The following is a 1,040,379-nucleotide window of genomic DNA, read 5'->3' as shown; positions in this document are numbered from 1 at the left end:
CAAACATCATATGTGTCATTCGTGGCACAATTCAAACGGGATCAAAAGATAACCTTTCTCTCTCCATTGACTTCAATGTATAATTTTACGCTTCCGGGGTCCCATGGAGGCTCCCGGAAAGGGAGGGACTTCGCCTCTCTATTAGGCCTCATTATTTCACAGTGGCACAGGATCATCTGCCAATACAAGCACTTTTGTTCAATCCATAATATTTAAATTACAGTTGGATATTTTTGTCTTGTTATTTGTCACGGTCTGTGATGTGTTTTGTCTGTCTCTGGTTTCCTGTTTTTATTTTGAAAAGTGTACACCCCCTGGCAGTTTCTCAATCGCGAGGATGCTTGGTAGCACATGTCTTCCGAGTCACTTCCTTCAGAAGCTAGGCAAGAATCCGACATGGAGCACAGGGGAAAACAAGACTAATTCGGAAAACGAAGAGTGGAACAGGCTAGCAAGTGTGCAGGTGTGCGTCATGTGAGAGGCCCCGCCTTACATTTTCCTCCACAGATTTGGGGAAATTGGTCCGTGCGCAAAGCATTGTGGGGATTTGAAGGACGCGAAGTCTACCCATATGCAGCCTCGAAATTACTCCCAAACCAAGGACGCGGCCTCGGTGGAATTCCAAGTATGCTGGAGATTGGAACAGTCCTTCGGTGGCACTCGATGACGTAGTATCCTTGAAATATTGGCTTGGAAGTCAGTTTCCTCGCGATTGTGAAAACGGCCCTATCTTGTCTGTTGATTCCTGTGTCTGATTGTGTTCACCTGTTGCCCTGTGCTTCTGCCTCCCTGCCCAGCTTTGTCTTGTCCTGTGATTACCCTTCTTTGTATTTAGTCTTGTCTTCCCTGTGCTCCATGTCGGTTCATTGTTTGTCTTTCCTCTCTCCCCTCCATGTTGGTCACGGTCAGTTTTGTTGTTAATGCTACCTTGTGCTACTATGTTTTTCTTGCCATGTTTATGTTCATCAGCTTTTAAATAAAGCTCACTTTTGTTTCTAGACCTTTTACCTTTTTGTAGTCGTTCATTTGGGTTCCTACCTTTTCCACAATTTCCCGAATCCTGACAGTTATTATTAGCAGAGAAAAATGTAATGTTACAACTATAACAATGAATTCTACCAATCTCGTGAGAACTGGATTAGGGGGGCTCGAAAATATTCCAATTACACAAGGGGGGCCTGACTGAAAAAGGTTGGGAACCACTGCAGTAACAAAATGTACCTGCTTCAGTCCCTTGCTCTTTAACCACAGTTCTAATAGTTTTTTTGAAGAAACACACTTAAAGACCCCTCTGTAACTTTGGAATAGGATGGTCATAATCCCAACCAAAATCACACTGGTGTGAGTTATCCCCCTCTAGTTTTAATTAAACAAAAGCAAATTTACTCTGAGCGTTCCTGGAGTGCTTCTAAATCTGGCAGAGCTGCAATATTGCTGCCGGATTTGGCACTCCTCTGTAACTTTGGCCAGGATGGTCATAATTCACCAAAATCACACTATTGTGAGTTATCCCCCTCTAGGATATGCAAACAAAAGCAATGTACCCTGAGCCTAGCAGGTGAAATAGTAACACATGGACCACATATATATCATGTAATTCATCATTGCCTTTGTTATGGAAATCTAGGACCCAACACTGTGGAGAGTACAAGTCAAAGTGATCAAAACAAATAAATGGTGAATCAGTCAGAGCTGTCTTTCTAGTTATTTATTTGAAGCTTCAAATAACATAAGATACAATGAAAAAATAGACACAGGTCTCACAGAGCATAGAATAGTCTGCGCCATACAATGTGGTAGCAAAGCTTATATAGCAAAGGAGTGGGAAAGTTAGAAATCTGTCTTCACACGGTCACATTGTTATTAGACATCTTCTGTCCTTGAGCTGTAGATAGCATAACGGTTCTCAGAGTAGGGAAGTTCTTGTGTGACTGTGTGTGAGTCTCAACCCAGTAGCCAAAGCAGCTCTGTGGCCTTGAAGCGCCTGGGAATAAACCCAAAGTAGAGTAGATGGAAGAAAACAGTACATCTCAGGAAATGAGAAGCATTTGGTTTAAGCATATAAGGATATAATAAAAATGTCCACTACACCTTCTACCCTCTTTATTCTTCCTAACCAATCTTTTCCTCATATGTCTTCCTCAGCTGCTTCTTTCAACATGCTGTCCTTGCTCCCCAGACAACCAGCTTGGATAATGTACTATTTGCTAGGGGGTTGACCTCACACAGATAAAATACATATATTTTCACATTCCAGAAAACAAAAACCCATCCTCTTCTTCTGCATTGGTCATGCATGTAACAGTAGGTTGAATGTATTATGAGTCATTATTATTACGTCATCTTCATTAGTTTACCTTCAATTTTTGGTAGTTCAGCTTCTGGAATAATATATTTGTGAAAATCATACGCATCAGAACGTTTTGTGGATGATCTAAATTTGGGCCATAAGTGAACCGAGGGTGAAACTGATTTTCAGGTACTAATGTTGTGGTTGTTTAATCTAATTCAAACTGAACACACTCTCAAATCTAACTGCAGAAAGGGAATAGTGCTCTCATTTCAGTGTCCAACAATTTGTGTGTCTGCAGGGGTTTTCACTTTTCAAGCTCTCTTTTCTTAACGTCACTATTTGAGTGCAACACTTTGAAGTCTTGAAATGTGTGCCATTATCCGATAATAAGGTATCATCACATGGGCGTCGCCTATAAACACTTTTATCTTCCGACGGGAAAATGTTTTACAATCTCTAACACAGTTCAGCAATCAATCCTACATGAGTGTCAGGCAATCATTTTGTCAAACTAATGTCCTAGAAATGACGAGCAAAACTATGAAATTAAGATCGAAGCTGTAATAAACCAGAATTATTACTTAAAGGTGGGGTAGGTAATTTTGGAGAATACACAGCCGGAAAAAATCTGCCACTTCCTTACAGAAGTGTTCCTTCCTCCTCCAACACACACACACACACACACACACACACACACACACACACACACACACACACACACACACACACACACACACACACCACACACACACACACACACACACACACACACACACACACACACACACACACACACACACACACACACACACACACACACACACACACACACACACACACACACACACACCACACACCACACACACACACACACACACACACGCACATGACCAATGAGGGCACAGATGGAAGGCTGACAGGCAGGTAGGCCATCCAGCCCGGCTCAGATGATTGGTTGTGCTTTTTACAGCGCCACGGCTTCCACAGATGACATTTTTTATGGATTTTTTGTCAAAGCACTTCAGATATTCATTGCTATCAGGATGTTAAGAGCATTCCATGGAATATAACAAAAAGTGTATCTCTAGCCGGTTTCTCAAACTTACCTACCCCACCTTTAATTAAGCACTATATGTGTTGCAATTGGGTATCAGTTATGTTTTGTATGACTGAAATCTCATCTGACTTTTCATTTGTGTATGCGTAGGAGGAAGATGCCCAGCGACCACGAGCTGAAGCTCCTTCATCGGCCTTTCTCTCCTGATTAGGATCACAGCAGTAGGAGGTGGGAGGAAATGGGAGAACAGGAATGAGAGGGAGGTGGAGGAGGGAGGAGAGGGAGGAGAGGGCATCTGGGGAGCTCTCTAGGAACACACACCAGTTGACTCTGCTGCACCCTTCACAGTGGGAGCTGTCAATCCAATTATGCCCACAGTGTGGTTCATGAAGACACACACACACACACCACACACACACAACACACACACACACACACACACACACACACACACACACACACACACACACACACACACACACACACACACACACACACACACACACACACACACACACACACACACACACACACACACACACACACACACACACACACACACACACACGCGGACAGTACTCTCCACCACTGTTCCCACATACTCTCAACATTGCAGACCTTTATAGGCACACACATGCCCACACACACACAAGCACCTATGAAGACAGCTCCAGCTGAGCCCCCGACGATCATCCCCTGCTTGGTGACAGTATCACAGCAACAACATGTGCAGCGGGGGGTGTAGAACTCTCTCCAGCTAATCAAGGCATGTAAGCACTCCACGCAAAGACACTTCAAAGCCCCGCTTTTGTGTGATGCGTGCCTGCCTGTTGTAAATTCCCCTTCAAAATGCTACAACAAACCCTTTGAACATCCTTCCTGCCCCCTTCTCCCCTCCTTCTCGACGTCTCTTTCCCTCCGTCTTGGCAATCCACCTCTTTTATTACAGCTTGTTTACTGTGACGTTAACCCTTTGTGTTCCCGATGGGATCGCAGGCTTTGCTTTGTGTGCGTGTTGCATCTTATTGCACAGCCTGTCTGTTGTAATCGTGTCCCGGAGAAAAAGCATCGCAATATCTATTTTTCTACCGTCCTACACAACATGGCAAGTTGTTATGTTGTGTGCCATTAACAAGAGGAGTAAACACAATTCTCAAACAACCTTTTCAATCTAAATTGGCGGATGGCATTGAAGATGAATGCAGATTTCAGAACAAGTAGACACCTCCAGGTCTGAAAGGAAGGTGCCTGCAACTCCATAGGTGGAAATAAAAAGAGTACTTCTTCTTCAGCATGATGGTCGCTTTGTAAATGCAAATTTCAAGTAAAATGGAACGATAAAGCACTGTGTTCTTGGAAGGTTCGAGGGTACGAATTGTAAAACATTAAATATTGAGTATGGATTTAACAGCCAGGAAAATGTAAATAACCTTTTTGGTAAAGTATAGCATTCTCTGTTAAATCAGGTCATGCAGTTAGATTTTGGTAAACTGCATTCCATGTTAAACTGATCAGACTTTGATTCTGATTTAGGCCAGACATTATAAAATAAGATGGCAGTCATAAGCCGCGTTCACACTGCGGTACTTTTCCCACAAAGGTTCATGCGAACTTAGTTCATGCGAACTCTTTAGTTCGCATGAACTAAGTACAGATCGCGTTCACACCGGAATAAGTCCCTGGGGGTGGATTAGGCAAATGAAGCCGCTGACGTCACTTCTTCTTCTTCTTCTTCTTCTTCTTCTTCTTCTTCTTCTTCTTCTTCTTCTTCTTCTTCTTCTTCTTCTTCTTCTTCTTCTTCTTCTTCTTCTTCTTCTTCTTCTTCTTCTTCTTCTTCTTCTTCTTCTTCTGCTTTGGGTTTACTGGCAGGCCGCAAACCACTTCACGGCGTATACTGCCGCCCAAAGTCCCCGGCCGGAAGTCCCCGGAGTTGGGGACTGGCTTCAGTAGAAGCTGCTGGGACTCCCAGCAGCTTCTACTGAAGCCTTCCGAGTAAATCGCCAGAACGCCGACACCTCCTCATCTCCACCGCTCCCATGTTTTATTTTGTGTGGCCATAAGTTAGTCTCTCTGCGTTTCTGCGCTGGGCTAATGCTAATAATGCTAATGCGAGGATAATAAAATGGCGGCTTCACAAAACTTTTTGGGAGTTTTACGGGGCGTGGTTTGCAATCCGCCCAGCCAATCAGAAATATAGCTCTTTTCTCAAAAACGAGCCGCTCGAAAGTCCCTGCTCTCTAGCAGTCCCTTAAGTCCCTGCTCTCTAGCAGGGACTTTCGAGGGGGTAAAAAGGTTCGCATGAACTACTTTTAGTACCGGCTCTTTTTGGTGTGAACGCGATCATGAACTAAGTTCGCATGAACCTTTGTGGGAAAAGTACCGCAGTGTGAACGCGGCTATTGGCGGCGCGTGAGGCTCAGGTTTGGGAAGGCTAAATACCTTTTTTTATCTGACGCTGTCCGCCTCCGGCATCTATAGAAAAGTGATCAACTCAGTGAAAGCACCGCCTGCTGACCAATCAGAGCTCTGTGTGCGGAGTTTAAATCTTTCAAGTCATATTACAGGATAAAGGAAATACAGTTTAAACTGCCGTAGCCTATGCAGAGAAGACGCCGACGTGTCGCACTTATCTTTCATATCACATCATCAATCAGATCATCGATCATATAATATCACAATATGTCCTTATCTGAGTCAGCTTCTCCAGCCGTATCTGGCCGTGCAACACTTACATTATCACACATACTGTATGCAGAAGTATTATTTGAAGCAACACTTTAAGTTGACGAAACACTCAAATGTAATTAAAGTCGGATCCACTCGTGTCTTAGATGGGGCAGTGATATCATAAAACGGTTGTACGCATTTAAACACTCGGTAGTTTATTTATTTTTTAACCAGTTGTTCTATGTTCACCTTGCAGGTGCAACTCTGTGGCTTGTATCCTGGATTATATGTTTAAGTCATGGATGTTTAAAGTTCATATTTGTCTAATATTAGTTTACTTTTCATTAATGAAGTATGACGCTGAGCTGTCGGTACACTTGTCCCCGTTTGTGATTGGTCAAATGTAGCTAACCCCGCCCCTTTCATGTGAACGCGCTCTCAGCTGGAGAGAGAAACCCTGGCTTGATTTACCGAGTTGATAACCAGCGTCGTAGGACCGCTTAGCGAGATCTCGTTTGTTAGGGTTAGTTAAGATAACTCAAACATATCCAGGGTCTGTTGAACTGGCTTCGTAGTGCACAGGGCACAGGTGGCTGCATAGCAGCGCTAATGTCAAAGACACAGACATTATACATTATATTTTTATTTTACCAGGATGCAGTGACACAAATATTTGGGAAGGCTGCCTTCCCTAGCCTACAGTACCCGCCGCCCCTGATGGCAGTTACAAAAAGATGAACCACTATAAGGATTTTGACCAAACCATATAGCCGATAAGCAAAACATGGACAAATTAAAGTAGGACACGGGATGAACGTGCATCTTGGGTGAATCGAGGATACAAGTGATACAATTATAAGGGGTAAAAAGCATGAGGCTGAAGAAGGTGTTATAAACTTAAGTGTGGTGAGTTAGAGGGAATAAGATGCCGAGTGAAAGGAGCTATGGTGGAAGTTTATGGCACAAAAGATAAATATGAGAGTCTTCTCAGAGGGTGGCTAATGGACTTCTCCTGTCTCAGCCCTTATCCTGTTTGAAACACATTCCTGTCCACCGCGGCTTAAGCTGAAAGCTGCGGACACTTGTCACGACTCGCTGCCTGAAAGTAATAGGGGTTCGCCTCTAATATGAAATGTTAATATCTAATGCTTTTGTTGTTGGGACTTCCCATTCTCTGCGATATTTCAATTGGCTCTGAAAGGGTGTGTGACTCACAAGAAAACATTTGGCATTTCTAACACTGTATTACGGATCATGGTGTGATATTTTATTTTTCACCAAATCGAAACTGCACTCACTCTCCATGCCTGACGTGACGTATGATAATGAGTTTTATGTGCACCGTTTCCATGCGTGACATATATCTCATATAATGATAAATGCCGGACCTCTCGTAGCCAGATTGATTTTTGTATGCAGTGATTTCTCAGCTGAAAAAATAGCTGTCAATGTCTCTTGTTCTGCGGTCGCATTGCTAGAAGGTGCATGCCCTTGTAAGCAATTAAACCGCTCCAGAATAAACACCGTATACGAAGCGCCACTTGTCCACCAACAATGATTGAAGCAGTTCATTTTCAACCATTAACATTTCAATGGCTGCTACGATTGATTGACCAAGTTTGAATGGCAATTTTAACACACAAGTGAATCCTCTCATCCACTATCGGCACTGATGTTGTCACAACATCACATCATGCTGCTTTGGCAATTACGCTTTCATTGTGCACAAGATTCACTGTCACACACTCAAGCAGCTGCATTTGTAATTGACTGAAATACAGTGTAACACAACTGCACACGCAGTAATGGCTGCCTTCAAAAGTAGCCATTACTGCATTAATAATGTAAAACAAAGTGAGTCATGGCCTCGCACTATCATTAGAGGAGATATTTTACCTCTTAATTCAATCCAAACAGATAGCACAACAGCCAACAGTTTGTCACGTGGGTATACAAAGTAGTCAATGCATTATGTGTTTAAATCTAAGCTTATTATGCCGAAGATCATTCAGAAATGGGATTGTGTAAACGCGCCACATGTAATACGATTGTCTATACAGTAGAACCTCTTAGCCTATTTGGTTTCATTGAGGATAAGAGTGTTTAGCGAACGCTGTGATTTAGAATCAATCCCCCTACACATTTATCATCCATTCAGTTTGAAATGTTTATCTGATTTGAGCAATATCTTCTTAGTCTGCTCGATGGATAGAATCTCAAATATTGCTGCAAAATGTCATGCGTCTAATACACTCACATTAAAAAGGGATCCTAGTTTCAATAACCAACTGTTAAAGAACCAGTTTCCTGATTCATCCATAGATGAAGTAGTCACTGCTTCACTGAGCAAAGCATTTGAGCACCAGCTGCTCAAATGAGCCTGCTCTGTGTTTTAAAATAGAGGACTGAGACTTCTTTTTTTTTGCATGTGTTGTGTAGAGCATGACAAAGTGTCAGTGTGGTGTAGTTATAAAAAAGCAAAGTGTTAGAATTCAACATTTTAGTACATGATCATAACAGTATACAGAAGCACTCTCTTGATCATTGTTAAGCATGATTTAAAGAAATGCAGACCCTGCACTGATATAAAAGCAATGGCAGCAATTCACTTCTGCAATAAAAGGGAAAAACTCAACATAAAAGAGCTGATTTCATGTTATGCCTTTTGTACATCACTAGGCTGTGTTGGACTCCACCGAGGGTGTGAAGCAATGAAGCCCCGGGATTGGATCAAATAGAATGTAAGTTGTATTATGGTTAAGTTGAGGTGAATGTGAGTAGAAGACATTGGTGCCTTTTTTTTCTCTCTCCTACAAAAGCGGCCGTCATGGTGTCGAACATTCACAGCCTTCGTCCAATGAAGAAACCGAGGTTCATCAAATGAATCTCTCCTTGGTGTCTGCTATGCCTGACGGGTTGATCAGTGACAAATGGCCTCCAACCAACTCAGGTAAGGGAAGAGTATATGGATGCTCAGCACTCTGATGGCTCTTGTTGCGAGAGACACAGAGACTGAGCTCATGAAAACCCTGTGATCTCTATGGTGACGCGTTGGTTGGCTGTTAGATTGCTGGCCGTGCTTTGGTGGCATGTCAACACACTCTCACTCCATAATCGTCCAGGAGCGACGTTTGGTCAGTGTCCGTGGCGTGCAGTTGCGACGCTCCGAGGCTCCTTCAGCGTCATAAAGGGACGCAAATAGCTGTCAACTGATTGCAATGTATTCCCATCTGCGGCGGGATTTGACGCTCATGGAAGCACGGCATTCGTTTGTGTCGGCTGCCCTTAAAGGCAATGTGAGCGTCCATTCTCATTGGATAACGGAGAATTGTACACCCGGAAGTAAGTATTCCCCTTACTGTCGATTGATTTTATAGTGATATCTGCACTACTCATCGACTAAAAAACACCAGATTATCCTTGTTAATCACACAACATTGATTGGTTTAAATTGTGTGCAATGCTTTTGTATTTTTCCCCTTCGATTCGGAGAAACTAATATTTTTTCGGAGTAAAGGATGGCAGAAGACACTACACTACCCATAATCCCCAGCTATCGTATGGACTACACCATGTGCTCTGTTTGACAAACCCTGTGATAGTCCTCAAGCTCTGTGATTGGAGAGTGTGCTCTGAGGGTTACGCTGAGCCTCGAACAGCACTTGAAATGGGATGGAACCACGGCAGACTGTTCAAAACTGGATTTGAACAGGTCCACCCCGTCTCCCCTCCCGTCCCCAGAACTACACATGCCGGCTATTCTGTTTCGCAACATGTTCTCTATCTATGGCACGTCTCTACTGGGAGTTGTAGTTTTAAAAGACGTTTTCGTATTTCCCATAATAAGAAGTTGCCCGTATTAAACTGTCTACATCCCTGGAGGTTTAGGGGATAGGAAACACTCAAATTTAAAACATATAATTAATAAATGGGTGAAAATGGCTTGTGCCCATAATGGGCAGCATTAATATATACACACATGCCAGCTAAGGTCAGAAGAGCTTTATTTAACAGCTGGTCTTATGTTTGTGACCCCTGCCGTTAAGTGATAAGCCTGAAACATGCACTTGTCAAGGTTCAGAGGCAAATTTTGCAAATATGGCAGTAGCCATCGATCAGCTTAAGATAAGATATACTTTATTGATCCCAAGTTGGAACATTTGCGTTACATCAGCATGTGTAACAGTTGTAAATATGCAGTGGTGTTTATTTGTAAATCATTTAGTATAATCACACAAATTCTGTGTTTTATATTTAACAATTCTGTGTTCTTTATTTATTGATTGATTGATCTTATAAGAGTATAATACATTATGTATAATATCAGTTAAAATAAGTGCTTCAACATAGTTAACATTGCTGGAGGTATGCACACATATTGATAGATGTCTTGTAATGCACTATTGAGGAACCTGCGACCCAAGTTTTTCATTCAGTGCAGAACTACACCATAGTTGTGTAGGCCTATATGATATGTCAATACATCTTAGAAAATCTTGAAAGGGATGTGCAAAATAGTCATTATATACAGTCTTTAATAAACTATTAGTAGAGAATAACGAGTAATGAACATACTTTATAGGGATCCTATTAATATATAATAATAAAAATAATGAAATTCAATAACATGCTTTAACCACTAGGTGTCCCTTTATATCAGCTGTGCACCTTTATGGTGTAAATACAGCCTATCTACCAATTGGATCAAATATAAAAGTCAGTCGAAATAGTGTTGATACTGCAAGGAGACGTATTGTGTGAAAAGAAATGTAAGATGTTGTTTAATGGCTGATATATTTATGATCCACGTCACGTTTTCTGTTCCTCATGTTTGTCTAGAAGACTTCTCATCAGGGCTCTATAAATACAGAACTACGGCAGATATGTAATATGTAATGCAGCCGAACCGTGTATTACAATGCCGTTATGTGATGACTTTAAAAGAGAAAAGCAAGCACACTCGGAATAAAGTATTATTATTGTTTTTTTTAAATGTTTTCGGTCTGTTTCCGGTATTTGTTAATGACGATGTGCTGTGAGATGTGAGACTGGAATTGCACAGGGGAAAATAACGTATCTTTAGATGCGGATTGTGTTAAACTAATATGTTTGCGCTGTGGACCAACACTATACATTGACGGGGAAGGGGGTAGCAATAAAGATAACACCATTAAACAGTTACACAACATAACAGAAATAATATCGATAGCAGCGTCCCTAGCAACCACCTTGGTAACAATGAAAACGTTATGGACGCAATTTCCTGAAGTAATCTTCGTAATAACTAGCAAACTAAAGATCATGTACATCCACTGCACACATAATCTGAAATAACAACTCATATTTCTCGCATCAAATGACATCAAAACGCATTTTAATGGCCAAACTAACTTTAAAATAGGCATTTTCCACCGAGAATAAAACGAAGTTCGGCCATGTTTTTTTTTCTGCAGCCATTGGAATGAATGGTGAAAAAAAACGGGGTTTGTCAAACAGAGCACATGGTGTAGTCCAAACGATAGCTGTAGGTAGTGTTGTGTCTTCTGCCATCCTTTACTCCGAAAACATATTTGTTTCTCCGAATCGAAGGGGAAAAATACAAAAGCATTGCACACAATTTAAACCAATCAATGTTGTGTAATTAACAAGGATAATCTGGTGTTTTGTAGTAGATGAGTAGTGCAGATATCACTGTAAAATCAATCAACAGTAAGGGGAATACTTACTTCCGGGTGTACAATTCTCCGTTATCCAATGGGAATGGATGCTCACATTGCCTTTAAGGGCAGCCGACACAAACGAATGCCGTGCTTCCATGAGCGTCAAATCCCGCCGCAGATGGGAATACATTGCAATCAGTTGAAAGCTATTTGCGTCCCTTTATGAAGCTGAAGGAGCCTAGGAGCGTCACAACTGGACGCCACGGACACTGACCAAACGTCGCTCTTGGACGCTTAGGGAGTGAGAGTGTGTTGGGCATGTGGCCACTCTGACATGAAGTTGCATTCAAATGATTCATGTATAGTGTTGAGCATATATAGGTTTGGTGTTATGGGAAATAGGCTATTGGCTGTGCTGTATGTTTCATATGTGTTGGTGACAATTTGTGCGTGCAAACAAAATGAGATTGTATTCAAACTGCCTTCCTGTCAAACCCATGAGTCTACGTATAGAGTGCATTGTTCCGCTCAGTGTTTTCATACACGCCTGCAGAAATACATGGAATCCATCCGTCACTCATCTGCTCCTGTTGGTTTGCATCTCTTCCTTTATTGACATTTCTACAGGGTTTGACTCCATTCTCAATTCAATATTTTATTTTAGTACCAGTAAATAAAAAGGACCTAAATAGGAGGTAAAGAATGGCCTTACCACCTTACATTTATAGTGTAAATAAACTTGATTTGCCCTTACAATATTAATAGCTATATTAGCTAATAAAACTAATAGCTACCCTGGGACCAAAATGCTAATATGTTGATGTTCAGCATGTTAACGACATTAATGTCACTGCAGCCACATCATATACTCTATGCATTACATTAATGCAAACAATGTACAACAATATCTGTTTTCTGCCGATTTTTATTCCATATTTTATTCCATTTCTATATAAATACTGTTATATTTTACTATATTTTGTACTATTTTTAATATTTTTCTAGTTGTCTATCTGTGTGTTTAATTTTTTTTGCATCATGACATCAAGTCAAATTCCTCGTACCTGTCAACCTACCTGGCAATAAACTTGATTCTGATTCATTCTTTCAGTTTAATATTTAGCACTGAGGCTCAGTGTGCTGATCTTTGAATCAGGGGCACTGGTTACAATCCTGCTGCATTCAGCATGCCGCTGTGTCCTTGGGCAAGTGGCTTTGGGTAAAGCGTCTAACAAGTGACATGTCATGTAACGCATGCCAGCAGTAGCTCATTATCCCAGAATGCACAGTGACTGTGAGGTTGACGGGAATGCAGTTCGTTTTGCAGGTTAAAATGTAATCCCAGACCCGATCAGTCAGGACATTTAAAAAAACTATTTTCCAATTCATCAACACATTGTTAATGAAAGTCTTTTTAATGACTTAAACATAAAGTTCCATATGTCTAGCTCGCCTGGTTGCCTCTTCTGAAACGGTCCTATCAGACAAGTGATGACTCCGACCATCTGCTTTACACACCAAAACATGCATACTGTCACTTATCCAAAGAGAGAATCACATACCCTGATTGCGTTTTCACTGTTTGAAACTGGAGAAAGAAGTAGCATATCATAAAGAAAATGATAATAGGCAATTATATAGACGTGATCAGCATCATGGGAAACAATGGGGACATATTCTTGTCATGGCACTAAGAAGGTGTTTTTTATGTTCTTCTCATTTAAAAATGTGTTATCAATGCTTTTGTTTTTTCACAAGCTAGCACAGATTGATTGTGATCATAACCAGCTTTAGTGACTTACACCAGATGCTGAGCACAAAGGCAGGATTACTGTAATAGCATATATGAGGATTCCCTCTATATTCTGTCTATAATTAGCATTCCTGCACAGTAAAATGCATGCTTTGCACACTCACAAGGCCAATGAGGAATGAATGTGAGTCCTTTCCCATTGATGTCTGCTTCATTATGCTGAACCGGACCTTCGGAGGGTATTTCACAAAGCGTCCTTTATCACCTGCGTTCTTTTATGAAATGGAAATGATAACCGCGAGAGAAAAACCTTCCACCCGTCATTTTCGGAACTAGTCCATCTGAGTCAGCTGCAATGCATTGACTGACACCCAGGGGCTGGAGACGTACATATTGATGGTCAGCTACTAATAGTTCATTCTTCTGTAAACTGTTACCACACAGTAGTGCTTGTCAGCCGGCCTACAGACTGATTAGTTATTGAGAGAAGTCATCTAAATGTTGTCTGTGTGGTTACATCACACCTCACACCTGCTCGCCCTTTAAATGGCTCCTCGGCGGGAGGAATTGTGGAAGTGATAGCTGATTGGGTGGTGTTTTAAAAATGAAAAAACCGTGAAAGCAAGAGAAAAGGTGTGAAAAGGATCACCTCCGTGTGCATTGATACCAACATCTCGTTACCTTCCCTCACTACATCTCCTTCACTTAACGCTTTCTTGTGTGGATTTGAAATGCAACTCCCTCTCTCCTCCTCTCACCCCACACTTACACCCCCCCCGTGTCCTGACGCTACCTTGTCTTCCACATCATGATGCCAGTTGCTCCAGAGGAAAGTATTTTGTCCAAAAGAGAAGTCTACGCCTTGCCTTCCATATGTCCTCTCTGCGCTTCGCTGTGCCACGACGTTTTTTTGTAATTGGATCATCTCCCGAGCAGCAGACCCAACTTCTGTTATTTTGAGAGATTTTACCACTTTGCACTTTTTCTTTTCAATACATTGCTGTCTAGGGACATTATCATGCTGATTGTGGAAGCTATTCAGTATTTTTCACATTTATTTAATGTATTTATTTATTTTTTGTAAAATTAATTGATTTACAGCCATATTATTTAAGTTAAGTTGTGTTCCAGCTAAAATGCTTTTATTTTGAAGGTGATGGGTCAATTTGGGCACACAGCTGGGTTTATTTAAGGCAATCAGGGCAGAGCAGCAGTCAGTGGGCACCGGGAAGGTATGTGGTTTTTTACCAATGTCAGGGCTGAGTTTCAGCAAACATTTAAACATCTTTTGCTGTATTGTTCCCGCAAGGGGAAACTAATAAATACCACGAAAACATTGATGCCTTGTCTGGACAATGGATTAATTACCGGCTCCTGATCTGCGTAAGATCTGCTAACTGTTGCCTCAGTGGCCTTTTGAAACTTTGGTGTTGTTGACAAATAGCCACGACATAAAGTAAAAAACCTTCCTTATTTGAAGAGGACACTTTTATTTTTTTTGCACTGCATGGACGTTTGGACTGCACACCACCGCGCTCAGGCTGAGATGATCGTGCTGATCAGGGGACAAAGGAGCATGGACGCCGGCGCATCAGCGTTTGATCTGGAGATCTGAGACATTTCATGACTTTGTCAAACTTTGAATTGCCTGTTATGGACACGATCGGAGAACAGAGGACCACCCACGGCTTAAATGGACGCCGCACAAACCTACTCCACAACAACATAACATTGGTATGTGAAGGATAATCTGTCAGCTTTATTGGAAAAAAGCAAACTTATTTGGAGTGACTGAATTACTGTTTCGCTACATGTTGATGAATATTGGGAGTTGTTGGACTTGAAAAGACATTTATTCATAAATCTCCGACGTGAAGTGTCAATATAATTGCCTGTGTGAACTCAATCAGACAATATGGAGCAGCTGGTTGAGACAAACGAGACAATGCCTGTGGTTGATTCAAACGTTTCAAGTGTGGAGAATGTTGCTCCGCCCGAGCCCTCTGTAAAACCTCAAGTTTACCCCAAAAGGCGTTTTACATAGAAATGTGCCAAGAAAAGAGATCGGCAAAAATCAAGCAGGCCAAGAAATACATTGAACCAATGAACATTGTGTCTGGATGAAATCTACTGACAATGTGAAGTCTGTGCTAGCTCATTTGTGCAGAGGCTGATAAAGCAGCAATTGTGGAGCGCATGAAGGCTTTAAAAAGGAAACATCAGTTGGAAGCAAAGGAGGAGGAACTAAGAAAAGGAAAGGAGGAACTAAGAAAAGAAGAGGAGGAACTAAGAAAAGAAAAGGAACAGTTTGCTCTGGAGACCGAGCTAGCTGCAACTAATGCCAAAATCAATGTTCTGGAACCTAGCTCAACATGCAGCTTCAAAAGGGATGGAATGAACTCTTATCTGGAAAGGAACAAGGCTCAGAGGACAAGGCAACTCAATCCTCAGGCTAATCAATTGGTCCCACAGAGAAATGACAAAAATAACATGCAAACTGAATTTCACCCTAATGCCCGGGCTGTCACTGTAAGACCAAAGGAAACCTCACAGACCATCAGGTTTAAAGACACATCACAAACTGTCAGGCCTAAACAAATAGCAGTGTTACAGACGGACATCAGGCCACTATACACTCAAGCACCAACACAGGTGGTTCAGGATGCTCAACAGACAGGACGAGCATCCTCCTTGAATACGACATGCAATAATGACACCCAAAAGGACATTGTGAATATCATGCAACGCCAAACTGACATCACTACAACGTTAGTACAGCAAAATGTAGCATCCTCCCTACCAGTGAGAAATATACCCACATGTGATGGTGATCCTCTTCGGTATCATTCTTTCATCAAATTGTGTTGAGGTTAAAACTGATAATGCAAGTGATTGTTTAAATTTCTTGGAGCAGTTCACCATGGGCAACCAAGAGACCTGGAGAAAAGTTGTCAGCACCTACCCTCTGTTCAAGGATACCAAAGAGCCAAATCCCTGCTTGCTGAACATTTTGGAAATGAATACAAAATGGCTTCTGCTTATATGGACAACATTGATAGCTGGCCTCTGGTTAAAGCAGAAGATGTCAAATCACTGAAATCCTTTTCTCTGTTCTCACGGGAATGCTCAAATGTAACACAGCGAATCATGCACATGAATGAGTTGGACATCAAACCTCAGAAACATCACGATGAAGCTTCCTTACAAGGTGAGGGAGAAGTGGAGGAGCCATGCATGTGATTTGCAGGAGAGACGTGGTTGCAGAGCACTATTCATTGACCTTGTGAACTTTGTTGAAAAACAAGTTAGAATTGCCTCTGACCCAGTGGTTGGAAATATTCAGGACTCAAAATGTACCAGCTGCAACAAACCCCCCACTGTCAGTAAACCAAGGCATCGGAAACAGGGCACCTTTGCCACCGGTGTCACTGCAATGAAAGAAAGAAACAAAGGCTACATGGATAATAAGATCAAGTCCTTTTCTGCAAACCAGCCACTCACGTGAAACATGCTCACAGTTTAAGTTAAAGACACAAAAGGACAAGATACATTTCATAAAGGAGCATGGAATTTGTTTTGGTTGCTTGAAACGGGGACACATACTGTAAGCAAAGACAGCAGGAGTCGATTGGATTGCAGTGTGTGTCAGCAAAAGCATCCTTCTGTCCTTCACATTGAGCAGAAGGGTATAAGTACACCCTTTAATGAAGCACAAGAACCTGTGAGCACTCTGAGTGTAACATCTGGTCAGTCTCAAACATGTGGCCATATAGGGAGGGGCCGGAGATGAGTGCAATGCTGTGTTTTCGATTGTTGCAGTTCAAGTGAAAAGCCAAATGAGTGACAGAGTTGTACAGACCTATGCATTTTTGGATCCGGCGAGTTCCGGTACCTTCTGCACTTATAGCCTTGGAAAGAGATTGGGGCTAAGTGGAAAGCCAGCCAGTATTCTATTGCGAACAATGGGGCAAAAGAAAATTGTGAGTACCAATGGCATGGATACGGATGATTTTATTGAATTGCCCAATGTCTTAACCCAAAGAGTTATGCCAGTGTCATGTGTGAACATTCCATGACAGGATGATGTGGAAAAATGGCCTTACTTGAGTAACATAAAGCTGCACGACTTGAATGCAGATGTGGATTTGCTCATCGGAACTGATGCAGCAAAAGGGATGGAACCATGGGAGCTGATCAACAGCCAAGATGAAAGCCAACGCAGTCAGAACAAGAGTCGGCTGGGTCATTAATGGACCACTTAGGAGTGGAAGTAACGGCAGAGTTACAGTAAGACTGGCTGCTCTGTTGTCACAACAAACCGCATATCTGTGGAACATCTGGAAGAGATGCTCATTAAGCACCATGATTTTAATGAAAAAACATCAGAGGGGCAATTGGAAATGTCAAGAGAGGACATTCAATTCATGAATATAATGAGAAGTACTACAGAACTGAAAAATTGACATTATTACATTGACTTACCTTTCAGAGAAGAGGAACCGGTGTTGCCAAATAACCGCTGTGTTGCAGAGCAGCGACTTCAAGACCTGAAGAGGACATTTGAAAAGAACATCAAGTTTAAAGAGGAGTACACCTCATTCATCAATGATATGCTGGTTCAAGGTTATGCTGAAGTTGTACCCATTGAACAGCTGGAACAAGATGAGGGAAAAGTGTGGTACATTCCCCACCATGGAGTACATCACCCCACCAAAGGAAAGCTGAGGGTTGTATATGACTGTGGAGCCTCATACAAAGGAACATCTCTGAACTGTCAGCTCTTGCAGGGCCCCGATCTCACCAACACTCTTATGGGGGTCCTCATTCGCTTCAGAAAGGAGCCTGTCGCCGTCATGGCTGACATCCAGGCCATTTTTCATCAGGTGCGGGTGCCTGATAAACATGTGAACTTTCTTCGCTTTCTTTGGTGGCCTCAGGGCAACACTGACCAGGAACCAGCAGAATATCGAATGAGGGTACACTTGTTTGGAGATGTTTCGTCCCCCAGCTGCGCCCATTACGCCTTGAGGCGAACTGCAGAGGACAAAGCAGCTCACTTCCCTCCTGAAGTGATCAAAACAGTCAATCACAACTTTTATGTAGACGACTGCCTGAAGTCTACAGCCTCGGAGGGAGATGCAATTAAGCTTGTAAAGGATTTGACTCTGCTCTGTAGTCAGGGAGGATTCAACCTCCAAAAATGGGTGACAACCAGCCGTTGTGTCTTGACGTCAATCCCAGGGGACATCAGAGCAACAGAGATGAGAGAGCTGGATTTGGACACAGATCACCTGCCTATGGAAAGAGCACATGGACTGCAATGGTGCGTGGAGTCCGACCAGTTCAGCTTTAGGACTTCATTACAGCCACGCCCACAGACCACGAGAGGTATCTTGTCGGTGGTCAGCTCTCTGTATGACCCTATAGGATTTGTGGCTCCTTTTACAATGCCAGCCAAGTTACTGTTGCAGGAGCTTTGCCGGCAAAACCTGAAGCGGGATGAACACATTTCCCCCTCCTTCTCCAAACAGTGGTCTGATTGGCTGAGCGACCTCCAAAGGATGAGTGTATTCAAGGTGGAACGCTGTATCAAAACCCTGAACTTTAAAACATCTGTGAAAGCACAAATTCATAATTGTTCTGATGCCAGTGAAGCTGGTTATGGTACAGTGTCGTACCTGAGACTGGAAGGTGGCAATAAGGTGCATGTTTCATTTCTTGTTGGAAAGGCCAGAGTTGCACCTCTGAAGCACATCCTCGTTTGGAGCTCACAGCGGCAGTCCTCGCTGTCAGAATGGATGGAATGCTTCAAAGGGAACTTGGCAACTGGAGAAGTCAGTGTTTTGGACCGATGGCACGACTGTCATCAAATACATCTCCAATGAAACCTGACGTTTTCATACGTTTGTTGCCAACCGAGTCACTGTGATCAGAGAAGCTACACGTTGACCAGTGGAAGTATGTGGGATTCAGAAAATCCAACAGACCATCTCATCAACTACTTCTCATCTTGGAAGAAGCTTAAAACGTCTGTTGCCTGGTTCCTTGAACTTAAAAGACTTCTGTTGCTTCTGAGTCAAAAGAAAAAGGAACCAAGTCTGACTCCAAAGGATTGGTCTGCTCTGTGTGCATCCAAACCAAAACCAGCGTCTTGGAGAGACCTGTGACGAAGATCTGCCTGCTGGTGGAGGCCACAGAATAAGATCATGGACAATTCTATCTATTTTCTCTTCCTATCCTGTCTTCTTACCATCTGTTTATCTTTCAGTGGCTACAGAGAAGGTGACACAGAAGACACTATGGCTCATGGATAGAGAGAATAGCTACCTTATATGTTTTACATAAGGGTAAGTGATTCTCACAATTAGGGGCCGGAATGTGGAAGCTATTCAGTATTCTTCACATTTATTTAATGTATTTATTTGTTATTTTTTGTTTTGTAAAATTAATTGATTTACAGCCATATTATTTAAGTTAAGTTGTGTTCCAGCTAAAATGCTTTTATTTTGAAGGTGATCGGTCAATTTGGGCACACAGCTGCGTTTATTTAAGGCAATCAGGGCAGAGCAGCAGTCAGTGGGCACCGGGAAGGTATGTGGTTTTTTACCAGTGTCAGGGCTGAGTTTCAGCAAACATTTAAACATCTTTTGCTGTATTGTTCTCGCAAGGGGAAACTAATAAATACCACGAAAACGTCGATGCCTTGTCTGGACAATGGATTAATTACCGGCTCCTGATCTGCGTAAGATCTGCTAACTGGTGCCTCAGTGGCCTTTTGAAACATTGGTGTTGTTGACAAATAGCCACTACACTGATCTTCAGCAGATTTTTTTCATCAAGCCATTATACAGAATTTGTATATTAAATAATGTTTTTAGCCTTTTCAATGTAATGTTACCATTTCCATAGAGAACATTTGTACATGTTATAGTAATACAATATATCAGTGAAACATAACTTAAACTAGATTGTCATATACATATTCAATAGTTTGCCTTTTGCCTGTAGTCCTAAGTATTTTTGATTACATTTAATATCATTTAATACATTTTAATAAAATGTTTATTTATAGGATATGTCAAGCGGCATAGCCAACATATTTAATTCTTAGAACAATACTTTGAAATGAAAGAGATATGAGTTATTATTTTAAGTTGATCAGTTTGCAAAGAAGTTCGCTGTCAGTGACTAAAGAACATAGTGAAATTGTTTGAAATGTATCAATTTTCATTAACACTCTTGTATATTTGCAGGGCTAAAATATCCATACAGCTCATTTCCATGTGTCCTGAATTCAGCTTTTGCCTGACTCCACCCCCTCTTAAATCACTCCCCATACCCTCTTGGTTTCTAAGTGGCACACATGATGAACACATGTGATTAGCGCGTGTAATGACCTCTGCAGTGTGCTTACAAGTCACAGAACCACTGAGCAGAGACACAATCTATGTAGATCTGCTAGTTTACCTGCTGAGGGATGGGAGTTAATAAGCGCTGTGTAAATACATAAATAAGTCAGGGCAGTTGCAGAGTGAAAGAAATACTAAAACACCCGCGTATCACTGCAATATATAATAACACCTCTGGAGAAGTGTCTTACGATGTCATTATATACGCAAAGCCAATACCGGCATGAGTAAATACAATTGTCTCGTGAACAAACACTTTTCTGCATATGATTAAGAGATAATTACATACATGATGTAAATGAAGTGTGTGGGTGAATGGGATGTGTGATTTACATCCATGTTTGTCTTAATGTGTGTGGATATGAAAACATGCTTGTATGTCACTTGCATGTTTTTGCGGCTCCTTGTGAGCATGAGTCATGTATGAATATGTGTGTGGTATAAAAAAGCGTGAAATATTCTAGTGGTGCTCTTTCCCCACTGGCTGTTTATGTTCTCTCTTTCTCGCCTACACACACACACACACACACACACACACACACACACACACACACACACACACACACACACACACACACACACACACACACACACACACACACACACACACACACACACACACACACACACACACACACACACACACACACACACACACTTCTGCATCCTCCCTGTCCGCCCTTCCCTCTCCATCATACTTCTCTCCATGGAACGCAGCAACAAAAAAGATGGCTGTCTTTTAAATGGCCCACTCAGCATGGTAAGATAACTCGCTTATCATCAAGGTCTGCTCTCTGCGTATCACACTTGCTCACAAAGAAACAGCAGCACACAGCTGAGGAGTTTTACAAGGCCGTGCATTTGCATACCCCGCATACATACACATTCACACTATGCATTTATACACTCAGGTGCATGTACACAACCACCTCCTTGCTGTGATGCTCATTCCTCATCCTCTCTCTTCGACCCTGTGTGCCCCATAGGGGAGATTTCACACAGAGTGAAATACAGCGGTGCCAACATATGTCCCTAGCAATCCATTTATGCCACAGGGCTATCTCTCTTGGCTACCCCTGCTTTATATAGAACCACAGAGAGCTGCATGCAGACCGGCTTGGTTCTCATCTGGTTGACAGGCAGAATTCATCCAAAAAGAAGAAAGTGCCTTGCATTGTGTGACTTTGTGCGATTTTTTACGAGTGTATTGACAAATGACTAGAAGCAGCCAGCTTCAACGCTTGTTATTTACAAGGTGAGCAGACTTACTGAAGCAGACGCTTGTGTTTGATGTGCTGCCTTAAATGTATGACTTCAGTAAAAAGGGAAATGGTAAGTCAGGCATGTTAAAGTAAAGAGTTGCTTTTTGATATGTGAGAAGGCGTTGGTGTAAATCAAAAAGGGCGATCTGAAGTGTTTTGTTTTCAAGGTAAAATGATTCATTGGGATTGTAATGATGATCAGTGTCCTCTGCAGTGTGTGCTCCCTGTAAACACTGTCGCCCTGCAGCTGGTTATTTCAGTGTTTCAGAAGCACTGGAGGGGATAGTTCCCTGTGAGTTCTCCCGCTCTGTGATTTCTTTCTGCTGCAAAATAAATGCCCACTTTCAGAGTGAGGGCAGTAATGCATTAAGAACACAGGGGGAGGCTTGAAAGGAAGCCGAAAAGTGAGTGGAAAAGTGTGGAGATAATCACACACAGGTGGCTTTTGTGTTATTTTTAGGAGGAAATATGTTTTGCCTCTCATCTGAGCTGTGGTGTGGGTCTGCTTCTCCCTGCTCCTTCTGAAGCCTGACGTTACAGCCGATTGCCTGCATGTGGTCGTCCAGACAAGAAGTGAAGGGAGGTGATGCACACATTTATAGACACGCATGCATTTATACAAAGAAAAGCTGCAGTGGGCTGGAGAGCGACACACACGCAGCTTCACACCTACACAGACACAAAGAAATGGATGCATGCATTCACAGGCCCACCGGCCCAATCGCAGCTACTGTGTTACAACCTCAAATGAATAGGGGGATAGACTGATGGACTGTCTTCATTATGTTCCAGTCCGCCTCTAAAAAAATCACTGGGAGGAAGCGCAGGGGCAGGAGAGGTTTTAAATCACCATAATCCCTTCCCAGTGCATTTTCACTCAATGTCAAATTACCGTGTGAGGAAAATAGCTGCCTTTCACTGTGAAATAACGCCAGGCTTTCTCTTCAAATAAATAAAAAAAACCTGCTGCAGTCCTTGAGGGCTTCAAGGATCCCAATCAGAATATTCCACCTCACCCAGGCTTCATTTTTAAGTGCCATGGACCCCTGCTGGTACTCTCCCTCGTGAAGATTGTGGTATTATTCTCAGCTCTAAATGCTCCCATTAATTAGCGGTGGTCGGAGGATTGCTTAGGGCAGCAGAACTACACCTCAGTGATTCAACCTGTCATCTTTTATAGATGTTGGTGAGTCTAAGGCACATCTGCCCTGAGAGGAACCAGTGTGCCGAGTGGTCAGCCGTGGAATCCATTCCCCAGAAGTGATCCAATAAAGTAGGGGAATAATGAGCAATGGAGTGTGACAACGATAGGCTTGGCTGAATAACAAGGTTGCTATTATTGCTTGTGCTTGGTTTATATTGCTGATGGGACCGGGAGATCTCCATAGAGAAGGGGACCTTTTCGAACAATTACACAAAGTAATGTTGTTTGAACATCAAACCAGTGCAGCATTTAATGAGCCTTAGCACTATCAAACCTGGATTTAAAATCCCTGCTATTTAAAAAAAGTCCACATGCCTTTTCAGAGGTGCAACACTTTTCTGTAAATTCTTCATTATGTTCATTGATCACAGATGAGAGTATCAGAAAGAAAATAATACAAAAAAATACAAGATCAGCCAAAGAAACAAAGCAAAGCTCTTGATAATCATTGATTTCCCAAATGGGAACAGAAAATAGTTTAGCAATTATTCACAACAGCTATTGAAACAAAAAGTGCAGGGACAAAAGGGACACATGACATTTCGGGTGCTTGATCTGGAGACACAGGAAGATAATGATTAGTGGTAACAGGTCATGATTCTAAACTGAAGGGTTTATCAACAGGCCTTTATATGTATCTGGCCAACCCACTGACCATTGTTCTCCACACGCAGCTTGACATCGCCATAGAAACCATTGCTATGAAAGTCATTTCACAGAAACGAAATGAAAAGGGTGTCATTGCAGAAAGTTCAGGGTGAAGACCTCCGCTTCATTCGCCTCGGCTGCATTCTGTGAAAGACTTACACTATTCAATCAGTACAATGCATTGTGGGTTCAGCGGCTCCCAGTCGGAACACATGAATGAGGAGACCTGGAGCCGGGCCAATCGGGTCATTTGTCAAAAAAAGTTTCACCAAAGTTTGATGGCAGCAAGTGTGGATGAGACCTTTTGTCATGTCTGAAGCTAATATACAAATCTTACGATCTTGCTGTCACTCAGGTCTACAGGTTTCATGTATCTTGTACTTAAACATCAAGTATTTTTGTATTTCATGTTACACTATTCAGTCACAAGTTGTCCCAGTATCACCAAATATTGTTCATAATGATTTCAATGAAAATGTTTTGGTACAACTTTTCCTTAGACATATTATGTAATATCCCATGTACTGCTTAAAATAAATGTATAGTACTGTACTATTGCAGTAATTACAATATTTTGGCCATTGTCAGCGATTTTCCACACACAGTTGTGGGACGTTAAGGAGAAAGCTTTCTCAAATCTCATACTGGATGATGAAAAGTAATAATTGTGTGAATGTGTGTTTGGGGGTGTGGAATTCTGACTGCTGCTTTCAATTAGGGTGACAATGAGCTGACATTCAGGTCCAGCATAGACGGTGTTGCAAAACAAATATGAACATTTAATGAAAAGAAACTTCAACGAGTTGCCAATGAAAATTATTTGACAGTAAAAATATTTAGTTTGGCATTTGCATACACATTTAAAATGCCCAAACTGTTTTCCTAAGCATTATGATGTGTTCATATGAACTAATGTGTAACATGGGCAACTTTTGAAAGACCAATTGAATAGATCCTCTGTAAAGAAATACATGATGTGGCTGTGCACCAGAGTCTAGCATGTAGAAAGTCAAAGTCCTAAAATCAGGTCTGAACAGGCCTGTTCTTCTAGCCTCTGTTAAGTAGCACATTAATTGTTTGGGAAATGGTGTTTGTGAAGAAAGACAACATTAAAAAATTGCACGAGACTAGCAATATTTGGTTTTGAAAACTGTTGTTTTTCTTCTTCTCTGTTCTGGCTGCTAGCTCAGTGAGTTTGTGTCCTACAGTGATGATACTTATAACAAAAATAATCTGTGGAGTATCAGCTTTCAGTTGATATGTAGTTTCTGCAGAAAATATTAAGTTTTAAAGATCGTTTTTGCTAGTTAGCACCGGAAGTAGCATCTGCCCGTTTTAGCTAAGGGCTAATGCTAACGCTTCTTGTGAGACTTGTGTTTTGTTTCTGTAAAAATGGTTCGTATTGTCAGTTAGCTGAGATTCTTCTCGTTAATCTGGTATAACACATTAATAGGTTTTTAAATATTAAGATGCCCTGAGACACAGTGTTGTGAAAAAAAAACAGGGTCCCCGTCGGCGGGGACCTTCGGGCTTAACAGGTTAAGAATAAATCATCTTTTTGAATACTGTTTGGGAAGGTCACGTTCCAAAAAGATACTACATTTTGACTGACCCAACATATTGCAATTGTGCTTACTTCATAGCATACTTTCACCCTTAGCTAGATGCCTGACATGAAATATCGGTGCCCTTTTCAAAACCGTACCACAAAGCATCTCCTCTCCATAGCAACTCATACTGTATCATACACTATACAGTACATACTATATCTACCGTAACTGTTCTGTCATGCATTATTTCACCATGTGGGTAAAGAGAAGCCTGCGAGGGAGCAGTTGGCAGTCAGGTGCTGAGCCACCCCAGCACTCTGACAAGATTACCTCTCCACCCAATTCAATTAGAATCCCACTTTAGTCACCACTCACCCCTTCAGGATCTCCATAATGATAACAGATGGCTCTCTGTGAGACACCCACCACCGTTCACCTCCAAGAAGCCTGGAGATGTCCAGAGCTGGAGCACTCATCACGGCACAGCAGTGGATCATGCCGAGTCTTTTTCACTGTATGTCAGAGTAATACTAGCTGATCACGTGTTCTGCACAGGAATACTACTTTAATGAGTGAAAGCCTGGCTGATATTACTGTACCAGAATAACCACAATGGAAGGAATCGCAACAAAATGACCATTGGAGAACATCTAGCTTTTTGAGAACAAGGGCTATAGCTACAGTCTGTAACTTTCTGCACTGACTTGACTGATTGGGACTTTATATTCTCTTGTAACTCTTTTGTTATAGGGCTGTTGAAACATTCACTCCTTCAGCATTTGTGAAAGAGCAGGAGATGAGTTTCAATCATTTAAGTCCACTGAGTCTTGTACTATCAGGCTTTTGCGTAGGCAGTCTGAGGAGGAGCGACACAAGTCAAAGCTTCTTTTGTGTACTTCCGTACATCTCATTCTAAGCAGCGGTGCTTTGATCAATGCTGGTTGAAAATGATAGGCTTGTAATGGCATATGCTCTTTCATTGCAACATGGTATATTCGCATTATTATTTTTTTAACTATCCAAATACCTTAAAATGACCAAATACCTGCAAAACAATGTATATATATATTTAATTTTTCTCATACTGATATTCTGAACAATCTGTGCCTTTGTATTTGCTGTAAAGTGTCTCTACTGTAGGCTATTTTTATTATATGTACAGCACTTTGGCTCGACCAAAAATCGTTTATAAATGTGCTATATATTATATATTTTACTGTCAATGCCGTTTACAGTGTATATATTCATCTGTTTATAGCCTATTTATAATTATTCTATTAATAAAAAATGCCATGTATAATTATTCTCATTATGTAGACTCCTGCGATTTTGCACTTCTGGTCAGATGCCTAAACTTACATTTCGTCACTAGTACATGTAGCCTACTATGTAATGACAATAAAGTTGAATCTGAATCTGATATAAATAAAACTTGATTTGATTTATATTTCATTAGCAGATATTAGCGTGCTAAACTAAGATGTTGAACACGGTTAGCAATGTACCTGCTAAACATCAACATGTTACCATTGTCATTGAAAGCATGCTAATGTTAGCATTTTGATCAAAGTACCACTGCACAGCCGAGCTGCTTGTGGATTCAGACCCTCTTATTTCCCACTTACATTTCCTTGTTCAGCTTTTCTTTTGTTGACAGTAACAATAGAGAAATAGCTGTTATTGTTGCCCCAGGCCAGGGATAGATGTTCCCCCAATTCTTCCCACTGATTTATTTATGTTATCAGCATTTAATAATTGTTCGCTTCCCGTTGTATGCCTGAAAAACCGGATACAAGTAAGTCCCTTTTGTTATGCCTAAAGCTTGTTGTCTGTATGTCTGTTATCCTCAGATTTTTTATATATCCAGTAAGCAGAGGTAGAAGAAGTACTGAGATGTTGTACTTAAGTAAAAGCAGAAGTACCAGAGGAATATATGTTACAAGTAAAAGTCCTGCATTCAGAATGTTAAATAGAAGTACAAAAGTATTGGCATTCAAATATAATCAAGTACTAAAAGTAAAAGCACTCATTATGCGCATTTCAGAATAATATATATGATATGTTTTATAATGATTGATCATGAAAGTGTTCTCAAAGCTGGTGAACGTGCAGCTAGTTTGAACGACTTTGTATACTGCAGGGTAGCTTGTGGATTTACTCCAGGTGGAACTAAAGTCTGATTTAACACTTGATTATATTTCACATCATTCATCCAGATCTGTGAAGTAACTAAAGGTATTAAATACATGTAGTGGAGTAAAAGTAGTCCATTTACCTCTGACTTAATTACATATACAATTGAAATGCTCAAGTAAAGTACCTCAACATTGTATTTAAGTACAGCCCTTGAGTCCTTACTTAACACCGCTGCCAGTAAGTAAACCCAGACACCTGAGAGTGTGTCTTTCGGTGATGGCGATGTTTCTCGGGAACACAGCAAAGCGTGCTGCTCGGACATCAAACTCCACTTGAGATACCTCCAGAACAGGCCCCTTCTCACTCTACTTTTCATGTAAACCATAAAATCCTTCCCTGTGTGTGGCTCATGCAGAATAAATGAAGTCCCAGTTGTGTCATACCATGATACATTTTTAAAAATACCCAACACATAAGTCCCTTTGTGGCGCCTCGGGCTAAGGCACATACCATGTCCAAATGTCATTACAAGTTTGGGTCCAGCTCCAGACCCCCGCTTACGTCACCCTCAATTCCTTTCTCACTTCCTCTCCTCCTTTCGCTCTACACAACATGACTTGAAAAGCAACAGAACAGCATTGGATTTGATCAGAAATGAGTGTTTTGCGTCGCTGATTGGCTGTGTACTGTATGAAAACAAAATGTTTTGCATGCGATGGGAATCGAGTTCCTCCCGCTGAGAGGGACGTCGGCACCAAAGAGAATCTCGGTGTACACAAAACAGCGGATCAAAGACATGACTGTGTCTTTTTGTTTAAAAAGATGTTGAGGATGTTGAAAGAACAGAAAGCTCAAGACCCTTTTGTTGTCGAGTACTGCTTTTCTTCCTTTTTCCTTGAACATGGATGATTGGCTTTTGTGCTCACTCTATACTGCTAAATGACATTCTAGAGAAAGGGACAACTGCCTCTGTTTATGTGCTTCTGTAAAGCAATTTGTTCGATGCTAAGAATGAACTGCACAAGTGGAGAGAGCTAGCACACATTCCTCCTTCTTACCGCAGTTTGTTTGTGTGTGTGATCAAAGTGCCTCTCGACGACCATGTGCTGATCCAGCCCAAGCCAGATAGAGCTACTTAGTCCCCATGATGTCCTGGGGTCCCCTATCATCGCTGCCTTTGAATCCTGTCACAGATAACAGTGTAGATGATATGCCTCTCCTGAGTCACTTTCAAGTTGACTGTATTCCAACATCGCAAATCTCTCAATTTGACTCTGTGCACATCTGCAGTGGATAACGTCACTATCCGCGATGCCATATGAGTTGTTTTGTTTCTATCTGTGAACAACTGAAAAGTGTTTTTGTACACAATGTGAGGAGGCATGCATGCTGCACTAGGGTGGGAATGATATTGCCAGGTTAAGGTAAATAATAATCGTTCATGGTCACCAATCCATTCCATATTATTACAATCATCTATGTGTATATTGGGCCATTTTCAATCATGTGAAAGTCAAACATGTTAGAGCAGGGGTGTCAAACTCAAGGCCCGGGGGCCACATTCGGCCCGCGACTTCATTTTATGTGGCCCCACAAGAGCTTGCAAAGAATATAATATGTTTATTATACGGTTACATGCTACAGAAGCACGTTGCCCATAAACTACATGTCCCACAATGCATCTCAAATATGACTTTTTTCTCAGAATTCCTTTTTCTCAGAATTAGATTTTTATTTCAAAATGTCACTTCTATTTCTTTTTTCTCCAGAATTTGGCTTTTCTTTTTAAATCATTTTGGGACATACGCACTGAAAAGACTTGCAATCTTTTGCCCTAGACTTCTGCTTTCAGACGTAGTTAATTATGAAGTTATTAACCTATCCGATGATAATCCAATGCAGAGGCAATGATGTAATATAATACATTATTTTATATATATGAAATATTTATATATGTATTTTTATATAGTCTTAAAGTTACAACCGGCCCTTTGAGTGCAGCCATAATGCTGATGTGGCCCGCGATGAAATTGAGTTTGACACCCCTGTGTTAGAGAGTACTGCAACAAAATAATCACCATTGGGGCAAAGTGCTGGCAACCCCAACAAAACGTAATCTCATAGTTCAGAGCTGATTGGCTGTAAGTACGTGTGCTGCGAAAAGTGTAGGACACGACAGAGAGCAGCGTATAGCGATTAAAATCAGTAAAACAGAAAGAAAATGAATGAAGTTGACCATACTTCAGTAAGTTGTTGACAGAGTGTCTGTGTTTTCCTTATATCTCCCCCCCCCCCCCCTCTCTCTCTCTCTATCGGGACCGGATAGCCTACAGCTACTTGTTTACGTGTTTAAAAAAGCACCAGAAGCTTATATATACACATCTAAGTTGTTCGTGACCCACCACTTTTGTACATATAAAAACTGGGTGGACGTAAAGCAATAATTTATCTTGAAAAACAATGTCATAATTAGTCTGTGCTTGCGTTCGAAGTGTACTGTAAATAAAAGGGAAAGTTAAGAGACTCTTTGTTAATGATTTGATTGCAGTGGTCCAGGTTTTCCAATTCATATCCAGCTTGTATTGACCCTAAACATTTGTGTAATCATTTTCATGAGGAGGGGCAAAGTGGTAACACATTAAAACATGTTATAATTTGCAGCTGGTAGTAAATCTAAATCTAAAAAATCTAAAAACTGCAATTTAGCTGAATGCAATCTCACTGTGAAAGTGTGAAAGAAAGTCCACCAGCTACATAGTTCCTGATCACGAGCTGAATATTTTTTCAAATTTGAATCTGGCAATGGGTGAAATGTAATAACCCACACATGGTACAATAACTTGTATTGCTCCATGTTACACAGAACATGTACAATTTCCAGCTACCAAATGTCTGACTCGTATTGCTTCCTTTGACATATTGTATGCACCAATGGTTTCATTCATTGTTCTTGCTCGTGTCCCTAGAATTAGAATACTACAACTTCTTTTCTATTTTAAGAATTTGAAACATTTCCCAGAGATCAAGCAGTATGACTGTGTGTTTTCTTACTCAAATGATGGGATTTGAATATGATTAAAGGTTCAACCACAGTGCAGCAGGTTCAACCGTAGTTGAATCCGACTGTATATGGAAGAAGTGTGCACTTACCGCACTACATAACAATCATGACTATTGCAGCTTTAAGAATGCATTTATCCTGCAGAACTCCCAGGGTGCCTTGATCTAGAGCCATTTCTGACGCAAGACGCTGTCACTTGAGTAAAATACACCATACTATGCTACACATAACAACACCACTGCCAAACTATAACTATTACTTTCCCAGCAGGAAGAAGTCTAAACTCTGTCAAATTAAATATTCCAGCAATGTTTAACACTAAAAAGAAAGCCTGTGCTTCCATCGTCCCACCCTGTTGCCTTTCTCTTATCCGGGGAGGGGGTAATGCTCTCTCATGCGAGCGCGCTGTCGCAGAGCACTTAGCTTAACCCAGGGTTGAAGTGAGGACTGAGAGGCGAGGAAGATGAGGAAGAGGTACGGGGGGGGGGGGGTTACACACAGGGCCTTGTTACACACAGGGCCTTGTTAATGGGTACACAATGTGCCAAGAGACAAGCAGCAGCACACTCCAGCAGACAGCACTGTCATCACAGAGGGAGAGGCAAAGTGGGAGGGTGAGGAGAAAGTGGGGGTTCTTTTTCTCCCAATTTGTTTATCAGTTTATCATTGGTGAGCACACAAGGAGTTAGTGTTAAGCATTCACACAAGGCGGCGTTTTGACTCACACACAGAGCAAAGACACACGAAGAAATAAACTCACACAAACTCACACACACACGCAGCATGGTTAAGTGGATCTCCTAAATCACAGGCCAGTATTCAATTCATAAGGGAGCTCTTAGCAGCTGTTCTTGTCTAACCACATCAAGGCGCAGATTTAACACATGAATCTAACACTGAACACTTAGATAAGTCTGCTTTTCTAAGAGATGGGGGAACACTCTCAATAACAGTCTGCCCAGAAATTGGTTTTGAACCCTAAATCACGAGTACTCTTTGGCTTTTGAAATCGAAATCAATGTATTCTAATAGGCAATATGGTGGGTGTTCGACACCAACAAACTAAACATGCCCCGCTTTAGACCTTATTTGCAGAGATTGGCTAATTCACCGCTTCTAATCTAATTCTGTTGCCTGCAGTAATGCGATGTGATTAGTTGCTTTTATTACTTGCCGGTGCTTGTTTCTGGTTTATGTGATGTTTATTTTGCCTTCACATGGGCTAGATGGACCGGTTATGATGCCAGGATTATTTAATTCATTAGTTTATTAGAGTTTAAATCACAATGTCTTTGCTGTGGTCCTTGTGGGGGAAACTTCTGAAGCAATTGGAAACAGGACTCAGAGAGACACGAGGAGAGCTGGAGCTTTGACGGCAAACACTGGTGGTTTATTTGGAGTTACGGCCGGAGAATTGACAAGACAGGTGGTGTGTCACGAGTTGACACAGCGGTTGCGGTTGCACCTCACACACACACTACTGAAAATATCTGGCCTCACACACACACTAATGAAATACTCTCACATTCACTACTGAACACACACACTACTAGCTATTTTAAATTAACAATAACAATGCATACAGTTACCTAACTAGCAAACTAACTAATGTACAAGCATGATCTTATTTTACCAACCTCACGAGAAGCCTTTTGTTCTACAGTATAATCCTTCTTACGGCCCATCCACACTACAGCTTCAAAAAAAGCTTGGAGCTGGGCGTGTCTGAAGCTCGACCAATCACATGAATCTCCCGCCCCTGACACACAAGCAGCGGTTTGATTGGCTAGAGCTTGTACTGGCATATGATTTGATTGGCTGACGCTTCCACCGAAAGCTTCAGAAGCTTCAAAAGTTGAAGATTGCTCAACTTTTGCAGCCTGAAATGCCAGGAAAGCTCTGCTCTGCTTCCCACAATGCAGTTCGGCGAAAAGTGACATCACCCCATTCAAAGTGAATGGGCAGACGCGTTGAAAACCGTTTTTGAAGCTGTCGAAGCTGTAGTGTGGACGGGCCGTTACAGCTTCCAACGCTTCTGCCCATTCACTTTGAATAGGGTGAAAACTGCATTTTGGCGCCTCGGCAGAAGCGTCAGCCAATGAAATCCCGTTTATGCAAATCTGCCAGTACAAGCGCTAGCGGCCAATCAAACCGCGCGTATGCTGGGAGAGACTACGCAGGTCATTTCCTCATATTCCAAAAAATGGAGGGAAAATTCATTATAGCGGTAGTGAATCACCCGGTGCTGTATGATCAGTCTCTGTTCATCTGCCGGGATACAAACCGGAGGAGCGAGGCATGGAGGGAGGTGGCAGAGACAGTGGGTGAAACTGGTAGGTTTTCACCTGTTTGGGGATTTTATATTCAGTTTACTTCATTTTAACATTGCTATTGCTTTGTATGTCGGGGGCGGGAGATGTGATTGGTTGTTGGTCGCGTTGCTCGCAAAAAATCCCCAAGCTTCAGACACGCCCATCGCCAACGCACGCTGCTGTGTGGACGCTCCGTTAATGTTTTACACTTCTCTATTATGTTCGAACTTGTATGCTACGGATAGCATCGTTAGCACAGATGTAGCTTCGTCTTGCTCGTTAGCTGAATAAAAAGACAAGTAAGAAATAAAGTGCTTGAATTTCACTTACCGAATAAACTGCATCCATGGACGGTCTGTTTGAACCGCTGAGCCATAAGATAAGTGCGATATTTCAATGAAGAATACTCCACCAGGCATCAACACAATAAACAGTAGCGTGGTGTGGGAAAAAAATTAGGGGAAGCCAATAATACGTCCTTTCTTTTGGGTCGGGGGTGTGGTGGTTAATGTAATAACGTAAACAGATGAGTGATTACCCAGTGTGCGAAAAAGTACACGTCCCACCGTCCGGGACGTGTTATTTACAATATCGGACAAGTAGATCGGACAAGTAGATCTTTCAATTAACCGTAAGAAATTAAACAGTATGAAATGATTTGTAAATAGGAATACAGATTTGACTTAATGTTTTCATAAATATATTTTTCTCCCAGTTTGTCCTGGGACTTATTTTTACCCTCTCAAAGAACCGGAATCGAAAAGTAGAACCGGAATCGTTAAAATCCAAACGATACCCAACCCTATGTGTGATGCAGTAAAATCTTACCGCTCACTTACGTTAGCGGTGTTGTAAAAACCGTGGGAAAATGTAAAAAATACGATGACGAAGAAGAAGATTCCAGTGGCCCCAATTTTTGTCAATTCTGGACAAGTGAAAGAGTAGAGAGTACTTGTCCATGGACAAGTACTCTCTAAAAACTTGTTCTCACACGGCACCCGGTATAATTGTACACACATTTGTATCATACAGATGCAGGACTTACACACGCCTGTTATCTAACCGACAGGTCCGCACGCACTCTCCAGCCGAAACTCTAATAAGCATTCATTCACAAACTAAATCGGGAGACCTTTAACGTTTTACGTCCGATTCACTCCTTTTTTCCTCGCTGTACACAGCTCCAGTTTGGGCATTAGCCTGTCATCAGATTGTATTTGTTGTTGCTGCTGTAGCGGAAGTTTAGTACAATTATTTTTGATTAAATACTCCAAATCTCCACCCTCCATAATTGCACTTGCTTCAGTTGCTTGCTACTTTCTAACGGCGGTGAGAGTGGTGCAGTGGCGCTATCTATTCTATCGATTAGTTTATGATTCGAAAATTATAAAAGTAGGGTAGACATGTGGATATTATCCGACTGAACACAACGTGCATTTATCTAACAGGTTCGTTTTCCACTGACCTTATTTCGAGCTATTTTCCAAAGTCTTATGGAGAAATCCCATTGCTTTTTGTCGAGGGAAACCGAGCGCGGCTTACTTCCGGGTTTTAGGACGCGTAACTGCAACACTAAATTGATGCGATTTGATTGGATTGTGAGGCAAGGGAAGCCAGCCGCCTCTGGCTTCCCTTGGCATGGCCCTGACCAATCACAGGTTGTCAGGAGCATGACGTGAGCCTCATCTGATTGGTCAATCCATCAATTTTTTTTCACCAAGGGAAGACCATTTTGGCTAGCCTCCTCTTGCAACAGAGAGTGCAATCTACACACTGCTCCTCGCTCTTTCTTACAGTGCAGACGCTTTTCTGCTTGCTCCTGCCTCTGCTTACTTTTTATGCTGATTTTCCTATTCTTATTCTCTGAAAACTTCGAGCAGCGGCTCCTGGACATTAACCTATCACTGGGACAGTTCATCTTCGTAAATAGACGGAGGTTTTCAGCCATATTTCAACATTTTTACGGCGACCCCAGTCTTACAGTAGCGTGGCCTAGCAACAGCTAAAGCCTGGTAGGCTACTGCATGCTATTTAGCTTAAGCTAGTTGGTAGAAAAATGCCTCCGTTCTCTACAGATGACTTCCACAAACTTCTACAGAAGATGGCCGTGCTGGAAATGAAAATGCAACGGCTGGAAGTTAACGTGGAAGTGAATGGACTATGTTGTGGGAATGACACCACTTTACCAGTGTTGCAAAATAATGGAAAAGGGTATGCTAACTCACAGCTAGTTAGCAGCTACAAGGATTCCAAGGAAAAGGAGGGCTGTGTACCGGGTCATAAATCTACAAGTGGTGGTCCTCCCTGGAACTCTCTGGGTGCAAAGCCTAAGAGTAAATCATTTTCATGGGATTTGGGAGGAAGGATAACGGGCAGAGCCCAACACTCTGAAATATGTGATGCGACCGGCTGGCCTGCATTGTTATCACCCAAGAGGAGCACCTCTTCAACCCCTAAACAGCAGTGGACAGCTGCTAAAGGGAGAATTACAAAAAATCCTCCTAAACCACCAAGTGTGCCAATCCAGAACAGATACGCTCCGCTGACCGAGAGCCGGAGATCTCTTTCTGATGACCTGGATAACCCGTCCTCTTCACACAGCAGGGTAAGGACCAATAGCTACTCCAAAAGTAAAAGGCTAGAGGGAAAGCTAACGACTGGGCCTGAAACTCTGATTGTGGGTGACTCTGCTGTAAGAGATGTAAAAGGTCTGTGTAGTAAGAACAACACCAAAGTACTCTGTTTTCCCAAGGATACAGTCTCTGACTTGGCTGAGAAGATCCTGCATATTGGGGCTGAACATCCGACTGTGAAGAATGTGGTACTACATATTGGAACAAATGATGTTGTGAAACAAGAGTCAGAAGTGCTGAAAAAAGACTTTAAATGTCTGTTGGAAACTGCCAGCTCTCTAAATGCAGAGGTGTTCATCAGTGGCCCTCTACCGCCAGTCAGAAGAGGAGTGGAGAGATTCAGCAGATTGAACACCTGGCTTTCAACTGCCTGTACTGACCATTCTGTGCATTTTATTGACAATTTTAACTTTTTCTGGGACCGCAGACATCTTTTCAAGGCAAATGGAGTTTGCCTGAACAAGTCAGGAGTGAAATTGTTTATCTCTAACATATTCAACTGCCTGCGTCATCAATCTGTTCCCTCTGCCAAGGACAAGCGGCAAGAGGAATCAAAACAGGAGATAGACACAACACATCGCGCAGAAAACCCTGAAGAAGTATCACTGCACCCGCCTGAGGAATGTTCTGATTATGGGAGACCTATGAAACACACGGAGGAGTCCCCACCGCCCGTCACCCCCCCCCCCCTGTCAACGCCTTTGAGGATACTCCGTTCACCCTTTCGCCCTCGCCCACCCTCCTGGAGATCGTGGAACACAAGAAGGAGATACAGAGGGCTGGCACCGATTCCTTCCTGGATTTCAAAGACCAGACTAAGGCGATACGCAGAGCTGGCAGCATGTCCTTTACCCCCGCTCCTCAACGACGCCCACCAAAATCACCAAAGCAGAGACGCGCACCATCTCCCCCGGCTTCATCACCATGCCTACCACAATCATCCAAACCAAAACAATCTGCAAACTGATATCTGCTGGGTCCAGGCTCAAGGGCGTATGGCACTCTCAACTCTTTCCAGGACATGCCCGGGCCCTGCCTGCCAGTAGCTTTGCCGATATCTGTGTTGATAGGTAATAGATTAAGAGCGGTGAATGATCTTAGATACAGGAAGCACTCAAACGTTTGTGTGAGTTTATCTAATTTAGCAGTGATTCCATGTCAGCCACAGCTTGTTACAAAAAACATGACTGATAGTGTGTTTAACGAACTTAAACTAGCTTTATTAAATGTCAGGTCTTTGGCAGGAAAAACATTTTTAATCAATGATTTTATCACTGAGCACAATCTTGATTTTATGTTTTTAACAGAAACTTGGATTGAACAAAATAACAGTGCAGCTGTTCTTATCGAATCAACCCCTCCCAACTTTAGTTTTATGAGTCAGGAAAGAATGCATAAGAAAGGGGGTGGAGTTGCTATTCTGTTCAATGATTCCATTCAATGCAGGAAGACATCGTATGGAAACTTTGATTCTTTTGAATATGTGGCTCTTCAGCTGAAATGCTCCTCTCGAGCTCTGTTCCTAAATATCTATAGGCCACCCAAATACTGTGCAAGCTTTTTTGATGACCTTACTGAACTGCTGTCTATAGTGTGTATTGACTTTGACCGTCTAGTCATTGTTGGTGATTTTAACATCCATGTTGACAACCCCCAGGACAGAGGGGCTAAAGAACTGTTTTGTGTTCTTGATAGCTATGGACTGACTCAGCATGTGACGGAGCCCACGCACAATAAGGGGCACACTCTGGACTTAATTATCTCAAAGGGTCTGAATATCTCTAAGGTTGTGGTGACTGATGTTGCACTGTCTGACCATTCCTGTGTTTTCTTTGAGAGCTCTATTTCTGTTCACACAAGTGTTCAAAAAGAGGTAACCACAAAGCGATGTTTAACTGAAAATACTAGGGAAATGTTTACTCAGAATTTTTCTTCCACACTTGCCCCTGCTAACACCTCAGTAAATGAGCTAGTAGATCATTTTAATTCAAAAATTAAAAATGTTATAGATGCCATTGCTCCAATTAAGGTAAAGGAAGTGACTGGGAAGAAAATATCTCCATGGAGAAAGGCCATGACCGTTAAAACAGAAAAAAGAGAATGTCGAAAAGCTGAACGCAGGTGGCGAAAAACAAATCTCCAGGTTCACTTTGAAATTTATAAAGAGAGACTTGGCCTTTATAATTTGGAATTGAAAAACGCACGACAATCATTCTTCTCTGACATCATTACCAAAAACAAAAACAACGCACGTGCCTTGTTTGCTACCGTCGACAGACTAACTAACCCCCCAGTGTCAGTAGCCTCTGAATTTCTATCCACCAGGGCGTGCAATGATTTTGCTTCCTTTTTCACTGACAAAATTCAGAAAATCAGACAAGCAGTCAGTGCCTCTGCATCAGGAACAGCAAATGTGTTGTCTCTGTGTCCACTTAACATCAATTCAGACATCATGACACAATTCCATCAGATTAATGATAAAAACCTGGAGGACATTATACAACTTCTGAAATCCTCCTCCTGCTGCCTTGATATTATTCCAACAGGATTTTTCAAAGATGTTTTGCCTTGCATGGCCTCAGAACTACTTCATATAGTAAACAAATCTCTTCACTCAGGTATTTTTCCACAGGCCCTGAAAACTGCAGTCATTAAACCGCTCTTAAAAAAGAATAATCTAGATGCTTCAGTAATGAACAATTACAGGCCCATATCAAACCTGCCATTTCTAGGTAAGATCATTGAAAAAGTTGTTTTTCAACAGTTGAGTAATTTCTTGCATTTAAATGGTTGTTTCGATGTGTTCCAGTCAGGCTTTCGTCCAAACCACAGCACTGAGACTGCTCTTGTAAAGGTCTTTAACGACATCCACTTAAACACAGACAGTGGCAGAACTTCAGTGTTAGTATTATTAGATCTCAGTGCTGCGTTTGACACTGTTGACCACAGCATATTACTGGACCGACTGGAAAACTGGGTGGGACTTTCGGAAACAGTTCTAAATTGGTTTAAATCCTACTTAAAGGACAGAAACAACTTTGTTTCTATCGGTAAATACACATCTGAGTTGACAAATATGACATGTGGGGTTCCTCAAGGCTCCATCTTGGGGCCTCTTCTCTTTAACATCTACATGCTACCACTGGCTCAGATAATGAAGAACAACAAAATAAGTTACCATAGCTATGCAGATGACACACAAATTTACGTAACAATTTCACCAGGAGACTATGCTCCAATTCAAACACTGAGTAAGTGCATTGAACAAATCAATGACTGGATGTGTCAGAACTTTCTCCAATTAAACAAAGATAAAACTGAGGTAATGGTTTTTGGAGCCAAGGCAGAACGTTTAAAAGTTAGCGCTGAGCTTCAGTGTGCAATGTTCAAACCAACAGATAAAGCCAGAAATCTAGGTGTAGTCATGGACTCTGACCTGAGTTTCAACAGTCACATTAAAACAGTTACTAAATCAGCCTACTATCACCTAAAGAACATATCTAGGATTAAAAGACTAATGTCACAGCAGGATTTGGAAAAACTTGTCCATGCCTTTATCTTCAGTAGACTCGACTACTGCAATGGTGTCTTCACAGGTCTCACTAAAAAATCTATTAGAAAGCTGCAGCTGATTCAGAACGCCGCTGCTCGAGTCCTCACTAACACTAAGAAAGTGGATCACATCACTCCTGTTCTGAAGTCTTTACACTGGCTTCCTGTGTGTCAAAGAATAGATTTCAAAATACTGCTGCTGGTTTATAAAGCACTGAATGGTTTAGGCCCAAAATACATGTCTGACCTCCTGCTAAACTATGAACCATCCAGATCTCTCAGGTCTTCAGGGACTGGTCAGCTTTCTGTCCCCAGAGTCAGAACTAAACATGGTAAAGCAGCGTTCAGTTATTATGCTCCAAATATCTGGAACAAACTCCCAGAAACCTGCAGGTCCGCTGCAACTCTGACTACTTTTAAATCCAGGCTGAAGACTTTTCTTTTTGTCGCTGCTTTTATTTGAACTATTCATATCTTAAACTGCACTGTAACTTTTATCCATGTACTTTTTCTTGTAATGTTTAATTGAACTATTTATATTTTAGACTGCACTGTAACTTTTATCCATGTATTTTTTTTCTTAATGTTTATTTGATTAGCTTTTCTTAATGCTTAATGTCTTTCATTTTTTTTTTTTTTTTTTTTGTAAAGCACTTTGAATTGCCTTGCGTTGAAAAGTGCTCTATAAATAAACTTGCCTTGCCTTGCCTTGCCTTACTGTTTCACCATAACATCGACAGGGGCGCTGTTTCACTCTTTGTAAAATACTCAATGAGAATGGGGGAGAGACGGGCCGGGCCGGCAGCAACACACAACAAAGAATTTCCGAAACTAAAACTAAACGAAGTGTTTTTATTTATTTATTAAAATTATAACTACAATCCAAAAAAACAGGGGAAGCCTGGCTTCCCTTGGCCTCCAGGAGAAAACGCCATTGACAATAAACACGTCCGAGTAGCAGCCTGGAGCTAATGAAGCTCACGGGGCTAGCAAAGAGACCACTAGCAGTTTGGTACTTCCGTTTCATTACAATTACTTCCGTTACATGACAATGACTTCCGTTAGCAAGAATTCCCTCACACACACATAGGTGAAACACATGCACATTCCCTACTGAGAACCTTTCAGTAAAATGTTTTTCAGGAGTGTGTGTGTGTGTGTGTGTGTGTGTGTGTGTGAGGTTTTCAGTAGTGAATGTGAGAGTATTTCAGTAGTATGTGCGTGAGGTTAATTTATAGTTGCATGTGTGAGGTTTAATTTTCAGTTGTGTATGTGAGGTGTTCACTAGTGAATGTGAAAGTATTTCAATAGCGTGTGTGGGAGGTTCATTTTCAGTTGTGTGTGTGTGTGAGGTTAATTTTCAGTTGTGTGTGTGAGGTTAATTTTCAGTTGTGTGTGTGAGGTTAATTTTCAGTTGTGTGTGTGTGAGGTTAATTTTCAGTAGTGTGTGTGTGAGGTGTTCAGTAGTGAAAGTGAGAGTATTTCAGTAGTGTGTGTGCAAGGCAAGGCAAGGCAAGGCAAGGCAAGGCAAGGCAAGACAAGGCAAGGTAAATTTATTTATATAGCACTTTTCAACACAAGGCAATTCAAACTGCTTTACAAAAAATGAAAGACATTAAGAAAATGGCATTTAAAATCAGTCATTAAAAAGAAAAGCTAATAAAATAAACATTAAAAGAAAAAATACATGGATAAAAGTTACAGTGCAGTCTAAGATATGAATAGTTCAATTAAAAGCAGCAACAAAAAGAAAAGTCTTCAGCCTGGATTTAAAAGTAGTCAGAGTTGCAGCGGATCTGCAGGTTTCTGGGAGTTTGTTCCAGATATTTGGAGCATAATAACTGAACGCTGCTTCTCCATGTTTAGTTCTGACTCTGGGGACAGAAAGCTGACCAGTCCCTGAAGACCTGAGAGATCTGGATGGTTCATAATTTAGCAGGAGGTCAGAAATGTATTTTGGGCCTAAACCATTCAGTGCTTTATAAACCAGCAGCAGTATTTTGAAATCTATTCTTTGACACACAGGAAGCCAGTGTAAAGACTTCAGAACAGGAGTGATGTGATCCACTTTCTTAGTGTTAGTGAGGACTCGAGCAGCGGCGTTCTGAATCAGCTGCAGCCTTCTAATAGATTTTTTAGTGAGACCTGTGAAGACACCATCGAGTCTACTGAAGATAAAAGCATGGACAAGTTTTTCCAAATCCTGCTGTGACATTAGTCTTTTAATCCTAGATATATTCTTTAGGTCAGGGGTGCCCAACCTTTTTTGAACCGAGAGCTACTTTTAAAGTTGCCAGTCTGCCGAGATCTACCAGTCCAAATAGAGAGGCGTAGCCATTACTGACAGCCTACTGCCAAGTAACTACACACTTCTACTTGTATAAAACTGACCTTTGTACGATTAATACTTCATAAAATACTGCAGATCCTTTATCTCACCTCTTTCTTATCTACACACATACAAGTTTAACTGAAGTTACACAACAGTGTTGTTGATACAGAGTTGGAGTTTATTCACACCTCACATACTACAGTGGGTAATGTTTTCAAGACACATTGAACAGTGCTGCCACATATGATAAAATAGTGTTGCTACAAAAAGTATAAATTAGGCTTACTAATAAGACAACTCAGATCTGAAGCTACACAGGAATCTGCTGCCAAAGTCCAATAAAAGAGACAAAATTAATAGAATAAAACCCTTTTTTGTAGCATTTTAGTTGATTATAAAAAGAAATGCCTTTAAAATAGGATGCAAGCAACACTAGTTTCTTAACCTGAATTGATAATAGACTATAATCAATTTAAGTTTGCATTCTTATACCATTTTGTACAATAATTATAATGAATAATTCAAACAAACTAAAACTTACAGCTGATTAATAACGGTATCTAACATGAGTTTTTATTATATCAAAAACCTGTTGAAATGCTACTGTTATTTTTACTGTCCCCCAAAAGCACGCCGGCAGCCTCCAGGAATGCTTCTTTCACAACTTCGCCGTCTTTGAAAGACTTCATGTGTATCGCAAGAACGTGACTGACACGATAAGATGCTATGGTAGCAGCCTTGCTCTTGTTGTTGGGCCTGGTGAAAATGGACTGCTGTGCATTTAGCTGTTCTTTCAGGCCCCTCCCCTTTTGGGAGCGTAGGGCAGAATTAGGAGGGAATTCCGTCTCGTAGCATTTGTGCACTGTTTTGAAATGCCGCTCCTAAATTACCCTTCTTCGATAAAGCCACGCTCGCATTGCAGATGAGACAGATGGACTTTGAATTGGAATAGATACAAAAATAATCATCCTCCCACTCGGAGTGAAATTATATATTTTGGGCTTTTTTGCTTCTGCCATAATTGCGGTCTTGTGTGTGTGCGGACTGTCACTCCTCATTGATTTGTTCAATGCACTTACTCAGTGTTTGAATTGGAGCATAGTCTCCTGGTGAAATTGTTACGTACATTTGTGTGTCATCCGCATTGCTATGGTAACTTATTTTGTTGTTCTTCATTATCTGAGCCAGTGGTAGCATGTAGACGTTAAAGAGAAGAGGCCCCAAGATGGAGCGTTGAGGTACCCCACATGTCATATTTGTTAACTCAGATGTGTATTTACCTATAGAAACAAAGTTGTTTCTGTCCTTTAAGTAGGATTCAAACCAATTTAGAACTGTTTCCGAAAGTCCCACCCAGTTTTCCAGTCGGTCTAGTAATATGCTGTGGTCAACAGTGTCAAACGCAGCACTGAGATCTAATAATACTAACACTGAAGTTCTGCCACTGTCTGTGTTTAAGTGGATGTCATTAAAGACCTTTACAAGAGCAGTCTCAGTGCTGTGGTTTGGACGAAAGCCTGACTGGAACACATCGAAACAGTTATTTAAATGCAAGAAATTACTCAACTGTTGAAAAACAACTTTTTCAATGATTTTACCTAGAAATGGGAGGTTTGATATGGGCCTGTAATTGTTCATTACTGAAGCATCTAGATTATTCTTTTTGAAGAGCGGTTTAATGACTGCAGTTTTCAGGGCCTGTGGAAAAATACCTGAGTGAAGAGATTTGTTTACTATATGAAGTAGATCTGAGGCCATGCAACGAAAAATATCTTTGCTATCAAGGCAGCAGGAGTTGAATAATGTCCTCTAGGTTTTTATCATTAATCTGATGGAATTGTGTCATGGTGTTTGAATTGATATTAGGTGGACATAGGGACAACACATTTGCTGTTCCTGATGCAGAGGCACTGACTGCTTGTCTGATTTTCTGAATTTTGTCAGTGAAGAAGGAGGCAAAATCATTGCACGCCCTGGTGGATAGAAATTCAGACGCTACTGACACTGGGGGGTTAGTTAGTCTGTCGACGGTAGCAAACAAGGCACGTGCGTTGTTTTTGTTTTTGGTAATGATGTCAGAGAAGAACGATTGTTGTGCGTTTTTCAATTCCAAATTATAAAGTCTCTCTTTATAGATTTCAAAGTGAACCTGGAGATTTGTTTTTCGCCACCTACGTTCAGCTTTTCGACACTCTCTTTTTTCTGTTCTCACGGTCATTGCCTTTCTCCATGGAGATATTTTCTTCCCAGTCACTTCCTTTACCTTAGTTGGAGCAATGGCATCTATAACATTTTACATTTTTGAATTAAAATGATCTACTAGCTCATTTACTGAGATGTTAGCAGGGGCAAGTGTGGAAGACAAATTCTGAGTAAACATTTCCCTAGTATTTTCAGTTAAATATCGCTTTGTGGTTACCTCTTTTTGAACATTTTTGTGAACAGAAATAAAGCTCTCAAAGAACACACAGGAATGATCAGAGAGTGCAACATCAGTCACCACAACCTTAGAGATATTCAGACCCCTTTGAGATAAGGCCAGATGTTTTCAGTAGTGTGTGTGCGAGGTGAGTTTGAATGTTGGCCTACAGGGCCCTTCATACAATATGGACCCTGAATCTAACTAGAGCTCTCGTCCATAGAAAATAATGTGCGCCAGGGAACCTACGTCCCTGAACAGTAAACTACCTCATGGCGGCTTGTGCTCTGTCATAGACTGGCAACAACAATGCACCCAAGCTGCTCCTCCTTAAGAGAGATAATAGCAATACCCAAGGCCGTAGACGTAGACCTATGCCATGAGAAAAGAGACAGTGAGAGGAGAAAATGATGAACTGTGTCGAAGTTTGAATACCTAAGCAAATTATTCCCTAACAGTCATCATTTTTAAGTGTCATGATAACAGCTTTGTCACCAATCATGAACACATCACTGAAAAAAGGTCAGTGGGATTCATTTGCCATCACAGTATTTTAGTTAGATGATGTTGTTATTACTGTTAGGAAATAGGCAGCTTTACATCAGGTTAGGACAGTCAACAAAACAAACACACAAAGTAAGGCAAATAATAAAGTAAAATAGATAGGAGTGGCCTGTCCAGGGCTTTGCTGGGAGCCCCTGACAGGACGGTGGTAGAAAGATACCACAAACTATTTAAATAAGACCCTATAGTTGTAATACACTAGGATAATTGAAAGTAGTTTAAGAAATAAATCCTCGATTAATGCACCAACACATTTAGTTGTACCACCAAAATGTTATTTCACATACATATCCAAGCGCTTTGTAGAAATACATACTGAAATTGCCATTTTCTGTGAATGCCACATACTCCTATACCTAAATGACTTTCAGTAAAAAAACTAAACTAAAGGCTTTCATATGTATTGGCCAGTGTTATAATGGTTGTTCAACATGCATTTATCAGTTAATTTACTTAAAGACTGCCTACATTAGGTTAACCTAATCAAGTCACGACCAGGCACCAGATATTATCTTGTTATCTGGCGTGCATCATGGCATATTAAAATGACACCCAAATATGGCAATTGAAAAACCGTCCTGGAATATTTAGAATAATTACATGAGCTTAATTATTTGCTGGCTGTTTATTAATGTTGTCTAAGTGATGGATTGCTTTTAAACGTGAAGGATGGATTAGAAAAAAAAACATCTAATGAAAAGGGCTGCTCAATTTGGGAGACCATTAAATCAGCGGCACATATTCACCTCCTCATCCATCCTTTTCATCTAATGCTAGAAAAGACTTCTTGGTTCAGGGAACAAATATATCATCTTCCTTTCTGTTTTGCTTTGTTTTTTTTACTGTAAAACATATATAAAAGTGCTGACAAATGATTTTCCCTGCCTGACAAAATGCTACCTCATTTTAAAGCACTTTCATTCCGAAGTAGCTCATCCCAAGAGAGAAGTTCACATCGTCAGACACCGGCTCAGAAACAGTTTCAGACGTTTATATTATAAGGGAAGGTGTACCTTCAGCACGAGCATGGTTTTGGATTTCTCCATTGGGATTTACCGAACCCATCAGCTCCTCAACGCAACCTTAAACAGTTCCACAGAGGAAGAAAAATGTCTCCAGACCGAAACACCTACAGCTCTTTGGCAATCAAAAGTTTGATTTGTGAGAAAAACACTGCCAAGCAGAAGCTGCTCAATATAATAGGAGCCTTGACTTTCTGCCATTGTCATCATTCAGGACGAGCAGAGACCATGGCAGTGAGAGGGTGGAGCTAAGTACAACCACACGCTTAATAAGTTGTTTTAAACAGCAACCAAAATGCTACGATTAACCTCCATAAAACTGAAAAGACCTATTTCTTGTGATAAGAACAAATGACAAGGAATTGGCTAAAAGATAATAACTTAATCAACTCACAATGGAAGAACCTAGTAAATTAAATGTATAGAATGGTGAAAACAACTATGAGAATTAGAAACCAAAATGCACATCTTTGAGGAAAGATGGGAAAAATGGATAAAGTATAGAATACTATAATGAAGATTTATAAGGAGCTTGAGGTAAGAATTGACAATTAATGTACCTGAGTATTACAATTGTATCCATCCTTTTATTTACATTATTAACATTAGTAACAACACCCAGACCCAACAACACCTCGTAAAAGTCAATCACATTTTAGCCAAGCCTTACAAAAATACCCTTCTTTATCGAGACCACCTTTAAATGAGCCCAGGATTGACAAGATTAACATTTAGCTGTGTTAAAAATGTCTTAAACCTAGCTATAGAGACAATCGACTTATGTTTTAACTGTTTTCTAAAGTATTTAATTAAGTGAGAACGATGCATTTCCATATTAACTAACCTTTTTTCAGAACCAGAGTTAGCTGCTTAGAAAGAACACTGATTGGTGGTCTACAAAGGTGAGTAAGATTCAGAGAACTCAGTTTAAGTATAAATACTTTAACTGCAGTTTGGAGCTAGCAGTTTGCCCTTGAACTCATTTAAGCTAAGACTCCGTACTCACAGCTACCCACCGTAAAGACATGGTGGGCAGCTCAGGCCGGCCATGGGTGGATGCAGAGGTCAGATAGAGAAAGAGAGACAATAAGGAATACAAGATGGTAGAAATATGTGGGACGTCTGAGTTTGTGTGTGTGTGTGTGTGTGTGTGTGTGTGTGTGTGTGTGTGTGTGTGTGTGTGTGTGTGTGTGTGTGTGTGTGTGTGTGTGTGTAGCGAACCAGTGAGTAAGCAAATGAGAGTGAGAGAGACAGGCTGAGAGACATGCCTCCACCAGCGCTGAGGGCAGCAGCTTTTTGGCAGAAGCAGCGTTTTTATGGGTGCAGGGGAGGAGAAGAGAACGAGAGAAGAAGGAGGGATGGAGAAGAAGGAAGTGGAGGAGGAGGAGGATTTGGCCGCAGTACCGCTGCCCTGCCATGTGGCGATGGCGGGGTCGTGTCAGCCCTGATTGGGCTCCGGTCTTTGATGGAGGCTGACCTTGAGAGCTTTGCTGCTTTTAACTGAGTCTGACTGCTGGGTGAACACCAGCCGGGCCCATGCTCTGTCCCCGGGGCAGAGGCAGCAGGAGGCAGCCACACAGCCATGAGATGTGCTCTTCACATACTAACACCCACTTTGCTGCACTGAAGCTGGCAGATCAGCAGGCAGTAAGATTTGTTAAAGGGTCAGTTCGACCATTTTACAAAAATACAGAATTTCTCACTTTGCTCTGTACTGCATCAACCTAGATGATGAGAACAGTACTACATTATTCTCCCACACACACACACACACACACACAACATAAATATAAACTTACTTATGATTAAGATGATTAAATGAAGGCACTGAAAGTCCAAACAAATGTGAGATTTAAAGATCTTGTGATGCGATTGGAAGCTCCAATAGCCATCTCATGGACTTTTGGTGAGATTGTCTTCTTCAATAGTGCTTTTAGTTTGATGTATGTCAACATTTAGATATCATTGCATCAATAAGAAATAACCTTAAATTAGACCCGGATCAAAAAGTGTTTTCCTTATTGTGTTATCCCTGTGAGAACTGATTGAAGGGATAACATTGCATTAGCACACAGACATGTGTCATTCTATCCTGTTGTGAATGTATCTGAAAGGCTAGTCGGGACCCAAGGCACCTGTGGTGGTGAAGGTCACACATCTGAGTGGCTGGTGAAGGACACAGGAAAGTGATCCTGCCTTTAAAACCCCTAGTGACATCACATTAGCTAGTGTCCAGGGAGCAGCAGTCAAGACACACACAGAAACACACACACCACCGTCGCCACACACTCTTTCAGGAAATGCTCTGGAATTATACATATGATCCGTGTCCCAACCTTTGGGCAATATACTGCATATTAGAATCAACAGTTGAAGCAGGTAAAGGAGGACAAGCTCAAAGCCATTAATTAACATAGATGATAGCTAGGATTTTGTAATTTTAGAGACAATTAAAAGCAAAACATGTGGTTTGTTTTGACACTTAGACATCAAAATTATGGATTGGTATTTTCTGTCCAAACAATCATATTCTACTTCTCCGATCCATATTTAACGATCCTGTCTTCTTGAAAAACACAACTCAATGTGGTCTATTAGAAATATTGAAATGCATGATGCTGTGAAACAACATTTCCTATGCTTTTTCTTATTCAGCCTTTCACAAGCAGGTCTGCTTAATGGCTGCTTTTGTTGGTAAAACCGACTGGTTGTTTGTTAAGTATACTTTGTGGTAAGTGTCCAGCAGGTCGAGTTGGTCCCTGCTTTCAGAGATGAAAACAAACTGTTAAATCCAAGAGATTTTAAGCTTTAGCTAAGGGAAACTAACAATGGTGGATGATTTGACCAGACATCTAAACTGCAACTAGTGTCCCATATCTTAACTTTGAAAAGGGTACTATTCATGCAAGGTTATCTATTGGCGTGAAAATAGGAAACTTACCTCAGAGATGGTCTGGTTTGTGGTGTTTTCAAGCAGTTGTTGAAAGGCAGGGTCAGAGACATGGCAGGGAGTTGGACCAACGCACAGACAATCTAAGTCTGGTGTAATAAACTAAAGGCGAGCTTTAAGAAAAGTATAGTTGATACAAAAAGATAGCTACACACAAAACTAAAGGAGCATGCGAGGTAATGCAAAAAGCAGCAAAAGAACAAACCGAGGCACAGACCGGCATACAGGAAGCAAATCCACAGGGAACATGAGGAATAATCCAGGGATGAACAGAGACAAGAACACGGGGACAGAAAGAGATAATCACCTCAACGCATGACTACATTAGCCGCGTTCACACTGCGGTACTTTTCCCACAAAGGTTCATGCGAACTTAGTTCATGCGAACTCTTTAGTTCGCATGAACTAAGTACAAATCGCGTTCACACCAGAAAAAGTCCCTGGGGGTGGATTAGGCAAATGAAGCCGCTGACGTCACTTCTTCTTCTTCTGCTTTGGGTTTACTGGCAGGCCGCAAACCACTTCACGGCGTATACTGCCGCCCAAAGTCCCCGGCCGGAAGTCCCCGGAGTTGGGGACTGGCTTCAGTAGAAGCTGCTGGGAGTCCCAGCGGCTTCTACTGAAGCCTTCCGAGTAAATCGCCAGAACGCCGACACCTCCTCATCTTCACCGCTCCCATGTTTTATTTTGTGTTGCCATAAGTTAGTCTCTCTGCGTTTCTGCGCTGGGCTAATGCTAATGCTAATAATGCTAATGCGAGGATAATAAAATGGCGGCTTCACAAAACTTTTAGTACCGGCTCTTTTTGGTGTGAACGCGATCATGAACTAAGTTCGCATGAACCTTTGTGGGAAAAGTACCGCAGTGTGAACGCGGCTATTGAGGGAGCTGCAGGGTGATACAACACAGGTGGTGGAATCAGGGCGGGGCCAATAATTTAAAAAAGGAGGGAAAAGGCAATGTCAGGAAGTGAAACAAGACGATAAGGAATTCGAAAATCTCAATAAAAAAATAAATAGTCCTTCTATTTTACTTTTAGTTGGTTTCCTGTTTTACTTTTAGATTATATTTAATTTTACTTCATACCTTTGTCTTTTTGCCATCACACCTCTGTTTCATTAGTTTGTTGTCCCTTGAGTATTTGTTGTCTTGCTTCCAGCTTGGCTTCTAGTTTTCTTCTGCGTTCTGCATCTCTTTGTTGGACTGTTTCCTATTAACTGCAGACAGGGAAAGTCCAATCCTGCTGGTGGGTGATTGGAAAAGAAGGATCAAGAGACCATTACATTTCAGTGTTTGGCACTCGTACTAGAGCCATTTACATGTAAAGTTGCATGAGAAGTGCATGCCAGTTGTTAAAGTTGAGAAGCTACTGATGAAAAGTGGCATTGATTTTTGCAGCAATGTTTTTTATGGTGCACTGAACATGTTAAATAAATCAATAACCTAGTGCAGCGATGTCAGTTCAAATAAACGTTTTTTCAAAGTCGAAAACTACTGTCAATAAAGCTATAACATGTAACATTTACATTACATTTTTTTACTAGACCTATAATTTCTCGAGTTGTGTACTCACAGTACATTGACCAACATCTTTAGAATGATTTTCAAACCAAGAGAAAGACATAATTTTCTATCAAGCTAATAGATGTTGTTCATTATGGTTTCATCCAACAAGGATCCAAACGGCGATCCATTGCACCAATCTCAATTTGTTGTCATTTTTGATTAAGAGTGTTGACAGTAACATGCATTCTGTACATTGGTTATCCCAACCAAAGCATTGCTTCACCCACATGTGGAGGTGTGCAGAGCTTTCAGTGTCTCCTCACAGGCAATTTGTGTCACCTGGAAAAACTCCAGCCAGAATGTATTACACCATGAACAATAAAATAAAACCCCATTCTTTATTTGAAGTTACATTTCAATATGCTTTATAACTGTAAAGGTCTCCTGCTGACATCACCTTCACAATTGAGGGAGACAGAATTGTGTTTGATTAAAAGACAGTGACATTTCACTATGAACTGCAGTGTTTCCCGGAAGAATAGAACAATGCTCATGTACTATTCATGCTATATATATTTCGCCCAGACAATCTCTGTTGGATCAGTCAGCTACGTTTGATTTTCGCTCCAGCAGCAGTACATTCACATGGTAAATGGTTTGCAATTTGCAGGAAAAGACCATTGATGTTAAAGGACCCCCATGGTAACAAAAGAGAAATGTGAGAAAAATAGAAATAAAAGGGACATCAAATGTGCTCTTGATGGGTATATCCAACCAGGCTGAAAGTCCCATGTTTTTTAAAGTGTGCCTCTAGCAAAAGATTTTTCCTGCTGCAAACCTTTTTCTGTGTCTAAATGTAGAGATAGAGAAACAGGCGAGAGAGAGGGAGAGGGAGGAAGAGAAATACACTGGCATGTTGTCAGATCATCTTTTTTTCTGCTGATTTTTCCAATTATGGCTGAGTGACATGTAGTCGAGCAAATGGCAAAAGTGTTGGCAGATATTCCACTGCTGAAAGCAATTTATGAGCGTTTCATCATCTATTTATTTGAGAGGTCAGATGAAAGGGAAGATATCTGAGAAAATGTTGTCAAATTGTGAGGAAATTGTTTCTTCTTTTTTCCGCCTGATCAGCTTTGATCACAATAGCTTTCTCTCTCTTTGTCGTGTAAACACATTAAATGTGTATGAACTTTAAAATTGTCTTTGTAAAATATGATGGTGAACTAGTTACACGTGTGTATAGACTGATTTACCTTCCTCTTTTCGAAAAAATATAGAAGGTACTTGAAGTTACATAATGTCTTAATCCTCTAAAAATACTGTATCATTAGGATCTAAACAAATGTACTGGAAACATATCATGCACACCAGGCCTCAACCTCCATTTTTGAGATACAGTCTTGTATCAGATTTTTGATTAATTTACAATTTATTGATTTATCTATGGCAAGCAATGTTCACAAACCCTCAAACAGAAAGCGGCATGATGTCCTGCTGAGGACCAGCATCAATCACAGCATTAGTGGACGCCACAGAGCTTGGAGATGAATCATCCTTCAGGGGGACAATCTAGGGTGTCCTGTCCTCTACCCTCCCCATCCTCACCCCCTGGGGACGTGTACAAAGTGCTGTAGGGGTTGAAGAACGAGGGATGCGACACGCACACCAGGCCTCGATGATTAAGAGTCCACATCCAGTGACCATGAGTGTCACATTCCACAGCACACACACCTTTCAACTGCTCTGGTCTGGTAGAGTGTGAACCCTCCCCACCTACCTCAGTTGTAAGGGGGGGGGGGGCATATAGCCCGTCATCCCCCACTGATGGATGGAGGACATTACAGCTCGTGGGGACAGGTGCCACTGACGATTAAAGGCCCCAGCCAGTGGCTTGGAAAGAATGGAAGTGAAAGAGGACAGAAGAAGGAAAAGAAACTGTTGCCGCAGAACGAGTAAACACAAACGCTGCGGGGAAAGCAGACGTGAAACGAGTGGCTCGGTGGAGGGTGGGAGGGTGCGTTGCAGGTAGAGGGGAGACAGATGGCGAGAGCACTTTTTTCCTCTGCGTTTGGATTGGAAGCGAATGTGACTGCCTGTGTACCAAAGCAGTGATCACACACGCTAACATGCCTGCTAACAGATGCAGAGACACTTTGTCTCTGTCAGCCCTATTTTTTGATGCAGCTTCACCAGAACCGACACTCTCCTGTTTTTGTCTGACTGCCAGGCTCCTGCAGCTGCCTGGCTGCTCTGTGCTGTGTTGATGACCTTTGTTTCCTCACCCTGTCAGAGAGCTTCAGGGACACATATTACCTCCCCTGCCTCTGGGGCAATTCAACTGTCTGTCAATGGCACTCGCCTTCCTCCCTGTCCTGTCATGGCTATCACGTAATTGGTCCCCTACACCGTTTGGTAACCCAATCATTTCAAGCGTCCATATCCTCATCCGCGCTGCCAAAAAGCTCCCAGTGAAATACACCGTGAGTGTTGTTTGTTTCATTTCCATCTCCCGTCTCAGAGCAAACACAAGAATCAGGAGATGTGGCGCGGTAGTAGCGAATACGTTGTCCTGTTGCGGCACACATAGGACCTTCCATTCCTCGATAATGATCACACCACTAAAATTAACCCCCTATGGATTTAAAAAGTGAGAAAGGAATAATCAGTGTGCTGCAGCTTCCATTATCGTTTCTATCACGGAGAGGGGGAAAGAGAGGTTGTTGAGAGGAAGATATGTGAGTAAAAGACAGGAGATAGGAAGGAGAAAGCAGAAATCCGCCGGGATCGGCCCACTCTTTGTTGATGCCAAGTTCAACAGACTGATTGCGGAATTGAATCTCTACGGGGCAAGGCAAGTAATAATAGTCCCTGGCGCAGAGAATGGAGCTATACTTTAGGTTTCAACTGCAGAGTGAAATGTACTTCCATCGAACAGGAGTAGGGACCGATGTCTATCCCCGCAACACCAGTGATTATCGAGAAATTGCCTTGACATCCAGCTATAATTTGCTTTGTAATGACTGGAAATAGCTGGGGATGAGTCCTCCCAGATTGCTGTGTTAACAAAAATTGCACTCGTAAAAACCAGTGTTTCTCATTTGCAAACAGCGGGGGAACCTCTTCCTGGAACCGACAGCCTTTTCCAATTTCAGTTGTTGCTGCTCTTCTGATTCATCCGCTTTTATATATTTTCTCCAGCAACACCCAATCCATCAGTGTTTACTCTAGTAATGTTTCATGTTTGCTCATCTACTTACCCATAATCCCTCAGCACACATTCCCTCTCCTCCTTGGTCGTCACTGATGGATTAGCTCCTCTGAACTTCTCGGAGATGATACAGATCTAAAACATACTACTGAACGGTGTCTGACTGTCATACCCGGCACACCGTCTCTTTGGAGCTGTGTGTTTCTGTTTGTCTCGCCGTGTGTTTCTTGATTGCTCTCAAGAGAATTCAACATAACGAGCCCCTTTGAATGAAGATGCTTTGATAATGGCTTTAAAACGCATTTTCCAGTAACAACAGCTGTTTGCTGTAAAGTTAAATACATTTCCACTGACGTCTTGACCTTTTCAATCCACAAACCAATGAGTAACACTGTGGAGAAAAACATATGCTCTTCTCCGAGTGCTGGGACAATCTAAATGAAGCAGACGTTTCCACCAACTGCTTTGAAAGTACTTCCAAACAGACCAGAGCGTAAACAAAAACTTTTTATAGTCGCTCTCTTAAAACCCATGTATCCCACCTAATTATAATGAAAGGAGTGTTCCTATCCAGTTAGTGTATGTATGATAGGTTGTCATGTGGGTTTCTGCCTCCTCTTGAAAGTGTCCCTTTATCAGTGAATCCGCAAAGATACTGCTCTGAGCTTCTTGCCAGCTTATCTCCGTTAGACCGTTAATTAGCAGCAAGTGCAGCAATTACACTCAAATATCCTGAGCAACAAAGACACAAAAGATGGCCCCCCCTACCTACCCCCACTCTTCCTTACCCTGGCCTTAAAACTCGCTCCCACAACTGACGGGAAGGAGAAAGGGCGTGAGGAGAAGGGAATGAGGAAGGCAGCACAAAGACAGAACTCGGATAAGGCTCTGCTGTCGGTTTTAATTGGTTTGTCTCTCCTGAGAGGAGCCCCAAATCGGGAAGGTTTCAGATTGCGAGCCTCCTCCTGTATGAGCGTGTCATTTCGCAAGTATATGCATATCCATGAGTGCACTTGTGAATACAGTAATTGAAGGACAACCTGAAAGTGGCTGTTTCTCTCTTTTGCTGACATTTTATGTACCGGCAGGGTCATTTGGGACATTTGTAAAAGGTAGAAATGATCACAGTTCAAATGCGTTTTATTCAAATGTCCCATAGTTAGATCGTTTTAACATTAGCTCAGAATATAGTGTTTAAAAATGTTCCATTTGAGGTAGCTCAAGGCAGCTCTGAGTGCTGGGAGGCGTGTGGCGCAGTGGATAGAGCCTTGGTGTTTGGATCAGGGGGTCACAGGGTTCAAACCCCACTGCAGTCAGCAGCTCGGATTGCCCACAGTATCGAGTAAGTCGCTTTGGATGAAAGCGTCTAATAAGTAACATCTAATGTAATGTGCTCTGCTCAAGAGAAATACTGCAAGGACCATTTTAAGATCTACTCCCTTAGATGTTTACACACGTCACATTTGACGATCCCTCTGCATAAAGTTCAAACAGTTCTCTGAGTGCTGTGGGGAACTGTTTATACAGCGCAAGAGCAGAAGACCAACGTGAAATTATCTGATAGAAGGTATCTATTAGTTGTCAATCACAGTAAGTGTGTGTAATGCAAGTACATATATTTACCTCATGTGACATTTAGAAATGAGCATTAAAATAACAACGTGAGGATATTCTGAGAGCAACCACTGTCACTGGTGATTATTGGGGATTTAACAGGAAACAGTGCGTGTTTTGGACGTACAGTAATATGGCCTTTGTTTACATTAGCAAGCATCGCTAACACTCAGAGCTAACCTGTACTGGAGAGAGTATGTGTACAAAAGCAGGATATAAAAGGTACTGCCCTTGTGGTAAACCCGCAAGAGAGAAAGCATTTGAGGTCCATACTGTTTCAGAAATAATCCGTCATGTGGTTTTGAACATGATATGGCATTCAATCATGGCAGCATTCAGTTGAGTATCTGGGTAGGACTCTGAGCAGGCCCCCTGCGAGATGGAGTTCATGACTTTATGAGCTGTTCATGAGCACTCATGAAACATTCATGAACAACTCATTATATGTTCACTTGTCATGTTCATGAACCAAAATTCTTAAAATGCTCATGAACCATTTTAAAGAGCAGTTCATGAAATGTTTATGAACATTGTTCATTCATATAAAGTTCCTGTTTTGCTCATGACAGACTTTTATGAGCAATTTATGAACTTTTCATGATCCAGCCAATCACAACATTATAATTAAAACCCCAAAAAGTGTGCATGAGTATTTCATGAACTTTTCATGACTATGAGCATTTCATGAATTTTGGATGATTGTGGCAAGTTCAGAATATTTTGGAATATTCATGAGCATTTTATGAACTTTTGATGATCAGTGTGATGTTTTTAAAGACCTCTTGAATATTCATCTACTATTTGAACATTTCTTTCTTTTTTAAAACTTTTAATCTTAAAACAAAACAATAGTGAATTTGAAACTGAACATTATCTGTATTTATTTTGGTGACATTCATATCATTTTATGGTTTATCTCATCTGTACTGTTTGAGAAGCAGTACGAGTAAGTAGCGCCAAGGTGGAACCTTTGGCAGGTGAGCGGTGACATCTGGGTTACCTTAGGGGGGACACTTCCGCCCCCTCCTCAGAAGCAATCCAGACGATCAACCGGATCCTGTGTATAATTATTGCTGCTCCACTTTTCTGTTTTCTACAGGTCAGTACATAATGAAAATGATCGATGTTAACTTGTGTGAATTAGATATGATGTTGGAGATGTTTAGGAGAGTGTGTCAGAAGGTTTTGAGCATGTTTGACATAGTAACGGTATTTTAAAAATACTAAACTGTCTGCAACAATAGATGCCATTTTCGCGGGCTTCAGCCGCACCTGGGTAAATGTGACCTGAGCGAAGGCTCGCAGGCAGGTTAGCTGCTGCGCACGGGTAATATGTTTTGTTTACCTGAGTGCAGTCTTGCAGGCACATTGCCTTGTTTTTTGTTTATTAACATTGACAGTGTATTTTTGTGATCTCCATAATATGTTATATTTGGTAAAGATAGATATATTGATAGAAAGTATTATTTGATAGCGTTATGTGTTTATAGATAACAACCTGTCCTTCACTGCAAACATAGCTGCTACAACCCGCTGCTGCAGATACACGCTTTACAACATCAGGAGGATGCGTCCCCAGCTGACCCAGAAAGCGACGCAGGTTCTGGTCCAGGCTCTCATCATCTCACGCCTAAACTACTGCAACTCCCTCCTGGCTGGTCTACCTGCATGTGCCATCCGACCTCTGCAGCTCATCCAGAATGCAGCGGCTCGTCTGGTCTTCAACCTTCCTAAATTCTCCCACACCACGCCGCTCCTCCGCTCCCTCCACTGGCTTCCGGTAACTGCTAGAATCCACTTCAAGACAATGGTACTTGCGTACCATGCTGCGAATGGATCTGGCCCTTCCTACATCCAGGACATGGTTAATCTGTACACCCCAGCACGTGCACTCCGCTCTGCATCAACCAAACGGCTCGCTGCACCCTCGCTGCGAAGGGGACCCAAGTTCCCATCAGCAAAAACACGTGGGTTTGCTATCCTGGCTCCAAAATGGTGGAATGAGCTCCCCATTGACATCAGGACAGCAGATAGCTTACACACCTTCCGGCGCAGACTGAAAACTCATCTCTTTCGACTCCACTTCGAGCAATAGAACTATTAACAAAGCACTTATGGACTGGCTTACCTAAAGCCAGTTGAGTAGCACTTGAAATGTTTTTGCTCTATGAAACCTGATGTACTTATATGATTCTGTTTTCTTCAAGTTTGTATTTTGTTGGTCGAACGCACTTATTGTAAGTCGCTTTGGATAAAAGCGTCAGCTAAATGCAATGTAATATAATAATTTATATTGACTATGTTGAATTTCTCCTTGAGATACAGTAATTGACTGTGACAGACGGATAACTTAAATGGAGAAATGTGATGTTTGTAAAGTACAGCTATTTGAATGTAACTGTGTACTTTGAATTTTGAATAAGAAGCAATCCAGACGATCAACCGGATCCTGTGTATAATTATTGCTGCTGCACTTTTCTGTTTTCTACAGAAATCATTTATTGTTGCTGTGGTACCCAAGCTTTTGGGACCCGTAACACATTTTTTTGTGCAGCTGAGTATCAAGAACTGTGCTTCAAATAGTGATAGGATTAATTGTAGTGCTCAACCTGTATACATGTATGTTTGTATGTTAAGTTGAGTAAAGTTCCATTGTGATTGACATACTTGTTGTTTTCTATGGTTGCCAATTGACCCACAGTCAATGGTTCATGAACAGTTCATGTACATGAACAGTTCATGAACAGTTCATAGCCAGCCATTGAATTATATTCAGTGACTGGGTATGAACTGTTCATGAAGTTGTTATGAACAGTTCTTGATATGTTCTTGGTTAAAAACTGAATATCCCTACACACTCACTGAAAACTCCATTTCATGAATTGTTCATGAACCATTCCAGCACAGGAGTTTCATGAGTAGTTCATGAACTGCCCTAGTGCCATTTAATGTTCATGACCATTTCATGAACAGTTCATCAACTTTGTTATGAGCTGTTTATGAGTTGTTTATGAGCTGTTCATGAATATGGTTCACTGATATTCCATGAACTTTTCATGATAAGTTCATGAACAGTTCACTATCATCTCACTGCTAATGGCGATGTCAGACTGATCAGGTCCGAGCTCTTTTACTTTCAGCTTTCCCTCCAGTGTCCTCCTCTCAAGGGTGTTTCTTTAAGTGATTAAATATCATTTTCCTTCTCCATATTCGCTATCTAGTTTTGTTACACTCTGTCTCCGTCCAATTCTCTCTCACTCAAAGTCAACGTCAATCACTCTCTTGCGCTCCTGTTGGCGGCGTCAACAACTGCTCCAATCTGTTGCATTGAAGAGGTGCGGACTGCGCATGCATGCACCACTTATAACGAGAGTCAATGGGAAAAGATTTCTGCGCCCCAAGCAGGAAAGACGTGACTTATGAGTAACTTTAGACATCGTAAAACAATTGTAATCAATATTTTATTGTAGATTCTAAATTTTACTGACACCAACTATATAATATGTAAAAAAAAGTATAAAATTTATCAAATTATAGTATTTTTTAATAACAATCAAGAATGTGGGAAGAGGTGGGGCGGCGCCCCTATGGGCCGGCCGCCACTGGGCTGTAGTAAACTTCTAATGCAAGGTCAGTTCATGGTCACTGCAGTCTGACAATGAGACGTAGTAATTGTGAAGATAATCGTATAGGTGCGGCTGAAGGGAAGAAAATGGGACAGATCAGGAAACAAAATGTGTGCGTAGCTGACTCTTGTTCTTCTGTGGTGCATTCATGAACTGCAGGAACATCAACTTAACAACTGAGGAGCACTTCCTACACATGCAGCTTATCCCCAAACATTTTCAGGGACATTTCCTGCGTGGTTAGGTTTACATCCGACAAGAGATGCTTTTGTCCCACATCTTGGCTGATAACTTATTTGAATCCCAAACTTTTTTTCAAACATTCACACCATTGCTCATTGTTACTCTTGCAACCCAACCGACTATTACATATATTAAAATAAAATTGTCTCAGGACAAAAACAGCTGCCATGTTCCTGAAAATAATCAACGTCTTACGCTTCATTGATTTAGAATCGCAAAGCCTTACCATTTGTGTAAACATCACACTCGTTGATGCACAAGATACTATTTTATTAAAACATAATCTAATTTAGCCACAGGACTAACAGCATCCGTCTGACCTGTTCATTTCCCCTCTGGGATATTTCATCATCATGTCTGCTTTGTTTTAATAAAGACTGTAATCATGACCTTTGGCGGACCCTTCAGCTCCACCTATTCTCTTAAAGTGCTCTCCAGCCTCTTGTCTGAGCATTCGTTTGCTATTCAGAGAATCAGACCTTATTATACCTTAAGGTCACTGCATTATCCCCAGAATCACAATATTCTGTGAAAACTGTGAAAGCACAGCTGGAAACATATGTGACAATAGCATATGTGCCACTGATGAATCACAAATGCGGAGTTAAACGCTTACATCTCCAAAATGCTGTCAGTTGAAGATTAAAAATAGATATTCTGTGAGAGGTATCTGCTGGATTTCAGGGTATTGCAGTTAGAGGGTTACAAGAGCAAATAGAGAGGGCTGTGAGAAAAGAAACAAGTGTCACGTCTATTTGTAACCCCCGCTGCGATGTCAGGTGGCGGGGGCTCACCAACTGTGCCCGCTGACATTGATGGATTCAGGTGAGCGCCCTGACTCTCTCCCCAAATACTCTTCTGTGAAGTTCTCACTCCTTTAGCTGAAAGGAGACAAAGAAAGATGAGACATTGGCCGGCTGGATAGATGAGGGTGACAGAGATAAGAACAAAGGTGAGGAATAAAGTAGCGTGAGTGTGAGAATGAGAAAAGTCTGCAGGGAAGTGGTGAAAGGAGAGGAGATGATCATTCCAACGAAAGCCAGACAGATAAAGAGTACAGGATAAAGTTTGCGTTTCTTACTTCCTGAACTTTTTCCCTCAATGCTGTTTAAATATTAAAGAGTTGTAATTAAAAGGTGACGGAGGAGGATGCCATAGGGTGCTCTGGCTTTATTGACCCAGAAGTGACAGAGTATCACTCGCTGAGACTTGTAGCCGGCACTTGAAGGGGGTCTGGGATGGAGATGTTTTCGTCTGTTTACAACCCAGAAAAAGTCCCTCCAGCCTCCCGGGGAGATATGTGTTTCTGAGCGTTTATGTATTGTATTTGTTTCTCTTCTCCACATGGGATTAAACTATTGCTGAGAGTTGACAAAGAAGGAGGATGAAAAGTCAGTTTATAGTAGCGGCAATTCCCCATTGGAAACACAGAGGGAAATTATTCACTGTGTGTTTGGCTGTCTGTGTGTAGTCTGAATGCTCAAGTTTCTCATTGTCTCTGAAGTGTTTCAGCATTGAAAAAGGCTGTACCGTCTTTGTCATCGCCAAACGCACTGCACTCTTTCCCCAACAGGCAGATGGTGGTGTGTCAGGGGTCGGCAGACTAACCACCCACAAACAAGAAGCTCAATTATCAATAGTAATCGCATTCTGGTATTGAATGATGCAGCAACACCTCTGCATGACGAACAAAGGCAGCTACTGAGAGACATGTCTGCTGTCTTCTCCATCAGATCAAAGCTGTGGGTTGGGAAGTTGGGAAACAGGCAGGGATATTGTATTTGGTCCTTACCTTCATTAATCATACATGCCTTTGAGTACATTCACAGCTCTACAGATGTAATGAAAGCCCATGCAGTGTATGTGCCTCACACATACCAGTGTAAGGGAGATCATTATGGAAATTCTCAGATGGAGGTGAACTTTAATAACTGCTCAAAATAAATCAAGAGACAATATGAACATTGACAGGCGTTTTCCCCCCCTCAGGTTTCAGGCAAGGCAAGGCAAGACAAGTTTACTTATATAGCACTTTTCAACACAAGGCAATTCAAAGTGCTTTACAAAAAATGAAAGACATTAAGAAAATGGCATTTAAAATCAGTCATTAAAAAGAAAAGCTAATAAAATAAACATTAACGGAAAAAGAAAAAATACATGGATAAAAGTTACAGTGCAGTCTAAGATGGGAACAGTTCAATTAAAAGCAGCGACAAAAAGAAAAGTCCTCAGCCTGGATTTAAAAGTAGTAAGAGTTGCAGCGGACCTGCAGGTTTCTGGGAGTTTGTTCCAGATATTTGGAGCATAATAACTGAACGCTGCTTTACCATGTTTAGTTCTGACTCTGGGGACAGAAAGCTGACGAGTCCCTGAAGACCTGAGAGATCTGGATGGTTCATAGTTTAGCAGGAGGTCAGAATGTATTTTGGGCCTAAACCATTCAGTGCTTTATAAACCGACACACAGGAAGCCAGTGTAAATACTTCAGAACTGGAGTGATGTGATCCACTTTCTTAGTGTTAGTGAGGACTCGAGCAGCGGCGTTCTGAATCAGCTGCAGCTTCCTAATAGATTTTTTAGTGAGACCTGTGAAGACACCATTGCAGTAGTCGAGTCTACTGAAGATAGAGGGTAGGTTTGAAACAACACCATCAGAACATCTCAAGGAATATTGCTTCTCAAGGTTCTGATTATGCAGGTTAGAATATTATGTGCTGCTGCTTTGGGGCTATTGCGATAAATCTCACTTTATCATAATGACTCAGGGGGAAGTCATTGACAACATTGCATCTGGTTCATGATGTGCAACTTTCATGCATATTCAGCGCGGACACCTCGGTTTGGTACGCTCTTTGCTCGTCAGAGAATTCTGGAGAGACATATGAGAGAAGATGTAAATCTGGGGCAGAAGACAGAACACTGATGACCTTTCTGAGCAAGTCACATGACCTTACAGTGGGAATTCAAATGGGAGCAATGACTGATATACAGCTTCAAAGGGCGGGTGTAGTCACAGATGGAGAGGATAGTAGCCTGCAGGATTTCCCACATGTTCTTGTGCAGTACATGCATCAAGTGCCTGTGATCCTTAATCCCAGTATATTACAAAGGGAATGACTCTCCTGAATAAAAAATCCAATACTATTTGAATACACCACGTGAGATTTCTCAATTAATGATTACCAACATGTACTCAGTTGTTTAACTTGTTGGACTAGTTCACACATTGTTCCAAAAACCTGATTTTATTTTTTGGAACCAGTGACTCAATATACATGTAAATCACTTTTAACAAGTGTACTTATCCAATAATATAATAGTGTTTCATATATATCGAGACTGGTAAATGAATAAGCAAACACTGCACACTGATGAAATTATGTATGACCATTGGTTAATGGGACAGAAATGTGAATGTAAGGTCACTTTTTTTCTTTGTTTAAATGGCACCAAATCATACAGTAACATTGTCCTTTTATAGCCTGTACTGTTATAGTGATACACTATCAATTAAGTGTTATGCTTGACACATGCTTGTTTAGTTTGTTTTATTGTCCCAAAGGATAACGCCTGTTTTAAGACGTTTACCCCATATTCTGAGTGTGTGTGTGTGTGTGTGTGTGTGTGTGTGTCTGTCTGTGTGTGTGTGTGTGTGTGTGTGTGTGTGTGTGTGTGTGTGTGTGTGTGTGTGTGTGTGTGTGTGTGTGTGTGTGTGTGTGTGTGTGTGTGTGTGTCTGTGTGTGTGTGTGTGAGAGAGAGAGAGATGTTTTTCTGTGTTGCTGTTCTGCCTGGGATGTTGAGGGGGATCAGCTGCTCAATCAGTGAAAGTGAAAACAGGTGCGAGTCATTATGTTCTCCCAGTGGTTCCCAAACGGTGTGCCGTGAGGCAAGTCCGGGTGTGCCGTGGGATTTTGTGACAACCATACATTATTATTGCAATATACAACTACACAAAAATAATTATTTTTTAATTTACTATATCAGTACTTTGTAGGTTTATGTACGTAATCTGCGCGACTTGCGCGTCCACATCTCCACCTGCAGTGCTGCATACACATGGCTGAGTCAGCGATAACTCTCAAGGGGTGGAGGTATGCCCATTATTTTGAGTTCATCCGAAGAATAGACAGGAATGTGACGGTGAGGTGCAAACTGTGTTCAGGCCAGAAACTGTTATCCACTGCTGTAAACACCACGTCAAACCTCAACACACACCTGCAAAGAGCACATGCTAAGGTGGAGCTACCGCACACGCTATTTGTTGTTTGTTTATATCAGTCTGTTCTTCTTCTCTGTCTTCCGGTTGTTGCCTGTTTTGAATGACGAATACACACTACCGCCGCCTGCTGGTAAGGAGAGTTATTGCCACTCACGCATGCGCAGTTCGTACGTGCTCGGCTGAAGTCTTTGCGGTGTCTGGTTCCAGTGCAACACATGGCCAACACGCAGGAGAACACGCCGACGCAACAGAGCAGAGATGTTCACAAGTCTTTTTTTGCAAGTCCAAGTCAAGTCTCAAGTCTTTGGTCACGAGTCCAAGTCAAGTCTCAAGTCTTTGTGGGGTGAGACTTGATCAAGTCTCAAGTCTTTGGTCACGAGTCCAAGTCAACTCTCAAGTCTCTAAAAAAATAAAAGTCTCATGTCTCTTCTGGTTGTAATCAGCCTTCTATTGTCTGCTGCTATCCAGTCTGTTAAGAATACTGCACAGCTATATCTAAGAAATTCAAAGCATGTACTGTGTTATTATCACTCCTATATCTATTGGCATACAGTATCAGTACTGATTAGTTGTTTGTTATATGATCACTTTAAACAGGCTATTGCAATGCAATATGAGGAAAACATCACACTTTAGCTAAATGCAAACAACTTATAAGCAAAACACTTCAGAATCAGAAATCAGTATCACAAATACAAAGCTAGTAGCAAGCTAAGTTAACATTACATAGCTGATGCTGAGCTAAACATGTTTGCTAACCGTCCATGCGTTAATGTGACTGACCTCTCCGGGTGAGTTTTCATGTGCCTGATGAAATTCGACGTTGTTGCGCCAGCATCCTTGATTTTGATATTGCAGACTTTGCAGTGTGCGCTCCTTTTGTTGGTGCCGCCGGCGTTTTGTTCGAAGTTTTTGTAGTTGAACCTAATTACAAGCGGTACAGCCGCAGGTGTGCCGCCGGTCGCCATTGTGTTACTACGAGGTAGTAACAGAGGCGCGCACGTCTGCGTAATGAGCCCGGCTAAAATAACTGGATGGCTTACCTGCCTGTCAGCCTTCCATCTGGGCACAAACTTATCTCGTGCCCTCATTGGTCATGTGCGCGTTCGTGTGTGTTGGAGGAGGTGGGCCCCAGAAGGAAGTAGCAGCCTCTAGCAGATTATCTCCGGTTGTGTATTTTCAAATTCTAGCGATCTCGAGCCGGTTTCTCTCAAATGTACCTACCCCACCTTTAATACGCCAAAAATAGAAAACACAATGATTGTTCACGAGTCCCAACACACGAGTCCAAGTCGAGTCTGAAGTCTTTTGGTCACGAGTCCAAGTCAAGTCTCAAGTCTCTGTGTGTGCGACTTAAGTGCGACTCGAGTCCGAGTCGCAGACTCGAGTCCCCATCTCTGCAACAGAGTGAGCAGAGATAGACTGCGCAAAATATACAGATAGCAGGAGACAGAGAACAGCCATGGTCAGATAGGAAAACATTCAGGATCTGGATCAGTCTTATGCGACAATGGAAACTGAACTAAAGAGAACATTTGAAACTTTAGCAGTCTGCGTGATTTGCCTGCAGGGAGGGGCGGGCCGGCCCTGCGAGTAAAGTAACGAGTAAAGTTACTTTATGTAGAGAGTAACGAAGTAGTGTAATATATAACTTTTTTTTAAAGTAATATGTAATATGTAATATATTACTTTTTTTTAGTAACGACCCCATCTCTGCTGAAATGTTACATTTATAATTTGTAGTTCAGGACCATGGACAATGCAGCTTCCTTGCATTGACAGTTCTCTGTGCTGAATTTTCTTTGTCTCATTTTTAATGTTGTGACCTGTCTGGTTTAAATGAGTGTGTTGCTGCTTTGATGAAGCCTAATTTGATAACGTTTCAAATTGATTTCTGAAATATTTCGTTAATAAATATTTCATGAGTAATATAGTTGTCTTTGTCACATTTTATTTGGCATTAGTAAATAATTATGCACATTTACAGATATTTTACATGATATGAATGATAACACGTGTTATACGGGCTATTTTGCACAATAGGTGTGCCTTGAGATTTTTACTTGTCCTTTGGTGTGCTTTGGGCACAACACGTTTGGGAACCACTGCTCTAAGCAATGTAGGGCTGGGTCATGTGGACTCGTGGAGATGAATGGGGGTGGGTAAGATAGTTTTGCAGGATTTCATTATATTACTATTGGAAAAATGGCATGTTGAATTGTGGATTTGTTTTGATTTCGTACTAAATGTCACTATATTTTATTAGCTAAAGAGTTGTATTTATTTTAAAGCATTTAAGTCAGGGGTCTCAAATTCAAGGCCCGGGGGCCAAATCCGGCCCTCGACTTCATTTTATGTGGCCCCGCAATAGCTTGCAAAGAATATAATACGTTTATTATACGGTTACATGCCACTTTACAGAAGCAGGTTGCCCATAAACTACATGTCCCACAATCAGGGACATGCACAGACATTTGGAGGGGCTATTGCTCTGGAAAAAGGGCCTCCCCCCGAAAAAAAAATTGAACAGTAATTCACATCTCATAACAAAATAAGCTAAGGCGACTACTTGCATTCGGTGACTTGATTTAAAAAATGAAAACCAGGGACATTTTTTGTTTTGTGTTAAAATATAAAATGTTAGTAACTATTAAAGACAAAATGGGGACAATTCTGTTCTAATGTAGTTTGACCATTGTAACTGCTGTGCAGTCCAGACATACTGATAAAATAGGGCCTCTAACTAATTACCTTAAATAAACTCACTAATTAAGGAAACCAGTTCAATACGCATTATTCTTATTCTTATCATTCTTTATGAGTGCAGTAACGGTAAGGTATCTAATTACTTATTTATTTAGTATTCCATAACTTAATAACCGAGATGGTCAAAACTAAAGTGGTAGAGACATGGCAGAAATCCTACAATGAAGCGGGACATTGAACTGTTCACCCGTGAGAGGGCGATCAAGAAAAGAGAGCGAGCGGCCCCGTTGAGGGAGTTTACAGATGAAAAGGCACAGAAAGACAGAAGCATAAAAACAACAAGTAGGCTATATTTAGGTGTTTTTTGTAAACAACCAATGGTATCAAGGAAGTAAAGTCCCCTGGTTTGTACCTGACTGCCATGAGACAACTCAAAATCAAGTTTCCAAAATCAGACACTGAGATGGTCTTAACGCACCGGCAGATGACAGCGTTGACAAAGTGTGTTTCCCGCAGCGAGACGCTACAATACTAATTGTGGGCTTATCATGTTGATTCGGCCACAACAGAAAAAAAGAAAAACAAACTCTCACACTCTCCAGAGGGGCAGGTCAGCCAAAAAGGCCAAACGGGCCATTGCCCGGGCAACATTAGCCCGTACCTGCGCACGTCCCTGCCCACAATGCATCTCGTTTTGTGACATGCACACTGAAGAGACTTGCAATTATTTACCCTGGACTGGACTTCTGCTTTCAGACGTAGTTAATTACTAAGTTATTATCCTATCCAATAATAATCCAATTCAGAGGCAATCATGTAATATGATACATTATTTTATATATATATATTTATATAGTTACAACCGGCCCTTTGAGTGCAACCTTTATGCGAATGTGATCCTTGGTTGGTGATTGGCTAATGGTTACACAAGCTAAACAATCGTTATGACATCATAAAGTGGTCAAAATCTGATCAGCGCACAGGTTTTTATATAAATGGATCAGGACAAAAAGTGAGCGAATCTCTTCTCCTGAAACTTTCAGAATCTCTTTACACAGGCACATGTTTATGTATAAAAGACATGGAAAAAGTGGATTTTGCACAATAGGTGACCTTTAAATTCTGAGTCTTTAACAGGGGTTCTGTCCCAAAAACCCTTGAATCCTAAGCAAGCTCATTTGCCAAGTCACATATTGCGGCTGGCGTTAGAAATGCACAATAATGGTATTTACATGGCATTTCAGACTGCCCACTTGTTATTTTGTGTCTATTTTAGTATGCAAATAAATGTTATACATATGTAATAGGTGGCCCCTGTTTCATCTCTCTTCAGCTAAGCGATCCTTAGCCTGAAAACCTTCAGAACCCCTGCTGTAAATCCTAAAGATACAGTCTTTGATAATGCTATGGGATGCTCTGATACATTCCTTTAAACAACCTGTCTGCTACTGTGAATAATTTATATTGCTGCAATGAATACAGAGAGGAACTGGCGATTGTGTTTGGAGAGGGTTGTTTTTTTAAGACCTTGATGTTTTCGGAATATATTTTCTGCAACAGATAGACTTTAAAAACACCCACCTCTTCTGCCATTTTGCAAGGCTTTTTGACAATTTTCCAAAGGAATGTTCGGCATTTATTTACACCGGCAACTGCAACCACCACCTGCAGAGGCAGAAGAAATACTGGTGGAACAGAGGAGGGATGGCAACATCAGTGAGATTAGTAAATCAAACTACTTTCCGCAGCCGCACATAAACAAACCACTCAACTGAAGGCTGACGTTTTTTTTCTTCCGCCTGCTGTATTTCATCTTCAATCATGGAAAAAACGCAGAGTGGGTGAAAAGGCTGCTGCAGTTGTGTGTGTGTTTCTGTTTTCCTCACCTCTCATCTGGCTTCATTACTAATTAGCAAAAGGGGAAAATATGATAAAAGACCCACTGAAGACTCAAAACAGCTTGAATAATGTTAGCGTCATCTTTACTTTCATCATAAACTTGTTACAAACTATTGATTTCCCTTTTGGCGCATACAGGGTCATTTGAGTGTCACTCATAAAACGAGTTGTTATTCCTTCTCTTCAACAAGAAAGTACAGCTAATGAAAAGGCGGCCTGACCTGTAATGCTCCCTTATCATCGCAGACTTACTGCAAAAAAAAAATTGAAATACAGTTTGAGCTTGTCACTGCCGAGCCCTCCGGGAATTTGATGGAAGATCTGACAATCTGTGACTAACTTCTAGGACTGTCCCTGAAGGTGCCATGGTGTGCATTAAGCAGGCAGAGCCATGGACCCTATTTTAGTCTCTGGGAGCTGATAAGGCGCATATTCTGAATCACACATTTACAGTCACGGTTATTGAAAAGCAGGGTCACTCATACGAGCTCTTCATATGAAGCTTGAAGAAAATAAATGAGTTAAGAATGGCCTGTTTTTTTCTCTGCTGTGAATTTCAAGGACTTTTTCCATTGATGGTATTCAGGAAACAGCCTGTCCTCCTACAAAAAACGACCATATAGGCCGATTTTTCATGCCCTTATTACTACCCAGAGACACATTTTAAAGTGTATGTTGTTTCTTACACGACCAGGAGAGAGTGGTCGTGTAAGAAACAACATGCTCCCGGCCCGTTCATTGCAAAAGGAGGGACGTTTATTCACAAATAACCCTCTCTGGAAAATCCTAAATTGTGGAATAGTTGAGCCATTAATGCTTTTTGATTCGATTTCTGGCGAGAAGTGTATATTGTACTTTTAGAAGCCACGTCCAGTGGATGTGTAGGATCTATAGTTTGATAGATATACGAAGATGATTTGAGGTCTCGCCAGGATAACGTGTATGCAGCTTCCACAACACACTCTCACTCCCTAAGCGTCCAATAGCGACATTTGGTCAGTGTCCGTGGCGTCCAATTGTGACGCTCCTAGGCTCCTTCAGCGTCATAAAGGGACGCAAATAGCTTTCAACTGATTGCAATGTATTCCCATCTGCGTCGGGATTTGACGCTCATGGAAGCACGGCATTCGTTTATGCCGGCTGCCCTTAAAGGCAATGTGAGCATCCATTCCCATTGGATAACGGAGAATTTTACACCCGGAAGTAAGTACTCCTCTTACTGTCGATTGATTTTACAGTGATATCTGCACTACTCATCGACTAAAAAACACCAGATTATCCTTGTTAATTACACAACATTGATTGGTTTAAATTGTGTGCAATGCTTTTGTATTTTTCCCCTTCGATTCGGAGAAACAAATATGTTTTCTGAGTAAAGGATGGCAGAAGACACTACACTACCCAGAATCCCCATCTATCGTTTGGCCTACACCATGTGCTCTGTTTGACAAACCCCGTTTTTTTCACCATTCATTCCGATGGCTGGCGTCTATGTCACGTGATCTTCAAATTTCTCCCTGCAGAAAAAGAAAACATGGCCGAAATTCGTTTTATTCTCGGTAGAAAATGCCTATTTTAAAGTTAGTTTGGCCATTAAAATGCGTTTTGATGTCATTTGATGCGAGAAATATGACTTGTTATTTCAGATTATGTGTGCAGAGTGTACATGATCTTTAGTTTGCTAGTTATTATGAAGATTACTTCAGGAAATCGCAACGTTTTCATTGTTACCAAGGTGGTTGCTAGGGACGCTGCTATCGATATTATTTCTGTTATGTTGTGTAACTGTTTAATGGTGTTATCTTTATTGCTACCCCCTTCGCCGTCAATGTATAGTGTTGGTCCACAGCCTAAACATATTAGTTTAACAAAATCCGCATCTAAAGATAGCCTACGTTATTTTCCCCCTGTGCAATTCCAGTCTCACATCTCACAGCACATCGTCATTAACAAATACCGGAAACAGACCAAAATAATAATAATACCTTATTCCGAGTGTGCTTGCTTTTCTCTTTGAAAGTCATCACATAACGGCATTGTAATACACGGTTCGGCTGCATTACATATTACATATCTGCCGTAGTTCTGTATTTATAGAGCCCTGATGAGAAGACAAACATGAGGAACTGAAAACGTGACGTGGATCATAAATATATCAGCCATTAAACAACATCTTACATTTCTTTTCACACAATACGTCTCCTTGCAGTATCAACACTAATTCGGCTCACTTTTATATTTGATCCAATTGGTAGATAGGCTGTATTTACACCATAAAGGTGCACAGCTGATATAAAGGGACACCTGGTGGTTAAAGCATGTTATTGAATTTCAATATTTTTATTATTAGATATTAATACGATCCCTATAAAGTATATTCATTACTCGTTATTCTCTACTAATTGTTAATTAAAGACTGTATGTAATGACTATTTTGCACATCCCTTTCAAGATTTCAAGATTTTCTAAGGTTTATTGACATATCATATAGGCCTACACAACTGTGGTGTAGTTCTGCACTGAATGAAAAACTTGGGTTGCAGGTTCCTCAATAGTGCATTACAAGACATCTATCAATATTTGTGCATACCTCCAGCAATGTTAACTATGTTGAAGCACTTATTTTAACTGATATTATACATAATGTATTATACTCTTATAAGATGTATGTAGATATTTCATCTCCGGCCTTGTCAGGTATTGAACAATCAATAAATAAAGAACACAGAATTGTTGAATATAAAACACAGAATTTATGTGATTATACTAAATGATTTTCAAATAAACACAACTGCATATTTAACTGCTACACATGCTGATGTAACGCAAATGTTCCAACTTGGGATAAAAGAAGACCTTAACATAAAGTAATCTTTAATGTTTAAATACAGCCTTATTAGTTTGTCTGTTTTGCACATCCTCCTGTTAATATCTTTGGACGTCCTGCACTAGCATATTTAAATGTTTTCATCAAATAAAACGTATTCAACAACAACATTCAATAACGTGCTTTAACCACTAGGCGGCACGGTGGTATAGTTAATAAAACATAATAATATCAAACATTATGACTATTAACTTTATTGTGAAATCAAAACAGAACGGTAAAGGAAAATACAGTTTCAGTCTCTTGATTTGAAGCTTATGCATTGTACCATGAACCTGTATTGACCTGTAACAGTCAACTGCATGAGGAGTTGGAAAGGTAGTAAATAATATCTTTAAAAACTACAAAAACGAAAATGATAACGTGAAGTGTCACCGCAGATTCTATGGGACGCAACAAAGCTGTTCTTAGGGGGGAAATTATAGGCTATTGTTCTCGTTTAAAAAAGCAAAGAAAAGAAAAATTGGATAGGTTACAAACAGAATTGGAGAAATTAGAGAACGAACATAAAAAGACACAGAATCAAGGAACAAAAATGGAGATAGCAAGGCAAAATAATGAGTTGAATGAAATCTATTCAAACGACATTAAAAAAAAAGATGATTTTTCTAAAACAAAGATATTATGAAGCTGGGGAAGATCTGCTAAATTACTTGCTTACAAATTGAAGAAACAACAAGCAGAAAACACAGTTTATAAAATAAAGGACCCTACTACCAACTCTACCCATTGCAAAATAAAGGATATACAACAATCAGTTGGACCAGACAGGTTTCATTCAGCAAAGGCAGACCCAAGATAACATCCGGCGAACCTTACATGTGATTGAACATATAACTAAAAATAAAATTGAGGCAGTATTATTGAGTCTTGATGCGGAAAAGGCTTTCGATCGAGTCAATTGGGAATTCTTGTATAGAACATTACAGCAATTTGGATTTCATCCATCGTTTATTAGAACCATTCAAGCACTTTATAATGACCCAAGGGCAAACATAAAAATAAATGGGGACATATCAGCATCATTCGGCCTGGAAAGAGGGACCAGACAAGGCTGTCCAATAAGTCCATTATTATTTGCAATATTTATTGAGGCTTTAAGCCAGGGGGTTAGTCATAAAAATACAAGGCCAAGAACATAAAATGTCATTATTTGCGGATGACGTTTTAATTCACTTGTCAAACCCAGAGAGCTCAATTTTGAAATTATTAGCATTCCTAGATGACTTTAGCTCCGTCTCAGGTTATAAATTGAGTATTCAAAAGACCCAAATATTACATTTTAATTATAGGCCTAGCCAGATTCTAAAGTCAAATATCCAATTAAACTGGGATCTGGATCACATCAAATACCTAGGAGTTAACATCCCAAAAGACTTTACACAATTGTATGACTTGAATTTTAATCTGTTGATTAAAAAAATTAAGGAAGACACAAAGAGATGGAATTTAATTCCAATATTAAGTTTTGAATCATGAATTGAATCAGTTCAAATGAATATCTTGCCTAGGATATTATATTTGTTTCAAACTCTTCCAATAGAAATAACAGATAGACAATTCAACGAATGGGACAAATTAATTTCGCGCTTCATTTGGCAGGGAAAAAAACCGAGAATACGATTTCAAACTCTTCAATTGGCTAAGAACAAGGGAGGTGTTGCACTGCCCTGTTTAAGAGACTATTATATATCGGCCCAATTGAGAATTTTGTTCTGTTGGTGTAAATCAGATTACCAAGCAAGATGGAAAGAAATTGAAGAGAGGGTGTCCGGGGCAGTTCCAATACAGGCACGATTGGGGGATAAAAGACAAATTAAAAACCTAATGGAAACGGGTAATAAGTGGATCAATCTGACTCTGAAAACATGGTTAAAGGTTATAACAAAGAGTGGCTTGCTTGAAGAGATAAAGATCCTGAAATGGTGCTCCGATCTCAACTTTACCCCGAGTGAGCTCGACGCAAGTTATAAGGGATGGGCTTATCGGGGCCTCTCTTCCTACTGTACTTTTTTTAATCGGGGGACACTGAACAATTTTAAACGTTGAAAATACAACATGGGCGAAATAACAGTGACTTTTTCAGATTCCTTCAGGTACGCCACCACATAAACAGTTCTCTGCTAGAGAACCAGAGGGCGTTCGAAAACAACTTACTGAAAGTATTTATTGGTGCATATGGGACAGATTCAGGGCTCAAAGAGATATCAAGAATATATAAAGCACTCCAGGAGATTAAAAAAACAAGTACCATATACATAAAACTAAAATGGGAAAGGGAAACTAACAGTTGTATTCCAGAGGAAATCTGGACAAACTATTGTGAATTCCAATGGAGAATAACAAGCTCCTCCTCATGGAGAGCGTTCGCCTGGAAGAGTCTCACTAGATTCTTTATCACGCCCGCTCAGCAGTCTCACCATGCTGGTTCTTCCAGCTGCTGGAGAAATTGTGGCTCCCAGGAAGCAAACCATTACCACGTGTTCTGGGATTTCCCAGTATTAATTACTTTTTAGCATAAGGTTTATAAACAAATTGTCATCATATTTGGAAAAAACATTTATTTTAATTGGGATGAACTCCTCTTTGGTTTCCTGCACTCAACATCCACAAATATTAAAACAAAATACTTGTTTGGGATGTTGAGTGTAGCCGCCAGGAAAGCAATCACAAAGAATTGGCTCAAACCAAACAGCCCATCTATAGATGATTGGTACGATATCATTTCCGAAATCTTTGTAATGGAAAGAATAACCTTCTCGTTGAGGCTCCAGGAACATAGATTTGAGGACATTTGGGAGAAATGGAAAGTGTATATTACCCTGATACACCCTTCTTTTGTCTAACTGTTTGAATATTTTATTTAAGGATCTATACTGTCAATGTTTTATATTGTAAAGAAAACACCCCATGTTATTGTGTGCTTATTGTTGTTGTCTTGTCAAGAAAAAGAAAGAAAGACGGAACACTCTGTACAACTATTTAACTACATATGTATGTGTACACTGAAGTTGAAATGTGATCCAAATCAAAAATTAAAAAAATAAACTACAAAAACATCCCTTTCTATCAGCTGTGCACCGTTATTGTGTAAATATAACCTATATACCAATTGGATCAAATATAAAAGTCAGCCGAATTAGTGTTGATACTGTAAGGAGACGTATTGTGTGAAAAGAAATGTAAGATGTTGTTTAATTGCTAATATATTTATGATCCACGTCACGTATTCAGTTTTGGCGGCATTTCTTACAGTTTGTCAAAAGGTCTTCAGATCAGGGCTCTATAAATAAATATCTAAGGCAGATATGTAATATTTAATGCAGCCGAACCGTGTATTACAATGCCGTTATGTGATGACTTCCAAAGAGAAAAGCAAGAACACTCGGAATAAAGTATTATTTTCTTGTTTTTCCGATTTCATATCGGATAATGTGCAATGCCGAACCCGCCCCTCTACCCGCACATATTGCCAATTAGTTCTGCAACCCGACCCGACCCGTCGGCACAAGATCCGCAACCCGAATCAAACCCGCATATCCTATATGAGCAGTGAAAACGTGCAATTATTAACACACGCAGTGCATATTTGTCTCAAAAAGCATGGGATGTTGGTTATTTTCTCCATCTAGGATGACACCAAAAGCCTCCCAGACGTTGAATTTCGCTCTTCGGGAAGTGTTATTGACAATGCTGTATTCTCCGAGCTCCGCCTTCACCTCAGCCATTTCAAATGTGGCGCACTCAGCAGCAGATTGATGCGCTGCAGAGGCTATGATTATGCGCGGTCCCGCGGGGGAGAGGTCTGAGGATTTAAACATTAAACTCAATTATTATTATTATTTTAATATATTTATTACGCATCATCTTTGTTTTGCCCAGAACCCGGAAAAAAGCGTTTTAAAAAATACAACCCGCGAATCGCTTTTTTTGCGGGTCACCCGTCGGGTACCCGACCTGATGCAGGACTCTGGACTGGACGTGGATTCTAAAAGTACAATATACACTTCTCGCTAGAAATCTAATCAAAAAGCGTTTTAATGGCAAAACTATACTACAATTTAGGATTTTACAGAGAGGGTTATTTGTGAATAAACGACCATCTGTAACGTTTGCATTCAACGGGAGCACTAGAGGGCGAAAACTTTAAAACGTAATTATAGGACGTATTAAGCACTTGATCAAACGACATATTTGGTCGTAATAAGGGCCTGAACAATCGGCCTATTTGGTCGTATGAGTTGGAGGACTTGTCAGGAAATGGACTCTCTCACATCATTGTGCTCTTATGAACTTACAATAACGTGTGTCTTAGGTATTTAACATTCTTAAGTCTTGATTTAGTGTGGCAATGAAACTCCTTTATTTTTCTCTAACCATTGCCTCCCACTATGCAAAATGTGGTTACTATAATAATCATATCAACGTATCAGAAGATAGGGATTTTGTATTCAGGATGGGCAGGAATCAATCATAATACACATCAAATGGAAAAATGAAAATAACTGGGTTGTGTTCTCACATCATTTGGAGGAATAACATATTCTAATCCCACAACCCACAAGTCTATTTGTTTCTGTTTACTGTAACTGTTGACATTTTGAATAACAATTGTGCCTGTTTAGCAAGAAATATCTCAGAATTACTCATTCTAATGCATGTGTTTTCTGTGTGAGGTTTTGGCAGCCACAATTATTCACATGCAGAAAATCCCGCCTGTATTTGCTATAGCTTTGTAGGCTTTGTTTTGATAAAGGTTCCTAATAAGCTGGGGAACAGAAATGGAAAAAGTCATTATTTTAGTCAGCATGTCATTAGATATGACATGCTATGATATGACATATCTCCCTTTTATTCTGAGACGAGTTATTCCATCTGGGATTCAACGCGTCAGTCTGGTAAATCAAAGAAAAGTTTGAAAGTGTTTCAGAATTAATAGTGATTTGATATTTTTAGAGGATTCTACACTCGTGATGCATTTTTTACACCCAATGCCCTGCAAATCAGTCATGGACAAGGACAGCAGACTGGCTCATCATTGTATTTTAGGCATCTACATAGTTTCTAGTAAACAGAAACACAATCATAATTTTCCTGTGAGGATGTGGATAGTAACGTCTGCTTTGATCATTGTTGAATGACTAAAAGTTCAAACCGGAGAGACGTGATGTAATAATTACATATTTATTGTTTACACGTCATATGAATGAAATGATTGCCATGATAATACAACAGGAGAATGTAATGGTGTTTGGCGATTAGGCCCCGGTTTGCAGGATAATCATTCAGGAGGGAAAGCACCGCTCCGATGAAATCCCCGGGGTCTAGACACTGGTGGTGGTGCTGAGTAGGTGAGACCGGTCTGAAGAAGGAAGGTTTAGCTTTGTCCTGGAGGAGACTGGAGGCGAGAGGGGTGGAGGCGGATTGCGGTCATCTGCAAATGACAACTGACAGGGAGGAAGAGCAGGCATTTAAGGAATTTAGCATGTGCAGCTATTGGCTGCTGAGGGGTGACGCCCTCATATTTAATGAGGGGGGAAGGGAGCCATCGAGTAACGTGTAAGTGACTCGTGTTAGGTCTTCCTTATTGAACTTGCGCTAAGCTTCATGACAATAGGGCTTTTGCAAAACATCATAATTTGTTCCTAATTTATCTTATTCCTTAAGTTATTTATTCAAATTGAGACAATACAGGGGGGACATTTGCTTGTTACTATACTGGTTAAAGGAATGCTCCACTCATTAGATAATTAATCAAAACTTCAGTATTTAGTGAAACATTATGTTTAAACCATACCCTGAAGAAATCAGCGATATTCCCCGGTAAATAATAATTTTATAGCTCTTTTTTATTCAAACCTGTATATTCCGTCAGGCAGCTGCCATTTTGGCCATTTTCAATAGTCACGTGATGGTCGTGACGTCATCCATGCGTTCACTTTGTAAACACACGAAAACATGGCGGAGTATTTGAGTTCGGACTCGTCTAAATGATGGCAATACTGACATTCCTGTCTGCTAATGTATTGTCAGGGCCCCAGCAAACATTTTAGAACATTTACTGATTTAAGCTAGAGAATTAAAGCAGTCTGGACAGTCTGAGAAACGTCGCCGGACAATTACAAAGACTAGATAATTCCAAAAGATCCCCATCTACAAAACTTCAAATTCAAATATTTTATTAATTAAAAGGCCAACTACAGGCAAACAATACAATTGTGTATATCATGTACTGCCCAAATAATATAAAATACAGTTTTCTAAAAAGGCAAAAAATACAACCCCAATGTAGGCCTACTTAGTAGATACAATGATTTTGATTACTAGATATGTATGCATGTATGGCGCCGCGCACAGGGTTGATGTTATTTCGGTAATTAATCAGTTTAAAATCACTGATAACGTCATCGGATTAAAAAAAAAAAAAAAGACTGGCAGAGACTGGTCTGTTTTATCGGATGATAATTATTTAAAAATGCGTGTCATGAGCATTCCCTCCCTTTAATTTAGGAAATTAATATTCCATCATGTCTTCTCTTACTTAAGCCAAAAATACTAATCTAGGTGTTTATTTGACTATACTTTGACTAATTGCTGCAGTACCTTTCACCAAAAGTTAACATTAGATCATTTCTCTTTGCATATTTGAACAAAACCTTTCAAAAAACTTGAAATGAAAATATGTCACAGAGTCTTTGCACAGTTCTTTTGGAAACAAATGCAGCAGGTCTTTCTCTTTGGTTTCTCTGTAGAAGACAAAAGGTGATTCTATTGTCTTTACAACAGCAGCAAAGACAATGACACCAACTTGAAAAAGCTGTCTGTTTCCACTTTAATAGAATAGGGAGCTTATTTAAATGCACAAAACTACTTGACCAAACTGAGACATAATAGAGGCTCATCACTTGGAGGCGACATGTCACGAGTTCTAAACAATCAAAGGTGTTACTGGTTTTGCAAATCAATGACTTTCCTGTCATTTCTGATTCTGCCTTCCTCCCGGGGTTAGCAATCAGCTCATTCCCTCACCTGGTACCCCAGGAGATCCCTTCACCCGCAACTCATTCTCTCATAACCCCCACAGTATATTATATATCCCCTCGCTCTTCCCTGCCACATTGTCTTGTGTGTACTGCAAAGCTCTCCAGTGTTCTGCTCATATTTGCCCGTTTATCTGCTCTGCCCTTTTTTCTGACCCTGAGATTTCTGCCTGCCCCCTCTTTGGATTTGTTTGACCTGACCAAAGGATCCACTAGTGTTGATCCTGCTTGTTCCTGACTTAAGGAAACTGAACATCTTGTATATTCTGTCGAGTTTCCAGTGAACATAACATAACATAACATAAACCTTAAGGCTATGCAGAACTGCAATCTTTCTTTGTGGAGTTTTTCTCCATTTCAGCTACAATATAATTCAGAATGTACAGAGACTACAATAGCGTATTACCATTAAAATTACATTTTGAAAAAGGACTGACGGTCCAACCCAGTCTCACGGCATTTCGTGTTATAGTCACAACATTTAATCTATTGATTCGTGTTCACCACCACGATTTTCACCTTTTTTTCGTGTCACACAGAACGATTTTAAAAGCAATGTATTTCTATTGGTAGTATGTTTCGTGCCTGCACCACATCTTTTTGTTCAGTCGGGTCTTGGAAGACCGGAAGCTGTGTGGTTCATAAAAACATGTTCTTACTCAATATCAAGACACGATTATTGTTTTTATTTTAAATTGTATAATGTCTGACTTTTGTTGCCGTCCGTGAGGAAAAGAAATGGGGTTCAGAGCCTCAGAATACTGATATCTGTATTTTTAAATCTTTTTTTCTTTCTAATATGTTATTCTTTTCTAAATAACACTGTTATTTACTCAACAATAGCACACAATTATCCTTGTTTTTATTCATTTGTTTAATTCTATAATCTCGAGCCTTTTTAGCGTCCGTCAGGAACTGAATTTCAAAATTTCATTTCATTTCATTTCAAACCTTTATTTAATCAGATTGGTCCCTTGAGATCATAGATCTCTTTTTCAAGGGAGACCTGCAGCATATAGGTTCCACATGAAACATAAAACAATAAAGGACATCATACATTATATTTACAGGATACATTTACATAGTTATAGACATTTACAAGTGCCCATAGTATCAACGAGAATTTTATTTAGCCTAGCTTTAAAAACATGCAGATGAATGAGATTGCTCCGTTTCAATTCTTGCTGAAGATTGTTCCAAGCAAGTGGAGCTGCACACATAAAAGCTGTCTTACCTAAGATAACCGGAAACATATACAAACCCACTGAACTGATTACCCAAGATCCTCAGCTATGGTTTAAGCTCGGTGATTGGATTGTTTAGCCGCAATGCACGTTGGGATATGGTGTTTATGCGATATGAAATCCGAAAAACATTTAAAATAAAAACTTTATTCCGAGTGTGCTTGCTTTTCTCTTTGGAAGTCATCACATAACGGCATTGTAATACACGGTTCGGCTGCATTAAATATTACACATCTGCTGTAGTTCTCTATTTATAGAGCCCCTTTGGAGAAACTGGAAGAACTGCCACCGAAACTGAATATGTGACGTGGATCATGAATATATCAGCAATTAAACAACATCTTCAATTTATCTTCACGCAATACGTCTCCTTGCCGTATCAACACTAATTCAGCTGACTTTTATATTTGATCCAATTGGTAGATAGGTTATATTTACACCATAACGGTGCACAGCTGATAGAAAAGGACTTGTAGTGTTTAAAGATATTACTGATTTTCTTTAAATATAAGAATGTAAATACTGAGTTGAGAAAATAGTCAGGGGTTTTTTGGGTGATGGGAGACACATCTATAGCTTACCATTAAATTACGGATATACCTTTCTGTCTGTGATGTTTTACAAATCAGATATTAATTTGTAGAAGTAAAACATGTGAAATAATATAGCAATATCCTGTAAAATGATGTGAACACATGAATAAAACTATACATATTCAGATGTTATACATACGTGTCCTACACTAATAATAAAAAGTTATTATGGCGATGTGTACCTTGTGGTTAAAGCACGTTATTGAATTATTTTTGTTATATTTGATGAAAAAAATATTAAGAGTACATACTTTCATAGGGGGAAAGTAGAAGGTCAATGATATAAATATAGAATATAAAAAATCAAGAAGATACTATAAGTGATCTCTACAATAAAACAGTTTAGTGCCGGATGTACAAAGATATTAATAGGAGCATGTGCAAAACAGAAAAACAAATTAACCTTTATTTAAACATTAAAGAATACTTTAGGTTAAGGTCTTCTTTTAAATAAAAAAAAAGCTTTGAGGGTATCTATCTACAGATAAATATTAAGCCTGACAAAGTACTTAACGTCTAATATATTACTTTCCTGCAATGTTAACTATGTTGAAGCACTTATTTTAACTGATATTATACACATTAATTATACTCTTATGTATGTAGATAGAATAAGAAATGTGCAGAATACGACAGTTTAATGGTGGAAGTATACACATTGTTGGCACTTGACAATCACCTTCCCTGAATTTTACTCAGGTGTAACTAAAGTCTGCTTTAAGGGTTGTTTATATTTCACATCATTAATCAGAATCTGCAAAGTAACTAAAATAAATGTAGTGGAGTAAAAATACCAGGTTAACCTCTGAATTGTCGTGGAGTAGAATTACAAAGTAACAATGAGCTGTCATGTGGGTATATTAATGCTGCCCATTATGGACACAAGCAATTTTCACCCATTTATTAATTATATGTTTTAAATTTGATAACACCAATGTGTTTAATAATGGCAACTTCTAATTGTGGGAAAAACGAAAACGTTCCCAGTAGAGACGTCCCATAGACCATTTTGCGAAACACAATAGCCAGCATGTGTAGTGCTTTTAGCACTGGATATATCCAGTGCTCTGAGGCACGAGGCCACCTAGAAGGCCGGCGGCACGAAAGGATGAGTGGGCCGCTGGGACCTATGCAGACCACCACTGTAAGCTGGTGGCTGAGAGCGGCTGCTAGAGGGACCCCTGGGCCTGCTGGGAGTGGGCACAGGCCTATGAAGACCCGAGAGCTGCTGCCTGGTCTGCCTATCTTGGGCAGCACGCTCTAGTGCCTACAGGGCATGCAGCTGCCCCAAACAGCTCCCCTGGCTCGACTGGCACACTACGGAGGACATGTCTCCGACAGTGATGACTGAGCAGGCCAAACCTGGCGACGAGTCTGCACCAATAAGGACATAACTTGTCCCCATTCCCTAGACATTAGGGCAAAGGCTTACAGTGATGCATCACTGAGGCCCAGCAAAGAAGGCTCAGCCGGAGCCTGCCGCAGAGAGGTAGAGAAAGCCAGTATCAGATGGGAGATGGAGTTCCCGTGCCGCTGTGTCGTAGGCCCTACAGAGCAGCTTGTTTGTGACCCTGCACTGAGGCCGAGGGCACCTGGCATCAGGAGCCCGAATCGGGGAGGCGATGGCAGGCTCAATGGATGGCAAGCGACCCAGCCCCACCCTCGCCGGATCCTGCCTGGCAGCAGAGTGGGAGAGGGCCCTGGTGTCTCTCCAGCACGCATTGGAGCTCCCTCAGGTACTCCTCTGAAGGAGGAACAGTGGGAGTGAAAAGGGGCAGGGTTATGCCTGAAAAAGGCCCGAGTCGGCCTGCGGAACCTGAAGCTGCAAGCGTACCAGGGCCGCACGAATAATGGCCTCCATGAAGGCGTCCTCCGTGCCCTGCAGAAGAGGTTTATCCGGAGCCGCTAGCGACATGGCCTCCTCAAGCAGAGGTGTGGCAACCAAAGGAGGGCCAGGCGGCAAGCTAGTAGCCCCCACCCACACCGGCCCCTGGCTGAAGGGCCAACAGGAGCGACTTCGTCTGCTCCATGACGGCAGCTAACCGACCCACCTTAGAGGACAGCCTGTTTCTAACCCTCTACCTGGGGGGTGAACCCATAGCCATCACTCCATCAGTAGATGACCATTACATGTATGTATGATCTGTATGTGTAATGTGTATTTGTAAAGCGCTTTGAGAGTCATTGATAAAGCGCTATAATAAATATAAGGATTATTATTATTATTATTATTATTATCAAGTCACCGGGAACGGTCAGACTGAGCAGGAGGAAGTTGTGATGAGGAGAGGTGCCACCTCTGCGACTCTAGCCACTCTGAGCGCCCGAGGTATGAATCTACAGCTCATGCAGGCGCTTTGCGTGAGACCCTCCCTCAAATGCTCGAGGCCAAGGCAGAGGGGGGCAGCGGTCATGGCCACCCTCGGGCTCAAGAGAAGCCATACAGGTGCTACATGAATGAGCCAGTCTATAGGTAGCCAGATGCAGCGTAGCCGGGAGTGGGCGCGAGAACACAGCCTTCCCCAGCTACCTGCTGAACGGAAAGAGTAGAGCAATGCTCCTACTCGCCGAAAACAAAGAGGGATGTAACTACACCCACGTTACCGGCAGAGGGAGCGGGAGCGAGAGCACTGCCTTCACCTAGCTGGATTAAATAAAGACGTTTAACAGGACAGCTTAGCCGGGCTGCTGCTGCTAGAATCAAGCAACACGTCTACCAGGAGGTGGGGCGAGAACACTGCCTTCACTGGTTGAGTTCATAACGAATGCCAGGTGCAGCGTACACGGGGGCGGGTGCGAGAACACAGCCTTCACCGGCTACCTGCTGAACGGAAAGAGCAGAGCAATGCTCCTACTCGCCGAACACAGAGAGGATGTAACTACACCCACGTTACCGGCAGAGGGAGCGGGAGGGAGAGCACTGCCTTCACCTAGCTGGATTAAATAAAGAAGCTTAACGGGGAAGCTTAGCCAGGTGGCTGCTGCCAAGAATCAAGCAGCACGTCTACCAGGAGCGGGGGCGAAAAACACTGCCTTCACTTGATGAGTTAAACAACGAAGCTCAACAGAACACGCCAGATGTTAGCCAAGCGGCCGCTGCTAACAATCAGAGCAATACGTTACAGGGAGCGGGAGCACTGCCTTCACCAGCTGAGTTTAAATAAAGAAGCTTTAACAAAACATGCAAGATGTTAGCCAAGCGGCTGCTGCTAACAATCGAAACAATATGTTTACCGGGAGCGGGAGCAAGAGCACTGCCTTCACCAGCTGAGTTTAAATAAAGAAGCTTTAACAAAACATGCAAGATGTTAGCCAAGTGGCTGCTGCTAACAATCAAGACAATACGTTTACCGGGAGCGGGAGCGCAAGCACTGCCTTCACCAGCTGAGTTTAAATAAAGAAGCTTTAATAAAACATGCAAGATGTTAGCCAAGCGGCTGCTGCTAACAATCAAAACAATACGTTACCGGGAGCGGGAGTGAGAGCACTGCCTTCACCAGCTGAGTTAATAATGAAGCTTAACAGTATACATGCAAGACGTTGCTAACAATCAAGTGAGATCAAGTCAAACACAAATGTTTAAGACCAGATAACTAGCTTCTAAAGAAGATAACAGCACAGGGCCATAGTTACAGCAGTAACCATGGCCAGTGCTTACACGGCATATAACCGTAGTTACAGTAGTAACTATGGCCAGTATTTACACGGCTTAGAACTAGGGCTGCACGATATCTAAAAAAACTGACATTGCGGTTTTTTGTTCCCCTGCGATATATATTGCATTTTTCTTTAACCTGTTAAGCTCCAACATCGCGGCGGGTACTTTACTCTTTTTTTTCACGACACTGTGTCTCAGGGGATCTTAATATTTAAGAACCCATTAATGTGTTATACCAGATTAACGGGAATAATCTCAGCTAACTGACGATACAAACCATTTTTACCAAAACAAAGCAAAAGTCTCATAAGTAGCATCTACAGTAAATGACCCCTGAGCGAAAAATGCTAACGGACTTTGGCACAGAACTCAAGATAAAAGATAAAAGATACCCTTATTACTTATCGTAGCTGCACATACAATATATCCAATTAAAGCTGAGGTTCCACAGATTATTTAGGTATATATATCATCACGGAGTCATCCGAACTCGCGACAGGGGAAGCAAACACATACATCACAACACGTACCTTTACGGAGCTTCTATGGGAGATCGTCTCACCGTAGCTGTCAATCTGATCAAAATACATGTTCAATGGCATTAAAATGAGAAAACACGCGGCTGAATCGGTTAATCCATAGGTTGATTATGTATCTGTGGCTTTGAAGCAATTGTTTATAATCCATAATTCCATTTTTATGTAAAAATCGGAGCACAAAAGTTAGCTGCTAATGGTAGCCACCAGAGTGGCTGCTGCTTCCGGTCTTGGCTATGCGGCAGTCTAATACACACATTACCAAATAAGGAGTGAGAGTGACGCGTAGCCAAAACCGGAAGCAGCAGCTACTCTGGTGAGACAATCTCCCGTAAAAGCTCCGTAAAAGGTACGTGTTGTGATGTCTGTGTTTGCTTCCGGTGTCACGAGATTGGATCGCTTAGATACTATACTTAAATAATCTGTGGAGTCTCAGCTGTAATCGGATATATTGTATGTGCAGTTTCGATAAGTAATAAGGGTATCTTTATTTTGAATTCTGTGCTAAAGTGCATTAGCATTTGTTTTAAAAATGAATAAAACCGCACGTCCCTGCGGTGTGAATATCACCAGGGTTGCCAACTCTCACGCATCTGGCGTGTGACACACGCTTTCACTCTCAATCTCACGCTCTCACTCTGCCCAAACTATTCTCACGCCAAAACAAGCAATCACAGACAGCAGTTAGTAAGATTGATTTCAGTAGTCACTTGTTTGGAAATACCGAAGACTAGAAACGGTTTTGAAAACTTTTGTCAGGTAGTGATCGTCTTCTCAATAGAACATCTTTGATAATGTCTTCTGGCCAATCAGAATCAAGATAACGGCGTGGTGTTGTTGCAGGAAGTCCCGACGGAGAATACTTTTGCTGTAGTACATCTCTATATACATCGATACAACATTACGTGTGGATAGAAATCAACACGTAATGAAATAAGACCCCACGGTGTGATGATTGATAGGTGTGTGGGCTGTCTTTCATGTTGACACACAGAACAATGGGGGCTATCCACATCCACCCTTATCCACAATGTAAAGTAATTCACAGCCTCTTCCCTCTTCTCTCTGTGAGGAGCAGCAGGTTCAGCTTTCAGAACAAAGTAACACAAAACTAAAATGGCATTCATTTTTTTTTAAATGTGTAGTAATAGATTTATTTATTTTTCAAAAAACTCTTTCACTTGTGGGGAGATTGCAGGATTGGCTCCAGGTCGAACTTTTCATTTACTTCAAGACAAATGTGCCTTTTTATTTCATACAGTTCAATTTGGATTGAGACGGAAATAATCTAAACCTCACGCGTGGCGTTTCACTGTCAAGGGGGGCGATATAGCGTGTATGTAATTACATTGAAAATACTGACTTGAGCCCCACCACTGTATGGGATCTTAGCCCTACCGTAGATTACCCAACACAAATACTCTGGAGCCGCAACTGCCGACCCGTATTGCGCATGCGCAGATCTAAAATCCAGTAGAAATTATAAAAAAGTAAAAGTCTGCTGTTTATTGTTCTACTAGGCCAAAATAGAGTCAAAGAGTATATGAGAGTGAATGTGTTAATTAATATATTTGGCAATTTGGAGTAAGTCTGTATATTTGTTTGTGTCTGTGTGTTTCATGTAGGCCTCTCACGATAATTAATTTTGTTGGATACATTTTCCCGGAAATTATTGCGATAAACGATAATATTGTCGGCACCGTTGTATGAGCATATTAGACCACTGACATAATGATAATATATAATAATAATTCAAGTACATCCTTTCAAACTGCTCGTCACATCCTCATGTAAATGGCAATTTATCGAGTTCATTTTTATTTATCAAACCATAAGTCAATTAATTGCTTATCGCCACAGGCACACAATAAAACAGTGGAAACAAACATGTGTTTGACTTTCATTAGTCAATGAAACGTTATGCCCTTTATAGTCTGTGTCCAATATTGTGTATTTGTATAATATTGTATATATATATCCTATATATATGCTAAGGTCCCGCTGCTGACACGATAGCAGTCATTTCGTGTGCATATGTAATTAAACCCATGATATCAAAATCTCACTCCAGCCAGGTACCCAAAGTTGGCAACCCTGATATCACGCATGCGCATATCGCGGTTATCGCCATGACACGGTATATCCTTCAGCCCTACTTAGAACCGTAGTTACAGTAGTAACTATGGCCAGTACTTATACGGCTAAGAACCGTAGTTACAGTATTAACTCTGGCCAGTACTTACACAGCATAGAACCATAGTTATAGTAGGAACTATGGTCAGTACTTACATGGCTTGGAACCGTAGTTACAGTAGTAACTATGACCAGTACTTACACGGCTTGGAACCGTAGTTACAGTAGTAACTGTGGCCAGTGCATAAAAGTGTCAGCCAACGGCTGCACCCTAGATAATAAAATATTGGGAGGATGAAATCCTCTTTAATGGACACACATGCAGAGCACACAGCACACACAGTGAAGATTGTTCTCTGCATATCACCCTAGTGCTAGAGTCTAGTACTAGGAGCAGTAAATACAACGATATAGTGCTACTGCAATAAAAACCATATGTTACCGGGAGCGGGAGCGAGAGCACTGCCCTCACCGGCTGAGTTAAATAGTGAAGCTTAACAGTACATGCAAGGTGTTAGCCATGCGGCGAAACACAATGTTAAGACCAGATAATTAGCTTCTATGGAATAGAACAGCCCGCATAAAGCCGTAGGCAATGGTCACAGTAGTAACCATGGCCAGTGCTTACATGGCCTAGGACTGTATTTACAGTAGTAACTATGGCCAGTACTTACATTACTCTCTGCATCTAAACAAAAAACGGGCAAAATATGCCACACTGGGCTTTCCATACTAAATTGAATGAGAGACGCAGCTAAAGCTGGGACTCAAATGCTAATGATAGCTCGGCAGTGGCGGTTCTAGACCAATTTCACTGGGGGGCCAGTTATTTTCTGAGGGGGGCACAATAAATGCAGGACGAAAAAGAGAACTAGACAGTATGAAGTAATTGCGCATAAGAAAACAATGCAATACAGTTATTGGTATTTGTTTCAGTACACTTATTTATTTCAGTTAGCTTCAGCTTAAGTTATAGTGCAATGTTTGCACTCACACCATATTTATATAAAAATAAAGGCAATGAACAGTTACATCTCTACTTTACATAAGGGTGTCTGCACAATCTCACATTACAGCAACAAAATCCTGCGGTTTTTGGCAAACCGAGTACCAGAAAATATACATTTAAAAAAAAAAAAAAAAAAACTTTTCATTGTTAGGGGGGCCACAGGGGGGTCAGAGGTCAGTGTTAGGGGCACTTTGAGTGGTTGACAGTCAATCCAGCCTCCTTTAGACGTCCAATGACGGCTTTCAGATGGTCCAAATGATCCTCCCATGTAGCACTGTGAATGACAATATCATCAAGATATGCTGCAGCAAAATCTGACAATCCCAACAATACCTGGTCCATTAATCTTTGGAACGTAGCTGGTGCGCCATGCAGTCCAAATGGCATTACGGAGAACTGGTACAGACCCCATGGTGTACGGAAGGCTGTTAACTCACGGGACTGTGGAGTCAGCGGCACCTGCCAGTAGCCTTTGCATAGATCAATCGTGGTTAGAAACTTTGCTTTGCCCAACCAATCAATGAGTTCATCAATGCGAGGTACTGGATAGGAATCAAACTCAGAAATTGTATTCAGATAACGGAAGTCTATGCAAAACCGTAGGATGCCATCCTTCTTTGGTACCAATACAATGGGGTTGCACCACTCACTTCTTGATACCTCAATGATTCCCAGGGATATCATCAGATCCACTTCCTTTTTAAGGGACACCAGGAGGCGCTCAGGGATTCTGTAGCTCAATCTTCGCACAGAAGCATTCCTCTTTAGCACAATGTTGTGGTCAATAACGTTTGTACAACCAGGATTTTCTTTAAAAACTTCTGGGACACAGAGGGCACTGACCTGGGTTTGTTCATCAGCTGTGAGGTGGTTGAGATCAGGCAAAGCAGCGACAGGTAGAGGAAGGTACTGCGCATCTTCGTCATCCTCTTCTTCCACATGTCTAATCAACAACACTTCCTTTTTGTCGGACCTGGGAAACCATTATTTTTTATAGGTTAACATGCAACATTCTCTGGGAGCGTGCTTCGCCAGGGGTTGCAATCACATACGTGGTTGCACCTATTTTTTTCTTTACCTCATAAGGCCCTTGCCATTTTGCAAGGAGTTTGTTGTCTTGTGTGGGAAGAAGCATAACCAAAACCTTTTGTCCAGCAGAAAAACTCCTCTCCCTGGCAGATCTGTCATACCAGGTTATTTGGTTCTTTTGGGCCTCCCACACATTCTGCTGGCCAGTGCAGTCATTCTGCTCAGTTTCTCCCTCATGTGGACAACATAGGCAATGACACTCTGTGGCTCAGCTGGTTTGGGATCCTTTTCCCAGTGAGTTTTGAGCAAAGAAAGTGGGCCTCTTACCTCATGTCCATATAAGAGTTTGAACGGGGAGAACCCAGTTGATGCTTGAGGGACTTCTCTGAAAGCAAAAAGCACATAGGGTAACCACTGGTCCCAATCAGATCCTGTTTCACAGATGAACTTCCTGAGCATTTATTTCAGTGTTTGGTTAAACCTCTCTGTCAAACCATCAGTCTGAGGATGGTAGTCCTGATTCTTTTAATCCCCAGTAGTTTATACACATCCTGTATTAGACATAAAGTTAGTCCCTTGATCAGTAAGAATTTCTTTGGGAAACCCTACTCTCGCAAAGAACTGCACCAAACAAAAAGTAATTGACTTTGCTTTGACAGTTTTAAGCGGAAAAACTTCAGGATATCTTGTAGCGTAGTCAGTTATTACTAGCATGAAGCGATGTCCAGACTTGCTTCTTTCTACCGGGCCCACAATGTCCATACCTAATCATTCAAATGGAGTAGCTATGACTGGCAATGGTTGAAGAGGGACTTTTGAAGGGTATTCGGCTGAGGTTTGTTGACATTGAGGACAACTTTTGCAATACTGCACCACATCAGCGCGTAGACCAGGCCAGTGGAAATGTCTCTGGATTCGGTCAACAGTTTTGCGTTTCCCTAGGTGACCTGCCCAGGGAATAGAGTGACCCAGCTCAAGGACAAGGTCTCTAACAGACTTTGGTACCATCAGCTGCTTTGTTGACCCCTGTTGGCGGTACAGTATTCCATTTCCTTGAAAATACCCATCTTCCTTTGAATGTCCAAAGTTCTCCTCTTCTTCCAAGGGTTTGGCCTGCTTTAGATAAGGAATTAGAGTAGCATCCTCTTGCTGCATTTTCTGAATGTCAATAGGCATTTTAAATCCCAAAGGTTGTGGTGGACATTTACTGTAGTATTTTGGAACTTTTCCTCTCTTCTCTGTCTACGTGTCTTATGGTTTTTCCCAGGCTTAGCTTCAATATCCTCATTATAGAAAGGCAGCTCACTGAGAGGTTGAATAGACAATTCGGTCTCCTTGACTTTTGACCTTGTGAGTGCGACATTACAGACCTTTACAGACCTTACTTAAAAGGTCAAGAAGAACAGGAAGGTTGTCACCAAGCACCACCGGATAGGGAAGACGATCAGCCACTCCAACATTCAGAAGGTAACTCTGGCCCCTCACTTTAAGATAAACATCTGCTGTGGGATAAGGTTTTTCATCGCCATGTACACAGCAAATAGGCACAGTGTCAATCGTATTTACATCATGTGGAGAAATGAACTGTCTGTGAACAAGTGTCTGGCTGCTGCCACTGTCAATTAGGGCCTTTAACTCACAGCCATTTACTTCCACCATGGTCTCTCTCCGTGGCTGTTGTGGCTCATCCTTTGGCTCCCGGTGACCTCTGGGCATATAGCACATCTGGGTTAATTTTACAGGATTTTTGGGACAAACAGGTTTAGTGTGTGTCTCTTCACCACACAAGTAACAAATGAGTCTCCTGAAGGGTTTAACATTTGAGTTCACCTCTGTTGGTTTCTCCCTTATATGAGCCTTACCCCATGTTGAGTCCAACCTCTGTGTTGGCCGAGACATACCTTGCCCTTTGGGGTCCCTAGATGTCTTCCAAGCAGTGAAGCTCCATGGCTGCTTCTTCCGCCTGGCAGCGAAAAACACATCAGCCAGGTCAGCGGCATCTGCGGCCGTTTTAGGGTTGTGCTCCCTAATCCAAACCTGTAGCTCTGGGGAAAGCATTCTCAGATACTGTTCAAGGACAATAATTTCTCCAATTTCCCGAACAGTTTTCCCTTTTGGCTGAACCCACTTCCCATAAAGTTCTTTTAAACGGACATAAAGTTATTTCGGGCTCTCCTGTGGTTCAACCTCATTACTGCGAAACCTTTGTCTGTAGGTTTCTGGATTTCTGTCATATTTTCTAAGAATAGCTCTTTTTACTTCCTCATAGTCTCGAGCAGTGGTTCCCAAACGGTGTGCCGTGAGGCAAGTCCGGGTGTGCCGTGGGATTTTGTGACAACCATACGTTATTATTGCAATATACAACTACACAAAAATTATTATTTTTTAATTTACTATATCAGTACTTTGTAGGTTTATATGTACGTAATCTGCGCGACTTGCGCGTCCACATCTCCACGTGCAGTGCTGCATAAACATGGCTGAGTCAGCGATAACTCTCGAGGGGTGGAGGTATGCCCATTATTTTGAGTTCATCCGAAGAATAGACAGGAATGTGACGGTGAGGTGCAAACTGTGTCCAGGCCAGAAGCTGTTATCCACTGCTGTAAACACCACGTCAAACCTCAACACACACCTGCAAAGAACACATGTGGAACACAGGTGGAGCTACCGCACACGCTATTTGTTGTTTGTTTATGTCACAGTCTGTTCTTCTTCTCTGTCTTCCGGTTGTTGCCTGTTTTGAATGACGAATACACACTACCGCCACCTGCTGGTAAGGAGAGTTATTGCCACTCACGCATGCGCAGTTCGTACGTGCTCGGCTGAAGTCTTTGCGGTGTCTGGTTCCAGTGCAACACATGGCCAACACGCAGGAGAACACGCCGACACAACAGAGCGAGCAGAGATAGACTGCGCAAAATATACAGATAGCAGGAGACAGAGAACAGCCATGGTCAGATAGCAGGAGACAGAGAACAGCCATGGTCAGATAGGAAAACATTCAGGATCTGGATCAGTCTTATGCGACAATGGAAACTGAACTAAAGAGAACATTTGCAACTTTAGCAGTCTGCGTGATCTGCCTGCAGGGAGGGGCGGGCCGGCCCTGCGAGTAAAGTAACGAGTTACTTTATGTAGAGAGTAACGAAGTAGTGTAATATATTACTTTTTTTTTAAAAGTAATATATTACTTTTTTTTAGTAACGCCCCATCTCTGCTGAAATGTTACGTTCATAATTTGTAGTGCAGGACCATGGACAATGCAGCTTCCTTGCATTGACAGTTCTCAGACAGTTAATGTTGTGACCTGTCTGGTTTAAATGAGTGTGTTGCTGCTTTGATGAAGCCTAATTTGATAACGTTTCAAATTAATTTCTGAAATATTTCGTTAATAAATATTTCATGAGTAATATAGTTATAAAAATAATTATGCACATTTACAGATATTTTACATGATATGAGTGATAACACGTGTTATAAGGGCTATTTTGCACAATAGGTGTGCCTTGGGCACAAAACGTTTGGGAACCACTGGTCTAGAGCATTATCCACATCCATATGAACATATGCACTTCTGGCTTTACCCATTAATAATGGAATAAGTCTGAAAGCCCAATCTTCAGTCGGCCATCTGCATGCTGCTACAATTCTCTCAAAAGTAACGAGAAAATGTTCAATATCATCATAATCGGTTAACTGTTGAAGCCTTGGCTCTTGAGTTCTTAAAGGTACTGCTGAAAAGCTGTCACATCGAGCAACTCCAAATAATGTCTGTTGAGTACGGTTAATTTCCTCCAAGCCCATCACATTAGCCCCAAGTATATCTGCTTTACCAGAAAGTTGCTCCAAGGTTGCGACTGCACCTCTGATTGAAGCATATTAAATTGCTGACACAGTGCACTAAACTGCTGCTCTTGCTGTGCTGTCTCCACAGCTATTCATGCGTCTCGTGCCTGCTGCTGATCCATATGGGTTCGTAGAATACTGGCCAGGTCAGTGATGGTGGGCTCCATAGGCTCAACCATTTCTGCGGACCCAGCCCCGGCTTCAGCCACTTCCTCTTCTGAATCAGACTGTTCCTCCAGCTGCGGCTGCTGCCCTCGTGTTCCTCTAATTTTCCCCGGCATGTTTGGGAACAACTGTGAGAATCAAGTACAAAAAAAAACCAAAAATATCTCTTCTGCCACTCCTACTGCTGATCCCACCACTGCCACCATATGTGAAGGACCAGGGTACAGAAAAAACAGGAGTGCAGGTTGAGGTGCAAAAATACGGATTTTATTGACCCAATATATGTACAGTTTTAAGATGGGTAATAAAATCAATTAGGTTAAAAAAAAAAAGGTGTAGATATCAACAGACACAATCTAGCATGTAAACGCATAAGCAGAACGTCACAAAAATGGGTGACATCCTGTGTGCTCTTCTGTCCAAGAGCAACTCACATACCTGTACCCCCCCTCATCTCCACACTGCATGCATTATTGCATGCAGGGGAAAGAGGCTCTCAAAAGGGGTGGCTTAAATGGAGTGGCCTCTTCAAACACCCCTCAGGGTTTAAGAGGAATGGTGTAGTCCAATTAGCTGACACATCTATAAAAGCAGGTGTTTTCCATCAGCTCAGCCTTTTGCCAGGAGCAAGGTGAGCTGTAAGACACTGACAATAGGATTACACACAACACAAATCACAATAGATATTTTAATCAATGTGTCTGTGTAATGTAAACAAAATCATAACCTTTACGATGTGTGTTAGTTTGTGAGGCTTGTAGCTAGTGATGGCGAGATGAAGCCATATGAAGCTTTGAAGCTTTCCAGCCAATTGGTTCGCAAAAGGGTTCATCTCATGAGGCTTCATCATGGGCTTCATTTGAACACAAACCCCCTGCTGGTCAAAGTGTGTAAAACAGGCAGATTGGACATCTCAACAGTGTGCTCTATCTCATACCGAGTTCACAATGAGTAAAGCCTTAGAATAACTCCAAACAACGAACATAAAATCATATTTTCCTGTTAACAATATTTTATTTATTCCAGTTTAATGATTGTGATTGAAAAGCCTAAGGAGGCTGGTAAACATTGCAAAGAGGGATTTGAATTCCTTAATAATATTCATAAACTTAACCATGTTGTAGCCTGAGAAAGGCTAAACCATATCAACGAATACATTTATTAACTACATTATCTCACTTAGCTGTAGCTTTTATAAACAACAAAAAATACGTATTGTTCAGTCGTTGAACCAGGGACCCTGCAGTCATGAGTCAACTGCTTTCCAGCTGAGCCACAGCACAGACACTACAGCTCCCTGAAAACACTGCAACATATTTATTCCTGTATTTATTGATGTTTTTGTTCCTACTTTTATTCATTGATACTTATGACATGTTCCGACCTCTATATAAGTGAGGGTCTGAGCTCTCTTAATTCCATCGTGTCACCGGGCCCGGGTACAGGAGGGGTTATATTGTTATTATACATCCATGGGTATTATGAGCGTTCTGGTTCAACGGTTCAACCGATCTGAATCGCTTCCTGAAGCAGTCACGTGGTATCGACAGGCAGCGAGGCTTCGTTTGTCATCGATGACGTCACTGACCCGAAACGATACAAGCCTCGAAACATGCTTCACAAAAAGCTTCGGGGATTACTCGCAGTGATGTACCTGAACGCGTTCATGAACGCGTTCATATTTTGGGCGAACGTGAACTGAACGTACTGTATTTCCGCTAGATTAACGTAATTGAGAACGCGTTCACTCTCAGCGCTGTATAACGGCGTTCAAAAGTGCGTTCATTCTCAGCACTGTATTATAACGGCGTTCAAAAGTGTGCCAGATTTCATATGCCTTTCAACCGAAAACCCAGTTAAAACACACCGTAAACAGGCTTCAAAATAATGCGGAAAACCACCCAATCTGGCAACAGCAAGCTGCCTGTGACGCGTACGCGCCTGTCACCCCTGGCTGTCGCACTAAAATATAAATATACTAAATATATCAGACTCCTCACAACAAACAATGTGGAACCGCGGAACCGGCGAGCATTGAATGAATGAATGAATTAGTATGGACGAAGCCGAGAGCAGAGCTCTGCAGCAGCACTCGCTCAGAGTGAGACTCTACGGCAGTGGTGGGGAACCTCCGGCCCGCGAGACAATTTGGTACGGCCCTCGAGGTAATTTATAAACACACGCAAAAAATAAAAAAATGAAAGAAATCTAGACCGCAAAAAAATTAAACAAGCTAGTACTTGTTTTTCCTGGCCAAGGTCAGGGTCCTTGAACACAACACGAGCCTAACGTGTCATCACGTGGTATATGTCTCGACTGACAGGGGTGCAGTTCTGACGGAGAGCACCAGAACGCCACTCCAGCACTTCAGAAATTGCAGTACCGATAAGTCCATACACATGCCGCAGTTTCTGCATGTCTGTGTCTTTAGTTGAAAGCCCAGTGGCGATCTGCTCATCTGTCATACAGTCAATAACTTTGTTGTTATCATTAGCATCTGGTTAGCTAGCTATGCTAACGAATATAAGAAGCTTTGTCTACAACCAGTGAGGTACAGGCACATCTTTATATGATCATTATAGTTATAAAAAAAACAAGAGAATAAAGTAAACAGGTATAAAATACTATATGACAGTTATTAATAAAGAAGAATACAGTTTCAAAGGGGAGTGATTTGTCAAATATCCATAAATTAAAAGAAAATCTGCTTACAGTTGTGTTAGGGTGTTGAGAGATGTGTCCATAGATCTCCTAATGTTGCTCTCATAGTGCAACAAATCTTGCCAGGGGAGCATGCCCCCCGGACCCCCCTAGAGGAGGTTAGGTCCCCCCCACTTAAATCATGTTCACATGGATAGGAAACTAAATACATTTGCACACATCTTGTGTCCATATATTTCTGTTTTGGTGGTCACGCCACACCCTGCACGTGCATGCATACGCGAGTCATGGTGAGATATCTGGATTAAGAGGTTGCTTTTTCTTTGCACAGAATGAAATGAATGGGCTGTGATTTTAGTTTTTTTAAGCAGAGGTACAGAGCAGAGGTAACTTGTACGGCCCTCTGAGGATATTGTAAACATTGAAATGGCCCATTAACATCGTACAGGAGACAAATAATAGCTCGCAGCAACGTATTGAAAAAATAACTATGAACTATAAATTAGTTCATTTTTGAAACCATGAACTTTAGTTCAAAATGTTGAATTATGAACTATGAACTGAACTAGTTCATTTTAAAATGTGTGAACTGTGAACTGAACTAGTTGTAGAAAGTGTAGAAAGTGAACTTTCCCAACACTGATTACTCGACACACGCTCCGAAGCCTCGACGCAATACGTAACATCACTACTTGTAGCCCTCACAATATTGCATTAACACCATATCCCAACGTGCATTGCGGCTAAAACATAACCTTAAACCATAGCTGAGGATCTTGGGTAATGCTCAAAATGTCCCATATAGGCTTACGTCTGTTTCCAGTTATTTTAGAATGAAATTCAGTTCCTGACGGATGGCAAAAAAGCCCGAGATTATAGAATTAAACAAATAAATAAAAACAAGGATAATTGTGTGTTATTGTTGAGTAAATAACAGTGTGTTATTTAGAAAATAATAATAAATTAGAAGGAAAAAAAGATTTAAAAAATACAGATTTCAGTATTCTGAGGCTCTGAGCCCCATTTCTTTTCCTCACAGACGGCAAAAAAAGTCCGACATTATACGATTTAAAATAAAAACAATAAGCGTGGCTTGATATTGAGAAAGAACATGTTGTTATGAACCACACAGCTTCCGGTCTTCCAAGACCCGACCGGACAAAAAGACGTGGTGCAGGCACGAAGCATAATACCAATAGAAATACATTGCTTTTAAAATCGTTCTGTGTGACACGAAAAAAAAAAAGGGGGAAATCGTGTTGGTGAGACTGGGTTGGACGGACACATGCAGCAGTCCTTTCTCATTGTTTCCTTCTAAATATTATATAAAAAGATCCCGTGTGTTAAATCTCCTCCTATATTTCAGAGAACATGACCTTGCCGCTGCTTTTCCTTCTTCTTTACATCAGAAATCAATATAGGTGGCGGCGCTGACTACCATGCCATGCTACTCTATATATGTATTTGTGCACACAGATACCAGAGGCACCCAAGGTCAAAGAAAGTGTCGTCTTCCCGATTCAAGAAATCCCACTACTGATAACGGCAAATGCCAAATCCGGAGATGCCACAGACCCCGACCACAACTACACAGAGGGAGAAACCTCAGTGAACTTTTCCCCACACTGAACCAGCCTGTGATTGATTTTCTACACAGATCTCTAAACGGGTGTTACTCTCCTATCTGTAACAGTAATGAATTTCATTATAAGGCCCTGGATCACACAGAGAGAGATGGAGATGCTGGCCGATGGCAAGAGAGAAGGGGAGATAAAAGAACCAAAGAGGGAGGTGAAGGCAGGGCTGTCATTCAGAGTCTGTCTGTCAATAGTGACAACGCATCTCCCCCCGGCAGGGGACTGAAATAACAGCCAACCGCACAGCAATTATACACGCTGCCTCCTGCTTATAGGCAACCCACACATTCCTCAGCATGCCTCAGTGTCTTACCGCTGTGGACGTAGCTATTGTAACATACATGTAAATATAGACGTATGAGTTTCCACTCGAGGCCTACTTCCTTCCCTAGCATGCCGTAACCCATGTGCCCAGTAACCACGGTGACCAAATACGTCCCGAGGCTGAGCGTGTTTCCAGGCCGCAGTGAGTCAGGACGCACAATTGGATGACTCATTGCCATCTTGGGGCTAAGAAAGCCCTTCCATCATTATCTCTCACTCTCTCTGACTCTCTCTTCTTCCCCACCCCCCTCCTCATCCTCCTCCTCCTCCTCCTCCTCCTCCTCCTCCTCCTCCTCATTTTGCACTTATCTTCACCTCGCTGTTTTCCAGGTAAATAAAAGCCATTTGGTTTCCTTCCAGACCCCGGGGAGAAGTGCTGTCGTCTGACACCACAGGGAGGTGTCGGCCCATTCTGTTGACTTGCCAGTCGCCTATTTTTCGTATCTACTCTACCCTTCTGTTTGGTTGTTAAGGAAGTGAATTGCAGCTATCATTTTGTGGTCATTAGTATTCATGGAGGCCGGGTTAGGTACCCAAGGAATGATTGGCGCTCATGAATAAGCCAAATGTCACTTGAGAACTTGCTAAAAGAAATGGTTACTTGGAGTTTTATTTAGGATTTCAAGTGGACAGTCGCCACAGTGGATAGTTTGTAATACACATAAGTTATTTAAAAGATTACTCTGGTATTTATTATTTATGATTATGGAAATCAATTGCCTAGTTTTTGCTCCACCTAGAGCACTGCCATTATTTATGCGCTACCTGAGCAAAATTGATTTGACACCTTTCTCATTGTGTTGGCCGCAGAAATTATTTCCCTGATGGGGCATAATGTGAAAATATAAGGTTAACATTTAACATGTACTCTGGAGGACTTTTATTTTTGAAATATCTGCTCGATAAATTGGTTCCCTGTTCCAAGAGTAAATGAAATATTGTCAGGCTGAATGATTGCTGTGCAAAAGGACAAAAGCAGTCTTCATGGCGCTGTCAACAAGTAGTTTTTCATCTGTTGAAGGTAAAATAATGTAACATTAAAATGGGTTCTTGTTAACAGAACTCACTACAAAAGTCAAGACGACAACATTAACAAAATGGAATGGTACACTTCTGTGGCAAAAAGCTCAGATTCAGACATTAATTACCTCCTCATTGTCAAAGATGGTGGCATGGCGGTTATTACTATCCATCATTATGGCTGTAATGCGTTTGCCCACAGCAATATATATATATTTTCTTACTTTTTACATAGTGACTCACCACTCTACCATTGCTGTCTCTTGGATGAATCCAGAAGTCTTGACTTTTAGTCAGTTGTTAATATATCTCCTGGTCACGTCTAATCCCTTCACTCTGCCCCCGCTTTTAGCTTTTCAAGAGTACATTCCATCTCACTTTTTATTCAGCGCTTGGTCTTTAACTGTTCTGAAGTTTGCTTCTCTATTTTTCTTCTCTTTCATTCTCTCTTAGTATCTCTGCTTGTATCCTTTCTCTCTTCCACTGCTGTTTCCCTACAATCAGGCACTTGTCCTCCGTTTATCCACTACCTCTCTCTGACCTGTCTGCTCCCTCAGGTAAAGCATCTGCATATTCTGTACATAATTTATGTAACTACAAGTAGAGTTTTTCATCTGTGTCCCTCAGCCGAAACAGGTTTAATTCCTAGCTTAATTTCATTGTAATCCAATTTATATGAAAAAAGCACAGACACGACACACTAGCTGCCTTGCACTCAAGTATAGCAATACAAACACAGACATGCGCCGTGCGATTCTCCCTCTTTCCCCCTCTCTGTCTCTCACACCCCTGGCCTGCACATATTGACGGCTTGTCGCCACGGTGACGTGACTGCACAGAGGTGACACTGCGTCTGTCACTCTGACAGCTGGCATTTCACAGCGATCCACTAACTGCGGCACTCACACAGCAGACAGGATATAGATAGAAAGAGATGGAAAGGGGCAGGGAGTGGTTGTGTAAAGCAAAGATCAGCAAAACAATACAATAAAAAAACTGCGACAGATGGACAGTTTGCTTTCATATTACTGCCCTCTGTCTTACCCTTGTCTATAAAGATAAAGGTAAACCGTTCAGTCTACAAATATGCACTGTTTGAAGGACACAATGTGGTACTTTAGGGGTGAGTTTAAAAACAAACATTTAATTGGCCAGCTTTGTTATTAAAACCATATTGTCCCATCTGTGATTTTTTTTTCACAGTATAAGTGTAGTTTGATAGGATTGTCGGTCGTACCAATTAGTGATGACAAAGATGAGATAATCACAAGATAAAAAACAGACTGAAATTACCCTTGATTTTTGAGCAAAATAAATGCATCAAGGGTAGAGTAATGATTAGGCTTCTGAATTGTGAGGCAAACACACTAAGACCACTGTGTTAGGGCTCCAGTTGCTGTTGACAACATACAGTCAGTACTTGACAGGAAGACAGGTCAGATCTGATAGGTGCCCTACTGACACAAGAGGGGACATTTGGACTTCTATCACTGAGGGGCCACCTGTGTGTAAGCAGTGCTGATTATAGAGTCTGTGGGGGCCTAGGCAAACATTCACTGGGGGCCCCTCGAACCAGCTTTTCATCACCACGCACAGTCGACAGCACCCCCGGAGCGGAGCAAGGCAACAAAACTTAAGATAAGAAGCAGCATTTTACGGCGCGCTATGCATGGGTTTGGTAATGCATCATAATAATGCATTATTTATTAATGAATTGGCTACTTCTGTAACTATCATCTTAAAGGAGACCTATCATGCAAAATGCACTTTTTGATGTCTTTTACATAAATATGTGTCCCCGGTGTGTCAGGGAACTCACGCAGCGTCAGAAAATAAAACCCTCTCTCTCTTTTCCTCCGTACCCAAATCTCTAAAAACGGGGCTACAACGGAGCTGATCCAGATTTGCGTCCTATATGATGTAATATCGGAAATGTAGGCTGCTTTACACCCACGGGCCTATCAGAAATGTTGCTATCAGAAACAATGCCCTACTGTTTTAGATGTAATATGGTTGGTGTTTACATTAGCATCGCAAACACTCAGAGCTAACCTGTACTGGAGAGCATGTGTGTGAAGAAGCAGGAAGTAAAAAGGAACTCACCTTGTGGTATAACCGGCAAGAGAGAAAGCCTTTGAGCTCCAGACTGTTTCAGACATAATCCTTGATAATCCATGATATGGCGTTTCATCACCGCAGTATTTAGTTTAGACAGTAGCTGCCGGGTCCCGCATGAGCTCAGCCCCCTCCTTTTTATTTTTTTTATCAATTTGTTATTAAAGCTTTATACTCAAAATCAGCACTTTTGAAACAGGAAGTGAAATAGAGGGATATGAGGCATGGCTAGAAAGGGTGATCTGTTTGGTATTTTGAGCAAAACGCTTCATAGACATGTTTTTTATATTTTTGATGTATCGGAGACCTATGCTATTGCCTAAAAATAGCATGATAGGTCCACTTTAAACTAAAATCTAAACTATGATAGCAGCATGCTAGCATTTACATGGTGAGCTTGTTAGCATGCAGATGTTAGCAAGTAGCCCAACTGTGTTGTTGTAATATAGCCTCAAAAGCCACTGGCATATTTTAGACTCTTAACAATATTTCCTTGAATGTGCAGCATATTAAACACATTTTATTTAATGTGAATGTTTTGAAAGGCAGTTTCAATTAAAAGTAGAGATGATTAACCATAAATACAAATTTAACAACCTCTTGACAGAAAATATAAATATTCAGGCTTCAAGGCATAGTTGAGAATAAACAAGATACAATTGGTAATTCCCTCTACTGCTTAGGTATGAGAACAAAAAGGCATTTCATAACTAAGGAAGTTTGAGTCATAACGGAAATAAAGATCCCAAGTGCAGCGGAGAATGAAACTCAAAAAGTAAAGGACAAACGCATCAGAAGATGAGAACAAAAACTACCATAAAACTCGAGCCATTTCCTAGGTTTGAAGATTGTTACAAATAAATGAAAAATAAAGGTGCCATAGGGACAGAGCTCTGCAAGGATCCCTTTGAAATTGACAAAAATCGCTTTTCGCTGGGAAGAATAGGTAGTTTGAAAAACAGAACATACAAATCATCTCATGGAACATTCTGGGAAAGTCACTGAACGTTTGTGTGTAGATTATCCAGGAAAACCCAATGATTTTTAGCCAGGCAACGTGGGAAAATATGCAGTACAACATTAAAGAGATTGCCCTCTCCAGGATCCATAATAATGGAGGGAGGGAGGGAGAGAAGTTAAGTGCTCCAGGGGTCGAGAGATCTATACAGTATGAGGCTTATTAAATAATTTACAGTTATTAGGGAGACTAAGAGAAACTGTAATTCTAAAGGAAAAGTTGCTAGTTTTTTAACAGTACTCTTTAACGTGAAGACACTGGTTATTAAATGACATAAAAAACAAATTATACACCAAGTTCTTGACACATCTGAATAAAACAAAGAACACGCTCTGCTTCTCAGGGTGTTCATATTATGCAGCTAAAATCATGCTGTGTAATAGACCTGGAGGATGCACTTGGCTCATCAACATGCTGCATTCCGTGGGCAGATTCCTCTTTCTTCTGTGTTCCAAATGCCACCCAAAACTGTGTTAAAGCCCATTTTCAAGACATAATGTGCGAAATGTAATATGCTTCACAACATTGGATTGGTACTTACCAAAGCATGACAGAGCCTGAAAATTGGTATCATGGCGGGGTGTACAATCTCCCCTGTAGCATTCAGAATTACAATGGAGGTGATCATTGGGTCATCAAAGAGGCTTATGGTAGCAAAGAGGACCATTTCTACAAAACCACGCGTCAAATATTCTCAACTGTGATCCAACATATATGAGAAACCAATCATGAGCTGAGGGAGATGGAATTTATACTGGTAATTCTACTAAATGAAAAAGTTAGAGACTTCCAGAGGGCAACAGCAAGGGGTTCAATGGCAGAAGCAAAAGCAGAAAGACATCCTTGTTCATTCCTTAGATGTGATGCACAACAATCAAATATGCTAACCCCCACACCCTTACTACATCATCACTAACAAGGGCACACTATGTCCTGCATTTGTATTTCATATTGAAAGTAAATGGAGTGCAATAGCTCAAAATGAGTGGAAGTGGGATTAAATAGTCCAACATAAATGCAATTCCTATAATGTGTGTTTAGGAATAGGGACATACGGTTACTATGAATGAGATGTATAGTCTTAAAGAGGAGTTCATCATATTTTCGTTTAATCCATTGAGGTTTCTGCTCCGTATGATGACTAATTTCATTTCAAAGTAACAGCTGCTGTTAATGGAGACATTTTGGAGGGATTGAGAAGTCATTTGGTTTTTAAAATGATTTATTGTATCAAAGAAGTGTGCCAAATGATAGAGTATGTGCTAGGTTGGGTAACCTTTTTGAGTCATATACCAAATGTTTCTTCCCAGGAAAAAACAGATACAGAGTTGAATGTTTAATTAATCTGCAATTCAAATCTGAAAGCCCGTCCAACAAGATACAATGCAACAATACGAGGTGAGGTGAGAGAAATGGACTACCCTAACGGTACGTCCACCCAGCAGCTTCAGAAGAATCTTCCAACGCTTCCAACGCTTCTCTGCCCATTGACTTTGAATGGGGATGACTTCACGTTGCCTCGCTTTTCGCCGAACTGATTTGTGGGGGAGCGAAGCAAAGATTTCCAGGATGTCCAGGATTTTCAGGATTCAAAAGTTGAGCAATGTTCAACTTTTGAAGCTGAGCTGGAAGCGCCAGCCAATCAAACACATTTATGCAAATCTGACAGTAGAAGCTCTAGCCAATCAAACCGCGTGTAAGCAGGGAGAACCAGACCGCAGTTCATTTCCTCATATTCCAAACGAGAAATTACGGTAGCAAATCACCCGGTTCTTTACGACCAGAACTATTAACGGGATACAAACCGGAGGAACCAGGCATGGAGGGAGGTGGCAGAGACAGGGGGTGAAACTGGTAGGTTTTCGCCTGTTTAGGGAGTTTATATATATATATATATATATATATATATATTGCTCGCATAAAATCCCCGGGTTTTTTTGCTTTGTATGTCGGGGGCGGGAGATTCATGTGATTGGTTGTTGGTCGCAAAAAATCCCCAAGCTGTCAGACACGCCCAGCTCCAAGATTTTCAAGATTTTTGAAAAGCTGCTGTGTGGACGTACCGTAGCTGATGTGTAGAGGAACATGAGTGGATACTGTTATCTGCGCTGATGCTCATATGCAGTGAATGCCAAAATGCTACAGGCCTGTCTGGAGAGGGACCGTCTTATCAGAACTTCAACAGACGACTGGCCTTTTTTTCTTACTTCATTTTCACCAGATTTCCACACCAAGACTGGCATTTCCATCAGGTCCTTCTGGTTGTACTGTATGCCTGTGAGATTGACTCTGCTTGCATGTAAATGTTCATTTTATGGTAATCCACGTGAATGTGAAGGGGTCCATTTTGGTGTTGTAATATGGGTTATTTTTGAAATACCCTTTGACTCCTCATTATTAATGTTACAGAGCGTGCTGGCATTTGCTTTGCAGAGAACATCTGTCTGGGACTCAACTCCGGAGCTGCTATTGTTCAGTGTGTGGTGTGTGTGTGTGTCTGTGTGTTTGGCTCTCTTCTAAAATACCTAAATTTCGCTTCAATGCTTCCACTTTTTTAATTTCCCCTACCTCTCCCCTGCTTCTTCCTCCCTTCCATCTCTAATTACCTTTTTCTTTACCATCATTTCCCTATTTAGCATATGAATTGGCCCCTGAACGTCTCTGTGTAGTTGTCTTATGTGTGCAGTGCACGTGTATGGATGAAAGAGTCTTGCTCTCATAATGAAATGCACTGGGAAATGCATTATATTCAATTACAGTTGTGACTGCGGCATGAGTTCAAAGTTAGTAAATAGGTCTTTTGTCTGTACAATGTAATGTATGTGACCTCGAATCCTAATGAGATAACACAGAGGGATGCTTGCTGAAAGCTAATGTAATTGCCACGCTCTTGTTTCAGCGAGCGTCTCTATTTCCCACTATATGCTCTCCAGCTTTTCTGTCTTTGCTTGTTTTACATATTTGACAGTATTCAAACAAATACACATTGTTATAAAACTGTGTGTATCCTTTGTGTATAAGAAGGTTGAAATAAGGGGCAGGGTTTCGTTTTCTGTTCTTCGAAGAAAAACAAAGGCCTGGAGTGGGTTTATGTAAGCTGATCTTTCCAGACTCAAATGACTGATGGTATCACAGCATTACTGATACAGTAGCACATAAGCATTGTTTATCTGTGCATTTCATAATGTAATACACACTCCAATTGTTCCGTGTTGCTCCTGTATGTCTTGAATATCATCCTCTCTGCAGCTAGCCTACAGGGGGTTCAACACTTTATTAAAAAGGATAAGAGGGAACAGACACAAGTGCACAATACTGCACTGGGTTCCTTGCCAGTGAGCATTTGCTAATCCCCCAATCAACAGCGATAAGACAGACATAAAGCCTGGTCTCCTAAAAAGAAATGGCATTCCCTTACTACCAAACTGCATTGTGAAAAATGCCTCGGAGGTAAACTCGATTTTTGAAATCTCAATTACGTTTCAAATCAAAGATGGTTTAAGTCCTTTTTGTCTGTTTTTTATATTATATTGGTCACCAACTGTATTTAAAGCAATGGCATGGGGACCTCAGGGATTTCTGTCTTTCATGTTTCTAATTCATGACAAAAAACTGTAAAATGAATACAAATAAAGACGAAACAAATGTGTTTAGTTGTGTCAGAGAAGAAACTGCAGAAAGAATACTGCCCATGCTTGCAGTAAATCTAAGGGATTTATTTGTGATAAGGATGACAGGATCAGACAGGGGGGGGGGGGGATTGAGTGAGGGGTTTGGAAGCCGACATATCACACCGTATACTCTCTGAGATTACTCCCTTCTCACATAGCATTTCTCACTCGCTTCCTAATGAGCTTAATGGACTGAGAGCAGAGTCTCACCTCTTTAAACCTGATGAGGTCGGGAAGGAAATTGATCTGCCTCGAGGGCTGATATGTGTCCTTATGCGAAATAAGATAGCTGCTATGTAAAAAAAAAAAAAAAAAGGTCTTCTTGCTTTAAGAATAGAGATGAGCATGTTGTTTTCTTTACTGAAAATCCAGCATTACATAACATGAAACATCTGACCCATGGTTAGCCTCACTTCTATGATTACATTCTTACAGTATGTAGATAAATACAAAAAGTGGACCTTCAATGATGTTCAATGATGCAGCTCTGTCACTGTCTCTATCGTCATCGTTCCACTCTTGGTCGGTGTTGAGTTTCATTTTCTGTGAAATCTTTGTTTTTCCAAAAGGTCAACTCTTCAAAGTGCGAGAAGAAAGCAATTCCTTTTCCAATTAACACTTTTTTTTTGTATTTGTGTTGCGTCACAAAAAAGACATTTAACCTGTCAATTTACAGTAGGACAGCTTTGAAAACAGGAATGTTGTCATAGAAGGGACGGTTGCTGTCAATCAATAAGATAACCAGTGAGTAACAGCATCTACTAACAGCATGCAGTAAAGTGGCCTGTCAGAAAGAGCAAACACTTGTGGTCAGCCTCCACTTGTAGGATGACGTTTTTCTTTATAAATAACAAGGTATCTTAGAACATCATGTGTACAAACACATCTTCTTACTGCAGAGTTGTGGCAACTAGACAAATAAAGAATGTGGGGGATCAGAGCAGTGGAGTGTGTGAGTCTGCAGGCTGGGGTCCAGGATGATCACAGCCTCTGCTGGGTCTCAGGTTCAGACTCAAGGGGAGATATCAGATCACAGAGAAGGGTTCCTCCGAGTTGTAGACTCAACTCACAAAGAGATAGACAGCATACAGCCCCTGCCACTTACTTTTGATATGTCTTTTGACATCAATCACCTTGGTCGATTCCTAACAAGCCTAAACGACACGTGGGCCACAACGAAATGAGTTGGACGGAGAAAGTAGAAAAATACGTGCCTCGTTAAACACAGAGAAGTGGGATTGGGGAGAAGTCTGCACCCTCTTTGATTCTATGACACCTCTCAAGCTGAGAAAACATGTACTTTGTGTGTGTACCATCGTCCCGTCACTTTTTCCCGCTCTTCAAATGGCAGCCATCTTGTTGGTATCGGTGAGCCTCAGCCCTGGGAACCTGAGGCCTGAAGCCTGCACTGAGGACAGAAATGAGCGTGCTTGTTTGTTTGTTTTCTACGATAAGGCTCTTGTCTCTGCCTTCTTAGCAAACCCGCCCCTTTCTGGCATACCACAGGAGCGCTGATTAAAGCCATTGCCACCGCGAGGAACGATCCATCAGGGTTGTACACGAGCTATCATAAACTCAAAGACGATTGCACGCTCGCTGCTTTGTCTTCCAATGCGGCACATCAAACAGCTGACAAAACCTGGGTAAAAAGGGAATATTTTATTCATAGCTGTCAACGGAAGGGAGGGGTGAGATATTCGGGACATCTGGAATTCAGATCCTGAACCCTGAACTTGATGTGTCTTCACTTCAGGCCCTGTGTGGGTGTTTAATGAGAGAATGTGATCAGAGGAGCAGGTGGCATCTGCATTGTGTCAGGAGTCAGGACACAATAGGTGGTGATATTTACGATATCACTTCTAGCTTTTTCTTTTTCGCATGAAATCCACCCTCTAGATCTATTTATTCTGCTGTTGTTGCTGGGGCAGAGTTCTTACATGTTAATGTTATGTCTCGTAAAATCTGTTAAGTTAATGTTTTAAGTTCAGTCTTGTATCCTGTTTTATTTTGTAGTAACCTTTCCTTCTTGTTGCAGATTACCTCACTTCCTCCCCTTGTGTGTTTTCCCTCCACTGTGATTGTCGACTCCGCCCTAATTGTCTGCACCTGTTCCCCCTTAGCCTGCCTATATATCGTTTCTGTCTCCCTTGTCTTGTTGCCAGTTCGTTTCGTTCCATGTGCCTGACTGCCAGCGTGAAGTCCATGTTATCTGCTAAGTGCTAAGAACCAAGTTTTTGGAATTTACTTTATCTTTTGACTTTTGATACTATGTTAACCTTTTCCTCGTAAGAGTGTTTTTTTGTTATCGAAACCTGTTACCTCTACGGAGAGCTCACAGTGTCACTATTTTTCAGTAAAGACTTTCTTTTGTACTTTGTTTGTCGAGTCGTGCTTTTGGGTTCATACTGGTTTGCCTAGCCATGACAGTGAACGCCTTAACATACTCTTAAATTACTTTTCTTCTGACGTGCAATCCAAAAAGCATCATGTTAGATATGACGGCAAGTGAGAAAACATCCTGCTTTTTCTCAATTTTCTCCACACCATGGCATAAATACAATTCCATTCATCTTTGTCTTTGTCTTTTTTAGGATCCCCATTAGCACTAGCATGAGCATTGGCTATTCTTCCTGGGGTCCTCACACACTCAAAACATACATAAACATACATACAACAAAATTACAACAAAACAGCTCATAATTGCATGCAATTTACAGTGCTGTATGAAATGAAAACTAAAATGGTCATCCAATTATCCGCCATCTAAGGTTCCCATTTGTGGTTTCAGAAGTGTCACATAGCTCGGGACCTCGGCAGATAAAACCCAAATTAGCCCATCTTCTTCACAACATCCCCCTCAATGCCGCATGTACAGTGAGGAATAGGAAAAGATTTTGAGCAGAAAGCGGCCGGGAGATAAAAATGACTTTTATCAGCCTCTAACTGAAGAGCGGACATAGCTTGTATTAAAAAAATCAGTATTCACATCTAAGCCATCATATCATATCAAAAGTAGAGTGCAATGTTGGCGTACGAACGGCTGACTTTCTGATGTAATCTTCACATTTAAAAAGGCAGGTTCAAACTTGGGAGTTGTCCTTGACTGTTTACAGTGTGTCCATTTTTAGCTCTGTCTGAGGTGTCGAGCGCCCACTGTCTGTCTCTGGCAGATTTGTTCGCTTCACTTTTTCAGGAGCTGTGATTAACAGTGTGGTGGGGCAACGTGTGTGTGTATGTGTTGGAGAGAAAGAGGTTGTGGGAGAGCTAGAGGTGATTTAAGCGTGTGTGTGTGTGTGTGTGTGTGTGTGTGTGTGTTTGCGCACGTGTATAAGGGAGATGTGTGAGTCAGGGACAAATGCGAGCGTGCCACACTGACAGTCTCCATCATCGAGGCCTGATGTGAAGGGACAGATCATGTCAGAACACAAGAGCAGCAGTTTCATCATCCAAAGGCCAGATGGGAGAGAGAAAGTTCACAAAGACACACACACACTTATCTGACAATGTTCGTTCCAATGCAGTGATTGGCACGTGAATGCATGAGAGAACACAGGTAATGCTATGCTTTATCAGACACGGAATTAGAAAAGAAATCAGATTTACATCAGTCCATCAAAGCAAGATAGCAAAGTCACCAAAAAATGGCGGTCGCATAGCAATGTCATTCCTGTCATCACAACAAGAGCGTTGCTTTTATCTTCTCCACAGGCAAACACAAGATAAGCTTGGCTGAGCAGAGAAGTTTTGTTTCCCATCCCGGGCATATAAGTATGTTGAATGAAAAACGGTAAATAACATGGGTCTTTTCTCAAGGGTATCTGTGACGCATTTATCCTTGCTCCTTGCCCAGATTTCACAAGCTGCCCAAGAACATTTTGACCTGTTTTCTTCACATTTGGCTGCGTGCCGCATTGGGCTAAGGCAGGGGTTCCCAACCTGTTTTCCCAAGAGCCCCCCCAAATGACTCCTGTTGGAGGTTGCGCCCCCCCAACCCCACACACACACACACAAGCGGAATTAAGGAGCACTATTGGAGTGACTTTGATGGTTATTGGACTCAGGATTAATTCATTTGGATTCCCGCTGTATGGAGAAATGAAAGGACGGCGCAAGTGGAAACAATGCACAAAGGGATTAAACTGTTTAAAACACATGCTCAAAGTAAACCGGATTTTGACGATGTGTTTATGTGGATTCAAAAGTCGTAAATAATCTACAAAATGGAGGAGACCGATCTGATCGGAGCAACTGTGACAAATAATCCAACTGAAACCGGCATGGACAATGTTTTAAAAATGTGCTTATCCAGAAAATCCTGGTTTGGACACTTTACGGGCAGAAGAAACATTTCTACTAAAGAAAGAATTATAAATGTCTGTCTTTTTATGCCTTTAATAGATACTAACTTGAATTTTTATTAAAATTAATTAATCAATTATTTGTTGCTTTTAGTGTCAATCATGTATTGCCTTACAATATGTACATACATTTAATATGTAAAAAATGTAAAAAAACAAAAAAGAAAGTCTAAATATTATATTGGCCTCAAATCATCTGAGGCCTGGCGCCCCCCTGCGATCTATGGCGCCCCCCAGGTTGGGAACCACTGGGCTAAGGGATATCGAGTGTGTGAACGTCTTGATTCCAATTTGATTCAAGGGAAAAAAGGTAGAGCTACAATTTGCCTGGGGGTAAGGTTGTACTATTCCTCAAACACGCCTTCCATTTGTCAGAAGATACACATTCTAAATTAACAAATAAAGCTGGCTCTTCAACAACATTTACAGAATAGATCATTCTTGTGGGAAAAGGAGACAATAATCGACTTTAAAAAAGTGTATTTTTCAGGATAAAAGTACATGTGTCTCCCAATGTCTTAGGAAGCATTAGGTTATTAATATCTGCTTGTAGATTTCTTGCTTTCCTGTTGCCAGCTTGATATCTTCAGCTTATTATTTACAGTGCCAACAAACAGGCACACAGCAAATAAGCCTGCCTCGTTTTCTATTTCTGGTAATTAGCAACCCTTGAGATTTGAAACATATGTTTGTTTCATGACACGTCATTGTGAACGATGAAGGGCTGAACAATTCAATCACGGAAGTTGTCTAGCCATGATACATAATCACATTTTAATCAAAGGGCATGTAGTTCAGACATAAATAAAGACAGGTTCTTTCAATTCAAGGTGGCGGCAGCTTTCGAATCATTCATTTAGAACCATGAACTCGTGAGGATATGTACAGCGCTGAGCTGAGCATGCTTCTTCAGACAGTGCGGAGCTTTTCCACGGTGTTCTTCTCAAACAGGAAACCCCAGGTGTCATGGCTGAAACATAAAACAAGGGGGCTTTGGAGACCATCCACCCACCATGCTGCTTCTAATGCAATTAGCACATTTACTGTAAGCAGAAGAGTGCTTTGGTCTACTCTCAGTACAGCTGATATATGCTGTTCCCTGGAAAATGCATGTGCACATGACAAGTGTATTCATGCACAGACCGAGAGGCCCCACACCCATTAAGACTGGGTGGTGTGTGTGTGTGTGTGTGTGTGTGTGTGTGTGTGTGTGTGTGTGTGTGTGTGTGTGTGTGTGTGTGTGTGTGTGTGTGTGTGTGTGTGTGTGTGTGTGTGTGTGTGTGTGTGTGTGTGTGTGTGTGTGTGTGTGTGTGTGTGTGTGTGTGTGTATTGTTAGGAGATATAAATGTTAATTAGGCCGCATTTCCAAATCTCCTCGCGTCCCTACACAAGCCATTATCTTACAGGAAGGGAATCCAGATCATACAAGTAACCGTTTAACAATAATCCACTTTAATGGTAATATACAATGCAATACAATCAAGTACAATCAATACAGTACAAATTACATACAGTTCTGTGGGATCCCACATTTACCTGATACTCACGTGAGCCAGCCAGCCAGCCAGAGGAGAAAGAGGCCGAACACAGCGGGGTTTCTGTCTATATCCCTCGCTGACCCAAGGAGGAGTTATCTGCGCCTCCCTTCCAGACCAGTGATTGGCTGCCCAAATTATCATCAACACCCCACATCAGGGATGACTGTATGTTAACTCCTGACCTTCCCCCTCTTCCTGTGTCCTCTAAAAACCACATGTTAGCTGGCCCAAAACCAGCCCAGTTTTCTACACAAATCATTTTCAAGCTTCTTCACAGTTTGCATGAATACATACAAATATATCCTTACAATTCCCTCTTTTGCACTCTTAAAAAAGAGAGTGCAATTTATACAAGGCACTTGCAAAAAACTGCATCCTTGTCTGCTGAGTCTCCATACTTTTTATTCTCAGTGTCCACAGTGAAGGGCACTCCGTCCAGCCTCTCGTTGCAGATGACGCAGCGGAAGCAACCGGGGCGGTAAGACTTCCCCAGGGCCTGCATGTCCATGATTAGATGTCCACCTGCGTTGCACTTGTCTGCAGACTGCTGGAACCCAGAGTACAGAAAGTCCTCTTCACAGAAAACCCTGCCTGCGTCATAGTAGAACGCCTTCCCTCTCAGCCTTCGACTACAGGCGCTGCAGGTGAAGCAGCTGTCATGGTAGAGGCTGCCCATAGCTTGGCAGGCCTGGCTGGCTCCATACACCGTCTTGTTGCACTTAACCCACACTCCTGTTTCAGCGGAGAGTGGAGTCCCCTGTGCCATCCTGGCTTGCCGTGTCTTTGTCCCCTCTGATCCGCTGACGGCGGCTTCCGAGTCGATGCTGAATAGATGTCCTCCCGATCTTCCTTCTCCGGTCCGATGATGATGCCTCCCGGGACGACTGCTGGATGGATGAAGGATGTCCTCGAGGTCCTTCTCCTCCAATCCGCTGATGACAGCATCCGAGTCGACCTCCATGACGAGAGCCAGATCTGTCCTGATGTCGTCTAGGGTCCTCGCAGGTGTTTTCCCCGCCGCACACTGGCTCCCGTGGTACCAGTTGTCCCCCTTTCCTTGTAGGCGGACGGCACGGGATGTCCTCGGGGTCACTCGGTCGGGGCCGGAGAGCCTGGGGTTGACAGTCAGCCTCCTGCGTCTCGGGTCCCTCTTTCGGCATCCACAACCTGTGTGGAGAAATCTGATACAAATCCCTCAAGCCTACGCTCCGGGCTCTGGGGCCCTCGGCTGTTTAACCCACCAGTGCGTGGCAACTTGGAGCCTGTTGGTGGGGTGTCTTAAAACAACAGACGTGTGTGCACAGGTTTTCTAAATTAATTGTGCTGCTTCAGAATCTTGGACTGTGCCCACTAAATAAGAACCCCAACATCTTTAGGTAAACTAAATAACATATTTCAATAGCTCTGAATTTCTGACAAGCATCTGTATTTATTTTTTAAATGAAATCCCTGAGATCCCATTAAAAATCTAAAAATATGATTTGAACTGCTAATGTTTCTGGTAAAGAAACACACTAATCTTATGGATTCAAAAACAACCACAATCACAATACTAACAAAGTGAATGGCTTCCTGGTGATACTGCTTCTACCCGTCAGTTCTTAGATATTATCCTACTAAAAAATGAATACAAAATTCCAACAAACTGTCATCAAATGTCTTTCTATTACAAATGTAGATGAAATGTATATCCCCATAATGACCTAAACAATAAAGTCTATGGCTCTTACTTCTTTACCAGGCTAGTTACATGATGTTGTCTGTTGAAACATTACTCACCGGTCAGTCTCTCCAGTATTCCATTCTGGACTTACATCTCTCTGGCAGCCCCTTGGCCACGGATTCTCTATCTGTGTTACCTGCTATAACTCAATCAATATTAGAGACATGTCAACATTCATCAAACAGTCTCTTATCCCCAAATATGGAGCAGGTCAATTCTAAAACTGTCAATCAATGGTCAGATTGAACAATGGAGTTGGGCAGCAGGTTCCTTTCAGTCCCTAAATGAAAAATGTACATTGTAAAGTTTACACTCCCCCTTTTTTACACATTCTCATGTGTAAACAAAAACCTGTATGGGAAGAAAACCTTCAGGTCATAATGGATTATAAGACAATACCAAACATTTTTCCCAGTAAACACTTGAGAGTGTTTCTCTCCATCATTCAGTCCTAAAAGAAACAGAATTCCAAATTTCAGTTTGAGTTTCACATTCTTCAAACCGCCACCTCCTGTGGGAGTGAAACATCATGAAGCAGATTAGATACGGTTTCCCCTTTTGTGCAATGTTAGGAAACCTCTCATTTCACACATTATTATCACACAAAAATAATGTGTTAGTCCAAAACATGCTTGATTAGTCATCGTTTTAAATCATGCAGTTGCACTGATCAGGTGCAGACATACACACACTCACACTCACACTGTCAGGTTGTAAAGTCAGGTTTGGTCAGGTTCACCGCAGAGTCAGTCATTGACAGTGCCTTCCCAAGTTACCCTGTCGGTCAGTTGGTCTCAGGTCAGTTGGTCTTTTTGGCCATGTGTCGTGCTCTGCAGAGATGTTCCAGCACAGGCCAGCATCCTCCGTCTATACAAATCTGTATATATGGAGCGCCATCATTTATTAATTCACAATTACAACTATAATGTTCAAGATATCTCCAACCCCTCCTTGCTGTTTCCCACATTCCCTGAAAAGTGTCTAGCCAAAAAAATGTCACTTCCTTATTGTACTATTACTATTACTGCAATTCACTTACACCTAATTAGTATTAAAATGACTAATAGATCTATTTCAGAAACATGTGTACTTCACTATCTTGTGTCAAAACATTACTAGGATCTGTAAAGATCTGCTATTTATTCCATAACTCATTCTATCAATTTATCTTCAATTCTGGTGCACTTAAAGAACAATGTTACCCTCTTTAACCGTGCGTGGAACTCTGGGTGTCTGAACATGAAACCAGTACCTCAAATTGAAATACTATATTTTGTTTAGAACCAGCTTTCCCTTCAACATGACCTATATAAATAAATATGTATCTGATCTTATAGAGCTGTTACTAAAACTCTCCCTTTGAACTGATCAATACTGCAACAAATTAAAACACTACCAAATTCACACACGAATAAAAAGTCCAGTGCATACTTCCTTCATGCCCCCCCCCCTTTTTTTTTTTTTATCAGTGTGTATTAGACTGATTTTCCACTTCCCTTTAATAGTTCCCCTCTTTTCCGCTATTTTTATTTACCACTTGACTAATTTATGGTCCATACATCTTCTTATCTTCACTTATTTATCAAGTCAATTCAAGTTCTCTACAATACATTTGTAGATACCTTGTGGAGTCTTCACAATAACTAATCCCCTCTAGGATATGAAATCCATTAATCTTCAAGCAGATACTATGTCCTTATCTATGTTTTGTTCACGATAACAATGGTATAACAACCACATGTCATCCATTCTGGTCCACCCAAAAACCAATGTTAAACTCTTTAGCAGTGTGTGGAACCCTGGATGTCCGAACATGCAACCATTCCTCCCTCCTTTATCAAGGATTTAAAAACAGAAGTCATTTCATATTTCCTATGGTAATAACTATGCTACAATGGTGAAATCAATTATTTAGATTGGAATACTATATCTGGCTTGGCACCAGCTCTCCCTTTAACATTATCCATACAGATAAAGATTTGTCTTATAGAGTGGTTCCTAAAACTATCCCACTACTTTATTCACACGTGAATAAAAATGTCAAAGAATATTTTGTTAACCTGATGAAAAGATTGAAGAATATGGTTGTATTCTGAACCCTCAGTTTGTTCTCATTTTACTCTAATAGTTTACTGCTATTTTTAATTTAATAAATCTTTCTGTCTTTACGTATTTATGCTTTAAATGTGCGTTTTGTGAATAAGTGTGTTTATGTGCAAACTCACTCATTCCCGTTTTCCTTTTCTCCTCCTCTGGTTTTCTCAAGCCGTGACCCCGGCCTCCTCACTTCTAATCGACCATGCCAACTCCTCTGATTCTGTGTTCTCTTCAGTCCCTCAGCTGTAACTTCATCCGCTGTCAGCCATTGGCCCAGTTACATCTGCATGCGCCCTCATGCCAATGTTCTTGCACTGCTTTACATTTCATCTCCTCCTTTACAGTCTCCCTGCTGTTTTTATGGAGGGCGGATTCTGCTCATGTCCCACACTTTGAGCTTGTGCTCAGCTTGGAACTTCATGGTCCCCTCTGAGGGACTGATGAGCGTAGATCTCTGCCCGTCAGCATGCTGTTTGGTTCTGGATGCCACAGGTGGAGATAGTTCTGGCTGCAGTCTTGTTGTTGTTGTTTCAGCTCTGGTTCTCTGTCTGTTCGATGGAGAAGGAGGAGTCTCCCGTTGGGTTAGGTCTTTTGTCTGCTTGGAGGGTCGGGATCGTAGCCTTTTCTAACTCAGAGGGGGAGTCCAGGTCTCGGGACGCATTACCTATAAAAAAATCTAGCACACTGAGGTTAAATAAATCCAACCCTTTCCACTCTGACTCTTTGTAATCATACTATCTGTCTTAATTGTTAAATGCCATCTAAACAACCTAATTGATGTCTACAAATGATATTACAAAAACTCACTCTAAAAATTGTTTCATCCATTGCTACATATTTACCCAACATAACTCTTTCAGGAAACCATTTTCTCCTATACATTGAAAAACGTACATGTTTCCAGCATCACATATTCCACACACTACGAAAGAACATCTACATATTTTCTCCAATATTTTAAGCTAGTTTCTATAGCAAGATTATCATGTGTGACATAATAATCAGATGTCTTGTTTGCTAACCAAGAATATTAAACTTTAAAATGTCTTTTGGCCAGTTGAAGTCCTGCTTACTTCATCCTTAAACTCTTCTTTAATTTGAAACCAAAAAAGGTCTTCCTTCTCCACCATGATCCTATCTCTATATCAAAGTCCAGACAAACTGATGATTTATCTTCAGAAACCATGAGGAATGACTCATAAAACACTATTCTCCCTTACTTCAGTTCTAAATCAAATGAGCCAGACAGGAAACCCCCTTTAACCACTTGCTTATCCTATTATTTTTGATCAAAGTTGTGTTACAAGCAGGTTAGATCTGTAATGAATTAAAATCAATATTTAAAGACGCAATATAAGTTAAATATATTGTTAAGCTAATTACTGTTTTATTGTGAAGGCATCTCTGGCGAACAGCGGCCTTTGGCTTTTATTTTGAAAGGCCGTTCCGGAACAGCCGTGTTTCCTAGAAACACGGCAAGTTGACAATCGTTCTAATGCATTAACTATAGTCGTGAAAGAGACAAGGAGGGGGAAGGCGTGTGGAAGCAAGCAATGAACTGAAAATGCCACCAATCCTGTTTTAACGTGATGGCGAACATTGAAAACCGAAGCGGGCATAAGCACCTCTGCCATAACTGACAAGCGTTCAAAAACCTTTCTGCTTATCCCTTATGCTACAATTTTTTGTTTTATTCATAACCTAAAAATACAATTGTGATGAATAGCTTGCTTTTGTATCATTACATTTACCAACATAAAACAAGGTCTGTACTAATCAACAATGACAACCTACAGACAGCTCATTTAGTTAAATATACGCAATATATTGACTTCGCTTTTATTTATCTGACTTAATTAACGTGCTTCCCCCCCTTTCAGCCACTAGATGGCAGCAGCAGAGCACAAATGAGCTTCACTCTTCTGAGCGAATGTGTGATTATCACAGACAATCGGTCACACAGATTATTCAGGTAAAAATCACACAGATTTATTCCCCGTACAGTTTGTCCGGCTAGATAACGTGCCACATATGTCGTCACGCAGGACTCTCTGCCTACCTTGCGATCAACGTTATGTTTACGTCAGCCTTTCAAATGAATTTTTACAGACAAGGGAAACGGGAGCCGGTCTCGTCACAATGTAGGTGACGTTAGCGCTCTCTCCCAAGGATTTAACAGATAACAGTCCACTGACACTTTCGCTTATTCGGTCTCAGACTGCTATTTTACCCCCAGTTATAAACGGCGGATCGATCTGAAATATCGATCATCCAGGTTTCGCCGTGTGAGACTCACACTCACATCCCACGAACTGCACTGCTCCTACGCCACTTCAGGACTAAAATACCTGAGATCCACGCAAACTGCTCTAATTTTCGTCACGCAGGACTCTCTATACCTGGCGATCAACGTTCACGTGTTATATATAACTTTCCTAACATGGTAAAAAATATGCATTGTATACTCCATTCAAACTTCAAAAACACTCTGAAACGCCTACAGACAATCCCACAGGGCCCTGCTATTGTCCGAGGCGTCTAAAAGTGCTTGTTCCCGACCCAGTGTGGTCCTCTGAATCCTTCCACAGCGCATGTTTATTCAGCGTCGAGTCACCATTTGTTAGGAGATATAAATGTTAATTAGGCCGCATTTCCAAATCTCCTCGCGTCCCTACACAAGCCATTATCTTACAGGAAGGGAATCCAGATCATACAAGTAACCGTTTAACAATAATCCACTTTAATGGTAATATACAATGCAATACAATCAAGTACAATCAATACAGTACAAATTACATACAGTTCTGTGGGATCCCACATTTACCTGATACTCACGTGAGCCAGCCAGCCAGCCAGCCAGCCAGAGGAGAAAGAGGCCGAACACAGCGGGGTTTCTGTCTATATCCCTCGCTGACCCAAGGAGGAGTTATCTGCGCCTCCCTTCCAGACCAGTGATTGGCTGCCCAAATTATCATCAACACCCCACATCAGGGATGACTGTATGTTAACTCCTGACCTTCCCCCTCTTCCTGTGTCCTCTAAAAACCACATGTTAGCAGGCCCAAAACCAGCCCAGTTTTCTACACAAATCATTTTCAAGCTTCTTCACAGTTTGCATGAATACATACAAATATATCCTTACAGTATGTGTGTGTGTGTGTGTGTGTGTGTGTGTGTGTGTGTGTGTGTGTGTGTGTGTGTGTGTGTGTGTGTGTGTGTGTGTGTGTGTGTGTGTGTGTGTGTGTGTGTGTGTGTGTGTGTGTGTGTGTGGTCTAGCATTACTATACTTGTGGGGACCTAAATCTGTTTACATAGTCACGTGTGGGGACTGGCTTCCCTTATGGGGACATATTGGAGGGCATCATTAATTTTAGGGTGAAGACTTGGTTAGGTTTAGGATTAGGGTTAGGGTAAGGGTAAGGTTAAGGGTAAGGGTTAGGGTTAGGCATGTGTTGGTTATGGTTAAGGTTAGGATAAGTCTCCAGGAAATGCATGTAAGTCAATGTAATGTCCCCTGAAGTGATGTATACGTGTGTGTGTGTGTGTGTGTGTGTGTGTGTGTGTGTGTGTGTGTGTGTGTGTGTGTGTGTGTGTGTGTGTGTGTGTGTGTGTGTGTGTGTGTGTGTGTGTGTGTGTGTGTGTGTGTGTGTGTGTGTGTGTGTGTGTGTGTGTGTGTGTGTGTGTAGGAACAAACTTGCCCCTTTTAAAAATAATATTCAAACAGCTACCATGAGTCTTACATCATCTCACTGGGCCTCATGCACTACTGAATAAACTTGCTATACTATCATTCAAGCTGAAGGATGTTAAACCATCTTAACTGTCAGTCCATAAAACTATAAATGTAATCCATGGGGTCATTGCCAAAGAACCTTTGGATTGTTAAAGTGAAACTCTCAGGAAATCAAATAAAGCATCAGATTCCCGTTTTGTGTCTGCCCTTACTGAATGGTTTTTGTTCTGTAATTAAATAACTGTCAGTGCTGAATGCTGAGCCATGGGCTTTTGAACTATGCTGTAAGTGGAATTCTGTGTGAAAACAAGTGCAGTGTCTACTTTCTGTCTTTCTGCATCAGTGAGATGAGAACCTTCCTTCTCCTCTGCCACCATCATTCTTCATTTCCATCATCTCTTTCCCCAAACTGTAAACATCCCTTCACCCCCTGTCTGCGGTTTTGATCTCTAACCCCAGTGGCTCATGGGAGCTGCAGTCCTACTGATGTGTCCGTGCCCCAGTCACCTCCCGGATGCTTTCTGGCTGAATGGAGGCAGTCTCGGAGAGTTTCCTCGGGTGAGCGAACCCGACCAGACCCAGGTCACCCGCTGGGGGATACATCGCTCACCAACACTCTGCTGGGGAAACTCTGCTGACTGTTGGCCATTTATTGTCAGCTGTTTGCTGAGGACAACGTGTCAGCTGCGATGCAAAGCAAAGTAAACACACTTTACGTTAAGCAGTAGGGAGCTATCTGGCAAATTAGGTCAACTTTAAAAAAGCCAATCTCTTGTATAATATATATAGTCAATTCAGTTTCAATAATGAATTATGATTACAAAAATTGCTAAATAAAATACTTAGAAGCCATTTCTTGCCAATAACTTTAAAGCTGATCTTAGCCTTGGATGACATCCTCATTATGAGTTTCTATGGCAAAATTATAATCAGAATCTGTGCATTAGATGTAGTTATGTTCAATTTCCAGAATAAGAATCAGAATCAGAATACGTTTTTCGTCCCACAGAGGAGAAATTTGCATTCATCCGTTCATGTTCAGACTTGATGTTTGCTGTGAACTCCTGCACGAGTTTGGGGAATGTCTGCCATTTGCTGTAATGCCATCCTTAGTTGCAAAACTTCCCACTAACTTATTTTTGCTTGAGTTCTTGCATTAGGCATCCTTTCGCTTTAACTCAGTGCCTCTTAGTTCTTATTACATAACATCCATTTAACTAACACCTTTTGTTACGGTGTGTGAAGCAGGCAGGACCCAAATGCAGAATAAAGTGAAAATTCCTTTATTTCAAGGCTAGGTGATAAACAAAGACAAAACAGAACACTCACCGACGAACTAGTCATGACACAAGACAGACAGAAAAACCAGAACTTAAATACACACAAGACTAATCATACAAACATCATACAAGACACAGGTGAGGAGGGAGGAGAAAACACGGGGACACCAGCTGAACACAATCGGGTAAATTAGACACACCAGGGAAACTAACGACAGGGAACCACAGACAGATTTAAACAAGACAAAACGCAGACAGAAAACCAAAAATAGATCTAGACAAGACACCATAAAGACAGATCGTGACACCTTTATTGGTTACAAAATAAAAAATTGCAAAAATGAAACATCAACTTCAGCCAATATGCTGAACTGCTTCAACTGCCACATTAAATAACGATAAGAGATAGTGATAGGCCAAGGTGCAGTCTCAACAGATGAGTTTTCCTTCTTCAGAAGATGCGTACAGTATAATGGATGGATATATGTTGGGCCTGATATGACATCATAGGTGTCCAGTGTCTGCCACCCATCAGATCAGATATTAGTGGATAGCTAATAACCAATCCTTGATCAGATAAAGGACAGATCTTATTGTTTACAAGAACATCCTTAGGGGGTTGAGCTCCAATTTGAAAATCATAGAAAGTACTGTCTTTTGTTTTTATTCATTGCTGTCATTTATGTACTATTTACTTTTATTCCCAAAAGAAGTCAAAATGCCTGATGTTTGATTCATACCTTCCACTGTTGACCTGTAATCAGATTAATATCAAATAAACCTAAAATAAAGAGGCTCAAGCTTTTTCATTCTGACACACTCCTTTCAGTTTAAAAAAGCTAAGTGCTTGTTCGAGTGTGTTTTTGTATTAGAAGAAAAAGGTTTCCTTTTAACATTATTTCAAAATGTTAGACATCCTGCAGGTTAGCTTACCTCGATGCTCTTCTTTAGCTTTATCCCATCTCCATTACTGCATAGGCACAATTACACCTCAGCCACTGGCCAAGGTCAGACGGAGTTCAGTGCTCTCAGGCACAGCCCCAGGTCCCTAAAGGACATTGATTCCTCTGACCTATGTGTAGGGTTGGGTATCGTTTGAATTTCCACGATTCCGATTCCGATTCTACTTTTCGATTCCGGTTCTTAACGGTTCTCGATTCCGATTCTTTGAGGGGCAGGGTAAACAAATGATACATGCTTCTTCCACCAACAAAATTACATTTATTCGAGAAACTTTTACACAGGTTAGTTTAAAGTAATATTCACATGAATCAGTCTGTTTATATTCACTGCTATGTAACTTTAACCTGAGAACCACTGCTACAACAGTGCAACAGTCCAACTTTTAAAAACAGTTCTTGTTGAGAAAAACAAGCATATCTGCCTTCTCAGGCATACCGGGAAGAAATGTTTGAACATTTTGAAGTAAAATGCTTCAATCTGGTGCACACGCAGAATTACTAGAGACTAGATCTAGGGGGTACAACTCTAAACACCCATATGAAAAAGATCGGTTTACATTTTAATAATTAAATAACAAATAGCCTACATGTAACGCATTTTATTTTTGTTGTTCATTCATATCTTATTTTACTATTTTATTTATGCATATGTTTTTATCTCTCCAGTTTAAAACGATGTGTCTGGTTTACTGTCCTATAGTATACATTGGAATGATTTCAAACCTGTTTTATCCCAATCATTATAAAAGAATGCCTTGGAAATATGTGTTTACATAAATTGTGATCAAAACCTTTGAGACCCACTGAGATAACTTAGACTAAAGTGAACTATTTAAACCCTCAGAGTCCTTTACCTCACTGAGCTGTAGTTATCAGCCTCTCAGTATGACTGGAGAGGACTCTCCCTCCACATCATTGTAGAAACATCTTCTTCTTATATCCGTCAGAGCAGCTAGCACCAGATGCTAATAACAACAGCGCCCTCCCTTTCTCCCTAGCTCACTCGCATTTTGGCTGTGAGCTGCGGTTGCCAGATAAGCCAACATCCCCCATTTTAATCACTTGCAGCGCCCATCGTACAGGGCAAATGAAACGTGTAGCCGGGGTGAAAAGGGTGTTACATTTACTTAATTATGAATGTTGTTACATCAAGGCCGAAAATTAGGATGAGCACCAACGGTCAAAACATTTTTTTTTTTCTCCCAGAGCTGCCAGCGCAGCGCCTCCACAGATCTGGCGCCCTAGGCGAACATCTATAACGCCAGTGCAACGGGCCGGCCCTGGTCTCAGGTTACACTGTAGGAAATGTCCCGCCCCGCCGCAGTCATGCAGTAGGCTACGGAGAGCGGCGAGAAACATTTCCTCAGGAATCGAAAAGCGGAACCGAAATTCACATTTCTAAATGATGCCGTTGGAATCGAAATGTTGGAACCGGTTCTCGGTACCCAACCCTACCTATGTGTGACTGCTCTTCCTCCAGCCGGGGTTCACCATGCTTCTTGCAGCATGCTTCAGTGTGCAGCTAATTTCCCTGGGCTCAGTACAGCAGGCCATTAGCACTGAGGCTAAACACTAGCTGCCACAATCCACTGCCTCTGTGAAATCTATAACCAGACTGGTGGGAGACCCTGAGAGCTCTGACACACTGAAGCTTCCACTGGCTGCTCATGCATGAAGTCGTCTCCTCCTAAACTTATGTTTCAAGCTGAGGCCATTTCACCTGGTAGACTGTGTTTATAAGCCAGCTGTATCTGCAAACATGTAGCTGCGGCCCTACACAATGTAATACGCAGGTATCAGAACGCTTGTGTTTACCCTGAAAGTGTATGCAAGTCCTACACGAGCAGACACAATCTGCCCAATGTTTAAGTTAAGGAAAGTCACACCTGGGTAACACACGTTATATAAGGTCATAATAAAGCTAAGTAATGTGTTCATTTGCATATTTTAAAGTGTCTGTCTTCACCAAGACAGTAAAAGCCTTGTGCTTTAAAGAAGCAAAAATACAGAGCTGATTATTACCACCAACATTAGTGATTCATCGTCGTCAGTTAGGAGGGTTGATATAGTTTATGGATTGTAAAGCATTAAGAGGTGATAGCAGTTGTAAGAGATGTACATGAATTGTGTGGATAACGTGGTTGGTGTGCCCACTGTTGGTTGGTGTTGCTGGCGGGGTGGGGGTGTCAGCACTATGTTCTAAATCCACACAAAGGGGCTTTAGCAGTGTGGTTACTCGCCAAGAGATACTCAAGTGGCTTAATTCACATCGACCTCTACTTCGTACCAGTGACTACAATGTGTAACACAGCTATTTAACTAATTAAAATGACCAAAATAAACGAGTATATATTTCAAATGATTATTGGAGTGTTATCTATGGTAATGCTCTGCTACTGCTGATCCCTCAGAGGTGTGACTGAGTGGGGACTTCAAACAAATAAACTATATATTCAATCCCTACGGAAACATTGACCCTGACCAACAACACACAACTGCACGATAAGCAGCTTTTCAAACCTCAACTCGACTGGACTTTGGGTCCCTCCCAGCCCATCCAGTTATGACGGAAATTGCCAGAGGCCAGTGTGAATCTCATATACAGCAGCCACTATCAGCCCGTCCGTAGGGGCGGCTGGTACTCAGTTATGGCAGAGATAGCCCACGACTGAGAGCTCATTTCGTCCGCCTCCCCCTGCTACATAATGCGACAGAATAATCACACCAATAACAGTCTCTGGTTCTATTTCAGCACCGGAGCTCTGAGGAAGGAAATTAAAGGCACAGAGAGGAAAGAGACTCTGCTCTGGATCTCGCATCCATTTTTTTCAGCCCCTCCGCACTGCCAAGAGAAGACGACCAAGGCAATAAGGCTCACAGCCTGCGGAGGGAATTGTTTTGCCAAAATGATGTGTTGTTTTCAATAATGTGGCTGTTTGTATTGCACAGAGGAAGGGAGAAGAGAGGGGAGGGGAGATTGTGGTTCACATACTGTGTCTCGTCGTGTCCTCAATTCACCATCGGAGGAGCCTTGTTCTCTGATCCAGGGAATATAATGAGCAAAGAGTATGATTAGCATGCCTGTGTGTGAGCCTTAATTCTGCTGTGTGTGTAGCATAGAGTGTGCAGTCCTGTTTTTATGGCTACTATCACTGCCCGTATTAAACCTTGCCGTGTTGGCTTTAAGACCCACTTGAAGGCAGCGGATCCCCTGAGTCTCAATTTCTTCCACAGGCTCTCCTCGCTCTGGTTGCGACAGGCCAACTCTCCCTCGGCTAATCCCCCCTGGCCCAGGGGACAACGGCCCAAAGAGAGGTCCCTGTCTCTGGAGCTTTGAACGGCTGCCCTGAGGGTCTTTGCTGGCCTCAGAGACACAACCTCCAATCCGCAGTGATCCTCAGGGTGAGCCAGGAAAACGCTGCTCAGGCGAGCCAACGGCAGCCAGTCGTGCAGGCAAACACCGAGCATCAGCAGTTTCACAAAAAAATAAAGGGGAAGGTGTGAGCCAGGAGATTGGACATCCAGCAATGGTGAGAATAAATTGGGAACATACACACAGAGAAACACACATCCCTCTCTTCCAGTACACACACTTTAATTTACTTTTGCTAACATTTGGCATGGGGATATTGCAACGGCTGTTGCTCTTGAGTGTTTCCTCAAAGAGTGAAGTGTGTATGTGTGTTTGTTTGTGAGCGAGGAAGTGAAGGATCCTTTCATCTCGCTTCTGCTACCAATCTAGTACCCCCCCCAGCAACCCACTCTCCACCCTCTCTTCCTCGTACAGTGGCTGCATTGAAAGCCCCATCACTCTTCAGGTGATTGTTATTTCTAATGCGACGACCAAGCAAGCGGTGTTACCATGCTTCTATATTTGTAGGAGCCAAAGTGAGGGTGTGTGAAAGTTAATCAAAGGGGAGAGAGAGACTCTGGAGTGGGGTGATACATCCAAGGCATAGGGAAAAGTGGACATGTAATAAAAAGCAATGATATAAATAATTATACATTTAAAATGTCTGGGGTTTATTAGGTTTTTGTTTTGGTTGAATGTGTCTGCAGCAGAGTTGATATAGAAAAGGAGTTGGTGGTTAGAATAATACGTATTAGCCATGTGTAAATAGATACATAAATCAATGACGGGCATAGGGCATCAATTATGTATTACATGTTTTAATAATCTGCTGTTTGTTTTTGCTTTGTTTCTAAGATGAAAACGAGCATCATCCAGCCCAAGATAAAATCCTCTAATTGTTCATTTTGTGCGAGTCAAAAACTAAAAGTTAGTCTTGGCTATTTGTAGTTTCTAAAGCACACATCACCACAGCGAAGTCCCCATCATCATTATCTCGATAAATCAGGATCAAGGACTCATTCATAGTTTTGGTTAGAACAGATAAAGGATGCAGCAGTGTATCCTCGCTCATCTCCTTCAGCATGCCTCCTCATGCCTTGAGATGTGTTTGGGACATCCTTCAATATGGGGCGCTGAGTCACATGCCAGAGCATTTAAGGGGACAGGTGCCAACATCGAGAAATTCGAAAGTCCCGTGGAGTGATATAAATGACTGATGTAAAACTGCTGATCTTCGTTGAATCATCTGTAATATGACCTAACGTGGCAGTGTCGAGTGTGATGTAGTTTAAATGTATGAACATATATGACATGAAGATTATAAGTAGCTCAGATGTCCCTATCAAATATGGATGTGCAAAACCAGGAGACAAGAGGACGGCAATGACACAAAGACAGCTACGAACATGAACACCCTTCATTATCACCTTGCTCCAATTTCTGTTTTCCTACAGCGCTTGTGACTTTGTTTAAATAGAGTCTGCACATTCCCTCCTACCCACAACATAGCCTCAATTCATCATACATCAAGACAGTAAATGTTTCAAAAACTCTTCTTTGGATTTAGACAGATGCAAATAGTGACATTTTCTATTAAAGTGACAAACACGTGTAACATGGGGGAGGTTTTAAATAACACACACAGCACAACATGAGGGAGGAAAGTGTGAACACTTCTCTGCATTCATTATCACATTTAACCAGCACAACCACGACGCTTGAGTGCAGTAGTTATGAAACCTGTTATCATGAACCTGTAAAGAAAAGGTTATCTCTTCAGCTACGGAGGAGGAGTTACAGATCAGTGAACACACACACACTTTCTCACACTGCAATTAGCCTTATTTACAGTGATTTGCTCAGTCAATACAAACTCTCATCGCCTTCTTAACTCAACTTGTATTTATATACTTCTCAACAGAGCTTGTTGGGTTGGAGTGTCTCTTGTACTAAGTACATAATTGTATGAGTTTATTTTCAATAACTGGCCTTAACACAATACAAGTTTATAGCAGTAGCAACACATTGTATCAAGGAAAACTGTTTAGTACAACAACATGACACTAATCTTTATATAATTGTTGTCAGGGGTTGGGCTGTTCGAAAAAGCACCATCTAAGATTGGGAAGGTAAAAAGTACTTTGGCAGCAGTCCAGCTTGTTCAATTGCTTTCGGTACGTGCAAAACTTTAACATTTTGCTCTAAATTGGCAGCCTTTCTGTTTGGGGATTTCCCATCTTTGGCCTGATACACGTATCCGCAATGAAATTACATCTCTGAAAATAGGATTTCAATATCTGAGATGGTGAGCAGGATATTCTCCATTGCAGGTTTAATACACTTTCTGCTGATGTTTTAACATTATAAACATGTGCCAATATATCATGTCAAGATATTATTCATAACTAAAAGCAGCACAACATACTTGTGTGAGCAGCATAGTGAAGCTGTGTGTGTATTTGTGTACAGTATAGCAATACAAGCAAAAACCCACATGCTCTGAAAACCTACTTTCACGTCTCCCAGCTGAATATGGGTTTTCTTCCCTTATAGTGGAATAACAGGGTCAAAGTTACAACCAGGCTGGGAGAACACATTGCAAACATAAACTGCACTAACCGGTGTATTCCCACTAAAGCCACAGAGCATGAAAGGCTCCCGCTCCCTCACAGCACCACGAGAGCAAAACCACAGTCTTTGTGGGGCTTATTAGAAAGCCTCCACACTGGAGCATGGAGGAGACAATAAGAAGGAGCAGACGGAAAGCAATGCCGTAAGTTTCAGGAAAATATTCTGATATGTGTTGCAACAACAAAGAAAGGAAATCAGCTGTTCATACATCGGCTTGGCACAAATAGAAAATAGGCTATATCAAGAGAAATGTTATTCTCTGTTTCCTGCCCAGGGACTACATATGTAAATGAGCTTATAGCTAACTGGTACAGCGTAGAAGCTGTGCATTGTGCCTGTCAAATAAACCAAGACATACATAAATAAAATATAACATACTGCTCAGGACTGGGCAGGTTAATGTTTTTTTTCCTGTGCCTTTGTCATTTCCCACTCTTGTCCCGCTTCGATTATACTAATACTCAACCATGAAAGGCATTCATGCATGCTGCTACTGCAAGAGGCTATTATCTTCCTCACTGGAAAAGCCTTGTGCTTTAAAGAAGCAAAAATACAGAGCTGATTATTACTACTTACTTTGTGGAGCTTCACATTCAACATTAGTGATTCATCGTTGTGTTTCAGATACTGCACAATCTGTCTGTCCAAAGAACGAGCACCTATCAATACTTTTTTTTTTGCTGTGGCCAGCAGCTCCTGAACATATGTAAATGCGGTGGTTGCACATGCACAGTCATGTAAGGGCCAGCTCAGGATACACAGTATATGCTTTTGAAAGTAATTTCTAATCACTTATTTGTTTAAAAGGTACAAATTAACCTCCAATTGGTGAGTTAATTTATGCTAATTTAGTACAGTTTATAATACCTTCTAACCCAGGGGTGTCAAACTCAATTTCATCGCGGGCCACATTAGCATATGGTTGCACTCAAAGGGCCAGTTGTAACTTTAAGACTATATAAATATATAATATATATAAAATAATGTATTATATTTAGGGCTGTCAAACGATTAAAAATTGTAATCAGATTAATCACAGTTTAAAAATGAATTAATCATGATTAATCACCATTCGAACTATGTCCAAAATATGCCATTTATTTATGTATATTGTTGTGGGAATGGAAAGATAAATGAAAGATGGCGGATATATCCATTTAACATACAGTATCTATGTTTATTATAAACAATTTCTGCGTGTCAAAATGAAAGACAGCCCAGCCCACACACCTATCAATCATCAAACCGTGGGGTCTTAATTCATTACGTGTTGATTTCTATCAACGGGGGAGTACTTCAGGAAAGTCGACAGAGGGGTGGGGGCGGCGGCGGCGGCAAGTGGAGTACTTCGTGACCACAGAGTAAGCTTTTTTGAGACACATTAGGCTTGTTTGAGACACATTGCGGCTCGCCTCGAAAGTAGACGAGAGTAGCCGATCACAGCCGGGGGAGGTGTCAAAATGCTCGTCTTAAATCGGACAGCTCGGACTCGGAGTCGGCTTGACTGGCTGGGTTTACAATGGCGGAAATTGCGTTGGCGTTTTTCGTTGCAGATGAAGTGGATGCAATAGAAATCCCACATGTATTGTATGGACAATGACATGATCTAAAGGGACTGTGATTGAGAGAAAATTAAATATTTGTTTACAATAAACATGAATATGTCATTTGTTTGATTTGCATTAAAAGACAATACCATTTTTGATTTAAATGATAGATTACCTTGTGCATTTATTGCAGCCCTTGCTTGCTGCATAAGTGCAGCTGCTAAACTGTTATCTGAAAAATAATTTACATCATTTAAAATCATATCCAGATTGTTGGAATGCAATTTAGTTGTTTACTCACCATTTTGTAGTCTTTGGGAAATGTCTTGTGAGACTCTTACAGTGATGTCTCCCTGTCCATCACGCAGTGTAAGCACCACAAATTCCATTTTACCCACTGTAGACAAAGGTGATCTCCATTGCTTTATATAGGTTTGTTAATTCAGTCATGATGAGGAACCACACCAGTGACTGGGTTCCATCATTAGAAATGCTCCTCCCTATTAATGTTTGCAAAACTGATAGGTGGACAGGCTACAAATGATCAGTCCCTTCAGATCCGCACACATGAAGCTTCATGAGCATGAATTGAACAGACCTGCTGCTGTGTTAATTCTTTAGCTGCCACTTTAAGCTTTATGATGTGTACAACATGGATGTAATTTGATTTAATCTTGCCATTTTAAATGATGTATTCAATAAATAAGGTTAAACCAAATCATTACATTACAACAGATTTTATTTTAATGATTTGGTTTAACTTAAAGAGACACTTTATTGTTATTGCACATATTACAGGTACTGAGACAACGAAATGCAGTTTAGCTTCTAACCAGGTGCAACAAGCAGCGAAGTGGAAAGTAATGTACACAATCTACAGAATAACATATAGAATGAATTGAATGATGAATAAACAGTGGGTATGAATACACTAGATATCAGCCTGTGAGCAGTATGAACAGTGTGTATTAATACACTAGATATCAGCCTGAGAGCAGTATGAACAGTGTGTATGAATATGCTACGATATATAAAGTATGAAAACGGTAAGCAGTATAGTATAAAATATATAGATATTAATTTCATGATGATAAACATTGTGGAACAATGATGAAAAATGGGAATGGATGTGGCGACGTAAAACTGACACAAAACAACAACAAACTTTTGCCAGCCAATTGGAGAGCTTCATCAGCAGCACGTGGTAAAAACCACCAATGAGCGCTCAGCTCGAGATACCAGCGAGCCGTTTCCCATCAAGCATTTCGCTTCCGCAGCTCGTGGAGAGCAACTGTGCCAACTCGCCTCGCCTCGCTCTCAAGGCTGCGGGCGTCTTTGTCCCGCGAGATTTCAAAGTCTCATGTGGGCGAGCCTCCAGAGCAAGTCGGACAAAATGACTAACCATCATGCATCATATATACAGTCTATGCCTATACCACGTGATGACACGTTAGGCTCGTGTTGTGTTCAAGGACCCTGACCTTGGCCAGGAAAAACAGGCACTAGCTTATTTAATGTTTTTGCAGTCTAGATTTCTTTCATTTTTTTATTCTTTGCGTGTGTTTATAAATTACCTCGAGGGCCGTACCAAATTGTCTCGCGGGCCGTATACGGCCCGGAGGCCGGAGGTTCCCCACCCCTGCCGTAGAGTCTCACTCTGAGCGCAACACACTCTCACTCCCTAAGCGTCCAATAGCGACGTTTGGTCAGTGTCCGTGGCGTCCAATTGTGACGCTCCTAGGCTCCTTCAGCGTCATAAAGGGACGCAAATAGCTTTCAACTGATTGCAATGTATTCCCATCTGCGTCGGGATTTGACGCTCATGGAAGCACGGCATTCGTTTATGTCGGCTGCCCTTAAAGGTAATGTGAGCGTCCATTCCCAGGAGTAAAGGATGGCAGAAGACACTACACTACCCAGAATCCCCAGCTATCGTTTGGACTACACCATGTGCTCTTGACAAACCCCGTGATAGTCCTCAAGCTCTGTGATTGGAGAGTGTGCTCCGAGGGTTAAGCCGATTCTCGAACAGCACTTGAAATGGGATGGAACCACGGCAGACTGTCCAAAACTGGATTTGAACGGGTCCACCGCGTCCCCCCTCCCCCACCCCGTCCCCAGAACTACACATGCTGGCTATTCTGTTTCGCAACATGTTCTCTATGGCACGTCTCTACTGGGAGTTGTAGTTTTAAAAGACGTTTTCGTATTTCCCATAATAAGAAGTTGCCAGTATTAAACTGTGTACATCCCTGGAGGTTTAGGGGACAGGAAACACTCACATTTAAAACATATAATTAATAAATGGGTGAAAATTGCTTGTGCCCAATATGGGCAGTATTAATATATATACCCACATGCCAGCTAAGGTCAGAAGAGCTTTATTTAACAGCTGGTCTTATGTGTGTGACCCCTGTGATAACATTACATTACATTAATTGATAAGCCTGAAACATGCACTTGTCAAGGTTCAGAGGCACATTTTGCAAATATGGCAGTAGCCATCGATCAGCTTAAGATAAGATATACTTTATTGATCCCAAGTTGGAACATTTGCGTTACATCAGCATGTGTAACAGTTAAATATGCAGTTGTGTTTATTTGAAAATCATTTAGTATAATCACATAAATTCTGTGTTTTATATTCAACAATTCTGTGTTCTTTATTTATTGATTGTTCAATACCTGACAAGGCCGGAGATGAAATATCTACATACATCTTATAAGAGTAATACATTATGTATAATATCAGTTAAAATAAGTGCTTCAACATAGTTAACATTGCTGGAGGTATGCACAAATATTGATAGACGTCTTGTAATGCACTATTGAGGAACCTGCAACCCAAGTTTTTCATTGAGTGCAGAACTACACCACAGTTGTTTAGGCCTATATGATATGTCAATAAACCTTAGAAAATCTTGAAATCTTGAACGGGATGTGCAAAATAGTCATTACATACAGTCTTTAATTAACAATTAGTAGAGAATAACGAGTAATGAATATACTTTATAGGGATCGTATTAATATCTAATAATAAAAATATTGAAATTCAATAACATGCTTTAACCACCAGGTGTCCCTTGATATCAGCTGTGCACCTTTATGGTGTAAATACAGCCTATCTACCAATTGGATCAAATATAAAAGTGAGCCGAATTAGTGTTGATACTGCAAGGAGACGTATTGTGTGAAAAGAAATGTAAGATGTTGTTTAATGGCTGATATATTTATGATCCACGTCACGTTTTCAGTTCCTCATGTTTGTCTTCTCATCAGGGCTCTATAAATACAGAACTACGGCAGATATGTAATATGTAATGCAGCCGAACCGTGTATTACAATGTCGTTATGTGATGACTTTCAAAGAGAAAAGCAAGCACACTCCGAATAAGGTATTATTATTATTTTGGTCTGTTTCCGGTATTTGTTAATGACGATGTGCTCTGAGATGTGAGACTGGAATTGCACAGGGGGGAAATAACGTAGGCTATCTTTAGATGCGGATTTTGTTAAACTAATATGTTTAGGCTGTGGACCAACACTATACATTGACGGGGAAGGGGGTAGCAATAAAGATAACACCATTAAACAGTTACACAACATAACAGAAATAATATCGATAGCAGCGTCCCTAGCAACCACCTTGGTAACAATGAAAACGTCGCGATTTCCTGAAGTAATCTTCGTAATAACTAGCAAACTAAAGATCATGTACATCCACTGCACACATAATCTGAAGTAACAACTCATATTTCTCGCATCAAATGACATCAAAACGCATTTTAATGGCCAAACTAACTTTAAAATAGCCATTTTCCACCTAGAATAAAACGAATTTCGGCCATGTTTTCTTTTTCTGCAGGGAGAAATTTGAAGATCACGTGACATAGACGCCAGCCATCGGAATGAATGGTGAAAAAAACGGGGTTTGTCAAACAGAGCACTATAGAGGCTTCTCAATACTCAAATTTCCCCTCCTCGACTCCCCTCCTCGACTCCCCTCCTCGATACTTAGACCCGCCCACAGGAGATGCGAGCGGAGGACCGAGGAGGGGAACCGAGGAGAGAGGAGGGGAAGCAGCAGACGTTTAAAGAAATGAGAACTCCTCTCCTCGTATTAAAGCGATGTCCGTTCATTATTACGTGGCAACAGCTGCATCATCTGTCGAGTGTTTTGTCATATTTTATAATCTCTGCTGGATCAGCTGAACATTGTTCCCCCACATATTTACTTTGAATTCATTGAGAGTGCGGGATAATGAGACAATACCAGGCTACAGATGCGGACACACAGACACAAATATATTTATATAAATATATGCAATTTAAAGTATGAGAGCACTCTCATAATAACGTAACACAATCAGAGACTGGATATATCCCCCCCCCCCCCCCCTCTCTTTAGTCGCTGAAATGGGGAATTGAAATTACGGGCCAAAAGTTGTATTTGCAAGTATTAAAAGTAAGGACATCAAACCAACTGAGACCCGTCTGTCCGCCGCATCTACGCACTGTACAACACACACCTACACACTGTACCACACACACACACCTACAGCTCCTAAAGCATAATCAGGCTACAGCCGTTGTGTATTTTATTATGTGAAGCACTAAATGGTTTTAGAAAAATATCGACTCTTTGTTTGTAGATATCTACTAAACTAAAGCAAATAAAGAGAGTAGGCATGTTATACTGAGTGATATATATTATACACACTGCTCTGCTTTCTGCAGGACCTCACAGCTGTTATCACTGTAAACATCGCGTTGCGATGAGAGCAGGTTCTAAAATAATATCCAGGGGTTGCATGCAGAGCTGTCATTGGCTGAGATAAGTCCGGCCGTGCGTCACGCCTCCACCGTTCCCGGAAATGCATCCGCTGAGGAGCCGTGGAGGAACCATCAGTGTATCCTCGGTTATAGCTCCTCCAGAGAGCCTCCTCGACGCTCGATCCTCGGTCCTCGGTGTGCATTTAGAGAAATGAGACGTCCTTCAAAATGGCGCGCTGAAATTCATTTCCGGGTCACTACTGGAGGACCGAGGAGTCGAGGAGTCGAGGAGGGGAAATTTGAGTATTGAGAAGCCTCTATGGTGTAGGCCAAACGATAGCTGGGGATTCTGGGTAGTGTAGTGTCTTCTGCCATCCTTTACTCAGAAAACATATTTGTTTCTCCGAATCGAAGGGGAAAAATACAAAAGCATTGCACACAATTTAAACCAATCAATGTTGTGTAATTAACAAGGATAATCTGGTGTTTTTTAGTCGATGAGTAGTGCAGATATCACTGTAAAATCAATCGACAGTAAGAGGAGTACTTACTTCCGGGTGTAAAATTCTCCGTTATCCAATGGGAATGGATGCTCACATTGCCTTTAAGGGCAGCCGGCATAAACGAATGCCGTGCTTCCATGAGCGTCAAATCCCGACGCAGATGGGAATACATTGCAATCAGTTGAAAGCTATTTGCGTCCCTTTATGACGCTGAAGGAGACTAGGAGCGTCAAAATTGGACGCCACGGACACTGACCAAACGTCGCTATTGGACGCTTAGGGAGTGAGAGTGTGTTGCTGAGCGAGCTGCTCTCGGCTTCGTCCATACTAATTCATTCATTCATTCATTCAATGCTCGCCGGTTCCGCGGTTCCACATTGTTTGTTGTGAGGAGTCTGATATATTTAGTATATTTATATTTTAGTGCGACAGCCAGGGGTGACAGGCACGTACGCGTCACAGGCAGCTAGCTGTTGCCAGATTGGGTGGTTTTCCGCATTATTTTGAAGCCTGTTTACGGTGTGTTTTAACTGGGTTTTCGGCTGAAAGGCATATGAAATCTGGCACACTTTTGAACGCCATTATAATACAGTGCTGAGAATGAACGCACTTTTGAACGCCGTTATACAGCGCTGAGAATGAACGCGTTCTCAATTACGTTCATCTAGCGGAAATACAGTACGTTCAGTTCACGTTCGCCCAAAATATGAACGCGTTCATGAACGATCGTTCATTGAACGCGTTCAGGTACATCACTGGTAAGCAGTATAGTATAAAATATATAGATATTAATTTCATGATGATAAACATTGTGGAACAATGATGACAAATGGGAATGGATGTGGCGACGTAAAACTGACACAAAACAACAACAAACTTTTGCCAGCCAATTGGAGAGTTTCATCAGCAGCACGTGGTAAAAACCACCAATGAGCGCTCAGCGAGCCGTTTCCCATCAAGCATTTCGCTTCCGCAGCTCGTGGAGAGCAACTGCGCCAACTGCGCCAACTCGCCTCGCTCTCAAGGCTGCGGGCGTCTTTGTCCCGCGAGATTTCAAAGTCTCATGTGGGCGAGCCTCCAGAGCAAGTCGGACAAAATGACTAACCATCATGCAACGCACTAGCAAGACGTTGATCGCAGCCGGTTGGCGTAGTTTTGGCACAATTCCGTTGAACAGACCGACGTTAACAACAGCCCTGTCTGTGCACACGGAGACCGACTCTGTCGTCCGGTGATCTAACCGCCTTCTGGAAAAGCTTCACAAGTACGTCGGTACGCAAATGCGCTTTGTGACACAAGTGACGGTACGCATTTCAGATTACGCACATAACCTGCGTACCAGTTATGTGAACCCCTGTACCAGAGCCATATTATTACTATTATATGGCTCTGCCCTGTACTACAGCAAAAGTATTCTCCATTGGGACTTCCTGCAACAACACCACGCCGTTATCAAAGATGTTCTATTGAGAAGACGATCACTTCGTGACAAAAGTTTTCAAAACCGTGGCTACTGAAATCAATCTTACTAACTGCTGTCTGTGCAATTTACTCTGCGCGAGTTGGCAGACTTTATTTTGCTTACTTTAACATCATTTTTCATGGTGGGGCTAAGCCATTTCTTGGTATGGGTGTAGCCTACCCCAGCCATACCCTGGCGCTGCCACTGCTGGCACGTATGGGGCGGGCCATTCTGCACATGCGTTAAATGCGTTAAATATTTTAACGCAATTAATAAAAATAATTAATTACCGCCGTTAACACGATAATTTTGACAACACTAATTATATTACATTATTGCCTCTGCATTGGATTATTATCGGATAGGGTAATAACTTCATAATTAACTACGTCTGAAGGCGAAAGTCTAGGGCAAATAATTGCAAGTCTCTTCAGTTCGCATGTCACAAAATGAGATGCATTGTGGGACATAGTTTATTGGCAACGCACTTCTGTAAAGCGGCATGTAACCGTATGATAAACTTATTGTATTCTTTGCAAGCTCTTGCAGGGCCACATAAAATGAAGTCGCGGGCCGGATTTGGCCCCCGGGCCTTGAGATTTTGACACCCCAGTTCTAACCAGTCATCATCTCATCTGACAAAATCCCTGTTTTAGGCTTAAAATGTGAGTCCAAATGTTTAGGATTGTTAGTTTTACAAAAATATTAAATCACATTGCAGCATTATTTCCTCTAGTCACTGTTACTGATAGTCAGTTAGCATTTGTTCTGTGCCCCCAATCAAGCAGTTTAAATCTGTCGAAGGTTTGGACGTTTTAGTCAGACTCATGCCCAATGTGAGTCTAATTGTCACAATCTGTCTGTGTTTTGTCAACTCCGTGCCCTGACCTGTTGGGGGTCCCGCCGACACCTGTCCCGCCGGAGGTCTCGCCAACACCTGTTTCGTTGGGAGTTCAGCCGACACCTGCTCCGCCGGATTTCCTGCCAACACCATATCCTGTCCTGTTGGGGGTCCCGCCGAGACCTGCTCCGCCGGGTTTCCTGCCAACACCATATCCTGTCCTGTTGGGGGTCCTGCCGACACCAGCCCTTGCTCCGTCGTGGGTCCCGTCTACGCCTGACCCGCCAGGGGTTCCACCAGCTCCTGCCCGCCCTCGGGCCCGGCCCCCTGACTCTTCCAGAGTTCGCCCGCTGTGGCCTTGGCCCCTTTATGAACTCTGCCTTGCCCCCGGGCCGTCCGCCTGAGACCCCCACCCACATTCTACTTGAATGTCGCACTGCACCCACTTTGCGATTATGTAGATTATCTCATTTTGAACAGCTGGACTCAAGTATTTCACAGAACCTTGTGGTCGCTCAACATGTTCTTTCAGAACCGGATCGTAACATGCTAAAAGTTCTATCATACTGAGAAAGTTTCCACTGTTGGGCTGTCCAAGAATCTCCCTATGTCTATGGGCTCAGAACAGTCTCATAATACACACATGCACACAGAAGGATTCACTAGCACTGGCTTCGTAGTGCACTGATCGATTAGGCTAAGCTAACCTGTAGCTGCTCCCTCCACACTCACAACAACTTCATACAGACATAAATAAAGCAGCTGTATTCGCCACACAGGAAACACACATTTAAAACGGTTTGCCTGCCGTTTTTGTGTACACAAGCATTCATCAATGGTTCGGAAAGTGGCGTGTTGCCTTAATAATATAAAGGCTTGTATTTGCGTGCATTTCCTGTTCGGAAAGTGGCGCTGTACTGAGAGTGGAGGTGTCCTGACATTAGCGCCTGCAGGCAGGCTCCATGGAGCTGTCAGCTCCGGACTGCGCAAAATACGTACATGAAGCACTATGTCATGATCGCAAGAAATCTACCCTCGTGGAGGCGCGCTCATGTGATTGACTTATAATTGAGGAGACATCTGATTGGCTATAGATAGAAAAAATTACAAGTACGAATCGGCTGACCGTCAGGGGAGTCTCAAAAAACCCACACAAGAATGCACAGCGATCCGTGCACAGAAAGCGGTTTGTGTTTGCAGGTGCAGAGGTTTTAAACGGAAAACAAATATGTGAGGATCAAAAATACACATGTAAAACTTTTTTCTGTATTTGGATTTTATTGTGCATTGAAAAACACAAGTGTGAATCCTTTTGCGGATCATGAAATACACAACCCAGTCTCACGGCATTTCGTGTTCACCAACACGATTTTTAATCTATTGATTCGTGTTCACCAACACGATTTGCCCCTTTTTTTCGTGTTGCACAGCACGATTTTAAAAGCAATGTATTTCTACTGCCTGCAGCACGTCTTTTTCTCCGGTCGGGTCGTGGAAGACCGGAAGCTGTGTGGTTCATAAAAACATGTTCTTACTCAATATCAAGCCACAATTATTGCTTTTATTTTAAATCGTATAATTTCGGACTTCTGTTGCCGTCTGTGAGGAAAATAAATGGGGCTCAGAGCCTCAGGATACTGAAATCTGTATTTTTAAATATTTTTTCCTTCTAATTTGTTATTCTTTTCAAAATAACACACTGTTATTTACTTACCAATAACACACAATTATCCTTGCTTTTATTTATTGGTTTAATTCCATAATCTCTGGCTTTTTTGGCGTCCGTCAGGAACTGAATTTCAAAATAAAAATAACCGGAAACAGACGTAGGCCTATAAGGGACATTTCGAGCATCATTGCGATTGTCAACATTTCTGAGTTTAGGATGGCCGTAGACACTACACTACCCATAATCCCCAGCTATCGTTTAGGACTACAGTTCCCGTAAGGTTATGCAGAGCGTCAAACAGCTGTGTGAAATGGAACGAAACCACGCCAGTCTATCAAAAACTGGAATCGAACACCCCCCCAGAACTACACATGCTGGCTATTGTGTTTCGCAAAATGTTCTATGGGATGTCTCTACTGAACGTTTTCGTTTTTCCCACAATTAGAAGTTGCCAGTATTGAACACATTGGTGTTATCAAATGTAAAACATATAATTAATAAATGGGTGAAAATCGCTTGTGTCCATAATGCGCAGCATTAATATATAGCATTAATATATACCCACATGACAGCTCATTGTTACTTTGTAATTCTACTCCACTACAATTCAGAGGTTAACCTGGTATTTTTACTCCACTGGATTTATTTGAGTTACTTTGCAGATTCTGATTAATGATGTGAAATATAAACAACCCTTAAATCAGACTTTAGTTACACCTGAGTAAAATTCAGGTAAGGTGATTGTCAAGTGCCAACAATCAGGAGATATATTTGATAGTTGGTGCTTGAGAAGACTAAACTAAATGTATCTGCAATTGACATGAATGGAAACGAGTAATAAAGTATATTCATTACTCGTTATTCTCTACTAATAGTTAATTAAAGACTGTATATTATGGCTATTTTGCACATCCCTTTCAAGATTTTCAAAGGTTTATTGACATATCATACACAACTACGGTGTAGTTATGCAATGAATGAAAAACTTGGGTCACAGCCGGTTCCTCAACAGTGCATTACAAGACATCTATCAATATGTGTGTACCTCCACCATTAAACTGTCATATTCTGCACATTTCTTATTCTATCTACATACATAAGAGTATAATTCATATGTATAATATCAGTTCAAATAAGTGCTTCAACATAGTTAACATTGCAGGAAAGCAATATATTAGACGTTAAGTACTTTGTTTGTTTGTACCTTAATCTGTTATTTAATGTTTAAATAAAGGTTAATTCGTTTTTCTGTTTTGCATCTCCTCCTATTAATATCTTTGTACATCCAGCACTAAACTGTTTTATTGTAGAGATCACTTATAGTATCTTCTTGATTTTTTATATTTCTATATTTATACTTTCCCCCTATGAAAGTATGTACTCTTAATATTTTTGTAATCAAATATAACACATAAAAACAATAATTCAATAACGTGCTTTAACCACTAGGAGGTGTACACAAGGTACACACAGCCATAATAACTTTGTATTATTAGTGTGTATGTACAACATCTGAAGATGTATAGTTTCATGCATGCTTTCACATAATTTTACAGCATATTGCTATACTATTTCAGACTCAGTATTTACATTCTTACATTCAAAGAAAATCAGTAATATCTTTAAAAACGACAGTCCTTTTATATCAGCTGTGCACCGTTATGGTGTAAATATAACCTATCTATGAATTAGATCAAATGTAAAAGTCAGCCGAATTAGTGTTGATACTGCAAGGAGACGTATTGTGTGAAGAGAAATTGAAGATGTTGTTTAATTGTTGATATATTTATGATCCACGTCAAGTATTCAGTTTCGGCGCCATTTCTTCCAGTTTTTCCAAAGGTCTTCTCATCAGGGCTCTCTAAATAAAGAACTACGGCAGATCTGTAAAATGTAATGCAGCCGAACCGTGTATTACAATGCCGTTATGTGATGACTTTCAAAGAGAAAAGCAAGAGCACTCGGAATTAAGTATTATTTTATTCTTTTAAAATGTTTTCCGGATTTCATATAATATAAATACCAAATTCCAGCATGCATTGCGGATAACACATCCAATCAGCGAGCTTAAAACCATAGCTGAGGATCTTGGGTAATCGCTCGAAATGCCCACGTCTGTTTCCGGTTATATTTATTTTGAAATTCAGTTCCTGACGGACACCAACAAAGCCAGAGATTATGGAATTAAACCAATAAATAAAAGCAAGGATAATTGTGTGTTATTGGTGAGTAAATAACAGTGTGTTATTTTGAAAAGAATAACAAATTAGAAGGAAAAACCGATTTAAAAAATACAGATTTCAGTATCCTGAGGCTCTGAGCGCCCCATTTATTTTCCTCACAGACGGCAACAAAAGTCAGAAATTATAGGATTTAAAATAAAAGCAATAACTGTGGCTTGATATTGAGTAAGAACATGTTTTTATGAACCATACAGCTTCCGGTCTTCCACGACCCGACCGGAGAAAAAAGGCTTGTTTGAGACACATTGCGGCTCGCCTCGAAAGTAGACGAGAGTAGCCGATCGCAGCCGGGGGAGGTGTCAAAAAGCTCGTCTTAAGTCGGACAGCTCGGACTCGGAGTCGGCTTGACTGGCTGGGTTTGCAATGGCGGAAATTCCATTTTACCCACTGTAGACAAAGGTGATCTCCATTGCTTTATATAGGTTTGTTAATTCAGTCATGATGATGAACCACACCAGTGACTGGGTTCCATAATTAGAAATGCTCCTCCCTCTTAATGTTTGCAAAACTGATAGGTGGACAGGCTACAAATGATCAGTCCCTTCAGATCCGCACACATGAAGCTTAATGAGCATGAATTGAACAGACCTGCTGCTGTGTTAATTCTTTAGCTGCCACTTTAAGCTTTATGATGTGTACAACATGGATGTAATTTGATTTAATCTGGCCATTTTAAATGATGTATTCAATAAATAAGGTTAAACCAAATCATTACATTAGATTTTATTTTTAATGATTTGGTTTAACTTAAAGAGAAACTTTATTGTTATTGCACATATTACAGGTACTGAGACAACGAAATGCAGTTTAGCTTCTAACCAGGTGCAACAAGCAGCGAAGTGGAAAGTAATGTACACAATCTACAGAATAACATATAGAATGAATTGAATGATACATAAACAGTGGGGTATGAATACACTAGATATCAGCCTGTGAGCAGTATGAACAGTGTGTATGAATATGCTAAGATATATAAAGTATGAAAACGGTAAGCAGTATAGTATAAAATATATAGATATTAATTTCATGATGATAAACATTGTGGAACAATGATGAAAAATGGGAATGGATGTGGCGACGTAAAACTGACACAAAACAACAACAAACTTTTGCCAGCCAATTGGAGAGTTTCATCAGCAGCACGTGGTAAAAACCACCAATGAGCGCTCAGCTCGAGATACCAGCGAGCCGTTTCCCATCAAGCATTTCGCTTCCGCAGCTCGTGGAGAGCAACTGCGCCAACTCGCCTCGCCTCGCTCTCAAGGCTGCGGGCGTCTTTGTCCCGCGAGATTTCAAAGTCTCATGTGGGCGAGCCTCCAGAGCAAGTCGGACAAAATGACTAACCATCATGCAACGCACTAGCAAGACGTTGATCGCAACTGCGCAGGTCTGCGCAGGTCTGCGCAGGTCTTGCTTGTCTCAAACAAGCCTAAAGACGTTCTACAGCCTGCAGGCACGAAACACATTACCAGTAGAAATACATTGCTTTTAAAATCGTGATGTGCAACACGAAAAAAAGGGGCAAATCGTGTTGGTGAACACAAATCAATAGATTAAAAATCGTGTTGGTGAACACGAAATGCCGTGAGACTGGGTTGAAATACAAGTGTGAATCCTTCTGTGTGCATGTGTGCATTATGAGACTGTTCTGAGCCCATATATGTCCTCTAAAAGCCAAGTTACAAGTGGCCAGAGTGATTGTAATGTTGACAATACGCCTGTACTGGAGTACCTGTCTCCAGTAATTAGCAGCATTCCTTGCATTCCTCTCCATGTTTGCATCGATTCTCCCATTTTTTTTCCACTGTTCATATATGACACACGCTCCGACATGGACCTGAGATTGTGCATGTGAGTCAATCCTCGCAGACAACGCATGTCCACGCATCACTGTAGAACGGTGCACTTCGGTCTGCGAACAGCCAGTACGGCTCACAATAGGCACAGTCCAGGGTGGGGGAGTAACACAGCCATGTCCGTGGCAATTTGATACCTGCTCTGGTAGTGGTGGTGTAATACATCTCGGAGAAATACCTGTTTCCTTGATGTGTGTCTCTGGGGAATGGGCCGATAGGCTATGATGGACCGGTTGCTATAATATAGCCTTTGATCTTGGCGTCGGGGGTCTCAATAGCGCCATAGAGTCCCCTATCGGTTGGGGACGGGGCCCTTGCGGGAACTGTAGGACCACCGCCGGGTACATCCAAATCCATCCTCTCCTCCTGGCTCATGGCTGGAGAAGAAGGTCGCACAGCCACGGATATAGCTTCACTTGTGGAGCTAGATGATGGTGAGGCAGGTGAGCTAGATGATGGTGAGGCAGGTGAGCTATCGTTAGCCTCCGGCTCCGGCTGCCGCTGCACGTCAACATTACCAACGTTAGCGTTCGATTTCGAGGACGATGTATGACAAAAAAAAACGGTCTAATTTTGTCTGTTTAGCCTTTACATCTCCTTGTTCTCTCTTGTCCTTTCTCTTTTGAGCACCGCTCTTGTGTTTTGGTTTGCTGTACATTATAAATGCAAGCTATTCAATTTGTTATAATTCTGCCGATCTATGCTGCTATAGCTGTGTAGTACATATCACTTTTGATGTTGATTAAACGGTTCGCTCGTCACACAAGGTATCACATGACATGAAAGGGAGCAAGGTCATTGGACAGACAAATTAAAAATTCATTTAGGTTGCTAGGTTACTTTGAAGACTGCGTGAACCAGTCAATGCCATTGGGGCCCCAAAATAAAATATATAAAAAAACGAAAACAAATAAAAATAATTATAGGCCTATATATGGGCTGTGGGCCCCGGTGCAATGCACCGGCTGCACCGGCGATAGTTACGCCACTGCCCCCACCACAAACTCTACCTTTCCCCCGGGCCGTCCTCCCGAGTCCCCCTTCTCGGCTTCTGCTTTGCCCCGGGATGTCCGTCTGAGAAGCAACCCCAACCACAAAGACAGAGAAGATCTTTGAACATTGACGTACACATGCTCTACATGTATTTTTAAATCCGCTCCCCTTGAAAGGAGAGGTCCATTACACTCAATAGGGATCTTTCTTCCCCCTACTGTTACCCACAGCTATTTTCTTCCCTTTTCTCACAGTTTGCAGAAACAAATAACTGAAAGGAAAATAACTCAGTTTTGTTTTCGGAGCATCCAGCTTTCCTTTCCTTGCGCGAAATGAAATAGCATACAGTAATTCCAAAAGCAAATAGATGTTTTTCGGTGGGAGCCGTGCTGTTTAGGCATCTCAGGCCTGTCCAAGAAATATCTTGAAAGTATGGAAATGAGTACACAGGCTCCTGTACAAACACACACCCATGGCTCTAACACTGCTGCTGTGGATGATTTATTATTTATGTCCTGTACATAGAAACTAGACTGGGGGATAAGAGATGAAACTGAATTAAACATCATTTTATGGGGAGACTAACGGTTTGTGCCTGGGAAAGTGGAAGCTAAAGTTTCCAAGTATTTCTGTGTGAACATTTTTTAACTCTGTGTGAGTGTCAGATTTACTGTACCTGTGAGCACATTGGCTGCTCTCTTACTTTATCTAAATTCCATTTCATGACACAATGACAGATACAAATCTCACGGCATCGCCCACCCGTATCCCCCTCCTCTGGCTCCTTCTCTCCATGTCTTGCTGTGCCTCAAACCAGCAATACAACTCAGAAAACCACTTGGCTTGGTTCCCTTACCTCCCATCTATGCCTTTGAGAAACACTCTAGTACTTAACAGGCAATTACCGCACATTATACAAGAGCATCGGAAAAGAAACTGCCAGAACCTGTCTCATAAAATGAGTGAGGCTGCAATTTGATGAACAAAATAACACATGTACACACCCCTTAAATCTGCACCATCTATACATGAAAGCTTGACGGTGCCATTTGACATGGGGCATTTTAAAGCTATAAGGGACAACTCCAGGGCAAAGGTCAAACCCCCTGATGAGCAGTGATTGGCTATAAAGACACCGCTATGGGATGGCTCGGTATAGGTGAAAACCCACAGGATACATTAATAAGCATCCTAAGTGATTTGATATGGTAGTCATACATAAACATCTTATTAACTATTGGATACAGCATGGATGGGGAATGTCATTTCAATCATAATGGGAAAATGAAAATAGAAATAAGCATTTATAAGGCACCATACATGAATTGCATGCAGCCGGTTTAAATCACCAGATAATTCATAATAGATTACGTGTACAAGCAGATGTTGTTTATAGTTTCCTGTAAACAATACAAATCAATAAGAATAAAGAAGAAAATGAGGAAATGAGAGAGCTGAATAAATGTGGGTTGATGTGATTGTCAAGACAAAAACATTTCAACAGTTTTTTTATACAGCTCAATTAGTTTGATTCACAGAAGAAAAGCAAATATGTTTCACGGACACTCAACATATTACTGTGTCAATTGTGCACAGATTGCCATTTGAAAATACCATGTAATGGTGAGGAATATGTAAATGTACTGATAATGTAACAAAAGAACTTAAACGGATGGTGACAGACTTTCCATAGACAGTACATTTGACACAATTGTTGACATCAATATTTGCTTTACACAAAATCAAGGATTTTGTGAGAGGTTTGAATAGTGTTTGTTTTTTAAAAACATTTAAAAGAAAATATACCCGTCAAAACTATGAAGCCAGGAAGAGTGAAAGATGACAAAGGTATTATACATTAAACATTTTCCAAGTTATCAACCAAGTTAATACATATCTCATCCCATTAATTATGGGACTGAACTGAAAATGCTTTTTCTTAGAAAACTTGAATTGTGACTTTGAAACAGCGCCGTTTTACTTTTGATTGCAAAGGTACTTGTAGAAAATATGATTATTCATATAAATATGCACCTGTGTCAAGTAGACTGCCTTGTGCAAGTCCTTTTGTGATAAAGAAATTAAGGTATTGAAGGTTATTTATAGTATACAATGGTAATATCTCACATTGATGGGTTAAATCATCATGCTACACTTTGATGCAGCCGAGTCCTACTGCAGACAGTGCAGCTATTTGGAGAATTTCCCTCCTAGAAAGACACACGGCGCATTGAGCGTTCCCTTATTTAATGGTTCAATAGCGATACCTACTCCCTCCTGTTTGAGAGCATTGTTTCCCTATGGTTATTGCGCCATCCGTTACCCCAGCGGATGCCTGGCTGACATAAATGCATACTTCCCATGCCAGCAGAGCAAATTAAACTGAATTGAAGGTGGAGAGAGAGAATGGGAGATTAAGTGAGAGATGGCCTGGAGAGAGAAAGAAAGAAATAGAGGAACAGAAAGATTAAGGAACAGATTGGAGGAATGACTTGCAATCAGGAATAGAGGAGGCAGTCTGACTCTCTTTGCAACCACACCCACACATACAGGTTGGTTTTCCTACTACTCTTGTAAGGCCCATTCTTCCTGTTCCAAATTGTATGCATATAGATCACTTTAATCTAGGCCTATTATGATTCTAAACACATGTTGTGTGAACCTAGTGTATATCTGACATCAGTTTGTACAAACACCAATTTTATATTCCTTTTTTGGGCTGTAAAAAAGAATCAAACGCCACTCAGGCATTCCAATGCCAAACCCCAGTCACAACTCAAAAAGGATGCTGAGACACTTGGGGGAATTTGCTTATTTGATGTCTAACTGAGAATTAGATGAAGGATCATCAATATTAAATTCATCTGTGCATTCAATACTGCATGAGGTATTTAGCCGAGGGAAACAAGCACCCGTCGGCAAAATCATTTTACTGAAAACTTTACCGTCTCTCTGATTCTTGGCAAATAAGCATGACTTCAATTATCGAGGAATTACATTTCCTTAATTCTTATCTTCATTTCAATCAAAACCTATTCTTAAAATAACCCTTTAAAATAAATGTGTTAGTGAAGTAGAGTGAAAGATTTAAAGATTTAACATGTTAAACCCCAAGTTTTTCTTTTTCACGACACTGTGTCTCAGGGGATCTTAATATTTAAGAATCTATTAATGTGTTATACCAGATTAACGGAAATAATCTCAGCTAACTGGCGATACAAACCATTTTTACCAAAACAAAACACAAGTCTCATAAGAAGCATCTAAATGACCCCTTAGCGAAAAATGCTAACAAACATTGGCACAGAACTGAAGATAAAAGTGCCCTTATTACTTATCGTAGCTGCACATACAAGATATCCGATTAAAGCTGAGGTTCCACAGATTATTTAAGTATATAGTATCACTGCATCACTGAGTGATCCGAACTTGCGACAGGGGAAGCAAACACAGACATCACAACACGTACCTTTACGGAGCTTCTTGGGAGATCGTCTCACCGTAGCTGTCAATCTGATCAAAAGATGTGTTCAATGGCATTAAAACGAGAAAAAACGCGGCTGAATCGGTTAATCCATAGGTTTTTAACGTCTCTGTATACACAAATATTTCATTTATAATCCATAATTCCATTTTTATGTAAAAATCGCAGAGCAAAAGTTAGCTGCTAATGGTAGCCACCAGAGTGGCTGCTGCTTCCGGTCTTGGCTATGCGGCAGTCTAACACACACACATTACCAAATAAGGACTATGTGGGAGTTCCCCTCGATTTCATTGGCTCTGACGGTTAGAAAGATATGTCACATGTCAAAATCCAGCAAGGGGGGCCAGAGATATGGAAAATCCACCCAAATGGCACCAGATGAGTTTTCTTTTTGCTAAATCTGTCTAAAAAGGTAAAATATCACTTGTTTTGCATCAATCTTGATACAGGGTACTTATTATATGTTGTACTTTGGATTCTGTGAGCCTCTCCGCTCACACAGGGTTCAAATATGGACGGAAAGAGCAAGTTTGTGTAACACAGGCGTTTATTAGCTCCAAACAAAAGTATCCACGGGTCTCCAACGTTGCCCGTGTGGCAACCTTCACAGGTCCTTTTGCCACCTTCCAGGATCCCGCCTACTGCAAAACAGCCCAGAACCAGGTTACGACATGCTTTTATTCCGGCACTGATTACCTGATTCCGATCAGCTACTCCCTTCACTCTAGCAGCCGGCGCCCTAACCACACCGCTAACCACATACCCCCACCGCCCGACTCAGGCCGGGATCCCGCCGGCCGCAAGCTGACTCCCCCCCCCCTCCGCTGAGCGAGAGAGGAAATCAGCCACGACCATCCGGTTAGCCGGCCTGTGGATCACCTTGAAGTTGAAAGGCTGTAACGCCAGATACCACCGAGTGATCCGAGCGTTGGCATCCTTCATGCGGTGGAGCCACTGGAGCGGGGCATGGTCCGACCAGAGGGTGAAAGGGCGCCCCAGGAGGTAGTACCGCAGGGCGCCGACCGCCCACCGTATGGCGATGCACTCCTTTTCCACCGTACTGTAGTTCACCTCCCTCTGGGCGAGCTTACGGCTAATGTACAGTACGGGGCGGTCGACCCCCTCTACTTGCTGGGACAAAACGGCCCCCACCCCACTGTTCGAGGCGTCGGTCTGCAACACAAAAGGGAGAGAGAAGTCAGGAGAATACAGAAGCGGCTTACCACAGAGGGCTTTTTTAACCCTCTTAAACGCCAGCTGACACCGCTCCGTCCACTGGACCGGATCTGAAGCATCCTTTCGGGTCAGGTCGGTCAGGGGACTGGTCAGCTCTGAAAAGGACGGGATGAACCGCCTGTAGTAGCCGGCCAGCCCCATGAACCTCCTGACCTATTTTTTCGTCTTGGGCGCCAGACAGGCTGAAATGGCGTTTGTTTTCTCTACCTGTGGCCGCACCTGCCCGCCGCCCAAGTGGTACCCCAGATACCGTACCTCCCTCCGTCCAACCGCACACTTCTTCGGGTTGGCCGTGAGCCCCGCCTGCCTCAGGGACTCGAGCACTGCGCCCGCCTGCTGCATATGCTGCTCCCATGTCTCACTGTGAATGATGACATCATCCAAGTAAGCAGCAGCATATGCAGAGTGGGGACGCAGCACCCGGTCCATGAGCCGCTGGAAGGTGGCTGGAGCTCCGAACAACCCGAAAGGAAGTGTGATGAAAACCATACGGAGTGGAGAAGGACGTTTTTTCCTTAGACTCTGGAGAAAGGGGAATCTGCCAATAGCCCTTGGTTAAATCCAGCGTTGTGTAAAAGCGAGCAGTGCCTAGCCGATCCAGGAGTTCGTCAACCCGGGGCATTGGATAAGCATCGCATTTGGACACCTCGTTCACCCTGCGGTAGTCCACACAGAACCGGATTGACCCGTCGGACTTACGCACCAGCATGACGGGGCAACACCAGTCACTGGTGGACTCTTCTATCACTCCCATTTCTAGCAGAGCCTGAAGCTCCGCCTGAACAATTTTCCTCTTATGTTCAGGCAGCCGATAGGGCCGTGAACGAATGGCCACGCCCGGGGGCGTTTCTATGCGGTGGTGTATAGTGCTGCGTACCGGTACGCCGAACCGGTACTGGACTTTAAAAAGTTTCGGTTCAAGTCCGGTTAAAACCGGAACGTCTGGAACCGGTACTTGGACGCGCAAAAAAAACTAGCACTTACGTATATTCTGGTGTCTGTGGTTATTTAAACATTCCCTGATAAACGTCATTCAGCGTCAATAAATGAGTGCTAATCCCAGTGTGCTCAGTGTACAACATCACATGTCATTTCACCTTCGATTCACAGTTTGAAAACGTAGCATTTCGCCGCATGCTAATGCTAACCGGAAGTGAAGAATTTTCAGAATAAAAGTATTAAGTAAATAGTGTGAACTTCCGTTTTTTTCAGAATAAAACTGATTTAAATTAAATAGTGTATTTCATTCAAAATTACGCCATATCAACATTGATTTTAATTTCTGTATGTACATCACTATGTATGTACTATGTACTGTATAATGTACACATGTAGAGTTGTAGAAAAGACATGGTGTACAGTACACGGACTGTACAGTCACTACAGTGTAGCCTATACTGTATAGTAGGTGTGTAACAGTGTAATGCGTATAATCTACTGTACACTCTACCTTTCAGCAACGTTTTAGGGATTTAGGCTCAGTCAGCTCAGGGACTATTTGGTTACTTTAGTTTGGTAAATGAAATACATGTTTGAACTTTGTAGTAGTTCACTGTAGTTGCTGTCATAAAGTCATTAGTAGTCATTTTTTTTTACATTTGTACTTTGTAGAGAAATGTAGACACAAGTTGGAAGGGAGCACAATAAACCTGACGAGTTTGAATTTGAGTTGATTATGAGTTCATTTTCAATTGATAATTAGCTCACAATCAGTTCACTTTAGTTACTCACACAACTTGACACAAGCCATGGGTTCAGGTCCGGACTTATAAGTCCGGACCTGAACCTGAACCTCTGGACTTGAGTCCGGACCTGAACCTGAATGTGAGTCCAGGTACGCAGCACTAGTGGTGTATGAGAGAGGTGCGCCTTGGCAGCGGAGAGAACACGTCGGCAAACTGCCTTTGCAACGAAGCAACGTCTGCTCTCTGGCCCGGTGAGAGATTGTCGCCAAGACAGACCGGGGCTAATTTGTTGCTTTTAATGACCTCTGGTCCCAACTCATCTCTCTCAATCACCGTGGTGGCCAGAGAAACAGACGCCACCTCCTTCCATGCTTTCAGGAGGTTAAGGTGGTAAATCTGTGTTGCTCCCCCCCTGTCTGAACGCACCACCTCATAATCTACGTCCCCCACTCGTCGTGTGACCACGAAGGGTCCTTGCCACTTGGCGAGTAGTTTAGAGGTGGAGGATGGGAGTAATACAAGTACTTTATCTCCCGGTAAAAATTGTCTCAGTTTCGACCCTCTGTTGTACAGGCGCTGCTGACGTTCCTGAGCCTGGAGCAAATTCTCCCGTGATATCTGCCCCAGTGAGTGGAGTTTTGCTCGCAGGTCCATAACGTACTGTATTTCGTTTTTACTGGTGCTTGGACCCTCCTCCCAGTTTTCCTTAACTAGGTCCAAAACACCCCGGGGCTTCCTACCAAATAACAGCTCAAAGGGAGAAAATCCCGTGGAGGACTGGGGCACCTCCCGCACTGCAAACAACAGAGGATCTAGCCATTTATCCCAATTACGACTATCTTCGTGAACGAACTTACGAACCATGTTCTTTAGTGTTTTGTTAAACCGTTCCACCAGGCCGTCGGTCTGCGGATGGTAAACACTAGTCCGTATTGAATGGACGCCCGGTAGTTCATACAGCTCGCGTAGTGTGCGTGACATAAACTGTGTGCCCTGGTCAGTCAGGATCTCTTTTGGGATCCCGACTCGGGAGATAATGTGAAACAGTGCCTGCACGACGCTCTTTGCAGAGATATTACGCAGCGGCACTGCTTCGGGATATCGCGTTGCATAATCCACTAGGACTAGTACAAAGCGATATCCCCGTGCACTCTGGTCTAATGGCCCGATGAGGTCCATACCAACTCTCTCAAAAGGCACCTCAATCAATGGTAACGGGCGCAAAGGTGCTCTGGGGATGGCCGACGGGTTAACCAGCTGACATTCACGGCAAGATGCACACCACCGCTTCACATCTGCGCGAATGCCCGGCCAATAAAATCGGGCCATTATCCGGTGTAGTGATTTGTCGTACTCTAGGTGACCTGACATGGGGTTATAATGAGCCGCCTGGAAAACCATTTCCCGACGGCTTTTTGGCACCAACAACTGGGTATTTATCTCTCCTGTCTGTGTGTCACGGCTTACACGATACAGCCTGTCCCTAACCACCGTAAAGTGTGGGTGAGTGAGTGCTGCGTTTGGGTGTAGCTGGGAGCCATCAATACTCACCACCTGGCCGAAGGCGTGCTGAAGGGTCTCGTCACTCGACTGTTCGAGGGGGAAATCCTCCACGGGAAACACCGGCCCGTCGGAAGTGGCCGGGCTGCCCGCACCGCCAGCAATCCTGCCCTGACGTCTGAGGAGCCCCCCGTGGTGCCGGACGACCAGAAGCATAGGTCGGACCCTGGGGAGAGATAAAAACAGGAGGGTAAGGTAGGGCTTGTGGGGAAAGTGTCGGGGCTGCGGGGCTGCGGGGCTGCGGGGCTGCGGGGCTGCGGGGTTGGGGCTGTGTGGTGGTGGGGAGGGAAGGGCAGATGCTCCCGGAAACCTCCTCCTCGGGGCTGGGACGGGTCAGCCCGCTGAAACGGCTGGTGGTCGGGGCTCCTCTTTCATGCTCCGCCGGGGAAGCGACAGGTGGTCCTCCGCGAGGACGACGGCTGCTTCCAGTTTGGCGGGGCGATGGCACTGGACCCAATTCGCCGTTGAAGATGGCAGGCCGGCGATTAACTGCTCCAGCGCCACCTGCCCGACGACTTCCTCAGCGGAGCGCACCCCCGGCTGGAGCCAGCGGCTCGCTGCATCCAGGTGCCGCTGCGCGTAGGAGAAGGGCCGGTCAGCGTCCTCGAAGGGGAGGGCCCGGAACCGGCGGCGATGTCCCTCTGGCGTGCTGCCAAGCCGGTCCAGTATGGCCTTCCTCAGATGCCGGTACACATGCCGAGAGGCTGCTGGAAGGCTGTGGGCGGCTAGCTGCACCAGATAGCAGAGGCAATAGCCGCGCTGCCCACTCCTCCTCCGGCCACCTGCACGCCGCCGCTGTGCCCTCAAAGATGTCCAGGTATGCCTCCGGATCATCCTCTCCCGTCAATTTCTGGAGGGCAATTGAAGACGGTCGGGCCGGGTTGGTAGCGGGATCGGCCTCCCGAGCGGTCGGACACTGCAGCAGTTCCCGTAGGAGAGCCCGGTCCTCGCGCTGGCTCGCGGCGATCCCGAGCAGAGTCTCGCTCTGCTGTCGCTGCATGCTGGATCATGCTGCATCATGGCTCCTTCCGCCATGATGTCCCTGTTCAGGCGCCACTGTGAGCCTCTCCGCTCACACAGGGTTCAAATATGGACGGAAAGAGCAGGTTCGTGTAACACAGGCGTTTATTAGCTCCAAACAAAAGCATCCACGGGTCTCCAACTTTGCCCGTGTGGCAACCTTTACAGGTCCTTTTGCCACCTTCCAGGATCCCGCCTAAAACAGCCCAGAACCAGGTTACGACATGCATTTATTCCGGCACTGATTACCTGATTCCAATCAGCTGTCTGGCCTCCGGCCGAGCCACTCCCTTCCAGAGGTCGCATTAACCGAATATTTTCCGCCTATGACGGAATTTTTTTAACAATGACGGAAAAATCTGAAAGCCGTCCGTCATTTTTGACAGATTAGTACAAACTCAGAACAGCGCCAAAGTATCCCCGCAGCGGGGCTCCATTATTATGCTGTGTTATGCATGCCCGCCCGAAAGGAAATTATATTGTTTCCAAACCTAACTTTGCCGAACAGATCAACAAAAGTATTTGCTTTACGCTGTGCGCGCTCTCGCGAGGTGCTGTGGGCATGCATACACTGTAACACGGCGTTGACAGTTCACGAGCGTGCTCTCTCCGCCCCCCGGCAAAGTTGTGTACAGGCCGACAGGTGATAATGGATTTTGAGTCAAAATCCATCCGATCTTTCCGTCATTGTTAAAAAAAATTGACCTATGATTTTGACAGAAATGTTGCGATTCTGTCTGTCAAAATGACGGGCAGTGAAAAAGTCTAGCGCAACCTCTGCTCCCTTCACTCCAGCAGCCGGCGCCCTAACCACAACCCGCTGCCACAGATTCCTAAAGCTTTTAGTCTACTAAGCATCATCCAAGGTTAGTTTTCACTATATAAGTACAACATATTTTTTGGACGGACACTATAATTTACAGTTTTTTACCATGTTCAATCTGAATTTTCTTTAAAATAAAAAACATCTATATTTATTCGGACTTTTCTATATCCAACTCACAGGTTTATCATTACTTTGAGAAAAAAGATTATTAATGTAACCCTTTTAGAAGGGAAGATAAGGTCATTTGTTCTGGGAATGTCATGTTCGAGCCTGAAACCTGAAAAACAGGCTCGGGTTTAAGATAAGAAAATAGGGATTGAAATGTTATTTCCACATGTAAAATGTTATAGAATATAGTCATGGCAAAGTGGTTTTACAGATAACTTAAGTGAACATTTTAACAGTATGACATTCTGACACGTTGAAATGTCATTTCCACTAATGTCATCTGAATTGCTACAAATCAGCCTTCTTATTAAATGTTAAAAAGGCTTGCCATATTTCCTCAGCCTTGACAAGGCAGCATTGTTCACCATCGGCAGGCACCCTCCATCTCAGGGGGGGGGAGATAATTGCTTACCCTCACACCGTGTGTAAAGTGTCTCTTCTATCATCAGAGACTGTGGCCCCCCACCTCTTCAAACACAAAGAGAACCCACCGCTGTCCTGGTTCACCACTGCAACAGCGATCAACAGAGAGCCCCCCCGGGGAGAACAGCCCCCCCCTGATCCGGGCACATGCTGTGGAATGGAGCTCACTCAGGCACACTCATTACTATTATTAAGACACTGCACGCACAGAGCAGGCTTTATTTCTTGTGATCTGATCTGTGTGGAAATCCATCCCATGTGGTATTTCTTCCCTACTGTAGGCAAACATACAATTCCTACAAACAGATCAACATCTTCAGAGGTGCCTCCTGCTGTGTACCTTTGTTCCTCTCCCTTCTTTGTGTGCCGCTATCTGCAAATATGCTGATGTTGTCACTGTTGCATTACAAACACACACACACACACACACACACACACACACACACACACACACACACACACACACACACACACACACACACACACACACACACACACACACACACACACACACACACACACACACACACACACACACACACACACACACACACACACACACACACACACACACACACAGCATGTCCAAAGGGCTCCGTGGGGTAAATATGTTTGGAGCCATCATGCCTCATCATTTAATCATAAAGGCCTTTAGGGTGCAGAGCATGCCTGCTTCTCCCCTTCACCATACAAGCTGATAACACAATTCTCCCACAATGCCCTTCAAAACGACAGATTCATATCTCAGAGGCCGTTCAGAGGATTACAAGGAATGACTGAATAAAGTGCTGCTTTGCCAATTTTCTTTTTTGAAGGAGATAATTGATGTGTTTTGAGTTTTTCCAACACAGCTATTCTTTTTTCAGACAAATCCAGCTGATTGTTCAGCATATGCCATTGTGGTTACCGGTGTGATTCTCATCGCCTACTGATGTTCTAGACTCTTGTGCTCTCTGAACCACCATCAAAAACTGAATTACATATACTACTACTGACAGAAAGGCTTGTTGATTTACTACCACCCTCTTCCTGTGCCCAATCACGAATGTTGATTTGAGTAGAAGACTTCCGTCAACTGTTTCCCACAAAATACACTTAAAGTGCACAGTGGGAGGAGCTAAACTACTGTAGGACCAATGTTGATTGCTGTTAAAATGTATGTAAAACAAAAGCAGTGTATTAGTTTGCCAAAAATCCTCCTCGAATACAAATTCGATGGAAGACATTGTTCTCAAAGCCCCACATTTTGTTTTCGTCCCAGTTAGGAAGAGCAATAATTCCTACAGCCGCAAGAAGGCTCGAACACAACATATAGGGGCATTTGCTAACAACTGACGATATCATTTTTCTTAGTTGACAGTCTCCAAATTTGCCTCAGAGGCTAACAACACAGATTTGTAACTGAAATATTTAACGGTAATTTCTCTTCACGCTGTCAGCACACAAACCTCTTCATTGCCTGCTGACCATTAGTCAACATCCATCCAACACGCGATAGAAAGAGATACATTTCTCTGACAGGTGTTGTGTCTGAGTAGCAAATCCCTGTGCCTCGCCCTGCTGGTTAAAGATCTGGATTGAGGCTTTTAGGTGTCTCGTCAGAGCAGTACATGTTTCGCTTTGCAGTATGAACACATTGATCTGTAAATACTTCGGCACTTTTGAATATCATGTGGGCCTATAATCTTATTTAGTTATTTCTAACCTGATGTACATGTGTTGTAATGCATCATTTTACAACACGATGCATGGAAGTATTTGTCTTTTCGTTTGGACAGAATCATGTATTTGATAGGGAAAAAGCTATAGGACCATTGGTGTTAATATTTTCAAAATAGATGGCCTTTTTTGGACAGGATAGTAATAATAACCAACATTGATATCAAGTTAATATTCCTGCACATTATCCAATAAAGCACAAATGAAAAGCAGTTCGAAAATCAAAGTCGAGGCACACTTCATAATACAGTTTTACGTAAACAATCAGCTAGTAGGCCTACTGTATATGCACAACACACAAATTATGTATTTATATCATTATTCTGCATTTGGCTGCACTGGTGTTAAAGAGATATTTATGTAGTTTGAGGAAGCACATCTCTTACTGGAATAAACATTTTCCAAATGTGTAAGTGTAGTGCTTTCTAGCCTAGAGAAAATTCACCCAAGGAGACTTTTTGTGGCTAAAACAAAAACCATAAAGGCAAATAAATGTATGTGTTCAAACAACTCTCCCTTTGTTAGTCGTTATTAGGGAATTGGATGGATTTGTGATAATGACAACAACAAACAGGGTAGGCAGCTTATTTTGCTTGTCGACTGTTTTTCTTGTCTGATTACACGGCACACTTGATTTGTCTAATTTCAAGGATGAACAGGACTGAGATGGTAGCACTGTGATTCAGGGGCTTGGTACCATCAATTCAATTCAATTAGTTTGAATTAGCTCAATGGAGAGAAAGAGGAAGAAGCAACAACCTCACAGGGTTCTCCAACAATTAAATGAATTACTCATGAGTGAAAGCTTATCAAATCAGCCAGCTTTATATGTAGGGGATATTAAATCAAGGCGCTGGAAGACATACGACTGAAATGAGTTATATTGATATTTAAAAAGCATGACATCTCTGGTGGTTATTTGATGATATTTGCTGTGTCATACACTCAGTCTGACATCTGTCTGCTATGAGATGTTTTCATTTATTTTTTAGATGTTCCCTTTGAATGGAAAAATCTCTTTGCACCAAACAGCGTTGACTCACATTTGATTGAAGCGTATATCTAACAATGGCCGCAGAGACTGGCAGTTTTGTGAAAGGGGGGGCTCTGACAAATGCCAGGAGAATCTCTGTATATCAGAAGACATTTTGTGGGAAGGGCATCTTAGTAAACAAACCAATTATTCATACTGACATCAAACAATATATTACAACAGTAGTTTCTTACCCTTTATGGATGGTAACTTGGCTGATCTACTGTCACAATTTGATTTGTCCCATGAGTTGCAAGCAGTTTTACCAACAGAGTGACTTCTCATTCTTTCTTTACATTGTTTGTTGGAGTTTGGATCCCCAAGATGCTAAAACTATCCCAACACATTTGTTTTGTTTATGTTTCTTAAGAGAATATTGGATGTTATTTTTATTCTTGTCCCACACATATTTCATACAATGCTGATATGTTTTTACCTATGTACGGTGGCCCTGAAGTGCAAGACACCACAGCATTTCACAAAACGCTGCAGCATTTCAGAACACACCACAGCATTTCAGAACACACCACAGCATTTCAGAAAACACTACAGCATTTCAGAACACACCACAGCATTTAAGAAAACACTACAGCATTTCAGAAAACACCACAGCATTTCAGAAAACACCACAGCATTTAAGAAAACACTACAGCATTTCAGAAAACACTACAGCATTTCAGAAAACACTACAGCATTTCAGAAAACATCACAGCATTTAAGAAAACACTACAGCATTTCAGAAAACACCACAGCATTTCAGAAAACACCACAGCATTTCAGAAAACACCACAGCATTTCACATTGGACGGAAAGGGTATTCCTTTAGGGAGAACACTTCTTGTTTGTGATTGGACAGAGCCAGCCAGAGAAGCACTGCTGTGATTGGTTGTTTTTGCTGCCAGTCAAGAAATGACGCTGTTTTAGCACACCACGTGACGCATCTGAACGAATCACGTTGTCAGAAATTGACACCAGCCAATGAGATTTTGTTTCTTGGTTTAAGACCCCTTTGTGCTTTCACGATTGGTTGCTGATACAAAGGAAATGACCATATTTGGATCTGATGAGATTGTGCAGGAGATACGGAGCTTTCCAACGATATCTCTGTTGACATGGTGCACACAGCGGTCGCGGTACTTTATGTTACGTTAGAATGCTAACTTTTGGTGAATTTAGGAGAAATCTACAGACGCAAATAGACAAACTATAGTAAAATAAACACTGAAATGTGTATTTTGTACGTTTTCCTTCCAAAAGCCTGAAAGAAAACATGTTATAGAATCAAAATAGCACAAAATCTCAAAATTGACCAGTACTTGAAAAACGATGTTTTTGCCTGCCGTGTCTCGCCTTAAACCAAGAAACAAAATCTCATTGGCTGGTGTCAATTTCTGACAACGTGATTCGTTCAGATGCATCACGTGGTGTGCTAAAACACTTCCTGGCTAGCTTTCCGCTAGAAATTGAAATCTCAAAATGGCAAAAGAACGGCGAAAAAAACGTTCACAGAGAAGACGACAACAATTGTCACTTGCACGAAGCAAGGTTATACAAAAAACAAATGACCCCGAACATGAAATACCTTCACGGATTGTGTCGATGCGCAAGCTATCATCCAAAGAACAGGAGGGTTTAGCTAGCGCCTCACTGCAATCTTTAAAGGTCGTTTTCTCAAAATGAGTTTTTTCTCCTACTCTGAGTTTGAAATTTCAACTTCAGTAGCACGTACATACACCAACACTTCCAGTTATATTCCTATCAATATTATGAAGGCTTTTACAGAAGGGTTTGTTCATCATTCATAGCCTGAATGATACAACATTGTATACCTAAAAACATGGCGAAAATTGATATTTTAGGGCTGTTGACAGTATTTTCTGATTTATTGAGTGATAAAAAGAGATATCAAATATCCCTTCTGTAAAAGCCTTAGATACTAATATGACTACAAAATGAAACAAGAATTTTGAACCTGGCTTTATCCAAAGTTCAGATTTCGATTCCTGAAATGTGTTAAAATATGTGCATATACTGCGTTACAAATGTTTTAACAATTTCCTTTTAAACAGGCTGCTGGATTTTCCCTCTGGTGTTAATTTTGGAATTATATGTTTGCTTGTTATTTTATGAAAGGATAATATATAATATATCTGTCAAGTATAGAGTGCCACAGTGACGCGTAATAAAACGCGGAAGTAAGCTGCGCATGGGTTCCTTCGATAAACTAATGCAATTTCTCCATAGGATTTTGGAAAATAGCTGGAAATAAGGTCTGTGGTTGACACACATTTAATTTAAGAGACAGATCACGTTTTGTTCAGCCGGATAATATCACATGTCTACCCTACTTTTATAATTTTCTAATCATAAATCTAATCGATAGATTTATGATCGATAGATTTATAGATCCTATGAAGAAATTGCATTGGTTTTTGTCAAAGGAACCGGAAGGAGTTTACTTCCGGGTTTTAGGACGCGGCACTGTGGCATTCTAAAGCAACATGTTTATACAGATTCGGTTAAAGGCACAACTTTTCATTGTTTATCCATGTAAATATTACAATACAATATATGTTTGCTGAACTGTAGCATGTTTTTAAGTTTGGCTTGTTTGCGGTTGGAGATTACAAGCAAATAAAGAGTTTAACATTTAAATCAAATGTGTGTTGTTAATTGTTGACATGTTTTACTGCAACTGAAATGAAGCAAAACTACTGGAGGTGAGGGTGCAGTGTATTTGTCTTACCCTGTGTGGCTGGCCATCACACATTACTATAATACTGTATATAATTATGTATTGTGCTGATACAAATCTGCAATTAAATAAAACAAGATAAAACTATATCATTTATTTAGTTATTTGCTTTAAAAAATGTGTCCAAATGGTCAAATATACATTTGGGCAAAGTTTCCCATAGAAAAGTACATTTAATACTCAACTTAAACACATTAATGACTGACATACCTTAAAAAACAATATACAACACTACCATTGCCACCTACCTTGGCCCATTATATTTTCTTAATTTGATATTCTGCCCTGAAAATGTAATTCTGAGAGGTGTCAATACTCTTTGACAGCACGCAGCTCAATAGGGCTGTGATTGATGCCCTCCTCCAGATCCATTGATGTGATTTCTCTGTCGACGCACTGCTCTGATGTGGACATACCTGGCTTTAAGGCAGAACAGGCTGATGGCTGGATGAATGGTGTGTACTGTAAAACACTAGTGATGTTATGTATTGCGCCGAGGCTTCGGAGCGTGTGTCGAGTAATCCCCGAAGCTTTTTGTGAAGCATGTACCGAGGCTTGTATCGGTTTGGGCCAGTGACGTCACCGATGACAAACGAAGCCTCGCTGCCTGTCAATACCACGTGACTGCTTCAGGAAGCGATTCAGATCGGTTGAACCGTTGAACCACAACGCTCATAATACCCATGGATGGATGTATACTAAGAACCATATTACCCCTCCTGTACCCGGGCCCGGTGACACGATGGAATCAAGAGAGCTCAGACCCTCACTCATATAGAGGTCGGAACATGTCATAAGTAGGCTATAAATAGATACAAGCATAAATAAATGTAGGAATAAAAACATCAATAAATACAGGAATACATATGTTGCAGTGTTTTCAGGGAGCTGTAGTGTGTGTGCTGTGGCTCAGCTGGAAAGCAGTTGACTCATGACCACAGGGTCCCTGGTTCAACGACTGAACAATACGTATTTGTTGTTGTTTATAAAAGCTACAGCTAAATGAGATAATGTAGTTAATAAATGTATTCTTTGATATGTATGGTTTAGCCTTTCTCAGGCTACAACATGGTTAAGTTTACGAATATTATTAAGGAATACAAATCCCTCTTTGCAATGTTTACCAGCCTCCTTAGGATTTTCGTTCACAATCATTAAACTGTAATAAATACAATATTGTTAACATGAACATATGATTTTATGTTCGTTGTTTGGAGTTATTCTAAGGCTTTACTCATTGGGAATTCGGTATGAGATAGATGTCCAATCTGCCTGTTTTACACACTTTGACCAACAGGGGGGTTTGTGTTCAAATGAAGCCCATGATGAAGCCTCATGAGATGAACCCTTTTGCGAACCAATTGGCTGGAAAGCTTCAAAGCTTCATAAGGCTTCATCTCGCCATCACTATAAAACACTCAAAGACACACCATTGATCCATGTGTCAATAGTGTTTGTGTGGTCAATGTTCCAAATGGTTAGTGATTGACGAGAACTGAGGCGTAAATTAGCCATTAACTATGGGCTCAGAACAGTCTCATAATACACACATGCACACAGAAGGATTCACACTTGTATTTCATGATCCGCAAAAGGATTCACACTTGTGTTTTTCAATGGACACACAAATGTGTTCAGTTTCATATGCATGTAAATAAAATCCAAATACAGAAAAAAGTTTTACATATATATTTTTGATCCTCACATATTTGTTTTCCGTTTAAATCCCCTGAACCTGCAAACACAAATCGCTTTCTGTGCACGGATCGCTGTGCATTCGTTTGTGGGTTTTTGAGACTCCCCTGACGGTCAGCAGATTCGTATTTGTAATGTTTTCTATCTATAGTCAATCAGATGTCTCCTCCATTCTAAGCCAATCACATGAGCGCGCCCCCACGAGGGTAGATTTCTTGCGTTCATGACGTAGCGCTTCATGTACGCATTTTGCGCAGTCCGGAGCTGACAGGTCCATGGAGCCTGCCTGCAGGTGCTAATCTCAGGACACCTCCACTCTCAGTACAGCGCCACTTTCCGAACAGGAAATGCACGCAAATACAAGCCTTTATAGAGAGGCGAAGTCCCTCCCTTTCCGGGAGCCTCCATGGGACCCCAGATGCGTAAAATTATACATTGAAGTCAATGGAGAGAGAAAGGTTATCTTTTGATCCCGTTTGAATTGTGCCACGAATGACACATATGATGTTTAAAAGAATATTTTGCAAGTCAAAAAAATTAAAATGTGTCGTAAAACTGTGAAGTTACACATTTGTTTGTGTGAAACCGCTGAGTGAACTACAGGTCTCTGGTCTCGCACAATACGCGTCACCATCACAAAGACGGCCATCACGTTAGCAAATTTCACCTGTTTCTTTCAGAATGAGGCGAAAAGTATAAAACGAGGTGAACATCACTACAAGTCTGGACACGTTGAGAGCTGTACATACATGAAAGGGGAGTTAGTCGGTTCTGTAAGAGCAGCGGGACCGGCTTTACAAGATGTTGGTGAGTAATATGAGTGCAATGTGTAACGTTAATGTCAGCTAGCTAACATTAGCTAACAAGGTACACTAACGTGTTTTGTTTTAGTTGCTCTTCAGATTGAAGTGGCCAGTTTTATATCGACTATACTGTATATGTGATCTCCTTTTACATCTCGTTGTGTCATTTGAGTTTATTTGCTGTGTGTAGATTCAAGGGTTTTGGTTATCTTGTCAATTTGTTTGGTTATCCAGGCACAGCTGTGTGTGACTCCCTCGGGTACACTGGTATGTGTTTTCCTAATGTAGAGAGCGTTGATTAAGTAATAAACTACACACTGAGTCTAGATCCTGAACAAATCTTTTTTATTGTTGATCAAATGTTTTTCAAAAATGTATTCATACACATTCAGAAAAATACAATGTACAATCACAACCAGTACAACACAAATTACAAAAAATACAGAAAAAACAAACAATAACAACTATCAGACAAGAGGACAAAACTATGGAAAAATAATCCCTCCCACCCCCAGATCCGGACCATCCTTGTATTATTGCTCATTCAATCTATTATAGCATGCTAACACACATGGTACTTACTTTATTTTTACAGATCTGCATGGGAGACGATGGCGCGATGCAGAGTGCTGTCTGTGATTGTGCACAGGGGGATGTACAAATGCAGCCATGCTGCAGCATTGACAATATGTGCCATGTGGCAGATCAGCTCCACAGATGTTGAGTGCCAGTGGAGGAAGCCTGGCACTTCCAAAGTAGTCCAGCCGGTGTCTCAACTTTACCAACAGTGAGAGGAGACATACAACCCACTGGCCAGAGACATCGCCACTGAGGATGTAGACTGGTTCAGGTCTGCACTGAGGGGCGCACAGTGTGGCATGGCATGGCTTTTGTCACCTGAGCCAGAGCCGCGGCCTCAACATTAGGCCATTGTCACCGTGCCGGAGCTGGTGAAGGGGCATGGGGGTCGTGAGCTTGAGGCAATTCTTGCCTCAATGCGACTGAGCAGAGACCAGCAAGCTGCCATCCAGACAGCCACCGGAGGACAGCGGACAAATCCTCAGTGGCAGTTACACAGGCGGGGCAGGTTGACAGCCAGCAAGTTTGGTGCTGTGCTGCGGTCGGGACTTTCATCCACTCCATGCGCGTCCCTCATGAAGAGGGTGCTCGGGGGGTACAACTTGGACGGAGTCATGGCTGTCAACTGGGGGGTTGTAAATGAGGCCGAAGGGGTGAAGGCTTTTGTGCAGGCCTATCAGGTGACAGTGTTCGAGCCTGGTCTCTTTGTGAGTGAGTCGGTGTTTTGGGAGAATCCCCCGAAGGACTTGTGCAGCCATCTGCCCTGCTGGAGGTGAAGTGTCCACCATCATTATACATGATGGTGTATATAGGATAACTATATATATATATTTGTATACATATATGTAAATTGTATAATTTTATTTGATTTAAAAGTATTTTTGATCTCTCTGTCTATAAACACAAACTGAGTAAGATTGACAATAAAGTTGACTTTGAAAAATATATATATTCTTTATGAAAATAGTTGACTGTTGGAGAAATGAATCCAAATGAAACGTTGGACTGAACTACAACTACGCCTTTAAATCTTTACGGACTGTTTTTCAGTGGGATGGCAAGTTCCAATCTTTAAACATTTATTAGTTTTTTCACAGAACAGATTTGATTTTCTGAAGTTAATTTAACTTTGGTGACCATGTAAGGTCATTATTAAAAAGGTACACTCAATTTGTTTAGGGTTGACTAAAATAATGATAAACATTTCATTTGGATAATTTACTGACAGAATAAGAAACTCAATAATGCTCTACTCACCTGTTCCTTTTTATAAAGTGAAACAGTTGAAATGATAGATTTTAGTAAACTTAAAAACAACCTTCTCCAAAAGCTATCAAGGAATATACCGAATACTTGTTTTAGAACTTTATTACATATTATTTGTATATAGTTTGAATGATCCATAATTGACAGAAGCTTGTGTTTACACTGACTTGTTACTCATATATTAATGTCTTTGTAACTTCAGTAAACCACTACCTCACTAATTTCTTTCATTCATCACAGTTCAGTAAACTAAGTGATACATGAACCAGTTTAATAATTATAATAACGTAGGATTGCAACTCTTTGAAACTGTAGGTGGCTCTTAAAAGAGCCGTTGTGTTTGGGTGTGCTGGTCTCAGGTCAGTCTAAGCCCTCTCTCTGCGGATGCGGCTGGATGTCCTTGGGCATGATGGTGACCCTCTTTGCTTGGTTCATCTTACTGTGGGGCAGCTACATGGATGTCGGTGCAGTCCACAATCATTGTGCAGTTGAAGGCAGAATGAATTTATGATTGACTCCGAATGAAGCACAACTTCATGTCATACAATACATTGACTTTATTTGTAATTGTGTAACAAAATAAAGCGTTGATTAGCAAGCAGGACCTGCAGGAACAGAGCACGGTGATGGATGGAGCTGGGAAGAGAGAAGAATAAAGAAAACAGATCAACTTTATTATCGGATATTAAAAATTCAATTTCAAAACAAATTGCCGCTCCTACAGTTTTCTAGTGTGCAAAGATGATTTCACATGACCTATGCAAAATATCACACTCAATACATGTGTGTCTCTGGGGGGTGCATTGTGCCTTTGATGTATATAAATAATATACCATAACCAAATACTATTACGTACAGTGGAAATCAGGTTGCCAGAGCAGGTCAGTGTGCATGTTCCTCAGGGTCTCAGCAGTTACAGGTGAGGTAAAGGAAATAAAAGAGAAAAAGATCAGTAACAACACTTTAAAGTAACAACACTTTGAATAATTATCTCTTCTAATAATTTTCTCTCAGTAATCACTCAACTACTGTCTTTCCAACAAACAGATTGACTCACCCTTACTGTCATCACAATGAAACACGTCCAGAAGAATGTCATGCAAAGCTCCCTGCCTGCCTTTCGACTCTCCCTGACTGCTTCCTTAGCACCCGGTGGATGGCGCAGTAGGCTACTCTTCAAATGTTTCACGAAATACTTACCATCATGACTACTCTTACTGTTTAAAATGTTGGTTTACTTCACGTAATAAAATAATAACTTCATTGTAAGGCTACTAAAAATGACAAGGCTAAGTAATGTAATGCTAACTAACATGCTCGCTACTCGTCGCTACTAGCTAGGTAGCTAACTTGACTATGTTCCATGCAAAACATGTGTATTACCTTATATGTTTGGTCCAACGACTCCTGGTCCTTTCATCAGACGGGAAGCGATAGAACGAGCAAGTGGTATGATCACTTTTGTGATTACAACCTGGTACAAAGCACACAGGCATCTTGTAAAAGTGAATTTATTTTTAGCAATCTCTTATTTATTGGAGGGAATAAATCAGTTATGAGATCTTCTTCTTCTTCACTTTACATTACATTACATTGCATTTAGCTGACGCTTTTATCCAAAGCGACTTACAATAAGTACATTCGACCAGGAAGACACAACCTTGAAGAAAACAGAATCATATAATTTAATTACGAGTCGCATCCACTTGGAGCATTATCGCCTGTGACATCACTTACGCGACCCAGAATAGGATTTGGGATTTGTAGTCTTTGTAGTCGCGTATTTTTCATAGTCTTATATTACAGTTTTACGACAAAATGTGACTTTTTTGACATGGAACTTATTGTTTAAGATTGAAAAACATCATATGTGTAGGTCGTGGCACAATTCAAACGGGATCAAAAGATACGTTTTCTCTCTCCATTGAATTCAATGTAAATGTTTCGCTTCCGGGGTCCCATGGGCCGGAAGTAGATGGGCGTGACATCGCCTCTCTATATTATTAAGGTACAGCGCCACTTTCCGAACCATTGATGAATGCTTGTGTACACAAAAACGGCAGGCAAAACCGTTTTAAATGTGTGTTTCTTGTGTGGCGAATACAGCTGCTTTATTTATGTCTGTATGAAGTTGAAGGGGGATAATGACCGCCGGTCATTATCGGCCGATATTCACTCTTAATAGTTTGATCGGTGCTCTCTATAAAGGCCGATCAGGAGAGCTGTATCTGATCGATATGGACATAAACGCGAGTGAAGTATAATCAGCTGCTGAGTCTGACGGAGACACGCAGCTCTGCATGATCTTCTGAAGCTCCGCCCTCTGTTCAACGAGCTGACCGGACAGCGCAAAATGCGTATATGATGTGTCATGAACGCAATAAGTCATACCCTCGTGGGGGCGTGCTCATGTGATTGGCTTAGAATGGAGGAGACATCTGATTGGCTATAGATAGAACAAATTACAAGTACGAATCGGCTGAGCGTCAGTGGAGTCTCAAAACCCCACACACGAATGCACAGCGATCCGCACAGAAAGCGGTTTGTGTTTGCAGGTGCAGAGGTTTTAAACGGAAAACAAATATGTGAGGATCAAAAATATATATGTAAAACTTTTTTCTGTATTTGGATTTTATTTACATGTATATGAAACGGAACACATTTGTGTGTGCATTGAAAAACACAAGTGTGGATCCGGAAATACAAGTGTGAATCCTTTTGTGTGCATGTGTGTATTATGAGACTGTTCTGAGCCCATAATTAACTCATTTTGATTTTGTAGGTACTCTTAAAGGTCACCTATTATGCAAAATCCTCTTGTTCATGTCTCTTCTACATCAGCATGTGTCCCCTCTGTGGAAAGAGACTCTGAAAGTTTCAGGAAAGAAGATTCACTCTCTTTTTGTCCTGATCCATTTATATAAAAACCTGTCTGAAAATGAGCTGATAAGATTTTGGCCACTTTATGATGTCATGACGATTTGTTGGCTTGTGTAACCATTAGCCAATCAGCAACCAAGGAAACCCCCCCCATCTTATCACCTGAAATTTCTCCTAGTATAATAGGGGACCTTTAACGTGTACATTTTTTAAATATTTGCTGTATTTTTCGACTTATAACTGAAATATTTGATTATATGAAAGACCACACTACTCTTAGAAATATCTTGTGATTGAGGCTGAAATTAAGACTTTCACCATGACAATGTGTTGACATGATGGAGGACATGATGAGCGGACCCAGTTGTTCTCCCACTAAGGAAAGATGGAGCAACAGAGCACAGTGAGGCCAGGCTGGGCCTCTTGTCAGCTTTGTCAGCCCAGTGTCTGAAATGATGAGGAGAGGGAATGAAGAGAAAGTGAGAGAGGGAGAGAAATGTAGCTTCAGCTTCAAATGACCTGGCCCTGACTTAAATGACCCTCTTCTCTGCCCAGATCAAATAGTCCCATTTGTGCAGGTGACATCTAGGGTAACATGTGAGGGTGCAGCACTAAGGGAATGGCTTGGCTAGTCTTAACTGATCCCACTTATTATCTGTTGAAAAACACACAACATGTTTTCCATTATTGATTAGGGTCTTATTTACTCAGGGTGGAAATGTAATGCATTTAACTAACTGGCAGTGCTTTCTGGACTGGTAACAACTTTGAATTCAGTTGGCACAAGAAGAGATGCTATAAAGCTGTGGATATTCAGATTATCTAGACAATCATTCTACTTGAACAGGTCCAACATTACCATACCTTTGAATGCATTTTATATGGTTGAAATACTATGAATGTTTTGTGTAAAATATATGTGAATAGAATATAAGAGTGATACTTCAGTCCTATTATTACTTAGTATATTATTTGTTTACTTTTACTTGTATCTTGACACTTAAATTGCTGTTAATATTATTATTGGTTATCATTCAGATACTTTTAAACTGTTAAATAAACCTTAAATCCACATTTCTTATTCTTTATAATAGTGTTTATTAATCATTCATCGTTATGAGGGATATGTTTGTGTGTATCCAACTAAATGCACTGATGAGGAGCATGCCTTATTTGTGCTGTTTTTCTCCCTTTATGGTGATGAGCTCTTGGACCCACTGTTTTGTCTACATAATTGCCCGTGGAAACGTTGGAGGGTGTGGGCAGTCATTAGCAAATAATAGCTGCAGTGCACCTGATGGTTATATCTGAAAGTGTGTGACTCATTAGTAATTGTTCAATTTTGCCATACAGTGTAGTGTATATAATTAGGTTCACAGCTAGCTGAGGATAGGCTCTGCTTTCATCTGTGATATCATTATTTGAGGCAGCTGTGACCGTACTTCAGGCCATTATTTGTGTAATTGTATCCTTTATCTATAGTTGTCGATATGGGACTGTATATCATTTATTTCTTTAATTGCAATTGATTATACATGTTTTTCTTGAAATCCCTCGCTGGTTTATCAGGTTTACACACATTTTCTTCCACCAAACTATTTTTCACATCTCCGAAATATTGACACAGGAAAGTGGAGTATACTTTTCACAGCATTTCCAGGACCTCCCTCTCGCTTCCTCGCCCAGGGTGAAATAGCCTTCTCCAGCCGGAGTGGGGCGTGTCTCTGTGGGCGGCTTCCTCAGTGCGGTGCCGCTGCTGATGCTGCTGTGTCTCTTCCAGTGGATGCAGGTAGAGATGCGTCAAATCCCCCAGAAGCACACAGAAGCATCCGCTAAACAGAACCTCCACAATAAAAGCAACCGAATTACATACAAATGTAGCAGTTTTATTCTGAAAACGAATCTGAAGTCGCATGTTCTGCCGTGTGGTTGGTATTTCCAGCGGGGATGCAGGTGGAGCGAGTCGGCCAGGACTCACATCTGTCTTGAAGGAGAGAGGGGGTAAAGAAAACCTTCGATCTGGTCTCCTCTACGCTCTGGATAAAAAAAAAGAAACAAAGAAGCGTGAACTGCTACAGATTTATCCAGGGATCTTTACAAACCTCCCCAAGACTGGAGGATATTATCCTTGCAGGAATTGCTGCAAAACACAAGTAAGGACTTTTCTCTTCTTTTCTGTGACTACATATTTCTGTGGGGGGATTTCTCACTCTATACTAAAGCCGTACACATGATGACAGGTGAAGTCAATGGAAAATGTCTTAGAATTAGACTTATCATAATATACCAATTATTAACAATTGTTTGTTCCACTGAGAGGGAGCCAGCAGCAAACGATGCGTAATGGGTCAATATTTGGAGGAGATTTGGGAAGCGAGTGGATTCGTGTTCTGCTGTTTGTTTTCTGCGGTTCTGGGAGCAGACACGTTGCATTCGGTGTGATGGACGTCTATGTTTGAAGCCACGCGTGACAGAGTGTGGGAATTCAGGAACAAAATATCACAGAGTGATCTCTGAAAGTCAGTTTTGCTGTAAAATGTGGATTTATTTACGGAGACGACTTGACTTAGTTGTGAAAGGGTTATTATTCCAGCTTCCGACACTCGGGTATCGTTTTATTTCAACAGCTCCCGTTTAGATGTGTTTCTCTAAATTGTAGACACACAGTGTAGTCTGTTGATAATACAGTACATGGTCTAATTTTCACACACACAGCATGATTACTTGCACACGTACTTCTCCTTGACTCCAAATCCCTGAATTAAAAATGTTGCTGGATTGTAGAGTCGATCATGATTTTGCCAACATCGCCCTAGTTTATCATTAATTATATACAACTAATGTATATTTTGCTATAATAGAAGCTTTTTGATGCGGGGAATTAGGCCACCGGAGGGTATACTTTCTTTACTGGACAGCTGCATTATAATTGGGTGCTGGAGGGCAGCCTGTCTGGTCTGACCCTCTGTGGTGTTAATGCTCTCCGATAAGTGTTTATCTCTAAGTTAAGGTGAACAGCACGACGTGGTAAAATGCGTACAGGACAGTACGTATATATTTGGGGGCTTTATGTTGCGCCGAGTCCTGCTGCAACTGTATGCAGCGACTCCTGCGCCACCGTGTCGCCAAACGCCCACTGGGGCGCGTAACGGTGTCTCTACACAAAATCCCCGAACGAGAGGAAATGTAACAAGGACTACAAGCCGGTAGTTCACTGATTATGTGATACCAGTCGGGTAGTGGGTTTAGTTGTGCTAACACTAATGAAACAGATTGATGTAGGTAAGGTTAGTTCAGCGGCGCAGGGATGGGAGGAGAGGAGGAAAGCGGACACCACATACGCGTCTGTGGAAACGCTGAGCTACTCTCCCTTTTTATACAGAAGATGTGTTCAGTTTTTCAGAATAAATACGAGACTGCTCGCTTAATTTTTCATAAATATTTGCATTTTGATCACTAAAATCACTTATCATACTTTCTTGATAGACAGTGTAAATGTCAGGAATTCACTTTTTTTTTAAATTCTTCTTAGATTTTTTTATAGTTAAGTGTGCATTTTGATGAAAAGTCTCCCAGCTGCGAATGACTGCCATGAACTAATTGGTTGAAGAGGAACATATAAAACAGTATGGATTATTTGCTGAAGCACACACTGGAAAAGGTAGTGCTTATTGAGTTTTCTGTCCTCTTAATGCAAATCAAGCCCTGTACAAGCGAGGTGATTTGACTCATTTCCTTTGACATGCCAGACATGTGTGCTCTCATAAAGCCAGGACTCTGTTGGAAGACTCCACTGACACTTGATCAATGGATCAAAACTACATGTTGTTGCCCAGTGGGTACATGCATAGACATTTATCTGAAGAATTACATCACCAATATTACTTTTCCTGAGCACATCCGTTATTAGCCAAAAAATACCAACTATCAGTCTGGTTTAGACAATGGCTCTGGAAATACCAAGTAGCTTCTCCTCTTTATAATAATACAATAGGAGACAGAAAGTGGGCCCATACATGATGCCAGTTTTGTTCTCCAAGCTTTCAGTGTACTTCATGAAGGGTGCTTAACATTGCTTTTTTGGGTTGAGATGACTTATAATAATTGCAAATTCCCCTGCAATTTGAATAATTTCTCCAGACCTTTTCACTGTTCGCTAGCGGTGAGTGCAAGAAGTGGATTTGAGGTCCCGTGCTTCTCTTTGTGTTCGCTCATCCCTGTGACATTAGGCTCCTAACAACTCTTCCTGCATACTAAATCTCCAGCGTTTCAACTCAAATGCCATCATGTTGGGTCATCAGCATGCCATTTGAACACTGCGGAATAACAACGCCTTTTCAAATGCATACTTTGAGCTGTTGTAAATGTGTGTTGTGCATTTCTGTATATTGAATCTGAAGAGGCACTGGATCTAATGATGGAGCTCGATTTATAAGATATTCAGTCTCATGCCGGGTATATTTAGGCCAAGCACAGCCTGTGAAGCAGCTGTCAGATTGCAAGCATCAGTCAGAAACTCTATCCTTTCGCAGGTCAGTGTTTTGAGCAGCTGTCATCTTCCCCTGACAGAGAGCCGAGACACTCTTGTCTTCTATCTCACCTCTATCAAAACATTGGCCCTCACACCCTCCCCACGCCCCTCCCCACGCCCCTCCCCTCCCCGCCCCGTGGCACCCCTCCAGTTCACCGCCCCAGAGACCGAGGGATTGAACATTGTAAGAGAAGAGAATCAGAATGGGCAATCTTCCTGTAATCCCTCGCAAGGAGGCAAAGAGAGCAATCGGCCTCATTAACTCACTCTTCTGCCGCTTGCCGTCTGGCCCTCATCCATCTTCCCGTCCAGCATCCACCCGCAGAGTGGGAGAGAAGAGAGGTTAAAGGAGCTTAGGGGAGCTATAAGGAAGACAGACACTTTCCCTTGCATAAAAAAGAGGAAGGAATGTGATAGAAAGATTTCTCCCTACTCCTCCTAACTCCTTCCATTTTAGCTGTGGGTGCCATTATGAACAAGACGTGCCCCGGTAGCGCTTTTGTCTTGCCCTTCAATCTCCCTTTTTTTCTTTTGATTAAGCAGTTGCTGCGTCGAGGTAGAACAGCCTATGATGGACAGCTGGATTGAAAGACCGCTTTTTGTGTCTGAGTGATTGCATGGAATGATGTGTGAGAGAAAGGAAAGGGGTGGTGGAAAGATAGAGGGAAGGGATACAGTATGGCCCATCGATCTGATCGAGTTACGCCCTTTCCTCCTGTGTGGCCTCACCGGTAGGATATCGTGTCTAGATTTGTACTAATATGAGTCATTCTAGCAGGATACTTATTATTGAGGATGTCAGTACATCTCCTGTCATTCTGTCGGCGCCAGAGAAAAAGGGCTCAACATTGATGCGTGATAGCAGCAGTTGGGTTTAAAGCTCTCTGCGCAGCTTTAAACAACTTGCCTTTGGCTTTCTAATTGAGAAGTAGTTGAGAGACGTGAGTGTTTTTGCCACATACTCTACTGTATTCCGCAAAGATTGGGTCATGAATTCATGGGCGCTCGCACGCACTTTTGAATCTTGGATGAGGGCTTTTTTTCTCTCTCAAACAGTTGAAAGTAATGGAATCCCAGCCTCCTTTTTAAAAATCAGAGTAACCCACAAAAAGCAGGCCAATGAATTAATGAAGATGTTCGCCGTAGCCTCCAGTGGTTAGATTTGAAATATTTGCATTTCCATATTTTCAGCTCAGCTTGATATTCCTAAAGAGAATAAGGGAGTATCAATAATAGAGGGATAAAACAGGCATTTTGTAATGTGAGTATCTTGTCTCTTTTTGGCCTCACCTCAAATATCATCTCCCTCGGGTGTCACCCAACTTCGACTTGGGAGGATTTTGGGCTGGAAAGTTGATCAGGACCGGTTTATGTTTCAAGTGTGAGACATATCTCCTTAGCACCCGCCAGTGAGCTGTTTAACCCACGTAACTCCAGTGCAACGGCAGCTGCTGTTTCTCAGGTTTCAAAATATCACCCCAGACTCCCTACCTCCCCCCTTGAGAGGGCACGTTCTGGACAAAGCAAGCTGACATTAACATTCTGTTGAGGATGATGTATCGTGTTCACCTGCAAGACCTGAAGTCCTTCTTCTCTAAGTTTGTTGGAAACAGTAGTGTTTTTTAGAGACTCATGTGGCTTTGTGTCATCATCCACACGAAGACATCTTTGTCTGTCCAAAACACGGAGACAACAACAAAGTCGTAAATCGAGATGGCGCTAATATCATCCGCAGGTGTCGGAAAGGTGTCGGGGACGTCTTCTGGAAAGAGTCACGTACTTCCTTCACGCCACTGTTGCTCTTTGCCCCATGAGGTATTCAGGAGACAACAAGTATGTGTCCTCTCATAAATATCGACAACCTGAAATGCCCTGTGTCCTCCTATCATTGGAAGAGGCAGCTGCAAGGTCGTCCACAGTGCAGAGTCACACATAGTATCAGTGCATTAAAACAACCCATAAAAAGGAGACAACTTGTATTTTCTCCAACAGTATCCATTGTGGCATATGCTAACATGTGGTTAGCTGTGAAATGATTCTATTTCAAACTGGAGCAGGTTGCATAACATGGAATATGGGACACAAAAAGCCAACATAAGAGTGTTATGCTCATAATTGAAGAGTGGGTGTTAGTTACTAATCCTTATACTGTGGGATATCACTCATCCAGCACTATTTCTAGTTGTGCATAATCATACAATGTGTTTGCATAATACTTCCATATCTAGCTAAACAATAGCAGTTGCTAAGCGCTGGACTTGACCAGTGTCACTTACTTGTTTGGACAGAGCCATTTGCAATCAAATAAAAGCTAATCCCATGATAAGCCTTTTTGTCTCTAGAGGAATGTTTAATGGATTCTTTCTCTGGTCAACAAAGCATGTCATGAGATTATCCACCTGAAAAATAGACAGCATTTTTAAAACTGTAGTAAATATAGAAAGTATAGAAAGCTCAGTCATTACTTTTTAATTGTGTTCCCTATACTAACACAGCATATAAACTGTAGTTAACACCATGGACATACGGCGTCGTCAGCCCCACATGCAATGAATGTTTTGCCACTGTTTTTGTTTCTTTCTTTTAAACTCCTCTTCCAAACTCCTTAGCTGACTGAGCAAAGCTGTAAAATATTGCTCACTGTGTGGAACTCTTAAGAGAATTGCTGTGCTCCACCGCACTTTATTCCTCTCCCAGAAATCCATGAGGCTTTTGTCTCTCCTGTCATACAGGAATGTATTTCCAAAGAACCACCCCTGCAGCAAAATCAATACCAGTTGTCCAAAGTTGAGACGTACATGGTAAAAACTGTCAACCGCACAACTCCAATATCGGCTATTTCCAATATCAGAATGCACCTGTTCCTATGGCTCTATTCACCGGCTGGAATTAAGTCTGGATGGCCCCCACCTGTTGGGAGAATAGAGCCACAGGGGGCACTCTGGGGCTGATGGAGGTCAAGATACTGAGAGACTGTCTACTGTTACGACCGCGGCCACACTCAGCCTCATCACGGCGTCACTTTACCTGCCAGGCAATGGAGAGGGTTGCCTATTCTGCGGGCCACAATGGCCACTTCACCGCTAAGAGGGAAAGGCTTTGGCGGGGCACAATGGGTCCTTTTTAGAGAGTTGGGGCATGCCTGCATTGGGTTTGTGCAGCCAGCGTACCTTCGTCAGCCTTCTCTAGTAACGGATACCATGGCTCTTTGTTTGCAGACAGCCACAGGGCAGAGAGTGGGAATAGCCACCATTTATCCCATAGAACTCTCTCGTGGAGCGCTCTCAGCAGTCAAGGACATAGGTTGAGCAGGAAGGGTCAACCAATTGTACAGCACCATTCTCTCAGCTGTAATGAGCCAGGAATAGACAAGCACAATTGAGCGATGACTGCTGTCACCATTTTGGGATTCAACAGAGAACATAAGAATGAAATGGGTACTGGAATTCAATCACATTCAGCTTTATTGTATTTTTTATAGTTGTTATGTATCTTGTTTTGATGCACTAACTGTAGTTCTTCCACATTTACTTGGCTTTTTGGCGGAGGTACAAATTGAAGGTTTGATAGCTAAGGTGTTAATTTTTGTTTGTACCATATGTCCCGTTACAAACATTAGTTTTAATGGCTTCTCTTGTGTCGATGCAGCTTTTCTTTGCCATCTTCCTCTTTGTCAGGGCCATATGAGGCCTGTGTCACATTTGCCACTTTGGTTGCCACTTTCACAGTTTGAAGGGGAAAAGCAGAGACGTGAAGGCTGAGTGTTTCTAATTGATGGTAAGAGGAAAAGAGGGGGAGGACGGGGGCGGAGAGAGAGGGAGAGCAGAGTCGCAGACAATCCGTCCGTCCCTCCATCTCAGTCCAGCCATTTCAATCCAACCATCAATCCAGAGCTTTAGTGAGACTTGCTGAGTGACTGCTCTGATGCAGTGCAGACTTTTCCTTCGTCTTTTGGACCACGTCCCTTGCCGTACCCGGATATTCATAGCTGTTTAGTGCACTGTTGTTGCATACGTTTTTCTGCTACACTTTCATATTTCTTATTCACAACCATGCGCAATACGCGTATTTACTACGTGTTCGATTTTAACATCATAATGAAAACATATGTTTTAAAGCAGTGCTTCTCAAAGTGTGGTCCGCGGACCACTGGTGGTCCGTGAGCGCCCCCTAGTGGTCCGTGCGTATATTGGTAACATTTCACATTCAAGTTTTCCGCACTCTCGCGGGAATATCTCCGCAATGGAGCAAGCTTAAGTTTCACCTTCGATTGCATGATATAGCCCAGTGCAACACCTTCGTCACACATGTTGCCACCTGTTTGTACCAATTTCTGGCGATTTGTAATCTATTCTAGAAAAACCATGTGTTTTTTTTATATTTGTGGAGTTGTGTTTTTTTATTGGTTAAGTGGTCCTTGGTATGAAAAAGTTTAAGAAACACTGTTTTAAAGCAATGTACCTTGTTTGATCAACTCTAAAACAAATATAGCCCAATAGTGACACAGTACATATTTTATTTATTTATACATTTCCCAGAGAAAAAAAGGAACAACACATGACTGGAAAGATTGGATATTGGACGGGTTAAGTGCAGTGCTAAAAAAATAGCACTTACGTCACTGATACTAAGCTCTATTGGTGTTATATAACATATAACATTGTCATAGTCAATATCTTATTAACGAATCAGTATATTATTGTTTAATTTCAAATGTCGGAAGATGTCCAAAGCTGTAGCCTCTTGCCCAGATATGAAATAAGCTCCGATCTGATTGTTTTGGGATCGGAGCCTCTTGCCATTAATGCTGCTGATTGCGGGGGTTTAGCACTCACAGGGGTTCCAAGTCTCCCTTTCTCTCCTTTCTCTCCGTCTCTCTTCCATTTTTCCAAAGGAGCAGTCCAGGGTTTATCAGTGTCACACCATTTGGCATGGTATTTCGGGACTGGCGTGCATGTATTGTGCCTCCCTCCAATTCCGCAGCAAGTCCCTAGAATAACTAAGATTTGACATTGCCCCTGGTGTATAGCAAGCTGTAAAAGGTGGGACACGGTGCCACATATTGTATCAGCAGCAGGGATGCAGAGTGGGGTTATGACTTGTTGCTTATTTACCTTTTTTTATGACATTCAGATGCACAATACAGGATTTCTTAACATGTATAGGTTAGGTTAGGTTTCATATATCAAATCTCTGTGGCAGTTCCTCCTAAACACAGGTGTATACAATTTGACCTTCTCAGAACAAATTAGACAAGAAAAACAGTTGGGTAATAGTGTCCACTATTCAGTAAGAGGAAAGATCAATATCATCCAAGTGAATAGCTTCCAGGCTGACAGGGAATCAACAGAGAAAACAAGATGGTAGGAAACCAGCAGAGCTCTTAGGTCATCCAGAGCACAGATGCTGTGTTGAAAGTCGGCCCCACCAAAAACCTATCAAACTTCTTCAGAGTATTATCGATCGAGAGCTCTCTCTCTTGCCAAGCCATTTTCTCCAAGGATCTGCAAGGCGGGCACTTTGCTCCGGTTACCCACTATTCACTCACTAACCGTGCTCTGCCATCAGCCGTGAATCTATAAGACTTAGTCACACCTGTGTAGCCCGGGGCAAGCCAATGAGGACAGAGCGAGCGTGTTGTTCTCTCCTCTTACATTAATGTCTCCATCTCCTTCTTTGTTGCCAGGGAGGGAAAGACACATGACGTCCCTGCCTTTCTCAAAGTGCAGAGGTTTTGATAATTACCAGGTTTTTTTCGACATTTGCAAAATGATCAAACTCATCAATATTTAATGGCAGAAGACATCAGTATTGTTTTGTTTGTTGACTGAATATATTGAATGTGAGAATGGAGATTCCTGTTGAGAAATTCAATTAATTTATCATGATGGCTGCATAATTAATTATACATCTGGATTTTTATTATATATGGATTGCCACAGGAAAGCAATGTTCACTCCAACCCAATGTGATCATAAACATCATACTATTCGTGTATATAAAGTATATAGCCTTGCAAATCAATGCTACACCTCACAAGCTCAGTCTCTGCCATGGCATTTAAATCAGAGCAGCAAACACTTCAAACTGTTTGAGCACAATAGATGTGTGCTGGAATAATCAGTAAAATATGGGCCGTGTAAAGAAGCTGATGTGACTCGTAACATCTTGTGAACAACAATTTAAACTACAGCAGGTGTAATAAATCACAGATATAAAAGAAAATAAATGCTTTTGGCTAACACTTATTTCTTTAGCTTACATTTATTCCAAAAATGAATTCTGTAAAAAGTATAACTTTGTATTACAGCTGCCATGTTTTGTACAGATTGAAATTCAGAAGATACGTCAAATATCAGCCAGTAAGTTTAATCATCCGTCAGTTGCAGAAAGCATTTACATTGATATCTGGGTGAAGGGGAACAACTCTGAATCAGCAGACTCTCAAAGAAAAGGCCTAGCTCAAGGCTTGAACCTTTTCAGACCACAATGGGTTGTATAGAAACACGAAGACAATGTTCAGCAAAGCCCTATCAAATTGTTGTGTGCGTCAAAGACAAGCCTGACCCAAACATCGCATATCATTTCCTTAATATTGTTGCTTTATTCATCTTTGCTCATTTCCCCTCACTCCACTACTTACAGTTTAACGCTTAGTGTCTGCTCTGAGCATTCCAGTAACCTTGTCATTAAGTGCTTGTGGCATATCCCACAGTGCATTGCCACCTCCAGCCTATCCGGTTCAGAGTGGGACAGCTGAACCGGAAACAATGGGTGCAAGATGCACTGTGGGATAGACCGTGAGGACTCAATGACCATCAAGGAAGGACAGGCCTTATGCACACGGCCCATTGGCACACTTCAGCACCACATACTTCACAGGCAGCTCCCAGCACTGCCACTGTGTTGTGAGCGGCTGTGGATTCAGCATGACGGACAGTTCTCTGTTCGCATGCATTGTTTCTGCTCACGCACACTGTGCCCTGTTTTTTCTTTATTCGGATGGTAATGACTTGAGTTGGATGTTATGGGTGTTCAAAGATGTAGTTAGCAACAAGTCATTAAGCCCAAGCATGCTTATTACCAGTTAGTTGGATCATGGTAAAGACACTAATTTGTCTGGATGCAACCTCTTTTTAAGATTTATAAAAATGTAAAAAAAGCATTGACAATGAATATTATTTTAGGTGAGGGCATGCAAATCATTAAGATACCTTTTCATGTAATTATTTTTCAAAATAAGAGTGCACTCTAAAATAACCAAACGAGCACGATGAGACTAAATAGGATTCATTTGGTCAGAAAACCGCATTAATTACACTTTTTTCTCCACAAAACCCACACGGGTAAATCAGCTAACCTTGACTTTTACAATGACTTTTGTATTACAATACAATACAACTTTATTTCTAAAGCACTTTAAACCTCCAGACCAAAGTGCTGTACAGGCAAATAGTTGTAATTGTATTGCACAAAACCTTTCAGTTTCTACTAGTAGCTCACCACAAGAGATGCTGCCTCACCCTGGTCACCCATGCTGCACACATGCTCTATACATGGTGTAGTTCATGATTTAAACTCCATTTCTGTAGAAAAGTCAATACTTTTAACATTTTTAAAATCAATTTTCTCTCTGAAGCTTTCAAAGGTAGCTTCTAACAAATAGCAGGTAGATGTAGGAGAGCACATATATCAATAATGAATTACATGTAGACTATTAATCGTGTTACAAAACTCCTAACATCGATTGGCTCAGTGCAAACTGTTGCACTCATATTTCATCCTTGCCATTCTGCAGAACCTGAAACCAACCTTTGAAACAGGAATCTTTTCACCGAGTCAATACAGCAATAAGGGACCGGAAAATATCTCCACTATGTTACAATCAAGCTGCATTAACACTCTCTGTACTTCACTTCCTGTCGCACACTTCGGTTTGTTTGGCAGTGTTTTCTTCCACAGTTATAATGTCAGGAATTGTATTCATGGGATCGACAAGCACTGTTTATGTTAATCACCTTTTGCATACATCTTTTTCACATCCTAGGTTAGATTGAGAATATTAGAAGACCAGCTAGTATTTGGAGTGTGTTCCTTTAATTTACTTCCTCCTAGCAGTGCATTTCTTTTATCAATATTGTATACAAATAAAAATAAAAAGTATGTAAATGAAAACTGTAGGCTTCCGGTGGTCCATTCTGTCGGTAAACAGGGTTATTCAGTCAGCAGCCTTATTCATAGCAGCAGGGAAACTCAATTGCATATCAAAGGTATAAGTAAACAGTCTGACAGTGGCGTACTCCGTGCACGTAAACAGAGCGTGTGCCGAAAGCAGAGCCACGCTGCTGAGTCATGGCTGTGGACACTTATTGTCCTCAGCCAATTCTTCCTCCACTCCCCAATCTCTTCTCCAGACAATCGTTTTTCGAGGGAGTGGGAGTGGGAACCTTGGGTAGCTCCAGACCCTGGACTTCTGCTCTCTCCTGCTGCCTCTTCCCACGTGTTGTGAGTGAGAGTGTGTATCGTAGAGGCGGTGTGTCCTCTGAGTTAGTGTGCAGAGCTCCCTGTGGAATGACTGGTGCCCTAGCTTGTGTATGAAGAGTTAGAGGTGTGCATGTGTGTGTGTCTTAGTATTTGTTTGTGTGCTCATGGTATTTGAATGGCGCATTTTAAAAACTGTTTTCAATATTTGTCTGTCTTCTGCCTCTACCTTTCCCCCCCATCCTTTTGTATTCTGATTCTGGCTTGGTGCAGACATTGTTTACCTTCTTGACAGTACTTACAATATTTTCTATCAACTGCTGTTGCAGAAATGAATGGCAGTTCTCAGGAAGTAAACAACCATGAAGCGACTCAGGCAGCCTTTTTCTAAAGACAAAGGTTGTTTATTTGTGTGTATGTGTGGACTGGGGATGGCTTAAGCTGCCATTTTTATTAATTATTGGCTTGTGTGAAGCCAGTGGGAAGGGCTTGTGGCTCTTGTGGGAAAGCACTGCTATGATTACGTCTGATTTACAGCCCTCGGCTTTCCTAATAATGACTGTAGGACTTCCTCCTCCCCCCCACCTCCTCTTACCCCCTTGTCCTTTCATCCTTACCCGACTCTTCTCTTACTTGCAGCATTTCTTTTCTTCGTCGTGTTTTTGTACTTTTTTTCAAACCAAGCCAGACTTGAAACCAGCATAACAGAGGCTTAAGGAGAGAACTGCTGACTGGAGCCCTTTGATGTTTGGTGCTGCGGCGTCTTGCGTCAGGTAATGTTGTAAATGTAGTGATGAGGTCATGTTAAGCCCAAGCCCCTCAGTGCACTCAAGGTAGCTGCGGAAAATCTATGTAAGCTCTTTTGAAGTGCATACATTTTGTCTGACCACATGTGCAATTTTGGAAGATTTTCAGTCAAATAAACACTGTAAGGGATTTATGTAGTACATTGTGAAAGCAGTTGTGCTCAGTATGCATTTGTGTGTGTGTGTGTGTGTGTGTGTGTGTGTGTGTGTGTGTGTGTGTGTGTGTGTGTGTGTGTGTGTGTGTGTGATTGTGTGTGTGTAAATGTGATCAAATGTATCTTAGTTGACATCAAAATACAAAGGGATGTCTTAAGTATCCATCATGCAGGATTTAAATACATTTTAAAACTGTGTGTCGGCAAGAATGATCACATCCTTTAGATCAGTGTTTCTCAAACTTTTTCATACCAAGGACCACTTAACCAAAAAAAAAACACTCGCGGACCACCTAACTCCACAAATATCCAAAAACACATCATTTTTACAAATCGCCTGAAAATGGTACAAACAAGTGGCAACATGTGTGATGAAGGTGTTTATGTGGGCTATATCATGCAATCGAAAGTGAAACTTAAGCTCGTTCCATTGCGGAGATATTCCCGCGAGAGTGCGAAAAACTGAAATACATTTATTTATTTCAAATGTGAAATTTTACCAATATACTCACGGACCACTAGGGGCGCTGACGGACCACCAGTGGTCCGCGGACCACACTTTGAGAAGCACTGCTTTAGATGACCTACGTGACTTTCGAGAGAAAGTTGTATATGCATGCATTATGCATGTTGTGCAAGTGTGTGACCTGTTGATGTCCCCAGGCGCCACCTGTGACCTAAGGAAGGGTAAAATGAGTATGCTGATGGGGCAGCTAATGCCTTTCCCACCCCTACAGATGGTCCTGATAGGCCATGACATGGCGTTGGACAGCTGCTGGGTGTCACAGCAGACACACAGACACACAGAGAGAGAGGTGAGAGGGTACAAGGAGGTGAAGGCATAGGGAGCATCTATGTACACCCACAGTATGTTGTGTTTGCTCTCACAATTGTAGTGAAAGAGTTGGGGATTTCTTCTCAATCAATGCCATATCTGAGTAAGTTTCTGTGTGTGCATCTGTTAACATATAGGGCAATATGTATGCCACCAATGTGCAGCTACAAACAGTAAGAAGGGCAAAGTGTCATATAAGAGGAATGGGCAGCTTTTAATGTACGTTGTGGCTTGTTTGTGGCTACCAGGGGCAGAACAAGCACAAAGTGGATGACTATATAAAACAAAAAAACAGACAATTTGGTAAGATAGAGGAAGGAATGTATGGGAAGAAGGGGGTAAACAAAATGGCCTTTTCACTTTACACAGTAGGAGTCTCCCAGAAAAAGAAACAGCCTGAAAGACAATGAGGTTTAGTGAGGGTGCAGGGAGCAACCTGTGGTTTGACTTTGCCTCACCTTGGCTGTCAGTCAGCTGGAAGAAGGGGTCACCTGTCTCCCCCTGGTCCACTCCCTGCTGCTTTAATGAATTTACTGAGGCCTTGGGAATGGCTAATGCATTTGTTTATAGGGTAGGGAAACAGGTGGCTTAAATGTTCACCTCTAGCAGTCATTTCCTGTGGGGAAGTGAATAGCCCCTCAGGCTGGGGCTCACGTGAGATCTGGTTAAATCGTATGGGTTTGAATCCAAATCATGCCCTTAGATAGGTGTCTCTGAGGCTCTCACTCATCTCTCTTGGCCCATACTCCATCTGGAATGTTATCCTTACTGTAAGAACTCTCAGCTTCACAGGTTAGTGAAATGTCCTCCGGTATAATGCTGTAGTGAATCCTACATGTGGGTTGATGCTTTCCTCTCCACTCTGTCTGTCTTCCTCCTCCATTGTTACCAAAGCATCTCATCCCTCATTCATATGCTCCACTGATTATGCTGCGTCGAATAGGCAGCCGGTGAACTCAAGGGGAACTCAACCATAGAGTTTGGATAGTGAGCTGCAGGCTGCGAGGGCAGTTGTGGGAAGGGATGTGGAGGAGTAAGGAGATTGCAGCTATTACCCATTTCCTTTAGCGTGCGTAGAGGGCACGGAATATGCCTCAAGATGCAACGTGAGCAGGAACGTATCACACATAGTCATGTTCACGACCAGGGTGAGAGGTGAAGCAAACACAGACAGAGAAACAGAGGGACTGAAGCTTGAGATAGAGACCTGTAGCTCATGGCATGGCTTTCACAACCCTTCAGGCCTTTTCCTTGCCTCTTATTCCTGAGAGTGGAGGGCAAGGGACCGGGTATGTCAGAGCTAGCTGTAGGCTGTAGCCTGAAATTGCAAATAGATATATTTCATATTTCCCTGACTGGCTCAGTGAGATTAAAAAAAAAGGCATGTAACCATTTTCTGATTTTATTCTTTTTATTTCAAATGTTTTCCCTCACGCACAGTGGAGCTCTTAAAATATGCATTGGTTCAAGTTGAGTAATACAATTGACGAGATTGACTTTGACAAGATGGACTGAGAGCACCCTGCGGATGTATGAGAATATAACAGAGTTGCAGAATTATGGACAGATTTTTCTGTATGACAAGTATGTCAACATTTAATGGCAAATATACATTTAAATGTATCATTTGATCAGCAACAGGCACTTAAGGGAATTGTTACAAAAAAGAAGGTTTGATCCATTGCAGTCATGAACTTGTACCGACAATCTATCGACGTATGCACAATAGCCTTTGATATATATATATAAGAGGAACATTTGTTGTTAGTTACATTAGACCAAACGTCAACTTGGCAATATCATTGTGATGCTATAGCTAGCTGGCTAGTAGCTGTGATGGTAAATGTCAACATGTGTGACCCCGTCCCCTACCACCCTCCCAGTCCCAACTATGGTACAGCCCTAATTTTACCTGACGTCTCGAGACAGTGGTTAATCTGTCTTGATTTTGCACGTGCACTGTTGTTTGGGAGAAGTGCTACAGAATTAAAATAAGATACACTGCGGAGGATTGCGAAAGTCAATCAGTAACGGATATATTATGTACAGTAGGCGACAAGTGCGAAAGGTTCGGTGTTAAAGGTCGAAGTTAATGAAACATGGCGTTTGTGAAAACGGAGCCGGAGGATGTCAAAAGTGCAGCATGTCGTCAAACTGGTGAGTGTTAAATGATCAAGTCCTCTGCTTGTATCCAGTACAACTTTAAACAAACTTGTGTTTTTGTTATAATTCGCAACTTGGGTTGTGGGGTAATAGAGAAAACATTTTTTTTTTCCATGGAGGTTTCAAGGTTGGTAGTTGTTAGTTTAAAAGCACCATTTAATATTTAGATTATTTCTCTTTCTCAATCAAAATGGAACTGTATGAAATAAAACGGCACATTTGTCTTGTAGTAAATAAAAAGGGATCACTGTGAACGTGACTTATGATAGATCCAATGGGGATACTGAATGGCGGTTCCGATTGATCTCAATCAGTAAGGCATTACGCAGACCCAACGTTTCGTTGCTCTGATTGGCTGTGGGTCTGACTCTATTCAAATTGCATTCGGAGGCATTTTGATCTGACCGCGGCCGCGCTGATATTATAACGCCAGAGAATTTCCACGTATAAAACTCCCCCACTCCTTAGACCAGGGATGGGCAACTTGGATGGTGGTGGTGGGGGCCACATCATTTATGTACTGGCCACCAGGGGGCCGGAGATTCACTTGGAACACACACACACACATTCCATGTATTGTATGTAATTATTAACAAATATACTAAGTCTGACATCTTCATTGACATTTTACAATCTTTCAGGGAACATCCTCTTATAAGCTCACTAAACGAATATCAGTTCACAGAAATGTTATTTAATTTTTACAAGTGGCATGTTTGTATTGGACAGGTTATTTAACAGAGGAATACAACTATTTTAAACTATTGGAAAGCATTGAAAATGTGTGTGCATTGAGATGAACCATTACGATGAGTTAACAATTGGATTGGATGTCTCACTGTGAAAGGAAACACTGTTACTGCTGTACTTTTGGAGGCAGCACATTTCTTGTGTCTGGTCAGGGGAGAGCTATGGTTTTTGTGGCAGTGAGTAATCTTAAACAATCATTTCTGCATGACATAATTTGTTTTCCCTTTGTCAATGAAAATGAATGGCACAAATTGAAAAGTACTACTTTTGGTAATTTTCTTGTAGTTGGCAGTTTAAAGAATATAGTGGTCACGATGAATGATTTCAATGTATCTTTTACACCACAAATTAAGCCAGTTGAAGAGAAAGAGAGACTAAATATATCTGCACCATTGTTGCAGTTACAATAATGCAGATTTAACTTGTGATTAACTGCTAGCTAGCTACCTTTTTGCAACACAGTGTTGGAGGTCTGTAATAATTGTTCGGAACATGTAAGTGTCTCGAAAAAAAACACAGCAGGATTTTGAGAGCATTTCAGTGCCTCAAACCTTATGGCTCAGCTGCGGTGGCTCATCGGTGATGTCATGACTGGACAAGCAACATCTTGAACATAAAACATGCCCAACAGTGCCGAATTAAAAGGTCATATTTTGTGTGTATGCTTCATTGTTTTTTTCTCTGAACTCCGGGTCATCTTACTGGTGTGTGTTATGCTGCTCTATCTCTGAGCACTGACTCTCAGCTCGCTTAGGGTACTTAGTGTTACGGCCCCTACACACGGCGGCGTGAGTTGCCGCTTCAACGCTTCTGCCCATTCACTTTGAATGGGGTGACATCACTTTTAGCCGAACTGCATTTTGGGAAGCGACGTGGAGCGTTGCTGGCAGATTTGCATAAACGGGATTTCATTGGCTGACGTACAAGCGCTAGCCAATCAAACCGCGTGTATGCTGGGAGAGACTACGCAGGTCTTTTCCTCATATTCCAAAAAATGGAGGAGAAATTAATTATAGCGGTAGTGAATCACCCGGTGCTATATGATCAGTCTCTGTTCATCTACCGGGATACAAACCGGAGGAGCCAGGCATGGAGGGAGGTGGCAGAGACAGTGGGTGGAACTGGTAGGTTTTCGCCAGTTTGGGGAGTTTATATTATATATGATATTCTGAACAAACTGTGCTGTTGTATTAGCTGTAACGTGTCTCTACTGTAGGCTAGTTTTATTATATGTACAGCACTTTGGCTCGACCAAAAATCGTTTATAAATGTTTATAAATGTGCTATATAAATAAAACTTGATTTTATATATCCAGTGTACTTAATTTTAACATTGAATGGACAGCTTGCAGGCATAGACAGTATATTTAGCCAGCATGGAATGTAGCATAAAATAGCACAATAGACATTAATGTCATAAATGTTCATCATATAAAGTGTGAATGTAAAACCTTTTATGCAAATGACAGTGATAAAGGGATTTGCTTTTCATTAATGTAGGAATAATTTAGTCAATTCTTCAAGTAGTTCAACAAATGAACTTTATTATTTCATTTCATTAGAGGCATTGTGCAGGACAAGGTGGAAGTCTTTGAGGGACAGGTTCCGGAAGGAGAAAGCTAGGGAGAAGGAGGCAAAAAGAAGCGGGGCAGGGTCGTCAGGGGGATATAAGCCCTGGCGTTTCACGGGAGTGATGGGTTTTTTAACCCCATTTCTCATTGACCGTGAGACGTCCAGCAATATGCCCCGGCAAACCCTACCTCCACCCCCCTGTACTACTCCTGACCCCAGCCAGGTGCCAGAGGATGAGAGCCAAAGCCAGCTAGATGAAAGCCTTGGTGAGACTCAGCCAGCCAGCAGCCAGCAAGCTGAGGCAGGGCAGACAGGAGAGGAGGCAGGGCAGACAGGAGAGGAGGAGGATAATGCTGAGGGCCGGGGAAAAAGGAGAAGGGGAAGGGAGATGTCCGCCTTTGAGAAAGGGTTGCTGTCAGCCATCGCTCCTGTTATCTCCATGCCACTACCTCAACCTCGTCCAGTGGTGGAGGAGGACGAGGACGAGTTGTTTCTCTGGGGCCTCTTGCCTTCATTGCGAAGGATGTCCATGGGAAAGAAGATAAGGCTGAAATTCTCTCCAAATGCAGAATTCCGCAGGCTCCCACCGTCGCTGCTCCTTCCAAAGCCTCCGACATCCACTACCCTGAAGAGGTACTGGGCATCCACGACAGCCAGCAGTACCAAGGAGTGGGTGGACTTGTAGTTGAAGTACAGGGACCCAGAATTTGCCGGAGCCTGGATCACCACGTGCTTCCCATCTATGGCACCAACACAATTCGGAAAGTTCCAGCCCTCCTGGAACCCAGCAGCGATGGCTCTCCAGTCCTCGGTCTGTGGTACCGGCATGGTCTCCTCAACCAGGGCGGTCCAGATGGCACCCGCAACCTCCCTGACAATGACAGCCATGGTTGCATGCCCGACCCGATAGCTGAATGCTATGGTCCTGTATGAGTCACCGGTTGCCAGGTACCTGAGAAAAAAATAATATACATGATTAAAAAAAAGTATATGTCCCCACACACACACACACACACACACACACACACACACGCGCACACGCACACACACACACACACACACAGACCACACACACACACACAGACCCCACACACAGACCACAGACACACAGACCACAGAGACACACACGCCACACACACAGAACCCCCCAGACCACCCCCCCCAACACACACACACACACACACACACACACACACACACACACACACACACACACACACACACACACACACACACACACACACACACACACACACACACACACACACACACACACACACACACACACACACACACACTAGGGGTTTCACCAACTAATCGACTAGTCGACTACCTTTACCACTAGTCGGCGCTGTAGGCCCTAGTCAACTAGTCGTGAAAAAAATGGAGGTAAACGAGGTGCTGCAAAATGCTCCAAAACTTGTCCGACATTCTTATGTATGGCAGTACTTCAACAAAGATGTAATCAACTCCACAGTGAAGTGTCAGTTGTGTACAGCTGTACTGAAGAACCACACAAATACATCTGCTATGCGCAACCATCTGGAGATGAGACACCCGCTGCCGACAGCTAGCACTAGCAGTAATGCTAGCACCAGTGAGCAACGGACCGTCGCAGCACAGGACAGAGGCAGACGAGCAGCAAAATAAAACGGGTCTACAGTGATGCGGATGATGAGCTACGGGATTACTGCCAGCGGACACTGCATATCCCCACAATGAATAACCCACTGGAGTGGTGGGCAGAAAACGCGCACCGCGTCCCCCGTTTAGCCAAGCTTTCGAGGAGCTACCTGGCTATTCCAGCCACAGGCACCCAGTGAGAGTGTTTTTTCCCTGGCAGGCAACACTGTCACCCGAAAGCGGTCAAGCCTCCTTCCCTCACATGTGGATGCGTTGGTGTTCCTCAACGCAAACCAAAAATCTGGAAAGGTGGACGTTATCGTGGAGGACAGCGAGTAAAGTGTTGCGCACTGGATTTACGTGGTATTTCATTAAACAGTTTTTTGCTGTCGATTTTGGTGAGTCCAGTTACTGTTTGTTATTTACTCAGCCATGTAACACAAATTAAAATGCAGTGTTTAATGTAACTGTATGAGTTCCAATATAAAATACAGTTGTACACCTCTCTTTGTGTGTCTTTATTATGACGTAACGACTAGTCGACTGCTATTTTGAAAAGTTGTGAAACCCCTAACACACACACACACACACACACACACACACACACACACACACACACACACACACACACACACACACACACACACACACACACACACACACACACACACACACACACACACACACACACACACACACACACACACACACACACACACACACACCCCACATACACACGCCATGTACATAGGGGAGCAATACTGTATTTACCTAGCTATCTTAATTAATGTCATCCATCTGAACTAAATCACAGACTTCATTCATCATTCATCCATGGCATGCCTTCTCTCTCTTTATATACAGAGTCAGGTTACAGAAGTAGAAATACACAAAACGTACCGTAGGCAGATGGCGAGTCGCTCGGCGGGTCCGATTGACAAACGCATATGGGTGTCTGCCTTTGAAATCAGTGGACCCACTTTTCCGAGCAACTCGTCGAACACGTCTTTGCTCATCCTGAAGTACTGCTGAAACAGTACATCATCCAGGCGGAGCTCTTGGACCAGAATGTGGTATTCCTCCCGTTGCAGACGTTTTCTGAGTATCGGATGTACCCAACAGCGACGCACACTACATGGCCTCCTGCGAGACGTTGCATACACTAAAGCCACCCTTGCTACTACACTTGCCCGTGCTACCCTTGCTACAAAACCGGCATCCATTTTGCCAATAGTGGAGAAGAACCGGGCTTTTCCTTTTTTGCTATGTGTGCGGGAGATTCATGTGATTGGTTGTTGGTCAAGTTGACTCCCCAAGCTTCAGACACGCCCACCGCCAAGCCTCAACGCACGCCGCTGTGTGGACGGTCCGTTAGTGTGAGTGTGCCAGATTGAAGAATGTTGTCTGTTTTGTGACTAAAGGTGTAGGCTATGCGTTTGCGTGTGAGTATGAGTAAGAGTATGAGCGGATGGGAGTATTCATGGATCCTAACCTGTGGGCATCTTCTCTTGTGTACAGGGAGGGGATGTCTCAGAGTGTAGGCTGACTTTCACAGAGCTGCTGCCCATTCATATGTGAAGGCTTTATAATTGAATTAGCCGAGGCCTTATGGCCTAATGTTGGAGGCACGCTGAATTCCAACGCAACGCTGCTTTCTCATTACTTGTGAAAGGAGGTCGGGAAGAATTGCATGTGGACGTGTGTGTACTTGTTAACGATGTGGCAGACATTTGATGACGTGTGGAGTTTTGTTGAAAAAATGTGGCTGTTTGCTTTGAAATCAAGATTCATCCACTCTCTTACATTCATATGTGGTATATGTGATGGGGCTGGCTAGCTGCTAGATTTAACTCAGTGCTGGATGGAGCGATGATTGCTTCATCATCAGGCCCTTTGAAAATCTTGGAATGTTAACTGCTATCGGACATGTCCATCAATCACAGCTCTTAGGGCACTTAGGGAGCCTGAAGACTACTGTGGTTTATCCAGCCAAAGAGTAGCTGTGTGTTCAACAAGTAAATGTATTGTTGTTAAAGGCCCTGTCACACTGTCCCGAAATTGACACCCGATGGACACACGAATATGGAATTGTGAATTTCGCACGAAGATGGCCCCGAACCACACACGAAGGCAACATTTACATTACATTTAAGACATACAACTGCAATGAAAGTACCAAAAACAATTATATTACAGTACTATGATACTGTACTGATATTTTCAGACTTTGTTCTTTACTTTCTCCGTCTTTATATGTAGAAAATATTACGTTTTCTCCGTAATGTTGTTTCCATAGCAACAACAACTTTCTGTCAACTCTCCTTCAAAATAATATATTATATCCTTTTTAGTTTCACAGTAACACAAATTGGGTTATTTACATAATATGTTTACATGATTTTGTTGTGCAATAAAACAACCAGATGGACACACGATAAAGGAAATGTTCAAATTCGGCTGTGATCGTAGCAACATCGGGCCGTTCGTGAGGGCATCTTAAGCCTTCGTATGACCGCCGGCGGAGTTTCTCAGGCTCCGGCAGCAACTTCGTGAGCGGAGGCAAAATCTTTGGCATGCCAAAAAATTGCCGAAGGACCTTGCGAAGGTTCATTTTCGTGTTGAATTCGTGTGTCAATTTTGCCCTTCGTAAGGCCATCGTGAGGGCATCTTGTTATCCTCGGTGCCATCGGGCATCCGCCCCGATCAGAGTGAATGTGAATGCACCGATGATAACACGAAGATGACACGATTTGACAAGATGCCCTCACGAGTGCCTTACGAAGTTGCCGCTCACAAAGTTGCTGCCGGAGCCTGAGAAACTCCACCGGCGGTCATACGATGGCTTAGATGCCCTCACGAATGGCCCGATGTTGCTACGATCACAGCCGAATTTGAACATTTCCTTTATCGTGTGTCCATCGGGTGTCAATTTCGGGACAGTGTGACAGGGCCTTAAAGGACCGTGTGTACATTTATACATTTACTGTGCATTTCCAATTCTTTTTGCAACTTTGTCACACTCACATATAACCGAGTTTGCTCACAGCTGCTGGCTCCAGCTAAAAATGTTGGGGCACAGTCATTTATTTCAATTGGCCTTCTGTCAGTTTAGCATAGTTTAGCATAGCCACCTGAGGATTGAGAAACATTTTTATCCAGATTTACCATGACTCATAGCTATTCAGGCATGCGTGTGCTGTATTACTCTTGGATAAAATACCGCAGCATATCCATCTAATTCCCTTACAGTTCCAGTCAGCTGCATTTTCTGTTCTTTTGGGCATCACCACTCTGCTGCTGGATGTAAAAAGAAAATTATGTGCATTTGCATGTCATTGCTTTTGCATTTATTTATTGACTGATTTTACCAGCTTTCCTCTTTGCATTGGAACCTACCAGCGGGGATCACACAAAATACGCTTAAGACACATTTGTGCTTCATACAGTGCGGCAGCGTTCACCTTTAATGGCCTACAATCGGATTTGTATAGAGAGACAGTGGTACTGGGAAGTATGTCGATGTGTATGATGAGGATTAAATCACAGATGGGTCGGGAGCATATACGAGTACAATGTCAAGAGGTATTGCTGTGGTTTGGATTTAATGCGCGCACACTTGCACACTGATGGATACCTTACATGTAAGGCCTCATAGCAGAGCAATGCATGGGTAAGATTTTATTGTACCTCATTTTTCACAAATGGGACATCTTGTGAGTTATATGTTGCAATTAAAATTAAGTACACAAGTTCACTGGAATTGGATAGATTCTAGGGGTGTAACGGTATAGGTACCCGTACCGAAATTATTCGGTACGGGCCCTTCGGTTCGGTACACATGTGTACCGAAGTGTACCGAACGAATATAACGTTAAACGTAAACAATTGAGAAAGTGAACAACTTTTTGGAAGTAATCTCAAGTGCTGCGTCACAGCGTTCAGTGTAATTTGCTCACATTGGGTTCAACGCGTCATAGAGCGACCAAGTCATTTAATTGGACGAGAGGCATACTCTGAGAGCTGGTCACAGGGATGCGTTCAAATGTAGTCAGTAATTTGAGGAAATGGCGAACGCAGATAAAGTTGAGCTCGAAAATCCTCCAGCATCATTGAAGTCTCCGGTTTGGGAACATTTTGGTTTCGCAGTTACGTACAAGGATGACGGACAAAGACAGGTGGACCGAACCAAAGCTGTTTGTTGGCATTGTTCAACTAAAATTGGTTACGCGGCTGGCAATACATCAAACTTGCACACTCATTTGAAAAGGCATCACCCGAACGTGAATATAACCGGTACCAAAAGAAAAAAGACTGAAGTGCAAACCCAACTCCCACTAGCATGTAAGCCTCCACCACTCGCAAAAAGTTCAGACCGAGCCAAAGCTATTACAAACGCCAAATATCCTTATGTTGCCATGTTAGCAAAGCGCTACCTGGCTGTATCTGCTACCTCTGTCTCTGGCCTAGCGAGAGGGTGTTCTCCACAGCAGGAGACATTGTTAGTGCCAGCAGATCTTGCCCTTTCGGCAAGCAATGTGGACAAGTTCATTTTTCTTTAAAAAAACATGAAAATACAAAAATGTCAAACTGGCTGCTTAGATACTAGTACAGGGATCACCAACTACATTTGTCCAAGGGCCGAAATGTAACCAATAGACACTATCGCGGGCCAGCGATTTTTATATAGCCCAGAATTTTATAAATAGTATTCAGATTACTTTTGGAATACTTTCTTTTTCCATAACAGATGGGTATGTTTTGGTGAACAGGAGACACTTATTTTACTGTTTTCATGGCTTATCAAGAACTCAAACACAACATCTTGGTGTCATTCTGGACAGCTCTCTCATCTGCACCCCACATAAAACACATCACCCTGACTGCATTCTTTGTACTGTCTTAAAACCTTTCCTTGGAATATATTATGCATTGTAAGGTGTCCTTGGGTGCTTTGAAAGGCGCCCCTAAATAGAATGAATTATCATTATTATCTGAAACGATGTAATAACTTTTAAAACTGTTTCCAGTTACTTGCCCCATGATGCATTCAGCAGCAGCAGGCCATTCACTTTGATTTCATCCCGTTATGAATTTCGACAATAAAGAAATGCTACATAAACGTTATCTTGCACATTTTATCGAACCATCTCCGTTTCTAACTTTCAATATATTTTAAAAGAGATCTCTCTCATCTGCGTGCGGGGGCGGGGCCTCACAGACACGCTGCATCCCTCTCTCGCTCACAGACATGCTGCAGCGCTGTGCAGAGTGCAGCAGTGTGCACACAGTTCTGCCGGTAATGAATATTACATTTTGTGAGGAAACTTTTCCACCAATAATTCCAATAAGTATTTCAAAATGTATTCACTTCAGGTTTACGAAAGTAACTGTAATCAGATTACTCGTTTTTCAAATGTAACGCCAGCTGAATACAGTTAGCCTACTTGATTTTTGTATTCTGATTACGTAACGCCGTTATGTATTCCGTTACAACCCAACCCTGCTTCTAGGCTACTGTCCCGCAGCTCCAGCCTCTCTGTTGGACTCTGTAGCAGCGGGGCTACTGCTGTGGTGCGGAGCGCATTAACCAGACTCTTCACAACGAATTGGTCACTTCTTCTTCAGGGGAGGGAAGGTTTCGCAGTATGCAGTCTACTGTCCCGCAGCTGCTGCCTCTCTGTTGGACTCCGGTACTGCTGTTGGACTCCGGTACCTTACTCACGAGACGTTGTAAACAAAGAAATGGGTGGGGGGCGAACGCAGTAACCTCTCCGCCAACGCCACAGTCACCCCCGTCATGCGGGCCGGATGAGAATGTCTGGCGGGCCGGATGTGGCCCGCGGGCCGCCAGTTGGTGGTCACTGTACTAGTACATTACAGTTCAAATACAGATTATTTCAGTTCATCGAAATGCTGCACCTTAGGTGTATTTTATTATATTTTGTATGTATTTGAGTGAATACATTATTCACAGTTTAATAATAATTAAAAAAAAAAACATTTTATGTTTTGTGATAATGTTTTCTGCTGTACCGAAAACGTACCGAACCGTGACCTAAAAACCGAGGTACGTACTGAACCGAAATGTTTGTGAACCGTTTCACCCCTAATAGATTCGCATGTAGGCTAATCTAAGGCCTTGTCTAAAACTGTGTATGATGTGCAAAAGTATGAATGCATAGACAAAGACGCGTTTTTAACTTTGTCATCACATATATATATGGTTCATGTAACAACTAACAATATAAACATGCGCAACACACAATATAAAAAAAGAAGCCCTATATAATTGTTTAGTTTTTAAATGTTAAGTCTGTTAAACGTTGTATTTGGTGAATGAATGCACACTTAGCATGACTTTTAAAGAACGCTTCTCAATTGGAAACCTTGTGGATCATATTTGAGGGTTAACATGATAGGAAAGGTTAGCTCACAGGGGAGGTGTAGAAATTAAACTTTATTTAAATTTTATCAAACGTATCTAGCAACAGAATCCTACTTGCGAGTTTATTTTTGGCTAGGCATAAGGGAAGAGGAAGTGGACAAGGATGAAAGGGCTTGGACAGAGAGGCCATTTAAGGTGGAACCTAAATTCACTTTGGTAATTGTAACTTCCAAAAGCAATCTATGATGGTGAGTCCTGCAGGACAGATGGACACAGACAATTGCTATCACTTGATAATACAAATAATATTCATATAAAAGGCTTGTGCTTTACAGTCTCTTTGGCTCTCTCTCAAAAACAGGCCAGGGCTTCTCTCTCCTCTACTTCTTCTGGTTTCTCTGACTGTCTGTTGTGTCCTTCCCCCACTCACTGTGTTTTAACACTCTTGTTTCAAGGCAAATGGAGCTTGGGGGTATTTTTACTCTCTTATGCAGTGGGTTTGTTTAATTTCTGGGGCATCCAGGAGAGGGGACAAGAGTCTATCTACTCTGTCTCAACCTCTTTGTCCCTATCTCTGTTGCCAGTGTTCGATTTTTGTTTATCTCTCAGATTCCAGTTCTCCTTAATTCAATGTACTCTTTGTTATTGCCTTCAATTTTAAATGAATATTGCTAGAAAATCTAAATACAACTGAATAAAATACAGATAAATTGTTCATAACGTTAACATGTTATATTTGTATGACTTTGTGTGAATGTGTTTGGGATTGTTAAATGAAAAAAGCTTTAATGCTTAGTTTTCATATTACAGTGACTACTCAGTGTATAGTGTGAATGTGGATAGGGTATTTTTTTGATAACAAAAAAATAAAAAGCATTTTATTAATGTTTAAATAATAAATCAATATAAACTAGACAAGCAACTCACACAGCCTGTCTTTCCCCTCTCTGGGATGCATCACCCACAGTTTGGCACGGTTTGGTTTGGCAAATAACTGATCTGTTTATATAATCTGCAGCAAGTCATTATGGCCGCCTGCCGCTTGGGCGATATTTCCCTCCCTGTGTGGCGTTCCCGGGGACATTCATCAAATGCCTAATGGCCAAAAAACAGGGGCAAGGCCACACTCCTCGAGACTTGTTGATTTGGCAAATATGTTAACGTTTACAGATGGGAGGAAGATGAAGGCCAATAGAATCCAATAAGTCACTATTTCTGTCCTTGGCATCCCCCTTATACCGACACATTTGCATATCATTGATGAGATGAGGAGAGCTTCCACAACATTTTCCCAAAAATGTTTGTTTTGAAATACATACTTTCCTTTCTATCTTTGACTCTTCTATGAAGTCAATTGACATAATGCCAACATTTGTTGAGAAATTTAAAGCCCATGTCACACTGTCCCGAAATTGACACCAGATGGACACACGAATATGGAATTGTGAATTTCGCACGAAGATTGCCCGAACTTGGTCAACAGCCAAGCAACAACCGAAGCAAGTACGATGCCTACAGAAGGCCACACGATGGCACTCGAACCACACACGGAAATATGGCCGTAGACGTTACTGATGATTTAGAATGTATCCAGACTCATCGTAAGAGCTTGTGCCTCTTCGGGGGGTGCTAACATTTAAACATACACTTTATTCTTTACTTTCTCCGTCTTTATATGTAGATTAGAAGATATTACTTATCTCCGTCATGTTGTTTCCATAGCAATAACAACTTCTTGTCAACAGTATAAACTTGCCTTCAAAATAAAAGCATCTAAATAAAACAGGAAGTTAACCTAAATTACATTAAAGACATACAACTGCAACGAAAGTAACACAAACAATGTAATATCCTTTTCAGTTTCAATAGAACACAAATTGGGTTATTTACATAATATGTGTACATGATTTTGTTGTGAAATAAATGCAATCGCGATGTCATCGTACTATAATACGACGGCTACACGACGGCATTGCGAGGGCTTTACGTAGTCGTGTTGCCTTCCTAAGACAATCAGGCAGCTTCTTGTTTCCTTCGTATTGTCTTCATGAGGCGAAAAATGCCCGATGGCACGATGATCATACGAAGTAAAGACGAAGATGACACGATTTGACAAGATGTCCTCACGAGTGCCTTACTAAGGGCAACATGGACACACAAATTCAACACGAAAATGAACCTTCGCAAGGTCCTTCGGCAATTTGTTGGCATGCCAAAGAGTTTGCCACCGCTCACGAAGTTGCTGCCGGAGCCTGAGAAACTCCACCAGCGGTCATACGAAGGCTTAAGCTGACCTCACGAATGGCCCGATGTTGTTATGATCAGAGCCGCATTTGAACATTTCCTTTATCGTGTGTCCATCTGGTGTCAATTTTCGGGACAGTGTGACAGGGGCTTAAAGGAATTCATCATATCTCTTAGCTCAACTTCCTTGCAGTTTTCTATGAATTCCTCGTGATATATTTTACAAGGATGGAAAAGGGAGTTACAAAATAGCTGATATCACCACATCTGCTTAATGCTTGACACCAAGACTGAATATGAGTGGCAGTTCAACTTTAATCAGCAGTAATCATCTTGGTAAACAGTGCACAGGGATGGGATAATTAATCATCAGTCCCTTGTTCTCAATTAGACAACTATTCGAGAGGCCGATGGGAACTTTCCAATTGCCGAGTTGCTATTAAGGCAGCATGTTGATGACACGTCATAGTTAAACACTTCCACCATCCCAAGATCTAATAGGCACCATCTTGTTAGCAGTCCCTCAGTGGATAGCTACGATGGGGAAAAGTAGCTGAAATGCAAGCTTCTTCTACATACAGTATGTGAGTGGTTGTGCATTCAAGTTGCTTTTCCATTAGTGGCAACAAATAATAAATCAATATGACATGCCATGAGGTAGTGAATGCGCTGCATCAGTATTTTCAGATTGAAAACAGTCGCACCACTCCCTTAGATCAATCAGTCAATGAGTTGATCAATGAGTGGTGGTACACTCAAGCCATTTAGCTTGGGTAACCTTTCAATCAGTTTAATGAGCTGTGTTCGTCGCTGCAGTGATTGACATAATGCAAAGCTACTCAGAATGCTTGGTGATGTCATGCCTACTAAGACCCTTCTGAGTAATCTAATCGTTAATTATCTTGCTCCAGCATGATTGCCATGGACCATACACTCTTATACACAGAGGCAGTTGAGCTCTACAGATGTTACTCGATACGCTTTCAGGCTTGTTTTTCCCTGTAGACTTGTTTCTTTCAGGAAACAAAGACTAAAACCTCACCCAGCAAGGCATACATTATTGATAATTGTATTTATGTTGCCCTCTAGTCAACTGGCATTAAAGGTGTCCTATCATGCAAAATGCACTTGTTGATGTCTTTTATACATAAATATGAGTCCCCGGTGTGTCAGGGAACTCACAAAGTGTCAGCAAATCAAACCCTCTCTCTTTTCCTCCGTACCCACATCTCTGAAAACAGGGGGTACAACGGAGCTGATCCAGATTTGCGGGATGTCTAAATGCATGATCTGTTTGGTATTTTGAGCAAAACACATCATAGATATGTTTTTTATATATTTTGATATATCTGATAATAATATATGCCTTTAACTTAGCATGATGTGAGATCTTTAACCCTTGAATTCATTTGGTTTACCAAAAGCCACAGATGGTGGAAGAAACAACATTGATCCTAAGTCAGGCAGGGAGGAGACATTTTGTGAGAAGGGAAAGGAAGCAGTAACAGAGGGAAAACTGGAATGCTGTAAAAAATGTAAATGTGAATTTAAAGAGGAAGAGAGAGCATTAAAAGTAATAGGCATTCCCAGGCAGGCTGGCATACAGCAGCTGTCAGATTAGTGCAGGGGGAGCGACGGTAAACTCAGATAAGATTGCTGAACTTTTTTCTGCCAATCCCCTAGCTCCCTTCGATGGCTGCGTGCGCGGTCACTTTTTCAAAAGGCATTAGCTGTCACTCCGCGTGAACTTGGGCATCTCCACTTTCCCACTGTCTTTTCGCAGTGCCAGTCCCCTGTGATGCTGGCTAACAGTTATTTGGCAGGACAAAAACAAAGGATGACGACAGGGGCTACACCAGCTTACCTCAAATGGCTTCCTGCTTCATGTCTGATCTTCCTATTGGAGTCCAGGTTACTCAGTGGCAGTACGTTTGCAGTGTAGCAGCTTGGGAGGGAGCATTCTTCTCTCAAAGCACGATAAGACCATCATATCCATATTTTACAGTGTCCTTAGCCAGCTTTTGATATAATACAATGTTGTTCTCTCATCACTCTTTCATCTAAAAAAAAATACTGTAGAGGAGAGTAATGTATTATTTACATCCCTGCCAGCGCCCTGACAATGTAAGGCAAAATACACTTTGAAGAAAATATGCTTGTTTAATAAATTAGTAAACCCTAGTAAAGTTAAATGTTTTGTTGTAGCTTGTTTGTCAAAACAATTTTAACTGGCATAGCGCCTTACTTTGGTGAGGCATGGTAGCACCACAACAGATTGTTATTTTGAAGGTATACAAGACAACATACAGTTTGTAACACACACAGTAACACAAGTGAAGATGGGTCAAAGATGTTATTTATATTGAAACGTTTTGTATGTAACAAAAACATTTCTCCTTCAAAGAAACACAACAACAGAAGTAAGTAGATTTAGAGATTTTTCAGACGTTTGCACTCTACCGCAAACAAAGATAGACCTTTACAGATATATTATTGTAGTCGCCATAATGAAACCTTCAAAACACTGCAATGTATGTACCGTCTGCCCTTTTCACCTCCCAGCTAACACTTATAACATGTAATCAAATCATTCTTTTATTTTCCTCTTCCTTTTCGCCTTCCTAGCTTTGAGGCTGACAGCCTGAGCTGTTGTCGGAGTCTTTGCTCTCAAATACCACTCTAAGGTTTCATTCAATCAGTCATTCTCCCTGTGTCTCTCTGCACGCGTGTATCGATGTTGGTTTGGAGCCCCTCTCCCACGGTGAGCCACTGAAGTTGATGTAGCCTTAGGGTAGAATAAGCAGCCATCCAGCTGTGGATTGATGTTAGAGAAAGACACGTTCACACACAAGCGATCTGTTATTGATCCGATCATCTTATAGCTGACTCCAATGTAGTGCACTCATGTCAAAGGGGCTGTGAAACGCCACTTTGCTACACAGGGTACATTCAATCAAACTGGCCAAAGCTGGCTTAAGAAAGTGAAACATCACTTGCAATACTGTAAGTGATACTCTTAGTTTCCTTTGTTGGCACGTCAGTTTCTCACCACCTTGGTGCAAACATATGATTGCGTTATTCTGATGAATGTAGGAAGGAATGACTTTCTGTCTTTTTCCCTTTGTGCATAATTATTGGAGGTTACATTATCTTTAACGGTCTTCTACTGTGGGAAGTCATAAAAACAGTTGTATATTACGACACTAATGGAGTAAATCCTATAACCTAGTTAGAAAAGCGCTTTGTCTTTTATAAGCCCTGCTGTCTTCCCTACACACATGGACATCAGTACAGTATGAGCTCTCAATAGTCAATGCTTAGCCGCATGCCACATTATGCCTCCTTCCCTAGTTTTCATTTGGACTTGGGTGTCCGTAGACAATGGTTAGACTCGCATAGAGATGCTTTGCAGCTCAAAAACCAAGTGATATAATATGTTGACTTCATTAGACAATACACACACACACACACACACACACACACACACACACACACACACACACACACACACACACACACACACACACACACACACACACACACACACACACACACACACACACACACACACACACACACACACACACACACACACACACACACACGCGCGCACACACACACACACACACAAACAAACACATGTGTGTGCATAGGCAGCATCAATGAGTGAGAGTGTAATGGATCGACCTCAGGTTTCCCCCAGTGCACACATCTACATGAGCAGCGACAGGGCTGAGGAGAGGGGGGAACAGACAAAAAAGGAGAGTGAAAGCTGCTCACAAAACAAACAGATAACAACTTGTAAGTACTCTTCTTTCTATTATCCAGCTAAGGTGGCCATTGTAATCACTTTTGCGTGTGTGCTCTATTGGGACAACAGTGCTACAGTATGTTACAGTTTTCAGCAGCACAGTCTGCGTGATTGTCTGGCAAGGCCAGAACTATTTAGAGTATCACTTAATGATGTGGCAACCATAACAGGCGGGTGATGAAAATAGCATTGTGCTTCCCCAGAGGCAAAAGATGTTGTATTAAGTTTAAGTCTGTGTCTGGATGTTTATTATTTTAGAAGGACATTTTCCTTAGAATCAGCATGGTTTAATTTTGCCTTCCGCCTAGTGTACAGCAGTACCAATTTAAAAAGGGAATACGTATGAAAAGCTTTCCTTTTTAGTTCCCTCATCTCCTATGTAATCCTCTCCTCTCAGACTGATGGGCTGATGCTGGCTCTTGCTTTCATCCAGGGACTGCTATTAGGGATCATCTCATGACATTACCTATGCATGCAGAGTAATAGGACCCTTGCATTGATCCATCCTTTCCTCCACTAGGGGGGTTTTGGCCAAAGGCTCAGTTTACAAAGCTGACTTCATCTCCAGTACCCCCATCTCCCACCGTTAAACTTCACCCTGCCAAATAATCCTTCTCCTCTAGGGAAAAAGATTTGCATGGATGGATGAGCAACTTTATTACAATTGTGAAGGTTGAAGTTTGTTCCTTTGAACACAATGCTGCTGCAGATTATGCCGTGTCCAGCCTATCTTTAATTAGTCACTGATCAGACAGCATCTAACAAATAGAACCAAATATCATAAAACACTATAGAAAGATATATTCTCAAGAAGGTTTCCATAAAATTATTGGGGATAAAGTCTAAATTCCTCAATGCTTACTTCAACGTCAATGATCTGTGTTTAATCAGATTATAACATATGCAAATCTCAACCAGCATAGCAGAGGGGCCACGAGCAAATCCCATAGCAGACACTTTGTGATCCTAATGAGAGACTCAGTCATATGACATCACTGTCCAATGTTGACGACAACAACAAATATGTGTCTCTATTTTCGTGTTAATGCTTTCTTCACAGTTAGGAAGAGAGATTTAAGGAATATATTTGTTTTACATTGTCTGCAGTGGCCTTGGAAAAAGGTAGTTCGTATCTGCCTGCATTTAAGAAGGCAGAATGCCACGACATGTACAGCTTTTGTTAGTATCTGTGTGTATGGGTTTGTGTTTTTTGTGACAGTTGTGTATATTTGTTGTGATGGTGCTGATGGAACCTTGTCTCCATAGTAACATTGTGTTTTTGATTTAAGTACTTGACTGCCGAGACATTGGCCTCTTATGAGTCTTCACATCTCATACTTCTTTCCACTTGAGTCAGAGATGCATGGTCTGAGGCTTGGAAACATCATCATTGAGCTGAAGTTAAAATAAAATAAAACTCAATACTATTTTGTTGGCTCTGACTTGTTGTTCTCATGCTGAGAGTTAGGAGCAAAGGAAAAAGCATTAGTCACACTTACAAAAACAAGACTATGTTGAGAGTATTTATCATTTTACCATTACCATGTAAACCTTAATGAAGTGGCTGACACCTGAATACAGTAAAGTCCAGTCCAACATCACTTGTATCCCGGATTGACGGAATTTGATTATAATTAAGTAGCTACTGAGTGTTTAAAAAGCCAACACACCAAAGACACTCTTGTAAAATAGATTAGAAAATGCCCAAAAGGGTGCAGAATAATTTCAAAACCAACGCTATCCGAGAAGTGTGTTTTTAAGCCATCCCTTCCACCTACTGCCATAGTGAGAGGTTAGGCCATGCCATACATTGGTTATGGCATTGCTGGCTCTTAACAGCTGCAGATAGACACGGCAGTCATGGTGGTTGTTAATACATCGGACAGTGATGTCAGTGCCATTATTCTTTAAAATACTGACAACATGCTCAATTGATAGTTCCTGAAGAGACACACAAACACTCAACATGGTTTTCGTTTGCTTCTGCTCAAAGCACCATAGTGGCTTATTTTGATAGCTGCCTGTTAAAAGACCCTGGTGGGAATCCAGCTCTTTCAAAGCTTGGAGATGCAGGATATCATTTTACAAATGGCCTGTGATTTCCTTGTGAAATACCCGGCATATTAGTTGCAGATGCTGTTAGCATTTTGAGAGTGAAGTGATTATGTACCCGACTGCTTGGACATGAGATGGTTAAGGTCCCTCAATTATTGATTTCCATCAGCCGATATAAAAGTATTCCACTAGAAATATTCAGTATGAATTGTCAGACACCTGTGTCCATTTTTAAAATGTGCCTCTCTCCCAACTGTTACTTTAATGATTTGCCCCAAAGTTGTTACAGTCCTGTCGTTCATCGAATACAAATTATTCACATGTTCTAAGAATGGATGGGTTATCTTTACTCGTTTTTCATGCGGGCAATCCGGGACAAATGACTCACATTGCCATGGAGTTGCTAGCAAAGAAGCTGACATTCTTTCTCAGTTTCTTCCTCTTATTCTGACTGATGAAATATACATAGTGCTGCCAGAGATCCCTGAGTGCCTTTTCCTGTCTAGGACTTGAATGCCCTTCTTTTTTTTGTTGTGGGCCAGATTTGATTCTCTTTCCTCTCCCGCAGCTTATTAATACATGCATGGAAGCGACACTCAACTGGCCACACCTTATTGTTTTTAGACTGAGGTCTGTCTGTGTGAAGAGTTATTTAAGTTGTGTGTATTGCATATCTTGTTAATGTTTTTTTTATCTTTGACTGCTTATGTCATCAGCTTGGATAATTATAGTAGCCATAGTGTCTCACTTTATGTTTGGGATTTGCCCTACAGTTTCAGTACCTTGCATATTGCAGCCACCTTACACCGTTGCGTTTCGGTCTGATCCGTGCTGGAGTCGAGGGGAGATCTCCTCGATTAACTCAAAAAGGGCTTGTCTGCCGAAACCTCTATCAGTTCACTGTCTGAATAGATGTCCAGTGGGTTTGTTCGATCACGGACGACTCTTTCTCTTCTTAATGCCCTTTCATTGTTAAACAAGACGCCCTGCCATCGTTAATATCCTTCTTGCCTGTTTTATGTTACTATGGATACTAGTCTGTCTTTCGGATTTACGCCTGCTCCATACTAGGCGTAAAGGTTACACCCAGGCGCAACGCATACAGGGCTTAAGTCTAAGTGGTGCACTAGTCATAACTTTAGTTTGGTCTTAACCTTCGGTTCTACGTGGGACGTAGAGTTACGCCCAGCTTATGCCCAGCTGGTGCACTCCACTCCAGTGTCTGAGTTTCTTCACCTCTCTGTCCAGACGAACACACAAAGTGCCTGTGCACACTTGAGTACAAAGGCAGAATTGTTTGTTTTTCCTGTTATAATATGCTTTCACTGCCAAGCTAAGGTACTGCTATAGATTAAACATGGTATGGTGGGCAACCATTTCTTTTTTCATACTCAAAATCAGGAAAAAAACATGTTAAAATACATTATGCTGAATCGTAATGGCCTCTTCCTTATCGGCCGACATCTCTATGTATGTGTAATTGGTTCATGATAGCAGCCTCTTTGCCAGGCTGGGCAGCCTTCTGTCATCTCTCAACACAATCTACTACAACACATAAATGCATTTTAATCCCAGATACATCTCTTGTGCTTTATGGTCATACTAAAAATCTATAGCGTGTATATACAAGATCCCATCGTCATGTTTTCAGATAATGGGAAATAGATATCTGACAATGTCTACTTTTCATTCTAGAGTCTATGTGAGTACAACGCCAGTGGAGTATAACAGTTTGTCATTTCTGTCTCAGCATGGTTTATGGCTCGTTTCCCTTCCCATCACTGTGGCCCTTATTTCTATAACTCTATCTGCTGCTGCTCAAAGGAGAACATGGAAAAGTGGGAATTCACTTTTACAGAACACTGCAATAATTAAAACAGAAGTTATTTTGGGTTTCACATAGAACACACTTTGTAACAGCATATGGGTGTCAGTTTCAGGAAAGGAGTGTTGAGGGCGACCGACTGTGAGCAAAGTCCTTGTCTTACAAGTTGCAGGGCCTTCAGCTGCTAATACTTAAGCCTTCACACCTCAGGCCAACCTGATTATACCACCTCTGCCTTGTTTTCATCCACTTCCTTTTTATTAGCTAATTGGCTTAGCTCTCTCAGGGGGTCCACAGACACATTGGATCAGCACACCAACCAGTGCTCTGTATATCTCTGCCTCATGTTCAACCTCCAGTCTTTTCTCTCTTTCTTTCTTTCTCTGCCAAATTCAAATATTTGCTTTACTTACTGCAAATAGCAGAGATTCATGAAGGACTCCAAAAGGATGACATGTTGTAGATGCTTCCATGCATTAACACACATGCACACATGCACGTTGGATTCACTGAACGTAAAGCGAATTCATTATTCATGTTGTTTCTTTTCTGTCCCTTCCTCTTCTGTCTCTGTTCATTTCCCATTGGAGAAGAAAAATAAACATGCGCAATCAGAACAAAGGGCAAGTTTTATTACGGCTTTTCTGGGTGTGGAGTCATAAAAACAGACAACATCACCCCTGACTTATCACTGGCAATATAAACATAATAACTCCACTGGGATGCTGCGTTACACTGTAATAACCCTTCCTCATCTGCACATTGAGCCCATCACTTCCCGCTTATGTGTGTGTGGCGAGTCTTTAGTCTGAATGGAAAATGAACATATGTGGACTAGCTTGATGCTATCAGTGCATCCACCATTTAGGTTCATTGTGTCGCTAACAATGTATTTCCTTTGTGATTTAATGTTGACTTTGTTCTCTTCGATCTACAGTATGTCATAACTTATTATTTATACATGACATGTTATCTTGATCGTGATATATCATTTGACGTGTGTCTTCATGTCATCACTATTTGGATGGATGACGCTCCAAGATGTTGTTGGCTTTAAAAACAATTGGTGTGCTATAGAGTGTTTACAATGCACGACATTCAGTAAAATACAGCAGAGGGGTTTGAGGAAGGAATATGCATTTAGTGTAACGTGAGCTTTCGTGTACATATGTGTTTGTGTGCACCAGATCAATGTTCTAAAATAGCAGCATATGCCTGAACAAGCACCCTTCTTTGTGTCCTTGTTTGGCATGGCTTACATTTCAGCAGCTTAATCAGAGCCCCATGTCCTTTCGTGTTGGCTGCTATTGGACCATGCAGCTGGGGCTCGGGGTTGTGACCGAGCCCCCCTCAGCTATTAGGGCAAAGACGGAAGTGAGGAGAAAAATAAACAAAGGGTTGTGAGCTTATCGTAGGATATTGTCACCCAGATACTATCAGGGAGAAATGTGAACGTTTTAAAAAGTACATTCATCCTCAGTCAACATGCAACATTTCAACTCTTATTACGCAACGAGTTGTCTACGGTGTTCTCCACATACTCACTCTGCATGTGGGCCAACCTCTGTATGAACAGGGTATTAGTAATATATGTGAATATGCGAGGTATATCTAATGGCAAAAGGTCAGTTTCATTAACGCGCAATCTAATACTAGTTATTATGAGGTGGGGGACAGAAGACAGGAGGAAACAAGGATGGATGGGGTTCAGAGTTCAGACAGAAAGTGAGAGATTGACAGACAGGAAGAGACGGAGTGTGCAAGAGAGCTCACTGGGAGCAAGTGTCAAGACAGCTCCGGTCTTCCCTCCCTCCCTCAGAGAGACGCTGATCATAGACTGCGTGGCTGTTGTGGGATCAAAGGCTTTGTCAGTCAAAGCCCCTTGACTCTGTCTCCACAGAGCCGACTCCAGGTACTCGAGAGGCATGGACGTGGAATAATTCACGACCAGGCTAACCCTCAAATGCTCTCTCTGCCCAGAATAAGACCTCACATCTGGGGTCACAGGTCTCAGACTCCCCTTATCAGACCCCGGGCCTAGTGTTGTGAACATCTGCTCGGTGTGGCTTGTGTTCCTTTCCTGTATTGTTTTCTTTCCAACACACATAGGGCATAGTAGTGTGTTCGGCACACACAGTCGCACTGTGAAGTGTTAGTGTGTGGCGGAAATTGGTTGGCATGCAATGTGTTGTTTTCTATGTGTGTACGTGTATGTGATATTTGTAGCTGTTCTTCTAATGATTTCGTGAACCACTTGAATCGCATTCCACTCACAGATCCCAATTTTAAACAACATATGGTTTTATCTTGCTAGAAGTGAATATCAATACTATTAAGTCATCTTCCGGCAATTGTGTTACACACGGCTGATTTGAAACACTCAGCAATCAGCCAGGATCTACGTGAAGTGAATATACATGTATTGGCATCAGAAGTGGATTTGATGTATGTTATCGTACTTAGTTTTTTACTATTGTGGTGAATACAAATCATTTAAAAAAAATGTTTTAGTCTTCATTTAAGGAAAACTTCAACAGCTTCAACTTTAAATTAATGATAATCGTCGAATCAAAGAGCGACTTCTTCCTAATACAGAGACCCCTTTTTTGCTTTTCAGTTTCGCATAAACATTGTATTTTGATAAACTAAATATTTTACAGGCTGTCAATAACCCAGCATCTGGATACACCAATTGTTTAAAAGCTACATTTCCAGGTGTATGTCTTTGAAATGTTATCAGAGTGTCCGCGGGGTCTTAAAAAGTATTAAAAGTTGATAAATCAATTTAGTGAAAATTAAGGCTATAAAAACCACTTTCTTTTCCCAAGGCATTAAATGTTGTAGCTTGTTTTCAATAAGTATATGAATGGTCCAAAGAGGTTGTGTTCTACAGTCTGCCTGAATGTAATCATTGCGTAGGTGTGTAGTGTGATTCTGTGTCGTTTATTGATGGCATCCCGTTGGATTTATCGTCCTCTGAACAGGACGTCGCGCACTCACTGCTTGATAGCGCGCGAAGCTCCGTTTACGCCGGTTGTTAAACAACATCGTTATGGGGAAATGTAACCGGTTAAAACTCAAAGTGACGATGAGGTCTTAAAATATATGGAAAGGGTCTTAAAAAAGGTCTTAAAAGGTATTACATTTGACTTCAGGATTCCTGCAATAACTGCACCAGTAAGTCTGCTGTTAAGGTTGTGACTAGTTGTCTCTCTGCACGAGGTTGCACCACTTTGGAGGTTAGCGTCTTAGTGGATGACTACTCTCTCGTTGGGGTCTTCGTCTTCTGTAGAATACATCTAACCTTCCAAAGTTAATGATGGTGCACTTCTACTCCGCAATTGAGTCCATCCTCACCATCTGATCCACTACTGCCACTGCCAAGGCGAAGGACTGACTTCAGCAATCTGCCATCCCACCCTTATGCTTTAGGACCCTAAAAGGAGCTACACGATTATGGCCAACCCCATATGTTATAATTTAAATATTTTCAAAACATATCATATATATCAGAAAGATATTATTAAACCAGACAAAGTGAAGGTTGACTTTTATTTTAAAGAACATCTTTGTAAGTAAAACTTTAAATCTTACCATTGCCGATGTTTGTTTCTTTTCATTGATGACTGTGCCATTTGTGATAGTGCTTTGCTTCCTGCCTCATGGAAGTTTATTCTCATTCTCATAAAAAGCGTCACATGCACAATGGTTGTTGAGTTGTTGGCAACTGTTTAAATCTTCCCAGCCTTTTAATTTGAAATATAAAATAAACAACGGCCATAATAACAAAGCTTAAACGTCTATTAAATCCATTGCTTGGGAAAATGTTAAGCCCTACAGTAATTATGTGTGGTTTCTATTTGATTGATGCCTTTGTGTAAGTGTTTGCTCGGCATTAATGTTAACACATCCGTGGAATTTTACATTCCAAAATCAGCTTGCTTCTCTTTCTTGTCCTGTGTTAACATTGAGCTTAAGTAGAAAGATCATCGTGTGTGCACCCACTTGTGCAAGCCAATGACTAGGTGATCAAATTCTGTTTCCTTGTTGCAATGTTGTGCTGCATTTAGATCCATCACAACCAAATCCAAGGGACCACGGTCTTTGCCTGATCGCTATGGTAGGCATCGGTGTTGGCCTGACAAGAACTACAACAAACATGATTGTTCACTGTAATATGTACTTGCCTTATTACGAGCTGACAAGGGAACGAGAAGGATGGGGAGATTGTGTGAAGTGAAGCTGGAATAGTGGTGAAATAGTGGTGACATTTTTCCACTTGCTGCTTAATGAACATGATAAACTGCATTGTGATTTGATGCTGTGGGAGTCACAGGGGGAAACAAATACACAAACTTTCAACATATTGTAATACAAATAGTACCCCAGAAACTGGCTGCGAATAAAGGCAAAACAATAATGCCCCAGAGTCTGAAAACACAGCCATAATCCAGCTTCTTTCTCCCCTCTCTATCCTAAGCACCTCCAACACGATGTGCAAGGGCATATGCAGTAACTTAAAACAGTAACTTGTAAATAATAGTTATTCATTACAATCATAAATAGTTTTATTTTTATGAACATTGTCATCCTGTTTCCTTGCAATTGTATGGCAACAACAAAACAGCCTACAACAGGTTTAACTTTACACTGTTATTTTAATCAGTAAATATGACATTACACTGTATTGTCAGAGTGAGGATGACATGCATATAGGAAACTTGGTTTTATTTAAAAAAGAAAGAACATAATAATGACCATGTGAACTAGGCCCCTGTAGCCTAATCCTCTTTTGATAAGGGATTACAGGATTATGCAGTGATTTGTATTGCAGCACAGGGACACCTGTCAACTATGCGTACTTAAATTGTAGTCTTGACAGAACAAAGTACCTTGTCGAACCATTCAAATATTTTTTTTTCTCCCTGTTTTTATTTAAGCCTCCTGTTGTCTTCGGGTCAAATCTGACCAATTCACTACTTTCATCAATCATAACTTGTTTGTTTTACATTTCATTTTCATTTCATTTTCATTTCATTTTCATTTTTATTGTATGGTACGCATAACCAAATGTACAATAATTGCCAACAAAACATGTCTCTATAAATACACCATTGAGCGAAAAGGAGCAGGGAGAAGAATCAAATCTTACAGTATGTGACCTGCCCCTTTCTAAAAGGAACAAAATAAATACAAATAGATGGTCTGCCCTTCATAATAAAAAAAATGTTCACAGCCAAACATAACAGTACACCCTCATCTGAGTCCTACTGGAGAAGAAGGTGGAAAGCGGCGCCTACAGTAATAATAATAATAACAATAACAATGGCACCTGCAAATAAAGAACAGACATCACATCAAATACATCAAAAATATTTAGCAATGAAGGACCAGAGTACATAGACGTATTCACATTCTGCTTCATATAGTCCCATCTTTCTTAATTTATACAATTTCTTTAACTTAAAAATACATATACAATTCTTTAGATCCTTTTGTTGAGAATTCCACAATTGTACACCAACCACCGAAATACACATTTGCTTAAGAGTAGTCCTTGCACAAGGATGCTTACAATTACATTTCCTTCTGTGGTCTTCCTTGTCTGATCCAAAAACAAACAACTGTTGGAAATATACTGGTAACATTCTGCTTTTTGCCCTGTGCATTACTGATAATGTCTGCAGCTCAGCTATGTCTTTGAGCTTCAAGAGTCCTGACTTAAAAAACAGTCTGGTGTGTTCTCTTGAATCAGCTTTATGAATTATTCTTACTGCCCTTTTCTGTAATATTGACAATGGCTTTATGTTGCTCATATACGTGTTGCCCCACACTTCTATACAATACATGAACAATTGCAAAATAAATGAACAGTACAACATCCTCAATGCCTTGTAATCTAGCAAATACTTTGCCTTGTTTAGAACAGAAATATTCCTAGACACTTTCGTTTTAACATGTGCTATGTGGGATTTCCATGTCAGGTTATCATCCAGCGTCACACCTAAGAATCGAAATTCAGAAATCCTTTCAATAAAAACTCCATCAATGGACAGTGAAATGTTTTCATCTATTTTTCTATTAGCAAAAACCATAAACTTTGTTTTATTCAAATGTAGGGTTAACTTATTTTCATCAAACCATCTTTTAAGTTTGACCATTTCATGTCCAATACACTTTGCTAAAATGTTTAAATCATCTCCTGAACAAAATTAATTTGTGTCGTCTTCAAACAACACATATATATATATATATATATATAATAATGTTGACGTTTCACATATGTCATTGATGTACAAAATAAAAAGTTTAGGCCCTAAAACTGAGCCCTGCGGGACACCACATTCTATGTTCATACACTCCGATGTACTACCAGCAAATTCTACATATTGTTGTCTGTTATCTAAATAACTTTTTAACCGATCTAGAACTACACCTCTCACATTCGATTGCATTAAGGCTTTATGATATCCTTCACATGCGGCTTTCACACCAGCGGTTTTCCCTTTCTAGCTCCGAGCGGGAGCTTTTCTGATTCAGCTCCGGTTTCCCTTTTCAGCTCCCGCTCTGTTCACACCGCCCACTGGCGCCCCAGAGCTGCCCCTGCTGCGTCATGACGTCACCGTTTACATCGCTGATTTGCTCCCCAACGGCAGCCATTACGGCGCTCACAACAACAACGGGGAACTGCGTCGGGGCGATGATCGTGTTGCTTTTAATCACACGAAGCCAGAATAAATTGAATAACGACTTCTCCAACCTTATACTTTTCTCCAGAGTGCCGTGGTTCATTGTTTATTAATGTGTTTCTGCAGCATTTACCGCTGCAGTGCTGGCTGCTCTTCCACGGGAGTTTATTCTCCCGTTAGCTCCCGGTTAGCTCACACTGCAGCGGCCGCTCTAAAGTATTCACTGTCCGACTCACACAAGCAGCTGATGCATATCCCCAGTTCCCCTTAGCCTAAGTGAATGTGTGTCAGTCTGAATTGACGCTGTTTGGTATCACAACGCTGTTATGAAAGTTTCTCTGGTATAAAACGGGTGATGTTAGCATAGCAACCGAAGCTAAACTGACTACTTGCATCCGATAGCTGCAATAATACAAAACAACACGTCTGCCTCTCTCCACAATGATCGATAACAGTGAACGGATGGTCAAAGTACAAATAAACATAATCACACGAAGCCTGGTTAGTGTTGCCTGACTTTATAAAGTGTGTTTATAAGCACTACTGCTTGTAGGCAGGCATAACAGTCGACCCATGTTCAGGGGAGGTGGGTTTAGTTTCCTGCACGCCTCGACGTAAGAGAGACGTAAGCGACGCCACCTCTTAGCTCCGAAGCTCTTGCCTCTAGAGCGACAATATTTTGGAGCTGGAAGTGAACCAGATTCCGGAGCTAAGAGCCGGCACCGCTGCGGTGTGAACAGGAAAAAACGGAGTGAAAGGGGCAACAGTAGACATTTGAACATAAACTGGCTGATCACCACTTTCATTTAATTTTGGATGATTTAGTCAACTTTGTAACACCCATGGTGTTCCCGGTAAAAAATGACCGCCATAAAGATAAATAATTAAGTAAGTAGTAGATACAACACACACACACACACACACACACACACACACACACACACACACACACACACACACACACACACACACACACACACACACACACACACACACACACACACACACACACACACACACACACACACACACACACACACACACACACACACACACACACACACACACACACACACACACACACACACACACACACACACACACACACAAACACATCATACTCTAGATGTGTTCCCCCCCTTATGTGCCCAATCCCCCAATGTGAATCACACCTGGCACACACACATACAAACACACACACAGAACAATTTGACACATTTCCCACTCGTATATGCCCATCCCCCCACATGGATCACACCTGGCACAGGCAATACATGTTCAGTGTCTATTCTTTGTATATGTACTGCAGTGTTTCATGTATACCAGTAGTCTGATACAATATTTACAGTTTGAGAAGGTGTTAAAAGAAATGTGGTGATTATTAATGGTTTTTGTGGTAATGTAATAGCAGTTAAAACAGGATCGGTCAAATTTGACCGCGAACACCAAAGTAAGGGGGGGGGGGGGGGGGAAGACAATAGAAGGGTTAATGAAATAAATGAGGGCATGGGGAAACTGAAGAATGTGCTTTGTAGAGGTTGGGGAGTGAAAGACGGAGCAAGGTGGAAGAATGGGGAAAGAGAGAGGGCACTAAACTCCCAGGCAATAATTAAGTGGAATATGGAGCACGCCCTCGAGGGTACATCCAAATCAGCACTTTGCATTTTGATGGAATTTGAGACAGCGTGGAAGCCACTTTCTTAATGAGTTTATTTATGTGCGGGTAGATGGCATTTGCCCTGACTCTGCGACACGCTTGGCCGGACTCTCCCTCATACTTGCAAATTGCTGGCAGGGGGCGAACAAAGGTGACTTGAGGTTGCATCTACTCAGTGTAATACAAGCTGTGGAGACCAACCATGTAATGATCAACTTATTTACATAATGTGATGTAATCATATGGATTTGTATGTGTTCACTAAAGTTACACCAATATATTTTTTTAAGCCAATATAGACATCTTTGGAGAGCTGCTTGACTGGTAGCTTGGAATGTACTATATATCAGCGTAAATAATATTTCAGAGGCTTGACAAGTTTGTGAGCAAATGATGATAAAAATAAGAAATGTTGGACATGTTTGGTTCATTTGGATGCGTTTAATTAATGGTTACCGAAGAAAAAAATTCAAATATACATCTAAAATTATTATTGTGGATTTTTTTTTCAATGTTTCTGCACAGGAATGATCTTGGTTATCAACAATTTCCTTTTTGTCATAACATGATGTTCTCCTGTAAAAGATAGTAGAATCACAATTGGTACTTTCCTTTTGCACCTCCTCATTCTACCTTTTTCATGGGTTTGGACTAGGGATGCATGATATTGGTTTTTTGAAACCGATACCGATAACGATAACTTCCTGCTTCTCAAGACCGATACCGATACCGATAACCGATAATAATATAATATATATATATTAAATGTACCTGTAGTTTTTGCACACCTGGTGGTAAAAAAAAGACTAGTAGTGAGCAAATGACATGAGCATTACTACTATGAACAAAATAAAGCCAAGAACAGTTTTGACTCTTCAAAGTGACCATATTTATTTTCTCAAACAAATCTGGCAAACTTCTTGCCTTTTTCAAAAGCCTCGTCGATAGGTAAAAGCCCCGGTGCCTTTGTAGCTGGCTTTGGATTCGCCGCTAGTTTAGCAGCGCAGGCGTCTTCGTACGCTGTTAACACACCATCGTAGCGATGGCGATGTTTCAGGTGACTAATCAGGTTGGAAGTATTATAGCTCGTTGCCTTCTTCCCTCCTCGTGGAACTTCTGCATTGCATTTGTTAATACAAATAGCAAGCGACCTATCTAACTCTGAAACTTTGAAATAGTCCCATACTACCGACGACATGTTTGTTTACTGTCCTGGCTTCACGGCCGCACACCATTTACGTCACAGCCAGGCATGAGAAGGGAGCGCTGGATTTGTGAAAAACTCCCCTCTTCCTAAACCAGCCGAGTGAAAAACAAGCGCCCCTCATCCCAATCCACCCACACCGCAGTATTTTTTTCTTTTTTTTTACCCAAAAAATATATTGTATTAATACTGTTATCGGGTTTATCGGGATGACGTCATAATTCCTAATATCGGACCGATAATTATCGGGCCGATAATTATCGTGCACCACTAGTTTGGACATCTCTTCATAAAGACTGTGTCCGCCAGCAAACCTCCCTAGAGAACTGTATTTGTGGTGAAGTTTAAGAGGGCACCTGTCGTAAAGATTTAAGACAGAGCTTTTAAGGCTGTTTGCAACATAAGCACATGTGTTGAGTTGGAGTGGTGGTGAGTGCTGTGTCAGTATGGATCGTGCATGATGGCCTTCCCCTCTTTCTTTTTTCTCATCTTGTCAAGCATACATAGATAATATCTTTTTTTCATTTACACACCATTGCGGTCATAAATTAAACATGGTGGTTGTGAGCAGGCTTGGAATTTCGTCATTTTAGGGGCAAGGCCATTTGGCCTTCCCGTTCACATTTTTTTTAAGGGCACAAAGGCCACATGACAGGGCACAAAGGCCACATGACAGGGCACAAAGGCTGTTTGGTTAAATTACGCTGGTCAATCAACATGACTGAAAAGTGTAGCACTAACGTCAACACCAGTCGTTTTACAAACGGCTGAATAGCAATAGTGTTTCTTAAACGTATATGTTAAGTTCAGCCATAAACCACATAAGTCAGTCAGGGGTAGACAGTAAGGGTAACATTGTATTGTCACTGGCCCCACCATTGTAACCACTGGCCCGGAGCATTCGTCCACCAAAAAAAAATCGACTAATAATGAAGAAAGTTAACACATTTGTTGCAATAATTTATGCACTAACTACATTACTACTTGTACTACAACATTTTAATCATCAGTTCTTCCTCATTTTCCTCAATTGTTCATATTTGGTTTATTAAAATAATGATTGTGGTCATTGTGGTCATTGTTAAAAAATGTCTGCTATTATTATGAGTATTATTATTTGTATAATGCACTTTCTGCCTTCCTGTCATTAGGAGTTAGACATGTAATGGCTATGTAGTAGATTAGATTAGAGCCTTCATTATCCTAAACTGCTGGGACATTTCGCCAATACCTTTATATTGTCTACTCTTCACTTACTTGTCAGCATAGGTCGGCATTGATGTACAGAGCCGACAGCATACCTTGTTTATATTGCCATCATATTGAGAGGTGCAGCCAGTGACGCGTCCTGAAACCAGGAAGTAAGCTGCTGGTTCCCTCCACAAAAAGCAATGGAATTTCTCCACAGGGTTTTGGAAAATAGCTGGAAATAAGGTCTGTGGAAAACAAACCTGTTTGATAAATGCACGTTTTGTTCAGCCGGATAATCTCCACATGTCTACCCTACTTTTATAATGTTCGAATCATAAATCGAATCGATAGATTCAGTGGCGGCTGGTGGAAAATATTGTTGGTGGGGCTATTGATAGAGTGAGTAAACATTTTTTTTTTGGGACAAATGACCCCTTAAATTAGGACTTCTGGTGATGTAATGGCACGTTTCCAGTGCAGCGTGGAGCTCGCTTTAATGCTGCGTTCAGACCGGACGCGATGCGAATATTCGCTCTAAACGCTCCTATCGCGTCGCTCGAGTTTCACCGCAGCTGTCAGCTGTGTTTACTCGCATCATTCAAACAAGACGCGCTGGCTCGGGAGCTACAACAACATGAACATATTTTACCGTGATTAAATTGTAATACACGTTTCTAAATGATGCCGACGTAACAACATACTGATACCGGTTAGCAGTGGCGTTTCTATATGTACAAAAGTGGTGGGGCACAAAAAACTCAGATGTCTAGAAATAAGCTTCTGCAGAGAGGTTCATGGCTGGTGAGGCACTGGCACTGACTCTTCAGGTTTACAAATATATTAAATCAAAATATAATATTATTTTCAAAAGCTTTTTTTGTCTGATGCTTCAATTACTTTTAAACAGACAGTTCAACAGAAGTATACCCAAAAAAATGTAATTTTATCATTTAAATATTGAATTGTTCTCTCTTAGTAAGATCCCATTTTCAATAAAATTGCAGTCTTACCTTGACTTGAAGATTAAGTCCATTTGCCTATCCCTCTGGACAAAAATCTCTATTACTTTTTTGTAAAAGTCCTCCTTATCTTCTTGTAGTTTCAAAAGTCTATCATAAATCTAATCTAATCAATATATTTTTGATTCGAAAATGATAAAAGTAGGGTAGACATGTGGATATTATCCGGCTGAACAAAACGTACATTTATCTAACAGCTACGTTTCCCACAGATCTTATTTTGAGCTATTTTCTAAAATCCTATTGAGAAATCTCGTTGCTTTTTTGTGGAGGGAAGCCATGCGCAGCTTACTTCCTGGTTTTAGGACGCCTCACTGCAGCTCTCTCTCCTCCTCTTCACACACCACACTTTTCGCGGCACACGTACTTACAGCCAATCAGCTCTGAATTATGTGAGATGACGTATGGTGGGGATGGCAGCACTTTGCCCCTATGGTCATTATTTTTTGCCACACACATTAAATAGGAAAATACTCTGAGCATGCGCAGTGTAGTTTTTGCAGTCACCGTTCACTTAGACAGTCAGAGGGAGGGGCAGGATCAGGTTTTGTCCCACATGGCTCTAAACAGCTCAATAGGCCAATAGGCACACACTGTAGACACTAATTAGAAGAACACATACTAAAACAGCAATGTACAGACGAATCAGATGATTAGACATGATCTTAAAATATATTTTATATATTTTTTAATTTATTTTTTGCATTTTTTTGTAATCATTATTTTAATACTTTCTGCTGACACTAGGTGGGGCTGTGCCCCACCTACCCCTAATGACCAGTCGCCACTGCCGGTTAGTAAAAACCATGAATTAATGCTTTGACAAGTCTGCAGACAGACGGCAGGCGAAGAACCTTTTAGAATGCTTGTTCCCTGAATGGAGCTTGGCTAAGCTAACGCTATATATGCTCCGACCGTACACACTCACAACAACGGCCTACAGACATAAATAAACCAGCGACTGTATTCTCCATGACACAGACAGTCTGTGGTTTGTACTTGTTTAACTTTTGTCTAGTTTCTGAACAGATCGTATCTGTCCCCGGCTGTTTGAAGAGCAAGCATGTGAAACAAAAGATAGCATTTACCTGTTTGCATCCAGCTAGCCATGTGAGAAGCCTTGTTGATACGTGTTGTCTTTTTCACGAGCCTGCTGTGATATATACAAATCGGGTTGGTCCGGTCCAAGGTCTTTAAGTATCAATTTATCTCCCAAACTTCTCCTTTCAAAAGGATTGGAGAGTAGCTCTTGGGCGGACCGAAGCTCCGGCGACTTCACCTGCACACCATTCTCATCCAAATACTGCGTCACCTTGGTTACTCACGAGTCTAAAAAACAAATCACGTCCACGCACGTAAGCAACATGGGCGCCAATGTGAGCGCCCACGTGACCAAAATATTTGACGGCGCTGATTGGCTGAAATTATGTTTCGGCGGCACAGTTTACTATTGAGACTTTTGCAACCTGCTGGTTGCTGCTGTTTCGCTCGGGGGCTCTGCCCCGTAATGATAAACTAATGCCATGGGCAAGGCCAGGCAGGAAACAGGTGACTTATCAGTAACTTTAGACATCGTAACACAATTTTAAACGAGATTGTATTGTAGATTATACATTTTTGTGATACTAATTGTATGATATTTACCTTGTTCATTAAAAATTAAAATATAAAATATATATTTTTTTAAATATATTTTTTTTAAATATATATTTTTTTATTTAATATTTATTTTTATTTTGTATCTGGCAAGAGGTGGGGCGGCGCCCCTAGCGCCCCTATGGGCCGGCCGCCACTGGATAGATTATAAAAGGGTTTTAGGACGCGGCACTGCAGCCAACTCCCTGTCACTCATTTAACTCCTCTGGTGACTTTCTTTTATTAGAAGATTGTTTTTTGCCCGGCGCTTGGCCGGTTACCGCTGGTATTAAAAACATTTTGGAGAAAGGTTAGATGGCGCGATAGTCTGTAGTGAAGAAGGAGCGCCCTCCCGCTGTGCTCCGCAGCAAACAGCTGTGTGCTGCGGAGCACATCCTGAGCAGCAAACAGCTGTTTGCTTTCCCCCCAACAACGACAACCGACTCAAGAAACGCTATGTTGTAGCGTTGATAAACGAAACAATTTAACTAAATTGCTAGTCAAAATACCAATACCACAGGACATTTTTTTTTACTTTTGACAGGGGCACAAAGGCCACTTTGGCCGTGAATTGCATTTTTTTTAACAGGGCATCACGGCCAAAGTGCGGGGCAACGACGGCCATGGCCGTCGTGGCCGTCGTGAAATTCCCACCCTGGTTGTGAGTCACTGGAGCTTGTGAGGGATTAGCTGGGGTTGGCCTGAGTGGTTACATATGCCCAAAAATATATGATTATGTGTGAAATGGTTTACCACACTCATGCAAAAAATGATTTGAGGACTGATTAGCCATGGGTCTTATCTTGATTGACAACAAATGCAACGCAACAAATAAATAGAAAAAAAGATGACAAAAAGTCCAGAGAATGTGTTCCCATCTTGTGTTCATTTTTTTTGGCGGATTCATCATCAAACAGCTAATCCGTCTGGTCTTGCAGACGGGGGTAGGGTTGCAGGCGTAAGTCTTACATTGGTATCAGTTCTCCTCTTGGTATGTTGTTACTTGTAAGTTATTCACCTACATTAATTAGGCTTATTACATTTACCTACTGATTTAAGCAAAATTACTATTCGTCTATATTGAATACCATATTTACCTGAAAACAAACCTTGAAGAAGAACGTAGTCATTTTTACATACTACCACTATAGATGACCGCAGTGACGCGGCCTAAAACCCGGAAGTAAACTCCTTCCGGTTCCTTCGTCAAAAACCAATGCAATTTATCCATAGGATTTTGGAAAATAGCTCTAAATAAGGTCTGTGGCTGACACACATTTAAGAGACGGATCACGTTTTGTTCTGCCAGATAATATCCACATGTCTATCCTACTTTTATCCTTTTCTAAGCATAAATCTAGACGCCAGAAGCAAAATGCTAACGTTATGCTATAAAGGAACAACAGCAGGGTCGCTGCTTCAACGTCACGCAACTTAAGATCCATATTCAAACATACAGATTGTAAATGGTACAAGTTGAAGCGTTTGTTTGAACACTTTGCAGGAGGCAGGAACTTGCTTTCAAGCAGAACAAGGCAAACACACTTAGCGGGAGTGTTTACGTGTTCGGTGTAATGACGTACAACGGCCTCGACAACTTCTGTAGTCCTATTCAGCCACTTGTTAACAACCATCGTTTTTCAGACACGTAAACTCTTCAAAAATCACCAGTGGGGTCACTGCTGATGTATTTAATGTCGTAGAACAAAACGTGATCTGTCTCTTCAATTTGTGTCAACCACAGACCTTATTTGGAGCTATTTTCCAAAATCCCATGGAGAAATTGCATTGCTTTTTATCGAAGGAACCGGACGTGGTAAAAATGCTAACTTACTTCCGGGACTTAGGACTTAGGACTTAGGACTGCGGTTCTCTATTGGCTTCGGTGAAAAGACCTCACAGAGAAGATCCCAAGATCTCCGTGACTCTGAGTCCCTCACAGTCTTTCAGTCCCGCCTCAAAACACATCTTTTCAACTCTGTCTACCGATAAGCCCCCCCCCCTCTCAATCAACTTCCTCTTGACCACGCACACGCACAATAAGGGGCACACTCTGGACTTAATCATCTCAAAGGGTCTGAATATCTCTAAGGTTGTGGTGACTGATGTTGCACTCTCTGATCATTTCTGTGTGTTCTTTGAGAGATCTTTTTCTGTTCACAACATTTTTCAAAAAGAGGTAACCACAAAGCAATATTTAACTGAAAATACTAGGGAAATGTTTACTCAGAATTTTTCTTACACACTTGCCCCTGCTAACATCTCAGTAAATGAGCTAGTAGATCATTTTAATTCAAAAATAAAAAATGTTATAGATGCCATTGCTCCAACTAAGGCAGGGGTATTCAACTAAAATTCATCGAGGTCCAGTTAGAGAAAATGTCTCCATGCAAAGGTCCGGAACATCAACATGTCTAAGTTGCTTTATGCATTAGTGTGATATATATTGAAGTGACCTGTAGCTTTATCAATGTCTGCATGTAATCAACAACTGACTGCCAATCAAATAAAGAAAGTACAATTCAAAAACAACAATATTTATTGTCTATTAACATTGAACTATACAGATATACAGTAAAATACTGTGGCTATGTTCCTCTTGGGCTGCATTTAAAAATAAAATAGAGAAAATAAATAAAATAGCTTTTGAAAAGATGTGCATTGGTTACAGTGATGCAAACACAGGTATGGTGAAAAAAGAGAGAACTATTCGAAGCAGGAAAAAAACAGCGTAATATACCATCTGACAAAGGCCTGTGCTATAATGCTTCAATTAACTGGCTATTCTTTATAATATACTCAGATCAATAGGAGACATAGATGTTAAGTATAAATAGTATAAATCAAGGGTTTTTATTATTATTTACAGCAGGGGTGGGGAACCTTTTTCCTTACAATTTTTACAACATCCTCCGAGGGTCGTACTAATGATTGAACTCAACCTCTGCTTAAAAAAACTAAAATCACAGCCCATTCATTTGGCCTTTCTTTCATGCTGTGCAAAGAAAAAGCAACCTCTTACTCCAGATATCTCACCATGACTCACGCATGCATGCATGTGCACGGTGTGGCATCCTACTTAAAGGGCAGAAAAAACTTTGTTTCTGTAGGTAAATACAAATCTGAGTTGACAAATATGACATGTGGGGTACCTCAAGGCTCCATCTTGGGGCCTCTTCTCTTTAACGTCTACATGCTACCACTGGCTCAGATAATGAAAAACAACCAAATAAGTTACCATAGCTATGCGGATGACACACAAATGTACGTAACAATTTCACCAGGAGACTCTGCTCCAATTCAAACACTGAGTAAGTGCATTGAACAAATCAATGACTGGATGTGTCAGAACTTTCTCCAATTAAACAAAGATAAAACTGAGGTAATGGTTTTTGGAGCCAAGGCAGAACGTATAAAAGTTAGCGCTGAGCTTCAGTCTGCAATGTTCAAAACAACAGATAAAGCCAGAAATCTAGGTGTAGTCATGGACTCTGACCTGAGTTTCAACAGTCACATTAAAACAGTTACTAAATCAGCCTACTATCACCTAAAGAATATATCTAGGATTAAAAGACTAATGTCAAAGCAGGACTTGTCCATGCTTTTATCTTCAGTAGACTGGACTACTGTAATGGTGTCTTCACAGGTCTCACTAAAAAATCTATTAGAAAGCTGCAGCTGATTCAGAACGCTGCTGCTCGAGTCCTCACTAACACTAAAAAAAGTGGATCACATCACTCCTGTTCTGAAGTCTTTACACTGGCTTCCTGTGTGTCAAAGAATATATTTCAAAATACTGCTGCTGGTTTATAAAGCTTTGAATGGTTTAGGCCCAAAATAAATTTCTGACCTACTGCTAAATTATGAACCATCCAGATCTCTCAGGTATTCAGGGACTGGTCAGCTTTCTGTCCCCAGAGTCAGAACTAAACATGGAAAAGCAGCGTTCAGTTATTATGCTCCAAATATCTGGAACAAACTCCCAGACACCTGCAGGTCCGCTGCAAATCTGACTACTTTTAAATCCAGACTAAAGACTTTTCTTTTTGCCGCTGCTTTCAATTGAACTATTCACATCTTAAACTGCACTGTAACTTTTATCTTTTAATGACTGATTTTAAATGCCATTTTCTTAATGTCTTTCGTTTTTTGTAAAGCAATTTGAATTGCCTTGTGTTGAAAGGTGCTATATAAATAAACTTGCCTTGCCTTGACCGCCTTTTTATTTTACTATACTTGTTTGCCTGTCCTTGTTTGTCTACCCTCCCTTATACTGTAAAGCGTCTTTGAGTTGTGAAAAGCGCTATATAAATAAAATGCATTATTATTATTATTATTAGAGAAGGAGATGTTAACATACTGCTCTCCTGAGAGGGCATCAGTGAGATCTGTCGGTGTATTAAGTGTCTTGATTTTCTCAAGGATGTCCATATCGTGCAATATACGACTGAAGTGTCTAGTCTTCTGATCAGAGGAGAGAACAATAATTAGCAGCACAATGACTTGATCTAGGGTTTTGATCCACAACTTGTTTGAGCACTTAATTGTAAGCTTGCATACAGTTGTCTTGAGCTCCTTTGAGGTCTTAGGGAGATCCCACTGATTTCTCTCTCTAACAGCCCACGCTACTTTACACAAAACCACAGTACGTTCAATTCCTATTATGTTGTTACCAAACACTTCAGCCTTGCACAAAACCCCTTATTGTTTGTTTTTGACAGTGTGTCTAAAAGGTTTCAATTGTAGCAAAGAGGTTTTGTTTGTTAAATCAACACCCTTTACAATACGATACAAAGGAGCTTTATTGGCACCACCACATCAAAAAACATAGCATTGCCAAAGCATGCCGCACAAGGCGTTACAACAACAAAACAAAAACAAATGGAATACTTAACATACATGTCAATGATTACACTGAGTATTGTTAGCTTCACAAATATATAAGATATATAGCTAGGCAATACACTATCAAAAATCAACAGTGACTTATCAAGTATAGCATTAAAATGTACGACACATAATTCGGAATGTATTACTTATACAAAATATCTAGTGCTGTCAAAATTATCGCGTTAACGGCGGTAATTAATTTTTTGAATTAATTGCGTTAAAATATTTAACGCATTTAACGCATGTGCAGAATGGCCCGCCCCATACGTGCCACCAGTGGCAGCGCCAGGGTATGGCTGGGGTAGGCTACACCCATACCAAGAAATGGCTTAGCCCCACCATGAAAAATGATGTTAAAGTAAGCAAAATAAAGTCTGCCAACTCGCGCAGAGTAAATTGCACAGACAGCAGTTAGTAAGATTGATTTCAGTAGCCACGGTTTTGAAAACTTTTGTCACGTAGTGATCGTCTTCTCAATAGAACATCTTTGATAACGGCGTGGTGTTGTTGCAGGAATTCCCGACGGAGAATACTCTTGCTGTAGTACAGGGCAGAGCCATATAATAGTAATAATATGGCTCTGGTACAGGGGTGCACATAACTGGTACGCAGGTTATGTGCGTAATCTGAAATGCGTACCGTCACTTGTGTCACAAAGCGCATTTGCGTACCGACGTACTTGTGAAGCTTTTCCAGAAGGCGGTTAGATCACCGGACGACAGAGTCGGTCTCCGTGTGCACAGACAGGGCTGCTGTGAACGTCGGTCTGTACAACGGAACTGTGCCAAAACTACGCCAACCGGCTGCGGAGGGAGACTCCCCCCATCACTGGAGAACTGCGCTAAAACAGCTGATCACAACGTTCACACTCTGTGGTCACGAAGTACTCCACTAGCGCGCCCCCCCCCCCCCCCCCCCCCTCTGTCGACTTTCCTGAAGTACTCCCCCGTTGATAGAAATCAACACGTAATGAATTAAGACCCCACGGTTTGATGATTGATAGGTGTGTGGGTCGTCTTTCATTTTGACATGCAGAAAAATGTTATAATAAACATACATACTGTATGTTAAATGGATATATTCTCCTTCTTTCATTTATCTTTCCATTCCCACAACAATATACATAAATAAATGGCATATTTTGGACATAGTTCGAATGGTGATTAATCATGATTAATTAATTTGTAAACTGTGATTAATCTGATTAAAATGTTTAATCGTTTGACAGCCCTAAAAATATCACATCTTATTTACTTATTAAATATCACATCTACACAAATATTATTACAATCACTGATTAAAAAGACAAACTGGCTGAATGAATCGCAGTGAATTGCTCACAGGCATCTATTGCTCAACAATGTATTGCGCACCTTTGAGGTGCAGTGCTGGCATATTGTCATTTAAAGTGGACCTATCATGCTATATTTGACAAATATATTGTAGGGCCATACCTATATAAAACATGTCTGTGAAGTTTTTTTTTCAAAATACCAAACAGATCATGCATTTTAGTCATGCCTCATCTCGCTCTATTTGCTCTTTTCCACCCCTGTTTTTGCAAGGGCTGATTCTGTGACGTAGCTTTAATACAAATGAGCTGCAGCTGACCACGCCCCCCTGCATGAGAGGGGAGTGTGCTCTGATCAGCTGCTGCGCTCTCAGAAGAGGGGGAGGAAAAGAGAGGCTTCGTCCTCCGTGTATTATTCTTATATTATTATATCGAGTCATTATTCATTTATTTTAAAACTCAATAAATAACAAAGATGACCTTTGACCGGCACTTTTCAAATTTTGTCCTGTAAAGACGCACCGGGGACACATAAAAGACATCACAAAGTGCACTTTGCATGATAGGTCCCCTTTAAGAGAATGCCTAGTTATTTTGGAAAACATGTTTTTCTTTTAGCCTATTTACCTCGTTAACGTAAATATTACTCATTACATTGTCACATGCATTATTCGTAATTAAAATAATGGTTATTGGTAATGTATTATCGACCCCCACAGATGTATGATTTCACTGCGTCTGTGGGAGCTCAGACCCCTCCTTGTGGGAGCTCAGCTCCCATTGGCTCCCACATAACTCGAACCCTGGTCATATACATGCACACATGCTTGCCAGACCAGCCACATGCTAGTCACTTTTGGCTTTAGGGGGTGATTTGTTTTTCCTCTTGCTTGGCCAGAAGGAAGATAACCTTTACATGTATTGGCCAGCGGCCTTGCTGCCTCTGGCGTCCTCCAAGGCTTTAATTAAAGCTCTAATTGTGCAGACAGACTATTCTCTCATTATATCTAATCTTTTCTGTCAACCTGGTCCCTGTCCCCTGTTCAATTATCTGCACTCTCTATTTTGAAGGCCACTTGTCAGTAAAGCATGGAGTGGGAAGGAAGTAAATTCATTTGAATGATGTGCTCTTAGATTTTCACTCTGACCACATTTTCATCAGTCATCAAATGTAGCAAGTTAGCAACTGAACTTGCCAAAACAAATTGCCAATTGTTACACAGATATTATCTTTATTATTATTCTGATCAATTGTTCAACTATAATATCAGTATATCTTCCATACCCTCTTTGTTTCATAATATGAAACATTTCAGTTTTTATATCCTTGACTGCCATTTATTTAAAGTATGTTGCCATATTTTCAAGGTAAAAAGTGATGCATTTATCGGTGTAGCTCCTTCTCCCCACTACACCTTACACAGGTGAATATAACATGAATCACCGACAATACGATCTACAATGTTAAAGCAAACTTCTTCAAGATGCAACATGTACACATTCTGTTGAAGACCCACATACTGACATGGTGTCCCTACAGTATACTTTGGATCAGCATTGCCCTTGCCTAATGTCCCTGCTGTATAACTTGCACTCAAATTTCAAAGTTTAATGAAACATTTGCAGTTACAAGCACTGACCCTGACATTCAAAGGCAGCACTCTGTGCCCTCAAAAATGCATATTGTTAATTTTAGTATGCATTATTCTTCAGGGCAGACAAGCTATACATAGCTATTTGGCCTAGCTTCGTGGCCTCCATTTAAGGCACTTTACCTTGTTTAAAGAGCCTTTTAAATAATGAATCGAGTCCATCAGCTTCAAAGGGAGTGATCAATCGATTGAGCAAATCCCTCAGTCCCATTCTTGAGGAAGCTTCCATGATTTGTTCCCCTTCTTCACAACTTATTTATTCTTAGTGCTTCTAACGAAACATGTTAATAGGATTAAGTGAAACGGAAATTATGCTAAAAAGTGATGTGTGGCCTCATATCATCCTTGATCCTAAGTTACAGTGGGTGTACTGTGTTTTTTAATGAATACTGGTTAGCACAGATATATATCAAGGACAGATGAAAGAAAGTTAGGTGGGACTTCTTGAAAGGTCATCTGCTGTGAGGGAGAGAAAATGATAGTGATGACGGCTGAGAAAGATGGCCCCTAAGGACTGTTGCTTTGCTGTCAGTTCTTACTCATACCTAGGGGTCAAAATCAGCAGTGTATATCTCTGTCTCTGGGTCTCCTAAGCAATACAACCTGGACAACGTCTGTATTCTTTCACCCAGTTGGAGCTGGCATCGTTAATCATCCACATCTCCCTTTCCGGCCCCAGCTCCTCTTTGTGCCCCAGGCTTCTCTCCTCCCTTTTATTCCCCTTTAGTATCTTGTCCTTGTGCCTACCTTCGATGTCTATGTATTCTAAGTATAGACATACTTTTATTTCACATCTAAAAGTTCATCGTGAACATTGTGGTCAGTATGTAATATGCAGGTTACATTGAGCATTCACTTACATTTCAAATGTGTCCAATTTGCATTAAATGTCATGTTCAATACACTTTAGCTGTGCAAATTGATTCCCAATTGCATATAGTTTTAATATGTGCTGCACTAAAGAGTAACATTAATATTATATGCATAGCATTTCAGTTAATAATCAGTGTGGTCATGCTTTCTGTAAACCGTTTTAATAACATTCTTTAGACATAATGGAATTCAGATTGCATGCTGATACTTGTATAATATACCAAAGATTTCTTCTCTCCTGATTATATCCTTGATTTGCATAATGAGCCAACATGAATTAGGAAGCAAGAATATAATGAAAGGATTTCAAACTGAATGTCTGAAAGCACCGTTCACCAAAGAAGACATTGGCTTTCATTCTTAAAGTTGGATTAGGGAACACCTCTTAATGTTTGTTTCTGTCATTATCCGTGCTTTCACTCTCTCCAAGGTTACACTTTCTCAGTGAATGAGGCAGGCGTTGACAACTTTACATCCACACAGAGTACGAGGAGTGATGAGAAAGGAGCTAGGATGAAAAGAAAGCATGGTTTGAGTAGGAGGGAGTACATGCACAAACTTCTGGAAGGCCTTTAATACACCGGAGAGGGAAGGCAGCCATGCTAGCTCAGATGAACACTGGCCTTCCCCACAGCTGTAACCTGCTTTTGGCTTTATTTTCCCGTTTGTTAGGTCGTCTAATCTACAGGGCATCACTAGCCTACATCTGGCATGTTGTTGGCCGGATCTCTTTCTTTGTGTCTTCCAATGGGCCAAAGCAAAATCAGTTAATATTTCAGGACTACAGAAAACACATGCTTTGGGCCTTTTACCACCAGGAGTGTTCTTTATGAATTTGGAACCACAACTCTTAATCCAAATTAAAAGAAACGAGTACCATTTAAAAATTATAATAATGCTTAAACAAGTATTTTGATTCTGCTTGTCAGGTTCCCAAACGACTACTCGTTGGCACTGTTTATCATCTGGATGAGGCTGTGCAGATTGAGGCTTTCCAAGAACTTTGAATGTAAGTGTCCATCTCAGTTTTCAATTCTCATTTATTTGTGATTTTTAACCCTTTGTTGGCATGAAACCCACGGAAATAAATACTAGAGGTGAGAAGGACTGCACTCTTGCTATTTATAATAAAACCTTCCAATCTATCCACACTAATTTATGTATGTCAGAAGATAATTTGCTCAAAAATCCCCATACATCAGTCTATAGCAGTGTTTCTCAAACTTTTTCATACCAAGGACCACTTAACCAATAAAAAAACACTCGCGGACCACCTAACTCCACAAATATCCCAAAACACATCGTTTTTCTAGAACAGATTATAAATCGCCTGAAAAAGGTACAAACAAGTGGCAACATGTGTGACGAATGTGTTGTCCTGGGCTTTATCATGCAATAGAAAATGAAACTTAAGCTTGTTCCATTGCGGAGATATTCCCACGAGAGTGCGGAGAACTTAAATGTATTTATTTATTTCAAATGTGAAATGTTACCAATATACTCACGGACCACTAGGGGGCACTCACGGACCACCAGTGGTCCGCGGACCACACTTTGAGAAGCACTGGTCTATAGCAACATACGCTAGTTAGCTCGGCTGATATACTTCCACGATAATGAATCCCATAGCCCCAAAAAAAACAACCAGCAGATAACACTTTGATCTAATTTATTATTTATGCGTGTTTTTCAATGATATATTCTTTCGAGATACAAGGTTTCCAACTAACTCCGATCTCTATCCAAATGACAGACAAAGCTTCGAGTGGGTCATTTCCAGCTGTATGACCATGACATTTGTCATTTCCCAGCTAAAGGAACAGACATTGATCCGTGTTGAGCTAGCTGTCCACTCCTTTTAATTTAACTGCCACTGGCTCATTGTAATGCCTCAGTGTCCTACAGGTGTCATTGGATCCATCACTGGAGATGGGCTTGATTGGCTATGCAAGATAGCTATAGAATGGAACCGATGAGATTCCCATTGTCACGGCTTCCCTCATTCGCATATTGACTATAGAATTAACTGATATGCCATTGTTTGACTGGCAGGATGAAGCACGTTTCAAGATGTTCATTTCATTGTCATATTGCCCTTCCAAACATTTATTTTTTAATAATATAGTTTATGTTTTACATAGCAGTTTAGAAAAAAATATCAAGAGCATTATAAATGTTTATCTTTTTAATAAATCCTGGACTATTTTTACCTGTTCACTGTTACTGGTTACTGGTGTCTTTCACACGGCAGTTTCGATTTTAGACTGACATTTAAGAATATCCAATGTGTTATTAAATTGGCATTGAGTTTGTGAGTCAGGCTGCCTTTAAAAGCTAATGGAAAGTGAAATGCTCAGTTTACCAGACAGTTTTGAGTTCCGTACAACACTTTATCGGCTTAATGGGTTTAACCGTTCAATACTTCTGACCGTCTTTATTCTTGTGGTTTACAAAGATCTAGCAAGCTTAATCTACACTGGTTAAATAATAGGCTTTTATCTACTGAGCACACACACTCACACAGGCTTACATGCATATGCAACATTCCAACTTATAACTTTATACGTTAAATCCCAGAGAAAAGAATGATGCATGGTGCAGCTTTCCTACTCATAAAACTGGGAATCTTCTTCCAAAAAGGAACGTTAATAATAATACATGAGACTTGTACTGTATAGCACTTTTCTAGAAACCCAAAGACGCTTGGACAGAGAATAAAAACAGAAGATGGGGGGGGGGGGGTCAGTGGTTGAATGCAGTGTTGAACAGGTGGGTTTTTAGTGATATTTTGATTGCTGTGAGGGAGGAAGAACCTCTGATGGATTGAGGTAGTGAGTTCCAGAGGGTGGGTGCCCCAGGATTGAGGTTGGTCCGGGTGGGGAGGGACAGGAGGTTGGCAGCAGCAGAGCGGAGGGAGCGAGTGGGAGTGTGTCTGTGGAGGAGGTCAGTCAGGTAGGATGGGGCCAGGTCATGGAGGGCTTTGTACTGAGTTCTCTGTGGGAGTTGTTAAGAACAACTTAAACAAACGGTTATCATAGTAATACTTTTTTAGTAAATTTGTTATGAACTAATCTTTGAAGGTCAGCTCACACATAAGAGATTATATTCAAATTGTTCATGGAACAGTGCAAATGCAAAGAGATTGGGTTTTGTAAAGTGTCTTTACAGGAAGTGAGTTATTGCAAAACATAGCAAGACATGTTTATTTTGCTGGTTTTAACAATGCATGTCGAGTGGCAGGCATTTTATAGACAGCTTTGCTTTTTCCTATTTTTCCCAAAAAAGTCCTAACATTATATTAAATGCTTGATGAACTATTAATGGTTGGATCTTCAAAAAGATTAAACTGGTTGTGCAGTTCTCTTTTTATGAAGCTTCACAAATTGATTGATACAAGTTATATGCTTTTAAATATTAACTTACTTGCAAAATATAAAAGTCTGCAATTAGATAGGGGTTCAAATCATCTTGTGTGCGTCATAATGACCTCAACATGATCAGGTATTCTCTGCACCCCAGACACATTACAAACTGCCATACCCATACGTGTGTCATGTACTTGCCTTTCTTTGGCGAGTGTTTCAGCAGTACAGGTTATTTACAGCTGTGGCCTCGCCTCTCCTCCACACGCAATTAAAAAGCTGTTTGAATGCACTCATGTGTAAATCATGGGCCACCTATCCTTCCCTATTTCTCTCCCCCGTTCCTTTTATTTTTCCTCCGTTTTGCTCACTGGAGGGGAGCTTTCTCATCACGCCACAGATGACATCCCTCTTTATGTCAAGGTCGCTGAGGAGGGGCTCCCAGATGATTGTTGTCACCTGTCACCCCTTTTTCTCCTCAGCATCGGTTTTCCCAGTGATGTGCCGGCACCATACGAGCTATTGCCAAAGGCAGCTTTTGCTCTGCTGCCATGAGCATGTTCTCCCAGAGTGCAAAGGGTTTAGTCAAGTCTTTGACAAAGTGCAAGTGATAATATGCAGAGGCCGCAAATCTTAATGATGCCTTTAATGGGCGGAATGTCATGTTCTGATGGCTTGGATTGAACTGAGCCATTAAGGTTTCGGCCATACACTGTACTCTCTGTACATGTGAGCTAAAAGTGTGTGTGTGTGTGTGTGTGTGTGTGTGTGTGTGTGTGTGTGTGTGTGTGTGTGTGTGTGTGTGTGTGTGTGTGTGTGTGTGTGTGTGTGTGTGTGTGTGTGTGTGTGTGTGTGTGTGTGTGTGTGTGTGTGTGTGTGTGTGGTCTAGCATTACTATACTTGTGGGGACCTAAATCTGTTTACATAGTCACGTGTGGGGACTCGCTTCCCTTATGGGGACAAAATGGAGGTCCCCGTGAGGGCAATCATTCATTTTAGGGCTCCGGAGGATGGAATCTGTAAAAGACCTTAAATGATAAGCGGATCTAAAATGGTCAATTTAAAAGTGATTCCAGTTCTATTAATAAAAGCCATGCATAAAAAACATTTAAAAGTGTAAGTGCAGTTAAAAGTTAAAACACAAGTGCAATGATAGAAATAATTAAAACAATCTCCCCAGTAATGGGTTAGGGTAAGGGTTAGGGTAAGGGTTAGGGTTAGGGGTTATGGTTAAGGTTAGGATAAGTCTCCAGGAAATGCATGTAAGTCAATGTAATGTCCCCTGAAGTGATGTATACATGGTATGTGTGTGTGTGTGTGTGTGTGTGTGTGTGTGTGTGTGTGTGTGTGTGTGTGTGTGTGTGTGTGTGTGTGTGTGTGTGTGTGTGTGTGTGTGTGTGTGTGTGTGTGTGTGTGTGTGTGTGTGTGTGTTAAGGATCAGGTGAGCTATAAAGGTCATTGTTTCTCAACCATCAAGGCTGCACTTTAATGCTCAAAGTCTCCTCTTAATTCCTCGCTACCCTTTTTATTTCCTCTGTTCAGCTGCACTTCTCCTCTACTTCTCTCCCCCTTATTGCTCACTAATGTGATCTGCTGGTACGACCTCTCTTGGCTTCACTCCTCTTCTCCTACACCTTGTCCCATGAGTTCCCAGAGGTGACTGGCAACGAATGAGGACACTCATTGTTACGCCAGCTAAAGCAAAGCCATGCATATTTTATCTGCTCTGACACTCTCTCTTTTCTCTCTCACTCACATTTCTTCTTTCTCTGTTGTGTCTCCCTCGGCATCCACACCCAGCTGAGAGGCGTTTCACCTGGGACTGCAAACCATGTGCCCCGCAGTGTGTGTATATGTGTGTGGACATTTGTGTGCATAGCAGACACCTCAGTGTAGTTGTGCTTCGGGGCCTCACAGCATGTGTCAGGCAGCAGTACAATGGGAAAATGGGGGGGGGTCTGCATCCACTGACCTTCAACCATAGCAAAAAGCGGCTCTACAGTAGTTTGCCCTCACACAGACACACATTTGACCCACTGTGGGTACGTGTATATTCATGAAACTAATAGCACTATTACGGAAGTCCTTTGGTTGCAGGCTGATAACAGTCTCGTGTGTGAGGAGGTCAATGGATTCATCAATAAGACATTTGGATGTTTAGCATTGTTGATCGAGAAAATGAGAATCCTATACAGAAACTAAATCCATTAGCTCTTACTATCGTACACGTGCAGAGACATGGACAAAGTTACACACATGTGTTGAAGGATTAACACAAATGTGTTAGTTAACACATATCTTTAAACTAATGAAACCAACATAACAACCTCTGACACAGACTTTTCTATCCTGATCTTTATAATGTTCAGCTGTTTTAACTAAATGTTTTAACATCTATGAAGGGAAAATTAGCTTCGGTATTTCCGGTATTTTGACTGCATATGTTTTTAGTTTGTTGTATGCCACACAACTGTCAGAGAAGAAAAACATACTCTTAAAAAAAGCACCTAAAATAAGCCTCAAAAGTGACCTTTGGATGTTAACAAACAAGGAGCTTCATGTGAAATGTAATATTTGTTGTTACCAGTAATTGGATGTAACCAGTGACCTTCTCAGTTGCATTGTCCGACCCTGTGTGTCCTCAAGTGTTCTCACGGGTAGATATATACTCTTATTTAGGCGAGTGACATCGCTCAATTTCATTCTGGCTTTATCAACTAACAAGCTTATTTGCAGCCATGCACTGGGCTGCTGATAGCTTCATGTTTAACCAGATTTATTATAGCAATAACAGGCTTCTGTTTCCATCATGTTTATTTACATGGTTCTCACACGTGTTGACACCCTAATGGAAGTCATTACTCTCGTGCTCTGTGCACCATTCTAATAGGGCATTAGTATGCTCTTAGTGGCACTGTTGGTATTGAACTCTCCCTTCCCTACAGCGGCCAAATGCTGCTGGGTCTTTCTTCCCTTCTCCTCCTCTTTTCCTTCCTGATGTCACCTCCTTTCCTCCCCGATCTCCTTGTGCTTCCCTCTGTCCTCACCCTGCCTTCCCTCCCTGCTGTTCTCTCTCCTTGTGCTTCAAGATGGTGAATTAGCTCCAGCCTTCAACAGGGATCTGCCTGTAATGAAGCCTTTGTGTTTGTACTCTGAGCCGGCACCGCTTCGAAATTGAATTGGATGTTCTCTCCGCGCTCGGTTCCTCTTACCTTCCAGCTCCCAACACGGCTCTGGCTTTCTCCATTATCTCCCACATTCCTCGCCGCAATGCTCCACATTGTGTGCCTCAATACGCGACCATGTTTCTTGAACGCATGCAAATGCTCCCAGGCACCCCTCCAAGTCCCCGCACCTGGTTGCATAATGTGATGCACTCACACACACACACACACACACACACACACATACGTATACGCAGTGCTTACCAGTTACCACTTTGTGTAGTATGAATGCCTGGAGATGTACACTTGGTCAGACATACACATCCCCCCTTCCATCCAGTAGACTTCCCAGTTTGCCATCATCATGGCCCAATTTGCAGTAAGCTATATTCTGGCACCAAGAGCTCCCCAAACGCTTGTACTTGCATCGTCTCCATAGTCCTTCTCTCTCTTCTTCCCTGCACAGCCACTGTCATCAGTGCTTATCTTTCCAGCTGGGCTTTGTCTCTGTTGTTGCTGTTCTCAATGTGTGACCGCCTGTTTTAAGTCTTTCCCGACCTTGCCCCATTCTTCACGTGGCCACCCTGCATGTCTCGGAAGCCATCAAGATAGATCTGTTCTCATCACATCCTGCCTTACCAAGCGCTTACAACTCACTTGTCGCTTCTCCGTCTGATCCCACCTCTCTCCCCTCCCATATTTCCTACTCTCCTGGTAATGATCGAGGATGAAAGGGAGAGCTTGTTTCTGTTCACTGCCCCACTAGGCTCTTTGTCTTTCTTCTGCTATTGTTGTTGGGGCTTACCCGTGGTCTTTGGATGCTTAAGAAGCTAAATACAGCAGGAGGCCTGGTGGGAACATGCCATAATACAGATAATGAAAAATAAATACATGCATTGGCAGGATGAGTGTTATGAATGATATATGATGGAATACTTTTTTATTTTAAGAAGGATACGCGTAGACTGAAGGTCCTGTACTGCAGGTTGCCACTGCAGACCCAACATGTGACAGCCGCAGTCCAATTCTCAATGTATTTTTGTGATTGTACGTTTTCTAAGACATACAGCAACTTGGACTCTCCTCTAGGTCACATGCGGAACTTATCCACTTGATCCCTCCCTATACTCTTTTGACGGCTACACTTTGTGAGGATTGGGACTAGGGATGCACGATATTGGTTTTTTGAAACCGATACCGATAACTTCCTGCTTCTCAAGACGGATACCTATACCGATAACCGATAATAATATAATATATATATATATGAAATGTACCTGTAGTTTTTGCACACCTGGTGGTAAAAAAATGACTAGTAGTGAGCAAATGACATGAGCATTACTACTATGAACAAAACAAAGCCAAGAACAGTTTTGACTCTTCAAAGTGACCATATTTATTTTCACAAATAAAGTTCTTGCCTTTTTCAAAAGCCTCGTCGATAGGTAAAAGCCCCGGTGCCTTTGCAGCTGGCTTTGGATTCGCCGCTAGTTTAGCAGCGCAGGCGTCTTCGTACGCTTTACCATCGTAGCCATGGCGATGTTTCAGGTGACTGATCAGGTTGGAAGTATTATAGCTCGTTGCCTTTTCCCTCCTCGTGGAACTTCTGCATTGCATTTGTTAATACAAATAGCAAGCGAACTATCTAACTCTGAAACTTTGAAATAGTCCCATACTACCGACGACATGTTTGTTAACTGTCCTGGCTTCACGGCCGCACACCATTTACGTCACAGCCAGGCATGAGTTAGGGAGCGCTGGATTTGTGAAAAACTCCCCTCTTCCTAAACCACTAATACCACAGTACTGGCAAAACGGGAGGAGCCGAGTGAAAAACAAGCGCCCCTCATCCCAATCCACCCACACCGCAGTACTTTTTTCTTTTTTTTACCCAAAAAATATATTGTATATTATCGGGGCTATTAATACTTTTATCGGGTTTATCGGGATGACGTCATAATTCCTATTATCGGACCGATAATTATCGGGCCGATAATTATCGTGCACCACTAATTGGGATATAAAAGATGCAAACTTGAAATTTGTACACACTGTTTGACCAATGACAATAATAGATGCGCTAAAAAAGTAGTTGCACAGACAGGAGACAGTCTGTGAGATGACATCTGGAAATTCCGGAATTCCAGTTGAATCAGCTTAAGATGATTGGATACATACTTCAAATATAAATAGCTTACCTTTGTATGCTTTGCCAAATAACAATCGGTATCCACCAGTCCATTTAACAATAGCAAGACACAGACTGATCAAATAAAGTTTATTTTTCGCTCTGCTCATAGGAAGCCTAACTATTACTACTATAGGTTCTCTTTGGGAGAGCTGGGCAGCCAGTAGATCAGGAGTGTCAAACTCAAATACACAGTGGGCCAAAATAAAAAAATGGGTGCTAGTTGAGGGCCCGACTGGTTCAACGTTTATTTCAAAACGTATTGAAATGAACTTATTGCATATATTAAACCTGGAACTAACAAAGCTTAATTAATTGCCAATAAAAACAACATTAAACATTAAATAATCAGTTGCATTACTTTTTTATGGCTCTATCTGTCATTTCTTATGAATACATTTTCCACAGGCCAACAACAGCTTCAAAAAAACTATTTCCCTCAAAGAAAAAAAACAACCTGCCCTGTTGTCGCAAGTGCAGAAGGAAACATCCATGTAAACTCAGGTTGCTGCTCTGTGATGCTAGTTCAAGCAGATACTTGGCATCTCATCTTGGGTGCAAGTTCAACAATGTTTGGGCTCAGGCTCTGAGCTGAGGAAATCCTCAGGATTCAGTGAAGGTGTGCGTGCAATATACCCAACCCAGTCTCATGGCATTTCGTGTTCACCAACACGATTTTTAATCTATTGATTCGTGTTCACCAACACGATTTCCCCCTTTTTTTCGTGTTGCACAGCACGATTTTAAAAGCAATGTATTTCTACTGGTAACGTGTTTCGTGCCTGCAGGCTGCAGCACGTCTTTTTCTCCGGTCGGGTCGTGGAAGACCGGAAGCTGTGTGGTTCATAAAAACATGTTCTTACTCAATATCAAGCCACAATTATTGCTTTTATTTTAAATCGTATAATTTCTGATTTTTGTTGCCGTCTGTGAGGAAAAGAAATGGGGCTCAGAGCCTCAGGATACTGAAATCTGTATTTTTAAATCTTTTTTCCTTCTAATTTGTTATTCTTTTCAAAATAACACACTGTTATTTACTCACCAATAACACACAGTTATCCTTGCTTTTATTTATTGGTTTAATTCCATAATCTCAGGCTTTTTTGGCGTCCGTCAGGAATTTCAAAATAAAAATAACCGGAAACAGACGTAGGCCTATAAGGGACATTTCGAGCATTATTGCGATTGTCAACATTTCTGAGTTCAGGATGGCCGAAGACACTACACTACCCATAATCCCCAGCTATCGTTTAGGACTACAGTCCCCGTGATTAATCTTCAAGCTCTGGGATTGGATGTTGGAGTGGCAGTGCGCCAAGGTTACGCCGAGCATCAAACAGCCGTTTGAAATGGAACGAAACCACGCCAGACTATCCTAAACTGGAATCGAACACCCCTCCAGAACTACACATGCTGGCTATTGTGTTTCGCAAAATGTTTTATGGGACGTTTCTACTGAACGTTTTCGTTTTTCCCACAATTAGAAGTTGCCAGTATTAAACACATTGGTGTTATCAAATGTAAAACATATAATTAATAAATGGGTGAAAATTGCTTGTGTCCATAATGCGCAGCATTAATATATACCCACATGACAGCTCATTGTTACTTTGTAATTCTACTCCACTACAATTCAGAGGTTAACCTGGTATTTTTACTCCACTGCATTTATTTGAGTTACTTTGCAGATTCTGATTAATTATGTGAAATATAAACAACCCTTAAATCAGACTTTAGTTACACCTGAGTAAAATTCAGGTAAGGTGATTGTCAAGTGCCAACAATCAGGAGAGATATTTGATAGTTGGTGCTTGAGAAGACTAAACATGTATCTGCAATTGACATTAATGGAAACAAGTAATAAAGTATATTCATTACTCGTTATTCTCTACTAATAGTTCATTAAAGACTGTATATTATGGCTATTTTGCACATCCCTTTTAAGATTTCAAGATTTTCAAAGATTTATTGAGATATCATATACACAACTACGGTGTAGTTATGCAATGAATGAAACACTTAGGTCACAAGTTCCTCAACAGTGCATTACAAGACATCTATCAATATGTGTGTACCTCCACCATTAAACTGTCATATTCTGCACATTTCTTATTCTATCTACATACATAAGAGTATAATTAATGTGTATAATATCAGTGCTTCAACATAGTTAACATTGCAGGAAAGCAATATGTTAGACGTAAGTACTTTGTCAGGCTTAATATTTATCTCTAGATAGATACCCCCAATGTTTTTTTCTTAATTAAAAGACCTTAATCTGTTATTTAATGTTTAAATAAAGGTTAATTCGTTTTTCTGTTTTGCACCTCCTCCTATTAATATCTTTGTACATCCTGCACTAAACTGTTTTATTGTAGAGATCACTTACAGTATCTTCTTGATATTCTATATTTCGATCACAGACCTTCTACTTTCCCCCTATGAAAGTATGTACTCTTAATATTTTTGTTATCAAATATAACACATAAAAACAATAATTCAATAACGTGCTTTAACCACTAGGCGGTGCACACAAGGTACACACAGCCATAATAACTTTGTATTATTAGTGTAGGACACTTATGTATGTACAACATCTGAAGATGTGTAGTTTTATTCATGCTTTCACATAATTGTACAGCATATTGCTATACTATTTCAGACTCAGTATTTACATTCAAAGAAAATCAGTAATATCTTTAAAAACTACAAGTCCTTTTATATCAGCTGTGCACCGTTATGGTGTAAATATAACCCATCTGTTACGGCCTATAGAATCTTGGACCCCAAAGCAAAAGACTGGAGGGAGATAGTAAAAACAAAAAGCTTTATTCAAGCAGAAAACAGAAAAAAGACGGCAGTGGAGTCAGGAAGTTGGCTGGTACTGAGTCATCAGGGACAGGAGGCAAAAATCCAAACAAAGAATCCAAAAGACGAGGAGAGCAGCGAGACACACCGGAGGGTCGAAACACAGAGGAATTATCTGGCAGGGAAGTGGCATGAGGACCGGGATTTTATATCTACAGGTGAAGAGGTGAGTGGAAACAGGTGTGCCTCGTCTGCTCCTGGGAGGAGCCAGCCAACTCCCTTTCACACACCAGCCCTGCAGAGGAACACAGAGAAGGGAGGGGTGAGACAGGAAAAAGCACACAACAAAAACAAAACTAAACAGAATCATAACACTATCTACGAATTAGATCAAATGTAAAGGTCGGCCGAATTAGTGTTGATACTGCAAGGAGACGTATTGTGTGAAGAGAAATTGAAGATGTTGTTTAATTGTTGATATATTTATGATCCACGTCAAATATTCAGTTTCGGCGGCATTTCTTCCAGTTTTTCCAAAGGTCTTCTCATCAGGGCTCACTAAATAAAGAACTACGGCAGATCTGTAATATGTAATGCAGCCGAACCGTGTATTACAATGCCGTTATGTGATGACTTTCAAAGAGAAAAGCAAGAGCACTCGGAATTAAGTATTATTTTATTCTTTTAAAATGTTTTCCGGATTTCATATAATATAAACACCAAATCTCAGCATGCATTGCGGCTAAAACATCCAATCAGCGAGCTTAAACCATAGCTGAGGATCTTGGGTAATCGCTCGAAATGCCTACGTCTGTTTCAGGTTATTTTTATTTTGAAATTCAGTTCCTGACGGACGCCAACAAATCCAGAGATTATGGAACAAGGATAATTGTGTGTTATTGGTGAGTAAACAACAGTGTGTTATTTTGAAAAGAATAACAAATTAGAAGGAAAAAAAGATTTAAAAAATACAGATTTCAGATTTTCAGATTTCTGAGCCCCATTTATTTTCCTCACAGACGGCAACAAAAGTCAGAAATTATACGATTTAAAATAAAAGCAATAATTGTGGCTTGATATTGAGTAAGAACATGTTTTTATGAACCACACACGTCTTCCACGACCCGACCGGAGAAAAAGACGTGCTGCAGGCACGAAACACATTACCAGGAGAAATACATTGCTTTTAAAATCGTGCTGTGCAACACGAAAAAAGGGGAAATCGTGTTGGTAAACACTAAATGCCATGAGACTGGGTTGATATACCGGCGGGCTAGATCTAATATTAATTTAAAATTATCCTGCAGGCCGAAATTAAATCCACCACGGGCCTGATTTGGCCCCCAGGCCTTGAGTTTGACACATGTGCAGTAGATGCTCAGATTGTACAGCAGCTTTATGAAATAAGTCATTACTGCTGCATTAAAGCTATTTTAGATTTGGTGGATGTGCAGAGTACTGGCTGTTGTTCACACAGCCATACTGTATGGCAGAGGTCATTCCCCAGTGGTGTCTTGCTTTTACTTTCACAGGGGTTAACATACATATGTTGCATGAAATTGTTGGTTGCGTATCTTCTTTATATGGTTATTTTATGTTCTAACTTTTCTTTGCTGTATTTCTTAATACATATTCAACCTCATTGACGCAATGACCTACCCTGTTGCAATCAGTAAACAATATATAAGTATGTTAATGTATGGACAAAATACATATTCAACAAAATGCATCAATGCGTTACCGAGAAAAAGAGCAGAACATTTGCATAATCTGCATGTTTTTTAACGATTCACATGACGTTCTTTCTGAAGATTGTGAACAATTGTGATGCCTGGCTGCGTTGGTGAAATGACTATACATGTAGCTACATATACTGTACAGTGAAAAGGTGTTAAGAGGGCACAGCATGAATGAATCTATAACCACACGGGAGGCATTAACCTCATTTTGTCTGTGACAGAGGCGTGAACTGTGTCTGTAGGTGTTTGCTGCATGGCCTCAGGGGTTAAAGGTTCCTCTCAGCATCAGTAAGTAGTCTGTCTATGTATGTCGACTGAGTATGGTGAGCACGTGGAGGAAAAGCTGTAGTCAATGTTAAGCACGCATGCACAGGAAAGCACTGTCACTCACAACTGCCAATTGCCAGTGCACTGCATACAAGAAGCCTCTCTCGCGATGCCGATGGGATCGATAGGAGAGCATATCGACTTCATCTCATGAAGTGATTATCAGTTCTTTAACACTTCTAAACAAACACACCTCAGACAATGTCTCTCCTGATGGATTTCACAAGGTCACAGTTGGTGCATTTCATATTGATCAGCTGAACCACCAACTTTTAGCTTTTATTCTTTGTTTCCGCAGTAAATCAGAGTGCTTTCAATTGCCCTCAGAGGCAGCTGGTGTAATATTCTTTTATTCCAGGAGTCATCATTTATCCTAATATCCCCACTGAGGCTATTCGGAGGAGGATGCAGTTGTTCTTGCGAGTTCAGGTTGACTTTTTCCTGGTTGGTTTTCAGAATGAGCGTTAGCGTTAGCAGTAGGCTACATAATCTGATCCTTTATTCTCAAATGCTGTTCCCCCAATCCAGCCTGTGTCTCCTCTCCTCTCTCCTCTGCCTAACAGACTCCTGCCCAGGGGCTTGCAAATATATGCATGTTCTGTCCCATTTTGTATAGTCTCTGTGACTATATGTGTATGTGCACACATAAAGCGGCGTGTCACCACACATCTGTTCACACCAAATGATTGCCACTTCTTTGTCTGTGTCACAGCATGGCCTGTGCATGTTCCAGCTCCCTCTGATTTAGAGCTGAACTAAAGGAGACCGGAATCAATGTTTTCAGTGCAGCGTCACTTCCATTTCTCGTCATCAGTTATTCTTAGTTACTTCCTTTTTTTCTTCCTCAAAAGACGAAAAAAGAGACCGAGTTGATATTACATGCAAGAGTAGCTGGGGGAGCGGTGTTCTGTAAGACATTGCTTTCAACCATAAGGCCTAGATCAATATGCCACCATAGGAAGTGCGCTGAGTGAATTGAGAGGCCAATAATGAGCTGAGCTAGTCTACAAGGTCTGTGGAATTAAACACATTTCTCACCTGCTGCAGACATTGTTGGGCTTTGACTCTTAATATTCATGGGCACCTTAACTTCAATGGAAATCACTAAGCTGGAACGTTGAATAAAATATCCAAACCGCAGTTTATAGCTTCTCTCAGTCTCCAGTGTGCTTATTTTTCTTTTGATTTCCTTGAATTGCTTGCAACAAAAAGACCCTCCATCAGCCTTAGGTGAGATATGGAAATGTCAATACAACTTGTAAATCTGCTGTTGCTGTGATAACCTCAAAATGTAAGAGTTTACTTGTCTTCCACCTGCTCAGTTGTACAAGCTATGAGGTCTAAAAGCCATTTAACATTAAAGAGGTCGGTCATAATTACAGGTTTCAGTCTATTAACATTGGTCGTTTTTTTTTAATGAAAGCTGCAGGCAGCCAATCAAATGTTAACCAACACAATTTTAACTCCATTATTGCCTTCTTGACACCTCCTAGTTTGAATTCAAATATTGTGTATCATAACACTGCTGAGTTCAAATGTGTCAGCATTCTCTGTATAAAAGGGAGTTTCCAATTATTGTAAACCAAACTTCCATTAGTGATAGTGTTACTTTTCAAATATACAATACTCATTGTATTTCAATTGTGGTTAAATGATAGGCCCTTTCCACAGACTTCCATTGTCAGACTTCTATCTCCAGATACATTCTCAAGTCCTTCATCAGACAGGTTCATTATGGAGCTTATGGGTAAATGGAGGTCCAGGGTGGTCTGGAGGTGGCTTCTTAAAAACATTGGGCATGGTCCCTAATAAGGTGCAAATATCAGGCCCCTAGCATTAGCGAAACAAATTGCTTTTTGACAGTATATTTAAGATGGTAATGGACTGTCATTTACCACAGCCAATTCCCTCTAAATTGCTATGCGTGCGTCAGTCGCCCTTCCTCTCTTTCTCTTTCTCCATCTCACTTCTTTCCCTTTCTATCTGCTGTCCCTCTCGTTTTTCCTTTTGAATCTTCCATAATACATGGGGGGTGAGAAGGCAACGCAACCCCACAGCCTCACAACAAACATAGACAGACACATACACGCAAGTCAACGGCAAGGGAATACATTCACCATTCTATGCAGGATCCAGCACTCGCACTAAGATGAAAAGAATGCTATGTTGTACAGTATATCGGTAGCTTGTGAATCTCTTATTTCAGACATGAACCAGCAGCAAAGTGGGAAGGTACATTGCGTTCTTACTCCCAACTTGTGAAATGCAGCATCCGTAATAGAGGAAGCCCGTTTGTAATGTATGGCGAGACAAAGTGTGCATATGAAGATGGCAAATAGATGGGTCAAACACACAGGCTTGGATAAATAAAATACCTGGTAACATGAATGTGAAGCTGCTTGTCTTCTCTCTTCTCTTCTTCAATCTAGGACTCACTTTCTTCATTGCCTCGGTTTCAAACCCTCTGTCTTTCCAATAGCTTGTGTCACTCCATCCCTTCCTCCTGCCCTCTCTCTCTGTCTCTGTCTCTCTCTGAGATAAGGCCAGTAGAGCTGCAGGCTGCTGGGCTGGTTAATTGGAACGGGAGAGTCTCGAGGCCTGAGCAGTGAGCGTTATGCTTCCTACCAAAACATCTTCAGGCGCAAACGCAGCTACACGCATGCTGCTGGGTGCACACACCATACACACCATACACACACACTTAATCACCCACATTTCCACAAGCCCCCAGCAAACATTTTACATTTCACGCGTGCAAAGCAACTTATAACGGTTGAACAGGTATCTCACTCAACGAAAGAGGAGGAAAGCGGTGCATGCCGATATCTTAACTTTTTTACTGTAAACAAACTCGATGCCCAGAGCTGCCTTCGATTGCATTCACATCACTTTTTGCACTCATTGGTCCCCGTGTATGTTCATATGAACAAAACACAGACACAATCATTGAACCCAGCAGGTTTTCAAAGTACAACCAGCTCCACATGGAACCATTATCACCACCATACAACATTGCTAACATGATCTTAACCTGGGGCGCAAACACAACCCCAATTCTCCCTGCTTCGTACGCACTTAGGTCTTATTTATTTTGACTTACTCTTGTGAGCTGCACCTGGAAGTAGGTGGAACCAATGTGGGATGGTGATGGATGGCTGGATAATCTGAAAGAGGGAGATAAAGAGAGGGGGAGTGTCAGGAGGGAGAGGCATGATGGGAAATGAGAGACATTATGAGGGGGATAGTGTCAAACGGGGAGGAAAAAGGAGGAAGGAAGGACAAGCAAGAACATATTTAGAGCTTGGATGAGCAGGAAACCATACTCTGAGGTTACAGTGTGCAAAAACTCACTGTCAGTCTTTTTCCCCCTGTCTCACAACATGAGGAACATTACACTGCATGATGAAGCTGGTGATGGCTTTAAAGGCGCCGTTGTGTGGACGACGATGTGCGTGTGGGTGCATGTGTCGCTGCGTGACTGCTTCTCAAGTAGCAATCGCAGGCTAAGTGTCACTGACATCCTCTTTCTGGTTTTTTTCTTCCGTGATGTCCCTCATGCTCAGACTCTCACCATGCTGCCCCCATTCCTCGCTCCCTTTGTCGGCCATTTTGATGGCTTGATCATGGATATAATATCTTTGAGTGACGTGACTTGGTGTCACTGGCCTACATAGTGCTGCTGTGAGCTTTATGTGTACATTTTGAGTCTTGGACTTTGTGTGAGGCTCTCTGTCAGCAGTGCCACCCACAGAGGCAAATCCACTGTGGGGTGGGTGTGTAATTGTGTAAAGTTGAAAGCGACTTCTCCCATTCAGTATCACCGTAAAAAAATATTTCAGTATTTCCAGTCAGTTGCTATTAATAACCATGTTAACAAAGACATTTGGGTCAACTATTTGCTACTGAAACAAGTAGTGTTTAAAGTAAGTAGACACTATTCCAACCCAGTCTCACGGCATTTCGTGTTCACCAATACGATTTTTAATCTATTGATTCGTGTTCACCATCACGATTTGCCCCTTTTTTTCGTGTTGCACAGCACGATTTTAAAAGCAATGTATTTCTACTGGTAACGTGTTTCGTGCCTGCAGGCTGCAGCACGTCTTTTTCTCCGGTCGGGTCGTGGAAGACCGGAAGCTGTGTGGTTCATAAAAACATGTTCTTACTCAATATCAAGCCACAGTTATTGCTTTTATTTTAAATCGTATAATTTCTGACTTTTGTTGCCGTCTGTGAGGAAAATAAATGGGGTTCAGAGCCTCAGAATACTGAAATCTGTATTTTTAAATATTTCTTTCCTTCTAATTTGTTATTCTTTTCAAAATAACACACTGTTATTTACTCACCAATAACACACAATTATCCTTGCTTTTATTTATTGGTGTAATTCCATAATCTCGGGCTTTTTTGGTGTCCGTCAGGAACTGAATTTCAAAATAAAAATAACCGGAAACAGGCATAGGCCTATAAGGGACATTTCGAGCATCATTGCGATTGTCAATATTTCTGAGTTTAGGATGGCCGAAGACACTACACTACCCATAATCCCCAGCTATCGTTTAGGACTACAGTTCCCGTAAGGTTACGCCGAGCGTCAAACAGCTGTGTGAAATGGAACGAAACCACGCCAGACTATCCTAAACTGGAATCGAACACCCCCCCAGAACTACACATGCTGGCTATTGTGTTTCGCAAAATGTTCTATGGGACGTCTCTACTGAACGTTTTCGTTTTTCCCACAATTAGAAGTTGCCATTATTAAACACATTGGTGTTATCAAATGTAAAACATATAATTAATAAATGGGTGAAAATCACTTGTGTCCATAATGCGCAGCATTATATTAATGCCGTATACCCACATGACAGAGATATTTGATAGTTGGTGCTTGAGAAGACTAAACATGTATCTGCAATTGACATGAATGGAAACAAGTAATAAAGTATATTCATTACTCGTTATTCTCTACTAATAGTTAATTAAAGACTATATATTATGGCTATCCCTTTCAAGATTTTCAAAGGTTTATTGACATATCATACACAACTACGGTGTAGTTATGCAATGAATGAAAAACTTGGGTCACAGGTTCCTCAACAGTGCATTACAAGACATCTATCAATATGTGTGTACCTCCACCATTAAACTGTCATATTCTGCACATTTCTTATTCTATCTACATACATAAGACTATAATTAATGTGTATAATAGCAGTTAAAATAAGTGCTTCAACATAGTTAACATTGCAGGAAAGCAATATATTAGACGTTAATTACTTTGTCAGGCTTAATATTTAATATTTAATGTTTAAATAAAGGTTAATCCGTTTTTCTGTTTTGCACCTCCTCCTATTAATATCTGTGTACATCCTGCACTAAACGCCCGAGATTATGGAATTAAACCAATAAATAAAAGCAAGGATAATTGTGTGTTATTGGTGAGTAAATAACAGTGTGTTATCTTGAAAAGAATAACAAATTAGAAGGAAAAAAAGATTTAAAAAATACAGATTTCAGTATCCTGAGGCTCTGAGCCCCATTTATTTTCCTCACAGACGGCAACAAAAGTCCGAAATTATACGATTTAAAATAAAAGCAATAATTGTGGCTTGATATTGAGTAAGAACATGTTTTTATGAACCACACAGCTTCCGGTCTTCCACGACCCGACCGGAGAAAAAGACGTGCTGCAGCCTGCAGGCACGAAACACGTTACCAGTAGAAATACATTGCTTTTAAAATCGTGCTGTGCAACACGAAAAAAAGGGGCAAATCGTGAAGGTGAACACGAATCAATAGATTAAAAATCGTGTTGGTGAACACGAAATGCCGTGAGACTGGGTTGACTATTCAGTATGGTTTCACTAACTTGTGCATTCAAACTGCACTCTTTTCACCCTCACAACATTTCCGCTTGCAGAACAAGTTCCCGAATTGACTCCCTATGATTTACCCTTTCAAGGTGTCACGGTAAAAGGAGCAACAAGAAGTCATTATTATTCTCACAGGGTGAAGGCCCTGATCTGTTTCATTACCATCTCCTCATCAGAGCTAAATGCAGTTAGCACTAACAACCAGAGCTAGTCACTGGCGGTTTACCGCTGACAAGGCTGATCAAAGAACACCGTTCACCTCTGTGATAGCACACGCGCTCCAGGACTGCTCCGTGGAGGTTGGCTTTAATAATACTGTATTACTACAGTATGTACGGAGGTTTTTTTTTTTTAACTCGGCTTTGATATGCTGAGTCGTCTTAATTTCTCCTTTTGTAAAGAAGAACACACCTACATTCCTTTTTGTTGTAAATCCTCCTTTAGCTGAATCCCTGATAAATACATTTACTTTTCATCCGAGAGCCACAGTCCAGATATGTCACTTGCTTGTAAGAAAAGTGAACAACCTTTAAGAAGATAACTCCTCCACAGTATTTCATCTCGCATCACATCAACATGGTGGCACAGTATGTCAATGTCAATATTCCTGATTCATGACCTACTTACCTGGCAGAAATAAGCCTGTGCATTACAATCATTTCAAATAGTAAAAATGCTCTTAGTTCATCCCATTTACTCTTCTTTAAAGATCCCCGTGCCACACAGTAAATGTATTTGTTCAAACACTCACAGAGAACTGTCACCATGGTCTCTTATCGTTTTATATCTTCTCATGTTTCTTGTTTAAACCTTGTTCTATATCTTGACCAGAAATATAAAAAACGGTTTCAGCATGCCTCTCTTGTTAATTAGAGCAAAGCAGCGGCAGCCTCATGCTGACGGATGGTACACTGCTGAGCTTCTCACAGGCCAGGATTAATGGCTCCTGTCTGACTAGGATATGGTGTGTGTGTGTGTGTGTGTGTGTCAACTGTTTGCATATGGAAACTGTGTGTATAATGCATGTGTGTACTGTAGGTGTATTTATGAATAGAAAAACTATTTTCATGTTTACATTTTTTTTTTGCGCCTCAAGTGTTTCAGCGTCATATTTACAATTCTAAGGTCTTGTCCCTGAGGACGAAAAAAAAAAAGGGAAGATGTGAACTCTGTGTCTCACTGGAGGGCAGTGAAGTGTTCAAACCAGACTTCACCTGAATGAGTTGTTGGCTGACTGCTTGCAGAGGAAGGAAGATGAAAGCCTGGCACAGCTTCACACCACAGATAGAGTCTGGTCTGTAGGGAATCTAAAGTCCTTGGGCGAAGGTGGAGATCTGTAAGAGATGGATTAAACCAAAACACGCACATTTGTTTCCATACTTTGGTGACTGCATGTGCCTTCTGAGGTATGATTCAATTGGACATCTCCTCAAATGTCAATGAAACTGCTGATATTTCAGTTTCTTACCATTGATCTCTTGTTGTCTCTAATGCCACCTACGCTTCTGTTAGCATGTTGATCATAATAACGGGCTGACATGATTGATGATAATGATGTAACCGTACCTTACTGTTATGGCAGTACTTCCGATTTAAACATCTTTGTCACCAGTGATACAAACACTGAATGGGACAGTTTATACGTGTGTAGATGTAGTCAAAGACTCTTGAAGAGTTTAAGCAGAGTTTCTGTCAAAACTGTGCCAACGTTCCCCTGGGGATGATATGAGAGGAAATGGGTCGGTGGTGGCTCGCATGACCATGCAGTTATCCTAAGGGTTGCAGAGCTTCACTTGGACAAGCAGTCGGGTCAGGGCGTTTGAGGCTGGGTACAGATTCCTCTTTCAGTCAAGTTGCACGGCTCGGCTGCAGCTCAGCCAAGCACTAAGCAAAAGAGCTGCCTTCTTTCTTGAGAGAATTGAGGCAGATGGACGAAAAAATGGCAAACACGTTGTTTTTTAGATTAAAACTTGAACAAAGCTTTAAGTATTGTACATTTTGGCTGTAATACAATGCTGCGAAGAAGACATTGTGGACTACAACTGTGAAACACATAATCCCAAAAGCAGGCCGTGTACACAGTCCAGGTGAACTACACTGTCACACAGGGGCAGTTGCACACATGACTATAATCACAACACACACACACACACACACACACACACACACACACACACACACACACACACACACACACACACACACACACACACACACACACACACACACACACACACACACACACACACACACACACACACACACACACACACACACACACCCACACACATACATCACTTCAGGGGACATTACATTGACTTACACGCATTTCCTGGAGACTTATCCTAACCATAACCATAACCAACACATGCCTAACCCTAACCCTTAACCTTACCCTAACCCTAATCCTAACCAAGTCTTCACCCTAAAATTAATGGTCCCCCTTATGGGGACCTCAAATTTGTCCCCATAAGGGAGGCGAGTCCCCACACGTGACTATGTAAACAGATGTTGGTCCCCACAAGTATAGTAATGCTAGTCCACACACATACACACACACACACACACACACACACACACACACACACACACACACACACACACACACACACACACACACACACACACACACACACACACACCACACACACACACACACACACACACACACACACACACACACACACACACACACACACACACACACACACACCCCTCTAGTTATCTCTTGAGGCTTGTTATGTTTCCTCAGTGTCCTTGGGATGTAATGGTACCATCAGGCGAGCTGGCCATAGTAACCCTTCATAGACACAGTCCTATACAAAGAGCACGACATGCTGCATCTCTCTGTCACAGTAGAGTCCCCGAACAGACAGAAATAACTCAATGAATATTCAATTTGGCCAGGGAATATCCCAAATCTATTTACCCATAAGGGACGCAGATGTGCTTAAAAGAATGGTTGATTAAGCAAGCGTAAGCTCTCAAATTGTTCACAAAATAAAATGATTTTGTCCCAATGTGTTGACGGGTTTTATCATGTTTTTGGGGATGCTCATAATTGCTATTGAAACTGTTTCATGATCTGTTTGTGAATGACAGAGTTGTGGGATCTGTTTTGCATGTGTATTGCTCATGATGTAGTACATGTCTACATATGTGTGAGACGTTTTGTTTGCAATACTATAATAAGTTGTACATGTACTATGTAAATAGACAGTACAATAAACCTGCCCACATGCGTCTCTAATTACTGTCTTGTCTGAACAGGACATGTTTCTCCTCACAACTGCTAATGAATCCTGTGCTTTCTAATTAACAGTTGCATACATGTATATGTAGCGTGTGTACAAACAAGAGATGAACTAACATGCAGATCAGGCTGTGTCACTCAGAGACCAAAATAAACTAGGCCCACTTTATCAATGCTCGAGGCATGTTGCTGCATATTCAAAGACGAGATTTATTTTCGGACGGCTTCTTATATTTAATAACAGTCCTACATACACTAAGTCAGGGGTGTCAAACTCAAGGCCCGGGGGCCAAATCCGGCCCGCGACTTCATTTAATGTGGCCCCGCAAGAGCTTTCAAAGAATATAATACGTTTATTATACGGTTACATGCCACTTTACAGAAGCAGGTTGCCCATAAACTACATGTCCCACAATGCATCTCGTTTTGTGACATGCGCACTGCAGAGACTTGCAATTATTTGCCCTGGACTTCTGCTTTCAGACGTAGTTAATTATTACCCTATCCGATAATAATCCAATTCAGAGGCAATAATGTAATATAATACATTATTTTATATATATATTATATATTTATATAGTTACAACCGGCCCTTTGAGTGCAACCATAATGCTAATGTGGCCCGCGATGAAATTGAGTTTGACACTCCTGCACTAAGTCATGTGTGCTTAGTTATAGATGAGAACACATAAGATTATGTAAAAGAAAAAAAAACAATCAAGTAACACCGGACTACATACTGATTTTAGCTGTCTGAAAGTTAAACAAATAAGTAATGGAGCAATATACAAATATACAGACAGATGACTCATCAGAACCAGTGGATGCTAGTATCTGGTTTGTGTTCTGTGGTCATTTTGCTATCAGTTGCAGTGTGCGAAAAAGTACACCTCCCACCGTCCGGGACGTGTTATTTACAATATCGGACAAGTAGATCTTTCAATTGACTTGTCCGGCGGACAAGTGACGTTTTTCGCCCCGATTTATTGACAAATTATTGATACATTCAGTTTACAAAAGGCAGAACTCATTCGCAAAGTGTCCGTGTCCGCCATTGTTCGTTTAGAAATGTTAGTTTCGGTTCTGCTTGTCGATTCCTAAGGAAATGCATCTCGCCGCTTTCTGTACAGTTAGACGGGGGCTGGGCGGGGCGGGGCGGGGCGGGGCGGGAAGTGTAGCACAGTGGCAGGCTTGGGAAGCAAAACTCGGTTCCGAATAGGAACAAATAACAATTGTCCGGTCCCGGGATTAATAAGAGTTGTGAGGACGGGAGGCCGAGCCCCGCGGACTGCAGCTCTCTCTCTCTCTATGCTCCGTATCAGCTGATCGCTGCGCGGTGCAGCTCAGCGTCTCCCTCTCTTTCTACACACAGCGGATCCGCTGCCCGTTCAACAGCCTCATCTTTGTCAAACTTTCTTATGTTCTTTCTCGAACACGTAATGAAGGTTATTAAGCGTTTTAGCTCCTATGTTGTTAATATTGACGCCATTTCCTTTATGAAGTGAAGCAGCCTCCCTGTCTGTGTCCTCGCGCTGTCCTCACATCCCCGGACCCCCAGACTCGGAGGAGCACAGGGATGTCAGTATTGTTTATGAAGCAGGGTATAGAAAGTACATTATTGAAATGCTATTTATACTATTTATTAACTTTTACAAACAGTGAGCAGCTGGGCAGCTGCAGCAGGTGTATTGCAGGACATGTGTAAGCGTGCAAGCATCTTTGAGTTGTAGAAAAGCGCTAGGCCTATAGGCTATAAATATAATAATAATAATAACTTTATTTGTATAGCACCTTTCATACAGGGGATTGCAGTTCAAAGTGCTTTACATCAGTACAAAATAAGACATAAAATCAGTGTAAAACAAGCAGCAAGAGCAAAGCATAAAGTGGGATAAAATAATTAAAAATAAAAACATGGGGAATAAAACATAGAGAAATAGTGAAATGTCAATCACAGAGAATAGTGCAGTATAATAGTGTAAAATCAGTAAAATGCTTTGGTAAAGAGATTAAGCCTTCCCTAATATTGTTGGGTAACGTGTTCCACAGTTTGGGGCGTAGTTTACAAAGGCTGCATCACCGATCTTCTTATGACTCTTTCTGGTGACCTCTAGTAGACCTGCATCTGATGATCGCAGTGTTCTGGTGGGTGTGTAGTTCATTAGAGAGTCAGCAATGTAGCTGGGTCCTTGTCCATTCAGAGCTTTGTATGTGAGGAGAAGCACCTTCAAATCAATTCTGAAGGTTACAGGAAGCCAGTGTAGAGTAGCCCTCCTTCCTTTTGGTATTTGTTAGTAGTCTAGCTGCAGAGTTTTGAATGAGCTGGAGTCTTTGTACATTCTCAAACTGCACCACTTAGAACTAACTAAACAATGCAGAGATTATTTTTATATAATTGTATTCAATAACCGTAAGAAATTAAACAGTATGAAGTGATTTGTAAATAGGAATACAGATTTGACTTAATGTTTTCAGAAATATATTTTTCTCCCAGTTTGTCATGGGACTTATTTTTACCCTCTCAAAGAACCGGAACCGAAAATAACCGGAATCGAAAAGCAGAACCGGAATCGAAAAGCAGAACCGGAATCGTTAAAATCCAAACGATACCCAACCCTTTGTGTGATGCAGTAAAATGTTACCGCTCACTTACGTTAGCGGTGTCGTAAAAACCGTGGGAAAATGTAAAAAAATACGATGAAGAAGAAGAAGATTCCAGTGGCCACAATTTTTTGTCAATTCTGGACAAGTGAAAAATGTATTCGGACAAGTACATTGCCAAACTCACTTGTCCATGGACAAGTACTCTCTAAAAACTTTTTCTCACACTGAGTTGCCTAAGCACTGTGCTTCCAACGTTGAAAATACAACCGCATTGGTTCTGTCTTAAGCCCTCTTTGCCATTCTTAACATCACCCGGCGAAATACTGCCCCATATTATTTCTGTTCTCTCCCGTCTGCGTCCCACAGCTCTGTCAGTCCTCTCTGTTCTCCCTCGTCTTTCTCCATCAATGTTAAGCTCACACGTCTGAGATCATGATTGTGCAGCATTTCTCTCTCTCTCTCTCTCTCTGTCTGTATTCCTCCCACTTCCCTCCCTCCCCTGCCCGCGTCATCCGTTGTCACTTTGACGCCAGCCTTGATAGAACAAGGGAGCATGAGCAGGGGTGAGCCTAGCTTTAATTGTAGACTGTTTGTGATGGAAATGAGATCTCACTCAAGAAATAATGGCTAGGGATTAAGCCGAGCCCCAGGGTCAAGACGGGCTGCTCAGACTGATAATGACTCTGCAGCATTCCACTCGGAATCACACTTGATTTAATGATGTGTCTTTTTGCACACATACAGTATGCATGTTCATAGTGTGTGTGTGTGTGCACGCCAGAGTTGAAGGGTGTGATTTATTAAATATATTCTATCGCTAAAGTCGGACTGGTGTCTTCCCTGCATATGAAACCACTATGTTAAGGTTCAGTGACTTGCTTGACACATATATTGACATGACTAAGAAGCGGCAGAGGAAATACGACATTCATATTGCTCAGTCCTCTGTGGGAAGTATAGAGCTATGCAAAAATCAGAAAGCTTATTTATCACTTGGCTCGGCACAAACCTTTTTTTTCGGCTTTCAACTGAATAGACCAAAGGGATTTGTACACAAAGCACATGGTATCTGAAACGGCAGGCAAAGGCAAACTCTAGGCAAATTAGATGGATGATAAAAAGAGATGAATAATTGCTGATTGACTTGACGTGGAAATGATCACATTGTAAGCTGTATACCAGGGGTGTCAAACTCAAGGCCCGGGGGCCAAATCCGGCCCGCGACTTCATTTTATGTGGCCCCACAAGAGCTTGCAAAGAATATAATATGTTTATTATACGGTTACATGCATTACAGAAGCACGTTGCCCGTAAACGACATGTCCCACAATGCATCTCAAATTTGACTTTTTCTCAGAATTTGACTTTTTTTCTTCAACATAGCCTATGCATTTTTTCTCCGAATTTTACTTTTTTTGTCTTAGAAGTAGCCTTTTTCTCAAACATTATTTTGAATTTTTTTTATTTCACTTTCACTTTCAAAATGTCACTTCGGTTTTTTGTTTTTCCAGGACGTGGCTTTTCTTTTAAAATGATATTGTGACATTCTCACTGAAGAGACTTGCAATTATTGCCCTAGACTTCTGCTTTCAGACGTACCCTATTCGATAATAATCCAATGCAGAGGCAATAATGTAATATGATACATTATTTTATATATATTCAATATTTATATTAGGGCTGTCAAACGATTACAATTTTTAATCAGATTAATCACAGCTTAAAAATGAATTAATCATGATTAATCACCATTCGAACTATGTCCAAAATATGCCATTTCTTTATGTATATTGTTGTGGGAATGGAAAGATCAATGAAAGAAGGCGGATATATCCATTTAACATACAGTATCTATGTTTATTATAACATTTTTCTGCATGTCAAAATGAAAGACAACCCACACACCGATCAATCATCAAACCGTGGGGTCTTAATTCATTACGTGTTGATTTCTATCAACGGGGAGTACTTCAGGAAAGCCGACAGAGGGGGGGGCTAGTGGAGTACTTCGTGACCACAGAGTGTGAACGTTGTGATCAGCTGTTTTAGCGCAGTTCTCCAGTGAAGGGGGGGATCTCCCTCCGCAGCCGGTTGGCGTAGATTTGGCACAGTTCCGTTGTACAGACCGACGTTAACAGCAGCCCTGTCTGTGCACACGGAGACCGACTCTGTCGTCCGGTGATCTAACCGCCTTCTGGAAAAGCTTCACAAGTACGTCGGTACGCAAATGCGCTTTGTGACACAAGTGACGGTACGCATTTCAGATTACGCACATAACCTGCGTACCAGTTATGTGCACCCCTGTACTACAGCAAAAGTATTCTGCGTCGGGACTTCCTGCAACAACAACACCACGCCGTTATCAAAGATGTTCTATTGAGAAGACGATCATTACGTGACAAAAGTTTTCAAAACCGTGGCTACTGAAATCAATCTTACTAACTGCTGTCTGTGCAATTTACTCTGCGCGAGTTGGCAGACTTTATTTTGCTTACTTTAACATCATTTTTCATGGTGGGGCTAAGCCATTTCTTGGTATGGGTGTAGCCTACCCCATCCATACCCTGGCGCTGCCACTGGTGGCACGTATGGGGCGGGCCATTCTGCACATGCGTTAAATATTTTAACGCAATTAATTCAAAAAATTAATTACCGCCGTTAACGCGATAATTTTGACAGCACTAATTTATATATGTATATTTATATAATCTTAAAGTTACAACCGGCCCTTTCAGTGCAACCATAATGCTGATGTGGCCCGTGATGAAATTGAGTTTGACACCCCTGCTGTATACTGTTGGGGTAAAATGCACTTGAACACATTGTATGTAACATTAACATCTTTTTGTTTGTGTGTGCTTCTTCCAGATCCCCATCTGCAACAATCATGATGGGACCCATTTCCGCGTAAAGCTTCGTGGTCCTACCATTTCAAGAGAAGAATGGGTTTGCGCTGAAACCATGAACGCATCGGTTGCTTTAGCAGACACGAGCAGACTAGTGTCCTCCACGGTTCCCTCACTCTTTTGCTTGTTTTCTTCTACTTGCATTCCCCTAAAAGAAAGATCATAATCAGATAACTCTTCCCCCAAGCGTTTGGCGCCAGCTCAAATTTGGATTCTAGAGACTAAGATTCTATTTTCATCCCAGGATAGACCAAGAGGCTTTTGAAGAAACGGCTGTGTTGAAATTATCATATTCCCCCCTCTTTTACTTTCCCGCTATTCCTCATTCCTTTCCTCCAATTCCCAGAGGCACCAACTGATGGAGAGACGAAGGAGAGAGTCAGGATAAGGACACGAATTATAGCCCCACTGAGAAAAGGAACAAACTGCTGATTCTTCAAGAAAATTGGAGTAGGGCCACTGCAAGGATTACTATACTCGGTGAGCTTGATATCCCACTTCAGTGATAAATAATACCTTTTTGATTACATTTGAAAGCTATTAGCCACAACAAAGCTAGACGTTACCTCTGGGGTGCATTAGACCTGTAAGGCATCAAGTAGAAAAGGGGACATTTGGGAACTTTGAGCATGAAAAGGGGGTTACGATTCCTGGGTTGGCCCCTGTGGCCTATAGCCCTCATCAGCCTACTCACTACAGTGGAGATGCTCGAATTTGGTGGGGCGCCTGGCCAGTGGGCCCGCTATGGACGCTGGGAAGCTGGATCGGTGGGCGAGCTGAGTTTCAGTCTCAAGACCAACATCAGCAAAGCCTTACTACTCTACCTGGATGACGGCGGCAACTGCGACTTCTTGGAGCTTTTGATAGCAGACGGGCACCTCCAGCTGCGCTTCGCCATCCACTGTGCCGAGCCGGCCACGGTGCTCATGGAGACACGGCTGAACAATGACCGCTGGCACATGGTCTTGCTGACCCGCAACTTCCGTGAGACCCTCCTGATGGTTGACGGGGAGACAAAAGTAGCCGAGGTCAAGTCCAAGAGGAAGGAGATGGCAGTGGTCAGCGACCTGTTTGTGGGCGGCATTCCACCTGATGTGCGCCTCTCTGCCCTTACGTCCAGCACCGTGAAGTACGAGCCACCGTTCCTGGGATTGATCTCCAATCTGAAGTTGGGGGATAGGCCTCCTACTTTGTTAAACAGCCAGGGCATGCAGAGCGACCTGGAGTACCACTGCACCAAGCAGAACCCGTGCTTCAATGGAGGGTTTTGCTCAATTGAGTTTGGAGAAGTTCGCTGCGACTGCATCCACACCGGCTTCAAGGGGAAGTACTGCAACGAAGGTAAGGAACCTTCAAGCTCTACCTGCTGTACAGTACCTTGGTTGTGTTGATGTTTAAGCTATTAATCAGCTGTCGTTAAAGATATCCTCTGTGTGCCTCGTTACTCCAAATAGGTCGTTTCATTCTTGTGTGGTTTTCTGGTCATCCGACACTCAGTCTCCTAAAGGGACAGTGGTGGGAGAGGTATTATACATATGCAGTTCTGATGTGTATACATGATACTAAAATAGTCTCTTCTTGACCTTTTCCAAGTGTCTTGCAGTGAAGTCACAAGTGGCTTGTTTCGCTGGTATGAGGAAGTAGGATCTCTGTGTTCTTCTTATACTTGAGGGGCTAGCACAGCGAGGACTAAGAGAAAAGAGGGTACAAAGGATTCATTGCTTTAAAGATTAAATTGTTGAATGAAAAAACCTGTTTCTAGGGATGATGTCACTCATACAAGAGATTAAGACATGGCCCACGTGCTGCTTTCAATGTTGATTGGATTGTTTTAATTAAACAACACTTAGATACTGAATATCTAAACAAAAGTATTTCGAATGCACACTCTCACATTGTAGGTCTTCTCGACACACTTTATTTCCTGTTGTTTTTCTTGTTTCTTTATCCGTCTCCGTCATGTCTTCCTTTCCAAGCCTATTGTCTCAGGCATGCACCCTGTTCTTCTTCTTTGCTCTTGGGATGTGCTCCGTTGCTGTCAGCTCATGTCAAACTGTGTTCTGCTTTACACCTCTGGCTCCCTCCTTTACCGACACATCCCATTTCCATTTCTATGGTCTCTCCCTCCGCCTTACGTTCATCCATCTCTCCGTTACTCTTCATCCTTCTCCCGCCTCCTAATTTCTCTCCTCAAGACTATCTGGCCGCTCCATCTCTCATCACCTCCCTCCCCCGCTCCATCCCTCCCAAGTTCACTCCCTTCCTCCACTTATCTCTCTTTCACCTTTACCCGCTGTCAGCATACTCCCTCCTCTCCTCCCCCTGCACTTATCTCCCTCCTCTCTTTCTCTCGAATTGTCTGCAGCTCAACACATTATTTGTGCATTCTTTTATTCACTGTGCAGTCATTCATTCCAGACTACCTACCGTTTGCCCTTATATGTGCTATTAATAATGCATTGTGCAATCATTAATAATCAATAGACTCAGTAGCGCCTACCTTGTCCTGTGTGATGAAATGACTGGATCTTCAAAAGGTAGATAACTTCTTTGCCAGCAGCAATGTGACAATTGTTTTGTAGTCTTGTACTTTGGTGGCACGCAGAGATAAGCTCCGACAAAGCTGAAAATACATCAAGGCAAACACAATGTTTTGTTCCATTTGTTTTTCTTTGACTACTGCTTTTCATAGATCTGAAGTAAAAATAATAAAATCAGCATGAAGCCAAGATTATGATTAAGGCATTTAAATTGTTTTAAGTAGAAAGTCTATACCGGCTCGATAAGCTGTCTAGTTTTGTCTTTTTCTCTCTAAAGAAATTAAACCAAATCAGATTCCTTCGTTTCTTGTGGCTGAGTTAGAGAGCCTTTAGCACAGCAAAAGATGTGCTGCACAGCTATAGGTCCGTCTGTGTCTCTCTCCTCTTTTTGCTGTCTTTCTCTGCTCCTTCAACTCTTCAAGCCTTTTCTCCCTCGCTCCGTGAGCTCTGTGTCAGATTGCGGTGTGGTTGCGGGAAGCAGATACTGCCGCCTGGCTCTTGGCTAAATTGAGAGCAGAATACCAATGCAGTGCTACAGTGACTGCTGGAAACATTTGTCCTTTTGAAATGGAGAGAGAGTAAGATAGAGGGGGAGAATGGAGAGAGAGAGAAGGAGATGATCAACAGTGAGAAATGGAGAGGAGAGCAAGAATGAGAAAGAAAGCATGAAGATATTAATTTGCTCTGTGATCATTTATTTTCAGAGATGGTCTCTGGATTGAGGGCCGTTAATTGGGTCATTATGTGCAGTGATGTATTTATTGCTTTTCTCTAACACGGGTGGCAATGTAAAGGTCTCTCTCTCTCTTTTGGTTGCCTTTAAGAGCCTTTTAGATACTAACAAATGCATGTCTGGCTGTGTTAGCTCTGTGGTGAAGGAGACATTTCAATGAATGTGAAAAGACTCCAAAGCAGATTTTTACATGTGGGGTGAATAAACAGGAAACAAAGAAAATGGGCTTTTTTGGAAAAACACAACAAAAAACAAAAAAATATTTGTTTAATGAACAATGGATAGTTGTACAAAATTACAAAATAAAAAGGGCTCATAGGACAGAAAAGAGTTTTAATATTTACGTGACATTTCTTTTGAGGATATTTGGTGTAATATCCTGTTTAAGATGTTATTTTTGGTGAAGAGCTAATAGTATTTCTCCTGATATTCAATGTCATTTTGATGACAAAACAATCCATCACCAATCTGAACAACATTAAAAGTTGATAGCTTGAATTAAAGTGTAGTGTTATTGGTGGTCACGTATAGACACAGACTCTGAAGGGGCAGGCTTTGATGATCACATACTACGAGAGAATGGAGTTTGACACAAAGAAGTTGCTTTCATGTTTGACTTCAGCACACATGACAAGCGCCAAACTTTTACTATTTGATCTAAACCCCTTTATGTTCCATAAATCTTGTCAAAATATGCATATTGGAAAATACTTTTGCAGCCCTTAAGTGCAGTTTCGGACAAATCATTGATATTAAATGCATTAGCCACAAAGGTGTTATTTATTCATTTGTATTTCTGACTTTTGAAATCTTATTTAATATTGGTTGTCAGCCCAAAGACGACACGGTCAAATCTGAACATTGAATATGACAACTGATGTTTTGTAATTTAAGGAGGTTGTGCCATCTCATCTCCCTCAGTCTTGTATCCCACCCTTCTCTTTGTGGAGTAACTCTGGTTGTGTTCACTTGATACCAGTGATCTCTCTCAGCTTTTAGCACCTTTTATCCAAATCTGGCAGCTTTTCAACATTTATTATGCTGGCTCCTCTGCATACACATTATTAAGTTGAATTGGGAGGATAAAAGTTAGAGGTTATGATTCAGCCGGATATATGTTTTTAAACTAACCACTGACAACACAAACAAAGTTCAGGTTTCACTTAACTGATATTACATTGGCTGCTCACAGAGAAGCAGACATGGACTACCTACAGTAGTACTGCTAGAATGTGCACGCTCTATGGATGTGTGTATGAGCCCCTTCCTGCCATAATCATAGCTTATATTCCCAATGGTTTGCATTGTGAAGAAGTCGTTAAACGGGCAGGTCTTTTCCATTAGGGTTTGTAATTAAAGCCACTATGTGCCTCTGTCGGCCATTGTTTTTATAAGTGATGCTGACCCTTGCTTTGTTCTCTATTGAACCCCACACGGCAATGTGAAGCAATGCAGTTATGAGCTCTCAAGTCGGGGTAATTAGAGGTTAAATGAATTTGTGAAACAGTAAATTAATATATTAATACCGCAGCAAACTATGAATAGACTTTCGGGTTGCCAAGAAGATGTCTTTGCACTTGACTTTAAAGTTATTTTTCAAGTTTATTTTATTTTACAATATTCAGCTGATATCCCGGCCAAAGAAACAATGATACCATGACACAATGATGTTCTTTTAAAAGACAAAACTGCACTTAAGAACAAAACCATGCCTTAGCATTATCGACTTCATGGATCTCTCAGGATCCCTTCACTGTAGCAATTTGCAAAACCATTCAGTGAATTTAATTACTTTCCTATTGATTTTTAGAAAGGTCAGACGCTGACATCTGCAAGTGTAATTGGATTTATTAAGTTAAAAGGTAACTTAAAGCCACGCTCAAAAGTCAGTGCCTTGCTGCCCTCCGGTTAAAACTTACAAGCTTGTCTGTCTTCTGACGGCATAGCTTCGGTTTGACCTGTAACCACACCCAACAGTTCAGTCAGACACTCACGTGTTTCTTTAACATGTTTAGAAATGTATATTAGAAGCAGCATATAGTTGAGTTTGGCGTCTAGGCTCGGGCCTCATCACTCCACAGATATACATAGCACGATGAGTGATGATTAAATAACTAACCCCCCGAGCCTAGAGATGGAAGCTGGGGGTGGAAGCTGGGGTGGTGGTGGGGCAGCAAGCAGCAGCGACGTGGAAGTAGCTGCAGCAATAGCAGCAGCAAACAATGCATGGAGAGAGATCTAGGTTAAATAGAGCGGCATATTAAGGAGACGCCGTTTGGTTGGTTGTAGAGTGGCAAGGGGCGTTATGTATGAATGCAGCATAAGTGCTCGAGTTGACTGCCTTAACTAGCTCGCAGCCTTCACCCCATTTATGTCACTGGGCCATGAAGAACATCTGTTCATCACTGCAGCACGGTTAGAAGTCAGAGCAGTGGAGGACATCAAATACTTTGTGTTATTCTATAAAATCCCATTTTGTCATCAGGGTGAAAGCATGTCTTCAGAGGAGACATGTCAGCCATGTTTTTCACTCATCTTTCGAATGATTAATTAGCTCTCTACCCATGCTTCACTCACTGCTTGCATTACACTTGCGCCCTACACACATGCATCCTGAAGTGTATTTGAGTAAACGTAGTACAAAGTATTGTTCCTGAACACATCCTTGATACCTAAACAGAACCGAAGCTACGACTGCTGCTCTGCTAATGCTGCGTTCACTGTGCCGCCTCTGTAGACAGTATGTCACAACCAGGAGATTAGGAAATGTATAAATATAATGTATAATTCTCTATACATTTGGAACTTTGATGTGTTTACTGAAACCTATAAGAATAAGGTTAAAACATACATATGTGTGGTAACGCTGCATTAAATTGATCACACTTTGAGGGATAATCGACGTGAAAAATGAAATTCCCAAACCTAATCGCGTGGGTGTGAGTTTAGTTCCCTATTTTTGTTGCGTGTGAGAGGAAATCATATCTGGCAGTGTCACAGAAAATTGGATGTTATCGGTCCACATGTGCTGTCTGTTCTCTGCCAGTGGAATAAACACTACATCACTGTTTTTGATGAGGAAAAGGTTGATGCAGCAGCCCTCTCCCACTTGGCAGCAGCATATAGAGAGGTGTTTAAAACCAGCTGCTTGGCTCATTATTGCTAACTACCCTCCAATTCAATTCCATCATCACTTTTTATTATATACAGTATCAGAATAAATCAGAAACCTGGTTCCTTAAGGATTCCTGTAGCTAGAAATTCGGCCCAAAGTTCGACCCGGAAAGCCTCATTTAAGAAATATAGTGGGAGGTCTACAATTTAAACAATTTTGATGCTATTCCTTATACATGTTCCTGTGTATGTGGTCAAACATGGGGGTGTTAGTCATATTTGTGTAGGGCAGGGGTGTCAAACTCCATTTCATCGCGGTCCACATTAGCATTATGGTTGCACTCAAAGGGCCGGTTGTAACTATATAAATATATAATATATATATAAAATAATGTATTATATTACATTATTGCCTCTGAATTGGATTATTATCGGATAGGATAATAACTTAGTAATTAACTACGTCTGAAAGCAGAAGTCTCGGGAAAATCATTGCAAGTCTCTTCAGTGGCATGTCACAAAACGAGATGCATTGTGGGACATGTAGTTTATGGGCAACCGGCTTCTGTAAAGTGGCATATAACCGTATAATAATCGTATTATATTCTTTGCAAGCTCTTGCGGGGCCACATAAAATGAAGTCGCGGGCCGGATTTGGCCCCCGGACCTTGAGTTTGACACCTCTGGTGTAGGGTATTGACACTGTTATTTGTTTTAAAGGGGTGTAGGGTCACTAGGGAGTTTGTGGTCGATAGAAAGAGTGACAGTGGAAGCTCACTTAGTTTACGAACATTCTTTGCAGCTCCTTAAGACCCAAGTTATGTATTTTGCCTTTCACCTGCTCAATAAAGAATTTATTATGGGAAAAAATGTATTCGTCCTGACTTTCAAGCATATATTTGGCGAAAATGTTTTGATAGCCAGCCCGTAGGAGACTCTGAAAACGGCGTGATTTGCTTGTCTCAAGCTGTGATGCAAGAAAAACCTTTTTCCAAAACACTAAATGAATATAATAAGCTTAAATCAAATATGTTTATTTTGACAAAATTACGTTTCACTGAAGCAGTGAGCGGTTATTTAAATTGGTATGTGTAAGGGCCACATGAAGCCAATTTAAACTGAACACTTTTCAACTGTGAATATGTCAGTTCCTGTGAAAAAGCCAAGCTATTATTGGCACGATTTTCAAACCCCTATTTCAGTTTATGAAATTAGTTTTTAACCGTTTCATTCAAACCCTGTTATGTCATGTTGTGAAATAAGCAACAGTTTCTCTCACCTATAGAGAAGATCATGACATATTAGTAGTTACATTCCTATCACCCCCTTTTCCATATACTGCCTGATCATTGAATTCCCACTTAACATGTCCTATACCTAAATAAACAAAGTGCTAATGAGGGGGCTGCAGCTCATTAGGCTATGAGAAACGGTCCCAGAGATAACCTTATCAGCCATAGGTCTGACTGTAACGTTAGAGCCTGACAGAATCAAAGCGTTGTGTTGCTTTCACCAGCCCACAGATAACGTCTAATGAATCCTCCATGATAGAAGCCTCCATTGGATGTGATTGCTAAAATGTGCTGTTTTGTTTATCAAAGATAATGTTACAGCTCTGCTGCTGTTGTGTGCTGTTGGGACATGGTGTTCGTTATCTTCCTATCATTATAGATCTCGTCTCCGCCCTTCCTGTAGTAACCTAATAAGCAATTCACTCAGTTTTGGTTTGTGTTAGTTGGTAATGAGCAGACAGGAAGAGTATGGAAATATGTTGTCAGTGGTATCATTTTCAAGTCACATCAGTAATAAAAGTAATTACAGACTTTATTGTAATGTACTTGTTTCTTATGGGGGTCAGTCTGTGTGTAGTTAATGAATAAGAATACATAAAAGTAGCATTCCATAATATATAAAACAAGTCATAAATCCTGAGAAATAATAAAAACACCAAGTCAAAAAAACATAATAGAATGTTGAATACTTGGTTATTAAATTGCACATTTTAATATATATGCAAATGTAACATATTGCAAAATCTGCCACTTCCTTATAGAGCCCCGCCTCCAACACACACGAATGCGCACATGACCAATGAGGGCACAAGATAAGTTTGTACCCCGATGGAAGGCTGACAGGCAGGTAGGCCATCCAATCCATTTAGCCGGCCACTTTTTACAGTATTACGGCTTCTACAGATGACATTTTTTTATGGATTTTTTGTCAAAGCACTTAAGATATTCATTGCTATCGGGATGTTGAGAGCATTCCATGGAATATAACAAAAAGTGTATCTCGAGCCGGTTTCTGAAACATACCTACCCCACCTTTAATCTCTCTTAAAGGACACATGCAACTGGGCTTCCATTCTCCTGTTGATGGAATCCCATCTTCCTCGAGCAGACGGCAAATCTGAAATTCTCTATTTAGGCATGGGTGCCAAATATGCTTCATACTTTGAAGGAATGTCGTGCTACAGGGTTATCTCATTTTCTCTGGACATGCTATCAACTGTGCTTTTTCTTTTTGAGAACGAAGGCAAACCCCATTAGTCTGCACTAATAGGTAGATCCCCATCCATGCTTTTTTATAACCCGGCCTTCGTTGCATCTTGAAAAAAAGCTATCTGGTAACAACTGCTCTAGATGACAGACTTCCTTAAATCCCTAATCCCCTAATTCCTTGCACCATATCTGAATATGAATAGTTTGACGCAGAATGCATCTCCCTGCAGAAGCAAAAAGCAAGCATTAGTGGATTAGAGTTTGGGGTAAAGTTGCCCGACTGAAAGGAGCCGAAGAGCGTTAAGCACCATCAAAACATATTTGTTTTGACTTGTATTACGCAATGGGGTGTTAGCGTAGGATGCAGGTGGGCTGTGTGCAGTCAAGCAAGTCGCTTCAAGGAAATGTGTCAATCTGATGTTTCCAGCCCACCACCTTCATCACCTTTTGCTCAGGTGCGTATTTACAGACTTAAAGGTCTCTGCCAGCCGTCAACTGCAATTAAAGCTTGCTCTCTACCCCTGCTGTCACTCTACAGTTGAACAAAGTAAGAGAAAGATCTGACCTCAAATCCCTGTCAAACGTCACATGCTGTCTTCCCTATTTTAGTTCAGCTGTAGGAGAAAAAGTGAGCCTAAAGCAAACAAAAAAATGTCATTAGTAGTATTTATTTGTATTATTGCTATAAATAAGTGTGTCACTGCAGCTTGTATTGTGACTATGAGGTGTTTTAAATAATAAATGAGAACATCGACATGTATCTTCCTGCTATGTATTAGACAGATGTTCTAATGCAACAACAAAGCAAATCAATACGGAATTCTCTGGTGACTTGTTTTTACTGTCTTGGTATTGCAGTATCAGTATCGAAACATACTCACGTAAATTGTTTCAAACTTCATATATATAGATTTTTGACTGTCTGGTGGGTGCTTTATGCAATTACGTTTGATTTTTTAAATTTTATTTCCCTCCCAAGGTCTCCTGACTATTAGTGTTCAGTGTTAATTAACAGACGGGCGGCTCCTGAAAGGCTTCAGCCACCAGAAAACCATTCTTTATATTTGAGAACCTACTCAGCAATCGACCTGATTCTGAGTCCGATATTGTCAATGGCACAATGTTCTATATCAATATGACTAAGACCTTTACTCTTTGGAGAGATGGTTGCAACAAGTCATTATGGGTTTCAAGATACATTATGTACTTAAATACTCTGTTTTAATCTGAAGTGATGCAGTTGTCATTTGTTAAGATTTCTATTGTTAAATGATGGCCTCATCAAAAAAGACGTACAAGCCATGGGAATCCAAAGCCACAATATTACACACGCTAGCTGGCAAAAAGAACAACACATATTCAAGGTTTCGGGAATACAACTTTGTAAGCAATATATTTGATGCATGATTACTTAGTTAACTATGACAATGTTCTATATTACTCACACTTTGTATTACAACAGTTTGAAATCATGAAAGGCAAATACTTGTTAGCAGTACCTTTCTTTCCCATACCCAATATCACAATGACTGTCAATCATTTTGCTCTGTATCCCCAATCTGCTGGTAAAAATGATGACTCACTGTATTGTGACTGATAAGAGATCCCTATGCATCAGAAGACCCCCTGTGGTCCTCTCCTGGAACAACTTGTTTGTGCATTGACTCAAAAACAGAAAACATGGGGAGTCTGGGAAGAAATGTGGAAAACAAACAGGGTTTGAAAAACAGATGTGAAAGCATGGGAAAGTATTTAAACCACAGCAATGCTTAGATGCTGTTGACACAGTCAGTGGGAAAACCCTAACCTTCAAAAGAGGTCTGTAATTCCCCTCGCTTTGCCAGCCAAAAGGCTCTCTTACTGTTATATAACAATATTGATGAGTAGAGATGGTTCTGATACCTCCCCTTGTGCCCCATAGCCCTGACTATGGTGTACAAATTAGGCCACAGTTAAAGTGGGTACAAAATACCCTGTACTACACTCAAGTATGTCAAGGAGAGGCCCGGATTACATGAGGGACTCCAATTGGCCATCAGACAGTACCTAAAGAAGCTAAGGTGCTAGGGCTGCTCGATTATGGCAAATATCATAATCTCGATTATTTGGGTCAATAATTGATATCACAATTATTAAAAACGATTATCCATTTACTTTGAAAACATTCATTTATTGCAAAAAAAAATGTGAACAGTATGTTTTTAACAGTTCATTACCCTGAACGTTAAGTATAATTCAACTGAAGGGGAAAAAAAAAAAAAATCGTTTTATTTTGATTACGTTGTTTTCTTAATCGTTGCACGCCTAAATCGTATTTGCCATTAAAATACGATTAATTGAGCAGCCCTATAAGGTGCCATCACGGCTGATGTCTGCACTAACTATTTGGCATTTATTTATTACTTCATGGATCTCCTCGTTGGTTTCATGACATTTATTTATTTATTTATGCAGACCTCCAAACAGACGGGACCACCTACTGAGTTAATACAGCCCTGATGACACCAAATTACTAGGAAATGAGGCCTGATTGCTGATGTGCCGGCTGCTGTAATGCCGTCACTCAAGTTGCAAGCTGTTTGTGCTTGTGGCTCATCAGAGCTCCCCCGCCTTGTTGCTAGTGAGACTTGACAACATCCAGTATAAAACTTCAGTTTTATTTATTTCCACTCTACCATGGATTTTCTTGAGTGACTATAACAAATACAAATAAATCACTTGGCTTATCAATGAGCTCTGGTTGTAACACAGAGTGTGTGGTTCTGTTGGTAAAGAAAGTGAGATATTTTAGGCAAAATTGTGACACAGGCCTAAACTACGAATCCAGTTCAACATACATTACATTACATTGCATTTAGCTGACGCTTTTATCCAAAGCGACTTACAATAAGTACCCTGGATATCTGGCTTAACTAACCCTAACAAACGCGATCTCGCTAAGCGGTCCTACGACTCTGGTTATCAACTCGGTAAATCAACCCAGCCCGGCTGAGTGTGTGTTCACGTGAAAAGGACGGGGTTAGCAACATTCGACCAATCACAAACATGGACAAGCGTACTGACAGCGTCATACTTCCTGAATGAAAATTAAACTATAATATTAGACAAATATGAAGACGTTAAACTTTAAACATCCATGACTTAAACACTTTATCCAGGATCAAAGCCACATAGCTGCACCTGCAAGGTGAATACAGCTGGTAAAAGAAAAAGTGTTTGAATGCGTACATTAACAGGTTTATGATATCACTGCCTAAGACAAGAGTGGTTCCGACTTGAATTACATTTGACTTGAGTGTTTCATCAACTTAAAGGTGGGGTAGGTACGTTTTAGAAACCGGCTCGAGATACACTTTTTGTTATATTCCATGGAATGCTCTTAACATCCCGATAGCAATGAATATCTGAAGTGCTTTGACAAAAAATCCATAAAAAATGTTCATCTGTGGAAGCCGTAATACTGTAAAAAGTACAATGGCCTACCTGCCTGTCAGCCTTCCATCGGGGCACAAACTTATCGCGTGCCCTCATTGGTCATGTGCGCGTTCGTGTGTGTTGGAGGAGGGGCTCTATAAGGAAGTGGCAGATTTTCTCCGGTTGTGTATTTTCAAATTCTAGCGATCTCGAGCCGGTTTCTCAAACTTACCTACCCCACCTTTAATGTGTTGCTTAAAATAATACTTTTGCATACGTGACACTGTAAGTGTTGCACGGCCAGATAATTGGCTCAAGAAGCTGACTCAGATAATCAATGATACATTATGATGTGATATGAATGATAATGGCACACATCGACGTCTGCACTCATAGTGCCGCGGACTGTACGTAATGTTACTATGATCCGGTTACTTGTGTTGTGGCAGATATTTAAGTAAGCTTTCTTAACGCTAATGTTATAATAGTCAGATTGCTCTGAAGATGGGAGGTGATATTCTATTCATTTTCACGTTCACACAGTCGGTGATTTTTTAGAAAGAGGACTTTCAGATGTTAGAAATATCAGTCAGAGGGATCACATTAAAGAGGCGAAGAGATATATGTTGCTAATTGGTGAACAGTAGGACCCTGCACAATAAAGAGAACAGACACAAACATTTGGCAGCAGTAGCTACAAAATCTTCCAGTGCCTTAAGAATAGGCTTATGTCTTTGACGGATTGCCCAGGGTGATATTTGTCAGGGAAAATGGAACAGCTTGAGGGGCACGCTGTGAGTGCTGCAGGGCAGCACATAGTGGCGCCACCCTGTACCTTGTGTGTCTGCAGGAATGTGTAGAATTGTAATCAGGGGAACCTATGTGTGGTTTTCAGTTTGTGCGAGGCCTCCCAGGTGAGGCTTTCAGCAGCTTCTCTGTGTCTCACAGGCAGGTTGACAGATGGAATGGAAATGTCCACAACAAAGAAAGGTAAAATAGAGTTCTCTCCAAATGTGAATGTAGTTGTTTCACCTTCTCTCCTCTGTACTTCCAGTCCCCCTACTGCCATAACTAATGTGTTACCACGCAGGCATCCATCATGGTGACAGTGTTCAGTCTCCTCAGCAACAAATATGATGATACGATAATCTAATGCGAGGAAACAGATTTTAATTTCGCATTCCGAAATGATTAATATAATTATTCAGTCTGTCCGTCTGCTTTTGCAGCAGTCATCACAACATCGCGCTGCATTTATTCACGTCCATACTTCTCAGTAAAAGGACTTAATCACATATTTCCATAAACACACAAACACATTGACACACATCCTCTGGCGTCACTGCTCACAAGTCGTGCAGAGATGGTAAATATTGACTCGGGCTTCACATTAAAGGGCTTTTTGACTATCAGAGCCTGAAAAGGACAGAGAGTACAGTAATTGCAAATAGTAAAATGCCAAGAGCAGTGCTGGTGATAATCTTTTCCTCTCTCCTTTGTCGGCCTATTGCCTAAGAATAACTTAGACGAGAAGGTTAGAGGTCATCCTGAATGTTAGAAATTACACAATTTCACTGTAAATGCAGAAAACACAGTTCATGTGAAAATAGGGCTAATCTTATTATGCCAAGAGTTAATGCCAAGTTTATACAATGAGCACAGCCTCTAGTCCCATTTTCTCTGCCAACTCTCGTCTCTGTGTTCCACTAAGCCATGCATTTTTTTGAATCATCTTTACAGCTCAGAGTTACAATAAACAAAATGCCTTTCCCTAATGCTTGTTGTTCAGCCCGGGTTTTAATTTAGGTCCACCATTGCAGCAAAGTCATACAAAGTCAACATCGTCTACTGTGAATTGCGAAATATTGTAAAAATGAGACTGCCTAGTTAAAGACTAAGCTCATGAATACAGAGGCAGGAACAAGAGCAAGAGAGAAGGGATAAAATAAATCACAATCCCAAAGACAATTGTTCTGCTGTTCACATGTCTGATCAAGCTATAAAATGCTATTACGATACGATACGATACGATATACTTTATTGTCCCCGTAAGGAAATTTGTTCTGGGCTCCGTCCAGCAGTTCCGCATACATGTACATAATATACAAACATAGTGGACATTCATACACATATCATCAATCATTTTATTACTCTATTGTCACTGGAGCTGTTCTCCCTGACTTAACTCTAGAAGATGCACTGACCTTTTCAACACTTAACCACATCAGGTCTATTACGCGCCAACAGTTCACCTCTCCCTTTTACTTGCGAGGAGATAATACCAGCTCCCCTCTTTATTGTGATGAAAAGGCAGAGCTGGCTTGAGTGAGATTTAATTTCCTCGGCTCTTGGAGCTTCTATAAGCAGAAGTCCTGACAGTCCCTTTACCTGAAAGCAATCACCAGGAACGACCGTTGCTTTAGCGTGCGATTGAATACCAATACATCTGGCCCTCTTTATTTCCCCTGGAACACAGAATAGTGGAGGTTTGCCAGCTTTTAAAGACAAGAGAGTGGATTATCTTCCCTGGTGGAGGTTTAGCATGATCCTGCGTCACGACACAACGCTTGCATCAAGTAGTGGAAGGGATTGATTGACGCTGATGCTGTAAGGCAAGCCATGCAATGGTTAGAACATTTATATGACTTCATTCAGTATATCTCTCGGCCGATGCACTGTATGCAGTGGCGGCTCCAGAGTATTTTTGTTGGGTAATCTATGGTAGGGCTAACCCATACAGTGGTGGGGCTCAAGTCAGTATTTGCAATGTAATTACATAGTGAAACATACAGTGAAACGCCACGCGTGAGGTTAAGATTATTTCCCTGTCTCAATCCAAATTGAACTGTATGAAATAAAAAGGCACATTTGTCTCGTAGTAAATAAAAAGGGCGACCTGGAATCCTGCAACTTCCCCACAGGTGAAAGAGTTGACGTGCTGAAACCCCAACCCCTGCAGGAGGTCTGGGGGGATTCTCCCCCAGGAGATCTTTTGAAATACTAACATAAAATACACATTCTGGTACTCTCTTGAGAAGACAAATAAATACATCTATTACTACACGACATATTTAAAAAAATGAATGCCATTTTAGTTTTTAGTTACTTTGTTCTGAAAGCTGAACCTGCTACTGCACAGAGAGAAGAGGGAAGAGGCTGTGACTTTACATTGTGGATAGCGCCCATTGTTCTGTGTGTCAAAATGAAAGACAGCCCACACACCTATCAATCATCAAACCGTGGGGTCTTATTTCATTACGTGTTGATTTCTATCAAGGTGTAATGTTGTATCGATGTATCGGGACTTCCTGCAACAACACCACGCCGTTATCGTGATTCTGATTGGCCAGAAGACATTATCAAAGATGTTCTATTGAGAATACGATCACTACGTGACAAAAGTTTTCAAAACCGTTTCTGGTCTTCGGTATTTCCAGACAAGTGACTACTGAAATCAATCTTACTGCTGTCTGTGCAATTTAGTCCGCGCGAGTTGGCGGACTTTGTTTTGCTTACTTTAACATAATTGTTCATGGTGGGGCTAAGCCATTTCTTGGTATGGGTGTAGCCTACCCCAGCCATACCCTGGCGCCTCCTGGAGGAGGTTAGAGCACTGAGAAAATAGTAACTCGCCTCCCGTTAGAGCTACTGTCAAACCCTCTTTTTATTTCAGCCAATTTGATGTTTCTTCAATTTCATCTAGGATTGATCTTGAATGAATTGAAAACATATCAAAATGGCCTCCTTGGGTTAAAGTTGTCTTTTGCGATTTGTTTATTGCGTAAGTTGACATTATATTGACTGAAACACGATCTATTTGGCTGCCCTTAATGGGGGTTAGTATATTGACCTCATGTGTAACTTGGGCTGCTTACTGTATAACAAAAAGCTGTTTAGACCTTTGAAGGGGAAGCGATCTTTAAGTAAACTGCTAGCTAGCTTTATGCATCAGTAAATATATCCCATTGACTTGCACAGAAATGGAACTCAATAGTTCCACCCACATAATCAGTGATCAAGATGGTTTTATCCTCTCCCACTAGGGTGTTAATGTAGAGCTATGACTGGGCTCAATCTTTACCAATGTCATATTTTGTGTGAATGTGTTATATAGGCTACTATCTAAATGGGGTGCTGCACTTTAATCACACACAAACCAGGATTAAGGGAGAGATGCACAAACCTACGCTTAATGCTAACTCAGAGATTTGACACGAGCAGAGATGGATTTGTCTTTAGCCAGGTGAGGTGACTACTGTGATATGACCTGTTTTTTTTTTAGTATGTTTGGGGATGTATTTGTGAGCAGTAGCTCTGCACAGGTGGCTGACAGCAGTGACGAGAGCAGGTGTTAACTGGTAGAATACCACTGAGGTGGAAATAACACAGTCTGGACTCGGAGAGGCCTGAAATGCTCCATGTATTGTTGACCGCACACTGTTGCTCTTCCTGAGCTTGAAAAATTGGGTTTAGGTGCTTCTGTGTAGCTTTGTCTCTTTGGGCAGAAATTGCAGGAAAAGGGCACAAACAAGCAAAACAATACACCAAGATACATACAACAACTATGACTTCAACAAAGTAAGGATTTCCCTCTGAAAAGATAACACGACAAATATGTCATAAAAGCGATGGAAGAATATGACAGGACATGGAACTTTTAATCCTTTTTAAATTAATTCAGAGTCAAAGTTCTTTTTTTGACAGTGCAAGGCTGTGTAGAATGTGAAAATAAGTCATAATAAAAACAAAAGTAGAGTACAATACCATATTGTGTTCATACAGTTCAATATCTGAGATACAACAGACCAATGAAACTTAACCTGTACCATTGGAATATGGAATGGGACAAAACCTATGGAAACCAGCGGTGCGCTGATGGGATGGATATCCCTACAAAAAGTATGGATAGTAAAAATAGTATCGCTACGGGATGCAATATGATACTACATAGTTTTCTCGTAACATTTTCTCAACATTTTTTTTGTAGAAAAATACTTAATTTTGACAGAACAGAAATTGGGTTGCCTTTCAATATTTGCTCCCGATGTCCAGGTTGCTCCATTGTACTGCTTGTAAATTAAATGTCTAGGGCCATTGTTCTCATGCTTTCACCTGTTGCCACTGACTAAAGCCAGCACACAGAGCCATACTTCTGTTTCTCCTGCATTTGAAATAGACAGCTGCCGTTGCCAAAGGCAATCACAGTAATCCAAAAAGGTCCAGATGTGTAGCAGCCAAACACTGGTAGCAGACAGATGAAGAAAGTCAGTATAGGTAAAAAAATAAAACACTTACCAGCTGTTAGAAATGGTAAATTGTTCAACACTGTCCTTGAGGGCTGCTGCTATTGAAACATGTACTATTCGCTTAACTCCGTTTGACCTGCATACATGAGTGATCAAGGTTTTTGGAGTGTACAAGTGGCTACGAGGCGGAGGAGGAAAATAAAGGAGACCAGTCAACTCACTTCTGTAACGTCTCCTCCAAAGCCCATCTTTTGTTCTTAGCTTTTTTGGCAGCTAGCCTCGAGTCCAGTCAACTTTCACTGCAGTGTTTTCTCTGTGACACATCAGTCGCTTGCAGAGCCACTGAACGCTCTCATCTTAGAGGGTTTAGGGGGGAGAAGTGGGGAGTGAGCCTGAGTGCCAGCACTAGGTATCCTGTACACCCGTCTTGGGTTCAACCTGTCATATCACATGTAATTCTTATCAGTAAAAAGTCATTTTTTCCCAGAGTTAAAAGACAGATAAACAGACTGGCATGCAGGCGACAACTCATGCTAGTCATCATCCCACTAACTGTTATTTGTATCAGTTCTAACTCTTGGAGATTCAGCACCAGGTTAATGTTAGGAAACAATATATTGCAGCAACGTGCAGTCAGGGGAGGCAGGGGAGGCAGAGCCTCACCTGTCATACTACAATGTAACGGAAAAACAACTAAAGAAAAACTAAATAGTAATAATAATAAAATGTCTCCACTGATCTGTGTTGTAAATGTGATTTATGTATGATTCCAATCGCTTTTTATAGTCAAAATCAGCAAATTTGCCGAACTCCGATACAACTACGGGTAGCGATGAGAAGTGAGGCAGGGACGAGCTCTGCCTCTCGTAAGCCCACAGTAACTGGCTGGAGCGCGGGCACTAATTTAACGCGGGCACTTATTTTGTGAGCGCGCTCAAGCCAGTTACTGTGGGGTGAGGTGAGGCACAGATGAGATCTGCCTCACCTCAGAATGCGTCACCCCACAGAAACTGTCTGGAAAGCGGGCCCTAAGCGCATGCCTGCACCATCTCACTGTATGTCACCAATGTAATGTTTGTAGATCCCTTTATTACATTTATCCTCGACACATATAGTCTCTAAATAACTTATTTCACGTATATATGATATTTAGGCTCGCTGGTCTCATCGTACAACTGCAATGAAAAAAGCACCAGGGGAGGCAGCCATAACCTCTGCCGCACTGAAGGGGGCGCACGTGAGCCCACAGGTTCTTGTTGCTACTGTTATTCTATGCAGAGACGGTAGACACGAACAGCAAACTAGACTTTTGAAACTAGAGGAAGATAAGGAGAACTTTTACAAAAAAGTAATAGAGATTGTTGTCCAAAAGGATAGCATGGCTTCATCTTCAAGTCAAGGTAAGACCACAATTGTAATGAAAATGGGATCTTACTAAGAAAGAAAAATCCAATATTTAGATGTTGGGTATCCTTTTGTTGAACGGTCTGTTTAAAATGAATCGAAGCATCAGACCAAAAAAGCTTTTGAAAATAACCGAATATTTCGATTAAGGTAAAATATAATATTTGTAAATCTGACTCTGAAAGAGTCAGTGCCTCACCAGCCATGAACCTCACCACACATCACTGATATATTGCATGTTGACATCAAAATATGTTGAGGAAGAGATGCAGAATATGGTGAAACTAAGCAAGGATGAATAAGCATGATATTGAATCATGCGGAGATTCTCTGAAATATGATGATGATGATGGTGATGGTGATGATGATGATGATGATGATGATGATGATGATGATGATGATGATGATGATGATGATGATGATGATGTAGTCATTACACTACTTTGTTCTACATTCTGTATAACAGAATTGCATCTTCCTACTGTGCATCCAATGGAGCCTTCCTCTTTAGGGACTCACTGACCTCCTTGCTTATGTTCAGATCTGCACAGTGTCCCTTTACATAATGCCGACGGCCAATTCTTTTTGCAGTCTGTTGAACAAGACTGAACAATGGCTTGGTACACCCCCAACCAAAACTGCATTCCTTCATATTCCCTCCCCATGGTTCAATGAGCACTGTCTCTTTGAGACCTAGGAGAAACCGATGCTCCCGTTACCACATTCACATACAGTAAGGGAATGATGAATGTTTCAGTCAGATGCGGAGCACTGATGGGCTGGAGACGGGGTCAGGGGTTGGTTGGAGACAATAATGCATACATCCCGGAAATAAATAAATATCCCGTATCCCTATCAGAAGCTGGAGCGCCCTTTTGAGTACAGTGATGCCACAGTCCAAAACTCATTCCCTCAAACACATTCAACCGATTATGCAATGCTATGGCTAGAGTGCATTTCACCCCAGTCTGTGTCTGGGAAATCCCATTTAACTCACAATTATTTGATGATTGCCAAATAAACTTTGTGTACTGTGCAAGCAACAGGTACTACCTTAAACATTTCACAAAATACACCACGAGTGTTTGCTCTGTTTTCTATGATTTTCTTGTACTGCAGTGTTTGCCCTTAAAAGAGAAAGCGGTACGTTTTTACCAGCTGACACACTTAGTGTACACACTAAGCTTTTTCAGGGGAATGTGTTTAAACTCATGCATTTATTCCGTGAGTTAGTGGTTAGGCCTACTTTTAGGGTTGCCAACCGTCCCGTATTAGCCGGGACGTCCCGTATTAGCCGGGACGTCCCGTATTTGAGCCAAAAGGGGCGTGTCCCGTACGGGACTTTGTTTGTCCCGGACTCCCGTGTAAAGGGAAACAAATTTAAAATAATTCTGTTTGCGCGCAATGCAGTGTGTCTGGCTGCGTGCCTGTGTGTTTGTGTGCTGTATGCGAAGGGCACTAGGACCGCTCAGTTGACAGGGCAGGCACAATAGGCGCATTCACACTGCGGTACTTTTCCCACAAAGGTTCATGCAAATTTAGTTCATGCGAACTAAAGAGTTCGCATGAACTAAATTTGCATGAACTAAGTACAGATCGCGTTCACACCGGAAAAAGTCCCTGGGGGTGGATTAGGTCCCCGGCCGGAAGTCCCCAGAATTGGGGACTGGCTTCAGTAGAAGCTGCTGGGACTCCTAGCAGCTTCTACTGAAGCCTTCCGAGTAAATCGTCAGAACGCCGACACCTTAGGGACGGGTGGCGCAGTGGTCTGTGCGTTTGATCATCAGATCAAGGGGGCGTTGGGGAACTCCAGTTCGAAACCCGCTCCCGCCCCACTGCGTCAGGCCGTTGTGTCCTTGGGCAAGACACTTCACCCGAATTTGCTCCTGTGGGTATTGTCCACAGTAGATTACCATTACATGTATGGTCTGTAATGTGTATTTGTAAAGTGCTTTGAGAGTATTTGATAAAGCGCTATAATAAATATAAGGATTATTATTATTATTACCTCCTCATCTCCACCGCTCCCATGTTTTATTTTGTGTTGCCATAAATTAAGCTCTCTGCGTTTCTGCGCTGGGCTAATGCTAATAATGCTAATGCGAGGGTAATAAAATGTCGGCTTCACAAAACTTTTTGGGAGTTTTACGTGGCGTGGTTTGCAATCCGCCCAGCCACTCAGAAATATAGCTCTTTTCTCACAAAAGAGCCGCTCGAAAGGTAAAAAGGTTCGCATTAACTCATTTTAGTACCGGCTCTTTTTGGTGTGAACGCGATACAAGAGTTCTCATTAACTAAGTTCGCATGAACCTTTGTGGGAAAAGTACCGCAGTGTGAATGCGCCTAATGCTCGCACGTGTGTTGTTTGTGTGGCATGTCAGCCTGTTCAGTCGTGTGGGAAAATGAGCACTGCCGGTGGAGGAGGTGATAATGAAAGAGGAGAAGAGAAAATACTTGTGTCTTACAACAAACAGTGGGAAGAAAAACACAGTTGGGTAAAGCCTGTGAGTGGAGATCTGTCTCGGGTCTGCTGTGTGTGTGTGTGTGTGTGTGTGTGTGTGTGTGTGTGTGTGTGTGTGTGTGTGTGTGTGTGTGTGTGTGTGTGTGTGTGTGTGTGTGTGTGTGTGTGTGTGTGTGTGTGTGTGCACGTGTGTGTCAGCTGATTGATGGAATGAAAATTGAAAATGCTGGGAAAATGGTTGGTTGAAGGATAACATTAAGTCTAATAATGATGTACCGTGCATGTTCACATCATGTATACTTTGCATTACTTAATACCATTTTTCAAATATTTATTTTTTAACATTTTGGACAAAATAGCCAATTGTACATCGAGGTGCCCGTATGTCCTATAGTGCCCACCTATCCAATTTGAACATGCTGATGTACAATGTGATGTAGTAGCCTAATGCAGGTGTAAGATCATTGTGTTTGTATTGTGTTATAGCTATGCATAGTTTTCTATTTAAAGAATTAAATAACATAACCCTAACACCGAAATAAAGTAACAAAAAAAAAAACTAAATCCGCCAGAAACCAGAAAATCTTCGCGTGGGCGCGGGGGACACATGCATGTGTCCCGTTTCTCCATTTCTGGAAGTTGGCAACCCTACCTACTTTAGTTTTTTTTTTTTCACGACACTGTCTCAGGGGATCTTAATATTTAAGAACCTATTAATGTGTTATACCAGATTAATGGGAATAATCTCAGCTAACTGACGATACAAACCATTTTTACCAAAACACAAGTCTCATAAGAAGCATCTAAATGACCCGAGCGAAAAATGCTAACCTATTACTGCGATAATCACTCCTAGCTCCCTTATTACTTATCCTAGGTGCACATCCAACACATTGTTTATGATCGCAAGGAGACACAGAATCTAACGGTGCCCACCTCAACACTGAAAGATACAAACTCGCGACGTTATCAACAAAAACGTACATCAAAACAAGTGGCGCTAGGTAGCCCACAACGCTAACATGGCTTACCTTCGTCTTTGTTCTGATAATCCATAAGCAATAAAACAGCTTTTCCGTTGCTTGATCAGAGCAGCGATATTTCTCCCCTCTAAGGCAAGCCAGCATGCACAGGGAGGCTATCTTTCTTTTAACATGAGTGTGTGCGGCGGGACGATTTCCCTTGGATTCTATTGGCTCTAACGATCAGAGAGAGATGTCACATGTCAAAATCGAACAAGGGGGGCCAGAGATAAGGACAATCCACCCAAATGGCCCCAGAAGAGTTTTTTTTGTTGCTAAATCTGTCTAAAAAGGTCAAATATCACTTGTTTTGCATCAATCTTAATACAGGGTACTTATTATATGTTGTACTTTGGATTCCTAAAGCATTTAGTCTACTAACCCATCATCCAAGGTTAGTTTTCACTATAAGTAAAACATATTTTGTGGACGGACACGATAATTTACAGTTTTTTACCATGTTCAATCTGAATTTTCTTTAAAATAAAAAACATCTATATTGATTCTGACTTTTCGACATCCAACTCACAGGTTTATTATTACTTTGAGAAAAAAGATTATTAATTTAACCCTTTTATAAGGGAAGATATGGTCATTTGTTCTGGGAATGTCATTTTTGAGCCTGAGACCTGGAAAAACAGGCTCGGGGCCTAACAGGTTAACAGAAGAAAAGGAAGAGTGGTTCAATAGGTTTGAGAATGTAAAGTACAACGATTGTACAAATCCAAAGGAGATGACATGTCAAAGCAAATCCATTTTAGAAAGCAAATCAAATTGAAATAAGGGCAAACCACAGTCTAGACCAGTGTTTCTCAAACTTTTTCATACCAAGGACCACTTAACCAATACAAAAAACACTCGCGGACCACCTAACTCCACAAATATCCCAAGGCAAGGCAAGGCAAGTTTATTTATATATCACTTTTCAACACAAGGCAATTCAAAATGCAAAACACATCGTTTTTCTAGAACAGATTATAAATCGCCTGAAAATGGTACAAACAAGTGACAACATGTGTGACGAAGGTGTTGCCATGGGCTTTATCATGCAATAGAAAGTGAAACTTAAGCTCGTTCCATTGCGGATATATTCCCGCGAGAGTGCGGAAAACTGAAATGTATTTATTTATTTCAAATGTGAAATGTTACCAATATACTCACGGACCACTAGGGGGTGCTCACGGACCACCAGTAGTCCGCGGACCACACCTTGAGAACAGGGCCGGATTAACCATATGGGCAACCTGGGCAAGTGCCCAGGGGCCCTTGAGCAAAGAGGGCCCTCAGTGACAAGATTAAAAAAATATATATATATATATATATTTTTATTTTATTTTTTTCGGGCACAACCTCACTCATCATACATTGTTTTTAAATGACACTCACTCTTCGCTATAAATAACACAGCTTTTCTATAGGGTCAAATTAATATATTTTCTAAACCGTCTCTGTACTGTAGGTCTCACTATGTATGCGCTCAAATGTATTACTACGCGGCGGCAGTGTATAGCCGAATCACAGCCCCACCCTCACTCATGTCACATTTTGTCACGTGAGCAGAAAAAATGGATGGTGCCGGTAGCCAAACACCCAGCGGGGCTGCGAAAAGAAAGAAAAAGAAAGAAAAAGAAGAGAGAGTGGCGGCTGCATTAAAAAATGTGCCAACAATAAATAGCTTTTTCAAAAAAGCAAAAAGTGACGAAATAGGCCAGCAACAACTACAAGGAGCAGTGGCGGCGGTCACGGAGGATGTTGTTGAGCTAGCGAGCAATGTTAGCCTTGAACCTAGCATGCTAACGCAGCAGCGAGTAGAAGAGGAAGATAAAGATGAAGACGAGCCTGACGAGGACGTCACAGAGCAGGGTGAAGGTTCGAGTTCATCGGAAGTTCCCTGTGTCTCTCAGGACCCCGCACAATGGGGATTAATTGCAGGAAATGTCCGGGAGGAGACTTTGATGAAAGAGGTTTCATACTTTCATAATCGGGCAACGAAGTATCCAGCATCTCGGAGGGAGACCGATGCTAGCGGCCGGACACGCTCACTGACCAATGCTATGCTGACCAGACAGCTTCACAATGGAGAAATCGTTCAACGCGATTGGATTATTTATTCTCCATCTACCGGAGCAATTTATTGTTTTGCCTGCAAACTTGTATCCACTCACAGCCACAGTAATGCATTTGTTCTCTGCCTTAGTGATTGGAAGCATCCCGAGAGGATAACGGATACTGATCACTTAGTTGAGCAACCACACCATTTCACTACATATTATACTTTTGTAACTCTCAATGTTTGTAACTAATAAAACTCCTCGTGTACGTGTACAGCCAGCCAGTCATATTTTGGCATTAAGTCGGGTGCTACTCTGAGGTTTTGAGTGATATTACCTAGGTATTCCTGAGCCATACACTGTCTTGGAATCTTATCCATTGTATTTTGTCTTGTGATGTTTAACTAAAAGGGCAAAAGGCTAGACCTACTTTGGTTGAACTATGTGGCTGCGTCCCTGCTTTTGACAAATAGGTGTGCGATTTGACATGCCAGATTGACTGAAAATTCTAAATATTGGTCATGTTGGTAGGATTGGGTAGGCGTGGTGTTACTTGTTGGGTTGGGGGGGGGCCCATGAGCGCTCAGTGCCCAGGGGCCCCTGCAGGTACTAATCCGGCCCTGCTTGAGAAGCACTGGTCTAGACTGATTCTCATATCCTCCTTATGTTCTGTGTGCTACTCAGTAAAATAAAGACCACAGAGAAGTCCATCATGTTTACCCAAAGCACAAAGCCGTACTCAGAACATTTCCTATTCTCAACATTTTCTCAAACCTCTTTCTTCTTGAGCACATTATCAGCGATTTCACCGGCCTGGTTATGTATGCTTCTGCTTCTGTTATTTGTTCTAGTTATGTAAGAGTACATTTAGTTTAATATAAGGGCTGTACACATTAAGTCATTGTTACTTGATTCCCTTTGTAACAAACATAAATGACGGAATGCAACATGGCACTTGTAGCAGCTTGAAGTCATTTACATCAGCATTGAAAAACAGTAGACTTTGTAATATCTTTCGAGTTGAGAACTAACTTTCTACCTGAGCATCTATTGGCCCTTATCAGCAGCAGCCATCTGCCACCTTATGCCCTTATTTTTCTGACATTAAAGGCATAATTATAATGGAGCTCTTGCTTGCAAAGATCAGGCTAATAAACCTCAGGACCATCCAGTAGGTCGAATAATGATTTTTATAGCAATAATTCAGTGTATGACTAATTTAGAGAGAGGGATAAGGGGTTGGATAGTGGGTTTTTAAGTACCTTATTTCTGTTTGATTAAATCTGTCATCAAAAATAGTTGGATTGGTGTACAAAAAATACAGTTTCAGTAAGTTGGTGCTTGTCTTAATACTTATATACATGTATTGAACATGTAGGTCCTAAAGTATTCAATATTAAAAATGAATGTACCACATCAGAGCAAGAAACCTATAAGAGTTGATCTCATTCTCACTCAGATATTATTTGAAATCATTTCTGTAATTATACTTCTGTGCTATCTAAGTTGGAGGCCAAAGTGGTCTGCAGCTACAGAGTTGAATAATGTTTTTCCAAGACACACTTCGTAAGGTTGTTAGGCCAAACAAGTATATAACATTTACATTTACCCTTCTTAGACACCTTAACCTGAAATCCACCGCGTTCATCTGGCAGACTGTACTCACCCATTCACTCTGACATTCATCACTTCCTGACTGTAGGGAGCTGAGCCGCTGTGGGCTCACTAGCATCAACGGGTGTGGTGGAATGTTTGGTGATCTATGAGGTATTTACGAGCAGCTTGAAAAGGGCATTTTGCAGATTTATAGACGTCAGGCCTAAATGATCAATGGAAAATGGAGAGGGAGAAAAAGAGTCGCTGATGTTGATTAGAAAGAATGTTTTTGGCACTGTGCGTGTTTTTGTGTGTATTCAGAAGGGGTGTTTCCATCCTTCCCAATCCCACAGTATCAGGGACCTTCCACAGTGCAATTTGACAGGGACATGAGGAGGTGGAGGGGGATATAAATGAATAAATAAAAAGGTCACGTCAAGCCATTTTCATAAAAGCTCATTAACTTTTATTTGCTGCAAAAGACGTCTGTGTAATTAGAATAACAGAGATTGGGCTAATGAAATTTCAATAAACAGTGGTGGAGCAGAACCAAAAAATAATAATGCAACGCTCACGCATGTCTGAGACCTAACTGCATGTCATTGGCAGGTGACCTTTCAAGGCGATTGAGGTAGATCCCAGGTGTGTCTTCCAAAAAGTGGCGTGTGTGTGTGTGTGTGTGTGTGTGTGTGTGTGTGTGTGTGTGTGTGTGTGTGTGTGTGTGTGTGTGTGTGTGTGTGTGTGTGTGTGTGTGTGTGTGTGTGTGTGTGTGTCTGAAGGTTTGAGCACACACTTTCTTTTGTGTGTGTGACAGGGTGATACAGTAACAGAGTTGCTTTTATTGCTGCTCCAACCTTTATCTATCAGCCCCATTATTGTCTACTGGGGAAGCTGTAGAACAATATATAGCCAGTATTACGGACTTTCTCCGCACATAGTTCAATTATAATAGCAATCAGAAGTTCACATTTGTCATTTATTAGCAGGTTTAATAGTGAGGATGGCTCACAGAATACAGTGTAGATACTGCTCTGAGAAGAATGTACCGCTACAGCCAAAACATAACTTGAGTAATTGGCACAATTTCAACCTGAGAAGGAGAAACTAATTAGTAAAATGTGCTTGTTGGAGTTTTCAGCAGAAGCTGCCTGCTCCTGGCTTTACATGAGCCAACTGCACACATATATTATTGACGGCGGGCAAGTATAGGTTTCACTTTTTTTCATTAGCAAAAGCAAGCCATAAATGATGAATGATACCTGATGGTACATTTGTTAGATGTAAATGAGTAAAGCTTTTCTGTAAAACTACTCAATGCTCAGTGAACTGAAGCAGCCCATTGGTCTGATTAGATCTTCGATCTTCAGAAAGGGAAGTCATTAAGTCGGGCCAGTGAAGACGAGACATAGAAATTAAAAGTATATGTGTTACCAATGAATTATTGAGAGAAAGAATACATGGATAAGACTCTAGAAAATGAGGGCTCCAAAGTTGCATCAACACCATCCATATGTTGTTCCAACACCTCACCTTTCTACCCTGCGTGATACCTGGCTCCCTTCCACTGATATGAGGGAGATTTGTCAGCCGCCCTGTTTGTTCAGTGTGTGCGCTGTTTGTTTGTTTACTCCTTGTCTAGGTCAAAGCAGATGCCCTAGCTCTTTTCTCTGCCTTTCCACTCTATTATGCCCCTTTCACACCAACGCGGTTGCCATTCTAGCTCCGTGCTTGCGCTCTTCTGGTTCGGAACCGGTTCTTCTTTTCAGCCCCCGTTTTGTTCACACCGCCCAGAACCCGACTGGTGCGGCTGCGTCATGACGTCACCATTTAAGTCGCTGATTTTCTCCCCAACGGCGTTCACAATAACAACAATGGGGGACTGCGTCGGGTCGATGATCGTGTTGCGTTTAATCATACGAAGCCAGATTACATTAAATAACTACTTCTCAACCCTTATACTTTTCTCCAGAGTGCCGTGGTTCATTGTTTATTAATGTGTTTCAGCGGCATTTACCGACCGCTGCAGTGCTGCCCGCGGTTTGGCATCACAACGCTGTTATGAAAGTTTCTCTGGTACAAAATGGGTGATGTTAGCATACTGTAGCAACCGAAGCTAAACTGAGTATCTAGACAACTTGCTGCTATCCTATTGTGGCATAAACCGTTTTCTACAGGCACATTTTACAGGCGTATTTTTCATTATGATTCTACTTGTGATTGTTGGACATGACAACCTGTTCAGCCCATGTATTGATTCCATCCGATAGCTGATATAATACAAAACAAAACGTCTGCCTCCTCTCCACAATGATCAATGACAGCGAACGGATGGTTTTATAAGTGTGTGCACACACTTATAAAAAAAAGTGCTTGCTCAGCGCTACTGCTTGTTACAACTTTTATTTGCCATACTCGTTGCTCAGGTTGATCCCGCCCCTCCGACGTAAGCGTGACGTATCGTATGTGGTTCTTGCTTCTAGACCAGAGGTTGCGCTAGACTTTTTCGCTGCCCATCATTTTGACGGACAGGATCGTAAAACTTCCGTCAAAATCCAGAATTACCCGTCGGCCTTTACATAACTCTGGGGGGGGGGGGGGAGCATGTTCGTGAACTGTCAACGGGGGGGGCAGTTCACATGCGCCGTGTTATGCATGGTTGATGCACCTCGCGGGAGCGTGCACAGCGTAAAGCCAAAACTCACAGACATTTCAATGATTTGTACGGCACAGTTAGGTTTGGAAACGGTATAATTTCCTTTTTGGAGGGCATGCATAACACAGCACCGGAGCCTCGCTGCAGGGAAACTTTGGCGCTGTTCCGAGTTTGTTCTAATCAGTCAAAATGACGGACTGCTTTCAGATTTGTCCCCCTTGTTTTGAAAGAGAAGTTGTGGCTCATCGGACATTTATGAGAGAAAAACTCTAATGTCCGAGTGCAAGTGAATGCAGCACAAGACGCGAGCCTTGTAACCCCTCCCCTGGCCCTGGCGCGAGCATGGAAAAATATAATTTACGGTGATTTCATTTGAACGGGACGGCGCAAAACGAGAAGCATTCGGACTCAAGTAGACGAAAGGAATGAGGTATTTACGGTGTACAATGACAGAGAAGAGACTGTCAAGTTTGGCTGTACTCAGCATTTAATCAAAACGCACTAAAGCTTTGGATCTTAATCAGTTTGTGAGGCGTTTTGCTGAACAACATGGTAATCGCCGCATTCAGCTGTTATAGGCATGCCAACTTGATGCTCTGCTCACGGAATGGATGATCATAAAAAACTGTTAAAATGATGACCAGTATGTGTGTATATATTTTTTTTTATTTGTGGGGGTCTGCCCCCAAAAAACAGTTTTAAGTCCTGAGAAAGTCAAATAAGACGGTGTGTAAAACTACACTGCCCAGCCAAAATGTAAGATAAGATGGACCTTTATTAATCCCTGTGGGGAAATGCAGTAGTTCAAACAGCAACAGGGTAAGAATGAAAAACAGGACAGCACAGATTCACACAGATTAATAAAGTCAAAGATCAAAATAAAAATGATGAAAAACTATGAAATAAGAAATGAATAAAAAATGAGCATAGCAACACATTGGGTCATATAAACTATGAAGTAAGAAATGAATGAAAATGCACATATATACATATTGGGTCATACATATTACATATATTTGCATGGATGTATGGAAACTGTGTATTTATGTCCAGTAACATTGTTGACCCCTTGTTGTGCAGCCTGATGGCTACAGCCACAAAGGATTTAACTAGGCCAGTAGGTAAGGACTTTCCACTGGATAATAACTGAAGCGATATATATGTTTTAGCTGAATACACGTTTTAACCCTAATTGATGCAGTTAGTCACTTCTTTAATGTTTGTTCTTTCTGATGTAAAGTCAAGGTTGTAACTGATTGCAATAAAGTCGTGGGGCACTTAACTGTTTCTTTGAATCTTTTGAATTTTAATATATGATATTCATTCAAAGTTGAAGGAGGGTGAGCAAGCATCTTGAGGAACATTCATCATTAACTAAAAAATATAGTTTATTGAATAATAAATGAATATGTGAATCATAACAGCTGATATAATAATAATAATATATGATTGTTAATATTATCATATTCATTCAGACAAACATCGATGACACTTTAATTAATGTACGTATTGCAGCAGTTTGCATAGATTTGGTACCCATGCTGGTCTTTTATTTGTTATTGTTCAGTTAAAATTCATTAAATTATGTCTGCCACCTTATATATTTATATTTAAGGATTCACTGTGTCTGTTGTGCCACAATAATGTCACCTACTGTATGTTATTGGGTTACAATATTCATATTGTGGCTTTCCAAGTAAACACTGATTGAGTTGACTGCGATTACATCAGCATATACTTCTGCCAGGGGATGCCACCCCTAAAATCTCTTGCCACCTGTGACGGCCCCAGAGCCTGTGTGCAGGTGTGTTACAGGTCTTACGGTGGGGTGGAGCTGAAGAGGCCAATCAGCGCGATCACGGACACCTGGCCGGAGCCGAGGTGCTATTAAACCCAGCTGCCTGGAGTCACATGGTGGCCCTGACTCTCTCCAAGCCGGCTGCAGGAGGAGTAACACGGCGATCCTCTCCCCTCGTCCATCCATCTTGTGCATTATACTGAACAACCGCAATAAATGTGCCGTGGCTTTTGGAAACTCGTGTACGTCTTGTTATCTTTCCGTTGTTATCTGTTGTTATCTTTGTCATAACACCACCCCATGGATATTTGTCTAGATCCGCCCCTGGTGAACAGGTCACATAGGTGTGATAAAGCAACAGAATGTGGAAACTGTCTGTTACACTGTGCTCCATACAGTTAAATTGCACAGCCTCAGCATGTTCCTAAGCTATCGTATGGATAAAGAAACATATAGGCAGTCTTTGATCATACTTTGCCACATGTCCTTAACATGTTTCGATGTTACCATGAGGATTTAAATCTTGCAGATAGATAAAAACCTTACACAGTAATTTGTAATCTGTCTTCCGATTTTTTTTCAGTTGACCCAAAACATTTGAAGTTTAAATTGAATGCATTAAACACAAAGTACACAACATTGAATGCTTGTCAATCAAAGCATCTACTTGACTTCACTTATCAGAAATATTTGAACTGAGATTAAGTGTTTTTCTGTGTCATGGATTCACATGTGGTGATGCAAAAATCATCACCAACGTTGGAAATTAAGCTGACTAGCAGCAACGTTTGTTTCAGTAAGAGTAGAATGTAGTATAAGCTTCTGTACATTATTTTCATTAGCACTGCACCAAATACATGTTTTTGCACCCGTGGCCCAACAGTCCAGTATTGAATGCATGACCTGGATATCTTCACAAGACAACAGCCTTAATGAGGGATTTTCTTCAGATCTTTTAAATGTATTGAATGTAGGGTCTAAGAACACGCCCCTGCTATGACACACTAATGAGAAAAACATATCTAAACCTCACACAAGCCACACATTGAGATTATGTAAACTGATTATACAGTACATGCAGACACTCTTTTTTATTTTTTGTATTAGTATGCCAACCTTTATAAAACAGCAGCCTTTTTGGAACAGCAGTGAGTCAGACGCACATCGGCATGACGCTTGACTAGGTGTTGAAACTGTGAAACAATCGTTTTGACAACGCATGTCTATTTCGCATTTATTTATTTATATTTGTGTGTGGGTTCAAACTCAGTGAGCTGGTACTTTTTCCTGCACTCTCCACACTTCTAAGATTGTTTTCTCTGTCTCTTACTGACACAAACACTCAAAGATGATGTTACTTGAAAGCTCAGCATTTCATTTTCACCCTTTTGCCAACATCTTGCTGGTTTCATCCTTTCCTTGGAGGTGAACAGGAGAACAAATACTGGACTTGCAGAGCTGTAGTCTTGACCACTTACGTCTGCTGTATTTGATCCTTTCAACAGGAGCTCATCTATTTAGACTTTGTTGACTATCGCTGGAAAGTGGATTGTATTCAGTCTGAGGCCAGTTCATAAACACAGGATCAGAAACTGGGTTTGAAAAGAATGTAGTTGGTTTTATTGGTTTCAATTAGAGACCTTTTCAGCAGGTAGATAACCCTATGTTTGACAGAGATGTTTGCCTGAAATAACCACAAAACTAGAAATATATGATAATTATATAACAACACACATTTTGAAAAAAAAGAAAAGAAAACATATAGTTACTAGCAGTGTTGTGCTAGTTACTGAAAACCAGTAACTAGTTACCATTACTAGTTACTTCATTGAGTTACTTTACTGATTACTTACACCAAAAAGTAATGCGTTACTGTGAAAAGTAACTTTTTAGTTACTTAAAAAAAGGGCTCCCATTATATTAATGCCCTGAGAGCCTTCATTTCAGTACTGTTATTGCATTGGAGAATAATACAATCTGTTGATCAACTTGACATGCATTATATGCAATCTGGATAGCATCGATATTAGCTGGCTTTACATTTTTGTATATTCTTTCTCCAGGTAGTTGGACAAAGTTTTCCCATATGCCGTGTGCCGCCCGGACATGCTATCATGCTAACTAGCTCCCTGAAAGCGGGTGACTCCACTGTAGCAATAGCCTGCATGTGTTCTACAACATACCGTGCAATGGCTTTATCCACTTTTCCCTGGCTAGCAGTCCCTTGGTTAAAATCCAGCCGCGGTTGCTTAGGTGGAGGTGGAGTGGCGTCGGCTGAGTCTCTGTGGTCTTAGCTACTAGCTTCGTCCCAATATGTTGTTTTTGCAGATGTTTTAAGAGATTTGAATGACTGGTTTGGGCAGTAGATAGGCTCTTTGACCCGCCAGGACACAACTTACATTTAACTAAAACGTTATTTTCTTTGTGCTGGACAAAAGTGAAATAGTGAGAATATCTCCAGGTGGAGAAACTAGACTTGAGCTCCGCCGCCGCCATGATAGTCTTGTTAGTAAACACGCCCACAGCCCGTCTCCGCATGTGACACAGGAAGTATTTAAGTACATTTACTCAAGTACTGTACTTAAGTACAGTTCTCATCTCTGTTCACCTGGCTGTTGACTATATAAAAAAACTGTAAAAAAAAAAAAATACTTTGTAACGCGTTAGTCCCAACACTGGTTACTAGTACAACAAACTCGATTTGTTTTACCCTTTACAAATGCAAATGCGAACCACCTATATGCATCAATTTACCATTAATGTGCAGGCAGACATCTAAGTTTGTCTGCTAAAGTTCAGCATCCCCCTGCCTTCAGTGTGACTTCAGGTTGCAGGGTTTTTTCATCATGCATTAATTTAGCTTACCTGCTATTTTTAAAAGAAAGAAAGGAATACAATAGATTTCTACTTTCGCAGAAATCAATGAACAAAAACAGAACCTGACTTTATACTCTGTCTCTCTCTTTACTTTTATAAATATGCATGAATGCAGCCTTCAGTGAGCCTCCTTGATACCATGCTGTGACCACATGGTCAACACCCACACACCTGCAAAGCTGAGAAGTAGAAATGTGAGCATTATCCAAATATAATCATCATGACATATAAAATAGAAATAACCTTAAAATGTGCTTTCTACCTTGTTCTTTATAATGTATCGAAGACTTTCAGGCGACCGCAAAGAACTGTGTATAAATACATTTAACTTTGGGTTGCTTATTTTATTTCTTATTATTGCTGGCTGTGGTACAAAAAATCCCCCCCGAGCCAGGACAAAAGATACGTGTTCTCTAAAGCACATTGTTTTGCACCTCATCTTTCAAAGCTGTAGAGAAACAAATCAATATACCTGTTAATACAGAAAGCAAGAAATAAAACTAGAATTACTGCTCACCATAAGACTTCGCTCTTTCTTTATCTTGTGCAAGCAAATATTTTGTTTTTCCTCCCTTGTATTTAATTATTTCACTGTGTTATTTTCTTATGTTAGAATCCCTTTGTGCATGTGATCCGGGACTTCAGGGCCACAGCGGCCGGTTCCAGACAAAGTCACATTAGCTTCTCTTGACCTTGCAGCTGTAATCCGCTCAGTTTTTTTGCAAGAGTTGCTTAACGTTGGAGCGTGAGGCCAAGAGTGAAGAGTAGGGATGCGAGCTTTACAACAGCTTACCTCCAGATTATACAATCAGCGTTTCAGTATTTCATGTTTTTCATCTGTAGTACCTCAGTTATAAAAAAAAGGCAATGATTGAGCTGTGGCTTTCCATCTATACACACACTCGTGATAGTTTGAACTGATGTCTCTTAAATTGGATAGTTTTATGTTATATTAATTGGAACGTTGAAATCAAATTAATTGTAATGAATAATTTTCTGTTTTGTTATTTCTGCCGTTTCTTTGTTTGAGTCTGCGGCCATAATTCTGCTCACCACCATGCATGGATCAGAGCAGGCCATGTATTTAGTAACAGTGAACATAGAATGAGGCTTTCCCTCCATACTGTACATTGTCTCGAAGTCTATTTCGGAGATGAAGGCGTAGGAATGGGAATCGTCAGCATTCTTTAGCCTATAGAAATCCCAGACAATACGAGCCATGCTGTAGGAACGGGGAGGCTGGCTCGCTCAATCCTAACTTAATCGAGGATCATCAACAATTGTCACTAAATCAGCCCCTTTAGTCTTTAGCTTCTCTCTCAATTCATTACAATTGAATGGGATTTTATTGGCGTGACCGTTTTAACAGGGACTCGGGAGTGTGTGGAAGCTTGTAAGGCTGAATTGACACAGGCCATTTACGAGGGGATCGACAGGCGACTTGAGGCCAAAACTAGCACACAACAAACATAACCATAGAGGGAGAGATTTGTCAGTAACCCTAACCCCCCAACAACCAACCCCTAACCCTTCCATCCCCCTTTAATCTTGGATGATGTTGGTCTTCTTGTGCGTACGATTAAAGAAAATACTGTTGTTTTGGGGTGCATGTAAATAAAGTAAATAAGGAGAAGTACAATTGCAACCTAATTAAAAGGAAAGAACAGAACATGTTACATGTAGCCAGGGTTCCTAGTTCGAGAGAATAACCCCCTGTCATCAAATACCTGATACATAATCAGAGAAATGGCAGATTGGCATGGAAGGACTCGGGTCACAACCTGAGGGAAGACAGAAACACAACACCTATGTCTTCTTACAGTAACATCTTCTCAATCACCTGGTTGTTTTTCAATTCTGTTGCATTCTTCGTCTCATAATCTTTCAAGTTTCTGCAAGGTGTTGGTGTTTATATCTGCAGGTGGCATTGAAAGCACCCTCCCTAACCCGGTTGCATAAGAAATGTCACAGCAGAAAGGATAAATACGTCTCCATTCTTTACAGTCATATTTTTCAGATGGTGTCAAAATCTCTGCCAGTGATTCACAACACATGCCAAGTATGACAAGTTATTTCTTCTTTTCAAGTGATCCTTGACTTCTTAAAAATAGTTTTTAGAGAAATACCGCCTCAGTCCAGAATGACGTCGGATATCGAGGGCTGGGAAATTATTTAAATGCATTTTAGTGGTATTGTTTAATGATTTGAAAAAAAAACAAATCCTCCTGATTAGAATAATGATTCGTCTGAGGTAAAACATCACAGTTGTTATTGTGTCTATTTATCATTTTAAAACTGTTTTAAGTACAGTTTCACTTAAAACAAAGGCAAGGTCATCTTTGTGATGAAACAGATATAATATATGTATATAATTACAGTGTTTCCCCTAGGATGGAGTCATACAGTAGCAGCGGTGCTAAGGCACGTGGGCCCAGCATAATGTTTTTTTTTGTGTGCGCCAGTTTGTTTCTATGTGTCTGCCAGCACAAGAAAGGCTCTTGAGGCCTAGTACCAGTGCCGGTTCTAGCCAATTTGCTGCCCTAGGCGAGATTTTATATATAAAGAATAAATGAAAAATCTCTACAAAAGACAAATGCACTACAAAAACAGAAATGTATTAGCATAGGTAATATATGTCAAAATGGCTTCAAATGTATTCAGTATTGTATGAACATGTTGTAATTGAGGGGTGGACGTCACATCCTCTAGGGGGGTCCGGGGGTATGCCCCCCCGGGAAGATTTGTTTGAACATTTTAAAGTAAAATGCTTCAATCTGGTGCACACAATTACTAGAGACTGATCTACTGTAGGGGGTACAACTCTAAACACCCATATGAAAAAGATCAGTTTACATTTTAATAATCAAATAACAAATAAATGTAACTTATTTTATTTTGTTGTTCATTTATATCTTATTTTACCAGTTAACATTTATTTATTTATGCATATTTTTGTACCTCTCCAACTTTAAACGATATTTTTGGTTTACTGTCCTATAGTATACATTGGAATGATTTCAAACCTGTTATTATTTATCCTAATAATTATAAAGGAGTGCCTTGGAAATATGTGTTTACATAATTTGCAAACACATATTTGTTTGAGACCCACTGAGATAACTTAAACTAAAATTAACTATCTAAACACTCAGAGAGTCCTTTACCTCACTGAGCCTCGCAGTCTGACAAGAGAGCTCTCCTCCACTCTGGTTGTAGAAACACCTACTTCTTATATCCGTTTGCCCCGCAGATCTGGCGCCCTAGGCCTATGTCAAAAATCGGCCCTGCCAGTACATACAGTGGCAATGTCTCAAGATTTAGCAACAATACACCTTTATTGAACATACGGTAACACAAATACTACAAATCCACATACCAAACTAAAAAAAGGGAAAATAAAAAAAAAATCATTTAATTTTTTTGGGGTACCTGGCTGGCGCCCCCAGCGGCGCGCATATTTCAGCCGCGGCGCTGCGCCTCTGCTATATGTATATGGGAAACACTGAATTAACATCAGTGCTTTTAATGATCACAGTCAAAAAAATCCATAACTTTCTGCGGTGACTTTTCGTGGGAAGGAAATCAGCTGTTTACATTTATGTCTACACAAAGTAGGCCGATTACACACCCTAACGATTATACCATCAAACAAATAAATTACCAAGGAAAGTAGGTTAAATTGCAACAGAAAATCTATGCATTTTCCAAAAAGTTACAAATTGTTTGCTGCACTGTTGTTTTATCCAATTTTGTACATTTCTATTCAGTGCCCTCTCTTCAGCCTCACCCTGCTTCTTATTTCACACAAGAGATAAGCTCTATGCCAAGGTTTCTACATCTCATATCTCCTTTGCCCCCCATCTGTACTCCTCCCTCTTTCCCCCATTATCTCGCCGCTCACTCCCACCACCCCTGTCTTCTTAGTTTTGCAAAGATAAGATTTGCTTTCCCACTGAGTTTCTTGGTGTCGATACTAATGTGCTGCTATCTTCGATGAACTGTCAGACCGCCCTCCTCCCATCCCGCACCATTCCTCTCTTGACCTTTCTGCAACAATACTTCAAGCGCCTCATAAAGACTTAATTTTGTTGTCAAAAATCTGCAAAGCTGAATGAGACATGAAGAAACACATGAGATCACAAACCAGCACATGATGAATCAATCAATCAATCAATGTTTATTTATATAGCCCAATATCACAAATGTTACATTTGTCTCAGTAGACTTCACAGTTTGTGCAGAATATCAGTATGACAATACGACACCCTCTGTCCTTAGACCCTCGGTCCTTAGACCCTCACATCGTACAAGGAAACACTTCTAGAGAAAACCCACAGTTTAAAGGGAAACATGGGAGAAACCTCAGGGAGAGCAACAGAGGAGGGATCCCTCTCCCAGGACGGACAGACGTGTAATAGATGCCGTGTGTAAATCGAAAAGATAATACATTTACAACATAGGTAGACCAAATGTTTGGAAATGCATGTCTATAATAAGAAGATGAATCCACGAGGATGTCAGCAATCCTGTGGGAGCCATCAGGGAAGTAGTATGGTGAGAGTCAGGCAGGACCGCAGAGACTGGTTCAGCCACGACTCGAAGTCCAGGACTCAGATCCAGTACTCAGGATAGAGGATCCAGGACACACGACCACAGCAACAGGATTAGCCTCGACTCAGGATCCCGGCGTATATATATACACACAAAAGAGATTTGGGGGAGGCTGGGTTAATCGGAACATGAGAGTACACAGGTACAAACAGACAGAAAGATGAAGTAAGGTCCCCCCCCGGCTATAGCAGCTAAACTAACATGTGTACGTATATGCACTCCCTTAGGATAGGTTGAGGGAAAAGGGTAGCAAGTAAGAAGTAAGAAACAGAGGTGGAGAGGCACACGCAGGGAGAAAGGTCCCAACTGGAACCTTAATTGGAATTGGTGAGAGGTAAGGAGTAGGTATGTGACTACGTTCCACACTCCCCGGCCGGAATAGGCCTCTCTGCAACCTGTTACCCTCTAATACAGGGGTGCCCAACCAGTCGATTTCAAAGACGGCGAAGTTGTGAAAGAAGCATTCCTGGAGGCTGCCGACGCGCTTTTGGGGGAGAGTAAAAATAACAGAAGCATTTCAACAGGTTTTATAATATAATAAAAACTCAAGTTAGATACCGTTATTAATCAGCTATAAGTTTTAGTTTGTTTGAACTTATTCATTATAATTATTGTACAAAATGGTATAAGAATGCAAACTTAAATTGATTATAGTCTATTATCAATTCATGTTAAGAAACTAGTGTTGCTTGCATCCTATTTTAAAGGCATTTCTTTTTATAATCAACTAAAATGCAACAAAAAAATTGTTTGATTCTATTAATTTTGTCTTTTTATTGCACTTTGGCAGCAGATTCCTGTGTAGCTTCAGATCTGAGTTGTCTTATTAGTAAGCCTAATTTATACTTTTGTAGCAACACTATTTTGATATAATGGCAAAGAAAGGGTTCAGAGTCTTTTCTTTTTTCCCTGTGTCATATGTGGCAGCACTGTTCAATGTTTCTTAAACATTACCCACTGTAGTGTGACGTGTGAATAAACTCCAACTCTGTATCAACAACACTGTTGTGTAACTTCAGTTAAATACTTGTATGTGTGTAGATTAGAAAGAGGTGAGATAAAGGATCTGCAGTATTTTATGAGGTATTAATCGTACAAAGGTCAGTTTTATACAAGTAGAAGTGTGTATTTACCTGGTAGTAGGCTGTCAGTAATGGCTACGCCTCTCTATTTGGACTGGTAGATCTCGGCAGACTGGCAACTTCAAAAGTAGCTCTCGGTTCAAAAAAGGTTGGGCACCCCATGGTCTATTAGAACCTTGAGAGGTCAGAGAGGGGAAAGGTTTTGGATAACGTTTTAAATATAAGATCTAAGTTTTTAGGATTTAAGTGAAAGAGTAATAATTAACATGTATAGGTGAGAGGCACAACGTGTCGACGTCAATGCACTCTTATTAGATTATTTTATCACAATAAGCTTTATCAAAAAGAAAGGTCTTAAGCGCACTCTTAAAAACGGATAGGGTGTCTGCCGCCCGAACACAAACTGGAAGCTGATTCCACAAATGTGGAGCTTGATAAGAAAAGGCTCTGGCTCCCATTGTACTTTTAGATATTCTAGGAACAACCAACAACCCTGCATTCTTGGAACGCAATGCCCTAGTAGGACAGCAGGGTATAATGAGTTCTTTAAGGTAAGATGGTGCCTGCCCATTAAGGGCTTTGTAGGCGAGAAGAAGAATTTTAAATTCTATCCTGTGTTCTTTAGGGAGCCAATAAGGCAGCCAGAACAGGAGTAATGTGATCCCTTTTCTTAACTCTAGTAAGTACACGAGCTGCATCATTTTGAATCAGCTGAAGCGACTTGACTGACTTTTTGGGTCTAAGATACACGTGATGGGAGCAGCACACTCTGTAGAGAAATTGAGCATCAAACATGTCACGTAATGTGTGTTGATGTGCTCAAACTAGTTTGGCCTAGGCAGGGCACTGAATGGCTGCCATCCTCCAGTTAGTGACATCAATGAGCTGGATATACTTGCTGATTGAAGCACATGTGGCACAATGGTGTACCCTGTTACCCAAATCACCTCACAGAATCACAAGTATGTTTATTTTTAGCACTGGAAACCCCGGTGGGAGCCACATCTGGAACTCCGGCAACATTAGTGATGCGCTGTCTTCAGAGCTACATGGAGAAATGACTTAGGAGTGTCTTTGCCATCGGGATAGATACTTGAGATGCTGAGCCCAGAGGGTGACATGTCACTGAAATGCTTTGACAGCAAATGAGTCGTTTGACTTTTTCTTTACACCAGTCATACAGACTGAGAGCATCAATTGCATTTTTAGTAAGTCAAATCTCTAAAGTGTGGCAGCCACACTTAAAGTTCATGTCTATTCATTGCTGATGGCTCAAAAAGGGGCATCACATATGCAGCGACTTCACAGAGTTCATGCTGGCTGGCTGAACCGCCCATGACCTCATATCGTGTCTCACTCTCTCCTTTTTAGGGATGCATAACGGTATCCGGTATTACCGAAATACCGGTTACTGGTGGCCAGAGTTGGGTGTAACGCGTTACTTTGTAACGTGCAGTTCGTACGTGTTCGGCTGAAGTCTGGCTCCAGTGCAACACATGGCCAACACGCAGGAGAACACGCTGACGCAACAGCGTGAGCAGAGATAGACTGCGCAAAATATACAGATAGCAGGAGACAGAGGACAGCCACGGTCAGATAGCAGGAGACAGAGGACAGCCACGGTCAGATAGCAGGAGACAGAGGACAGCCACGGTCAGATAGCAGGAGACAGAGGACAGCCATGGTCAGATAGGAAAACATTCAGGAGCTATCTGGATCAGTCTTATGCGACAATGGAAACTGAACTAAAGAGAACATTTGAAACTTTAGCAGTCTGCGTGATCTGCCTGGAGGGAGGGGCGAGCCGGCCCTACGAGTAAAGTAACGAGTAAAGTAACGAATTACTTTATGTAGATAGTAACGAAGTAGTGTAATATATTATTACATATTAATATAATATATAAGTAATATGTAATATGTAATATATTACTTTTTTTTAGTAACGACCCCATCTCTGCTGGTGGCTACGGTATACCGTACCGAATCTTTTTTTATTTTATTTTTACTTAATTTTAAAAGTGAGTCCGTGGCCCGTGATGGCCACGGACTCACTTTTAAAATTTGTTTGTTCAATACTTGAAAGGTAAAAGGTAAAAGTCCCACAAATGAACTGTGATGGGATTTGTTTTCTCTCACCAGTGAAGGTAAATGTTGATTTTAAAGATGAGATTTGTTTGTTTGTGCAATGCTGAGATCTCATGACCATTATTCTATTATGTATTTGTTCTCTAGTCGAATCTCAGGTTTAACATTAATTATAACGGTGCTATAACGGTCTGTTTGCATTGACAAGATGTGCTGTTCACGCGGCACACCTCATGGCGGGTGTTATAAAAGATATTCCATAATCGGTTTTCTTCATATTTTTAATGTATTTTTCAGTGTTTGTTCAGTACTGAAAGGTCCAAGAAGTCCCACAATTAAATGTAATATTCATTTGACATGTTAACTATATCGTAAAGCGCTTCATGTAGCAAATTGGGTCAGCATATAACATCTTGTGAATGTACATCAATTTAACTTGTGTTTGATCATTTATCGAAAACAACCCACTGATGAGACTAAATAATACAATGTCCTGTAATAAATCTAATGCAGATTAAAAACACAAAAAGGCTCTCCACTAATCTGAACGCAACCTTGCATGATTGTGTATTTGTATAATAATGTAATGTTTTTTAGTTTATAGTCATTGGAAGAAGTAATCTGACAGAGGATTTGCTAGTGCGGGACAAAGATACACGATCTCTTCATGTCATTTGATGAGAGTCAGAGATTTCCGGAGCAAGGGAAACAAATCTCTTTCGGTCACCTTAAACAGGGATTAGCTATAGTACAAGAACTTGTTTTAAATTGGAATCAAAGGTCAGATGTCTACATGTAGCTAGAACTATATCCAGGGAGGTAAATGCAAACTATGATTTGCTTTATTAATACAAGTATTTTCTATATAAATTATATGATGCTATGTTGAGGTTCTTCCTTTAGTACAATTAAATTACAAAAAAAACACCACTGGAAAAAACGTTGGATTTTTGCTTTCAGCCGCTTATAAGAAGAAAAGCAAGGGCTTGCTGGAACTTACATGAGCAGCCATTTTACATCAGTGTTTCATACTGGGAGGAGGTCATTGTACTATAGTAAAGGCAGAAGTACCCCACTGACAGCAGCCTTTATAGACCAGAAGGCCATGGAACCATACGACATGCTTTGTTTGAATAGTGCGCTACAAAGACATTTATCAAAAACTCGTTCACACTGCAGACTTCAGTGAACGCAGTTTTGCATCTCTGCTATGGAAAAGCTTGAATACAAAGACTAAAACGCCTCTCTATTGCTCTTTAATTAAAAAGTTAGTCAACTCCACACCAGTCATTAGTAGAATTGTTATTCCGGTGACTGAAAGTAATACAAACTCGAATGGAGTTTAAAATCAAGGTTGAATGTAGTGAAAAACGAGCCGGCTTGAAAATCAAATGTCATTAAGTCCGCTAGGCTGGAGGCCCTAATAGACAGGAAGTTAGTCAAGCCATGCAGACGTGTGATTGGCAAAGGATGCTCTTATCCGCTGGCCACGCACACATATGAAGCACATGTCTATAAGTACGTGCCATATGTTCTGATTTAAAACATAGCATTCATATTGTATAGGGTTTTTAGCCTTTTAATAATCTTTAAGCTATATACGCCAATGCATTTCATCTGTGTAGCGTAATCGCTGTATTTTTTCTCAAGTCTGTTTGCTTCCTCTTGCCGTCTGCACACATTCAGCAGAGCTACAGATATCAGAACTAATTTCCCCCTTTCATAAGAAGCCATTTACCGCCATCCATCCTTGTATATTGTGAAAAACTAGTTCCACAGTCTTGAAAAGAGACAGCGGCAGATAATCCATCACAGAAAACATGAGGCATCCATTTGATTCAGTCAAAGTTCGTTTTTTCTATATTCCTTTGTGCCAGTTGAGTGTTTTCTTCTTAGGGCTGTATTATTTCATACTCTCACTCTTCACTGTACACCCACAGGGGGAAGCGTTCCAAACTTTACCGTTACAACCATCTTAAAATAAAGCTAGCTTTGACCTTGCAAAACCGTTTTATTGCTGCTCTTCAGAGAGAACATCTCATGTGCCTGATAAACTCCCCCACCTCTGTCTTTTTGAGCATTACCAAATGATCTTCCTAACCGTCTTGTCTCCTCTCCTCTCCCCAGTCGGCACCTATTAGACACGCCATCATCTCTTTTTAATTAGCTTGAGTCTCATTTGAACTATTTACAATCAGTCCTGTTTTGCTCGCCTGCTGCAACACATATTTGGTGTTTTGTTAAAAACTGGGTGTGGTGAAAAGGCTTTATTCAATAGATACATTGAATAAATGAAATACTCATGATAAAGGACTCTTTTCAATACATCTGGGCACTTTATGATATGTTTCCCACTGCAAAGGAAGTCATCTTTTATATCTTTGTCTTTATTTCATCTCATTTGTTCCTGCCTCTTGTTATCATTGTTTATTTCAGTCTGACCGTGTCCTTGTTGAACGTTGTCTGAGGGCTCTGATGTATGTCAACCACTGCCTTTACCCAGTCCTCTCACGACAACTCTAGCGCTGTGATGACATTGGCACAGGAGGTGCACCCCAATTCATTTCTCACGTTATTATCCCTCCCTGACCTCCCTTTGATACCTGCTTCTTCTTTATGAGTCAGCACATTGTGAGGTTGTACTAGTCCGTCTTAGTTAAGCTTACGGATGTGCACGATTGTTGAAAATGAATCTAAAACGAATTGATCTATCCCAAAAACGTATAATATTATGAACGATGGGGTATAGAATGTATTTGCAGAAATAGTTTTAATACAGGCATTTTAAGTACACCTGAGGTGGGATACATCATGTTATGTTCAGTGAAGGAAAAACCCTATACACCTGTCTTAAGGTTGCTTCTCTCTAATCCCACCCATGTGACCCCAGTACTCCCCCTGCCTGCCATTCTGCGGTGTTGTTGCTCGATAAATCAGTCAATATTTCTATTTTCATCTTTATCAGGATTAGAAAGCCTCAACTATATTTGAACATTTGTTGGATAGAAGTGTTGTGTTCTTGCTGTCTAGATTTGTGTGAAATCTGCACATTGTTGTGGATTAACTTTCCAGTCAGAGAGAAAGTTTGCAGTATAGTTTGGGGAAAAGCTTCCCACTGATTCAAATATAATGAGGAAGTACAAGCCTGAAGGGAGTGTGTCTGCACAGGTCTCTATCCATCTGCCTGCCCCCTGTCTACTTACTCGTCTCTGTTATTTAGAATTTATTTTCCTCTTTGCTTCTCTGAGATTGTGTCAAATAGCCTAGAATGGAAAGGGCTTTTCCTCTTCCCTCGTGCCCTATGAAATCTTAGTTTAAAGTGACACTTTAACTGGCAAAAATGTCCTACTTTCAAAGTATTTCCAGTCCAACATGAGTAAGTTAGGGTGACCATATTTTGATTTCCAAAAAAGAGGACATGCTGCCCCCAGCCTCGAGATACTTGATGATACTCAACGTTTATTCAAAGATGCCTTATTGTTTTAAAGTATGCCTCCTCTGTATGGATATAAAATTATTATTTATATTATTTTACTGTATATAACACAATAATATCTCTCTATAACCAAAGACACACCAAACCAAGGTTACTCAACAATCAACATGCTTTATTATGCCTAGAACTATCTCTGACAAATCTCAAATGCACAAGAATAACTTAAACATCAACCTGTAACAAAATAATAGCTCTCTTTTCAAGTCTTACTGGACAAAAATAAATAACAAAATATATGAAATAGTAAATCCAGCTTTAACAAATAATCTCTTTGTATCTTGTCAATGTAAACAATAAAACAGTAACCTCACAAAGATACAAATCTAATTATTTTAAAAGTGCACTATGCAGTTTTGGATTTCACATTTGCATAATTTCCATTAGTGAACATAACATAACATTTGATTACCTAAATCAAACCAAACACATTTTGAGGCACCATGAACCAAATATAAGCCTACTTTAAATGTTTGTAAACACAATTCCAGGCCCCTTCATTGTAAACAACCACAGTGAAACGACAACTTTTCACATATTTCTAGCTTCTAGCTAACAGTTTTCTAGGGTCCCAATTTAAAATTAAAAGTTTAAAGTTTCTCTCCCAGCTACAGAGCTTTCTCTCTCTGCATAGCTGCATACTTCAATCTTCTTCATCCTGCTTTTCTTCTTCATCCCCCTTGTCTGCCCATCGATATTTAGCTGTGGAGCTGATCTTTCCCAGCTGTTTTCGGTTGCTCAACAAATAAGCATGAAAGTCTTTGCAAGACATGTCTTTCAAATGGTATTGCACAAATAGAATCCCCTTCAGTGACTCAACAGACAGCTGGTTCCTCTCCTTGGTCCACTGGCTCTGCATCAGGGAGAAAACCCTCTCAACATTTGCATTGTGAGAGGAAAGTGCAAAGACAAACTGTGCAATCTTCAGTAGTTCTGAGTAACATGCAATGCTTTTGGCCTTCTCAAAATATTTGGTCCACTTCTGGTGCACCTGCAGGCCACTGAACTCCTCATCACGGTTGCACCTTTCTGTGAATCTCTTCAGATTGGTGACCTGGTCAAAACACTTGACATCATCCATTACCCCCCCCCCCCCTTCTCTCCTAGGAACTTGATGCAGGCCTCCACATCATTCCACTCTGGTGGCTCACTCAGATCCATCCACGTGAATGTGGAGAACTCTTCCATGGGAGTCATCCACTTCTCCAGATACTCCAGACATGTACTGTACAGGCCTTGCACATCAGCACAGAACTGGTCATAGTCCTTACCAAGTCCATCACTACGCTTTTGTGCCAGTAGTCCCTTAACTTTAAGGGACATGAAGTTGTTGCTCTTGCGTTCAAGAAGAATGGTGCGGATGCTGTTCATTATTCTCTTTACCTCCATAATGGAGTTCTTCTCCTTTTCCATGTCTTGAATGTGGGCGTGGAACGCAGACATGAGTGAGTGCATGTGCCAGAGGTAGATCTCACTGAATTCGTTTTCAAAAAACGTCTTGATCACTGTGGGTGGTTTTTGCTGAGACAGAAATAATGCCTTTAAGGCTGGAAACATCTGTATCATCCTCTCAATGCCTGGGAACAATGACAGCCACCTTGTCTTGCTGTGAGAAAGCATCCTTCTGTATTCAATGTCAACAACATCACATACTCCTTCAGGCTCTCAGTGCGCACAGTGTAAATGTGGAAGTACTGGTAGATTTTGAACATGATATTCTCAAGGTCAATATCTATTGTGTCTGCTGTGATGAACACAATGATTCAATATGTGTGCTGGGCAACCCACACCGATCAGAGTGTTCTTCTGCAGCAACCTCTTCAAATTTGCAAACACATTCTTTCCCCCTTCATCACGTCGGATTCCTCCAAAGTTTGTGTTGCAATTGTCGCCCGTAAATGCAATGCATTTTTCAGACAAATTGTTTTTTGCCAATGTTTCAATGAGATATTGTGCAATGGTTTCTGCTGTCTCATTTGGTGTGTCTTTAACCTCGATTAATTGTGTTTGCATGCCACCCCTCTTCCAGTCAAAGTACTGGATTATGATTGGGAATATTTTCCCTGCTCCGTGGTTACTCCCGTCTGTAGAAACACCGCCGTACTGCATTTCTTTGAGTGCTTCATGTGCGACATCAATCGAGTGGGGCGCTATAACACCATTGACAATGGCTTCGGTTTTAGTGCGCGCACTACTGCATTTTTTGGCAGTGTCAGAGTCTGGAAATGCTTTTTTTAGCAAGGCACTTGTGCAATCCATAGATCTGTAGCTGTTGTGATGTTTCACAGTGTGAAATGCAAACGCACCCTCCGCTGCATTTACAGCATCCTCTGTTTTGCCTGGTCTAACAAAGAAGTCTGTCAACTTTGCCGACAAACTCTCACCTTGCACAGCTTTCCTATGTTTGTCTGTGTCCATGTGCGCTTTAAGATCGCCTGCACCTTTATTGGACACACACACGTATGTGCAAGCTTTGCACACGGTGCACTCCGCCTCCCATTTGTTCCGACCGGGTCGGTACATTTGGAATTTCTTCTGCAATTCATCTGTAAAAGTACATTTGCGCTTTGGCATTGTGAATGTGAGCTGCGGTCCGCTCTGTCCCCTTCCTCTGTAGAGGCTTCTCAATACTCAAATTTCCCCTCCTCGACTCCCCTCCTCGACTCCCCTCCTCGAGACTTAGTCCCGCCCACAGGAGATGCGAGCGGAGGACCGAGGAGGGGAACCGAGGAGAGAGGAGGGGAAGCAGCAGACGTTTAAAGAAATGAGAACTCCTCTCCTCTGAGCGGTCATATTAAAGCGACGTCCGTTCATTATTACGTGGCAACAGCTGCATCAGCTGTCGAGTGTTTTGTCATATTTTATAATCTCTGTTAGATCAGCTGAACATTGTTCCCCCACATATTTACCTTGAATTAATTGAGAGTGCGGTATAATGAGACAATAACAGGCTACAGATGCGGACACACACACACAAATATATTTATATAAATATATGCAATTTAAAGTATGAGAGCACTCTCATAATAACGTAACACAATCAGAGACTGGATATATCCCCCCCCTCTCTCTGGTCGCTGAAATGGGGAATTGAAATTACGGGCCAAAAGTTGTATTTGCAAGTATTAAAAGTAAGCAGAGGACACCAAACCAACTAAGACCTGTCTGTCCGCCGCATCTGCGCACACACTGTACCACACACACACACCTACACACTGTACAGGACACACCTACACACACACACACACACACACACACACACACACACACACACACACACACACACACACACACACACACACACACACACACACACACACACACACACACACACACACACACACACACACACACACACACACACACACACACACACACACACACACTGTACCACACACACCTACAGCTCCTAAAGCATAATCAGGCTACAGCCGTTGTGTATTTTATTATGTGAAGCACTAAATGGTTTTAGAAAAATATCGACTCTTTGTTTGTATATATCTACTAAACTAAAGCAAATAAAGAGAGTAGGTCTGTTATACTGAGTGATATTTATTTTACACACTGCTCTGCTTTCTGCAGGGCCTCACAGCTGTTCTCACTGTAAACATCGCGTTGCGATGAGAGCAGTTTCTAAAATAATATCCAGGGGATGCATGCAGAGCTGTCATTGGCTGAGATAAGTCCGGCCGTGCGTCACGCCTCCACCGTTCCCGGAAATGCATCCGCGGAGGAGCCGTGGAGGAACCATCAGTGTATCCTCGGTTATAGCTCCTCCAGAGAGCCTCCTCGACGCTCGATCCTCGGTCCTCGGTGTGCATTTAGAGAAATGAGACGTCCTTCAAAATGGCGCGCTGAAATTCATTTCCGGGTCACTACCGGAGGACCGAGGAGTCGAGGAGTCGAGGAGGGGAAATTTGAGTATTGAGAAGCCTCTTGTGTGTGTGTCAGCGTAGTTGTAGAGCCGCCCACAAAGCTTCAGACTCAGGGATTACGTCGCACACGCAACAGAGTACCGTAGTATTCTGTGCAATGCGCCAGTCAATTTAAGTACATGCAAACGGTCCGCGAAACCCGGACATTTTCATGAATTTATAAACCCCCCCCGGACGACCCGGACAGGGCGTGAAAAGAGGACATGTCCGGGCAAAAGAGGACGTTTGGTCACCCTAAGTAAGTAGAAGCATGCAAATGTAAAATAATGGTTTGCATTTGAAGTTTGGAGCAAAATGTTGTCTATAAAGCAATATACTGTTATCCAAACGCTGTTCGACACTGAGTTTTTGTTTAATTCAATACACAGTATACCTAAATAAAAGCAGTACAGCCAGTGTTGTCTCTGTCTCTGTTGCCCACTGTGGGGCCTCTTAAGGTACTGTGGGGCCTCTTAAGGTCCTTACACACCAAGCACATTTTCGGCGTCGATAGATGTCTAGCTGTCGATGAGCGTCCTGTCGCCCTACTCAGGTTGGTGTGTTCCTCCCCGTCGTGTCTTTTCGGCCGTGCCGACACCTTCCGCCGCCGTCGGTAAAAGACCGTCGGCTAAAGAAATCACTCTGATTGGCTGTTCAGCTTAGCGAATCAGCGCATGAGAAGCGAAACGGACGTGAGGGACCCAAACAAACGATTAAGAAGGCAAATCTGAGATTTCATTTAACTCCAGCTCTCGACACAGGTTCGGGAAAGCCCCATGAGCTTCTCGCTGTAGAGTGAAAATGGAACGCACACGCTATTTGTTGTTTGTTTATATCACGCATTCTGTTCTTCTTCTCTCGGTGTATCACGTAGTCTGTCTAACGGTTGTTGCCTCTTTTTGTTTAATTAATTAATTTATTGTTTGCCTCTTTTGAATGACGAATGCACACTACCGCCGCCTGCTGGTAAGGAGAGTTATTGCCACTCACGCATGCGCAGTTCGTACGTGCTACTTGGCCGTCGGCTGAAGTCTTTGCGGTGTGTTCCAGTGCGACTGTTTGGCCAAGAGACAGGAGACACAACAGTCTTGTTCCGTCGGGACGTGTTCTTTAGCCTCGCTGCGGGGACACGGTGGACCTCTGTCGCCTGTCAGCGCAGCTTCAATTATGCTGTTAAAAACACATTAAGGGCGGTTCCGGGGCCGTGAGCGAACCGAGCCGGTCGTCAACGGTCGGTCGTTCTGTGATTCTCCAGATTCAAGGGGGAATAATTCAAGCACCCCCAGCACCCCTACTTCCCGCGGCTATGTAGGGGCCTTAAGGCCACATCTCTTAAATAACTACATATTTTGTTACGGCTTCAATATGAAATCCTTGGTAGTTTTTGTGCAATCGTATCTCATATTATATAACTTATTTAAGAATATAATTTCTAAGTACTTTTTAATTGTATGTAACCTGCACTTAAATTATAATATCTAAAAGTATTATCCTGTTTAAGTATTTTTAGAACTAATGTTATACCTTGCAATGTTTGCAATATCATGCTCTTTTTGTATCCAACTAACAGTAATTGTGTAGCTTCCTTCAAGTGCAAAGAGATGGCATGATAGTGATGGAGAGGAGGTTGTTTTGTGATGCAGGCATGCGTTTCTCCCTTTGGTAAATCCTTTAGTTAGCTTGGTTAGGATTAGGTCTGAAAAGTCTCATTTGCATCCAAAGCCCTAGGAGATTCATTGGTGAAGAAATCTAGCTTCTCCATTCCTTCCAACTGAATTTGACTTTAGTGTTTATTTTATCTATTTTTATTGCAGCCCACGTCTGATTTCTGCTCTCTTTCTGATACTGTCTCCTTGATTAATTGTACTTCTATTACTGGAGGTATTGCACGCTAATTTGAAGATATGAAAGAAATGTGACATTTGACTGGCTGTCAATTGTAATATAGAGTGTGTCTGTATTTCAGCTTTATAGATCTTTTTTAGTCTTGCATTTGGTGGAAAAGGTTAGAATAAAGAATATGTATTTCTATTTTATCCCGCGGCCCATTTTTGCGCAGAGACATCACAAATACATAAGAAAGCTTTTGAGTGTTTTCCACTGAAGAAAACTGAATCCAAATTCCCAGATGAGTTATATTGAAAAGACTGGTATCCCAGTTAGGCTTCAAGCCTGAGGCTATGGGATCACCTAATGGAACACAGCTATGGGATGAAGGTAATGGGTGGTAAAGACTTCAGGAATCTATCAATGGGATAAAAGAGACATGCTTAGAGAGATGGGGGATATCCCAAGTGTCTGACTGAAATCGCAATTCTTTCCTAAGGCTAGATTTCACAGCATTCAATCGAGTGTTTCAGAATTAAAAAAAGTTACATTTTTTGTTCTAGTATTGTTCCATGTCTGAAATAAAGCAGTATCCGTCTTTGTTACTTATGTTTAAAAGCAGAGTTTTGACAGATACGGCGTACTACAAAGAAAGGATTAGGGCCTGTTGAGAAATGAGGGGAGTCAAAAGGTAAAGTCATGGACGGTGATAATATAAACAACCTCTCCCGTACATCAAACACCCTTTGGGAGGGAGAGAGGGAGATATGAGGGAGCACAATGAAAGAAAGGATGATGGACTATGATCATAGAGGAATCATAAGAGCAAAGTCATGGCCAGTGAATATATAAATAACCACCACAAACACATCAGTCGAACACAGGTCCCATGCTCCAGCTTGGGTGCTGGAAGTGCTTTCAATCTATGTGCCGGTAGCCTTTCTGTTTTATAAACGCACTCCAAACTTTCTACACTTTCCAGGGGGTTTCATGTTCTTAGTTTGAATTTGATGTTCAGTAACAAACACAAACAACCTGTACCATTGAACTCAGATCAGACTCACAGTGAGACCATTCTCCAACTGTAGAAGTCCTGATGTGTTTCCTAAATTACATTCAGGGTTAGTATTGTATACTTGATCTCCTAACTTGATGTGAAGCAGCACCAAAATGACCAAAATAGTATATTGTATGTCATGGAGTTATTATTTAATTAACCTGTGTTTTTATTTTTCTGAAATATCGTTGTTTAAACCCAAGACCCTAGGGAGATTGTCAAGTTAAATCATAGCAATTAATTCAGAAGCAGAGAAATGATTCGGTCCATGCATGGTGCATGCAAGAGGGTACTTTATAAAAGTTCCATTCATGCCACTTTGCCAGTGCGTTATGGGAAATCTGGTTGACTTGCTTACTTTTCAGCAACGTTGGGCCCCCAATGGTGCGTTTCAGATTTATAAATGGTTGCTGTTATCAAATCTTAATGCTAAAAGCAACCGCAACTATAAACACTTTGGACATAGACATATGTGGACCATATATAAAAAATTGATTTGCCCTTTTAGCTTTAACACGTAGAATATTTATCACTTTACTTGACCTCGTGGTTTTCCATAAATGCACGCTGCTGCGACCTAAAATGCCTGGAGCTGTTGGAGTTCTGACTGAAATGATGAATTGCACTAACACATTGAACCAGTGCACTGCAGAAACGTATTGACCATACTACAACTTAATACTATAGCGTTCCATGAAGACCTACACTCAGCAGCCACAGTGCCAGATCAAAATGCCAAGCTCTCCACAGGGATGCCATTCCAAGCTAAAGCTGATTTACATACTCTGCTTGGGCCATATCTTCCAACATGAGCTCTCTTAAGGGACATGCGGTTATAGTTTTATTTTCTATCATTACGGTTTGTGTGGGCTACATTTTGTAAGCCAAGTGTCCTGCTGTAGCCTAAACTCTATGACTCCATCTTGCTTCATCATTAAGCCAAAGAGGAGTGTGTGAGAGTCAGGGTCTCTCAGTTGGGAATTGTGTTTGACTTATGCCTACTGTTCCCTATGGGATGTGATTTCAGTACACTGGTTGAGGGTTCTCCACACCCCAACGGGAACAAGGCATTATAATAGATTTACAGGGTAGAAGACTTCATTTTGGGTTAGCAGGCTTGACAGTAACGGTTGCCATTGGCAACCATTCAGAAAAGATGTCAACCACTTCTTGTCCTTTGATTGGTTGCCATCAGTGACCCGTTTACTCACGTGCGCGGTGCGCTGTGTGTTTGTTTTACAAAAAATGGCGAAGCAAATTAAGTTGTTTGACTGTGGGCATGGTCGTATCTACCATTGAGGTCACCGAGGTCCGGACCTCGGTAATATTTTCCGAGCTGTGTATAACAAAACTTGTGAAATAATTGCACTAAACGGGGTTCTTTGTAGTACTTCCATTTACTGACCATGGGGGCGCTGCATAACTACATAGCCTCGACTAAAGCAAACAGAAGAAGACGACATGTATCAACAAACCTCCGCAGCCCTGTATCGTAGCAGCGAAGGAGTGATGAAGTATCTAGAGATCTGAGTCCAGCGGGCTGCTTGTGTTTCTGTTCATCAGGACATCATAGGACCAGCAGATCCTGTGTGAACGCTGTACATTAGTCAGTGGACGTCCGACAATATGCACACTAACTTATATTGCAGCTATAGGCTATACTTTGGTTTAAATTGTGTGAATAAACTAGCTAGAGAGCTAAAGTTAATTTCGTTCATCCAATGTCAGAAGGATTACTTTTTAACAAACGTTGTAATGCTTTTCTTTCATTTCAATTTGAGTAAAACATTGAAGATATAACATTGTATTGTTTTCTTTTTACACTGACTCAGATATAATGAAAAGACTACGTCAGTCTATGCTCAGCTTTGGTAAGGAAGAGACAGGACAGGCAGAGAGAAAGAGAGAGAGAAAGTGATGGAAGTCAGGGAGGAACTGGAGTCACACAAAAGAATGTAGGCTTAATAAGCCCATCTATTTATCTATCTATTTATCTATCTATGTATCTATAACAATAGTCTAAATTTACAATAGGCATACTTTTAAAACATACATCTATTGCAGTTATGATGTCATAATAACATACAATTGTATAAAACACAATTTGCTTACATCTTTGTTCTCTTTTGAGAATCAAACAAAACAGATTTAAATAAAAAAAGAATGCAAACAAACAAGTGAAATGAACTAAATAGCTGAATTGCTTTTAATTCACTGGCAGGAGAGACAAGTGAGGAGGAGCAAAAAGTGAACAACGAGGGAGAGATTGAGAAAGTGAAAGAGTAGAGGACAGAGAGAGTAAAGGACAGGAAGAAGACAGAGAGACTAAAGAAGATGGAAGAGAGGCTGCAGGTTATGGAAAGGAGAGAGACATGGAAAATGAATGTTGACAATGTTTTGTGATCATTTTAGCCTCTTCTGCATGTCCAGATCATTAATAGTAACAATCAACTGAGTATTATGTATTACACTTTAAAAATAATTGATGCTGACATTGTCAGCCCACTGACATGGTTTGAAATCAATATATTATCCAATTTGTGACCCCCCACAGGACTTAAAAAGCACCTAACTAGATCATGAAAATCCCAAAAATCTCGGGGGGTGTCCCCCGAACCCCCCTAGCATGTTTGGACCTCGGTATTTAGGAAATCCTGGATACGGCCCTGACTATGGGGTAAAAGGTTCGGCCAACCCGTCAACATCTCAAACCAATGTAATGTTCAAAGTGATTCAACTGATAAAGCGCAAGGTGAAACCGAACGAAAGCAAAGAGGACATTTGTAAGGTCTTGGGAGGCTAAATAAATGTACATTCTGAACCGTTGTCCATTCACTTCCGGTAAAAGTTCCTTCAAAATAAGAGTCCCGATCTTGTTACTACCAAAATGAAAGTGCAGAAAAACTTTACCGTAGGAAAATATTGGCATACAAATATAATCACTTCTATAAAGGTAACACATTTTAAATATAGTTAGATATATTACAGGTAATTTATAACATTAATAATTAATATCTAATTCTTAACTGTGAATGGTTTTCATTTATTTAACATTAGAAATGTATTAGTCTGGCCAATCCAATACTTCAATGCTGAAGGGCCAGTGGATCTATGGTGATCTATGGCACAAAGGTCAAGAAAACCCACATTTGAAAGGGAGACAACGGATGACCAAGAAACTAGTGACGAAGGCAGGGGTTGCTCAATTCATTTGTGGATCTGTGAAGAACATGACAACAGCTGCACTACTGGTGTTTTGTATACCAGCAATTGAGGGTGGACAAGTTTACTACCACTTTAGTTTCAAATAATTGTGTTAATTACTTATTGTAAAGCATTTGAACATTCTTTTGTGTCACATTAACACATTTTCATTATTAAGTTGATGTAGTATAGTATCTTAATTATTTAAAATATAAGGTGACTAAAAATGGCAACCGTATTTTCAGTTTTGGCAACCAAAAGCTGATGCCTGGTTGCCAGCCTGGCAACCACTTTTAAAAGTTATCGTTGAGCCCTGGAAGTATCCAAGATCTCCTGCCTCATTGACAGTCTTTATTTACATTTCATCTCATTTAGTTTGAAGTCAAAATAGAAATACATTTATTTGAACATCTAATGAGTTTTCTCTTTGTGTCTTTTTTCCTCTCTGTTTTATGCATTCCCTCTGGATCCTCTCTGAAGCTGAAGAGTATGCTGTTGAAGGTAAGGCTGATGCTTTGCTTTTCGGGCCCTCTGATGGCTTCCCTTAATGCTGTCATGGATGCTGATGCTGGCTGCTTGTTAATACTGTATGCCCTCCCTCTGGGGAGGGGCATTGTCAGTTTGGACTGCGGTTTGAAAGTGACTTCCAGGGGGCTTAAATTACAGTTTTTCAATAAGAGCAAATAGTGAACTACAAACAAAATGATCTCTGTTTTATCTCTTGTTTTCTTTATCTCGTCTTTTTACATTTTATTTTTGTTTGACTGCCTTATTTTTTTTAAGGATGGCTTGTATGTAGATCAGTAATATGTTCATGCTCCGAGCATTTTTTTAATGTCAATTCAGCTTGGCAATCTTAAGTTGGTTTACCAGTCATCATACTTTTGCTAAAGTTAAATGACATGACATGGTGAATATTCCCTCTCTATCTCCAGCAAAGGGGAATGAAGGCCTCCTGTCAGGGCACCTGAGGGGCCTCATTAGCTCAGGGCCAAGCTCTTAACCAGTTCTGGATGTAGCAGACTTTAGGGATGGATCAGCATTGACTTGTCTGCCTGCAGGCTGATGCCTGTCTCCACTTTACACTGTTTGATAAGAGGTACACCTGCTGGTTGACCGAGTGTGTTTGTCAGTTATATCAGATAGACCGAATCTATATGTTGAGTAGTGAACTGGTGTCTGGTGTTTGTTTGTTTTGGAGTTGCATTTCCTCCTTGTTGAGTTTGAGGTGATGGATTACCCATCACACAATGTGAACCAGCTGGGGAAATTAGTATGAAAGACACCCAATTGCTCCAGGTTTTCTTTAAAGCTGAAATAAAACATGCTGCATTCATTTCTCAATGGTTATACCAAGCATGAGTGTGTTATCCTGTGGAATATTGGAATTATACAATTATATGTCATAGTGTCATTCCATTGTTATCATCTAACCCAGTTAACTCTACTTGAATTATGGTCTATGCATCATGTGCATATGCATGTCCAGTTACAGGCTGTTTGAAGCTGACATTTTCTCAGTTTGTTCCTACATGAGAGATGCAAGTCTCCTGTAATGATGGTATGTGTGTGTACAATTCTATTTGTGCGCGAGTGCCCTTGCAGTTCGTCCAATGTCAGTGCTGCTAAAGCCCTTGATCGGAAAATGTCGAGGGAAAGGTAGGGAACATAAATAGATTGTGGCAATCCCACAATTCTGACTGACGGAGTAGCCGTTCCAGACTGATGGAGAGTGAGGTGAGGTGAGGGGCAAGCAAGCTTTCTGTGGGGAACGAGCAGGGGAGTGTGATGAAGATGCATAATTGACTCTCTGACAGACATAAGGGAGGGTAGGCTTCTCCTGATGGACCATTGTCCTTTGTTAACTTTTACCAGGCTACACAAGTGAAACCAGGCTCTCCAAAATGTAGAAATGTACCGTTCAGAGTTATCAAAGTACTGTAGCAAAGTATTCAATATTGTGGATATATGTTTTTTTTATATGTCAAGGGAAATGTTAACCAGACTTAACCCTTAAACTCAGCATTTACAGTTATCTTACTGATTTGAAGTATATACGTGTAGATCATTTGCATTGGGCAAAGGCATATGTTGTAAGTTAAGCTTCCTATTAATTAGGTGGGCTCCTTGCAACTCGGGAGGGTCACACTTCTCCCTATGCGGAGGTCAAGGTGATTTTTTTGTATTATATTACAATGATTTAGACATACTTTAGGGCAGGGGTGTCAAACTCAACGCCCAGGGGCCACATTCGGCCCGCGACTTCATTTTATGTGGCCCCATAACTTGGCCACAAGAGCTTGCAAAGAATATAATATGTTTATTATACGGTTACAGAAGCACGTTGCCCATAAACTACATGTCCCACAATGCATCTCAAATATGACTTTTTTCTCAGAATCTGCCTTTTTTTCTTCAAAATATGCATTTTTTCATAGAATTCCTTTTTCTCAGAATTAGATTTGTATTTCAAAATGTCATTTCTATTTATTTTTTCTCCAGAATGTGGCTTTTCTTTTTAAATCATTTTGGGACATACGCACTGAAAAGACTTGCAATTATTTGCCCTAGACTTCTGCTTTCAGACGTAGTTAATTATGAAGTTATTACCCTATCCGATGATAATCCAATGCAGATGCAATGATGTAATATAATACATTATTTTATATATGTATTTTTATATAGTCTTAAAGTTACAACCGGCCCTTTGAGTGCAACCATAATGCCGATGTGGCCCGCGATGAAATTGAGTTTGACACCCCTGCTTTAGGGGAATACTATTTAGATTGAGAAGTCCTAAAATGTAAATACTAACACCTCAATTAATTTCTGCTCTTCAAAAAGTTATGTCCTTTAATTCCAAACAAAGAGCTGTGTTCCCAGTTCCCAGTGTGTTGTATCAACAAGACAGCAGATGTATTAAATGGCTCATTTGTCTTCAGTACCAATCCCTCAGAATGCTTCTCCTTTCTCTTCTATTACAAGGGTTTCACTGTAAACATATTTGGTCTACTTAGTTGTAGGTGACCATGTGCTAAAAGGTATGTTGAGATTAATGATACACGGAGGCGTTGAGAGCTCCAGGGAGGCCGGTGCCCCTGGAAGCCGGCCGGTGGCCCTCGCTCTACACTGTGGGCCGATTGATGATCTGCCTGCGACACTGACCTGGTTTTACTGGCAAGCCAGCCGCACATTGCCATCTGTGTACTGATCACCAAGCATGCGCTCTCCCTGGAGCACTGCATAGGTGATGTATAGTTTCATAATGTAAGCACAGGTGGACCTCATTGCTTTGTGCAGTGCAGTAGCCATTGTAACCAAATGGAACATCTTACAGCACCAGGGTTATGTTGGTGGCTGTTATTAGTGGCTGACAAAGACAGACCACAGTGGTATGGATTATATTTTTTTATTGAACATACACTCGTAATTCCTACAAAAAACATTCTATGTGGTCCCGGAAATGGCTACTAACAACAAAAGTAAAGAAACAATATTGACCAGGCAATAAATATGTATGGTGTTTATTGAAATGCTGAAGGATAGCCATCTTTCATTTCCCACCCACGGATGGGCTGACAGGTCATGACCATGAACAGTATTGAGGGAAAAAGGGCTCTATACAAGCGGACAGTACCAGATGAAATGTAACCCTGATCAGTAGGGCTGGCCTCTGAGCCTGGCTGATAGATTTAGTGACCTGGTGCTTCGCTTGGATGAGGGATTTTCCAAGCTGCCCACGCTGATCTTAATCAATCTGATCAAGGCTAATGATCTTTTCTCTCTGAGCCACGCAGACCTCCAACTTAATCTCACCCTCGAGGAGGGCAATACCAGTTTATTATTTTCCCCGGCGCAAAGAAATGGAGTTTGACGTTGGCTACAGATATAGGATTATAGATTTGTGTGGGGCCTGTAGTAATAAGAGATTACTTTGGATCATCCAAACCAGATTAAGGATTTTGTTCTTATTATTCTCAGGAGAAATAAAACAAAATCATCGACAAAAACTTGGACGTTTTTCTAAATGCATGTGCGTCAACAAGGTTAGTTGAAAACACAGTGTACGGCAAATATTAAATGCACTGATGTCATTATGGTATTAACCTTTCTGGAACAAATGATGCTTGTACACCAACTGCTGTTGTTGTTCTGAAAAGCTTTGGCTTAAAGGTGGACCACTTGGTTTGGACCTTACCACAAAGGATACATTGGGAAAACAATTGAGAACGATGGTTTTTATATAAATACCGGCGTAGCATAACAACACAATTTGTCCATTCTTTACAATCAATAAAGCTTAACTGTGCATTTTTCATTGAACACACAAGAGATTTGCAGTGTTCAAACAAAGCCATCGATCGTGTAAGATTGCTGGGTAGCTTTTTACAAACAGGCACTTGAAAAGAAAAGGCTGCAAATAAGAAAAAGAAACACACATGCACACAGTGTGCTTATTGGAAGGGGAAAACAGACCAAGGAGTTGAAGGGGGAATAGAGTCTTTCTTCAGCTCTGAAATTGCTCAAGATCCTTTGGACAGTAGGACGCCTTGATGCTGCCTCTGCCCGCCCAGCCTCTGCCAGATGTTGCAGTGAGATAAAGCATATTCAGGTCCTGGAGGAGCCAGAGTCCAGCCATGCCTGTTCTCACAAGACGTTCATTTCACCCCACACAGCTCACACTCTTTTCTCTCTTTCTATTTGTCTGCTTCGTGATAACAAAGTCGAAAGGAATGGAGTGGGCGTCCACTTGTGAGCAACTCCAGATGCTTCAGTGTCAACATGCGTAGCCACAGGCAATACTGTTTGCTGTGATGGAGAGAGAAATTGATTGGACAATGCATGTCCTGGAGCTGTGGGGTGTATAGTGTTTGTTTGTTTGTTTGTTTGTTTGTATGTGTGTGTACTTGTGTGTGTGAAGAAGAAGAGTATTGGATATGCCAGATTGTACGGCTCTCTTAATTCTTTCAGTTCAGCCCTGTAAAACTTTTAAATTGGCAGATTCATTCAGACTGGCTTCTATCTGATAGTTATATACTAACTATATGTATTTTGTTGAATTTGTAACCATATCTTTCCATAGTACACCTTTGTTCAATCGCTCCAAAAGGTCATCTTCTCGATTCAAGCCCTTTCGAGGATAGCTGAAGGGTTGCAGGAGCCTTGCTTTAAAATACCACCGTCAATGTTTTAGCAACATTTACATTCTTCATAACTGTTTTTAATTCAACCCCCTTCAGTTCTCTATGTTCCCTCACAAGTCGTAACTTTAGCACTTCGACTACATTACAATGCTATTGTATTACAATGAGCTTTGGGAAGGATTTCATGGCTCTCTTCAAAGTACTCCTTTCTCCTGTGGACTAAAAGGAAAATGTGTTGTGCACCTCCGCGCCTTTGCTGCTTTTGAAATAGGGAAAACAAAGAACATGAAGTCTTTTCAGCATTCCCCAATGGATGTTGGGGTTATGGGGTATTTGGAGTTTATATTGCCTCATCTCTCGGTTGGTTGCTAATTTATGCCCGGTCAAGGATACAGTTTTAGTAATCCTCCTCTCTTTTCAATCCCTCTTCATCCATCACTCTATGGTTTCCCTCTTCCTCATACACCTTAGCTTTATCCATGTCTCGTCAATTTGCTGTTTGTTTTTATGTTCACAACCTATCTTTACTCTCGACATCTCTTCCTTTCTTTCCTTCTGCCAATCCTCCCAATCCATATGTTCTGTTTCCTCCTCTTCATTTGGTCACCTTCATTCCTCTCCTAATAATAATAATAATATAATATTTTTATAGCGCCTTTCAGGAAACCCAAGGTCGCTTTACAAGTCGGGTAGGGGGGGGGGAGTAGGGGAAAAAAGGCAGACAGGTTAAGGGGGTGGGGGGGGGGGGGAAGTAGCGGAAAAATAAACCTATTAAACTAACTATACAGTGGGGAAAGATCTCCTGGTAGATAAACATATAGGTTGTAGCTAAGAGGCTTCTTTGGAGGTCTCTATAGGAAGCCGTGAAATGCAGCTTCACTGGGGTTATGAAAGGCTAGTGACCTGGAGAGAGGGAACACCACGTAATCCGAGGTGGGCCCATGGTCTATTTACTGGTTCTTACTTTGTGTTTTAACCACGATGATATTGCTAATTTAAGAATATATTCAAAGACTCCTGTGTTATCAGCTAATCTAAAATTCCTCAATAAAGCTTTGACCTTGTACTTTAGGAGGCTCATCGTGTTTGACAATATCATAAGAGATCATAGTAACTAATGTAAAAAATTAACCTTCCACGGCTCAGTGGCAGTGGTGTCAAAGTGCAGCTTAACCCCGGTTGGAAGCAGATTAAAATAACAAGGGAAGGTGGGTAATATAATTATAACTATAGAACAGGGGTCGGCAACCCCTGGCACCGTAACCAGTGGCACACTAGGAATAAGTGGAATAAGTGTGCAACATATTTAAATTGTATTTTCGGATCATGAACGAGACCGCCGCTAGAGCGCGTCTCCCCGTTACCTGCAGAAGGAAGCCTTGCACGCAACGCAGCCCCGCTGTCTTTAACTCCAGGCGACTTTATGCCGCTTTCCTCCGTGGTGCAGTGCAGATCGTTTCACCACAGAAGAAAGCACTTCACAAATTGCAGTACCATAAGGAGCTGTACAAATGCCGCAGTTTTTGCGTGGCTGTGTCTTTAGTTGAAAGCCCGGTGGCGATCTGCTCATCGAAATAATATGCTACAAAGGGGCGGACTGGCCATCTGTGTGTTGAACTTTCCTGTCGGCTCCCAGACCGTAGTCGAGGAGGGCAGAGGCTGCGGCCCCACGAGGACGAAAACGGCTAAACGCATAGGATTAACGCAAACGCAATCGCAAACGGCTTCCGTCCACATGCAATAATTATCCGGATAGTGTCTGCCCACACGAGACCGCTCCGTTTAGCTCCAACCGCAGGAGAAGCTGCAGTACATATGCCGAGCCTGTACGTGGCGCTGTAACTTCCTCCACAAAAGCAGCGAAGAAGCATGGTTGTCATGGTTGCCCTTCTGTTTATTCTCCGCGGTGGGGGCCGAGGGAACCGGGCAGAGTTTTTCGCCAGTCAGCGTGTATTAAAGTTTAAATCTTCCGGACAAAATGATAAAAGTGCCGGTCAAAGGTCTTCTTTGTTATTTATTGAGCTTTAAAACAAATGAATAACGACTCTATATAATATAATGATAAAATACACGGAGCCTCTCTTTTTCCTCCCTCTCTTCAGACAGCGTCAGTGTCTGTCTCATGCAGCAGCTCATCCAGTAATCAGTGACCCGGCCGACTGTAAAAATAAACATATTTATAACTAGTTTAGGGAGTTTGAGAGGTAATTAAAATAGCTAAGGGTGATGATCTGACTTGAAGTGTGTGTTTTGCTGCAGCGGGAGGAGCTGCAGGTGGGCAGAGCTGCGTGTCTCCGTCCTGTCAGATTAGACTTCACTCGCGAGAGAAAGATAAATAATCTGAATTCAGGGTGCAGTTTACTTTGACGTGGGGGTGAGCAGCAGAGGTGGGGAGAGGCGGGGCTATTGCCTCATCATTATTGCTGTAGATGTTGCACAAACAACTGTAGCATGGTCAATAGCGTCCGGAGCACGATAGCAACTCTGCGATCCGCCATTGTTGTTGTTGTTGGTGGCGAAACACTTCAGCACTGGCGCGGGGTAAGCAGAGGTGAGCAGAAGAGGTGGGGAGAGGCGGGGCTATTGCGCAATCACTATCAGTGATCTGAAAATGTCCGTATAGGGCGCACACACGGAGCTGTTTGACCCCCCAGAGAGTGGCGTATGCATTTCTATCCACCTTGGGACCCGTTGTCGTTTCCTCAGTCGTTTAGTGCCATATTCGGTCGTCCTCGTGTGGCCGAACGGTCTATATGACACTAAACAGTAACGCAAACGACCGAATTCGTCCTCGTGGGGCCGCAGCCAGAAGCAACAAGCTTCAGGTTCAATAACCCACTTTAGCTTCAATGACTGGAGAGAGGCGAGCTCTTCTTGGGAGGCCGTTGCATTTATTTAGCTGTTCTTCTCTCTCTCTCTCTCTCTCTCTCTCTCTCTCTCTCTCTCTCTCTCTCTCTCTCTCTCTCTCTCTCTCTCTCTCTCTCTCTCTCTCTCTCTCTCTCTCTCTCTCTCTCTCTCTCTCTCTCTCTCTCTCTCTCTCTCTCTCTCTCTCTCTCTCTCTCTCTCTCTCTCTCTCTCTCTCTCTCAGGGACAGCAATCTCATCTCACTCTGCATGACCCTAATATCATAACATGCGTGCTCTGGAGAATCACAGAACGGACGATGGTCCTTATTATTATGCCGTTTAAACCAATTATTTAAATGTGTTTGTTAAATTCGGCATCATGTAAGTTGCGCTGACAGGTCCACACACTGCTTCCCCGCAGCGAGGCTCCCCCGCCCTCCTGCTGATAGTTGACGAGTGTCAAGCTCCTCCTCAATTTTCTGTGATTTCTTTCATAACCTCGCCATCGGCTTGTCTTTGCTCTTGCAGACGTGCAGATAATGCTGTCATGATTAAAGATGGAGGTCTATTAACTTTTTGCATTTTCCCAACAAAAGAAACCATTTGAAATAGAGCCATTTCTGCTTTCATTGAACACCCTCCAAGAGGAAACATTGCAATGCTGCATGAGATAAGGCTCTGTCTGGATAGGTTCTGTAATGTATACATGATGGTGTTTGTGTAAAGAGTGGGGATATTCAGGGTGTTTCTCAAAGTCCAGTACGCTTGCTTGGTAGCACATGTCTTCCGAGTCACTTGCTTCAGAAGCGAGGCAAGAATACTTCCTGGCATTCGGAAAAGAAAGAGTGGAACAGGCTAGCAAGTGTGCGTCATGAGCCCCGCCTTACATTTTCCGCTGCGCAAAGCATTGGTCCGTGCGCAAAGCATTGTGGGGATTTTAAGACCGCGGAGTCTTCACATGTGCAGCCTCGGAAATTTCTCGCGACGAAGTACGCGGGGCTCGGTAGAATTCCAAGTATGCTGGACATTGGAACAGTCCTTCGGCGGCACTCGATGACGTAGTATGCTTGAAATAGTGGCTCTGCCAATAGAGTCTGTCTGCAGACCGCAGCAAGGAGGCGTTTCCTATAGGGGCGTTTCCTATAGTGAACGACGGGAGCCGGCTCTCGCCCGCGAACGAGACGTTTTTTGTTTTGTTTTTGCGGAGGGATCTAGATCGGCATGAAGGCACATTATGCAATGTGCAATGTGGACATTATCCCGCTTATTACACATGGCCACATTCTCAACAAAGTAACGACATGACTCCCAATAATAATTGAAATGCTTTTATGGATTTAGAAAAATATTGTATTGATTTAAATTGACATGCATCCGCTAAGAAAAGTAGTCCGTTGTTACTGTTTGAACTAACGTAACAACGGCAGGAACTGCTTCTATAGTGTTTTTGAGGAGCTTTTTGATTACAGATTTGAAAACATCGTTGTTTGTTTTAAAAGTAGCACAATTCATTATGTCAAACCTTGAAAGATATCCCTGCCCTAATGCCAAAAGTAACTGGCAACTATGTCGCCGTAGCTATGATGTCTATGTCTGGACCGCTGCGTAAAAAGGAGGGTTTCTGACCCATTACTTCTCTTCCTACTTTTTGTCCCCCTCTTCTCCCCGCTGCAGCCTAGCAGTTGATCTCAAAGCACGCTCCCCTCTCCTGCAGGGAGAAAAACTATATTTATATACTTTATATAGGTTGATACAGTAGCCCCTTTTTTTAAATAGTTTTTATAGGTGTTGCCATCTGTTTTGTGTAGCGTGGTTCTACAAGCAAGTCAATGCATTAATTGGGTGGTATCAGAGAGTTACACGGGTCTGTAAATGCAATGAAAACAATTGGCCACAGCAAATAATTTATATTAAACATGTAATTTTTACTTTTGAATACTTTAGTACAAAGGATGTCTTGAATAATTTAAGTGATATATGTGTACACATATAAATAATTAGTCAAAACAGCGCTACATTTGATTTAATTAAAAGGTATAATATGTGGTAAACTGAAGAGCCCTTTGGGAGCCGAAAGAGCCGGCTCTTCTTGGTGAGCCAAATGATCCGGCTCAGCAAGAAGAGCCGGAATTCCCATCACTAGAACAATGACTTCTTCTGCGAGGATTTATAAAAGCAGCTGGATAAAAAAAGTTAGGAAACGCCCCTATAGGAAACGCCTCCTTGCTGCGGTCTGCAGACAGACCCATCTCGGCTCTGGAGCAGCTTTAAGGCCCTGACACACCAACCCGATTTTGGGAGTCAGAGGCCGTCAGAGGCCGTCAGAGGCTGTCGGGCATTCGCGGCGCCGTAGTCAGGTTGGTGTGTCCCGCACCGTCGACCGCGACACGCCTTATTTGGACTGCCAGACCCGATGCATGGCCGATTCAACATGTTGAATCGGCCATGCATCGGGTCTGGCAGTCGGACCAAATAATCACTCTGATTGGCTGTTCAGCTAGCAAATCAGTGCATGAGAAGCGAAGCGGAAGTGAGGGATGTAAACAAACGATTTAAGAAGGCACACACAGACTGCTATTCATTTTCATCTCATCATGGCGATCTGGAATGATGCAAACGAAGACCTGCTCATCACCTTGATCCAGGAGAGGCCAGCTCTGTAATGATATTACGGAGAAAAGATACTCTTCTTCTTCTTCTCTGTCTTCCGGTTGTTGCCTCTTTTTAATGACGAATACACACTACCGCCGCCTGCTGGTAAGGAGAGTTATTGCCACTCACGCACTGAAGTCGGTGCGGTGTGTTCCCGTGCGACACATGGCCAAAACAACCTGATCTCACCAGAATGCGTTGCACAGCATTGCACACAATTCAAACCAATCAATGTTGTGTAATTAACAAGGACAATTTGGTGTTTTTTAGTCGATGAGTAGTGCAGATATCACTGTAAAATCAATCGACAGTAAGGAGAATAGGCTACTTACTTCCGGGTGTAAAATTCTCCGTTATCCAATGGGAATGGACGCTCGTAATACAATACAGGGGACATGATCATTATCTTTTAAATAACGTTAACTGAAGGGAACAATCTATTTGACACAGCTGAAGCTCTGGCCTTCCTTAAAAACTAACTAATTTAATAAAAATAACAGTTGCATTACACACAATGCACGTTGTAGAAATGCGTGTGTGCACCACGACAAAGGAGCCTCATTCACTTTACATTGGGGTTGTTTGCGTGGTGCCGACACGCAAATGTAACAAAGTTCGTGACTCCACCACGCATTGTGGTGTTAAGGAGTCGTGGTGGAGTCACGCATTCTGGTGAGATCAGGTTGGGCCAAAACGCAGGAGAACACGGCCAGGCAACAGCCGACTTCAGCGTCGGCTAGTCCTCTGGTGACTGCTTGGTGTGTCAGGGCCTTTACTCGACAGTGAGAAACACCCACTGTGTGTATGAGCTAACACTTTCCACCCGCTGTCACTTCAAACCCAGAGTACTTTTTTCACATAACTTTCCATTATTTCCAGCAGTATAACATTATTGTTGTTTACCTGCAGCCTTCTCTGAATTAAATGATGCAATGGAAAGCCACTGACTGCAAAGTGCTGGCTCGGTGACACCGTGAGAGATTGTATTTAGGCAGAGGCTGATGAAAAGTCCATCTCCTGCCCACCCCCAAGCCCACTACAAGTTCTTACAAGTAAACGCACTCACCCTCACTTCCATCCTGCTGCTAAGCCAAAAGGTGGATACTGTGACATTTTCTTTCTCAGTTGTGTCTTGGTGTGCATTTTCTTTTTGTGTGTAAATGTGTTTCTCACAAGGAAGACTTTCCAGTATGTTCGTCTGTATGTACATGAGCGACGTGTGCTGGTGTGTGTTTTGCAGAGCATACATTGGTGTGTCACGGAAACATTCATTAGTATTAGTTTCTCTCAGGCTGGTACTGTGTGTGTGTGTGTGTGTGTGTGTGTGTGTGTGTGTGTGTGTGTGTGTGTGTGTGTGTGTGTGTGTGTGTGTGTGTGTGTGTGGTGTGTGTGTGTGTGTGTGTGTGTGTGTGTGTGTGTGTGTGTGTGTGTGTGTGTGTGTGTGTGTGTGTGTGTGTGTGTGTGTGTGTAAGTGTGTGTGTGTGTGTGTGTGTGTGTGTGTGTGTGTGTGTGTGTGTGTGGTGTGTAAGTGCACTGTCCAGGAGGCTGAAATTCTGGGGAAAATATTGCCTGATTCATCAAAGTCAGGTCTTTTGTTTTAAATGTTGGCATAAACTAAAGTCTATTATTTATTTGATTATAGACCCATTTATGAGCACATTTTGGGGGCTATTGTTAAGGGATTATATATATAATAAACATCAAGATGATAATGAAACAAGTTTAAATTCAATCAGTTGTGTTTAGTGTTGCACAGTGTACCGATACTTGAAACGTACCGCGATACCCTGCCGTTAAAAACGGTACGATTCCTCCGTTTCATTAGTATCGGTACTTTAAGAATGACGGGGAAAAGTACTCCCGTGAAAAAGCGCCGTTTTAATAAGAGCCGTGTGTGTTCAGCGCTCTGCTTCCACTCCCTGCACTGCAGCCGTGCCTGCAGTCCCGCTCCTCTCAAGCACGTTCTAAGTCCCTCCCCTTTCTCGTGCACGCGGCCACGCGCTAGCTGCCAGAGCATGTGAGAAAACGAGAAGCATGGCTGCAAGTGGGAGTGCAACTCCCGCTGCGCCTCGGCTTGTTGACAAAAAAGACGCCAGAAGTCTGTGAACGGGCCGTTCAGGTGTTCAGAGCAGAGCTCCCTGTCGGAGCGGCAGAGCGTGATGTGCACTGAAAAGCACTGAAAAGTCGCAATATTATCGTTGAGCAAACTTAACTAGCAAACTAGCATAACTAACGGCTAACGTTAGCTTTAGCCTTCGTTTTCTATTCGTTTTTTTCATAGGCTATAAACGGAGGTGGTATAAGTATATATCTTGTACTTGAGTAAAAGTAGAAGTACTCAGGTCTTGTACTAGAAGCACCAGAGTGTAGGAATACTCTGTTACAGTAAAAGTACTGCATTCAAAATGTTCCTCAAGTAAAAGTATTAAAGTAGCGACAGTAAAAGTAGTCATTGTGCAGATTGGTCCATTTCAGAATAATATATATGATATAATGATTGATCATGAAAGTGTTCTCAGAGCTGGTGAAGGTGCAGCTAGTTTGAATGACTTTGTAGACTGCAGGGTAGCTGGTGGATTCACTCCAGGTGGAACTACAGTCTGGTACACTTGGTTATATTTCACATCATTCCTCCACATCCGTGAAGTAACTAAAGGGATTAATACATGTAGTGGAGTAAAAGTACACCATGTACCTCTGAACTGTAGTGGATTAGAAGTACAAAGGAGCAAAAGAAACATTGAAATACTTAAATAAAGTACAAGTATCTCAAAATTAGTAGTACTTGAGTTTATGAACTTAGTTACACCAGTGGCTATAAAGATAGAAAGACTAAGCCTTGCACAGAGGCATGAAAATACATTTTCAAAATGCTCAACAGTGCTGCCAAAATGTTAAACTCACTGCTACACAATTAAAATAAATGCTTTTATATATATTTATATTAGATGTGACTCTTTGGCGTTTCTGTTCTTAGTAACACTGCTGCTTTAGTTGTTCTGACTGTTAAAATCATCTGTTATTCCTAATTTTAAAGCCGATATTCCGTGGGGTCGGGGGCTTGCATCCTTGTCACCTTTTTCATACCTGATGAGTTTGCATCCCTGATTATATTTAAGACTGTTTCCCTTTTTTTAAGAAAAGTATCGAAAAAGAATCGGAATCGCAATTCTTGACTTGGTATCGGTATCGAAACCAAAGTCTTGGTATCGTGACAACACTAGTTGTGTTGCTAGTTTATGTAATAAAAAATGGTTTATAATAATTGATAAAAATGTGAACCCTAATAAAATGTTTTATAATAATGTAAGGTTGTCTAAGTCCCAACACTGTTCAAAGTCAGTCTTACAGTTCCTTTTTGAGTCCACAGATTCTTAAGTGGGATTCACATTCGTATCTGTCTTTGGCCTGGCCTTTATGTGTGCTCCAACCTTCATGTAGCAGGCCTACAATGATGTTCCAGGCGGTTGGTGGCATTGAGGCAGTGTCAGGAGAAATGGTCTGGTCAAATTGAGATCAATAGGGGAGCAGAATGAATGAGAGTGACCAATAAAATAAGGGAAATGGGGAATAGGGCTATTCTCTTCTCATCCTCCTCTCAGTTTCATAATGGGAAAATAGTAACACTTGAGTGAGCTTGTTTTGCCGCTGAGGACTTCCCCTTGCTTGAAAGTCAAATTAATTCTTTTGGGATTCGAGTAGAGAATTTTTCTTCATTCTCTTTGTTGTATTCCCTGTTGAATCTTGTCTCCCTTTGTCTTCTTTAAAGTCTTGCTCTTTTATCATGTTATACTTAGTTCACACATGGCTGTAGGTTTTTTGTCACATGTTCAAAACATGCTACAGAAAAGGATCCTTAATGTGGAAATTGAATATACTTTTCTTTTTTTATAAATACGGTTTTGTTCAATATTGGGATAAATGCCAAGACACAAACGGAACACTGATTCGAGTGCTATCTTGTCATTTTATAAAATCAAACTTTTATTATTTTGGTAGAAAAAAAACATTTAATTTGAGTTTTAATTTGAGTTGAACAATACTTTTATAGTGCAGCATGCTTATCGGTGAGGTGTTCTGGTATTCATTATTAAACAGAATTATCGCTTCCCAAGTCTTTGTGCTTAAAAATGTCATAGATTCAAACTAATGTATCTGTTTATAATTGAAACAATCCTGCAAACATAACATCTTTTTCATTGTCAACTGGTGTAAAGTATTTTTTTTTAAGTTCGTATCAAACCTAATTTAGCATTATTTAAAAAATCTGCTTTGTCTTGACACATTCCCCAGGCCTCGGCTCTTATACATACCCCATGCTGTGTATGGCACCCTGCGTGCAGCTGAAGACTTATGGTAAACAGAACACATGTCTCTGGAAAATATAAATAGTTGAAATGTCCCTTTTACAACATCCCTGCCGACAGTCAGTCCCCTTGGTTCTGTCTCTCCTCTCAGTAAGGCCTAACCGCTATGATGAGTTGTTATCAGCAACACCATAAATGTGTGCAGCAGCTGCCATAAAGCCTCACGCCCTACATGTCTTATTTATTTATCCGTCGCCTCTATAATTCTCTTAGGGCCAGAGAGGGGGAGCTTTTAGGCCACAGACGTTGCGTGCTCACTTTCTGGCTTGGATTAGGCCTGGCCTTGCTTTCTCAGCATGTGACCATTTGGAGAGGGAGAAGTAGAATTAGAGGGAGAAGAGAGAGGACAGGGTCTAGATGGAGAAGAGGGTCAAGGAGCACAAGGGAAGGATGGCAACAAGAGAAATAAACAGCTACACGGGGATAAGAAATAAGAGACAAGGGGTGGAGTGAGGAAGAGGAGGAGTTTAAGGGCAATCTCAAGAGCTGTGGCGTCCAATCAGCAGGCTGGTTCAGTGGCCTAGATACTTCACTGTTAATGACTGTACAGCTAGGCCGGGGTTGCATTCTGTCAACCCAGCCAGTGCCTATAACGTGTTATGCAAACCGTGTGTGTGTGTGTGTGTGTCTGGCAGATTTTCAGTATTGTTTGAGTCATCAGTCCTGCACAATGAACAAGTAGGAAAGTGGTCTACCAATCGTAGTCCCACAGGTGGCCACTAAGCTTGCACTCCAGATTGGGACTTAAACTCGATCCGAGCAATTTGATTTCCGCAGGTTTCACGAGGAAACTGAACGAAAGACAACCATTCGTTTTCAGGGCTTGACAGTTTGCAATGAATGAAACCGATTCAATCCCCCAGAAGCTCTTCCTTCCTCCCTTTGCGCTGTCTTGTTTTGCTGACTTGAACCAGACGGATAAACATGTTAACACCTTTAGAGAGTACATCCAAGCCACTCTGTAATAGATTGTGTGTTTGTGTGCGTGAGTGAACGACGGTGTCCGTGCATGAGCAGGGCCCAGATGAAGCTGTCACGCAGTTTGTGAGTGGTCCCAGACAGGCTGATCAATGCGGGGCCAGCTTGCAGATAATGAAGTGGTTAGGTCTCCCCTGATGCCTTTAATTGAACAAGTGTTGCTGGCTCGCATCCTGGGAAGTGGGTGTTTTCATGTGGACAGTGGTCTGAAAGGCTGCTATGAAAGAGTCACTTTAAAGTCAAGTGTAGCTCAAGAGACGGTTAGCATGTTGGAGGAAAAACGCTCCAGTTCTAAAATGATAATTTCTCAGTGAGGCTTTCCTCGCAACTCGCTCACTTTCTGTCTGCGTCGGATAATACATGTGAAAGAGAGAGAGGGGTTCTCTTTTTTTGTATTTGATCTAATTGAATAATTGTTAAACTGGGGACGTTTAGGCCAGATGTCCTGTCAGTATCTTGTAGCGCTCAGGTGTGTAGGTGGAAAGTACTAGAAAATGGAGTTCAGCCATCACCTCTTCAGTCAGAAGCTCCAGTACAAGTCTCTGAATGTGCTGCCTTTTTTAGTTCCCCTTAAAATATGAAAATGCCTTACTTTAAACATCCTCTTGGTTTCGCATGCAGGGAGAGTTTAAGAATGATTTTGTTCTGTTTTGCATTGTGTTTTAATGTTACACTTTTAACAAAGGTCCTACGGTGAAATGTGCAGGCCCTAGAGAGTGCAAGCTGAACAATGCAACACCTTAAAGAGCCTGTGACACGGTTTTCCCCCATCATCCAAACCCATCAATTTGAGTACATATTGTCCCCTTGAAAACCGTTACTGAACTGATTTTGGATATTTGTACTTTGATAACCATTAATCTGCCTTCAATGTTGACAATTTTCTGGATCTTCTCGCGGATTCTTCAAGTCCCGCCAAATGATGGGTGACGTCATTGCGGGCACAGCGCTCCAGCTGCACCGTCCAGGATCCCAGCATCTGCATGTAAACCTTTATATATAAACAGTCAGATGTAAACGCACGACGGCGCACACAGCAGCAAGCTCAGACAGCGATGACAGGTTAATGTTGAACGTGTCTGAGAGCTCATATGAGGCTGAAGGATCGGTTTATGTTGTATCTGTTAGAAGTTTAGGAATGAGGTGCGTCAATATGGGCGATCATATGGTCATGTAGCCAGTGGTGGACTGGGACTAAAAATCATGCCGGGACTCTCGACCGGCCCACTTCGGTACCGCTAGTAAATTGTCAACGGGGGGAGCGGGGGATGTAAAATACAAATATAATGTATAATGTCTGTGTCTTTGACATTAGCGCTGCTAGCCACCTGTGCCCTGTACTACGAAGCCAGTTCAACAGACCCTGGATATGTTTGAGTAACAAACAAACTAACAAACGAGATCTCGCTAAGCGGTCCTACGACACTGGTTATCAACCCGGTAAATCAAGCCAGGGTTTCTCTCTCCAGGTGAGAGCGCGTTCACGTCTAAGACACGAGTGGATCTGACTTTAATTACATTTGTCTCGAGTGTTTCGTCAACATAATGTGTTAAATAATACTTCTGCATACAGTCTGTGACACTGTGAGTGTTGCACGGCCAGATGAGGCTGGAGAAGCTGACTCAGATAAGGAAATATATGATATATTATGATATTATATGATCGATGATCTGATTGATGATGTAATATGAATGATAAGTGCGACACGTCGGCGTCTTCTCTGCATACGGCAGTTTAAACTGTATTTCCTTTATCCTGTAATATGACTTGAGAGATTTAAACTCCGCACACTGAGTTCATCTATTTTCTATAGACGCCGGAGGCGGGCAGCGTCAGGTAAAATAAGTTATTTAGCCTTCCCAAACCTGAGCCTCACGCGCCGCCTATGGGGGATGTGCTAGTTACTTATCCGACCGGCCCACTTCGGTACCGGCCCATCGGGATTCGTCCCGATGGCCAGTCCGCCACTGCACCCAGCCCACGTAAACTGTCAACGGGGGGAGCCTCGCTGCGGGGAAACGGTGGACCTAGTGTCCCGATCGGAGTGGGAATAATAATAATAATCCGTGCATTTTATCCATTAATTTCCCCAACATTGTGGTAAAAAACCACACGTTTAATCCACGTTGGTGTACGACAACTACAAAAAGCATCGGTTTGTTTTCTCATCAGTAAATGCAGACCGGCTCAAACAAACGATTTTTAATCATCATCCTCACTCATCATTTAATGTATCATATGTTCGCCGAATTGACATGAAAGCACTAATAAATGTAGTTTCATCCACTTGAGTTTATAACCACAAAAATAATCGATTTGTTTTTATATCACATCCGACGGGAGGAAATTCAGCAGCTCTCACTCCCGATTTTTAATCCTCATGTAATCATCATCTTCACCACGATCATTTATGTTTATGTCGCCGAATTGACATGAAAGCACTGACAAATATGAATATACTGTAGTCAACTTCATTAAAACGTTATCAACGTGCCTAAACTCAGTAATTCACCATTTCTACGCATGACACAACACACTTTGTCCGTGTTTGGCTCTCGAAGCGTTCCCGCATTGACGTCACTTCCGGCTTCCCCCAAAACTTCAAAATGAGTGAAGGAATTTCCCCGCGATGTTCGAAATTATTGATATTTAACGAAACGGTATCGCTTTTTCTTTTTTAAACTGACGGTTCGAGATTACTAGTAGCCCAATATTTCATTGCACAACAGTTGTTGGGATGGTGTCACAGGCTCTTTAAGCATGTGGCCCTGTTGAATAAGATAAGGTCAGAACTCCACTCCTGATTTAGACGATACAGAGCAGCTCCCATCTGGACCCTGACAAAGGCAGCCTCCCTCCTCTCTATACGCCCAGTCAATGAAGAGACCTTCTGCCTGCCTTGTTCTCTGTGTCTCCTCTTCGTCGACAGAGCCCCTATACACTATTCATAAACTCGGGCAGAGGGTTGTCTGACCTTTTTGCTGAAATGTTAGGGCAAATTAGTTGTCAGAGTAGTGGACGTGGAAGCCATGCTAAGCTCTAGTGTCTGTGCCATGCAGCTCCAACTTCCTTTGTTCACCTTTGCACAGGGTACCTGCCCTTTCTACTGCAGAACTCTTAGTCCCAACAATACGGACGTACATCTGTATCTCGGTTTCTGTCTTCTGATTGCGGAATAAAGAGAACAGATATAGCGCTCTTTATTTTAAAGCGTGACATTCATGCAGATTCAGAAAGCTCACTTCAAAGAGGCTTGTACATGTGATTTACACACATGTACAAGCCCAGCCTTCAAAAGCATGACATGCAATGCAAAGAAAACATGAAGCCATGAGGCTATCCCTTCTGAAAGCTTTACCTCCCAGTCAATCTGAATTTGCTCAGAAGTCTGCTTTGCATCCTCCTAAGTCATTGCCCTAATTCAGTCTATACATTTAATATCATTGAATTACTATCAACCATTTCTACCCTGAATACAGAGTAGCTTATAATGAGCCCACATGCAAGCAGCACCCTTTTTAAAGCAGGGTAAACACTAAGCTAGCCTCGAGAGTCTACGCATATTCATTACCTTACGTAATGGCTTTTTAAAATAAACACCATTGCTCTCAGCGAGCATTGGTAATATGCATATCATTTCGCTTCTCGTGGCCACTCGTCGTGTTACTGCTGAGGCGCCTTTTCATGTTAGCAACAACCACTCACACACGTATGAACTTTGAACACATTTGTACAATATCACATTGTGTTTTTTATTTCTTTTTATGACGCTGAAATGGATTGCCTTGATTGATAGTTTACAGGAGAGTAGAGGGTATTCATGTTTCAATGTGGGAGCTGTATGACGCTTGGGTTTGTATCGTACAATGCGAGGGACTCATTCATATTGGATCCTTCAGCCACACAGGAATGTTTTCTTTCCATGTTTACTTGTGATTGAAACAGATACCTAATTTCCTCTGTTCCCTTCCACTTCCAATGTGTCCTCCGTGTGAACTTGATCTTATCGTGTGGTTCAGGGCTTAAACTCATCCCCTCTCCCGATAGACCCTGCCTTTACTTTCTGACCTCAGCCTGACACTGATCCTGCCTTTTTGAAGACAAGCGGAGATCAAGTGTGGATCAAGGAGTTAGTTGCTCTGGTGGACTTTTCTTTTTTCTTCCTTCCCTGTCTGTGTGTTGTGTTTGTTTGTGCTCTGTGGGTCGATGAGTCCTGCATGCTAACGCTGTGCAGTGATTGGGTACGTGTGTGTGTGTGTGTGTGTGTGTGTGTGTGTGTGTGTGTGTGTGTGTGTGTGTGTGTGTGTGTGTGTGTGTGTGTGTGTGTGTGTGTGTGTGTGTGTGTGTGTGTGTGTGTGTGTGTGTGTGTGTGTGTGTGTGTGTGTGTGTGTGTGTGTGTGTGTGTGTGTGTGTGTGTGTGTACGGCCAGCTCAAGCTCATCATTCAGCTTGAGAGGAAATCTATGGCAGGGTGATAAACATATTGCTAAGTAAGGGGATTGTAGGCCTCTGAGTGTCAGCACCAAGCACTGTGTACATAGGATGACAGCTCTGCATGAACACTGTCAACTGAGGTCAGCTGTTCCACCAATGTGGCTGCCTGCACTCGATGCACGGCTTGAGACCAGCGTATATATTTTAATCGTAAAAGGTGTTACGTTTCTAGAACCACACCGTCCTGTTTAAAGAGAGTGCATACCCAGCTTTGAGGTGCTGAGCGTACACACCGTCACCACGTCTCACCATCTCCACACACCCAACAGGCAACGCAGACATTGTTTACCAATCAGTTACAGTCGCACATCACATCCCGCCTGCCCTTACCGCTTACTGAAGGCCATGATTAAGTGCCATGATGGAAAGCATCAACATCCATTTCATCCATATTTGATGAGTCTCCCTCCTATTACACACAACAGGAGGAAGCTCTAATCAACATTCACACACACTGTGAATAATCATTTACTCAGATAATGGCTGTGTTTATGCAAGCGCTGAAAAAAAGTTCTTCTTTTCCCCTGTATGGTTTTTACTTCTATGATTAAGAGAACTCTGATTAGGTAATAGCATGACTGATTTCCTTTTGTAATTATCATATGACTTCTCAGGCCCCTTTACAGAACAAAAACATCGTCATGTCCATGACAGCAGCACCAATTTAAACTTAGCAACGATATGGCCTCGTGTTTTGTCTCCACTCAGCTCACATATGGTCTTAACAGAGCGGTAGATCATGGCGGCGCTGAGCTGTGTTATGCCCACTTTCAGAGTCACCTTGTAAACCTTCGAATTTTATGAGACCCATTTCTGCAGGGCAGCACCACATTAAAGAGGATGTGGATCCAGAGCGGGCTGATACATTAAGGGCATTGTAATCATAGTGTTTGAGTCCTACCTATTGCAATGGCAAGTAAAGATTAGCATATATAAATGGATACTGATTATTGGAAATAGTGTATCAGGACCGGGTCACATTGCCACTGTAACATACACTCAGTTTCCAAAGTGTTATGTACACCTAGCAGAAAGGACTGCAGTCTAATACAACAATACATCCTCCCTTCATCAATATTATGGTATGTATTCCATTATGCAGAAGGGTGGTTCTGTTATTTACACCTTATTTATAAAAATTAGTAACGCAATACATTTCCCCAGCAGGGCTGTTGTGTAAGAGTGCATTAGGTTTTACTTCAGTGTACGTTATAGTCTGTAAACTGAGTGTTTCGATGTTCGAGGTCTTTTGGATCAACACAACTAGAAACTAGTGCCTCAGCTAGTCTCCTTGATGCCATCGCTACATGTTGCTGATGTAGGCTTTATTTACATTTCCGCGAACGCGTCATAAATCGTGTCGCCAGTTTGGTTTGAAATCATTGGCAGCAAAACTGCATGGAAATGGTCCCAACTCTAATTGTTACATGCCAACGCAGAGGCGGATCTGATAATTACTCAAAGCAAGGTTTACATGTTCCCAATTCATTCAGCTCTATTGGTCTCCCTGTACCTCATCTTCAAACCCAAGCACTCGTTTTTATGACACTATTCGCCCTAAAAGAAACCATTGCCCAATAAGTGCTCAGCAATTTGCTCACAATGTAAAACATCATAAAGGCAAGTCACCTCAAATCCTGCTAATAAAAAGTGAAAGGTAGTTCAAAGACCTGTTCCTTTTCTCTTGACAAGATCACACCACCGAAGCATTCCTCTTTTCCCCTTCTCTCTCACAATATGGTCATGGCCTGCCACAGTTTAGTGGGCGCCATGACATCACTGACTGAGGAATGTCCAGTTACGTCAGGCAGACACATGCCGACCCTGGGCCTCTCGCCTTAGGGCCCTCATGTTGGCAGGCTGTTTTTATTACCAGCAGATAGGTAGGTGGATAAACAGACAGACAAGTCAAGTTCAGAGTAAGTAACAATTTAATGCAAGCAATTATGGGATGTACATCACAAGTTCCACCCAAATCAATAATATACTATTATTACTGGACTGTTGAACAGGAATGTGATTTATTCAATTTCATATTATTTTATAATAATTTCATGAACCATTTTTTGACACATAATTTACAAGAGAGATAACATTGCATTGCATTTCACAGCTTTACCATGACGCCTTAAGGAGATGCAAAGAGTGAAGTCACTGTTACTTAATACTATACCTTATATATTGGTTTGCCTTGTGAAACAACACAAAAAAAACACAGATTTGAAAAACAAACAATTATAGCGATGAAAAAAGCTCTGCTATACTGTTTTATGTTGAGCAGCAAAAGGTAGTGACACTTTTATGTGTATAGCAATCTGTCTTGCTTCAGCTGGAAGGAAGAACACAAAGTGACAGGTGGAGTTTAAATGCTGCGTCTGTGAACTGTTTTCCGTCCATCTGTTGTTTGATTTTTCAGTCGTGCCTCGACTGGTAGCGGTTACATGGTGTCGGGAGCTGTTGCTCTAATTAATTAGCTACAAGGAAGTGGCTACAATTCTTGTTTTCTTAGAACCATTCAGCTGTTATTTCTCCACATTCATATTGACCCTTGTTCCTTGTAGTATCGATCGCAGATTTCAGTAACAGGAAGGACTCTTTGTACTTAACTTAAGGGTGTTGTTGCCATTGAACACTGCTGTCCTTCCATTTCACCTAACACAAGGTAATCTGTGTAATGTGCAATGAGAAGACTGCAGAGACTGTGTTGCAATGCTCCCGTTTCTCTTTACATGTATCCTAGTAGTTTTCTCTTAGCTCTTTGTATATTATAGTCATGGCAAGGTCTAGCAGGCACTATTGACTGCTAACAGAGTAGCCTTAGCATTGACATAAATGAATTGGAATTTGTACACACATGTATCTGAAGGTAGCAGACGGCCACACTAGGTATTAGTCCTGTAAGCAATCCAAAAGACCCCGAAGAGACCAATGTACCTGCTATTTACTACCACAACAATCTAAATGGGAGACAGAGGACTTTCAGAATTGCATATCTCGTTATTAATATTTTCCTGTCTAATTCTTTTCAGCATTCAGGGTCCCCAATAGGGCTTACCTCTTTGGTCCTGTCTGTTTAAGACAAGGACCCTGAACATAACCGTGTAACTGACGCTCGCTGTCCTTCCATGTTAGCTACCTCTAGCAGAAATAAATTAGATGGTAGCTTTTTAAAAACAAATACAAAATGTAATGGACGTCTACAAAAAAGTCACTTCTGGCCTGAAGGATAGAAAAATGAATAGTATTGACAAGTATAAGTTATATATTAATACTAATCACAAAGTTGGATACTTAACTTACCGGTCGGCCTATGCATGCGTTGGAAAGATGCTGACATTACATTTGAAAGAAACGGATGACTTAGGATAGTGATTGTGCAAGCTCCCAATGAATTAAAGCAACGTCCATGGGGTATATGTGTGTAAATCTGGCTCTGATACTAGACGATGCCAACCCTTCCAATGACCACACTGCACATCACTGCCAATCGGGTACCAGTGCCTATTTAGTACCGGTTTGCGTACCCATCCCTAGTTGAAGCAATTGCTGTTCTAAATAGTGAACTGTACACTTAATTCAAATCTGCCAAAGTGCTATGAAGACTATTTCCCCTGCAGCATACATTAGCACAGAGGTGCCCAGTACGTGTGGGGGCAATGCTGGTAGATCGCGAGTCATTCATAAAAAAAAAATCCAGCTCCGTTAAAATAGACAAAACAGGTTTTGATCCCTCCTCCCTTGGCCTCCCTGCCACTTAATTCAGGAGTTTACTTGATTGACAGAAAAAGCGACCTATCGCTTTCCAATCTGTTAACCCAGAATGCAAAGCGATACAAAATCAGTCATGTGCCGGGAAAACAAGAGACAAACAACAAAATGAGTGCGGGAACGAGCAAGAAGCTAAAGACATACCACTTCCACACAGAATGGGAGGAAGAATATTTTGTAGTGATGTCACATTCAAAGGTTATTTGCCTTATTTGTAAAGCAAGCGTCGCTCTGCCAAAGAAAGGTAACGTGGAGAGGCATTATCGGAGTGTTCACGAGGCATATGACAGCGACTTCCCTCCGAGTAGCGAGTTGAGAAAGAGAAAGGTCATGTATTATTGCTACACAAAATTGGCTTCGACAGCTTCAAAAACGGTTTCCAACTCGTCTGCCCTTTCACTTTGAATGGGGTGACGTCACGTTGCCTCGCTTTTCGCCGAACTGAATTGTGGGTAGCAGAGCGGTCCGTCTCCGGCATCAGAAGATGAACAATGTTCAATTCTGACGCCTGAGACGCCGGAGTAGCCAGCGCCAGTCAATCAAATCCCGTTTCTGAAAATCTGACTGCTCAAGCCATAGCCAATCAAACCGCGTCTAAGCTGGGAGAGATATCCCGCGGTTCATTTCTATATTTCGTAACGGCCCGTCTACACTACAGCGTCGAAAGCTCCAAGCTGCTCCAAGCTGCCCATTCACTTTCAATGGGGTGACGTCACGTAGCCGCGCTTTTTCGCCGAACTGAATTGTGGGTAGCAGAGCGAGGCGTCTCAGGCGTCCCAGGCGACCAGAAGTTGAACATTGTTCAACTTCTGGTCGCCTGGACGCCGGAGTAGCCAGCGCCAGCCAATCAAATCCCGTTTCCCAAAATCTGACAGCTCAAGCCCTAGCCAATCAAACCGCGTCTAAGCTGGGAGAGATATCCCGCCGTTCATTTCTATATTTCAAAAAAAGTCGGAGGAGAAACTAACTATCGCCGTAGCGAATCACCCGGTTTTGTATGACCAGACCCTCTTCACCTCCCGGGATACAAACCGGAGGAACCAGGCATGGAGGGAGGTGGCAGAGACAGTGGGGGAAACTGGTAGGTTTTCGCCTGTTTGGGGAGTTTATATATATATTGCTCGCATAAAATCCCCGGGGGTTTTTGCTTTGTATGTCGGGGGCGGGAGATTCATGTGATTGGTTGTTGGCCGTGTTGCTTGAATAAAATCCCCAAGCTCCAGACACGCCCAGCTCCAAGCTATTTTTGGAGCTGTAGTGTGGACGCTCCGTAATAGTCAGAATAGTCGATTAGTTTCATTAATCGATAGATTCATCGGTTATCAAATTAGTCGTTTGTTGCAGCCCTATTATCCCATATATAAATAAAACGTGTTATTCAGCAACCTCGGTGAGCTGGACATTTCAAAAGTAGCTCACCAGCCAAAGAAGTGTGGGCACCCCTGCACTAGCACATCTAAAGTAGGGTTGCCAGAAACTGACCATGATCAAAATCGATTATTCGGCAGCCCTGGCGAATAATAATCGATTATTCGACCCCCCCCCCCCCCCCCCCCCCCCCCCCGCGGGAGAAAAAAAAAAAAGGACGGAAAAAAAAAAAAATCAGACAAAAGGAATTCCGTTGTTGTCTTTACTGTAACATGTTTAACAGCACAAACAACAAACAAGCATGTCATCACAACGACGTGGCCTTGAAGTGAAGTTGGTAATGGCCAGCTGTGCTGTGTCTTTCTCTGTAACCTCTTTGGCGTGCTTCGCACTCAAATGCGAACGCATTGTTGAGGTTGAGCTGTGATAGACCAACGTCTTTTCGCAGAGCTTGCATTTAACTTCCTTTGGACTTGTAAGTTCGAAGTAGTTCCACGAGGAGGAACTCTTTTTACCTGCCGCTTTGTTCATCTTTAGTCGCACGAGAGAGGGAGAGGGGGGGCGGGGGTGGGGTCGGTGTGTAGCTGCTGCAGCAGCAGTCTGCTCTGCGCAGGCTTCCTCCAAGTTTACAGTAAAACAAACTGGTGGTGTGACCAATGGCCATTTACAATTATTAATACTATTACTATTATTAGCATATATATATTTATATATATATTTTGGTTGAAACTAAGCCAGAAAAAAAAAAAAAAAACATAAATAATAATAAAAAAAATTAAATAATAAAAAAAATATATATAAATAAAATCGATTTTTAAAAATAATATTCGATTATGGAGACTGTAACGAATATTCGAATAATCGAATAATCGCTGGCATCCCTAATCTAAAGAGCTGAAACTCCAAAGTAACAGGTAGCACTCTTTATCCCACTCATAAAGCAAGACTAATAAATGTCTCTAATCTCTCATAGAAAAGAACTGAATGTAAGAAGCTCAGTCCTGTGGCAGCGATGCTCTATATTACCGACAACCTATTAATGAGACATTTTATGTGAGCAAGTGTTACATCGCAGCAGTTGTTGTGCAATGTTGGTGCTGCCGCTTGTGAGTGATGCGCCTTGTTTGTACTCATGTCTCTCATTGTGGGCTGTTGTGGGTGAAAGGATCACATAAATAACAAGCATAAATTGCAGTTGGCTTTGTCTTATTGTAGTGTTTCTCTGAATCCTGGTCTATTTGAGAACAGCATGTGTACAACTACTTTTGGCAGAATGCATAAACTATGCTGGGGCCGGAGCTTCTAGGGTCATTAGCCTCTCTGTCAGTGAGTAGATTTGTTCCTGCATTGGAGCTGTTTCACACTGTGCTCCGACTTCCAGGCATCCATAGAGCTCTGTGCTGCCCCCATTAAATCGGCAGCTGCTTATTATATGAACGGGGCTGCCAAACCCTCAAAAAGAGTCCCTCTTTTGAGTTATGAATCATAACAATAACAATTATACTTAACTACGGCTAATGGATAAGTTATTAACACCATTTATATGCGTTTATTGGAAGTTTTATTTCCATTAGAGTGAAAGAAAACATGGAAGCAAAATAGACCAAAATAACAAGTACATGAAAAAACGATCTTTTTGCCTGTAATGCCCTTAAACAGTAACTTCATCATTTTGATTGTTGGCTGCTCATTTAATAACTATTAATTGTACTAGTTTGTTGTCTGCTCTTGTGCATTGTGAATACTAAAGAAGACCATTGTCTCTGTGTTAGCTGATTATTATGTTGAGTATTAAACAATTGCGTGAGTGTGAGGGTATTAAAAGGGTATGTGCCACTATATTTAACTTTTTGTTTTAAAACTTTTTTTTATAAATGATTATGGGAAGTTTTTTTTGTTTCTCACTTGAGCACCTGCCCCCCCAAATGTCTGTGCACGTCCCTGAGCCAGGTGTGTGTGTGGGAGGGAATGGTATCATTATGAACTATGTCTTTATTTGACAAGACTTCCTGGTAGATCGTGCTTTTTCTTGATCTATTTGGCTGAGTAACTCAACATAATGTGACTTTTAAAGCACTCAGAGTTCTGGCTGCAAACAAAGCTATTATACAGTCTAGATACTTGCAGTAGCATGTTCTTTGCTAACATAATTTGAGCAGTTCATAGATAGAATGGAAAATACTTAAGAGTAATGCTTACAGCTGCCTTTCACCTACCACCCCATGCTGCAATCCCCACATATATTTTACCTGACTCTCTATCCCACCTGTCCCACCGTCTTTTACACACACACACACACACACACACACACACACACACACACACACACACACACACACACACACACACACACACACACACACACACACACACACACACACACACACACACACACACACACACACACACACACACACACACACACCACTTTTTGGAAGACACACCTGGGATCTACCTCAATCGCCTTGAAATCACTTCAGGGGACATTACATTGACTTACATGCATTTCCTGGAGACTTATCCTAACCTTAACCAACACATGCCTAATCATAACCCTTACCCTTAAACTTACCCTAACCCTAACCCTAAGTCTTCACCCTAAAATTAATGATTCCCCTTATGGGGACCTTCAATTTGTCCCAGTCCCCACACATGACTATGTAAACAGATGTAGGTCCCCACAAGTATAGTAATGCTAGACCCCACACACACACACACACACACACACACACACACACACACACACACACACACACACACACACACACACACACACACACACACACACACACACACACATTCTTGCCCTTTTTCTTTATATGTTCCTGATGTATAGAACCATTGAAGCATATCCTTATATGTTGCCACTTTGTAGAATGACTCAGATAAAAACACTCCGGACTGCATATACAGCTATTGTGTTTGCATGAATCAGATGACACAAAGAGTATATATCTAAAGGTTTGCCGGCTGACCATAGGCTCAACCCAGGTGAAAAGCAATACTTGCATTTTTGTGAAATATATTCCGTAGTCCAAAATGTATTGTAGCCTTCTATTATTCAGCACACCACATATCAAACATACCAGTGCACTTCTGTGTTTTAACTACTCCCATTATGAATAATGACTAAAGCTACAGCTATAAAGTAATTACAAAATAAACTGGGCTTAGTGCCGGACACGCCTGTCAGCTTATCAGAATTGACAATCTGTTTTGGTCAATGTTTGAATACAGATGCAAAGTTTCTCATGGGAAACACGACAGCCACTTGCGGAAGTAGCCGATATGGGTTCTGAAACAGGATTGTCATCTTCATTGCCTCATATATAATGGTGAAGTTGTTAACTCAACCTGACAGCCCCAACCCCCGAGTGAGGTAAGCAGTGGAGGAGGTTTACGTCAGAGATTGGGGGAAGCCGTAAGAAGATGAGAGGCATGTGAGGTTGAATAGCGAAATGGCAGGCTACGAGAAATCACACCTCAGCTCCCCTGCTTATTCATCCACAGCTCTGTGGGAACCCCATTGGTGTTTTTAATAAAAGAGGCATCACTCAAGCTAGGCGCTGACACATTCTACCTCCTATCTACAGGTTCTGTTTTTTTTATTTCTTCCCGATTTGAACATGTTCTCTTTCCTCCTGCATCTCTACTTTTCCTCTCCCGCTTCATGAGATGTCATCAGACACATACTGAATGTTTCATGACACTTTTGTTTACCCCTCTGCAAATAATGGATGCTATACAAATCATAAATACGTGTGTGTGTGTGTGTGTGTGTGTGTGTGTGTGTGTGTGTGTGTGTGTGTGTGTGTGTGTGTGTGTGTGTGTGTGTGTGTGTGTGTGTGTGTGTGTGTGTGTGTGTGTGTGTGTGTGTTCAGGCTGCAGAGATACATGTATATATGGTATATTCATGCCAAGAAGTTGGTGCTTATTCTTCTGCCTTCATGACATTGTGCGGAAAGACATTAAGCAGCACAGTTCATTGGCTTCAAATCAGGACGAGACTTGAGTTCATTTATTCTGGGTTCTTCGGATCTGTTCCTTGTTACTTGCCACATATCTCAAACTGTGGGTGGCCCCAAGCTCACTCCATGTACAGTCAAAGCAACTGGTTAATATGTGCAATGACATACATGAATCTCTTACACTGGTATACATCATTTAAGGGACATTTGGGGAGATCCTGAATGCCTAATAAGAAATAAAACGTACAGTAAAATACACTCTAAATGTTGCTGCACTCTTGTTTAGTCACAGCTTACATCATTTTATCCTACAGTTAATTTGAATTGTGTGTGTTGATGATGAACTTTAAGAGTTCTTAGTCAACATGCACGATTTACAAAGCTCCACAAACCAAAATCAAGCTTTAAATAGAATATGTCATTGAACAGGCTACGACAACTGCACAAGCATTCGGCTGCATGCACTTCATTTTCAATATGTTCCATTTCGGTGGCCCCAGGGAATGTTGTCTTCCTTGTATTTTTGCACTAAATCATAGAAACATAGCCATGGCTTGAAAATAAATGTCAATTTACTTGCCTGCCTTTTGTCTGGAGGGGAAAGGAATCATCTTGATTCATTTATTTTATGTTTAGGTATTTGGTGCAGCCGTTCTGCTCATCAACTATCCAGGAAATTGGGCTCGGATGTGAGTCATCAGAGAATGAAGCATCCAGGGGTTTTAGTTCCCAAATTAGCTTGGCTTTATTCAAGGGTGATGCTGGCCAGCTTGAAGTGTTCCTTTTGCTTCGTTTCCCTTCATCTCATCGAAGGCAGAGCAGAGATGCAGACAATTATTATAGAGATCCTTATTTAAAAATGCTTTTATCTTCTGTCCATTGTTCTTCCGTGTGACTGTCGCTCACTTTGAGTGTGCTATTCTGTTGTTTCATTGTCTCTGTACATTGCAGTGAACTTTGATTTGCTCTGAAGAAAGAAGTGGTGTCTTTAGATTTCCACAGCTGCAGTGACATGTTTGGTGTGTTAGCAAGTCAGAACTCTGAGGCTTTTATAGGCCATTCAGTGGCATTTAAAATGTTCTGGCTTTGTTCTATAGCATTGGATTGATGACTGCCTTGATTCTCAGACAACTTTTATAAGGACTGAAGTCTGGCTTTTGATAGTATTGACTAATCTGACACAGGAACACAAAAGACACATAGCACTCCTCAGCTACAACCACCCCAGTGAGAACATATGCACAGGACAGTGGCAATATAACTATGACCAAAACAGCAAGATGAAAACATGTTGCAAACAGATTTTTACACTTTTAAGTGTCAATAGCAAAACCCCAATCAATATACATGTGGAAATTATTCTATAACGACCTGCCAAAAGTCGCAATATTCAATTTAACTGAACATAAATGAATGTCTTATTAAAGGTGGGGTAGGTAAGTTTCAGAAACCGGCTCGAGATACACTTTTTGTTATATTCCATGGAATGCTCTTAACATCCCGATAGCAATGAATATCTGAAGTGCTTTGACAAAAAATCCATACAAAAACGTCATCTGTAGAAGCCGTAATACTGTAAAAAGTACAACCAATCGATTGGATGGCCTACCTGCCTGTCAGCCTTCCATCGGGGCACAAACTTATCTCGCGCCCTCATTGGTCATGTGCGCGTTCGTGTGTGTTGGAGGAGGGGCTCTATAAGGAAGTGGCAGATTTTCTCCGGTTGTGTATTTTCAAATTCTAGCGATCTCGAGCCGGTTTCTCAAACTTACCTACCCCACCTTTAAGTACATTTAGATACGCTTGTATGTTTGTGAACAACATTAGCAAGTTGACCTCCCACCATAATTCTACAACACTGAATGAGCTGACAGCTAAAATAATGCTCTCTCTTAAAAAAAAAAGATAACGCATGTTTTGGTTTTTCTATGAACATCGTATTAGTGACTTGGCAATGCACAGTACACCAGGTACCTTTGCTGTAAAGTCATTTAGGATGATGTGAAATAATGTTTATTTTAGTGTGCTCATATATCCTTTGAGACAAACTTTCACAAGAAATGGGTACTTTATTCTATTACAGCGTTTATTCCAAGTGTTTCCTTATTTCCCCTCCAACAGTGGCCAATCAATTGCTAATGGGCACTAATACAAAGGACAGAGCAAAGCTCACACAACATGAGTGCCCAATCAGCCAGTGCTTTTCAAATCAAATCTACTTCAGTCCTTGCTGATGGAGGTCTGTGGCCTGATTAAGTCAATGATTGCCCTGTGTTACCTTACCTAATATATGGTATATACACTGTGTTCCAATGATCTCAATGGGATACACCTGGATAAATAAAGGTTTGAAATTAAATCAGTATTTCATAAAGAAGAAATCCACCTTATTTAATTTGATTTAAGAGATAAGATAATCTCTCTGCCCAGCTGAAATCAGCCCACACTCAGGGTGTTTCTCAATGTCGAGTACGTTTGCTTGGTAGCGCATGTCTTCCGAAGCGAGGCAAGAATCCTTCCTGGCATTCGGAAAACAAAGAGTGGAACAGGCTAGCAAGTGCAGGTGTGCGTCATATGAGAGGCCCGCCTTACATTTTCCGCCACAGATTTGGGGAAATTGGTCCGTGCGCAAAGCATTGTGGGGATTTTAAGACCGCGGAGTCTACACATGTGCAGCCTCGAAATGTCTCCAAACGAAGTACGCCGGGCTCGGTAGAATTCCAAGTATCCTGGACATTGGAACAGTCCTTCGGCGGCACTTGATGACGTAGTATGCTTGAAATAGTGGCTCTGGAGCAGCTTTCCTCGACATTGAGAAACACCCATAGTCTTTGAATAGAGAAATCACCTCCTTAGCAAGTTCATTTAGGTGTTGGCTCTTTAAAGCATGCATGGTCAACAAGGCTACCTCTAATGTTACTCAGTCTAAAAGAACAACACCCACTGTGTCTGCACCACTTCTGATTGACTCCTATTTTCTAAGCCGACACACACTTTGCCTTGATTGCTGGAAAGTCATGCATATTCACATGGTTATTCAATAGCTTTCCCAAAGTGAATACACTTTCTCTTTTATTTCATTTTCATTAAAGACACGCTGTATAAAATGAGGCCGTACCTGAATGCACCCACACACTGCAGCCTTGACATTCAACTTAGATTTTTTTGATTATCTAGTGGAAAGTCGTCCATAAAGCATTGAGAGAAAGGAAGAATAGAACATAGCAGGCAGAACACTGGAGAGGTTTCCTCCACAGAGAAACAGGTGAGAACTCTCCTTAACCACTCACTATGAAGGTCATGGAGAGGAGGATGAGCCTTGATGGTATTTGTTTTTGCAGGGTGAGCTGCTATTCACAGCAGGGTAAAAACACATCTACGCTTTGACAAAGATAGGGCCAATTTGGCAATCTGACACACACACAGAGCCACTTACCATGCAGTGGCGGCGCCAGAGTATTTTTGTTGGGTAATCTATGGTAGGGCTAACCCAGGCGTCAAAAGTTGAACATTGCTCAACTTTTGCAGCGAGCCACGCCAGCAACGCTCCACGTCGCTTCCCACGATGCAGTTCGGCTACAAGTGACGTCACCCCATTCAAAGTGAATGGGCATAAGTGTTGGAAGCTTCAACGCACGCCGCTGTGTGGACGGGCTGTGATGCATGGCGCAGCAGACCCAACGTTTCGTTGCTCTGATTGGCTTTAGGTCTATTCAAATTGCATAGGTAGTGGTGGCGAAGTCCATAGGGACTTGGCTTGGCAACTGGAAGGTCACCAGTTCAAGTCCCGGAAAGACCAAGTGCTACCGAGGTGTCCCTGAGCAAGGCACCGCTCCCTACACGGCTCCCCGGGCGCCGTACATACAGTAATGGCAGCCCACTGCTCCTAACACTAGGATGGGTCAAATGCAGAGAAACCATTTTGTTACATAGAACCTGTACTACGTAATGACAATATGTTGAATCTTCTTCTTCATTCGGAGGCATATTGATCAGACCACGGCTGCGCTGATATTATAACGCGAGAGAATTTCTACACCTTGTGTATATAACTCCCCCACTACTTAGACTATTCCTTGCACCCGTCCCCTCTAGCATAAGCCCGAATGGTCTCAACCATATTGCGTCAGTAACGTGCACTTGTTGTTACAGCAGGATCCGTTTAAATGTTGTGGACACGACCGGTAGATTTTCGCAATCCGTGTTCTCAACATGCTTACTTTAACATACTTTTTCATGGTCGGGCTAAGGTAGGGCTAAGCCATTTCTTGGTATGGCTCTGCCCCAGCCATACCCTGGCGCCGCCACTGTTACCATGGTACATATCCTTCCTCTGCTGTATAAACAGCTCCTCCATCAGCTGAGACCTGCCCTGGCGGCATGTAGCTTGAGAGGAGCCATCATTAGGGATACATATGCTATGTTTACACAGCAGCCAAGTGTCCCACAACTGATGTTCCTTTAGATCCCCCATGTGTCTCTCACACAGTATGTTTGGGAATGAATGTGAAGAGCAAAAGTCTGGACCACAAGGCTGCACTTTGTGCTGTCTGTTAGAAACAAAAAGCACTCATTTTGATTAACAAGCTGTAATAATGTTGCTGCTCATTTCAGTTTGGTGACCCAGTAGAGATTTGTCCATTTAATTAAAACCCAAAGCCAAACATCATATTGAAAACATGCAAAAACATATTTTTGTATATTGTTGGTGGTTGATAATTTACGTAAGAATAGATACAAAAGCATCAACATTATTGCAGCAATGAAAATTATTTAAGGATAAAAACCACTGCATTTTGAACATACCTTCTGAGCTGAAGTGCCCGTGAGAGAAAGTGAAGTGGTTTGCTGCTCCACTGTATCCTGAGAGTGGAGAGAGTTGTTGGGGTGAGTGCATGTAAATGCTCACCGGCTGGTCCGTATTTACAGCGGGGAGAGATAAGGACAATCAGCTCGAGTGTGTTGTTCCTTTAAAAATATTCCACAGTGAAATTACAAGATTATCATCATCACTACCACTTGGTTTGATCTGCCACGGTGTGCTTAAGCATCCAAACATGAAGGAACATTATGCAGGGAACTGATACAGCAAAACTGGATATTCAGCATCAGAGGGACAACTCCCTGTTAGAAACTGTTGGTGTGAACAGATGGTAGGTACATGTACATCTGCATACACAAGACACTGAGAAACACTGTAATAGAACTGTCCATCAAATCAAACCAGTGACAAACGTGGAATTGTTCAATCTGAGAGAGAGAGAGAGAGAGAGAGAGAGAGATATATATATATATATATATATATATGTGTTCAAAACACAGAATTACCACAAATGGATATTTCAGGACATACAGTGGGGCAACAAAGTATTTAGTCAGCCACCAATTGTGCAAGTTCTCCCACTTAAAAAGATGAGAGAGGCCTGTAATTTTCATCCTAGGTATACCTCAACTATGAGAGACCAAATGAGAAGAAAAAAAAAAATCCAGAAAATCACATTGTCTGATTTTTAAAGAATTTATTTGCAAATTATGGTGGAAAATCATATCAGGTCATCTCAATACTTTGTTATATACCCTTTGTTGGCAATGACAGAGGTCAAACGTTTTCTGTAAGTCTTCACAAGGTTTTCACACACTGTTGCTGGTATTTTGGCCCATTCCTCCATGCAGATCTCCTCTAGAGCAGTGATGTTTTGGGGCTGACGCTGGGCAACACGGACTTTCAACTCCCTCCAAAGATTTTCTATGGGGTTGAGATCTAGAGACTGGCTAGGCCACTCCAGGACCTTGAAATGCTTCTTACGAAGCCACTCCTTTGTTGCCCGGGCGGTGTGTTTGGAATCATTGTCATGCTGAAAGACCCAGCCACGTTTCATCTTCAATGCCCTTGCTGATGGAAGGAGGTTGTCACTCAAAATCTCACGATACATGGCCCCATTCATTCTTTCCTTTACACAGATCAGTCGTCCTGGTCCCTTTGCAGCAAAACAGCCACAAAGCATGATGTTTCCACCCCCATGTTTCACAGTAGGTAATAGGTATGGTGTTCTTTGGATGCAACTCAGCATTCTTTCTCCTCCAAACACGTCTAGTTGAGTTTTTACCAAAAGGTTCTATTTTGGTTTCATCTGACCATATGACATTCTCCCAATCCTCTTCTGGATCATCTAAATGCTCTCTAGCAAACTTCAGACGGGCCTGGACATGTACTGGCTTAAGCAGGGGGACACGTCTGGCACTGCAGGATTTGAGTCCCTGGTGGCGTAGTGTGTTACTGATGGTAGCCTTTGTTACTTTGGTCTCAGCTCTCTGCAGGTCATTGACTCAGTCCCCCGTGTGGTTCTGGGATTTTTGCTCACCGGTCTTGTGATCATTTTGACCCCAGGGTGAGATCTTGCGTGGAGCCCCAGATCGAGGGAGATTATCAGTGTTCTTGTATGTCTTCCATTTTCTAATAATTGCTCTCACAGTTGATTTGTTCACACCAAGCTGCTTACCTATTGCAGATTCAGTCTTCCCAGCCTGGTGAAGGTCTACAATTTAGTTTCTGGTGTCCTTTGACAGCTATTTGGTCTTGGCCATAGTGGAGTTTTGAGTGTGACTGATTGAGGTTGTGGACAGGTGTCTTTTATATTGATAACGAGTTCAAACAGGTGCCATTAATACAGTTAACGAGTGGAGGACAGAGGAGGCTCTTAAAGAAGAAGTTACAGGTCTGTGAGAGCCAGACATCTTGTTTGTTTGTAGGTGACCAAATACTTATTTTACAGAGGAATTTACCAATTAATTCATTAGAAATCCTACAATGTGATTTCCTGGATTATTTCCCCCCATTCTGTCTCTCATAGTTGAAGTGTACCTAGGATGAAAATTACAGGCCTCTCTCATCTTTTTAAGTGGGCTGAATAAATACTTTTTTGCCCCACTGTACAGGAATATTTTAGTATTTTCAGCGCTTTCAAAATGTATGCTAGTCAATTTATAATTATAATAAAAACAATAAGCCAGGCTGATAAGCGTTGTTTTGAAGCTGGCCAGCACTGTTTCCATCTTGAACTGATACTTTTAATTTGTGCTGCAACTATTTCCTGATGGAATGAAATGACTCACAGTTAGATGACAAGTAAGATGTAGCATTTAAAGATTCTGCAGTATCACAGGATGTCTGAAAAGTGTTTTTTCCCTCTGTATGCTTTCAATGTTTGCGTATTATTTGTGCGGGCATGTTCCCTGTATATCGGTCTTTGCTTATGCACCTGCATGCGGAAGGTAAAAGGGTTATAAATCACTGTCTCTGTGTGTGAGCTTATGTTTGTGTTTTTCTTGCATTCTCTGGCCGTTATGTGACGCTGCTCGTCCTGACAGTTGGAATAGATGGCAGTCATTATTTATAATGCCGTCCAGTTGTCGGCGTGTGTTGTCACCACGCTGGCTGTCAGCTGCCACAAGATGGTAATCGCACAAATGCCATTCGGCTAGAACCTGGTAGAAAAGTATTTGTGGGACATAACTGTGGTCTGCTCTGGTCCATGTGTGGTTGTGTTTTTGCGTGTGTGTATGTATTACAGATAAAAAGACAAATATACAAAGTTACATGGATGGAGTAGTCTTCTCCACTCTAATCACATGCATCTACGAGATAAGATTTCAGAGTAATCTGAGTTGTTCAGCTTTACGTGACGCTCAACTGAGATTGGATGTCTCCCATAAAGCATTACATCATCCTCATAAAAAACTATCGAGGGGACGTTTTGTTGTCTCTGTAGCACTCTTTGCAGAAAACAGTTAGTATGGCAGAAAGTCTGTCATAACAGCGCATTTAGACACTTTTTAAGTTGGAGGTGCTTTGGAACCACCAGATACTGCCTAGAGCACTGTGTGTGTATACGCGTGGTGCTGCAGAAAGGACGAGGTAAAACAGAAGAGATAACGGAACCCCACTGAGATAGCGGGCGGGGGGGTTTGTTGGGCTTCAAACCCTCACCCCTTGCCACTCTCCTGGGTATTTCTCTCTCTTGGTCTCTTTCCTACCCCTCATTCTGACATTTTTCGGGGCTGTATGACGCCATGAATGACAACTAGGGGCTCTTTGGAGTGTGTGTCGGCAGAGTGGCCTGGCTGAAGGAGATAAGGAGAGGAGGCCGCACACATGCACAAACACGCCCACACACACACACATGCATATTGTCCATGCTTAAAATTAAGGACACCATTCACAGAATCCAAAGAAAGTCCTGGTATCGTTCTAGACATGTTTTTGTAGTTTGTGTTATACATTTATGGCAGCAACACGCATTGTGAATATTCCTTTAAGCTTTTTGCAACCCATTGTTGTCAGTCGATATACTTCCTGTTACGACTGGAGCACACAAGAACTGATAGGACCCAAATGCACGACTCTAGATAAAAGATGATTAAAAAAAGGTTTTACTGTGATGATAAAACAAGGTAATCCATTCACAAGGTTCAAAACGATCTGGCACTTGGCACAGGGAACACACAGAATATATACAAAAGCAAGGGACTCCACAGGTGCAAACAATAAGGGCGGGGCAGGTAATCAGGTCAGTGGACAAACAGGCAAGGTAGGAATCGAACTACCTGAAATGAGAAGGGAAATGACAAAGTAAAACAGGAAATGGCAGACACGGACTTGACAATATAGACTCACAGAGAAATAATACTAACAGATCTGACGAGACACAACAGTACCCCCCCCCCCCCTCTACGGCCGACTCCGGACGGCCCAGAGTCCTGTGGATTAAGTCTGAAAAAGTCCTTTATCAGTTTCTGATCCACAACAAAACTTGCTGGTACCCACGACCGATGTTCTGGACCGTATCCTTTCCAGTCTACAAGGAACTGTCGGCCACGTCCTCTCTTCCTGACTGCTAGCAGTTTCTTGACGTCATATATCAGACTGACGTCTAACATCCGGGGGGGAGGAGGAGGCTTGGATGGAGGAACCAAACGACTCTCCCGAACCGGTTTGACTTTGGCAACATGAAAGGTCGGATGGACTCTCAAGGACCTCGGCAGGCGAACAGTTAACAACTTTCATTATGGGAAACGGACCTACAAACCTCGGAGCCAGCTTCCTGGAGGCCACACACAGGGGCAGATCTCTTGTAGATAGCCAAACCTTCTGCCCAGGTTTGTAGGCAGGTGCCGGACGACGATGTCGATTTGCTGTCTTTTTCATGCGAGCAGCACTCTTCAGGAGAACCTGGCGAGCTCCTGCGACACCGCCTCACCAGGGCATGTGCTGACGGTACAGTCACTTCCTTCTCTACTTCTGGAAACAGAGGAGGTTGGTAACCATAGGCGCAGTGAAAAGGGGAGAGACCCGTGGCAGATGTAGGTTGGGTGTTGTGGGCATACTCCACCCATATCAGCTGCTTGCTCCAAGTTGTGGGACTCTGGAACACCAGACACCGTAAACACGTCTCCAGTTCCTGGTTGATCCTCTCTGATTGACCATTAGCCTGTGGGTGGTAACCAAATGTGAGGCTGGGAGTGGCTCCTATCAGGCTGCAGAATTCCTTCCAAAACTGGGAAACGAACTGCGGCCCACGGTCTGACACCACATCTCGAGGAAATCCATGCAGCCTGAAAACATGAGATAAGAGCGCTTCTGCTGTCTCTTTAGCAGAGGGAGATTTGGGCATGGGGATAAGTCATTTTGGTGAATCTGTCAACAACAGTGCAGATGGTGGTGTTACCTGCAGAGGGCGGCAGTCCAGTGTCAAAATCCAGCGAGATGTAGGACCATGGACCATGGTCCGGCTTGGAATGGACAAAGGTTGCAGTAGACCCATAGTAGAGGTAGAGGTCTTATTCCGAGCACAGGTAGTGCAGGCTGCCACATACTCAGTAACCTCCTTCTCCATTTTAGGCCACCAAAACCTTTGCTTTATCATGTACATAGTTTGTCTGATACCTGGATGACATGTTAATACAGATGTGTGAGCCCAGTGAATCACGTCAGAGCGGACAGATGGGGGAACAAAGAGGCGGTTAGGGGGGCCACCACTGGGTACGGTTTTTCCCTCTAAAGCTTGATTTACCTCAGCCTCAATTGGCCATGTCACCCCTCCTATCACCTGAGTGGGCGGTAAAATGGACTCGGTCTCCTTGGAAAGAGCCTCTGGGTCAAAAAGTTAAACCTATTGAAGAATAAGGTCCATCGTGCCTGTCTGGAGTTTAACCTCTTAGCCTTGCGTATGTACTCCAAATGTTTGTGGTCTGTCCACACAATAAATGGCTGTTTTTCCCCTTCTAGCCAGTGCCTCCACTCATCCAGTGCTACCTTCACGGATAATAACTCTCTATTGCCTACATCATAGTTCCGTTCAGCCGCAGTCAACTTACGGGAAAGGTAGGCACATGGATGGAGCTTACTGTCTTTCTCTGCCCTCTGTGAGAGGACCGCCCCGATGCCCTCGTTGGAGGCATCCACCTCCACCGTGAACTGCCGTTGGGAATCCGGGATGGTATTGGAGCTGTAGTGAAAACTTTTTTTAACTTCTGGAAGGCCTGGGGCCTCATTTATAACGCCGTGCGTAGGATTCACGTGGGAAGGTTGCTTACGTAGTAGAAATCCAAAAAATAGGTACAGACATTTTCCGATTCACCAAACATTGCATACCGGCGAGGAAAGTGCGTACAGCACTTCCTACGCCGGTTTCCCTTTATAAATCACAATCGACTCGAAATGCGGTGCAGCTTTTGCAGGCTTCAGGTAACGCCCATATTTGCCTATAAATAGTCAAAGAAACGCCCATTCATTCATTCATTCATTTTGACTGACTTTATGAAGAAGATCGCAGGAAATGGCGACATAACAGCTAAAAAAGACGTCTCACACCGTGTCAGATTTTGGTTATTTCGGGGAGGTCGAGATAAATCATATTATTTGGTGGATGCCGTTTGAACCAGAGTAGCAACATGGAGGTCGGATCGTCACCAAAATAAATAAATAAGTGGTCCGAAAAAAGTTAATGACAAAAAAAATACACATGGCCTTCATCAGGCAGTGTGTTTATACCGGGGACAGGAGACCCCCCCTTGATGAGAAATTGTAAGAAGTGATCGGGGAATCCCTCCGGAGTGGAGTCATGACGACTGGATCTGAATTATGTTTTCGTATTTGGTGGTTTGTGTCCCAGCTGTCGATCAGCTGTGCGCAGCGTCTCCACTGCAGCCTGTGCATCTCAACCCCCCCCCCCCCCGACCCTATATCCACCAGTTAGAGGAAATACAACTAATGTGTTGTGTTATATTAGCTGTACAATTTACCACATATGGTGTTCTTAGTTTCCATACCTCCTGTGTTTTACGAGCGACTTATCAAGTCTTAGCAAACGGCATAAAACATGATTAAACATGGTAGTATATAAAACCATGCTCGTACAACCTATAGAAATGCAAAACCGCATCATTTATGAGAAAACATTTCATAACATTAGCACAACATATTCGAGGTGGTTTTAAATAACATATCCGTATTTATTTATTTCTCCAAGTTATGTTTTTGTGTGCACTGAGGAGTCTCAAACAGGCGTTAAATCATTTTAAGATTGGCTTTAATCAATGTTTGAAAATGAATTCTTCATATATGATAAATGAGAGGTAACATTTTATTTATGGTATTATTTCCACATATTTCTCTCCACTCTTCCTTCTGCCAACGGTGTCGCAGTTTCTCGTCTCTCCCGTTGTTGTGCTTAGTGCGTACGCATGGGTTAGAGTTTGCGTGGAGGACTGCATGTTTTACCGTCAAGTTAGTATTTTATAAATCGCAAACATTGCGTAGAAACTGGCGTACGCCATTTTTTGAGCGTATATCCCTTTATAAATGAGGCCCCTGGTCTGCCTGTGGGGTCCACACAAACTGAACAGAAGGAGAGGTGAGTACATGCATAGGAGCGGCAATAGAACTAAAATTCACACATTAGAAGTTTGCAAATCCAAGGAATTGTTGGACTTTTTTCCTGGAAGAGGGTGTGGGCCATTCAGCCACAGCGCTCACTTTAGCAGGATCCATCATTATCTGGTCAGGACCCAGGATGAAACCCAGAAATGAAGTGGAACTGACGTGGAACTCACATTTTTCAGCCTTGACATAAAGTTGATTGTCCAACAACTTTCTTAATACCTGACGAACATGCGAACCTTCATCACGGGAAAAAAATCAGGATATCATCAAGAAAGACAAAAACAAAATGATTCAAAAATTCCCTCAACACATCATTTATGAGAGCCTGAAAAACGGCAAGTGCATTTGTTAGACCAAAAGGCATTACCAGATACTCATAATGTCCGCTTGGAGTGTTGAAACCAGTCTTCCACTCGTCCAACTCCCGTATCCTCACCAAGTGGTAAGCGTTACACAGGTCAAGTTTTGAAAAAACTCTAGCTCCTTTCAACAGTTCAAACGCTGAGGTCATAAGCGGGAGGGGGTACCTGTTGTTGATGGGTATGTCGTTTAGGGGGCTGTAGTCGATGCAAGGTCTCAGGGATCCATCTTTCTTCTCAACGAAGAAAAAACCAGCTCCGACGGGAGATGACGAGGGACGGATAAGACCCGTTTTGAGAGAGCCGTCTATGTACTCCCTCATAGACTCTCTCCCTGGAGCTGAGAGAGAGTACAGTCTTCCCTTGGGCAAAGGGGACCCAGGCAGGAGATCGATGGCGCAGTCATAGGTGCGATGAGGAGGAAGGGATGTCGCTTTAGTTTTATTGAACACCTCCTTGAGATCTCGGTAGCAGCTGGGTACGTTCGAAAGGTCAGGGAAGTCTGAGTCTTGATTATTTTCATGTTCCCTGTCATTGTCTATAATGGGCTCTCTGACCATTTCAGCAGTCTTGCCCCTGAAACACGAATGAGAGCATTCACTTCCCCACCCCAAAACCTTACCAGTCTGCCAATCAATGTGAGGGTTATGTTTGCACAACCAGGGATAGCCCAGAACCACTGCATGCTGTGCAGAATTAAACAGATGAAAAGTCATATACTCTGAGTGTTCATGTTCAATAGTTATTTTAAGAGGCATGGTTCTATGAGTTACTTTGCACATGAGAGTACCGTCCAGAGCGCTAGCTTCAAGTGTCTGAGTCAATGGCACGGAGGCAATTTTCAAACGTTTAGCTAACCCCCAGTCCATAAGATTAGCGTCAGCCCCTGAATCTACAAGTACTTTCAAAGCTATGCTGTGCTCATTATTACTAACCTCAACCTGGGTCATGGATCGTGAAGGGAAATCTGCGGTTGTCAATCGGCTCACCAGCACCCTCCGTCTTACTGGTAAGCCCCGTCTTTTAACGGGCAGGTTCCCAGGAAATGTCCCTGCTTCCCACAGTAGAAACATAAACGCTCCCGGAGACGCTGCTGCTTTTCCTCTGGAGACAGCTTGGCCCTTCCGAGCTGCATGGGTTCCTCTTCTGTGTTCCCCGAAGCAGGTTTCACGGTAGAGAAGGAATTGTGGGTCCGAAATCCGGGTCGTAGTGGAGATCGTGCAGGAAGTGGCGCTTACCTGGCTTTCTCCCTCCGTCGCTCTTGCAGCCGAGTGTCTGTGCGTATAGCCAAGGCGATCATACTGTCCAAAACCGGCGGAAGATCAAGAGGAACAAGAAGATCCCGCACAGAGTCACTGAGTCCGCTGAAAAACATATCGTATAGTGCGTCTTCATTCCAACCACTGTCCGTGGCCAAAGTACGAAAATCAATGGCGTAGTCAGACACACTCTGATTCTGCTGGGAGATCTGTGTCAGGGCTATGGCAGCTTCTCTCCCCGGTGTGGTTTGGTCAAAGATCTTTTTTATAGTCTTAGTGAATAGTTGGAGAGATTTACACACCGGAGACTCCCGTGCCCACTCCACCGTAGCCCAGGCTTCCGCTCTTCCCGTGAGGTGGGACACAACGAACGCCACCTTGGCTAGATCACTGCGGAAAGCAGCAGGCTGGCAGGTAAAATGTAAGTCACACTGCGTTAGGAATGGACTGCAGTTACCGGACTCGCCCGAAAACTTCGCTGGAGGAGCAAGACGAATCATGGAAGCTGGCATGGAAAAAACAGCTGTAGGCTCTGGGGCTGGGGCTGGGGCAGCCACGTTGGAAGGAGCGGCAGGCACACGATCCAACTGTGCGAGTACATTATGGAGCTGTTCAGCCAGGTGATTAATTTGTGTTGTAACTACGCCACGAAACTCACTCTGGTTGCTAGTCAGGGTCATTACTCCCTGGTTTATGTCCTTGTAGGGAACGGTGCCTTGCTCAGGGACACCTCGGTAGCACTTGGTCTTGCCGGGACTTGAACTGGTGACCTTCCAGTTGCCAAGCCAAGTCCCTATCGACTTCGCCACCACTGCCCCTTTTTTACTGTGATGATAAAACAAGGTAATCCATTCACAAGGTTCAAAACGATCTGGCACTTGGCACAGGGAACACACAGAATATATACAAAAGCAAGGGACTCCACAGGTGCAAACAATAAGAGCGGGGCAGGTAATCAGGTCAGTGGACAAACAGGCAAGGTAGGAATCAAACTACCTGAAATGAGAAGGGAAATGACAAAGTAAAACAGGAAATGGCAGACACGGACTTCACAATAGAGGCTTCTCAATACTCAAATTTCCCCTCCTCGACTCCCCTCCTCGACTCCCCTCCTCGAGACTTAGTCCCGCCCACAGGAGATGCGAGCGGAGGACCGAGGAGGGGAACCGAGGAGAGAGGAGGGGAAGCAGCAGACGTTTAAAGAAATGAGAACTCCTCTCCTCTGAGCGGTCATATTAAAGCGACGTCCGTTCATTATTACGTGGCAACAGCTGCATCAGCTGTCGAGTGTTTTGTCATATTTTATAATCTCTGTTAGATCAGCTGAACATTGTTCCCCCACATATTTACCTTGAATTAATTGAGAGTGCGGTATAATGAGACAATAACAGGCTACAGATGCGGACACACACACACAAATATATTTATATAAATATATGCAATTTAAAGTATGAGAGCACTCTCATAATAACGTAACACAATCAGAGACTGGATATATCCCCCCCCTCTCTCTGGTCGCTGAAATGGGGAATTGAAATTACGGGCCAAAAGTTGTATTTGCAAGTATTAAAAGTAAGCAGAGGACACCAAACCAACTGAGACCTGTCTGTCCGCCGCATCTGCGCACACACTGTACCACACACACACCTACACACTGTACAGGACACACCCACACCCACACACACACACACACACACACACACACACACACACACACACACACACACACACACACACACACACACACACACACACACACACACACACACACACACACACACACACACACACACACAGCTCCTAAAGCATAATCAGGCTACAGCCGTTGTGTATTTTATTATGTGAAGCACTAAATGGTTTTAGAAAAATATCGACTCTTTGTTTGTATATATCTACTAAACTAAAGCAAATAAAGAGAGTAGGTCTGTTATACTGAGTGATATTTATTTTACACACTGCTCTGCTTTCTGCAGGGCCTCACAGCTGTTCTCACTGTAAACATCGCGTTGCGATGAGAGCAGTTTCTAAAATAATATCCAGGGGATGCATGCAGAGCTGTCATTGGCTGAGATAAGTCCGGCCGTGCGTCACGCCTCCACCGTTCCCGGAAATGCATCCGCGGAGGAGCCGTGGAGGAACCATCAGTGTATCCTCGGTTATAGCTCCTCCAGAGAGCCTCCTCGACGCTCGATCCTCGGTCCTCGGTGTGCATTTAGAGAAATGAGACGTCCTTCAAAATGGCGCGCTGAAATTCATTTCCGGGTCACTACCGGAGGACCGAGGAGTCGAGGAGTCGAGGAGGGGAAATTTGAGTATTGAGAAGCCTCTAATATAGACTCACAGAGAAATAATACTAACAGATCTGACGAGACACAACACTTCCAGCTGACCATGACAACGATTATCAAACTGAAGGTGACATCAAGTGATTACAAAGTGGACTTTTTGTGAAAAACGAAATGTGTATCATGAGTGCCTACTAACCCACACATAATAAAACAACCCAGTCAGTTTTTTGTGGACAAGCCATTCAGATGTGGCTCCCTGCAGTTTCATTAGAATATTTCGCCCCCCAACTAAGGTTCTCCACCAAGCCAATCATAGCATTTTGTTGATGGACATGCGTTTGAACAGAGCATTTAAGGCAGACGGTGACATTTAAAAAAAACCTTTAAAACACTCAAATGAACCTGAACATTTGCATAATATGTACCCTTTAATTGCATGCAATTTTCCCGCAAATTGCAGGGCCACAGCACTAAGCAGCTGTGGAGAGATGAATTTAGAAGTTACATTAAAAGTTCGAGTTTTAGTTTTAACACACGTTGACTTTCCCCTTTCCATCACTTTGTGAAGGCATTTTTATCGCAGCATCAGCCACGGACCATGTTACCCTCACCTGGAGATTAGAGCATAAACAATCAGTCTGTTGGATTTTAGCATGTGTGCCTGAGCTACATCACAAGTATGCACAGACACACCTGTTGCATTGCACTACTCCAATACTGTGTGGAAACACAGATGCTCATTAATATGTATAACCATACATAACTCAGGGTGATGCACTCACACACTCTCATATTCTCTGCCGCACCAGCGTAGAACCCCAGCCCCAGCTTGCCGCCCTGCCTCGGGCATGGCAGTGGCAGATGGCGCCTGTTCAGAAGTGCCGGGTACCCAGATCTGTTGGTTGGAGCCCCGAGAGGCACCGTTGATCATAGAAATGAAGTGGAGATGACACTGATCACTCTTCCGCCTCCTCCCCGAGCTCCCTCACATTCAATAACTGCAGTGGGGCGGAGAGATAGTTAATGTGTGCAGAAAAGGTGAGGAGAACGAAGGCAGTATGGGAGGTGAATGCAAACGAACAAATGGAGACGGCGTCTGGGGGCATTTGTAAGCGGACGAGGCAGTGGAACCACCTTGTTAACTAAAAACAACACACACAACAGGGTTGAATTGTAAGTGATACGTCTGGGTGGAGATAACACAAAAACTAGCCTTGATTGATTTAGATATTTCTGAGGCAGCTCTAATTATGTGCTTTTGTTACTGACACTGATGAAATACTCAGAAACTGTTATTGATTTGGCTGCCTGACTTTTTTCCAAGGCAGCGCTATTCCACTTCGCCTTGTATCAATCTTTATCCCAGTTGCAGCTGCCTTATTAAGCTGAACAATTCATTGTAATTACAGAAGCCTATGTGGAAATGGATTGATCTGGATCACTGTAATATATGCTATTTCAAAGACACTGCATCATTTTCAGTGTAGTTAAAAATCATGTTTGTGTTCCCTATTTACTCCTTAAATGAAACACAGTTCATTAGTCTTGATATTGTGTTGCGACTATCTCTTTATCACAATCTGTAAATCAGACATTTATTGAGACATGTTGCAGTCCAATTCATTGGTCTCTTAATACGTTGGTGTTGAATACAGTGCCAACTTTGACAAAGTGAATGTATACAGTATATCATTAAAAACAAGGCATTCTTTTTCAATCTGTTTTATAATGCCATGTTTGCTGGTGTTGGTTGGTATGGTAACCTTCAACACTTTATGTAAACAGGATTTTTAACCTTGCGTTTGATGGATTGATTCATTGATTCATTTTTTTTGTAGCCTGATTTTATAAACAATACTGCAGATTAGATGTGGAGCTGTGTTTATTCATTTAATTAAAATCTTTGCGTAATACGAGTCTTGTCAAGAATATAACTACACACAGGCCACACACTCAGGCCAAACACCCCCCTTCCTAAAGAGAGGAATTCATGGCCAAAGCGGTGTATCCCACTGAAAACAACTTCCTTTTTTTATGTAACCTCCTCGCCTGTCCACATGAAGCTATTTTCTCTGGAATAAGACTCAGTGCATAATTGCATATAATTGGATTTAGCAGTTCAGTGACCCTGTGGTCCGCTTGTTGGACCTGCCAGTAGATAACCAGAAAGAGACCAGCTCAGTGATTGTGTCTTTATACTGTAAACATCAGCGAGGATGTTATAGGCTTTTGAAAGAGAACATGATCCAGCCACGTGAGCCTGATCCCTGGCCACCTGATTTCACATCCTCAACAGTGGTCTTACTTTAGTCCTGACATAGCGGTGCACATGTCCTGACTATTTAACACATGCTAATGTTATCACTCTTGTGGATCACCAGAATCAATCTTTTTATAGTGTCACATAATTAGAAGTTCTTATATGTAAAGGAGAGCAGTGGAGGGCCGCAGGGGATTTGAGTTATTTGTGCCTCGAGCCGACACATTAGCATTCATAGACTATCATGGATTACACAGTATTGAGTATGAAAGTCGCTTTGGATAAAAGCGTCTAACAAGTAACATGTGATGATGATGATGTGATGATTAGAGCGCTAATCCTCAGGAAGCTTGTTTTTTCAGATTTGTTGCGATATCTTTGGTGCTAACCAGTCAAGGCTTTGGTTTTTATACTGAACTGCACAGACACTGTACTTATATCAGAGTGGAGCTGATACTGACACATAGTTGTTCTTTTCATCCTTCCTTGGCACACTTACTTTTCTGTTTCTGTCAAAGCGACACTCACTGTTCATGTGAACTGTTAACTGTGTATGAAATAAATCCCTGTCAAAGGCTATATCAACTCATGGATGACCCAGCAGGTACTGGATGTAGAATACAACTAATCTTACATTTCCTGACATAATATAATGTTAACAGGGTAGCCAATTTACTAGTCAGACATTATTATTTTAAGCCATATGTAATAGAATATCCCTCTAGCAATTGCGAATAAATATCAATTGAAAGCAGCTTTCTTTTGTTAGTGTCTTATCTGCCCTCCTCAACTTGTAAACTGGTGTCCAAGTAATGGCCCCCTGCTTCTACACAGCTAGGGACAAAGGCACATATGTAGGCTCTCTCTTATGTGCGTTCAGAGCCACTAATCCAGTTTCCGTTTGGCTCCCCGGGGATGAGCTGATCCAGAGGCGACTGGTATTCAGCAGCACTGCTAGGAACTGCTGCCATAGAGGGAAGGAAATAGCTGGTGACTCAGGAAACACCAAGCTTCTCTGATCCTACGCCAGCTCCCTCTGAGGTGGTGAAGGAAGGGTGAGTGGAGGGCAGAGGAAGGTGGGATCGCAGATCACAAAAATCAGGCTACCCTCAACCCGAATCCAAGTGAAAATATAGTTGTATGTGAACCAACCTGCAGCTCTATGCTTCTTTTTTTTTCTTTTATAAGAGGAAAATTAAAATGAATGCAAAAATAGCCCAGAGAACAGATTGAGTGGTTTTCTCAAAGAGCTGTCGTGGGGCTCGAAACAGCACGGAGGATCTGAGGATGAAGTCGTGACAGATGGGATCAGTGGAGCCTAGCAAAACAGCCCTGTCCGATTAACCAATCATACACTCTACGAGCGCTAGTCAGAACGACGGTGCTGGTGAGGGTTTTGGCGGGAGTAGTGTTGACAATATGTATTTACAGTACAAATGTCCGGGGGGCATTGGCCAAAGTATACCTTTGCACATGCATGCAGACAAGCACACATCAAGCGTGGCTGTGAGATAACATTGTTTCACCTGAGGCCTGTGATGGTTTCCGGAGAGCTTCTCGGGCTAACAGACTCGGTCCTTTTCTTGATAGCCAGGTGCCAGAGAAATGTGTTTGGCTGCATGGTCATATGTTGTGTCGCTGCATCTCTGGTTTGCTATTTTTTAACCCCAAAAATAGACATTCTATGTTTGGTTTGTCGTCTGTACTGTTGATTCCCTTAAGCTTGATTGTGTACACTAGTTTCTTGGACTAGCTTGTTTTGGATGATGGTAATATAATAACATGCTAATTAAAGCGGATCTGGGTTCGTTCCACTCGTCTGCACTTCATCAGTGTTGTTATGTATGCTAACACATTCTTACACAATACAGCCTTGGCAATGGACTTAATTAGATAAAGTATTCCTAACTGGCTATACTGTAGAATGTATTTAACCTAAAAGCAATTTCCCTGCTGTGGAAATATGTATGAAAGGGCTAGGTTTATTTGTATTGCCCCATACATGCAATTTCCAATGAGTTTACCTCTGTGGGCAATGAACCAGAAGACAGTCTTGTTTTGTGAATATCATTACTGATCAAAATGCACCCTCCTTATAATGAATTAATTCTCATTTGGTTTTATAACCTAATTCAAATGCAAATCCCCCTTGATTTATTTTAGAGTTGAGCGTTATGTATTTGAATAGAAAGTGTAACAACAACACAATGAGGTGAGGTTAGGGTCAAAGAGAGATAAAAAAAATACCATCAAGACATTATCAATAGATGAGAACATCGGTAGAAGGAAGACAAAGAGCAGGGGAATGTGAAGCAGAATGTGAAAACACCAGTCTGGCCATCGTCATGGTAGAAAAGATACTGGAGCCTGTTGCTATGCCAACAAGGATCGGGCTGCAGCATCTCACGGATTTGTCCACGGAAGTCATGTAAAGTGATGAGTGACTTTCCAGAGAAACATAACTTAGGAAGAAAAACCCTTCTGGAATGTTGAGGGGAAAGAAATGGATTTGTTTCTTTCACCTTAACCTTCTCTGCCAACTATAGTAGCTCATATATGTCAGGGTAATATAGCTGACACGTCAAGGTGGAATGCTAAAGGAGACATTATTAATGAAGGGAACGACAGGCTTTAGGCATTTCCAGGCAGGTAGAATAGTACTGTACCCGTGCTCGAGTAGTTACATGTATGTGTAGCTGTTTGTATTAAAACCCATTCCTTTACTGATACCCCTTCATAAATACACAAGCACTTGGTGTGTTTTGTCTCCTTTGTGTCTCTTTAGTTGAGGTTTTTTCTCATCATACGTGAAAGCCCATTCCAAACAGAGCTGGGCTATTTCACAGCACAGCAGCACCAGACGTCTCCTCCATTGTGTTTAACATTGTTGAAATATTTGTTTACAAGGTTCAGTGCCGTTTAATTTTCTTGTGATCAGCTCTCTCTCCCTTCTCTTTCTCCCTCTCTTTAGCTCGCTCCAACTCAGGAGCCCTTTTGTTTGAATATGCAGAGGACTTCCTGCTCGCTGGTCTTTGTTCAGTTTGCCTAATTAGAGTTTGGCGAGATGAAAGCAAGCAGCGGGGCTTTTTGCTCAGAAGCTGAAACTAAACCAGACACTGTAGTTTTGTGAGGAAAACAATTGAGATTAGTTTATCCTAATTCAGGGTTGAGGTCTAACATTTCATGACATGGCTTTACTTTCCAAACATGGTCAAAAACATTCCTGACTTCCTTCCACATTGTCTTTTGATGTTCAATCTTTCTTCTTTAATTGAAGATTCAATTGAGTTTTGATCCACTTAGCAGGTGTATCCATAGGGCAGTGAACCGGTTTTATCCTTTTTAAACTTTGAGCGTGTAATCCATGCCGTTGTTTCAACTCGTTTAGATTATTGTAATGCACTTTATGCCGGCCTAAATAAGACTTCGCTGGCCCGCCTGCAGCTTGTACAAAACGCTGCGGCGCGGCTGCTCACAGGAACCCGCAAGTTTGACCACATCACACCAGTTCTGGCTTCGCTCCACTAGCTTCCTGTCCATTTTAGAGTCCATTTTAAGATGTTATTGTTTGTTTTTAAATCTCTTAATGGGCTGGCCCCAGAGTACATCTCCGACCTCTTGCAGGTGTACACCCCCTCAAGGGCTTTGAGGTCGGCTGATCAGCTGCTGCTTGTAGTCCCAAAAACAAAGAACAAGACCAGGGGAGACCGAGCGTTCTCATCGATAGCCCCCAGGCTCTGGAACGACCTGCCCCCTCATGTTAAATTGTCGCCCACTCTTGAAGCTTTTAAGTCCCGCCTAAAAACCCACCTATTTTCCCTCGCTTACCAGTCAGTCTGAGCTATGTCATACCTGTTTGTATGCTTTCACTGTCTGTCCATAGCCTTTATGTGCCTTGTATTTATTCTTATGTGTGCTTTTTTTATCTATTCGTGTAATATTATATTTTATTATAATGTTATGTTCATTGTGAAGCACTTTGGCAAACCCTCTGTTTTTAAACTGTGCTATATAAATAAAGTGGATTGGATTGGATTGAGAAATATGATTACCTGAAGTGGCCTTTTCAACTGTTAATCCAACTAATTGTCAGCACTGTTATCTTGCTTTAAAGTCAAAAGATATTTAGACTGATACATTAAGCCACTTAAAAATGTTTTTGCTCAATTCTGCTTTCTGCATTGTGTAGTTAGCTTCTTCAGAACCGTTGTATTCAGCACTGTGCTTGCAAAGAAGCAGTTGAGAGTAGAGAGGAAACACCAGTTGGGACTTTCCAATCTTGGTTAAATCAAGCCGCTTATTGTTCCCCACAAAGACGATTTCAGCCTCCGATAATAGGCTCATAAACGATGAATACATTTGTTACACAATTTACATAAATTGTGCCATACTTATCCAGCTCTCTCTGAAATTACTGAACTTCCAGGAGTATTGCACATTCTGCGGTCTAATGTTGTTTACCAGACTCAATGAGCTAAATGTAGTTAGTGCATCATCTCAGTTGGAAGACATTAATTTTCCATTATGGGATGTTTTTGTCGTTACCTGCTGAGACCCACCCCCTGATGCAAGGCAGGAAGTCGCCCTGTCAAAACGTCACGGGAAGCCACATTTCTAGGAAAAGTCATTACGATTTTATCCAGTTCCTTACAAGAAACTACAGTTCAGTGCCGTGCCGCTGGTGGAGAGGAACAGGATGTGTGCTCTAAACGCAGGCTGAAGGGAGACAATTGTCAAAATGAAACATTAAACACCAACAGACGCTCAAGGCAAGGTGCTATTCTGCACTAATGTCCCTGTAGATTACTTTGCCTTGACTTGAGCTTCCATGGCTCAGAGGACCGGGGGATTTAGTTAGTTCTACTTTATCTCACTGACATGCATTTTTACTTTTGTGATAGAGGCAAAAACGATATCTAAAAAAAATCTGCTTGTACAGGTTACTCAAAATGATTTGTCTCTCTGAACTCAATATACATCTACATGATTAGATTAATATTTCAAAAGAAAAGAGAACATAAGGACACCCAAGGACTTTGGTGTGTGTGTGTGTGTGTGTGTGTGTGTGTGTGTGTGTGTGTGTGTGTGTGTGTGTGTGTGTGTGTGTGTGTGTGTGTGTGTGTGTGTGTGTGTGTGTGTGTGTGTGTGTGTGTGTGTGTGTGTGTGTGTGTGTGTGTGTGTGTGTGTGTGTGTGTGTGTGTGTGTGTGTGTGCGTGCGTGGGCGTGCGTGTGGAGGGTTTTGTACAGAAAGGGGGGGGGGGTGGTTGCATGTGCTAATCGTCCACTTCAGGCCTGGCTTCCTTCCTTCCATCAATGCTGCCGTTCTCGTCGCAATTACAGCTTCCAACATCCCAGGAAAAGGAAAATAACTGTACTGTATAGGGTGACTGTGGAAAGAGGCCGGGTGGAGCAGGGAGCAGTTGTAGAATGCATCCGCAGCACTGGCAGTTGAAGATTAGAAAGAGGAGAGGAAGGACAGATGGAAACTCTGAGATAGGTCACTAGATCTCAGGGGACTAATGATTAGTGTTGACCTCATATATGAAATGAAAATAGAGGTCAGACGTAGAGTTGATTGGTTTTCACATTGGACCCAGCATGGTTCTACCAAGCATTCCAGGTTCTAACCAGGCCAGACACTCCAAACGTTTGGTCAATGGAAAAAATCCAAACAATGTAAGGAAATACAACATCTCGAAGATATATAGTAAGACATTAGGATTGTTTGTTTACTATTTTAAATATGTTGCTTTCGGTTTTGACAAAGACGTTTCTTTGAAGTGAATGCATCAGTGTTTTGTGAAAGAGCTGTTAAATCATTGAAGCTCATTTGGGTGAGACTGTCTTATTATTAGAATAAGTGAAGAAATCAAGAAATGTTTAAGTAAGAAAGAACGGCAACTGTTCAGATCTCTACCCCTCACCAAGAGGCTCCGATTTATTTTTCCAGACATATCCCTTGACATATTAGCTTGTTTTAATGAACAAAATGTGTGAGTCAAAGTGATTCACTCAGTGTTATGCAGTTAATTAGCAAATGTGGGGGAGCGTAATATCTCAACATGAGATATTTTCCCTCGTAAGACTTAACTATGATCTCCTCATGTCGAGAATAGAATAGACTGTTGAGACAACAAACAACAGACAAAAGTCTTTGCAATATTGGTGAGCCCTTTTCGCATCAACAATTTAGTATGAAATGTTCTTTCATATCTTTAATGTTGCGGTATATTAAGACAGTGTTTACATTCATTCTAGAGCAAGAGACAATAATGTTTTTAAATTGTCTCTCGGTTAAAACATTCTCTTTCGGCAAACCTTGGCATGTGCAATCTTAATGATGTAGTGTATGGCCTTGTCTAATTGTAACTTTGAATAGTAAATCACTTCACTTGATAGGCTTCCAAACAACTTAGTGCATCGCTCCTGACAGATGATGGCTGTAGCTGCTGAATAAAGTGGAAAGGGACCATAAAGATTTAATGCTTCACTCGCTCAGCTTAAGTGCCTCGTCTGGGGTCAACAGTTCCCTGTGGTAGTTCCAAGGAAATCAAATGAATGCACCCTCACTCCTACATACACATGAGTGAAGAGTGTTCTGTATTACAGTAAAGGGAATACATTTAGATACCTTGAGAATCCAGGGCATTCTGCCAGAAACCAACACAACAAACCAAGTACACATGTATTATGTGGTGTATTCAGGGCAGACATTCAAAATAGTGTATTTTGTGAATGTTGTTTGCTGTGGAAAATGTCCAGTTATCCTCTCTGTCTCCTGCATACTTATTTGAATGTACAACCAGTGTAAAATGTCAAGTTTGTAGATAGTCTGAAATACAGCTCTGCCTTTGATTCACATGCAGTCGTTGCACCTTTCACATCGCTGCGGTAACTGGTCAATTGAGAAGCAGTCAGATTTGTGTTGCAATGTAATCATAGCACTGTGGTGCAAAGCATTCAAGGCAGATGGTCTGCGGTACTGTTGCAGGATAGATGTAGTACTACTACTGTACTATCTAATGGCCTTGCGCTCTATGCAACACATTTAGAAGAGCTAAATGCTGCAGGCATCAAGGAGGTGTCTCGGCAATATTCATCCCTTACTCTAGTGTAGCCTGTAGTTCCAGATACTCGTCACCTGTAGGTGTAGAATTATAAAAACAATAATTCTTAAGACATTTCTTAAACCCTTGGTGAACCTGCTTATTATCTCATTAACATATTTTACAGTTAAAACCAGAGGCGCGGGAAGGTATTTTGAGTGGGGGTGCTGAGGTGCTGGACTCCAGTGAACACTATTACGGGCACTGTATAGAGCACGCACAAAAGCAATCCCCACACGCAAACACACTACACCCGCGACTGTTACAATGAAGGCTCGATAATCAGCTCACGGCATATAGGTGGGGGTAAAGTGCTTTTTTTTTTACGAGTGGGGAGCGGACCTCACCTCCTCTAGGGGGGTCCTGGGGGATGCTCCCCCGCGAAGATTTTTTTAAATATTGAAGTTGAAAGCATCAATCTGGTGCACTTTAAGAGCAACATTAAGAGATCTATGGATACATCTCTCAACACCCAGATGAAACACAACTGTAAGCAGATGTTCTTTTTCTTTATGGATATTTTACAAATCACTCCCCTTTCAAACTGTATTCTTGTTTTACTGCCATATAGTATTTCATAACTGTTTTTCCTTTATTCTCTTATTTGTTTTATAACTATAATGATCATCAATAATTTGTGACCAAACCGTTTGAGACCCACTGAGATAACTTAGACTAAAGTTAACTATCTAAACACTCAGAGAGTCCTTTAGCTCACCTGAGCCTCTCAGTCTGAGAGGAGAGCTCTCCTCCAGCTTGTTGTGGAACCAACAGCTCCGTATGTCCGTTAGTGCAGCTAGCTAACCAGATGCTAACAACACGGTCCCTGCTGCTGGCACCGGTCCCTCTCTCTCTCTCCTTCACACACACACACACACACACACACACACACACACACACACACACACACACACACACACACACACACACACACACACACACACACACACACACACACACACAGGGTTTGAATGACACAAGCACACTTTTATTTCCATGCAACTCTCTGATTGGTCTGGTGTCTTGCCTCTGTTGCATTCACCGAACACGGGAAATTACAGTCCTGCCGTCCTCTCTAGTGTCATGATGAGGTTCACGTAAAACACGGTTAATGTATTATATTATTGAGGTAGAATTGTCCGGTGCTACAGAAAAAACATTCGGGGCAGGCCAAAATATTATTTTACCAACAATGTGGAATTTATTGGCTACGTATATTACACAGATTATGCACAGCGGGAGCAGCAATAACCGTCAAATAATAATTCAGACAGGGGAGCTCCGCACCCCCTGCCTGCCGCTAGGGGGTGCTGCAGCGCCCTCAGCACCCCCCTTCCCGCGCCCATGATTAAAACATACGCAAAGTGAGCTTTTATTTGGCCCCACAAGAGCTTGCAAAGTAGGGCTGCTCGATTATGGCAAAATCATAATCTCGATTATTTGGGTCAATAATTGATATCACGATTATTAAAAACGATTATCCATTTACTTTGAGAAAAAAAAGGAATTGATTACCCTGAACTTTAAGTATAATTATAACTGAAAAACCAATAAAGAAAAAAATAATCGTTTTATTTCGATTATGTTGTTTTCATAATCGTTGCAAGCCAACATCGTAATTGCGATTAAAATACGATTAATTGAGCAGCCCTATTGCAAAGAATATAATACGTTTATTATACGGTTACATGCCACTGTACAGAAGCAGGTTGCCCATAAACTACATGTCCCACAATGCATCTCGTTTTGTGACATGCCACTGAAGAGACTTGCAATTATTTGCGCTGGACTTCTGCTTTCAGACGTAGTAAATTACTAAGTTATTATCCTATCCGATAATAATCCAATTCAGAGGCAATAATGTAATATTATTTTATATATATTATATATGTATATAGTTACAACCGGCCCTTTGAGTGAATCCTTTATGCAAATGTGGCCCGCGATGAAATTGAGTTTGACACCCCTGCTCTAGAAGCTAACCAAAACTAGATGTACTAACATGTGACTCAACCACAGGCTTACACCCAAGCTGCAGCTAGACTTCTCAACATCTCTGAACATTAGACTTTGACCAAAACCTGACTAACATAGCTGCTTGCAGTAAATCAAAAAATAATCTATTAGTTTAGAACCCTTCGCTCCAGTGACATGCAGCATAGGACATAACATAAGGTTTAGTACTACACGCTACCAATCGCAGCTGTGGAGACATTGGTATAGTTGTCTCTTTGTAGGACACTGATTTAAATTATTCTTAAACTATGAATTATTTTTACGGTGTGTATGTAATTTATTATATGTAATGCCTTGTCTTTTATCTGGACCCTGAGTCTGTAATAAAGGTTTCATAGGTGTTTATACTGAACAGACAGACACAGTCCTTGAAAGAACACTGTCTGACTCAATTTCAGCAATGACAAAAGCTTCTATTTCGAACCATATGTGCAGTGTTCGCGTAGCCATTTGATTGAGGAACAGTGCAGGCATGAGGTAATTGACACGGCTTCAACTCTGCATGCCTTGCTATTTTTTGTGTTTTGGCTGAAACATCAATAATGCATTTTGATGTTGAACAGAGCAGCTTGTGAGAATACACAGCATTATGTCCCTCAAATGATAACTACGGCAGAGTGTGTTCACGGCTGTGAGAAAGAGCTCAGTGTGCGGTTGCTTCACACCCTGAGCTATTTATACGGCTCTTCAGAAGAAGAAAGCTTTACAGATCTGTACATTCAGAAATGAACCACTTCCTCGTGTATAATACAGCAACGACTGCCCAGTCTGAGCAGAGTACGTTAATTTCATTCTTGCTACACACATACAGAGCTACATGTAAGAGAATGCCTTTGTGTGTGTGTGTGTGTGTGTGTGTGTGTGTGTGTGTGTGTGTGTGTGTGTGTGTGTGTGTGTGTGTGTGTGTGTGTGTGTGTGTGTGTGTGTGTGTGTGTGTGTGTGTGTGTGTGTGTGTGTGTGTGTGTGTGTGTGTGTGTGTGTGTGTGTGTGTGTGTGTGTGTGTGTACGCTGCTTTAGTCTTTTATCCTTTATTAAAATCACAGCAAGCTGTAGACTTTGACTCCATAGTGTGGGTAAGTGGCTGAGGACTCAATGTGCAATAGTTTCACTTTATTTCTTTTTATGTTAGAGTATAAAACACGTTTCTTCCTTTTTAAAATGTGTCAAGCTCTATGTTAATAATTTAAAGGGCTTTAAGACGTGGAAGCCTTTAACAGCAGTCTGTAACTCTCAGCAAGATTGTAGAAATCTTCTCAGTCCCTTACCTCCCACTATCTCATCCTTTCTCTCGCTCATAGAATAGATATCCACAATGAATTATTAAAGCACTTTAAATTCTGCCACATTTTCTATATTACTTAAGCTGGGCAAAGACACTATGCATTATGGATCAGCCCACTGAGATGGATGTTATTCACATTCAATCAGAACCATTTCCCCACATCTTTTAAGCAGATGTTTTTACAAATGGCTGCTTTGTTTCCGAGTCCTCGAGAGCCGTGCTTGCACTTTTTTGGCAATGAAAGATATGCAGCAATGATCACGCAGCGACGCTTTATTTCTGCCCAGGCCTAGTAAAAGCAAGTGATTTGTGGATGTGTCAAATGTTTTGGATAATGTGGAGTTTCATATCGTGTGTCAAGGGTGCACCCAGCATAAGCTGCACATAAAACATTTTATTGTTCTTATATTATGCTTCATGACTTTAACACACTTCAATATTGCCTGCCTTTTTGTGAATGCTCGCTCCCATTAAAGTCATCAAAGGCAGTGCTGTCAAGAAATATGTTTTAACGGCCTACAATGTTGGCATCGGCAAGGAAAGAAGAAGGTTTTGAGTCAGTATGACATGTGCCATCAGAAGGCATGTAGAGTGCAGTGGCCATATGCTGATGAGAGTCCTTGGAGGAGGATGCTATTTAACATTCCATCAGGGTGCTCGGGAAGCACACACACTCTTCCTTATGACTTAGTCTATGTGTCCATCTGATGAGCGACAGATAGGGAAGGTGAGAGGAAGTGTGGTTGGGGAAAAAAGGCTTTAAGATGAAGTCTGCCTCGCACATCTGTTCATGTGTGTAGAATGATGTGATGGGGGAATGTCTCACAAGGTCATTCAAGACCTGTACCTATCAAATGCTGCTTTCAAAACAAAGAAATGCAAGACACCTCAGTTATTATTTTTAGATGGCAGAAAACATTCTTTTAGTTTAAGGAACGTTTTTTGTATGCATGGACTTATATAGTCATATAACTAATGGACTTTGCCTGTCTTTGTCATGCAGTATATAGCAGTACATCGGTGACCAAACCACCAGCAGGAATTGTAATAAAATAAGTAGTTTGCCAAACAATAGTGGCCTGTGTTCATCAGACGTGTAAGTATAGCAACAGACACTGGCAGATGAGGAAGAGGAGAGCAGAAGGCAGCCGCAGCTGGCTGATGGATGGGTGGATGAGGAGACGGGGAGCAGCCAACATGTGGGGAAATGGGCGAGAAAAATCAAACGGAAGAGGAGTCGGCCAGATAAGACGTGAGCTGCTTCTAATGGCAGAATGATGACCCTGCTCCATCTGCCACTCAATCATAACTAGGGGTCGATATTCCGCATTTGACCGATTATCGGTATCGGCCTTTTTTTATCAAATTGCCGATACAACTTTGGCTCTGATGCGGCCGTTTCTCTGGCTGCAGTCACCACTCTGTGTACACGAGCAATGTCCCGCCCACAGCGCTATCTGATAGGCTATTACTGAAGATTTCCGGGCGGGAGCCAGCCAGAGAGGCGGGACCTTCTCAGATTACAGGCAGGTGCGAAAGAACGAGTGGAGTGGAGCCTCGCAGTTTTTCAGGTTGATATGTGAAGCTCATTAGCTAGCCAACATGTATCTAGCAAATGTTTGGCAAAATATTAGAAGTGAGGCTACTAGACTAACGTTAGTGTAATAGCCTCACTTTTTAATAGTTTGCAAAACATTAGCTAGCACTAGTGTGTTGCAGTTGCTAGCAGCTTATTGGGATGTTATGCTAGATCGACAGATATAATAAATTAAGCATTATTGTTAGTTAAGCATGTCAGCCTGCAGCCCACTTCTTGTCTCTCTCTCTAACTCATTGCAGATGGCTGCACTAAAGAAAAGGGCACAGAGAGGAAACCAGTTGTACGATGTTTAAAAGTTCATTAAACATAATATATGCTTAAATGCATTTCAAAGAAATTGTGTTGAGTTGTGTTGGAGTTTGTGTTATTCTACATTTTGACACCAAGATTTTTTTTTTTACTGCAAATGTATATCGGTTACAAATATCGGTTATCGGTCTCCTTGATTACTAATAATCGGTATCGGTATCGGCCTTGAAACAGCCATATCGGTCGATCCCTAATCATAACCAACCAATTGGCGGCGGTTCCGTTAGACACTCCCATCTTCACTCACCGCCGAATGAAAGGTAATCAGATGACAAGGAGAGGTGGGGACATACTGTAGTTTGGGCACGGATTGTGTCACGTTCCCAGTATGTGATGCTGCTTGTGGCTGTGGTGAATGTATTTGTGATCCAATATCAAGGCATACTTAAAGGGAGATGGAGCCTTTCCTTATGTCTTCAGTGATCGGTCATTTCAATTTTGAGTTTCAGTTCCTCTTTTTTCTCTCAAACCACTTGTTAACGAACGCTGTCACATCCTGATCACACTTAAGACAGAAGGAATCTTGCATCCTGTGCTTCTGCCAATACAACAACATGTGTATGACTGGCTGTGTGTGTGTGTTTGTGTGTGGCCTTCCTGTTTTCTTGATTTGGGAAATTGAAGTTCAAATCACGTATTCCCTGATACGTTATCTTGGAATAAATTTAGTTTGCTTTCTCTGCCTTTGTGACCCGTCTGTAGATATCTGCTTATACTGGCTGTGCAGATGCTGTCTTTTCATATTTTCTTACCTTGTCTTCCTAGTCCTCCTCGGCCATAAAATGGTGCCTCTGTCTTTTGCCCACCTGAGCTGGATGAAGCCACGGGTTGGTGTATTTGAATGATTTTGTATGCAGCGACAGCACCATTCTGTTTCATTGCAGGAGCCTTCGCCTTATCTCCTTAATGGGTTATGAGCAAGGGAACAAAAACAGAGGGAGGCAGAGTGAGAATGATTGGACTCCCTGCAAAGGGCCGGCAGGAAATGGACTGCAGGCAGATAAATAAAACACTCTGCCTGCCTGTACATTTCCTCTGCCCCTGAATCACACATGTTATTAGGAAAGAAGGAACAGCTTGTAGTCAAGAGTCATTTGAGCTTCTGTAGTTGTTGCATTATATTTAATCTGCTTGCTGCTGTTGGCATAGACACGCTTTGTCATTTCCGCTGCAGCTGCACCTGTAGTTGTGTGTTCATTTGGGTTACTAAACACTCGCTTTCTTTTTTTACTACAACTGAATGCTTAAGTATCCTTAGGTGTGAAGCCCCTCTGAATGTGAAAGTGTTGCTTCAAAACCTGTCCCTCCAAATCAGCTGCAGAGAACTGGTTGCAGAATGACTACATTACTTCGAAAAGGACTTCATATTTTATAAAGATTAATACAGTAACACATTATACATCTTTCTGGAAGGAAAAAAAAAATCAGTCTTTGAAGTTAGAGGGGTCTTTCATGTAGCAACAGCTGATATAGCAGAATATGTTGTGCATGTTGTAATGTTCCTAACGGTAAAGTAGAGCCCTCTAAGGCTGCACCATCTCGCTTCCTTAATAACAAAGGGTTAAAATGATGAACCTGTTTGCTGGTAGTGCCACGAGACATCTCTGTTTGAAATGATTGAACCTTTTGGGACTTTGAGTCCGACACGATGCTGTTGATATTCTGTGCTGCCTGGGGTTCAATCCAATTTACTTTAGACATTCCGTTTATTTAGGAGTACATCTTGCTCAAGGCCATAGACCATGTTATGTATTTTTCATTTAAAGGTTAACTCCCGATAATTCTATCCCCAAGACATGCGCTCGTATGTTTACAGTATATGATCCCTGCCAGCTATGGTGTTTACATTTCCAACAGGTGTTTCTTCAGAGGGGAACACGAGGCATCTTGGTGATGAGACTAAGTTAGACACATCAGGGCTTTAACACAGCATTAGATTATGTTTCCAAAGAAAGGCATTGTCAGAATGTAAAATGGGTAGTGTGGGCTGATGCCGAAGCGTTAGCTCATTGTGGAAATGTTTCTTTTAAATCTATTGATCTGCAGTGTTGGCAAGTTGGGGCAAAGTGGCCTCCAGTGAGCTAACTAAATACTTCGGCTTGGTATAATGGTTACTTGTTTTTTGGGTTTTTCCGAGCAACTCAAAAACACTTTACCCCGTAGCGTTCGTCAGCTTTATCTCCGACCCGCTCTGTGGGAGACTTTTGAAGAGCTCTGATGTTTTTGTCATGATTTGTGTACAGTAGTAGAGGATCAATCCAATTCAATTATATTCTGCCAAACAGTTCTGTGTGTTCCATAAGTACTCCAGAGGAAAAAAAAGCATTTGTGAGAGCAATAGCCTTCGGGGGTTGCGCCAAATGAAAATGCTTTTTTTTCTAACCCCCCACACCTCACTCAAGAAGTGTTTGCTTGTTTTCTGTTTCTATTCGCTCTCTCTATCTCTCTCTCTCTCTATCTCTTTCTCTCGTTTTTTACCTTTGATTTGAACTCTGACATCCAAGTCTGCCCCAGGATGTCTGTCACAAACTGCAGTCCAACGTTGTGACAATGCTTTTTTTCTTCCCGTGCCTTTTATGACCTTCTTTTCTTCCTCTTTCTGTTCTTTTTTTCTGTTTTTTTCCCTTTCAAGGTCTGGCGCACCTGACGTTAAACGACCAAGGTATGGGTTCATTCCGTTTTATTTTGGTTCTGTTTTTTTTTTTAGAGGAATTGACTCAGCCTCTTCCACCCAACCCCTCCGAAACTGCCGCTTTTCCACACAATTTCCTCCTCCGCTTTTTACCTTTTGGTACCATGTCCCTCCATTACCTCCCAAAACCTCCCTTGTCTTTTTAACTCTTTGCAACATCCTCCCCTGTTGCTGCCCCCTTCTCCCTCTCCTTCCACATCTCTTCATTCTTTTCGTCGTGCCTCCTTATTCTCCCCCCCCCCCCCTCCCATGTCTTTGTGCTTTTCTGTGACCTCCACCAATGTGTGTCCCACCCCTTGTCCTGTCCTATGGCTCACGTCCTGGACCTTCACCTCTGACCACCTTTGTCCCCGATGACCCGACCCGGGGCTGAAGGTAACACTTTTCTGCTATCCCTTGTGCTTGGGTTTAAACAGAAAGTTAAACAAACTGCTGATTCTATGGGAAATGTGTTTGTTGGTCAACGTTTCAAAATGTGTTCACACCCCCATTCACTAACACTTCGAGGTGAAAGTGTTTTCGAATGTGCAGAGTTTCTCTTCACCACTCTGCTAACATTCTCATTGTTTGGCATTCTGATTCTAAAGGGTTGAGGTCAAGTTGTGATACAGCACTATTACATGTGTTTAACATTTGATGAGGACATGTCTGCAATTGTCCTGATGTTGCTATGTATTCTGGATGTTATTTCTGATGCAATGTTGTTTACATCTTACACCACACTCCCCTCTATCCCTCACACTTCATTGTTATGTTCTGGCCATAGGGCATTTGACATATCTTTTTCAAAGGAGGTATTTTTAAAATGATACATCATTTTAATCTTAACATTTGATGTAATTTTGTGTCTTCTTCCAACTACACACCATGTAGTCTCTTTACCATGCCTCGGAGTTATGTTCTCTTGGTTCTCTAACCTTTCTCTTCCTCTGGCATTCCTGTAAGCACGGCCTTGGATAGGAAAAAAAGTGATAAAGCAAAGTTCACGAGAGAGAAAGGAAGTGAACATGTGCAGTGGACAATGCATGTTTGACCTTTACTGGTGTGTGGAGGTAGCTTTCTCTCCTTAATCCTCATAGTCTGTGATTCATGCAGACGTGAGCAACAACCTTGGCCCTTAACTGTTTTTCTGATTACTCTTATGTTATTTTCCCACTGTCGCATGATATTGAAAAACTCATGCTTCAGTGCCAATTTGTGACAGTTACTCACGTTGCTACTCCAGTGATGCTAGTTAAAGCATAGGTACCTACTGAAGAATTGCCCCTCTAAAGTGGCATCAGTTTGTAATACTTGGATTTTGGCTCCGCAAAAGTGAGGATCAAGGGAAGCATTAGATTACTATATCAGCACTCTGTCAAATTAAACTCTCATTGCAGGTTACACAGAAAACTGAGATTAGAGAAATGTGGAGAAATGAAACGACTGCAGGAGCAATATCAAAGTCAACTCAATCATTAGACAACAAATCTTTATGTGAAATAATTTGCAGTGTGAATATAAACTTGCTTTTTCTTAACAAAAATATAAAGCTTATTCTGTGTGACTGGCGAAGCCACACACAGTATAGTATTCAACATACTTATATCATATTTTTCTCCTTCTTCTGCCACAAATCAAAACGTGCGGAATGACCGGGATCGGGTTGCTATGTCTTTTATAAGAGATTCGCCTAGCCGTTTTTCACGCAAATTGCCCCATAGGAAAGAATGGGAAATCCATTTGAACATAGCTCAAAATCACCCCACTTTGACCCCATACAGATTCTGCATACTTTAACGTAGAACAAAAATTACAAGTTTAAACTGTTATCGAGACTATGGACTTTATTAGACTAGTTGGAGATTTTTTGATAAATTGTATGGTTCTGACGAAGTCGCAGCTTACGTTTTGTGAAAATGTCACACTATTCCACATTTTATAACGGTGTGTATGGGAGAGCTCGGTAAGACTTAGTGACATCACGGCTGGAGGGGAGAGGAGCTGGGAAATCTGAAGAGTTTTATTTCCAACTATTTCTCGCCTGGCCACAATGTTCACTCTTCATACATAATTTGGTGATCATAATGTAGGGAAACGGACTTCCACATATAGCAAACACGAGAGTCATCAGGTGTGTTCATCTGGTATCCTAAATACTCTGGTAGGATATTTAGCTGATTGGAGTTAAGTTTTTTTACTTAGAAGCAACAATGCAGCACAATATTGTCAATACATTCTCTGACAGACTGTCTCTCATTCACTGGCAGGGCGTTGCCGTGGAAACGCTTTGATATTTGAACACACCTGTCGGTCGTTAACAAAATCCAGTGATAATCTAAAGATGTTCAGATGTGGTACAAGAATCCAAAAATGTAAACAGTTAAAATAGTCAGCTAAAAGTGAGCTAAAATGTATGGATATTATTCGTTGTACCTTAACAATACAACTAATGCTATTAATACTTACTCAGCGGGGGGAATGTTAGCATCGGGACGCGCACCCAAGTTTCAGTCACACAGTCAAAATGTCTCGGTATGTTCTACTTGTTATTACTACCACTCTTCAGTAGACAATTAGGACATTTTCTATTACATATTTATAAGGATAAAGTGATGACATTTTGTACAGACATGGATATAAACTGCAATTCCACTGGTTGGTGGAGGCATACTACTGCAATGCTGTAATCCTAGTATATATATTATGAATTCTCCGTCCATTTAGATCTATTTTCAAAGCACTGTACCTTCCTCACCAGTTCAATGCTCCTTTACTCCTTTCCTCAACACATGGCTTTTTCCACGGCATACATTCACTGCCACCAGCAGATGAATCATGACCATAATCCCTTCATCTTTATGCAGCCTTTACTCTTCCATCGTATCGTCCACGACCTGCTGATCCCTGTCCGTAGTCCCCCCCTTAACAAGGCTCACTGTTTACTCTATCCACTCCCATGTAGCAATACAAGCACACACCAGTGTAATAGAACATACCAGAAGAATGAGAAATCTGACATTATATCTTCTCGTCTTCTCCCCCGAGGCACGCCCTGATCTTAACATCACACGTTTTGTCTCCGATGCACCAGTCTAGGGCATCGCTGTGCATTTCCTGCCCCCCCGCAAGCAGCAGGATGTAAACTGGAAAGGTCGTCAAAACTGAAAATTCAATAACTTTTTTTTTTTGAAAGACGGAGATAGAGGATTGGGATTGCAGTAGATAAAGTGAGGGAAGAAAGTTTGGAGAGGATAAACAGATTCTATCATGCTCACTGCTCAGCTGCTTTAATGTGCATGTCACTGACTTCACTCCATTTCCATCTCGCTCTCTGTCTTACACATTTCTTTTGAAGAAAAAGTTGTAACACAAAATAATGTACAAATAGGCTGCCGACATTCAGGGGAGGTCCAATGCAAAATTCTGTGAGGTAGATAACAAAAAACGACTTAACAGATAGTAATGTTGTTGCTTTTATTCACTTTCAGGGATAACCAGGCCTAGTTAAAAAAAGATTTTAAAAAATATCCTGGGGTAAGGATGCCATGTTCAAAGTAAAGTAGCTGATGATGCTGGTTTTATCAAACAGTACCCTGCAAGCCATTCTTATTGATCGCCCTGTATCCAGAATTAATACAGTGTTTGTACCCAAGGGACAGGTCTAAAACATCTTAAAAGAGAAAAATCAATAAACCTATTTGGGAAAGGCAAGAACGTGTGACATGTTGGCGAATTCAATGATTTTCACAGGAGGATTTAGTCACGTCTCTGCTTCCAAGGCGTCAAATCCCCCCCCCCCCAAAAAAACAAACCTGTTTACATGTATGTGTTGGTGCGTGTCAGAACAGCCATGGCTGTAACATAAAAAGGTGGTTTGGTCAATGTTAACGATCAGAAGGTGATGCCTCGGCCATCACATAACCAGGCAAATCAAATCAATGCGAGTGTCTTCTCAAACCCAGGGCTGTCCTTCAGATCTGTTGGAAGGACAAACCCCGGGCTTCAGTCACTGCTGATCTCTATCTGCCTGTCTGAGACTGCTGCCAACCACACACACCAGCGCGCAAAACCATTACTTTTCACAATAAATAGATTATCATTTAAAGGAGCTTTGACGGACGTGAGCTCTCAACAATACATCAATATTGATCACCAACCAAAGTACTTAATAAACATCACCTTAAAGAACAAAGTATACATTTATTTTAACTGATAAATGGAAAATACATTGTATTCACTAACCACGTCTCTCTCTCTCTCTCCCTCTCTCTCTCTTTCTCCCTCTCTCCAACTAATCTTTACTTAAATATGAATCTTGAAATATTATTTTTCTTCTATCATGGCAGTGGAAAAATCAAAACATGCAAATATTGATGATAAAGAATATTGAAAAAGTGTATTTTAATGTCTAAATAAATACAAATAATGATAAATACATACACATCAAATAAAGTCCTATCTAGGAGGCAGTGCACCTTTGACATTTACTGAATGTTGTTGAAAATCTTCCATTGTAAGCAAAGCAAAGGTCACACATTATTTTTGCACATTATCCTGAAATGTCTCCTTCACTGATTATGAATGGTGTTTCAATTGTTGTACAATTACAGTTATTATACAAAACACAAATGTCGTCAATGTAAATCACAATTTTAGGGAATAATGTTCTTCCCTGAGCAGAAACAATCTAAAACAAACTTGAAACCCCTTGGTGTCATTTGGTCTTATTGTTTCAAAAGTTATTAGACAGTAGCACTTTCAAAAGAGCTTATCTTTTCAGAGAACCAACAGGGCAATCCCAAAGGAATATGGACATGAATAAGGTATATGTTTACCTTTGAAAATTAAAAGCATGGACTGCAAAGCCATCAACAAATATCGCATGCTACATTATGCTCTGAAGTAAGCTCCATCTAACATCTGCAGTGAGATCCCATTAAGTCTATCTTAAGCTTTGGTTAAAGTACCTACAAAGTGAGATGAACAGCAAACAATTTGAAATATGAATGATTTACTAAATTAGGACATCGTTAAACAACTTTAACCAAATGATAGGGTAATTGTTGTTCATAAAAGGGATATACTTTACAGCATACTGTACATTTCGTCTTTTCACTACTGCAGACACACTCACTAAAGTTGCAAATATAATATTGCTTTGGTCATTATGGCCACCTTGATACTCATTTACAGTACAAACAGTAAACAGTAACGATCCAGTGTACATGTGCAGTAGATGTATCCGTCCCATAAAACTCAATTTATACTTAGTATAAACTATCAAATTTATTGTGCATTGTATACTCTCCTGTATGCAACGCTGTTGCCTATTTCCTTGGCACAGCAGTCTTCAATGCGTTCCTGTGCTGCTCTAAACAGCTGCCCTGAAGGTGTTTCAGCTTTAACAAACTAATTAAGAGGCCGTTAAATAATTAAATCCGCCGTTTCCAATAATAGAAAAAAATGTGCCAGTTAATGGCTCTAAACTGCCAACATTTCCACCCCTTTGGCTTTGTAACTGCAGATGCCTTTGCACATGGCCCATTTGGTTTCTATGTATAGTAGGTCTCCCACCAACAGCACCACCTTTTCTGGAGAGGCCAGCAAGACACATAGTGGGAATTAAATTAACCAAGCCCTGGGAGATTGTCTCTGTGCAGGCTTAATGTAGATCTCCTGGGAGATACTGTGGGGAAAATGAAGGGAATATCCAGCCTGATCTGTATCTAACCTCAAATGTAATAGACTAGGTTCAGGTCAAGATAGCCATCTCTGTCTGAGCTCACTGAGGGCAGTTTATAGAGTCAACATGCCACTGTGTTTGGGGCAAACTATTTAAACACCTAGAAGTGCAGTGGGGCTCAGTGCAATGTACAAAGTCTCATATTATTGCTATATCAGACCTGCCTTTAATGAAAACGTTGATGAATGCATTTTAATGTTGTTCTCATATTATATGATGAATATGAAACAGTCTGAGTAGTTTGGCAAATTATTACCACTCCACTGCTTGGCTTTACAGGATTCATATTTTAAATGGACTTTAAGCAGCTTTTCTCAATTGTAGGGAAGCACCAAATTATTGAGATATTACTCATTTTAAGTTCAACATATTAGCTAAATATCCTTTAAAGTCCCCCAAAATACCTCTATTTGTGATAACAATGACAATGATGAAGAAACTCTTACCACAATTGATCAACAATATATTTTCATAGAATAGTATTTTATTGTACTTAAAACCTGTTAAGCCCCGAGCCTGTTTTTCAGGTCTCAGGCTCGAAAATGACATTTCCAGAACAAATGACCACAACTACACTTCTAAAAGGGGTAAATTGATCATCTTTTTTCTCAAAGCAAGGATAAACCTGTGAGTTGGATGTAGAAGAGTCAGATTCAATATAGATTTTTTTTATTTTAAAGTAAATTCAGATTGAACATAGTAAAACATTTTAAAATATTGTGTCCGTCCAAAAAACGACATTACTTATAGTGAAAACTACCCTTGAATGATGGGATAGTAGACTAAATGCTTTAGGAATCCAAACTATAACATATATTAAGTACCCTGTATCAAGATTGATGCAAAACAAGTGACATTTGACCTTTTTAGAGAGATTTAGCAAACAATATGACATGCTGTAGTGTTTTTTGAAATGCTGTAGTGTTTTTTTAAATGTTATTTTGACTTGCACTTCAGGGCCACCCTTTTGGAAAAAAATCGGGCCCCCCCCAACACAAGTCAGGCTCAGTGGCGGCGCCAGAGACTTCTTTTGGGGGTGCTGTGGGGTAGCTTGACGTTTCATAGAGGGTGCTCAAACATTTAGGGTTTCCCATTAAGGTACCGGTCGCTACAGTGGAATTTTCTACTGCAACACTCCCCACGCATATACACAGTGTACCTGCGACTGTTACAATGAAGGCTCGATAATCAGCTCACGGCATACAGGTGTAAGCAGGGATAAAGTGCTATTTGTATAGATGGTGTGTAGACCTCACAAGCTCCCCCGGGAAGATTTATTTTTGAAATATTGAAGTTAAAAGCATCAATCTGGTGCACTTTGAGAGCAACATGAAGAGATCTATGGATACCTCTCTCAACACCCATATGAAACAGAACTGTAAACAGATTTACTTTTTCTTCATGGATATTTTACAAATCACCCTTTTAAACTGTATTCTTTTTTTAATGTATTTCATACCTGTTTTTCATTTATTCTCTTATTTTTGTATAACTATTAGGATCATATAAACGTGTGCCTCGGAAATAATTGTTTACATTAATGGTGACCAAAACGTTTGAGACCCACTGAGATAACACTGAGAGTCCTTTAGCTCACTGAGTCTCTCAGTCTGACAGGAGAGGACTCTCCTCCACTTTGTTGTTGAAAAAACTCCTTATATCCGTTAGCGTAGCTCGCTAGCACCAGAAGCTAACAACAACGATCTCCGGTACCGGTGCGCTCTCTCTCTCTCTCGCTCGCTCGCACACACAAAATGGCTCGTTCCACACACACAGAGCCGAGCTTGAATGAAACACAGAGACCCAGACGTAATAGTACTGGACTGTATCATATCTTTTTTTCTTTTTTTAATAACCATTTTTCCTCCTGGTCTTTCGCGCCCCCCCCTGTCATGCCTGCGCGCCCCCCCACTTTGGGAAACGCTGCACTAAGGAGAGCCGTTTTCAGGCAAAACAAGGTATGACTGCTAAAGTATTGTTTGCATTTGCATAGCATATCTCAGAACTTCAAACTATAATCTTGAACTAAAACCTCTTAATAAAGCCTGAATGAATATTTTGGTAAACTAGAAATATGATTAGTATCAAGGTTAACAATTAATATTAAGATGCTGCAAAAAGTATTCACACCACACACTTTCATCCAGTTTAAAATGTCAGCCTCATTGTACATCCCGAGGGAGGATCATTTAGAATGTTTCAGTGACCTCTTCCACCCTGTTCAGCAGACAGGGCATGGTGGGTTGTCTGGCTTGAAGCCTGGGAGGCTGCTGCAGAGACATTAGGCCAGGATGACAGAAGTCCTCACACAGGCAGGAATTTCTCCTGACACAGCAGAGGGCTAAAATGGTGGAGATCTACAGCAGCCTGAATATGCTGCACGCAGTCCCCACAGCCATATATAGAAGAAAAGCCTCCGGTTAGATATCTGACAATCAGGCTACTATAGCTACAACTTATAATTGCTTCATTACCAAAACCATCCGATACTCCCCCTCCAGAAACAAATATAATTCCTAGCCCAAAATATACGGGCATACTGTGTGTATATTAATATATATAAATGTGGTTGCATTTATATATTTGCATACATAACATATGGACTTTGAATGCCCTTTAAGCCATATATATTAAGTTCCTTTATGATGATGATGATGATAATAATAATAATAATAATAATAATAATAATAATAATAATAATGAATTAGAAATCAGAGTATCTAGCCTAAAACTGCCCACTAAATAATATCAAAATCCATATGTGAAGTCAATGATGTATGAGTCAATCCCTGTTAATGGCATAATCACAATCATGAGTCTAATGCTGATTGACGGGGCTGGACTGAGGCCACTCTGTGACCTTCAGTGGGTTCCTTGAGGTGAAGCGAATGACAGAGTTTGAGGTGCGTGACAGTCCCGGGCCCCCCCGGTCCCCCCCTGTGAGATTGATCGGAAGCCTGAATTGTGTTTCTTAGGCTAGTCACGCCTCGTTATTGGCAGCTTCACTTAGAGAAACTGACAGGGCACATCATACACACAGCAAACTCCCACTTTACAAGGTGATGGACACGCACTGCTGTTCACACGTACGTACGTACGTACGTACGCACACACACATCAAATTCCCTGACTATTGGTGAATTTAAAGCCACCTGTGATCGAATGTCAAAACTCAATCCTGTAGTGAAACTTCATTAATCACTCTGTCGTCAGGTTTTAAGTTCAAAACACATATACAGCTGGATTGTTATGTGACATAAAGTAATGTTAATGCAGATTAGCTTCACTTAAATTGGTCAAATATGTTATTAAACAGAGCGACCCTATGTAGAGTGGATTGATGCATGTATTACAACAGAAGAGTTACAGTTCTGTTACACAAAAGTTAGGACTTTTTTATAATGTATGATATATTAAAACTTTAAAGGTCAATTTAAATCCAAATGTTGCCAAACATAAAACACATTTTATAAAGCTTAATGTATGCCAGTAGACCTGTTACACAGGACATCTAGTGTAGCTTTACACAAGCATTAGCTTGAGCTGCATAATCCTGTATCTAAAGAATCAAACAATCATTTTCATGATTATGTCATGTAGCTTGAAATGATTTTTTTTGGCACAAATGCTTACATTCCCAAATTATGAAAATAAACCTTATACGGTTGCATAGCGTCGGACGGTTTCCAGGGCAACTGACAGTATTTCATTGACTATTGACCCATTGATGGAATGATAGAGGCCATTTAGGTCTTTAACTCAGCATGGGCCCATAGGCTCAGTGCAGTGGAGTTAATGTAGTCATCCTTCATATGTAGCTGTTGCCCTCTCTCCTTTTTTATAATTACCTGAACCTTCACCCCCGATGTTTTTTATACCAATATTCAATAGTGTGACCCTGTTGTTTAATCTCCTTTTCTAACATGTGTAGTCCTTATTCAGAGGGGAGCCTAATTGAATTTGGTCCATGGGGCATTAATCTTAGGGCCGTGTGGTCAGAGGCTGGAAATTGGATCCAGATCAAGTTTTTACATGTTGTAATTAAGGTCACCAGGGGCAAGAGGGAAAGTGAGGAAATATAAAGTAGGATGGCTGGAGCAGCGCCTGAGATAGAGTAAGAGATGGAGGGAGGATTGAGGTGAGTTAGGCGGTTCAGAGAAGTTTAACACATGGAATGATAGGAAACATTACAACAAAGGGTAGGACTCCTGACTAAGACGAAGTGGAAACTTTGTTTACAGGCGAGATGAGAAAGTGTGGGCCCTGGGAAAGAGGGGCGAGGAAGAGAAATAGCATGGGCAGCATTTAGACTTCATTTCATTTCAAACCTTTATTTAGACAGATAGGTCCCTTGACATCAAGAGCCGCGTTCACACTGCGGTACTTTTCCCACAAAGGTTCATGCGAACTTAGTTCATGATCGCGTTCACACCAAAAAGAGCCGGTACTAAAAGTAGTTCATGCGAACCTTTTTACCCCCTCGAAAGTCCCTGCTAGAGAGCAGGGACTTTCGAGCGGCTCTTTTTTGAGAAAAGAGCTATATTTCTGATTGGCTGGGCGGATTGCAAACCACGCCCCGTAAAACTCCCAAAAAGTTTTGCAAAGCCGCCATTTTATTATCCTCGCATTAGCATTATTAGCATTAGCCCAGCGCAGAAACGCAGAGAGACTAACTTATGGCAACACAAAATAAAACGTGGGAGCAGTGGAGATGAGGAGGTACTCAGAAGGCTTCAGTAGAAGCTGCTGGGACTCCCAGCAGCTTCTACTGAAGCCAGTCCCCAACTCCGGGGACTTCCGGCCGGGGACTCCGGGTGGCAGTATACGCCGTGAAGTGGTTTGCGGCCTGCCAGTAAACCCAAAGCAGAAGAAAAAGAAGTGACGTCAGCGGCTTCATTTTCCTAATCCACCCCCAGGGACTTTTTCTGGTGTGAACGCGATCTGTACTTAGTTCATGCGAACTAAAGAGTTCGCATGAACTAAGTTCGCATGAACCTTTGTGGGAAAAGTACCGCAGTGTGAACGCGGCTATGGATCTCTTTTACAAGGGAGACCTGTATCAATTTAGTTCCACATGAAACATAAAAACAAACAATAGAGGACATCATATTTACATATTCACCAACACTTACAAACACCCATAGTGTCAGAAAGCATCTCGTGCAGACGTGCATTAAAAACATTTAGAGAAATAAAATTGCTCAATTTCAATTTGGACTGTAGGCTGTCCCAAGCAAGTGGAGCTGCGCACATAAAAGCCGTCTTACCTAAGACAGTCCTCCCTCTTGGCACATCTAACAAGACCACATCCTGCGATCTCAGACAATAGCTGCCTGCAACTTTCTGCTTTACCAGAGAACAGATGTAATACGGGAGTTTGCCCAACGTAGCTTTATAAATAAAAGTGTACCAGTGACTGAGCCTCCATACAGAGAGTGATGGTAAACCTGCCTTGGTATACAGTGTACAGTGATGTGTAAGCGCTTTACAATTTGTGACAAATCTCAGAGCACTGTGACACGCAGCATCCAATTTGCTCAGGTAATAGGCAGGTGCATACATAGAAGAAAACATAGAGAAACAGGACTTGTTTCTGAAAAAGAACGCTAGCCTAACCCTTCAGACTGTAATATATGTTTTACTGGGTATTGGCTGACCAAAGGCATGTTGCTTTCACAGGCATAGCCAAAGGACCAGTGATTACAACACAATCCATCTCACACCTTTCTTCCTCTTTGCCGGCACACTTCTTTCCATGTATGTCTGTTCCCATTTAATTGTTTTCTTTCTCCTCTATCTCTCTTTGTTTCTGCCTCTGTTCATGTTGTCTTTCCAGCGAGACAAATTCAAGTGGTAGGGAGAAAGTGATGAAGACAGGGATATGTGGAATAGAGCAGGGGACGGGGAAACAGGGCGGATGGAGATACGAGGTCTATCAGGAGATGAGTGTAACAGGAGCAGAACGATAATGACCAGTGATACCTTGCTCTCCAGTGCTCCGTCCTGCACAGTCGCCGTAACTGGGATACATCTGCAGAGCATGCCTGCACTCTAATCTTGTCCCTGCCTACACACGGCCTATACACCCCCCGACTTCAGCAACACAGAAGCTGCTATAAACCCTTTGAGGGACTGGAAACGCCCAACAATTACCAAAAGGAACATCAAAGGGAACGCACTCTCATAGAAATAATGATCCCATTCTATGACACACATACGCTCACACTCACTTATTGAGATGAAGCAGTCTTTCTCCACGTCTCTTTCTACAGTCTTAGCATTGTCCGATTTGCATAAAGCTCATGAATACTCGCTCAGTGATAAAAGCATTTCACGCAACAGGGTTAGATAGCCAAGACTTACACAAAACACACACTCTAGTACCACACTCCCTCTAATATTCTCAAAGCATTTAAATGTAGACTGCAGCAAAATTGAAAGCTGAATAAGTAAATGTTAGGCAGCATATTTAATAGTGTCTTCAGGAAAGAAATAATCTCTGGCTGGCCGACTAGAATGAAATGTAATGAACAAAAATAATCACTTTCTCTTTCACAGTTATCTCCCTCTGTCCTGGGGAAGATTATATTTCTGCATTTAGTAAATAAAAAGAAAGAAGGGAGAGCTAATCTCTTTGGTGGAAGAGGAGGACAGACTAATGAAACATGTTGACACATGTATTAGAGGCTGCCATAATTGAATAAGGGGATTTGGAAGAGAGCGAGGACGTTATTAAGATATATGGGGATTTAAAACGGTAGAGGACAGAATCAAACCAGCGTCTAGAAATATCTTCTTCAAGTTGTCTTGAGAAAAGAGGCATGGTGTTTTTCTGTTCTGCTAATTTAAGCTTCTACATCAAATACATACTTGTAAGTGATAATGGGCATCTCTAGTTCATTTCAATTGAGTAGAACAGGGGTGCCCACACTTTTTTGGCTGGTGAGCTACTTTTGAAATGACCAGCTCTCCGGGGTCTACCAACCAAAAATAAAATCCCGAATTGCAAGGGTTGCTGAATAACACGTTTTATTTATACATGGGATAACTACAATAGGGCTGCAACAAACGACTCATTTGGTAAGCGATTAATCTATCGATTAATGAAACGACTAATCGACTATTCTGACTATTACTGTATGCCTTGCACAATTTCTCAAACGCTCTTATTTAGCCATCAACTTTTAGATTTAGCTTGAGGTTGTTTTAGGCATGTGGAAACTAGCAATGAAGACAAAGATGAATACTTGATTCAAAAATACATATATTATTAAATTAACTTAACAAATTGTGAACAAAATTAACATTGCTTTTTATTTAAATTAAATAAATAATATTTCACATCAAAAGAAACAACAGTGTTTTAACAAATCGTATTAAATAATCTGATGACAGAACTGTAAACAGAATAGCTGAAACTTTAACAAAATAAAGAGTAACTCAGTTTCCTCTAATCATTAACCCATGTTTGTATAATTGAGTTAACTCCGTGTGTTGCTGCTAGCATACATAACACCTGACGTGGAAACGTTACTCGTGGACGGGGCTACAGAGCTACTAGAAAGACAGTCGAACCCGGTGCATTTCTCCGTCTGAATGAGGAGCACTTTTGCTAAATGTTTAGACAAATTGCTTGTGTTACCGCCAGTGTTGGGACTAACGCGTTACAAAGTAACGCGTTACTGTAACGCCGTTATTTTTGGCAGTAACTAGTACTCTAACGCATTACTTTTTAAATTCAGTAACTCAGTTACCGTTACTACATGGTGCGTTACTCCGTTACTGCATTAGTTTTTTTATATAGTCAACAGCCAGGTGAACAGAGATGAGAACAGTACTTGAGTAAATGTACTTAAATACGTCCTGTGTCACATGCGGAGACGGGCTGTGGGCGTGTTTGGGTTGTTTACTAACAAGACTATCATGGCGGCGGCGGAGCTCAAGTCTAGTTTCTCCACCTGGAGATATTCTCACTCTTTCACTTTTGTCGAGCACAAAGAAAAGAACGTTTTAGTTAAATGTAAGTTGTGTCCTGGCGGGTCAAAGAGCCTATCTACTGCCCAAACCAGTCATTCAAATCTCTTAAAACATCTGCAAAAACAACATACTGGGACGAAGCTAGTAGCTAAGACCACAGAGACTCAGCCGACGCCACTCCACCTCCACCTGCACCTAAGCAACCGCGGCTGGATTTTAACCAAGGGACTGCTAGCCAGGGAAAAGTCGATAAAGCCATTGCACGGTATGTTGTAGAACACATGCAGGCTATTGCTACAGTGGAGTCACCCGCTTTCAGGGAGCTAGTTAGCATGATAGCATGTCCGGGCGGCACACGAAACGGAAAACTTTTTCCAACTACCTGGAGAAAGAATATACAAAAATGTAAAGCCAGCTAATATCGATGCTATCCAGATTGCATATAATGCATGTCAAGTTGATCAACAGATTGTATTATTCTCCAATGCAATAACAGTACTGAAATGAAGGCATTAATATAATGGGAGCCCTTTTTTTAAGTAACTAAAACGTTACTTTTCACAGTAACACTTTTTGGTGTAAGTAATCAGTAAAGTAACTGAGTTACTTTTGAAATGAAGTAACTAGTAATGGTAACTAGTTACTGGTTTTCAGTAACTAGCACAACACTGGTTACCGCCCTTACATGCTAAACTCTTATTGCACTATTGGCAACGAGCATTGTCCACATCGAGACGGGTAACATTTAACCACACCTTGGAGCGCTTCTCTCCGCCATCTCCTCCGTGTGTTGCTGCATGTAGCAGCCGAGTGTGTGTAAACTGCCCCGCCCCCTCGCACACAGACGGGGGAGAGAGAGATCTCGTCTGGATTGGAAAGGTCGAAAATACATCATAGACGCATTTCTTTGTCTTTTTGCATGTTAGAAACGAGTTGGCGACACTAAGACTGCGAGATAATGTTTGTGTAGCAATAATACATGACCTTTCTCAACTCGCTACTCGGAGGGAAGTCGCTGTCCAGCCTGTCCTCCTACAAAAAACGACCAAATAGTTTAAGCACCTTAGATTACGACCCATAGCCACGTTTTAAAGTGTAGCACCTCTAGTGGTCGTGTAAGAAACAACAAATATTATATTATATTATTCACAAATAACCCTCTCTGGAAAATCCTAAATTGTGGAATAGTTTAGCCATTAAAATGCTTTTTCATTAGATTTCTAGCGAGAAGTGTATATTGTACTTTTAGAAGCCACGTCCAGTGGATGTGTAGGATCTATAGTTTGATAGATATACGAAGATGATTTGAGGTCTCGCCAGGATAACGTGTATGCAGCTTCCATGTACAGTTAGCGTGGGTGAAAACAGTTTTTCCGGTCTCGAAGGTTTCATAATAAAACCGGATATATTCCCCTCACGACCAATAAAACGTATTCAACAACAAAATTCAATAACGTGCTTTAACCACTAGGCGGCACGGTGGTATAGTTAATAAAACATAATAATATCAAACATAATATGACTTAACTTTATTGTGAAATCAAAACAGAACGGTAAAGGAAAATACAGTTTCAGTCTCTCAATTTGAAGCTTATGCATTGTGCCATGAACCTGTATAGACCTGTAACAGTCAACTGCATGAGGAGTTGGAAAGGTAATGCATTAATGAATGAATTAAAATGTCGAACTCGGACTTCATTTTAAGGACATTTCGACCAGGGATTTAGAGCTATATTTGTTTAACCACTGGATTGGCAAAACAGGAGAGTGTGTGCACCAGTCTGCCTTGATCTATGTATTCATGTCTGTGACACGAACAGTATCTGCTGCCCACTGATGTTTTATAGAAGGAACACCTGCTTCTTACGGCCCCTACACACGGCGGCGTGCGTTGCCGCTTGGCGGTGGGCGTGTCTTGAGCTTGGGGAATCAACGCGAGCAGCCCGACCAACAACCAACCACATGAATGTCCCGCCCCGGACATACAAAGCAAAGCATTCATGCTACATCCATGCTGGCTAAATATACTGTCTCTGCTTGCTAGCTGTCCATTCAAACGAAGTACACTGGATATAAACTCCCCAAACAAGCGAAAACCTACCAGTTTCCCCCACTGTCTTTGCCACCTCCCCCCATGCCTGGCTCCTCTGGTTTGTATCCCTGTATGTTCCCTACCGCCACGATCATTTTCTCCTCCTTTTGTTGACATATGGGAAATAACTGCGGTCTGGCTCTCCCAACATACACCCGGTTTGATTGGCTACTGCTTGTACTGTCAGATTTACATACGAGGGATTTGATTGGCTGACGCCTCCGTCGAGGCGGCAAAAGTAGAACATTGCTCTACTTTTGCAGCGAGCACCTCGAGAGAAGCTACGCTTTACTACCAGAATGCAGTTCGGCGAATCGTGACGTCACCCCATTCAAAGTGAATGGGTAGAAGCGTTGAAGCGGCAACGCACGCCGCCGTGTGTAGGGGCCGTTAGGGTTAACTCAGAAGAGGAGCGCGAGGAGTGCCCTTCACGCACCGCATTCACTGTGTTTACCTTCAGAATCATTAGAAAGGCTAAGAGCGACCGCAGGCTGATGTGTTTTAACCACACACACCTCGACACACACACACACACACACACACACACACACACACACACAATTTAAACGCAGACTTCTGTTCCTCCATGTTTTGTTGTTATTGTTTCACTGAGCGGACCCGTCCCTTTTTTTTTGAAACGCTCCCTTTTTTGGTCCATCTGCGGTGGTAATAGCTTTTGTGCGCTGTGATGATTCGGCTGTACCTTTAGTATATTTATATTTATATTTAGAATATTAAATGTTCATTTGATCATTGATTTATTATGAAAACGTTGAGACCGGAAATACTGTTTTCAACCCGTAACTGTACATGGAGGCTGCCGCATACCTCAAATCATCTTCGTAATATCTATCAAACTATATATCCTACATATATAACGTGGATTCTAAAAGTACAATATACACTTCTCGCTAGAAATCTAATCAAAAAGCGTTTTAATGGCCAAACTATCCTACAATTTAGGATTTTACAGAGAGGGTTATTTGTGAATAAACGACCATCTGTAACGTTTGCATTCAACGGGAGCAGGATGTATTAAGCGCTTGAACAAACGACATATTATTTAGTCGTAATAATTGGGCCTGAACAATCGGCATATTTGGTCGTATGAGTTGGAGGACTTGTTGCGCTGTCATATGCCTTGGGAACACTCCGGTAATGCCTCTCCACGTTACCTTTCTTTGGCAGAGCGACGCTTGCTTTACAAATAAGGCAAATAACCTTTGAATGTGACATCACAAACAAATATTCTTCCTCCCATTCTATGTGGAAGTGGTATGTCTTTAGCTTCTTGCTCGGTCCCGCACTCTTTTTGTTGTTTGTCTCTTTAACTTAATTTGAGTTTTCCCGGCACTTGACAGATTTTGTATCACTTTGCATTCTGGGTTAACAGACTGGAAAGCGATAGGTCGCTTTTTCTGTCAATCAAGTAAACTCCTGAATTAAGTGGCAGGGAGGCCAAGGGAGGAGGGATCAAAACCTGTTTTGTCTATTTTAACGGAGCTGGATTTTTTTTTATGAATGACTCGCGATCTACCAGCATTGCCCCCGCGGTCGACCGCGATCGACGTACTGGGCACCTCTAGAGTAGACCTTTCAGACTAATTCAGTCTGTTTCTTTCGTCAGTCAAGTCAAAGTTATTGTTAATCTTTCAGTTTGTGTGTACAGACAGAGATCAAAATACCGTTTCCCACAATCCCGAATATAAAAATACAAATATGTATAAAAATATGTATAAAATATTTATATCCTATACAGACACAGTCAACAGACACATGTATGTGCACACATTAAGACAGTGGTTCTCAAAGTGGGGGGCGCTCCCCCCCAGGGGGGCGCAGAGGCATGACAGGGGGCGCAAGAGACCAGGGGGAAAAATGGTTATTAAAAAATATATATATTAAAAAAATATATATATTTTGAAAAAGTATTGATTGAAAATAATATGATACAGTACTATTACGTCTGGATCTCTCTGTTTCATTAAAGCTCGGCTCTGTGTGTGTGTGTGTGGAACGAGCCATTTTGTGTGCGTGCGCGAGCGAGACCGGTACCGGAGATTGTTCTTGTTAGCTTCTGGTGCTAGCGAGCTACGCTAACGGATATAAGGAGTTTTTTCAACAACAATTTGGAGGAGAATCCTCTCCTGTCAGACTGAGAGACTCAGTGAGCTAAAGGACTCTCTCAGTGTTTAGATAGTTAACTTTTGTCTAAGTTATCTCAGTCGGTCAAACGGTTTGGTCACCATTAATGTAAACAATTATTTCCGAGGCACACGTTTATATGATCATTATAGTTATACAAAATAAGAGAATAAATGAAAAACAGGTATGAAATACTATATGACATTAAAAAAAGAATAAAGTTTAAAAGGGGAGTGATTTGTAAAATATCCATAAAGAAAAGGTAAATCTGTTTACAGTTATGTTTCATATGGGTGTTGAGAGAGGTATCCATAGATCTCTTCATTTTGCTATCAAAGTGCACCAGATTGATGCTTTTAACTTCAATATTTAAAAATCTTCCCGGGGGAGCATGCCCCCAGACCCCCCTATGGGAGGTCCACACACCACCTATACAAATAGCACTTTACCCCTGCTTACACCTATATGCCGTGAGCTGATTATCGTGCCTTCATTGTATGCGTGGGGAGTGTTGCAGTAGAACAGTGGTGTCAAACTCAAGGCCCGGGGGCCAAATCCGGCCCGCGACTTAATTTAATGCGGCCCCACAAGAGCTCTTAAAGACTATTATACGTTTACATGCCGATTTACAGAAGCACGTTGCCCATTAACTACATATCCCACAATGCATCTCAAATATGAATTTAGTTCAGAATTTGACTTTGCTTCAAAATGTAATTTTTTTTTACATTTCCAGAATTAGATTTTTTTTTTAAAAAGACATTTTGTGACATCAGCTCTGAAGAGACTTCCAATTATTTGCCCGAGACTTCTGCTTTCAGGTGTAGTTAATTATGAAGTTATTACCCTATCCCATAATAACTTCTGCAGAGGCAATAATGTAATATTATACATTATTTTATATATATTAAATATTTATATATGTATTTTTATATAGTCTTAAAGTTACAACCGACCCTTTGAGTGCAACCATTTGACACGGCTGCAGTAGAACATTCCACTGTATAGCCCGGCACATGAGTGGGAAACCCTACATATTTGAGCGCCCTCTATGAAACGTCAAGCTACCCCACAGCACCCCCAAAATAAATCTCTGGCGCCGCCACTGAGCCTGACTATTTGTGTTGGGGGGCCCGACTTTTTTTTTTCTCCAAAGGGGGGGCCTGACAGAAAAGGTTTGAGAACCACTGCATTAAGATAAAAAAAACACAACAATACATATATACAAAATAACAGTATATAGTGTATATATTTAATAAACCCTCCCCCCTAAACCGCAACCATTTAACCAGCTATACACAGCCATCTTATATTTTACATTGCTCACACAGTGTTCATATTCAATATGTAGCAATAAAAAGGTGTGTGGCACAGTGGGTTGTGTGTAGGTGTTGGGATCAGAGGGTCACAGGTTCAAACCCCACTGCAGTCAGCATGTCATTGTGTCCCTGAGACACTTCACCCCAAATTGCTCCTGTGGGGACTGCTCACAGTATTGAGTATGTAAGTCACTTTGGATAAAAGCATCTAATAAGTAACATGTAATGTAATGCAAAGATACCCCTCTGAAACATTTAAAACAAATGTGTATGCATGGCTAGCTTCCTCAATGTAAAATAGCCTTTTTTGCTTAATTTCTTATCTGATTTTTAACCGATAACCCATGTAATGACTGCAAAGTATCTTTGTAATAAAATCAGTCAATAACAATGGCTGTTTTGGCCCTATGGTAAAGCTAGAGGAGCAATCAAATTATCTCCATAGAGATTAAGATGCTATCCTCAATGTTCTTTTGGTATTAAAAGTATTGATCACAGAGAAGCAAATAGAGTAATGCTAACACATTTTAAATACAGGTTCAGAATGCATAAATGTTTACTAAATAATTATTCATTAGGAATGCAACACAATATTGGGCTTTACTCAGAACTGCATTCTTAATGTTATTGCCCAGTGTGTGGAAAATAACAAATCGTAAGAAAACTGTTGACTGAAACAATGGCTTTAATCTCTAAAATACTATCATTGCTTCGGAGCACAGTATCAATCAATCAATCAATCAATGTTTATTTATATAGCCCAATATCACAAATGTTACATTTGTCTCAGTGGTCTTCACAGTGTGTACAGAATATCAGTATGACAATACGACACCCTCTGTCCTTAGACCCTCACATCGTACAAGGAAAAACTTCCAAAGAAAACCCAGTTTAAAGGGAAAAATGGGAGAAACCTCAGGGAGAGCAACAGAGGAGGGATCCCTCTCCCAGGACGGACAATAGATGCCGTGTGTAAATTGAAAAGATAATACATTTGCAACATAGGTAGTCCAAATGTTTGGAAATGCATGTGTGTATAATAGGAAGATGAATCCACGAGGATATCCATCCAGGACCTCTGATCCAGGACCACAGCCACGACTCAAGATCCAGCGCTCGCGATCCAGGACACAGGACCGCAGGATCATCCATGACTCCGGATCCCAGCGTATATAGACACCAAAAAGAAAGACATTTGGGGAAGCTGGGTTAATCGGAACATGAGTGTACACGGGTATAGACAGAGAGAAGGAAGAAGTAAGATGTCCCCCGACAAACTAAGCCTATATCAGCAAAACTAGGGGCTGAATCTAATCAGCCCTAACTATAAGCTTTATCAAAAAGGAAGGTCTTAAGCGCACTCTTAAAAACGGATAGGGTGTCTGCCGCCCGAACACAAACTGGAAGCTGATTCCACAAATGTGGAGCTTGATAAGAAAAGGCTCTGGCTCCCATTGTACTTTTAAAGATTCTAGGAACAACCAACAACCCTGCATTCTTGGAACGCAATGCCCTAGTAGGACAGTAGGGTATAATGAGTTATTTAAAGTAAGATGGCGCCTGCCCATTAAGGGCTTTGTAGGCGAGAAGAAGAATTTTAAATTCTATCCTGTGTTCTATAGGGAGCCAGTGTAAGGCAGCCAGAACAGGAGTAATGTGGTCCCTTTTCCTAACTCTGGTTAGTACACGAGCCGCAGCATTTTGAATCAGCTGAAGCGACTTGATTGACTTCTTAGTACTCCCTGATAATAAAGAGTTACAATAATCCAGCCTAGAAGTAACAAATGCATGGACTAGTTTCTCTGCATCGTTTTGAGGCAAGATATGCCTGATTTTTGAAATGTTACGTAGATGGAAGTAGGCGGTCCTTAAAATTGATTTTATGTGGGCGTTAAAGGATAAATCCTGATCAAATATAACACCAAGATTCCTTACAGTCTCACTGGAGGCCAAATTAATGCCATCCATAGTTAGTATGTCTTTAGATAATTTGTTTCGTAGATTCTTCGGGCCAAGTACAATAACTTCAGTTTTGGTCGTGTTTAACATCAAAAAGTTTAAGGTCATCCACGTTTTTAAGTCCTTAAGGCAGTCTTGAATTTTATTTAGATGATTAATTTCATCAGGCTTGATTGATAAATATAGTTGAGTATCATCCGCATAACAATGAAAGTTTACAGAATGATTCCTTATAATATTGCCTAACGGAAGCATATATAATGTGAACAAAATAGGTCCGAGCACTGAGCCCTGTGGCACTCCATGGCTAACTTTGGTTTGCGTGGAAGATTCATCGTTAACACGTACAAACTGAGAGCGTTCAGATAGATAGGACCTAAACCAGCCTAAAGCAGTTCCCTGTATGCCAACTAAGTGCTCTAGTCTTTGCAATAGGATATCATGGTCGATAGTATCAAATGCAGCACTAAAATCGAGCAAAACAAGAATAGAGACAAGTCCCTTGTCTGAGGCTATTAGAATATCATTTGTGACATTTGTGACAGTAGAGTGTGATGCCGTGGAAGAATCATTTCCCACTATGTAGGACAGGGGTGGCCAACCCGCGGCTCTCGAGCCGCATGCGGCTCTTTGTCTAGTTTCATGCGGCTCTTCAGTTCATATCGAATTGTATATGTGTGAGTTTGGGGGAGAGACACTGACTCCTGACTAGTGTTGACGGTGTACCGATACTTGAAAGGTACCGCGATACCCTCCCGTTAAAAACGTTACTATTCCTCCGTTTAATTAGTATCGGTACTTTAAGAATGACGGGGGAAAGTACTCCGGTGAGAAAGCGCCGTTTAATAAGAGCCGTGTGTGTTCAGCGCTCTGCTTCCACTCCCTGCACTGCAGCTGTGCCTGCAGTCCCGCTCCTCTCAAGTATGCTCAAGTGCCTCCCCTCTCTCGTGCACGCGCTAGCTGCCAGAGCATGTGACAACGAGAAGCATGGCTGCAAGTGGGAGTGCAACTGCCGCTGCGCCTCGGCTTGTTGACAAAAAAGACGACAGAAGCGAAATTTGGAAGTATTTTAGCGATATCTCTGACAGCGAGGGCAAGCCTACGGACACCACGAGGCCTGTCTGTAAGAAATGTATTAATTTAATACGAATTCTTGTCATTTATTTTATTTATTGTTCTCATTGTTTAAAAGTTTGTGTTATGGTTCTGGTGTGAAATAAAGCACAATAATTACATTTAAGACTGTTTACCTTTTTTTAAGAAAAGTATCGAAAAATTATCGGAATCGCAATTCTTGACTTGGTATCGAAACCAAAATGTTGGTATCGTGACAACACTAGCTACTCCTGACAGTTACACCTGATATTTAGTAGTTCTGTTAAGTATTGAATGCTGATAATTCTGACGTCATTTGGCCGGTCAAAGTTGTTTGGGCTCGGATAAAATCGCTCCGTTACTTTCGTCCCGTGTTACTTTCGTCCCGGCTCTCCCTACGTGTGTATGTGTGGTGTCAGGTATCAGTGTGTCAGTATGAGAGGATGACAGCGCGTCTAATTTTGATGTGGCCCAAGAGCTAATCACAATAATACCTGCGATGCAGTGAACCAATCACCTTTGAGGCGGGGGGAAACCTATCGTTGATTAAACACTATCCAGTGTTTCCCCTGCCATTGTCTTGGAGGGGCCAACGGAGCCCCGCGCCCCCCACTGAAATTCAAGGTGTTTAAAAAATATATATAACTATTTTTATTTTTTAAATATATATGTAGCACCAAATTGCAAATAATCTATAACTACTGTCACTTTTCACATTGAACATGTGCTCTTTTATTAAATAAACTAAACGCTTTCATTTTAAATTGTGAGCTTAGTGTTTTGACCCTCAGAAACACTGATGCATTAATCAATAACAATAATCCACAGCTCCTCTCTCTGCTCCAGAGGATTTAAAGAATATATCCCAATGCCACACAAACGCATCAGTGACGTGGTTGAAATCTTGTCTCCAGAAAACAAAAAACTGAAACAAGCGGTATCAGTGACTGTGTGTTTGATGTGGCTCTTTGTAGTAAAATAGAAAACATGTGGCTCTTAACCTCTGACTGGTTGGCCACCCCTGATGTAGGAGGACTAAAAGGAAAACAAATGACTTGCAAAAATGAAATGACAAAGGCTTTTATTACCGAATGAAATGTAGCGACAGGCAAAATAATAAACCTCTGCCCACAGGAGAAAATGATCATTTAAAAATAAAATAAATAAATAAATCAAGACTTAGTGTTATATATTTACATCTCTTAGGTATGTGTTCACGAATAGCATCAGACTATTTCATGCGCTTTAATGTGAGGCCATGTTACACAATTTCTGAATTGCATAGTACCTTTCTAGCTTCCCAGCGAGTCATTGCTCAACATGTACCGTCAAAGTGAATGAAAGGACACATGTAGTGACAAAAGAGCACTCTACTACGTGCCGACATGTTCCAACTACACATTAAGTGAGATTACAGGATATGTGACTAGAGTCGTCACTTGCTGATGAACGCCACCTGGTTTATGATGTTCTGTACTGTGACTGCTACTCTATCCTTCCCCCTAGAGGCCTTCAGTCATATGGCTAATTAGTAGATATTCACACTCGTTCAAACCTTGCCTCCCGCTCACCTCCTGTAATCCCCCACTGCATGTCATTTTAATAATTAGATTAACTAAAGGGGAAGATCCATTTTCATGAGTTACAGGACAGTTGATGTGTGCTTAATGGCTAATGAATGTCCATCATTGAACCAAGGTTGTGAACTGTGCTACTATTTGCCAACGGCACTGTCTACAGCAGTCCACTTGTGAATTTTATACAAGGTCACTGGTCACTGCCCCCCCCCCCCCGGAGCGGAGCAACGAAACTGAAATTAAGCAGTTTCTTACGGCACGCTATGCATGGGGCCCCCTTGAGGGGGTATCCCGACATGTTGTTGCAGTAAATTAAAGGGTGTTTCATGTTGTCATTGCTGTGGACCTTCTTAATCTACCTAATTTGGGGTCCCCTTCTGGTCCAAGCACTTTCCTGCCTTGCCTGTCGTTAAACGGCGCCCCTGTATACACACACACGTTCAATACAAACATACAGCATGATGGCTTGAACTAGTGGGAGAAATGGAACTGTTTGTCTGTAGCCAATTGCCTTGACCCTTGGCAAAAAAGTCATTAGAAGCATTAGAAAGTCAAGGTAAACTTGCGGTTAACTTGCGGTCTGCAATGCGTGTCACGCTCGCGCACACAAGTACATAATATATATGCACGTTCATTCTCACAATGCGTCAGACACAAGAAAATATACATTAATTTACATCAGAAAGTTTTAATTTTATAATGGGACACGGGGTTCGGTCCGGATTGATTTGCAGTTCGGTCCGGATCCGGAGTTTGAGAAACCCTAGTCTACGGTATAAGTTAGAAATCAAAATGATGTTATAATATCACCGTGTGATTTGGTATTGTAATATATATATATATATATATATATATACAAGGACCTATTAAGACTAATAAAACAATGTCACACCAAATCCAATAAGTAATCCTTAAAAGGCTTAGCGTTTTCTGATAAATGAGCATCAAAGCAAAAACTAAATTGCTATATTATTATTATTATTATTAAGCCTAATAACAAAACGATAACTTTAATCCTTAATCTTTTTTATAAAAAAAATCATTATATTTAAGGTGTAAACATTTAAACAATAGCCTACCTATACAATCTTTAAAAAAGGGAAACATATTAGACACTGAAGTTTAATGATGATATCATCTTATTATGTAAATGCAGTCTGAAACAACATAACCTTTTAGCAGCCAACGCTGAGCAGTGTTTGATTCCTCTCCAAACATTTGAGAAATGCTCACAATGAGTCTGTCCTCCAAATGACTCCTTTCATTGGACTGATCAAAGCTACCTGTCTTGTATCCAAATGGGTTTAATTGGGCAGATGATCTGTGAAGTGAATGGTTTTAACATATTACTGAGGCTTGGTGAACCAAAATAATTCCCCGAGTTAAGAAAGGAAGCCAGCGCTGGTTGTCTGGAGTGCTTTCAGTGAATGTGCTGTGCATCAAGGTGAACTGTCGAATATGCCAGACAGCAATGTTCCTCACCAAGGTTACTGTGAATTCACACGTTTTCATTTTCAAAAAGAAGCAATAACAAGTCAAAACTGGTTTTGCTTCAATCTTGCATTACACTGCTAATTGTTAGGTACAATTACCCAGTGGATGTTCTAATGAGAATGTGAGGTAATGACATCTTTTGACCTATTATTATTACTTTTATTAATATATTGTAATGTTCATCTTTGTGCATATTTCCCTTTAGATAATATACAGCTCTTTTTTCTTGTAAATAATTCTTCTCACAGCCTTCTGAAACATTTTACAACGAGCACAATACCCTGACTCAATTGTTCTCCTTGCTAATTTTGAGAAATCATAGGGCAGTGGGTGGTTTTGTGCTCGCCGGAGCATACGAGCAGAGGCAATGAGGCTAGTGGAATAACATTAGATCCCCTTGTTTGGAATTGCGTTCCACGGAGCAGGTAGACGGGGTGGGAAGAAGAAGGAAGGAGTGGGGGTAGAATTTGTGTCGGCGGCTCTGATCAAGTGCATAACTAATGACTGCTGCTTGAAATGTCAGACCCTGATGGACGCTTCCTTAGCTGACACCACACGAGAAATATCAAATTACAGGACCAGATCAAAACAAGGGTTAATTTTCTCAGCGAGCACCAGGGGACAGGGATATTAAGAGACAGGCTCTGGTGCTGGGGATGGGTTCTGGATGAAAAGAGAAAAAGAAACCTGACATCAAATGAAGCCATTAGAGCGAGGAAAGGGCCTTCAAGTTAACTGTGTGCTTTAATGTCAGTGGAGAACCAAAGAGCTGCTGTTTAAGTTAGAATTGCTCAAACGTGGCTGACGATGCCACAATCACACTCGTGAGTACGCCATTACAGCTTTTTTTTCTCCGTGTGCAAACTCTGCATTCCCAATTCCCAAAGCCAGTTTGCAAGCATTTTTCATTCCAATGATTTATCAAGCGGATTTGCTTTAGAAGGAAAAAGAACCACTTAAGAGTTACAGTACATATTAGTATGACTGTGATATGTTCTGCAAACAGAATCCTATATGAGCTCTGAGATCTTCTTTCGCAGTTCTGACAGAGCTGTCCAAATTTATGAGCACTCTAAACACATCTAATTTTACACCGCTGGCATTCCCTTTAAAATAAATAAGCTTCCATTAGTAGTTCATGCAGACACATGGAACACGCTTCCACAGGTACTCGGTGTGTGAGGCTGTACATATTTACAACAATGCCCTCCTGAGGAAATGTAGAGTAAAACAGTGAACGGGCAGTGCTCATACAGACTCAGTGTATTTATACATCAATAACTCTCTGAGATCTGCATACATGTCCATTGTTCTAGATACCCCTTTAGCCATCCAGTTTGATTCCACATTACCTAATTATTATTCATTCTGGTAAATCATAAGTAATTATGGGCTCGCACGGTTAGACATAATAAATTTCCAGTTTCGATTGAGAATGATCAATGATGAAGTTAATTAGTCTCTGTGTTGTAAAAAAAACATGTTTTGTTGCTGTATTCATTATTGCTTTAGAAATTAACATTCATATTAACTTAAAAATCAAGTCCAGGTACATCCATGTCACATTGGATTGTGATGGAGCACACAGTATCTATAGACTATTAATCAGCAACCTTTATTACGGTAATATTCTTTGAAATGAAAAATAAAAAAAATTGTCAAATATTTATTTATCCATGTGACATTTATTCTTGCCCTCTCTTAACGTTATGCAGAAATTGTGAATTCATTCCAGCCTAGCTTGTACTTGTACTGAATCATCTTCCTCCACTAAGCCTGTTTTAAATGATACATGGGGGATACGTTTACTATCTTCAGAGGGAAGGATTCCTAAGCAAAAATGATGACAGGGCATAAATACTTTTTTTCTAATAATATTCATGTGAAAGGAATAGTTTATTTGATTTCCAAAAACAATTTAAGTGGGTATACATTTTAATAATAATGTGTGTGCACAATACAAATCTAATATATTAACAAATAGCTTGCAGCACTGTTTTAACAAAACAGCGTATGCCTGGAGTCTACATCTATACGCCGGCTCCTGAGCTAAATATTAAAAAGCCATACATGTTTTACTTATGATTCATGAGCGTTGTTCAAACAGAATGATGAGCTGTGTAATGGAGCGGCTCACATTGTACTTGAATACAGCACTAAGGGAATCCAGTTAAACAGTTGTAGCTGAATTGACTTTGAGCTTTTAACACTGACAGGGATCACATTGCGTCTCTATCCGGGGCAAATATCCATTTGAACTCTGTAATGAAACCGCCGTAGAAGGTGAAGGGAATACCATGTGAACCCTTGGAAAGAATAGTTGCTACAGTGATGAGGTTTCTGTCGTTGTGCTCTCTGTAAAGGAGATTTGGGTCCATGCCTGTTCTACTCTACTTATCCCATAATTCCTGCCCTGCATCCACTTATGAATTATTCAGTTCCTGCCCCTCAACACCCCCCACCCCACTCCCTTCATCTTTGGTTTCAGGACTTTTATAACAATTTCTTTCTGTAGAAATTTATTTTATTTATTTTCATTTGCAAAAAGGTGTCATAGTTGTTTAGTTATATTAAATGATCAATCAATCTAATATTGTTACAAAAACATATTTGGACATGAGTCTGGTTAAAACAGCTTCCTAAGTGTTGTCATTGGCTTTCAGTCACACCAGTTTGTTCATTGCTTGATCAGCGTTTGTCTGCCAGGATACCATAACTTGTTTTAGCTTCAGAATAGGAGTTTAAGGGCATTTCAAGTGAAATAATGAGATCCAAAGAAGATTATTAGACATCGCCAAGTCAAAAATAATGAAATGTTCTTGTTAGGGCTGTACCCGAATATCCGAATATTCGTTCGTTGCAGTATTATTCAGGTTTCAAGTTTCGTTATTCGGATATTCGTATTTTTCGTTTTTTTTGGCACTGCGGCTGCCAAATTGAATGTATTGAAATCTCCAATATCAACGTAAGAGCTTGCGCCTCTTCGGGGGGTGCTAACACTTAACCATAAACGTTATCGTTTACTTTCTCCGTCTTTATATGTAGATATGACTTTTTCTCCGTTAATCTCCGTCACGTTGTTTCCATAGCAACAACAACTTCCTGTCAACAGCGCTAACTCTCCTTCAAAATAAAAGTTACAAATTGGAAGCCAAGCCAAATTACACTTAAGACTATACAACTGCAACAAAAGTAACAAACACAACGCAATATCCTTTTAAATTTCAGAGAACACAAATTGGGTTACATTAACAAATAACTATAAAACAACAATACTGTAGAACAGTGTTTCTCAAACTTTTTCATACCAAGGACCACTTAACCAATAAAAAAACACTCGCGGACCACCTAACTCCACAAATATCCAAAAACACATCGTTTTTCTAGAACAGATTACAAATCGCCTGAAAATGGTACAGCCAAGTGGCAACATGTGTGACGAAGGTGTTGCGCTGGGCTATATCATGCAATCGAAAGTGAACTTTAAGCTCGCTCTATTACGGAGATATTCCCGCGAGAGTGCGGAAAACTTAAATAAATAAATGTATTTCCAATATGAAATGTTACCAATATACTCACGGACCACGAGGGGGCGCTCGCGGACCACACTTTGAGAAGCACTGCTGTAGAATAACAAAATTAATGCTGTGAATAAACCGAAATACACGTGTTGAAGCGGTTCGCTGCAGATTACTACACCCCCCCCCCCCCCTGCACGTGCCGAATATTCCCTGCTGATTACTACGCACCCCCCCCCTGCACAGGCCGAATGTTCGAATATTCGCTGCTAATTACTACCGAATATCCGGAGCCTGTAAAATGGTATTCGGGACAGCCCTAGTTCTTGTTTGCAAACATGGAGCTGCTTTACATTCATGCTGTGCCTCCTGTTTGCTGGGAGTCGCTCAGCTCCTCCACTGAAGCAGTTAAAGATCAAAGGCGACCAAGCATTGCTGTACTGTATATGAACTCTGGAGCATTAACTATATATTATATTTGGCCAAAAGAGAACAATGGCATTCAAACATGGCTCTCAACATTAAATGAACCTCAAGCTGCCTGCAATTCATGTCTCGACCCACATATTATAAAGTACGGCCCATTACCTTTTATAAATAGTTGGCCTATAAAAAGTTGGGTTTGGATTTGCAGCCGCCATAAAAAAAAAATCTAATTTCTCTACTCCTGCGGCACTCTCTACTTTCATTATGTTCAGCACTCACACAGCTTTTTTATAAGATTTAAAAAAAATTCCAATCTCAAGTCCAGTTCGAATTTATTAAAATACTAACAATATATATATATATATATTTTAGTTTGAAAGGGTTTTTCAGGTGGAAATGACCTGCAGTAAGTATGGGTTTGTTTATTGAAATAACCTTCCGGGAGCAAGTCCCTTAAGTGTCCTGAACAGATTTACCATTTCACTCATATGCAATTATTGGTCCCAAGATGGACATATTAGAAACAAAATAATATCAACCATGACTATTATCACATCTAATAACATGCCTATATATTTTGGCCATTTAGAAGATTGTGAAAAGTGCCCTGTAGAACCACAACATGCTTCATACAACGTTTGACACATATGCTGGAGTACTCCCCAACACTTGTGAACATAGATAGTGGAATTAGCTAAATAGTGGCAACATATTTATCAGAAAGAAACATTTAAAGAGAGCATAGCCATTGGATTCCCCCAGATGAATGAAAAAACCCTTCTTGTCTTGTTTTGATAGAATACATGTAATAACTAATTGGTTGGCCTACTCCTGTAAGCATGATTAAAGTTCAATATCAAGTCCTCGACGAGTGACCACCAAAAATAACCTAATTTAAGTCGGCTGTTAAACAAAGTCTCACAAAAATCTTACAATCACTTTGAGTCTGCCAATTAATTGGTAGATTAATCAACTAATAATAATATTAAAGGACACATATCATGCTATATTTGAACAATATATTGTAGGGCCATACCTATATAAAGTATATAAATATAGGGTTTTTTTCAAAATACCAAAAAGATCCTGCATTTTAGCCATGCCTCATTTCGCTCTATTTGCTCTTTCCAGCGCTGTTTTTGTAGGGGGCTGATTCTGTGAGTTGCAGCTGACCACGCCCCCCTGCAGGAGGGTGGAGCGTGCTCTGAGATCAGCTTCTAGGCTGCAGCGGGGAGAAGAGGGGGAGAAAAATAGATCTCCGTCCTCCGTGTTTTATTCTTATAGAAGTAAGAAGAGAAGTAACGGGGCAGAAACCCTCCTTTTTACACAGCGGTCCAGACATAGACATCAAACGGCGACACATATTCAGTTGCCAGTTACTTTTGGCATTAGGGCAGGGATATCTAGATACTCTCCAAGGTTTGACATCATGAATTGTGCTACTTTTAAAGCAAGCAACGATGTTTTCAAATCTGTAATCAAAAAGCTCCTCAAAAACACTATCGAAGCAGTTCCTGCCGTTGCTACGTTAGTTCAAACAGTAACAACGGACTACTTTTCTTAGCGGATGCATGTCAATTTAAATCAATAAATACAACTATTTTTTAAATCAATAAAATCATTTTCTAAATCCATAAAAGCATTTCAATTAATATTGGGAGTCATGTCGTTACTTTGTCGAGAATATGGCCATGTAATAAGCGGGATAATGTGCACATTGCACATTGTATAATGTGCCTTCATGCCGATCTAGATCCCTCCGCTTCGCGTCGGGCTCCTGATCAGCCTGTCGGTGTTCTTTTCCCCATAATGACCGCGTCACTGCACATTATCCCTTACAAATGATTATATATAGTCATTATTCATTTGTTTTAAAGCAGGAGGCGCAAACGCTTGCCTCAGGGAGGGAGAAAAAGAGCCACAGCGGAGAATAAACAGAAGGGCAACCATGGCAACCATGCAAGGGAAGTCTTCTTCGCTGCTTTTGTGGCAGACTACAGCGCCACTTACAGGCCTGGCATATGTACTGCAGCGTCTCCAGCGCCTTCGAGCAGAAATGGCCGGCCGTGGCGTGGCCCAACCTCTCATTCCCCTGATAGGTGGAGAATTGACCAATAGCCGTAGCACCACTTTTCTGACACTTGGTGAGTTCCCTGGAACACCGGGGACACATATTCATGGATAAAAGACGTACAAGAGTGCATTTTGCATGATAGGTCCTCTTTAAGTGAATAATTGAATCAAGCAGCAGGGCTTAGCAACTGTAACCACAGACCATTAACTTGAGCAGACCATTACATAATTAGTCCAATCACATCTTAGAGAACAAGCACACTGATCATAAAGGAACAGAGCTAAGGCCTTGATAGCGGGCCACTCAACGTTTACAAATAACCCCTTAAGCCATTGCAAAGCACCAACGCATACTAAAACGGCCAAGCTTTGTTGCTCCATGTAGAGCCTTCAAAGTGTCCTCCATACTGTTATTTTAACCTCATGCATAGACAAGTCATTGTGCCAAATCCTTCATTTTTGTTTTTTCAATGAGTCTTTGTATTCCCTCCCTTTTTTTAATCTTTTTTTTCCTTCTTTTACCTCTTCCTGACTCTCAAGTGCACCCCAATTTATCAATGTATGGCCTTTGTGCAATTGGTTTCTATGTGCCATGCGTCCTTGAAAATTACTTACCACTTTATGAACACAGTCAGGTTCCTTTCCTAGCGAATTTTAATTGAGCAGGAGAAGATATGCTTAATATACAGATAAAAACCCTATAAGAAAATGAAATAAAATTGCAACATTCACAAATGTCAAGGTCAATGTCAAATAATCAACGACATGTAATAAGATGGCTTCCCATTGAACAGGAATAGACTGTTATGCATGTGCTCTGTGCTTTGCTTTTAGTAATTACACAGTAATTGTATCTGCTTACGATTGTTTTGTTTGTTCACGAAAGACATCCCTTCTAAAATACTATTTTCGTTTTTTGTTTTATTATAATGCAGAACTCCTTTTAGGCAAAAACAATAACCATCTTCCATCTAGGATGATAACCACTCTTGGTGTGCCCATTGTATAATTTAACCGAGTCTGTAATTTCAATTGTCTGAAAAAGATAAACATTGCAAGTCGTTTCTCGTGCTTAGTGCCCACTTGACTGACGCACTACAACACTCTCAATGGCAGGCTTGAATTACACATTGTTCTTGTGGGGGTTTTCTAATGGCAAGTTGGGGAGCACTTTAGCGTTCTGCTTGGAAAAAACAAACCATTTAATGAACTCAGCGATCAAACGTGGCCTTTTTTCCAGTCACAGTTTTGAGAATGTAGACATGCAGTAAATGGGAGCTCATTACAGAAAAAAGCAGCAGAAAATAGACCTAAGCCATGCTGGCTGTAAACACTTACACTTTATCAACTGACAACTCTGAAGAAAAAGTCCACCTTTTACTGCAAGCCAAGTAACAGTATATACACTGTAAAGTATGGGGGAAAAATTTACCATATAAATGTGTTTTGAATCGGTTTTAGTTTACGCATGGAGATTCAACCCTCTGTTATATATTGTTGTATTTCCCCAGCTGCGCATACAACTGTGTGTCTATTAACTCTAAGAAAAATAATAATAATAAATAAGTTGTAGTTATTTTTTGGGACAACTTTTTCCACTTTATCTAAATAGAAAAGTTCAGACCTCTGTCGAACATGCCTAATACTGTATAGGCTACTGGCATCATTTAAATTAGGGGTAAAATACTCATATTAAATCATATTAAAGTGTCTTATAAAAGTGTGTAAGAGTGGATGCATTTCAATTCTTAGATTTTGTCAAACTAATATGTTGCCAGCAGAATCAAATAGTTTTAAAATGAATTGTAATGTAATTTGTTCACTGTCAAACCTAGCTCAGCTATGTCATGTGATCTGCTACATCGGTACACTTTTAGATACTACACCACTAAAGAAATTAATTATCTGCATAATTTATTTGTATAGACAAGACATCTGCCATCCTTATAGCAAGTATGATATTCTTCAATCTTATAATTATTAGAACGTTAAATAAAAAGAAATGCGTTTAATGGACATTATTTTTGGTGAAAAGCAAAAAGTCATTCAAATGTTTCATAAATCATAAGGTCCCTCTGCATAAATAAAGAATTACCAAAAGCATCAGCCATGCTCTTTTATCCACTGCCATCATAACAAGTTTGACAGATTATTCAAATCACTCATGTGAGTCGATGGCAATTCACCAGCAGGCATTTTGTGTGAATGTTTCATTGGGATATAATCCTATTATATCCCTTCCCGATAGTGTTTGCCATGTTCTTATGTTGGTGTGTGTGTTTGTATGTGAGCATGTGTATAGTCAAGGAGCACTTGACATCAGAGGAGAGGTATGGGCTGAGGGTAGCAGAGGGGGATTTGGTGAATTACCAGACTGCAGCCTCAGCATCGAGTCCAGAGGATTAGAGTATGGACTGGGGTCCAGGGAAGAGATGTGCAGACGCACAAGGATAGGGGGATCAGAGTGTGTGTGTGTGTGTGTGTGTGTGTGTGTGTGTGTGTGTGTGTGTGTGTGTGTGTGTGTGTGTGTGTGTGTGTGTGTGTGTGTGTGTGTGTGTGTGTGTGTGTGTGTGTGTGTGTGTGTGTGTGTGCACGCGTGCGTGTGTGTGGCATTGGTCAAACACTGGCTTCGAGAGGCACCACGTCACATCACATGGACCACCTTCAAGGTCAATGAAAGCGTCATGTAGGGGTGCCAGTGGAAATGAATTCATTATAACGTGCAACAAACAGATTATACAGGACATGAGAACATCTCTCTTGATAACACACTTATGTTCACACACAGAAGTTTAGAATTTTGCAAGAATAAATGTTTCCTTACTGAAAACATATTAATCCTATTCTTTTTACTAGACACTAATATGTCATTGTGGAAAATGGCTTCAGTATTTTCAAAGAAATAAGTCAATATATATGTACTTAAGATACATATACAAAGTATCATTTAATTGGAAACAATATTAAACATTTCATTCTCATACCTATTTTATAATGTATGCCATTTTTAGCAGTGCAGCGTCTTTCTCCTCCCCTGGTCGTGTGTTCTCTGATTCTCAATTCCATACCAAATAGTACAGTGCTCACAATGCTGATATGTATACTAATACAATAACAAATACACATTATCTACAGCAGGGGTGAGGAACCTCCGGCCTCCGGACCGTTTGATACGGCCCTCGAGGTAATTTATAAACACACGACAAAATAAACAAATTAAAGAAATCTAGACCGCGAAAGAATTAAACAAGCGAGTGCCTGTTTTTCCTAACGTGTCATCACGTGGTATATGTCGCGTCTGACAGGGGTGTAGTTCTGCCGGAGAGCACCAAAACGCCGCTCCGGCACTTCAAAAATTGCAGTACTGATAAGGAGCCGTACACACTCTCCACAATGATCAATAACAGTGAACGGGGTCAAAGTAAGGTACAAATAAACAGAATCACACGAAGCCTGGTTAGTGTTTCCTGACTTTATAAAGTGTGTTTTTTTTACAAGTGTGTGGTTGCGTTCTAATCACTTTGCTCAGCGCTACTGCTTGTTACAACTTGTATTTGCCGTACTCGCCATAAACTGTTAGCTCAGGTTTTTCTCGCCCCCTCCGACGTAAGCGTGACGTATGCGGTTCTTGCTTCTAGACCGAAAACATTTTGGTGCCGGTTTTCGGTGCTTAGAGCCGGCTTCGCTGCGGTGTGAACAGGAAAAACCGGTGCTTATCAGGCTCTAGTTCCAAACCAGCCCTGGAACCGCGTTGGTGTGAAAGGGGCATCAGATGACGGAGGAGTAATTGTACTGCCCTGAAAATACACTGTTATTAAGAGCCTGCCTCCTGTTATTTTATTTTGATCCCAGCACACTGCCCTCACATCATGAGCTTGGTTGCAGCCATGGTAGAAGTAGTTCCACTTGCCTCTTTTATACATCTGGTCCAGCAAGACTTCTCTTGGACCAGTGTTTTATTCCTGGGTCTGCAGATGCACCCCTGACGCTCCTGGTACCCTCTGTGGTGAGCTGGGTGCCCTCAGTTTCAGACGAATGACCTCAACAGCAGACTTGATGTCGGACGAGGTCTGAACCTATGGAAGTGAGCAGGGACATGCACAGACATTTTGGGGGGCGGGTGCTCAAGTGAGAAAAAGGGCACTTCCCATAATCATTTATAAAAAAGTGTTTTAAAACAAAAAGTTAAATATAGTTGCACATCTCTGACTTACTGACCAATTTATATTAATACATTCACGCAATTGTTTAATACTCAACATAATTCTACAAAATAATCAGCTAACACAGAGACAATGGTCTTCTTTAGTATTCACAATGCACAAGAGCAGACAACAAACTAGTCAAATTAATAGTTATTACATGAGCAGCCAACAATCAAAATTATGAAGTTACTGTTTAAGGGCATTACAGGCAAACATATCGTTTTTTCATGTACTTGTTATTTTGGTCTATTTTGCTTCCATTTCACTCTAATGGAAATAAAACTTCCAAGAAACACATATACATGGTGTTGGTTTTAACATATCTGAATGCATCTATAGATTTAAAGCTAATCTGCATATAAACATTACATTTCAGGGGAAAATACTGACTTGACGTAAGTAACTATCTGGGGAAGTTATGAGGTGATAACATTTACTGTATTCACTTTAAGTGTCTCCCCTTAAGTACAGTACATTAGCCTGTATGCCCATGATAAATTGTCTTAGCTAAACCTTGAGCTAACTTATCCATTAGCTAGTAGCCTACCATAGTGACCTATATTTGTTAGTGTCTTTTAGCTAATTAACTGTAAACTCGAGGCACTGGAAGTTTAGTCATTTGTTCATCACCACTCACCTTCAAACAAGCTAAGAAAAGCCGGCATAACATGGGACAGTAAAGTGGCAGGTGCTGCTACCTGTCTGTCTGAAGTGACTGCCGATGACTGTCCGCACCGCTGTGCAGGAGACGTGGAGGGAGGGAGGGTAGAGAGAGCATCGGAACTTCACAGTCAAATCTCCCGACCTGATATTTTAATTTTGTATTCAATCAATATATTTTTGGAAAGGGATACTGTGTGCAAACAGCATTAGATATATATTAATTTATAAAAAAGGGCACTTTCTCTGGAGGAAGAAAAAGGGCAGGGGCTCAAGCCCACTTTCATGTGTGCACGTGCCTGGAAGTGAGGACTCCATCCCCATGTTATCATAGATCTGCTGCTGCTTTGCATAGCAAAAGTTAACAGATTTTTTCTTGCCAGGGTAAAAGCACATTGTTTGTTTTTCTCTTTAAGAACAAAAGCCCACCCTGGGGCAGGATATTTCTGTGCACACATGGCCTCAGGGCTTGTTTTATACCCTTCTCTCATTTCATGTGTTAGTGTTATTTATTTGAAGGGTTGTGGTGTAGTGATAAGGCCAAAAATGATGTTTTACTCAGTCCCAGATACTTAGTTTCCTCTGATCAAACCCCCTTTTCAACGGTTATTATTATTGTCATCATTTCTGTAATTTCCTTTTTATTGATTACTCCCAATGTTTGTTTTTTCTAAAATAGTCATATCGATTATCAGAACATTCTAAATGTCCTCATTGTGTGAGTGAATACTGAATTTCATGCTCCACTGGGTAAATGTGATTTGCGACCTTTACCCTAGCTCATCATTCACTAAAGAAGATCAGATTAAAGTAATTACATTTCTACACATGCAGTACCTTACAATAGAGTGGTGCAGGGATGACGTATTTCTGTAGGCCCGACCCGGAAGTAAGCTGCGAGGGTTCCCTCGACAAAAAAACAATGGGATTTCTCCATAGGCTTTTGAAATATTGTAAAAAACAAGATCTGTGGAAAACGAACCTGTTTGATAAATGCACGTGTTGTCAGCCGGATAATCTCCACACGTCTACCCTACTTTTATAATTTTCGAATCATAAATCTAATCGCCAGAAGCAAAATGCTAACCTTATGCTATAAACGAACTATAGCCGAGTACAGCCGTTTGTTTGAACAGTTTGCAGGAGGCAGGCACTTGCTTTCAAGCGGAACACAACAAACTAAAATGCTGACTCACTTCCGGGTTTTAGGACGAGCCACTGCACCACTCTAGCTTGACTGTTATCCTAAATAAAAGTGTTGGGCGCGGGAAGGGGGGTGCTGAGGGCGCTGCAGCACCCCCTAGCCGGCGGGCAGGGGGTGCGGAGCTCCCCTGTCTGAATTATTATTTGACGGGTTATTGCTGCTCCCGCTGTGCATAATCTGTGTAATATGTAGCCAATAAATTCCACATTGTTAGCTACAATTCTGTAGCCCCGGAAAATTCTACCTCAATAATATAATACATTAACCGTGCTTTACGTGAACCTCATCATGACATTAGAGAGGACGGCAGGACTGTAATGTCCAGTGTTTAGTGAATGCAACAGAGGCAAGGCACCAGACCAATCAGAAAGTTTCTGAGAGAGAGAGAGAGAGAGAGAGAGAGAGAGAGAGAGAGAGAGAGAGAGAGGAGAGAGAGAGAGAGAGAGAGAGAGAGAGAGAGAGAGACCGGCGCCAGCAGCAGGGACCGTGTTGTTAGCATCTGGTTAGCTAGCTGCTCTAACGGACATACAGAGCTGTTTGTTCCACAACAAGCTGGAGGAGAGCTCTCCTCAGACTGAGAGGCTCAGGTGAGCTAAAGGACTCTCTGAGTGTTTAGATAGTTAACTTTAGTCTAAGTTATCTCAGTGGGTCTCAAACGGTTTGGTCACAAATTATTCAAAAGATTATTTCCGCGGCACACCTTCATATGATCATTATAGTTATAAAACAAATAAGAGAATAAAGGAAAAACAGTTATGAAATACTATATGGCAGTAAAACAAGAATACAGTTTGAAAGGGGAGTGATTTGTAAAATATCCATAAAGAAAAAGAACATCTGCTTACAGTTGTGTTTCATCTGGGTGTTGAGAGAGGTTTCCATAGATCTCTTAATGTTGCTCTCAAAGTGCACCAGATTGATGCTTCTTGATACTTCAATATTTAAAACAAATCTTCCCGGGGGAGCATCCCCCCGGACCCCCCTATAGGAGGTGAGGTCCGCTCCACACTCGCAAAAAATAGCACTTTACCCCTGGCTATATGCCGTGAGCTGATTATCGAGCCTTCATTGTAACAGTCGCGGGTGTAGTGTGTTTGCGTGTGGGGATTGCTTTTGTGCGTGCTCTATAGTGCCCGTAATAGTGTTCACTGGAGTCCAGCACCTCAGCACCCCCACACAAAATACCTTCCCGCGCCTCTGTGTACCTGTCATAGAAATACAAACTCTCACTGCACATGTTGATGTCTCTTGACTTGAGATATCAGAATCAGAATACCTTTATTAGTCCCACAGAGGAGAAATGTACGTTGTTACAGCATAAAAAGAGCCAAAGGCAGCATAATGTTACATATGTTGCATTAATGCATTTAAAAGTATTAACGTTTAAGAAAAATTAGGATATTATGATATAATAAAAATAAAGTTACACAATTTACAATATATATATATAATATTATATTATGGCTGTCAAACCGATTACAATTTTTAATCAGGATTAATCACAGTTTACAAATTAATAATCATGATTAATCACCATTCGAACTATGTCCAAAATATGCCATTTCTTTATGTATATTGTTGTGGGAATGGAAAGATAAATGAAAGAAGGCAGATATATCCATTGAACATACAGTAGCCTATATATGTTTATTATAAAAAATGTCTGCGTGTCAAAATGAAAGACAGCCCCACACCTATCATCATCAAACCATGGGTCTTAATTCATTACGTGTTGATTTCTATCAACGGGGTACTTCAGGAAAGTCGACGGGGGGGGGACTAGTGGAGTACTTCGTGACCACAGAGTGTGAACGTTGTGATCAGCTGTTTTAGCGCAGTTCTCCAGTGAAGAGGGGAGTCTCCCTCCGCAGCCGGTTGGCGTAGTTTTGGCACAATTCCGTTGTACAGACCGACGTTAACAGCAGCCCTGTCTGTGCACACGGAGACCGACTCTGTCGTCCGGTGATCTACGCGCCTTCTGGAAAAGCTTCACAAGTACGTCGGTACGCAAATGCGCTTTGTGACACAAGCAGTGGTGTAGTGGGGATTTTTTTACTGGGGGGACGCTATTTTAAATTAGGTCATCCCAAACAATGCCAAACAAGTGCGCACGCGCGCAGTGCACTCACAAAACGGGCAGACAGGTCCACAGAAACTACCGGTATGCTTACGGCCCGTCTACACTACAGCGTCGACAGCGTCGAAAGCTCCAATCTGCCCATTCACTTTCAATGGGGTGACGTCACGTAGCCGCGCTTTTTCGCCGAACTGAATTGTGGGTAGCAGAGCGGTCCGTCTCAGGCGACAGAAGTTGAACAATGTTCAACTTCTGTCGCCTGAGACGCCGGAGTAGCCAGCGCCAGCCAATCAAATCCCGTTTCCCAAAATCTGACAGCTGAAGCCGTAGCCAATCAAACCGCGTCTAAGCTGGGAGAGATATCCCGCCGTTCATTTCTATATTTCAAAAAAAGTCGGAGGAGAAACTAACTATCGCCGGAGCAAATCACCCGGTTTTGTATGACCAGACCCTCTTCACCTACCGGGATACAAACCGGAGGAACCAGGCATGGAGGGAGGTGGCAGAGACAGTGGGGGAAACTGGTAGGTTTTCGCCTGTTTAGGGAGTTATATATATATATTATATATTGCTCGCATAAAATCCCCGGGGGGTTTTGATTTGTATATCGGGGGCGGGAGATTCATGTGATTGGTTGTTGGTCGTGTTGCTTGAATAAAATCCCCAAGCTCCAGACACGCCCAGCTCCAAGCTTTTTTTTAAGCTGTAGTGTGGATGCTCCGTTAGTCCTACTTTACTTACCGTACTGCAAAAAGAAGACGGCGCTGTGCTCAACACACACAGACTCAAAACCATGGACACACTGGCACATCAATTACATAAACAATGTATAGGCCTAAATTGCATAAACTACAGTATTGCAACTAAGCAGACAGCTGCTTTTCTCTCTCTCTATCTCCACTTTCAAAATCTATTTAAAACTCATAACAAACAAACAAAATTCCCAAAGTTGTCCTGAAATTAACTTATTAAATAAACAAAACGAAAAATATATATAGCCTACTAATGCAAACATTGAATCTGGACTGGAAATTATTCTGATTAGGCCTAGCCTACATTGCAAATAAGCAGACAGCGCTGCTTTTTTCACACACACACACACCACACACACACACACACACACACACACACACACACACACACACACACCTTGCGTTTTGAAGACTGATACATCAGATATGGATGAACAAACTTTGCAGCCCAGTGTCCCAATGTCTCTTGTTTCCTCCGCCACATCTCTCCGTCCATACCTCTGGGAAAGGTGAGCTTGAGCTAGCCAGGGGAACGTTGCTAGCGCAGCTAACGTGCACGTTAGCTAGCATTATCCACGTCTTTAGGCGGCTCTTCTGATGATGTACTGTAGTACTAGTAGCAGCTTCACTTGTAGCTTCGGTGCTGCTAGACTCTTTCTTCTTGTGAATTATATTCTTTTTAGAAAAGAAGTCAAGTAAAAAATGTTTGCCTGCCATTATAGAGCTTTTTCGTTAGCGTTCTTGAGGAAAGAGCTGCCGCAAAATCGGCGGGCGGTAAGCTGGCCGTGGGTGTGTCACTGACACACCCCCAGCTCGCCGCGGGGTCACGAGCATGATGACTAATCATAATTCTTTAAGGAAATCGTTTTTATTTTTTATTATAATTACTGTGAAATGTATTATGTTTTTGTCATTATTACAACAAATACACACTTGCAACTGATAAGACTGGCAATGATTTTATTTATTAGACTATTACAAAAAAGATCATGCTCCAAATAAGTGGGGGTACGGCGTACCCCCGCGTCCAACGCCCACTACACCACTGGACACAAGTGACGGTACGCATTTCAGATTATGCACATAACCTGCGTACCAGTTATGTGCACCCCTGGACTACAGCAAAAGTATTCTTCGTCGGACTTCCTGCAACAACAACACCACGCCGTTATCTTGATTCTGATTGGCCACAAGACATTATCAAATATGTTCTATTGAGAAGATGATCACTATCCTACGTGACAAAAGTTTTGTCACGTATTTCCAGACAAGTGGCTACTGAAATCAATCTTACTAACTGCTGTCTGTGCAATTTATTTTGCTTACTTTTACATCATTTTTCATGGTGGGGCTAAGCCATTTCTTGGTATGGGTGTAGCCTACCCCAGCCATACCTTGGCGCTGCCACTGGTGGGATGTATGGCGGGCCATTCTGCACATGCGTTAAATATTATATATATATATATAACTCAACAAAAGGTTTCCTTACATGAAATACATCTCTCCATTAGGGGCAAAGGGCACATTAGTGAGAGATTGTTGAAGCGACAGCAAAGATACAGAGTAGTATGGGAAATAATGTTAAGAAATACATCTTTATATACTCACAAATGCACGCTTTAATTCATTCTGACACTCCATTGTTATGCTTGATATTAGAGTAACATTTGACCATGCACCAGTGGAATAATTCACAGTGTAACACCACTGCAGAGCTTCATTAAACCCACTGCTGTGGCAGGAATTTTCACTCCTGCGAGAATCACATTTTCTTTTGAAGTTGTCATGATAGCAAGTACTGCCAATTGCAATTCCACACTAAAAAGCATAGAGCTCATATTCACGTTCTTCAATACAAATATTCATCCAATAGGAAGTCCCTGTCTCTAAGAATGAGGCCTTTTGCACCTCTCAGTAATCGTGGTGACATAACTTAAATTAAAGTGTTTAACAATTTGCGTGTTTATTTAAGTGTTGAGTTGTTTGCCTCCAAACATAAATCACTATAGAAAAGGCCCTTTTAACTTACTGTCTTACTCAGTCACACACACAGAAGTGTGCAAGTTAAGTTTGAGCAGAGAACATTGTGTAAAGGCCAGACAGTGGATAAGTACTTGTCAGTGATTCCTTGAGGGGAAATGAAACTGAATGTCACATGCTGATCTCTTTGCCCTGTTACCGATTTAAAAGCTCCTCTTCAGATGATGTAGCTTAGGCACACCGTGTTTCTAGCTCCTTGGCTTGATGAACATTTTACCTTATGTCAAACTCTGTAAAGTTAAAGTGTCTATCTTATTAGTAATATACATGACATTGTATGTAAAACCGACTCAGGATTTGATAGAATTAATCCGCAAATATGACAGACAGCAGATAGTGGACCAATGAATCCAGAGCAAATTACACTGCTTCTGCATGTTTGTTATCATAGCATTTAGTACTAAATAATTATAAAGATATATTTAAATTGTATTTACATGTTTTAAACACTGAGACACCTGGCTGTCATAAAGTTAAAGTGACCCAATTGAGAACACATGTGAGGAGCCACAATGAGGCTTAAGTGATGGGAAATGCTGTTTTATCATTATACAACTAACATTATACTGTTTGAAAATTGTACATTTTCAATTATTGGTCAATAAAGTAAAATTAGTACATTAATTAGATGCCTGATGTTAATGGTATCCCCTTCACGGCCAGTGCAATACACAACAACCTTTTGCCGGGGTCCATTTTATCAAAACCAGTATGAAGGAGTTTATGAAAAGTCCCTGGAGGCAGTTTCTTTCACCTCATTTCAACTTGATTTCACCACATTTACATAAAGATACTTTGTTTTGTGTTTCATACAAGGGCATGCACATGACCATCTACAATTCCAATAAAGGGTTTCTGAGAGCCACTTTAATAGTGTAAACCATGCACAGGTGGCAATTGTCTGTGGTGAACCTCTGGCATGGTATTCCATGGTATCTGATACCTTGCACAACTCCCAAGAGCACAGTGGCGTAAATAGCCTGCTGTTTATATCCATTTATCCTATTAGGTGAAATTCAGCAGTAGATCTTGATCAAGGCAGAATGCCAACAGTTTGCCTTGTTTGCTCACTGTTGAGGAAAATAAGCTCAGAGTCATTCCAGCAGTCGGGTTGGCACCTTTGTGTGAGAGTAGGAGTATCTATTTCCCTCACAGTCTCTGAAGAATTCAGTAGATGCAAAGTCATCTTTTCCTTATTATATACTTATTATGTCTGTGTATATACCACAGTTGTATTCACATTGTAAAAGACCACACCGTGAGCAGTTTAAGCTACTGTTTGATGTGAGCAAACAGAGACATAGTGATATATGAAATATGAATAGTCACACCTAGTTTTGGCTGAATTTAGTGCTTTCTAATATTTTTGTTCGCACCCCCTCTCGATGTCTCTATCTTATGTGTTTCTCAGAAGTAGCTGCTCTGAAAGCTAAAATATGTTGTATATGAGTGGGCAATTTCAAAAAGCTAGGTTACAATAGCTTCTCATTCATTCAGTTTGTATTTACACAGAAACACAGACCTTCCAACTCTTGATATCAGTTTTGTCATGAAAACTGCTGCAGTTAGCAGTTAGCATCAGCTTACTTCTAATTACATAATCTACAGCAGGGGTGCCCAACCAGTCGATCGCGGGGAGATTCCCAGTCGGTCTCGAGATGTGTCTAAAAATAGAACAACAATATTCTGTTTTATAATCTTCCTGTGCCAGAATAATTCACTTGACGCATCAAAGCTTTGTGATTGGCCGGCGTGACTCCATGTGTCGGGGCGTGGCTGGTGGGCAGTAGGCACTATTTCGCTGACGTTGTCCGTGTCAACAGGAGTCCGCACACACACAAATCGCAATTATGGCAGAAGCAAAATAGCCCAAAAATATATCATTTTCACTCCGAGTGGGAGGATGATTATTTTTATATCTATTCCAGTTCAAAGTCCATCTGTCTCCTGCAATGCGAGCGTGGCTTTATCGAAAAGGGTAATTTAGGAGCGGCATTTCAAAACAGTGCACAAACGCTACGAGACGGAACTCCCTCCTAATTCTGCCCTACACTCCCAAAAGGGGAGGGGCCTGAAAGGACAGCTAAATGCACAGCAGTTCATTTTCACCAGTTGTGAAAGAAGCATTCCTGGAGGCTGCCGACGTGCTTTTGGGGACAGTAAAAATAACAGAAGCATTTCAACAGGTTTTTGATATAATAAAAACTCAAGTTAGATACCGGCTGTAAGTTTTAGTTTGTTTGAACTTATTCATTATAATTATTGTAGTACAAAATGGTATAAGAATGCAAACTTAAATTGATTATAGTCTATTATCAATTCAGTTTAAGAAACTAGTGGTGCTTGCATCCTATTAAAAGGCATTTATTTTTATCTACTAAAATGCAACAAAAAAGTATTTGATTCTATTCATTTTGTCTTTTGTATTGCACTGTGTAGCTTCAGATCTGAGTTGTCTTATTAATAAGCCTCATTTATACTTTTGTAGCAACATTATTTTTATATAATGCAAAGAAAGGGTTCAGAGTATTTTCTTTTTCCCTGTGTCATATGTGGCAGCACTGTTCAATGTTACTTGAAAACATCACCCACTGTAGTGTGTGACTTCAGTTAAATACGTGTAGATTAGAAAGAGGTAAGATAAAGGATCTGCAGTATTTTATGAAGTATTCATCGTACAAAGGTCAGTTTTATACAAGTAGAAGTGTGTATTTACCTGGTAGTAGGCTGTCAGTAATGACTACGTCTCTCTATTTGGACTGATAGATCTCGGCAGACTGGCAACTTTAAAAGTAGCTCTCGGTTAAAAAAGGTTGGACACCCCCGATCTACAGTATGTATCAGAGATGTTCACAAGTCTTTTTTTGCAAGTCCAAGTCAAGTCTCAAGTCTTTGGTCACGAGTCCAAGTCAAGTCTCAAGTCTTTGTGGGGTAGACTTGATCAAGTCTCAAGTCTTTGGTCACGAGTCCAAGTCAAGTCTCAAGTCTCTAACGAATAAAAGTCTCATGTCTCTTCTGGTTGTAATCAGCCTTCTATTGTCTGCTGCTATCCAGTCTGTTAAGAATACTGCACAGCTATATCTAAGAAATTCAAAGCATGTACTGTGTTATTATCACTCCTATATCTATTAGCATACAGTATCAGTACTGATTAGTTGTTTGTTATATGATCACTTTAAAAGGCTATTGCAATGCAATATGAGGAAAACATCACACTTTAGCTAAATGCAAACAACTTATAAGCAAAACAATTCAGAATCAGAAATCAGTATCACAAATACTTTATTAATCCCCCGCAGGGAAACTGTTAAAAGTACTTAAAGCGGGTAATGATTAACGTTACCGACCTTTTTTATGTCATGTCAAGAGTTGGATGTCAACGCCACTCAACTCAAACAAGTGTGACAAGCAAACATTCACTCATCTTTTCAAATATTCAGTTACAAAGCTAGCAGCAAGCTAAGCTAGCATTACACAGCTGATGCTGAGCTAAACATGTTTGCTAACCGTCCATGCGTTAATGTGACTGACCTCTCCGGGTGAGTTTTCAAGTGCCTGATGAAATTGGACGTTGTTGCGCCAGCATCCTTGATTTTGATATTGCAGACTTTGCAGTGTGCGCTCCTTTTGTTGGTGCCGCCGGCGTTTTGTTCGAAGTTGTTGTAGTGGAACCTAATTACAAGCGGTACAGCCGCAGGTGTGCCGCCGGTGGCACTGTGTTACTACGAGGTAGTAACAGAGGCGCGCACGTCTGCGTAATGAGCCCGGCTAAAGTAACTGGATGGCCTACCTGCCTGTCAGCCTTCCATCTGGGCACACATTTCTCTCGTGCCCTCATTGGTCATGTGCGCGTTCGTGTGTGTTGGAGGAGGCGGGCTCTGTAAGGAAGTAGCAGCCTCTAGCAGATTATCTCCGGTTGTGTATTTTCAAATTCTAGCGATCTCGAGCCGGTTTCTCTCAAATGTACCTACCCCACCTTTAATACGCCAAAAATAGAAAACACAATGATTGTTCACGAGTCCCAACACACGAGTCCAAGTCGAGTCTGAAGTCTTTTGGTCACGAGTCCAAGTCAAGTCTCAAGTCTCTGTGTGTGCGACTTAAGTGCGACTCGAGTCCGAGTCGCAGACTCGAGTCCCCATCTCTGGTATGTATATGTGCATATATGTTAATCAATAGACTTTTCTTATTGTAAGTCTTTTAGGTGTATTTGATCCCATTAGTGATAGTTGAATTCAGTTGAATATCAGCAATTCCAGCCAAGGCTCTGATATTCAAGGTTCAAGGTTCTTTATTTGTCAAACGAACATAGCTACAGTGTAGTTATGTCGATGACAATCTTGTGTCACAGGCTTCTCCAACAGTGCAACACAAAACACAGATAAACAGAAAAATATAATGCAAGTATATATACAAGAAGAAAAATAGTTTAAAAAAGTGAAATAGTGCAATAAGAGTCTAAGTAGCAGCCAGATGAATATTGTGGATGTTGGTTCAACAGTTCAGTTGTTTAATAGTCTTATTGCCTGTGGGATGAAACTGTCCCTGAGTCTAGTTGTTTTAGTCCGGATGCTGCGGTACCGCCTGCCAGACGGCAGCAGACAGAACAGTTTTGGCTGGGGTGATGGGGGTCTTTTATAATCCGGAGGGATTTCTTCCTGAGCCGCTGGGAGTAAAGGTCCTCCATGGATGGCAGCTCCGTCCTGGTGATGTGCTGTGCAGTTTTCACCACCCTCTGTAAAGCCTTACGATTGAGGGCGGTGCAGCTGCCGCACCAGGCCATGATGCAGCCAGTCAGGATACTCTCTATGGTGCACCTGTAGAAGTTGCAGAGTATCCTGGAGTCCATGTTGCACCTCCTCAGCCTGCGGAGGAAGAAGAGCCGCTGTCAAGCTGTTTTGGTGATGGTGCTGATGTGAAGAGTCCAGGTCAGGTCCTCAGTGATGTGGACCCCGAGGAACCTGAATCTGCTGACTCTCTCCACCGTAGTCCCATTGATGGTGATGGGGGCGTGTCCCTCTCTCTGCTGCTTCCTACAGTATATATTTGTTACAGTGACACTGACACAGGACGTGGTCTCCAAGCTATTGTTAATAATATTAGTTGCACCTGGGCATTTCCTTTGAAATGGAAACATCAGTGCTTCTTTGTCTATGAATTGAGAAATAACCAAATTAAATGTCTAAACTTACCATCTAGATCTACACTTGTGTGTTATGTAGCTTGTTCTGAATGTAACGGTCTACAAAGTCACAAACCCTCAAAGTACACCCTGTAGCGAGTAAAACACAGAAAAGACCTGTCTATGCTGCCCCAGAACGCCTCGTTGGAGATTGTTATTTTTCCATTTTCTCTTCCTGAGTATGATGACGTAACCATGCCCAGGTCCAAATGGACCAATCCGTGGAGCTCCTCACACACACTCACTCAGCCTTATCTTTTGTCAGCTGCGGCTCCGCGGATTTCTCAGCCTGAACTCAGCCTGTGTGTGCTCAGGCTGAGCTCAGGTGAGTTTTGCCGGATTTCTACACAACAGCACAGTGTTGGTGAGATTAAAAAGTATTTTTTAATCCAAGCTGAATAATTAGCAAGTTAACAAATGCTGCTAGCATACATTTAAAAGCATTCATGCTAAATAACAAAAGGCTAACTAGCTAACTAGAGATGTCCCGATCACGTGATCGGGGATCGGAGCCGATCACGTGATTTTCAAAAGATCGGAATCGGGAGAGAAAAATCGGGGATCGGGATTTTTTTTTTTTTTTTTTTTTTTTTTTTTTAAATGTATTATTTATGTACAAAACAAAAATGACCATGTTCACGTCTTAAAGTCATCCTGAGGCCTTAGTTTTGGTTTAAATGACACAACATCATGTATGTGTTGCTTCTTTGGGCTTGTTTTCAGACCTGGTGCTTATTGAGCGTGCTCTGAGATCAGCTTCTCTGCGGCAGCGGGAGAAGAGGGGGAGAAAAATAGATCTCCGTCCTCCTGTTTTTATTCTTATCTTAAGAAGTAAGAAGAGAAGTAACGGGGCAGAAACCCTCCTTTTTACACAGCGGTCCAGACATAGACATCAAACGGCGACACATATTCAGTTGCCAGTTACTCTTTGGCATTAGGGCAGGGATATCTAGATACTCTCCAAGGTTTGACATCATGAATTGTGCTACTTTTAAAGCAAGCAACGATGTTTTCAAATCTGTAATCAAAAAGCTCCTCAAAAACACTATCGAAGCAGTTCCTGCCGTTGCTACGTTAGTTCAAACAGTAACAACGGACTACTTTTCTTAGCGGATGCATGTCAATTTAAATCAATAAATACAACTATTTTTTAAATCAATAAAATCATTTTCTAAATCCATAAAAGCATTTCAATTAATATTGGGAGTCATGTCGTTACTTTGTCGAGAATATGGCCATGTAATAAGCGGGATAATGTGCACATTGCACATTGTATAATGTGCCTTCATGCCGATCTAGATCCCTCCGCTTCGCGTCGGGCTCCTGATCAGCCTGTCGTGTTCTTTTCCCCATAATGACCGCGTCACTGCACATTATCCCTTACAAATGATTATATATAGTCATTATTCATTTGTTTTAAAGCAGGAGGCGCAAACGCTTGCCTCAGGGAGGGAGAAAAAGAGCCACAGCGGAGAATAAACAGAAGGGCAACCATGGCAACCATGCAAGGGAAGTCTTCTTCGCTGCTTTTGTGGCAGACACAGCGCCACTTACAGGCCTGGCATATGTACTGCAGCGTCTCCAGCGCCTTCGAGCAGAAATGGCCGGCCGTGGCGTGGCCCAACCTCTCATTCCCCTGATAGGTGGAGAATTGACCAATAGCCGTAGCACCACTTTTCTGACACTTGGTGAGTTCCCTGGAACACCGGGGACACATATTCATGGATAAAAGACGTACAAGAGTGCATTTTGCATGATAGGTCCTCTTTAAGTGAATAATTGAATCAAGCAGCAGGGCTTAGCAACTGTAACCACAGACCATTAACTTGAGCAGACCATTACATAATTAGTCCAATCACATCTTAGAGAACAAGCACACTGATCATAAAGGAACAGAGCTAAGGCCTTGATAGCGGGCCACTCAACGTTTACAAATAACCCCTTAAGCCATTGCAAAGCACCAACGCATACTAAAACGGCCAAGCTTTGTTGCTCCATGTAGAGCCTTCAAAGTGTCCTCCATACTGTTATTTTAACCTCATGCATAGACAAGTCATTGTGCCAAATCCTTCATTTTTGTTTTTTCAATGAGTCTTTGTATTCCCTCCCTTTTTTTTAATCTTTTTTTTCCTTCTTTTACCTCTTCCTGACTCTCAAGTGCACCCCAATTTATCAATGTATGGCCTTTGTGCAATTGGTTTCTATGTGCCATGCGTCCTTGAAAATTACTTACCACTTTTATGAACACAGTCAGGTTCCTTTCCTAGCGAATTTTAATTGAGCAGGAGAAGATATGCTTAATATACAGATAAAAACCCTATAAGAAAATGAAATAAAATTGCAACATTCACAAATGTCAAGGTCAATGTCAAATAATCAACGACATGTAATAATGGCTTCCCATTGAACAGGAATAGACTGTTATGCATGTGCTCTGTGCTTTGCTTTTAGTAATTACACAGTAATTGTATCTGCTTACGATTGTTTTGTTTGTTCACGAAAGACATCCCTTCTAAAATACTATTTTCGTTTTTTGTTTTATTATAATGCAGAACTCCTTTTAGGCAAAAACAATAACCATCTTCCATCTAGGATGATAACCACTCTTGGTGTGCCCATTGTATAATTTAACCGAGTCTGTAATTTCAATTGTCTGAAAAAGATAAACATTGCAAGTCGTTTCTCGTGCTTAGTGCCCACTTGACTGACGCACTACAACACTCTCAATGGCAGGCTTGAATTACACATTGTTCTTGTGGGGGTTTTTCTAATGGCAAGTTGGGGAGCACTTTAGCGTTCTGCTTGGAAAAAACAACCATTTAATGAACTCAGCGATCAAACGTGGCCTTTTTTCCAGTCACAGTTTTGAGAATGTAGACATGCAGTAAATGGGAGCTCATTACAGAAAAAAGCAGCAGAAAATAGACCTAAGCCATGCTGGCTGTAAACACTTACACTTTATCAACTGACAACTCTGAAGAAAAAGTCCACCTTTTACTGCAAGCCAAGTAACAGTATATACACTGTAAAGTATGGGGGAAAAATTTACCATATAAATGTGTTTTGAATCGGTTTTAGTTTACGCATGGAGATTCAACCCTCTGTTATATATTGTTGTATTTCCCCAGCTGCGCATACAACTGTGTGTCTATTAACTCTAAGAAAAATAATAATAATAAATAAGTTGTAGTTATTTTTTGGGACAACTTTTTCCACTTTATCTAAATAGAAAAGTTCAGACCTCTGTCGAACATGCCTAATACTTATATAGCTACTGGCATCATTTAAATTAGGGGTAAAATACTCATATTAAATCATATTAAAGTGTCTTATAAAAGTGTGTAAGAGTGGATGCATTTCAATTCTTAGATTTTGTCAAACTAATATGTTGCCAGCAGAATCAAATAGTTTTAAAATGAATTGTAATGTAATTTGTTCACTGTCAAACCTAGCTCAGCTATGTCATGTGATCTGCTACATCGGTACACTTTTAGATACTACACCACTAAAGAAATTAATTATCTGCATAATTTATTTGTATAGACAAGACATCTGCCATCCTTATAGCAAGTATGATATTCTTCAATCTTATAATTATTAGAACGTTAAATAAAAAGAAATGCGTTTAATGGACATTATTTTTGGTGAAAAGCAAAAAGTCATTCAAATGTTTCATAAATCATAAGGTCCCTCTGCATAAATAAAGAATTACCAAAAGCATCAGCCATGCTCTTTTATCCACTGCCATCATAACAAGTTTGACAGATTATTCAAATCACTCATGTGAGTCGATGGCAATTCACCAGCAGGCATTTTGTGTGAATGTTTTCATTGGGATATAATCCTATTATATCCCTTCCCGATAGTGTTTGCCATGTTCTTATGTTGGTGTGTGTGTTTGTATGTGAGCATGTGTATAGTCAAGGAGCACTTGACATCAGAGGAGAGGTATGGGCTGAGGGTAGCAGAGGGGGATTTGGTGAATTACCAGACTGCAGCCTCAGCATCGAGTCCAGAGGATTAGAGTATGGACTGGGGTCCAGGGAAGAGATGTGCAGACGCACAAGGATAGGGGGATCAGAGTGTGTGTGTGGTGTGTGTGTGGTGGTGTGTGTGTGTGTGTGGTGTGTGTGTGTGGTGTGTGTGTGGTGTGTGTGTGTGTGGTGTGTGGGTGTGTGTGTGTGTGTGTGTTGTGTGTGTGTGGTGTGTGTGCACGCGTGCGTGTGTGTGGCATTGGTCAAACACTGGCTTCGAGAGGCACCACGTCACATCACATGGACCACCTTCAAGGTCAATGAAGCGTCATGTAGGGGTGCCAGTGGAATGATTCATTATAAACGTGCAACAAACAGATTATACAGGACATGAGAACATCTCTCTTGATAACACACTTATGTTCACACACAGAAGTTTAGAATTTTGCAAGAATAAATGTTTCCTTACTGAAAACATATTAATCCTATTCTTTTTACTAGACACTAATATGTCATTGTGGAAAATGGCTTCAGTATTTTCAAAGAAATAAGTCAATATATATGTACTTAAGATACATATACAAAGTATCATTTAATTGGAAACAATATTAAACATTTCATTCTCATACCTATTTTATAATGTATGCCATTTTTAGCAGTGCAGCGTCTTTCTCCTCCCCTGGTCGTGTGTTCTCTGATTCTCAATTCCATACCAAATAGTACAGTGCTCACAATGCTGATATGTATACTAATACCAATAACAAATACACATTTATCTACAGCAGGGGTGAGGAACCTCCGGCCTCCGGACCGTTTGATACGGCCCTCGAGGTAATTTATAAACACACGACAAAATAAACAAATTAAAGAAATCTAGACCGCGAAAGAATTAAACAAGCGAGTGCCTGTTTTTCCTAACGTGTCATCACGTTGGTATATGTCGCGTCTGACAGGGGTGGAGTTCTGGCCGGAGAGCACCAAAACGCCGCTCCGGCACTTCAAAAATTGCAGTACTGATAAGGAGCCGTACACACTCTCCACAATGATCAATAACAGTGAACGGGGTCAAAGTAAGGTACAAATAAACAGATCACACGAAGCCTGGTTAGTGGTTTCCTGACTTATAAAGTGTGTTTTTTTTACAAGTGTGTGGTTGCGTTCTAATCACTTTGCTCAGCGCTACTGCTTGTTACAACTTGTATTTGCCGTACTCGCCATAAACTGTTAGCTCAGGTTTTTCTCGCCCCCTCCGACGTAAGCGTGACGTATGCGGTTCTTGCTTCTAGACCGAAAACATTTTGGTGCCGGTTTTCGGTGCTTAGAGCCGGCTTCGCTGCGGTGTGAACAGGAAAAACCGGTGCTTATCAGGCTCTAGTTCCAAACCAGCCCTGGAACCGCGTTGGTGTGAAAGGGGCATCAGATGACGGAGGAGTAATTGTACTGCCCTGAAAATACACTGTTATTAAGAGCCTGCCTCCTGTTATTTTATTTTGATCCCAGCACACTGCACTCACATCAATGAGCTTGGTTGCAAGCCATGGTAGAAGTAGTTCCACTTGCCCTCTTTTATTACATCTGGTCCAGCAAGACTTCTCTTGGACCAGTGTTTTTATTCCTGGGGTCTGCAGATGCACCCCTGACGCTCCTGGTACCCTCTGTGGTGAGCTGGGTGCCCTCAGTTCAGACAATGACCTCAACAGCAGACTTGATGTCGGACGAGGTCTGAACCTATGGAAGTTGAGCAGGGACATGCACAGACATTTTGGGGGGCGGGTGCTCAAGTGAGAAAAAGGGCACTTCCCATAATCATTTATAAAAAAGTGTTTTAAAACAAAAAGTTAAATATAGTTGCACATCTCTGACTTACTGACCAATTTATATTAATACATTCACGCAATTGTTTAATACTCAACATAATTCTACAAAATAATCAGCTAACACAGAGACAATGGTCTTCTTTAGTATTCACAATGCACAAGAGCAGACAACAAACTAGTCAAATTAATAGTTATTACATGAGCAGCCAACAATCAAAATTATGAAGTTACTGTTTAAGGGCATTACAGGCAAACATATCGTTTTTTCATGTACTTGTTATTTTGGTCTATTTTGCTTCCATTTCACTCTAATGGAAATAAAACTTCCAAGAAACACATATACATGGTGTTGGTTTTAACATATCTGAATGCATCTATAGATTTAAAGCTAATCTGCATATAAACATTACATTTCAGGGGAAAATACTGACTTGACGTAAGTAACTATCTGGGAAGTTATGAGGTGATAACATTTACTGTATTCACTTTAAGTGTCTCCCCTTAAGTACAGTACATTAGCCTGTATGCCCATGATAAATTGTCTTAGCTAAACCTTGAGCTAACTTATCCATTAGCTAGTAGCCTACCATAGTGACCTATATTTGTTAGTGTCTTTTAGCTAATTAACTGTAAACTCGAGGCACTGGAAGTTTAGTCATTTGTTCATCACCACTCACCTTCAAACAAGCTAAGAAAAGCCGGCATAACATGGGACAGTAAAGTGGCAGGTGCTGCTACCTGTCTGTCTGAAGTGACTGCCGATGACTGTCCGCAACCGCTGTGCAGGAGACGTGGAGGGAGGGAGGGTAGAGAGAGCATCGGAACTTCACAGTCAAATCTCCCGACCTGATATTTTAATTTTGTATTCAATCAATATATTTTTGGAAAGGGATACTGTGTGCAAACAGCATTAGATATATATTAATTTATAAAAAAAGGGCACTTTCTCTGGAGGAAGAAAAAGGGCAGGGGCTCAAGCCCACTTTCATGTGTGCACGTGCCTGGAAGTGAGGACTCCATCCCCATGTTATCATAGATCTGCTGCTGCTTTGCATAGCAAAAGTTAACAGATTTTTCTTGCCAGGGTAAAAGCACATTGTTTGTTTTTCTCTTTAAAGAACAAAAGCCCACCCCTGGGGCAGGATATTTCTGTGCACACATGGCCTCAGGGCTTGTTTTATACCTTCTCTCATTTCATGTGTTAGTGTTATTTATTTGAAGGGTTGTGGTGTAGTGATAAGGCCAAAAATGATGTTTTACTCAGTCCCAGATACTTTAGTTTCCTCTGATCAAACCCCCTTTTCAACGGTTATTATTATTGTCATCATTTCTGTAATTTCCTTTTTATTGATTACTCCCAATGTTTGTTTTTCTAAAATAGTCATATCGATTATCAGAACATTCTAAATGTCCTCATTGTGTGAGTGAATACTGAATTTCATGCTCCACTGGGTAAATGTGATTTGCGACCTTTACCCTAGCTCATCATTCACTAAAGAAGATCAGATTAAAGTAATTACATTTCTACACATGCAGTACCTTACAATAGAGTGGTGCAGGGATGACGTATTTCTGTAGGCCGACCCGGAAGTAAGCTGCGAGGGTTCCCTCGACAAAAAAACAATGGGATTTCTCCATAGGCTTTTGAAATATTGTAAAAAACAAGATCTGTGGAAAACGAACCTGTTTGATAAATGCACGTGTTGTCAGCCGGATAATCTCCACACGTCTACCCTACTTTTATAATTTTCGAATCATAAATCTAATCGCCAGAAGCAAAATGCTAACCTTATGCTATAAACGAACTATAGCCGAGTACAGCCGTTTGTTTGAACAGTTTGCAGGAGGCAGGCACTTGCTTTCAAGCGGAACACAACAAACTAAAATGCTGACTCACTTCCGGGTTTTAGGACGAGCCACTGCACCACTCTAGCTTGACTGTTATCCTAAATAAAAGTGTTGGGCGCGGGAAGGGGGGTGCTGAGGGCGCTGCAGCACCCCCTAGCGGCGGGCAGGGGGTGCGGAGCTCCCCTGTCTGAATTATTATTTGACGGTTATTGCTGCTCCCGCTGTGCATAATCTGTGTAATATGTAGCCAATAAATTCCACATTGTTAGCTACAATTCTGTAGCCCCGGAAAATTCTACCTCAATAATATAATACATTAACCGTGCTTTACGTGAACCTCATCATGACATTAGAGAGGACGGCAGGACTGTAATGTCCAGTGTTTAGTGAATGCAACAGAGGCAAGGCACCAGACCAATCAGAAAGTTTCTGAGAGAGAGAGAGAGAGAGAGAGAGAGAGAGAGAGAGAGAGAGAGAGAGAGAGAGAGAGAGAGAGAGAGAGAGAGAGAGAGAGAGAGAGAGAGAGAGAGAGACCGGCGCCAGCAGCAGGGACCGTGTTGTTAGCATCTGGTTAGCTAGCTGCACTAACGGACATACAGAGCTGTTTGTTCCACAACAAGCTGGAGGAGAGCTCTCCTCAGACTGAGAGGCTCAGGTGAGCTAAAGGACTCTCTGAGTGTTTAGATAGTTAACTTTAGTCTAAGTTATCTCAGTGGGTCTCAAACGGTTTGGTCACAAATTATTCAAAAGATTATTTCCGCGGCACACCTTCATATGATCATTATAGTTATAAAACAAATAAGAGAATAAAGGAAAAACAGTTATGAAATACTATATGGCAGTAAAACAAGAATACAGTTTGAAAGGGGAGTGATTTGTAAAATATCCATAAAGAAAAAGAACATCTGCTTACAGTTGTGTTTCATCTGGGTGTTGAGAGAGGTTTCCATAGATCTCTTAATGTTGCTCTCAAAGTGCACCAGATTGATGCTTCTTGATACTTCAATATTTAAAACAAATCTTCCCGGGGGAGCATCCCCCCGGACCCCCCTATAGGAGGTGAGGTCCGCTCCACACTCGCAAAAAATAGCACTTTACCCCTGGCTATATGCCGTGAGCTGATTATCGAGCCTTCATTGTAACAGTCGCGGGTGTAGTGTGTTTGCGTGTGGGGATTGCTTTTGTGCGTGCTCTATAGTGCCCGTAATAGTGTTCACTGGAGTCCAGCACCTCAGCACCCCCACACAAAATACCTTCCCGCGCCTCTGTGTACCTGTCATAGAAATACAAACTCTCACTGCACATGTTGATGTCTCTTGACTTGAGATATCAGAATCAGAATACCTTTATTAGTCCCACAGAGGAGAAATGTACGTTGTTACAGCATAAAAAGAGCCAAAGGCAGCATAATGTTACATATGTTGCATTAATGCATTTAAAAGTATTAACGTTTAAGAAAAAAGTTAGGATATTATGATATAATAAAAATAAAGTTACACAATTTACAATATATATATATATATATATATATATTAGGGCTGTCAAACGATTACAATTTTTAATCAGATTAATCACAGTTTACAAATTAATTAATCATGATTAATCACCATTCGAACTATGTCCAAAATATGCCATTTCTTTATGTATATTGTTGTGGGAATGGAAAGATAAATGAAAGAAGGCAGATATATCCATTGAACATACAGTAGCCTATATATGTTTATTATAAAAAATGTCTGCGTGTCAAAATGAAAGACAGCCCACACACCTATCAATCATCAAACCATGGGGTCTTAATTCATTACGTGTTGATTTCTATCAACGGGGGAGTACTTCAGGAAAGTCGACGGGGGGGGGACTAGTGGAGTACTTCGTGACCACAGAGTGTGAACGTTGTGATCAGCTGTTTTAGCGCAGTTCTCCAGTGAAGAGGGGAGTCTCCCTCCGCAGCCGGTTGGCGTAGTTTTGGCACAATTCCGTTGTACAGACCGACGTTAACAGCAGCCCTGTCTGTGCACACGGAGACCGACTCTGTCGTCCGGTGATCTACGCGCCTTCTGGAAAAGCTTCACAAGTACGTCGGTACGCAAATGCGCTTTGTGACACAAGCAGTGGTGTAGTGGGGATTTTTTTACTGGGGGGACGCTATTTTAAATTAGGTCATCCCAAACAATGCCAAACAAGTGCGCACGCGCGCAGTGCACTCACAAAACGGGCAGACAGGTCCACAGAAACTACCGGTATGCTTACGGCCCGTCTACACTACAGCGTCGACAGCGTCGAAAGCTCCAATCTGCCCATTCACTTTCAATGGGGTGACGTCACGTAGCCGCGCTTTTTCGCCGAACTGAATTGTGGGTAGCAGAGCGGTCCGTCTCAGGCGACAGAAGTTGAACAATGTTCAACTTCTGTCGCCTGAGACGCCGGAGTAGCCAGCGCCAGCCAATCAAATCCCGTTTCCCAAAATCTGACAGCTGAAGCCGTAGCCAATCAAACCGCGTCTAAGCTGGGAGAGATATCCCGCCGTTCATTTCTATATTTCAAAAAAAGTCGGAGGAGAAACTAACTATCGCCGGAGCAAATCACCCGGTTTTGTATGACCAGACCCTCTTCACCTACCGGGATACAAACCGGAGGAACCAGGCATGGAGGGAGGTGGCAGAGACAGTGGGGGAAACTGGTAGGTTTTCGCCTGTTTAGGGAGTTTATATATATATATATATATATATTGCTCGCATAAAATCCCCGGGGGGTTTTGATTTGTATATCGGGGGCGGGAGATTCATGTGATTGGTTGTTGGTCGTGTTGCTTGAATAAAATCCCCAAGCTCCAGACACGCCCAGCTCCAAGCTTTTTTTTAAGCTGTAGTGTGGATGCTCCGTTAGTCCTACTTTACTTACCGTACTGCAAAAAGAAGACGGCGCTGTGCTCAACACACACACAGACTCAAAACCATGGACACACTGGCACATCAATTACATAAACAATGTATAGGCCTAAATTGCATAAACTACAGTATTGCAACTAAGCAGACAGCTGCTTTTCTCTCTCTCTATCTCCACTTTCAAAATCTATTTAAAACTCATAACAAACAAACAAAATTCCCAAAGTTGTCCTGAAATTAACTTATTAAATAAACAAAACGAAAAATATATATAGCCTACTAATGCAAACATTGAATCTGGACTGGAAATTATTCTGATTAGGCCTAGCCTACATTGCAAATAAGCAGACAGCGCTGCTTTTTTCACACACACACACACACACACACACACACACACACACACACACACACACACACACACACACACACACACCTTGCGTTTTGAAGACTGATACATCAGATATGGATGAACAAACTTTGCAGCCCAGTGTCCCAATGTCTCTTGTTTCCTCCGCCACATCTCTTCCGTCCATACCTCTGGGAAAGGTGAGCTTGAGCTAGCCAGGGGAACGTTGCTAGCGCAGCTAACGTGCACGTTAGCTAGCATTATCCACGTCTTTAGGCGGCTCTTCTGATGATGTACTGTAGTACTAGTAGCAGCTTCACTTGTAGCTTCGGTGCTGCTAGACTCTTTCTTCTTGTGAATTATATTCTTTTTAGAAAAGAAGTCAAGTAAAAAATGTTTGCCTGCCATTATAGAGCTTTTTCGTTAGCGTTCTTGACGGAAAGAGCTGCCGCAAAATCGGCGGGCGGTAAGCTGGCCGTGGGTGTGTCACTGACACACCCCCAGCTCGCCGCGGGGTCACGAGCGTGATGACTAATCATAATTCTTTAAGGAAATCGTTTTTATTTTTTATTATAATTACTGTGAAATGTATTATGTTTTTGTCATTATTACAACAAATACACACTTGCAACTGATAAGACTGGCAATGATTGTATATTTATTAGACTATTACAAAAAAGATCATGCTCCAAATAAGTGGGGGTACGGCGTACCCCCGCGTCCAACGCCCACTACACCACTGGACACAAGTGACGGTACGCATTTCAGATTATGCACATAACCTGCGTACCAGTTATGTGCACCCCTGGACTACAGCAAAAGTATTCTTCGTCGGACTTCCTGCAACAACAACACCACGCCGTTATCTTGATTCTGATTGGCCACAAGACATTATCAAATATGTTCTATTGAGAAGATGATCACTATCCTACGTGACAAAAGTTTTGTCACGTATTTCCAGACAAGTGGCTACTGAAATCAATCTTACTAACTGCTGTCTGTGCAATTTATTTTGCTTACTTTTACATCATTTTTCATGGTGGGGCTAAGCCATTTCTTGGTATGGGTGTAGCCTACCCCAGCCATACCTTGGCGCTGCCACTGGTGGGATGTATGGCGGGCCATTCTGCACATGCGTTAAATATTATATATATATATATATATAACTCAACAAAAGGTTTCCTTACATGAAATACATCTCTCCATTAGGGGCAAAGGGCACATTAGTGAGAGATTGTTGAAGCGACAGCAAAGATACAGAGTAGTATGGGAAATAATGTTAAGAAATACATCTTTATATACTCACAAATGCACGCTTTAATTCATTCTGACACTCCATTGTTATGCTTGATATTAGAGTAACATTTGACCATGCACCAGTGGAATAATTCACAGTGTAACACCACTGCAGAGCTTCATTAAACCCACTGCTGTGGCAGGAATTTTCACTCCTGCGAGAATCACATTTTCTTTTGAAGTTGTCATGATAGCAAGTACTGCCAATTGCAATTCCACACTAAAAAGCATAGAGCTCATATTCACGTTCTTCAATACAAATATTCATCCAATAGGAAGTCCCTGTCTCTAAGAATGAGGCCTTTTGCACCTCTCAGTAATCGTGGTGACATAACTTAAATTAAAGTGTTTAACAATTTGCGTGTTTATTTAAGTGTTGAGTTGTTTGCCTCCAAACATAAATCACTATAGAAAAGGCCCTTTTAACTTACTGTCTTACTCAGTCACACACACAGAAGTGTGCAAGTTAAGTTTGAGCAGAGAACATTGTGTAAAGGCCAGACAGTGGATAAGTACTTGTCAGTGATTCCTTGAGGGGAAATGAAACTGAATGTCACATGCTGATCTCTTTGCCCTGTTACCGATTTAAAAGCTCCTCTTCAGATGATGTAGCTTAGGCACACCGTGTTTCTAGCTCCTTGGCTTGATGAACATTTTACCTTATGTCAAACTCTGTAAAGTTAAAGTGTCTATCTTATTAGTAATATACATGACATTGTATGTAAAACCGACTCAGGATTTGATAGAATTAATCCGCAAATATGACAGACAGCAGATAGTGGACCAATGAATCCAGAGCAAATTACACTGCTTCTGCATGTTTGTTATCATAGCATTTAGTACTAAATAATTATAAAGATATATTTAAATTGTATTTACATGTTTTAAACACTGAGACACCTGGCTGTCATAAAGTTAAAGTGACCCAATTGAGAACACATGTGAGGAGCCACAATGAGGCTTAAGTGATGGGAAATGCTGTTTTATCATTATACAACTAACATTATACTGTTTGAAAATTGTACATTTTCAATTATTGGTCAATAAAGTAAAATTAGTACATTAATTAGATGCCTGATGTTAATGGTATCCCCTTCACGGCCAGTGCAATACACAACAACCTTTTGCCGGGGTCCATTTTATCAAAACCAGTATGAAGGAGTTTATGAAAAGTCCCTGGAGGCAGTTTCTTTCACCTCATTTCAACTTGATTTCACCACATTTACATAAAGATACTTTGTTTTGTGTTTCATACAAGGGCATGCACATGACCATCTACAATTCCAATAAAGGGTTTCTGAGAGCCACTTTAATAGTGTAAACCATGCACAGGTGGCAATTGTCTGTGGTGAACCTCTGGCATGGTATTCCATGGTATCTGATACCTTGCACAACTCCCAAGAGCACAGTGGCGTAAATAGCCTGCTGTTTATATCCATTTATCCTATTAGGTGAAATTCAGCAGTAGATCTTGATCAAGGCAGAATGCCAACAGTTTGCCTTGTTTGCTCACTGTTGAGGAAAATAAGCTCAGAGTCATTCCAGCAGTCGGGTTGGCACCTTTGTGTGAGAGTAGGAGTATCTATTTCCCTCACAGTCTCTGAAGAATTCAGTAGATGCAAAGTCATCTTTTCCTTATTATATACTTATTATGTCTGTGTATATACCACAGTTGTATTCACATTGTAAAAGACCACACCGTGAGCAGTTTAAGCTACTGTTTGATGTGAGCAAACAGAGACATAGTGATATATGAAATATGAATAGTCACACCTAGTTTTGGCTGAATTTAGTGCTTTCTAATATTTTTGTTCGCACCCCCTCTCGATGTCTCTATCTTATGTGTTTCTCAGAAGTAGCTGCTCTGAAAGCTAAAATATGTTGTATATGAGTGGGCAATTTCAAAAAGCTAGGTTACAATAGCTTCTCATTCATTCAGTTTGTATTTACACAGAAACACAGACCTTCCAACTCTTGATATCAGTTTTGTCATGAAAACTGCTGCAGTTAGCAGTTAGCATCAGCTTACTTCTAATTACATAATCTACAGCAGGGGTGCCCAACCAGTCGATCGCGGGGAGATTCCCAGTCGGTCTCGAGATGTGTCTAAAAATAGAACAACAATATTCTGTTTTATAATCTTCCTGTGCCAGAATAATTCACTTGACGCATCAAAGCTTTGTGATTGGCCGGCGTGACTCCATGTGTCGGGGCGTGGCTGGTGGGCAGTAGGCACTATTTCGCTGACGTTGTCCGTGTCAACAGGAGTCCGCACACACACAAGATCGCAATTATGGCAGAAGCAAAATAGCCCAAAAATATATCATTTTCACTCCGAGTGGGAGGATGATTATTTTTATATCTATTCCAGTTCAAAGTCCATCTGTCTCCTGCAATGCGAGCGTGGCTTTATCGAAAAGGGTAATTTAGGAGCGGCATTTCAAAACAGTGCACAAACGCTACGAGACGGAACTCCCTCCTAATTCTGCCCTACACTCCCAAAAGGGGAGGGGCCTGAAAGGACAGCTAAATGCACAGCAGTTCATTTTCACCAGTTGTGAAAGAAGCATTCCTGGAGGCTGCCGACGTGCTTTTGGGGACAGTAAAAATAACAGAAGCATTTCAACAGGTTTTTGATATAATAAAAACTCAAGTTAGATACCGGCTGTAAGTTTTAGTTTGTTTGAACTTATTCATTATAATTATTGTAGTACAAAATGGTATAAGAATGCAAACTTAAATTGATTATAGTCTATTATCAATTCAGTTTAAGAAACTAGTGGTGCTTGCATCCTATTAAAAGGCATTTATTTTTATACTCTACTAAAATGCAACAAAAAAGTATTTGATTCTATTCATTTTGTCTTTTGTATTGCACTGTGTAGCTTCAGATCTGAGTTGTCTTATTAATAAGCCTCATTTATACTTTTGTAGCAACATTATTTTTATATAATGCAAAGAAAGGGTTCAGAGTATTTTCTTTTTTCCCTGTGTCATATGTGGCAGCACTGTTCAATGTTACTTGAAAACATCACCCACTGTAGTGTGTGACTTCAGTTAAATACGTGTAGATTAGAAAGAGGTAAGATAAAGGATCTGCAGTATTTTATGAAGTATTCATCGTACAAAGGTCAGTTTTATACAAGTAGAAGTGTGTATTTACCTGGTAGTAGGCTGTCAGTAATGACTACGTCTCTCTATTTGGACTGATAGATCTCGGCAGACTGGCAACTTTAAAAGTAGCTCTCGGTTAAAAAAAGGTTGGACACCCCCGATCTACAGTATGTATCAGAGATGTTCACAAGTCTTTTTTTGCAAGTCCAAGTCAAGTCTCAAGTCTTTGGTCACGAGTCCAAGTCAAGTCTCAAGTCTTTGTGGGGTGAGACTTGATCAAGTCTCAAGTCTTTGGTCACGAGTCCAAGTCAAGTCTCAAGTCTCTAACGAATAAAAGTCTCATGTCTCTTCTGGTTGTAATCAGCCTTCTATTGTCTGCTGCTATCCAGTCTGTTAAGAATACTGCACAGCTATATCTAAGAAATTCAAAGCATGTACTGTGTTATTATCACTCCTATATCTATTAGCATACAGTATCAGTACTGATTAGTTGTTTGTTATATGATCACTTTAAACAGGCTATTGCAATGCAATATGAGGAAAACATCACACTTTAGCTAAATGCAAACAACTTATAAGCAAAACAATTCAGAATCAGAAATCAGTATCACAAATACTTTATTAATCCCCCGCAGGGAAACTGTTAAAAGTACTTAAAGCGGGTAATGATTAACGTTACGACCTTTTTTATGTCATGTCAAGAGTTGGATGTCAACGCCACTCAACTCAAACAAGTGTGACAAGCAAACATTCACTCATCTTTTCAAATATTCAGTTACAAAGCTAGCAGCAAGCTAAGCTAGCATTACACAGCTGATGCTGAGCTAAACATGTTTGCTAACCGTCCATGCGTTAATGTGACTGACCTCTCCGGGTGAGTTTTCAAGTGCCTGATGAAAATTGGACGTTGTTGCGCCAGCATCCTTGATTTTGATATTGCAGACTTTGCAGTGTGCGCTCCTTTTGTTGGTGCCGCCGGCGTTTTGTTCGAAGTTGTTGTAGTGGAACCTAATTACAAGCGGTACAGCCGCAGGTGTGCCGCCGGTGGCACTGTGTTACTACGAGGTAGTAACAGAGGCGCGCACGTCTGCGTAATGAGCCCGGCTAAAGTAACTGGATGGCCTACCTGCCTGTCAGCCTTCCATCTGGGCACACATTTCTCTCGTGCCCTCATTGGGTCATGTGCGCGTTCGTGTGTGTTGGAGGATGGCCCGGGCTCTGTAAGGAAGTAGCAGCCTCTAGCAGATTATCTCCGGTTGTGTATTTTCAAATTCTAGCGATCTCGAGCCGGTTTCTCTCAAATGTACCTACCCACCTTTAATACGCCAAAACATAGAAAACACAATGATTGTTCACGAGTCCCAACACACGAGTCCAAGTCGAGTCTGAAGTCTTTTGGTCACGAGTCCAAGTCAAGTCTCAAGTCTCTGTGTGTGCGACTTAAGTGCGACTCGAGTCCGAGTCGCAGACTCGAGTCCCCATCTCTGGTATGTATATGTGCATATATGTTTAATCAATAGACTTTTCTTATTGTAAGTCTTTTAGGTGATTTGATCCCATTAGTGATAGTTGAATTCAGTGTAATATCAGCAATTCCAGCCAAGGCTCTGATATTCAAGGTTCAAGGTTCTTTATTTGTCAAACGAACATAGCTACAGTTGTAGTTATGTCGATGACAATCTTGTGTCACAGGCTTCTCCAACAGTGCAACACAAAACACAGATAAACAGAAAATATAATGCAAGTATATATACAAGAAGAAAAATAGTTTAAAAAAGTGAAATAGTGCAATAAGAGTCTAAGTAGCAGCCAGATGAATATTGTGGATGTTGGTTCAACAGTTCAGTTGTTTAATAGTCTTATTGCCTGTGGGATGAAACTGTCCCTGAGTCTAGTTGTTTTAGTCCGGATGCTGCGGTACCGCCTGCCAGACGGCAGCAGACAGAACAGTTTGTGGCTGGGGTGATGGGGGTCTTTTATAATCCGGAGGGATTTCTTCCTGAGCCGCTGGGAGTAAAGGTCCTCCATGGATGGCAGCTCCGTCCTGGTGATGTGCTGTGCAGTTTTCACCACCCTCTGTAAAGCCTTACGATTGAGGGCGGTGCAGCTGCCGCACCAGGCCATGATGCAGCCAGTCAGGATACTCTCTATGGTGCACCTGTAGAAGTTGCAGAGTATCCTGGAGTCCATGTTGCACCTCCTCAGCCTGCGGAGGAAGAAGAGCCGCTGTCAAGCTGTTTTGGTGATGGTGCTGATGTGAAGAGTCCAGGTCAGGTCCTCAGTGATGTGGACCCCGAGGAACCTGAATCTGCTGACTCTCTCCACCGTAGTCCCATTGATGGTGATGGGGGCGTGTCCCTCTCTCTGCTGCTTCCTACAGTATATATTTGTTACAGTGACACTGACACAGGACGTGGTCTCCAAGCTATTGTTAATAATATTAGTTGCACCTGGGCATTTCCTTTGAAATGGAAACATCAGTGCTTCTTTGTCTATGAATTGAGAAATAACCAAATTAAATGTCTAAACTTACCATCTAGATCTACACTTGTGTGTTATGTAGCTTGTTCTGAATGTAACGGTCTACAAAGTCACAAACCCTCAAAGTACACCCTTGTAGCGAGTAAAACACAGAAAAGACCTGTCTATGCTGCCCCAGAACGCCTCGTTGGAGATTGTTATTTTTCCATTTTCTCTTCCTGAGTATGATGACGTAACCATGCCCAGGTCCAAATGGACCAATCCGTGGAGCTCCTCACACACACACTCACTCAGCCTTATCTTTTGTCAGCTGCGGCTCCGCGGATTTCTCAGCCTGAACTCAGCCTGTGTGTGCTCAGGCTGAGCTCAGGTGAGTTTTGCCGGATTTCTACACAACAGCACAGTGTTGGTGAGATTAAAAAGTATTTTTTAATCCAAGCTGAATAATTAGCAAGTTAACAAATGCTGCTAGCATACATTTAAAAGCATTCATGCTAAATAACAAAAGGCTAACTAGCTAACTAGAGATGTCCCGATCACGTGATCGGGGATCGGAGCCGATCACGTGATTTTCAAAAGATCGGAATCGGGGGAGAAAAATCGGGGGATCGGGATTTTTTTTTTTTTTTTTTTTTTTTTTTTTTTTTTTAAATGTATTATTTATGTACAAAACAAAAATGACCATGTTCACGTCTTAAAGTCATCCTGAGGCCTTAGTTTTGGTTTAAATGACACAACATCATGTATGTGTTGCTTCCTTTGGGCTTGTTTTCAGACCTGGTTGCTTATTTCTCTCAAATCTGGCAACAGAGTGGGCGCAGTGTCTAATAGTAGCAGTAAGCTAACGAGAGGCTACGTTCAGCTGGTGACTCGGGAGTCGGGACAGAGAAAATGTCAGGAGTTTGGAAGTATTATAAAATGTAAAGTGAAGGCAGTGTAACAGCCAGATGCAATGTTTGCAAGGCGGAGGTTCCGCGTGGTGGAAAGAACAGAGCTACGTTCAACACGACCAATTTAATATGCCACCTGAGAAACAAACACAAACAACAACACAGCGGCCACTCAGGTAACGGCACTGAAACAACCGACAATTTCAGAGACTTCTAAAAGGAAAGAGAAACTGCCCCAGAACAGTGAAAAGGCCAAACAATAACAGCCAAGATGGCTGAATTCATCGCGTTGGATGACCAGCCGTTATCTGTTCCTTTTTTTCTCTTAATGCATTGCATAAAGATCGGATCGGGAAAAATCGGTATCGGCAGATTGTCAAAATCAAATGATCGGAATCGGATCGGGAGCAAAAAAAGGTGATCGGGACATCCCTATAGCTAACATTTGAGACAGCAATTACACTGTGGGTTTTATATCCGTTTTACAACTGAACAACACATACATGATATGGTTTGTTACTGTGCAGCCTTTAAAAAAAAGGTAGATTAATAACAGCAGTTAGCTTCTTTTTATGTAATTTCACACCAGTATTTTCCTTCTATAAAACGTATAACTAACAACACTTGCATGTAAATAACAAATTGTAAGCTACATGTTTTATGTTTTGGTCATCTAAAACATAGACAAGTATGGTTTTCCCTTAAGATGTCTTTGTGTCATTTGTATGTGTGCACCCTTCCCATATGGACAGGAAGAGTGGACAGCTAAGCGTTGCTGGCGGAGTCAGAGGTGTGCAGTGGAGCCAGGACATTTTCAGTGGGGTGGCCAGGATGGAACCAGTGATTTTGTGGGGGCATTGAAATCACTATTATATGAACATAAAAATACATCTCACTAGAAAATAAGGGGTTATTTAAGGCACCTACAACACACCTCTACATTATTTGGGATTAAGTGGTGGAATAGATCAAATAATATTCATATCTAACTATTTTTTCCGTATTCCCACAGGCAAAGTATCAACGAAGCTTACATTATACAAATGTAATGCAATATACAGACTGTTTAGCTTATGATGATCAGCAGCCCTATGAGCTCATTCTCTCAGTGTATCATGAGTAATACAGAGACACACACACATCATTTAAATATGAGTTTTTAAATTAAATGATAGGTTAAGAATAAACATCTTAAAGTAAATAACAATAAACAATAGCCCTTAACCCTGTAAGGCCCCCCGGTTGTAATTTTACAACATTAATTGAAGCTATCCTAAAAAAGACAGTACATGTTTTGTTTTTTTAAAAGACCACATTTACGTAGTCAAAAGGTCCTTTTGTTCAGCCTCACGATGCTATTGGGTAGTCAATGTGTTATAGGTCCTGCCCTCTGGCCATACACACCAGGGATTTTGGCCCCCATGGAAATATATCACAGCCCCACCACCAGGCACAGGCCACGCCAACCAAGCACAATACTGTAACCACACCTCCAGAACCCAACCAACTCATTTATGCTTTAAATAACTCTACCTGTACAGGCTTGCATCTATCGTGTAGGCCAATACTAACTGCACAATATTTACTGACACTGAGCTTTGTCATAAGTTATGGGGGGACAGGGCTGCTAAGTCTAGAGATGGATCAGTTGGTCCTGGCACCAGGGGGAGGGACAACTGATTTAGTATAGCTGCTAAAAATGTACCTGCATTTACTAAATGTCAGCTGAGTGAAATTAAAAACCTGTACTTAATGTCAGCTTAGTAAAAAAAAAACATAACAATTATTATTTACAATGCGTAGCTAACAGATACATTTCCACCACTCATAGACCACACCCACCTTTTCTTTGAAAGGGCGACATACTGTCGCCCTTTAGTCCCTCTCTCTCCTTTCTTTTCTCTTTTGAAAGCCTCACTTTGTGAGTCGTTGAGACATGGTACACACGTAAGTACTAGCATCCCTGCTCCTAACATGCTCTCACTCTCTGCTAGAAAGTGCTGGTGGTGCTGCACCGCGTTTGGAGGCAGGACCAAACCATTACATGTAAATAGAAGGGGGTGTACAGAGGCTTTGGATAATTAACTTTTGGAAGAAAATAAGTTAAATGAATTGTAAGTTTAATGAGTACATTATCAATATAACGTCCTATTAATGTTAATTCTTGATACATTTCTTAATGTTCTAAAGTTGTTTGGGCCCCCGTGGTGAGGGTGTTTGGGGTGGCCAATAGGGTGGCCAGGATTCAGCTGGGGGTGGCCGTGGCCACTCCCAGCCACGCTCGGCCACTGGAGGTGTGGAGAGGGTGGCAAGAGATTGAAATGAAATCGACAGCAGACAAGGCCGAAAACAACAGCAGTGTACAGTCAGGGGTCATATACCAGCTTTCCAACCCTGTTACGATATATATAAAATATACATGCATTTGATGTAACGAGAGTTATCATACAATGGGGAAAAAAGCCAACACACATCCCACCAGACTTGGCCTCTGTGTTTCTTTGAAATACTGAGAATCCTCCCAGCACACTGTTGATGGTTTCCAGCAGGGGTTATTAACTGTACTGTAGGTTATAGATTCTTTGTAGCTCTACCCCCGGGTCTTATCAGCTCTCCAGAGTGATATATCATCAATAAAACATGCTCACCCTAGTCCTGAGTTCCATGCTGTAAAGATGGTGTGCTGCCATAATGTTATATTTGTACACAGCTGCCATGATAGGATATCACATGAAGCTTCCACTGTATGCCGCTCGCACATCTTTGTTTTCTCTGGTGTGGTCGCTGTGGCCTGGAAGGGGTGGAAAGGCATGACAGATGAACTTAGTTTGACTATCTATCTCTTCATTTGCTATCTTTGCCTCCTCGACTCACACACTGATTCACGTCCTAGTCCCCCCCGTCCCCCCGCCCCTTGTGTTAGAGCATGTTTGTTGATGTCAAAGCAGGCAGGGCAGCCGATAGCACTCGAGAGCCATCGCAGCCTTGTCAAAGAAAAAACAAGGCCTGGTAGAATAGTGTTCATTCCGCTGGCACCTTTTCTTCCGTAGCCTTCACCCACCACTGTGGGCAGTTTAGCTCTGTTTTAGCTCTTGTGCCTGGACTGTAGATCAAAAACAATGTCTCCACTGCTAAGCAAAGCGACCTGAGCTCCATCTGCTCTGGCAGGGCGTCTCGCTCTCCTCTATGTGTTTGAACTGACGAGGCTGCTTGTCACCTTGGCCATGAAATGGTAGCCAGCCCGCCATTACGGAGGCAGCCTATCCTGGGGCACTTTGTTTATGGCTGGCAGTGATATATTGCAAGGGGACTCAGTTAAATCTCCATCTCCTTACACTGGACATTAAAGTGAGCCATTGAACTTTATCTTCCTATGTTTTCAAACAAACAATGCCATTAAACGCTTACCTTTTTTTGAAGTTCTCTTTGTTCCCTATGTTATTGCAAACTATATCTTACATTTCCTACTGTTTCATCAATAAACTATATAGGATTTAAACTGTTTCCTATTGAATTAATAATATGCAAGATTACATTGTGTTTCTTAAAAAACCTATGTGTCAAGGTTGTAGACCAAAAGGGTTTCTTTGTTTCTTTGCTTCATCCAATCAGTATTAATCAACTGTTGTCACATCACAACAATGCAGTTGTTGTGTTTACCAAGTCACCCTGGTCTGATACAAGTGTTTTTTGCAGTAGTTGCATAAATTCCTTTGCGATAACAGCTCAACGTCCCTGAAATAATAATGTTGCTTTTCACAAGCTAATTGGATGCACCTCCACCCCAAATCGATATACTTGGCTTAATATGTAACACCTGCCAACAGCTCCTTTTTTAATTAGGAATTTGACTTGTCAGGATGAATCAATACATCAGATGAAAATTATGCATTCTTATTCAAACTTTTTTTCATTTGTAAATCATCTATCGAACATTGGAAGGGATCCAAAAGAAGTACGAACCTGGCTTGGTTCCCTTTGATTAAGCAGGGTATGAAGTATTCAGTGGTCCTTCTCTCAACCTATCACATTTGTGATTCTGACAGTCACGGTGTGAAGTGTAAAGTCTTCCTGAACCTTCATAGGTTTCAGGACGTGGCAACAGGCACACAGTTAGGCCTACTTTAATGTTTGAACTTTTTATTTAAATGTACCAACAGTAATTGGTGTATTCATGCCACTTGAATTCAGGGTTTATATAATTGGTGTTCTTTTCTTGTTTTATATAACTTATTATTGGTATTATTTGTCTTTGCTATGTTTGCTATGACAACGTGTTTAATGGGATAATCTGGTATGTGGTACACGCAGTGAGGGTGAACATTTTTTTTGTAACTAAGTTTGAGTAGAAACAAGTGGAAAGTGAATGTCAAGAAGTTAGCTTGTTTTATAAAGAAAATATCAGTACTGCCTTCTGATCATCCCTGGTTGTTTTGTGGAATAACACTCTTAGACGTCTAATGCTAATTGCAGACTGTGCTTCTCTTTTTTACTCCCTGACCCTGTGCTCTCTCATTTTGCCATAAGTATCTTTCAGTGAGCAGGTGTACTCACATTTCATTTTGCCTTGCTCTTTTTTTCTTTTCTCCCTTCGCTTTCTTCTTCTACAGGTGACTCATCTCCCGTTGGTAAGTTGACTTCTTTCTATACCTATTCCCCTTGCATATTCTTAAATATCGCCCCACTGCCATACCAACTGAAATGGTATAGCCCATTGTTATCATACATTGTAGATAGGCTGGTGTGAACAATAACAGGAAGTCTCACACTCCACCACACCACTTATGATTTATTTTAATTGCAGTTGGTATTTAAAATGATAATTATGTATGCCTTTCCCCCATCACTCATGTTCAATCTTAACGCATTGCTGTTATTCGATATTGCCCACTACATTACCTTGCTTTTCCTGCACTGATTTCCTGATATTTACTGTGAAATGACAAGATGCTTGGTCCGTGCTGTGCGAGCCTCATGGACTACATTACTTTCAAATATGAATTTTTAAGCAATTGAGTTGTCCGTTTTGGTTATTATCAGGATCCGGGATTCAATAGTTGTTCCTCTGTCCTTTTCAAGTTCATGAAGTTTGAGAAAGTGATTCATGTATTGGCTGAACATCAATGATCAGAATAAGAGGTATTGATTTAATTGAAAGCTTTCCATGTGCGTGGGGTTTCATGGTTTTCCTTCTCCCATTATTTCTTCATCTGCCTCAGGGACTTTAACTCAATACTTTCAACCTGTGTTGAGTTCTACCCATGTTCACTACTATATGTGCATCGCTTGCTTTTAGCTATCTCTTCCGAAGTAAACACCATTATACAAGACTTTCAACAACTTATGAGATAAAAACAAAGCAATGGGCAAACTCCATTTCATCGTGTATGTTGTTGTGCAGTAACAGTAGCTCTGTCTGTAAATATGCTGACACACATGTCACAGTACATAGCTTCCCATCAGCTTTTCATTTGGAATCATCATTGGTGGAAAGCATGGGCCATAGGATTGCATATTGGGATGAAAGCAGAGATGGACAAACTAATGGGACGTTTCAAAACCTCACATAAACAATGAGACAATGAGATGGGTAGAGTTGAAAACTCCAGCCGCAGCACTTTGTAGCAGCACTTTAGTGATGTGTCGGTGTTATCGCTCGCATCCTAATAATTAGCTTTGTCTTACTGCAGTACCTACTATGCATTATAAACAAGCAATAGCAATCAGCAGAATGTCTAGCATGCAATGAGACAGTCTTTTTCACACAGTCATGGTTAAAATAAATCGAACCAATTGTACGATACATTTTTAAGCAAGTCTCCTTGTCCTTATATATGTAAATCCTTTGTACTTGTGTGTGTGTGAGTCTGCTCGTCTAGCTTTGTCCAATGAGTGTTCGGTCCAGAGGTCTGATGTCGTCTGAATACTAATGTGGGATTATGAGTGTCTGTGGCAGCTTGGAAACGAGGTGGGCTCTGCAGGTATGTTCACCCCTGGGATGCAGTGGAAATATGTTCAAATACCCGATCCATTTCTTACCACCCTGAGCACATTAAGATCCAGAGAGAAGGAAGAATAAAAACTAATTACAATTTGATCTGGGGGCAGATGCACATTAAGTTTAATCTTTATTACGACCAGTGGGCAATAAGAGACAGATATTCCGAGTCTATGAGTTCATCAGTGTTCTAGCATGTTATGTAGACATTCGATTTTTGACCAGGAAATATTTGTATGCAAGTCTTCTTACATTTTCTGAGCAGTTCAGCACTTTATTTTATTGTTTGTTATAAAACTTTGACAATGGGTCCTACATATATGTGCTAAAAGTATAATATTTTTCGATTTTCTACACAGTCTCTGTTTTTTCTATTCACTGCCAGGCGTATGAGGCAAGTATAGCAGAGGTAATTGATGTCCCTTGGATGTAGAGGCAGGCAGGCACACTACAAACACAGATCCTTATCCTACTGCTGAATTCCATTCTGACTCCAAAAAATGGCATTGGCAGAGGCATAGACATCTTTCTGTGCACATCTCTCGGTCTCTCTCAAAGCCTTGTTCTCTGCGGCTCAGATGATTAGCATCTCCCTTTCCCTTTTTTCTCCCTCCCTCCCTTGAATTCCAACCTCATGCTAGACAGAGCCAGCCGAAGCCTCATCAAGCTGATGCTGCTTTGGGATTGGTCTGATCACCACACATGGTAGTGCTTCTAAGGATGCTCAGTGAACCACACATATACAATTAGCACGAGTGAATAAGGGATTCAGGCTCTGTGTCTGGGGGTGGCACTTAATATAACACATTGTTGATATAATATTCACACAAAACCAATAACATGTATAAATACCCTATTGTTTTTACATTTAGTCATAGTTATTTTCTTACAACTCCCAAAGTCAAGCATTGCACATGTATTCACAGTTGGAAATGCATTATGTAAAGTTGCTTTATTCCAGGCTAATACAGGCATGACAGGGCAGCCCCACAGTGACCATGGAAACGGTTCATAACTGTCCTAATTTGATATTAAAATGCTGCACTCTCAGGCAATTTTCCATTTGTTGGCAGCCACCTGGCTACCTAATTGAACAAGGCTTAAGCATCAGTCACAAATGTGAAAACCCAGACAATAAAACACTCTCTCTTTTCCCTGGAAACACAACCAGTACTTAAGTTATGTTCCCTGCCAGGTGATAAACAGCACGGGCTCAAAAGAGCACAACAAAATGGCTGATCCATAATAATGCCAGTGGCCACATTTACATACTAGAGTAGGGCGGTAATGAGATATCTACCTGAGATAATTACTACTCAAGGCGTCCAGCTCTTACCTCCTACCGCAGGGAACCAGTTTAACTCAGTACAATTAAACGGCCACTCATTTGCTCCATTTGATACGCCATGTATGCCTTTCTGTGCTCCACTGTGTCCTAACACAACCGTGGCTATGAATATAGGAAACTTGGACAAGCTAGATGAAAACATGGATATATATAGATTAGAAAATGACACAGACTAGTAGAGGCAATAATTATGTGTGTCCCTACTAATCTACTCACTCCTGGCATTGATATGCATCTCACATTTGAACTAGATCTGATTAACTGGATTACATGTTCTACTTATCCCAAAAGGTATCTTTTCCTTATCAAAATGTTCTTCTTGTTGTGTACTTTTTTAAACACCTTTTTCTTGCTTGTTATTTATGAATATCCTGACGATTTATTTTAGTTAGCTTTTAGGCAGTGTTTACTGGTATAAAGTGGACTGGGAAATGAATACACAAAGTCTTCATTGTATTGTTACCATTTATTTCTGGTTTGGATAAAAAGGTTTTTAGGTCATTAACATGTAGATATTTAGACTCTAAAGTGTCAGAACAGATGGTATAAAAAAGACATTTCATGTTTGTTTCTCGCAGTATATAAAACTATAAAGGTCTGGCTCTATATGCAGTGAGACAATGGTGTGGCTGTGACATAAATTCATCAATCTTAATGACGTAAAAATCCTGGAACTGCTCTGCTGACTTTCTGCCCTTTTTTGGAGGGTTGATGCATCCCTGACATGGCCATCACTCAAACGTACTGCTGTTATATGTTATCCTTGTCTTGTCGCAAACAAATAAATTAAACTCTAATATCTTGACTGCCGAGGAACTGCGGTGAATGTTACACATGATGCCGTGCCGATAATGTGTGATCGTTGAGCTCAGTGTATTCAGCTGAGAGACTACACACTTGGAATAAGAGATGAAGGGCACCGCTAGATCTACATTGGTTCCAGCATGTGAAGATTAACGGCGTCGGCTTCCGTTAGCCTCAGAGTAATTGTTAAGACAGCGATGAACAGTCCATAGCTCTAATCCCCAAATCAAAGAGAAGTTGCGCAGACCACCAACATCCAGGTTTGATTTCCTTCATTAAAAAAAAACACGACTTCATCTTTCCTTCCTTTCAGAGATCACAGCTAGACTTACCTCCTGTATTTACTAATTATCGAGAATGTGATTCAGGGTTCTTGAATTCACTTCCCACAGAACAGTACAAATAATGCAAGCTTTTGTCTTGTTCTTTCATAAAGAACAAGACAGTGTCTAAGTGAGTCTGGAGATGTTTTAACATGCAGTAGGGGGTGACATATACAGCACACTGGGAGGTAAAAATGAGAGGAAGAAAATTGTCTCGGAGTGTGACTCCAAAGATAGATGTGTGTGGAGAAGAGAACAATATACAGAGATGAAAGGTTAAAGCCCCTGTCACACTGTCCCGAAATTGACACCCGATGGACACACGAATATGGAATTGTGAATTTCGCACGAAGACATTTAAGACATACAACTGCAACGAAAGTAACACAAACAATTATGTTACAGTACTATGATACTGTACTGATATATTCAGACTTTGTTCTTTACGTTATCCGTCTTTATATGTAGAAAATATTACGTTTTATCCGCAATGTTGTTTCCATAACAACAACAACTTCCTGTCAACTGTCCTTCACAATAATATATTATATCCTTTTCAGTTTCACAGAACACAAATTGGGTTATTTACATAATATGTGTACATGATTTTGTTGTGCAATAAAACAACCCGATGGACACACGATAAATGAAATGTTCAAATTCGGCTGTGATCGTAGCAACATCGAGCCATTCGTGAGGGCATCTTAAGCCTTCGTATGATCGCTGGTGGAGTTTCTCAGGGCCCGTCTACACTACAGGCATCGAAAAATGCTTTCAACGCTTCGCCCATTCATTTGAATGGGGTGACGTAGAAGATTTTGAAACTTCGCCGAACTGCATTGTGGGGAGCATGGCATGGCTTTGCAAGCATCACGAGCATCTATCGGCATCACATACCACATATGCAAATCTGACAGTACAAGCGCTAGCCAATCAAACCGCGTGTATGCTGGGAGAGACGACGCAGGTCATTTCCTCATATTCAAAAAATTGGAGGGAAAATTCATTATAGCGGTAGTGAATCACCCGGTGCTGAATGATCAGTCTCTGTTCATCTACCGGGATACAAACCGGAGGAGCCAGGCATGGAGGGAGGTGGCAGAGACAGTGGGTGGAACTGGTAGGTTTTCGCCTGTTTGAGGATTTTATATCCAGTTTACTTCGTTTTAACATTTCTATTGCTTTGTATGCCAGGGGCGGGCGGGAGATTCCTGATTGGTTGTTCGTCGCGAGAAATCGCCAAGCCTCAGACACGCCCAGCTTCAAGATTTTTTTATGCCTGTAGTGTAGACGGGCCGTCAGGCTCCGGCAGCAACTTCGTGAGCGGTGGCAACATCTTTGGCATGCCAAAAAATTGCAGAAGGACCTTGCGAAGGTTCATTTTCGTGTTGAATTCGTGTGTCAATTTTGCCCTTCGTAAGGCCATCGTGAGGGCATCTTGTTATCCTCGGTGCCATCGGGCATTCGCCCGATCAGAGTGAGGGTGAATGTACCGATGATAACACGAATATGACACGACTTGACAAGATGCCCTCACGAGTACCTTAGGAAGTTGCCACTCACGAAGTTGCTGCCGGAGCCTGAGAAACTCCACTGGCGGTCATACGATGGCTTAGATGCCCTCACGAAAGGCCCGATGTTGCTACGATCACAGCCGAATGGGGATTAAGGGAGAACAAAGCATGTTGAGTAGTGAGCATGGTTAAATAATTGTTGTTTTACTGTGCATGCACTGTGCAAATAGGTAGAAGCTGTGGCATAATCCTGAGGGAGCAACACTATCAACAGACAGAGACTTGCATACTATTTATTCATCCAATTTGACCTGACAGCTAATTCCATTGTGTTATGAACACACGTACGTCAATATCCCTTCATATTTCCTTCTTGGCTTCAATTCAAACAGTGTCCTTTGGTGTGTGTGTGGAGACCAAGGCTGAGCGTCATTACGGTGCTCGGCAGGCTCATTGCAGATCTATTAGGTTGATTTGACTCCATGAGGTGGTAGAGAAAGCACTTGCTATGTGAGAAGAAAAAGGGCAGAGTAATGTGATTATATTACGGGAGCAGCAGGGTTGTTTGATAAGTATAGGGCCAGGCTGTAGATGGGTCCCGGTGCCCTGTAGCTCCACAGTTTAGGAGCACATTCATTAACAGCCACATATTATTACCAACAGCTTGTGCTGGGTACTGCCCAGGGCATAGGCATCACACACACACACACACACACACACACACACACACACACACACACACACACACACACACACACACACACACACACACACACACACACACACACACACACACACACACACACACACACACACACACACACACCATCATACACATTCACATCTGTACACTGTCACTGTTCAAATTGAATGCATTGATTTTCTAATTTGATTACATTCATTCCTTGTTTGATGATGCTGTGTGTGCACCCTGCGAACAGGAGATAAGAAGCATCACCACACGAGGACCAATTTGCTTACTTTCTTAGTCGGAGAAACTTTATTCTCTCTTTTCTGGATCCTGCCAGTGTACTCTTGCTGTTCATATCCTTAAGATCTATTTAGATGTCACTGTTGGTGGCATGGGGAATATGACCAAACATGCTATATACTCTGCTTTTCTTCTGTCTCACTAAAACCCACCCTCTTGCATCCTCCAGATCCATACAAAACATGGCTTCTTGTGTAGGAGAGGATTCTTTTAGAGGAAAACACTTAAACCAGTTGTTAATGAGTTATGCAACTATTTTTATAGTATTCAATCAAACTTCAAATTCACATTGTTTGTCAAAAGAATAAACTATGACAATATTATTATTCAGTCATGAAGCGAGTCCTTATTGTAACTTCAACTTGAGGCGCTCCTATCAAGACTAGCGATTCACTTCCCACTGCATACATGCCCTCATTCTCACTCTGTCTGAAATTCAATATTGTTTTTTGTGCCACACACACAAACACCCACATGTAGACCAACACTTGGCTGTGTTGCCTCGGGGTTGTGACAGTGCTGCTGCGGTTCTGAGGAGGTGATGGCAGACAGTCAGCAGCAAACAGCAGACACCAACCGACTGTGTGCACTAACCTGCAAACTGTACGCACTCTGAGGAGATACATTCGTCTGAACAGAGACATAGCTGTAATGTTCAGCCTCATATTCATGTGGTTTAATTTAGTCTTGTGATAATACTGTGACACGAAAGGTGTAAATGAATACAAATAGAACGATCTTAACTGCGACAGGGAAGGCAGATAGTTGCGACGTGACTTTCTTGAAGTTTTGTCAGGCAGCTGACTTTATGTAAGACAGTGTTAGAATTACTCGTGGTACATACATAGCTCTGGCTGAGGAACATATTAATCCATTAGCATGTTAAGACATTTTAGGTATTGAACATTTCCTAAGGAGGAGGTGCAGTTCTTCCAAAGCTGGATAGTTAATATTTATGAAATGTGTTCAGATCTTCCAGGCGTATTCAAAGGATGGGTATATATTTAGTATACATGCTGTAACACTTAGACATACACTATTTACAGAAAAAGAGAACACATTTTTTTAAATTTGACAATACTGAAGCATTCACATTGTCACGTTTGAAATCATGCACCATGTGTGTCAGTCATCGTCGGCAGTGAGGGGGAATGAGCAAAGTGTACAAAGCATTTCACACAAAAAAAGACATAGGTACATAAGATGATGAAACAATGGGAAAGAGCTTAAGGAAACACAAATAAATAACACACAAAAGCAAACAAAGGAAATAACCTTTTGATTGACACTCAAAGGATGTTATTGTAGACTAAATATCATACACATTCTGTTAAGTGTCAAGTGGAAAAGGAATATTTATTAGATTGCATCTTATCATTTATTTTTCATTTCCACTTTACTGTTTACTTGGTTTGCTCCAGAAAAACTTTTTTCAACCTGGTGTGTAATGTGCATGAACAGCAGACAGCATGTTGATTATTTATTAATAGCATTTTATGTGTGAAAAACGCCTCATCCCAAGCCAGTCAGACCAAACCAAACGAAGGTACATTATTGTCTGTCTGGCTGTGGTATTAGCCGGTCTAAATGTATTTAACAGAAGTCTGTGAAATAATTGAGTATATAAATCACTGAAACTCGTTTATCTGTTTCTAGTGTCGATACTCGTGTCAATCGTGTGTGTGTGTGTGTGTGTGTGTGTGTGTGTGTGTGTGTGTGTGTGTGTGTGTGTGTGTGTGTGTGTGTGTGTGTGTGTGTGTGTGTGTGTGTGTGTGTGTGTGTGTGTGTGTGTGTGTGTGTGTGTGTTGTTTTTTGTATGTAAAGGGATAGCACAGCAATGAAAATAGTCCATGATCATTATGACAAAACATTATTGCACATTTATTTCCTTTCTATTTATTTATCATGATTTACCTACACTCATAGCATCAGATTAAAATCGCCATAGCAAGGGATCTGATCTGATCTGTGCAAATGTAAGATCAACTCATGTCCTTTTCTACTGTACAGAGATAAATGAAAAACAATATTTCTGTCACTTGAGGGGAACAATGGGAAGTCAGCATTGCAAACTAAAACACAGAAGTTGTGTTGACGTATTAAGGATTAAAACTGGGTATAGTTAATCAGCCTGTATGCAAATGAACAAGCATGCATGGACACACACACACACACACACACACACACACACACACACACACATATAGAGCATACATTATGCGTCCTGCCATATGTAAGACATTTGTAGACATATATAAAGACTATATATTATTGAATTACAATTAAGATAATAAGATTAGATATACTTTATTTGATCTAAAATATTGATGTTTTTTCGTTATAGTAGCCTGTGAAAACCATAACAAATAAGCAATGGCGAACCGTCCTTCAAGGTATTCAGAGAATACCCTGGAACGCCTGGAACACACAGATAAAACAAACAAAATCGATTTAATTATATAATAATATGTAATAAAATGTATATAAAATGAATAAATGAGAATCGTATCTGTGTTGTTGATCTGTAATATTACCGTGTTACGTTGATTTGTTTGTCCTTCTCGGACCATGCACTACGCATTTCAGTGGTTTTGTGTTAGAAAAGAAAGCAACCAATCAGATCTTGTCCTTCAACCAAAGTATTCTACATCCTTGATAGAATGCCCTGGCCGTTGCACTGAATGAGAGCGTACGTTTGGACCGACAGTTTGATCAACCAATCATATATTGATTTGTAGCCAATGGGCGTGTTCTTTCAGAGTTCCCCTCGGTTCCTGCACATCTTCCGGCGCAGACTGAAAACTCATCTCTTTCGACTCCACTTCGAGCGAGAGAATTACTAACAAAGAACTTATATACTAATAAAGGACTGGCTTATCTAAAGCAGTTGAGTAGCACTTGAAATGTTTGGCTCTATGAAACCTGATGTACTTATATGATTCTGTTTTCTTCAAGGTTGTGTCTTTCTGGTCGAATGTACTTATTGTAAGTCGCTTTGGATAAAAGCGTCAGCTAAATGCAATGTAATAGTTCCAGGGTACTCTAGAAGGCCCGCTAGTTAACTGGCTTGAGACAGAGGATCTAGATGAATGCGACGAAGCAATTCATGCTGTTTTATTGTTTTTAACGTTGAAATGACAAGTGCAACAGGTGAAGATGAAGTTGTTGCGTAATTGTTGTGAGTACCCTTTTCAAGACGACAATTCAGTGACAAGACGGACATTATAATGCCGCGGGGGGTGTGTGTGTCTACAGAAGGTCCAGTTGTGATAGACACGGTTCGCCACTGCAAATAAGTGATTAAATGCTACAGTATTCAACAAACACAACTGCAGAGCTGCAAACATTGCAAACAGACTAAGGTCTACAACACCAAGTTGTAGGTGTGTATTTGTGAATGAAGCGCCATCTCTTGGTTAAATCCTGTAATTGAACAAATGGGGAAATTTGGCAACGCCCTCTTAGCAATTTGGCAACGCCCCCAGCCACTGGGATCCGCTGGGTTTTCGGTTGGAATCCGCTGGGTGGAGTCCTATCTGGAGTGCTACATCTGTATAAACTATGGACGCCCCCTAATACCTGCATCAACGCCTCTGTTCAGACACATACTAAAAAGGAAATGTGTTTTTACCAGATGAAATTATCTCAATTTAATCTATAGAGGAACTATACTGTTTTACAGTCATTTAAGTTTTCCAGCAATCAGGCATGAAATAAACTGACATGAAGCAATATTATATATGTTCTGTCATTGCCACACTAACATATGTTCTGCCTTTACTGATCGCTGCTAGTTCCACTGATTAGAATTTCATTACATACATTAGTGCAGCTTGTGTTTTCTGTATGCATTTTCATTTAGGATAAACATTTACATGAAACATGGATATTGCTTATCAAATCATGGCATTTTTAACGAAGATAAATTGTTGCAGATTTTCCAGTGGAGTGTGTTTAATGACACGTAAATGTTATAACTCAGCCAGTCTGGTACAAAGTGTAGTGTATTGATGTAGTGCTGTTATTTTAAAGTAATTAGTTAACAACAGTGATGGCTGTGTGTTCGTCAGTTTAGTTACAACTGTCCAGCCTGGAGTCTACTTTAGGGAACCTTACACTTTTGTCACTATTTAAAGGTATCCCAAACCAGGTTTTCAGAAGTGAAGTTGTTCATAAAGTGTCCTCCCTTTCAAAGTACTGACTGTCACCTTTCATGAGAAGACAACGGGTTAAACAAACAGCTTCAAATTCCACAACGTCAGCAGGCAGTTTGATATCATATCTAATCCCATAAAGCAGCAGAAAGGAGCTCCACTGCCCCCAGTAGAGGGGCCAGGAGCCTAGCTGGTAGTGTGGCTGCGGCTGCTGCATCGCTGCTCTGTTGTTTTATGGTGGACAAACTCGCGTTTGATAGCACCCTGGTGTCCTGGCTTGTGGTCTCAAACAGTGTGTAAATGTTTGCTAGATGGATGTTTGGATGTCGCTACCTGGCACAGGATTTTATTGCAGCCCCTCCCTTCTCTATATATCTCTCTATCAGAACCAGTACAAGAACAGACTACATACCGAAAGAGATATACACCAGTCCTGCATTGACTGTTGATATCTTCTTAAAGACTCAGTGTTGGCTACATTTACTTACATGCATGCACTTAGGAATTAGGTTACACATAAGGCACTGGGGAGCAATTATAAGTCTTGACTTTTAGAATTGGTGATTCATTTAAGTCATTCACCTGAATGTTTGAACCCATCATTATAGTTAAATCACAAAAAGACAAGCATCAGTGTTTTATCAAATATAACACCTCATACAACACGCTATTTTGCCACAGAGGAGAGTAACCATGGTGTTAGGAGTTATTCTGACATTAAAGAACGGCCCCAGGCTGTGACAAAAAGTCAGAAGGTCAGTAGGCGTTATTATTTGCTAATGAGGTGACACAAATAGTTTACACAGATCCCCATGAACATTCTTCAAGGGAAAACTATATAGGTGCATCCCCGTGACCGTGTGCTCTTCCTCTGCAGTCCAGTGGTGTTGGTGTGGAGTAAAGCGTGCAGTGAGCTGGTACTTGGAGGTGATAAATGGGGGCGAGTGTTATCAGTGCTACTAATACCTGCAAACTAGGAGAACACAGGGCTGGCTTCGGGGTAGGACACAGCCAGACTGTGGCTAAGGTTGACATATCGCTGCAGAGTCACAATAGGATTCATGTTGTAAGGGCCTCTGCGAACATGCTGAGAACAAGAGGGGACATAGCTGCAAGAGTGTGTGTTTCAGGAGAGAGGAAGAGAGAGATGTCATGTATGTCCGTAGAGATCTTGTATAAATTGATATGACACAAAAGAATCACACAACATGTTGTGTACTTCATTGGGTGTAGTGCCAGGTGAAGTAAATTCCTCTCTCCAGCTGATGATTGCGTTAGTATTAGAACCTCTGCCGTGTGTGTGTGTGTGTGTGTGTGTGTGTGTGTGTGTGTGTGTGTGTGTGTGTGTGTGTGTGTGTGTGTGTGTGTGTGTGTGTGTGTGTGTGTGTGTGTGTGTGTGTGTGTGTGTGTGTGTGTGTGTGTGTGTGTGTGTGTGTGTGTGTGTGTGTGTGTGTGTGTGTGTGTGTGTGTGTGTGTGTGTGTGTGTGTGTGTGTGTGTGTGTGTGTGTGTGAAGGATGCTCTTGTTAAAAAAAGGCCAACCAATTAATTCCAATCTGTTCCAGAGGGCAGATGACATCATAAAAGTGCGTCATCTTGCCAGAACCTATGATGCCCTCCCCCCCCCCCCACACATTCACAGACACATGTTCACGTGCTATGACAGCTCCTTGTTTCTATAGACTGTCATTCGATCAAAACGCAAACAAATTGTAATTGACAGTCATCATTCTTTCTTTCTTATGTTCCCCTGTTTTTCTCTTACGCCATATGATTGTTTGCTAACGTCTGCCCATGCATCTGGAGTCAAATGTCCCATTGAACAGAATGAAACATCATTTTTAGTTTTACAAATAGAACATCAATGAAACACAATGTGCAACATCCAACCTACAGATCTCTTTTAGACGCGTTAGAAGCAAGCAACACTTTACATAAGAGGGAATATATCAATGCACATATTTAAACATCTCACGATTATGCTATCTTATTCTTTTTCATTTATTATTTCACCATCCCCATCTTCTTTTCCCTCTCATTTCCCTGTAAAGCTTCCATTCTGTTGTCTGTGAGGTAATTAATGGAGACAGTTATGCAACACTTCTCTTTTCAGCCTCATTGTGTCCCTCCCCGTTTGTTCTCAAGGCTTTTATGTCACTGCAGATCGAATGGGCCATACTTAAAGAAATACATTTCATGTCAGTTTTTCAAAATCTACAAAGCCCGGGAGACGTCATGGAGGGAAGAGAAAAACAACACTAATTTGTGCACTTGAGTTTTTAATGTGGGCTCTTGATTTCATAATCTGTGCGCAGAGACTGATGTAATATTTAGCTTGCTGTGATACAGATGCTTTCAAGCTCTGTCTCTCTTTGCTCAAAGAAAGCTACAAAGCCGCTCTTCAATAAATACATGTCAAGGTGCTGAGGTCCAATGCTGCCTCCGCATAAAAGAAAAACATCTGAACATACAGTGCATGATATTTTTGAATAGGCTCTGTAAACATAGCAGATAGCATAAGAGCCACAATATGTGTGGCTCAAACAAACAACTCTTTCACTTTGCTAACTGTCATAATATAATATCATCTATGTACAGTATAACCAATTATTATATACTTGTTGCGCATGACACTTTATTGAATATGTATAAGGAACTAATAGGTGGCGAGGAATTTGTTTGATATATTCCCTTTTTATATATATATATAAAAAGCAAGACCCGTCTGAACCTTATTAATAATTGATTGCACCCTTTCCTTGACATAGAAACAAAAAATGCAATATCCTCTACTAAAAATCTCAACATGAGACAGGGGGTCCGCGGGGTCTTAAAAAGTATTACAAGTTGATAAATCAATTTAGCGAAAATGACGGCTATTAAAAAGTATTAAAGGGCGTTTTCCAAGATATTACATATTGTAGCTTGTTTTCAATAAGTATATGAATTGTCCAAAGAGGTTGTATTCTACAGTCTGCCTGAATGTAATCATGGCGTAGGTGTGTAGTGTGATTCTGTGTAGTTTATTTATGGCATGTCGTTGGGTTTGTCGTCATCTGAACAGGACATCGCACGCTCACTGCTTGATAGCGCGCGAAGGTCCGTTTACGCCGGTTGCTAAACAACATCGTTATGTGGAAATGCAAGTTTGCATCCAAATGGTTGGAAGATAAGGAGGAAGGATAATCAATACTGTATATAGTCAATGTGAGATAAAGTGTGTCGCCAAGGTAACCAGTTAGAACTCAAAGTGGCGACGAGGTCTTAAAATGTATGGAAAGGGTCTTAAAAGGAATTACATCTGACTTCAGGATTCCTGCGTAGACCCTGTGCAATCATATGTGAGTTGTAACAATATTGTAAGTGTTGCTACTTTACACGTCTTGGCATGTTTGCTTTTGTATTTAAATTGTAAGGAGAAACATACCCTTACCATACCCTCACCTTACCTCAGACCATGTCTTGTGTTCACAGTCAGCAGCTAACTGACAGAAACACTGCATGAAGGAGTGGCAGGTTTCATGGGCTCAGAACAGTCTCATTTACACACATGCACACAGAAGGATTCACACTTGTATTTCATGATCCGCAAAATGATTCACACTTGTGTTTTTCAATGCACACACAAATGTGTTCCGTTTCATATACATGTAAATACAATCCACATACAGAAAAAAGTCTTACATATGTATTTTTGATCCTCACATATTTGTTTTCCGTTTAAAACCTCTGAACCTGCAAAGTACACAAACAGCTTTCTGTGCACGGATTCTTTCACACACACATACGGGTATTGGGCAGAGGGCAGCACCGTACTTCCGGTATCCGCCGTTTTACGCGAGGTGCAAGCAGGCCAAGGGTTTAGCCGTACACCGTCTAGGTGTTGCTAAGCTTCCTGTACTGAATATCATAGTCTATTGCCTTAATCAATATCTAGTCAACTCTAAAATACCACATATATGCAATGGCATGATAATATTATTGTGACAAGTGGGGTATTCACCTGGCGTTTCCAGAAATTAGACGTAGATGCAGCCAAAATCGACGCAGTCTGTAAAGGCAATCCGACAACCCACACAGCTCTAGTTTACACTGGTAACGACCTAGAGCACACCCCTCAAGTCCAGAGATGTAATCCGAAGACATGCAGCGATTTCTTCGGTCGTTAATTCAGAAAACAAACCTAATGCGCTCTGCCTTGCTATGTTAGCTAGCTGTTTATATGTGCACTTCCAGGATATTTGCACCTCCATGAAAATGGCGTATTTATATATATATATATGGCACGTGTTGCATTGTGGGTAGCTTGTGACGTCACTGTGTGTGAAAGAATCGCTGTGCATTCGTGTGTGGGTTTTTTGAGACTCCCCTGACGGTCAGCCGATTCGTACTTGTAATTTTTTCTATCTATAGCCAATCAGATGTCTCCTCAATTCTAAGCCAATCACATGAGCGCGCCCCCACGAGGGTAGATTTCTTGCGTTCATGACGTAGCGCTTCATGTACGCATTTTGCGCAGTCCGGAGCTGACAGCTCCATGGAGCCTGCCTGCAGGCGCTAATGTCAGGACACCTCCACTCTCAGTACAGCGCCACTTTCCGAACAGGAAATGCACGCAAATACAAGCCTTTATATTATTAAGGTACAGCGCCACTTTCCGAATCATTGATGAATGCTTGTGTACACAAAAACGGCAGGCAAATCCGTTTTAAATGTGTGTTTCCTGTGTGGCGAATACAGCTGCTTTATTTATGTCTGTATGAAGTTGTTGTGAGTGTGGAGGGAGCAGCTACAGGCTAGCTTAGCCTAATCGATCAGTGCACTACGAAGCCAGTGCTAGACAGTGACCTGTTAACGGGGGGGAGCCCCGCCGGTCATTATCGGCCGATATTCACTCTTAATAGTTTGATCGGTGCTCTCTATAAAGGCCGATCAGGAGAGCTGGATCTGATCGATATGGACATAAACGCGAGTGAAGTGTAACCGGACGCGAGAGAGAGATCAGATCAGCTGCTGAGTCTGACCGAGACACGCAGCTCTGCATAATCACTTGAAGCTCCGCCCTCTGTTTAGCGAGCTGACCGGACTGCGCAAAATGCGTAGCCTATCTGAAGTGTTATGAACGCAAGAAATCTTCCCTCGTGGGGGCGCGCTCATGTAATTGGCTTATAATTGAGGAGACATCTGATTGGCTATAGATAGAAACAATTACAAGTACGAATCGGCTGAGCGTCAGGGGAGTCTCAAAAACCCACACACGAATGCACAGCGATCCGTGCACAGAAAGCGGTTTGTGTTTGCAGGTGCAGAGGTTTTAAACGGAAAACAAATATGTGAGGATCAAAAATACACATGTAAAACTTTGTTCTGTATTTGGATTTTATTTACATGTATATGAAACGGAACACATTTGTGTGTGCATTGAAAAACACAAGTGTGGATCCGGAAATACAAGTGTGAATCCTTCTGTGTGCATGTGTGTATTATGAGACTGTTCTGAGCCCATAAGGTTTGGGCAGCTCTTCAAAGTAACTGTATCAGTTCAAAATGATTGCGTTAATAAGTTGCGATAATTTGTTATTTGAAAACTATTAATGTTCTTGTCCTGTGCGACTCCTTCCTGTCTCTTTTTTCTCTTTATACTTCTATTTTCTGTCCTGGTAACCTTCCCGAACTGCATCTATAAGCAACGTGTATTGTGTTTTACAAACATTGATTAAGGTGGAGGATTTGCCATTCTATCAACTCCTGGACGAGAGTAAAGTCACAGCAAAGATGGGACGTTTTTACCCTTGCAACGTTCCCTCATTTCGTCCGTGCTGTGATGCATTCCGAATGATTTACAAGCAATGTGTTCAGGGCAGCATAAAGGGATAGCTTGTATTTTCGAAATGACAGAAGGTGAAACACAATTAGAATACAAATATGTGGTTCTACCCTTAATATTCACGGGGATTGACAATCTCACAAGCAACCACACACAACTGCAGCACACACACACACAGCAGTACTATGGGTTTTCCATTCCACCTTTTTACATCCCACCTTTTCTTTCTCTCCTGGTGCCTCTTAATTAACACTTACTACTGGAGAGTAAAACAGTTAAACACATATCCTACTTAACAAAAAGCTGTATTTACCTTTGTCACGAGGGAGAGCGAGCCATATGGAGGGGTGTGAATGCTTAAAACACACGGTATGATAATTGAACATGTGTATGTGGTTAACAGTCTGCATAACACCAGTGGTTGTGAGTGTCTTATATATGCATGTGTGTGTCTGTCTTTGCCAGCATGAGTAATACGAGCTTGCCTTATGCACTCTCAAAAATGCCTTGGCTCAACAAAGAAAATCAACAGTTTGCATCAATGTTTATTGAGTTAAGACAACTTCTAATGAAATTGTCTTAAAGCAACAAAGTGATTTGAGTTAGGGGAGAAGGCTTTTCCTCTACAATCAGGTGTTTTTAATTACCACTTACTTAATAATTGGTAGCATAAACACAAGTTTTGAAGTTGATTACTCAAAAGATTAAATTGTTCAGGCTAGTTTTACCACATGATTTAAAGGGAATTGTACCCTCATTGTGAACACACATTTTTAAGTTGACAACCATTTATAAATTAAGTTGCTCCAAATATATTGTATTCCATAGCTTTTTTCTTAGCTTTTTCATATTTTTGCGTTTTAAAGAAAGAAATTAATTGATTCCAGAACAAAAATATTAGGTAATTCACTTTTTATTTTGAACTGCAGTTGTTTATTTCAACACATGATGTTTCAATGAGGAGAGAATTAATTTAGTTTGAACATTTATTGACACATGCCATATGATAAGGTGCATGAACACCTGAACTCACAGCTGACTGCAGGAGAGAGGAGAACCATTTTATAGTTTGGCTGCAGCACGTTGATTGGCTGCTGGAGAATGAGGTGAAATGTAATAGGTTCAAGAGAACGCCTGTGATGAGCTGATTATATGCAGCTGCGGAGTGAATGTATACACACTCAGTCTTCCTGAAAGAACTTGCGCTGAGCTTCATTTCAATCTTGAAAAAAAGATAAATAACACAAATTTAAATTGCCCCAAAAATAATAAATAAACGCATTAGCCATATGGGACATGGGGACACAGCTAATACATGCTGCCATCACAACGAAGTTAGAGGCCTTTGCATGTTTAAAACCAGCGCCAAATATGTCAAATCTGTAAAGTTTTTGTAAAACCACAGAAACAAACTCTTAATGGCCACCAATCTGCAGGTCACACACATCAAAGTTACAAAAGATGTAACAAAGATGTTTCCACTGCCGACAGTCATTATTTCAAACAGTATGAACACATTTAATGCAGAATGCTTGCTCATTCATTCATGGTTGCCTCGACCACGATGGTTGCCATGGTATGGTCAGATCCTGGGTGGACCGGTCGCTGATGAAGGCGATATTTATGTCCTTTTGAAGCACATTAAATAATAGGTTAGCGCATCAGAGATAATGAATTAGGTAATTGCACACTTTTTAAACTGTCACTCTTAGCGAATTCAGAGCCATTATTACCAGCTGCTAAAGCAACGCTGCTATTGTGTTCACCTATTGAGTCTGCATGTGTGTGTGGTCATGGCAACGTGGTCCTGAAGACACACAGAGGTGCTTTTAAGTACTTTGCCTAGTGTTTAAATGCATGTGGACAGATTTAGTCAATAACAACCGTGCACGTTTTAGTGTCCCTTCTCATCTTTTTTGCAGGTTCCATACAATATGTGAACTGGTTAAGAGAAGAGCAGAAGCCACCTTTCAAATGTTACACAATCCTTTTCCCATGCCATTGTGTCAACACCTATCCATGCTGAACGCTGCTAAGATATTATTGATTGGGGTGTGGCCAAAAGTGCAATATGCTTCAAAATGTAACTGACAGAGAGCAGTGCTTTTGCAGTGCCCGTGGATTTGATTTGATTTCAAGATTTTTAATGACGTCGCTAAACTCCTTGAAAGGGTCCTCTTTCTTTTCTCCAAGGTACACGACAAGGCAGCGGATGGCAATAGTTCTCTGCGTACTTCAATTGTATTGTGCTATCTTTGAAAAAGGAAAAAAAGAGAAATTACCTAAATGAATATATTCTGAATGGGAGACTGCCAACAACTTGCATTTCAATGACAACTCTAAATAACGATCCTACCTCAAGAAGCATCCTTGATCTGCTTCACGAGATTCATTTTGAATAAAAAGCGATATCACAATAGTAACCAAAGTATTTGTACTCTCACACTAGCCTCTACTACTTTGTATCCTCTCACAGAACTATTCACAGTTCAAAGGCTGCTAATTTGGCTCAAACAGCAATTTGCCATACAGTGCAACTACAAGGCTATCTACTGTATTTGAAAGACAAACGATGATACTCACCTTAAAATGTCCTTTGTATTTCTATTTGTCTTAACTGTCGGAACTTGTCCAGGCATGTTAAGTGGGAGTGGACTTTAAATCCTTAACTCAAGGTGTAGAACCATTAAGTTATCAAGCCAATTGCATTACTTACTACAACTTGAATTTAGTTTCAAGTCAATTAACGCAGAAATCAGAGTTCAAATTACACACAATATTAAGTTGATTTATTTGCCAACATTATTACGTCAACACAACTTATAAATTAATGTTTGCAACTTAAAATGTTAATCTAAATCAATTAACTCACATTTTTATCTTGCAACCATGCATTTAATTAAGTGGAGGTGAAAGGTCGCCTGTACTTTTCAGAGTGTGGTGAGGTGTGAAGGATGCACATCTACTTATAAGACGTAATCGGTATTCTCAAGGAATTGCTCTAATGGCATTTTTATCTTCATCAGCGTGAGGCTATGCCAGGAATCAGAACGCTTGGTGATTGTGTGTAGCTGAATTGTGTGAGTGTGTGTTAGTCTTGGCCTTGAATGCATACTTCCCCCGTGCCGCACTCAGGAGCTAGAATTAAAGTGGATTTAAGGCAGTGGAGGGTTGAAGGAGAGCGAGGGTTTATAACTCTGATTGCCATGCCCACCAATCATAATGAGACGCATTACAGAGCTGATGTTGTAAGATTAGGGTGACTTAAGCGACATGAGCAGCCTTACAGATCAGAGGAGAGATGGAAATAAGGGAGTGGCATGAGCGAATAGGGAGAAAAGAGACTAAGCGCTTAGTAATGGATTTCATTTATTTTAGACTGAAAAGAAGGGAATCTGGGGGGGAAAAGATGCATATGGCACATCAATGTGGATTATACCATATCTCATCCATCTCAATGTAATTGATCTCAAAGGGCTCTAAGGTTGAGGGGGCAAAACAAGTAAAAGGATGTATGGGTTAGGGCTGAACGATTAATCGATTTTAAATTTAAATCGCGATTCGAGATGATGCGCTTATCAAATCGCAAAGCCTGCGATTTTTTTTTTTTACATTTTTTTTTTTCTTCTTGTGTGTCAGTCATCCACACCAATCAGAAGTGCTGTGCTCCACATGTACCAGCCATTGTTAATCAATCAGAAGTGGCCCATGATAGAAGGTGATAGACAGATTGATCCAATCACCTGCCAAGTGCTTTTGAAAGTGCCTGCCCTTTCCAAATGGCTTCCAATGGAGCTTTCCTAGATAGTTTGGTGAAACAAACCATCTGAGTCAGGTTAGTGATGCTCCATCACATGTTCTACATCTAAAAGGGTGCATCTTTAACTGAAGCTTGACTTTAAAGCAACCCAACGGAAGTTTCATGTAAGTTTAGTTCTTTCACTCGTAGCTCGGGCTGCGGGGGTGCTAGAGACGGGAGCACGTTGATACGACCTTCCTAGCCGGAGTTATGGCCGCATTTTACAATAAACTTCCATTGGGTCGCTTAAAAACAAATATCGCAAATCGCAATCGCAATATTTGTCAGAAAAATCGCAATTAGATTTGTTCCCAAAATCGTGCAGCCCTAGTATGGGTGGTGGCATTGGATGGTAAGGAGTGGCAAGAGAAAGAAAGGGGGACACAAAATACACAAAGGAAATATCTGCATTCCTGTCATGCATGCAAGAACAGCAGAGGAGCTCTCAGTTACGGCCCGTCTACACTACAGCGTCGACAGCGTCGAAAGCTCCAATCTGCTCCAATATGCCCATTCACTTTCAATGGGGTGACGTCACGTAGCCGCGCTTTTTCGCCGAACTGAATTGTGGGTAGCAGAGCGAGGCGTCTCTGGCCGGAGTAGCCAGCGCCAGCCAATCAAATCCCGTTTCCCAAAATCTGACAGCTGAAGCCGTAACCAATCAAACCGCGTCTAAGCTGGGAGAGATATCCCGCCGTTCATTTCTATATTTCAAAAAAAGTCGGAGGAGAAACTAACTATCGCCGTAGCAAATCACCCGGTTTTGTATGACCAGACCCTCTTCACCTACCGGGATACAAACCGGAGGAACCAGGCATGGAGGGAGGTGGCAGAGACAGTGGGGGAAACTGGTAGGTTTTCGCCTGTTTGGGGAGTTCATATATATATTGCTCCCATAAAATCCCCGGGGGTTTTTGCTTTGTATGTCGGGGGCGGGAGATTCATGTGATTGGTTGTTGGTCGTGTTGCTTGAATAAAATCCCCAAGCTCCAGACACGCCCAGCTCCAAGCTATTTTTGGAGCTGTAGTGTGGACGCTCCGTTATTAAAGCGCTGACAGCCTCTGACAGTGATAGAGCTCCATTTTGTTCCGACCCCATCACCGCCTTGACTGGAATTCAAAACATGCCAGGATTTCGTGTCGAACACTGACAGGTGTTTGTGTCCCCTTTCCAGTTGAATTGCCAGCAATACAAACATATCAAGAGAAATGTCCCGTCCTTTCCCAGCAGCCCACTTGTTTGATTTGATTGTGAAGCGAAGCTCATTTGCCGGGACGACACTTTCCCAGTCATGTTGATATTTGCTATCTGGCTGCCATCTGTTGGACATAATGCGCATGCCAACATGTTAAGCAATCAAACGATGTATCAACAGGGACATCTCTCATGTCAGTTTGGTGTTTACGAATGATTCCTTCCTCATATTATGCTGTTTACAACCAGTTTAAGCAGGCCGGGATCCAGTTTGGTTTATTGTTTGTTGACTCAAAGTTGTTACTTCCTGCTGCTTGAAGACACTGCACTATTTTTGAATAAAAGAATGGGAAAGTGATGACATGTTTAAACTACACAGCGGTTACTCAAATGGTAATCTTAGTCTCCTTTAATAGTGGAGGCATCATTTGTTTCTTTACAATTACTATTTACAACAAAAAAAGCACAATATACCCTTTGTACATCAGATTCTACCAATCAAATGTGTATTTATATAGCCCAGTATCGCAAATACCAGATTGGCCTCAGGGGCTTTCCAATCTGTACAGCGCCCACTAGACATTGTGTTTCTAGTTTACTCTTCCTAATTAACCGAATAATGCACATGGTTACAGCTGACCTCTACTGTGCAGTGTGCTCTTTAGAATATATTCTCTTTCAAGGACACTATGCCATACACGAGAAACCTTTGATAAATGCCTGAGGGTGTAACCAAGGGCCGCTCTGATTCACCGGGCCGCGGTGACAAACAGCCTTTACTGGGTAACGTGGTTTAATGGTCACAAGACTGGACGACCTTCCATACGACTTACACAACATCTTCATCATTGTACGACTGTGTCATCGTGAGTGATGCTTGTGTGTGTGTGTGTGTGTGTGTGTGTGTGTGTGTGTGTGTGTGTGTGTGTGTGTGTGTGTGTGTGTGTGTGTGTGTGTGTGTGTGTGTGTGTGTGTGTGTGTGTGTGTGTGTGTGTGTGTGTGTGTGTGTGTGTGTGTGTGTGTGTGTGTGTGTGTGTGTGTGTGTGTGTGTGTGTGTGTGTGTGTGTGTGTGTGTGTGTGTGTGTGTGTGTGTGTGTGTGTGTGTGTGTACTGGATCAGGGGGGTTTATCCTGTGTGGATAGTATCTGATTGTCTTCGGGAATGCAGTGCAAATATAAATTCAGATTGTACGCATTTCTGTCATTTAGTCCTACGGAGACTTATATTGTTTCTTCCAGATGTCCACAATGCAATCGAGTGTCTCCAGTTTCTAAACAATTTGCATTCATTTCTCTTTATTGATGTGCAGTGGATGGAGAGGGAAATGCATAATGAATCCTCAGTAGATGCTTTAATGTCACCGAGGCACATAATAATATGGACTTATGATACACGAGGCCAAACTGAATTGACTGGTAATATAATAACACTTGTTTATTTAGTGTAATGGCGGATGTATATGATATTGGAGTGATGAACGTGGATATGTACGTGATGCAGAGCTACCTGTGGGGCCATGTCTTCTGCTGACCTCACACTAATGTTTGTATGAAAACATGTTCAGCCTTCTCATTAGACCTAATACGTTTCAAAAATATTATGCTTTTTTTCTACATGTTGCAGGGAGCAGGTCGTCTTTTATATAATGCTGCGGTAAAGTTTTAGACTTTGCGTTATCTCATACTTTTGCAGGAAGGCTCAGTAGACACCATTAGTGTCAGTTAGTATCGCTGCTGAAAATAATCAGGCTCGGTGAGCTGGGTTTGACAGTAAGCTGCTCCCTATAGTGGCAGGCAGGCAGACATGCACCGCTTTCTCACTAATAGTGCATTATATTCACAGGTAACATCCACCAATATCTTATTATAATGCAAACATAAGAATAGCAAATTATCAACTTCTCTCCTATCAGGATTTGGTTTTTCTTCAGTCTTCAGCTTGAGAGAACAACACATTTGAAACAGATATATGAATAGCTATTTGTTTGTAATGCACACGCACACGACATGTTGACTCCTAACTCATCCACCTCTCACTGTTGCCTCTGCTTTGCATCCTCACAATCCTTGTTTCTTTGTAATCACCATCCTAAGCAGGGTATAATCAGCGTGGCAGGGGAGCCGCTGATTCGAGGCCTCTGCTCTGATTGGGAATAACAACATCAGCCCTCCAGCTGATAGCAGGGCCACTTTTATTAATATGACTTTTTTATATGTTCCTCTCTCCTCCTGCATAGAAACTCAGAGTATAATAAAGATGCTAGGAACAGGGGTTTTCCCATCAACATCATCACGGTGACATTCTGGACATATTGAAGTATGAGAAGAAAGAAAATGTGTGAGAGATTTGAAAGCAAGTCAGACAGTAATGAGCAGGTGAGCTTAATTGAACTGACTCTGAGAAAACCAATGCCAGTTTTACCTTTGTCTTGATTTATTCACAACACTTTGACAAGCGCGTCAACGCTGAAAATACAATCATCATGTACAGCGACAAAAGGTTCTTTGACAAAGCTGGAGACAACAAAGAACTCATATTACAGGCTTCAGATCTTTTTTCTTCTGATGTTTTATTCCCGAACAACACCGCTGCAGTGAGTGTGCTAGACTTTCCTGTGGGGTCCTTCAGTCCATCCACTCTCGCCTTAGAGGTGGTGAGCTCATTGCCGTTTCTCAGCAGGCTGTTTCTTTAGCTGGAGGCTCTCTCGGGTCGAAGCATGTTGCCTTCCAGGAGCCCTTTGTGCCCTTTATTGGATTCAATGTCAGCTGCAGTTGTATTTTACAACACTTGCATCTCTGTTTGGTTATCTTGGATCATATAGTAATGCAGACATGATAGAAAAAGGCTGACGTGTGGGGCATTGACTACTTTTCAGCACGGTTCGTTTGCTACTGAATATATACATGTGTAGTTTCACTAACTCACACAATTACTACACATATGTACTCATTCAAACTGGCATGTTCTCTATAATCTGTACCCTGTGTCCTTTTGTGTCCTTTTGTAGTCAATTTCCTTACCCTGGCTGATACTTCACTAAATCCACTGTTTTAATTTGTAAGGTAAAATTGTATGGTGAATTGTAAATCTGTAACCCTTGGGTGTTTTGAAAGGCGCCCCCCAAAATAAATGTATTATTATAATTATTATTATTATTCCTACAAACAATTCCATACCATTAATCGATTCACTACAACATAAAGGGCACTGAATTCAAATTAATATATATTTTGTGCAGCAACTTTTGCTGCATATTTATTTTATGTCCTGCCACACACACACACACACACACACACACACACACACACACACACACACACACACACACACACACACACACACACACACACACACACACACACACACACACACACACTACTATTCACTACTTTTCCTTTGGTGTTCAAGGCAAGCTGTTGAAAGTCCATTTCCTTGGAGTTGTTCACAGCGAGGCCACCTCAGATGGAGTCTGGTGTTGTTGCCCACAGAAAAAGATCCTCTGTGTGTGATACGTTGTTACACATGCTGTAGCTAAATGTCCAACGGCTTCTAATTATGTGAGGGAGCCACGGGGCATTTTGTCCAACACAACTTCTCACAATGCAGCTCTGATTGTGCTTTTGGGCAATCAATAGCATTGTGATTCCAGCCACTCGGCTAGTGATTGCTTCCAGAGCCCGATGTTCTGATGTTGTGTTCATGTGATGGAGATGGCAAGGGACAACGTCAACACACTCTTCATGAAACACTCACGATTGGAGTTGGTTTTGTTTGACTGTGGCGGATGTTTACGTTTCTCATTTTCTAACTCTCTTAGGCTGCGGCCACACGAGGACGAATTCGGTCGTTTGCGTTACTGTTTAGTGTCATATAGACCGTTCGGCCACACGAGGACGACCGAATACAGCACTAAACGACTGAGGAAACGATAACGGGTCCCAAGGTGGAAAGAAATGCATACGCAACGCTCTGGGGGGTCAAACAGCTCAGTGTGTGCGCCCTATCCGAAAATGTTCAGATCACTGATAGTGATTGCGCAATAGCCCCGCCTCTCCCCACCTCTTCTGCTCACCTCCGCTTACCCCGCGCCATTGCTGAAGTGTTTCGCCACCAACAACAACAACAATGGCGGATCGCAGAGTTGCTATCGTGCTCCGGACGCTATTGACCATGCTACAGTTGTTTGTGCAACATCTACAGCAATAATGATGAGCGAATAGCCCCGCCTCCCCACCTCTGCTGCTCACCCCCGCGTCAAAGTAAACTGCATCCTGAATTCAGATTATTTATCTTTCTCTCTATATGGACTTAAACGCGAGTGAAGTCTAATCTGACAGGACGGAGACACGGAGCTCTGCTCACCTGCAGCAAAACACACACTTCAAGTCAGATCATCACCCTTAGCTATTTTAATTACCTCTCAAACTCCCTAAACTAGTTATAAATATGTTTATTTTTACAGTCGGCCGGGTCACCGATTACTGGATGAGCTGCTGCATGAGACAGACACTGACGCTGTCCGAAGAGAGGGAGGAAAAAGAGAGGCTCCGTGTATTTTATCATTATATTATATAGAGTCGTTATTAATTTGTTTTAAAGCTCAATAAATAACAAAGAAGACCTTTGACCGGCACTTTTATCATTTTGTCCGGAAGATTTAAACTGTAATACACGTTGACTGGCGAAAAACTCTGCCCGGTTCCCTCGGCCCCCACCGCGGAGAATTAACAGAAGGGCAACCATGACAACCATGCTTCTTCGCTGCTTTTGTGGAGGAAGTTACAGCGCCACGTACAGGCTCCTGTATGTACTGCAGCTTCTCCAGCGGTTGGAGCTAAACAGAGCGGTCTCGTGTGGGCAGACACTATCCGGTAAATATTGCGTGTGGACGGAAGCTTGTTTGCGATTGCGATAATCCTATGCGTTTAGCCGTTTTCGTCCTCGTGTGGCCGCAGCCTTAGTTCTTCTTTCGAAGCCTTTCTTTGTATATATGTCATTTAAATTCCCACTGGCTAATAACAGGGCTATGTAGCAGCTTGTTGATTGATCTCACAGTGTGTTCACTCAATGTCTGGGAAAGTTAGTGCTACTTTTCATAAAAGGCAACGCAGAGATTACATCAAGTCTTAAATGAAGTACTTCTTAGTACGTAGAAGATAAATTGGTGAGCCACTGGAGTTTGCTCAACAATCATATTACCCCCTGCAGATCCTGTAGATGATGCTCACTTTGCATGATGAAGCAGTGCAATTTACATTTGTACGTTTTGGGGAAATTAAGCCATACAATCCACACTATTAGTACTAACAATATCAAGCAAGTTATACAATGCCTGTTTTAGAACATCAGCCCCTTCTTTGTGGGCTGTGTGGAAGTTGATATGGTATTAAAAGACGGGGGGGGGTGATGGGTCTGTTAGCAGTGGGTGGAAGGAAGCCGACAGATGAAACATCAGTACTAAGAGCTCAGTATCTGTCCATAAGCGGGCACTTGTGACTGCTTCCACCTGCAGCAGGTGGCACGACCCAAACACTTGACACACACTCAGCCAGACACAGTGATGGATGACTGTTGGCCCTCTTTGCCATGACAAGAATGGGTCAGTATGAATGCACACTCACAAATGGCCTCCCATCAGGGACAGTGTCCTGCCTCACACCTAACAGCTGGCCCTGTGGCTCTACGTCATTCACTTTTTACCTCACGACATGGGTCCATAACAACCGTTTTTTTTCCCTTTGCTGGCCTGACGCAGCTAACTTCAGAAGAGCAAATCGATGTGCTAATGTGTCTGCTCTCACGGCGCACATAGATACATTTATCTAGATCAGACTTGTGACTAAATACAATTGGTGTCTGAGCAGGAGACACAAAGTGTTTGTGCAGGCATCAGTGCACTCATGCACGCCTTTGAGCCTGCATGTGTCGAAGTATCTAGACTAATGAGGCTTCCCTCCAAGCTTCACTGACATCAAAACAAACCGAGACACTGCACGACAGATACATTTTGATGGATCTGTTGAGCTACCTTGCCAAACTGCAGGCATATAGGTATCTTGGCAGAGATACCGACAATGATTATGCACTGCTAGTTTGCTGTAGTTTCGCAGTCCTGTACCATGCTGTTCATAATCTGCCCTTCTCTCTTAAAACAATATTACATTTTTTCTCTTGGCATTTTTTATAATTTGAGTAGGGCTGTCAAACGATTAACATTTGTAATCAGATTAATCACAGTTTAAAAATGAATTAATCATGATTCATCACCATTCGAACTATGTCCAAAATATGCCATTTCTTTATTACATTACATTACATTGCATTTAGCTGACGCTTTTATCCAAAGCGACTTACAATAAGTGCGTTCGACCAACAAAATAGAAACTTGAAGAAAACAGAATCATATAAGTACATCAGGTTTCATAGAGCCAAAATATTTCAAGTGCTACTCAACTGGCTTTAGGTAAGCCAGTCCTTTATTAGTATATAAGTGCTCTGTTAATAATTATATCGCTCAAAGTGGAGTCGAAAGAGATGAGTTTTCAGTCTGCGCCGGAAGATGTGCAGGCTATCTGCTGTCCTGATGTCAATGGGGAGCTCATTCCACCATCTTGGAGCCAGGATAGCAAACCCACGTGTTTCTGCTGATGGGAACTTGGGTCCCCTTCGCAGCGCGGGTGCAGCGAGCCGTTTGGCTGATGCAGAGCGGAGTGCACGTGCTGGGGTGTACGGTTCAACCATGTTGATTCCAAATTTGTATTTATCATTTTGTTGGAATATTACAGATGATCTCAACCCTCTAACCCTGTTTCCATGAAGCAAAGTAAGCCAACACAGATTGGTACCCAGCCTCTTTCTGCTCTGTGGGGAACCAGGATGAGCTATCGCACTTCTCCTATTCTTGGGTTGCCCTGGATGTTATTTCAACTCCGCTACCTCCTTCCTTTCAGTCACCCCAGGGTGCTGTGTGAACCCAATCCCCTCTTGTGGCCTGTAGCCGGAGCCTGTGGGGGGGGGGAAGCTGGCTCGGCCCAGAGGAAACCAGCCGTGCGTGTCCTGGGTCCAGATCTTCTCTTTCTCAGGCGATGAAACACAAGCGGCTGGAGGGGGGGGGAGAGCGCTGGAGGGGAACACACCACCCTCAATCTGTGTGTACGGTTGTCTTTATCAGGGCAGATTAAATGACCAGACACAAAGACGGAGACAGGGCTGCATTCCCTTTCCCTTTGAATGGTCTGTATTCAAGGATGCCACACAGTTCTAAAGAAACCAGCTGATCACTGGGGTCGTCAGTTAACACCATAAGCTTCTATTTCATCTTCTATTTTGAAAATTGAAGCCAACTTCCCTTTAACCAGACACTGGAGGAAATGTGCTTTCTGTCACGGAGATAACGTTGCTGCGTGTCTCTCTTCCTCCTGCTCAACATGTGCTTGGTTTGATAATGGGGAGAGAAGGGATAAAACCAAATACCAACACTTTATGTATATTGTTGTGGGAATGGAAAGATAAATGAAAGAAGGCGGATATATCCATTTAACATACAGTATCTATGTTTATTATAACATTGTTCTGCTTGTCAAAATGAAAGACAGACCACACACCTATCAATCATCAAACCGTGGGGTCTTAATTCATTACGTGTTGATTTCTATCAACGGGGGAGTACTTCAGGAAAGTCGACGGGGGGGGGGGGGGGGGGCTAGTGGAGTACTTCGTGACCACAGAGTGTGAACGTTGTGATCAGCTGTTTTAGCGCAGTTCTCCAGTGAAGAGGGGGAGTCTCCCTCCGCAGCCGGTTGGCGTAGTTTTGGCACAGTTCCGTTGTACAGACCGACGTTAACAGCAGCCTGTCTGTGCACACGGAGACCGACTCTGTCGTCCGGTGATCTAGCCGCCTTCTGGAAACGCTTCACAAGTACGTCGGTACGCAAATGCGCTTTGTGACACAAGTGACGGTACGCATTTCAGATTACGCCCATAACCTGCGTACCAGTTATGTGTTACCTGTACTACAGCAAAAGTATTCTCCGTCGGGACTTCCTGCAACAACAACACCACGCCGTTATCTTGATTCTGATTGGCCAGAAGACATTATCAAAGATGTTCTATTGAGAAGACGATCACTATGTGACAAACGTTTTCAAAACCGTTTCTGGTCTTCGGTATTTCCAGACAAGTGGCTACTGAAATCAATCTTACTAACTGCTGTCTGTGCAATTATCGGCGAGAGTTGGCGCACTTTATTTTGCTTACTTTAACATCATTTTTCATGGTGGGGCTAAGCCATTTATTGGTATGGGTGTAGCCTACCCCAGCCATACCTTGGCGCTGCCACTGGTGGGATGTATGGGGTGGGCCATTCTGCACATGCGTTAAATGCGTTAAATATTTTAACGCAATTAATTCAAAAAATTTATTACCGCCGTTAACGCGATCATTTTGACAGCATTTGAGACATTATGTCTTTTGAAAGTGGCAGTCAAGGACAGAATGCACTGCTTTGTTCAGCAGAAGTGATAAGAAAGAGAGCCAATTTAATTAAAGTTCGGCATTTGGGCACAAAAGAAAAGACAAGATTTATCATCTTCATCAATTAGCTGGCTGAGGGAGCTCCGGCATTGAACGGACTAGCAATGTGGATTCATCATTGTATTTTGTCAGGAGAACAGCGTCATGGCAAAATAGATGTTCTGTTGATTTGATATGTTGATTTGAGCTTATTCCATTATGTTTGTGGCCGGTTAAGTTTAGAGTTGATCTTGATTTTCAGATGGACACATACAAGAGTCCAGCATTCAAGTTTATACTTTACTTTATATTGATACAGGCCCAACACAAATATCAAGCAAAGCAAATAACCTTTATGCATAATACTTTGTGTAACATGCCCCCATACTTAGGGGTTCATAGTTATCAAGTATTTTATTCTTATATTACCAGTCATGCTACCAATGTATAAACAACATACCAGAACAATATCTCCTTCATCTTTGAGGAAAGAGCTCCATTCAAATAGTACTCACTGTGGGTAAATGTGCACCTTGTGTGCTTTTCTATTACAAGTGCAGCCTTTCAATCACAACAGAATGCTTGCTCCCCGGAGAAGGCGTCTGTATTTGCTAAAAAATATGCACATAGTTTCGGGAAAGAAGGAAACCCAGCAAGCTCTACAGGCATGGGGAATTCATCAAGCAATATGACAATATGAAACGTATGTTATGTCTGGTTTTAAGTGAATGATACAATTGCAGGTAGGAAGCTTGTGTGGGCTGACTGATGGATAGAAGTGGATAGAGACAAATAGGAGAGGAGCGGTGGAGGTGGCGGGAATGCATTGGAGGAGAGAATGGCAGGAGGGTGAAGCGGGTTTCTTCTCCTGGCAGGGTTGAAGAGGAGCAGCACAGGGCTGCAGGTGGGCAGGAGAGGCTGCTAACTCTGCCATTCAATTAATGCTAGAAACCAGAAAAGGCTTTTATGCATATTGTATATATTTAAATGTACTGACCCAATACATCTCCCCAGCATGGAGTAGGAGTCTGCTTCAGTCACAAATGACAGACCCTAATTAGTTTAAATGGATTTCATTAGCATGTTTTAAAGAAACAGTTACGATCATTAGATTTTTAAAGCTGGCTTTTCCACATCACCGTTTATTTAATGGTGTAAGAAACATAATGAAACCATGTCATGTTGGGTCATTACATTGGAAATGATCAAGACTACAAGTGTTAACCATCACAATCCCACAGTCATAAGGCTTAGACCACATGTGTCAAACCCAAGGCCTGGGGGCCAAATCAGGCCCGTGGTGGATTTAATTTCGGCCCGCATGATAATTTCTAATTGCTATTAGATCTGGCCCGCCGGTATATTGCACGCACACCTTCAATCCATCCTGAGGGTTTCCTCAGCTCAGAGCCTGAGCCCAAACATTGATGACCTTGCACCCAAGATGAGATGCCAAGTATCTGCTTGAACTAGCATCACAGAGCAGCACACTGAGTTTACATGGATGATTCCTTCTGCACTTTTTTTTCCTGTCAAGCTGTTGATTGGCCTGTGGAATAATGTAATCATAAGAAATGACTCTGGAAAAGCTGCAGATAGAGAAATAAGAAATGAATGCAACTAATTATTTAATGTTTAATGTTGTTTTTATATGCAATTATTTAAGCTGTGTTAGTCCCCGGTTTAATATGTGCAATAAGTTAATAAAAAAAAAGTTTTGCAATAAACATTGAACCAGTCCGGCCGTCGGCTAGTACCCATTTTTGTTATTTTGGCCCACTGTATTTGAGTTTGACACCCCTGGCTTAGAGGGAACATGCAAAGCATAATATATTGTTGATGGAAAACTATTGTATGTTAAATGTTCTGAACTGAAATGGTGGTTAGGCCACGTGAATGTGAATTGAAGCTGACTTCCCTCCCTTTACTATGCCTTTGATGAAGGCGATTTATTCCCATGTTGATCGAGTGAATCTCCTTTGGTCCATCCGTAGTAAATTCAAACCTCTGAACACACATATCTACTATGGATGAATGTTCTGCAAGTACACATTCCTGGATAAATCCATGCAAAAAGATGCATATGAATGCAGTCATCATACTCCAGCGTCAAGCGAAACTGTTTTTGAATTATTTTGCTTTTCAAGTTTAATGAAAGGCCATACTAAGGCTCCGTCAAGTGTACGACAGAATAACAAATTCCTGACGCTGTGCTAATGCAGGATATAGAGGACTTCGCCATGGCTGTCACTTTGTGTCTGCACGGTGGGGTCCACGTTACTTTGAGAATGGATATAGAAATATTTGGCTCACAACATAGACTCAGGAAATGGATTTTGATAGTAGTGGGAATGCAGTGCTGGAAGACTCCCTACGTCTTGTATTTATTTATATTGCCTTAGGTCACGCTCCTCCACTCATCCAGCCCGACAGAGCTCATGAAAACGGGGGAGAGTATGTTTGGATACTTGGCTTGATTTGATTATGTGTTCTTATGTAGTGTTCTGGACAGCTCTCAGGAGTTTCTCTGTTGATTGCATTGATGATGTATTTTTAGTCATAATCCTTTACCCCGTCTCATCTTCTATTTATGTCTTAAACAGCAAGAGGAGAGCAGTGGTTGTTATAGACTGATGCATTTTATAGACTTATGCAAACAGATAAAGCAAACTAATATGTCATGAATTACTCACAGCTGGTGGGGAGTCTCAAGACTATTATGTTTTCATAAAGAATACAACATTACATATTTGACATTCTCAAACTGATTTACTGATATCTTCCATATTCTGAAGTCTATTTGTAGATTTTATTCAAACATCCATTATGTGAAAGATAAGAAGTTTGCACATTAGGGTGCCAAGTAACCCGAAGTAAATGATTGTTAACTTGACGGAACATTTTGACACTCAAGCTTTGGATGTCTCAGGGATATCCAGACCTGTGCTGGCAGTCTGTCATCCATTAAGACTTACGTCATTTCTCTGCCAATCATTTTGAGATAAACAAAATATTGAACCCTCACACTCAACCAGAGCAGGTAACAGAACATTTTGACACTTCAGCTACGGATGTCTTGTGGATATCCAGTCCCCAAATAAAACCATTATAATTGTTCCACCATTCATGTTGAGCAGAAAGAAGCTCTACCTCCCACATTTCACTTGTGGCAAACCTAACCCTTTATTATATAGAGTAACGTGAAGGCAAATGTATTTGTCCTGCCTTTCGGTCTCCATATTTGAATCTAAAACTTACGACATCTATCAGAAGATGTTCAGGTTGCAACAGCATTTGAAGCTGAAGGGGACTCAAGGGGGTCTTCTTGGTTTGGTTTGACTTTCCTAACAAGGTCAAACATCTATGCAGCACACATGCCAACAAGTCTTGGTGACATCACAAAAGGCACCCAGTCTTAGCCACTGAATACCATGGTCTCTAAACACATTACATCCATCCGAGTATGCCCGTATGTGTCCATTGGTTCTGAATGTATACAGACTCGCCTTTCTGCACATTGTCCTATTTTGCAAACCTCCACATTGGCCTTCATGTCAAGCCATGCAGCTCATTAAGGCTTAGGGCACAATTTGACTCACTCGCCATTGTCATAGCAACACCATAATTAAACCTCTCAATGCATTGCCGCCTGTTTTAGCACCTTCACCTTCCAGGCACTTAGAAAGTCTTGTGGGATGTGATATGTTTTTGTGCAGCTGTATCCACGAGTTTCAGAAAGGGAATACTGTGTGTGCATGGTTGTGCACATATATACCTCCCCATAGAAGTGTAGAAAGGCTCTCTATAGGTGGCGAACCAAATTGCCATGACCTGTGTATAGCCCCAGAGCCACTTGCCTTCGCCTTGAAACTGTAATAAAAGTTGTCTTTCTGCAGCACTAGCCAAATCCACTTATCTACCTGACGGCATGCGAGCAGAGTGGAGCAGCCATTTGTATGCACAGAAACACTCTGGCTGTCACAGGCTGCGCTAACCCAGGAGATTAAGACCCCGTAGAGGCTTTAGTGTCGGGAAGAGATCATGTTTTGGACCTAGTGATCGGCGCTCGCTGCCACGTGACCGCGTGATAAACAGGAGACTCAGACAGCACATCATGGTTGATTTAAATAGCCCCTCACACTCAACACACTATTAACGGTGCAGCAGCTACTTTGAAGGATGCACTCTCAATGCCTCGTGAAATATGTTGGGTAGAAACAGCAGAGCAAGGGAAAGTCTGTTATTCATCAATATATGAAGAACGGAGACATGCTTTACTGCGGAGGATTGCATAGCATAAAGTGGTGGCTATACAAAATAAAAAAACTCACTGCTAAATATATGCCTCGTGCAACCCTTCGCTGTGAATTTAAACTTTGACAAGTTTATATTACATCATTGTTAAATTGAAATCCTATTAACACGACTCTTTAATTTTCTGTTGCCGTGTGTGTGTGTGTGTGTGCGTGCGTGCGTGCGTGCGTGCGTGCGTGCGTGCGTGTGTGTGTGTGTGTGTGTGTGTGTGTGTGTGTGTGTGTGTGTGTGTGTGTGTGCGTGCGTGCGTGCGTGTCTTATTGCCACACTGTATTAAGTTTATGTCCACCTTTGGTCTGCAGTTTACTTTGATTTGTCTGTGTGTCAATACTTGGCTTCGTTGTAAAAGGCAGTATTCTCAGAGTGGATATGTTCAACCCACTTGGCTTTTAGTGCGTGGCTTCCAGTATTACTCAACCTGGTTTCCCAACCTTCCTCTAGGCCTCTCATTGGCAGATATACTATAGGTTTTAATGTCATATGTATTTGTGTGAATAGCTTCAGGGCTATACATTGAGTTGCTGCAATCTGAGTCTTGGACAGAACACACAAGCATCATCTTTCAAACAGACTGTTCCTTCACATGAAGGCGTCTGTGCTTCCAGTGGTGGATATGCTTTGTGCTGGACCTTTGGGATGCTTGCAAGTAGGCCTTATCCATGTAGCATCATTCCTAATAGGGCCAGCTTTGTTGGCCTGAGCAGGATTCAGCATCCACTGGACGATCACTAATCCATGGCAACTGTATGTCGTTTTCAGTCATACCATACATGCACAGTGTATTGTTTACTTCTTGTATTAACCGCCCATACTTGTTTTCTCTCCAGCTCAGAAAGAGAAAACATCATATAGGGATGAAAGACCCTTTAATGGTCACTCGTGCAGAGCACACAGCACACACAGTGACATGTTCTCTGCCTTTAATCCATCCTCGCACCAGGAGTCTAGTAGTAGGAGCAGTGTGCAGCTATTGCACATTTTAAATCTGAATAAAGAACATGGGACAGATGTTTCATTTGTAGGTAATATAAATAACTAGATGGATAACAAAAATGGAGGTGGGCATCTCGGTTTGGGGAACATAATGGATTTGAACTTAATCAGCAATCAACATTAATGTTGATGTTGCTGTGTTTATTCAAATTAATCATCAAAGACAGGGCGCCCCCCCCCTTTCTATGCCAGAAGAGCGGGGAAAGTGTCTCTGCGGTGCCTCGCTGAGGAAATTGATGATGAATTACTCCGTTTATCAAGTCGCCCCATTAACGAGCCTGCCAACGTCCCTGTCTCCATCCCAGAAGATGTTTTCTTTGGCTTCGTATCAGTAATTTTGATCCTGAATAAAATATGTTCTCCCCCGCTCGGCGCCTTTTAGAAAAGCAAACCTGTAACACGCTTGAGCGGTAATGGCTAGGTTTGATGCTGGACCCTAATGCATTTCACGTAACATCTCACTGGGTAGATAAGTGGAGGAGTAGCAGGGGAAGGAGCAGTAACACCCGAGCGAGGACGCTCCAGTCTGCATAAATCCCTCGGTATGTTCTCTGGCAGCCCGGGGTAAACACATATTAATGTTGTTCCACCGACCCATCAGAGAGGATGTGTGCTTAGATCATTAAGACATACTCAGAATATTGAGGCTTTTTCCAGATATAATCTAGTAAATGCTTTTGTTTCATAATCAAAGATCAGCATTGTCTCTCAGGTACAAAAAATACAAAAACGTACATACAAAAAATGAAGTTCAAACATTTTAGCCTGAAGTGAGAAAACATAAGTGTACAGCTCAATCAAACTGCTAGGATGAAGTGCTTCTTTAAGGCGGGTTAACTGAACAGGTAATGTGGCTTAGTTCTGCAAAGAAGGGTCAAACTCGTCAGGCTATAGATTGAAACTACATGAAAAAACAGTGGACATTCATTAACCACCAACCTTCCGTGAGAGATGGATGGCTAAGGGGAGCAACAATAGAGGTGGCAAAAGAAACAATGAGATGAAAGGGTGACGAAATGCCCGTGGTGGAGGAAAACTGGCTAGATATTGGAGAGCGCATTTCTTGTGTAGGCCATTTGTCATGTGCAGCCGCAATGGGAAGGGGAGAATGGATGGAGGTGCGCAGGGGAGCGGCGGAGGAGAGGCGGGAGAGAGGTAGAGGCTAGGGAGTGATGAACAGTTGGCCTATCCCATCAAGGATGCCTTCTAACCTGTGCTACAAAGAGGGGCATCCATCACGCAGGCAGGCGGCGGTGCTTCACACAAACACACAGACATAGAAACACACTGCTCACGTGCGGGGCTCACACTCACAAAGGATACAGCGATCACAGCCAGGGGCTACCGAGCATCACCCAGCAAACTCTATTACACCCTGAGGTGAGGACAGATGTTTCACTGCGCCCCTTTTGAGGTGCTGCTTTCCATCATCATCTTCATAAACCACTGTATGTTATGACAGTGATGTTTGAGGTGTGTTTTGATTCATTTAATACATTAGTATTACAGGTAACGGGTAGCGACATGATGTAGTGCAGGTCGTTGAAGCATCACATGTCGCACCTGTATCCAGTGACACATTGTTTATGTATCATCCACACTATATGGAGCTTTAATCTTGGTGACATTATACAGTTTATATTATAGTTCTCTTCTTTGGACTCTTTTCCGTGCATGTGCAGGTGGCAGGAGCATGAGTTCTGAATTGGGGCGTCTGTCTAAAGTGGTTTTCCACACACTGGAGCATGTGTTGAATATACTTGCATGTTCTCTTTCGTACACGTTTTCCATCCTCACTGGAAACACCTATGTTTCCCATTGGCTTCAGGAAAGGCATTTATCTGCACTTCCCTGAAAATGGCCCATCTGTTTGTCAGATGAGCCACATGCATGTGTCGTATGCAAACATGTTTACTCACACGTATGTGTACGAACCTCAGCTCGCTCATCTGTTTCCTCCATGCTCGACTTGTTTACGATATCGGGACACAAGTGTCGCTCCCGGCTCGGCAGATGTTGGTGCTAATGCCGCTCGACTGTTCTCTCTTAATCATGCGGGCACACTTCAGACGCCATGCTGCTGCTGCTGCTGCTGCTGCAGTTATGGATTAGTCTCTCCCAGCTAGTGACTGCTGGCGAAGCTGAAGGCTGTCGAAAGGCTGATAAAAAGACACCTGACACACCAGGGCTCTGGCTGTGGTTTTTATTGACGACATGGCCTTATCAACAGTTGAGGCCGAAGGGAGGGCTTGTTAGCAACCATATACTGCGTGGATACGTAATGATGTAATGGTGTAGTTGGCATTATGGAAAGGGGACAGAGTTTGTGTAAATGTCAATAGGTGAAAGGCAAGAGCATGGAAAATAGTCACACACATCTCTAAATGCAATAACATCAAGGCTCCCCCACCAGATAGAAGATCTGAATGCTTTCCTTTTTGATGTCAGTCTCACACTCCCAAGAAAACACTCATTATAGAGCCTGGAAATCCCAAACAGTGCCAAATTGGACCTGAACCTGATTTTGGCTTCTGACTCCCTACTCCCTTATTATTTCATACAGTGTATAAATCCTCAATTAGGGAGGAAGTATGGAATGTCTGCATAATTATCACTGACAGTATACCATACTTTGATCAGTTAAGCTTAGGCTGGGTCTGTCTAAACCAGGGGTTCCCAACCTTTTTTCCCAAAGGCCCCCCCAAATGACTCCTGTTGGAAGTTGCGCACCCCCCAGACACACACACTAGGGGGGGGGGAGGGGGGCGCAACAGCGGTAATTAAAGTTTAAAAGTCGCAAACTGGATGAATGTGGAGTATTTTGTTGAAGGAGGATGAAGGCGTAATTAAGGAGCACTATTGGAGTGACTTTGATGGTTATTGGACTCAGGATTAATTTATTTGGATTCCCGCTGTATGGAGAAATGAAAGGACGGCGCAAGTGGAAACAATTCACAAAGGGATTAAACTGTTTAAAACACATGCTCAAAGTAAGCCATATTTTGCCGATGTGTTTATGTGGATTCAAAAGTCGTAAATAATCTACAAAATGGAAGAGACCGATCTGATCGGAGCAACTGTGACGAATAATCCAACTGAAACCGGCATGGACAATGACTATGTTTTAAAAATGTGCTTATCCAGAAAAGCCCGGTTTGGACACTTTACGGGCAGAAGAAACATTTATATTAAAGAAAGAATTATACATTTCTGTCTTTTTATGCCTTTAATACTAACTTGAATTTTTATTCAAATTAATTATACAATTATTTTTTATATTTGATTGTAATGTAGAGACAAGGCTTTTAGTGACAATCATGTATTGCTTTACAATTATATGTAAACAAATAAATAAATAAAAAAGTCTAAATATGATATTTGGCCTCAAATCATCTGAGGCCTGGTGACCCACTGGTCTAAACCATCAAAAAAAAAAAAATCAAATTAATGAATGCAGTGGTTTTGATTCAATACAACAATTCACCCAAAATGATACTTTGTTCAGAGTTTCAAATATACAGTTATAAGCATGAGTTCAATAGTTGCAGGCCTCACAAGCCAATGTTTTCTTCCAGCATATATGCTCTGTAAGGTGTCCTTGAGAGCTTTGAACGGCGCCCATAAATAAAATGCATTATTATTATTATTATTATTATTATTATTATTATATAAAGTTCATAGAAAGGGAATCCTCAAAAACACATGACTAACTACAATTATAAATACACAGTACCGAAGAACTCACTAGTTGCATAGTACTGTCTGTTCACAGGGACTCTGGGTACACTCGGCCTAACTTATGTTTGAACTTAACTAGATAAGAAAGATAGAAATGCTACTTCCTTATCGACAAATGTTTTAAAATAGCAATACCTTTTTCTTTCATAAGCTTTCATAAGCTACAGCAACACCATCATCAATTCTGTTTGCACACGGTATAGGTTTTGGGCTTTATCTCTAAAGACATGCATCCGGAGGAAGAGGAGAGAGTCTGAGTTTGGTGGGAAGACACAAAAGACAGCCTTGGTTCAGCTTTATCAAAAATGGATGAGGGCATTACTTGCTTTTTCATAATATCTGATTTAGAGTTAATGAGGGGAATTAGAGGGAGGAGAGGGGAATACGACTGATTGTTCCAGGGAATGTGGAGAAAACTCTGCTGTGGTGCTCAGAGCCTTTGTTGCCATGGAGATCAGTGGGGAGGCAATTAGAAATGTGCGGATCATGTTTGAATAGTGTATGCATAATTGATTACAATCTTCTACAGTGTGTTTCTGGCGGTGTTAGTAAAGATGAGGATGAAAAATCAATACTTTATTCATTTTGTAATGAACATTAGAGTCAAGGTGATGGAGATGTTTCTCACTTAGAGCTTGATGTGGAAACACGAAGCTCATCAAACTTATGTTTCTGCTTTTGTTTGGCTATGTTCTGAGATTTGCTTTTGGGAAACAAATGAAGCCCACCATATTCTCCCACTCTAAACTTTATTGTTGTTTGGTTTACAGTGTTGTTGACCCTCATTTGCACACAGCCTGCTCTGGAGAATAGTTTTTAGGGCCACAGCTGGGACTTGGCACACTATGAGAGTGTGATAAAAACTAAATATGTGTACTTTGCATTGTTGTGTAAATCTGTTTTCCATATGTTCACTTTTATGATTGCAATTTCATGCCATATTTGTATCATAAAACAAGTCAATCAATAATTGGGACTATTATTTTGAATGTCTTCAGTTGCTACAGTTCATGGCACAAACATAGCCATTATTACTAAGCAACAATCCCGACACATTAGTGACGCTGAACCAAAGACTGTTGTTTTGAAGTTGTCCTACAGTAACAATAAAACAGACATTGTTTTAAAAAACTCTACGATTTACATTTCAATATAAGAAAATACAGGAATACAAACCCTAATATTTCCCTTTACGCTCATGCATGTTTCCGTGGCATTGCCTGCCTCCCAGTCAGCACCATGTATCCATGGTAATGGGGTGTCACTGTGCATGCCACTGCCTGGCGCCGGCACTCTGGAGATGTTCTGTTTTTTGGGCTTGCTGCCAAGCCGGCCTCTTTATAGGTGCCAGTGTGTCATACTCTGAAAACTGTTAAATCCATGACTGACCAACAGCAGTCTTTGCAGCTCTCTGTTGAATGGACACCTGACCTTTAAACGTGTTATGAAACATACACATGTATAGCAAACTCAAAGTACACACTTCTTTAGACACATATTAACGTTTTCACTTCAAAGAGCTTAAGTTTGTCATGACGCTACTTATTTTTTGCTACAGATGTAGCACTCCAGATTAGACTCAAATGGGTGTGTCCCAGTCAAAAGCCCAGCGGATGCCAGTGGCTGGGGGTGTTGCCAAATTGCTAGAGGGCGTTGGCGTTGGTGGATCCATGGTCCATTGCAGCTGGTTTCATTATAATTAAATGTATTTATCAAGGGGGCGTTTCAAGTCCTGCGGGGGGGTTTTCCTTTTCAGCAGGGGCCCACCCCGTGCCGATCACGGACCCGCACGGGTAGGCGTCTGAAACGAAGCGCTACATCTGTAAGGCTACTTTTACCACCAACCATATACTACTTCTACTACTACTAGTACTTCTACTTGTACCAATATTATTATCATCACTTCCACTAATAGTACTTATAACAGAGGATTAAGGAATTGATATGTGGTATATTAAGCACAGTGACTCGGGGAGGATGTTGCAGTCCAGGAAGAAGGTTATCTCATTCCAAGAGTTTGTAATGGGTGAGCAGTGCAGGTTATGTTGTGTGTATATGTAAGATAATTCATGTTTAATAGAAGATATATTTAGTACTTGTTATGAGTTTTTGAGACAGTCTTTTGCATGATAATTAACATTATTCTAGATGAAACTAAATGTATATGGCTGTGGTGTTTGTGATATTTCCAACAGGTTTTGCAAATCTCTCCAATGGTGGTGAACTCATGCATTTGATACTTATTTGTATGCAAGCCATATTTAAAAGTCCTGAGTGGGATTGAAATGTTACGAAGCAACCAAAGTAAAGGTCACACACTCCAGCCTGTCTAAATGCACCATAGCAAATGCTGTCTAGCCGATGCTTTTATCCAGAGGTCATGGCAATAAACGGGTAAATGAGATTATGAGTCTGGACAGGACACTTTGCCGGGGTCAGACAGGTCATTGTCTGATTATTCGATCCTTTGAATTTCTCCGACATCTTTTAGCCAGCATTACTTTGCTACACTTTCCTCTGTAACCCTTCAACAGTTCTATTCAGACATTTGACCAGATCTTTCAAATTACCCAGAAATAACTTTAGTTTCAGACTTCAACTGAATGATTACTTAGCTGACACCGTTTAGTTGTCGTTGTACATTCCGTTTTTTAAGCGAACCCACAGATATATCCGATTTGAGTTCAAAGTTGGTATACAGCTTGGTAAGATAGTATTGGGTAACTTGGCAGCACCAGCAGCCGTCATGGGGGAATCATTCATACAAAAGAGAAGATTAATCTGGCCATATGTGGCCTTTAGGTCTCCAGTTGATGATCACTGATGGCCAATAGCAGCATCGACACCACACATTCCTCCAGATCGTAGACAAAACGGTGTGTGATATTGACTCCATGACAATCCTCGTGACATCCTCATTTATCCACACAAAATAGCGTTGTGTGTCGACTCAAAGGCAATTTCAGTCCTCTGCCTTTGACTTGGAGTTAGGGGTTTGAGGAAATTGGAGTTGCTGGAACGGGTGGTCCGCAAGGAGGTATGGGGGGTGAGGAGTTCCTTGAGGTAGGGAGGGGCAGTTCCATGGACACACTGGTGGGTGAGGACGGAGACCTTGAATTCGATCCTCAGTTCCACGGGTAGCCAGTGTAGTGCTTTAAGGATGGGGGTGATGTGATCATATTTGCGCACCCTCATCAGGATCCTAGCAGCGCTGTTCTGAATGTATTGGAGCTTCTGGATGCTTTTGTTAGGGATCCCGATGAGGAGTGCATTGCAGTAGTCCAGCCTGGAGGAGACAAAGGCATGGACCAGCTTTAGTCAGCTTTAGACAGTCTTTACACTTGATATAAGACATAATAACTTAAGTAGTAACAATGCAGTGATATATAATGTCTTGTTTTTAGACATTGCATCTTAAGTGTCTTGTTAAGTCAAATATTCTTGAAAATATCTTATTTTGAGTTGTATCTCAGGTGAAACAAGTTTTGTTGACACAAGACTTGCTGGTATATATAACCTCCTAGATACTTGTGTGTATGATGTGTCCTTTGCATGTCCTCCTTAATGTGAGATGGATGGATAAAACAGAACACTGTTTTGCTCTTATAAGAATCACAGTATATGTTCTGCCTTGAATGGGCATGACCTCAGTGTTTGACTGTCATATGTTACATGTTTGACTCTCTGCCCTCCCTCCTTTCTCCCTTTCTATCATCTTTTCTCTGCGTGCTCCATCTTTGACAATTTCCACCTTCTGGCTATGCTTAAGACGCAGCATTGCTTCTTTTCCTTCAGGGTTAAGCAGCATGTTTCAGGCTACACTGACATGATGTGGCTGTATTGCAAGCCTTCTTGGATTTACTGCCATGAAAGACATTTTATTAAATGAAACTGCATAGTTAATTGAATACAAAACAAGAAGGCATTATCTGGTTCAGGTGGGCTTTATTTTGACTAATATCATTGCGACTTGAACATTTAAAACCCTGTCTTTAAGGCTGACACACAGTGAAAGCATGGCGTTGGAGTATGTCTAGTCTGTTGTGACAGTATGTTAAAGCTGTGGGATAATGGCTCTGTTGACATAAAATAGGATTTACTCTTGCAATGGAAATTCATATGCATTCGTACATCACACACAGAGCACCTTCATGTCATATTATTATAGCTGTTACATGCTTTCAAAAAACCTGGAACTGGAGCTGATGTTGTCTAGGGCAGGGGTGCCCAATACGTCGACCGCAAAGGTAGAGTGGGTAAATCACATGGCATTGAAAAAAAAAGGAAAACATTTTTATTTTTTTAAGTTGGCTAGTGTCGTACAGGTTGTATTGTGCCATACGGGTTCATGCAGTTAAGTCCAATCCAATCCACTTTATTTATATAGCACAGTTTAAAAACAGAGGGTTTGCCAAAGTGCTTCACAATGAACATAACATTATAATAAAATATAATATTACACGAATAGATAAAAAAAAGCACACAAGGCACATAAAGGCTATGGACAGACAGTGAAAGCATACAAACAGGTATGACATAGCTCAGACTGACTGGTAAGCGAGGGAAAATATGTGGGTTTTTAGGCGGGACTTAAAAGCTTCAAGAGTGGGCGACAATGTAACATGAGGGGGCAGGTCGTTCCAGAGCCTGGGGGCTACCGATGAGAACGCTCGGTCTCCCCTGGTCTTTTTCTTTGTTTTTGGGACTACAAGCAGCAGCTGATCAGCCGACCGCAAAGCCCTTGAGGGGGTGTACACCTGTAAGAGGTCGGAGATGTACTCTGGGGCCAGCTCATTAAGAGATTTAAAAAAAAAAAAATCTTAAAATGGACTCTAAAGTGGAGCGAAGTTAAGAGGGGGCCTCACCTCCTCATCTGAAGCGCAAATGCAACGCACTATTATGCGCATATGCGGCGCAATTATTGTAAACGCGCCACCGTTTATCCGCCATGTAGTCCACTAGCACCCCCCCCCCAAATCAATAAAAAATGTTTCTCTCACTGCAATGCTTTAAATGTTACACCTAAAACAAACAAACCCAAAAATAGCTCAAATAAAAGAATGCCACATTAGCACATGAATGCGTTACCACTACAGGAACTATCAATACTTGGATAGATAGTAGATTTTAATCTACTTTTATAAATAAACCATTGTCATTATTACCATAAATATGATCCCTTTTTTCCTTATATATAAGCACACACACACACATACACACACACATGCGTACACGTAATCTCACGCTTCACTTTGACATTGTCATACCTCCCCCGCCCATTGACAGCCACAAATGTGATCCACCCCCCCCCCCCGGGCATCGTCTCAGTGTGCGATAAGTCTCCTAAGCACCTCATTATGCATGTTGCAGCCCCACACACTTCATACTGTGACATGCTCAGATTGTTAATGGTAAAAGAAGGTTTGTGTGGAGTGTGGTGGATTGTCGGCAGATAGTGGTGTTGTGGAAGGAGGGGGGTCTTCCTCCGTAAATCAAGTGTGTCAAATTACAAGATTGTGTTACATGATTAGCATCTACATAATGAGAGCAGTTCATTAGCCTCCCTTATTAGCCGTGATTGGGCTTTCGGATGCCAGGCCGGAACAGCTTTTAGAGTTTGGGTGCATATTTGTTTATTAAGGTGATACATTTGGCAACTGCTTCTCAAGGGCGTGTGCATGTTGTCTTGATGTGTATTCAGTGGGGCATTCGAGCATATGTGTTTTTATACAGAACGATAACCAATGTGAATACCTGCAGAAGCACATCAATGCTTGCATGTATCGTTTTAGGTGCACACTTCACCATGTGGTCATGCACATGTTCTGCTGAGGGTGTTCATAAACTCCCCAACATCACATGTTCCTTCCCCCACCTAATGCGCCACCCCCCTCCCCCCTCCCCCCCTTCTTTAAAGCATCTGCTCAGTGAGGAGTGTGTACTCACCTGCCCAGCATGCCAGCTCTATCCACTGTCGCTAAATCCACTCAGTCCATATGGCTCTGCTACATCTCTCCCTCTGCGCCTGCAGCGTGTGTTGGCTTTGCTCATACCTGACGACACTTTGAAATCCTTCTCAGAGGGTCAGCCACTCTTAAAATCACCCCTGGGAGATTTCAACTGGTCTGTGCTTTCAGTGGATAATTGCAACAACATCCACTTGGTACATACTTTATTTATAATTATCTTTAGATGTCATGTCGCATGGTGTTTGACACTTCCCCCCTTATGTTTCATTAACATTTTTGTACTTTTTATTCTGCATAATTTCCAAGTGCATTTGATCCTAAATACTCACGTATGTCCTTAACATGGATCCAACCCCAATTAGTATAATGTACAGTCCTGCTGCAGGGCAGAGTAAAGTCACATCCATCTGTGTACCCCACTGGGACACACTGTGGTTCTGTGGGTTGACAAAGAATACTTCATAGCATCTGAGAAAAGCAACCCTTATTGTGTCATATTTTGTTCTCACTACCACAGCTCCATGCTTGGAAGATGGGCTGCTTATATGTGTGTCTTTGGTGTGGCAACAACAGTTCCATATTCACTGCCTCTACAGTAATGCACATAAACATTCACATGCACATTCTCTCAGTGCTCCTTGGCCCTTTTTGCCCCTTTGTTTTCGTCTCTCTCTCGGCCTGTCAACATATCGTCAGTGTGGAATGAGGATGTGTAGTGGTAAGTGGCAAGGCATGACCCCTTTCTTCCCCTTGTGCGCGCACACACACACACACACACACACACACACACACACACACACACACACACACACACACACACACACACACACACACACACACACACACACACACACACACACACACACACACACACACACACACACACAGTCTACTTGTATCTTGCCCATCCTATCTCAGTGGTATTGAGGTGCTATCTTTTCCTAACCTGTCAAGTTGTCAGGCACTGATGGATGGCAAACAGATAGGGTGGAGGGAGGGAATGGAGCTCCAGGACGTAAACAATGCTTCCCTCTGCATCCTGTCCTTGCTCTGTCTCAGCCTTCACACACCGCTGCAGGCTTTCTCTGAAAACTGTTTGCCTGGTCTTTCTGATATGTTATAGTGGTTCTGTAGTTCCGATTTAGAGTGTCTTGAATGGATTAATTAAGAACTGGTCTCCAACACATATCAGTTGCCATGTACAGTGCCTATAGGCAGGGAAGCACACTACTTTCTCAGTGAGGTACTCAGATGAGTACCTGGAGTCAGTGTTTGGTACTCCGACTTCTGGCTCCACTCAAAGTTATTTGATGAAGCCCTCTGTATCACGAACGTGAACGGGGGGGGGGGGAGACTGCTGTTTTAGCGCAGTTCTCCAGTGAAGGGGGGGGGGAGTCTCCCTCCGCAGCCGGTTGGCGTAGTTTTGGCACAGTTCCGTTGTACAGACCGACGTTAACAGCAGCCTGTCTGTGCACACGGAGACCGACTCTGTCGTCCGGTGATCTAGCCGCCTTCTGGAAAAGCTTCACAAGTACGTCGGTACGCAAATGCGCTTTGTGACACAAGTGGCGGTACGCATTTAGGATTGTTGCCAATCGTATATTCCAATCGCAAAGCTTAGTGTCCATGGAAAGAAAACACAGGGAGGTGAAACATATAAATGTGTGTGAGTGTATGTTGTTAAAAAAGTAAATAGACAACTTCTATCTTTGATTATACAACACGTATGTCATTTATTCAGACGGCTAAAACACAACGACAACCGTTGGAAAACATCACTTTTAACATATTTTCTTAGTTGACACTGTCCAAGTGTGAAGGTTAAACATTACAGAAAAGGCACAATATATTTAGTGTTCCACCGCAGACAATGGTGGATTATGTCCTTGGAGACATACAGTACGTGCACTCCGCTCTGCATCAGCCAAACGGCTCGCTGCACCCTCACTGCGAGGGGGACCCAAGTTCCCATCAGCAGAAACACGTGGGTTTGCTATCCTGGCTCCAAAATGGTGGAATGAGCTCCCCATTGACATCAGGACAGCAGAAAGCTTACACACCTTCCGGCGCAGACTGAAAACTCATCTCTTTCGACTCCACTTCGAGCAATATAACTGCTAACAAAGCACTTAAATACTAATAAAGGACTGGCTTACCTAAAGCAGTTGAGTGGCACTTGAAAATGTTTTAGCTCTATGAAACCTGATGTACTTTATGATTCTGTTTTCTTCAAGGTTGTATCTTGTTGGTCGAACGCACTTATTGTAAGTCGCTTTGGATAAAAGCATCAGCTAAATGCAATGTAATGTGATGTGATACAATAGTATTGTATTACATTGTATTACAATGCATTTAGCTGACGCTATGATGTCGATGTGGTATTAAAATACCACATCCGTAATATATTCAAACACCTGCGTTTCTCCGTTCGAGTGGGACACCCTGTATTTTTCAAAGTGCAGACACGACATCAACTAGCTCCGAGACAACCAAACATCATCTCTAGAGCGGAGCTCCTCTCGGAGGTCAACACGTGCTACGTCTTTCAAATGTAATTATGTGGCGATTGGTGAAGTGAGGATGGGGATGTTGCAATTTATGGGGGACTTAATCCTAATGGATGACTGGGCCATTCCATCCAGTCCATACACACTAATATACACTCCAAGGCCCTGGTGCAGATTAAAACAAACGAGGGATGGAGCAATGGAGGTTGAGGCGATGAGTACATGGCCCGGTGCAAGGAGAGGGCAGTGCATGTTTTCAGTATGTGACTGATCCCCCAGCTGATACTGTCTCTCAGATTCAGGGTTAATGGTGAAGAGTTGGAGCAAATGAAAGATTAACCGGTTCTCAAATGGCAGTTTTAGCTGGAAAGTGAGGCCACTTGCGCCATGATATTTCAGCTACGGATGTCACCAGAAATTACACTTTGTTTTCCTTCAGCATCATAATTACCATGGGTACAGTCAGGGGTTGAGGTTAACGGCGCCCCTGTAATGATAGATAAGTGTTTGGTACATGTTTTGTACGCAGTTCCATCACTATTTGTGTTTTACCCTTATAATACTACTGTTAGATTTAGAATCCTTCTTATTTCATGTTTCAGTTCACCTGAGACATGTCACACTTGAAAAACAACCTACTAAAAAGTCATTCCGCCTAATACTATAAAGTCATGTAGCTTGATACCTTCAAGGTCACATGCTGGGTATCACATGAGGACCAATTGAGCTCTCTGAAAGGGCGCCGGCCTAGCTGGATTGTTTTTCCTATGGACATAATTAACTGCAAATAGAGATTAGGATTATTTAATTTAGGTAATCTGGTCCAGGAGTCCGCAGCCAGCAGTGGCCGGGAGAGATAGAGGAGGATGAATTGGTAATGCTTATAATGAGCAGCTGCAACAGACATGCTTTTACCTCAACCAGACAAACAAGCATGCAGTCGCCCCATTGCCTTCTCCTTCCATTGTGACAGGGCCCAGAATAGGAAATCATTTTTCCATTTATTTTTTAATCATTTTCTCTATTTCTCCCTCCCTTCCATCCATGCCCAAAGTAATGTAATCTGTTTGCCACTTCAAAATACACATTTCTATGTGCATGCTCACGTCTCGCAAAACAACACACACGGCATGTCTGTAGACTTGTACGCAGATACACACTTATCTACTTTCCTTAAGGGCAAAGGTGTCATTTAGGGGAAATATGTGATTAAGCTACTTTGTCATTTCATACTTAATTGTGTTTACTCTAGGTATGTGTTACCCCCAGAAGGCAACCATTGGCATGATGATGAAACACATTCAGACAATAATACTAGAGTCAAAACAAAGCTATTTCTTTCTTTCGTATCTGAAATGGTTCCAATTCAACTTTGCTACTGATGGCATTTACTTGTTGTCACACAAAGAAAGGCTTAGGATAAAAGCATGCTGGTTAAAAAACCAAACCCCTTTGAACTTCACATCAAGCTTTCAGACCGTTTTTCTCCACTCCAGCTTTGCACTGCACACAAGGCTTCACATTGTGCCTGCATTCAAAGCTGCAAATCACCTTGAAAAGTATATGTTTTCCGTCCCCAGCCATTTCAGTGGAGAGGTGTCTGCCACCTGGTTTGCTTGCAAATGTATGGACTCTGAAGATGTTGCGTTGTACAAGTATAGAAAGCACAATAACCAACAATGAGCAGTGCCCCCTGTGATTTGCTAAATGCATCTATGTGGCAGACTTCCAGAGGCTATTTCTGCTGACACGTAATAAAAGAGAGGTGGGGAATTGTAGGCGCATACATATTTAAGTACTGGGGAATTATTACTGACTTGGGTTTTATAAGAAGCCTCCACTTTGATTGTGTGCCTGCCCACAGGGGTCTGTGCTGCCCACCGTGTCATGCCTCATACATGTTGCCAACTTATTTGTGATGATCATTATGTTTTATTCTTTGTATGCTCTCCTCGCACATCTTATGACAGCACACAAATACTTCTCTGACTGTGTAATGTGTTTACATGATCTCTATTTGTTGTTGACTGGCATTTCTTTTCAAGTGTTCTTCACAACGTTGACCCCCAAAAAAGGACTGCTTTTATCTCAAAATGCTTTCTTATGATAGTTTTCATTTCTTTCATTTTAAGTATCACGATACAAAAAATAGTACCTTCCATTGTTATTGGAAAATGACCATTTACTACCCGAGGGTCATCTCAACATGTGGCTGTAGTATTTTAATTATGTATATATGTTGCAAGGCATCCCAGAATGCCCTCTGCACTCTTCTTTTTCATTCAGCCCAATGACCCTCAGCCCCTCCCCAGTGGTGCACACCAGCTCTTGCCTTCTCCTTGCGACTATAGGTTGGAATATGAGGAAAAATGACTGTGACATTAGCTATCGATTCCACATTAACGCATCAGGCTTCCACGCTGCCCCAGACACATTGATTTATATTTTGCTTGTCACTGGAAAACACAAAAAGGGTGGCCTGCTCCGCTTTGAAAAATGGATGGGGTGTCCCTTTTTAAACGGCTACCAGCTCCCAACTTGGTGTTTTTCCAGAGCCCAAGGCTTTTGGCATGGCCCAATTTCATGCTAATCGGGATCTATTTTCTTCTACCTTTCAGCTTGCTTCAGGTAATGGCATGCTCTCTGCACTGACAGACATGACCAGTTGCAAATGTAAACTCCAGGAATCATTGATTGAAAAAGTGCAACACTCTTATTACCGGCTAAGATGTCAGCGACCTCTAATATAAAGAACATTGCTTTATTTACAAAAACAATATCCCACTATCCCCCGCATTTTGAATAACGCTGTACGATGTGCCGTCCCTCAGTTGTGAAGAGCTCTTTGCATATGTTGAAATAATTATCCACACCATACAAGTGATTTGTGTATTTGCTGCAGCCGTGTCGGGGTCTTTGTTCAGCATCTGGCTGCGGGTGTGGAGGGAGGCCTGCACACAGGATAATAGGGCAGGTGGCAGGTGGCAATTTGTGTTGGGCATCTGAAAAGCCTTTCTATCTGATGGTTGGCGGGAACCTGGTTATGCCAGGGTGGACACATGAGACAACGGCAGGCAGCGGCTCCAGCCCTGCCAGGCGCTCACTGGTCAGCTCATTGGTCGGTTTGGGTGCCGGAGACTTGGCAGAGTGTGAACGCCACAGGGCAAAGTCAAGAGTGTAAATGGCTAATTACGATTTCCACAATGTACTTATTCATCAGCTTTGCACAATTTCATTACATTTAATAACATTGATTGACCAGGACTAAATAAATAATTACCATACAACCACAGAGTGAATTATGTTAAAACAGTTACTAAATAATACGTCCTTTTGTAATGTGTATGGAATACTAATTGAACACACAAGGTTAATGTGCAGCTACCCTGCTGACTAATCCATCCAGGGTAAGGGTGTATGACATGTGTGTGTCTTACCTACCTGTCTGTAATTAGAAAGTCCAGCATTCAGATACAAAGTGGTGTTGTGATGCCAAGGTCAACAACTTTGGTGATCAGATTGAAGGAGAACTAGGTGTTGAATCATGAACTGAAGTTGATGAACATTAGTGCTGTTGTTGTCCATGTGGGAGAGGGTGATGTGTAATGCTGTGGTTCTGCTTAACTTTTAGATGTCTGGATGTTATCCACCATCTGCAATTAACACTAGAAGATTCCTACATAGCGTTCAGAGTACATAGCGGCACCTTCTTAATAGAACATGTCATATGAATATTTATACAACAGTCAAACAACTTAGTCTTATGCAAACCCATATCATTCTGGCAGAGTGACACAGATTCACCTGGAGTGTTTGAACTAGTAAGCATGCAGTTGCTTTTTCTGCGTGCAGCCATACATTCCCTTCATAGGAAGTTAGGAGCCTTGAAGCCATTTTCACCCTTCATGGCTGACATATCAGGAAGGGTGTGAAGATTATGTTAATACATCCTATCATATCTAAATATACCATGTATACTGTGTGTTGACAGATAAGTAAGCGTTAAACCAATTATATTTTAGTTTTTTTTTTTTCATTTCTACTCATACTTGGCTATACTTTTTAAAATTAAATGCTTCTGAACATCGTGAAAGGAGTCCAATTATTGCACGTCCTTGTTTTTCAGTGTGTCAATAGTGCAGTTTTGGAGCTTCAGGCCCAATTTGACATTGTGTTTCCGCACATTTGATCGTGTGTGTGTGTGTGTGTGTGTGTGTGTGTGTGTGTGTGTGTGTGTGTGTGTGTGTGTGTGTGTGTGTGTGTGTGTGTGTGTGTGTGTGTGTGTGTGTGTGTGTGTGTGTGTGTGTGTGTGTGTGTGTGTGTGTGTGTGTGTGTGTGTGTGTGTGTGTGTGTGTGTGTGTGTGTGTGTGTGTGTGTGTGTGTGGGAAAGTGTAAGCAGAAGTGCTTACACACACACAGCCTCCCGACTGTAGGTCATCACTTTTCCCTAAGCTGCCCTCTGAGTCAAACACATCACGACCACTGAGTGTCAGATGTTAGTCGATCACTTATGATGGACATGCCTGTTTTTCTTCTTTCTTTTTTTTTTTAAAGAGAAACAATAACCTACACATCCTACATGATCTAATAAATGTATGTCATAATAAAAAGGCATCAATGAAATGTCTACAAACTTTTTTAAATCCTGTAGCTTGTCATAAAGTTGCATACGTTTCCACGAAAAGAGACTCCCAATACATATTTCTTATTATGTGTGTGTACACACACACACACACACACACACACGCCTCACCTGTTTCTGAATTAACCTACCTGATGTATAAAACACAATAAGACACACTGTGCAGTCGTGAGACATTACGTGCTGTATCACGTTCATGATCACATGACTTACAAATGACCTTCACCAGTTTGTATTTGTGTTTGGATAATCATGTGGGGGAAAAGTTGTTGGGAAGTCTGTGTGCCAGAGCTTACAAAGGCAGAGGGTCATGTTGAACACATAACAACACAGACTCTTTCATAAAAAAAAAAGATTTGGGGGGGGGGGTGGACATCGAGGACACACAGATATTCAAGCCCGCCAGAGGGATGAAAGTATCCATGTCTTGTTTATCCTGCCATAGAGTAAGGAAAGTGTGGGAGGAAAGAAAGTGTCACTGGGGAAATGCTTTGGATTTTCAGCGAGAGAGGGGGAGTGATGATTGAGGGAATGCAAAAAGAGACATTCAGCAAGAAAGATGGTGATTTTGATGATGATGATGATGATGATGATGATGATGATGATGATGATGATGATGATGATGATGATGATGATGATGATGATGATGATGATGATGCATCACCAGCACAGTTGATGAAGGGAGAAAGAGAGAAATGGATGGATGGAAGGAAGAGAGGAAATGTCCACACAATTACTGTGGCTGCCAGAAAGAGGCTCGTCAAATGGCACTTGGCACAGTGGGCCTCTGCTCCACACAGCTGGTGGAGGAGGGAGAGAATGGGCTTTGACAGCAGGGAGAAAATATGGGAGGGAGGAAGTGAGGGCTGCAGAGGAGAGGTTGCAGGGATGCATGTGCAATCAGCTTGGAGGCATTCAAAACACGGGGCTCTTTTGTACAGGGCAAGGCAAGGGGGGAGGTGGCTCTGTGTACAGAGTGTGAGGCCAACTCAACGGTTTGTGAATATGAACAGCAGGAATATATGGAGTGATACTGGCATGGCAGAATAGAGGAGCGGACGAGGGGTGGGGAGTATATATGTCATGCCACAGGACATGTTTTCTCTTTTTGGTGGGCAATTATATATAAAGTATCAGCATTTCATCTGACTTCCTTATTCAAATAATATGCTTCACACCCGGAAGCTGCCCCGTCCTCAGTGGATGTTTGTGGATGTAGAAACTGAATGAATAAATACATGCTGTAAAATGCTAATATATTTCCTACTTTCAAAGTTAAATATCTCACAACACTTTGAATCCCCCAGGCAGCGTTGGAGCGTTTTGGAGTGTGAGCACTGCAGAGGCCTGCTGAGTGTGAATGCGTGTGTGTATCTGTGTGATTGAGTCAATCGCCAGAGCACAGTCTGATAGAATAAGGAGACAGCTTCAATCAAAGCAGAGAGAGCATCCTGGCTGGCAGATACAGCAACAGGATGACCACTCTATTCTAATTTGAAAAAGTCTTTCATTAGTGGCGTCAGAGTTTATATGGATCTTTTTCGTTAGAGTAGGGGGAGATGCATTAAGATAGGGGTTTTTAAAAACATCAAGCTTTCATTTACAAAGAAATACAAATCTTCATCATTTTCCCTGTTAATATTACCCTACTCCTATTACAATCGTGTACTCCTATCTCTTTCTGGGAGACACCTGACCTTATGACTGTGTCCTCTGTCCTCTATCCTCTATGCTGTGTGTGGATCACACTTCTTGAGTGTTTGGTTACACATCGGACACTTGGCACATTCCCATTCAAACACTTCTCACAATTAGTGCAACCTCAAGAGCTTACAAGTGTACAATTGTTCAATGCTTGTAACTTCATGTCCATGATATTAATTTATAATCTTTCTTCAGTATAAGGAAAGTTAAATACCTACAACAAACCGAAATGTAGCAAGGCCAGGGATTCTATAGGAAGTGTAAATAGTCACTGTGCTGTCAGGCATATTGTAATAACTCATGTTGAACTCCCTAACTTGGAGTTTTGCCCATTGCTTTTTTGTGTTTGGCTTTAAAATGCTGAATAAAACACAAATCTATAAATTAACTTTCCTGAACGTTTTGTTTTAAGTAACACATACAGTTATAACTAGTCTAATATCCTCATAGTCTTCAACACAATCAATTTCTTGTTGCCCCCTACTGGTCATTTGAAAGAATGCAGGTTCAAGGCATTTCCTGCATTGTAAGGTCAGCCATTAGGCGAGGCCTTTGTACTTCCAGTATAAGCTTTTTGTTCTCCTCCTCAATCAAACAATATACATTATTTGAATACATCAAGATAATCTGCTCTTTTCCATTTTTTTCTAACTCATCTCACTAGAAATACACTAACCGAATCTGGAATCCCCACTTGCCTCATTCTCTACGTGGGGCGTACTGTGGCGCAGCAGATGCTAGCTTCCCTGAGTGGGAGGTGTCTCACTAACACTGCCAGCCTGCTCTGGTCGTCACGGTTGCAGTTGCATGTTGTGGTGATTACTGCAAAAGTTCCACACATTGGTTTCTATGTTTGAATGCCAAGACGAGTGTCTGTTGCAACAAAGACACTATTCCTTATCACAATAAGACACGACTGGAAATAAATAAAACACATGTGCATAATTAAGGCTTAAACAAAGTAGGAGTGTGATAGTTTTAGTTTTCTTAATTAAAGCAAAACTCTAAATGAGCAGCTTACAACAGACACAATTAAAATAAGAGCAAACATAGTAACATGTAATTGCAGGCTCTTTTAAACAACTTTTAAAAGCAACTTAATTAAAGTAACAAGATAATTATAATGTGTTGCTCCCATTCTTAGCTTGGCTGCGTGTATCTATTTTTGTCCTCTCCTGAGCTGTTTTATCTGTCTCCAAAAAAACAGTAAATGCGCTTTTATACCCATTTGGTGTGACCACCAAACCCTTATTTTCGTTAGACAGTTACTGTTTTCTCTTCGTCGCTAACAATGGCTGGAGTTGTCACAATACGCCCTACGGTGTCAAACGTACCTTATCTCTTCAGTTCTTCATTCAAGGTTAGCGAGCAGAGCCTCGAGAACACTTCAGATGTCGACAGCTTAAAGACTTGTGACATTGACACACGAGTCACCGCGGAGTCACGTCTCCTACATTTGACAAGGTTGTGAGGATGCTGCTATCATATTAAGGGAAAAGTCGGAATGTGTAATGTAGTTGTCAATGTAAAGCGGAATCGGGCCAGAAGAAGTCCTCTGTGTGTGGATTTTACTCGTTGAAATAAATTCAACAATCTCTCTAAACACCTTCAGGCTTTAACACACACATACACACTGCTACTTACACACATTAAAACACCCACACACACTCATGCTCAGTCCTGCTTACACAACTGTAACTGTGTGTGTGCTATTTGAAGCACCAATACTCTTCCAAGCCTACATATAGTCAGTGAGAGAAAAGGAATGAGGGAGACGGATAGGGCCCAATGTCTAATTAACTTACTGCCTTCAGAGGATGTGTGTTTCCTTAAATCCAGGGCAAACGATGACCACTAGGGAGAGAGAACCAGAGAAGGGGGGGTGCAGTGATGCAGAGAAAGAGAGTGTGGGGCATGATAAGCGATTGAGCTTCAAAGTTGTTATGTGGACTTACTAACTAAATGTCAGTCAGTCATTCTACTTGACTGATTTTAAATGCCATTGTCTTAATGGCTTTCATTTTTTGTAAAGCCCTTTGAATTGCCTTGTGTTGAAAGGTGCTATATAAACTTGCCTTGCCTTGCCTTGCCTTGCCTTGCCTTGCCTTGCCTTGCCTTGCCTTGCCTTGCCTTGCCTTGCCTTGCCTTGCCTTGCCTTGCCTTGCCTTGCCTTGCCTTGCCTTGCCTTGCCTTGCCTTGCCTTGCCTTACTTCTCATACTTCTCACTGGGCATGAGGTCCAATAATAAAAAAGGGGTATACAGTTGGATGTGATATTATTCTGGCTGTAGTGTTGCCTTTCGTGTCAGTGACATAACAGACACCTTCCTGATGCACTTATTACATTACATTACATTGCATTTAGCTGACTTATGCGACAATAAAATGCCTTGGCTGTTGCACACAGATACATGGTGAGTGATGGGAAGTGTCTTCCACGGGCTGACTTCTCCTCATCATTTGCAGACATGGAAGCCTGAGGGAAAACATGTCAGGGGAGAACACCGCTATGTGAATGTTGCATGTAAGCAAACACCTGATGGGTATTTGCTCACATTGTAGGTTCTGCCTTTTGTCTCAATTGAAATTCCGTGCGATGCCACATCTAGAGTATTTGCTCTCAAACTTGTTTTTAGTCAGAAACAAGTGTTGACAGCTAATACGACTGCAAGAAAATCACTGAGAGAGAATCTGTGAGATTGAAAAACAAACTCACCGAGGCACAGAAGTCAGGCAGGGGCAGAGGGAGGCAGTGAATTACAGTCTTTAATTAGACCAGGCATAGAGTGCTGTCTATGTGTATCACAAACAGGCCAGGCCTAAAGGGGAAAGTATGAAGGGAAAGTCACTTTCAAGCTCCACTAATATGATGGGGCCCCGGTGGGTCCAAGCAGGGGTAAACGGCTGGCTTTTTTACTTGGCTTATTTTTGTGTGTGTGTTCATCTGAATAAAAACATCTCTCTGTGTTGAGCCTGTTTCAAGGTTGGCTCGAAAAGCTGAAGAAGTCATCACTCTAAAACATGAGGTTAATGTGTGACGTGTTGCCATTATCACCCTGAGCCGCAGCACATCCGCACACACACAGAGCCTCTTGCTAAGCCTGGTGTCATATCAGTCTTGTGTGGCTAAGCAGGCTGTTCAGTGAGTTGTGAAATTGAAATGCAGCCTTGGTTATTAGACAAACAGCCCATCACCCGTACTGCTAGTTCACTGTCAATAGCCACTGTAGCGTCAACTAACAACACAACTAATTTGTTGATTAAGAATAGTTGTGCTTCTTGTGTATGCCTATGTGTGCAACCATGTGAGTGTGTGTTCGTTAAACGGGTGTGTATTGGCAACTGGGGGCCACTAATGAGCCTACAGTACATGACTGTGAAATATAAATCCCATGCAACTACGGTGGCCCTGAAGTGCAAGACACCACAGCATTTCAGAAAACGCCACAGCATTTCACAAAACACTACAGCATTTCACAAAACACTACAGCATTTCACAAAACACTACAGCATTTCAAAAAACACCACAGCATTTCACAAAACACTACAGCATTTCAGAAAACACTACAGCATTTCAGAAAACACTACAGCATTTCAAAAAACACTACAGCATTTCACAAAACACTACAGCATTTCACAAAACACTACAGCATTTCACAAAACACCACAGCATTTCAAAAAACACCACAGCATTTCACAAAACACTACAGCATTTCAGAAAACACTACAGCATTTCAGAAAACACCACAGCATTTCAGAAAACGCCACAGCATTTCACATTGGACGGAAAGGGTATTCCTTTAGGGAGAACACTTCTTGTTTGTGATTGGACAGAGCCAGCCAGAGAAGCACTGCTGTGATTGGTTGTTTTTGCTGCCAGTCAAGAAATTACGCTTGTGATTAGCCCAACACATCAGCTGTTAGCTGTTAGCACACACTCATCATCATCATCATCATCTTTATTTAAAGAGACTCTTGGTCCATTATTACAAAACATACAACACTCAAATACAAACTAAAAAAAGGCAGCCATACCAATGTTTCCACAGAGGTGACTGGTATCGTACAGCACTGAGACACAGATTTGAAAGCAGCATAATGACAGAGTTATGAGAAACATTCAATCGACAGATGAATTTGTACATCAGACCTCTCAAAAGAGCATGGAACGTGTTGACTCGTGCATTACAGAACATGTCACTTGCACTGCACCACCTTGGTTTTCTAAGCAGTATACGCAAACAGTCATTATATGCAACCTGGAGCTTCCGGAGGCTCGCCTTCTTATACTTGACCCACAAGGGGGCAGTATAGAGAGGAGTGCAATACGCTCTAAAGAGGTTCACCTTAACCTTATCTGAACACCAAGAGAATTTTCTAGCCAACATGTTGGCTTGTATATATAAGACACGCCGCTGTCTATACATGTCATCATCATCAGCCATTTCATCTGTGATGATGTGTCCCAGATACTTCGTGTTACAGCAAACAGACAGCACCTGTCCTGACAGATAGAATGTTGGAAAACAAAGGTTCTTATCCCCTTTTGCTCTACAGATCATTACAGCGCTCTTCTTAGCATTGTATTTAACGTCAGATTTGACTCCGTAATCAGAACAAACATTTAGCAACTGTTGAAAACCAGCACTGCTAGGAGAAACAATTGCCAGATCATCGGCATACATAAGATGGTTTACAATCACATTACCAATCACACACCCTGTTTTACAGACACTTAAATCATCTGATAGATCATTCATATAGATATTAAAAAGGCTCGGTGAGAGGAGCCCCCCCTGGCGGACTCCATTACCAACACCAAATGGCGCCGAGACTGCATTCCCCCATTTGATCCGCATGCTCTGGTTGGCATACCAATAAGCCAGGATCCTAATTATACTGTTAGGCACACCTCTTTGTCTCAATTTTAAAAACAGTTTATGATGGTTAACTCGGTCAAAAGCCTTAGAGGCATCAATGAAACCAATCAGAACAGTGGAATTCTGTCTTCTATATGTTTCTACCATTTCCTTCAAAGCATAGATGCATAGCTCAGTACCATGCTTAGCCTTGAAGCCAAACTGGTTATCTGAGGTACATAAATAAGAACATAGTCTATCCAACAAAATTCTTTCCAGGACTTTGGATAACACACTGGCCAGAGCAATTGGTCTATAGTTATCCAAGCTCCCTACCTTGCCCGCTTTGTCCTTAATGACAGGGACCAAGGTAACCGTCAACATGGAGTCTGGCAACACACCATGAGTCATGAGGCCGGTAAAACAAATGGCAAGAAGAACTGCAACCTTCGGGCTTGCCAGTTTAAGGTGCTCTGCAGTGATTCGGTCAGAGCCGCATGCTTTGTTATCAGCTAGCTGTTCAATTGCTCGATAAAACTCTTTAGCTGTGATTCCCACTGTGTCACTTTTCACAACACTACCAACTTTGTAGGGGTCACTTTTAACACAATTAAGTATAGTAGAGTAATGTTGCCTCCACAACTCGGCTATGTTATCGGCTCCAGATACTCCCTCTATGGTACACGGTAATGACGTACTGGCCCTGTTCAGAGCTCTCACCTCCTTCCAGAAGCCAGTCACATCATTATGAAGGAGCTTTTCAGCCATCGAGTCCGCTCTCAATGTTTCTGTGTGTTTGTTGACATAACGAACTGCATATTTATATCTAGCATGTGTACGCTTTTTGAGATCCAGGACAGGCCCCTCTCTGGGCCTTCCTGCCTGGACCCAGGCCCCAAAAGCATTCTTGGCTTCAGCGTATTGATCAGCCACATGTGTATTCCACCCTGGCTTGACGTTGTGTCTCTTCCTAGAGTAGGTACAGCACGGTATACTGGCCTCCCATACAGCTCCCACAATACAATCATACATGTTACAGAGGTCTTCACGGTGAGAGCTTTCATTACAACCCACATCAACACACAGAGTTGCCACTTTGGGTAGATATACATCACTCAATAGGACATCAGTTCTCCCATAGTACAATAGCCTATCCTCATTTGTGAGCTTGGACCAGTCCACTTTAGTGGTACAGGCATGTTTAGCCTCCTGAGACATCTCAGGGAGACTATCACAATCTAGTGACATTATAAAAGGAATGTGATCTGACATTGATGCCTCATACACAATCTCAATTGATCTTACAATGTCATGGGCATTAGCAGTGCTTATGCAATGGTCAAGCCATGAAGTTGTATGCCAGGCCTCGCTTATATATGAATAGCTATCTGTAGGCAGAAGTATTTGGCTTGATAATATAAGATTGTTATCATCACAAAACTGTAGCATATGCTTAGCAAACAAGGACCTTTTGTCTGATATGTCAGCATTCATATCACCCACTACATAAACACTGGAGGAATGATTATCAACAATAAAAGAATGTATAAAAGCAAGTCTGTTCAGGTATTCATCTTCATTATGCTGTGACTCATATGGTGTATATACATTGAGAATGCTAAACTCCTTGTTATTCATTTTGATCTGTACAGCAATACACCAGTCAACTTCAAGCCTGATGACATTAATGACAGCGTCCAGCTTTTTGTGCCACAGGATAGCCACGCCCCCTGCTATCCTTCCTCTCACTATTCCCAGAGATAGGTCCGTAGTGGACTCACCAGCCCCGTGAAAATTGTCATTAAGAGAGTTCAACTTTCCCAAGTCCTGCTTAGGTAAGAACGTTTCTTGCAAGCATAAAATGTCACATTTTTGTAGCAAGTTGTCCACCACTACACGTCGGATCCTATCAGCAGCGCTGTTGCCCAGGCGCAGCCCGCGACAGTTAAATGATCCAACCCGCATAACGTTTAGCTAAGCAGCTCAGCCGTAGCCTCATTCAGTACCCTCGCACCAGCAAAAGGTCTAGCTCTGCTAGCCCCTATCACCTCCGCTTTACGTGGTTCATAGTATCGCCTCACAACTGAGCCTTCAGGCCAGAGTTCTGGGTTAAACATCTCCGCAACTTCATTGCACTCAGCACACACTTTAAACGAGCTATATCTGCTGCTCGCAGTGTCAATACGGTGACAGTTAACATCACGGCCGAGTTGTTCAGTTAGATATTCGGACAGTGTCTCAGCGTCAAGGTCTGGCGAGAATTTGGTAGCAAAAACACTCACCAACTTCGTACGGATCACTTTTATATTCCCTTGTGCAGCAGTGCCAACAATAGGCTTAGGCATCCTCCGTTCAGGTTTCCCAACAAGCTGTCTAGATAAGGCAGACTGGCCCTCGGCCCTATTCCTCCGACCTCGGCCCTGTTTCACAACTTGACTCCATACCTGCGAATTTACCGCAGTTCCTCCAGGGCTCACACAGGCACTCACGGTCCCTGACGCAGCGAGCGGGTCAACACAGTTGGGATGTACATCAGTAGAAGAGCCGGGGGGGCTCGCATCCTTCACCGACACCGCACCATCCTGGCCATCACCCTGAGCGCTCCCACAGGTAATTTCAGCGTCACTTGGTACAGCCAGTCCTCCACCATGACTCGGCTCCAACTGGCGTTCTACGGCAGCAACTCTGCTGTCCATGGTCGCAGCCACAGCACGCAGGTTCTGACCGATATCTGCCTGAACTTCCACTACGTGTCTTAATGCGCAAACCTCGCTGTGCAGTCGCTCCATCTTGCTCAGCAGGTTGGACACATCCAGGTTGTTAAACGTAACCGGCGGCAGCTCATCCAGGTAGTGGGAGACAAAACGGGGGATGTTTTCACCACATTCATTTAGTACTTTTAGACAGCTTTTGATATTGTTTGCATCCTTATGGTTGCCTTTAAAGGTCACACACCGCTGCTTGGTTTCAGGACAGAGTTCAAACAACGTCTTTTTAGAAGTCTCGATCCATTCGGATTCAAAGGTGTTAGAGGCTACAAGGACTATCTCGTCCTGGGTCATAGTTTTAATTTTAACCGCCAGGAAGTTGAGTAACTCATCCTCTACAATAACTAGGCCGTCAACAGTCTTGTATATTGTAGGTTTTAATCGAGGCCGGTGGTTTGAATCAGGAGCTACCGAGCCACGACACACACCATCAGCCATCTTGTATGAAGTTGTTTAGAGCTCACAGCTCCTCATATCTGTTCAGAAACTGTTTCACCGCGGCTGTCAGCTGTGTTTGCTCCTGTCAATGCTGTCATTCAAACAAGAGGCGCTGGAGAGGGGACGGGGCGTATCTCCATGTAAATCCTACAACAAAATGAACATATTTGACCGTGATTTAATTGTAATACACGTTTCAAAGTGATGCCGAAGCAACTACATACTGATAACAGTTAGTAAAAACCATGAATTAACGCTTTGACAAGTCTGCAGACAAGACGGCAGGCGAAAAGCTTTTAAAATGCGTGTTTTCTGAATCGGATTCATCAGGCTAAACTAACCTGTAGCTGCTCCGTCCACACTCACAACAACATCATACAGACATAAATAAAGCAACGACTGTATTCGCCATGACATAGACAGTCTGTGGTTTGTACATGTTTAACTTTTGTCCAGTTTCTGAACAGATATGAGGAGCTGTGAGATCTGAGTGTGTGCTAACGGCTGATGTGTTGGAACCATACCTTGTGGGACCATGGTTGGGACATATTTCGCTGTCGGGTGTTGACCAATCACGAAGCGTCATTTCTTGACTGACAGCAAAAACAACCAATCACAGCAGTGCTTCTCTGGCTGGCTCTGTCCAATCACAAACAAGAAGTGTTCTCCCTAAAGGAATACCCTTTCCGTCCAATGTGAAATGCTGTGGTGTTTTCTGAAATGCTACGGCGTTTTCTGAAATGCTGTGGTGTTTTGTGAAATGCTGTGGTGTTTTCTGATATGCTGTAGTGTTTTGTGAAATGCTGTGGCGTTTTGTGAAATGCTGTAGTGTTTTGTGAAATGCTGTGGTGTTTTCTGATATGCTGTAGTGTTTTGTGAAATGCTGTGGTGTCTTGCACTTCAGGGCCACCGTATGCAACAGTACAAATTAAAACATGACTTCCAGTAGATATATTCCATTTGAATCCATTAACCTGCTGACAGAGATATACAAATATAAAGTACAGTGCACACAGCCTTAAGGTGTTCAGCTCTATGTATATATGTAGTAGTATTATAGGGATGCCAGCGATTATTCGATTATTCGAATATTCGCTACAGTCTCCATAATCGAATATTATCTTTAAAAATCGATTTTATTTATATATATATAATTTTTTTTCTGGCTTAGTTTCAACCAAAATATATATAAAATGTAATATATATATGCCAATAATAGTAATTGTAAATGGTCATTGGTCACACCAACAGTTTGTTTTACTGTAAACTTGGAGGAAGCCTGCGTGCAGAGCAGACTGCTGCTGCAGCACGCTACACACCGACCCCGCTCCCACCCCCCCTCTCCCTCACACGTGCGACTAAAGATGAACAAAGCGGCAGGTAAAAAGAGTTCCTCCTCGTGGAACTACTTCGAACTTACAAGTCCAAAGGAAGTTAAATGCAAGCTCTGCGAAAAGACGTTGGTCTATCACAGCTCAACCTCAACAATGCGTTCGCATTTGAGTGCGAAGCACGCCAAAGAGGTTACAGAGAAAGACGCAGCACAGCCGGCCATTACCAACTTCACTTCAAGGCCATGTCGTTGTGATGACATGCTTGTTTGTTGTTTGTACTGCTAAACATGTTCCAGTAAAGAACGCAACGGAATTCATTTTTTTTTTCTCCTGCGGGGGGGGGGGGGGGTCGAATGATCGATTATTATTTGCCAGGGCTGCCGAATAATCGATTTTGATCATGGTCAGTTTCTGGCAACCCTAAGTAGTAACAGTGGCATGCTCCAGTAAAAAGTGAAATAATACTTTTTGGAGGGAAACATAAAGATCTTTGTGTCTTCTGCAATTTAATAAAGTATCAGAATGGGGGTACAACTATCAAAGTGCATTGGAAAGGAGAACATGAGGTCAAATCTCCATGAACAATTGTAGTATCTAGAACAACTTAGCAGTTTTTGTCCTTTGGCCTTTATCGGCCATAATCCATCATTCCCCAACAATTTCATAACCAATCTGGCTATAAATATATATTTATACAAGTGCAAAACACTTGCACTGAATGGTCACTATAATAAGAACATAGTCATCTACCTCAGATGATGCCAGTGAACAACCAGAGGCAGAGTATTCATCTTGAGGATCGGCGAAATCCCACTGGGCCGGTAACGTTTCAGAGTGATTACTGGTCAAGCTAACCACATATTGAGCCTTGCTGCAGGCTGACCTGAAAGAGCTATATGTGCTTGAATCACCACATACAAACAACACACACTCTATTAAGTGCCGTACCAAGTCTACAGCAATGATGATACACATCACCCTGTATTCACATTTTGAAAATGGGTATTCTTGCAAAATTAGGCAGGGGCAGGTCAGACAATATTGATTTAAAGACACTGGAGAAGAAACATTTCTTAAAAGAAGGGTATTGTTTACCCATGCTTGTCATAATTCTTAATCAAGTGGTTTTATATAATAGCAGTTTACATAATATGCATTTGGAAGTAAGAATCCCCTGCAGTGGAGGTCTCCCCTCTAGACACACACACACACACACACACACACACACACACACACACACACACACACACACACACACACACACACACACACACACACACTCAATCATTCACAGGGTTCCCACGGTACCTGGAAAACATGGAAAACATGGAATTAATTTTTTCATTTTCCTGGTATGGAGAAGTCATGGAAACTGAGCAAAAGTGAACACTTGCATGGAAATAGAAACAGTTGTCCTGGAAATTGTTATTGGATGAGGTGTAAAATAGTAATAAAATGAAACTATTGAGCACAGAATTAAGATGAGTTTATAAAAACACTTTACATGTGAACAGCTTTTACTGTAGATAGAAATGGATGATCCCATGTTGTAGAGCAGGGGTGTCAAACTCATTTTCACCGAGGGCCACATCAGCATAATCGTTGTCCTCAAAGGGCCAGATGTAACTTATAAATGTAACTAAATGCAATGTAACTAAATGTAATGTAAAATAAATGTAACTACTCCTTAATGTTAAATAACTCTGAATTTATTACTTATTCAAGTTACAAATATTACATATATATATTTGCATAGATGTAAAAATATCTTTGCTTGTTGCTTTGTTATTATAACAAATCCTTTTAATTTGTCAGGTTATGAAACCCACATTACTCCATCAATCAACGATCAAACTATCCAAGTTAATAAAGAAAAATAACATCAAACAGAAGTTATGACATTAACTTTGTTCAAAACTTGAAATAACAAATAACTGTAAAACCAACAATTGTGAGCTGCTAAGAACATGTGTGACAGATGTAGCATTTTACAAAAACAAATGGCTGCACACAGCCTTGCAGGGGGCATACATCCAACTAATGAGAGATGGTTTGATTACAGTAAACATTTGTCTGCATAAACACATAAAACCTGCAAACACTAAATACATTTCTACACATATAAAGTAGTATATGTAATAAACTCACAATAAGGGTTGTCTCAGTCCACAACTATATTGGTCAAGTTTTTAGGTTAGTTTTTGATGAGGAGATGCTGCCTGTCCTTGAACACACCATGTGGATCCCCTCTCCACCATCCTCATCCAACGATCATGTTCTGAAAATAACAAACACAAAACAAAATGCAAGCACAATCATTACATTGCACATAGTTTAACTATTCTTCTTCTTGGTTGAATTATATTTTATTAGGTTTTTAAAAATGCTTACCAATGTGTTTTCTGACCAGATGTCTGACACCGTTTTTCCATGGCCAGTGTGTCAATGTCTGGTTTTAGGTCCTGTGCTGTAGCAATCCGTAGAACAGCGTGGAGGTTGCCGTCAGTGATGCGTGATCTGTGCTTGTTTTTGTTTAGATTCATTATTGAAAACATCTGTTCGCACAGATAGGTGCTCCCAAACATAGACAGAACACGGGCAGCATGAAGTCGAAGCTGTGGCATGGAAGCAGGGGGCAGTAGACGGTAAAAGTCCTGGATTGTAGCATCCTGGAACTTTGCTCTCAGGCCACTATCGCTTTGAAGCTCTATTAACTCCATCTGAAGGTGTTGGGTGCAGTGCACATGTCGGTGGTGAAAGGACTAGCAAAGATGGCAAATCCAGAGTGCTGTGCTCTGAAGTCAGAGAAGCGCCGATCAAACTCATTCATCAACAGGCTCAGTTTGGTAGCTAACTGAGCACATGAGAAAGTACCGGGACATGAGGCTGAGATGCTCTGACAAACAGGAAAGTGGGCAAGATTGTCCTGTTTCACTTGGCACATCCATAGGTCAAGTTTACGCTGGAAAGCCGTGATCGTGTCGGACATCTGCGTGATGACTTGTTTGCGTCCCTGCAGCTTCTGATTCAGTTGGGCGAGATGCTCGGTTATGTCACACAACATAGCAAAGTCACACAGCCAGTTTGGATCTGACAGTTCAGACAAGGGTTTTCCCTTACTCTGCATGAAAAGAGCAATGTCTTCCATAAGCTCAAAAAATCGTTTGAGGACTTTGCTCCTACTCAGCCACCTTACTTCTGTATGGTACGGCACGTCTCCGTGCTCCGAGCCCATCTCCTGCAAGAACAGCTGGAACTGACGATGATTCAGGCCACGCGCCCGAATGAAGTTCACTGTCTTCATGACCGTGGTCACTATATTATCCATCCCCAGCACCTTCCCGCACAAAGCTTCTTGATGGATAATACAATGATACGTTATCAGAGGCGTGTGACAGTTACATTCTTGCATTTTCTCCTTCATTAGTCCAACCAAGCCCACTTTTCTTCCACACATTGCAGGTGCACCGTCTGTAGTTAATCCCACCAAGTTTTCCCAGGGCAATGCGTTTTTAATGACTGACTTCTCCACCGCATCAAAAATGTCCCGTCCCGTTGTGGTCCCATGCATGGCAGCCACATCCAACAGCTCCTCAGTGACAGAGAGGTCCGACTTCACGCCTCTAATAAAAATAGATAGCTGCGCTGTATCCGTGTTGTCTGTGCTTTCATCAACAGCTAATGAAAAAAGCTATGTAGCTGCGTGTCTCTTCGGCCAGCTGTGTTGCCAGGTTTCCTGCTAGTTCCTTAACTCGGTCCGCGATAGTGTTTCTTGATAAACTGACATTTTTAAAAGTCTGTATCTGGTCGGGACACACCTGCTCACAGACCTTCAGCATGCACTGCTTCAAAAACGTTCCCTCTGAAAAAGACTTTGAAGCGCGTGCGATTTCTTCAGCCACAACAAAGCTAGCTTTCACTGCCGCATTGTTTTTGGTTCTGGCTTTCGCGAACACATTCTGCTGCGATCGCAGTTTGCCTTTTAATTCTTGGGCAATTTGTTGTTTTTCTTGATGGCTGATTTTGGCATACTTAGCTCCGTGTTTGGTCTCAAAATGCCGACGTAGATTGTACTCTTTGACAACCGCCACCGCCTCATAACACAAAAGACATACCGGTTTTTCTCCTTGAAGCACAAACATGTATTCACTTTCCCATCTTTCTTGAAACAGCCTTCCATCTGCATCAATTTTTCTCTTCCTTGACATTTTGGGATCATTATTTGTATTTCTCAATTCCACTTGTTGGTTAAATCGCATCGATGTGGAAACACTGCAGTCTAGTGGCGGGATGCCGTCACTTCGCGGGTAACATAATCAGCATGTATTGTGGGAAATGTAGTTTTTGGTCACTGCACGCATTTGACTTGTTTATTTGTATACAATCAAACCTTTTAAGCTCTCGCGGGCCACATGAAATGACGTGGCGGGCCACATTTGGCCCGCGGGCCTTGAGTTTGACACGTCTGTTGTAGAGCATGCTCTTGGCATCCTATATGGTATATTGGATGTTGGAATTTGATGTAGGCAACTTGGTGATATGGACTTTAAAAGTATAGTTTCGGATTGGTGGACTTCAGGAATAATAACGTTACTCGCGATCTCAATAGAAGGGTCAAATACATGCATTTCCCAGCCAACACGGGAGCCTTGACATCTACAGTGATAAACTTGGCTTTATCAACGTTAGTTAGTAAGCAGTGCAATCTTGCTAACTAGCTAGCAGTTTGAGTTTGTTTTGAATTTGGATTTGTTAATGATGGTTAGCAAGCACATGGAGTGCAATCTTGCTAGCCAACATTCAGTTTGCTAACTAACTAGCTAGTGTTGGCTAGCTTGCATTGCTAGCTAACTACCAATACATTTTCACATTAGGCTATGACATTACTTCTATACTAGTTGACATGAATAGTCTAGTCTTGATACATTTTGTAACATTCATTCTTATATCTACTTTTAGCTATTTTGTGATTTTTCGTTTTTTTCTTAAAAAAAATTATACTAGTAAATAGGGAACATTTGGGGTGAGACATTTTTGAAAATGCATTGATCATGCCTAGACTGATTATATACATCTATACTGTTAAGCTAGCTTACTAGTGGGGGTTGCTTGTACTGAGGAACCACAGGGGGGGAACCAGCCTTATGTTTTCCCTTTTAGGTTCATAGTAAGAACTCATAATCTCAATGTGTGATGCATTACGGGAGTGAGTGACAATGGACACGCGGGCAGCTTCAAGTCACATTGGAAAGATGACTCTCAATACAAGGACTGGATTGGAGAGGGTACCAGGAGGAGATGTCCCAAGGCTTATTGCAAGTTTGCCGCAAGTCATTTGACATCAGCAATATGGGAGTCACTTCCCTCAAGAGCCATTCAAAAGGACAACCCACACCAAGTTAGCTGGACAGCTAAATAATGAAAGAAGAATGACAGATTTTCTTTACTACAAAAACAAGGAGAGGGAAGAAGCGGCCCAACAAGCCAAGGATATCGAAAGTGACAGTCAGGTGCCCAGTACCAGCAGTGAACAGCCTACGGAAAAAGGCTCTGGAGCAAACTTTTTTTTCAAGCCAAGCTGTATTTGAAAGCAGAGATTCGCTGGGTCATGAAGATGGTCAGGTCACACTTCACAGCTTCAGGGGCCTATAGATCATCACTTAATATGGTACCTGGAAAATCAGGAGGTAGCATGGAAAAAATGTTCATGGCAAGCGTGGGAACCCTGATTCAGAAGCAACAGCTGTCAGACCAACAACAGCTGTGCATTATGTCTCCCTGATTGAATCAATGTATTCCAAACGGTTTCATTTGACTTTTTTTAAATCAACAATCAACGCATACCATGTTGTGTTTAGTATAAGACATTCCTCATAAGAGAACATTATCTTGGGAGCCCATCATATACTTTTAGGAATGGTCTCATCACTTAACACAAGATGATCTGTAAGTCAAAAAGTCTTGACACTGGCACCACGCACATCGTTTGTATTTTACAGTGCTATCCTTGCCTCTTCGTCATATTGATAACGCGTGACCTAAAACACGTTCTGCCTGGGGAACATGTTTTTTTACTGCTGCATTCTGTATATCCATGTTCCTCCCACAACACCTTCACACCTGTAAATAAAATGCACATGCGTGTCTATAGAGCTGAACAAATGATGTGTGTGAGTTAAATGAATGGCAAAGTCAGTTGTCAGTGATCCTCTAAAAGGAACATGCTATTTTCATTCGGCAGCTGGCCTGTAAAAGAACGACTTGCCTCCAAATGGCTCTCATTGAAGCTCAAAGGAACGGCAAGTGTGAAGTGAGTAAAGTAGAAGTATAGTCTTTTAATATTCCTCGTTAAATGTTGACATTTTGGGAATCGAACCACCTGTCTTGAAATAACTCATCCTGATTGTGGTCACCTCTCTTTAAAAGGAAGCCTTTGTTTATATTGATTCTGGAAACTGATAGTTGTAATTACACCCTACGCAGAACCTTAATTGTTCTGTTATTTTCTTGTTGCTGTTAATTATACATGAACTTCTAAGATGTTGATTTTCATGAGCCATTTCATCTATACACCTAACATTTTCCAGAAATGTTATCGACATGTACTATGATCTAATACTTAGAGGTAGTTAGCTCAACAGCTCAGAGCTTATTTGTCTCATGTAAGAAGCCTCCAGAGAAAGGTTAGCATTTAGCTAAACATTTACCAGGACATCTGCAAATTAAATCCTATATCATTTATTACGGCTTCTCCAAGTCTGATTTGTCATTCTCTTTGAAATATCATTGGAAATCTTGGACAGGTAAAGGTCATTTAAAAAGTTGTCAACCAGTTTTAGCTTCACTTTCCATTAGCATGTTATATTTCATTACCCCTTACACTCGATGGCTCACTCCTGCATTCATTATTATTACTTACAGGTTTTGCTTCATTTGGATTCTATTGGAATCACAGACAAAACATAAAGAAACATTGTGTTTACCAGTTTAAAGGTTGTCATGTAAACAGTGCCAAATTCTATTGCCTTGCCTCTTTTTAACATCCAGCTATACAGCTACTCTAAGGGCACTTACACTGTTTTTGGACATCGGGTCTATGAGGTCAAACTCTTTGAGCAACAAGTTTAGCTCATTAAAAGTGCCTTATTAGTGGATCCGCATGCTGGCTCTCTCAACATTGACATTTCCTGTTATTTTCATGACTTACTTTCTCTTATAAGTGATACTCCTACCGCGTTAGTCAGTGTTTGTTTGTTGGAATGCTCCACAATGTTGTGGGTGGGATCAAAACCTTTGTCTCAATAAGTAAGCATCACTCTAAAGTAACCAGAGTTTGTTTGTCTGAGATGATGTATTTCTTGTTTTAAACTCAGTGCTGCAACACTTGTTGGCGTGAATGTGGTAATGTGCACACAAACACAGTAGACACTGAACTGCTACATGGACTCTACTCTGCAGCCAGAGGTTACATTAGCATTTTACATAAGGCATTTTACTGGATAGTTTTTGGCCAACAAACAAAAATCCACATAAAAATCATCAGGCATCCCTCCAAACAAACACCTCATTGTTTTTCATTGTCTCTCTGCTTTATTGGCAGTGGAACTTAATACATCGTGTAGATGTGTGCATTCAATTAAATCTAATGTAGGTTTCTCTTTCGACTGTCAGTGTACATTAACTATAATCTGCCTATGTTGGTTATATTGCCGCGGTGACTTGGTTTGCAAATATGCAAATGGTTTTTATGTCAACCCTGATAATTTTCACTACAGTTCAATATAGAGTTAATGGAGCCAAGTCTGGCCAATGCTCTGTGGAGCCATAGCCAGATAAATCCATACCTCTGTATTTCATGTTAATTGAGGTAGGAGATGTGGACATTAGCCTGTTCATTGTAGCAGAGAATAGCCCCACCATGTATGTGATATACTGTAGGAAGTATTCAGTTAATTTAGTCGTATTTCTTGTTTAGAACATTGGACCTGTGGTAAATAATGACCTCGACTGCAACAGCCAGGGAATTAAATGGTCACCAAATGGTCACCTGCCGCCATTGCAGTTTGCCCTACAATAAAAGAAAACGTTTTAAAAAAGCAATGCCTGAGAATAGAAAAACCGATTAAAGCTATTTCATATATTCCATATTTATTTGACTAGTGTTACAAATTATGAAACTTTCTATATACCTTTCAGAAGAGGCTCGTGAACTTTATTAGTTGATAAAACTTAATTCAGGTGCCTACATAGTTCCATCAATAACAAAATAATATATGTTTTTTTAACTTGTTTTACTGTGCTAATTCTTAAAAGTACGTTTATATAATAAACTATTCTGTTCACTTTGCCCTCCTCAACGGCAATCTTTGAAGATCATACCTCAGAAATGAGTCTAATGTTACTAACAATGGCACTTGTAATGGGATACATTCGATTATGTAGGTGAGTGCAAAGTGATGATGGGAGGATGTGAAGGGCATTGTTCTGGCTCAGGTTAAATGGGTCTATTATGTACTTCACCCTGTGTTGCAGACCTTAGAGCAGGCCTATTTAACTAGCGGCCCACGGGCCGAATCAGGCCTTTCAGAACTTTTTTTCAGGCCCACAAGAGGTTGCCTGCAAATCGAAATGGCATGTGTAATAGCATAAATAAAACTAATGTCTGATCACACTATATCCAACGAATGCGGCGGAAAACGCTGGTTTTTCCATTAATTTGAATTATTTTTGAATCCGTTATTCAGCTCATTAAAAAAAAAAACACACTGTGTCCGCACTTGTCATTGGCTCAGTCAAACTCACGTTACACACTAGGTTCGCGGGCCACAGAGAAAGTACTTAACAACAGCTTCAAGATGTCTCTCTCCAAGCCCAAGAAACGTAAAGTTGATTCAGAAAATCGCCAATTCCAGAATGAATGGACTGACAAATATGTATTTACTTTGCCAGCCGCCAAAAGTATAAACCGGTGTGTTTTATTGTGCAACGAAAGTATATCCGTGATGAAAGAAAAGTAATACAACGGTAAAGCGACACTACAACTCAAATCACGGCTCGTTTTCTGCAGTTTCCCGTGGGCTCAGAGGAACGGAGAAGGGAAAGTACAGGGACTGCTAGCAGCATTTGAACAGAGTCAAGTGGCTTTTAGTCGCGTTTGCACGGAACCAGATGAGAGCTACGATAGCATCCCTGTGAGGTAGCTTGGACACGAGCCAGACAGAAGAGGCCTTTACCGACGCAGAGACCGTTTAAAGAGTGCATGCTTGCTGTCATCGATGAAGTGGTTATCGACCAAAAAGTAAAGACGCGTCACTTCAGCCATTAAAAAAAAGTACCTCTCAGATACAAAACACTTCGCAGAGTGGAATTAGTTGATAGCGTCACTTCAGCCATTAAAAAAGTACCCTCTCTCAGACACAACAACACTTCGCAGAGTGGAACTACTTGCAAAGGATGTGTCGGGGAAGCTTTGGAAAACCTTCGAAAAGCAGAGTTTATATCAATCGCTGTGGACGAATCAACTGACTGTACTGACATGGCCCAGTTGTGCATCTATGTGAGGTTTTTCGATGGAGTTCGCTTTAGGGAAGAACTTCTGGGGCTTATTCCGTTGGAGGGACACAAAAAGATATCAAAAGATAGTCTCGTTTTTTTAACGAACGTCAACTGGATTTAAAAAGTGTGCCTGTCGGTCACTGATGGCGCTCCAGCTATGATCGGCAGAGTGCAGGGGCTGGTGGCGCGTCTATCTGCCATAGCCCCACGCAGGCAGTATTTACACTGTATTATTCTACAATCTGTGTTGTGTGCAAAGCTCAGTGGTGATTTGAAAAACACCACGGACACTGTCATGAACATTGTGAATTTCATTCGCTCAACCTCCAGCCTACAACACCGCCTGTTCCGTCAGCTGCTTGCTGACACGTTTGCTGAACACACGGACTTAGTCGTCCATAACGATGTCCGATGGCTCAGCAAAGGAAAGGTCCTGGATCGTTTCTGTGAACTCCGCCAGGAGATTGTGTCTTTACTTCGCACGAGTAAGCACAAACGAGCTACAAACGAGCTACAAACCTCTTGGAGCGCATGTTATATGAACAGTTTATGGCAGATGTTTACTTTCTGTGTGACATTTTTGGACACTTGAACACTTTGAAGTGCGAACTGCAGGGTCGCGAAAAGTCTATCGCTGATTTGGTTGAAAAACTTTGTGCCTTCAAGACAAAGCTAACGATCTTCAAAACAGACCTAATGACGACAAAACTGTTGCACTTCCCAAAACTCTGTGCATTTATGACCACATCACCTGGAGCAAACATAACACCAGTCATGACAGACTTCATGACAACATTGACTGATAACTTTACTCACAGATTCCAGGGCTTCAGCATTCCAATTGAGGTATTGCAGTTTGCTCGTGACCCGTCTTCCATCAAGCCTGATGCAGACTTCTGTGTAAAAGTAAAAGAGGTAATATCTTGCATTGATGAGAGCCTCTTTCAGATGGAGCTGGTTGATGTGCAGTCTTCCTTTGCTTTAAAACAGCTCCTGCAGTCTGAGGGTGGAGTGGACTTTTGGTCTAACCATGTTAGCCAGTATCAGTACCCTACAATGAGGAAGGTCGCCTTGCTTATACTGACACTGTTTGGATCTACCTATACTTGTGAGTCTAGCTTTTCTCATATGAATGCCATCAAAACAAGGGCACGTTGCTCCATGACCAATGAGAAGTTGCATGAGTGTCTCAAGATTGCTCGTACCACTTATGAGCCAAACTATGCTGAAATAGCTAAATCAAGGCAGTGTAATTTCGCTCACTGACTCAAACAGGCTAAACATGACAGAAGTCTGATGCATGGTATGTATGCAGATCTGTTTTTATGGTCATTCATTTTATGGTCATTCAAACACACCTACTTACTGTTTCGAAAAATGTAAAAAAAATTCCAGGATATGAATGTTATTGTGAGTCTGATGGCTATTGTTTTACTATGTTCTATTTCCATTTAGTATTACATTTTATGGACTTGTGTTGTCTTCAATGCACCTTATGTATGGTTGGAAGTGTTGAGGATATTATACACAGGGCTACTCACGGCCCGTCTACACTACAGCGTCGACAGCGTTGACAGCGTCGACAGCGTCGACAGCTCCAATCTGCCCATTCACTTTCAATGGGGTGACGTCACGTAGCCTCGCTTTTTCGCCGAACTGAATTGTGGGTAGCAGAGCGGTCCGTCTCAGGCGTCTCCGGCGACAGAAGTTGAACAATGTTCAACTTCTGACGCCGGAGACGCCGGAGTAGCCAGCGCCAGCCAATCAAATCCCGTTTCCCAAAATCTGACAGCTGAAGCCGTAGCCAATCAAACCGCGTCTAAGCTGGGAGAGATATCCCGCCGTTCATTGCTATATTTAAAAAAAAGTCGGAGGAGAAACTAACTATCGCCGTAGCAAATCACCCGGTTTTGTATGACCAGACCCTCTTCACCTACCGGAGGAACCAGGCATGGAGGGAGGTGGCAGAGACAGTGGGTTAAACTGGTAGGTTTTCGCCTGTTTGGGGAGTTTATATATATATTGCTCCCATACAATCCCCGGGGTTTTTTGCTTTGTATGTCGGGGGCGGGAGATTCATGTGATTGGTTGTTGGCCGTGTTGCTTGAATAAAATCCCCAAGCTCCAGACATGCCCAGCTCCAAGCTATTATTGAAGCTGTAGTGTGGACGTTACTGTTAATGTGATGAATACTGTTTTATTATATTCATCTTGTTTTGTACATTAGTGGACATGGAACTGTTGGGGGAAGAACCTCATGTCTCCTTAGTTTTAAAGATGCAACATGTTGCACTTTTGTGTCAAGCCTTGTAACCGAAGCTTTCCTACTTTTTTATGGACTGGTTGCTTTCTGTAATGATTTATGTTGATACAATTAAAGTTAAAAAAGGGATGCACTTGACTAGTTAATTGAATGTATTATCTATTAACATTACTGTAAGCAAGAGTTATTTGTAGTGATTCCTTGACAAAGTCTTGTGTGGCCCACATACCCCCTGTAATTTTCCTATTTGGCCCACTTGCTAATGAAGTTGAATAGCCCTGCCTTAAAGGCTCGTCTCAATTGAATATTTCACCTCCTCCTTTCCCTCACTCGCGTCCCTTCCTGGCATCTTAGCTCCGCCTCCGTAAGATGCGAGCGAGACATACGGGGAGGAGACGCGAGGACAGAGGAGTCCTCAGGTATTAATTGGGACGTCCTCGTTCTCTCCAGCGTCACTCTTAACCCTTCTCTTGCGTTAGGTCTTACCCCCCATCCCATGCTATTTTCGGTCAAAATTGACCGGTGTGTTTTGCACAGTGATATCTTTGGAACCCCTTATCCAATTTTGATGGTTGACATCTCATGTGAACAGTCTAAGCAAGTAGAATCAAGGGATGACAGACAGACTGACACCAGGGGTGAATTTCATATTCTTTTTGGCAGTAAGTTCAAAGATAGTGCTCATTTTACATTACTGTATATTATAAAAATGCTTGCCATGTAGGCTGTGTTTACTGGAGATGGAAATGCTTTAGTTAGTGTTATAGCTGAGATTATTCCCGTTCCAATGATGTATGGGATGTATTCATTTGATACAAGCAAGTCAGTGTTTCATGTCATGGACCGGACCCACCGGTGGGCCCATCAAGTTCAGCATTCACTGCACTCACTGTGATGAATATAAAATAAGACACTGATACTGTTTTCCTCAATGAACATTTATTGAAAGAGAAATATACCATATCAGAACGTGTGTGTGTGTGTGTGTGTGTGTGTGTGTGTGTGTGTGTGTGTGTGTGTGTGTGTGTGTGTGTGTGTGTGTGTGTGTGTGTGTGTGTGTGTGTGTGTGTGTGTGTGTGTGTGTGTGTGTGTGTGTGTGTGTGCTCATGTGTGTGTGTGTGCTCACATGTGTTCACGCACATAGTTGGCAATGCAACATTGTGGAATGTCACCTCAGGCTCCTCTCCCTCAGGGGCCTCTATCTCAGGGGCCTCTCCCTCAGGGGCCTCTTCCTGGTCTGTTGTAGGCTCATAGTCTGGATCGCTGTTGTCTTCCATTTCTGAGACATCTTCCTCTATCTCCTCTTCCTCTGGTTCAATCTCCTCTTCATCTGGTTAAAAAATGTGTCCAGAGCCCCTCGCACAGAAAATCGCCTAATCGGTCGCCTGCTCATTGTGTCAATGAGTCAAATGTGAGCAAGGCACACATATCACTGCTTGAGAGCCAGTAAGGGAGGGCCATTAGCACGAGAAAGTGAGAGGTTTGTGTTTCTCGAGGGGCACAGAGCTCGCACCTGTGAGAAGGTATGATACATTGTATCATACAGCGCGAGAAAGGGAGAGGTGTGTGTGTGTGTGTGTGTGTGTGTGTGTGTGTGTGTGTGTGTGTGTGTGTGTGTATGTGTGTGTGTGTGTGTGGTGTGTGTGTGTGTGTGTGTGTGTGTGTGTGTGTGTGTGTGTGTGTGTGTGTGTGTGTGTGTGTGTGTGTGTGTGTGTGTGTGTGTGTGTGTGTGTGTGTAGATATTTTCCATCTGCAGGATGAACATAATACACTCAAACCCATTCATTTTCTATGACCGAAAACGTCAAGGGTGTTTCACTGTTGAATAAATCACTCAAAATGCAATGCAAGTGGTGATCATCAAGTGTGTGTTCAGAGGCCTAGAGTGGAGGACAACATAAGGTATTGAGGCAATTGGATGAAAAACACAATATTTATGATTAAAATAAAAGTCATTCGGTCACTTTTGACCCGAAACGCAAGAGAAGGGTTACATGACGTCTGTTAATGATGACGTGCACAGCTGTATCCCCTCTCATCGAGCTTAACTGAATAACCCCTTAGAACCAGCCCTTGTGTTTGTAAATATTTATTTAAATGAATTAAGGGTTAGGATTAGGTTAGGTTATTGAGACGAGCCGCTTGTTCCTTGTTGGCTCGTCATTTAGAAGCACACACACCTATGTCCTTGTTAGTTTACTTGACATTTTCTTTCTGTTCCTGTTGAGCCCGGAGACTGAGCAGTCCTTCACTGTAAGTATAGTCACCTGCCAGAAAGCCACAGTAAGAAATAATAGAAATGACTGAAATGAACAAGAAGTAATGAGGAGCTAATCAGAGAAAGACATAACGAGAGGAGTATTAAGTCACGAGCCTGCTGCCATGGTGTCTGATATTGCGGTTACAAAATAAATTGTTTCCAAGGCGACAGACAATTAATGACAACCATTATATCCATATTATAACCTCTACCACCCAAATTATTCTGGAAACACCAGTTAGAGAAATGGGGTATTAGAAATGGAGGATACTCACAAGCATCCCATGTAAAGTCCCAACTTACATTACCTACAATACCAGTCTACTAAAGAAGAATAGATTAATGTGCACATCACGCTTCACTCTGTTCTTACCAGCTCTGTGGAACCATTTTCTTTTTACCACCTGCACACTCCTTCAACGACCTTCCAATGCTGTCAATCAAAGCTACGACATGGGGGATTAAATGAAATCGAACCATGCACTCTTAAAATGTGACCTGCGGCTACATTTAAATGTGGAGGAGCAAAAATAATCTAATCAAGTGTACTTATGCCAAGGGCTCTTAATATGCATGTCCTCCGCCTGCACACTTAGTCATGGGTTAGAAAAGTCTATGGACACCTTGTAGACATACATTTGAGCGGGTAATTATAATAAATTGTAATTATACTGGCAAATTCTACAATGCAATCATAAAGATTAGCTGATATAATCAATAAGCTTAATTGAGGTATATCAAAATGTGGTTCAGATAAGCTAATCTTAACATATATTTAACTTGATCTAACTACCACCTCTTTTTTCGACTTATTTTATGTGCAACTATGATACTTTTGTTTGGTTCCAAAGCTTTCGTCCCACCAACTGCTTTAAGGCTCACGAGGTAAAAAGAAGGCAAGAGAGATGTTCTCATACATTACCTCAATGTGGACACCTCATTTGATATTGACAATGCCTTGGAAGAAAAAGAAACACTGAATGTCGTGATGGATAGCTCCTTCACCAAGCACCTCTTTAGTTTGCCTCCACCAAAATGAGCTAGGTAAATTATTGCTACTTCATTACAGTGTTGCAATCGGTCTACAGATCGATTCATACAGTAATGACCAGCTGTGCTTAGAGAGGAGAGCTGAGAGGATTGGTGATGGGATCAATGCTCCTTTATTTCAGCAGTGGGTCTACAAGGGTTAGATCTATAGATAAATCCGACATGTATCCATACATGTAATTGGATAGTCTCAAAGGGCAGGTCACGGCTGGAGAATGTATAGGGACAAATATACTTTAAAGGAATGGTCCACTCATTAGATAATTAATCAAAACTTCAGTATTTAGTGAAACATTATGTTTAAACCATACCCTGAAGAAATCAGCGATATTCCCCGGTAAATAATGATTTTATAGCTCTTTTTTATCAAGACCTGTATATTCCGTCTGGCCGCTGCCATTTTTGCCATTTTCAGTAGTCACGTGATGGTCGTGACGTCATCCATGCGTTCACTTTGTCAACACACGGAAACATGGTGGAGTATTTGAGTTCGGACTCGTCAGCAGAGGAACAAGTTTTGACCAATGTGAAGAGATTGGATGGGGGAATTCAGCCATACATATTAGTATGACAATACGACACCCTCTGTCCTTAGACCCTCACATCGTACAAGGAAAAACTTCCAAAGAAAACCCACAGTTTAAAGGGAACATGGGAGAAACCTCAGGGAGAGCAACAGAGGAGGGATCCCTCTCCCAGGACGGACAGACGTGCAATAGATGCCGTGTGTAAATTGAAAAGATAATACATTTGCAACGTAGTCCAAATGTTTGGAAATGCATGTGTGTATAATAGGAAGATGATATAATATACTATATGTATGCATGTAGTACCACCCTTGCTAGCGATTCCCTCTCTAGTTTAGCATACTCAGCTTCGTTGTCCCTGGCCATAGAATCACGATTTTATGGGGCCGGAAAAAACTGGGGGAAAATACACACTAGTCGGTACTACGCTATATGGAAAGGCCACCAAAAACTGGCCTGGCCTGGACGCTAAATGACGTTAAAACGGGGCTAGCCGCTGCAATGGAAATGCGCTATAACATACCTTATTCTTACTCCGAGCACTACTTCTGCTCCTCCGTCGCTTCACACTTGCAGAGGGCGATTTCTCAACTGGCCGAACTGGTGTCCTGGTCGGTGATGACACCAGAAAGACCGATGGTACTGCATCTCCATTAAGTAATGGTTGTTCCATAAATCCCATGTTATGTTTGATCATACTCTCAGAGTAGTCGTCCGGAAATTTGAAATGTTCGCTGCATACATGAGCCTGTAAATCTCTCGGTTCGGGCCGGCCACATTTCGCTAGCCACTGCCTCCGAATGTACTTCTTACGCTTACCTTTTGGCAACAGATAGAACCGAGCATTCCGTGGATTGTTCCTATCAGAATTGAGGCAATATGTCGCGATACAGTGAGGCATATTTGAAGAGAGAAACTACAGTAAATAACATGGAGATCAACGTGTCTTCTAAAACCAAACGCATGGTTTACGTCACGTCCGGAAAATGGCGGCACCCACAGTGTTGATGTTTTTCGGTATATAATCAGTTTAAAATCACTGATAATGTCATCGGATTAAAAAAAAAAAAAAAAGACTGGCAGAGACTGGTCTGTTTTATCGGATGATAATTATTTAAAAATGAGTGTCATGAGCATACCATTCCTTTAATAGCAAATAGCCTTTCAATCACATGCAACAATACATAATGACAACAACACCTACATATTGTCTAATATTTACTAAAAACAAAGAATGACCAGGATAAAAAACATGTACAGTAAACACTATTTAGAATCTGCAGATATATACAGTAGCCGTTTTTGTCAAGCATGCATGCAATCTGTTGCTAGTTTAGGGATAATCCAACACAGTCAATTGCAGGGTTTTCGACACAGTTCTTTGCCAGGGGAATGCAAAGCTGACAGTTCGTAATATACAGAATGTATGAGAGAGACAAATAAGGTAAAATCCATGAGGAGTAATATATAAAGCTGGGAGGGGGCACAGAGATTTGAGCAATCTATCAATCAGCCCCACTCAGCAGTTTCTCTGCACCACCCTTTTACATTAGAGCTCACCCCACTTTTCATACAATCTGCATTGCATCTATCTTCGTGGCTTTCCCCTGGTCATTGTCTTTGTATTTTTTGCCTTTTATTCTTTCTCTGTCTTCTTAACATTAATGTATGTCCTTTAGTTTGCAAACATGTGTGGGTATAAAGGGATGTAATGTGTGTTATCATGTCCTCGTACTTGAGTTTATTCATATTCTATTGACTTGTTAAGTTCCTTTTTGTGTGCAAGAGTTTTACTCTGGCCAAGCATTTCAGAGGCAAAGAAACATGTTCCCCATCAGTTCTCAGGCCTTTACATATGGCTCGGAGCTAGCACAGGACACGACGCCAGTGTGTGTGGACCCAGCGGGCCTGTCTGACTCATGAAGCAGCATCAAAGCTGTCATGTGCCCCATACATTTCCCACCAAACTCTCTCTCATCTCACTGTTGAAATGTTTCTCTTAAGCTGTCTGATACTCTCTCTGCGGGGTGGATGGCACTCGTTGGAAACTAATATAGTGTGTGTGTGTGTGTGTGTGTGTGTGTGTGTGTGTGTGTGTGTGTGTGTGTGTGTGTGTGTGTGTGTGTGTGTGTGTGTGTGTGTGTGTGTGTGTGTGTGTGTGTGTGTGTGTGTGTGTGTGTGTGTGTGTGTGTGTGTGTGTGTGTGTGTGTGTGTGTGTGTGTGTGTGTGTGTGTGTGTGTGTGTGTGTGTGTGTGTGTGTGTGTGTGTGTGTGTGTGTGTGTGTGTGTGTGTGAACAGGGAGTTAATGCGATGTGACGAGATGACTTGCCAGCATGCGGTCATCTAGGTTTTTAGATGTTGTCACACACATACACACACTTGTCTTATTCCATTCTTTCTTTTTCGAATTCCCCTAAAACTACCTAATTACTTCCAATATGTTATCCAATCGGCCAAAAAGTAGTATGTTAAGGTTCATTATGCATTGACTAATGCACCACACAAGTTTGCATGGAGCCATTCATGCAGCTCATCTTATTAAACATGCTCCCTCTCTCTCTCTCTCTCTCTCAGTCTGAGCTGAATCTAATTTAATAACACGTGCTGCACTTTTATTACTGTAATATCCACCAAGGAACAGCCGGAAAAGGCACTTCCATGGCGCCATTGACAAACACGTATTGTAATTGTGTTTGCATGGCACTATATCACCATTTATGAAGCTGTGTTTATCCAGAGTGGGGAAACTTGTTATTAATAACAATATATCACAATTCATTGTTGTTGCATGTGAGCTAGATATCTTACTTATTGTCACATACTGATGCTTAGGGCTCCCAGTAAAGCTAACGTTAATATACAACTTAATAATGGCATTGATCATGTTTGGGTTGAAGCTCCATCCTCTTCCTCCCTTTCTCCTCCCCCTCACACTTGGAGAATAATGAACACCAGGGGTTGCACAGTACTTTGTGCTTGACATGACGCATACAGCAAGTCCTTAGCTTTTGATGAGAGCATTATTGTGACAGAGTTAACAGTTGAGGCTATCAAATCAATGTTGTGAAACTTATATAGGCAAAGGGTCAGAAAGAAACTCCAGGTGTCGCTATCGGACACAAGAGTAGGGGATGCATCCTGAGGATAAGAATACTGATGGAAACATCTGGAACAAGTCAGTGTGGATGATGGCCCAACACATAGAAGCATGCGTCAAAGAGGGGAGAGTAGGAGTAAACTTAAAGTGGACCTATCATGCTATATTTGACAAATATATTGTCGGGCCATACCTATATAAAACATGTCTGTGAAGTTTTTTTTTCAAAATACCAAACAGATCATGCATTTTTGCCATGCCTCATTTCGCTCTATTTGCTCTTTTCCAGCCCTGTTTTTGCAAGGGCTGATTCTGTGAAGTAGCTTTAATGCAAATGCACTGCAGCTGACCACGCCCCCCTGCAGGAGAGGGGATGATCAGCTGCTGGGCTCTCAGAAGAGGGGGAGGAAAAGAGAGGCTCCATCCTCCATTTTTTATTATTATATAGAGTTGTTATTCATTTGTTTTAAAGCTCAATAAATGACAAAGAAGAGCGTTGATCGGCACTTTTTGAATTTTGTCCGGAAGATTTCAACTTTAACGGACATGTTGACCGGCGAAAACAAATCGAACTGAAACTCTGCCGCACGGTCCCCTCGTCCCTTGGAAGAGGCGGCGAGGTGGGTGTTTGTCATCTGCTGGTGGACTACCGGAGAGTATTACAGCGAGGGAGGGATTGCATTGAAATACAGCAGCAGGAGCAAACGCTTGCCTCGGGGAGGGAGAAAAAGAGCCACAGCGGAGAATAAACAGAAGGGCAACCATGGCAACCATGCGCGGGAAGTCTTCTTCACTGCTTTTGTGGCAGACTACAGCGCCATTTACAGGCCTGATAAATGTACTACAGCGTCTCCAGCGCTTTCGAGCGGCAACGGCCGTGGCCGTGGCCCAACCCCCCATTCCCCTGATAGGTGGAGAGTTGCCCATATAGGCGGAGCACCCCTTTTCTGACGTCAGAACAATTCAAATCTGTATCAGCTCTGTTGCAGCCCCGTTTTTAGAGATTTGGGTATGGAAGAAAAGAGAGATGGTTGTGTTTTCTGACACTTGGTGAGTTCCCTGACACACCGGGGACACATATTCATGTATAAAAGACATACAAAAGTGCATTTTGCATGATAGGTCCCCTTTAAAGAGAGATATGCACACAGCTCGGAATATACTTATTGTCCGGATAAACATAGTCTATTATTATAGAGGTGTTATGTATTCCTGCCTGAATGATAGTAGTATAAGGCACATTATACCAAATAACATGAAACATGTTTAAGGCCTGAAGCAATCAAAGAAGAAGAAACTGAAAGTGTACATATGAGATTAAAGTGTGGCTTTAAGGGGCCTCAGCAGAGTCTGATATCAACAGGTAGGGTATTTCAAAGAAAGAGTGCACAATGGGGAAGGCATTCTGCTTTTTCTTTTTAACTCTGGGGACAGGCCTGTATTCTTAGATCAGAGAGCACAGCTAGAATATAAAGTTTAATGGGTATGACATGGTGTGCCAATTTACACTTTTGTAAGGCATCAGGAGTACCTTAAAGCCAGATCTGACATGAATAGGCAGTCGGATCAGACTTTTGAGTGCCTGGAAAAGAAAGGGGTGATGGTGTACTGATGCTTTCGTAACAATCTTAATGTTTTCTTCAAGCAAAATCAGATGTCAGCTAGAGAGCAACACTTCAATGCTGGGGTTTGTGTTTAGATATTTCAAAAAGAGCTGTGCTAACAGTGCCACTATATGACTGCTTAAACCTTCATCCATCTAAGCCAGCATGATCTCCAAAAATACTGTTTTTTATCAGCAGAATAAGTTAGTCTGGGTTTACATTTCTGTCTTGTGTATTCACATTTTGGAAGCCACTGAACTTCTAAATGTAACTCATAGGAGAAGCAGCCTGGAGTGCTTGCGTCATGGAATACAGCTGGCGGATACATTCGGACGAATGATAAGCACTTCCCTACTGAGTGATTAGTCATGAATCAAACGATGGTTGGATCACTCTGCATCAACACAGGGAGAATAATGTTTCCATCCATCTTCTCCCGCTTAAAGAGAAGCGGGAGAAGATGGATGAGTAATGTTTGACCCCTCAACATACCCACTACTAGAGGTCTGGCTACTAACTGCAATGAAATCAAATTCCAGAGGAGCTGAATATCTAATTAATAATAGAGATGCTATTACGGGTGGCTACATTTCAAATGAGTCATTTCTGTAATGTAGTCAGGGCCTTCTGTGAGGTTAATTGAGACCTTGACAGCACTTAAGTCTCTTTTGCGTGCGTGTGTCTTGTCTTACCTCTGGCTACTGCGTCGACTCTCGGGCTTCTATGGATAGAGATTTGATCTGAGTGAAAAGCGCACAACGATAGTCATAGTCCACGTGTGTATGTGCCGGCAATCACGAAAGTGCTACCACGGGAGCGAGAGGATGAGATGGAGATGCAAAGTAGATGTAAAAGGAGAAACGGATGTACAGCAATGAGAGCATATTCAACAGAGCGTAAGTGTTTTCAGAGAAGGAAATAAAAGAGGCATTAATTCACGCTTCTTGAAAGTCGAGGCTGCAGTGATCCTATGTTCTCTCCTGGGAAACTAGAAGAAAGGCTTTTCCAGTGTGGAATAGCAGCATTGACTTCCTGGGCAAAAGAGACACAGGGAATGACCTAACCCAATATGTGAGGGAATGGTTTCAAATGTTGGATAACACATTATTACATTCCTGGCTTTGCCAATTAGTTTTCGTACCGCCTACATTTAAGAATAAACATGATATAAAGAATGAAGAATGTATGAAGGAACATTGTTGGCACCGTGACCACACCGCCTCGTCCTCTCCTGTCACTCCCTGATCCCCTCCAGCTTTATCTCCTCCTCTCAGCCTTCTATTCATTAAACAGACGTAAACAAAAGAAAGTTATTTTGCATGCGGCTCCGTCTCGCTGAGCCCATGGAAGCAATCACAAGCTGTTTGTTGCTTACCGTTAAACAGCCCGTACTTTGGGAGGGGGGCCCAACTTAATACATAATTGAAAATGGTTGCTGTGGTCCATTTGCCACGCTTTTGTTCTTCCTACATCAGCATCGCAGGCACCGCCAGAAGGCTGCTCTTGAGGGATTTGCTTTTTCTTCCTCCGTGTCATTGTTCCTCTTCATCTCTCTCCTCTTCCTCCTTTGATGCCTTTTTCCGATAACAATTCACACTTCAGTTGAGATTGCTCTAAATTTCAATTTCAGCCAAAATGCTCTTTTAAGTAGCTGTCTCTGTATTGATGCCACTTCCTCTTTTTTCCTCTACATGTGAAATGTTTTTTCTTTTATACACGTGCATGCACTCATATTATGTGTCTACGTTTTCCTCAAAGGGAGCTATAGCATTCCCTTTAATGTTCACGCTGTATAGCAGTTAGCAGAGGCGGCGCTAGGGGGTGGCTACTTGGGCTCAAGCCCCGGATGTTTTCTGAAAAGCCCCGGATGTTTCACTTAAAAAATTTTTTTTTTAAAAATAATAATAATTAGATTTATTTTTTATTTTTTTAAATGTCTCGGGAGTAATGTGCAGTACCGGAGTCCACCAGAGAGGCAGCCGCTACGTGACATTAGCCTGCGTACTGCGTAGCCTTCCCTGCTCTGAAGAAGAAGTGATCCTTCCTAGTGCCTGACGAGTTTTAAGCTAATAGCCTAAGTTATGGATATTAGAAAGTTATTTTCATCGAAGCAGGCGCCACAAGCTGCAGCAGCAGCAGCAGCAGTATCAGCAACTGACAACAATGTCATCACCAGCAGTGAAGAAATGGATGATGTTTCAGGTGTGTGAATATAATGGTGATATCTGCACTCTGGCTGACTGAGTAAGAAGTGAAAAAGAGTGATGTACTGTAACGTTAATCTTATAGCTAGTAAACATGGAGTAACCAAGGCAAGGCAAGTTTATTTATATAGCACCTTTCAACACAAGGCAATTCAAGGTGCTTTACAAAAATGAAAGACATTCAGACAAAGGCATTTAAAAACAGTAAAAGATAATAAAAGAAACATTAAAAGAAAAAATACATGAATACAAAGTTACAGTGCAGTTTAAGATATGAATAGTTCACACAGAAGTTCCACTTTACTGATGAACACAACAGCTCAGTTTAAATTAAAAGCAGCGACAAAAAGATAAACCACACTATGTCAATACCCCTATATGTTAGTATGTATACAGAACATGACTACAAATTATTCTAAGATGTAACGTTAACCCTTCATACCTCAGTCTACTTTTAAGACACTAAAATAACGTATTCCAATTTTTATTTTGTTTTCCCGCGTGGAATTATACCGGCTCTGGTTTCAGTACACATAACAACGGAACCATAGCAACGGAACTGACAGGCAACGGAACTGACAGGCAACAGTCTGAATCCGATTGGCTGTGACTGCATCCACTCAGAGTGCCCGATTCAGAAACATGACTCTTACACTCTTTACGTCACAAACAAAGATGGTGGATGAGAATAGATCTATAAAACAATAAGCAATGCGCAGTGGATCGGAAGAGGACGGTGTGTCGGCTTTGTTCGATAGCGGTGCGGTATGCTAATGGAAACACACGCCAAACATGCTAAATCACATCAGAAGGCAAAATGCAGGATCTGTTTGGTATTTTGAAAGAAAAACTATTTATATACTTTATATAGGTATGGCCCTACAATATATTGTTCAAATATAGCATGATATGTCCCCTTTAAGGTATTATTAGGTAGGGTTAATGTTGCTCTCAAAGTGCACCAGATTGATGCTTTTAACTTCAATATTTAAAAAAAATCTTCCCGGGGGGAGCATGCCTAGAGGAGGCGACGACCCCCTTAAAGGATGTTTGGTCCACCCCCCACTTGTAAAAAAAATAGCACTTTACCCCTGCACCCCCCCCAACAACTCCTGGGCTAAGCCCCGGATCTCCTACAATCCTAAATCCGCCTCTGGCAGTTAGCGTGCCATTTAACAAAGCACTCTCCTGCCTCTCACTTTTCCTTTTGCTTTACCTTTCCATGTGACTTCCAGGCAGCAGTTTTTCCTTTTCTTGGCATTAATAAAATCAACTTTTCCTCATGTAGGCTACCACACCTTGACCTTTCCATGGTCATATCTCAGTACAAAGTGCACAGCTATGACATGGACACACTATTATCCATCTCCACTATCCTCTCACCTCAGATTGCTTCTATGGCAAACTCACTCGCTCATGAAATTTGGCTTTCAATCTGTCTGCCAGCTGACCAGCCCCCCCCGTCCAGCTCCAGCCTTCTTCCCCGGGGAAATGCACTGAGGTCTCGGAGCTAGAATGGAACTTCAGGATAAACTAGATTTTATTACCCCCCCCCCCCCCCCCCCTGTTGAGTTGAGTTGAGTTTCACTTCATAAACAGTTCATGTTGGAAAACCAGTAGATTTGTGTAGCCAATGAGTGTTGACGAGTTTTTCAAGAGATATGCCGTTCTTATGCACCAACTATTTCAGCATTTTGTTGTAACCACTCTTTATTTTATATAAATCGATATAACATTGGGGGTCATTACTATAGTACAAGACATGGGGAAATACATGATATGATCCAAATAGTAAAATAAAAACAATACATAACACACTGTACAGTATGTACATGTTATTATAGGAGACAATAACTAGATCTCATGCTCAGTGGCTCCAGTGTTCACACTGCTGTGATTGAGGTGTCACTGCTGTGATTTTGTTGCACTGGTACTTCATGTTGTGACAGCGGCAGGTGTTCCTTCGCTTCCTGACTGATGCACTGCGTCCTCCCCAGCTGCTGTTAGGCTTCTGTTTGACACACGTCCATTGTACACACTGTTTTGACTGGTAGTATGTGAAGGCGCTCCCTGCAGTGGAAAGAGGCCATATGCTGCAGACAGACTGACAGGCATTAGCAACGTTGTCAACACCTATTCTTCCCTTTCTGTTCGACGTTCATGCTCCCCCTATTATTTGCTCTCTGTTTTCTCTCATGCCGTCTCCTGAGCTCTCATACGGTTCTATGATGTGCCTTTCATGTATTTGTTAAGTGAAAGAAGTGTTATTTTTGCGAACATTTCTTGCAAGCATTAGAGCCGCAGCAACACTTCATGTTGTAACACTGGAATTAATAACCACAGCTAATCGGTTTCATCTCAAAATATGTGACCCATGAGATCCTGTGAGCAATACCAGTGTTCAGAAGTTAATCTGCTCAGAGACCCTATTTGGCTTTTAATAGCTATGGCTTTTTAACACATAATATTGCTCTAATCCTGCATTCATAGAGTTTTTCTTTTACTTACCTTTCCTTTTCTTCCTCTCTTCCTTTTCCTCCAGGTAAGGAAGAGTCAGTAGCCACCTTCAAGGGCAACGAGTTCTTCTGCTACGACCTGTCACTGACGCCCATCCAGAGCAGCACCGACGAGATCACGCTGTCCTTCCGCACGCTGCAGCGCAACGGCCTCATGCTGCACACCGGCAAATCGGCAGACTACGTGAACCTGTCCCTGAAGAGCGGCGCCGTTTGGCTGGTCATCAACCTGGGCTCGGGGGCGTTCGAGGCCCTGGTGGAGCCCGTCAACGGCAAGTTCAACGACAACACCTGGCACGATGTGCGCGTCACCCGCAACCTGCGCCAGGTAAACACTGCCCGTGTAATCCAGGGCCACCGCAGTTGGAGTGGTGCCTCTGTCCGCCACACAACCTATCTTTGCCGCTTCCTTTGACTCTTCTTTACTCTCTCTTTTCTCTCTCACAGAGCTCACAGGGAGTGCTGGTCTCGTCTTTCTTCTGTCCTCTACTTTTGATTGCTCGCCATCTTAACACAACATTTTTCTTTTTCTAGGTTGATGTTGAACGGAAAGCTGGTGCTGTTTGTGTCTGTCTTTAATTGGCTTCATGTTATTCTATGAAATGACCAAATCATTGAAGATACAACACAGTGCAAGTGAAAATGATACTAAAATCCCAATCAGAGTGAGTAAATATGCATCATGTTGCAATCAAAGACACATCTGCACATTTAGAGTGCTTCCCAGGACGTTGTTTTGTATTGTTATTAATGAGCAAGTGGGGAAAGTGCTCTTCTCAGTATGTATGCACATGTACTCAGCTACACAAATGGAATGCACCCTAATATATCAAAGGTGACACTGCACTTAAACCCTTTCTGAACAAATTACCTTACACATATTTACAGACCTTTAGCTAATGGAAAACCAAAGAGCTCCAGCAACCTGCACGTCTGTGTGTGACTTGCAGTGTTCCTCTGCTTCTTCCAAGTTTAATTGTATACACTTACTAAGTACACGCATACAGTGCACACTCGGCATGTTTGAGACTCTTCGGATGCACCAGGTCATCAATTGGCAGTTGCAGATACCAGCAGTGAGATACGATCAATTTCACTTACACTTGCCGTGCTTACTTATCACATTTCTTGTAGTAATTCTAATTGGAATGAATGGCTTGTCAGACCTAATAACACACATTTTAAGTTGCAGCAAAAGGGCCTGATGTGAATGCATTAACACAAAGTGTAACTTCTTTGTGTGAGCCTGCACAAACATCCTAAGAAAGAGGATGGGGGTTTTCAAACTGTTGGACCTTAATGCGGCTTTCACACCAGCGCTTTTCAGTTTCTAGCTCCGAGCGGGAGCTTTTCTGGTTCAGCTCCGGTTTCCCTTTTCAGCTCCCGCTCTGTGCACACCGCCCACTGGCGCCCCAGAGCTGCCCTTGCTGCGTCATGACGTCACCGTTTACATCGCTGATTTGCCCCCCAAAGGCAGCCATTACGGCGCTCACAACAACAACTGCGTCGGGTCGATGATCGTGTTGCTTTTAATCACACGAAGCCAGAATAAATGGAATAACGACTTCTCCAACCTTATACTTTTCTCCAGAGTGCCGTGGTTCATTGTTTATTAATGTGTTTCTGCAGCATTTACCGACCGCTGCAGTATTGGCTGCTCTTCCACTGGAGTTTATTCTCCCGTTAGCTCCCGGTTAGCTCACACTGCAGCGGCCGCTCTAAAGTATTCACTGTCCGACTCACACAAGCAGCTGATGCATATCCCCAGTTCCCCTTAGCCTAAGTGAATGTGTGTCAGTCTGAATTGACACTGTTTGGTATCACAACGCTGTTATGAAAGTTTCTCTGGTATAAAACGGGTGATGTTAGCATAGCAACCGAAGCTAAACTGACTACTTGCATCCGATAGCTGCAATAATACAAAACAACACGTCTGCCTCTCTCCACAATGATCGATAACAGTGAACGGATGGTCAAAGTAAGGCACAAATAAACAGAATCACACGAAGCCTGGTTAGTGTTGCCTGACTTTATAAAGTGTGTTTATAGGCACTACTGCTTGTAGGCAGGCATAACAGTCGACCCATGGGGTTTAGTTTCCTGCACGCCTCGACGTAAGAGAGACGTAAGCGACGTCACCTCTTAGCTCCAAAGCTCTTGCCTCTGGACCGACAATTTTTTGGAGCTGGAAATGAAGCGGATTCCGGAGCTAAGAGCCGGCGCAGCTCCGGTGTGAACTGGAAAACCCGGCGCTTTTCAGGCTCTAGCTCCGAGCCGGAGCTGAAAAGGCGCTGGTGTGAAAGGGGCATCAGAGACTAAAGAAGGACTACAAAGTGGTTTTTAATGTGAACTAAGTGCTGTTAAATTATAGGGTGACATGTCCATGCCAACTAGACATCAGAATGTCTATCATAATGCAATAATATGAGATATGTCAGTGTGGTAACTTAATGCAGCATCACAGGGATCAACATGTTGTGCTTTAGAGCTCGGTGTGATCAGCGGAGTGAGACTAGCTTAATGAATTTGGGAGGCCAACACCGTTTTAAAGATTTACAGCAGGAGCCAACCCACCTACCCACTGCCGCATTAGCACAATAAGTAACACATGCAAGCACATTGAGACACTATTATCTGCCTTGTCCGTCTACCCATCTTATACCTATACTTTTTTAACTACATTATTCCTATCCTTTTTTATTAAATACAGCTTTGAATATAATTGTGTCTATGACGTGTATTGTTTAGAGCAGTGTTTCTCAAACTTGTTCATACCAGGGACCACTTAACCAATAAAAAAACACTCGCGGACCACCTAACTCCACAAATATCCAAAAACACATCGTTTTTCTAGAACAGATTACAAATCGCCTGAAAATGGTACAGACAAGTGGCAACATGTGTGACGAAGGTGTTGTGATGGGCTATATCATGCAATCGAAAGTTAAACGTAATCTCGCTTCATTGCGGAGATATTCCCGCGAGAGTGCGGAAAACTTAAATTAACTTATTTATTTAAAATGTGAAATGTTACCAATATACTCACGGACCACTAGGGGGCGCTCACGGACCACCAGTGGTCCGCGGACCACACTTTGAGAAGCACTGGTTTAGAGCTTATGTAGAGTTAAACCACTTGATCCTAAACTTACATACAAGCACCTGTTGCTCACATAAAAACAGCAGGCACATCGTGTAGTGTTATGTTAATCTCACGTTGTCCTCGATCTTCAGATGAAAACCTAATGTAGCTGAGTAGATATATAGCGCCAGCACTCAGTCCACGCCTTGAACTAGAACTAACTATGGTTTGAGCTTCCCAGCAATCTCCATTAACTCGCATAATAGCTTGAATCCTCAGTGGATCACTGTAATTGACATAACAGGTGGTCTAAGTGTTAAAGAGCTCTCTAGATTTACACCAGGCCATCCCTCAGCGAGAGACAAATGGACAGGGGTATCGATGATATTGACAACCCCTGACCCTGTGTGTACTGCCGCGCTGATACTTAGTTGATCAATACATACTCAACTCAGGCATTTAAGTGCATTCACTAAATAAGTGTATCATCTTTTCGACTATAAAATAAATGATTATAAGTCTCTTTTTGGTTTTATATATATTTATAGAAGTACATTTATATTTAAAAAATCTTAATAGAAAATGCTTGTTATTGGTATTATTTAGTGTCACCAGGGGAGCGAGATGTTACATATTTTAACAACGATCAATAACACTTAAAATTAGACAACACTGTTTGGATCATCATTCAAAATGTATGCTGGTGCAAAATAAATGTTTACTGCGTGTGCACATTACTGCACATTTCTAAACTTTCATTTACATTGAAACAATTGAACACAATATATTTCTCTTTAACATGATATTCTAAAAGCTGCAAATAGTGTCTATTACGTTAGCAAGGCACCGTAAGCCTCGTGCTTTATGACAAAGGTCAATCATATCTAGACTAAAGACTTTCTGTGTTTGTTTTACATAATCAAGAGATGCATATCATATTTGACATAATTTATACTCTGTGCATTTTATGCAAAAAAAATTATTGTGTTGAATGACTGCAAAGGGTGGACAAAATAATGAACACTAACTATACAAACTTCGCCTTTAAAAACACCTTGCATTAAAATGTACACCTCCATGTCAGTCTAACCAAAACTAACCAATATAAGCTGGGCAAAGAATGTACAATGCTAGGCTGCTCATTTCAATTGTATCATACTTTGCTAACATTTTGTCCATATTCTATTTTCAATTGCAAATGCTATGCAAGTCCATCCACACAAACACACCATTGTTGTTTTCCGCTGGTCTTCCCACTGGAGCTAACATGATATCCTGCATTACAAGTACCCCGCCATCGAAAAGACGAGCGTTAGATTCCAGCTGCGGCTATCGTAGTAGTCTCAACAGTCTCATCCACTCTCTGTCTGTTGTTCTTAATGGGTCTTGCAACGTCATACATATCTACAGCTGCATCAGTAAGCTCCAAAATAAGTAAAGCCTCTGAGCCAGTCTCCCTCACCCACTCTCTCCCCTCTCTCTCTCTGTGTATATTTTCCATCCTTTCTCCACAAAACCTATGAATTTGTCAGCTTTGTGTAGGATAAAATGAAGCAGACAGAATTAGGTGAGGTGATAGGGACTCTCCGCCAAGAGAGAGGAGGAGGGGGAGGAGGCGGGAGACATGCTGTATTCCTAACAGATGATAACAGCTTCAGAGCTCCCCTTGGTGGCATCTGGCAGTACTGCTCCAAGACAGTGGCTAATCTCTACAGAGCACAGATGATAGGCAGGCAAGGACACACGCCTTGACCTCTCATCACTGCAACTCTCTCCCCACAATTCACACACATTGTACCCCACCCAGTGCACATATTGGTTTGTATAAAGATCAAGGGATCCCTCGCTCACATCCTCCCGCCCTTTGGCGTGCTGATCTACTGTCACAGACATCTTGTCGAGTTCAGCACTGATGACCATCGTCCTCTGGGAGGCAAAGGGCAAATGCAGAAAGGCGTAGGGAAAATACAAAGATGGAATGTCAGGGTGTCTTGTGGTGGAAATGATATATGTATCTGATACACTGCACTAAAATAGAACACATTGTGGAAGTAGGTCGAATTCGAATATATATATATATATATATATACCGTACTTTTCGGACTATAAACCGCGACTTTTCCCCCCATTTTTTTTGTACAGCTAACGGCCACTAGGGAACCTCCTAAATATATGGATTTTACAGGTAAAATTAACCACCTTTAACCCGATGGGCTCTATGACCGGTCCGCGCCCGCCACCTTTAAGCGGCGGGCTCCAGCAGGAAAAGCTGGAGGCCGGAAAAGACAGGTAGCGCGGCAAAGTAAAAGTGGAACCGAGAGACAGAACGAGAGCAAGACAGACGGACAATTTAGCTGCTGCGGCTTATATGTAGGTGCGCTTTATAGTCCGAAAAGTACGGTATATAATTGTTCGATGGAATACAAGTCAGCATAAATCTAGCAGTTAAAGCAATCCAAGCACAATTCATACTTTAAATAAGAAACTCTCATTCTTCATTGTGCTGTATGGTCTGTGCGTATTGATTTTGGGATAACTTTTAGCTTTGACAACTAGAAATACCAGCCATAAGTCTATTGAGAGTACTTTGAACATCAACTAAAACCACTGGCGCCTGTGTTATTATGCCCATTACTGTCATTACAATATTTCAAAGTCAATCAATCACTTTGCGTGTGTGTGTGTGTGTATTGCAGAGAGCAGCAGAGCAAGTGCAGATCAGGTGAGGCGGATGTTCTGTGGGAGTCTTGATGAATGTCTGATAGTTAATGCATTGCCTTCAAACATTAGATTTGCATACACGTTCTAATAGCATTGCCAGCAGTGAGATGGGGACATCAAATGAAAGACGTGAGAGCAGCCAGCAGATGTTTTGATCAGCTTCCTCTCCTCGTGCATAATCACTATTCCCATGGCATTAAAAGTGCAACCAGCAAATAGAGCAACTGTTCATTGACTGGAACCCAGATTAGTTATGGTAGAGTTACTGATGTAGTTCTAGTCAGTAGCAGGAGCAGAGTGCCATTAGTTGGTGTGGACATCGTTATTTGTGTTCACAGCTATGACTACTGCATCATGGGGTTAAACATTTGTAATCTGCCATTTACTATAGTGTAGCTTTTGTTATGGTATGTGTGAGACATTTACAGAATGCAAAAAAAGTGTTTTGTTCATATTATAGATATTCCATGGCGAAAACATACTGATGGATATCGTGCTTCCAATTGACTGGACAGATAGAAACACGCCAATGTAAAGTAAGGCTAACTTTCCATGTAGACCAGGGGTGTCAAACTCAATTTCATCGCGGGCCACATTCGCATAAAGGTTGCACTCAAAGGGCCGGTTGTAACTATATAAATATATAATATATATATATAAAATAATGTATTATATTACATTATTGCCTCTGAATTGGATTAGTATCGGCTAGGATAATAACTTAGTAATTAACTATGTCTGAAAGCAGAAGTCAAATGATTGCAAGTCTCTTCAGTGGGCATGTCACAAAACGAGATGCATTCTGGGACATGTAGTTTATGGGCAACCTGCTTCTGTAAAGTGGCATGTAACCGTACAATAAGCGCATTATATTCTTTGCAAGCTCTTGCGGGGCCACATAAAATGAAGTTGCGGGCCGGATTTGGCCCCCGGGCCTTGAGTTTGACACCCCTGATGTAGACGATCACTGGAAACTGAATGGCCTCACATCACAGCGGCCTGTCTGCATGCTTAACAGGCACTCGCATCCCAACGGACACCACAAGCAGTCAGAGGAAAACATGAGACACACACTGGCAGAGAAGAGGAAGTGCGCGCTTGTATGTCTGCCTTTGTGTTTGTTCATCAGAGGAAGAGCGAGTGAGATGATGATTGTGTGCACAACAGAGAGTGGGAAATGAAGTGCAGTGCTACTGTTTGAGACTAAAGGAATATCAGAGGAGTGGGAGGATGGGGAGGAGCACTGAAAGAGAGACAGCGGTTTGTTTTACTAAGGGAAGAAAAACGGAAGCACGCTTTCTTTTGTATTCCCCAATGTCACTTTACAACCAGAAGATTCTACGTCGACTGTGTCACAGAACTGGGCCAGAAGCTTAGCCAGCGTCAAAAGAGAGCGACCTCTGAACTCAATATCTGTCTTTTTTATATTCCCTTTTTCTGTGTCACTGTCACCCTTTCCTCCCTTTTTTCTCTCACTTGCAGTATAATCAGTCCTCATGTCTCTGGCTGTCCCTCTCCTTCTGTCTACCTTGACATTCTTTACCCCAGCCATGCACATCTCTTTTCATATAAGTGGACCTTGGATGCAGCTATTAGATTGACTAATGGATCAAACTGATTTAGTAATGTCCGTGCTGAATGCATGTTCGGCCCTCGGCCCACAGTCTAGTTGGAGAAGGCAAGCGTTGATCTTCATCGGAATCAAGTTAGCAAACGTCACTTGAAAATTGCAACCATAATGTAGGAAGTGACCACGATGAACCATATTAGAATACACTGGGGTATTTTCAGAGAAACTGGATTTTTTTTTTTTTGGGGGCAATACAGCCTCAAAAATCAATACATTAATACGTATATGGATGTTTTGCCCTATCCTAGATTGATTTAAAACACTACTGATTCAACCTCAATAGTAAAACCTTCATATCTGCAATCCCCTAATAGGACATGTTAGTGCTTTAGCTATCTTGCAACCACAGCAGGGCTTGACTTTCCTTGAATAAGCAAAAACAAGGAAGTTAGTAAACTTGAGTAACACAAGTATCGACAGCAGCAGTGTCCAGGGGGAAGGAGATACTTTCAAAGTTTGGACCATTGTGAATCCACGGGCAGCATGCGGTTGTTTACACTCAAGCACACCCAGTCAATAATGGTTAATACAACTTAATGCACACAAACTTTATAAGCACCAGGACTACACAAGTAATTCAATAAGGCACACACAGTAATTCAGCTGAGCAAGCACGCACGAACACGCCCCATCAAATTCCAAACTTCCTCTGGCCTCCATGTCTGCCATGCATAATATAAATTGCTGCGAGCTAACTGTATGTGTTCATATTCAACACACAACACAGCTGTACGCTGCGCCTGAATACACCCGTTCTTCTACAATATGGTCGTTCTATAGAGAAACAGGCCAAGTCAAGGGATTGAAAACCTTTGATAGAAAACCACCAAAAGTGGACAATGCTGTGACAACACACTTGTATCATGACTGCAAAATTAATCAGGTAGACTTATTGTCATGTATTATTTTCCAAATGTACCATAGTGTTTTAAGCCCTTCATTCATCATCCAGTAACTGGCATGTTGTAATCCCTGTTACTAAAACATCACCATGTTTAAGAAATCAAGTTTGAAGTGGCAGAGCATGTTGAGGAGTAACCCCATTTATTTCATGGGAGACGACAGAAAGGGACTGCCCCCCTCCCCCTTTAATCAATATGAAAGCCTGGACACTCCCCACCTCTTTCGTGTCCGTTATAGCTACTCCTCTCTCACTTGTTCAGATTATTCATCCATTTCACCAAGCATTGATCAGCTGCAATAACCCTCCCTGCTCCTCATCCATCAGTCCATTTCTCATCTTCCTCCACTCTCATCCAACATTACTCCAAGAGGCAGCCATTATTCCTAAGAGAGAACTAATCAATTCCTCTGCTGCTCCTCTTCCCCTCCCTTTCACCCTCATTTTCACCATGACTCCACGTCCATTCTTACCTGCAACTTGTCACTTAGCAACTGTGTCTGCAAATGCTGCTTGGTAGTGAATTGTCCCTGGCTGGAGTACTCCAGTAGTTGCTTTACTCCTACGTCCACCAGTTATAATATATATATATTAGGGCTGTCAAACGATTCAAAATTGTAGTCGAACTATGTCCAAAATATGCCATTTCTTTATGTATATTGTTGTGGGAATGGAAAGATAAATGAAAGAAGGCAGATATATCCATTTAACATACAGTATCTATGTTTATTATAAAAAATTCTGCATGTCAAAATGAAAGACAACCCACACACCTATCAATCATCAAACCGTGGGGTCTTAATTCATTACGTGTTGATTTCTATCAACGGGGAGTACTTCAGGAAAGTCGACAGGGGGGTGGGGGCTAGTGGAGTACTTCGTGACCACAGAGTGTGAACGTTGTGATCAGCTGTTTGAGCGCAGTTCTCCAGTGAAGGGGGGGAGTCTCCCTCCGCAGCCGGTTGGCGTAGTTTTGGCACAATTCCGTTGTACAGACCGACGTTAACAGCAGCCTGTCTGTGCACACGGAGACCGACTCTGTCGTCCGGTGATCTAACCGCCTTCTGGAAAAGCTTCATACGTCGGTACGCAAATGCGCTTTGTGACACAAGTGACGGTACGCATTTCAGATTACGCACATAACCTGCGTACCAGTTATGTGCACCCCTGTACTACAGCAAAAGTATTCTCCGTCGGACTTCCTGCAACAACACCACGCCGTTATCTTGATTCTGATTGGCCAGAAGACATTATGAAAGATGTTCTATTGAGAAGACGATCACTACGTGACAAAAGTTTTCAAAACCGTTTCTGGTCTTCGGTATTTCCAGACAAGTGGCTACTGAAATCAATCTTACTAACTGCTGTCTGTGCAATTCTCCGCGCGAGTTGGCGGACTTTATTTTGCTTACTTTAACATCATTGTTCATGGTGGGGCTAAGCCATTTCTTGGTATGGGTGTAGCCTACCCCAGCCATACCCTGGCACTGCCACTGGTGAGCTGTATGGGGCGGGCCATTCTGCACATGCGTTAAATGCGTTAAATATTTTAACGCAATTAATTCAAAAAATTAATTACCGCCGTTAACGCAATAATTTTGACAGCATTAATATATATATAAATCTCTTCAATGAAGAGATTGTCTGCCTGATTTACTGTACAGCAGTATTTAGAATGATGCTTGCGTTACTTCTTAAACCTGCTGTGTACGCAGAGGAAAGACATGTGAAAAAACTAGCAATATAATGACACCAAATCCCACCTGGAGCGAAAAGGCCTCTACCCCATTCCCTGACCCCTTGCTTCAGCCATCCTGGAATACACTACGCACTCATCTTTAAACCCCTTTCATTTTGATCTCAACTACACACCTGTAAGGTTTCATGACTGCATTTGACATGATAGTGACGCTATTACAGCGCATACAATCCCCATTTAAGTATCTCAATGAAGTCCTCATAATGCGTTCAGAATGACTGATTGAAGCTTTTGTGGCTAAATCGAAAATACCATGCGTGGTGCTCGGCTTTGCGAACACATACGTCGCCTTTATGGTGACGTTAGGAATTGATATTGAAGCCTGGCAGAAGTGGTGGATTTGTTTGATGTACATAATGACATGCTAACACCCCTGTGTAATCCTTCCTGAGTTCTTCACCACTGACATTTAAAGCAATGCTCCAGCCGAGAGGAGGTGGGGGCACAGTCGTTGCGTGTAAGTGGATGTGCTTTTCTTGTTTTCCGTTCCCTATGATTCTTTCCCCATGCTGATCAGAGGTCAGCACCTGAAGCCCAGTGTGTGGCTGTGCACCGCTCTGGCTACAACCACCTCATGCTAATATCAGCCGCGTTGTTTGATACCAACACTGAGAGGTTCTGTGCATTTGAGGGGGAAAAAGCTAATTTGCATCACATTTCCAGCTCATTAGCATATCCGCCCGCGTTCCCACACTCACTCACTCATCAGCCTCATTTGCCGCTACCTGCTTCAGTACTTTCATGTTTATTCATGCCTCTGTCTCTAAGACCTATATCAGATAACAAATCTCTGTACCATTACTGTAGCACATTCTTCAAACAGGTAATAAAATGCTAGTGAGACAGAAACGGCTAAAAGATTCAGGAAGAGATTATGGAAGAGAACAGGCCATCATGACAGGCATCTGTGGCTGTTACCTGCATCCACATCAGAAACGTGTTGTTGTTTGTACCCTTTGGTAGCCGTACCAAAGCATGTTTTGAAAGACATACAGTACAATATAACATACATAAAACAAGCTAGCTGGAGCTACATGCTCAAAACAGGTCCCACATGTTGTGATGAATTCCTAAACCTAAACTTTAAATGCCAATGAAAGATAGATAACCATCTGTCTGAAGAAGCATTTAGTGAATAGTCTTTCTTTAAAATCAACTCAAAAATGTAAAGTTTATCATAAAAGCTGTGCATCAATAGTTAAATCATCAACTGTTGCTTAGTCTATTATTAATAAGTACTTGTTGCTTGACATGAATCTCCGCCTGATGGTTTCTAAGGACAATGAGGGAGTATGTCACATGTAGTCAAATAGAGGTGAGTAAGATAGGTAGCACGACTGCAATAGAGGAAAACAGTTTGACCACCTTCACCATAATACACCAACAACATCGTGCAATTTAATGCACACACATACACACCTACACTGACGCGCACTCGCGGTTTGTGTGCAGACTTCTCTTCACAGTAATTGCAGTGACATTTATATTTGCACCTGAAGCCTGTCTGCCGGTTTCCATTACTTCCAGCCAGATTAAGAGAGAGGCAGACACGAGTGTATGGCTGATGATTGGAATGAACGCAAAACCAAATGTACCCGACAGAGCTATTTTGAATTGAATCCCAGTTCTCCTCCATCTGACAGGGTCACTCACAGAGTCTGTGCTGCAGAAGAACGCCGTATACACCGCACACGCATACATACCCAGCAAGGCACTATATGATATGGATGCAGCCACATGAAATTGAGCTCATATTTCCACAGGTACACATACAGTCTCTAATCATCAATTCAAACTGTGAAATGTCTGCTTAGTGAAATAGCACCCATTTCCCTCCCACCCAATAATACTATTCCACGGTATCAGTTGCATCACTTATTTCTAACTGAAGATGTATAGGAAAACGACGATTAGACCTTTCTACGTTACAAGGATGAATCTATCTGGACTGGGAATCTTGGCTCGGTTGAACCATCCATTTGTCAGTATATATGTATCCAGCTTATTCACCGGTGGCTGTAGTTCAGTGAAGTGCACCGTGACAGAAGCACCATTTTACTTCTTTGCCTACTGTGAATGGCATTATGTAGATCGTCAGCAGGAGTTAAAGGATTTGTCTCAACCGTTTCACCTGTCTGGGAAATGCGCAGCTTTGCAAAACCGATAGTGAATCACAACACTATTAGCATTCGCTCCCGTCCTCACACTTCTTAGTACATGAAGATTCCGGAACCCTGCGAGACCGTTTCAGCAGGAAGGTGTTTGTCTGGACCCGTGTTTGTTTACACAACTGGGAGCTTAATCCTTCATCAGCAAACATCGCCATTCACAGAATTATTCTCCCACATGGGTCGATTACAGAGAGGGGGGGGGGTGCTGTCAAAGCAGGGCTTCCAAGCATTTTGGCTTTCAGGAAAATTACAGTGCATGAAAAAAGGAAATGAGTAGTTGGTGTATTTTGATACTATTGCATTGCTACTCTTCTTTAGGTTCGAGACTCCTCAGGATTCTATTTGTGTTGCCAGTCCACTGTTTCCTCGAGTGACCAGAGCACTATGCTTACTATACATTAACACAAATAGAACACATCTAATTTGCTGCACTATTGATCTTGACAATGGGGTACCAGTTCAGCATTAATTACAATCCCCATGCAGTACAACATGTATAATAGCAACGCCGCTGGATCCTCACGCGACTTGCAATGGCTCAGTTGGCTGCACTTCTCTCCAGCGTGGCAGCTCATTCATTTAGCATGTTTTATCTTTTACTCTTATAATCTTGACTCCAGTGGATCTGTCGACTTTCTTGTAATGGAATGATTGGTTAATTTGTTGCTGGAAAATAAAACATAATTTCCTCCAACAACCCACTCATTTAATCAAGTCAGTTTTAATGAAAATGAACACAGATATACTTTCTTCATTCAGCAAATTCCTGTTTTTTTTATTCAACTTCAAGTTATATGCATTATATGCGTTAATAATAATAATATATATATATTTTTTTAAATAATTATTTTTTTGTATTGGAAAGTCAATATCATTTTTACCTGCTCAGGATAACTAAAATAAACCTTTCTTACAGTATACGCATATACAGCTTACTTACAGACTGACACTTGTATGGTCACTCATTGTACTGTATTGGATAAGGCAGACACATGCACACATTCCTCTAAATGTAATCTCTTCCTTTCATTTCCACCACGTGTTTTCCTCCATCACTTCAATCATGTCAATTCAAAGATCGTCAGACGAATACATGTATTCACAACCATCCCTTAACCTGCCAAAGAGCTGATACAATACACACATCCATTGAAACACCTAAAACATACATAATTAAAACACACTTAATAATCTCTCATTTCTTTACCCGGCTGTTTCACAGACAATCATTCAGTGAGTTTAAAAAGGCTCACAGTCATTGTCAACACACTCTTCATGAAACACTCACGATTGGAGTTGGTTTTGTTTGACTGTGGCGGATGTTTACGTTTCTCATTTTCTAACTCTCTTAGGCTGCGGCCCCACGAGGACGAATTCGGTCGTTTGCGTTACTGTTTAGTGTCATATAGACCGTTCGGCCACACGAGGACGACCGAATACGGCACTAAACGACTGAGGAAACGACAACGGGTCCCAAGGTGGATAGAAATGCATACGCCACTCTCTGGGGGGTCAAACAGCTCCGTGTGTGCGCCCTATACGGACATTTTCAGATCACTGATAGTGATTGCGCAATAGCCCCGCCTCTCCCCACCTCTTCTGCTCACCTCCGCTTACCCCGCGCCAGTGCTGAAGTGTTTCGCCACCAACAACAACAACAATGGCGGATCGCAGAGTTGCTATCGTGCTCCGGACGCTATTGACCATGCTACAGTTGTTTGTGCAACATCTACAGCAATAATGATGAGGCAATAGCCCCGCCTCTCCCCACCTCTGCTGCTCACCCCCACGTCAAAGTAAACTGCACCCTGAATTCAGATTATTTATCTTTCTCTCGATATGGACCTAAACGCGAGTGAAGTCTAATCTGACAGGACGGAGACACGCAGCTCTGCTCACCTGCAGCTCCTCCCGCTGCAGCAAAACACACACTTCAAGTCAGATCATCACCCTTAGCTATTTTAATTTCCTCTCAAACTCCCTAAACTAGTTATAAATATGTTTATTTTTACAGTCGGCCGGGTCACTGATTACTGGATGAGCTGCTGCATGACACAGACACTGACGCTGTCCGAAGAGAGGGAGGAAAAAGAGAGGCTCCGTGTATTTTATCATTATATTATATAGAGTCGTTATTCATTTGTTTTAAAGCTCAATAAATAACAAAGAAGACCTTTGACCGGCACTTTTATCATTTTGTCCGGAAGATTTCAACTTTAATACACGCTGACTGGCGAAAAACTCTGCCCGGTTCCCTCGGCCCCCACCGCGGAGAATAAACAGAAGGGCAACCATGACAACCATGCTTCTTCGCTGATTTTGTGGAGGAAGTTACAGCGCCACGTAGAGGCTCCTGCATATGTACTGCAGCTTCTCCAGCGGTTGGAGCTAAACGGAGCGGTCTCGTGTGGGCAGACACTATCCGGATAATTATTGCATGTGGACAGAAGCCGTTTGCGTTAATCCTATGCGTTTAGCCGTTTTCGTCCTCGTGGGGCCGCAGCTTTAAAAGCAAACATGTGTCTAATGTAATACACCGTCACTAGGTTCCTAGTTGATAGAGATTATCCTTCATATCTGTTCTTTGATGTGTCAACTGTTGTTTTTCTTAACTCAGAGAGATAGCAGTGCAAGTTTAAATACATGCATTCACATCCACCACTGCATCTTATTCACCTAATGAGTGCATACGAGGAGTCATTAGACACAATGTGTGACCGGTTTTTGCCATGACCTGGGATCAGAGCGTGGGTGTGCATGATGCTTCAGAACCACCAGTGTTCCACACGAAGAGGACTTTGTTTATGGTTGCCACTTAGACTCAGCTCCACTCAGTGATCCATCCCACACACAAACACCCACGGTACCTACTGTGTATTCTACAGGGACAGCCTGACAGACTCACTCACAACGTCAGAAGCTATACTCAAACATGACAAGTTATATCTGGGAGGCGTGTGGCGCAGTGGACTAGTGCGTTGTTGTTCGGATCAGGGGGTCACACGTTCAAACCCCACTGCAGTCAGCATGTCGTTGTGTCCCTGGGCAAGACACTTCACCCCAATGTAATGTCATATCTGTATGTTTTACTACTAAATACTTGTCTTCTGAATTCACCCTTTTAGTCCAAATCCTGCTAAGATTAGATATGATCACTCACAGCAGCTGCCAATTTCACATGTTTTAATCAAAATATAAGATGTCCTCTAGATGTCCATTCCACCCTGAAGGGAAACTCATGGCAGATCTGAGTGATAGATATTTGACCGATACAGAGTATACTGACTGAGCACCACCACTGAGTAGCATGAACAGCAACATCGAGCTGATAGGCTGAGATAACAAGCAATGAGAAGTGACTTTTAGACTTTGTTTCTGCTGGAAAGCTTGGACTAGCAACACAATCGACATCAGTGTTTCCCCTAGGTTTACTGCGTTGGGGGGGGGGGGGGGGGCATTGGGATATATATTTTTTAAATCCTCTGGAGCAGACAGAGCAGCTGTGGATTATTGCTATTGATTAACAAATAATAAATCAGTGTTTCTTAGGGTCAAAAACACTAAACTCACAACTTAAAATGAAAGTGTTTAGTTTATTTAATAAAAGGTGCTATATATATATTTAAAAAAAAGATTATACTTTTTTTTTTTTTAACATCTTGAATTTCAGAGGGGGCTCCGTTGCTGGGCGCCCCTCCAAGACAATGTTAGGGGAAACACTGGACATATTGATGGACCAGAGACAGTAAAGCAACATTTTCAGAACAATCCCCTTCTTCACAACACCTATCATACATGATGCTTTATTCATTGATTGTTTTCTTTCCCATTTCAGGTGTCTGTGTTCCTCCTTCCAGGGAGAACACCCATTGTTCTTTATTGTGTAAAACCACATGAAGTTACCTAATGGCCTTTTCATCTCCCTTTTAGGTTGCTGCAGATATCAGAACCCTCAGTGAAATACCTTTCTCTCTATCCTTCTCTATCCTTCTCTGAATCTTCTACATGAATGATGTTTCCCTAAATGCCCCCAGTGACTTCACATCACTGGAAATGCACAATTGTCCATTTTTACAATGCAATAATACTTTTTTTGTGTTCTCTTTCTGAAACAACATTAACCCCTTAATGACTACTTGGGGAAAGATTTCTGAGATATGTGCACCTATTCAAGTGATCAAGACATGATTGGCCTCGCCCAGTACAAAAGGACTTCAATTTGAAATGGACTAGAGCCCAGCGCCAGCTGCTGACCAGATTAGCTCGTCAGATTGAATCCTGACACTGATGAACTTCTCCTTCTTCCCCTTCCCCACTCTAAACAAACACCCCCATCAAAACTCCCCAAATCCCCCCTGTGGAAGTTGATTTTCTAACTCTTGTCTCTTTTACTACTAACAACAAGCTTCAGAATTCTTCCAATTTGATTATTTTCATTGGTGAATTTTCTTTTCCCTTACCTTTTATGATTTCAAAAACTAACACTGTGTCATTCACGGAATGTGAACCATCTGTTGTTTTCTCTAATTAACTTGCGACTTACACACTAACAAATGTATTGTTATCCTTTTATTCCTTTTCTGTTATTTCATTTGGTAGATTACCCTAATTATATAATTGCTTTCTTTATTTCTTTATTTGGATGTTATACTATATAAATAATAGACACACATTTATTTTAAATCATCTATGAATATTCAATTCATATTTGTTAATGAAAATAAAAGGCAATTTTCTTTTTTTCTTTGCCACTTTTTTGGGGTTGAGGTGTGTTTTCTTAAGTTTAAGGTTGGTCATTTTATTTTTTCTTTCTCCTCCCCCTGTTTTCTCCTGAAGCACGCAGGCATTGGACACGCTATGGTAAACAAACTGCATTATATGGTAGATATCATTCTAATTGTCTTATACTTTGGTTTGCCCTGGGTTTTCCGTTACCTCTCTCTATTCTGTTTGCTTTACTGAAAGTACAATCCGCCTTCAATTCCAAGGTAGCTGAACAACTCCACCTCTCTGTTTTCGTTTAGCCCTCTCTATGTTATTGCTTTTTATTGCCATCCAGTCCTCCCCTTCCTGAACATATTTTACGTGTTCATCCAAAGAGGTCTGCCCACAAATACAAAGATTTTACATTTATTTAGATTTGATTTGTTTTACTTTATTTCTTGACCCTTTTGATTTGTTTTATTTTGTTTTACTTCGAACACTATCCGTATGAAGAAATAAAGAATCATAATGCAAAAAATGTTTTCTCAATTGAGTATTAGAAAAGTTACCTTTTTACTTTTTTGTAATCCCTGTCCCCCCCTGATTTATTTTCTTAGAATAACCCTATGAATAGAGCGTACGCAGCAGATTTCTCAGGGACACAAAAAGCCTACTCGAGTAACTCCCGTGAGAGCAAGTAAACAAAACAACTTTTTTAACAACACGAGAGAAAGGCAATGATGATCTTCCTATGTTGGAACTGTTCACCGCTTAGTGACCCGTTTTCTTAGTTGGCCATGCTGCGGTTTATGGAGTCATGAAGAGTATTTACAACCCTTGATTTAGAGGCCAAAGCCTTCACTATAAAGTATGCCTCAAATGAGGGTTTAATCCCATTAGTGGCCTTAGCTTGATTAATCAACCAGATGGGACTGTTCTTAGACCTGCACCTGGACACAGTGCTGGCCTTCCACACATGTGGGCACTAAATCAAGTGCCCACATGTGTCATTAGACCCCTAATTGGGTGCAGAAATGTAATTCAAGAGTACTGAAGGCTCATACATGAGAATAAAATGGCAAATGCAAAAATCTGGTAGAATCTGATGTTAGTAGACATGCTCAGCCTTACTTGCTTTCACTGGACGAATCAATATATGAAGCTGTCTGGCCATTGATGCAGACCATAACGAGAACTGCCTGAGAACATCTGAGCTGTGTGCGATCGACCCCTCATTAACACTAACACTAACTTATATCATACTTTACTGGCCTCACCCCTTGCATGAAGAGACTTGAACCTTCTTCCCAATCTTGTTTTTTTATATACAGATTGCATTGAGTATATACATATATGTATATGTATATATCCTGGCTAACATATATACATACATATATCAAATGTCCTAATATAATCAATACGGCCATGAAACATGTTAGCCACACCCTCTTGCTGTTTTATTTATTTAATTTCACTTTCTTTGTTTTTCTTTTTTTAACTTCAAATTAACTTACTAAAATGAATAACGACCTCACATGTTTTCTTGCTGAAACAAAAAAAGGGAAAAAGTAAAGAGGGGACACAGACATCCATTTTTCTGGGTGAATAGAGAAGTGATGCCCCAAGCAATGCATCTGCGGAATCCATCATAACACATGAGTTGGAGGAAAGTGTTATGAGTCTCTATCTAACGACTCACTCAAGCTCAAATCTAACACAAATGAGTACGCAACCTCAAGCTCAATACATGATGTGGGGGAATTCTAGTGCAATCATGTACGGGTGCAGATTTCCTCCATATCTAACATGGAAAGTGACACATCATGCCATTGGAATACTAATTGCTCTGTTCACCCAAATCAGGGATGTCCTTTCTCCCCTCTCAATTTTCTCCATTCTTTAAAAAAAAAAAACCTCTCATTTCCATTCATTTCATCTGTGATTTCATCTGTGCACCTCCACACCTCCAGTGTCCAGTGGTTGTGCCCCTGCATCTGCTGTGCATGTGTCCATCTGTTAGAACGTCTTCCCATCAGCGTACTCACAGGAGAACTTGCTGCCCAAGCCCCAGCGCGTGTCAGTCTGTTGACCACGTGTCTATGGGTTTTTATTTGTGTTGCTTTCTTTTCTAAACCTTTACATTGAAACCTCACTTTTCCCATTTGTCTGGTGTCGTAGCGCTCTGCAATTCCCTTCCCTTCTACTTTCCCTTGTTGCTGCATCGTGCCAGATGGTTTACTTGTTTTTTATTTACTAGTGGGTCTGTTTGTGTTGTGTTTAATGGAATACTCCTCCCATCCGCTCATTATCCCTGTCATCTCCGCATTTAAGTGCATGGCTTGTGTGTCACCCTGTTCGCCTGGATGGATTCATTTTGTTTCCTCTTAACCAAAACAAACCCTTGCCCATGAAATAACACATTCAGTCCAAAGTTGGACCTGGTTTGAGCAATCACATTTCAGAGGACTTTTAAAGAATCCTCACCTACTTATCACTGACTAAATTGACTAAAACAGTGTTACTAATCGACTGTTTGAATCAAACCTTTGTTGTAACTGTACTAACAACCATTTTTGTGTCTGACTTTCCCTTACTTACAAAAGTACTAACCGATTTTGTTCACCCTCCAACCCTAACTATTTTCGGCACACAACTAAAAACTCCCCCACTTTCTCTCCCCCTCCCCTTGACAACTGTTGCCAAACAACACTTGCCTCAGGCCTCCCAACCCTTCCTCATATACTAACCTAGATATGTAGCTTAGCTAAAACTACATATTCCATATTTAGCGTTGAAAGACAAACCCTCCTCATACAATAAAGTACTCAAATACGCGTTGACAAGCTGCCAGACACCTACTGAAGTCCACCGCTGGATGAGAAGCTCCTTTTTCTCTTACTCTTTTGAGCATCCTCCCCTCCTGCGGGTCTGGCTTTGACCTGAGGTAATGGGGGGGCAATGTGGTGCAAGGTGGTAATGTGTGATCTATTATGATATGTGTGAGCGTTCAACTGTGCGATCTAAATATAACACATTGTTTCTCCCTGCAAAATATCAGATGTAGTGCCAACAAGGGTAAGTGATACATGTTCAAGGTAAGCGTGCTCTTCTCTGCAATGATTACAATGTTGAATACATGAAGGTACTGATGGGTGTCTGTACCTGGACAGACTGTGCTACATGACAACAGTAGCTGACGTAGAAACAGAAATCTCTTGCTAAAAATAAAAATGGGATTCTAGAATTCACGACTGCCTTTGGGAAATGAAGGCAGAACATTTTGGTATTCCTCGATGATGTGTGCACAAAGTGAGTCACACAAAGCCGAGAGTTGAAATGGTAAAGCTGCATATACCGTAATGTGGGGTGTGGAGAATTTCAGTTGCAAGACTTGCTTTGATCTTTCTCCTCAAACCCTCAATATGATCTGGGTTCATTGTGATGCTCTGCTTTATGGATAGCTGATGCACAAGACATGTTTTACCTTCAGCTCCCTTTCCTTATTTTGTGGCAACCAGAATCCTGAAAATAAATAAAGACAATGGACGAGCTGGAAGATAGATAGTAGAGGATAGGCACTAGGAATTGTGTAAAATACGTGATGTTTAGTGTTATTAACTTTTACGTGTGATATAAGTGTTGTCAGTATTGACAATATTGTTTTAGTTGCCAGGAGCCTGCAGTCATGGAGCCAGTCATGGTCAATGAGGCTGTACCACGCTCAGCTGATCACACAGTAGGGCACTACATGTGAAGCCCCAGTACAAACGCTTTGTCATTCTGTAGGTAGTTGTAGGTTTATGAGGAATAAGCACAACATCGGAAGATAGGTTTAAAAAGGGATAACTTGATATCATAACATAGTAATATTTCCAACACTGGGCGAAATTGGAACGCTTCCCATATGGTTTCATGGCTGTGTCAATCCCTTTACAGTTAATCTATCTGTAAACAGCTCCAGACTATTTCCTGTGATATCTGGGGCACACAGTTCAGCACAGATCAGCCAGCTATGTTTGGTTTATGTGTGTACTCGGCTAGAGAGGTATTTGAAGAAATAAAAACAAGGAATCCAACAGAAGCACCAGTGGGATTTGTGTGCTATGTGTGTTGTCTTCTTAGTTGTTTGATGCAGGTGTTGGTGTAAGCTCGAACCGGGCCATATACTCAGAATGTGCAGCAAAGGTTTTTGTTTTTATATTCTCAAAGCTGTATGGCTTCCAGGCCGGCAGCATCATGGTGTTTCTAGCAGCAACCTGGGATAGTATTACCCTTCCCCTCCTCTGGCCAGTGATGCACGTGCCTGTGATATTACTCAATGAGATGAGTGTGCATTCTGAATGAAACAAAGTCTCGCTAGCTCTTGTGAATAATCACAAAGTCACCTCAGAGAAAACCCTTGGATATGTGTTCTGTTTTTGTTTATTTTTGACTATCAATGCATGTTCTTATTTTTGGAACATTGGGGGTTTTGTATTGCCATTTTCTGATTACACAATGAATCAATGACTGTAATATGATTTCCCCAGGGATGTTGTGGGTGCAATGCATACATTAAAACCAATGTAAGTGGTGGAACCAGGATGGTGGAGATGGCAAGAGAAAGAACAATGAAAAGAAAAAATGCTTATCTCAAATGTCCCCTTTTTAGCTGGGACTTGTTTAGGTGTCTGGCAGCTAGCCAATCGCATGGCCCCAATGAGAAATCAACAACAGTTCACAAAATATTCCCCCAAATCCAAAAAGCTTTGCTTGGCCATAAAACATGTTAAGCACTGAAGTCCACATTTTGATTTCAGAAAATCTACAGGTAAAATGTCTACCGTTTGATATCCTATCTCCTTATACGAGAAGAGGTCATGCCCCCCCTCCCTTGTATCTTCTCCTTAGCTTCTTGACACAATAGGACACATTAAGTTGCCCTGCTCAAAGCCCAATCTGAGATCTTCAAAGACGAACCCGACACACCAGCACGTTCAACCGCGGACTCCTCATGCCATATACATCTGACATATACGATAGGTCTTTATCTCCAAGTAGAAACAGCAGACATAAAAATGAGTTGCCCTGTTAAGAAGGGAAGTACAAAAAAAAACGAAAACAAAACTGTCAGGAAAAAGAGAAGACAAGCACTTAGCTGGGGCGCCTGATCTGTTGAGTGCAGTTGCTAAGGTTTCTGTTCAGCCTAAGAGTGTTTGCTAAATCTCATAGTGAGGCTTTTTTCTTGTTTTTCTTCTAGGATCTATTGTTGTAGATTATTATTGGTTCAAATGTGTCTGTGCTCAAAGCCTGCTGCTCTTAAAAGGTGCTCATCAGAACTACATATAAGGAAAGCAGTATCTCTAGATATAACGTGCACAATATAATTGTAAATGATGGAAATATTAATTGAGACCGCTGATCAAATCAAGCTAGCTTTGTGCTGGCAACACTTTTGAGTGTGCAGTGTTAATGAAAAACAGACGGATGTGTACAAATCTCCCTGCAATTCTTTAGAATAGCAGATGTTGAATCAGGGACATAAGCACTTCACTTAGGCCTCAGGCCCGCTCTATTAGGATAATTGCACACATGATTGGTCTCTAAATGCAAAAAACAACCTTATTTTTCATTCTGTTTCTGTAGGTAAATAGCTATGGCACTGATTGAAATACAGCCATGACGTGATAATGCAAAAGACACACTTTTCTTATTAGCAGTGCAATTTGCCACTTTGTAAAGAGTATAATGTAAAAAAGACAAATTGTGGAAAAAGTGAGTTGAGAGAATCCTTTTCCCTCATTCTATTTCCAATGGAGCATATCCCTTGTGTCGTGTTATTCACTCTTCGTGTATTCTTTAAACCGCCATGATCTGGTGTTTAATTTTAAACCGTTGCTTCACCTCATCATGTTAGGTATTGTGTTACATCAGTGCCGGAGTAGTCCCCACACACGCTGATGTAATTTATGTTAGAACTCCTTTTGATCAAGTTAGTCATATTCCAGTAATAGCCTACAAGGGTACCGAGACTCAATTTTACAGACATCAAAATACCATTTGAGCGAAAGAACAAAAATCCAATCTCACGGAAAAGCCTGGAGGATCCTCAAAAATGTACCCTTTATACACCTGTATTATTAAATTATTTAAATGTTATATTAAGTCTTCTTAAGTTTCAATCCACACTATCTCCTGCCATCAGCTTGCGGCTGTGTGTTTGATTCCTCCCAGCACTTTTCGCTCTGTTAGCGATCAAGAGCATACTGTGTAACCTTGCACAAAAGACAAGGCTTCAGGCAGTTACACATTACAAAGAGTTTATTTTTACTGGTAGTTCCTTTAAGCCCCTGTCACACTGTCCCGAAATTGACACCAGATGGACACACGATAAAGGAAATGTTCAAATTCGGCTCTGATCATAACAACATCGGGCCATTCGTGAGGGCAGCTTAAGCCATCGTATGACCGCTGGTGGAGTTTCTCAGGCTCCGGCAGCAACTTCGTGAGCGGTGGCAAACTCTTTGGCATGCCAACAAATTGCCGAAGGACCTTGCGAAGGTTCATTTTCGTGTTGAATTTGTGTGTCCATGTTGCCCTTAGTAAGGCACTCGTGAGGGCATCTTGTCAAATTGTGTCATCTTCTTGTGATCATCGGTGCCGGGCATTTTTCGCCTCACAAAGACATACGAAGGGAGCAAGAAGCTGCCCGATTGTCTTCGGAAGGCAACACGACTACGTGAAGCCCTCACAATGCCGTCGTATTATAGTACGATGACATCGCGATTGCATTTATTTCACAACAAAATCATGTACACATATTATGTAAATACTATGTATGTACCCAATTTGTGTTCCGTGAAACTGAAAAGGATATTACATTGTTTGTGTTACTTTCGTTGCAGTTGTATGTCTTTAATGTAATTTAGCTTAACTTCCTGTTTTATTTAGATGCTTTTATTTTGAAGGCGAGTTTATGCTGTTGACAGGAAGTTGTTGTTGCTATGGAAACAACATGACATGAGATAAGTAATATCTTCTAATCTACATATAAAGACGGAGAAAGTAAAGAATAAAGTGTATGTTTAAATGTTAGCACCCCCCGAAGAGGCACAAGCTCTTACGATGAGTCTGGATACATTCTAAATCATCAGTAACGTCAACGACCATATTTCCGTGTGTGGTTCGGGTGCCATCGTGTGACCTTCTGTAGGCATCGTACTTGCTTCGGCTGTTGACCAAGTTCGAGGCCATCTTCGTGCGAAATTCACAATTCCATATTCGTGTGTCCATCTGGTGTCAATTTCGGGACAGTGTGACAGGGGCTTAACTGAAACGGGGTTCAGCAAAGGGGTTTTACAGAGTAGCTATGTCAATCACAGGGAAAGCCCTGTTGATATTTTTTAAATGATGTTACCTATAAGATCATGTTTTGTATACATACTGCCATATATATTTTGCACTTAATCTAGTATAGGATTACATTAAAGTATACTCTTGCAAATTAAATCACGATTCACGATTACACAGTGAGCACATCGCTCGTTCATTTTTGTTCTCTTAGCAACTGCCCTCTAGAGTGAAAGCCCCCAGTCTGAGTGGCACTAAAAGCAACAAACCAATCGCTACCATTTAGGGGACGACCCCGCCTAGCACCAGTCTTTAATCCACTTTCTTCCTTGTTTTTCCTCCACATTCTTCTAAATTCTCTCCATTCTCATCATCCTGTGTATCTATCCATCTTTTCATGCTCTCTATCTCTGCCTCTCTACTTCTCACTGTCTCTTTTGGGCCATGCCTATGTCAGGTGACCATCTCAGTGGATGGTATACTGACCACCACTGGTTACACCCAGGAAGATTACACCATGTTGGGTTCAGATGACTTCTTCTACATCGGAGGGAGCCCCAACACCGCCGACCTGCCCGGATCACCAGTCAGCAACAACTTCATGGGCTGCCTTAGAGATGTGAGTTGATCTGAATGAATGTATGTAGCTGATCACACAGGCAACCATGCCCACACTGTTCTTTTACTTTCTCTCTGCCTCATGCTAGCAGGTTGCTTGCTGTTGAAAACGTTTTCAGCTGCACCAGCCCACATTACATTGTGATTACATCAGTTTGTGTCTTTACACTTTTGGTAATGAAAATGTAGATCATGTAGTGAGAACAAACAGCTTGTTTGGCCGCGCATCATCCGCACACATACTGAAACACATTGGTGTTGACTCTAACACCTGAGAATCATCATTTTGGGCAGACAGTATTTGAGCGTAGGACGTGTCAGACATACAGTATCATGGATGAAGTGTTTGTTATCACTCCTCCAAACCACACTGCAGACCAAACAAATCCACAGGCATTGATTGCACACATCACAGTGGGATATCGGAAAATCACAAAGTTCCAGATTTATACTCATGGCATGGAAGCGTACACTTAGTAATACACAGTCGCATATACTGCAGTCAGGAATGGTTATGTTGTAGAGGACAGTTGCTCTATAAACAACTTTATTTCTCCAGGTTTGAAAAAAAAGTGACTTTTATTTTCACCAGGGTATTCAATTATAATTTAACAAGCTGTCAAGAGGACCAATCACGGCTTAAAGTATTATGCCCTTGTAAATGTAATGACTTGTATAGAGGCGACGCAACATGGTGCCATCGCATATCCTCATAAAACCACGCTGATTGAATAAGTAATTACTTCTGTCATCACTTTTAATGGATCGCACAGTAATCGCCCTATCTCTAACTTAATTATGCCTGTGGAATTACATTTTCATTATTTGGGTTGCTAGCCTATCAGAAGGATCCCTAGTGGGTCTTAAAGTTCCCAAGGCGTTTAACTATCCTCTCCCATCAAGACAGGGCTGGATTTACAGTACAGACGGGCACAAGGGAGGGGAGGGGGTTTCAACGGTAGGAAAACAGACTATGCTCACAACAGAACATAGAGGTGAAAGTGAAGAGGGAAAATGAGTCAAGTGTGGGAAATGGAAAGTCGGAGCAGATGGCTGGAGAGAAGAGCATTTGAGAAGCTGTTGTCAGACTGAGTGATGAAACAATACATAGCTAAGCGAGGGGGGATGCAAATAAGGAAGAACTACATATAGCCGCAAGTACGCGTTTAAAGAGGACATTGTTTTAGGATTATTTTATTTTTTATTTTACCTTTATTTAACCAGGATAGGTCTCATTGAGATTACAAATCTCTTTTTCAAGAGAGTCCTTGCCCAAGAATGGTAACGGCACAGTTTCAGACAGTTTTACAGTTACAGACAAGTACAAAAAAACACACAACACAGTCATACACCAAGTTTAGCCAAAGCATTTACGGACACATCGGCCTGCTCCAAGGATATAAAGTTAGTTTATTAGCAACACATTTAAATGGATTGCAGTCAAAGGTTATACAAACGGAATATTTTGAGGTGGGTAAGATTTTATTGAGCTGGAAGGGAGCATCTCTATAAAAAAACATTTGACATTAATGCTTGACCTTGCGCCAAGGGCTGTGTGCTCCGGTCTGGGTCAGTACTGCAAAACATGGCAACAAAAGTTATTAAGTCAAGTGTGGAAATCTTAAAAATCTGGTTTCCTCAAACCTAACGAGGTTTTCTCTATAGCTTACTAAAATGTATTTTGTTACTGTTGATTTAAGGTAGTGCAGAGTATTTCCAGGTGAGTGTATCCAACATGAACAGCCTTTACAGTGTTTGATCCACACCCCTCAAGCTGGAACATCCCAGTTCATTTCCTGGTGTTTGTGTGTTATGGTTTTAACCTTTCAGCTGCGTTCAAGCTCTAATGGCTTTCCTACAAAGGTAACCGCGTAGAAAGGCGCTGAGAAAACCTGCAATGAGAGTAACTGAGAGCGGCAGGTAGAGTAGTACAGTAGTAGCTGAAAATAAAGTGAGTGTCTGGGGGTTAGTCGGCGGTGTGTTTCATCCTGTGCTAGTTCTGTGGCACAGCTTGAATTATCAGTGGCGTCATGGTCCTGGGCAGAGCTTTCATGCAGCCACCGTGGTCAAACGCCTTTGATACGCTTGGCCAGTGCCTTCCAGGCAGCAAAGGAAGAGTAAAAAGGTACCAAAAGGGTGTGTGTGTGTGTGTGTGTGTGTGTGTGTGTGTGTGTGTGTGTGTGTGTGTGTGTGTGTGTGTGTGTGTGTGTGTGTGTGTGTGTGTGTGTGTGTGTGTTCAAAGTCACCCACATGCTATGATCATACCCAGTGTGATGTATGTGTGTGTGTGCTGGGCTCACAGTTCGAGTGCTGTGGTGTGAAATCAGGTTGCTTTGCTCCTCAGCCCCGAGCCTTGATTCCTCTCTTCTTATGTACATGGCCATCTGTCTCTCCACCGCAACCTCCGCCTCTTTATCTCTCAACCAGACAGTGACCTTGCTATCGCCCATTTCACACATCTCCCTCCCATCTCTCTCTCAGTCCCCCTCCCCTCCTCCCATGTCTCTCAGCACCTCTCTCCACCTCTCTCTTCCTCTCATCTTCCCTTTCTCTGGGGCACTTTTGTGTAATTGAGTCCATAGTAGCGCTGTTGGCTCACCAGCTTTGCCATCCTGACGGCCAAATTAAAAATTGATTTCTTCGACTGATTCCATGCCCTGGGTGAATGCTCTGGCCCGCCTCTCTCTTCCACTTTCTCCCCTGCTCAACTTGATATCGATGCTCTATCTCTTCGTATTCTGGTCTCACGTTTTTTGCACGATGAAATCTTCTAGTGTTGTCCATTGCCTCACCTCACACCCCACCTACCATGGGTAGTGTAAACCATCATTTGGGACTAGGTAGTCTGAAGTGTGCTGCTGCAAAGCCTTTTCCTTATCACTTACGGAGCGTCCACACTACAGCTTCAAAAATAGCTTGGAGCTGGGCGTGTCTGGAGCTTGGGGATTTTATTCAAGCAACACGACCAACAACCAATCACATGAATCTCCCGCCCCCGACATACAAAGCAAAAACCCCCGGGGATTTTATGGGAGCAATATATATATAAACTCCCCAAACAGGCGAAAACCTACCAGTTTCCCCCACTGTCTCTGCCACCTCCCTCCATGCCTGGTTCCTCCGGTTTGTATCCCGGTAGGTGAAGAGGGTCTGGTCATACAAAACCGGGTGATTTGCTACAGCGATAGTTAGTTTCTCCTCCGACTTTTTTTGAAATATAGAAATGAACGGCGGGATATCTCTCCCAGCTTAGACGCGGTTTGATTGGCTAGGGCTTGAGCTGTCAGATTTTCCGAAACGGGATTTGATTGGCTGGTGCTGGCTACTCCGGCGTCTCCGGCGTCAGAAGTTGAACATGTTCAACTTCTGACGCCGGAGACGGCGGAGACGGACCGCTCTGCTACCCACAATTCAGTTCGGCGAAAAAGCGAGGCAACGTGACGTCACCCCATTCAAAGTGAATGGGCAGATTGGAGTTTTCGACGCTTCTGACGCTGTAGTGTGGACGGGCCGTAAGGGACAAGCAATGCATGCAACCAATAGTCATGCTATGACTGCCAGTAAATGTCTCTTAACTGAATATAGAAGCAGGCTCAAACTATGTGCATGTTGGCTCATCGAACATTCACAACCTAAACAGTGTTAGGTTTGCAAAGTTCCATAAATCAATGGAGTCACCCATGAGGCAGGCGGTGGCCCGTGTCAGGGCTGCACACACTCTGACTTGAGGAAGATCACTGAAGTCAATCCAAGTGAAAAACACCGTGTGGCTCTCTTACCCGAGTCAATAAGTCAGAAGAAGGGAGGTTACAAAAACCCTGTTGCTGGACATTATTATCGCTGCTCAATATGTCAACGTGTGTCAGACCTTTGACAGTGGTCTTTTAACCAGTGGACAAAGCTGGCCAGTTGTTTGCAGCAGGCAATTTGGCTTATTATATAACATGTCCATACCTGCTCTCCCAATTCTAAAGAGCACATATTTCTAGTATCTGTTTAAAGCCAGACACCCTGACATATTTGACAATAGGTGCTGAATCAGCACATGGATTCATACGTAATATGAGGTCTTTGCATTCTATCTTATTTGATACAGCGTTCAAATTGTGCCCTGTGTGTCTCACACACTTTGGTTATCCCTCTGTTACCCTCATCTTTCCCTCACTTGTCATTCACCACCATCTTCCTCTCGTCCCTCTGCTGTACACCCCTCCCTTCTATTCTCACATGTACTTTCTGCAGTCTGGTCTTGCTTGTTGTTGCCCTTGCCTACACCTATGCTTTTGCTGAAGATCTCATACTATCAATAGCTAATAGTAGCATAAGTTTCAGAAAGCTAATTCCTTATAGCTCAGATGTGTGTCACCATGTACACAATCCTTCTGACATTAGTAGTCTTGACAGCACTGACATATCAAAAGCAGGAATGTGTCCCATCTCTGCCTAATCATGTACTTTGAACACGACTAAAAGACCAGCTCTCAGAGAAGTGCATTGTTTGCTGTTATCTGGTATGTCCATGATGTCATATCATGCTATTACATTTAGCTTGATTATGTTCTCAGTTTACCTTTGTAGGTTATTAACATGTAGTGAGGGTAATGCTAAGGGAAAGCTAATGTTGTTTGTAACATTGAAAACCCTATTATCGCAACATTTTAATCTTTAACTATTAATTTGCAATTGCAGTTTTGATGAGAGGTCAGAGTCAACAACATTAACAATCTTCTGGAAACACAAATACCACAGCAAATATAATGTTAGTGTGTTTTTAATATCTTAAATAATAATATATGGGCATTTTGACGTCATGAAGAATTGAGCCCTTACATTGCATACCTTATTGAGATCAACATGCATTGCTCCCTCTGTGTACAAATATGTATGTTTCATGTGACTGTAAATACTGGGAACAAGTTATACACCTTAACCCCACTATATATAACATCAATTATTCACCGTGGCAACCTAACACTAGATTAGATTTTGGTTGGAGTATAAAATTAGTTGTTAGAGCCACATTGTAGAATATAAAGTCCTCTGCTATATCATGTTGCCAGCTTTATTTCATGCTTCTTTTCCTTACAGGCTGTCTATTCTGAATAAACAGAGCAGCATGGATAAACTGAAATAAATAACTGAAAATGAATATAATTCTTTTCCCTTCTGCCACTGCATTTTCCATTTTCTCTCTCTCACCTACCCATCTCTTTTTCTAACAACATAAGCCAGGAGAGCTCACGCCTTATTAGCTGTCAGTTGTAGCGTTATCCAGACTAATTACCAGGACTAATCTCCACTAATGACAACATTATGAGGTGTACAGTACATGTGGCAGCGTGGCCAAAGAAGGCTTACATTCAGGAATAAGCCAGCACATCTGTGTCGCTGTGGTTCATCCTGTGCCTGAGTGTAGGAGTAGTGTGTATGAAGATGTTGAGAGAAAGTGTGTGCACGCATGGAAAAAATAGGTCAGATTTGCGGGTGTTTGGATGAAAGACAATGAGGAATGACAGCAGCAGTCTGGTACAATTAGATAGTCAAAACACAAGAGCGAACCACATTGCACGGGACACGTCTTGAGTGTGCAAATATGATATTGGGCTAATGCAAATCAAAGCCAATGGAGACTTAATACACATGGTTGAACAGAGGTTTACAGTACCGATCAAACTAGCTATGATATATACTGTAGCTATATATTGTTCACATCACAAGTGTTGCCCAATTGTACTATTGGAATATAATGTTGATAAAACATTTTGAAACTTCAAATATGTAGATGTGTCAGTGTCTACCATGAGGAATAGATGTAATGGCTATGCTGAAGATAATAAATTAATGAAACACTGTATGGTATGCATTTAAAGGTGGGGTAGGTAAGTTTGAGAAACCGGCTCGAGATCGGTAGAATTTGAAAATACACAACCGGAGAAAATCTGCCACTTCCTTATAGAGCCCCTCCCCCAACACACACGAACGTGCACATGACTAATGAGGGCACGAGATAAGTTTGTGCCCCGATGGAAGGCTGACAGGCAGGTAGGCCATCCAATCCGTTTAGCCGGCCCGGCCCTGTACTTTTTACAGTATCACGGCTTCTACAGATGACATTTTTTTATGGATTTGTTGTCAAAGCACTTCAGATATTCATTGCTATCGGGATGTTAAGAGCATGCCATGGAATATAACAACAAGTGTATCTCCAGCCGGTTTCTGAAACTTACCTACCCCACCTTTAAAAGAGTGAGTGATTATATCAGTTCACAGTTTGTAGTCAGTGGGCAAAAGCATAGAACACCACTGCCATGGCTAAAGGACAAGTGTTAACACAATGAGCAGTTGGCCCTCCTGTCTTCACTCTGACAATTGACAGAACATGCCTGCTGCCGGGATCATACCTGATGCTTCACAGCAGCAGGACGGTTTCCTTAACCTCGTAGCTGCGACAACAACACAAAACAAAAAAGGAGAAACATAGTGCCTTCTCTACATTCCCTTTACCTGTCAGGGAGAGTTTGTGGGGGTGTGAGGGAGCGTGAAGTGCCCTCAAATCATGGGGGGAAACGCACACAGACAAATACAAAGGCCTCAACTGCTTCACACTATTACCTTGAGGACGGCCTTGCAAATAGCTGTCTGCAGAGTGTTCGACAAATAAAAGGAGAACTGAAACAATGAAGACAAGGATAATTTACTTTGCCGCTAGCACTTATCCATTATGAATGCATATAGTGAGGCATAAAACAGCCTTTGAGCTGAAACAATAGAGCTGCATTTCATCAAAGGCAGTTGGAGACATTTACATTAAGGCCGCAGGCAACATTTACTTCTCCCTGCGTCTCACTTTACCCCGGAGCCATTTACGTTGCATCCATTGACTGTGCTTATAGACATACTGATATTTCTGAGCTGCTCTTATTCGACCAAAACAAATAGTTTGTGTGCGTTATGGATTTGAACGGTAGTTTATAAAGTGGTTCAGAGCTTGATGCACAGACACACACACGGATGTCAGTAGCATCAATGGAAGCATGCCCCGGGCAACTCATTGGCTCTGAGTGGTTCACCGTTTTGAAATCTTTCAAAGTGTAACAGGATGGCACATAACATCACTTATCTTAACACTGTCTTTCAGATCTGTATTTATTCAGAGATAGTTAAACTGCGTATGTATCATGTTGTGTAATGTTCAACACTCACATCTTGATTCATCATTTCACACTGCTGACAAGATTTCCCAGCAGCCTCTATTATGACATTTGAAATTAATTTGGGCAATTAGGGTACATCTGTGGGATCTCAGGATTATGGAAGTAATGTTCACTGTTGCATCTGCATTTTTTTAATTACATTTTTAAATAATTATCCGATTCTAGATGCATATTTGAAGCTACATAAACGTGTAACTACACATTTTGTATACAGCATTCTAAACTGGAAAGCACTTGCTCTCCTCCCTGCTCTCCAGGTGGTGTACAAAAACAACGACTTCAAGCTGGAGCTGTCACGGCTGGCCATCGATCGAGACCCTAAAATCAGCCTTAATGGCGACTTGGTGTTTCACTGCGAGGACGTGGCCGCCCTGGACCCCGTCACCTTTGAGACCCCCGAGTCCTTCATCTCCCTGCCCAAGTGGAACGCCAAAAAGATGGGATCTATCTCCTTCGATTTCCGCACTACGGAGCCCAGCGGGCTCTTGCTGTTCAGCCACGGCCGTCCTCAGGGTCCCAAAGAGCAAAAGCCTGGTCGGGAGCTGAAGACTGATTACTTCGCCATGGAGCTGCTGGAGGGGTATTTGTACCTGCTGATCGATATGGGCTCTGGAGAAACAAAGCTGAGGGCCAGCAACAAGAAGGTTAATGACGGAGAGTGGTGCCATGTGGATTTCCAGAGGGAAGGGAGGAAAGGTGAGGGCTGGTTTAAACTTGTCATGTTGAAACTGACAACTGATCTTACATTTTGCTGTGCACGTGCAAACTTTAAAGTTAACATGCACATGTTATAGCCAATCCATGTCTTATTATTCACATCAAGAAGTATTTTCGTGTCAGACAGATATTTGTCACACAACATTATTCATCAAACAATAATAAACTTGCCTTGCTCAAGGGCACCACCGCAGGGCAGGAAGTGAACTGGGACCTCTCCAAGTAACAGTCCATACTCCATATTTTAGGTCTGGTCGGGGACTTGAACCGGCGACCCTACAGCTCCCAGTTCAAGCCCCGACTGATTGAGCCACTGCCGTACATGTGACATCAAACAACGTTTTGTTGTCATTTTATTGTACATCAATACAATACATGTATATAATTCCTCACCCACAGCCCCAACGGAAATTGGCTTTAGTTGAAACTTTACAATTACGGCTAAATATATATACATGTTCCTCGGTCCTCTACCGTACACAAAATGTGCATAGATAATTGGCTAGTCCAAATCCGTCTAGCTTTCCATGCTAACCCAAGCTTGTTAAAGCTAATGCTACATGTATTGGTATTTGTTAATATAGGTTTATTTACGTGCAGAGAGACGTGTAATCAGATGTCTCTGAGTGCATGTGGGCGCACACACCGACATCTGAGTGCTTGAGTGTCTGCTGTCTGATGAATGATCTGTAGGTGGGCAAGCACCTAGGACATTATATCTCCCCCTAATGGCGTCTTATAATGAGGAACGGTGCTGTGAACGAGTGTGTGTGTGTGTGTGTGTGTGTGTGTGTGTGGTGTGTGTGTGTGTGTGTGTGTGTGTGTGTGTGTGTGTGTGTGTGTGTGGTGTGTGTGTGTGTGTGTGTGTGTGTGTGTGTGTGTGTGTGTGTGTGTGTGTGTGTGTGTGTGTGCGCGCGCTTGCTTGTGATGATCTCACTGCTGCTCCTGCTGTAATTGGCTTTTAATAGAAAATTAAGACGGAGTCGTTAATCACAGAACGATAGAGGGTCTTTTGTTTCACCCACTCTCTGCTGCATTCTGCTTCCCTTCTCCTCCATTTAGCCCAGGGGTGTCAAACTCAAGGCCCGGGGGCCAAATCCGGCCCGCAACTTCATTTTATGTGGCCCCACAAGAGCTTGCAAACAATATGATGTGTTTATTATACGGTTACATGTTACTTTACAGAGGCACGTTGCCCATAAACTCCATGTCCCACAATGCATCTCAAATTTGACTTTTTTCTCAGAATGTGGCTTTTCTTTTTAAATCATTTTGTGACATTCTCACTGAAGAGACTTGCAATTATTTGCCCTAGACTTCTGCTTTCAGACGTAGTTAATTATGAAGGTATTACCCTATCCGATAATAATCCAATGCAGAGCCAATAATGTAATATAATACATTATTTTATATATGTTAAATATTTATGTATGTATTTGTATATAGTCTTAAAGTTACAACCGGCCCTTTGAGTGCAACCATAGTGCGAATCTGGCCCGCAATGAAATTGAGTTTGACACCCCTGATTTAGCCTATTACAGACATGCATGTTACACACACACACACACACGCACGCACGCACGCACACACGCACGCACGCACACACACACACACACACACACACACACACACACACACACACACACACTCGGCTGTGATCCATTCTGTCTGTATGTCCTTCTCTCTGTGTCCCTAAATGATCCACCCACCCACTCACCTATCCAGACCAAACACTAATTCAGTGTTTTGCACTAATTAAAACACATTTTCAGTTTGCTCAAAAAACATGCAGCTGTGTGTACACCACTTCTCTTGACTAAACTAAATAACTATGGTTAGACTGACACATCGATGTGCCTGCAAATCCAAACGCGTTCAATATTTAATAGATGACGTTTTTTCTTTCTGTCCTTTAGGCTCCATCTCAGTCAACAGCCGCAGCATGCCCTTCAGCTCCCCAGAGGGCAGTGAAATCCTGGACCTGGACAGCGAAATGTACCTGGGTGGGCTGCCCGAGTCGAAGTCGGACCTCATTCTGCCGCCAGAGGTCTGGACGGCGCTGCTTAACTACGGCTACGTAGGCTGCGTGCGCGACCTCTTCATCGATGGAAAGAGCCGCGATGTTCGCCGCCTGGCTGAGATCCAGAGCGCGTTTGGGGTCAGCAGTTTCTGCACCCGGGAACTGCAGAAGAGGTGCAGCAGCGCCCCCTGTGGCAACACAGGCCTGTGCAAAGAGGGCTGGAACCGCTACATCTGTGACTGCATCGGCACCGGATACCTCGGTACCAACTGTGAGATAGGTAAGAGGGGACAAGGGAATGAGTGAAGGGACCACATGTCCAGCTCTAGAATGTATCATAAGCTTGCACCTCGTTAGTGAAATCGCACAATTGTGGTATACACAATTCAAAAAAGGCCATTGTATCATCCCAAGCGTGACACACACATACAAACACCGTTCCATCGGTGACGCAACATAACTTCTCATAATCAGCATACACTGCAGATGGTCAAACAATGAAACTGTATAGTTGTTAATGTTGTACAATGTTTACAATGTTATGTCGTAAACTCCATCCAATAAAACCAGGGAACACGTTTAGGATGAGCATTTTGATGATGCGTTGCTGTGCATTTCTCATAAACCAAGCAGCTGCTTTATAGTAAGAGTAAGAGCTCCGCAGGGAGGTGTGTGTGTGCTGGACAGAGCCATCGAGCGATGAGGCTGGCAGCAGTGTGACAGAGCAGCCATGCCTACCGCCACCATCTGTGTCACTCACCCAAACACAGGTGGTGCATACGCCTCAGTTAGGGCAGCGTACCTAGTTAAACCGCACCACGTAGGTCTGATTCATTCCAATTAGCTGCAGGCGCCTCGCTTCGTGGTTTGTCTTTGCGTGTCCGTGCGGGGGACTGAGCCATGACTGTACGGCATTTTGAGGGACAAGGAGGGTAATGAGGAAAGTAGAGATTGGACTCAAATCAGGACAGTGGAGGTAGAGGTGGAAATGTCTTTATTCTGAAGGGTGATATTTGAACAGTTTTGTCTTTGGCTGCTCAGGTGACAGGTGTAGTTTTAGTGGCCCTCTTCTGCCATCTACTGGAGCTTCTTGTTACTGCATGGATGTGTCGCAGGGCACTTTTCTAATAACCAGTAGCATGTTTCTCTGTGTCAATCGACTCAGTGCATATATTCACAGAGTGTAAGGACAATCCATACTATTGATTAGATGAATAAACCCAAGGGATATTACATGATGCCTTTAAGCCCACTAAATACAACATAATCAATGCTGTTTAAGCTGTTTTGTGCACTGATAATTATTTTTTATTGAATCCTGTCATATTTGCAAACGAAATGTATTTTCACACAGAGTGGTACACCTTACATTTCACTGAACCTCACATACACCCTCAATATAAAGTAAAAAACATGAGGTTAGGTCCTACAAAACACAAGGACATGTTTTTCAACAGGCAGTACACACAGGCAGTCAGTCGGTGCAGTAGTGTATCTGGTAACTGAGCACTTCTGACATGACTTGCCTTTTCAACTTGTTCTAATTTGAGTGGAATAGACTGAGGTACCAAGCCACCTCAGAACTCACATCTACCCTGTTGCCAGCAAAGGCACCAGTTTTTATGAAGTCAGTCGAAGGGTTTTTTCTGTATTTTTTTTGTACCTACATTTTTCTAAAACCTGGACGTGTCATTTACCCTGTGACAGTGACTCATGTTATGGTGACGCATGTCAACCCACACTGCAGAATAAGAGCAGTAGTCAGAGAACCGTCACTCGACACAGCAGTCTATGTATGGCATGGCTGATTCTAGAGAGTAGGCACATTGCCTGGTGTGAATAAGAATGTATCCTGAACCAGCGTAACTTCCGTTTTCTTAGGCTTGGGGAGTGAATGATGTTGGAGTCATTATGAATATTTATTGCGTTTCTTTTTTCCATTATAATGAATGTTTTCATTTGGTGCTTTGGGTTGTAGATGTGTCGTTCTGTGGAAATGAATTAGGGGGGTATGAACTCCTGGGCATATTGGGTGGACACAAAAGAAATGAAGAAACAATCATATGTAATATCGACTTGTCAAACAACAGAGGTGCAGTGCCAACAACACAAGGAGAGACACATGTCTCATTGTGTACATGATGTCACCAAACATCCTTTGAATTAAATATTACTTCTGCTTATTTTTTTATAATACTAATAATACATGTGATTTATATAGCGCTTTTCCTGGTCCTGCTTTTAAGCACAAGACACATATTAACAACATCTTTACCGTTTGATGAAGCAAGACCAATATAAATCACTTTGATCTAATTGTACTTTTAAATACATATATATATGTATATATATTTTACAAACATGAAACTCTATGCCTATGTCCTGCATTCTGCAAGACTTTTTTCTTTCTGGAAACAACTTTCCCTGTGTAACGTGTCAACCTCTCCTCTCCTCTTCCTCGCCCCTATCCAGAGGCGACGGTGCTGAGTTATGACGGCAGCATGTACCTGAAGATCATAGTGCCGGTCACCATGCACACGGAGGCGGAGGACCTGGCGCTGCGCTTCATGTCTCAGCGGGCGTACGGCCTGCTCATGGCCACCACCTCCAAGGAGTCAGCAGACACCCTGCGGCTGGAGCTGGACGGAGGCCGCGTCAAGCTCACCGTGAACCTCGGTAGGTCGCCGTATTACATGGACGTTGTCCCTGCTGACCTCCCCTTTCCACCCCTTGTCTCCTCATCGTCACTCGACGGTTTGACACCTTATCATTTGTTTTTGTTGTTGATAGTTGGTTGGGGAAACGCTTCTTCTTGTGTACCTCAGTTATGTTGTATGTGTTCTTTATGATGGAGAACACTTCATGCCATGCTGTGTTGGCTGAACAAGCTAGCTGCACATTTATTTATTTGAGAAATGCCAACATTATGATGTTCAAAGATATTTAATTGAGAAAACTGAGGTACAATACAGAAACTTCTCCTCAAAAGTGCTTGCTGCAGGAAAAGAGAACTAAAGGTCTCCCTCTGTGGGGAGTCACCCTGCAGTCATTTCTCCTCCATATTATTTGACCCCTTGTACCATCCCTTCTCCTTGCAATCACCGACTTCCTGTTGTGCCCTGTGAAGCCCCATAGCAGCTCCTCCTGTTTAAAAGCTCCATCTCTAACAGTATCCATGGCCCCCACCCCGGGCTTCAACCCACTGACCTGTCTCTAGCAGCTTTACGGTGGCATCACTCCTGTTTCGCCCCTCCTCGTGGTTCTGCCCTCTCCCTTCTGTGTGGAGTTAGCTGAGGAGTTCAATAGCTCTACTTTTGCCCCCTTACAGAAGATAGGTATCCTAGCATGTGTAATTACAGACCAGTTAAAAGTAGAGGGGGGTGTCACAAAGTCTAAAAGGAAATCTTAGCGGGGAAAGGTCATTGAAATTCTAGAGAGGGATAGTTTCAGAGATAGTACATTCCTTCTAATAACTGGCTTCATGAATGCAGACCTTTTGACTTGCCATAGCGATGAGTTTTAGTGCTCTGGGGAAGTTAGGTTTGACCTTCCAGCTTAAGGATACTTTAAGTCTGTGCTGAGCCTTTGAAGGACCAGAGGCTCAAAGCTGAACCGGGGGGAGAAAGGTAACCCTGGGTTATGGGAGTGTAAGCCACCATAGAGACAGCAAGGGGGCGGGGTGGAGGTGGCCATTCCTCTCTTCTTCTTCTACCTCCCTTTCTCTCGCTGCTCATTTTCTGTCCTTCATCTCAACTCCACCTGGCCAACACTCAGAAGATGGAACTTTTCATCCCTTCAATGGCCTTTATGTCTGCGGCCCTTGGATCAGACAGTCAGAGAGACCGGGTCACAGCTGAAGTTGCACGGACACCGTCCACAGGGCCACAACTTGACCTGCTAGAAATCCCCGTGCACACACCCACGTCAAATCCGTAACACCAACGTGCTCATATTAGTATTCCAATTTCCATGCGAGAAATGGGAGCCACATGAAACAATGCTTCTGTTTTCAACTGGGCTTGACAGTTGAACAGTTGACTGACATTAAAGGTCTCCTCAGGACTTGTTTGCAAGTTAATTAATTACCAAGTAAAGTAGATCCTCATTCCAATACACATTATCATTAGTTGTCAAGGCTTTAATCCTAGTTAGAATGTCTAGTTATTCACTATCAAAGACAATACAGACCGATGAAGCCCTAATGGTATTTATTAGTGATGGATAAGGACACTAACCAGCTTAATGTGTCTCCCTTTGTACACGGTTGATTGTTATTTAACTCTGTCCATCCTTTTATTTATTGATCTGTTGAAAACACTTTCACGTACGTTAGGGACAAGAAAGATTGCACACATGCTTCCTACAGAGAACACTGCTGCTTACAAACTCATGTGGCCCCTAAATATAGTTTGAATAATTGCGTGTCTATAACCCCCGACTCTCGACAGCGTGACGCCGGTCCCTGGCTGTTTGTGTCCACTATTCTGTAGCGGTTGACAGCTTGAGACCACAACCCAACCACACTGCCACATGCACACAGTTACCGACACGCGATGGGGCTGAACAGCAATTCATTGATTTTAAAATATAGTATTCTATGGGGAATTATAATGTCATACTTTAATTATCCCTGTAAGCTGTGACCTGTCCCGTAAGGTCACGGTAAGCTTCAGAGCAGAAAATAGTTCCTTGCTGCAGGGTACTTAGCAAATGGTAACTGGCCATCTGCTTTGCCCAGTGCCTTCACTTTTATCCAACACTCTATTCTGACAACACAGCTTGTAAAGTCACAACACCCTTCAGTGTTTTTGTCGCACCACTTGTAGCGAATAGCAAAGTGGCAGCCCTATTTCTTGCACATTGTGTGCACCAGGCGTGGTGTGGCTGGGATGTGCAGATCACCCTTTCTTGTCATTTACACTGTTGGGTTTCTCATGCTCCAAAGTGCTGCAGAAGGCAACTGAAACTCAAATGGCTGGGAACGGTGTGCTAATGGTCACTGCGTTAGCTCGAGCAAGTTCACAGCAGATGCGAGAGAAGGTTATTTGTACACACAGTGAGAACAATGGTTTCACACACTTATTTAAAAAAAGGTCATATAAGTATAGACAAAACATGTTACTCGCTACAGGGTGTACTTTGAGGGTTTTGACAAACCTTCATAACACAAGGGGACGGTGATAACCGGAAAGCATGACATGGCACCTTTAATACTTTATATTTTATTTTACAAAGAGAAAAACGTTAAAGTTAACACAATACACACGTCATAAAAGTGTTGCCAGATGGCACGTAACACAGTCTTTCAAAATGGTACTCCACTCAGATAAGACCTTATAATTCCAAGTACACAATTTGCATGTTGATGAAGTCTCTGTAATCACAAAGTGTGTATTACATCGTCAAACGGTGCACTTTGCAGAGCTTCTTTTGAAGTGGCATCACTATGTTCACATTGCACCGCGCTCTCCCATTGTACCGTTCCCGTGGCGCGAGTCTTGCCTTCTGCTGTGCTTCGAGGGCGTCGGGTGGAGAGGAGGGGTGTGTGATGGGATTGATGGAGAAAAGGGTGATCCTGACTCAGAGCCTGTCCCCGGATGGTGGCCTCAGAGCAATGCTTGGTTGTCTGCAGAATGTACCTTGAAGGATGTAAAATGTCTTTTTCTCTTTTATCCTCTTTCTGTCTCTTTCTTTCTTTCTCTTTTCTTTTGATTTGATCTCACCATTTCGCTCTTTCTCCCGCCAGATTGTATCAGGATAGACTGTAGCCTCAGTAAGTGGTTCTATCCAATTCTCTGACTCAAATGTATCTGTCTATTTCATCTTGATTCTGTGCAGTCGCCCTTTTCTGCTTCCCCCTGACCTCATCATTACCACCGTCACTCTTCCATGTTTCCTAACCCGTGAAACTGTTGGATTTAGTTTTCCCATTACAGATCATCTGCCCCTCTTTGCCATCGTTCATTTGTATGTTTCTCCCCACCTCTTTTCAAGTACATCAAGGTCATATTTGTCTTCTTTTTATGAGTTCCGTCACTTTGACTTCCATTTTTCTTTCACAGATTGAATTAATGTGTTCCTTTCCTAATCATCAGGATCTTTCATCACGCCATCCTCTTCGCTTGCCTGCCACACTCCGCTCTAAAATGATTTCATTGCCTCTCATCTGCTCGTAACCCATTCTATTAATTTCCCCATCAATCTTCTCCACAATTAATTCAGAAAAGGGCAACTTGACACGCCCCTGTTGGATGTTCTATTTCTATTATGCAGAGCTGAGTCTTGGCTCCACGCGGCTGCACACACAGGTGTTCAATGTGGGACAAACAGTAGTGTTGGCCCCCAGAAAGCTAATTGCTTATCCACAGAGAGTCGGCACCACATGGTGCTTGCTTGTTTCCAGAGCAAGCTAATGTTTTTCTGCCCCATGCTGACAGAATAATAGCAAACTGTTATTTCTATCTTGGCCACACTCAATTGAAAAACTAGCCCACAGGTAAGTGCTGCCAGCCACAGCGACGACATTGGAGAAAACCTGATGTTTGCAACAATGTGTATGTCCTTCAAAATCCATGTCAGTGTTGGAGAAGACATGGACTTGACTTTCACCCAGTTCGTGGAAATAGCTTCACAAAGCAATTAAGGGCTTTTTAATGTGTGTATCTACCCTTTAAAAAAACTGTGCTCAGAGAATATGGCCATGCCTTTATTGAGTCATTCGTCAACCTTCAGTTTGCAGTGAAAAAGATCACTAGTGGGCAGCGGGTCAGTGTTTGCAGTTTGCAACATGTCTGAGTAATGGTTAACATGCAGAGTTCATGTTCCAGTGGTAGGGGCTCCTGTAAAGTCAGACACATGTGCATCCCATGTGATTGAGTCATATGATTGGGCACTTAAAATGCACTTGGACACTGTTTATGTCAGACTTGGTGGAGTGCAATCCAAAAACTCCAACAGCCCCTGCCAGGCATGAAAGTGGTGTCAGTTTATGACGAATCACACCACTTACGTGTGGAACCGCTGTCATGACACACATTCAAACAATGCTTCGAGAGGCGCTGTACCCCGGGTTGACCACTAGATGGCAGACAAGCACTGTGTGATCTCCCTGAGGAGACTTTTATTATTTTCGTGGCTCTTAGTCATATCTCTGAAACTGCCTTGAATTGAACTTGATTTTAATTGATCTTATATGGTGGTTGAGGTCACGACAGATTTGTTTGGATGTGACAGATGTTGCAGTGAGAGAATGTCATCAGGCTGAGCAGTTCCTCCACATATTATGCACTTGTTCCTCATACCCTGATAATGGAAAGCCCTATTTGTCATGGATTGCATGTAATTCAGCTGCTTTGTTTAAATAGTGATGCTTTGTTCACTGCTTTGGCGAATAATCTATCACACACTTGGAACACGAGGTGTCTGTCGTTGTTTGGCTGACTGGGCAGCCTTACACAGCAGTGCCCTGCGTCATGGCCACTCAGTCACACACAACGTTATTTAAAGAATACCAGAATATGAATGTTTGAGTGTATAAAGGACGGGGGGAGATGAGAGGTGGGTGGAAAAAACGAGAGGGAGCAAACCAGAGTAGAGCTATAGACAACAATGTATTTGATGCCATGACATCTCACGGTCGATTCCTCCTCCATAGACCTGCAGCAACTAAAGCCTTGAGCTCCATAAAGGGAATGTGGCTGGATGCTGCATGTAGATTTTCGTCTAGGTAAAATACACTTTAATTAGCACAAGGCAAAATTAAATGCTAACGTAAATAAAAGGCTACTATTGACACAATGTATCTATAACACTATAGCAGGATGTCCCATCTTGATCTCAGGAAATCCAAAGAGATTCAGCAGAACCAGCTTTAGGACACACATTGATCTCTCCCTCCTTAGCTTCAACACCTCATGTATGATACACTCACACACATGAGGACCAATGGGAGCAATTGATCTGATCACGGTGTGTTGCAATTGGTTGCATTTGAGACCAAGCAAGCTCAACTGGCATACAATGCTTTTGTCCATGGCATTACTGCTACTTCTAAAACTACAGTAGTTCACCTATTGACCTACTACTTGATCTTTTTTGTATTGCCGGTGCTTTGGAAGTAAAGGATCAGCCTTGGTTTTAATGCGCTATATTGTGACCCCGCTCTCTCACCTTAATGCGTCTGGATATGATATGGAGCGGAGCTGTAGCCCTCAGCTGCAGTCAGGTCAAGGTGTCAGGCTGATGGTATCTGTTTGGAAGGTGGCCTTTCAGCAGCCAGCAGCCCCTTCTCTCTGAGCCAGATGAGATGAGATGTGCCGTGACATGACCAGCATGTGAGGCGCAAGCACTCCGTCTGCTAATGTCAAACCCGTTGGCCTCTAAACCTGCACATACTCACTCCACGCCACAATGAGATGCACGTGGTGTCTCTGTGGAGAAGAGATCAAAAGTAACTGTTTACAATTCATTAAGTTAGCATGTGGAAGCAAAAACAAATATATATTTAAAAAAAACACTATGTAAATCATTAGCATACGAATCACTGGTGAACTATGCTCTTTTAATTGTATGCTACTTGACATTAACATATGTTACCAGACAATGGAGAGTCGGGCAGTTAGCAGTGTATCTCCTTCATGTTACATAAAGGGCACGTAGCACGTATGTTAAAGGATTTCAAAACCTTTTTTCTTAATCAGATTGCATTACAATTACAGGCTTAATCATATATACAGTAGATCAGTGCTTCTCAAAGTGTGGTCCGCGGACCACTGGTGGTCCGTGAGCGCCCCCTAGTGGTCCGTGAGTATATTGGTAACATTTCACATTTGAAATTAATTAATCAATTTAAGTTGTCCGCACTCTCGCGGGACTATCTCCGCAATGGAGCAAGGTTAAGTTTCACTTTCGATTGCAACACCTTCATCACACATGTTGCCCCTTGTTTGTACCATTTTCAGGCGATTTGTAATCTGTTCTAGAAAAACGATGTGTTTTTTGATATTTGTGGAGTTAGGTGGTCCGCGAGTGTTTATTTATTGGTTAAGTGGTCCTTGGAATGAAAACGTTTGAGAAACACTGCAGTAGAGCATCATTCAAATGAACAAAACGATTTAAACTGCCATTGATGTTAGTAATTGGTCAGTTGTTGTCTGACTGTTCAGCTATGTCTTTGATACTCTCTCTCTGCTTAGACATTTGAATGCAGCTCATCAACCTTGGTGAGCACTAACATCCCAGAGCGATTCACAGCCATGGCATTTAGATGAAATCTCCCACTTGTGTGCATCGCGGGTGATTTAAGGATTCCAACATCTGTGAACACACTGTTAATGTCAAGGTAATCCTTTTCAAGGTGCGAGTGCATCACGATGGTAGCAATTTGTACGACAATGTTCTCAAGTAAATGTGTTTTCTTACTGCCTGCTCTGACTGCTAGGATGGGTTACTTCTAAAGTTCACCCAGGGAATGCAGTGAACCACGATGGGTCCGTCCTAGCTAAAATGGCAAGGCACCTGATGCTTTTGTGATGCTGGAGTTACATGACTTGTAACCACAGCTAACAACGAGCTTCAGCGTCCTGGATAATAAGCGGATGCTAAACTACCTTCTTAATTTTATTTTGGATTACACATTAGTTTCTCAGAGTATGTTGAGCCGCTTCTCAGAATCATACCGGCTGCCCACTTATTTCTGTTTTACTCCAAACAAGCAGCTCTCATTACCTTTGGTCGGTGCATCACATGTTGAGTGCTAGATTTCTTTCCAGGAAATGTTAGCAGTGGATTATTTGCAACAAAGCCTCACTCAAAAACAAAAAATAATGAACTGAGGATAACTAAGATAGGGAAACTAAGTCATCCGGAAGCATGCATACAATGCTATTGATTTTCATTTAGTGGCAAGTGAATACATCAGTCTATTTTTCCAGTGACCTCCTCCTTAACCTATAATTGGGTAATTTCCCTGATAAATGTACTGTATGTAAGCCGACCTTGTTAGCTCTTTATTCAACTATATAACATAAAACAATTTATATCCAAAGCTACAACAGTAATCTGAACGCCCACAAACACATATGTATGCACACGTGCACCAACAGACGCATGCATCATTTCACACATATTGCGGGCAGAGGAATGCGTCTGAGATTTTTCCCCCACACGCTCTGTACATGTATATGTCTGTCACTGAGGCTGCCACCCTCCTCGCTCTTAACCGCTTCTATCGAGGTTGTCAGATGTCAAACTCTGTGTGTTTTGCACTCACAACTACATCAAATATGTATCCCTGCAAAAGTGTTCAGTACATGTATACAGGCACTGCAGGTGTCAAGGCCATTTTAATTTGAACTGGATGGTTTGTTCAGAGTAATTTGTATTGCAATGTCTTTCCGTCCACCCCGTTCCCTTCTCGCTTGTCTCCAAGCAGATGGCCTCGCTTACGTTCTCAGTGAATCAGACATATTTAATTTGAATCCGTTTCAAATCGCTCACTTAAATCACGAGTCATCACATCTCAGCCAAATATACGTCAACGATGGAGATGCAGTAGGTTCTAGAAGCATCCTCAGCATACACCACACCCGACCGTTTGTGAAGTTTCAGCATGTATCCGAGTAAGACTTCATATAATGTATTTTGCAGATGCTCTAATTAATTTTTTTAAAGGCAATGTATTGCTCCAACGGAGGATATCCTGTTTTATTTAATGTTCACTTTATCGTCCAAAACCCCAGGCCAAAAGTGATGCAATGACAGCTATTAACATAATGCCTTAGATCTGAGCACGCTCAGAGATGGTTACGTCATTTGATATAAATAGATTTGTATTAAAAACTAGTTTAGCTTGGGACAACATAAAGTCATTGCACATGCACAGTATTTAGCACATCTGAATAATGAACAGTTGTCTGTGTGATACGAGTGCCTGTTAAAGAGAAAGATTACATTACATGTCATGTGTTAGACGCTTTTATCCAAAGCGACTTACTTATTCAGTGCTGTAGACAACCCCCTCAGGAGCAACGTGGGGTGAAGGGTCTCAGGGACACAACCACATGCTGACTGCAGCGGGACTGGCTACCACCTGATCAAAGTCCAGCACACTATCCACTTGGCCACGGCCTCCCCAAGGTAATCTAGGTCATGTGTAAACTCCTTGGATATGAGCTGCCTTCTTCGCAGTTGCCTAGAAATAGTGTGCTGTCACAGACATCTCATTTCCCCTCAAACACATGCTTATAAATGGATCCTCCATGGATTCAACTTCACTTCATTTCCACACATTTGATCATGTTTTGCATTCTGCATGTTTGAATGGGAATGAACAAAATGCCTCTTCCAATGTTCAACAGAACTGACCTACTAAAGAAGTGCTTTGAGTGCGAGATGAACTTCAAAGGAATATGTAATCTGCCGTTGTATAACTGCTGTACAGCTGGACTGGTGTGTGTGAGGGTGGGTTTGTTTGTGTGGAAACATCCATGTGTAGTTTCTATTTCTATGTACACTGCTAATGTTTACATTGCAATGTATAGCTTTCTTACGAAGCACAGTATTAATGTGATGTAAACATTATTGTTAACTGAGGCGTGTAGCCACGGCCATGCACTCAGGTGTATTCCAAATACAATGACATGTGATGGGTGGACATGTTATGATGTATTGCTGTAAAGACACATACTTTAGAAACAATTATACTCTCTAGTTCCATTTTATATTATAGATTAGATTGCTGGTATGACACCTAAGCTCTAGAACAGGGGTTCACAAAGTGCGGCCCGCGGGCCAATGGCGGCCCTCGGAAATGTTTCTGGCGGCCCGCGATAGTTAATGTGACACGCTGAAATGCATGCGTTATATTTTAATCCTCCATGGTTGTATCTAGTAAGAATTAGAATGGAATTTAAAAATGGTAAAACTGCGCCCCCTGGGTTGTCATTCCTAAATTATGAATGACAGCTTGTGGAAAGTTTGCTAGACTACTGGTTGCATGGCAACTAGGCATCTCGCGATTTGCGGTAATTGGTTAGTACAATAAAGAAAGGATTTGTTTTGGAATTATTTTGTGTTCCGTTTTTTCTTGGGCGGCCCTCAATCCAATATTGGGTACCTAAATTGGCCCTCACTCATCAAAACTTTGAGAACCCCTGGTCTAGAATGACTAAGAAGTGTAGCTAAACTTTTACAGCTTTGAATTTAAAAACAGAAACTGACATTGTGTTGACTTTGGTTTTGTTTGATCTGATTTGATTGTTTATGCATGTGTTACTATTAGGAACACAACTGGTCCTGCATTAGTATTATGCATAACAGTTACATAATGTTGTTGGTTGCTTTAATAGGCAAAACACATATTTCAAATATGAAAAGAAATGCAGAATAATTGTTGTTAAAATCGTCTCTGAAAAAAGAGAAATCGGCCAAACATTTCTCCCATTGCATGTCATTGCACCACAGAGTGAAACATAATGGAGACACAGAACATAGATACATGAGGAAACCCAGGGGTTAGTAATGCTTAACTAACGACAAATGCTCCCGACAAGGATGGTGCTGTGCCCGTTGTTTTCTGTTCTCCTATTGACTTCCCCCCCTCTCCCTCCTGCCTCCGCTCTCTGTGATCTTGGGACACCTGCTTAGGCAATCTGCTCACGAGACCTGACCGGGCAGGGAGATTGCCACCGTGCCCTTTCTGTCTAACAAGAGTTGTGCACACCAATGTTCCGCTGCCTCGTTGTACTCCAGCCACAGTTTCCATTCTTCTACCTGTTGGCCGAACAAGAAAGGAGCCTTCACCGTCTTTCCACCAGCCCACTCTCTTCAGTCTGCGTACACATGACACGACTTTGCAAAGGTGTGCGATAGATACGCAGAAGTCCGATTGTGCGTGCATATGATACTCCCACGTTACGTTTGTTATGAACGTATCTTAAAATCTACATATCTTTGCCATTTATTTAACCCTAACCCTAACCCTAACACAATAAGCTGCGGTGCCATTTATTGCACCGCAAACATTAAAACTGTCATTGGAACGGCGATCAAGCCTGAAGCCACAGAGCTCTTTGTTTCAATGTTTGAGGTGCAATATCAGCGTATCATATGCACGCACAATCGGACTTTTGCGTATATATTGCACGCCTTTGCAAAGTCGTGTCATTTGTACGCAGACTGTGAGACCGGGTTGCTTTCCACATGGGACTGGTTAGGCAGTGGGAGCATGTTTCAGAAGACAATGGGTCCACTGAACGGCAGCATGTCGGGCAGGGGGAGGAAGGCTTCTTGTCAAAGCCTTCTGGGAGTAGCTTGCAGCGTTTCCCTCTGGGAGTCAGCTCTGGCAGCAAGTGGTGGAAGCCATCTTTGCCGCTAACAAGTTGTGATTCACAAAGACTCAACGGTGGCAAGTTAGTTTTCAGCTGGTGGAATTAGATTGAGTAACCATTAGACACCCCATGTGCTCTCATCTTGGCCACCATTGAATGTTGTGAATTGTTTGCGATAATGCAATGCTGCTGTCCTTTCCTAGTTTCCTCTGTCGTTTGCTTTGTTATCATAATTGTGAGACTGCTGTCCCTTATCCCAAATGCACGTCTTTTAATGTCTGATTAGCGTTGAGGTTCTATTTGGAAATATTGGTCCCACTAAGACTATTTTTTTTAAATATAAGACATTGGCAAATACAATTTAAGAACTCCTGAATCTTGCAGCTTTAGTCTGACTGGACGACTATCAATCTGCTATTGCACATACATCCAGTACTTAAACAAGTAGTTAGCACAAACATTATGTGTCTCTTGTTCTACTAAATCAACAGATACGCTCAATAAAGGTTTGGTGCAATCACTATTTAAACAAACACCATTACAGTAAAGTAAGTTTAGTAATCAGCGTACACGCTTGAGTGTAGAAGTGCAACAGATCTTTTGTTCCATCACTAGAACAAAGATTGTTCGTCTCCACATGGCGTACAGGCTCCCTTTGCATAGAGTTTTTCATGGCATCGACTAGGGGTGTAACGGTAGACGTGACGTACCCGTAGCGAAATTATTCGGTACGGGCCCTTCGGTTCGGGAACACGTGTGTACCGAAGTGTACCGAACGCATATAACGTTAAACGTAAAAAATTGAGAACGTGAACAACTACTTGTAAGTAATCTCAGGTGCTGCGTCGCAGCATTCAGAGTAATTTGCACCCATTGTGATCAACACGTCATAGAGCGAGCAAGTCATTTCATTGGACGAGCTGGTCAGAGGGATGCGTTCAAATGTAGTCAGTCATTTGAGGAACTGTCGAAATGGCGAACGCAGATAAAGTTGAGCTCGAAAATCCTCCAGCATCATTGAAGTGTCCGGTTTGGGAACATTTTGGTTTCGCAGTTACGTACAAGGATGACGGACAAAGACAGGTGGACAGAACCAACGCTGTTTGTCGGCATTGTTCAACTACAATTGGTTACGCGGCTGGCAATACATCAAACTTGCACACTCATTTGAAAAGGCATCACCCGAACGTGAATATCACCGGTACCAAAAGACTGAAGTGCAAACCCAACTCCCGCTAGCATTTAAGCCTCCACCACTCGCAACAACTTCAGACCGAGCCAAAGCTATTACAAACGGCAAATATCTTTATGTTGCCATGTTAGCAAAGCGCTACCTGGCTGTATCTGCTACCTCTGTCCCCAGCGAGAGGGTGTGTTCTCCACAGCAGGAGACATTGCTAGTGCCAGCAGATCTGCCCTTTCGGCAAGCAATGTGGACAAGTTCATTTTTCTTTCAAACAACATGAAAATACAATGACAAGCAAGTCCTAATGTCAAACTGGCTGCTTAGGTACTAGTACAGTACAGTTCAAATACAGATTATTTCAGTTCATCGAAAAGCTGCACCTTAATGTTTATTGTATTATATTTTATATTTATTTGAGTGAATATTCATAGTTTAATAATAATTAAAAACCCAAAACTAATAGTTTATGTTTTGTGAGTACTAGTACAGTAAAGTTCACGACCAGCCTGCCTCCTTTCAGCCCTGGACAGGTTAGATGTGGACTCATTACAGAGACTCTAATGAGAGAACCGGCAGCAACATGGAGCTGTCGGGACCCACACTGCCTGATGGCCATCCCATGGGACCGTGCCCTCCTGCCACTGCATGCTGGAACATGCAGTTCAAATCATAAATCAGCATCCCCGCAGGGACCTTTTTATAAAGAGTGAGAGAGAGAGAGCTGGGAGAAGGGGGGCAACATCAAGACCGCAAAGGAAACCGAGGATGGAAGGCGAGCATGAAAAAAGGCAACGAGGGAGGATGCAGATGGCCGTACGAAAGGCAGCAAGGGAGTGTTTGAAGCTCTAAAGGGAGCTCTCAAATTCTGGAGGACCGCTAAAATGTATGATTCATTTCCCGCTTCTCCAAATCAATTGATGTGCTCTCAACATCCTACCGACTCAAATATGTCTCCCTGCGGTTGTCACGTCTTAAATTCTACGAACTATCGACGGAGGTTATCTTGTCATGGATGCTAAAGCTCCCAGCTGCACATGAGCGAGAACAGTGGGAAAGAGAAAGTGTGTGGGCCCTGATAGCATGCAGTGAATACAGATGTCTGTGTGAGCAAGCGCCACCAATGCAGTTGCTTCAGAGGAAGGAAAGTACGCACTGCCTTATCTCTGTAATTGGCACGGGGGGTCAGAGCGGCAGGCGTAGATAATCATGGCTGGGGGTCGTAATCTGCTTGCCGCTCCCCTCCCTCCTTCGTATTTGTCTTCTCTCATCAACCCCTCCCTCACCATCACAACCACCATGTTGTACTTTTTCACAAACTGGTCACATCTCTGTTGTCCTCATGTGTGATGCAGCACTGAGTGGGATATGTTTTGGATGTGGCCTCAGGGAGGGGGCTTTTTGCTGTCAGAATGAGATGGTGTCCTCAACTGATTACAGACAAATACATCAATACATATCTATGTCCTAGTACGCATACAGTGGAACAAAGAGACCTACTTTACAAGGGGCACGACTTAAGGGATTGCAGGTAGATACACGTCTTTTGGAATGATAGGGAACCGTAGCGTGGAAGATTGATAGTCAGGAGCGACAACACAATAAGCCATAGATGGAGGAGGGTCTTGATGTGGATGTCTCGTTGTATCTCTATCAACATTATCTGTTCATATCTTTCACTTACATCACGTCATCGTCACTGTTAGCAGATGACTGCAATTTAAAGGACACGCGTGCAGGCATTTGCACACACACACACAGCTTTTCATCAGATCTGCAGCGATAGTTCTGTATGTGCTCCTTTTAAGATAGTATATGTGATATCTTAAGATAGGAGCTAAATAGCATTATCGTCAAAAGAGGTCTAATCCTGATAGACTGATAGTCGTTTGCCATGGAAACCATATTAACGTCTAATTCTTATGTAGCCGTTGCTGCTATCTGCCTTTGCTTCAACATAACAATAGTGCATACAGTACACTACGTTCTACAGCAGTAGAGAGGAGCTTTGCTTTACCGTACTGGCATACGCACAGGGTGACTATTTTAGGCAATAAAGTGAAAGTTGTGTGTTTTGGCTTGAATTTAAACTTACTCTACAGTTACTTCTCAAGAATCACCAAATGGATTCAGTGTCTCAATAAGCCATAGAAATGATTTGCCCGGTCCTACCTAATTTGATCAGGTTTCTGGATTGTCATACTGTGTAATATTTAGTGAACAATAAGTTAGTTGTACTGTGCATAAGAGTAGCACATATGTTTCACAACTCAGAGCATCGTATGTTATTCCCCAAAGGCCTGTCCTTCATTTGAACAGATCTTGATACCTGTTCAGCCCTACTGTAGTAATAACACTGTCAAATGTTAACGTTATGCCAAGCAAGCTAGGAATGCTGTGTCTGGCTCAACAGATTGAATATTCAAAGTGTCCTTTACAGCACCTTACCAGCCGACACCTTTTGCAACATTGCAGAACACCCTGTTAATAAAATGTTGTCAGAAATAGAGGCTAGACAAATACTGATATTGGAAAACGCAGGTAACATGTTAGACCTATGAAATATATATATATATATTCCACGTTTCACAAGGCTATATTGAATCCTGAATCGGCAAACTTGTCAGTGCAGCAAAAAAAAGCGATTTACGTTTTATTTTCAAACCAAAACGTCCATATTATATTAATATTTAAAAATACATTATCCAGATGTTATTATCCTGATTGTTGCCGTTTTCCACAATGCATGACAGCTCCATGTCTTTTATCAATCTTAAATATCCTCTCTAACATTTGGCATCAGCAGCAGCTCTAACCGTTCTTAACACAGAGCAGCAGTAGCATGTAGCACATTGAGAAAGTGGGGCTTTCCCACAACAACAATACATTGGTTTGGTTATTCACCTGCCAGCTGTATAAAGAGATGTCATGGAGCTTCTTAACAGCTGTTCATTAAGTTCAATCATATCTGCAAAGCTTCAGTTCACAAGTGGACCCCTGATGCTTTAAGCAAGAAGCATTTCAAAAGCATACATAATACTGTAAGGGGATATTCGGTGTTAGGCCTGTTTTACAAATCCTTCTGCATAATATATTTTGACTACATGCGAAACATGTTAGAGGGTATTATATCTGTGTGTCGTAAAGCTGGCAGGATATTATAGCGTGTGTGCGATGTAATTTAGCTCTTCATCAGAAACCCACTGCTATATCCATTATCTCGCCTGCATCCACGCAGGATGCAATGCAACGGGTAACTAAAGGAAAGCCAGCTAACCCCTTTATACATCGTTTTTATTTGTTGTGTGTGTTAGAGGTCATTTTACCCGTGGGGAAACACTAGTAGTTTGATTTCAAACATTTATTCCAGGTCATATAATGATTTATTCTGTCAAGCCTTAAGTATTAAAGAGCTTACAAAATGAAGGACAATACTTTTCTTATTACGATAATATATTCTATTATTAATGGGAACTAATTTGTCATTAATGACAATATGCCCGCTGTATTTATAAATCGTGATTTATTACAACTTTCCATGCTCGCTTCCGATGTTACACGACCGCTCCGAACAAAACAGCTTTCGCCGGTTAGTGACGTCACGCATGTCACGGTACGTCACGACTCACGAGTAGAACACTTGTTGAATAATACACTACCTATATAGCTGATGTCGGACTCTGGAGACAGAATCGAGTGACAGTGAGTCGTCAATAGACTCAGTGCACTTTCAAGAAGAGGAGGATCCTCTTCTTGAAAGTGCGTCAGAGGAGGATCAGTGTGTCAGAGGAGGATCCTCTTCTTGAAAGTGCGTCAGAGGAGGATCAGTGTGTCAGAGGAGGATCCTCTTCTTGAAAGAGAAAGACAAAACATCCCATAGCCAGAGACGGCCCACCATCCCCATACAACATATAGCTTGCCGATTATTCTTGGCGTCTTATTGCTGTCGTAATATGTGGCCCTCCAATGCATTCAAACGGGACTGAGCTCAGCCGTGTTCTACGCATGACGTCACCGCCGGAAATGGCCAAAGTTGACGTTTCCGGCGCGACAAACGATTTTTACTAACTGACAACTTTTGTATGCTGTTATAATCGTGATTTATAAAAAATACCTCAATAATAAAAAAATCATATGGCACATTTCACAATGCAAATGCAACCTCTACCCTATACCAAGCCCACTAACAGGTGCTAATAGCATTTCGTAAGCTCTTGTATATTTGAAGGAACAATGTCAATAATCTTATCATTTTAAAAATGTTCGACACCACCTTTGTGATATATTTATAAAATGTTCCCTAATTATTTACATATTATACCTTCTGGATTTGTCAAACTTTTATTTTTCCCCTCATATTTTTAATATATGTATTATACATATATAGCATCCCTTTTGGAGCTACTTGGCAGTGACTTTCTTTTTTAATATATATATATTATATATATTCTCCAAATGTATCGCTGATAAACAACTTTCTCTGCTCTGGTTGGTTTTGGAAATATGACAAGGACAATGAGGATTTATCTCACACGTCTAAATCCTTGTTGCTTTTCATAAAGGATATGAAGCATTTTGCGTTTTTGCACACGGCGTCCTCAATCTTGCATTAACATTACAGTGGATCGTGGTCAGCATATGAGAGCAGCTGCCGGAACAGCTTAGGTGTCCTGGAGTTTAGGCCCTGCGCGTCCAGACAGTCTGCAATCACTTGAGTAATCAAGTGTGAAGGTTGTGAGGAGCAAACGGCCATTAACCTCCCAAACACAGGCCGGCATCATGCCTGCAGAGGACAGAGGGGAGGGCGTGTGGGTGTGTGTGTGAGTGTGTGTCACTGTCACCGTGTAAATCAGAACAAGTGCCAGGGCTGGTGAGTGTAGAATAGGTGTGTGTGTGTGTGTGTGTGTGTGTGTGTGTGTGTGTGTGTGTGTGTGTGTGTGTGTGTGTGTGTGTGTGTGTGTGTGTGTGTGTGTGTGTGTGTGTGTGTGTGTGTGTGTGTGTGTGTGTGTGTGTGTGTGTGTGTGTGTGTGTGTGTGTGTGTGTGTGTGTGTTTTATTGCTGGCTGATGGATAAAGTGGATTGTGAGTGGGTCTGGTGGAAAGGGTGTGAGTGCACTGTGCATGTCTGCAGCTGACTGTCATCACTTGGGTTGATATATTGTGTGTGTGTGTGTGTGTGTGTGTGTGTGTGTGTGTGTGTGTGTGTGTGTGTGTGTGTGTGTGTGTGTGTGTGTGTGTGTGTGTTCATATCTCAGAGCAATGGTGCTTTTAGCATGCACGTGTTATGCCACCTTGACTACAGTCTGGTTATACATGTGTGCTGGTGGTATCTATTCATTCTAATGTGTGGTCAAATCAGGCCATGCATCGTGCTCTGTCGGCCCAGCCAATACGATCTGAGCACACACTATTCCCATATGGCGGTACAGTGTGTCTGTGCTTGGCATGCCCAGGCCTGTGACCGCCTGTTTGACATGCCACTGTCGGCGGGTGTGACGCCATGCTGAACCAAGCCATCTGCTCCGAGCCGAGCTGGCACAAGGGAGGAATCATCGGAGGCAGGCATGAGGAAAAGGGCATTGGACCTGGGGTTAGGTGAAGCGTGGCATCCAACAATCGCCTGAACTACGGCACTCAAAAAGGTCCAGAGCATAAACAAGGGTGTGATGGAGTGTGAGGGTGCTTATATCTTCAGTGGAGACTATGCAAGTGAATACACTTATTAAAAGGGGTTAAGCTGTCCACCTCGGTAGCTGCAGGAAAGTCCCAAACGCCTTCAGCTGTTGCGGAAGTCTTTATTATGTAAATGAATGCTGATCAAAGTAGCATCAGGACTGGTGTTTGCATCAATTAAATCTATTCTGAAACTGTAACTGCCAACAAGGCAATTCCAATGAGTCTCAACAATGTAACCAAATTATAATATATTGATGTCGTTTTGGAAAATATATTTCAGTTTTACAAAACAGAAGCTATTTGTGTTCCTCGTGGTGATCGCCAACTGGATGTCATAGTTTACTCGCATAGTGTTCCTCGTTACATCATGAGATAGAGGTGCATGTGTTGTAGGTGGATTGCTGTAGGACTAGGTTTGTGTTAATGTGTGTGTGGGTCCTAGGTGTGGGAGTGTGCATGTTTTCAATGTAGGCACAATGTGGTACTTTCAGACTGATTGGGGATTTCTGAAAGAAGACAGATAAGACATTGTTATTTTCTAGTCAACTTCATTCACATTCTGTACAAGGTTAAACATCCAGAGTAATGGGTAAGGTCAAATATGTAGTTGTATGAAGTTATGGCCAGGTTCAAGGATGGGGATAGGAACTCTAAAGTAAAGCTTCTGAAGAACACGTTCAATGCAGTGTCCTCAAACCGACGCCACATGTGTGCTTATGTGTAATCTTGGGTTGCGGGCAGGTTATCATTGTGTTCTTCAGGACGCGTCAGGGGGCCCTTTCTGTAGAGCTCTGAAATGTTCCGTTTTTATAGGATTTGTTATGTTGGGTGGGAGGGGAGCATTCAGCTGTTTGAACTTAAGAAGCAACACACTGTGAGGTTCTGTTGAAAAAAGAAAAGAAAAACCAATAAAAAGCTAAGCAGATTCATAGGAGATGCAGTTTGGGAAGGTGCTTTGGAAGTGGAGATCCAGTAGCCGGGACAGATCAGCTGTTGGTGTGCAGAGAGCGGCAGAGTCGTCCGAGGTGAAAGTGATCCAGCAGAAGGAGAGGGTTGTTGGAGAGACAGAAAGGGAGAGAGTGTGTGTGAGGCAGAGTGGGGGCGTTCCTCTTCATTACCGACACTAAGGAGCCATGCCAGGAGCCCAGATGGCAGAGGAGAGACGGGGCATGGGGTTGGCACATAAACTGCAACACACACTTGCACACTGCATACGTTCACACGCTCTAAACGTCGTAAAAAAATATGTAAATCTAAAGAATAAGTCCTCAAAGCTCAATATGCTCTCCTTACATTTTTGATATACAACCTAGTTACAACACACACACATATATTGTCCTCTAGATCACCTGCTTACACGCACACACACACACGCGCCCACACACACACACACACACACACACACACACACACACACACACACACACACACACACACACACACACACACACACACACACACACACACACACACACACACACACACACACACACACACACACACACACACACACACACACACACACACACACACACACACACACACACACACACACACACACACACACACACACACACACACACACACCACACACACACACACACACACACTCTCGCCCACACACATCATGTGTCATCCATCCATCCCGTGGTGTTCCCGTGCCACTCTGTTGGCCAGGAAAGATGCGCTGACACTGCACTTCTCTCCTTATCTGTTGGCAGTCTCACTTACTCTACCCACACACACACACACACACACACACACACGCACGCACGCACGCACGCACGCACGCACGCACGCACACACACACACACACACACAAAACTCACACATACACAATGACTACCATGTGATTACATTCCTTTTCTCAAACACTTCACCTTAAGTGATTCTCTAACCTAAGCCCTACATTTAAATATAGCATCACCTTTTTTAAATCGCCTCTCTTTATATGTAATTTACACACACACACACACACACACACACACACACACACACACACACACACACACACACACACACACACACACACACACACACACACACACACACACACACACACACACACACACACACACACACACACACACACACACACACACACACACACACACACAGACCCCCACTGGTCCAATTAAGAGCACTGGTCTGTTTGCAGAGCAGAAATGCAGGGCAGCATGTGTGTGTGTGGGAGATGTATCCATTGTGCACAGCATGCACTGCTCTCCTCTGCAAACTTTAACGGAAGAGCTCTCTAACACACACACACACACACGCACGCGGACACACACACACACACACACTCACACACACACACTTAGACCTCCTACAACTGTTGGGGCTGTTGAGGCCATACAGTCTCAGCGTACAGCCTGCAGTCCCTCCAGAACACCTAATACATGCCTACCATATACCCACACTGTAGCTGAAGTCCCTTTGGAACAGAGAATCCCTCTTAACACCAAATATGAGTCTGTTTGTTATACACGTTATACACGTCGTGAATATAAAGCTGGATACAGACAGTAACTTTGAAAGCAATCAAAGAAAAACACCACTAATGGGTTAGTGATTACTGGAAGAATGTTGGTGGTGTTCTTCTGCATGATCATGTTCAAATGTTAGATCAGATGTTGGCTGTCCGCACAGTAACGAGGACAACGTGTTTTTCCTGGAACGCTGACATATGCATGTCTTATTCTGCTGTATTTGTTGGCAGCCAGTTGTACACTAAGTATTTGATTAGGTGTATGTGCCCTCCGTGCTTCTTGTAGTACACAGACTCTTGTATACTAATTTTAGATGTATTGTCAGACACATGCTGGTAAAGTAGACACAAGTTGACATTTCCAAATTGCATTACAAACACCATTACAGAAAAGCAAGCCTGTCGGGTATTTCCTGTGGTTTTAGCTTGAAAGAACACATCGCCCTTTGGCATAAAGTATATTCAATGCACCTAAACAAGTATTAGCATGTGTCGGTGTGAGTGCGCTCACAATCATTCAGCGTGCTTCCCCAGATGGGTGCACAGTGGGGGGCTGCCTGGGGTCTATCACCTGTTAGTGAAATGCTAATCATGAACATAAATAAGTCCAACACTCATACTGCACATGCAAATGTTTCCACTTTGACTACGATATATGTCTTTCTTGATTGATCTTTTTTCAATCCTCCTCTTTTCCATGCAGTATGCATTTACAAAGAAATGCCCCTGGTCCTCATGTGGTGTCTCTCGTTGATTTATATCCTGCTCTGCTGTTCTGCATGAAACATATACTTCAATCATCTGGTTTCCCCCTTCATCCCAACATGTTCTCTGTTCTCTTCCTCGAGCCCCTCCTCGGGTTCTCCTTTTCTCACGTCCTGTTTTCTAACACTCAGCGTCCTCCCTCTTTCCTCAGAGTGGGGCTGCTGAGCTGAGAATGAAACACTATTGTTGAGCCATTTTAATTGGACTGCCTGTAAGTGCAGATTGTTGGTTTTCTCAGAAACGCGTGACCTAAAAAGTCCCCAGTGATCTACGCTAATAAGTAAGCCTATATTATTCTCTCGGAAATGTAAGTCAAAGAACTTGAACTGTTCTACTCTCTTTTCTCGTCACCTATGTGGCCACCTAACATGCTTCCAGTGTTAGACAGTGTGTACATAGCCCAGTAGGGTAGCCTGTTCTGAGGAGCATTTCATGTAGTCCACCTTGGTACCTTCTATCCCAACTTGAGCAGGAACCCAAAGGAACAAGGTTCAAAGCCCCATAATTCAATCAAAGTAGTAAGTGCAATATGTATTCACAATATCTGACTTTAAATGGAGTTAGATTTGTAATCCAAACTCTCATTGCATACAAGCATACAGCAGCCATCGTATTGGGGTATACTATGTCTTGATAGCTCAGGCATCACAATCAATCCCTCCCAGCAGAACTTAACTTCCTCACACCCCCTGCTGTAACCCCTGACCCCTACAATGTCAGCACTCTCACTACATTGGCTTGAGTGCCCCTGACAATGGCCTGCCCCCATGTATGACTGTGACTCATAGCTGGTTCTGTTGTGGTCTACTATTGCACCAGCCCGGACCCAGCAGGAACCGCCCGTGGCCCCTCACGCTGAGGCGCTGTTGTCCTGTTTGATACGTTGGCGGGCAGTGATCGCTCCTCGGTGGCCGGCTCCAAGCCCTCTGGCCAGCATTAGCCCTCCACGTGTTTGTTAGCTTAACAACATGTCGGGAGCGCTCGCTGGGTTCGCTGTGTAGCCGCCAGCATCGGTCACGGATGATTCTGAGTGACAGCGGGGATGTTAGCTGGACCACAATGTATATTCAATTCAATAGCTTTATTAGCATGGCCATACTTACATACAGTATTGCCAAAGCTCTGTATAGTTGCAACATCTATACAAAAATACACACAAATACACAGTTATATACATACTGCAAAGAACATGTTTTTTAAATCTTTCTGTCACATCTACACAGTGACATCAAACCAAACGTGCATCAGCCATCATTACCTGATTGTCATGATACACATGTTGTCATCAATGTCTGATTAGCAGCTTCCCTCTCCAGAGCTGCTTTGATTAGGGTTGAGGCGTAATGATTACACTACTGCGTTGGAGTACTCAGGGCTGCCGCGGCGACCACACAGCCTGAATAGAGGCGGATGGCAACGCCCTGCAGCCATTGGCTGTCGGCTCGTGTCCCATTGATCCGATTGCATTAATCAAGGTTGTTTACAGAGTGGACACAGAGACCAATGATGGATGACTGCTGGTAATAATACAACACTGTGCAAACATCACACCTCTCATTTGCGGTGATCACAGTCAATACGCTGCAATCGTGGCTATGTTGACTCTATATAGGAATCTCTCTGACATCTCTTTAGCTCCCATGTGACACTTTTAGAAGGTGGAAGGACATGTGACAGAACAAGAGATGAGAACAGGGGGACAGAGTGAGAGGGCATAAGTGGCAAGATGAGAATGAATTGCTTTTTAATAATCACCAGCTCTGTTATTAAAGAGCCCCGTGTTCCCCGTTGTAGTTCTAGCAAAGAGTCTCTGCTTGTGGCTCCGCTAAAGACTCAGTGGCTCATGTAACCCTGGCCCGCTCGTCCTCTGCTTCCTTGTTTGCAGTATTACCTAGCCAGCCATCTCATCCTTGTGAATCCACCCAGCTGTTTCTACAACCGTTGACCCCTTCAACCGATTTTCCTCAATTGTGTTGTTACCGTGTGCTGCACTCTGCCCCTACAAGCTAAAGGAGTCCCTCGCTGCTATGTTACCACCTTCTGCCCAGAGCTTTCTGTTGCTGGGCTAGCCCGTGTCAGAACTGCCTATATATCTTATTCCCCCTATTGTTGGTGATAATATGGCCAAATGGCTCCTGCGTGCAGCACTGGCCCCTGCTGTCCTGCGGCCTTTAGCAGTCAAGTCGAATAAATATTTCATGGGCCCTAATCTAAAGGGCAGCCATTCCAAATCATTTGTGCTGCACTAGACTATTCTAACTTTTATGATCTTACATCAGCCGGCTCTGCCGCTGCTCTGTTGCACTTTCTTTCCAAGTTGTTGGCTTCAGTTTACTCTCCGTTGTTCATCTTCATCCCATTTTATATTTCCCACCCTATCCTCCTATCTGTCTTTGTGGCAGCTTTAACTTCTCTGCTGGCAACTCTCGTCCATTCTTTGCAGCAATAGCAGCCTTTTCCCCTTTGTATTCACTTCACACATGGTGTGATCAAACATCTCTCTACCCAATTTCATGTGGCTGAAGACAAAAAGCCCATGAAAAAACAATATAATAAAAAAGTAACAGGAGTAAATGGGAAAGCAATTCTCGAGTGGGCCATGTGTGTGTTACTGCCAGGCGAGGCCATCAATTGATGGGCCTTTTGTCTACTTTAGAATACATAATTTCAAACACAACTGGGAAGAGGACAATCATATTTTGCCAGGCTGTAATATATCATCATGGCGAGCTCCAAGTTTAATACATACCAGCTTCAGCGAGCCAACTAGTCAGGGAAGAGCCACTGTCTCCAAACATCAAGTGGCATTTCTAACATAAGATAGGTAAACAAGAAATAATCAGTGCTAATGTTTTTAATGTCACATTTCTTTCTTCACCCGTCACAATAGCTTGTGCTCCACTTCAAGGCTGCCTAAAAGCGTAGAGAGTACAGGAGGTGGCTTAATGGAAGTGACTAGTCTCCTCCGGCTTCATCACTAGCCATGTGAGGGATGGTTTCCTTTTTGTTGTCCTGTCCCATACGTCCCTACTCTTGTGTGTCATATATATTAAATTGACATAGCCATTAATCAGCCACCACCTTGACTTTGAGCAATGAATCATGTCAACTCGTCATGGTGAATTGAAAGCGGGATTCATGACTCCTCAAACAACACCTTGACAGCTGGTCACTCCCTCACGCTGACACATTTTTCCAATGTAGCTGTAATAGGGCTCTGTCATTGGCTGGATATATACAGTATAGTCTGTTCCACACTTTGAATACACACTTATGTTCAGTGCTGCCCCTGGCCAACTTGTGGCCCCACGCAAAGGTGTGTCATTATGTGTCACGAGCAGGGTCGGCTCTAGAACAAATCGAATGGGGGGGGAAATCATTTACCAAGGGGGGGCACACACTGCCGTCAACAACCAACACACAAACACCAACGCAACTTCAATTTAAAAAAACATGCTGTGTAAAGTCTATTGTCTTTCGCACACATTGCAGGGTGTAGTGCTATTTTATAGCGCACCTATGACCTGTGCATGCATGCACGGTTGTGGCACAACCACCAACACAGAAACATATGGACATAGGCCACCATATAAAAAGTGTGCATATGTATTTAGTATCCTATCCATGTGAACATGTTTTAGGTGGGGGTGGACCTAACCTCCTCTAGGAGGGTCTGGGGGCATGCTCCCCCGGGAAGATTATTTTTAAAATATTGAAGTTGAAAGCATCAATCTGGTGCACTTTGAGAGCAACCTTAGGAGATCTATGGATAGCCTACATCTCTCAGCATCCATATGAAACAGAACTGTACACAGATTTACTTTTTCTTTAATGGATATTTGACTAATCACTCCCCTTTTAAACTGTATTCTTGTGTTACTGTCCTATAGTATTTCATACCCGTTTATCATTTGTAGTCTTAATTTTTAATAACTATAATGATCATATAAAGGTGTTCCTCGCAAATACTTGTTTACATAAATGGTGACCAAACCGTTTGAGACCCACTGAGATAACTTACACTAAAGTGAACTGTCTAAACACTGAGAGAGTCCTTACCTCACTGTGCTGACGTTATACGATCCTCTCAGTCTGACAGGAGAGGACTCTCCTCCACCTTGGTGTAGAAACAGCTCTTTATATCCGTTAGCATAGCTAGCTAACCAGATGCTAACAACAACATTCCACGTTACCGCTCGCGCACTCACAAAATGCGCTCGTGCCACACACACACACACAGAGCCGAGCTTGAATGAAACACAGAGACCCAGAAGTAGGCTACTTGTACTGTACTGTATATCCAACCCAGTCTCACGGCATTTCGTGTTCACCAACACGATTTTTAATCTATTGATTCGTGTTCACCATCACGATTTGCCCCTTTTTTTCGTGTTGCACAGCACGATTTTAAAAACAATGTATTTCTACTGGTAATGTGTTTCGTGCCTGCAGGCTGCAGCACGTCTTTTTCTCCGGTCGGGTCGTGGAAGACCGGAAGCTGTGTGGTTCATAAAAACATGTTCTTACTCAATATCAAGCCACAGTTATTGCTTTTATTTTAAATCGTATAATTTCGGACTTTTGTTGCCATCTGTGAGGAAAAGAAATGGGGCTCAGAGCCTCAGGATACTAAAATCTGTATTTTTAAATCTTTTTTTCCTTCTAATTTGTTATTCTTTTCAAAATAACACACTGTTATTTACTCACCAATAACACACAATTATCCTTGCTTTTATTTATTGGTTTAATTCCATAATCTCGGGCTTTTTTGGTGTCCATCAGGAACTGAATTTCAAAATAAAAATAACCCGGAAACAGACGTAGGCCTATAAGGGTTAGGCCTACGTCTGTTTCCGGTTATTTTTATTTTGAAATTCAGTAAAATAAAAATAACCGGAAACAGACGTAGGCCTATACACGAACACGAATCAATAGATTAAAAATCGTGTTGGTGAACACGAAATGCCGTGATACTGGGTTGGTATATCATATTATTTTCTATGGCTTTACTGTATAATCAGTGTAACAGATGAACAGATCGCCACCGGGCTTTCATCTAAACACACAGCCACGTAATGATAACAAAACAAAGGTCGGGGGTCATTGGTCAAGCAACACACCAATCAGAGAACAGCAGTGAGCACACCTCAGGCTATGTTTTATATTTGTATTCTTTATTTCTGATGTATTTCACACAAAAAACCTTTAGTGGAAACGTTTTCACTGATATGATTTTTTTTTTTAAAACAGCAAAGTGGCAAGGCTTGCCCACCCTGCGTTGGGGGGACACAGTGACTCATTTAGGGGGGCATGGCCCGCGAATGACCCCCCATGACACCGACCCTGGTCGCGAGCGTTGACGGGGGGTGAACTGTTAGTTCTCCGAAGCCTTGCAGTGGGTTAACTGCGGAGCGCATAACTGCGCCGCATTTGTTCATTAGATCAGTCTGCGTGAAGGGAGGGGCGTCCCTGCTTATCTTAATATGTATCTAAAAGTCCTTTTGCATACAGTATGCCGTTGCATTAAATTGTCTCCTTCAGTGATTGTTAAACAACAGCAATTGAGGTGAGCAGGGGCGATGCGGTTAACATATATGGTCCCACCCATAAAGTAAAGACGTAAAACATGACTTTATATAACGATTGTAACACTGTGTCTACAGTAGTCGTTGGCTGCCTTGTTTGAATCTACTTCCTGTACTGGTTAAGAGGTGTTTTGTCCTGCTGCCATTGATGACACCCTGCTGCACCACTGTTAGCTTTTGAGAAGACATTCGATTGTACGGTCTGTCACGCCGGATATTCCTTTAATTTCCAGTATACCAGGATAATCCATGGTGTGAATGTGTTCCGCAAACATGCAGGTTTTCTCCAATAGCACCGTCTCCTACTGAGTGTGAACTCTGTGTGTGTGGGTGTATGCGTAGGCATGCGCAGCACTCCCACTGTCCTGTGTGTGATTTGATTTCCCCCCCCCCACTACAGGCAAAGGACCTGAGACGCTGTTCGCGGGGCAGAAGCTGAACGACAATGAGTGGCACACAGTGAAGGTGGTGCGCAGAGGCATGAACCTGCAGCTGTCTGTGGATAATGTCACAGTGGAAGGTTAGTTGTGTTCAGCACACTGAGGGATTCATTTAGGGGTAGACTCAATAACACATCCACCCACAGGAAGTGACTAATTAGGATGACAATGATTCAGACATGGAGGAGGCGTACGGTTTGTTATTTTATTATTAAACTGATATTAGGAAGAGTGGTAACATAGCTTAACACATATATTACTGAGAATAAAATAAAAAGTTCTGCATTACATATAGGAGAGGAATACTTGTTATGGTCACAGTCTTGCATAATTGGATGTCTCATTTTAAGGCTGAAAATGGTAAACAGGTTAGTAGCAAACCCATAAAGATGTAAACAAGAGCTGAAATACTTACGCATATTAATTAAGTCCAGGCACCTAACTGAATTTAACAAGGGAGATATACTGTATACCGACAGTGAGTGAGCAGCTGTTTACAAAGTATGGAGTTACATGTTCCTACATCTTATAAGAACATAGCAAGAGAAAGGTCAAGACCAAGGTGGAATCACAGCGATCACAATATTGTGGCCCGAGGCGAAATGATGGCAGGTCAGAGGATGAAGTAAGACGTGAGAAAAAAGCTGCACGCTCGATAAAGGAAGAGAGTGGGCAAGCTGAGCCCAGAAACAAGCTCTGCATGGACAAGAATAAAGAAAAGAGCCCAGGGAGGACCTGCAGGGCTGACCAGGCTTCAGCAGGGAAGTCATTCTAATCTGCAGCTTGCCAAGTTCATTATTCTAAATCTACCAGTAAACACAATATCAATTGGTGCGTGTGGAGCAGTAATGTGATTGTCTTCAATGTTATGCTTAGAAAATATAAGCTTAACCTTAGTGAAAATACACAGTACAACAAAACCATATACTGTACAAAGACTGCTTTGGCAAGCAACCAGCATCTATTTACCATCTAATCAGTATAATGAAGATATGCCAACATGTGCGCAATTTGTTCTTACCACTCAATTACTATAGCAGGTATTTTAAATGCTAGTTCCTGAGTATTGCTTTACAGTTAAATGCATTTGAGTATTTCCCTTACTATTTTAAGTTTGACTTGCAATTTCCCAAGAAGTCATAAATGTTTCGTGTAACATATCATGCTTTGAAACGTACACATGTGTCTTCTTAGAATACTTATAATCCTTTGCCATTTTAATTTGGGGTTAATGCTGTTTTTTCTGTATCCCGCCCATTCAGGCAAGATGACTGGTGCCCACACACGTCTGGAGTTCCACAACATTGAGACGGGCATCATGACGGAGCGGCGCTTCATATCTGTGGTGCCCTCAAACTTCATTGGCCATCTCCAGGGCCTGACCTTCAACGGGTTGCCCTATTTAGACCAGTGCAAAAATGGCGACATCTCGTACTGTGAACTGAACGCCCGCTTTGGCATGCGCCACATCATTGCAGATCCGGTGACGTTTCGAACGAAAGGCAGCTACTTAGCGTTAGCCACTTTGCAAGCTTACGCCTCGATGCACCTCTTCTTTCAGTTTAAAACCACCACGCCCGACGGCCTGATGCTCTTCAACTCTGGAGACGGTAGTGACTTCATAGTCGTAGAGCTGGTGAAAGGGTGAGCGCCATGTGATTTGAGTTAATTGAGGAAGTGCTATGATTCACTGTTAATTATTTTATTTCCCAAAATCTCCTTTGCCTATTGTCACAAAAATACATAATTTCACCCTAATGTCCTTTTGTGTTTGGGTTTAAAAATGATAGTTGATATGTTTTAAGTTATTTATTTTCAATCATCGATTGACAGATCAAGTGTTAGCCGTCAAACACTGTGAGCAATAGTGATTAAGCCCATTCCCTGCTAAAGCTAACCCAGTTGCACTCAGGATGCTACTGTGTCATCACTGAATCACCACACGAATCAAGAACATGGTTATGAATTATCTCTCATTTTTACTCTGTGTTCTACAATATAAAACTGAAACCCTTTATTTTTCAAAGTTAATGCAGATGTGAGTCCTTTTAATGCTGGTATGAATCTCAGTATGCTGGATGAAAGTGACTTTAGTGAAAGGATTTATGATCAGTTGCCTTCAAAGATGCACATATCACAGAGAAACAAAGTGGATACATATCAAGTAATTTTTCTTTAACGTGCTTTTTAAAAACCATTAAGGGTGGGGTAGGTAAGTTTGAGAAACCGGCTCGAGATACACTTTTTGTTATATTCCATGGAATGCTCTTAATATCCTGATGGCAATGAATATCTGAAGAATCTTAAAATAATCCATAGAAAAATGTTCATCTATGGAAGCCGTAGCGCTGTAAAAAACACGACCAATCATGTTAGCCGGCCCGGCTAAAATAACTGGATGTGTGGTGGCCCTGAAGTGCAAGACACCACAGCATTTCACATTGGACGGAAAGGGTATTTGGGCGGTGGTGGCTTGGCAATTGGCTTGGCAATTGGAAGGTCACCAGTTCAAGTCCCGGCAAGACCAAGTGCTACCGAGGTGTCCCTGAGCAAGGCACCGTTCCCTACACTGCTCCCCGGGCGCTGTTCAAAATGGCTGCCCACTGCTCCTAACACTAGGATGGGTCAAATGCAGAGAAACAATTTCCCCACGGGGATTAATAAAGTATATCAAAATCAAAATCAAAAAAAAAAAATTCCTTTAGGGAGAACAATTCGTGTTTATGATTGGACAGAGCCAGCCAGAGAAGCACTGCTGTGATTGGTTGTTTTTGCTGCCAGTCAAGAAATGACGCTTCGTGATTGACCCAACACATCAGCCGTTAGCTGTTAGCACACACTCAGAGCTCACAGCTCCTCATATCTGTTCAGAAACTGGACAAAAGTTAAACATGTACAAACCACAGACTGTCTATGTCATGGCGAATACAGTCGCTGCTTTATTTATGTCTGTATGACGTTGTTGTGAGTGTGGACGGAGCAGCTACAGGTTAGTTTAGCCTGATCGATCCGATTCCGATTTACATGGAGATACAGCCCGCCCCCTCTCCAGCGTCTTGTTTGAATGATAGGAGTAAACACAGAATTAATGCTTTATTAATTCATGGTTTTTAAGGGGCTTATCTCCACGTAAATACTATGGTAGACCACCCAATATTCGCATCGCTCTAATCGCTCGAGTTTCACCGCGGCTGTCAGCTGTGTTTGCTCTTGTCATTCCAACAAGACGCGCTGGAGAGGGGGCGGGGCGTATCTCCATGTAAATCCAATGGGAGATACCAACTACAACAAAATGAACATATTTGACCGTGATTTAATTGTAATACATGTTTCAAAGTGATGCCGAAGTAACTACATACTGATAACGGTTAGTAAAAACCATGAATTAACACTTTGACAAGTCTGCAGACAAGACGGCAGGCGAAAAGCTTTTAAAATGCGTGTTTTCTGAATGGAATCGGATCGATCAGGCTAAACTAACCTGTAGCTGCTCCGTCCACGCTCACAACAACGTCATACAGACATAAATAAAGCAGCGACTGTATTCGCCATGACACAGACAGTCTGTGGTTTGTACATGTTTAACTTTTGTCCAGTTTCTGAACAGATATGAGGAGCTGTGAGCTCTGAGTGTGTGCTAACGGCTGATGTGTTGGGAGGGACCGGTTGGGACATATTTCGCTGTCGGGCGTTGACCAATCACGAAGCGTCATTTCTTGACTGGCAGCAAAAACAACCAATCACAGCAGTGCTTCTCTGGCTGGCTCTGTCCAATCACAAACAAGAAGTGTTCTTCCTAAAGGAATACCCTTTCCGTCCAATGTGAAATGCTGTAGTGTTTTCTGAAATGCTGCGGTGTTTTGCACTTCAGGGCCACCGTATGGATGGTCATGTGCGCGTTCGTGTGTGTTGGAGGAGGGGCTCTGTAAGGAAGTGGCAGATCCTTTCCGGCTGTGTATTTTCAAATTCTAGCGCACTCGAGCCGGTTTCTTCAAAATTACCTACCCCACCTTTAAGTGAGTGTTAATGAATAACTGTGCGCACAATTGATCATTCTGACTGCCAACACCTTTTGTAAATGTGCTATACAGTAAGCTAGCACACCCCAAATAAACTGGTTAAAATTCAAAGCTGTTCATAATTATAGTATCAAAAAGAGGCTTTTGTTTGTGTATCTCTCTTCCTCCTGTGCACGGTTAAAACACAAAAGCCTGAGCTGCCTCTGTAGAACAAAGACAAGAGGCTACATAAAGGAATTGGAAGCAAGGCTGAAAAAACCCATACCTTAAATGAAACCGTCACAATAGCACAAATACAAAGACAGCCATATGTGTGTGGAAGGGAGGAATTGTGCGTCCTCTTCTGCCTTTGGGCATACGGCAGCTTTTTGACAAACCATGTTAATTTTTCAGATGTCAAATCAGTAAATAATCATAAACCCCCTAAGCCTCATGAGCAACCATTTAAACTGGTAACATGCTCTTCGAGAATATTAGAGACAAAGTAGGAGAGCACTTCACTTCATTATGCTAATGAAAATGGAGTGTTGTTGACTTTGACCAGTCATCAGGGTCTGTCATTGAAAGAAAACATGTTGTGATGAGAACATGCAGTTCTAATTCTAACTATTACGTTGATTGTCCCCATTTTTCACAAATGATGTTCATTCCGTTCTCTTCAAGAGCAGCTTTTGCATCAGATGTGCAGTGGCACAAACACCCTCTCACACTCCGATGTGTTTCGACACAGATTTGTCCACTACGTCTTTGATCTGGGCAATGGGCCGTCGCTGATGAAGGGCAACTCAGACAAGACCCTCAATGACAACCAATGGCACAACGTGGTGGTGTCCCGGGACGCCAGCAATGTACATACCCTCAAGATCGACGCACGCACCGTTACACAGCACTCCAATGGAGCCCGCAACCTGGACCTCAAAGGTAAGAGAACACCTTCTAGTTATGAGTCTTTTAGAAATGTTTACTTGGAGTGTTTCAAAAAAAGTTTCGTCCTTGACAGAAACAGTCATCATCACACACATTATAACTGCATTTTCTGAAAAGACCAATAGCCCAATTCGTACTCTTCACGTTTAGCCATAAAGTGATGACTGTCTTTGATGGAAGCACCTACTGTTTGACTTCTTGAATCATCTTCATGTAATAGCCGTGGTAACAGAGCACTTACATGCAAATAGGTGTCTCCAGTCTGCTGGATGCACAGGTAATTGTAATCGTCAGACCTCATGTTTTCAGGTGTGTTATTTGGATGCTTGAGAGTGGTTGCCTGCAGTGCCGAAGAGTGATGGTAATGGAACAAAAAGTAGAAAGTCAAAAAGAAAGACATACAAGTGTGTGTCTGTAGCAATATTAAGATAAGCTCCGGATGATTCACTTTGATGCTGTCTTGTCCCAGAGTCTGGAGTGCTCTTGAGGCTGCTGGTTGTGTAAGACACATCAGAAGTCAGGACCATCCCCCGAGGGCCACCGACGGATTGGAAGAGTCAAAGGATCCCAAGAGGCCAGGAGCTTTTTTGGGAAGACATGATTTATTGACAGACTTTTTACAGTGTTGTCCTTTGGGGGTATGCATAGTGCAATTAAAACGGATAATCATAACGGGGGGTTCAGTGTGAGAAAAAGTTTTTAGAAAGTACTACATTTTTCACTGAAATCTTCTTCTTCGTCATCGTATTTTACATTTTCCCACGTTTTTTACGACACCGCTAACGTAAGTGAGCGGTAAGATTTTACTGCATCACACATAGGGTTGGGTATCGTTTGGATTTTAACGATTCCGGTTATTTTCGGTTCTCGATTCCGGTTCTTTGAGAGGGTAAAAATAAGTCTCATGACAAACTGGGAGAAAAATATATTTATGAAAACATTAAGTCAAATCTGTATTCCTATTTACAAATCACTTCATACTGTTTAATTTCTTACGGTTATTGAATACAAGTGCTGCAGTTTGAGAATGTACAATTGGCCCAGTCTCCTCTGATGTTACACTGCAACCTGCCTGTGAGACAGAGTCCAACCACACATGTCCTGCAATACACATGCTGCAGCTGCCCAGCTGCTCACTGTTTGTAAAAGTAAATGAATAGTATTTTCATTTCAATAATGTACTTTCTTTACCCTGCTTCATAAACAATACTGACATCCCTGTGCTCCTCCGAGTCTGGGGGTCCGGGGATGTGAGGACAGCGCGAGGACAGACGGGGAGGCTGCGTCACTTCATAAAGGAAATGGCGGTCAATATTAACAACACAGGAGCTAAAACGCTTAATAACCTTCATTACGTGTTAGAGAAAGAACATAAGAAAGTTTGACAAAGATGAGGCTGTTAAACGGGCAGCGGATCCGCTGTGTGTAGAAAGAGAGAGAGAGAGAGAGAGACGCTGAGCTGCACCGTGCAGCGACAGCTGATACGGAGCATGGAGAGAGCTACAGTCCGCGGGGCTCGGCCTCGCCTCCTGTCCTCACAGCTCGGCCTCGCCTCCTGTCCTCACAACTCTTATTAATCCCGGTACCGGACAATTGTTATTTGTTCCTACTCGGAACCGAGTTTTGCTTCCCAACCCGGCCACTGTGCTACACTTCCCGCCCCGCCCCCGTCTAACTGTACAGAAAGCGGTGAGATGTATTTCCTTATGAATCGACAAGCAGAACCGAAAGTAACACTTCTAAACTAACAATGGCGGACACGTACAGTTTGCGAATGAGTTCTGCCTTTTGTAAACTGAATGTATCAATAATTTGTCAATAAATCAGGCGAAAAACGTCACTTGTCCGCCGGACAAGTCAATTGAAAGATCTACTTGTCCGATATTGTAAACAACACGTCCCGGACGGTGGGACATGTACTTTTTCGCACACTGTGCACTATGCCAGTGTCCTTACGTTGGGTTGCAGACAAGGCTACAGAACCAGCTTAAACCGGAGACATGGCGATCGAAGAGGGTACAATTAGATACAGCTGCAGTGAGACATGTAATTAGCAGCCTGGTCTCACTCCATGGCGTGGTGAAATGCAAATAAAGTGCGTCATACACAAGGCCAATTATGCTATTGCTGCTTAAGCTCTGGAGGAAGATATACAGCCCCCACATGTGAGCTAACTTAACAAGACTGCAAAGTCAATAGAAGTGTCAGTAATTACTAGATATAATGAATGCTTGCTTTCAACACGTTTAAATATAGCAAGCTGCAGCGTAATATGTCTTCATTAATCATTGGTGATGTATAGATAAAACAAGTGCACCCATGCACTGTTCATCATATATCTGCTCTGGTCATGTCCTACTTGAAATGTAGCAATTAATGGCTTTACTAAGGAGGTTTCTTTGTGGACTGATTGCTTCTGTGTCAACTGTGGACAGGGCAGCTGTCAATCAACTATGAGCCTGTCAATGATGTTTTAAACAGAGCGTGCTTCTGTCCTGTAGGTGTGTGACCGTGTTGTTTTAGGTTTCCATCTTATCCAGGACCATTACCCCACATCATACTTGTCTTTAAACATTTTCTTCTATATAAAAACATGATGAACTGCGTCTTTTCAAATCAAGCTGCTTCACAAAAACACCCCACACAGAAGATGCATAATTGTTCATTAAAGTTTACAAAATGTAAAGATAATCTGTTTTCCCGTTATTAGGCCAGACAGTGTTTTTGTCTTAGCATTCCTTCACAGCATGTGTGATTAATAGACCATTTTACCTCGTTATATAAAACACCAACCAAGCGTGTGCCAACGAGATCCCTCAGCTGTCCGCCGCAGAACCATGCGGCGACAATGGCTTCATTTGCATATTATATAGTACAGACACCCCATTGAATAATTTGTCTCACAAATGAACCAGAAGGCAGCCGTTTCAGTGCCCAAGACACACAGAATACATGGCCCTCCATCTGTGTTATTGATCTGAGAGACATCGGTGACATACTCTTCAAGGGGTCTTTTTCTTTATCTCAGCAACTCTGCTCTTAAGGGTGTGGAGGCTGAGGCAGATCGGTGCCAGTGGGAAAAGTAATAGTTGTACATCTTGCTTCAGAGGACTTCGGTGGGGAAGACGTGTCTCTTATCGTACATTCCCTCGTCTAATTGGGCATTCAAACATTGCTCCGTGGTGCTGCGACCATTCCCTTGTAGAACTATCCAAAAACACGCAAACAAAACCTTCAAGGCAGCCATCCATCTTTGTCAGTTAAAGTACGGCGAGGGAACAACACTTAGTCCTGGAGGATAGCACTGAGTGGAGTTAGCGTATGTTTGAAGACGGACACAGTTTTGAGATCATGTTGATAAACTGCAGAACACAGTTCTCATATATAAAACAAGTCAACAGGAACTTTATCAAATATCACAGCAAATATGATAATACAGATTTTGCGGAAACATAATATGAATCACACAAAGATGAGTTTCACAACACTATTTAGTGCCCTACAGGGAGTGCAAACATGTTTTACTTAAACATAATTTGGATATGGAAAGTGAGACTCAGCAGATGTGACTACAGCCTGAGTTCAAGCTTACTCAAACGGTGTTACGCTTCAAATGAATTGGAGGCTGAGAGTGTTCCTTCTTCCATATACATATGTTTCACCAGCATAGTACATCGTTACCGAACTAGGACTGCTTGCTCGGGTCAATATGTTCGTGTTGCTTACAGGGTAGACCAGGTGGAGCTTATTGACAGACACATTATAAAGACTATATCAAACAAACTAAAACGAATAGGCACCTGCTAAGTCATCACATGTGTCCTTAACTCTTGCTTTTCATTGAATCATCTATGGTGTCCATATCTAGTCATATTCAGCATGATACTGTGCCTGTTCAAGATAGAGATACTGGCCTTGATACATGGCAAGCATCACAAGAGGAAGCAACCGTGCAATGAACACTATCTGTCATCAAATGTTTCTTTTTGAAGCGCTCGTGACTAGAATGTTCACAATAGGGATCCTGTGCGGTATACATTGTTACCGGTTAGGAGCAACCCCCCTCCCCAGGCGCCACTTTGCTCCAATAGAAATGTAGTAAATGATCACTGAATAAGTTCCAAAGCAATAATGGCCCCACTTTTCAAACCCATCCCTCCAACCTCTGCAGGGCGGTGTCAAACAGCTTCATGTTGAGTACGTTCTGATATGTTGTCACATACACCTGACATGGTTTGACTAGTGTACATGTATGGTGTGAAGTGTTTCAACTCTTATCAATATCAATATTGTTTTATCGCTTGCCAGGTGTTTCTTTTAGCATTTTCACAACAGTAATTATTAGCTTATTTGTGTCAAGGGTAGAGTATAATTACCAGAACATAAAACAAGACTATTATCCAGAAGACAAGCAGCATGATGTAGAGAATAAAGCAGGCACACTTAGCAGCATCCTTTTGGTGACAAGCAGGAAAAAGTCTCTATTGTCTTCCTTTTATGTAACACTCGCACTAGTACCACTACTTGGGGGGAAGCGAGTGTCGGTGTCTCTATTTATTTATGCTCATCATGCCGAGGTATCACAATTAATTTAACAATGATATATTGATCATTAATTCATTAGTGCTGCACATAGCATCTTAAACCAAGGGCATCTCATGTTCATTAATTAGTCGATGTCCTCTGACTAAAGCCATTGAGTGTCCTTCTAACATCCTCTAGCACAGTGCTTATCAAAGTGTGGTCCGCGGACCAATGGTGGTCCGTGAGCGCCCCCTAGTGGTCCGTGAGTATATTGGTAACATTTCATATTTGAAATAAATAAATATATTTAAGTTTTCCGCACCCTCGTGGGAATATCTCCGCAATGGAGCGAGCTTAAGTTTCACTTTTAATTGCATGAAATAGCCCAGCGCAACACCTTCATCACACATGTTGCCACTTGTTTGTGCCATTTTCAGGCGATTTGTAATCTGTTCTAGAAAAACGATGTGTTTTTTTATATTTGTAGAGTTAGGTGGTCCGCGAGTGTTTTTTTATTGTTTAAGTGGTCCTTGGTATGAAAAAGTTTGAGAAACACTGCTCAATCATCAATTGATGGCTCTACTATAGAATAAAAGTAAGCGTCTTGGTGTCCACACTATTAGTCACTGTTGCATTATTAACACGGCAACAATACTTCACTGTACAGATCTTATAATGTCATACACCTGGTATTCTCTGTAATGTCGTTTTTCTAGTTTTAGGGACAAATATGAATGTGGGAAATCAGTGATTGATCTCTCATACACCACCATTATAATACATTATTCAGTGAAGCAAACAAAACAGAATAATACATGTTTAGTAGCTGTGTAGTGTTTTTTAGTTGGCATCTTCCCTTGTTCTTGTAAAGCTACATTTGAAGTAAACAGCATTGGTCATGTGGATTAGGAAGTAAACACCAGCAGCCACTGCCTGAGGGGAATACCCTGCTTTCCTATGCAAAGAACACGACAATGTCAAATATGTTATTGTCATTATTAAAAGCGCTGATGAAGAATAACAACAATAGTCGCATAAATCAAGTGAATCATTTTTTTTCCAGGTTGATGAAATGTAAGAAGGAGGAATAACGTGGCGGCTGTTTCCAGGCACTGTCTGTCCCTTCCGTTTGAAGATGCTTTCTAATGAGGCATACTGGCATGGCATTGTAAAAGAGATGGCACTGAATATGCTCCATTTTCCAACTAAAGCAGAACACATTGAAACACAATGGAGGAGTGGTCTGGCAAGGGGAGAAGGGAGGAGATAAACAGGTACTTAACAAGCTCTGCTCTTGTTCACCCCAAAGCATTTATTTCTTCTTGGTTAAACTGAGCGTTCGACAAACCATGCTAAACTGGTGACTTATCCTTCCTCTGTGAATACCAACATGACAGTTAAAGTATTGTCACTATTTGGTGAAATGTACCTCTGCAAAACAAGTACATTTCTAAGGGAGAACAAAGCACTGAGATGAAGCGGTTTATTTAATGCACATTTTCTATAATAAATACAGTGATACCTATATTCAATGTGTTTAGTATCTGCAGAGTATATTGCCATCAAACAATGTCAGTCAAGTAGCTGTGACCTTGGTGTACATTGTACTGTAAACATATAACCAAGTGTCGCATAGCAAGTGTCCTGTCTCCAATGTATTCTTAAAGCACAGAGCTGTTTAAAGTTGTTATTTCAGGACATTTTTATTTTCCTCCTTACCCTCCAGTTATCTTTAAAGGTACTTGTTGACACTCGAGGCATATCTGACCTCTAGACGTATACGATTACATCTTTAAAATAAAGAGAGGCTGCACTTTCTGGACAACACACTCTAACACAACCCACACTCTTCTCTCTCACTATGATGTCTTCTGGCGATACAGTAAGTCATACAACACAACAACAGACAAACCATATCCATCCACAGTTACTGAGAAAGAGTTTAATATCTCTGGAGAGTCCATACTGTCAGACGACGTTTAGTTATACAACTAACATATATTTTAGTATTGATTAAGCTCCACATAGTTGTGTCCATTAATTGATGAGTAGTCAACACATCAGAACATATTGAAACATTTCCATCCGTCATGTTTCCTATCAGTCCAAAACCCCAACATATGCAGTTCAAATTATATAGAAATGGTCGTGTTTTTACGCAAAAAAAACACGACTTGAATTGTCTTTGATTGAATATCCAAATTGATGGCAATTGTCTTTCCGCAAATCAACCATAGGTCCCAGATATAATAACAATCTATATCCTCTCAGTGGTGAAACAAGCATTCTTAGTGAATGCACAATAACATGGTGTGTTTTCCCCCAAGCGATTACCGCCCGGGTAGAAGCTGCCGTCTGCAGTGCACTCGCTCAATACTGGACCCATTTCTAAAATGTTCATCCCCATTAAGCATTTATCAGCAAATAAAACATGAGAAAAAAAGGGTTCAGGGTGAGCATTACCAAATACGCCCTTTAATGTCAAACTACATAGGCCCTGCTGCCAAACTGTTTACGTGGGGATTTGCCCATGTGACCTCTCTTTGTGAGATGATCAATAGTAAGAGCCTCCATTGAGCTACCAATGGATTCAGTGTATTTCTCAACCACACTGTAGCATGTTGCGTATTTGCAAAAAAATGTGAATACGTTATCTTAAAAAAACATGACTTTAACCTAGGGGTGGGCGATATGACGATATATATCGTCGTGACGATATTAGGTCTCCACGATATGCTTTTTCAGAGATATCGTATCTATCGTGATAAAAAAAAAAAAAAAAATGGGGAAAAAAAACTATAAAACAAAATAAACTTTTCCCTTCAGTTATGCTAAAGTCTTTTATTGCACTTCAAGTCTAAAGTTTACATTTTAATTGTTTGGCACTGACTTTTCCTCATTGATGTTTTATGTTTTACTTAGTTCTGTTTTACCCTCCTTTTCATGTTTATTGATGTTCACTGCTAGTGCTACCTCAGAAAGTTCATTTTTATACTGAGAAACTTGAAGCCATGTCAAAATGTTGAATTGTTCATTCAGGGATTCATTTCAGAAATAAAACCAGCTTGAAATGCTATTTTGGTCTGTTACTCCTTTTTGTTTTAGTTTCTGTTACCTTGTAGGTGCTTGTACTCTTAAGTAACTTGAAAAATAACCATAATAACTGACATGAAAACATATCGTGATATATATCGTCTACCGTGATACTGCTTGAAAAATATCGTGATAATATATTTTTCAATATCGCCCACCCCTACTTTAACCTCTTATAACCCTGGCACAGCTCATGTTATAGTTTTAAACAACAGTATGCATTCCTCTGCCTTCTGTCATGTGGCTTTTGTTCCGCCTTGAAGGTGTTGTTGTACGATCGGCTGTGTTTCTGGCATTACCTGCCATTAGCACGGCAGCGTCAGTAGTGCATTCACGTGTACACTCCTTGAATCTGCCTCCCTTTGTCAGGGTAGACATGAAGCACAATCCTTTCACCCTCTGACAATATACATTATTATAACATCCTGAAGGTGTTTGTGTCCTTCCATTGTATTGTGTAGAGAGGAAATGGCATTACCATAATACCGGGGTCTACTCCATTATGTAAGAGTAATACACGTCTCCTCTCCTTTTCCTTCTTGTTCTTGTTGCCTCCTACACGGAGCCATATCAGTGTGAATAGCCTTCAGATTCAACCTCTCTGGAGCCACATTGAAGGCCTTTCAAGTGAAGGAGATGTGATCAGAGCCACTCAATTCATTGTCCAACAGTTAACATTGAAATCCTATTCATTGCTATTTAGGCTGCGGCCCCACGAGGACGAAAACGGCTAAACGCATAGGATTAACTCAAACGCAATCGCAAACGGCTTCCGTCCACATGCAATATTTACCGGATAGTGTCTGCCCACACGAGACCGCTCCGTTTAGCTCCAACCGCTGGAGAAGCTGCAGTACATATGCAGGAGCCTCTACGTGGCGCTGTAACTTCCTCCACAAAAGCAGCGAAGAAGCATGGTTGTCATGGTTGCCCTTCTGTTTATTCTCCGCGGTGGGGGCCGAGGGAACCGGGCAGAGTTTTTCGCCAGTCAGCGTGTATTAAAGTTTAAATCTTCCGGACAAAATTATAAAAGTGCCGGTCAAAGGTCTTCTTTGTTATTTATTGAGCTTTAAAACAAATGAATAACGACTCTATATAATATAATGATAAAATACACGGAGCCTCTCTTTTTCCTCCCTCTCTTCGGACAGCGCCAGTGTCTGTGTCATGCAGCAGCTCATCCAGTAATCAGTGACCCGGCCGACAGTAAAAATAAACATATTTATAACTAGTTTAGGGAGTTTGAGAGGTAATTAAAATAGCTAAGGGTGATGATCTGACTTGAAGTGTGTGTTTTGCTGCAGCGGGAGGAGCTGCAGGTGAGCAGAGCTGCGTGTCTCCGTCCTGTCAGATTAGACTTCACTCGCGAGAGAAAGATAAATAATCTGAATTCAGGGTGCAGTTTACTTTGACGTGGGGGTGAGCAGCAGAGGTGGGGAGAGGCGGGGCTATTGCCTCATCATTATTGCTGTAGATGTTGCACAAACAACTGTAGCATGGTCAATAGCGTCCGGAGCACGATAGCAACTCTGCGATCCGCCATTGTTGTTGTTGTTGTTGGTGGCGAAACACTTCAGCACTGGCGCGGGGTAAGCGGAGGTGAGCAGAAGAGGTGGGGAGAGGCGGGGCTATTGCGCAATCACTATCAGTGATCTGAAAATGTCCGTATAGGGCGCACACACGGAGCTGTTTGACCCCCCAGAGAGTGGCGTATGCATTTCTATCCACCTTGGGACCCGTTGTCGTTTCCTCAGTCGTTTAGTGCCATATTCGGTCGTCCTCGTGTGGCCGAACGGTCTATATGACACTAAACAGTAACGCAAACGACCGAATTCGTCCTCGTGGGGCCGCAGCCTTAGCCACCACGGAAACAGCACAGACAATAATAAGTTGTGCTGTTCTGTTGAAGAGCACTGATTACATATCTGTGTATAATAGCCTCGACCTCGTAATCTTTGCTTTGCGCGTTACAATGCTCTAATGTCTAATTAAGCTGTCAAACACATACAGTATTAACCCACCGCTTCTCTAAAGGCTCCATTAAACGTCTTTAAAAAAAAGGCCTTGAATGTGTTACAGTTTCTCGATTGCTAACACTTTTTTTTTTTTAAATTGCTCAGTTCCTCAGAACACTAAACACAATTCACAAAACCACACACCCAAAGTGTAAAACACATCATTTCTCCCGCGGTGAAGAACTGCCCTCACAACTACATAAACACTTACTAAATGCAAACTTTAGCACCAAATATAACTTCATTCATAATACTAGATGGTTTGACCACCCAACTACACACTGCTGAGCGTACTCTAAAGCACTTTCACCTGTTCTGGGCTGTGCTCTGTACAGAGAGGGTTCTGCAGAGAAAGATTGCTTGAGTTTACAGAAATACAGTAAAGGAATAAATACAAATGAGTTGTTGAAAGAAATCCCATTGTATTCAAAGATAACATTGTGCAACATGCATCTCAGCACATCTCAGCTACTCTGCTTCGGATCTCTCTAAGTGGGATGGCATTGTTTGCCAACACCCAGTTGGTAGCTGCTGCTTCCTGCCTCATTACACATCCTTAGCCTTCCACCTCTTTGTTTCTCCGTCCTTCAGATAAACAACAAAGACATAGTGGTCGGTCAGTGTCTGTGTTGCATCAAAGTAACTTTACCACAGTACATTGTGCAGGATGTGTGTACAGTTATAGTCTGCAACATGCCAACAATTCAATTACAGTAATGAAGTCAATACGTTTCACACAACAGATATAAGCACGAGAGTATTCTTCTTTGTCCACGTCCTCTCTCTCCAGCTCTACCTCTCATTCTTCCTCCTCTCACTCTCACCCACCTCTTCCTCCTCCTCTCACTCTCACCCACCTCTTCCTCTTCCTCTTTCTTCCATGTCGGCTTCCATTGTTGCTGTAAGAAAGAACTCACCTGTGGTCTTTTCATTGTGCTAACATCCTGATTGATGAGCCAACATTATGCTACCAGCTGTTTGGTCAGGTGGAACGTGCTTCTTGATCATTGGTCCATGTGTGAGGCATTTTGAATATCAGTGTTTTAAACCTGCCAACACGTGACTTCATGTCAGATTCCTGAGTCTTACGTGGAGAAACGCGTGCAGTGGTTTGCAGAAAGTGCCATGTTGATTTGCAAATTGTGTGAAAAGCTGAAAACGTGTTTAGAGTTGTGGAGATTTGAGCCGATGTTTTGCTCTTTGAGTGTCAGTTAAAAGAATTGTGCTTTATGTCGAATTGTAGCGTGTTAGCAATCGAGAAACTGTAAGTAGAACAAAGACAAACTTTTACTTTCCAACAATATGTGTTTCCAACTGTTACTTCTTACTTCCACTGTGTGTGTGTGTGTGTGTGTGTGTGTGTGTGTGTGTGTGTGTGTGTGTGTGTGTGTGTGTGTGTGTGTGTGTGTGTGTGTGTGTGTGTGTGTGTGTGTGTGTGTGTGTGTGTGTGTGTGTGTGTGTGTGTGTGTGTGTGTTGTGTGTGTGTGTGTGTGTGTGTGTGTGTGTGTGTGTGTGTGTGTGTGTGTGTGTGTGTGTGTGTGTGTGTGTGTGTGTGTGTGTGTGTGTGTGTGTGTGTGTGTGTGTGTGTGTGTGTGTGTGTGTGTCCATGGTTTATGCATGTAAACGATGTGAATCCGACAGAGGTTACATGTTGGTAAATGTCTGAATACTTTAACTATTGTAAAGTATAAACAATTGTGCCTATTCAAAGATATATGTGACAAGTGTCCGTATACTGACACTAATCCTTAGTAGTTTAAAAAAACAAAACACAGACCTATGACTTCTTAAACACATTTCAGAATCAGGATAATCTATCTTGTTCAGATGTATTGCTCTACATTTAAATAGGGATATACTAGATTGCAAGTGTTCCCTTGAGACTAATTAGTTCCCTGCTGTGAGAGTAAACAAGCTGTGGGAGCGATGTGTCGGCTGCAATCTGATGTCAGGAAGAGATGTCAGGTTGAATATGAGGGCCTGCACCTGTGTTTACGACATGTGCACCTTATTCAATTCCCTCTATGACTCTGCGTCACTTTGCTCCAGGTGTGGGCGTGCATGGCAACGAGAGAAGACACATTCACGCTTTAGGAGTGTGACGACAGTGAAAGCAGGAATTTAGAGATAAAGAGTTTATCAACATGGCACCAGTCATTTATTTGAATCTGTCATCAGCACAGTTGATGATGTTGCCACAGTCACAGTTATCTTTCTCATTATTCTTTTGTTCCCAAGCAACACCTATTCTGAATGATTAAGTCAACGTGGTATCACCGTCACTGCAGAACATGCCACAATACCTACATCATTTTCAAGTGTTATAAACTACCTATTATACTCACTTGATATGTAGTCAACTGAGACGTATTCATAAGTCAAGTATAACACTAAATACGGTACTTCACACATGTAAAGCCTCACCTTTCCACCCAGACTTTTTATTCATTTGCCTCCCCTCTATTTCCTGCTCAGTGTCAGTGCACTCTCAATACATGATGGGCTAGGTAGCTGGAGTGCTGCAATAGAGCAGCGTGTTTTAGCTTTTATCCCCACTGACCTGTCTTACATTACAATTTACTTTGGCATTACTCGGCTTTGGCCATTTCCCCACCCTCCCTCCTCCTTTCTGCCGCTTCATCTCTCCCTTTCATTTCCTCAGTAGAGGTGGAGCTGAGATAGACAGCCTTTCTACTGAGTGTGTGTCTGCAAACAGTTGAATGTGTGTAGAGTAGATGCTCAATCGGCTCCGTTACAACCACTCAGTCAAACTCATGTTTGTATTTTGTGATGCTACTGTGATATGTTTAATTTTTCTCATATTTAGTACATGGTTAATGTCACTATGATGGGGGGCGAAGTGTGTGGGAGAGAAGCTCCCTCTCTTTGGGATTTTCGCATTTGCAGACCATTTACATGCAAACAAAACCTATATAACACTCTACAGCAGTGCTTCTCAAAGTGTGGCCCGCGGACCACTGGTGGCCCGTGAGCGCCCCCTAGTGGTCCGCGAGTATATTGGCAACATTTCACATTTGAAATAAATAAATGAATGTAAGTTTTCTGCACTCTCGCGGGAATATCTCCGCAATGAAGCGATGTTAAGTTTCACTTTCGATTGCATGATATAGCCCAGCGCAACACCTTCATCACACATGTTGCCTCTTGTTTGTACCATTTTCAGTCGATTTGTAATCTGTTCTAGAAAAACGATGCGATTTTGGATATTTGTGGAGTTAGGTGGTCCGCGAGTGTTTTTTTATTGGTTAAGTGGTCCTTGGTATGAACAAGTTTGAGAAACACTGCTCTACAGGAGAGGGAAAACCTTCACAATAACAATAGGGCCCCTTTAAATAAAACAACAAATGGTATAGATATATACAGATATAGACAATAATTAGTTAATAATTTGTTGGCAAATGTTTACAGTTAGCATTGCAGTGATATTTTATGAACTGCTTTTAACATGTTTAACTGTTGAATTACTTCACTGTTTGTCAAATGAATTATAAGAACAATTTAACAGCAAACATGGTTGCTAACAACAAAGCATATCTGTATGTGAGGAAAACAACAACAACAAATCCTGTACACTCGTGTACTTTGTGGAATCCTCTTCCTTGCAAACAAAAAGCGAAAACAGAAAGTGGCAATTAAACCCCGTACCCTGGTGTGTTTTCCTTTTGTAATGATGTATTCATAATCTTTTCCATACAGGTGCTCCAACACAAATACGCCTTGTTTTCAATAACTGTCGTGTAATTGTAGACGTCCTCGTTTCTCTCAGGAGATGGATAGACGGGGAGAAGAGGGCAATTTACAACATAAAGAAAGTGCAATTAGTACAGACAGACCCTACAAAAGATTGATTGATGTACAAAAGATGGTTTGTGAGCAACAAAGTAATACATAAAAATAGAGAAATGATACAGTTTTGAAGTAAAACATGTTTGAAATTGACGTGGATTGAACAAATGAAATGTGATAAGATCCCCAACAATGAAAATAAATGTACCACATTCATTTTATTCAAGAGTCGGCAGGGTACACTTAGTCCCTTGTCATTCATACATCCTTGGGGCCTCATTGCCTTGACTCACCTGGCAGGGGCCCGAGCGATAACAACGTCCCCTGTTAATGGGTTATTGCCATGGGGGCATTTGTTTATTTGTCTCATCCACAGATCCCCTCCTCTGCCATCTTAGACAGATTAACAAAGAGAGGTTGAAGGAGAAAAGCTTGCCCTCCTCCATTATATGATGTATCTTTGAGTTTTGGGGGATTTGACACTGAACTAAATTAAATACATCAAACAAAAATATAAATGCAACACTTTTGTTTTTGCTCCCATTTTTCATGATATGAACTCAAAGATCTAAAACATTTTTTATATACACAAAATAACCATTTCTCTCAAATATTGCTCACAAATCTGAGATAGTGAGCACTTCTCCTTTGCCGAGATAATCCATCCCACCTCACAGGTGTGGCATATCAAGATGCTGATGAGACAGCATGATTATTGCACAGGTGTGCCTTAGGCTGGCCACAATAAAAGGCCACTCTGAAATGTTCAGTTTCATCACACAGCACAATGTCACAGATGTCGCAAGTTTTGAGGGAGAGTGCAATTGGCATGCTGACAGCAGGAATGTCCACCAGAGCTGTTGCCCGTGAATTGAATGTTCATTTCTCTACCATAACGGCCCCTACACACGGCGGCGTGCTTTGCCGCTTCAATGCTTCTGCCCATTCACTTTGAATGGGGTGATGTCACGATTCGCCGAACTGCATTATGGGAGCAAAGCGTAGCTTCTCTCGAGGTGCTCGCTGCAAAAGTAGAGCAATGTTCTACTTTTTCCGCCTAGACGGAGGCGTCAGCCAATCAAATCCCTCGTATGTAAATCTGACAGTACAAGCAGTAGCCAATCAAACCGGGTGTATGTTGGGAGAGCCAGACCGCAGTTATTTTCCATATGTCAACAAAAGGAGGAGAAAATGATCGTGGCGGTAGGGAACATACAGGGACACAAACCGGAGGAGCCAGGCATGGGGGGAGGTGGCAAAGACAGTGGGGGAAACTGGTAGGTTTTCGCTTGTTTGGGGAGTTTATATCCAGTGTATTTCGTTTGAATGGACAGCTAGCAAGCATAGACAGTATATTTAGCCAGCATGTATGTAGCATGAATGCTTTGCTTTGTATGTCCGGGGCGGGACATTCATGTGGTTGGTTGTTGGTCGGGCTGCTCGCGTTGACTCCCCAAGCTCAAGACACGCCCACCGCCAAGCGGCAACGCACGCCGCCGTGTGTAGGGGCCGTAAGCCGTCTCCAAAGGCGTTTCAGAGAATTTGGCAGTACATCCAACCGGCCTCACAACCACAGACCACGTGTAACCACACCAGCCCAGGACCTCCACATCCAGCATGTTCACCTCCAAGATCGTCTGAGACCAGCCACTCGGACAGCTGCTGCAACAGTCGGTTTGCATAACCAAAGACTTTCTGCACAAACTGTCAGAAACCGTCTCAGGGAAGCTCATCTGCATGCTCGTCGTCCTCATCGGGGTCTCCACCTGACTTCGGTTCGTCGTCGTAACCGACTTGAGTGGGCAAATGCTCACATTCGATGGTGTCTGGCACGTTGGAGAGGTGTTCTCTTCACGGATGAATCCCGGTTTTCACTGTTCAGGGCAGATGGCAGACAGCGTGTGTGGCGTCGTGTGGGTGAGCGGTTTTCTGATGTCAATGTTGTGAATCGAGTGGCCCATGGTGGTGGTGGGGTTACGGTATGGGCAGGCGTATGTTATGGACGACGAACACAGGTGCATTGTGTTGATGCCATTGTGAATGCACAGAGATACCGTGACGAGATCCTGAGGCCCATTGTTGTGCCATTCATCCACGACCATCACCTCATGTTGCAGCATGATAATGCACGGCCCCATGTTGCAAGGATCTGTACACAATTCCTGGAGGCTGAAAACATCCCAGTTCTTGCATGGCCAGCATACTCACCGGACATGTCACCCATTGAGCATGTTTGGGATGCTCTGGATCGGCGTATACGACAGCGTGTTCCAGTTCCTGCCAATATCCAGCAACTTGGCAGCCATTGAAGAGGAGTGGACCAACATTCCACAGGCCACAATCAACAACCTGATCAACTCTATGCGAAGGAGATGTGTTGCACTGCGTGAGGCAAATGGTGGTCACACCAGATACTGACTGGTTTTCGGACCCCCCCAGACCCCCCCAATAAAGCAAAACTACACGTTTCAGAGGGGCCTTTTATTGTGGCCAGCCTAAGGCACACCTGTGCAATAATCATGCTGTCTAATCAGCATCTTGATATGCCACACCTGTGAGGTGGGATGGATTATCTCGGCAAAGGAGAAGTGCTCACTATCACAGATTTTTTCAGATTTGTGAACAATATTTGAGAGAAATGGTTATTTTGTGTATATAGAAAATGTTTTAGATCTTTGAGTTCATCTCGTGAAAAATGGGAGCAAAAACAAAAGTGTTGCATTTATATTTTTGTTCAGTGTACATATTGGAGTAGATTTCCTGAACTGTTCAATACAATAACTGCTAGGACATTTAATCTGCAAGTACATTTTCTGAAATACAGTTAGCATTCCCTCACTGAGATCAAACTGATTTAGATACCTGTAATACCTTAAACAGCTCTGAGCCCACAACCAGTCATATTCAGCTTCAGTGGACCAACTTCAAAAAGTGTAACCTGAAGAATGTATCAAGTCAAAAGTGCCGGCTGTGCACATTCAACTTCTGCCAGTTTTAAAACTAGAGCATGGGTATAATTGAATAACGCAAAGAGATATGGATAGAAAAGGAAGATAAAGAAATACAAGGTTAGAATATTTTGAGTGAGGGTGGAAAAGGAAAGGGCAGGGACATGAACGCAAATATGAGGCCAATTGAGAATAAAAGATAGTGACCGAGCGATGTGAGAAATACTAAAGTGCTGCGGGAAGGAGAGAGAACAGCCAAGGCAAAGCGAAAGGACACTCAATACGGAGTGACATTTCATAAGGGGAGAAAGGAAGCATGGAAGTGTGTAATGACGCCTGTCTGTGCAGCGACACAATCTTGTTTCAGAAAGTGTCACCACCGAGCACTGGCACACACTCCGAGCCCTGTCAGGACCCACATAGCAACTAATTGCGCACAGGTCACGGTGTGCATGTTCTATTCTCCAAATGTTCTATGAAATTCATAATTCTAGTATTTGTATTACCTCAAATGTAGATTTACTGTATATCCCTATAGGAAAACTATGGGTTAGTCGCAACTTGTATATGTTTTTATTACATGCAACACTAGGCCATACATTATTATAGAGCAGCTAAGAGACATGAGATAAGCAGTACAGCGTGCCATCAAGGGTGTTATTAAATGCATGTGCAGAAGAGTAGCTTTACCTCTGAATTGAACGATTGGTCGCACCATTAACAAACATATGTTTCTTGATGTATATTTAAAAGGGACCCTGTGTGATGTAATGTGTGTTTATTATTGTAATGTTACTTGACGTCTGATTTGGTCTCTGGACACATTCTAACTCTTAAAGCTTCCTCAACATGTTTTCAGCACACAATTGGAGTAAAATGTTAAAAAAGCCCTCTCCTGTTTTCTTCTGTAGTGTATATAGGTTTATGTGCATCTAAATGGACCCCCCCCCCCCCCCCCCCACGCCCCGCCTGAAACGGCTCTATTGTAATCCTTTGTTTACGTCTGTAACACAGTGACATCACGAAACAACACTTATTTTGACTAGCACTCCAACATATTTGACGTAAAAGGCTTGGGGCGGGACATCTCTAAGCTGGTTGACCAATCACAACAGAGCCGGCAAGCAAACCAATCGGAGCATATTGGGCTCTGGTTTCAGACAGAGGGTGAAAAGCGGTGCTGCAGTACAGGCAGCATGAGAAGAATAAAGAGCTTTTTGAACATTAAAGCATGGAGACGTGTCACTGGAGAGGCAATTAGTACAAATGTAAACCTGAAAATTTTCATAAAAGCCCCTTTAAGCTATCGACTAAAGCTACTGTATGTAGTAGATGTCCATATGTACAATTTTGCTACACACATCAGTACATACTTAATACTTAAATTAAACAGTTAATGCTCAAAATCGTATTATTGGTTCTTATTATCTACTATAGTTGTGTTTATTGCTTCAAGTTGCAAGTTGAACCCGTCAAGCATTAGAAGCTTAGTTCCACGCTTAACTGATACTTTGTAAGCCACAGGTTAATTTACCTTGCATAAACACTACTTGTCATGAACAAACAAGGGCTTGAATATGGATGAGCTTGATTTGTGATATGGGTACACTTTACCTCATTGTATTTGCTACTTTTTCACTAAATGTTTTCCGATTTCTTTCCCGTTCTTGGCTGGCTAGATTGTAGAACATGTAATTCACCATCTGTGGATACAATAGAACTGAGAGGACATACAAGCAGCTGTTAGTGAAAACATGTCCCCACACTATCAAGTAATTGCAGTTTTAGTTGCTTCCCTTTTTTCTTGTGATGGATAACATTTCTTGATACATAATTTGCTTTACAAAGCACCCAAAACACAACATAATTACACAACTTATAATTTAGCATCAGCAATTAACGTGCAGTTACCGTCAACATGTATTCTCTTCAGCAATTGTCTTGTTGTGGCGTCTTTGTTGATCGGAGTGCTTCTGTAATTAACAATCACGAAATCCCTGCTTCTTCCTCTTGTAAGCCTTTGTCTCAACACTATAGCACCACCCGGCTGCCAGCATCTCGACTTGTACACACCTTTAATAGGGCATTTAATGAAAGTTAATGGTCGGCTTTATGTCCGCAAGAGAAAAGGCAAGAGGGAGCTGATTGTTAGGAGATGACACCAGGCATCAATGGATATGACAATGTTTACCACAGTATTGCATAACATGGTCAGATATTCAAACGCGATCACTTGGTTTCGGATCCAATTCGAGAAATGGACGACATACTGGTCTTATCTTACGGGAACAAGAGTTACTGACCAATTAAAATGAGTAGTTAAACGTAGGACTGTGAGATATGTCCAAAATATACCCGTTCGGTAAATATGCTTTGTTATCCTGCCAACAATGTTTATCACAATATAGCATGTCATTAAATTAGTCAATCAACACATGGTTTACAGTGAAAACAAACATCTGTAATGTAATACTTGACAAATATACTGTGGCAGACCAATGAAACCATCTCCACAGAGGTATACACTTTAAATCCCTGGAAAGCCACATTGTCCAGTGCACATTTGAAATCAGTGTGCTCTTCCAGATTGTGCTGTCAGAGGCCCGATACTCCCAACTCCTCCCACCGGTCCCTGAGAGGTCATTACGGTAACCATAGAGATGTGGAGGCGTTGGTCTCTGGCGATGTCCGGGAGGCCCTAATTGGTCCCGTCTTGTCGATCGCTCTCTTCTCTTCAGCAGAAGGCCTCTTCTGTCTTCACTGCCGGGACAGCAGAGCAGGACACTTCCTGTCTGCTAGGAACATGATGAGTCATTGTTCTAACCTCCCACATCTAGAACAGTTCCACACACTGTAATCCAAAACTCATAAATGAAGGCAAATGTGTCAGAAACAAGAAGACAGTAGTTTAAGTGCATTTAAATATAAGTCTTATCCATATACAATATGTGATCACTACGAGTTTTTAACAAAAGCACCAAGTTACAATATTAAAAAAAAAGAAGGTATTAGATACATAAGTGGGAACATCATTTTTGATGAGTACTTTTCTTTAACCTAAGATACAAAACGATACATATTTACTAAAATAGCCTTTATAATTATGTGTTTATTGCTCACCACTAAAAAGACATTGTTTGCGTTTGGTTGCCGAGTTAACCTTTAACCTCTGCTGTTGTTGTTGGATGTAAGAAGCTGGAATCTCCACAGTAACCATCCCTAGTGACTCTGCAGCCGTGTTACATTTACAAACAAACAGCTCTTATGTATGCTGCACAACAAACCGTTTCTGGCCCAAATGAACAAAGAAGTCAAAACTTTACCCACAGAAAATCTGTAATTCAAATGAAAGTATTCAGCTCTTAACTGAACACAATGAGAGCCCTGTTCTCTGAGTGGGTGGGTGTGTGTGCTGCATATTCATTCCTCTTCTGTAGTCTTTACTCCACTGAAGGAAAACAAAACTTGCATGACTAATTCTTACAGTACATCACTCACAGCCTCACTCTTCTCTCCTCTACCCCAGTTATGCAGTGAGCCAGTCATATTTCAAACATGCTGCTCACTTCTGCCGGAAATGAGTGGTTTGCTCTTTGGAGATCAAGTCCATACTCATAATTTCACATTTGCTAAATAGTCCTTTACAGCCGTGATTTCAGGACATCACTCAGTCAGACAGCTAATTCATTCTCTGTATTGACTGTAATACCCGGGAGCCCCAGCTGGGAGATATGAAGTGTCAAGTACTCATTAATTCTGGAGAGAAGTTGGCAAACATCATTCCATTACACAGAGTCCACATATCATTGACCTCGTGCCTCATTGCTTTGCAAAGTGCTTAAGTTGAAAGTTCTGGTTTCCAGCTGTGAAAATGTAATTTTGTTGGTTTTCTAAAAGTCCTATCTTTGTAGCAGGACCCCACTGTTTGAAAAAGGTTTTGCTGAATATCTTTTTTTTTTGCCCACTTAAAGATAAAGTAGGATTTTTGGTGATGAGAAATGCCTGAAGCATTGCAAAGCGTGTTTATTCATATGCACCTACATCAAAGGACTCTTTGTGCTTTTGTATGATTTCACTTGGCGTTTTCTTCACAACTCCACAGAACAGTGTGCTTGGAAAAGAAAAGTGGAAGGGGGAGAAAATAATGTGGCTGAAAAGTGGACACATTTTCCTTTTATGTTGTAACATAAAGAGACCTTAATTGTGCTTGAGCACGGAGATCTTCTAAAACTCAGCTTTATCATGTGGCTGAGGACTCACACATTCTGCTTTATTCATGAGAAAATACCATTTTGTATATTTTGCTTTTTCTCCCAGAGGAGTATAAAGTATGCTTTACATGAAAACATCAAATGTAAAGCATCAAATGTCATTTCTAATGTGTCAGACTGGATGCTGTGCAATCTATAGCACACATCCTAACATTCAGATTGCTTTGCTTTAAAATGTCCACTATATGTCTGTTTGTGACTCTAATGCAGGGGTTCTCGAAGTTTTGATGAGTGAGGGCCAATTTAGGTACCCAATATTGGATTGAGGGCCGCCCAAGAAAAAACGGAACACAAAATAATTCCAAAACAAATCCTTTCTTTATTGTACTAACCAATTATACAGTATACATTAAGAACTTGCAGAGGACACAAAGTTGGGTTATCTATAGACAGTGACTAGCTAGAATCGCTAGCTAACTCCTGTTTCTGATTCTGATAACTTACAACAGATTTTCCGCTTAACCGCATCTCGCGAGATGCCTAGTTGCCATGCAACCAGTAGTCTAGCAAACTTTCCACAAGCTGTCATTCATAATTTAGGAATGACAACCCAGGGGGCACAGTTTTACCGTTCTTAAATTCGATTCTAATTCTTACTAGATACGAACCATGGAGGATTAAAATATAACGCATGCATTTCAGCGTGTCCTATTAACTATCGCGGGCCGCCAGAAACATTTCCGAGGGCCGCCATTGGCCCGCGGGCCGCACTTTGAGAACCCCTGCTCTAATGCTTACTGTCATCTATCTACTACACACATTCACCACAGATCTGCAACACACTACACTTCACAGGAACCCCACATTGAGACTCAGCAACACATAAGGAACATGTTATGTGTTTCACCATGTTGAATTGATGTTAATATCACATTACTTGGTATTTAAAAAACAGAATATGTATTTAATAATATAGGGAACATACTGTATATGTAACACTGTATGCACAGTTGGGGAAACAGGTGTGCCTCCTTGCATCCTTGCAGGGAAGGCTGGGGCATGTAGGATGTAAGATATTGCTGCTGGAAATGATGTTCATTCACATTGTATGGTTGCCTGTAGATAAATCATCACACCAGCCTTTACTCAAACATGTTTCTGTTGATTATTTTTGGATGAGGTTAAATATTGCGCCTTGTTCAGCTCACCTTACCTGGGCAGGTGGTAGGTTTCATTCATATTTTAGTTTGTAATCGTTTTGCTGTGTTTAACATTTGACACATGTTTGTCTGTTTCTGAAATAATGTTGGTAATAAATACCACAATTGTTTTCCCTAATTATGCTCATCTTCCTTTTTTAAGTTGTCTTGTGCCAATCAACATCCTCTGCCCTGTGATGACAACTACAATGAAATGTATTTTCTTTAGATTTAACATTACTGTATAATTGTGTTTTAATGTTTCTTAAAGCATTTTTTAAAGACAATACGGCAGTTAGTGATACTGTGAATATCGTTATAGATTGTTGTCGCCGTGTCCAGCAATGACATATTTATTGAATGACAATATAGTGATGTACGGTATGTCCGTGGCTTGCATCGCTAGCAACAATAACAAAAGGATGATTTATACTTTTCAGTGATGGGAGGTGGAATAAATGAAAACAGTGTAGCTTACTGTGACAGTTTAATTGTTGTTTGTTTTGATGTTGAATCATTATCTTACGATGGGTTGCTTTATTCTAGCCTCCCTAACACTGATATGTACACACATATTATCTCGGTTAAGAAGTGAGAAATTAAAGCACTTGCCGTCTGAATTTAATTATCCTTGACAACAAATACAGCATTGTTCTCACAGGTTGTGTCTATGTTGGTGTTTACAGGGGAGCTGTATATCGGTGGCGTGACAAAGAGCATGTACAGCAACCTGCCCAAGCTCATCGCCTCCCGGGACGGGTACCAGGGCTGCCTGGCCTCCGTGGACCTGAACGGGAGACTCCCCGACCTGATCGCAGACGCCCTCCACAGAGTGGGGCAGGTGGAACGAGGCTGCGATGGTGAGTGGGGGGGGCGCGTCACACAGAACTCCACATATCAAAGGCAACACACCATGCTTGTTAGCTCTATTTGTATGATTATCAATGATATCTATGTTCAACGGTAAGAACAGACAACAATTACCTCCCCCTTCAGTCACCATTGAGATACCAATGATTTCAAGTGTTTGTGAAATCCATTGGGTATTACTGTGTTCTTGCTTTTCGCTACAATTTCTCTCAGATAATTCCAACCTTAACACAACTTCTCAGTCGGGTAGCTCCGTTTGGGGAGATGACATATAATTAATTATAATGACAACAAGTCAGGAGTTGGATAGGAATCTACAATTTTAATAAATCTGTCATTAAGAGACGCAGATGGACAGCATCCATGATTTGATTGCTAAAATAATCAACAATATCTGACACTTTGTTTTGTTAACATGTACTGATAAAGGTAAACACATCATTTTAAAGTCATGTCTATCACATTAGAAAGGGGAGATTATTTGACTCCACCTTGGCTCTGAGCTTTACATAGTCACTGTAGCTTTGTTTATTTGTATTTACAGTCATAACTTCATGGCCGTATTACACACCAGAATGCCACTTGCTCAGAGCTTCAGAAAGTCACACCCTTGCAGCCCATATTCTCGCTGTTTACAATCTGAGCCCCTGTCCTCTGTATATCCTCTCTATTGCCTCATAAAACCTGCATGAGAGAGGTATCTCTCTCCTCTAATGTTATTGTCAGTGCGGCTAATCTCAGCAGCACCCCACCCTCTTTGGCTTTTTCCTAATCAATCTTTTTTCAAGCATCTGTTTTGTTTTTTTGTTCTGCTGTATGCCAATAGCCACCATGTCTCGTGTCTGGGAGTTAATCCTGAGTATAACGCTGGATTTTGGCTTAATCATTTCCCCCTCTACACACCCATGCCTTTACCCCCCCGCCGCCACCACGTATCGATGGCGTGCTGAGTGTCGGAGAGCACAGACTTGATTTCCCCGGGGGCCGCACTAGCCGACTGGATGCAGCACTGATCCAGCTTATTTTCTTTCCTTTTTTCTCCATCCCTAACGCTGCTACTCTTGCCAGCCAGTCTTATTACCTGCCTAGAGTTACACACCACAATTGCTTTGCTCCCTACACTGTTCAAACCTGCATTAAGCTATCATATTGACTCCTGAGGCACCCAAAATGGATGTTAATATTAGCTAATGATTGCAGGTGCCAGAGAGAGAATTTACCAGTTTTGCAAGGGTAGACCTTTTTGAGAAGTAATACTTTACACAGACCTGGGGCTGTCCAATATAAATCCATATATTCCCCTGGTGATATCAAAGGAATAGATGAAAAACACATTTGACTACTTATCTAATATGCTTTGATCCAATTCAGACAATCATTTATCAATGTTTACAAGATAGTCCAATCAAATCGACATAAAATCTGTACATTTTCAACACTTATTTTCACTAGTTCTGGTTTATCTTCTAGAATTACAAAAGTGTTGGTGTACCAGAGTAAAAGTCATGAAGATAACTTTTATAAAATGCAGTGTTGTCCTGGGTATGGATCAGTGCCAGAGCCCTGAGCGACCTGGTTGTGAGGTCATTGTTTCCTGGAGATGGGATGCAGAGTGGTCAGAGGTGGCTGCTCCGTGGACATAAAGCCAAACAAAGGGAAGCACAGGGAGCTGATTGTTGTTGCTCTCTACTGAATCAGCGGATCACAACAACAACAAACAAGACGGGGGGAAAGGAAAGGAAGCTGTGAGACAGAGATAATTGAAGTGCAGGTATATAAAAAGTGTTGCTGACTCTCTGTAGCTGAGGAGGGTAGAAACAACCAAGCATGGCCAGAAATGTTTCAATATAAAAACATACTGCATGGTTCAAATAATACACCATTTCCTTAGCAGCTGTGAAGTTTATATTGTGTGTCTGACTCGATTTATTTTATCTAAGAAAAAAGCAAGTCCCAAGTAATGTTTCCCTTTATCAAAATAACATTCCCTCACTATCACTTGTATCTCTTGTGATCCATAGACCAAATTAGGCGCTTTCGCACCGGAGTACTTTTCCCAGGAATAGTTCCGATAGTTCCTGGGATTTTGCGTTCACACCAAAAAGATCGGGAACTAAAACAGTTTTTTGCGATCATTAGGCGCTTTCACACCAAGTACTTTGCAGTACTTAGTTCCCAGTACTTAGTTCATCGGAACTCTTTAATGGAATAAGTCCCTGAGGGAGGATTAGGCAAATGAAGCCGCTGATGTCACTTCTTCTTCTTCTGCTTTGGGTTTACTGGCAGGCCGCAAACCACTTCACGGCGTCCCCAGCCGGAAGTCCCCGGAGTTGGGGACTGGCTTCCCAGCAGCTTCTACTGAAGCCTTCCGAGTAAATCGCCAGAACGCCGACACCTCCTCATCACTCCACCACTCCCATGTTTTTTTTTGTGTTGCCATAAGTTAGTCTCTCTCCGTTGGTGTGCTGGCCTGCGAGCAAATACAATGGCGGCTTCACAAAACTTTTCCGAGTTGTACGTGGCGTGGTTTGCATTTAGCCCAGCCAATCAGACATTGGAACCTTTTTCTCACCAGGAAAGTCCCTGCTCTCTAGCAGGGACTAAAAAGGGGTGAAAAGGTTCGCAAAAAAGTTCTAGTTCCAGATCTTTTTGGTGTGAACGCAAAATCCCAGCAACTATCGGAACTATTCCTGGGAAAAGTACTGCGGTGTGAAAGCGCCTCTTTTCACCCCTTTTTAGTCCCTGCTAGAGAGCAGAGACTTTCCTGGGGAGAAAAAGGTTCCAATGTCTGATTGGCTGGGCGAATTGCAAACCACGCCCCGTAAAACTCTGAAAAGTTTTTGTGAAGCCGCCATTTTATTTGCTCGCATTAGCATTATTAGCATTAGCCCAGCGCACCAACGGAGAGAGACTAACTTATGGCAACACAAAAGAAAACAAGGGAGCGGTGGAGTGATGAGGAGGTGTCTGCGCTTCTGGCAATGTACTCAGAAGGCTTCGGTATAAGCTGCTGGGACTCCCCAACTCCGGGGACTTCCGGCCGGGGACTTTGGGTGGCAGTATACGCCGTGAAGTTGTTTGCAGCCTGCCAGTAAACCCAAAGCAGAAGAAGAAGAAGTGACGTCAGCGGCTCCCTCAGGGACTTATTCCGGTGTGAACGCAATTTACTAGATAGTTCCAGGAAATAAAAGTTCTGGGGAAAAGTTCCGGGAACTATTCCTGGGAAAAGTACTTGGCCTAATTAGGCACTTTCACAAGTTCTAGTTCCAAATCTTTTTGGTGTGAACGCAAAATCCAAGGAACTATCTGAACTATTCCTGGGAAAAGTACTCCGGTGTGAAAACGCCTAGCAGTTTTCAAACATTTCAAGGAGCTTGCCTGATGTTGTGAGGTTAAGGATGTAATTAAACTGAACATTAACATGAACATAGAAAAACTATTAGTTTTCCAATTTGAGTTTCAATTCATTTATTTTCATTGTCGTTCCAGTTCAGCCCAGCTAGAAATGTTTGGTTCTAAAAACATTCTGAGAGTGTTACATTCATTGTTCTAGGAATGTTTTCAGAGGGACGTTTTCTTTTGGTTCCCAGAACGTTCTTCTGAAAGGTTCTCTAAAAACATTCTTAAAATGTTTGGTGATAACCTTCCTAAAATGTTTTTGATAACATTGGTAGAACATTATGCCCTACTGTTCTTAAAATGTTTTCAGCTGCAAGTTCGATTTGTTTATGTTGCCAGAATGTTATTATTTTAGAGACGGATAACATGCTTTGTTTAAAACAATTTACTAAAATATGTTTACATTATTAGAACATAAATACATAATGTTCCTGTAATTGTTCAACTCAAAAATAACAGGGTAAGTGGACTGACCACTGTGGTCATGAGGATGATTTTGATAGTTTACTTAACTATTGGAATTTGACTAATAACACATGTAAAAGGATGAATCGGAATCAGCTGGTGAAAGTAACATTTGTTTATTAGAAAAGGGGAGCTGGGAGTGGAGGTTGGTTATGGCAGCAGTGGGAAACAGTTGTTCCAGGGTGGGTAGAGAGGCCTGGCTGGTCTTGGGAGTGTGGAAGGCCTTGGATTCCTCCTGGGAGAGACATACAAATGAGTGTGAGGCAAAAGCAGGCAAAGTTGTCAAAGAATATGCTGGCAAAAAGCTAGAGCGGCACGCAACAAACCGTTCACGGCAACAATCCGGCAGGGAATGAGTGCAGGCGGCAGGCTTTCATAGTGTGGCTGATGAGCAGGTTGCAGGTGTGGTTGATTGGAGATTGCTCCCAGCCGTGTAGAGCAGACCAGCAGGCAGGTGGGGGGAGAGAGAGAGACACACATGCCCCTTTCACACCAGCGCCTTTTCAGCTCCGGCTCGGAGCTAGAGCCTGAAAAGCGCCGGGTTTTCCTGTTCACACCGCAGCGGCGCCGGCTCTTAGCTCCGGAATCCGCTTCATTTCCAGCTCCAAAAAATTGTCGGTCCAGAGTAGGGGTGCAACAACCAATCGACTTAATCGATTAAAATCGATTACCAAATTAGTTGCCAACTAATTCAGTCGTCGATTCGTTGGTGACGTCATCACGTGTGTTTTACGCCCCGTTAAGTGCTAACTTTATTGGTCTTTGTATCGGTACTGGAGACATTTAAAAAATATACGTCATGTATTATTGCTACAACTCGTTTCTAATATGCAAAAAGAAAAACAAATGCGTCTATGATGTATTTTCGATCTTTCTCTCCCCCGCCTGCTTGCGAGGGGGCGGGGCAGTTTACACACGGGCAGCTGCAACATGCAGCAACACACACACACACACGTGGGAGATGGCGGAGAGAACGCGCTCCGAGGTGGTTAAACTTTACCCGTCTCGATGTGGAGAATGCTCGTTACCAAAAGTGGAATAAGAGTTTAGCATGTAAGGGCGGTAACACGAGCTATTTGTCTAAACATTTAGCAAAAGTGCTCCACATCCAGACAGAGGAATGCACCGGGTTCGACTGTCTTTCTAGTAGCTCTGTAGCCCCGTCCACGAGTAACGTTTTCACGTCAGGTGTTATGTATGCTAGCAGCAACACACGGAGCTAACTACATTATACAAACATAATGATTAGAGGTAACAGAGTTATTTGCGGACTTTTGGTGACAGAGCCTTCAGTGTGGCATCCCCCACCCTCTGGAACTCTCTCCCCCCCGAAATCCGCAGCGCCCCAACCCTGGACATTTTCAAAAAAGCCCTCAAAACGCACCTTTTTACCAAGGCTTTCCCCACTGTATAGTTAGTTTAATAGGTTTATTTGTCCGCTACTTCCCCCCCCCACCCCCTTAACCTGTCTGCCTTTTTTCCCCTACCCGACTTGTAAAGCGACCTTGGGTTTCCTGAAAGGCGCTATAAAAATATTATATATTATTATTATTATTATTTAGTTTGTTAAAATTTCAGCTATTCTGTTTACAGTTCTGTCATCAGATTATTTAATACGATTTGTTAAAACACTGTTGTTTCTTTTGATGTGAAATATTATTTATTTAATTTGAATAAAAAGCAATGTTAGTTTTGTTCACAATTTAAGTTATTTCAATAATATATGTATTTTGGAATCAAGTATTCATCTTTATTGTCTTCATTGTTAGTTTCCACATGCCTAAAACAACCTCAAGCTAAATCTAAAAGTTGATGGCTAAATAAGAGCGTTTGAGAAATTGTGCAAGGCATACAGTAATAGTCCGAATAGTCGATTAATCGTTTCATTAATCAATAGATTAATCGATTATCAAATTAGTCGTTTGTTGCAGCCCTAGTCCAGAGGCAAGAGCTTTGGAGCTAAGAGGTGACGTCGCTTACGTCTCTCTTACGTCGAGGCGTGCAAGAAACTAAACCCACCTCCCATGGGTCGACTGTTATGCCTGCCTACAAGCAGTAGTGCCTATAAACACACTTTATAAAGTCAGGCAACACTAACCAGGCTTCGTGTGATTCTGTTTATTTGTGCCTTACTTTGACCATCCGTTCACTGTTATCGATCATTGTGGAGAGAGGCAGACGTGTTGTTTTGTATTATTGCAGCTATCGGATGCAAGTAGTCAGTTTAGCTTCGGTTGCTATGCTAACATCACCCGTTTTATACCAGAGAAACTTTCATAACAGCGTTGTGATACCAAACAGCGTCAATTCAGACTGACACACATTCACTTAGGCTAAGGGGACTGGGGATATGCATCAGCTGCTTGTGTGAGTCGGACAGTGAATACTTTAGAGCGGCCGCTGCAGTGTGAGCTAACGGGAGAATAAACTCCCGTGGAAGAGCAGCCAGCACTGCAGCGGTCGGTAAATGCTGCAGAAACACATTAATAAACAATGAACCACGGCACTCTGGAGCAAAGTATAAGGTTGGAGAAGTCGTTATTCAATTTATTCTGGCTTCGTGTCATTAAAAGCAACACGATCATCGACCCGACGCAGTTGTTGTTGTTGTTGTGAGCGCCGTAATGGCTGCCGTTGGGGGGCAAATCAGCGATGTAAACGGTGACGTCATGACGCAGCAAGGGCAGCTCTGGGGCGCCAGTGGGCGGTGTGCACAGAGCGGGAGCTGAAAAGGGAAACCGGAGCTGAACCAGAAAAGCTCCCGCTCGGAGCTAGAAACTGAAAAGCGCTGGTGTGAAAGCCGCAACAGTAGAAACAAACACTAACAGGGGTTTCAGGGACGGGCAGTGACACTCAGTCCGTTCCTCTATATGTCTGTCGGTCTCAAATCTAAAGGGTGCAATAACGATTTTTATCCAATATGCATAAACAGCGGACACTGTTTATACGCTGTTTATATATCGAAAACATCTTAAGAAGGTTATCACCAAACATTTCAAGAATGTTTTTAAAGAACGTTATCCTACCTTTCAGAAGAACATTCTGGGAACCAAAATAAAACGTCCCGCTGAAAACATTCCTAGAACAACGAATGGTAACAAACATTTCTAGCTGGGAACTCACACATGCCACCGCAAATATCTGCTTACAGCTTATCATGAATTACGTGCATGTCTGTTTTTTTCAAAAGGAAAATATGGTGACATCAGATTTTTTTTAGAACATCCTTTTCAAACAAATGCAACAAGTTTGTTTTTTAAAGCGCTCTAGAAATAAATCTGACGTTGACCATGACCGTGTTAATATTTGCCATAACAGGAACGTTTTATAAAAAAAGAACAACATCCTGAAAACATTTTCAGAATGTTTCTTGGAGAATGTTCTTCATTTGTTTGTTTGAGGGAACTTTTTATAAAGAACATCTATAATATGTTACCCAACAACATCCAAAACACATCCTTAGAATGTTGCAGGCAAAACGTTCCACCTTTGTTAACGTATCACATTGAAGGCACATTTTATAAAACACTTTCTGTCATCTCAGGCCTCAATAACATCCTGAAAATATTTTCAGAATGTTGGTTTGAAAATGTTCTTTAGTTGTTATCATGTAACATTGAGGGAACGTTTTATAAAGAACATCTTTAATGTGTTGCCCAACAACATCCAAAACACATCCTTAGAATGTTGCAGGCAAAACGTTCCACCTTTGTTAACATATCACATTAAAGGAACGTTTTCTAAAAAAACTTTCTGTCATCTCAGGCCTCAATAACATCCTGAAAACATCCTCTGAATGTTGCAGTTAACACGTTATGTCTAGTTAACCTTAAACCTTATAGGAACATTATTTGAAAAAATAAACATCCTAAAAAGGTTCTTTGAACATCAGATTAAAACGTTTCTTTAAAACCTTATTAGAACCAATAGGTAACGTTAGCCAAAGTTGTGAGAACGTTCCCCGCTAGCTGGGAGGTCGCCGTGACCAAAATCTCTCATTTCCGTATTGGTAGAAACAGCAGGAGCAGAGATATGATCACCTTTTGAGATTTGAAAAAGATACAAACCCAAAGAAAATTGGAAAAATTCCCGGGGAATTCCTACTTTAATAAAATATAAAATCACTGTAAAAAAATAAATAAAAATAAACGTTTGCCTTCTTCAAACATGTATTTTATTATGAACCAAGAGCTCAGCTGGATCTGCAGTGGGGGGCTCTGGCCTCTACACTGCTAACATGTGAGCAGATGTTTCAGTAGTAACCAAGCTGTTAGTTATTGAGGAAGTCTATTTGTGTTTTCTCTTTGGGGTTTACAGCATGGTTCTTCTTATTGGCTCCCTATACTCTGCAGTATTTCCATTTGGAGCAATTAAAGCAGATGGAGTTTTATGCCCCAACAAATGTAAGGCACCTAATAACAGCATCTTAGGCAGACATACAAAAGGTAGAGTTTAACCAATGAAAGGTTAAAGTAACAATAATAAAATGCGACATGACTTGGTTATTAATGATGAAAATATGCTTAATTAGCTGCTCAAGGGACCATTTTATTAGCGAGTAATTTGACGGGGCAATTAGTGAGGTCAGGAGTAGAACAAGCTGATAGAAAGAAATTGACATTGAATTCAAGTAAGCATTTTGGAGCATACGGTAAAAGCTCTCATATATTGGTGACTTTATTTCATTGTGTGGGGGGCTCGCCTTTAATTGGGCCATTTGTAAATGGCACAGTGAGATGTCTGTTTATCTGTGTGGAAACAAATTAGTCTGGCGCTGAACCATGGTCCTTTGGAAATGTTTGTTTAATTGAGATTTTAATGAGAATCCTCGCCCCCACCAACACAACAGCCACCACACGCTCTTATTTTTAGACCAATTATTTTATACTAGCCTAATAGTTCCTCTGCATTCTGATATTTAACTTACGGCCCGTCCACACTACAGCTTCGACAGCTTCAAAAACGGTTTCCAACGCGTCTGCCCATTCACTTTGAATGGGGTGACGTCACTTGTCGCCGAACTGCATTGTGGGAAGCAGAGCGGAGCTTTCCTGGCGTTTCAGGCTGCAAAAGTTGAGCAATGTTCAACTTTTGAAGCTTCTGAAGCTTTCGGTGGAAGCCAATCAAATCATATGCCAGTACAAGCTCTAGCCAATCAAACCGCTGCTTGTGTGTCAGGGGCGGGAGATTCATGTGAGTGGTTGTTGGTCGAGCTTCAGACACGCTCAGCTCCAAGCTTTTTTTGAAGCTGTAGTGTGGACGGGCCGTTACATCCAGCCTTTACCACATCTGCTTTTCTTTAGATTTCTCGTCTTCTTTCATTCCCATTGCTTATAATCATACAGAGGCAAAAAAGACACTTGGTCACATTTGTCCATTTTATGTCAGACTAATGACGAAGCCGTTAGTGCTGTATGTTTAATCACAAGTGGATATGTGAGTTTTCAAAGCAGTCTGTCGCATTACCTATCTGAATAAATGTCTGCAATTCCACAGAGAAATCTCATCGCTGGAGTTTTTATTGACAATTAAAATATTTTCAGCGATTCATGACAGTGGGAGGTAACAACAGGATCCAGCCTCACACACACACACACACACACACACACACACACACACACACACACACACACACACACACACACACACACACACACACACACACACACACACACACACACACACACACACACACACACACACACACACACACACACACACACACACACACACACACACACACACACACACACAGTGATACAGTATAATGGGGAAGCTATTCAGCGACTGAATCCACCACTACTCATTTCCAATGCAAATATTCCCAGAATTTGGCAATTACACCAAGTTCAACTTTGAATTAATGTCAAATTGAATCTGAATTATTTTATAAGTCTCTGGGAAAGCAGGTAATGCATTGTGTTGCAGTCAATAGCCTCTTTCACACCAAGTACTTTGCCGTACTTAGTTCCCAGCACTTAGTTTCCCCATGGAACTAAAGAGCATATTGCGAAAAGTACTCTGGTGTGAAAGCGCCTATTGCATTACTCCGTTTTCACACCAGAGTACTTTTCCCATACTTTTCCCAGAAATAGTTCCGATAGTTCCTGGGATGTTGCGTTCACACCAAAAATATTTTTTCTTTCGGGAACCTTTTCACCCCTTTTTAGTCCCTGCTAGACGGCAGGGACTCTCCTGGGGAGAAAAAGGTTCCAATTTCTGATTGGCTGGGTGAATTGCAAACCACGCCCCGTAAAACTCTGAAAAGTTTTTGTGAAGCTGCCATTTTATTTCCTCGCATTAGCATTATTAGCATTAGCCCAGTGCACCAACGGGGAGAGACTAACTTATGGTAACACAAAATAAAACGTGGGATCGGTGGAGTGATGAGGAGGTGTCGGTGTTCTGGCGATTTACTCAGGGCTTCGGGTGGCGATTTACTGCCACTCAAAGTCCTGGACTCCGGGGGGCTCCGGGACTTCGGGTGGCAGTATAAGCCGTGAAGTGGTTTGCGGCCTGCCAGTAAACCCAAAGCAGAAGAAGTGACTTCAGCGGCTTCATTTGCGTAATCCTCCCTCAGGGACTTTTCTCCAGTGTGAACGTGATTTACTAGATAGTTCCGGGGAAAGTTCCGGGAACTATACTTGGTGTGAAAGCACCTAATATGTCTCTTAACTCAAGCATTTAATATATGAGATTTTATTGTATGTTTTTACTCTGTTAAATACTCCATTAACATTATACGGTTAAAGGATTGATTCAGAAATGTCCAAGTCTCTCATAAAAAAGGTAATCAGGTGTCCATGTGAATATTGAAGCAGCTTTTGTTGGGTATTGCCATACCCCATGTGTATTCTGACCATTAGCAGATCCTTTTCTGTTGCACTCTCAATGTAAATCCACAGTTCTTTTGGACAAAAATGAAACTCTTATGGAGCCTTGGAAGTCTGAGTTAGGCAAATGGAGTGAATTCTCCAAAGCTCTAAGGCCTTTGTAGTGTAAGTGTCCCTATTGAGTTGCCTTGGAGGGATTGTTACAAGAGGGCCTTTTGTTGTTAAAAAGCCTGTAACTTTGGAAGATATCCACTTGATTGGTCTAAATCGGACTGCTGGAGTGTGAGCTTCAGATAAACCTGAATAAATGTCTTTGCTTTGAACCCATGAGAGAAACTGTAAACAGCCAGTATAAACAGGAGGGATGAGTATAGGAATGTATATTTAACTATATTGTCTTTCCTCCAGGACCCAGTACCACCTGTACGGAGGAGTCTTGCTACCATCAGGGGGTGTGTCTCCAGCAGTGGGAGGGCTTCACCTGCGACTGCACCATGACGTCCTATGGAGGTTCATTTTGCAACGATCGTAAGTGAAACCTTTCTTCTGACTGGCATGGGTTGACTGTGTATGGCTGGAGTGAGTGCTGCAGCTTAATGTGTATCGGTGGTTTTCTGGCGTTCGGACTCGGTGAAAGTTTCAATATGTTATTCTGCTGTTTGTGTGGCACTGAGAGTGTGCTGTAACTTCTTCAAAGGTTTTTGGAAAACTTGTTACACATCACTGCCAACAGGTTACATATTGAAATCAAAATATTGGTCAACAAGGCCTCATGACCTCCCTTCAGCAGGGAGTCACATATTTTGCTGCACTCTACATTCACTCCTCTTCTTTGAATGTTCTATCGCTCGCACGACGGTCATGGTAACACCTCAGATTGTCCGACTCAGAGTACAGTGACTGGCTGCTCTGCTCCTGAGGCACCGCTAACGAGGAGAAGCTGTGATTAAAGTCCTGAGTCCCTGCCATGTGCTCACCTGCTGGGCGGCTGGCAGCAGGAGAGCTCAGGAGGGATAGTATGGAGAGAGGGAGAAATACGTTTATTGTCAGTGGGTTTCTTATTTCCTAGATTGTATGTTTTCGTTCAGTTGTGTGATAATACTCAGTTCCCAGTAAAGCTACATTGTATATATTTGTGTACATTCTAAGGTGTGTACTAGGTGCGTTGAAAAGCACTATCATTACAAATACAGCTGGTGAAACTGCACTGGACTGATACTAAAGATATGTTAATGGTAATACTGCGTTGTATAGATTGCATATGAAGCGGAGCTCAACATGAGCTTATATCCAATTAGCATGCAGCTCTCCCCACAGGCTAGGTTTGAACAGGGCAGAGGCAGGGTGACAGGCTAATAGACTTGTTTGCATAAGTCTTTGTTTGCTTATTACGTAGCGGGTGCCGAGTTAAGCTGTTTCACCCTCACACTTGCCTCTGTTTTCGTTACAACCACCCTATGGTTCTGTTGCAATGGCGTTTATCTTACATTGTTGTCATGCTGGTTGCCATGTTAGCTGTGCAGCATATGATTGTGCATGACAGAAAGGGGATGATTAGCAAGGTACTGCTTTGGTTCTTGTGAGGAGATGGCGATAATAGCGGCTCCGTCGGCATGACAGACATGCCGAGATAAGCAGGGAGAACCCCCTGCTCCGTGAGAGAGGAGAGCACACGATGAGAGGAGATGGGGTGATGATTTCTGCATTTCAGTTGCTGCCCGTTGGGAGTGTTCCCAGTTACCGAGCTGGCTTCAAAGACGACAGGTAAAACTGCGCGGCACCGGGGAGAATACTAACATGTGTTCGCCCAACCCAGTCTCACGGCATTTCGTGTTCACCAATACGATTTTTAATCTATTGATTCGTGTTCACCTTCACGATTTGCCCCTTTTTTTCGTGTTGCACAGCACGATTTTAAAAGCAATGTATTTCTACTGGTAACGTGTTTCGTGCCTGCAGGCTGCAGCACGTCTTTTTCTCCGGTCGGGTCGTGGAAGACCGGAAGCTGTGTGGTTCATAAAAACATGTTCTTACTCAATATCAAGCCACAATTATTGCTTTTATTTTAAATCGTATAATTTCGGACTTTTGTTGCCGTCTGTGAGGAAAATAAATGGGGCTCAGAGCCTCAGGATACTGACATCTGTATTTTTTCCTTCTAATTTGTTATTCTTTTCAAAATAACACACTGTTATTTACTCACCAATAACACACAATTATCCTTGCTTTTATTTATTGGTTTAATTCCATAATCTCTGGCTTTGTTGGTGTCCGTCAGGAACTGAATTTCAAAATAAATATAACCGGAAACAGACGTCGGCATTTCGAGCGATTACCCAAGATCCTCAGCTATGGTTTTAAGCTCGCTGATTGGATGTGTTAGCCGCAATGCATGCTGGGAGTTGGTGTTAATATTATATGAAATCCGGAAAACATTTTAAAAGTATAAAATAATACTTAATTCCGAGTGCTCTTGCTTTTCTCTTTGAAAGTCATCACATAACGGCATTGTAATACACGGTTCGGCTGCATTACATATTACAGATCTGCTGTAGTTCTTTATTTAGTGAGCCCTGATGAGAAGACCTTTGGAAAAACTGGAAGAAATGCCGCCGAAACTGAATACTTGACGTGGATCATAAATATATCAACAATTAAACAACATCTTCAATTTCTCTTCACACAATACGTCTCCTTGCAGTATCAACACTAATTCGGCTGACTTTTACATTTGATCTAATTCATAGATAGGTTATATTTACACCATAACGGTGCACAGCTGATATAAAAGGACTTGTAGTTTTTAAAGATATTACTGATTTTCTTTGAATGTAAGAATCTAAATACTGAGTCTGAAATAGTATAGCAATATGCTGTAAAATGATGTGAAAGCATGCATGAAACTATACATCTTCAGATGTTGTACATACACACTAATAATACAAAGTTATTATGGCTGTGTGTACCTTGTGTGCACCTCCTAGTGGTTAAAGCACGTTATTGAATTATTGTTTTATGTGTTATATTTGATTAAAAAAATATTAAGAGTACATACTTTCATAGGGGGAAAGTATAAATATAGAAATATAGAATATAAAAAATCAAGAAGATACTATAAGTGATCTCTACAATAAAACAGTTTAGTGCAGGATGTACACAGATATTAATAGGAGGAGGTGCAAAACAGAAAAACGGATTAACCTTTATTTAAACATTAAATATTAAGCCTGACAAAGTAATTAACGTCTAATATATTGCTTTCCTGCAATGTTAACTATGTTGAAGCACTTATTTTAACTGCTATTATACACATTAATTATACTCTTATGTATGTAGATAGAATAAGAAATGTGCAGAATATGACAGTTTAATGGTGGAGGTACACACATATTGATAGATGTCTTGTAATGCACTGTTGAGGAACCTGTGACCCAAGTTTTTCATTCATTGCATAACTACACCGTAGTTGTGTATATGATATGTCAATACACCTTTGAACATTTTGAAATCTTGAAAGGGATGTGCAAAATAGCCATAATATACAGTCTTTAATGAACTATTAGTAGAGAATAACGAGTAATGAATATACTTTATTACTCGTTTCCATTCATGTCAATTGCAGATACATGTTTAGTCTTCTCAAGCACCAGCTATCAAATATATCTCCTGATTGTTGGCACTTGACAATCACCTTACCTGAATTTTACTCAGGTGTAACTAAAGTCTGATTTAAGGGTTGTTTATATTTCACATCATTAATCAGAATCTGCAAAGTAACTCAAATAAATGCAGTGGAGTAAAAATACCAGGTTAACCTCTGAATTGTAGTCTAGTAGAATTACAAAGTATCAATGAGCTGTCATGTGGGTCATGCTGTCATGTGCGCATTATGGACACAAGCGATTTTCACCCATTTATTAATTATATGTTTTACATTTGATAACACCAATGTGTTTAATACTGGCAACTTCTAATTGTGGGAAAAACGAAAACGTTCAGTAGAGACGTCCCATAAAACATTTTGCGAAACACAATAGACAGCATGTGTAGTTCTGGAGGGGTGTTCGATTCCAGTTTAGGATAGTCTGGCGTGGTTTCGTTCCATTTCACACAGCTGTTTGGCTCTGCGTAAGGACTGTAGTCCTAAACGATATCTGGGGATTATGGGTAGTGTAGTGCCTCACCATCCGCCCAGCTCCCTCCACAGTCTTTGGTCAACTGTCTCCATGCCATAAAAACCTGGATGACAGCAAATCTACTCAAACTCAACAGTAAGAAGACTGAGCTCATGGTTGTGGCCCCCCAAAGCACTGCTCCGGAAGGTTGGGGATCTCCTCCTCCACATTGACGGCTGTTCCATCTCCCCGTCTCCCGAAGTCCGTAACCTGGGTGTCATCCTTGACTCCACTCTCTCATTTCAGTCACACATCAAATCCGTCACTAAGTCTGCCTTCTATCACCTCAGGAACATCTCCCGTCTACGACCATCACTCTCTGATTCCGTGGCCGAAACCCTCATTCATGCATTCGTCTCCTCCCGGTTGGATTACTGCAACGGAGTCCTGTTCGGGGTTCTCAGTAAAGCCCTGGACAGGCTCCAGTATGTGCAGAACTCGGCTGCCAGGGTGCTCACTCACACCAAGCCCTGGCAGCACATTACCCCCACCCTGATCCACCTCCACTGGCTCCCAGTCAAGCACCGTATCACCTATAAACTCCTTCTTCTGACTTACAAATCCCTCCATGCCCTCGCCCCCCAATACCTGTCTGACCTTCTCCGCTACCACACTCCATCCCGGAAGCTAAGATCATCTGGACAGGATCTCCTCTCCACCCCCCCGCACCAGGTTGCGGACTTTTGGTGACAGAGCCTTCAGTGTGGCATCCCCCCACCCTCTGGAACTCTCTCCCCCCCGAAATCCGCAGCGCTCCAACCCTGGACATTTTCAAAAAAGCCCTCAAAACGCACCTTTTTACTAAGGCTTTCCCCACTAGTTAGTTTAATAGGTTTATTTTTCCACTACTTCCCCCCCCCCCCCCTACCCGACTTGTAAAGCGACCTTGGGTTTCCTGAAAGGCGCTATAAAAATATTATATATTATTATTATTATTATTATTATTAGTGTCTTCGGCCATCCTAAACTCAGAAATATTGACAATCGCAATGATGTTCGAAATGTCCCTTATAGGCCTACGTCTGTTTCCGGTTATTTTTATTTTGAAATTCAGTTCCTGACGGACACCAAAAAAGCCCGAGATCATGGAATTAAACCAATAAATAAAAGCAAGGATAATTGTGTGTTATTGGTGAGTAAATAACAGTGTGTTATTTTGAAAAGAATAACAAATTAGAAGGAAAGAAATATTTAAAAATACAGATTTCAGTATCCTGAGGCTCTGAGCCCCATTTATTTTCCTCACAGACGGCAACAAAAGTCCGAAATTATACGATTTAAAATAAAAGCAATAATTGTGGCTTGATATTGAGTAAGAACATGTTTTTATGAACCACACAGCTTCCGGTCTTCCACGACCCGACCGGAGAAAAAGACGTGCTGCAGCCTGCAGGCACGAAACACGTTACCAGTAGAAATACATTGCTTTTAAAATCGTGCTGTGCAACACGAAAAAAAGGGGCAAATCGTGAAGGTGAACACGAATCAATAGATTAAAAATCGTATTGGTGAACACGAAATGCCGTGAGACTGGGTTGGTTCGCCGCAGAGACCTACAGTAATAGATGTGTGTCTGATTTGTGAGTGTGTGTAGAGTGGAGGGAAGGACTTCACCAGCAGCCTGGAATCATGTAGATGCAGAGCAAGCAAAGAATGATTTATGTAGGTTGATCTGTCTGGTTCAGTACCAACACTGACACTCGCTTATTATTGTTTTTGTTTCTGAACAGTACTGGTGATGTGCTGTTTAATGTTCATTCCCCCCACTCTTTATCTTGCTATGTCTTCTTGGTTAGGGATTGCCATACTACAGTATAACACATGTTATGCATGAAAAGCACAATTATAGGACAATTAATGTGTACGAATATGTGTTATACCACAGTGTGTCAGTCCCTTTCCGAGTGCATGCCTGGCTATGGTTGGTTTCTACTGCCTTTCCTTCCTCACAGCATCTACACATTTTCCGACCCGCCCTTCTGTCGTCATCCCTGCCCGCTTGGAACTTTGAACACATGTGTCCTCTCTTGATCTTGAGGGCCTTCCACAAGTTAAACTCTTGGCTCCTTCTCGTCACCATCTTCGCTTTCGCCCTTCCGTACTTTCTTGACACACACGCAGCTCTGTATCCTGGACTTGAACAAATGAATTGACAGGTATCCGAACCTGCCTTCCAACCTTCGGTGAATTTTCCTGAAGCGTCCTTTGAAATCTAAGGTAGGTCATTGGGGAGGATTTGTTGTGTGTGTATGAAACAGATGCTGCAGGTGTGGAGGATATTGCATCATATTTCTTTTTATAGTAGAAAACAGTATAATTGTGTGTTTTCTTCCCGCCAGTGTTAAATATCTCTTCCCTGCTATTCCATATGGTGTCATACATGTCTGAAACGGACGCCTTTGAAATGGTTCAATCCATTGTCGTATTGTAGTCGTAGAAATCAAATGGATTGCATCCTACCTTCCTGTGTCTGCATGCGTAATGAGAGTGAGACCGGTGTACGGGTTACATCTCGTTGTAGCTTTGCAAAGGATGCTCATGGATGGTCATCAAAAGAAGGGGCAGACATAGCCCAGTAAAATGAACCACACAGAGCCAGCCTGCCATGTGACCACACTCTGTATCTCTCTCTCAGCAGCCATACTGTGAAAATGAAGTATTCACACACACCTTCTCGATAACCTGCAAGCACACACACTAGTTGCCGACGTGTGCTGTTTATACTGTCTTTGACGCAGGCATTTGCTTCTCTTCTAAGTCAATTATTTTGCTTTGAAAGAATAATGAAAGACTTGAATAGAGTGATAGCCCCTGCATCTGGTTCTCCAAGGGGAATTACACATTAGCATAATTACTCTTCCACCATTGCTTACACTGCGGATTGAGGGTGGCCTTCCTCCGTGGCCATGATAGCAAAGCATAGCATGGGCCTCAGGTGTATACGCTGTAAGTGTGCTTGTGTGTGTGGACTACACTGCTTAATACAATAGAAATAAATATAAAAATGCTTCAATTTGCATAATTGTTGTAACATCATTGATCCATCCAAAAGAAACAGAAGTCATTTGTCTTGTTATTGCAATAAGGTGGATGTCATCTCTCTCCGTGACAGCCAACACTTGATGATATCTGGAATACAAATAGTTCATCCTTTTGCATTGTATTTTTTATTATTAGAAAGTAGGTATTTCAGTTATTGGATTTGGATCTGAAGGATTGAATAGGAAGATGCATTAGTTGACCTTAACTAGTTGCTTACTTAATATTAGTTCACACGTTCCCTGTAGTTGTTATATTGTCCTTTGTTGTGCTCTATATATAAAGGTTCCCTATATCAATGACTCCAGGCTTATTGTTTAAACATAATTAGTTTTGTCTTTGAAAAGTCGCACATTATAATGCCCAGAGGGGAGGCAACATAATGTGACATGTCGAGACGGTAGTTCTAATCCGGGATTATCCCGAGGTTATTCACGTTTGTTGATGGTGTTGATGAGGCCACGCTCAGGGCAGCTCTGACGTACATTTCTCCCAGGTGTTATTTAAAGCAAGCTTCGTGTTCGTTCCCTCCCATGTCTCATCAACAATGCAGATGTTGCTTTCTGATTGCACTGTTGTTTTTGTTTTATACTTTCCAAAATGCTTTCAGGCACAACAGTTTAACATTGGTTTGCTAGGTAATCAATCTATCAATCTATCAATGTTTATTTATATAGCCCAATATCACAAATGTTACATTTGTCTCTGTGGACTTCACAGTTTGTACAGAATATCAGTTTGACAATAAGATGATAAGATAAGATGGACTTTTATTAATCCCTCGTGGGGAAATTGTTTCTCTGCATTTGACCCATCCTAGTGTTAGGAGCAGTGTGCTGCCATTTTGAACGGGGCCCGGGGAGCAGTGTGGGGAACGGTGCCTTGCTCAGGGACACCTCGGTAGCACTTGGTCTTGCCGGGACTTGAACTGGTGACCTTCCAGTTGCCAAGCCAAGTCCCTATCGACTTCACCACCGCCCACAATACGACACCCTTTGTCCTTAGACCCTCTGTCCTTAGACCCTATGTCCTTAGACCCTATGTCCTTAGACCCTCACATCGTACAAGGAAAGACTTCCAGAGAAAACCCACAGTTTAAAGGGAACATGGGAGAAACCTCAGGGAGAGCAACAGAGGAGGGATCCCTCTCCCAGGACGGACAGACGTGCAATAGATGCCGTGTGTAAATCGAAGAGATAATACATTTACAACATAGGTAGTCCAAATGTTTGGAAATGCATGTGTGCAATAAGAAGATGAATCTACGAGGATGTCAGCAATCCTGTGGAAGCCATCAGGGAAGTAGTATGGTGAGAGTCAGGCAGGACCGCAGAGACAGGTTCAGCCACGACTCGAAGTCCAGGACACAGTATCCAGGACTCAGATCCAGTACTCAGGATGCAGGATCCAGGACTCAGATCCAGTGCTCAGGATGCAGGATCCAGGACTCAGATCCAGTACTCATGATGCAGGATCCAGGACTCAGATCCAGTGCTCAGGATGCAGGATCCAGGACTCAGATCCAGTGCTCAGGATGCAGGATCCAGGACTCAGATCCAGTACTCAGGATGCAGGATCCAGGACTCAGGACCACAGCTACAGGATCAGCCACGACTCAGGATCCCGGTGTAGATGGACACCAAAAAGAAATGTGGGGGAAGCTGGGTTATTCGGAACATGAGAGTACACAGGTACAGACAGACAGAAGGAAGAAGTAAGGTGTCCCCCGACAGTCTAAGCCTATAGCAGCAAAACTAACGTGTCTACTTAAATGCACTCCCTTAGGATAGGGTGAGGGAAAGGGGTAGCACGTAAGAAGTAAGGAACAGGTGGAGAGGCACAACGTATCTGCGTACATGCACTCCCTTAGGATAGGGTGAGGGAAAAGGTGAGGAACTAAGATGTATGCGCCACATCTATACCATGAGCACACAGTTGTTCTGGAACTGACACCAATCAACAGTTGTGCGTGGACTCGGCAGGGATCAAGGCACGTGTATGCCTCTCCCTGCTTCCACCGTCTACACACACAACCAAGCGACATCTATACCATGAGCGCAGAGTGTGGTTTATTTGAAACGCGTACACACAGTTCATTTGTTAAGTGAAAGGAAGTGTAGCTAATAACCAATACTACAATGTTGGCATGTTTAATAAATCTGTATATTTCCTTTCCTCCTTGTTTCCTCCTTATAACCCGATGTTGTACTGGCAATGTTTATTCATGAGTGTCCACATAGCATGGCAGATGGAAAATACAGACATAAGGAATCCTTGAGTCTGATTGGCTGAATGTCTGTATTGGAAGTGATCACTCTATCCTAAGGGTTGACTCTGTTGCCTTATACCCGTAGATAAAGGAAAGCTGTCTGCTGCTCACTCTTGTTTAATAAAATTGTCAAGTTTCTGAGTTGCCATGTTTCTGAGCGGTGCGACAGTTCAGACTGCGGTGGCTGGGTGTGTGTGTGCGCTTGATGAAATCCAGAGGCTCCAGTTCCAGTGCATAACGCTTCTATTGTGTTGAGAAGTACTGTTTGCACCTCTTTTGCCCCTTTCACACCAGCGCCTTTTCAGCTCCGGCTCGGAGCTAGAGCCTGAAAAGCGCCGGGTTTTCCAGTTCACACCGGAGCTGCGCCGGCTCTTAGCTCCGGAATCCGCTTCATTTCCAGCTCCAAAAAATTGTCGGTCCAGAGGCAAGAGCTTTGGAGCTAAGAGGTGACGTCGCTTACGTCTCTCTTACGTCGAGCCGTGCAGGAAACTAAACCCACCTCCCATGGGTCGACTGTTATGCCTGCCTACAAGCAGCAGTGCCTATAAACACACTTTATAAAGTCAGGCAACACTAACCAGGCTTCGTGTGATTCTGTTTATTTGTACCTTACTTTGACCATCAGTTCACTGTTATCGATCATTGTGGAGAGAGGCAGACGTGTTGTTTTGTATTATTGCAGCTATCGGATGCAAGTAGTCAGTTTAGCTTCGGTTGTTATGCTAACATCACCCGTTTTATACCAGAGAAACTTTCATAACAGCGTTGTGATACCAAACAGCGTCAATTCAGACTGACACACATTCACTTAGGCTAAGGGGACTGGGGATATGCATCAGCTGCTTGTGTGAGTCGGACAGTGAATACTTTAGAGCGGCCGCTGCAGTGTGAGCTAACCGGGAGCTAACGGGAGAATAAACTCCGTGGAAGAGCAGCCAGCACTGCAGCGGTCGGTAAATGCTGCAGAAACACATTAATAAACAATGAACCACGGCACTCTGGAGAAAAGTATAAGGTTGGAGAAGTCGTTATTCAATTTATTCTGGCTCCGTGTGATTAAAAGCAACACGATCATCGACCCGACGCAGTTGTTGTTGTCGTAATGGCTGCCGTTGGGGGGGAAATCAGCGATGTAAACGGTGACGTCATGACGCAGCAAGGGCAGCTCTGGGGCGCCAGTGGGCGGTGTGCACAGAGCGGGAGCTGAAAAGGGAAACCGGAGCTGAACCAGAAAAGCTCCCGCTCGGAGCTAGAAACTGAAAAGCGCTGGTGTGAAAACTGCATTTGTGTGGGACCCCTTCTGCTGGTCAGTTTGCTGTGACAGCCTACGGCACATGCATGAAGCGTGACTTGGAGGAATGAGCAGATACAAATTAAATGTGGTATTCCTGCGTTCCACACAGGCTACTGACCTTGGCAGCCACATTTAATCACAGGTACTGTCACAACCAGTTTTAGTTTCATTTCTTAAAAACAGCCTGGTGCTATAACACACACAACAAACCTGGCAAACAAATATGAGGTTGTTGCACCAACTGTATTTATGCGCACAGATTACAGATTAAGGCGCGACAGAAAGTAAACAATCTGTTTTCTACCACTCTTAAACGAACACACACAACCAGAGAGAGCATTTGTTATTCAGCAGCAGCCTGCGGTGATTGACTGGTCTATTTGTCTCTGCGTAGCGTATAAGTGGGCCACTTGGTATGCTGCCTTATTCATCTGGAACCAACTCAGACAGAGATGCTGTGTAAGCGCATGCAGTACGAGGGCTTTGTTTCTCCTTCTCACTCACTCTTTCATTCTCTGATTACGTGAGTGAGAGAGAAACCGAGATACAACAAGATGGAGAAAGACTGAGGGGGGGACACTGGGAGGAGCAGGCGGTGTCTGTGCATTCCTTTGTTTAACCGTAAGCTTCGCTGGGCGTTACGAGACAATGAATCCAGCTGCTGGCCTGGGTGCATACAGTTGTGCTGTCAGGCATACTAATGGAGTACAGAGTTCCACTGTGTCCACTGCTGATTTCAATCTGCCCTTCCCAATCCCTTATCTCGTTTTATTTTCTCTCTATATTACTGCACTGTTTCTCTGGGTATGTATAGATTGGCCATAACACTTGATACACTTGAACACATCTTAACTGCTTATCTTAACGTTGGTTTCAAATATAGGAAAATCTTCCTATTTCAAAAGCAATTGCTCGGCTGTTTCCTATATATATATATCAAACTTCCTCATGTAACTTTAACTGTACATTGTTCAACTGGTACTCGTCCTGTCACCGTCTAGTTTCACCATCTTGCTGTTATGGATTTAAAAAGAGAGACGTTCAATTTAACAATGAAAAATCTGACTTATTTATTTCAAGCAAAGAAAACTCAATTGTGTTGACTGATGAAAGTGAGTCCATGTATCGTTTGTTTTTTTAATTCAGTGCAGGGCCTGATTTAGGATACTTATTTTGGGAATTTGTTCGGTTAGCATTGATCTGTAAAAAAGTTAAAATGATTATTTTCATGCCTTCCTAAACTGAAATAAGCTAGTGTTTTAGTCTTTGGGAGTTTCTTTAATGAGGCCTCAGAGAAACTGATGGGCACAGAGGTCTTCTGTTCCTGGTTAGCAATTGCATGTTGCCACTGTGGTGGAAATCTGACACTTTTACTATGAGTGAAAAATACATTTTCCACTATATTTTGATACGTTGTGCGAGATCAAAACGTGCATACACGTAGCACATTGACCTCTTTATTTGGATATGCATTCCATAGAGAATCGCAGTGACGCGTCCTAAGACCCGGAAGTAAGTTAGCATTTTTACCACGTCCGGTTCCTTCGATAAAAAGCAATTTCTCCATAGGATTTTGGAAAATAGCTCCAAATAAGGTCTGTGGTTGAAACACATTGAAGAGACAGATCACGTTTTGTTCTACGGCATTAAATCCATCAGCAGAGACCCCGCTGGCGATTTTTGAAGAGTTTACGTGTCTGAAAAACGATGGTTGTTAACAAGTGGCTGAATAGGACTACAGAAGTTGTCGAGGCCGTTGTACGTCATTACACCGAACGCGTAAACACTCCCGCTAAGTTCGTTTGCCCGGTTCTGCTTGAAAGCAAGTACCTGCCTCCTGCAAAGTGTTCAAACAAACGCTTCAACTCGTACCATTTAGAATCTGTATGTTTGAATATGGATCTTAAGTTGCGTGACGTTGAAGCAGCGACCCTGCTGTAGTTCCTTTATAGCATAACGTTAGCATGTTGCTTCTTGCGACTAGATTTATGCTTCGAAAATGATAAAAGTAGGGTAGACATGTGGAGATTATCCGGCAGAACAAAACGTGATCCGTCTCTTAAATGTGTGTCAGCCACAGACCTTATTTAGAGCTATTTTCCAAAATCCTATGGAGAGATTGCATTGGTTTTTGAGGAAGGAACCGGAAGGAGTTTACATCCGGGTTTTAGGCCGCGTCACTGCGGTTCTCTATGTATCTCCGTTATTGAAATAGGGGAGCCAGAACATGAAGTGACGTGCCTTCAACAACCCTAGAGGACTTAGAGCAGCTCACTAAGTGTTGCACTCGTTGCTTTTACTAGCCTACTGTTGCTACCTAATAGGCTTGATAGGTTTCAACAGGCATTGGTCATGCCTACCCGCTCTTGTATTCTCTCCTCACACAAATGTAATGAAAGCTGATTACTGAAATGCATTTCCCTCTCATCCTGACTGGCAACTCTGCAGGTGATCATTTGTTTGGTACATGAAAAGATGGGGGACAGAAAGGAGAGACAAGAAATCTGAGAAAAGAAAATCAAAGATGGCTACTGGTCTCTGATCAAAATAGCCTTCGTGAATCCTTCATCACAGTGTGTCTAATGCGCTTGGTTTAGGCCTGACATCGATTGTCAGGCTGTTTGTTGTGATGAAGGTCACTCTTGCTTCAACATGGACTCTGTGTGCAGCACAGCATGGATCAGGACAGCCTGGCGGTACGTCCACACAGCAGCTTTTCAAACATCTTGAACATCTTGGAGCTGGGCGTGTCTGACAGCTTGGGGATTTTTTGCGAGCAACCAATCACATGAATCTCCCGCCCCCGACATACAAAGCAAAAAACCCCGGGGATTTTATGCGAGCAATATATATATATATATAAACTCCCCAAACAGGTGAAAACCTACCAGTTTCACCTACTGTCTCTGCCACCTCCCTCCATGCCTGGTTCCTCCGGTTTGTATCCCGTTAATAGTTCTGGTCGTAAAGAACCGGGTGATTTGCTACCGTAATTTCTCGTTTGGAATATGAGGAAATGGTTCTCCCTGCTTACACGCGGTTTGATTGGCTAGCGCTTCTACTGTCAGATTTGCATAAACGGGATTTGATTGGCTGGCGTTTCCAGCTCAGCTTGAAAAGTTGAACATTGCTCAACTTTTGAATCCTGGAAATCCTGGAAATCTTCGCTTGGCTTCCCCACAATGCAGTTCGGCGAAAAGCGAGGCAAAGTGACGTCATCCCCATTCAAAGTCAATGGGCAGAGAAGCGTTGGAAGCGGTGGAAGATTCATCTAAAGCTGCTGTGTGGACGTACCGTTAAGGGGAAGCTTTAGGTGTCAGATTTTCTCATCAACCTTTGAAAGACTAAGGTAGAATGATAAGCAGAGCTGCAAACGTCAAAGAGAAAACAAATCAAACATCATGACCCAATAAGAGACATTTCACCCAAAAAGCTGTCTGAAAGAAGCACAAGTGGGTAGAAAGATAAACATGTCGGACCAGCTTTTTTTCATTGCTAATATTCTCTAAAATGTGTTGTTTGTCGTTGTCACTCACTCCTCCCACCTCTTCGCTTCTTCCATCCTCGCTCTGCACAATTTGCCAGACGGCGCCAAAGAGCTGCTGTCCGGACCTAGCAATTAACCGCCACCTCATTAGTCCAGAAACAGTGTGAATCGTAAATAATCACTTGGCGCGCACACACACACACACACACACACACACACACACACACACACACACACACACACACACACACACACACACACACACACACACACACACACACACACACACACACACACACACCCTCTCTACTTCTCGGTTGTGGGCGAGACCGCAGAGGTTGCAGCTTTTTTCAATGTTCAGACACTTTGAGTGAACGCATGGGCAGAGAAATGAGAGGATGTATGGAGAGCAGAGAAAAAGAGGAGAGTGCAAGTAAGGAATGAAACGGTGTTTGGGCAGGCAAAGGCAAATGTGGCTCCTTGAAAAGAGGGGACAGCACAACCTAATTGGACTTAAGGCACCATGTAAAGAGCTTGAAGGGGACGGGTTAAGGATAGACGGCCATATTGTTTGGCCTGTGGTGCCGAGGATGGTACTCTAGGTGAAAGTAATAGCGTAATGGCGTGAGTGGAAACCGTGCCTTTTGACTGGGATTTTCAATGACTGTGCCAGTGATATTTAATGATTAAATAAGCAATTACATCTGTTCATCTTTAAAACCATAAGACTCATATGTGAGCTAAAAGTCATTTAAGTTATGATAACATTTCCTAATCAAAATGTCCTTAAACAAAAAAAAATGTATTATATATGTTGTTGACTTGTGTTCTTCTTACATTATATGATACATGTATTAATGTTTCAGATGATCTACTCTGCACGTGCAAAAGCATAAGCTTTACAATCTAACTTTTTTTTATTCAGTTATTGGCAATTTTTTTAGATACACTATTTATAGCTTCATTGTTTTTAACTTTATATTTTAACAAGATGTTAGTAATCGGATCTTAAAGGTCACCTATTGTGCAAAATCCACTTTTTCATGTATCTTATACCTAAACAGCAGCAGCTGTGTCCCCTCTGCCTTAAGAGATTCAGAAAATGTCAGAAAAAAAACCCATTCTCTCTTTTCGTCCTGATCCATTTCTATAAAAACCTGTCGAAATGAGCTGATCAGATGTTTGCCACTTTATGATGTCATAAAAAATGTCTGGCTTGAATCTCCTCCTCGAGCACCATTGTGTTCTTTGTAACCAAATCTCTCTCAGAGGGGCGTGGGGAGGGGCTCCTTATTTCCATCTAAAGTAACAGACAGAGAATCAGCACTTTGGAAACAGGGCTGAAACAGAGGGGATTATGGGTAATTGCCATTATCTGTTTGCCAAACACTTCAGAGACATGTTTTGTATATATCAAAGACCTATACTATATTGATGAAAAACAGTGTAATAGGGGACCTTTAAGAAATCAGAGAAACCACATTAGCCCAATGCTAGTGGTTAGCTCGCAGCCACGACGTCTTGTGTCTGCCATGGCCATGTTATTGTGAAACTGCTTTATTTAGCTTTTACCAGTTCTATCCACCTCGTCTCTTTTTGCTCGGAGAGGATAAGACCTCTGCAAATAATGTGGCACCCACTAGCATCCTGAACGATAACACTACTTAACCCCAATATCTGTTTATCTCTGGGCCTGGTAGCTCTGCTGAGTCAGACCTCGACTGATCATTTCATTACAAATACCAAAATAAAGTCCCTAATGAGTTTTTATTTTGTGTGAACCCAGTGCAGATATCCCACTCCTCGCTTGGGTTTAATTAAAGACAGGGTGAGCTTTTAAACCACGATGTGCATGACATGACAATTAATGGGCCTTTGTAATTGCTTGGAGACCACTCCAGCCACTTGCAGACATAATCAAAAGCTTTTCACTGTGCACTGGAATGAGAACAAGAGAGGTGGGAGGGATATGTGTGCATGTGTGGAGCGGGCAAAGAGAATCCAAATATAAAGAGGTGAAAAAAGGGGAGAGCAATTATTTCTCAGATCACACATTTCATATTAATCAATTCCTTTGTTGATGCAAATAGCAGCACCACACCTCGGACTAGTGTCAATACTCTGCACCTGATTGAGTTCAGCGGAGCAAATACCATACACATCGTCTGCAATCAAACGTGACTCAGGTGTGTGTGTGTGTGTGTGTGTGTGTGTGTGTGTGTGTGTGTGTGTGTGTGTGTGTGTGTGTGTGTGTGTGTGTGTGTGTGTGTGTGTGTGTGTGTGTGTGTGTGTGTGTGTGTGTGTGTGTGTGTGTGTGTGTGTGTGTGTGTGTGTGTGTGTGTGTGTGTGTGTGTGTGTGTGTGTGTGTTGAATGCTATCACAGTGTTAGCATGAGCCAGACAAAGTCACAAGCAGGTGCTAAAAGGCTCTCAGCCACTTGTTCATTGTTGTTTGTTCTAACTTGCTCGGACTCATTGGTTGAGTATGGTCTTCCTTTACAAGACCTTTTATTTTTGTATCTTACCTTTATTTGTTCTCAACCTCAATAGTATTGTGTTGTAAAACCAAAATGCCGTTATAAAAACATAAGATTGATCTCCTTTGCAGTTTCTCCAAAAGCGTGTCCAAATATGAGGCAGTCCGCCCTGGGAACCTTCTGCTGGGCTGTGTGCCAGCATGGAGCTGACTGTATAGGTTACTGCTGTCCCTGAGCAATTGGATTACATTGTTTGAAGCATCATAACCCCTGCAAAATGTCTTGTTTTAACATCAGATTTGTGTCTTGTTGGTCTGATAATATTGGTCTGGCATGGTTTAAATAGTGTATAGCAATTCAAGTTGACGTTGTATGAATTATAGCATTAGGCTAACTATTTAGAGCTTGTTTCCAACAGCACCCCTAAAATGAAACCCCATTTATTTTAAATGCCATTTTATAATCATTCATATTTGACTTTTTTTCTGTTGTGTGACTCATAGAACATATGTATCTTTGCTTTACCTTGCCTTAAATGTATAAGTAAGAGAGTTGGACTGTACAGTGCTGTGTTCTCACCATAAGCCTTTGACCACGTCCCTTTTCTGTTGTCACAGTACTCATAAAGATGAGCCTCTTCCCCTGTCTCATACTTGTGAGAGCGTATCATTATTTCTACCATGAATGACAGCTGCAATACAAGAGGAGCGGAGGTTATCATTTGAAGTGCTGACCACCTGAAGTGATGGCATGTCATTTAGGGATGACCGCAGAATACATCTTGGATATTATCCCCACATGGAATGGGGAGGAAACACTGCTCTGTACAACAGTCACATCCCCTCGTATTTTCTCTCTCTCCACATCCACTCACAGACACACGGGGAACTCTGCTGAGAATGCCAATGTTTCCTTAGGGCATCAGGACGGAGAGAACTTTACTCAAGTTGGCATGGTAGATCATCAGGACTGACACGTACACGCACGCACGTGCATACAAACCCACATCCTCCTTGTTTATATCCCTGTGGGGGTCGAGCTGTCGATAAGTTGAGCTGACAGTCTCCCCTTCACCTTGTCTTCTCTCTCCATCATGTCCTCTTCCTCTACTCCTGTATCTCCCTGCCCTTTTCCCCATAGTGCTTCCATTATTATGTGCTGCTCCCTGTAGGCCAGGGGTGTCAAACTCAAGGCCCGGGGGCCAAATACGGCCCGCGACTTCATTTTATGCGGCCCTCAAGAGCTTGCAAAAAATAGAATACGTTTATTATAAGGTTACATGCCACTTTACAGAAGCACATTGCCCATATACTACATGTCCCACAATGCATCTCATTTTGTGACATGCGCACTGAAGGGACTTGCAATTGGTTGCAATTATTTTCCCCAGACTTCTGCTTTCAGACTAGTTAATTATGAAGTCATTATACCCTCTCCGATAATAATCAAATACAGTGGCAATAATGTAATATAATACATAATTTTATATATGTATATTTATATGGCTACAACCGGCCCTTTGAGTGATGCTCATGTGGCCCGCCATGAAATTGAGTTTGACGCCCCTGCTGTAGGCTAAGGGAATACTATGCTACTAACATTTAAAGGAATATGATGTAAAAGGAATCTCACTGATCACACTCTTTTTTACCTGGCTTTGGTTGGACCATATCATATTATGCAATGTATTTTACAGCCAGTACAATGAATGTGGAAAATGCCCTATTGTTCATACTTTTCTCTGTAATGTAATGCCTACTCCGTAATATACTGTAATGCCCTGTCTAATGTCCATTCATTGGACATAACTTTGGGCCATATAGATGTCACAATTGTCCAAATCAAGGGGTGATAATCCAGCAGAGTTCATGTACATGTCAGTCTGTTCTTGTCCATGTGCCGATGTGAGTGTAAGACATGGATGTGCATCAGTGTAGTGCAGTGCTTCTCAAAGTGTGGTCCGCGGACCACTGGTGGTCCGTGGGCGCCCCCTAGTGGTCCGTAAGTATATTGGTAACATTTGAAATTAATTAATTAATTTAAGTTTTCCGCACTCTCGCGGGAATATCTCCACAATGGAGCGAGCTTAAGTTTAACTTTTGATTGCATGATATAGCCCAGCGCAATACCTTCATCACACATATTGTCACTTGTTTGTACCATTTTCAGGGGATTTGTAATCTGTTCTAAAAAAACGATGTGTTTTGGGATATTTGTGGTCCGCGAGTGTTTTTTTATTGGTTAAGTGGTCCTTGGTATGAAAAAGTTTGAGAAACACTGGTGCATTCTGACTCCCTTCCGAATATGTTGTAGTCTGTTGGACTAAAACGACCCTCTCATCCTCCCCTCTGTCCCTCGACCAGTAATGGAATCGCCCAACTGGAAACACAGTGGCCATTTTAAAGCGGGCCTGAATCAGGTGACCAGTGAGGTGATAAATGATAGCGGCTAAAGAAGGCGATACATCAGGAATATCCCTTTTCTCATGAGGTGCATTTCTGTCCATACATTCTGACAATTTAATAGATTTTACTTTGCCTCTCGCTGATCCTCAAACCCCTTTTGCGAAAGCCCTTTGTGGTCATGTATATCATCTTCAAGTTGTTGTTTTTTTGCAATATATATATTACAATATTTAATCGTGCGGGAAAATAAACATTTTATTTAGTACCGTAACACACATGCGCTATAAAACCTCACCTTCAGTGTATAGACGACAGATTGTTTGCTTTTGATTAAGATCTGATGCCGCACAGGAAATATGTGGACACTTTGTATGTGCTTTTGTGCCCCTGTATTGCTATACATTCTATACATTATTGCCTTGTGGTTGTTCATTGCACTCCTACAGATGGCATGTGAATAGAAAGGAGAGCAAAAGAAGACCGAGGCAGAGATACATGTAACAGCTGTGAAAGCCTTTCCTAGCTGTCGAGGAACAATGTCACGTTTACAGTTGGACTGTATAAATAAGTCCTATCACTATCTGACAAAAGCCTCCTTCAGTATATTGCTGATCGTCAGTTTCTTAGGCAATGATTCTGACTTTGGAATTACATGTATTGAAGGAATGAGGATCCATAAAGCACTGATGCAGCACCCCCACAGCTTCTTTAAATCAAACATTGATGCATTTTCCCCCACTTCTTTCTTGTGTCATCCTTCCCACTCCTTTTTATTACCATGAATGAACTACACCAAACAATCATTTTAATGTACTGACACCTGAACCATATAGTTCATATTATTACAAATATCAAAGCAATGTAATACGTAATAGTTACTCAGTTATTTAAAACCAGAAGTGCTGAAGTACATGTGACACCATGTCCTTACTACATGTTCAATAGTAGTATATGTAATATTTTTGTTTTGCTTGCTGTACCGTTTTATTGACAGTTACTGTGTGCACATTTAATCATTTAAATCAATGTATTTCATTATTTCGAAGACACATACAGGTGTACAGTAGTATTATAATTGTACTACCAGCGCACGTTTTCTAAGGACTCAGCTATCTTAAACAGATCAAATATTCCATTTGCTCAGTGTATTTCTAATGAAAACCTTCCCGCAATTTCAACTCGACCTGATCTCTGCTTCACTTTTAATACAATGGTTGGCACTCACTCCATAATTGTGTATCCGTTTGCTAACACACACACACACACACACACACACACACACACACACACACACACACACACACACACACACACACACACACACACACACACACACACACGGATGAGTCTGCCACACAGTGCTTCCGAGGAGGTCCAGGGATCGATTGAGGCCAGGCATATGAGCATAACAAAGTAGACGAGTGTCCTTGAGCTGAGCAGAAACCACATTAATAACCCACAGTGATGACAGCCCACTTCTCTCTGAACGTAGCCATTCTGACTGTGGCTGAACAATTTCTCTCTTTAACATTTATAATGCATGCTTTTCTGCACATTTGTTCCCCGGCACTCATCAGAGAATCAAGAATAATTGTAATTGTGTTTGGGGAGGCTAAGGAAGATGTGTCTGGAGCTTCCAACCTGTCTCCATGAATCATCTTGTCACGCTCTGCTTTCCCTCTGACAGATCACTCACAACACATGCATCCATCTTGTGTTCTCCGACTCTGTTATCTTACTTGGCCTGCTTGAAATAGGCCTGAACCTCTTCCCCACTGCCTTGTCTTCAACCCTGTGTTTGGCACTTCCTGTATTATTCATGGCGAGGCTGTTCCTTGTAAACAGAGTAGCTCAGGCCGCGCGGTCGTAGGCATGTATCGGGGGGGGGGGGGCGGGGGCGTCCATTGGGCAGGCCTGACAACATGCCCACTGTGAGAGCTCCTAAAAGCAAAGGTGGGAGGATAATTAGCCGAAGAATGACACAGTGAAACAAAATGCTGTATCAACATTAATGCCACAGCCATACACACACAGCCAGAAGCCTAACCGACCCTATCTAAGCAAACACTAGAGGAGAGCTAATGGTTGCCCCCACCCGCTCAAATGGTAGAAGATGTGCTTACAGCAGCAACACTGTTGAATAATTGATTTGCATTGTGCTTGCCCGTGTTTATGGTGCTTTGTGTTCTTAATTCATACAATCCACTCAGAGAACAGTGTTTTAAAATGCATGTGAGTTGGAAAACATGCTGGGAGTTATTCTATTCTGAGGATAGTGCAAATACATGATGTGACTTCATCTTTAGGTTTGTCACACTCCCAATAACATGTTTCCATATCACTTGTTCAATTGGAAATGCTGTCCGTACTTCCCTTCCAAAACCTCCTTTGTGATCTCAACTAGTTTTGTGAAGAACACTTATAATACTAGCTTGGCAGTGTCCTTCCAGCACTTGGTTGTTTATTGTGAAGCCGGATGAGGATTTGACAGTACCAACATCAGTTGTTCTTCCATCATGGCTGCCACAGCTGTTGTCTCAAAGCTCTCTGCAGATGGCCCCCTCTGATGTAGAAAATCATTAAAGGTGGGGTAGGTACATTTGAGAAACCGGCTCGAGATCGCTGGAATTTGAAAATACACAACCGGAGAAAATCTGCCACTTCCTTATAGAGCCCCTCCTCCAACACACACGAACGCGCACATGACCAATGAGGGCACGAGATAAGTTTGTGCCCCGATGGAAGGCTGACGGGCAGGTAGGCCATCCAATCATCGGTTGTACTTTTTACAGTATTACGGCTTCTACAGATGACATTTTTTTTATGGATTTGTTGTCAAAGCACTTAAGATATTCATTGCTATCAGGATGTTAAGAGCATTCCATGGAATATAACAAAAAGTGTATCTCGAGCCGGTTTCTCAAACTTACCTACCCCTCCTTTAAGAGAGGTTGCCCTTAACCTTCCTGTTGTTGCATGAATGAACAGACTGGAGAATAACTGTCCACCTACCTAGACGGCAGATGAATTGAAAACCTCGTGCAGTTCTGGGATAAGCCAGAGGGCCATTGAAACCTCATTGGAATGCTGTAAAGGAAGAGAGAGCAAATTCTATCCTCTCTTCTATTAATCCCACTCTCCTTCTCCTCCGAACCCAGACACACCACCACCACCCGTAGTTACTACAGTTAAAGCTGTCCTAATTCCTATTGTCACCTCTACTGTCTCTACCACTTGCTTTGTCTTAATGCACCCTCACCATGTCTCTTTTGATTTCCATTTCCACTTGACATTGGACACATGTTGGCTTGCCAGTGTATGTGTTTGTTTAAGCTACCTCGTAAATAAAGGAGCTGTCTTGCTGCAAAATAACCTCATTCATTCAGCCTGGTGCAAGGATGTATGAGTATGAATGTATTATAAATGCCATTTGAGCTAGGTCATTTAAAATTACATATGATCAAGCAATGCATCACATCTTGCTCAACACACTAGAAAGTAATGGCTGGCATTTTAAACCCCCGTAACCCTTTCAGTGACTTGGGAAACATAACAGTTATATTTTTCACTGTATTCTTTATGGAGAACCGTAAAATGCTGGTGTTACTCAATAAGAAATATCCCCCTGCTTCCCCTCAATGATTTTCTGTTTTATGCCTAGCTTTGCTCTCCAATAGCAGGCTTACAGACTCCTAAATTGGCCTATCTGTGCTACTTGCCATAGATGGAGCATGCATGAGTAGTCCGCATACATGTGTTAAGTGTATTTCGATCCCAAAGCCCATCGGTGTGGCTCGCCTCTGTGTACAAGTGTGCACACAAGCTCATGTCCAATACCCGCCCTGTGCACACTCCGACACCAACACACAGCCTAATAAATATTGCCCCCCTCTACTTTGTGTCATTCCACTCCCTGGAGAGAGGCCGTATCGACAGGCTGCACAGCTTGGCTTGATCAATAGTCGCTCTCCACCTCGCTCTTCCTGTCTCTCGCTCCACACGCATATCTCTGCTCTTTATTCTCCCTCTGATCCTATAGCAGAATGACTTTTCATCTTGAGCGTATAGACAGAAACCACAAAGTATCTCATCAATCTCATTTGGTTTTATTTCTGTTCAATTAATGTTGGAAGCTTCCTTCAAGGCAGACGAGGGGGTCCTCTGGATTTGATTGTATATCACATAAATGTTCATTGGCAAGGTGAACGGCGCCTCTACCCTGATTGGCACAGCCAGTCGCCGTCAGCAGCCGCATAATGTGCTCATTGGAAAAGAGCAAAAGGTCATATGAAACCATTTAAGTCCAGCTAGATTAAATACAGCTGCAGCACTCTGTAGCAGCTCACTCTTATGCATAGTGTATGTAACGGAAGCATTCTGGGAGATAAGATGCCTCTCCTATACATATTCAAAAACAATGTGTTTGTCTTATCTCATGAATTATAATGCTCTTAGTATTGAAAACGCTTCGATTCAGGAAAAACAATTATAGCAGATGAACTGACAATACTGACAATACAATACTGATAATGTATTCGGCGGTAAAACAATAACAAGTCAATATGATTGTAGTCTCTGGTTGTTGGTATTTGTGATTGGCATGAGCTTGTACTGCTCTGTGAATCCCCGCATGTATTGGCCTTTCCTGCGTTAAGGTCTTTCCATTGACGGTCAGTGCTTTAGTGATCAGCTCTACAATACAGACGTAATGAAACACGGATTCATTCGTTAGGTCGCCAATCAGACTTTTAATTAAAGGCCAATATTGGCAAAGCGATTATGTGGCATGACTTCAATATAGTACACAGAGATGGACAGAGGAGGGTCAACATTGGCGACGTGCAGGCCCCGGCCACAGCTTTGTGTAAATGGATGGCAGCAGTGCACGGCAGAGATAGTAGTTTCTCACTCTGAAGCAAGACTTTCAGTCGTTCAGCAGCTAAAACAGCAGGAGGGCCATCTCCTCCCATCCTCTTTTCATCGTGTGAAGTCATAGCCCATTGGGAACTCTCTGGATGGTTTTTACTTGTGTGATTTGCAATTGAATTAGCTTATAATTAAGACCCCGTTTGCACGAGGACGATACGGGTTGTATCCGCAAAGTTTCTCTTGCGTATAGCCCTTTTGTTTACACGAGGCCGTAACAAAACGATAGAAATGGACCCCGCAAACGATAACGGGTCCCAAGGTGGATAGATCTGCAAACGGAACGCTCTGGGGGGGTCAAACGGCTCCGTGTGTACGCCTCTATACGATCATGTCCTGATAACGATGACATAGCCCCGCCTCCCTCTCCCCACGTCTCCCTCTCCCCACCTCCCCTGCTCAGAGATCAGCTGCTGGGCTGTCAGGAGAGGGGGAGGAAAAGCTCAATAAATAACAAAGAAGACCTCTGACCTGCACTTTTCTAATTTTGTCCGGAAACATTTAAAATTGAACGGACATGCTGACTCTGCCGCACGGTTCTCTCGTCCCTTGGAAGAGGCGGAGAGGTGGGTGTTTTTCATCTGCTGGTGGACTACCGGAGAGATTTACAGCAGGAGCACACGCCGTCCACCGCGGAGAATAAACAGAAGGGCAACCATGGCAACCATGCTCCGGGGTCTTCTTCGCTGCTTTTGGTGTATTTTGTGGCGGCAGCAGCGCCACTTACAGGCCCAGCATATGTACTACAGCGTTTCCAGTGGTCTCGTGTGAACGGACACGTTAAATTAATCGAATGCGTGTGAACGGAAGACTTTTTTGAAAATGCATACGGTGCGCAAACGCAAACGTTCCCGTGTAAATGGGGTCTCAGATCTGCAGGTTAAAGACTGACTTACAACTCTCACTTTTAGCGATTAATTAAAATGGAAATATGTATGCCTTTGCATATGCAATGTCCATTTTCTTAACAGCAGTTCATCATATTTACTTGGCAGGTGTTTTGAGAACCAAAACCTTGCTGTCCATCAATGCACATGTAGACCCAGATAAATGCAATAGTGAGTGTGTAGTTGTTTGGGCAAGAGGAAGCTGCAAGTGGATAATATTAGACCCAGAAAAATATGTTAAACTGTAACTCTAAAGTTTTAGTATCTCACACCCCCCACACTCATCATCGGTGGCATGTTGGGGTTGTCCATGTGCGTAAAAGGTAGAGGATCCACACTTTAGATGTCTGGCATAGCTGCAGTGATGAAATATTGAAGTGGTCTCCAGCTCACAGTGCAGTCACCTCTCTTCAGTTATTCTGCTTCAAGATAAAAGGCTGACCCCCCTGCTGCTGCTGCTATACCATACCTCACCCCTTCTCATCAATTTCTCTCTATTTCTCTTACTTGTGCTCTCCGTCTCTCACGCTCCTTGTCTGGTAGTTTTTCTCAAACCAGCGCACATGTGGACTGGATGGTTTTAAAGTCCATCTATCTGTTTGTTTAAGACATGGTTCACACTGAGCTCTTAAGTGCATATCGGCTGATCTAAGCACAAGTGGTGTTAGCTCTTATGGCGCATTTCTACTGCAGGGCCTCGCACGGCTTAGTACAGCATAGTTAGGCCTTGGTAGGCCAGGCTCACTTTACTGTATGCTGCGTTTCCATTAGAGTTTAGTAGCTGGGGCAGTAACTATAGTAACGCAGTGTAGGCGGCGCCGTGACGTCATCTTCAATGCGAACCACAAAACCAACATCAGCCGTTAGCTGTTAGCCCTCAGAGCTCACAGCTCCTCATATCTGTTCAGAAACAAAAGTTAAACAAGTACAAACCACAGACTGCCTGTCATGGCGAATACAGTCGCTGGTTTATTTATGTCTGTAGGCCGTTGTTGTGAGTGTGGACGGAGCATATACTGCGTTAGCTTAGCCGATCTCCATTCAGAAAACACACATTTTAAAAGGTGTTTCGCCTGCCGTCTGTCTGCAGACTTGTCAAAGCATTCATTCATGGTTTTTACTAACCGGTATCAGTGTGTTGTTACTTCGGCATCATTTTGAAACGTGTATTACAATGAAATCACGGTCAAATATGTTCATTTAGTTGTAGTTGCCAGCGATTATCTCACTAGTTTAGCATACTCAGCCCGGTTGTTGGCCCGGAAAGAATCTCGATTTTGGAGAGGCAGACAACTGTGAAAAAGTACCCGCTAGCCGGAACTACACCTAGTGGAAACGCGACCAAAAACTGGCCAGGCACGGCACGCTTAAACCGCGCTCCGCACTGTAGTGGAAATGTGCCATTAGTGAACATGTGGTTCCAACCCAGAATGAACTAAGAAACATTATTAGCGCTCATATGTTCTGGACTGTTGACTCAAGGAAAGCAAGAAAACAGTTGGATGAAGTTATCCAGCCAATCTTATGCAAATCTGAAAGTGTTTAGTGATCAATTTTGTATATAAATCAAGCATTCTCTTATTCCTGTATATGCTGCCAATTAAACACGCCTGGATTAAAAAAAATAACAAGATGTGTCCAGTAAACTATGTCAGCAGCAGAATGTGAAGCTATATCCAATCTCAAGTGTTCGCTGGAGAAATACTGGTGACACTGATTTCAGGTGTAAACGGTACACGGTAGTCTGCACATTTCCAGCTCATTTGTTTCTGACAAAGGTGTGTGTGCTAATGCCAGACTGTGGGCAAGACCCAGCATTCTGAATTCATATGCCTCTCTCTCTTCAGTGAAACTGTGAACACAGGGAGACAAGCCAGTGGGCAGCGTATGGTAACTGCAGCTGGTACCTATTTAAAAAGGAGAGAAAAGAGGGATGATGGGAATGATGTATTATAGGGTGAAGGATGACATACTTGTGTTTGCCTGGCCGGAACCATATTGTTGAGGCCAATACTAATGATGTTAGAGATTTGTTAAAAATAGGATGTATTATGTGCTGAGTGGAGGTAATCACTGATTACTGTTTGACAAATTGAAACTGTGGAACTACAATGTTATGTTACTTATTGGTATACTGTAGTGTACACCAATACAATTATTCATTCAACAGCATCTGCACATACAGTTTATCAGCCATTTATTTGTAACGGGCCGAGTTCTCCCATGAACATACTGTATATTTGGTAATGATAGCTTAATCTTATTAAAAAGGCATATGCAATTAGGTGTTCAGATCACATCCGTCGGTATGTTTCAATTCAATGCATAGATGTCTGCTATTCTCATTTAGTTTCAAATCATCTCATGGCACTGTCTGCCCACAAAATATATTTGGCACTGAAATGTGACAGCGTGGCATATGGCTAATATTAAAAAAGGATTACAAAATGTTATCAGGTCTTCTTTGATAATCAATTATGGTGTCTTGTCATTTGCTACAGCTTTTGTATTTTGCCTCGGAAAAATACAAAACATGGATAATATAGTCTTCAAAAATATCTGTCTTGCACAAACGTATTGTGGTGGAACAACAGGGACACATATGTACACCTATATGCAAACAATGTAATGTGTGCATGTTTTCACATAATTGAAAGAAGACAAAAATGATTTATATAACAAACATCCAGAGATAATAATAAAGCAAGTAATGGGGAGTATACTTATTTGTAATCCTTGTTTAAAAACTCTAAAAGTGAAATGAGTGGAAGTGAGAGAAAGCAGACTGGCAGGGTTTAAAAGGGATGATGCAAGAGGTTGTAGGAGAGATCCATACTGCAGTCAAGGGAGGAGATGGTTTCCACGTTTCCTCTCTATTGGGGGTCTCCAGAGAAGCAGCAGGAGAAAGGAGCACGATTCAGCAGATCACACACACACACATCCACCATGTTCACAGTGCCTCTAGATAACAAGCAGATGGAGCTTTACAACCTCCCAATACTCTCTCATTCAGTTCTCCCTCAGCTTTCCACTATTTTACCATAAACGTACTTGTGTTACACCTTCACCAGTTGCAACACATCCCTTTATAACTATGTTAACTCTTTTCCATTTCCAATGTTGTTTCATCCTTTCTTCATTATGTTCCCTCCTCTCCAAATCTCTCCCTCCACTCCCTCCTCATCATCCTCTGTTCCTTCTTTCCCTAAAGTTGTCCACTCTTTTTTAATTCCCTCTTCCTCCCTTCCTTCCCCCTTTCACCCCATTCACAACCATATCCCTTCTCTATGTTCCTCTCCTGCATCCTTGCCCCTGCCCATTCGCTACGTGAATGCCATACCAGTCAAAACCTCTTTGCTATGTCTTCCTATTGTTCACAGTACAGCACGGCGAGTGCCACTTGAGGCAAAGAGGCCTTGTCCAATTGTCTGGGCAAAAAGGGGAAGAAGAGGGAGATTTTGCATCAATGTGTTGCCTTTCTCTGGTCAGTGGGTGTCTTGGTGGGCAAGTCTACAGTCAGTGTGAGAAAAGATAAGAAAAGAGAGCAGGTGATTTAAGATGCCTGAGATGCCTGGCTCTGAGAAACCACTCAGGCTTTGAACTCTGTCTTTACACCAGTTTAGTGTGTGTGTGTGTGTGTGTGTGTGTGTGTGTGTGTGTGTGTGTGTGTGTGTGTGTGTGTGTGTGTGTGTGTGTGTGTGTGTGTGTGTGTGTGTGTGTGTGTGTGTGTGTGTGTGTGTGTGTGTGTGTGTGTGTGTGTGTGTGTGTGTGTGTGTGTGTGTGTGTGTGTGTGTGTGTGTGTGTGTGTGTGTGTGTGTGTGTGTGTGTGTGTGTGTGTGTGTGTGTGTGTGTGTGTGTGTGTGTGTGTGTGTGTGTGTGTGTGTGTGTGTGTGTGTGTGTGTGTGTGTGTGAGAACAAGGAAGTAAGGAGAGACAGGGATAAGCTGATGCAGGCACTCAGCTGCAGTGGGATCCATCTTAGCTGGGCTCTAGTGGAACCCACTCCACTGTCCTCATTTTCATCTTCACTCCTACTTACTTCCTTTATATCTGGCAATAAAAATGTAACCACATATTTCACATGTTCAATGCATGCGATAGGATGCTGGCTTTAGAGTTAGTAGAAACGTGTCCTATTAGCCTTCCTCTTGACATGTTATCAATCTGTCGTTCACTCTCTTCTATTCTATCTGAATGTTAAAGTCAAAGTGAAGTTGCTGCTCTTAACATAATTCCTCTTTCTGTCTCAATTATTCATATGAATGCTCAACTCATCAGACTGAGCAGTGCGTCTCCTGTTCTCCATTCTCACTTGACCCCAGGTCACAATAGACTTAATGAAGTTCCATGTCCCCTCACCAATGCCACTGACCCTCCGGCACCAGCGTCTCCACACTAAACAGAAATCCATGAGCTGTTTACGTAACATACTTGGTCCCTTATTTGTAGAACATTTTATGTTGTGCCTAAACCCCTATTGCAGTTCCTCGGAGGCTTCATTTGTGCAGCAGGATGCCAAGGCTTGCCCGGCAAACAGGTAGTCAATTATTAATAATAGGGCTAAATGAGACTGTTAGTCATTGGCTGAGAAGCAGAGCTCCGTGTGTGTGCCCGACCACATGTGTGCATGCATTCACTGTGGGGATCATTATGTAAAGGAAAAGAAATGGGAGAAACAAAGAGAAAATGGCTGCAGAAATAGAGAGGAATGAGGGTGTTGGGGAAGGAAATGGGGATATAGACGGCATGTGGAGAGGATGAATTGCATAATTAAAATGGTAGCTAGTGCATATTGATTGTGCAGATCCTGGGATAGGATTGTGGAGGAATGTCCAGGGAGAGGAGCTGTCCCTAGGCCAGTGAAAGATAGCAAGGGCATAGGCCAGGGATAATGAGCTCCTGCTAATGGAAACCACCGCTCATGTAACACACACTTATCCGTTTCATTTTGATGAAGACGTGCAAGAGCATGACGTATTTCCATGCATTAACCTACACAAAAGCAGATATTGAAATGTCGCCACGCAGGCCATCTGCAGATACCCACACGCACTTGCCTGATTAGGATTCTTATGCTACAAAAGGCACGGCATAGTATACGCACAGATATGCACACAAACACATTGAGACATGTAATGGGCCCGTCCTGCCTCCCGGGGAAGAACATGTTGGCATGCTGTCCCTTTAGTGTCTGTCGCCTCCATTGTTGGTACTAGAGGATGGACAACATATAGTGTGTGTGCCCCGCGGGAGGGAAAAGGAATGTAGAAAGAGGGAGAGAGAGGCAGTGGTTTCCTATTCAGTGAGTCCATTTAGCCGCTGGTCCGCTCTCCGTGTTTGAAGTGTGTGTGTTGACCCGTAGACCCACAGCACTAACATCCACCCATGAGTTTAGATTCACCATGCTGGCGATCATAAGCAGTAACGCGGCGGAGATAATGGGGGTGTGGAGAGAGGCCGAGAGAAAGTTGTTTCTCAGAATATATGTCTGTGCCACTGCTGCGACGACAGATAGTGAGATCACTTAAAACCACTAATGAAAATATTAAGCATTCTAAAATATGAGTTGTTGTGTAATGCTTACGTGAGATTGTGTGCACGCTCAAGATGTGCTATTCGAAATGAAAGGGAACACATAATGATCATTTGCAGAGAAACTTCGCCTGGCGTGATATTTAGCATTTTAGCGTTTGCAGACATGTACAGCAAATACATCTACAGTATATAAGATACATTATGAAACCCCAAAAAGCATAACATGGTTATTTTAAGCAGGTCTTTTTTAAATGTCTGCACATTTAGAACCTGGAGAGAAAAATAAATGTCATTACATTTGTGGATAATATTTAGAAACCACTTGTAAGCAAATAATGCAAATAATGCACTTTGCAATTCTTCGGACATTTCACAAATGATTTGATATCAACAACCAATACATCAATATAATGAATTAGATGACAAATAATGTCAACCAAGTACACAGTGAAACTATGCTAAACAATGTAATGTTATAACATTAACAGTGCTCGTTCCTGCTGTAAGTGTAGTATACAGTACCTACATACTTATTCAAGTTACATTTTCAATGGAAAATGACTGGTATTGGAATATTTATTAGTGTTGTATTTACTGATTGAAATATTCTAAATTGTTCCTCCACCACTTGGTATTGTGTTATATATTCTCTCCTTACATCTATGTACACCCACTTCTTCCCATCATGCTGTGCAGAGCAGTTCCACAGAGAAAGCTTTGTCTAACATCCACAAGTCATCGCCTCCTACTCCAGCCAGTATTATTGTAGGGTATGTTTGCCTTGTGAGATGACTCGCTTCCTTCAGAGTCAGCCAGATGATGGTGTGGGACATGTTGTTTTTACAAGTCAAATCTGAAAGCTTAAGTTGGTCAATAGTTCCACCTCGGTCTCCCACAGGCAGTGAGAAATGGCAGGTGACGGCGCCAAAGGAGAGTCTGTCACAAAATGTGCTTGAATGCGCAAAACACACCCTCTCTGAGGAATAAAGGGTAGACGCACTGTGTCACACACACACACACTCTGAGACACATACACTCACTATCAAAACAAATGCACACTCACTCACTCCTGCGTCCTCGGACTCAGTCTTTCAGTTTGTCTTTGTTTAATTTATCAGCATAATCCCTCTGTCTTTGCTTGTTCAATAGCAACATGGAAAAACTAAGCCAGAATGAGAGGGGGGGGTTGAAGGAATGAGAGAGCCACAGTTGCAAAGTAGTGGAAAGGAGACGGGACATTGCAATGCATGGGTGCCCTTGCCAGCTCCGATAAAGCTCACAACAGCCCAGCATCAAAAATGAACTAGCCATCACTGCATGCTATAAAGCAGGCAGAGGGTCTTAGTAGCACACTCAAGAGCTGTGTGTGTGTGTGTGTGTGTGTGTGTGTGTGTGTGTGTGTGTGTGTGTGTGTGTGTGTGTGTGTGTGTGTGTGTGTGTGTGTGTGTGTGTGTGTGTGTGTGTGTGTGTGTGTGTGTGTGTGTGTGTGTGTGTGTGTGTGTGTGTGTGTGTGTGTGTGTGTGTGTGTGTGTGTGTGTGTGTGTGTGTGTGTGTGTGTGTGTGTGTGTGTGTGTGTGTGTGTGTGTGTGTGTGTCTGTCTGACCTTCCCGCGGGCCACTACATGTCCTTGTGTTCAGTGCTGCCACCTTTTGACCAGCACTAATGGCATAAAGCCCTGCTGCTGACACTGGACACACACCTTGCTCTGCTCTAATGCAGAATCCCCCATGGTCACTGCCAAACACCCCCTCCTCTTTCCCCGTGATCACCCCCCTCATCCTGTTTTATGGTGTTAAACTATTTCTGTATATCCCTCTCTTTTTTTCTTTCACACCGCCTGTGTTCTCCTACCCTCAGCCTTATTTTCTGTTGGATAATCGACTGCCTGGAATCCTAATAGGGACATTGCAAGATAGTCCTAGTAACACACATACAGTATGCACCAAACAACACAAACACTTTTACCGATCAACTGTGGACACCATCCTCCCGCTTGATGAACCTGACCCCCAGGGGGTACAGACAGTGTGTGTGGAGGAGGGAAAAGGTTGGTGCAGGGGGAGACAGGAAATAGGCTGTCAATACATGCCCCGGGCTGAAGAAATGTCAAAGATAGATACTGGGTGCTCTCTTTGCGGTATAGTGCCTTTATGATCGATCAAGAACAGCCCAAGGCCAAAGCTGCAAAGTCAGAGTAGTGCATGTTAAAAGATGCAACCTTCTCCGGAAGCCGACCTTTGCAGTGTGTGTCTCAGAGTGTGTGCACAGTAGGGTACGTTTTCTGTCAGGAAATTATACATGAATGTCACGTAGGAGCTATTTTTCATTCAGATCTTGATGAGGCGTGTGGTGCAGTGCGTTGGTGTTCGGATCAGGGGAGCACAGGTTCAAACCCCACTGCAGTCTGCATGTCCATAGTATTGAGTGTGTAAGTCGCTTTGGATAAAAGCGTCTAACATGTAATATGTAATGTAATCTTATTATAGATTTTACAACCAAAACATAACAAGAAAACCAATCTATTGCTCAGACAAGATAAACCAATGGAAGTATGTAGGTTACAGTTAACACATGTTTTTCCTTTACTTTCTGTTCTGCGTCTAAATATTTCTTTTGGAGGAGGAAAAGAGAGGCCTGAAACCATTCCTCTCCATTTTGTGATACTATATTTTAATTGCAAGAGTGTTCCTTCAGATATCATTTTTGTATCCGTTATTTAAAAATGTATCTTAGTTTTGTCCTCAAATAGGTATGTTGTTTAATAAGTTACCTATTGCTGAAAAGAGCAGATTTGTTCACAAAAAGTACTCCTTGTACCTGACCTCCTACAGTATAAGGTCAACCAACCTTGCATTCGGTTTCGGGCAATACCGTAACGGCACTAGATAATTAGATGTGGTGTCCTCTGTCCTTCCAGCGAGTCCTGGTTTGCCTTTGGAGTCGTTCCTCAATAACCCAATACTATAGGGACTCTGGTATTGTATGAAAGCTAATACAAATATGTCAGTCACACCCAACTGCTTTTTCTCTTTGCAAATATAACTTTATTTATAAATAAACTATTGTATTTTTTTGAAAACATTATAGAGGGATTTGAAAGGGTCTGCATGATATGATAAAAGCCAATCTTTGAAATGAATTCCCGTTGAATGCATCTGCTCTTTCATACAGAGATGGAGGTAAAGTGTTCCATCTCCTCCAATCATCTCTAATGGTTCTTATTGAATCTGGAACATTGGATCCTAAAATGTTATGTATTGGTGCTCTGATGGTTATGGCCGAGTATCTCATTCTATCAGGCTTTCAGACGGAATGGGCAAAGCCTTAATGAGCAGAGAAAGTAAAGAAACTGTAGAGCAGTGCTTCTCAAAGTGTGATCCGCGGACCACTGGTGGTCCGTGAGCGCCCCCTAGTGGTCCGTGAGTATATTGGTAACATTTGATTTTTTTTTTTTAAGTTTTCCACACTCTCGCGGGAATATCTCCGCAATGGAGCGAGCTTAAGTTTCACTTTCGATTGCATGATATAGCCCAGATAAACACCTTCATCACACATGTTGCCACTTGTTTGTACCATTTTCAGGCGATTTGTAAAAAACGATGTGTTTTTGGATATTTGTGGAGTTAGGTGGTCCGCGAGTGTTTTTTTATTGGTTAAGTGGTCCTTGGTATGAAAAACACTGCTGTAGAGGGATGGCTTTTCTTTCATTCTAATGTATTGTCTAATGATTTGATTATATCTATCACCTTAAGTATAGATGTAAGTGGAATTCATTAATAGAATGTCATAAGCATAAAACAATGATTGTTGAACTGATGTACGTCCTTTTACATTCCCAATATTTCTGAATGTTCACAAGTGGCATAGACAAAGGGCTCAAGGGTTAAAATAAATATTAAATGTGAAATTAGACCCAATAACCTTTAACTGTCAACTCCCGCACCTGCTGTTGATGAACCTGACCTGCAGGGGTGTACAGTAGTGTGTGTTAAGGAGGGCTAGCGCATGGGGGGGAAAGGTAAATAGGCTGTCAATACATGCCTTGGGGCAGACAAAATGTCAGACGTACATGGCTGATGGATTGAGAGAATGTGGATGCTCTCTTTACCGTATAGTGCCCTGGGGATCGAGCAAGAACAGCCCTTGGCCAAAGCTGCAAAGTCAAGTACTGTGTGTTGAAACATTAAACCTGCTGTGGCGGCGGACCATTGCAATATGATTTATGTAGTGAAATGAGAAACTAATGCCACATTCAACCTGAGCTAACATGTTCTCCATCTGTCAATACTTGCCTGAGGAGGCAACCATCAATCTCTGACATCAAGATTAATGTTGTATCCCTATCTCTCCAATTACGCAATCCTTGTAGGGATATAATGAAACGTCAATAGCTAAGTGAAGATGAAAGCCCCTGTATTCCATTTTTCTATTCTGATCAATACTGTAAGTCAAACGGGCAGGAAGATAATGAGGCAGGTACAAACTGTGACATGTGCCTCGAGAGATGTTGACATAATGAACAAGACTTGATTATGTGTTAAAGCACCATAGTTGGAATCCAGCATTCACTGACATTTTAACTTGGTAAATAAGACCAATAATTAGTCGGCTATCTGCAACAGCTTCTTGCCCTTTCACGGCGGTAGCCATAACGCAGAGGCCAAGTTCAGAGGAGCACGACTCCCGGAGCAAGAGCCAGGGGAAATGCGCGTGTTGAAATGCCGCCGTGCGCTTTGCCTTTTCCCTCTTCGATGATTGATGGTGGACATTGCTCTGTGGCTTTTAGACACGGGCTTGTAATTGATTTTTGATATTGTTACAAATGAGAAATTACTCTTTACGCATTACCATCGCGGGACATAAACAATAGGGAGGTTTCAGCAGAATAGGAGGATAAAACAAAAGGGAATGCATTGACCTTCAAATCCCACTTATTGAAACGCAGTAACAGTACACAGAGAAAGAGGTACCATTGGGAGCAATAGTGTGATACTGTAGCATTGTAATTTCTGATGTGCTCTATCATTCCACATAACTACACTTGAAGGCATGTATTAAATATGTAGATGATATGCGGCAAAAGTAGGCATCTGAAACATTTTGAAAGGCAACAAAATCCCTCTGCAGCTCATTTAGTCCACATGTAATCATCAAAGTTATTTTAATGGTGCCTTTCTTTCAGGCCTTGCATTAGTAATGTCCTGGATCGTCACCAGCCGTCTTACTGCCCCTAACAACACACCTCACATCCTCCACTGCCACCATGCTTCTCATCCGGTCTCCTCGACACCACCCACCTCAGCCATCCACACCAACAGTGGGAAGCAATGCTAATCGCACATTAATGATCTGATCCGTCACAAATCACCATGGTAATGGAAACTAAACTGGAGGTGGAGTGTGTGATCAGGTGTTGAGTGTTTGTGATGAAAATCTAATGCTCTGATCACTAGGGATTATCACAAGCATGGACACAATCCCGTACACACTGGTGTCACTTCCCATACATTACCTTTCACAGAGAGCCATGATCCGGGGTAAATCCCATCAAGCGTATGAAGGCCTGTGTGAAAAGAATAGCCTGTTGGCTAAGGTGTTGATTGCCTCTCTAGGATGATGTTTAAATCATAGCTGTTGTTTAGGGGATGTCCTAGGGCACACACTGTATACATAAAGTGCTAGAGTGAAATCGGTAAAGACAAGTCCAAGTCATGTCACAAGTTTTTACAAGCAAATGGAAAACACGTGGCAGATCTTTAAATGCATTTTTTTTAAATTGGAACCATGCTTTTGCATAGAGTAAGGCATTTAAAAATATACTAATAGTTAAATGTTTAAGTTGTGGCTATGTATGCAATGCCTGGTAAAAACATGACAAACTAAAGCATCGCTTTACATTCTTATGTTAATTATATTGCAAATGAAGTTTGGAAGGAAATACTCAAATTCCAAGATAAATCTTAAAATCGATGAAATGGGCGCACGTCTGACTCAGGTGAAAGTTCAGTGTTAAGTCTGCAATCATGCACTTCTTGTTGTTTCAAACTATGTTTACTCCCAACTCCTGGTCTGTCTGTCTTCAATTTGCTCTCTTCCCATATGTTTCTTCAAGTTAACAGCTGTACTCCAGCTCACAAAATAATGTCCATCCTCTATTAAGTAAGTACTGAACATTTTTAAGTGCACTTAATACAATTCACAGGAAATGTTGCATTGCAGTAAGTAATATAAGCGGAAGTTTTGTTTGCAGTGCATGCAATTAACAGTGCATTTTGCAGTGTAGTTAGCTGTGGTGTAAGTACATGTACTCAAGTACAATGTTGGGGTACTTGTACTTTACTTGAGTATTATTACTTGAGTTATTTCATGCCACTTTATACTTCTACTTCCCAATTTGGCAGTTCATATATATACATTTGTCTCCACTACATTTATTTCTAATTAGTTACTAGTTATTTTACAGATTCAGATTATTAGCTAATACAAAATGAAAATGTAAATTAATTAAGAAATAAACTATGATATTTAATTAAGGTATCTAGCATTAGTTTATAAAGTAATTAAAGAAGGTATCCACCTTTACCAGCTGTTATGAACACGTCATTACATAACAAATAATACTTCAGATTCAATGATTCTGAAATCGGACATTTAGCACAATAAGTAGCCTACTTATAATTTTGGGATATTTATCTCCCATTCTTTTACTTTTCGGTATTTTACAGACCAGACATGTCGTTGATGTCACTGTTTACCAAACTACAGTCACTTAATGTATCCTCATTTGTAACATATCATAATAAATACTGAGCTACGAAATGCAGTTTTAAAGTAACAGCTAAAATAATCCGTCAACATTATTTGTCATTATGTGAAACAGTTAACGTCACTTTGTATCTACAGTACAATACAAATGTGTTTATACTTAACTTTTTCTAAATTCTTATAAAATAGGTATTTGTTTGCTTACTCAAAAACTGGCTTTTCTGAAAGTTAAATTCAGGTGTATATATATTTTTTTCTCAATATATGCAAAACATATTTGACATAAATATGACTTAATTTGACAATTTTAAGTTAAACTTTTGAGTTCAAACTATTCGTAGATTAGGCATTTGTAATCAGATTGTATTTACTATGATGTGTTTAGGATCTAGTATGATTAAGTATGAGACCCTAGCCACACGGAGACGGTAATGAAAACGAAAGTCTTCCATCTACACGCAATATGCACCAGAAACATGTCCGTCCACACGAGACCGCTCGAACCGCTGGAGACGCTGTAGTACATATGCCGGGCCTGCAAGTGGCGCTGTACTTCTGCCACAAAATACACCAAAGGCAGCGAAGAAGACTTCTCGCGCATGCATGGTCTTCTGTTTATTCTCCACGCTGGATTTAGCAGCAGAGGTGGGGTTTCGCCGGTCAACATGTCCGTTAAAGTTTAAATCTTCCGGACAAAATTTGAAAAGTGCCGGTGAAAGGTCTTCTTTGTTATTTATTGAGCTTTAAAACAAATGAAGAACGACTCCATATAATAATATAAGACTAATACATGGTGGACGGAGCCTCTCTTTTCCTCCCCCTCTCCTGACAGCAGGTCAGTATCTGTGGTCTCATGCAGCTGGCTGATCCAGTAATGAGTGACCCGACAGTAAAAATAAACATATTTATAACTAGTTTAGGTAGTTTGCGAGGTCATTAAAATAGCTAAGGGTGATGATCTAACTTGAAGTGTGTGTTGTTCCGCTCATCGCTCCATCAGAGCGGGGGGAGCTGCAGGTTATCATGCAGAGCTCCGTGTCTCCTCTCCTCTCTGATTAGACTTCACTCGCGTTTATGTCCATATCGATCAAATCTAGCTGGAAGCTCCTGCTGGGTGCGCTGTCCTGCGAGATACCGGGACCTGGCTTGAAACACTGTGGCTATTGCGTCATTGTTAGCAGGAAATGATCGTTATAGGGTGTAATCGCTATCGTGTTCTGCGTTTCCATGTCGGCCTCGTGTGGCCGAACCGTCTATCTGATAGAGAACTGTAGCAGATACGACCGTTGTCGTCCTCGTGTGGCTGCAGCCTTATTGAGCTTTAAAACAAATGAATAACGACTCTATATAATAATATAAGAATAATATACGGAGTCTCTCTTTTCCTCCCCCTCTCCTGACAGCCCGTCAGTATTTTCGTTATCAGGAAATGATAGTATAGGGCGTAATCACGGAGCCGTTGCACCTTGGGACCCGTTATCGTTTCTGCGTTTCCCTGTCGTGCCGCGTGTGGCCGAACCATCTGATAGAGAACTGTGACGGATATGACCCGTATCGTCTCCGTGTGGCTGCAGCCTAAGACTATAAGATTGTTTGTGAATGCAGGTCAGTGCTTTCATTGAGTCAGAAGATCCATTGAAGAAGATCCAACCATTCCAGATAGATGGCCAGCCTCTCACTTGATTTCCATGAACCCAGATCTACAGTGCCACTGATACAGCCGTGTGAACGATCTGCTGTGTTAATATGGATCGTAGATCCGGCTGCTGTTAAGGTTTACAGACAATGTGCATCCACAATCTAATTTGTGAGTATCAATTTAGCAGACTTAAAATCAAACATCATCTCTGCTTATGAAAACACTCATCCTTTGTTAGTGGCCTTCTTCTGCTCAATGACAACATATATTTTAAATATCCATTGATTTTGTATTTTGCCTGGTTACTCTTGAAGATGGCACCATCACATTCCCGATATTTGTTCTGCCAGAAGTTATTGTGTAGCTCTCTATAAGCTCTAGTGCTTTGTTGCTTGGTTTGATTCGTAAAGCCCCAAGATGCTGAAAACTTGTTTGCCAGTTGTAAAAAAACAAACCAGCTCCCTGAGGGTAGCAAATATCCCTGCTGAATACATCCAAGCCTTAGTGACAGACACAATCTGTCGTGCAGTGAGTCTCTACACTAAAAACATGTTCCCTCTGTGTTGTGAGCTTCCCATAAGACGACTTGCCCTTGGTCATGGAAAACAACTTCTCTAATTGATGGGAACATGCCATGTGATGACTCCAGAGCATTGTGTGCTGCCTGAAGGAGGTGCTTTCCACAAGGTTTATATTTGGGGGGTGGGGGTGGGGGGGGGGGGGGGGGTTGCATGTAGGATGCTAAGGTTAGCCACAGATTGCATGTCAGAGAATAATGAAGAGATCCAACACAACTCTGCGTGCGTGTTAGTTGCTGAAAGAAAGCAATAATTGCGAAGCGGCATTATGGTTTGGCGGTGCACTCGTTACAGGCAGCCTTTTTGCATTGCCCTGCTATTCGTACTTTAATAGAATACTAATACAAACTCTAACCACATCCAAGCCAAAGAAACTGAGGATGAAATATGCATCTTGAGTATTTTATGTTTTAGCCATCAAAGCCAATGTGTTCATTTATCTTCTCGCTACATAAGTGAGATGATAATAAAACAGGAATATTATTGTACAGACAAGTTACCAAGTGACAAGTTGTCCCCCATAGTCATGCATTCTTAACTGAAATTGCGTTAAAAGCCAATGACTTCTAACCTGAGACCCCAATCCCCAAACACACACACACACACACACACACACACACACACACACACACACACACACACACACACACACACACACACACACACACACCCTGCATCTATATCTTGTTTTTGTATCCATCTTGTGTGTAGTTTGCTTTGTGAACTGTTCTCAAGTGGATGGCATCTTTGAAGCATGTCATCACTGATTATTCTTTCAGTCTGTAGCAGCTGTCTCAATGAATTCAGTGTGTGTTATTATGAAAGTGTGAAATATTTGGTTTTGCAAGAGAGACATTTACCAATAACTTGCCAAACCACAAAGAAACAATTCAGCTGAATCCCGGATTTTCTTTTTGGTTCTCAACCACATGCATATATGCATCGACGATCATACAAAGTGAAATGTATTCATATGAAATACAAGTCATTAAAGTCAAGCGAAATTGTTTTCCATATAGCCTTTAACTGTCAAACAGTGACAAAGGAAACATTTAAGACGGTCATAAAGCAGTTTGTATTAAAATAAACGAAACGTACAAATCAACAAAAAATAAGTAATAATAGTTTGTTGCCGTTTTTAACATGATTAATTGCATTCCTATTAAAATATACATTATGTTTCAAATATATGAATGACTGTAATTATGTAACAAATATCAAAGCAGTTCCCTCAGTCTTAACTGCTTCAAAGCAACTTCAAATTAACTGTCCACCTTATAATGAATAGACGACTGCACACTTATTATGAATTTCCTTTTGCAATGAACTGCAAATTATAATTTACACATTTTCATTATAAATGTTTTATTACCCACGCACCTACACACATAACTCCAAAATATATGTAACTGTATTTGAAAAATTTGAATACATTGCATGTATGGGTTATGAAAAGTATTATTCAACCCTTGTGTATTGTGCTGTATTAGGTGTTCCCTTTATTGCAGGGGTGGGGAACCTCCAGCCTCCGGGCCGTATACGGCCCGCGAGACCATTTGGTACGGCCCTCGAGGTAATTTATAAACACACGCAAAAAAGAAAAAAATGTAAGAAATCTAGATCGCAAAAAAATTAAACAAGCGAGTGCCTGTTTTTCCTGGCTAAGGTCAGGGTCCTCGAACACAACACGAGCCTAACGTGTCATCACGTGGTATATGTCTCGACTGACAGGGTTGCAGTTCTGACGGAGAGCACCAGAACGCAACTCCAGCACTGAGTCAGTACCGACAAGGAGCCGTACACATGCTGCAGTTTCTGCGTGGCTGTGTCTTTAGTTGAGAGCCCAGTGGCGATCTGTTCATCTGTCATACTGATCATACAGTCAATAACTTTGTTGTTATTAGCATCTCATTAGCTAGCTATGCTAACGAATATAAGAAGCTTTTTCTACAACCAGTGAGGTAAAGGCACATCTTTAGATCATTATAGTTATAAAAAATAAGAGAATAAAATAAACAGGTATACAATACTATATGACAGTAAAAAAAAGTTGTTGAAGAATACAGTTTAAAAAGGGAGTGATTTGTCAAATATTCATAAAGAAAAATAAATCTGCTTCCAGTTCTGTTTCATATGGGTGTTGAGAGATGTATCCATAGAGCTCCTAATTTTGCTCTCAAAGTGCACCAGATTGATGCTTTTAACTTCAACATTTAAAAATATATTCCCGGGGGAGCATGCCCCATGACCCCCCTAGAGGAGGTTAGGTCCCCCCCCCCACTTAAATCATGTCCACATGGATAGGAAACTAAATACATGTGCACACATCTTGTGTCCATATCTTTCTGTTTTGGTGGTCACGCCACACCGTGCACTTGCGTGCATACGCGAGTCATGGTGAGATATCCGGATTAAGAGGTTGCTTTGTCTTTGCACAGAATGAAATGAATGGGCTGTGATTTTAGTTTTTTTAAGCAGAGGTCAATAATGTGTACGGCCCTCTGAGGATATTGTAAAAATTGAAATGGCCCTTGAGAGGAAAAAGGTTCCCCACCCCTGCTTTATTGCGTCATTCCCTATAATTGAGACATCCTGCACTTGCCGTCAGTTGTATTTGAGGGAGCTGTCCCTGGTGCTGACTACAGTTCTGAAAACCTACTGGCTTTTGTTAGTTTACAAAAAGACTTAAGTTAAGACGGTATTTGGAAGAGGATGTTAGGAGGAGGGAGGTTGGCTGTGTTGTATAATTCAGAGAGGAAGGTAGTGGGAGATTTGTTTGAGTGAAAATGACAGACAGTGACAGGGCTGACACAAAAAAGAGGCGGAGGGACAGAGGGGGAGGCATGCGAGACGGCTATAGAGGAAGTTTTCATGTGTCAGGAAAGTGTGGTTCTCTAGTAACAGTTGAGCCAGCGTGTTTGTGACCTCTGCCACGGTGGAGGCAGCGCCAAGGGAATAGAGCAGATGGATGACTAGCTGGTGTCTCAGCACCTCTCTACCTCCACTACTGGCAAGCTTTGTCATGCATTTGTCAGCATTAGCAGGAGGAGGAACAGGGTTCCAGCAGGGTCTTAAAAAGTCTTACATTTGATAATCAGAATGTAAGGCCTTAAAAAGTCTTAAATATGATCCAAACTATTTGAAAGGTCTTAAAAATGATCGGATTTGAAAGGTACTTCTGTGTTGCGATCACGTCTAAATGTGTTTTGGGGGAAATGTCCGGGCTGCAAGGTAACCAGTACGGTAAGAGCCTTTCAGTTCCCCCCAACAATTTGTATTGAAATAAGGCCCAATCCCAAACCGCCCCCTACACCCTACACACTACCGTTAGTGTGTTCGCGCAGAGGGTCCGCCACAGTAAGTGCTGTTCCAAACCAATGACTGTGGAGCGGTGTGGAGGGGGAGTGGGCTATCAAGCCCTCAAACAGCGAGTCTTGACTGGAGACTGGTCTCTACCTGACCGGAGTCACGTTGTGTGTGTCCGTCAGGAAACACGCTGTTTACAAGTAGTTCCAGCAAACATCCTCTGATAAATTGCGATGTTAACAACCTCATGATGACCTCCTATGTTTTTAACTTAGGATCATACCTGTGTTTAGTCTAGAAAAAGGTAAATGTGTGTTATTATAAAGTTGTGTATATTTACAGACTGTTGCAAAAACTAAGAAGCTTATAAACATCAGGTTTAAAACTAAAAGAGCTTTACGAAAACACAATTAAAGATATTTGGAGTTTTATTTGCGTTATTAATTTTTTGTCTAAGAGATGCTGATCTAAAACCGTTGTTACATACAGTTACGGCATTTCCTGTTTGTGCCGGAGAGAGGGGAGGCCGTCCCAAAGCTTGCTGCTGTGTTTACTCCCTCCATCTGACAGGAGGGAGCCTCATGTGTCACTCCACGGAGTTCACTCCGTCACGGAGGGGGAGTGTGTAGGGGTAGGGTGTAGGGCGTGGTTTGGGATTGGGCCTAAATCAACATGGAACCAGTAATCACTAACTGTGCATCCCCCCGGCCCCTTATCGGAAAATACCCAGCTAGTAACCTAGCAACCAAGCTTCAGCTAGCGAGAGCTTGTGAACCGCTGCGCCGGTGTTATGCATGCACCCCGCGGGAGCGTGCAGAGCGTAAAGCAAAAACTCCCAGACATTTCAATGATTTGTACGGTTTGGAAAGGATATCATTTCCTTTTTGGAGGGCACGGCATCACACCGGAGCCTCGCTGCGGGGACACTTTTGCGCTGTTCGGAGTTTGTTCTAATCTGGCAAAATGACAAACTGCGTTCAGATTTTTTCCGTCATTGTCAAAAATCCGTCATAGACGGAAAATATTCGGTTAACGCGACTACTGCCTCCGGGCGACATTTGGGTCTACGTCAACCCTAAAAGTGGAGGTGCTGTGGACGCTAAATACCGTAGCTAAACACCACTCCTACAACAGCAACGATGAAAGATTGTAGCCAAGGGAGCAGAGCTCAGAAGATAGCTCTTGTTACACATACATACACAGAGACACACACACACACACACACACACACACACACACACACACACACACACACACACACACACACACACACACACACACACACACACACACACACACTTGTGACTGTTGAATACTTGCATCAGCGTGTTAAATACAACATGCTTGGAGTCTCAGAGTGTATGTTTCCAGAGTGCCTCAGAGGTCACAAGCACTTGTACAGTTTGGTGTGCCTAAGGCTGTGCTGTGATTTCATTGTGATGTTGTACTTATTTATTTTTAATAGTATTTTGTGTTAAGTCTGTGTGTATTCCCTAGTTAAAAACATTTGCCTCCCTTAAAGGGGACCTATCATGCAAAATGCACTCGTGTACGTCTTGAATACATGAATATGTGTCCCCGGTGTTCCAGGGAACTCACCAAGTGTCAGAAAACACAACCCTCTCTATTTTCCTCCATACCCAAATCTCTAAAAAAAGGGTCTGCAACGGATCTGATACAGACTGATCCAGATTTGAACACTTTACTGACGTCAGTAAAGTGGCGCTACGGCTATTGGTCAATGCTCCACCTATCAGGGGAATGAGAGGTTGGGCCACGGCCGCCCATTGCTGCTCGAAAGCGCTGGAGACGCTGCAGTACATATGCCAGGCCTGTAAGTGGCGCTGTAGTATGCCACAAAAGCAGCGAAGAATACTTCCCTTGCATGGTTGCCATGGTCTTCTGTTTATTCTCCGCTGTGGCTCTTTTTCTCCCTCCCTGAGGCAAGCGTTTGCGCCTCCTGCTTTAAAACAAATGAATAATGACTCTATATAATCATATGTAAGGGATAAAAATAACACCTTCATGCCGATCTAGATCCCTTCGCTTCGTGTCGGGCTCCTGATCAGCCTGTCGGTGTTCTTTTCCCCATAATGACCGCGTCGCTGCACATTATCCCGCTTATTACACGGCCACATTCTCAACAAAGTAACGATATGACTCCCAATATTAATTGAAATGTTTTTATGGATTTAGAAAATGATTTTATTGATTTAAAAATAGTTGTATGTATTGATTTAAATTGACATGCATCCGCTAAGAAAAGTAGTCCGTTGTTACTGTTTGAACTAACGTAGCAACGGCAGGAACTGCTTCGATAGTGTTTTTGAGGAGCTTTCTGATTACAGATTTGAAAACATCGCTGCTTGCTTTAAAAGTAGCACAATTCATGATGTCAAACCTTGGAGAGTATCTAGATATCCCTGCCCTAATGCCAAAGTAACTGCACACTGAATATGTGTCGCCGTTTGATGTCTATGTCTGGACCGCTGCGTAAAAAGGAGGGTTTCTGCCCCGTTACTTCTCTTCTTACTTCTATAAGGATAAAACACGGAGGACGGAGATCTCTTTTTCTCCCCCTCTTCTCCCCGCTGCAGCCCAGCAGCTGATCTCAGAGCACGCTCCCCTCTCCTGCAGGGGGGCGTGGTCAGCTGCAGGGGGGCGTGGTCAGCTGCAGCTCACAGAATCATCCCCCTGCAAAAACAGCGCTGGAAAGAGCAAATAGAGCTAAATGAGGCATGGCTAAAATGCAGGATCTGTTTGGTATTTTGAAAAAAAAACTATATTTATATACTTTATATAGGTATGGCCCTACAATATATTGTTCAAATATAGCATGATATGTCCCCTTTAAGGCAGTGTCTTGATGCAGACATTGTAATCACTGTATTTTTTAACAGTAGAGAACAAAGTTGCACATCAAAACCAATGGTACATACTGTACAGGCGCCATAGCATCACCATGCCAACACAATGAAACAGCTCTTTCACTCACAAAGTACGTTCTTTAAACAGCCATTAACAGCAGGAGCAACTTGTTTTGCTTTGTTTTTAGCACAATAACACTGTTGACGTTGGTGTCTCGGCTAAAATACTTTAGCGGCAAATAAAAATAAAAAAGTGTGCCGTGTGTGTGGTGAATACAAGCTTTTCATCGTGTGTGTGTGTGTGTGTGTGTGTGTGTGTGTGTGTGTGTGTGTGTGTGTGTGTGTGTGTGTGTGTGTGTGTGTGTGTGTGTGTGTGTGTGTGTGTGTGTGTGTGTGTGTGTGTGTGTGTGTGTGTGTGTGTGTGTGTGTGTGTGTGTGTGTGTGTGTGTGTGTTGCAGGTGTTTCTGGCTTGTGTTTTTAAAGGGAGAACAATTGATTCCTTGAAATGCATTTACAAAGATTCCTTATCCAGACATGTGGCCAATGAGCTGCTGTGGGCTAATACCCCAGTAAACAACAGTATAGCCTACTGGCCTTATCAGAGATGGAGCTTTTTATTTTGAAACAAAATGGGAACTATGATAATGCAGGTCAAAGGAGTAGATTCATGACACATGTCTTCTTGTAAAATAGTTACCAGATAGTGGCTACTGGAAAGAGGAGTGGAGCTAAATAGGCAGGACTGACAGCAGGACTACACGGTGGGCGTTGGCATTCCGATGTCTCTGACTCGCTAATGAAGCAAGTGGAGCCAGAGAGCCCAAGCAGATACAGTTGGATGAGGATGAGTCTAGGAATGCTTAGCCAACCTTTAGCTTCCTTTTTGTTTTATTATTCAAAACATATTTCCGGATGGATTAATTAGTATTAAAAAAAAAGTTGTAGTCAATGTTTAATTCAAGTAATTGATGAAGAAAGTTTCTTACATAGTATGTATTTTGGCATTGTATATGATTAATGGAAAACAAAACAACTTTTTTTTGTTTCAGACCTAGTCTAAATGACCTAGTTCTTATGTTAAAAAGGATATGCATACTCTTTCTACAAATATTTGTATCTTATTATTGTGTATATTATCTATGTCAACACTTACTATACAGTGACAGCCCCATGCGTACTGTTTTTGACTGCCTCCTGCGTGGGTCTCTATTCCCCTCTCAGTGTATGTGTCTGACTCCCATGTCTTCTCCTCTGCTTTGGATCAATGGCTTCCATCAGCCAAACCCTGCTTATTGACATTTTGGAGTAACAGAACACTGGTCAGGAAATAGTCATCCTCCAGCCTGTCAGTTTGAGAAGTCAAGTAGCTATTATAGTTACAGTGTCACGTTTCATACTTGCATTATTATCATCGGTAAAGTGTCTGTCACAGTTACTTGAGTTATTCTAGCTTATTTAAAGATCAGCACTTCTCTAGTTCTCCAGGGCTTTTTGGACTGATGGATATCGAGCATGTTAATATTCTTCTGCTCGTTTCAATGCATCTTGCCTCGTCAGCCTTTTATTGTAATGGCACTAAGGGTAGTCCGATAGTCTTAGTGATCATTTAAAACGAATAACCTCTGAACTAACGGCATTGTTTGTTTGTCTTTCCTCCATATACAGTAAAACCTCAATCTTCAATTTCAACTTCTTGTTTTACCTTGCAGCTTGTGGCATTGTTGCAATATTGACTTTCTCAAAGCAGGTCATCACAAATACATTTCAGCCTGTCACTCAGTTCTTCACTTTTCCTGAGCAAAGTTTCATTCCATAATGGCTTTTCCTTAATACGTTGAAGCCTCAAAAGTAAGCGGTGCCGGTAAAGAACATTGACAGCTTTTCTTTGGTGAAGTGACGACCCTGTACACACAGGGCGAGGTGACATGAGCATGACTGTCAACAGAGCACTCAGGACTGAAAACAGTGATTCACCCATTTATTTTGTTATCCTTTTTAACTAGATTATTTTATTTTAATGCAAAAAAGTGTGTACCTTAACTCAGATAAGATTTTGAATACAATTACATTTTGAAGTGTTACATTTGTAGCATACTGCAAGAAAGAGACACAGTCCTTCTCTCTGTTCCAAAAATGTCCCCCGTTTCCCAGTCCCTTTTGTTAAATGCTCATTTTAGATCACAGAAATGATTCCCAATTGCTTTGGTTCTTTGCCCCCCCCTGCTTGCTCTGGTACTCTCCTCTCCGCTTCTGCGAGTATGGCTTCCAGCGGTGAGCTGGGCATGTTTATTTTGGATGGCGAAATAATTGCAGTCTGCCAAAATACAATTGGTCAGGCCAAGTTTCAGAATGGCCAGCAATGGGGATGCTCCGATCGCCAATGTTGGGGCCGTTCTCCGGAATCAGTATCGGCCAATACCAATCCCCGATCCGATCGAGTAGGCGTGGCCTATGGGGATCTTCCATTTAAAGTGATGTTTAAAACTCAGTTAATGGGGCTCATGCACTGGCGCTTATACAAACAACAACCAACATAATTATTACATTCAAATGACCCTAACACTAACCCTACATTATTCAAGGTTACATTAACTTTGGAGAATAACACGGGAGACATGAGCGGAAGCCTCTCTTTTCCTCTCCCCCTCTCTCTCTCCTGACAGCCTGTCAGTATCTCATGCGGCACACTGATCCAGTAATGAGTGACAGTGAAGAATAAATATATGTATAACTAGTTTATCTTGTTCCAGAGGTAGATCAAATAGCTCAGTGTGTTAGGTGTAACTCTTAGTGTGTGTGTTGCTCCGCTCACCGGTCCGTCACAGCGGGTGGAGCTGCAGGATTTCTGCTTCACACACGTTGCATACCGCTATTTTATTGGCTTTTTCTGACACCTTAAAATACTGCCAGACCGGTGAAGCCATTCTGGCGAGCTCGTTCTGCCGTGCACAAAAAAAGTGTCATGCATTTTACGTCATACAATCGGCTCTCGCGATCGGCATTTTTAGAGAGCACGGATCGATCGGTAGAGTGAGTATCGGCCGATATCGATATTTCACTTCTGATCACTCTATTTGTCAATGAGGGGTAAACTAATCTCAGGCCACCAGTGCTGCTTCTACCGTGCCTGTGCATTAAAATGATCCTTCAGCAGATTATTCCCATATTTGCATGTTGCTTACGATAAAGCCCTTTCAGGATCTATAGTAAAGCATCGCCTGGGAACTCCATTAGGCATCCAGTGGCCTGTCACAGTGGAACAAGCTTATGGTAAGAACCTTACTCTTGTTCCCTTGTCACTGATATGCACATATACAAGGCCTGTGCTACACTCACAGGGGCCCACCTCAATCTCCTTCCTCCCTACAGACTCATTTAATGACTTCATCACTCAACGGGAATATCTTTTTCCTTTTAGTAGAACGGCTCTGGCCAGTGACATGCCTGGGATTGGTTTGACTTGCCCGGGCAGACGGTGAATCATGCACAGGGTCTTGGGAGTGCTGGAGTTCCAGAGCTCCACAATTATCCCTTTCACTCAGGCTGGATGTAGGCTGAGCTGGCTGGACTAAAGCCCAGATCAGTGCCTCAACAGACGGGACCCTAAACCCTAGGGTTTACCCTTCTTTATTCGAGCTGGCTTACTGGCAGTACTTGGTATGTGGCGTTGCAGACACATGAGATCAGTTGGTGTCTGCCTCTTTTTCTTTGTCTGACCCCATGTGTCATGGACTAACCAAATGTTATTAGGTTTTCCTTTTATCCTGAATCTGGTTCATGGTGAATACACTTGCGGAAATAAAAAGGTGTCATATTTAAAACCACAGTTTAGCACACTACAATTCAGGATTATTTCTAGCGACCTAGCCTTGTTGTGCCACAGTCATTGTCACTGCTAGCTCCCTCTAACTATCTATGTGTTGCTACTTTGAATTCCACATCTAATGGTAAACCAATGACAAGTGTCCACCCTCTGATCACTCTGATCTCAGCGATGATTTGGGGGGGTTAGAAACGAAGGGATAATGTCCAATGCGGTTATTGAGAGTTAAGCTTAAATCCCCTCTGTCTGTCTGAGAGCCTCCCCTTGAGAAACGTGTCTGGAGTCAAATCAGGACACTTGAGAAATGACTGCTGTATGGTAGTGAGGGGATAAAGGGAATTGCTACTGCAAGGCAAGGCAAGGCAAGTTTATTTATATAGCACTTTTCAACGCAAGGCAATTCAAAGTGCTTTACAAAAAATGAAAGACATTAAGCATTAAAAAAGAAAAGCTAATAAAATAAACATTAAAAGGAAAAATACATGGATAAAAGTTACAGTGCAGTGTAAAATATGAATAGTTCAATTAAACATTAAAAGGAAAAATACATGGATAAAAGTTACAGTGCAGTGTAAAATATGAATAGTTCAATTAAACATTAAAAGGAAAAATACATGGATAAAAGTTACAGTGCAGTTTAAAATATGAATAGTTCAATTAAAAGCAGCGACAAAAAGAAAATTCTTGACATACAGGAAGCCAGTGTAAAGACTTCAGAACTGGAGTGATGTGATCCACTTTCTTAGTGTTAGTGAGGACTCGAGCAGCGGCGTTCTGAATCAGCTGCAGCTTTCTAATAGATTTTTTAGTGAGACCTGTAAAGACACCATTGCAGTACATATACAGACTTAAACTAGCAGAGTCCACCATGTCTTCGTGACAGCTTCTCAACACCGTACATCTCCAATGTAAGTCCCGAAGAGGCGATTGAGTCTCTGGTGGCAGCAAAGCATTGGTTGAGTGCCATTTGCAGTCTTTTAAAGCTGCCGCTTTTCACCTGGTGCACAATAGTTTCCACTGAAGGCACTAACGTAAAAAGCTAAATGAGGAGTCATCTCTTTTAGCTTTAGGCATCCGTCTCCCAAGCCTCCTGCCGCATCACCTATTCTTCATTACATTTTTAAGTCCCATATACAGGTCCTTGCCTCCATTTCAGAAACTACAAAATCATTCACAGCAGGATATGGGAATTAGCGTCTGTCAGGGATAAGTATTCACACCTAATTGCTGTGATGGCTGCATGCTAGATTTACTGCCACAACGATGGTTTTGTTTTCCCAATAGCTTTCACAGCCACCAACCAAACTCCTTTGGATTAAAGTGTTTTGATCGAGTTGAAGTAGCTATTTGCTAACATATCTTACTTCTCTGAAAGACTTACATAATGAACAAGTTGTAGTTATCTGTTCTTCCCTCTTGTACATGTGCAAACACATGGAAATGAACATCCAGCTGCCATGTATTGGTGCGCGCGGTGAGCTCTGCACTCGTAGCATCTATCTAATACCCCTCCGGTGCTGTGTTTGCTTTGCAATGATTCCTATCCCCTACTGTGCCCCCTATGTAGCCATTCTCCACTAAATAATGAATTAGTTTGAAGCTCGTATCTCTGCCCTGGCTTACCGCGAGCTACAGCCATTATGACGTGGTTCTCTTTAATGTGTTCTTCTCAGCAATGTGTGACCCTTTGAGGTCATTGTGAAGCCAATATGTGGAATCATTGTCATTATGCCGGCTGTCATGGCGTGATTGTTGCACATCGTGTATTTTGGCAGTATCGACCAGGGTCATTGCTTGGGTTGGAGATGTTTTGATATTTAGCTGAATGTAGTTTTGTTGTCATGATCACTCTTATACTGCAAGATCCCACAAAGGTTGGATAATTACCTGGCTGTAGAAAAAGCATCTGAAATGACTTACCTAAATAGTGGGAGGGTTTTTATCACACATCTTAGTTTTCCTATAGAAATATGTCGTTGTAAACCTTTTCTGCTATATTTATTTTTGGTTTGACCTCCATTTAAACATAATGCAATACACATTCCCACCACGAAAGGTTAACATATAAAACATCGTTCTGGTTTTTTTTCTTGAAAAGGCATCTTGCAATATTTTGGGATATTTGTGGCATCCCCAAAACATTGCCATCAATGCTTTTATCTGGGTCAGCCCATTTTCTTCAATATCATATTTATGTTTATCTCCACAAAAAAAAAGGGCACTCAGCTTTTCAAAATGATGTTTTGAAAAACCCACTTTCCAAAACTGCCATTTTTTTTAAAGGCAGCATTCAATGTCAACATAATGAAAGAGCTGTAGACAAACAGTCAGAGGTACGTGTTACATGCCAAACATACACAGCATGCGCCAGTCTCAGGCAGAGCTAAAGTTAGTTGAATCAAAAGGCACAAGCAAGTCTAGCATAAAACATAAAAATACACATGATGATAAAGTGTGTGTAGTTCAGGCTCGGTCTGTGCCACAGATCGGATGAGAGCAGAGCAGCTGAGACAAGACAATTAGACTTCATGGGTCTATTTTAAAGAGCCCTTTAATATAACGTCATCGCTCTGTATTGGCATGTTGAGCTCATGTGTTGTCTTTGTTACAACATGAACTAAAAAAGAACACGGCTGCACTGACTGGTCGGCAGATTTTAAGAAGCCCCTGAAGTATGTTTTCTTGCTCCTGCCGTTAACTTATTCTGTGTGCGTATAACTTATTCAAATGATTTGATTTGACTCAGAATGCCATTCTGTCTCTCAGCTTCACATTTTGTTTGTATTATATATTTTTATTTTCTGAAGAACAATGTTTCAAAGGCAACTCAACTTATCATTACAGCTACATACAGGTTTATTTCTTCAAAATAAATGCTTAATTATATTCCAACAGCTTTTTCCATACCCCTTTTTATGTTTATGAGTCACCAAACATACACCAAAGGCTTGTCTCTAGTTATCAGTGTTTAGTTTGAATTATGTCTTTTCTGGTTAATTTCTAAGACTTCAAATAAAGCTCCAGAAAGGTGTAAGACCCTTTTTATGAAATGTAATGTTGCTATGGTTTGTCCCTGGTTTTGACGGTACTGAAGTACAAAACACAAACATTAATCATAGTCAGTATGTCTGCAGCAGTGAGTCAGAGCAGACATGCAAACACACAACTACTGTAACTTACTTTTGGTAGACTTGGTTGTTTTTTTAATTGGGCTTTAAGTGTCACAGTATCCTCACTTAAGGGAACACTCTACTCAGATGTCACCTTTGTCCGTGGTATTTTCATGCAGTGATTGTGGTGATTGACGGAAAACTGCTGATGACACCCCTTTAACCACTGGAAGGCTTTGATGCACACCTCTCTTCTGACTTCCTATTTAAGCATGTCAAAGACCTGTTCAGAATGAAAGGGTGCAATCAAAACTCGTTTGAAGCTCATTTCACACAAGTGATTGCTCCAAATTGCCAAAACATTATCTCTGTGAGTCTCTGTTGCGGCTTTCACACCAGCGCTTTTCAGTTTCTAGCTCCGAGCGGGAGCTTTTCTGATTCAGCTCCGGTTTCCCTTTTCAGCTCCCGCTCTGTGCACACCGCCCACTGGCGCCCCAGAGCTGCGTCATGACGTCACCGTTTACATCGCTGATTTGCCCCCCAATGGCAGCCATTACGACAACTGCGTCGGGTCGATGATCGTGTTGCTTTTAATCACACGAAGCCAGAATAAATTGAATAACGACTTCTCCAACCTTATACTTTGCTCCAGAGTGCCGTGGTTCATTGTTTATTAATGTGTTTCTGCAGCATTTACCGACCGCTGCAGTGCTGGCTGCTCTTCCACGGAGTTTATTCTCCCGTTAGCTCCCGGTTAGCTCACACTGCAGCGGCCGCTCTAAAGTATTCACTGTCCGACTCACACAAGCAGCTGATGCATATCCCCAGTTCCCCTTAGCCTAAGTGAATGTGTGTCAGTCTGAATTGACACTGTTTGGTATCACAACGCTGTTATGAAAGTTTCTCTGGTATAAAACGGGTGATGTTAGCATAGCAACCGAAGCTAAACTGACTACTTGCATCCGATACATAGCTGCAATAATACAAAACAACACGTCTGCCTCTCTCCACAATGATCGATAACAGTGAACGGATGGTCAAAGTAAGGTACAAATAAACAGAATCACACGACGCCTGGTTAGTGCTGCCTGACTTTATAAAGTGTGTTTATAGGCACTACTGCTTGTAGGCAGGCATAACAGTCGACCCATGGGAGGTGGGTTTAGTTTCCTGCACGCCTCGACGTAAGAGAGACGTAAGCGACGTCACCTCTTAGCTCCAAAGCTCTTGCCTCTGGACCGACAATTTTTTGGAGCTGGAAATGAAGCGGATTCCGGAGCTAAGAGCCGGCGCAGCTCCGGTGTGAACAGGAAAACCCGGTGCTTTTCAGGCTCTAGCTCCGAGCCGGAGCTGAAAAGGCGCTGGTGTGAAAGGGGCATGAGTGTTCTTTGGGAACCGGCAGAGCTTATGAGAGTACAATGCCATCGCAGCAGAAACACATGTCCTCTGTAATACAGTGGGAGAAACACTCAGACACCAAATCCATATGATACATTTAGCAGATATAAATACACTGTGTGCAGTCAGATTGCAGTGGTTTGAACACTGGTCCAGTGTCTCAAATCAACAGCTGTTTACAGATGACATGTTTACTGGGACGTGTTCATCCTGACGTTATCTGAGAGACTTTTTACTTGCAAACACAGAGCAAGTTTAGAGTGCGTAGGCCTTGACATTCCTCTTCTCTGTGAAGTCTGGGGACTTGTTTCTCATCATATTAGTTAGAAGAAAAGATGAACTTGCTCCGAGGCTGAAATTGCAAATGGGGAAAGGTCAGGAAGAGGAGTGAGAAAAGCTGTCACTCCGCACAAATGTCAGAAGCACAGTTCAGCAGGTGTTGGGCCAAAGGTGGGCCAATTAATCCTAATTAGACGGCAAGGTTGTCAGGGGCAGAAAGCCATGGTTGAACTTCATTTGTATCTTCATATGAAGACATAAAAAAGGAACGAAGACTTGTGAGCAGCAAAGTGTACATTTCCTTGTCTCGGCAACACTAAGAATCATTGTTATTGATACATGTTTATTTACTTCACAATATTTGAACGGCCATTGTACTTTATTTCAGTGTTGGTATTTCATGAGCATCGGCAATTGTACCTAAAATAGTAGGCATTTCGAGAAGTTGCCATTGTCTTAATTTCAAAGCCATAGTTAACCCATATCTTTACATATCACGTTATGAAATAGATTTGTGCTGATGCTTCAGTATTATTCACGGTTTTGTGTGTGCACATTCCGTGGTGTCCACCAACTTTAAAGTGGACCTATTGTGCTATATTGGAAAAATATATTGTAGAGCCAGACCTATACAAAACATGTCTGTGAAGTTTTTTGCTTAAAATACCAAACAGTTCACCCACTGCAGCCATGCCTCACACTGATCATACCCCTCTTTTGCAGCCCTGTTAGAGAAACGCAGATGTTGGGTCCTTAGTTTGAAAAAAAAAAAAGAGGAGGCGGAGCTAATTCCTGATCAGAATTCTACCGGAGATAAAGTTAAATTCTGCCGTGATAAAATGCCATTCTGTTCTAAACCACATCAAGGATTATTTCTGAAACAGTATGGAGCTCAAATGCCTTTCCTCTTGCGGGTTTATCACAAGGTGAGTTCCTTGTTTTATGTCCTGCTTTTTAAACACGTGTTCTCCAGTACAGGTTAGCTCTGAGTGTTAGCGAGGCTTGCTAATGTAAACAAAGACGAGATGACACACTGCTCCTCGGGCGCCGTTCAAAATGGCAGCACACTGCTCCTAACACTAGGATGGGTCAAATGCAGAGAAACAATTTCCCCACGAGGGATTAATAAAAGTCCATCTTATTACGTCCAAAACACGTCGGGCATTGTTTCCGATAGCAACTTTCTGTGGGTCCGCCGCCGATTTGACGTCAGATCGGCAGCAAATCTGTATCTGCTCGTTGTAGCCTCGTTTTTAAAAGATTTGGGTACGGAGGAAACGAGAGAGGGTTTTATTTTCCCAACTCACCGGGACACATATTTATGTGTAAAAGACATTAAAAAGTGCATTTTGCATGATAGGTCCCCTTTAAGTGTTCCACTGCTTGATGTTGTTGTTGAATCTAAATTATTTACTAGAAGTAAACCCACCAATGCAGTGACTTTTTTCAATGTGGACTGGTCCTCTCCTTTTTGCGTTGGTGATTTACAGGCCTTTGCAATTGGATCTGTTGTGCAAACGAACAAAACAATTGGATAGATTGTTCATACTGCTTCCTGCAGAGGTCTTTAAGTGCCATTATACAGTACCAGCGGGCTTGCGCCTCAGATACAAATATTCACAGTGCAGCGCATGCCACGCCAGCTGTTATAATCTGTTATATATCATTTTATATTCCTTTTATTTCCCCATGCATCCCTTTATATTCCCAGCTCCTCTCTCCGCATGGTCTCGTCTGTCTCACTTTCTGGAGCATGGCTTCCATAATGATGTTGCAGGTGCACTGCAACCTGTTCCAAAGAATGAATTATCACTAAACAGCAGGAACTGAAAACAAAAAAAGTATTGACCTGCCTCACTGCCAGAAAAAAAATGATAATCATAGATGATCATCGTGGTAATTTGCTCCCAAGTGTGGAGAAGCATGTTATGACTAGTCCTTGCTCTGTGCAACACCAACAGGGACTAGATATGTTCATATCATGTTGTATGTCAATAGTGTGATATGAGTTTACGCTGCAACAGCCCCTCGATCAATGTCACCGCCCTTCCCGTCATTGGAGAGTGACACTGCAATCAGTACCGCAGCCACCACTCTCACCCAAGAGTGATTACAGGGTGTGAGAGTAGGACGAGCAGGAGCACTGTGTCTCTATCCAACATCTCATCATCATCATCATCATCATCATCAGACCAATGAAAGGGCAAAGAATGTGCTAGAGACAAGGCATACCATTGTATTAACAAACAACAAAAGAAGGAAACTCAGTTAATACAAAACCATATCTCACTTCTGCTAAACTTTATTTATTTATTTTCTATTCTCAGTTTACCAGTTGCAGTTTATTAGTTCACATAATCTGCTTGTACATAAGGAATAGTTGTACATAAGGAATAGCAACAACTAATCGACTTAATCGATTAAAATCGATTACCAAATTAGTTGCCAACTAATTCAGTTGTCGATTCGTTGGTGACGTCATCACGTGTGTTTTACGCGCCGTTAAGCTCCAACGTTATCGGTCTTTTTATCTGTACTGGAGACATTTAAAAAATATATGTCATGTATTGTTGCTACATAAGCATTATATCGCAGTCTTAGTTTCGCCAACTAGTTTCTAAAATGCAAAAAGACAAACAAATGCGTTGTTTCTTTTGATGTGAAATATTATTTATTTTATTTAAATAAAAAGCAATGTTAATTTGGTTCAAAATGTGTTTAGTTAATTTAATAATATGTATTTTTGAATCAAGTATTCATCTTTATTGTCTTCATTGTTAGTTTCCACATGCCTAAAACAACCTCAAGCTACATCTAAAAGTTGATGGCTAAATAAGAGCGTTTGAGAAATTGTGCAAGGCATAATAGTCCGAATAGTCGATTAATCGTTTCATTAATCGATAGATTAATCGATTATCAAATTAGTCGTTTGTTGCAGCCCTAGTAAGGAATGCAGGCTTTTTATCATTTAGCACAGCACAACATGACCCTTCTTCTTTTAAATGCCCTGTTGTTACACGGCTGTGGTCCTGTGTTAGTGTAAGAACACACTTACGGCTTTTTGTTCATGCTCCATGAAGGCTCTCGTAACGCAGCAGGACAGCTCAGTGTGCCCTGGGAGGGTCTGATGGGCGAGAGCGAAAACAACTCGATCTGATGAGAACATATGCAGACGCCGAAGAGCCATATGTGAGGCCAAGGGGCAGTCATCAAGATGAATCTGTGTCAATCCACAAGAACTGCATATATATTCATGATATTTGTTTAACTACTGCGGCTCTATTTTAAAACAAAAATTCGAATTACTCTGATACATTTAGTCATGACGTGTGGGAGCGGTTTGACTATGAAAGCACTATCTTAAGTACTATGCATTTTTTAATGGGGCTTGAATGTAGAATGTTCCGAATCATCTCATGGTACTAAGCTAAAGAGTATTGAAAGTGAACTTATTTGGCAGGGGAATACGTGGATTTGATTAGGCCAGGAGGCTCCATCGACATCTTTGTGCCTGTTAGACATCATTTGACACCTCATAGATTCAGTCATGGTGACTTTGACTATCTCTCAAGAGTACAAATGTCTCCATCCGTTTCTTTCTCTGTTGGCCTTGTGCCTGGTTTATCATGGCACCTTAATTTCCCTGGTCTTGCCTTTCTGTTTCCTCTGCCTTACCTCTCTCCATCCTTCCACTTTCCTGAGGGAATGTGGGAGCTAATGGATTTGAGCTGAGCCCTCGCCGTTAATCAGACTCCCATTAGCCAAACCCATTTGAAGCTTTGGACTAATGGGAACACGGGAATGGGAGGATCCGTGTGGACGAGAGTTTACAGATTTTGAGACAAGAGAGAGCATTTACAAAGTAGGGCAGGGACGAGGTGAGGTTGCAATGTTACAGTTAATGTGTACCGTCTCCTCTTTGGGGATCTCTCTGTAACACCTGCAGACAAGTTGAATTGATGTCTCGTTTCTCAAATGAAAACATCACTCCATGAAGATTTACTAGAAACAACTTTAAAAAGAGTATATCTAATTACACATAAGTCATTTTTACTTCTGAGTCTGTTACCAGATCAAAACATGTAGTGTTGGGCAATGGATAACACTTGCATAACTAGTCCATGTATTCATTGTTTGCTAAGGGTTAGGGTTTGGGGTTAAGGTTTTTATGTTGAATCTAATGTAAAAATGTACATCATGTTTTTGTTATTTGGCTTAATGAATTGTCTCAGTGTTTTTAACATTACCTATGTTGATTATAATGTCAGCTATTTCAGTATTAGCCTTTAATAATTAATTTGAAGTCAAGCTAAATAGACATTTTCTTGCAGTGGATGGATGGCTCTATCATTTGTATTGCAAGTTAAACGTATCTTTCCCACCTAAATATGAGTCTACCTGGTTGACCAAGGCATCTTTGCCCCTGCAGTTTTGCTGATAATCAGTTAAAAATAAGTAGCCCGTATGGCTTTGTGTTTCCGTATCAATGGTGGAGCCCATAGGGATCCTTTGATTAGCTTTGGAGCTCTGTGTGTCTCAGCTCAGCCATACTGTACTCAACCTGCCTACCTCACACATGTTCACAAACACACAACGCCTCTTCCTCATTATGACTTGGACAAATCTGCTGAGTTGGGAGGACACAGACATCAATTATCAAAGTCAGCAGTCAGCATTGCATCGTGGGAAGGCCTGTTAGACAGACACCGCACCGTGTTTTGAGAGACGGGATCGACCTCATCAGAACCCCACCGCTCGGTGCCTGACTACGCTATCTTTGGTCGCAATGAAAGAAAAGAGGGAAAACACTAAAAGGGACAATTTAATAGGCAGCAAAACAAGTATTGCAGTGTGGGTGGAAAAGAGAACGAGATATCCAAAGGCGCTGTGATGTGATTTATCACTCTGCCAATAGTAATGGCGAGTTGGAAGCTGGAATGATGATGCACAGTCACATCTTTAAAATATCTGAGAGGCTGCCTTTTTCAACCCTAATGGAAACAAAAAAACAGGCCACAAATGCTTCATTCCAGGAAGCTGTGACATGTCTCATATAATTAAAGCCGGCTGGAAAAAATGCTTATGCACACCCTTCAATTTAATTTAATCTGTGAAAACTTTTGCAGCAGATCTTCTATTATATACTTTAACAATGTGAGTTTCTTCCAAGTACAATTATTCTTTTTATTTGTGTGCCCGCTGTTTTGGCATCGATAAGTGAACATGCCGATGGGCAAAGATAAACACTCGTTTGACTTCATCCTGGGTGGAGGGGGTTGGGCTATCTCCGTCTGCATCCAAACTCAGTTATGTTTTCATTCCCGCAGGTTTTCCACACAGTGGCAAGCTTTCTACATCTTGCATGACAGAGGCTATGCCAAGGTTTGAAATATATATGAGTGGGTGCGGGTTGGCGCGCCATTTCAGGACCTCCCATTATGACTGCGAATCAGAGCATTCTCCTTGGCGCTGAATAATTCATAAAGAGAAAGTATCTGCTTAGTCAGATTGTTTTTTTCTACCTGGCATAGGGAATGGATAGAAAGCAGTCATCACTAGTCCCATGGCGGCTTGGATACAGAGTTCAAGATTAGGTTTGCGTCTTGGGACTGATAACGTGAAAATAAAACTTGATTCTTTGCAAATCTCGAAAAAAGCGATTGTCCTGGGAAAAGAAAAATCATATTTTCCAGGAAATGTATTTGCAACTTGCAGCATTGCAATGAGAGGAGAAAGGATCAGTTGAGGTGGAGGATGAGATGGGGTGTGAAGGGCTTTTCCGGTCGACCCCTTTTATTTATTTCAGACGCCGTTAGTGTCCCATTACTCATGCTGCTGCCTGAGAGGTCTTACTCATTGGAACCCTGTTAAAGTGCTGCGTCAGCAACACAGGCAGACTGAGAAAGGGAAGCAGAGAGAGGAAGAAAGGAGGACAAGAGGGCAAGAGTCAAAACAAAGGTGAGACAAAACACTCGTCCTGCTCTCAGGCCCATTTTCCCTGAGTGTCTCTGACGGTGGTTGCTATCCAAACCCTCCATTAGACCCCATGAATAATACACAAGAAGAATGAGTGTGTTAGCATTGAGCATTTCCCCTCTCCATTGTTGGGATCCACACCCTTTTGAGGTATGCAGGCAGACTAGGTTGGCTAGGTTCTCCTGACTGATCTAAAGTAGAAGATAATAAGTGTTTGTGGAAATACTCACCCTATCCATCTGACAGGTTTGTCAGGGGATCATCTGTATGGACTTATCTGTTCAACGTGAATTAAGCGAGAACACTTTTTTTCGTAATTGGTTTAGAAATGTAAAGATCAAGTTTGAGAAAATATTGAACTTGATTTATTAAAATGTCCTCTATGTATCTCCATCCTGGTTGCATGTGGCAAAACAATTATCTAAGCTCATCCATTGCAAGTGTCTGTTCAAGCTCTCTCTCCTTCCTTGCTCATTTGATGTCTCTAAAGGCCCTGTCACACTGTCCCGAAATTGACACCCGATGGACACACGAATATGGAATTGTGAATTTCGCACGAAGATGGCCCCGAACCACACACGAAGGCAACATTTACATTACATTTAAGACATACAACTGCAATGAAAGTACCAAAAACAATTATGTTACAGTACTATGATACTGTACTGATATCTTCAGACTTTGTTCTTTACTTTATCCGTCTTTATATGTAGAAAATATTACGTTTTCTCCGTAATGTTGTTTCCATAACAACAACAATTTCCTGTCAACTGTCCTTCAAAATAATATATTATATCCTTTTTAGTTTCACAGAACACAAATTGGGTTATTTACATAATATATTTACATGATTTTGTTGTGCAATAAAACAACCCGATGGACACACGATAAAGGAAATGTTCAAATTCGGCTGTGATCGTAGCAACATCGGGCCATTCGTGAGGGCATCTTAAGCCTTCGTATGACCGCCGGCGGAGTTTCTCAGGCTCCGGCAGCAACTTCGTGAGCGGTGGCAAAATCTTTGGCATGCCAAAAAATTGCCGAAGGACCTTGCGAAGGTTCATTTTCGTGTTGAATTCGTGTGTCAATTTTGCCCTTCGTAAGGCCATCGTGAGGGCATCTTGTTATCCTCGGTGCCATCGGGCATCCGCCCCGATCAGAGTGAATGTGAATGCACCGATGATAACACGAAGATGACACGATTTTACAAGATGCCCTCACGAGTGCCTTACGAAGTTGCCGCTCACGAAGTTGCTGCCGGAGCCTGAGAAACTCCACCGGCGGTCATACGATGGCTTAGATGCCCTCACGAATGGCCCGATGTTGCTACGATCACAGCCGAATTTGAACATTTCCTTTATCGTGTGTCCATCGGGTGTCAATTTCGGGACAGTGTGACAGGGCCTTAATGAAAGTGACCAAACCTTTTACTTCATATTGATTTGGACAAAAGGAACGCTCGGTTAAAAGAAAATTGCTTTGTTCTTCTGTGTTCCAGCTGGAATGTTCAATGTGCTCTGTTGATATAAAATGTATATATTTCCGTTAGACTCCAACATTTCTTGGCAAGGCATCACCTGTCACAGGGATTGTGATGGATTTGTTCGCACCTTGAAGTTGTTTCTATTTTTACATATCCCAGAGATCCGTACATTCACAGCAAAGTATTTTTAGCAAAGTACATTTATGATTATAAGTTTATAATTGAATGTGGCAACTAAGTTTTTTTAATAAAAAATGTAAATAGCCATCTGTACTGTTACCGAAACCGTTTCTTTTGTTTATTTCAGGCATCACAATTTCACATATGCTGCTACCTAAGGGACTATTACAATACGTTCTTAGTCACAGTTCTAATTAAATGTATTCATAAGAAATGTGTCAGAAGAAAAATTACAAATAGAGGTGTAAATGGAAACTGTACTTTTGAAATGAGTTGAAACAATAAAACAATACTTTTTTTTTAAATTGTTGCTTTTTTAAATTGTTGTTAAATTGTTGTTTTTTAAATTGTTGTTAAAGTGTTCATATGTTTTCACTTTGATTACAATAATATCACAATTGTTAGATTAAGCAAATAAGTGACTCCAATAACATGAATGACGTGAATTTGCATAGACGTAGAATGGGAGGGATGAAACCCTCTTTAATGGTCCCACATGCGGAGCACACAGCACACACAGTGACATTCCTAGCAGTAGGAGCAGTGGGCAGCTATTGTACGGCGCCCAGGGAGCGATGTGAGTGGGGGAGGAAGGGGGATGTCCGGTGCCTTGCTCAAGGGCACCACGGCAGGGCAGGAGGTGAACTGGGACCTCTCCAAGTAGCAGTCCACTCTCCATATTTAGGTCTGGTCGGGGACTTGAACCGGCGACGCTACAGCTCACATTCCAAGCCCCTACTGACTGAGCCACCGCCGGACCTGCATGCATACAGCTGAAGCCTTTCGGCCCGTCCACACGGCGGTGTGCGTTGAAGCTTCAACGCTTCTGCCCATTCACTTTGAACAGGGTGACGTCACGCTTTGCCGAACTGCATTGAGGTTCCGTCGCTTCGCTTTGCTCGCTTCAAAAGTTGAGTGATGTTCAACTTCTGAAGCTCCGACGGAAGCGCCAGCCAATCAAATCATATGCCAGTACAAGCTCCAGCCAATCAAACCGCGTGCTTGTGTGTCCGGGGTGGGAGATTCACGTGATTGGTTGTTGGTCGAGTTTCAGACACGCCCACCGGCAAGCTTCAACGCGTGTGGACGCTGCGTTACTCCTCACTTTGGCCCGCCCTGTGGTCTTGGTGACGGTTAGGATCCATGGTTTGATTTGAAACACCACAGTAAAGTGCTCATCTCTCATGTCAGTCAGTGCAGGGCAGTGCGTGTGTGATTTCATGCTCGGCCATGCATTGTGTCTCAATCCATCCTCTCTTCTTTATTCCTTTCTCGTCTCCATTATTTTCTCCCTCACTGATTCAGTTGATCACAGGGGGAAGGGCATGGAGGAAATGTAGGTGAGAGATGTTGACAGTCAGCGCCAAATGTCAGTCCAAACATGTTTCCTCAAAAATACATTTATATAGGGACTTTGAAAGGAAGCATATGTGAGAAATACAGCGGTGTTGAGGTCAACTCTGAACTTTCCTCCTGCTTTATTATTGGCTGATATGTTGTGCCTGAGCTCTGTAACCGGTTATTATCACACATTACTTGAGGCCAAGTGTGGCTAGGGCAACAGAGAAAGGAGTGTGAAATGTGGCTAGCTGTCTTTTGAGAGAGAGAGCAGGGTTGTTGCTTCGACTGAAGAAGTGTTGATAAAAACGGTATTAAAGTGCTGCCATTGATGACCAGAGATCAACGGGGGGAGCTGAGTAGATGTACTGTGGTGATGGAATCAAATGATCAATGGCAGTGTAAACAACTTGATTCCTGTGTGTGTGTCTTGCGATGAAGTGCAGTTCTCATGTTGCCCTTAGCAATGTCACTGTGGAATGACTCATCTCCAAATTCAGGAAAACAACCCATTTAAAGCCACCACCCTTCAGAACTGCCCATGTTAAAACCGACCCAGGCTGCCTTTACAACCACCCTGTCTCATTCACAACAATAATGCTAAAGTGAATTGTAAAGGAGATGGCCAGGGGTAGAAACAAGACAAAGTGGCAGAGAGAAGTGATTAAAGGTGTAATGGATGGGCGAATGAGCTGGGGGAAGGGGCGTTCGCAGTACCTGGGACACCATGAGGCAGTGAAATATGAAGCCCCAAAAGCAAAGTGACAAAGAAAAATTTCTCTCTCCCTTTCTTGTTTCCCGGGCTTATCTCTGCAAATCAGCCCTGTGATGTCAGGAACTCCTCAGGTAAATGTCACACCTCGTGAATACTACTAAACAGATCTAACAGATAGGGGCAGAGAAAAAACAAGGTGATTACTTCAGGCTAGCCATGTTTAATCAGCATTCCTCTTGATTTAGATAACTTCTGACCCGGGATTAATCGAAATTAAAACAATTTCTTTTGGTGGAGATCTCAAAGAGTAGTTTCCTGAAGGACATTCATGTCCTTAATTGCATTCTGGGCAATTTAACATCAAGAGGTCAACACCGACGGCCTTATTCATTCCAAAAGCAGGAAGTGAATTACTAGCATTCATCTCTTTATGGTACTTAGAATAGCCTAATAACCTTCACCAAGAAAGCAGGGACGCTTTGTTTTCGTCTACGGTGCTTGACAGTGCGAGAGACACCCATGGAGACGAGGTGTACATCACAACAAACTTCATAGCTGGGAATATCCCATTTCTAAAAAAAAAATGTGTTGTAATGTGTACAAGCTTTCTTATTCACACTGTGTACAAACACTGCGTTGCACTGACAGCCCCTTTATGCTTTCAGCTCTGGTTAGCATTCAGCAATAGCATCCCCTTCCCTGAGTTCAAGGTCTAGGCAGTCATTTCATGAATAAAGACAATAGATATCACTGCCATTTGGCCTGTAAGCCCTGTGTTGATTTGATGAATACAATGGAATGAAGTGTTGATCTGCATACTGTATATCTCACTCAACTAGAAAACAATGCAGATGTCTGTGTGTGCTGTTGGTCCTCACTGTCAGCATTATGCAGAGCAGATGCAAGCATAGAAATACAATCATTTACACACTTGCACCATTGCACTCTGCTGCCATCAGTCACATATTATGAACACACACTCAATCTGGATACACACGTTCACATAATCATGAATGTATCCGTGATAGAACTAGGCTAGACGGACCGAGAAAGAGGAATCCATTTCGCTACAACTACAAGACTCACTATGTCTTCACTCATTCACTCTTAGCTGCCGCATACACATTGATTTGGAGTTTGGTGCATGAAAACTTGCTAACAACAGCCTTCCATTCTGATGGTACTTAAATACCCTCTATGGCTTTAACGTCAACGTAAATAGAGTGTGCTCACCCACTCAGAGAGTTAAGGTTCTGGGCTACTTGAGCGAGCTGGGAAAGGTCTTCCTGTGCCTGTGGTGCAGAAGATGGAGAAGAGGAGGACGGGGGTGGCTGTAGACAGAGGACCATCAGCATCAGCTTTATTGTCCACAGGGCTTAACTGTAACTCCTCTCACTCAATTGTCGACTTAGGTTACTGTATAGATTGACTGTTTGTCAGTAGGTGTTCAGGACAGCATGGAACCTGGCTTTAGAGATGTGAAAACGACTTGTGTACATAGTCATATTTTAACACCTTTTAAAAAATGGTATTCGAGACATTTGTTCTTTTAACGTTGGTATATTTGAAGCCACTATTTAAAATGCTTTGATAATTAAGTTGATATGACTTGAAACTCACTAATTGCATGTTATGATTTGAAAAGTAGCAGATTTATTTGAAGCGTAGTATGTCATTTTGTACAATATAGTGAGGCTTAGTAGGGGGCCTTAAAGAGTCCCATCAACGTCAGGCTACCAGAATACATTGTTCTAATGCCAAACTTAAGTGCGTGCACTATGCTGATATTTCAATTGTTTTCACTATTTAGAGCAGGGATGGGCAAATGGCGGCCCGCGGGCCGCATGCGGCCCCCACCTCCTCTTTTTGCGGCCCTCAGATTAATTTATAAACAACGTAATTAATAAATAAAAAAATATATATATATATTATTTATTTGTTTTTACTTGTAGTACTGATACCGTCCACTACGTTGCGAGCTGCGTACATGATTTCAAATACCGCAAAATAATCTGTGACGCATTTGTGTGTATTGTGTTTGTTTCCCGGGGAAACCCTCACAAGAAACACCGGCTGTTGTTATGCCTGCTGTGACGTTAAGTTGCCTCTTGTAATTATGCCTTTACAAGCTTAAATGTTGTATTTATCATCTGAATTTGGCGAAACAAGTTTAATATTCTTAAAACCAAGACTTTGTTTATTTGAAATCGGATGAAAACAAACTGTCATGGATGCCGTGTTATCTATGATTACTACGCTTTTCATTCATAATTTCAGCGGGAGGGAGGGGGAGTGGCGCTGAGGAACAGCAGAGTGCGGGCGTGTTGACATTCCCCTTATTGTGGAATAAGGGGAATGCAGAGACTGGCTACAAGTGTTTTAGGTTCAAGTTAGACAACTAATGTCTGGGTTAGTGTTCAGGACTTCATGTTTATGTCATTTTTGGTTAATCTCAATACACACACAATAATTACATACAACACATGGAATTTGTGTGTGTGTGTTCCAAGTGAATCTGCGGCCCCCTGGTGGCCAGTACATCAATGATGTGGCCCCCACCACCATCAAAGTTGCCCATCCCTGATTTAGAGGAATGTTTAGCCTGTTTGTGCATTAGGTGTTTTGGTTTGCTTGGAGAATTCCTACATTCCCTTGATTAATGTGTGGCCAGTGGGGGTGTAACGGTATACCGTCACGGTTCGGCACATGCAGTCACACGACGAATACGCCTTTTTTTTACAAGTGGGAAAAAAGTCTGTCATTCAGGGCAGTATCCATTACACTATTTATAATCCAGGGGGCGGTATTGCGCCTAAAAGCTGTTTTCCAGCCGCCCTTAGACAACAAATGAAGAACAAGAAGAAACAAAACAACAAAACGAACAAAATACAAGAAGAAGAAAAGTTAGTATGGCGATTTCAGATAACACACAGGAGCTAGAACCCACCTGCTTCTTTTAAATCAGCTGTGTGGGAACATTTCGGGTTCCCTGTGGACTACAATAACGATGAAGTGTGCGAGTGGTGGATCGGACGAGGACGGTGTGTCTGCGTTGTTCTACAGCGGTGCGGTATGCTAATGGCCAACACGCCAAACATGCTAAATCATATCAGAAGGCATCACCCAGATTTTCCAATCACCGGAGCCCGGCGAAAGACAGCAGCAGTTCAACAGCTGATCCCCGCTGTTTTTAATAAACCAACGGACATGAGAGCCGAGAGACCAAAAATAAATAACGGAAGCTTTTGGCATATGCGCTCTTGAAACACTTTCTTATTATTTATGATGTAATATTTTCAAGACATTCTTTTTAGCTTTACAGCTTGATGAAACCTTTTTTTGTTTGACATCAGCGATTATAGATAATATGGCCATCTGAGTGTGTGTGGTAGGCTACTGTTTGTGGTTTGTTTTTAACTTTTTAATACAGTTAATTATTCAAAATGTTAGAGTTCCTTATTTTAAAACTGAAACCTGCACTACTGTTCAAAAATAAATAACATCAAACCTGGAATTATGCATTTGGGACTTTTTTCACCGCGGTGAATTTAGTTTTAGGTTGGATATTCGACGGACATTCGCGGACCCGCCAGCAGCGTCAGTTTAACAGGGAGATCTTCTCCGCGAAACGAGGCTTTCACGTAGGGACCATCAACAAATGACTTTTACAATTAGACAAGAAAAATGTTCTTTTTCATAAATCGACAGCTTCCCGATCGAGTGAATGTGAAGCAAATTCACTCTAGAGCATATATTTATTGAACACACCTCTTTTTATTGCATTTTAATACTTTAAATACGTTTTATTAATATTTTTGATGGAAAAATGTGCTTATTTCTTCAATACCTTCCAGGTCATGTGACCTAATGACTCAACATCAATGCTGGGTCAAATAACTACACTGGCTGCATAGGATACACCTCTTTTTATTGTATTTTAACACTCTAAATATTTTATATTAATATTTTGATGGAAAAATGTGCTTATTTCTTCAATACCTTCCAGGTCATGTGACCTAATCACTCAAAATCAATGTTGGGTCAAAGAACTACTCTGGATGCATAGGACACACCTCTTTTTATTGCATTTTAACACTCTAAATATTTACACACATTTATGCATTTAACCTCAGTCCCTTTTAGAGTTTTCACTAAATGCCATTAAACAAGCTGCTCAGGAACATAAACTGTAATTGCAGTTTAAAGTCTGATTTGGAAATATAGTTTCTGTTATAAGTTTGTAAGCTGTATTTACATTTGTCATCTTCATATTCTCCCCCTACAACATGCACCTAATCATCTTGGGTTATAATACTTCATGTCCTTTGTCCTTCACCTCACTCTTTACCAATTTAGTCCATGCTTTACTTTCTGACAATATTTACTTATTCCATTGTTACAATTAAAATGCTGGAGAACAATTTACACACTTTGAACATAGTAAGTCTTAGAGAAACTCACATTTCCCTGTGCGTCTTTTTCCTGTTGGTCCACTTTTCTTTTCTTTTCTTCACCTTTGTGGCAGGTGGACTCTTGGGGTTGGGTAGTGTTTTTGGTGGATTGAAGTACTTGGACTTGGACTTGGTGTGACCAGCAGAACTTTCCCGCTTGTTCCACTGTTCCTCGTGGTCATCATCTGGCCTGCTAGTTTGTCCAAAGTTTTTGTCCAGAATATGCATTGGCAGATTGTGTTGCTCAATGTGCTCTATATATCTTCCTTGTATTGAGGCATACATTTTGGAGACGAACTCAGCTGGTCTCAAGTACTTTTTTTTTAAAAGGATGGAGTGTTTGACCAACCCAAACCAGAGCTCAACATGGCAGTTGGTATCCCTGGTTTTATGACTTGCATCTTTTTTAGAGGTACCTTTTCTATGTCGCGACAGATCCCCAAGCAACAAACCACTCCACAATGGGAAGATCCCCATGTAGTTTTTTAACAGTGCATCAATGACTCCAGGACAGAGGTAGTGGTTTCTTACATGAACAGCATCGTCAGAGAGAATGTCACTCTCTGCTTGGTCCCGCCTGACTTGAAAAGCTTGTGTAAAAGGGGACTTTCCAATAATGCTATGAGCATTTGTTTCCATTTTGCTTTCCTCCCCTCCCATTACATGTCCACTTTCCTCCAGTTTCAAGTCCCGAGTTTGCAAAATGCACTCGTCGAGGTACATTTAGCTCTGTTTCACCGAATGAGTGTACTCCTCTGCATCAAAAAACACACACATATGATAAAAAACATCAAGGGCTTCCTGCATACTTGTGCAGTTCAGGATGTACGCAAAACAGAATGTTGCATATTCCTGTGTGCCTCTGTCTACAGTTTGTTTTCCAAATGCTTGTGACACAGCCTTCATGATATGAGCAGAGCACAGATGCAGCACAGTGAAGTTAGGAATCAGTTCAGTTTATCCACTATCTCAAACTGACATAGTTTCCCTGTTAAAAGACAGAAGCACACTGTTTAACAGAGCCCAACTATAATCTGTCTCAACCTGTGCTATCTTTCTTTTTGTTATGTAAGACAACTTTCTTTTAAATTCCATGAGCCAATGGGAAATAGATTGAATGGAATGGCTGTTGGTGATCAGTTCTGTGACAGGCAAGGGAGGCTTATCCTTACCCATTCCGGGCAAAACCAAAGCATAATACAAGACCTGCTTATTTTGATCAGGAATGTTCTGTATCACGCTGCCTGTGGCATCAAGGTAGAGAGTCGTAGGTGTTGGCTTTTTCAAGTGCTCAGTCAATATCTTTATTCCAGCATCTGTGTATAAATGTACAGCAAACGGATCCATTTGTAGGTGCTGAAGATAGCCTTTTGATGATGCATGACTGCTCTCTTTGATTATATTTTGATTCATCATGAGTTCAAGCATCATGTCATCGTGGAGCCTTGCACTTTTCTTCACTTCAGATGATATTTTCTTTAACACGTCTTTGGTGAGGCTTCTGCTTATGTTACCAGCCATTATTTCCTCTACTGGTGTCTGTCTTAACATAGTGTAATAATAATTGCTGACACCACTGGTTAAGGCTTTGGAAACTGTTCCTCTTCTTGTGTATTTTCCTAACCCTAACCCCACATTGATTTAGAGCGAATCGGTCACATGACCTGGAAGGTATTGAATAAATAAGCACATTTTTCCATCAAATTATTAATATAAAATATTTAAAGTAATAAAATGCAATAAAAAGAGGTGTGTCCTATGCAGCCAGTGTAGTTCTTTGACCCAGCATTGATTTTGAGTCATTAGGTCACATGACCTGGAAGGTATTGAAGAAATAAGCTAATTTTTCCATCAAAAATAATAATAAAACGTATTAAAATGCAATAAAAATGCATGCTCTAGCGTGGATTTGCTTCACATTCACTCGATCGGGAAGCTGTCGATTTATTAAAAAGAAAAATGTTCTTGTGTAATTGAAAAGTCATTTGTTGATGGTCCCTAAGTGAAAGCCTCGTTTCGCAGAGAAGATCTCCCCGTCGTAATACAGCCAGCAGCAGGGGAAACTGACGCTGCTGGCGGGTCCGCGAATGTCCGTCGAATATCCAACCTAAAACTAAATTCACCGCGGTACTTTTTTCTGCTTTTTCTTGTTGTACCGAACCCGTACCGAACCGTGACCCCCAAACCGAGGTACGAACCGAACCGTGACTTCTGTGAACCGTTACACCCCTAGTGGCCAGTGGTAAACTGAGTTTGATTGACACTATGTGATGATGAAAACGCACTGCAGGCCCCAGTGAGTGTCTGATTAGTATCAGAGAGAAATCCTCAACAATTACTAATTGAACTGTGGCTGGCTGGCCCAAAGTGACTCGGTCATCAGTTTGACACTGAGCTCAACGTGCTATATGCATTCAAAGAGGGAAAATGAAGAGAATGGAGAATGAAACGAAGAATAACCACTTCTAAATGTGACTGCTTAGAGTTCAAATCATGTTATTACAATTTGAGGAAGCCAAATCATCCCCGTTTCATTATGATTTATTTCATGATTCAATAATAAATTAGCATATCCGCATAACATTTAGAAAGGCAGTACCAGAAGCTCCCATTAGATAAATTAATGCTTTTGTTGCAAATAGCCATATGCATATCCTAGAACAGTTTCACACATAGTTTTGCACTTGGTTTGTATGTCAGTCACCAAATCTTCATCGCTGCTGTGATAGATCACGTAGTAGGGAATGAAGGGTGGGGGGGGACATTGTCTATAAGCACCCAAAGATGAGAGTGGCAAGGTGAGGAAATGGGGTGGAACATTCAGAATAGTGTCATACGATGATGGCTGTCATGTCCTGGAGAACAAGATGGAGAGTGTGGCAGCCTTGGAATAAAGGATGCGCAGACTGGAATTGTCTTTAGACAGATGGGGGAGTTGCACTAATGGTCACAGAGGTACTCCTAAAGAACAGAGGTAACGAGTATGCAGGGCAGTGAGGACACAGTGCAATACAATGGGGGAAGGAAGAATCTTTCAAATTGTTTTCAGTTCATATTGTCCTAAAATAGAATGACCAATGTGGGCCGAAACAATCTTGAATACAATTTCAAATGCAGGGAAGCTTTTAGAGTAAAGACATGTCAGATATTGTGTATGCATTGGAAGGTTCCACTCACCTTTACTGTTGGTACACCAGCTGAAGAAATAGAGTAATCACAGAACTTTGTTGTGCATATGCATTACTACATACAATTTGTTAGTAAGTCAGTGATACAGTTAGTTTAGTCAATGTATTGAACATGTCAGAAACAAAAAAAATATAACAATAATATATATATATATTCTCTTTTTTTCACTCAGATTAATAATTATAACAAAGTACCAAAAAAAATAATAATAACAAACCAAAAAAAATAAAAATAATAATAATTTTCAGATAGTCTCTGTTCATGTTCAACAGGGGCAAGAAGAAGCTTAAAAAAACTTTTCTGGTCCTACCCCCTCTAACATATATTTTTCATCAGCGACATGTTTGTCTTGTTAATCTTTTTTTTTGAGTTAGTGAGTGAGATAGATATATAGTTAATAAGTTAAGCTGTACCTAAAAGTTCTGTATCGGAAAAAAGAAAGCTCCAATTGTGATTGTGCGGCTTGCCCACCATAAAGGGAAATACTACATTTAATACATTTTCACTGATCATGTATTCACCACGGGTAACTGCTTGGGCCTCAAGTCATCTGGAGATTGCCGTACCTGATACTGAAATCAAATTATACCAAATTAAAATGAGCCTATTATAGGGCTAATGAATGGAGAATGCATTGGCTGCTCTATGCTGCGGGTGCCATAACGTTATGCAGAAAGGGAAAGGCATGTATGCTCTAAAATCACAGATGGTATCAGGAAATACTGCAATGGTGAAGGGCACATGGGGACACACCAAAGAATGTACAGTTGATCGACCCTGGATAATCATTTAGGCCTTTGTCTCCGGGGCGGATAACGAAAGGAACGTATGAGTGGTACCGGATTGCAGTTTTTTTCATGTGAAAAAATGAAAATGTACAATGCCTTTTTCCACACTCTCCTACCCAGAAGCTATTCTCCGTCTTTGAGGGCTAGTGTTGAAACATCAGAAGACGAGTCTCGATGAGAGCAGTGTGTCTTTGTGTATGAGGATGGTGTATTTGTGGCTCGTTCCAACTTGTCTTAATTAGTGCCAGTAGCTCGAGTGAAGCCCCTCAGCTCTGGTGGTCTGAGAGGGAGCGAACACACACTAACTTACAAACACAGACACCGAAACAACTTTGAATGCCACCTGGCTCCCGTAGGATCCTGCGGAGGGGCCGGGCCCTCAGAGAGATGTGCAACAGGAGTGGGTGGAAGGAGAAGGACAAGGAACAGCGAGGGGAGCAACGGATGAGTTTAACGTGTGCAATCACAGACTGCCTGGTCTCCACCTGCCTGATACTTATTGCTAGTCGGCCATCGGGCTGTTGATGTTGTGCCAACACCATATCATGATTGCATAACCTGACTGACATATTTTCCGTGTCTCTTGGTTCACTTGTATGTTGCTGTTTTTGTTATCATATCACTGGCTTTGAGTCAATAATTAATGTAGACCTCTTGTAATTTAAGAGTAATGTGATCTGAGAAGCCAAATCTCGGAGGATGTGAGGCTACAGTGATTCTAAATGCCCTCTTCGTGGACATGAGACATCCTCAAGTGTACATATGACTGCTGCTGCTGTAACTCAGCACCAGGTGCCCGTGCAAACGGTTTAGTGAAGTTTCTCCTGAAAAATCAGTGTTGTCTGCTTTGCATGCTAACAAGGTCTGTGCGTGTATAATGTACAGGCAAGCAGACCTATCTACAGTCGGCAGCTGATGCTTCCATCTAGGAAATATATTCCGGTTCAAACTGGAATTGAAAAGGTGGTAAACCCAACCTCAGGTGTCTTCAAAGCCCTAGCTATTTTAGTATTCGCAAAGGTTTGCTGAATCTGTCTGTTTGAGAGTTATTCGGGAACATACTTGGTGTGTTGGTGTCTCTCTGTGTCCTACTTTAACAAATCCCTCAGTAATATGTTTAGAAATCATCAGGTTAACGTCTGGATGTTGTGTTTGCTCAGTTTTTCCACGACCAAGACGTGCAGAAATTCTAAAGACTGAATAAAAAGACAACACTTAGGCGAGTTGAGCTAAATACTTTGACGTCCATTGTTTATGATAATGCCCTCTCCATTTAGTTAAGTTGAGTCACATTTCCATTTGTTCAGCTTTAAAAGGAATACTCTGGCTAAGAAATACTGACTTGTACGACAATAATTGCAAACAATGAGCTGAAAAATGATCACAAGTGTGTTGGGGTAATACGTGGATCTTCCTAAAGGAGGTAGGGGAAGAGCAGTTTGCATTGGCTAATAGAAGCACAGTGGAAACCAAGATTGGTTGAAGTTATGCCTTCACCCGGTCTTTTTCGGTTAACTGAAGTAGAGAGACCGAAGACACCATTTGCCCGCAGGGAGTTGAAGCATCGGGGAAGAGAGGGCAGAATGAAGAATATGATTATGTAGCTTGTCATCGCAATTAGAATTATTTTAATGTGCACACTGCGATCATGGCCAAGGGAGTGAAAATACAACGTTTGAACCAGAATAAAGTTTGCAAGGAGACAAAACACATGATGGTGTGTACAGTGGAATTATTGTTCATATTGATCAAACCATGCGTGTGCCATAGCTCTTTGCCCAATTGGTCATTTGAAAAGACGTATTTTATATTCCAGATGTGCCTGCACTCTGAAGTAGGGATGGGAATTTGAAAGCAAATGTATATTCCAATATTCGACCACCAAAAAAACGGTTAAAAAAAACATGTGTACAAAAAAAAAAAATACATAAGTATAGAAACCAAGTCGAATTTGTCAAATGTATTGAACTGGTGATCACAGTTTGAACAGTTGACAGCTATAGGCCTACAGCTTTCATGCTTAAAACATAACTTGGTTTTCTGATGGATTTGGACATAAACGCGAGTGAAGTATAACCGGACGCGAGAGAGAGGGATCACCTGCAGCTCTGCCCGCTGTGAGGGACCGGTGAGCGGAGCAAAACACACCTTTAGACCTAACACACTTAGCTATGGCACTGTCGTATACATTGAATTATTCCATTTGATAATATGTAATTAACTTAGGCACCCCTCCCAACAAAAATGTAATTTTTCGAATATTGGCTTAATCGTTCCCATCCCTACTCTGAAGTACAAAGCCCTTTTGACAATCTGCTGGAAAAGCAGGCTCAATTTTAAGCTTTAAACAGCCAAGAGACAATAACCAATTCTGAAAAAATAAATGCATGCCACAGGCTAGGTTTTCATTGTTCACAGAATAATGTATACAACCTTAGTTGGAGCTCACTCTCAAGCCAATCCCAGAGAGCAAGAGATTAATTTCCTTCCCTGATTAAATATCAACTATGTCAATGTGTGCCATTAATCCTATGTGCTTTTCTTACATTACTGTTCCGTCAGTAGTTCCAATCATCCTAGATTAGAGATCGTCCATTACACGTTCCTCTCATTTCCACAAGCCTTCATCCTCTCGTGTAACATGCTAGAGATGGCTCCTATCTCTCGGCTAACAAAAGGGACATCCCTGCCCATTTTCCATTATTAGTGGAAGCCTAATGACTTTATCTGTCCCTGTCACTGAGTGATTTCTGCAAACCATCATGGTGCCTACCCGGGACCTGACACAGGGCAGGGCTGGATAAACAGTGCAAGGGTCTTTAATTAAATGTGTCATGTTGGCATTTGATAAGCCCACCAGGGCATTTTGGCCCCCAGCTATAGAGCCTGATGCTGGGAAAGGTGACTGAAAGCAAACTGTCTTCATGCATCGTAATATAAACAAGGGCACCACATGGAGACACATTTATTTACACACAGCTTCCCTTGCTAACGTGGGCAGTACAACATAGCAATGTATTCAAGGTAGTAATCCAGTATTTCTGCCTCAGATGTATCAATAGTGCATGATCTTGTATGGCAATAATAAAGTTGGAGGTACAATAAATACATCATTCCAAAATGGTGTTATTTAACATGGTCAGTAAGATGTCTTTAGCAATAGCATTGAAATATAAACAGTGCATTGGATCCCTTCTTGTCCACTTACTACACGTTATCCAAAGCCCTCGTGCTGGCAGGTGTTTTATCTGAAGTGGTTTCTGCAGAGGAGCAGAGAAATCACCGTGGACAAGATCCAACATCTGGGCGTGACGAATGTCTTCACCTAATTCAATCTTCAAATATGGATTGCACATGGAAAGTGCCCACACAGCCCTCTTTCCCCATCTAAATTATTGACCACGTGTTTACTTGTGCGCGTATGAATAAGTAATGCTGTGTCACGCACATCAACTAATAGAAAGCCTGGAGGTTTCCTCACAGGGCAGGGGGATGAACTTTTGTGAAGTGAGTTGGTAAGGAGAATGTGGCTCTCCTTGAACTGTAATTCCATTGATAAGTACTCCATTTCCCCTTCACTTAAAGGTCCATTTCTACTGATCATATTTCCATTGTTGAGGTCTACTAGAATAGATTTAAACTGTGCAATTTTCCAAAATCACATTGGTTTCTCATACAGCATCTCTGTATAGTATGTGTATTCACCAGGTATTCACCATCTGTCCTAAACGGCTTGTTGGAGCTCCGCCCCCCCCCCCCCCCCGTGAGCCCAGTGTGCTCTGATTGGTCGGGGCATTGCGAGGCTCGTTGCTGCGAGCTGCTGCGAGGAGCGGACAGGTTTCCGGGTCGGCGATACAGTGAGACACAGCGAAACTCACCCTGAGCACACAAACACTCACAGCCGAAGTAAAAACAATAAGTGTGGCTTGATATTGATATTGATAAGAAAAAGGTTTGTAACGCTGTGAGAATGGGTCTGCGGAGAGCATTTCTCCTCCATCCCAACTCGTCTATTACCAGCATTCAGGGAGCTCTATGCAAGTCAATGGGACTCCCTGTTAGTTAGCCAAGGGATCCTGGTGCGTGAGGGGCTCCGCGGATTGGTCCATTTGGGCCAATCCGGTCATTTGTTGTTGATTTGAGGGTTCACACGTCACAGAACCCAGGAAGCAAACAATGGGAAATGACTAATCTCCACCGAGGCGTTCTGGGGCAGCACAGACAGGTCTTCTCTGTGTTGAACTCGCTACAGGGTACGTTGAGGGTTTGTGACTCTGCAGACCGTTTACATGCATACAAACCTTCATAACACAAGGAAAAGCATGACGTATGAGTACACACATTGTACATGCAAACAGCCATCACACTCAGCATGGGGTGAAAACCGATACATCTGCCGTTCAGCATCATGTATAACATTAGAGGTGTCTAACGCTCGAGGGCTCGATTATTCAGTCATTGACCAATTGACGTATTGGATGGTTTCTGTCGTGTAATTCCACTCCACCTGACACGCTCACCCAGAAGACGCAATGTCAACGGGCTCAATGTCCTGTGCGCTGCTGAAGTGCCAGTCAAGATGTCCTTTCTCATCTGCATGTTACTGCACTTCCCTCAGCCCTAATTCAGTAAAATGTCCTTTTGTATTTCAGTGAAACTGTAAGGGCCCGAACAGTATGGCTTTACTTTGACAGCCTTTGGTGAACTAAAGGACATTGTTTTTCCATAGATTGCGTATATTTCATAGCATGAGCCCGTTGGCAGTTTGACTGTACTGTGTGTTTGTTTTTAAAGTAGGTCCATTTCTTCCATGTGGATTTAAATCACGTAATTGAATACAGCCGCTCGAGGTCATTATGACTGAGAGTAGAACACAAAGGCCTCATGACTAATTGTCACCCCGTGCCTCGGCTCTTTGCATGCATTCATGTTATGCATGAGGATGAGGGATGGAGAGAGAAAGCACCACATACTGCGTAAAAAGAGAGGAATTAAAAATGTGAATGTATCGCTTTACTTTGTTATAGTTTAATAATAATGTCCGAGTCTCGACTCCAATTACAAACTCAATCATATCCTGGCCGTTAAAATGTTCAGGCCAGCATGTTGTGCCCTCCCGATTGGCAGCAGCAGTCGATTCCACGATGGAAAGTCATGTTCACATATTCAAAGCAGGCACACCCACCTGCCTATTGATGACCTGACCACGTCTACCCTTGGACCTTGCACTGCTGCAAGTCAACAGATAAGCTCTGGAACCTGATGTCTCCATCAGCCTCATCCCTAATGAGCCCTCGTGTAGTCACTCGATAGGAGGCCTGCACCTAGGTGGTTAATGTCCTCTATTGAGCTGAATCTCTAGCAGCTGTCAAAGGAAGGAGAGAACAAGGGAGGATGGAATGATAAAGATGGAGGTTGAGAAATGTTCCTTGTCTCTTTGTGCCAGTATTTGTCCTCTCTCTTGTAATGTAAAAACACCCTGAGGTATGATCTTCTTTGCCTGCTGAATATCATACATGAATTTGAGCAAGCTTTCAAGATCAAAGTCTTTATTGGGTAAAAACAACTCGCAATCATCTCCAACTACTGGAGGGCACCCCACATGTCATTATGTCTAAATCTGTATGTCTCTATCAGAGGAGAAGTACTGTGAAGATTGATTAGTTAACCGCAGGGATGTGTGATGTATCGAAGCTGCAACAGAAGGTGTGCCATACATTAAAGATCCATACATGGTGATGCTGTGGCCTTATGTGTTCTCGCTTCTTCTGACCCATGATAGTACGTGTGAAAAGTTGGTCAAAGTTGGTTATTGGTCAAAAGTGTGGAGGCCTGGCTTTGTAGGAGCCCTGGCTCGGTTGACTGAGTTCAAGGTCTTGGCTGTCAAATACCATCAATGATTTAGAAAGCTTGAGACCATGGATTACACTGTGGCTTTGATATAAAAAGCACTACTGCGAACACTAAATGGCATGCTTCATGTGAAGGATACAGACATAGTATCATTGATCAGTGGAGGATATGATCAACATAAATGAAACATGTGAAATAGTCCTGTAATCAGATTGGTGCAAAAGACACCGCAAAGCAAATCGTTTCACTTTTATTTTGGTTTTGTTGAAGTCATTGTGAGCTCTGCTGTGTTGCCGCGTTGCAGACGGCGGTGGCTTCTGTGTGCTGGGCGTGTAACGAAGGCTGACGCGTTGAGGAGGCAGCAGTCACCCGTCCATTAACTCTGAAATCCTCATTCCAGTCAGCTACACTGCAACAGAGGCTTTGCACTTGTGCTGCTCTCACAACACACACGCACAGCTGTCTGCAACACACACAATCTGTCTCCAACATGTTCTCAAATCATGCCGGCAAAGGATATGTTCAGCTTCTGTTTTTTTTCAAATTGTACTTTGCCAGTGATAAGTGAAACTGTACACAGACAACCTGGGAGTAATATTTTCCTATGTGGAAAGTGTTTATTTCAAGGGTTCCTCCCTTAGATAAGAGATGACAGAAGAAGGAGCAAACATCAGAGGGGGATTATGCCCAAACTGCCTCCAAGAGGGACAGAATGCTGAAGACTCGGGGTTGGTTTCGAGCTGGGAGCTGGAGCTAGGGGTGAAGGATTAAAATGACAGGTATTAATATCAAGAGAGGATTGGGGCAACCTGGTGAAAGGACACTTAATACTGAGAAGCTGTGCAAACTCATATCTGTGCAGACAGGAATCTACAAACACTGACTAGAATTACATTATCCCCTGGTTTACCGTCTGCCACCTCCTGTATAAATAACTGTTTCAGTGACATGAAGAGTATTTCTGGTAACGTTCTGAATTTGGCAGTGTTCAGAGGTGTTAGAAGTATTCAGAACTTGTACTTGAGTAAAAGTAAAAGAAGAGTGTAATGCTCTGTTGCAAGTAAAAGTCCTGCATTCAAAATGTGTTCAAGTAAAAGTATGAGCATCAGAATATACTTAAAGGGGACCTATCATGCAAAATGCACTTTTTGATGTCTTTTATACATAAATATGTGTCCCCGGTGCGTCGGGGAACTCACGCAGCGTCAGCAAATAAAACCCTCTCTCTTTTCCTCCATACCCAAATCTCTAAAAACGGGGCTGCAACTGATCTGATACAGACTGATACAGATTTTAAATATCTCTGACGTCAGAAACGAGGAGCTCCGCCGGGCAACTCTCCACCTATCAGGAGAAGACAGCCACGGCCATTGCCGTTCGAAAGCGCTGGAGACGCTGTAGTACATATGCCAGGCCTGTAGGTGGCGTTGTAGTCTGCCACAAAAGCAGCGAAGAAGACTTCTCACAGATTCAGCCCATGGACGTTGTCACCATAGATATATATAAACACTAGCTGGCTCACACGCGCTGCTGGCCAATGGAGACCGACGTTGCCACTTGGCCGCCATCTTGCTACAGGCAGTGCTCTCATTCATAACATTATGGTTTACTATTTAAATAACCATAGCTTGCTCAATTTTTAACCGATTTTCAAACGGTTTGGTTTTTTATAAACATCAAAGATGTAGTTATGATACTGCATACTTATAATCATGGACTTTCATATGAAAATAACATTAATCAGATAAAGCAATAGCTATACACACACACAAGGTATTTATATTAAATATTTGCCGGTGTATATATTTCCATTTATTTTATTATATTGTCAATATTTAAAATAAATTATAAATAAATTATAAAATTAAAATACATTTATATTTTATATATAAAAATCGGTCTCATGTTACCACTCTGTAAACCAAGAGTTGTTAATTGAGCAATGCCTTAGCTTGAAGAACAGGGACACAACTAATGACAATAGCATATGTTGGTATATTATTTAGATATTCACACCTTTATCAGAAGAACCAAACCAACATAAAATGTGCTCACAGACAGGCCAGTTCTGTCTAATTTATCACAATTATTTTTGACATGAAATCTTCATATCATCCTAGTTTTGTATTTAGTTTCTAGATTTGTAAACAAATCCAGAACCTTTGAAATATGTTATTGAAAAAAGACCAAGAATAATATAAACTGTACCATATGTCCTTCTGTAGTCCATTTGTGGTTTGTCTTGACTCACCCCGGCTGATATATCACAAAATCCACTGTTTAAATTGTTCCCTATATTGCCCCTATGCCCCTGTAAGGTGTCCTTGGGTGTTATGAAAGGCGGCCCCCCAACATAAATGTATTATTATTATTAAGAAGAACAACTTGGTGTGGTGTGGAGGGGATGTAGGAAGCAGGAGCAGGTGGGGAGAGATGGGGCTTCAAGGTTCAAGGTTATTTGTTTTAAATGTGTCTTGCACACAATAAAATAAAATACAGTATACCACAAAACCAATAAGACACACAGTGACACATGGCACACTAACAATCAATCATCGTCCAGCCTCAGCTTTGGTATTCTTTCACAACCATGTTATGGGTTTATTAGACTGAGCAAACATAAACATATGTGGTGATCCCACGGGTTCTTGTTTGCAGACAGCGGCGATTGGAACATCCGTAGGCTGCACAAAAGTCCGAGATGGGTCTGTCTGCAGACCGCAGCAAGGAGGCGTTTCCTATAGGGGCGTTTCCTATAGGGGCGTTTCCTAACTTTTTTTATCCAGCTGCTTTTATAAATCCTTGCAGAAGAAGTCATTGTTCTAGTGATGGGAATTCCGGCTCTTCTTGCTGAGCCGGATCATTTGGCTCACCAAGAAGAGCCGGCTCTTTCGGCTCCCAAAGGGCTCTTCAGTTTACCACATATTATACCTTTTTAATTAAATCAAATGTAGCGCTGTTTTGACTAATGATTTATATGTGTACACATATATCACTTAAATTATTCAAGACATCCTTTGTACTAAAGTATTCAAAAGTAAAAATTACATGTTTAATATAAATTATTTGCTGTGGCCAATTGTTTTCATTGCATTTACAGACCCGTGTAACTCTCTGATACCACCCAATGAATGCATTGACTTGCTTGTAGAACCACGCTACACAAAACAGATGGCAACACCTATAAAAACTATTTAAAAAAGGGGGCTACTGTATCAACCTATATAAAGTATATAAATATAGTTTTTCTCCCTGCAGGAGAGGGGAGCGTGCTTTGAGATCAACTCAGCGGTCCAGACATAGACATCATAGCTACGGCGACATATATTCAGTTGCCAGTTACTTTTGGCATTAGGGCAGGGATATCTTTCAAGGTTTGACATAATGAATTGTGCTACTTTTAAAGCAAGCAACGATGTTTTCAAATCTGTAATCAAAAAGCTCCTCAAAAACACTATAGAAGCAGTTTCTGCCGTTGTTACGTTAGTTCAAACAGTAACAACGGACTACTTTTCTTAGCGGATGCATGTCAATTTAAATCAATACAAAAAACTATTTTTTAAATCAATAAAATCTTTTTCTAAATCCATAAAAGCATTTCAATTATTATTGGGAGTCATGTCGTTACTTTGTTGAGAATGTGGCCATGTGTAATAAGCGGGATAATGTCCACATTGCACATTGCATAATGTGCCTTCATGCCGATCTAGATCCCTCCGCAAAAACAAAACAAAAAACGTCTCGTTTGCGGGCGAGAGCCGGCTCCCGTCGTTCACTATAGGAAACGCCCCTATAGGAAACGCCCCTATAGGAAACGCCTCCTTGCTGCGGTCTGCAGACAGACTCTATTGAAAAGTCCGGCATAGTCAGGTACTTCTGTAAACACAAAGCCAGCAAATTCCTGTATCATAATGCAAGATGTTTTTAACAAGCCAAACCACTTGGAAGAAATCATGTGTAACTTAAGTTGTGTTGAAAAGAAAGAGCAGTTCTGCCTCTCCCACTGTTGTAAAGTTGCTGGGTGAACTTTGTAATACTAGGTCTCACTCACAGCCTCTTGTTATTAGCCAGCTAATAAATACAACCACATACACAAAGAAAAGCTGCAATTTCAACATGTCCAAGCATCCTGTATCATAGCCATGCTAATAATGTTTATAATAAACCAAACCGTTTGTAAATCAGTCAAGATTTCAGCGAGTTAAGAGTATTTTTGTGCAGATCACTCACCTTACAACAGCTACCATAACGCGAATCAGAGTAACTGTTGACTGTAGCAAGATGGCGGCCGGTCAGCTACGCTGGAAAATATCCCATGAGCCATCTAGTGTTTATATATATCTATGGTTGTCACTGCCCGATCTGTACTGCGCATGTGCGAGATGGTCCGACATATTGGAGAACTCCGGACGGCAACCCAAGAAGGACATTTGACACAGTGGCTTTTGGCAAAGCTGAAAAATAAAACTCGAGAGAGATGAGTTATTGTTATTACAACGTGATTTCACTATTATGTAATGTTATGGAAATCTGGCTCCCAAACACGGCTCTGGAGAGTACAAGTCAAATGATAAAACAAATAAATGGTGAATCAAGCAAAGCTGTCTTTTGGTTATTTATTTGAAGCTTCAAATACACGACATAATAATATATTGTCACCGGTCGGGCAGAGTATGGAAAGTCTGCCCGAGAGTGCGCAGAACAATGGAAAAGCAAAGGTTATATAGAAAAAGGAGTGGGAAAGAGAACAATCTGGGTTCACACAGTCAGATTGTTGATGAGACACCGTTTGGCCTTGCAGATAGCATAACGGAACTTTGTGTGACTGTGTATGAGTCTCCCAGTCTGCTGAAACAGCTGTGGCCTTGCAGAGACTGGGAAACTCATAAGAGAATATAATAGAATAATAATGGTAAAAGCACAACAAGAGGAAATAAGAAGCATTTGGTTTAAACATATGAAAGACATAATAAGGATAATAATAAGAATGATAATAATGAAATTTTCCACTACATTCCCCCCTTTTGATCATACTTGATCAATAGAAAAAAACAAATGATAGGATAGACTGATATAACACATCAATGAATACCCTCCATCGCTGGTTTAAGTAAACACATCACAAATATATCATAGAAAACTGGCTGTTTTTGTGGAGGACAGACTCCAATATAATGTAAGCATAAGAGAGGAGATACACACATGATTATATTGATGAATCGGAATCAGACTCTTCTGATTCTAGCTGATCTATCTCACTGTGGCGCAAAGGATTGTCTTGTAATGGAATAGTAGTATACTGAACGAAAGCTGAGGACACCATGCTGGAAACGCACTTCTTCAGTATTGGGATAATCAAACAGGTACAACTGATTAATAGGCCAAAAATGATCACCAGGGGTGTAACTATACTAGCCAGCCATGCTTTCCACCCGCCTGATGTAAGCCAGGCCCACCAGTCCCAGCCCCCTGCGTTGGATATGTCATCAGCTTTCATGTCAGCTAACAGGTTGTTAAGATGCCGCACGGTGTCAGTGATGTTCTTGGTGGCGTCGGGAATGTAAGTGCAACAGGAGTCACCGATCACATGACACAGGCCACCCTTTGAGGCGAACAAAAGGTCAAGAGCGAATTGATGCTGCATGAGCATGTTCCTAGAGGCTATTATGAATGGGGTCAATGCCTGGAAGCCTTGAGTCGTCTCATAAGTCAGATTCTCTAGCCGGACGTGTAAGGTATCTATTTTATGGGCATTGTTTACTGTACCCCACCATGGGAACAGGCCACCCATGAATTTAGCTCCAGCGGACGTCATATCTCTTTTTACCTTGTGGTGGTCGGGGTGTTGGAACTCTGGGTAATGATGTGTCGTGTGCATTAAGGACGTGAGTACAGTGACTGCTGGATTCAAATCCACTAGAGTGCATGTCCCTATCCAAAGGGGAGCCAGAACTTGATAGAGCTTGTTGCCGCACAACCAAACGTAATCTTCTGGCGCGCTAAACCCAGAATCACTGGGCCACGCCAGTTGGAGGGAAATATGTTTAACATCAGGGAATGCTACGTTAGAAAGGATTCTCTCAGGGGCACCAGATATGTGACAATACGAGATTTTGTGAGCACCGTCACCGCATGTGTTCCGTAGGATGCGAGTACAACCAGTAGTAGTGCCTAGGAAAAAATAATGTGGTGTAAGAGACGTTTTGTGGTAAACTCTCTGGATGCAGAGGTTGTGTTTCATCCCTCTCAAATGACTAGGGTGCACATGGCTGACGGGTTGGTACTTTGCGTATGTGGTGTCAAGCGTGGATGCACGCAAAGAGGAGTCAGATCGATTGCTGCATGGTGGGGGAAGCTGCCTAGCATAACGCCACCCGGTTACGCTGTCTTCCGGGGTCTGAGTTTTGGGCGCGATGTCTATGTAAAATGTGCCACACGGGTCGGCGCCGGATACATACATACAGACAACAAAATAACCCTTGTCTGATATCTGGGCAGCCTGTAGTTGCAACAGGATAACGGGGCTCGATGAATTGACCTTGGAGATAGACAATCTCCCTTTGATGTTTGTTTTGTCGTCCCATAAGGTATAACCCCAATCGGTGTGCGCGGTGGTCCATAAAACAAAAGTCCAGCCCCCCGAGCAGTGAGTGGCGGTGTAACTGTCACTCTCGACATAGCAAATGTAGGCGTCTGCCCCCCCCAGTTTCTTAGGGTCGGGGCAATGCATGTAGTTGCACGGGTCTAACTGCACTGTGCTATCTTCCCCATCCCTTAGAGTAATGTTACCAATCCCTGTCTTGACCAGCCCCTCGACCCATATGGTTCGCCCTCCTTTCCCCATGAACCTCTTAGATACCTCGATTTTGGCTGACATGCTGTATGCTGACCCTGGATACATAAAATATAGGACTAGTCCTAACACAACTATCATGGCAAGTATGCAGAGGAACCATTTTATGATTGTCCAGGCTCTCCAGTAGCATTCACATTGCTCACGGTTGCGTTGTCGTCTCTCCAGGCGAGCCCTCATCACGAGGGGGAAATGTTCCATGGAGTGTGTGAGTGTATTCTCTCGGTCGATTTCGTGACCCGGACCGTCAGACTTCGCACACTGATAACACAAACGAGGAACCAGAGAGCATATGGAACCGCTCAGCTGGCACTCGCTCGTGACACCTTGTGTGTAGTGTGTTTTGGTGTATGTAGTGCAAGTGTGGTGCTGGTGGTGACTAGGACACGTCACTTGCTGTCATCTGTTGGTGACTCGGACACGTCACTTGTTGTCATCTGTTGGTGACTTGGACACGTCACTTGTTGTCATCTGTTGGTGACTTGGACATGTCACTTGTTGTCATCTGTTGGTGACTTGGATATGTCACTTGTTGTCATCTGTTTCTATCGTTTCTCCTTTCCTGTGACCACGACCTTGCAGTGGCTGGCGTGGACCCATGTAGCTCTCTCGGCGACCTTGACCGCTGTCTGGGTGACGAGAAGCACCTGGTAGGGACCTTGCCAACGATTGGATTTCCAGCTCTTTCTCCGGAAATCCTTGACCAGCACGAAGTCGCCCGGTTGAAGGCGGTGAAGCGGACCAGTGGCAGGGGTAGGCAAGGCTGCGGCTACCTGACGTCGGATGTCTGCTAAAGTGGATGATAGGTTAACACAATATGACAACATAGCATCCTCACACAAAGTTGTGGAGGGAAGAGGAAATCCTGGAGCCTTGAGTCCAATCTGTGGAGGTGCCCCAAAAAGGATTTCAAATGGGCTGAGTTGACTCCGTGTTCTTTTCCGCATCCTCATGTACATCAGCACAATGGGCAGAGCTTGTGTCCATGACAGACCTGTGTCTGCACAGCATTTTGCTAGTTTGTAATTTGATTGTGCCGTTCTCTCTTTCCACCCCACCCCACCCCCACTCTGTGGGTGATAAGCACAATGCTTTCTGATGTCCATGCCCATGTATTCTCCTATCTGCGTAATGGCCTCATTAGCAAAATGTGAACCGTTGTCACTAGAAATTTTGTCTGGTAGTCCCCATCTAGGAATGATTTCCCTCAGTAATGCCTTTGCCACAGCATTTGCTGTCTGTGCTTTTACTGGGAAAGCTTCAACCCATTTGGACCACATGTCGACCACCACTAAGCAGTGCTTCTTCCCCTCTGATGGGCTAAGCTCAATGAAATCCAGCATTAGGTGCTCAAATGGCCTGGTGGGAGGTGGATGTGCTCCGGGTCCTGTAACCTTTACTGGTCTACCAGAATTTTGCATGATGCAGATTAGGCATGCTTCACAGTGCTTTTGAGCTGTTACTGTGAATCCCCTTGTGAACCACTCCTGATTTATAGACTCTAACATCCCCCCTTTTGACACATGATCCCACCCATGTGTCAACTTAGCGAAATGAGGGAAAAAATGTCTTTGGGCCAACCCAGATGCTGGATTTTAGGTCAAAAACAGCCCCAGCAGCCTTCCATTGAGCCTTCTCAACTGGCGTAGCTAGCTGCTGCATGGAAGTCAGTGATGACATTTTGTCAGTAAAGGAGGAGACAGGGATTTTAACAAATGAGTGTGCGTGAGGTGCGAGAGGAATCAGGGCAGCTGCCTTTGCGGCTGAGTCAGCAGACGCATTTCCTAGGGAAACTGGGTCTGTACTGCTTGCGTGTGCGGCACATTTACAGACTGCAACCTCAGATGGGAGCAGAATGGCGTCTAGTAAGCCTGCAACCAGCACATGGTTAAGTACTGGTTTGCCATCAGATTTAAGAAATTGTCTACACTTCCAAATAGCCCCAAAATCGTGTACTACCCCGAAAGCATATCGTGAGTCAGTGTAAATAGTCACGGTTTTGCCTTCTGCAAACGTGCAGGCTTCAGTTAGTGCGATGAGCTCTGCTGCCTGTGCTGAGAGGTGGCATGGAAGCGGTCCAGAACGGAGTACAGCAGAATCTGAAACAACAGGAAAAAAAAACAACAAAAAAAAACAACAAAAAAAAACAAACAAATAAATTAGTGCCCCCTTGGTCGCGAGAGGCAGACCCATCAACATACAAAATGAGTTCAGCGTTGGTCAGAGGAACGTCTTTTAAGTCCAAACAATAAAAACCTGTCTGTCTTTAAGTCCGGTCTAGGTGTGCACACAATGGAAATTACGTCAACTGTCTTCAGGCAATATTCAAACTAAATGAAGTCTCTCCTTTTGAAACATCATGTGTTGAAATAAACACCTGCAGTTCAAAAAAAAATAAAAAAATAAAAAATGAATTGCCTAATATTTTTGTTGTGGAATCAATTAATTTCTTTCTTTAAAGGCAAAAACATGAAAAAGCTAAGAGAAAAACCCTATTGAATACAATATTATTTGGAGCAACTTAATTTATAAATAGTTGTCAACTTAAAAACATGTGTTCATGTTCAACATGTGGTAATTAAGTACATACAATTTAAGATTATATTTAAATAATACGGTAAAACAAGTTGGAACTTTGGAGTAATCAACTTAAAAACTTGTGTTTATGCTACCAATTATTAAGTGAGTGGTAATTGAAAACACCTCTGATTGTAGAGGAAAAGCCTTCTCCCCTAACCCAAATAACTTTGTTGCTTTAACAACATTTCAATAGAAGTTGTCTTAACTCAATAACCATCGATGCAACCTATTGCCTTGATTTTCTTCGTTAAGCCAAGGCATTTGTTGTTAGAGTGTACGTAGACTGGGCCTCCCATATAACCTGGCTGAGCCGATATAAAAACCAATCAGCAAATAACTTTTCAATACATTATTGATTACTATTTTTGAGGTACTTTTAGGTTGGAAGTGAACATAAGTCATAGGTACATGGTGTACTTTTCCTTCACTACATGTATGTAATACCTTTAGTTACTTCACAGATGTGGATGAATGATGTGAAATATAATCAAGTGTTGAATCAGACTTTAGTTCCACCTGGAGTAAATCCACAAGCTACCCTGCAGAATACAAAGTCATTCAAACTAGCTGCACCTTCACCAGCTTTGAGAACACTTTCATGATCAATCATTATAAAACATATCACATATATTATTCTGAAATGGACCAATCTGCACAACGACTACTTTTACTGTCTTTACTTTCACTATATTCTGATAATACTTTTCTACTTTTACTTGAAGAACATTTTGAATGCAGGACTGTTACTGTAACACTCTGGTATTTCTACTTTTACTCAAGTACAAGATCTGAATACTTATTCCTTTACTCAAATACAATACCTGAGTACTTCTAATTTCACTACAATATCTGAGTACTTATTCCACTTCTGGTAGTGTATTAGTCTGAATTGTAGCTACAAAATCACACAGAGCTGCATAAAAATAGAATAATATGTACACGTGTGTACAATGATTTGTAGGTAATTTTGACTACTCAAGACACCTCACTTATACATCTTCAAAGTATTGGCTTTCAGAATATTAAACTTGTTTCGGCAAATTCAGATGATAAATACAACTTTGAAGCTTGTAACGGCATAATTACAAGCAGAGAACGGACTAATGTAACGTCACAGCAAGCATAACAACAGCCGTGTGTTATGAACACATACGCAAGAATGACATCATCTGTTGCTTAGTGACTTTTTTAACATTTAGTCTTAACACAAACGTGTGAATGTGTAAGGTTTACCATTATATTCAAATGTGAACAAAAATTGACTGTCTTTGTGTACCGGAACACTGAAAAATGCATTTGAGACATCTATGGCAGGAAATATGTTGCAGAGGCTGGAACTATTGGAGTAATCAGATAAGAATTCCGGACGAGCGTGCATGCACAGCTGCATTTACATCGTAAATCCTGGACAAATCTCCACTCGTCAGGAGGTTTGTCTCTGATCTTTTTGACAGGAAACACTGGAATCGTTACACGGAATAATGACCCCTTGTTTAAGCAGAGAGGTAAACACTGGCCATCAACAGCTTCACGTTCAAATGGGTACGGTACGTGAACGTGGACATTAACCCTACGTCATATCTGTGAGCTGCCCAGAGTGAGTATGGCACATCTGAAAGCGCGGCAGGAAGCTCAGAGATATGAGAATTACCTTATCCTCAACCAACAGCAATGTGCGCAGAACGGCTACGTTCGTGCACATTTTCCTTTGATACACGTCACGTGACATAGAGTACATGACATATTCTGTGTGTGTAGGTGCCCAATCAGTGACTGACTCCCAATCTTTAACGATTGGACCCAAATCCCTCCATCTATCAGTGGGGCCCCCTGGCTAGTGAAATGTGTGGACCGCCCCTGGGATTTGACACAGCTGGTTGTGTCTTGTGTGTGTGTGAGTCTAACAGAGATAGTGCTACCCAGCGAATTCCAATACATTTTTAAATATGAGCTCATCATTCACACATTCTAACAGTAAAACTCTCATCATAGCATTTACACGGATCTTTCAACCCCGTTAGCAGTACAATGCAAAATGAGAAGTTTCCACACAGCAGGTGGAAAACCACGTTGACCAGTCAAACGCAACAACTCCTGAAAATCAGGATATGTCAGCAGCCCATTGATACACATTCACCAGTTCTTTATCATCAAATGACACTTTTTGAACCATCGTAGGAGATGGCTGTCGGACTTTAAGACCCTCATTTGTGGAAAAATGAGGTCCAAGCCGAACCGGAGAACCAGATCTCTGCCCAGTAAATGTATTGGGCAGGCAGATGATAAAATAACTGTTTTTTACTGATGTGGGAAATGGATTACTGTCAACACCGTTATCTCCACTCTGAAGTGGTACAGAAACTTCTCCTTTTCATAAACCCAGTATATGAATAAATCTATCACTACATTTGCATTCAGGCAAATCTACCCTTTTTTTTTACCACAGAATGTGTAGCCCCAGAATCAACCAAAAATGTGTGGGACATTTCTTAGCGCAAACATTCACTGTCATATTTCAAATATGTACCCTTTTTAATTACAGACATGTCCTCTAATTCTTCTAATTTCTCAATAGCATGTATGATGCGTGTGTGTGTGTGTGTCACTTCCCTGGTTAGATGCTGCTTGGCATGGGGTCCGTCTCCCCCGACCGAATTCCTTCCTCCTCCACTCCCTCCCTCGACTGTTAGTTTGAAGAATTGTCTTTGTTGTGGTCCGATTTATCCGATCAAAAGTTCTTTTTCTTCTTCTCGTGTGGGCATTCAGCGAACCGATGACCCGTCTGTCCGCAGTTAAAACAGCGATTGTAGTTATTGCTCCGGCCTCGGAAACCCCCTTGTCTGCCCCGGCCATCACTTTGGGTCCAGGTGGTTGTAATAGCCTGGACCATGGTCAGCTGGCCAGGGAAAGCAGGGCATGTAGTTATTCCTTTTTGGAGGTGTTCTTTTCTGTAGAGTTCAGCTTTCTTCGCGTCTCTTTTCTTTTTCTCTCTCTTGTCATGGATCTTTTTCAGTCCTGCTTCTTCTTCTTCATTTTCTTTTCTCTGTCTCTCTTCGTCTCTGCTCCCTGTCTGTGTGTCTTGCTGCGCAGCTGCTCCAGCGGCGGCTGGTATGTTGACATCTGGTCCAGCAGCAGCAGCCCCTCCAGGAGCCTCCACAGCAGGTAGCAGACGGGGGGAGGAAGGGGGGAATGGGGAACTTAGGTGAGGGAGAGGGTCCCGCACGCCTGAAACCAGAGGATAAAGGGAAGCATGTGATTTATATTGTGGAGGAAACACAAAACACTTTTTATCTTTCTTTTCAGTCTTATCCTCAGCCTGTATCTTTTTTATTGCCGCGGCCAATTGCCTTTCACGGCACTCTGCTTCATCCTCCCAGTATTTTAAACACTTTCTATGAGTGTCCAGTCTCTCTAAATCTTTTACTTTAATTGTACTCTTCTTCTTCATTCCATCTTCACACTCTTGTAATTTATCCCTTAGGTTTTTGATTTTTAATTTACTCAAAGAACCTCCCTTAGGAAATCCGAACATTTCCGTCCATATATTTAATTTAGCCAGACTTTCTTCACCATATTTTGCTCGCATGACATCAACTATCGGACCCTCAGGAGGCTGTACATACCCCCTCCCCTGCTTTGCCCCCATAGCAAAGTCTTTTAAAGTGTCACCAAAACACTCCGTGTCACCAAAACACTATTAAAGTGTCACCAAAACACTCCGTGTCACCAAAACACTATTTTTCATCCGTCGATGCTAGATATGCCAAATATCTCTGTTTTCGAGCAGTCCCTCTCCTGATGTCATGGAGTTTTAATTACGTTTAACTTTAAACAATTTAGACTTTGCACATCTCACCGAGTATTGAAAGCCCTTTGAGTTCGTTGGATCTCGTGAAGTCAATCGGTTCCACCCCTCGCGCTGGTCCCCTCGTCCTGTACGTTTTATGTCGGGGTAGAGGAGGATCCAAGATCCCGGAGCAACCCACCAGCGTCCAGAGGTTTCCCCGATCAAGCATACAGAGATCCTGCCGACAACGCCATTTGTTATGGAAATCTGGCTCCCAAACACGGCTCTGGAGAGTACAAGTCAAATGATAAAACAAATAAATGGTGAATCAAGCAAAGCTGTCTTTTGGTTATTTATTTGAAGCTTCAAATACACGACATAATAATATATTGTCACCGGTCGGGCAGAGTATGGAAAGTCTGCCCGAGAGTGCGCAGAACAATGGAAAAGCAAAGGTTATATAGAAAAAGGAGTGGGAAAGAGAACAATCTGGGTTCACACAGTCAGATTGTTGATGAGACACCGTTTGGCCTTGCAGATAGCATAACGGAACTTTGTGTGACTGTGTATGAGTCTCCCAGTCTGCTGAAACAGCTGTGGCCTTGCAGAGACTGGGAAACTCATAAGAGAATATAATAGAATAATAATGGTAAAAGCACAACAAGAGGAAATAAGAAGCATTTGGTTTAAACATATGAAAGACATAATAAGGATAATAATAAGAATGATAATAATGAAATGTTCCACTACAGTAACAACTCTTTTTATTGGGTTCTTTTATTTGGGGTTAAGTACATTGTCAGAATAAGTGAGAAATGAATTTAACTTCTGTTAGACAGCCATCATACTGAATACATATTTACTGTGAATGTATGCAGAAATGTATGGCATATGGCTGTTTTTTTTCTCACTTATTCTGAAAATGTACTTAACCCCAAATAAAATAACCCAATAAAAAGAGTTGTTAAATAATAGTGAAGTCACGTTGTAATAACAATAACTCATCTCTCTCGAGTTTTATTTTTGTGTTTTGCCAAAAGCCACTGTGTCAATTGTCCTTCTTGGGTTGCCGTACGGAGTTCTCCAATATGGTGGACCATCTCGCACATGCGCACTGCAGATCGGGTAGTGACAGACGTATAATAAGAACTGGGCTGAAGTCGAATAGTCCATTTAGCTTAGGAACCTTCCTTACGGAGTGAAATGACCCGGAAGTCCCTCAGTGGCAGCCATGATAAGTGCCGTTCGAATTCTCTAGTCTAGATGATAGGAAAGGAGGTTTCAAACTTCCTTTATAACCTCATTTAGCTTAGGAACCACTGGACCTCCCGTGACGAAAGGAGAGCTGTTACGTGTACGCAAATTGACGCGCTTGATGTGGACGAGCATTTTTCGGGGGCATGGTTAAAGTTTTGCATGCGCTATGAGAGCACATCATGGATGTATAATAAGAACTGGATACAGCGTGGGAGGCGGGGCCTCATTCATTCCTATGAGAGTTGCTCATTAGCGCATGATGATAAAATGGCCCAACTTTTGAGAGAGCGAAACGTCACAGATTACCCGGCATGCCTGAGAAGTACCCGTATGTGCGCTCATAGCCAGGGTTGCCAACTCTCAAGCATCTGGCATGTGACACACGCTTTCACTCTCAATCTCACGCTCTCACGCTGCCCAAACTATTCTCACGCCAAAAACAAGATGAACCGGCAATCGTTTGTGGTTGGTTATTTACAATGTTGAGTTGACAGCTGCTCAAGCTATTGATCCGCTCCCTCCCCGCCCCCACCACTCTTAACAATGTTAACAGACAGCAGAGCAGTGGGAGCCGGTTGGTCAATCCCCGACCCGTATTGCGCATGCGCAGATCTAAGATCCAGTAGAAATTATACAAAAGTTAAAGTCTGCTGCTTATTGTTCTACTAGGCCAAAATAGAGTCAAAGAGTATATGAGAGTGAGAGTGTGTTAATTAATATATTTGGCAGTTTGGAGTAGTCTGTAGATTTGTTTGTGTGTGTGTTTCATGTATAGCCCTCTCACGATAATTAATTTTGTTGGATACATTTTCCTGGAAATTATTGCGATAAACGATAATATTGTCGGCACCGTTGTATGACCATTTTAGACCACTGACATAATGATAATATATAATAATAATTCAAGTACATCCTTTCAAACTGCTAGTCACATCCTCATGTAAATGGAAATGTATCGAGTTCATTTTTATTTATTGTACGATAAGTCAATGAATTGCTTATCGCGACAGGCACACAATAAAACAGTGTGTTTGACTTTCATTAGTGAATGAAACGTTGTGCCCTTTATACTCTGTGTCCAATATTGTGTATTTGTATATATATATATATATATATGCTAAGGTCCCGCTACTGACACGATAGCAGTCATTTAGTGCGCATATGTGTAATTAAACCCATGATATCAAAATCTCACTCCAGCCAGGTACCCAAAGTTGGCAACCCTGTCATAGCGCATGCGCAACTTTAACCAAAATGCTCGTTCACATCAAGCACGTCAATTTGCGTACACGTAACAGCACCGCACGTTCATGACAGCATGGTAATGATTTGTTATTATGATGGATTTGATATTAACGAGGCGGCAGTTAGCAGCTAGCGGCTAGCTAGTCATTATGCTAATGTACACATCAATCGTTATATTACGCTGTAACAGGATCTAGTGATATCCAAGCAACAGAGCTTCATTTAGCATGAAAGAATGATTGCATATATATATATATATATATGCAATCATTCTTTCATGTGAGCACAGTGTGCTCTGATTGGTCGGGACACGTAACATGAACGTGCCGGGCGGCACGATCCCGTGGGTTAGATGCGCGTTCATAATGCAGAGGGAAATAACTCTCAGAATAACGTTATTAGCACATTTTTACAAGTTGAGGAACGAATGTTTTTAATAAGGGCTATACAAGTGTTCATACTGGGTAGTTTATTTAGTTTAAAAAAAATTATCCAACGATTTACAGACCACTCTTTCCCCATGTAAGTTAATGGGAAAAAGTGTTTCCGGGCCTGGCAACCAAACGGAAGTGTAGTACCGTCGTTTGGCCAGCACAAATATTTTCATCTGAGTCCGGCGCACTTCCTGAGGGCTTGGAGCACATACGCAGGGCTGCACATAACAGGTGCGCATGTGCACCTCCGCCAAAAAAAGAGCACCGGGTCATTTGAAAAAAGGCGCATTTGCGTACTAACATTGAGAGAGAGGGAGAGGAGAGAGAGAAAGAAAGATATTTGCGAGTTGCATATGAACTCAGGGCCGGCCCGTATCACTGGCGTTATAGATGTTCGCCTAGGGCGCCAGATCTGGGGAGGCGCTGCGCTGACAGCTCTGGGAGAGGAAAAAACATTTTTGACCATTGGGGCTCATCCTAATTTTCGGCCTTGATGTAACAATATTCATAATTAAGTAAATGTAACACCCTTTTCACCCCGGTTACACGTTTCATTTGCCCTGTACAATGGGCGCTGTAAGAGATGAAAATGGGGGATGTTGGCTTATCTGGCAACCGCAGCTCACAACCAAAGTGCGAGTGAGCGAGGGAGGGTGCACCGGTTCCGGCGCTGTTGTTATTAGAATCTGGTGCTAGCTGCTCTAACGGATATAAGAAGAAGATGTTTCTACAATGATGTGGAGGAAGAGTCCTCTCCAGTCCGACTGAGAGGCTGATAACTACAGCTCAGTGAGGTAAAGGACTCTGAGTGTTTAGATAGTTCACTTTAGTGACTCTAAGTTATCTCAGTGGGTCTCAAACGTTTTGATCACAATTTATGTAAACACATATTTTCAAGGCACTCCTTTATAATTATTGGGACAAACAGGTTTTAAATCATTCCAATGTATACTATAGGACAGCAACCAAAAATATCCTTTAAAACTGGAAAGATAACAAAGAATACATACATAAATGTTAAGGTAAAATAAGATATGAACAACAAAAATAAAATAAGTCACATTAATTTGTTATTGGCTATGGTAGGTTATTGGTTATGTTCACATACTTATTTGATTACATCCACTTGTCTAAGATGACAACAGAGACTTTCGACCCAAAACCAGCAGCTAATCACAGACTCAACCAGAGAGAAAGAAGTAGGCCTACATCATCAGCTACCATGTCTGACAGAGGAAGACAGTGAGGAGAACAGTCAGGAGGGTAGTGATGACAGCTTGTAGGATTACTGGTTGTGCTAATGTTGTCTTGTGTTCACCTCTGCATGTGTGTTCTGTGTTCACCTCTGCATGTGTGTTCAGTGCCGTGTAGTGTTGCACGGTGTACCGATACTTGAAAGGTACCGCGATACCCTGCCGTTAAAAACGGTACGATTCCTCCGTTTCATTAGTATCGGTACTTTAAGAATGACGGGGAAAAGTACTCCCGTGAAAAAACGCCGTTTAATAAGAGCCGTGTGTGTTCAGCGCTCTGCTTCCACTCCCTGCAGCCGTGCCTGCAGTCCCGCTCCTCTCAAGCACGTTCTAAGTCCCTCCCCTCTCTCTTGCACGCGGCCACGCGCTAGCTGCCAGAGCATGTGAGAAAACGAGAAGCATGGCTGCAAGTGGGAGTGCAACTGCCGCTGCGCCTCGGCTTGTTGACAGAAAAGACGCCAGAAGTCTGTGAACGGGCCGTTCAGGTGTTCAGAGCAGAGCTTCCTGTCGGAGCAGCAGAGCGTGATGTGCACTGAAAAGTGTTTCTGTCGCAATATTATCGTTGAGCAAACTTAACTAGCAAACTAGCATCACTATCTGCTAACGTTAGCTTTCGTTTTCTATTCGTTTTTTTCATAGGCTATAAACGGAGGTGGTATAAGTATATATCTTGTACTTGAGTAAAAGTAGAAGTACCCAGGTCTTGTACTTGAGTTAAAGTAGAAGTACCAGAATGTAGGAACAATCCTGCAATCAAAATGTTCCTCAAATAAAAGTACAAAAGTATTATCATCAAAATATAGTTAAAGTAGCGACAGTAAAAGTAGAAGTGCTCAGGTCTTGTACTAGAAGCACCAGAGTGTAGGAATACTCTGTTACAGTAAAAGTACTGCATTCAAAATGTTCCTCAAGTAAAAGTATTAAAGTAGCGACAGTAAAAGTAGTCATTGTGCAGATTGGTCCATTTCAGAATAATATATATGATATGTTTTATAATGATTGATCATGAAAGTGTTCTCAAAGCTGGTAAATGTGCAGCTAGTTTGAATGACTTTGTAGACTGCAGGGTAGCTGGTGGATTTACTCCAGGTGGAACTAAAGTCTGATTTAACACTTGATTATATTTCACATCATTCATCCAGATCTGTGAAGTAACTAAAGGGATTAAATACATGTAGTGGAGGAAAAGTACACCATTATTTCTGAACTGTAGTGGATTAGAAGTGCAAAGTAGCAAAAGAAACATTGAAATACTTAAATAAAGTACAAGTATCTCAAAATTGTACTTGAGTTTATGAATTTAGTTACTTTACACCAGTGGCTATAAAGATAGAAAGACTAAGCCTTGCACAGAGGCATGAAAATACATTTTCAAAATGCTCAACAGTGCTGCCAAAATGTTAAACTCACTGCTACACAATTAAAATAAATGCTTTTATATATATTTATATTAGATGTGACTCTTTGGCGTTTCTGTTCTTAGTAACACTGCTGCTTTAGTTGTTCTGACGGCTAAAATCATCTGTTATTCCTAATTTTAAAGCCGATATTCCGTGTTTCCCTTTTTTTAAGAAAAGTATCGAAAAAGAATCGGAATCGCAATTCTTGACTTGGTATCGGTATCGAAACCAAAATGTTGGTATCGTGACAACACTAGTGCCGTGTGTCTGGCAAATAAAGTCAAGACCCCTCAAAAGTTACGGTTTATTTAATTTTAAGGATGAGCACCAAGCAACATCTCCAGGTGCTCCTTTGAGAACCAGGGCAAAAAAGTAATGTGCACCCCTACACATACGGGTACTTCTCAGGCATGCCGGGTAATCTGTGATGTTTCACTCTCTGAAAAGTTGGATCATTTTATCATGCGCCAATGAGCAACTCTCATAGGAATGAATGAGGCCCCGCCTCCCACGCTGTATCCAGGGTTGCGGTCGGATAATCCAAAAATCAGCTCCTATCGTCTATCCCTTGACCTCTGAGTGAAACGTCACGGGGTTAAGGGATAGTGGATAGGAGAATTCAAAAGGACTTAGGAGAAGAGACTGCGGTACTTTAGAGAATCAGAATGCACTTTCACTATCCGACGTGTTTATGATGCGCCAGCGGACGTCATTTTGTGCGTCTGCTGCTGTGGGGAAACTATGGAAACTACAGTTTTCTATACAGCGGACTACAACATGGATGTTCAATAAGAACGAGGGACTGCTGTAAACTCATCTAGAGACTCTGCACCGTGCTCTGATGCTGTTGCTTTATGCTTTATGAACGTGGACAACAGAGAAACATATTCTTCATGACCAAAGTTGGAATTGAAATAAAAAAGTGAAACTTATGCTCGTCGTCACCCTCTCCCTCCGGTCCACATTAATACAAATGATCCCAATACGTATGATTGTATGAACTATGAAAATATCTTAGAATAAATACAAATGTATTTATTATAAACATTAGTCCTTAACATCTATCAGTGTGTATATCACCATTCAAACACTGATATTCTGTATAAACTGTGAAGACCACTGAGACAAATGTAACATTTGTGATATTGGGCTATATAAATAAACATTGATTGATTGATTGATTGATTGATTGATTGATTGATTGATTGATTGATTGATTGAAACATCTTTTAAAAGTTGAACAAACTCCACACAGCTCAGTAAAGACTGAAATGTTGACTTTATTTGATAATTTCAGTGAAAACTAACGTTCATATTTCTCTTTTTGATTATAATACTGATGAACGTTCAAAACAAAGCACTTTGGCAACTTACCACCTATGTTTTAAAATGCTTAATAAGCACCGTAACTTTCATGATATAATTTCTCCGTCATAATCAGTTGTTTCCGTGAACGGCCGACTGTTGAGTGACGGCAAATGCTGCGGCTGCAAGGCATTGTGGGGCAGCATTTTCTCCTCTCCTTTCGTCAAGGGAGGTCCAGTTAACGGAGGTTATAAAGGAAGTTTGAAACCTCCTTTCCTATCATCTAGAGAATTTGAACGGCATTTATCATGGCTGCCACTGAGGGACTTCCGGGTCATTTCACTCTGTTAGGAAGGTTCCTAAGCTAAATGGACTATTCGACTTCAGCCCAGTTCTTATTAGACATCCATGGGACAGGTCGGGTAGTGACAGCTAGAAAGGATCCGTCTTGTGTAAAACTCTCGCGAGAGTTTGCAAGTCACGTGGCTGAATGTTTACTTTTGGAAGGCAGCCTTTCAGTTACGATCGTTAACATCAGTGGGCCACAGCAAATGATGGTGAGAAGCTAAACTATCTATTAATTATGTCAATTACAGGGAGTGTGATTGTTGAAATAGGGTCTTAGCGATCTTGCTGTTCAAAGAAGAATGACAACACTGTAGATCACCAACACTATTATGGTTTATTTTGTATTCACAGGCAAGTTAACGCTGTCGCAGTAAAAGTCCCAAGATAGCTCCTGGTGCAATAAAATGTTCCCTTTAACAATGCTATTAACATTGCTGCTGCATTAATGTGTATGTTGCATGTTACTGCTGTAGATGTGTTTCCGAGCCCCTCCGGTTACAACGAGAGTTACAACGAGAACGTGACGTCATATGTACACAAGACGGATCCTTTCTAGCCATAACCAATCAGCCCTTGCAAAAACAGGGCTGGAAAAGAGCAAATAGAGCAAAATGAGGCATGGCTAAAATGCATGATCTGTTTGGTATTTTGACATGTTTTATATAGGTATGGCCCTACAATATATTATTCAAATATAGCATGATAGGTCCACTTTAAGACATAAAAGAAAAATAAGTAACTAAATGAAACACAAGTAAAAATGCAGGAATAAGTGTATGTACTATAAGATAAAACATTAAATACTCTACAATGTACTGTTTATTTTAATATATACATGTGTGGATTTGTAAACAGATGTATGTGCTATAAATACATGAAGGTGAATATACTTTACAGATTGAAAAATGTTAACAGTCTTGGGAGCAGTTGGGAAGGAACCGTCTCTCAGTCTGGTGGTACACGATAGATATGTGAACTAGGGCTGCTCGGTCATGGCAAAAATCATAATCTCCATTATTTGGGTCAATAATTGATATTACGATTATTAAAAACGATTATCCATTTATTTGAAAACATCCACTTAGTGAAAAATTAAATGTGAACAGTATGTGTTTAACAATTAATTACCCTGAACTTTAAGTATAATTCAACAAAAAAAAAAAAAAAAAATGTTTTATTTCGATTATGTTGTTTTCATAATCGTTGCAAGCCAAAATCATAATTGCGATTAAAATATGATTTAATTGAGCAGCCCTAATGTGAACTCTATACATGAGCTAAAATATATAGTTTTTAAAACAGTCAATACCATTTTAACAACTCATTCCAGAATCTAGAAAAAGGCCCAATGAAAGTTGTTGCTACCCAACTTAAGTATTAAGATGTGGTTGTGTACGAACCAATTCCTCTCAGTTGTTGACTCCTTGGTAACTGCTTTGCACATCCCAGACATACTTGATATGTGACCTTCTTTATTATAGTGTATTAACTGAGCAACTCCTTGAATAACTTATGATAATACCATGCTCGCTTAAATCTCCACTGAGCTCCATGTGTGAGAACACTTGTGCACATGTTGTTGTTTGTGCACACATAATGCACGAGTGCCTCTGCTAATGTTTAGTAAATACAGCCCAGCCTTGCCTGGTGGCTTTGTCTGTGATCACTGTTTGGAAACCATGCCGGGTGCGATCAGCTGTAGACCATGTTGCAGCTCAAGCCACGGATAAGGCCAAGAGAATTCTCTGTCCAATCTGTTCCCTGCATATTTCATATTGTTGTGGCGTGTTAATCTCAATGATAACGACAAGGACTCCACGCACCATATCTGAAGTTTAAATCCATATGCACTTCCATTTATCAAACATAGACCCTAACAGAAATAACAGCTTATGTCTTAAATAAGCTGTTAGTGTGTCGCTCTCCGCTGATCTCATTTTTTCACATTTTCTGGCGTTCCTCTTCACGTAGGCTCTGGATAAATGATATGTGATTCGGCAGGCATTTTAAACACTGGGGCACCTGACACCCTACAGCTCTGCAATCTGCCTCCCCTGAAAGATGATGACTCTTTCGTTCTCTTTCGCACAGTCCTTACTCTTTCCAGCACCATGTTCTGTCCCCTTCTCTCCCCACGGTGCTTTGTCAGTCCCTCATTGCGTATCGAAATTGTATTTAAAATCCTTAAATCCTTGTCAAAATGTTCCCTGTGTGCAGGAGATTACTGTGAGCCAGTATTATTCTGGAATAGCTTTAGCAGACACTCTCCCTCCCCACCAACCTTTGAGCATGTACCCTGATTATTACCTTCACAATGGCACGGAGACAGGAATCGTTTTCAGGTCCCGGTAAACCTATAAATCACCTTGTGAAGTTGTTACAAAGCAAAAGGCTAATCACTTAAAAAATAAATGTAATGTACGTGTCGTCTCCATAGCTCAGTGAGAGTTGTGCTCTCTGGAGCTAGCAGTCGGAGGCTGGAGGTTAGGGGGCCCCTCATAGACATCATGGATGAGGAAGGATGAGGTGGAGATGAGCCCATCTGGCTCCAACAGCTGGGGCCGCAGCTGGAGGGACAGACAGTGACAGCTGACTCACCACACAGCGCTAGGCTGCAGAGAAGGATGGATGGATGGCTGGAGGGGGGGAAGAAGAATGCAATGGAGGGAAAATAAGTAGGGGTGGGAGAGAGCAAGATGGGGATGCTTACCAGCAGCTCTCTTATTTTGCATTTTGGGGTGGTGATGTTGAGGTGAGAAAAGAGAAAAGATCCAGGCAGCTTGGCAGGTGTCATGGCTACATTGTTTGGCACATATTTGTTTTTTTCCTCTTAAATGATCTTTTCCATATCATTTGCACCCTTTACTTTATGATTTGTATACAGCCTGGAAAATAAGTTTTATTTTCAAATATTTCGACATGACAAATGAATAAATAATACAAACAAATATGTGTATCTTTTAACTACAAAGTCATTCACATGGGCTTTGTAGAGAATCATACATGATTCTCCACTAACTGAAAGTGACCACGAAGCTTGTCTGGTACATTGACCACGTACTCGACCCGGGTGATGACAGGCTGATTACAGCACCCTGAGGAGCAAGCCATACCTGTGCTCTTTAAATATGCAATAACCCAACCTACAGATATGTATCAGATCTTTGTGATTACCAAACACCCAATTAACTTGGACTCAGGGAGAGCTAACATAAGATTGGCAGACAATGTCATTCTGTGTACGATTGTTAATAGAATCTCAGAGGAAATGGCTTTTATGGTGATAGGGAAGGGAAGAAGAGGGCGGAAGAGAGCAGGAAGTGATTTATATTTCTCCCCTCATCTCTTTGCTGTCTTCACCTTTCTCTCCTTGAGGATATATCATGTCACATGATTAAGATGTGTGCAACCTGCTCCTTCAGCCAAGCGAAACAGGAGACACCCCCTCTCACGAGTTATCTTTCCTCTCCTCGACCTAGCTGAGGCTTCTTGTGCCCACGACACGCACATATCTCCCTTTAATCCCTCCCATCTAATTACCAAACACACTCTCCCTGCTCCCTTCTTGTTTGCCTTTCATCCTGATCCGTTCCTTTTCATCTAACCATTCTCCCCCCCCCCCACGCACACATCTAACCAATGCATTAAACCCCTTTTGCATGATCCCTCTCTCTATTCCTGTAACCGTGGTATCATTATACATCATAAAAGTGCATTCATTAAACCAAAGTTATCAAAGCTGGTGAAGCCACGATGCTATTAGTGGGTTCCTTTGTCCATGACGCTGTACTCTAATGCACCCATCAGCTCTGTATAGAAGGCTTAATATTTTGCTTTCATTCACCATTGTGTTTCTTCTGTGGCTTACTTTGAAGCCATTGTTGGTTAAATGTATGCACTGATTACCGGCAGGATAAATGATTATGGGTTTGTGGAAAACCAATAGAGTTGAATGACTAAACCTCACTGAGAGTAGTATATTAAAGAAAGTAAATAAACCGTATGAATCGCATTACAAGCCACAATCACACTAATGTGTTTGCCTGCCCTACACAGTTCAATGGACACACTGTTTACACCAGTGGTGAGCCGTCAGGGCCCTCTGTGAGCGCCTAAGATATTCCAAAAAATTATATTTGAAAACATTAAAAGAAAAAAAAAATGTGTTACATTTTTCCATTAGTTTTACCGAAATAACTTGATTTAATTGTATTTGAAATAAAATTTCCAAAGAAATAAATCCTTCGAATCTGCATGTTCAGTTTCTGTTGGAATGTGAAGGGTTAAATGCCGTCTCTGCGAGTTACTGTGAAGACGGGAGGGCTTGTTGGTCCCTCTACATTCACAGAGGGCCCGCTATAGTAACTCAATGTGAGTAATGTCAAATGACAGTACAATTGACCAATCATATCTTCCCTCTAAATGGGCGGGCTTTATTTTCGCGGATTTTATGACAAGTTCCGCCCGCTGTGAGGTCTATGCAAGGGGTGCAGTGACGCGTCCTAAAACCCGGAAGTAAGCTGCGCTCGGATTCCCTCGACAGAAAGCAGTGGGATTTCTCCAGAAAATAGCTCTAAATAAGGTCTGTAGAAAACGAACCTGTTAGATAAATGCACGTTTTGTTCAGCCGGATAATATCCACATCTACCCTACTTTTATTATTTTCGAATCATAAATCTAATCGATAGATTTATGATGGATAGATGTATGATTAGCATAAGTTCTCATGATGGCACATGTCAGTGATAGTGATGACATCGTTGGGAAATTATTAACCGAGTCATTTTCAAGATTGCAATGATAAACTGGAGTGGCAAGGGATCAGCTGCATGACCCGCAAGTGCTTCATCCAAAAGGACGGGAGGATGGACTTTGTGTTTCAGTGATTTATCATCAAAGTCATGTTCAATGTGAGCCGCAGTGCCGACTTACTTCATGCTTAATTGTTACTTGGCTGTGGGCGCCCTGTCATGGTGTGTGTTTATAAATGGTGTTGTTCTGTGTGGTAGAGGTGTGATGCGTTTTGCACCCCGGCCGCCGTTTTGATATTCCGCTGAAGTATACGCTGTGACGTAGTAACTCAGAGGCTCGCCACAGGTGTACGCATAAACACAAGGTTTTTATTTGGAGAACGTACAGTGTTTATTTGAGACTGTCCTCAAAAGAAAATGTGACGCTTTCCCTTTATTCACATATTTTTTAAAACGCTTTTACACTTCCCTGAAATGCAACCTTTGAGGTCTTGTTCTCTCTTAAAAGCAAAAGCAGTGGGTAGTCAGAAGTGGACTACAACATCTCTAAGGATGCTGTGGGTGGTTGTGCATATGAGGCACCATGACCTAAGTGTGCACCATAACCAAAACCACAAGCTTCCCCCAAACCTTAGAGGTTGCCTTCCTGTTTGTAATCTGGGCAAATGTGGATGGCAACAATGTTACTCAGATGACAGAGGAACCACGTCGAAAAATGCCCAATAAAGTCTTATTAGAAGCCAATGACAGACATCCTATGTTGTTGTTTACGTATGAGAACATCTAAATGTATTAAATTGAATGTGCACTCTACAGAAATCCTTCATCAATTGTTAAATGTGTGACTTTGTATTCCAGACGAAAAAGGTTATTTCCCCGTGTGCCGTATCCAGCTGTGCTTTTATTTAACCGCCCAACATCAGGGCTCAGACCAGAAGGCTTTATCCTAACATAAGCAGCTACCGTCAAGGGTCAGTACGAGAGAAAGCCACTGAATAGCACAAACAGGAGACAGGAGTTAAAAATGGATGACTTGCCTTTTGTGTTTTGCTTTCCCCCACTGTGCGAACATTCAGCGTGTCCTAGTTTCCTGACATCACCGACGGAAGAACCCAAAGCCTCTACTTGATTTCCGGGTGACTTGTGAATGACTGCAGGCACCCTTCGAATAGATCTTAAAATGTACATGTATAGCCACATTGACCCCATTTACTTTAGCTTTCTCTCATAATAATTGAACTGTATTATTGCAGAAAGGTTTCCCCAGGATAAGACTGTATACAAGAGGCTTTCTTCCCACGTAAACTAATTCCACTTCCACCATCTAAGACAGGGGTGTCAAACTCAAGGCCCGGGGGCCAAATCCGGCCCGCGACTTCATTTTATGTGGCCCCACAAGAGCTTGCAAAAAATATGATGTGTTTATTATACGGTTACACGCTACTTTACAGAGGCACGTTGCCCATAAACTCCATGTCCCACAATGCATCTCAAATTTGACTTTTTTTCTCAGAATGTGGCTTTTCTTTTTAAATCGTTGTGTGACATTCTCACTGAAGAGACTTGCAATTATTTGCCCTAGACTTCTGCTTTCAGACGTAGTTAATTATGAAGGTATTACCCTATCCGATAATGATCCAATGCAGAGCCAATGATGTAACATAATACATTATTTTATATATGTTAAATATTTATATATGTATTTTTATATAGTCTTAAAGTTACAACCGGCCCTTTGAGTGCAACCATAATGTGAATCTGGCCCGCAATGAAATTGAGTTTGACACCCCTGATCTAGGTGGTTCGGGCACCTAGTTAGGATGCCACCTGGGCGCCTCCCTAGGGAGGTGTTCCAGGCACGTCCAGCTGGGAAGAGACCAAGGGGTAGACCTAGGACCAGGTGGAGGGATTATATCTCTTCGCTGGCCTGGGAGCGCCTTGGGATCCCCCAGTCAGAGCTGGTTGATGTCGCCAGGGAAAAGAAAGTTTGGGGCTCTCTGCTGGAACTGCTACCCCCGCGACCCGACCACGGATAAGCGGAAGAAGATGGATGGATGGACCCCTGATCTAAATTGGAATTTGTAGTTGTCATGGTGGAATATTTAGCGGCAAGGCTTTTCACTTCTGGGTCTCGCATCATACTCCAGTAGCACTGACATGTATGTGTGGTGTGCAATTAGTATGTGAGCAAGTGTGTCTGGAATGATTATTCACGTGTGTGTGTGTGTGTGTGTGTGTGTGTGTGTGTGTGTGTGTGTGTGTGTGTGTGTGTGTGTGTGTGTGTGTGTGTGTGTGTGTGTGTGTGTGTGTGTGTGTGTGTGTGTGTGTGTGTGTGTGTGTGTGTGTGTGTGTGTGTGTGTGTGTGTGTGTGTGTGTGTGTGTGTGTGTGTGTGTGTGTGTGTGTGTGTGTGTGTGTGTGTGTGTGTGTGTGTGTGTGTGTGTGTGTGTGTGTGTGTGTGTGTGTGTGTCCTGTGCCGGAGGGGAGTGGAGCAGCAGGTGGCACTCCTCTGTGTCTTTCATCATAATGACTTCCCAGTCCGCACACTATCCTCTGAAGGAAACAGCTACTATTAGTGACGGTCTTGCAATGAAACGGCACATTTTACATATAGTTCCAAGCATATTTATTCATGTAGTTTATGATAAAAATCAACTTGTTTATTTCAATATACTGTCCACAATTGTGTTGCTTTATTTGTTTATTCTTCATTAGGAAAATACACCTTTTAATATATTTAGGTTAAAAAATAGCTTAACCGATTATTACAGACCAGTGCACTGGAGCAGTACAGACACACAGTCTTTACTGTTAGTGTGTTAAATATATCAGACAGTTTACCTTCTATTACAGACTTCTTTGTCCAGGTTAAGTTAGCTAGATGTCATTATATACCAAGTTCAAGTTCTGTATTTATCACAAACCTGTCTAAGAGTGATTAGTTAAGGCTTTACTTGTTGGATTGTGTTGCATTTTATTATACAGAGCTTCTGTTGCTTTGCCTACCATCTGTCCTTGTAGTATAATGAACATGAGTAAAGGGTAATTAAAGAAGCCTCTAAGGTGCAACATATTGGTAGATTTCAGTTTTTCTATTCAGATCAAGCAGCAAAGGCTCATTTGCTTAACATCGTGAAGCTCCGGAGCGAGAGAAGGACATAGTTAGAGAATGAGCAGAAGCTGTTGGATTTCAACACTGTATCTTTGGACGTAGTGCAAGGGGATTCTTTGTGGTAACCCCCCCTCTAAGTTCAGCAGTTCATTCTTGGGTTCCGTCACCCTGGTTGTCACGCCATCCTCACCCTGACGGCAGCCAGCACTGCATCTCTGTCCCCCCTGCGAGGTTTCCACCTGGCTGAGCTGTCTGTGTGTGTCTGGGTAAACAAGTAATAGTTCACACTCTCTTCTCTCCGTCAGTGCAGAATACCTGGCTTCTCCCGTTTGGGCCATTTCTCTCCCACCGTGTCTCAAACAGTCCTGTCCCAGCTGAGATCTCGATCAGCCATGATGTATCCGACACACAATCACCTTCCACTCCTCTCTTTCTTTCTCTCTCCCATAGTCTACCTTTCCTCTTGAAATCCAATGTCCCCGCGCTGCTGGCGTTTCACCTCCTCATTATTTGAACATTGTGTTTCTCCCACTCCTCTCACAGCCATGTTTTATTGGTATGTTCTTCTTGTCCGCACGACATGCCCACCTTTGTTTTTGTTGTTGTTTTCCAGAGAACATGTGTCTGTACAGATGGTGGAAAATAATATGTTTTTAATTTGGAAGAAAGTAAATAATTCAATTCATGTCGGGAGCTCCAGTGTTTAGTTTGACTTTTAGATACACACTCACCTACACAAGTGTGCCATTGTTTCCACACTCCAGAGGGTGTCCTTTCTGGCAGCCAGTTATACAAACTAGGGTGTGTGTGTGTGTGTGTGTGTGTGTGTGTGTGTGTGTGTGTGTGTGTGTGTGTGTGTGTGTGTGTGTGTGTGTGTGTGTGTGTGTGTGTGTGTGTGTGTGTGTGTGTGTGTGTGTGTGTGTGTGTGTGTGTGTGTGTGTGTGTGTGTGTGTGTGTGCGCAAATAACAAACCCCACATGCATGTGTGCCTCCCATCATTCTTGTGTGTGTGCTCTCCTCCTTCAATTCTCTCCACTCACTCCCCTCCCACTCTCACTCCCTCTCTCTTTTTCTCTCACTCTCACTGCTCCAACCAGACACACAGACAACTGTCTCCGCTCTGCCCTGTGTATCATAGTCACCGCCTGTGCATTCAAAGGATCCGAGCGTGTCCACCTTTCCCTTCTGCCCCCGGCTCTTGGTTTTTCACCCTCGCCAGTAGAGAGCCATGCGCGTGCACCTTCGGGGGGGGTGGCTGACTTAATCGGAGGAAAAGGAGAAGAGAGAACTGTGCGGGCAGGAAGGATGCGCTCGTTGCTGCAGCTTCTGATTCAATTAGCATGAATTTCACAGCAGAGGCAGTAGCGGCAACGGCACCGTCAGACTCTCTCAGCGAGCCAGCAGCAGCACCCCTTGTCGGAGCCCCATCGAGAGGACCAGCGGCTGCTTTTGTATCTGCCTCCCACCCCGGAAAGCCGTGAGTGAAGGAGGGGAGACAGCTGAATCAGATTCTCAAAGGTTGAAGAGCAAGTACAAGTAGGACGGAGCCTGGTTACAAGTCTGAGGATTGGAGGATTGTTGAACCAGACATCTACCACTCTGATGCGTGTTCCGAGCTTTGGTTACAGTGTCGTCTGGATAAGGTGTCTTTCTTGGTGCTGTTCTTCATTCCATGACCCATATTGATTTGTTTTGTCAGAAAAGAGAAGAGAAAATTCAGCACTGCCGCACTTGGAAATATCCGACCGTTTTGTCCTCCCTCTCGCCATCCATTCCCCCCGGTCCTGTATTCTTCTTATGTATCGATCCCTTAGTTCCCGCTCTCGGCTGCAGACAAACGGTTCCGGAGCTCCTTCGGGGACTTGAAGCCCTGAAACAGGATTTGGCTGCTTCTTCTTCGCAGAACGCTTGCCCCTCGTCTCTCCTTTTGCACTCTGGTTTTACTCGTATGTATTTTTCTATCCTGCTCTCCTTTTAAGTTGTCTCCAAAAAGCTCAGAAGGGATGATGGGATTCTTTTTCTTCACCATGGAGGATTGGCTTTTGGGAGGAGAACCCCTCTGAAGATCTCCCCGAGGCGAAGGAAACCCTGGCGAACAATAAACTCAAAGAGCGGCACACAAGATCTTTTTAAAGATGGAGTCTTGTGTTTGCTAAATCGGTGCTGCTAAGCTGTGATTATTTGTGTAAGGGTGCCAAGGAAGTTGCCTTTTAGACACAATAGGTTACGTCTTCCACAAGAGCTTTAATTGTTTAAGGAGAGGAGTGGGAGTTGTTTGTGTTCTCACGGATCTAGTAAGAAGCTTTTGGATATCAACACAAGACTGTTGGAGGATTTTTGGGGTCTTTTTTGGAAGGATTTTGTATTTTTGTTTCTTCTTTCCATATATTTTTGGGATTTTCCAACAAGGATCTTTTTCTCCTTTCTTGGCTTATTTTTGTTATCTGTATTTTCCATTCCTCCCCGGGCTGGAAAGCAGGGGATCATGGGCCCTGGATTCATTTGAGATGGTCACTTCTTATTTCTGTCGTATGAGGGGGAGGGGCCTTCTGTTCCTTTCTGGCCCCACCCCCAAGGAGCAGGAGGTGGAGGTGGAGGTGGACAGAGGGTTGCTACTTGTACCCAGGCCAGCGGCGGCGTCACCGGTTGTGTGGGCCAGCCCGGCCTTCCTGTTCAGGCTGGTGCTCTCTCTGGCACTGCTGGTGTTCCCCTGCCCAGCCGTGGCAGCCAGAGTTTCCTCCTCCCTCAGTACCACCCACCACGTCCACCACTTTCACAACAAGCATGGTACTGTGCCCATTGCCATAAACCGGATGCCCTTTCTTACACGTGGGGGCCATGGTAAGATCTATTTTCATCAACACTTATGGAACCGATTGCCTTGTGATTGACCAGTTATGCTGAATTGCATGTAAGAGTACATATGCAAGTTTAATTTAAAGGAATAACATGGACTTTAGGGGTTAATGGTTGTTAATTGTCTTCTGGGGTTGATTTGTGATGGCTATGAGCTCTAAATTGAGTACATAAGCCCAAGCAATTGGTTCATCCATCTATTGATCTCTGTCATCTCTGGAAAGACTGGGAGAAGCCAGGTCCGGCCGGCCTCCCTCACTGCCTCAGCTCCAGGCCAGTGTCTTGATGTTGATGGGTGATGTTTCCAGAGGCTGTTCCCTTCTGGGCTTTTTGCAGCACATCACCAGCCAGCTGGGTCCTGCTACTTGCCTTCCAAGCTCAGCAGCCATCTTGGGTCTACTGATGTATTGAACTGTAGCCAATCTAAATGCATGTAATCCCCACCCGTAGTAATTGTTGACGCATGATGGCAGCCACTAAAAGAGAAGGGCTTCAAGTGGTTGTTGAGATGCAAAATCTCACATGCTGTCTGTCATGGTACGTTGTGTACTCAGGAAAATCCATTGATGATTGCCTGCGCACTACTCATGTTGTCCTACTTTCTACAGTATATGTCTTTGGCTCAGTGCTCTGTGATGCATCAGTTGCTGCGCCTAAGCTGTCAGGGACAAGGCAGAGTTTCACTCTGACGATCCTTTGATGCTTTCCAACACAAGCTTTTTCCACTTCAATTGATGTCCCCCCCCTTTTTGTTCTGTTTATATATCCTTTTGTCATGGCATTACCATGCACATAGGTTATTTTGATCAGCGGTGTACATAGCATTTATATATATTCTTCATTATGTTGATGCCCATGTTGTTCTATTGCCGATATACCTGAATTCTCTATCATTCCCAGTCCATAACACATGAGTGTCATCAAATGGACAAAGGAGTCTCACGTAGCCCTTTGCGGTCCATTGGTTGTGGTTAGCCTCTGAAGACATCATCAGCTGCCAACCTCCTCCCCGGTGCTCAGCACTGCATTGGATTGATGGCTATCCATACTCTCCTTCCAGCCCAGCTGCATGCGCACACGTCTTCCCAGTCAAAGTGTGACTGAGCACACACATAAGGGCTAACCTGTGTCATGGAGTATTAGCATTTGAAGGAATGTTATAAGTGTATTGTTAATGAGAAATCAATTAGCATTTGAAGGAATGTTATAAGTGTATTGTTAATGAGAAATCAATGACCCAACCTTTTTGTTGTGGTGTTTGAGGGTAAATGCTTGAGTTGATTTGTCTTTAGATTCTGAGGTCTGACTTTGGTTGTTGTTGTTTTTTGATTATGCTGTTAATCTTTAGAGACTGTTAAAGTATAGTATTTATATTGTTAATCAATAAAATCAACTTTTGTTTTAATAATCCCAATCATCAGTTATTTTTATAAAATGAAAGCTCAAACTAAGGTCCTGTTCTCATTGCTATGTATTTACTTTTTTCCTGCCTCATCTTCCGTCTGTCTTATTATTAGAATGCGTAATTGGATTGCACCTTTCGCATCTTGAGTTGCTAAGCTATTTCAATTGACATCATCAATGTAAAAATGTTCTTTGTGGATTTATGGCTGACAAGAGAAATTGCATGTTTACCCTGAGAATAGGAAAGGTATTTCCATAAGCTTGGATCTTAAGCTCAAGCTGGGACGTCACTCTTCTGCGTATGTGCTCACAGGCTGCAAGTTTGACAATCATGCATAAAGAAGTACATGTTGTGAGGAAATGCAGCTCAGCAAATGCAAGATGTATAAGTTATTTGCTTGGTTGGTTGGCTGGCTGTATTAGCTGTTCCTTTTCCCCTGGCAGTATGCTGTAGCAGTTGTGGCCGCCTACACAGAAAACACTGCTCATTCGGTGTGTGTTGTTTTTAGCTGCTTTCTTCCAGCGTTTTCATTATCTGCTATAAGACAGCACACGCACATTAAAACGCCGCTCTTGTGTGCAGAGTACATTTCAATCGCCATCATTAATACTTCCATTGCAGCCTGGCATATCAAGTCCTTGTCTGAAATACCAGCTCTCCATGAATTGTCAACCAAGTGGCACAGCTTATTACCAACACTAATAGCCCACTCGGTGATAAGAGCCCATTTGCTGCAGAGCCTTTTCGGTAGTGATGTTACGTATTGTGCCGAGGCTTCGGAGCGCGTGTCGAGTAATCCCCGAAGCTTCTTGTGAAGCATGTTTCGAGGCTTGTATCGTTTTGGGCCAGTGACGTCACCGATGACAAACGAAGCCTCGCTGCCTGTCGATACCACGTGACTGCTTCAGGAAGCGATTCAGATCGGTTGAACCGTTGAACCACAACGCTCATAATACCCATGGATGGATGTATACTAAGAACCATATTACCCCTCCTGTACCCGGGCCCGGTGACACGATGGAATCAAGAGAGCTCAGACCCTCACTCATATAGAGGTCGGAAAATGTCATAAGTAGGCTATAAATAGATACAAGCATAAATAAATGTAGGAATAAAAACATGAACAAATAAATGAATAAATACAGGAATACATATGTTGCAGTGTTTTCAGGGAGCTGTAGTGTGTGTGCTGCGGCTCAGCTGGAAAGCAGTTGACTCCTGACCGCAGGGTCCCTGGTTCAATGACTGCACAATACGTATTTGTTGTTGTTTATAAAAGCTAGAGCTAAATGAGATAATGTAGTTAATGTATTCTTTGATATGTATGGTTTAGCCTTTCTCAGGCTCCAACATGGTTACGTTTATGATTATTATTAAGGAATACAAATCCCTCTTTACAATGTGTACCAGCCTCCTTAGGATTTTCAATCACAATCATTAAACTGGAATAAATACAATATTGTTAACATGAACATATGATTTTATGTTCGTTGTTTGGAGTTATTCTAAGGCTTTACTCATTGGGAACTCGGTATGAGATAGAGCACACTGTTGAGATGTCCAATCTGCCTGTTTTACACACTTTGACCAACAGGGGGGTTTGTGTTCAAATGAAGCCCATGATGAAGCCTCATGAGATGAACCCTTTTGCGAACCAATTGGCTGGAAAGCTTCAAAGCTTCAGAAGGCTTCATCTCGCCATCACTACTTTTCGGTAGACAGTTTTCAACTGGTAGTCCTTAGGCGCATTCACACTGCGGTACTTTTCCCACAAAGGTTCATGCGAACTCTTTAGTTCACACCGGAAAAAGTCCCTGGGGGTGGATTAGGCAAATGAAGCCGGTGACGTCACTTATTCTTCTTCTGCTTTGGGCTTACTGGCAGGCCGCAAACCACTTCACGGCGTATACTGCCGCCCAAAGTCCCCGGCCGGAAGTCCCCTGAGTTGTAAATCGCCAGAACGCCGACACCTCCTCATCTCCACCGCTCCCATGTTTTATTTTGTGTTGCCATAAATTAGTCTCTCTGCGTTTCTGCGCTGGGCTAATGCTAATAATGCTAATGCGAGGATAATAAAATGGCGGCTTCACAACACTTTTTGGGAGTTTTACGGGGCGTGGTTTGCAATCCGCCCAGCCAATCAGAAATATAGCTCTTTTCTCACAAAAGAGCCGCTCGAAAGTCCCTGCTCTCTAGCAGGGACTTTCGAGGGGGTAAAAAGGTTCGCATGAACTAATTTTAGAACCGGCTCTTTTTGGTGTGAACGCGATCATGAACTAAGTTCGCATGAACCTTTGTGGGAAAAGTACCGCAGTGTGAATGCGCCTCTTGTCACAACACTGTAGTAAAGCCTTTGCCACCACAGACATCAATTACACACACTACCCCCACATTGGGCAGCTACACAAGCCTCAGAAAAGTCTTTCACCTACCTGCTCCACTCATCTCAGTGTCTGATAGGAAGAAAAGCTCCTATCATCCAATAAGTTGTCACTGCGGCCATGAACCCACCGCTGTGTTATAGCATATCAGGGTCTATAAGATTCAATGCTCAGGCCTTATCTGCTGCTCTCTTCCCACAATGTCATTATTATGCTACATCTGTCTGGATGAGCCATGCAGGGCCATGCGGCACTCACTGCACTCACACACACATTCAGCATAGCAGATATGAAGATTACAGCATCAAGACATGGAGGGGCTATTCTTGGGCTGAAATGAAAATATATTACCCTTACATATTTATCGGGTCTGAATTGTGTGTCAGAGGAGCCATCTTGCTTTGTGCACCCATCCCCCTCTTTGCCTTTAAAGAGATCAGTAACCGAGAAGCGCCATTACCTGGGACCCTCCATTTGTCACTGATTAAAGATCTCCATTGTTACCATTATCCGGCGTGACGGATGAAAAGCCACCCGATTTACAGGGCCTTTTCTATCAGAAGGAGACATCGACCAATTGCAGCCTTCTATATGTAAAGCAGTCCATTACTGTCTATTCAGGTGCTGCAAAGTCTCACACACATAGCCATAGGCGGCGCGTGAGGCTCAGGTTTGGGAAGGCTAAATAACTTATTGTACCTGACGCTGCCCGCCTCCGGCGTCTATAGAAAAGAGATGAACTCAGTGTGCGGAGTTTAAATCTCTCAAGTCATATTACAGGATAAAGGAAATACAGTTTAAACTACCGTATGCAGAGAAGACGCCGACGTGTCGCACTTATCATTCATATTACATCATCAATCAGATCATCGATCATATAATATCATAATGTATCATATATTTCCTTATCTGAGTCAGCTGAGCCGTATCTGGCCGTGCAACACTCACAGTGTCACAGACTGTATGCAGAAGTATTATTTTAAGCAACACATTATGTTGACGAAACACTCGAGTCAAATGTAATTAAAGTCAGATCCTATCGTGTCTTGGATGGGGCAGTGATATCATAAAACTATACGCTTTCAAACACTCGGTAGGCCTAGTTATTTTTTAACCAGTTGTTCTGTATTCACCTTGCAGGTGCAGCTCTGTGGCTCGTATCCTGGATTATATGTTTAAAGCTCATATTTGTCTAATATTAGTTTACTTTTCATTAATGAAGTATGACGCTGCGCTGTCGGCACACTTGTCCCTGTTTGTGATTGGTCAAATGTAGCTAACCCCGCCCCTTTCACGTGAACGCGCTCTCAGCTGGTGAGAGAAGCCCTGGCTTGATTGACCGAGTTGATAACCAGCGTCGTAGGACCGCTTAGCGAGATCTCGTTTGTTAGTTTGTTGTTAGTTAGTTTGTTACTCAAACATATCCAGGGTCTGTTGAACCGGCTTCGTAGCACAGGGCACAGGTGGCTATCAGCGCTAATGTCAAAGACACAGACATTATACATTATATTTGTATTTTACCAGGATGCAGTGACACAAATATTTGGGAAGGCTGCCTTCCCTAGCCGACAGCACCCGCCGCCCCTGCACATAGCTCTGATACATCTAACTGGAGAGTCTTGACTGCTGAAGAGCGGCCATTTCACTGGTCTGCCTCATGATAAGTGACCTCTTGCACGCATACATGCTTCTCGGCTAGACCTGCAGTGGCTTCTCGCTCAGATCCTTGGGGTATGAACATATTTTGTGTTGGAAGGTAGCACCCTATTCGATGCCATGTAATGCTGTTTCCTATAAGATGTTTACAGTACACGCATGAATACACTAGCATTGCAATTAGAGGGAGACTGCACTGAGGTGTGAACTGCCTACATCATCCCAAATATAAACCGGTACATTTTGCCAAGGGCTGGCTTGTATATGTGTGATCGTCACTCTATCGCACCAGTGGCTCTACCAAAGTTCCATGTGCATGTCTGGCTTCATCCATCAGTCGCTCATCAGCACAGCTGTGCTCGCAAAACAACACAAACGTTTGCACACTTGTAATGACCCTGGATTGGAGTCAGAGAAAGGAAATGTTTGCCATGCAAGGTCATCCAAATACCTGAACACACCACTGCATAGGGCTAAAGGGATTACAAAGCTCATTGTGATGCAGGCTGTCTTTGATGTGTTGGATGGAGAGCTTCCACGAGATGCTGGGTGGATCACTTTGTCCTTGGCAGTGGATGGGATGTATCCACTGGGGGCTTCCAGGAGTGGGCCTGGTGTGTACATGCATGTGTTTGCAGTAGCTTTTGTGTGTGCATTTTACAAGTTCACATGCATAACATGTTTGTTTTACAATAAACATTGATATACCAATGTTGGAACCCCTCCCTTGGTGGCTGAGGGCTGTATTTCAAGCATCCTCTCCATCATTTACCTCTTACCCAGCCCTAGAAACCGAGGACAGACTCCACCCCGGGTGGGTCTGTGCAGACGAGCAGGAAATAGAAGTTGATAACCTCAGACTATCAAATGATTTCAGATTCAGACGGTATCATGACGGCTGCTCGCACATCACAAAGGCCTTATGTCAGCTTTACTTGTGGTTTGTGTGCTGCTTTTGCCCGTCACACAATGTTGTCTTCTTCTTCTATGTCCAAGACACCAAAACATCAAAGAAAAACCCATCAATTACTAACTCCCCAGCTATTGTGAAAAACCAAACAGAAAACAATAAAAAATAGGGCAGGGCTGTTCTAAATGTTTTCATTGCAAACATGTATAATGTTATGTGCGATATACAATCATATTGTGAAATAACCTACAGGGTCTTAACAGGACTTGGACTATTTGATGATGTTAATTACAGGGTTGCCGTGGTGGATGCGCTGACCCCCCCTTCACTAGCTGTTCTTTTGTAATCATGGCAACCCACCTCTCAGTGCCCTCAGAATAATTGGAGAGATATGTTGTATTCACACACTTATGACCTCCTTGTATGAATTAAATTGCCCATTGTCCTCTCTGGCATGGATTTTTTTACGTTTTTAGTTTGAGCATATAATTACCATAGCTATTAATTACATGTTACTTGTTAGACGCTGTTAGTCGCTTTTATCCAAAGCGACTTACATACTCAATACTGTGGGCAATCCCCACAGCCCAGGGACACAACGACATGCTGACTGCAGCGGGGTTTGAACCTGTGACCCCCTGATCCGAACACCTACGGACAACCCACTACGCCACACGCCTCTTACAGTGTTAAAGTTGCTACTGAGCCCTTCTATTCTTACACCATAGTCATCGTTGTTCTCTTAGTTTCCTCTCCTGGCCCTTAACCTTCAGTCTATGATCTTGAAAGCTGAAACATCAGGTTTTTTTTATTCATCCGTTTATTTGTTCCAATTGCCGCCTCTTTTAAAAGCCATCATCTCTGCAATCCGTAGTCCGCTTCCTAAGAGAGGACTGTCAGTGTTTGTAGTCCTCTGTGCCTTGTTGGTTGCTTTGCCTGGCCGCACATGCATACTGATGAGGTCAGCTGCTGCCTACACCCATCCGCCCTATCCTGAACACTCCCCAGGTCCGGCCACCATCTTTGCCGAAAACAGGCCCGTCTGTGGCCCTCTGTTCTCAAACCTCGTCCTGTCCTTCCACCAATGGCTTATCACTGGTTACTGTGCTAATGTCAAGCTGCTATGTTTGATAATCACCACTTTATATATGTGTGTGTGTGTGTGTGTGTGTGTGTGTGTGTGTGTGTGTGTGTGTGTGTGTGTGTGTGTGTGTGTGTGTGTGTGTGTGTGTGTGTGTGTGTGTGTGTGTGTGTGTGTGTGTGTGTGTGTGTGTGTGTGTGTGTGTGTGTGTGTGTGTGTGTGTGTGTGTGTGTGTGTGTGTGTGTGTGTGTGCCGAGGAAGGAGCCGTTGAGCCTTTCCCTTTGAGAGTCAAGTCACAACCCTTCTCTTTCAGAGCACGCCATTAGTATTCATTATTCTCCCTCCACACCCAATGCAAGGCGTGCTACCACATGCACGGACACGCACATCGTGATGAGAAAGCAAAGGGACGCCTCAGGTATTCTGGCCAGTTAAGATAAGCTTGCTGGTTTGACATTTTCTGTTCTGCCTCCACCCTCCTAACCCCTCTTTCCACCTGAGGCATGGTGATGCTCAGAAAGGGGATCTACAAATAAAAGTGTGCCGGACAACACTCTATCATAAAGCTGTCCAGGCGCACACATTAAGCCAGCTCATCAATTTCAGATATGTAGATTTAAGTATTGTTGAGCTCCCTATTGCTGGAGTATGTTTAATTTGTTCAAGTACTTTCTATTGCTTGCTACTTATGAATGAACTGTTATGCAGGAAAGTTGGCGTATCAATGAGCTCTCGTAGCAGCTTGAATCCACATTCCTGTTGTTTAAGACCCAAAATATACTTCAATAGAACTCTCAAAGTTTATCAGTACGTACTTGTCGGCACAGGAGTGTCTCCGCCTGCCGCTATATCTTCTTGCATGACCATCTGTACTTCTCGGACACCTAGGCCACGGGCCCCGTGGGTATACGGCCCTGTTGTTTAGGCTGTTCTTGTTTGAGCATAACAGTGTGTTGGTACTGAGAAGTACGATGGACGCACCAATAGGCAGTCTGCTTTTTGCGTAGGAATGGCTCGTTTGTTTAAGGGCGTCTTCAATTAGTGTCAGATTGACTACGGTCACATGCTTGTGTGTATGCAAATCAATGCTCAGGAGAGCTTGACTACACCTACGTCTGCAATGCTTCGACGTCCAGCTAACTCGTGAGCACATCTTCCTCGCTTGCCAGTGGAATTGATTTGCCCTCTCCTGCTTCCATGTGTTTGAGCACAGGCAGGAAATAAGGTACCATATACGGCCGAGGGATCAGATAAACGCATCCCACCAACACAGACGTTCATAGTTGTTCTATTAAAAAGAAGAGAAAACTTGGCTTGGCCGTGGTTGCCGATCCTCCCCCGCCTCAGGTTTGATGAATGCCCCTCCAAAGCTCGAGGATCCATGCAGCCATCCATATGTCACAAACCAGCGGCCCTGAATGGAAATCAACGTGTTGTTGACGTAGCACATTGTCCTCATGAATTGTATATTTGAATACATCTCAGCCCAGATGCAGTTGAATCAGTTTATTTTGGATTTGCACAATAAAAGTTGTACTCCTTGAGGTATAAGTGTCTTCAAATGAGTTAAAAGTTGCTCTTTAACTCAGGAGAGGCAACACGTCTACTCTCTGGTGTGACGGGAAATGAAAGCACCGGAAATCACATCATTAGCCATCAGATATGAAAGCAGTGCGACTTGGGTGCCTGCGCCGAGGATTCAAGTCTCACTGGGAGTGGCCGGCATTAATAAACAAGGTGTTATGCGTTACTGATGCTTTGAACAACAACCGCCACCTCTGCCATTCCAACTAGCCCGTAGGAGTGTGAGGAGGCAGATGCTTTCATCACCTTCATAGGTAATGAAAGCATCACAAGGAAAACACGACTTTCCTAGATATTTAGAGCCCATGTATCCGATGTGGTTAGGGGATGATCGAGGGTCACTTAGACTTGTTCTGGGCTGGAGAACAAATTCAAAATGGAGCTGTTGTGTGGGGGATGAATCGTCACAGAGTGTTTTCTCATTAAACAACTCTGATTTACTGAATAGGAGTTTGTGCAATCCTCGTGCATTGTTGTAATGGTTGGTGTTGCATATGTATTGTGTATTTAAATCCTCGGTACCTGTTGCTACCTTGATGACACATTCATCAAATGAGCTAGCTTTGCTCCATCCTGCATTACATTAAAACAAAATGTCTCCATGTTGCCTTTAAATATATATTTTTTAATTTTCTTGACTGAGAGCACTCACAGCTAACAGGAAGTCAAGAGGGGCTTCCTTGTCATCTTTTGTTTACTCCATCTTGTTGACAAAGGGAAGCAACCTACAGTACGGGACATGGCAGTGTATTGGCTTTTATACCCACGATGCATTGTTACTGCAACCATTTGGGAGCACTGACGTCTTGGCTTAATTCTTCCTTATAGCCGCACTGTGTTGGTATTACGTGTAACAGAGCACATTCTGATATATTGTTACCATAAGGTATGCATTTTCACTTTGTGAAACAATATGTCAGGACGTGAAATTGACGGTTTACTGAAGGTGCTTGACAGGCGGCGACCTCCTGCTGCGTCTCCGCATACACTGAATCACATAAATACAAAAGCACACACCCACACATGTTCTAGCTGCAGAAAGTAACTTTGCAGAGTTCAAGATGGATCTCTCCATCTTCATCAGACACATCCGTGTCAGGGCTCTGATGACTGACAGGCGCCACATCCATCACTATGATTCCCCCCTGCCACTACGACTAATGTGCCCACAAGTCATCCCTGCATGCAGCTTCCATAGCGAAGAAAGACGGAGGGAAGCAGGAGATATCAGGCGGAAACGAGGGATAAAGCGGGAAAAAGTGAAGATTAAGAGAGTGGGGAAATGGAGCGCCTCACAGTAGGAAAGGCAAATGAATGTTGGAGAGAAGGAGAGAGAGAGTCTTGGCACGGTGAAGCTTTAACTCATCGTCTTGCACACAGAGTCTTGACACGGTTAAATCTCCTCCCTGGGCCTTTGGGGGCTGTAGAGATGAACCAAGGCGCTGCTGGAGCGGAGCCGTAGATAGGCGACCCCCCGCTATGTCCCACTCTACTCTGCACCACTGCCATTTGATCCCAGCTCATCAGTGACTTCACTGCAGAAGAAAGGTTATTCAGAAGTACGCCCAGGTGTCAACCCAACGTGGGGCTCTCCAAAGCCACGCTCAGCCTCCTCGCAGTTCTTTGCCGAGGAACCTTAAACCTGTGCACAGCACCGGTTGCTCTTCTGCTGACAAACATGTGCAGTGACATATTTCCTTTTAACACTTCTTTACACATCTGACGGAAAAGACACAAGAGCAAGTCCAAAGAATTGACGGTCTACAGCCTTCTGACTGATACCTAGTGATTATTACGTGTGTTGTAAATTAGACCTGGCAGAGGACTGACACTCTTTAATCAGACTGCTATACCCTATGTTAGTGGTCTTATCTTTGCTGGAGCAGGTGAAGCGTGTTCCCTCGTGGGATGGAGAAACAGCGTAGGTCAACATCTCCTCGGAGTGATTCAAGTCAAAGCCATAACTTGTGGCTGTAAACTAGATTGATTGCCGTGGAGGACAGTGCAGGCAGAGCACTCCTAGTATTGGGGCCGTGAAGCCCTGTCCGCCATCGTCGTGTTCTCGCAGAGAAAGCAGTGTCTATAATGTGTCTGTGAGGATAGCTGTGGGGGTCTTTATCTGCAAAGGGGGGACCGAGAGGCTTATCTCACGGCCTGTATGTAAGGCACATCATTCAGTCTACCAACGTCACCCTATCCTCCTCCTCTTCTTCGACATGCCAGCTAATGTGTCCTCATTGGGCAGGTTATTGACCGCCAATGGCAGGGCACGTGGGTGATCTAAGAGGCTCACTCTTGCAGAAAATGTGGAAATTGATTGTTTCCCCGGACTCTGACATTTTATACTGCACAGCAAAGTGTAGAAACTCTTCCTGAAAGATGTATCGGGAACAACAAGGATTTCATCTGCTTATTTGTTGATGCTAGGCGACTAAATGGCCCCTTAGCCACATACATTGAAACTGGCATTGCACACAATTTGATTCTCCCGAGTAATTTAGGCTCCTTGGAATATTTCCAATTACACTTGTGTATCTTGTGTCCTGAAACCTTGGAGCTCTCTTTAGCAGAGCTATCTTATTGAATATTCATCAGTCACAGTAATGACTTTGTAGTACACCAGCAGAAATGTCCCGTTCAGCTCGAATAGAAGGCTAAGCGTACCCACAAACTGGGTTACGTTACAACTAGCGGTCATCGTGGAACTGAATCCGACGGGGACAGAGTATGATGGTGCCGTTAGTGGGCCTTTTATTGGGTAGGTTGTATTCTTAGTCATACTGGCTCCTCTCATGATCACATTACGGGCCGGTGAGCTCTATAGTTACAAAAAACCACGCTATCATGTTGAAGACAAACACATTGCAACCAGGTTAATTCGTTACGACGATGTTACACTAATGCACAGTAGCCAGACAAATCCAGCTCGAGGGTTGTTGGCACGAAGCTAATTAAAGCTACATCCTGCCTCTGCCAAACAACGGCCTCCACCTGGACTACATTTCTCAGATGCTTGACCTTCCACCGTCCACTTGTCTCCGTCTGTCTGCATTTGAATAATGTCCTGCGCAGGAGCCTTGATCCGTGTGTCTGTGATTTAGTGTTGTTTTCCTTTTTCTTCCCTAAGCATTACTCCTATTCTTGATTAACATCCCTTGCTGTATTTTACCTTCCGATTTCTTTCCGTTCCATTATTAAGGGTTGGATATAAAAAGTTTGTTTGCAATGAGACCCATAGTGATGTATAGCCAGCTCGGGTGCTCAGCATTATGCAGAGGCACAGTTCCCAGCACTACACTTGACTTGAATCGCCTCCCCTGTTGAGAGACTGTGCGAGTCCCCACCTGTCAGTCATCCGTCTTGCTTTGTCAGTTCCCTCCCACAATGAATAGCCCCCATCTTCCTTTCTAGACTTCCTGCATGGTCGCTCATACAGCGCAGGAAAACATAAAGCCCTGCAGGTATTGATTGTATTTCACTCACAGGTCGAGGGTATTGTCCATAAGCCGCACTTTGAGGATCAAAAGGTCAGAGCTATTGAAGACTGATAAACAAGATGGATGTTGGGCCTTTAAAGGTGGGGTAGGTAAGTTTGAGAAACCGGCTCGAGATCGCTAGAATTTGAAAATACACAACCGGAGAAAATCTGCCACTTTCCTCACAGAGCCCCTCCCCCAACACACACGAACGCGCACATGACAATGAGGGCACGAGATAAGTTTTGTGCCCCGATGGAAGGCTGACAGGGCAGGTAGGCCATCCAGTCCGTTTAGCCGGCCACTTTTTACAGTATTACGGCTTCCACAGATGACATTTTTTTTATGGATTTTTTGTCAAAGCACTTAAGATATGCATTGCTATCGGGATGTTAAGAGCATTCCATGGAATATAACAAAAAGTGTATCTCGAGCCGGTTTCTGAAACTTACCTACCCCACCTTTAAGTGGTAGATAATGGATGCACTGTACAATCATCAACAGGAACATTTGGAAATGTGTTGTTGTCATTCTGATGCTCACTAAAGTTGACAGTTTGCCCCCCCCCCCCAACAACACAGTGTTATTTTTGGAGATAATTTCAATTATGTCACACAACCGGAAGATGGGGGATTTCATTACTATATGTTACTCTCAGACGTCAGTGATTCAGAGATGCTGATGATGTGTTTGCTGATTGAAAAGTTGTGATGTGGGGGGGACTGCTAATTCACACATTTCTGTCAATCTAGTATGACTCATCAAATGTGGGCACGCATCATTGTTGTTCCAACACACACACTAAAATATGATAAACAGGAAGTTGTTCCAGGCACTAGAAAATGTAAAAAGAAGTAAGGAACATTTAAAATGCCTTTACCATCGTGGCTAAATAATAAAAAAGCCATAATGTTTGGGTTAGTTTCCATAAGGGGGAAAAAGAAACCGATAGTTGTAGCCTCATTGATATCGGATACAAAACCAATGGCAATTTCATGACCAGGATTATAACACGACAGGTGAAACTAATTAAAATAATTAAAGCACAAAATACAAACAAACATGTGTACATACCCTACGTGAAAAGGATCCCTTTTATAGATGTAGGAAACTGGGAAGCCTCCACATTAGAGACAATGAAACAATATATTTGTACCACATCACGTTGATATATCTACAATGAAACATTTTAGTTCCATTTCCGAGAAATGCCCACCCCAACCTCATGTTTAATGTTTTCTAATGCTCTCTACATGTATGTGCAATAAACACGAAGAAAAACACTTATCATGTTCACTTAAATTAATGGTTTTGGAAATGCAATTTAATGATTGCTTTTTCATGTTAAGCTGTGGTTATGTTTCATGTCTTTTAAAAAGTACGCTTTTAATGATGTCCTTGTATGCTACACCAATCAAATGAATTACATCGTGTACATTTAACTCAAAACCCTTTCTTGTTTCCTACGGTATCAAAGCTCAAGAGCAACTACAACCTTGTGGCGCCGTGCTCGGTAATCAAATCAGAGCCCTAATTTGTGGTCCGCATGTTCAGGGTACTTTGTGGTAGGGCTGCGATTATGGCAAAAATCATAATCATGATTATTTTTGGTCAATAATTGAAATCACAATTATTAAAAACGATTAACCATTTACTTTGAAAACATCCATTTATTGACGTGGGTTATCGTACATTATAATCAACAGTACATGCTGTGCGTGTCACACTAGGCCAGATAGATGGAAGGGCAGAGGATTGATGAATGCAGGCACAGAGGGCAGGTGAGAGATGGAGAGCAGTATTTTTCTCCCTCTCTCTTTTCTCTCAGTGCCGGGAGGTGACCTCTAGCTCAGCGATATGAAGAGAATGTCACGCAACATTACCCATCCTTTTGCCCCAGACACACATGCGGTTTTTATTTCTTCTTTTTGTTGCCATGTTGTCGAGAGAAAACAATTACTTTCCTCCCTGGTTAATGTCTGATATATGTGCAGGCAGTACACAAGAGGCAGTAAAGAAAGGATTATGTTATACATTTGTTTTCTGTGATCAGACAGGCTCGGTGAAGGACCAGTGTGTCCAGTGCTTCCTCCCTCAGGATGTCACCCATGGTCCTTTCTCATTGGGTAGCTGACCTCCCTCCTCGAGGAACAGCTATTTCACATTTTAATGTTCCAAGTCTTTCAAAGAAAAATGTATAATTTGTATGCACACACATACCTTATAATGTATGTGCATGTGTCAGATATTTGAATCTATTTTCCATTTTTGTTCTGGTTTCATTACTGGACCCGATTCACCACTGTTGCCATGTAAAAGCAATAATTGGTGACAGACAATGTGACAGTGGAGTCATATGCAAAAGATGTCAAGAACATGTTTCATGCTTGCCTCTCATATTACAAGAATGGACGGTTGAAGCACTTTTAGCTGCTTACACTTTATTAAACTTTTACATAGAACGTAGCATAACATTTACACCCTGGCTTCATCCGCATGCCTGCTCCGGTGTGTGTTCAAAAGAAAAGGAAAAAGGATGTTACAATAGTTGTTATATGTTTCCACACGGACCCTTAACAGGGTCCGTGTGGAAACATATAACAACTATTGTAACATCCTTTTTCCTTTTCTTTGAAGTGTAGGTACAAAATCACTTATTCATTTTTTTCTTAAATACAAATTTCAAAATACAATTTGTGAGTGTCAACAGTCACCGTACGGGCTGTCACACTCGGTACTGTGCCCTGGACCCGTCTCAGGTGACGTCTATTCCTCAGAACTCCTCCATTCTCCAGCTGCACCGTGTCTGACATGGATGTGACGGATCTAGTATGTCAGAATAATTGATTTTGCAGCGGAGATGTCACTGTTTTTGAGATGGGTGGGTCATCCATTAGTGCCAAGTTCACTATGTGGTTAATTACCAAGTAAAGAGAACCGCCCACCCATCTACACCACCTCTTCCTCTGTGTAATTACCTGTCAGACCTGACCAACAGATAACAGCACTGGCGCTCCATTATATACAAGACCTTCCGTTCTTGGAGTTTAACACCATTCAGTCAGTCAAACGCTTTTGTGGCTTTTATGTGGTGGGAGTCAACCCTGTCTTCTTGATCACACATTCTAGCTTTTCAACTACAAGAGATGGATGGTGTTTATTGGTGGCAAATGTCGGATTTGACAGAATGGCCCCTTTTTGGAGGGAAGCTGTCGGAAGCTTGTCGAGTCCGACGTGTGAAATGTGAGGTGACATTTGGTTGTGTCTGTGGACAGTGGGTGGATGTATGACCTAGCTGGCTGAACACGAACGTGGTGTTTGTGTTTCTATCTCTGCCCCTGTGCGATGCTCCAATGTCTGCAAGTAACAATAGCACAAAGCAAAAGTCAATATGTCGGGTGCATTGTTGTAATGTCGAGGAAGCTTGGAGATAAGGAAAAGCAAATGGTTGCAGTATGTCGGTTAATATGCTTCTTATATGACAGTATAAGTATACATTGTGTCAATGAATGTGTTGCCAAAGTCATTAGAGTTATCACTCAATACATAGAGATGATTTGCATTAACAAAGCTCTGCTAATTGATATATTGATACATTGTATGTGAAAACTGAGAGGAGGTTCCTCACACTACAGGAGTAGGAGCTATGTGTGCAGTTGTGCATGTATGTGTGTGTAGGCAGTGTGTGTGTGTGTGTGTGTGTGTGTGTGTGTGTGTGTTGTGTGTGTGTGTGTGTGTGTGTGTGTGTGTGTGTGTGTGTGTGTGTGTGTGTGTGGTGTGTGTGTGTGTGTGTGTGTGTGTGTGTGTGTGTGTTGTGTGTGTGTGTGTGTGTGTGTGTGTGTGTGTGGTGTGTGTGTGTGTGTGTGTGTGTGTGTGTGTGTGTGTAGGCAGTGTGTGTGTGGGTGAAAAGCTGTCACCAAGGTATCTGGCAAGGTGACTTTCACTCCAAACAAAGCCAACGTTTGATTGACAGGAGAATATCCACTCCACTCTGTCAGCGTCTTATTGCTATTTGATTATGAATTAAGCTCTACACGCTTGAGGTGAACAGATACCTTGTTACAGGTGTGGCAACAGATAGCAGATCATCTTGTCCTCATATTTACTCAAGACTCAGCGACATCTTACACAATGAAGAAGCAATAAGACAAGGGATTACTGTATGGGGGAATCAAAATGCCTGCATGTTTCCTTTCTTTTACTTCTACAAAAAACTCAATTATCTTTTATTGTAGCTTGTTTACCATACTTATCTGTAAAGAACAACATTAACATAGTTGAAATACATTTTATAAATATGTCTTGATTCATACGTTTGCCAAACAGGTCCCAGAAACAGAATAAGAAAACAAAACGGATAACAGATGTATTTCATATGTACCGTACTTTTCGGACTATAAACCGCGACTTTTCCCCCCATTTTGTTTGTACAGCTAACGGCCACTAGGGAACCTCCTAAATCTATGGATTTTACAGGTAAAATTAACGACCTTTAACTCTATGGGCTCTATGACCGGTCCGCGCCCGCCACCTCTAAGCGGCGGGCTCCAGCAGGAAAAGCTGGAGGCCGGAAAAGAGTGAGACAGGTAGCGCGCCAAAGTAAAAGTGGAACCGAGAGACAGAACGAGAGCAAGACAGACGGACAATTTAGCTGCTGCGGCTTATATGCAGGTGCGCTTTATAGTCCGAAAAGTACGGTAGGTAGAAAAGCAGTTTTTGGTGCTGTCCAAATCTCAAAAGTGTGTGTTCTTTTTGCAACTGTTATTGAATTCACATTTACATATAAAAAGCTTCATTAACGTATTGCACTTCTGCTTTCCTCACAGGATATTAAGAAGCTAGCAGTTTTCCAAAACTAGCTTGAAGCTAAATCCACACACAGTAGGAAGTAGTTCCAGTGGTGTATCCAATAGCGACGTGATAGCATGGCCTGTTCCTGTTATGTGACGGGAGCTTTTCATCCTAACACTAGTCCATGTCACTGAATCTGAAGCTAGTGGCACCCCATCTGAACACCTCTGTCAGAGCTTTAGAGAAAATGGCGTATGCTAAAATTGGAGCAACACTTGTGCTCATTCCCCTCAAGTCACAGCTCTTAATCAATTAGTGAGACCAAATACAATCAACAGAGGCTTTGTGTTGCATTAAGCAGTCAATGGTGGAGAACGGGGAAAGCATGTGGGAATTCTGAAGGAACAAATGAAAAGATTTCAGCGTTAACTCCTTTTTGGAAACAAATGTGGTGTTATCTCTGGTAGTATACTGTATCTCACTTTGCAGAGCTCCAAGGTTGTTCCGGGCAAACACCTGGAATAACAGTGCAGGATTTAAATTGCTACAGTGTGTAAATAGGAGCACTACAATGAATGCATAAACACGACTGCTGGTGATCTGCATTGTAAGGGTTATCTCAGAGGCCCCAATTAAAAACGTTCCCATTCAGTTACATTGTTTTGTTCTGAAAATCTCATACTTCCTGTAACTGTCCTCACCTCAGTGATCCTTCCTCGTCTGGTTTTGACAAGAGGATGATGAAGGATGTTGTCAGTTATATTTAAAAAGGTTTGAAGATGAACCGAAGGAATATAATGATTAGAGCACAAGGAATACATCTAAAACAGTGGGTTATTCAAGGCCGAAGTAGATAATATCGTCATATATATTGTAAATCTAAAGATACAAATAATTGAGTGTGACATTGTCAAACTTTCTTTTGAGACACAATACCATAACACAGGGGCTACAGTTTAAGAGTCACACTTGTCCTTCCTATTTCAACTGTGTTAATTTTCCAAATCATTTCAAAAGTTTATTTTGGCATTAATAACAATAAGCAGTACCGTACTTTTCGGACTATAAAGCGCACCTGCATATACTGTAAGCCGCAGCAGCTAAATTGTCCGTCTGTCTTGCTCTCGTTCTGTCTCTCGGTTCCACTTTTACTTTGGCGCGCTACCTGTCTCTTTTCCGACCTGCAGCTGTTCCTGCTGGAGCCCGCCGCTTAGAGGTGGCGGGCGCGGACCGGTCATAGAGCCCATAGTGTTCAAGGTGGTTAATTGTACCTGTAAAATCCATAGATTTAGGAGGTTCCCTAGTGGCCGTTAGCGGTAAAAAGTCGCGGCTTATAGTCCGAAAAGTACGGTACTTCAATTAGAAAAGACAAGACCTCCATTAAGGTCTCATTGTTCTTCTGATTAACTGGCGTGGGATTAATGTGAGGGAAATGATGTAGTTACAGTTAATAAAAGAGTTCCACCATCTGCCTTTTGGGTGGAGGGTTTGGATTCTGAGGCTCAGGCGCTTCACTGCTTTCTTGCTTCACCAGAAATGCCAGTTTCTTGACTCTGGCCTCTCAACCCTGCCCAGCTGAAGTGACTGCATTCCACCTGTAGTCTCACTGCAGCCCTCCCCCCCCTCTCCGGCATATTGTGATCTCTTGATGCTTTCAGGATGGCTGCCGTCTGCATTGATCCCCTATCCCCTCCTGACCCTCTCTGTTCCGCCTCCTCCCCTCCCTGCCAGTGTTGCCCCTCACTGATGTGGAGCTGGGAGGCTTTCGGGGCTGCGGCTGGAGCAGCTGTCACCTCCGAGGCGGACACTCTTAATTGGTTCCCTTGGGGCCGTCCCCTCGGTGGAGCAGAGCAGGGAAGCAACTGTGGAAGCATGCTGGAGAGAACACATGCAGGCTTAGGTTGAGTCTCACTGAACAAGCCTCTGGGTTGCATTACTCTGCCTTATAATTCTGTTGACTTTTGACGGGGTAAAAAAACTGCTTTTATCCATTTGTTTGAAAATGGATTAGGACATGTTGATTGCAGCTTTCCTGGTTGTATTTTGAAGCATTGTCAGTTTGTGACAAGGAATACATGACTTAACGTTCTGGAGTGTTCAGACTCTAATTCCGGTAAACACACATAACAATTGCCCAATCTGTCGGCGTGAAGTGTAACTCTTGACATGGCAGGGAAACATTCTATCCACACGATTCATGGCTTTGAAGATGTCCTTTGTATTGAAGTACATTTGAACATCCGGCAATGTAGCATCAATACAACCTGTGTTCAACTAAATATCAAAAGGATGCCAATTCCGCCACATAATGAAGGATGTAATAGAAAGCCTACCTTAATATACCTACATGTATCATAGCTTTGCCTTCTGTGCAGCTCGGTGCCAGAGCAGAGGGATGAGCTGAGCATCAGGCATCTGCTTTCCCCTCTCCCAAACCCATTTGGATTCCTCCTCTCCGCCACCATGCCTGAACCCTGACATGCCACATGGCCCCGATCTGCTCCCACTCTATACATTCACCCCCTTTTCCTTTAACCTTCTGCTTCTTTACCGTCCTTCTTTCCTTCCCTGTCCCCTCTCTCTGGAGAGGTTTTTTCTTTATTTTCTGGTACCCTCATTAGAGCTAATGCAATTCCATCACTTTTGTTTTTCTCTCCGTCTTCCTTTCACCCCTTTAGTCTAGCCCAGAGTGATTATGTGGCATTGTTATAGGAATCCAAACAAATACAACCGGATCCTGTTCCTCCTGCCATCTATTGAGACACGTTGAGAGGATGCATCGATGAAGGGACTGGGGAAGAACACATACAATCAGAGAGGTTGGGGGGGTAACTTGAGTATCAGAGGGCATCCCAGCATAGCTCATAGATTGCCTTCTTGGCCAGCAGAAGGTGTTTCTTCTTCTCCAAAGTGTCTTCGGCTAACATATTGTACTATTCAAAGAAATCCCATACACACACTTTTTCATTTGTATCTTGCTTTTTCATTTCCTCGATTTGACTTTTAGATGTTACCTTTGACAGAAGCCACTCGTGTAATACAGTCAGATCAGATGTCAGTTGCCAGAGCATCACCTTAACGGCAGGGGGACACACGAGCCATTCCAACAACAGGACATGTGTGGTATGGTGGGCAATGATTCACATCCTTTCACTGCTGTATTAAATGGCACCTAATTAGCACTAAACGGTGTCTTAGAAGCACCTTAACGGTGTCATATTTGCATAGCCTCTGGATCCCTGGCAATTTCAACTGATTTGTTCATTAAAGTAAGGTGGGGGGGGTGGAAGAAGGATTGACCTTTTAGCTCAATTTGTGTCCTAGCTGCGGCTGAATCGGAGGTGTGTTTCCTTTTTCTTTTCCTAGTGAGTAACCGAGCGAGGGGAGAGGGCTGCACCCTCGGGTATGCTGCAGTCTGAATTATACAGTCACTGGGCCTGGCTGTTTGTACACACACACACACACACAGACTCTCACACACACACACACACACACACACACACACACACACACACACACACACACACACACACACACACACACACACACACACACACACACACAGACTCACACAGACTCACACACACACCCAGACTCACACACGTATTCATAGCACAGCAACAGAATTATGCATCCGTGTCTGTTCTTGTTAGCAAACAGTGCACACACAGCAGGGGCCTATGCTACGAAGCTGGTTCAACCTAACCTGGATATGTTTGAGTTAGCCGGTTGGCCTAATCCAAAACATACGCGCTCTCGCTAAACTGTACTACGACGCTGGTTATCAAGTGGATCGCTCAAGCCAGCCGTGTCCTATCTAGTTAGGTGCGCGTTCACATGAAAGGGGTGGTATCTGGAGCATTCGACCAATCACAAACATGGAGAAGCGCACTGACAGCGCAGCGTCATACTTCCTGAATGAAAAGTGAACTTTAATACTAGTCAAAAATGAAGAAGTTAAACTTTAAACATCCATGACTTAAACACTTGATCCAGGATCAAAGCCACATAGCTGCACCTGCAAGGTGAATACAGCTGGCAACAGAACAAGTGTTTGAATGCGTACATTAACAGGTTTATGATATCACTGCCCCGTCTAAAACACGATCTGACTTCAATTACATTTGTCTCGAGTGTTTCGTCAACTTATGTGTTGCTTAAAATAATACTTCTGCATACAGTATGTGACGCTGTGAGTGTTGCACGGCCAGATACGGCTCAGCTGACTCAGATAAGGAGATATGTGATACATTATGAAGTGATATGCCGCGGACTGTACTTAATGTACTCTGATCCGGTTACTTATGTTGTGGCCGATATTTAAGTAAGCTTTCTTAACGCTAATGTTACAATAGTCAGATTGCTCTGAAGATGGAGGTGATATTCTATTAATGTTCACGTTCACACAGTCGGTGATTTTTGCCGGCCGTCTTTCCTGCGACGGCAGCTTTTCTGTATTTCCTTTCTCCTGTGATATGACTTGATCGCTTTAAACTCCGCACACTGAGCTCTGATTGGTCAGCAGGCGGTGCTTTCACTGAGTTGAGCTCTTAGCCTGCAACCTAACCTGGTCCCGACCAGGTTAGCTGCTTAGCATATATTACCATGGAGATCTAGCCTGCTAAAAAGAGAACCAGCTTCGGGTGACCGGAAAGCCGGAGTTTTCCCTGAATTTAGCCGGCTAAGCGAAAATCCTGCTTCGCAGTATACCCCCCTGGTGTACACCTGCTCTGATGCACCTGCATTTACAGACGCAACCACGTGTAGCACTGGTGGCAGCAACACAAACACAGCACTGCACATACAGTGTGCTCGTTTACATATGTAACAGTGGAGAGAACATAGGACCAACATGTGTTCCATGATGGACATGTTTCATCATGGAAAGTACCTCGCTTGAAACTCGGTAACAAACCTGCAGTTTGGCTTTTCTTTAACATTTCTTGTTAAAAGTTGTGTTAGCTATTAATAAGGATATGTACTGCTTTCACCCTATTTGAAGGTCAGCGAGGTCACAGGACTTGGCCGCTTTGACCATTGTACTGCCCGTATCAATCTATGTTCTCCAGCAGTAACAGATGTCAGAGCAAGCTGTGTGGAGCCAGCCATATGTCTCCCTTCACTTTTCATATGGTGGATAATAACTAACAAATGTATTGTGCTAAACATTGGTGGCGTCTGTGTAAGCCCCAATGAGTTTCAGAACATAACATTGGGTGTTTTGATAAAGTGTGCATTGTGCTCATCAGCTAGCATTAACACGATCTACATTATTATAGTCTGCTTAATGTGGACTGTGGACTTCGGGGGAAGTCCAGAACCAGAATCTGCTCTGCTCACCGACAGCTGCTCATTCTCCGCACCTTATATGGTGAATGTACACTCCATGCTAAGCTGTGTTACGGGACAGATACAGTTATTAAAGCTGCATCTACTCTTTGATTACTTTTTAAGCAACACATGTCCTGACCCTGGTTAAAAGAGTAACTGGAGATAGCTGAATGTCAGGGAAAGAATGTGAAGAAGGGATGAAAGACAAGAGGAGTGTGGAGTGATGGAAGCTCTCACACCACGCCAGTTTGGGGGTTAGTTTGGCCCTTGAAGGGGTCTCCTCCTGATGAAGAGTGATGGTGGGTCTACACTGACAGGCACAGGGACCACTGAGATTGATGAAAGGTGCCACTGGGAGATAGATGAGAGTGATGGGAAGGGACACAGCAGATGGAATAGTGAGCGAAGAGGTCAAAGACTGAGGCACTGTATGAAAGGGAATGTGATCAGAGGAATGAAAGCTACTTTGAAGTTGTTGCTGGACAGAAGGCTTTTAAAGTCGACATGGTATTGGTACATGCTTTGAAACTGGAAAACCTGGAACCCTAAGAGAGCACGGAAATGTTTCTGCATTTCTATATGTTCAATATATAATTGATATATTGCCCATAAGCTGTAAACCAGAGTCAGAGCGGTGGAGGAATTCTTCAAAAGTCTTGAAACACTATTGAAGAGATTAAAGCAGAGATAAAATGTACATATTTTATTATATATTTTACAACTCTATGATCATCAGCAGGACACATAGAGAGACATACCAAAATGTTGTCATTTCAAATTGGACTCCATCTCAGAAATGTATTTGGAATTGTATTTTTGTTCATAGAAAATGCCATTACATTTAAATTGTGTTAGAGATTGTTATTGTAGATAAACCCAAGAACATGTTTACATACCCATGATAAATAAAACGACATAAAACATTAAGAACACTTGACATTTTGAGTAGAATAATAAGACTAGAATTTGATTAATTGTACATGTATGCGGTCTGCTGCTTTTTAGTCGCACACATTCTTCCTCCAGAAAAGGGATGAGCTATAAGTCCCCAGCATCTGAACAGAAGTACAGTATTGAGAGATGGAGCGTGTTGTCCTTCTGCCTCACAGGACCCTTCCCTAGAGACAAGCCCCTGTTTCGCCGAGGGTGAGCATTAGATATGTCTGAGTCTACAGCCCAGCTATGGCGGCAAGGAAGAAGAAAGGGGCCATCGAGAGGGACATTTGACAGGAGTTGGTTGAGATGAGATTGAGAAAAGAATAAGTGGGTGAGTGGGAGGGAACAGTGGAAGTGAGTAAGCACAGGCAGTAAGTAACCTTGAGGTTAGAGTATAGTGACAGAGATGGAAGAATACCAATATGTTATCTCATGGGAGACGCTGCCAAGGCACAAGTGTTGGTGAGTCTGCGCGGTGACCAGCATTAACAGGCTCTGATGTTTCTGGGCAGCTCCCTGTACAACTGTATCAATGTCAGAGTATCGCTGTGAAATAGCATCCGTGCTCACTTGACTGTCCCCACATAAATACATGTTTACCAAGGTCTGCTGGCTTCCCCCGAGAAGCTTAGTGGTTAATTATACCCAACGCTATGCAAATGTCTTGCCAACGTTTGCCATTACCAGAGCGTCACCAGTAGCATGGCGAAGCATTTCAAATGTGCGAGAGGCAAGAAGGTTCCATGGTTCCAGCCACCTAGTGTTGTGATTATTTTTGAACACTATTGGTAAGATTGCAGTGCTCTGTTTGGACATCATAAGCCTTCCTCTCACACGCAAGGGGAGAAAAAGAGAACATATTCTTCTGAGGACAGAATAGGACACGTAAGTGATACCCGGGCGCTATCTACTTCCAAACTCACATGCTAATCCACCCACGGAAAGCCAGCTCTCATTTGAACACATGTTCAGTCGCACTTAAAGCACAAAAGCCGTTACACATCTGGCCAAGAGAGCAAGATGGATCCTCTCAGTCGCGACATTAGACGTTTCGATGCATGCCACCTCTCCATAGAAGCTAATGGGTTCTCCCTGTAGCACATCTTTATTGTCTAATGCACAATAATGTCTCAGGTGTTTTATGAGTCCGACCGAGCACGCAGACGGAGAAGAAAGTAACGGCAGGGCTGATCGATGGCCGTGTGCAGAAAGCATTCCTAATGCTGTTCTGTAGAGGAGCCTATGGGCTTAATGCATAGCATAAGGATTATTTTATCTTGCGTGTTCAATTCTAAATATGCGCTAATGGATTCCATACATCGGTACATGTTTTGAACAGAGATGGAAATATTGATCTTAAAATAAGGCAAATGCTTGCTACGTCACATGTTTTTAAATTGAACCGAGACGTGCACTCGAATACGCCGCATGCCCTTGTGTATAATATATGCATGCTGCTTTGAGTCACTTTATACAGAAGATGTCAGCTCAGCAGTGCATTGCAAGGAGTGACGGTTCACCGCTCCTGTGGGAGTGGCTCTGTACCCGTCTCCTTTATGCCCGTGATGCTTGGCTGCACTAAGCATCTATATCTGTAGGAACACACGAGGTGAGGCGGAGCTGACATGATCAACAAAAGTTAAATTTTTACAAGGAGAGCAGAACAGCCTGGAATCAGCTACTCACATTTAACTCATCCATAAACCATGCTCACAGAGGGGAAACCATTGGAAGGTGAATTGCACTCTTGCCTTTTATCCAAAGTTGTACATTCAGAAGAAACATTATTTTAATTCTGGGCACTGCACAGCTGAAGAGCGTGCTTTTCACTGTTCCCTTTCTCTAAGCACTACCCCCTCATTCCTCCTTTTGTACTTGGGTGAAAAGGCAACATATTCCTCGGTGTCTTGCCGTTGCAAATGCCATTTGAAGGATAGTATCTCAATCTTCTTTAAACGCAGAGTCTGCTCACTGCAGTGGTGGTAATCACTGTAAAATGACACCACCGTAGGACGTTTTGTCAGAACTAAAGGTGAAGCGCTTGCCTTGATTATTCTATTATTGTCTAACAGACAAAGAAAAGCCCCTCGGCTGCCATTTCCAGATCTTAAAAGATGAAAACATGGTGGGATTATTCCGTAGCACTGCAGGAGCCAGAAGGAAGAAAAACCTTTCACTGTGGAGGGATCAAGGCAAAGGTGTTGCCTGCAGATACACTTTCACTCAGCACGCTAACCAGGGTTCCTCCACGGTGTCGGACTTTAAAAGATAGAACGATTATTAAACCCAGTTCAGGCTGTCTCTCAGCTTCACGGCTCCAGTCGGTGGCCCCCGTCTTTCCGTCTATAGCCTTCAAAGTCCCTGGTTTTTAGCTAGCCAATCCTCTTAGCACCAAGAAGTGGACCTCCCTTTGACACAATGCTGACGTTCGCAGCATGAAACCTGTCAAAGGTGGCAGGACTGAGCCTGTCTCTTAAAGAGATTTTTATATAAAAAGATGTGGGTTTCAAAGGGAAGGTGGTTCCTTAGTCATACAGCCATCACCATGTTGATAAAAAGTACCGTTTTTTACATTCATAATAGATCAAGCATACGTGTGTGTGTGTGTGTGTGTGTGTGTGTGTGTGTGTGTGTGTGTGTGTGTGTGTGTGTGTGTGTGTGTGTGTGTGTGTGTGTGTGTGTGTGTGTGTGTGTGTGTGTGTGTGTGTGTGTGTGTGTGTGTGTGTGTGTTGTGTGTGTGTGTGTGTGTGTGTGTGTGTGTGTGTGTGTGTGTGTGTGTGTGTGTGTGTGTGTGTGTGTGTGTGTGTGTGTGTGTGTGTGTGTGTGTGTGTGTGTGTGTGTGTGTGTGTGTGTGTGTGTGTGTGTGAGGTTCTACCCAGCCCCTGAAAGGCTGTCCTCACGCACACCGCACTCTGTCTGCGTCACTGTTATCTCTACATAGAGCCATATGGGGCTGGCTGATGATGTCCGTATAGTTGGCAGGAGGAATGGCAGCATGTCTCTTCCACAGAGCCGGTCATCGTGTTTTTTTGTAACGCTGTTAACTCCTGATAATGACCAGCAGGGCATGTATTTGTGCCTCTGATGGTCAACACTCAACAATCACTCTCTTGATATTTCACTGCCAAAATGTTGTTGTTTTTGGTACAACCTCCAATATGAGAATCTGTGTATGGGTTTGTTTTGATCTGGTGGCTGAAAGTGCCAGTTTTTATGATTTAATAACAAACAATTATCACTTGGTGGGAGAAAAGAATAGACCGTTTGTCTGTCTCAGGATAGCATACACAGAGCTCACTGTTTGTGTTGCTGCTATCTCTGTGCCACACACAGACATATTTAGGGGGTAGCGGGCGGGGTAGGTTGGGGATGAAGTAAAGTGTGTGTGTGCGTGTCAGATGGAAAGATGCTCTGTTCTCGTTATCCTTCAGTGCCATCTTTGATGCTAATTTGGCTCATTCCTCTCAATGTATGTGTTTGAGGCTTCAGAGAAGCAAAGCGAGATGGGTAGAAGCAGAACAAATTGAGATGAAGAAAGACAGAGAGACAACGGGAGAAACACAAAGAAGAGAACTGAATCCAGGGTTTGTGAGAAAGAGAGGTGCCTTGGCTCTAATATGCTCCTGTAAAATGTTGAAATGAAAGAACCATGGGCTCAGTCAGGCCGGATACACTCGTAAGGAGACCCTGGGGGAATGCAGAGGAGAGAGGGAGTTCGTATGGACAATGATTCACTCAGAAGACTCTCATTTCAATGGGCTCCATCTTGCCATCCCTCATTGTTACTCCAGATCCAATTGGCCAAATCCAATGTGTCCTGGAGGAGTGTGTATGCCTGTGTGTTCGAAGTACAATGATAAAAGTGGTGGAGCATTGGAAAGAAAGGAGCACTTAAAGCTAATGAGCCACGATGTCTGCAACATTAGACCTGCACAATTCATGAAAGTCATGTTTATTTTATCATACGTATATCTCCAAATATAGCGACATGTTGACGCATTCAAGCCCCTGAATCTCCGTATGTTTTTTTTTGTTTACACTGAAGGGCCTAGACCAGGGGTGTCAAACTCAAATAAACAAAATAAAAAAATGGGAGCTTGTCGACTGATTGCACATATTAAACTTGGAACTAACAAAGCTTAAATGATTGCCTATAAAAACAACATTAAACATTAAATAATCAGTTGCATTCATTTCTTATGGCTCTATCTGCAGCTTTTCATCAGTCATTTCTTATGATTACATTTTTCCACAGGCCAACAACAGCTTCAACAAAACTATTTCCCTCAAAGAAAAAAACAAACATGCCCTGTTGTTGTGAGAGAAAAAGTGCAGAAGGAAACATCCATGTAAACTCAGTGTGCTGCTCTGTGATGCTAGTTAAAGCAGATACTTGGCATCTCATCTCGGGTGCAAGGTCATCAATGTTTCGGCTCAGGCTCTGAGCGGAGGAAACCCTCAGGATTGAGTGAAGATGTGCGTGCAATATACCGGCGAGCCAGATCGAATAGTAATTAGGGCCCGAGCACGGAGCGCTAGGACCCAACGGCGTCCTAGCGCGAAGTGCGAGGAACCTATTGTTATTAGAAATTATCCTGCGGGCCGAAATTAAATCCACCAAGGGCCTGATTTGGCCCCCGGGCCTTGAGTTTGACACATGTGGTCTAGACACATCAAGTGTTTTAAAGTATGTTTTCGCTGTGTTATTTGGGGGGGGGGGGGGGAAATGTAAGGAATTGAGTGCCAAGATGACCTAAATGTAAAGATGCACCATCTAGCACCATCTAGCACCATCTTTACCGTCACTTTCAGTAGACGGTAAAGGGCATCCTCAGTCATTGAATTCACCGGATTTCCACTTTCTTTCCATTCCTTATACAGGGACTCTAAAGTATTGCCATTCACCACATGAAGCATTTCTGTTATTGTCTATTTCACAGAGCTGGTACTGATGGTACAGAAATGCCTATGATCATGGGAATATGTTGTGCATATGTGGTCCTCTCTGATGCTCGTTCATGCTCACTGATGTTCTCTCTCTTTCAGTGATATGTCAGCAGTGGCGGTTCTAGACCAATTTGACTGGGGGGGCCACTGGGGGGCCAGTTATTTTCTGATGGGGGCACAATAAATGCAGGACGAAAAAGAGAACTAGACAGTATGAAGTAATTGCGCAATACAATGCAATACAGTTATTGGTATTTGTTTCAGTACACTTATTTATTTCAGATAGATCTTATAATTATTACTGTTAGCTTCAGCTTAAGTTATAGTGCAATGTTTGCACTCACACCATATTTATATAAAAATAAAGGCAATGAACAGTTACATCTCTACTTTACATAAGGGTGTCTGCACAATCTCACATTACAGCAACAAAATCCTGCGGTTTTTCACAAACTGAGTACCAGAAAATATACATTTTTTAAAAAACAAAAAAATTACTTTTCATTGTTAGGGGGGCCACAGGGGGGTCAGAGGTCAGTGTTAGGGGGCACTGGCCCCCCCTAGAACCACCCCTGTATGTCAGTATTGCAAAGCGTTGAAGTAAAAAAGGGATGGGAGATATTTTTAGCACCAACTTCTATTCAGGCTTATTTTGAAGCAAGGTTTAGGATCCCATCATTAAAAACATTATGCAATTATTATTTTATTTTATTATTTTTCCCTTAAGAAAAGGCTTAAAATTATGGTATAGACTTTGAGTAGGGTGAATTGCTCTTCTGTTCTGTACTTGTTTGTACACTACAGAACTTTATTGAGCTTTATTTCTGATATAGTTCCGAAATGTTGCGTTCACATCAAAAAGAGCCGGAACTAAAATGAGTTCATGAGAACCTTTTCACTCCCTTTTCCGTCCCTGCGAGAGAGCAGGGACTTTCGTGGGAGAAAAAGGTTCCTATGTCTGATTGGCTGGGCGGTTTGCAAACCACGCCCCCTAAAACTCCCAAAAAGTTTTGTGAAGCCGCCATTTTATTATCCTTGCATTAGCATTATTAGCATTAGCCCAGCGCAGAAACGCAGAGAGACTAACTTATGGCCACACAAAATAAAACATGGGAGATGAGGAGGTGTCGGCGTTCTGGAGATTTACTCGGAAGGCTTCAGTAGAAGCTGCTGGGACTCCCAGCAGCTTCTACTGAAGCCAGTCCCCAACTCCGGGGACTTCCGGCCAGGGACTTTGGGCGGCAGTATACGCCGTGAAGTGGTTTGCGGCCTGCCAGTAAACCCAAAGCAGAAGAAGAAGAAGTGACGTCAGAGGCTTCATTTGCCTAAGCCTCCCCCAGGGATTTATTCCGGTTAGTTCATGAGAACTAAAGAGTTCTCATGAACTAAGTTCTCATGAACCTTTGTGGGAAAAGTACTGCGGTGTGAATGCGCCTAAGGACATACACCACCAACCATTGCACTAATTAAAAACAATGATACTCCATCATATTTATTGAGAAATGTTTTTTGTTTTTTCTCACTGTAATGTCCTTCTGGCCTTCTTGCTGCTGGCTTGTTTGGTGGTTGATAAATTGCCAGCTTTTGATAATAAGTAAAGTAATCATAACAAACCCATGTGTATTTGTATCCATATTTATACATGTAAGTGTATTGCCATTGGTAGGTTACAGTATTCACTGGGTGTTTCTCAATGTCGACACTTGCTTGGTAGCACATGTCTTCCGAGTCACTTCCTTCAGAAGCGAGGCAAGAATACTTCCTGGCATTCGGAAAACAAAGAGTGGAACAGGCTAGCAAGTGTGCAGGTGTGCGTCATATGAGAGGCCCCGCCTTACATTTTCCGCCACAGATTTGGGGAAATGGGTCCGTGCGCAAAGCATTGTGGGGATTTTAACGTCCACACAGCGGCTTTGGAAAAAGCGGGCGTGTCTGAAGCTCGACCAACAACCAATCACATGAATCTCCCGCCCCTGACACACAAGCAGTGGTTTGATTGGCTAGAGCTTGTACTGGCATATGATTTGATTGGCTGACGCTTCCACCGAAAGCTTCAGAAGTTTCAAAAGTTGAACATTGCTCAACTTTTGCAGCCTGAAATGTCAGGAAAGCTCCGCTCTGCTTCCCACAATGCAGTTCGGCGAAAAGTGACGTCACCCCATTCAAAGTGAATGGGCAGAAGCGTTGGAAGCTTCTTCCAACGCCGCTGTGTAGACGGGCTGTAAGACTGCGGAGTCTACACACCCTCGAAATGTCTCGCTATGAAGTACGCCGGGCACAGTAGAATTCCATGTATGCTGGACATTGGAACAGTCCTACGGCGGCACTCGATGACGTAGTATGCTTGAAATAGTGGCTCTGGAGCAGCTTTACTCGACATTGAAAAACACCCTCCGTCTAACCAGTATTAACCAGAGACATGGACGACAGGTTCAAGGACTGCTGTAAACATGGGATTTTGTAATTGCTTTACAATTACAAAAAAATACAATATTAAACCAGTACACATTAAGAAATTCACCTCAAATGAAACAATATTATAAACAACATGTTGGCAGGATACTGCATACTGTATATTCAGCATATTGGTGAATCTTCAGTATACCATGCTCTTGTCCTTTGTGTAATGGTGGCTGGAGCCTGCTTTCATGTCTATGCAGCTACAATATATGTAAATAAACACATACATTTGCATCTAAAATGCACACTGCCGTTAACAGCCTCCCCAACATCTCTGCCAAAGAGTGCATGGCGTGTAGCCGGGGCCTCTGCATCGCTTGGGGGCCATTCATTTCCAAGCTGTGCTTAACGCACTTGGCGCTCTGTACGGAGGATGGCATGTGTATGTATGAGTTGTCAGGCTAGGGAGGAAGCAAGGGAGAGAAATGAAGAAGCAAGTAGAAAGAAGGTATGAAGAGGCAGGAGGTGATTATGGAGAGAAGAAAGTGGAGGCATCACGACGGTCTAGTGGGAAAACTGAAAGTAGGAAGGGAGGAGGAATGTAAATAACATAATAAGCACATGCACCAATAGAGTGCATTGTAGACACTTTGCTAAAAAAACAAAACAGGTTGTATTAAGTCATTCAACATGGCAGTATACAATGTCATGTGCTTACATCACTCATGATTTCCTTATACTTTTCTTCTAAAGGAAAGACACACACACACACACACACACACACACACACACACACACACACACACACACACACACACACACACACACATCTAATACCAGGTGGAAATGTCTTATTTAGTTTTGTCTGCATTCCCTATCCTGTTCCTTTATAACCTCAATCTGTCTATCAGGATCCTCTGAGGTTACTGAATAGAAGGTACAAATCACAGAGAGGCATTTTCGGGTTTCAGAGATCTTCGATGATATCTCTTGGCCATGTTTTCTCTGCTGCCTTGCCTCGGTTCCATCTCCCTCTATCCCTCTTTTTTGACTCTACTGTTAAGATGTCTCTCTTTTCGTCCCCCCTCTCTTATCCCTCCCCCTCCTGTGGTTGTTGTCTGGAAGGGGGTTGCCCCTGCCTTGTTACCACTCCTGTAGTAGTGCCCCCCCCCCCCGCCCGCCCTGTGGTTGTATCAGCGGTCCTCCCACGCTGGCTGTTCCAGCTCCTATAGCATTACATTTCATAGCAAGAGATCAGCAAAGCCTTCTCGCCGTGATCCAAATAAATGGTGACAACGATCGAATGCACCAATGAGAAACTGTTCTTTGTTTTTGCACGGTAGCTCCATCACTCTAGCCTTCGTGCTTTTGATGTATGGTTGATTTATGTATTTGCTTCATTGCAGATCGTTTGTCAACATCCACAATCAAAATGTAATATAAGAGTGCGAGAAAGTATAATCTTCGGCATATAGGAGATATTGATTTTAAGGGCACCCACCAGGCTTATCTTGGTATTATGAACACGGTCTTTTTATGCACCACACAACTTTAGGGGAAAATCCATATATATGTTTTTTACTGAACAGCTTTGTGTGCAGTTAATATTAGCCATTGATTATGTTCTCTCTAAACTACATTTTGTGACACTTCACTTACATAAAAAAACAACACATTTTCTTTCATTTTCAGCGAAAGTTATCTGAGTTGAATTTGTGTTGCTCATATTTTCGTCGGCATATTTGAGTTAGATTCCACAAGTAAGTGGGTACATTTTATGGACTGTCTCTCATTCTTAGCCTTGAATTACTTCCTTCACCTTCCACCCTGTCATCTGCTGGCACGTGTGTACCTGTTCAGCTAACAGTATTTAAAATAAGATTAAGGAATCTTCCAAATCTTATTCAATGATGAGGTCAACGGACAAAGAACAGTGGACACATGAGAATCCACAATGTAAGGCAAAGAAAGCAGGTTGTTACATCCTCACAGTTTAGTGTCAGGTGAATATTTCCCGGGGCTCCTTGTTTTCCCCTTTTCTGTCACCTTGTCCATCTAGCATCCATTCATCCGCTGAGTCCAGCTGAGATGGATGCCAACTCTGCCCTGCTCTTTCCACCGGGTCGCTCTCCTCTCTCTTCCAACTGGCTGCTTGTGTTCAGCCGTGTCAGAAGGCACCCGCTGTCGCCCGGGAATGAAGAGGGTGAAAAGACAGAGTAATGATCCAAGCCTCGACATGAGTTTGGCAACACGGGTCAGGAGTAGGTTCAGTGTAGAGGGGGGACAAAGAGAAGTCCAGCATATGTCCAAGTACCCAGCTGGGCATCTGGACGTGTGTGTGTGTGTGTGTGTGTGTGTGTGTGTGTGTGTGTGTGTGTGTGTGTGTGTGTGTGTGTGTGTGTGTGTGTGTGTGTGTGTGTGTGTGTGTGTGTGTGTGTGTGTGTGTGTGTGTGTGTGTGTGTGTGTGTGTGTGTGTGTGTGTGTGTGTGTGTGTGTGTGTGTGTGTGTGTGTGTGTGTGTGTGTGTGTGTGTGTGTGTGTGTGTGTGTGTGTGTGTGTGTGTGTGTGTGTGTGTGTGAAAAGCTGTCACCAAGGTATCTGGGAAGGTGACTTTCACTCCAAACAAAGCCAACGTTTGATTGACAGGAGAATATCCACCACATTTTATAGCTCTTTTTTATCAAGACCTGTATATTCCGTCTGGCCGCCGCCATGTTTGCCATGTTCAGTAGTCACGTGATGGTCGTGACGTCATCCATGCGTTCACTTTGTCAACACACGGAAACATGGCGGAGTATTTGAGTTCGGACTCGTCAGCAGAGGAACAAGTTTTGACCAATGTGAAGAGATTGGATGGGGGAATTCAGCCATACATATTAGTATGACAATACGACACCCTCTGTCCTTAGACCCTCACATCGTACAAGGAAAAACTTCCGTAGAAAACCCAGTTTAAAGGGAACATGGGAGAAACCTCAGGGAGAGCAACAGAGGAGGGATCCCTCTCCCAGGACGGACAGACGTGCAATCGATGCCGTGTGTAAATTGAAAAGATAATACATTTGCAACATAGGTAGTCCAAATGTTTGGAAATGCATGTGTGTATAATAGGAAGATGATATAAGATACTATATGTATGCATGTAGTACCACCCTTGCTAGCGATTCCCTCTCTAGTTTAGCATACTCAGCTTCGTTGTCCCTGGCCATAGAATCACGATTTTATGGGGCCGGAAAAAACTGGGGGGAAATACACACTAGTCGGTACTACGCTATATGGAAAGGCCACCAAAAACTGTCCTGGCCTGGACGCTAAAGGACGTTAAAACGGGGCTAGCCGCTGCAATGGAAATGCGCTATAACATACCTTATTCTTACTCCGAGCACTACTTCTGCTCCTCCGTCGCTTCACACTTGCAGAGGGCGATTTCTCTACTGGCCGAACTGGTGTCCTGGTCGGTGATGACACCAGAAAGACCGATGGTACTGCATCTCCATTAAGTAATGGTTGTTCCATAAATCCCATGTTATGTTTGATCATACTCTCAGAGTAGTCGTCTGGAAATTTGAAATGTTCGCTGCATACATGAGCCTGTGAATCTTTCGGTTCGGGCCGGCCACATTTCGCTAGCCACTGCCTCCGAATGTACTTCTTACGCTTACCTTTTGGCAACAGATGGAACCGAGCATTCCGTGGATTGTTCCTATCAGAATTGTGGCAATATTTCGCGATACAGTGAGGCATATTTGAAGAGAGAAACTACAGTAAATAACATGGAGATCAACGTGTCTTCGAAAACCAAACGCATGGTTTACGTCACGTCCGGGAAATGGCGGCGCCCACAGTGTTGATGTTTTTTCGGTAAATAATCAGTTTAAAATCACTGATAATGTCATCGGATTAAAAAAAAAAAGAGAGAGACTGGCAGAGACTGGTCTGTTTTATCGGATGATAATTATTTAAAAATGAGTGTCATGAGCATACCATTCCTCCTCTGAGTAAAGTTACTGTCCAGCTTTGGGCTGTTGCTGGCTGTAATTGGGCCTTTGTTTCTGTGTGATTTCTGTGTCGGGACTTGCTTCTCAGTCTGCTTGTTTGTTTTCTCTGGCTTGTTTGGTTTTATATTTCCCCAAAGTTGGTTTTGATGCAGGTTTAATACAAATCGTAACCATTACTATATTCTGCTCCCCGTATTGAACTGCAGCTTATGGTACTATTGCCGTCTGAAAAAGTTATTTTGTCTCTTCGTGAAAACACATTTAAATTATCAATCATACCTTCTGGAGTTGAATCTATGTAAGAGCTTAGATTCCCTAAAAACTGAAATAAACAACCAACCAAGCAAACAGATTAATAAATAAACACATAAATAGATAAATATCTTCCCAGCTCATTATCATGTTGCATCTCTCCCCCTGTGTAGCCGCACAGCTCTTCCTCCAACCCCCATCTTTTTAATTAACCAGGAAGAAGTTGCTCGATGATCGGGGAAAAGGAAAAGGGGTTAACCTTCTCTTCCTTTAGCTTTTTCCAATCACACCTTCTCTCCCCTTCTTTACACCCCTGCACCGTCCTCTCCACCCGTTTCTTTCCTCCTCTGGATCGGAATCCACGCTGATGGCGCTTGGTTAAAATGGAGGTCAGGGGAATGAGCAGGAGTATGACAAATCTGAATTCTGAACAGATTGACACACACACACACACACACACACACACACACACACACACACACACTTCCAATACCTATGTATGCAGATCAATCACAGGCAGCACAGCAGGAGCTATCATGGAAACTGGTGGGGTGGTGCAAGGGCGCCACAAGTCCTTTTATGTGTCCAATTAGTGCCTGGCACCGGCGTCTCTTCCACACAAGCATACCTATTAGCCAGGGGGCCATTTTAGAGAGATGAGTGGCTATTTCTGTTTTCTGAACGATTTATTTTTTTACAGCATTGAATGTTGACAACAGTATTGCTGAGCACACTGATGAGATTCCAGAAAATAAATGATATATATACTTATATATACTAATAAAGGACTGGCTTATCTATAGCCAGTTGAGTAGCACTTGAAATACTTGGCTCTATGAAACCTGATGTACTTTATGATTCTGTTTTCTTCAAGGTTGTGTCGTCCTGGTCGAATGTACTTATTGTAAGTCGCTTTGGATAAAAGCGTCAGCTAAATGCAATGTAATAAATGTACGGAGAATAGTAATAGGCATAGTTACCTCCCCGTTATTCCCTTACAATGTTCAGATGTTTCTGCTTGTTCCTATGTTTGGGAGAACTACAAAAAGCATTGTACACCTTGTTAATATCCAATGAATGGCTTTCTATTTATTCTCGGCCGTGTGTTTTTCAGCGATGGAAGAGTGCTAGTACGATGGCTGCGTCTCTCACGTCAGCATTACAAGGCGTAAACAAGCTGATGAAATAGCCAGAGAGTGGGAGGTTTTTCTCAGGGGGTTATCTTTGGTTTTTATCACACACGAAGCTACGAGTTCTCCGCCTCAGTGATTATCCAATTCTCAGCTTTGTGACTAACAAGAACAGTTTGAAATATAATAAAGTTAGGAAATAGGTGGATCAGAGTTGTGTTAAGTTGCCGCAGGAATTTACCAACCTTTGCCGTTATGCTTTACAATGAGCTGAGAAGATTACTACAAACACCCATTGCAACACAACAGTTACACCGGTGTGTCTGGTGTTACTTTGCAGTGCGCTTTGAAAATGGATCTCGTTCATTTCTCTAAAAGCAAATCTCTTTGTCTCCCTTTAGAGAAGTTGAGGCATTGTCTCATCCTGTGAAATGACAGCTGCTGGAATGGTGCTCATTTCCATCGGACCATATGGTTTAGTCAGTTGGCATAAAATACAGAAGAACAGTCAAGAACATTATTGGTTCAATCTTATTTTTGTTTGATGGAATTTGTTTTATAAACATTGGATCAACTGCAGTGGACGATTAGGCAGCTGGCTTTCACTGGCACGTTGGTAAACATATTTATTAATGTGCGTGTGTGTGACAAAAACTGACTGCGAGCTGAATCTGCTTCTAAAATAAACTCCAATCTTAATCTGAGAAAGGAGCTGCTTCTCACGGTACGTCCACACAGCAGCTTCAGAAGCAACTTCCAACGCTTCTCTGCCCATTGACTTTGAATGGGGATGACGTCACTTTGCCTCGCTTTTCGCCGAACTGCATTGTGGGGGAGCGAAGCGAAGATTTCCAGGATGTCCAGGATTTCCAGGATTCCAAAGTTGAGCAATGTTCAACTTTTGAAGCTGAGCTGGAAGCGCCAGCCAATCAAACACGTTTATGCAAATCTGACAGTAGAAGCGCTAGCCAATCAAACCATCAAACCGCGTGTAAGCAGGGAGAACCAGACCGCAGTTCATTTCCTCATATTCCAAACGAGAAATTACGGTAGCAAATCACCCGGTTCTTTACGACCAGAACTATTAACGGGATACAAACCGGAGGAACCAGGCATGGAGGGAGGTGGCAGAGACAGGGGGTGAAACTGGTAGGTTTTCGCCTGTTTGGGGAGTTTATATATATATATATATTGCTCGCATAAAATCCCCGGGGTTTTTTGCTTTGTATGTCGGGGGCGGGAGATTCATGTGATCGGTTGTTGGTCGCATTGCTCGCAAAAAATCCCCAAGCTGTCAGACACGCCCAGCTCCAAGATTTTCAAGATTTTTGAAAAGCTGCTGTGTGGACGTACCGTTCCTCAATCTACTCTCAACTCAAATGGTCGCCAGTGAAAAGGTGTCTTAACCTATGTAGATAAGAAGCACACATTGTACAAAAGTGAATATGACCTAACAGAATAACACTTCCCTTGCTCAGTCTAGAAACATAAATCACCTCATTAAAACAGCAGCTAAACTGGGATCAGTATAACATGAGGTAGCATGACTGCACTGATTAACACTTCTTAGAAAATGGGTCTAATTATACACATGTATTCCATGGCCGATACTGACTGCATTCTGCCGTGAATGCTGGTGATGATGGCAACATGTTTCAATGATAACTTTAACAAAATCCTGGCACTGAAAAGAACAATGCTTAGTCATAGTCATTTTTTAAATGATTTCTTATCATATATTAAAAGTCAAAATTAGCATCCCCTTTAACAAAAGTCACTTGTGCAGTCACCATGCAAAGCAGTAGATGTGTTCTTCCAATCAGTGACACGCAGCAGCATACAGGCCTACCGTCTACTTCCTCATTTGTAATCGGCTAGACTCAGACTGTATCACTGAAATACTAGACTAGACTAATAACACACAATATAATGGGGCATAGCCATGATATTGCTGCTCATTGGTTTGTGAGAGTTAGGTTTCAACCAACCATGCCGCACCCCATCTTCCATACACAAGTTATTACTCTTAACCGATGCAGCCAATTGAGTCTCTGTTATTCTCATGTGTGCACCCACACACGCGCACACACACACACACACACACACACACACACACACACACACACACACACACACACACACACACACACACACACAGGCATGACAAGGTGAGAAAGGCAGTAATACATATAGGCCACTGTATACCACGTAGATTATAAGCTGCTATTAATTTAGGTTGTGAATAGATTGGTCTTTGGTATATCTTCTTTCTACATTTTACTGCATTTTCTTTCAGAGCGGGAGGACAAATACCCTTTTGTAAATTCTCTGTTGGCAGTTGTGATCTGTAGGAGGCATTACAGCATTAGCTCCAATATCCCAGTCTATCAGTTGTGTTTCTCATAATGGTGGTTGAAAGCGGGCCGTTTTTCTAACCAGGCAGCTGAGGGAAATGGAGAACACGGTGTATGTAATGGATTCGCTCTTGCATGAAAACGGATACTTCTTGTTACAAAATGCCTTTGGAAGGTATGTGTTTTTGAATGTGTATATTGTCCAGTTCCTATTTCAAACATATATACAATGGCTTCTGCAAAGAGCCAGCAGGCTCAGCTTCGTCTCAGTTCAAAAGTTTATGCTGTCAAATATTTTTAGCTTCAGCCGCCAACGGTTAAATTGAGGAGAAGGAGTGAAAGCAGAGAGAAAACGATTTATCTCGCTGTGTTTGGCACCAATGTAGCTGTCATTCCTTTGTGTCTTCTTCTTTTGCTATTTTCCCAGTGTTGTGTTAGTTTCAGAACTCAGGATAAAAAGGGCTGTTTTTTTTTTCCTTCTGTCAAAATAAATGCATCTCTCAAAATACGCCTTGTCATCAAGAGCCAATGGAAGTCCCGCCGAGGGCCAAACCGTCCTGTGAGTGGTCCGGGTGCCGCTCTGCGAGTGTCCCAAGTGCCTCATTGACTTATTTCTGTTCATGGTGTCCCACTTAAAGAAGCATTTTCTACTTTGCTCAAAATGACCATAATATATACATATATTATATATATACAGGGGGCTGATAGGGCTGTTGATCTATGACAATTATTGAAGATTGCTCAGTCTTGTGAAGAGATTTTTTTTTTTCTAAACTCATGTTCTTATGTTGTTCACTATTTGGCAACAAAGCTCCTTCAAATCATCAAGTACTCCTAAAGCTAGTAATGATGGGTCTGTTGCACTTCAGCAGGTCAAGCATGTCTGTGTGAACCTTTTACACAGACAGCATTATATCACACACGAGACAAATAAAAGCCTTACTTCTAGGGTTTCGGCTACCTACCTGGTCCAATAGACTAAGTTGATATTTGCTGTAGCCTCTCTCTTAAGGCCCTGACACACCAACCCGATTTTGGGAGTCAGAGGCCGTCAGAGGCTGTCGGGCATTCGCAGCGCCGTAGTCAGGTTGGTGTGTCCCGCACCGTCGACCGTGACACGCCTTATTTAGACTGCCAGACCCGATGCATGGCCGATTCAACATGTTGAATCGGCCATGCATCGGGTCTGGCAGTCGGACCAAATAATCACTCTGATTGGCTGTTCAGCTAGCAAATCAGTGCATGAGAAGCGAAGCGGAAGTGAGGGACGTAAACAAACGATTAAGAAGGCACACACAGACTGCTATTCATTTTCATCTCATCATGGCGATCTGGAATGATGCAAACGAAGACCTGCTCATCACCTTGATCCAGGAGAGGCCAGCTCTGTATGATATTACGGAGAAAATATACTCTTCTTCTTCTCTGTCTTCCGGTTGTTGCCTCTTTTGAATGACGAATACACACTACCGCCGCCTGCTGGTAAGGAGAGTTATTGCCACTCACGCACTGAAGTCGGTGCGGTGTGTTCCCGTGCGACACATGGCCAAAACGCAGGAGAACACGGCCAGGCAACAGCCGACTTCAGCGTCGGCTAGTCCTCTGGTGACTGCTTGGTGTGTCAGGGCCTTTAAGCAGTAATGTCACGTTAAATGTCAGAGAGCTAAGACATGTCCCCCCTGTGAATCCTCTGCTAATATACTCGCACAGCTACTCTTCCTCTGAATGTTTCCTCTCGTCTGTTTCCTTGCCTGAGGGTCCTCAGCCCAGGTGGTCCTCACGGATCAATACAAAGAAGGGAGTCTCTCAATTGTCTCCTTTCCCCTGTACTCACTTTACATGACAGACGGACACAAAGACAGCATGCTGCTATGTCCTCTCACGCTTCTCCCCCACTATCTCTCTGCCTCGCTACATCCCCACTACCATCACATACTTATTACCCTTTAACGTTAAACTTAGCTGTCAAATCCCTGCAGCCTGCCGGAGTGCATAGACAAATGTTTCCCGTCCAAATGAGAATAGATTTTTTCAAAATGGCCTCTGTAATCAGTGTTTCGTACATCTTCATTTTGATAGAAAAGTGGCAGGGGGCATTGTGGAAGTAGTGCCTGTCCCAGAGGGAAACTACACTGCACAAAAATATAAACGCAACACTTTTGTTTTTGCTCCCATTTTTCATGAGATGAACTCAAAGATCTAAAACATTTTCTATATACACAAAATAACCATTTCTCTCAAATATTGTTCACAAATCTGAAAACATCTGTGATAGTGAGCACTTCTCCTTTGCCGAGATAATCCATCCACCTCACAGGTGTGGCATATCAAGATGCTGATTAGACAGCATGATTATTGCACAGGTGTGCCTTAGGCTGGCCACAATAAAAGGCCACTCTGAAACGTGCATTTTTTCTTTATTGGGGGGGTCTGAGGGGGTCCGAAAACCAGTCAGTATCTGGTGTGAGGGGTAGGATTAGGGTTAGGGGTAGGGTAATGTTGTGAATCGAGTGGCCTGTGTTCGTGGACCCCCCCAATAAAGCAAAAATGCACGTTTCAGAGTGGCCTTTTATTGTGGCCAGCCTAAGGCACACCTGTGCAATAATCATGCTGTCTAATCAGCATCTTGATATGCCACAGCTGTGAGGTGGGATGGATTATCTCGGCAAAGGAGACGTGCTCACTATCACAGATTGTTTCAGATTTGTGAACAATATTTGAGAGAAATGGTTATTTTGTGTATATAGAAAATGTTTTAGATCTTTGAGTTCATCTCATGAAAAATGGGAGCAAAAACAAAAGTGTTGCGTTTATATTTTTTGTTCAGTGTAGAAGGCACCAGGGGGATTGTGGGGTGCAGGGGAGCTGGATTGATGGTGGTCTGGAAAATCAATTGGTTTCTAGGAAGAGAATGTTCTAACAGTACGTTTGGTACCATGTTGATGAGATCCGGCCACCCTTGAGTTCACTTAATCAGGCACATGTATAACACTCTATGGAGACCAATTACATTATTACAAGTACCATGTGACACGTGACTATCAATTCTCGACCATATCACTCCACACAGAGGTGAACCGGTGCCGAGACCATCAAGAGTGAGGTTAAAAAGAGATTGCTAAAGTAAAGAGACAACATGATGCAACAGAAAAGTTGGTTGAGTGACAGTGCATGCCCCGCAGACAGAGTAAGTGGCAGGCTCTCGGTGGAGGAAAGTGCATGTGGAGGATTGGAGGCATACGCAGCGAGGTAAATCAGCCTATGTGCCCATGTGCTGATGCACCGGCAAGGCTTGGCACGGTGCCCTGCCAGCGGTTAGTGGCTGCTTTCCACCTGACTCCCCCCATTCTTCTGGCTATTATTTCTCTCATTCTGCCTCCTGTCTTATCATCCCTGTCATAACACAGACATTCTATTTCTGTGATGCTCAATAGATGAATAAGCAGTAAAGACTTTAAGCGTGAACACACTTAGTCACTGCAGAGTTCAATACATGTTTCTAAAACTTTAACCGCTAAATCTTTCGTTTTTTGGGCACCTATGTTACCTAACCCACCATCTTACTCTCCTGTACTTCCTGTCTCTCTCCACTCAGAAACAAAACGTCTTTTGAATTGTATGCCTGCAAAGTAATTACAGGGATGTAATAAATCGTAACATTTGACAGCTTTATTGCGGCATAATACGGCTAATTTAATTTTATGGTGCCATCTATATGCAAGTAGCAAACCGGCACCTCCTACATGGATATTAGTTTACTCTTGAAAGAAGTGGATTCCCTGAAGCGTCACTGATTAAGAAGGATATGGAGACACAAGGTCTTTGTGTGCTCGAGTGTCAAAGGATGGATTAAAAGATAATGATACCGAACAAAGAGTCTGTTATGTTGCTGACATTGTTCTTTAACAGAGGTGTCGACCAGGAGGATCACTAAAAGATGTCTCCTTATTAGTACAGAGACGTCATATGTGCACACAGCAGCACTGACAGCAGGTACAACACGTTCCTTTCTCACATGATGTCTCATATCCGGCAGGTGTTTGACATGTATATAGGCAATGGTGTTCCGTAGGGCACGTTGACGAAGCCAAACGAGGTTTCTCAATACTCAAATTTCCACTCCTCGACTCCTCGGTCCTCCGGTAGTGACCCGGAAATGAAGGAGGAGTGCGCCATGTTGAAGGACGTCTCATTTCTCTAAATGCACTTCGAGCGTCGAGGAGGCTCTCTGGAGGAGCTCTAACCGAGGAGACACTGATGCATCCTCCACGGATGCATTTCCGGGAACGGTGGAGGCGTGACGCACGGCCGGACTTATCTCAGCCAATCACAGCTCTGCATGCATCCCCTGGATATTATATTAGAAACTGCTTTCATTGCAACGCGATGTTTACAGTGAGAACAGCTGTGAGGTGCAGAAAGCAGAGCAGTGTGTAGAATATATATCACTCAGTATAACAGGCCTACATTACTCTCTGTATTTGTATGCTGTAGTTTAGTAGATATCTACAAACAAAGAGTCCATATTTTTCTAAGACCATTTAGTGCTTCACATAATAAATACACCTGATTATGCTTTAGGAGCAGTAGGTGTGTAGGTGTGTGTGTGGTACAGTGTGTAGGTGTGTGTGTGGTACAGTGTGTATGTGTGTGTGGTACAGTGTGTAGGTGTGTGTGTGGTACAGTGTGTATGTGTATGTGTATGTGTGGTACTGTGTGGTACAGGGTGTAGGTGTGTGTGTGTGTGTGTGGTACAGTGTGTAGGTGTGTGTGTGTGTGTGTGTGTGTGGTACAGTGTGTATGTGTGGTACTGTGTGGTACAGTGTGTAGGTGTGTGTGTGGTACAGTGTGTAGGTGTGTGTGTGGTACATTGTGTGTGTGTGGTACTGTGTGGTACAGTGTGTAGGTGTGTGTGTGGTACAGCGTGTAGGTGTGTGTTGTGCAGCGTGTGTGTGTGTGTGTGTGTGTGTGTGTGTGTGTGTGTGTGTGTGTGTGTGTGTGTGTGTGTGTGTGTGTGTGTGTGTGTGTGTGTGTGTGTGTGTGTGTGTGTGTGTGTGTGTGTGTGTGTGTGTGTGTGTGTGTGTGTGTGTGTGTGTGTGTGTGTGTGTGTGTGTGTGTGTGTGTGTGTGTGTGTGTGTGTGTGGTACAGTGTGTAGGTGTGTGTGTGGTACAGTGTGTAGGTGTGTGTGTGGTACAGTGTGTAGGTGTGTGTGTGGTACAGTGTGTAGGTGTGGTGGACAGACGGGTCTCAATTGGTTTGGTGTCCTCTGCTTACTTTTAATACTTGTACAACTTTTGGCCCGTAATTTCAATTCCCCATTTCAGCGACCAGAGAGAGGGGGGGGATATATCCAGTCTCTGATTGTGTTACGTTATTATGAGAGTGCTCTCATACTTGTTTGATTCTGAAATTGTATATATTTATATAAATGTGTGTGTGTGTATATGTCCGCATCTGTAGCCTGTTTTTGTCTCATACCGCACTGTGAATGAATCAAAGTAAATATATAAGTCATCTTGAACACATCTGTCCATCAGACAGAGGGCTGCTGTGCCTCCTGTCATCATTAATGGACGTCTCTTTAAAATGACCGCTCAGAGGAGAGGAGTTCTCATTTCTCTAACCGCCTGCTGCTTCCCCTCCTCTCTCCTCGGTTCCCCTCCTCGGCTCCTCCGCTCGCATCTCCTGCGGGCGGGACTAAGTCTCGAGGGGGGGAGTCGAGGATAGGAGTCGAGGAGGGGAAATTTGAGTATTGAGAAACCTCTAAAGACATTTGCATTAGAACACACGGTGCTCGTCATCATCACCTGTCCACCTTACGTGTGAATGTCAAGAAGCCTTCACACGTTTCCTTAGGCCGCTGGTTTTCATTATCCAGACTGAAATGACCCGCAGTCAGAAACATGAAAGCATTGATAGAAATGCCCTGTGTATAGAAAAGTGTGTGGTGGGTGTTTGATGCCCTTTGGCCTTTATATCCCCTGATTATTTTCTCTCCTTCAATTTGATCATGAAAAGATCCGGGGACCGAAAGGTACGGTGCTCTCTTATGTTGCGTGTTATTATTCCCCTTAATCGCCCCCACTCTTAAAAGAAAATTAACTCCTTTATGGCCTTTGTAATGCTAAGCTCTACCCAGATCTATTACGCTTAGATAAGCAGGGAGGGCTCACCCCTCCGGCTTAATGCGGCGTGTATCTCTCTTACGCTGGACTATTTTGCCTAATTGAAGCACAGCATGGCGTTTGATAAACACGCTGTCCCCCCACTGCATGCAAGTAATAGAATCTCCACAGTTGATTTAATAATGGTGCAATAATGTAGTCCATGGTTATCTGTGACACTGGGGAATGAATACGCGTAAAGGACACTGAGCTTCAATCAGGACCTTTCTTAAACACAATTATACCTTAAAGGTGGGGGAGGTAAGAGTGGAGAAACCAGCTCGAGTGCGCTAGAATTTGAAAGTACGCAGCCGGAAAAAATCTGCCTCTTCCTTCAGACTTCCTCACAGAGCCCCTCCTCCAACACACACGAACGCGCACATGACCAATGAGGGCACGAGATCAGTTTGTGCCCCGATGGAAGGCTGACAGGCAGGTAGGCCATCCAGTTACTTTAGCCGTGCCGGCAGATCATTGGTCATTGGTCGTGCTTTTTACAGCGCTACGGCTTCCACTGATAACATTTTTTATGTATTTATTGTCAAAGCATTTAATATATTCATTGCAATCGGGACGTTAAGAGCATTCCATGGAATAGAACAAAAAGTGTTTCTGAAATAAATGACATACCCCACCTTTAATAGCACATTTTTCAATGTATTATAATATGATGTATTTATTTTTAATTGCATGTTCTTTTCACTGACTGAAATTATTATTTGTTTATTTTTCTATGGACCGAAAATAGTCCTTGTTGCCACACAGTTGTTTTGGAGTGTGTTTTTCTTTTTAAGGACAGCTGTCTTCCGCCATAGCGTAGCTCTAAGTGGCGACCATTGAGTGGCTAGTGGGTAACAGACTGCCAAGTGCCACTTCACAGGTTGTTCAGCGTTTGTAGGAGGGGTGCCCCGTAGCAGAGTGGAGGATAAGGGTCCAAAACGATAACAACCTGGCAAATGGATACACGTTGTCTCAGGCCTTCCATGAGACGATGGAGATTTCTCTGTTCTCCGGTACATTTGAAATGCGCTGTCAGTTAAAGACCGAAGGCTGTCATTCACATGTGATTGAAGCTGACATTTTGTTGCCTTCAACATCCCCCCCCTCTCTTCATACAAAGAAAGAATCAGCCCTGCTTTGCGTGTCAGCTGTTCTCCGTTATTTAGGCTGGTAGGTGTTTTATAACATCTCCCTGGTGGATTTCAGTGTTGATGATCTGTCAATCCTTACTGTATGCCATGCTTCACAGAGGTGTCTCCTTTTCCTCTCCTTGTACCTGCCATCACTCCCTCGCTTATTGTTGACCATGAAACACAGCAATAATCACTGCTAACCTCAAGTATGTGTTTCTTGCAAGTGCATGCTTGTGCTTCAAACTCCATTTACATTGTTTTTTCCTGATTATTTGTATTTGCCATACCGTATATTGAGATTGGATATGCTAACAGCATTGCACAGATACAGTAAAGTGGTGCATGACATACAGAGCCTTGTTATTTTCAGGACTTTCCTAAATGATTGTGAAGCCGCTTTTATATCCCTCAGGATGGCCTATCACGACACAGTGGCGAAAACAAGCTGGTGAGAATTATTTGAGTGTGAATCATAAAATGAGTTGTATTCCCAACCGCAGACGTGTGAGAATCAGGGGGGGATCCAGCCGGTAAAACACTGATTAGCAAATCCTTCAAATGGCTCACAACAAGAATGCATCATCTGTGCTTCCGTAGGCAGCAGCCAGTGACGCACTCACCACAGCTAACAGCATTATAATAAGATGAGACATATAGGTGGTTGCATGCGTTTCAACACTCACAGCCTATATATAGTTTCACATCATCCTGATGTGTCTTTAGAAAGTATATGTGATTTTGGTCCAGCAGTATTTCCTGGAATCCAATATGTTTTGTCCGTCAGACCTCCGTGAATATGACACCACTGTGGTATTGGTAGCACAGACCAGCTAGATCAAAGTGTATCTATTGATGAGACATAAAGGATATTGCTTTTGTTGAAAAGCACAAGAGCAACAGTGCCTGAGAAAAATCCATTCTATTTTTTGGTACCGCCCATTTACTTGTCTTGTCTTTTTGTGAGCTTTGGCATGGCTTTCTTTTGTTCGGATCTATTTTATGACACAGTGAAAGATTAGCAACCCTACTGGAAAGCATGTTGGCTATAAGGGAAAGCAGAGAATGAATGCAGAGTAATGACCCAATCTGTTGGAGGATGGAAAATAATTCAATCTTAAGCAATTCCGGTTGAGTGACAGGCATGGCGAGAGGCCTTGTTATCCCCATAGCGCCAACGCACCGCCTTTAAGCTAACCTCATACATAAAATGAGCACCAATTAGAGGTAAGTCAGGGCTGCCCACCGTCCTGGATTATGATTCCATAATTGAGTGTGGTGGAGGTCACTATGCTCACTCTATCTCTGCAGGGAACTTTATTTGGAAGCGGCCTTGCCAACAGAAGCTGATGGCTTGTTAATAGCTGCCGGCTTCAAGCAAAATTGCCTGTCAATGAAGGTAATTGGGTACATCAGCCATCGTGTGCACTGTCATTCTGTCTACATTCAGACACCTTAAAAAAGGGCTGTTACTGCATATCACCCTGACATGTTGGGTGATTAAATAACCCTAGTCAGACTATTATTTTACCTATTTGCTGTTTAAGTCCTCTGTATTATCGGCATCTAACATTTGCTCTTCAGGTGTAATTAGGCATTCAATGCTAGTAGATGCTTTCAGTTAATGCCTTTGGGAATTTAGTTGGATTAACCCATCCATGTCACTGCACTGCAGTATGGTATTCAATTCTGTCAGTTTATTTTACACATCTGTCTAGCCCTGCGGCTGTTTAGCCCGCACACACATATATTCTCGCTATCACGCTGCTTTATTCCGTGCAAACCCACACATCCCTGTCTACATCCAGGTTGCACTTGTGAACTCATGTCTACAGTATAACCCACCGCTCACACCAATCAGGCCAGTCTGACGATCACAGAGTGTGGCTATGGAGGGGGAGCTGAGAATATCATCAATCAATAGGCAAGCACTGCAATTCAAGAAGAGGAAGGAAACGCATAGCAAATGCAAGCAGTCAGGCAGCATCTTAGAAGCTCATAGACATTATACAGGTGTAGCCTTTTAATAGCATCATAGAGAAAAAGAGCGCATATGATTGGGTCTGTGTGCTTTGGCTGCAGGTAAGAACACGACTTTAATATTAACTGGAAGTGCACACATATTCACAAGAGACTCTTTCAGTAGCGAAATTAGCAATCAGTTTAGTCCTAAAGGGGTTTTGGTCTGGTACCAAAGAGAGAGGATCTACCCTTCAGCGATACTTCACCTTCATCACTCCCATAAACCAGGAAATGTTCCAGTGTAGAATTTGATTTGCAAATGGGGGATGCTGTAAAACCAGAGATGAAAAACTGGGTAGCTTCCAGCAGAGTTTATGCATTCATACACAAGTGTCTGAGCTGCACAGTGTACACATATCAGCACTCTGTTGAGAGTCCAGTCGCCACCCAGACTGTCCTCCATGTGACCTTCTATTCAAACATATCACCTCTCTCTCATCTTGCAGCTTTTTCGATTCACTATCTAGCATTTGTGCCTTACCCGGACACATTTCAGCTGCTGATTGAATCTATTCATTCCTTCTATTTAAACTATTTATCTAATCCCGACTGAGTTATAGCCAAAGTCCTCCCATCAACTCCTGCCAATGACTCAATCTGAAGCCGCCTTGTGAATTATTAACAAGTGCCCTCTCACTTACCCTCGGCTACAGACCTCCAAAGCTACTTCACTTTTGGACTTCATTGGTTTTCAGCCTCTGGTGGCAAATAAAGCCAATGCACACACTGCCGCAGGTTAATCCTGGTTTCACTTCCACTGGGATTGTGGCTGCTTTCATTAGCCCTGCCTAGCAAAGACTGATCTTATGGATTTTGCATGATTCACATAGGAGGTGTGAGAGTGGGTCTTCAAGTGTGGTGATGTGGTAGCCAGTAAAGGGATCTCATACAGTTGATTGCTTATAAGAGATGTAGAGTTGGGACGTTGGTTTGAAGAATGAGAGATTAAAGTATGTGAGGCAAAAAAGCACATTTCAATGAATGTAGTAAAGCCGTACATCTGCATAGGACAGCTGTCATGGGAGTCTATAATCAGGGTTCGTACGGTCATTGAAAACCTGGAAAGGTCATGGAAATTCAAAATGCAAATTCCAGGCCCTGGAAAAGTTATGGAAAACAATATTTTCCCCAAAGTTTTGGAAAAGTCATGGAAATGTAACTAAAGTTGCGTCAAATATAATTTACATGTTATCTAATCGTTGAAATAATCTGCGGTCGCGAGCTGCCATCATGACGCGCATGGTGTTATTTTTTAATATATGAAGCGCGAGCTGTATGCTCGAGTCTTCCTGCCTGTCGGCTGAACTCTGCTGCTCCGGGATGAGGGTCAGCTCCATTACCTACGGTGCGTTCGTTAACTGCAGAGTCACTGCCGGCACAGACTGAGCCGCTGGTGAACAGCTGTTGGATCAGAGCGGCAGAGCGTGATGTGAACTGAAACGTTTTTCTGCTAGCGAGCATACATTGTCACTATCTGCTAACGTTAGCTTTAGCCTTCGTTTTCTAATAGTTTTTTTCATAGGCTATAAACAGAGGTGGTATAATTATAGATATTGTGCTAGAGTAAAAGTAGAAGTAGTCAGATCTTGTACTTTAGTAGAAGTATTCAGATCTTGTACTTAATAAAAGTAGAAATACCAGAGTGTAGGAATACTCTATCACAGTAAAAGTCCTGCATTCAAAATGTTCCTCAAGTAAAAGTAGAAAAGTATTATCATCAAAATATAGTGAAAGTAGCGACAGTAAAAGTAGTCGTTGTGCAGATTGGTCCATTTCAGAATAATATATATGATGTGTTTTATCATGATTGATCAAAGTGTTCTCAAAGCTGGTGAAGGTGCAGCTAGTTTGAATGACTTTGTATACTGCAGGGTAGCTTGTATTAAATGCATGTAGTGGAGTAGAAGTACACCATGTACCTCTGAACTGTAGTGCAGTAGAAGTACACCATGTACCTCAGAACTGTATTGGAGTAGAAGTACACCATGTACCTCTGAACTGTAGTGCAGTAGAAGTACACCATGTACCTCTGAACTGTAGTGGAGTAGAAGTACACCATGTACCTCTGAACTGTAGTGCAGTAGAAGTACACCATGTACCTCTGAACTGTATTGGAGTAGAAGTACACCATGTACCTCTGAACTGTAGAGGAGTAGAAGTACACCATGTACCTCTGAACTGTAGAGGAGTAGAAGTACACCATGTACCTCTGAACTGTAGAGGAGTAGAAGAACACCATGTACCTCTGAACTGTAGTGCAGTAGAAGTACACCATGTGCCTCTGAACTGTATTGGAGTAGAAGCACACCATGTACCTCTGAACTGTAGAGGAGTAGAAGTACACCATGTACCTCTGAACTGTAGAGGAGTAGAAGTACACCATGTACCTCTGAACTGTATTGGAGTAGAAGTACACCATGTACCTCTGAACTGTAGAGGAGTTGAAGTACACCATGTACCTCTGAACTGTAGAGGAGTTGAAGTACACCATGTACCTCTGAACTGTAGAGGAGTAGAAGTACACCATGTACCTCTGAACTGTAGAGGAGTATAAGTACACCATGTACCTCTGAACTGTATTGGAGTAGAAGTACACCATGTACCTCTGAACTGTAGAGGAGTTGAAGTACACCATGTACCTCTGAACTGTAGAGGAGTTGAAGTACACCATGTACCTCTGAACTGTATTGGAGTAGAAGTACACCATGTACCTCTGAACTGTATTGGAGTAGAAGTACACCATGTACCTCTGAACTGTAGAGGAGTAGAAGTACACCATGTACCTCTGAATTGTAGAGGAGTTGAAGTACACCATGTACCTCTGAACTGTAGAGGAGTTGAAGTACACCATGTACCTCTGAACTGTATTGGAGTAGAAGTACACCATGTACCTCTGAATTGTAGAGGAGTTGAAGTACACCATGTACCTCTGAACTGTAGAGGAGTTGAAGTACACCATGTACCTCTGAACTGTAGAGGAGTAGAAGTACACCATGTACCTCTGAACTGTAGAGGAGTATAAGTACACCATGTACCTCTGAACTGTATTGGAGTAGAAGTACACCATGTACCTCTGAACTGTAGAAGAGTTGAAGTACACCATGTACCTCTGAACTGTAGAGGAGTTGAAGTACACCATGTACCTCTGAACTGTATTGGAGTAGAAGTACACCATGTACCTCTGAACTGTAGAGGAGTTGAAGTACACCATGTACCTCTGAACTGTAGAGGAGTTGAAGTACACCATGTACCTCTGAACTGTAGAGGAGTTGAAGTACACCATGTACCTCTGAACTGTAGAGGAGAAGAAGTACACCATGTACCTCTGAACTGTAGAGGAGTAGAAGAACAAAGTAGCAAAACATTGAAATACTTAAATAAAGTAAAAGTATCTCAAAATTGTACCCAAGTATAGTACTTGAGTTTATGAACTTAGTTACTTTACACCAGATGCTATAAAGATAGAAAGACTAAGCCTTGCACAGAGGCATGACAATACATTTTCAAAATGCTCAACAGTGCTGCCAAAATTATAAACTGACTGCTACACAATTAAAATAAATGCTTTTATATATTTCTATTAGATGTGACTCGTTGGCGTTTCTGTTATTAACTGCTGCTAACATCCTGTTATTCCTCATTTTAAAGCTGATATTCCGTGGGGTCGGGGGGCTCGTGTCCTTGTCACCTTTTTCATACCTGATGACTTTGCCTCCCTGACTCCAGTTGCTTCAGCGTGTAGAAGCTAGTAAGCGTACTATTTGATTTGTTTTAGATAGGCACTACATGTTTCATATGCAGACCTTATTTTCCTGTTCCATGTTCAAATAAACCATTTTCAGTGGTCATTTTTTTTGGGTCATGGGACATGAGGTAAAGGTCATTGAGAAGTCATGGAAAAGTCATTGAAAATCATTGGTGAAAAAGTGTATAACCCTGTATAATGCCTTTTTATTATTGTATTCGTACAGTCGTTGTATAGAGCAGCGGTGTGTGGGGGACAGCACAGCCAAAGAGCAGAGGGATGTGTGGTGGACGTGGGGTGTCTGGATTTACCATGAATGTCAAAAGCAAAGCAACAAGAGTGCACAGCGTGACCTCTTTGTATTGTAAATGTAGGAGGGAGGCCTTTCACTTTCCAGGACTCGACTGCTGTGAGGCTCCCTGAGGCTGTGGTGCCGGAAGAACACACGCACAAACACTCTCCAACAGTCAGACGGCCTGACTACAGCCACCCACCTTGTACTGTGCTTAGATTTCCATTCTCTCAAGCACATGCAACACACCCACACATTCTTAATATAGCTTGCATAAGTCTTATTATTTCCAAAAAAAAAATTCATTAATTTTGTTCAACTTAGTTTGGCTGTAGATAGTGCACAATACAGCTTAGAACTTTCGCATTTATTAAAGATTATACATATATACTTCCAACATGACCAGAGCTATAGCTGATTCCTGAGCTTTCAGCTGATTGGTCGAGTAAAGCGGGAGAAGATGGATGGAAAATGGAGTTAAAATGAATAGGGCAATTGTCAGCAAGTCCCAAGTACTACTTAGTCCATCTCATTTTAATGTTTGCCTGCATGTGCAAAGGGTATTTGTTTTTCAATCTGTACCTGTAGTTCTGGTGGGCGTGGCTTCATTGAACTACACAATAATGTCACTCACAAAACTGTTTGCCGATCTTTATTTACTGACTCTACAAGAACATACAAGCTGTGGTTGGAGGAACCTTCATTACAGAGCACTTGGCTAGCATTGATTTGCCAACACAGCTGGCCAGTGTCTGCGACACGCTTCACCAGCATTGACCGGTTATTAGCTTCCCCTGACTGATGCCATCACAGGTATAAACGATCATTCGATTGCTGGCGAGGCAAATGATACAAGGTGTGGAAGAGAAATCAGTCATCCATGATGGTTTTATTGACGTCCTAAAATGGAAGAGAAGCAGGCCAGAAAAGGAGGAGACTAAAAGAGATACACAGCCAGAAATAAGGATGTATGCAGTTAAAATTGTTAATTTGTCCGAGAAATATGTAATAGTTGAATTATAAAACACGAGGGTAGTATATTAAGGGATCTGGTAATAAAAATATTATACTTTGTTGTTATTCCTCTCTTAAGACCATCTCTCCTCTGCTCACAAGGACATGGCTCCCCTGAGCGACGACTCCCGTGTCTGTCAGTGCGTTAAATGGGATGGGAGACAGTTCAGTAGCACTCTGTGATTCGGTTGAGGTCATCCTATTGCTACGCGCCAGATTGGCCCGGCCCCTCAGTGAAATTAGTAAAGCAGTGTCCTTGGTGGCATCGGCTCCCTCTCACCAACACAGGCGTCCTGTTTTTCAAACCCACTGTAGTGCAATAGATTGGGGACAAATGATTAGCTGGGTCTTATTGAATTCGCCTTGAGTAATCGCTGCTTTATTGTTCAAGTGTTTTCTCTTTTCTCTAGTGTTGCAGATTAAGTGTGAGCCGTGTGTGTTGTGTTTGTGTGTGTTCTCCAACTGGATATTACATTGCATTTAGCTGACGCTTTTATCCAAAGCGACTTACAATAAGTACATTCGACCAGGAAGACACAACCTTGAAGAAAACAGAATCATATAAGTACATCAGGTTTCATAGAGCCAATCATTTCAAGTGCCACTCAACTGGCTTTAGGTAAGCCAGTCCTTTATTAGTATATAAGTGCTTTGTTAGTAGTTCTTTGTTAGTAATTCTATCGCTCGAGGTGGAGTCGAAAAAGATGAGTTTTCAGTCTGCGCCGGAAGGTGTGTAAGCTTTCTGCTGTCCTGATGTCAATGGGAGCTCATTCCACCATTTTGGAGCCAGGATAGCAAACCCACGTGTTTCTGCTGATGGGAACTTGAGTCCCCCTCGCAGCGAGGGTGCAGCGAGCCGTTTGGCTGATGCAGAGCGAAGTGCACTTGCTGGGGTGTACGGTTTAACCATGTCCTGGATGTAGGAAGGGCCAGATCCATTCGCAGCATGGTACGCAAGTACCAGTGTCTTGAAGTGAATTCTAGCAGTTATCGGAAGCCAGTGGAGGGAGCGGAGGAGCGGAGTGGTGTGGGAACATTTTGGAAGGTTGAAGACCAGACGAGCCGCTGCATTCTGGATGAGCTGCAGAGGTCGGATGGCACATGCAGGTAGACCAGCCAGGAGGGAGTTGCAGTAGTCTAGGCGTGAGGTGACGAGATGAGCCTTCATGAGGGTTGGATGTTTTTGAAAGTTGGTACCAATCTTATATTAGTACTTTGAAGGTTCTTCAAATAAATATTTTATCTAAAAATGAGATTTACTCCTATGGGCTTGTCTCAACAGGAAATAAATAGGATCATCATTTTTTAATCAACTTTCCTCCAACCATTTACTCGTGTTTTGGGAACTATGAAATGAGCAGAAAGTTATAGTTTACATACATTTTAAAACACACTTTAATTGATAGTTGTAGCAGATTAACAAACACCAATGTCCCACATCTGTAACCTTGAATATGAACCAAATGTATTGCAGGTGTACTTTGTGTCCATGAAGACTACCTTAAACTCTTATTTGAGTTACTCTTTCATTTCCATATTAAATAAATGGTAAACAGATTTCTCACCGCCATTTCTCTACTCTTTCTCTTACCCTGGTTTCCTTGGGCGCTCGGCCCACTCCACACCCTCCTCGTGTCCTTCAGAGCACGTGGAGGCACTGAAAGCAGAAATAGCCACTCATACATCACTGCAGTCACACAGCCTTGTTCTCTCCTCGTCTCTCACTCCATCTCCCTTTTGTCTCTCAGACAAAGGGCCACGACTATCGGGGAGAGTGTTAACCCTCTGAGTACAGCATTGACCCACTACCTTACAGCTCCTACGCTCCTTTCCACTTCTCCTTGGTCGAAGCCAATAATCTTCAGCCAGAATTTAAAATGACTTTTTTATCTGTGAAAAAAGAAAAGGGCAAATGCAGGATGCTGCCTTTCTTTCTGTTTGTGCATGTAATTAGGGTTTGACTTACTAAGGCAGCAGCTAATTACATTATCAGCAACAACTGCTTTTAAGTTAATGCTATCGCCATATTGGATTAGTGATTCAGTGAACGTCAGGCTGCAGTGGAATTTTAATGACTCGCTGTCCGCACTTTGGTTGGTCTTATGAAATATTTACATGAAGTTGATTTATTACCCGTGCTTTTTATTACTGTCTCGGAAGCTTTGCTTTGTTTAACTAATTCACTGCAACTCCCCTGAACAATTGTACAGTTCCCTTTCGATGTCACAGATTTATGTGCAGTGCAGTGCAGGTTAATTTAAATTCCTCCGTGCACACGCGGTGTCTCTTCATCTCGCTTTTAAAGGCCGGGATTTCCCCTCCAAAACGGATGTGTAAGTTGCATGAATCCATTAGAAAGGGCACCAAACCTTACTGCTCATATCTGTGCATGCTTTAAATGCAAATAGATGAAGGAGAGAGGTGTGCTGATCCAGGACATTGCTCCCCTGCGCCTGGTTTGTAAATAACATAAATCTCCATATTTAAACATTGATTTAAAAAAAGTAAGTGTGGTCTTCAGTATAAACAAACACTTCAATCAAACAATATATACTAGTATGCAACTGCAACTTCAGTGTACATCTTAAGCAGCATTTTAAAGGGGCCCTATTATGCTCACTTTCAGCTTTCATATCAGTATGTAGTGTCTCTACGGTGACATGTCTCCATGCTTTAATGTTCAAAAGCTGCAGCACCTCTGTTCACCCTCTGTCTGAAACCAGAGCCCAGTCTGCTCTGATTGGTTAGCTGTCCGGCTTGGGGATCTTGGGGATGTCCCACGCCTTTGCCTATCATGTACAATGTTTTGGAGCGCTAGCCAATTGATGCTCGAGTGTTACTTAGTGATGTCATTATGTTACGGTAAAAACAAAGGGGTCCAATCAAGGCGTTTCTGGCGAGGGTGGGACTTTGGGATGTTGTTATTTGTAGACCAATAACATACAAAAGAACATATGAGGCAAAAGTAAAACCCATAATAGGGCCTCTTTAAGGGAAAACATAAGCGCAGACGCTAATAATCATGCTTAAGGCTAACGCATGAAGAGACTTGGCCTGAGTTGCTGCATTCAGGGGAACCTTTGGACCATCTTTCCTCCATCTCGTTAGCCGGTGGTCTGTATCTGGGAGGAGTGTGTGTGTGTGTGTGTGTGTGTTGTGACACCTGGCTGGAAACACTGCTACGGTTTGAGGGGAGAGTGCCTGGCATTGAGATTGATCAGGTGCCGCATCGGAGCGGACAGGCCACTGATTGCAGACAGTAATGATCACACATTCCAGGTGCTCAGCACAAATACCCACTTACCAACACTGTGGCGCACAGTTGCAAACACGTACACAAAAGAAAAACACCTGTTCCTCTGTTGCCAAGGCCAGGTTAAATACATAATGTCAGTGCTGTAACACTGCATATGTAATGACGTGCGAGAGCTTTTAGTGGCATTCGATGTTCTGGTTTACTAAACTCCGGTCCCTTCTTATGATGGGTTTCCTCGTGGTGTAAGACGGGGTGTTGGAATCATGACGAAGTGCTGATACCCAAACTTGAGGTAGCCCTTGTTCTACATCACCAAAAACGTGTTCGGCTATCAAACTCTATTGTACCTGAGCTGGAAGTAATTCGACATGACATGAAGCCTTCTGCGGTTACCAATGCGATACACACAAGTCACAGTGAATTACAAAAAACAGGTGAGGAAGGCTCATTTAGCATGCAGCGTTTTAAAGGACTGCTGTTGTCAGTAGAAACAAATAGTTGTTTAACATTAGCACACTAGATATTGATACATTCAGTGATATAACGCTTACACAGAGATATCTGTCTTAGACCATGTGTGTCGCATAAATAAGGAGGTGTTAAATTGCTTATGTATTAAATGATGTTATTTGCTCTTGTAAAGGTTACAGTCTCGCTAAATATTGTTATGATCTTCTGTTTTATTTGGCCTTCTATGATAAGCATGATGAGAGATAAAGAAGAACAACTTATTTCTATAAAGTTTCTCTTGGATTACTCACTGAACAATACACATAGGGGAGTAGGGGAGAGATCTCCACTCATGCATTATTGATGGTCACTTACATTCCAAGTTCTCACAAAAGCTGGGCAGCTTCATTTTTTAAAACCTGACAATTATAGCTTACAGTGACGTTGGGTTGTGCGTTGGTCGCGCCCTATCTCCGGCCTCAGAAGCAGCCTCAATAACAGCCCAGGCCTAATAATGATTCCTAATAGGGAGCAGTAATTGGAAATAGCAACTTCATTAGTGAGTGACAGCAGCAGGTGATAAGACAGGGGGATACTGTGCAGCCACTGATGCTAGAAACTCATTATCTGCATTGCATGCTTCACTCCTTAATTATTAGAGAGGATCTTCACACTCCTCACATCCCCCCCCCCCCCCCCCCCTCTCTCTGACTGTGGATTTTGAAGTAGTTTCTTTTAAAGGGATATTTGGGGTGCCTGTGTAATCTGTCTTTGGGAGGTGGATGGCCTTGGGATGAAAGTGATGAAACGGAAGAGGAGCCGTAATGAGAATCTCCGCGCCTCGGCCTTTGATGCAGAGGAGATGCAGCTATCCAATGTTGCTGTGTGTGCGTTAGCCTGACTGCAGACTGCCGCAGTTGTTTGATTTTTAATATGCCCGACATTACTCACCAACATTTTTCATTAGCAGCTTATTATTGCTACCCAAACACAATATGTCAGCGGCAACACAGAAGGCAAAACTAAATTGTCAATTTTCTCCTGAAAGCAAGGTTGATTAAAATAGGCAGACTTGTGGGAGCATAGATCTTACATAACTCCATCATATGCATATCATATTTGTACCCATTTTCCTCCTTTTTTTACATGTGTAGCTTTCAATAAAACTTGCCATATATTCTATCAATAATATACCGTCAACAAAATAATTGTGTTTGAGAACCATAAATAAGGATTTCTGATTGCCATAAGACTAAGCAGGCTAAGTGTGTGTCTATCTTTGTGACGCTAAAAAGATCTGCTGTTGAGTTATATTAACTTGCAGTCGTTTCCTCTCTATTGGCCCGTGATTGGCTGCCACTGGGAGGGCGGAGGAGAACTGAGGGAGACAGAGGACACAAAGGGGGAGGCAAAGAATGAAACCCGAAGAGAGCACTTGAACTCTTGAGAGGCGTTGGCGATGCTAATGCTGTGTTCGGAGACAGAGCAAGTGGGGGGGAGAAGAAAATTGAAATGGTGAAAGTGATTGAAGGAAACAAGGGAGCCGGGCAGGCTAATGACAGTGAATAGACGAGATCACATTCTGATTGAGAGAAGGGGATAGGATTATCTATGATTATCTTTAAGAATATCTTTGTAAGCATAACGATCAGACGGAGAGAAGAATAGAGGCTGAGAATAAGTGGGCTGAGAAAAATAGATGTGTCAGCTCCAGAAGTGTGGCGAGGCAGACCTTAAATATGTGCTTCTGAGAGGCAAAGCTTGACTTACAGGTCAAACATATCATGCCTTATGCAAAGCATGATCACATACACCTAGCAACACACAAAAAGACCACCATGCCAGTGCTACATGCCTGGAGGGGCTCCCAGCTGTTGGGGAGGAAATGACCAATTTCAATACAACACAGCAACCACCATCAGTCAACATAGTCACATGATACGGGATTATGAATATAGATCTGTAAACATCAGGGAAACCTGTAAAGCCGACTTGATGCATTGTCATTTCCTGCCTGAAGGTACAGAGTGCAGCCTGGCAAACACTCACAGGGCCCAGGTATTCTGCTTCCAATCAGAGGACGTTTTAGAGGGAGATTCCATCATCTGGTGGCCGTGTATGGTCGTGAGAAGACTGACAATATTGTGTTTGCTGCCAGGGCAAGCCGAGACAGCAGCGGTGCCAGCCAAAGAACTGTCGCATCCATCCTGATTGGAATTCAAATGGAACCCCCGCGCCGGGATCAATACTGCATAATAATGATGTTGTGACATTTAGAAAGGGGATGGTGCTGGTAGATGTGTGTTTGCGACCTCATGGCGGGTGCCGGGAAGTTGTCAGTGTTTAGAAGCAGCCACGTGTCTCTAAATTGATCTGGTTAGTGGAAGCAGAAGCAACATTATTACTTTTACTTAATTATCGCCCTTTTTTATTAAATCCACAAAATTGGCAAATATATTTTCTCTTTGTTCGCAAACCAAGAACGACTCAAAGTGTGATTTCCTCTCATGTGGATAACCAGAGACACATGAATGTGCTACATTGTTCCGATCGCTTAGAACTAAATAAAGAAAATATTGTGAGCATATGTCTACTGAGAGAGACGTTTCTTTGTTTGGATAAGAACATTGTAGATATCAAACCAGGAAATAGGAGTAACGTTTCTCATGATTTCGTAATATTAACGCTATAATATATGATTCTGTATCGGCTTTCTGAACACACCAGGAAGACCTTTCAAAATAAAGGCTCTTACAACCATCAAAAGCATGTGAGGCCATTGACCGAGTAATATAATTGACACATCTCTGCTTTCTAAACAGAATGATATCACCCAGCTGACATACATTTAAGCAATAGCTCACGACAGGCCGTGGTATATGCTCATTATATCACAGCTAAGGGGCGTGTAAAAAAAATACACACTCTAATTTAAATAGTTTTTATTAGTAAATAATGATGTTCAAAATAAAATAGTCCCTCCGTTGCCTTCTGCGCGAAACATAGTGTGAGGTGGTTGCTATGCAACAACACTAACAGCTAGCGAACATATTAGGCAGAGAGCGTTGATCCATTATTTGGCTATTTATTTACATTCATTTGTATGTTGCCGTTTATTGTGCACCCACTGAAAACCTGTCCAGCATCAGTAGCATGGCACGAGGTTACTTGTTGAGGTTGTTCTAGGCTGTTGCTTGGCGTGGTGAAAATATTGCTCCACTTTCTCCGGTCCCCGAGATTCGGCTTACAGTAGCTCTAGAGAGAGCTTTCGCACCTGTGGCCACGAACGGTCATAATTTCTCTGCTTTGTTTCAAGACCCGCATCAGAAAGCTTTTGAATGCTGGTACTTCTCCAGTTGGTCTACCTACTCTTCACGTCGCTCTGCATGTCGTCGTTTAGGTGCTTTCTGGAGATAGGCACTCCTCAATCCACTCCTCATTAGTAAGACCTCCCCGGAGGTCGAAGTTAATCTTAAATGTTTCCATCTTATGCTTTGTAAATTTGTTCCGTAACGGAAGAAATGTAAATATATTTATAAAACTGACAAGTCAAATCAAGCAATCTGATTGGCCGATAGTGTTTTTGCGGACCTCTTTGATTACAGATTTGAAAACATCGTTGCTTGCTTTAAAAGTAGCTCAATTCATGATGTCAGACCTTGGAAAGTATCTAGATATCCCTGCGCTAATGCCAAAGGAACTGCACACTGAATATGTTTTGCCGTTTGATGTCTATGTCTGGACCGCTGCGTAAAAAGGAGGGTTTCTGCCCCGTTACTTCTCCGCTGCTTTCTTGTTCCAGTATGATTTGCTTTTCAGCCCAACCGTATACTGTTTTTCTCAGACGCGGAGGGATACTGACTTGTTGTGAAAAGTAACTTACAATTCTACCCGTGGTATACGCTCAGTATATCACGGCTAAGAACCAATCAGATTGCTTGATTTGACTTGTCCGTTTTATAATTGGCCTTACACCACCCGATATCCACTGGCATCTCCAGTGCTGAATTAGTTTTAGCTTGGGCAGCTAACTTTATGAGCAACATCATCAATCCATCAAAGCGGTTGGGGACAGCCCTTTAGCACCATTGATCTCTCCACTCTGCAGAATGTGCATATATACCCCCCCATACATCACTGGATAACACTTTAAAAAGAGAGATGGATGAAACACGGTGAAGCTGGTCCGCATTAGAGATACTAAATATTTCTGTGGGTGCTTGCCCTCCTGATTAATGGCTTCATAAAATGTCCACAGCTACCCCTCATCTGTAGGCCGCTTTTCAATCACCCAACACTTTCAGAGAGACTCCGCCTGGAGCTATGGGAAACAGTGAGATCTGATTTGTGCTTGTTTGTTTATGCGCCGATACATTTATACCAACATCCTGCACACGTAGCTATTAGTGTCAAAAAGGGCATCTGTCGGCTTTTCCCAAATATTTCAGTTTTTCTTTCTCCCTGCTGCATTTGACGATACTTCCTGCTCATCTTCGTCTCCTAACCGCTCCGCACTCCATGCGCTTTCCAGCTCATCCTGTCCGTTTGACTCCTCAAAGACTTTGCTGCATTGTAGTGAAACGCTGTTAATTAACTTGTCACCCCTCGACAGTTGACAGAGACAGGTTTTAGACCGGCTCTCTGAGGAAGTGGGCGGACACCGGCGCTAAATTAAAAAGCTGGGAGATCTTGTCATATCCTGTCATTGGTATATTTAATGAAAAAGCGAACATGTGTGTGCCTCAGTGTCTCTGTGTGTGTTGAGTCTGCCGAAGGACAGGGTGATGGACGTGCAAATTACAAACAGATGGGAGGCTGGTAGAGAATCAGACATGTTTCGACTAAGTGGGAGACTATGAAACAGCTGGTGGCTACAAGGCAGAGGTCTGGAGACAAAGAGAAATGAGGCCAGAACAATCCGTATAGGCGGCAACCAGTGCATCAGGACCGTAGGCGATATCATTTTAAACATGTCTCCGCTGACATGAGGAACGGTGCGACGTTGCATCATTGTTTTGGACATTATTTCTATCAGTTAGGAAAGTATTGTACTCCCTATGGAGATCTGGCAACAGTGTTACTTGAAAAAGCATGTCGGATCACTTAAGCTATTTTAACTGCTTCCCACTTCAGTACATCACATTACAATGCAACCCTCGAGATTCTCCTGAAGGAGATTTGTTGTCTAGACACACCAACCCTGCTGCTCCACCTAATGGAAAAGCCATGTCACCTTTCCCAAGGCCCCATCACACCGCAGCCCAACATGGCGTACCAAGGATCAGAGTGTACCGTGCTGCCGCAGTGGCACTCAGAGACATGGGCCAATCCTCTGCGGTGGTGTTTTACGCCCGTCCAGACCTGTGTTTGGCCTGGCAAGTGTGAACGCGCTGCAGCAGCCCGGTGGGAGCTGTCTGTGGCGCTGAAAGCAGGGTCTCCCCTCCACTGCTGCTTCAACTCAGACTTAGCATGATGGTTTTTAACCATGGCTGATGCATTTGAACATTATTCAAGTTACATGAAGTGCAACGGTACTTCCTTCATGTTTTACCCTTCTCATATTTTGATTCTAATCTAAATGGTTGTCTCTTTGTGAAGCTTTCAGATTCTCAGACACCAGAAATAATTTGTTCACATAATACAACCGAAATATGAGGAAACATAAAAAATGTTTCACAAAATTGCCCCAAAAATTCAATTTGTATTTATATACGCAACCAAAAGATAACTATTCAAACAATAATTGTCTTCAAGTTTGCTTCATTTATAAAAGGTTACAGATATGAAGGTTCATATTAAGTGTACTCACTCAGTAAAGAACATATTTGAACTTTAAGAAAGTGTTTTCTGAATTGACTCAGGTAAAACTTTTCCTTGAACACCAAGAGTCCTCAAATGAATCATCGAGGCTGTGGGCTTCTGTGAACGATAGAAGTGTGTCGATCGTGCTTGGTGTTGGGCATTGACACGAAGCGACGAGTGATAGAGTGAAGGAAGTGAAGCTACTAAACGCTGCCTGAGTCTTAAACGTGGGAGAGAGTCTATTGGGAAGTGTCTGTTATTTTCCATCCTGCACTGAAGAGGGTGTGATATGCGGTATTATATCTTGAGAGAAATGCTTAGGAGGGTGCAAGAAACTCAAAGAAGGAAAAGAGAGGGAGAGTGGAAAGAGCCCTGGGAAATCTCCCGGCCCATCTTGCAGGCACCTCAGCTCCGCTGCTCCTCGCACTCACCTCACTGACTTCCAATCGCCGGAGCCAATTGGCTGGGAGAGAAACCCCTCGCTGGCGAGAAATGAAACCACCTCAACTCCTCGACACACACCTACCCTGCAGCACCGTCCTTCTCCTCCTCTCCATCCCCTCCGCTATTCTCTGCTCTCCAGGCTTCCAGCGCATCAAAGGCCAGGAAGAGAAACATGGAGACTCACTCGGTCGCCTCTTTGACTCTCCAGTCTTCACTTTTTACCGCAACCTCACTCCTGGGTTTCTGGTGCCAACTGTGAGTCAGAGAAGGGTTGCTGTAAGATATGCTGGTCCTTTTGATGAGGTGTCACAAAGAACACATATACCTATAAGATGTCTTCTTGGATTGCCACTTCACTGCACTGATATGTATATGTCATGAACTGCTTCCTTTTTATTGTCTGCCAATGAAACCCTTAAAGCCTGTTTTAATAACTACGTTTGGCATAAATAACTTGATGGCATCCCTTAAATGAACATGCTCCACTGACGTGTGCATCACCACTTGAGGGAGAGAATGGTGAGAAGGAGACAGGAAGCAACGGTAGGGAAGGTATAGCAAATGAGATGAGGGTTGTTTGCCTGAGGCGCTGGCTCTCCCCAGCACAGTGGTGGCAGTTTCAGGGGCTCGAGACAGTAAATAATTTACCGTCTCGCCTCAAAGAACACACACACACCCGGCGCACTCAAGCCCTGTGCTTCTCATACAGACTGACTTCCTCTTTGTCTCCTTGCACACACACATGCACAGACAAAGGGCATTTTCGTTTCATCTCGTATGGGAGTACCAGCCACATTATTATTGTATTTAATGTTTTAGGTTATTGTCTTAGCTGACATACACGGGAGTACAGGCAAGGTGGGGGGCAAAGTTAACTGGGGCGAAGAACTAACACACAGTGCAGTGGAGGAGAATCAGTGCCCATGTTTTCTTCCAAACATGTCCTGTCCACCCTCTCCTGTGTCCTAATGCATGTTCAAACAACCTCTGAACACCCAAAAGCCATCACTGAACAATGCGTAGTCATGACGTCTTTGGTACTTATTATCGTCTTAGCATTTTGATTGCCCAGAGGGAGCACGGTGCACTCTTTTACCGCTGCATTGTGGTGACTTTTTATTTATCCTGTCTGGCATGAAAACACCATTACTTCCCAGAAGGCTTCTCTACTGACATTCAGCGTAGAAATGTTGGGGCGAGGGGTGGGGAAGGAGCGCTTGGTAAAACAAATAAATACATCGAGGCTGGGAATGGAGCGAGAGAGAGGGGAGGGCTGGTAATGGGCGCTGTAGGACGGAGGTGTTCGTGGAAAGGCACGGCCAAATGTCAGATATGAGCTGCATAGCAAACGGAGATGTGAATGTCAAGGGGGCGATGGACAGCTGCCGAGCAATTTCCTGGTCATTAGCGAGATACCAGTGTGCAAAGGCGGCGCCGGTGACCTCTGTTGTGTATGTGTCAGCGACTGAGCCACGGGCTAATGTAAAAGTGTAGTGTTGATACTGCAGACATCGGAGACCATCGGCACAATGGAGGGTCTAACTGTGGCCGCGATCAGGAATGTCCCTTATAACATCGTCATGCTACATGTATACCGCTAATAATAACTAACGCCACACACGGAGCGAACCCATGAAGAGGACATAATGTCTGCAATCTGGAGGCAGTGTTCCCTCTCCGCCGGTAATATGAAATGCATGAGTTCTTCCATACTTAATGTTACGACTCGCCCCGCTTCATTAAGTCAGCGGCTGCTCTGGCCATGTTTGAGTGATAGAAAGGTGGACCGTTGTTCCTAATCAGAATTGAACTGCTAATACAGGCTATGAAAGCTGTGGTAGTCATGGTGATGAAGGCAATCGGATACTTTATGATTAGAATGTTTCACAACCGTTTACCAGGAATCAATTGTAATTCTAAAGTGTCAAATGTATCTGCGTAAGTGTTTATTCTCAACACAGATGCAGTCTGAGCGACCGTGACTGGATTGAAAAACATGTTCCCATTTCGCCCTGCAATTATCTGTCCTTCAAAGCTGATTTGATAAATTAAATTGGTCTTTTACAAATATTCATGAACATGTTTTAAGTTGGAAAACAAACACTATTGAATGAGCACAAGACGACCAGTTGCCAGCGCGGCATGGACCAACACTTAACATCATTTCACACACTGATCAACATCCTGATTTGCATGCTAACAGTGTTTTACGTCACGCGCCCCACCAGTCCCACTTTGTTTGGGTGGTGCTTGGCTGTGATTGTGAAGTCTGTAGGCGCTGGCTAGGGGCACACAGGCCTCCACTGGCATGGAGTCGTATCATCTCCGCACGATGATAAGCTAACATGAGAGGAGGCGGGGGTTATTTGGGAGAGGATGCTGCAGTGCAACACACTGGACTTACGCAGGACCTCACAGGAAGGAGAATTTCTTGTTCATTGTTTAGTATCACACTTCCTGGTTGATATGACCTCAGGTCCTTGCCTTTATCCACCTGTGCATGTGAAAGCAGCAGCAAAGGCTTTCCTTCTCCCCTTGTGTCCTTCCTCTCCCTTCCACCTTCCCATCTTCATGCCGGTGTGTTACTAATCAGGGCACGCTGAGCCAGACAGATTGTTTGTTATCCGATAAGAAGAACGGACCAGGGGGAATCGGAGGGGAGGGAGAGACATTCTAGAAATATCAGCAAATTGGATTTAGCAGGGGAAAATAGCATGTATCTGATACCGTACAGATTTGATTCTATTAGTGCAGGCGGAGAAAGTTAGCAGGTGGTGTGTGTATGTGTGTGTGGTGGTTTTAATTAAGGAGCTGCAACATGGAATGGTTCCCCCACCCCACACTGAAGTGACAGAAGATAGGTGTTTGCAAGCTGGCACTATCTCCGTTTTTTTTTCACACACACACACACACACACACACACACACACACACACACCCCTCTTAAACTCCAAACCATAACCACCACAGGCTCCTGAAAGGAAGCCAGAAGGCTCACAAAGCAGTTGTTGCTCATTGCGTTTGAAATAGATTTTTTTTTTAGGATAGCTGCTAATAAACAATGAAGTATAAACTCCTTCGCTTGCCAACTTTCCACTTGGAGCCCTGGCTCTCCTCTTCTTTTAAATACCCTGCTCCATCTGCGCACCATTTCTTCCAATCGCCGAGAAAATAGGCAGCGATCAACAGCCATAAACACACACACACCTCTAGTCCCAATCCCTTTCTGTCCTTACCCTCCCTCCTCCCTCCTCCCTCCTCCCTCCTCGCACTGCCTTGGCTGACCTAGATAGTGAAAAGCTAGGAGATGGAAAGACATGACTTCAGCAGAATCTCAATGATTTCCAACGGTCTTGCAGACTAGCCTTTTGTTATGCAGCTCGACAGGCAATTGCATATTCTCCCACTTCCAGGCGGCAGTATTTATTATAGCAGAGGTTGCTGTTGTTCTCGTGTTTTCTTTTTTTTAAATAAGAGCAACTTTGAATATTGTGCTTCAGAATCCCTGTTTTATCCGGTGTGAGTTTGCACCGTCATACCCGTCATACCCGTGTTGTGTCTTTAGGTGAGAGGAAATTGCAACAAAAATAAATTCTCAAAGCTCATTGTTTTTATTCCTGTGATTTCACTCAGAATCTCTTTGACCTTCCTGTGTGTCGATGTATTTAAATACACGTTGCCGGTTTCAATCCAATAGGGATGGATGTATGTATGCTGTCAGAAAGCAGTATGTCCTGCTCGTATGCCACTCCGACACGGCTAAACTAGGTCCTTACACCCTTTGTCAGGAATAAAAAAGCCTTTCCTGGACACAATGTGAGGATAATGCAGCTTGCACAACTGAAGTATATCTGTGTGTGGGTGTGTTATAATTGTGACAATGCACACACTGTATTGCTTGATTTTGTACACCTCAATTGTTGCAACCAGCTTTAAAATACTGCTGCGAGGGTCTCCTTTGGCTTCTGGATGATCTGTTCCGCCCTTGATCTCCACCTCGGATGAATGACTTTGTGTAAAGGACGGCACTTATTACCTCCTCGAAAGAGATGGCATGGCTAAGTATGATGAATGCGTGATGAATTGATCAGTATGTGATGAATGTACAATGCATTTCAACTAAAGGTTCTTTCTTTTCTCCTCTCTCTCTCCCTCCCCCTCATGCTCTCTTCCTGCTCCCTGTGATGCCTTGAAAACGACCAAATAGGTAAGTGAAACCTATTTTGCACACGAAAATGTCAAATTGAGTTATTTGTTTCATTTTCTTTGCGAGAGAATGCAGCGGCTGTACGGCGGCACGTTTAAGGAGCAGAGATCAAGGACTTTTCAATAGTGTTGCATTTCCACTTCTTGCTGCTTATGTTTACCCTTTCGAGTGAGAAGGACAATAGGCGCATTCACACTGCGGTACCAAGAGCAATACACTTACATGTATAAATATGGATACAAATACACATGGGTTTGTTATGATTACTTTACTTATTATCAAAAGCTGGCAATTTATCAACCACCAAACAAGCCAGCAGCAAGAAGGCCAGAAGGACATTACAGTGAGAAAAAACAAAAATCATTTCTCAATAAATATGATGGAGTATCATTGTTTTTAATTAGTGCAATGGTTGGTGGTGTAATGTCCTTAGGCACATTCACACCGCAGTACTTCTCCCACAAAGGTTCATGAGAACTTAGTTCATGCGAACTCTTTAGTTCTCATGAACTAAGTACAGATCGCGTTCACACCGGAATAAATCCCTGGGGGAGGATTAGGCAAATTAAGCCGCTGACGTCACTTCTTCTTCTTCTGCTTTGGTTTACTGGCAGGCCGCAAACCACTTCACGCCGTATACTGCCGCCCAAAGTCCCCGGCCGGAAGTCCCCGGAGTTGGGGACTGGCTTCAGTAGAAGCTGCTGGGAGTCCCAGCAGCTTCTACTGAAGCCTTCCGAGTAAATCGCCAGAACGCCGACACCTCCTCATCTCCACCGCTCCCATGTTTTATTTTGTGTTGCCATAAGTTAGTCTCTCTGCGTTTCTGCGCTGGGCTAATGCTAATGCTAATAATGCTAATGCGAGGATAATAAAATGGCGGCTTCACAAAACTTTTTGGGAGTTTTACGGGGCGTGGTTTGCATTCCGCCCAGCCAATCAGAAATATAGCTCTTTTCTCACAAAAGAGCCGCTCGAAAGGTAAAAAGGGTCGCATGAACTAATTTTAGTACCGGCTCTTTTTGGTGTGAACGCGATAAAAGAGTTCTCATGAACTAAGTTCGCATGAACCTTTGTGGGAAAAGTACCGCAGTGTGAATGCGCCTAATGGTTTTCCCAATGACCTGTGAATCTAGCTACATTGTTGGTGAGGTAAATCTCATGAGGGAAGTTTTCTAGAAAACTCAGTGCTGTGGTTTAGGCACACTCTGATGCCCACTTTTAATGACTTATTTTCTTTAAATGAGGGGAAGCCTTGCCTGTAAATTTTCCGAGAGCTTGCTCTTGTGGCTTAGAATCTAGGCGAGCATTAATTTTAATAGACAGGAGGATTGCAATGTGCCTTGCTTCCTTTCCACTCACTCATTTTCTATGTGTTCCTCTAAATATCATATTTGAATAGAGGACCTTGCAATATTTATAGATACGGTGATTATAAAACGGGCCAGATCTGTGGAGGTAAATGATCTCTTGAATGTGTAAACGAGGACAGCTCGTGCCACAGTCTCAGTACTGTCGATGCGCAATTTAAAAACCAGTGAGAAGAGTTTGCTTTAACTTTCTGCCCAGGTTCCTTTTAACGATTGGGCTGCTCATTAGTGCTCACTGCAGACTGCAGGAGAGACGGCATGTGACTTCACTTTATTTTGTCTCGCTCTCTCCATTTCCATGTGCTTCCTGCCGCCACCCTCCTCTTTCTCTCTGGCTTCATTCCACCCTTCTGTCTTTTCATTACGCCTCTCCGTCTCCTTTTGTCTTTTCATAATAAGGAGAACCATCTTTTCCTGTCCTTCTGACGCTCCCCCTCTCTCATGTTCCGTGCTGTTATTCCACTCACACCTCGTAAGGCGGGGAAACGGAGCAAGATGGCGTTCGCTTTGCCTTCCAATGTGTCGCAATTTAATTTTCTCATTTGATCTTGTCAAACGGCGGTATTTGGAATACAAGAGGCTGTTTAAATTCATGAGGTCAGACGGAGTGCTTTCTGTAATTGGAATCACTTTCTTGAAGACGCCCTCTCGCCTCATTTGTGACAACAATATGATCAGCGTGAGTGTGAGGGCAAGAATGGCCAGCGTACTTCACACCACAAGGACATCAGAAGCAATGACTTCGTTATTGTTGTACGGTTTCAATATCATTATTTATCAGATATTCAGCTCTGACCACTTAATGAACAATAATACAAAGCAACACAAGCTGATGCCAGGAAGTGGTACAAACAAACCAGAGAGCAATTTATTTATTGTAAATAACTTTGATGAAGATGTTTGCCAGTGTAACATTTTGTAATGTTGGGTAGAGTGCACTTTGGAGTGCTTGTCTCCAAAGTGTTGTATCAGACGGTACATTTGAAGTGTTGTACGTTAAACCTAGCCTTTGCTTAAGTGTCAAGAGTCTCCTCGAGTAACGAGATGATACTTAAGAGCCATAATTACGTACCTCTTCTCATTAGGGCTCGTGGGAATTGCATCATTTAACATAGTTTTAACAACTTTAAATTGACCCACCTATGGAACTAGAAGCATCATATGGTGGCATCTTGTTCGAGTGAAGGAGCCGACAGACAGTGATAATAAATGTGGTGCATTGCTACAAGTAAAGATTTAAAAAATGATGTCATCTTTTCCCAAAGGCTTAAAGATGTGGAGATACTTGAACTGAAAGAAAATACATCCTTGTTACCGCATTGTCACATCTTTAGACTGAGTGAGCAATGTCGCCGTTTGTCTTGAATGTAGCAGAATGTTCTTCCCGGTGAAGAGCCAAGCCATTAGCTTCGGGACGGGTGGCGCAGTGGTCTGTGCATCCGATCATCAGATCAAGGGGTGAAACCCGCCGCCGCTGCTGCGTCTGTAAAGCCGGTGTGTCCTTGGGCAAGACGCTTCACCTGAACTTGCTCCTGTGGATATTGTCCACAGTGACCATTGCATGTATAATAAAAATATGTGTAATGTGTATCTGTAAAGCGCTTTGAGCACTGGACAAGCGCTATAATAAATGTAAGGAATTATTATTAATTATTATTAGCGGCGCAGGACAAAGAGAACCAAATGTGCTGCGTTGATGCATCTCCATTCAACGACAGGTTGTGTTTGTTCATTCAAGGTGTTGCAACATTGTGCTGAAATAAAAAAGGGGAAGCTGTTCATTTGTGAGGCATAAATAGTGAGACACTTCAGTCAAAATCATAGCACTGAAATGGCTTGGAATTAAAAGTAAAACTCCATTTTAGATTAAAAAAACAACAGACTAAAACAAAATTGGCAATTAAAATTCCAGTCATATTTTAATAATGCCACCATAGTTTTGTTTTTATAGCAGTCTACTTGTGATGCCGAAGGACATCAATCAAATATGTTTGACTAATAATAATAATAAATTATATTTATATTGCGCCTTTCAAGGGACCCAAGGTCGCTGTACATTTCATTTCATTTCAAACCTTTATTTATACAGATAAATCCCATTGAGATCATTGATCTCTTTTCCAAGGGAGACCTGCTCAAGTAGTTCCACATGAAACATAAACAGAACAACAAAAGGACAACATACAGCATCATTTACAAAATTATCCACATAAACAGGTACCAATAGCTTCCGATTGAGTAGCATCCAACCGAGCTTTTTACCGAGTGTTTTTAGTGATGCTTTGAAGATGTCCAGGGAGGCAGCATTACGGATCTCGGCAGGAAGTGCATTCCAGAGGGTGGGGGCCGCAACACTGAACGCCCTGTCACCAACAGTTCGGAGGCGAGAGCGGGGGATGGAGAGCAGGCCCGTGTCTGAGGACCGCAGACTACGAGAAGGGGTGTAGGGATGGAGGTCCGATAAGTATTGGGGGGCGAGGGTATGGAGGGACGTGAGGAGGAGTGTGTTGTACTGAATCCGGGACTCGACCGGCAGCCAGTGGAGGTGGATGAGGGTGGAGGTGGATGAGGGTGGGGGTGATGAGGGTGGGGGTGATGTGTTCCCATGGCTTGGTGCGGGTGAGAAGCCTGGCGGCAGAGTTCGGGACGTACTTGAGCCTGTCCAGGGTTTTGCTGGGAGCCCCGGACAGGACTCCATTGCAGTAGTCCAGACGGGATGTGATGAAGGCGTGTACGAGTGTTTCTGCCACAGTCAGAGAGTGAAGGCCGGACTCTGCCACTGTTGTTGAGATGACTAAATGAGTCGAAAAGAGCTGCTTAAAGTATCACATGTGAGGCATCACACTCACCACAAAACCCGCTTTTATTTACCCATCATTTATGAGCATGTTTGTGTTCTCTGAGTCTCAGGGACCGTGCACTTGGTTTTAGTTGTTGTGCATTTTAAAGATGTGGGCATATTGGAAGCTTCTAGGGACTACCTGCTATGTCTGGCTGTTAAACGCTCACATTGTAAATAAAGACGATGTTGACTGCATGTATTATATAAACATGTATTTCCCTGTGGAGGAAAGGTCCTTAGAGACTTCCCACTGCAGATCTCTAATCCCATTGGCTCTCCACCCTCTGACTGCAGACTCTGTAGAGCTTGTACCCGCTCTTGTCAGTCTACCTTTTCTTAATTGAATATCATTTTAAATGTCCTAGTGCGGAAGGTTTGTCATCCAGACCTCTGCAAAGGACCTCTCTAATATCATGTGTCTGCTGGTGTCAAGTATAAATACACAGAGATATCCAGAGCCAATGATAGCCCTGAATCCTGTGACTTCTGAAAGCCCACACATGTTTTCCTCTGATGACAACAACAAACTGCGTGGGCTGTTTGGATCTAATTGTATCAAGGTCAGAGGAATCCGAAGGCTCTTTATTTTTGTATAAATGGAAAAGCAACAGTTAAGAGAAAAAGGTCCCTCATCTGTTTGATCAGCAATGTTTGAGGGATGCAGTCATTCCCTCAGGAGTTAGTGTTTTCTTTGCATTTGCATTTCAGTTGAATGAGGTTAGGAAGGAAAGATACCCGAGTGGAAAGAAGTGGATATGTAAAAGAGGGGGGGAGGTGGAGTGAGTCACAGAGCAGGCGACGTGTGAACAGCGGTTTGCGGCTGCAGGGAGCCGTGCGGCTGCAGGGAGCCGAGCGGCTGCTCTCACTGCCGCTTTAAATGACCCCGCTATCTCTCTTGCATTAAACACACTGGCCTGCAATCTACACTAAGCCTGAAGCCTCACTCTGTGCAATCGGCTTACCCTGGAATAGCTTTAAATTAGCAGTCGGCTTTTTCACTTTCTGCCTCTGAAGGGCCAGAGGCGAGGCGAGGAGAGGAGGAGGAGGTTTTTGGGGGGGGGTCTCCAGTGTTAAAAGACTTAACACGGCATGCAGAAAAATGTGTTGTTATTGAATTTACCTTTAGGGCGGTCCCTATACTGAAACCTTAGACAGTTTCAGAAGACGGAGCCTGTGGGCTGCCCTGGATGATGCTTCACTCTACGCCAAAATCCTTTAATGTGACAATTAAATCCTCAAACCTTAGGGGGGAGGGAGGTGTTGACAATGTTTTTCTTCTTCAGAGGATAATGTGGGTCTAATGTGGGTTTACTTTTCTCTTCTTCCTTTCTTTTTTACTCCTTATCTTATACCCAAGTGCCCTCTCTGCTTCGCATTGCTCATTCAGTGGCGGATGCAATACAGATCTATTACTGAAGTAAAAGCAGCAAAACCATAATGGAAAAACACCTCAAGTAATAGTGAAACATAAAATAATATACCTATAAAACAATTCTTCTTGGGCCGTCATATGGTATAGCTGGTGTCACTAAAATGAAGGCACTGGTTGACCAACCATTTAAAAAAAGATAAATATATTCTATTAAAAGCTAACCATGTAGGCACAGGGTTCTTACGGTCATTAAAGACCTGGAAAAGTCATGGAAATTCAAAATGCTAATTCCAGGCCCTGGAAAAGTTATGGAAAACAATGTTTTTTGTAACTAAAGTTGCTTCAAATATAATTTATATGTTGTCTAATCGCCGAAATAGTAATACTATAATGATAATAAATACTGTATAGTAATGAAACGTAAAATGGCATTTAACTGACGAGGTATTTTGCTGGTGAGAGATTTGAGTTGCTTTAGCCTGTAGAAGCTAGTAAGCCTACTATTTGATTTGTTTTAGAGAGGCACAACATTTTTGTGAAAAGAGTATTTTTTTTGGTCATGGAAATCATGGTCATGGAGAAGTCAGTGAAAATCATTGGTGAAAAACTGTATGAACCCTGTAGGCAAAATGGCTCAATGTTTTAAATGTACATGTTAGATAATTGATATATTATTTTAATGATATACCGCTGCAATGACATCTGAATTTGATCAAGGCAGAGCTAATTTAATGTGCATCTTAAAAAGTTATCTTATGGATTTGACGCATAAAATCTCCGGTTTAAAGTAATTATAGCAGTTAAATAAATGTATAAAGCAGCGTAAGATCGAATTACATTAGGGAAGTACTTTAGTAAATGTGATGTCTCCTGCAGCGATGCTACATTAGGCTTGCCATCTGTTGTTACAATTACAGGTATCTAACTCTGCTGCGCATCATTAGTGCTTTGTTAAGCTGTCTGACACTGACCAATGACAATCACCTGCATTAGCAGAGATTAGATGATCAACATGACGACATAAGAGAACGGGCATGTGTGCTAGGGACGCCTTAAAGGATACATCAAGAGGAGAGGAACAAAGGCAAGGCAAGGCAAGGCAAGGCAAGTGTATTTATATAGCCCCTTTCAGCACCAGGCAATTCAAGGTGGTTTACAAAAATGAAAGACATTCAGACAAAGGCATTTAAAAACAGTAAAAGATAATAAAAGAAACATTAAAAGAAAAACAAAAGATGAAAGACATTAAGAAAATGGCATTTAAAATCAGTCATTAAAAAGAAAAGCTAATAAAATAAACATTAAAAGATAAAAGTTACAGTGCAGTCTAAGATATGAATAGTTCAATTCTTTCGGTTCTTGATTTTTAACTTATTCACAGAACCTCCCTTTGGAAATCCCAACATTTCCGTCCCGATTGTTCATTTAGACTGATTGTTTTCACCATGTTATGCCCGCATGACATCCACAATCGGACCCCCAGGAGGGTGTACTAGCCCCCTACTCTACTTTCATACCATGAAAGTGAAGAGCAAAGGTTTTAAACAAGCTGCACAAGACCAATTTTTAAGTAAAAAAATCATCTTATATTCCAGGGTCCCCTCCAGAGACGCTGCAGATTTTCCTTTATTATGCACTAAAATGCTGAAAGACTTCTCTGCACAGAGTAAGGGATTAATAAAAAAGCTAACTGCTCCTGAACAGCACTAAATTACTCATCCATCCAAAGACACATTATGAGATTGTTAGCTGCTTTTGTCCCATTGGTGTGCTTCAAAGTGAACAAGTGTTGCCGTGTTAGGCCTTTCATAATGAAGTTAATGTATTATTTAAGTTAAGAATGTTTAAAATAGGATATCTCTTGCAAATGCAACTTTAAAATGTTGCTTCCAGGTTTGACTTCTTAGCAGTATTATTTGTCTCATACATACATAAAGTGATATTATCACTAGCAGGCTAGACTGTGTAAAAAACCCTCGTACAACCACATCTAAAGCTGACTGGCGTTATGCACAAACATCAGTTATGCAGATGATTTGAATTGCAATAAGACTATTTCACACACTATTCCTAAAACTCGTTCACTATTTGAAATGCGGCCTCGGTATTATGCTTTCTTTAGGTGTTTGACATGCTCCATGTCAGTGATGGACAGATCTGCATGTAGAAAGAGAAGTGTGGTTAACAAAAAGCTGTAAATAATGGCTGTATAAGGACACTTAACAAGGTTCCTGCTGTCCTGCACCAAACTGCAAAGCGGCTAGTATAGGTGTGTTTTTATTTCACTAGAAACTCCCCAGAGATGGAATTGCTTCAAAGTTAGTTGCACCCTTCAAGTGCTGTACCTCCATGACTCAAGTAGTAAAGAAAATGAAGAGGACGTTTGACCTGGGTGGACCCTCTGATCAGAGCAGCAGTCACTACAGTTAATGGACTATTGTCCAACCGCTTTCCTCAGAGGAGATTTACAGCCGGCGGCCATCACCGGAGCGTCAGTATCTGCTGCATCCAGACTGGCTCAAAGAAACACACACAGACAGAGCAGAAGTGATTCAAGAACAGAAGCAGACGGCTGTGGGACGTGGCATTGATTTAAAAGCAGCCGCTACTGATCCCTGCATTGTTATATTTTGAGTATGTATTGTTTTGTCAGATGCTGAGTGATTGTCGGCCATATTTGGAGCGACAGATGTTGAAAAGAAGAAGTGTCTGCAAAGTGCCATTCTTTGGTGTCCTTCATGCTAGACAACACCTTGAGAGATTCAGCATCTGTCATGTGGCAGATGCACATTGTTCCCTGTCCCACCCAAGTAGTTTAGTTTGATATGCACTGCATATTTTAACCAAATTAAACACAGTTACAATATTATAGTGAGCCATTTGGGGCCATCTATTTCCTCCCATAGCAACCAAAATCGTGCCTCTTGTCAGAGCAAGCTTTTTTTAATCAGACCCATGCAGGAGTCTGTTTTTGCCGAGTGAAAAGAGAATGAAGAGGCTGACTGGGGGATGGAGGGGGGGGCTGACTGGGGGATGGAGGGGGGGGGGGGGGCTGAGGATGAAAAGAAAAAAGCGGCGAACAATTGGCATGAAATGAACTGTCGTCAAAGCCAGTGCTTCGCCGAGCATAAAACAGTCAGGAGGGGATGATTTATTGTCGCGGGGAGAACAAGGGCTCTGCTCTGGATGCATACTGCATGTGTTGTGATGGAGCTCGGGCCCTTATCCAGCAGGATTTCTCAGACATGAAATCATAATGATGCCCAGAGTGAGGGGAAAAAGTGGTCCAAGCTTACAAATTGAAACTTCTGACTCGATATCATTCTGTTAAATGTTTCCTCTCTCTCTCCGTCACCTTCTCCTTGTGCATGTCACTCACTGATTTTGTTTATTTACCTGCTGCCCATCTCGCCTCCTTCCTACTCGCTCTCCAAATGCGCTGTCACCCCTCGCGCCCTTCCGTCCATTCCCTCAGTCTCCCTCTCCTCCTTTGAGCCAGACAGAGACAGCTCCCTTCTCCAGATACAGGAGAGAGGGGAGGGGGGGGGGGGGTCTTTGTAGTCAAATTGACTTGTGCCTTGTTCAGGTCTCTGCCCAGGCTCAACAGTATGCACGGCACACTCATTTGTCATGCATTGGTCTGTATGTGTACTCCTGCCAAAACGCTGTCCTGGCTCCCAACGCTCTCCTTATTCACACAGCACTTAGGCTTGGGGGGAAACAGAGGCACAAAATGGCTGCCGCTGTCACTGCTCTGTTCTCCCAGTGAGTGAAGGAGGAGGAGGCTGTGTTTTTTACATTCGGTGGAAAATGAGATGATGTAAGTTCTCCAGAGTGCTTTTTTGTCTCGTCGCCTGGTTGTTGTTCTTTCCGGATATCGGTTTATGAGGTCCTCTTGGCCCTTTGAATCACCATTAGGAACTTTAAGGGGTCAGAGTTGATCGTGATTTCTGTTTTCATCTAAAGATTCTGTCATGTTATGTTGTCCATACAGTACAGTTGTATATGTCGGTCCAGTTTTTTAATTGCAAATTCCAACAAGAGGGGCTCCGCGACCGAGTCTGGGTCACTGACCTACATTAGCTGGGTTATTACTTCAACACGATGTATTACGTTGACCTTAATAATACTCAGTCGGACATTAGTCACCGCGTCACCCTGTCTCCACACATTAAGCCCTATAAATTGGTTTGGAGGTTTTCGAAGCCGCTCTTCCACAGACTCTCCTCCATGATTACAGGCTTAGTTGCATCTGCCACCAGTTCCTCTCTGACAGGCTACCCCATTTTGTAAAGGTTAGCGGTGTTTTTTGTGTTTGCTTCAATAAACGCCAGTGCCTTTTTCATTGGTCCTCCTGCATTTCTGTTTTCTTCCTCTCGGTTTCCTGCGTAGTGTGAACACAGCGTCATTAAGGCCAATTCCCCTCACTCGTTCTCCCTTCCTGTCACCAGCGAGCCTCACTAGGGAGAAAGGGGGTTTTAATGGCCGGGGGTTGGTTAGTGCTACACTAACGGCAAGTCAAGCAGTGAGTGGAGTGAGGTTGATTTAGAGAGGAAGGAGATGAAAGCGAGGAAGTGACTCGGCTCCTGACTAACCGACTGATCGATTGTTGCAATACTTGTATAACAGCCATATATCCATTTGCACACTGAAAGTTCTGACTCACTCGGTTTGACATTTCGGGCTGTAATGAATGCTCTCTCATTCTGCCACCATCTCATTGTGCATGTCACTCTCTGATTCACACATTGTTTGTTTCCTGTTTGTTGTTAAGCCCACTCCTCTTTCATCCCTTCCACTTCAATGGCAGTGAAGCTCATGGTTAAAAAATGTTTTTTTATGAAAGCAGAGGTACAGAGCCACATGAGTTGTGTCTGCAGTCATTAGAAACAACAGAGATTATGACTTTTTATAAAGATGTATTAATATGTCTGCTTTGCGCAACATGAAGGACAAATGCTTGTGAAGCTTATCTTTGTTATATTTGTGTCTAAGACTATTTAATTAAGCACACTTCACATCAACCTAAGTTGGTTTTAACAGCACCTGCTGCGATTGATGCTGCGTAGTTAGAAAGCAAGCAGACGTTTAGAAATGGCTTGTTAAAAGTATTACATGAGTGATAGAAGGCTTCTGCCACAAGTCTCAGTAGTTACATATTTAGTGAGTGTTTTCTCTCACATTTACACTTTCAACCTGCTTTAATTTAATTAGCTCTCCGTGTCAAGAATGTTCCACGACAGAAGACTTGACAAGCGCAGGAAGCCCTCGGCAGCAAACATCATATATAGGAGAGAGTGAGCGGTGATGCTTTTATAGAAGATCTCTCTCCCTCCCTGCCAAATCAAAAGTAGGTCATGAAAAACTGTGGGCCCAAAATGTAAATCAGTCCTTCCATGTTTCCTCCCTACTCGCTCTCATTTCTCCTCGCATACCTGTATAATAATGCAGAAATCAGCTCGCTGACGTGTCAAGGGTAAGGATGTAAGATTGCATTACAGGGATTTATTGCAGGAGGCTGCAGGCGAGCGAGAGAATAGGATGATTTTGCAGCTCACAAACATTGTTATTATGTTAGGGAATAGGGGTTGTTGTTATTAACCATGGCAATAACAGCTAATAAGACTAAACCCAGTTTGGTTCAGCCTGTAGGATAGTGGTGAGCTGCTCCTCTCCTGTCTTCTCTCACCGATGGAGCAGCATTCAGGAGCCTTTCTCTGTGGCAAGAATGGTGGGCTGTTACATGGTTCAATGCTAGAAGCTATAATATAAAGAATAACTAGATGAAGCATATTCGGTACAGCCTAGCAGTTGTGGAAAGTAACTAAGTACATACATTTTATTGCTGTCTTTAAGTACTATTTCTATTTGATTTGAATACATTCCTTTACTCCACTGAATTTCAGAAGTACAAACTTGATGACATTAATTTAACGCTTAAGGTAATGTTTACATTAAAAACAGGATATGGCTTTATGATAATACTATACTATCAATCTACCAAGTAGTAAACCCAATATATGCAAGTGGTTCCACATTGAAGAACATTCAAATGATCTAAACTGAATGAAATAATATTCTATAGTATTATACAAGGAGCCATTTTTAATTATAATATTTTAGATAAAACATTTTATAATTATTATCTTATTTAAGTGACATTTTTATTGCATGATGTTAACTTGTAATAAAGTAATTTGATATGATAATATGAATGTCTACTTTTACTCAGCAAAAGACCTGAATTCTGCAGTATAGCCAGCCTGCCATGTGTAACATAACCAGCAAAGGATCCTTTCTGTTCCCCCATCTGCCTGCCAGCCTTAGCCCAGTGATGTGACCGGACTGCACAGCCGTTGTCCGGAGCTAACAAGCTCCGGGGGGGGGGTCAGTGGGACAGGGGAGTGGACAGCACACACATTATGGAAGGATTACAAAGTCAAGCATTCAGTTAAAAAGGCGGCAGAGTAGAGATGGCTGTGCAGCGAGTAGAGCTGAACGATTAATCGATTTTAAATTGAAATCGCGATTTTAAATGATGCGATTATCAAATCGCAAAGCCTGCGATTTCTTTTTTTACACATTTTTTACACATTTTTTTTGTCTTGTGTCTGTCATCCACACCAATCAGAAGTGCTGTGCTCCACATATACCAGCCATTGTTAATCAATCAGAAGTAGCCCATCATGGGCTGATAGGTGATAGACAGATTGATCCAATCACCTGCCAAGTGCCTGCCCTTTCCAAATGGCTTCCAATGGAGCTTTAGATGGTTTGGTGAAACAAAGCATCTGAGTCAGGTTAGTGATGCTCCATCACATGTTTCTATTACAGGGTGAATCTTAAACTAAAGCTTGACTTTAAAGCAACCCAACGGAAGTTTCATGTAAGTTTAGTTTTTTCACTCGTAGCTTGGGCTGCGGGGGTGCTAGAGACGGGAGTACGTTGATACAACCTTCCTAGCCGGAGTTATGGCCGCATTTTACAATAAACTTCCGTTGGGTCGCTTAAAAACAAATATCGCAATTCGAATCGCAATCGCAATATTTGTCAGAAAAATTGCAATTCGATTTTTTTTTTTCCAAAATCGTGCAGCCCTAGCAGCGAGTTCTTTGAGAAAGTGACCATGACCATGTGGCGCCTGCTGACCGAGGGGCACATGAAGCAGAGGGAGAGCGACACACACAAGCTGACAGCACGCCTCTCATCTCACTCATTAATGTGTACCCCCCATCTCTCTTCAGAGAAGAGCTGCTTTTTTCTATTTGCTGTCGTTAGCAGTTACATTTCACCAAAGCCGTCGCACTCACACCAATCGTGCACATCCTAAAACACTGTTTTATTTAACATTGGAAACCACCAGATAATGCAAACTCATGTTTTTATATCGTTATATGAGTTTTTCATTTATCTTGTACGATAAGCAAGGAATCGTTTTCAGTGCATGTGTTTTTGACTTGTTCGACACATAAGCCAAAAACTTCACTCTGGACTTTTGCAAGTTTTCTTGGAAATTGCTTAACCCTGGATGTTTCCCACTTTAAAAGGCATCTCATACCACAGATTGGCTTGTTAAAATGGATTTTTAGTATAGCCCTAAGCATAAATGTTTCATTTTAATCAAAAAGAATAACACAGATCTGAAGGTACATGTCTTCTTCCTCGTCGGCTACAGAACACCACCCAGCTGTGGAGGCACTTCAGTGTCTGTCTGTTGGAGGATTACTTTTAAGATTTCATTGATACATTTTTCAATTTTTATAAACGCAATTAGGTCTTGCCCTCGAGTCATATCATGTACTTCTGAACCCATTCTGAATCACTACCTAGACCCTTCAGAAAAACGCGATTCTGCGATCGCAGAATTTACCGCATAATCAGCAAAATGGCGCAGATTTTTAAAAGGCCACATAATCCCCGCATTTTTCCACACAAAGTTGAGAAAAAGAAAACACCGTAGAGTGAACGTGTGGAGCTCATACGAGAGAGAAAACACCAAGATGAAAAAATCTAATCCATCTCATTTACCGACGAACATTTCTGCTAAAGACCGAAAATGCTTTCTGCTGCTGCGGACAAGAAAGCCAAACAACTCACGTTCACCGAGGCATCGACCTCCAAAACCCTTTCGAGGGCTACAAGAAACGAGGTGAGAAGCCTACGAGATTGAAGCTGGTCAGATAACGAACAAGTAAATGAAACCAGAATGTGGCGGAGAAGTGTGTGTGTGTGTGTGTGTGTGTGTGTGTGTGTGTGTGTGTGTGTGTGTGTGTGTGTGTGTGTGTGTGTGTGTGTGTGTGTGTGTGTGTGTGTGTGTGTGTGTGTGTGTGTGTGTGTGTGTGTGTGTGTGTGTGTGTGTGTGTGTGTGTGTGTGTGTGTGTGTGTGTGTGAATAAATAAGACAGCCCAATATTTAAAAAAATATATTTAGCATATTTCACAACTTTCCGCATATTTCGCAACTTCCCACAATTTCACCCCATAAAATCACATAAAAACCCTGCATGTTTAATCGCATAATCAAGGATGTTTGCCCGTGTTTTTCTGGAGGGTCTAACTAACAGTGACTGGCTTTTTGGCTCCGGACTTTATTTTATTTGTGTATTTTTAATGTGTTAGCTTGTGTCTTTTAAGTGTTTATGTAGCTCTCCTTTAGCTTTTTCATTCAGAAGTCTAGTCTGACTCCATCTATCTCACGCTTGATCTCTCCGATCCCTTCCTCCTAATCCCTCCATCCCTTCCCCTGCTTACTCTCACCTCTCCCTCCATAGCTTTGTGCCAGTGTTGCTTAAGGCGAGGGACGCGGTGGATGTTTGAAATCTCACAGAGGGTATCTCATTAGAAACAGCGAGGCCTCCTCCACATACCTTGCTCCGAGCCTGCTGGCAGAGCGTGGCCTGTGTGTCCTCTGCAGGGAGACGGGTAGAAAAATGAGGGCAGAGAATGAGGAAGGTGAGGAAAGAGACAACAAAGAGAGAATGTAGCAGCAGTAGCAGCAGCAGCAGCAGCATTCAGAGAGCAGGGGATAGAAGTAATAGGCTGGGGTTAGCAATCTTTCATCCCTTCATTCGCCTCATCATCTCTCTTCCTTTTCACTTTGTTCTATCCATCGCTCCCTATGCATCTCTGTCTCTTTCCCTTTCTCCTCCTGCCTCTGCCTGCTGCTAGCAACAGCTGTGGGAGTAAATGGAGTGAGAAGACATCTTAATTCTCCATCTGCAGCCGCTAACATTCCTGTGTCATGGCCGACACCGGGTCATTCTTTCTCAGCCTCCTAGTCTCCTCTTCTCTCAATAAATCTCACCTCTGCCTATGACTCTGCTGAGGGCAGTGGCGGTTCTAGACCAATTTGACTGGGGGGGGCCACTGGGGGGCCAGTTATTTTCTGAGGGGGGCCCAATAAATGCAGGACGAAAAAGAGAACTAGACAGTATGAAGTAATTGCGCATAAGAAAACAATGCAATACAGTTATTGGTATTTGTTTCAGTACACTTATTTATTTCAGATAGATCTTATAGTTATTACTGTTAGCTTCAGCTTAAGTTATAGTACAATTTTTGCACTAACACCATATCATATTTATATAAAAATAAAGGCAATGAACAGTTACATCTCTACTTTACATCTACAATTACACGGATACAATAGTTAAAATCACCTTATCGTGGTAGTCTCTCGAAACGTAGGTTTCAATCAGTCTTTCTTGGATGCAACAGCCTCTGATGATCCGAGATGTTTGTTTTTCGCGCGCTTCAGCCGGACAGTGAAAGTGAGTGCACCGCTCTAATGGGTCCGACTAGAATGACGAATAACGTTAGTTCCGCCTATTCCGTCATTCAATAAATCGTGTAATAAATCATAAAAAAGGGGAGGTCAGTGTTAGGCCCCCTGGCCCCCCATAGAGCCGTCCCTGGCTGAGGGTGAGGTCTTTTGTTGTTTTCTCTACTGACAAGTTCACCCAGACCCTGTACCACCCATCTTTACACATGTACACTGATTGTGGGATTTAGCAGCATGTTGCATTTGCGAGTTTTGCTACTGTATCAAGACTACGGTGCGGACCCAAACATGTACAGTTTCAGGCACACACTTATTTTAATTTGTGTTGAAATATTAGTCTTAACAGCTTAAGGCTCTCCAGCAAAGTTAGCTAACTCTTGCTGTACGGAATGTTAACATGTGATTTAGCCCAAATTTGATAGTGTCTAAAATATACTGTAAATTAATCCTTAAAAGCGACTGAGACAAAATATTGACGCTGACATAACGGCAATATGTCGGTAGGTTTTATTCCCCTGAGCACAACATCTTAGGAATGCCTCGTAGAAAGGTATTGAAAATTGGCACGAACGTCTTCTAAGACTAAATGATAAACTGATTTTGGCGGGCTAGGTTACTGTGCTCTCACAAAACAAAATGGGTCCATAATGTAATCATTCATATTGTAATTATGGCAATTACTCACAAATGAAGAATGTATTAAGATCCTCTGAGATTCCTGCCATCACACCCATCCCCCAATGGTAAAAGTGAAACAGGAGAGATTCAAAATCATTGTCTATCCAAAGTTATCGCCTCCGTTTTTAGTGGAACCACCTTTTTCTCGAAAAAATAATCCCCATGAAACCTCCTCACAGCGAGAACAGCCCATTAACTCTTATGACCGATTTTGTGCAGGCACATGCAATTCCGGCGCCAACTATTTAATCGTGTTGCTTTGATAACAGTCAATTAATTACATTGTTAAGAAAAAGTGTCGCCCAGTATGACTCCCCTGTGTAGCTGTTTAAATTAGGAGCATATACATAATTTTTTACCCCCTTCCCCAATAAATCTTGTTTAAATGAACATCCGAGCAGTTTCTCAGGATAAGAGGTAGGGGGTGTCGGCTGAGTTAGTTTCACTGAACTCTGCTGGAAGGAGCAGGAAAGAAAAGAGAGGGAGCAGAAGATGAGGAGGTCTATCCCTGTATTCTCACAGCCGCGTACAAGAAGCTAATACTTCTTGACATCCGTGAAACCCTTTTTCTTAATCTGCTGACTGAAAGTGATGGGGAGCGAACGAGGAAGGAGAGGAGAGAAGAGGAAGGACTGCAGGACACTTTTCTTTGTACAAAATCATCTCCAGTTTGAAAATGATCCTCTTAGTTTCCTGAGTGTTGTTGGCATGTCTTTTGGTCCTGCCGAGAGGGGTGTTCAGCCGCGAAGTCTACAAATCCTTCTTTTTTAAAGCAGACATCATTTACTGAAAGGTTAGAGCTCGCATCACGTGTCATGCACCACACTGTGTCACTGTGCGGAGATGTGCTTTTTAGACGAGCCTGAAGGCATATAGCACTCGTTTAAAGCTAATATAATATCCCTTCCTTTTTACATTCGTTTTCTGAGTATCCATTTAGTTAGACAATTGGATGTCGTGTATTTCAATCGTTCCAATCTGGGCTCAGACAGCCAAAAAAAATGTATAGCATCTCGTCCCCATGGTAAGAACAAGACCTTTCAAAAGATAGGAGCTTCTCAACCTGATCAAACACATTGCAGTGAAAGCTTATTTGTCATACATCTTGAGGGCTATTGAATGTTGCTGTGATCACTTGAAACACCACTTCCTGTCCACGTTTGGCAGCGAAGCTTTTCTTATTACAGAGAGAATGTTTGCTGTTTGTTTACCAGCGAGAACTGGCTGAAACTCCATTTCCCTGCTATCGTGAGGCCCCCTGAGTGGCTGTTGTGAGAGATGTGTTGACTCAAATCCAGGGTGAACGGTGCTTGTTGTTTGTCTAATTTCCCTCATTAGCCACATCGCGCACACTTAAGTATGAGCTCGGGAAATGATTGTAGGTTGTTTGAGGTACCGGAGTTGTGGTGTAGTGTGTGGACATTGGAATGGCTGCCTGGTTGCATCAAATCACATTTTGTTTTCTGTTTACGGGCAACTGTGCCGTTATCGTGTCTGCTGTTAATGAGACGAGATGAAATCAGATGTGGGCTTTATTTGCCTCCGAGCATCTCTCGGCTCCAATACGTTTCTTTAACCCGTCTTATTCCACTTACAGCTAGTGGGAACACTCCTTTATACTTAAAGGCCCCTCGAATGCCGTGCAATGAGAACACACGTCTTCACACCGGAAGGACACAGCTCGTCTTTTCCAGCATTGGAGCATTATTCTCCCTCTACCGAATTACACCATTGTGACATTTAGGAATTGTAAATGGCTTTGTAACGCGTTGTCCAAGAATCCTCAACAGGCTCTGAAATAGCCCGGAGCTAATCACTTTGCTGTGTTTTCCCCCACTGTTCCAATGCAATGAGGCTTTGTATTCATCAACATTGCTTAGGTTTAAGCACCCCTCCAGGCTAGGAGCAGAAGAAATTACATGTAAACGCTGCAGTTTGAAGGTTAGAGTGCCACAAGCATGCTAGGAAAAGTACTCAAAATCAGTGAGAGGAACACATGTAACTGAAAAATACATTTGGGTCTATGCAAGCAAGATAGTACTCACTAAGAAGCCTCTTTGTATTGATTTTGTATTCTGGAATAATAAGTGTGCACTTTTTAAATTTGAAAGACAGCTGGAAATCAAGTGATTTTTATTTTTCAGCTTTTAACCACAACGTCCTTGTTGCGGCCCAGTCCATTTAGAATTGTTGCATTTCGTTAGCTATATTTGTTTCCCATCATGACCAAGAGTCTAAGGCTAGATATGTGTGTTTTGTAGATAATGAAAACAAACTTATGAATTTGGATCTCTACATTAATTAAAAAGAAGCCATTGTACATATCACGCCCCGCAGCAACATGCAGGGCGTTTGCATCTGCAGAAAGAGAAGACACGCATCAAATTAGCTTTCAGGGGAAATTCCTATTAAAGAAAATATATTCACAGCTCCTATTTGTAACAGCCTGGAGTGTGTTTATACACAAGACCAATTAAAGTGCATTGGGATAAGTGTCAGTGACTCAGTAAGACATTATTAAAGCCAACAGATTGCTTTGGAGTCCAGTTTACATGAGGCACCAGCGGAGTACATGAGGCCTCCACCAGTAACACCACTGTTTGCTTTCCATCCCCTCGCAGTCTGTGTTTGTTTGTGTACACGAGCGTCTGTGATTTCTTATTTTCCCCGTTAAGGGCCTTATTTGCTGCTTGTGCATCCGCCGCCAAGAAGCCTCGGGCCCAGCCAACAAATGGATTGTTATGTAACGGCCACCGCCTGCTATGTTTGAGTGCCAACCTGCAGAGAAAGAGAGGGGATGGAGGGACAAAGGGAGGGTTAAGGATAAAGAAGTGGAGGCAGGCAGTTAGAGAAGGAGGGACGGAGTAAGTGGTGCGCCACTGGCTAAATGTGTTGGTTCCAGACACGGCAGAGCAAATCTTCTTTTCTGCTTCCCCTTTTCTCTGTCCTTTCTCTCTCGTGTTTTGGTTTTGTCTCGAAATATTATTAGTTCGGCTTGATTGGTTTTCCACTGAAGGGCTCTCAGCAAACTGCAGACAGTCATTTATTTAGTATCTCGCATCCCTTGCTGTGCTCCCCAGTCTCCCCCCCCACACACACACACATGTGAAATATCAGCTCCGTGACAGACGTACTCAGACAGTCGGCGCTGTCCAGGAGTTCTCCTGGGGGCCGGAGAAGAGACAGAAAAATACAATCAACTGTCTGTGCTCTATTCTGGAACTTCAACGCTGATTCAACATCAGAGAAGTGACATTTCTGATGTCTACCAAGGGTCCTCAGAGAGAGCTTTCTTTCCTATCATCTCCTCACATTGTCTGCTGGGCCTAACCCCTTCTTAGCACTTAGCTATCCAATTCAATGCCAAGCCATGTGTGGCAGATTTGGACTTTTAGTCTCTTGATATCAGAGGGAGTCTGACTCTGGACCACCTTCGGTCTTCAAAGACACAGACTTATATCTGTTACATTTTTCTTCGGAGGCTAAATAATGAACTGTCTATGTGGGCACAAATGGATAAACAGTCGTGTAACGTTGGATCCCACCCCGCGGCTTTCATGTGTCAACAACAGTGCACGCTTCATAAGATCCCCAAATCCTTAGTGGACCGACCCGTGCCAGCTCATCATATGTGCATGTCGGAGCACATTCAACACGCATGCACACAATATGTTATGCATGCACCTCACACATCCACTAGTACAGACTATGTAGTTCTTTCATCTCCCCACTTCATCGGCCGCCGCCTTTGATGTGGGATACCCTGGATTCGGAGGAATACAGTCCTGGTGGATCTGCGCCCCGAGGATGAGGATGAGGCTTTCCATTGATCCCCCTTGCGTCTCTTGGTCTCTTTTAGCCTCTTTCTGTTGCTTTCAATCACTCACTCCATCACACACACACACACACCCCCCCCCCGGTTTCAGCATCTATTCGTCCTTGCACCAACATCCGTCATGATAACCGTCTTTTAGTTTACGATGAGGGTCATTATTCCCATAGTTGTTCACATGGTTCCTTCAGCCACTCCTACACCTCTAGTACCACAATAACAAGTTACCCGAAGCCTGCGGTGCACTCAGCTCATTTATTTAAAGACCCATTTCGAATGTTGCTCCAACCTCCGGTCAAGTGGGCTGCAGGGGTCTATTTCACGTTAGTCTGTAAGTTGCTAGTTGATGTTGACTTGGACAAACTGATTGAGCAAGGTGTTGGCTTCCTCACTCTGTTTCTGTGGTATTTCCGAGACGTCCACGTAGCAAGCCGGAGAGGTGAAGTCAGTGGAGACTCGTTTGATCTGGTGAGCAGCACTAGAATAGAAGCTCAGGCCGTTTGAGGAAGAGCGTTGGTATTGGCATTCGATAGGGTTCTGTAGAATCTCCCTGAGTCCTTGACGAATATCATTTCAAAACCCTGTCTGTAGCCGTAAAATATATTTCCATTGAATGGCTTGTAAACACAATTAATGCACAAACCTTCCCTCTTGTGAAATGTTACGATTTTTAGCCACCTTTTTTATAAGGTCAAGGCTTCAAGGATTGGAATGGCTCGCACAAGCTTTAGCCTGTTTTTGTTTAAGATAAAACGAACATTAGTAACATAGTGTTAACACCAATGTCTCTGTGGCTATTAAGCATTATCAGTAAGAGCTCACACGTGCTTGCATTCCCCTCAGAACACACAAGCACACACCTGTGTGCCCATAGATAGATAGTAGGACCACACCGTATGACCTTTTCAGACATAACGACTTTATGGAAATACGGTTGTTATCATTTCTTCATGCTGTACATGTCAGTGTTCAAAGTGCCTGTGTGTGAAGCTTGCATATCTGCATATTTTTCACAAAGCAATATTGTATTTTTCTCTTTCTGTTCAGTCCTATATTTCAACAGCAGAGAGAGTCTTGCTTAAATATGCTTTCACCATATGTTGCAGGCGTAGCATATGGGCGTGGCGGGGGGGTCATTGTGGTGATGCATACCCTCCAAACATGCTAAATAATTAAACAACTAATTCCCTGGGTAGAGCTGGAGCTGAAATATTCACACGTCTCTCTCCGCCGACGCTGCTTGATTGACATGTTATTAAGAGTTAATGTGAGGAGACGCTGCTGTTATTGCTGCTCCCTGAGTGCTTGTGTGTTCATGCGTGTGTTTCTGAGCAGGGGTGTGTGAGCATTCTTCTTGTGCTTGTGAATAATGGGTATTAAGGTGTCAGAACCCCCTGATATGAGCAGAGTGTTGAACAAAAGGGCACTCGGGCATGAACAATGGACATTAGCACTGAGAACAACTACTGTAAAACGTCAAAAACAAATACCGGAATTAAATGGCGTGCTGTCCAGTTGTTGATCTCAACAAAAAGGGAAAGACGACTAAATTAAAGGTAATTTACTGTATCTTCATTTCAACTTTAGCCTTTGTAGGCCATTTACAAAAACCTAAATAACACACTACAGAAAAGGGAAATACCAAACAAGTATAACAGCGCCCCTTTAAGTAAAAGCAGTCCTAACATTTTGTTCCGAGTGCTTACATATTAGTTTCTGGGCCAAAAGGGGCAGTCATTAAAGAAAGAAGGATGGAATAATCACTTACCCCACAAGTAGTTCCTGCAAAGTTCTGTGAAAATTCTTAACAAAAAAAAAAATCAAAAGCCTTAGTAAGCTACCGTGTGTGTGTGTGTGTGTGTGTGTGTGTGTGTGTGTGTGTGTGTGTGTGTGTGTGTGTGTGTGTGTGTGTGTGTGTGTGTGTGTGTGTGTGTGTGTGTGTGTGTGTGTGTGTGTGTGTGTGTGTGTGTGTGTGTGTGTGTGTGTGTGTGTGTGTGTGTGTGTGTGTGTGTGTGTGTGTGTGTGTGTGTGTGTGTGTGTGTGTGTGTGTGTGTGTGTGTGTGTGTGTGTGTGTGTGTGTGTTCCTTAACTTTCCATCTAAGCAGCTCTGCTTGGCGTCACTGTCTCAGCTTCACCAGACTATCGAGCAGGCCTTCAGACGATGGAGGGTTTTCTGTGTTGATCAATAACATTTCTGGATGATATACCGTATATTCAGGGCAAATGTTCTGTCCTGCCTAGCATCATTTCCACTTCTTAATGCCTACCCCACCTTCTTACTGCTCCCACTGGATCCCTCCATTTAAATCATATTTGGAAAAAGATAAGTGACTGAGTGCCACTTTAGGAATGTTATTTGTACAACAATCTCTTATTGTAGCATTCCCTCCAGGGACATAAAAAGCATTTTTGAAACGTTTCAAACAAACCTCGCAAGCATCATTGGCATCAATAGCTAAATAGAAGAAACCTCCTGAATTGTAAAAGGTACGGCTCCGTTTTAAGTCCCTACAGGTACAATTATGAAGTTGAATGATTATCAGAAAGCTTGGGCTGACATGAGTGATTTCTGAACACTCTGAGGTAAGAATTATATCGGTGGTTCACAACAATAATTCAAAGAAACGTGCCACTAATTACGTTGTTTTGTCACAAACTGGTGCCACAAATATAACAAGGGGGGAGACAGAAGCACTGGCCACCATATAAGGATAGCATGTCTCCTACAGGAGAACACAGGATATATACTGTACAAACCATTTCTTTTCAGTTAAATTCCCTCTATACTCGCATCTGAAGCTAGACATGAAAACATGTGATTTAAAGAAGTGGGCAGCAATCTGTCAGTGTCATCAGTCCCATTTTGTCAGTAGCCCTGTAATTCCATTTGGATAGCTATTCCCCTGCCATGACTATCGTCTTGGAAACAAATAAGCACCCATCAGCCTAAACTAAATATTTCTCTCCCACCTCTGAGCATCCCTAATCATTTGCTGCTGACTCTGCAGGAGTTCCCACACAAGGCATGGCAATCTGAGCCTCAGTGTTGACGTACATGTACAGTAAACTCTCAAATTCCAATTCACTATTCTTGGTTTTTCAGATTAAAACTGTATTCATATAAATACTGTACTGTGACGGTGCTTCTGTAGGGATAGAAAATATCACTCATCACCGGCTTGGTCTTCAGTATCAGGATACATGTATTTATTTATCCTTGTAAGAATGGAAGTCGTCATCACACTCAGGGCTGCGTGGGACAGTAGTACCCAGAACAGTGTCCTTCAGATGCGTATATACAAGAGAGGGTGTTACAGCCAACAAGATGGAAGAATACTGGTTCAAAGCTGCATTCTGACATTAGTTAAGATTAGCTAAGGCCTGCGTAAGCAATAAGCACGACAGTCATATGCCTATCCGTCTAGGGCAGGGGTTCTCAAAGTGCGGCCCGCGGGCAAATGGCGGCCCTCGGAAATGTTTCTGGCGGCCCGCGATAGTTAATGTGACACGCTGAAATGCATGCGTTATATTTTAATCCTCCATGGTTGTATCTAGTAAGAATTAGAATGGAATTTAAGAATGGTAAAACTGCGCCCCCTGGGTTGTCATTCCTAAATTATGAATGACAGCTTGTGGAAAGTTTGCTAGACTACTGGTTGCATGGCAACTAGGCATCTCGCGAGTTGCGGTAATTGGTTAGTGCAATAAAGAAAGGATTTGTTTTGGAATTATTTTGTGTTCCGTTTTTTCTTGGGCGGCCCTCAATCCAATATTGGGTACCTAAATTGGCCCTCACTCATCAAAACTTTGAGAACCCCTGGTCTAGGGGCTGTGTCATCTTGCCAATCTTAAGAACATCATAACTTCAACAGTGTCTCATGAGCATCATCCATGTCGTCATACATCGGGCTACGTACACAGCTACGTAGGGCCTCTCTTATCACGTGCTACTCTGATATAGAAGGAACATTCAGTATTTCCCCAACAAATACATTATGTGGTGAAACATCAATGAAAGGAGAGAAAGAGCCATCGTTTGTGGAGCTGTTGAAGAATGGGTATAAGTGGATTGATACATTGATACTCCCCAATAGTCTATATTCATCAATTGTTTGCCCCTGAAACAAATCTCCAGTCTTAGCCACAGCTGCTAGGACTCCAATTATATTTAGTGAGCTCCTAATGTGATTGATCATATTTTTAAAGATTTAAATGCCTGTAAACTCACCACGACATGTTTTCAGATACATTTGAATTGGCGAGACTGTCTTCATTCGTTAAAACGGTAATGCGAAGGAACATGATTCATCTCCAGGTTTGGTGATATAGTCGAGGGTATGTGCAGCATGTGAAATATGTATAATCAGACCAATTATTTCCCAAGCATACGGTCTGTCCAATTACTCTCTTCAAATCCAGTCCAGTCTGAGGTGCAATGTCCCAGCTGTAACTCCCAGCTCGCACCGCAGAAATGTGCAGAACTAATGGAGACTGACGCTATTATCAGCCAGTTGAGATCAAACGTAGACAAAGTTTAAAAGAAAGAGTTTGAATATATTGGAGACGTGAAATAGACGGGTTTTAACCACATTATGGTTGTGTCAGACTCAGGTATGCAAAACTGTCTCATAAAATCCCTCCAAGCCCTATCACTCATTCCATCCTGAGAGTCTGGAGCAAGTAGACCCAGATCTGCATCCTGTCTGAATTTCTTACCATATTTCAAAATATATCATCTTTGACACATCCATGTATCTGTAACGAGAACAAAATGTCCTGGATAGACGAGGAATGTTATCCAATCACGTCAGAGGAGGATGACTTGCTATTTCATCTCTAGACACAATCATCTTCAGGATGCCATCCCCACATTTTCTTATATACCGCCGCAGAGCGATAGCTATCAGAGCAGGCAGTCACGTCGACGATGCTTTTGGTCCACGGAAAGGGAGCATCTCAGGTTGTGTGTGTGTCTATATGCCTGCACAAGTGAGGGGAAGAGAATTGGAAAGACCCTGACATGTCAGCAAAGTGTGTGTGGCCGTCTGGAAACTTTTGGCAAGTGTCTTTTCTCAGCCCCCTTTTTCCCCTCCTTTTTGATGGGAATCCCTTTGTAGCCGTCTCTGAAATATGTCGTGTCAAAAAAAGGATTGAGAAAAGGATTCACTCTCCTCGTTTAAAAGGAATCAATGGCTCCGTCTCTCTCCTTAACTGCTTCAAAGACTCAGCCTGCACTGATGCAATAATACACAAAGGTTGGAGGAGCCATCTGTATTATTGAGTTATTGTTTGAGAGCCAGTCTGAGAGTTTGTGTGGATAAATATGTAGGTGCGCGGTGCCGGTACGCCTTGAGGCTTATTGCCTCTCAAGAACTGACTTCATCACCAACATCAGTCCCTTTTTCCTTGTGGAATCTTCCTTTTATCGGCAGGTCTGTCCTGCCGTAGCGAAGCTCCCATGAGGCATTGCGGCTGCCGTTAGAGACGGCAACATTGACCGCAGGCCTTAATGAAAAATCGCAGCATCTGGTTTCTTCAATATGACCTGTTTAAGCAGTTGCCTGAAATCCAGTATCCTAAATCAATGTCACAGAGACAGCATCCCTAATGATAAGCTCAACCCTAATGCACCCCTCTCTCCCCCATACAGAGAGGAAGAGGGAGGAAAAGGGGAGTGGTGTGAAAAATCTGAATCAATACTTTTTTCATTATGGCTTTGATTCATGAGTTTTCTCTGATTATCTTTCCACCCCATTCCGAGGACAAAGGAAAATAGTATTTGTTGGTCCGTTCTTCTTCACACCAAATTACCAGCCGGCCCTTGTGAATGGAAATGATAATCAGGGGGCATCCTGCCATGTTTTGCCTCATCTCTTTGCATTCTCTTCACCTCTAGCGCCGCAGGTACGATTGATTGGTCAGATCGATGGCGCCGGAGCTAATTGGACAAAGTAATACATATTTAGCCTCTTTTTTTTGGATCAGGGAGTTGATGGAAAACCATGAGTGCAACAGAGCATTTCCATCATTATTGGTATACTAGCAGAAGCGGGGAGGCAGATTGGTTGATTAGTCCACGGTTGACTGAAGGTCACAGAAATCCATAGTCGGCCGGGTTTTTGTTTGCTGACAACTCCCAAGGCTACACTGATTTACTTAAACTCCCAGTGTTCTATAAAGGCTCACAGACACTGTTTGGGAGAATGTAGAGATCATCCTGTCTGCCCTGTTCTCATGATCAGGTGCAGACACACAAGTGCAGACACAAAAACACAACTCAGACTATCTCAAAATGCATTCATGCGACCGGGGAAGATTGCCCTCGAAGCACCTCGTCTGCATCCCTTGTCATCTCCCCATCAGTGTGCTGCTGCGTCGCAGGATTGGGCAGATTTGGCCTCGACAGTAGCAGCAGGTGCTTGCTGGGAGAAACAGTGACATGTGGAGGTGCCCCGTCACACTACTCATTAGAGACTCGGCGCCTCCTTTGTCTCTTCATTTAGAGGAGCGAAGAGTGCACGTACACAAACACATACATGCGTGTATACACGTGCACACGGTAGCAGGTGGCTGCTATCAGCTGGACAAATCAAAGCAGGCACAGTCAACACCAGCTTATTGGATAGAAAGGGTTTTTCTTTTCTCCTCCCAACTTTGGCACTTGTGTTCATGACATTCATGCCAGTAGATCTGCAGATGATAAAGACCAAGTAGAAAGTGACAAGTGTGACTGTTATAGAGGCATCGCGCACACAGGGAACTCTCTGTGGAGGTGAAGCATATGGCAGTTGCTCCGCGTGAGAGGGGTGTTAATTGATGAGAATTAGTTTACGATGAGAAGGCTACACGCAAGAAATGCAATGATGTAATGAGTTATCAGTGTTATAAACTGGTGTAACAGTATTAGTGAAACTTCTGGAAGCTTGGAGCTAGATTAGATATTAAAATAAAGTTTATATTAGTTCCCGACACTTTTAATATTAGTTTAGGTACATTAACAGACCTCAGAATGGGACACATGTCAAAATTGGAGATTCCTAGCTTTGTCTTATATTGTTTTGTCATCGTCAAGTCAACTCTGTCCGACACGATGAATACAAATATCTTTGAATAATGTGTTATGTAGTGTGAGGGAATGACAACGTGGGTTTTGTAGCGCTTTGCTAATGTTTATTTGACTGTGATATAGTCTGTCGCAAAATATTATTAATCTATGAAAGAAATAAACTGTAACGAGGTACTCCCACATTGCATATCCCAAAGATTTAGGGCCTTGAAAGAGACACGTTTAAGATACATTCATACAGTATACGCTGGGATATGCTGCCAACTTTAAGTTCATAGTGTGGGTCAAACAAAAGAAAACAATCAGTCCTACATTTCCCATAATACACCTACGTCATCCCTTCCTGTTAAAGGCCCACATCATTAGTAATCCCGATGACTATAAAACTGACTTTAAGCTTTAAGTGTGTGTGTGGCTTTTATTAAACTGTTTTTATACGGCTACAAGTGTATTCACATAGATCGACATTAGCATACGCTGAGCACAGTCGTTCTTCCCAACATGGCTCACCTCCTTTCCTGTTTGTCGGCCATTTTAGAAAAGTGTTTCTCCTCTTGCTCACAGCTCTCTCTTGCCCAGCTTCCTGAATAATAAATATGGGAGAAGAAGATAAAAAAAGGATAACGCCAACTTTCTTCTTCTCCATCCATATTTTGCACTTTCCCATCCTCCCTGTCTCTGTACCCTATTGTCTTTGTATGCCTCTCTTTTCTCCCCCCTCCTCTGGCACACAACCTCTTTATAGCCCTCCTTGCCGTGCTGTGATAATTAGTCAGTGCTCAAATAATACAGCTCGAGCTGAGCAGAGGGCTTAGCTCCGCTGGGAGGGAAGGAGGAGAGGGGTGGCGCGGGAGGAGGAAGCGAGAGAGAGCGAGTATTGTGTGTGTCAGCCGATTTCAAATGGCTACCAGCGGATTGTTAGATAATGAGTGTTGGGTAGCGTATAGGTAGTGTGTGTGTGAGTGAGTGCGTCTCCATTCTCATTGTGTGTACTGCATGACTAAGAGTGTGTGCGGCCTGTTCCTGTGGATGTTGTTTGAAAGCCTGTTGGCCCTGTGGTCATTACAGCCTCTGCTGTCCATCCTCTCTGACCGGAGCACACCGAGAGACACATTTCTAGTGCATAAAGAAAACAATGTGTTTCCGTGTGTGTGAGAACAGGTACATTTAAAAAAAAAAAAAAATGCATGATCGTGCTTATGTAGCAAAACAGCAACAAATAAATGATATCATTGATAATAATAATTAGTGATAGAGTTGTCTTTATTATGTCTTTATCAAAAGGATTGAAATACATACATCTCAAAAAGAAAAGAGGGGATTTAAGCCAGATGTAGCTGTTATGCAGCAGTCATTGGCCAGATGCACACAACCATCAACAAACACTTTGAACATTTCATAGTCGCTATAAGACTTTTAAACAATTGACAGATCAAAAAAATAGATCTACAAAATATGAATATCAACACATTGATCAGTAAAATGATAAGAATACAATGAATTGTGGTTGACTGTATGCTGTAACATTACAGATGCTGATTTGTTAGTTCATTTGTGTATTTAGTGCCTCGCCTGTGACATGTTTTCATGCTTTAATGTTCAAAAGATCTTTATTTTTCTCATACTGCCTCTTTTAGCCCTCTGTCTCAAACCAGAGCCCCATCTGCTCTGATTGGCTTAAAGATGTGTCGGAAATGTCCCTGCCCTTAGCATATCACTTAGGGATATGAATGACAGCCGATAGAGCGAGAATATTATATAGTGATGTCATTATGTTGCGGAGTTAATAGAGGATTCTAATTGAGGTATTTCAACAGCGGGGGAGTGTGTATCAAATCTTAACGGCCCCACTATGAGAAAGTAAAATGTCATGGACAGTAATCAACCTTCATTCAAAAGAAGTATAAAGTAGAAGTATGTTTGTCTGTATGCAACTGTATGTGCATTTTAATCTGGTAGCTTCATACAGCTGCATATACATGCATCAGTATGTACACATACAGCATGTGTTTGTATGTGTTTACTATACCATGGCATACTGACAGCCCACAGGGTTGAGAGCAGTCCCATGTGCTTTCATTACGCTATGCTAATCACAGCCAACGCCCGTCATTTCTCATTCACCAGCGGGCGTGTCGGAGCCGAGCCAACTCCTCTGTTACAGTTCAAACAGGAAATCACTCTGGATTTTTTAAGGCTGGAACTCAAAAATAGTGTTGAGGCAAAGTTCCTCTGACAGGGAGATCTGAGGAAATGCTTTTGTTGATGTTGAGGGCTGGTGGTTGTATTGACAGCATAGCCAACAGAAAGTTTGTCAGTTTGCCCTAGTTTGAATGCAACGCAAGCGAGGGCAAGTGAAACTGCAGCAGTGGCTCTGCAGATTAGCATTTCAAAGGGGAGTGACAGGCAGCGATGGTGCTAGTGCTAAAGCTAAACACGACAACATGGTATACACATACAATAACATGTTATGAGCCAGACAGAAGATAGTGCCAACAATTATGATTTAATGAAATAATGTTTTTTTTTTTATAGTCAATATTCAAAGAGACAAAAGTAAGCCTTGTACTACTTTGCAGTCTTTTTTAAGTAGTTTTTGCTAATGAACTTAATTTGCGAATAAGAATCTTTCTCCTGACTCAATAATAACTTTCCATCCTCTCTTTGTGATTTTGCAGCTGGGACAACTTACATCTTCGGGAGAGGAGGAGCCCTCATCACATATACCTGGCCCCCCAATGACCGGCCGAGCACACGGGCAGACCGGCTGGCAGTGGGCTTCAGCACGCAGCTGAAGGAGGCCGTCCTGGTCAGGGTGGAGAGCGCCAAGGGACTGGGGGACTACCTGGAGCTGCACATAGTAAGAGTTTTGTATCATTTGTACGCAAGATGACATTGCAGTTTATTGACATGCCTATTGAAACTCAAACTATTCATTGGCGTTTAAGGCTGGTAAAAGATGGAGCTTGACATAAATGTGCACATTAATATTAGACTATATTGTCACCCTTGTGGATCCCTTTAAGTTTTTGGTTTGGAATTTGAAGGCCTTGAAGGATCATTCCAGGTGATATTGTCCCTTTGGATTTCAGTTGTTTTGTTTGTAAAAGTAATCGTTGTGTCTTTTTATCTCATAAAATATAATATAATGGGAATAATAGCCAAAACCTTGAAAACAATATTTTTGGACTTGAGTTTAAAAGTTTGGAGAAATTCTAAGACAACTCAGTTATGCAGTTGTGCTTTTCTAATGACTTACAGGGTTAGGGTTAGGGTACAGTTCCTCTTTGATTCTTGAATAGGTGTGGTTACGGCTGATCTGCCATCTAAGAAATTGTCTCCTGGAAAATATTCCTTTGGTGTGTACTAGTGCTAACTAGGGTCACTCAGAGGAATCTGTGTGTGCTGAGTCCTGGAAATAGATAATCACGTTTCTCTCCATCCCCTGTAAAAATAGTTATTGGCCTCATTCCTGCTTTATTGATTTCACATATCAAGGAGAAAGGTCACTTAAAATCACCACTAGTAATGACTTTACATAGCAATTAAGGCATAGCAGGCATTAACAAATGCATTTACACCAGTTTCGACGGTCTCCTCGTGACCCTGCACTTCCTCTTGCATCCAAAAATCACAGTTTCAGTGCTTAATTTCTAGCACTTCCTTTCACACTCTCTTAATGTACGCAGTGATAAGACACTATCACTGTTATCTACACCTACATCTACACTAAGTCATCTGTGCATGTGTGTGTGTGTGATCACACTAATTAAGCATCCCGGTGACCCCAATTTGTTTGGGCTGGCCATTCCTGGAGGCGTCAGGGACACGGTCGACCCCGGGTCACTCCTCGTCCAGTGATCAGTGAACTGAGAGCAACCCAGAAAGAGTTGATGGGGAAGAGGTGTAGGTGAAAGACGGAGGGAGGGGGGGCTTGGGAGGGGGCAGGTGGCTACACCAAGTAGGTCAAGGCCTATTTGAATGCTCTTAACATCAGTGATGAATAATGATAATGGCTGTAAGCAGGAATGATTACAGTTTTAAACGCAGCGGACACAACACATGAGGCCGTGGGTAAAGTGGTGCTGTAGCAGAGGTCAAATGCATCAACTATAAAGGGACAATTGATGTCATGTTTTAGCAATATTACTGTTGCTGTTTAATATTCAAAGGGTTGAGTCCCAGCCATTAGCACATATAAATATAAGTAGAATATCAAACTAATAAGAGCCCAAATGTGGCATCCCCAAATGATTTATTTCGCCTTTTCATCAGGTTGCGTTGGGAATGCAGCCCAAAGCGGGTGGTAAAATCTATCTATAAACAAGTGTTGTCTCTATATCTGCCTAGTTCTTTTTTTAGGAATAGATATGCTGCGCAGCAATTACATTTTGAATTATAATCTGAATGTCAACGCTGTTAATGACGCTTTGGAGCTTCAAAATATTTGGTACAGCCGTGGAATAGAAAAGGGTGTCCTTGCTGTGCTCAAATCCTTAAGAGAGAGGATATTTTTAAAACTCAACAGTGACTTCTCTTTCCAAAACTGTAATTACTCTGACTGGAACTATTTTCTTCTAAAACAAATATTCCTCATTAAAAATGTTGACAGTGTGTGTGTGTGTTATGTGGATTACCCTGAGTAATGAGACACGGTTTCTGGGAGGAGTTGTTGAATTTGAAATGTGTCAAGGTGTTGTGAGCACCAAAGCTTATTCCAATGTTCCCCTTTTATTGGGACCTGGCAAGTCTTTTTTAAAACCTTGAGAAATTAAACTATACACAACTACCGTACTTTTCGGACTATAAGCCGCGACTTTTTTCCCCATTTTTTTTGTACAGCTAACGGCCACCAGGGAACCTCCTAAATCTATGGATTTTACAGGTAAAATTAACCACCTTTAACTCTATGGGCGCTACGACCGGTCCGCGCCCGCCGCCTTTAAGCGGTGGGCTCCAGCAGGAAAATCTGAAGGCCGGAAAAGAGAGAGACAGGTAGCGCGCCAAAGTAAAAGTGGAACCGAGAGACAGAACGAGAGCAAGACAGACGGACAATTTAGCTGCTGCGGCTTATATGCAGGTGCGCTTTATAGTCCGAAAAGTACGGTAGATGCCACCAAAAAGGGATAATGTCTACATTATGTCATTTTGCTGTACTGATCCTTTAACTTAGATGTAAGTTTTTCTTGAGTTTGTGTTGAATTAGTTCTCATTCCAACCGACTGAGTGGCTCCTCAATGTTTATCTCTGCTCATCCCTGAAGATCACTCATTATTTAGCTCGCTCTTCTATCAGCTGCATATTCTCCTTCTAACTTCTATGTCTTTCATTTGCTCTCTCGTTCTCTCCCGTCTGGCCCGTTCATTCTCTCTCTCTCTTCCTCTCACACACACATCAGTGCCTCCGACACACCGGCCCGGCTCCTCTGCTCCCATTGCAATTACATTTAATTTGCTGCTGCTGCTCCCGAGTCGCTCCCATAAAGCCCGTGGTGGGTGTTTGGGTCGCGTTAATTATGCCTGTCTCTCTTTGAGGGGTGAAGTACAGGCAAATTAGACCTGAGAACCCAGGAGCCGTGGCTCCATATCATCCCACCTGATGGGGGCCTCACAGACCCAATCAAACTACAAAATAGCTTCACGTTTAAGCAGCGATGGTGGCCCTTAGGTCCCAAAACTCGAAGCCTTATCCATTAGCTGTAGCTGGCGGTTCAAAAACAGTATTTCACTTTTCATTCCAGGTTTGTGGACTTTAATAGGATTTTCATTTGAAAGAGTATTGTTTTGTTTAACACCAGAACCGCCAACGGGAACATTTTACCCGCAGCTGTTTTTTGATTGTAAAATATTCAAGTCTCCCAGTCCGTGACTTTTCCTGAAAGTGTGTTATGTAGCACCCTCTGTTGTTAAAAATTGTCAATATGAAGTCAGATTGAAAAAATGGCCCAAGAAATTGCCATTTACACCCATCAGCGCCAGCGGGTAATATTTACCTTACAGAAAATGCAGTGATCTTCGCCCTATTGATCTTGCGCGAAAACATGACGTGTTGCTATAGCAACGCCTGTTGTTCACTGCAGTTCCTTATAGATAGAGAGATAGAGAGGGATAGATAGATCGATAGTTATAAATAGATAGATATAGAGAGACACTTTGCACATAACTCACGGTAGTGATCTTTTACTTCATGCAAACGGCATGATGTATAAACATATGAAATGCTGAGAGTCCACAGATTCTGTTGTTATAAGTTTCATCACTGTGCGATCAAAACTCACTCTTAACCCTGTGTTCTAGTATGATAAATAAAAGAACATTGTACCTTGAAAATCAATGCATTCTAATAGCGGGTACATTTTACCCATTGGCGGTTTTAGGTATACAGCGACCCCTGGCGGTTCTAGTGTTAAATGTCCTGGCTTTCGAGAACAAACATCCACCTGCGAAGCAATTGATTAGTGTTAACATTTAAACGAATGGCCTGCTTAAGCCTGTATTATTAGTGGCCCACAGACTCAGATCACAACTGTTTGCTAGCATCGAGCAAACTATGACACATCAATAACGGATGCTGTCTTTCTAACAAAAAATGGTGGCACTGGTGGACATAACTTATGATAACATCCCACTGGACGTGAAAGAGCATGATTCCTTATCTCTCGCAAACCACCCGTCTCTTCATAAACCCTTCTTTCCTTACATGCCCTCTACCTCATTATGCCGAGCAGGGCATCTCTATATATCTTTCTGACACGCTGTCATCAGGCCCCGGGGCAGGAGATTTTAAGTCGAGGTGGTGGAATAAGACGCTGACTGTGGTTTCTTTAAACAAATACACAGCATATCCTCACAAGACCTTGTCTCTCGCACTCTCCTAATTATTTACTGTGGGTGTGCTGCAAACTTTCTAGTTGACATTTTGAGAGTTTTAGATGAAAAAGCTTGGAAATTCATTATCTGGAAAATGCCATACTGTAGGAATTAATCATCGGCGTGCAGACCAAACATGACTGTGCATATTGGTGATGCAGTGCAGTATTGCTCAAGTCTATATAGATTCTCTGTCATCCAGGTCAGGGAATATAAAGCGGTAGTAAACCAAAAACATCTGGATGCACTGAAGACCGGTTGCTGTTCTTACTGAAAACATCACTACTACTGACTTCCTCTGCATTTACTCTCCCAGAAAAGTTAAATACCACAGAACTCCCCAAGAGGCACGAGAACTAATTAAACCTCTTGGATAAAAAATACTTAGTTATTCTGGTTTCCTTTTCATTGTGCACAGAGCACGGACATGTTGCTAGCTCAATGGGAAACCCAGAATGTAAGCATTGGTGTGAATTAGCAACTGTATGTGTGGTAGGCTTTAACTGTTTTTACATTCCCCATCGATATGTTAAGAATATATGTCAACGCTCAAAGAAATATGCATCTCAAAATGTACCTCTAAAAGGTTACAGATGTGTTGGGTAGGATTTGTATTCTCAACGACATTTAGGGTACCTTTTGGTTTCATCAGTCACACCATGAATTAGATGGGAAGATAACCAACTTGTATTGCTCAGTGAGCATTTCTGTATTCCTCCATTTAGTAGACAGAACGTCCCCCTGTCCCCCACATGTCTTTGACAGGATGTTCCATCAGCAGAAGTAAAAATGTTGGCAGGGCAGGACATATTTTTTGCCAATCTTCATGACATTTCCACCATCAGGACCTGCTGCAGAGCTTCGGGGAATGAATGGGGACAGACAGATATGGAAGTGGGCTGATAGCTAAATCTCCCATCTGTGGCTGCAGGTAAAAGGCAGATGTCCTTGCAAGACCTTGGAAACGTAAAGAAAAAGGGTATTTTTGATATAAGTATAATAAGAGAAGACTATTGGAGCCATAATCATGTACCTTTCTAAACATTTCTGCCATGTCACCACCAATAACTAGTATTATCAAAAACCCCAATCAAAACTTGATGTTTCAAATGATGTTGTTCTTCAAAATATGACCTGCCATATGTGCTGATATTCTTAAAGCCCCTGTCACACTGTCCCGAAATTGACACCCGATGGACACACGAATATGGAATTGTGAATTTCGCACGAAGATGGCCCCGAACCACACACAAAGGCAACATTTACATTACATTAAAGACATACAACTGCAACGAAAGTAACACAAACAGTTATGTTAAAGTAATATGATACTGTACTGATATCTTCAGACTTTGTTCTTTACTTTATCCGTCTTTATATGTAGAAGATATTAAGTTTTCTCCGTCATGTTGTTTCCATAGCAACAACAACTTTCTGTCAACTCACCTTCAAAATAATATATTATATCCTTTTTAGTTTCACAGAACACAAATTGGGTTGTGTACATGATTTTGTTGTGCAATAAAACAACCCGATGGACACACGATAAAGGAAATGTTCAAATTCGGAGCAACATCTGACCATTCGTGAGGGCATCTTAAGCCATCGTATGACCGCTGGTGGGGTTTCTCAGGCTCCGGCAGCAACTTCGTGAGCGGTGGCAAAATCTTTGGCATGCCAAAAAAATGCCGAAGGACCTTGCGAAGGTTCATTTTCATGTTGAATTCGTGTGTCCATTTTGCCCATCGTGAGGGCATCTTGTTATCATCGGTGCCATCGGGCATTCGCCCCCGAGTGAGGGTGAATGCACCGATGATAACACGAAGATGACACGACTTGACAAGATGCCCTCACGAGTGCCTTACGAAGTTGCCGCTCACGAAGTTGCTGCCGGAGCCTGAGAAACTCCACTGGCGGTCATACGATGGCTTAGATGCCCTCACGAATGGCCCGATGTTGCTACGATCACAGCCGAATTTGAACAATTCCTTTATCATGTGTCCATCGGGTGTCAATTTCGGGACAGTGTGACAGGGGCTTTAGGGACTGCTGTTGTATTGGTCTTAGAATAAAGATGTGTGGCTGAGTAGGTGCAGCTCAAAATGTCTGCCGAAAGATCTGTTAGTAGTTCTTCAAGAACTTTTAGTCGGTACACAAGTTGGTTCAAGTTTTGTCTTGACGATATACCCTCCTCCTGTGAAAGCTGCAGTGGTATGGCAGTTTCCCCGCAGTCATGCCTCAGCGCAAGCAAAAGTACATCATGATTTTGTGCTGACTTGATAGTCTGAGTTGGGTCCATTTTGTTCCTGTACACATACATTGGCAATTTGAAAAGTGGGCATGGGAAAAAGTGTTTCATTACAGTCTGGCATTAACGCCTTGTTTATTCCCCGCTTCACGCTCTGCTGTTCCCTGCTACCTGATCAGGTGACCGCACTGCAGGCAGCCCCCCCCCCCCTCTCCACCCACCCAGCGTGGTAAACAAAGGTACTGATGTAAATAACTTTTGGAACCATCTCAGGTTTTGATTTCTCCAAAGGAAACAGCTTGTCTGGAGGGGCCTCACAAAACTCAAGCTTTATGACTCATCTCGTATTAATAAAATTAGCACGCAGGCTCTTTAATCTGAGCTGAAGTCTCATTAAAGACTGTAGAAATGTACGTCTTTTATGAGCTGCTCTCACTCAAGGCAATAAAGGCACAAAAAACAGCAGTTTGGGGTTATTTGTTGTGCATATACAGATGAGTCATTAATGATGTAAGGAGCAAATATCGGAATCTTCACGAGCCACTCGTAAATGTTGTGAATTACCTGCCAGATGCCTGATTGTAGCCGTTCAGATTCACCTTTCTACTCTAGGATCTTTGTCAGTGCAATTCTATAAGGTTTATATGTATTGCTGTTCTCACTGGTGCTGCTCACATTTGACAGTCATTACATTTACAAGTTGCAAGTTGTCGCACTAACTGCTCTGTGGGAAGTGTCTCATCTGCAGTTATGGGCCGGTGCGCAGCGGGCCTCCCCGAGAACCTCCATCACGGGCTGTCCGATCCCGGCTCATAGCATTAAATAAGGGCTGCCTCTGATTACCCGTTAGGGAGCCATCCCTCACCGCAACTGCCTCGTTTGAGCAGTGGCAGAGAGGGAGAGAGTGGGGGGGGGGGGGAGTATCTAAAGGGACATGGCTATATTTTTTCCTCTTGACCCCACCCTTACCCCTCTCCCAGCATGTGACAAATGCTGATTGCGAGGGAGAGAGAAAGAAAGAGAAATATTTACCCACACAGGCATTTTAGGCCAGCATTCCCACAGTCGAGATGTGAAGTGCAGCATTTGACTTCATTAGCTTCACCCTGATCTCTTTTCCTCTCACTGTCGACTAATGAAAGGAACACTCTTTTTTCCGGCGCACACCACATCGCTGCCTTATTTTTTAAATTAATTAATGCATTTTATGATGGCCACAGGTTATCTGTCAAGCGCTTAAGCCGGCAACTGTTTAATTACGGGTTGAAAAATGTGATCTGACGTGCGATGGCAGCCTGGGATAAGATGAGGGGTGGATGGAGGGCTTTGTGAGAGTGCGGTGGGGAGTCGAGAGATGCTGCCGTCTGATAAAGGCAGATGGTGATGCGGATAAAACTGTCAGAGAGAGGCAGAGGCTTTTATCCTCTACTCCCTGCCCCCAGAAAAACACACACATGCGCGCACACACACACACACACACACACACACACACACACACACACACACACACACACACACACAGTACTGCTAACTAGCTGTCAGTAGCACACACAGTCACGTGCTGCTCTCAGGTTCCAGATAGCTGCCAGAGTTGCACACAGTCACATTTGCAAGGACGCCTTCACATTCACTTAAAATACATGTATTATTAACCCTCACACTTTAATACATGCGGACAATTTACAAGGGCAGCCCCACACACAGTGATTTTGTTGTTTCCTTATTATTTATAACTCCCACCTCGTCCCCTTCACCTTTCCTTCCTTAAATGTGTGTCACTTCTCCCAGCTACTCAACTTCATCTTGCCAGAGGGGGAGAAGCCAATCATGCAGGGGGGGGACGGAGGGATGAAGCGAGGAGAACAATCGAGAGAGGAAGGGAGGCAGGGCTTTGATGAATGCAGCTGCCTCGCAAAGGGGAGCGTGGGCCCCCGTCCGTAATGAGATGGGGTCCTGGTGGGTTGGGCAGGGTCTCTCTCCTCAGCCCGACAGCGTATCGATTAATCCTTCCCTCTCGCATCACTTATGAATTGTCCCTGCGGCTGGAGGAGCGGCAGTGCGTGAGCTGAAGGGTGGGCAGATTCCACCTTAGAGGTTTCACCATGGGTGGCTAACTGTGGATCCCACCTCCTTTCATATCTGTATAGCATTCATAACCAAAAGCCATCAGTCTGAGTGGTGATGCTTGTAGAGGGCAGCACACAGCATGGCTTTAATTGCTGCCTGAGAGGCCTGACTCAGAGCCCGTCAGTCTCCTACTGGGTCCTTTGCCTTGGCTGCTACCTGTACGGTCATTTGTCTTGGTTTTCAGATGCAAGAAGTTACTCACCACTGCCTCATGTCAGTCTGTGGCTTTGTTCATTCTTCAAATACAAATGTAAATGTCTTATTCCAAGTGAATTGATCCAGTCCGTGCAGCAACCTTGCAGGATGAAAGGGTTTAGCTACACTGAGATGCATATTGTACCACGGTCCTGCTTCACTGCACTGGATTAAAGCATGTCAAGCTCATATTGTATGAGCATTTAGCACTTCTGACAACACGGTACAATTCAGTGAGGATTTACTCTTGTGGTAAATACCATCAGGTCCTAGTGGATGAAATTATCATTTGTTTTTAATGTATTGGGTTACAGTTGATGTGCACTGTCCTAAAGCTACAAGCCAGTCCATATTGCGATTCCGATAAAAAGTTGCTTAATTGTGCAGCCCATTAAAAGGCTTCCAAAATGTGAACTCACTTATGGCTCATTTCCACGACACGGCCTCGCTCGGTTTGGCTAGGCCTCGTTAGGCCTTGTTAGGACTGGCTCACTTTAAGCCGCATTTCCATTACAGTTTAGGAACTGGGGTAGTATCTATAGTAACGCAGTGTAGGCGGAGCCGTGACGTGATCTTCGATGAGAACCCCAGAAAACCAACATCAGCTGTTAGCTGTTAGCCCTCAGAGCTCACAGCTCCTCCTATCTGTTCAGAAACTAGACACAAGTTAAACCACAGACTGCCTGTGTCATGGCGAATACAGTCGCTGGTTTATTTATGTCTGTAGGCCGTTGTTGTGAGTGTGGACGGTCGGAGCATATACTGCGTTAGCTTAGCCGATCTCCATTCAGAAAACACGCATTTTAAAAGGTTGTTTGCCTGCCGTCTGTCTGCAGACTTGTCAAAGCATTCATTCATGGTTTGTACTAACCGGTATCAGTATGTTGTTACTTCGGCATCATTTTGAAACGTGTATCACAATTAAATCACGGTCAAATATGTTCATCTTGTTGTAGTTGCCCCCTTGCCAGCGATTCTCTCTCTAGTTTAGCATACTCAGCCCAACTCAGCCCGGTTGTTGGCCCGGAAAGAACCTCGATTTTATGGGGCCAGAAAAACTGTGAATTAGTACCCGCTAGCCGGTACTACAGCAAGTGGGAACGCAACCAACAACGAGCCCCGCACGGCTCGGCACGCTTAAAGCGAGCTCCGCGCTGTAGTGGAAATGCGCCATTAGGCTACACTAAAATCCAAAGTGAGCTGAAAGCAGCTTTGGATTCAGTGAATTGCTAGAGAACACCTGTGTCCAGGAGCTAGGGATTTAACCACTTTCCACTTCCTGTACTGACAGTGCAGGTGTCCTGAGAGTGCAGCCTACACTGGAACTGTCCTGAGAGTGCAGGCCTGCAGGCAGACCCCTCTCAAAAATATGGGACTCGAGTCAAGTCATGTGACTCGAGTCTGACTCGAGTCAAGTCATGTGACAATTAGTATAGTGAGTACTGTAAAACTGCTCATCGTGACAAATGCCTTGCAATCTAATATGATCCATGGGTTCCACAATGTTGCAGCATTTCATGTTGAGTTGGTTTTCTAATCTCGGAGATTATGGTTTAACTCAATAAGCCTGACATGTAAGGGTTAACAAAATGACTGAACAAATTATAATGAAACCGTAAAGAAAATAGAAATCAAAGATATTCCCAAACAGTCCCAATACTCATGAAGACAGAAATACATTTAGAGCATGTAAGGAAATGGTGAGATATAAAACCATTCATCTAGCTCACGTTGTCTCTAGTGAGCCCGAGGAGAGCTCCGCTGTGAGGTCCTCTTCAAATGTCACCGCTGCACATCCCGCCTTCAGCTCCCTCTGGATGCACGTCAGCCAGCGCCCCCCCCCCTCCCCTCTCTGCAATAAGCACCAGCAGGACAACTCATTTATTGAACGCAACTCTCCATGTGTCCAGCATTACTCATTAGACAGCCTTATTTTCATTCTGATTCATCTCCACCTACTTTTGCTGCCGCTGCGATTTACAATTCTCTGTGACTAATCCACTCTGTTTGAACGCACATGTGTCTGTACCATTCTGAATGGTCTCATTAGAAACTCCTCCGTGATTAACTCGTAATGTCGTCACATGCGTGCATTCAGAGATGAGGTGTCATTCTTACACAAACACCACTTTCCTACTGTGCGTGTTTGTAAACTCTCCTTTTCCTATTGATCAATGTCCCTTGTTTTCAGTCTGAATGTAATCATTGGGGTATCATAGGACGTTGCCTTTTAGCATAAAACATACTACTGAAAGACTTCTGTTGACCGTCATGTCTTCTTCCCTCTTTGACTCATCACCACATCCATCATTTATCCTTGACCTTTCCATGAAAGTTTCTCTATTGACTTTCTGTACGCTTGTGATACATTTGATGTATTCTATTGATTGTAAAACAACTATGAATCCACAGACCCCAACCTTTAATACATCAATAGACCACCAAATTAGAATTCTTCATCTCTTTTCTTCTCACTTTACTGAAGAGAGAATAATCTATTACGGAGCGTCCACACTACAGCTTCAAAAATAGCTTGGAGCTGGGCGTGTCTGGAGCTTGGGGATTTTATTCAAGCAACACGACCAACAACCAATCACATGAATCTCCCGCCCCCGACATACAAAGCAAAAACCCCCGGGGATTTTATGGGAGCAATATATATAAAAACTCCCCAAACAGGCGAAAACCTACCAGTTTCCCCACTGTCTCTGCCACCTCCCTCCATGCCTGGTTCCTCCGGTTTGTATCCCGGTAGGTGAAGAGGGTCTGGTCATACAAAACCGGGTGATTTGCTACGGCGATAGTTAGTTTCTCCTCCGACTTTTTTTGAAATATAGAAATGAACGGCGGGATATCTCTCCCAGCTTAGACGCGGTTTGATTGGCTACGGCTTCAGCTGTCAGATTTTGGGAAACGGGATTTGATTGGCTGGCACTGGCTACTCCGGCGTCTCAGGCGTCAGAAGTTGAACTGTGTTCAACTTCTGTCGCCGGAGACGCCTGAGACGGACCGCTCTGCTACCCACAATTCAGTTCGGCGAAAAAACGTGGCTACGTGACGTCACCCCATTGAAAGTGAATGGGCAGATTGGAGCTTTCGACGCTGTAGTGTAGACGGGCCGTTAGAGTTCTAGTTTATCAGTCTATGAAATGTGAGTGTTTCCACACAGTCCGACTTGTTGCTGTTGGCTCTAAGAATCTGCTTTTAAACTTTCCACAACCCTATCTTAAAACAATGGTCAGCTTAAAGCCACAATGTTTCCAAATGTTTTTGTCTTGCTTGTATCTCAGTGGAGGATGGGACTACCTTTGTGCATAGCTGAGCAGAAAGGAGAGACGGAAAGCTTAAAGAACAAAAAGTAGAAAGACAAACCGGTCCATTTTGAGAGAGAAAGAGAAAACAGTGCCATAGAAAATGGACTCCAAGAGAATGTCCTGGAGGCCGAGAAAAGGAAATGTTTACATCTGCTCATTCTTGCGGAGAACACATCGCTATGTTCCCCTCGGTGATGTACTCAAGGCACCAGTGATGAATGCATCCTTTCTCAGTCACCACTCTTAACTTGCGAGTCCATCAACCATTCTGCTGTTGGCTTACAAATAAAAAAACGCTCCTTTATTCAGGGTTGTGTTGCCCTGAAAAGAACGGCAAACAGAATGAATGTGGAAAGCCGTTAACTTCAATGTGGTCAGACTTGAGTAAAGTACTTAAAAGGTGTCCAGCAAAGATAAGTACACTTTTGTTAAACTTCAAACTTTCAAGGAATAAAAAAGCTCTTAATAAATCTCACCGCCGTTGTTCAGAGAGTGAAACACGGTAGAGATTGTGCCGTGATGCTTTTCCATTTACTCCATTATCAGTTCAGACTTGGTTTCCGCTGATATGGTCAGTGAGCAACAAATGCATATTACATACACTGCGTGGGCATGTTGCTGCTATCGATATGATGGGGCCAAGTACGGTTTGTCCGCTCACCGTAACTCCAGAAATTGGACTGTTGCTTTAAGAGGCAAAGAGGCTGGAGAGGAATGAGGAGAGGGACAGAAGTGGATTTAAAGCAGAGAACTAACAAAAAGCAAGTAGTGATATTAGATGCATGTCATCTGGGAATTAACATGAATATTATTGTTGGTAAACAGCACTAAAATCAACATCCAAGTTGTAATTCTCTCTGGGATACTCAGACTTTCTTTAAACTTAGACATAGCTGACCTGGTCCTGATTTACTTGGAATAGCCAAAAAGAAAATATGAATTCCATCTTCCAATCGCTTTCAAGGTAATTTAACTAAAATGTAATTAAGACTACCGTACTTTTCGGACTATAAGCCGCGACTTTTTTCCCCATTTGTTTTGTACAGCTAACGGCCACTAGGGAACCTCCTAAATCTATGGATTTTACAGGTAAAATTAACCACCTTTAACACTATGGGCTCTATGACCGGTCCGCGCCCGCCACCTTTAAGCGGCGGGCTCCAGCAGGAAAAGTTGGAGGCCGTAAAAGAGTGAGACAGGTAGCGCGCCAAAGTAAAAGTGGAACCGAGAGACAGAACGAGAGCAAGACAGACGGACAATTTAGCTGCTGCGGCTTATATGCAGGTGCGCTTTATAGTCCGAAAAGTACGGGTAATTGCTTTACTCATAGATGTTCACGGAGAGTTTAGGGAATACTTTTATCATTACTGTTTATATGTCTGACCGTACATGATAATCACTCATAGGAGTTTCTTTTTAGATTTGGTTGTCTTCCAAAATCTCAACATTGAACTATAAGGCCATTATTGCTCTTAGAAATAACAGCCAAAACCAAGAGAAAGTTGTGATGGAATATTACTTCAAGAGTAAAGAAGAAAATGTCCTCTTATCTTTTACATGGAACTTCTTATCACTTCTCATTCTGTCCCGGTTATGGGTGGAAGAGTAGTCTCACCAGTAATGCATCCCCACTGATATGAGTGACTGTGGTCTTAGCTCACTGAGCAGCAGAGAAATGGACTGTCCTGTCTTCCTCTCTCTCCACCCTAGAGATGGGATCCTGTTGTCAGGCCGACAGTAAGCAATGCATGTTGGGCCCCAGAGGCCTGTGCAAACCTGTCGCAGAGACCTCTCCACGGATGTTGACTGCTGAATCGTTCATGCGCTATCACCCGTACGATAAAGACACATGCATTTCCTAACATTCGGTCTATATGCTGTAAAATGTATTATCTCTTGTATTTGCACACGGCATCTATTGCACGTCTGTCCGTCCTGGGAGAGGGATCCCTCCTCTGTTGCTCTCCCTGAGGTTTCTCCCATGTTCCCTTTAAACTGTGGGTTTTCTCTGGAAGTGTTTCCTTGTACGATGTGAGGGTCTAAGGACAGAGGGTGTTTTTTTTCTCATACTGATATTCTGAACAATCTGTGCTGTTGTATTTGCTGTAAAGTGTCTCTACAGTAGGCTAATTTTATTATATGTACAGCACTTTGGCTCGACCAAAAATCGTTTATAAATGTGCTATATAAATAAAACTTGATTTGATTTGATTTTGCTGTAAGAGCGTTTCTGGTTGGGTTTGAAGTGAAAGCGGTGATGGAGTTGGAGACGAGTCTGGACGAAGAGAGTGAGAATAGAGAAAGAGGACAGAGTGGATTATGTTGTGTACATATACTCACAGATGTATATGTTGTTTGTGCAGAAACATTTCAATGTTAAATGTTGTCAAAATTGGTTCTACATTCCTCAGAGATGGAAAAGAAGGGTGTGAAAAAGTGGTGAAAAAATAGTATAGCTCTCAATCACTCAGAGGTTTCTGCTGGGAAAAGGTCAGTTGGATGGAAACAGCCAAACAGCCAAACTGCAAACGGCTTCCGCGATCAAAACAAAAACCTGGTTTTCTTTTCCTAAGCTGTGTGAATCGAGGCTTGAAGAGGGAGAAGATCATTTATTTTGTCACACGTTTATGCCATGTTGAAAAAAAAGAAACAAACAAAACAATACAACTGTGTCTGACTGATAATATTCTGAGAAGTCATAAATCAAGACAGTTCTCTGAGTCTTAGATTGTCTCTAAGCTACACTTCCCATATGATCCTTCCTTTTATATTCAGGGGAAGGAAAGCCACGAGGGAGGCACCTCTGAGATGTGATTGAAGGATTGGTGTCATCTCGTTACTCCTGCACAATGTAGGAGTAGAAGGAAGTTCATCATTCATTAATTCGCTGCCGCTGCTGGGAATTGGCAGAACTGCAAATTATTATGTTCATCCGGTTTGTTTTCGAGACATTGAGTTGCAAGAATCACTGACAGCCATCAATAATTAAGATTGTAACTATGGATTGGTATCTGATAGAAGAACTCTTGTGTTGAATTGCAATGAATGGATACTGGATGAAGAAACGTTATAGTTTTCTGTTGAAATGAAAAGAGGAGGGTTATACTTCAAAGAGCTGCATATGTTAAACACAATTCAATATGTTTGCAGCTCCTTTGTAAAACTCCAATTTGGCAGACAGAATTCAAAGTATTTTATAGCAGGTTTTGGTAGTTCTTTATTTTCTTCTCATTCCTTAACTTCCTGTCTCTCTAATTATTTGTATCATATCTCTGTTTCTGTCTTTGCTGAGTCATCGTTGCACTTGCACAGAGCCAGGCCTCAGAATGATATGCTGAATAGGAACCCTTATATCCGTAGCTGATGTAGCAAAAGGCAGAGGGACAGTTGGTACAAGTAATGGAGGGAATAGTCGCCAGCTTGACTGTAATGACTGTATGAAGCTGTGTTTTCATATCGTGCTCAAAGGAGTAAACGTGCTGACATTATTTCAGCATAAGCTATGATGTGAGACATTTTGGGACGTGGGCAGATAAGCTGATGTATCCACAGCTGCAACGAATCTGACGTTTTCCATCAGATCTGTAAAGTTACAGAGGATACTTGGCGGTAGGGTTGCCAGAAGACCATGATCAAAATCGATTATTCGGCAGCCCTGGCGAATAATAATCGATTATTACTGTCTGATTACTGTCCTGTGTGTTTTGGATCCTTCCAACTCAAGTTAGACCAGACAGTAGCCATCAAGCTGTCCATCTTCTCTGCAAATAACTGGGCCAAGGCTTGGGGAAAAAAGTCTTTCTACTTGGATGTCTTCCCAGAACAATTAGCCGAACCCACTGCCTGTTTGATTAAAACACAGATGAAAATTAGCTTCTCGCGGCAACTCTGCTGAGCCCTTTCCATGGTGACCAGTTTGGATGTCACGTTGCACTCTGCTACCGTTGACTCATTCCGGGCATATGAAGGGTGTAACGTATAAAAGAAGTCGGAGTCGTGCGATCCACACTAATGCTGCTGACGCTTGACAAATGAAGCTTTTCCCCGATGTGCTCACTCTACCTGCTCACCGGTTAACATTACCATGCAATCCTCGCTCAGTCAAGCGGGCTGCAATCCATACATATGTGACAGATAGGGCATAGCTATCAAAGCTGGCAGCCACGATAATTAGAAAAAGGCAATAGTCGGGGCCGAGAAGACCATTTCCCTGATGGATTAACAGCAATCGCTTACAGAGCTGTTTACACTGGCAGTCATAAGGCAGATGTATTGAGCATCAGTAATGCATTTCCCTCCGTCCACTCCATCAAAAGCAATCGGCGAGCTAATCAACAGACGTAATGGCGTACAGTTGTCTGTTTCTAAACACAGCAGATGTATTATCATACGAGAAAATAAGATGCGTAAACAGCACACACTTCCCCGCCATCTGGTCCGTCTCCCATACACACACGCGGAAAGACACACACACTGCAAACCAACTGGGAATGGATGATCTGAGCACTGACTTTGATGCCAGTTACCCAGAGATAGACACCAGGAGGCTATTCTTAAACCCCGCTCCTGCTGTTTTAACAAGGCTCAGATCAGAGATACTTCCCTGGGTCCGATGGCCAGGGGTGGTGCCTCTTAGCTTTAGTGCCCCCCACCAGGTTGGCAACTGTGTGAGGCATCCCACTGCATTCTGTCTGGCCTTCATGGGTCAATAATAGCTGGCTTCCATCACACGTCTAAAATAGAAAACCGCTCTGTGCTGGCATCACCTACGTTACATACGAGCTATCTCAGTGGAAGGTTTAGAGAGGAAATATCATATATGCATGCCTACAGTACAGACACATGCTTCATAAATCTCTCCATGCTGGAGGCTGTCACGGCTGGGTGTAGAGATGCCACACTCGACAATTAGCTGCACATCTGGCCTGGTGATTGAGAGAGTAGGCCAGACAGCTGGTACAGCCCTATCAGTGTTTAATGTGTAAATCTGGAGGGTCTTGGTACAACAGAGCCAATGTGAGGGGGCGGGGGTATCAGAGGGAGCAGCAAGTTAGCCACTGAATCTCATGCTGAATGAAACGTGTTAGGCCTGATGTGCATTATTCCTGCAGGGCCTGAAGCCTTGAGGAAAACACTGACTGTGATACTCAGCTGAGCGGAGGGTGTCAACTCACATGCTGGGTGCACAGACAAGTAGACAGCAATCCATTATTAAAATGTTCAATGTTTTTTTTTTTTGTGATTTGTTCACTGTTTACTCAAAAGCAATTTACTCCAAGCAAACCATTTGGCTGTCATGGAATCCCTGGAACTACAACAAGATGAAATACTGTAGTTCTCTTAAAAGTAAGTTCTGACAAGACAAGATACATGACGACAGAAGACAACTCACACAAATGTAGAATCCTGCCAACATCACACTGTTCCACGTCATCACACTGAGTAAGATGCTTAGATGGTGACAGAGATCAAGAGATCTATCCATCCCCTATATGATTCGAAAATATCTAAAGCAGGGGTCACCAACCTTTTTTAGGATCAGGGCTACTTTCAAAAAATAAAACAAGTCTGGGGCTACTTTTACTCCTCTTTTTTTTGTTTTTTGCAGTGTATATATTTAGCACATTTTAACATTATTATATGCTTACCTTTAACCTTTGTGTGCTGTTTGGGTCTGTGGGACCCGTTTTCAGTGTTTACTAAAAGAAAATGTATTCAATTTAATGATTTTAACCTGCTTTATTTGGGGGTGGGCCTCACATCCTCCATGGGGGACCTGACATCCTCTAGGGGGTTCCGGGGGCATGCACCCCCGGGAAATGTTGAAGTGAAATGCATCAATCTGGTGCACTTTGAGCACAACATGAATTCATGGATACAGCTCTCAACACTCAGATGAAAGGGAGCTGTTTACACAACCAATAACAAATCATTTAAACTTGTTTATTCTTATCTTATCTTAGCATTCTTTCTTTTTATTTATGCATATTTTACTAATCATTCCCCTTTTAAACTGTTTTTTTTGTACTTTTTTTTTGTTTTTTTTGTACACCTTGGAATGCTTTCTTACTTTATCTATATTAAATAGATATAAGTGTGCTCTCCCTATCTCCCTAGCTCCCTCGCTCTCTCTCTCTCCCTCTGTCTCGCTCGCTCACAGAGGCTGTGTGCTCCTCCGTGGTGATGACGGCTTGCATTAAAAAAAAAATAATAAACATATTTGTAAAGTGGGGGGATACAAATGGGATTTCGAAAAGTGCAGGGGACATGCCACCCCCCCCCTGTCCTCAGTGGAGATTACGCCATGCGTGAATGTGCTCAAGTGGAATAAATATATATGCAAGTTACAACACACAAGTACAACTCTGCCCCTCATGTGCTGTACAGGCTGGCACGACTAGGCTGTGTTCAATGTGGCTGATGTGTTGTGTAGATTCTGCCAGAAGGAAAATCAGCAGGGAGGTGCCACATTGCTTTTCTTCCCGACTGACACGCTGGTCCCGCAAATCAAGCAAGAACGTGATTGGTCGATATTCATTGTCGGGGTGGGGGGGAGGAGGGGTGTTAGATAGATATAGAGTTGTAGTACGTAGATAGAGTTCGCTATGATTTAGGTTTCGTTTATGTATAGGGTAGATTCTTTTAATTACATTTCCTTTTTTGTTTTGTGTATTTTATACATTTTGGATTTGCTTGGCGAGCTATTTTTAGAACATCCCCTGCGGGCGACTCACATTGCCCCTGCGGGCGACTGAGTGCCCGCGGGCACCGTGTTGGCTACCCCTGATCTAAAGCATGTAATATAAGCCATACGTTTTTTGTTTCATGTCAAGAGAGGTAAACTATGAGCTCTAATGAATGATGAAGCATATTTATTTTTCCATTTTACAATCAACAGCGCTCAGAGAATACCGCCTTTATAAAAGCACCAGCTGCAGAATCTAAATGCTTCATTATGGTATCCTCAAGGTACATCCCCATACACCCTAACCAATCAATGTATGCTGCCATGATGCTCTGTAACAGCTGCTTTTATTCTACAAGGATATTACCGCATATGCAAGTGTCTCCTGACTTCATAGTTAGAGATGCGGGGCACGTCTCTCCCTGTTGGACAACGCTGGGAAAAAAGTGTCAATTCCCTCATCAAAAAACAACAAAGTTAAAACAATCTTTAATTCAACTGTAAACTTTCTCCCAGTGTCCTCCAGCACGTGTATTAAGCTGCTTTGATGCTATTAGCTATACTATAAGAGGTGTTTATTAGGATTGTGCTGATCCCATATAATTAGTCAAATCGTTGTTGGAGTACGTCCTTGGGCTCGTGTTGACGGCAGCCATTTTGAATTAGCTGGAGAGAAATGTCAAGAGTTGACTGCAGTCCGATGGGAGACGTGTAATGTCACCGCGGCTGGGTTCAGCAGCATCTGATAAAGGCGGCATCTCCTGAATGCATTCTCCAGTGAGCCATCCCTCCCACATGGGTGATTCAGCGTGCACCCAAAGGGATCCATCCATAACCGTTCTCTTTGTATCTTTCCCTGCCCCTGTCCAAATATGATGCGACAAAACTGTCAAAGTGAAGACACGATTTGGACCGTGTCTGAGGGGTGAAATATGCCGCATGTTATCGACAGACACCATATCAGCATCTTGTGCAGAGCGCCTGTCGTTGACCTTCATGTCTCTCGACTGTGTAACACATCCTGACCCGGCGTGTCCCCCAGCCAGGCCTCATCCTGGGCCTTTCTCACCCTGTTGGTATCACTCTGCACAGCTTAGTGTAGCTGAGGCCAGGGTGTCATGTAACCTTTCTCTCCCTATCAAAGTCACGACGGATACAACCTGCCCTGAGTCACTAACACAGACATACTGTCGCTCCACATCTGGATCATTCCGTTGATATCTTTATCTCTTCAGTCGCGTCTTTGCTCTTATATTCGTTTGGATCTGTTTCCCCTCTCTTCCTAGGTCCTACCTATTTGGGTTTGACTCTTTGGTAATTTTACTACTGATATTTGCATTTATAGCAAATTTCAAACCACATTTGTTCTATATTGTCCACTTTTATGAAGACCGATTGTCGTGACTATAGCTGTAGACTATGTCCATTTGATATAGGTATTTTGTACTATCAAAAAAAAGATTTTTGGATACAGTACTCCTTAAACCTGAAGCTTCTCTGAGTGGGATTGGTGGGAATGAGCTGGCAGACACATTGTACTCGTTAGTGAAGAGATAAGAGGAAAACAGTTAGCAGTTGTTTTTGTAACAGTTGTATTGAAGAAAAAACAACCACAGCATTTCCCATTTAAATGGACTCATCTTGACTCTTGCTGTCATGTTTGTAAGCACAGATAATTAGCTATCTAATCTACAAACCTCGTGTGCCAGTGTTTTGTTGTTGCCTTTTCTGCTTGAAGCACAAGACGTTTGGAGGGAGAAAAGGGGACGTGAGCTATAAAGCACTTGGTTGCGGCCACTTCATGCAAAAACACTTCAAAATGAAATTATTTCATCGGCTGTATGGAAACAAATCCAGCGGCTGCGACATCATTACACCAAAAAGGATGAAATATGTAGTCAACTCCTTTGGGTCCTTGTCTTTTCTTTATAGAGACACATGTAGTGTAATTTAGAGAGCCAATCTTAATGCTGTAACAAAAACAATTTTAATTTAATTTGTCATTTTAATTCAAATAAAATGTCTTTGAGTCATGCTGGCTTCTATCTATATAGACTTTCCTTTACCTTTCTTCCATCCAGCCTCATTTATTTCTTGCCCTTTTTTCCCACCTTGCTCTGAAGATGGCGGACTTAATGCAGGTTCAAAAAGCCTGGGCCCTGCAATGTATTTGTTCCAGTTAGACGGGGTTTAGCCAACTCTGTAATTGCCCGTGGTTAATCCCTGCCTTTCTTTTAGCCACTTTCAATGGAGAGTAAATTACTTCTCCATCTCCCTGTTGCACAACTTACGAAATGTGTGTTTTGTGTATGTGGTGCACGCTGTAAAAATGAAAATGATGGCACTCCCAATGTTCGAACATAAGAGCAGGCAGGTAGGTGTATGTCACTAGCGAAACACTAAGTGGAAGCAAGATAAAAGCACTGATGTAATAAAAGGCAGCTATGTAACAAAAGTCCGCTGAGTCACCGGGTGGTGGATGACATGCATGTAACGGCTTGGTAGAAACTTGGGGAGACTGTAACACTCATTCACAATTAGCATCTTCGGGGCGCAAGGCTGTACATCAGTTGCTGGTGAAGCATCCGACTGTGAGGCGCCAGACGAGTGGAACATGCACTATGGATCTCTGCAGATACCTGCAGAAACCCAGATGAATAGTGATGGGAAGATGAGATGCCACAAAGAATTCATTATTCCTCGTCTTAAATAAATGAGCCTTGGGCTGCGACTTCACCGCTGCCACCTCAGATATAACACACGCTTTAATCAGAGCTGTCGGGCGCCGTGAGCCTGTGCGCGGTCCTCTCCGTTTGTGTATGCACCTCTCTCTTTGTGCTTGTGTGTGACTTCCTCGTGCACTGCTCTTTGCAGCTTTAGATACAAAGGAATAAGGACGACGTGCGTTCGAATTGAATCTTGACTTTTAAGTGAGCTGTATGTTTGAAGCGCCGGACGTTCCGTTATTGCTTCCGAGAACGCTTACCGTGCACATCTCACTGCCGCCCTGCCAGGAAATGCTGCTTCTGGACTTCTCATTGAGTTTCCCAAACGTTCACTCTATGGATTAGGCAATCATCGTCTGATGTATAACTGTCCATGCACATCTACACCGCCATCGTTTTTTTAACTAACCATGCAATGATGCCCTTCTGAACTGCAGTACTCTGGAAATGGCAGCTTTACAATATAATAGAGGATTGGACATCATTTATCATTTTATGTTGCTGCCATCCATTCATATAAGACGTGAAGCATTTGCCAGATATTATTCAGTGTTTAGCTCAATAGATACGTGACACCGATGCGGCCATAGGGGCAGGTGGATCAAGTACTTTGGAGAGAGTATTGAAATCTACATATTCAGATATATTGGAAGGGTCTGTTGATGTCCTTATATCCTGCAGGCTGTTCTTCATGCGGTACGTCTCATTGTTGACGATCGGTAAGAAGGAAAAGAAGCTGGCATTACCCCGCAAATGTCAAATGTGCAAAAAAACAAAAGCAAGCAGCTTCTTCACTGCAAGCCGCTATTGATAGCTCATTAACAGTGTTGGGAATGTGCAAGTCTTCGTGAACTGGTGTGCAGCTCGGTGTAACATCAATAGCTCAGAGGGGAATATTGTGTATATGTGTGTGTGGGCCATCTCTAAGGACCCATTGTCACTACAGCGCATATTAGTGTCAACACTAGGGTCTGATGACAGAGCCCTGCAGCGCTGGTCACACACACACACACACACACACACACACACACACACACACACACACACAAAAGGGGAATATACAAACCGACAATGCAGACGTCAACATCTCTGCTTCCCTACAGAATGATGTCTCTTTGTCTTTGCGTTATTGTAAAAGTCTTTTCAACCCAGCCTTTTATCTGCGTGCTCTAAGTCTGTCCATTCTAGTGAGTGTGTGGTTTATCACTAAGGCTGTATCATCTGCCCAACTGTTTCATTGTGGACCTGCCCCCCCCCCCCCCCTCCCTTCCAGTCCGCCCCCCCTTGCTGGCTTTTAATTTCTCATCATGCTGCTTGGAGCTGCCTGCCATGCTTTTGTCCCCTCCTCAGTCCCAGCCAAAATGGACGCAGCTGGCTCAGCCTCTCGGGCGCAGGCTGTAGGACGGTTATATTGACCAGGCCAGTAATTGGGGTTGCGAAACCTTGTTGGCGTGTGTGTCATCGGGTGAGGTGGGATGAGATGATCACACCAAACCAGTTTGAATAAGAAGGAAAATCATAATATTGAAAACAAATATTGAACTGGTTAATTAATATCCGGTATAATATACTTGCTTATCCAAATAATTTGATTTATTCCTACAACAAATACACGCTACTCCAATATATTAATCAAACTAACTCAAGTTTGGATTATATAAAATACCGTCAACAGAGTTGGCCTCTGACTCACCACAATTATAAATCCTGAAATGTCTCTGAGTAAGAGCTATTTAGTTGCTACAGCATTTCCCATGTGTAAGTGGGAGGTTGTGGGTTCAGAGTTTTAATGAATGCAAAAGTAGGTTTGAGTAACAGCAATGGAAGAAGTGTCGTGTGTGTTTGTGCTGCTCGTAGTAGCACTTGAATCACCTTGGCAAACACTTCAGAGTAAAACAAATCTCAGTGAGCCATTTTGTGCGGAACGCCTTGCTCCACAAATGTGCAAGTCTAACGCAAAGCAGAAAAACTGGCTGCATCCCTTAACATTTGAATCAGGCTCCACACACACACACACACACACACACACACACACACACACACGCCCAGTCCCCAACCACTCTTATTTGCATAAATGATGAATCAGGTCAAGTGACTTGGGCGCCTGTCACTCTATATCTCTAATGGAGGACTGATGGGTGATTTACTTTTTAATAACGTCTCACTTTGCACTAAGCACTTTGTTTTTCAGCATCTTTTCTCTGACTTACTCAGCCACTTCCTTTTTTCTTGCCGCCTATTTTGCTTTATTACCCTCTTTTTCCGCACTCTGTCCTTTTAACCTTCCTTCTGGGAGACATGATTCCTATCAGAATGCATCTGAGTGATATTTCTGGTCTGATCACTAAAGCCCAGCCGTCTTCTGAAGGGCAGAAGGACAGGAGGGCTGCTGAGATGTGTGCCAGGACTAGAAAAGGCACCCTCAATTTAGGCCACCGCCACCTACCTTCCATTGAACACCTGATTTCAACTTTTCTTCCGTCAAAACTATAATTGAAGCTAGGAAACTACCATCACCAAAAGTGAATATTATTATTTTGCCTCCATTTAAGACCCAACAACAAAAAGCCTCCAGGACCTTCCAATTAGTGATCACAATGCTTTTTTTTCCCTTTTTTTTTCTTTTATTGATTTTTTCACAAGGTACAATTACACACAACAAATATTACATTTCAGAGAGAACAGTGCCTGTACGGAGACAATCTACATAGTTATCAAATATTACTTGTTTTTTTTTATGACTCATTTGTTATGTACCTTAACCATTTTTCCCAGCCCTTAAGAAATGTGTCTTCCATTACTTTCAACTTGTATGATCACAATGCTTTTAAGCGTCTGTCTCCCTCTAGCTAGAACCACCTGGCCTTCCATCATTTGACGGCTCTGGCACAAGATGCGGGCTCCATTAATAAGCTTTTTTATAGCACATTGACATTTCAGTGATGTCTTTTTAATTACTTTGATTGATAGTCGTGGATAGATGAAATCCATGACGATGGGTCCGGAGGAAGAAGGAGGCGAGAGACTGGGACGATTCGTTCAGTTGTGAATCAGTAACCTTTCTTACTTGGAGCTTAAATGTAAATGGTGCCCCGAGGGTGATAATCAAAAAGAAAAGAAGAAGAATCGAATGATCCCTTCTAATTGAATATTTCGATATGTTCTAACTCTGGAAGTGGTCAGGGAAGATAGCAATGGAATGATGATGGCAAACATTACGTAGAAACGTTCAAACATCCAAATATGTTTTTGCTCTATCGTTTTAAAGTTGTGTCAGATTGCTTTTATACTTCCTGCCACTGTTAAAGGCTACAAGTTCAAACTAGGATCAAATTAGCACAGGGTGTGGATGGCTAGGAGAGTGTGTCTAATTACAGAGCCGTCACAGGTACTTCCCTCTCTGTGGAAGTCACTCTGGATAATAGCTTTTTGCTAAACGCCCGAAAATGTAAATGAACTTGTTTACAATTCTGCTGTGTCAGCGTGCTGCCCAATGCTAACAGCGCTGACAGCAGCTCTCCCCGAAGAACAAAGACAGCAGGGCGAGGGGGTTCTCGTGTGCCTTGTTTTACTCAAAGCCACTTGCCAAACAGGATCGAATAAACGGTTACTGTCATGATAGGCAAGGGCTAATTTTCTATTAAATAATGGATGAGTGTTTCATGTTCTTGTTTCAAGTTTCCCAACATCAGAATATGACTTCAGACAAAAGTAATCCTTCTTTCAGCAGTGAACTTTTATACTTGTCAAACGTCCCAGAAAATATTTTCCCCCAAAGCTTAATTCCTTGTAATCGTTGTAGGGCACTTTACATGTCTGAGCTTCACATTTCTCGATATCAAATTGAAATGGTTAAACGTCAAACACAGCTGTGATGTAATGGTCGGTTTATTTCAAACTGTAATCGACAAATGTTCTCTTCTGTGCTTTTAATAACCTGAAAACCTCGAAAAATATGTTTTTTAGCACAGCCTTGTGTTATGAATGGCCAAGCCAAATATATATTAAAAAACAAAAGGAGTGATTCAGCCTAATTATAAAACCAATAGGATTAAAAAAACAATGTGTCTACAACCAGCTTTACTGTTAGAAATTAAATACATTGAAAAAAAAGGATAACTAAATCAAATGCCACAGATTTGGTTGGCTTTCATTTGGAAATATGGCTATATTCAGTGCAATCTCTTCTCCATATGCACATCTTTGGTTGTGAATAATGGTTTCATTGTCACCAGTCAGTTGCCACAGCTGTGCTGGTTTATTCTGGCGACACGAACTGAGCGCTACACCCTGTCACCTCGGCACAGCAGCTGTAGCGTGCCAGCTTCATAACACAATTTGCTCATAACAGCATCGGAGAGAAAATGAAAATATTGATATAAGAATATTGCATATAATTACTCCAAATTGTACCCTGACACACTCCCCTTTTAGAAGCAGTCACAGAGCCTCCTCCTCCGTATGCAGCCGTATATCAGTGTGGGGCTGTTAAAGGCTTGAGATGTACATACTGTACCTGTTTGTCCACTTTTTTATTGCATTGTTTTTCATTTGGAAATGGTCACCTACACTATAACTATTACATAATATTACAATGGCCAGTATATGGCTCTAACATTTAATATATGTTAATTTGAGACACCAATAAACTTCGTATACAAAAGAAAAAAATGCCACACTATTTCCCAAAATACCAGTTATACTTGACATTGCTGCTACTCAACATTCGTCTATTTTACCCATTATCTTTTCTTCAGCCACACAAATTCTCTGAACATTCTTTCTAGGAGTCTTTTTCATTTCACGAGGCCTCTCTCTGCCTTCTGCCATCGTGAGCCTCCCCAGTGAAGAGCAGTGCTCTTGATTGGGATGATAATCAGAATCTCAGGTGGCCTTGCACCTTTTTCCGAATGCGCTTCAGACACAATTTGCTTCTGTTTTTTGGAAAGACGTTGGCGTAGTTGATCATGAGGTGGGAGGCCTTTCAAGCCAACCACAAAACACTTGGCATTTAAGTTATTGGAGGCAAAAATACAACATTCAATAATCAGATGTATGGCACTGAAAACCATTTTTGGGACAAATCAAGTGCCCTGCAGCTTATAAGGAGTGTTTCATAGCACTCCTCACTACGTCTTAGTAGGGGGCGTTAGCAATATTCAAACTAAACACGATTGTGCCCCTACTTAAATACACTGCCTTACATAAAGAAGAAGCGTTGGAATTAGATGGTAAATGTTCTTTGATTGGATTCCCTAATCACTTTCAAATCAAGTTTTATTTATATAGCACATTTATAAACGATTTTTGGTCGAGCCAAAGTGCTGTACATATAATAAAAATAGCCTACAGTAGAGACACTTTACAGCAAATACAACAGCACAGATTGTTCAGAATATCAGTATGAGAAGAAAAAACGACACCCTCTGTCCTTAGACCCTCTGTCCTTAGACCCTCTGTCCTTAGACCCTCACATCGTACAAGGAAACACTTCCAGAGAAAACCCACAGTTTAAGGGGAAAATGGGAGAACCCTCAGGGAGAGCAACAGAGGAGGGATCCCTCTCCCAGGACGGACAGACGTGCTTTATGAAACACTTTATATATTCCCTCACATCAGTGTTGCTCACTGAGGCATTGGTCCATGCTGTACTTGTTCTGATCTCCAGGATTTAATTCAGCTTTAATTAATTCAGCAATGCTTCCGAGTCACTCAGAGGACAATGTTCACTTCTCACTCAGGAAAGTCTCTGTATCTCCTTGACTTAACAAAAGTTTTACAAGACATTTTTCTCGTTGAGGCTTTAGAAAATGTGACATAGTGTCATCGATGTTTGTTTTGAACCTCGAAGTAGACTGCGTGTCTTAAAGATGCTGCATGAGCTTGTCTTAACAGCAATGAGATCCTCCTGTTTTATTCTGATCCTGTTTGAACACAGACAGACCTCTGTTTCAGAAGCTCATGCAAATATTAACTTCAGAGCCACGCTGCGGAACATTCTGTTCAAGCTCTGCCTGAAAAGGCTATTAGAGGCAAGATGAAGAGAGAAAGATGGAGTGTACGAAAGATATCCATCTTTTATGAGCACTTCCCACTTCTTCCACTGGGCTTTGCGTGGCCTCTTCAACCCTCTTCGCTAATCCCATTTAGCCCAAATGTAATCAGAGAAAGTCCATTGGAGTTTCTTCTTCCTCGCTTCCTTCCTGTGTGTGCTCAGCGCCGGATTCTACATCCTCGGTGTCTCTTTGACTCAGTCAGACTCACCTCTCCTTGTTATTCCATCAGTGAGGAAAGCCACCTGTGAGTTATGCTGTCCGTTCGTGTTGATCACTTGTACGCCGCCTCTGTAGGTTTAACAAAAGAACACATCTTCACATCTTCAGGTTTAACTTGTTCATGTGTTGTTGTGTTCTATTTAGCCTTACAACTTGTTTCGTGTTTCTTCCTGTTGGTACATCAAACACACAGCTTACTGTTTAGATCATTACTTAAGACATTAGTGGCAGTCAAACAGAAGACAGATGTGTAAATGATCAGACGGGTTGTAAACAAAGCCCAATTTTAGTCAAGCTTATTTGGAGCTGTTTTTGCACTTCTTGGGATACACTGTAAGGGTGCCATTTTGTTTAGTTGCTTTTTAGTAAACAGTGATGCAGTGTACGTATATATGTAGGGATTTTATTTTGAAAGGAGAACCCGACCCAGCGGCAAATCGGATTTGTCAAGTGAGGCTAAAAGGAAGCAAGACATTTTTTTTATTATTATTCATGCTTCAAAATCTAAAATAATTCTGTCATAACGTTTTCACATTTCCCGAAGTGCTCCTGGCTGAACTGCTCATTGTTTCCAATCTTTTCTTTTTGAGTTGAATTCAGCCAAAACTAAAATAATGATACATTTTCCTAAATCATCATTCCAACGACATGTAATAATGAGATTGTTTGCTATCAGTGAGAGGCTGCAGCATTTGTTTATGCGATACGGGTTCCTTCAAACAAGGAGAGTATTATTCATGTATGACATGTTTATTGCTTTTACTGCTTTGTAACTCCATTTTCTAAAAGTTCTGTGTAGATAAATATCATTTTCATTATCAGTGTAATTTATTAACTGCACATCGTCATTCGCCTGACAGTATTTTCTTAAGGTATGAATCCATCAATCTGCTTGTTAGTTTTCCCATCTGCCCGTCTGTGTCAGCAAACAACCAGCCTGTGGTCTGCCCACCAGCCCCCCCACCAACACTTTTTGTATGGCTTCACGGTGGTTTGAGGACTGCCAAGTGAAAAAAGAAAACATCCTAATCTAGGGCACGAGCTGCATTCCATTAGCTAGGCCTGCCAACCCGTATCTAGTGATCTGCCCGGATTTGGGAGACTTTCTAACTTTATATTTTGAGGAGTTGTGTGGAGTGGTCCACACTGATCTGAGGGATAAAAACAGAGATGAAAGAGCTGCATTTAGGCACAGGCCCGGGACAATAAGCAGAGCCGAGCGGAAGGGGATAGAGCGGGAGATAAAGGGATGAAGCGGAGGATGTAGAGGAATGTGTAAGAGGCAGGCGTTTGCCCTTCAACACTAGTGAAGGTCATGAGGTTTAGTACAGAAACAAATGGTAAACACCAACGACAGCCCCAGCCGCTTATGCACTCACTTTAATTAAAAAGTAAGCACTGTGCTTCGCTGCATTCTTAATGATCCCTCCTTTCAGTAGAGAAAAGACCAACATGTCTGCGACTCCCAACCAGGCCTGTGAGGCTTCCTGTCGAATGTCGAATTCCAGCCACTGGTTCCGGATCACTTGAAAAGGAATCAAACAGTTGACGGTAAAGGGGGTGACGGGTAGATTATTTTATTTTATTTCTGTTTAGATGGAAGGCTAAAGGTAAATATCACTTTAGATCAAATGACAGTGTTGTGTAAGGGTAATAAGGAAGTAGATAACATGAATTGTTATTGGACTAAAAGAATATGTGTTCTTTTGCCAACCTTTTACAGCTCTCATTATGGAGCCTCAGCCATTTGTCTCCCTGACTCCCTCCGTGCTTAATAAGTTGACCTGGAAATGCATTTATACTCAAAAACTTCCTTAATTAAAACTGTGGCTCCTCTCGGCTCGGTGGCCCGTCCCAGCCCCTCAGCCGTCACTGACAGCCATTCAGAGCAGAAAATCTGTGGACAGCATCGCCGTGCTGGCGGGCTAATCTCTGCCTCTCACACCCTGTTTCTGAATTAACTGTCTTCATTATCGCATCCTCCCAGAAACTCTCCCTCTCCTCTCTTTTTCTATCACCCCTCCTCCTACTGCATCTATTCCCTCCTCCACTTCCTCTCCAACCTCCTACTCTCTCGTGTCGCTCTTCCCTTCCAGCTCAGCCCCAAAAAGTAGGACGGCAGGAGAGAGAGAGAAAGGGGGCTTTTTTCTCCCCCTCGCCTAAAGTTGAGAAATGCTAAATAGCATCGTGAGTGGCCACAGGCGAGAAAACGCATTTCAGTGTCAGCCAAATGATAATTGCATTTCAGCTGTGGCGGTGAAGGGGGCGGGGGGGGCTCATTACATAAGCGAAATAATGAAAGCTCGCCATGTTTGGGTCTGGAGCTGTCACAGAGATGTTTTGAAATGTAGCCAAGGGAACATGGCTGCGTTACCGGAGCACGGCCACAAAACATTAAGTTAAATATTTTTCATTAGCCCTCACTCACCTCCTAATGATTCCATGCAGTCATTGACAAACTACTGTAAATGGTTTTTTCAGCGCAGTAGTGAGTACAGTAATTGATACTTTGATTTAGTGAAGTGACCAGGTACGCCGTCACAGTCTGCCTGCTGTTTGCTGCTTTGCAGAATAGCTGTACTCCAGTAGAATTCAGCTGTGCTATAATACAGTATGAAGGGCACATTTGACCCATTGCAAACAATGTACCAAGTCTCTGGTAGCATATTAGCTTTGTCCATCCAATTTAATGAAATACTTGTGTCCTGTTAGCGACCAAGCTAAAAACATTCTCAATACAAGCTAGCTCAGAGAGCCATTGTGACCATGATTGTGACTGACTAGCTCCAGCATGTTAGCCGCTTCTATTGTTGTTTGCTAGCCTAGCAACCTTTTTGTGCTTTTTGGGCACATTAGCATTTGTATTGAATATGCTAATATTCATATAAAGAAACAGCTACATCAAAACCCTCTATATGTATTATGTAACTAATAACATATTTTCTGACACCCATTATAACCAGTAAAACACGTTGCTAAATGAGGGCCCTGCTTGGTCATAACTTCAAAAATGAAACTTGTTTGAGAAAGAAAACTTGTTTAATACATAATAATGTAGTACTAGTGATTTCTAAATCAAGTAATGTAGGATTGCTCTAAAATGCTTTATAACTAGAGATGGTTACTGTTTGATGCCTAAAATGTTGTCCAGGATGAGCAGGTATTCAATATGTATAACACAAATCCACCGTTCTGTCTCTGTAGTTCCAACATATATATGTGAGTCCAAATGGGGTTTAGCTTGCCAGGTGATCCGTCTTGTGCCAATTATAGCCTGTTTCCCTCAGTACGAGTACAATACAGGTTCTGTCGGGATGTCTCCCCAGTGAGGGCTCTGGGCAGCAGCCAACACTGCTTTGTCTTGTAGAGAGCTTCAGTGTGCATCTTGCCGACATGCTTGTACCATCCCTGAAGCTTGATTAATGATACACTAAGTTCATATGGGCACTCTTCAAAAATCTAGTTTTCCCAGTGTACATGCACATCTGCTCCCTGTAGATGAGTGAGAGGTTGAAGACCACAGCTGGAGGCAGCTCCCCAACACGAAATGAAGGTGTCCAGAGGTAGAGTACAGCTGATAGAACACTCCATCACTTGTCGGCCACACAGCAAGCCCTTTGATAGCCAACACTTTAGCGAGATGGACCGTTCTATTGGCGAGGATGCAGTTCAGGCACAAAAAGACTGATGGGCAGACACAGGATGTCAGACTACAGTGTGCTAGAGCCCGAGGAAGATGAAACTGAACAGAAAAGAAAGGCTGGAGGAGAGGCAGGAGGCAGGAAAGGAAAGAGGACTCCGATGAAGACCTCAAATGCTTTCATTATTGGCTGTCAGATGCCAGCATGAGATAGAGAGCGTTCTGTAGACGTTGGGTCAGGACTCCAATCTCCAGCCACGGCACAGCGAGAGGGGCTGTGCCGGAAAAACAATTCACCACGGCTGACATGTAGGCAATGGAAAGAGCCTCGACACACTGAGGCTCGTAAACAGAGACATACAGGCTGGTGTGTGTGTGTGTGTGTGTGTGTGTGTGTGTGTGTGTGTGTGTGTGTGTGTGTGTGTGTGTGTGTGTGTGTGTGTGTGTGTGTGTGTGTGTGTGTGTGTGTGTGTGTGTGTGTGTGTGTGTGTGTGTGTGTGTGTGTGTGTGTGTGTGTGTGTGTGTGTGTGTGTGTGTGTGTGTGTGTACTGCTAAATCCTGGAGAAGCACACTTGCACTCAACACTAATATGCAGCTAAGGAAAGCCAACGTACTTAAAGGTGTGACAAGAAAAAACATCACACATGAACCCCCACACATACGCAGCCAACACACGGCTCTCAATCAAAAACAAATCCTTCATGTGTTAAGAGCATCATTCAAAGTGGCACGTCATTGCGTTCCTCTCGAGGCGCTAAGGCTCTTTCATCTCCGAGCTAATGATGTTCCTCCGCACCATTCACTGATGCCTTTCGTAAAGGCGCAGGGAGGCAGAAGGAGAGGCACGTTGACCTGCTTTTTAGTGAGAATAATGGAGTCAAAATGGCTCCCACTGGCTCCAATATATCCCAGGTGGCTGTTTATTTATCACCAGAACCGAGAGCCGGAAGAACGTTCAATTCTCCATTAATGCCCACTCTGAAATATCTCTGCAGAAAGATTGACATCCTTTCAAATCAGCAGCTGTCGTTGTCTTATTTCATTTGAACATGTCAAGAGTGCATGCCTGTTCCAATACAACTATCTTATTCAGACTGGGTCTAGGAATGGTGGGGTATGGTGGGGACCTACATGTGAACCTTTAAAAAAGAACAGGTGGAACTGCTATATTTGTATCCAGGAAGGACATGCCTGTTTTGTCCAACAACTGGTATGCTCTGTCTAACTCACTCAAAGCCATTTCAAATTGCAATCCCATAATGAATTGGAGTGAAGCATTGATTCTAGCACATCACTCACTGACAGTTTCACTCGTCATATGAAGAGATTCCAAAACATGACACAAAATGGACTTGAAACAAGACGGTCTAAAAGTTGTTTTACAGCTATACTAAAATATTCATTGGGCGGAAGCTGGTCTCAGACAAGCGGGACTGGCGAGAGTGGATGTATCAGTCAGTCTACGCTTAGGGCCAAGACAGCTTCACAAAAACATCTCTTCTCCCTGGGGATTTAAAACCCAGGTTTTTCACCTCATCTCCGTCACATCTGTTGGTATCTAATGCAGAGCCTTACAGTGCTCAACGTGTTGTGAAACATACAGCTATCCAGGAAAAGGACCTTACAACAGGTCTGCAGCAAAGGTTATCCAAACCAACATCAGAGATGAGTTCTTCTGCCTGGGGCACTGAATGCCTTGGGTCTGGCTGTAAGGCAATAATAGCTAAGCAAGACCCCCCTCTGGATCACAGTGGTGTTTAGGACGCAGTGTACTGGCATCAAACCCCAGCCTCCAGTGATCAACATCATGGTTCAGCTTCCTGGCTCAATAGTCTCCTATTGCTATTGGCTGGTTCATTGTGCAGACCGATCAGTTTGTACTGGAGCCTAAATGGATTGGTTTTAAAAAGACATTGCCGGGGCTCTGAATCAAGACTGCATTGGCAAATATCCAATCTTGTCTGAAAAAGATGTCTTGGAACTTACTTCAATGCAACTTTATTTTTAAAATGTGTCTCAACTAAACAACTAGCTGCAGCCCGTCTATCCAATTGAGCAGAAGGAAAGATCCTGCTGAACCAAATGACAAAGGAAAAACTCCACATGAGGATTATGTGTTACGCCTTTCCTTCGACGATCCCGATGGAGATGAATAATCCCACTTTGCGGCGTCAAATCAGAGAGCTATCAGTGGCTTATTACCGTTGCTCGATTGCTGTCTGTTGGATACGAGAGGGTCTTTAATAGAGAGCTCAGCGCCGGCGTCCAGCCATTGTTGATGGTGTTTGATACCAAATCAGCGCCAGCCCTCGGGCCTGGCTTATGCACTCTAATCCTCACAGAAAGATAAGGGACCTTTTAATGTGACGCACACTCACACAGCATGAGCAGATGAAAGGCACAAACACAACACCGATGCATTAACATAAACACACACACACACCTGTGGTTTCACGCTGGCTCAGTGTGTGACTTTATCTCTGACACTTGAACAAAGCACACACACACGCATTGTCAACACACTTGGTGCAAGGTCTAAGGCATTTGGGTTATCTGGAACATTTCAATTGTATCTTCTGCTTGTCAAGATATGAGTGTGTGTGTGGAAGTGTCCTTTCTCCTCCGGTTGCTGATGAGTGCATGTTGAATTGTTCCCCTACTTCTTCTTCTTCTTCTTTACCTGCCATTTTCCCGAATGCTATTACACATCTACTCTGAGCGATAGACGTGTAAACATTTCTCAATAAAGCATGTGCTGCTTCACACGCTAACAGATCAGCTGCTTCTATCAGTGCCGCAGTAATCAATCTCCATTATGTGTTATCTCCGTGCTCGAGGAACTCACACACACACACACACGCACACACTCACTCATCACCCATCAATTCAGCGCTGTGTCTCTTAGACCAAATGAATTGTACGGCGCACATTGAAGCAGCAAATTCATAATCACAAGAGAAAGGAAGTCTGTTCTGTCAGCCGAACAAAAGCACACCGTACATGCATGCATTTATGTTTACTTAAATATACATTATGTACTATAAAGTGTGCTATTAGATGTGCAAGAATGATCTTTTTACATCCACGTGGGCGTGGTGAGTGCAATAAGAGAGATAAATAGAATAGGCCAACAGTTCAAGAGACACTAACAACTACAAAGAGAGGCAGGGAGAAATACAAGCTGGGTATGCAACATTTGATTTAACAATTGTGAAAATGAAGAAGCCGAAAAAAGAAACGGAACATTTGAATTAATAGCCTCTATAATACAAAGTTACAAGATGCGTGCTTTATTGGAATAGAAAGGTGTTTTATGATTAAGATGTTGAATAAACACTACATGAATATGTAAGGAGAAACCAAGACTTTCATCAAAGCTGGCACTTCTAAGTATGACGCACGACAAAAAGAAAATATGACCAGAAACTCAATCAAGACCTCTCCTCCTGATGAAATGAAATACATATGTATTCCTATCAGCTCGAAACAGTCACCGACTTAGCATTTTGCAATGTTCCTAAAGTTAGCCTAAGAATATGGTTGGCACTGGCTTAAAACAACACTCGAGAGACAGACACAGGTGCAGGGAGACAGGGAGACAGGGAGACGTAGGGAGGCTGGAGAAAGAAAGGCAGGAGGCTCATTAGGAGAAATTCGGGCAGAAGCAGTTCTGCAGTTTGCTTCTGCTCTGTAATTAAGAAATGGATTAATGAGAAAGACACACGCCTCTGCCAATGCTGCCGCAATAAACAAGCCGAGCAAAAGTTTGCTGTTCGGAGAGGCGGTCATGGCGTTATGCTCTTGGCTTCTTGTCTCTTTGCGTCCTTCTCTGTTTACTTTTTATATCATTTTTGGCTCTGATTATAGCAACCGATCTCACAATATCCTTCCACCCTGTGCTGATGCCATCAGCCTTCACCTTCTCTTCATTATGTAGGCTACTGGCAATTGGGTATCCGGTGCATGCATGTGTGTAACTTATTTAGTACGAACCAAGATTTCATGGGTAGTAAGTGGACTGTCCTCTTAGACTTTTCATACTAATATCTTCGAAAAGTAATGCAATAGAATTCTTATTTAATCCACCTTATCAGATTGTATGCAACCCACATAAAAGTGAACTATGTGTTGGCATTTTTATTTATCAAGTTAAGAATGAAATCATTCATCTATTTTGCAAGAAAGTTCAGTCAGTCACACAGAGTGCAAACTGTCTGCAGAGTGAACGACCAGAATAGAGTTTGAGTTGCATATTTAAACACAGAGAGCGGAGAAAGGGGGGTCAAGACTAGCGATAATGAAAGGAGCATTCTGGAAGTTAGGGAGGCAGTAGAAGGGAGTTCAAATGAAGTTGAAGGTCAAAGTGTTGGTGCACATAGAGTGTAACTAACAACATCGCAACACATATTGTTATTCAGGACATTTCTAAAGCTTAGCAGAGATGTGAAAGCCAGTAAATAGAGATAAACCTTAGCAAGTAAGAATCACACAGTGATATTATGAAAGTAAGTGAGTGAATAAAATACATTACTGTCCAGCATATCACGTAAAACCAGTTGTCAATGTCACTTATTTTTACCTAGCTTCTGTTCGTATCAACTAATATTTACCAATTCCTTCTGTAACTTCCTTACATTAATAAAGCCACTTCCAGAGTCATCTTAAACCCTAATGGTACATTGTTACATAATTTCCATACTTATGACCGCCACTTGCTAAACATTATAACCGAAACCACAAACTTAGTCGTTTTATTGCCTTTTAGAATCAGCATTTATTTTTTTGTTTGCAAGCTTTTATTCTGAAACATGATAATGATCATGTTTATTGACACCAGTCGAAGCAAATAGCAAAATAAAAGCAATAACAAATTTGAAAAACACATTTTATGTTAAAGGGGACCTATCATGCAAAATGCACTTTTTGATGTCTTTTACATAAATATGTGTCCCCGGTGTGTCAGGGAACTCACGCAGCGTCAGAAAATAAAACCCTCTCTCTCTTTTCCTCCGTACCCAAATCTCTAAAAACGGGGCTACAACGGAGCTGATCGAGATTTGCGTCCGATATGACGTAATATCGGAAATGTAGGCTGCTTTACACCCACGGGCCTATCAGAAACGTTGCTATCAGAAACAATGCCCGACTGTTTTGGACGTAATATGGTCGGTGTTTACATTAGCATCGCAAACACTCAGAGCTAACCTGTACTGGAGAGCATGTGTGTGAAGAAGCAGGAAGTAAAAAGGAACTCACCTTGTGGTATAACCGGCAAGAGAGAAAGCCTTTGAGCTCCAGACTGTTTCAGACATAATCCTTGATAATCCATGATACGGCGTTTCATCACCGCAGAATCTGCCGGTAGAATCTCCCTCATGAGCTCAGCCCCCTCTTCTTCTTTTTTGTAAAGCTTTATACCCCAAATCAGCACTTTTGAAACAGGAAGTGAAATAGAGGGATATGAGGCATGGCTAGAATGGGTGATCTGTTTGGTATTTTGAGCAAAACACTTCCTAGACATGTTTTTTATATATCTGAGACCTATGCTATTGCCTAAAAATAGCATGATACAGTGACCTTTAAGTTCATATAATGACTCATTGTACAAAATTAGCCGTTATATGCCCATCCAATTAGTTTCTTTCAAATAAAAGCGGTGAGCTGGAGATCCTCATAGGCTGTTTGTACGCAGGTGTGTGTTCCTATCTTAATGCATCGGTGTGTGAATGAGAGCAGACAGCAGGTGGTGTGTGTCAGGGGAGGCTGTTGCAGCAGGCCGGGGGGGGGGGGGATCAGATGACAAGGTGTGCAAGGCTCAAGCGGAGGTTGAAATATTGTGAGGTCTGTGTGTAAATAGGTGATGATGTTCCAGATATTGTAGGTTCAAGTCTATTCCCTATTTTTTCCGTCTGTATCTCTTCAAAACACACACACACACACACACACACACACACACACATTCATACATGTACTAAAGCTAGCTAGCTGTCCATTAGGACGTGTTTCTCTTAGACGAAGATGAACAACTCAAGAACCCCAGTAGTCATGGTATGGGGGAACAAAACCTAAATTGTCTAGATTGCAACGTACTGTTACTTGACTTAATCAGATGTTCCCCCAGGCCAGGGGTGGCCAACCAGTCAGAGGTTAAGAGCCACATTTTTTCTATTTTACTGCAAAGAGCCACATCAAACACACCGTCACTGATACCGCTTGTTTCAGTTTTTTGTTTTCTGGAGACAAGATTTCAACCACGTCACTGATGCATTTTTGTGGCATTGGGATATATATTTTTTAAATCCTCTGGAGCAGAGAGAGGAGCTGTGGATTATTGTTATTGATTAATGCATCAGTGTTTCTTAGGGTCAAAAACACTAAACTCACAACTTAAAATGAAAGCGTTTAGTTTATTTAATAAAAGAGCACATGTTCAATGTGAAAAGTGACAGTAGTTATAGATTATCTGCAATTTGGTGCTATATATATATATTAAAAAAAAAAAATTATATATATTTTTTAAACACCTTGAATTTCAGGGGGGGCGCGGGGCTCCGTTGGCCCCTCCAAGACAATGGTAGGGGAAACACTGGATAGTGTTTAATCAACGATAGGTTTTCCCCCCCTCAAAGGTGATTGGTTCACTGCATCGCAGGCATTATTGTGATTGGCTCTTGGGCCACATCAAAATTAGACGCGCTTTCATCCTCTCATACTGACACCTGACACACATACACACCGGGAGCCGGGACGAAAGTAACACGGGACGAAAGTAACGGAGCGATTTTATCCGAGCCCAAACAACTTTGACCGGCCAAATGACGTCAGAATTATCAGCATTCAATACTTAACAGACCTACTAAATATCAGGTTTAACTGTCAGGAGTAGTGTTGTCACGATACCAACGTTTTGGTTTCGATACCAAGTCAAGAATTGCGATTCCGATTCTTTTTCGATACTTTTCTTAAAAAAAGGTAAACAGTCTTAAATGTAATTATTGTGCTTTATTTCACACCAGAACTATAACCATAACACAAACTTTTAAACAATGAGAACAATAAATAAAATAAACGACAAGAATTCGTATTAAATAAAATTAATACATTTCTTACAGACAGGCCTCGTGGTGTCCGTAGGTTTGCCCTCGCTGTCAGAGATATCGCTCAAATACTTCCAAATTTCGCTTCTGGCGTCTTTTTTTGTCAACAAGCCGAGGCGCAGCGGCAGTTGCACTCCCACTTGCAGCCATGCTTCTCGTTTTCTCACATGCTCTGGCAGCTAGCGCACGAGAGAGGGGAGGCACTTAGAGCGTGCTTGAGAGGGAGGGACTGCAGGCACGGCTGCAGTGCAGGGAGTGGAAGCAGAGTGCTGAACACACACGGCTCTTATTAAACGGCGCTTTCTCACCGGAGTACTTTCCCCCGTCATTCTTAAAGTACCGATACTAATGAAACGGAGGAATAGTAACGTTTTTAACTGCAGGGTATCGCGGTACCTTTCAAGTATCGGTACACCGTCAACACTAGTCAGGAGTCAGTGTCTCTCCCCCAAACTCACACATATACAATTCGATATGAACTGAAGAGCCGCATGAAACTAGGCAAAGAGCCGCATGCGGCTCGAGAGCCGCGGGTTGGCCACCCCTGCCCCAGGCAATACCTTTCTTTTACTTCCAAGTTAATTCCACTCGCATTTGGTTCTGAATATGTCAGTTATTTCCCTTGGGATCCATATTGAAGTTGTTAGTCTTTTTAGCATCACTTTCACTCGTCATCGCTCCTCTCCACAAGCCCTGTCACTTGTCATCGAGCCTCAATGGACTGTATTATTATGTGTTCCTGCATAGCTGACATTGATCTACTCTAATGAGAGGATATGCTGTACTTCTTATTCTCCAACCTATACAACGCATACTTGTGTGTACTCAGCGGCCACCACATTATCACGCAAGCATGGCCTTCTGTGTTACAAGAGCTGTACAGAGAGGCTGTTGTATTGTACAGTATTCAATATTCATGGAGCTCTAATTCAGTTACTTCTGGATGTCAGTAGAGAGCATGCACAATGCCTGTGCCTCCAGCCTGAGCACGACCCACTGAAGCAATGTTTGCATGTTTGGATGTCATTTCATTTCATGGTGACTGCATAGTGATGAGCTCGCATACAGACCTCATGTAGAATTCTTCGCATGCATGTATTACATGATTTCCGTCAAAATGCGGTGACATGAAGAAGAGAAAGCACAGAGCGTAATCCCAAGCCAAATGTTGTTTCTATTCGTCTCTGCTTCTTGGATTCATCTCCCACACAGGACTGTCATAGTGGGGATTTCAAAGTGAATCATGGGAGCCACCAATCTGACACATGACCTAAATGTATACTGTAGATAACCCAGAACAGTACAGCCGTGTTAGACAGTTCTTTCTGAGATGTGATTTCTCTTTAGCAGCAGAACCTTCTAGATAATCCTTTATTTCTGTGAAAGCATCATTCTGAGGTTAAAAAAGCAGCTTTTCTAAGGAAAGATTGTTGTGTTTATTGGCCATTTGACAGTCACAGAACACATCTCTAGTTTGCCGGTTGCCTTTTATTTATATCCACATAAGTATATTCATGATTTGAGATGGTCTTTTTTGTCTTCAAAGCTGGTTTAAAATAACCCTGGATTTGTTGTCAAATCAACATGTCTAAATCCTGTTTAAGTTAGCTGCAGCCTAACGGTACGTCCACACAGCAGCTTTTCAAAAATCTTGAAAATCTTGGAGCTGGGCGTGTCTGACAGCTTTGGAATTTTTTGCGAGCAACGCGACCAACAACCAATCACATGAATGTCCCGCCCCCGACATACAAAGAAAAAACCCCGGGGATTTTATGCGAGCAATATATATATATATATAAACTCCCCAAACAGGCGAAAACCTACCAGTTTCACCCACTGTCTCTGCCACCTCCCTCCATGCCTGGTTCCTCCGGTTTGTATCCCGTTAATAGTTCTGGTCGTAAAGAACCGGGTGATTTGCCACCGTCATTTCTCGTTTGGAATATGAGGAAATGAACTGCGGTCTGGTTCTCCCTGCTTACACGCAATTTGATTGGCTAGCGCTTCTACTGTCAGATTTGCATAAACGTGTTTGATTGGCTGGCGCTTCCAGCTCAGCTTCAAAAGTTGAACATTGCTCAACTTTTGGATCCTGGACATCCTGGAAATCTTCGCTTCGCTCCCCCACAATGCAGTTCGGCGAAAAGCGAGGCAAAGTGACGTCATCCCCATTCAAAGTCAATGGGCAGAGAAGCGTTGGAAGCGGTGGAAGATTCTTCTGAAGCTGCTGTGTGGACGTACCGTCACACACTTACACACAAGCCCATTTTCAAATACAAATGGCTCACTTTCTTGGATTGACATGAGTTAACATCCAGGTGTTTTAGCGTTCAGCTAGCTTTGTGACTTACTAAAGGGATGCTTCACATTAAAATGCCCTCTCTTTCCTTTAGTGTAGGAATATCAAGCAGTAAATGCTAATTTTAGACTCTAAACCAGTTGAATTTGTAGACTGTCTTTCCTTAAGTGAAGTGAATGAGAGGTTTTAAAAAGCAATCCCTTTCACTTTCAGACCTCTCCTTATTTGATTTGCCCATTTTACCCTCTTTCTCTCCATCCTCTCTCGTCTCCACTCAAGACAGATATGTGTGGGGACTGATGAGGTGTGTAGTCTGAGGAAGGTCTGTCTGCCTGATTGGCTGCTAAGATGTCTGGATAGGGATAGTGGCTTCTGTCTGCACATCGAGTGAGCAGGCTCTTGTATGTGCTCAAAGCAGTAATGAGAGAAGTGCACACCGTTGGGGAGCCATGCGATTGATATTTGTTGTCGGGTTTTTTTCTCAGCCTCAGAGCTACCACAGTGGCGTGGCGTCTGTTTTTTATGCCTCAGAGTTGTGTGATGAAGCAGGCGACACACGCAAGGAGCGAGAGTAAATAGAGGCTCACGTTGAATCATCTTGGATTTATAGGGAGGTGGGTTTCGTGGGTGGGAGCCACGCACGCACACACACACTGTCCAGTAAGTGGTTCTGCCCCAGCAGTGCTAAACAAGGCCAACGGTCCACAGTTATGGACAGTAAATAGAGCAGAGCACAACCTGTAAATAACCAACCAACACAGCCTCATAAATCCTCCGTGTGTGTGTGTGTCTCTTTCTCATTCTCGACCATATGAACACACACCACAAAGGGCAGCTGTGTGTGTGTGAGATTGTGTGTGTATTTACTGAACAATTTGAATTAATCCTGACCCTTGTTTGAGGCCACACAGTTCCTTCACGTTTGTCAAATTAATCATCATGGGCTTTTATTTCCAGTCTATATGCTCGAGTAGAAACCAGAGGCCAGAGGGATGTGACCTCTCTCTGACCTCCCTGCTTTTCCTCCACCCCCCAACCCTCACCCCAATCTGCTCCGTGTCCACTCGGGTCAGATGGGCATATGTGCGCACAGTTAACTCTGGCATCCGTCCAGTGACCTACCACAGGTCGCCCACTGGCACGGAAATGAGAGCCCAGACACAAGCAGGGCCACACATGCCCGCAGAAGCTTGCTGACACAGGATATTTGCCGGCCGGGGGTGTCTCATGTAGAGAGAATTGTTCTCCGCTGAGTTTCCTGTCTTTGAGCTAAGAAACATTTCCAGCTCGCTAGGTCACGGCAGGATAAAGTCGCTGCATTCCTTGCTGCTGTTGAGGTTCGATGGCAGAAACAATGGCCAACATGATGTCAGATAAACATTGTTACAATGAATGTTCCCTTTTGGTGCATTTACGATTTTTTACAACACTGGGTTTAGTAAAAGCCCAGAGAGGACAATTTGAGTAGAGCAGATTAATTCTGCTAAAACGGAAAACAGATATGTATTGACCGAGCTCTGTGTTTGTAATGGAAAAGTACTAGTGGTGAGGAAAGAAAGCAAGTGACTGCAGAAGAGAGGAGAGCAGTACATGCATTGGTATGGAAGGTGTGTATACCTGTGTGTATGTGTAGGTGTTTTATCTGTAATTAAGTGTATGTTTGTGTGTCCATACTAAAGACTGACACAGAAAATGTTGCTGCCCGTTGACAGCACAATCACAGTGATTGATTCCCTGTTTTCCATTTTAAGTGTAATCATTATTTATTTTACAGACAGTTTTTTGGCACACAGTCTGTGTGTGTGTGTGTGTGTGTGTGTGTGTGTGTGTGTGTGTGTGTGTGTGTGTGTGTGTGTGTGTGTGTGTGTGTGTGTGTGTGTGTGTGTGTGTGTGTGTGTGTGTGTGTGTGTGTGTGTGTGTGTGTGTGTGTGTGTGTGTGTGTGTGTGTGTGTGTGTGTGTGTGTGTGTGTGTGTGTGTGTGTGTGTGTGTGTGTGTGTGTGTGTGTGTGTGTGTACAGGGTGAAGAAAAAATGATAGGAGAAACCAATTGAAAGCCGTGAGTGTTCAGTATCGCTGGCCTATCGTGTTTTTGACACACGATTCCTCACGGTTGACGACCATTGCCGGTGGCGCTCTGAACTGGCACGGTTGGGTTGCTATGGTGACGGCAACAAGGGGGAAGTGCACCTGCGGCTGGAGACACAGCGGTGGTTATCACCTGCTGGGAGGCCGAATCACACCTGGGTTGCTGCCCACCCACACATGTACACACACACTCGCACAGAGGGAACCAACTTGTAAAATAGCAAGTAGGAGTGTAAGGAAGTCAACGCAGCACCCAAGTGATACCTGATGGCCGCTGGTAGCACCAGGAGTCGTGCAGCACTTGCTCTCTGCCCTGTCTCATGTTCACACTATTTGCATCTGATTGCAATTATCAATGTGGCAAAGTATGCTGTCTACAGGATCCTCCTTTTTTTCCTAAATGTTAAAAACTTATCTGATTAAACTTGTAACGAGAAATACATTTTGTTCGTTTTTGACATTCCAAACCTTTGTATTGAGTTATTCACAGATACTGAGAGTCAAAGCTTTATAGAGAAAAGAAAATGCGTACATGTGTTTTGCTCGTGTCTGGTTTAAATCTCCCAAATGTCAACTTTAAAGGAGATGTTGAAAATGTGTTTTTGAACTTCTGGTGAGATTTATCATTGATGTTTTCAGACTAGTGAAAAGAGTATGCCCTTTAAAAGAATGTGTCAAAAAATCCTATGAAAATGCAATGTGATCATACTAACAAGTGTGTGTGTATGCACAGCCTTGTTCCTCTGTGCAATGTTCCACCATGAACACACAGTCTAGTTTGTTTGACGTCACAATCTCATCCTCGTACTACCACAAATACTCACACAACACACTGCTACCTCCAGTTTGAGTAACCTTTGTTAAAAATCAAAGTGACAAATTGTTTAAGCTTTTATTTTTGTATTAAACTATATATTAGTGACTCGTTTTAGGGCCACAGACAGCTGGAAAAGTTCAAAATGATATATGAGACAACCTTACACATTGTTCCTTTATTAGATGTTTTCTGACACTAACAAACAGCTAGTATATCTCCAGCCTGATCGTATTAAGGAACATACATTAAGAGTATCCTCTGGACAGATACGAAAGTGTGCGCGCTCTGACGTCCCTGCTGTAAGTCTGAGGAAGAGATGGAGCCAAAAGCCCTCTTCTTTTCATTTAGTTCAAACGGAGGTCTTTGAAGACACTGATGCCGCCGTGTAACAAAAGTCGCACAAAGCCGTCACTGCTGGAGACAGCTTCAATGCTTTATGAGCGTCTTTGTAACTGTCACTTACAAAGAAAAGCTGTTTCTCTAAGCGCTTGCGTGCAGCCACGAACAACATTAGCACTCTGCCTTTAAAATAACACCTTCATTATTCGTCTTTCATCACTAAAGTGCACCACAATCCTGCTTACATGTCTTACATAGAATATGATGAGAGCCGTGTAGGGTGGAATATGAATGCATGTGCTTCTACTCAGACTGCTTGCAACACTACTGTGGTAATGAATGTTTCATCCACATCATGTAAGGCTGTAAAAGCACTCAGCCCTCACTGGGTGAAGGGTTGAACGCAGTCATTTAAATAATGTATTAGTCATTATCTGTTGCAATAAGCCACATAAGTTGTTTGCACTGCTCAGCTCGGGACCTATATGAGATCATTAACTGCTAATTAAAAAATAAAATGCGCTGTTTGTTCACAGCAAACCCTGAAATGTAGCTGTAACATTTAAAGAGAATGATTAGCATGGTCAGTTCACTTTGCACTTTTTTACATCACAAAATCTCAATAATAAGAGTATTATTTTTACTCAGGGAGACTGCAACACCCAACTCTATCCCCGTTGTCTAATAGTTAAATGGTGCCTCTGTAGATTTGAACAAGCAATTTATTTTAATCTAGGGGCTAGAATTTAAATGGTGGAATCACTTACGCCAGCTATTAATTATAATTTCAGTTTGCATGCACAGTAATGTATGTCATTGTGTAATTACCTTTCCGCTTTGAGGAGCATATTGGCTTCATACTTGTTTCATAGTTTAATTCCATCTTTATCTGCTAACCGAATTATCCACATCCGACTGGAAATATCAACGTTTCCCTATTTACAGTGTGTAGATTAACCTCATGTCGCTGTTGATCAGAAGTGACTTCATGTGGGAATTACAAAACCAAACGCCACAAACCCTTACCTACCACCATTAAAGGTGGGGTAGGTACATTTGAGAAACCAGCTCGAGGATCGCTAGAATTTGAAAATACACAACCGGAGAAAATCTTCCACTTCCTTATAGAGCCCCTCCCCCAACACACACATGACCAATGAGGGCACGAGATAAGCTTGTGCCCCGATGGAAGGCTGACAGGCAGGTAGGCCATCCAATCCGTTGTACTTTTTACAGTATTACGGCTTCTACAGATGACATTTGTTATGGATTTTTTGTCAAAGCACTTCAGATATTCATTGCTATCGGGATGTTAAGAGCATTCCATGGAATATAACAAAAAGTGTATCTCGAGCCGGTTTCTGAAACATACCTACCCCACCTTTAACATCCCATAAGATGCTTGTTCTGAATTATTTTTACCATTGAAAAGCCAGACATAAAAGTTTAGAAAACTCAAAGTCTCAATTAAATGTGACAATCTTTATTGCCCTGATCCAGACAATGGCTTTCAAAATCCATCCTGGCCATGTTTGGTCATGCAGAAAAAGGTCCAAACATACAGAAGCACAGCTCTCTTTGTGATTGGCAGTCATTTAGCGAATGAGGCTTGAGAAATGTGGCTTCTGTGAAGCGTCAAACAGCGCAATGACTAAAAAACACCAACATTGTACATTTGGCTTTCAGATTTGTGTGTGTGTGTGTGTGTGTGTGTGTGTGTGTGTGTGTGTGTGTGTGTGTGTGTGTGTGTGTGTGTGTGTGTGTGTGTGTGTGTGTGTGTGTGTGTGTGTGTGTGTGTGTGTGTGTGTGTGTGTGTGTGTGTGTGTGTGTGTGTGTGTGTGTGTGTGTGTGTGTGTGTGTGTGTGTGTGTGTGTGTGTGTGTGTGTGTGTGTGTGTGTGTGTGTGTGTGTGTGTGTGTGTGTGTGTGTGCCTTACTTGTGTATCTCCCGAGTAACTTAAGCCGTATGGATTTGTTGTCTTGATGTTAGTTGTATCTAATATGAAAACCCAAACAGTCTTAGTGTCTGGAATCCTTGTGAGTAAAGGCGAGATAAACAGATTTTGAAGCTGTTAGTTTGTGTTTTCTGTAACGTCAAATGCTTTTGCAAACATGCCTTCCCCAAAGGACATGTACATCCACATATAGCTTTAACAGAAAGCAAATTCTATAGATGAGTTACATTCTGTATGTTGTGGTCCATTCTTTAAATCTACTAAGGCACTACTTCCAAAATTATGATTTCTGAGTACTTTCTGATCATTTTGTTCAACCCCTAACTCGTGGAAAGGTACAAGTAGAAACACACTTAATCTAAAGAGTCACTTGAAGAGTCAGGAACACTCCACAGGTTTCAGTTCTGGCTTTATAAGAGCGTACTGGGAGTGAAGGTGACCTGGCACACTTGAATTGTTGTGAAGGATCACGTCAATGGTTACCAGGTTTGTTCAGCTGAACACAGACTTTGTTACACACGTCTATTTGGGTCCTAAATGACACTTTTAAACCAGGGATGCTATAGTTACATACATGTGCTGTTGGTATTTCTGGTGGTGTAGAGTCTTTAAACATTGAGTAACAGCATGAATGCTTTGTCAGGGTACAACATTATGTATTTATTTGAAATTCTAGTCATTGTATTTATGCCGATTGATAATCTAACACAAACGCTAGCAATTTTCATACTACATGCTCATCCACACCCTTACTTTCTTTCTCCCTACGTAAAGTGCACACTTATTTCATCATGGTGTAATTAAGCTATCAATAATACCAATAATGACGTTCAAGAACGGCCTCAAGTGTATGATTCTATAACACAAACTATCATTGTAATCAACAATATCGTAAAATAATTTCATAATGTGGGCTAATTTGCTCCCAAACCTACACTTTCTGCTTGAGTTAATCTCCGTCAGAAAGTAGTTCCTATAAAGTAGTTCCCTTGGTAACGCTAGCCGATCAATCGAACACTCCTGCTTCCCCCGCTTACAGTTATTGATATAATTATAGTAAATAATATATTATTAACCAATTTATTGAAAACAATTTATTGACAACAATTCTTGAATTAGGCTATTTATTTATTTATTTACATATTTAACATTTTGGCTTCAGAATGAAGGTGGATGTTCATGCTGCCATTAAAAGTGCAATTTTTGAAACAGCTCTCCATGAACTCCATGCCAGACTTTTTTGCAGGTGGTGTTCACGGGTAGGTTATCGGAAGAGCTTTCCTCCAGTGGCCGTTTCATGGCGTGTCCCGGACCGGCAAAAAGCACCCAGTAGCTGCGAAGTGATGACTCATTGTTATGCCCGCTAACGGACATGATTTCTCTGGCCTCCAACCTTGCCTCCGCCAGCCGCTGTATGCAGGTGCTTCTGACGCAATGGCAGTTTGCTTTTAGGCCCAACGGTATACTGTTTTTCTCAGACGCGGAGGGATACTGACTTGTTGTGAAAAGGCACGTTCTAGTTAACCGTTGTTTGATCGTGGAATCAAACACGCCTATTGACCAATCAGAGAGCTTGCTCACACCTATGTGTTATAGAATTGGCGTTATTCATGAGGATCCGATTGATCCATGAGGACCATAATCCTAAACCTGTTTGATTGGATAGCACAGGTGTTGAGAATAAACTAGACTAGAAATACACCAGGAACAGATGACGGTATCTGATGTATCCCTCCCAGTGTTTAGCTTGAACACAACATGTGCACAGTGGGGTACCAGCCGCCAGCTCTATGGCAGGAAATACAGGAAGGGGATGAAAGGACAACATGGCCGACAGCCAGGGACAAAGGAAGGGATTGTGTTCACTTTATCCATGTTTGCTCAGTTTAGCGCAGGGCAAACATTAGCCCATGTGCTCGGCAGCCGTTCTTCTCTACTGGGCTTCAATCTCACACAGTGCCCGACCGTGGAGACGGAAAGGCAATAAGAGAAAAGGGAGAAATGTAAGAGGAGCGGTTATCAGGGTGACAGATGGAGAGAAGCGAACGGCAAGTGAGAGAACTGAGACCAAATAATAAATGGTAAGATGAAAAAAGGGCTGAGCAAACAGCATTTTTATCGTCGGAGCACACCTACAGTACAGTAGGTGCTGGACTTCCTGCTGAATGATATGGTAAATGTATATTAAGGGAAGCAAAGCATGGCACTTCTTTTCTGACTTTCACACAGTTTCTTTAACTTGCCAGGAAATGTGCGCTGTTTACGTTTCCAGAGAACAGATTGTATAATATGCACCGTTGCTGTTTTCGGAGGAGGAAAAATAGGTAAAGAATTTTTTTTTTAAAACAAACAGCCTCATGCTCTTGTTTTTTTCCTTCACGGCTCTTTTCCAGATCTTCTGATGAGAGAGAAAGGTGGAGCACGGGCCGGCAAAATGAGGCCGCCAGGACAGCAAGTGGAGTGGAGCAGAGAAAACAATAGAGACAGAAAACACTTTGCTCTCGATTTTGTCCGAAGGTCACACTCATTCCTTTCAATTTCGGCCAGCTGCCTGCCTCACTTGTCCTCAAAAGAGAGCAACGTGCTACTCCACAACACACACACACACACACACACTGAAACAAACAGTCTGACACGTGTCTTGCCGTAGCTACACACAAAGTCACAACATTTAAAAACACAAAGAAATCTCCCATGTCTGCTGTTTCCTGCAGTGTGTACTCGGGCATGACACATCGTATGTGCAGGCTGCAGAAGAGTCATTCCCTCTGTCGTCTGGCTTGTTCTTATCCTGTACGGTAGAAAGGTCATTTCTAAGGGTTGAGATCACAGTGCAGCACGGGGAGAGATTGGTTCTTTCAAACTGAGGCACAATTGTATGCAATCCAATCAGGTTAACTGAGGTTCTTCTTTATTGCTACAGCTGTTTGTTGATAAATCTAATATGACTCATCTTGATCAGAATCGTCACATATTTTCCAATCTCATTTAATAATCCTCCGTTATATTTTGAAACCCGTCTGATTGTTCCTGGGTCATTTTTCTCATTGGATTTGTGGGTATGTTTTCAAATGCTCAGTTCCAGGTAACGATGACTTTTCCTTTAGGGCAGGGGTGTCAAACTCAATTTCATCGTGGGCCACATCAGCATTATGGTTGCACTCAAAGGGCCGGTTGTGACTTTAAGACTTTATAAATATACATATATAATATATTTAATATATATAAAATAATGTATTATAATACATAACTTCCTCTGCATTGGATTATTACCGGATAGGGTAATAACTTCATAATTAACTACGTCTGAAAGCAGAAGTCCAGGGCAAATAATTGCAAGTCTCTTCAGTGCGCATGTCACAAAACAAGATGCATTGTGGGACATGTAGTTTATGGGCAACGTGCTCCTGTAAAGTGGCGTGTAACCGTATAATAAACTTATTATATTCTTTGTATGCTCTTGCGGGCCACATTGAATTAAGTCGCGGGCCGGATTTGGCCCCCGGGCCTTGAGTTTGACACCCCTGCTTTAGGGCATCTTCACATTGCAGCGTGACCCCAGTCATATAATGTTATTTTGAAATGCGCATTGTTGGAGTAAGAAAGGACTTGAACCGTTTACTTTTTTGCACGTCATTTAATCCGTCCCACTAAAATATGTTGTCAATGTCTCCATTAGGATAAACAGCACCGGGGTGACAATGTATTGTGATTTGGCCTGATTCCAGCGTCAAGTAAGACGAAAACAAACACTGAGCAACCAAATAAACCCATTCAATGTCAGAAAGGATTCTTATTGGACGAAGCCACTGAACAAAAGACAGATTAAGCAGAGTAGTCAAAGGACTAGCTCATTTCACAGTTTGCTGACTCTCCAAGGCAGCAATGATCTACAAACCTATTTTGTTTTGAAATGACGCACCTCTCTCCATCCCCGCAGTCTGGAGATCAACACTTTCTCTGTGATCACTCCCAAGTGCAATTGGATTCTACCAAACCCACGTTAGCAAGTCCAGCCAGCACAGAAATGAACCTCTGGGGAGCAGAGAGCTGCTGATGAGGGCAGACACATTAGAAATGGAGAAAAAGCAAAGGAAAGGTAAAAGCCAAAGTGGGAGAAATAATAATGGAAGACACCACGAGGCGAGGGAATAGCCTTTCTCTGCTAAAGGAAATAGATTGTGAAGCTTTTATTGTTCTATTAGGCTGCAAAGCCTAAATTGCAACAACATTTTCAGGTTATGAGTATCTATTGCTACAAATATAGATATATAGTCAATGTGTTTGGCAGCCAATCGGAGGTCAGCTATTGTGATATCTCTATTACTGCTAATAACACTGATACAATGTAATTCAGTCATTAGCTATTGATTTCCTTTTTTCCAAAGTATGTCTGGTAGCAGAATCAGGAATAATTGCTTATTTTATTGGTTTATTGATTGATGAAGGATTATGTTGGCAATAGCTAAAGTACATTGTGTGCAGGCTGGAAAGGGTAACACAACATGGATTGGACACTGTATTGGTCTTGTAAGCCTCTTTGTCCCATATTAATCCACCCAATCCGACACATTTCTACCTGAGCCTGGGCCTTCGAGCGCTTTAGGTGAAGGGAGGAAGAGTGGGTGGACGCTTTTCTAGCTCTTCCTCGAGCGTCACCACCGTCTCCATCTATTTCTGGTTCGTCACTTTTGACTTTGACGTCTCTTTGAAACTTTCACTAATTGAATCTGTAACACATCTTTTAACAGTCGGTAGAGTCAAAGATGTAACCTTAGGTGCCAGGATGCCTTCTAGCACCTCTTCACTCACTTTCCTTTGATAAGGCAGTGAAAACAGACTGGCAACACTTGGTGATGGGTATATGATACCCACACTGTAAGATACTGTTAACGTCTTCAAATCTGCAAAATCACTGCATCGAAAGTATTCGCTCAGACACATCCCATCCCAGCGTGTCTGTGTGCTGGTTTGTATGTGTGTATGTTTCCATAAACCCTCTGCAGATTTGTAAAAAAAAGACCAGGGTGTGCTCAGCGTTACCTCGGTCAAGGACGCTCTCATGTTTGCAAAAAATGTGTGTGTATGTGTTAGTGTTGTCACGATACCAACATTTTGGTTTCGATACCGATACCAAGTCAAGAATTGCGATTCCGATTCTTTTTTGATACTTTTCTTAAAAAAAGGGAAACACGGAATATCGGCTTTAAAATTAGGAATAACAGATGATTTTAGCAGTCAGAACAACTAAAGCAGCAGGTAATAATAACAGAAACGCCAAAGAGTCACATCTAATATAAATATATATAAAAGCATTTATTTTAATTGTGTAGCAGTGAGTTTAACATTTTGGCAGCACTGTTGAGCATTTTGAAAATGTATTTTCATGCCTCTGTGCAAGGCTTAGTCTTTCTATCTTTATAGCCACTGGTGTAAAGTAACTAAGTTCATAAATTCAAGTACTACTTGGGTACAATTTTGAGATACTTGTACTTTATTTAAGTATTTCAATGTTTCTTTTGTTACTTTGTACTTCTTCTCCTCTACAGTTCAGAGGTACATGGTGTACTTTTACTCCACTACATGTATTTAATCCCTTTAGTTACTTCACAGATCTGGATGAATGATGTGAAATATAACCAAGTGTTGAATCAGACTTTAGTTCCACCTGGAGTAAATCCACCAGCTACCCTGCAGTCTACAAAGTACTTCAGACTAGCTGCACCTTCACCAGCTACCCTGCAGTCTACAAAGTACTTCAGACTAGCTGCACCTTCACCAGCTTTGAGAACACTTTCATGATCAATCATTATAAAACATATCATATATATTATTCTGAAATGGACCAATCTGCACAATGACTACTTTTACTGTCGCTACTTTAATACTTTTACTTGAGGAACATTTTGAATGCAGTACTTTTACTGTAACAGAGTTTTCCTACACTCTGGTGCTTCTACTTTTACGGTCGCTACTTTAACTATATTATATTTTGATGATAATACTTTTGTACTTTTATTTGAGGATCATTTTGATTGCAGGATTGTTCCTACATTCTGGTACTTCTACTTTAACTCAAGTACAAGACCTGGGTACTTCTACTTTTACTCAAGTACAAGATATATACTTATAACACCTCCGTTTATAGCCTATGAAAAAAACTAATAGAAAACGAAGGCTAAAGCTAACGTTAGCAGATAGTGATGCTAGTTTGCTAGTTAAGTTTGCTCAACGATAATATTGCGACAGAAACACTTTTCAGTGCACATCACGCTCTGCCGCTCCGACAGGGAGCTCTGCTCTGAACACCTGAACGGCCCGTTCACAGACTTCTGGCGTCTTTTCTGTCAACAAGCCGAGGCGCAGCGGCAGTTGCACTCCCACTTGCAGCCATGCTTCTCGTTTTCTCACATGCTCTGGCAGCTAGCGCGTGGCCGCGTGCACGAGAGAGGGGAGGGAAGGGACTTGAGAGGAGCGGGACTGCAGGCACGGCTACAGGGAGTGGAAGCAGAGCGCTGAACACACACGGCTCTTATTAAAACGGCGCTTTTTCACGGGAGTACTTTTCCCCGTCATTCTTAAAGTACCGATACTAATGAAACGGAGGAATCGTACCGTTTTTAACTGCAGGGTATCGCGGTACCTTTCAAGTATCGATACACCGTGCAACACTAGTATGTGTGTGTAAGTGAAAAGTTAGGTCAGATTTGAACCTGCAGAGCTCTGAAGGATGCCATCCATCAGCAGTCACAAGGGTACATATCACAATGGAATTGTGTGTGTGTGTGTGTGTGTGTGTGTGTGTGTGTGTGTGTGTGTGTGTGTGTGTGTGTGTGTGTGTGTGTGTGTGTGTGTGTGTGTGTGTGTGTGTGTGTGTGTGTGTGTGTGTGTGTGTGTGTGTGTGTGTGTGTGTGTGTGTGTGTGTGTGTGTGTGTGTGTGTGTGTGTGTGTGTGTGTGTGTGTGTGTGTGTGTGTGTGTGTGTGTGTGTGTGTGTGTGTGACACTGAGGAGCTCGGTGTTGACATGATCAGGATTGTGGAGGATGATGTTTTGGCTGATTTAAATCTCTCCCCCCCCCCCCCCTCCGTCTTTAGCTCCTTCCCTCTGCAGTATTGTTGGCTCGCTGCCAGCATGTGTGTACTGCGGGACAAATGGGCAAGCCCAGAGTGACTCATGCTTAGATGGGCGATTCAGCAGCATACACTCACATATACAGACACCAAGTCGTGTCTACCTCGGCAATTTATCAATGACATTCCATTCTCCGTCAGAGCAGGAAACAATAACTGGGACCACTGTCGCTCAGAAAAGAGGGCTGCGGAAGAGAAAGGGAGATAAAGTACTAATAAGATGGGAGAAGCATTGTCAAGGTGACTGCTCCAGATCGTGGCAAAAACATACATGAGTTGGCTGAGCAGAACCAAAGCGGTGTGGTGAATGAAACCGAGCATGTCCTCCCTGCATAGTGTCTCAGCTTTGGGGGCATGTGCTGTGTCATTTGGGGTGAATATCAAAAAGAGAAGACATGAAATATGATTACTCGATAACAGTGTTTCTGATCCCAAATGTCTTTTAGCCCCGAGTCTTTTTCCGCCACACACACTCTGGAGATGTTAGGTGATTTAGCCAGTGAGGAGTCTGCGTGTTATGCAACCGCCTAGTTCATCTTACATAACGCTGCAGTTTCAGAGTGGAAGATTAGCCCCGCTGTACTGTTTCCTCTTAGCAGATGCCACAGCCGATCTCTTCTCGCTGGCTTTATGCATGTTGACAAGCTGATTAGCCATAGAGCTAGAATTACCCTCAAAAGGGAGATGCACATACTGTGTGACTGTATAACGCCTTTGGGATAGAAACATATCCACCAATAATGATCTGTAACTTCAATTTAACCTAAAAGCTGGCATATAAATGGCTCACTGTACCACTGTATGAAATATTAAGCTGCCCTAAACCTCATAGAAGTGTCAGATGAGTGTGTGTGTCCAAAGAGAGGGGGAAGAAAACGTTGGGCATCAAGTAAAATCTATGTATCACTCATTTCTCCGTGCATGCGGCTCCTCTGGCTGATTCATAAGCTGATAAATACTGCAGCTCCGCATACTTACACTGGTATGGCGAGCTAGAGCCGATGCAGCCTATGATAGATCATTATTGGGGAAATGAGAAAGCGGCTGAGGAATAGTTTGCATTTCCAACACCCTATAAATATGAAATATGTCAAACTCAATCCTCAGCCTCCGCACATCCCTGAACTGGTCAGCCACGTTTCTGGACCGTGTGCACGAGATGCGTTGAAGCAGCCAAATGCAAAGCAGCGCGAGTGATTCCAACAGCTGCATCTGTCGGAGTGTTGCTGAACACAGCCTCCAGTCCATCCAGCAGTTGCTTTCTCTTTTCTAATCTGCCAGTTTTGCGCTCGTGAATCAGATCTAAGAGGGCAACGCACGAGACGTTCAGGCAATACAAATAGATCAAGAAGAAGACGTGTGTGTGTGTAGCTGAAGCTGTAGGGGTGCCGGAAGAATCGCGATAGAGCTGTCTGTAAAGAAATGAATACAAATCCTTCAAAAACGTCTTCCCCCTTTGTCTACTTTCCTCCCTCTTTAATTGGCTACCAGTGTGCGCAGCCAAGAGAGAACTAGATCTTGACATCTTCAAAAGCGGCTTTGATCTAGGCACCTTGAGGCCCTGGAGGATCATCAAGGTTCCCTCTGTCCTTTTATCGCACGATGTTTCTCTCTGCCCCGTGCTCCTCCGCTCCCTCTTCCTGTTCCGCTCGATGTGATCAGCGAGAGCTCTCTGAGACTGATGATCCTGATGGAGAAACCGCAGCCTCGCTCCGCCGCCGCCGCCTCATTCCCATTCCGCTCGCGTCAACCGCATTTACCTAGACGCTCTCTCGCACATTGCAAGGTCATGTTGAAATGTTTGGAAATGCTCTCTGCGTATCCCGCCGCTGCTCCTTCCCGGCTGCACAGATTTCCGAAGCCAATTATCTTTGTCTTTGAAAAAAGGCAAGGAGAGACTAATGAGAGGAGTACAGCAACTTTTTGTTTCTGTTGGCAGCGAAACTGTCCTCAACTTCCTGTTGTATTAGACGCTGATCAGCAGTTTCTCCTCTGAGAGAATTATCTTTTTTTTATCGTCTATGTTTGACAAGGACAGCAATGTGTGCTTTAAAGTTATAATCATAGGTAAAGTTAACTTAAGGTGGGGTAGGTAAGTTTGAGAAACCGGCTCGAGATCGCTAGAATTTGAAAATACACAACCGGAGAAAATCTGCCACTTCCTTACAGAGCCCCTCCTCCAACACACACGAACGCGCACATGACCAATGAGGGCACGAGATAAGTTTGTGCCCCGATGGAAGGCTGACAGGCAGGTAGGCCTTTTACTTTTTACAGTATTACGGCTTCTACAGATGACGTTTTTTTATGGATTTTTTGTCAAAGCACTTCAGATATTCATTGCTATCGGGATGTTAAGAGCATTCCATGGAATATAACAAAAAGTGTATCTCGAGCCGGTTTCTGAAACTTACCTACCCCACCTTTAACTTAACTCTTATGCAATAAAACTTTAACAAATATACAACTGACTAGTACAAAAAAACACGAAAACATGTCCTTATCCCTGAGGCACGGGCAGCTTTAAATGAAGGCCATTGAAATGTATTATCTCAGGCATCACAAGTCTCCTCCCCTTTATTGCACAACGGACCCCCTACCTGCACCGCTGATTGACCCACAGAAAGAAAGTGAGCTAACCTTTGGATAAAAGAGCAAAAGCGTTCCATTCTTCCTCCTGACATTAGCCGACAGCCGAAGCAGATTTAGAGGTACTTAGCGGTAGTTTAGAGGCTGTGGTGTTTAAAGAGCAGCCAGGGCTTATTGTCAGTTACCTACCATTTCAACGTTGCAGGCTTGACTGCTCCTAGTCATTCAAAGAGTCTTATTTCTTTCCTTCTGTTTCCAGAGATATGTTCGCTTAAGGGAAATGGCCATTAAAATGTCATTACCGCTGTACTAAAATCATTTTTGAAAAGCACTGGTTCCCAGCGGCTTCCCGCCGTAATGGGCTCAATACATTCCCTCAGCACCGGGAAGAACCCTAATGTTGCGGAACACAAATGCTAATCTCCCTGTAAATATCACTCAAATTCACTCTCCCTTCTGCCGTCCTGTCATCATAGCACGCATTCAGTCTGCTTTGCACCAGTCAATTGAATTACTTCTTCAGCCAAAGGTGCCGTGATTATTCTAAGCTTCCTCGTGCGTGGGCTTTAATGGAGACGATGCTGGCATTTCTCACCTCCATATTTCTTCTTTGTTTGCGGTATCTCAAAGGTATCAGTGATTTCATTTGAATTCACGTGCCCCTCATGAATCACTCTCTGACAGGTTTCGTATTCCCGTCTGAGAGTCAACGTTGGACTTAGGCATGCGTGGGGAGAGTGGGCGGAAATACAGCAAGGGCCGGTCCATAACATGAATCAATTGATGAAGTGCCTAAGAAGCACTTTGCCATCTGAGACATTCAAAGCCTCTTTGCAGAATGAGATCATCGGCTGAGCGGTCCATCAAGCTCCACGCTGAGGAACTCATCCTGGTCTAACTCGGTCCACGAAGGAGAGAGTCTGGTTCCTGCCTCCACATTGATCTTCTTGTGTATTCCGACTGTTCAGCTGATATCTCTGCGCTATTAATCATGGCACCCGGCACTTGCGCCGCCATTTCAGCATGCTCAATGTATAACCTAATTGGGGTGGTCATGAGTGCATGGCCTTGCCTGAAAAGTGTAACCACTTTTAACAGCTCCAAAGAGTGCTTGGGATGCCATACATTTGGCAGCGATTATACCACTCATTAACTTTGTGCACAACCTCTGCACTTATTTACTCAATTAACTTTTTAACTTCTGCTAACATTAGGATGTTTTATTTGCCTTTTTTAAATACTTAATCTGCCATGAATAATGGAATATCGCCGCGAGCAGAAGCCTCACGTTCACCGTATAGAAGGTGGCATAAAAAATGCACATAGCTAATGGGATAATGGAATCAATGAAGTTGTTCGCTGCAGCTGGCAGATAGCGGGGTGCAAACTTGACCCAGTGTGCAAATGAGCTTGACCCGCCGCGACATCCAGGAAGTGTTACTGTCAATGGAAATGGACGGCGGAGCAGTTTCTGGATCTTATAGCAGTGCCGAATAAAACTGCAACGGAAGATTTACTGCCAGACAGAGAATTAGTCTGTAATGGTGCTGTCTGGTGTGTACTCTGTCTGGTTCTCTCTCTCCCACCCTAGTTCCATGCCTCTCTGGCAGACTCTGTAAATGACTTTGACCTTTCCTGGGACTGAGGACGGGAACCGCAGAGGGAGAGGAGAGAGATGGCGGGAGATGAGAGAAGAGTAGGTGGTTGACTGTAATAAACTCAAAGCAGTGGGCAGCTGTCAACACTAATAGATGGGAGAGGGGAGGGGGTCAGCGGGTTGATGAATACTGAAGGTGCCTGAGTCCTCAACAAGTACTACCAGGCGGACGTGTGTGAGATCTAATCCTCAGAATCCTCTGGCTGCTGGCAGCGAGGGGCCTTTTTGGCGACTCAAGGAAATTATCGTTAGATTTTTGCTGCGGGAAATCTAAACAGCAACCTGTATTACCACGGCTTGAGGACTGCAGTGTCATTGTATTGAATTGCAGTGGAACACTACTGTTCACAATGTGATTGCTTCAGCACTAATGCAATCACACAGACACAGACATGATGATTTGCTTCTTTTTGTTTTAAATAGGATCCCTATTGTTCACTGCTAGATATTCTAAACAGGTTGTCTTTGGGCATTGATTGTCAGACATATAAAACAGGGTATCAGTAAGAGAGTGTTTCATTTGCCTACTGAATTGTGGTTTCTTGCGACAAAAGTTCTCATAGAAGAAAGACACTAAAAGTCTACAGCCATGCTTGCAACGCTGTACCAAGTTTCAATTATACTGCATACTTAGGTACAGCAGGGTTTGAAGCTAAACGCAAGCATGCTGATATGCTCACAATGACGATGCTAGCAATGTCGTGTCCAGCAGGTGACATCCCTAACCAAACCAAACATGAATTAAGTCATCAGCCAAAGTGATAGACAAAGTACAATGTTGACCTAGTGACCATGCTACCTTTGAACCAGGGTGTTGGGACGAGAGATTAGAAAAAAATGGAGCAAATTAAATTGTTAATTGTGTTAGTTATGGAGGCAATTCTATTTGATAGGCACATGAAAAACGTGGTTAAAGTTGTAAGTACCACATTAGGGGATATTTCAAAGGATATCTTTTTCCACCTGTGACCAGTTGTTTTTGCCATCTCCTCATAATGTTCTCCATCATCTTATGTCTATAGGAACGGGGAAAGATCGGCGTGATCTTCAACGTGGGAACAGACGACATAATCATCGAGGAGAGCGCAGTGATGGTGAGCGACGGCAAATACCACGTGGTGCGATTCACACGGAGCGGTGGTAACGCCACGCTACAGGTGGACAACCAGCCGGTCATCGAGCGTTTCCCTTCAGGTAGGAACAGGGGTAGTTTGGGAACTATCTGTGTTGACTTTGAACCTTCAAGGTAATGAATTTGTGGATCAAATTGGTAACACAGTGGAGAGAGAAGTGAGCTTCAGGAAATACACATTATTCATGATTTCAGTCTCCCATGTACCGCTAAAAGTGATGTTCATAGAACAATCCGTGAGAGCCCTGGTTTATTTATCAAGACATTCATATTTAGACCATGCCTGCCTTATTCTAGGTAATTACAGGTTCTGGTCTGAAAGGCAGGAAGAGCCAAGCAGCCTTCCCGAGGCACACAATCTCCCATCCCATAGCTTCCAGCTCTGCAGTGAGTCTGCCATTGTAGCTCCTGGCAGTGTGCGGCCAGTATTGAATCAAGGCCAGCACCATGTGGATCTGCCAGCTAGGCATGGCTGTTGAACACGGCTTTTATGCAGGATACAGAACGAGGACACTCGATGTTGGGAAAGCATGCAGAGGTGTGTAAAAGTCGGGCCTCAGATCCAGACGCAACATCATTACACTTAAAAGGAGGTCAAAACACTCCATGAGTCACGGCTGAGTGTGCTTTTTCCCCGACTTGTTATTTAACTGAAATCATGGTATTCTATTACAGCCTGAATTATGAGGGTTTTGTTTTTGCAGAAGCTCTCGGTTCATTTCTCTCTCCATTGGGTTCCGTTAGCTTCGTTCATGGTTGTTCAAAGGAAGACATTTTGCATTCTTGGTAAACACCAGTCCAGTGTCCAACCTGCATACTAAAACAGACCTTTGTCAAAGCCTTGAAGCTCTGGTGCATTAATCATTTCATTTTAGCCCATCAGTTTTCTACATTGATGCTGTCCGGCTGAACAACCGCAATCCGTGATGAGGTCCACCGGCATTATCCAAAAACACTGTCTTTGTATCCTCATTGTTTCAAACAGCAGGAAGAAGTGGGCCATGATATTTACTGTAGTTGACATGAAGAGCAATGGGACTGTGACATTGTCTGTCACAGCAGTGATCCTACAGTATATTTGGAGGCTTTGTTTTGGCATTGAGAGAAGTGTATTCTCTTGCTCATTCGTCCGCACAGCGAGGCCAGACCGAGGGGCATGCATCAAAGCCTGAAAAGGAAGTGCCTTGTGACAGTTTACTCTTTTCAGTTGTTATTATGATGGAAATGCAGCCCTTTTCGCAACAGCACACGCTCCAGAGAGGAGCCTTACACTAACAAAAGCTCTCACCGCTCAGGAGAGAACAGTGAAGCAGCCTGTTAACAACCACAAGTGAATGTCATCATCCAAATGTGTTTTCTTTCATCGAGAAACAGTAATGCACAGCCCATATCGTATTCCTTTTATTCCACTTTCCTTCCGCCCTCCTTGCCGCTGTTGTCTTTGTCAAACATGTATTTCCTTTTCCTCTGCTTGATCAAGAATTGAAGAGTTGTTATTTTGTTGTTGTTTGTTGCGTTTTGTGTTTGTCTGCCGGGGGGCTGGGGCCCATCTGAAGTTTTTAGGAGGTTATGGGGACTGAGGAAAGGAAATGAGAGAAGGAAATGGGGGTACTTTGGTGTGTAGAATAGCTTTGATTCATTTATGTGAGCTAGATACAATCGTAACTATTTTTGGGGCGCCCGCTTTGAAGGCTCCGACACACGCTTTGAAGGTTCCAGTCATCATCTGGAAGGGCGGCGTACTGGGGAAACAGAGATGTTACGCATTAGGAAAGCAAAACCTCGCACGAGGCTCAGGCACAAAAGGGCGGAGGAATACGTAGGGGAAAAAGTGAGAGATTGTTTGAAGAGGGTGGCAACTTCCTAACTGAGACAGGAGGTGTGTAAAGAGGGTGAGGTAATATTTTGTAGAGAGGAGAAAGAAAAAGGAGAGGTCCCTTGTTGAAGATCCTGTGACCCAGATTGAGCATATTTTCTGATTCTCTAAATGGTACAAAATACTCAATACTCACAACACATTCAGAACTTTTGTATTGTAAAATATCTCCACTACCCTATCCCAGTGGAACACTGCATTCTAAAATGTCTATGTAGCCGGAATAAGAAGAAAATATAACAAGTTATCATGAAAGATGCCTCCAATGGGAAATTGTGTTAAGTGTTACAGGTGCCAAATTTGAAAAAGCAGTTTCCTGTGAAATCTCCCTCCCAAAAGGGACTGTTGTGACCCACATGAGGCAGTCTCTTAGGGATGCTGTTGCGGCTTTGAACCCCGTCTAATATGCTGTCTATACAGAGTGACACTGAGATTCATCCTCACGTACACAATAACCTTAGAAATGTAAAAAATCCTAAAGGGATAAAAAAGGAAGTAAATCTGTCACATAGCCTAAGAACGATAGAGACAGTATCTTTCTTTATGGTTTTTCTCACACATATTTACACACTGTGTCATGAGGGTGTAGATTGGGAAGTGCTTACATTGCTTTGGCTCACCAGCTGCTGGCTTATAAACAGACGGCCATAGCGATGTGATGTCTTGGGGAGACAGGATGTTGACAGCAAACATGGTCGTCTTGGGTCGGGTAAATTCTGCGGCAAAGCAACACGTCTCCTGATGTCACACAAAGTGATGTTTGTAGTCCTCAGGGAGTGTGTTTTTATTTTCCCTGTGCGTCTCACATTGTGTGTTTGTGTCAGTCTTGTTTCATGTGTGTCCATGTGTGGGCATGTATGCATTTGATGGATAGAGAGCAGACCAAAAGTGTCAGAGGAGCACCCAGCCAGCTAATCCGCTGTGTCAGGTGTCGCCTCTGGGTGCCGTAGCAACAGTTGTTGGCCCTCCCCGTCTTCAGCATTTCCAAAATGGCAGACTGGCTCAATAAAAATATCTCTGCGTCACCCTGAGCACTTAAACCGGGCCACAGATAAAAAGGCAGATGTTAGCAGCAGTGCCATACGGACATTAATTCATGGTTCCCGCGGGGTCTTAAAAAGTTTACATTTGATAATCAGAATTTAAGGCCTTAAAAAGTCTTAAATATGATCATAAAATTAGAAAGGTCTTAAATATGATTTAAAAGGTCTTAAAAATGATCGGATTTGAAAGGTACTTCTGTGTTGCGATCGCGTCTAACTGTGTTTTGGGGGAAATGTCCGGGCTGCAAAGTAACCAGTATGGTAAGAGCCTTTCAGTTCCCCCCAACAATTTGTATTGAAATAAATCAACATGTAACCAGTAATCACTAACTTTGTATCCCCCCGGGCCCCTTATCGAAGAACACTAACCTAGCAACCAAGCTTCAGCTAGCGAGAGCACGCTCGTCGAGATATGCATACTGGAGCGCGCGCAGCGTAAAGCAAAAACTCCCTGATTTGTACGGCAAAGTACGGTTTGGAAACTACATTATTTCCTTTTTGGAGGGCATGCAGTGGCGTAACTATTGGGCCAATGGCATTGACCAGTTCACGCAGTCTTCAAAGTAACCAAGCAACCTAAATTAATTTATAATTTGTCTGTCCAATGACCTTGCTCCCTTTCATGCAGGGCCGGTTTTTGGCATAGGGTGCCAGACCTGGGGGGGGCTCTGCGCTGGCAGCTCTGGGAGGGGGAAAAGCATTATTGACCGTTGGTGCTCACAGGGCCGGCCCGTAGCACTGGCGACATAGGCGGTTGCCTATAGGGGGGGGGGCGCTGCGCTGGTAGTTCTGGGAGGGGAAAAAACGTTTTGGACTGTTTGGCTCATCCTAATTTTCAGCCTTGATTTAACAACATTCATAATTATGTCAAGGTAACACACTTTTCACCCCCGTTCCACTTTTGCCCTGTACGATGGGCGCTGTAGATGATGAAAGTGGGGGATGTGGACTTATCAGGCGCCCGCATGAATAAATAAATGTTAACTAGGTAAAATAAAATATAAATGAACAACAAATATAAAATATGTTACATTTATTTTGTATTGGCTATGGTAGGTTATTGGTTATGTTCACAAACTTATTTGATTATTAAAAAGGGTGTTTAAAGTTTTCGGGGGGCCCCCAAAACAATATTTGCACCGGGGCCAATCATAACCTTGTTACGCCACTGAGGGCATGCATAACACCGGAGCCTCACTGCGGGGAAACCTTTGCCCTGTTTCGAGTTTGTTCTAATCTGGCCAAATGCAGACTTTTGCCAGATTAGATTAATAGATTTTGCAAGCGCCTCGGTCCTGCCGCAGTACTGTCGTACCAATAATGACGTTCAAGAACGGCCTCTCGTGTATGATTGCTTAAGTGCAGCACAGAGAGTCAGTAATATGTTCTTATTCTATATTCAATGTTTAAGTACTAGCAATATCAACAAAAAAGTATCAGTATTTGTATCTTTAAAACATCTTATTAGTCAAATCCTGTTATATTTTTCTCCTGCCTATTTTTTTATGCTGCTTCCCAAATTGGGATTAATAAAGTACATTTTATCTTATTTTATCTTTAAGGCTGTTAACCACCAAACTGCTCAGGATGTTCAGACACTCAGAGGGGAGGTCAGATTTAGTGAGTGGGGGTCTCCTAAATCAATAATCCCCCTCTCATAACGAGCCAGCTTCCCTTAGAGCAGCTACAGCCTCCTTAAGAATCAAGAGCTCTAATTGGTGTATACCTTTGTTTGAGAGTATGGTATGTCCCTATGTGTGTGTGTGGGGCTGTTGTTTCCTGATTGCCTTCATGTGTCTCTGCTCTATTTCACACTTCCTCTCCATCTCATCGCCGCAGCAGATAATAACAGTGTAAAGAAGGGAGCTTCTGGGTAAAATCCATCCATTTCCTCTGGGTTTATACCACACTTGGCATTTTGACTTCATTGCGATGCCCCCTGAGCTTTACATAATCATTATGCTTTTCACAACCATAGTTTTATTGTCACCATCGCAGGGTATTGGCTGTGATTACCATATGTGGATGCCTCACAACCGTGGTATTACAGAGTGCCCCATCTTTCTTCCGCACTTAAGGATTCTTGCTCACTTGCTAGTATTTACAGGCTCTACCATAAAGCCATCTCTTTGCTTTGGTTCCAGGCTGGGCTGCTGTGGAGTGGACCTAGAAAGAGGAAGTGGAGGGGGGGAGTGGTAATGCGTGGATGCAGGGGTCGAAGAAAGAGTAGAAGAAACGTAATAGCACCTACAGAAAAAGTGCTTGGAATGCAGTGCTGCGAAATGATGGAGCGAAGGAGAAGATGAATGGGGGGAGGGAGAGATAGAGAAAGAGAGAGTGAAACAAAAGAGGAGAGCAGATCCCGTGTGTGCTGGAAGCTAGCTGCTGTCACTGCTGTGATGGATGGGGCTTTGTATGTTACTGAATAATAAGCACTTCACAAATTGGATTGCATCTCAGCAGGCAAGATTACTTTCACCCCGTACAGTACGGTACACACAAACACACTCACGCAACCAGTAATAATTTCATAGCTACAGCTACTTGCTAACAAAATGACTTTCTGAGACACGACACTGCTCATATTGAGTAAACTGTCTATACACTTACACTGATCATAAATCAAGGACAGGGAAAGAAACACACTGTACAAAAACGGGGCTACTGTCATCCCTGTTTTTATTCTATAGGCTTTGCGGGGATGTGTTCAGGGTGAAGGCTGACCATTAGAGAGAGAGAAGAGAGGTGTACTCTCTCTTTGTCAGCTCCAGCTCCCACTGAGCTGTTAAGATGTTCTAAGTCCTTGAATAAAGGGTCTCAAAGAAAAAAAGCTCTCAGCAGCTCTTCCTAGCCCTTTTTATCATGTCTCCACTGTCTCTAAATATCCATCATTGTCTTTGCGACCTCCACACTCAGAGAGAGAGAAAACCCATTGTGAATAGGCAAGGAAAATACAGAGACAGTCTTGTGGGGGAGGTCTGCTTCCCTTTTGGCTACAGCACTCAGTGGTGCCAGTTAAAATGATAGGAATAGGGGAAAGCTGCAGGTTTAGGACGGGAGAGGGCCGCACTCAAGACAAGACAGTCGGATGATGACAGGAGGCATATGGACTTTAGCTGAGCTGGACTAGATTGCACTTCACTATTTAGACCTCAGAGCGAGAATTATCAAAGCAGCCCACCGTAACTTTGATGGTAGCACAGTTTGGCCTCGAGAACTATCTGTACTCTTGTTTTTTTATGAGCAGTGCCTCTCAGCTAGGCGCATTTACCTTTTATCTTCAACATGCACTACTGCATCAGCACAAGGCAGGTTGGTTTAAATCTATGTATACATGTTTAAATGAATCTATCAGGGCCAAACATCAAGTTCAAAACAATATTAAAGTATTAAATCTTCACATTTGAGATGGTGGAAGCAGAAAATAATATTACATTCTAGATAATTCTTCTTCTGTGGATACACTAAGGCCTACCTTTGTTTTAGCTATGTACACTTGTGTATGTGAAAATACTGCCTCATATCTAATTATTTCGAGCAACTACTTGAGAGCTATCTTTAATTTAGTTACTTAAGTGAAGGATTCGAAAACAGAAAGGCAATAAAGAATGACTGTCTATTGGCTCAGCTCGAACCATGAAGTAGTATTTTAAATCAATATTGGCTAAATGAAAGCAAACATTTAACATATACATTATTTCTCTAGTATTTAAAGTCCCCCAATGGGGAACAAACTGAACATGGTTGTCCCCATGGGCCATCGAACTGATTCTGATATGTGTCATATTTTTTTCATTTGTATTTAACTCATAATTTTATCCAGGAAATTATATCAAAAAGTCAGCGGTAGTTAATTGACATCAGGCAGCTCAGGCACATGTCACTGATGACAGTTCCCCCTCATTGCGCTGGTTCTTATTGGGCCTCCGGTGCTCTGCGACTCCTTTTGATTGGATCTCGCACAGTTGGAAGGCATCACCACTTATTGGCCTGTGGCTACGGGCTGACTGTGAGAGCGAGAGAGAAGGAGACACAGCTAAGTAGCGCGGAGCAGGAGAAGGAAAAGATTGCTTTGGGTAATTAGCGAAGTGACAACTTTGATTTCCACGAGTAGGGGGGCTTTCCATGGCTCACTCCGGCAGCCAACCCTCGCACTAATCCACCATGGCCGAGATGAAAGGTGTTGAGGATCCCGCTGAAACGAGGAGGGAGGGGATGTTATAAAAATAAAAGAGCGCATTGGGTTGATAACTGCTGCACAGATAAAAGATGAGCAGGTAGTTAAAATGTTGAGATATCATTCGTTTCAAATGCACGCCGACACGAGCGGTGGTTGATGTTTGGAACAAAGAAATATGGTAGGTAGGTAAATCGCTTTCTTTTCCCACGCATTTCACATGAAGAAACACAACTTGCCTGACATTTTTGGCTTGAAAAAAATGCATTGCAAAACATCTTTTTTTGTACATTTGATCCATTTTGATCCCCTTGAGCCTTATTGTAGTAAATATGGCTGTGCACACGCTCTTTTAAACAAGTTTCATGTCTTATTTTCTTGACTTGGGTGCAGCCGTGTCTCTTATTCTGTCACGTAACTGGAACCCTAGAAATGGACTGGAACAGGTTTAAATATCTTTATTAGAAATCTGAGTTTTTCAAGTTGTTTTAAGGAAACAAGAACTTAATTAACTATTTAAAAAAAAAGATAAGATGATCATTTGTGCAGGGATGCATTTAGTAGCACAGGGTTGCAGTGCATAGGCAGTGGTGAATGATCCCCATCTGCCCAAAACATCCGTAGATATGAGAGCAATCCATCTAAAGTTACGTAATGAAAAACAGAATGAGGCTAGCCTGACAGAGAGCGGGATGGCCGGTGGCCAATCGTCTCCAATGTAATCTCCATTCTTGTGGATGGATTTCCGATGTGGGTGTCCTGTACAAGGGCATCTGGCTGCCTGCAGAGCTACATGATATACAGTTGGCTCCTTGGAGAGTCTCCACACACGCTCATGTGTACGAACACAGACGCTCACACATGTCCTGATACAGAAGGAGACAGGGAGCGAGGAAGAACAGTGTGTGATTCATATACTGGATTATCAGCATGCTAGGATCCGGCTCTCCAGACAGACATGGAGACAGACACTCTACACTCAGAGCACGTCACAGTCTCTCAGCCGCCATCCACCCTGCTCTGTGGCTCCCTGAGGTACCAGTCAATCAGCATGCCCTTGCCCTGCCCCTAGCACAGCAGCTGTGATACCCACCCAGGAAGGGTCCCATCATGGCTGTTAATCCGCCCCTGCCACAGGTGCCAAGCATGGGGAGCAGGAGGAGGACAGAAAGGTGTCTGGCTTCCAGAACGGAGATACCACCAGTGTGTGTGGGGGGGGTGGCTTATAGGCTCCAGAGCCGCAGGCATGTTGGCTGGCCAAACATACATGAATATTGTAAACAGGTATGGAGCACTGATGTTTTCGTTCTCATCCAGCAGCCTCCATGAAGCCAATCATTACAGTTATCAAAGTGGCAAACATATCCTGTCTTTCAGCCCATAATATGTTACAAAAATGCTACAAAAAACTAGAATCCTACATTTCCCATGATGCCACCGATAACATCTTTCAACTTTCTTTCCCTGACTGACCTAATCCAACACCTCAAGATTCTAACGTAGGCTTTTTAATTGTAATGTTTCATCTTAAGCGGTGACATTGCAACATCAACAGGGTTTGTTTTCTCAGAATTCACAAAGTCACCCCCAAAAGATATCTCTGGCGCCGCCACTGAGCCTGACTATTTATGTTGGGGGGGCCCGACTTTTTTTTTTCTCCAAAGGGGGGGCCTGACAGAAAAAGTTTGAGAACCACTGGGTTAGACAGTTAGGTTCCACTGTTTGATTGGCAAGTTCATTTTTCTCTCTTGTATATCAGTTTTCCTTGAGTGCCAGGTGAGATAGCATTGTTCCGCAGTCTTTAACGTGGAGCAAATGTAATAGTCTTGGGAGTGGAAGGAGTCTGATAATGGTGGCGAGGGACAATACAAGGGCCCAGCTGTTTCATCTTTCCGCCCATTCTCATGCAGAGCAGGCTTCAGATGGTGGGGAGGAGAGCGAGAGGGAAAAAGTTTCACTGGTTCACTCAGAATGACTTATTTCTCTAAGGATCCTAGCGCAAACAAGCGGGACACGGAGGAATTTAGATTCTCTGACAGCGCGGTGTGGATGACAGAAACATCAACAGTCCAACAGAACCAGACTTGTCTTCCCCTCGTCCATCTTTTTGTTTTGTGTAGCTGCACTAAATCATTCTTTGTTGATTCCTTCAACATTCTTTGGTTGTTGATGAGGATGTTGTCACTCGCTATTGTTTTCCAGACAAAGAATACACACACATTTGCATACTGTACACACTCACTTCACTCTTATTAGACTGGGTGTACCCCCCTCCCCCCCCCGATACACCAAGTCAGACTGTGTAGTAATGAATTGCAGTGTCACACAATGTACCACATTTAATCCCCTAGTAATAAACTCACTCTATTACCAGGCAATGAAGAAGGATAGAGGGATAAAAGGGAGTGAAGGTGAACAAAACAAAAGGAGGATTAAAGGGGGCAAGTGAGGGAAATGTGGGAGGAAGGAATAAGTATGGAAGGACTTTGGGTGAAGGCAAATCACAGAAAACAGGAGGTGAGATTGTTCAGGGGAATGGTTGAGGAAGAAAAAAGCCATCATGGAAAAGAGGGATTTGAGAGACAAAAATAAGTATTGAAGGTGTAAGGAGAGAATGAGGCATGGAAGGAATTAGTGAGAAGGAAATGAAAATGGACAGAGGGTAAGAAAAAGGATAGAACTAAGTGTGGATGAGAAAAAGGGAAGGACAATGAGGCAAGAAAAAGGAAAGAATCAAGAAGGAATTAAGAAGTGAGTATTAAATAAGGGAAAGGGATTAAGGGAAGAGTGATGGAAGCAAATAAAAAGGAACATGCTGCAAGGATGCACAGCGGGAGAGGAGGGGGAAACCATCTGAGTAGTTTCCTGACTGCAGTGCTCAACCACTGCCACTAGAGGGAGAATTGCATCTCCCCGGCTGATAATGATCATCCACTGTTACTCGGTTGATCAAATGGATGTACATGAGATTACTGAAAGTGACTGCCTCAGTGTGAATCACCCAAGAATGTAAGAAGAAGGAGGTGTAGTCAGATTTGAGGATGAGCTATAGCAGAGACAGCAGTAGGAGAACTAAGGACTGCTGCCTCCCACTATTTCCCTCCATCGCTGCCTGTCTTTCGTGCTACCAGCAGCTTCTGCCTCTCCTTCTCTTCTTCAGTGGATGCTGCAGAGTGCACATGTCATGTGTTTTGCGGTGCACTGTAATTTCTTGCACTGCTTTTCCAAAAGGCAGGGCAGTACCTGGCTAATCTTAAGTGTGGTGTGAACGCCTGCATGTAATTGGTCACACTAACATGCTGCTATACAGTTAGCTGCGTCCGCGGATGCCTTTTAGTCAATTAGGCAATTATTCATAATAGAACTATGAAAACATCCACAAACAATCGGTAATTTCCTGTACCTGATTGTATGTTCTCGCCCACATGATCTACAGGTGCAGCATATGAATGACACTGAGACATAATACTTTGGAACTGACTCTCATAATGTTTTTCACAGTGTGCTTCCCCTTGAAAACAACTGTTCATACACCAGTATACACACTCCTTCTCAGCCTGTGTGAGATATAATTGCGCAGGCAGGCGTGGAGAGAGACCCCTGGGGAGTGGAAGTAGGTACTGCAGAAGTGAGAGGTGGTCTATTTTAGATCACTGCAGCAACACAGAGCAGTGGGGGGAGCAAAAGAAAAGTACGCTAGTTAGGATGCAAGATGCACACTTAAGAGCTCGTCTGTTGAGACTTTAGACCCAAACTCTTCATCAGCCAAAAGGCTCTCCAACATCTCATGTCCGAATCATATTCAGAAACAAAATTGCTCTTTTAGTTGTTCAACTTTTGAAGATTTGGCTCAGGGTTGGTTTCGGGCCCAATCCCAGCTACAGTTTGTTACTGAATCTGCAGTTACATGTTTAGCTCATAAGTTAAACCCCGAGCCTGTTTTTCAGGTTTCAGGCTCGAAAATGACATTCCCAGAACAAATGACCATATCTTCTAAAAGGGTTAAATAATAATAATAAAGGTAATAATCCTTATATTTATTATAGCGCTTTATCAAAGACTCTCAAAGCACTTTACACATACAGATCATACATGTAATGGTCATCTACTGTGGACAATACCCACAGGAGCAAATTCGGGTGAAGGGTCTTGCCCAAGGACACAACGGCCTGACGCAGTGGGGGGGGAGCGGGTTTCGAACTGGAGTTCCCCAACGCCCCCTTGATCTGATGATCAAACGCACAGACCACTGCGCCACCCGTCCCATATGTTGTACTTATAGTGAAAACTAACCTTGGATGATGGGTTAGTAGACTAAAAGCTTTAGGAATCCAAAGTACAACATATGATAAGTACCCTGTATCAAGATTGATGCGAAACAAGTGATATTTGACCTTTTTAGACAGATTTAGCAAATAAAAACCTCTTCTGGGGCCATTTGGGTGGATTGTTCATATCTCTGGCCCCCCTTGCTGGATTTTGACATGTGACATATCTTTTTAACCGTCAGAGCCAATGGAATCGAGGGGAACTCCCACATAGTCCTTATTTGGTAATGTGTGTGTGTTAGACTGCCGCATAGCCTAGACCGGAAGCAGCAGCCACTCTGGTGGCTACCATTAGCAGCTAACTTTTGCTCTCCGATTTTTACATAAAAATGGAATTATGGATTATAAATGAAATCATTTTTTTATACAGAGACGTTAAAAACCTATGGATTAACCGATTCAGCCACGTTTTTTCTCGTTTTAATGACATTGAACACGTCTTTTGATCAGAGTGACAGCTAGGGTGAGACGATCTCCCTAGAAGCTCCGTAAAGGTACGTGTTGTGATGTCTGTGTTTGCTTCCCCTGTCGCGTGTTCGGATCACTCAGTGATGATACTATATACCTAAATAATCTGTGGAACCTCAGTTTTAATCGGATATATTGTATGTGCAGCTACGATAAGTAATAAGGGCACTTTTATCTTCAGTTCTGTGCCAATGTCCGTTAGCATTTTTCGCTAAGGGGTCATATAGATGCTTTTTATGAGACTTGTGTTTTGTTTTGGTAAAAATGGTTTGTATCGTCAATTAGCTGAGATTATTTCCGTTAATCTGGTATAACACATTAATAGGTTCTTAAATATTAAGATCCCCTGAGACACAGTGTCGTGAAAAAAAAAACAGGGTTTAACAGGTTTTTAAGCTAACCGTGGCTAAATGTAACGGGGTCAAAAATAAAAAGATGTTATTTAGGAATCCTGCATAGCTTGGCTTTTCGGTTCTGAACCCTGCATAGAGCTCTGAGGGTTTAATTGTATCTCCCTACATGTAGTAAGTTACAAAAACATTGTATTCAATTCAGTTTTTTTAAGTAATGACGATAAAGACTTTTGTTGCTCGTATTCTGGGAACTCCACTGAACGTTGTCCCGCCTCGAGGACCCCTGAGGATTCCTGACCCCATTATTTGGCATGACTTTGCTTGCATAGCCTATGATCCTAATTAAGCCTTCATCAAACCCCCAGCCTGGCCACCATGGCCCCTAATTCCAGCTCTACGCAGCGTGACCCGGAGGTTGATTAAAGTGAAGTGAGGTATAATAAGTTAGCACAGCGGTGAAGGAACTTCTCTGACACGCTGATGAAGTGATGCTAATTGCCAAGTGCCACTGAGAAGTGCTCCATTAATGCAAAAAAACCTGAGAAAGACCGTGCTGACACTCTCACTTTAGTTGAAGAGGAAGAGTTAGATCAAAGTGAAATGTGCTCCAGGTGACATCCTGTTGTCAGATTTGAGAGGTGATGATTTTCTAATCACAAAGTCTTTGTGTGCAATGCGACCTAAAAGATGTCTTCCTTGAAACAACCATGAACTATGTTTTAGCACTGTGTGATTATCTCATGTGAAATAATAATGCTATCATTGCTGATATGAAATGTGTTATCTGCTTTATTCTTTCACAATGTAGTTATTCTGTTGGTAAATGAAGCTGGTTTTGTATTTTAACTTGACTAACTGCTAATTCATTTTTAAGTGTATTCACTTTGCGGACAGCTATGAGTTTCTACAAATGTAACCATATTATATCTAAATAATTCATAAATCTGTTTAACTTGTCAGTGCATTTAAAAACACTTAAACCTAAGGTAACTAGAATGCTGTTAACTAAACAAACCAGCCCAAAAACACATCCTCAAGTTCTTCCTGTCCTAACTAAAGCTGATTTAAACATTTGCTAAACATTTGCCATGTTGCCCCTCTAACCTCTAACCTTTCAACTTCCAGATTTCTTTGTAACCTCTCTTATATTGTCTTCTCCAAATTTCTTAAAGGGAACTTTGATAATGAGCGCCTGGCTATTGCTAGACAAAGAATCCCATACCGACTTGGTCGGGTAGTTGACGAGTGGCTACTCGACAAAGGTAATAAAATACCCTTTAACTCCACTAATGATCTCTAACCTACCGTTAACCACCACTCTGGAGGAGGTGCAGTGCCACGCAACAGGGCTGAATGTGAGTTGGCTCTTAACAGACCTGGTCCCCTGATATCCACTGCAGATTTACCAAAAACAATAATAAATGGATTATCCATCCTTATTCATTACATTTAATTATTCCTAAACTCAATTGATATCTGAAAACTAACCACAAACATTGTTGGAAGAAAGATTGTTTTATATCATACATGGGCCCTAGCTTTACATCCCAGTGTGCCCAGTTGAGGCACTTCACTGTGAAATGATTGGTTAAAATAATAATTACATTAAAAACATGTATTATAACTCCAGTCCCTAGCATTGGAATGCAGATATCCAGGGGACCATATCCAAAGCACCTTAAACTGGGGCTGCATCTCTTCAGAGGAATAACTCCCAAATAACCCGACATAACCCCCTAATAACCTAACTACATGTAAACAGCCTCTTGGTACCGTCTGCTTCTTTCCTGTGTCTTTTGTTGGCTGAATGTGACTTTGCATTGAATATATATATAATCCTTCATGAAAAGGAAAAATAGAACTGGATTTCCAAGAAGAAAAAAGAATTCCCCATGAAGTCACTAAAAGTTAAAGGGACTGTTGAAGTGTTTGTTCAGTAATCGGTCTAAATTTATTTGTGGCACGTGGGCGCACATTTCCGCCCAACGCTACGCATAACTAGAGCCTTAAGTGATGATTCTTTAACCCTTTGAGTGCCGAATGTCCCAACCTCTTTATCTTGTGCCGTGTTTGTGCTGCTGAAGGTGGTTGATTCTAAAAAAAAATGCAAAAGAGGAATATAATATGTTGCATTGAATGCATTGCAGGCATGTAATTATCATGCGCTGTGCATATTGTGGAGTCTGGATTCAAACAATACGGTACTTTCTACCATAATAAAACCTAGTACAGAATGACATTTCATATAAAATGGTTTGTTCTGGCGTAGATGATCAGAATATCCAAATACTTTATAGTATGGTTCGCATTATCTTTTCTATTTTCATAAAAGATCTATTGAGATTATCATGAATTTAGAGCTTCATGCATAAGCCAATTAGCTGTAGGGGCTCCTTTGAAACGGTATTGTGAACAATAAGACATGCAGGGTAGAATTCAAAAGATGCAATTGTCTCTGGGAGCAAACTGAAGTATTCATGCGACAGACAAACAAGATAAATGAAGCACTTGCATATTTATTTTATGGAAACAAAACCATCCTTGATTTAATCTCCAGCTCCTACGAAATGACTTCTCTGCTCTTGAACATTGGCAACACTCTTCTGCTGAAGACAAATCAAAAAGGCTTGGGTAATTAAAGTTGAATGAAAAAGTATATCAATAAAAAATGACTTATCCACTTATAAAAGGATTTGTGCATGTCATAAAAGTCTAAAGAGAATGAGCTTGAAACAGAATGTATAATTCTCTTTCTTCTTTAATTTGCACTGAGACTGCATCCAATCATTTAGATGAGAGCTGTGAAGAAGTCGAAGAAGAAGAAAACATATTATTCCCTTCAAACCACGACGGAGGGCTTTGATCAGGGATCTGAGAAAAATGTTATTTGTTAATTTGTTAGGATTCAGTCATACACACGTGATAGATTGAAGAGGCACATTGGCCATTTCTAAGAGTCTGTTACACGTGTTAGTCTAGATAATGAAGGGGATTAGCGGACATTTCAGAGCTGAAAGGGTTAAAGCTTGTTGTTACTTTGAAAAAAAGGAAGTGGCTCAAACTCGAGAAACTTCCAAGCAGAATCTAACCACCTAACAGCAAACCAAACTCCACCCACACTAACCACTGAGGGCTTCTCTCATCAATCCCCACCCTCCACTTCAAATTGAAACAATTGGAGAAACCGTCCCAGCTTTGCCGTGCTGGGGACAAATTCAGAGAGCTCTCAGTTATAACCATGTTATAAATGATAACATTCAAACGCACCTGGATGTCAGTATTTGGAAGAAGTCGTACGGCGTTCGATCGGGACAGAAAAACAAATAAAAAGCTAACTAAATTCTAACTGCTACTTAAAGAAACAAATCTGCACCTGGCATCTTCCTCCCCTTGTGTCCACGCAAACTCAGAGGGTTAAAACAACAAATAACTGAACACCAAATTCAAAAGTGACGCTGGATCATTCTGACAAAATGTGTTTTAAACGAAGGTCCCTTTAACATTTATTGTTTCACTCGTAAGAAAAGTTTTTGAATGTATTGTTCTACATGCTGTGTGGAGTGAAAGCTGTATGGACCTTTGAGTGACAGACCGTGTGGTGTTACTGTGTGGGGTTTCAGTGAATGCCTCAAAGGGTCATAACCTTAGCGCACAACACAATCAGCCCAGAAGGTCTCCTCTCCACGTGCTCCAACATCTCATTGTTATCTCAACAGTACCATGTATCTCAAATGTTATGTTCATCTTTGAAAAGAAACACACCAACAGAACTAAGTGCTTCCAAATGCCCTTCCAAATCGGTGTTGTAGACACTATGGGATATAACGGAAGGCATTGGAGCCAGCAATGTCCTAGAGGGAGCCGAGCTGTGTCGCCGCATCTCATTCCGAAGACCTCATCCAATCTCCTGTGTGTGTGTGAGGCAGATCAGAGAGAGCATCTCGGGCCGACTCTGTGCCGCTGACTAAATCCAAAACGGCAGCCATTACAGGGAAGGGGGGGGGGGGAAATCAGGAGGCCAAACGTTTTCCACTGAAAAAGTTACATTGATGCGTTCCAACTTTTCCTGGCGTCTTTTTCTCGCCGTGTGTTGGATCTGTCGCTCCACGTTTTCAGCTCTTCCTACCTTTATACCTTTTTTTTCCCTTGACTGTCAACAGATGCCTTCACAAAAAGTAGGAGGCTTCTCTCGACTGGAAGATAAAGATTACAAATACCAAGCCTCCCTTAAACAGATGAGCATGAAAGCCAATACAGCTCCCCGAAGAATTGGAGCATATATCTTCTTGTGACGAGGCGTCTGTCCCTCTGGAGCTTTCCGATAGCCTGCCGACCAAGCTTTGAATGGAATTACATCGAAAAACGCCTAGCCTAAACGCTAGATCCAGGTTTTAATGTTCAGTCTGGTGTGAGCTTCCCCATTCCCCAACCAAGTCCTCCCACTCGGTGTGGCGCCCAAGTCAACGTCTCCAGGCCAGGCAGAGGTCCAGATGTTCTATTCATGATCCCAGCTTCATTTCAGAGATTCTCTCACATCTGGCAACTGAGAGTAAATCCGTCTCAGTCTGTCCTTCAGCAGCTCCATGTTGAGCTTTGTCTCCCGCTGAGTTAGTATCTCGCTCTCGTTTAATCTCTCTGCACTATTATGGCTATATTTTAGGGAAGTAGGGGGGGTAATTGTATCCATTCTTAACATGCTTGCTCATGAGTAAAAAAGTGTCTGCAAGAAAGCGGCTCTGTTATTTCATGGTTCCCCTACCATGAAATAGTGAATACAAGAGAAGATTTCCCCTCGCTAACCACCGTGCGATCTCTCTGTGCTTCTCTGCCACGACAGTATCACCTTGTTAAGATCAGATATACAGATATAGTATCGAGATAGAGCCACATCTGATTTTCCAATCTACTGTCTCCGGCGTCCTGCAGTCTCACCACCACATCTCAGCGGCCTCCCCTTCCTTTAAAGACCTCGGGGCTCCACGTTGCCTCCAAAAGCTTTCAGTCTAGCTTCATGCCGCATTTGGCCCCTCGTCTCCATTGTCAAACACAATTAATTCATAGTGTTCTGCCCAAACCAGCCTGCCTTCTTCCGAGGAGTGAGAAAGCCAAGCGCTCTTAATTACCAAAGAGAGACTTGTGGCGAGGAGATAACTTTGGAACACTTTGTAATCGACTTTGTCAGCATCCCACCCCACCCCCATTGCGTGCGACTCTCTCCCTCCCTATTCTTTTTATTTCTGTGGAAAAAAGAAAATGGAAATAGTTTAGTTGATACTAGAAATTCTGCATGCAGACGGTCCAACTTTGTGTTCTGCACATCACAAAGCCGAGTATTGACTGAGGTGAATTCTGAGCCATCCCTCCCACCCTGCAACTCAGCTAAGAGAAAACATTTCAGATTGAAGCTCGTCGCAACCATATGGCATCCCTCCTCTCTGAGAGATAACCGGAGTAGAAGGAGGATGAGAGCGGTGTAATGATGACGGTGGAGGGAGAGAGATACCGCTCTCTCCAGCTGCAGTCCCTTTCATATCCCCTCCACCGGGTTGCACTTAGATCATCCTCCCCCTCTCCCCTCCAATCTCCCTCAACCTGCCTCTGACAATCACTTCCTCCAGGTTAGCTTCTCACAGCCAGGGAAAAGAGCTCAGCCTGGAGAGAGTGCCGTATCAAGCCTCCGTCCTATTCTGTCCTCTACGCCGACAGTCTGGGCGTCGCAGCAGGCACACAGCCATTATTCCAGAGCCTCTTGACAAGCAATCTGCGCATTAGCAAGCAGAGCATGGCCGAGCCCAGCCCACTCTCCGGCTTGGCAAAGCTTAGCTAGTAATTACTGACCACAACTCATCTGAGACAAGCCCCTTCTCAAAAAAGAGTGTGCACCCGGAAACTTGCTACCTGCTTACCTGGACACTTTACTTTTGACCCAAAACATTATTTCTAAGTGACATCAGACAAGAGTGATGCAACCTGTACCCAACAGATAAACCCTTAAAGCTCGGTGGCCTTTCATGTATCAAATCCTCAGCACACAGGAAGTGATGGCTTTGACGTGAAACTCAAACGTATTTTCTAAAGCCAAATCTCAGTCAAACCAGACACGCGGAAATTGGAGAATATTTACCTCCCGTCTTTTCCCGTCTTGTTTTGGGGCAGTTCTGTCTCCAAGGACAACGTTGCACTTATCAAAGGAAATGCTTACATCTCAAATTGACTTTGTAATTACAACATTATTTACGGTAGAAAGCGGATACATAGTGCTCTAAAACCATCTGCTACAAAGAGACACTTTTGTCAGTAATAAAGATAACGACTACATTTGCGTCGTCCCTGGTCAAAGAACAGATACAGGAAGCCATCGTCTCGTATTCACAGAGTAGTTAACTACTAATTAATTCCATATCCTCTAAATGGAAGGCACTTTTCCTCAATGTTCTTTCTTTCAACCGACTCTATTCATCCTCCTACTTCTTTCTTACCCTCTTACTCCCATTGCTACTGTATGTCTCCCTCCTTCTCAGCCACTGCCTCCACCTGCATGATTCCTCTTGTTCGTTATATCCAACCTGTCACCCCTCTGTGCCTCGGCTCTGTCTCTTTGACATGCTGTCCTCATGCCGGCTCTCTCTCTGTCCTACCCTGCTGTCACCCTCCCTCGCCCCTGTCTCTGTCATGTCCCCGTCCTCTCAGTCCCTGCACACACTCCTCTTTCTATAGTGTCTCTCTTCCTCAGGCAACTCCAAAGCTGCTCTATGGCAAGCACCCTGAAGAGTATGAAGACGTGTTACATGTCACTTCCTTTAATAGTGATGATTGACTTCATATTTCCCCGTGATCAGCCACCAAGCCCTCGGGGTGAACCTACCAACGGCTGATATGATTTATTTAATACCTTTAGTTACGTTGCAGAGTTGGAAATGATTTGAATTATAAACCGTTCTTAAATTAGACTAAGTGACACCTTGAGTAAGAGCTAAACTGCAGTACACAAAGTCATTCAGACTAGCTGCTTTGATAACACTTTAAAGATCAGTCATTATAAAACATATCATATATATTATTCTGAAATGGAGCAATCTGCACGATGACTTTCACTCAAGTTCAAGATGTGGTACTTTGCCCACCTCTGGGCCACCCTTTCTTATCCCAAATCAAACGGCAGTGAGTGAGCAGCTCACAGCCAGAATACGTGTTTTCTAGAAACACATTGAACAAGCGGCAGCACCTCTGAAGCGCCATTTTGAGTCATGAAGGCTTCACATGACTTCAAGTGCGATACATGTTTGACTGCTACGTCCTCCTAAGGCGGCTTCTCCACTTCTTCATCTCGCTTTACTCTGTTTCCAGCATGCTTCTATGCATACCCCTTCATTACCCAGAGCTCTTCTTACCCAGCTTTGTGGTGTTCAATCCAAGGGGCGCCGCGTGCTACTTTGTGCGTTCCATATTCCCCTATGGGCGTAACGTAAAGCTGGTTCATGGATTTAATTTAAATAGGGATGTGCAGAATTAAAAGGAACTAGCTTCTCATAAATTAATGTCATAGATAAATTAATGTCATAGATATAGATAGATAGATAGATAGACGGACGGACGGACGGACGGACGGACGGACAGACACACAGACAGACAGACAGACAGACAGACAGACAGATAGATAGATAGATAGATAGATAGATAGATAGATAGATAGATAGATAGATAGATAGATAGATAGATAGATAGATAGATGCTTTCTACAACACACACCCCCAGTAAGCCACACAAACAAAGGCGTATGTAAATAAATGTTGGGCGAATACACACTATTTGAAAAGGCCAACTATCACACAGATAAAGGTCATTTCCCTGACATATTTCATAAGTCATTACATACAGGCCTCTCACACAGCCTCTCACACAGCCTCTCATACAGCCTCTCCTCGCCGCCGAGCCACATCCAGCTCCGTCATATTAAGCGCAATGATTGCTTGTCATGCCGAGGCTTCTTCTTCTCCCCTCCCCCCCCGCACCCCACCCAGCTCCAGCCTGCCGCCCAAATTGGCTCTAAAACCACATGCCACTTTTGATTTGACCTGGCAGACCCTGAAACAATAACTTCATCTGGCCCCGTTAGTCTCATCCTGACCAGACAGCTCCAAAAACAAGCACTGATTTCCCTTCATCTGGTCAGGGGGCACCTTTCGTCTTTACTCGCTCTGTCTCTGATGGGATGAACGCACACATGGCCGCCACAGAGCTCGCCGCCCCTGCTCGTTAACGAAGATCTTCACACGCTGTATTTGCAACACATAATTATATCGCTCATCCGACGGATTCTTGGACATTTACATGTGCAACAACTTTGGAGGTAATCCCACCTTCTCTGCATCAAACCCATAAGCCGCGTGTCAGTATGGCTTAAGTATGGCCGTGTTGCAGTCTCGGAATGTGGCTGTGACTCCAGAACACTTAACTCTCCAGGAGAACACTGTCTGAGGTGATCATCTGACTTGGAGTCGCTGCTCCCATGCAGGGAGACATTGGCGTTCTGAAAGGGTCTGTAGCTGTTTGCTAAACCAAGAGGACATTCAGTAATACGGACGATGAGGTGTCCTCAGCGTCTCTGCGTTCCATGACCCTTCACTGGAGAGCAAGGTCCGACTGGGGCTGCTTGAGATGGGAGACCCTCTGGGCTGATGAGAGGGCGTGCATATATGAGTCCTCTTGTCAAGGACGCTGGAAGGATGATAAACGGGGCAGTAAGGTGGAGTGAGACTGTTGAGGTGTTTTTTAAGGTGTGTCGGCAAATGTGTTTTTTCCCCTGTGTTTTCCTTGCTGATGTCCACAATCTGTCCCCTCCACCCACACCCACTCCTTTCTCTCTGTATAACCTCTCACACCGAACATGCTTACTGATGAGATAATAGAGTGACATATGTCAACGGTGCATATGCCAGACTTTCACTCTCGTCATTATGAAGTGACGGGCCTGATGGTCTGGTCATGGGCTAACACGTGTGACGGCCCATCTCAGTGGAATAGATGCATCTTTCCAGCACTAAAGCAGTCCCGGAAACACACATGCCCACACACACACAAATGTGCATCATTGGACATTAATCGTCTGGTGGTACCGCCCACCTGGGTGTTACACACGTCACGGCGAGGGCACTCATATAGACTGTAAATCATAATTACAATGACGAAGGACCCTTTCAGCCGTCTTAAATGAAAATAAATGGGACCCAGCCCTGTCCCTAGTGTCTCCATGCCGATGAGTAGAGAGCTTTCCTCACGGGTGTGCAATCCCACAGGGGAGACGATAGAAGCATTTCAAAGATATCCAGAGGATTCATTCGTCACCATTACACACCATTACAAACATGGAGGATGTACACACTTAGTCGCTGTAGTATTTTATACTTGTGTAAAAGCAGCAGATCTGCATTCATCAGGTCAGAGGTTTGTCCCATCTCCAGAGTCTCTGCTTTGTACTCAGATGCACACATTAGTGTCGTATCCCTTTCACAAACAACACACTCCCTCTTCCCTTACACCAATTGATTTATCCATAAAAGCTCTTTGGCTTCTCCCGTCCTTCTTCTCTAAGTAATTACCTCATCCCTCCCAACAGCAACAGTACTCCCCTGCCTCAACTCTCCATCTTCCCTCATATCCACATGAACCACCACAGGGGTCAAAGCTAGCATCCTCCCAAGTGGCATGGTGGGATGTCCCCAAGGAGAGCTGGGATGCAAACAGGGCGGGAAAAAAGTATAAATAAAACCATCAGCTGAAGGAAATACAGGAAGGAAAAGGACATCTGTCAGACCGCCCCCACTCAACCCTTCACCACAAGTCCTGGTAACACATTAGTATTGGACCCTGGTTAAATGAGCGAGCCTATCCTCCCGTCATCCATATATCCGTCCAGAGGAATGGTAATGACCACGGAGAGGCAGAGCCCCTGCTGAATTAAACATGTCCTTCCATTGAGGATCTGATTTCCCCCTTTGGATGCCGGAGCAAGGCAGAAAGAAATGATGCTGGCAGAGGTGCTTTATCACCATGCCGCTCAGGTGCACCGGAGGTCAATGAGATGTTCTAATGTATTCCATCTCAGGGCAAATTAGATGCATTTCGCTGCGAACCCTCAGTTTCAGGGTCAAGCAGCGACTGCCCCCGCAATTTATTTGACTGCCAGATTCAGGCCGCCTTTTCTGAGGAAGCGGCACGTGCCTAGCCCCGTAATGTCTCAGAACCAAGGTCCAATCTCCCTAAAGTGTTACCCAGGAAATCCCATGTGATTTAAACTATCTCCCCGTTCATCCTTCTGTACCTGTGAATGACTTTCTGTTTTGTGTGCCAGCTAACCCAGGGACCATGACTGATTTGTACTCTTTGCTCTTTCTCTCCCTCTTTCCATGGTTTCTCTTCTTCCCTTACCCCTACTTCCTCTTTCTTCTTCATTTCTTCCTTATGTCTCATATATCAGGTCGCCAGTTGACCATCTTCAACAGCCAGGCGTTCATCAAAATAGGTGGTGGAGAGAAGGGGCGCCACTTCCAGGGTCAGATCTCTGGCTTGTATTACAACGGCCTGCAGGTGCTCAAACTGGCAGCCGAGGGCGACCCCAACGTCCAGAGCCAGGGCAACCTGCGGCTGGTGGGGGACGTGCCCTCGGTGCTCACCACTGACACCACCTCCACCACCCCGCTGGCTGATATGTCCACCACCATCATGGAGACCACCACCACCATGGCGACAACCACCACCCGCAAACAGCGCTCGCCCACCATGAGGGACAGTGTCACACAGGTGAGCAGTGACGAGTGTGTGATCGACGCTTGTGTACACGACTCATTCCATCCCGCTAAATAGACCATAGCTAAAAGCTGGCGTTTGAGTCACTGAGCCAGTGCAGTGTCTTTGAATGACTTAGTAAAGTTCCAAAAGTGCCAAAAACAATATATGCAAGATTTAACAGCTTTTGGAGGACGAGATGCACATTTCAAATAATTGTTACGTCCACTTCCAGGGCAACAGTCTCCTTTTCAGTGCAGTGTTTTCCCCCTCAGATTGCCCTCACCCTGAGGGGGAGTCACAACGGCTTTGTGTGCGGTCCTATTAGCCCAATCAACACTGCCATTTTGATTTGCTATTAGAAGATACAGCTGACTAATCCCCAGACATGGTAGGCTGCTGGAAATAACAGAACACCCAGGCAGAGCAACAAAGCCTGGAGGAGTGGACAACGTAATGAAAAGGAAAGCATGCAGCAGTAGCAGCACAACAACTCAGGCTCCCATAAGCTTATATGTATGACTCTCCCTCACACCCATGTGAAAGACTATGGTTTATAGGCTGATGATTATCCCCATGTGCTAAGTGTTGACGTTACCGTCATGCTACCTAACAATTAGCACACATTAGGGAAGTGCTGTTGCCACACACTGGAACACGGAAGAAGCAGGTCATCCAGACCCGCTCCTCTCGTAAAAAGACATAATAACAGGCTCCATGTGCTCCAAGGGAAGAATGTGTTCTAGTTCCTGGCCAGTATCATTAGCTCTTAAGCTGTGTGCTGTGCCGAAAACACCTTGCTTCGGGTAATTATTGGTAGAAGTGCAAGCTTTTGCCCCATGTCTACGACAGTATCTACATTATGTCAGCTATTTCTGTAACAGCTTGAAAGGCGTCATTTCATACGGTCAACTTCAACTTTTGTGATGTTGCAGGAAACCAAAAAGATGAGGCCCAATTAGCAGCACTATATGTCCCCCATTCAGTTGTGTTCATTAGCGCTGCTTCATGTCTACCGAGGCTCATCTATGAACAGTCTGTCGTCCATGACTTCCTCCATCAGCTGATTCCAGATATATTCCGACTAGCTTGTCCCTTTATCATCGTCTCAAGCCGTTGCAGAATCCATCCTTTGACAGTGATATCCGTCTCATTTTTAATGAACACCGCCAATTAGATTCACGGTGAGGCTGTTGATGGCACGAGAGCTCAATCCATGCCACTTTGTATTGCAAACACACAGTTCAAAGAAAATTGTAATGTTGGTGTCGCATTAACGCCTGCTCCTGCTTATTTGCTGCTGGTGATTTTCCTTTGCATTGGGAGGAAAGTCACTTAATGAAGCCGCATCAAAGCAGCGCTCTGATTGCGGCTGACGGAAACTATGAAAGTGTTCCTGTTCAGCCGAGCATATTCTCCGTGGTGGCTGAGCCTGCCATGTCATTACGAGCAAGTGAGCTTTGGGGGATTTAAAGACGGGTCAAAGCTCCTTTAAAGACAACTTGTGGTCTTGTGGTCAGTCGGCATGACTTATTTAGCCTTTTCTTTCTAAACATGAGATCGATGGAACCTGACCCAAGATGTCACATGTAACCATCCCCTCAGGTCATTATCATATCTCTGGCCTCCAGACTTCTTGGCGGAAGTATTCTTCCTTGTTCCATATCATGAGCTTTTATAGCAGGGGTCTGCGATTGGAAATTGACGGCCCTGTTTGATAAGTTATCTGGCGGTATTCTAGTACAGCAAAGGACTCTGAGCGCTGTCGTCTTCTGTTTTTACAAGCCTTAATGTGTGCTGCCTTTGCTGACTGACGTTCATGCTGGGTCATAAAGAAGCAGACTCCCACCTTTAAAGTGCCTTTTATTGCTAAGAATCTATTTTCACCGAGTGTAGACGTATTGTAACAGTTCTTACTTTATTATTGTTATGGACCCAGTGAAACGTAGTTTATTGGCACAATGGCCTAGAATTGCTTTAAAGATATGTGCTTGAGAATGAACTCGTCCACATGCTGGAATGATCCAAGATATTTTGCCCTGCGCACAAAAACAGTATTGAGGCGTGGAGTTGGCTGACGCAGATCATTCAGACGGTCCCAGTGTGACTGAATAATGTGTATTCTGGAATTTGTTGTTATTTGGGAGGCGGTCCTGAAGGCCTGGCGAGCTGCTCTGCTCCCCCTCGACAGACAGAAAATGAAAGGGGAAATAATAAATGTTAAGTCAGATTAAGCAAAATGTCATGAAAGGTATGGGATTTAAGTCATTTCTAATTTCTCTTGAAATGTGTGCAGTGGGAACAGTGGGAACGCGTGTTGAGCTTCACTTAAACACAGCATGGTGGCTGTAGTGTGATCATAGGCGATTGACATCTTTTACAGATGACATTTTTTGCATTTATTATCTGAAGAAAGACAGGAAGAGAGTGGAGGCAGATGTGTCAGTCATAAATACTGCAAAGAATAGAGAATCAGTAACCATGCTTGTTTACCTTCAACATATGCAATAAATAAGAGGATTGGATACATCTGTGATAGTTATTTTAAATGTGTATCATCCTTTTTTGATCTGAAACAATTTAAAGAAATATTGAACAGAGTGCAGGATAACTTTAGGGTCTACAAGAGAAAGGAATTTAAACCATGGTTTTAACATATAGATTGCAGCTGTATACTGACAGTCAGTGCTGTGCTATAAAGACACACGTATGTCTTTAGAGTACACTCAGTCCTTGGGCATTTAATAATCTACCCTAAAGAGCCTGTGGTGTTATTTTGTGCTAGAGCAAACATGGTAATAGCATTTTAAATACTGCGATTCGGCAAAGCTAACATCTATGGAGCTCTAATGAATATCCCCAGCTCCCGCCAAGCCACAGCGGAGACAGGCCAGGGTGGCGGAAAGCAAGAGAGCGGAAACACACATTTCAATTTCTCCAAAAGCTCTGAGCTACCGGCCGCTTTGATCATCGTCGAAAAATGTTCTTTGATGCTTAGAATAAAAGATCTACCTTGATGTGTGTGTGTGTGTGTGTGTGTGTGTGTGTGTGTGTGTGTGTGTGTGTGTGTGTGTGTGTGTGTGTGTGTGTGTGTGTGTGTGTGTGTGTGTGTGTGTGTGTGTGTGTGTGTGTGTGTGTGTGTGTGTGTGTGTGTGTGTGTGTGTGTGTGTGTGTGTGTGTGTGTGTGTGTGTGTGGGTATAATCCTGCAACCCCTCCATACTGTGGGGTTCCATGAAACAGTTGGCAGTCATCTCTTGTCTCGCTCTGACCCAAATGTGGTGTTTGGGTGTTATAAAACTAAGATCACAAGCTCCTGCTCGCTGCTACTGTGTTCAGTCGAGAGCACTCCCAGGATGATTGGCTGGATGGATGCAAGGTGTTTGAAGTTGTCTCCTCGTGGATTCAACTTGGAAGTGGATCGGAAAAGTTCGGACCAGGTCAAACGGGAGTATTAAGCTCCTCCTCCTCCAGCAGTGCACTGGGTTAGTGGGCCTGGTGACAATTAGCTATTTTCACTCTGCGCGGATGCTGAGGCCGATTCAGCCGTTTGACATTCAGTCAGCAAGTAATTGTGTTATTATGGCCTCGAGCACTCTGATGTCCAGGTCGCTCAATTTAAAGAAGTGCACATTCGAATTGATTCATGATGTTCCGTGTTATTTGGAGCGAGGAAAACAGTAGCATTGCATGGATGGAATAGAAATGTGAGTGCATGTTCGACGGAGATGTTCATTCGGCCACTTTGAGAGCCAGGTGATGTAAACAAACACTCACTGTGGTTATGAAATGATTACGCCCAGGCCCTGGACTAATAACGACAATGTGGCTCTTGAGTCAATTAGGCTGATCAAAGCCCCCGTTTCGCCTATCGTTCACCCCATCTTGAATACAACCACACAGTGAGGGGGGGGGGGGGGGGGGGGGGGTCAGGGTACAGCCTTGTGAGTCGTGTAGTAGGAAGCTGGGTCCAGATCGACACACATTGATTTGATTGGTCGGTGTTTGGTCGGATGTATTTTCTACATTGACTTCAGATCATACAAAAATAACTAATAGGAAAAGCAACTCACCATAGTATTTTCAGTAAATGTCCTACTACTAAAACTGACCAACAATAATCATCATGTCACCTAAGAAAACATGTTTACCTTCGATCTTTCTTAAGTTGGCCTCTCCTTGATTATCTTTTGTGTAAGTGGAGAGGAGAGCCTCGCTGTGACTTCGACCGAATCCTCTCAGATGTTCTGTGTATCCTCTACTCCAGTGTTTCTCAAACTTTTTCATTCCAAGGACCACTTAACCAATAAAAAAACACTCGCGGACCACCTAACTCCGCAAATATAAAAAAACACATTGTTTTTCTAGAACATATTACAAATCGCCTGAAAATGCTACAAACAAGTGGCAACATGTGTGATGAAGGTGTTGCGCTGGGCTATATCATGCAATTGAAAGTGAAACTTAACCTCGCTCCATTGCGGAGATATACCCGCGAGAGTGCGGAAAACTGAAATGTATTTATTTATTTCAAATGTGAAATGTTACCAATATACTCACGGACCACTAGGGGGCGCTCACGGACCACCAGTGGTCCGCGGACCACACTTTGAGAAGCACTGCTCTACTCCTATAAAATGTGTCCTGACTGTGTCTGCTCTGCTTTGTGTCTCTGTGCTTTCAGAATGCGGATGACCTCTTGGTAGCATCAGCTGAGTGTCCTAGCGATGACGAAGATTTGGAGGAGTGTGAGCCTGGAAATGGTGAGTCAACTCAGGAAGTTCTGCCTTCACAATACTTGCAATCCAAAAACAAAAGAACTCGCCTAGACTACTGCAATCTCCCTTCCTCCACTTTTACGTGACGGCAAACCTCTCTGTATGCAGCTCTGGTTGGCCATGTGTTCCCTGAACCCTTCTTTCTTATTGGTTTTTAAAGCAGCAGCCACTTCTCTGCACCGTGGTTCATAAATAGCTCAGCCAAGTGGCAGTATCTGGCGTTTACCCTGCTGTTGCACCAATCTCCTGCCCACATGTTAACAAGACAGGACCGTTCCAGCGTGGGAACGCAGCTTGTTCAGGCCGGTGGCTGTCAGTGGGAACAGAGGGTCAGCTAACGTTCCGACACCATGACAGGAGGTGCATGTCAAAGGCCATGCGTGTCACTCCCTGCTCTGTGCTTTCTAGCTCTATTAGGCCGGTCATACTTGAACACTACCAAGAACCACGTACAATAAAAGAATGCGCTTCAAAGACTACTTCCTCTACAAAGTTGTCAAAAATAAAAATAGGCAGAACTACATTTAAAGCCATCTTATCCTGAAAGATTGTCTCTGACTAGATATCTGTTGAATGGACAGATTTAAATGACGTGTTAATTGAAACAACACTTGCCTCATATTATTGAAACAGTGTGAGTGCACTTGCTCCAGGTGCGGGAGATCTCTGTGATTGGCTGGATGGATGCAAGGTGTTTGAAGTGGTCTCCTCGTGGATTCAACTTGGAAGTGGATAGGAAAAGTTCGGACCCGGTCAAACGGGAGTATTAAGCTCCTCCTCCAGCAGTGCACTGGGTTAGCGGGCAGTGTTAACTTCTTGGAGTTCAATTAGCACAACACTTTTTTCCTCTTGAAAGCCGTTAATAACACCTGGGGCGTTTGCAATCTTTTCAAATGAGTTCATAAATGCGTGCTTGCTTTGCTTATTATAGATCGCTGTGTAGATCAAACCTATTCTGTAAAATACATGAGCATCTCAAATGAAACATGGTTTATTATTAGATTCAAAGGAGGAGAGAGGGACTTTGAAAATACTTCAGGACACTTTTGGACACATTTAGCATTTCACAAGAGATAACTGAACAATTAGCACATGGCGACAGGATTAGATTAGAACTCTCTGTGGCGTTAATATGATATGATGATACTAGGAAATAGCTTCATTTGAACACATTGTCACTCTGCCAAAAGCATACAAGTAGAGACACTTTATACATCGTAGCACTTTAGTTCCCCAGACCCATCCTCGGAAGAAATGTCTGCTAAAAAAATAAAAAAGGCTTTTACAAAAACAGAAATGTAAACATCCTTTTTAAATGCCTCAGTAATCTGAGTATGGGTTTGACATGATTAAACAACATAAAGGCCAGATTGCCACCAAATCTCTTGAATGTAGACAACCTTGATTCGACAAAAGTGTCAGCAGCACTTATAAATATAAATATAAATATAAATAAAAAACACTTCATTTTCCTAGATTTAAGTTTCTTTTCAGGAATGGGGATTCTGTGGTTTGAATAGAATATATATGTTGGACTGCAAATGGCAGGAGATTACAGCAATCGGTGTGTTTGTGTGTGAGGAGAACGGCTCTGAACCTGGAGAGCAGCATTCTCCTGCGGTTTACTCTGTAGGTGGTGTGGACCGAAATAGAGACTCAATTCCCTTCTTATCAGAAGGAGAAATGAGAGTTCTCCACTGGATGCTCTGCCCAGGCTTAATCTCCCATGGGGAAAAACAACTCTCTCAATGCCCACACAAACACACACACACAGCGGCAGACATGCTCCCCTTACCAGACAGACACTTGTCTCTCTCTCTCTGTGGGTGTAAAGTTTCTCTCTCCTGAGAAACAACAAACATTCTCCGTATCACACCTTCCAGATGCCACGAGAGTTCCAGCGTGGCGAGCCCGCCGGGTCGGATAAGCCTCTGGGAAAACTGCTTAGAAGGAGAAGAGAATCAACATTGTCCCCTCTCCATCCCAGCTCCAATGCCTGTCGCCATTGTATGAGAGCACCAATTCCCAGTGTTGTTCATTTCATGACAGAATGCAGCTCCTTTTTATTGAACTGCCTTCAGGAATGAAAAATGTTAAGCCGGAGATTTTCTATTAATCCAAGCAAGATATGATGCTGTGAATTCAGGGATCGATACTCCTTCCTGCAGCACATACAGCTGGGCACCTGCAGAGGTAGCACGGTGCTGTTTCAAAGGGATGCAACTGGTGTTATCACAAGTGCATTCTACTCAGGCATTTTTAGCTGGCTGGTGCCGAATCATGAGCCTCAGGCAATGATTTGGGTGCAGCCACATTCACACATCTGCTGAGAAGTGAGAGTGAATGCAGAATAGACAAAAGCACAGGGCACGGAGGAGAGGACCCCGATGAAGAGATGAGAAGGAGCTGGGAGCGCTGACCCTCTTTGAGATGGGTGTCACGTTACTTTGCGCTCAAAGCAAAACAGGGACACGGGGGGAGAAAAAGGGGAGCGTGCGAGGGAGAAGGAAGAGGAAGTGAGAGAGGAAACACATTTGAGAGAGGGAACAGAGTGAAATTCTCATCAACGATTCTCGGCTTTCCCAAAAGGCAAATTCAACGTTGACTCTGTTGGGGAGCTTTAATTACATCACCCAATGAAAGCTTGGCTGTTGGATCCTTCAGTGGTATTAACGAGCCGCTGTGAGAAGGGTGACAAGACCTAGGAAGTGGGCGTGTACATGTACTGGGGAGAAGACACTCAAAAACATATTTGTATATCCTATCCGCATGAACACGAGATGAGAAGCCGTCCATAGACACTGATTGTATTCACAGTAATACAGAATTAGAGAAGATATCATACACACGTCTGTCAAACAAGCCCGGCTCATTCAATCTCTTTCATGTTCTCTCCATTCTTCACTCTACCTCAGCACGACCTCACTTCCCTTCTCTCTCTCTCTTCTCCCAAGCTACTTATCAGTCCTAGGATGTTTTAGCGTTATATCGCTTTTACTCTGACAAGATCAGAGCTTTGAGGATCTCCTCAATAATTCATCAGGCGACATGCTATAGAGGCAACCTGCAACCTGTTCTTTTTAGGTCGGCGAGTGAACCTATAAGATTGGATGATGGATGAGGGATGACCCAGAGCGCTGAGCCGCTCACCCAAGTTTGGGTGTCAGTTGTTTGTCAGCGTGATGCTGTATTGACATACAGCTAGTAGGGGTGTAACGGTATCCGTATTCGTCCCGTACCGTCACGGTTCGGACGTCACAGTTCGGCACATGCAGTCACACGGCGAATACGCCTTTTTTGTTACGAGTGGGAAAAAAGTCTGTCATTCAGGGCAGTATCCACTACACTATTTATAATCCGGGGGACGGTATTGCGCCTAAAAGCTGTTTGCCAGCCGCCCTTAGACAACAAAAGAAGAACAAGAACAAAACACAACAAAACGAACAAAATACAAGAAGAAGAAAAGTTAGTATGGCGATTTCAGATAACACACAGGAGCTAGAACCCACCTGCTTCTTTTAAATCAGCTGTGTGGGAACATTTCGTGTTCCCTGTGGACTACAATAACGATGAAGTGTGCGAGTGGTGAATCGACGGTGTGTTGGCGTTGTTCGATAGCGGTGCGGTATGCTAATGGTAACACAAGCCAAACATGCTAAATCATGTCAGAAGGCATCACCCAGATTTGCCACTCACCGGAGCCCGGCAAAAGACAACAGCAGTTCAACAGCTGATCCCCGCTGTTTTTAAGAAGCCAAGAGACATGAAAGCCGAGAGACCAAAATAAATAACGGAAGCTTTTGGCTTATTATTTATGATGTAATATTTTCAAGACATTCTTTTTAGTTTTAGAGCTTGATGAAACCTTTTTGTTTGACATCAGCCATTATGTTATTAAGATAATATGGCCATCTGAGTGTTTGTGGTTTGTTTTTAACTGTTTAATACAGTTAATTATTCAAAATGTCAGAGTTCCTTATTTTTAAAACTGAAACTTGCACTACTGTTCAAAAATAAATTAGAACAAACCTGGAATTATGCATTTGGGGCTTTTTCTTGTTGTACCGTACCGAACCGTGACCCCCAAACCGAGGTATGAACCGAACGTGACTTCTGTGAACCGTTACACCCCTAACAGCTAGCCATCCAAGTAAACAAGCCCAGGTTTGTCATACAGGTTAGAGACTGGCAATGTAGAGGATCGAAGCAGTGTCCTCTGGATGATCTGGATGTCCTCCCCCTCTGCTGGGCTTAAAGACTTAAAGTGCAGTGACTAGTATATAAACATTCTTCTGATTGGACCAAGTTCTGTAGAAGAACACTTTGCTAAGGTCAGTCAGCGTTAATGGAAGTAAAAAAGACATTGTGTATCCACCTTTGATTCAGATCTGCTTTTCATTTGAATGGGTTCTTCCTTGGTCCATGTTTCAGCCTTCTACAAAGTTTAATAAACATTAAGCTCAGAGTTTTTTAAAACATATCCTCAGCGGCTGCCGTAATAATGCTCTGAAATCGTATGATCACAAGTACCAAGAAGAGAAAAGTAAAATTACAAACGATAAAATATGGGAACAATAACAAATACTAATTATTGAGTTATAATGTATGTTTATTTGTAGAGCAACAATAAACAACAAGACAATGTAAGTTTCTGACATGATAGAAAAATATCTGCATTCAGTTACAGATCAAATAAATAATCCTTAAATTACATAACTTGAATCAACATTTAATAAACTCAGCATTATATACCATACATATATTCACCATGTATATGTATATGTGTTGCCTCCATAGAAATGATTATTCAGACGTCTTGTAACCATTTCACTTCCAAACTAATTATTGGTGAACTTAATCATGATGAGTATTGATATTGTAAAGTTGTAAAGTATTATTGAAATAACATTTCTTATTAGATGTGACCCCGGAGCAGTGACTATGGGTGTTAACATTTAAAGATGTCACTCCAAGGAGAAGCTTTCAGTAGAGAAGAGAGCAGATGTAACGTTCATTTGTAGTGGCGGCTGGTGGAAAATATTTTTGTTGATATAGTGAGTAAAACATTTTTATTGGGAGAAATGACCCCTTAAATTAGGACTTCTGGTGATGTAATGGCGCGTTTCCAGTGCAGCGCGGAGCTCGCTTTAAGCGTGCCGAGCCGTGCGGGGCCCATTTTTGGTTGTGTTTCCACTTGGCCTAGTACCGGCTAGCGGGTCCTAATTCACAGTTTTTCTGGCCCCATAAAATCGTGGTTCTAGGGCCAGGAACAACCAGGCTGAGTCGGGCTGAGTATGCTAAACTAGAGAGAGAATCGCTGGCAAGGGGGCTACAACTACAACAAGATGAACATATTTGACCGTGATTTAATTGTAATACACGTTTCAAAATGATGCCGAAGTAACAACATACTGATACCGGTTAGTAAAAACCATGAATTAACGCTTTGACAAGTCTGCAGACAGACGGCAGGCAGAAAACCCTTTTAAAATGCGTGTTTTCTGAATGGAGCTTGGCTAAGCTAACGTTATATATGCTCCGACCGTCCACACTCACAACAACGGCCTATACAGACATAAACAAACCAGCGACTGTATTCTCCATGACACAGGCAGTCTGTGGTTTGTACTTGTTTAACTTTTGTCTAGTTTCTGAACAGATCGTATCTGTCCCCGGCTGTTTGAAGAGCAAGCATTGGAAACAAAAGACAGCATTTACCTGTTTGCATCCAGCTAGCCATGCCTTTCTGCTACGTGAGAAGCCTCGTTGATACGTTTTGTCTTTTTCACGAGCTTGCTGCGATATATACAAATCGGGTTGGTCCGGTCCAAGGTCTTTAAGTATCAATTTATCTCCCAAACTTCTCCTTTCGAAAGGATTGGAGAGTAGCTCTTGCACGGAATTGGGTGCGGACCGAGGTCCGGCGACTCCACTTGCACACGAAGCCACTCTCACATGTGACTTATCAGTAACTTTAGACATCGTAACACAATTTTAAATGAGATTTTATTGTAGATTATACATTTTACTGATACCAATTGTATGATATTTACCTTGTTCATTAAAAATAAAAAATTTTATAGGTTTTTTTGTATGTGGAAAGAGGTGGGGTGGCGCCCTTAGCGCCCCTATGGGCCGGCCGCCACTGGCACACACCCTATGTTTCTGTATTTGTGAAAAAAGAATGCTGCCAGTTTGAATGATATTCCCTTCAGTGCACAATTAAGAATCTGATGGCATACAACATCATATTTGTTTTTGCAGTAAATGTTGTTGGAATCGGGTATTCTCTGCATGTGTGAGATTATACCACAGTGAGGTTGAGACCCGACTTTGTTTCATAATAAATCCTGTTACCTGAAAGCGACAGCTGTAAATGCAGTATTCGTAAACAGTTTATGGAGTCACATATATGAAGAAAACATGCCCAGATTATATTATACATGTAGCTATTGCTTATTGAAGCAAGGTAGGAAAATATATTATTCTCGGACACGCGGCTGGATTGCCCATCTGCTGTCCAATCAAAGCTGAATTATAGAATGCTCAAACTCCAAAACAACCTTTTCGCTCTAAATAGATGTGAGCGGGGCGACGTGAGCGGCACAGTAACGATGTTTGTCAGGAGAGCCACATCGATGCATCAGGATCCATCTGCCCTGGTCTCCTTCTGAGTGAATGGGGGGGATGAGTCATACTGGCCGAGTGGCGTGTGGGTAAAGATAAAGAAGACATTTCATCATGTGGGCTAAACGTGGCTCCACTGCCTCAGCTGTTCAAACAATCCAGTCAATCAATCAGCTGAATATCTTTGAGTCTGTTACATTACAGACTAACAGTGTTAAGGAAAGAGGCACCCCCACACTGGAATCATGCTCAATGTATTCCTCAGCCTTCCAAAACATGTCTGATTCAACCAGTGATAGTCGTTATGATGCTAAATTAAATACCTCAATATCTCATGTGAGTTACAATGATATAATATGTTAAAAATCTATCACCTGATTTTCTTCAGTACTGGGAATTAACTGAGCAATCCGAGCTGCATACAGAGGGTGCTGTCGTGGAGAAGGAAGAGCCAATTGAAGCTGTTGATTGGTTTACACTAAGGGTGCAGTGGGCTTTGGTCACACAACAGGAAATGAAGCGATGGCTCTCTTGATTACTGCCTATAGTGCTGAGACGGCTCTCTGTGTGCGAGGGCTGAGCTTCATTATGTCATGTGAGATAATGTCCTCCTGGCTTCGGCTCTAATAAACACAGAGTACAGCAGAGCAATTTGTCATAACAATCATTTACTGTTAAACGCTTGTATATAAACGTTTGCCTCCAGAATATCTAAAAGATCTTCAGCTCAGTTCTATGGGTGGATACGAGGGAGACAGAAACACTCGAGTCAAGCAGTGTTTCTGATTCTGCCACGATTGCAAGAAGTTAACAATAACAAGTCCATCCGTGTGCGGTGTCAGCCGCACACTGCAAGTGGGGCACAGCGAGAGGCTGCTGGGAGAGAGCTTCAGATTGCACTTGCAGCATCTCTACCATTTTCACAGAGAGTACAGATGGGGACACCACCGTCTTCCATTACCTTCAGTCATATGTACATACTGTATCTCTGAGGAATATCTAGCAGGTGCCCTGCAGTTTATATTATCTTCTCCCGTGACAAGTTATCTCGTAGATTTGTAGGAATGCACAAAACTAGTCCAATGTGACACCGCTCTCCGCTGTCCTCTCAGCCTTCAAGGTGAAACTCAGCCTTCACACACAGAAAGAAAGGAAATATAATGGGGAGAAATAACTTGAGCATTGCCATGGAAACTAGAAGGGTTGAAGAATTAACGTTTTTTTCCCGTTTTCACATTTTGCTTCATTTCAAGGCCTGTTTCTGTTTCTGTGTGTTGTTAAATGCTGCTGTGTTTCGAGGCTTGGTTAACCCAGCACGTTGCCCTTTGTAACAAAGCCTTTGCCATTCTCTGAGTGAAAATGTATGGTTGTGTAACTGACTGAGGCTTGAGCGTTGCTGAGCTGACAAGGTCATGGGGGAGTTATTCCAAACCCCCCCCCCTTAAAAAACAACCCAACCCTAACTCTGATTTACCTCATCAAATGAACAAAAAGCCACAGTCATGATTTTATGCTAGTGATGTTGGCCTTTACTTGGTCATGTGTTGCTGTTACCTTCCCCTTTTCTAACCCAAGGATGTTCAATAATCTACCCCCCCCCCCTCCTGCCATGTTTTCAAATGTTTCCTTGACTGTTAACCTAACCTAACTAATATGCTAGACTTGACAGTAAAATGTAGTGTATAACCTGATATTCTGCCATGTTCTTTTAACATACTCCCAATATGTTTAACCCTTAACTCCAGCTGTGTAACTTTTATAAGTAATAATGTTATACACCCAATAATTATTTAATTTGGGTGTCCGTATCACAGTGGGCTCAAATCAGATTACGTAACTGAAGCTTGACAACTCATTCTGGCTCATTAAGACTAACTGTTGACTTGTGTTGGTGGCTGCTCACTGTTACTGTGCTGTTGGGAGGGAGGGGGAGGGGGGGGCGTCAGTGTGTAATCTCTCTCAGTGCTGTAGTGTGTGCTGAGAGCTGGGTTAGGAATGAGGGGCAGCAGTTTCCTGCAGCAGCTCCTGAAGGCTAAGCTAATCAGAAATGAGCCATAGAAACCCCCATGCCCAAAGGGGGAACTGGGATTGAGCCCATTCTTCATGAGGATTCTGAAATAAGCAAGAATGAATTATTCAAATGTCTTAACGTGAGGATTATTTATCACCTATTACAAAATAATTAAATAAAGAGGAGAGGAGGTAACGACTGGGTGGGTGGGGGGGGGGGTTGTTAATCACTATCCGAGAACAATCTTACACAGCTTTCTTTTTGTAATTTTTTTTTCATGCAAAAATCATGCGGCCAATTTGTTGATGTAAGTGACCTGAACCTCGTGGTTTGCTATCTTATTTAACCAATCACAGCAAGACACTGAGCGCTAGTGCAGTCAGCATAGGTTAGCCTAGCGTTAGCAGTGAAGAATAGGCTGTGTAGAGTGATGTTAAGTTGTTCAGTGTAATATGTAGTCTACTTGTATCCTGTGTTAGTCATATAGCATGTAGGTCTATGCAGCAGAGGTCAGGACAGGTGCAGCTTTATGTCTTACAGCTAGTATGTATTCAGCTCAGAGTTAGTCAGCATATTACCTTTTTAAATAGAACTAAACGTATATACCTAACCTGATGTAAAGTGTTAGTGCTGTTCTAATTCTGGTGTTCAGTAAAGTGTTCTTCTTCTGTTCATCTGGTGGTGGGCTCTCACCCCGGCGGTCTCTAACACTCTGTTTCTCGTTGTCTCTTTCTTGTCCTAGGAGGTGAATTAGTGTTGCCCATAATAACGGTGGACTCCTTAGCCCCCCCATCCATCGCCACACGCTACCCAGTAATCCCCCCGCCCCCCACCACCTACCGCCCTTTCCTCACCTTGCTCGAAACCACCAAAGAGTCCTTCCCCCTGCCAAACGGACGGCCCCCCTGCTCCCTGGACCAGGAGGACTGCGGGGAGACCATCGAGGTGTCGGCGTACGGCTCGGGGGAGATGACCGAGTCTGATGACGAGGACTATTACAAAAACTCCCCCCTGGTCACCGACAGGACTGTCCTCCCCCCTCCCCCAGGCGTGGAGGGCAGTGTCCAGAACCCCCGGGACCGCCATTTCTCCCGCTCGCCCAACTCCCACCGCCCCCCCCCCTGTACTCCACCCCCACAGCCAACCCCGAGCAGCTCAGCCCCCACATCAAGCCGGCCGCCGGCGGCAGCAGCAGCAGCAACAACAAGATCCCTGCCGGGAAACTGAACACCCGGGACCAGGTGCTGCTGCCGCCGGCCCACCCGTCCTCAGATCCGGGACACCGCAGAGTCCCAGGAATAACATACCCACCCAATTTCCCCCATGTTCCCACTCCAGACCCCACGTCTCCTGAGCGGGGGCTCCCGGGCGCCGTGGAGGTGCAGCAGTCCAGCAGCACCACGGGGATGGTGGTGGGCATCGTGGCCGCCGCCGCCCTCTGCATCCTCATCCTGCTCTACGCTATGTACAAGTACCGCAACCGCGACGAGGGGTCCTACCAGGTGGACCAGAGCCGCAACTACATCAGTAACTCAGCCACGCAGAGCAACGGAGCGCTGGTGAAGGAGAAACAGCCCAGCACTGCCAAGACGGTCACCAAGAACAAGAAGAACAAAGACAAAGAGTACTACGTCTGAGAGCCGCCGCGACACACAGAGACAGACAGCAGCTGCACCTAGAGAAGGGAGGAGACCAGAGAGAGGAGGGGGAGAGAAAGGCAAACAGAACAGAGGGTAATTCATTTCCTACTCAGTATTGTCTGGTGGCCATACATTACCTATTCAAGTCTAAACAGAGGGTGGCAGCAGGTGACATCATGCTTCTGCTCCAGCATCTCTTAGATTGATTTACTTCTTATTAAATGTTAACCACGGGGTGGAATTAAGGAAAGGCCTCACATCTCCACACATACTGTGCCAACGACCATATACCAAATGCTGATAAAACAGTGATTTATGTCTCAGCACATGACAGGTTAATTAATATCTAGAGTACTGTAGAAAGCACCACCATCAGTATTCGTGTCATGGTCTGTCCTTCATTCTGAGGCGAGCTCGAGTTCCCCACCGACAGTATCAACATCTTATTTCCCACCTGTTTGAATGAGTAACTCGACATGGCTCTGTAAAATCAATACACTGCCAGCTTACAGGAACATCGTGTCAAAGCCAGCTCCCCCTCTGGAAGTGTTCCACGTCTCTGATCTCTTGCCTCCCGTCGCATCTCTCTCTCTCTTCCTCTCGTCGGATCGTGCGCTCTGTTTCTCTCCTCGTCCGGTGCTCAGCGGCCGATGCAACGTAAACTCTGCCGTGTTTCAAGCATGTAGTATTCATTTACGAAAAAGAGATAAAAACTGTTTTTCTTTCTGTGGAGTTTAAAAAAACAAAAAATACGATGATTGATGATCATAACAACGTTAAACGTAGCAATTATGTGAGATACCACCGCTCCAACATACCGGATGCTAACTTGTACGTTTAGCCGCCAAAAACTTGTTGAGGCCAACCCCCTTGGTCGTCCTTTGTCCAGCAGATCTGTGTCATGTGTTTCGAGGCTCCGAGGCGCCTCCTAGTGGGCCAGAAGAGAAACTGTGTCACGTCCTTACAGTTACTAATAACCGAAAAACTGAAAAAACCTCCAGCAGTCAAGATGAACTCTGTTCTATATCATTCTAATTATATGTATAGACGTTGCTGAAACTATGGACCTAAAGCTTGAGCGAGTGGAAAGGAGAGTTCGCTGTTAATGCACAGCAAGACAGACTTTAGGATTTGTGACGTCAGAACAGTAACACAGCCCCCCCCCCCCCCCCCCATATGAACAGTACGGCTGATGCAGCCATGCTGCAAGACTCCGTCACTTTGGTTTGCTCTTTTCTTTTTTATTTGAGTCTCTGGTGACATGAGACATTTTAGGGAAATTCCTAATTAATTCTTGCTGGAGTTCTGCTGAGGAGAGACATACCTTGCAGCTGAAGAAGCGACTGGGTCTCCCCCCCCCCCCCCCCCCAGCCTGTCTGGACTGATGGCAGCCAATGGGCAAAGCAAACTCTGTGGGAAGAGCACACAAACCAAATGTGAACGGCAGTTCCCTGGAAGATGTTCAGCAGAACTCTAGTATTCCAATTTTCTCAACTCTATTAAAAAAGAAAACTGTACCATGAAAAGAAAAGAAAAAACCCTGAAAAAAGTTTGTGAAATGTCTAAATATTTGACTCTCATCCCATTACTAAGAGAAGTGTGTTTTCCCTACTATCATTCCTGTTTGGAGAAAAAAATGACTATGATTCTGGGAAACTGAAATGTCTATGTATTTTCTTTTGGTAATTGAGCAAATGTGATTTGGATTATGAAATGAAACCATGAATTCTCCTTTTATTCCATCTGTCATCCTCGATCACATTGTTCGTCCTGCATCTATTCCTTTTTCTCTGTATGGCACATGGTATGTCCCCATACCGCGTGGAACAAGGCTCTGTCCATCCTTCATATCTTTTTTTGATTTCTTTTATATCTAATTCTGTCTTGACGGCCAGAGACGAGATGGAAGCCATTTCATTTGACAGGCTCCATCAATTCACTGTCCTGCCACGTTCGTCTGGTATCTCCATCCCCAGCATACTCCTCCCAGTATCTTCCTGTTCTTTCTAAATGTTATTGTAAAGTGTTCCAGTGAGATGACTCTAAATATGTGTACATTAACAGAGGGAATACACTTGGTTATATACTTCTTACTCCCTGTGTCGCGTGGTCTCTTTATCGTGTGAGTGGACAGTTAAAAAAAGCAAACTCAACCCACCAAATCTGGGTTACACTTAGTTTACAAACTGCAGGTTAAAGCTACTATATGTACAGTTTGGGGAGTTAACAATAGTCTAGATAATCTGTGCTGGGAAAGATGTTTGCTCACCAGCGTTATTTAATCAAGCTAAATTCTAAAGTGTTTTTGAAATGTTAAATGAACTCGAAGATCGGATTCCTAACCATATGTTGTTTTAGTTTGAAGACCTCTAAGATAATGGACAATTAAACCTTTACAACTTGCTGGAACTAATTTAATTAAGTATTCATTTACTTTATGGCGGACAGTAATTCTGCAGTTTGAGACTTATACAAAGTGCTAGGTGAATATGTATTATCACTTACCCAATGCGAGAGGCCTGGGACCTGCTGCCGTCTGAATTTAAACAACGGAAGCCGGTATCTACTAAACTGTCGTGCTGCGAACAGACTTCCTGTATTTTATTTAAAGCTACAGTGGCAGAGGCCGTCTTTGTTCAAGAGCCAGGGTGTTGCTTGTCTTCAACACTCCTGACTTTACATCACCTATGTTTTACAGGTGTTGCTTGGCACACGGGAATACATATATAAACCATGATACACGCATCACATATTTAGATCCTCCTAACAAAGACATGTCAACCCCTCAAACTTTATTTCTTGCACTTAATTTGTGTGTGAAAAGAATCCGCAGTACCTACTTTTAGCTAAACAGACTATAAGGGTGCCATATGGAATATATGGACATGGATTTAAACACGGCTAAATCATTGTGTTACAAAAGAAAGAGAAGAATCATTCCAGTAGAATCCTCAAAGCTCCCCAACAGGAACAAGACGCAGCTACAGAGACTCCTGTTGCAGACTGATTCACAGGTGAGTGCTGACGTTTCAGTGGTGAGTACTGTCATGGCTACAGTAGATAATAAATAATATCAAACATTAATTTAAAGGACCCCTATTACACTGGTTTTCATCAATATCTTATAGGTCTCAGATATATATACAAAACATGTCTCTAAAGTGTTTGGCTCCAAACACCAAACAGATCATTGCAGCATTACCCATAATCCCCTCTGTTTCAGCCCTGTTTCCAAAGTGCTAATTCTCTGTCTGTTACTTTAGATGAAAATAAGGAGCCCCTCCCCACGCCCCTCTGAGAGAGATTTGGTTACAAAGAACTCAATGGTGCTCTAGAACAGTGTTTCTCAAACTTTTTCATACCAAGGACCACTTAACCAATAAAAAAACACTGGACCACCTAACTCCACAAATATCCAAAAACACATAGTGTTTTACAAATCGCCTGAAAATGATACAAACAAGTGGCAACATGTGTGATGAAGGTGTTTATCTGGGCTATATCATGCAATTGAAAGTGAAACTTAAGCTCGTTCCATTGCGGAGATATTCCCGCGAGAGTGCGGAAAACTTAAATGTATTTATTTATTTCAAATGTGAAATTTTACCAATATACTCACGGACCACTAGTTGGCGCTCACGGACCACCAGTGGTCCGCGGACCACACTTTGAGAAGCACTGCTCTAGGAGGAGATTCAAATGATAAGGGGGGCGAATGGTTACACAAGACAAAACATCGTTATGACATCATAAAGTGGCCAAAATCTGATCAGCTCATTTTCAGACAGGTTTTTATAGAAATGGATCAGGACAAAAAAAGAGAGAATCTTTTTCCCTGAAACTTTCAGAGTCTCTTTCCACAGAGGGGACACATGGTTATGTATAAAAGACATGAAGAAGTTGATTTTGCATAATGGTGACCTTTAAATAATGTATTATTTAGGCTTCTTTCTAAAATATGTAATTTAGTTGTAAAACTGGAGGCAGTCAAAGTATTTTCTCTGCAGTTGAGGTAAACAAAGAACACATTTGGAGAACATAATGGACTGAACACCTTTGACAAACTTCAGCAATATCATTTGGAATCTGTTGGTTGGGATTAAGATGTGAGAATAGGAGTTTCTTTCCAGTGACACAGGCCAGTTTGACCTACTTAAAAATGATCTGCAATGGCTTACCATACACAATAGACGTTTCCTTTTGGTTGGCAGGGGCTGCTGAAGGAGAAGCCGTGTGAAGTGGACTGCACCAGCACATCAGCATCTCCTGTGAAAAGAGACAGGGTTAGCCATCTTGGTCTAACATCCCAGTATCAAAAAGTCATAGTATAGCAACAAGTTGTTGCTATACTCTGACCTTTTCTAATATGTCCTATGTACTATACTATGATTATATTTTCCACATACAATAATAACATATATGACAGTAAGTAGTATGTATAGGCTACTTTTCCACACACACAGTTAGACATTTATTCTGAGACATAGGCTACTATCTTTGACTATGAATATTCAGATCGGATTTTTTTGACACGCTGTACTATAATAATAATAATACATTTGATTTATATAGCACACTTTAAAAACAACGTCATCTCAAGGTGCTTCACAAAGCTATGTATATACTATGTTGTTTTTTACATATTTTCAACATCTTATACTATTAATCTTTTTCAGATTATCGACATTTCGTGAGAACTATGTCGTTTTTACACCTCCAAAGGTTCGATAAGTTTGAATATCCTGACAACCCTTAGATAGAATATCTTGAAATGTGTTACACACACTCATGGTCCATTTTATGGTTATTTGTCCAATTTCTTGGTTTATGACCAAATACCTGCAATAATAATGAATCTCTCTCCGGCCTCAGTTGTGATCAGTGCTATTCAGCAAATATTAGTAAGCTAACACCAAGATGGTAGATGTGGTTAACACTTTTACTAGCTTGATGTCAACATAGCTTCGTCTCTTTGAACACTAACCCAACACATTGGCACTTAGCCCCAACAGCAGGAGTTCTGTGCCGAGTCTAACCGGGAATCATTGAAGCCTAAAGCATATTTATATGGAGATAAAGCGGATCAGTTTGCCAACATTAATTCATATATAGGCTCTTTCAAAATAACCTCTATTATGGGGATAATGTGTACTGATATGTACTATTTCTTTTCTCACAGTCCAATATCCTGCAAAATATATCCAGGTCACAGTTGTTACAAAAACATTATTTAGGGGATTATGACAAATGTTATCTCAAATGTACTCGCCAAAAAATGCAATACATAATTTGTCAGCCAGCAAGTTCAGCAGCCAGCAGGATATATAGTCAATGGATTTATATCCTCCTCCATGCAGGACGATTTAGAGCCTTCTTCAGCTCAGGAGTACACACAGCATTAAGGAATGAAGTTGCTTTGGGCTCATTTAAGCTGTAAGGGAAACTTCTGCAGCAATGGAGCGTCGGGACTCAGAGAGACACGAGGAGAGCTGGAGCTTTGATGTCAAACAATGATGTTTATTACAAGTCAAACGGCCGCAGAATTCATATCACAAGTCACACAGTCAAAGGTTCTGACTGCACGGGTGCTGGCAAATGATTGATTGTATTATTTGGTTTATTAAACATGGATAACATTTTACAGTTAAATAGTTTTGTATCATCTTTCATTGTGATCAATGTAAGCAATGTAGTGCCTCCTCTTCCCAAAGAGAGAGATTCTTCTACGATTCAGGTTTAGACGCGTGTCTCAAAGGTTATGTTTGGGATCGCTCCTCAGGGATTGACTCATCACTCAGAGAGACTGCATCAAGTCTGAGGCTCTGTTTGTATATCTGGAGCCGAGGTTACAAAAGGTTTGGAGTTTCCTCCATATTTCATCATCCAATGACAGCATCTCCCCCGCCATGCACATCATCGGCATTGTCTCGGAGTGGGTATCTAGTATCAGAGAGACAGCTTCAGACTGTTTGTTTGTGAGGAAAGCGCAGATGGGCTGTGAGAGCTTTGGGTGTTTGTGTTTTCAGTGTTTACAAATGTGTGATCATGCACCCTAAGGCGGTGTTTCTGATAGAGGGGGGGTCCCGCAGGAACGTTTTCCCTAAAGACAAGCAGGCAGGCAATCCTCACATTCTGTCATCTGGTCGAGTACACCGTGTGTCCACACCGGGGACATCCTGCTGCAGTACAAAGGAAACAACACTTAAAGGTCCCCTATTGTACTCTATTTCAACAATATATTACAGGTCCCAGATATATACACAACACACAGATGCTGTGTCTGTAGCTTTAAATGCTGATGAGCTGCTGCTGGCCACGCCCCTCTGAGAAGGGACTGGTTAAAAGAACACAATAGGCGCTTTCACACCAAGTACTTTGCCGTACTTAGTTCATCAGAACTTAGTTCATCAGAACTCTTTAGTCCGGCCGGAAGTCCCCCGGAGTTGGGGACAAAAAGAGAGAGAGAGAGTCTCTTAACACAGAGGGGACACATATCATGTCACATATCATGTCACATGTCACATATCACGTATAAAATACATGAAAAAGTGGATTTTGCATAATCGGTGACCGTTAAAAAACTATAAGACTAACACAAAACTGTAAATGTATACTGATAATAAAAAGGTATGTCGGTTATCACTGGATTACAAGTGCCGTACACACATTCCTTCAGACTATTTATCAACACAATCTGTTGCCGAAAGCGACAGGAAACGTAGCAGTCTGCCAGCGAACACAGGGAACTGCTGGCCAACTGCGCGGTGCAGCTGGGTGAAGTGCATCATTTAAAGAACATGCATTCAACACATTTTATACACAGGTGAGAAACGCTGGATGTTGTTCACCATAAAACCGGCTAACTGGCACTGCCATATTTTGTACATGGAGTAACTCTGACAAATCTCTTGGAATTCATTCATCGATTATCACAAGCAGGGCCTGACACCAATGGTGACACTTTGCCATTGGCAGCCAATTCTTGGCACAAAATCCTGCTAGAGCAGGGGTGCCCAACCAGTCGATCGCGATCGACCGGTCGATCGCGGGGAGATTCCCAGTCGATCGCGAGATGTGTCTAAAAATAGAACAACAATATTCTGTTTTATCGTTAATGTCCTGTCACATAATCTTCCTGTGCCAGAATAATGCACTTGAACGCATCAAAGCTTTGTGATTGGCCGGCGTGACCCCATGTGTCGGGGCGTGGCTGGTGAGCAGTGGGCAGTGCACTAGTTCGCTAACGTTGTCCGTGTCAACAGGAGTGACAGTCCGCACAGACACACAAGACCGCAATTATGGCAGAAGCAAAACATATATAATGCTCACTCCGAGTGGGAGGATGATTATTTTTGTATCTATTCCAATTCAAAGTCCATCTGTCTCATCTGCAATGCGAGCGTGGCTTTATCGAAGAAGGGTAATTTAGGAGCGGCATTTAAAAACATTGCACAAACGCTACGAGACGGAATTCCCTCCTAATTCTGCCCTACGCTCCAAAAAGCGAGGGGCCTGAAAGGACAGCTAAATGCACAGCAGTCCATTTTCACCCGCCCAACAACAAGAGCAAGGCTGCTACCATAGCATCTCATCGTGTCAGTCACGTTCTTGCGGAACACATGAAGTCTTTCACAGACGGTGAAGTTGTGAAAGAAGCATTCCTGGAGGCTGTCGATGCGTAATAAAAATAACAGTAGCATTTCAACATGTTTTTGATATGATAAAAACTCAAGTTAGATACCGTTATTAATCAGCTGTAAGTTTGAGTTTGTTTGAACTTATTCATTATAATTATTGTACAAAATGGTATAAGAATGCAAACTTAAATTGATTATAGTCTATTATCAATTCAGGTTAAGAAACTAGTGTTGCTTGCATCCTATTTTAAAGGCATTTCTTTTTATAATCTACTAAAATGCAACAAAAAAAGGGTTTGATTCTATTAATTTTGTCTCTTTTATTGCACTTTGGCAGCAGATTCCTGTGTAGCTTCAGGTCTGAGTTGTCTTATTAGTAAGCCTAATTTATACGTTTGTAGCAACACTATTTTGATATAATGGCAAACAAAGGGTTCAGAGTCTTTTCTTTTTTCCCTGTGTCATATGTGGCAGCACTGTTCAATGTTTCTTGAAAACATTACCCACTGTAGTATGTGAGGTGTGAATAAACTCCAACTCTGTATCAACAACACTGTTGTGTAACTTCAGTTAAATACTTGTATGTGTGTAGATTAGAAAGAGGTGAGATAAAGGATCTGCAGTATTTTATGAAGTATTAATCGTACAAAGGTCAGTTTTATACAAGTAGAAGTGTGTATTTACCTGGTAGTAGGCTGTCAGTAATGGCTACGCCTCTCTATTTGGACTGGTAGATCTCGGCAGACTGGCAACTTTAAAAGTAGCTCTCGGTTCAAAAAAGGTTGGGCACCCCTGATGTAGATGTTAAAGAGAAGAGGCCCCAAGATGGAGCCTTGAGGAACCCCACATGTCATATTTGTCAACTCAGATGTGTATGTACCTATAGAAACAAAGTTGTTTCTGTCCTTTAGGTAGGATTCAAACCAATTTAGAACTGTTTCCGAAAGTCCCACCCATTTTTCCAGTCGGTCTAGTAATATGCTGTGGTCAACAGTGTCAAACGCAGCACTGAGATCTAATAATACTAACACTGAAGTTCTGCCACACTCTGTGTTTAATTGAATGTCATTAAAGACCTTTACAAGAGCAGTCTCAGTGCTGTGGTTTGGACGAAAGCCTGACTGGAACACATCGAAACAGTTATTTAAATGCAAGAAATTACTCAACTGTTGAAAAACCACTTTTTCAATGATCTTACCTAGAAATGGGAGGTTTGATATGGGCCTGTAATTGTTCATTACTGAAGCATCTAGATTATTCTTTTTTAAGAGCGGTTTAATGACTGCAGTTTTCAGGGCCTGTGGAAAAATACCTGAGTGAAGAGATTTGTTTACTATATGAAGTAGATCTGAGGCCATGCAAGGCAAAACATCTTTGAAAAATCCTGTTGGAATAATATCAAGGCAGCAGGAGGAGGATTTCAGAAGTTGAATAATGTCCTCTAGGTTTTTATCATTAATCTGATGGAATTGTGTCATGGTGCTTGAATTGTTATTAGGTGGACACAGAGACAACACATTTGCTGTTCCTGATGCAGAGGCACTGACTGCTTGTCTGATTTTCTGAATTTTGTCAGTGAAGAAGGAGGCAAAATCATTGCACGCCCTGATGGATAGAAATTCAGAGGCTACTGACACTGGGGGGTTAGTTAGTCTGTCGACGGTAGCAAACAAGGCACGTGCGTCGTTTTTATTTTTGGTAATGATGTCAGGGAAGAACGATCGTCGTGCGTTTTTCAATTCCAAATTATAAAGGCCAAGTCTCTCTTTATAGATTTCAAAGTGAACCTGGAGATTTGTTTTTCGCCACCTGCGTTCAGCTTTTCGACATTCTCTTTTTTCTGTTTTCACGGTCATGGCCTTTCTCCATGGAGATATTTTCTTCCCAGTCACTTCCCTTACCTTAGTTGGAGCAATGGCATCTATAACATTTTTAATTTGAATTAAAATGATCTACTAGCTCATTTACTGAGATGTTAGCAGGGGCAAGTGTGGAAGAAAAATTCTGAGTAAACATTTCCCTAGTATTTTCAGTTAAATATCGCTTTGTGGTTACCTATTTTTGAACATTTTTGTGAACAGAAATAGAGCTCTCAAAGAAAACACAGGAATGGTCAGAGAGTGCAACATCAGTCACCACAACCTTAGAGATATTCAGACCCTTTGAGATAATTAAGTCCAGAGTGTGCCCCTTATTGTGCGTGGGCTCCGTCACATGCTGAGTCAGTCCATAGCTATCAAGAACACAAAACAGTTCTTTTGCCCCTCTGTCCTGGGGGTTGTCAACATGGATGTTAAATTCACCAACAATGAATAGATGGTCAAAGTCAATACACACTATAGACAGCAGTTCAATAAAGTCATCAAAAAAGCTTGCACAGTATTTGGGTGGTCTATAGATATTTAGGAACAGAGCTTGAGAGGAGCATTTCAGCTGAAGGGCCACATATTCAAAAGAATCAAAGTTTCCATACGATGTCCTCCTGCATTGAAGGCAATCATTGAACAGAATAGCAACTCCACCCCCTTTCTTATGCATTCTTTCCTGACTCATAAACTAAAGTTGGGAGGGGTTGATTCGATAAGAACAGCTGCACTGTTATTTTGTTCAATCCAAGTTTCTGTTAAAAACATAAAATCGAGATTGTGCTCAGTGATAAAATCATTGATTAAAAATGTTTTTCCTGCCAAAGACCTGACATTTAATAAAGCTAGTTTAAGTTCGTTAAACACACTATCAGTCAGGTTTTTTGTAACAAGCTGTGGCTGACATGGAATCACTGCTAAATTAGATAAACTCACACAAACGTTTGAGCACTTCCTGTATCTAAGATGATTCACCGCTCTTAATCTATTACCTATCAACACAGATATCGGCAAAGCTACAGGCAGGCAAGGCCCCGGCATGTCCTGGAAAGAGTTGAGTGCCATACGCCCTTGAGCCTGGACCAGAGAGAAGCAGCAGCAGCAGCAGCAGCAGCAGCAGCACAGGGTTGCAGCAGGTATGTTAGCCGTAGTCAGGTGATTTAAATGTATCAATGAAAGGAAGAAGTGTAGGCTCCATGATAAGAAGGGAATACAGTTTGAATAAAAGTAATACAGTACAGTGTAACACTATTATTATTATTATTACTGTTTAATGTACAAATACTTACTGTACGATATCAATAACAATAATCCACAGCTCCTCTCTCTGCTCCAGAGGATATACATTTGTTGGGGGGGTACCCGAGCAGCACCCTGCCAAGGCAGTAAACCTAGGGGAAACACTGAGCTGCATTCTCACACCTATGTCATACATGATCACACATGCCTCCAGAGACAGGTGCAAGGAATACACGTATATATTAAAACACTTCTATGATCAACACATAGAAAGAGTGTGAGGTGTGGGCACATGGACTCTTTTGGTCCTAAATACAATTTGCTTCGTACTGAACGGTAACTATGTCCTGCACTCAGCATCAACCGCTCCATGTCCAAACCTTTCACTTAGGATTTGTAAAGATTCAGACAAAATGTTATATTTTTGTTTGTTTATTTATTTAAATAAATACTTGATCACAGTTTACAGAACCTGTTTCATTAATTCTTAGGGGATTATTTAATGTATTAATACATCTGTGTCGTGCTAATGTTGAACACCTATATTTGCTAAATATAAGGTCACAAAACATAATCTTGGCCTTAAAAGCTCTTATTTCTAATTGGTGGGTTACTCACATTACACATCATCATCACTGATGGAGCTAATTGTCATCGCTGACAACAGCTCGTTGTAACAGTGTAGCTCATTATACTGTTCCTAAACACCCTCACCTTAGATCCAATGCATTTCATTAACTCATGCATTTACACCATCCTCACACACACACACACACACACACACACTGATAGAGATTTGAGTGGATAACTAGTCCGCATTTTCAAATCTCCGCGCGTCGCTAAACAAGCTGAAAATCTTACAGGAAGGAAATCCAGAGCATACAATTAACCGTTAAACAATAATCCACTTTAATGGTAATATACAATCAAATACATTACCATACAAGACCATATCATTTCATATGCATAATGTCAGAAGTGGGCCCACCCCTGGCCCCTGCCCACAGGCCGCCACGACGTTCCAGTCCAAGCGGCGCGAGGAGAGAGAGACAGAACAGCAAGCTGGATAGGCTTTCATACCAAATGATACAGGAAGGGGTGGAGTTTAAGGACAACTGGTCGTCTTTTCCAGTCATCTCAAACAAACACCTCTGACCCTCACTGTCTCCAGCCTCCACACATACACACATCCCCCCATCACATTCCAGAGACCACAGTGGGGTCTTGCTTCAGCTCCCCCACCTTCCTTTGTCCTCAAAAACCACATGTTAGCAGGCCAAAAACCAGCCCACAGTTTTCTACACAAATCATTTTCCCCTTTTAAGCTTCTTCACAGTTTGCATGAATACATACAAATATTTCCTTACAATTCCCTCTTTTGCACTCTTAAACAAGAGTGCAACTTACACAAGGCACTTGAAACATAACTATTGTCGCTCCTCTCCACTGTGTTCATCTCTCAACATTATATTTAGAGCCCTTTAAACATTTGGAAACAGCCCTTCATATGGCAGAATGAGAGGGAGACCAAAAAATGTCAAAAAACTGCATCCTTGTCTGCTGAGTCTCCATACTCGTCCTCTCCCTGACACAGGCCAACAGTGGCAGGAGGGGGAGAAGCAGCTTTCCCCTCAATGGTGGACCTGATTAGTCCGAATGGTTTCATCAGACCCCTCTGAGGGCAGGATGGGCTGGTTACACGCAGCACATTTAGGCGCCAGGACCCTGTGGCAGTCTTTCAGACAGTAGATTTTAAAGTCCTCTTCACAGAAAACCCTTCCTGCGTCATAGTATAACGCCTTCCCTACTACAGGCGCTGCAGGTGAAGCAGCTGTCATGGTAGAGGCTGCCCATAGCTTGGCAGGCCTGGCTGGCTCCATACACCGTCTTGTTGCACTTAACACACACTCCTGTTTCAGCGGAGAGTGGAGTCCCCTGTGCCATCCTGGCTTGCCGTGTCTTTGTCCCCTCTGATCCGCTGACGGCGGCTTCTGGGCTGCCTGCTAGAGAGATGTCTTCCTTCTCCTCCGGCTTGCTGATGGCGGCTTCCGAGTCGCTGCTGAATAGATGTCCTCCCGATCTTCCTTCTCCGGTCCGATGATGATGCCTCCTGGGACGACTGCTGGATGGATGTCCTCGAGGTCCTTCTCCTCCAGTCCGCTGATGACCGCATCCGAGTCGACCTCCATGATGAGAGCCCGATCCGTCCTGATGTCGTTTAGGGTCCTCGCAGGTGTTTTCCCGACCGCACACTGGCTCCAGTGGTACCAGTTGTCCCCCTTTCCTTGTAGGCGGACGGCATTGGATGTCCTCTGGGTCACTCGGTCGGGGCCGGAGAGCCTGGGGTTGACAGTCAGCCTCCTGCGTCTCGGGTCCCCCTTTTGGCATCCACAACCTGTGTGGAGAAATCTGATACAAATCCCTCAAGTCTACGCTCCGGGCTCTGGGGCCCTCGGCTGTTTGACCCACCAGTGCGTGGCCACTTGGAGCCTGTTGGTGGGGTGTCTTAAAACAACAGACGTCTGTGCACAGGTTTTCTAAATTAATTGTGCAGCTTCAGAATCTTAATACTTGGACTGTGCCAACTAAATAAGAACCCCAACATCTTTAGGTAAACTAAATAACATATTTCAATAGCTCTGAATTTCTGACAAGCATCTGTGTTAATCTTTAAATGAAATCCCTGAGATCCCATTACAAATCTAAATATGATTTTAACTGCTAATGTTTCTGGTAAAGAAACACACTAATGTTATGGATTCAAAAACAACCAAAATCACAATACTAACAAAGTGAATGGCTTCCTGGTGATACTGCTTCTACCCGTCAGTGCTTAGATATTATCCCGCTGAAAAAATGAATACAGAATTCCAACAAACTGTCATCAAATGTCTTTCTATTATGTATTTAGATTAAATGTATATCCCCATAAGGACCTCAACAATAAAGTCTATGGCTTTTACTTCTTTACCAGACTAGTTACATGATGTTGTCCAAATTACATTCTATCTCATTACATTACTATGTTTTAACTTTAACTGTAAATATGTTCTTTCTACATTTCAAACCTTAGTTACTTTAATACCTGTTGAAACATTAGTTGACACATTACTCACAGGTCAGCTTCTTCAGTATTTCATTCTGGACTTACATCTCTCTGGTAGCCCCTTGGCCACTGATACTTTATCTGTGTTACCTGCTATAACTCAATCAATATTAGAGACATGTCAACATTCATCAAACAGTGTGTTATCCCCAAATATGGAGCAGGTCAATTCTAAAACTGTCAATCAATGGTCAGATTGAACAATCGAGTTGGGCCAGACGGTTCCTTTCAGTCCCTAAATGAAAAATGTACATTGTAAAGTTTACACTCCCCCTTTTTTACACATTATCTCATGTGTAAACAAAAACCTGTATGGGAAGAAAACCTTCAGGTCATAATGGATTATAAGACAATACCAAACATTTTTCCCAAATGTACATCCATCATTTCCCACAGTAAACACTTGAGATTGTTTCTCTCCATCATTCAGTCCTAAAAGAAACAGAATTCCAAATGTCATAGTTTGAGTTTCACATTCTTCAAACCGCCACCTCCTGTGGGAGTGAAATATCATCAAGAAGATTAGAAACGGTTTCCCCTTTTGTGCAATGTTAGGAAACCTCTCATTTCACACATTATTATCACACAAAAATAATGTGTTAGTCCAAAACATGCTTGATTAGTCATCGTTTTAAATCATGCAGTTGCACTGATCAGGTGCAGACATACACACACTCACACTGTCATGTTGTAAAGTCAGGTTTGGTCAGGTTCACCGCAGAGTCAGTCATTGACAGTGCCTTCCCAAGTTACCCTGTCGGTCAGTTGGTCTCAGTCTTTTTGGCCATGTGTCGTGCTCTGCAGAGACTCCGATCTTCCAGCACAGGCCAGCATCCTTCGTCTATAAAAATCTGTATATATGGAGCGCCATCATTTATTAATTCACAATTGCAACTATAATGTTCAAGATATCTCCAACCCCTCCTTGCGGTTTCCCACATTCCCTGAAAAGTGTCTAGCCAAAAAAATGTCACTTCCTTATTGTACTATTACTATTACTGCAATTCATTTACACCTAATTAGTATTAAAATGACTAATAGATCTATTTCAGAAACATGTGTACATCACTATCTTGTGTCAAAACATTACTAGGATCTGTAAAGATCTGCTATGTATTCCATAACTCATTCTATCAATTTATCTTCAATTCTGATGCACTTAAAGAACAATGTTACCCTCTTTAACAGTGCGTGGAACTCTGGGTGTCTGAACATGAAACCAGTACCTCAAATTGAAATACTATATTTTGTTTAGAACCAGCTTTCCCTTCAACATGACCTATATAAATAAATATGTATCTGATCTCATAGAGCTGTTACTAAAACTCTCCCTTTGAACTGATCAATACTGTAACAAATTAAAACACTACCAAATTCACACACGAATAAAAAGTCCAGTGCATACTTCCTTCATGCACAGATTTATTCCCCGTACAGTTTGTCTAGCTTGATAACGTGCTTCATATGTCGTCACGCAGGACTCTCTGTCTACCTTGCGATCAACGTTATGTTTACGTCAGCCTTTCAAATTACTTGAACAAATAGCAAACGCTGGCACTTTAGCTTATGGCGTCAGTCTGCTATTGAACCTCAGTTTTAAACGGCGACTCGATCTGATATATCGAGTGTCCAGGTTTCGTCGTGTAGGAATTTCACCTCACAGCCCACGAACTGCACCGTTTCCACGCCACTCAGGAATAAACTACCTAAGATCCACGCCAAACAGCTTCATATCTCGTCACGCAGGACTCTCTGTTTACCTTGCGATCAACGTTCACGTGTTTTATATAACTTTCCTAACATAGTAAAAATATGCATTGTATATTCCATTTAAACTTCAAAAACACTCTGAAACGCCTACAGACAATCCTACAGTTTTGTTACCTTATTTGTAGCTGCAGGGCTCTGCGATTGTCTGAGGTGTCTAAAAGTGTTTGTTCCCGACCCAGTCTGGTCGTCTGAATCCTTCCACAGCTCTGTTTATTCAGAAAAGTCGGGTCACCATTTGATAGAGATTTGAGGGGATAACTAGTCCGCATTTTCAAATCTCCGCGCGTCGCTAAACAAGCTGAAAATCTTACAGGAAGGAAATCCAGAGCATACAAGTAACCGTTAAACAATAATCCACTTTAATGGTAATATACAATGCAATACAATCAAATACATTACCATACAAGACCATATCATTTCATATGCATAATGTCAGAAGTGGGCCCACCCCTGGCCCCTGCCCACAGGCCGCCACGACGTTCCGGTCCAAGCGGCGCAAGGAGAGAGAGAAAGAACAGCAAGCTGGATAGGCTTTCATACCAAATGATACAGGAAGGGGTGGAGTTTAAGGACAACTGGTCGTCTTTTCCAGTCATCTCAAACAAACACCTCTGACCCTCACTGTCTCCAGCCTCCACACATACACACATCCCCCCATCACATTCCAGAGACCACAGTGGGGTCTTGCTTCAGCTCCCCCACCTTCCTTTGTCCTCAAAAACCACATGTTAGCAGGCCCAAAACCAGCCCACAATTTTCTACACAAATCATTTCCCCCTTTTAAGCTTCTTCACAGTTTGCATGAATACATACAAATATTTCCTTACCACACACACACACACACACACACACACACACACACACACACACACACACACACACACACACACACACACACACACACACACACACACACACACACACACACACACACACACACACACACACACACACACACACACACACACACACACACACACACACACACACACACACGTGTGATCGGAGGTCCGTCGGATGCTGCTTGAATGCGGCGGCTGTTTAATTAGGGCGTTCTATAATGGAGCCTATCAGGAATAGCCTTTAATGAGCACCAAGTCACTCTGTGTTCTTAATTTGTTCCCCATAACTGAAGCCATGAATAATCTCATACTGTGTCAGCTCTCACTATGGAGTGAAGCTGTGAGGTGTGGTCAACACATCAGTTTACATTCCCCAAACATACGCACACAAGCTTTAGGATGATGGTTGCCATGGTAACAGGGCAAAAATAGTATGGGAGGGACGGCTCTCCATGCACTCATCAACACGCAGTACCCTCTCAGAGGCTGAGTGACTTTTTAGCTGCACATATATCTCCTCCCCCCAGACAGCTGTCACACTGTCTGTCTGTGTGTGTGTGTGTGTGTGTGTGTGTGTGTGTGTGTGTGTGTGTGTGTGTGTGTGTGTGTGTGTGTGTGTGTGTGTGTGTGTGTGTGTGTGTGTGTGTGTGTGTGTGTGTGTGTGTGTGTGTGTGTGTGTGTGTGTGTGTGTGTGTGTGTGTGTGTGTGTGTGTGTGTGTGTGTGTGTGTGTGTGTTACTTAATAAATATAACTCGTTACAATGACTAATTACCTGAAAAAAGTAATCATAAATGTGATCCAAATACAACAATGTTAAAGTATGTATTCTGATTACTTTCCGTTACTTTTGGATTACCTCAATATCAAATGCAATGCGTATAAATCCAAGAGAATATAAATATAATGAAGGTGTTTTTAACTGAAGTGAGGAAACAAAGTGTGTGTGTGTGGTGTGTGTGTGTGTGTGTGTGTGTGTGTGTGTGTGTGTGTGTGTGTGTGTGTGTGTGTGTGTGTGTGTGTGTGTGTGTGTGTGTGTGTGTGTGTGTGTGTGTGTGTGTGTGTGTGTGTGTGTGTGTGTGTGTGTGTGTGTGTGTGTGTGTGTGTGTGTGTGTGTGTGTGTGTGTGTGTGGTGTGTGCACACTCCGCTGACAGACAGATTGGTGTCTAAGTGTTGTGTGTCGTACGGCTCCATTCCAGAGGTGTAGATTTGGAGGCAGCTTCATGTTCATCCATCATCGTCCTCGCTGCCTGCAGTCTGGATCTCTCTGCATTGACAACCACTTTCTCACACACACACTAATCCTTATGTCACCATATTTTATACACACATGCATGGGCACACCCATTCCGCCTAATGTATAAAACACACATATACTTGCACGCATCGACCGGACACGATTACACCCACATAAACACACTAGTCCAAACTGCACACACACTTGTTCTCGATGTTCTCCAGCTCCTTCTCAGCCCCATTTTGTTACCCCGTTCACCTTCTTGCATTCTTTGACTCTCTCCTCCTTCCTGCTGTATTCACAGCTCTGCCTGGCTCCCACTCATTTCCTCAGTGCCCCTTTTTACATATTTGACTTGTAAATGTAGCTCTATTTGTGTCATGCCCAAAAGGTGCTGTCAATTAGTCTAAACTCCATGATACACTCTGTGAAGGAAGGAAGGAGGGAGGATGAGAGAATGACAGTGAAGAGCAGAGAAAAAGACATGGAGTGCAGAGGAGAGTTTTGCTCCAGAGGAACCTCCCGGTGCCAGAACAGATCCCATATTAGTGGGGGCGTCATCATACAACCCCCCCCTCTCCAACCTTCTGAGCGCCTTGGCGAGGAGCGCTTATCAGAAGCTGTCTCCTGGAGAGCTGCTGGGATTCACACCGAGAGGCAGGCAGGCACACACACACACACACACACACACACACACACACACACACACACACACACACACACACACACACACACACACACACACACACACACACACACACACACACACACACACACACACACACACACACACACACACACACACACACACACACACACACACACACACAGAGTCCAGCATATGTTAGAGGCCCACCGGCGAGCATGTACACATGCACTCACAGAACACCCCCCGGTCTGACTGAGTAATTATGTAGTACGCATAGGGTAACACGCAGTGGATAGACATTACGCAAATTCAGCAGATGTTTGGAGAATCTAGGAGACGTATCATGAGATAAGTAAATAAACTAGATGCAGATAAATACACAAGACATTTGGCCTGTGAGCTTGTTACTGACTGACTGTGAATTGTAATATATCCTTACACACTAAGCCAGCATGCTGTTTACTTTATTTAACCTTTAAAACTGTTACTTTCTATCCCACTGTTACATCATATGAATAATATGCAACATTGTCTGTGTCCCATTGACACATCACCAATGCAACATATACAGCATTTTATTTTGGGATGATCCTCTAGCACAGGGGTGCCCAACCTTTTTTGAACCGAGAGCTACTTTTAAAGTTGCCAGTCTGCCGAGATCTACCAGTCCAAATAGAGAGGCGTAGCCATTACTGACAGCCTACTACCAGGTAAATACACACTTCTACTTGTATAAAACTGACCTTTGTACGATTAATACTTCATAAAATACTGCAGATCCTTTATCTCACCTCTTTCTAATCTACACACATACAAGTATTTAACTGAAGTTACACAACAGTGTTGTTGATACAGAGTTGGAGTTTATTCACACCTCACATACTACAGTGGGTAATGTTTTCAAGAAACATTGAACAGTGCTGCCACATATGACACAGGGAAAAAAGAAAAGACTCTGAACCCTTTGTTTGCCATTATATCAAAATAATGTTGCTACAAACGTATAAATTAGGCTTACTAATAAGACAACTCAGACCTGAAGCTACACAGGAATCTGCTGCCAAAGTGCAATAAAAGAGACAAAATTAATAGAATCAAACCCTTTTTTTGTTGCATTTTAGTAGATTATAAAAAGAAATGCCTTTAAAATAGGATGCAAGCAACACTAGTTTCTTAACCTGAATTGATAATAGACTATAATCAATTTAAGTTTGCATTCTTATACCATTTTGTACAATAATTATAATGAATAAGTTCAAACAAACTCAAACTTACAGCTGATTAATAACGGTATCTAACTTGAGTTTTTATCATATCAAAAACATGTTGAAATGCTACTGTTATTTTTATTACGCATCGACAGCCTCCAGGAATGCTTCTTTCACAACTTCACCGTCTGTGAAAGACTTCATGTGTTCCGCAAGAACGTGACTGACACGATGAGATGCTATGGTAGCAGCCTTGCTCTTGTTGTTGGGCGGGTGAAAATGGACTGCTGTGCATTTAGCTGTCCTTTCAGGCCCCTCGCTTTTTGGAGCGTAGGGCAGAATTAGGAGGGAATTCCGTCTCGTAGCGTTTGTGCAATGTTTTTAAATGCCGCTCCTAAATTACCCTTCTTCGATAAAGCCACGCTCGCATTGCAGATGAGACAGATGGACTTTGAATTGGAATAGATACAAAAATAATCATCCTCCCACTCCGAGTGAACATTATATATGTTTTGCTTCTGCCATAATTGCGGTCTTGTGTGTCTGTGCGGACTGTCACTCCTGTTGACACGGACAACGTTAGCGAACTAGTGCACTGCCCACTGCTCACCAGCCACGCCCCGACACATGGGGTCACGCCGGCCAATCACAAAGCTTTGATGCGTACAAGTGCATTATTCTGGCACAGGAAGATTATGTGACAGGACATTAACGATAAAACAGAATATTGTTGTTCTATTTTTAGACACATCTCGCGATCGACTGGGAATCTCCCCGCGATCGACCGGTCGATCGCGGGGGTCGATCTGTCTGATCGACTGGTTGGGCACCCCTGATCTACATGCTACCACTGGCTCAGATAATGAAAAACAACAAAATAAGTTACCATAGCTATGCAGATGACACACACATCTACGTAACAATTTCACCAGGAGACTATGCTCCAATTCAAACACTGAGTAAGTGCATTGAACAAATCAATGACTGGATGTGTCAGAACTATCTCCAATTAAACAAAGATACAACTGAGGTAATGGTTTTTGGAGCCAAGGCAGAACGTATAAAAGTTAGCCCTGAGCTTCAGTCTGCAATGTTCAAAACAATAGATAAAGCCAGAAATCTAGGTGTAGTCATGGACTCTGACCTGAGTTTCAACAGTCACATTAAAACAGTTACTAAATCAGCCTACTATCACCTAAAGAATATATCTAGGATTAAAAGACTAATGTCACAGCAGGATTTGGAAAAACTTGTCCATGCTTTTATCTTCAGTACACTCGACTACTGCAATGGTGTCTTCACAGGTCTCACTAAAAAATCTATTAGGAAGCTGCAGCTGATTCAGAACGCCGCTGCTCGAGTCCTCACTAACACTAAGAAAGTGGATCACATCACTCCTGTTCTGAAGTCTTTACACTGGCTTCCTGTGTGTCAAAGAATAGATTTCAAAATACTGCTGCTGGTTTATAAAGCACTGAATGGTTTAGGCCGAAATTACATTTCTGACCTCCTGCTAAATTATGAACCATCCAGATCTCTCAGGTCTTCAGGGACTGGTCAGCTTTCTGTCTCCAGAGTCAGAACTAAACATGGTAAAGCAGCATTCAGTCATTATGCTCCAAATATCTGGAACAAACTCCCAGAAACCTGCAGGTCCGCTGCAACTCTGACTACTTTTAAATCCAGGCTGAAGACTTCTTTTTGTCGCTGCTTTTAATTGAACTATTCATATCTTAGACTGCACTGTAACTTTTATCCATGTATTTTTTCTTAATGTCTTTCATTTTTTGTTTTTCTTTTAATGTTTCTTTTATTATCTTTTACTGTTTTTAAATGCCTTTATCTGAATGTCTTTCATATTTGTAAAGCACCTTGAATTGCCTGGTGCTGAAAGGTGCTATATAAATAAACTTGCCTTGCCTCGCCTCGCCTCATCCTCTATTGCTGGAGGCAGCTCCACCTCATCTGATCTCTGATATGAAAGCAATCGTGTTATCAGGGCCGGCTCTCGGCATAGGCAGTATAGACGAATGCTAAGGGCGCATCAACCCATAGGGGGCGCCGAAAAAATAAATAAAATAAAAGTTAGAAAATCTTGCCTAGGGCAGCAAATTGGTCAGGGCCGGCCCTGCGTGTTATGATCATATTGAGCTATTGGTGTGAGTCTAACATTAAACAAGCAGTCTGCTTGTCATACATTGCTGACGATACATTTTAAGAGGCAATTTGTTGAGTCACTTCCGCTAAATGCCGGTAGCATCAAGCTAGCAAATCCTGCATTAGCCTCACATCAACAGGTGTAGACAGAACATCCAATTATCCTGAGCTAATTTACTGAATAAACCAACTCACATTTCCTGTCTTTTTTTTCACCCAACTCATTAGACTATTCTTCTGCTGACGTTTCATTGTTGTTTTCTGTCAAATTCAATACTGTAGTTCAAAACCGCGGTACCTGCTCAGTGCTCACCATCTGTGAGCTATTTTTAGAATGCGCACGCTACGTTCGTTGTCGCGTTCGCGCGCGTCCACCTGGGAAGGCTGTGGCCGTTTCTCAATCTCGAGGATACTGGCAACCAAGCCAATATTTCAAGGATGCTACGTCATCGAGTGCCGCCGAAGGACTGTTCCAATCTCTAGTATACTTGGAATTCCACCGAGGCCGCGTCCTTGGTTTGGGGGAAATGTCGAGGCTGCACATGGGTAGACTTCGCGTCCTTAAAATCCCCACAATGCTTTGCGCACGGACCAATTTCAAAAACTTTGCGGAGAATGGCTGAACCGACGCAGCAGACATTTAAATGTAAGTATGTAGTGGCGTAGAACATGTGTTGGTAAATATGTTACTTTGTTACATTTGTTTGTTATCACCGTGAAAGTAAAGCAAGCTCATAATTAGATAGTCATTGTGAGGTATTTATTTTCGGTACAGTTTATGTTGAAACCGTTAGAGAGAGTGGCACACTTGATAGCCTGTTCCATTCTTCTTCGTTTTCCGAAGCCGTGGCTTGGAAGCATACTTGCTTCGTTTCTGAAGGAAGTGACTTGGAAGTACGCGACTACTAAGTCAGCATCCTCGCGCACAATTTTGTGCAAGGCACAACATGTTCAGCATTCTCAACACATACAATACACACAACCCAGTCTCATGGCATTTCGTGTTCACCAACACGATTTTTAATCTATTGATTCGTGTTCACCAACAGCACGTCTTTTTCTCCGTTCGGGTCGTGGAAGACCGGAAGCTGTGTGGTTCATAAAAACATGTTCTTACTCAATATCAAGCCACAATTATTTCTTTTATTTTAAATCGTATAATTTCTGACTTTTGTTGGAAAATAAATGGGGCTCAGAGCCTCACAATATTGAAATCTGTATTTTTTAAATCTTTTTTTCCTTCTAATTTGTTATTCTTTTCAAAATAACACACTGTTATTTACTCACCAATAACACACAATTATCCTTGCTTTTATTTATTGGTTTAATTCCATAATCTCGGGCTTTTTTGGCGTCCGTCAGGAACGGAATTTCAAAATAAAAATAACCGTAAACAGACGTAGGCCTATAAGGGACATTTCGAGCATCATTGCGATTGTCAACATTTCTGAGTTCAGGATGGCCGAAGACACTACACTACCCATAATCCCCAGCTATCGTTTAGGACTACAGTCCCTGGGATTAATCTTCAAGCTCTGGGATTGGATGTTGGAGTGGCAGTGCGCCAAGGTTACGCCGAGCGTCAAACAGCTGTTTGAAATTGAACGAAACCATGCCAGACTATCCAAAACTGGAATCGAACGCCCCCCCAGAACTACACATGCTGGCTATTGTGTTTTCTCTATGGGACGTCTCTACTGAACGTTTTCGTTTTTCCCACAATTAGAAGTTGCCAGTATTAAACACATTGGTGTTATCAAATGTAAAACATATAATTAATAAATGAGTGAAAATCGCTTGTGTCCATAATGTGCAGCATTAATATATACCCACATGACAGCTCATTGTTACTTTGTAATTCTACTAGACTACAATTCAGAAGTTAACCTGGTGTTTTTAGTCCACTACACTTATTTGAGTTACTTTGCAGATTCTGATTAATGATGTGAAATATAAACAACGCTTAAAGCAGACTTTAGTTACACCTGAGTAAAATTCAGGTAAGGTGATTGTCAAGTTCCAACAATCAGGAGAGATATTTGATAGCTGGTGCTTGAGAAGACTAAACATGTATCTGCAATTGACATGAATGGAAACGAGTAATAAAGTATATTCATTACTCGTTATTCTCTACTAATAGTTCATTAAAGACTGTATATTATGGATATTTTGCTCATCCCTTTCAAGATTTCAAAATGTTCAAAGGTGTATTGACTTATCATATACACAACTACGGTGTAGTTATGCAATGAATGAAAAACTTGGGTCACAAGTTCCTCAACAGTGCATTACAAGACATCTATCAATAAGTGTGTACCTCCACCATTAAACTGTCATATTCTGCACATTTCTTATTCTACATACATAAGAGTATAATTCATATGTATAATATCAGTTAAAATAAGTGCTTCAACATAGTTAACATTGCAGGAAAGCAATATATTAGACGTTAAGTACTTTGTCAGGCTTAATATTTATCTGTAGATAGATACCCCCAAAGTGTTTTTCTTATTTAAAAGACGACCTTAATCTAAAGTATTATTTAATGTTTAAATAAAGGTTAATTCGTTTTTCTGTTTTGCACCTCCTCCTATTAATATCTTTGTACATCCTGCACTAAACTGTTTTATTGTAGAGATCACTTATAGTATCTTCTTGATTTTTTATATTCTATATTTCTATCACAGACCTTCTACTTTCCCCCTATGAAAGTATGTACTCTTAATATTTTTTTAATCTAATATAACACATAAAAACAATAATTCAATAACGTGCTTTAACCACTAGGCGGTGCACACAAGGTACACACAGCCATAATAACTTGCTATTATTAGTGTAGGACACTTATGTATGTACAACATCTGAAGATGTGTAGTTTTATTCATGCTTTCACATAATTTTACAGCATATTGCTATACTACTTCAGACTCAGTATTTATATTCTTACATTCAAAGAAAATCAGTAATATCTTTAAAAACTACAAGTCCTTTTATATCAGCTGTGCACCGTTATGGTGTAAATATAACCTATCTATGAATTAGATCAAATGTAAAAGTCAGCCGAATTAGTGTTGATACTGCAAGGAGACGTATTGTGTGAAGAGAAATTGAAGATGTTGTTTAATTGTTGATATATTTATGATCCACGTCAAGTATTCAGTTTCGGTGGCATTTCTTCAGTTTTTCCAAAGGTCTTCTCATCAGGGCTCTATAAATAAAGAACTACGGCAGATCTGTAATAGGTAATGTAGCCGAACCGTGTATTACAATGCCGTTATGTGATGACTTTCAAAGAGAAAAGCAAGAGCACTCTTTTAAAATGTTTTCCGGATTTCATATAATATAAACACCAAATCCCAGCATGCATTGCGGCAGTCAGCGCGCTCATGTGATTGGCTTAGAATTGAGGAGACATCTGATTGGCTATAGATAGAAAAAAGATACAAGTACGAATCGGCTGACCCAGCGGGCTGACCGTCAGGGGAGTCTCAAAAAACCCACACACGAATGCACAGCGATCCATGCACAGAAAGCAGTTTCTGTTTTCAGGTTCAGAGGTTTTAAACGGAAAACAAATATGTGAGGATCAAAAATGGTCCGTTAGTTTGATTTTTCGTTTGAACCAAAAGCCAAAAAACGAAAATACCAGCCTTTTTTCGTTTTTGATTTAAAACTGAAAAAAGAAAAACCAAAGCCGTTTTCCCGTCTGTGTTGTCTGAATCAAAAGACGGATAACGAGAAACATTAATAAAATAAGTCTGTACGTTTTGTTAGTTTGATTTAACGTTTGAACCAAAAAAACGAAAATACCAGCCTTTTTTCGTTTTAAATCAAAAACGAAAAAACGGGAAACCAAAGCCGTTTTCTGAATAAAAAACGGATAACAAGAAGACCTAATTAAAAAAACGGTCCGGTTTTGGTTTTTGATAACAACTTCATTCAATTTTCCGTTTTGTATTGAAGAATGAAGAAAAAAAGTTCGGTGGACCGGAAGTTAAAGAACATATTTCAAAATAAAAGACACGAGGATGGCAATGCTGTACAAATTCAATCCTGGAACCCAGAAGTCTGACGACCCTTGGCCCCCTTGCTGACGAGGATACGTTTATTTCTGCATTTACATGCAGATATGCGTTTATAGAGAATACAAGTAATCTTTGCATAACTTTATTTCGCTGACTTCCGGTTTGTAGCCTACTGTGTCGGCAAATCCAGTGTCCAGCTTTTGTCTTGGCCGTTTTCGTTGTGATCGCTAGTAAATTCTCCTTGTTTATAATAATCACCGGTCCTTCAGCCGGATACTGTAGTGATTCAAAGTGTGATTTTAGCAAACGAGTGCTTTTGTTTTGAAATCACTTCCGTGAGTTTCGCCTCGCTCCAAGGACCATTTGACCATTTAGTAAGGTGAAAAGCAAAAAGGCCTCTCAGACGCTCTTGTGTTTACGTGTCTTATAAAGAAAAACAATTGGACGGTAGATAGATACACGGATTCGCACGCTATTTGTTGTTTGCATATATCACGCAGTCTGTCTTCTGGTTGCCTCTTTTTAATTAAGAATACACACTACCGCCACCTGCTGGTAAGGAGAGTTATTGCCACTCACGCATGCGCAGTTCGTACGTGCTACTTGGCTGTCGGCTGAAGTATTTGTGGTGTGTTCCAGTGCAACTTTTTGGCCAAGGAGACGTGAGGCGACACGACAATCGGGTCCATCGGGACGTGTTCTTTAGTGTCAGTTATGACATGAATGAGAAGGAGGAAGAGAGGAAAAGGGTGAAGGACCCCAGAACACAATAAGCACAGAGGAGGGTCAGCTCCTGAGGTCTATAGCCAACTACTCAACCAATTTATTATCTCCTGAACGGGATGAATGGACTTCCCGGATTTCATTTGGATAAGAAATGAGGCACAGCAAATAAAACCGATCCGTCATCATTTCCCTCTGCTTAGGACAGGCTATGGATGGCTGTTAAGATCACCATTTATTAAGGCTTACGCTCTACTATATACCCCTGGTTCCCCTTAAAATGTTCAATTGCACCACTGCTGGCCATGAATCACAACATGGACTCTGAAATCCCCGGGGACAGAGTCTCAGGAAAATAAATGAAGTGCACCATCAGCCCTTTGCAGTGGCACAGCCTGCTGGAGCTACTCAGATCATAGTCCTCATTTTTAGGCTTTGTTTTGCTTTGTTTGGCATAGGGAGGATCTGAGTGTATTCTCTTTTTCTTCTACCAACATGGGTCTTTTCTGCTCTCTCATTTCATGACAGATTGAGGTTTATTGAACCTACTCGTAAAAGCATTGAGAAATTATTGGTTATCTTTGGTTACACAAAATAAGACATAGAACTGTGGACACTATTTGTAATAGAAACAAATGATTGGGAGATTAATCAATAATGAACATAATAGATGGTTGTAGCCTTGGTTGAAATAATATGTTAAGCAGGGTTGGGAGGGTTACTTAGTAAATGTAATCAGTTACTGATTACTGAATACATGGCTCTGAAAGTAATCCGAATACAGTTACGCGTCTTAAAAGAGTAACGTAATCAGATTACTTTTAGATTACTTTTGGATTACTTTATTTTTCCATCACAGATGGGTATGTTTTGGTGAACAGGAGACACAAAAAGCAAAAGGAAACTGAACGTGTTTTTACTGTTTTCATGGCTTATCAAGAGCACAACTGAAACATAACATTTGAAACGATGTAACAACATAATACTCTTTCTGGGGATGCAGCTTGGGATGTGAGGAGTGAGGGACACGGCTTAGAACGGGCGTGTCGCCTTCTGTCCTGCCAGTGTTGGCAGGACATGAATTAAAATGTCGAATTCGCACTTCATTTTAAGGACATGTCGGCCAGGGATTTAGAGCTATATTTGTTTAAGCACCGGATTGGCAAAACAGGAGAGTGTGTGCACCAGTCTGCCTTGATCTATGAATTCATGTCCGTGACACTCACAGTAGCCTATCTGCTGCCCACAGCTGTTTTATAGAAGGAAAACCTCCTTCACTTCATGAAATCTCTGCAGCACCAGGAAGCAGCGGGAGGGTTGACGCCCCGTCTACACTACAGGCATCGAAAAAATCTTTCAAAGCGTCGCCCATTCATTTGAATGGGGTGACGTAGAAGATTTTGAATCTTTGCCAAACTGCATTGTGGGGAGCGGAGCATGGCTTTGGAAGCATCGTGAGCATCAAAAGTTGAGCAATGTTCAACTTTTGATGCTCCCAATGCTTTCGAAGCTGGCATCAGCCAATCAAATACCGTTTATGCAAATCCCGCCAGTACAAGCGCTAGCCAATCAAACCGCGTGCAAGCTGGGAGAGCCCAAGCCCCCAGGAAGTGCGCCGGACTCAGATGGAAATATTCGTGCTGGCCAAACGGCGGTACTTCACATCCGTTTGGTTGCCAGGCCCGGAAACACTTTTTCCCATTGACTTACATGGGGAAAGAATGGTCTGTAACTCGTTGGATAATCTTTTTTAAACTAAATAAACTACCCAGTATATATTAGGGCTGTCAAACGATTAAAATTTGTAATCAGATTAATCACAGCTTAAAAATTAATTAATCATGATTAATCACCATTCGAACTATGTCCAAAATATGCCATTTATTTATGTATATTATTGTGGGAATGGAAAGATAAATGAAAGAAGGCGGATATATCCATTTAACATACAGTATCTGTTTATTATAACATTTTTCTGCGTGTCAAAATGAAAGACAACCCACACACCTATCAATCATCAAACCGCGGGGTCTTAATTCATTACGTGTTGATTTCTATCAACGGGGAGTACTTCAGGAAAGTCGACAGAGGACTGTGGTACTTCGTGACCACAGTCAGTGTGAACGTTGTGATCAGCTGTTTTAGCGCAGTTCTCCAGTGAAGGGGGGGAGTCTCCCTCCGCAGCCGGTTGGCGTAGTTTTGGCACAAGTCCGTTGTACAGACCGCCGTTAACAGCAGCCTGTCTGTGCACACGGAGACCGACTCTGTCGTCCGGTGATCTAACCGCCTTCTGAAAAAGCTTCACAAGTACGTCGGTACGCAAATGCGCTTTGTGACACAAGTGACGGTACGCATTTCAGATTAGGCCCATAACCTGCGTACCAGTTATGTGCACCCCTGTACTACAGCAAAAGTATTCTCCGTCGGGACTTCCTGCAACAACACCACGCCGTTATCAAAGATGTTCTATTGAAAAGACGATCACTACGTGACAAAAGTTTTCAAAACCGTGGCTACTGAAATCAATCTTACTAACTGCTGTCTGTGCAATTTACTCCGCGCAAGTTGGCAGACTTTATTTTGCTTACTTTAAAGGAATGGTATGCTCATGACACTCATTTTTAAATAATTATCATCCGATAAAACAGACCAGTCTCTGTCAGTCTTTTTTTTTTTTTTTAATCCGATGACATTATCAGTGATTTTAAACTGATTATTTACCGAAATAACATCAACACTGTGGGCGCCGCCATTTTCCGGAGGTGACTTAAACCATGCGTTTGGTTTTCGAAGACACGTTGATCTCCATGTTATTTACTGTAGTTTCTCTCTTCAAATATGCCTCACTGTATTGCGAAATATTGCCACAATTCTGATAGGAACAATCCACGGAATGCTCGGTTCCATCTGTTGCCAAAAGGTAAGCGTAAGAAGTACATTCGGAGGCAGTGGCTAGCGAAATGTGGCCGGCCCGAACCGAAAGATTCACAGGATCATGTATGCAGCGAACATTTCAAATTTCTGGTGTCATCACCGACCAGGACACCAGTTCGGCCAGTTGAGAAATCGCCCTCTGCAAGTGTGAAGCGACGGAGGAGCAGAAGTAGTGCTCGGAGTAAGAATAAGGTATGTTATAGCGCATTTCCATTGCAGCGGCTAGCCCCGTTTTAACGTCCTTTAGCGTCCAGGCCAGGACAGTTTTTGGTGGCCTTTCCATATAGCGTAGTACCGGCTAGTGTGTATTTTCCCCCAGTTTTTTCCGGCCCCATAAAATCGTGATTCTATGGCCAGGGACAACAAAGCTGAGTATGCTAAACTAAAGAGGGAATCGCTAGCAAGGGTGGCACTACATGCATACATATAGTATCTTATATCATCTTCCTATTATACACACATACATTTCCAAACATTTGGACTACCTATGTTGCAAATGTATTATCTTTTCAATTTACACACGGCATCTATTGCACGTCTGTCCGTCCTGGGAGAGGGATCCCTCCTCTGTTGCTCTCCCTGAGGTTTCTCCCATGTTCCCTTTAAACTGTGGGTTTTCTTCGGAAGTTTTTCCTTGTACGATGTGAGGGTCTAAGGACAGAGGGTGTCGTATTGTCATACTGATATGTATGGCTGAATTCCCCCATCCAATCTCTTCACATTAGTCAAAACTTCTTCCTCTGCTGACGAGTCCGAACTCAAATACTCCGCCATGTTTCCGTGTGTTGACAAAGTGAACGCATGGATGACGTCACGACCATCACGTGACTACTGAAAATGGCAAAAATGGCGGCGGCCAGACGGAATATACAGGTTTTGATAAAAAAAGAGCTATAAAATCATTATTTACCGGGGAATATCGCTGATTTCTTCAGGGTATGGTTTAAACATGTTTCACTAAATACTGAAGTTTTGATTAATTATCTAATGAGTGGACCATTCCTTTAACATCATTTTTCATGGTGGGGCTAAGCCATTTCTTGGTATGGGTGTAGCCGACCCCAGCCATACGCTGCCACTGGTGGCACGTATGGGGCGGGCCATTCTGCACATGCGTTAAATATTTTAACGCAAATTAATTAAAAAAATGAATTACTGCCGTTAATGCGATAATTTTGACAGCACTAATATATATATAAACTCCCCAAACAGGCGAAAACCTACCAGTTTCACCCACTGTCTCTGCCACCTCCCTCCATGCCTGGTTCCTCCGGTTTGTAATAGTTGTAATAGTTCTGATCGTAAAGAACCGGGTCATTTGCTACCGTAATTTCTCGTTTGGAATATGAGGAAATGAACTGCGGTCTGGTTCTCCCTGCTTACACTCGGTTTGATTGGCTAGCGCTTCTACTGTCAGATTTGTATAAACGTGATTTGATTGGCTGACGCTTCCAGCTCAGCTTCAAAAGTTGAACATTGCTCAACTTTTGAATCCTGGAAATCCTGGAAATCTTTGCTTCGCTCCCCCACAATGCAGTTCGGCGAAAAGCGAGGCAAAGTGACGTCATCCCCATTCAAAGTCAATGGGCAGAGAAGCGTTGGAAGCGGTGGAAGATTCGTCTAAAGCTGCTGTGTGGACGTACCGGCCCCTACACACGGCGGCGTGCGTTGCCGCTTCAATGCTTCTGCCCATTCACTTTGAATGGGGTGACGTCACGATTCGCCGAACTGCATTGTGGGAGCAAAGCGTAGCTTCTCTCGCGGTGCTCGCTGCAAAAGTAGAGCAATGTTCTACTTTTGCCGCCTCGACGGAGGCGTCAGCAAATCAAATCCCGCGTATGCAAATCTGACAGTACAAGCGCTAGCCAATCAAACCGTGTGTATGTTGGGAGAGCCAGACCGCAGTTATTTCCCATATGTCAAAAAATGGAGGAGAAAATTATCGTGGCGGTAGGGAATCACCCGGTACTATATGACCAGTCCCTCTTTACATACAGGGATACAAACCGGAGGAGCCAGGCATGGGGGGAGGTGGCAGAGACAGTGGGTGAAACTGGTAGGTTTTCGCCTGTTTTGGGGAGTTTGAATGGACAGTTTAGTTTAGTTAGTTTAGTTTATTTATTTTTCTCCGAGCGTGTAAAACCAAAGAAAATACAAATGAAACAAAAGATGATACAGACATGATACAGTACTATACAAATGAATGCAATAACTAAACGAAATATTTAAATAATAATTGAATAATCTGTAGTATCATTGTCTTATAACAATAAACAACAAAACTTTAGCTAATTACACGTCCGAAAAGGGGTCGGAAGAAGTTTACACTTATTTAATCCGACCCCTTCTCCCTTTTGTTTTTACTTTTTTACATCTTAATATACGTTAACATACAATATAAATGAATACCTTAACCTTGAATAATTCATATAATCATTCATATAATATATACAGGCAAGTTAAGAGAATTGTCTCTATATATTTATAAATATATATATACACATATGTATACACAAATTCATAAACATAAATTCATAAATTGAATACAAAACAAGAACATAACAGTTATGGTTTAGCAGTTTCCTCCCTGTACCTTGTGAGAATTGTGTCTTTATACCTCTTTTTAAATAGTTTGATGTTTGGACATCCCTTTAGCTCCTCACTCAAATTGTTCCAGATCTTCACCCCACAAACAGAAACACAAACACTTCTCTTTGTTGTGCGCACCCTAACATTAGTGAATGTAAATGAACCACGTAAATTATAATTCCCTTGTCTTTCATTGAACAATGTCTGAATATTCCCAGGTAATTGAAAGTTTTTTGCCTTAAACATGATTTGTGCAATTTGGAATTCAACAAGATCTGACAGTTTTAATAATTTTAGCTCTAAGAATAATGGGTTTGTATGATCCCTATAGCTGACATTTGTAATAAGTCTTATTGCTCTTTTTTGTAAAATAAACAGGGATTGTGTTGTAGTTTTATAATTACTGCCCCAAACCTCTGCACAGTAACTTAAATAAGGTAACACCAATGAACAGTAAAGAATGTAGAGGGAATTTTTATCAAGAATCTGTTTTGCCTTGTTTAAAATTGCAATACTTCTTGAGACTTTGGAATGAATATGTTTTATGTGTGGTTTCCAGCTCAGTTTCTCATCAACTGTGATTCCAAGGAATTTATGTTCTTTAACTCTCTCAATGAAAATCCCATCTATCTTAATGGATGCTAGTGTATTGCTATTTCCAAATATGATTAATGTTGTTTTATTCATGTTTAATGATAACTTATTACTGTTTAGCCATAACTTTAGTTTGCATATTTCAGCTGTGATCTCTTCTAATAGTAGCTGTACATTGTCCCCAGAACAAAATATATTGGTGTCATCAGCAAACAAAACAAACTTGAGTACTGTCGATACATTGCATATTTCATTAATATACATAATAAATAGTTTTGGCCCCAATACTGACCCCTGGGGGACACCGCATGTAATGGCTAAATATGAAGAACAACACTCTCCCAGCTTCACAAACTGTTGCCTGTTGGTTAAATAACTTCTTACCCATTCCAAAACTACACCCCTGATTCCATAACGTTCCAGTTTCTTTATTAATATGTCATGATTAATTGTGTCAAATGCTTTTTTTAGGTCAATGAATATTCCAATGGCATGTTTCTTTTGATCAATTGAGCTAGTAATTTCTTCAAGTGAGTCTATTAAAGCCATCGATGTTGATCTATTGGCTCTGAATCCGTATTGACTTTCGGTGAGAAGTTTGTGTATTTCTATGAAATTGTTCAGTCTGTTATTGAAAAGCTTTTCAAGAATTTTTGAGAATTGTGGTAGAAGTGAGACAGGTCTATAGTTTGTGAAGTGATGTTTGTTCCCAGCTTTGAACAAAGGTATGACTTTTGCTATTTTCATTTTGTTAGGAAATGCACCAGTTTGGAATGATAAGTTACATATGTGTGTGAATGGTTTTGAAATAACATCTATAACCTTTTTTAATACAGTCATGTCAATATCATCACAATCGGTAGATTTTTTGTTTTTACTTTTCGTTACAATATCAACAACTTCTCTTTCATCCACTGCTGTAAGGAACATTGAGAAAGGATTACGTTTTCTTAAGTTTTCCAGTTTTTCTTCTGATGTTCCTCCATCAGGGATTTTACCTGCTAATTTAGGTCCAACATTTACAAAGAAATCATTGAAACTGTTGGATACAACATCCATATTTTCTTCTTCCTTATCCTTGTCAATGAAGTATGTTGGATAACTCCTTTTTCTAGACCCATTTTTTATAATACTATTCAGTATGCTCCATATTCCTTTAATGTTGTTTTTATTTTTGTCGAGTAATTTCAGATAGTATTCACTTTTGCAGGTCCTTATTATAATTGTTAATTTATTTTTATATTTTTTATATCTAATCTCTGTCTCTTGTTTTATTTCTCATGAAATCTCTATACAATGAATTTTTCTTTTTACAGGCATTTTGTAAACCCCTTGTGATCCATGGACATTCTGCATATTTCATTTTTCTACTGTATTTGACAATTGGGCAGTATGTATTATATAATGATAAAAACATTCTCAGGAATTGATCATATGCACTGTTAATATTGTTTTCTTTGTATAAATCATCCCATCTTTGTGCCAGTAAAGCATTTTTTAAAGCGTTCATTGCTTCCTCTGATCTAACTCGTCTGTATTGAGTAGCATTGTCCGGCATGTTGTTACTGTAGTTTTTGTCATAAACTGCAAATACTGGTAGGTGGTCACTTATATCATTTATTAAGAGTCCACTTACTGTATTGTTTTCTATGTCATTTGTGAATATATTGTCTATGAGAGTAGCACAATGCGATGTGATTCTGCTCGGTCTAGTAATTTTTGGATATAAACTCATACTGTACATTGTGTTGATAAATTCTTCTGTCATGCTGTGATTATTTGGATTTAGAAGGTCAATATTGAAGTCACCACAAATGAAAACTGTTTTATGAATCACTTTTGAGAATATTTCCTCCATCCAGTCCTTGAAAATCTCAATACTAGAGCCGGGTGCTCTATATATACAACTGATGATTACATTTTTCGTTTTTTCTTTGCAGATTTCAATCGTGATACATTCCAATACATTATCAATCACTGTTGACATATAATTCATCACCTTAAATTGTAAAGTATTGTCCACATACAAGGCTACTCCTCCTCCACCCTTGTTTTGTCTATTGATGTATCTGAGTTCATAGCCCTCCAGCTCAAAGTCTATGCCTTTGTCCTCCGTGATCCAAGTTTCAGATATGGCAATGATGCTAAATGTTTGTTGAAACTGATTTAAATATTCCTTGATGAGCAAGCTAGCAAGCATAGACAGTATATTTAGCCAGCATGGATGTAGCATGAATGCTTTGCTTTGTATGTCCGGGGCGGGACATTCATGTGATTGGTCGCGTTGACTCCCCAAGCTCAAGACACGCCCACCGCCAAGCGGCAACGCACGCCGCCGTGTGTAGGCTCCGTTAGGCTAAAGAGCGACCGCAGGCTGATGTGTTTTAACCACACACACCTCTACACACACACACGACTTAAACGCAGACTTTTGTTCCTCCATGTTCCGTTATTGTTTCACTGAGCGGACCCGCCCCTTTTTTTTCAAACGCTCCCTTTTTTGGTCCATCTGCGGCGGTAAAAGTTGTGCGCTGTGATGATTCGGCTGTACCTTTAGTAATGAATATTAAATGTTGTGAGGAAATCTTTCCACCAAGAAATCCAATAAGTAATCCAAAATGTATTCACTTCAGGTTTACGAAAGTAACTGTAATCAGATTACTCGTTTTTCAAATTTAACGCGAGCTGAATACAGTTACTTGAACTGTTCTGATTACGTAACGCCGTTACATGTATTCCGTTACAACCCAACCCTGGGCATAGGCTACAATCTCAGATAACAGCTTCCACATGTGGAGATGTTCTTCTCTTAGTCACAGTCTCTGAGTCAATTGAATATCATTGGTCTACCGACAGACAGTGGCGGGCCAAAAGAAGGAGAACCGTTTTTACTCTTACATATCACTTCAGTATTTGCCTGAAGTATTGTTCATGCTCTAATTTACATTTCATGTTTCATTAAGCGTATCTGCTACTTTCTCACTGTATGTGGAGATGGGCTGTTGATTGACCCACTGATTAATATGAAGCAAGGATTTTTTTTTTCCTAAGTCCATTTCATGTCATGAGAAATGAGTGTGAAGGAATATCTAATCAAGACAAAAAGTCAGGCGACTGAGTCATCACTTACAGCGCTGATACTCCGTCTTGGTAATTGTGCTGCTGCTGAATGGCTGAAGGCAACTGGATTTTGAAAAATGCTTTATATGTTAAAGTCACATCCATTAGTAAATTAACCTAAAGATCTGATTATCCACAATGGATTCACTACGCAGTAATTAGACCAAGCCGAGTGCCTAGCGTGGTTGAGTCATTTTTATCTGCCGCCCTATAGAGTTACATTAAAGCTGCTCGTGTCTTTCACAGTCAGCAGGCTGCAGGGGAGCTGCTGACATACAGTATCCACCCAGTGGTTCTCAAATGGGGGTACGCGGACCCCTAGGGGTACGTTGGAGTTGCAGGGGGTACGTGAGATTTATTTTATGTTAATGAAAAAAAAAATACAAATTTTAGGAAAAGTAACGAAGTTTGAGCAGTGTGGGTTTTATTCAGAGTTACACATATTTCAAAACGCGAAGTGTAATAACTGCAGTTTGCCTTCCTGTCAGAATGACAAAGATTCTCACTAAATTGTATATTTATTGTAATAATAAGTACAACTTATTAAAAAGATCAGTTCAATGCAACTAATGTCGTCTTAGTGTTATTGCATGATGTTAAAATTGGTTTGCCATGAATTTAGTGATGGATTGTAAACATTTGAAATGTAGCATTTAACTGTTTCTCAGTTACAAGGTTGTTGTTTTAATAAATCAGACACTGATGGTGCAAGGCTGTACTGTACCTCTTTATATAGGCATTTCTTCCCTAACAAATTGTTCCTGCACTGATCAGGGGGTACTTGGCTGAATTTTTTTTCAAAGGAGGTACATTATTGAAAAAAGTTTGAGAATCACTGCACTAAGATCTATTTATCCCCCCACTACTGGGGACTTCTCAAGCTAAATTAACAGCAACTTGCTGTCTCGCTCCGTTTTTGTCACAACAATGAAGCATGTAATTGTTTTGTCCACATGCACGACGGCCAAGCACAATATTTACCCTGCAAACACTTCGCCAGTCTTTCATGCATGCAGGCACATTTATTCAGGGCTCTCTTATCGGGTGCCACAAAACAGGCAGGTTTTAGTGGCGGCGTCGTGCTGTGTAATTGTTTGTGCACCACTGGCCTACACTTCACAGCGCTATCTCGGACATGCTCCTGTTGAAGGGTTGGTTCTGAAATTTAGCCGGAGCGAGGATGGATACTTTTTTTCTTTTAATGCAGCGATATAGGCCCAAATACAGAGGACAATTTGGCACGGAGAAAAGTGAAGCATGTTCACTCAAATTGCCAAATAAATCTTTGATCAGTAAGAGGCAAATATTCCCACCTCAGAACGTCTGAAGGAGGCTGTTCTGAAGCAGTGGTGGAAGAAGTACTCAGATGTGTTACTTAGGTAAAAGTAGCATTACTACATTTTAAAAAGTGCTATGTTACAAGTAAAAGTCCTGCATTCAAAATCTTACTTAAAAGGTCCATGACATGCTTTTCCGGTTATTAAACCGTCCCCTTGTGTGTTCTGTAGCTTCTGCATGTAAACGGTCTGCAGAGTCACAAACCCTCAAAGTGCACCCTGTAGCGAGTAAAACTCTAACACAGAAAAGACCTCTATGCTGCCCCAGAACGCCTCTGTGGAGATTTATCTTTTTCCATTGGGCCGGGTACTGAAATGGGCCCAATGGAAATGGAAATGGAAATGGTACATTATAGTTCAGTAGACTTGAGTAAATGTACTTAGTTACTCTCCACCACTGCTAATAAGTGGCATTTTTGCAAAGTCCATAACAATAGAAAGCATTAACAGGATTTAAAACCACTTTTCCCCTCACTCCTTCCTGACTGAGTACTGTGAAATATATGAATTATGCACACATTTCCATAAAGGCACTTTAGTATGTAATTTCCATGATCTCAATCTGTCAGTCAGCCCTGCTCTCTGCGGAGGGAGGGCCCGCTCTCATCAAAAACATCGTTAGCCAGCCCAGAAAGCTATTTCTGACATCGGCTCGTCAAAAGGCAAATGCATGCATGACCTCTGACCCCGTGCACTGTTGATATGCAATCCAGCCGGTGTGAAATGGGAAACACAGCGGCAAAATGACAGTGATGATTGCTACAGCTGTAATTAATAGAAGAGATGAGTTCTCTCACAGTGACATGCTCCCCGGGGGCTGCCTGAGCACCGACACATTGCCCTCTGGTGGCTGCATCTGCACAAAGATGTCCTTTCAATTCAGAGCACAGCTAAATGTGAGTGTTTTATTTACACTTGAAGTGTGACAATGGCATGCAAATGACACGGATCTCTAAAACAGACGATACATTTAGCTACCGGCAAAATGACTTCATACAGTATTCCTGGAAAAAAAGGATCTGTTATCCTTGGCTGGAGATGTTTTCCTTTTCAATTATTACTGCACTGGGGACATCTTTGTTCCAATGTCAATTTGCCGTGAGCCAGTCTTATCAGACGACTGGCTTCATCCCTGCTCTGACTCACTCGTTACCCTCAAAAGGACATTGTGTAATTTGGCTGTGAAAGCGCATATCACACATCAGATTGGCAGTGGCACATAACAGATTTAGAGCCTGAGGTTCTGACGTTTTCTGATAGGCTGGCAGCAGAACTGTTATGTAAAAAGTTCATTGAATATTATTAGTTCTGTTTCGCACAGTTATGATCAGACAAAGGGCAACAATGGCATGTCTTAGTTTAAAATGTAACACTAAGACTGTGTATATTTATTTCTAAAAGCTAATGCACATGTTGAGACTGGAGACAAAGTGACTTTGGTACTTCATACTCATTAGTCCCCTGTTTTTAGATCAATACCCAAAGAAAACCACTTAGTTGGATCTCAAATCATGACATTAATTCCAATTTGGCTTTTTTTCAGCGCAGTTAGGTGGCATTTGTGAAAGTAGTTTAGGGGCCGAATTAGATTTTTCATATTGGGTTTATTTCTAATATTAATTTGATGACGTAATAATCAGTTTTTTGACTTTTGAGAATGATCTGCATTCCTGTGGGGAAATGATTTCTGAGGTTTTACTGGAAAACCTGTGTAAACGCAGCCTTGGCAATATTCATATTGACGCTCTAATAACAGAAACAAGTATTGAAGACTTTTTCAGTTCAATCAGTAATACAGGCTCATTACACGTCGTCATGTCACTTCAGTGGAGTAGTTATGGGGTAGAATGTTGGAGACTTAAGAGTATTTGAACTGATGATCTTAATAAAACAAATGATGCGTAATTAAAAAGAAAAAAATTGGCATGCCACTTTTACTAATTTAATTATGATTAAACAGTGTGCCATGCCCTCTCACCTCTAAATTAAATTCCCATTAAAAAAGGTAAATAAATAAGTTGCTAATCCTTTTTCTTTTTTGACCACCATATGACAAAACCTTTTGAGATGGTAAACGTGATAAAAAACAAATTTTCGCTCATGTACACAACAACCAGTTATGGAACAACTTGATTAATCGTTTGGAGTTTTGTTTCAGTCCACCTGATGAACGTCTAATATTCACAGTTCTTTGCTCTTTTTTCAATCTTTACAAACTCCTGAAAGACAATAACAGCTTCATGAGAGCGTGACAGAGACACAATGGAGCAATGGCACCTTCTGCTCCATTCTAACCGCACATTCTTCATTCATAAATACAGTTTATGAGTGGGAAAAGTTGTTTGCGCAGTTTTTGAGCGCATGTATAATTGATCCATCTGGTAGCAGACGTTCTGTGTGACTTGCCGTCTCCAGAAGAGACACCATGGAGTGGAGGAGGACCTTCTGATGTTGGTGACCTGGTTGGGCACGCTGAGACACGGCTCTTTACTTCTACTATCTCCCTTCTAATGAAGTCCGTCAGTCAGCAGGAAACACAGGGAATGGAGAATCAGCTGCATCAGCGAGGACGTGCAGGAGGAACGCTCTGCAGCCTGACCCTGCTCTACTCTGGCCCAGTCTCCTAGGCTCTTGTTGCCATGGACACTGAATGAAAGTCTGTAAAGCGCAGTGGTGTGGCTCTGCAGTGCCGTCACACTGCTGCTTTGTTACTCAAATAATTATTTCTAATCGCATCCTACAGTGTTTACATTTGTATGCATATCTTATATTTAGGAAGGTTAACATTTATTTTTAAAGATTTCATATGTTTATATATTTTTGTTGACAGGCAGACAAAGTTAGCAACTAGCTGGGGAACGTTTTGTAGCATTTAGCAGCTAACGGTTCAGATCTTTGTCTCAGAAGACCATTAAGAGAGACCAAACTGCTCCAAGAAAAGTGAATATTGCGCTTGCATATATCATGGGACCAGAAACACAAACGGCCAAATGTTGCTATAGCATTAGTTTGGAAAGATTTTCCAAAAAAAAGACACAGAAAATTTAAATAATAAAGTTGAAGGAAAGGAAAATGTTCTTTATCATATCTCACCCCTTTAAACATTCGTTAACTTTTGATATCCTAAAACAAAAACGTTATCTCCCCCCCCCCCAATAATTACAAAAAAAGTACTTCAGCACGTCAAGCTTTAATTAAGATTAGCTAAAACAGTCCAACAGGTTTAAATGTTAACGATATCACTGACCTTTTGTTAAAGATGTTCCTATATTATCCCCACCACGCAGTTTGACCCCAGACATCTTCAACACTGCGACATGATCTATGTTAAGCCCCCATCCTCATGTGCAGAATAAACTGCTCAACTTTAAATCTTTCTATAGCTAAGTGATCAAGGATCATGCTCTGCATCTTCTATATGCACAGAGCTGAGCTTCAGCTGTTCTGATGTTAGCCTTGGTTCTTTAATCAAACCTGGCTTCCTCACGTCAGGCTCTTTTATCCCCCAAAGAAAACATCTTATAAACATTAATAAAGAGTGAGAAGGAAGTTCCCTCCCTCAACTGCTCTCTGCTTAGCAGCAGAATAATTAAACTTAGTTCTAGTCTTGAAGCCGTGGAGGAAAAAAAGAAGAAGAGTGTCTGTTGCAAAGATGAGAATTGCTTTTGGCACTTTTAACCATCTCAATCCTAGAAAAAGCAATCTATATACATTCTCCCAGAAGCAACATCAACATGATTCAAGCTGTGAACTATGATGTGAAGAGACCAGAAAGGTTTGGAGCTGCTTCAGGGTCTGGACAGCCCAAACCATTTAGCATTCGATGAGGTAGAAGCAGGAAATACTGCAGAAGACTGTAAGGGCAATAGTGAGCTGGGTAATATATGTTTGCACTAGAAATATTGTACATTGGCAATAGAGACTGCTTAATATCTTAAAGCTTAATAAATCATAAGGCACATGGATGGCCCCAGAAACCTCTGTTTACTCAAGTACAAAAATGTACTTGAGTAAAATACTCATTCTGCAGTCCATGAAGTTTCAAAAGTACTAATAAAGAAATAATATTGTCACACTTTTATATATTATGGTTATTATATTATCCTGTTTTTATACATGTAGGAGCATGTAGTGGTAGATTGTTAATGTGAACCAAATGTAGGTACTTTAAATACTGTGTAGTAGTACAGTACTGCATTATACAATATCACCATATCATGTGTTATATGTAAAAACGTAACTATGAGTTTCAAGATAAATGTAGTGGGGTAAAAAGTACAATATTTGTCTCTGAAATGTAGTGGAGTAAACGTATAAAAACAATAAATGGATAGCCTATAACCAAGTAAAGTATTAATATGTCAAAACAGTACCTAAGTATAATACTGTACTTGGTTACTTTCCACCTCATATGGGACATCATGGAACACACAGTAACATGAAACAGTACACAATTGAACAATTAATGCCAAGGACCCTTAATTGCAGGAAAGTCAATTAGATTAACTCAACTACTGTACTTAAGTACAATTTTGAGGGACTTGAGTATTTTAATGTTTTGCTACTTTTTACTTCTACTCCACTACATGTATTTAATACCTTTAGTTACTTCACAGATGTGGATGAATGATGTGAAATATAATCAAGTGTTGAATCAGACTTTAGTTCCACCTGGAGTAAATCCACAAGCTACCCTGCAGTCTACAAAGTACTTCAAACTAGCTGCACCTTTACCGGCTTTGAGAACACTTTCATGATCAATCATTATAAAACATATCATATATATTATTCTGAAATGGACCAATCTGCTACTTTAAGTCTATTTCAATAGTAATATTGTTGTACTTTTACTTGACTTGAGTATCATTATGAATGCAATACTTTTACGAGATCTGAGTAGCCTACTTTTCCCGCCCCTGGTTAATCGACAGCTTGTAGTCTTTGTAAAAGAAACATGTACTCACTGTTTACAGAAGACTGTCAGCGTGACCGTCCATCTCCAGCTGCATATGCCTCAGGCTGTGGTGTTGTCAAAGAGAATTAAAAAGTTGGAATAAATCCGGTTGAATCTCCTGGCACTCATCTTGTTACTTTTAAAAGTGAAGTTCAGAAGACAGAATATCACACACTTTGAAAAACTGTTGTGAAAAATAACACAAAAACGCGCTTAATGCTTAATGTTAACGTAGTTTAATCTAAAACACCTGTACAGCTTGTGTTGGCATGGCACGAACTATAAAAAAATATGAGACACAAGAGATACATTCGTATTTAGAGTTGTGGCAGTAACATTTTATTAGTTTAGGCTAGGAAAACATTTATTCTTGGACGATGAAGTAAAATATCAAGTAACCGTTCTCATTCATAACACTCCGTTCGATGTCTCACTATGGGATATTGAAACTCCCGTATTGCTAGACATGCTTATCTCGAAAATCACCAAAACAACCAGAACTTAACAGGTAGGAGCAGAGACATCTAGCCTGTAAAAGCGGACAAAAGTGAGCGGTGAGGACCAGCTCGCTGCTGCACAAATGTCTTGGATGGAAACACCCTTGAACAAAGCCCAGGATGTAGCCAGTCCACGAGTAGAATGAGCACGCAGGCCCGTTGGTGCCTGCAAACCCTGACTCGTATAAGCCAGAACAATCACTTCCACAATCCAGTGGGAGAGCCGTTGCCTGGTAACGGGCTTGCCCTTCTGAGGGTTAGCCCAGGATATAAAGAGTTGGTCATTGCAACAAAACTCTTTTGACCTGTCCATATAGATGCGTAAAGCACGAACTGGACACAGCAAATTCGGCCGCTGTTCCTCAGAGGAACACAGCGGCGGAGGAAATGCCACAATGTCTCTGCTCCAGAGACCCCTCACAGGTCGACCTTCGTATATACCCCCCCAGCCCGTCAGACATGCGTCTGTGGTGACCACCTTCCGCGATAGGACAGCACCCATAGGCACGCCCCGTACTAGAAAAGTCGGGTGCAGCCAGTGGCGCAGTGCCATTACGCATTTCATAGTGACCATCACTCTCCGCGTGCCATGACGCGCGGGTGCGAGAAGGAGCCAATCGTCCAGATAAGTTACCAGGCGAATACCCTGTTGTCTCAACGGGGCTATCGCGGCTTCCGTACACCGTACAAACACTTGCGGGCTGAGAGACAGACAGAAGGGAAGTACTCTGTACTCGTAACAGACACCCTGAAAGGCGAACCTCAGATATTTCCTGTGTGGGTAATATACTGGGATGTGGAAATACGCATCTTTCAGGTCGACTGATGTGAACCAGTCGTTTTGGCGCACGAGACGCAACAGAGATGTGTGAGTGAGCATTCTGAATTTGTATCTTTTGAGATATTTGTTCAGAGCTCTCAAATCTAGTATAGGCCGAATTCCATTCCCTCCCCGTTTGGGAACGAGGAAATACTTGTAATAAAAGCCGCTCTGACTCTGTTCAGCGGGTATTATCGATATAGCCTTCTTTCCCAGTAGCAAGAAAATCTCTTGCTCCAGAATATGGGCCGACTCTCCCCGGGCCTGTGAATACAGAATGCCCGAAGAGTGAGGGGGGGTGACAGCGAATTGGAGCCTGTAGCCCCGTGTTACTGTCTTGAAAACCCAAGCAGAATCTGTGAGCATCCTCCACTTGTCGCTTCTCAAAGCGAGCGGAGATGTCACAGCTCTGTCGTCTGCCCTCAGTGTCTTTATTTGTTATGGGGCCCTCTAGTGTCTGAACACGGTGGTACCCCAGGTTGACAACCCCGGACGACACTGCGCATGCGCGTGCCTTCACAATCCCGTCTATTGACTGTTTATTGTTTTTATTGTTTTTCTTTTCATTTTTATTGACTGCGCCCTTGGCTTCAAGCCTGGAAACTACAGTGGAAAATGATTTATTAGGAAACAACAATGATGACATGTGTTTGTGTGACTTAAACAGGCAGCGGAACTTGCTGTCTTTGATGTTAAGTCCTTTTCCCTAATGGCGCGAACTTGAGGATGACGTTCTGGCATCACTCGAGGATGCGGGAAGATGGGGGCATGGTTAAACTGTATACTCCAGCGAGTGCACTACGCTCTGCATCAGCCAAACGACTCGCTGCACCCTCGCTGCGAGGGGGACCCAAGTTCCCATCAGCAAAAACACGTGGGTTTGCTATCCTGGCTCCAAAATGGTGGAATGAGCTCCCCATTGACATCAGGACAGCAGAAAGCTTACACACCTTCCGGCGCAGACTGAAAACTCATCTCTTTCGACTCCATCCCGAGCGATAGAATTACTAACAAAGAACTTCTAACAGAGCACTTATATACTAACAAAGGACTGGCTTATCTATAGCCAGTTGAGTAGCACTTGAAATGTTTGGTTCTATGAAACCTGATGTACTTATATGATTCTGTTTTCTTCAAGGTTGTGTCTTCCTGGTCGAATGTACTTATTGTAAGTCGCTTTGGATAAAAGCGTCAGCTAAATGCAATGTAATAATGTAATGTGGCACCCGAAAACACATGAGTATCTAACACTGGAACGTGCTCTGGAGCTGGGGAACAGGGAACTTCCAGCTCTTTCGTCGAGGAGAGGAGGCTGTCAGGCCGCCGCTTCTTCTTCCTCGCCTGGTGGCTAAAAACCTGGGTCGGCTGCGCCTGAGCGGCAGCTGCCGGAACCGGAGATTTTCTTGGCCAGCTCATCCTCGCCTCGTGCCTGGGCTGGGGACCCGGGACGGGCTGTGATCTCTGCTGCTTCGGTATCTTGAACCGGGCAGGACGTGAGGCAGCTTGAGTGAAGGCCTGCCGCGGGACCATTGGAGGTGGCGGCTGGACCCATCGGGGGAGACAGAGCTGGAGAGCCTCGTCTCCCTTCTTCTTTGATTCGCATCTCAGCTGCATCGAAGCTAGAGCGGAGCCAAATATGCCCTCGGGAACAATAGGCATGTCCAGAACATCCTCTTTTTCCCGGTCTGGAAGGTTCATCAGGTTGAGCCACCTGGCTCTCTCCTGTACCACCATAATTCCCAGCGCTTTGCCCGTGGCTTGGACTGCACAGCGCTGCACACGGAGGAAAATGTCCGTGATCGCTGCAATCTCGTCCCACACGGCAGGCTCGGGTTTGCTCTACAAGTCTTCGCAGAGCTCCGCCTGGTAGGCGGTCAGCAGCGAGGAGACGCTGAGTCCCCTGGCGGACAAAGCTGCGGCTTTATAGGCCCGTTCGGTCATCGCTGACTGGAACCGGTCTGCCTTTGCCGGTAGCGTGGGGTTCCTGCTCGGTGTCGAAGCCAGACTCGGTTGGAGGTGGGCTGCCACCAGCGGTTCCATGGGCGGCATGCGGAGCAGGCCGAGCCTCTCCATACCGTCACAGTCCAGGGAGGAGGCACCCTGGATTGGGGCCTTGTTGCTAAAAGGGCTGTCTCTCCACGAGACCGACACCTCGTTCAGCATCTCCGGAAAGACTGGAAGGAGCTGCCTCTTCGTCCTCGCTGCTTGGGGCAAGTTCTTCCCCTCGTAGCGAGATCTGGAGGTCTCCTTGGCCACTTCAGGCCATGGGATGTCCAGCCTGGATGCAGCGCGTTGACACACGGCCTGCAAGTCCATACTTAGGAAGGGCGAAGCTGGTGTGCTTTCGCCCGGGAGAGCGGACATCGCTCCCGGCTTTGCAGCCTGAGCCGATGAAATGAAGATGTCATCCTCATCGGAGTCGGACAGGAGGAACTCAGAGGTATCCTCTTCGTCCTCCATGTAGTCCAACTCCAGGACATCCTCCGCGGGTGGAACCATGGTGAGGTCCAGTTGGGAGGTCCAGCTTGACACAGCGTGGGGCTCCGCTCTTGCCGCCACCGGGCCCTAGCCTGAAACGGCGTGGGGCTCCGGTTCAGCGGCTGTCGCTGTTGTTGAGCCCCAGTCTGACACAGCACGTGGCTCAATCTCTGCGGCGGACGCCACCATGTCTTGATTGCCGGCCGGTGAATCAGCGGACATGAGGGGGTCCTGTACCGACAAGCTAGCTTGGCGTGCTAACCGTCGGCGGAGGCTCTTAATGGTGAAGCGGGCACAATGCCCGCACGAGCCGGGGTTATCGATAGCCTCCCGGGCGTGTTCCAGCCCGAGGCAGGACGAGCAGACCTGGTGTGAGTCTGTGCCTGAGATCTTAAACCCGCAGCCGCATAGCCGAGCCTCCGAGTCCCTGACTCCTCTGGTGTGAGGGAGAGAAGGGTCCATCCTCGTTTGCCGGGTTGTCGGCGCGGAGGGACAAGCTAGTAATAGGTATGTTACCGAAAAAAATCCAACCTTATCGTTATTCCGAAAGGAAAAAACGACGGGGTAGATTTTTCTTTCAAAAATATTAACTGGTGAATATCTTTCTTATCTCCGTCTCCTCTGGTGTGAGGGAGAGAAGAGTCCGTCCCCGCTCGCCGTCGTGTCGGTGCGGAGGGATAAACTAGCAACAGGTATGTTACTGTTTAAAGAAAAAAATCAAACCTTACCGTTATTTCGAAAGAAAAACGGCGGGGCAGATTACAATATTAACTGGTGTGTTAATATTTGTTCAATTCTTCTGCAAAGCAAAAAAAAGTAACCGGCAAGCGCCCGTCGACTGAATGTTAGCTTGGGTTCAGTCTGTGAACCGTTAAGCTAGCCTGGCTACTGATATTCGAGATGTGCTCTGAAGCGAGAAGAGGTGTTTGAATGACGCTGCGACCTAGCGCAAGCTACTTAAAGGGTGGGTGGATTCCCTGACGCTGACGTCAAGATCACCAGCCAATCAGGATTGGCGTAATGAAATTGATGCTTCTGTTTGCATACGCGTTGAGGCGCATCCCATAGTGAGACATCGAACAGAGTTTTATGAATGAGAACTAAGTACATGTACTCAAGTACTGTACTTAAGAACAATTTGGAGGTTCTTGTACTTTACTTGGGAATTTACATTTAATGCTTCTTAATGCAAGGAAAACGTGTAATTGTATTCCACTAGATTTATTAAACAGCTTTTGCTCATGTTAACAAAATGCATTTCTAAAAATTAAACTAGAATACAAAAAGACAATTAAAAGAGTGAAATTATTAAAAGTCCATCAGTTTGTCTACAACAGTAAAATGCTACTTGATGCAACAATATTATCTAGAAATGTCACATATACAAATAAATATTATATACACACTTAAGGCAATTTGTATGCTCCAAGATTACTTGTACATTTTGCTGATACCTAAGCAAGATTTTCAATGCAGGAATTTAACTTGTAATGGAGAATTTTGACAATTATGTATTGGTACTTTTACTAAAAGTAAGGCATCTGAATACTTCTTCCACCTGTGATTATGATTAGAAAAGAGTTTAATATAATGCTCCCCCAGGTCGCACCACTTTATATCATTTTCATAAATACAGGCCACTGCTCTGACAAGGTACTAACTGGACACACACTAGTGAGTGCATCTATGTCCTCACCTGCCATAGCTGTAGAGCAGCAGGTCTCACAAAACATCATTCCCCTCACTTACAGAAAGATACGCACACATTCAGAGCCATTATTTCCACTTGATTTGATGGACCGTAAACGATGTAAAAAGATGTCCTAATATAAGGACTGCTACTTTTTAGATTTCTTGATAAAAGAGCTGCTAACTGGAGACCAAATTACATCTGACCCCAAAAGGTGAATATGAAAACGGGACATGTGCAATGTGTTAACAATTCTGGGATGAAGTCATTTGGTAAGGATCAAACATTTTGGAAACTCATTATCAAGTAAAAAAAATCTCTTGATGAGAACATAAAATATATTTTTTAGGGATAAAACATTTCTTAAAAATAAAAAAAATGGAGAATATAGGCTTTTTGATTAATGTCCAAATGGTATTGTGACAAATCAGAATTGAGAAACCCAAGTCTCTGGAAATCACAAAACAACATTATTTTCAACACAAGAATTCTCAGTTACCTCTATCAAAATAAATAAAGTCACAAACAAGTAAGGAGTGTTACATTTTATTTGGTCTCTTTTTGAGCTTTTTCCTTTTTTTTTTTTTTTTCCACAGGTTAAAACCCATTATAATAGTCAAGAGAAATACAAACATCTTCACATACTGTATACAGAAATAGTCCTCTTGACACAACAATAAAAACAGTTGATTAGGCCCAGCCCAGTGCGAGATTTCACAAAAATGCAACAATAACAAATATTCAAAGCCCGATGTTCGCAAAAGCTCTTACTCGCATGAGCAGAGGCCGTTCTGAGAGAGATGTAAGGGCTGCCAGGGCAATGCAACAGTTGTGTTATCACATCGCCTGGCTTGAAATAAGACACAAAATAGACATGGAAATGAATCTGGAACAATAACAATAAAAAGCAAATAGATACAAAGACAGAGAGGAGGTCAACCTGGTCTTCTACTTAAGGTAGCGACACAATCCTCATCTCTATCTAGCAGTTTTATGCACATACAAATTCAGTATGGGTGCCCCAAGGAGTCATTAGACTGTGATTTGAGTTTGGGATTTTGCGGCAATGGACACTAAGAACCTGATTTCAATCTCTACCAGGCCTTTTCTGCTACACACAAATACTGGGGCTGGCAGGGGAATCATTTTGATACAGATTTAGGTCCAATTAAAGAACTGGAATGTAAAGTGAATCTGCCTCATGTGAAGCACCCATACATACATCTTAAATACTCCAGTGAAAACCTATACAATGTGTTGTTCATATGAAGCAATCAATCTGTCATCTTAATGTAGACCGCGTCCATGGCCATCTAGAAATAGTTTTGATCCAGTGTGTAAAACGATGGCCATATATAAATATCCACTTCCACCCCTGTGTAGAAGTGTTGTAAAGCTGGCTGGTAGGAAGCTTTTACAGTACTGTGTGTTATTCAAGCCCAAGCAGAAGCACCTGAAAGAGACCAGCTACTTTTAAATTCCCACAAGACTTAGTCAAATATTTAACCAGGACTATATTTTTGCCTTAGACAACGAGAGAAAATACATTATTTTGTATCACCGTCATACAAAACCATGGTTCTAAACACAATGTTGGACATTTGTAACCATTTGTGTTGTTGTTGTTGCTGACTTATCTGGAATGTTTTAGTCACCTTACACCTGCCTGTCATAAGTAAACCGTCCAGTTTGTATTTTTTAGCCACAGATGGTCTACACAGAAGAAAAATCCATGCATAGATTTCCATATTTGAACTCTGTTGAACTTCTACATGCAAATTTGTAGCATTTACTATTTATTTAGCTGACCTTTAGGAGAGCGAGGCTAGCTTGGACTGTGGCTAATGGGGCTAGCAAACAGGGCAAAGCCTAATTTATTGTTTACCTCCGAAAGTCAACCACAAAATTATTAAAACGTTATTGGAAGAAGGTTGAATATGCAAACTAATAGGATGGCAGGCAATCTGTTTAGCATTTTATGGCAGGAAAAATGTGTGAGGTGGAAGAAAAATATTGTCAAAGATGTAGTTACTATATCGCGAAGCTTCAAGGACGCTAGTTTGTAAGACTAGCTTATCCACCCTGACACGTAGTATGACATAATATTATAATATCAGCTATTTCAGACCTTTCATCTGCCAACGATGATGAGGAGACAACAATAAATCATTCGCAGACTCCATAATTGAGACACAATGGCTGTTTACACAACCAATTGGTTTGCAGCACACTCATTCAACACTCCAGAAAGAGAAATGTACAGATTGAACGGCTTCTATTCCAGGAAGATCACAAGGTAATTGAGTGTCAATAGCTAGGCCGAACAATAATCACGTCGTGGGGCTGTGGAGAGAAGGGGGGACAGTAAGCGGGCCTTGGACTTAATAACCTCATACAATAAATCCATGTTTAAATCGCTACTCAGAGCACCAGCCTTCACTGTGGTCTTGGAAACAAATTGGTCCTCCTTTCACAGCTCCCATTCATCCAGTTTTACAGAAAAAGAGGACAGCAGATGGTGACCTTGGATTTCACAGACTGAAAAGAATTAGGAATAATGTTCACACTTTGAGAGACCGAGCACTGGCTTATATGCACCTGGCAGAGCCTCTCGTGTACGTGGCTTTTGTCCACGTCTCTATTGGGATGCGCGATTCCTGTACTGTCAATAGAAGGTCATATTTGATCATTTGGTCTCGGCCTGTTGATGCCAAACAAAGGCCTGAGCAGGTGTTTCAGTTCATATGAGCCAGAAAGAGCCATAATGTCTCTGGCACTGAGACAACTGAAAGAGGCTGATAAGCAGATATATTTGTAACCTCCACTTAATTGAACAAAAGCAAGCACAGGCAGCAGAGGTAAATGGGGTGAAAGCCACTGAAATGTCAGGCCATCTATTTCCTCCTTTTAGAATGTTCTCTTCACTGAGCCGCCAAGGTAAGATTTCATCAATAAAATAAATGCGACACGTGTTCAATCTTCCCTCCATCCTCCAATTTTCTCTGTAACCGTGAAGGGGTGAAAGAATGATTTAACAGGAGCTGGAGCAATTTAAGAAATACAGTCCCCTCCCCTACTGACTCGACTTCTTTAAAGTCCAACACTGCAGATGGGTATGTTTGTGTGTCTGTTACTCTCAGTTATCAGGATCATTCAATTCAAGGGTCCAAACTAGTATAGGGACTCAATTTGAATCAGTGGCTAAGTGAAACAATTAGTATGTATATAAACATATCCACTGATGAAAAAGCCAAATTAAGCTTTAAGTGTTATCCTGATGGAATGGATGGTTGCATTAGGCAACGCTTTCCAATGTTAACAAAGCCAGAAAGTAGCTAGCTGGCAACATGTTTTTTCCCCTTCTGGATAATAGCTCTGATTTTTCACCTCTGAAATTCTATAACACAAAGGCATATTACAAGAAGCCTCTCGGCGGGATGAGGGTCAGAGCCTCGGGTTCCCCCATTGTGTTTTCTCATTAGCTTGTATTCATGTAACGTATAGACCATTTGCCACTGGCTGATTAAGGGCAATGGTCTGAGCTTGAACTTTGAATTAAGACCATCAAATCATGTCTGCTGCCTGCCACAGCGGGGCGGAAAGAGTAACACCGGTGGCCGGATATCTCCATGCAGAGAATGCACTCCTCTTCTCCCTGTCAGTTTGTACACTGGAGGCTGATTTGAAATGACGGATGGGGCGATGCCTGGAAGAGCGGAGCGTCATAAACAACTCATCAGCGCACGCTTAGCAGGCTGTCAGTAGGGGAAGAGGAGTGGCAGCTACGGTTCCTAAATCTGACGGGCAAAACCAAATATCAGACACCCCTGTCCACAAAAAGGCTTCTTTAAAATGTCTTCAATCGCCCGGCTACTAAATTAGTTTTGTCAGATTCAGATTACACTTAAAGAGGCGAGGATTTGGATGTTAAAAATAACATTTTATGTAATGCAGCATATTTCTAAGCAAAGGTCATGTCGCAGAAGAACGGTGTCTCACCACTCAAAGGAGGAAACCGACTCCAAGTATTTACAATAACTTAACCATTTGGGAAAAGCACAATGACTGCTATTGAAGTCGACTACTCCGCGTGCGAAAGCTCGAGTGAAAACGACAGGCAACACTTTTCAACTTCACGTCTGAGGGAAAATTAAAGTCTGGCGCTGAGGGAACATTCATACAAGTCATGAGTGGCAGGTTGAAGTGGATACTTGACACACACACACGGAATTGTTGACAGAAATAATCTGCCAGACGTTTCAATCATCTCAATTTCCTTCATGTATCATTTCTCCTCACAGAGCTCTGTTGACAATAACAGCCATCCTAGACTAATGACTTTCGCAGGATGACTTTCGTGGCTTTTGTTTTGACACCAAGAGACAAGGCAATAACTCATCACTTGTCACATCTGCAAAATGTTTGTGGCGAGGACAGGATCAGGAAGAAGGTAGGGAATACTGCTGAGAGACAAATTCTATATCAAACCTGCAGCTTTTACTAATCTATCGGGTGCCACTTTCTGCCAACATAAGATGGTCAACCTTAAATGTTGCTATTTTATCCTGTGCAAATCAGACATTAAAAACAAAGAATGCAGTGGTGAAGCTTAAATTAAGTGCTTGTCAGTTTGTCTAACATCACCTAGAACATTTTTGTATGCATAATAGCCTTTACCCATGTTTACAAAGTTGGCTTAGCTTAGCAAAATCTCAAGAGGCTAGCCTGGCTCCGTCCAAAGGTAACTACATATTCTCTTCTCTGAAAGTTCAATGGTTTCTTGGCCACCTAACAGTGAAAAGCTCCAGGAAGTCACTAATGGAACTTTGCATGAGCGGGAAGGCAGATCCTTTTACCTTTTAACAGAACCAGGGCTGGCAGCTTCCAGTCCTAATGCTAAGCTAACTGGCTGTTAGCTTAGCTTTCAGTCCTAATGCTAAGCTAACTGGCGGTTAGCTTCAAATTGTATGGACTATACAAAAGTGGTTTTCTTTCCATCGACAACACAGTAAATACTTGTTCCCCTGAATGTCAAACTAATCCTTTATATGGATACAACGTAGCATGACCTTTATACTAATTTCAGGACACTTATAGGAACAACCACAATGGTTTTCCTAGTTTGTAAAGGAGACATAATGTCAATCAGGTCTATCCAAATGTACACTTAGTTTGTGGCGGTGGGAAAGTAGGCAGTGTTTAAGCTCTCTTTATGTCATTTTTGACCCAACTAATTGCAACAATACAAGTATAGGACAAAGGCTCTTCAGCCCACGTTCAACTGTGGCCATTCGTACAGCTAACATTTTAGCCCTTCCATATGGTTGGGCAACACCATCAAGTTGAAGCATACCGAGACCTTTAAAAGCACTGTGTCTCTTTGTTACTTTTAATATTGCTTTGATGTCCAGCGGTTGATGAACAGACACAATAGTTCAATAGAAATATTCAAAAAAGCTCCCGTTTCAATTTCAAAGAAATGCAATTGACTCTGTAAAATGAGCACTACTCCAATAATGGACTCTGTTCTAGAACAAATGCCATTTATTTTTCCCCGGATGGAAACCTGGCTGTCGCTGAGTCAGGACAAAACTGCCCTCGAGAAAACTTTCCAGAGTAGAAATTATAGGTAGGAGTAAGAAGGAGAAGAAAGAAAACCTCCCCACATGACCTGAAAGCAAAGGACGTGGAAGAAGGTGAGCTTCGATTGTGAAGATTTCATCCGTCAGCAGCGGAGAGAATAAAACAATAAAAGAAAAGGGAAAGATAGCTCGCTGCGTCTTTGAAACTTTATGCATAGAAAAAGGGCACGGCTTAAATGGAGCCGTAAGCTGATGCAGTGATCAACTCAATATACCTCGCGAGGAGGCTTTTTCCTAACGTTGGGGGAAATTAATTAACCAAATATCTGAACGCTTTGTTAATGCTCTCCACTCTTATCAAGAGGCTAATTATCGCTATCAGCCTCCTCTGTTCGCCAGACAGATTATTAGGCTAATCAGGCTTTCCCCCTTTGGAGACAAGGTTTTCACTCTTCGTCGGAACAAAGCTTGTATTGTCCTCCAATGACACGGTGTCAGTGTTGAAGCCAATCAGTATTTGTACCTCGTAATGCTGCTGCGATGGGAACAGGACGAGTTTGCGCTTAGTGGGTCTCTTTCAGTTGCCTGCATGCTTGAGAACTAGTTTGACTGCCATTAACATTTGGTGGATCATACTAATTGGATTCTATCTGTGATATCCAAGCCATTCAAGGGCTTATGTTGTGAAGCATTTGTTGCTGGAAACCCCTGGAGAAAATGCCTGACCATGAAGTATGTCATTCGATCATTGATGATAATGATAGTGAACTAAAGTTAAAAGGGCAAGCTGCTGCTCCAGTGCATTCTGGAATAATTTATATTTTAGCATCTCTACAATGGATTTCTTCCTGTATTATTGCTCAATGTTGAACTTCAATGCTGTAGAAGTATCTCAACATGCCATCACTGTTATTCACAGGATCCTACCAGATCTGTTTAGCATTGTTAAAATGGTTGAAGTCGGACTTTTAACACAAACAAACTGTGAGGGACCAGGGTTTAGCAGCCCTGCTACATTAGCCTTGCAAAGTCAGCCTACATCTCACACCAAAGGCAGCAAGTCTGATATACATGTGCTGAGATTTCATAAAGCCTGACTAGCCATGTGAATAATGAGCGTACGTTTGACGCTGAGACAGATTGCTTACGCCCCGTCTACACTACAGGCATCGAAAAATGCTTTCAAAGCTTCGCCCATTCACTTGAATGGGGTGACGTAGAAGATTTTGAATCTTCGCCGAACTGCATTCTGGGGAGCGGAGCATGGCTTTGGAAGCATCGTGAGCATCAAAAGTTGAGCAATGTTCAACTTTTGATGCTCCCGATGCTTTCGGAGCTGGCATCAGCCAATCAAATCCCGTTTATGCAAATCCCGCCAGTACAAGCGCTAGCCAATCAATCATTTCCTCATATTCCAAACGAGAAATTACGGTAGCAAATCACCCGGTTCTTTACGACCAGAACTATTTACCGGGATACAAACCAGGCATGGAGGGAGGTGGCAGAGACAGTGGGTGAAACTGGTAGGTTTTCGCCTGTTTGGGGAGTTTATATCCAGTTTAGTTCGTTTTAACATTGCTATTGCTTTGTATGCCGGGGGCGGGCGGGAGATTCCTGATTGGTTGTTGGTCGCCTTGGGCGCGAGAAATCGCCAAGCCTCTGACACGCCCAGCTTCAAGATTCTTTGAAGCCTGTAGTGTTTTGGCTAATGGGCCGTTAGCCAAAACGCTGTAAACAGGGGGGGAAAGCTAACTTTATCTACTAGCTTTCTTCTCTTGGTATTTCACTGGCCACCTGAGTGATGACAAAACACCAGAAAGCCACTGCTATTAAACAAACAAGAAATGATGTACTATAAATGAAACCACGCTAGCTGTTTCCCCTTGCTTCCAGCCTTTATGCTAAGCTAACCAGATGCTAGCTTAAGCTTCAAATGAAACAGAGTGATAAAAGAGTGGCATCACCTTTCCTTTCACTCACAAAAAGGGCAACGTATTTCTTCACAATTAAGTTGTTGAAAAAGCAGCTTGATTTTTATCACATCAGGATATATTTAACACTTCCATGACAACAATGGTTTTCCAACTTCCTCTAATAGGGTAAAGAGGAGAAATGTCAATTAGTGAAAAATACTGCCAAATTGTAGGCTGGCTTTGCAAAGCTACGACTACTCTGCTGTAATGTACAAATAAATAAAATGTCAAATGAAGCTTCCATACATTTTGTAATATTTGCAAATACTTGAATGTATTTGGTTGAACCTTCCTACAGCATCAGACGGGTAGTGAAAAGACAGACTGGATGATATGAAAAGTAATTAAGGTGTTGTCAACTCTCTGTACTGTCCAGTGTGGCAAAGCCCACCCGTCTGGCACTCCATGGAGGTAAAAACAATGTATTTGCAAACACTCCGTGTGCCAGCCCGTACTGTCACAGTGGCATTCTTTGGCATGTGAAGGGAATGCAGAGGGCTCCCCCGGCTCGTTTCCTGTGTCGCCTGCCAGCCGAATAAATCCCTGGCATCTCAAGGGAAACGTCATTGGAATTTTATCTGTTTCCAAGTGGAATGTCTGGGTCATGGATTTGTTTTGGATTTCATGAGTGGCCTAGAATATAATATACAACAGGCAGATTCTGTTGTTTCTTTTTTAAACATAAGCCCTCCTCGAACAATGAGCCTAGACATGCACACACAGACACGTAGACGACATTTTCTTCCACAGCAATAGCAAGCTGATTTGCAAAAATTTGAGTCAAATTGAAAGCATTTTCCCTACGCACCAGATAAACCATATAAGAAATCTTTGAAAGACATATACTAAAAACACTTCACGAAATAAGGCACTCCAATTTTCCATTGTCCTGAATGCTTTCAGTTTGCAGAGAGGTAGAGGCAGATGAAGCTGTGCAAGGCGCCTTATCCACCTCTGCATTGTCACAGTGCTTCAAAAGGTAGGCGGAGATGAAAGCAGGTGATATGAGCAGCCTGATAGGATCGGAAGATGGGACTGGTGATCTGTGTTCTGCTTCTTCAAAGGGAGAGAAACCTGGATAGAGGGGGAGAATGAAATGGGCACCAGCTATTGGTTCAAAGGCAGCTTTCCCACAATACAAAGCACCGCCTTTCACTGGCTTCCGAAGCAGCAGGCTGGCGTATCAATAGGACCTGCAATGATTGTGGGGTAAAACTCACTCAGTGGGTTGATTGATGGGTTTTTTCTTAAAGATTCCAAATGTTTGTTAAGATGGTGGACATAGTAGTGAGATGGTCCTAGACTGTGTTCCTGCGACAAACCCCCGGCCTTGCCTCGTGTTTAGAACCTATCGTCTCTGAGTTGCGTTGGGGACTTGAAGGGCTTGAGCCCCAGTGTCTTGCGGGGGTGAGCCCTCTCTTTGGTAACATCCAGGGGTCTGCTGCAGGCCGCCCAGCCCAGGTCGATGAGGGGCGAATCGGCCGGGTTGAGGGGCGCTAAACGGAAGGTTGGCAGCGTGGGGGAACCGTTAGTGGAGCACGGGGCAGAACGGGAGGTGGGAAAGGGAGTGGAGAAGGGGTCGAAGGGAGAAGCCGTGTCCGAGCCGCTCGAGGGGTCAGCCTTGAGGGCGAAGGGGTCGCAGTCTGGTGAGGGGAAGGGGTCACAGTTGGTGAAGGGGTTGGTAGGGGAAGGCTGGTAGCCCAGAGGGTTGCTGTCAGAGCGGTGCGGGCTGCGGCCCCCAGAGGTCCCGCCACCGGCTGAGATGAAGCTCCAGGGGTCGATGCGGGGGCGGATGGGGGACGGGCGAGGCCGGGGGATCACGCTGACCTCCAGGCGTCGGGTTTTGGGGCTGGAGAGGGCGGGGCTAGGGTGGAGGGGAGAGGGCACAGGAGGCTTATCATCAGAGTCCTGTGAGTCCAGGCTCAAGGGCAGGTCCAAAACTGGAGGGAACAGAAAGACAAAGCATTAAAGGGACACCATTAGGGATTACACAAGGTTACTGGATAGGTGAATCCAGAGTAGAAAGAATGTGGAGGCTAAGGTGTAAGATTTTTAGTCACCTAGTAATAATCAAGGTTTGAATACACTGGGTCCTACATTTCCCATAGTGCAAATCAGAAGCATCTTTAAGGTTTTCTGTCAAATAGTTTCAGTCTCAAGCAGAATTCCAAATAGTATTGGACTTCTAATCAAGAGCCACCGTTATATAATATGTCAACTGACCAGGACTGTCGAATGATGTATGATATAGGGTATGTCCATTGTGTTTACATGTGTGTTGTTACTTTATGCTTGTTAAAAGGTCCAAACCATTGAGGAACTGGTCTGACAGATTATTGAATGTTAAGGAATGAATGGCTCTTTATTACCTTAAATTACCTTATGTCAAACCCAAGGCCCGGGGGCCACATCCGGCCCTTGGTGGATTTAATTTCGGCCCGCAAGATAATTTCTAATTACTATTAGATCTGGCCCGCCAGGTATATCGCACGCACGATATTGAAAAAAACTGACATTGCGATATTTTTTTTTTTAATATTTTCCTTCACATTCCAATTCTGAAGTCTGAATATTCTAAATCATTTATTAACGTTAATACTGTTTGACACCCTGTTCTTGCCTTTTTATGCTAATATATTATTTGTATGTCCGTGGCATAACACTTTCCTAAACACACCATGAGATCATTTATTGCAATTATTTCTGGGACAACATATTGTCAAACTAAATAAGTTAATGTGATGCAAATTCATCTTTATTTCTATAATCGTGTGAGTTTCCTTTAAAAAGGCCACATTTTCATAAAAAGGCTGAATATTTTAAATATGAAAAACCTTCACATCTTCCGTTTCACCTTCTTTCCTAGGGAGGCTCTAATGCTACTCTCAAACCACTGCAGTGTTGCACTGGTGCTCTTTTGCTAAACTCTCCAATCTAAAATATGCATTTGCAAAACACATAAACCTGAAGGATTAAAATGATTCAATCCAAAACATCAAAGTGTTACATTATTAGTGTAAAAAAGAAATGGAACAAGCAAAAAATGTGGATGTAATGTAACTCGAAATTAATTTCAACATACGGCGGTGTAACAAGTTGACAGAGCTGCAACAGCAAGTGTAAATGAGCACTGACAAGAACATTAAACTGGGAATAAATCAGCCTGAAGGAACATGTGCTGTTTCCAAATGGGAAGTGTCTGCCAAGTGGCATTATTTACATCAACAGCAGCTCTAAGAGGCTGCTCGGCTATTCAGCTGACACCAACGGAAAAGAGCATTCAGGAGTCACACGAGAGCAACCGGCAGTGAAGGACTCCTCGGCATTCATCTCTCTCTTTCAAGCAAGCATTCACTGCCGGCGACCTTGTGGCAGTCTGTCTATGCTTCTGAGTCATTGCAGGCAACAAACAAGATGTTTAGCTAAAACACCCGCTGCTTAATTACGCGTGGCTTTTTGCCTCTGTGCACCCCAATGTAATGAGTGCATGCGGTTTGTGAGATGACGGTTGTTAGCAGACGAACAGGCGAGGCATGCCTGCTCAGTATCTGGGCGCAGCGCTGTCAGAGCCTCTGTGCGGAGAATCCCAGCTCTGTGAGTCAAATGGAGCAGATGTGGAGTGTGAAATGTTACCAGAGGGCACTCTTAAAGCCCCGGTAAAGCCCACTCGCTCTTAAAAACAACCTGTACCCACGCCTCCGTCATTACGGCTCTAAACTGTGTCGGAGCTTCTCAGAAATGCACATTATCTCTGGTTGAATACAAGTGAATGTACAGTGGATTCAAGTGTTGCTGATATGCACATCATCCCTGAACACATGCCTCATGAGAACACTCAACTCATGTAATTATAAGGACGCTAATCCCTCTTGAATGTGATCGTTAGCATGTTTGAATTCTTTACACTTGTTCTATAGGCATACAGTTGGCATGCCTCAAAGGAAAAGGTGCCTGAACAGGAGCGTAAATACACCCGACATGCACCCAGCCAAACTGTAACAGGAAGTGACCTGCACCATTAAGGCGACTTTGGCTGTGCACCGAGATGTTTTGCATTAATGTTAAACTTTGCTTTAAAAGAAAACTTGACAGAGGAAGAAACAGCCGATTGGGTTTGATTGGTGTTAGCAGTGAGTATGGCGGGCCAGCTGGTACCTGCGATATGCAAATAGCAGAAGACCAGCTTTGATGTAAATGAAAAAAGGTTGTGCCGCATTAAAGCCTCCCTTGTGCCAGACAGATCTTCCTTTAGAAAAGTGACAATAACAATTCAAGCCGTGAAGGAACATTGTCGCGCTGAAAAGGTACATTTCTCAAGGTCGGATCCAATTTCCGTGCGAGGCCTCCTTAAAATATGCTCTCAAGGAAATGCAGATGAATCACGCAGATAAATTAAAAACCAAATCATGGATTGGATTTGGAGAGGAGAGTCATTTTAAAAAGGAGCACTCCAGTGATTTAGTGCCGCACTTTCATAAAGTCGAGGAAGAAACAAAACATTTATAAAAAGAACGTTCAAAATCAAGCAACAGACATTTGACTTTTAGTCTTTAGTATGAGTCATGCTGCCAAGCTACTGGGCTTCCTTCACTTCCCACAATGCAACTGTGCAATATATACCTGGCTGCTATATCTCAGAACTGTTACCGGATGCGTATTTTGTAAATTGTGTAATTTTTTGACATCTCACAACCCCAGTTAGTAACACAGGCTTTCTTTTTCAAATGTGTGCGTTCTCCAAGTCACTAGTTAGCCAACATTGACTTGTATTATTGGATGTCGTGCCCCTTAAGGGTAGAAGAGTCCCACTGACCTAGCTGGGAGGCGTGTAGGCCGTGGCTGGACCTTCTCCTCCGCTCCGCTCTGTGCTCACAGGACTCACAGCCCACCCCCCCATTAGTTGACTGGGAAATTGGGGTCCATTCCCCTGGGCTGGCCTTGCTGTGCCGAATGGGGGTACGGGGACTCTGAGGGCTGTGCGGCATCTGCGGCGTCCGGCGGCCGCTCCTCTCACGGGGGTTTGGTGGCGGCGGCGTCAGGGGCAAGGGCTTCAGTTCCTGGTACTGCATCGCTAAATCTAAGAGTGGCCTGGAGAGTTGCTCCGAGGTGGAAAAGGTAATGAGATCGTCCACCACTGGGGGGTCTGAAATGAGGGGCATGGGCAGGGAGATCTCTGGTTCGGAGGGGGTGTGGTTCTCTAGGGAAGGGAGGTTAGTTCGAGGTGGCACCCTTGGGGGAATATCCAGGCAGCGGCCGAGTCCTATAGAGGCCACGAGGGAGCCGTAGCCCAGTATGGCCCGGTGGGTGCCCTTAATGAGGCCCCTCCTCTCAGGCCTGGGGGAGCCAGCCGGGGAGGAGCCCCGCTCCTCGCTGACCGAGTCTCGCTGAGGTATAGGGAGCCGCAGGCTGTCCTTCACTGAGGCGCCTGCAAAGAGAGGAAAATGTTTTAGAAAGACCGAAAAAGAGACGAGCCATTTATAATTTATTTAGCTTTTATGCATAATTCATAGTCATGGCAGCGTGAATTGTAACAGTGGCTAATGGAAGATATGCGGCTGGCGGTTAGCTGCTGATGGAGGCCGTTAGATACCGTTCTGAGCTGTGGGCTCGGAGGGTCTGTACTCCTCAAAGTCATCCTTGGATTCACCCCCCTTGTTGCTGTCGGACTCCAGTAGCTTGGCCCTCATAGACAGACTGAAAAAAGAAAAAAGGATTTAATCATGATCATTAATGCGGTAGAGTTCAATCCCACATTTTAAAAGGTTGACATGTCAAAGAAAAGACTGTACCTGCTTTCCTGGGGACTGAGGCGCAGGACTTTGGGGCTTTTGGGGCTTTTGGGGCTCTGGGGCCTCCAGTGAGGGCCCGCCCTCAGGTCCCCATTGGCTTGTTTATGAGAAGGGGCCTCTATGGGGAAGACTGGGCTCAAACCAAACGTCCTGTTGTTGTCACTGGGACTGACTGCAGGGGAAAGAGGACAGAAAGAAATGATGTACGTTGGAAAGTCATCAGTATGCATCCTGCTTAGCTGCATCTTAATGAGGTGTGCATTTTTTTAAAAGGCAGTTTACGCCAATAAATCGACGGCAACCCTGTAATGATTTCCTACACAATGACCTTTAATTGACTACTGCTACAGCTGGAACTCAAGTCATGACAATGCATTTTTTCTGCGCATATTTCTGCACAGCTTAAGTTTTGATTAAAAAGTCCCCATTATGCTTTTTTGCTTTTCCCTTTGTTTGCAGTGTGTTACACGGGTACACACATGTAAATAGTCTGTAAAGTCTAAAAGTTCCCTCTCCCTCCCTGCCAGAAACGCCTCCATTGGACTCCTTTGTTTACGTCGTAACATAGTGACATCACTACAAAACACTCACGCCTCTATTGGCGAGCACTCCAACACATTGCAACATTTCTAAGCGGTTGACCAATCACAACAGAGCCGGCCAGCTAACCAATCAGAGCAGACTGGGCTCTGGTTTCAGACAGAGGGTGAAAAGAGGTGCTGTAACTCTAACCTCGTGTTGAGATGACCTATCTTATGGATATAGACGGTAACCTCGAAGTGGTTCGCAGAGCAGACCGTGTGAGATGAGCCAAACCAGCAGAGGTGCAGATTGCTAATATAAAGGTGAGATTTCACATGGCGTTCACACACTTTGCACAGGCTCCGTGTCCACGCCGCTCACTACTCACAAGTGTCTCACAAGCTGGCCGATGCAGCTCTCACAAAGTGTGTGAACGCTGTGTGAACGTTTATTCACACCCAGCACGGAGACCCTAGGCTTCCTGCCACGACACCTCCCAATAAACAGACTCCATCGCACCCTTCTGAAAAGCTTATGCAGCATTCTCAGCAGTAACACCGACATGTTAGTCAAAAGAAGAGAACCACTTCAACCTCTCTTTTATTTCACTAAGCCACGGTGCTGCATATTCCCTCGTTCATCTGGCTTCATTTCAGAAATGGGAAAAAGTAAATATTCTCTCTGAATGGATATGTTGTATTATTTCCTTTGGCCCTTGCTACACGGCAGGCCTGGCTGCACTTTGCCTCCAATCACTCTCCAATGAAATGTTTTCAAAGCAATCCCAGAGGTCAGGTGATAGTGGCAGCAATGCAATTTCATCCCGATCGGACCGTGGCTTGCAAAAACACCATTTACGCAACGTGTCACTTTTAATGTCATCATGTGTTGATGGGATACTTTCTATTCACAACATTTGTTTTTTTAGACTTCACCATTTTATCCTCTGCCCATACTATTTGGGCTTTTATAAAAACATGTTTACAATTGTTTAAAAGCACTATTTTTCTCATAATGTCCGCCTGAATCGAGTTGTAATGGTTATGAATTTCTATTTGAATTAAGTTGTTCAGTGTGTTTCAGCACATGACACAGACAGCTAAACGTGCCAAGTGTTTCCAGAGTTTAAAAAGTCCCTAAAGAAAATTGGAAAGTTTCATTTGACTCAGAGAGAGAGGTCATTTCCAAGAGGTGTCATTGTGCTCTCCTATACTCATTTGTATCAACATAACACAAACCCTGTTGAATAGACTCTGTGGAGTAATACAAATCCATTTGGCAGCTATCTAGACAAATAAGTTTGCAGAGCCCCAGCAATAAATCACTGCTTACTACTGAGAGGGCAAGCATAAATACCCACTAAACACATTTTAATGACAGACACACTCATGCCTTAGTGATAGCCATTAAGGAAAGTCATTAGGAAGCAAAGGAAACCAGCCTTCTATTTGAAGAATAAATTAAGCTGGCAGATGGTGCAGATTTACTAACCACTTTTACACATAAATGTTTCACTGCAATTTGTGCTTTTTTTTTATCAACACCCGCTGGTAATTGTTTGGGGGGGGGAAACTCCCTTTCACTGCCTGTTGCTTTGCCACAAATGTCCTTTTGGGTTTTGTTAAGACGGCCTTCGACCTACTGGCTACAAATTCCCCCCGAAGGGAAATGATCCCGGGGCGTTTGTCTAGGAGCCAGACAAGCATAAGAGTTCTGTAAATCTCTGCCTCCAACCCTCCTCAACCCCTTCTCCTAGAGCAGTGAATTCCTCCCTGCTTATTTTTAATTCAGTAAACCGCACTGTAGCCACTACATGCATATAAAACTGTGCACCCTTTTTGCCTGGAAAATACAGCTCAATGGCTCCCCCCGCTGCGGCTCTGAGCGAACTGCGGGCAGGGGGAGCCGAGCGGGGCGGCAGTGGAAAAAAGCTGCTGAGAGGAAGTCAGATAATATTTGGACTGGAAAAGACTGTTGAAAAGGGAAAAGGCTGTGGCTGTGTGTGTGTGTGTGTGTGTGTGTGTGTGTGTGTGTGTGTGTGTGTGTGTGTGTGTGTGTGTGTGTGTGTGTGTGTGTGTGTGTGTGTGTGTGTGTGTGTGTGTGTGTGTGTGTGTGTGTGTGTGTGTGTGTGTGTGTGTGTGTGTGTGTGTGTGTGTGTGTGTGTGTGTGAGAGAGAGAGCAGTAAAGCAGGGGGGGAGCATGGGAAGATAAAAAAGATGAGTGGGTGGTTGAGAGCACATGAAAGGGGGAATTTGGAAACAGTGAGGAGTAATGCTGCAACAGATACTGTGAGTACACGCAAGAAGACAAAGGAACACACACACACACACACACACACACACACACACACACACACACGACTCCACTCACGTTGGATTGCACGGAAACGGCGAAAGGAGGGTGAGGAGCCTGAACCCATATCAGGAGAGTTACGCCTCTTCTCCAGGCCTGGGGAAGCCTGCACCGTGATCTTATGGATGAAATCTGCAACACACAAACAAAAATGTTAGACCACCTAAATACATACATTTGTTTAGCCTTCATCGCTCTGCTTAACATTTGTACATTCAGCAGTTGTTAGTTTGGTTGTTACACTTTTTTTCGGTTCCTTTTTTGTCCAAAACAGTCCGTACTGACTACCAAGGAACTGGACATTCAGAGCAATACATATTCTAAGCTTGGCACGCAATGTTTCTTTATGTCAAAGTGTGCCGTGTAAGCAGATCTCAATAGCCTTATATTACATGGCTCATTTGCCTGCTGGCCATTTCATCTCAAACATAGCGAGTAACTACTAGCTGTGGCTAACAGCATGCTACTGCTGCTACAAATCTGCAGAGCTCAACGTGTCAGGAGGGTCACTTTATTTAAATGAATAATAAATCCCTAAACATTTTATTTCTGCACTAAATTGACTTTTTATTTAATTAACTTGTAGAGTTGTTTGAGACAGATTTGTGCTCCATAGCAATTAGCTAGTAGAAGTAACTATTGCAGCAGCAGCAGGAAGTACTTATTTGCTGATGAGAGAAGAAGGCAATACTGTTAAACAGAAGCCTGATGAGTATCAAGAGGGACATTTAATCTAATACATTATTAATAGATTTAGACATTCATTCTGAAAATTACCTCAAATGAATGTGCCCTCAATATATCAATTTCCCCTCCTAAATCTGTCATTTGTACATGTGGATTTCTTCATTCCTTTCCATTGTAATCAAGGGTTTGTGCCTTTAAATTATATATATGCTTACTTTTAAAGGATATTAGACTGCTCCATTTTATTTGTGAGAGTGTGACTGACACTGACGGATGTAAAGAAAGAGATACCACGAATAACAGTTAATCAACTAATACATGTATCTTGACTCAAATTCACTGATTATAAATTCGAGGGTAGCATTTCAGTAAGAGTAATTTGCTCATTTACTGATAGCATTAGCAACTAGCATTAGTAGGGTGAGTAGGGTCTTGTTTACGAAGTTGAACAGTGTTGCTAAACTAGCTTGTTAGCTAAATAAGCTAACATTTGATCTCTGGTTTATTGAGCTGACTTAAGCTATGTAGAACCTAGGGCTGAAGATTAAGAGCCATTTATTTTACAGTTTTACTTGGAGTGTAAATAGATGTTCAGCCATACCACAGCACATCTATCTCCCCATCACCAGGCTATTTGTATCTTTATATATTTAGCCACTATACACCCATGAAGGAGCCACATTTGTGATGCATATGCAAAGCCTGTATTAAGCTTTTAGCACAGCCTTGAGTATACACTTGAGTTTGGATGTGGCAAATACAACCATTACATCCTTAATAAGAACCTTTTAAGAATGTTTTTTATTTGAATCTACAGGATTAGGCATATCGGAGTTATTCCACAGCGTACAGATTGCAAGAGCAACACAGGATGAAGATATGAATAATAATGCTGGACAGAGGAAAGGGAAAAAGATAGTCAGGGAGATATGGCTAGGGAGAGAATAAAAGGGGAGCTAGAGGGGAGACGAGTGAGAGAAAGGAAAGACGGCGAGAGAGAGAGAGAGAGAGAGAGAGAGAGAGAGAGAGAGAGAAAGAGGAGAGAGAGAGAGAGTGAGAGAGAGAGGCATGGAGCAAGAGTGAGAAAGTGAAGGGAGGCCAGCCAGCAGTGTATCCATAGACAGGAAGTAACAAGGCGTGGTTGGCTCACTCTCCCCCCTCTCATCAACCCCCCCCCCCCAACACCACCACATCACCGCCCTGCTGCTGCTGGGAAAGGCCTAAGCACAACACACACACACACACACACACACACACACACACACACACACACACACACCACACACACACACACACACACACACACACACACACACACACACACACACACACACACACACACACACACACACACACACACACACACACACACACACACACCACACACACACACACACACACACACACACACACACACACACCACACACACACACACACACCACACACACACACACACACACACACACACACACACACAATGTTTACGCATGCTTGCTCAGCCTAAAATACACTCACACATGCATTGAAAAATATTGGATGTGAACTGTGTGACTGTGTGATAGTAGAGGATGCTGCAGTGTGTTGGACAGTTTAAATATCTGCTGTAGTCACATCTGTGCGAATGTTGTTTCAGGGTATGGAAACATTTAAAAGAGTTTGACATTGAGATGGAAATAAAGGACAAACCATTTCAAGGGTTTTGTACAACAGCAGAAAATACCGGCAGCCTGCTTTTCTAAATATCGTCTTTAAACGTACGTGATTCCTGATAGGACAGCAAAGCAAAGCCAAAAACTCTCCTTCACTTACACCTCTCTGCTCTGTATTTCTTTGTGACTGTTGTTGTTATCGTTGCTTCTAGAGACTGAGCCACTAATGGCCCTTGAAATGGGATTTCTCGCCAAGACCGTTGGCCGACACAATCTGGCTGGTTGTTGATTTGTGACAGAACGACTCAAAAACAGAACATAAACACACCTTGAGGCTGGCTGATCTTCTCGCCATTCTTGCACTTGAGCTTGTGCTCTTAAAGGTGCCCTTCCTCTTCTTCACGTTGGGTTTCTCCTGGTTCTGGTTCTGGTTCAGGTGGAGGATGAGGAGGCTGAGCTCGCGCTCGAACACGTCCTGCTCCCACTGGGCCAGCTCCTGCTCCCTCAGCCGCAGGAATTCTTCCTGGGACTTCTGCTCCACCGCCGCTCGCTTCAGCTCCTCCTCGCGGCTTCGCAGCTCCTGATGGACGAAGAAGGACAAGTGGATGAAAGAGGAGTTTAATAAGAGCAGGTCCCTATCATGTGTCTGGTTTACAGTCTCATCTCAACCTGGTTCGAAAAGAGCTGCCGAAGATTGTTTGAATTAAACGTTTAATGACCATTATTGGCTAGCTGAGTAGGCAATTTTTTGTTTGTGCTTGAGCCTACTAAGCCACGAAGTGTGAAATATGACAACCCAGTCAGTTTGTTGACTGCCCTGTCAGAAATCATGGGACTCAACACGCCAGAACTTCCTTTGTAGTAGTCTTTCTCACAAGCCAATCAGCGCATACTTTTTCTGTGTTAAAGAGAAATGCACTAAAACGGAGCATTTGAGAAAGAGGGTGAAGAAAGGAATATTCCAACTGACGGTGTGACAAGACATTTTGTAACATGGAAGCATGCAAACATGTTCTGTTACAAACTAATATAAGTTTCTGATATGAGCATGACATTGTCTTCTTTAAACACTGTATTCCCACATGACACCAAAGTCTGAACTAAATAAATCAACCACATATGAGAATCTAGGATACTGAAAATGTATGGATTGATACAAAAAATACAAAGGGAACACAAAGGGTTACTGACTCCTGCACTGAGCGCCCTTTTACCTTCTCTTTAGCCCGGAGTTCATCGAACATGTCCTGGATCTCCAGTTTTCCAGTCCTCCTGCAGGGAGTGGAAGGATTCCTGCGGCATCTCTTCCTTCACCTGCTGTTCCAGGGCCAGCAGCTGGGACAGGATGGAGCTGAAGCTGGGTCTGCGGTGGGGGTCCTGGTCCCAGCACTCTGTAACACAAACAGCGGGTCAGATATTTCCAGTGGTGGGACAAGTATTCAGAGCCTGCACTGATACCACACTGTAAACTCACTCTAGTTAAAGGAATAAAGTCAAAACATAAATGTACCCAAGGCAAAAAAAAATCCTAATACATTTACAAAAACTAATTCATTGAATTATTCAAAAATAAATTGGGAAATTACATAAATGTTTATAAAAAGGTCTATTTTTTTTCTCCTAATCTCTAAAGTTGGAGAAAGAAATGTTGGCTTGTTACGTTTATAATGAAATATCATAATTTTAAACACTATTTTTGTCCAAAAATCTTAATTTGTAAGTAAATAAAAGCTTTAAGATTAAAGTGGACCTATCATGCTATATTTGAATAATATATTGTAGGGCCATACCTATATAAAACATGTCTGAAGTTTTTTTTTCAAAATACCAAACAGATCATGCATTTTAGCCATGCCTCATTTCGCTCTATTTGCTCTTTTCCAGCCCTGTTTTTGCAAGGGCTAATTCTGCTTTTGTGGCAGACTACAGCGCCACTTACAGGCCTGGCATATGTACTACAGCGTCTCCAGCGCTTTCGAGCGGCAATAGAGTGGCGAAGTTCCTACCCTTCCGGGGGAGCTCCATGGGACCTTATTTCGGAAAAATTATGTATTGAAGTCAATGGAGAGAGAAAGATTATCTTTCGATCCCGTTTGAATTGTGCCACGAATTACACATATGATGTTTGTCAATTTAAAAGATAATTTCGCAAGTAAAATAAAATAAAAATGTGTGGTAAAACTGTGAAGTAACACATTTGTTTGTGTGAAACGCTTAATGAACTACATCTCTGGTCTCGCAGACTCTCACAACAACACACGTCACCAAGATGGCCGTCACTACTGTCTTGCCTGGTCTTTCTAATGTTTAATGTCAACCATTTGTGCAGATAGCGTGAAGTAGAAAAAGATCGCCGATGCTAATGTAGCGTTAGCGTTAGCATTTCTCCCCCGGGCTTAAATGGTGTATTTTAGAATGATCACACCGGGTGACAGTACTCTTCAAAGGGTTCACGAAATATGACTACTACTCTTACTGCTTAACATGTTGGGTTACTTGATGTTACTTCATGTTAAGGCTAATAAAAATGACAAGGCTAAGGCTGTAATGCAAACTAACGTGCTTGCTACTAGCTAGGTAACTAACTTGATCCAGCCAGCCACTCCTGGTCCTTTCATCAGATGGGAAGCGAAAGAATGAGCAAGACCCATTGCTGGTATGATTACAGCCTGGTACTAAGCACACAGGAATATTGCTAAAGTTATCTTATCTTAGCTATCTCTTATATTTAGCAGAGGAAAACAATTGTGACGTCACTTACGCGACTCTGGGATTTGTAGTCTTTCTAGTTGCGTATTTTTCATATAGTCTTATATTTCAACAGTTTTACGACAAACTGTGACTTTTTAAAGATTGACAAACATCATGTGTAATTCATGGCACAATTCAAACGGGATCGAAAGATAAGTGTTCTCTCCCCATTGACTTAAGGTCCCATGGACCGGAAGTAGATGGGCGTGACTTCGCCACTCTATGGCCGTGGCCCAACCCCCCCATTCCCCTGATAGGTGGAGACTTGCCCATATAGGCCTGAGCACCCCTTTTCTGACGTCAGAAAAATTCAAATCTGTATCAGCTCCATTGACCCAGCCCCCATTTTTAGAGATTTGGGTATGGAGGAAAAGAGAGAGGGTTGTGTTTTCTGACACTTGGTGAGTTCCCTGACACACCGGGGACACATATTCATGTATAAAAGACGTACAAAAGTGCATTTTGCATGATAGGTCCCCTTTAAAAGTAAAAAAGGACGATGTTTTGATTTGACCTGTAGTCGAGTAGAAGAGGAAGAAAGATAAATATGCAAGTAAAGTCATCAAAGTACCCACATTTCGCACTTAAGTACAACACATGAGTACTTAGTTACTTTCCATTACTGGTTATTACTACACCAAACGCACTCTCTTATGAATGGCCTGTCCTTGGACCGATACAACATTGAAAGTGATGGACCTAAGCAGATCAAATTGATGTTGAGGATCATGTGGAAAATTGTTATTTGTTTGGTACCGAGTCGTTTCCTTAAAACAAGTGGAAAACATTGTCGTTAAACTAGACCCAATTGACTTGTTTCCAGCAGTTTCACTTCTTCCTAGTGTTTTCTTGAATCAAGAGACCTGAAAGAAGGAAGTAGGTCACTGATCATCATATTCCTTACAAAAACTGAATTTGTGTTTAAAAATAGGCAAACTATATGACCCTTTTTGTTCGTTACAATTATAAGACTTCCAATCCGGTCAAATTACTTACTTAGAAGTGTTTTCCTGCATTCATGTCCAAAGAGTATCCTGCGATGCCTCATTTAATATTTACATATATTCCAGCACTTCTGTTAGCATAATCTAGAGTCAAGCTGATCATTTATTCAAAGTGTATCCTTAATTAACATGCTGTGGGGGGTTTGCATAACTTGCTAACACTTTAGGCAATACAAGCAGATCAAAACCAATCCAATAATTAATTAATCCTCCGAGGTGGCTATCGGTGCCTTTGTGCACTGATCTCTTTTTTTTCGAATACAATCATAAATGACAAGCAGACATCAAGAGACGGGGATAAGCGGAGAGAATGTGAGCGTACTGTGTCTGTGTTTTGGCAGGGGCAGATAACAGCCTGCTAGCATGTTCCGCAGCACCCTGGTGACATTTCTTTTAACTCCAACAAAGTAATTGGTAAGTTGCACAAGGTGGCGTGGGCACACAAAAACACTTCCTCATCTCAGCCACGTCATTAACAACATACAGGAATTTGTTTTCTCAATTTCAACCCTGCTTTGAGGAAATGGAAAGAGGAGACTCTGGTTTGATCTTACGCAAGAGTACTGTCTTGTCACACCACTGAGCAGGAAGTCGTTGCATAAACGGAGCAATGAGTTCAATTATGTTTCCAAACACGTGTCCCACCTGACATGAGCTGAGCGAAGGGTTCGGGGCATGTGGAAGGGATGGGCAGGGTCAGCTTGTTCACTGCCACTCCGTAGGCGACGGCCAGTCCATCAATCCCTTTGTAGGGGGCCTCTCCTGTGAGCAGCTCCCACAGCAGAACACCATAGCTGGGGGGGAAACACACAGGCATGAGACAGGACATCAGGACAGGATTAGACACAGCATAGATCCCGAAGTACACGCATTATACACATGTATCAGCACTTTTAGTATGGTGATATATATGGTGAAATTAGACCACCACAGTATGTTCTTTCATTTGACTTTTTAGACTTCTGCCATTTGAGGCGGTTTACATATTCATAAGCTGTTCATGCAAACCCAGATGCTTCACAGTGAAAGTCTTCCAGCAAACAGATAGACAATGGCTTTGACTGTGAAGCAGGCCCCTTCCCTGTAGCGTGTTAAATAGTAGTGTGTGCATGTATAAGGTGTGCAAAAGGCTCTAATCCAAACAAAGGTCACTGTGTGCTCTGCATGTGTGACTATTAAAGAGGGGTTCATCCCTCCGATTCCATCCATCTCTATTCTATTAGAGGGAGTTTCTCTACCACACACTCTGGTTCCAGACAGAGGGTGAAAAGAGGAGACATGTCACAGTAGAGACACTACATACTAATATGAACCTGAAAATGTGTCTTCTTTAAACAATGTTGAGTAAAGACTGTATATGGTTATAGCATCTTTCGCATTATTGTGTTTTTGTTTGTAGAAGTCTGACACGATTGCAGGGACCCCTTAAAAAAAATGTTAAACTAAAAGGAAAATCGATCATCAGAAAAGTGAATCTTAAAAATGTGCCGTAAAACTAGTTCAAATATAATTTAAGACCGCTTGTGGCAGACAACCCCAATGCATATACGTTGCCGCAATAAGCGACGAAAATTAAACAGAAAGATACATTGTTTTAAAATAATTGATAATGTAAATACTGAACTCAAAATATAAAGCATAGGTTAAGCCTCTTTTTGACTTTTTAATGCAAAAATGTTACAAATGATACCATTAAGCCTGTTTGAAGTGTTTAATTTGGATATGTGCATTATTTCTATTAACTAAAATGTCCCCAGTAAAGGACTAAAGGGACAGAAAAGTCAAAGTTACATGACAGCAAGCCATTATGTTCAACACTGAACACTTCTAGATATGTAATTGGCTATACATGTACATTAAAACTGAACCAATCCAGTCCAAATACATATTTTTATATTGTTTTATACAAAATAAATCTATTGTGCCAAATCTGATAAGAAACGTTTCATGTCTACAGTGCATTGAACAAATCAATGACTGGATGTGTCAGAACTTTCTCCAATTAAACAAAGATAAAACTGAGGTCATGGTTTTTGGAGCCAAGGCAGAACGTATAAAGGTTAGCGCTGAGCTTCAGTCTGCAATGTTCAAAACAACAGATAGAGCCAGAAATCTAGGTGTAGTCATGGACTCTGACCTGAGTTTCAACAGTCACATTAAAACAGTTACTAAATCAGCCTACTACAGGGTATATGCAGGAATCCTGAAGTCAAATTTAATACCTTTTAAGACCTTTTTTAAGACCCTTTCCATACATTTTAAGACCTCATCGCAACTTCGAGTTCTAACCGGTTACCTTGGCGACACACTTTACCTCACATTTACTATATTGATTGTAAGATAGCACAACTAAACAGAGTGCAGACAGACTACTGAAGCCTCCTCTCCACATGACCTTCAACCTCTCTGTGAAGGTCAGGTTTAATGCAGCATGCTGCTTTGCTGCTTCTGTGCTCTTTCACTCCAGTAGAACCATCAGAAACCAGTAGAAACCAGTATTTGACCAATAAACAAAACAATTGACAAAACATTGAACTATGAAATATATTAAACTGTGGTGAGCTTCAGCGGGGTAATGCCATATAGGAGCTCCCTCACAAATACCCAGGGGTTAAATTGGGCTGGGGCTCTCCGGGGCTAAGCCCGGCACAGAGGACGATGCTCCGACGTCATCGCCCTCACACATTTGTCATATGTTTACAAAAAACGATATGTTAAGACTTTTCTCGTTCTTAATATAGACTATATTTAGGGTCGATATGTGTTGACCTTACTTTAAAATAGCAGATCTCTGTGACCGGATATAGTTGGGCTTAGACCCCGGCCCCACGAGGATGCATACAGTAAAACGCAAACGCAAAAAAGTCTTCCGTTCACACGCATTCGATTCATTAACGCGTCCGTTCACACTAGACCGCTGGAAATGCTGGAAACGCTGTAGTACATATGCCAGGCCTGTAAGTGGCGCTGCTGCCGCCACAAAATACACCAAAAGCAGCGAAGAAGACCCGGAGCATGGTTGTCATGGTTGCCCTTCTGGTTATTCTCCACGGTGGACGGCGTGTTCTCCTGCTGTATATCTCTCAGGTAGTCCACCAGCAGATAAACCCCCCCCCCCCACAGAGCGGAGCAAGGCAACGAAACTTAAAATAAGAAGCAGCATTTTATGGCACGCTATGCATGGGGCCGCCTTGAGGGGGTTTCCCGACATGTTGTTTCAGTAAATTAAAGGGTGTTACATGTTGTCGTTGCTGTGGACCTTCTTAATACCTTGGAAAATGCCGTTTAATACTTTTTAATAGCCTTAATTTTCGCTAAATTGATTTATCAACTTTTAATACTTTTTAAGACCCCGCGGACACCACCTAAAGAACATATCTAGGATTAAAAGCAGGATCTGGAGAAACTTGTCCATGCTTTTATCTTCAGTAGACACGACTACTGCAATGGTGTCTTTACTGTACGGAGGCTCAGTCACTGATACATGTTCGTTTATAAAGCCATGTTGGGTAAACTACCTTTTTATATCTGCTCTCTAATCTCTCGACGAATTGAAAGTACTTATTGCCTGAGATCTCATGATGTTGTTTTATTAAATGTGCCAAGTGCTAGGACTGTCTTAGGGAAGTTGTGCAGCTCCACTAACTTGGAACAGTCTGCAAACATGTTTAAAACTGAGCACTTTGGTTCCCCTGCATCTTTTTAAAACTCCGCTGGGTGACATGCGGTTTGATACTCATGGTACCTGTCACTGTACATAGAGTTTGTAAACTGTACATTATGTTGTATGTCTTCCTTATATTGTTGTTCTGTTGTTTTTATGTTACATGTGTAACTAATGTCCTGCAGGTCACCCTCGAAAAAGAGATCTTTTTATCTCAAGGGGCTTCACCTGGTTAAATAAAGGCTACAAACAAACAAACAGGTCTCACTAAAAAATCTATTAGGAAGCTGCAGCTGATTCAGAACGCTGCAGCTCGAGTCCTCACTGACACTAAGAAAGTGGATCACATCACTCCAGTTCTGAAGTCTTTACACTGGTTCCTCACTGACACTAAGAAAGTGGATCACATCACTGTTCTGAGGTCTTTACACTGGTTCCTCACTGACACTAAGAAAGTGGATCACATCACTGTTCTGAGGTCTTTACACTGGTTCCTCACTGACACTAAGAAAGTGGATCACATCACTGTTCTGAAGTCTTTACACTGGTTCCTCACTGACTCTAAGAAAGTGGATCACATCACTGTTCTGAGGTCTTTACACTGGTTCCTCGCTGACACTAAGAAAGTGGATCACATCACTCCAGTTCTGAGGTCTTTACACTGGTTCCTCACTGACTCTAAGAAAGTGGATCACATCACTGTTCTGAGGTCTTTACACTGGTTCCTCACTGACACTAAGAAAGTGGATCACATCACTGTTCTGAGGTCTTTACACTGGTTCCTCACTGACACTAAGAAAGTGGATCACATCACTGTTCTGAGGTCTTTACACTGGTTCCTCGCTGACACTAAGAAAGTGGATCACATCACTCCAGTTCTGAGGTCTTTACACTGGTTCCTCACTGACTCTAAGAAAGTGGATCACATCACTGTTCTGAGGTCTTTACACAGGTTCCTCACTGACACTAAGAAAGTGGATCACATCACTCCTGTTCTGAGGTCTTTACACTGCTTCCTCACTGACACTAAGAAAGTGGATCACATCACTGTTCTGAAGTCTTTACACTGGTTCCTCACTGACACTAAGAAAGTGGATCACATCACTCCAGTTCTGAGGTCTTTACACTGGTTCCTCACTGCCTCTAAGAAAGTGGATCACATCACTGTTCTGAAGTCTTTACACTGGTTCCTCACTGACTCTAAGAAAGTGGATCACATCACTGTTCTGAGGTCTTCACACTGGTTCCTCACTGACACTAAGAAAGTGGATCACATCACTGTTCTGAGGTCTTCACACTGGTTCCTCACTGACACTAAGAAAGTGGATCACATCACTGTTCTGAGGTCTTTACACTGGTTCCTCGCTGACACTAAGAAAGTGGATCACATCACTCCAGTTCTGAGGTCTTTACACTGGTTCCTCACTGACTCTAAGAAAGTGGATCACATCACTGTTCTGAAGTCTTTACACTGGTTCCTCACTGACACTAAGAAAGTGGATCACATCACTGTTCTGAGGTCTTCACACTGGTTCCTCACTGACACTAAGAAAGTGGATCACATCACTGTTCTGAGGTCTTCACACTGGTTCCTCACTGACACTAAGAAAGTGGATCACATCACTGTTCTGAGGTCTTTACACTGGTTCCTCGCTGACACTAAGAAAGTGGATCACATCACTCCAGTTCTGAGGTCTTTACACTGGTTCCTCACTGACTCTAAGAAAGTGGATCACATCACTGTTCTGAGGTCTTCACACTGGTTCCTCACTGACTCTAAGAAAGTGGATCACATCACTCCAGTTCTGAGGTCTTTACACTGGTTCCTCACTGACACTAAGAAAGTGGATCACATCACTGTTCTGAGGTCTTTACACCAGAGTCCTGCACGGGTCTGATTTTCAAGACCCGCTCCCGCCCCGCACCCGCGACGTGCAATACCGAACCCGCCCCGCTACCCGCACATATTGCCAATTAGTTCCGCAACCCGACCCGACCCGTCGGCACAAGATCCGCAACCCGACCCGAACCCGCATAGCCTATATGAGCAGTGAAAACGTGCAGTGGCATATTTGTCTCAAAAAGCGTGGGATGTTGGTTATTTTCTCCATCTATAGGATGACACCAAAATCCTCCCAGACGTTGGATTTCGCTCTTGAGGAAGTGTTATTGAAAATGCTGTATATTCTCCACTAGAGAGCTTCACCTCCGCCATTTCAAATGTGGCGCGCACAGCAGCAGATCGATGCGCTGCAGAGGTTATGATTATGCATGGTCCCGCGGGGGAGAAGTCTGAGGATTTAAACATTAAACTAAATTATTATTATTTTAATATATTTATTATGCAATACCCGCGACCCGACCCGCATCATCTTTGTTTTACCCAGAACCGAACCCGGAAAAAAGCGTTTGAAAAAATACCACTCGCGAATCACCTTTTTTGCGGGTCACCCCCGCGGGTACCCGACCCGATGCAGGACTCTGCTTTACACTGGTTCCTCACTGACTCTAAGAAAGTGGATCACATCACTGTTCTGAGGTCTTTACACTGGTTCCTCACTGACACTAAGAAAGTGGATCACATCACTGTTCTGAGGTCTTTACACTGGTTCCTCACTGACACTAAGAAAGTGGATCACATCACTGTTCTGAAGTCTTTACACTGGCTTCCTGTGTGTCAAAGAATAGATTTCTAAATACTGCTGCTGGTTTATAAAGCACTGAATGGTTTAGGCCCAAAATACATTTCTGACCTACTGCTAAATGATGAACCATCCAGATCTCTCAGGTCTTCAGGGACTGGTCAGCTTTCTGTCTCCAGAGTCAGAACTAAACATGGAGAAGCAGCGTTCAGTTATTATGCTCCAAACATCTGGAACAAACTCCCAGAAACCTGCAGGTCCGCTGCAACTCTGACTACTTTTAAATCCAGGCTGAAGACTTTTCTTTTTGTCACTGCTTTTCATTGAAACTGAGCCGTTGTGTTCATCAGTAAAGTGGAACTTTTGTGTGAACTATTCATATCTTAAACTGCACTGTAACTTTTTATTCATGTACTTTTTATTCATTTATTTTTTCTTTTAATGTTTCTTTTATTATCTTTTAACGTTTTTAAATGCCTTTGTCTGAATGTCTTTCATTTTTGTAAAGCACCTTGAATTGCCTTGTGTTGAAAGGGGCTATATAAATAAACTTGCCTTACAAACATCCATACCATAATTGATACAAATGGAAAGTCTAAAATGTGTTGATTTATGCTTTTCAAAGGATACTTGCTCATTGCACCCTGGGTTACTTCTACTTATGGACGTTTACTTTGCTTTGTTCAGCACATAATACCTTACCAATTCATTATCCTAGTGGTGGCAGTACAGAACAAAGACATTGTTTCAAGTGAAATATCTTTGCTTTGTGAAACATGTGCTTGTAAACTCATGCATGCAAAACTCGAACAAATGCACACACACACACAAGACTTTGAAGCCACACAATGGGAGCAGCTCTGTGTCCTCAGAAGATGAAGCGTGGACTTGGATCTCCCACACTGTCAATTACACCCCCCCCCCCCCTTTAATTACAACTTCCACACACACTGGGCAGAAAAACGCAGCTCAACGTCCCGAGGCGGTCGCTGTCTCCGCGTGGCGGCTTTGGAGACGAGCGGCCGTGGACAAAAGAGAAAGACCGGTAGAACAAAGATCACCCTTCAGCTCTTGCGCATTTAGTCGTTTTCCAGATTGTGCTGTGATAGCTGTGAAAATGAACTTATGTGGGATTGTTGTTCGGAGACGTGGACATGGAAACTCAGAGGATGTGTGCGGGACACTGAGGAGACACTGTACACTTTTGTACACTAAATAGGGTTGAGTTCCAGAACATTCCTTAAGTGGCTTCCACCATTTTTGATGTCCTCAAAGACGCTTTCTAAAAGGTTCTCACTAGCAGCATGTTCAATTGGCTTCACGTAGGCTCTGTGTTGGGCTGCAAAGAACCATTTAGGAGAGGATTAAAGGGTCCAAATCCAATGGATTAAAGTTAAACCATAGCATATGTGAGTAAGTGCTGTAACCACTGTGTATTATTGCTTTAGGAAATCATTTGTCTATGCTAATTTAACAATGGCACTTAAAAGCCCTCTCAAGTCAGTTAAGGCGTCACACACACACACACACACACACACACACACACACACCACACACACACACACACACACACACACACACACACCACACACACACACACACACACACACACACACACACACAACACACACACACACACACACACACACACAACACACACACACACACACACACACACACACACACACACACACACACACACACACACACACACACACACACACACACACACACACACACACACACACACACACACACACACACACACACACACACACACACACACACACACACACACACACACACACACACACACACAGCTGTGGTTAGGTCTGGTGTGTGGCCTCCTCCTCTGTCTATACTGGAGACAATGGGACAGTGTGCTGTACAGATGTCCCGCAACAAAGCACAGAGCCGCTCTTTGAAGGCACGCCGTCACATGAGTGCGGCGGTCTTGCTGCCATCCATCATCCTCGTCATCACTCGCGTCTCCCACCCTCTCTCCCCTGCACTTTCACCCTTTCCCCTCTGTTTCTATCACAGACAGATGCAGCAGGACCACTTTCCTGCTGAGTTGTTGCAGATAATTACTACAGATTACTGTTTACATGAATATAAAGACATTGTAATTGTCTGTAATTGCTCTTGGTGTATGCTTGGTCATAAACATCACGCCAAAAGGCTGTATTGTATTTTTTATTATGCGGATTTGTATTATTGATTATATACTTACACTTGCTATTTTGAGTGCTTAAGTGCATTTACACTGAGAAGTATGACAAAATGCAGAGTACCGTGAGTACCTGGAATGTGCGTGCATAGCGGTCAAAGAGTAGAGTATGGAATGCTGGACATTTCTTACCTTCAAAAGGTCGGCTACGTAGCAAAATGCAGCGAACACGGTCGCTCCGATAAAGATAGCACTATTCAAACAGATGTTAACCATGTGGGGGTGTTCACTAAGAACTAATGTACTGTTGTTGGATGAATACCATAAAGTTAATCAAGCAGTGACATGTCTCCATGCTTTAATGTTCAAAAAGCTCTTTATTTGTCTCGTACTGCCTGTGCTGCAGCACCTCTTTTCACCCTCTGTCTGAAACCAGAGCCCAGTCTGCTCTGATTGGTTAGCTGGCCAGCTCTGTTGTGGTTGGTTAAACACTAAGTGATGTCCCGCCCCTTAGCCTATCAAGTACAATGAGTTGGAGCACAAGCCAAGAGAAGGGCGAGTGTTACATAGTGATGTCCAATGGAGGCGTTTCAGGCAGGGGGGGGACAAGGTTATGTACAACCTACATAATACACTACAGGAAAGGGAAAACCCCAAAAAGTATAAAAGGGCCTCTTTAAGTGCCAGAGCCCAGGGTGTAACTTTAATAGGAATGAATGGGTTGCCATCTTTGAAGTTGGTATTCAGTTATTCCCAACACGTCCAGGGTTCCTAGCCTAGCTTAGTGAATAGTTGATTTTCAGGGGAAAACCCCAAAAAGCAGTGCCAGCAAGCCCCCGGCTAAAGTCCGGGTTAGCCACTTTGGAATGTGTCAGGATTGTGGCAGAATGAAAGCTTTCTTTCCCCGGGGCTAAGAGCTCACTTAGCCTAAGCTAACTTAAGAGAGCAAGGGCACAACAGAGGAAGGGATGAAATGGCAATATAATAGTGATTGGTGTAAATATTGGCCTGCTGCTGAAATAAAGTGTTGCAGCATTGATTACTTTATAGCCCTTGAGGGATTGAGCAGAGCATTCGTTCTTTCTTTTATTGGTTGGTGTGTTCAAAGTATCAGAATACACGGCACCAGCAAGCACCTTTCCCTTTCAGTTGCATTATTAAAGTGTTTTATGCCAAACGTCCTTGTGAAATCCTGCACGACCTACTTTGTAAATCCCTCACAATCAGAGACGTCTCTGTCACCATAGAAACACTTATATTAGTCAGCTGGAGACATGCATCACAGATTGGTGCGTTTAAACTAAGATCATTAGACACGCCGCCGTATTCATTGGCTCGCGATCAAACATTCGCGATATATATATAATATTCAGGTTTATTTATTCCACTCACAACATGTCCTTCAAGCGAAGCAGTAATATGACTTTAGTTCTGCATAAAAATACAAATGTAATAAAAGAAAAAAAGGTTTTAAGTTTAACCTTGATTTGGGGAAATTAAACATGTTCATTTCTAACAAAAAACACAATTTGTGTCACTTCGACATGTCGGGAAATACACCTAATTGCTTAGTCCTAGCTTTAGCATACAGACATCAGCATGGTATTGATCTTCTCTGCAATAAAGCAAATTTCCCAAAGTGTAGAAATGTTCCTGTAAGGTGCCGTGATTGGTCAAACACGAGTCTTAATATCCGCCTCACAATAAAACCCTGGAACGAGCTTGAAAATGGTTGTGTCCACTCACCTCCAAACGTCGCTGCCCTTGGAGAAGGTGGAGGACTTGATGACCTCGGGGGCCATCCAGGCGTAGGTGCCGGCGGTGCTCATCTTGGTGGTCTTGTGCCACTCTCTGGCCAGGCCGAAGTCCGTGATCTTCAGCGTCAAACCCTCCATACATTCATTCTCTATGGGCTGAGACAGGAGGACTGCAGAGGAAGAGAAAGACATGTTGAAATGCAACGAACTATATCACTGGACTTTAAACCGCTCCCAGGAGGTCATGTTTTAAGATGGGTTTGTTTGTCTATTTGTTTTCCGTCAGCAGGATTACTACAGGCAAGACAAATTAGAAACCTTGGAAGGCTGTAGCATTTGAAAGGATTTCACTTGCATTTGACAAAACAACATAAATACAACACTGTCCCTTGTGTCCCTGGCTAAGAAATATGACTTTCCACACATAGAAGCACTCGAGGCTGTTGTTGTGAAGCAGCTACAGGAATATGGAAGACATGACATTCACCCCGGGATTAAAAAAGGATTGTTTTTGCAATAAAATGTGGAAAATAATGGGAATCACAAGAAACGACCAGTAATTGCTTTTCAAAACAAGTTGCACCACAGATTTTCATATTTGCAGAGAACTACAATGTGCACCAAGAAAAGACTGTAAACTGTGAAGAGTAATACCCTCATGCAACACAAGACAGAAAGCACCAAAGAAAGACAATATTAAAGTGTTAACCGCTTAAGTTCCCAAATGACTTCCCTCGGGCCAAACAATAATGCTTCTCAAATAAAGAACATAATAAAAGCAACCACTGTTATTAAAAAAGGTGAACACACTATGAGTGGTTGCGAATAAATGGACCAGTGATGACGTAGGTTTTCAGTGTTACTGTACATCTGAGTCAGTACATGTTGCAAATTCTCATTCACGGTAAGACGTTTTCTCTGCAGAGATTTGCATTCATTATGACAGAGAAACTGGAGGGTCGTGCTCCTTCTGAAACTCTTCCTAAAACCAAACTCCAAAAGCGCCAGCATGATACCAGTAAGAAAAACACAAATACTGCCAGTGCGATCAACAGCTGTTCTTGTTTAAACCTGTATTGTTAGGATTTCTAAGAATACAGAGAAGGAGCAGTGTTACTACAAGTTCACAAAAATGCGACTATGACAAATCATTTTTTGGGAGAGAATATTATGTACCTGAAGTTTAATAACTTGCAATGCTGGGAAATCAATTCAAGTTAAAACAATATTAAATCAGTAAACACTTATCTTGCTAATGTCAAGTTAGAGAATATTTTCATTTTGATTACTTTAACAACAATTGGTGATTTGCAAGTTAAAACTGTGATAAAACAACTTTGAAACACGTGTGATGGATGTCTTGTAATGTGTTGCATTTTCAAAAACACTAACTAAACATTTGAATATCGATAAACAAATGCTGTGGAACCAATGACCAAGTGTTACTACATTCCATGTTGGAAGAAGTACTCTTAAACCTAAAAGTACAAATACTATGATCTAGTATGAGTTCAAAATGTTACTTCAGTAAAAGTACATAAGTATTAGCATCAAAATGTACATGAAGTATTCTGCACAATGACCCATTTCAGAATAATAAAAGTACAGAAGTATTATCAGCTATGTGTACTACAAGTATCAAAGTATTCTAAATGCAGAATGGATCTTTTCACAATATTATATTATGGTTATTATGTTATCCTGTTTTATACATGTACAAGCATTTAAGTGTTACTTAAATACTGTGTAGATAAGAGGTACAGTACAAAATTACACCATATCAGTGTATCATATGTATTTGTATGTGCAAAGTGACTAGTAACTGTGAGTATTAAAATTAAGTAGTGAGTAAAAACTACTATATTTCCTCTGAAATGTAGTGGAGTAAAAGTATTAAGTAGCTTTAAATGGAAATACTAAAGGAAACAACAAATATGTCAAAAAGGTAAAGTAAAAGTACATAAGTAAAAGTATTAATTTAACTTTATTGATAGGGAGTGACAAACCTGACAGCAGTGACATCGCTGAATCAGATATAGATGACTGATGTAAAGGAATGGGTCTCTAAACATAGATGCAGCACAAAGAATCCAAAATGAGAAAAGTATACACTGTATTAGGGCTGTCAAGTTAACGCGTTAATAACGCAAAAAAAATTAACACCACTAATTATTTTAATGCGATTTAATGCCCCGTAGTTTCAGAGCGCATCGAGTTTAAAATACCATCTACAAGCTGATGCTGACAGCCCCGCTCCTGCTGCCCGCTTGCAGCAGACCACACTTCCACGCGAGGGTGTGTATGTGTGGCCACACACACACACACACACACACACACACACACACACACACACACACACACACACACAATATTGTATTATTGTATGAGAGAGGTTCCAGGTTGTTGTGTTTAATATTCATGAGAATATTTGTCATTGTTCAAATGATAATAAACATTAGCATAAAGCATATTTGTCCACTCATATGGTGATAAGAGTATTAAAAACTTGAAAAATATTCCTCTAAGGTACATTTAGAACAGATCAAAAATGTGCGATTAATTTGCGATTAATCGCGATTAACTATGGACAATCATGCGATTAATCGCGATTAAATATTTTAATCGACTGACAGCCCTATAAAAAATGTAATAGCCTTACGAAGAAAACACATTTAGGTAACCAGCGTGTTATGCAACCGCGCAGCGTTGGAAGGCTTTGTTTTTTATGGAAATAGAATATAATGCTGAGGATGTGGGTTGCTGCGGTGTGACTCGGATCACATGCCTCGGTATGATCCAGCCAGGCTCTTCCCCTTTGCTGGCAGCATGGTCACTGATGGCAGGGCCGGCCGTCACACGCAGGGAGGAGGGAAGCGGCAAGGAATTTGACTTATTATAGGGAAGTAAGTCACTTTCTGGGCCAGGCACTTATTTCCTTTTTTTTCTCCTGCATATTTGACTGGAAAATCTATTTTCTCCCGTCAGTCTCTCTTTTCCTTTTAATTTTGTCTTTTCCAAACACATGAACGATTCTCTCTCTTTCTGTCTTTGTTGTCTATGTCTTTGTCCCTCTCTCAGACATCCTGTGCTGTGACTCGAAGCCCAGAGGCAGCGGTTTGACACAAAGGAATGCATCACAAGAGGTTGTGTTGTCTGCTGTGTGTGCGTGAGTGTGTGAACGTTGAACGGGAGATTTGTTGTTTTCGTAATGTCATTGGGCGACAATTTTGGCACCCAGTTCTATTGAAAACATACACACCTTCAAAGTTGCAACAGTGCATGTGATTTTGTAAAATGACTACGGGTCCAAAGACGGACAATCATTGAAGGCAAAGACTTCCCAATCTTAACAGCCAGACAGCCTTTGAAATGTATGTCCATCACAGACTTTCGATATTGACTTCTGCCTCAAGAAGGCACAAACAACAAAATACTTAAAGTAGCCAATGGGCACAACAAAACACCACAGTAAGGTAGAAATGCCCGCTCATTTAACCTTCTAGCAGAAAATCAATTTATGTCCGTTCTACGGCTGAGTCATTGTTTTCTGTCGATTCCACAAGCCCCTCAGGGGGGGTTGGTGGGGGGGCTTGTAATTACTGCAACAGGCCTTGATCCTTTACTCCACTTCTTTTGTCCGGCTGCGAGTCAGCGTCTGGTAAAAACAAGCCGCGGTCAGTCACCCCTATTTCCACCAGGGCGCTCCTTCTCTGCGCCTTGACCCCACTTCCAGGAAGTGACGCTGGTATCGGCCAATTAGCCTCCGGTGGCTGGGCCCTTCCTTAAAAAGCAAACAAAAACACAGCAGCCGAGTTTGTCGTTTCTCTCTTGCTGTTCATTGTGCGCAATAAGAAAAGCACTATTTTAGGAAACTGAGGTTGAAAGGGGTCACGTGGCACCAGACAGACCCAGATAGTAGGGGAGTCTCGGGTACACTGAAAAAACTGAAACGATTACTTTAATTAAATGTATCATGTCAACAAATTCCACATAACTGTAAAGTCAATGTGTAGCACAGGCAGTGTAGCACAGGCTGAGGTGACAGAGACAGAGAGAGGTGCAGACTGGCGATCCTTTTCATATGATTGAGAGCGGTGGGGCAGAGCTAAAAATGGCTGCCAGCGCCTAGAAAGCAGAGCACACACACACATTGGAAAAAAAACATGCACACACAGACGCCTTATACAGGACACTCTCACTTTCTGTGGCCAAATATTTTTAGCAGCCAGCTGTACACAGGAAAAATAATGTGGGACACACACACACCAGGGTTTCCGTTAGCCGGTAATTACCGGTTTTTAGCTGGTAACATTTATAAAAAAACGGTAAATTCAAAACCTGACGGTCAACATGTCTGGTAATAATTAGGGAGGCTCCGATCGATCGGCCGCCGGTCATTATCGGCCGATATTCACTCTTAATAGTTTGATCGGTGCTCTCTATAAAGGCCGATCAGGAGAGCTGGATCTGATCCATATGGACATGAACGCGAGTGAAGTGTAACCGGACGCGAGAGAGAGATCAGATCAGCTGCTGAGTCTGACCGAGACACGCAGCTCTGCATGAGCACCTGAAGCCCCGCCCTCTGTTTAGCGGGCTGCAGGAGCTGCATGAGAAACTGACGTGCTGTCAGGAGAGAGAGGGAGGGAGAGGGGAAAAGAGAGGCTCCGTTTCTACCGTGTTATTATTCAAAGTTGATGTAAACTTCTGAATAATGTACGTTACCTACTACAAGTAGTTTGTTTGAATGTAATAATTATGTTGTATCATTTATTGAAAAATGAATCTGAATGTTTCGATCTGTTACGATTATAAACTGAAGCAATATAAAAATGAGCCCCGTGAACTGAAGCATATCTGCTCATAGTCCGGTAATTACCTGCTAACGGAAACTCTGCTACACAACTATTATTATTATTGAAATATGACCGGTAAGTTTCAAATTAGTCCGGTAAAATAAATTCTGCCCGGACATTTGACCAGCGAGCACACACATCACACACACACACACACACACACACACACACACACACACACACACACACACACACACCACACACACACACCACACACACACACACACACACACACACACACACACACATCACACACACACACCACACACACACACACATCACACACACACACACACACACACACACACACACCAACACACAACACACACACACACACACACACACACACACACACACACACACACACACACACCACACACACACACAACACACCACACACACCACACACACACACACACACACACACACACACAACACACACGACTTTTAAAGATACTACTAGATTAAATTAACAAAATGTGTGTGATAATGTACAGTATGACTTTGTATAACATTTAAGATGTATTTAAAAAGGTATATTTAAACCTAGTCGAGAAGATTGATATGCATGCCATGTCTGTGCTTTAAGTTACAGAGCTGGATACAGTCGTGTGGCTTGGCTGAGGACTAGGGGAAAGTTAGCCTCTGTCCAAAGTTCAAACAGTTCAACCTGAGGAGTTTGCATTAAGCTGGCATGTCTCAGCACAAGCTTATACACAAGAGTATAAATATCCAATTTGACTAATAGGGAAGTTAGCATCATTGACGTCAGCTTAGCTAACTTCAGATGGCAGCAGACGAACACTGTTTTCAGGTCATCAAAGCTATCTATATTATAGTATCTATATTTTCGGGCAGAAAAAAGTTGAGTCCAAGAAACACCAATGTTTTTAAAATAAAGTTCAATATTTAACTGCAAATATATTCATTATGCGTTCTGTAAGATGTCAGGACATAATTAGCCTAGCTTAGCATAAAGACGCGAATCAGCTAGCTTTGCTCAGAGGCAGCTTTGCCTTTTTACGTTGATTTTTCAACTTGAGGGGCTTTCATTCAATTTTTTCCACACGGAATTCATTTTTCGGATTCTTTAAACAACCACATGACTGCAGCCCAAATACCCACAGTATAAACGTATCCACCCGTGATTCATACCTGCGCAAAAATGTAATTTCCATGACCCAACATGCAACCAGAGGCGGCGCTAGGGGGTGGCTACTTGGGCTCAAGCCCCGGATGTTTTCTGAAAAGCCCCGGATGTTTCACTTAAAAAAAAAAAAAAGTCTCTGGAGTAATGTGCAGTACCGCAGTACCGGAGTCCACCAGAGAGGCAAGCCGCTGCGGGACATTAGCCTGCGTACTGCGTTGCCTTCCCTGCCCTGAAGAAGAAGTGATCCTTCCTAGTGCCTGACGAGTTTTAAGCTAATAGCCTATAAAGTTATGGATATTAGAAAGTTATTTTTCATCGAAGCAGGCGCCACAAGCTGCAGCAGCAGCAGCAGCAGCAGTATCAGCAGCTGACAACAATGTCATCACCAGAAGTGAAGCAATGGATGATTTCAGGTTTGTGAATCTAATGGTGATATCTGCACTCTGGCTGACTGAGTAAGAAGTACATACATAGTATATAATAATATAAGAATAAAACACGGAGGACGGAGATCTCTTTTTCTCCCCCTCTTCTCCCCGCTGCAGCCCAGCAGCTGATCTCAGAGCACGCGCCCCTCTCCTGCAGGGGGGCGTGGTGCAGCTCACAGAATCAGCCCCTGCAAAAACAGCGCTGGAAAGAGCAAAGAGCGAAATGAGGCATGGCTAAAATGCAGGATCTGTTTGGTATTTTGAAAGAAAAACTATTTATATACTTTATATAGGTATGGCCCTACAATATATTGTTCAAATATAGCATGATATGTCCCCTTTAAGGTATTATTAAGGTAGGGTTAATGTTGCTCTCAAAGTGCACCAGATTGATGCTTTTAACTTCAATATTTAAAACAAAATCTCCTGGGCTAAGCCCCGGATCTCCTACAATCCTAAATCCGCCTCTGCATGCAACCTATCATCAAGTTTCATAACGATGAGGCCAGTATTTTCTTAATCCTGATGACATGGAGAGCAATAAACTAAACCTTATTTGTGGGTAAATTGTTCAAGTCTTGTCGTCACAGTGCTGTTGGCATGTTTGGGACCACAACCTGTGCTCACTTACTATATCTGGCAACCCGTGCAACCGCAATGAGACGTGCTCAGAGGTGCTGGAGCAGGCATGGGCAAACTAAGGCCCGCGGGCCATATACGGCCGTTGGGCTTTTGAATCTGGCCCGCCGAATATTGGTACAAAATTGTCCAAATTATAGTAAAGACCGCATTCATTTTGCCTTTTTCCTGCAATACCCGACATTTCAGTTGATCCCACTAGGATGGCGCACTTTACCTTTGCTGGAGTCTGGTCTATTCTCTCAGCTGGCCCCACTTGGCAACCCGGCAAAGGTCGGCGAATACAAGTTGTAACAAGCAGTAGCGCTGAGCAAAGTGACTAGAACGCAACCACACACTTGTAAAAAACACTTATATAAAGTCAGGCAACACTAACCAGTGATTCTGTTTATTTTACCTTACTTTAATAACCATCCGTTCACTGTTATTCTTTCACACACACACACACATACGGGTTTTGGGCCGAGGGCGACATCGTACTTCCGGTATGCGCCATTTCACGCGAGGTGCAAGCAGAATATCATAGTCTATTGCCTTAATCAATATAGTCAACTCTAAAAACACCACATATATGCATTGGCATGAAATATTATTGTGACAAGTGGGGTATCACCTGGTGTTTCCAGAAGATAGACGTAGATGGCCACTTTCAAGGTTCGTTTTTCCATACATATGCAGGCAGTCCTGTAACGGCCCGTCTACACTACAGCGTCGACAGCGTCGAAAGCTCCAAGCTGCTCCAAGCTGCCCATTCACTTTCAATGGGGTGACGTCACGTAGCCGCGCTTTTTCGCCGAACTGAATTGTGGGGTAGCAGAGCGAGGCGTCTCAGGCGTCCCAGGCGACCAGAAGTTGAACATTGTTCAACTTCTGGTCGCCTGGACGCCGGAAGTAGCCAGCGCCAAGTCAATCAAATCCCGTTTCCCAAAATCTGACAGCTGAAGCGCTAGCCAATCAAACCGCGTCTAAGCTGGGAGAGATATCCCGCCGTTCATTTCTATATTTCAAAAAAAGTCGGAGGAGAAACTAACTATCGCCGTAGCGAATCACCCGGTTTGTATGACCAGACCCTCTTCACCTACCGGGATACAAACCGGAGGAACCAGGCATGGAGGGAGGTGGCAGAGACAGTGGGGAAACTGGTAGGTTTTCGCCTGTTTGGGGAGTTTATATATATATATGCTCGCATAAAATCCCCGGGGGTTTTTGCTTTGTATGTCGGGGGCGGGAGATTCATGTGATTGGTTGTTGGCCGTGTTGCTTGAATAAAATCCCCAAGCTCCAGACACGCCCAGCTCCAAGCTATTTTTGGGAGCTGTAGTGTGGACGCTCCGTAAGGGTAATCGGACAAACCCACACAGCTCTAGTTTACGCTGGTAACGACCTAGAGCACACCCCTCAAGTCCAGAGATGTAATCCGAAGACATGCAGCGATTTCTTCGGTCGTTAATTCAGAAAAAAAACCTAGTGCGCTCTGCTGGCTATGTTAGCTAGCTGTTTATATTAGCACCTCCAGGATATTAGCACCTCCAGGAAAATGGCGTATTTATATATATTATATATATATATATATATATATATATATATATATATATATATGCGCATTGCAATTGTGGGTAGCTCGTGACGTCACTGTGTGTGAAAGAATTGACCATTGTGTGGAGGCAAAAGGTTTCCTTTTGTTTTGTATTATTGCAACTATCGGAATAAATACATGGGCTACATGTGGCCATCACAAGTAAAATCATAACGAAAACTACGCCAGTAAAATATGCGTGTAGAAAACGGCTTATGCCACAATATGATAGCAACAACTAGTCAATTTGATTAGCTTCGGTTGCTATGCTAACATCACCTGTAGAACAGGGTTGCCAACTCTCACGCATCTGGCGTGTGACACACGCTTTCACTCTCAATCTCACGCTCCCCAAACTATTCTCACGCCAAAACAAGAATACCGAAGACTAGAAACGGTTTTTTGAAAACTTTTTTAACGTAGTGATCGTCTTCTCAATAGAACATCTTTGATAATGTCTTCTGGCCAATCAGAATCAAGATAACGCGTGGTGTTGTTGCAGGAAGTCCCGACGGAGAATACTTTGCTGTAGTACATCTCTACATATACATCGATACAACATTATGAAATAAGACCCCACGGTTTGATGATTCATTTTGACACACAGAACAATGGGGGCTATCCACAATGTAAAGTAATTCACAGCCTCTTCCCTCTTCTCTCTGTGAGGAGCAGCAGGTTCAGCTTTCAGAACAAAGTAGCAAAAAACTAAAATGGCATTCATTTTTTTAAATATGTCGTGTAGTAATAGATGTATTTATTGTCTTCTCAAGAGAGTACCAGAATGTGTATTTTATGTTAGTATTTAAAAAAATCTCCTGGGGGAGAATCCCCCCCAGACCCCCCTGCAGGGGTTGGGTTTTCAGCACATCAACTCTTTCACCTGTGGGGAAATTGCAGGATTGGTCACTCTTTTTATTTACTACAAGACAAATGTGCCTTTTTATTTCATACAGTTCAATTTGGATTGAGACAGGGAAATAATGTACCTCACGCGTGGCGGTTCACTGTCAAGGGCAGCGTGTATGTAATTACATTTTCAAATACTGTTTTGAGCCACGCCACTGTATGGGTTAGCCTTACCATAGATACCCAACAAAAATACTGCCGCCCCGTATTGCGCATGCGCAGATCTAAGATCCAGTAGAAATGATAAAAAGTAAAAGTCTGCTGCTTATTGTTCTACTAGGCCAACATAGAGTCAAAGAGTATGAGAGTGAGAGTGTGTTAATTAATATATTTGGCAGTTTGGAGTAAGTCTGTACATTTGTTTGTGTGTGTTTGTCATGTAGGCACGATAATTAATTTTGTTGGATACATTTTCCCGGAATTATTGCAATAACGATAATATTGTCGGCACCGTTGTATGACCATTTTAGACCACTGACATAATGATAATATATAATAATAATTAAAGTACATCCTTTCAAACTGCTAGTCACATCCTCATGTAAATGGAAATGTATCGAGTCCATTTTTATTTATCGTACGATACGTCAATTGCTTATCGCGACAGGCACACAATAAAACAGTGGAAACAAACATGTGTTTGCTTTCATTAGTGAATGAAAACTGTGTGCCCTTTATAGTCTGTGTCCAATATTGTGTATTTGTATATATTGTATATATATCCTATGCTAAGGTCCTGCTGCTGACACGATAGCAGTCATTTCGTGCGCATATGTGTAATCAAAACCCATGATCCCAAAAATCTCACTCCAGCCAAGTACCCAATGTTGGCAACCCTGCTGTAGAATGCCAGAGAAACTTTCATAACAGCGTTGTGATGCCAAACAGCTTTCAGACTAAACACATTCACTTATGGGGGTGGGGGATACTTATCAGCTGCTTGTGTGACAGTCAGACAATGAAAACTTTACAGCGGCCTCTGCCGCGAGTTACCGGGAGAATAAACTCCGGTAGACGAGCAGCACTGCAGCAGGCAGTAATGCAGCTGAACCACATTCATAAACAATACACCACGACACTCTGGAGAAAGGTACAAGGTTGGAGAAGTAGTTCTTTAATTTAATCTGGCATCGTATAATTAAAAACTACCCGACGCAGTCCTCTATTGATGTTGTTGTGAGCGGTGTTGCGGAGAAAATCAGCGACGGTAAAACGCTGTGTGGGTCATAAGGCACGTAAACGGTTACGTCATGACGCAAAACGATGGACGCAATAATTCACCTTTGAACCTGCATCTGTAACAATGAGTGGACCAAGAAATAAAAGTCAACATTGAAGTATAATGAGGAGTGGACAGCTAAATGTTTTTTTACCGATCTGCTACTGGCCCGGCCCGTCTGTCAAATGTAAAACTCATAGTGGCCCACCGAGCCAAAAAGTTTGCCCACCCCTGTGCTGGAGGGATAGTGTGTGTGTTGTTTATCAGTTTGGCAAGTAGGGGGGGTGCAAGAGTAGGGTACACCCACACACACAACACACACACACACACACACACAACACACACACACACACACACACACACACACACACACAACACACACACACACACACACACACACACACACACACACACCACACACACACACACACACACACACACACACACACAACACACACACACACACACACACACACAACACACACACACACACACACACACAAACACACACACACACACAACACACACACACACACACACACACACACACACACACACACACACCACACACACACAACACACACACACACAACACACACACACACACACACCACACACACACCACACACACACACACACACACACACACACACACACACACACACACACACACACACGCACACGCACACACACGCACACACGCACACAAGTCTCTGCACTTCAGGGACACATATAGCCTACCTGTACTTGCATGCACATGGGTCATCAACACTCAACACAATCTATACGTACACAGAGACTACACACATGCAACCAAGAACAGAAACTAACATGTAAATCCAGAGAAGCATTTTAGCCGCCTCAGCACAAATACACGGCGCATTCTTCTTCCACTTCCTGAGCTAAAGCACAGTGCATCCACAGTTTAGCCTCCCTCCTCTCACCACCACCATCACACCGACTGCTGCATTAGTCAGCTGCTTACTGGATGCTATGTGGCAACATGCTGTGTCCAAATCAGCTGCTGACCTACAAACGTTAAGTCTGCGGCTGACATCTTCAAAACTCTACTGAAAAGTTTTAAGTAGTGCACTAAAGTCTGGACAAGATAATGTCAATGTGGAGAAAGTCATGAGAATAAATAGCATATTCTTAATAACCTCCAAGTGAGGATTCAAGGAAATGAATGAAAAATTAAAGATAACGGTTTGACCTAATAATAAACTTGGATGTATATGACTCATATTGGGCTTATACAATAAGGATACACAGGGTTCTTATCTGCATCCCCTGCCATCACATTTTAAGGAGCTGTGTTGACAAAAGTGGTGAACAGACCAAGAAATCCAGCTCCCCTTCAAAGGGCAACGGTGAGAATCAGGACGAGATCAGTCTTGCCCAGACAAACAGCCTTCCTGATACAGAGGCGAAACCAACAATGTCGCCACAATAACACCGTGACACTTCTCCATGGCAACAGGAGCCTGTTTGGTACTGTTTGTTGGAGTGTGGCAGTTGCAGATATGATTCCTATGAGCAGCCGCCCGAGAATCCCAGTGTCAGGCATTTTTGCAGGGTACGTTCCAGAGCTGATTAAACATAAGCCCACCTGACTGATAAAGTAGAGCCATGTCGATCCTGAGCAAACACCGACTATTTACATTGCTAACCTTCTTCGCATGTCTTCAAAGAAAAGCAGTAGATATATTTGGATTTCATAGCAGCTGGAAAAACTGGAGCTCAATGTGCATAATCAGTTGAACTTGTATTTCAAATAAAGTGAAATTGTTTCAGGGAACTTGCTCCAACGTCATTATAAAAAGGAAGTCAATTTGTGTTTCAAAGAAGCCACCGCAGAAAAGCAGATACGATTAGCTAGAGGGTATCCACAAATCAGATGGTTGGCAATACCAGTGCTTAAAACTGTTTGTGAGAGGCCGTTGTTCTTAGGGGATTTCTTTTAGAAACTGAAAAAACTAAATTACAAGGTGGGGCATTTATAACTATAAGAATAAAGGTAAGATGCACGCAATGCTTGCAGATATTGTCACGTTAGCCAAAGTCACTGACGTTAGCAACACAGAGTTGTATACTCATCTTAATGCCTTTGTATCCACTTAAAAGTAATGATGTACTTTTAAAAAAGGTTGGGTGTACTGCGTAGAAGCTAGTCCTGGATGTTTTCAATATTTTTGGCTAACATTAACAGCTCCTTTGTGCATTTTGACTCCAACAATGCTAGCAAACTTTACTGAGATATTGACACATTAGCCAAAGTCGCCTACATTAGCAACACAAAGTTGTATACTCTTTTTCATACGCCTTTTTATCCATTTAAAACTCAAGATGTACCGTTTGAATAAACAAACAAGTATAACAATTAAACAGATAAACATTTTCCATGTCATACCTTTTATACCTGAACTGACTAGCGAGGTTGTCAAGCATTAGGTCTTGGCGTGGGACATTTTAAGTATGCTAAGTATTTTAGCACAACACCATGTATGTAGCCAAATGAATATTTAAAACCACCTATACAAGGTTGTTGTCCTTAATCAAGTCAGCTTAAAACATTAAAAAGTCATCAGGATCAAGTATTTACGAAAGAATGTATGAAGCTAAGGTTAGCCTAATTTGAGAGCCGTACTAACATTTCTCTCGGTCAAATGGTAAATGGATGTTTCCCTGGTTCCATTTGGTTGAAATCACCAACACACCTTTTTCTCTTTGTTCTTTTGCTATTTCAACTGCAAAAGAAGCCCTTGCCAATCTCTTAGAATGAGAACCCTGGGAATATAGGGATGACCCCTAATTAACTAGCTCGACCTGATCAAATCTGCCAGCCAGATTTCATTATAGCCGGCACAATTGAACAGTTGCCAGCTAGAAAGAGAAGTCTTTTGAAATCTTTCTGAAATCCACGACCCATTGTTTAAAAAGCAACTAAGCGGAAAATATGCTAGCATTGTCATTGTGAATTGCACGCTGTAGGTGCTGTGTGAGAAAGGAAAGCTCTACAGGCGTAGCAACAGTAACTGGAGGGGGCTTCGCAAACATTCACATTTAGAGCACCTGACATTCCGAGAAAAGGGTCAACGTCCCGCTCAAGGACATCGGCTGCTAAACATACAGTTCATGCAGTCCTGTCACAATGACATGCCAGATCAGAGTCAGATCCACAGAGCCTCTTCACTCAGCACCTCTCTTAATAATGTGTTCTCAATAATTCAAGCTCTCTCACCTCATTTTTCTCACGTATGCCATCAATCATCATGCATCATCACCTGTAACTTATTTTATATACTTTCCTATGTATACATGTTATATATGCTGTAGAATATTGTTTTTTTAGAGAGCATTCTGATTTATCCATGTTTGATATTGTGTATTCCTTGTGATATATGTCTTTTGTACTGTAGTTATGTGTATATATTTGTTTATTTTTATTGAATATTGTTGTCCACCTTTTAAGTATTTTAATGCCTGAACACACTGCTGATGTTACAAAATAATTTCCCAATTAGGGATGAATAAAGTATCTATCTATTGCTCGCTCCTTCCAATCTCTGTTAGTTAGACCGATCCATCAGGCCACTATGGGTTGATGTTTTTCCAACCAGAATATAAGAGAGACTTAAATATATGCAACTGAAAGTCAGAGTTATGTCAGATTATACTAGGCATATTGGCTTTTAAACCCGGTTCAACCCAAGCCTCTCTACCTTCCTCCCTCTACCGCCTCCTTGCGCTGCACCCGTAGGCGAAAGGGAGAATTCCGGCAGGGTGGGGGCTTTCCCCAGGAAGAACGGGAGCTTTGTCCCCGGAGGGACGAGGCCATAGGCTGACAGACAGTCTGGCAACCTCTGACCAGGCAGCCAGCGAGTGAGAGAGTGAGAAAGAGTGATAGGGCATAATCACAGACATGAAACCAGCGCTGGAGTTTCGTCTTAGCTCAGGGTCACGGAGTGTAGGAAACCGGCAGCGAGTTCACAAACCAGGCCGCAACAGACTTTTTACTAGAATAGAAGAGTCAGCTCTGAGGTGCCATTTCTTCCTCATGACATGAATGTGCAGATAATGATTCAGGGCAGAGTGCACCTTCTTCATTAAAAATCAAGAACCGAAAGAATTTAACTATTAGCTTTTCTTTTTAATGACTGATTTTAAATGCCATTTTCTTAATGTCTTTCATTTTTTTGTTTTTCTTTTAATTTTTCTTTTATTATCTTTTACTGTTTTTAAATGCCTTTGTCTGAATGTCTTTCATTTTTGTAAAGCACCTTGAATTGCCTGGTGCTGAAAGGTGCTATATAAATAAACTTGCCTTGCCTTGCACAACAGGGCTGTCATTAGAATAAACATTCAATCACTTATGTTTGTTTTATTATGACATGAGTGTTATTTGACCTGGATTTGACCAATGCAATACAAGAGCCCTTAAAGCGATACTGATACATAACTTTATTTGATCGGTTTTTTTCTACATGCTATACGACAGTATGTTTCCATTACAGTAAGGGAAACATAGTGGGCAAAATCATAGAAAAAGCCTTTTTCTTTTCTAGATCTTGGTACAAAATATGTGAATGGCAGATATCATTTGACCTGAAAAGTTTTGATACTACTTATTTTCGGTTCATAAGCAGCTCTAGTTATTTCATCACTCTACATAGTGTGGTGTTTTGACACACTTAGAATAACTATTTTGATGTAAGACAATCTCCATGATCTGCTAAGGCTCAACGTTGATCAGGTTCGTCAGGTTGACGATGACGGTGCGGTCTGATATCCTAACTGAAGTCAATAACACATTTCTTTCTTTCACAGTTGGGTTGTTTCCAAATGCTGTACAGGAGTATTCTAAATGACTGCTCCTCTAAAGTATCTGTTGCCAGGTAAAAGTCTGTAGGGACCTGAAATCGGTCACTTATTAACAATCTAGTGTTCACGAGTTCAAATGTAACCTTCAGCGCCACTTCCATGCACACTCAGAGGGGGTCATCTCTGGCTTGACCCAGCTATAACAGAGTGAACAGTTGGTACTGCACTGACAAACAAAATTCCTTTTGCACTTGCACTCATGTAATACAATCAAACCGCATTTAAACTGTGCGCTCAAGATCAGACTGGAGACAAAACCACTTCAAAGATTGCCATCTTCCTACGTTGGTACTTTTCAAACAGAAAAGTTGTGTTAAAAAGGGCCAAGGTATATAGATAGATATGTTACTTCAGGGAAAATAAAACATGTTCAATAAGTTGGTTAATACACTTTTGGATTCCGAAACCGAATTAGTGATTTGTCCAGTAACCTTGTGTCTTGAGATATATTTAGAGAATGACCTGTAACTAGGTGCAGTTTGGGAACAAATGTAACTTGAAAATCAGTTACATCTCTGTGGTGAGAAAGAGGCTGAGAGTGAGGTTTCAGACAAGAGAAGCTAACAAACAATGGAGTACACTCTGGAACCTCTCTACTTCCTGTGCGTTTTGACCTGCCACACACACACACACACACACACACACACACACACACACACACACACACACACACACACACACACACACACACACCACACACACACACACACACACACACACACACACACACACACACACACACACACACACACACACACACACACACACACACACACACACACACACACACACACACACACACACACACACACACACACACACACACACACACACACACACACACACACACACACACACACACACACACACACACACACACACACACACACACACACACACACACACACACACACACACACACACACACACACACACACACACACACACACACACACACACATCTAAGCGTGAGTGTACAGTCATTGTGTAGGCATATCTCATGTTGCACCTACAGTACATAGTGGATGTGAAGGCCACACGGTGCCAATATAACATGGATTCAATATGTATCATTACACTGTATCATTACACTGGTTGAAAATAAGGATGAAAAACACAAAGGCTTGTTTCTTAAGAAAAATTGCAATAAAAACATTTGAAAAGGAACAAAAGCACTTAAAGTGACCGTCAAACCCCTATCAGGATGTTGTTAGCCTAGCATAATTATAGCATAGCTAATTGTATCTTTTTATCATTTCAGGATCTATATTTTCCTAAACTGGATATAAAGTGTTGTATAACCAAGAGCTTTAGACGTGTGTTGCTAGGCATGTTACCCCCCGAACAAGGGTAGCTGTTCCCCCCCCCCTGCTTCCATTCTGTATGCTAAGTTAAGCTAATCACCACCCGGTTACAGCTCTGAACTTTAAGCAGCTCAACCATAGCTCAACGCAGTATAAATCTACTTTGAGTCAAAATTCAAGATATGAACACACAGAAAACTCAGCTTTCAGAAGCTTTGATCTAAAAATACTTTTATCATCATCAATAGCTTTTTAAAAAAAAAAAAAAACAGCTAAACACTTTTGGCAATTCTACTGTGCAATAATGATAATCATGTTGATGTGCAATAACATGTCCAAACCTTAATATCTTCATCTTCAGTTTTAGCCATGGATAAGTACTTATTTACCTTTACTAATAAAGGGATTCTGATTTAATCACCAAATCTATCAAGCTCACGTATCCAACATGAGCTTGTGTTCTCAGCCTTTTCCCAACTAAAGGATAAAGTCAGCAGGAAAACGTTGCATCCAGGCAGCTGCGAGGCGCTTTTATCACCCACTGACACTCACTCTGAGGCTGCGGCCACACGAGGACGAAAACGGTCGTTTGCGTTACTGTTTAGTGTCATATAGACCGTTCGGCCACACGAGGACGACCGAATACGGCACTAAACGTCTGAGGAAACGATAACGGGTCCCAAGGTGGATAGAACGGCATACGCAACGCTCTGGGGGGTCCAACGGCTCCGTGTGTACTAGGGATGCCAGCGATTATTCGAATATTCGTTACAGTCTCCATAATCGAATATTATTTTTAAAAATCGATTTTATTTATACATTTTTTTTAATTATTTATATATTTATTTTTTATTATTTATGTTTTTTTTTTTTTTCTGGCTTAGTTTCAACCAAAATATATATATAAATATATATGCTAATAATAGTAATAGTATTAATAATTGTAAATGGCCATTGGTCACACCACCAGTTTGTTTTACTGTAAATTTGGAGGAAGCCTGCGTGCAGAGCAGACTGCTGCTGCAGCACGCTACACACCGACGCCAACCCCGCCCCCCCTCTCCCTCACACGTGCGACTAAAGATGGGGGGGGGGGGGGCTGCCGAATAATCGAACTTGATCATGGTCAGTTTCTGGCAACCCTAGTGTGTACGCCCTATACGATCATTTTCTGATAATGATGAGCGAATAGCCCCGCCTCTCCCCACCTCTTCTGCTCACCCCCGCGTCAAAGTAAACTGCACCCTGAATTCAGATTATTTATCTTTCTCTCGATATGGACCTAAACGCGAGTGAAGTCTAATCTGACAGGACGGAGACACGCAGCTCTGCTCACCTGCAGCTCCTCCCGCTGCAGCAAAACACACACTTCAAGTCAGATCATCACCCTTAGCTATTTTAATGACCTCTCAAACTCCCTAAACTAGTTATAAATATGTTTATTTTTATTGTCGGCCGGGTCACTCATTACTGGATCAGCTGCTGCATGAGACAGACACTGGCGCTGTCCGAAGAGAGGGAGGAAAAAGAGAGGCTCCGTGTATTTTATTATTATATTATATAGAGTCGTTATTCATTTGTTTTAAAGCTCAATAAATAACAAAGAAGACCTTTGACCGACACTTTTATCATTTTGTCCGGAAGATTTAAAACTTTAATACACGTTCAGTTGACTGGCGAACAACTCTGCCCGGTTCCCTCGGCCCCCACCGCGGAGAATAAACAGAAGGGCAACCATGACAACCATGCTTCTTCGCTGCTTTTGTGGAGGAAGTTACAGCGCCACGTACAGGCTCCTGCATATGTACTGCAGCTTCTCCAGCGGTTGGAGCTAAACGGAGCGGTCTCGTGTGCACAGACAACTATTGCGTTTGCGTTAATCCTATGCGTTTAGCCGTTTTCGTCCTTGTGTGGCCGCAGCCTGAGCCGTTTAATTTTTGTCTTTTTCTTTTTTTTCTGTTGAGATTTGCTTATGTGTACAAATATTAGTTTATATACTTAAGTGCATTTGTTTAATGAAATAAGTCGATAAATAAAAAAGTATTAAAAAAAGGAAAAAATATAGCTCCTTCTTTACCAGCTGCACATTAAAGTGGATGCACACATAAATGCTTCAATAATTAAAATTAAGTGAATAATAACACGTTTATCACTCTGAAATTGGCTTTTGTGCAGAACGCGTACTATTTTAAGTACTTAATTTCTACAGAGTATTTTGTCAAGCACTGAGAATACTAAAAAAATAAAACACGGTACAGCTTTCTGTATAAACATATGCTGTAAAAACATCCCTTCCTTCACGCATGCTGCACATCACGCGTAGCTCAGCTGAGCGGAGTGTGATGAAGCGTTGAGGCAGAGGGAATCACCAATATAACAACATGTGTGGGACATCTTCCGTAATGATTGATAGATGTCTAGATATCAGCCAAATTGTACAAAATAACCCTGCGTTTAAGTTACTTAGTAACATGACTTCTCCCACGAGCCAATTTCCATGATCAGACCGAGGGCATATGTAATCTATGTACTGTAGGGAATATCTAGTCGTAGAAAAAAGACAGCACGACTTCCAACACTCAACCAAGGCTGAAGGGAAGTAGCATTGTAGCACATGTAGCAGAGAATAAAAGACTGCTGACAAACTGACCGCAAAAGTCTTAACAGGGGTTTTGAAAAAACGTATTTAAAAAAAAATGCAGTTCAATAAAGATACTAGGATGTCTTGCTGTTACAGCATGATGGAAAAAATGGTTTGCAAGGAATTAGTTATGGATTCTAAACAATGGGAAATGTAGCATTTAAGTTATCCTCGGTTAGGTTGTTGTTTCGTAAATCAGAAACTGATGACGCAGCACTGATATATTTTCAAAAGGCTTTTTTCTTACAAAAATTATTTTTGCACTTGACAGTTTTACTGGCAAAAAAAAAAATGGGAGGGCTTAACTGCACTAATACAGCTGCCATAACAAAATACAGGTGCATGTTCAGATTTTAATCAGGTTTAAAATCCCCCTATTCCCTTTACAAAATACCTCAAATGTCTAAATTGCCCTCATGATTGCTCATGCTGAACAGGGCGGTGGTGTGTGTGCAGTGGTAACAGGAGTGCAGTTCACCACACACAGGCAAACACCACACACCCAGCAACCAGGGCTCTCACACACACACACACAGGATGTTTTTAGTGTGCTACCTATGTGTGCTACACTGTGAGCACTGGGGGCCGTGAATGAAAACATGCTGGTAGAGGGATGTATCAGATGTTTGTCCACTCATGAAAAAAAGGACATGTTGATCCACGATCTAACTGTGGCTTCTTCCTGAAAATAGGCCTGTGAGTTCCAGCCCAGCAAGTGCTTAGCTTGGCACTTTCCCCACCGTTCTAACTACAGCCTCTGCAGGGTTTTATGGAGTGTGTCGGAGGCCTATAGCTGCTTTTGCATCTATGAAGGCTTTGTGCAGATAACTACATAACAGTGTAGGGACGGCAGCCGGACTGAATGAGCCTTTGAGGGCTGTTACCGATAGCTCATTTGGACTGTAGCTGCAGCAGAAACATATGTACAGTATATGTTTCAATAAAGAAACATCTGTCGAAAAAGGAAACGAAAAAGCACGATGTAATCAACCATTCGCCGATACGTTTGTCGAATCCTAACTTTTGGACGTGATGTCAACATGGTGTTAACATGTAGTTCCCCTGACAAAATATACTAAATATACTACTCCCACAAATCAATATCTATGTTCACACACAGTGCATATTCTATGTACGTGAAAAAGCACCACTTAACACTCAACCACTGCTGAAGGGAACTAGCATGTAGCAGGTAATACATTATTAGACTAGCAAACTGACAGCAAAAGTCTTTACATGTTGTTCCACTTCCCTCCTCACTACCACTCAAATCGCAGTTTTTAAGTCAACCCAAAATGTAATCAATTCAATAAAAAAAATGTATCTTAGCATGCCATGGTGTATTGGCGATATTAGCCCTTGTTTGTCAATTAAAAGATTAATTCATAAGCTAGAAAAGCTAACATGGGCTGTGGTTCAAAGTGCGTTTTTTAAGCCACTGTCATTGATCTTTAGCCGATGAGGGTGAACATTTTATTATTTGATGAAAACAGTAGCAGTTTAACTACAATTTCTTTTCACTTGGACTCTACAATGATTGAGCGTTTCCTGTATGGCTCAAGTTCATAGTAGTAAAGCCATGGAACCTCAAATAGAGAACCAGATACTAAAACAGAAATGTCCGTAGACTCATTCTCAGAAATGTGGACACAATATTGAGAGAAAGGGGCTCCTCTACTCTCTGTATTTACTTTCAGAGGAATTCCCGTTATGCCCTTTGGCTTCGACCCGAGCGCCCCACCCTGGGCTTCCTTCAATGATCCCGTTTCATCAGCATCTTCCAAACAGGCCGAAGCGCTTCGCTGGCCATTACCTACAACGTGTAGCTCTTCAGTTAATCCATCACAGTAACAGCTGGTCAATAATGAATCTTCTTTTAATATGGTAATATGCGTGGACACTACTTTATCTAATGCTTTGGTTATGCTGATATGATGGTAAGAGTGATCATTTATTATCATTTTTATTTATTTGGGGGAATTCCATTCCTCTCAATAGACCTTTTATCCTATCAATATGTTCCACTAATGATCACATCTGATTAGATTTAGAAAAAAAGGCCTTTGGCAGATTTCTCCCTGTATGACTGCAGAGCTCTGACGCAAAATGCCAGCTCTTGTGAGAAGAACTTGCTCCATTATTCAGAGAAGCTGACACCACAAATTAAGACTTAAAGTTAATGCCTCATCGCGTTTTCTACCGTCAGCGCCACCGTCTGATTTTTAGACTTCATTTGAGTGTGCATCATTGCTTTGAATTGCCCTTTTGTTGCGGCACTCCTGCACCTGTGTGTTAAACCTGTCAGCAAACCCAACCGCAACTATACCCAATGACCCCTACCCCCCCAACCACCACCACCACCACAACAGGATATTTCTCAGTGGCACAACAGGGATATGGCTGTATGGAACATGTAGCGGCAGGCCAGGGACAAAGATTCAGAGACGAATTAAAACAGCAAGAGGCGGGAGGGCGATAGGATCTCCCGGCGCACAGAGAGCGGGTCTGTGTTTGCGTTGGCCTGCCTCATATACAACACTATTGACATAACTCAAGTTTCTTTAGCACTACAGGAGAAGCCTTTACACTGGAGAGGCCTTACCGGGAAAAAACCTCACAAGGGTGGAGATGCCTAAAGGAATGGGAAGAGGAATGGCCGATGGTCAGAAAGGGTTATTGCGCAGAAGCCAAAAAGATGGATATGGTGAAATGAGTATGGGAAAATAAAGCTGGCTGAATAGAGAACCCTTGCTTCAAAAAAAGTGTGAATAAAGAGAGTTACCCTTCTATTGCGCCTAACTAAGGTCACATTCTCAAAAACTACAGTACTGAATGTGTTCCTAGTTAAACAAGGTCGGAGCCACCATTTGTATACACCTTTGTATTTTGATATGCGATCAAGATCTGCAGTAACAGAAAGGAGCTATAGAAAAGTTACTAATCTTTTGGACCGCAGCGGATAGAGCCACAGAGCTGCCTGGAAGTATATGCTTCATCCCAAGAATGATAATAACAGAGGGAGGCTGCAATTAAATTCAGGTGGCTCAGTGTTTGGGTTAGCGTTGGAGCAGAGAAAAGCACTTGTTCTGCTTCACGAGAGGGGACAGAAAGCTTTATCAGCGGTACGTCTCTCCGCAGGGTTAATGACAAGGCTCGATGCGGAAACACTGACGCAACACCTTTCCAAAAAGCCCCTGGACGGGCTCAAAGTCCAAAGTGTGATTTGTGGCGGTGCTGAGAGGAAAACACCCTCCTCTTGAATTCCTGACCTAGCAAAGCATGGCCTTTTGTGCCATCAACAACACATATTTGCATCTCTGCAGCCTTGGCCTACATTTGAGAGTCACATGACTGCAAAAACATGCGTCGTTATACCACTGCTTAGTCATGATGTTCCTCTAAAATGGGTAATTATTACCCCAAGACTGGACTTAATATCATGATATATGATCAAAAGTTAAGAGGTAATTCAATTACTGAAACTAATGAGATGTTTGAGTTAATAATTCTACTGGAGCCTTACAGTGGAGTTAAACAGGTTGCCTTTGTTCTAGATGTAGCCTTGTAAACACAAAAAAACTGACTTGTATGAAGTACACCATGTTCCATCACTGCCTTGGGCCATGTGGCTGTGCACAAGGTCCAATAAATATGTCTTGTTCTTTATTTTCATCAATCCAACACTGTGAGACTGGGTTTAAATGATAAAAGACATATTGAAGGACTTACTGTTGTTGGACTTGAGATCTCGATGGATGACGGGGACGATAGCCTCGCTGTGCAGGTACACCATCCCTCTGGCTATCTGCACGGCCCAGTTGACCAAGATGTGGGGCGGGATACGACGCCCTGCCAGAGCCCGGCTCAAAGCCCCCCCAGAGGCGTACTCCATGATGATGCACAGGTTGGGTTCCTGCAGGCAGACGCCTTTCAGGGCGATGATGTTGGGGTGGGTGAGCATGGCAAACAAACGGGCCTCCTGCCTGACGTTCTGAGCTGTCACGCTGATATCCTCATCCGGGTCTTGCCGTGCGGCCTTCACAGCAACCAGCAGGCCTCTCCATGTACCACGATACACCTTTCCAAAGCCCCCGACCCCGATGACCTCCTCCAGTTTCAGATCCCGGAAATCCAGCACGTCGGGTTCGAACTGGCTAACCACAGCCGGGGTAAGCTCTCCAACCACGGCAGTGCACGGGAGCGTTGCAAATTCAGTTGGCTTGAAAGAGCCATAGTTAGATGGGAAGATGCCCACCTTGTTGTCGACCTTACCCGCCCACCAGCCATCATCGCCCGATATCTCAGAGTCCAGAGACAGGACTTCCACCAGGTCACCTTTACGCAAGGTGAGCTCATCTTTACAGGACGCCTCGTAGTCGAATAAGGCCGTCCACACAGGGTTGGTGAAATTCCCTTTTTGTGATTGATCCAAATGTTTCCAGTTGGACAGTGGACCACGACTCAATATGTTCTTCAGTGGCTCCATGGAGCCTCAAGCAGATGTTTTGACTGGATCTGATTTTGCACCCCAAGGGTTTGAAAATAAAGTATAAAGGAGTATTTTATTGCGCCTCGCTCCCTTTCCTGTCTTTTTTGTTGGTTCATCAGGGACCAGTGAAATGTGTTCAAAAGCGCGACCAACAAGTGGGCTGCAGGAGAGGATTCACAGATAACTGAATAGTAGGCTAAGTGTCTTTCATTCGTCTTGACATTACATGTTAAGCTCTCCACTCGAAAAATACAGAATCAGTTGAGAGGTTGCTTTTGTTTGAAGTGGCTTAAAGCTCAGAAAGGCAGTACTGTTTGAACTGATTCTCTGTGTTCAAGTGATGTGTGGTTTCCCAACATGGTTTGAGCACATAATCATTTCAGTGGGCCTGTATTTAAGAGGCTCTTGAATCACCTCATTATGGGTAAATGAGCTCTTCTCTTCCCTCATTCAAAATTGCCACCTGTTGAGAACTGATTTTAAGTGGAGTGTAGGGACAACAATAAAGCTATCCAAAGTTTGTTGTAAAATACCAAATTATTATGGTTCTCGCTAGATGTAGCTGTCCATTTTGAGTTTTTATGTATTTTTAGCCATTAAGTGCACCACAAGCAGGAAGCGCTGCGAGGCGGAGAAGAATAGCAGGAAAGGAGCATTCAGTCCAGCCAACCAGTGTTTTACGACGAGTTTCAGATCCCACCAGTACGCATTAGTAAACCTAAATCTCTAATAACCGCGTGTGACCGCAACTGTGTGGTGCGGGAAATCCTGCATTCCGTTCAGCTTGACCATCCATACTTACGGTGTCATCTGAAGCATGAACTGGACTTTATCAAAATATTAAAGAAACTTTGTATAGAACCGCCGACTTTGTAACAGGAAGGGCTATCCAAACCTTTATTTCCCAGAGAAACACGCAGTAAAAACAAATCCCGTTAGTTCCTAAGTGAAGTTGAGCGCGTGGCCTGGTCCAGTTCGCGGGTCTTGTTGGTACAGTCCAAAGAGAGCGTTCAGGGCAATAACTCCATCATAATGTATTATCATATTCCTCTTCCTCGGTCAGTGTTCCCTCGTCAGGACCTCGAACCACTTCTACGTCTGTGCTTAAAGTCACAGAGGGTGGGGTTTCAAAACTTTTCTCTCCCAACAGGAAAGGAGTCAGATGACAGGCCACGGTCAAGCTACACGCAATACATGACTTCACTTCCGCTTAGTGTCAAAATAGAAGTTGCTTAGACATGCACAGTTGAGACCTATTTTGCTGGTTGAGACTGGTTGAGACGAATGGCCAGTGGTGGAAGAAGTATTGCTAAAGAAAAATACTCTGTTACAAGTAAAAGTCCAAGTCAAAATCTTAATTAAATAAAAATATAAAAAACACTCAAGTACCAAGAGTAAAAGTACTTGTTGTGTGTCTTATGTTTAAATTAATGGATTATGATTGATAATGTTGCTGGATATCTTCATCTATTACTATATGCCAATGTTGATGTATTAGTTGATTTATATTTTCTAATCATAAACTATAGGAACTAAAGCTGTTAGATAAATGTAGTGGAGTGAAAAGTACAATATTGGCTTAAAGTAGCCAAACGTTGAAATAGTCAATGAAAGTACAAGTCTCTAAAAATTGTACTTAAGTGCACTACTTGAGTAGATGTACTTAATTTCATTAATTTCATCACTGCTAACGGTTGGGGGGAACTTTTAAAAGCTGTGTGCAGGAGTTTTCATAAAGAGGAACAAAATACCAGCAAAGTCAGCAAAAAAAGAAAATGGTAATTCAATGCAAAAACTCAATAGACCGTTTGGTAAAAAGGAAATCGGCTACTGAAATATGATGAAATTCCTGTATCTCAATCAGCCTAAATAATTATGGGCAACAATGTCAAATTCAGATGAGATAGATACAACATCATAAGTATATGTATCTAGATATTATTATGTGGCCGAAGGACAATATATAAATGAAAACAATAACTACATGTGTAATCAGCCTAATGCTGCGTTCACATCGGACGCGATGCGATGTTTGGGGGCGGCGCGATTACATGTAAAGTCAATGCAGAGACGCGGACAGACGCGAATTCGCTCCGACGGCGAGCATGAGGAGGCGGCGCTAATCACGCGATTGAGGCGATTGAACAGTGCCGCGTCAAAGGCGAG

The 1,040,379-nt window shown here is 42.2% G+C and overlaps 3 protein-coding genes and 2 long non-coding RNA genes across 5 annotated transcripts; 1 reads left to right on the top strand and 4 right to left on the bottom strand.

Annotated features, from left to right (window-relative positions):
* The first annotated feature begins 166,815 nt into the window (after nucleotides 1-166,815).
* Nucleotides 166,816-936,202, top strand: nrxn2b (neurexin 2b). The gene is given in 25 exon segments (XM_071206612.1): nucleotides 166,816-166,943; nucleotides 225,057-225,136; nucleotides 252,314-253,692; nucleotides 307,515-307,535; nucleotides 369,672-369,701; nucleotides 440,513-440,530; nucleotides 528,732-529,033; nucleotides 545,806-545,829; nucleotides 553,460-553,621; nucleotides 561,092-561,530; nucleotides 563,468-563,851; nucleotides 566,044-566,247; nucleotides 569,318-569,344; nucleotides 592,996-593,115; nucleotides 594,298-594,679; nucleotides 597,785-597,975; nucleotides 620,465-620,638; nucleotides 631,754-631,873; nucleotides 837,527-837,708; nucleotides 895,916-896,087; nucleotides 909,443-909,532; nucleotides 918,748-919,070; nucleotides 923,738-923,816; nucleotides 933,212-933,582; nucleotides 933,585-936,202. Coding segments are annotated over 23 exon segments (5,049 nt in total). The 5' UTR covers nucleotides 166,816-166,943; nucleotides 225,057-225,136; nucleotides 252,314-252,980; the 3' UTR covers nucleotides 934,107-936,202.
* Nucleotides 235,650-244,914, bottom strand: LOC139435759 (uncharacterized). Its single transcript, XR_011644968.1, has 3 exons — nucleotides 244,803-244,914; nucleotides 240,816-240,879; nucleotides 235,650-235,944 (listed from the first exon to the last, which is right to left on the bottom strand). It is a non-coding gene; the product is annotated as an uncharacterized lncRNA (long non-coding RNA).
* Nucleotides 506,340-516,724, bottom strand: LOC139435767 (general transcription factor II-I repeat domain-containing protein 2B-like). Its single transcript, XM_071206616.1, has 2 exons — nucleotides 516,574-516,724; nucleotides 506,340-507,307 (listed from the first exon to the last, which is right to left on the bottom strand). The coding sequence occupies exons 1-2, from the start codon at nucleotides 516,722-516,724 to the stop codon at nucleotides 506,340-506,342; spliced, it is 1,119 nt and encodes a 372-aa protein (XP_071062717.1).
* LOC139435686 (uncharacterized) lies at nucleotides 714,178-723,536 on the bottom strand. Its single transcript, XR_011644894.1, has 2 exons — nucleotides 722,865-723,536; nucleotides 714,178-722,233 (listed from the first exon to the last, which is right to left on the bottom strand). It is a non-coding gene; the product is annotated as an uncharacterized lncRNA (long non-coding RNA).
* Nucleotides 936,203-982,108: 45,906 nt separating the features above from the next.
* LOC117463771 (mitogen-activated protein kinase kinase kinase 11) lies at nucleotides 982,109-1,039,298 on the bottom strand. Its single transcript, XM_034106205.2, is given in 12 exon segments — nucleotides 982,109-991,073; nucleotides 993,947-994,558; nucleotides 994,724-994,827; nucleotides 994,923-995,094; nucleotides 997,815-997,928; nucleotides 1,000,462-1,000,509; nucleotides 1,000,512-1,000,713; nucleotides 1,001,348-1,001,395; nucleotides 1,001,397-1,001,524; nucleotides 1,004,534-1,004,682; nucleotides 1,014,111-1,014,291; nucleotides 1,037,454-1,039,298. Coding segments are annotated over 12 exon segments (3,114 nt in total). The 5' UTR covers nucleotides 1,038,211-1,039,298; the 3' UTR covers nucleotides 982,109-990,474.
* Nucleotides 1,039,299-1,040,379: the final 1,081 nt, after the last annotated feature.

This window comes from Pseudochaenichthys georgianus, chromosome 18, assembly GCF_902827115.2.
Source record: "Pseudochaenichthys georgianus chromosome 18, fPseGeo1.2, whole genome shotgun sequence".
Lineage (NCBI taxonomy): Eukaryota > Metazoa > Chordata > Actinopteri > Perciformes > Channichthyidae > Pseudochaenichthys > Pseudochaenichthys georgianus.
Note: the sequence above shows the minus strand (reverse complement) of the source record. Positions and strands in the feature narration are given on the sequence as shown.

What these genes read in the sequence shown, in the direction of transcription:
- LOC139435767 (XM_071206616.1), bottom strand. Translation starts at nt 516,724, where the DNA reads ATGGAAGACAACAGCGATCCAGACTATGAGCCTACAACAGACCAGGAA. An exon ending in AACTATGTGCGTGAACACAT is followed by an intron (nt 507,308 to 516,573) that starts GTGAGCACACAC and finishes TTTTTTCATTAG; the next exon opens with CTGTTGATGAAAGCACAGAC.